At 43.1% G+C, this 1031971-nt stretch overlaps 3 protein-coding genes, 1 non-coding gene and 2 pseudogenes across 7 annotated transcripts in view; 2 read left to right on the plus strand and 4 right to left on the minus strand.

Annotated features, from left to right (window-relative positions):
* Positions 1-100544: 100544 nt before the first annotated feature.
* Positions 100545-244710, minus strand: LOC124783917 (heat shock protein 70 B2-like). Its single transcript, XM_047254059.1, has 7 exons — positions 244534-244710; positions 178329-178622; positions 151977-152360; positions 142251-142529; positions 126665-126859; positions 120432-120605; positions 100545-100922 (listed from the first exon to the last, which is right to left on the minus strand). Exons 1-7 carry the CDS (start codon positions 244708-244710, stop codon positions 100545-100547), a joined length of 1881 nt encoding a protein of 626 aa, XP_047110015.1.
* Positions 244711-269131: 24421 nt separating this feature from the next.
* On the minus strand, positions 269132-773794 carry LOC124800079 (unextended protein). Of its 2 annotated transcripts, XM_047262968.1 has the most exons (15): positions 773256-773794; positions 610935-610941; positions 403863-404217; positions 396317-396618; positions 383205-383559; positions 308137-308308; positions 307653-307844; positions 307376-307522; positions 303590-303724; positions 297721-297857; positions 294536-294674; positions 288488-288717; positions 280660-280734; positions 277515-277591; positions 271560-271689 (listed from the first exon to the last, which is right to left on the minus strand). In XM_047262968.1, exons 1-14 carry the CDS (start codon positions 773791-773793, stop codon positions 277559-277561), a joined length of 2817 nt encoding a protein of 938 aa, XP_047118924.1. In that variant the 5' UTR covers position 773794; the 3' UTR covers positions 271560-271689; positions 277515-277558. The 2 variants fall into 2 exon arrangements, with proteins under 2 accessions (XP_047118923.1, XP_047118924.1); XM_047262967.1 differs by lacking the exon at positions 277515-277591 and having other exon boundaries at positions 269132-271689.
* Positions 344825-344941, plus strand: LOC124721412 (annotated as a pseudogene).
* Positions 542305-542377, plus strand: Trnaa-agc. Its single transcript has one exon. It is a non-coding gene; the product is annotated as a tRNA-Ala (tRNA).
* A 2790-nt stretch (positions 773795-776584) lies between the features above and the next one.
* On the minus strand, positions 776585-776702 carry LOC124721872 (annotated as a pseudogene).
* A 233553-nt stretch (positions 776703-1010255) lies between these two features.
* LOC124800121 (protein pellino-like) overlaps positions 1010256-1031971 on the minus strand; it is a 165057-nt gene continuing 143341 nt past the window's right edge. For all 3 annotated transcript variants that reach the window (XM_047262973.1, XM_047262971.1, XM_047262972.1), the window contains 2 exons: positions 1028031-1028146; positions 1010256-1014125 (listed from right to left, as the gene is read on the minus strand). In XM_047262973.1, the coding sequence (XP_047118929.1) occupies positions 1014008-1014125; positions 1028031-1028146 (234 nt within the window). In that variant the 3' untranslated portion in view covers positions 1010256-1014007. The remainder of the gene's footprint in view (positions 1014126-1028030; positions 1028147-1031971) is intronic.

Genomic DNA, 1031971 nt, shown 5'->3' on the forward strand with positions numbered 1-1031971 from the left:
TTTGGTAGTACTGTCGTTTTGCATTGATCATGCATGCTTTGTTTATTTGTTGTTATATCTTTGCAATTTTCAAGCTGCTAGGTTAGTTTTGTTATCGCCGCTCCACTGTCTTGTTTCCACCAAAGAAGAGCAACATTCAGTGATACGTTTTTTTGTGGTTGGAAGGCATATTGGGCTGAAATTCATCAAAGACTTTTGGTACAGTACAGGAACAGTGTTTTGCCACAGCGGAGTGTCTACGAATGGATTGAAAAAATTCCAAAATGGTCACACAAGTGTTACGCACAATGAAGGAGTCGGAAGACCGTTTACCGCCACAAATGAAGAAACCATTGAGCATTCATGTGAAATGATTCTCTTAGAAAGACAATTAACTATTGACGAAGTGGCACATCATCTGCAAATTAGTCACGGTTCTGCCTACAAAATCATCCACAACAGACTTTGGTTTCATAAAGTTTGTGCAATATGGGTCACAGAACAACTCACACAGTTGCATAAACAAACGTGCTTGGACATCTGCAAAAAACATATGGATCACTATGGTAATGAACGGGATAACTTCTTAGACAGGATCATTACTGTTGATGAAACATGGATCCAACATTATGAGCCAGCGTGTAAATGGTAGAGTATGGAATGGAAACATCCAAATTTGCCATGCAAGAAAAAGTTAAAGACCCTACTATCCGCAGGAAAACTGATGCTTACGGTTTCTTGGGACGCACAAGGTCCAGTACTGGAACATTATGGGGAAAGGGGCACAACAATAAACAGTGTATGTTGCGGTGAGTTGCTTACTGCCAGGCTAAAGCCTGCAATTCGAAGCAAACGCTGAAGATTGCCGTCAAAAGGTGTTGTGTTGTAGCACAACAATGCCCATCCTCATACTGCTGCCCACACTGCTGAAACACTCCAGAAACTCAAATTTGAAGTACTGGATCATCCTCCATATAGTCCCGATCTTGCCCCTTGTGACATCACTTGTTTGGTCCACTCAAACAGGCATTAAGGGGCTGTCAATTTGCCTTGGATGAAGCAGTGAAAGAAGCGGTGCATTCCTGGCTTGCAGCTCAACTGAGAACCTTCTTTTATGAGGGCGTTAGGAAGCTTGTACAACAATGGACCAAGTGCGTTGAAACGCAAGGAGACTATGTCGAAAAATGATGTTCTTGTAAGTCTCCTATTTGATTACAATAAAATTTTATAACTACTTTGCAGATAATAATTGACTTACCCTTGTATATGATGAAATGACAATGGAGACAGTCTGCCCTGAAGAGTTTCAAAAAACACAATGAAAAGTTTTTTATTATTGCTAATGTAAATATGTGTGAATGAAAGCACTCTTTTTGTTTTAATTTATACCCTAATTGTTAGTCAGTGGGCTCATTATTTCTGCAGACTCATGCAATTCTCTGTGACGCTAACCACCTGGATGACTAAGATTTAAATAAGTGTGCAGGGAGACACCATGTGTTTATATTGCAGAGTGCAATGGGTTAAGACTGTTGTAAGCTACAAAGAAATTTTCATTGTGGGCTGAAAGTGCAAACTTCACAATGAAAATTTATTTATTCTGTAGCTGAGCTGATGATGGTGTAAGGTCAGCTTATGAATTTGTCCTTTAAGTCTCAAACAGCACATTGTCTTTTTATTTTAAATAGTCTCAATTGTTCCAGTTTCTGATACACTTGATGTTGCATGCCATTGTATCTTTGCATCGTATTTTACAATGTAATATACCAAGTGCACATGTTCGTAGTTAAGTATCCACGCCTCGGCAGTTGACAATTCCACCTCCTCTGCCAGAAGTGCTTAGACCCCCCCCGCTCCGCAGTTTCCACCATTAGGGGTACTTTTGCCCTCCACTTACTGCCGTACTGTATGTCAGTTGTCAGTGCTGATTGTATTTGCAAACTGGACACATCTGACAAAAACACCTACTTGAAGCATTAACTTACATATATTTTCCAACTGCCTGCAATTCCTACAGATATTTTTATCAAAATTTAAGAATTACAATTATTTTGTGTGGGAGTCTTTGTTATAAAATGGAACATTTTATGAGGTGCCTCAGTGACATGGGTCCAAAAAAGCAGCAGAGAAAAATAGAAGATGAAAACCGTGAATTTAAAGTAAAATTAGACCGAGACTATTGCCTTTATTCAGAATTTAGATGGCCCTCTAACCTGTCTTATTTGTCATGAAAAATTGGGTCATAACAAGACATCAGATGTGGAGAGGAAGTTGACAATTAAACACATTGTTTAGTACTCCATATCCCGTCACAGTGTTGTGAAAAGGGAAGTTTCTACTCACCATATAGCAGAGATGCTGCCTCGAAGATAGGCACAGCAAAAAGACTCGCAAATAAAGCTTTCAGCCTGTAAGGCCTTCTTAAAAAATAGATCACACACACACACACACACACACACACAACTGCAGTCTCAGGCAACTGTAGCCACACTGCGAGCAGCAGCAGCAGTGCATGATGGGAGTGGTGACTGGGTGGGGGGTAAGGAGGAGGCTGGGGCAGGGAGGAGGCTGGTGCAGGGAGGAGGAGGGTTAGTAGGGTAGGAATGCAGACAGTGCAGTGCTGCTGGGGTGTGCACAAGGACGAGGTGGAGAGAGTAGGGCAGCTATGTGCAGTCAGGAGGTTAGACAGAGGGCAGGGGAGAGGTGGGGGAGGGGGTGGCAGGAAAGGAGAGAAGTAAAACGACTGGGTGTGATTGCGGAATGAGGAATGTATGGTGGTGGAATGGGAACAGAGAGGCTGGAAGGGTGAGGATGATGACTAACGGAGGTTGAGAACAGGAGGGTTATGAGAACTTTGGATATATTGAAGGGAAAGTTCCCATCTGTGCATTTCAAAAAAGCTAATGTAGGTGGGGAGAATCCATTTAGCACAGGCTGTGAAGCAGTCATTAAAATGAAGGATGTCGTGTTTGGCAGTGTGCTTAGCAGCTGGGGGTTTCACTTGTTTCTTGGCCACAGTTTGTCAGCGGGCATTCATGCAGATGGGCTTGTTGGTTATCGTGCCCACATAGATTGCAGCACAGTAGTTGCAGCTTAGGTTGTAGATCACATGACTGGTTTCACGAGTAGCCCTGCCTTTGGTGAGATAGGTGATCTTTGTGACGGGACTGAAGTAGGTAGTGGTGGGAGGATGTGTGGGACAGGTCTTGCATCTAGGTCTATTACAGGGATATGAGCCATGAGGTAAGGGGTTTGGAGCAGGTGTTGTGTACGGCTGGACAAATATATTGTATAGGTTTGGTGGACAACAGAATGCCCCTGTGGGAGGGGTGGGAAGGATAATGGGCTGGACATTTCTCATTTCAGGCCACAATGAGAGGTAGCCGAAACCCTGGCGGAGAATGTAATTCAGTTGCTCCAGTCCTGGATGGTAGTGAGTTAAGAGGGGACTGCTCCTCTGTGGCTGGATGGTGGGAATTTGGTAGGCGGTGGGAGACTGGAAAGATAAGGCATGGGATATTTGTTTTTGTACAAGGTTGGGAGGATAATTAGGGTCTGTGTTGGCGTCAGTGAGACCCTCGGTATATTTCGAGAGGGACCGCTCGTCACTGCAGATACAACCACCATGTGTGGCTATGCTGTATGGAAGGGACTTCTTGGTATGGAAGGGATGGCAGCTGTCGAAGTGGAGGTATTGTAGATGGTTAGTAGGCTTGATATGGACGGAGGTACTGATTGTGCCATCTTTGAGATGATGGTCAACATCTAGGAAGGTGGCTTGTTGGATTGAGTAGGACCTGGGGGAGAAGCTGTTGAGGTTCTGGAGGAATGTGGATAGGGTGTCCTCACCCTCCATCCAGATCCCAAAGATGTCATAAATGTATCTGAAGTGTGTGAAGGGTTTAGGATTCTGTGTGTTTAGGAAGGATTCCTGTAGATGGCCCATGAATAGGCCGGCATAGTCTGACATCGCAAGTTACGTGATAACATTCATTGCAGTAAGCTACATTGCAGTACAGCCTGGAGGCTGTGAAGGAGACAGCAAACAGTGTCTTAGTGATGAGTCATTTGGCTACTGCTAGCCGTGAGAAGTGGTATCTTTGTCACTTAGTAGAGGCCGTATATTCAAACCCCCTATGAACCTTAATAAACTATATTAAATATTATTCAATCATTTTCAAAATCGGTACACTAGTTTTTTTTTTTTTTTATTCAGGAGAAGATTGTATAAAAATTTCAATGTTGTAACTATCGTGGTTTCGGAGATAGAGAAAATTACTTAAAAAGAAAAAAACCAGCACTTAGGGAATTAAATTCAGTTAGGAACTATAACAGTTTATCTTTTAGTATCATTTGAAAACATAACCAGAACTCTCAATGGGGAGAATTATTTAATTGAGATTTTAATTTGAAAACTTTAACTACTTTTCAATTTTGTAATATGAAAATCAGATAAAATTATTATTTGTGTCTTATGTTGTTGTGGGAATAAATGAGAGTAAATGTGAGAGTGTATGAGAAGCATACGTTAAATTCCAAGATTAATTTTATGTAATGAATTATGCAATCATAGTGTGAGAAAGATGTTTGTACCCATGTTGCTGATGATGTATGTCTTAAGTGTACTTGCTTTTGTAAGGAAGCAGCCAGAATATCGGTAGAAAGTAAAATCGATTTCTAAATTTATTTCAAGATTAATTTTCTTTTCATTTGGTTTTAGTAAATCGTATATTAGTATTTGCATGTTGGAATGATGTAAATGCATCTGAGAATAATGATTGGCGCAGGCCAGATTTGGTGCGAGAATGATCTCGAACAATTCTTCTGATTGGCCAGCCAAAGTGATCGGCCAGTCAGAATTAAGCAGTTCCTGCGAACTGCTAGATAGATATGCTGTGGTAGAAGCAGTATCCAGGGAGTCGCTAATCAGGTGTTGGATGTACAGGTCATTCTGAACGTTTCAATCTTCATTATTTGTAAAATGAAGAAGTAACTGGTTTCTCCCGTCCGTATTGTGTTGTCGTGAAAGCAGGTGCATTTACAGACAGATTAGTGAAAGTTGGAAGTTTTGAAATTGTTTTGTTGGAAAAATGACCACGTGTGAACTTTCTCCCTTTTGTGTAAATTCCGCGTGGAATGTTTCGTGTTCATATATGGAATATTTGGTGAGCAGTTTCTGTTAAAGAAATCCACTGAAAATGATCGAGAGTGAAACTCACTATTAGTAGCGAAACTGTAACTGTGAAATTGCATAATTATTCGGGTTGGACTTATGTATATTTCTGGCTGCTTTGCGTGTGATCTGGATTGCATGAACTGTTAATTGAGAACAGTGGTCTTGTTAGTTAAGTACATTTGGACTTCATTGCAGGTTTTTCTCATTTGAGCTAAAGGAAATAAAAAGACTTGTATTAGAATTTTGACATTTTGCTAAAGGAATGAAGCAACCACCTTCAGCCCAAAAATTATTACAAGATATTTACAGGATAGCTGGTACTAATAGTACCTACGTTTGCATAGAAATGGGATGGTGAACTGATGCCTTACTGAGGTAGGTGGAACAGTATGACAAATGAGCAAGCAACATTTTATAATCCGCCCAACCGCAATAGGATAGTGCTATACGTGAGCCCATAGCCATACCTCGGATCTGTTTATATGTAATGCCTTCAAAGGAGAAGTAATTATGGTTGATGATATAGTTGGTCATGGTGACTAGGAAGGAAGTTGTTGGTTTGGAATCCGTCAGATGTTGGGAAAGGTAGTGTTCAATAGCGGTAAGGCTATGGACATGAAGGAGTTTAGTGTAAAGGGAGGTAGCATCAATAGTGACGAGCAGAGCACTGTGTGGTAAAGGGATAGGAACTGTGGCGAGTTGGTGGAGGAATGGTTGGTATCTTTTTTATAGGAGGGTAGGTTTCGGGTAATAGGTTCAAGGTGTTGGTCTACAAGAGCAGAGATTCTCTCACTGGAGGCAGAGTAAGTGGCCATAATGGGGCATCCTAAGTGGTTTGGATGTATGGACTTTGGGAAGCATCTAGAAGGTGGGCATACAGGAAGATGGACTCCAGGGAGGGGTTCTGGGATGGGTCTTTTAGATTTGAGGAGCAACTGGAGATCCTGCTGGATTTCTGGAGTAAGGTCACTGTGGCAAGGTTTGTAGGTGGTTGTATCTGACAGCTGGCAGAGTCCTCCTAAGGGGTAATCCATGCAGTTCAAAACAACAGTGGTGGAGCCTTTGTCTGCAGGTAGAATTAGAAGGCCGGGATCAGGTTATAGATGGTGGACTGTGGTTCTTTCTGTGGATGTACGGTTAATTTGCATGTTGAGGGATTTGGTTAAGAAATTCTGGAAAGTTACGAGGGAGTGATTCAGGGGCAGTGGAGGTGGATCACGGTTGGATGGCAGAGTGAATTGAGATAGCAGAGTTCAACATTGCTTTTTGGTTGAGTCTGATCAGTAGGCTTGGTGGCGAAAAAGTGTTTCCTCTGTAGGGACCAGGAGAAGGAGAGAAGGCCTTTAGAAGTCCAGCATGATTGAATTTGGAAGTGGGATAAAAGGTGAGGTCGTTTGGAAAGGACTGATACTTCTGTGGGGTTAAGGCTTCTGGAGGAAGGGTTCATGAAAGTGTTTAGAGTGTGTTTAGCTTCTGGATTTTGTGTGGTGGTGGGAGGAAGTTTGGAGGGTGGGGTAAACGTAGTAGGTCTGTGAAACAGGGTTTGTCAGCTATGATGGAACATGGAGCAGGTTGTTGCTGAGGTGATGGACAGTGGTATTCCAAGGCGGGAGTAGGAAGTGAGCAGGGTGGGGAACTTCTTGAGGTCTGTCCACCGTGCTCACATCCTACATCCACCTATGAACCTTGCCACAGTGACTCTATTCCAGAAATCCAGCAGGATCTCCAGTCACTCCTCAAATCCTTAGGCCCATCCCAGAACCTCTCCCTGGAGTCCATATCTCTGCTCACCACAACTACTTCCTGCACTCCTACCTTCTAGATGCATTTTAAAGTTCATAAGCCCAAGCACCCAGGACGCTTATTGTGGCCACTTACTGTGCCCCCATTGAGAGAATCTCTGCTCTCTTAGATAAACACCTTAAACCTATTACTCGGAACCTACCCTCCTATATAAAAGATACCAACCATTTCCTCCACTAACTCTCCACAATTTCTGTCCCTTTACTACACAGTGCCCTACTCATCACTGTTGATGTCACCTCCCTTTACACTAACATCCCTAATGCCCATGGCCTTACCACTATTGAACACTGCCTTTCCCAAAGCCAGACTGATTCCAAACCAACGACTTCCTTCCTAGTCGCCATGACCAGCTATACCCTCACCCACAATCACTTCTCCTTTAAAGGCATTACATGTGAACAACTCCAAGGTATGGCTAGGAACACCTGCATGGCACCATCCTGTGCCAACCTGATCATGGGCCGTCTAGAGGAATCCTTCCTAAACACCCAGATTCCTAAACCCCTCGCATGGTTCAGAGTCATTGATGACATCTTTGCGACCTGAATCAAGGGTGAAGACATCCTATCCACATTCCTCCAGAACCTCAACAACTTCTCCCCCATTTGCTTCACCTGGTCCTACTCAATCCAACAAGCCACCCTCCTAGATGTTGACCATCATCACAAAGATGGCACAATCAGTAGCTCTGTCCGTATCAAACCTACTAACCATCAGCAATACCTCCACTTCGACAGCTGCCATTCCTTCCATACCAAGAAGTCCCTTCCATACAGCCTAGCCATGCATGGTGGTTGTATCTGCAGTGACGAGCGGTACCTCTCGAAATATAGTGAGGGTCTCTCTGAAGCCTTCACAGACCGTTATTATCTTTCCAACCTCATACAAAAACAAATCTCCCATGCCTTATCTTTCCAGTCTCCCACAACCTCCCAAAGTCCCACTGCTCGGCCACAGAGGAGCTGTCCCCTTGTAACTCAGTACCATCCAGGCCTGGAGCCCCTGAATTACATTCTCTGCCAGGGTTTTGACTACCTCTTGTCATGCCCTGAAATGAGAAATGTCCTGCTCACTATCCTTCCCACCCCTCTCACTGTAGCATTCCGCCATCCACTGAACCTATACAACCCCCCACCCCCCCAGGGAGCTCGCCACTCTTTGGCGGGTTCGTGCTTGGTTACTACGGGGGCCCAGCCTTTGCAACATTTGTCCCTTCCGTGCTGCATGTCTATCCTCTTGCTATTCTTTTTCCCCTCCCTTGGGGAACATGTCTGTGGTATTATTGGGAATGTTCTGCATTCTGTCACTGACGTGCAAAGTCTCACCTTTGTTTTTTGCTCTCTTTTCCTTTCTTTGTTTCCCTTCTCCTCTCGTTCCTCCACCTTGGCATTTGAGGATCCTCATTTTTCTTCTTCCTCCCTGTGCACTCCTGAAGGCTGTCTGACACACAACAAGTGACTGGGTAACGCGTAATTCCCAGCCCTGGGTCGACAGGTAGGGTTCGCATGTGCCTGCTGGTACAGGCCAGTCCCAGGGAGGGGCGATTGCCTGAGCTGTAACCTTCCCAAATACCTGATTGGTCCCTCTGTCAGGTGTTCGGGAGGTGTGACCTTAGGTGTGAACAATCACCTAAGGCGGGTGCGCCCCTTGTGAAGGTGGCCTCCAGTTGGAAGGAGCGCACCATCAGAGATGCTGGCAGTCATGGGGATTTCCCTCATGATGAGTCAATCATCTTCCCACTCAGCGCCTACAAAACGTAAACGTAATGAGGCTAATGATTCAGAGACCCTCCCCACTGCACTGTGGTTCCTCGTGGTCTCATGTACTGAAGATGGTCAGCCTTTCGCCACTGTAAATCCGTTTATTTTTCAGAAAGGTGTAGATGCAATTGCTGGCCCTGTGAAATCCTGCTCTTCATTTATGGAATGGCACTTTGCTTTTGGGGACCACTTTTGATTCTCAAGCACAACTACTGCTTGGTGCCTTGCTTCTCCGCTGTTACTCTGTTCGTGTTGAGGCCCATAGAACTTTGAATTCTTCCTGTGCTGTAATAATTAACACCAGGTTGCTCGACGGTCTAACTGAGGCTAAAATCCAATCTTACCTCTCTGATCAGGGTGTCATTGCCATCCATCATGTAATGAAAAAGGAAGATTTCTCCTTAGTCCCCACCCACACTCTCTTTCTCACCTTTGATAGAGTGGTACTTCCCTCCAAGCTCAAAGCAGGCTATGAAATTATTACCATCTGGCCATTCTTTCCAAACCCAATGCGCTGCTACCAGTGTCATCGTTTCAACCACAGTAGCACCTCTTGCCGACACCCAGCCAAATGTCACCTGTGGTAGGGATTCTCTTGAGGCCGATTGTCCACCACCTCCTCCACGCTGTATCAACTGTAATGGTGGCCATGCCACCTCCTGTCGGGATTGTCCAGAGTATCTTGATGAGTGGTGTGTTCAAGGGATCCGAGTAAAGGAAAAGCTGCCTTATCCAGTTGCTCACAGTTACTGGCTTGCCGCAAACCCTGTGTTCTCCTGTCTGGTACCTATGGTTCTGTTATTGTTACCCCTCACTCCATGAAGGACATGGCAACGCAGACATGCGACCTGCAATTCAGCTCTGAGGTTGTGAACTCGCCCAGTGTCCACGTAGCATCGCCATTGCCCCACCCAGCTTGCAACAAGCCGTCAAACTCTTGCATCAAGGGGTGAAGCTACCAGCTACACAACTGGTAGGCCGGAAAGGACAGGAGCCAAATACCCGAGTCTTCATCTAACCAGAAAGGCTTGCAGAGGTCCATCAAAGGCAAATGGTCGTCTCCTTTGCCACTTTGAAGGTTCTCTTCAAAGGTGTCACCATGTGATACCTTAGCCCAGCCAGCCTCCATGTCGCTGTTGTGCACCAACAACCATTTTTCTGTGTTAGACTCCACAGACTGACTGCACAAGCAAGCTGATGCGTCTGTGGATGCCATGGAGCAGGATCCTCCTGCTTCTGTGCTCCTCTTCCCCAGCTGTCACTCGGCAGCTGCCGAGGTGACACCCCTACAACTCTTCCTCATCATGACTCTCCTCCAGTGGAATGTTTGCAGCCTTCGGTCCCACAAAGAGGATTTACAACTGCTTTTAGCATTACAGGATCCCCTTGTACTCTGCCTTCAGGAAACGAAATTGCACCCTCACGACTGCTTTGAGCTTTCACATTTCTTACTGATACTTTTTTACCTTCCCACTAAGGTCGGCATACCATCTCACAGGGGCGTCATGCTGCTCATACAGGATGACATTCATAGTTTCCAAAAGCATTAGGTGGAACAGCTTTTTTTTTTATTAGGTTGTATACATTCTTTTTTTATCCAATAGACCAGCTGTCTCCTTCCAATAGATTCATATGTAGGAATCGATGTAAATGGTACTGCTGATCTATCGACCAAAAAAAGGAACACGTACAAAAGCTAATGAGAAAACTATTCCACCTTACTCACTTACAAAAACTTACCTACAAGACAATTACTTCAGACATCATAGGTAAATCAAAAGGGAAAATTTGGGAAATATACAAGGTAAATATGACAATGCAAAAGCATTTACTTGAATATTAGTACACTTCAGACTGACTACTAATCTTCAAGCTGTTGCATTTCGCCTTTTTCTTCCCTACCTGACTTTCTCCCCTTGTACCATTTATGTACCTCCATCATTCGGTGTTACCAGGGCAGACTTCCTTCAACTTATTGGGCAGTTATCTCCCCCATTTTTTGCTACTCGGTGACTTTAATGCACATCATCCCCTTTGGGATTCTCTCAGGACCTGTCAGAAAGGTGCCCTCTTGGCTGACCTTCTTAACCAACTTAATCTCTTCTGCCTTAACACTGGAGCAGCCACTTTCATTTCTGACTCCTCATATTCCCATTTGGACCTCTCCTTGTGCACTGCCCAGCTTACCCCTCCTCGTGAGTGGTCCGTTCTTTCTGACACCTACTCGAGCGACCATTTCCTGTGTGCTATACGTTTGCTGACTCCTACCCCATCTGCAGGCCACCTAAATGGCAGCTTCCTAAGGCTGATTGACAGCTTTACTCCTCCCTGGCGACCTTCGAAGAACAAGATTTCCCCAGTTGTGATGACCAGGTAGAATATTTCACAAACATTATCCTTACTACTGCAGAACATTCTGTCCTCCGCACTTCCTCTTTACAATGTCGTGTCAAAGTCCCTTGGTGGACTGAGGCATGCCACGATGCAATTCGCACACTGAGATGTGCTCTCCGCATTTTTAACCACCACCCTACGCTGGCAAACTGCATTCATTATAAACAGATGCACGCAAAGTGTCGTCGCATTCTTTGGGATACCAAGAGAGCTAGCTGGATATCAGTCACTAGTTCTTTTAAGAGTTCCACACCTTCCTCTGTCGTGTGGGCCAACCTCCAACGGCTCTCTGGAACCAAGATCTATTCCCCAATTTCTGGCCTGACAGCTGCTGACGATGTCATCGTCGATGCTATTGCTATCTCCAACGCCTTGGGCCGCTATTTTGCGGAAGTTGAGAGCTATTCCCACTATCACCCTGCCTTCCTCCATCGGAAATGAGCGGAGGCGGCTTGGGCGATACACTTCTCTTCTCCGAATCGTGAGTGCTACAATGCTGTCTTAACTACAAGGGAGCTAGATCATGCTCTCAGTTCATCCTGATTCTCGCCCCCAGGGCCAGATGCCATCCACATTCAGATATTGCAGCACCTTTCTCTTGCGGGCAAGCACTTTCTGCTTAAGACATATAACCACAACTGGGCAGAGGGCACAGTTTCTGGATGCTGGCTGAAGCCACTGTCGTACTCATACCTAAGCCCGGTACGGACAAAAAACTTCCTTCTAGCTACTGCCCCTTCTCTCTTACCAGCTGCGTTTGCAAGGTGCTGGAACGTACTCGTATGATTCATGCCGGGCTGGTATGACAACTCAAGTCTCACAATTTACTGATGAATGCACAGTGTGGATTTAGAGCGTGGTGTTCTGCAGTTGACCATGTCGTTACTTTGTCCACCCTTGTCATGAATGGTTTTCTGTGGAGATACCAGACTGTGGCTGTGTTTTCGATTTGAAGAACTAGTATCCTCTTTACTCTTTACAAGTGGGACTTCCGTGGCCGTCTGCCCTGTTTCCTTCAGGAATTTTTAAAAGACCGAATTTTCAAGGTGGGTGTGGGTTCTGCCTTGTCTGACACCTTTATCCGGGAAAACGGTGTGCCTCAGGCTTCCGTCCTGAGTGTCGTCCTCTTTGCTATTGCCATTAACCCTATCATGGCCTGTCTCCCACAGGGCATCTCTGGCTCCCTTTTTGTTGACTATTTTGCCATCTAATGCAGTTCTCCACGGACCTATCTCACTGAGTGGCATCTTCAGCGGTGTCTTGATCGTCGTTACTCCTGGATCATCGACAATGGCTTTAGCTTTTCCACTGACAAAACCATCTGTATGAATTTCTAGCGGTGCAAATGGTTTCTCCCAACATCTCTGTTGCCCTTCCGTCCATTGAAACTATGAAATTGCTGGGGCTCAGGCTTGATAGGAAACTCTGTTGGTCCTCCCATGTATCTTACCTGGCAGCCCGCTGTTACGTGTCCTCAATGGCACTTCCTGGGGTGCCAATTGAACACCCTCCTCCATTTGTACTGGACCCTTGTTCATTCGAAAATTGACTGAGTGCTTTGTTTATGCATCTGCATGTCCATCCTTCTTACACCGTCTCAACACTGTCCACCATCATGGCATCCGTTCGGCCACAGCCACCTTCTACACTAGTGCGGTTGAGAGTCTGTATGCTGAAGCTGTTGAACTACCACTGTCCTACTGCCGTGACTTTCTCCTCAGCAGGTATGCATGCTGTTTGTCTGCCATGTGTGGCCACCCCGCCTATGCCTCCTCTTATGATGATTCCTTTGATCGTTAGTATGGGGCTTGTCCTCCCTTCACTGGAATAAGCTCCGGCTTATTAAGCCTCTCATAGTGGCTTGGATGACCCCTTCTCTTGGCCCTCCCGCCGGGAGGAGATTATTTTAACTTGGCTGCATATCGGGCACTGCCTTTTTAGCCATTGTCATTTGCTAAGTGGCGCTACCCCACCACTTTGTACACATTGTGCCCAAATTTTAACTGTCCGCCACTTCCTGATGGAATGCCCTTTTTTTAACCATTTACGTTCCAGCTTGGGTTTGCCATCTGATTTATCAGCCATTTTAGCGAATGATGCGCGGGCTGTCGACCACGTTTTAATTTTTATCCGTTGAAGCAATATGGCGAAGGCATTTAATTTTTAGTTTTGGACCTCCATTTCTGTGTGGTGTCTTTTTTAGCTCTTTTTCTACATGCCTGTTTTTAGCTGTCTTCTATTCTGTGAATTGGGACTGGTGTATAGTCGTTTAACTCTTCTCTGTGTTCGTGTTCTATCGTTTTGACTTGGGCACGTATGACCCCAGTTGGTTTTTGCGCCCTAAAGCAAAACAAAAACAAAACAAAACCTATACAATGTACTTGTCCATTCCTACACAACCCCTGCTTCCAAGCTAAGCTGCAACCACTGTGTTGCATTCTATGTAGGCATGACAACCAACAAGCGGTCTGTCCGCATGAATGTCCACCGACAAACTGTGGCCAAGAAACAAGTGGACACCCCGGTTGCTGAGCACACTGCCAAACATGACTTACTTCATTTCAGTGACTGCTTGTCAGCCTGTGCTGCATGGATTCTCTCCACCAACATGAGCTTTTTTGAATTGCACAGGTGGGAACTTTCCCTGCAATATATCCTACTTTCCTATAACCTTCCTGGCCTCAACCTTTGCTTAGTCATTGTCCTCACCCTTCCATTCTCCCTGTTCCCATTCCAGTGCTATACAGTCCTCATTGCGCCATCTCACCCAGTCTTTTTACTTCTCTCTCTTTTTCCACTACCCCCTCTCTCCACCTCTCCCCTGCCTCCTGTCTAACCCCCCAACTGCACATAGCTGCCCTACTCTCTCCACCTCGTCCCTGTACGCTCCCCAGTAGCACTGCACTGTCTGCATTCCTACCCTACTATCCCTTCTCCTCCCTGCCCCAGCCTCATACTTACCCCCACCCAGGTGCCACTGCCATCATGCACAGTTGCTGCTGCTCACAGTGTGGCTACAGTTGCCTGAGACTGTAGTCGTGTGTGTGAGTTGCATTTGCGTGTGTGTGTGTGTGTGTGTGTGTGTGTGGGGGGGGGGGGGGGGGGTCTATTTTTGGAAAAGGCCTTACAGGCCAAAGGCTTTATTTGTCACAGTCTTTTTGTTGTGGCTATCTTTGAGGCAGCATCTCTGCTATACGGTGAGTAGCAACTTTCCTTCTCATAATATTGTTACATTCCAACTTGAATTTTCCATTCAATATCCTGTCAGTGATGCAAGGAAGGACATAGTTAGGAACTTCAGAAGAGTCAACAAAAACCAGATTCTGTGTTTAATTACTGCATGCTATCTTACAACAATATTAATATTGCAGGCTTCGTGGTTAGTTAAAAGATTGTTGAGAGAAGGAAATCGTATACAGATGGTGAATATATATACAAGGGGTCTTCAAAAAATGTGGTACTAAATGTAATATCATGTCCATCCAAAGTGAAATGGTGTCAACAATTTTATCAAGGCTGCACAGATGTTAGTGATGCTGATCTGGAAGGAATGTCATCAACATTGAGCTAAGACGACAGTGTCCAGGCTTGATGGCAATGTTGAGAGGGTGATTCTTGAGGCTCTGTGACCAAGGAGCAATTTCTATCATTGAGGAATTGTATGCTTGCTACAACGCCTTGATAGTTATTTACTTATACTTGGTGACTGTGTTGGAGAAATAATGCCCTTATCTGTGTCACTTTGAAGTGTAGTTTAGCACAAACTTTCGGAAGTCCTCTCATAAACATTTTTTTTTTTTATATAAATGCATCTGAAAAGCTGTTTTGGGATTTTAAGAACAAAGCTGATATTATTAAAAATTATCTTCGAATATAGCCAACAGGCAGGTTGAAGATCTTAAATTATTTTCAGCTTTAAAGATAGCAGTTGACAAGTCTTGTGACATAAATGATGCAGTGCAAGTTTCACTTCTTGTATGATTTATTTCATCTACATGTCCCAAACAAGACTTTTACATTTGTTGCCACTCAAAGGTCAAATGTGTGGAGAGGATACAGTAGTGGAAATCAGCATAATGGCATGGAGATTTGCAGGTAAATTATAGTCCAATCCACGAACGATGGTGGATTGCACATGTCGAGGCATGGATGGGGATTGCATTGTTGGTGATTCCAACCAACAGTTGCAGTACATGCATGCGCGTATTTATCACTGACCACCACAATCAGCAATGACAGCTCACAACAAATGGAATTGAAATTCACTAAGCAACTCACTACAATCATGTTTAATGCTGGCGTTAGCTACAGGATTCACAGCAGAGTGCTCAGAACACTACTGAGCACTCATTGACTGTTAGAGAATACGTCATGTAGGTGCACATAACAAGTCTAAACTTGACCACCATCTTTCATGACTCCAATTATAACATTGTCAGTTGGAATAATTTTGTACAATGTATAAGCAATAATGTGAAATCTAATAGACTGACTGACAAATGCAGTCAAATAGTATTGTATTTGATGACTGTAGTACAGGCTATAACAAGACATTAATGATTCAGGTGATAGAGGATGAAATCCTGTATAAAGGCAGTCAGCTCTGTCAGCAGAGTGTGTGTATCCCTCGTGCAGATAGGGAACAGACACCATTAGTAACAGTGCATGTAGGGTACATAAACCACGACTGCCACAAGTTCCACACGGAAAATCGTTATTATGTGATGAAAAAGGAAAAATTGGTACGAATAAGGAAATGGGACACTAATCATTAGATCGCCAAGAGGATGAACTGTTCAAGTACAGTGCCTGGTAATTCCATTAGATTGGGCACACAATATGGACAGATTGGAAAATATGAACAAAGTAGAAAATTATGTGAGGCATAGAAAGGGTTACTTTTGCACAAAGGAAGATCTAAAACCGTCATTCGTCTCAACTTGTTGCTGATTTACAGTTGCCATTAACTATCAGACATGTATGACAAATTTTGTCACATAACAAACATCTAGCATTCAAGAAACAACTGGAGAAATCCTCTCTAACACCCAAACTCTGGCTGCTTTGGAGTTTGCTGAAAACTGTATGTCATGGCCTTCAGAATGGGATTAAGTGATCTTCAGTGATGAGAAGTAGTTTATTTGAGATGGGCAGGATGGATTTCAGTGATATTGGCATGATCTGAGAACAGGGCAGTAGGTAAGAATGAGCAGAAACTTTATCAGTGAAAGTGTTCTGATGTGCACAGCTTCCTGCACTAAAGGTAAGTCATACATTGCTTGGCTGAACACTAGACTGAACTTTAACATGAATCCTAAGATGCTAGAGACAGAACTGATTAGAATGTACAAAGGTCGTTCAAAAAGTTTTGCATAGTCTCTATTTTTTTTATTTTTTGTAGGAGGAGAATGCACTTGAAATCGTTAGATATGCATTGAGCCTACTTAATGTAGCCTCCATCATCTGTGACATACCTGGCCCAACATTCTTTCCATGATGTAAATGCACTTTGGTAAAATTCTCGTGATTGACTTTTACACCATTGCTCGACACAGGTCTTTCTCACTGTCAAATGTTTTGCCATGCAGATAAAAATCAGACGGAGCCAAGTCCGGACTGCAGGGAGGATGAAGAACAGTTTTCCTACCCATTTTCCTGATTTTCTTCTTTGTCATAAGTGCTGTATGTGGTTTGGAATTGTCGTGAGGTAGTCTGATGAGCTGACCCTGAAGCTGTGGTTTGTGGGTCTTGATGGCATGTCACAGCTTGTCCAGTGACATTTAAGAAAGCTGTCGTGTCATCAAACATCTGTCATTTTGGATGATTTGATCAATGGTCTCCTTATTCACATCACTCACTGCCGTCGATGGTCTACCTCATCACGGATTGTCCAGTAGAGAGAAATCACCTTTAAACCTCTGCAACTTCCTGTGAATCAATGTGGCAGATTCATTGCCGGTCTTGAAGAGGAAACCCATCACCGACCGTTGTCACAACCTGACATCTACTTCACGGTCCATTACGGCTCACCATAAATAAAAGAAAATACTTTTATACACCAGCTTATAGATAAATGTTCCAAGTACTTTCACAAAAAATTTCATTCTCCTCGTGCAAAAAATGAAAAAATTAGAGACGACTGTGAAAAATTTGAACACCCTAGGGGATGAAAGTTCAATGTTTCAGCAAGAAATGCATCTGTGTAATTTTTTGCTGTAACCAAAACTGGTATTAAGATGAAGATGTCAGTGTCTTGTCCTGACCTAGATGTAGCCTGAATTTGAACCCCCATGGAAAACCAGGGAGTGCCTTTATGCCAATTTGCATCGAGGAAATTCAGATGCCTTATTTCGTTACTCATTTTATTAAATAAACTATTTAATTTTGTCATGATTGTTTGTCTTATAGGTATCTCTTATTTTCATGTTGTTGTTGTTGTTGTTGTTGTTGTTGTTGTCTTCAGTCCTGAGACTGGTTTGATGCAGCTCTCCATGCTACTCTATCCTGTGCAAGCTTCTTCATCTCCCAGTACTTACTGCAACCTACATCCTTCTGAATCTGCTTCTCTTGGTCTCTCTCTACAATTTTTACCCTCCACGCTGCCATCCATGTCAAGTTGTGCCACAAACTCTTCTCCCCAATTTTATTCAATACCTCCTCATTAGTTATGTGATCTACCCATCTAATCTTCAGCATTCTTCTGTAGCACCACATTTCGAAAGCTTCTATTCTCTTCTTGTCCAAACCATTTATCGTCCATGTTTCATTTCCATACATGGCTACACTCCATACAAATACTTTCAGAAATGACTTACTTACACTTAAATCTATACTCGATGTTAACAAATTTCTCTTCTTCAGAAACGCTTTCCTTGCCATTGCCAGTCTACATTTTATATCCTCTCTACTTCGACCATCATCAGTTATTTTGCTCCCCAAATAGCAAAACTCCTTTACTACTTTAAGTGTCTCATTTTCTAATCTAATTCCCCAGCATCACCCGACTTAATTCGACTACATTCCATTATCCTCATTTTGCTTTTGTTGATGTTCATCTAATATCCTCCTTTCAAGACACTGTCCATTCCGTTCAACTGCTCTTCCAAGTCCTTTGCTGTCCCTGACAGAATTACAATGTCATCGGCGTACCTCAACATTTTTATTTCTTCTCGATGGATTTTAATACCTACTTCAAATTTTTCTTTTGTGTCCTTTACTGCTTGCTCAATATACAGATTGAATAACATCGGGGAGAGGCTTCAACCCTGTCTCACTCCCTTCCCAACCGCTACTTCCCTTTCATGCCCCTCGACTCTTATAACTGCCATCTGGTTTCTGTACAAATTGTAAATAGCCTTTCGCTCCCTGTATTTTACCTCTGCCACCTTCAGACTTTGAAAGAGAGTATTCCAGTCAACATTGTCAAAAGCTTTCTCTAAGTCTACAAATGCTAGAAACGTAGGTTTGCCTTTCTTTAATCTAGCTTCTAAGATAAGTCGTAAGGTCAGTAATGCCTCATGTGTTCCAACATTTCTACGCAATCCAAACTGATCTTCCCCAAGGTCAGCTTCTACCAGTTTTTCCATTCGTCTGTAAAGAATTCGCGTTAGTATTTTGCAGCTGTGACTTATTAAACTGATAGTTCGGTAATTTTCACATCTGTCAACACCTGCTTTCTTTGGGATTGGAATTATTATATTCTTCATGAAGTCTGAGGGTATTTCGCCTGTCTCATACATCTTGCTCACCAGATGGTAGAGCTTTGTCAGGACTGGCTCTCCCAAGGCCGTCAGTAGTTCCAATGGAATGTTGTCTACTCCTGGGGCCTTGTTTCGACTCAGGTCTTTCTGTGCTCTGTCAAACTCTTCATGCAGTATCGTATCTCCCATTTCATCTTCATCTACATCCTCTTCAAATTCCAAAATATTGTCCTCAAGTACATCGTCCTTCTATAGACCCTCTATATACTCCATCCACCTTTCTGCTTTCCCTTCTTTGCTTAGAACTGGGTTTCCATCTGAGCTCTTGATATTCATACAAGTGGCTCTCTTTTCTCCAAAGGTCTCTTTAATTTTCCTGTATGCAGTATCTATCTTACCCCTAGTGAGATAAGCCTCTACATCCTTACATTTGTCCTCTAGCCATCCTGCTTAGCCATTTTGCACTTCCTGTCAATCTCATTTTTGAGACATTTGTATTCCTTTTTGCCTGGTTCATTTACTGCATTTTTATTCTTTCTCCTTTCATCAATTAAATTCAATATTTCTTCTGTTACCCAAGGATTTCTACTAGCCCTTGTCTTTTTACTTACTTGATCCCCTGCCGCCTTCACTATTTCATCCCTCAGAGCTACCATTCTTCTTCTACTGTATTTCTTTCCTCCATTCCTGTCAATTGTTCCCTTATGCTCTCCCTGAAACTCTGTACACCCTCTGGTTTAGTCAGTTTATCCAGGTCCCATCTCCTTAAATTCCCACCTTTTTGCAGTTTCTTCAGTTTTAATCTACAGTTCATAACCAATAGATTGTGGTCAGAGTCCACATCTGCCCCTGGAAATGTCTTACAATTTAAAACCTGGTTCCTAAATCTCTGTCTTACCATTATATAATCTATCTGATACCTTCTAGTATCTCCAGGATTCTTCCATGTATACAACCTTCTTTTATGATTCTTGAACCAAGTGTTAGCTATGATTAAGTTATGCTCTGTGCAAAATTCTACCGGACGGCTTCCCCTTTCATTTCTCTCCCCCAATCCACATTCACCCAATATGTTTCCTTCTCTCCCTTTTCCTACTCTTGAATTCCAATCACCCATGACTATTAAATTTTCGTCTCCCTTCACTACCTGAATAATTTCTTTTATCTCATCATACATTTCATCAATTTCTTCATCATCTGCAGAGCCAGTTGCCATATAAACTTGTACTACTGTAGTAGGCATGGGCTTCATGTCTATCTTGGCCACAATAATGCGTTCACTATGCCGTTTGTAGTAGCTTACCCGCACTCCTATTTTTTAATTCATTATTAAACCTACTCCTGCATTACCCCTATTTGATTTTGTACTAATAACCCTGTATTCACCTGACCAAAAGTCTTGTTCCTCCTGCCACCGAACTTCACTAATTCCCACTATATCTAACTTTAACCTATCCATTTCCCTTCTTAAATTTTCTAACCTACCTGCCCGATTAAGGGATCTATCATTCCACGCTCCGATCCGTAGAACGCCACTTTTCTTTCTCCTGATAACGATGTCCTCCTGACAAGGGAACCTCCCCATCGCACCCCCCTCAGATTTAGTTATAAGTTGGCACAGTGGATAGGCCTTGAAAAACTGAACACAGCTCAATTGAGAAAACAGGAAGAAGTTGTGTGGAACTGTGAAAAAATAAGCAAAATATACAAACTGAGTAGTTCATGGGAAGATAGGCAACATTAAGGGCACTGGGACCGCAGCAGCGCCGTGGTCTCGTGGTAACGTGAGCAGCTGCGGAACGAAAGGTCCTTATGACAAACTCTTTTTTTATATGACAAACTTTTTTTTCATCACTTTTTTGGGAGTGATTATCACATCCACAAGAAAACCTAAATCGGGCAAGGTAGAAGAATCTTTTTACCCATTCGCCAAGTGTACAAGTTAGGTGGGTTGACAACATATTCCTGTCATATGACGCACATGCCGTCACCAGTGTCTTATAGAATATATCAGATGTGTTTTCCTGTGGAGGAATCGGTTAACCTATGACCTTGTGATCAAATGTTTTCGGTTCCGATTGGAGAGACATGTCCTTTCGTCTACTAATCGCACGGTTTTACGATGCGGTCGCAAAACACAGACAGTAAACGTATTACAGTGAACAGAGACGTCAATGAACGAACGGACAGATAATAACTATGCAAAAATAAAGAAAGTAAAATTTTCGCTCGTGGGAAGACTTGAACCAAGGACCTCTCCTTCTGCAGCTGCTCACTCTACCACGGGACCACGGCGCTCGTGAGCTCACATTCTCCTTTATGTTGCCTATGTGGCCAAGACTGATGACCAGTTTATATATTTTGCTTATTTTTTCACAGTTCCACACAACTTCTTCCTGTTTTCTCAATTGATCTGTGTTCAGTTTATCAAGGCCTATCCACTGTGCCAAGTTATAACTAAATCTGAGGGGGGTGCGATGGGGAGGTTCCCTTGTGAGTAGTCCCCGCCCGATGATCTGAATGGGGGACTATTTTACCTCCGGAATATTTTACCCAAGAGGACGCCATCATCATTTAACCATACAGTAAAGCTGCATGCCCTCGGGAAAAATTACGGCTGTAGTTTCCCCTTGCTTTCAGCCGTTCGCAGTACCAGCACAGCAAGGCTGTTTTGGTTAGTGTTACAAGACCAGATCAGTCAATCATCCAGACTGTTTCCCCTGCAACTACTGAAAAGGCTGGTGCCCCTCTTCAGGAACCACACATTTGTCTGGCCTCTCAACAGATACCCCTCTGTTGTGGTTGCACCTATGGTACGGCCATCTGTATCGCTGAGGCACGCAAGCCTCCCCACCAACGGCAAGGTCCATGGTTCATGGGGGTAGGCTTATTTTCATAGTAAAACCACATAGTAATAGCACATTGTCTGAAACATCTCGGTATTGAACTTATTTTCATAGTAAATTCAATACCTGGATGTTTCAGACAATGTGCTATTACTTTCGTGAAACCCTGTCTGTACTGATTTCCACTACTGTACAACAAATGCTATAATTGACTGCATTGAAAACATCATGTGCCACTTGATAAATGTTCTCAATTTCAACAGTTGGACTGAAAAATGTGACCAACGTAAGAAACAGGTTTGTTGATATTTTGAAAGAAATCAAGAGATACTTACCAGGTAACTATTGCCCCATTCATCAAGAAGCACTTTGTGGACATACATTTCCAGAAGAAATTTACAGAGTTATGGAATTCATTATAGCTACAGCATTAATCATAACCAATTTAAAGAAGTTTCGGTTGAAATGGAGAGTGAGTACCCAGATATTCTGTTGCATAAGAAGGTACACTGGTTAAAAAAAAAAAGAAAACATTTTGGAATGTTTCTCTTAGTTATGAACAGAAATTAAAGCATTTATCCTTGAGGATGGTGTTCACTATCTAGTACTAACAAATGATAGTGGATCCAAAAATTTTATTTCATGGTAGACTTTTATATCATCTAAATCATCTTAATGGTAAAGAGAAAGGGAAAGTTTTTTTGGTGATAGAAGATGTTCTTTCATTTGAAACTAATTATCTTGTTCTGCTCAAGATTTTGAAAGAGAAACTTTGATTCACTTTTCAAATCTGTTGATACATCACCAAGAAAATAATTCTGATACGGTTTGCTATTTTAAAATAACACATTTAAATATGAGTGAGTGTTCTCTTACCAGGTTTCAGGAATTCAGAAATAGCAAAGAAGTGTTAGCCTTTGAATATTTTTTTAAAATAACTTTTGAAAGGTACCATAACTAAATTAAATTTTTCTCCCCGTAATATTGATATTGGCAAGTTTGAAATGTAGTTGCTGGAGATAATCAAATGCGAACTTTTTTCACAGAACAAGTGGTTTGCTTTGAAAGTCATGGAAAACGAAGATATGTGGATTTTTAACACCTGGAGTAGTATTCCTTACTCATATAATAAGTTTAAAAAACTAGCATTCACTGTTCTTCCATTCACAGTGGTGGAATGGTGTGCCACAGGGAATGGGGATCTTGGTGTCACCCATATTACCTTTATGAAAAACACGACAGTCTCAATTTTTGGCATGTGCCGATGACAACCATGGCTGTTGACATGGAACAGTCACTAACAGGCAACCTCTGGGGAAACTGCTACACTTTAGTTGCTTAGTGGCATATTCGGGCAAGTGAGGCTCTGTGTGGACCCTTATTTTTTTATCGTTTTTGCGGGACTGAGGTGGATCCATCAAAATTTTCTCTTCCACCTCCCAGCAGAATGGGTGGGGCACTGATACATGTCAACAACCAATCTCTCAAGAGGCCTCGCATGACGAGTCCTCCAGATTCTGGATTAATTTGAGGTAGTTCAACTTTTAGTAACAGAATGCATGCTGCGGGTTAGAATTGGGTGTATGCCCCATGAACACAATGCATGATCTATTAAATATATGAGTTGTGAAGTCATAATATAATACAGTACCTATTTCACAGTCAGTTTTTTCTTTCCTTTGAACCAACAGCAAGTTCCTGTGCTGCACCAGTGGTGGTGCACCTGCATGGGTGCTTCCTTGTAATTGTTCTGGAAACACATAAGCAAGGTGCTGTGGTAATATCAACTCCCATTTGTGACATTTCACCAAGCTTGTGTGAAACATGGGTAGATGCATGCAATAGGAAAGTTGCGTTCAGCATGTTTTCTCCTCTGATACCCAGAGTTCAGCATGCATTGAGTAAGTTCAGTGATAGATGAATGCATTGTGTCTAATATGATTTAATGATATTTTAGCCAGCAGTTTCACAAAATGAGTGTTTTTAATTGCACTTTCTAATCATTTCCATTCAGTGAAAAAGTGAAAAATTAGAGCTTAATAAGGTTTTTCGATCAACTGCAGGTCTTGGCAGTTTAAAGGGAGGACGAATCCAGCAATTTCATACAAACATTGAATCCAGATAATTAGAACAAAGTGGTTTGGTAATGTGGCAGTGAAACATTGTGTAAACTCTTCTGTTGGCCATGTTTGTTTCTCGGAAAGGGCAACTCTCCTTGGGACAGCAAATATAGTGCTTATTTGGACCTTGACAGTCTGCACATTGCAATTTCACTGTATGAAAAATCAGGATCTCGTATCCATGCATGAATAGCATGGGCACATTTGCTGAAATTTTGATTGATGTGCAGTTAGTTGAATAGAAATGTGCAAGGATTTTAAAAGTGCAATGAACCAGTGAAGTAAAACTTGGGAACACTTTGAGAGATAGAAAGCAGCCACCTGCTTTTTAGGACAACTAGAAATATCATTTCAGGGATACTGGGAAAGCTGCGACACTAAGCATCAAGGCAATTTCTGTGGAAAATCCATAAAACTGAGACATAATTGCTACCAATTAAGTACATTGATTTCTCATTGTTATGAGATTTTCAATTTAACTTCCTTTACTGTCTGTCTGAAGAACTGACTTCGCTAACAGATGTTACATTAACATAGTGCAGTCAAAATCCTTAGAATTACTTTGCAGCAAGGGAGTGGACAACTTGAAGGCTGTGCTTGTTACTATCATGCAGGGACGCCGACTTATAAAATAAATTGGGCTCCCCATACCGTAGGTCTTGCCCCAGGAAAATTTTCTAAATTTTAGATGAAAAATAGTGAGTTTTAAAGTTTTTTAAGCATTGTGGTGTCATAAGATCAACGTTAGAACCCCGAAAACTGAACTCTCGATAACTCAACACTCCGGGAAACTCGACAAGCCTGACACTTTTTTTTTTGCTTTGAAAAAAGAAACAAAACATAAACACACATGGTATTTTCATAAAAAGCTAATTTAATTTACAGTAATAATCATGCTTATAGACTATTACAGAGCAGTGAATATATAGCTCTGAAAAGATTGAAATTATATTTAAATAAATCCTAAACTATCATTAAAAGAATAAAACATAAAATACTGCTGTCGCACAGTAATAGCACTTTGATTAATAAAGAAGTACTAATTTAAGCTTACTTTGAATAAGGCTCGTGGTTCATTAAATAAAAACAATATATCAAAGTTAATGCTTTAATGCAGTAAATAAAGTTAATACAATATGCCTAATACTGTCAGTCAAAAAGTAAACAGTGGGCTTTAATTGGTCTTACACCCTAAAAATATTTAAGTATTTGAAAATAACTAATACAGTATTATAGTAATATAGTACTAAACTAGTACTAATATTTTGAAGCTGAAAATTTAACATTATGTATGTATTTAATTTCTCTATTTTATAAAGATTTTTTAATTCCTCTTAATACCATTATTATGGCTAGAGTGTCTTTACAAAGGTGCAAATGTCGACTGTCAGACTGGATTACTGAACATGAAGTTGTTCAATTCATCAAAAACATCAGCCAAGTTGTTCAATCGCTTCTGTCCCATTGCTGACTGGAGATATGACTTCTGAAGTCGAAGGGTGCTAAATGACCATTAAGCTGTTACTGTTGTGATTGGAACTACCTGGAGAAGCTTCACTACTTCACATAACATTTCTACAACTGCAGGCTCTTGTGTAATGTACTTTCTTACATCACGCTTGTTTTTTTAAGACCAGTTGGTTTTTATTAGCAATATCAGCTAATATATTAAAGTGTAAGTGCAGTCTCTCAATGTCTAGGTCATTTTTGAAAAACTCAGTTGATTTTTCCAAATTTGTTACACCTTTGTTTACTAAAAGCAAGCACTCTTGTTCAACTGCAATGACCTGTGCGAGTCCAGTTGAAGCAAACCGCTCAGTAATGCAAGATTGTACTGTTTCACAAACTTCAATGTAAATAGCTTTGTAGTATACCTTTGGGGTTTTGAAAGTGTGTGGTGAACTGGCTTCATTGTTTTCATTCTTCTTTGATTTACTTCGATTCCAGGGAAGTGAAGGATCATCAACTTGTGAAGGTTTTTCTTTTAAACACAATTTCTGAAAGTGTTCAAATCTATCATGCCTTCCATTCAATATACAAATCAAGTCCTCATATATTTTTACCAAATCGGCAACACTTAGATGAGGGCATTGAATTTTTTCATTGACATCCTCTACTGGGTTCATTGCATGGCAATAAAGACGTAAAAAGAAATGAGTCTTGAATAGTAACATTGACTCAAGGTAGCCTGCACATTTGTAACCTGCCTCTGTTTTGTCCCCTGCAGAAAATGTTGCAAAAAAACTCTAGTTTCTCAATATTCTCAAGATTGTAGAATCTTCCATAGTCCATCAAGTCGGACAAAGGGGTCGTAGACCAGCTTGGTCGTTGGCGCTTTCACAGCATATGCTTCTGAACAGTCCCATCCTTTTGTTGGATTCCCTTATGGTGTTTATTAAGTTCTTGGCTAAAGCCATAATATCCCTCATAGACGTAAGATGGCAGAGACTGTTTACAACTGCCAAGTTTAAACTTCTGAAATGAGCTTCCCTTACTGGATTGCCCAGGTTTCGGCCGTGAATAGTTCTCACCTGAAGACAATGAGGCAATTGACACAATAATTGCTGGAGGTTGACTTGCAGTATCAACAACTTCCAAGCACACCTTTTTTGTAACAAATTTATCCATTGCAAACTTAATTCACAATACACTAAGAGACTGAAGCAAATGAATAAAATGTAGTCATATAAAATAGTCCACTAGACACTAAAGATGAAACACGTCTGCAGCATGTACCGAATGAAACTATCCACACTGAATGACTGTGACAGCAGAGTGGGCTTCATTAGCCACAGCATCATAATGTCTCAAAGCATCAAGGTGATGCAAGGTGGAGGGTTCTAGGCGCTTCTGCTCCAGTCCTTTTGATGTCACCACGGCTGCAGCACTGGTCTGCTGGCACCAGACTTTACCTGAAGGTTCGCGCACCGGGACAAATTCTAAGTGTGCCCGCAGCACCTGCTTACAACATAATAATTATTTGTTTTAACTCATGACTTAATGTATTTTAAAAGGTAACTATCGTCAAACAAGGAAAATAAAAAATTCCAACATAATTTTGTGATTTTACAAAGCATAATATAACTAATAATTTTCTTAAATTACTGGGGGATCTCTGTCCCCCAAACGAATTTTTGAGGGGGCTCAGGCCCCATGGAGTCAGCGCCTGTGCTCTCACGTGTAAGTTATATCTGCTGATCGGTAGGAGACACACATCTGCTGGTATTGTCAGCACTGAAACACAAGTGAGGAAACATTCCCCCTCTCACGGCCCCGCGGAACATCGTGCAGCTTATTGTCTACAGACTATTTGTGTCCTGGAAAATAATCTGATCTGACACAGATGTCCGGGTTTTCGAAGTTTTTGTCTGGGATCGGCAAGTTAAGTGATGGAAGGACAACCACAGCGACACCTCAGCTTAATTAGTTACATGTTACTGGCAGCTGGAAAAGTTTAATCCCCAACACTATGTGAATCAGTTTTAAATGATGGAAAGGAAAATTACTCCATTCAGTACATAATTAAATGAACATGTTCACTGCTTATGTTAACTTTGGCATACCCCTGAGATGTGTCTTCTCTTATGACCACCCTCTGTCAGTATAATGCAACACTGCTTTAGTTCAGTTAATTGAAGTATGGCAGGCTGGATTCACTTAGAAGAATGACTGGATAGCTGTGTCAGTGAAAACACTAAAGAGCGGTTTCAGTTAAAAGAATGAGTACACGGTTCAACTGACAGAAAAACTACTGATCGTTTTCACTTGGAAAGAAAGAAAGAATAATTCAGTCAATATGCAAATCTTTTCAGTTGATTACTTCCACTGACTGCTTTCACCAAAATAAATAAATAATAATCCAACCACCAGGTAAAACTGCTACTGTCTGACATGATTGTTTTCATTCGGCTGCCCCCACAGACTGGTTTCATTTAAATGAACGAATCAGTAGCGTGACCAACTGAATGATTGTTTTCATTCGGTAGATCCTACAGTCTTGATTTCACTCAAAAGTATGAACGAATAATTCAACTGAATGAGTCTATTGTTTTCCAGCGACGTAGGCACAGCTCTATGATGAGTGGCTTCTTTCTCTGGCAAGAGGACCCTTTCATGTGTGGTGCTTGTGGCATACAGTGATACAGATTTTTACTAGACTGCATTTTATTTTCAGACCAGAGGGAAAAGGCAGGTTTGCCCTCAATTTTAAGTGACATTCAAATGAATGTAGTTAAGGTTTACATGATTTGTGATATGTCCTGTTTGTTTGCTAAAATTTTAGGGGGCATTCTTAATGTGTTCACATGGTGATTTGCCAACTCAGGGTGTTCCCCCCCCCTCCCCAAGCCAGTCATATTTCCCTATGCTGCTATTTTAGCTTTCCTCTCACATTTCGTGTTTTACTTTCATTTTAGGACCTAAGGTCACTTCTCTGTCGTTTTACTTGTTTGTTACTCTCAAGTATAGCACCTTTCACCCTTTCCCTGTTGTCTTATGGAGCGTGAGATTGAGCGATTGTGTGCGTCAATGTGAATGAGTATAATTTTGTAGGCTTACTGTCATCATGTGACAATGTTTTTATATACATCATGTGACAATGTTTTTAGAAAACACACACACACACACACATTTATACAACCTCTTGGCGCTTGAGCATCCCATTTTTCTGTTAAAGGTCCGTTCATGTATTTTTAACCATGTTTCTTCTTCCTGTGTTTTCACAAAAATCGGACTTCGTAATATGACAGCATCCGAAGGTGACGATGGATCAAGCTGGATGACCTTAAAAGTACGGAACCTTTTGCCATGCAAGTCACCCAACAATCTTACAATGACTAAAAACGCAACATAAAACATACATAGTGTTATTAATAACAGTGTATTCTGAAATAAAACCACAATTTAAAAGTCCACTTACATTATGTGATTATGAGAGCCATTTGGTTGCGACTCGTGAATAAAACAATGAAATCATTGTAGTATTAAGGGGAGCCAGAATGATTCATCTCTAATTTTAGCAAAGAGAGGGAACATTTTTTTCTAAAACCATTAAACATATTGCTCTGAAATTTGGAGTACACGTCCAGTGAATATTTCTCTACAAAGTTATAATACCATGTTAAGAAATATTTATTAGTTTTTGTTTTACAATTTTTTAAACAGATGCTTATTTTTTTCTTTAAAATTTTGCACTTTTTCTTCTATAACTCTTGAATTATACAATATTTTTACAATATGTTATAAAAATGAGCCGGCCGGAGTGGCTGTGCGGTTCTAGGCACTACAGTCTGGAACCGCGAGACCACTACGGTCGCAGGTTCGAATCCTGCCTCGGGCATGGATGTGTGTAATGTCCTTAGGTTAGTTAGGTTTAAGTAGTTCTAAGTTCTAGGGGACTGATGACCTCAGTAGTTAAGTCCCATAGTGCTCAGAGCCATATAAAAATGAAGAAAAAGAAGTAAACAATATTGTGTATAAATTTCATTGATATACTGTTAGCAGTTTTTGAGAAAATGTTCCTCAAAGACGAAAATTTTAAAGTTACGGGAAATGGCTTCCAAAGTTTTTTAATACATTCCTGCCCCATATGGTGGATTATCAGCATCCTCTTCTGTTTCCAGTGTTAGTTTCCTTTTCACTGTCTTTTCTTCCTGTTTGCTGCACGTTATAGACTTTTGTCTCTTCTTCTTGCACCTCTTAGTCTTTCTTAATCAATTAGGCACATTGTGGAAATGGTGTTGTCCTGGTTGGAAACCTAAACGTTTCAGCACATCTCATTTGATATGTTTCCCTCATTGTATGTTCCCACTGCATCATATACTCCAAAATGCAATGTTTTTATCTGTACAAACACTCTTTTGGGAATCCTAATCCAAATTAAATCATTTACACGTTCATTTGGATTTTGTGTTTTCCCATGTAAACACTTTCCCAATAAACTTGGCAGTGATAAATCTCTGAATATGGGCGTAAGTACATCAATTACAGCATTTGGCAAACTGTTTTTATGGGCATATTCCTTTCCTGATTGGTACTTAACACCATGAGACATCACTTGTGGGGCACAGTGCATGTTGTGGGTGCTCATTTGTTGATGCATTATCAAAAATAATGCCCATACTGCTCTCCTCATATGCTCAATGTGTCTTGTATTTTGCCTAAGTGCACACCCATAATACCTCTGCAATCTATCAATTGCTTCATCTGTCAATCTTCCTCTTCCTCCAAGGGTCTTACCCTCACTAAGCTTCTGGGATCCTAATGTCTGCTTTAGTTTGCACAAGCGAGCCTCATGCGCTTCTGCACATGTCCAATGCAATGCTGTTTTTTAATGTGAATTTCACTGTCATAAGGTTTGAGTTCCTCTGCAGCTTTAAATCCCGTAGAATCACAATCTCCTAAATAGTTAGTGTATCATACATTACACCACTCCTGTGATCTGGAAAAAAGTGCTTTCACTCCCTCTACTTCCATCTCTCCACTCATGCCATGAAAATTTGCTTCACAGCTTTCACTATGTTCGTCCTTGGTATTGCCCTAACATCTACAATGTTTTGAGAGAATGGCAACATCAATTACTTTGCAACTGTCTCCACTGGTAGCTGTCACATCTCCATTTAGAGATTTTGACCCCTATGTTGCCATGATCCATCTAAAGCAACAGTTAAATCTCTACAATTATCCTTATCTGTCACAGCTTCTTCAACTGCTTTTTTCATTGTTGTTTGAGCAATATCTTCAGCAGAAGGTCCCACCAATTCATTATAAAATCCAAACTTGGTTGGTGGTTTTGGCAAGTTCATAATTCCACATAACATTTTCCCTGCAGCACTGCCCTTGCCAATGCAACGCAAGCCATACACTAGCCTAATATTTATATCATACACCTCTTTCCATTATTACCACTATGAGGAATACTGTTAGAATTAGAAAACGAAACTTCTGAAGCACATTTGTTACACTTCAATAACATTTTACATGCCAAACCATGAGTGAAGTTATTTTCAATTCCAGTCCTCTTAATTTGCAAACTTGGCATAATACATTATATTTCAAAATATTAAAGTGCAAGGAAATGTTAATTATTTCATTCACATCATTACTGTCACTTTCATAGTTTTCAAATTTTTCTTTGCTGCCACAAAGTTTCTTTCTGGAAGAAGTTCTGTCACATTCATTTGGAGTAGTTGGTGAAGCAGTCTGAGCAGCATCTCCCTTCGAAACAACAAAAGATTTCTTCTTTCACTCATTGTGCCTTTTCTTAAGCCCGCGATTGCTGAAACGGGGCATATCGATATCCACAAACCAAACACAAAAACAGGTATGAGCCAAGTTTGCGAAGCCGTCCGGAGTGGCCGAGCGGTTCTAGGCACTACAGTCTGGAACCGAGCGACCGCTACGGTCACAGGTTCGAATCCTGCCTCGGGCATGGATGTGTGTGATGATGTCCTTAGGTTAGTTCTAAGTTCTAGGGGACTGATGACCTCAGGAGTTAAGTCCCATTGTGCTCAGAGCCATTTGAACCAAAGTTCGCCAAATACACAAAATTGAACAGCTAAACAATACAAAATGAACTCCACAAGTCGACACACACATTATAGCGTTTATGTTTACTGATATGAACAGTTGCTTGTGACAGAGATGAAGCAATACAACACTGGAAAACAAAACACTGTCTAATTCCACAAAGATACCCTGCTTGCAGCCAGCAAGCGGCGCCGTCAGAGGTGACGCACCAGGTCGCTACAACCGTTTACGCGATGAGTCAACTTTGCAGTGATAAAAAACAAACTTAGAATTCACTTAGAAGGATGAAACTTGATTTGTTTTATTCAGAAAACTCCAAATAATTTTACAATGAAAAAACCAAATAATGCTAATCTAGTCAGTTTCATCGTACCGGCTCCCCTTAATGGCAGTCCACCTAAATACGTCCGATCTGGACAAGATCTAGAAAACAAATTCTTCCTCTTTCACCAATAATATAATGATCGAGAATCTTCAAATGTTTCCAGCAGCTGCATAGAATATTTATACAGCTGTGGCCTATATCAATGGGTCAAATTATTTATTTCATTACTTATAAATACGTTTTCTGCTAAGAAATGCTCAGCATGCAAATGTGCCTTTCAACTGCCCCCATGAGTTGCGAGGCGAAAGGACACACCTGCAGGTGAGCAACTCACTTTAAAGCACATTGCATATGTAGGTCTACAAATATACATGTTATGTTAACCGGGGACCTAGAAACAACGGAGAGGCTCCATCGCCGCCGCCATGGTTCACAACCCAACGGCGACTACCGCAGTCCTCCACCTCCTCAAACCTAACCCAGGGTTATTGTGTGGTTCAGCCCCCGGTGGACCCCCCCTCCAAGGAACGTCTCATACCAGACGAGAGTAACTCCTATGTTTGCGTGGTAGAGTAATGGTGGTGTACGCATACGTGGAGAACTTGCTTGCACAGCAATCGCCGACATAGTGTAGCTGAGGTGGAATACAGGGAGAACCAGCCCGCATTTGCTGAGGCAGATGGAAATCCGCCTAAAAAAAATCCACAGACTGGCTGGCTCACCGGACCTCGACACAAATCCGCGGGGCGGTTCCATGCTGGGGACTGACGCTCCTTCCCGCCCGGGAAGCTGTGCATTAAACCACACAGCCAACTGGGCGGGCCACAAATATACATACATATCATAAACAACATACAATTCATAACATAATATTTACACAAAACAGATTTTCAATGTTTGAATGTGGCACATGCACCTGTAACAGTTTATGTTGGCATTGCGCCTACTGCGCATGTGCAGTCGCGTAAAGTTCAGTACTAGCACGCCCATTGCGAAACGAGTTCATCACACGACACACAGTTTACACTCAGTCTGTATGTTCATGTGCACAAGACATCACAGAGACAACATTTATCATCATGGATTTCACAAATATAGATTAACATTTAAAACAGGTACAAAATCCTTTAGCTACAACATTCGTTAAATATGAAATTACAAATTGTTATTGCTGATAGTCTCTTTCTCACAGTATTGCGCTTGAAATGTCTTTTTGTTTCAGATATAACATGTTTTCATGACATGTCGTTGTTCACTGTTCCATGAACTGAAAACATACAATAACATGATAAAGGTGAGCATTGCTTATGGCCGTTAAATGTCACAGTTCACAATTTGATACAGATGCGTGTGTGCGATCACTCGTAGCACAGTTTATATTTTTTCACTGGTTACACTGTTTATTTTGACTGATGTCACTGTTGTTTGTCCAAGGTCGTACATCGCCTGATAAAAGACTGGTGGATTCCCATTCCACAGCATAAGTTCGTGAAGGCATGGAAGCAGGACCTAAAGCATGATGTGGTGTTGATCATAGTTTAGACCAAGTAAGAGTGTCTGTCATTGAGAGAACATATTGCTCACTGAGGACCCGTCCAGAATTCCTCCACCTGTCGAGTGGTCTTCCTCGTTTTGGAACAAAGCGACTGTAGGTGCGATAGGGAACCAGTACTTGCTGTACAGACTTGCAGAGATACAGATGTACAGAGATGCAGCACAGTAAATGTCAGTTTGCTATGCACTCAAAAGTGTCGGTGCACTTCACTATGACATTTTTTCACATGCCCAGTGAGTCAAGCGATATACAAACATTCGTACACAAGTAGTTGTGACGCAAAACAAATGTCCGCTAACAGGTCTTTTATGGAAACAATTCGTAACATGATATCTTGGGTTGTCGGGTGTTCTGCCGGATATCAGCGTCGTACTTGCATGATATTTAGGTCACGTAGCTCGTAACCTTCATCAGGTGTGACCTGAGACTGCTCCTCGAGTGGACCTGGTACAGTATTTATGCCTATGGCCTTCCCCCTCCACCAACGGCTGCAGGTGCTTCCTCTGTGGTCCGCGCCCATTCCCTGCGACCTGCTGGAGCGTTGCTGCTCCGTTTTCCGTCTGCTGCGGTTCTAAGTGTTCCCTCTGCGGTCCGCGCCCACCAAACCCGCTCCTGGGGGTTTCATCTACGGTCTGGGTTACCAAGCGTTCCTCCTGCGGTCCGTGCCCGCTCACCACGACCTGTTGGAGCGTTGCCGCTCCGTTTTTCGTCCGCTGCGGCTCTGGATGTCCCCTCTGCGGTCCGCACCCACCAGTCCCACTTCTGGGTGTTCCTACTTCGGTCTGGTGCACCTGGCAGTCCGTCTGGGGCTCGTTTTCCATCTCCATGTCTCTGGTTCTTCTGTTTGTGTAGTGTTGCAGCTGGCCCCATTGCTCCTTTAACAATTCCAGAGCCGGATCCCAGGCTCTGCTTAGCTGGTACCCTGTGTCACGGTTCATAAGATCGTCAGCCATTTTAATTTCTATCGAGTCTCTTATAACACTGTCCCAAAATCTGGGTGTTTGTGCTAGAATCTTGGTATCCTCATACTTCATGCATGATCTAGTTCTAGACAGTGTTCAGCAGTGGCTGACTTAGTCACCTGTCTTAATCTAGTGTGCCTCCGATGTTCTTTGCACCTGATCTCCACAGTTCTTGTCGTCTGGCCAATGTAGGACATGCCACATTGACAAGGTATATTGTAAATCGCTGGTTTTCGTAACCCCAGGTCATCTTTGACACTCCCCAACAGTTCCCCGATCTTGTTGGATGGACAGAAAACACACTTGATATTGTGTTTACGGAGGATCCTACTGATTCTGGCAGAAATAGAGCCAGCATAGGGCAGATATGCCACCTTCTTGGCTTCATCTTGGTCTTCTTCAGGAACCTGTGGTATAGTGGCTGGTTGGAGTGCCCTCTCAATTTGTCGGTCCGTGTATCCATTCTTGGAGAAAACTGTTTTGAGACGTTCTATCTCTATAGGTAGATTCTCTTGGTCTGACAGGGTACGTGCTCTGTGGACCAAAGTCTTCAGAACCCCATTCTTCTGTGGTGCAGGGTGGTGACAGCTGCTGGCCTGCAGATATAGATCAGTGTGTATTGGTTTTCGGTACACACTGTGGCCAAGTGATCCATCTGCTCTCCTCTGGACTAGTACATCCAGAAATGACAGCTGGTCATTCTTCTCCAGTTCCATGGTGAACTTGATATTAGGGTGGCATGAGTTAAGATGTCCAAGAAACTCATTGAGCCTGTCCATCCCATGTGGCCAGATCACGAAGGTGTCATCCACATACCTAAAGAAGCATGTGGATTTAAATGTGGCTGTCTCCAATGCCCTCTCCTCAAAACTCTCCATAAACATGTTGGCAACCACAGGGGACAGTGGGCTGCCCATAGCTACACCTTCAGTTTGCTCGTAATATTGGTTTCTGTACAGGAAATACGTGGATGTCAGTGTATGACTGAACAGGTCCAACAGAGCACTGTCAAATTTCTCTGCAATCAGATCTAGTGAGTCCTTCAATGGGACCCTGGTGAACAGCGATACCACATCAAAACTAACCATGATGTCCGAATCTGTGATGTGCAGTTGCTTGAGGCGTTGCAGGAAATCTTCTGAGTTGCGGATGTGGCGAATACATTTCCCCACATATGGAGACAGGAGACCTTTCAAGTACTTGGCTGTTGTGTACGTAGGTGCCCCAATATTACTGACAATTGGACATACGGGTACGCCCTCCTTATGTATTTTAGGCAGACCATACAGTCTAGGTGGGACCGGCGCTTTTTCCCGTAGTTGTCTGATGATCTTATCAAGCATCCCTGTTTCCTTGAAGAGAGCACTAGTCTTCTTGGCCACCTTGTCCGTGGGGTCGCACTCCAGAATTCTGTATGCAGGGTCCTCCAGAAGTTGGCGTGCTTTCTCATCATAATCCAACCGCTGCAAGATGACATTGGAGTTCCCTTTGTCTGCTGGCAGTACCACAATGGGAATGGGCGCGGACCACAGAGGAAGCGCCTGCAGCCGTTGGTGGACTGGGAAGGCCATAGGCATAAATACTGGACCAGGTCCACTCGAGGAGCAGTCTCAGGTCGCACCTGACGAAGGTTACGAGCTACGTGACCAAAATATCGTGCAAGTACGACGCTGATATCTGGCAGAACACCCGACAACCCAAGATGTCATTAGATCGCCGGGAAAGCCTGAAGAGTTACATCAAAAGTCTCTACGGGGAGGAGATGTATCAGAATATCATGATGCTGGACAAACTTCGGCAGAAGAAAGGGAAGATGCTAAGTTCTCTCAGTTTTTTGTTGAGGTGTCGAGATGGAGAAATGGTACCAGTATTTGCCAGAATTAAACATAACATCAACTCCAGAGCGGCGAACAAGATAAAACGCAGAGCCAGCATGGCACTGGTGAGAGAGAGGATTCGAGATATGTGCCACAAGTTAGATGATGTGGCCAGGGAGCTGTTACACATTCATCTGTACATGGCAGCCTCCTGAACAAGAGAAGATTAGGATTGGGTAGGCCGTGCCTCCTGGTCTTTAGCTGAGTGTGCTAGAAGGAATGCCTCATCTTGCCAATCTGCAAAGTTTAACCACATGGGTAAGAAAGCACAACAGATGGAAGAGACACGCACTGTGACGAATCTGAGGTGCCGGCCGGTGTGGCCGTGCGGTTAAAGGCGCTTCAGTCTGGAACTGCGTGACCGCTACGGTTGGAGGTTCGAATCCTGCCTCGGGCATGGATGTGTGTGATGTCCTTATGTTAGTTAGGTTTAATTAGTTCTAAGTTCGAGGCGACTGACGACCACAGAAGTTAAGTCACATAGTGCTCAGAGCCATTTGAACCATTTTTCTTTTAATCTGAGTGGCATACAGTTTGATGATACAACCATAAAGGTACTCACCAAGGGTCTCAACTTTGCTATGACCCCTAGAAACGTACCCATTTCAGGTTTCGTCAGTGCAGTAGAGCAAGTTGCAGCCACACTTCCACCTAATGTGGCAGAGGAAGTCCGCCGAGAGACCAGCGTGGCCCTCACCAACGCCAGGCCGCCAAAATCGAACCTCACAACCTAGGAGAGGCTTGCACTCAAGAAACTCCGGGAAGACAACAGCATTGTGGTACTGCCAGCAGACAAAGGGAACTCCACTGTCATCTTGCAGCGTGTGGATTATGATGAGAAAGTACGCCAACTTCTGGAGGACCCTGCATACAGAATTCTGGAGTGTGACCCCACGGACAAGGTGGCCAAGAAGACTAGTGCTCTCTTCAAGGAAACAGGGATGCCCGATAAGATAATCAGACAACTACGTGAAAAAGCGCCAGTGCCACCTAGACTGTATGGTCTGCCTAAAATACACAAGGAGGGCGTACCCGTACGTCCAATTGTCAGTAATATTGGGGCACCTACGTACACAACAGCCAAGTACTTGAAAGGTCTCCTGTCTCCATATGTGGGGAAATGTATTCACCACATCCGCAACTCAGAAGATTTCCTGGAACGCCTCAAGCAACTGCACATCACAGATTTGGACATCATGGTTAGTTTTGATGTAATATCGCTGTTCACCAGGGTCCCACTGAAGGACTCATTAGAACTGATTGCAGTGAAATTTCACGGTGCTCTGTTGGACCTGTTCAGTCATACACTGACATCCACATATTTCCTGTACAGAAACCAATATTACGGGCAAACTGAAGGTGTAGCTATGGGCAGCCCACTGTCCCCTGTGGTTGCCAACATGTTTATAGAGAGTTTTGAGGAGAGGGCATTGGAGACAGCCACATTTAAATCCACATGCTTCTTTAGGTATGTGGATGACACCTTCGTGATCTGGCCACATGGGATGGACAGGCTCAATGAGTTTCTTGAACATCTTAACTCATGCCACCCTAATATCAAGTTCACCATGGAACTGGAGAAGAATGACCAGCTGTCATTTCTGGATGTACTAGTCCAGAGGAGAGCAGATGGATCACTTGGCCACAGTGCCCCCGGCGAAAGTCAGTGCCTTGGTGGTCTCCAGAGGTCGCTGCAGCCATTAAAGAACGTCGACGGTCTCTTCAGGGACATAAGCAGCACCCGTCTCTTTAGAACCTCATTTTATTCAAATGTCTCCGTGCTCAGGTCCAGAGGCTTATCAAACGGTGGAAACAGGAGTGCTGGGAGAGGTACGTTTCCAACATTGGTTCCCGTACTTCACCCTCCCAGGTGTGGATGAAGATTCGGCGCATCTTTGGATTGCAGTCTACAGGTGTCCCAGGGCTTACCATCAACGGGGCGGTATCCACCGATGCCGATGCAATCGCCGAGCATTTCACACAGCACTATGATTGGGCCTCTGCGTTGGGGAATTACCCGCCTGCGTTTCGCACGCTCAAACGCCATGAGGAAGGCAAACGGCTTTCTTTTGCTTCTCGCCGCCCTGAGGCATATAACGCCCCATTTAGTTTGTGGGAACTCCAAAGCGCCCTGGCACAGTGCCCCGATACAGCCTCTGGGCCAGATGGCGTCCACAATCAGATGCTCAAACACCTGTCCCCAGACTGTCAGCGATGTGTTCTTGCCATCTTCAACCGCATATGGGGCGATAGTGTCTTTCCGTCGCAGTGGCGAGAAAGTACCACCATTCCGGTGCTGAAGCCTGGTAAGTACCCGTTTAATGTGGATAGCTATCGGCCCATCAGCTTGACAAATACTCTGTGCAAGCTACTGGAACATATGGTGAGTCGACGGCTGTGTTGGCTGCTCGAGTTTTGGGATCTTCTGGCTCCATACCAGAGCGCCTTCCGTCAGGGCCGTTCCACCGCCGATACTTTGGTCTTCCTTGAGTCTGCAATCTGCACTGATTTTTCCAGGCGCCAACACCTCGTCTCTGTCTTTTTCGACCTCTCCAGAGCATATGACACGACGTGGCGGCACCATATTCTCGCTACGTTGCACGGGTGGGGTCTCCGGGGCTCTCTCCCCATTTTTATTCAGAATTTTTTATCTATTCGGACATTCCGCGTTTTAATTGGCACATCCCATAGTTCACTTCATATCCAGGAGAACGGCATTCCACAGGGCTCTGTATTGAGCGTGCCCCTTTTCCTTGTGGCCATTAATGGCCACGCAGCAGCAGTAGGGTCGTCTGTCTCACCCACGTTATATGCGGACGATTTCTGCATCTTTTTCAGCTCCTCCACCATTAGTGTTGCAGAACGTAGGTTGCAGGGAGCCATACGCAAGGTGCAGGCGTGGGCCCTAGCCCATGGGTTTCAATTTTCTCCTGCGAAGACTTGTGTTATGCATTTTTGTCGACGTCGAACTGTCCATCCCCACCCTGAGCTTTATCTTCAGGATGCCATGCTCAGGGTTGTTGACACTTACCGTTTTCTGGGATTGCTGTTCGATGCCCGGCTTACTTGGCTTCCACGTATTCATCAGCTCAAGCGTCAGTGCTGGCAGCATCTGAATGCCCTCCGCTGCCTCAGCAACACAACGTGGGGTGCAGATCGTAATACGCTGCTGCAGCTCTACAAAGCCCTCGTGCTGTCCTGACTGGATTATGGGAGTGTGGGGTATGGCTCAGCGTCGCCCTCAGCGTTGCAACTGCTGGACCCCGTTAATCACTGTGGGGTTCGACAGGCGACAGGAGGATTCCGCACCAGTCCTGTTAATAGCCTACTTGCTGAGGCTGGGGTTCCTCCGCTCCACATTCGGCGTCTACAACTCTTAGCCAACTATGCTGCCCACATTCGTTGTTCGCCCCGTCATCCTAACTACCATCTCCTTTTCGCTAATGCGGCAGTCCATAACTCACAACGGCGGCCTCGATCAGGCCATACCATTGGGATCCGTGTTTGGTCACTCCTTAGTAACCTCGAGTCTTTGCCTCTTCCATTTGCTTTTCAGGTCCACCCTCACACACCACCTTGGTGTATTCGTCGGCCGCAGCTTCGGCTGGACCTCTCACAATGGCAAAAGGTTTCAGTTCCTCCTGCAGTCTTGCGCCGCCAATTTCTTGCTCTCCTCAACGCATCCCGCGACTTGGAGGCTATCTATACAGATGGTTCGATGGTTGATGGCCGTGTGGGGTACGCTCATGCTCATGCAGACTATGTAGACCAGCGCTCCTTGCCGGACGGCTGCAGTGTTTACACCGCAGCGCTAACAGCCATTTTTCGTGCCCTTGAGCGTATTCGTACCAGCACTGGAGAGTCTTTTGTCATTTGCAGTGACTCTCTCAGTAGTCTACAGGCTCTTGACCAATGCTACCCACGCCATCCCATTGTTGTTGCCATTCAGGAGTCCGTTCATGCTCTTGAACAGCGTGGACGTTCAGTGGTGTTCATATGGACCCCGGGACACGTTGGGATAGCGGGAAACGAACACGCCAACAAGTTAGCTAAAGGAGCCACCCGCAAACTGCCGTTGGAGATAGGCCTCCCGGCAACTGATCTCCGGTCGGTGTTACGCCGTCGGGTCTTTGGGATGTGGGCAGACGAATGGCGCACTCTGTCTGTACCCAACAAGCTGCGGTGTGTAAAGGAGACCACGACCATGTGGGGTTCCTCCATGCCAGCCTCTCGCAGGGATTCTGTTATTCTCTGTAGGCTCCGCATTGGTCACTCTTGGCTGACGCATGGTAATCTGCTGCATCAAGAGGACCCCCCTCACTGTCGCTGTGGTGAAACCATGACGGTGGCCCATATATTGTTGGAATGTCCTCTTTTAACCACCCTCAGGCGAACTTTTAATCTCTTGGGTGATTTATCATCTCTTTTAGGTGACGATGTCTCTATGGCAGATCGTGTTTTAAGTTTTATTCGAGCAAGTGGCTTTTATAGGTCCCTCTAATTTTATTGTGTCACCCTCTTTTGTGCTGTATCTTTTACTTAGTTTTGTGTTGTAATTCGACTCCACCCTAAGCTTTTAGGCTGGAGGTTTTAACGTGTTGCAGAGTGGCTGGCTCATCCTATTATTTTCGTGATCAGCCAGCCACAGTCTTCTGCTGTGCAGTTTTAATCCCTTCTGCCTTTGTTCTCTATGTTGTTTTTGTTGCTGTGCTCCGTTTTCCGTGTTGTCTTACAATGGACCATGGGGCATTTCTTCCCCTGGAAATTTTATTTTAGTACTTCGCCTGACTGGTGGATAGTTTCACTGTGCTCTGTGTTTTTATGAAACAAGGGACGGATGACCTTTGCAGTTTGGTCCCTTTAATCTTTAAACCAACCAACCAACCAACCAACCACCTAGACTGTATGGTCTGCCTAAAACACACAAGGAGGGCGTGCCTGTACGTCCAATTGTCAGTAATATTGGGGCACCTACGTACACAACAGCCAAGTACTTGAAAGGTCTCCTGTCTCCGTATGTGGGGAAATGTATTCACCACATCCGCAACTCAGAAGATTTCCTGCAACGCCTCAAGCAACTGCATATCACAGATTCGGACATCATGGTTAGTTTTGATGTGGTATCGCTGTTCACCAGGATCCCACTGAAGGACTCACTAGAATTGATTGCAGAGAAATTTGACGGTGCTCTGTTGGACCTGTTCAGTCATACACTGACATCCACATATTTCCTGTACAGAAACCAATATTACGAGCAAACTGAAGGTGTAGCTATGGGCAGCCCACTGTCCCCTGTGGTTGCCAACATGTTTATGGAGAGTTTTGAGGAGAGGGTATTGGAGACAGCCACATTTAAACCCACATGCTTCTATCGGTATGTGGATGACACCTTCGTGATCTGGCCACATGGGATGGACAGGTTCCATGAGTTTCTTGAACATCTTAACTCATGCCACCCTAATATCAAGTTCACCATGGAGCTGGAGATGAATGACCAGCTGCCACTTCTGGATGTACTAGTCCAGAGGAAAACAGATGGATCAATTGGCCACAGTGTGTACCGAAAACCAACACACACTGATTTATATCTGCAGACCAGCAGCTGTCACCACCCTGCACCACAGAAGAATGGGGTTCTGAAGACTTTGGTCCACAGAGCACGTGCCCTGTCAGACCAAGAGAATCTACCTATAGAGATAGAACGTCTCAAAACAGTTTTCTCCAAGAATGGATACACGGACCGACAAATTGAGAGGGCACTCCAACCAGCCACTATACCACAGGTTCCTGAAGAAGACCAAGATGAAGCCAAGAAGGTGGCATATCTGCCCTATGCTGGCTCTATTTCTGCCAGAATCAGTAGGATCCTCCGTAAACACAATATCAAGTGTGTTTTCTGTCCATCCAACAAGATTGAGGGACTGCTGGGGAGCGTCAAAGACGACCTGGGGTTACGAAAACCAGCGATTTACAATATACCTTGTCAATGTGGCATGTCCTACATTGGCCAGACGACAAGAACTGTGGAGATCAGGTGCAAAGAACATCGGAGGCACACTAGATTAAGACAGGTGACTAAGTCAGCCATTGCTGAACACTGTCTAGAACTGGATCATGCAAGAAGTATGAGGATACCAAGATTCTAGCACAAACACCCAGATTTTTGGACAGTGTTATAAGAGACTCGATAGAAATTAAAATGGCTGACGATCTTATGAACCGTGACACAGGGTACCAGCTAAGCAGAGCCTGGGATCCGGCTCTGGAATTGTTAAAGGAGCAACGGGGCCAGCTGCAACACTACACAAACAGAAGAACCAGAGACATGGAGATGGAAAACGAGCCCCAGACGGACTACCAGGCGCACCAGACCAAAGTAGGAACACCCAGAAGTGGGACTGGTGGGTGCGGACTGCAGAGGGGACATCCAGAGCCACAGCGGACGAAAAACGGAGTGGCAACGCTCCAACAGGTCGTAGTGAGCGGGCACGGACCGCAGGAGGAACGCTTGGTAACCCAGACCGTAGATGAAACCCCCAGGAGCGGGTTTGGTGGGCGCGGACCGCAGAGGGAACACCTAGAACCGCAGCAGACGGAAAACGGAGCAGCAACGCTCCAGCAGGTCGCAGGGAATGGGCGCGGACCACAGAGGAAGCACCTGCAGCCGTTGGTGGAGGGGGAAGGCCATAGGAATAAATACTGGACCAGGTCCACTCAAGGAGCAGTCTCAGGTCACACCTGATGAAGGTTACGAGCTACGTGACCTAAATATCGTGCAAGTACGACACTGATATCCGGCAGAACACCCAACAACCCAAGATGTCATTAGATCGCCGGGAAAGCCTGAAGAGTTACATCAAAAGTCTCTACAGGGAGGAAATGTATCAGAATATCAAGAAGCTGGACAAGCTTCGGCAGAAGAAAGGGAAGATGCTGAGTTCTCTCAGTTTTTTGCTGAGGTGTCGAGATGGAGAAGTGGTACCAGCGTTTGCCAGAATTAAACATCACATCAGCTCCAGAGCGGCGAACAAGATAAAACGCAGAGCCAGCATGGCACTGGTGAGAGAGAGAATTCGAGATATGTGCCACAGGTTAGATGTTGTGGCCAGGGAGCTGTTACACATTCATCTGTACATGGCAGCCTCCTGAACAAGAGAAGATTAGGATTGGGTAGGCCGTGCCTCCTGGTCTTTAGCTGAGTGTGCTGGAAGGAATGCCTCATCTTGCCAATCTGCAAAGTTTGACCATATGAGTAAGAAAGCACAGCAGATGGAAGAGACACGCACTGCGACGAATCTGAGTGGCATACAGTTTGTTTGATGATACAACCTTAAAGGTACTCAGCAAGGGTCTCAACATTGCTACGACCCCTAGAAACGTACCCATTTCAGGTTTCGTCAGTGCAATAGAGCAAGTTGCAGCCACACTTTCACGTAATGTGGCAAAGGACGTCCACCGAGGGACCTGCAGGGCCCTCACCAAGGCCAGGCCGCCGAAATCGAACATCACAACTGAGGAGAGGCTTGCACTCAAGAAACTCCGGGAAGACAACAGCATTGTGGTATTGCCAGCAGACAAAGGGAACTCCACTGTCATCTTGCAGCAGGTGGATTATGATGAGAAAGTACGCGAACTTCTGGAGGATCGCCCCCCTGCGGGTTTGGGGGTAAGAATAGGCCCGCGGTATTCCTGCCTGTTGTAAGAGGCGACTAAAAGGAGTCTCAATTGTTTCGGCCTATAATGTGATGGTCCTCATTGGGGTTTGACCTCCATTTTTCCCAAATTCAACAGAAGTACGAGCCTTTTGGGGAAGGACACCTTACGTAAGCCAAGGAGTCGATGCTCGTCTCTCTGGGGCATCAGGATTCCCGGCAACGGCCATCCTGCCAGGTGCCCTTTGCTGTGGCTGGGTGGCGCCCGTGGGGAGAGCCCCTGGTCGGAGTGAGTGGCATCGGGGCGGATACCCCGCAATGAAGTGGATAAAGTCTCAATCCGGTGGTCGCACGACCACCAACTTCTCGAAGTGCGGTTAAGTCGACTTTAACGCTGTGGCATATGACCCCAAATCGTTCCCTTCCCTAGCCACGCGCTGGGAGGGACGCAGGGCTGCGGACAGACAGGAGCCATATTCACCGTGATACCTTTTGTGCAGCAGAACTGATGGGGATTCATTTTTGGGGACGAAGCCTCTGTTCTTTGTGACCCATCTTGAAGATAAGTTCGGGGAAGTGTCATCTCTTTCCAAAATGCGGAGCGGGGCCATTTTGATACAGCAGATTCCTCTGCACAGTCAAGGGCGTTACTCGCCTGTGAGAAGCTTGGTGACATACCCGTCACTGTCACTCCCCATAAGTCATTAAATTTGGTCCAGGGGATTATCTTTCATAAAGATCTTCTGCTACAGTCTGATGACGAGCTACGGGAGAACTTGGCACGACAAGGTGTACACTTCATTTGTCGTGTCTTTAGGGGACCCAAGGATAATAGGATCGCTACCGGTGTTTTCATCCTGGCCTTTGAGGGCGACTGCTTGCCTGAGAAGGTCAAGGTCATGATCTACTGGTGCGATGTCAAGCCCTATGTCCCGCCCCTATGCGATGCTTCCGGTGCTGGAAATTCGGACATATGTCCTCCAGATGCACTGCCAGCCCCACATGTAGAGATTGTGGACGACCTTCTCATCCCAATGCTCCATGTGCTCCGCCTCCCACCTGCGTTAACTGTGGGGAGCATCATTTTCTCTGCTCGCCAGACTGTGCAGTCTACCAACAAGAGCGGAAGATACAAGAAATTAAGACCCTGAACCGCTTAACTTACCAAGAAACGAGGAAGAAATTAGAACAGCTCAACCCCACACCTATGTTGAGGAGTTATGCTGCTGTAACACTGCCGCCACCAATTCCTGCAAAGGTTCCTCTCACAGTTGGCCCATCGAACAGTCACGTTACGCCTGCCCCACCACAGGTGGGGGCCACTCTCTCTTCCTCTGCTCCCAAAACACCCAGTTTGGGAGCAGTGCGCCCCGAACAACCGGGGACGTCAGTCCCCACCTCTCAGCCAGAGAGGCGACAGCCCTCTCCGGCTGCTCAGCCGGGGAGGCGACTGCCCTCTCCGGCTTCTCAGCCGGAGGGGCGACGGCCCCCTCCGGCTTCTCAGCCGGAGGGGCGACGGCCCCCTCCGGCTTCTCAGCCGGAGGGGCGACGGCCCCCTCCGGCTTCTCAGCCGGAGGGGCGACGGCCCCCTCCGGCTTCTCAGCCGGGGATGCACGGGCCTCCTCTGGCCTCACTTGTTCGGAAAGGATTCCTTGGGGGAGTCCCTTCCAAGGACTTCCCCATTGTCTCACAAGACACTAGCCAGTGGCTGAAGAGGCCACCAGCTGCTGGTCGAAGGGCTTCACGCTCTTCCTCTGTTCCTGATAATGCGTCAGGAAAGCCCTCCCAGCATGTAAACCCTCCTCCAAAAGACAAGAGAGAGAAGAGGAAGCTCTCTAAGAAGCCTAAGGACCCAGAGTTTCCCGCGTCACCGCTTCCTGTCAGCTCAGCCTCTGAGGATGAGGTCGAGCTCTTTGCGTCCCCTGATGACCTAGATCTCGCCGTCTCCTCAGAAATAATGGACGTAGCAATGTCCGTCTCTCAGTCGATGGCAGCATGTGACCCTGTGAAGTAATTTGATTTTTCAGTGTTTGCATGCCCCTACAGGACACGCTTTGTACAATCCTCCAGTGGAATTGTGGCGGTTATTTTAGCCATCTACCTGAGTTACGTCAGCTTCTAAGCATGACACCTGCTTTCTGCATTGCCCTCCAGGAAACCTGGTTCCCGGCAATGCGGACCCCTGTCCTTTGTGGATACAGGGGTTATTACTGCAACCGTAGCACTTACAATTGTGTGTCAGGTGGAGCCTGCGTGTATGTCCTTACCTCTGTATATAGTGCTCCTCTGCTCCTTCAAACATCATTGGAAGCTGTGGCTGTCCGCGTAAGGACTACCCAGGACATAACCGTCTGAAGTGTCTATCTCCCTCCAGGTGGTACAGTCTCCCTGACCGAATTGGCTGCACTTGTCACCCAACTTCCCACGCCTTTTCTTCTCCTGGGGGATTTTAACGCCCACAATCCCCTGTGGGGTGGAACGAAGATTACTGGCCGAGGCAGAGATGTCGAGAATCTCATCTCCCAACCCGACCTCTGCCTCTTAAACACTGGCGCCACCACACATTTCAGTGTGGCAAATGGCACGTTCTCGGCCATAGATCTGCCGTTTTGCAGCCCAGGGCTTGTACCATCGGTCCACTGGAGAGTCCATGGCGACTTGTGTGGTAGTGACCATTTTCCAATCTTCCTTTCACTACCCCAGCGTCGCTCCCATGAACGCTTGCCTAGATGAGCATTTAGCAAGGCAAACTGGGAAACGTTCTCCTCCACTGCCACTGTTGACTCTCTCCCCCACAGTACCATCAATGTGTCGGTTGAGACACTGACTGCAGCGATTGCTTTCGCTGCAGAACGTACCATTCCTCGTTCGTTAGGATGCCCCCGGTGAAAGTCAGTGCCTTGGTGGTCTCCAGAGGTCGCTGAAGCCATTAAAGAACGTCGGCGGGCTCTTCAGCGTCATAAGCGGCACCCGTCTTTGGAGAACCTCATTTTATTCAAACGTCTCCGTGCTCAGGCACGACGGCTCATCAAAAGGCGGAAACAGGAATGCTGGGAGAGGTATGTTTCCACTATTGGCTCCCGTACTTCACCCTCCCAGGTGTGGACGAAGATTCCGCGCATCTTTGGATTGCAGTCTACAGGTGTCCCAGGGCTTACCATCAACGGGGCGGTATCCACCGATGCCGATGCAATCGCCGAGCATTTCACACAGCACTATGTTCGGGCCTCTGCGTCGGGGAATTACCCACCTGCGTTTCGCAGGCTCAAACGCCGGGAGGAAGGCAAACGGCTTTCTTTTGCTTCTCGCCACCCTGAGGCGTATAATGCCCCATATAGTTTGTGGGAACTCCAGAGCGCCCCGGCACATGCCCCGATACAGCCTCTGGGCCAGATGGCGTCCACAATCAGATGCTCAAACATCTGTCCCCGGACTGTCAGCAGTATGTTCTTGCCATCTTCAACCGCATGTGGGGCGATGGTGTCTTCCCGTCGCGTTGGCTGGAGAGTACTGTCATTCCGGTGCTGAAGCCTGGTAAGGATCTGCTTAATGTGGATAGCTATCAGCCCATCAGCTTGACTAATACTCTGTGCAAGTTATTGGAACGCATGGTGAGTCGACGGCCATGTTGGCTGCTCGAGTCTTGGGGTCTTCTGGCTCCATACCAGAGCGCCTTCCGTCAGGGCCGTTCCACCGCCGATACTTTGGTCTTCCTTGAGTCTGCAATCTGCACTGATTTTTCCAGGCGCCAACACCTCGTCTCTGTCTTTTTCGACCTCTCCAGAGCATATGACACGACGTGGCGGCACCATATTCTCGCCACGTTGCACGGGTGGGGTCTCTGGGGCTCTCTCTCCATTTTTATTCAGAGTTTTTTTATCTATTCGGACATTCCGCGTTTTAATTGGCACATCCCATAGTTCACTTCATATCCAGGAGAACGGCGTTCCACAGGGCTCTGTATTGAGCGTGCCCCTTTTCCTCGTGGCCATTAATGGCCATGCAGCAGCAGTAGGGTCGTCTGTCTCACCCACGTTATATGCTGACGATTTCTGCATCTTTTTCAGCTCCTCCACCATTAGTGTTGCAGAACGTAGGTTGCAAGGAGCCATACGCAAGGCGCAGGCGTGGGCCCTAGCCCATGGGTTTCAATTTTCTCCTGCGAAGACTTGTGTTATGCACTTTTGTTAGCGTCGAACTGTCCATCCCCACCCTGAGCTCTATCTTCAGGACGCCTTGCTCAGGGTTGTTGATACTTACCGTTTTCTGGGATTGCTGTTCGATGCCCGGCTTACTTGGCTTCCACATATTCATCAGCTCAAGCGTCAGTGCTGACAGCATCTGAATGCCCTCCGCTGCCTCAGCAACACAACGTGGGTGCAGATCGTAATACGCTGCTGCAGCTCTGCAGTGCCCTCGTGCTGTCCCGACTGGATTATGGGAGTGGGGCATATAGCTCACCATCGCCCTCAGCGTTGCACCTGCTGGACCCCGTTCGCCACTGTGGGATTTGACAGGCGACAGGAGGATTCCGCACCAGCCCTGTTAATAGCCTCCTTGCTGAGGCTGGGGTTTTTCCACTTCGTATTCGACGTCAACAGCTGTTAGCCAACTATGCTGCCCACGACCGTTGTTCACCTCATCACCCTAACTATCGTCTCCTTTTCGCTAATGCGGCAGTCCATCTCCCACACCGGCGGCCGCGATCAGGCCATACCATTGGGATCCGTGTTTGGTCGCTCCTTAATGAACTCGAGTGTTTGCCTCTTCCATCTGCTTTCCAGGTCTGCCCACATACACCATCTTGGTGTATTCGTCGGCCGCAGCTTCGGCTGGAACTTTCCCGATGGCCAAAAGATTCAGTTCCTCCTGCAGTCTTGCGCCGCCAATTCCTTGCTCTCCTAGGCGCATACCATGCCTCAGAGGTTCTCTATACCGATGGCTCGATGGTTGATGGCCGTGTGGGCTACGCTTACGCTCATGCGGACTATGTCGACCCGCGCGACTGCTACGGTCGCAGGTTCGAATCCTGCCTCAGGCATGGATGTGTGTGATGTCCTTAGGTTAGTTAGGTTTAAGTAGTTCTAAGTTCTAGGGGACTGATGACCGCAGAAGTTAAGTCCCATTTGAACCATTTGAACTATGTCGACCAGTGCTCCTTGCCAGAAGGCCGCAGTGTTTACACGGCAGAACTGACAGCCATTTTTCGTGCCCTTGAGCATATTTGTACCAGCACTGGAGAGTCCTTTGTCATTTGCAGTGACTCGCTCAGTATTCTGCAGGCTCTTGACCAGTGCTACCCACGCCATCCCATTGTTGGTGCCATCCAGGGTCCATTCACGCTCTTGAACAGTGTGGTCGTTCGGTGGTGTTCATATGGACCCCGGGACACGTTGGGATCGCGGGAAACGAACTTGCCGACAAGTTAGCCAAAGAGGCTACCCGCAAACCGCCGTTGGAAATCGTCCTCCTGGCAACTGATCTCCGAACTGTTTTGCACCGTCGGGTCTTTGGGTTGTGGGGAGACGAATGGCACACTCTGTCTGTACCCAACAAGCTGCGGCAGGTAAAGGAGACCACGACTGTGTGGGGTTCCTCCATGCGGGCCTCTCGCAGGCATTCTGTTGTTTTGTGTAGGCTCCACATTGGCCACTCTTGGCTGACGCATGGTCATCTGCTGCGTTGAGAGGACCCCCCTCATTGTCGCTGTGGTGCGAATATGACGGTGGCCCATATATTGTTGGACTGTCCTCTTTTAACCGCCCTCAGGCGAACTTTTAATCTCCATGGTGATTTATCATGTTTTTTAGGTGACAATGTCTCCATGGCAGATCGTGTTTTAAGTTATATTCAAGCAAGTGGGTTTTATAGGTCCCTCTAATTTTATTGTGTCACCCTCTTTTGTGCTGTATATTTTACTTAGTTTTGTGTTGTCATCCGACTCCACCCTAAACTTCCAGGCTGGAGGTTTTAACGTGTTGCAGGGTGGCTGGCTCATCCTATTATTTTCGTGATCAGCCAGCCTCTGTCCTCTGCTGTACAGTTTTACTTCCTTCTGCCTTTTTTCTCTGTGTCGTTTTTGTTGCTGTGCTCCGTTTTTCATGTTTCTTTATTCTTGACCTTGGGGATTTTCATCCCCTGGAATTTTTATCTTGTGCTTCGAATGACTAGTGGATGGTTTCCCTGTGATCTGTGTGTTTATGAAACAAGGGACCGATGACCTCTGCAGTTTGGTCACTTTAAGCCTCAAACCAACCAACCAATCTGGAGGACCCTGCATACAGAATTCTGGAGTGTGACCCCACGGACAAGGTGGCCAAGAAGACTAGTGCTCTCTTCAAGGAAACAGGGATGCCCGATAAGATCATCAGACAACTACGGGAAAAAGCGCCAGTGCCACCTAGACTGTATGGTCTGCCTAAAACACACAAGGAGGGCGTACCCGTACGTCCAATTGTCAGTAATATTGGGGCACCTACGTACACAACAGCCAAGTACTTGAAAGGTCTCCTGTCTCCATATGTGGGGAAATGTATTCACCACATCCGCAACTCAGAAGATTTCCTGCAACGCCTCAAGCAACTGCACATCACAGATTCGGACATCATGGTTAGTTTTGATGTGGTATCGCTGTTCATCAGGGTCCCACTGAAGGACTCACTAGAACTGATTGCAGAGAAATTTGACGGTGCTCTGTTGGACTTGTTCAGTCATACACTGACATCCACGTATTTCCTGTACAGAAACCAATATTACAAGCAAACTGAAGGTGTAATTGTGGGCAGCCCACTGTCCCCTGTGGTTGCCAACATGTTTATAGAGAGTTTTGAAGAGAGGGAATTGGAGACAGCCACTTTTAAACCCACATGCTTCTTTAGGTATGTGGATGACACCTTCGTGATCTGGCCAAATGGGATGGACAGGCTCATGAGTTTCTTGAACATCTTAACTCATGCCACCCTAATATCAAGTTCACCATGGAGCTGGAGATGAATGACCAGCTGCCACTTCTGGATGTACTAGTCCAGAGGAAAACAGATGGATCAATTGGCCACAGTGTGTACCGAAAACCAACACACACTGATTTATATCTGCAGACCAGCAGCTGTCACCACCCTGCACCACAGAAGAATGGGGTTCTGAAGACTTTGGTCCACAGAGCACGTGCCCTGTCAGACCAAGAGAATCTACCTATAGAGATAGAACGTCTCAAAACAGTTTTCTCCAAGAATGGATACACGGACCAACAAATTGAGAGGGCACTCCAACCAGCCACTATACCACAGGTTCCTGAAGAAGACCAAGATGAAGCCAAGAAGGTGGCATATCTGCCCTATGCTGGCTCTATTTCTGCCAGAATCAGTAGGATCCTCCGTAAACACAATATTAAGTGTGTTTTCTGTCCATCCAACAAGATCGGGGGACTGTTGGGGAGTGTCAAAGATGACCTGGGGTTACGAAAACCAGCGATTTACAATATACCTTGTCAATGTGGCATGTCCTACATTGGCCAGACGACAAGAACTGTGGAGATCAGGTGCAAAGAACATCGGAGGCACACTAGATTAAGACAGGTGACTAAGTCAGCCATTGCTGAACACTATCTAGAACTAGGTCATGCCATGAAGTATGAGGATACCAAGATTCTAGCACAAAAGCCCAGATTTTGGGACAGTGTTATAAGAGACTCGATAGAAATTAAAATGGCTGACGATCTTATGAACCGTGACACAGGGTACCAGCTAAGCAGAGCCTGGGATCCGGCTCTGGAATTGTTAAAGGAGCAACGGGGCCAGCTGCAACACTACACAAACAGAAGAACCAGAGACATGGAGATGGAAAACGAGCCCCAGACGGATTGCCAGGCGCACCAGACCGAAGATGGAACACCCAGAAGTGGGACTGGTGGACGCGGACCGCAGAGGGAACATCCAGAGCCGCAGCGGATGAAAAATGGAGCGGTAACGCTCCAACAGGTCGTGGTGAGCGGGCGCGGACCGCAGGGGGAACGCTTGGTCCCCCAGACCGTAGATGAAACCCCCAGGAGCGGGTTTGGTGGGCGCGGACCGCAGAGGGAACACCTAGAACCGCAGCAGACGGAAAACGGAGCAGCAACGCTCCAGCAGGTCGCAGGGAATGGGCGCGGACCACAGAGGAAGCGCCTGCAGCCGTTGGTGGAGGGGGAAGGCAATCGGCATAAATACTGGACCAGGTCCACTCGAGGAGCAGTGTCAGGTCGCACCTGATGAAGGTTACGGGCTACGTGACAGAAATATCGTGCAAGTACGACACTGATATCCGGCAGAACACCCGACAACCCAAGATGTCATTAGATCGCCGGGAAAGCGTGGGGAGTTACAATTCGTAACATGATTCTACATTAACAGTTTGTAAGCAAATTTCAAACATAAATAGTTATCATGTCTATATAGCCTAGATAGTATTATATCATGAATAGTCTTTTTCAATTATCCTGTTTTGCACACGGATTTCCTCGTAGTCACAAGTTCAGCGACTTATAGTAAACATCCACAAATAGTTTCAGGTTATGCAAGTCTCATAACATTTCCCATATAGTCACATTAAGAAGTACATTTTACATATACAAGTGAGCATATATCATTTAGCTTTACCTAAATGCAGATAAATACAAACATGTTACATATAGTTTTTTTTACATAGGTACAAATACATACAAACATATTACATATTGGCTTTACATAAAAAATAGCTTTACATACGTTTACAATATTTACAGTGTTTACAGTTATTACAAGTTTAGATCTATGTTTTGCTTTTGCAAATGGTATCACCTGAAATAGAGGATTACACATGATATCCCACACTAGCAATAAGACCAAGCGTACAACTACAAATAAGCAAATAACAAAAGCAATGAACAAACATCAAATACAAAAAATACTCGAGACACGAGTATCAGTGTGCAGTGTAAGCATGACCTTAGCTACTCGTAATTGTGTGTCCAATGGTGAGATGCGTATCCAATCAGTTTCAAGGTGAAAGCGTAAGGGTGTAGAACGATTAAGTATTCGCGTCAATCAGTCGTTAGTAGTCGAAGACTGACGGTGCAGATAGTCAATATTGCAAGCTGAAAATATATGTTCTTCACTCCTGTATAAAAGTTAATATAAAATTTTCTTTGAACTTTGAAGTGGCTGCTGTAAGTATCCAGCAAAGAGGAATCTCTTCTTTCGCCTTCTGCTGCTGACAAGAACAGCTGAAATGAAACTCTTATACTGTGTAGCTCCTCTGTAGAAGTACTGTGAGGTCCGTGTATTTGATAGTTGTGTATAACTTAAGCATGCTCCATAGATGTGTTTACTGTTGAGCATGGTATACCCTAAGATCAAAGTGAGCATATTGTCCGGACAATAATTCTGTTTGTTTTCGGATGCTGCAGCAAATAAGCACCAGGATGCGGAATGCTGACAGTGATATAAGGACCGTCGTACAGCAGACGTCACTCTGTGTTGCGCCGCTGAAGAGCAGACGACTTATGGTGAGTATGCAAAAGCACTAACATACCAGCTTTAAATTACTGCTTCCTTTTGACAGTGCCGCATAAGTTTTTTTCCTAATTTTGGCTTCCACAGTCAGCATCACACAGACTTCCCTTACCTTTTCGTCGTGTGTTGTTTGCTGAAAAGAAAGCTTTGGTAACGGCGTTGTCCAATCGTTGTCTTCTTTGCGATCAAACATGAGCTCATTAGGAGTGTACGGAGTTTCATAAACATTGAGGTTGTTATGTAGGTACCTCTAAAATAAAGACAGATATGTTACCCATAAATCTGTTAATCTCACGGAGCACGCGGTCAGTAGGACTACACTGGGGACTATACCTTGAGATAAAAATAATCTTAATACTATTGTCTTTGAGAAATTTATGCCAGTATACTGCACAGCATTGTCGGATAAAATAGCTTTTGGTTTTCTCACATGAGGAATGTAGTCACATGAGAAACGACGAATGATGACAGTGGCAGATCTTGTAGCATACAGTTTAACATGGTTGAGAATAAATCGTAAAATGCAAGAACATATTTCACACCACCACTGCTTGTGGGATGTGGACCACTTATGTCAGAACATGATTTCTACAGGTTTACTTGGTAGAATAGAATGGAAATCAGTCTTCGTAGACAAGTTCAGCAGTTTAGATTTTTGACAGGACGCACATGTTTTCAGCATACTGTGGATCTTACGTCTCATATTAATAACGTAACAGAATCCTTATGAATAGAAACACACGAAGCAGTGGCTTCAGGATGACGGCGTTAAAATAACACATCATTATTTATTAAATATCGGTTGGCCAGAGGATGGTCAGGTTGATTTGTGAGTAAAACTCTTACATTCTTCCAGTGAGGATCAGATTTCTGTAACATTGATATATTTCTACAGAAGTCGATATAATACTGGCGATATAGCTTATCCTGCATAAGAAGTATTCAGTAATTATTCACATTCTTCAAGTCTTGAGGGAGACAAGACACAGTGTCGGCAATGATGTTGTCTTTACCCTTAATATGTACAATTTTAAAGGAATAGTTTTGCGAAAATAAATCTCAACGTGATAATCTGGCATGTACAAACTTACAAGTTAACAGAAATTTGAGAGCTTGGTGGTCAGTATAAATTTTGGTGTGCTTACCATATAAATAATAACTAAATTTCTTAAAGGCCCACACTATAGAGAGTGTTTCAAGTTACGTGGTAGAGTATGTGCGTTCACATTCACTAAGTGTGCGGCTCGCAAAACTAATGATTTTCACATGATCTTGTTCTCCATTCTTTAGAACTTGAAACAAACAGCAGCCTATACCATAGGATGAGGCGTCACATGTCATACAAAAATCTGAATTAAAATCAGGGTGATGCAAAATGTTTGCGTTAACCAAAGCATGCTTAATACTATCAAAGCCTTTTTGACACTGGTCAGACCATATCCATATCTGATTCTTTATGGTAGGTTCCAAAGATGTTTGCTGTTTAATAGTAGGTGTGGTAAAAATCGTCGAAAGAAAGAACAAAGTCCCAGGAATGAATTCAATTGCTTTCTAGTTCATGGACTAGGAAAATTCCTGATTACGTCTAACTTTCCTGGGTCAGGTCGTATACTTTGAGCATTAATAATATGTCCAAGATACTTAATTTCACAGCAAGCAAATTTCGACTTTTTCAGATTAACTATCACTCCAGCTTTTGCGAATTTAGGTAGAATCTTTTGCAAAGTATAAATGTGTTCAGACCAGGTCGTACTAGCTATGAGCAGGTCATCAATGTAGTGAGTAACTGATTCAACCAATTCATCACCAACAACAGTATCCAGTGTGGTGATAAACACGCCTGAACTAACGTTCAGACCGAAGGGAAGGACACAAAATTGATAGGTTCCCCCCCCCCCCCCTCGAATGTAAATGCGCAGTATACTTGCTACTTGCTAGAATGTGGCGTTATTGGGACTTGCTAGAACGAATTGGTCATATCTATCGAAGAAAAATACTTAGAATCTAAAAATTTCTGAAGTTGCTATTAATTGCATGAGCATCCAAAACAACTCTGATATTCCGGTTGGGTTTCTTTAGAACAAGTAAAGGGCTGCAGTAAGGTGACGTGGAAGGTTCGATAATTTTCCACTCTAACATTTGTTTCAACCTGTGCCGCACAGCAGGTCGTTGGGATAGTGGCATATTGTAGGTTTTGTGGAAGAAAATCTGGTGAGGCTTAACTTCTATTAGGTACACATGTGTTGACCACACCTTGTCGTTTGCTAAATACTTGTGTATACTTGGACAAAACATCATAAAGTTCATTACGTTCATCATGTGTGGCAGCTGTTGTTCCTGATAGCTTATTACTAATTAAAGTTTTCAAGTCCTCAAACTCGGCATCAGGTGCGTGTGTCTCTGTGTCAACATCATCAGTATCCTGTATTAACTGAATCTTGTACCCTGTACAATGTTTGCCGCCCGGAGTGGCCAAGCAGTTCTAGGTGCTACAGTCCGGAATCGCGCGACCGCTACGGTCGCAGGTTCGAATCCTGCCTCGGGCATGGATGTGTGCGATGTCCTTAGGTTAGTTAGGTTTAAGTAGTTCTAAGTTCTAGGGGACTGATGACCTCAGAAGTTAAATTCCCATAGTGCTCAGAGCCATTTTGTACAATGTTTATCGTGCTTGAGAGTCCTGGTATCCAGGTCAATTTAAATTTCACTGCCGTTATCACTAAGTATACATTTACACTGGGAGAAGTCAATAGTGCTTCCCGTCTCGTACAATATATCTAAACCGAAAATGAAATTAGTTACCAGGTTTGGACGACGAGGAATGGCCATTGTACGATTCCATTACCTACCCCGATTATCACAAATAACACATTTCTTAACCCTAGAAGACTTATTGCCTACAGCAGTTAAAATTTTACAGTTCTGGATAGGATACTCTGGTACGGGTTCAACCTCACATATTTTCTTGTAAATATCATAGGACAAGACACTAACAGCTGCATAGGACAAGACACTAACAGCTGCTCCTGTGTCCTGAATAATAGTAGTGGGAATACCACCCACAACACCAGTAGTTGAAGCCAAAACAATTTCATTGGATGATGAACGACATTGTGTGTTCTCTTGAACAGTTCATCAGACAAAATTTTTGTCATGATTATATCCTATGAGTAATAATGGTTGCTGTATACAAGTGTCGGGTTCATGATCATTGTGCCGTTGTAAAGTGGATGTGTCAAATAAGTTCCCCCCACCCCCCCATTCTTCCACAGCCAAGACCTGTGGCACAGTAGAGACTGTTTTTAGTTTGACGTCGTCACATTTGTAGTGGGTGCAGCTACAGATGGAGGTGGAATATCACTAGTTACTTCGATAATATTTACATTTGGGTATTGTTTATTCCAGACTCCTAACTGTGGCGGTCGTTGCGTTTTCGTGTTTTGACTCACCTACAGATTCGTAGATGCATTCCAGTTCTGAGTTTACATTTGCGGCGGCGGCAGTTGCCACTGGCCTGTATTATTGTTTTGCTGTTGTGGTGTCGCAGTGTTTTGACACAGGGCGGCGTAGTTGTTGTTACTCCAGCTCTGTTGCTGGTTTGGTAGGGATTGATGGTTATTTTTGTTTATCTTAGAATTTTTGTTACCATTCTGATAATTGTTATTACCGTTGCATTAGTAGTTGTTGCACTGCCTCTTATTTGGACTGCCGCCAGTAGAATAAGAAGTGTTATTATTGTTGTTTGTGCTGTGTTGAGAATGTAGGTTCTGTTGTGTATATACATTTCCCATGTGAAGCGTTTGATTCTGCTGACGTGCGTATCCGACGGCACCAGGCGCCCCGGAATTGGGTTAGCTACCCCGAGTATTTTGGGTGGCAGTGGTGTAAACATTGTAGCAATTGTTTTGCCGTACGGAACGCTGGTCTTCGTAAAGCATGTCAACAGAATCGAGCACTGTGAGAAAATACTCTGCGTCGTTGTCTGGGACGAGCAGAAGTTTTTCTTTGATATTAAACGGCAGTCTTGTCTTCAGTGCGCGGAGGATGTCCGCGTTGCAACCAGCTCATCAAGGAAATGTCCCACATTTAGATATTTCTCAAAATACCGGCGCAAATTTCTGTGCTTAGGATTGAATGGTTCAAGATACACAATCTGCCTACGAAGTCGTTCCTGAACATATTATGACCAAAATTTAGATAAGAAGGCTCTCTCAAATTGTTCGTACGTGACGCATCTATCTGCTTCATTTTACGCTTATACAGCTGCGTCGCCTCGGGTATAACCGACAACATAAGATATCCTCTTACGGTCACTCCACGTACGAGGAAATGTATTTCTGAAGGCCTTAAGGAAGATGACAGGATGTACGGTTCTTTTTCCGGGTATAAATGGCTGAAATTGTCTATGTTTTATTAGGCTCTCCTCTTCCTTGGCATTATAGTAATGTTTAGTTTCAGAATGATCACCGTATGGTTCGTGGCCGTGCGGTTAAAGGCGCTGCAGTCTGGAACCGCAAGACCGCTACGGACGCAGGTTCGAATCCTGCCTCGGGCATGGATGTTTGTGATGTTCTTAGGTTGGTTAGGTTTAACTAGTTCTAAGTTCTAGGGGACTAATGACCTCAGCAGTTGAGTCCCATAGTGCTCAGAGCCATTTGAACCATATGGTTCAACTGGCGAATGGCAAGGTAAATGTTGTTGATACTTATCACGACTGCAATGCAGTGTGTCATGTCGAGGTGCGTACTGTTGTTGTGGGTACATATTGTGCGGTATGTATGCGTCTTGAATGTACTTGTGTTCATTGTCAAACTGTGTTCTTTGGTTGCTATTACAGTCATTGCACACTGGTTGTACGTAATGGTCAAACTGTTTCGATTGCACAGCGGCAGATTGTGCTGCTTGACTGATTACGTGTTTGTTGTTATTTATAAATTCCGCGACAGCGTCCTGGACAACAGCAGGCAATTTTTCTTGTAAGCACTCGTCAAAATATTTGTCGTTTTGCTCTATCCAACTGTGAAATTCTCTATTGATACATGAGAAATGGTTGTCAGTGCGTAGTCTTACTTTATCAGAAAGCTGTCAATTATATCAACCTTGTTTTCGACATCGGCAATACGCGTTTTTAAATCATCATGCACTGCCACATAAGATTTAATCACTGCCACATAAGATTTGATCTGAGTAACTACAGACTCGCATGTTTTACTGATATGGGAACGGGAAACGATTATCGGTCGAATGCAATAACTATACCCATTAAATTCCGCATATAGATATATTTCGTAGTTAATCATAAACGTGTACACAGCGCGAGATACAGAACAGAACTAACAACTAACAGGGAGGCTCGGCAGAGCAATAAGAGTCCAAAGCTGGTGTTAATCGTGGTCGATACGACCTATCGACGCCACACTGACATTGTTCACTTGTGCTTGCATATCCGTCACATCTTTATTTGTGTTTTCTTGTTGTAATGAAAGCTCTGAAAATTTCGCGTTGAGGTCGGACACTTGTCCAGTCAGTCTGTTATTTATCTCCTCAACACGGCTACACAAAATGTCTTTTGACGTTTTAAGTGCAGCTACATCTGATCTAATTTCATTATGTCATGTTTTCATCTTGTCATGAGCTATTTCTAAAGTGGCGCGTATAGGCGTCATTTGTTGGTCATTTGTTTCATAATAGCATCGAACATTCTGGCAATACTAGTGATGTGCAACTGTTCCACTCCGCCACGTCGTTAGACATAACGTCAGACACCGAAATGCCGGCCGAAGTGGCCGTGCGGTTAAAGGCGCTGCAGTCTGGAACCGCAAGACCGCTACGGTCGCAGGTTCGAATCCTGCCTCGGGCATGGATGTTTGTGATGTCCTTAGGTTAGTTAGGTTTAACTAGTTCTAAGTTCTAGGGGACTAATGACCTCAGCAGTTGAGTCCCATAGTGCTCAGAGCCATTTAGACACCGAAATGGAGGCCCACGAGAAAGACAGGCCGCGGCGCGTACGTCATAGAGGTAGTCCTGAACTTGCTCTCTCAGCTGAGCAGACCAAATGCGTTTCTAAGCATGTTAACTCGTGTAATTACTAACGAGAATTGCATGTTCCACTGGAATCTGCTATTATGAAGTCTTAGTGATGAACAGTACTACAGCAAAATTTAATTCACGATCCGTACTCGATGTAAATGGTATAACGGCTTGTTTATAGCATTTAGTCTCTTCTGCTTAATAGTACTCATTACATGCTGGAAGTGGTGCCTTGTGCAACTGGTAATCATTTTAGCATGATTTTATTTTCGTGTACGCCAGTACAGCTGTAACAAATTATAGTAGGCCCATGGACTTCCCATCATTGTAGGACTAATAACAGTAAGAGTCTATAATAGCGGATTCCAGTAGAAGATTCAGTTTTTGTTTGTACGGACACGCCAAGTTACGAGTTAACAGGTATATGCCTGCTGATTTGAGCGAGCGAGCGCAGGACTATCTTCGTGCGGCCTGTCTTTCTCGTAGGCCTCGCCAAAATGGGTTCGGAACTAGATTAAGGCATATTACTGGTAGACGGTCTATTTTTTAAATTCGTGTCACCAGAATAGTCAATAATATGTCGCTCGTTAGTATTCGAGTCAACCGTAACGTTACTTTCATTATTTAATGGTTTGCGTCTGTGATTGCAGTCTCTGGTTCTCCATCTTTGCTAATTGTTTTCCTGTAAGTACGATGCCGCAAGTAATGTATGACAGAATAGAAATTTAAAGTCGTGTGTGCAATCAGAATAAATGTAAAAATTAATCTCGCTGTACAGCAATGTCTGAACAAGAAAATTAATTGTCGAAAGTAATGGTGGAATTTTGAATACTAATGGCTGCACTCCATAATTATTACGTTGCACAGAACTAAAGTCGATCATATTGTGAACTGATAAAACTCAATTGTTGCACCGTATGAATAATGAAAATAATTTTGGAAACCGCTTTGGAGCTTGAAATCACTGCTACGGAAACTGTAAATTGTGGCAGATCTACGATAGTATAAAGCGCTTGGGCAAGACTGCTGATGTAAAGATGCTCCGCGATTACAGCGTAATTTCAGTAATTCGTCTTACTTCAGTGCATTCCGTTTCGTATCCCGTATGTCGTTTGCAATAAATATGTAACAAAAGGAAGACAGCACAGTACTTAAAACAGTGCGTCCAGACACCAAGTCGCCAGTATTAATTAATTTTTTTTAGGTTAGTGATTACAATATATTCTGAAATAAAACACAGTTTAAAAGTTCACTTACATTATGTGATTACGACTGCCGTTTGGTTGCGACTCGTGAATAAGATAATGAAACAATTGTAGTATTAATGGTGGCCTACCTAAATACGTCCGATCTGGTCAAGACCTAGAAAACAAAAGGTGACTCTTCCTCTTTTGCCAGTAATATGACGATCAATAGTTTCCAGCGGCTGCATACAATATTTATACAACCGTGGACCATATCTATGGCACAAATTATTTATGTCATTACTTATAATTACGTTTTCTGCTAAGAAAAGCTCAGCATGTAAATGTGCCTTTAAATTCCTCAGTAAGATCGAGAATATTTTTAGTAATGGCCAGCTCAAGAGTACCATTAAGTTAGTAATCAGGTAGGTACCTATATAGTTTAACTTTTAAAAAGTTGTCTCGCACAAGAAATTTCAGTGGGTGTACTGTTGATACTTGGCTCTTTTAACTAACGATTAAACCTATGAATGAAAACAGGTAAGCTACCATGTGGCCTGAGTTGCCAATGGGACAGACATACAAGAAATACTCTTGCCTCTGATGTATCATGTAAACACCCTCCATCTAGAATGAGATTTTCACTCTGCAGCTGAATGCGCACACACTCTGCTGCAGAGTGAAAATTTCATTCTGGAAACATCCCCCCAGGCTGTGGCTAAGCCATATCTCTGCAATATCCTTTCTTCCAGGAGTGCTAGTTCTGCAAGGTCTGCAGTAGAGCTTCTGTGAAGTTTTGAAGGTAGGAGATGAGGTACTGGAGGTATTAAAGGCTGTGAGGAAGGGTTGTGAGTCATGCTTGGGTAGCTTGGATGCTAGAGCATTTGCCCGCGAAAGGCAAAGGTCCCGAGTTCGTGTCTCAGTACGGCACACAGTTTTAACTGTCCATCCATTTCTTTATTAAAGCATTCATTCAGGTTTGCAGCAATAACATGAGTGAAAGGAGTTCTTGACATTAGATATGCAAGCAGCTATTAATGTGAACCATGTGCCTAAACCAACCTGCACACTGTATTCTATATGTTCAGAAATGGCTCTGAGCACTATGGGACTTAACATCTGAGGTCATCAGTCCCCTAGAACTTAGAACTACTTAAACCTAACTAACCTAAGGACATCACACACATCCATGCCCAAGGCAGAACCCTAACCTGCAACTGTAGTGGTCACGCGGTTCCAGACTAAAGCACCTAGAACCGCTCGGCCATGTTCTATATGTGTAGGGAACTATTTTCTAATGGTCACTAAAATACTTCTAGATGTGTGACCACACTATCAATGTGTAAAACTTCTCATGTTTCAGACACTATTGCAGATGGCCTTCCACAGGATGTTTTTCCTAATATGACTGTATTGTCAATGTACACAACTTCTGATGCTTCTGTAGTTAGGAAAAACATCCAGACAAAGGCCATTTGTAACAGTGGCCAAAATGTTGGACGTTTTACACATTTACAATGCTGTCACAAACCCAAAAGAATTTTATTGACGGTTACAATGGCCACAGGAACCTGTGTTTACATATTTTGTAATGGTTGCTCTGGTACGATAAAAAGTTCCTTAATTTAGCCACAGTTCATTTGTTCACTTGCAGTTTAATGCTCCTTCATAGGTCTCTCCAAACAAACATCACTCATCCTGTTTAGTCACAAAAATCATTTTGTTTCAACACTTTCCTGGTATGAATAATCTAGTTACTTCACTCAGATTTGTTCAAGACTACGTCTAGTGTTCAACTTTTATACACGGTCACCCAAGAAATTAATTTGTCATGTGCTGCCATTTGCTTAACACTCTGCTATCTTCAGTCTGTTCAAGCACAATTTTGCACACATTTACTTCACAAAATTACTATCCATCAATTTTCAATCACAGAAGTGACTAAAATATGAGGTGCCACCCAAAAGAGAGACACCAATAAATAAAATTACATTTTTCATGGATCATATTTATCACCATCACTTTCGAAGAAGTCCACTTGGGATGTGTACACATTGCTCCTAACGGTTTTTCCAGGAACTGAAAGCTCCTTGGAATGAATTTTTCATGAGCCTGTTTAATACTGAAACTTCCTGGGAGATTAAAACTGTGTGCTGGACCAAGACTCGAACTTGGGAACTTTGCCTTTCGCAGGCAAGTGCTCTATCGTCTGAGCTACCTAAGCACGACTTGTGCCCCGTCCTCATAGCTTTACTTCTGCCAGTACCCCATCTCCTACCTTCCAAAGTTCACAGAAGCTCCAAGTCTCAGTCTGGCACACAGTTTTAATCTGCCATGAACTGTCATATCAGTGCACACTCTGCTGCAGAGTGCAGATCTCATTCTGGAAATATCCAGCAGGCTATGGCTAAGCCATGTCTCTGCAAAATCCTTTCTTCCAGGAATGCTAGTTCTGCAAGGTTCACAGGAGAGCTACTGTGAAGTTTGGGAGGTAGGAGACAAGGTACTGGCAGAAGTAAAGCTGTCAGGATGGGGCGTGAGTCATGTTTGGGTAGCTCAGATGGTAGAGCCTTGCCTGCGAAAGGCAAAGGTCCCAAGTTCAAGTCTCGGTCCAGCACACAGTTTTAATCTGCCAGGAAGTTTTGTATCAGCGCACACTCCGCTGCAGAGTGAAAATCTCGTTCTGTTTAATTCTACTTGTTCTGCTTGAATCTCTTCAGCTGTGTGAAATCTTTGGCTTTTTAATTTTAGTTACAATCTGGGGAATAAAAAGATCACTCACTGCCAGATTGGGTGAATATCATAGGTAAGGAACAATTGCAATTTTTTTCCCCAATGAAGTCCTGGGTGATAAACAGAGTGTGTAAACTCACATTGTTGTGATGGGAGAACCAACTGCCCGTGAGCCACTTTCATCAGACAAAATCCTCTGACATATTCTGTAAGACAGCCCATGACGTTGCATACATCCTGAATGGTCTGCCTAAGATGTTCCAGCACCATATTCCAAACAGCAGCAACATTTTCAGGAGTAATGCTGTTTCACGGCTGTCCTCAAAGGGGATCATCATCAAAAGACCTTGTGCCATCTTGAAAAATGTTTAAAACCGTCATAAATTTAAGTGTGACCTAAGATGTCTTCCCCCACATGCTGCTTCAACATTTCATTTGCTTATGTAGCGGTTTTTCTGAGTTGGAAACAAAAGTTTATGTATACATTTTGTTCCCAGACACCCACCATTATCAATTTTGTGTGACATGCAAAACACGAGAATGGGGCAATGTACATAAAAACTAAACAATACCACCTACCACAAAACTTGTTGAGCCACTAAATCTCAAAGTGTATATGAGGTACCACCTGGCTAGACTTAACCAACTACACATTCATTCCGGAAACTTTTGGGTAGCACCACGTATATACACCTTATGACCACCAGAATCAATATACTTCAATATTAAACTGTTGCATGAGCTTCTGGGCCACAGCAGAACCATCACTCTTGGCCACTAGCCAAAATTCACTCCAATGTCTTGAAAGCATGCGCAGTCCACCTGGAGTTCCCCAACTGCTAGCACATAACTGTAACTTCCAGAACCTGGAATATCAATGACATCACAGCCACAGGAAATGAGATGCTACTGTTAATGTTTATTCAGAGCGTCAGTAATTATAACCTTTCAAAATACATACAATATCATTCTTTGCCACAATTCAATGATGCTTTAATACTTGCCAACAAAGCAGTGAGGCATTTTGGAACCCATATTAGCAACAACGTGTAGAGTGTGTATAACAAATATTAACAAGTTGGAATAAAAATAAGGGCTGGGGAGGTTTGGAGGGAGGGGGAGGGGTTGTGTTCACTGCATACTGGACGATTTTTCGCTAAGTATCAACTCTTAATTTACATTGAAGAAGAGTAGGTATGCTTCTTTCCATTAAGAGTTACAGTATGCATTGCCTAGAGCCCCAGAAATATATGTTAAAAAAACTACATATTGGTCTACAGTATTATAGGAGTGAAGGAAAGGCTACTTTGTCTGCTCCATGGTTTTTACTGAATGTGTTTTCAGAACTGCTTACCATGTAAATTCAATGCATATGATCCAGAGTTACAACCTCAAGGGCATGAAAATAGATTAGATGAATGTGAGCCATGAAAATTCTCCGTTGACTTGCACATCTCAAATTTATACAGTACATGCTCCCTAGAGAGAAACAAATCAATAACTGACAATTACCTTCTCTTCTTGCAAAACCTGAAGAATGAGATATTTCAGTGCACATGAATTCAAGGAAATGAATTAGCAGTTGTACTACCCAAAGCCTGTTTGGTTGATACTGTGATACAGTGCACTACTCTGCAGCGTGCAATGACATTGCTGCTAAGGTATAGGATCACTGCATTAGCAGGGGGATAAGTCATTGCAGAAAATTGTATGGGAGGGAGGGGGCAGAGTTACCAATGAAGTCAACAACCAGGTTAAGGTGGAACTGCTTTTGTTTGCACTGGTAAGATTAACTAAGTTCTAAAACCGTGCGGTCTAACACACTGCTTTCTGGGTGGGAAGGCGTGCCGGTTCCCGGCACGAAAATGTCCCTCGCCGGTTCCCGGCACGAAAATGTCCAGCTGATTAGTGTCAAGGTCTGGTGTGTCAGCCAGTCTGTGGATGGCTTTTAAGGCGGTTTTCCATCTGCCCCGGCAAATGCAGGCTGGTTCCCCTTATTCTGCCTCAGTTACACTATGTCGGCAATTGCTGCACAAACATATCCACGTATGCGTATGCCATAATTACTGTACCACGCAAATGCTGGGGTTACACCACTCATCTGGTGTGAGATGTTCCCCGGGGGGGGGGGGGTCCACTGGTGGCCGAAACGCACAGTAACACTGGGTTCGGTGTGGGGCGGCGGAGGGGTGAGTGGACTGCTGTAGCCTGCTGTTATGGGGTTTTGTACCACTGCAGGCTACGGCAGGGATGAAGCCTCTCCCTCGTTTCGAGGTCCCCAGTTCAATACAACACAATACAGTACAAGTTCTAAAATCCCTCCAAATTGGTTATTGCTCTTTGATGCGTTTATTCTTGCTGTTGTGAGTATACTCACCAAGGAGTAGTGCTTGTCACATACAGATTTCAGTGTGCTAAATTCGAATTAACTGCATTTTATATTATGTAGTAGGCAGTGATCAGCTTACTGGTGAATCACCTATTGTGTGTTATGAATTATATATATCCATATTTTTGTAGACGATTACCTAGCCATTTTTTCAGAATCCTTATTTTAGTGTATATTCTGTTACCGTGTGTATTATTAACAACTTACACTGAAGAGCCAAAGAAACTGGTACACCTGCCTAATATCGTGTAAGGCCCTGTGAGTACATAGAAGTGCCACAACATGACATGGCATGGACTCAATTAATGGTTGAAGTAGTGCTGGAGCGAACTGACACCATGAAACCTACAGACCTGTCCATAAATCCGTTAGAGCATGAGAGGGTGGAGACCTCTTTTGAACAGCATGTTGCTAGGCATCCCAGATATGCCCAATAATCTTCATGCCGGGGGAGTTTGGTTACCTGCAGAAGTTTTTAAACTCAGAAGAATGTTCCTGGAGCCCTTCTGTGGCAATTCTGGACATGTGGGGTGTCGCATTTTCCTGTTGGAATTGCCCATGTCTGTGAGAATGCACAATGGACATGAATGGATGCAGGTGATCAGACACGATGCTTAGGTACTTGTCACCTGTCAGAGTCATATCTAGATCAGCTTGAACAGTCCCCTGCTGACATGCAGGGTTCATGGATTCATGGGGTAGTCTCCATACCCATACTCATCCATCCACTCAATACAATTTGAAACGATACTCATCCGACCAGGCAAATTGTTTCCAGTCATCAACAGTCCAATATCAGTGTTGACAGGCCCAGGAAAGGCGTAAAGCTTTGCGTCGTGCAGTCATCTAAGGTACACGAGTGGGCCTTTGGCTCTGAAAGCCCATATCGATGATGTTTCATTGAATGGTTCATATGCTGACACTTGATGGCCCAACACTGAAATCTGCAGCAATTTGCGGAAGGATTGCACTTCTGTTACGTTGAGTGATTCTCTTCAGTCTTCATTGGTCCTATTCTTGCAGGATCTATTTCCGATGGCAGCGATGTTGGAGATTTGATGTTTTACCAGATTGTTTATCTTCAGGATACATTTATGAAATGGTTGTATGGGGAAAACCCCGCTTTTTCTCTACCTTGGAGATGCTGTGCCCCATTGCACATGCACCTACTATAACACGATGTTCAAACTCACTTAAATGTTGATAACCTGCCATTGTAGCACGTGACACTGATCCGCACGGCGCTTGTGCAAGAGATATGCGAGAAACTATGAACCAGCCATTACAGCAGTCTACTGCTCTTGTTAACATTTGATAGTTTTGTGAAACCCAGAAGAAAATAGCATTAAATTCTATCTTCTTGGAAACTTCTGTTGTATTTGAGAGGGTTTGTGTTACACTTTCTCAGATCTAACAACTGTGCCAGACTCTTGTTGTCTTATATAGGTGTTGCCGACCGCAGAACCGTATTCTGCATATCTCTGTATTTGAATATGCATGCCTATACCAGTTTATATGGCGCTGCAGTGTATTTGGCAGCAAGTATTTTTATGTTGGAGTCTGAATATGACAGTAAGATGAATATGTGTGATGTTGAGAAAAAGATTAATTACCATATTTACCTGATTATAAGACGAGGTTTTTTTCCCAGATTTGTCATTCGAAAAATACAGGGTGGTCTTATATTCACAGATTATACTATTGCTGCTGAGGTTAACATTTTTACATAGTTGAGTAGACCATATAAGACTACTGCTACATTTATAGATGTCGTCTTTACATTTAGAGATGAAACTTTGGCTATTGAGGTCACATTTATATCTGGTTTTAAGAATTCCAATGGTCACGGCTCGGTATATGTTATTTGCATTCTAGCAGGTTCGAGATTTCCCAATACGCCGAAGTGTCCGATACAGTATCAGCGTTGCTTAAACAACCACATGACACTGATCCGCACGGCGCTTGTGCAAGAGATATGCGAGAAACTATGAACCAGCCATTACAGCAGTCTACTGCTCTTGTTAACATTTGATAATTTTGTGAAACCCAGAAGAAAATAGCATTAAATTCTATCTTCTTGGAAACTTCTGTTGTATTTGAGAGGGTTTGTGTTACACTTTCTCAAACATGTATAGACACCGTGTACAAACATTAGCGCCACTTTTTAAGTAATGTAAAATTCAAAAACGGAAATTATGTCTTCAAAAAAACATTAGCTGATCCAGAACCCATACCAATATTTTCATTGGGTATGAGAAACGGTAATGATTTACTAAGTGGATTGGAAATGAGAAATTCGGTCCGCACATTAGAATACCGGGTAAGAACGTTACCAGCCTTAGAACATGGTGACGTTCTGTTGAAACAAGAAGGAAAATTAATCCAGAATGTAATGTTAACAAAGGAAATAAATCATATTAAACTGACTGAATTTGTTATTGCGTGAATAAATTATAGTGGCAAGACTGTCTTGGAGATGGTACCAACAGACATCACTAGATCGCGGGACGAGCAAAAGGTCGAGAATGGGACTGAATTGTAATTGCGAGCTTTTATTTACGTATTAGTTGGTGTTGTTGCATATGACCTGCACACTAGAAGGTATTGCAGTTTGTTTTCCACAGATGTTCAAGGTCACCACTACAAAAGGATTGGAAGAGGTACAGTGACACCATCTTGGCTGAGAGCTAAGATTTCTGGGAGGATAGTGGAGAGCGTGCAGCACATTTTGTCGTGTTGCCAACCATGGGAATCTGTACCATGCAATTTGTCTTTTTATGAACATCTGCTTCAATTAACCTGTGGTTTGCATTAATCCATTTGCAGTCGGAATCGGGCTGACTTTAAAACTGGTCAAATACTCAAAAAGAGTACTCATTTCTGCAAAATCAAGATGGGGGCAAGTGACGTACTTACACGTTTCTTATTGCAATGTTGTTGACGCTCGCCGTAACATATGACAGGAATTACAGAAGGTGGTCAGCTTTTTCTACACAGCCAGTGAGAGAGTGGCAGATGAGCGATAAGTCTGGAAGTGAGAGACTGTGTAAATTCCCACGTCCGTATAGAAACGAAATCTGGAAACAGCTGTGTTCTCAGGTCCCACAGTTACAACAATCTCGTAAATAGCAACATATTCAGAAGAAACTGACAAATATTTATGACAATGAAGATACAAATTTCACAGTTGTGCTACTAGCCTGATGTTGGTTAAAAATGTGATAACACAGACTAAAGGGTTAGTAAACAAAAAAGGTAGAAAACAGTCTGAAAAATAATATAACCATTTCTTTTTATTTATTTTATTTCTCATAGCATTATCAAAATGCTGACAATCAATAAATGGCATGAGTTTAGAATAAAAATAATGTTAACTTTTTGGCAGATACTTTGTCAGTAAAGCAGTTTGTTACTTTGATTAGTCAGAATGTGTGGAAAATAAATTTTTCTCAAGGAGCCTATAAAGAAAGGGATATTCTGGGTCATCGTATGCTTGGGTAAATAGGGTATGTGATTTTGTGATTAACAGTTCATCTCCCTCAATTTTTGTGTTTCAGATATTATAATGACATTTGTTCTGAATATTTTTGTAAGGATGATAATGTGCACAGTGTTTTATGTTTTTAAACAGAGACGTGGACAGTTCTCATTTACTCATTGATGGGAGTAAAGCTCACCTTTAGAACGTAGAACGTCCAGAGTCATTTCATTTGGCGTGGTTCAAAGTGGACGACAGTGCTCCAAAGATTTTATAAAATGCTATAGAAGCATAACTATTTTACCCTGCTCTCTCTCTCTCTCTCTCTCTCTCTCTCTCTCTCTCTCTCTCTCTCTCTCTCTCTCTTTTTCTTTCCCCATGATTGGCTTCATGATTTATCTTCTCAATAGATTTACTGAAGTGAGTACTGTGTGCTTTTCAGGAGCCTGTGCAGAAGATGATACATGATTATGGAAAGGTATTTCTCACTTGCTTCAATTCCCAAGTTAAAGAAAAAAATGCATTAGTACCTAGCAGTGACGATGCTCTAAAATATCCAGAATTCATTTCTGGTACAAAATCAGTGTGTCTGAAGTACAATAAGCTGTGACCAGTGAAATAAAGTGCCTGAGCATGGAATATCTACATTCAGCCATTAAACTGGGCTGAAGTATACCTGCAGTTCAGTACAGTCATGACCTTAGGTATTTTCCCTCCTGTGCTGTGCCATTGATTGAAAACAAAACCAAATAACTTGCAGACACTTACTCCCCTCAGTTCTTGGTTTATACCTGAACAGATGAAGAATCTCCTGATGATGCAGGGTTCTGAACTAATGTTTGTTGATGTTCGATGTTCACTGATGACGGACAGTGATCCCAGGGTGTGAATAGTTCTCCTGTACGCATCTAACCAGGACACGTCCAACACGGTAATCCAATGGAACTGCAATGAATATTACTGTTGCCTGTGGTAACTACAACTAATTTCCAGCTCTTTGAGGAACTGTACTGGCACCAAGAGAGCATCTGGAAGGGTCTGTACTTCGGCTCACACAGGCATCATCAGTGAGTGGATTTCATCCCGTACTGGATTGTGAGCAGTAGCAGTGTGGGTACAAACATCCCCAGTGATCACATTGTTGACATTTATTGACCTCCAGGCAGGACACATATTTACCTTGAGATGGCTGCCTTAATCAACCAATAGCACTACATCTACATTTACATAGATAGTCCGCAAGCCCCCGTAGGTGCATGGCGGAGGGTACCCTGTACCACTACTTGTCATTTCCTTTCCTATTTCACTCGCAAATAGAGCGAGGGCAAAACGACTGTCCATATATCCCAGTATGAGCTGTAATTTCTCATATCTTATCATCATTGTCCTTACACACAATGTATATTGGCGGCAGCATATTCGTTTGGCAGTTTGTGACAAAGAAAGTTGGGATATTTTTACTTCCACTCTTTTTTTGCCATCTGCCACCTTAAAATTCATTTTTTCAATTTTGACTAATTGCTGTTAACATATGTGAGTATAATCTAAACTTCTATAGAAGAGAAAGGTTGGCCCTGAGTCTTAAACAATATAACACCTGACCTAATTTTTTGCTTAGTTTTTGTATGTAATTGATTTTCTAATTTATTTTGACTATTCATAATTAATTCTTTTGTTATAAGATGAAATCAGTAATTGTTCCATGACTTAGATTCTATTGTTGACTTATAAACAAATAAAAATTCTGTAATAATTATGAACTTCTGGAAGAACCTCCAATAGCAGTCTTTAAGTATCCATTTGGCTCTATTCGAAAACATGTTACCATAGCCAGGCCTTAATTAATTCTAAAGTAATTACCAGTTTTGTCAAAAGTATTATTTGCATAACTGTATCTGTTAATTCCATCATTTAAACAAATAATTTGACATAGCTCTTTTAGTAGAAAAGACTGTTAAAAAGACGGAATTTTTCAATGTATTCAGTTAACTTACTGAGTTAAGTTTTAATTGTAATTTCTGCAAATAAACATCGAACAATGTATAGTTTCAATGCCTATTATTGTGATGATATATATATAGGTCCAATTTTTGGTCCCGAGACAGTCAGTCCATGGCGTAGTTTCAGACGAGGAACCTGTACCGGTTAGATCAACAACAGTGCATCCACATAACTGTGAAATAAGTGTAATAGGCTGTGTGCTAAAGCAATGACAGTGTCTGTCCATTACGTACTGTATTATTTGGCAAGAACTGTGTGGTTAGGTTTTTACTGCTTGTGGATGTTCATCGGTAAATTATTGTAGCAGTATGTTGATGTTTGCTGGCAACCTATTCGTGAGACTTATCGAAAGTTAATCAGTAGTGCACTGGTCATGTAACTGTGTATTATTGGGGAGTTGTGAACAGTGAAAGTAAAGAACTGTGTTGAAATCCCCCCCTCCCTCCCCCATTTTTCAGCCAGTATCACAACACAGTACGTCGACACTGAGGACAATCAACGAGGAAATAAAGCAGACGGACATCACATATGGTGCCCTGGATGAGGATTATTGTAGTTGGGCACAATAAACTAGGACTCACAAACTTTGAGCACTGAACCCCAGAACGGGTTACAGTGCAGTGATATTATTGAAGAAGGTGCAACAGCCAATCAGCGCATGGGTTTCGTGGCCACAGTAGGACAGCAGCCAATCAGTGAGCGGGTTCTATGGAAGCAGCCATTGAGGACAGAAGCAGCTAATCAGCACAGACGACTGGGATAAACAAGAAACCTTGTTGAGAGACTTAAAACTTGCGGCAGGCATGCTGGGGACGAATCGAGATGACAATTGCAGCAGCAGCAGCGTGAATGAACTAATTTCATAGCAAAAACTATTTTATATTAAGTGATACATAATGAGTGGCCTTAATGAAGAGGGAAGTGATGTGAAAATTGATAACAAAGCTGTGGATGTTAAGTTTTTAAATAACAGAAAGACTTAATGGGGACTGGTTCTGTAGATGATAGTGGCTATAAATCAGACATGAATGTAATATAATAGAAGGAAACATTCCACGTGGGAAAAATTATGTATAAAAACAAAGATGAGGTGACTAACCGAACGAAAGCGCTGGCAGGTCGATAGACACACAAACATACACACAAAATTCAAGCTTTCGCAACAAACTGTTGCCTCATCAGGACAGAGGGAAGGAGAGGGGAAGACGAAAGGAAGTGGGTTTTAAGGGAGAGGGTAAGGAGTCATTCCAATCCCGGGAGCGGAAAGACTTACCTTAGGGGGAAAAAAGGACAGGTATACACTCGCACACACGCACATATCCATCCACACATACAGACACAAGCAGACATATTCTGCTTGTGTCTGTATGTGTGGATGGATATGTGCGTGTGTGCGAGTGTATACCTGTCCTTTTTTCCCCCTAAGGTAAGTCTTTCCGCTCCCGGGATTGGAATGACTCCTTACCCTCTCCCTTAAAACCCACTTCCTTTCGTCTTCCCCTCTCCTTCCCTCTTTCCTGATGAGGCAACAGTTTGTTGCGAAAGCTTGAATTTTGTGTGTATGTTTGTGTTTGTTTGTGTGTCTATCGACCTGCCAGCGCTTTCGTTCGGTAAGACATGAATGTAACTTTGAATGATGGGAATGGAAGTCCTATTGTAGATGAAGTGATAAAAGCATCATCTACATTGTATTGTGATGTGACCGAAATGGACGAAAACAGTACTGAAGCGGATGAAATCATTAAGGTTAAGGAGGAGGAATGTAGTAGCAAAAGTCAGCAAGGCAACAGTTTATGGCAGACAGAAAAGTGGAAGTCATGTTAAGGCAAATTATGAGTAGCATGTGTATGAAAGGAGACAGTAGTATGAAAGTAGACTTTAGTAATATTAAAACTGACATGACTAGCTTATAAGACGAACTGGAGAAATAAATTAAAAAGGAAATTAGCTCTTGTGTTTCTAGCCTTTCAAAATTAAATAAAAAGGTTGAGGCAGTAGGGAAAGATTGTGATGAAAAGATAAAGAAAGTAGCACAGAATAATAATGAGAAATTAGCATTAGTGAGTAGTAAATGTGTAGAAGAGAGAAAGAAGCTTTGTGATGACTATAGTAGGAAGGTGGATGCTTCTGAAAAACAGTGTAAAGATGAAGTCAGAGCAGCCAGGAAATGTTGTGCTGAAAAGAGGGTTAAACATGAGAACCAAATTGATCAGATTAAAAATGATTTAGAAATGGAGGTAGAAACCAAGTGTGCAGTAGTGGTAGAGGAAAAACTGGTAATAGTAAATAAAAATGTAGATTCAAAATTGGCTGAAGTAGAGAAAAAGATGGAAGAGGTACAAAATCTAAAGCATAGAGTATGTAGTGTTCCAAACACTCCTTCATTTGCTGTACGAAATTTAATAATTGTGAACAACATGGGAAAGTGCATCCAGTGGATTTCATTAGGGAATTTAATGATTTGCCTGAAACATTGGATGACAAAGAGAGAATGTCATTTGTGAGAGGTTTTTTGAAAGGGTATGCTTATGGATGGCCAGCTCAGGTAGCTGATAGCTGTACTTCATGCAAAGCTTTGAGAAAGCATTTTTAGATGAATATTGGTAAAAAGAGAACCAGCAGAGAATTTTGAGTAAATTTTGGGGAGGAGAGAGATTTGACTCTAGGAAGTGTACTGTGAAAGGTTTCTGTCAGCTTTGGGTAAACAAACTCAAATACTTGGAGAAAGAGCTAGGTATTCAATCCATAATTATGGTTTTAGAAACAAAGTTGCCTCTGAAAGGTAGAGAATTGCTTGTACCTGACCGTAGGGATAACATTAGTGATTTCTTGATTTATGTTAATAAAGTGGAGAGGGCGAAACCCTCAGTGGAAGATCATAGAAGGAATTTTGATGAAAATAATCAAATCAGGCAGTGAATTTCAGGTAAACAGGATGAACATTACTAATTATGGGTGGAGGATAGCCAGAATGGGCATGGAAATGGTTGGAGAAATTCAAGTAACAGAAATGGAGGAGATGATTTTAATTCTGTGTCAAAGCTTTTAAACTAGATAATGCTCCAGTTTTGGCTCGCACTGGAGCAGATAGTGATGAAGAGCCCCTTGTATATAAATGTACTGTAATCGTAGGTAATGGTAATGTAAGTGACAGTAATAAGATGAGTGTATTTACTAATTTTAGTAAGGTGTTGAATGATGTTGTGGGTAGCAATGTTTATCCCATAAAAGAAGAGGAGGAACTTACTATAATGTGCACTGAACCAGAAGTACGACCCACAATCAAGTAGGGGCTTCAACATTCTGTGTTGGATTCATTATATGGCGATAATGCTTACCCCAGCTGTCTGCCTCATTTTTAGTGTTTCCTGAGATGGGCACTCTTCTCCTATCCTATCTGTAGTTTATAAGTGAATCAGAAACATCCCATCTTTGACTTCATTTTGTACAGCAGGATACTTAAGTATAGAAATATTTTAGAAAAGGTTTCTCTAATTGTCATTTACAAGTAATGGAATCATAAGAGGATGGAAGAAAGTAAATTGGTACCTTGGTGAAAGAATTTCTGTCAAAGGGGTAAGGTAAACTAAAAATGAAATGTGTCAGCATATGTGAAGGAAAAGGTGTAGATATCTAAAAACTATAATTAATGTCTGAAGTAATGAGCTCATTGGTGCAGAAGCAGAGGCAATGTGCAGTAAAAAAAACCATCTTGGATGCTAAGTTAGTGATATTATTTGTGGTATAATAGATGTGTTTGTGTTCAGTGCAATCAGTATCTGGAGATAACTATCTACCTACAGAAGTGTGTGCCTTGTTTAACATTAAGAAATTAGAACTTTATACATAGCTGCCTGGAGTAATGTATGTGGAAAGAATAAGCAAGATTCGTATGTATATCACCCTTCAGGATAGAATCTCAAGCAATTTAATGAAATATAGTGAAATAATAGTTTTTCTGTGTTATAATTTTGTCTGATCAATAATGAGAGTTAATTTTGCCTTAGCATAAGGATGTGTTACTGTGGAGTGTTTTTCAGTAGAATCAATTTTGCACTGGATAAGCAGAGCAGGTGTTTATTTATTACTTAATGAAGTAATAATGAAATAATAAAATAATGTATAATGTTAGGGTCTTAATGGTTAGGGAACGTGTCTCTGCAGTAGGGATTTATTTATTTATTTATTTATTTATCTTATTGAGAATGCACTCCAGACTAGTTAACAAGGTGAGAAAGGTAAGTAAAATAGTGGAGCTGACAGACACGATTAATGAAATATATGTGATATAATGGTATAGATGATCTAAATTTTGAATTAGGCAACATTGGGTACTGTTTATGTTGTACAATTCATGACACTGCAGCTGGGAAGGAGAGCTTAACAGAAAGAGCAATATTTTAGTGAGGTACAAGTCATATAATACTGCATTATCATATCTATAAGTAATCTGAAAACTTCTGTTTGTGTTTGGAGGAATTTTGAGCTTAAAGTGGTAATACTGGAATGAAGAAAAGTAATTTTGCTGATTAACTGATAACTGTGGTGCTGGACTGATGTGAATATTCTGGTAGGTCTACTATTTGGTAATGTTTTGTGATTGTGTGAGAATTTAACTTTCTGGTTGTATGAGAGTAGTGCTGAGAGTTGAGTGGAGAAGTAGGGCAATGATTTTGTAAAACTCTCATCCCCTTAATTTTGCTTTGTGTAGGTATTAAGGTATGTGATGGTGACTCTATTCTTTTTTCATAATGTAATGATTAGTAAATCTATGCTGCTGCACATCTTGATTTTTTGCTTGCTATTTTGCAAATGGAAAAGAAACCCAAATCTTTCAAGTTTAACCAGTTTCAGACAGTTATGACTTGGAGTAATATTTTTTAGTGTAATGTGCACTTGATTTTAAATTTTTACTTGTCCGCACCTTTCATACTACAGTCAATTTTAGTGCTAATTATTGTGATGTTATGGGAACTATGTAATGTTTCTATTTATGAAGTAATGACTGTCAGTTTTAGCATGAAACATTTTTTCTTAATACTTAGATGTAAAAGAGAGTATACTAAAGTAGGGTATTTTGTCTACTTTTTTTAATTTGCTGTGGCAGAGGGGAACCACCTCCAAGTGAACTGATAGCAGTGCATTTCCTTAATAACTGCTACACGGACCTGCTGAAGGCATGGACAACTTGGTGAGAAAATGTGTTAAAACTCATTGAAAAAGTGAACGTGCTTGTGTGAAATACTAAACATTGAACAAGTGAAAATTTCTGTCTAAAAAGTGAACTGCAATGCACAATGTAATTTAACTTTTTGCAACCCTTGAGGATTTATTTTTTTGGCAAGACAGGACTTGTACAAAGTGATACGTATCTTAAAATGTAATCCTTGTTTACCAAAATAGTACATCACTTATGGTGAAGATACCTAATTTTTTTAAAGTATAAATTGTGGATATTTTGTGCCATTGTACAATAGACTGTGTGTAAATATTTTGCATGGGGGCTTTCGTATGGCCAGTTTGCATAAGTAGGAATTTGAAAAAACTTTTATTGTAGTTTTGATAAGATTTTGTATGTAATATTTTTTTGTGCAGATAGTTAAACCAACTGTCTGGGGTCACTTGTAGTGATTGAACTACCCAGTTATTTGCAATATCTATCTGGTCAATCCAGTGAGGGGATGATGTGATGAAGCAAGCTGGGATACTTTTACTTACACTCTTTTTTTGCCATCTGCCGCTTTAAAATTCATTTTTTCAATTTTGACTAATTATTATTAACATATGTGAGTATAATCTGCATTTCAATAGAAGAGAAAAGTTGGCCCTCAGTCTTAAAGAATATAACACCAGATCTAATTTTGTGCTTAGTTGTATATATATAATTGATTTTCTAATTTATTTTGACTATTCATAATCAATTCTTTTGTTATAAGGTGAAATCAGTAATTGTTCCATGACTTAGATTCTATTGTTGACTTATAAACAAATAAAAATTATGTAATAATTATGGACTTCTGGAAGAACCACCAATAGCAGTCTTTAGGTATCTATTTGGCTCTACTCGAAAACATGTTAGCAAAGCCAGCCCTTAATTATTTCCAAAGTAATTACCAGTATCTGTTAATTCCATCATTTAAACAAATAATTTGACATAGCTCTTTTAGTAGAAAAGACTGTTAAAAAGACGGAATTTTTCAATGTATTCAGTTAACTTACTGAGTTAAGTTTTAATTGTAATTTCTGCAAATAAACATCGAACAATGTATAGTTTCAATGCCTATTATTGTGATGATATATATATATATATATATATATATATATATATATATATATATATATATATATGTCCAATTTTTGGTCCCGAGACAGTCAGTCCATGGCCTAGTTTCAGACGAGGAATCTGTACCGGTTAGATCAACAACAGTGCATCCACATAACTGTGAAATAAGTGTAATAGGCTGTGTGCTAAAGCAATGACAGTGTCTGTCCAATACGTTCAGTATTATTTGGCAAGAACTGTGTGGTTAGGTTTTTACTGCTTATAGATCTTCAACAGTAAACTATTGTAGCAGTATGTTGATGTTTGCTGGCAACCGATTCGTGAGATGTATCGAAAGTTAATCAATAGTGCACTGGTCATATAAATGTGTATTATTGGGGGGTTCTGTACAATGAAAGAAAAGAACTGTGAAACACAACTGAGCACCTCTCGGCTACATTATTTGCAGTAGTCAGTGTTTAAATTCCCCCCCTCCTCCATTTTTCAGCCAGTATCACAACCCAGTACATCAACACCGAGGACATTCAACTTGGGAATAAAGCAGGCAAACAACACAAGTCAGCTTCAATTGCGGGTTCTCTAAATTTTCTCAGTAGTGTTTCCTGAAAAGAACATCATATTCCATCCAGGAATTCCCATTTGAGTTCCTGAAGCATCTCCATAACACTTGTGTGTTGTTCGAACCTACTGGTAACAAATCTAGCATACTGCGTCTGAATTGCTTTGATGTCTTCATTCAATCTGACTTGGTGCGGATCCCAAACACTTGAGCAGTACTCGAGATAGGTCACACCAGTATCCTACATGTGATCTCCTTTACAGGTGAACCACTCTTTCCTAAAATTCTCTGAATAAACAGAAGTCGACCATTTGCGTTCCCTACCACAGTTTTCACAAGCTCGTTCCACCTCATATCACTTTGCAGTTTTATGCTCAGATATTGTAATGTCATGAATGTGTCAAGCAGGACACCAGTAATACTGTATCTGAACATTAAAGGTTTGTCATCCACATTAACTTCAATTTTTCCACATTTAGGGCTAGCTGCCATTCATCACACGAACTGGAAATTTTGTGTAAGTCATCTTGTATTTTCTTACAGTAACTCAACTTTGACACCTTACCATACACCATGGCATCATCAGCAAACAAACACAGATTGCTGCTCACCCTGTCTGTCAAATCATTTATGTATATGTAGAACAACAGTGGTCCTGTCACACTTCCCTGGGGCACTCCTGATGATACCCTTGTCTCTGAAGAACATTCGCTGTTGAAGACAACAGAGTTATAATATTCAAGAAGTCTTTGGGCCACTCACATACCTGTGAACTTATTCCATATGCTCGTACCTTAGTTAACAGCCTGCCCAACCCCCCTCCCACCTTATTAACATATTTGAGGCTTCCAATGCACTCCATCAGAGGAAGTACCACTTTGGCTGATCAGAGCCTTCTGAATTACCAGCTTATTTCCGATTTTGATCTCAATCTCCTCACAACAGTACACTTATCCATTTTAGAGCCACTCATGGCACATTTTTGGCTATCAATCTTACTATATCTCCTCTCCTCTCATCGCTTAACTACAATGGTCGCTGCACTATAATCTTTGGGACAGTGAACACTTTCTGTTGATGCTGTCACTTCATTGTTACTGCATGACTGTGAGGTAACAGGCGATTTGCGACACCCTGGAAATATTATATGTTTGGAGTTGGGGCGGCCACACGGGCTGCTTGGCCAGCCGGGGCCTGGCAGCAAACACATGGTGCCGAACGTTAGCCGGACGAGAGGGGTAGCCCCAGCGCATGGTCCAGCCGTGTGGCTGGGAATTCTGCTGCGATGAGGACAGTGCTTTGTGTCGACAAAGGAGATGTCCATGCCGGGAGTGCCAAAGATGGCGGACTTTGTGAAACCTTAATGGCAGACATTTCACAGTTTGTATAGAAATTAATAGTAGGCAGATGAATCATGATACCTCAAAAAAAAAACATATACATTACTATTATTTGCACGAAAATTCTGTTAGTGTTATCAGATTTTCAATATCTTTATTAGTTTAAAGTTTAGTATCTGACCGTAAATTATACAAATAACACCCAGCAACGAATTTCCAAAATTTAAACGCTTCATCCGATTTTGTCGATCGCCGTGTCTTTAGAAAGCTATTAGAGTAGACCTACATTGGTATGAATTATATGCATGTAACTTGAATAATACATGAGTTATTGGAGGTCAAAAGTGACTGATTACTATCGATCGCGTCAGGCAATAAGTACTCCACAGTGACATTAAAAAACGGTAGCAGCATGCTTATGAATATATTTATTCGTCTGTGTCTTTGTTTATATCAGAGATACAATATTAATGAAGAAATTGGTTAAATATTTACCATGTTTTCGAAAGAACACAGACATTAGGCTACTGGCCTACTTTGTGTTTCTATTCCTTTGATATATTTTTGTTTGATTTGTTTATGTATTTAATGATGTGTGTTAGAGCGTGTTTATGGTCCAGCCGTAGGAAAATTTATTTAATTTCAAGTCATTTAAACGCAAATCTGGTATTTCAAATGTGTTTCAATACGTTTGTGAGTGTACATTTGCTTGGAGACATGGAGGGAGCGCTCTAGCCAACCACAGTGCTCGTTACTAAGGGAGGCGACTACCAGAGTGAATGGAGGGAATTATGGACAGTACGGCCACACAACATGGGAAATGCTGGACGCGACGGACACGGAGTTGGCGGAAGGACTTAGGGTGTGGAGCAGTTTGTGTGTGGTTGCGGCAGATAGAAATACTTTGGAGTGCCGACTTAGCCACTTGTGAGATTTCCGTGGCTTCTACAGTGAAGACATAGTGTGTGTTTAGAAGTGAATATCTCGCAAGCTGTGTTGTTGTTCATAACTAATTATGTGCTGTAGGAATCTATTGTTTACTTGTTATTCAACTTACATTTTATTTAATTGCTGGACCATCGACACCAATAAGTGTTTTGCAGAAATATACCGCATTCTCAAAAATACTTCTACTATCGTACTCATCATTTAAAGTCATTAAGGTAGTACCAGCAGATTTTATTTGCAATCTTTCATTTATAAATTTATGTGCTACATTCATAATTCGGAATTGCTGAGTGATAGAAACCTTCGACCATTCGATTCCTTCGCATACTGTAGACTCAGCAGTACTTAGCCTGTAACGTGGCATCTACGTATCCCAGCCCCTAGACAGCGAAACCAGCCAAAACTTTTAATATTTCATCTCTGAGTCGGAGGGTGCGTAGTTATTTGAAAGCCCGCAATGACAGACCACTTAACATGATGGGTTATTCAAAGAGCTGACTGGCAGTTTTATACCTCTGCTGTCACCTTTGTCCTCCTGTCAGAGTGCATCAATGAGGTTGTGCGAAGCATTTCCAGTTATGTCACCTGCATTGTAAATGCAAGCAAATCCCCTCCCCCCCTTTCTGTACAAGCCCTCTCCAGTGTCGGGCTTGACTATTCTAACTTCTTGGCAATCTGAATCTTGTAGAAACCCACCTCATTGTTAGTCTCATGAGTTGTTTTTTTGTCACCAGACACAGACATTCCATAGAAAATTGTAGCAATTACTAATGCAACTGCAGGAAATGGTTTACTTTTTACAATTTTAATGGCGGTTTGTGACATCAGCAGTTTGATCACAAATGTATTACTTCCTCAGAACTGCATGTAATACATAACAGTATAGAAGCAAATATACCTGATGTAAAGGCATTTAAATTTCACAGCCAACAACTATATCTTCCACTGCTATGATCAGTTACAATTTTTGTCTTTTATCCTGTATTTCAGATATCAGGTTGTGATTTTAGTGTATAGGATATAAAGAATGCACTGTTACATTCAAAAGACTTATCATTAGCAGTAGCATCTTGTTGACTATCATCAGCAGTGTCAGTTTTTTTTCAGTTATTGCATGACTGTCAAAGATGAAATTGTGTCGGAGAAATCTGGACAATATAGCAATCAAATGATCTGCTCATGTCATAGCAATAATAGATAACGTGTAACTTCTGATAGTTAATTGGGGGAATTCTGTTTAATAAGATTGTAATAGATAAAAGAACTTGTAAAATGTATGTAAAAATTATCTGAAACATACGCTTTTGTATTTAATACATTAGTGAAGGAGTGAGTAATCATTATAGCTTGGGGGCCACTTTATGGAAGTGGAAGTTAGCAGAAGGCCGCACCTTTTAAAATGACTGCATTCCTTAGTTAACTTTGCATTTCTGAAAAGGTATAAAAATCTATAAATATAAATTAAATAAAATTGTGGCACCTTTATTCAATTTATTTGTGTGGTAATTTCATATCATTATATCTGCAAGCACATTTAATTTTAGAGTCTATTCAATGAGACAAGTGTATTCTATCCTCCAGCTTTTTTTAATTTTTATTTTAAAGTTAGGAGTGAAGACTGCGGGTTGAGATCATCATTGATAGCAAGCTCATGTCTGTTGAAGAGCATCAATATTTGCATCTATTGATCTTCAAACAAGAAATACTTTTCTAACAGGTATATGTAAGCCCAAATGCAGAGAAAATTTTCCCAGCAAATTTTTTAATACATGGAAATTTTTCAGCAGGCAAAAGGTTTGTAAAAGCCAACTAATGTCACAGCATTAAACATTTTTTTCATGGTGTAATCTGATTAAAAATGTGTCAATAAGTTCAAGCTGCAGGGCCTCAGGTGCTATGTCAATAGCAGGGTGCTATGTCAGTAGCAGGGACGGTGGGATGAGAGAGCAAATTTAACTGAGCTCAGTTTTCTTAAACTCCTGAATTCTTCTTGTGACATCATTCTCCAAAAAATGCAGATGCTCCATAATCTTAACACAAACACTTCCAGCCACATTCTGTTTTCCTAACAAAGATAAATCACAAAAACTGCCTTTCTTTGATTGCTTTGCAAACAGACGTAGTATTGATTTTAATAATTTCACATGATTCTTTTACCTGCAATGTTCCATTCAGTTCATCCGATTTCTCAAATATATGAGGGGGAACCCAAAAGTAACTGGAATGCTGCACATCGTGTACTTGTAGCAGCAGGTTGCGCCACCAGATGGTTGTAGTAGGAGCTCTGCTGAGTCATTCTGCCATGCGGCGTCACCCAACAGTGAGAAGTGTGGTTTCTTTGGCAGTTCTTTGAGTGTGCGTACAGTACAGACGTGACACGAGGAAATGGCTAGTTCTTACAAACAATGTGTGGCAGTGAAGTTTTGTTTCTAGCTCGGCAAGAACGCAGCAGAAACTTGCGATGATTCAGACAGCCTACAAAGACCATGCTCTTAGTCAAACGCAAGTGTATGACTGGTTTTCTCGGTTTAAAAAGGGAGAAATGGTGGTTGAAGATCAGCCCCGTTCCTGTCGACCGTCACCTGCTCGAAGCGAAGACAACATCGACAAAATACCATGATCTCGTCAGTGAAAATCGATGCAGGACAATCAACCAACTCAAGAACTTGTCCGGGTTGTCCTGGAGCTCAATTCAGTGCATCTTGACCATTTATTGGGGGATGCGAAGAGTGGTAGCAAAATTCGTGCCGAAGCTTCTTACTGGAGATCAAAGGGATTGCATTCAAGCCTGTCTCGAAATTGAGGACTTGTTCAAAAGATGATCCACGTTTTTTCAACAAAATCATTACAGGTGATGAGTCACGGTGCTATGGGTATGATGCAGAAAGTAAACAACAGTTATCACAATGGAAGTCACCTGGCTCACCTTGACCAAACAAAGCTCGACAAGTGAAATCGAATGTGAAAACAATGTTGATCTGTTTTTTTGACATCAAAGGGATCGTACACTCTGAATTTGTCCCTGAAAACCAGATAGTAAACCAACAATTCTATTTGGAGGTTATGAAACGGCTTCGCAAAAGTTTGTCGCGAAAACATCCGACTTTGTTGGATTCTGGCTTGTGGTTCCTGCATCACGACAACACCCCCGCGCACATGGCTCTCAGCGTTCACCAGTTTTTCGCCTCAACGAAGACGACTACGTTGACCCACGCGCCGTATTCGCCGGATTTAGCACCCTCGGACTTCTTCCTATTCCCGAGGATGAAGAGACTTGAGAGGGAAGTGTTTTACGAATGTGGAAGACATAAAACACAATGTAATGAAAGTTCTAGCAGGTATCAAAGAGGACAAATTTTAAAAGGTGCTTCGAACAATGGAATGAATGTTTGGGCAAGTGTGTTAATGCTAATGGAGAGTACTTCAAAGGAGATTAAGGTTGTATTTGAAAACAATAAAGTATATGCTTTCTAGAAAGAAATTCCGGTTATTTTTGAGTCCCCCCTCATATTAGCTACAAACATCATAGCAAGTTTTGTTTCATAATTGTACTTCTTAAACGCATTTCATGACACAATATGCTAATTGCTTTATTTTCTCTATTAATAAAGAAATAAGTGTTTCTGCACTGTACATTAAACACAGAACATTCATCACTTATTTTGTAGATTTACTGTCACATAGACAAAATGGAAGCAGACCAGATCAACCAGAAAAGCACTGTGCGTTATACTGTTCATGCAAACTAAATTACTAATCGGAACACCTGTAACTGGAAAAGGCCTTTAAGGTTGCTCTCATAAGCACTATACATGTATATTGAACTGTTCATCCTAGTGGAAATCTTCAGTTGTGCACAGGGAGGAAATCTAGGTTCAAGGTGAATTTTTCTGATTGCATTGGCGGGCTGCAAAAAAATCCTTATTGGGCAACATGTGGCCTGCAGGTTCCTGTTTGGACACCACTGATTTAGGGTAAAATCTGTGATCTTTTGGTAAGAAATAGGCCCAAAATGTCAGCAGATTCACTGAAAACATCAGGTGTTACTGGAGCTGTAAATTAAGTAAGGTATATGGTTTTTTTTTTTTTTTAATATATGAAAGAGAAGAACTGTTCTAAACACATATGTGCCCTAAAACAGCACACAAATGGCCATTCCTGGTGGATATCAGTTTGCTGAACACAGAGTTCCTGAAATTAAGGTAGTTCTGTGACAGCTATCCTCTATCAATGTAAAGTTTAGGCATACTGCAGCAGCCACCATTATATTGGAACTTCATGTGTCAAAGTGATGGAGGATCCTGGTTTGACTGCTGGATTGTAGAAAGTTATTATGTTTATAAAAATCTCAAGGTGAACTACGTGTTGATGAAATGGGTAGCTGCTGATGCAAAACAGACAATGCTGGACAATCTCCAGGGTCACCTGTCACATACTAGTTTTATTAAGCTTGCTAGTTGCTCAGGGTAGTTCTAATATAGTCTGCTTATGTAGCCAGTTTTAATGTGTTACAACACTCAATGGAGCACGTTATCATGATTTCATACGGGATACTCTATCTGTGCTGCTAGAACATGTGCCTTTACAAGTATGACACAACATGTGGTTCATGCGCGAGGGAGCTCCTGCACATTTCAGTCGAAGTATTCGTACGCTTCTCAACAACAGATTCGGTGACCGATGGATTAGTAGAGGCGGACCAGTTCAAAAAAAAATGGCTCAGAGCACTATGGGACTTAACATCTATGGTCATCAGTCCCCTAGAACTTAGAACTGCTTAAACCTAACTAACCTAAGGACATCACACAACACCCAGTCATCACGAGGCAGAGAAAATCCCTGACCCTGCCGGGAATCGAACCCGGGAACCCGGGCGTGGGAAGCGGACCAATTCTATGGCCTCCACCCTCTCCTGACCTCAACCCTCTTGACTTTCATTTATGGGGGCATTTGAAAGTTCTTGTCTACGCAACCCAGGTACCAAATGTAGAGACTCTTCGTGCTCGTATTGTGGACGGCTGTGATACAATACGCCATTCTCCAGGGCTGCATCAGCACATCAGGGATTCCATGCGACGGAGGGTGGATGCCTGTGTCCTCGATTACGGAGGACATTTTGAACATTTCCTGTAACAAAGTGTTTGAAGTCACGCTGGTACATTCTGTTGCTGTGTGTTTCCATTCCATGATTAATGTGATTTGAAGAGAAGTAATAAAATGAGCTCTAACATGGAAAGTAAGCATTTCTGGACACATGTCCACATAACATATTTTCTTTCTTTGTGTGTGAGGAATGTTTCCTGAACGTTTGGCAGTACCTTTTTGTAACACCCTGTATAAAGACCATCCACATCTATAATTATTTACAAACGTAGTCACAAATGAAGGGCATCTCGCGGAATTGAGTACGCAAAGTGCTAAGCGTCTCAAAACCTAACAACATTCTGTTCGAATAGGCAGATTTATATTGCTTTTCGCATTAGTTAATGTGAAAAGAAATATAAATCTGCAGCAATATAAATTTGCAGCATCAGATTTAGTGAGCACAAGGTAAAACTTACTTGGAATGGGAAAGGATGTGGAAGGATATCAGCTGTGTCTTTTTCGAAAGAACCATCCCAGGTTCTCCCTTAGCAATGTGAATCTGACTCACCGAACACAGCTTTAATCCCTTGTCCTACTAAATGAGAATCAAATATCTTAACTATGCGCGATCTTACTCGTTTGTAGGGGGGTGATAGAGCAACACAGCATATCTTCTATGAAAGCAATATTTCAATAAAAATTACAAGATTCCTTAGAATGTGCAAAGAGAGATACATGTTTAACGGTTTAAAAACGGGGCGTTACACGGTCGTTAATGTATGTCAAAAGTACGAGAGGCGTTAATAAGTAATACAGTCGGTTTTACTCCACCAGTTTCTGTTGAAAACATGTGAAATTAGTTGTAGGGCATCGTCGTATATTCCCGGTTCAGCCTCTACAGTTTCATGAAGTTCCGATAGGTGACGCCACTATACGTAGCCTTCAGAACAACGTCTGTAACAGAGGTGCGTTCCAAGCAGGGAGCTGTCATTGAGTTTCTTTTGGCAGAAAACAGAGCATCGCAAATATTCATAGACTTGCAGGATGTCTACGGAGACCTGGCAGTGAACAAAAGCACGGTGAGCCGTTGGTCGAGGCGTCTGTCATTAACGTAACAAGGTCGCCTGAATCTGTCCGACCTCTCGCGTTCCAGCCGGACGCTTACAGCTATGACTATTGGAATGTTGGCACACGCAGACGTCTCATTCGAAGTGATCGACGAATCACACTAAGTGCTTCGCTGCACAACTGGATGTCTCTATCAGCTCGTCCACCAGTTGGGTGCTATGAAACGAAATGGCAAATACAATGCAGTGTGATGAATACGTGATTAAATTTACAAGTGATTTTGGGGTATGCAGAGTGTGAAATGTAGTACACTTTGCTGCCACATCTGGCAGCAGCAATGACCAACCTGACTGGGCATGGAGACAAACGCAACTTACGGGAGGATACGCGAACGTCATTCAGTTCTGTACTAGAGTGATGGCATGCCAGTCTCTCGACAACCCATGATTAAATGATTTTAGTGGGCATAGGCATTCACAGAAATTTTATCGAGAGGTGCCAAGTTATTAAAACTGCCACTTTTAATATAAGTAATTCAGTAAGGTTGCAAACTTCTCGTGACTTGAGAAATAAATTTGATGAGAAGTGTGCAAAACTTATTGTACCTCCAACGATTCATTTCCGCTTAATATTTTTAAGTTGAATTACTTTGACACCTAAACAATAACCTTGTCTCATCAGCTCATCAGTATATACACTTTAATACGCTCCACGAAGGAATTATCGAAATGGGACGCAAATCGGTAGATGTGATGTACATGTAAACAAAAAAGATTACAATTTAACAGAAACTGGATGATTTATTCAGGAGAAAGAGCTTCGAAAATTGAACAAGTCAGTAAGGCATGAGTCCACCTCTGGCCCTTAGCAGGCAGTTATTCGTGTTGACACTGGTTGAAACAGTTGTTAGATGTCCTCCTCAGGGACATCGTCTCAAATTCTTTCCAATTGGCGCGTCAGAACGTAAAATTCCGAGATCGTTGGAGGGCCCTGCCCATAATTCTCCAAGCGTTCTCAATTGGGGAGAGATCCAGTGACCTTGCTAGCCAACATAGGGTTTGACAAGCTCGAAGACAAGCAGCAGAAACTTTCGCTTTATGCGGGCGTGCATTTAGTTGCTGAAATGTAAGCCTGTAAGCCCAGGATAGCTTTCCATGACGAAAAAAAAAACGGGGCATAGAATATCGTCGACGTACCGATGTGCTGTATGAGTGACGCCGATTACAAGCAAAGGGGTGCTGCTATGAAACGAAATGGCTCACCAGACCATCGATCTTGGTTGTCGGTCCGTATAGCAGGCACAGGGAGGCTGGTATCCCTTCGCTGTGCAGGGCGTCTCCAGACGTATCTTCACTGGTCATCGGGGCTCAGTTTGAAGTGGGACTCATCACTGAAGACAATTTTAATCCAGTCAATGAGATTCCACACCGAAGATGTGCCTGGAGACGCCCCAGACAGCAGCAGAATAACAGCCAGACTGTCGCGCGCCATACAGCCCGACAACCAGAAGTAATGGTCTGGGGTGCAATTTCTTTCCACAGCAGGATCCCTCAGGTTGTCATCCACAGTACCCTTACAGCACATCAGTATGTTGACGATATTCTGTGCCCCACTTTTTTGCCCTTCATGGCAAGCCATTCTGGGCTTATGTTTCAGCAAGATAATGCCTGCCCAACACGGTGACGGTTTCTACTGCTTGTCTTCGTGTTTTCCAAACCCTACATTGGCCAACAATCTTGCCAGATCTCTCCCCAACTGAGAACATTTGGAGCATTGTGGGTAGGACCTTCAAACCACCATGAAATTTTGACAGCCTAAAGCGCCAACTGGACGGAATTTGGCACGATATTGCTCAGGAGGACATCCAACAACTTTACAGTCAATGCCAAGCCCAATACCTACTTGCATAAGGGCCAAAGGTGGACCAACACATATTGATTTACTCAATTTTCAAAGCCCTTTCCCTTGCATAAATCATTCAATCTTCCTGAAATTGTAATCATATATTTGTACATGTACATCACATCTAGCGATTTTCATGCCATTCGGACAATTCCTTCGTGGTACGTCGTTTGTTTTTCTTTTAGAGTGTACAAAGAACATCTTTGAATGCTATACTAGCCAACAATGAAAATTTAACTGGTATAAAAAAAATGTTCCGTTAATTATATCGCCGGCTGGAGTGGCCGAGCGGTTCTAGGCGCTTCAGTCCAGAACCTCGCGACTGCTACGGTCGCAGGTTCGAATCCTGCCTCGGGCATGGATGTGTGTGATGTCCTTAGGTTAGTTAGGTTTAAGTAGTTCTAAGTTCTAGGGGACTGATGACCTCAGAATTTAAGTCCCACAGTGCTCAGAGCCATTTGAATTTTTTTAATTATGTAGAACACGCTGGTAACGAAAACGACAAAAACACTCGAATTAGCTCTCGTTTCCAAGTTAAAGTGGGGGGGGGGGGGTTGCATATCATATTTTATTAGCATTCATTGACAATCCCGGCTTTGAAATCACTCTGCTGACAGTGAGATGAAGTTTCAGGCAACAATAGCTGTTTGTATTTCGTCCCCATTTTTAGGCCAGGCTCATAGCAATAGGGGGAAGGGGAAGAGGAAAGCAGGAGCGGAGAATGTTCCATTTAATCTGTTACAAGTTGGGTTTTGTTTTTGCGCCGGGAGAACGTGTTACCGAAGTGCAGTTAGTTCTTCTATCAATTCCGATTAGGTACGCACCTTAATCAAAGAAATGTATGATAACATGAAACAATTGTATTTGCGATTGAACTATGTCAAGTTTAAATGCACATTTCTGGGGTCTGAAAGTCATAGAGATATTACTTGGGCAACAACACGATTACTCTAAATTCTGTTGCTTCCTGTGCCTCTGGTATACCGTGCCAGAACACCTCATTATACAAAGAAAGATTGGCCAAAGCGTCGGTCACTTTAACCAGGATCTCACAGTGTCAGGCACGAAGCACTTGTCGAATGTAAAAACATAATTCTCCCTACTCTCCTTGTAGAAAATTGGGCCTAATGAAAAACTTCGTTCAGGCCAGAGACAAAACTGGGTAAGCATTTCTGTATTTGCTCGAGAAATTTCCACATCTTAGTCAGGCGAAAATAAAAAAGGAGATTTTCATGGGTCCCCAGATATACAAACTGTACAAAGATGAGCATTTGAACACCACCCTGACAGGCAAGACAAAGTTAGCTTGGGATGCCTCTGTTCAAGTTCAACAAACTTTCTAGGAAATAAGAGGGCAATCACCGGCAGAAAACTACAAATGCCAGGCAAAGCCGTTGCGCTTTCAGTGACCTTTCTCCGACGGATAACACCAAGGTAACTAAATGCTTAAGCATACAGGGTGTTGCAAAAAGGTACGGCCAAACTTTCAGGAAACATTCCTCACACACAAAGAAAGAAAATATGTTATATGGACATGTGTCCAGAAATGCTTACTTTCCATGTTAGAGCTCATTTTATTACTTCTCTTCAAATCACATTAATCATGGAATGGAAACACACAGCAACAGAATGTACCAGCGTGACTTCAAACACTTTGTTACAGGAAATGTTCAAAATGTCCTCCGTAATCGAGGACACAGGCATCCACCCTCCATCGCATGGAATCCCTGATGTGCTGATGCAGCCCTGGAGAATGGCATATTGTATCACAGCCGTCCACAATACGAGCATGAAGAGTCTCTACATTTGGTACCTGGGTTGCGTACACAAGAACTTTCAAATGCCCCCATAAATGAAAGTCAAGAGGGTTGAGGTCAGGAGAGCGTGGAGGTCATGGAATTGGTCCGCCTCTACCAATCCATCGGTCACCGAATCTGTTGTTGAGAAGCGTACGAACACTTCAACTGAAATGTGCAGGAGCTCCATCGTGCATGAACCACATGTTGTGTCGTACTTGTAAAGGCACGTGTTCTAGCAGCACAGGTAGAGTATCCCGTATGAAATCATGATAACGTGCTCCATTGAGCGTAGGTGGAAGAACATGGGGCCTGTTGATGCTATGTACTGATGTGCTTGATGCTAGTACTGTAGAGCAATGAGTCGCATGTCAACACAAGCACCGAAGTCAACATTACCTTCCTTCAATTGGGCCAACTGGCGGTGAATTGAGGAAGTACAGTACATACTGACGAAACTAAAATGAGCTCTAACATGGAAATTAAGCGTTTCCCGAAACATGTCCACATAAAATCTTTTCTTTATTTGTGTGTGCGGAATGTTTCCTGAAAGTTTGGCCGTACCTTTTGTAACACCCTGTATAGGCATTAACGAAAAGTTATCATAACTTCAAAACGAGAGCTAATCTTGGATTTTCATTAACATTTTAGTTATCAGTACACATGAAAACATGAAGATTAGCTGTTTTTGTGCCATTTACAGAAAAAAGTAACATTTTGTTGGCTGCTTTGGCTAGTGTTATTAAAGTGTGTATATGGACGTTACTAATTTGATCCAACGATCACCGGCTGGTGTGGCCGAGCGGTTCTAGGCACTTCAGTCTGGACCTGCGTGACCGCTACGGTCACAGGTTCGAATCCTGCTTCGGGCATGGATGTCTGTGATGCCCTTAGGTTAGTTAGGTTTAAGTAGTTCTAAGTTCTAGGGTACTGATGACCTCAGATGTTAAGTCCCATAGTGCTCAGAGCCATTTGAACCATTTGATCCAACAATCTGAAATTACATCCTTGAGGTAACTGAACCCGCTGTATCCAACCAGTTACGAGATAAAGCAAGAAAATAATATTAAAAAAATATTTTCATATACCCATAACGTTAGGTTGAAACAGAACATTTGAAACATGATGCAGGAAACCAACTTGGAACTTCCGAGAAAACCTGTTGGATATCAACAAAAACAGCCAAAAGTAGATACACCTCGAAGTGGAGAAACAGAGAATAAACAAAAAAGAGGCCTATCCAAATTGTATTCAATCTTCAACCCTTTGATAATAGTACCCGACATATGATCACGTTACTGGATTTACGACAATATTTTCATACCCTCTATATTTTTTTCGTATGAATATTGGAGATGGGCGACTAGCACAAATACTGCTGCCTTGTTTAAATAGTGCTGAACATCCGTGCGTGAGAGCATTAGAATGGTCCCTTTTTGCAGCTCGATAATGGCATTATGACGAAGTGCCAGAGACAAGACTGAAGACGGTATTTCGGCACTGTTCTGTAAAGGCTTGCTTCCATCTTAATTGCAAGACAGTGCCAAAACCGCCGCCTTTCCGAGGAGTCGGTATAATTTACCGCGAACAGCTTCACAACTAAAAAAAAATCCAAGATATATAGTGACTGCTAGAGCACAGTATTTCATGTCGTGCTCGGTATGTTCAAAACACAGTTCAACAGAGTCGCAGTGAAGTGTTGCTAGTCACTGGTGAGAAATCTGTAATGAATAAAATTCCTGTGCACAGGTTATAGGAAGAAGCAGGTGCCCCTCTAGCCCCTCCCCCCTCCCCTCCAAGGTTCTTGTCGATGCCTACGACAACGGGAGAGAGGTCTGGAGAATGTGCTGGCCAAGGCAACAGTCAAATGCTATCTATATGAAGGTAGACCAGAACAGCTAGGGCAACATCTGTTCTTGCGTTATCTTGTTGATAGTTAACGTCTCGGATACCCCAAAGATAGGGCACAGTCAGTGACCACAGCACATCACCATGGATACGTCCACTGTGATGCTATACTAAGCAACAGCACTCGTCCAAAAAGACGGCGTGGTGCACCTCCTAAATCCAGCATTGACGCTGGGCGCATTGCAGTATGCACATTTCTCTCTCTGCTATGTCAAGGAACGCTGGAACAACTGTCCCATTGCTGACGTTTTCTGACTTAACGTGCATGACGTGGCTGGGCGATTCTGTATGGCTGAGGGACTAATGTGTCTGTCCCCTCTCGGGCTCTGACAGCGAGGAACCGATGGGATCCTGCATAGCCTTGAGTATGCCCACCTTTACGTAACATTCGTGGGATCCCGATGAACCCCTGCAGCTAAACTGAAGTAATAAAAGTTATGGACAACGATATACACAAATACAAATGGCTGTGTTATCACGTACACAAAGGGCAGTGCATTGATGGAGTTGTCATTTGTACTCAGGTGACTCATCCAAAAAGGTTTCCGGCGTGATTATGGCCGCACTATGAGAATTAACGGACGTTGAACGAGAAATGGTAGTTGCAGCTAGATGTATGGGACGTTCCATCTCGGAAATCGTTAGGGAATTCAATATTCCAGGATCCACAACATCAAGAGTGTGCTGAGAATACCAAATTTCAGGCATTACCTCCCACCATGGGAACGCAGTGGCTGACGGCCTTCACTTAATGACCGAGAGCAGCGGCCTGTGCGTACAGTTTTCAGTGTTAACAGACAAGCAACACCATGTGAAATAACAGCAGAAATCAATGTGGGACGTACATCTTCATTAGGACAGTACGGCGAAATTTGAGTTATGGGCTATGACAACAGACGACCGCCGAGTGCCTTTACTAACAGCACTATATCACATGCAGCACCCCTCCTGGTCTCGTGACCATATCGGTTGGAGCCTAGACGACCAGAAAGCCGTGACCTGATCGGATCAGTACCGATTTCACTTTGTAAGGGCTCATGGCAGAGTTGTGTGGGGCAAACCATACGAAGCCATGGATCCAAGTTGTCAACAAGGCACTCTGAAAGTTAGTGGTGGCTCCATAATGGTATGCGGTCCTCCAAAACAAATGAGCTGATCATTGGCTGGGAACGGTTATGTTACACTACTTGGAGACCATTTGCAGCCATTCATGGACTTCATGTTCCCAAAAAACGATGGCATTTTTACAGTTGACAATGCAGCATGTCACTGATCCAAAAATGTTCACGATTGGTTTGAAGAACAATTCAAGCAAATGATTTGGCCACCCATATAATATTTATGGTACATAATCGAGCACCAGCAACACTTTCACAATTGTGGTCGACTACAGAGGCAGCATGGTTCAATATTTTTGCAGGGGACTTTCAACGACTTGCTGAGTCCATGCCACATCGAGCTGCTTCAATACACTGGGCAAAGGAGGTCCAACACAATGTTAAGAGGTTTCCCATGACTTTCGTCTCCTCAGTGTATATCACAGAACAATGAACCACAACCTGCCACTGACAAATTTTAATAAGTGCTGGTATGTGCTAGACGCTTCTCCTTTTTAAATCCATCACTTCACAAAGCAACAACATTCAAATGCAGTTTCTGAATAACAACCGGCCACATAATCTTTCCTCATATATAGAATGTAGATGATGTTACTTCTACCTACTTTGTGTAGTTGCACTGAAATATTAATCATCTGCATACCCAAGTGTGTAGTACACTTCATACCAACTTGACATTTGTTACACGCAGCCTTCTTCATATAGCAGTTTAAATGGCCAACAGTATACACTGACAAGCCAAAACTTTATGACCACTGCCCACCATGACGTTGGATGCCACCTGGTGGCGTTACGGGCACATGTTGCAGTAAACAAAGTATGTAAGCAGAGCAGGCACTCGACTTTGACAAAGTGCATATTATTATTTCGCAGAGGCTGTGAATGAGTATCTCAAAAACGGCGAAGCTGGTCAAATGTTCATGTGCTGCTGTCATGAGCGTCTAGAAAAAGAGGTAGGACAGTGAAACTACCACTAGGCACTAAATGGATGGACGTCCATGAGAACGTGGGTTTTGGAGGCTTGTCTGCTCTGTAAAGTAGGACAGATGATGACCTGTGGCATGTCTGCCAAAAGAGCATAAAGCTAGTGCACACACAAATGTTGTGAAGTGCACCACTTATCATACATTGTTGAAAATGGAGCTCCGCAGCAGACCATCACTACGTATTCATATGTCGACCCAACGACATCATCAATTACGACTGCAGTGGGCTCGGTACCATCCGGGTTCGACCCTTGATTCATATAAACTTCTCAGCTCTTCGAGTGAAACACTTATTTGCTACATTAGCTCGATGGTAATAGTGGGACAACAGCGGCGTCATCCCACTCTGCATTGTTGCCAAATTTATTCAATATGGCCGATCCAAGAGGGCAGCCATAGATGTGGAAACACTGCAGCAACATCATGATGGGAAGTTCAAATTTAGACAGGAAAATAGGTTAATTGGGCTACCTCCTCTAACCTAACTGCAGCGCCCCCTCCCACCCCCTCCTCCTCCATCTGGATATTGGTGGGACAAAGACTCAGCCTGTGCTGGGCTGCTGGATAGGATGGAAGTAAGTCTTTATTTTGTATGCATGCAGCATATTGTTTATTTAAACAATTTGAGTTATCATAGACAATAGCTGCACCCAGTGTGTTCACCTTGAGTTCCGGAGTGCAACTGACCTAGTTCACAACACCAGCACCAGAGGGCACTGTTGACCCTCACCCTCTCCCTCCCCTCTCATGATGATACCCAAGTTGGTGATCAAAGGAAAAATTGGCAAGAAATTTGCTCACTCTTGTCTCTAGCTGCTGGACTGGGAGACTGGATGTAATTGTTCATTCTGTACTAGATTTCAATAGATGAGATGCATGGGTATATTAGCTATAATCATGCAGATGAAAACTGCATTGGTAGCCATTTGTATGATGCTTGGAAAGAAATGATATTTGGTGAATGTATGAAGAAGGCAAATACACTTCATCAAATAATGAAGATCCAGCAGGATGGGACTAAGTTACACTTCACAACTCATACTGATAAATTCATGTGCTGTAACTGTAGATCACTTGATAAAAATCCCATCAGTCTTCCGAAGCGCAAGAGGCAACATGTTCACCCACTCCGGCGGATGCACTTCCTGCCCCAGAGTCTCTGCACCCTGCTGAAAGAGGCCACGTACCAGGCCCGCAGTGCCAGGAAGTGATAGCCACAGGGTAGCCACGAGGTAAGCAGGAAATACGTCAGCCTTCTCTGTGGCGGTAGATGACCCTTGTCATTGAACAAAAACTGCTGCGGAAGTTACTATATCTTACGTTAAGCAATGTGTGGTATATTGTCACATACATATCTTGAAAATGTCGGAGGAACTAAATGCACCATTGCAAAAAGAGTGAGAGCTTTGCAGATGATGCAAGGCTATCTAAACAATTTGTGATACAAACACACGTTATATTCCGAGGTATACCACCACCACCACCACCACACTTCACTTGAGCACGGGCTCTGAAAGATCACAGCACACTTGTGAGGGTGAGACACTTTGTGGCTTTTGTGGGAAATACCACATCATTTCCTTATCTTTGAGCACAAGCTGCTTCAGGAGTTACTAAACCCAGCTGAATATTATTAGAGAGATACACCAAATAGCTGCTTATAATAAGTAATCTTTATTTATGACTGTTTGTTTTCATTTAATCGCCATTTTCAAGTACCTGCAATTACAATTTTGGTGAGAACAGGTATGGATGCCAATGTCATTCATATTAAAGTAGCTGTCTTGTACTCAAGTCTGGACTGCTGTGATGTCCATATTGCGTCATCAGTAGACTGTTTTATAACTGTCACTGCTTTAATAAGACTGTAAATGACATCAAGATGTTTGTACCATCCTACAGAGATAAACTATGAACCATAAAATATCTGGTAATGCCACCGATAGAGAACACAATAAGATTTTACTGCATCTCTCTCGTCCACTACCGTCTATGGGCTGGCATCATTTTAAATATATGGGTATTGATCCAAAGGAGCAGGTGGCCAGTGATCAAAGTCACCTGCACAAAACAGTGTAACGTTTCATCATCTTTACTGTTGGAGGACCGTATTCCACAGACTACCAGTCACAAGAGAGGATCCTTGTTTTGTTGTTTAATACATTGTTGTTTAATACATTGTTTTTTTTCTACCGTAACACGTCCAAGCAGTGTATGACTACAGCTTTTTACACTGCCGTACATTTTGTTCTTTCCACCACAACTTCAAGGTCTGTGTCAGGTTTTAAACCTGAGATTCAGTCCATTGGCTCGGACAGAAAACTGGACATCGCACAATGTAAATTATACTGATGCTCCCAGAACAAACACAGGATGATTGAAATAAAAGATGGTCACAACATATGGAAACTGGTAGAGTTTTGTGGCACTACGGATCATTTCCAAACAGCTATCAAAAGGTAATGATGACCTCTACACTTACCTCATATTTCACAGTGATAAGGTAGCAGACAGCTCAGTGTTCCATTTTGATTGATTCCACAAATTACAGTCATGTACATGATCACTGTTTCAGTGCTGGTCATCCCTGGAAAGTGTTGCCCCTCCACCAGCACTCTCCATCTCAAACTAGTGATGTCAGTCAATCATCATTTGGTAATCAACAGCATACCATTGGATCGATGGTATGGAAAAGACATCATCAATTTACATGTAATAAGCATCACAGTTGATAGTGAGATCAATTTTAGCAATTTTACCAGCTTTTTCCATAATTTCAATGTCAACCAATGACACAACAGCATGCTTGACAATTTCTGTATCATAGCTAAACCACCCCTTCACTACTTTGTGAGTACCATATACCAGGGCTTCCCAACTTTTTCAGCTGGTGGACCCCTTCTTCAGTCAAAAATCCATGGCGGACCCATAGTCTGTTCCCAATGACCCTCCCTCCATATGAATTTCATATCTTTTATGATTACTTTCAATGCTTTCTGACTGTAAAATGACAGATTCACAAATATTCCCTGCTTGCTTTTCATTACTAAGAACATAGTTTTAAAAAATCTGAACTGTTACTCTTTACATTTGCAACTTTTTCTTCAGCTTGCTCTGGAGGGTCCTCAATCAGAGCATGCAGTGTTGACTGTGTGTTATTGTTTCCAGAATTTACGCCCAATAAGCGGAAGTGGACGAAACTAAAATGAGCTCTAACATGGAAATTAAGCATTTCCGGACACATGTCCACATAACATCTTTTCTTTATTTGTGTGTGAGGAATGTTTCCTGAAAGTTTGGCCGTACCTTTTTGTAACACCCTGTATATGTGAACTGCCCTAAGAAACCACATGCTTTCCACTACATTTGTACGACCAACAAGGAAGACCGGTCGTCCTACCCGTACTGTAAATTCAGCGTGAAGGAAATTGTGTGTGTGTGTGTGTGTGTGTGTGTGTTTGTGTGTGTGAGCAGGAATAGAAAGAGAGACCGATAACACTAATAAAACCTGATAGGCCGCGTTCTATCATCCAGCTTGACTAGGAAGGAGTAATGTATCACATGTTATTAAAACATCAGTATACGAGGAAGAATGAAACTTGAATTTCGTTACAGCCCCTGAAGGTTAAGGAAACCTACGTTGCCTTCACAGGTATTGACGTTGCTTTAGAAATTAAACACTGGTTCATAGTCGTAGTCATTATTTTCGCCCCATACTAGCGGCTTTAGACTCCAATGGTTAGCTTCTTAATTGTAGTCTTAGTGTTTAGATTACCTGCACAGACTTCAGTTGAGAAGTTCTAAAAGAGCCTTCCATGAGCTCGAAATTCAACCCGAGCACGACGCAGACCGCACCTGGCAATTAATGCTAAAACCTATAAGAAATAATGGGAAGATAAGATTGTAATAGAGCTGAGGCGAAACGTCCTCCAACAGTTTATTTCATAGATAGGAAAGTCTGTAACAGCGTGCATTAGATAAATGAATCTCTGGAAGTATGAGATTTAATTGAAAATGTGAAGGCCTCTTTTAGTTAACTGTAAAATATATTCTCAATCTGACAAAATGCCTTCGATAAATTTTATCTACAGCAGAACAAGCCAGTTTCTTCCACATAAGAGCGCCACTCTGGCGAACATTGCTGTCTATTTCCTCTGTTCTGTCGGCAAGTTGTGCTCGCGAGGCTAGTCACAAACAATGCAACTTCCTTCGTAGCATGGTTGTGATACAATTATGCAAGACTGTAGGAGCTTTAAGAAAAGGTTGCTTGGGTATGATGAGCCTTTCGCAAAAACGCAAAGAACAACTCGTTTACTGAAGACATTTGTATCAACTGCAATTTGCAATTCCTTCTTGAGTACCATGACACAAAGCAGCACATACTCAATTCATCATCAGTCAATTCCTTGTACATCGGGTTTCAAATCTTTGCAGGGATCAGTATGCTGCATGCAAGTAATACTGTGTGTGTAATGGCAAAGTCTTCAGTCAGTACAGGTAACAATGTGACAGTAGTGAATCCCAACTCATGGCTAGGATCAGTATACTGCAAGCACATCAAGATACATATAAGGAGGTCTTACAGTTTGGTAAATGTTGCCTGACATCTCATTGCTAGTGTGGATCGCATTCTTCAACCAGCGCAGATGACTCTTACACAACTCCAATGTTTCCCTTGTTTTGACCTAAGTCGATATGTGTAGACATCCGAGAAAGATACATAGATACACTGCAGTACAGTGAAACAGAAGTAGGCAGTTTCATTAGTCGTTTTGAGCACCAACTCTGGTTGAAGTCCTATAATGTGTTCCTGTCTTGCTGAAGATTGGCATACTGGGAACACATCATGATGTAGCTCATAGGAGAAATACACGATGTCAGCAGTTGTCACTTAAAACACAGGCAGTTGTTATTGCAGAACACATTATATATCACCCATGGCTAAAGTTGCTATAGTGTGTATACGTGAAGAGAGCGTCATTTTGCTTGCAGCAGTACTTGATATCATCTTTGACAGTTTACAGCATGTCTCCAATCAGGACAGCTGGTAATACAACACCACTAACTGTCCACTATATAGTATTTCCCGAATCTCGATATAGCGTATATGCAGAGGCTCTCCAGCTCGATGGAGCTTCAGTATACAATTATGCATGCTCCACGCAAAGTAGCTGGTACTGAAGGCGCCATCATCAGTCTCCCACATGGTTGATGTAGAATCTCAGATTAGGCGAGCATGCTGCAATGAAACGAAATATGTTTGAATCAGTCTTGCAGTGCAATATTTTTAACACCATTATAGAGATTGGTTAGCTGGTAGTCCAGGCACTTAAGTGGATATCTTCTAATATGTACTTCAGGTCTTTTCCAGGGATGGGGTACTACAGGTAAATCACAACATTAATAAAGAGCTCACACGCTTCTTTTATCGACCATTTGAAAACACTAGTGATGGCACCATGTCTGTCCTGCTAAAGTTTGGCATACGGAGCTGCACATGAAGAACTTTTAACACTTACTAAGCGGCACTTGACTTTGTCACTGTTGGAGTGGCTCATTTTCTTCAACCAGAGCAGGTAATACTACAGACACCTAAAATGACATATCCTGTAGCTTGTCATCATGATGCAGCTCACGGTGGCAACACTCAACATTAGCAGTTTTCATGTAAAGCACAGGCGGACGACACTATATATCATTAATGCCTAAAGTTGATATGGTGTGTGCCCTAATTCTGTGCTTTTCACTGCAGCAGAAGTTAACACCATTTTCGCCAGTGTTGAGCATATCCCCAACTATAGCATTTGGTAATTCGTAAACCACTTTCAATCCCTTTTGTAGAGTTCCCCCAAGTCTTGATATGGTGTATGTGAAGAACTCCTACAGCTCACTGAAGCTCTGCTTGACACATATTTTCCACTCAAAACATGGGTCTGCAGGCATAAACTTAATTTCCCATATGGTAAATACAAACCTCGGATTGTGCTGATATGCTGCAGGGATACTGAAATATGTTTAAAGAGCTCCTAAAGTTCAGTGTTTTGAAGCTGTCATTTAGCCTGGATAGCTGGTAGCTCAGACACCAATGTGGATCTCTTTCAATGCTACACCAATCCTTTACCAGGGATGGCATACTGCAGGCACACCACAGGGCACATACAGAGCTCCCACTGTCTGGTGTAGTGTAAGTTGACTGCAGTACAGTTAGCGTTATGTACATCATCCAACCAGAGCAGTGGGTACTCCAGTCAACACCATCGATCCCCAATATGTTACACTCCAAATTTTGGTCTCCTCCAATGTGAGGCAAGCAGAGAGCTTCAGCAATTTGTGGAAAATCGATGACGTTCACACGTTCTCCGCACGACGCACCTAGTTCGTCAGCACCAGTATCGACCTCCTGTCGTATGGCAAGTACGGGCCTCAAACTGGGCCAGCGAAATTCGGGCAGAGTGCTACGTGCATAGGGATCTCCAGCAGCTCGTCAGAGCGGTTGCTTATCTCCGGGCTAGGCGGTTGGCAGCCCTGACACCCTATTCGACCTCCTCGATGGTGGGCCCCGTATTGCGGCCAGTCTGGTGCAGGCGCGTCATGACGGGCATGCAGACAGCCTGCAGCTCCCTGAAGCGGCGCTGGACGTCGTCCTTGCTGGCGTCGGGCACTGCGTCCAGCCACATGAGAGCCTCGTCGCAGGCGGCCGTAGCGCGCTGCCGCGCCCCCTCGTCGCCCAGCCGGCTGCCCACCTCGTCGAGTGCGCGCTTCACTGCCAGCGCGTAGTCCTCCAGCCGGTGGCGCTCGTTCACGCGCTCGCGCGCCACCGCGTCCTGCGCGCGGAATCGCTCCGCGTCCGCCACCATGCGCTCGATCTGGTCGCGCGTCAGCCGGCCGCTGTCGTTCCGGATCGTGATCGCCTGCAGGCAATACATTTACCTGTAGGGACGGGTAATACTGAGCATGTTTCAACAATATTCACTTCCAGAAAAAAAAGTGAAGCACGCGGAAGATATGGTTGGATATCAATGTAACTCTGTATATGCACACATCATTGACGGATGTGTCTGTAACACGTAGAACGGTGGGTAATACCTTTTAATTTTTTTCTCAGAATATCATACCTTTTTATTTTTTCCTCGTTATTAATTTCTATGAATGTTTTCTTTTCTCCTTAGTAATAAGACATTTGTACATTGCCGCAGAAGACGGCAAAGATAGGCTTTTAAAATTATCATCGTAACAAAGGAGCAATGTCCGGGGAATATCCAAATTTTTTTATCAACTTTTATTTCAGTCTCGCTTGAGAATACTCATGTCTTAGATCTCACACAAAAAGACGTGCAGTTTTTACTCATGCATCAACAATGTAGAAGTAAGTGATACGTGTCACAAAAAATGCAAGAAAATACGTATACTAAGAGCTATCATAGATTCAAGAATATTTTTATTTATTACGCCAATATTATTTCACAAGCATGATTTTTGCCTGCAATCATAAGAAGTAGTAATTTCTTCCACCCTGCAAGACATCTTATATATGCTAATCATCAAGATTTAGTGGATGAACTGTATGATCGGGAAGCACAGAAAATTAGAGGTAAATTAATGTTGTCAGCGTAACCTATTTTTTACACACACACACACACACACACACACACACACACAATTGGTCAGATACTAGCAGTAGCCAAAGTAGGGAATTACTATTCCACGCACAGGCTGCTGTTAACACCTCAACACCCAAGGCTGTCTTTGGAGTGCAGTAGTCAGTGGGAAGCACGGAGTTGTGTGTGTGTGTGTGTGTGTGTGTGTGTGTGTGTGTGTGTGTGTGTGTGTGTGTAATAATCGAGCAACTGACTTTTTGGTAAGCACCAAGTTTGCTGCAAAATACGATTTGTGTGACTTCAGTATTGGTACGTTTCCTTGTATTTTTCTTACGCTATAAGGAAGACTGTTCATGGCACCAGTTTAGTTACAACAAGAATTCAGGCTTTAATTCCAGTATGGCAATCTCTCATTACGTAAATTTCATGCTGATTCATACTCTTTGTGTTAGCTGTTGCGCTGCCTCCCAGCACGGTTATTCCAAAATCGACCTACAGGCCTAACACAACGGCCTCTAGATTGCATTAGTATTATTAGGGTTCAGTGTCATTACCAGTCCTGGCGGAACACACGCAAGGCGTGAAAAGCATCATATATCGAATGATAATTGTGAAGGACACAGAGATTTGGCATATTTAAGTGAAAAGTGCAATCAGCATCTAACAGAGTTTGAAAGGGCCTCACTGTGGGTCTCCATTTAGCCAGGTGTAGAGTCGTACAACATGCAGAGTTGTGACAGAGGCCCAGTCTCCGACTGGACGGCAACACGAGGGCAGGCGGACTCGTCATCAAGGTTTCCGTCGGCCACAGCTCGCCACCACAAGGGAGGATCACTGTATTGTGCTTCGTGCACACCGTGACCCCTTCCCATCTGTTCCTGTTATCCAATTCCCTGAATCATTTTGTGTCATCCCACACAATTGGTCAGATACTAGCAGTAGCCAAAGTAGGGAATTACTATTCCACGCACAGGCTGCTGTTAACACCTCAACACCCAAGGCTGTCTTTGGAGTGCAGTAGTCAGTGGGAAGCACGGAGTTGTGATGAATGGCATCAAATTATGTTCAGAATTGAATCATGTTCTGCATTACCCTGAATGTCCATTGCCTGCGAATATGGCCGCAACCTAGGAAGAAGTCTCATTCTTCCATTTTTGTGGTGGGAGACAACGGCGTTACTCCCGGCATCATGATCTGGGGTGCCGTGGGATTTGACATCAGGTCACAGCTGGTAATGGCTGACGCTCATGGGGCAACAGTATGTCACGGAGATCTTATGTCCTCATGTGCTACCTCCCATGTGACAGTATCGCGATGCCATGTTTCGCCAGAAAAATAATCATCCACACATGTGCTCTCTGCATGGCGTTGAGATACTCCCATGGCCTGCAAGATTCCCAGACCTGTCCCCAGCAGGGGACCAGCTCTCACATCAATCCCATCCCAGTCCCAGTATCCAGGATGTCAAGTGTCAAGCAGTAGTTAGAACAGTTGTGGGGAAACTTCGCGTAAGGAATGATACAACAGCCTTATGTCCCAACTGAGTTAGTGCATACATCCAAGCCAGATGGGGTACAACGTCATAATAATAAGTAGTTTCATACTGCACAGTGCTTTGTACATTTGACTCGATTTTGTAATCACTGAAATAACATCACATACCCTCTCAACCTGTGAAGTTACATTTCGTTACCTCCTCTACTTTTGGGCGCTTCATCGATAGCTGTACCGCAGCTTCAGCCAAAATGGAGGGGTCTATCTGGACAGGCCATTCTACTCTGTGGTTTCAGTGCCGCATTATATGTGCAGATATTAACACAGAACGAACCAGCTGTGTCAGTGCACAGCAGCTCCTTATTACATATTCAGTGGCGCAGTAATCTCTAGAGTATTTTAAGAAACTGTGAGTAATCTCCTTACAATGAGTGGAGCAAATTCTCTGACGACATGGACAGTGCCATGTATGCAGAAGGAAGGGAGCCTCACCTACATAGGTCAGCAGAACAACGACCAAGACAGGAGACTGCGGTTACGCAGTGCAGTAAAGGAAGTAATGGATGTTCTGAACGACACAGCATACGATACGGATATCGATATGGAAACCATGGTCATTATTTCAATGCAGATTGGAACGTGAGAGAAAAAGAGCGGCAAACGTGCAGAAACTATTGGGACAAGCTTCACGAGACAAACAGGCGAGGTCGCAGGCACTGGCCGCAACGTGCCACAGAGCAGATGTCGCAGGTAGAACCTTCAGTAACTATTGATGCAGTCAAGAAAGTGAGCATTGCTGTGGTATGGAATACGGACACAAATCACTCTTTTTTTTTTTTTACTGGTGGACAGACATGGATAATGCCTTGTTAAGCAAACAAAAGTAAACGTCACAGAGATATCGGTGTCGGCCCCTCTGTCATGTATGCAGAGTGTCGCGTTGGAAATACGTGACAGCTTCACCTCGTGGCATTAAGGAAACTCGTGTTGTCAGCAAATCCACAGTGGAGAAAGGATGTCAAAACATAATCTTACTGGGAAGAAACAAGATTAAAATCGAACTAGCTGCGCCAAAGACAGCCAACTTATTTGTGCAGTCCCCACTGCTTCTGGCACGAAATCTTGAAACATGCATACCTGATCACATAATTCAGCGTCAGAGCGTAATAAGGAATGTGATCAGTCATCTTAGTGAAGAATAATTTTAAATGCTACCGCGTCTTTTATTACATTATTTAACATGATACGATGAAAAAGAAAAATGAGAAGAGCTCAGTTACGGCGTATAAAACATTCGTAGTGACTTTTGACTGACAAAGGCTGCCTGAGTACATCATGGTGTATTGGAGGCGTAGTTCTGTACAGAAGGACACATCGGCGGTGTCTCAGTGTTTTATCTCCGATTCGATCAGATTAGAAGCCAGTTCTAACCTGCCCAAAACTGTGTTAATTGTAAGAGAGCATTTTCGCACTGAATACCAATCTATACAAAACCGGTCCAATCATTCCCGCGATATGCATGCTGCATTGAGCAGGATCTTCCCTGAATACGCTCGTTAACGTCAGACCAAGGTAATTGCAACGAAGCAGCAGACAATATTCAAGGAAGCTGAAAGCTTAACAAGTGGCCTTCCCTATGCAGCAACAACACGAAGAGCACCATCACCTGACGACCAATGTGCTTTCCAAATCTTTTATAAAATGCACCACAGGATTCCGACTCACTAACAACGCCGACCCACTGCCAGCCCACTATTTGTCTCACAGTGTAAGACTCCTCCACTTCTTCACTCCAGTATGCTCCCTTTGTGTCCTGTTCTCAGTTTTCTGTATCCCCTCTTAACTTCATATACTGAACATGATAAAGATCGTCGCAGTGAACTTAGAATGAAACCGTAAAATTCCGCAAACTAGTAAAGTTTGGTAGAAAAACGCATTACACAAGAAACTTTTTCAGTTCATTTATGGAATTTATAACTAAAATTCAGTCTGTTCTATCAGGAAAGTTTTACAACACCTCGACACACCAAATGATAACAACGGTTGTATCTCAGTGAAATGCTAGATCAGCCATGGCACACAGAGAGCTTATACAAAGAGAGTTGGTTTCCAAAGACATTATCATACCTGCGTTCTCTGAGACATGATTTAAGCCCCATTCTAATTTTTTAGTAGGTGCCTCATACATTGTTCAACAGGATAGTAAAGAGGGAACAACACTGTTAATTGATTCGTGGGTGTAATTGTCCCACACCTCCATAAGAACCTTTCAAGTGATAGCAGCTGGAATTCATCTTCTAAGACTGTTATAACTACTGTGCTAATATACTGTAAACCAAAAGCGACTGAAGTGGAGGAATGCTATTCTCTAATCAACTGTCTAGACTCGCCATACGTGGTTTGCGAAGATTTCAGCATGGTTCATGTGACAGTTAACACGTTCAGAGAAGGATGTACTGAACATCGTCAGTCAGGTTAGTTTAATCGTTCACAATGACGGATCGCCAATATTCATATTACTTCCGGGCCACTGATCATGGACGACATTCCTCACAATTTACCCTTCAAACATCGCGCAACGAAGTAAGTGGGAAGTATGCCCTACGCCCGTATCCCATACTTACAGACCACTTCTCTATCGCATTAACTTTAAAGATTTATCTCAAGAAAGACACACATTCCGACGTCAAAGAGAACATGAGAAGGACGGATTGGAAAATACATAAAATTTACATCCATCAGTGCATTCAAAGAGGACTGATGCAAGGTTCAGGTAAGGAGACCCATTGCTAATTGTACTAATCCGTGATGCTACAACCATTGCAAATCTTTAATCTGCCGACTGTGGAACCAAGTGGAATGGCAGTACCATGGCGAATCCAAGAATTCTCACGCATGATCACATAACGAGGTCGTGCATATAAAATATGCAACAAACAGCATATTTAGGAAAATAATACAAAGAAAAGTGACAAGTAAAAGTGAAGCACCTAGAAATGAAGGAGGAAACGAAACTTCATGAGCTGAGAACGTATGTAATGCTATTTCAGCGATTGATTCAGATCTACAAAGAACTCGGCAGTATGACTACAATTATCAGGATCATGTTTCACTCCCTTTGGCCTTGATGCACTTACTGATTAGGTTGGTAAGGGTATCATCAGATCGTTTTGTTCTCTCCTGAGGCAAGGTGGTCCTAAACTGTTCTAGAAGGTTCTTCATATCCTCGATACTGGGAATGGGACAGATTTGACGTCCGAGTTGGTACCACACGTTTTTCCAATGACTGCTCTCTGGACATTGCTGACCATGGAGCTACCTCAACACCACACAGTTGGTAAGGGTATCATCAGGTCGTTTTGTTCTCTCCTGAGTCAAGGTGGTCCTAAACTGTCCTAGGAGGTTCTTCATATCCTCGATACTGTGACTGGAACAGGTTTGACGTCCGAGTTGGTACCACACATGTTCCTTCAATGACTGCTCTCTGGACCTTGCTGACCATGGAGCTACCTCAACACCACACAGTCGGTAAGGGTATCATCAGGTCGTTTTGTTCTCTCCTGAGGCAAGGTGGTCCTTAACTGTCCTAGGAGGTTCTTCATATCCTCGATACTGTGACGAACAGATTTGATGTCCGAGTTGGTACCACACGTTCCTTCAATGACCGCTCTCTGGACGTTGCTGACCTTGGAGCTACCTCAACACCACACAGTTGGTAAGGGTATCATCAGGTCGTTTTGTTCTCTCCTGAGTCAAGGTGGTCCTAAACTGTCCTAGGAGGTTCTTCATATCCTCGGTACTGTGACTGGAACAGATTTGACGTCCGAGTTGGTACCACACATGTTCCTTCAATGACTGCTCTCTGGACCTTGCTGACCATGGAGCTACCTCAACACCACACAGTTGGTAAGGGTATCATCAGGTCGTTTTGTTCTCTTCTGAGTCAAGGTGGTCCTAAACTGTCCTAGGAGGTTCTTCATATCCTCGGTACTGTGACTGGAACAGATTTGACGTCCGAGTTGGTACCACACATGTTCCTTCAATGACCGCTCTCTGGACCTTGCTGACCATGGAGCTACCTCAACACCACACAGTTGGTAAGGGTATCATCAGGTCGTTTTGTTCTCTCCTGAGGCAAGGTGGTCCTAAAATGTTCTAGGAGGTTCTTCATATCTTCGATACTGTGAATGGGGCAGATTTGATGTCCGAGTGGGTACCACACATGTTCCTTCAATGACTGCTCTCTGGACCTTGCTGACCATGGGGCTACCTCAACACCACGCAGACAGTTCATAGAGACACATGTCATGTGTCGACGAGCATTATCCTGTTGAAAAATGGTATCACAATAAGGTCGCAAAAATGGATGCAGAGTGTCCATGACGTACCAGTATGCCACAAGATTCGCCTGTCACTTCCAGCTGTGATCTAAAGTCATATCCGAAGGCTCCCCACAATATGGCTCCAAGTACAAAGCGGTTATAATTAAAATTTCGCTACTTGTGCCAGTATAGACGTTTAACCATATGGATACCCAAATTTATAGGAGTCATGTTCAGACTGTGCGCTGAAGGATTTGTGTTTTTAGTAGAGTTAGTGTCAAGACTTTTCTTTAGGTGTCGATACTGGTACGACGACGCAGGGTTGAAACACAAGCATCAGAGTGAATTATAGTAGCAAACAGTCAACGTGGGTTTGGGCAAAGTGAGCAGTGCTTTATTCGTAAAGTTGTTCATCAAAACATTAGCAGTAGAGCTGCTGTTCTTCACGAGTGTCCTTGCATTGAAGGAATACAGAGGCATCTTCTTTCTGCGCTGGGGTTGAAGAACATGGTTCGGAAGTTCGAATTAATTGGCGATTCGTAAATTCCTTCTGGGAGAGGCTGATAGTCAGTTGTGCCACAAACTGTTGAAGAAGTCACTGTTGCCATGGCTGAGAATGCTGGATGCAATGTGAAGTCTTCAAGCAGTGTATGAGCTGTGTCACGACAGCTGAACATTCAATGATCCATCATTCGAAAAGTGCTGCGAACAATTAAGAAATGGTATCCGTACAAACTACACACTATGCACCAACTTTGGCACGTGAAGAGGAGGTTCGAGCAGACTTGCTATTACGTTTCTTGCTAGGGTTGAAGCTGACGACCTGTGGCCTTGGGACATTTTGTGGAGTGATGAGGCATACTTCACGCTCACTGGGGCGATGAACGCTGACAATTTTCGCATTTTGGGAACGTTGTTGCCAACGAATGTTCATGATGTTGCTCCGCATAGTGAACGCATCAATGCGTGGTGTGGCTTCATGGCGAAATTCATGACTGGTCCATTTTCCTTTGAGAAACTCTGGCTTCAAGGACCAAGGATGCCCAGCGCGAATGGCACATGATACTGTGGTCTGCTTCACCACATGTGTTCCCTGCTCTATGGGAGAGAGGTGCTTTGGACTCGACTGTTTTGAAGCGCGATAGAGCTCCGCCACCTCACACTGTCCTCGAGGTAACACGGTTACTCCGTACACGCTTGAAGAAAACCGAATCACTGGTCAATCGATCCAAACTGTGTGCCACCAAGATCGCTACCCATGTGATCTCTGGCACTGGGATTAACCGAAGGACAGGATTTATCAACGGTAGACTAACACAAGTTGGAGGTCGAAGATGAATGTAGAGATGTAAGGAAGCAGTCTCTAGTGTGGTTCCAGGCTGTCGTGGATTCAATGGTCGTCACATTTAGCAAACTCTGTAACCTGAATGTAAACGTGGTATGCAGTTAACATACGTTGCCCTCTCATGTGGAAATTAAAATATGTTTCTTTAAATGGTTTATTCGTTATTTCTCATGCGCACTTCCTTACAAATGTTTCCACAAAGTTTCACTCATTTTTCATTGGAGCTGTCTCGAGTAGCGAAAGTTTAGTTATAACCACCATGTATATCTATTTCCAACAAATTTCTGTCGGAAGGGGCAAATGAGAAAGCAAAACTCTCATTACATATTGCACTTGAAAGAGCTGCAGAAACGATTGGCCTTTCTAGTCGCTCAAAAAGGACAAAAAGGCATAGCTACAAGCCCTGTCAAAACTTCACTACTTCGGAAAGATGTGGAGGAAGGAAAAGTAAATGTTATTTTTAGATAATATTGCGAGATAGGTGGTCAGTGGATTTCTTATTACACATGTTCTTTCTTTTATATCGACAGTATCGTAGTATGTGACATTGTCTACTACACAACACTTTTACCTCTTTTTTTATTTCATGAGTTCTTGTTGTGATAATGAGTGGTCAATCTTGTTTAGTTTTGGTTGATCCTTTGAATGACTATTCCTTTTACGGTACTTTAGTGGGGAACTATTGGCTTTGAACTTTTGTCGAATTATTGGCTGTACTGACATGCCTAATAATGAGGCCTAGTCTTTCAAATCCCAGTGCGGGACGTTTCGAGGATGTAGATACGGACTATGAACACGTGACTCAGTTTGTCGGTTATTCTGAAAGTAGGAAAGAAACGTAGGTGACAAAAGAACTCATTTAATTTTAAAGTAATATATCTAATATAAGTGACGTTCTATTTCTTAAATTCTAGATCTTTACGAGGTGCATTCAAGTTCTAAGGCCTCCGATTTTTTTTCTAATTAACTGCTCACCCGAAATCGATGAAACTGGCGTTACTTCTCGACGTAATCTCCCTGCAGACGTACACATTTTTCACAACGCTGACGCCATGATTCCATGGCAGCGGCGAAGGCTTCTTTAGGAGTCTGTTTTGACCACTGGAAAATCGCTGAGGCAATAGCAGCACGGCTGGTGAATGTGCGGGCACGGAGAGTGTCTTTCATTGTTGGAAAAAGCCAAAAGTCACTAGGAGCCAGGTCAGGTGAGTAGGGAGCATGAGGAATCACTTCAAAGTTGTTATCACGAAGAAATTGTTGCGTAACGTTAGCTCGATGTGCGGGTGCGTTGTCTTGGTGAAACAGCACACGCGCAGCCCTTCCCGGACGTTTTTGTTGCAGTGCAGGAAGGAATTTGTTCTTAAAAACATTTTCGTAGGATGCACCTGTTACCGTAGTGCCCTTTGGAACGCAATGGGTAAGGATTACGCCCTCGCTGTCCCATAGCATGGACACCATCATTTTTTCAGCACTGGCGGTTACCCGAAATTTTTTTGGTGGCGGTGAATCTGTGTGCTTCCATTGAGCTGACTGGCGCTTTGTTTCTGGATTGAAAAATGGCATCCACGTCTCATCCATTGTCACAACCGACGAAAAGAAAGTCCAATTCATGCTGTCGTTGCGCGTCAACATTGCTTGGCAACATGCCACACGGGCAGCCATGTGGTCGTCCGTCAGCATTCGTGGCACCCACCTGGATGACACTTTTCGCATTTTCAGGTCGTCATGCAGGATTGTGTGCACAGAACCCACAGAAATGCCAACTCTGGAAGCGATCTGTTCAACAGTCATTCGGCGATCCCCTAAAACAATTCTCTCCACTCTCTCGATCATGTCGTCAGACCGGCTTGTGCGAGCCCGAGGTTGTTTCGGTTTGTTGCCACATGATGTTCTGCCTTCATTAAACTGTCGCACCCACGAATGCACTTTCGACACATCCATAACTCCATCACCACATGTCTCCTTCAACTGTTGATGAATTTCAATTGGTTTCACACCACGCAAATTCAGAAAACGAATGATTGCATGCTGTTCAAGTAAGGAAAACGTCGCCATTTTAAGTATTTAAAACAGTTCTCATTCTCGCCACTGACGGTAAAATTCCATCTGCCATACGGTGCTGCCGTCTCTGGGACGTATTGACAATGAACACGGCCTGATTTTAAAACAATGCGCATGTTTCTATCTCTTTCCAGTCCGGAGAAAAAAAAACGGAGGCCTTCGAACTTGAATGCACCTCGTATTACAGTTTCATAAATATTTTCGCAAGTGCGTATATTAAATTTTGGAGTCTGGCAAATTTTGAATGGTTTTTACTTAAGACGGCTCAGGTCAATGAAGGACATTTTGTGCATATGGATGGGAATTGAGGATAAGTCACCATGTATCCTAACTGTGCTAAAATTACAAATAAAATATAATTTATTAAGTTTTCATTTATTTTTAAAATCATATTTCTGTCATGAGTGACAATTTTTTTACTAAATCTCGGTTTTGATTTAGGATTTCATAAAATTTTTTACAAATTCCCATATAGAATTTTACAATCAGAATTGCATGTAGTGTCTCAACTTTAAGTGAAGATTTCCAATTCCACATAGTATTCATCAACGAAAATACTCGTTCTGAAGGTGTCTTCGTCCCTGGTAAGCCGACTACATATTGGACGATGGCCAGGCAGTTTGTATGTGGTATGTGCAGTTCATTAAGTTTCTGAACAGCTCTAACCACCATTCCTCCGTGTTGCTCTTCATATCTTCGCATCTCTTCAGAACATCGTGACTGATGTAATCTGCAATGCAGTTTACCTCGTCAAACAATCTATATTCAGCTACTGTTAGTTGTCGTCGTTGGCATCTGCAGAATTAATTATTGGTACGGCTGTTCCACATCAGCCCATTTCAGACTACTTTTTAACTCAATCCAGTCATACGCTTTGAAATCATTGTACTGATGCACATACTTCTGTAGGTACTAAATGCAGCTATCATCGAAGTTACGTATATGTCCCATAAAATAATTTTTGTCGATTTGCCTATTCTCCACAAGACTTCTTAATTTATTTCGTATGCTCAGAGGAATATAATCTTATTCTAAGCGCTTTGTGCACTTGTATTTGAGATCCATAAACAAGTGTAAACTTTCCGTAAAGGAAATTCTAACTCCTTCCATCATCTTCACAGAGTCATTAAATAAAGCGGCTTGTTCATGTACAAAGCTCTGAACATTCATTGGAAAAGAATGCATGTAGCACAGCTGGCATTTTTCTTGTGATAGAAAGTAAGATTTCGATGGTACATACATTTGCAGGGCTCTCTCTACTGCAGGCAAAAATGCAAGCCATCGTGTTTTACTATATATCAGTACTCTTTTGTATTGCATTTCTGCTTCTTCGCAAAAATGTTTGAGAGCTTCTACATGGACTGTGTATATATAAAAGTACAAATAAATATTCGTAACAATACATTTGACGTTCACGGTAACAAATATGCTGATGTTTGCATAGCGTTGTGTGCAATATGCGCTGTGCACTCCACACCAACTATTTTTCTCCCTGAGCCCTCTCGAAGTTTCCGGCAAACATTACATTGTTCTTCACGTTGAACTCCGCCAAAATTTGTATTGGCATTATCTGCACAAATTCCCATGACTTTTCCTTAAGCTGATGTTTTTCCAGAATAACCATTAAAGAATCCTATATAATAACTGCAGTTTCACCAGGTAAATTCAGGATATCTAATATTTTTACATAATTCCAGTGTTTGGATGGAAGTATCGCACGAGTATTGGAAATATTTTGAGGTCTCTGTGGTTTGAAACGCCTGTACAGATAAAGATAATGGAACGTCTTTAAGTTCTGTCCGTAGTTTATCTAAAGAAAAAGCCGTAATCACATTCTTTATTATTGCTTCGCACTTGGTTTTCCCGCAGTGAAACTTCTTTTGAAACACTTTTTGAATCAATTTACAAGTACATTCCACCGATCTAAAACTCTGTGACTTACCACGTGGAAAGCCAATAAACCTATGGCTCTTGCAAGTTCTTCGTAGTCAGCGAAGTTTTCCTGACAGAAATAAGTTGAGAGTAATGATGTACCTGCAGCAGTCTGTGCCCTTTTACGTTTGTCAGATGTTAAATGAATTTGTATATCGTGTTTACCGCCGTGAGCAACAGAGAACACCCCATTACACTTTGTGCGCCGCACTTCTGAAGGTGTTGCGCACTTCTGTAAAAAAAGGGAAATTCCTTTTGCAGGTCTTTCGTGAATTGAAAACTTAAGTTTTCTAACAGTCGGCGGCATTGCTAAGTAAAACAAGCAAATTAGTTCATGGACCCCGACGAAGCACGCAAACACAAATCAACAATGTGAGTCTCCGCTTGGACTAATTTACAACATAAACAGTCCACCGTTCAACTTCGGATCACCCGGAGTGCTTCGTCTGGAATCTATTGTGTTTCAGATCGCTGCCAACCTCAGAGAACTAAAGAGTGGTCACCCCGGGCTAACAGCAAGTGGTGTTTCACCCAGTCGTACTATATATTTATTTCTTTTTATGTACACGAGACAACGCAAGGAACTGCACATAATCACACTCATAAATCGTAAGTTCATACCTTGATTCGTAGTGTTTACTATACGTGGCAATAATCTGCAGGGGTGAAAATATTACCGGAACGTGGGACATGCGGGTCAAATTAGGCATTTTGCGGGACGGTGCGGCAAAATCCGGGACGGCCCCGCAGAATTCAGGACGGCTGGCCCCCTTAACTAATAACACCAAATGAAGACTCGCTAACTGTAGCTTGCAGGGCATGCAAGAAATACGTTTGTGCGTAGGCTTCAGGTACCGAAACGCACCTCCCCTACCGCATGGTGGTCGTGAACAACGGAGCCCTCACCATTGCAGTTGTCCACTCCCTTAGTGTGGCCATCGTACAGGCTAAGTTATTTTTTGCGCTCTCTAAGAAACAGCCCGTGTGGTGGTATTGACGAGTAACGGCTGCAGTGTAACAGGAAATACTTCTGAATGAACGAAGACTACAGTGACGAGGCTCGAACGTTATTGATTCGTTTGAAACTGTTCACAGCTCACAGTCTAGTGGATAGCCTTGCCGCCTCTACAAAGTAGGGTCCCAGGTTCGATTCCCGGCTGAGTCAGAGTGAGTCAGAGATTTTCGTCGCTCGGGGACTGGATATTTGTGTTGTCCTAATTGTTCCATCTCTTCCTCCTCACAAAGACAAGCAAGTCGCCGAAGAGCCGTCAAATGCAAAGACTTGCACCAGATAGCTGAAAACCCCAGCTGGTGTCTCCAGGCCATATGACCATATCACTTCTTTAAAATTAGTGACTTTTTAAAGGCAATAAGAACAGCATTAGGATACAAACTGAGGTGATCAAAGTCATAGGCTGCTTTGGCAAAGAGTAGTACAGCAGCTTGATGTGACATGGATTCAAGAAGTCATCGGAAGTCCCCTTAAGAAATATTGAGCCATGTTGCCTCTTTAGCCATCCATAATTACGAAGATGTCGGCGCAGGATTTTGTGCACGAACTGATCTCTCGATCCTGTCTCTTAAATATTCGATGGAATTTATGACGGGGGATCTGGACGGCCAAATCATTCGCTCCAATTGTCCTGGATGTTCTTCAAACCAATCGATAACAATTTTTGCATGATGTCATGGCGCATTGTTATTCATAAACATTCAGTCGTTGTTTGGGAACATGAGTCCACGAATGGTTGCAAATGGTCTCCAGGTAGTTGAACCATAAGCGTTTACCAACTGAAATCGGGACTCGTCTGACCAGGCCATGGTTTTTCCCGTCGTCTAGGGTCTAACCGATATTGTCAAGTGCCCAGGAGAGGTGCTGCAGGTGATGTGCTATTATCAAAGGCACTCGCGTCGGTCGTCTGCTGCCATAAGCCATAACACCAAATTTCGCCGGACTGTCCTAACGGTTCTGTTCGTTTCACGTCTCACATTGACTTTAGCGGTTATTTCACGCAGTGTTGCTTGACTGTTAACACAGCTGCTGCTCTCGGTTATTAAGCGAAGGCCGTTGGCCACTGTGTTGGCCATGGTGAGAGGTAATGCGTGAAATGTGTTATTCTCGGGACACACATGAGGCAGTGGATCTCGGATTATTGATTCCTAACAATTTCCGTAAAGGAATGTCTAGCTGCAACTGCCATTCTGCGTTCAGTCTCTTAATTCCCGTCGTCCGGTCATGATCACAACGGAAACCCTTCACACAAATCACGTGAGTAAAAAAGGAAGCTGCCGGCCCCTGTGGCCGAGCGGTTCTAGGCGCTTCAGTCCGCAACCGCGCTGCTGCTACGGTCGCAGGTTCGAATCCTGCCTCGGGCATGGATGTGTGTGATGTCCTAAGGTTAGTTAGGTTTAAGTAGTTCTACGTCTAGGGGACTGATGACCTCAGATGTTAAGTCCCATAGTGCTTAGAGCCATTTGAACCATTTTGAACAAACGACAGCTCCACCAATGCATTGCCCTTTATATCTTGTTTACGTGATTGGCAACCGGAATAAAATAATAATTGGATCCTTTTATCGACCTCCTAATTCAGATGATACAGTTGTTGAAAGGTTCAAAGAAAACTTAAGTTTGATTTCAAACAAGTATCTCACCCATACGATTATAATTGGCGGTGACTTTAATTTACCCTCGATATGTTGACGAAAATACATGTTTAATTCCGGAGGTATGCATAAAACATCATCCGAAATTGTGCTAAACGCATTCTCTGAAAATTATTTCGAGAAGTTAGTTCATGTGCCCACGCAAATAGTACACGGTTGTGAAAACACACTTGACCTCTTAGTAACAAATAATCCTGAGTCAATAACGAGTATCACAACGGATACAGGCATTAGTGAACACAAAGTTGTCGCAGCGAGACTGAATATTGTAACCCACAAATCCTCCGGAAATAAACGAAAAATATACCTATTCAAAAAAGCAGATAAAAATTCACTTGACGCCTTCCTGAGAGACCACCTCCACTCCTTCCAAATTAATAATATAAATGTAGACCAGATGTGGCTTGAATTCAAAGAAATAGTATCGGCAGCAATTGAGAGATTTATACCAAATAAACTGAACAACAGAGCTGATCCTCCTTGGTACACAAAACGGGTCAGAACACTGATTCAGAGACAACGAAACAAACATGCCTAATTTAAACAGACGCAAAATCCCCGAGACTGGCTATCTTTTACAGAAGCTCAAAATTTAGCGCTGACTTCAGTGCGAGATGCTTATAACTGTTTCCACCAACGAAACAGTTTCGAAACCTGTCAGAAAATCCTAAGAGATTCTGGTCGTATGTGAACTATGTTAGCGGCAAGAAACAATTAATGCTTTCTCAACATTCTGCAATGGAGATACTATCGAAGCCAGTGCAGCCAAAGCAGAGTTACTAAACACAGCCTTCCGAAATGCCTTCACAAAAGAAGACAAAGTAAATATTCCAGAATTCGAATCAAGAACAGCTGCCTACATGAGTAACGTAGAAGTAAATATACTCGGAGTAGTGAAGCAACTTAAATCACTTAATAAAAGCAAGTCTTCTGGCCCAGACTGTATACCAATTAGGTTCCTTTCAGAGTATGCTGGTTCCAGAGTACGCTGATGCATTAGCTCCGTACTTAACAATCATATACAACCGTTCGCTCAACGAAAGATCAGTACCCAAAGTCTAGAAAGCTGCACAGGTCACACCAGCATTCAAGAAAGGAAGTATCAGCAATCCACTAAATTACAGGCCCATATCATTAACGTCGATGTGCAGCAGGAGTCTGGAACATATATTGTGTTCAAACAGTATGAAATACCTCGAAGGAAACGGTCTATTGACACACAGTCAACATGGGTTTAGGAAACATCGTTCTTGTGAAACACAACTAGCTTTTTATTCGCATGAAGTGTTGAGTGCTGTTGACAAGGGATTTCAGATCGACACCGTATTTCTGGATTTCTGGAAGGCTTTTGACACTGTACCACACAAGCGGCTTGTAGTGAAATTGCGTGCTTATGGAATATCGTCTCAGTTATGTGACTGCAGTTGTGATTTCTTGTGAAAGAGGTCACAGTTCATAGTAATTGACGGAGTAAAACAGAAGTGATTTCTGGCGTTCCCCAAGGTAGTGTTAAAGGCCCTTTGCTGTTCCTTATCTATATAAACGATTAGGGAGACAATTTGAGCAGCCGTCTTAGGTTGTTTGCAGATGACGCTGTCGTTTATCGACTAATAAAGTCATCAGGAGATCAAAACAAACTGCAAAGCGATTTAGAAAAGATATCTGAATGGTGTGAAAATTGGCAGTTGACCCCAAATAACGAAAAGTGTGAGGTCATCCACATGAGTGCTAAAAGGGATTCGTTAAACTTCGGTTACACGATAAATCAATCAAATCTAAAGGCCGTAAATTCAACTAAATACCTAGGAATTGCAATTACGAACAACTTAAATTGGAAGGAACACATAGAAAATGTTGTGGGGAAGCCTAACCAAAGACGGGACACTTAGAAAATATAACAGACCTACTAAGGAGACTGCTTACACTACGCTTGTCCGTCCTATTTTAGAATACTGCTGCGCGATGTGGCATCCTTACCAGATAGGACTGACGGAGTACATCGAAAAAGTTCAAAGACGATCAGCACGTTTTGTATTTTCGCGAAATATGGGAGAGAGTGTCACTGAAATGATACAGGATTTGGGCTGGACGTCATTAAAAGAAAGGCGTCTTTCGTTGCTATGGAATATTCTCACGGAATTCCAATCACCATCTCTCTCCTCCGAATGCGAAAATATTTTGTTGACACCGACCTACAAAGGGAGAAACGACCACCACCATAAAGTAGCGGAAATCAGAGCTCTTACGGAAAGATCCAGGTGTTCGTTCTTTCCACGCACTATGCGAGATTGAAATAATAGAGAATTGTGAAGATGGTTCGATGAACCCTCTGCCAGGCATTTAAATGTGATTTGCTGAGTATCCATGTCGATGTAGATGTACCACTATCTGTATATGTGCATATTACCGTCTCACGACTTTTGTCAGCTCAGTGAACACGTCCACATCTGTAGGTGAATGGTCAGCATATATGTGCCGTGCAGTGGACCCAGGTTTAATTTCAGGTTCTACCAGAGATTTTCCCTTGGTGAGAGGTTTATAATGTGATCCACTGAGCCTCTAGATGCAACATTTCAACATTCGAAAACCGACAACGGCTGGGAGTCTGATGTGCTAACCACATGTCTTCCATACTGCATCAGAATGAAGCCTTATGGCACATTATGACGCAGTGATGGGTGATCACTGCGTAGACCTCTGGGCCTAACAGCTACGCTAGGTTTCTTGATTGCAATAAAAAGTGAATAGTTTTGGCCAATTACCAGAAAATGTCATGAATGGCAGAAACTCGCTTTTATTTTGGTGAATCCTAGGGTATTAAAAATTTAGTAGGGTCTATAATGGAAAGAATTGTTATTTAAATAGCACCATTAAATATCGCTGTTAGGAAGCTTCGTTGGCAAGTCAAGTTACACTGATCAGACAGAACATTATGATCCCCTTCCAAATAGCTGGTATGTCCACCTTTGGCAAGAATAACGGCAGCGACGCATCATTTCATGGAAGCAATGAGGCCTTGGTAGTTCACTGGAGGGAGTTGGCACCACATGTACACACTAAAGTCACCTAATTCCCGTAAATTCCGGGGAGGCGGCGATAAGCTCTGGCACCACGTTCAATCACATCCCAGATGTGTTCGATTGGGTTCAGGGGGGCCAACACATCAATTGGAACTCACCACTGTGGTCCTCCAACCACTCCATCACACACCTGGCCTTGTGACATGGCGCATTGTCTTGTTGAAAATGTCACTGCTGTCGGGAAACACGATCGTCATAAGGGGGTGTACGTCGTCTGCAATCAGTGTACGATACTCCACGGCCGTCATGGTGCCTTGCCCAAGCTCCACTAGCCCCACGGATGTTCACGTGAATTTCCCCAGAGCATAATGGAGCCGCCAGCAGCTTGTCTCTGTCCCGCAGTATACGTGTCAAGAAGCTGTTCTGCTGGAAGACTATAGATCCGCGTTCTTCCACTGGCGTGGTGAAGGAGGTGTCGGGATTCATCAGACCATGCAACGCTCTGCCACTGGGTCAACGTGACGATTTCAGTCATAGTTGCCGATGTCGTGGTGTTAACGTCGGCACATGCATGGGTCGCCGGCTGCGGAGGCCCATAGTCAGGAGTGTTCAGTGCTCTGTGTGCTCAGTACTCTGTCCAGTGTTAATGACTGATGTTAGTCCAGCCACAGTTCACTGCCTGTCCTGTTTTACCAGTTCAGCCAGCCTACGATGCCTGACATCTGTAATGAGGGGTGGCCAGCCAAGTCCACGACGTCTGCACACGCTTTCACCTTGGTTTCGCCTCGCGTTGAAGACACTCGCCACAGCACTCCTCGAACACCTGATAAGTGCCGGCTGGGGTGGCCAAGCGGTTCTAGGGGCTACAGTCTGGAACCGCGCGACCACTACGGTAGTTCTAAGTTCTAGGGGACTGATGACCTCAGAAGTTAAGTCCCATAGTGGTCAGAGCCAGGAAGATCTGCAGCGGATAGGCACTTGGTGCAGGGAGTGGCAACTGACCCTTAACATAGACAAATGTAATGTATTGCGAATACATAGAAAGAAGGATCCTTTATTGTATGATTATATGATAGCGGAACAAACACTGGTAGCAGTTACTTCTGTAAAATATCTGGGAGTATGCGTACGGAACGATTTGAAGTGGAATGATCATATAAAACTAATTGTTGGTAAGGCGGGTACCAGGTTGAGATTCATTGGGAGAGTGCTTAGAAAATGTAGTCCATCAACAAAGGAGGTGGCTTACAAAACACTCGTTCGACCTATACTTGAGTATTGCTCATCAGTGTGGGATCCGTACCAGGTCGGGTTGACGGAGGAGATAGAGAAGATCCAAAGAAGAGCGGTGCGTTTCGTCACTGGGTTATTTGGTAACCGTGATAGCGTTACGGAGATGTTTAATAAACTCAAGTGGCAGACTCTGCAAGAGAGGCGCTCTGCATCGCGGTGTAGCTTGCTCGCCAGGTTTCGAGAGGGTGCGTTTCTGGATGAGGTATCGAATATATTGCTTCCCCCTACTTATACTTCCCGAGGAGATCACGAATGTAAAATTAGAGAGATTAGAGCGCGCACGGAGGCTTTCAGACAGTCGTTCTTCCCGCGAACCATACGCGACTGGAACAGGAAAGGGAGGTCATGACAGTGGCACGTAAAGTGCCCTCCGCCACACACCGTTGGGTGGCTTGCGGAGTATCAGTGTAGATGTAGAACCATTTTGAACCTGACAAGTCGTGCAGTTTCCGAAATGCTCGGTCCGAGCCTCCACGCCGTGACAATCTGCCCTCGGTCAAACTCAGGTCGCGCGCCTTCCCCATTCTATACATGGACAGCTCGCTCCCTAATACTGCAAGCACCATGCGTAGCAGTCATTCCTCGCCTGGACGGGTTTATATCGGTGGTCACAATGTTCTGGCTGATCAGTGTATTCTACGAAGAGATTTCATACTGTGAGTGGTGTTGGACAGGCAACGAGGAGGTACCTGCGAGCGTCCAGTGCTAGCGTCTCGGGCCGACACATTGAGGATGCCATTGGCGTCGATGTCGAAGTTGACGTCGATGCGCGGCACACCGCGGGGCGCGGGCGGGATGCCCACTAGGTCGAAAGTGCCCAGCAGGTTGTTGTCCTTGGTGAGCGCGCGCTCGCCTTCGAATATCTGCCGAACGAAAAACATCATCCAAACAATCGTTCTGATCGATACTAAACGGGACACAACGATCAAGGCCAAAAGGGGCGAGATCCGTATGCCTTACGGCCATCGTCTATACAGGGTGTTACAAAAAGGTACGGGCAAACTTTCAGGAAACACTCCTCACACACAAATAAAGAAAAGATGTCATGTGGACATGTGTCCGGAAATGCTTAATTTCCATGTTAGAGCTCAATTTAGTTTCGTCCACCTACGCTCAATGGAGCACGTTATCATAATTTCATACGGGATACTCTACCTGTGCTACTAGAACATGTGCTTTTACAAGTACGACACAACATGTGGTTCATGCACGATGGAGCTCCTGCACATTTCAGTCGAGGTGTTCGTACGCCTCTCAACAACAGATTCGGTGACCAATGGATTGGTAGAGGCGGACCAATTCCATGGCCTCCACGCTCTCCTAACCTCAAACCTCTTGACTTTCGTTTATGGGGGCATTTGAAAGCTCTTGTCTGCGCAACCCCGGTACCAAATGTAGAGACTCTTCGTGCTCGTATTGTGGACGGCTGTGATACAATACGCCATTCTCCAGGGCTGCATCAGCGCATCAGGGATTCCATGCGACGGAGGGTGGATGCATGTTTCCTGTAACAAAGTGTTTGAAGTCACGCTGGTACGTTCTGTTGCTGTGTGTTTCCATTCCATGATTAATGTGATTTGAAGAGAAGAAATAAAATGAGCTCTAACATGGAAAGTAAGCGTTTCCGGACACATGTCCACATAACATATTTTATTTCTTTGTCTGTGAGGAATGTTTCGTGAAAGTTTGGCCGTACCTTTTTGTAACACCCTGTACGTCGTGGTTTGCCTGCGGAGAAACAGAAGCATAAGCCATTAGAGATATCATTTACTACTTTTGATGGTCCGTTTCCAGCACAAAAAACGTGAATATTGACTCACGCTGTTAGTCAGAAATGAAGAGTGTCAGTAATGATTTACGTTTTTTTTTTAATGTTAGCAACAGACCAGCAAACGGAGTAAATGTTGATAGAACGAAAGCTTTCACGATCGGATGACATTGCTGCTGGTAAATCTTTCGGTGTATAAGGTCGTTGTCCTCGAAACTGTTCCGTTCAGAATGTTCCGTCCAGAGCTGCGCTGCACATCGTCAGAGGCGTTGCTCCTCTGTTGGGTCTTGCCGACCGACGCTCGGAAGTCTGAGTGTTTCTCTCCTTTGTATTAAAAAAGTAACGGATCGGATCGGAAAGATTTCACAGAAATATGACATTAGACCGGTTTTTAGACCAACAAAAAAAATTGGTCAAGCACTCCGATCTGTAAAGGTTAAACGCCATCCTCTGTCAGCATGTGGCATATATAGAATTCGCTAAAGGAACACAAAGTCTTTGCCGACTAGCATAGGCAAAGTACACAAATCGGCTGTAGCAGAATATGCTCTTCAGTCAGGAAGTCACGAAGTGAGGTTTTCTGAAACAAAAGTTTTATGTCTAACGACGAAAATTTTAATAAGAAAGGAGAGACTTTGAAATTAGCGACAAATGGGCAATAGCTCTGCAGAATCGATAGTGAAGTTTTATCTTTGATAATGATAATTTCTGTTTATCACGTGTGACTCCGATCACGTTTCCTTTTTCTACAGTATAAATGTCGTTCTCAGACGTCAGATGCGTCAGTCGGCAAGAGTAAATGGAGGAGCAATACCTCTGAAGACGTCCAGCACAGTTCTGGACAAAACGTTAGGAACAGAAGAGTTTCGTGGGCTACCACTTTATACCCCTAAATGTTTACGAGCAGCAAAGTAAATGCTTCTCTTGCTCCATAGGCAGACCAAAACACGTACCCAATACAGAAAACTATTACATTACTACCCTGGTGTATTCATGTTGAATGTTTTTGTATTGTCATTTTTTACCGAACCGCGAGATCATATCTCAAAACGTGTTGCAGTATTAAATAATTTTAAAAAGGTATCAAAGAACTCGGGCTGGGGGCAGTCTCTACAAAAAATTATTTTAAATTGTAAGAAACAATAGCACTCGAATTCCAACCATTGTTGCTTTAAATGGTGTGAATGTAGACTCGCCTGGAGTATACTATTGATGAACAACCCTCGGGCTTCGAGTGCTCGGACACTGCGAGGCTTGGACGTTGTCATCAGCCATCTTCTGGAATATGTAGGCAGATCACTTGAGGATAACGAGTACGGCATTCGTCCAAACGTCGCTGTGTCCCTATAATGCCATCTTGCAGACCAACAGCTTTTTATCGTGGCTTTCAGTTTTTCAGGTCGATCATGTCAGTGCATTTGCCTGGTTCAAATGAGAGTGATTGTTCACTCATGCGAAAGTGACAGAATTGTTTCAAGTGTTTAATCGGAAGTAAGTAGTATTTAAGAGTGAAATAAATGTATTTTTAGGATTTTGTTGTGAAATTTGTGGAAGACATCACTTGAAAAACCATGCACAGTTGTTTATTCAACGCAGGCATAAAAACACCGAAGCACTGTCCGCTGCTGAGAAAGATGGGGATGACTGAAATGTGGCAGAGTCGGGTCTGCATTGTGACATGTACTAGCCGGAATAGTATGCACCGTTCTAAAAACATTTCTGTCAACATTGTAAGAACGACTGACTTGATGAGGTTCGAACTATTCATCTCTTGGTCGATTGGTTGGTTTGGGGTGTAAAGGGACCAAACCACAGGGCCATGAGCCCCATTATCCTCATGCAAACAAGGCTCAAGTTAAAACAATTCCCAAAAGAAGTCGCGGAAAGGAATAGGGCAGAAAACTAACGGGAAACCACACGAAAAGAAAAACGAAAGAAGCCAACCAAAAGTGGAAAACGTACACTAAAGGAAAAGTCGTGGAAGAGATTAAAATAATATAGCAGATGGCTGAGGCTGGCTGGTCACAAGAATAAAAAAAGGATGAACCAGTCACTCTGCAACATACTAAAATATCCAGCCTAAAAGAGAAGGCGAGATGAATACACATAGGGACAAGAAGAATGCCAAGGCAAACAAACAGCATAGAAAGTGTGAGAAAGAGTTAAAATGGAGGGAGGCTGGATGCTTGGGAGAGAAAGCCAGACACCCACCCTTAGATTGTACTATAAAAACCCGCCACACGAATAAAACGTAAAACAACATCTGCCATCGATGCATTGTCTCCCAACACCGTTGGCAGTGTGGCGGGAAGGTTAAAAGTCCGCCGCAGAGCGGTTAAAATTGGGCAGTCCAACAAAATTTGGACGACTGTCATGTGGGAGTCACAGCGACACCGAGGTGGGTCCTTGCGACGGAGGGGGTGATGTGTTCGCCAAGTATGGCCGATGCGGAACTGGCAAAAGACAAGCGAGTTCCTGCGAGTGGCATACATGGGTGACTGCCACATATTCGTTGTCTCCTTGATAACACGTAGTTTATTTGGTGCGCCATGCCCAGATCACAAAAACTTTAGGGTGGAAGACCGATCAGAGATCAGTTTCCGGCGTGCCCATTTCCAGAGTTGGTTCACCGGCACGCTGTTTGGCTAGGTGGTCTGCAAGTTCATTGCCTGGGATCCCGACATGTTCTGAGTTCCAAATGAAGGTCACTGAACGTCCACTGTTACCAAGGGCATAAAGAGACTCCTGGACAATTATTACCAATTGATTGCGTGGGAAGCACTGGTCGAGATGTTGTAAGCGTCTTAAGTAGTCACTAATGCACTGATATTCGTCAAATTATCCATTTTTGTTTACGGTTTCAGCATCTACTGTGGAAACAGTTTAATAATACTTTTAAGTTACCGCGCATGCCGCCAAGCTGTCATCTGGAACAGAATTGTTGATGTCATAAGGATCGACACGAGTGAGGGAGTTTAGTCGAAATGGTCCAGCACCGAGCGAGGTGGCGCAGTGGTTAATGCACTGGACTCGCATTTGGGAGGACGACCATTCCAACCCGCGTCTGGCCCTCCAGATTTAGGTTTTCCATGATTTAATTAAATCCCTCCAGGCAAATGCTGGGATGGTTTCTGTCAAGGGGCACGGCCGATTTCCTTCCCCACCCTTTTCACAATCCGAGCTTGTACTCCATCTCTAATGACATCGATGTCGGCGGGACGTTAAACCTTGGGTTTCTTTCCTTCTTCCAAAATGGGCTGGCTGCAGTGGCGGGCAAGCGTTCGCCTGAGGGCGAGCTCGAGGATCCTAGATTGGATGTCCCAGGGCCCAAGTAGCTGGGAGGGGGTCCGGTCTGTTGGATTTGGCAACAAATCTTGGACTTTATCGGTTGAGATGATGATCCCAAACATGGCAGCTTCTGGGAGAGTGGCAAACAATGGGTACTAAGAAATATTTCAAATCACAGATTTTTACGGAGATTCATTGCAGATTCACTGCAGTGCAGATTTAAGCATACCAGCGTAATCGCGACACTGGTGTGCTTGTACTGACACTTTAATATCAGTAACATTATTAAAACTGCAGAAGTTAGACGACAGAGTAATTTTTTAATGTTACGCAACCTTTAATAAACTCTTGAACGCTTCATGCAGTCTTTACGATCAAGGTGTAGAATTGATATGCAGAAAGTGTACACAGTCTCGGCAACATGTGGGTGGGCCCACATTTTCCCAGTGCACTGCAGGAGTTTCGCTGGGAAGCCCTTGCACATTTTCCGTACAGTCCAGATCTCTACCTATGTGATTTCCATATTTTTGGTGCCCAGAGGAAAGACATTAATGGCTGTTGATTTGCTTCGGACGAAGATGTGCACGCGTGGGCACAATCATGGTTCCGTAAGCAATCGCAAAACACTTTTCCATGAAGGCATTGACCGTGTTTGTCTCACAGTGGGATAGATGTCTTAACAGTTATGGTGATTACTTTTGAAATAATAAATAGTTTACTTACTTTTTTCCAATGTATCTCGTTTTCATTTGACTGCTCCTTATATTGCAAAATAACGCCCAGTTACTGTGGAATAAATGCTGCGATAGGTCGTTCGATTTATGAATGTTTTAGTTTCCTTATTGAGAAAAAGGCCAAAAAATTGGTCAGCAGGTACAGTTTTGCAGTTTCTGGAAGTATATGAAGAGCGACTTGATGTTACTGATAAATTGTGCGTAGGAGGAAGCGCTTGTGTGCGACCACATTCACACAAAATAGTTATAAATGAGTCTGGAAAGATTTTTGGGTGAATGAATAAATCTAAATATGAAACCAAAAATGGGAGTCGCATAAAGATTATGGTCTGAAACACCAAGAACTGTACAAACCGTGTATTGCAGGGGTTCCCAAACTTTTCCTCTGCCAGAATACTTTAATTCTTGTACCTCCATGGAGATCCTTATTTATTTGTAAGGCTAACAAAATATGAAATTTTAAGAAATAAGAAAAACTTGTTTTATTCAGTGATAACTTCAATTTTAAATCATAAGCAATAACACAGAAACCAAAATAAAAAATAAGAAAAAATGTCGAGAAAGAAACGCTACGTTGTTAATAATTTTTCGTGGAATACTTATTCATTTCCCACGGAACACCAGTGTTCCACGGAACACCCTGTTGTACTGTATGTGAGATATAATAGCTGCGCAAGTAAAAAATTATAAGTATTAGAAATGGCTACATTAACGAATAAATAAAGTTCTATAATCCCAAAATAGTGGTGCGTCCGCAGATGATGTTTACAAGCCAGTTTTTGGTTGGTTTTTCATGGTAGGCTATATTTTCATCTACGAATGCGATTTTTTTCTGTAAGTATGTTGGTTGCAAACATTTCATTCCTGCACGAAATGCATTTCGATCGATCATTTGTGTTACTTTGCCTAGTATTTAACTCACATCTTAGCTCTAATGCAGTATAACATTGATACCCCCAGTACGATTTGAGCTGACAGGACAGTTAAAAACCTCGTCACTGCGTAAAATTTGTGGCGTCCTGAGAGACCTGAAGCTCACCGTGCCACAAGCTGTGACGACGCTTTAGCTGCGTGCGTTCGCGGCTTCGCAGCGCCTCTAGCTGAGTCCATAGTGTGAACGGTTTGCGCTCACCTGCACGGTGACGGCGGGCTGGTTGTCGGCGTAGGTGGAGAAGGTTTTGGTGAGCGAGCAGGGGATGCGCGTGTTGCGCTCGACGACGGCCGTCATGATGCCGCCGGCCGTCTCGATGCCCAGGGACAGCGGCGTTACGTCCACCAGCAGCACCTCCTGCAGGTTGGCGCTCTTGTCCCCGCTGATGATGGCCGCCTGCGCACCCCACATGCAGCCTCTCTTTCGTACACCTCCGCATTACCTTCTACGTCTACATCGACACTGCTGGCCATCAAATTTACAACACAGTAAATAAAGGTAGAACGCAAAAAACCAACATTAAAATAGCATCAAGTGTACTACTAGCGGCGTTCAATAAGTTATGCAATACTTTTCTCCTTGGTCAATTTAAGAAATTTTTCCCTCTTTAGTCTGTATAGCTTCATGAAGTTGCGGTAGGTGGCGGCGCTATACGTAGACTTCAAAATGGCGTCTGTAGAGGAGGTGCGTTTCAAGCAGAGACCCGTCAGTGAGTTCTTTTTGCGGCAGACCAGAGCATCGCAGATATTCATAGGCGTTTGCTTAATGTCTACGGATACCTAGCAATTAACAAAAGCACGGTGAGTCGTTGTGCGAATCGTCTGTCATCATCGCAACAGGTCGCACAATCCCGTTCGATGTCCCTCGTGCCCGCCAGCCGCACGCAGTTCACAGTTGTCACTCATGCAGTGTGGTAAGGTGCGCAAATTCTCATTCGAGGCGATCAACGGATCACAATCGAACTCCTCACTGCTCAACTGGACGTCCCTGTTGGTAGTGCCGACACACTCATCCACCAGTTGGGGCACTCAGAGGTGTTTGTCCACTGGATTCCTCGTCGCCTAACAGAACACCATAAACACCAACGAAGGACCGTCTCTGCCGAATTGCTTGTGAGTTACGGGGCTGATCGTGACAATTTTTTATCGAACATCGTCACAAGCGATGAACCGTAAGTCTACCACTTCGAATCGGAAACAAAACAGCAATCCATGGGGTGGCGCTAATCCGTCTCTCCACCCAAGAAAAAGTTCAAAATCGTACCCTCGGCCGGTAAAGTGAAGGTGAAGGCCTTCTGGGACTCTGAATGGGTTACTCTGTTTGATTTCCTCTCTCATGGCGCAACGATCAACGCAGAAGTGTATTGTGCTACCCTCAGGAAACTGAAGAAACTACTTCAGAGTGTTTGTCGCCACAAAAATTCAAACGAAGTCCTCCTTCTCCATTACAACACAAGGCCTAACACAACTCTTCGCACCCGAGAGGCCTGTTCTTCCTCTTATACCCCACAACCCGGATCTGCTTGGTCCAATGAAAGATGCACTCCACGGACAACAGTACGTGGATGGTGGGGTGGTTATTGATGTAGCAAGACCTTGACCCCGACATCGACCAGTAGAGTGGTACTATACGGGCACACAGACCCTCGCAGTACGGCAGCGTAACGCCTCGCACTGATCGGAGATTATGTTGAAAAATAGTGTTTAGCAGTCAAAAGAGTGGGGAATAATATGGTGCACTGGAATCCTGAATAAAAGCAACCTGCTTTCAGAAAAAAATGTGCTCCATTATTTACTGAACACCCCTCATACAGATTGGAATCAAATGATTATCATTATAGCGGGAACTGTACAAAATATGTAGCAATAACATCATCCGTATTCTGTATATAAGGAAAGATTACACAGTAGAAATTTCATTCGGAAATGACATTTGAATATCACGTTGACAATTATTACTTTGTATCCGTCTAATTACAATTCAATTAAAGAAATCTCTTGTGCCACATGTGTTTCATCTTTTTTAATGAAAGGGATCTTCAGTGGCCTGAGATATAGACACATTTGTGTTAATGCGTACTATTTCCTTTCACATATTCGACATTACACACTGAAATTATAAACTGTTCTGGGATTTTCTGCTTTTCTGATATGTAATAGTAGTTTACGTTTCTACTGCAATGAACTAACAGACCCTGTAGCCAGAACGCCCAGTTTCAGGCACTGATCACTGCAGCCAATGACTTATGCCTGATACAGCGCCCTTCAGCGTGGGCAGCTTCCGTGCTTCAGTCTACTTCCGCGAGGCAATGACTGGGGCCACGGAGAACCTTCTGCGAGATGTAGGAATGCGACAGAACTTCTTCCTCCTCATGATCAGCTCCAGATAGCAGTATTTATATCCACACAGCCAGCCAGTCATCTTTGGACAACTGGACTATGTTATGATGTCTCGCCTGTGTGGAATGCTACCGTCAAGACGACGATGTGTGAGGAGCGTTCAGTAAGTAATGTAGCAATTTTTTTTTTCCTGAAAGCAGGTTCGTTTTATTCAGGATGCCAACACATCATATTATTCCCCACTCTGTTGGCTACAAAACCCTAATTTTTAACGTAATCTGTGTTCAATGTGACGGCATTATGCTACCGTATTGGGACGGCCTAAATACCCGCATGGTACCACTCTACTGATCGACGCCGAAGCCAATGACTGAGGCCATGGATTCTGACACTATCCAAGAACTTTCTGCGAGATGGAGGAATGCGACAGAACTTCTTCCTCCTCATGATCAGCATCGATATCCTCCCAGTCACCCACGTACTGCTACGAGCGCAAACCTTCATTGGGCCAGACAGGTGGAACTCGGAAAGTGCGAGATCTGGGTCTAGGGTGGATGAGAAAAATCAGCCCAATGAAGTTTCGTAAGCTCCTCTCGGGTGCGCAGAATTTTTGGAGGCGTTGCATTGTCATGGAGAACGAGAAGTTCGTTTGCGTTTTTGTGACGACAAACACGCTGGAGTCGTTTCTTCAATTTCCTGAGGGTAATGTATCAGGGACACTTTCCGAGTTGATCGTCACATCATGAGGGAGGACATCAAACAGAGTAACTCTCTCAGAGTCCCAGAAGACCGTCGCCATGACTATACTGGCTTTGAATTTTTTCTTCGGAGCAGAGATAGTGGGGTACCACTCCACGAGTTGCCGTTTTGTTACCGGTTCTAAGTGATGAACCCATGTTTCGTCACCTGTAACGATGTTCGAAAAAAATTGTCACATACAGCCTCATAACGCACAAGCAATTCCGCACAAAAAGTTCTTCATTGCACCATTGCTCTTTATGGTCTACTGTTAGACGGTGAGGAATCAAGCGGGCACTCACCTGTGAGTACCCCAATTGGTGGACAATTGTGTCAGAACTACCATCAGAGACGCGCAGTTGTGCAGGGAGGTGTTTGATTGTGATCCGCTGATCACCTCGAATGAGAGTGTCCGCCTGTTCCAACACTGCAGCAGTGACAACCACCTGCGGCCGTCCGTCTGGACATCAGACAGGTTTCCTCGACCTCGTTGCGAAGATGACAGACGACTCACCCTGCTTTTTTTCACTCCCACGTCTCCGTAGACATTCTACAAGCGCCTGTGTATATCTGCGATGCTCTGGTTTTCCGCCTAAAGAAACTCAGCTCTGGTTGGAACACACCTCCGTTACGGACGCCATTTTGAAGGCTATGTATAGCACCGCCATCTGTCGAAACTTCATAAAACTATAGGGACTGAAGTGGGAATATTCCAAGGTGTCCCACAACAAATTCGACATTTTCTTCAACTGAAATTGGACGAGAAAAAAAGGGTTGCATAACTTATTGACCGCTCCTCGTGCCTTTGATGCAGCAGCCCACACCATCATCGAGCTTTGAATGCCCTAGTGCTGCCTGAGTGCGTTGGCAGCCTTACACTGTGCTGCCTACTTGTCGAAGTCGAGCCACCTTCGCAAGTTCAGAGACTTGAACTGAGATCCTCAGCCATGTGGCGCTGGGCCTCACGCGGCCAGCCACAGCCATCCGTGAGGGAGGGCGTCAAACAGAATACCTCCTTCAGGACCGTCACCATGACTTTACCGGCTGAGAGTTCGGCTTTGAATCTTTTGTGCACATGGGCCCAGACACTTGAGATGGCGCCAGGTCTCTTGAATCAGTGTCACAGGACATGCGCTGTCGCTGACGGGAACGGTGCTAGGAGATCAACTTGCAGGGAGACTCTGTGAGGGAATGTGTGTCACACTCACCAGTGTTCAAGTGAACAACAGCTGTGACAAGAAGATTGAATGTTTACAAATAATAAACATAAAGGACATTTGTATCCATGGACTGCTTTCTCCTCCTGCACTAGAGTAGAGAATTACTCGTCTATACAAGGCCACATTCCGTCTGTGTCACGTTACCTACAGATTTCGGAGATGCTGCTCTACATGCGTTCTTTTTCCCGTTTTACAGCTGTTCTTCTTCTGCTTACTGCCATACGAAATTTAATTTGCCCTGCCCTAGGAAATGAACACTTAATTGCTTGTTGTTATTCCTGCATTTGTTCAAATGGTTCAAATGGCTCTGAGCACTATGGGACTTAACTTCTTTGGTCATCAGTCCCCTAGAACTTAGAACTACTTAAACCTAACTAACCTACGACATCACACACATCCATGCCGAGGCAGGATTCGAACCTGCGACCGTAGCGGTCGCGCGGTTCCAGACTGTAGCGCCTAGAACCGCTCGGCCACTTCGGCCGGCCTGCATTTGTTACCAGCCATTGAATGTTATAGCCAACTATCGAAAGTCTGTTTGTGACGTCAGTGATATAGTAATATATGGACACACAGCCGCTTAGCTGCAGATTACTTCTCCCCTCCCCCCCCCCTTCTCTCTCTCTCTCTCTCTCTCTCTCTCTCTCTCTCTCTCTCTCTCTCTCTCTCTCTCTCCCCATCTGTGTGTGTGTGTGTGTGTGTGTGTGTGTGTGTGTGTGTGTGTGTGTGTGTGTGTGTGTGTGTGCGTGTGTGTGTGTGTGTGTGTGTGTGTGTGTGTCTGGGAGGGTGGGTGGGTGGAGTGAGTGTTTGGGTGGGTAAGTGTGTGGGCTTGTATTAACATGGTTAGGTATACAAACGGATACTGTTTTATGCTATCATTTCTTGTATTAAGTTTAGTAAAGCATTTGTTGATATGTGTCTTGTCATTTATCATGTGTTCGTTCTCTGCGAAGAGATTCTGAATGTGGTAGTTGTCCTGCATTGCTATAATGCATTTGTTGTGGTTAGCTATCTCGATGATTTTCATATCTTGTTGCAAGATGCTAAGATGATGTTTTAAGTGCTCTACAAATCTGAAATGGTTTGTTTCATACATCCAATACCTGATATGTTCCTTGTACTGTTCTAAAATTTCTGCATGTCACGCCTATGTATACTGCATTACAACTTTGACATTAAAGTCAGTATTTTTTTTATCCCTAGAATTTCCACCTTTGATTGTTGGTTGGCGTAAGTTTGTTTGGTGAGTTTGCACAGTTTTATATGCTGAATGGAGACCCTGTTTCTTTAGTGAGTTTGCCACTCCGTGTGTTCAATTAAGTATATAAGTCATAGTATAACATGTACTTTGTTTCTGTGTGCTGTTGTCGTTGTGTATGTGTGTTGTGTGCATTTTATGTTTCGCATAGTATCATGTTCTGGTACTGCCTTTGCGAATATAGTCTCTTAACCTCATTCAGTAACCAACACTTTTCTGCATATAATTTCAACGTTTCTGTGGCTGGTTTCGATTTAAGTTGTTCCTCTTGCAAGTCTGGTTGAACGTTATGTGCTGCATCGTTTTCTGGAGCCTCAGATCTATTTTCTTGTATTTTTTCTACTTGTTGACAGGAAATGCTTGACAAAGCTGTAATAACGTCTCTAACTTTTGTTTTCCTCTTGTGTGTAGTGTTATGTTGTTATTAATCAACATAATATTACATTGAGGTGACAGAAGTCATGAGATACCTCATAATTTCATGTCGGAATCCTTTTGCCAAGCTTAGTGCAGCTACTCGGCGTGCCATGGACTCAACAAGTCATTGGAAGTCGCCAGCAGAAATATTGAGTCATGCTGCCCTTATAGCCGGCCATAATTGCGGAACTGTTACCGGTGCAGGATTTTGTACATGTATTGACCTGACCTCTTAGTTATGTCCCATAAATGTTCGATAGAACTCATGTCGGGCGATCCGAGTAGCTAAATCATTCGCTTAAATTATGCAGAATGTCCTTCAAATCAATCACGAATAATTGTGGCCTGGTGAAATGGCGCATTGTCATCTACACAAATTTCATTGTTTTTTGGGAACATGAAGTCAATACATGGTTGCAAATGATCTCCAAGTAGCCTAATATAACCATTTTCAGTCAATGATCGGTTCAGTTGAGCCAGAGGTCGCAGTCCGCTCCATGTAAACACAGGCCACACCATTGTGGAGCCAGGACCAGCTTGCACAGTTGCCCTGTTGACAACCTAGGTCCATGGCTTCGTGGGATCTACGCCACAACCGAACCATACCATCAACTTTTACCAGCTGAAATCGGGACTCATCTGACCAGGCCACTGTTTTCCAGTCATCTAGGGTCCAATCGATATGGTCACGAGGCCAGGAGAGGTGCTTACACGTGATGCCGTGCTGTTAGCAATGGCACTCGTGTATGTTGTCTGGTGCCATAGCCCACTGACGCCAGATTCCACCTCACTGTCCTAATGAGTAAGTTCGTCGTACGTCTCACGTTGATTTCTGCTGTTATTTCACGTAGTGATGCTTGTCTGTTATCACTGACAATGTATTCAAATGCCTGCTCTTGGTCGTTAAGTGAAGGCTGTCGGCCGCTGCGTTGACTGTGGTAAGAGATAATGCCTGAAATTTATTATTCTTGGCGCACTCTTGACACTATGGATCTTGGAGTATTGAATTCGTTAACGATTTCCGAAATGCAATGTCCCATGCATCTAGCTCTAGCTACCAGTCTGCGTTCAAAGTCTGTTAAGTGCTGTCATGTAGCCATAATCAAGTTAAAAACCTTTTCACGTGAATCACTTGAGTACAAATGACAGCTCTGCCAATGCACAGCTCTTTTATACCTTATGCGTGAAATACTACTGCCATCTGTGTTTATGAATATCGCTATCCCATGACAAAAGTTAAAGATGTTACTATGCACTCAAATGTTGTTTATTTGTTCAAAGATCATGTTATGTTTTTGTGGGATGGAATGACAGGATCATGGCCTGTAAAGATTGTGGTTTATCACTCCATAATATTACTGCTCACATCTGAATCTCGCAACTGTTATACGAATGTCGAATTCATAGAAGGACAATGCTCAACACCCTGGCTAAAAGCATCCTACAAGACAGTTACATTGTTTGCTTGGCTTTGCAGCCATCAGTAGGTATGTAGTGCCGGATCAAGCACAGAGCATGCCATTGATGAGGTCATCGATGATGTAATCAGTGACACACACTGTGCTTGAACCAGCATTACCTACCTACTGCCACCTCTTGTACATCGAGTCAGGAAATAGGAAGACAAGAATTCATATGGACAATGCAACAATGTGTGGAGCACGTTGGACTGTTAGGACAGCAACTATTATTGCAGCTTCCCTTGACACTGCAGCACAGAAAGGCAGGCCAGTGGTTGTTCGCCTAACAACAACAGCGGATACAGGAGTGCCACCACGTCCACTTTTCAGACAAGTCCTGGTCCCACCACAGCATATGATGGACATGTCTGAAGGCTCCCAGCAGAACGAACATAGTTATATGGTATTGTACAGGATTTGCCGATAATGGCGTGAGGGAGGAAGAATGTGGACATCTGGGTGAGTAAAAGAACACAGAAATGGAAAACACTGGCTGCAGGTTTATTCCACTAAATCTAGCCCGAATCTATACAGCTGTAAGATGCAGATAGTGGCAGATTACCGAGAGCCAGACTAAAGGCTTATAGCACCCGATTAAGGAGAAGCAGGAAGGTACTTGCAGTTGGCTCAAGGCCTGGTTAGCAAGAGAGCGTCTTGGCGCTGACAGTGTACTTTCACAAGTCGGTTCTGGGCTCCTCACGTGACCGTTCACAACCATCTGATTGGCTGTTAGAAGAGACTTTGCAAGTATGGCCTAGTCATCAGTACTCACTATGAGAAAGCTATCCACGTTAACTGAATGTGAGTAATAGGCCATATCCAGCAGGCTCCAGTATGAAACCAGCCCAGACCCAGGAACATCTCTCAGCAGTGAAACACAGCATCACTGCCTTAGAATGAAAAATTGAAAAGAAAAAAAAATTAGTTGACAATAACGTTTTCAGCTTGGCATGGGTGTCCACCACGTACAGCATTCATCACAGTCACATGGGAACAGCACCCTGGAGTGATAGTATGGATGCTACTGAGTACTCGACAAGATCACCTACGGTTCACATAGCGGTAATTTGGACTGATACATTTCTGATGTATTAAGACTGATGACAGTGCCATATCTTCGAGGTTTCCATGACACTATCGCCAAACAAGATAACGCAAGACCACATCTTGCCCATGCTGTGTTCACTCACCTTAATGCAGAGGCTGTTCGACTTTTATCATGGGCAGCAGATCTCTCTCTGGGTTTACGAGAGGCTGTCACACCACAACTCGCTAGTCACTATCGTCGATGAACTGTGGCATAGAATCAAAGCCGTGTGGAACGACGTACCAGTATCTGCCAGCCAACGTCAGTTTAATTCTACACTCAGAAGTATTAGAGCCACTGCTGCTGCAAGAGGTGGCAGCTTTGTGTAATAAATTTCACATCCTGCACACCCGAAAATTTAATCGTGTATTCTCCCTAATGTAGTAGAGAGGGAGTCTCAAAGTTTTTGGCTCAAACTGAAACGGGTGGTAGTGGGTCCACAACCGATTATAGTGAGATAGAGAACCAGTGGTTGGAAATGCATATTTATCGTGTTGTGAACATACACAGCATAACTGCGTAACAACAACGTAGCTCATAGTAACTGTTCAAATGGGCGACCGTCAATCTCAGTGAATGCACAGCAACAGTCCATGACGTTTTGCCACCTTCTTTCAAAGATCCCCAGTGCCTGATGTACCAGCGGACAGTCAGCTTGGGCCCTAGCAATCAAGTCTTCATCCATTTCAACGGGCGTTTCATACACCAAAGTCTTGAAAAAGTCCAGAGCCGTGAGATCCGGCGATCGTGCTGATCATGGGACAGGACCTTCCCTTCCCGCCGCGCGGGGTAGCCGCACGGTCTAGAGGCGCCTTGTCACGGTCCGTGCGGCTCTCCCGGTCGGAGGTTCGAGTACTCCCTCGAGTAAGGGTGTGTGTGTTGTCCATAGCGTAAGTTAGTTTAATTTAGATTAAGTAGTGTGTAGGCTTAGGAATCGATGACCTCAGCAGTTTGGTCCCATAAGACCTTACCATAAATTTCCAAAAATTTCCCTTCCAATCCGACAGTGAGCGTACGTGTTTTTCTGGTGCTCGAGAGCACTGGCATCGAAGTGGGCTGGTGCACAGTCGTGCTGAAACCACATCCCTCTGTGGACAACAACGGGCACAGCCTCCAAGAACTGCATGCGCCTTTGCAATACATGTATTGGGAAGGGCGGTCGTCGCTTTCAACACTTACTATGAGCTACGCTGTTGATATGCGATGTATAGTGTGTATGTCCACAACACAATAACTATGCATTTCCGACCACTGGTTCCCCATCTCAATATAATCGGTTGTGGTCCCACTATCACCTTTTTTAATTCGACAAACGGTTTGAGACACACTGTATTTGCACAATAAGTAAAATTTGGTGTTGCGGCATTAATGGTCATCAGTGTATAATCCTCAAGCCGCATTACAGTGTGTGTCCATGGATACTTCTGGTATCAGTATAATTTCTCTCTTTCCTGTTACATTCTCGAATGGTGCAGGAGATTAGTGACTGTTTATAATTCTCAGTATGAGGTTTAACTCTGAAATATCCTGTCGATTTCGTCCTTGTCGTTTCCATGATGTCACACTCGTGGACTCGGCCAGAATGCACTCATAGTTTCTGATGTGCAGCACGTGAGACAAACTACACATGTACTGCTCGTAACATTTACTCGGAAATACTTATTGACGGATATGGATTAAATCTCACCACTGTTGAGTACTCAAGTAAGAAATAAGGGTCGCCAGTCTCTGTTTGGCCCGCGAGGCAGGATTATAATTATCACTTTTTCTATGTTACCAATAAATGCTCTGTACCATCTAACTACTTTCAGAAACATTCCGCAATACGATCTCTGGATGGAAGATGTACACCGCTAACAGTTCACTCATGCCTCTAGTTGGCTGCTGGCAACTACGGCCTGTAATCTCCACCACAAACAAAACAAGATAACAGCTCAAAGGCAATGCCGGTACGTAAAAAGATGACACCATAACATCACACCTTCAGTTTACACGAAACCAAATTTAACTTACTGGCTTCAGTTAAAATTCGTCAATCCCACCGCTTTTATCCAATACCACCTTCAATAGACTACTGGATCTGCGATCTGATATAAGAGCTCTGCTTACCAAGCACCAAGAGTAATTAATCAGAATTTTGTACTCACACACGGGAACTCTGATATTTCGGGAAACATAGACCATCAACATGACAGGACAGCGCCGTGGATAGATGAAAAGCGGGCTCGTAGGGGCCACAGCAGTGAGAACTAAAGCGCCAAAGAAACTGGTATAGGCATGCGTATTCAAATACAGAGATATGTAAACAGTCAGAACACGGCGCTGCGGTCGGCAACGTCTAAATAAGACAACAAGAGTCTGGCGCAGTTGTTAGATCGGTACTGCTGCTACAATGGCAGGTTATCAACATTTAAGTGAGTTTGAACGTGGTGTTATAATCGGCGCACCAGCGATGGGACACGGCATCTCTGAGGTAGCGATGAAGTTGGTATTTTCCCGTACAATCATTTCATGAGTGTACCCTGAATATCAGGAATCGGCCGGAAAAAGATCCTGCAAGAACGGGCTCAGCGACGACTGAAGAGAATCGTTCAGCGTGACAGAAGCGCAACCCTTCCGCAAATTGCTGCAAATTTCAATGCTGGACGATCAACAAGTGTGAGCGTGCGAACCATTCAACGAAACATCACCGATATGGGCTTTCAGAGCCGAAAACCCATTCTTGTACATGACTGCACGACACAAGGTTCTACGCCTCGCCTGGCCCGTCAACACCGAAATTGTACTGTTGACGACTGGAAACATGGTGCTTGGTCGGACGACTCTCGTTTCAAATTGTATCGAGCGGATGGACGTGTTTGAGTATGGAGACTACCTCATGACTCTACAGAGCCTGCATGTCAGCAGGAGACTGTTCGAGCTGGTGGAGACTCTGTAATGATGTGGGACGTGTGCAGTTGGAGTGATATGGGACCTCTGATACGTCTATATACGACTTTGACAGGTGATACGTATGTAAGCATTCTGTCAAATTACCTGCATCCATTCATGTCTATTGCGCATTCCGAGGGACTTGGGCAATTCTAACACGACAATGCGACGCCCCACACGTCCAAAATTGCTACAGAGTGGCTTCAGGAAGACTCTTCCGAAATTAAACATCTCCGCTGGCCACCAAACTCCCCAGGCATGAATATTAATGAGCATATCTGGAGGGGTGTTCAGAAGAGATCTCTATTCCTCGCACTCTTACGGATTCATGGACAGTGCTGCACGATTCATGGTGTCGGTTCCCTCCAGCACTATTTCAAACATTAGTCGAGTCCATGCCACGTCGCATTGCGGCACTTCTGCGTGCTCGCGGGAGCCCTACACGATACCAGGCAGGCGTACCAGTTTCTTTGGCTCTTCGGTGTAGTTCCGGACGACAACGACAACAAAAGCGTGTTGTCAGGGGTACCTATGGATGCCGCTGCTGCGAGCAGAGGCGCTCATGTCACTGACCGGCGGCAGCCACATCGCTCCTAGGAGCCGCTCCTAGCGCCGATCTACAGGGAGTCTATAATTGAAGTCCCAGTTTCAAAACGCTGCCGAAAGAGAAGCTGTGCCCAGAATGACGTCAAATTTGATCAGCGTCAGCGTATTATTGACGCCGGGCGAAACGCCATGGAACAAAAAAATTAACGAAAATTTTACCAGTAGATGGAGCTGTAAGCGTCCGAATATACACACCTACAGACGCTCGGCCCGCGGTTGATGCTCAGATTTGGTGCGAGATGCCCATTGTGACTTGTCTCCCTGAAGGATCGCGCGCTACTGGTAAACCTCTTTTACGATAACGATGACTGTGCGCCGGTAGCCTTGCAGAAGTTCCGGAGAGTCAAGTGTGTGAGAAAGGTATTGGTCCGATATCTGCTAAGGATCTGGAGAAAATGATTAAAAAGTTCTAAAAGACAGGTTCTTTCGCAGTGCACTGTGGCAAAGGGAGGAAAACACTTAATACGAAATGTGTCGAAGATGTGGTCACAGCACTGCAGAAGGGGTAAGCGGTGATTTGCAAACATGCAGTGCACGGGGAATTGCCCGAACGTTGGACATGCCCGCAAGCACACTGCATAAAATCCTGTCTAATATTGGCAGGGGCAAAATACAGGGAGCGAAATGCTATTTACAATTTGTACAGAAACCAGATGACAGTTATAAGAGTCGAGGGGCATGAAAGGGAAGCAGTGGTTGGGAAGGGAGTGAGACAGGGTTGTAGCCTATCGCCGATGTTATTCAATCTGCATATTGAGCAAGCAGTAAAGGAAACAAAAGAAAAATTCGGAGTAGGTATTAAAATTCACGGAGAAGAAATAAACACTTTGAGGTTCGCCGATGACATTGTAATTCTGTCAGAGACAGCAAAGGGCCTGGAAGAGCAAAATGGTTCAAATGGCTCTGAGCACTATGGGACTTAACTTCTGTGGTCATCAGTCCCCTAGAACTTAGAACTACTTAAACCTAACTAACCTAAGGACATCACACACATCCATGCCCGAGGCAGGATTCGAACCTGCGACTGTAGCCCTGGAAGAGCAGCTGAACGGAATGGACAGTGTCTTGAAAGGAGGATATGAGATGAACATCAACAAAAGCAAAACGAGCGTAATGGAATGTAGTCGAATTAAATCGGGTGATGCTGAGGGAATTAGATTAGGAAATGAGACGCTTAAAGTAGTAAAGGAGTTTTGCTATTTGGGGAGCAAAATAACTGATGATGGTCGAAGTAGAGAGGATATAAAATGTAGACTGGCAATGGCAAGGAAAGCGTTTCTGAAGAAGAGAAATTTGTTAACATCGAGTATAGATTTAAGTGTCAGGAAGTCGTTTCTGAAAGTATTTGTATGAAGTGTAGCCACGTATGGAAGTGAAACGTGGACGATAAATAGTTTAGACAAGAAGAGAATAGAAGCTTTCGAAATGTGGTGCTACAGAAGAATGCTGAAGATTGGATGGGTAGATTACATAACCAATGGGGAGGTACTGAATAGAACTGGGGAGAAGAGAAATTTGTGGCACAACTTGACTAGAAGAAGGGATCGGTTGGTAGGACATATTGTGAGGCATCAAGGGATCACCAATTTAGTATTGGTGGGCAGCACAGAGGGTAAAAATCGTAGAGGGAGATCAAGAGATGAATACACTAAACAGATTCAGAAGGATGTAGGTTGCAGTAGGTACTGGGAGATGAAGAAGCTTACGCAGGACAGAGTAGCATGGAGAGCTGCATCAAACCAGTCTCAGGACTGAAGACCACAACAACAACAGTATTCTTCATTGCTGCTATTACAAAATTATTCATGTTCAGGAGTTGTTTCCTACTGACCTGCCAGCAAAACAAACATTCCCACTGGATTTTCTTGCTCGCACGGAAGTGGACAATGAATAGCCATGGAACATTCTGTGGACAGATGTCAATACGCACAATTGCAGAATATTGGCAACGGAAAATCCGCATGTGCATCAAGTAGTGCTACTTCATTCTGTAGGCATCGTTTATCGCAGGCCCATATTTTTTCGAGCATATGAGACCCGCGTGTCTTGTTGCTTGTACCATCACTGGTAACTGTATAAGAGTATTTTGCGCACCAACGTCATTCCAACGTTTCAACAGCACGAAAGGCGCTCCTCCGCACACTGCGCAACCAGTGAGACGGCTGCTGCAGAGGCATTTCGGGAATACTAGAATTATCAGCCGTCATTTTCCTAGCCTTCCAGATTCCCTGGCCGTCTAGATCACCTGATCTTAATCCGTATGACTTCTGTCTGTGCGGTTATCTGAAAAATGTCGTGTTCGGTGTTCCAGTTGCGAACATAGCTGAACTGAAGGCACGCTCTGTGCAATGCATTCTTAACGTGACCCCCTAGACACACAGATCTGTCGTGGAACATGCTGTTTCTCGATTTCAGCTTGTGGCAGGTAACGGTGGACAGCATGTTGAATATGTATTGCATCTGTCTTATGACAATTATAAACCAGTCATTCTGGTTTTTATGCGTGTTTTGGCCGCAGGACGATTAAAAACTGACGTCATTTTGCTTTTTATGCGGTTTTTGTCTCAGAACAATTAAAAACCGATTTTTCCCATCCGATGTGGTACGACCTTGCCGTGATGGATAGCTTTACTTAACTAACTGTGCCACAACTGTTGACTGCTGAACTCGTGCAGTCATGAAAATTCAACAGTGCGGATGATGTAATGTGCAACTCAAATCAGAGCAGTCGTATTGCGATTCATGCGCCAATTGTAGCCGACCTCATTTACGTTAAGACGCCTACAGCGCCATCTATTGGTAAAATTTTCGTTAATTTTTTTTTATTTCAACACGTTCCCCATGCGTCAATAATATGCCGTTCAAATCTGACGCCGACCACTGTGGCCGAGCGGTTCTAGGCGTTTCAGTTCGGAAACGCGCTGCTGCTACGGTAGCAGGTTCGAATCCTGCCTCGGGCATGGATGTATGTGATGTCCTTAGGTTGGTTAGGTTTAAGTAGTTCTAAGTTCTAGGGGACTCATGACCTCAGATGTTAAGTCCCATAGTGCTCAGAGCCATTTGAGCCATTTTTGAAAAGGATCACTATTTTGGGCGGCTGTGCAATAGCACTAACACAGTAGCAGTCCGGTGAATACCTAAGTCCTGGCACCAGAGACCAGTGAGGCTAATGTCGGAGGTCTGCTTCTCTGTGGATGGCTGGCAGTGCAAGGTCGGCTTCGTAGGGAGGCAGCGGTGGCTTGTGGGCAGCAGGCAGTTGGTAACTTCACGACGATAATGCACCCGCTCATTATTCTGAATTAATTCAGAGTTTTTTTGCCAAACACAACACGGCTGTGGTTTGTCAGCCTCCCTGTTCCTGTGACGTAGCTTCAAGTGACTTCCGGCTTTTCCGTAAACTGTAAAATACTCTGAAAGGGACCAGATTACGGAACAGGGAAGGCACTATGCAGAATTCGTTGAAGCAGCTACGCACCATACCAACAGGGACTTTCCAGCATACTTCCATCAGTGGCGTTGGGAGAGTTGTGTATAAGCTCAAGGGGACTACCTCGAATGTGGCTAGTGTCCAACAATTGTACCTGAATAAAGACTGATTTCATAAATAAAAGTCGGATACTTTCTGAACAGCCCTCGTGTATCCATTCCGCTACTCCCATCAACCACCGCCCAGAGATGATAGCGTACGCCTACAGAGCAAGTTCGTAGTGAGAAGAAGCGGCTGAGAGGACCTGGACGGCCGCGCCGTAGGCGACGGCCTCGTCCGGGTTGATGGAGGCATAGAGCTGCTTGCCGTTGAACATGTCGCGCAGCATGGACTGCACGCGCGGGATGCGCGTCGACCCGCCGACCAGCACGACGTCGTGCACCGCTGCCTTGCTGAGGTGCGCGTCCGCCAGCGCCTTCTCGACCAGTGGCAGCGTCGACCGGAACAGGTCCATACACAGCTCCTCGAAGCGAGCGCGCGAGATCTTCGTGTAGAAATCGATGCCGTCCATCAGCGCGTCCACCTGTCGGCAGATGTATCTATACTGCCTATGACCCAGTGACAAAGATTTCAACGGCTTGTGCAGTGCTCGTCGTGTATGAGATCCCAGGATGAACTGCGAGGGTCACTCCAAAAGAAATGCGCATCTTTGCCATTCACAGAGATTAGAAAAACATTATTCCCACTTGTATTCAAATTTTCGAGGGGCGTTCAATAAATTACCCAACATTTTTTCTGAAAGCCGGTTTCTTTTATTCAGTATTCCAATACACCATATTGTTCCTCACTCTATTTTGCTACAAAACCCTATTTTTAACATAATCTCCATTCTATGCGACTGCCTTACCCCACATTATTAGGAGGGCCTGTATTCCCTCATGGTCGACGTCAGGGCCAACGCCTTCCAGTATCAATAAGCTTCACATCGGTTGCATATTGCTCCCCGTGAATTACACAAACAATTCTTCACAGATGGTCCTTCATTGCTCTTTATGGCCAGCCGCTAGGTGGCAAGGAACACAATGGGCATACTCCTTTGCGTACCCCAACTGGTGGATGAGAGTGTCAAAACTATCAACAGAGACATCCGGTTGAGCAGAGAGGAGTTTGAGTGTGATCCGTCGACCACCCAGAATGAGAGTGTCCGCACGTTCCAACATTGCAGAAGTCACAACGGAGTGTGGCAGACTGACACGTGGGAGATCAGGCAGGTTTGCTCGACCTTGTTTCGATGTTGACAGACGCTTTGCCCAACGGCTCACCGTGCTTTTGTTCACTGCTAAGTCTCCATAGCCTATTAATATCTGTGATGCTCTGGTTTTCCGCCAAAGAAACTCAATGACAGCTCTCTGCTTTGTAACACCCAAATTACAGAAACCCTAATAAACAACCCCTTGTGGTAAAAGAAGTAGGAAAATTAGTCATCCTGATAGTGACGGCAGCTACAATGACAAATTTTACACTTGTGATAATTTGATTAACAGGAATGTCAGATGAATAATAATATTTATCATGAAATAGAGACTGTATGAAAGAATTTGATAAGATACGCAACAAAGACATCAAAGAAAGAATTGCAAAATAACTAATAACGAAGGTTAAAGCCCAGATGGTAAATTGCTCAAAGATAACATTTACCATAGAAGAGAGTCGTAGCCGCATCCAAAAGGAAATTCGATGTGACTACAGTGTAACTCGGAAATGGAAATGTTAGCTTTAGTAGCTATCTAGTCGCGCTCTAGTACTATTGCGATAGTAGCATGCATGTAAGCGCAACTAGATTGTTTTAAGCTAATCGGAAATTTGAAAGTTTTGCGATATAGATTGAATTATTATTCAGAAAAACAAAGTCATCTTTACCGTTAGCAAGATAATGAGATAGGGAGATTCGCAACAAAATTAAATCATGTCAGATTTGTGACGGGACTTAGCCTTCACGATGCTGAATCAGCACAAACATTCAAGGACATTGAAAAAGAAAGATCGCCAACAGAAAAACAATTATTAGTCTCGAGTAGATAATAGACAAACGCAAACACGAAGAATGTACAACTGCGCCGAGTTGTCAGAAGTTGTCGTCAACAACAGGATTACTGATGCAAACGGAAGCAATTCCCTGAGTGAGAAATCGGTGTGCGTGCTCAGCATAGGGACAATTAATTAAAAGGAACAATAAAATTGGATTCAAACTTTAATTCTTCGTGTCGGCTACATAATTGAATAGACATGATCATGGGTATTAGTGAAAATTGACTATTACAATATTATGAACTGAATGAATTCATGATGATTTAACAGTGAACAGTCATCGATTTGTCCCAAGATTACGACGCATTCTGAACTGTGCTTAAGTACAGGGCTATTACAAATGATTGAAGCGATTTCATAAATTCACTGTAGCTCCATTCATTGACATATGGTCACGACACACTACAGATACGTAGAAAAACTCATAAAGTTTTGTTCGGCTGAAGCCGCACTTCAGGTTTCTGCCGCCAGAGCGCTCGAGAGCGCAGTGAGACAAAATGGCGACAGGAGCCGAGAAAGCGTATGTCGTGCTTGAAATGCACTCACATCAGTCAGTCATAACAGTGCAACGACACTTCAGGACGAAGTTCAACAAAGATCCACCAACTGCTAACTCCATTCGGTGATGGTATGCGCAGTTTAAAGCTTCTGGATGCCTCTGTAAGGGGATATCAACGGGTCGGCCTGCAGTGAGCGAAGAAACGGTTGAACGCGTGCGGGCAAGTTTCACGCGTAGCCCGCGGAAGTCGACGAATAAAGCAAGCAGGGAGCTAAACGTACCACAGCCGACGGTTTGGAAAATCTTACGGAAAAGGCTACAGCAGAAGCCTTACCATTTACAATTGCTACAAGCCCTGACACCCGATGACAAAGTCAAACGCTTTGAATTTTTCGGCGCGGTTGCAACAGCTCATGGAAGAGGATGCGTTCAGTGCGAAACTTGTTTTCAGTGATGAAGCAACATTTTTTCTTAATGGTGAAGTGAACAGACACAATGTGCGAATCTGAGCGGTAGAGAATCCTCACGCATTTGTGCAGCAAATTCGCAATTCACCGAAAGTTAACGTGTTTTGTGCAATCTCACGGTTTAAAGTTTACGGCCCCTTTTTCTTCTGTGAAAAAAACGTTACAGGACACGTGTATCTGGACATGCTGGAAAATTGGCTCATGCCACAACTGGAGACCGACAGCGCCGACTTCATCTTTCAACAGGATAGTGCTCCACCGCACTTCCATCATGATGTTCGGCATTTCTTAAACAGGAGATTGGAAAACCGATGGATCGGTCGTGGTGGAGGTCATGATCAGCAATTCATGTCATGGCCTCCACGCTCTCCCGACTTAACCCCATGCGATTTCTTTCTGTGGGGTTATGTGAAAGATTCAGTGTTTAAACCTCCTCTACCAAGAAACGTGCCAGAACTGCGAGCTCGCATCAACGATGCTTTCGAACTCATTGATGGGGACATGCTGCGCCGAGTGTGGGAGGAACTTGATTATCGACTTGATGTCTGACGAATCACTAAAGGGGCACATATCGAACATTTTTGAATGCCTAAAAAAACTTTTTGAGTTTTTGTATGTGTGTGCAAAGCATTGTGAAATTATCTCAAATAATAAAGTTATTGTAGGGCTGTGAAATCGCTTCAATCATTTGTAATAACCCTGTAAATGTAATCTCTGGAACTGCATCGTGAAGTTATTGAACACGCGACGTAGCGACGTCTTGACGACAGAATAACAATTTATCAGCTTAACATCCTCGCAATTCCATAATGTGGCCACGACCTGGTCGATGCATTGAAGATTCAAGACTTTATATTATTAATATTCAACATCCAGTATCTAAACGGGCGTAATAAAAAGAAGAACTAAAGCTAGCCAGTTCGAGCAAGCTGAAAAGTCCGTCGCGGACTCACAACAAAAGAAAACCACGCAAGGAGTTTGTGTTTTTCTACTAGTTACAGGGTGGCGTTGTCGTGACCGACGGACGCCGTTCCACGTCGTACCGGCTGGGACAACTATCACTACCGAGTCGTGTGAACTCCAAGGAGACGCAGACGCCACAGCTTGGAACATACCTCTGTTAAAGACGCCATTTTGAAGTCTATGTATACCGCCGCCACCATCAGAGCTTCATTAAACTGTAGGGGCAAAAGCAGGAATATTTCACGATATCTCACAAACAATTCCGTATTCTTTAACCGAAATTGGTGAAGAAAAAAAGTGTCCCATTACTCACTGAACACCTCTCATAAATCAATTTGTTTCTGCAAGGCGCACTGTCGTAGAACTCCGTCAAGATGACTGCTGTACTTAATGTTTGTCTGAGGCATCATGCTGTTATAGAGTTCCTGTGTTCTGAGGACGAGACTGTGAGAAACATTCACAAGAGCAAACGCTGTTGATCGCACTACAGTTAACTGTTGGACAAGCGGATTATCTGGTGAAAGTGGATGCGCCAATACTCGCGCCCACATGTGCAGTGCCTGACGAAGCACTACACAGATTTCTGAAAACGTTCACTGTATTCTAAATCTGATTCTGATGACGAACAAAAAGCAGTGAGCGAACAATCAACACGAATGACCGTAGGAGAAGGGAGTGTGTGCAGAATACTGAAGCAGTTGAGGTTGAATAGGTCTGCACCAGGTGGGTTCCGAGGAAGTTGATGGATCTCGCAAAGAAACACGCAAACACTGTTCAGTGATATTCTGTGACGTTACGAGACTTCTGGAGATGCGTTCTGTGCAAGAATGTGGTGAGAGGTCAGCTAATGCGCGGTACTTAGCAAATGCTAAGAACGGCACTTAGCAAATGCTAAGAAAAGGCCATTGATTTGCTTTGGACCTTAAAGTATAGGATATAAAATAAAACAGCACTTTACTTTTGTCTCAAAACGATATGTACAATTTCTTGGATGGCTATCGTCATAAAAACATTTAAAACATTGAGTCTTTATGAACACTACCTTACTGCAATCAAATTTTTAATTACAAATTCACTTCATTAAATTTGTGCAAAGTAAAAAAGTTAATGCAGTAATTGAAATGAAATATTCGTGGATCAGATATTAAATTTAAGAATCGAATTTTATTTAAAATCAGGTTAAAAGAATAAAAAAGACCACAATCATTTTGATAGCCATTTAAAAGAAATTAACGTGCTATAAGGATTGAAATCGCGCCTCTGGTTTACATAGCTAGAACCTTAGCCATTATCTACGAAGATACTGAGTCAATTCATGTTATTTTTAAAGGTTTAGTGCCACCGAAGAATTTTTTTTCTTCGTATTTTCACAAACAAGGATCCACCAGCGTGGATGGATGCTCTGTTTGAAACTCGGCACCGAATCCTATGCTATTTTATGGGTGGTCTCAAAAAATCAATGCCACGCCTAGTGTCTCAATGGCAAATAACTCTTTATTGTATTCGGAAGTAAATTAATTGTAACGATAACATTTTATTATCAGATGAAATACCGACAATTTATACCAACATAGTTATATGCGTTGTACATAGACCCTTGGTGGCACACATAAACAAAATAAGTTTACCTTATTCCTCAGCGCTTTTCATTTCCCTGTGGAAAATTTAACAATCACTAGATGAAATTATATATGACTCTCTTAATACGTTCTTATCTTGTTGAACAGTAATATTGTAACCTGTCAGTCCACAGCGACTGACAAAAAACATGAATCAAGAAACTACAACATACTGTACAACAATTGTCCACCAACAAGGAAGCAACCTTTACTCTAGGTGATTCTTAGCAAAAGTACTGTAAGAAAAGTAAATACATTGCAGAAGAAATGAATGAGCCTAATAGTAAACTTAGAACAATAAATACGTAATACTTGAATTACTTTCTTATTGGTAATCAATGGACCCCTACTGTAATTGATCGGGTTATTGCGACTACCTCGGACAACACTAGGGGATTCCTCCGTAGGTGTTGCGGTGTTGTCAGCTTACGACGCATAATGTGTGTGTGCCCAGCGCTCACTTTTATAAATGAGCTAAAATTGTTACTACACGCTGCAGATTTAGACTTCACCATCTTTCTGTTGGTCGGTAGGTAGAATACCAATCATACATAACTTTATATTTTTACACACTGGCGCGGTGCCCCCTAAGACATTTGCTGACTTTTGCCTTCGTAGCGAATCTGGCACTGCGGGAGTTTTGAAGGGGGAACGAAAAGCCAGTGGTGGAATGCTATCATGGAAACTCGCTGAAGAAGAAGTTCAACATTGCGCCTTCAGTAGGAAAAGTCATAGAGAAGGACTGTTGCTTGTGGAGTTTGTGGCACACGGAACCATTATCAGTTATGACGCGTATGTGCAACCCTTTAAAACCTTAATGCTTCAACATGTCGCGTTCGACAAAATCGACAAAACCACGACGTTGTGCTGTTGCATGATAACGCCCGGCCGCATGGCAGTGAGAAAACCACTAGGGAGGTCATGAAGCTTGGGTGTACAGAATTGAAACACCCACCGCTCAGCCAGGATCTGGCACCGTGTAATTACCTCCTCGTTTGTAAACTGATGGAATATCTACGCAGAATGATATTTGAAGACGATAACTCCTTTGTGAAGGATGCTAGACAGTGGCTCAGACGTGCTGGTCCTGACTCCTACCACGCAGACACAGGCCTTAGTACTTTAGCGTCGCAAGGCGTTTCAAAGGGACGCATATTACGTGGAAAAATGACCTTTTCTCTCTCAGGTTATATCAACATACTGCAAAAATATCAGAGGTATGGAGAATAAATTGGATGTTTAACAAACCGTTGTGCATTTATTTTGGAGTGACCGTCGCAATTTAAGGAAACCATGGAAAACGTAAATCTCGATGACTGTATATAAATTAGTCTCCAGTCTCCCAAACTCCAGTGTTGGACATCGTCCAATATACTGATTTTTCGCTTTGGGTTCAGTGCCGCATAACATCCGGCAAATCGCATTTGGTTACTTTTTTATCGCCCGCCCTGTTGCCACAGGAAGTCCAACACGTTTCCTCGTGTACCGTCATCTGGGACCTACTCGCCACGTCAGACAACTCTGCAGTTGTTTGAAAAGCATTGTATTTGGCAGTTCCTGAACTAATCAACAGAGGCACCGTTGCTTACATCACAGGCAGAAGACAATTTTTAAATTAATCTTATTTGCTTTCGGTGGCAAACTGTGAAGCCATTATAATTGCTTCAGTTAGTGAGTGCAACTACATTTTTAGTACACGTCTATTTTATGGATATACAAAATACAAATTCAGTATTTTCTGTGTCAGAGTTTTGTCTCCGTGTCTTGTAGTTGATGTACTATCAAACCATTGATTTTGCGGTTGTTATCACTCGTGAATGTTTTAATATTTGTTGACAAAGGATTCTTCATTTCTGCGAGTTTTTTCCGCAGTTTATTTTGATGTGGAGCGTATTTGAAATGTCTCAAAATGATACGATCAGGATCTGCGTCGTCTCCTGGATATTCACTACATGTGGGAGAGTCTACCACTCAAATCCTGTAGAGGTGTGGAGGGAAACATGCATGTCTCAACTTTATTCTAATGATTAATAACACACATATCCTTGGGAGATTTTTCTGACCGTATCACGGATTTGTTGGTATACTGCACTGACTGCACTGAAGCGAACGAAAAGCCATTTTTCTGCCGAGATACTTCTCACTCCTGTTTCCATTGATCGTACGCCTGTTTTTTTTTTTTTTTTTTTTTTTTTTGAAACATGATGAAAGTGTTAAAGTGGAAGCTCCTTCTTTGCTACTTCGTTATGCCGAATACCCGAGTGCCCCTTTACCCGTTTACTAATATGCGGATTTATTTTTATTGTTGGCTTTCATTACTAAATCCATCACATCGTAGAAACAACTTTCCACTTTCGATGTTCTAATTGCTCCAAAGCACTTCTAGAGTCAGTCAGAATTATTGTTTTGTTTCGGTTTTCAGTTCCAAAGTTAACTGCTTCTTTAATAGCTGTTACTTCTGCAATGTAAATGCTGCTTAATGGAGATAATAAAAAAAATGTTTAGCTGTCTGCAGCCTAGGGCAATAATATTCGCAACCAAGTCCCAATGAGTTTGGGAATCTTCAGTACACATATGTAAAAAATCTGACCATTTGCTTTCCACGTAATTTATTACTTCCTTATTAGTTTTGACCTCTTGACCGATTCTGCCTGGTAGATGAAAAGCATCAGGTTGGCAGACAGTTGTTTCATATTCTTTACTGAACACTGGTGACGTTCCGTCTGTCCGTGTCAAATGCAACGTGAATCTGAGGCACTGAAAGTGGTATTCGTTCAGAAGATATTTAACGGCGGCTATTTTAGCATCCTCAGCATTGTCGCGTGTTTACTGGGTTTCATCTGTGTTTTTAGCTTCGTTTTGATTAGATGGCTGTTTGGTAGCTTCAGGCACGCATCCAGGGTTGAAAGCTCGAGGGTGAGGGAGTTAGTTACAGTTTCTTTTTCTCTTTTCCAGGAAGTATTTAATAATAATTATGACAAAATTTGTAAAATGCTTTAATATAATAATGATAATAATTAGTTTACATTAATATTTAGTGTATCGCTTTAGCTTAACGAGAATAATAATTTATACTGTAAAAAGTCGAAGAATGCACTCACCATTATAGTCAATCGTCAAGGGCAATTTTTTCGAGTCTTTTTTCGGAGAATTGCGTCGTACTGAAACTGTCCGCAGGTCGTGGTCTAGTGGCTAGCGTTGCTGCCTCTGGCTCACGGGGTCCCGAGTTCGATTCCCGGCCGGGTAGAGGATTTTCTCTGCCAGGGGACTGGGTGTTTGTGTTGTCCTCATCATTTCATCATCATCATCATTTGTGACAGTGGCTAGACTGGACCATGTAAAAATTGGGACTTTATACGGGCGCTAATGACCGCGCAGTTGAGTGCCCCACAAACCAGACATCATCATCATCATCATCTTTAGGAAACTGAACTCCGAGCAGTGACTTTCAGATCGTATAAGAATGAGAAAAATTAAAAAGGGTCAGTCTATAAGACCCGCTTGTTACAAGTATAGAGCATGATTCCGAGATGATACATACAACTTTTAGGGATGACAGACAAGAGAATGTCTCAATTTGAGGGACGGGATCCTAGTTCGGAAACGACCGGGTCGAAAGTTGTAGGCGAAAATGGTTTTGATAACTCTGACAGTGAAGTACTTGTTCCAGTTATGTTATTAGTAAGATGGTAGATTGAACAACTTCCTGAGGTTGTAGTACGGACCAAAACAAAAACAGGTCTAGTAAACCTGGGACCTAAAATGCATACCTTAAGGGGTTTGACTACTTGTTGATCTTCGATATTACGAAACAAATCTCTTCTACAGCAGGCTCTTTGACTTCCATATTTTTGGAGGTGGTAGTATGGACCAAAACAAGAAATTACTGTCCAATAAACATGGGTTCTAAAATGCATACGTTAGGAGCTATGGGCATTTGTTTAGTAGAAGAGACGCGTTTCACTGTAGAGAAGAGGAACAAGTGCCCACAGCTTTTAAGATGTACATTTTAGTGCCAATGTCTAACAGACAGCTTTTTCTTGTTTTCGTCCATACTGTCACCTCCGAAAGTTGCCTAACCTACAGTCTTAGAAACTGCAGTACCGGAACACGTATTCTAGTGTCTGAAGCAGCAGAACGATTTTCGCTTATAACTTTCGACTCATCCATTTCCAGACCAGGGTCCCTTGCCTCAAATTGATTTATTTACCCTCCTCCATCACCACTCAAAGTTTGTAGCATCAGCACGGCACCATCCTGCGTGAGGAAGGAAAGAGGAGGCGGTGGAGAAAGTGGCTTCACATTCTGGCCGATGTACCTGACGGCAAAACATGTAGCGTCATTAGGAAGGATGGCCACAAACGGAGACGCAGGCACGTGGCACTGTGGCAGACCTGTATGGTGGACTCGGTGGTGGCGGACAGCTCGCGCTTGGCGCGCTCGGCGGCGGTGCGCAGGCGGCGCAGCGCGCGCGGGTTCTCGTTCACGTCGCGCTTGAACTTGCGGCGGAACTCCTCGGCCAGGTACCCCACCAGCCGGTTGTCGAAGTCCTCGCCGCCGAGGTGCGTGTCGCCCGCCGTCGAGCGCACCTCGAACAGCGAGCCCTCGTCGATCGTCAGCACCGAAACGTCGAACGTGCCGCCACCCAGGTCGAAGATGAGCACGTTGCGCTCGCCCCTCAGCCCCTTGTCCAGGCCGTACGCCAGCGCTGCCGCCGTCGGCTCGTTGATGATGCGCAGCACGTTCAGCCCCGCGATCGCACCCGCGTCCTTCGTCGCCTACGGACCGGTGCATTATCCTGTTACAATTTACACTAAAAACCTCGATTTTTTCCCCTTTATTGTGATTTCATTCCTCCGCTCCATAAGGGCAGGGGCGGGCCGCTCTTCAGCCGAATGATACAGTTAGTAAAAAGATGAAAACGATACATATAAAACACGATAAAAAGGTGGACATAAAAACACAATAAGGGGGACAGTGAGGGTTAAAAAATACACTTACACAGAGACGTTCATTGTGGGACTTTAAAATCCACATAAAGATAAAAAACACATTTGGCGATTTGCAGAGCACGTAAAATACACTGAAGTCACGCGCACAAATTAAAAGGTGGCCAGTGTTAGAAAACACCAGAACTACAACACTTTAAAAGCACTGCACGAGACTGAGCACACACGACAAAGAATAAAAAGCTGCTAGGAGGGACCTGCCGAGGGAGGGGAGGACTGAGAGGAGGAAAAAGAGGGGAGAGGAAGGAGCAGAGGCTGAGGGGGGGGGGGTTGGAGGGGGAGGGATGAAAAGAAAGGGGATTGGGGAGCGCACAGAGGAGCAGGAGACGGGCGGGGTGGGAGAGGGAAGGCAAGTTCGGGAGAGAGCGCAGAGATGTGGAGGGGGTGCAGGGGCAAGGGAGGGGCATAGGAGAGAGGGAAAACCGCTCAGGGGAAGGGAAAAAGCCACGAGAGGGAGCCCTGAGGAGGGGAAGGGGGAAAGTGAGGTTAGACTTGGTAGGAGGGATAGATCTCAGCGCAAAGCTCAACATCTGGGAGGGGTAGGCGCTGGAAGGTACATTGTTAAAAGAGGTGGAGGGCGTCGAGATGAAAACTGGGTGGAACACAATGGTAAAGGCGCAGCAGTGGGCTGGGGCTAGAGGGGAGAGGTGACGCCAGGGGGTGGGGAGATCGAGTCTGCAGACAATGTACAGGGTACGGATGTGTTCAAGGAAAAGGAGAAAATGTGAGAAGGGGCTGAGGTCACAGAGGATCCAAGTGCGGATGGGAGGCAGATACGGAAAGTGAGGCAGAGTGCATGGCGTTCGATGGTGAGACAGAAATCCAGGCGATGCTGGCATCACCAATTCAGCTGTGTGGCCTTTACGGGTGTCTGGTTATTGGGGCAACAAATGGTCGCGTTTTCTACACGTGCCACCACATGTTACTGCCCAGAGACCTTTCTTTACACAGTGATGGACTATTTCTGTGCCACAAAGTCTCGGGCATTTCTCTAGATGAAGCGCTGGACCTTAGCATATCTATATGGAGATTCTCATCACTCGTGTCTTGATATTTGGTAGTACTTGCAGACTTCACATGCGGCGGTTGGGCGCTGTTCCCGCTATCGCGCGTGTCTTGCTAATGTTCTTAACAGCGTTTTTCCACACCAATAAAAGCTGCTGTGTTCCCCACGTGGCAGGCGCCCGCTCGATTGGGAACGAAATATGACGCGCCGACACCTTGGACTCAGGCCACCTGCCATCCTTTATCACTTGTGGGGTTTCCAGGGTTGCGGATGGATGAACTGGTTTTAATTTGTTTTCCCACACAGAGTGTTCCACGTAAACTTTTCATCGCTAATATCTCTGGAACCATAACAGTTATTGACAAACGGCTTTCACGGTGAATGTACGGCAGAGGCTCGCGAAAGTAAATACTATGAGACAGTCTAAGCCATGTGTGAATATTGGTTTCAACACAAACTTATGTGTTTTTATTTAAATGGTCAGCCCATATTATTCCATACGCAGTCAATAAAATAGAAATCGCTGTAATAATGGTATTGGCTGTATTGCAATACGTCATTTACACCCCGAGACATTGAAACGCGAAGTTGGGGCATTAAATGAACGAAACGCGCCGCTATTGCACTTCCCGCGATGAAAGTGTGGCCCACACGTTGCTCGTAATCGCGATGTAATTGACGTGCATATTCTTACTTTCATTGCTATCTCAAGGGCCGAAAGTAATAACAGGGATTCCTACTGCAACCATCGATATGTACTTAACGGAGTCCTTTGTGTGTATTGTATTTGTCTACTTACAGACTGAAGAACAATACCGGCCGGTGTACACCACCCTGTTACACCGCCCAGGTCAACTGTTCGACCTCTGCAGTTGTGCACAGGAACGGGCCGCAATCGGAGCTCTGTGTGGGAGTGGCTCACTACGAAGCAAGTTGTTTTGTGTGGAAGTACATACAGCTTCATGGCACCAGTGTACTGTACACAGTAATTGATGTCAGTGTTATAATCTTGATATTAATTTACCTGTCCATCCGTTTTAGGCATTTGACATGGTATTCACAAACAAGGAAATGGTTGACATGAGACTTCTGTACGGAGAATGGTACCAAAATGGCACACGTGCGGCATTGGTGTATGCCTAGCGGTACCATAATAGACGTCGTCCGACCCGCCCTACCTTCGTGAACATTGTTAGAGCGCGTCTCACAACGCGGTTGTCTCCACAAACGCAGATACAGAGCTGAGGCGTAACATATGAAGCAGCAGAGGTAGGTGTCCTGGCGGCCTCTGCAATAAACCCTCATGCAAGTATTCGTGAAATGGAGAGGCGGATGGGAATCCCTCGAACAAGAAAGATGCATATTCTGTACAGGCAGGCCCATATCACGTGGCGCTACTTCAAGGCCTCCGTGGCAACTACATTCACAATCGCCTGGAATACTGTCGGTGGCTTCTGCAGCAAGGCCATGACTTCATATGTGTGGTACCGTTTACTGATGAGGCCACGTTAACAAACTATGGGAACATCAACTTACACAGTATGCTCTACTGGTCAGCAGAAAGCCCACCCTGCATCCGCCAGGTTGAACAACAGCGGCAGTGGAGAGTCAATGTTATGGTGCAGTATTGAAGGACACCACTATTGACCCATATTTCACTGATGACACTCTTTACAGGCGATAGTATGGGCAGTTCCTGTGATGTACCTTACCTGGACTGATGGGAGACCTACCCCTTCATTTGCGTCAAATTATGTGATATCAACATGATGGATGCCCTATGCGTGACGCCAAGGTGGCATGATAGGCCCTAAACCAATAATTTCCACATCAGTGGATTGGATGGGGTAGTGCCATTCTGGGATTTCTAGCATAGTCGCCAGACCTTACCCCCATGGACTTCTTTCTCTAGGGATATGTGAAAGATGTGGTTATCAGCAGGTCCAAACAACAATGGCCTGCACGAAAGCCCGTATCACCGCTGCACGTGCTACAAAAACACCACAAACACTAACTGCCGTGAGTGGGTCGGTGATGAAGCGTGCACAGTGGTGTTGCCAAGCAAATGGCGCTCTCTTCGAACATGCTGTGAGACATGTGATTGCCCACAGGCATACCCTTTGTGTACCGGGTGATCAAAAAGTCAGTATAAATTAGAAAACTGAATTAATCACGGAGTAATGTAGAGAGAGAAGTACAAAGTGACACACATGCTTGGAATTATATGGGGTTTTATTAGAACCAAAAAAATACAAAAGTTCAAAAAATGTCCGACAGATAGCGCTTCATCTGATCAGAATAGCAATAATTAGTATAACAAAGTAAGACAAAGCAAAGATGATGTTCTTTACAGGAAATGCTCAATATGTCCACCATCATTCCTCAACAATAGCTGTAGTCGAGGAATAAAGCTGAGAACAACACTGTAAAGCATGTCCGGAGTTATGGTGAGGCATTAGGGTCGGATGTTGTCTTTCAGCATCCCTAGAGATGTCGGTCGATCACGATACACTTGCGACTTCAGGTAACTCCAAAGCCAATAATCGCACAGACTGAGGTCCGGGGACCTGGGAGGCCAAGCATGAGGAAAGTGGCAACCGAGCACACGATCATCACCAAACGACGCGCGCAAGAGATCTTTCACGCGTCTAGCAATATGGGGTGGTTCTAATAAAACCCCATGTCATTCCAAGCAAGTGTGTCAATTTTTACCTCTCAATCTACTTTATTCCGTGGTTTATTACGTTTTCAAATTTATACTGACTTTTTGATCACCCGGCATTACGGAGAAGACGTATGCTTGTTTCGTTTCTACTATCACACGTTAATGTATTCGTTGCACCATCTGCAAAGGTTCAATTGTGTCTCAGTCATTAAAGATGTTCAGTGACATCTCCTGCACATGGCATGTTCCACTGTGTAATTGATGTACAACTACGTACAAATAGCATATATCCCTCTGTGCAGCCCTTAGACAGCCATTAATTTGGTTTATTCTGGCCGGTTGTTATCTGCATTTCGTTACCATTATGTCCATTGCAGTACTGTCGAAAACTTCAATAAAGCACGTGCAAGTAAACCGCGTCCTTATTTTCATTGTGGTGGCTGCACATCCTATGTTTCCTACACGCACTAAGAGTATACGTAGCAATACGTGAGTACAGCATTTTTCGCATCGTAGAACGTCAATCACATTGCAATTACGAGCAGCGCGAGGGTCACGCTTGCATCGCAGGAAGTACAACAGCGGCGCTGTTCGTTCATTTCACACGTCAACTTCACCATCCAATTCCTCGGGATGCAACAATCCCATTACTATTTTCATTTCTCATGTTACTGATTGTGTGTGGAATAATTTGGGGTGTCCATTTAAAAAAAAAACATATGTTTTTGTTGAAACCAGTATTTGCACACGGTTTAGAATGTCTCATAGTATTTATTTGCGTGAGCCCCTGCCGTACATTCATACCCGTGAAAGCCATTGTCAATATCTATTGTGGTTCCAGAGATATTGGCGGTGAAAAGTTTAAGTGGGACACCATGTATGTGCAAAAAAAAAAAAAAAAAAAAAAAAGAAAAAGAAAAATTAATGTAAAAATGAGCGTGTCAGGGTGTAGCACAGCAATGAGAATGGGGGAGCACCGGGTCCAGGCCTCGAGATTCGATCCCCGACCGCCTTGTTGTCCTCCAGCCTGTAGGTGACCGTGAGCCTAATAAAATAAATAAATAAAAAAAACTTTAAAAAAGTAATTGCTAATGGTCGCTGCTTGTGGTTTTTGTGTCCCGTGTTTGAAACCTAATTATTGCTTTCAGTTCCTTTAAGTTTTTTTCATTTATCTACCCATGTCCGTGAAAGGTTATTAGATAAATGTTTCTTATCAAATTAGGGGATACAAGGGCGTTATATTAACTGTAAAATCACAACTGGGTTTCACAATAAGTGGCATACGTTTATTATGTAGGTAATATACAGCGTGTCTCACCTTAGAGGCGTCAGGTGCAGTTTCTCTGATGTTTTAGCAGATATTTGTAATTACGTTTTTGCATCTGTAGCTGGAGTCAGCCCAAACAAATAACGCTTGCCAGCTTTTTCACAAGACACCCAGTGTCGACAGACATTATAAACAAAATGATTTATAAAGTGGAATTTTATGTGCCCATTCCGTAGAGCGGTCGAAGATTAGTCTAGTGAGATTTTTGTTTTATCCATTAGTATTAACAGCGACAGTAAAACACGGAGAACAACCAGTTCTCCAGTGACGACAGCGCCGCCTGGACCACGCTGACTACTACCATCGTGAAGAGCCGGCCGTTGTGGCCGAGCAGTTCTAGGCGCTTCAGTCCGGAACCGCGCTGCTGCTGCTGCGGTCACAGGTTCGAATCTTGCCTCGGGCACGGATGTGTGTGATGTCCTTAGGTTAGTTAGGTTTAAGTAGTTGTAAGTCTATGGGACTGATGACCTCAGATGTTAAGTCCCATGGTGCTTAGAGCCATTTTGCACCATCGTGCAGACATGCACTGCTAAGTCGCTGCTGGGATACTGATTGTTCGTGTTTTACCGTTCCTGTTAATACTAATCGATAAAGCCGCGCGGGGTAGCCGCGCGGTCTTGGGGGCGCCTTGTCACGGTTCGCGCGGCTACCCCCGTCTGAGGTTCGGGCACTCCCTCGAGCTTGGGTGTATGTGTTGTCCTTACTGTAAGTTAGTTTCAGTTAGATTAAGTAGCGTGTAAGCTTAGGGACCGACGCTCTCAGTAGTTTGGTCCAATAGGATATTACCAAAAATTTCCAAATAATCGATAAAACAAATATCGCACTAGACTAATCTGCGACTGCTCTACCCTCTACAGGTCCCTGTAGTACCATGGAAGTTATTCCCTGATGTCTTGACAAATGTCCTGTCATCCTGACCCTTCTCCTTGTCTGGGGTTACAATCTTTTTAAATTCTCATATTCTTATATTTCATTCTTTTATCAATTCAATTAATATTTTATTCTTGTGGCTATTGCTCAGAAAGTTTTCGTACATTCCATTGGATGATAACAATTATACATCATTCGAAACACAGGTATTCTGGACAGCACGAACATCACGCGGAGGCAGGTTTGCCATACTGACATTTCGTCATAAGAATCTTACTCGGGAGAGAAACATCGTCAACACTGCTGGCGACTTCACGCGTTGGTAAGCCATGCATAATGGATCACTTTTTCGAAAGCTGGCGCTCGCAGTTGATTATGAACAAAGATAGACACAGGAATTCCACGGAAAACAATTTGAAATAATTTTTTCATTTATTTGTTTTTTAATTCATTCACCATACGTACAGTTAGTAGGCCGAATAAGGATAACGTTATTTCAGTATTCATTGGAAGATGTTGTTGTTGTTGTGGTTTTCAGTCCTGAGACTGGTTTGAAGCAGCTCTCCATGCTACTCTATCCTGTGCAAGCTTCTTCATCTCCCATTACCTACTGCAGCCTAAATCCTTCTGAACCTGCTTAGTGTATAAATCTCTTGGTCTCCCTCTGCGATTTTTACCCTCCACGCTGCCCTCCAATGCTGAATTTGTGATCCCTTGATGCCTCAGAAGATGTCCTACCAACCAGTCCCTCCTTCTTGTCAAGTTGTGCCACAAACTCCTCCCCAATTCTATTCAATACCTCCTCATTAGTTATGTGTTCTACCCATCTAATCTTCAGCATTCTTCTGTAGCACCACATTTCGAAAGCTTCTATTCTTTCTTGTTCAAACTATTTATCGTCCATGTTTCACTTTCATACATGGCTACACTCCATACAAACACTTTCAGAAACGACTTCCTGACACTTAAATCTATACTCGATGTTAACAAATTTCTCTTCTTCAGAAACGCTTTCCTTGCCATTTTATATCCTCTCTACTTCGATCATCATCAGTTATTTTGCTCCCCAAATAGCAAAACTCCTTTACTACTTTAAGTGTCTCATTTCCTAATCTAAGTCCCTCAGCATCACCCGACTTAATTCGACTACATTCCGTTATCCTCGTTTTGCTTTTGTTGGAAGATAGTCGTGTAGTAATCTTCTACGAACATGGGTATGTAATGAGAAACAAAAGTAAAAACAATAATCGGGTTTCGAACAAAAGTTTGAAGCCGCGATTATTCGCTAAAAGACAAATAAAGCACCTCGACACCTTTGATCACCGTTTTCTCAGAAACGGTCCGAATATCTACGAATAGGCCGAGACACGTGTTTGGTCATTTTGACCCATGTTACAATGAACCAAGTTTCTGGGACGTCGGGTTATGGCACTTGCTGTGTTTTCCTCGCTAGTAAGTGTATACAATATAGCAGAAAGAATATGTCATCAAATTTGTACGTGATCCGGGAATATATAGGCTACGAAATTTAGTATAATTTACCAGCCATCTCTGGCAGCGACATTTTATTGCTCTAATATGACTGGCCATCGAATCGAACTAAACTGTGATGACAGATGCGGTTAAGTCACTTCATGTTGCTTCAGCTCTGTGCCAGAGATCATCAACTATAGTGATTGATTGCACTGTTTAGTCACTTACGAAATATTTAGGTATAATTTCATAACACTAAAAACTGTGTCACATTACTAATCAGTAATCAGATAAAAATTATACGTTCTATATTAAAATTTAGGATTTCGTTTGACTTCAGACTGTTAGGGCAAGCTTGCTTAAATGCGAATTAGAATTCAGTAATCATTGCTAACTCACTCCGCAAAACTCATATTCTTCTTAGCTGTGGTTTTACTTTTCTCGAGAGCCGTAAAGTGGAAGGTTGGCTAGTTGGGGGTGAGGATAGGTAACACCTGTTTTTCTTTCCAAAGTATCTCTTACTCCTTCTTTATGCTTAAGAGGAGTTAAACCAAATGCGGTAGGCCTATAGCGAGTAATGTTAAAATAGACATTTCTATGCCTTTCTACTTCTAGGAAACTTGTTTCTCAAAAAAAAAAAAAAAAAAAAAGTTCAAATGTGTGGGAAATCTTATGGGACTTAACTGCTAAGGTCATCAGTCCCTAAGCTTACACACTACTTAACCTAAATTATCCTAAGGACAAACACACACACCCATGCCCGAGGGAGGATTCGAACCTCCGCCAGGACCAGCCGCACAGTCCAACCTGTCTCTCACATATGTTTAAACACCATCACATATATGTGGAAACCGGGACTGTCCCTGAAAAACCGGGACGTCTGGTCTTCCTACCATTTCCTGACTCCAGGCGCCTTACGTGGCTCCACGATTCCCCACGGTCAGGCGAGAAATAAGTCCTATCAGGCGGTGTCGCTCGGGGCCGATGAGAGCCTGGCTGGTGTCCTGAACATATGGATTCCATTACTTCCATAGCAGTCGTATGTTCTCCGATCAACACGAGCAGCACGGTGGCGGAATAATACACTGCAGCCTCGACACGTCACGATCCTCCCGCTGTCGAATTGCAACAAGTGCTGACAGACTTTTCTCATTGTTTTCTGAGGTATAACACGATCTTCACATGCCATTTCTGAATGAGAAAACGCTGTCGATAATCGTCCTATAATACACAACGCACATGTCGTTACTCCTACTTTCTGCGGTTGCACTGGTATTCTACAGTATAGTACAGAAGGTAACTGAAAGAAATACGCAATGGTACTAACAGAAATGACGCTTTTAATCACTAACTTTGTGTTCTGCCTTACGGCAGGTCTTGGCATGAGGAAGCCTCGTCAGAGAGGTCCATCGCATGAGCGTCTAGGGAAGTGATAACAGAGGTGGTTTCCGTTGCCTTCCACCGATGATGATGAAATGATAATGAGGACAAAACAACACCCAGTCCCTGAGCAGAGAAAATCTCCGACCCAGCCTTGAATCGAACCCGGGCCCATTGGCATGACAGATCGCCGCGCTGACCACTATTTTTTTAAATCTCGTTTTGTTGTATATTGTTCGTCCGATGGCACCCATTTAGGTTCTCCGTTGATCTGTTCACTCAGTTTTTTGTTACAGAGAGTAGTTGACCCTCTAACCGAACACGCTGAGCTACCGTGCCGGTATAAAATTTCGATTTTTCCACCATTTATAAGTACCCTTTATCCTTGAAAACCATCCACAGGCTGGCCGGCACACCGGACCTCGACCTTCCCGCTCGGAACCACTCAGCTATCGGGGCAGACGCTTTTAATCAAAGGCAACGATTACACTGAAGTTACCCAGATTTATGATGGTTCCCTGGACATCGGAAAAAGCGGGACATGGTTCGTAATGGGATGCGTGATCACCACAGACGGCAGTGCACACTCTACAACGTGCTCTCCTGCTGACCACAAGATTGGTAAGAAGCTCTTGAGGTAGTGTTTTCCATTCCTCCACAAGCGCAATTAATAGCTCGGACACTACTGGCCATTAAAATTGCTACACCAAGAAGAAATGCATATGATAAACGGGTATTCATTGGACAAATATATTATACTAGAACTGACATGTGATTACATTTTCACGCAATTCGGGTGCATAGAGCCTGAGAAATCAGTACCCAGAACGACCACCTCTGGCCGTAATAACTGCCTTGATACGCCTGGGCATTGAGTTATACAGAGCTTGGATTGCGTGTACAGGTACAGCCGCCCATGCAGCTTCAACCCAATACCACAGTTCATCAAGAGTAGTGACTGGCGTATTGTGACGAGCCAGTTGCTCGGCCACCATTGACCAGACGTTTTCAATTGGTGAGAGATCTGGAGAATGTGCTGGCCAGGGCAGCAGTCGAACATTTTCTGTATCCAGAAAGGCACGTAAAGGACCTGCAACATGCGGTCGTACGTTATCCTGCTGAAATGTAGGGTTTCGCAGGGATCGAATGAAGGGTAGAGCCACGGGTCGTAACTCATCTGAAATGTAACGTCCACTGTTCAAAGTGACGACAATGCGAACAAGAGGTGACCGAGACGTGTAACCAATGGCACCCCATACCATCACGCCGGGTGATACGCCAGTATGGCGATGACGAATACACGCTTCCAATGTTCGTTCATCGCGATGTCGCCAAACACGGATGCGACCATCATGATGCTGTAAACAGAACCTAGATTCATCCGAAAAAATGACGTTTTGCCATTCGTGCACCCAGGTTCGTTGCTGAGTACACGATCGCAGGCGATGCTGTCTCTGATGCAGCGTCAAGGGTAACCGCAGCCACGGCCTCCGAGCTGATAGTCCACGCTGCTGCAAACGTCGTCGAACTGTTCGTGCAGGTGGTTGTTGTCCTGTAAACGTCCCCATTTGTTCACTCAGGGATCGAGACGTGGCTGCACGATCCGTTACAGCCATGCGGATAAGGTGCCTGTCATCTCGACTGCTAGTGATACGAGGCCGTTGGGATCCAGCACAGCTTTCCGTATTACCCTCCTGAACCCACCGATTCCATATTGTGCTAACAGTCATTGGATCTCGACCAACGCGAGTGGCAATGTCGCGATACGATAAATCGCAATCGCGATAGGCTACAACCCGACCTTTATCAAAGTCGGAAACGTGATGGTACGCATTTCTCCTCCTTTCACGAGGCACCACAACAACGTTTCACCAGGCAACGCTGGTCAACTGCTGTTTGTGTATGAGGAATCGGTTGGAAACTTTCCTCATGTCAGCACGTTGTAGGTGTCGCCACGGGCGCCAACCTTATGTGAATAAGTTAATCATTTGCATAGCACAGCATCTTCTTCCTGTCGGTTAAATTTCGCGTCTGCAGCACTTCATCTTCGTGGTGTAGCAACTTTAATGGCCAGTAGTGTAGATGGTCGTTGGCGTATGTGGGCGTACTGCAATACGACTCCCCAACGCGTCCCACATGTTCCAGATGGAATTTAAGTCGGGGAAACGGGCATGCCAGTTCATTCGCCGAATATCCGCTCGCTCCAAGAGCTTCTCCAACTGCGTCGAACGATGCAGTCGCACATTGTCATCCATAAAATTGAAGTGAGGGCAAAATCGCACTCCTGAAGAGATTCATATGGGGAAGGAGTACAGTGGCACAATAATGCTGGCCAGTGAGTGAAATATTTGAGGATGTATCTTCAACGCCACATTATGGCTCTACACACAGTAACACATGGACCACAAAAACGATCATGTTCGACAGTCTTAGACGTACCCTCATGTGGCGTGAAGTGAGAACACATACTGCACCCAGGAACATTGTCGAACGTGATAGTTTTGCTGGTTCAGGTGTTATGCTGTGGAGAGCTATAATGTTATTTTGTACATGTACATGCTACTGATACATGGTACACTCACTGTTGAACTTCATTGTGACACTGTGCTCCTTCCCCATAGGCGTCATTTGAGGAGGGCATTCGGCCCTGACTTTACTTTTAAGGATGACAATGCGCGATCGTAACGAATGGCACAGGTAAAGAAGCTCTTGGAACGAGAAGACATCCGGCAAATGAAGTGACCTGCCGGTCCCCCCCCCCCCCCAACTAAATCCCGTGGGGCACGTGTGCGGCTCGTTGGGGAGGCATATCGCAGCGTGTCCACATGCACCAGCGACACTCCAGCAGTTGTCAGCTGCGCTGGTGGACGAATGGAACCTACCTCAGGAGCTCCTTACCAACCTCGTGTCCAGTATGGGAGCTTACTGCGGAGTATACATTGCCGTTCGTGTAATTACACACCCTATTAAGAACCATTTCTCGACTTTTGTAATGTCCAAGAGTCCAGTGTAATTGATTTTAAATAAAAGTGTAATTTCTTGTGTCGTCCCATTGCTTATTTCTTCTGACTACCCTTTGTAGCAGTTCTTTCTACATATGGTCCAAGTTTTATCGAGCTATGTTAATTGGCAGTGAGACATCGTGCGAAAGCCACTTTCGACCTTAAGTTTTGTGCACCCGTGTAGTTTGCATATCCAGGCATGTAGTACTCTTCATGTTAATTTGACTTTTTTTCATATCGCCTTAGGGCGTTGCAATTTTAATGGCCATAATCCAAGATGCTACTCCAGGCGAGTGTAAAAAATGAACGTGTGCAACGGAAAATAATATGCTAAAATGATAATTTGGCCCTGTCTGACTACCCCGTGACGCAGATCTTAGGATCTCTTAATCCTCTTTTTTACATATAAATTACAATCCAAACATAAATGAATGATGAAGGCAACTAATACTACTAAATGATAAACGTTGTTGTTCAATATACATTTAGTATAGATTAAAATCAATCCTTTAAATACAGTTGTCTGTATTTCCTAACTAAAATTATTAATCAATTGCCGAATTCTGCCCCTTATTATGACTGTGCGGTCTAATATCACTAACACGATATGACTGACATCATCTACGTACCAAACACTAGAAGACATTACTTTCAAAGATGATCTACGGTGGTGTGGAACCTCAGTGGAAATAAACTAATGTGACCACAGCTGTTTAGCTTTATAGCTGTTTATAGTAAGACGAAGCAATTTGCGATATCACCGTATGTACTGCGTCCAGTGCGTCGAAGTGATGGTTTTCGTACTCGTCTGTGACAATGGAAGAACTCCAGCCATAAATAAACTCTTTCAAACACTTGGACGGCAGATGGCGGTCCTCCGACTAATATACTCTACTACTGTCTTCTCCTCTCTGTGTTCTACAGACGAGAAACTCGAACTCCGAGCCACAAGGACGAAATTCAGATAACGTCTCAACGTAAGTATACGCAGAAGTGCTCTCAATTACTGAACGCTGAGTACTCAACAATGACTTCCAACCCGGACGTGAAGTCCAGAATCGTATAGGTTCGCAACACTACAGTGCCTAATTGTTCTAACTATAAACTCTCCTGAGAGCAAAGTCAGCAAGTCCGTCTATACCAACAAAGCTGATACCGAGCGACCCCCACACACGGGCGCTTACAACGGAAGGCTCGGATCCCCACCCTCGTAATTCTGAAAACGAATCGTATTCCCAAAACCACGGAATATTCTCCCTGTCTACAGATTCTTCCGAACGCCGACCAACCGTCGTAAGGACTTTGTAATCCAGCGCGGAAAGTTTGCGAGGAAAAACCTATACTCGTACAATGGTACGCTTTTGTGTAAAAATCCTTGGAAATAACCCGGCCTGCGTGGTTTCCGAGGTGCCGCTTCTTCGTTCCTCTCACCTGCATCCAAGATTTACAGAGTTCGGAAGTATTATCTGGTTATCCTTCCGGCCCCTACTACAATAACGGCTGGCCATCACCCTAATGTGCTCCAGAGCTCAGGTGCCACAACGTCCGTCTAGCTACCTCCTGTTTTTAAGCAGGACCAACACACCTGTGCAGGCCTTCCACCCAGAGCTTGAGTTCTGCCTGCCGTTTCATCTCCACTGGCGTTCCATCCTCTACTAATATAGGTAATCATTCATTACACCGTTCTGTTAATGAAGACACTCCGTCACCTTTCATGCAATAAGCGTTAACAAGGCATCCGTGACATTGTCAGTCTCCTTTAAATATTCATATATACGATGTACAACCTATCAAATGATACCTAATTGTGGTAGTTCACAGCAAAGTACGTAGATGAGTGCTTGTAAGGTGCGAAATTATAGCCACCTTACAATAAGTGTATATTATGTGTTCATGAAAGCTTGTTTATGTGGTGATAGCCTCTTACCGATAGAATTGGGTTGTCAAAAAAAAAAAAAAAATTCCTTCTAACGAATACTGAAAAGAAGAAATTAAGAAGGTGCTGGGGGCACACAGACGCAACGACAAGATCGGTGAAGGGAAAAATATGAATGAGAACCGAAGATTACTTCGCTGACATACGCTGTTGCAGCTTCCACAACAATCGGCCGAGCTCTATCCAAGGAAAGTATGATGCCAATATTTCGACCACCTATAATTAAAGTCTTTTGGGCAGCGTGAAAGATAACGTCGTTTTTTTCAACCCTGGATCGTGCAACAGGTTACTCCAAAGTCGCATCATAGCACACGCGTGCCATATTAATCCACATAAATCCGTCTGAAGATGGAGATTTAAACCTCCGAAACGCCTAGTGGGCATAAACAAATAGTGGCACGTAACGGTAAACCCGTTGTTCGATAACAGTAACAGTCTTGGTAACGCCTAACCAAAAATGTTAGTATTTAACCCTAGATTACAAAAGACTCGAAAAATTTACGATTGTATTTGATACTAATTCGCGGTTCCCATCAACGTAGAATTGTCAGTATAGGGTGTACAACAGCGCAACTTTTACTTATTTTGTATGTGACATCGACTGGAGACCTTATAATTGTAGGTAACCAGTGCATAAACTATAAATTATAACTTCCTTTGAATAAAATATGGAACAGTAAAGCTACGTTGGCTTAATAAAAGTGTAACGTTCTGCCCCCTTCAGTGTTCTAAGGTCAATGACTACGTATCTAAATTAACAATAGAATGTTCTTTTGTATGTCTAGTAACAATTCTTTCAAAAGCACCGGACAGAGAATTGTACATTTATACAGGTCTATAAGTACCATCTAGACACCACATGACAGTAGTATACAAAAACCATATTTCTGTATTACAGTCATACGCGTAGGTACACCAGTATTGAGCCACATACATATAAGAGGTATATAGTGACATACATTCAGAGCCTGAGCTTTCCGTATCCTGCTGAGTGGCCTGTGGGACTAGGGTCAGTTATTTAAGCGTTGGTCGTCCCCAGGCATTCTAATTACCAGGAGCATTAGAAAAGCAGCGCAGGGAACTATATCGGGACGTTGTCACTATTGACGAACTCGTACATTATCTTACGATTTGCTACATCACTGGATGCCAACAAGGTTTGGAGGCTGCCTGGAAACTGATGACCTAAAGGCCGAATATTACTTGCAAGGGCGTTTATGAGGTACTTTTTCCGAGAAACAGGTAGGAATATATGGCTTGGATCTTCTTCCTCTCCGCAAACATATAGAGGGGCAGCGCTTAGGTTGAGCCGATAGAGGTGTTTGTTGAAGTTGTAATCGTGGGATGAATTAGTGCCTAGTGTCTGTCTGTGTTTTAGATATCCGCGACCATTCCTCTCGCCAGTCAGAGGACAATCGCTTTCTGAGCATGAGTATCATGTCTTTGAACTGGAGTTTATCATATTTAATTAGCCCATGCCTGTTTTGGTAGGGCATCTACTTGTTCATTTCCAGGTATCCCAGAGTGCCCTTTCATGCATACCATCACGATGTTACGACTGCTCCTATGCGCCCGAAACAAAACGTCGACAATTGCTGCAACTATGGGGTTGGGACAACTATTATGACAACTCGGCTGTCACAATAATGCAATGTGGATTCAGCTTGTACAGGCCTTGTCGTTAAACTGATGCCGGGCGGCCGTTGCGAGATATAAATGCCCGCCGCTGATATCTACAGGGTGTTTCAGCACAGTGGTTGCAAACTTCCAGGAGAGACAGAGTGCACCTAGATGCTGGAAAATCACGTAGCATGCGCTGGAGACGTGAGACCTGCATCACGGTCCGGAGTCTTAATTGCGAAGACCTTCTCTGATGACGATCGTTGACTGTTTTTGTTCTTTTATCTTGGTTTCTGCTCTACTAAGTGTAATAAACATTTTTTTCGCCCTATCCGTGTTATTCTTTTCTTCTATTTTGTGTCGTTACTACCATGCCAAGGCAACGTTTCCGTCCATGCATTACTATGTGATTTTCCATCGTCTAGGTGTAATCTGTCTCTCCTGAAAGCTTGTAACCACTGTGCTGGAACACCCTGCATGTCAGGAAAAAAATGAAGACTAGGATAGAGGAGATTAGTGTTTTAAGTCCCGTCGACAGCGAGATCATTAGAGACGGAGCACAAGCTCGGATTAGGGAAGGGTGGAGAAGGAAAGCGACCGTGCCCATTCGAAGGAACCATCCCGGCATTTTCCTTTAGTGATTTGGGAAAATCACGTAAAATCTAAATCAGGATGGCCGGACGTGAGTTTGAACCGCCGTCCTCACTAACACGAGTCCAGTATGCTAACCTCTGCGCTGTCCTGCTCGGTAAGCAAGACTGCAAGACTGCTGTTTAACCATAGTCCACGATAATGAATCGCGAAACTCCTACAGTCCCCCCCCCTCCCCTCCCCCCCCCCCTTACCCTGCTGCAGCGTCGGTGAGTGGCGATTGGCACGGATAAGTACACTGCGAAGTGATTGTGTGTTTTGTATTTGGGAGTGGAGAAGTACATTTGAAGTGCAAACGAGGTCTATTTCAGGGTTCATTGTCGCGCTATAAATTGTAGCACCTTCGATTTTCCGTATACGAGAGGCTGTTAATGTTTGTCAGGGACAGAAAATTAGCACACTGCGATTAACTGATGATACAGCACTGGTAGACGAAAGTGAACATGCTAACTGTAACGGAACATGTGCTAGCTGTAGTTTAAGATGTGCACAAAATAAGGAGAATGTGTCACCTGTAGACATGCTGGAGGACTAAATGTTACAGCCGGGAAAGAGAATCTTGTAGATACATACACATTTTGATACCTGGGAAGCAGAATAGATAAAAATAGTTAATACACGCAAGGCATACAAGCAAGGACAAGGCGGAAAGAGCGTTTATAAGGAGAAGCAGCTGCTATTCTCCAAGAATATATAAAAATCGTGCCTAGTTTTGAATTGTTAACATCGCTAAGAAATTCGTGAAGGAACTCGAGAAATGAACTACAATCGCCGCAAAGATCAGAAAGTATGTGGAAAACACGCAAATATACTCTTATTCAGTTGCTTTTGTTGAAATTAAAACACCACTTCAAATACATTTGTCATTTGAAAGGATTTTCAGTGATTCGATTAAGAGTCTGCTGCTCTGAACTACGTATATTACAGTGCGGTGGGAGCTCATTATTACATGCTGACATTACAGAAGATTGGATATTATTTTGATTACGGTTTCCTGTTCGTTGGAAAAATCACCGTCACATTCAGTGACTGTCAAATTTGTAAGTAGGAGTATTAACCCATTCGCATTCAGTGATGGGTGCAGCCGCTATAGCAGTTCCGTGTTGTACAGTACAAAGACAGTTTCACCTGTTATAGATTGTAGACCTAACATCCGACTTTCCTGTAGCTCCCTACTTTCTGCAGTACCTCTACAAATGGTTCAAATGGCTCTGAGCACTATGGGACTTCTAAGGTCATCAGTCCCCTAGAGTAGTTCTACATCCATACCCTTAGTTCTACGTTAGCGAAACTCAGGCATTAATTCTAGATTACACGCATTTAGTCTGTGTTTCGTGAGCTTAGTGAGTCATCATGGGTCATCCCTATGAAATAGAAGCCACCAGAATTCGGCGTTTTTTGGAAGTAAGCGATTTTATTAGTTTGAGTGATGGTGAAGATTATGACAGTGCAAGCGGTACATCATCAACTAATGAAAACAGTAGCATTTTGGACAACAGAGAAACTGGAAATAGACAACAAAGCGTGGTGGCGCAAGAAACGAGTGCCGATGCGACAACAGAGCGCGCTGCAGACTTAAGAGAAGATACTTCAAGGAATGTAAGAAGATACGTGTATATCTCCTGGACATAGCAATGTTCGATGAAGCATAATTTACCACATAGTGAACCTAGAACCGAATGTTCCGGCTCAATGTGGCAGTGCAACTTTTGAATAATGGAACTCCCCCAGTCTACACTTTTAAGGGACCACCAAGCAAGACATAAAATTCGCTAAGGCTTCAAGCCAAAAGTTAGCGATAGTTTCCAACAAAAATAACGCTCCTATGTGGGTATATTTACGGAAAATGAAACACGATTCACGGTGTACCATAAACAATAGAAGTATGAGTGAATTATTATAGTGTTATAAGTGCATAGCAGTAGTATATCTTTCCATGTTTCATAAATATGCCAAAAACAAAATGTATGGTAAAAAACAATCATATTTCAATGACAAATCAGTTCTCAAAAATACTAGACGACTGGGTTAAAAATAGAAAGTTTTTAGTTTATTACATGCCATTCTTCTGCTACGACTTGTTGGTTATAATTAAAGTGCAGCTACTCACAGTGTATGGCAGCGAAACTTAGTAGATATTCTAATCCGTTAATACGGAATCGATTTACGGTGGAAAACAAATTAGTTCCGATTTTGGCTACGAGAAGCAAATCTGGCACTGTGAATTCAAGAAAATCATATAGCAGTGTTTCCATATGTAATGGGTTGGGAACGGGACATGGGCAGAATACGTCAAACAAGTGAGAAAGATATAATGTTGACTTTATTACTGACCACCGCTTGCACAACTTGTTCAATAGGAGCAACGGAGACGTCGACGAGATGCTGTATGCGTAAAACGACGTGATCGTTGTTTGCAGCACTTCCGGTAGAATCTGAGCAACTTCTTGTTGTATACTAGCGTTCAGATGAGGTGGAGACCAAACGTGTAATTGGTAAATGCGTTCTTTTAGATATCCCCAGAGACAGAAGTCAAATGGTTTGAATGAAATCAATGGTTCCCAGCCGCGAGGAGTGGCCGCACGGATTGTGCGGCCTCTCCCGCTGGAGGTTCGATTCCTCCCTCGGGCATGTATGTGTGTGTTGTTCTTAGCATAAGTTAGTTTAAGTGGTGTGTAAGTCTAGGGACCGATGACCTCAGCAGTTTGGTCCCTTAGGAATTCACACACATTTCAATGGTTCCAACACGTTTGCGTTCTTCCAACACAGTAATCACTTGCTCTGCAAGAGGGTCTTGATAACGTGCAGACGTCACAGTACACTTGACAGGCCTTCTAGGTGTGTTCTCTTCAAAGAAGAACGGACCGAGAATAATGTGCTTGTGAATCCACACTGCTTAGTCACATACGGCGAGGGCAATGGTTCTTCGTATACAACACGCTATTTATACTACACTATGTGTTCTGCCTTACGGCAGATCTTCTCATGGAGGAAGCCTCGTCAGAGAGGTCCACCACATGAGCGTCTAGGGAAGTGATTCCAGTGCTGGTTTCCCGTTGCCTTCCACTGATGACGATGAAATGATAATGAGGACAACACAACACCCAGCCCCTGAGCAGAGAAAATCTCCGACCCAGCCAGGAATCGAACCCGGGCCCCTTGGCGTGACAGACCGACGCGCTGACCAGTCAGCTGTCGGGGCGGACACACGCTGTTTAACAGTACGCCAAATTTGGCATTTCTGTATATCCAGTGCACCCTTTAGTGTAAAATGTGGCTCGTCACTCAGAGGAATATTATCCGTGCACATGCCATCAATTTTGATGCATGCCAGAAACCGAAGAGCATACAGGGTGTTACAAAAAGGTACGGCCAAACTTTCAGGAAACATTCCTCACACACAAATAAAGAAAAGATGTTATGTGGACATGTGTCCGGAAACGCTTAATTTCCACGTTAGAGCTCATTTTAGTTTCGTCAGTATGTAATGTACTTCCTCGATTCACCGCCAGTTGGCCCAATTGAAGGAAGGTAATGCTGACTTCGGTGCATGTATTGACATGCGACTCATTGCTCTACAGTACTAGCATCAAGCACATCAGTAAGTAGCATCGACAGGTGAGTGTTCATCAAGAACGTGGTTTTGCAGTCAGTGCAATGTTTACAAATGCGGAGTTGGCAGATGCCCATTTGATGTATGGATTAGCACGGGGCAATAGCCGTGGCGCGGTACGTTTGTATCGAGACAGATTTCCAGAACGAAGGTGTCCCGACAGGAAGACGTCCGAAGCAATTGATCGGCGTCTTAGGGAGCACGGAACATTCCACCCTATGACTCGCGACTGGGAAAGACCTAGAACGACGAGGACACCTGCAATGGATGAGGCAATTCTTCGTGCAGTTGACGATAATCCTAATGTCAGCGTCAGAGAAGTTGCTGCTGTACAAGGTAACGTTGACCACGTCACTGTATGGAGTGTGCTACGGGTGAACCAGTTGTTTCCGTACCATGTACAGCGTGTGCAGGCACTATCAGCAGCTGATTGGCTTCCACGGGTACACTTCTGCGAATGGTTCATCCAACAATGTGTCAATCCGCATTTCAGTGCAAATATTCTCTTTACGGATGAGGCTTCATTCCAACGTGATCAAATTGTAAATGTTCACAGTCAACATGTGTGGGCTGACGAGAATCCGCACGCAATTGTGCAATCACGTCATCAACACAGATTTTCTGTGAACGTTTGGGCAGGCATTGTTGGTGATGACTTGATTCAGCCCCATGTTCTTCCACCTACGCTCAATGGAGCACGTTATCATGATTTCAAAAAAATGGTTCAAATGGCTCTGAGCACTATGGGACTCAACTGCTGAGGTCATTAGTCCCCTAGAAGTTAGAACTAGTTAAACCTAACTAACCTAAGGACATCACAAACATCCATGCCCGAGGCAGGATTCGAACCTGCGACCGTAGCGGTCTTGCGGTTCCAGACTGCAGCGCCTTTAACCGCACGGCCACTTCGGCCGGCCTATCATGATTTCATACGGGCTGCTAGAACATGCGCCTTTACAAGTACGACACAACATGTGGTTCATGCACGATGGAGCTCCTGCACATTTCAGTCGAAGTGTTCGTACGCTTCTCAACAACAGATTCGGTGACCGATGGATTGGTAGAGGCGGACCAATTCAATGGCCTCCACGCTCTCCTAACCTCAACCCTCTTGACTTTCGTTTATGGGGGCATTTGAAAGCTCTTGTCTACGCAACCCCGGTACCAAATGTAGAGACTCTTCGCGCTCGTATTGTGGACGGCTGTGATACAATACGCCATTCTTCAGGGCTGCATCAGCGCATCAGGGATTCCATGCGACGGAGGGTGGATGCATGTATCCTCACTAACGGAGGGCATTTTGAACATTTCCTGTAACAAAGTGTTTGAAGTCACGCTGGTACGTTCTGTTGCTGTGTGTTTCCATTCCATGATTAATGTGATTTGAAGAGAAGTAATAAAATGAGCTCTAACATGGAAAGTAAGCGTTTCCGGACACATGTCCACATAACATATTTTCTTTCTTTGTGTGTGAGGAATGTTTCCTGAAAGTTTGGCCGTACCTTTTTGTAACACTCTGTATACAGAACGCTGCTACGTATCATAAGGTTACTGTTGCTGCACAGTCTCGATCTTGTACAGGTACGATTGCAAAACAGACGGCGAAACTTCGCGTACTGTTGACCGTAGGGTGGACAATTCTCGTGACACTGCAGGAGCGCTAGCACTATCCGGGGCACGTCCTGCACGTTCGGTTACAGCATCAGCAGCCTCGTCATTAACTTCCACCGGGATACGATGCCTTCCTCTTCCAGGTGCCACACCAAGCTCACCCGTGTTTTCGAATTTCATTATCATATTCTTTAAGTCATTTAATGACATCGGGCCCCTCCTCGCACCTTTCTGTCGACAATACTCTCGCCAAGCAGCACTGTAAGAGCCGCAGTTCATAGAGAGCCTGTATACAGAGAGAGTGGCCATAGGTGAAGTTTCCCGTGATTGGTTGATTAGCTTTGGCACCATTTTTCTGCCAAACGTCTCTCGCGCTTCCTATGTTCGCCGTGCTTTTGAGTTGAATTGAAGTTCAAAGGGCTTTTGAAAAGATTAAAAGGTATTTGAATTATTGAGAGACTTGATATGCGTTGTGCATGCATGTTCGATTTAGTTGTATATCGTTTTTAGTACGTAATTAGCGTTTGCTGTCTTAAATACGAGTTGAAATAATGAAGCGTTTTGTGATGAAGTCGGTAGGCCTACAGGTTTGCTGGAAACGGAAAGTTCCTGTAATTGTTGTGTCATGATCATTCGACTTTATGAGGTGCATTCAAGTTCTAAGGCCTCCGTTTTTTTTCTAATTAACTACTCACCCGAAATCGATGAAACCGGCGTTACTTCTCGACGTAATCGCCCTGCAGACGTACACATTTTTCACAATGCTGACGCCATGGTTTCACGGCAGCGGCGAAGGCTTCTTTAGGAGTCTGTTTTGACCACTGGAAAATCGCTGAGGCAATAGCAGCACGGCTGGTGAATGTGCGGCCACGGAGAGTGTCTTTCATTGTTGGAAAAAGCCAAAAGTCACTAGGAGCCAGGTCAGGTGAGTAGGGAGCATGAGGAATCACTTCAAAGTTGTTATCACGAAGAAATTGTTGCGTAACGTTAGCTCGATGTGCGGGTGCGTTGTCTTGGTGAAACAGCACATGCGCAGCCCTTCCCGGACGTTTTTGTTGCAGTGCAGGAAGGAATTTGTTCTTCAAAACATTTTCGTAGGATGCACCTGTTACCGTAGTGCCCTTTGGAACGCAATGGGTAAGGATTACGCCCTCGCTGTCCCATAGCATGGACACCATCATTTTTTCAGCACTGGCGGTTACCCGAAATTTTTTTGGTGGCGGTGAATCTGTGTGCTTCCATTGAGCTGACTGGCGCTTTGTTTCTGGATTGAAAAATGGCATCCACGTCTCATCCATTGTCACAACCGACGAAAAGAAAGTCCCATTCATGCTGTCGTTGCGCGTCAACATTGCTTGGCAACATGCCACATGGGCAGCCATGTGGTCGTCTGTCAGCATTCGTGGCACCTACCTGGATGACACTTTTCGCATTTTCAGGTCGTCATGCAGGATTGTGTGCACAGAACCCACAGAAATGCCATCTCTGGAGGCGATCTGTTCAACAGTCATTCGGCGATCCTCCAAAACAATTCTCTCCACTTTCTCGATCATGTCGTCAGACCGGCTTGTGCGAGCCCGAGGTTGTTTCGGTTTGTTGTCACACGATGTTCCGCCTTCATTAAACTGTCGCACCCACGAACGCACTTTCGACACATCCATAACTCCATCACCACATGTCTCCTTTAACTGTCGATGAATTTCAATTGGTTTCACACCACGCAAATTCAGAAAACAAATGATTGCACGCTGTTCAAGTAAGGAAAACGTTGCCATTTTAAGTATTTAAAACAATTCTCATTCTCGCCACTGGCGGTAAAATTCCATCGCCGTACGGTGCTGCCATCTCTGGGACGTATTGACAATGAACGGAGCCTCATTTTAAAACAATGCGCATGTTTCTATCTCTTTCCAGTCCGGAGAAAAAAAATCGGAGGCCTTAGAACTTGAATGCACCTCGTATACCGTCAAACTTTATTTCGTCCCGAATCAGAACACTAGGCATTATTTTGGTTTCAGTATTATTGCCTGACTGTTGACGCAGGCAAGTTGTAAGCACGTTTTCCACAGTTGTCGTGGTTGCTGAAACATTTTTCGTAGTAAATAATTGTAGGTCCTCTTCAAGACAGTTTTTAATATGCCTACTTACTGTGGGGTAGAAGGAATACAGCAGTTTTCTTGTTACATTTGGTCGTTATTACAGTAGCCTACATTTAACATTGCCTGATTATATATATATACACTCCTGGAAATTGAAATAAGAACACCGTGAATTCATTGTCCCAGGAAGGGGAAACTTTATTGACACATTCCTGGGGTCAGATACATCACATGATCACACTGACAGAACCACAGGCACATAGACACAGGCAACAGAGCATGCACAATGTCGGCACTAGTACAGTGTATATCCACCTTTCGCAGCAATGCAGGCTGCTATTCTCCCATGGAGACGATCGTAGAGATGCTGGATGTAGTCCTGTGGAACGGCTTGCCATGCCATTTCCACCTGGCGCCTCAGTTCGACCAGCGTTCGTGCTGGACGTGCAGACCGCGTGAGACGACGCTTCATCCAGTCCCAAACATGCTCAATGGGGGACAGATCCGGAGATCTTGCTGGCCAGGGTAGTTGATTTACACCTTCTAGAGCACGTTGGGTGGCACGGGATACATGCGGACGTGCATTGTCCTGTTGGAACAGCAAGTTCCCTTGCCGGTCTAGGAATGGTAGAACGATGGGTTCGATGACGGTTTGGATGTACCGTGCACTATTCAGTGTCCCCTCGACGATCACCAGTGGTGTACGGCCAGTGTAGGAGATCGCTCCCCACACCATGATGCCGGGTGTTGGCCCTGTGTGCCTCGGTCGTATGCAGTCCTGATTGTGGCGCTCACCTGCACGGCGCCAAACACGCATACGACCATCATTGGCACCAAGGCAGAAGCGACTCTCATCGCTGAAGACGACACGTCTCCATTCGTCCCTCCATTCACGCCTGTCGCGACACCACTGGAGGCGGGCTGCACGATGTTGGGGCGTGAGCGGAAGACGGCCTAACGGTGTGCGGGACCGTAGCCCAGCTTCATGGAGACGGTTGCGAATGGTCCTCGCCGATACCCCAGGAGCAACAGTGTCCCTAATTTGCTGGGAAGTGGCGGTGCGGTCCCCTACGGCACTGCGTAGGATCCTACGGTCTTGGCGTGCATCCGTGCGTCGCTGCGGTCCGGACCCAGGTCGACGGGCACGTGCACCTTCCGCCGACCACTGGCGACAACATCGATGTACTGTGGAGACCTCACGCTCCACGTGTTGAGCAATTCGGCGGTACGTCCACCCGGCCTCCCGCATGCCCACTATACGCCCTCGCTCAAAGTCCGTCAACTGCACATACGGTTCACGTCCACGCTGTCGCGGCATGCTACCAGTGTTAAAGACTGCGATGGAGCTCCGTATGCCACGGCAAACTGGCTGACACTGACGGCGGCGGTGCACAAATGCTGCGCAGCTAGCGCCATTCGACGGCCAACACCGCGGTTCCTGGTGTGTCCGCTGTGCCGTGCGTGTGATCATTGCTTGTACAGCCCTCTCGCAGTGTCCGGAGCAAGTATGGTGGGTCTGACACACCGGTGTCAATGTGTTCTTTTTTCCATTTCCAGGAGTGTATATGATTGAATACCTCTCGTAGATAACAAACGAAAAAGATTACAAAAATCAGGTAATGTTAAATGTAGGCTACTGTAATAACGACCAAATATATATACACATATATATGAAAGAAAGTCGTAAGCAGATGTTTACTTGTGACATGCAAAAAGTTTGAAGACGTGAGAAGAACTACTAATACGTCTCACACTTTTTGCATGTCACAAGTAAACAACTGCTTACGACTTTCATTTATCTGACGTAATCTAGGTACGTTAAATCTTTGGCGTTATGCACTTCCGATACAAAACAAATGCTATACACTATTTTCTTTATTTACGTTACTTTCATTGCAATATGTCTAGCAAACGAACTTTAAAGGAGATAAATGCATGTAACGAATAATTTTTACAGCCACTGTATAAAATTTTCCTGTGCTGTACGTTATAGGCTACTGTGAGAATATTATAGCTGTAAAGAAAGGCATTTAACGAATGATTTCGCCATATTGTCTTGTGCTTTTGATTCGGTGAGTGTGTACTCCACTATTCCACTACTGGCCACTCAAAAGTCCTGCCTGCAGTTTGGCAGAAAAATGGCCGCCGTATCGTCCGGTTGGCCACTCTCTCTCTATACAGGCTCTCTAGCAGTTCACAGCGCGCAGCGATAGATTTGCACCCGGTGGCTAACACGGAAACTAATTTTAGCGATAGATTTGCACCTAGTGGCTAAAATTGAAACTAATTTTCTTTCCAGCATATATCACTCCATATTAAAGCATAAGCATATCTACCAAGTTTCGCGATACACCGTACTTCGCCAGATGGCCTTTTCGAAACGTCACGCCGACACTGCGACCTACGGCAGCAAGATTCTGTCGAGGCGTGTGTTAAGTCTGTAAGCTGTTAGAAGGCTGTTAGCAGGCTGAGAGAGCTGAGTACCTGTCGCTGCGAGTCGTTGAAGTAGGCGGGCACGGTGACGACGGCGTCGCGCACCGGGGCGCCCAGGTAGCTCTCGGCCGTGTCGCGCATCTTGCCCAGCAGCATGCCGCTCAGCTCCTCGGGCGAGAAGCGCTTCGTCTCGCCGCGGTACATCACCTGCACCAACGGCCGGCCGCCCTCGTCCACCACGGCGAACGGCCACAACTTGCGGTCCGCCTGCAGCACCGCGTCGTCGAAGCGCCGACCCACCATGCGCTTCGTGTCGAAAATCGTGTTCGTAGGGTTCATCGCGGCCTGAAAGGCCCACCACGTCCTGCTTAAGTGCTTCCGCATGAGCTGATACTCGTCTGTGCCTTAAATCCAGGGAATACAACATGCTACAGACTTAAAATATACACTACTGGCCATTAAAGTTGCTACACCACGAAGATGACATGCTACAGACGCGAAATTTAACCGACAGGAAGAAGATGCTGTGATATGCAAATGATTAGCTTATCAGACCATTCACACATGGTTGGCGCCGGTGGTGACACCTATTAATGTCCTGACATGAGGAAAGTTTCCAACCGATTCCTCATACACAAACAGCAGTTGACCGCCGTTGCCTGGTGAAACGTTGTTGTGATGCCTCGTGTAAGGAGGAGAAATGCGTACCATCACGTTCCCGACTTTGTTAAAGGTCGGATTGTAGCCTATCGCGATTGCACTTTATGGTATCGCGACATTGCTGCTCATGTTGGTCGAGATCCAATGACTGTTAGCAGAATATGGAATCGGTGGGTTCAGGAGGGTAATACGGAACGCCGTGCTGGATCCCAACGGCCTCGTATCACTAGCAGTCGAGATGACATGCATCTTGTCCGCACGGCTGTAACGGATCGTGGAGCCACGTCTCGATCCCTGAGTCAACAGATGGGGACCTATGCAAGACAACAACCGTCTGCACGAACAGTTCGATGACGTTTGCAGCAGCGTGGACTATCAGCTCGGAGACCGTGGCTGCGGTTACCCTTGACGCTGCATCAGAGACAGCAGCGCCTGCGATCGTGTACTCAGCGACGAACCTGGGTGCACGAATGGCAAAACGTCATTTTTTCGGATGAATCTAGGTTCTGTTTAGAGCGTCATTATTGTCGCATCCGTGTTTGGTGACATAGCGGTGAACGCACATTGGAAGCGTGTATTCGTCATCGTCATACTGGTGTATCACCTGGCGTGATGGTATGTGGTGCCATTGGTTACACGTCTCGGTCACCTCTTGTTCGCACTGACGGCATTTTGAACAGTGGACGTTACATTTCAGATGTATTACGACCCGTGGCTCTACCCTTCATTCGATCCCTGCGAAACCCTACATTTCAGCAGGATAATGCACGACCGCCTGTTGCAGGTCTGGATACAGAAAATGTTCGACTGATGCCCTGGCCAGCACATTCTCCAGATCTCTCACCAATTGAAAACGTCTGGTCAATGGTGGCCGAGCAACTGGCTCGTCACAATACGCCAGTCACTACTCTTGGTGAACTGTGCTATCGTGTTGAAGCTGCATGGGCAGGTGTACCTGTACAAGCCATCCAAGCTCTGTTTGACTCAATGCCCAGGCGTATCAAGGACGTTATTACGGCCAGAGGTGGTTATTCTGGGTACTGATTTCTCAGGATCTATGCACCCAAATTGCGTGAAAATGTAATCACATGTCAGTTCTAGTATAATATATTTGTCCAATGAATACTGGTTTATCATCTGCATTTCTTCTTGGTGTAGCAATTTTAATGGCCAGTAGTGTAGTTATTTTAATGTAACACTGCCTTTCTGCTCGTAGCTTTGCCTGAGCCTACATATCTACATTTACATCTACTTCGATACCGCGCAATCCACCTTGTGGCACCTGGCGGAGGCTATCCCGTACCGCTACTAGTCTATTCCCTTCCTGGTCCACTCGCCAACAGAGCGAGATGAGGCCTAATCCCTCTAATCTTATCTTCATGATCCTTACGCGCAATGTATGTGTGGGCAGTAGAATCGTTCTGCAGTCAGCCTCAAATTCTGGCGCTCTAAATTTTCTCAGTAGTGCTGCTCGAAAAGAACGTCGCCTTTCCTTCAGTCATTATCATTTGAGTTCCTGAAGCAGCCTGTTTTGTTCGAATCTACTGGTAACAAATCTAGCAGCCAGCCTCTGAATTGCTTCGATGCCTCCCATTAATCCGAACTAGTGTGGATACCAAACACGAGGACAGTACTCAAGAATGGGTCATACTAGTGTCCTAAACGCCGTCTTCATTACAGATGAATCAGGCTATCCTAATATCCTTCCATTAAACCGAAGTCGACCACCTGCCTCCCGTACTGCAAACCTAACGTTTTCATTCCATTTTATATCGTTTTGCAGCGTTACACCTCGACACTTAACTGACGTAACTGTGTCAAGCAGCACACTACTAATTCTGTATCTTCATATTTATGGTTTGTTTTTCCTACTTATCCGCATTAGCTTACATTCTTTTCCGCCAAGACTTCGAGGTCTGTATCAGGTTCTAAACTGAGATTAAGACGTTCTGCCGTGCACTATACATCCAAACCAATGTTCAGAGACAGATCCACCACACGTCGCATCTGGGATAAGGCTCACAGTTGGACCAACCACGTGTTACGTCTAAATATGTGTTCTGTGACATAGCCTGCATTTGACTCATATACAACCATGTGTTCTGTATTTGACTTGGAGCACTGTCTACTTGCGATCGTTAACAGTAAACCTCTCTGTCTTCAGAAGATTTCCATCTCATGTGTGATGAAACGTGACACATTCCGCTAAACAAACGAAGATTTATACAATGTACTCCACCCCCTTGTCGCATCTTGGGTATAAAATCGAGACTTCAGTTTCATAACTAAGTTAGCGATAGGTGTTTGCGAGTCACTGCAACCCCCATGTATACATCTGCTTGACAGATGTACTGTTTACACAATTAGTGGCGGCATGACTTGTAATTTCACATGTCGGACGCCGCTGCTATGCGTTTATCTGTTTCCTTGTAAGTGATATTCTCCGTTACTAACGATTTATATAGGACTGATGTGGGCATAGTATAATTTCTGATCTGTAATCGGATGTGAACAGTGGAAGCTATACATCTCAGGAAAGCTATACTGTGCATGTATCACACAGACCCACTGTTTTAAGGAAGTAGTTTTCTCGTTTTACAGTTTGTTACCATAGTTTATCGTAGAGAAACCTGCAATAAGGATGTATGTCATGCACTGGAAATATATTTCTTATATTAGAATATTAACAACGCTGCATTCCACACGACTGATAGGTCGGAAACTGAAGCTATCTAACATTGTATCCTGTTTTTAGTACCTTAGGAGTGCATGTGTTTATGTTCTCTCTAGCCAATATCCTCCTAGGACTGATCCCAGACACTAGAAAAACACTTTAGAACTGATAGCATAGTTGAGTTACATAAAATGCTTCGAACTCCATCCATCTGGAGCTCCATCATGCATAAAAATCATCATCAATTTCTTGTTCTTCTTAAACGTCTGCTATTACATCACAACACTTTCAAATCTGTTACTATACAACGATAAGGAGTGCTAACCTCCTCGACATGGGCAAATCTTGTGCACTTGGATGGGCGAGGACTCGGCAAGCTCCATTCATTCATTAGACGTGGAATGTAACAGTGTGCTTCTAGTCGGCTGCAGATTAAATCGATAACGGTGCTGCAGGGCAGGCTGGTCAAAGACAGTGCGATGGGGTCTTTCAGTCTCTAATTTTATCCTAAGACTGCGAGAATGCTCTCTGACTCCCATCTGCATAGACATAGATCGTAAATTATGCACCATGCTCGAGGTGTTAAATATATATAGAGTGCTGTCTGGTATACTCTGATGATATATGTGTTCGACAATTAACAACGAATGGACGTACTGCACAGTCATCTATCTACATTCTCGATGATACTCGCAAAATAGAGAAGGGGAGATTTAGCTATGATACTGAAATTGAGGAAACGTGCTGTCACATCATTGGCCGGCGTTGAAATTACTGTAGGATTGCTAAAATTGTTCGCGCTACCAACTGTGATGCTTAATATTGTGGTACATCGATGGTGTCTTTTCCATCCCGTCCGTCCACTGGTACACTGTTGGTTACCACATAATGAATCATTGACATCGCTTGTTTGGATTGGAAAAAGAGTTTTGGTGGAGGGGCAATACTTTCTGGGAGTGGCTAGCACTGAAACAGTGATCGCGTACACGACTGCAATACAAGGAATCAGTCGAAATGGAATGCAACCCCGTCAGCTATTCCGTCCTTGTAACAGATGAGTTTAAATGTAGAGGTCGTCAATCACCTTCGGACTGCAGTTTGGAAACTCTCCACAATGCCATCAAACTCTTCCCATTTCCTTAAGTTGTAACTGTTTTTTATTTAAAATCATCCAGTGTGTGTGGTGTGCTATGGCAGCAGCAGTAACAACAGAACTTATACCGTGAGACGTCTAGTTTTCTGTGAGAAACAATGGATTAGAACATCTTAACCTCAGTTTAGCGCTTGACACAGACCTCGAAGTCGTGGCGGAAAAAACAAAATGTATGGCAGTGTACAAGGCGTGTTACAGCAGAAAAAAAACAATGTTTCAAACAACAATGCAAAGTCACAGGGAGGGTCTCTTTGACTTATAGTATAGTTTGTGGGCTATGGTCATCCTCCTACAGTACAAGTGATGAAACTTTAAACTGGTCTGTGCAGTGGATCAATACCTGTATATTTAATAGGATCATCACATATGCTCAATGTATGGGTATTTGTTTTGATATATGGTAGGAGACAGATGTGGAAAAATCTTATCGAGTTCTATATTGAATGAAGTTAGTGGAGCTTTTATAGTTCGTAATTTTTCTCTGTTGGGTGGTGCAGAATAACGAAGATAGCATTTTGGACTGATAGACGTGAATGGATCCTGAGAGATGCGGATCAACTTGGGACTGTAGTATCTGTACATAGTTTGGGGACACACCACAATGCAGTAGCAAAATCCTTGTCCTCCTTCCAGTTCCCATACAGTCTTTTATATTATCTAGTGCTGCAGCAGTAGGCTTCGTTTGGTGCTGACTTTACACTTCGTACACTTTTGGCAGAGCTATGACAACTTGTTCCCATTTCCACTGAATGGTCAAAACACGGTCGTGTCGCACTAACTCAGGTCACTCTGTTTCTACACGAGTTGCAGGAGGTGTGGATATGGCTCTCTCTGACATCTGCTCAGTTCCGAATTAAATTGGAACGATCACATGCGCAAAGCTGCAGAAATGGTAGCTGTTGCAACATGCGTAGGGACTACCTAAAACCATGTTGGAAATATACTGTAGCAGATAGGTTCGAGAAAGGTAACTCGGTTCAAGATATGAGAGGCTAGAAGTATGATTCACTTGTGGCTGTAATCATTAAAGGACTTCACGATCGGATACAATGCAGGTATGTGGTTGAATGGAAAGACTTTATTCCAAATCACAGACATCATTTTTACTGAAAGCGTAGCACTAGAGATCTGAAAAGCTAGTGTACATTTCTTACTACCTCAATCAACATCTACTGCTGTTTTGTGATCATTTTCAATCAACCATCGCCTATAACTCTGTGGATATATCACAGAACCTCTGACATGGCATTGAAACAGAATGCATTACAAATACTGAAGGAATATCTAGCACTGGCATGAGAGAGTTGCAAATACCATTTTCATACCACGCTCCTTAGCCAAATCACTTTCAAAATTCGGTAATTTTATTTCGAGGGTGCACCGTTGGAGACCTGTAACCACACTGCTGGTCTGATAATATACACTCCTACGATCACCGTCCACATTCAGTGTCACGGTATTTGTCTGGAAAAAAATTTCATTCGGAGGTAATGCCATACCTCGATTTGTAAAGCCAGTATAGCTTGTAACATGGGTACTTTGATGCACCTGTAGAACCAAGGTCGCTTGAAACATTAACATACAGTAGTTGTTGCGATCGGGTTTTTTAACATCTGGTGGTTGGTAAGACGATTACACATCTCTTTCTAAGACATAGTGGTAGCATTCACAAGAAAATCTTATGAGACACGTCCACCTATCGCTGATTTTCTCTCAGTATTATTCACGAGGTATTATACTTAGTAGTAGGGGATGCTTGATAGGTTCACAATGAGCATCAGGCTTATAAAGTATGTGTTTGTGTTCTGACATGTGCAAAGGAAATGACTATTTCCAGTCGTAAGGAAGGTATGGATTTGATGTGGAATACTGTGATAGAAAGGGAAGAGTATGTCAGGTCATAAGAATGGTACAGATATTTCTATTTCCAGAGCCACAGCCGTCAGCAGGGTGTATTTATGATACTTCTCTCACTGTCGAATCTCATTCAACTGAGACTGCGATCATAGCATTTAATTATAAGTATAGTGATCAAATATGTTTGTGACCAGTTTTCCTAGGACGATTCTATGTGTGCCTGGCGTGCATCACCGGTGACCTGTGACCGGAAGGATTCACGTCTCCCATTAACGCCAGGATCTGTCCGAATGGAGAGGGCTGTTGGGGGTGTAGCAATGTAGCCGACTTAACCGTGTAGTCCTCTAGATGGCCGAATAGCGAAATAATACTCAGTATGTGTTGGAGAGCTTTCGTGATCGCGTGGATATTTGAGAAGATTCAATATGGATGTGTGTTTGCACTGGACCATTATTCTCTCCCATGTAAATTGTCTGGTTGACTGCTTCTGCACATTTCGCACCTTTATTTACTTGAAGGAATATCGATTGTGGTGTGTGAATATAGCAGGTGAAAGCCACGTTTTCTAGACACGAGAAACATCTTAGTTGACTTCGTAAATTCTATGGATGATTTGGAATCTGTTATATCACCAACATCGGTGTTCACAAGTGGAAATATCAGTTTCCTCTATTTGTTTCGAATTTTCATGTAAAGGTCTTTGCAGATGGGATAAGTTTCTAGTTACTCAATGGTTTACATCACACTCCTCCTTGCTAAAGTCTTGGGTTTGTAGAGAAAAAATTTCCAGTCTATATCTTCAGTATTACATTGTGCGAGTGGTACTGCTACACAAGCAATATTGGTATCGAGAAGTATCGCGAAAATAGTGTGATATTCTCACAAACCATGCAAATACTGTGGAATACTGTTCTTGTAATCCCAGAGTCTGGAGATGAGTGTAGAAAAGCAAGCAAGCAAGTGGGTCGGGACCAGAAACAGTTACGTCTTTGTACTGAGGGAAACCCACCCAGCCTTTGCACAACAGTTCTGAGTATGACTTCAGTCCACTTAGGGCGCTCTGGTCATGCATCAGAAGTGGATGACCACCCGACCTCGTGGGACATATCTAGTGCAGCGAGGAGTGTACTTACGGTGCATATTCTTATGCTGTCTGTCTTCGCAGTATATATACAAATGATGTAAAAGTGGCGATTTTTTATCATGCAGGATACAAACTGTATCTTTACTACATTGAAACAGTACACGGTGATATATTGCTGAGTTGGAGATTGGGTTCACGCTCTAATATTCAAGCTCCCATTCTCAGTGGCAGAGCAGTGTAATTGAATAAGAGTCTTTCTGTATTTGACGATCTGTAGGTCACTTTGCAGGGTTTAATTGCCAGTGCAGTATGGTGATCTGTAAAAAATACAATCATAATACTCCATTCATTCACAAGACATCCTTTATGCCAGGACATAGGAGCATCTACAAAATGATTTGAACAAGATGGAGGCAAGGTATGCATGGAAAGTTCTGAGAAAGCAAGTGATCAAAGACAAGCTGAAGCAGACCATCTATCTCTGGTGGGGATGCCGTCACTCATCCACCACTGTGGCATTATGACATCTCCAGACCTGTAGCTGTAGGATACCGAAAATTTTCGCCATTTTTCTCTTCTGTAAGACAGTACTTCGAATTCTGTTTATGTAATTGTTCTGATTTCCGTGCGTAGATGGTGCTCTCTTTCCAAACAACAAGAATGCTTTTACGATTAACAGTATTTCTGCGAGCGTGCACAGACATGATGAAGGCTCTTAGCAGTGAGAACGTTTAACATTTCTGAGATGTATGTTGACAGTAGGATGTCACGATTTCCAGGAAGGGAACACATGATGTCTCGTTAGGACCATCAGGAAGAATGCAATCGGTACTATTCTGGGCTATTTTCGTAAACAGGACCTGGTCACTGCGCGAACATTTTGTGGTGATGCATCAGGCACGCTGAGCAGTTAAGTACGGCTAGACGCAGCTCGCATGTCCCGTTAGGATCGCTAGGAACAGTGCACCCTGTGCTATTCTGGAACAGATTTCTATAGTGTGACCTGCGACGTCAGAGTCCACAGGTATAGCATCAGCAATCATGAAGACACATACTGCCCAGAGGTGTCTTGCAAATGGGACCAGCGTGAGCTCACCTTGGAGTTCTGTGACGTCAGTATAACACTCGAAGAACTCTAGCTGTATACCCGAAAATAGACGCAACTTTCATCTGCTTGCTGTGGGCAGCAGTGGCGTGAGTGCGATGGCCCATGCTGGTTTGTGTCCGGAGGTGGCTCGTGGCGGCATCGACGCACGTGCACCCTTGGAGCCTCTGATAAATTGACGATAGTTCGAAAGCGTTTTTATGTGCAATGAGTGTTCGTGCACTGCATTATTTCTGGCTGTTTAAGCGCTTTGAGTGTGTTGGCAGAGCGTTATATATGCATTTTTCAGTGATTTACGAGTAGTTTGCAGGTCTGTATGCTGTGTACAGCATTATTTTGACACTTTTGAGTTGATTTTCATGTCTGCACATGAGTGTACTGCATTATTTATGAGTTTTTTGCAGGTCTGTAGGCTGTGTATTGGAACCCCAAGCATCTCAGGGCGAGTGTTTTGTATCAGTGTAATAAATATACTATGTCAAATCCATCCCTAAATAAATTATTCCAAAGTGAATAAAGTACAGTCCTTCCTCTCTCCAGCAGCTCAGCACAGGCTGAGTCTTTTCCCGCCATTTTCTCCTCCAGACCGCCATCTTGGATCACATCATGGAAGGGACAACAGCGCCCTCTGGTGGCAGTACTGTATACTATGTCAGTTGGACTCTGGACCTCGTGGTGAACACACTGGATGGAGGTATTGCCTCAAATTGTTTAAATACAGACTGCCTGCAAGATAAAGACTTACATGCATCCTATCCAGCACAGGCTGAGTCCTTTCCCCACAATATTCCCCCACCCCAGACCGCCATCTTGGATTATGTTATGGGAGGGATGACAGTGCCCTCTGGTGGCGGTGCTGTGTACTAGGTCAGTTGGACTCCAGACTCCATGGCGAACACACTGGATGACAGTACTGCCTCCAATTATTTAAATAAAGACATACACCCAGCATAGGCTGAGTCCTTTTCCCGCCATTTTCTCCACCCCAGACCGCCATGTTGGATTATGTCACAGAAGGGATGACAGAGCCATCTGATGGCAGTACTGTGTACTGGGTCAGGTTGGACTCCAGACCCCATGATGAACACAGTTGATGGTGGTACTGCCTCTAATTGTTTAAGTAAAGACTGAAAATGAAGACTTATATTCAGCACAGGCCGAGTCCTTTTCCCACCAATTCCTAGGAAGAGGTGGCGGTCGGTTGACTTTGGTTAGTGGAGGTAGCCCAAGTGACCTATTTTGCCGCCATTTTCTTCGGTTAGTGGAAGTAGTCTTGGTGTGTTGGATTGTCCAGATGTAATTTGAACTTCCCACCAGGGGGGCATGCCAGGGGGCATGGCACTTTCCCACTGAAAGCCACCATTTTGGATAGCAGTACTTGCATCATCAGCTGACGTCATGGCCGCCATCTTGGATGACGTCATCGCCGCCATCTTGGCTACATCTAGCAGCAATGAAGAGTGGTGTGACATCTGCTTTGTCCCACTACTCATGCCTGAATGGGCACTGGGGGACGCCGGTTTGAACAGCAGCTTGTGAAATTTGTGCAAGTAAATGCAATTCATTATTTATGTACAGGTGACAGGATTTTCGGTCTCCCTGGCATCAAGTTACTGTCGTGCATCGTTAGGAGCCCATCAACAACGGTAATTATCAAAGAGTGTTAGGGAGTATTCAGAAGGAATTTTGTATCTCAGACGAGGGTTCGAAAGATGGGGCACTTAGTTTGTGTGCTTCCTGAGGCAAAGGCTGAACTGGTGTAGATTTTCACTTACACTTTTTTAGCGTGCCCTGCCTCAGACTGGTACACTTACCCTCCTCCGACATCCCTGAAAGTCTACATTTACTGGGCTATTTACGCCACCTGCTTATCCGTGCACTTACAAATTGTAAAACTGACATTTGTGTAAATTTTACCTAACAATTTTGTGAACTTAAGTAGCATAAAATTGACAAATCGTTTAGTTTGTCTGGTGTTCTTACTACGAAACTTCTGTTCTTGTAAGGGTCAAATTTAGATCGAACTGTAGTTGTAATTAGTTTCTACACAATGTTAACATAAGTTTTTTCTTTCACTGACCTCACGGAAAGTTTAGTTCTTAACGAAATAGCCGACCCCAAAAAATGTCGAATATGGGAAACAATTCGTGTAGTCCCAAATTTTCGTGTAGTGGTAGGAGGGAGGCCATGGACCACCGATGGGGGATGAGTGTGTGGCCGGGAATGCCTTTGAAGGTCACTTTTGTACGATTCCCAGCAAAAACGTATCCCAGTACAAATTTAAACTACATTAAGTTTCCTACAAAAAAGGCCCTATTAAATATTTCGTTAATTTTTTAGTTCGCAAGAAGAGAGCGAGAGAATATTCAAAACGTAGCGCTACGCGTATGTGCTGTAGCCTAGGTGTTTATTGTAGGCCAATTTGAGAAAGTCTTCCGATGTCATAGACTACAAGTGTCCTGTATCAAACTGTTCGTATCGATTTACTCTACACTACTGTGATACAACAACATCCTGTATATTTCACGTGCATTTAACATATTTCACACATATTTGTTCACGTTCTGTATCGTTAGCAAATTTTGCCCTGCAACTTCATCTGAATTTTGAGGTAACCTGTATTTCTGCCAGTAACTGACGGTTGCTTCGAGGAAAAGAACTGTCGCTGGCAACTGTGTGATTCTCCGCCGTTTTAAACTATACGGCTCTAACAAGACTTTAATTATATCTGCGGTATTGAGCCGTGTGGCATGATCTTTGGTCCTGAAACACGCTGGCACAATTATTAGCTGAGAGTATTGCTCACTCTCATGATACAGCTGATGCACTGAACAACGCAAATAGGAGACAGGTTGCGGTTCATACTTTTAGAACGTCCTAAAACAACTACTTACATGAAAGAAGTACCAAAGGTCGTTTTCGGGCTTTTCCACGTGTCACTCCTTCTCATCGTCACCCCGCACGCCAAGCAATAGTACGAGTACCTTACTTCCACCGCATTTTTATACAAATAGTGAGCTACGAATATACAAAATTTGTTGAAATTGCGCCAGGCCCTCCTGAATTATGCTTTTATGTCATCCCTTATCATCCCAGACCCTCAGCTACAGGGATGCAGAGGGTATTTTATTGTTACAGTAAATTTTTACAGATATTAAGTGATACGTGTGCCAAATTTGGTAGAAATTCCCTTCAGCGTTGTGGAGAGATGCTGATACGTAACTCTCTTTGCGTCTCTTCCACTCTTGACCACAACTCTTGGGGTAAAACGTCATTCTGAGTGTCGCCAAGATATCTGGCGACCACAAAAACGATGAATTTGTTGCAAATTTAGGACGTTATCGAAAACTTGTCCGTGGCACGTATTGTTACCCTCACTCCCACCCCTATTGGTGATTAGGGTATATTACCCCACATTCTTACAGAAACAATGCGTTATGTATACACAAAATTTGATTGATATAGCTCGAGACATTCCTGAATAAAGCCTCTGAGCCACTCCCCTTTTCACACCCACCTTTATTGGTGGTAGGTGGTTCTTCGCGGGCGTGCGCACAACTCACCAAAGTTTCATATTAATCGTACAAGTGGTATAGGAACGTATAGAAGATGTACAAGCAAACAAATATTCACGTTTAGGGTTCCGTGCAGCTCGTGGTCTTGTGGTAGCGTTCTCGCTTCCCGCCCACGGGGTCCCAGGTTTGATTCCCGGCGGGGTCAAGGATTTTTCGTTCCTCGAGATGACTAGGTGTTGCTGTGTCGTCTTCATCACCATCATTCATCCCCATAACGGTCGGAGGAAGGCAATGGCAAATCACCTCAGCTAGGACCTTGCCTAGTACGGCGGTGCGGATCTCCCGCATCGTCCCTACGCTCCTCGGAGTATGGGACCTCATCATCATCATCATCTCAATCGGTAATAATCGAATCCGTTAAATGGTGGGTTCAGCTATATCAAATTCCCTGAGGATATTAAGAAGAAGCAGACTTGCATTAACGTTCAAAATGAAAATGATAGCGCTTGTTTTGCATGGTCAATCCTGGCTTGTTAATGAAAAATTAAACAAAATCCAGAGCGCACATCTCGATATGGAATAAGTCTTAACATTTGTGGATGTCCTAACTTCGACGGTATCGAGTTCCCCGTAAAGATTCAGGACATCCCAAAATTTGAGGCACAAAATCCCAGAATATCGGTTCTCGTTTAAGGCCTGAAGAAGAAGCAGAAAAGCAAGCCAGATGAGCACAACAAGCATGCTATAGTGGGACCACTCCATTTTTATAAATATGCAGGTGAGCGTGATCTTCATGTAAATATGCTGCTCTTCTCTGAAGCTGATAATCAGCATTATGTATGGATCATAGACATGTCCCACCTCCTTTGCAGCCAGTTGTTGAAACATAAAGAAACACATTTGCTTCAGGTATCTAAATAACTTCTCAGAAGAAATGTATTTAAAAAGGCATCTGACAGGCTGTGAATCCAAGGAATCAGTACATGTTGTAATATCTGCACAAGAAAACAAGTTCATTAAATTCAAGAATGGTCACCACCAGGGACGACGTCTGTTTGTTGTATACGCCGACTTTGAATGTCTCCTTGCACCTAGCACCTGCTGTGAAGGGAACCCCTTGCCTCACATATCGCCTTCAAGCAAAAACACGTACCATACGTGGCGATGTACCAAACTGCATGTTCATATGGTTCAAGTCTTAACCACTATGAATCATAAGTCGGGGATAATCCTGCAGTTTTGTTGCTCACTGAGCTTGAAAAACTCTAATGGGATGGAAATGGATATGCCGTGTGGCTAGGGCCTCCTGCCGGGTAGACCGTTCGCCTGGTGCAAGTCTTCCGAGTTGACGCCACTTCGGCGACTTGTGTGTCGATGGGGATGAAATGATGATGATAAGGACAACACAACACCCAGTCCCTGAGCGGAGAAAATCTCCGACCCAGCTGGGAATCGAACCTTGGCCGTTAGGCATGACATTCAGTCGCGCTAACCACTCAGCTACCATAGGCGGACTCTCATGGGATGTTGATAGGCTTTATAGCACCAATATCCCCAGACCGAATCGGAGGAGGATAAGAAATTATACAGTGATGCGGTTAACTGTCATATTTGTGGACTGCCATTAGACAGAAAAGCTGAAACTCCCCCTGGAGGTCATTGTCATCTTATGGGGAAGTTCTGTGGTGTAGCTCACAACACATGCAATTTGAAGTATCAGTTACCACGACACATACTCGTTTTTTCCATAATTTAAGTGGGTATGATGCTCGCTTTCTAGTTGAGCAATTGGTTAATTTCGGGTAGGAGAATAATCAGGTCAATGTCCTGCCTGAGATTGTTGAGAAGTATATTTCATTCTCCAAACAAATGACGCCAAAAATTATGCTCCGCTTCCTTGACACGCTACGTTTTATGCAGGCACCACTCCAGAAACTCGTTGAAACTCTACCTCTGGAGGATATGCAAATCACCTTATCTGCTTACCCCGCCAAAGAAAAGTTTCAGCTTGTGACTAAGAAAGGAGTTTCCCCTTATGAGTATCTGAACAGTATGGCGAAACTCGACAAAACCAGGCTACCCGACATATCTGCATTTACCAGAACTCTCACAGGCGATATTATAACTAGTGCAGGTTATGAGCATGCCGTGAATGTCTGACGGGCATTCAACATTCCAAATTTGGGTGAATACGCAAGACTATACATGGACAGCGATGAGCGCTTGCTTGTGGATGTTTTTGAGAAGTTCTAGAGTGTATGTATGGCCATGTACTCTCTGTACCCGGCCTTCTATTACATGGGACCTGGGTTGTCCTTGGACGGAATGCTCAAGAAACTGAGGCACAGCATCAAACTTTTGACTGATGCCGATATGCTTCTTTTCTTTGAGCGCATGATCAGTGGAGGACTTTGCCAGGCAAATAATTCACGTGTGAGTGTGGGGCTTAGCGCCTCTCTTGATTCAAATTATATTCTGTATTTGGATGTGAGTAACTTATACGGGCCTACCATGATGTAGCCACTGCTGGTTGGTGGGTTTCAATGGGTGCCCGAAAACGAATTAGAGGGATTAGGTGGAAAAATATTGGGACTGGCAGCTGATTCTGATGTAGGGTATGTTGTGGAGGCAGACCTCATATACCCTGTTAGTTTGCATGAAGTGACAAGCGACCTGCCATTATATCCAGAGCAACAAGCTCCACAAGAAAGCACTATACCTAAACTGATGACCACTGTTGGACACAAGCAGAGGTATGTAATTCATTATTGTAACCTCCAGCAGTGTCTCAGCTTAATGATGAAGCTGGGTAGAATCATCCAGGCTATCTCCTTCAGTCACTCCCCCTGGTTGAAGAAGTATATTGAATCAAATACCGAAAAGAGGGAGGGAACGACTAGTGATTTCGAAAAATATTTTTACAAATTGATGAATAATTGCGTTTTCGGTAAAATAATGCAGAATGTATGAAATGAACGCGATATTTTGATTAGGACCAATTGGGATGGGCCATGGGGCGTAAGAAAATGCAATGCCAGACCAAACTTTAAGCAGGTCACAATTTTCAGTGAGAACTTTGTTTCTGTAAAAATGTCGAAGGATCCAGTAGAGTTTACGAAACCAATCTATTTGGGTATGTGTATACTGGACATCTCCAAACTCCACATGTACTGCTTTCATTATGAGTTGCTAAAACTCATTTCGTGGAACCAAAGTTACTTTATATGGATACAGGTAGCTTCATCTACTGAGTGAAGAACTGCAATCCATATGAAGTAATTAGGTGTCACGGTAATTAATTCGACACATCGTGATAAGCAGCCAATAATCCTTACGGTATTGTACCTCAGAATAAGAAGGTTATCGGCTTTACAAAAGATGAGGCGGATGGATTGCCGATTGTGGAGTTTGTGGGTCTAAGATCCAAAATGTATGCATATCGTACAATAGACGGAACCACCCAGAGGCAGGGTAAGGGTGTGCGACGTATGGCATCATGTGTCCTCACGGTTGAAGACTACTTCCAGGGCCTGTATGGTGGAGTTCGCGGTGCTCCGCCACAACCACCGCATTTGGCACAGCAAACCAGTATTCGATCGCCAGGTCATGAGGTGTACACTGTGTTGCAATCTAAAGTCAGATTGTCACTTCATGACGATAAAAGAGCCATTTGTTATGATAAGATCGAAACCCTACCTTACTCACACAATTTACTTGAAGCGCGAGAGGGAATGGGGGACTCCGACGGTGTGAAGGAGAGTGAGTGAGTGACTGGCTGAGTGAGAGCTTGTACCTAATAGTATGGCTCTTTTATCATAGTTGAAATATTGTATGTGTAATGTATGGCACACCTGCATGTGTGAGTGCTTATGTGTGCCCGTGTGTACACTTGTGAGTGCATTTGAGTGTGGATGTCTGTGTAAATATGTAAGCCTGTGCGTAAATATATTCTTTTTTTTATAAATAAGTACCATAACGTCTAGGCATGACTACATAAGCAGTATGTGCTGGGAAAAAATTATAAAAAAATATTTAAAAAATTAAAAATTATCAATATATTTATGAAAAAGATTTAAGAAATTGAACCAAAATCATCAAACAAGTTAAAAAATGTAAATGAAGGAAAAAATAGTTTGCTGTATTTCTCTCTTTTGCACTTCATGCGCGTGTGTGATTGTATGAGCGCATGTGCAAATAGATTAATTTTTAAATTTCGCCTACCAATAGCTATCCAAGTCATACTAGTCTTAAGTGTGAGTTCCACCCAGTTCATTTTAGTGCAGCTGTTTGGGATGAACATTTTACGGATATGGGGATTGTATTATTAAATTATTTCAGTTGCTTGAGGTGGAAAATTTTAGAGCTATCCAGTTCAAAGTATAAATTAAGTCTTCTGTTTGGGTAGAATTTCACTAGTAATAGTATTAGTGTAAGAGAAACTATACCTCTTCCACAGCTATAAACAGTAATGCAAAATAAAGTACAAAAAGTTTTTTTTCAATCAGTACTATCATTTTTAAAACACAAGAACTGTAAATAAAAAAATTTCAAACAGTAAGAAGAACTGTGAATTTAAAAGCATCATTACTTCGAGTACTGTGAAAACAACAAGATTTGTGGATGTAAAGCTGTATTACTATTGTGAGTATTTATGTCTGAATGAAAAATCGTTATTCTTTACCATACGTCTTTGTTGTTATTTCAAAAATCTCTACCCTTAGAAATGGATATAAAGGCTGTGCAAGATGTACAAGATATTAGTTTAAAGCATGAGGGAGGTGACGTTTAAGATGGAGGAAAACAAAATATTGCGTGGGATTTCGCCTATTGTGTTGCACGTATAGGTTTTTGGGACCAGGCGGTGCTTGATCATGTCCGCTTCCAAAGGCATATAGGAAACATGGCTGAAATTATGTCTTCTATGTTTCAAAAAGCCACAGACATAGTATCTGGGCAAAGCTACGTGGTATCTAAGTAGGAACTATGTAGAAAGAAAGAAAAACATACAATGTGAGGTAAAAAATTCATTTATTTTCATTAATCCAACTTAAAAGTTATTTTACATTTCCATACGCAGACACAACACCATTTTCAAATTTCTTCTTCTCCTTTAGCTTATGGATAGCAGGACACCCATAGAATTCCACGTCTTGAATAGATGCAAACTTGAAGATTCACTGCATCCATGTGATCTTCTCCTCGCCTTTGGCATAGATGATGGTCTCAGGATGATCGAATATTCGAAGTGACGTCATCTTTTCTTTATGAGGTATACCAAGATCGTCCCAGTGGAGTCCATGAAAGAAACGTGTTAGTCACTTCGCACTCCTCGGTGTTTTAGCGCAGTTCACATCCTTGAAAGGCCTCGGTAATGCAATTCTTGCTGAGGATGTCTCTATTATACCAGTACCTTCTGTATATGCTATGAGTCTACACTCATCATCATAGAAACCTTGAATGTTGGCATTTCACACTGCAAGTTGTCATTGTGAAATGCTCTGGGCACACCACAGCACTTGGTCACTTATACAGCAGGCTGCACAACATCAGTAAGTGGGCAACAGTTAATCACACGGTCGTGTAGAACTCGAGCATACACTACCGTGTGTTCTGGGAAATTTGATGGAGATTCAAATTTGATTCATACATCTATTCGTCCTGATTTAATTATCTCATTCTGCTTAGAACAGTCTATCACGATGATTGGTGCCAGCTCCTTGAATTTCTGTGGACTGAGTAGGCATCCCTCCTCTTCAACACCTTTATAGTAAGAAGCAGGGAACCTTGCATAAATGTCAAATGCTAGACTGCATACATTCTGATCTCACTGTAGCAGTAAACTGTCATACAGACAGAATTCGGAATTCAAGTTGACTCTGGCATTAGTTAAATTACAGTTGTCAAATAGGGTGGAATCATTTGCTAAATTCCCCTTCTACAGGTCTGGAATGCAAGTATGGTGAATCTTGGTGTTTTCAGCTGCACTGAGGTTTTAATAGCCCATATTTGTCTGCTCAATGTTACTAGCACTGGGAACTCAGAAACCTCCCACGAGTGGAAAGTTAATGGTAGATATGAGTAGGGGGCCAACAAGGAAGTCAGTCCATTTTGTTAGTGTGGGTTGCCTAGATCAGGGGCATGTATGCACTCAGGGGCAAACCTATTGTTCTGTTAAGTGCCATTCCATGTCAACCTATTGTTCTGTTAAGCACTTTTCCATGTCACCTCCATTTCATTTTTGATTGACAGGCACTTAACCTATAGTCCCCCTACACAGCCCCATCCCCTTCCCCCAACCTGCTCCCCCCTTGCTGCTACAGCTACACTTTCAGGTCTGAGTTATTGGAATAGGCTCCTCTCACTCTTAGCAATTTGATTGACTACTTAATTAAATTGATCAATTAGTTAATCTCTCTGGTGGTAAAGTGCCACGGCCCCCTGCCATGCCCCTCCCCCTCCCTGGCGGTAAGTTCAAATCCCATCAGGACAATGCTACCTCTACTAACCTAAGAAAATAGTGGGAAGATAATTTAAGTCACATTGACTACTTAATTAAATTGATCAACTAATTAACCTCTCTGGTGGGAAAGTGCCATGCCCCCCTGGTAATAAGTTCAAATTTCATCAGGACAATGCAACCTCTACTAACCTCAGAAAATGGTGGGAAAAAGGGCACATCCACTTAGCTAAGTCGTCTCATCCTAGGAATTAGCGGGAAAAAAGACTCAGTTGATCAATCATTTGGAGGGTATTCGATTGTAGTGTATGGAATATTGTTTAAACAATTTAGACATTGTGTGGGATATTGTTTATTTAAACAATTTAGGGGATTCAAGGCAGTGGATAGAAATATGGAAATTCATGGATAGGAAGGATCTCATAACAGGAAATTCAAGGGTATATTATTTATTTATTAAAAAAAACAGTTTGCGGGCTTGGACTTGCTCATCTTTCCCTGCTGTCTGGAAACACATAGGTCTTGTAAGAAGTTATTACATGGTGCAAACATGAGGCACAACCTGATGTTCAGCACTGTGTGTCTTATCCTAATGTTTCGGTCTCTGTTGGCACTTTGTTCTGTTAAGAGGTTTTCCATGTCACCCCCATTTCCTTTAAATATTCTACCGCCACTGATAGCTGGCCATGGTGGCCGAGTGGTTCTAGGTGCTTCAGTCCAGAACCGCGCAACTGCTATGGTCGCAGGTTCGAATCCTGCCTCAAGCATGGTTGTGTGTGATATCCTTAGGTTACTTAGGTTTAAATAGTTCTAAGTTCTAGGGGACTGATGACCTCTGGTGTTAAGTCCCATACTGCTCAGAGCCATCTGATACCAAATTAAGTATTTAGTTATGTCCTCCCACCATTTTCTGGTACACTTTTCGAATTTCACATGATTTTGAACGCCATTTCTGGCACATTCTTCTTTGCCACACACCTCCTTAACGTCTTGTACTGCATTTTACATAAAAATTATGCAAATTAACCTAGTGTTCTGCACTTAACCTGCTGTTCTGGTCCATGTCACCCACTCATGCATCGCCTTCCCGTTAACTACTGTACCGCTAACACCAAATTAATTAAATCGGTATTCTTCACTTGTATGGGGTAGTTTCCCTTAATTCGCAGCATCCTATTGATTGGTGAAATCGATGGAATATAGCCGCCGCCGCGAGCAACCGCTGGACGCAAGCCAGTGTGAGCCATCACTCTCACGCTGCTGCAGCTGAGAGTTGAGTCTATTTTCGTGTATACAGTTAGAATTCTTCAAGTGTTATACGGACATCATAGAAGCCGAAGGCATGCTCACGCTGGTCCCATACGTGATGACGAGTAGCTGTGGTATGGTCGAGCACTGAGATAATCCAATGCTTCCTAGAAAAGCACGGGGTGCATTGCTCATCAAGGAACACGAGAGATGCATCTAACAGTGCTTAACTGCCCAGCATGACTGATACAATGCCACAAAGTGCGCGCGCATAGCTACAAACCCTCGCAAGCGCATCTAACAGGGTTCTGAATCTTATACTGATGTCACATGACTATGTAAGAAATAAGATCCGAGTCGACCTTGCGGAAATTGTATAGTGTCCCAGAAATAGTTAACGATCGCTTTCTTGATGTCTTAGCTTGTATGAACGGAAATTCTTGTCCTAACAGAACCTGTTTACGAAAATAACGCAGAATAACGTCGAATGCAGTCTTCCTTGTGGACCTAACGTGGTATCCAGTCCATCACGTGTTATCCTGCCTGCTTTCAACACACACAAACGTTCCCTCCGCTATGTAGAGGCTCCTATATCCCCGCACAAAGGATGTGAATGGATCGAACATTATGATTGGCTCTTAGCGAATTTACCTGCCGAATTACTGATGCTGCCAGTATTAAAGCACCATCCGCCTTTTCTTTCTTTCTGCAGAGGAGACTTTCAGCAGTTATTTTACACAGATCGCCATAGTGCACTGGCAATTAAGTCTTACAAACTACCATACATATCACCAAATATGGGAAGACTCTTACTCATTTACACTGCTCTCCCACCGAGGACAGGAGCTTAAATATTAGAAAGTGAAACCGACCTGTGACCCATCAATATATCACCTTGTGCCCTACACAACGTCAAATATGGAAAGACTCTTAGTCAATTACACTGCTCTCCCACCAAGGACAGGAACTTGAATATTAGTGCGCGAAACCGATCTCCAACCCAGCAATATATCACCGGGTGCTGTGTCGATGTAGTAAACATACAATTTGTATTCTGTGGCAAACAAAATCATCACTTTTACATCATTCGTACATATACCACAAAGACGGGCTGTACCATATATATATACTCATCTCAGCACTAGATATTTTCCCACAGCCAATGATCACAAGTCATCCACCCCCAACGCACGACCAGAGCACCCACAAGATCAAACAAGGTGTTTCTCAAGTCTATATAACTGGCAAACTGTTCTTCCACATACTAAATGCACACCCCACAATCGATTTCTCTCAACTAAATAAAGGTGTGAAATGTGCAGAAGCAGTCAACCAAACAATTTACATGGGAGGGAATAATGGACCAGCACAAATGCACCTCCATACACAATCCTCTCAAACTTCCACTTGATCACGAAAGTCGCCCAACACATACTAAGTATTAGTTCACTACTCGGTCGTCTAGAGGACAGCAAAGTTAATTCAGATACATTCCTACATACCAACAGGCCTCTACATTTGGAGAGCTGCTGCCGTTACCTGGAAACGTGAATCATTCCCGCACAGGTCACCGGCGCTGCAAGCCGAGCACGCATAGGTGGAATCAATCATCCTAAGAAAGCGGTCACATGTATATTTTATCCCTGCACTTACAACTATATGTTACGATCGGGGTCTCAATTGAACCTCATTCCACAATGAAGTATCGGAAATACACAATGCTGAAGGGTGGAAATGGAAATATCTGTACCTTCCTTACAACTGGACATAGTCATTTCCTTTACACATGTCGGAACACAAATGTATACATTATAAGACTGATGCTCAAATGCAAACATATCACACACCACCCATTACTACTAAGTATAATACTTGACCAATAAATGATCCCACAGGACGCAAAATAATACTGACTGAAAATCAACAATGGGTGGGAATATCTCTTAGGTTTTTCTTGCGGGTGCTACCACTATGTCTTAGAAAGAGAAATGTAATCGGCCAGATGTTAAAAAAACCAGATCGCAACTACTACTGTATGTTACTGTCACAAGCGGCCTTGGTTCTACAGATGCACACAAATATTCACGCTAAAATCTATACCCACTTTACAAATTGAGGTACGACATTATCTCTGAATGAGGTGGTTTTTTCCGGACAAATACCATGTGTATTATCAGAACCCATGATGCAACATCATGATAAAATTACCGCATTTTGAAAGTGATTCGGCTAAGGAACATGGTATGTAAGGGGTATTTGCAACTCCCTCACACTGCCTGAGCTAGATTGTTCTATAGCATTTGTAGCGCATTCTGTCTTGATACCATATCAGAGGTTCTGCGATATATGCACTGAGCTATAAGTGATGAATAATTGAGATGGTACACAAACAGTAGTAGTAGATGATGTGCTGATTGAGGTCATAAGAAAATGTGCACTAGCTTCTAGTGTTACACTATCTGCTAGAAATGATATCTGGGATCTGGAAACAGGTCTTTCCATTCAATCACATACCTGCATTGGATCCTATTGACAATTCCTTTAATGATTACAACCACTACTCAGTCATATTTTTGGCACTCCCATATCTCGAAACGAGTCACCTTTCCCGAGCTTAACCGCTACAGTAAAATTCCAACGTGGTTTTAGTCAACCCCTACGAATCTTGCAACTGATCCCATTTCTACAGCTTTCCTCATGTGATCGTCACAATTTAAGTCGGAAGTGAGCAGAAGTTGGAGAAAGACCACCTTCTGCAACCTGTGTACAAACAGAACGACCTGAGTTAGTGCAACAGAACCATGTGTGACCATTTGGAGGCAATGCACACAATATGGTATGTATCCAAACTAGATACAGATACTACAGTCTGTAGCAGATCCACATCCATTTAAATCAATCAGCCCAACTTGCTATCACCGTTATTCTCTACCCCCAACAGAAATATAAAAAATTCACAATTGAAAGAGAGCAGAACAACCAAATTAACTTTCTGGATATAACAATCGAAAAACAAAACAATAAGCATATGTTTGAAATTTACTGTAAACCCACAGCAACAGACATATCATTCCCCAATACTTGAACCACACACACACACAAAAGCAAGCAGCACTTCGACACATGCTCCATAGACTCAACACAGTAGCACTCGCCAAAGAAAGCTACCAAAAAGAACTGGACGTAATAATGCAGATAGCACAAAATAATGGTTACAATAATAACACAGTCATAAAGCTAAACAACAAAATTAAAAGTAAAATAAAAGCAGAAAGCTCCTAACCACATACAACAACACAACACAACCAAACACAAACATACAGCCCCATAACAAACATGCAGGATAATCAGAAAAAGATGAAAGAAAACACAAGATGGTACACAATAACATACAAACACAAACTCACACATAAAATCACCAGCATTTTCAAAAGACAGGGAATAAACATAGCATACACAACAGATAAATCTATACAATAATACACCCCAAAACTGACAAAAAAACAGAGACATATACCAGAAAGCAGGTATATATCAGCTACAGTGTAACACTTGTGAACGCACATACATAGGGCAAACAGGGAGAACATTTGATATCAGATACAAGGAACACAGGAAAGCCTGGAAATGTGGGACAAACCACTCCACATCTGCAGAACACCTAAGAGAAAATGACCACAAACCAACCACTAGAGAAGATGACATGAAAATAATTACAATCAACAAAAAAACACCTCCTGACCATGCAAGGAAATTACCACATACATAAAATCAAAGCAGAGGGGAAAATTCTGTTGAATGACCAAGTACACATGCCAAGCAATTCATTATTTACACTAACAGATAAAATAATAAAATAACATTCGAAAAAGTAATAATATAATAATACTGTCCAATGTAATAATAATAGAACCCAACATCTTTACACTCACTTATCCATGAACCCTTCCACAGAATATTGAAACGGAAAAAGAAAACAGCTGTTACCAATGTTTTCAGCCACTTGCTAACAGCTAGTACATCCGCCACCCCCCCCCCCCCCAAAAAAGTCCTCTCTATCCCCCCCTCTCTCTCACTCCTACACACACACACGGTATAAACATCATAAATAGAAGCTAGTATCGAACATAAACTTCGTTAGGTTGGCAACAAGTAGGTAAACATACCAAAGAAGATGAAACACGTGATGGAGTCGCAATATTTATGCTGTCAAAAGCAGTGTACGATGAAATAGTTCTATTGAGTGACAAAAGAACAATAGTTCACCACAAGTAAGAGTGAGAAACATGGTGAATAGTATGTGGAAGGCGATAACACAAAGATGTGATTATATTGCAGTGGTAAAAGTGGTAGTGCAACCTCCAGACTGATGTGAGGAAACGCAGATCAGAAAATCATAAGTAATTACTTTTTTTACAAAAAATCGCGAAGTGAACTGTTTGATAATCTATGATTAACAAAACTGTATCGTTATAGATCCCACTGATGATGCCTTAGAACAACAGAAGGCGAAACGCGTACAGGATAAATAAACTAACTAGCAGCAGGAAAAGGCAGTTTTGTTTACAAAACAAGTATTTATATGCTTGCTGCGAAGGATGGCCACACAAGAAACTTGTTATGTGTGACCGATTTCTTAGGATGATAGAGTCTACCTGTGCGTGTTCAGCTTGCAGCGCCGGTGACCTGTGCGGGAGTGATTCATGTTTCCCGTTAACAGCAGCAGCTGTCCGACTGTAGAGGCCTGTTGGTGTGTAGGAATGTATCCGAGTTAACTTTGCCGTACTCTAGATGGCGAATAGTGAACTAATACTTAGTATGTGTTGGGCGGCTTTCGTGATCAAGTGGAAATTTGAGAACATTGTGTATGGAGACTGGCTGGGATGGCTGAGCGGTTCTAGGCGCTACAGTCTGGAACCACGCGACCGCTACGGTCGCAGGTTCGAATCCTGCCTCGGGCATGAATGTGTGTGATGTCCTTAGGTTAGTTAGGTTTAAGTAGTTCTAAATTTTAGGGGACTGATGACCTCAGAGGTTAAGTCCCATAGTGCTCAGAGCCATTTGAACCACTTTTTTTGTGTATGGAGGTGCGTTTGCGCTGGACTGTTATTCCCTCCCATGTAAATAGTTCGGTTGACTGCTTCTGTACATTTCGCGCCTTTATTTAGTTGTGAGAAGATCAATTGTGTGGTGTGCATTTAGTATGTGGAAGACACATTTGCCGGTTCACTGGACATGAGAAACACCTTAGTTGACCTTGTAAATTATAGGGATGATTTCGAATCTGTCACATCAGCAAGATCGGCATTCGCGAGTGGAAATATCATTTGTCGTTTGATTCTAGTTACTCAGCGGTCTAGAGTACGCTCCACCTAGCTAAAGTTTCAGGTTTGTATAGAAATAATTTCCAGTCTATATCTTGGGAATTATGTTGCGCTAGCGATCGGTAGGATGCTGCCTAGTGCTTGATATTGAGAAGTACTTCGAAAATAGTATAAAATTATGGCGAACCATGCGAAAATACGTGTGTTCTTGTAATCCTCGAGTCTGTAGGTGTGTGTAGAAAAGGCAGTGAGCGAGGAAGCAGGTTTGGAATGGAAACGCTAACGTGTTTGTGCCAAGGGAAACGATCCCGAATTCGTAGAACAGTTCTGAGAGCTACTTCGGTCTGCTGTGGGCGCTCTGGTCGCGCGTTGCGGGTGGATGACTTGTGATCGTTGGCTGTGGGAAAATACACTCCTGGAAATGGAAAAAAGAACACATTGACACCGATGTGTCAGACCCACCATACTTGCTCCGGACACTGCGAGAGGGCTGTACAAGCAATGATCACACGCACGGCACAGCGGACACACCAGGAACCGCGGTGTTGGCCGTCGAATGGCGCTAGCTGCGCAGCATTTGTGCACCGCCGCCGTCAGTGTCAGCCAGTTTGCCGTGGCATACGGCGCTCCATCGCAGTCTTTAACACTGGTAGCATGCCGCGACAGCGTGGACGTGAACCGTATGTGCAGTTGACGGACTTTGAGCGAGGGCGTATAGTGGGCATCCGGGAGGCCGGGTGGACGTACCGCCGAATTGCTCAACACGTGGGGCGTGAGGTCTCCACAGTACATCGATGTTGTCGCCAGTGGTCGGCGGAAGGTGCACATGCCCGTCGACCTGGGACCGGACCGCAGCGACGCACGGATGCACGCCAAGACCGTAGGATCCTACGCAGTGCCGTAGGGGACCGCACCACCACTTCCCAGCAAATTAGGGACACTGTTGCTCCTGGGTTATCGGCGAGGACCATTCGCAACCGTCTCCATGAAGCTGGGCTACAGTCCCGCACACCGTTAGGCCGTCTTCCGCTCACGCCCCAACATTGTGCAGCCCGCCTCCAGTGGTGTCGCGAAAGGCGTGAATGGAGGGACGAATGGAGACATGTCATCTTCAGCGATGAGAGTCGCTTCTGCCTTGGTGCCAATGATGGTCGTATGCGTGTTTGGCGCCGTGCAGGTGAGCGCCACAATCAGGACTGCATACGACCGAGGCACACAGGGCCAACACCCGGCATCATGGTGTGTGGAGCGATCTCCTACACTGGCCGTACACCACTGGTGATCGTCGAGGGGACACTGAATAGTGCACGGTACATCCAAACCGTCATCGAACCCATCGTTCTACCATTCCTAGACCGGCAAGGGAACTTGCTGTTCCAACAGGACAATGCACGTCCGCATGTATCCCGTGCCACCCAACGTGCTCTAGAAGGTGTAAGTCAACTACCCTGGCCAGCAAGATCTCCGGATCTGTCCCCCATTGAGCATGTTTGGGACTGGATGAAGCGTCGTCTCACACGGTCTGCACGTCCAGCATGAACGCTGGTCCAACTGAGGCGCCAGGTGGAAATGGCATGGCAAGCCGTTCCACAGGACTACATCCAGCATCTCTATGATCGTCTCCATGGGAGAATAGCAGCCTGCATTGCTGCGAAAGGTGGATATACACTGTACTAGTGCCGACATTGTGCATGCTCTGTTGCATGTGTCTATGTGCCTGTGGTTCTGTCAGTGTGATCATGTGATGTATCTGACCCCAGGAATGTGTCAATAAAGTTTCCCCTTCCTGGGACAATGAATTCATGGTGTTCTTATTTCAATTTCCAGAAGTGTATCTTGTGCTGAGACGAGTATATATATGGTACAGCCCGTCTTTGTGGTACATGTACGAATGATGTAAAAGCGATGATTTTGTTTGCCACAGAATACAAATTGTATGTTTACTACATCGACACAGTACGCAGTGATATATTGCTGGGTTGGAGATCGGTTTCGCGCACTAATATTCAAGCTCCTGTCCTTGGTGGGAGAGCAGTGTAATTGACTAAGAGTCTTTCCATATTTGACGTTGTGTAGGGCACAAGGTGATATATTGATGGGTCACAGGTCAGTTTCGCTTTCTAATATTTAAGCTCCTGTCCTCGGTGGGAGAGCAGTGTAAATGAGTAAGAGTCTTTCCGTATTTGATGATATGTATGGTAGTTTAAAGATTTAATTGCCAGTGCACTATGGCGATCTGTGTAAAATAACTGCTGAAAGTCTCCTCTGCAGAAAGAAAGAAAAGGCGGATGGTGCTTTAATACTGGCAGCATCAGTAATTCGGCAGGTAAATTTGCTAAGAGCCAATCATAATGCTCGATTCATTCACATCCTTTGTGCTGGGATATAGGAACCTCTACATAGCGGAGGGAACGTTTGTGTGTGTTGAAAGCAGGAAGAATAACACGTGATGGACTGGATACCACGTTAGGTCCACAAGGAAGACTGCATTCGACGTCATTCTGCGTTATTTTCGTAAACAGGTTCTGTTAGGACAAGAATTTCCGTTCATACAAGCTAAGACATCAAGAAAGCGATCGTTAACTATTTCTGGGACGCTATACAATTTCCGCAAGGTCGACTCGGTTCTTATTTCTTACATAGTCATGTGACATCAGTATAAGATTCAGAACCCTGTTAGATGCGCTTGCGAGGGTTTGTAGCTATGCGCGCGCACTTTGTGGCGTTGTATCAGTCATGCTGGGCAGTTAAGCACTGTTAGACGCATCTCTCGTGTTCCTTGATGAGCAATGCACCCCGTGCTTTTCTAGGAAGCATTGGATTATCTCAGTGCTCGACCATACCACAGCTACTCGTCATCACGTATGGGACCAGCGTGAGCATGCCTTCGGCTTCTGTGATGTCCGTATAACACTTGAAGAATTCTAACTGTATACACGAAAATAGACTCAACTCTCAGCTGCAGCAGTGTGAGAGTGATGGCTCACACTGGCTTGCGTCCAGCGGTTGCTCGCGGCGGCGGCTATATTCCATCGATTTCACCAATCAATAGGATGCTGCGAATTAAGGGAAACTACCCCATACAAGTGAAGAATACCGATTTAATTAATTTGGTGTTAGCGGTACAGTAGTTAACGGGAAGGCGATGCATGAGTGGGTGACATGGACCAGAACAGCAGGTTAAGTGCAGAACACTAGGTTAATTTGCATAATTTTTATGTAAAATGCAGTACAAGACGTTAAGGAGGTGTGTGGCAAAGAAGAATGTGCCAGAAATGGCGTTCAAAATCATGTAAAATTCGAAAAGTGTACCAGAAAATGGTGCGAGGACATAACTAATTACTTATTTGGTATCAATGGCGGTAGAATATTTTAAGGAAATGGGGGTGACATGGAAAACCTGTTAACAGAACAAAGTGCCAACAAAGGCTCAAACATTAGGTTAATACACACAGAGTACAGAGCCAAACATTAGGTTATGCATCATGTTTGCTCCATTTAATTACTTCTTACAAGACCAATGTGTTTCCGGAGAGCAAGGAATGATTAGCAAGACAAATCCAACGGCACAAACCGAAATTTTATATAAATAAATAATATACCCTTGAATTTAATGTTACGAGATCCTTCCTATCCATCAATTTCCATATATTCCATACAATGCCAGGAATACCCTAAATTGTTTAACTAAAAAATATCCCACACACTGTCTAAATTGTTTAAACAGTATTCCATACACTACAATCGAATACCCTCCAAGTGATCGATCAGCTGAGTCTTTTTTCCCGCCAATTCCTAGGAAGAGGTGGCGGTCAGATGACAGGTTAGTGGATGTGTCCTTTTTTCCCACCATTTTCTAAGGTTAGGAGAGGTTGCATTGGCCTGATGGAATTTGAACCTCTTACCAGGGGGCATGGACCTTCCCACCAGAGAGGTTAATTAATTGATCGATTTAATTAAGTAGTCAGTGAGACCTAAATTATCTTCCCACCATTTTCTTAGGTTAGTAGAGCTTGCATTGTCCTGATGGGATTTGAACTTACCACCAGGGGAGGCATGGCAGGGGGCTGTGGCACTTTCCCACCAGAGAGGTTAACTAATTGATCAATTTAATTAAGTAGTTAATCAAATTGATAAGAGTGAGAGGGGCCTATTCCAATAACTCAGACCTGAAAGTGTAGCTGTATCACAAGCGGGGATCGGGTTGGGGTGGGGGAAGGGGCTGGGGGGGGGGAGGGACAAAAAGTTAAGTGCCTGTTAATCAAAAAGGAAATGGGGGTGACATGGAAAAGCTCTTAAAAGAGCAATATGTTAACTCAGACCTGAAAGTGTACCTGTAGCAGTGAGGGGTGGTGAGTTTCCTGAGGATGAAAGGGGGTGGGAGGGGGTGGGTGGGGGGGACAATAGGTTAATTGCAGCGACATGGAAAACAACTTACCAGAAAAATAGGCTAAGGACCTTTCAATTAGGCTAAGGACCTTTCAATCAAAGGAGAACAAGACGTTGAGTACCTGCCAGTGAAAGGAGAACGATAGATTTGCTCCTGAGTGCATACCTGCTCCTGATGTAGGCAACCTGCACAAACAAAATGAACTAACGTCCTTTTTGCCCCCCTACTGATATGTACCGGTATTCGGAACTTTTAGAAGCTTCAAATGCTCCTTATCTGCCACAGTGATGTGCGGCCTTTTGTGTATAATTTTATTGATGATGATCTTATTCTCCCATTAAGGATCCATCCAAAAATATGAAACTCCTGCATTTAAGAGTTAAAGCGTTTTGATGCTGGATGACAATCCTAATTTCATCGTACATGTTAAATGTCGTTGAAGCACAAGCTTTATGTGAGCAGTATTCCTGGCGCATGATTCGCTCATCATATTCCACTGGGTGAGATGTATTGAGCGACGACTCTATTCCTGGCGCATGATTCGCTCATCATATTCCACTGGGTGAGATATATTGAGCGACGACTCCATTGCGTGATTTCAAGCCTACTGATTTAAGAAATTTGTAGTTCGCACTTGTTATGACCTTGCTGTTCTGCTGCGAAGTGCTATGCTGTGCGACCGTCTTGTTGTAGACGTAGTCGTACAATGATTTCATCACCACGAAAATCAACAAGTTGGTTATTCTGATCAAAAATACGTAACTCCAGTTAGTACAATATCTGAACTGGCACTGGAAGGTATATAGTGGTGGTAGGAGTCCCAACAATCTTATACCCTGTTCCAACTGATGGGAAGAATCCATAAATTGAATGAACCTATCTATCGTTGAGATACGAGTTCGTTGCAATTTTCACTCAACACGGATGATACTGACAGGGAGAATATACACTGTCTGATCAGATTTGTAAAATTTAACGGGATCTGTCATCAAAACCTGTCCCTTTGTGTAACCCAGCAGTGGGTCTATTGAACCTTCCTGCTTGAAGTCAATCGAAGCATTCATCTTCCTTATTTCAGATTTAAGTCTACTGATGTTTGCATGGAGCTCAATCCATTTTCCATACTATTTTAAAACTTCGTTTAAATCGTCAATCTCGTATGCACCAGGTTCAGTTTCTACAATTTCTTCTTTGCCATTAATTTCCAGATGCAGTTTATTGTTACCCTCTGTGATATTTGAGATGGTGTTGTATGTCTCCAGTCCAATCAGCGTGATGCTCCAATCTCCAGCGCTTAAATCAATTGATGGGAAGTAATTAGCACATGGTACAGACGATCGTTCTTTTAATGTCAGAGTGTACGGCACTGCATCTAAACATCGACTGGTCAAAGGGTGCTTAATACCCGCCCGCACATGTCATTCGTAAACATCAGAAGGAACATGATGCATAGATGACCCCACAGGAATGTATTAAAGTCTTGGTAGCGTCGAAAGAAATACAAATAGTAGTCGTTATTTGTATTTCTTTTTTTAACATATGCTACCTAGTGAATTCCAGATCCCCCTCCTACATCCAGATTCACAATTCCGCATTTTCCCGATTTCCACATAGTCTTCAGTAATGTATTCCGCATAAACACACCTCAGAATCTCGGAATGTTACATTTCTTCGTAACAGACTGAAGCAGATCTATATTTGTAAGCGCCCTGTCTGGTAGGCCTGCTAGGGGATTTTTTTGTGTATGAAGAGACCTAGTCCTACCTTCTATGGTTTGAAGTGTAGCCCTTTTCCGATGACTGCTGCCTCCATCATGCGATTATATCTTCGTAACTCCTGCAGTTGCTCCTGCGAGCTTTGTGCATTCTTGACAGTCCTCGCAATAGCCGCAGCACTCCCAGCCAGTGAACCCACCGCTGAGATACCGGCTGAGGCAGGAATGAGGAAGGGAATAATTCCACCCGACGTTTTGGGTATTGGTAGAACCCTAAGTGGTTTAATCAATCCTTTTTTTTCTCCCTCATTTCTGCTTCAGGGTGCTTTTAGCTGCATACAACGCTGTCAGGATACAGTTTTTCACGCACCCTTTGGTTTTCATCTTCTTCCTTAGCGCCATACGTGCAGCGCTCATAACTTGACTGAATTTCCTCACACCCATGCCCAACTTAACTTTACCATGCATAGTTTCTTCAACTACAAATGCTGCAGTTTCATATACGCTTCCTCGAGTAGATTTATTCCCTTATCACCGCGTGCCAATCGTCTTCGAACTTTTGTTCCAGGTCCACAGTAATTATATCCAGGAATGTGTAATTCGGCTGGTAGTTTGTCGAGAATACCGCCTCCTCCTCTAATGCGTCTCCTGTCAAGCATGTTATGCTACTGAGGTGTTTGTGGTCTGCGTTCCCTATTGTATAACAAATCGTCAGCGCCAATTCAGTTGTTTCGTGATGCGGGAAAACCAAGCCATTTAACCAACGCTCTATTCCCTCGACGCCGTATGACCCTCTCTACGAGATAAACATCTGGTTCCGAGCTCTTCTGTAACTCTTGTGTGTAAGAGCATCCTGCAGTTTCAGTACCACTGTTGTCCTCTTAAGATGTAGGTTCTAGGATTCGTTCTCTGCACTTTGAAAACTGTGAATATCTCGATTGACCAGTTTAGCATGTATGATTTCTCAAACGTTGTCTCGTGTTTTGAAACACGTACTAAATCACCTACATTAAACTGCTGTTTGCTCGGATCTACCATTTTAATACGATTGTATACTGTATCTAGAAGTCTATTATCGCGAACATCGATTGGTCTCATTTTTATTGTGCGATGTTTGCTTCGATTGTACTGTGCAATTATTTGCGGGATATCGATCCATCTGTGTGAGCCACGAAGATTGAACTGCATCCACATCTAGGTTTTCACTGCTCTGTTCAGACGCTCCACGATACTCGCTCTCGGGTGTGTGAACGTCGAATAGTGATGTATTCCATACCATTCCATCACGGCCTTGAAATATTTACTGTAAAACTCACCGCCGTGATCTGTTTGAAGGTTGTCTGGGCTTCGATTCGTCCCCGTCTGCAGCAGTCCATCAAACACATGCGGGAATTCCATCCCTGTTTTCGTTTTCACGGGTAATGCCCAGGCATACTTAGAGTGAGTATCAATAACCATTAAAATATATTCGAATCCGTTATTCACACGTGAATATTCCCTCATGTCGACGAGATCCGCCTGACACAAGTCGTCCAAACCTTTATCATAACGTATCTTCGGGGGTATTTTGTTCGTGCTGGTTTGTGCATTTCTCAAACTAGTCTACTTACTTACTCGATGATGCCTCTCTCTCTCTAAGCTCATAAATTATTGAAACAACTTCATTCGAATGAGCTGTATTACCAGTGGCAACTGATGCCATTAGCAGTCGTAGCCTGTCTACTAGCTCATTGGGGTCGTCGTAATACATACACTGCTGGAGTCGATTGCTCGCTCTTTTATGCTGAATGTCAATACCATCACCACTGCTATTTTTTTCACCATCCAAAATAGATCTTATAATGGATTTGTATTTCACATTGCTTCGACTTTTTGCATTCTTATGCAGATCAGTTCAAAGCAATACTTCACGATACGTTTCCTGATCTTTACGCGAATAATTTACAGATTTTGTGGGTTTTAGGAAAATAAGGTTCAGTAGACCGGGTGTTCTTTGAAATTTTTTATCGTCGACCTCTATTGTTTTTTCATTTAAAGTTATAGGCTGTGTGCCCAACATGTATGGTTTCTCACCACTAACATCGAATGTTTTGTCTATCCTAGCGTCGCTGTCACGGTTAATGAAATCGGCAGTAGCGTCATCGTCGTCATTACGGAATTTCGCTGAGAGTTCATCGAGAGATTCAGTAATGGTTTAAAGGTTTCTCGCAGTGTCTGCTCCGACTTCAAATGCCCTAACCTCAGCAAGCGCAACTTCTCGCGAACGGCCTTCCGCACCTCTGTGACTTTATGCTTAGTCGACATCTTGCTGTATTCTAATCGGACTTCTGTGCAGCATGAGGTTTTATATATCCGCTCTTCTTCTTCTTATGCTACTCCTCCTTCTCAGTAACAGCTATTTTCCCTTCAGTTAAGCTGCTTATTTTCAATTGCGTTAACTCGTTCGTACAATGTCCCGTTCTCAATGACAGCAATCCCCCCTTCGATTTAACCGTTTACTTTTTTCTCGATTGCATTAACCTTATCATTCAGTGTATTGTTCAATCTCAGAAGGGTTTGACAATACGTCTCTAGTTCCTTGCGTACACCTCCAACTTCATGTTCGAGAGTTTGAATTTTCGCGGCCACGTACAAGCAAATGTTTTGTCTCTGTACACCCATCTTATCAAACTGAGCTCCCCGACATGCGTGCGAATTTATCCATATATATATATATATATATATATATATATATATATATATATATATATATATAGGGTGAGTCACCTAACATTACCGCTGGATATATTTCGTAAACGACATCAAATACTGACGAATCGACTCCACAAACCGAACGTGAGGAGAGGGGCTAGTGTAATTGGTTAATATAAACCATAAAAAAATGCACGGAAGTATGCTTTTTAACACAAACCTACGTTTTTTTAAAATGGAATCCCGTTAGTTTTGTTAGCACATCTGAACATATAAACAAATACGTAATCAGTGCCGTTTTTTGCATTGTAAAATGTTAATTACATCCGGAGATATTGTAACCTAAAGTTGACGCTTGAAACCTCCGACGTTCAGTTGCGTGTTGTAACAAAAACGGGCCACGGTCGGCGAGTAGCATCTGCTGGGACATGTTTACGATGACGACCGTGTTTACGAGTGTGGCTGTAGTGCACTGTTGTGGTTTGGTCTAGCTGTCGCAGTGTCCGCATGTAGCGCTTGCTGCTATTGTTATTCTGCATTCGTCTCCGCACACAGACCAACTGTAGTACACCGTGTTACCAGACGTCTGTGATAGTGTAGTGTTGTAGGAACTGTGACCATGGCGTATTCGAACTCTGAAAAGGCGGAAATGATACTCATCTATGGCGAGTGTCGACGAAATGCAGCTGAAGCCTGCAGTGTGTATGCAGAACGGTATCCGGACAGAGCATCCAACGTGCCGCACATTGCATAACATCTACCGCCAACTGTATGCAACAGGTATGGTCGTAGCACGCAAACGGGTCCGTAACAGGCCCGTCACAGGAGAAGCGGGTGCAGTTGGTGTGTTAGCTGCTGTTGCCATGAACCCACACATGAGTACACGGGACATTGCGAGAGCCGGTGGATTGAGTCAAAGTAGTGTCATGCGCATACTGCATCGTCACCGCTTTCACCCGTTTCATGTGTCGCTACATCAGCAATTACATGGTGATGACTTTAATCATCGAGTGCAATTCTGTCAATGGGCATTAACAGAGAATGCGTCGCAGTTCTACCTGTTTACCGATGAAGCGGGTTTCACAAACCACGGGGCAGTGAATCTACGGAACATACATTACTGGTCCGTGGACAATCCTCGCGGGCTCAGACAGGTAGAGCGACAGCGACCGTGGACTGTGAATGTATGGTGCGGAATCATTGGCGACCACCTCATTGGTCCTCACTTCATTGCAGGGCCCCAAACAGCTGCAACATACATCGCGTTTCTACAGAATGATCTGCCAACGTTGCTCGAAAATGTCCCACTGGAAACGCGTCGACGTATGTGGTATCAGCATGATGGTGCACCTGCACATTCCGCAATTAACACTAGGCTGACCCTTGACAGGATGTTCGACGGGCGTTTCATAGGACGTGGAGGACGCATAAATTGGCCAACCCGTTCTCCTGATCTTACACCTCTGAACTTCTTTCTGTGGGGTACGTTAAAGGAGAATGTGTACCGTGATGTGCCTACTACCCCAGAGGATATGAAACAACGTATTGTGGCAGCCTGCGGCGACATTACACCAGATGTACTGCGGCGTGTACGACATTCATTACGCCAGAGATTGCAATTGTGTGCAGCAAATGATGGCCACCACATTGAACATCTGTTGGCCTGACATTTCGGGACACACTCTATTCCACTCCGTAATTGAAAACGGAAACCACGTGTGTACGTGTACCTCACCCCTCATGGTAATGTACATGTGCGTCAGTGAAAAAGACCAATAAAAAGGTGTTAGCATGTGGACGTAATGTGCTGTTCCAGTCTCTTCTGTACCTAAGGTCCATCACCGTTCCCTTTGGATCCCTACGTAATTCGATCCTGTCCGATACACACGATCGAACAGCGGAGGAGTGGTACTCAAGCGTCAACTTTAGGTTACAATATCTCCGGATGTAATTAACATTTTACAATGCAACAAACGGAATTGATTACGTATTTGTTTATATGTTCAGATGTGCTAACAAAACTAACGGGGTTCCATTTAAAAAACGTAGGTTTGTGTTAAAAAAACATACTTCCGTGCATTTTTTTATGGTTTGTATTAACCAATTTCACTAGCCCCTCTCCTCACGTTCGGTCTGTGGAATCGATTCGTCAGTATTTGATGTGGTTTACGAAATATATCCAGCGGTAATGTTAGGTGACTCACCCTATATATACACTCCTGGAAATTGAAATAAGAACACCGTGAATTCATTGTCCCAGGAAGGGGAAACTTTATTGACACATTCCTGGGGTCAGATGCATCACATGATCACACTGACAGAACCACAGGCACATAGACACAGGCAACAGAGCATGCACAATGTTGGCACTAGTACAGTGTATATCCACCTTTCGCAGCAATGCAGGCTGCTATTCTCCCATGGAGACGATCGTAGAGATGCTGGATGTAGTCCTGTGGAACGGCTTGCCATGCCATTTCCACCTGGCGCCTCAGTTGGACCAGCGTTCGTGCTGGACGTGCAGACCGCGTGAGACGACGCTTCATCCAGTCCCAAACATGCTCAATGGGGGACAGATCCGGAGTTCTTGCTGGCCAGGGTAGTTGACTTACACCTTCTAGAGCACGTTGGGTGGCACGGGATACATGCGGACGTGCATTGTCCTGTTGGAACAGCAAGTTCCCTTGCCGGTCTAGGAATGGTAGAACGATGGGTTCGATGACGGTTTGGATGTACCGTGCACTATTCAGTGTCCCCTCGACGATCACCAGTGGTGTACGGCCAGTGTAGGAGATCGCTCCCCACACCATGATGCCGGGTGTTGGCCCTGTGTGCCTCGGTCGTATGCAGTCCTGATTGTGGCGCTCACCTGCACGGCGCCAAACACGCATACGACCATCATTGGCACCAAGGCAGAAGCGACTCTCATCGCTGAAGACGACACGTCTCCATTCGTCCCTCCATTCACGCCTGTCGCGACACCACTGGAGGCGGGCTGCACGATGTTGGGGCGCGAGCGGAAGACGGCCTAACGGTGTGCGGGACCGTAGCCTAGCTTCATGGAGACGGTTGCGAATGGTCCTCGCCGATACCCCAGGAGCAACAGTGTCCCTAATTTGCTGGGAAGTGGCGGTGCGGTCCCCTACGGCACTGTGTAGGATCCTACGGTCTTGGCGTGCATCCGTGCGTCGCTGCGGTCCGGTCCCAGGTCGACGGGCACGTGCACCTTCCGCCGACCACTGGCGACAACATCGATGTACTGTGGAGACCTCACGCCCCACGTGTTGAGCAATTCGGCGGTACGTCCACCCGGCCTCCCGCATGCTCACTATACGCCCTCGCTCAAAGTCCGTCAACTGCACATACGGTTCACGTCCACGCTGTCGCGGCATGCTACCAGTGTTAAAGACTGCGATGGAGCTCCGTATGCCACGGCAAACTGGCTGACACTTGACGGCGGCGGTGCACAAATGCTGCGCAGCTAGCGCCATTCGACGGCCAACACCGCGGTTCCTGGTGTGTCCGCTGTGCCGTGCGTGTGATCATTGCTTGTACAGCCCTCTCGCAGTGTCCGGAGCAAGTATGGTGGGTCTGACACACCGGTGTCAATGTGTTCTTTTTTCCATTTCCAGGAGTGTATAAACTCATGGAAGTTCCGTCTGTACCTGCCATCATTCAGTTTTCTTGTTTTATCAAGAACGAGAAACCTGTACTGTGAGTGATTCCATCAGTCTGCACATATCCCTACAAAATCATTGAACGACATGTCGGTTCCTACATGAGTCTGTTAAAGGTGTTTTAAATTCAGATTGTCCTGTTTGAATGCTGTAATTAGATTTTCATTATCCCTCACCAGCTGTTTTGAGATTCTGGAATATGTCTCACTCAGATAAAATACATCAACAGCCATACGGCGACCGAAACAGAAATATCGTCAAATTCCACCTTGGTTTTCCACAGCAACATCGTGAAATATGAACAATGTGTTTGGATTTACTCTTTCCGGTGGAGGGATATCGCTGCTCTCTCTGAATGTCGTGTATGCCATAGAATTTGCACCCTGTAATATCTACTTTAATAGTTGGTATTTGGGCTGAAACAGTGTTTTTGAAAATACACGTACATGCTGAAAGCAGAATCCATCCGGATGTGTTAGCAGCGACATTTAAACATTTGTCTTGCCGCAGTTGGATGAACCTACAATTATTGCACTATGTTGTCGGGAAGGAGTGCGCCATTCTTCTTCTTCCGGTTTTCTTGCCACCGTCACATTTCGAGTCACTTACAACAACAAAGTCTTGATGCTTCACCCACCCTGCCATGATACCTACTACGTCAGGCACTGGCATGCAATGGGTTTTTTGAAGAAATAATTAACACTATGCGCTTTCCATGATACCGACCACTTCAGGTACTGGCGTGCAATGGGCTTTTACCGATAATTTAGTTAAATGACATAATTTTCTGCTGTTGCATGTTTCCAGTGAAAATACTGGTGGCAATAGCTTTAGTACTTGCAATATAATAAGAGGTGAGAAATAAAAAACACATACATGGTTACAAACTTTTTTATTCAGTAATCATACACAGGATGCATAACATCGACTGTTTTTTTATTTATCTTAACGCCAGTGCAGAATATAGAAAAATAAAACCTTCTTGTAAGCACAGAATTCAGCATGTATTTCTCTCAAAAATAATGGCAGTACATTAGTTTTCGCCGGCACCATACTGACCCACTGTTCGAAGTCGTCTACATGCACATTGTTCATACTTAGATACTCTGCAATGTCTCTATACACAGCTTTAACACAAGGCAGCCATCTGTTCTGTCTTTCCAACACAACGGATAGCATCATCTTGAGATCGAAAAAATTTTGAACTGTGGAATGATGTAGATAAATGGATGTGTTACCTGATTTCACACAGAGTGCGGAGACATTGTACACTGTTGTAATGGAGAGAGTTACAGCAGCACAGTAAATGTCCGGAGGAGGACAGCTCGGATCATAATCGGCGGTCAACTGCTGCTTGACGTACGCTTTTGCACGACAGAGTTCATGCCATTCACCTCCGTAAACCACACTTTAATACTTAATGCTGCATTCTCGACCTCTATCACAATATGCCGTTCTCTGTCTGTGGTTGCTTCTACACCAATATGTTAACATTTCGAACCACTAATGGTTAAATTATACACTGAAGAGAAGAGTAGTGGTGCACAGGGCTTAGTTGGTATCTTCTCATCCCTACATCCTCACTCTGTCCATGCAGTATCACTGGAATCTTCTGCGATGGCGCATATGATGGAGGTCAGTACCGACCTGCGTCATGCTGATTAGGACCTCCGGTGCACTTCGGGGAGTCAGGGACTGGCTGGTTGTCTTCAACCGACAATAACAGCTCATTGTCCTGCTCTATCGAGCTGACCAGGAACGCGAGAGGATCCCAGGATGCTGCCCCTGCTGCAGATCCCGACTGGCTGGGACACGTCGCTGTTGCAGACCCTGACAGACTGGAGGATGTCGCATCCGCTGATGAGCAAAGAAAAAAAACCGTTACAAGCGATGATAGAAGCACAAAGACCCTAGCACGGCAGTAACACAGACAGTAAGCAGGGGGTACTTACTGTTCCGCGGCTTCTTCGTATTCTGTTGCTGTTGTGGCTGGACAGCGCTGGGCGATCTCGACTGGCGCTTCATTCTGGGTGACTGACTGCGACTGAGGCTGCAGAGCTGCTGGGCCTACCTTATATACCCGTTGTGATTTGATGCTGCGTTCCTATTGGCTACTGTCAATTTCAGGCGCCTCTGGTGGCATAACTGTGTTATGGGGGGCGCATTTGGGCTTTCCATCCAGTAGAATCAGGGTTCGAGTCCCGGAAATAGCACCGACATTTTTAATTTCCCGTCGATTCCAAACGCCTCTGGTGGAATAATTGTGTTAGGGGGGTGCACTTGGGCTTTCCGCCCAGGAGCACCAGGGTTCGAGCTCCAAAAAGGGAACTGCCAATTTTAATTTCCTACCAATTCCCGGGTGGGGGTGGGGTGGGACGTCAGCACAGCCCTGGGACAAAGAAATTCAAGCCAAAATTCGAAATTCCCGCCAATAGGGTGGGTTGGGGGATGGAGGGGGTGGAGAGGGGGGAGGGGGCTGGAGCACACGTACAGGCTGAGAAAAACACGTGACGTCATCAGGGGGTGGGGGTTGGCGTGATCGGGGGCGGTGGTGGGCGGCGCCGGGGGTGCTTGATCGATCAATTTAATTAATTTGCATATCAATTTGATATCAAAATTGCACCCATTGTTATATCCTAGCCAGTAATGCCACCCGAGCCCGCTGCCAAAAGGTTGGCAGCATCAAAGTCCGGACGCCGTCCGCATAAGCAGCGCCAGCGAGACAGGAAATCGCCGTAAGTCTGCGCGCGCCACCGCTGGCTTCTGGTTTATTAAGCGCCGGAGTCGCGAGCGCTAGGACAGTTCTGTATTCGCCGCTCAGTTGTATACTCGCCACCGAATTGTGTACTTGCTAGTCAGTTGTGTGTTCATCGCAGCAGAGTTGTTGTTTGTCGTCAGCCGACGCTGACCTAGCCGCTCCGACTCGAACTAGACAGATCTCTGTAGACACGGAGTTCACTACTGTTTCTGTATCTTCGTTAATAAAGATAAGTACCGACTTTTATTTAATCAGAGTGTTTGGGTTTTCATCTTTCTGTTCACTGTTCCAGCGGACCGGTCGGCCCGCTATTAAAAGTGTGGCGGTGACTTCGTAAGCCGTTTCTACAGCGAATTGTTTGTCGCTACGAACACCGCCACAAAACTGGCGACGAGGACTTCCGAACTCGTGTGCAGGGCTGGTTCAACTTGTTCTTGTTATACTAATTATAGAGATAAAATTTTGGGGGCTGGTTTAATTTGTGTTCACTATGTCTGCCGAATTACAACAGTTGATCTTGTTACAGAGTCAGCAAATACAAAGTCTGGTGGAAGCAATCGCCAAACAAGCGGCTAATCCACCAACACAAAAGGAACAAGCACAGGCAGCACCACCTTTCCGAGCTTTTGATGCATCAAGAGAAGACTGGCGAGAATATTTCGCGCAGTTGCAGGCGCACATGACAGTCTACAAAATCACAGGTACTGAGCGGCAGCTTTATTTAATTTCCACTGCAGGCGTGGAAATCTATCGACTACTTTGTAAGTTGTTCCCGGAATCCCAGCCAGAAGCTTTAGACCATGACGTTGTTGTTAACAAGCTTGCTGAGTATTTCGAGTCGCGAGTTCATGTGGCAGCAGCCAGATTCAAGTTCTTCAGATTAAAGAAAATGCCACATCAATCTAATAAACAGTGGTTAACAGATTTACGGGGCCTCACCCGTCAGTGCCGATTTAATTGTGTGTGTGGAGCTTCCTACAGTGATGTCATGTTACGAGACGCTATTACTCAAAACATTGCAGATTCTCGTATTCGTGCTGCTATCTTAAAGTTGCCTGACCCGTCATTAGAGACTGTGATGAACATCATTGAAGCCCAAGATACTTTTGACTATACTGAGTGTGAGTTAGATCAGCCATGTATTTCTCAAATTGCCTGTGCTAAGCAAGTTATGTCACGCCAGCGGCCCCACCGGCAGAGTCAGACTGTAAACACTAGCCGGCCGCGTCATGTTAAACACATTCGTCAGCCGCGTGTGCAGAATGATAGAGTTAAGTCTTGCCCTAAGTGTGTTCTTGCTCATCCTCGTGAACGTTGCCCGTTAAGAAACGCGGTTTGTCACTTTTGTCAAAGGAAAGGACACATCCAGACTGTTTGTTTGCGTAAACGCAAGAACAATTCTAGTGCTGCCCAGCCCATGGATATTCATGTTCTTCAAAGCCAGCCCGCCCAGAAGATCGCGTTTAAAGACTCTTCCACGGTTCGTGTGGGTAATAAACTTGTTCGCAATAAGCCACCCACCCAGCCCTCTGCTATGCGACCCAAGCGTAATTCAAACGCTGTAAAAAGTAATGTACAGACTGCAAGTGAAGCGGGAGTTGTTGTTCAACCCGCCCAACCCACGAGTTGTAAGCAGCGAACACGCGCTAAACGCGCTGATTTTGTGTCTTCCGCCTCCACTGCACCGATCCAGAGACAGTGTAATAAACTATTTGTGAAGCTACGCATACAGGATAAGACCTTCAATTTTCAATTAGACACTGGTGCGTCTGTGACTCTCATAAATAGTGCTACGTATGCGGCTATCGGCCGCCCTAAACTTTCAGCGGCAAAACATTCTTTGGCTACTTATAGTGGAGAACAAATTCCTGTGTTAGGTGTATGTAGCGTGCCAGCCACATTCCGTGGCAATACAAAAACAGTTTCCTTCACAGTGCTCCGCGCTACAGACAGTGTAAACATTTTCGGATTAGACTGTTTTGACTTGTTTGGCCTGTCTATCCAAGACAATGTGTTGCAAATTAATTCTGTTGTTGTTCCTCAAGACAGCATAACCGATTTGTGTAAACAATACAGTGACATATTTAAAGACGAACTAGGTTGTGCTGCGAACTTTGCCGCTCATATTACGTTAAAAGATAATGCTCAGCCTCGATTTTGTCGTGCTCGTCCAGTGCCTCACGCCCTCCGGGCGCCTGTAGAAGATGAACTTCGTCGTTGGCAAAACAATGGTGTTATTCAACCCGTTTCAGCGAGCCAGTGGGCTTCTCCCTTAGTTATTATAAAGAAACCGTCTGGCAAGTTACGTTTGTGTGCTGATTTTAAGTCGACAGTGAATCCTCAGACTGTCATTGATTCTTTTCCTTTGCCTAGACCGGACGAGCTGATGGATAAGTTAGGGGAAGCTCGTTTCTTTTCCAAAATTGATCTCCGTGAAGCATATTTGCAATTGCCCCTCGACGAGCAATCACAACAGTATTTTGTCATAAACACGTCGTTGGGGTTGTTCCGTTTTCTGCGTTTGCCTTTTGGTTGTGCGTCAGCTCCAGCTGTTTTTCAGCGTTTTTTGTCACAACTTCTGGCTAATGTGCCATCGTGTTGCAACTATTTAGACGATATTGTTGTGTCCGGTCGGACGCCTGCTGAACATTTCCGTAATTTGGAGTGTTTGTTTAAAGTGTTGTCTCAGGCAGGCCTACGTTGCAACATCGATAAATGTTCATTTTTCCTTACGGAGATGGAGTATCTGGGACATGTTATTAATGCTCAAGGCATTCATCCCTCCCAGTCACATTTAGCAGCTATTCGTGATTTGCCCGCCCCTCGCAATCTGCATGAATTGCAAGCAGTTCTTGGCAAATTGACATATTATATTAGGTTTATACCTAATGCATCACAGATTGCTGCACCGTTGCATCGTCTCCGCCGTAAGAATGTTCCGTTTGTGTGGTCAGCTGATTGCCAATCAGCCTTTCAGCAGCTTAAAGAGGCTTTATTGAATGATCGTTGTCTGGTCCATTACGACCCTAACAAGCCTCTGGTGTTAGCTTGTGATGCCTCTTCTTTCGGCCTCGATGCTGTGTTGTCTCACCGAGTCGGTAACACCGAACGTCCTATTGCGTTCGCATCTAAATTGCTAACCAAAGCTCAGTGTAATTATAGCCAATTGGACAAGGAAGCGTTGGCTATTGTGTTCGGTGTCACAAAATTCCATCACTACCTCTATGGTAGACCATTCTATTTAGTAACAGATCACAAGCCCTTGACGTCACTGTTTCATCCGTCTAAACCAGTTCCTCAGCGGACAGCTCAGAGACTACAACGTTGGGCTCTTTTGTTATCACAATACCAGTATGAGATACTGTATCGCCCTACAGCTCAGCATGCAAACGCTGACGCGCTTTCTAGATTGCCGATTGCTGCGGATGATGTCTTCGATTCCTCTGAAGACTCTTGCCATCAGATTGACGCCGATGAGCATCAATCCCTCCGGGATTTTCCGATTGATTATCGTCAGGTGGCACGTGAGACAGCTACGGATCCTCATCTGAGTTTACTATTACGTTTTGTTCAACGTGGTTGGCCGTCCAAGGCAAAGGACATATCGGATCCTGTAGTTCGTCGCTATTATCCGCAACGTCATCTGTTGTCTGTTTCGCACGGAGTTTTGCTGTTACGCACCGAGAATGACCAGCTTCGTGTAGTGGTTCCCCAAGTGCTCCAATCCAAGGTCCTCGCCTTGTTGCATCAAGGTCATTGGGGAGTGGTCCGCACCAAGCAGCTTGCCCGCCGCCATTGTACATGGATCGGCATTGATAAGCAGATTACGCAGATGTCTACAGATTGTTCGACGTGTGCCGAACACCAAGCTGCTCCGCCTCAACGCTATTTTGAGTGGGCACGCCCTGCCGGTCCCTGGCAGCGAGTACATATTGATTTCGCTGGTCCATATTGGAATTCTCGTTGGCTCATCGTGATAGATGCATTTAGTAATTTTCCGTTTGTTGTGCCCATGCAGTCTACAACGTCTGCACAAACTATACAGGCGTTGACTTCAATTTTTTGTATTGAGGGTCTTCCAGAAGTTTTAGTGTCTGACAATGGTCCACAATTTACCTCTGCTGAATTTGAAAGTTTTTGTTCTGCCAATGGCATTCGCCATGTTCTTACTCCGCCGTTCCACCCTCAATCGAATGGTGCAGCGGAACGTTTTGTACGCACATTCAAGGATCATATGGACCGCCTTCGTGCTACGCACTCTCGTCAGCAGGCCCTCATCACGTTCCTGTCGTCGTACCGGACCACGCCACGCGACGGCCCTTCGCCTGCCGAGCTTCTCCACGGCCGTCGTCATCGCACCCTACTACGGTTGTTGCACCCCCCGGATCGACCCGCCGCTTCTGAGCATCGCACGCGTTTTCAGCGCAACGACGCCGTTTTTTTCAGAGTTTATCACGGTCGCCGTCGTTGGGAACGTGGTACCGTGATAAGTGTCCAGGGTCGCGGTTTTTATACTGTTCAGGGTGCTACTGGGGTGCACAGGAGGCATCAGAACCAGTTGCGCCGCGCTGGCCGCCCGGATTCTGCCGCTCGTTCTTTGTCTTCAGATTTGGTCCGCGGCGGGTTCCAGCCGCGCCTTCCGACTTCGCTGCCGCCCCCAGGGCAGCAGCAGCAGCCGTCGCCGCTACCACGCCGACAGCCCGTCCCGTTGATGCCTCCCGCGCAGCTTCATCCGGGAGCGCCCCAGGTGGTCGCTCCGGCGCCTGCGGTCCCTCTTCAGTCGCCACCGCCTTCGGAGCTGATGGACGTCGACCCCTCAGCCGGGCCGCCTTCCCAAGCGGTGGCTGTGCTTTCCTTGGGCACCCCCAAGGAGTCTGACACCGCAGCGCCTTGTCCGGCGCCCACTCAGCAGCCGTCGACGCAGCGTCAGGAGACGCTGCCTCTCTTCGTGGGTCCCGACGCCCCGTCGCGTCCAGTACCAGAAGCTGCGCCCGTGGTCACAAGCGTGCACCCTGACCTCGGTTTTCAGTCGGTGTTTCCCGAGGCCCCGCGCAGCCAATGCTGGGGTGCGGACCGGGGACTGCCACCGACAACAGTCTCCGCCCCGGTCTGTTCTGCTACGCCTGCGGCCAGACCCCTCCCCCGCCGTCGACGCTCGCCACGTCATTATTCAACGACGGTGCGGCGATTTGGGGGGGGGGGGAGGAGTGTTATAGTGTTATATCCTAGCCAGTAATGCCACCCGAGCCCGCTGCCAAAAGGTTGGCAGCATCAAAGTCCGGACGCCGTCCGCATAAGCAGCGCCAGCGAGACAGGAAATCGCCGCAAGTCTGCGCGCGCCACCGCTGGCTTCTGGTTTATTAAGCGCCGGAGTCGCGAGCGCTAGGACAGTTCTGTATTCGACGCTCAGTTGTATATTCGCCACTGAATTGTGTACTTGCTAGTCAGTTGTGTGTTCATCGCAGCAGAGTTGTTGTTTGTCGTCAGCCGACGCTGACCTAGCCGCTCCGACTCGAACTAGACAGATCTCTGTAGACACGGAGTTCACTACTGTTTCTGTATCTTCGTTAATAAAGATAAGTACCGACTTTTATTTAATCAGAGTGTTTGGGTTTTCATCTTTCTGTTCACTGTTCCAGCGGACCGGTCGGCCCGTTATTAAAAGTGTGGCGGTGACTTCGTAAGCCGTTTCTACAGCGAATTGTTTGTCGCTACGAACACCGCCGCAAAACCCATAACCCCAACTCCCTGCTACTAACAGGTACTACAAACATTACATTTTAGTATACATCAGTGAACAACAATCTTTCTCAAACGCCAATATGAAAATCAAATAGCACACTCTCTCACATTTCCAACACTGGATCTACTAGGAATACTGTCTAACTAGAGTTTACTAAATGCAGTAGTATTCAATACAGTTAAAGTACGGTGACACTGTACCACTCATTCTCGTGCACAAATAAGAGTTTCGATGTAATATATTTTTGTGCGTGATAGTACTGGCACAATAACATGTACCGATACTGCAAAATGTATTCAGTGGCAAGTAGCAACACTGTTCAAAGCAGAAATACATACTCTTTCTGTGACAGGATGCAATAGAACTGAATACCAATTCTGTCAGTGACTGCTAACGTGGGAGTTCTCCATTAAATGCGAGAAGGTACAAAAACAGATGTGAACAAAAATAAGGTAGGAAACAACAAATACCCCTACCACGCATTTAAATCAAGCAGTTCACACATGGATTCGTGGGCAGGAACAAATGAACGCAGAACAGGGTGCAACAAAATCAGTTTCTGTTCTGCATGAAACAAAAACAATTATGGAATCATATACTCTACCTATTATTACAGGTGCGAGAAAAATATCATACAGAATATGACAACAAATTCATAATGCAAATCAAAGAGTGCAATCCACGCAAGAAGTCGTAATCAGGAACACAGTGTTATGAAACCAGGCTCCTTTTATTACGATATCAAAGCAAATATGAAAGACATTGAATCACCCAGTGAGAAACGGAGATGAAGGATTGATTAAAGCTTTGCACAACACAGGGTTGAGGCATTATTCTACTCAAAACTTCGAAGGTACACACTTCCTATGCTTCACATACAACTCTTGGGCCTACAATGGCTTCTAATGTCACGTGACGCGGTTTCAGCCAGTCCTGAACTGCAGACGGTGGTAAACGCAGTGGAAAAGGAAGGCCATACTTTTCTTTAATACAGAGCTTTGGGACTGATAAACTTGCAACGCTCCAAGTGCCATAGCAGTAAACAAACGTGTTATCGAAGTCCCTACATGAGTTTCAACCCTCTCGTGATGGCAGCAGTGATCTCTATACTTTAACAGAAATGTTTCTTACGTAGAAATCGCTATACTCACAGTGAGAATCACTTAAAACTTGCACCGCAAATATTGCGCAAATGGAAGGTGCTACATATATGCGGTTTTCACAAAATAGATTGATAGTAAGTGACTTATATTGTTGCAGTAATACTGAGAAAGCGGTTTTTTTTTTTTGCAAACATATACCTTTTTAAATGGCACAATGCCTATTGACATCAAGAAATTAAAAGCGGTGTAAATAAGAATGCAGTGGTGTCTGTTGCAGATTCTAGTGCGAGTCCTTTGCGAGTATTTTGAAATATTTCCACACCGACACTTGTTCGTGTCATTCAATGTGCAATGTTTTTGTTTATAGTGTGCTTGTGTATTGGTTCAAATGGCTCTGAGCACTATGGGACTTAACATCTGTGGTCATCGGTCCCCTAGAACTTAGAACTACTTAAACCTAACTAACCTAAGGACATCACACACATCCATGCCTGAGGCAGGATTCGAACCTGCGACCGTAGCAGACGCGCGGTTCCGGACTGAGCGCCTAGTGCTTGAGTATTCCTTGGGTTCACTGCCACTTGCTAGTCAGTTAGTAGGCGACAGTCCTAGCAATAGGTCGTTAGTGGACTGTGGAATTTACCACTGGAGAAAAAGCCGACATGCTCTTGTTGTATGGAGACTGTAGGAAAAATGCAGTTCTTTCTTGTACGGTGTATGCAGCAAGATATCACAATAAACGTCTACCATCTCGGCAATTATTTATCAACCTCTTCAAACAGTTACATGAAAGTGGTAGTATAAGATCTAGGCAACGTAACAGAAGGAAGCAAGAGACGACAGAATAGTGGGCAATTAATGTTCTTCCTGCTGTTGCAGTTGATGTGCACGTTAGCTCCCGCGCGATCGCACTAGGAAGTGTCACGAGTCAGGCAAGTGTCCTACGCATTCTCCATCGGCATGGTTCCACACACACACACACACACACACACACACACACATATATATATATATATATATATATATATATATATATCCTTTATTGAGTTTCGATTCCTCCCGAAGGGAGCGGGCTGGCAGCAGCTTAGTATGTCGCTCTTGAGCCTACAGAATTTGTTTTAAAAAGATGAAGATAATAAACAATAAAAACAGGCGATAAAATCGGAGACTTAAATGGTAACATGGCGGAAAAAATCGTGGAACTTAAAACATATAAACAAAGGGATGATGATGCTAATAAAACACTTATGAAACACACAGGTAAAATAATAGACAGACAATTAGAAAACATGGCGACAGTCTGGTTTCTGTTCGCAAGAGACATAAAATTCTCACCCAGCGACAGCATGAGTTCTGTTCGCAACACTTTGGAAAGACGAAAAACACTGAACATTCACTTGAACACTGCCCTAAAAAGTTGGCAAATATGACATACCACAGCCGAGAGCAGGTGGGGGGAACCTGGACAGATGATGGGAAAATAAAAAAGGGGGAAGGAGAGGCAGAAAGGGGTATACAAAAGGACTCGGTAGGGGGTGGGAGGAAGGGGAGAAGGGAGGTATGGAGAGGGTAGGCAGGGAGAAAACAGGATGGAAAGGGGGGGGGGAAGAGGGAGCCCAGGGAAAGGACAGAGGAAAAGAGGGGAGTAGGCTCCATCTCTATCAAATCTCTCTCTATCAAGAGCTGCAAAGATACGTGAGAACCGTGTTAACTTCTCTGTTCACGGGCATCAAGACAGGGTACTCCAATGCAGGGGCGGCTTCTGAGGTAGTGCCGCTGTGCCGTGGCATCACTTGCAGAAAAAAGAAAGAAAGTCTATTTTTCTTGTAAAAACATTGTTTTGGAGTATGTATTTTCTGATTTGAAGAGGCGTGTTTCGCCACGCGCGCTCTCACGGTAGTTTTCTGAAGCTTGGAGCCAACTGCAGATTGGCACTGTGTGTCCTCATAAGTGGTGTGTGAAAGGCTCGGCCGTTGGTTTCTGTACGCTTTTTTCCTTCGTCCAGAGAGCAGTAAAGTGCAGGACCTATAGAAGCACGCTCTGCCATCTAGCGATCATATTAGAACATACCGGGGTGCAGATTTCTTGTAATCCAGTTTTACAATCTTTCGGCAAGTTAATGCTAATGCATCCCTAAACGCTAATTAATGCTTAATTAAATCGAATGCAGAAATAATACACTTAAATATCGTTATAAATAGCTATATGTAATTTGAATGTAATTATGCCCTTATATTTTGCAACTAACAGGGGAACCTCCCCATCGCACCCCCCTCAGATTTAGTTATAAGTTGGCACAGTGGATAAGCCTTGAAAAACTGAAAACAGATCAATCAAGAAAACAGGAAGAAGTTGTGTGGAACTATGAAAAAAACAAGCAAAATATAAAAACTGAGTAGTCCATGGCCAAGATAGGCAACATCAAGGACAATGTGAACTCAGGAGGGCCGTGGTTAGCATGAGCAGCTGCGGAACGAGAAGTCCTTGGTTCAAGTCATCCCTCGAGTGAAAGTTTAATTTTTTATTTTCAGACAATTATTATCTGTCCGTCCGTCCGTCCGATGCGAGGTAACTGCGCCGTAGTATGATGACGCTACACCTAAACAAACATCGAAACACACGACGTCAGTCGACTACAGCGCACGGAAGGAGAGGAATCGGTAGACCTATGACCTTGCGATAAAATGTTTTCGGTTCCCATTGGAGAGGCACGTCCTTTCGTCTACTAATCGCACGGTTTTGCGGAGCGGTCGCAAAACACTAAACTTATTACGGTGAACAGACACGTCAATGAACGAACGGACAGATCATAACTTTGCGACAATAAAGAAAGTATACTTTTAACTAGAGGGAAGACTTGAAACAAGGACTTCTCGTTCCACAGCTGCTTACGCTAACCACGGGACCACGGCGCTCTTGAGCTCATTTTGTCCTTGATGTTGCCTATCTTGCTCATGGACTACTCAGTTTGTATATTTTGAATATTTTTTTCATAGTTCCACACAACTTCTTCCTGTTTTCTCGATTGATCTGTGTTCAGTTTTTCAAGGCCTATCCACTGTGCCAACTTATAACTAAATCTGAGGGGGGTGCGATGGGGAGGTTCCCTTATAAGAGGCATTATTTCAATATTGGTATATTTCACAACAGCACGACTATTGCTGCAGAACAAAGACACTAACGTATTCACCACCTGTTGAGTATTTGTTTTCCAACAAAGGTGTAGTATTTCTGTTTATATTCACTACGTTCGTGTAATGCACTTCTATACAAACACGTTGTAGTTATTGCGAGGTCAGGTAGTTAACCATATGTAGCTGTCTGCACAGTGCTATCTGCAAGGAAAAATTTAGTTGACTGTGAAAATAGCAAACATGAAAAAAGTAAATGAGTTATTAAAAACGCCATTTAGCGACAGGACCCTCAGATAGAAAACACCAGGTACGCCAATCCCGAATCTGAATCTGTAGCAGCAAACAAAAAAATGATGCCGTAAGTTCAATCCAGAAATTTACCAAAAGATGAAATGGATTTGTGGTTGTGAATAAAGCAACGCTGTTTTTTGTTGTCCTTGTGTGTTATTTGGGGGAGATGTTCATTGGCGTTAAGACCGGAATAACTGATACTGGGCATATATGGTCTAAAATGAAAGTACATGAAATGTCAAAGTGACACATGAATAATGTGCTTAGTCTTTCATTTCTAGGCAAAACCAACATTCAGCAGAAATTAGATCCGCAATATAGACAAAAAATATACAGCCACAACAATGGTGTAGAAAAGAATAATGTATATTGAATTTAATTGTAAACTGTATTCGGTTCTGTGGTGCTTTGGAACTGCCTCTCAGGGGCCACGATGAATCTGATGCCTCCCAAAATAAGGGGTTTTTCGCAAGCTAATTCAGTTTGGCGCGGAACTGGATAAATATCTTCAAGTTCATCTCATTCAAGCATCAGTATTCAAAGGCATTTCTAAGACTTCAGAACAAATTACTGCAATGCACGTTGGAAGTGTACTATGATGAAGTTGGTAAAGAAATACAACGTGCCGATTATGTTGCAATAATCGCGGATGAAAGCACATATGTGTCTTGCGAATTTCAATTGGTTATTGTTTTGTGTTATGTTGTTGAGGGAAAACCTGTTGAAAGATTTTGGAACATTGCTAATCCAGTAAGTCAGAATGCCCATACTGTAGCTGAGAATATTCTGAAAGAAACTGAACCATTAATTGGCGATGATCGAGCAACACTAATACCTGAGAATTACGATGGTGCCAACGGCATGAGTGGCAAGTCGAACGGGGTTCAGAAATTAATTAAAGACAAATACCCAAATGCAAACTACATCCATTGTTATACGCTTCAGTTCAGCCTTACGGATACGACAGCCTCTGTTAATCGCAAGGCCCGCATCTTTTTTGCAGACTTCAGGTAAGTGTTGCATAGCATTGTGTATGTGGCGAGATGGAATTACTATTCGCGAGTAGTAAAAAATGTTTTTAAAAACAGGGAAAAATCTTATTACTGTTATGGAATTCACTGAAATAAGTGAGAGCATAAAACTATCTTCTACTATTGAAAAAGCTGGTTCATACAAACAAAGACAGCAAGATAACGAATTCATTTTTTGGCTATCATTTTTGTATAAGATAATGCCTCATGCAGGCGTATTTTTTAATCAGCTTTAGAAGAAGATAACCGAACCGACCACAGCAACGCAAGACAACCAGAACTTTGAAGCGGTAATGCAAAACATCAGAGATGACATTGACTCCATCCTTAAAGAGATTAGTTTCGAAAATGACGAAACGACGCCTGCCAAGAAGCCACGAATTCTTGATGGGCATAGAAAAAGAGATGATTTGGGAGTGTGCGATGCCGTCCTATCTGAAATAAAATTGCGTTTTCAGTTCACTGGACACCTCATTGCAGCCAACGTATTTGATGTAAATCAGTTTGACAAATACATCACAGATTTTCTAGACAAATACCTTGAAATTAAAGACACATACATATATTTCTGGCAAAAAGGAAGCCGAAGGGTGAGCTTCAAGTCTTCTATGCTGGGCCTGAGTTATGAGCAATTGCTGAGGCAGTTCCATTTCCTTCTTTGATTCTAGAGGATGAACTTCGTGGCACATTCGACGAGACTGTTACAAAGTTTTGAAACTGCTAATCACGACACCTATCTTGACATCAGAAGCTGAGCAATGCTTTTCAATGCTCAAGAGAATTACAACGTTCCTATGAAACACCATGAAAGAAGAATGACTGAGTGCGTTAGGGATACCATCCTGTGAAAGGTCATTCGTGTGTAAAATTGAACATTTCAATCTGAGATGACAGATTTACTTGCAATAAGAAGGAGCGACGAATCGATTTTTTCTGTATCGTTCCTACTAATTATTTTGTAGCTGTCTTTTCCAAGTCATGGACTTGCTGCTTTTGGTGAGTACAATGCTTTTAGTTTTATATGTTAGTAATTTGATTAAATTTGCTTCGCAAAATCCAGATTACAAGTTCGAATAATTTATACATGCTCTGTTATTTCTCATACTGGCACTCATGTTGTAGCGGACACTTATCTGGCAGTCGGCCGCGAATGTAAAACAAACGGAGAGTTCTGGCTGTCGAGAGGGAGAAGTGCGGAGTGGGGGTACAAGCCACGCCTCCCTCTCACGGGGCTGGCAGCCTACGTCAGTGTTTTGTGCTCCTGGGAAGGCAGAACCGATGTAATAATGGACATAGGGATCGCTCATTCCATCTGGTGTGAGAGTCATATTCTAACCCTGTGACAGAGTAAGACTGCTCTCTGTACTCATTTCAAAATAAGAAAAGGAAGCAACCAGCAAGCGCAACTCAAACAACTTAAAGCGGAGCACATAAATCATTTGGTAACGGCTAGAGAGCAGTTGTTAGCTGACGTTGGTGGTGTCGTTGTTACGTGGTAGTTCAGGTCCGATTTCCACCGGTATCTTAAGCAAAACACCCCCTGCTTACGACTGCCACGTAAAAGTGACCGAACATTCCCCGTGAGGAGTCAATAATTGTGCTGTTGGTATGTGTGCGCGCGTGTGCATTTGTGTGTGAGACGGAGATTTTCGGAGTTAGTGTTACGTTTTATATCGCATGCAGACATGCGAAAACATAGCTAAAGCAACCCCCCCCCCCCTCTCTCTCTCTCACACACTCTTTCTCTCTAACGAACACTTGCTATCATGTTCTCCAGGAATATATCAATCTCTTACTGTGAATAAGAAGGGTGCTGTTGCAATAAGTGTTTATTTCTGTTTCTCTATACGTTTTGTTTGATGTAATATCTTATGAAATACATGGATTACCAACAAAATTCCGTATATGTTCGATGCTACGAAACTAAGTTTTTTTTTTTTTTTGTTTTTTTTTGCAACACCAGTAGAATGCTTGAGCGGCCGCCACTGCTCCAATGTATCATGTATCTTGTTTAGACACGAAGTCACGTTTACCAGTCATGGCCAGGGAGCCGGAACATGTCTGTCTCTTGACAGTCCCCGTTGGCTTCGTCAAGTGGAACTTCTGCGTCCATCGAGTGTAAAGGCGTGGTGTGAGATAGTAAACCTCAACTCATAGGCCTGTTTTTCATAGACAGAACAGTGAACATGCAGAAGTATCGCAGACGCCTAACAGACCACCTGACATGGATGCTAGGAGACATTGCTCTGAAGACTAGGAGGAACCAGTGGTACCAGCAAGATAGCTGTCCAGCCCATAGCGCCCTAAGCATTACATCATGTCTTCACGAATTATTTTCAAATCGTTGGACTGGACGCAGAGGACCCGTACTTTGGCCAGTCCGTTACCCAGATTTTCAGTTGGAAAAACTGAAAGACGCTATCTAAAAGGACATACCAACTACTCCCAGTGGTATGCAGCGACGTATTACTGCAGCCTTCTCGGACACCGTGACAGAATAGCAGAAAGGAGATATTGTATTTGGACATAACCAAACAACGCCGCCGGCCGTTGTGGCCGAGCGCTTCTAGGCGCTTCAGTCTGGAACCGCGCGACCGCTACGGTCGCAGGTTCGAATCCTGCTTCGGGCATGGATGTGTGTGATGTCCTTAGGTTAGTTAGGTTTAAGTAGTTCTAAGTTCTAGGGGACTCATGACCTCAAATGTTAAGTCCCATAGTGCTCAGAGCCATTTTGAGCCAAACAACGCCACGAGTGATGTTTTTCGATTTGTTGGTTATTAGCGTGGACTTTCCAATGTGTCTACAAGAAAAGGTGTACCACACACAACCATGTAACTTGGCACGCAACAGTGCTCGTACAAAGACCCTAGGTGCCAGGAATCAGAAACGAGTGTGTCGCCTTGACAATGACAAGAGGTTTCAAACCTGCAGGAATTGCTGCTGTCAGTGAATGTACATCTACATCTACATCTACATTTATACTCCGCAAGCCACCCAACGGTGTGTGGCGGAGGGCACTTTACGTGCCACTGTCATTACCTCCCTTTCCTGTTGCAGTCGCGTATGGTTCGCGGGAAGAACGACTGTCTGAAAGCCTCCGTGCGCGCTCTAATCTCTCTAATTTTACATTCGTGATCTCCTCGGGAGGTATAAGTAGGGGGAAGCAATATATTCGATACCTCATCCAGAAACGCACCCTCTCGAAACCTGGCGAGCAAGTTACACCGCGATGCAGAGCGCCTCTCTTGCAGAGTCTGCCACTTGAGTTTATTAAACATCTCCGTAACGCTATCACGCTTACCAAATAACCCTGTGACGAAACACGCCGCTCTTCTTTGGATCTTCTCTATCTCAACCGTCAGACCGATCTGGTACGGATCCCACACTGATGAGCAATACTCAAGTATAGGTCGAACGAGTGTTTTGTAAGCCACCTCCTTTGTTGATGGACTACATTTTCTAAGCACTCTCCCAATGAATCTCAACCTGGTACCCGCCTTACCAACAATTAATTTTATATGATCATTCCACTTCAAATCGTTCCGCACGCATACTCCCAGATATTTTACAGAAGTAACTGCTACCAGTGTTTGTTCCGCTATCATATAATCATACAATAAAGGATCCTTCTTTCTATGTATTCGCAATACATTACATTTGTCTATGTTAAGGGTCAGTTGCCACTCCCTGCACCAAGTGCCTATCCGCTGTAGATCTTCCTGCATTTCGCTACAATTTTCTAATGCTGCAACTTCTCTGTATACTACAGCATCATCTGCGAAAAGCCGCATGGAACTTCCGACACTATCTACTAGGTCATTTATATATATTGTGAAAAGCAATGGTCCCATAACACTCCCCTGTGGCATGCCAGAAGTTACTTTAACGTCTGTAGACGTCTCTCCATTGATAACAACATGCTGTGTTCTGTTTGCTAAAAACTCTTCAATCCAGCCACACAGCTGGTCTGATATTCCGTAGGCTCTTACTTTGTTTATCAGGCGACACTGCGGAACTGTATCGAACGCCTTCCGGAAGTCAAGAAAAATAGCATCTACCTGGGAGCCTGTATCTAATATTTTCTGGGTCTCATGAACAAATAAAGCGAGTTGGGTCTCACACGATCGCTGTTTCCGGAATCCATATTGATTCCTACATGGTAGATTCTGGGTTTCCAAAAACGACATGATACTCGAGCAAAAAACATGTTCTAAGATTCTACAACAGATCGACGTCAGAGACATAGGTCTATAGTTTTGCGCATCTGCTCGACGACCCTTCTTGAAGACTGGGACTATCTGTGCTCTTTTCCAATCATTTGGAACCCTCCGTTCCTCTAGAGACTTGCGGTACACGGCTGTTAGAAGGGGGGCAAGTTCTTTCGCGTTCCAGTTTCCAGGCGAAAAATGCAAAGGGAAATGCGTCCAATAAACATTATGGGTCAGATACATCATAAAAGGCCATTGGCCACAGCAGCACATAAAACTGAATGTTTTCAGTGGACCAAACGACTCAGAAACTGGGTAATAGCTTATTGGAGGCGTGTTGTGTGGTCCAATGATTCGTGATTTCTCTCTCTTTTGAAATGATACGAAGCACAGGGAACTCACGCGGCCCAAGAAGGCGTTTAACCTGCAGATTGTGAGGGTGTGGTTCAGGTTGTAAGTGGTTTCTTGTTATTTTGGTGCTGTTCCTTGTGCCAGGACTTGGGCCCTCTCATTTAGGTCACAGTAAATGTGAACCAGGATGTTTATTTCTATCTTATCTGTGATCAAGTACTGCCACTTGTTCTACACATTCATGATGAGTATGCTGTGGCTACCCCATCTTTCAAGATGACAACAGCTATGTTCAACGGTCTTCATGCCTACTTTCCTCTGACGAACACTGTGGCATACTATTGCACGTCGAATGGCTCTTTAAATCAGCCAATGTTAACCCTACAGTAAACGCCTGGGACTGTTTGGTACAGTGGGTGAAACTTGGCAGTAAACATGTCCACAGTTTCGTAGCTTTGCGAGATCTGATCGTCAATGAGTGGCTTCAGCTCAGTACTATATACTGGAAGAAACTAGTGGACACACTTCCTCTCCGAACTGAGCCCGTTGTCTAGGTTAGAGGTGGTTTCAGCTTAATGTAACCTGAGGATGACTAATGTTTTGTCTGGCATGCTTACATGAGCTATATTGAGTAAGTTGTGGGGGAGAGCCTGTTCAAGCTCACTATGCATTGCTGCCAGATTCCCCCATCACTTCCCACCTTTCCAGAGGTAAAATAGTCCCCCATTCGGATCTCCGGGCGGGGACTACTCAAGAGGATGTCGTTATCAGGAGAAAGAAAACTGGCGTTCTACGGATCGGAGCGTGGAATGTCAGATCCCTTAATCGGGCAGGTAGGTTAGAAAATTTAAAAAGGGAAATGGATAGGTTAAAGTTAGATATAGTGGGAATTAGTTCGGTGGCAGGAGGAACAAGACTTCTGGTCAGGTGAATACAGGGTTATAAACACAAAATCAAATAGGGGTAATGCAGGAGTAGGTTTAATAATGAATAGGAAAATAGGAATGCGGGTAAGCTACTACAAACAGCATAGTGAACGCATTATTGTGGCCAAGATAAATACGAAGCCCACACTTACTACAGTAGTGCAAGTTTATCTGCCAACTAGCTCTGCAGATGACGAAGAAATTGAAGAAATGTATGATGAAATAAAAGAAATTATTCAGATTGTGAAGGGTGACGATAATTTAATAGTCATGGGTGACTGGAATTCGGTAGTAGGAAGAGTGAGAGAAGGAAACGTAGTAGGTGAATATGGATTGGGGCTAAGAAATGAAAGAGGTAGCCGCCTGGTGGAATTTTGCACAGAGCACAACTTAATCATAGCTAACACTAGGTTCAAGAATCATAAAAGAAGGCTGTATACATGGAAGAAGCCTGGAGATACTGACAGGTTTCTGATAGATTATATAATGGTAAGACAGAGATTTAGGAACCATGTTTTAAATTGTAAGACATTTCCAGGGGCAGATGTCGACTCTGACCACAATCTATTGGTTATGACTTGCACATTAAAACTGAAGAAACTGCAAAAAGGTGGGAATTTAAGGAGATGGGACCTGGATAAACTGAAAGAACGAGAGGTTGTACAAAGTTTCAGGGAGAGCATAAGGGAACAATTGACAGGAATGGGGGAAAGAAATACAGTAGACGAAGAATGGATAGCTCTGAGGGATGAAGTAGTGAAGGCAGCAGGGGATCAAGCAGGTAAAAAGACGGGGGCTAGTAGAAATCCTTGGGTAACAGAAGAAATATTGAATTTAATTGATGAAAGGAGAAAATATAAAAATGCAGTAAATGAAGCAGGCAAAAAGGAATACAAACGTCTCAAAAATGAGATCGACAGGAAGTGCAAAATGGCTAAGCAGGGATGGCTAGAGGACAAATGTAAGGATTTAGAGGCTTATCTCACTAGGGGTAAGATAGATACTGCCTATAGGAAAATTAAAGAGACCTTTGGAGATAAGAGAACCACTTGTATGAACATCAAGAACTCAGATGGAAACCCAGTTCTAAACAAAGAAGGGAAAGCAGAAAGGTGGAAGGAGTATATAGAGGGTCTATACAAGGGCGATGTACTTGAGGACAATATTATGGAAATGGAAGAGGATGTAGATGAAGATGAAATGGGAGATATAATACTGCGTGAAGAGTTTGATAGAGCACTGAAAGACCTGAGTCGAAACAAGGCCCCAGGAGTAGACAACATTCCATTTGAACTACTGACAGCCTTGGGAGAGCCAGTCCTGACGGAACTCTACCATCTGGTGAGCAACATGTATGCGACAGGGGAAATACCCTCAGACTTTAAGAAGAATATAATAATTCCAATCCCAAAGAAAGCAGGCGTTGAAAGATGTGAAAATTACCGAACTATCAGTTCAATAAGTCACAGTTGCAAAATACTAACGCGAATTCTTTACAGACGAATGGAAAAACTAGTAGAAACCGACCTTGGGGATGATCAGTTTGGATTCCGTAGAAATATGGGAACACGTGAGGCTATACTGACCCTACGACTTATCTTAGAAGCTAGATTAAGAAAAGGCAAACCTACGTTTCTAGCATTTGTAGACTTAGAGAAAGCTTTTGGCAATGTTGACTGGAATACTCTCTTTCAATGTCTGAAGGTGGCAGGGGTAAAATGCAAGGAGCGAAAGGCTATTTACAATTTGTACAGAAAGCAGATGGCAGTTATAAGAGTCGATGGGCATGAAAGGGAAGCAGTGGTTGGGAAGAGCGTGAGACAGGGTTGTAGCCTCTCCCCGATGTTATTCAATCTGTTTATTGAGCAAGCAGTGAAGGAAACAAAAGAAAAATTCGGAGTAGGTATTAAAATCCATGGAGAAGAAATAAAGACTTTGAGGTTCGCCGATGACATTGTAATTCTGTCAGGGACAGCAAAGGACTTGGAAGAGCAGTTGAACGGAATGAATAGTGTCTTGAAAGGAGGATATAAGATGAACATCAACAAAAGCAAAACGAGGATAATGGAATGTAGTCGAATTAAGTCGAGTGATGCTGAGGGAATTACGAGGGCAGTTCAATAAGTAATGCAACACATTTTTTTCTCGGCCAATTTTGGTTGAAAAAACCGGAAATTTCTTGTGGAATATTTTCAAACATTCCCGCTTCGTCTCGTATAGTTTCATTGACTTCCGACAGGTGGCATCGCTGTACGGAGCTGTTAAAATGGCGTCTGTAACGGATGTGCGTTGCAAACAACGGGCAGTGATCGAGTTTCTTTTGGCGGAAAACCAGGGCATCTCAGATATTCATAGGCGCTTGCAGAATATCTACGGTGATCTGGCAGTGGACAAAAGTACGGTGAGTTGTTGGGCAAACCGTGTGTCATCATCGCCGCAAGGTCAAGCAAGACTGTCTGATCTCCCGCGTGCAGGCCGGCCGTGCACAGCTGTGACTCCTGCAATGGCGGAGCGTGCGAACACACTTGTTTGAGATGATCGACGAATTACCATCAAACAACTCAGTGCTCAACTTGACATCTCTGTTGGTAGTGCTGTCACAATTGTTCACCAGTTGGGATATTCAAAGGTTTGTTCCCGCTGGGTCCCTCGTTGTCTAGCCGAACACCATAAAGAGCAAAGGAGAACCATCTGTGCGGAATTGCTTGCTCGTCATGTGGCTGAGGGTGACAATTTCGTGTCAAAGATTGTTACAGGCGATGAAACATGGGTTCATCACTTAGAACCTGAAACAAAACGGCAATCAATGGAGTGGCGCCACACCCACTCCCCTACCAAGAAAAATTTAAAGCCATACCCTCAGCCGGTAAAGTCATGGTTACAGTCTTCTGGGATGGTGAAGGGGTTATTCTGTTCGATGTCCTTCCCCATGGTCAAATGATCAACTCTGAAGTGTATTGTGCTACTCTTCAGAAATTGAAGAAACGACTTCAGCGTGTTCGTAGGCACAAAAACCTGAACAAACTTCTCCTTCTTCATGACAACGCAAGACCTCACACAAGTCTTTGCACCCGAGAGAGAGGTGCTTACAAAACTTCAGTGGACTATTCTTCCTCATGCACCCTACAGCCCCGATCTCGCACCGTCGGATTTCCATATGTTGGCCCAATGAAGGACGCAATCCGTGGGAGGCACTACGTGGATGATGAAGAAGTTATTGATGCAGTACGACGTTGGCTCCGACATCGACCAGTAGAATGGTCCCGTGCAGGCATACAGGCCCTCATTTCAAGGTGGCGTAAGGCCGTACCATTGAATGGAGATTACGTTGAAAAATAGTGTTGTGTAGCTAAAAGATTGGGGAATAACCTGGTGTATTTCAATGCTGAATAAAACAACCCCTGTTTCAGAAAAAAAATGTGTTGCATTACTTATTGAACTGCCCTCGTAGATTAGGAAATGAGACACTTAAAGTAGTAAAGGAGTTTAGCTATTTGGGGAGCAAAATAACTGATGATGGTCGAAGTAGAGAGGATATAAAATGTAGACTGGCAATGGCAAGGAAAGCGTTTCTGAAGAAGAGAAATTTGTTAACATCGAGAATAGATTTAAGTGTCAGGAAGTCATTTCTGAAAGTATTTGTATGGAGTGTAGCCATGTATGGAAGTGAAGCATGGATGATAAATAGTTTGGACAAGAAGAGAATAGAAGCTTTCGAAATGTGGTGCTACAGAAGAATGCTGAAGATTAGATGAGTAGATCACATAACTAATGAGGAAGTATTGAATAGGATTGGGGAGAAGAGAAGTTTGTGGCACAAACTGACCAGAAGAAGGGATCGGTTGGCAGGATATGTTCTGAGGCATCAAGGGATCTCCAGTTTAGTATTGGAAAGCAGCATGGAGGGTAAAAATCGTAGAGGGAGACCAAGAGATGAATACCCTAAGCAGATTCAGAAGGATGTAGGCTGCAGTAGGTACTGGGAGATGAAGAAGCTTGCACAGGATAGAGTAGCATGGAGAGCTGCATCAAACCAGTATCAGGACTGAAGACTACAACAACAACAACCCCTCCAACGTATATATAATTTCTTTCTTTGGTGACAGTTTTTTGTACAGTACATACATAGATCTAATTTTGGCAGAAACATTTTACAGAAAATGTCCAGAGATACATATTTCTTTTGTGGCATAATAGTAAAGACTAGTAGCATTCAAACAAAACTAAAATATACACTTAAGAATAATCTATGTACAGTACATTTCCCATGGTGGTGTGTTACACTTCTCAGTCAAAACAATATTAGAGAGAGATAGACTTGTTTACTACAGTTATCGTCTGTTGAAATGAAACCCTCTGATGAAAAGTCTATTCAATGTCGAAATCGTTTATTGTGTAAATTCAAAGATGTGGTTACGGATTCTGGTGTAGGATGTGCTGTGTTAGTAAAACTGGCATATCGTAATAGTCTCCATAATGCGTACAGTCATTTCCAACATATCTGGAGCGCCTAGTTCCATGCAATGGTTCCCTCTCCAGGCTGATGACGATGCTGGAGGATAAACAGAGATATGTAATACACAACAAAAACCTCCAGTAGTGCATTAAATTATGGATGAGCTAATTAGAAGTCACTTACGCTATCACCTTCAATTAGTCACGCTGGCTGAAGAAGTATTTTGATATTAAGCGAGCATGAGGGATTCTACAATGAATGACCTTGAAAAAGATTTTTGTAAACTCATAAACAACGCAATATCCAGCAAGACAATGGAGAATTTGAGAAATCATCATGAAATTTGGTTTGATTCTTAGTGTATATATTAGTTTTATTTCAGTGCTGCTAGTCTTTCTTATTAAAGTAAAAAAGAAAAATACATCTCTGGACATTTCCTATAAAACTATTGCTTCCAACTTGATCTTTTTTATCAGTTTCATATGCATTTACGGTCACCATTTTCTTAGCATTTCCCAATGTTTACCTTCATATAGTATGAAATTTAGAAGTTTCATTTAATCTTTTTCATTTCCATAGTATAATTTTTAAGGCTTCCTGCAGATTATCCCCTCAGGATGAGTGTATGACATGCATATGAACTTACCCATAGTAGACAATGTACTGACGTAGTTACAGGTTGGTACACAATCTTTTAAACAGAAATTCCTATAAGGTTTGTCTGTATTGCCCCTCACTCCATTTTCTTGTTTTATCAATAACCAGAAATCTATGCTGTTCGTGATTGCAGCAATCCCCACATATGGTTATAAATTCATTTAATGTCATGCTTCTTTTTCCAAAAAACGTCAGAGTCTATTAAGACCATCTCACTAACATTCTAACGTAGTTGAAACTGGGACAGGATCCTGAAACAGTGTAGTACTAAACGAGCAACTGCGGACAAGATAGGTCAGTAGTATGAAAATAAACATGTAATTTCTTCATTTATGCCGTTGCAAAACCCGCAGCAATTCTCATTTCACCAGCTTTCAGTGGCCTTGAAAAATTAAACGTATGGCAGTTATAAGAGTCGAAACGTCATTTTTTCGGATGAAACAAGGTTCTGTTTACAGCATCATGATGGGCGCATCCGTGGTTGGCGACATCGCGGTGAACGCACATTGGAAGCGTGTATTCGTCATCGCCATACTGGCGTATCCCCGGCGTGATGGTATGGGGTGCCATTGGTTACACGTCTCGGTCACCTCTTGTTCGCACTGACGGCACTTTGAACAGTGGACGTTACATTTCAGATGTGTTACGACCCGAGGCTCTACCCTTCATTCGCTCCCTGCGAAACCCTACATTTCAGCAGGATAATGCACGACCGCATGTTGCAGGTCCTGTACGGGCCTTTATGGAAACAGAAAATGTTCGACTGCTGTCCTGGCCAGCACATTCTCCAGATCTCTCACCAATTGAAAACGTCTGGTCAATGGTGGCCGAGCAACTGGCTCGTCACAATACGCCAGTCACTACTCCTGATGAACTGTGGCATCGTGTTGAAGCTGCATGGGCAGCTGTACCTGTACACGCCATCCAAGCTCTGTTTGACTCAGTTCCCAGGCGTATCAAGGCCGTTATTACGGCCAGAGGTGGTTGTATTGGGTACTGATTTCTCAGGCTCTATGCACCCAAATTTCGTGAAAATGTTATCACATGTCAGTTCTAGTATAATATATTTGTCCAATGAATACCCGTTTATCATCTGCATTTCTTCTTGGTGTAGCAATTTTAATGGCCAGTAGTGTATATTACGAGTTTTGACTGAACGGCAGTCAGCAATAGGCTTTTCATGCGAAAGCCTCTGAAAATCTGACGGCTGTTGAGTGAACAATTGAGACAGGAAAACAAAAAAGTAGATGAGGGAACATATCAGAATGGAAGACGCAGTTATAAGTCCACTTTATACTGTACGTCCCCTATAGCTGACCGGTTAAATCAGTTCAAAGGTCACAGGAAGGCCAGTACATACTACCTCCAGTACCACCATACTTCGTAAAGCACTGTGCTACTCAAACAAACCTTGGAGTTGACGACAAGTTTACCTTCCTAGCTCTGCTACAGACCTCAACAGGGACAATCACCAATGGATTCTACACAATACGGGATGCAACGCTACAAAGAAGTGATTTAATTTCTGTAAGAGCCTGAATGTGCTGGGTGTGACAGAGGAAACAACTAATTAAATGATGACGCTAGGAATCTACTACAACCCCTTACATATTGTTCCCATAGGGGTCATGAGGATAACATTAGATTAATCACAGCACTCAGAAAGGCATTTTAAAATCATTTTCTCCGCATTCCATTCATGATTGGAACGGGGAAAAGCGCTAATAATGGTACAGTGGGACGTAACTTCTGCCATGAGCTTCACGATGGTTCGCAGAATATGAATGTAGATGTAGAAAATCAACTTGTATCGCGTTTCATCTCCATACCATCTATTAGTTAGGCCAATCGTCTGTAGATGTTCTGGAAGCCTCAGACTGTAGGGAACAACATGCAGCACAAAATTCTGTTTCAAAAGAACTGTCTCTGAAGCTTCAGCATCTGCACAAAAGTAGTCATTTAAATGGTTCGGCTTTATATGTGTGTCAAAATCCTGGAAGACTCAGGACAATAACTTGAAACAATGTCGATTTCCCCCAGTGGCTTGTAGTAGGCAACTGTCCAGAACTGCGTGAGAACAATCTCAAACGATTCAAACGGATTAATACAAATGAAATCACCTACAGTTAGTAAGAACCATAATCACGACAGTTTATTTTCCTCAGCCATGCCTAAGCACAGAAGCACAATCTAATAATAAATCTGAAGGAAGAGCCGCAATGCAGTACCAGTATCAATGTAGACCTAAGAACTGCCATTATTTGCATATCTTCGAATAATAAAGTCTATTTATAACTCGACCTGAATGCCGTTTTATCTGCATTCAGCCTGAAGCGCTGTAATCGAAAATGCACGTGATTGTTCCTGAGATGTTATAATGAGAGGGATAAAATATTTCCCGTATAAAGCAATGCAACCACACGGACTAAAAGCTCACTTGTTCGATATTGTAGCTCATTTACAATTAATTTCCATGATATCCATTTAATATTTGAATCGAGTTGGAAATCTTGCCTGTCTATGCTGATTGATACCTACATCTACATACGTACGTACTATGCATGGCAGAGGATACGTAGCAGATTTGGGCTTCTTCATGCTATAGTCATGAGCATGGGAAGAATGACTGTTTAAATGCCTCTGTGCATGCTGTAATTAGTCTAATTTTGTCTTCATGGACGCTAAGGGAGCTTTACGTAAGGGCCTGAAGAATATCTCTGGATCCTTCAAAAAATACTGGTTCTTGAAATTTTGTAAGTAGGCTTTTGCGGGATAACTGACGCCTATTTTCAAGAGTCTCTCATTTCAAGTTTTTCAATATTTTCCTCATACTCTCCCGTGGAAAAAAACTGCGTTCTTTTGCGCCACACTTCTTTTGTATGTTCAGTATCCCCTGTAAATGCTATTTGGTACGCTTCCCACACATATGTTCACTATTCCAAAATGGGATGCACAAGTGGTTTGTTATCAATCTCTTCTCTAGACTGTATTTTCCCAGTACTTTGCTAACGAGCTGAAGTCTGCCACTTGCTATCCCTACAATTCGTTAAATGAAAGTATTTTTAAGATGGGACTGATTGTAATTGTGAGTTGTTGATACTGAAGTCATACAATACTACGGTTTTTCGTTTTGTGACTTACAGAATTTTACATTTCCGTGCATTTAAATACAGCTGCCAATATTTGCATTACTTTGAAATCTTATCAAGATCTGATTGCATATTTCTGCAACAATTTTCGGACAGTACTTTGTTGTTGATAACTGTATCACATGCGAAAACTCCGAGGTTGCTGTTAACATTGGTTGTCAGGATGTTAATATACAACATGAACAGCTAGAGTTCAAACACTTCCCTGCGGCATACCTGAAGTTGCTTTTGCTTGTGTCCATGACCTTCATCTAAAATAATATATTGTGTCTTCCTTACCAATCCGAGAGTTGTATAATGTTCTATGGTTAAAATGGGAGCTGAAACAGTTGCAAATTCTATGTGGAATCTGATAGGAATCACATCCGTGAAATTTTACGTACGCCAGCGGCGGCATAGTGTGCTGACGTTGGCAACGACCGCCCATGAAGTAAGTAATTAATGCTCTTCGTGCACTATTGTTGAAAGGTTCTTGTTTGTAACCTTGTCCGCTCAGTAAATTAGTTATCGTCGTAAAGCGAACTTTTCGTAATAAAACTTTTGCGTTGGTATGAATGTCACATAATGCCCAGCATTCAACGGTCCTTTTCAACATTAGCACACTACGTCGTCGGTGACGTAAGTAAATTTTAGCCGTAACACCCGTCTTCGCAGTGGCGTGGGAGGTAAATCTGGACAGTAAAGGAACATTTATAAAACGACGCACGTTTTTGTCTATGGCCGTTGTTCAAGTCATATTAGACAGAAAATCTCAGAGCTGCAGACAGCATCAATACCGTTGAAATGAAAATGTAATACGTAATAATTCGGTCTATACTTGAGTTCGAACTTGAAGGAAAGCACACAGAAATTGTCTCAAAATATTCAAAGGACTGAACACATAACATAAACACACGTTACCTGATTCTTGGCTGCCTCTCCTAAGAGTCTCTCGGTTTCCGTAAACGCAATATAACTCGGTGTTGTGCGGCTGCCTTGTTCATTCGCGATGATTTCCACTTTCCCAGCTTGGAAGACGCCAACGCACGAGAACGTTGTCCCCAAGTCGATTCCTACGGGAGGCGCTCTGCTTGACATGATTGCCAGATGGTTGGTCTATCTCACAAACAATTTTATACTCCCGGTCAGGTATGCTGCTTTTGGTTTTTGAGTGTGTCTTCGTAACAGAGACATGAATACTTGTAAATTTGATTGGCCTAATTTGTTTATTTCAGTGTCATCATCACACAATCTATGGAAGTTTTTATAATCCGCAGATGTTACAGATGTTTAAACACTGCGATAAACAGTTGAATGGCACAAAAAATTCTAAACTGCTGAGAAAATTACAGGTACAGATTTGCTCTGCATAAATTTGTATGGAAATCTTATATTACGATATCGAAAGTAATTACATCGTGATTATGGTACAACACTAGTTTTCGGTAGTTACTGAAGGATCTGTGCGGGTGAATTCAAAGGCTGGAGCATACAGAAAAGTTGTTAGTCCCACATCTTAAAAATATGAGACACTTACTTTCATTGCGTGTGTTCACCAACCAGTAAAGAATATAAAAATAGATCTAAGCTTATAACTGTTAGACAAATAACAATGTATTATGTACAGGATTAGAACAAGAAACAGGCAGGATTTACATGTGCGAAGGAAAAATAGTTATCTCCAAAAACAATTTTCTAACTGGGAATAAAGTTATGTAATATGGTTGTCCAAATGTTTAAAGAGAGAAATCAAACAAATTTATTCTAAGAAGTCTTTGTAATGTACCGGTACCACTTAAGTTACAGTTAGCCCTACTGCCGAAGATATAATACAGGGTAAAGGTCGGCAAAAATTTTGAAATAAATCTTTTATGTCTAACATTATTCCCTTCCAGTTTTCTGAGCTTAAGTTCACATTCTTTATGAAAGAATATTGACTATTTCATTTGATAGCAAATGAGGAGGAGCAGAGGATTTGAGTGACTTTATGCCAGTACCACTGGGGTCCAAACATAAAACTGCACTGTTGTGTCTGTAATGCAGACTAATGTGTCTTGAGATGATGTTTAGAATTATGTGCTTATCTTCAAAATGATTGCACTTATATTTGTATCTGTGACATTCACGTCACTGCTACACACTGATAATTTATTAACTACTGGCTAGTATAAATATAAATAAACACCTGAAAATGAGTAATTACTATCCCCTAAAATTGTTGTGCTTTCATTCTATGACAAGAATTATGTAATGCCTCCCCATCCCCTATCTTTACATATTTCATAGTTTACTTACAATATATGCACCAAAATACTCATCTAAGATTTATCTACCATCTGACACATATTTCGCGGATTTACCTTGCAGTTCTACCTTTTATAATGACAAATGCGATACATATGGCGGAAATGGAGATATCAGGATCACCTACCACAAGTTGTTACCACAACTTTTATTTCATTTTCACATTTGTTGGCTCTGCCAACTCTAAACCAAATTATCACATTCCAACTTTAAGCACCAACAGCTTATTCATTCACAATGTTTGGTAGGAACCATTACGAAGGAGGACCCTCTGGAATACGTAAAGAGTGCAGGTCTTTGGAAAGTTTCAAACAGAGTCAACTACTGTAGACTGAACTGACAATTTTAATTAATCAAATACAGTCAGTTTGTGCTTAAATACACTACAAATGGCATAAGAGAATTACCAGGAAAGTTGCTAATGGTTCTAATGGCTCTGAGCACTATGGGACTTAACATCTGTGGTCATCAGCCCCTAGAACTTAGAACTACTTAAACCTAACTAACCTAAGGACATCACACACATCCATGCCCGAGGCAGGATTCGAACCTGCGACCGTAGCAGTCACGCGGTTCCAGACTGAGCGCCTAGAACCGCGAGACCAACGGCCGGCGAAAGTTGCTGATTTCTAGGTTATACTAAGTAATTGTTTGAAGGAACATGTGTTGATGAATGAACCAGTAACATGACGAAGGGGTTAATGGTTGGTTGGTGTAAAAGATGGGGGACGGGACCAAACTGCTAGGTCATTGGTCCCTTGTTTCGAATAAAACAGTGCCACAAGAGTGAGAATAAAACAAGCGCGACTGACAAAACAAAACGGAGGAGGAGGAGATTAGTGTTTAACGTCCCGTCGACAACGAGGTCATTAGAGACGGAGCGCAAGCTCGGGTTAGGGAAGGACGGGGAAGGAAATCGGCCGTGCCCTTTCAAAGGAACCATCCCGGCATTTGCCTGAAAGAATTCAGGGAAATCACGGAAAACCTAAATCAGGATGGCCGGAGACGGGATTGAACCGTCGTCCTCCCGAATGCAAGTCCAGTGTGCTAACCACTGCGCCACCTCGCTCGGTAAAACAAAACGGAGAGAAAGGAAAAACCACAAGAACGACGGAAGGTCAAAAACACTTAAATGGACAAAGGGGGACAAGAAAACCACAGAAACGCAAGACACAGTTAGAAGAGATTAATACGACAAAACAGATTACCATGGCTGGCTGACCATGAGAATAAAAAGGAGAAGCCAGCCACTGCAACACATTAAAACCTCCACCCTAAAAGCATTAAGGTGGAGGACACAGAGGGACAAAGGACATGCGCTAAAACTTAGATCAGATGATAAAACCCACTCTCACGAATAAACCGTAAAACTGAATTAGAGGTGTTGTCAGATAAAAGCGGCAACGAGTCCGGTAACCGAAGATTTCGGCGCAGGGCAGTCAAAGTGGGGCAGTGCACCAGAATATGGGCCGCTGTCGACCGGGCGCCGCACCGACACTGAGGCAGGTTATCACCATGCAGGAGGTAGCTGTGGGTCCCCCTGACGTAGCCTATGCGGAGCCGGCAGATAACCACAGAGTCCCTGCGAGAGGTTCGCATGGAGAACTGCCACACGTTCGTAGTCTCCTTAATGGCAATCAGTTTGTTGTGCATACTGAAACTGTGCCATTCCGTCTCCCAAAGCCGAAAAGCCTGGTGGCGCAAAAACGAATGCAGGTCAGTTATTGGAATGCCGATCTCCATAAGTGGTTTCCGTGTAGCCTATTTGGCCAGCCTGTCAGCAAGTTCATTGCCTGGGATTCTGATGTGTCCTGGGGTCCACACAAATACCACTGAACGACTGGACCGTTCTAGGGCATAGATGGACTTCTGGATGGTCGCCACCAAAGGATGACGTGGGAAGCACTGGTCGATAAGTTGTAGGCTGCTCAAGGAGTCAGTACACAGAAGAAACGACTCCCCAGGGCATGAACAGATGTGCTCAAGAGCACAAGATGTAGCCACCAGCTCTGCAGTGAATACAATGCAGCCATCAGACAAGGAATGCTGTTCAATATGTCCCCCACGGACATAAGCGAAGCTGATGTAACCATCAGCCATCGAGCCATCAGTGTAAACCACTTCATGTCCTTGGTACATATCAAGAATCGAGGGGAAGTGACAGTGGAGAGCCGCGGGGTGAACTGAATCCTTTGGGCCATGTGGAAGGTCCAGGTGAAGTCGCGGCCTAGGTGTACATCATGGAGGTGTACACGGATGGACCTCGAGTGTAGGTGGTAAAGGCAAGGACTCCACTTCGGATAGAAGGGATTGGACATGAACTGCAATTGTAAGCCCTGACCTGGGCCACCGATGTGGGGGGGGGGGGGGGGGGGGGGGTTGGATGAACTACCGTGGGTGGAAAAAGGAGACACTAATTCAGATGCCAGGAGAACTACGAATGTGTGCAACATAACTCGCGAGCAGTTGCGCCTGCCTGACCTGCAATGGAGGGACTCCAGACTTCACCAGGACGTTGGTCACCGGCGGACTCGTCCTAAAAGCTCCCGTCGCTAGTCGAACGCCAAAGTGGTGCACTGGGTCGAGTAAACGCAAAGCTGAGGGCGACGCCGAACCATAAACTAGACTTCCATAGTTAAGGCAGGATTGAAAAAGGGCTCTGTAGAGACGCAGCAGTGTAAAGCGATCTGCATCCCAGGCAATGGAGGGCATTGAGGTGCTGCCAGCACTTCTGCTTTAAGCTGACGAAGGTGAGGAAACCAAGTCAATCGGGTGTCGAAAACCAGTCCTAAAAATCGATGTCTCCACTACAGTGAGGGGATCATCAGTAAGGTAAAGTTCTCGTTCCGGATGAACGGTACGACGTCGACAGGAATGCATAACACACGACGTTGCGGCCGAAAACTGGAAGCGTGGACTAGAGCCCATAATTGCGCCTTGTAGATGGCTCCCTCTAGGCGCCGCTCAGCAACACAAGTACTGGTGGTGCAGTACAAAATGCAGAAATCGTCTGCATACAGAGAGGGTGGGGCAGACGGCTCTACAGCTGCTTCTAGACCGTTAATATCCACTAAAAATAGAGATACACTCAATACAGAGCCCTGCGGGACCCCATTCTCCTGGATATGGGGTGAACTATGGGAGGCACTAATTTGGACATGGAATGTACGAAGTGACACGAAATTCTGGATAAAAATCAGGAGCGGGCCTAGGAGACCCCACTCGTATATTGTGGCAAGGATATGATATCGCCAGGTCGTGTCAGGCTTTTCGTAAACCAAAAAGGTGGCAACTATGTGTCGGCGTCCAGAAAACTGTTGTTCAGATGGCATACTCGAGGGACACAAGATTATCAGTGGTATAGCGACCCAGGCGGAAACCGCCGTGGCATAGAGCCAGTAGACCACGTGACTCCAGGACCCAACCCATTCGCCGACACACCATACGTTCCAGCAGTTTACAAAGAATGTTGGTGAGGTTGATGGGCCGATAGCTATCCACATCAAGCGGGTTTTTACCAGGTTTGAGCTCTGGTACGATGGTGCTCTCCCGCTAGTGCGATGGAAAGATGCCATTGCACCAGATCTGGTTGAAGATCACGACGAAATGTCGCTTGTAGTCAGACAAGAGATGTTGGATTGTCTGACTGTGGATCCAGTCTGGCCCAGGAGCTATGTCGGGGCAATGTGCAAGGCTACTAAGGAGCTCCCACTCTGTAAAGTGGGCATTATAGGATTCACTGTGGCGTGGCGAGAGGACTTTCCCTTCAATCCGCGGTTTGAGAGTCTGAAAGGCTAGGGGGTAATTCTCCAATCCAGAGGCACAAGCATAGTGCTCAGCAAACTGCTCGGCAATCGTGTTTGCATTGGTAGATAAAACACCATTTATGTTGACACTGGGAACACCTATTGGGTCTGGTACCCAAAAACTCGTTTGATCTTTACCCAGACGTGGGAAGGTGACGTATGGCACCCAATAGTCGAGATGTATCTCTCCCAACACTCCTGTTTCCGAATTTCGATAAGCTGGCGAATGCGGGCACGGAGCCGTTTGAAGGCTATGAGGTGTTCCAGTGAAGGGTGCCGCTTATGCCGCTGTAGAGCTCGCCGACGCTCCTTAATTGCCTCAGTGACTTCCGACGACCACCAAGGGTCGTTTGCCGACACACCATACGTTCCAGCAGTTTACAAAGAATGTTGGTGAGGTTGATGGGCCGATAGCTATCCACATCAAGCGGGTTTTTACCAGGGGCATGAAGGAAGACTGTGAAGCTCTTCGTCCAGCAGCTACAGTTACTGTAGCTCAGCCAGCCGCAATTCCACTGGAGGATGACATTATAATGAGGCTGGGAAGGCCTGAAGCGCGCAAGAAGGCACGTTATGCCTCAGGGTCACCTGCTGCCACTGATCGAGTATTTGTAGCCATTTCTATGGTGCATTTCGCGGGGGGCACCCTAAAGAAAGAGGGATCGCGTTTTCCGCCGCAGAAACGATCGTTGTAGTTACCTGCTCAACCAACACATTGATGTTGCCATGTGTGGGAGATTCAATGGTGACAGCAGAGGTGAAAGCGTCCCAGTCTGCCTTGTTTGAAGACTGTCTGAGCAGGCGTCCGTGGGCCTGACGCCAGGGCAGTGATAGGAAGATGGGGGAAGTGGCCACTACCACACAGGTCATCATGTGATCTTCAGTGGATTGATGAGAGAAGGCCAGGACTGCAAACCAAGAGGTCAATGGCTGAATATATGCCATGTGCCACACTGAAATTCGTGGGGGCACTTGTATTTAAGAGGCAGAGGTCGAGTTGTGACAGTAAATTTTCGACATCTCTGACTTGACCAGTAAGCACAGTGCCACCCCACAAGAGGTTATGAACGTTAAAATCTCCCAAAAGTAGGAAAGGTTTAGGGAGTTCATCAACCAGCCCAGCCAATGCATTCAGGGGTACTGCACCATCTAGAGGAAGATATACTTTGCAGATAGTTATTTCCTGGGTTGTCCTTGTCCTGACAGCCACAGCTTCAAGATGGGTTTGAAGAGGCACTGGTTCACTGCATACTGAATTCAGGACATAGACACAAACTCCAATAGTCACTACGGCTCTTGTAATATCCCCTATAGCCGTGGAGGGCAGGGGTCCACTTTGTTGAGAACCAGGATTCCTGGAGGGCAATGCAGAATGCAGGTGTAAAGCTTAACAGTTACTGTAGCTCAGCCAGCCGCAATTCCACTGGAGGATGACATTATAATGAGGCTGGGAAGGCCTGAAGCGCGCAAGGAGGCACGTTATGCCTCAGGGTCACCTGCTGCCACTGATCGAGTTTTTGTAGCCATTTCTATGGTGGATGGGGCGTCAGTGAGATCCTGGTCCGCAGGGGACGCTAAAATCTCCATCGCATCATCAGATGCAGAATTGGTAGACTGGTAGGGAGGGAGTAGTGGTGTAGGGGCCACCAGACGGTCCTGTTTCTTAGCAGACTTCTTCTTAGTTTGCTTGCTCTCTCGATTCTCTTTAGGAGCTTGCTGGGAAGCTTCATCTGAAGCAGCTTCAGGCATGAAGGAAGACTGTGAAGCTCTTCGTCCAGCAGCTTTTGGCTCCTTGAGCCACTGGCATGTGTCTGCCATGGCATTAGTGGAGACCTTGTGAGAGAGAGCCCCAGGGGGCCTCTTCCTCATGAGAGGAGCTGGAGGAGGCTGTTGCTTCTGCGACAGGGGGTAGGGGACCGATGTCCCCTGTGATTGGACGAAGGTTTGCCCCCTACCACCAAGTGGCAGGTGTATTCTGGTGGCCCGGAGGGCCCACAGTTTATGGCACAGAATGAGGAACCACTGGCACTTGGGACGGCGATGGTGACATAGCTGCAGCTTAGGTCGATGTCAACCGAATGGGATGTAATCTTTCAAATCTGCATTTAGCCTCTGTGTAGGTCAACTGGTCCATAGTCTTTTACTCCATGATTTTCCACTCCTTTTGTAGTACTGGGCAGTTTGGCGAGCAGGGGGAGTGGTGCTCTCCACAGTTGATGCAAGTGGGAGGAGGCGCACATAGAGTATCTGGGTGCAGTGGACGTCCGCAGTCTCAACATGTGGCACTGGAAGTGCAGCAGGAAGACATGTGCCAGAACTTCCAGCACATAAAGTACCACATAGTGGGAGGGACATCACAGCTTTAAAACATCACCTTGACCTTTTCAGGCAGTGAATCACCCTCAAGATGAAAGCACTGGTAGCAACCCTGTTGTCTTTCGGTCTCCTGTAAACACACTGGATGAAATGAACACCCCACCGTTCTAAATTGGCAAGGAGCTTGTCGTCAGACTGCAAAAGGAGATCACGATGGAAAATGATCCCCTGGACCATGTCGAGGCTTTTATGGGGAGTGACAGAAACAGGAATATCACCCAACTTGTCACAGGCTGGGGATGCTGTCTGAATCAAGACTGCACCATTTCGCACCTTGGACAGTGCTGTCACTCCTCCAAACTTATCCTCAAGGTGTTCAATGAAAAATTGAGGCTTCGTAGGTAGAAAGGAGTCCCCATCAGTTCTGCTACAGACTAAAAACTGAGGCGAATATGGCTCTCTCTGTTCTGTAGCCCTACATTCCTCCCATGGCATAGCAAGGGAGGGAAAAAAATTTAGTGTCATACCTGTCGGCATTGTATTTGATCTTGCCCTTCTTAGAGACTGCTGGTGCCATACGGTCACCAGCAAGAGATGACTTAGTCCACTTCATTGCGTGTCATTCGCCCTGATGCCACCCACTCTGATCAGGGGCTCTCCCCATGGATGCCACCCAACCACAGCAAAGCCAACTGGCATGATGGCCATTGACAGGAGTCCTGATGCCCCAGGAAGACAGGCATCTACTCCTTGGCATACATGGGGAGTTTACAGCTCAGGCATCAGCAGTGTGATCCCTGTGTTGTCAGGGGGGTTCCACCAAATGGGTACATGACGGCCCCACCACAACAGACTGGCTACTGTGCTGGATATTGTGTGCAGAGAAATCCAATTTTGTCATTGGGGGTGAAAGAGGACAGGAGACAATGGAAGAAGATGACATACCCCGAAAAGTGTCCTCGCCCAAATAGTTGAAACACAGGTGGTGATGCAAAGCCATGACAAGAGATTCAGGAGATTGAATCTAAGAGCACTATAGATAACTCGTGCATCAGGTAAGGCATCCTGCCCCACATGGCCCGCACTTCTATAGATTTTTGAAAGTGGCAGGTCAAACAATAGAATGGGACCCCTTTTAGTTGCCTCTTACGACAGACAGGAATACCTCTGGCCTATTTTAACCCCCGAGCCCACAGGGGGGAAGGGGTTAATGCTTGCCATTGATGAATGAACCCATAACATGGCAAAGGAGTTAATGCTTGCCATACCTGTATCATTTAAATCAAACTATGTGTGTCCCTTAGGTCATTTTAAATCACAAACACTCTGCGAGCTACAATTGAATTTTTTTTTTAATATAATAGGACTCCCAACCTAGAGTCTTGTTGCACTACCAGTCGTTTAGTATGATAATTTAAACACTGAGCATAGTTCAGCAAGCATCTTTGGCAGCATAAAAGTGAAGTTCAGTATGCCTCAGAGAGCTGAATATGTTGCCTTTAACTCAGCAGATAATGAGGATGGTTTGACTCTTATAAGGAAAAAATCCTTCTAGAGCTAAGTTTTAAGCCAATGGAGTGGGTGACTATTAAAGTGAATTGTCATTAGTGGGAACAACTGGGGCATCTGACACTTCCTACTTGAATTAGGCACATGAACAATGATTTAGAAATTTTTAGTATTACCAAGAAAGGAAACTCTAATACTTGGGAAGAAAAAGAAGATTATGATGATGATGATGGTGATGGTGATAAGTGGAGCTCTGTCTAGGTCATCCGCCCTTTCCCTAGCTACTCCTGGAGCATCTATGGAGCCTTATAATTCTCTCAATAATTGGGTAAACCATTAAGCCATCGGCACACAGACCATGCATCCGAACGTTGAGAGTTGAGCGTGCCGAGTTTCTGACGTCATAGCGTGGAATAGCACGTTTGGGAGTCTTTCCGAACATGCAGAGCAATATCTAGCATGTCAAATATCCTGAGCGTGCATCTGAATGTTGACCAACCAGATGGCACAACACCACCTACATCATGTGCACACCATCTCCCTTCAGCATTGAGCTGTGAGGAGCCATATTGGCATTCAGTTCAAGCCTACATGTATATATGTCATTTCTGAGTACCAGCAAATTGAAAATCATTCGAAAACCTGTTGTTAACTGTGTGATTTGTTGCAATAAAATAATGAGAGACGACATATTCGTGGCAAAAGAATTATTGTAACTTGTGTATTATGAGAGTATATCATTTGAAGTTAGCAACACACTGAGGATCCTCGAAAAACACATTGTTCTTGGTACAATTTGTTGTAATTAAATTTCAGTCAGTAACATATCTATGATTAAAGCTTTAAGCAAGTGGCAAGATCTCATAAGTAGACCCTCATTGAATAATAGTATTCTGCCGTCCGATGTGTGTGCATTGTGGTATAAGCTTGTCAACAATGCACTGCCCACCAATCAGTGTTTAGCCGATATTCAGCTTCTCGCCTCCCCCAACTGTGGCAGGTGTGGTGTGCCTGACACCAGAGAAGACCGCCTGCAATGTCAAGCTGTTTCTGATGTGTGGAGGACTTGCCAGTTAATGGTGGCTCTCATCATGCGAACTACGCCGACCCTCGTCTCTGTTGATAGTGTCATTGTACTTGATTTTAAATATTTCCCATGTGCAAAACACAATACCGCTGTGTGGTTGTTGGGCCATACTGTCTACGCCCTCATAGACCGGCAAATTCATGATGGACTCACCTTTTTGACTTACATTTGGGAACCATATGCTAAGATCAAAAACAGTGAAAAACACCATGAATATTTTGCCAATTTCTCATCAGCTGCATTGCATCATGCATATGTGAAACAACTCTAAGATGTGTATGAGCTCCTCTCAACTTCCCTCAATTGTCCATTTAGTATCGCAATTGAGTTTTGATGATTCGTACATTGATCACATTCTTGTGTCTTACATGTTGTTCTAGGAAAAATAAGTCTAGATATATAGTTAGCATCAGGTGGTGAAATATAACCAGTCTCCATGTATCTGTCTACCTTTGTTATATGTCTACGTATAAATTAATATATATATATCTAAAAACAAAGATGATGAGACTTACCAAACAAAAGCGCTGGCAGGTCGATAGAAACACAAACAAACACAAACACACACACAAAATTCTAGCTTTCGCAACCAACGGTTGCTTCATCAGGAAAGAGGGAAGGAGAGGGAGAGACGAAAGGATGTGGGTTTTAAGGGAGAGGGTAAGGAGTCATCCAAATCCCGGGAGCAGAAAGACTTACCTTAGGGGGAAAAAAGGACAGGTATACACTCGCACACACGCACATATCCATCCGCATGTACACAGACACAAGCAGACATTTCGCAACCAACGGTTGCTTCATCAGGAAAGAGGGAAAATGTCTGCTTGTGTCTGTGTATGTGCGGATGGATATGTGCGTGTGTGCAAGTGTATACCTGTCCTTTTTTCCCCCTAAGGTAAGTCTTTCCGCTCCCGGGATTGGGATGACTCCTTACCCTCTCCCTTAAAACCCACATCCTTTCGTCTTTCCCTCTCCTTCCCTCTTTCCTGATGAAGCAACCGTTGGTTGTGAAAGCTAGAGTTTTGTGTGTGTGTTTGTGTGTCTATCGACCTGCCAGTGCTTTTGTTTGGTAAGTCTCATCATCTTTGTTTTTAGATATATTTTTCCCACGTGGAATGTTTCCCTCTATTATAAACTAATATATATATATATATATGTTCATATTAGGAAAAGAAAAGGGGGAGAGAGAGAGAGAGAGAGAGAGAGAGAGAGAGAGAGAGAGAGAGAGAGGAACTGAGTAATAGAATGTGGTTCCACTTGAAGAGTATGCTAAAAAAAAAGAAAATGTACAAAAAATTAAAAAAGATAAAAATTTAAAAAAACAAAAAAATAAAGAAAACAAGAAAGAAAAAAAAAACAAAAAATTGTTGTCACTTTAGCGTAGTCAGTGGCGTTGACGATTCAAGGCCAGATATGCGAACTGATGACAGTTCGCATCTCGCTAAATCTAAATATTTTTTTCATAATATTCACGTATATAATAGGTTATGATGCTTTATTATTAGTTTAATGTAAGTATATACTACATATTTGATGTTATGTAAATATAAGTTCACCTTTTTTGAGGAGTGAGTTTGTTCGATTGGCTTAATCTACAGGACAGCTTGCGCTACTTGTATAAAGATATGTTGTTCCTTTTTCTTTTGAGTTTCGTGATTTACAAGTTGTAAAGTTTCTGCTACTGGGTAGGAACAGTGATCAAGTAAGAATGACTTTAGGGTTTTACTAAAATGTGGGGAAGATAAAATAGTGTTTATCTTATGTGGAGAACTAATGCAAATTTGTGTCCCACTGTTTGTAATGGAACTTTTATAAACCTGTGTCCTTATTGATTGGACATGGTACTTTCCTTTTTGTCTTAAAACATGTACATCAAGACTGAAGTTTTTATTTGTGTATATTACATAAAGAACAACATGACTAGGATATGAACAATGGAGGAAATGTGCGTTTTAACACAACTAACGTGGGAATTTTACACAGCCTGTTGAGTAAACAGTGTGATTTATGAACTAGAAACATCCCACAACTGCTGCGGAGAGTGTTGCGATTGCATATACCATGTTGGGGCCCACGTACCTTATGCACAAGTTGCATCATTCCTGAGTGTTCAGCAGCACATTGAACTTGGCACGCTCAACATTAATGTTCGACAGCATGGTCCGTGTGCTGATGGCTTTAACATTTGACCGCACGGTCCGTGGTCGACGGCTTTAGGTGATATTCACATCAAAGCCAACAAGAGCCATACTGATCACACAAATCAAAATGATAATGGAAACAAATAGAGAACACAATTCAGTTCCCGGAAAGCATTTTTAATTTTGAAGAGGGAAGAAGGAAGCGGTGATATGCTTTCATCTTTTAGCATACAAAATGCCTTATGCGAAAATGCAGGGATACTTTGGTTCTCAAAAATGAGTTGAAAGATTAAAATGCATTTAGGCCAAGACAAATCAATCATGGAACCAATAACCAGTTGTGGCAGGGAGTGTTGGGGAACTCATATAAATACACTTAGAGTTCTAGAACTGGACCACTTGAGAAGAGCATGTAGAATTTTCCGATTTGACCATATAAGACATGGGGAAATAAGAAAAAGAACATAAAACCAACATAGGATTATGGACGGAATGGAAGAACGACAGGTAGACTTACAAATCCAAAGTTAGTGGGACAATTGTGTCCCAAAAACCAGGAAAGGTTTAAACACACTGTCCATCTTCCCCCATTGTATTACATGACTATGTTACCTGTCAGTTTCCATGTGTCTTCATCACTCAGTGGTAAGTATCACTCTACTCATTCTTTTATTACAGTCTGTAAATCCTGTTTTGAGAAATGTATTTCAGAAAAGTAGAATGAGCCAATATAACCATTAACAAATGATGCATTTTTAGCAACTGTGTTAATAATTTACTATCTTTTAATTGTTAGAAAATATTTGTGCTTACTCAAGCTAAATTTATCACAGTATAGTTATTAGGAAAGCCATATCTTTGAAAAAACCTGCTGCTCCTTCCTCATTTATCTATACTACAATATAAAGCCAAGTCATTGTTTAAGGTTTTTAGCAAAAATCTCAAAAAGTTCTTGACCGATTTACTTCATATTTTTGCACGATTTAATCTTTGGACAGATACAGGATTTAAAAAAGGGGAAATGTTGTTAGCAAAAATCACAAAGAATTCCTAACCAGTTTACTTCAAAAATTTTAAACTATGTTCTACTAAGCATTTGGAATTTTCGCACAATACTCTAATAAATATTCAGATGAATGTAAGCTATACATTTTCTTAAACAACAATGTTCACATCTTGTATTAAAACCAACTACGAGAAAGAAAATGCTGTGCTGTGAAAATTGTGGGTTTCTTTCTCGCAGTCAGTTTTAACTACAATAGCATAGCATTTTAACTATCACAAAAAATTGTTTCTCCCATAGGTATTCTTTGTCCTTATACCTAATTTTATACAAAAATTGTGTACACAACTATGTACTGTTTTGTTTTCTTCTTCACAATTGTTTTACAATAAAACTGGGAATGAACTAAAACTTTGTAGTCCTGCCCATTTGCAAATTGAAACTATGCAAAATACTGTCATTGAAGCTACTATCCTCACAGATTGAAGTACGCAATATTAGTTATTTTATATAAAAACAAAGATGAGGTGACTTGCCGAACAAAACTGCTGGCAGGTCGATAGACACACAAACAAACACAAACACACACACAAAATTCAAGCTTTCGCAACAAACTGTTGCCTCATCAGGAAAGAGGGAAGGAGAGGGGAAGACGAAAGGAAGTGGGTTTTAAGGGAGAGGGTAAGGAGTCATTCCAATCCCGGGAGCGGAAAGACTTACCTTAGGGGGAAAAAAGGACAGGTATACACTCGCACACACGCACATATCCATCCACACATACAGACACAAGCTTTAAATATGTCTGCTTGTGTCTGTATGTGTGGATGGATATGTGCGTGTGTGCGAGTGTATACCTGTCCTTTTTTCCCCCTAAGGTAAGTCTTTCCGCTCCCGGGATTGGAATGACTCCTTACCCTCTCCCTTAAAACCCACTTCCTTTCGTCTTCCCCTCTCCTTCCCTCTTTCCTGATGAGGCAACAGTTTGTTGCGAAAGCTTGAATTTTGTGTGTGTGTGTGTGTGTTTGTTTGTGTGTCTATCGACCTGCCAGCACTTTTGTTCGGTAAGTCACCTCATCTTTGTTTTTATATATAATTTTTCCCACGTGGAATGTTTCCTTCCATTATATTAGTTATTTTTGTTCATTACATTGAGTGTTTTAGGACATCTTGCCAGCTGTGTCATTCATGATTTAAATAATGAAAAACTGCATCTGTTACTTATTTTTTCATGCTTAGCACAATGCATTTTGAGAATTTATTCTCATTTTCAAATGCATTTGTTTACTTGAATATTTTTGGTGATGTTTGTGTGTGTGATTTCCTGTCTCTTTTTCATTGAAGATGCCTTTTTGAGGTTACAAGGTACTGTACTTCCTCCCTTGGATAGAGTGTCACACATGCAAATCATCACTTACGCTGTTTGATTATGTAATCAAAACCTGCTAAAACATTATTTGCAGTTATGGAAAACAAGCTCGAGACTTTTCATATCGCTTCACAGCCGATTCATTTTTGTCGTCCCCCCTCCTGCTTTTTCTGCTTACTCTGCTTTCTTGTCTTTACAAGGGCCTCCATCACATAATTCACAACTATTTACTCACATAACACCAAAGTTTTGTAGCACTGCAATGTGCCAAAACCATGCTTCCATGTTGATTCTTTAGAACAGATTTTTATTTTAGGGTACTTTTCCATGTAAATGTATTGAGTGTTCATTTGTGTTCTAAAATAATTCACACACAGATTCCACAGAAGGATGTAGAGAATCACGTTGAGTCACACCTACCACAACCAGTGACACCATTGGCAGAGGATGACACAGTGGTCGGATGGTTCCAACTGGGCCATCACAGCCAGAATGCAGAGCCTTGCTTGCTTGCTGTACTTGAACATCGAAATTAAACACAACTCAGAACTATAAAAAATATTTGCATGAAACAAATTTTCCTGACATTTGTAATTTCTACTTTGTGAAAAAAAGCTAAAAATGAAATTAGATTTTTGACCGCATCTGATCAATTTGTTTGTTTGTTCATTCACTCATCATGTTTTGTAAGTCCTGTGATAAAGGAGAGCTTTCTTGTTTAGTTGTGCTAGAATTGAGTTCACATGACCATATGTATACTGCACTCTCAATAAGGAATCCTCCATGGAAGGCAAACTGAGCTACTGTTTATGCATTATTCTCAAAAAGATGGTATTCCATTGTAAGCTACCTTCTTAAAAAATTTGATAACAAGGGAAGAAAGGTAGTGGATCTGTAATCAAACATCACTTGCTTAAATCCACATTTATGAATAGGCATTATTACAGCACACTTTAGTCTTTCAGGAAATATCCTTTGACTCATCAACTGGTTACAAAGGCAACTCAAGGGTGGCACAACCAAATAAAATGAGATTTTAGTACTGTAGTTGAGGTCCTATCATAGCCAGAAGAGCTGCTGTTTTTCAATGACCTGTTTTTTTTCTTACCACTTTAAAGCTGATGTTTGCTAGTGGAGAATGTATTGCCTGTCTAATAAAGAATAACAGATGCACTTTTAACAGACCATTTTTCAGTCTCTCAGGCACGATTGATTAATGTGCTTCCAGGTGTGTTGTCAAGTCCTTGTTTCCATTTTATGCACAATATCCTGATGACCAACCAGCCATCTTCTTCAGGTGCTGCAAGTTTTGCTGTTATGTCTACATGGCGTCCAGGCAGTAAATACACATAACAGAAAAATTCGCAGATGGATGGGACAGTCATTGAAATATTGTGCCCAAAATGGAAACAGCAACTCAGCAGAACACCCAGAAGCAGACTGTTATTTCTTCCCATGTTTTGACCTAGTGTTGGTCACTGAATTTAGTAGCCATTGATCTGAATTTCATATGACTGTCCCAGTGCTAATGCCATCTTAGAGTTGGGTACCATTTGTCTTACTGTGTTTATTTCTTTCATGCTTGATAGGTAATATTGCTCCAAATTGTCCTTGCCTTGTTCTTAGAATTTTGAATTTTTCTTTGTAGTTCCATGGTTTTCTCCCTTTTGGTGAAACACTGGAGGCTTTTGCAATACTGCTTGTGGGCCATTCTAAGCCTTGATTAGAGCTAGTCCTCTGTGTTAAATAAAGATCTCTTCCTGGCACAAGATATTTGGATCTCAGATGTTAGCCACCCTTTCCCAAAGCTTTCATTGTAATTGTCACTGACTACAGTAAAGGACAACTGTATACATTGTACAAATATTTTTAGAAAAAAAATTCTCATCTACTGCAGCCTTGGTAAACTTATCCACATTTTTCATCTTGTAAATTCTAGCTGAAATATTGTAACTGAGTCAGTATTTTTGATTCTGTGAAATTTTCCTTTTCCTTTCTTAGTTAAGCCTGACTTATGAGAATGCTTTGGTGTTGCCATTTGGCCATCATGATCAAATAAACCATTTGTTAAGGGACTCTCATCTATTTCAGTAACGAAATTGAAATTAAGAAATAAATTATCAGTTGCTGTTACATGATGACCTCCTGTTCTTTTTGGGAATGTTATTGTGGGGGTAAACTGAAACTGGACATCAGTAACTTGAGGTGTTCTCAATCAGAAGTGTTTCAGGTGAGATCTATCTTGAGAAACTCCACGTCCAGTTATTTCTACTATGTATTATTAGTGGCCCCCACTAATTGCTTAATGAAGTCTAAAACAATTCCTGTTGGGGCCTCAAAGACCATCAGGGCTATCTTTTATTTATTCCAAGACTGTTATTGAGGAACAGAACTTAAACAGCTTGCAAATTTCAGCAGGCACTGAGGTCTGTGGCACAGAACTTAACCCACTTTTTGGTGTATGTAGTCACTCCCCTTTCCGCATATTACATCTGCAGTAACACTAGATAGAAACCCGTTAATATCTGCATGACAACGTTGAGATTTATTTTTCGACATGTGCATTCTATGGGAGGTAAGAATAGAAGCATATTTAAAATTAATATTGCTACCAACCATGCAGTTAACATGAAATTTATTCCCTAGAATGTAGATACATAAATAATTTACAGACGTGTTTCTAATTTGTAAGGTTCCCCAATTTCTTGGTTTGTATGTGTTGAGAGAGTGTTAAAATGTTTGTCAGAATAAAGAATCCCACTCAGAATCTTAAGCTAGGATGCAAAGTCCACAAACGTATCTTATATTGTGATTGTGGCAATCACCGATAATCTGTTACCCATGTTTGTTGAAGCATTATATACCACTAAGGAGTCAGTTTACTGGGCAAAAAACAATATTCCAAGATTTATGTGAATATTTGAAGCAGTTCAATGTTTTAGGTGAAGAGCAACTGTGGTCATTACAACAACCAAGAGTATGAAGTATACTGCTTTTCTTGTACAACATATGAGGAAGCTATGTTTGGCTATATAACAATCACTTGCATTCTAAGAACATTTTAGGGTATAAATGTAATAAATACAGCATGATGTTTAATAATTTTGTATGTCTTATTAATCCCAGCAAATGACAGTGTTCTCATGAATCTGATGATAATTACAGACAATTACCATCAAAGAACGAAGCATATACAAAACTCTGTTTCACAATTTATTCTTGCTCTGTGAAATTGTAAGGTAGACATAATGCCAACTATGGAAAATAATTATATAAAACTGAAAACTGCTTGTAAATAACACAAAATAGAGAAATAGCTGGGCATATTTGTGATTAGTTTTAACCTTAGACTTATTTAAGGTTACAGAATACTGTGATGTTCATATAGTAACTCACTGCCCTGATTCTAATAGGGAAGATATGATTTTATACCGAGCTTCATTTCTTTAAGTACTGCCAAACTCTGTCTTTTAGTGAGACATTCATAAAACAATGAACAAAACAAAATTCAGCTCTTTTGTTTCTCTGCATGCATAGCTGTTAGTAACAGAATTAAAATCCAGCTGAAAAAGTAATGAAATAATCCATAATATTATGGAATGAACTGTGATGTGTAAAAACAAGTACTGTCTAATGGCAAAGAAAAGGCTGGAATTATTACTAGCACATGACATCCTGTTACTACTGTTGTGGCCTGACAGTGTATTTGCCTTCAGTGTCAGTCAACAAGTTTATAAACTCCAGAGTATTCAGTAACTTCATTTACACAAGGAAGCATCATAAATGTATTATCAAACATGTCAGAATAATAAGCAGACAAAGACATTCTTTAAACAGCTCCTATTTGTATTAGCAATCCAGAAGTACTAAAATGAATGAAAAGCAAAATGCTATATGCTTTGGGCACAATACAGCTTAGAAAATTTTTTCTTTGTACTGAGAGATTTGCAGAATCAATATGTACGTATATGTTAGGCAATGTATGGAAATGATAAACACCATCATAATGTCTATACTGGACAAATAAATGTAAAAAATTTAAATATGAAGAGCTAAGGAAACTAAAATATTATTTACAATAATGGAAGAATTATGAAACTAGGTCACTTATGTACAAATGTGTGCTTAATAATAGGCCTCAACAACAAATTATTTCATGCATCATTTTACAAAGATATCAAACAACTGACAATTGACACACGACTTATTCTCACTGCCTACAGAACATCAATGACGTTCGCTCATTGTTGAACTGAGTATCTGACTAAATAAATTTTAAAACGTAATATATTTAATTCATTTAATTATATGTTACTTCTCTTACAGAGAGATGCCGGAAGACAAATTACTTACAAAATTTATGTATTTTACAAGATGAAAAATTGTGTAACATGAATATATCACTACATAGCTTTTCCTTCCTCAGGAAATTAGTACATATTTCTTACACGCACTAGTATTTTCTAGCAAAATAACCTCTGTTGTATACAATTATCATTAGTATGTTTCGTTGTCATTGTCTCAGATAGCTTCAAAACTTCTGTCATATGAAGGTATAAATCAATCAACTCTCACAAATTTATGGACATGTATTAACTCTTCTCCTCTCATGAATAACAACAACATTCACTATGAATTAAATCTCTTCATATTAATAAGCAATCTACAAACATTTTGAGCTACAATGACAAAGACTTATTTTTTATCTTGAACTTCTGAATCCATTGCAAAATGACGAAACTAGACAGAACATGCACAGTTTCATTTGAAATAAAATATCAGAAATTTGAAAGTATTATTTACTTTCATTTGTACAAACTCCTGAAAGCAGTGCAAACTCCTGAAAGCAGTGCAAAAGTTATGAATTGTACGAGTGGTCTTGATAATCCTGCCACATTATCGTACTTAAAGGGACCACATTATCATCAATTGAAATATTTTTATATAACTCAATACATGAAGGTATGCACTCTAATGTCAAGTTTCCTCACTCCATATAAGTACAAATACAAAGAAGAAATAGGAAGATATAAATTAATGGTAATGTACAGAACTGATGAATAATGATGATAAATAAATAACATAGATAGTTTTCTGCAAAGTCCCGGACTTCTGCAGTAAGAACACTGCATTAGAAAGGTCCAGTACAACTTCCAAATCTCATGAAACAAGTTGTCACTGAGCAATTATTTAATAGCTTTGTCCGACAGTACTTAATCACATAGGATTCTGTGGGGACAGAAGGTTACTATTACGGATTCAAAGATGGGTGAAGAATTTAAATCCAAACCTGCAGTGGAGATTGTAAAACCAATAGAGGTATTTGAACAAAAGCAATTGGTTTCTTCTCCTCCCAAACGTACTTCATTACACATTCTTGTTTTGCCTACCACTCCCAGGGACAGGAACCAGATTGTTAGTAATCAAAAGGTCAATGGTGAATTAAAGTAGTTTCCTGCTGCTTGCTTTGAAGATGCCTGACTGAACTGGTTGGATTGATTAAAGCCAGGCTGCTTGATTCACCTGGCACTGTTTCCTCATTTAAAACTAAAAAGGCTTAAAAAAATCATCAGCAAGAATTAGTCTGTTAATGACAGTGAACCTGTTTCAGTTAATTACAGACTGATTCAATAAAAATATTTTATGGTAACACAGTAAATGTTGCCAAACAGCCGACGAGCAAAGGTATCACTTTACTCTCTAGTAAGAATACCTCAGAATTGTAGGAGAGTGACATTTTGCTGCTGAAGCCTCAACAAAAATGAGAATTTTTGCAGATGTAATCCGTGCATCTTCGTGTAATAACAGTTCCTCAACAAGGACACAACACACAGGTATTTTCTGAGGAGGAAATGGGTGATGAAAATGACTTAACATGTTGACCACCACAAGGCCACTGGCAACCACAACAGAGCGTTATGCCTGAGACTTTATGCCCATTGGCAGCTATAGCAAAACCTCATGCATGATGGCCTCATGGTGAAATATCCATCAATATGTGTGTGGCAGCCAATGTGGTAAAAGATAAGAACCAGATATTGTGAGAGGAACATGACAAACCATTTGGCAACGGTAGTCAGAGAAAAGTAATGAATATAGGTAGTAGCAATACAGCCCCTGAAGATTTAATAGCTAAAGCAGAACTCTAAGGAGAAGAAGAAATTCATACTACTGGTGTCAGTGAGGAGTTGATAAAAGAACAGAAATTTGTCAGAATCTGGAGAACAATATTGCAACAGCTGTGCTCACACCTTCAACACAGGTCTTGTAAAAAGCAACATCCATGATGTATCTGACTTGATTTTCTTGAATTCTAATTAGGTTACTGTAAGTACTGAAGTTTTATCAGACACCTGTGGAATTTGAGTGAGAAAAGTGCAAAAGTGTAAGCACAGGTATAAAACTTGCAGTTAATCTAGAGCTGCAAGTACAGATGTAAGTTCTAGCTGTTACTGATAGCTCTCCACCTAAGTGATATAATAGAGGATAAGAACTGTTGCTGTCATTACAGAAGAAGAAAAGCAATGTCTTCTTTCATAAGTGATTGAACCAGCTCGTACACAGACAGAGACAGTGTTTATAAGTGACAACCTTCAAAATTGATTAGATGGCTAAAGAACAAGACAGATAATCAGTCTGCTGCATCTGAAATCAATGTTCCATCAAATGAAACTAGTGAAGAGGAAATGTGGAGTGAGACAACATAAAAATGAGAGAAATAAAAATGAAGAACCTAAACATGAGCAAAATAAAGATGAAATGAAGCAGAGTGTTCACTAAGTAAAAGAAAGATGTTCACGAGAATAGTCTCCAAAAAAGAATGAGAAAGACATACAATCTGTTGGACGTCTGACCAGAATCCAAAGTTCTCTCGTTTAGAACAACGAAACAACATAGAAACAGCTGCACCTGGCCTTCTGTTCCAGTGAAAATACACATGTGGTTTAGCCATGTGTGTTTTTTTGTTTTTAGTTACTGTAAATTCAATTATATTTTAAATACGCCAGTTGCATAGGTGGCCAAAGAAAATTTTTGACTGGAAACCAACTTACAGACATGAATGCAGCACACCATAGCATTCTTGGAAAGATCACACAGCAAAATAATGGAGCATCAGGGAGTATGCAAGGAGGATGCCCTGAATAGAAAGGTTTGGCAGAAGATAACAGGAGTACAACAAATTTTATTAATTTATATTAGTATTAATTAATCCTATAATAACATATTAGCAGTGGTTCTGTAGCTAGTATTGCTGTGGGAGTCTTTTAAATAAGAAGACCTATATCATTTGATATTAATTTCACTTTCCATGGAATGTTCTACCCTGATAATGACTGTTACATGTAATTAACCATAATATATACCCAAGTATTTGTCAATGTTAAATGTCTTGAACTTATTCCAACCAACTCTTAATTTTATTTGAACAACTGTTGGATTTTAATATTCCAAATGTTAGAAAGCTCCCTGAAACAGGACAAAATATAATAATACATTCTGTAAAATCAGTAGAGGGTCCAGGAAAGCTGAAGAAGCTCTTTACTTGTTTTAGTCTCCAGTTGATAGTTAAATTTCTTTAGCTGGTTGAAGTTGTGAACTGAACTGAGTGGAAGCCCACCAATACATTTAATATTTTATCACGGAATTTTGCATTTTTTAAAATAGAATACTGTTTTTCAATGTAATACTGTTGATTAAATGTAATACTGTTTCCCAAATGTAATATTGTATGCTAGTTTTCCCACAATAATAACAAAGCTTTTTATATTAATTTCACATGTAGGAAATAATGTTTACCAATATTTTAGAGTCAAATAAGAACATTTGTCGTATCCTTGTGATTTTATAAGCACTGTAGTTATTTCCTCTGTGTAATGGTTTTCTGCGAGTGGTAACTGCTACTATCTTAGAGTTCTGATGAGTGGCTCACTTGTCATTCTCATCTGTTCTATAAGCTTAACACTGTAGAACTTTAAATTAGTAGTTTAATTTTATTCAGAATATGTTCTGCAATATTCATAAAGCTCTACCAATATGAACATAATGTATCACGATTTTGTTGGTGTGAAACCTTTATTTAACAGTATATGTCTAAGTGTTAACACTAAATATTATTCTACAGCAATCTCTGAAAAATACTGTCTTCTATAGACAGACTCCATCAGAATGCTGGTTTCTCTGTTTGAAATTTATTTTGTTGATGTTAAGCGAAACCCCAGTAGTATAAATCACTATTGTAACTATCCCTGAGATGGCATGACAGGAATTTGATGCCAAACATTGGAGATGTAAAAATGGTTCCAATAATTGGTTTTTGTCAGGGTTCATTGTATTTTCCTTTTTGATGTGTTTTCAATCACATTAGGCAATTCACCATTATCAGTGTGACAGAAAGCATAACTCTCTTGATGGCAGTATGCTGTTCAGCTGTTTAAAATTGACATTTATCCAGTTTTACCCACAGATTCAGTTGTGTACACATCTCTCTCTCTACTCATGCTATCTCTGCTGTCCGTGTAAAATGATCCTTCATTTATAGAAAGCTATAATCCACTATTCAGCTCCGCAATTCATGAAGAATTTTTTGCTGATGATATGTCCAACAATGGAAAATCCAGGATGGAATGTAATAATTGTATGAAAAGGATAGTTGTTACTCACCATATAGCGGAGATGCTGAGTCGTAGATAGGCACAACAAAAGGACTGTCAGAAAATGAGCTTTCAGAGAGAGAGAGAGAGAGAGAGAGAGAGAGAGAGAGAGAGAGAGGCACGTGTGTGTGTGTGTGTGTGTGTGTGTGTGTGTGTGTGTGTGTGTGTGTGTGTGTGTGTCTCCAACAAAGGCCATGTTGGTCGAAAGCTCATTTCCTGACAGTCTTTTGTCGTGCCTATCTGTGACTCAACATCTCCACTATGTGGTGAGTAGCAACTATCCTTTTCATTATATTGGTAATATGTGCAAGTTCTTTATTTTGTAATGGGCCCATGTCAATATTTACATACACATACACATGTCCCGCCTTGTATATGCCCAAATACATATGTTTCTCCATTATTATTTCGCCCACTGTATGTTTCTGACTAATGTATTTTTGTAAGCCCACACAATGTGTCTTTCACTTGGCTTCTGATAAACAAGAAATTTGACTACTTTAATTACTGACTTCATTGTGTATTTTCTCTATGGCTCACAAAACTAGATAAACAACTGAATCCTTCTTGCTACAGTTGCAATCTGTTCCTAAGAGGTTTTCTGCATACTCCCACAACTGCGAATTACGTTAATTGTGTGTTGTATTTTCACTGTTTTTCTAATAAAGTTAACACAAAACAACCATTTTAACTGATGACATAAGGTTCCAAATGTAACTGCAATTACCCTATACCATCATGTTCACTTTTCTTGTATAATGCAGTGAGCATTCTGCTTCTTATAGTGGGATGATTGTATTACGACACAAGAAAAACTACAAAATTACTATGATGTTTATAGCTCAACTATTTTATCGATCCTTTACGTCAGTGTGTTATTTTTAGAACCGGAAAAATATATGTAAACTACAATATAATGTGTGCCATCAATTTTTATGAAGAAATACAAAACAGGAACAGATTATATTGTTTCATACCTAGGTAAGACAAGGTAGTAATTGTAACATGTTGTTGGTTGCTGTTACAACCCTTTGTAATAAACTGTGACACCATACAAACTTGACATTTTGCATTATGGATGTATTATTCATTTTCCTGAGAAGTAAGTTTCATTCATATCAATTGCTTTTCGTTTTGGAGCCTAAAATATGACACATTATATTATAACCGGTCACAAATTATAAAGTTGCATTTAGTGAGGCACACTGATCTATTGAGGTCTATAAAGCATTAATCTCAAAGAAATATTAACCCCACTTACTCTGTGATCTTGCCTTATTGCACGTACTAACTGATTGTGATGTACACTGAGGTTAAAACCACAAAAAAATTAAAATTAATGATCTCTGGCAAGTTTTATTTTGCAAAAAAATATTAGAAATATAATCAAACAGCAACATATTTAAGTACACCAGTAATAAATAAAAATTAAAGCTACAATACATACACATATTTCTATTTAAGTACACCTATAAGAATATATTCAAACCCCAGGTTATGCCACTAAGTCAGGTAATAACATATTTCTTCTGGAACTTTGGTCCTTTAAATATGTCCCTTCTTTTTAATATAAAGTGCTAAATGTTGACAATATCACAGTACTGACATCTATGGAAAACATTCTAGTACATTACTTAAAAATATCTGCCATTTGTCTGAATACTAAAATACACACCAACTGTACACACAATAGTATACAGTAAACAAGAACAATGACATATAATCTCTTCCTAAAATCTATACACATTTTCAAAAGCTTTTCTGCGCCTGAATCACAAGGCAGAAACTAAAAATATCTTCAGAATGTAAAAGAAACTTACTGCTTCAGTTAGTCCCATAAAGTTTTTTTATCAAGTAGTGTGCTGCTTCAGCACAGGCAATATGAGCACTCACACAGAATGCACTGCATATTCAATTGCTTCAGTGTGAAGCCTGCGTACACCATTATTAGTTTATTCAACACAACCAAAGCAGTAGCGACACACAAATAATGTCTAAGGTAAGTGAAAATCAACAGCATATGCAACGTGACAAAATGTTATGAAAATAATAACTTAGCTACTATACAAATACATCTGCAGCAGCTACAAAAACTGTCTTACCATAGGCTTTCACTTTTGTACCTTTTTAAACCTCTCAAACATTTATTATTCTTATATAATTAATACAAAAATAACATCACACTGCTTGTTTCTTTTCCGTTATTACAAGTTGTTTTAACTACTGAATTAGTTTATTAGATTATGAAGACTCGGATGATTTATGGGAAGGACTCTTGTTGTGCTAGATAATTTATGTCAGTCTATATTTTAAAATTCCTAACACTTTCTGTAACACATGCACCAGTAAATTATTTTTGGACATCAAAGAAATATGAAACAGAAATATGCTGGTGACAGCTCTCAACATGGAACTTGATTTTTCACATTTTAGAGTCCAGATTTTTATATGGCATGTCCATAATTTGTTATTATCTTTCAAGTTATTTAGGCACTGTTCACTACTTACATCACCAAGTTACACGGCACCAAAAAATATTTCAACATTCTATGAAAAATGTTCCAAATCTCCCATTGCACCACAACAAATAACTGGACAAGATGTTAACATAGCAAATCTTAAAAATTTATACATTTCAGTTGTGTTAATTCCACAAACAGGAACAATCTACAGATAACCACACTGATAAACATCTCACCATTTTAAAACAGTTACATGAAATATTTTACATTAATCAAAACTGCTGCATTAGTTACCCCCATTTTCATTCGAGCAACAAGAAAATACTACAAAAAACAATGAAACACAATAATGAACAACTGTAAAATAGTAACTTTCTTAAAACACACATGTGAATTACAACAAGTTATTAAAATGCTATGATGAAGGCAAACAGTCTACAAAATGCCATTAACACAGATATAGTAGCATACTTTCTCAATTATTTACTTGATTCATATGAGGTGATACAATTACAGTATTACCATAATAAAAGGGTGTATAAAAGGGCCAGGTTCTACTAAACAGCACAGCATTAAAAAATACTCTTAAGTTTTCTTCTTCCTTGTCTCCACTTAAAAAACTATTTTTCATCCCAACACTCATTATGTACACAGAATTAAAGTTACTAATGCACATTTATCATAACTTACATGAAATTTGAGGCAGTTCTTATGGAGGCAATAGATGTGGGAAGAGTTACTGAATTTCTTACCAACATACAGAGTGTACACTTTCCTTCATTTTCTTTGTTTTTACCATCCATTTGGCAACTAATAAAAACAAATGAGCCTTAACTAAATGTAAATGAATTAAATAATTTAATGACCAAAAGATTATAAAGTGTCACACATGGCAATGTTCTGATTAGTTTCATACACTGCATCAGGACCGCTGAAGTAGGACAATTGGAGGACAAACAAGCTGAAATGCCACAAATACACATTAAATGAAATGACACAAATCATCCACACTTACCCCACTATAATAGCAAATCAAATTACTGAACTATCAGATGCAATATTAATGCAATGGACTGATAGAATATCATAATTTGTGCCGGAAATATGAACTTGCATGATGAGGACTCTCGATAGTTTACGACAATACTCTTTACTGGATTCACAAGCCCCCCTCATACTCGTGCACCTTAGTTTGAGTGGCAGCCTCTTCTTGTGGGCTGCCTTTGGGCAAGTGCTAGCACTCTGGGCAGTTAGGTTTAGAAGAAGAGTCTGGCAGCAGCACAGCATGTTCCTCTCCTTCTACTGCTACTTCACCTTCCACTTCTTCCACAGGCTTTGCACTACCATTTGGAGGACTGCGGGCAGGTGTGTTGCCTGTTGACCTGCGACGTTCTGCTTCTGCTATGTATTGCTGCAGCAGGCTTTTATCGGTCTGTCAGATGAAAAATTTAAATCTTCATTAAAAACTGATAAATCATGAGAATTATATTAAGTAATGGGAGAAAAAAAACAGCTGTATGAAATGTAGATTTGTTGAGTATTATATCAAACATTACAGCTAATAGCAAATATACACGAATTTTTCTCCGTGATATTTCACATAATTTCAACCTAAAATTTCCTCATTGTTACAGACAGTAAATAGTAACAATGAAACTCCAGAATATCATCCATTCCTACATCACTGCAGTTTAAACAAAGTGCAGCAACCAGAAAAGAAATATTTATTTCTGACCAGGAAAAATGGCACAGTGATGAGCAAAATGGACTTTCATTTGGGAAGAGCAATGTTTAATTCATATCCAACCATTCAAGTTTCTGTTTCCCAGTTTCTGAAAACATTTCATTTGTAGACCCTTCAATAAATCTGTGGCCATATTTTCTCTCAGCTTATCCCAGTCTGAGAATGGGCTATAACTCAATGTATAGTTGACAACAAGGTCAAACAATGGAAAATCCAGGATAGAATATAGCAATATTATGAGAAAGAAAGTTGCTACTCACCATATAGCGGAGATGCTGAGTTGCACTCACACTACATCCCCCTACCCCCATCTTTCAGCCATTCCAGTATGGAGCAATTACTGTTTAGTGTCATAGGAGACATTGCACTACAGCTAGTAAATAATGAAAAATTATTCTGGATTAAGGAAAAATAATACAATTAAGGTGATAGAGAGAAGACGGAAAGGTAAGTTTAAAGTCTTTCAAGATAATTAGAGAAATTACTCAAGTGAAGAAGGCTGAGTTATACTATCTGCTTTGCCCTACCATAGGGGTGATTGTGCATTTCACCTGCTGTGATTCAGGAAAATCAAGAGAAATTTAAATAAAAATTATGGAACCGAGTCTCAAATCTGAGGTCAATATCCTGATCACTGTGCCCTACTCCTTGGTAATTCATAGTGATACTTTTGCTAAATTAAGTAAGTAAATCAAACATTATGCCAGACATACAAAGAAGCTGGAAATTGCATGCATAAATTTTCTGACCTTCGTGGATCATTTCAAAAGGTTAAAGGTCATACATAAAATACTTAAATGAAGACAAAGAGACTTTCACAAGTTAAGTATATGCAAGCACCATTAATCGGCAACATGTACCATTCACCTCATGCATGAAAGTTTGTTACAATGAGAACATGCAAGTCGATTCGTTAAGCTTACACGTTTCAATCGCTCTTCTAGAAAATACTAGTTTTTTTCCACAAATATTTTTTTTCACATTTAGATTAAATTTAGGTCTAAATTCAAATTTTACTAATCGTCCCCCCATGCACGATAATATGCTGAAAGACGGTGCAGTAATTAATGTACTGACTTTGCACTCATGAGGACTGCAATTCAAATCTCTGTCCAACCATCCATATTTAGTTTCTTTCACAATTTTCTCCTCAATCACTCAAGGTAAATTATGGAGTGGATCCTTTCAAATCGATGCTTCCATTTACCTTTTTTTATTTTTGTTGACGTTCATATTATTAGTATATCTGTTCCATTAATGAAATTTGCGACCACATTATAATTCTGTCAAAGTTTTTAGTTCTTTTCCCACAACTTTAATTCCTCTTCCAAATTTCTCCTTGCTTTCATTTGTTGCTTGCTCAGTATACAGACTGAGTAACATCAAGGATTGTCTATAACACTATCTTTCCTCTTCTTAACTACTGCTTCCCTCCGATGTCCTTCACCTGTTACAGCTGCAATGTGTTTTCTGTACAAGTTGTATGTAATTTTTTGCACTCTGTATTTTATCTCTGCTATCTTGAAAATTTATCAAAAGTTTGCTCTAAATTTAGAAGTGCTATAAATGAAGGTTTGCCTTTCTTCAATATAGGTGTCAGTACTGCCTCATGTGTTCTCTCATTTATCTGGAGCCAGACTCATCTTCCCTGAGGGTTGGCTTTTACCATTTTTTCCATTCTTTTGCAAATAATGTGTGTCAGTATTTTGCAACTACGATTTACTAAACTGATGGTCTGTAAGAGTGATACCTGTCAGCACCTGTCTTCCTTGGATTTGGGATCATTATACTCAGAGTATTTTGCCTGTCTCACATCTGGCACACCATTTTTGTTGTGCTTGCCTTTCATACACAGAATTCATCAGATCATGAAAATGCAGTCAGTGCAGCATATAATGACACTGCAGTTATGTTTATGAGAGGAGGATGTGAGGTACAAAACAACTGAAAGGGCTGAAAGCAAAGCTTTAAATTAAAAAATGTAATTTCAGTTACAGATGATGAATCTTGTTACTGCTGCTTGAGCTTGAGCATTACTACAGAGTGTCGCTGCCTGGCCCACATTTTTTGCCATCTGCTATAATGTGACAAGCTTGCACAAGTTTCTTTGCACCTGATACTCCTGGAACCAAGCCATATATCACTGCCATGATGGGTGGGAGATCCTAACTACATCACATTGTTGATTGCACGTATTTTAAGCAGCATAAATAAAATACAGATCGTGCAAACTGTCTACGGAATACAGACTTAACTAACCAGTATCAATTATCTTCCAACCTACATACATTTCATCCTGCTTATTGTATTTATGCCTTGATCATTCTCTTATAATTTGACTGCCCCCCCCCCCCCTTCTCTCTCTCTCTCTCTCTCTCTCTCTCTCTCTCTCTCAGCATTAATTATTCTTTGGCATTTCAAGATTTCAAGGTGTGTCCTATCAACCTACCCTTTCTTTTAGTGAGATTGTGCCACAAGTTCTTTTTTCCAGATTTGACTTTGTACCTTTTCATTAGTTATCCAGTACATGTATCTCGCATTCAGCATTCTTAGAAGTAGAATGACTTGTCCCTACTTCATTCCACCTGCTGGCAATTTCTAACCATTCTTTTAATAATGTCTCATTTTATGTGAGTCCATTCCTACTAGAGGGTAATCATACGGCTACATTCCTGGAAAATATATGTATGAAATAACTGGAGTATATGTATTACTAAGTGTGTACCACCAACTGCTTAGTGCAACTTCCACTGGCAACTCCAACCAAAATATGACTGTCACATGACTAGCAATCTGGAGTGGGGCAGGAGAGGGGGAGGAATAGCAGGATACTGGTGGGGGGAGAGAAGAGGACTGTCTGGCAGGGTGTGCAGGGACTCAAGATTGCAAGGTGCAGTGTCGGGAAGTGGGGTGTGAGGAGAAAAGATAGGGACCAGAAAACGAGAGGAGCAAGAACACGAAAGAAATGCCCAGTACATTGCAGAGGGTAGCATACAAAGAGGGTTAGGAAGTGTGAAAATGGAGGAGGTGATAGGATGAGGGGTGGAAACTGTTGGTTAGAGGGTGTGGGGATAGTAGGTTACCATAACCTGAGGCCAAAATAATTTCGGGTGTGGAAAATATGTTGTAAGGATAACCCCCATATGGACAGTTCAGAAAAGCTGGTGGCTGAGGGGAGGATCCAGATGGCCCGGGTTGTGAAGCAGCCATTGAAATCAAGCATTTATGTTCAGCTGCATGTTGTGCCACATGGTAGTCCACTTTGCTCTTGGCAACAGTTTGGTGGTGGCCTTTTATCCCAGTGGACCGCTGGTTGGTACTCATACCAACACAAAATGCCATTTAACGATTGCTGCAGACCTGATATACCACATGGCTGCTTTCACAGGTGGCCTGGACTTCGGTGGAGTAAGCTAAGTGTAAGACAAGACTAGAGGAGGAAGTGCTGGGTGGGTGGTTTTGGCAAGAGCAAAGTAGATCATCCTGTGGAACACCATGCAGCTGGAGGGTAACATTCTGAATTTCAATGGCTGCTTCACAGCCCAGGCCATCTGGACCACTCCCAAAATTATCCTGGCCTCAACATACGTTAACCTAATGTCCCCACACCCTTCACCCAAGAGTTTCGGCCCCCTCACCTTATCACCACCTTCCTTTTCACATTTGCCTCACTCTTTTTGTGTGCCTCCTTCTGCCTATGTATCTGCTCATCCTTTTCCCTTTCCCTGCTTCACTCCTTTTCCACTCCCTGTCTACCCCCACACCGCCTACCTCCTGTCACTAGGCCTGGCAGACTCTACTCCTGCAAGCCCTGCCAGACAGCTTGACTGAAAGCTATAATGTGTAACAGTCTTTTCATTGTGCCTGCCTGCAACTCAGTGTGTCATCTTTACAGTGAATAGTGATCTATAGTTTTCCTAGTTGCTTTTGTTAGTAAAGTTTCTCATTTGCCAAAAAATAACATGTTGTAATTTCTCTGTCTGGTAGTAAAAGTTGTGTTTTCTTCATTAAAGTTGCAATTATTTGTGACACACTATGCTTAAAGGCCTGCATTTCATCCAACTTCTTCCAGTGAATAGATTCTGCCATGAAATTCCATTCTGGAAGGACTGCACAATATCAATATGTGGCAGATTATGGAACCATAACATTTGCCAATTAAGAATCTGCTTACATTTGAGAACAAGTGGCATTCAGAGGTGGCAAAATACACTGCATATGGTGGAGACTTCAACAATTGCTACTGCAAATCCTACTGTGTTCTCATTGTGAATACACATTTATGAGCAGGTGCAGTGTCATGAGGAAAGACTTTTTCCCTACTGATCTACATTTTCACCTAAATGTACTTACATACTCTGCAAGCCGCTGTAGAAAGCATCATGGGGGTACTTTGTACCATTGTTACTCATTGTCTTTCTTGTTCCACATTCAAATAGTGAGATGGGAAAATGATCGTATGTGTCTGTACAGGCTATAATCGTTCTGGTCTGTCCGCAAGATGTACATTGTGGTCAGTATAACTGTTTCGCAGTCTTTCACAAATCGGGTTCTCTCATTGTCTGCAGCACCATTTGATGGAAAGATCATTGTCTTCTCTCTAAAGATTAATATTTACATTCATGGAGCATTTTTGTGGCATTCTAGTACTGAATGAACTGACTGGTAACAAATCAAACAGTAGGTCACTAAAATTGCTTTGAGGTCTTCCTTTACAAGCTGCTTCTCATTTCTTCATCCATACTTTCACTGTTAGGTAACAAATAAGATGAGTGCCTCATAAGATGCAGGGAACAATGATCTTAACCTTTTCAGTAGATGAAACTGACTTCTTTGCATTTGTAAGGTATGCAGCCATCCAGACTTGGCATGTAGTAAGACCTCAGAAACATCTTTATCACTCAATACTTTATTTATGATGCATTTCGAGTAATCATCATCAGATAACTGCAACCAAATTTACACAAAAGACGAATCAGAAAAGCCCAATATTAAAAGACCAATGGGCCATCAGGAACAAAGTACACATTGAGCACAAGTACTTACAATATGCTTAGGAAGTGAAGTCAAATGGATTTATAATCATTATGACTGATGACTCATATGTGGATTTCATATTCTTAATTGACAAAAATATCAAACTGTCACACAAAAGACGTCATTGTCCTCTCCCATGCAGAGAGGCTTTAACAAACAACAGATAATTCATTATGCTGAAGCTATCGACACATTTTACATGCTTTGATTGCAAAGAAAATTCTCTAATAAATTATATGACACTCAATGGAATGTTGTCATTGAGCTTCATTGCAAAATGTGTCACAGAACCAGTCACCAATTAAGGTCTCTTTAAGCTCATATAACCTTGTGGCTTTCACGACAGTCAGGATTCGAAGCAGCCATTGTCCGATCAGCAGTTCTCACACAAGGGTAAATTCTTAACAGCACATCCATGATAACAGGCAAACATTAATGAATCACATGCAGGTTATAGCATTCAACACCTTTCTCACCATTGGCAATGATGTGTAGAAGATCTGTTGAATCATCCTGATGCCTACTGACGGTTCGTAATGTACTTGAATCCAGTCTGCACATGATAAAATTCCTCTTAGTAATTGCAACTGATAAGTAATAAATATCAGATTTATTCACAAAATATTCATCCTTTATTTGCTGTAAGTACATTTATTCATTTTGAGCAGTGTCACTGATAATGCAAAAACTTGGTCCCATTGGTCCAAACACTGCTGGAAACACTTTTGCATCACAATATTTTGGAACAGTGTAATTTAACGTTGCTTTACAGATACTGTTTTATCTTGACTCAACACAAATCTGTTTTAATACTTTTTCAGTTAATGTAATTGCCAAAATATTTATATCATGTCAAATTGGAGAGTGGGGACATCACAGTAAAGCTGTATGCAATTGCAAAATCCTGCATCAGAGGCAGATAATGATTACTAATGGAGCTGCCAAGTTGACTGCTGCCCATTGGTCAGATCATTTGCACTGTTAAAGATGACTAAGATAATGATAAAACTTATGGTAGAACTTCTTTGTAATGATTTTGTCTTGGAAGGTATGCACTCACGAGAGCAAAAGAAAGTGATCTTCATCATCTGTAATTTGTAATTCGATAGCTAAAAAATCTAATCACCATGTGGCAGCAGGAAAAACACACATATAAAGGTACTGAAATCTGCAAGAGCCAGTGGCTCCTCCTCCCGGCACAAAAGTTGAAGAAGAAGGAAGAGGGTTAATGGAAGAGGTCTGGTGAGATGTAGGTAATGGGGAGAATTCAATGAAGTCTCCCAGAACCCCAGGTCAGTGGAGATTTACTGCATTGGATGAGAAGGAAAGACTGATCATTGGAGACTGCACTGGATGAGATTTGTGTTGTCATTTTTGTTGATATATTGAACCGTGCGACTACTGTTCTTTCTGATATATTAGCTCATTGATAAATCAGCCATGTGGCCATCAATCATTGATTATTTTTGTTGATGTATGGTCTACAATTTACTGAAGACTAATTGTCATTTTGCTAAGGTGTGTCAAACCCACAGTTAATCACCAGTGATTATAGTGTTCAGCAAGTTGTGGTCACTATTTAAATTGTTCTTCATTTCTTAGTGTTTTCTAGGTGGTGTTTCTTCTGTTCCATCTTTTGCAGCTTCAGCATAAATTTCATGTTTTCTCCTCTCAATCACAAATCCTCACTCAAAACTGGTTGTATAAATCAGTGCTAATAACCGTTTGGTTTTTGATCTTTCTAAACTGTTGCTTCAATTGTCCTACATAGCCACAATGTATAATCAGCGACAGTCATCATCTTTGGATGACCTACTGGATGTAATTTGCTGTCCACTATCGCAAAATCATTTTTTAAGTGATCAAAATATCCACGGGTGTGCTGGCGGTCTACAGTGTCCAACGGGCACAATATTTTGGCGATCATACATGTCGCCATCATCAGGTGAACTGACGGACTGAGCTCCTGTGAACGTGCTGACACGGAGATCCGTACGCTAAGGCTGCTCAGAGGGAACTGGGTTCAGTCGCGGCGGCCGATTTAAATACCCTCCGCCCACGGCGCGCTCCTTCCGCCATCCGTGCCCCGTGTCATGGTCGCGCGGTGGAACAGATTGCGACGGTGTCTGAGATGACGTCGGTGTGATGGCTCTGTCCACCGTGGTCGTCACAACTATACATCACACTGACATCATCTCAGACGCTATCGCAATCTGTTCCAACGTGCGACCGTGGCGCGGGGCGTGGACGGCGGAGGGAGTGCGCCGCGAGCGGAGGGTATTTAAATCGGCCGCCGCCACGACCGAATCCAGTTCCCTCTGAGCAGCCTTAGCGTATGGATCTCCATGCCGGCACGTTTACAGGAGCTCAGTCCGTCAGTTCACCTGATGATGGCGACATGTATGATCGCCGAAATATTGTGCCCGTTGGACACTGTGGACCAGCAGTACACCCGTGGATATTTTTACTGTCAAATACACCGGGAGAAACTCAAGAATCACATTTTTTAAGTGGTTACCACTCCTTCATGCCCATTATTTAATTTCCAAGACTCAAAAACTATCAAGTATAATTTACACTTTGATATTTCCAAGCGTCTGTTATTTCACGGTAGTTAAAATTAATTATTATTATTATATAAAATTATTATTATATATAAAAATCATTACATTCCATCAATCATTAACCAAATTTTAATGTCTTTAACACTGAAAATAATCAATTTTTGGCAATATAATTTAATGGATAGACCAAAGAATTTACTCACCAAGTGGCAGGAGGACAAAACACATGAAAGAAGGTTAAAGGTTTGCAAGCTATCAGAGGCAGAAGGGTTGAAGGGGAAGGAAGAGTGGTGAAGGAAAAGGACTGGTGAAGTTTAGAAAAAGGAGTAGAGTTCAAGAAAGTCACCCAGGACTCTTGGGTCACGGGAGACTTGCTGGACAGGATGAGAAGGGAAGACTCTTTCCCTCTCATCCTGTCAGGTTAAGTTTTCCCTGACCTGGGGCCCAGAGTGACTTTTCTGAACTCTACAGTTTTTTCTAAACTTCTCCAGTCCTTTTCCTTCGCCCCTCTTCCTTCCCCTTCAACTCTTCTGCCAAAAGCTTGCATACCAATAACCTTTTTTCATGAGCGTTTTCTCCTGCTGCTGCTTGGCAAGTAGATTTTATCGATCCATATGTTATTGTCTGGTATTTTTATGTGTGGGAAAAAATTTAAGCCTCCTGTGAATGTGCCCCCCCCCCCCCCCCCCCCCGCACCTCTCAGCTGATGGACAACTGCTATGTTCCTTTGTTGAGATGGTAAAAATTAAGCTTCAAAATTTCTAGTACATTTCTTTTGGACAGTAGTGACCAGTACTCTGTGTCTAATGACCTGGGTTTCAGATCCACAAGAAGAAAATTAAAAATGGAAGAAGTATTTTTGATATGAAAATCAGATATGAACTAATGACAATAACTTGTTTTTACAATGAAAAATAATATTAGGAATTGAAGTAGAACATACTTCGACAAAGAACTGTCTGGGCAGATTAAAATAAGAATCACTGCCTTTCATATACAATAGTCTACTACCAGTACAGGACCCAAGATTTTAGTACCTCCTTTAGTACAAGCTTACCTGTGAGTAATAGTTGGATACAGGAGAGTCCATTGGTCCCTGGCTTTTGTCATCTTCATCCAGAGAGTGAAGCAGCTTTGAACAGAAAATATGTCACTAATTATAGCATCACAAGACTTCACTGAAACAAAACATCTTTTAGAGATCAAAATTGAAATAAAATATGCCATATATAAAAATATTTTATTATTTGAAGTATGATACCTCAAACAAATCAAGAAACTACTTGCATTTCTAAGGAAGTAGCCATTGTAGTGACTGCTTTTTTAACTTTAACAAGATAATTACGCTCTGATACTGTTAATCAAGAACACCAAAGGGCAAAAATGGTGGAGCTCCTGTGGAATCTCATGCTAGATAATATGAAGAAATATTTTGTACATGTGGTGTCTGTTCTTTCAGAGATGTCCAACAGAACAAACACCACATGGATAATTAAAGGTGAGGATGACCAGTTGATAACTTCAGTACAGATGCACACCAAGCTCAAACTATTACAGGAATCTGCAAAATGCTGTGAGTAATGAGGGTAATGGACAAGGGGCACTACATTAATAGTGTGGATAAGTTGAGAATCTGGGTCTGATGAGAGGCATGCTACGGTAGTCCATGCAGTTGTGATGACCACTGTGTCTGGATGGCACAGTGATCTGCACATCTGCCTAATAAGCAGAATTGCTAGGTTTGAATTCTGATCTGGAGAGAAATTTTCAACTTTCCCTTTTCATTTAAATCAATGGCCACTAGGGGCTAATGCCATTATTCCTTTGTATTTTGAGAACTATTTTTAGTCAAATAAGTGTGGGCTCTTAAATGGGATGTAAAGGTGACCATTAATTGAATGTATTGTGCACATAAACAAATTTCCAGCATTAGTCTCTTTTCTTTTGTGCCAGGCCTTTTGAAATGCAAAAACACATTTGTGTTAAGAAATGACAACATGCACCCCATGGACTGCTATTGACTGATACCTGGACCTTTTTAGGATTGCTAAAAAATCAATTAAATTATAGACACACCGTCACAAATTACATTAAATTTTTTTAGCACTTTCAGCCTCAACAAGAACTGTGTCAATATGTTAACTTCATTATTAAGATGTCCAACCATACACTCTTATTGAACTACTTTATCTCAATTTAACAACCCATAAATTTCATAACAATTTTTATTCTCTTGCTAAAGAGCAAAAAACATTCCAAAACATGATATGAACTCACATGCATGGATCTGATCTGAAATACAGGTCTTATGCCATTTGGCTATAGTTCCAGTAAACAAGGGCATTTCTGCTCAAGTACATCTCCAATGGCTCAAACTCACTAGTTATTCCATTTCTCAGAAACTACTATGCTGCATTCCTGATAAATGGCTATAACATATCCACAATTTTAAGGTTTCTAATTACTCTACTTGGATTGAAATCAATTCTCCATTATGAACTTTCACCTTGATTTTGCAGAAACGCAGGCATAGTGACTTTCAGAGCAGTTTTTTCAACTGGCCTCAGGCAGTACTTCGATGTTCATCGAAATCAGAGGAGCAAAGGGCTGACAAGATGGTGATGCGTGTAGATGTAATAGTAAGTTGCTCCATAAATCATGAGTATTTAGCTTCTATAAAGTGTATATTATGTGACAAAGTCATATCAGGTGGTGTTAGAGTATGTTCAGTGGTGCATAGGTGATATCATTCACTCTGCTTTGCGAAAGTGGACCATGAAAACATACCGTGTGCTTCTGGAACAAAGTGTAACAGTTGTTTAGCTGCAACTGAAATGTGTCATGCAAATTGTGAACTTAAAGTATTAGAAACATTGCAGAAAGAACTGAAAGACACTTGAGAACATTTTCTGCTGCTGGAAAGCATGGTTAAAAGCCCATCTGAACCACCACATGAAGAACTCTGACAGTTTCAGACATACAGTGAACCAAATACGTGTGCAAAATCTATACATATTTCAAAGGCATTTAAGGTTCCCTTAAGAAATTTATTTCAACATCTTATTATGGGTTCAGAACAAACTCATGAGTTTATCACCACAGACGAAGTGCATTGATCTGAATCTCTAGGAATGGAAAATAAAATGAGCAATATGTCAGTAAAATCTGGCTGTCGCGAGAATGTAAACAAAGTGACACAAAAAATACCAGTATTAGTGCAGTTTTGCTTGCTGACAGCCATGGAAGAGGACTTGTGCACATTCTTCATTACCAGCAAGATTTAAATGTTACAAGCACTGTGAAACCTGGAGCAGGTTTGCAAGAAGTTCTAAAAGACTATAAAATCAGTACATGTGTGTGCCACAGAATCAGTGTATTGTCATTTTAGGTGGCTCAAACGACATGTATAAAAATGCAGCAAACAGAATCTTAAGAGATGCACTTTTAGGTGATCAAAAAGCGATTGTGATTGGTATACCTCACAGAATCTGCTTGTGTAAATAAAGAGATTCAAAAAGTAAACAGCAGTTACTGAAAGATCCGCAAGCCCACTTCAAATGCTTTTTTCCTCCCTGTTGATGATTTAGAAAGAAAGCATTTCACAACACACAGAATGCATCTAAATAAATGGGGCAAATCACAACTCGGCCAGAAAATCAGTGGAAAGTGTTTTTTTATGACAGTCAGAAATGTGACAAAATTTTACTGCAGCTGTAAAGGAGATGTGCAAAATATCTTCCCTACAAATAAATCCTGCTACAGCAGTACTAAAACAAAAAGAATTGGTTACAGTTCAAAGTGTTGAGAAAGAAGTTATAAGAACAGTAGTAGCAGGTAAAACAACACATTTTGGACCAGAGAACAAGAAAACAGCAAGAGTGACAACATATTCAGCTGCAGAAATAATTACATCATCAGATATAACAATAAAAATATCCACAAGGACACAACCTGCTAGAGCAAGACAACCACCATCAAGAAGTGTGGATTTTTACTGGCCACAGATGAAGACAGCACCTCCATAATTCATCCCGGAAGTGTTCTTCAGATTAAAGTGAAAGGAAGGCAAAGACAAATAAAGGTAAGTGATGATTCAGAAATGCCAAGCAGAAACCCCAAGTTTATAACTGTCCATTAGAATGTGCAGTCATTGTGACACAAAATTAATGATCTAGAAGTATTACTGCCACATCAATTAAAAGAAGTATCTGTAATGTGTTTTAGTGAACATTGGCTAACTGATGAGATGTCAGCAATCACAAGTATACAGGGTTATGTTATGACATCTTGTTTCTGTACAAAAATATCTACGCATGGAGGAACATGTACATTTGTGAAAGACAGTATTAGCTATTGCTGCCTAAAATCTCTCAAAAAGTTGGGAAAAGAAGGTGATTTTGAAATTTCTGTTGTAGAACTAATCTCAATAAAAACAAACTCAAACATAAAGATATTCTTTAACCAACTTGACAGTAGTGTTGACAGTATCAGGGACCTAAACAAAACAGTTATAATATGTGGAGACTTTAACAATGACTTTAACAAAGTTTAAAAGGTAGAGATGATCTTATGGCTATTTGTGCAACATACAATCTGCCCCCAATTATAAATTAAAGTGTATCCAGCACCACTATTTATATGATACTGAAACAAGGAAAGCCATGAATATGCACCTAGATACTTCAACACAAGTTCAAGCAACCACTATGCACAGCTTCTTGAAATATTTTCATTGCTGAACTTAATTAAACAAACAGAAACAATAAACAGAAACAATAAAAATAGGGAGAACCTTCAGCCATCAATACATTGAATACTTTAGGAATTTACTTAAGAAGGAAACATGGACTGAAATGTACAGATACGAAAACGCAGATGAGAAGTTCATCATATTTATGGATATATTTACGCATTATTTTAATATGTCATTTCCAGTTAAAAATCAGAAAATCAAGTGTAGTAGGCTGGTTGGCAACTGGCATAAGAAAGTCATGTGCTGAAAAATGAAGTTTATATTAGATCTCCTAGTCTTCCATAGTACCCAATGAATTCCTTCGATATTTCAAGAATTATGAAATTATTCTTAAAAAAGTGATCAAAGAAGCTAAAGTAATGGCAAATGACTGTTACGTAAATAACTCCCATAACAAAATGAAAGCTGTATGGAGTATAGTGAATCATCAAACATACAATGTTTCTCCTCAAAATTCCAAAATTAAATTGAATTGTAACTGCAAAGAAATTAATGATCCTAAAGAAATAGCAAATGTGTTCAATTTTAGCAATATAAGTGAGCATTTAATTGTTGAAATCAAACAAAGTGCCCAGTATCATCTGTAAATACCAACATAAATCCTACTTCACTGTTTCTCTTGCCAACAACCCAGAAAGAAGGCATGTCAGTTGGGATAGGCTACAACCCTGCCTCACTCCCTTTTCAACTACTGCTTCTCTTTTACGCCACTCTACCCTTGTAACTGCCACCTGGTTTCTGTACAAATTGTAAATAGCCATTCACATCCTGTATCTTACCCCCACCACCCTCAGAATTCCAAAGAGAGTATTCCACTCAACAGTGTCAAAAGCTTTCTCTAAGTCTACAAATGCTATAAATGTACATTTGCCTTTCCTTAACATATCTTCTAAGAGAAGTCATAGGATCAATATTGCCTCACATATTCCTACATACCTCATGAATCCAAACTGATCTTCCCTGAGGTCAGATTCTACCAGTTTTTCATTCTGCTGTAAAGAATACATGTTAGTATTTTGCAACCACGACTCATTAAACTTGCAATTTGGCGATATTCACACCTGCCAGCACCTGCTTTCTTTGGAATTTGAACTGTTATATTCTTCTTGAAATCTGAGAGTATTTCCCCTGTCTCATACATCTTGCTCCGCAGATGGACACATTTTGTCATGGTTGGCTCTCCCAAGGCTATCTGTAGTTCTAACAGAATATCATATACCGCCAGCACCTTGTTTCAACTTAGACCGTTCAGCACTCTCTCAAATTCTTCATGCAGTATCATATCTCCCATCTGATTTTTGTCTACATTCTCTTCCATTTCTATAGTGTTTCCCTGAAGTACAATGCCCTTGGATAGACCCTCTATATACTCCTCCAACCTCACAACTTTCCCTTCTTTGCTTGGGACTGGTTTTCCATCCGAGCTCTTGATATTCATACAGAGGGTTCTCTTTTCTCCAGAATATCTCTTTAATTTCCCCTTGTGGTGTATGCTTCTAAATTATTACATTTGTCCTCTAGCCACCCTCACTTAGTTATTTTGCACTTTCTATCAATCTCATTTTTTAAATGTTCGTATTCCCTTTCATCTGCTTCATTTACTACATTTTTGTATTTTCTCTTTTCATCAGTAAAATTCAATATCTCTTGTGTTGTCCAAGGATTTCTACTAAGCTTTGTCTTTCTACCTACTTGATACTCTGCTGCCTTCACTTCATCTCCCAAAGCTACCCATTGTCCTCCTTCTACATTCCTTTATCCTGTTCTTGTCAATCATTCCCTAATGCTCCCTCTGAAACTCTCAACAACCTCTGGTTCTTTCAGTTTATCCAGGTCCCATCTTCTTAATTTCCTACCTTTTTGCATTCACTTCTGTTTTAATCTACAGTTCATTACCAATAAATTGTGGTCAGAGACCACATTTGGCCCTGGAAATGTTTTACAATTTAAAATCTGGTTTCAAAATCAATCTGAAACCTGTCGGTGTCTCCAAGTCTCTTCCCACATATACAACCTTCTTACATGATTATTAAACCAAATGTTAGTAATGATTAAATTATGCTCTGTGCAAAATTCTATCAAGGGGCTTCCTCTTTTGTTTCTTTCCCCCATTCCATATTTACCTACCATTTTTCCTTCTCTTCTTTTTCCGACCATCAAATTCCAGTCCCCTAACACTATTAAATTTTTGTCTCCCTTACCTATCTGAATAATTTACTTTATCTGATCATATATTTCTTCAATCTCTTCTTCAGCTGCGGAGCTAGTTGGCACATAGACTTTTACTACTTTGATGGGTGTGGGCTTTGTTTCTGTTTCGGCTACAATAAAGTGTTCACTATGCTATTTGTTGTAGCTTATCTGCATTCTTATTCATTATTAAACCTACTTCCGCAGTACCCCTATTTGATTTGATTTTATAACCCTGTATTCACCTGACCAGAAATCCTGTTCCTCCTGCCACCAAACTTAGCTAATTACCTCTACAACCATTTCCCTTTTTAAATTTTCTAACCTGCCTGCAAGATTAAGGGATTTGACATTCCACGCTCCGATCTGTAGAACACCACTTTTCTTTCTCCCAATAATGACATCGTCCTGAGTAGTCCCCATGTGGAGATCAGAATGGGGGACTATTTTACATATGGAATATTTTACTCAAGATGATGCCATTATGATCATTTAACCATACAGTAGAGCTGCATGCCCTCGTGAAAAATTATGCCTGCAGTTTATATAAAATTAAGAACTTTTACTGCCAGAGTGAAAGTTATTAACTTCATTTAATAAAGGCCAACAAAAGTTCCATGCTATTATACTAGAGTTAAGTTATTTCAACCTCACAGTTTATAGATGTCTCATGTCAATAAAATAAAATAAATAACTCATTTCAGCTAAATAATAGGATGTAGAAGTGGGCAAGTTGAAGTGAACCTGCTGTTTACTTACACACTATCACTTTCCTGATGAAGTAAAATGCACATTTCAAGAAACCTATTTCATATTAGATCACTGTTGCTACCACTTTTTCCATCATTACATAGGAAAAACAAAGTCACATCCCTCCCCCTTGAGTGAGCAGCCTGTGTTGTGAGCTCATCACCCAAAGTGGTGCCACCTAAGAATGTTTTTCACTTTTTAAAATTATTTTTCAGTTTTTCTGTTGCTTCTGCTATGAAAGACAAGGTTGGCACCTTACCAACAGTTTTTACCCCAGTTGTTCCTCTGTTGCTCACCACTTTACACTGAAGGTGAGTGATACTCCGTTCTTGTACCTTACTTCATTAAAACTTCCTGACAAATGTGTGTACTAGACTGGGACTCTAACCCTGAGCTTGATCTTTCAGTGGCAGCACTCCAGATGACTGAACTATTCAGCCACAATCACAACCCCACCAATATAGCCAAGGCTGTGGCTAAGTCAGTGCACATATCCTTTCTTCCAGGAGTCTTAGCCCAGCAAGGAATGAGCGAGAATGACTGAAGTTTGGAAAGCACGAGGGGGATACTTGAAGAATTAACGTTGTGAGAGCACGTCATGAGCCTTGCATGGAGGTCTGCATCAGGCACAGCACTGCTTGCAGAAGGCTTCAAGTTTGAGTCCAGTAACGTGCACCTGTGCACGCACACACAAAATTTCTTGTAATCAAATATTCCACCACCGAGTGAAAAATTAATCTGCATCCTTTGTGAAATTCTCAGACATATTTTCATTGATGAAATTTAGTGCATTTTTGTTTAACCAAATATTTGCTACTGAAATGTGTACCTGGAAAATGGCCCAGGCTACGAATGTCTAGGTGCAGTTCAATCCACTAAAACCTCTACATGTAACTGGTATCAATAACAGAAACAAAATTAATGCCCTTTATTTCTAACTGAGCAACACTGGAATGATCAGTGATATTAGCAATGATGTTTTAAAATGAAACAGTGTATCATAAACATTACCCCTTTATTTTCAAAATATGAGGATGAAATTGCTATGAATAGCTTGTTACCTAAACAGCAGAAGTGTTAGACATGGGTACCATTAAATGCAATTACAGAACATGTAATAAGTTGAGTGATCTGAAACAGAAAAATAAAATGCAACAAAATGATTACAGATTTTAATAGCAGTGATACATACCTTCTCCACTTCATCATCAAAATGATCTTCAGACTGCCTCTCAGTCTTATCACGCTCCATTAGTGTGGCACGCTTAGCAGCCAAATAAAGTGAGCGCTTCAGCCGCATGTAGAAAACATCTGTAATTGCTCTAACTGTGTAATCTGGTATAAATGAATGGCGCAACATGCTGTCCAGATTCACTGACTGAATAGAACCAATATTCTGTGGATTTTGAGTTGTTGGAGAGTCTGAAACATAATCAGAAAGTATGCAAAAATATAAGAACCAATGCTCTAACATCTGCTTCTTTACTTTGCCTCTACTGTCACTGATGCAATGAGAATGTGTGAATGCAGTTCCATCAAAGCTATTAAATTTAAATATTTACATAAAGTTGGTCAACTTTATTGCAAAAAAGGATGGCAGTTACAGTACTAACAATAAGATGATGTGTCACAAATCTAAAATGAGCTAGCAAAATCAAATAAACTTCTGTCACAGAAAGTAATAAACATATTTTATACTAGTACAATAAATGCTACTCATGCAGGTTATGACATTTCATTATTGCTACTTTTTCAGTTCTCTTTTCTCTTCTAAATTTAGTCCCTTTTACCTTATCTGATTTTGCTACATTTTTACTCATTTTGCTTAGTGAATAGTGGTTATAGTGCAAACATAATACTTAAATAGTAGCTCGGTGAAACAACAACAGGACTTTAATAATACACACTTTTTTGTTGTTGTTGTTGTTGTTGTCTTTAATCTGAAAAGAATCTTTTATTTTACTTGTCTCCTGGACTCCCTATGCACTTTTTACCCCTCTATATTTCCCTCCAGTACTGAACTGACAATTCTTTGGTGTCTCAGAATGTGCCCTAATAACTAATCCCTCCTTTTACTCAAGTTGTACCACAAATTTCCTCTCTCTCCCTCTCTCTCTCTCTCTCTCTCTCTCTCCCCCCCCCCCCCCCCCCCTCCCTCTCCAATTCTATCCAGTACAACATCATCAGTCAAATGATCTAGTCATCTCAGCATTCTTCTGTATCACCATATTTCAAAGGCTTCTGTTCTCTTCTTATGGGAATTTTTTATCATCCAAATTTCACTTCCATGCAAGGCTACACTCCATACAAATATTTTTGGAAAAGACATCTGAATGATTATATTCAGTGTTAACAAATTTCTCTTCTTGAGAAATGCTTTTCTTCCCACTGCCAATCTACATTTTATATCCTCTCTACTTCAGCCATCATCAGTTATTTTACTGCCCACACACCAAATTTCATCTACTACTTTTACTGTCTCATTTCCTAATCTAAATCCCCCAGTATCATCTGATTTAATTTGGTTATATGCTACTATCCTGGTTTTACTTCTGTTAATGTTCATCTTATATCCTCATTTCAAGATACTATTCATGCCATTCAACTGATCTTCCAATTCCTTTGCTTGCTCTGACAGAATTCCAATACCATCAAGAAACATCAAATTTATGAGGGTGGTTTGGAAAGTTCTTGGAATTACCACGAGAGGTCAGTGCTATACAACAAGTTGTTCACATGATATTCATTGGACTGTGCACATGTGCCACGTCAGTGCTCTTGGAAGAGAGCTGTGGTGGTGACATGACTCTGTTGTTGTTCCCATGTAGTTATTAAGTACTTTGTAAAGAAAGGTATGAAAGTAAAGCACATTCACGCTGATTTCCAGAATACACTGGGGCACTCCGCTCCTTCATATTCAACTGTTGCCAAGTGGACAAATGAATTTAAATTTGGTCGGGAGACCTTAGATGATGATCCACACAGTGGTTGGCCAAGATGTGTCACTACTCCAGAAATCATTGCACAAGTGCACAAAATGGCCATGGAGGATCGTCAATTGAAAGTGAGTGAAACTGCTCACACTTGCCAGATGTCATCTGAAAGGCTATATCTCATTTTAACCAAAGAATTAGCAATGAAAAAAATATCTGCAAGATGAGCATCCCGACTCACAGAGCTGGATCAAAAATGCATTAGAATGGACATATCACAACAATGTTTGGCCCATTTTAGGAGAAACACACAAGATTTTTTGTGACAATTCGTGACCACGGGTGAAACTTGGGTGCACTACTATACCCAAAGAGACAAAACAACAATCAAAGCATTGTAAACATGCTGATTCTCCGACAACAATCAAAGCATTGTAAACATGCTGATTCTCCGACAACAATCAAAGCATTGTAAACATGCTGATTCTCCGCCACCAAAGAAAGCAAAGACAATTCCTCTGGCAGGAAAGGTCACGGCATCAGTATTCTGGGATGCAAAGGGCAATCTGTTTGCTGGGCAAACAATTACTGGAGAATACTATGGTAATCTCCTGGACAAATTGCAACAAAAGATACGTGAAAAAAGGCCAGGCTTAGCAAGAAAGAAAGTCATCTTCCATCAAGACAAGGCACATCCACACACAAGTGCCATCGCCATGGCAAAATTACACGAACTACGGTAATTGTTGCCACACCCACACCTGATATGGCTTTGTCAGACTTCCATCTCTTCCCAAAACTGATAATTTTTCTTGGTGGATGAAGATTCACTTCAAACAAAGAATTGATAGCCGGAGTTGACAACTATTTTGCAAGCCTGGAGGAAACTCATTTTCAAGGTGGGATCAAGGCACTGAAACATTGTTGGACCAAGTGCATTAATCTACAAGGAGACTACATTGAAAAATAAAAAAAGGTTTAGTGATGTAGGTACTTTTTCTCTGTTCCATCCTCAAAACTTTTCAAACCACCCTTGTATTTCTTCTCTCTGAACTTCAGTTCTCTCTCCTATTTTTTGTCTCCTTTTCTGTTGCTCAATGTACAAATTGAACATCAGGATTGGCTACAGTTATGTCTCACCCCCTTTTCAGCCCCTGCTTCCCTTTCATGCCCTTTGAATCCTAATTCCTGTCCAATTTCTGTGCAATTTGAATATAACTTTTTGCTTCCTGTATTTTATCCCAGTTACCTTCAGAATTTCAAAGAGTGTATTCCAGTCAACATTGTCAAAAGCTTTCTCTAAGGCTACAATTCTATCATGTAGGTCTGTCTCCCTTTATCCTATATTCTGGGGCAAGTAGTAGCATCAACACTGCCTCGTGTGTTCCAGCATTTCACTGTAACCAAAACTGCTGTTCTCCGAGGTCAGCTTCTGCTAGTTTTTACATTCTTCTGTATATAATGGATGTCAGTATTTTGCAATCATTAATAATTAAACTGATAGGTCAGTAATATTCACACCTGTCAGCACCTGCATTCTTCATAACTGGAATTATTACAGTCTTTTTTAAGTTTGAGGGTAGTTCACCTGCGTCATCCATCTTTTACACCAGGTGAAACAGTTTTGTTATGGCTGTCTCTCCATAAGATACCAGCAGTTCTGAGTGAATGTCTTCTACTCTAGGAGCTTTGTTTCAGCTTAGATCTTTCAGCATTCTGTCAAATTCTTCTTGCAGTATCACATCACCAATCTTATCTTCATCCGTTTCCTCTTCTCTTTGCCTTCAAGTTCATTTCCCTTGTATGATCCCTCTATACATGCCTTCCACCTTTCAACTTTTTCTACTTTGCTTAGCACTGGTTTTCCATCTGAGTTCTGACATTCATAGACCTGCTTCTCTTTTCTTCAAAGGCCACATCAGTTTTCCTGTAGGTGACATGTATCTTTCCCACAGCAATAAATGCTACCTCACATTTGTCCTCTAGCAACCCCTACTTAGCAATTTTTGCACTTTCTGTCAGTCTCATTTTTCAGGCATTTATACTCACTTTTGCCTGTTGCATTAGCTGTATTTTTACATTTTCTCCTTTGATCAGTTATGTCCTCTATCTCCTGTGATACCCAAGGATTTCTACTAGGCCTCGTCATTTCATCCATTTGATCCTCTTGCTGTCTTTACTAATTCATCTCTCAAAGTTAACCATCTGTTGTCTATTGTATTCCTTTCCCCTATTTCACTCAGTTGTTGTTTAATTCTTCTTTTGAAACTCTCAACAACCTCTGTTTCTTTCAACTTATCCAGATGCTATGGCCTTAATTTCCTACTTTTTGCAAATTCATCAATTTTAATCTACAGTTTGTAAGTAATAAATTATGGTCAGAGCCCACATCTGCTCCCTGGAAATGGCTTACAATTTAAAATCTGGTTCCAAAATCTCTGTCTTACTGTTATATAATCAATCTGAAACCTTCCAGTGTCTCCAGGTCTCTTCCCCATACACACCCCCCTTCTCTCAAGATTCTTAAACCCAGTGTTAGTGATGATTAAATTATGCTTTGTGCAAAATTCTACCAGGCAACTTCCTGTTTCATCCTCCCCCCTCCCCCCCAATCCATATTCTCCTACAACTGTTCCTTCCATTCAATTTTATAGTATCCAACTCCACTCCCCCATCACTATTAAATTGTGGCTCCCTTAACTACCTGAATAACTTATTTTATTTGATCATATGTTTCTTCAATATCTTCATCATCTGCTGAGCTAGTTGGCATATAAACCTGTACTGCTGTGGTGGGTGTAGGTTTTGTGTGTATCTTGGCTGTGATAATGCTTTCACGTGCTATTTGTAGTAGCTTACCTGCATTCCTCTTTTCTTACTCTTTGTTAAACCTACTCCTGCATTACCCCTAACTGATTTTGTATTTAAAAACCTGTACTCACCTGCCCAGAAGTCCTGTTCCTCCTGTTAGCAAATATCGCTAATCCACACTATATCTGACTTCACTCTATCCACTTCTCATTTTATATTTTCAAACCCACCCACCTACCTACCTACCTACCTGATTAAGGGAGGTAACATTCTATACTTTGATCTGTAGAATGCCTGTTTTGTTTTCACAGTGTTCTAAGCTAATACAATACTTTGCAACACATGAGATATCTGCCTTATGGATTTCCTCTGTTGAAAAGGTGAATTGTTTATATTATATGCAGGAGTAAATTTTCTTACAAGTATACAAAATGTATGGTCAGTACATACTTCCACCAGATGAGTTCCAAGATCTGCCAGCACACAATTAAAAGTAGAACAAAAGCACTACCCAGATTTTGGAAACATCACGAGCAAGGGCAGAAAGAGGGATAGGTTATGGAAGACTCGAAAGAAGGATGTGGGTTTTAAGGGAGAGGGTAAGGAGTCATTCCAATCCCGGGAGTGGAAAGACTTACCTTAGGGGGAAAAAAGGACAGGTATACACTCACACTCACACACACACACATATCCATCCACACATATACAGACACAAGCAAACATATTTAAAGACACAGTTTAAATATGTCTGCTTGTGTCTGTATATGTGTGGATGGATATGTGTGTGTGTGCGCGAGTGTATACCCGTCATTTTTTCCCCCTAAGGTAAGTCTTTCCGCTCCCAGGATTGGAATGACTCCTCACCCTCTCCCTTAAAACCCACATCCTTTCGTCTTTCCCTCTCCTTCCCTCTTTCCTGATGAGGCAACAGTTTGTTGCGAAAGCTTGAATTTTGTGTGTATGTTTGTGTTTGTTTGTGTGTCTATCGACCTGCCAGCGCTTTCGTTTGGTAAGTCACATCATCTTTGTTTTTAGATATATTTTTCCCACGTGGAATGTTTCCCTCTATTATATTAATAAATTTCCATGTATACATGTCTGCACCATTCCCCATTAGCTCTGCCAGAATCTGTGCAACTCTCTCAGTCCATATAGTCTTTCCTGATACACTGTTGTAAATTCCTCTTCCAACCTATCACCTGTTCTGCATTAACACTATCCATCTCACCTGATACAACTATTCATCCATGTTGAGCTGCTTAATTTTTTTTTCAGAATCACAAGGTTTTTGTTTGTACAGATGAATTGATTTTCTATTAAATAAGGCACAAATAAGGGAAGCAATACATCTGACTATTGTGGTGTTAGTTAAACTGGCATGCTGGCCAACAATGAATATAAAATGTGCAGGTAGTATATACAACTGCTTCATTGTAGTATTGTATATGATGAAGTGTTTATCACTATGCTTAAATATGTTTACATGAATGGCTTACCTACAACTCCAACATTTTGTGCCAGAGCTTGAGTGCCGAAATACGTAAATGGTCCACTTTCAAATACCATGCTTTCCTGCCCAACTGTCACTTCAACACGGCCTTCTAATATTAGAACAAAATAGTCCACTGGTTTACCCTACAAATAAAGCAAACATTTTATGAAATATTATAATATTCAGTTGGTGCATAAGTTTATAGTGTTTTTACATAAGTTTAATAAACATAGCAGAGACATCAGTCACCAATAATACATTTCTTTCACTGCTTACAACAGTCTGCCAATGTTGGTATAATTTTTCTAGTCCGCCACTGTGGAAACCATGTTGTTTTGAGGTAAATAACACATCAAGCAATGTTCGGACTGCGTTTCATCAGGAAAGGAAGTTCCCTGAAGATTATTTGACGAAGAGTGAAAAAAATGAAAACCTGAGGGCACAAGATCAAATGAATAATGTGGGTGCAGAATGACATCTCAGCCCAACTTTTGTGTAGTGTATTTTGTCAGTCTAGCAGAATGTGGGCAGGTGTTATTGTGGAGTAGCACGAGTTCATTGTTTTTGGACTGCACCAGGGAGACATATTTGTTGCAGTAAATGTCAGCAGTGATGGTTACACCTTGGGGAAGCAATTCATAGTACACCACACTGTTACTGCTCCACCACATGCATAACGTTGTGGGGAGTTGCTGCTTTGGGCTCAACTGTTGCTTTCTTTTCTTCTTGTTAGCGTAAAGACACTATTTCTTGTCATCAGTAATGATACAGGATGGGAATGGTCAGTATTGTTCACAAGGCAATTGATGATGTGCAAGCAGAGATGCGTGCATGGCCACTCACTGATTTTTGTGATTCTGGCTTAGGGCATGCTGTACCCATACACCCGATTTTTGGACCTTCCCCATTGCATGCAAATGTTGCTCAATGGTTGACTGATCACAGCTGATCATATTTCCCAGTTTTTGAGTACACTGATGTGAATCACTGTAAATTAATGTGTTTAAGTGATCATCACCAAACCCCGAAAGTCTTTCTGAACGTGGAAAGTCACTAATGTCAAAATAATCCTCCTTAAATTGAGAAAACCATTTTCTTCCCATGCTCTGTCCAGTGGGATTACCCTTATAAATGGCGCAAATGTTTCAACTGCCTGCACTTCTGTCATCCCTCTATTGAACTCAAACATAAGAATACAAAAACATTTCAGAAATATCCTGATTTCTCCACTTAGCACTCCATTTTCTAGCATCTGGAGCTCCACTCACTATCTCCAATGACAAAATGACAATATTTAAACTCAAATAGGAAGAGTGAATTACAGAAAATTTGCTATTGATAAATAATCCAACAGCAATCAGAATACCAACATCCAAAACAGAAACAGTACTTAGTAAAAGAATAATTATGATTTAGAAAGTGGGGGGAAAAGTGTGATAAGGGCATATTTACATTCCCATTCACACCCTGAGATCATTATTCAAGATGGATAAAATACAATAACAAAAATACTAACGGAGAAAAGTATATGCAAAGGGTAAAGGAAAGGAAATGATATAGAAAGGAAATGAAACAGAAAGGAAGTTGAAAAGAAAGTAAGAAAAAAATAATGAAATAAAAAGAGAAAGAAAGACGAAGAAACAATAGCACATCAAAGATATGATGAGAATAAACACAAAAATTTTAAAAATACAGGAGAAAAATACTGACAATGAAATGTTTGCAATGCAACTAAGAAGGGGACCAGCACGGATGTAAACTTGAGTATTGAGGAAGTGCAGTAACTGATAAAAGAAAACAGTGCTATTTGAAGCACCAAAATGAATACATTACTTAATTGTGATCTGCTCAGTACATCGTGAAGGAATGTTTCAAGCATATCGGACAAGTAAAATCAATGTATAGGTCTACCCTATTGAAGAGAATTAACTCTTAGGAACTACTTCTATAGGCTATGTAAACAGTTAACTATCAGTCAATTGCTAAATTCTATGGTGCTTACCACATGGTACAAATGAATGCAAAAAAAGTAAGAAAGCTGTAACTTTTAGACAATTAGCAATGCCCCAGATATAGTAAGCAACAGATGCTTATCTGTTACTGCTCTTTTAATATTTACTGCAAATCATTCTGCAATACTGAAACTGTATGGTTCTAGTAAAATTTCTAGTAATGTAATATAGCACTCAGTGACAGGTAACATAAGAAACTGTGTAGGATTGAGTGTGTTAGCATTACATGAAAATAAAATCAAACAGCATTTTATGAAGGGCAACTGCTGGGAAAGAAGATTCATTGATTGTTTCTCTAATGAATGTACTCTATTGATGTTCAAGTGCTGACAGTTTTAGTGGATGATATGGTGTCTGGTTTCAAGGGGTGAATGCTAAATGCAGGTTTCATTGCCAGTGATGTTTAGCTTAGGGTGTTTCAATAGAATTTATAGAGTTCCTTGCCTGATTTGTTTCACAGCTTCACATCACCATAATCAGCACTTACTAGACACTCAGTTTCAAATACCTCAGCCAACTATACATAATTATGGAATTTCTTGTAAAATTTCTGGAAATCAGATACAATTGTCTCCATAAAATGTCTGCTCCTTCCAGTGACTCCATCAGTCAGTTTCATCAGTTTATAGCAGTGCTAATGATTAAAGCTTCATTCCTCATTTGAACTTTATCTAGTATTGAACTGATCAATTACACCCACTCTTAGCACTGGTATTTTCCCTGCTTCACCTTCAGAAACCAAACTGATTTGATAGTGAATGTACACTTGCCTCATGGAGTCCACATTCTAAAAATGCTTCTCTGTATTAATCTAAGAAGTGATGGCTGTTAGAATTCTGTTTCTCATTGTTAGACACCACACTCTTTTACTCAGTGCATAAATGAAGGCATGTGATCCATACCCTTAACCAAAAACAACATTTTTTCTGCACCACATTATTCCTTAGTTACTTCAATGGAATTTCTTTTTCAGATTCAGCAATTACACAGAGAAGCTAAGAAGAATAAAACAAACTAAAAGAAAGTGAAACTGATAATCGAGACTGTAATAAGTGGCAGATCCAATTCATTTAGCATATTTTGGCTCATTCCAATGAATGTCTGTAAAATAAAGAATTACACTATATCAACACCTTTCCCAAAGGTGAACACAAAATATTTTCAAAATCATTCTTACCTGAGAGTATATTATTGTCTGAGGATCATTGCGTGCTTTTTCTTTATTTTTAACTTTGACATGATAAATAATATCCTGTTTGAGCAGTCTTCTTAAAATTGTTTCAGATATTGTTTCTGGTTTGAAGGCATCAACAGCTGGAAGAAAATACACAGTTATTATTGGATTAATGAACAAGAAATTTGTTGGAGATGTCATTGCAGTTTAAGAACCTAAGCTATTACTCAACATTTCAATATTTACAATATACCTCTTAGTACATAACTGTCACAAGTGCACTAAATATGGGTAGATTTGAGCTTACTTTTCACTGTAACTTCCTTTCTCTGTTAGACTAATGATTAATCGCCCAGAGAAATAAATTCATACTTTACTACCCTACTCTTCGAATGAAATTTTTGTTGCAGTCAATATAACAACACACATTTTTCATAAAAGTTAAATGTACACAATTTTTAAAGATTGTGAGCACTGAACTTTTAATTTCCTCTCAGTTCTTAGACATAAGATTTGGCAAATGGTAAACGTAAGAATAAATACACTATATGGCCAGAAGCTCTGAACACACAATTGGGTGATATCCTCCATGTGACAGCAGGTTATGCATACACTATATGCAAGTGTAAGTACAATACATCAACACCACAAATATATTTCTGTCAGACCGATGCAATTGGGATAGCTAAGAATAAACACATTACAACTGTGTGGGTCTACCATTTTGGGCACATTCAATTTGAGATTTTGCACGAGTTACATATTCCTGTTCTACTTTCAGTTATTTCAGTTATGTGAAAGCATCATTATATAACCATAAGAAGTCCACTAATTGGAAAAACTGACTGACTTGCTAGATAGCTGGATTCACTGACCACTCCTAGTAAATACCCATGTGTGTAGCGTCATTGCAAAGGTCATGGCAACTAGAATGAGATTTTTCACTCTGCAGCGGAGTGTGCGCTGATATGAAACTTCCTGGCAGATTAAAACTGTGTGCCCGACCGAGACTCGAACTCGGGACCTAGTTCTGCAAGGTTCGCTGGAGAGCTTCTGTAAAGTTTGGAAGGTAGGAGATGCGATACTGGCAGAAGTAAAGCTGTGAGTACCGGGTGTGAGTCATGCTTCGGTAGCTCAGTTGGTAGAGCACTTGCCCGCGAAAGGCAAAGGTCCCGAGTTCGAGTCTCGGTCGGGCACACAGTTTTAATCTGCCAGGAAGTGTCATGGCAACTATTTTTTTGCCTCAAAAATGATAACGAATTTAAAAAATTCTGAAATGTATGAATGGAAGGTTAGTTCATACGCAAACATTAGAGGTAGGGAGATGAATGAACACACACACCACCATAAAATTCAGCATTAGAAAAAAACATGAAAAAAGTTTATCATTGCAAAAGTGTTTTACTGTTACTTGCAACAGTACACAATAGTACATTATGAACTATGCACATTCCCCAGCATCAGGAGTCTCCCAAAGAATCCACGGTAATGTGATGTGATGTGATGCTAGATGGCAGTCCTTTCTAGGAGAATGCAGCATGAAGAGTGACCACAGTATGAACTGAGCAACCATTCTAGCTGATTCTTACATGCCTTTAACAGTGTTCTTACTTAAAGAATACAGATCACTGCATAAGGAATGTGCAACAATGTCATGAGGAGCTTGTGGAAGTGGTAGGAACTGCTGCTCTACCATACCAAAGGGTTGCTCAGTGGGTAGATGCTTTCAGGCACAGCAGAACTGCAATGGTCAAAATGCACCGATACAGGTGGCGTGTCAGTGTGTGTACAGGCTGTGTTCATACCCAGATTTCCCAATGCTTGGAGTGCAACAGACTGTGAATGCTGCAGGAATTACAGTGCCATGCCTGTATTGAGAAGACAACAATCTACAGGATTTTATACGATGAGCTACATGTGCGTAAAGTTGCTACAAGCAAAGTGGGTGCCTCGTGCACAAATTGAAGTGGAAAATTGGATATATTATGAAACTTGTCATGTGCATGTAGCACATTATGAGGAGGAAGGAGACAATATGCTTGCTAGAATTATTGCTATAGATGAATTTTGGGCCAGGGCCTAAGAGCCAGAACTGAAATGCCAGGCAGCGAAATGGTATCATCCAGGTTCACCAAGCTGGCAGAAATTTTGTCGCAATCCCTTTCCTGTTAAGTTACTGGTCATAATAGCCTATGGCATTAGAAGAGTGATTTTATGCCATTTCATCCCACATGGACAAACTGGTAATGCACTGTACTGTTGTACTTTACTGCAACAACAGCTATTACGGAAAAAGAGAGAGAGAGAGAGAGAGAGAGAGAGAGAGAGAGAGAGAGAGAGAGAGAAAAATTTGGTCACGTGATGGAGATGAAAGTGCTTGAGTATCCACCATATTTGTCAGGATGTGAAACATGGCAATTAGGGTGATGTTCCAACAATTTTCACTTCAAGTCTACCACATTTCCCCCTCACTGCTAAGCACCTGTGTAGATCCCACTGAAAAAGCTCCTTTGTAGACAGGTGCATTTCTTGGATGAAAGATTTTTTTTACCCCTATTTGGAATGCAGACTCTTTACTCATATTTTTCCAGTCATTTGGGTCAGAAGCCCTGCAAAATACTTGTCAGTTATTGTTTCACCCTTCAAATGTTTGTTAGTAAGATCTGTATGAATCAAATTGCCTGTGTGTGTGGAAGCCCTGTCCACAGAGAATCAACTGAATTTCCACTGAGCCACATTTTATGGAAAGTGTTTTTTTTTTTTTTTTTTTTTTTTTTTTTGAAAGGGTGGGCCCCTTGGCATAATGAATCGGCTGCCATGGGTGTCCATTTTTGTTTAAACATTGACACCAAAACCCCATGTGTTGTGAGTGTTGTTTGGCACCTGAACAGTGAATGTGAGGCTATGAGAGATTGTCTCAACAGAAAGTTGAAATATTATAGCAGAATTAAGAAACCAGCAATGATGACAGAGTTTATTAATGACCAAAGCAAAATTCCTAGTATATGTTTTTGACAAAGGCCCTAAGGAAAATCTTCCACTCTGCTAAGAATTGAGAGAATGGAAATTATTAAAAAGGTAATTAGTATTTATTTGACTGAGAAAACATCTGCATGCGCACAGGCCAAACAATATTTAGAAGGCAACAAATAGTTTTATTTCTTTCAACTTCACCCTTTGCGTCATATTTTCTTCTCAACTGTCGATTAATGTACTAAACTATTTTTATGCTGTGTTAATGCTACTTTTTCACTGGTGAAGTAATTTTCGTTGCAAAACACATTTTTATGTTCTTATTTATGTATGTATGTATGTTTTTCTTTGTCTTGGTATTGGAAAAACTAAGTAACATTTTGTCTCCACTCTTAAGTCACTATCATGGGGGAAAATATAACGTCCTCATGCTGGATTTGCAGTGTGTAGCAAAAACAAAGCAAACAAACTAAAGATCAAGTACATACAAAAAAAAAAAAAAAAAGTCTTCACAATTGTGTGATTAATCACAGTGAGAATCAGTTAACTTCCAATGCTAACAGAGGACTTTACATTGTTTCTGAGCATGCACAGTGTTCACCACACTCAGTATTTTAGAACTGTACACTGGCTCACTCAGCTGATCATTGCAATCACCAACCCAATTATAGTGTAGTTGGCAACAGATTTACACACTGTCATGTAGCACACACCTACCACAAGTGGATGATTTAAAACTTGCATGTATAAAGCAGTATATAAAATGCATTTATTCAGCTGTGCATAGACACAACATAAAATCATTAATACAGGGTGTAACAAAAAGTATCATCCAATTTGGCACATCTATATTTCTGAAACTAGAAACATATACAATGAAATTTTTTTTATTATTATTATAAAAGGGAAACTCAAAAAGCTTTTTTTCATACCTTTTCATAGGTGTTCAATATGCCCCCCACCCTCTCCCTTGAAATTCAAATTGTTCCCAAACTGCAGCGAGTAAGTCTTGAGTCACAGCTTACACAGCTGCTGTTATGCAGTGTCTCAGTTCATTCATTGTTGTTGGTAAGGGAGCCACATAAACAGAGTCTTTTATAAACCCCCACAAGAAATAATCACATACAGTCAGGTCTGGTGATCTTGGAGGCCAGTAATGTAAGGCTGAATCATTTGGTCCGGTGTGACTGATCCATCATTCACTAATCCTATGCACACCGAGATACGTGCTTCCTGTAACAATGTTCCAAGTAAAGAAAAGTGGACCATACTCCTTTTCCTGTGAAACTGCACTAAACACATCAAATTTTGGCAAGCCCTCTCATGTTGTACAACTTCATATGGTTGTTCCATATCCCATATTCTTGTATTACAACAGTTAACCTTTCCATTCAAGTGGAATGTTGCCTCATCAATAAACACTAAGCATGGAAGAAAACTGTCATCCTCCATCTTGCCAAGAACGAAATTACAAACCTTCACATGTTGTTGTTTGTGACCCTCAGGAAGAGCTTGTAGTAGCTGAATTTTGTATGGTTTTATATGTAAACATTAATGCAACACATGCCACACAGACATCGGGTGCATGTTTAGCTGTAAAGCTGCATGGCAAATGGATTTCTATAGACTCCTTCTGAAACTATGGTGGATGTGTTCAATGTCTGTGTCAGACACTCGGGGACAGCCCAGCAATTTGCCTTTACACAAACAATCTGTTTCTCAGAATTGTTCATGCCATCATCTAATGCTCTGTAGTGTTGGAGGATCTACACCATACCTAGTACGAAAGTCATTCTAAACAGTTATTACTGCCCTGCACTGCGCAAAACTTAGAACCCAAAACACTTTCTGCTGTCCCGACACCAATTTTACTAGAAATGAAGTGGGTGCACACTGCTGCTACCTAGTAGGAACCATGTAAAACCACATAGTTTGTTCTTTCCAACAGTACATTGTTTGCACACATATCTCAGATAACATAATAGTTATGAAATTTTTAAATTAGTTGATTCTTTTTGATACACCCTGTATATTGGTCCACATCTTGTTGAGACTCATTTTTCATATTTGCTTCTGGCCAGCATTAAATTAATATCACATCCATCTTGTATGAAAGTATCTCACAGTAGAACAAAATTTTCACTCTGGAGCAGTGTGTGGCAGATCAAAACTGTGTGCCGGACTGAGACTAGAACTCAGGACCTTTGCCTTTCACGGACAACTGTTCGACTGACTAAGCTATCCAAGCACAATTCACAACTAATCCTCACAGCTTTCCTTACACCAGTACCTTGTCTGCTACCTGCCGAACTTCACAGAAGTTGTTCTGCGAAACTTGCAAGCAGCTATTTCGTGTATCTTTTGCTCACTGATTATCCAATACCCTATTACTGTTGAATAGTGTACTGTGCACTTTCTCATTTTTTTTCAAATGTAGTTGATGTTTTATTAAGTACTTCACATAATTTTGCCACATTTCAATCGAACCTCAAATTTTAGGACTGTAGAAACGTTCAGAGACTTTAAATGAGTTTTCTTTGGCCATAAAATGTTAAAACTGGAGAATTTTTGCAGAAATAAATGGTACTTCAGTTTGTCTGTTTGGACAAAACGCTCACAGTAGGACTGATTTATAAATTTTTTTACAACAAACTAATTCTGAAAATCAATTTGATACTTGATTCACACTTCTGCATGAAATTTCATTGATATCAGTGTCACCTCTGTGTTAGGAACAGATATTTCCACCATGCTTTCACATTCAAAAATTGAATTTGCCATAACAAAAAATGTAATCACTGTGAATACCAATATTTGTTTCCGTAACCCACTTTTTTTTGTTAACAGCTGCAATTAATATATTCTAAACATCCCTGTATTTCCCCATTAAATTACTTACTTGTGCTCAGGTACTGGAAGGTTGCTAATGTTAGTTGTGGCGAGATGTGAATCTTTTGTGCCTCTCGACGCTCGGCGAAGATAGTGAAGTCTTGTTTTGTTGACTTAATCCTGCGGCGTTTTGATCTGTTGTCCACTTTGGGAGAAACAAAGTTTGTCATTAGTTTATAAGTTGATCATGACACAAGCTACACTCACACCATGACATTTCATGTATTATGTAAATATAGCAAATTGAAAGTTTTTGTACAGTAGGTAATCACTCTTAGACATTTGCTAAGCTCTTCAATTATTAATTGCTTTGTTATTGCAATATATTTTTATTACTGATTTTGAAGTCATTAGGAATATGGAATAAGACTTGTGTAACTCCATGAGAAATATTGTATAGAGATGGAGCAATGAGAGAATTTCAGATGATACCTTTGTTTTTAGCAAACTACTAATCAATTCAGCATCTAAACTGAATGTACTACAGAAAAAAAACTTTTCACCATTATTTTTACTACTGTTGAGTGCAGCAGAGGATTTATCACAACAACATTCAAAACTCACACAAGTCAGATTAAATTATAGAATGAACACAAGACAGAAGTCCATGATCACAAAATTTTATTCAAAAACTTCTTACAAGACCTAATAAAATTAATTTCATTAACATAACATGGACAAAATTCTTAAATGCTTGTTAAGCACTAAATGTAACTTTTGATATCCAGTTATTTTGACTACATTTTTCCAGTATCAAAAAGGAAATTGTATTGCTGATATGATATACTTGAGTGTGTGACATTCAGCAACTACTTACGCTACACAGACAAAAAGCAATGGCATCATTGGTGTGTAGGTGAAACAACAATACCCTATATTGTCTTGCATTACATTTTTTATTAACACTGTGGCAATGATCCTTCTATGGCAATTTTAGTGAGTAACACACTACCAATATCCAACAGTGGACAATGTACTATGAGGCTGGAATAAAACAACCAGTCTACGCATAGGGCTACGATTCTTCACATACTTTGACCACACTTGCAATAAAACTTCTTGTACATAAACTACTCCTGATAAGACTGACAATGTGAGACAGCCACCTGTGAAATTATCTATTTCAGACATCAGCCAACATGCAAACTGATTTGATGTTAATTGAATGACTGTTAAGATAAGCTCAGTGGACAAAAAGTTTGTAACCCCTAGAAAAATCATTAAAGGCATCGTTTAATACCATATAATTCTACACCTGGACTTTATAACTGCCTCGATTCAGTTAGGAAATTATTCCATGAAACTGCACATGTACATCATATTCACATTAAGCAACTTGCTGAGGATTTGATTGCACAGTTCCACTAAATTGCAGAGATGGTAGTGTCAGCATTTTACCTGCTGTTCCAACATGTTCCACAGATTTTCTATGGGCTTCAAGTCAGGTGATTTTGCAGGTCACTCAAGATGTAATACGATGGGAAAGTGTTCAGAAACTTCAATGAACTATGTTGTTGTCATCATCTTTAAGTGTCTGAGTGAGTACTGGCCTCTTGCGAGGTGACCGACTCCAAATGTTCATTGCATGCAGTTCCCATCACAATGTTCCCTTGCTAACAGGTTGGGATGGATCTTTGTTCACTGCCTGCATCAATTCGTATTAGTTTTAGAAATGATTTTGATACACAAGGCATGAAACACACATCCGGTCCCTCTCAATCAGGATTTTTTTCTAACCATGTTGAACAGTCCACGCACCAACAAATCCAGCAACTTCACACACCGTATGGCCATGGACATGATCAAACACAATTGCCCCTTTTTGTCTCTATCACATCCTTACATTTACCAATGTTTGTATACAATGTCTACTTTAAAAACTGATTACTACTGCCTAATGCTCATGTAAAGGCAGAGCGTGCACAGTTAAGCACATAACTCTGTCACTGCATCATCTATAAAGCCTTAACAATTCATCTGTGCGTGTGCACTGGGATGACTAAGTTTTTGTCCGGTGAGCTTGTTAATGAGGATAAATGGTACATTTGTTGTTGCAAAATCGAATACTCTGACCTGAAGAATACTCATATGCAACAGGTGTTAACTTCTTATTTGCATCATCAATTGTATAATTTTTCGTGTCACTGGAGTACAGGGTGACACATGGGAGAGGGACGGTTTTGAACTGTGTAGTACTGAGGGCGCGATGGTGGGAGGTGGTTGTGGCGAGGATAGTTCCGATCCACAGAAGATGCCATTTCATTTACTCAGTCACTATGGAGTAGTGGGACTTGCAACGTCAAGTGTTTGTCTACGACAGTTTCGTGAAAAGTGGCGAGTCTATTATTGCTACGCAGTGATTGTTTCATGTGTGGTTTAATGTCGGTCGACATGGAGCTGTTCCGAGCTGTAACACAATCCTCGGATGGGTGGAAAACTTCAGATCAACTGGAAACATACTGGATAAGAAGCATCCTGGCCTGAGATGCAGAGTAACGACACCAGAAAATGTTGAAAGGGTAAGGTAAGCGGCAGTCAGAAGCACAGGACGGTCAGCTAGACGTCATGCTAGTGAGTTACAAATCAATCGTGAATCAGTTAGATGAATTTTGCATAAAGAATTAAAATTCCATCCCTACAAAATGCTTATTGTCCAACAACTTAAGGAAACTGATTTTGCTGTACGAGAAGACTTCGCTTACAGAATGCAAGTGATTTTTTTGATAGAATGAAAATGAAATTTTATTGATAAGCGATGAAGTTCATTTTCATTTAAATGGGACCGTGCACACCTTATCCATCAGCGTCCTCTACACTCAGAAAAAGTAACAGTCTGGTGTGCTCTTGGGTCTGTTGGCATTCTTGTACCTTTTTTTGGAGAGAATGGGGCCACAGTTACTGTTAATTTGGTTCGTTACATTCGTATGCTTGAAACATTCTTGAAACCAGGATGGGGCAACATCGCACACCGCAAACACTTCAATGATAGCTCTTAGACGCATGTTTCCTGGCCAGATTATCTCATGTTTTGGCAATGTTCCTTGGCCTCCCAGTCTCCAGACTTGTCAGTATGTGACTTTTTTCTGTGGGGGTACCTTAAGAACTGTGTCTATAACCACAAACAATGAAATTTGGACAAGTTGAAGTATGCAATCATTCAAGAAATTGCTGCCATCCCTGCAGAGATTTTAGTCCATGTGATGGAGGATTTTGAGAAGAGACTTGAGTCCTGCGTTCGAAATGATGGACATCACCTTGACGACATTATTTTTCACAAATAACTTTGTTAACTAAAATGGCAAATAATGAGCTTTGATTTTGTGTAAATAAACATGCATTAATTTTACAGTTGGCTGAGTACTATTTCATTAAAAACTGTCCGTCTCCCATGTGTCACCCTGTACTAACTCATATCTTCACAGGAAAAACTATATTTACAATTTGTGCTTTGTTTATGACATCCATCTGACCTCAGTTTGTACCAGAGTCTCCATATGATGATGACTTCATTTTTGCAGTCCATATTCTGTGTTTGTTTATACATCTGAGACTGACTTGCAACTATGACCATGTAAGAACAAATTAAGAAAGACCAACTCTGTTGGCACGTCATGAGAACTTCTAAACAAAAATGCTCCTAATAGGCAATAGAAATTCACACATTTTGCTGGTAAATTAGATGAGATGAGACAGAATTTTTATGCTGTATGCTGCATAGGATTATAATAAAGAATTTGTTTCAGGTATAATTTCTCATTCACCCAAATGTTGGGAAGAACAGGGTAAAAATACTTACTCCAAACATCTGTTTCATCAACAATTTCTGACTGGATAAGTTCCTCAATGACATCCTCCAATGTCACAAGCCCAATCGTTTCATAAAATGGATCTCCTTCACCTTCTGAATTGACTCTATGAACAAATGCCATGTGTCCTTTTATTCCTGTTAAGACAAAAACACACACAATATTATTCTCAAATTTCACTCCAGCATATACATTATGTCACTGACTGTTAACATCATTGTGACAGAGTGCATTCATTTGTAGGAAAAAGTAATTATTTACGATTACCTTCTTTGAACTGCTTGAACATGACATCGAGGGTAGTATCTTCAAATACAAAATTACATGGATTCTGATAGAATTTGCAGAGTGTCTTTAATGGAGTGTTATCATCAGGATCAACAAATGCTAGATCTTTAATGTATAAGACAGTCACAATGTTGCTACGACTTCCTTGATAAACTGGTATCCTGGAGTATCCTGCAGAAAAGAACAACTTTTAATGTGTTGACAAGTGACAGTAATGTGAGCAGCCAGAAATTACTTTTTTTCTAATTTCAAGTGAGCTGCTTATGCTACAAATCATTGATATAAAGAAATGTTGACACATTTCTACACCATTCCTTGCCAAAACGGAATCACTATTAACCAACAACTCAAATTCAACAAAATAACCATTAACATATACAGGCAGAAACAGTTTTCAACTGGTTTGGAATAAAGACCATTTTCTTATGTGAGAAAAGCAGCTACTGAAACTGCCAATACTTACCTTGTTTCATTATCTCAGAGACTGTCTCAAAGTCCAATATGGCTTCATAATCCAGCATAAAGACATCTTCAAGCTTTGTCATTACATCAAAAACAGTTTTTTTCCGTAGTTCCAGGGCACCAGAAATGATGTTAACTTCATCTTTCTCCAGATCATTGTATTCTGTGGTAAGCTGTAGAGGTAAACGACAAGTGAATGATGAATTTGGATGTGATATAACAAATGGAAGATAGTGATTTACTTATAAACCAAATTATCCAACATTCAGATTGGAAGAAATATTTAAAATTTGTATATGACCATTATATTTAAATTCACTTGTTGCAATGTAACATTGGTTTTGAACAAAGTCTTTGATGATCCAATATAGCAAAAGTTTTACTTAATAAAACTGTTATGAAATGAAGATCAGATTAGAAAGTGGTGTTCCTCAGATCAAAATGGACACGGAAAATGTCACAGTATACATTTTATGCAAGAACTGATACTCTTAGATTTGATTATCCCACAGAAATTGAGTGAAGTGGTTACCAGGTATGCATAACAACCAACCAATTTACAAATTAATAGAATAATTTTCATACACATATAAATGATTACATGCCGGAGTGTGTAAAATAATTCAAGTATCAAGAAAATAAAATACTTTGAATATTTTCTTATACTCATCACAGTTGTGCTAAATGTAGAGAAGACAAACATTCCATTATATCCTTTAAAATTATTTAATTGGATAGGTAAAAAACCTACTCCCCAAATGGTAGCAGAACACACATATAAAAGACAGTTGTGATTGGCAAGCTTTCGGAGCTAGTGGCTCCTTCTTCAGGCAGAAGGGTTGAAGGAGAAGGAAGACTGGTAAAGGAATAGGACTGGAGAGGTCTAGAAAAAGGGGTAGATTTTAGGAATGTCACCCAGAACCACGGGTCAGGGGTGACATTCCCAAATCTACCCCTTTTCCTAGACATCTCCAACACTTTTCCTTCACCATTCTTCCTTCCACTTCAACACTTCTGCCTGAAGGAGCCACTGGCTCCAAAAGCTTGCCAGTCACAACAGTCTTATGTTGTGCTCTGCCACCACTTAGTTAGTAGATTTTTTATCTATCCAATTAAGTAATTTGATCAATAACTGATTGTTTCCATTATTATATTCTTTAAGATGTACCGTATAAGAGTCAGATCTATCAATAAATTTGCCATCATGAAGGAGTAATTTGTCAGCAATAAATCCTTCAGGTTCCTCTTCAATTTTACTTCATTACTAACTAAACTGTTTAATGTTGGAGCAAATTATTAAGAAGTTTTTTTCTGAATAACAGTTTTCTTTTCTTGAACCAAAATAATTTCTTATGTAGACTGCTCTTATTGCTTACACTGAATCTGTATTCTGGGCTGTCAGGTGGAAGAAATGTATTTCTTGTTTACAGCAAATCCCCTTAAGGGAGCTAGTCCTCTTTGAAGGTTACAATAAATCTATTTTAATTTTTCAGGTTTAAAATTTGCTGTGTGGTGTAGTGTTCATCCCAAGTTCATAAGAAACTACATTATCAAGCACAAGGCGATTTGTGAAAAAGAGGCTCTGAAAACCTTTCACAGCAGTAACAAAATAGTTGACACATAATTTTAACACAAAATAATTAACAGGCATTATGGAAATTATTAACATGCCCCAACTTGAGATTGGACCAACCCATTACATCTTCAGCACAGAAGCAGAGGTAAAGGGTATTGAGCAAACAGTGCAGCAGGTGACAGGAGCTGGCAAAGAGGCCCACAGGACCACCACGGCCATGAAGAAAAGGCAGGAGGAGCCCCTTTTGGATCTGGAAGAATTGCTGTAGGCCTATACACCAGGGTTAGCTGATTAGAGGTATGTTTAATTATACTACAGAAAATATAGCCCGAGACTTTAAAACACCTTTTTCCCAAAACCACATTTTTCAGATTGGCAGGAAATGCAGCTTGTGAATGGTACATAAGATTTTGATTGGAATTTGATGCCAACAATTTAAAATCAGTCGGCCAGTCAGTTCGAAACCAGTCAGTTCGAAACCAGTCAGTTCGAAACCAGTCAGTTCGAAACCAGTCAGTTCGAAACCAGTCAGTTCGAAACCAGTCAGTTCGAAACCAGTCAGTTCGAAACCAGTCAGTTCGAAACCAGTCAGTTCGAAACCAGTCAGTTCGAAACCAGTCAGTTCGAAACCAGTCAGTTCGAAACCAGTCAGTTCGAAACCAGTCAGTTCGAAACCAGTCAGTTCGAAACCAGTCAGTTCGAAACCAGTCAGTTCGAAACCAGTCAGTTCGAAACCAGTCAGTTCGAAACCAGTCAGTTCGAAACCAGTCAGTTCGAAACCAGTCAGTTCGAAACCAGTCAGTTCGAAACCAGTCAGTTCGAAACCAGTCAGTTCGAAACCAGTCAGTTCGAAACCAGTCAGTTCGAAACCAGTCAGTTCGAAACCAGTCAGTTCGAAACCAGTCAGTTCGAAACCAGTCAGTTCGAAACCAGTCAGTTCGAAACCAGTCAGTTCGAAACCAGTCAGTTCGAAACCAGTCAGTTCGAAACCAGTCAGTTCGAAACCAGTCAGTTCGAAACCAGTCAGTTCGAAACCAGTCAGTTCGAAACCAGTCAGTTCGAAACCAGTCAGTTCGAAACCAGTCAGTTCGAAACCAGTCAGTTCGAAACCAGTCAGTTCGAAACCAGTCAGTTCGAAACCAGTCAGTTCGAAACCAGTCAGTTCGAAACCAGTCAGTTCGAAACCAGTCAGTTCGAAACCAGTCAGTTCGAAACCAGTCAGTTCGAAACCAATCAGTATACATAGCTGTTTTGTGGCACTTAAAAGCCCATTTTCAGTGCACGTGAAGAAAATGATATTTGTGTCACCATATCATAATTTTGTTAGAACTTCATAATATTCAATTATCCTAGCTCTTCTGACAAAAAATTGTTAAAATTACTTTCAAAAAATCGTTGTGTTACAAGTCCCATAAAAGGGCTTCAGGAATTCTCACCGATGACCAATGTTCCGGCTACAAGGGATCTTACTACATGGTGCAGCTATTACAGGGAGCACCTGAAGTGGACACAAAAATGATGTGTAAGAGACAAAAGTGTAAGGAAGAAAACTAAATTATTAGCTTTAGTGTTACTTTTTATTTCACTTGAAAAGAGTAGTGAAAATGTACCATTTTCAAGTGTTCAAAATGAAGTTCCCTCCAAATGTGTTAATATAGTGATGGGCGATAGTGCACCAAATCTTTTGAACAGGGTTCTGTAGAGTTGTCCTCAACTCACGCTGCAGATATAGCATATTCAACTAGCCCACTGTTAAGGCATCTGCCAGCACTAAGGAGGCTATCTGGGTTCAAGTTCCTATCTGACACAAATTGTCTTTACTACCTTCCTTTTTTTGTCTTCCAAAAGGTTTGATGTGACCCACCATGAATTCCTCTACTGTGCCAACCTATTCTTCTCAGACTAGCATTTATAAAATATAATATTTATATTCGATGTCTTTGGAACAATGCTGAAATTTGTAAGATAATTTTTTTTTTAAATTATATTCTAGTAAGTTTTGCTTAATTTGTACCAGTGATTGTACCTGACAAGACAAACTCTTTGCTTTCTATTGCCTCTTTGCACATCTTCATTATGTGAAGACTAGACGGGAAGTTGTGAATGGTGGTGAAGTAATTTTGTGAGGGTGCAGAAATCAGACACTGTCCTAGATATTTGTTAAAACTCTGTCGTTATAATATCTGAAAAGTTTTAGAATACAAATGTTTAAAGATTAAGATAATATCGTAACCTGAGATTTACCAGATATTCGCAGTCCTCCTGTCAATTTTCTAAGTATTAACCCAGCCTGTGGAGATTATCACGTCTCTAAAGACGACGACGAAATCATCAACACTATCTTCCACGTAAGAACTTTGTGTCTTAGTATGTAGGTACGCCCTTCAATGCAGCATTGAAAAGGTATATTATAGCGTGCACGTGTATCACAGTTATTCAGATAATGAAGTACTGCACTAGTTAGGATTTTCATGCGAGAGAGATGCGTTTTAGGTATTTATCTCCATTTTCAAGTACCCAAGGAAGTTTACATTGGTACTGTAAATCATGTCCACACGTGTGCTGCTGCTGCTGCTGCCGCCGCTGATTTCTTTCCCAGCACTCGTCTTCTTATACTCTTACTGCAATCGGAAATCCAAGATACACATGGTGAATCACCTAGTATTAGCACCGTAAATGTTGCGGAAATATGAAGTGCTATTGATGTGCGATTTTCACATACTGGATTGGTGGTGGGGGCCTCGTATTGTTATATACTCCAGATATGTTTTGTATCTTGTTTAGTGAAAAAGCCATGTTTACCAATCATGGCCAGGTAAACCACCGAACCGTGCACTATTGATCTGCTGACAATCCCCTTTGGCGTTGTCTGGTGGAACGTTTGCGTCCATGGAGTGTCAACGTGTGGTGTGGGATAGTGAAACATAAGCTCATAGGCCTGTTTTTTCATAGACGGAACACTGATCGCGCGCAAATATACCAGCGTCCTAACAGACTATCTTTCACAGATGCCGAAGACGTTCCTCAGCTGACTAGGAGGAACCTGTGGTACCTGCACGATGGCTACCCAGCCTATGGTACACGAAGTACTACATCATGTCTTCAACTGTTTCCGAATCGTTGGGTTGGGCCCAAGGATCTGTCGCTTGGCCAGCTTGTTCCCCGGACTTGCCTGTAGACCTTTTTCAGTGGGGAAAGCTGACAGACGCTGTCTAAAAGGACATAACTACTGGACCCGATTATATGCAACGACGAGTTATTACAGGCTACTCGGACATCTCCTGAAATGCTAGCAAGTGTAGAGCATTCGTTCCATAACAGACTGTAAGCGTGTATTGTCGCTACCGGTGATCATTTTGAACATTACCTGTGATGGTCAATTGTATCGTTACTGATCGGAATCCACATAACAAGTGTAAGTACTTTTGTTGATCTTTGTGCAAGTGTTGGTGCGGAAACGTTTCAGAACACGGTATTTCGTAAGCGACTCGCGCTAGAATCCTACAGTAAACACCATGACATTCTAATTTATCCTGCCTTTAGTTTGTTAATGTCAATAGGTATTGTTCCATTTTAGAAAAGTGTATGTTTGCACAAAAATACACTTTCTAAGTATTATGACAGTCTGCTGATAACAATGTAAAATGGTGCAAGATGTTCGAAATTCCGAGAAAAGTAGGGGTAGGCTATAGGGAGAGACGGGTCATACACAATACGTACAATAGCCAAGAGGGAATAATAAGAGTGGACGACCAAGAAAGAAGTGCTCGTATTAAGAAGGGTGTAAGACAATGATGTAGCCTTTCGCCCCTACTTTTCAAACTGTACACCGAGGAAGCAGTGATGGAAATAAAGGTTCAGGAGTGCAATTAAAATTCAAGGTGAAAGGATATCAATGATACGATTCGCTGATGACATTGCTATCCTGAGTGAAAGTGAAAACGAATTACATGATCTGCTGAACGGAATGAACAGTCTAATGAGTACGGAGTATGGACAGAGTAAAACGAAGAAAGACGAAGGTAATGAGAAGTAGCAGAAATGAGAACAGCGAGAAACTTAATATCATGATTGATGGTCACGAAGTAGATGAAGTTAAGGAATTCTGCTACCTAGGCACAAAATAACGAATGATGGACGGAGTGAGGAGGACATCAAAAGCAGACTAGCAGTGGAAAAAAGGGCATTCCTGGCCAAGAGAAGTCTACTAATATCAAATATCGGCCTTAATTTGAGGAATAAATTTCTGAGAATGTACGTCTGTAGTACAGCATTGCATGGTAGTGAACTATGGACTGTGGGAAAACCGGAACAGAAGAGAATCGAAGCATTTGAGATGTGGTGCTACAGACGAATGTTGAAAATTAGGTGGACTGACAAGGTAAGGAATGAGGAGGTTCTGTGCGGAATCGGAGAGGAAAGGAATATGTGGAAAACACTGACAAGGAGAAGGGACAGGATGATATGACATCTGTTAAGACATGAAGGAATGACTTCCATGGTAGTAGATGGAGTTGTAGAGGAAGACAGAGATTGGAAGACATGCAACAAATAATTGAGGACGTAGGCTGCAAGTGCTACTCTGAGATGGAGAGACAATGATGTAGCCTTTCGCCCCTACTTTTCAAACTGTACACCGAGGAAGCAGTGATGGAAATAAAGGTTCAGGAGTGCAATTAAAATTCAAGGTGAAAGGATATCAATGATACGATTCGCTGATGACACTGCTATCCTGAGTGAAAGTGAAAAAGAATTACATGATCTGCTGAACGGAATGAACAGTCTAATGAGTACGGAGTATGGACAGAGTAAAACGAAGAAAGACGAAGGTAATGAGAAGTAGCAGAAATGAGACAGGAATTCGTGGCGGGCCGCATCAAACCAGTCAGAAGACTGAATGGGGGACGAAAAAAAAAAAAAAAAAAAAAAAGAAACCTACAGTAAGACCGCTATAATCCGGCACTCGATAATCTGGAAGACCCAAGAGTACGACATGCATCAGAAAGTATCCAGTATTTTTATCCAAGAAGAGATTACTGAGTGTCTTCAATGCACAGGAGGTACCAGAATCTGAGAGAGACTAAGAAGAAACAATGACAACTCTCATCCCTTGCGCTGGCGCTTCAGAAGCCTTAAACACTTGTCAAATTCGTTGAGAGCAGCCAACAATACAATGCTTCTGAAATTATAAATCTGCACATCAGTTGCAACAAAGTCTTGGTAACATTTCTTACTAATTTACTTGCTGTTGATCTCTTCTAATCAGCGGTGGTTATTTTATTTCGTAACTGGTGTACACAATATATTTATGTATACTGAACTGTTCTAGAACTTTGAGCCTTAAACTGAATTAATAAAGCAGTACAGTAATCGGTTTTTCATTCAATTTTGTTTTTAAGAAAAGTAACACATATCGGATTAGCTTGTATCGTTTTTTAAATGAGTTTTTGAAAAAGATCTTGATAACCTGGCATATTTGATATCTCGGCATCGACATATCACCGAGCATCAAGGTCCTACTGTATTAATTTTAAAATTTTCAGCTAATTTACGGAGGAGGATCTAGTATCATGAAAACTAGAGTCCACAAAACGGTGTGAAATTCTAAAAAAATTACTACCTTTTTTTAGTAGAAGGTACTTTTTAGCTGCATTGCTGAGGGTTAGCTCACGTGGACTGGTCTGCATCCTGACTTCCCGGACAGTAAAACGCACCCTTACACAGGTTCCACCCATTGCTAACAACAAACCTGACTCCTCGTAGTTTACACAACAGAAAATGTGCTAAGTTCCTTCCAAGAAATTGCATTTAGAGCATACAACACTTGAAAAGTGCATTTCAGCTGACTTCTGAAGAAGACCTAGTCTTTTCTTGGCATTATGATCCATCTGTTATTAAAAATTTAAGAAATATAGTTGCAACAAACTCTCACAACTTTAACCACTGTTCGTGAGTCCGCAGATGGATCCGGAAAAGCACAGGAAGTTTAGGGAAGACAAGGTAGAAAGGAGGAAGAACGCCCAGTAAGAGAAACTTCTCCAACGTAGGCAGAAACGACGAAAGAAACAGTATTGCCCTCACCTGCACACTTGAGCTCACAATCGTAGCGTAAGTGAAACACAAAGGTGAGTGCACACTTCGATTTTATATTGTATAAATTACAACGAAGTCAAACTTACGAGTCTGTACAACTACACTTATTCAGTTTTTGGAAGAACACTTTTTATTAATAGACGGAACCTTAGATAATGCAAAGAAAATAGTAGATCTTCTGAAGGAGGTCAACAAACATCGTCTGAAAGGACAGAATACATCACCAGTTAAACTAACTCACTAAGAATTCCGAAAAGCAAGTATAACAACAGCAAGAAAAGAGACAACTTTAAATATTGGGGTGAAAAATAAAGATCAAAAGCAAAAAAACAGCAGTTGAACTATGAAAAAAAAAAAGACATACATGAACGTGAGATGTATGTACAAGAAAAAAGTTTTTACTAAAGACATTAAATTAAGGCATTGTAATACAGCTCTAAAAGGAAAAGCTCTCGAGGGGTCGGAAATACTACTTATACGTGGATGCAAAATGACATTATAAGATGCGGAAAAGTGTCTTGTTAAAAATATTAGGTTCAGTCGAGAACAAAGACAAAAATTTGGTTCTGAGACAAAATAAAGAAATACATTCACTCTGTCCTAAATAACAAATGAGATTAGACATGTTTCACTCTATGGACCTCTAGAGAGAATGAGGAAACATGGATTAACAAAGAAATTCTATCTATCGCCTGCGGCTTTGTCCCGCATTTTGCACGGGGTTGGCGTGGTTAAACCAGATTTGGCATGTTAATGTGAAGGGGTGGCCGGATGCCCTTCCTGCCGCCACCCCGTACCCCCCGGGACGGAATCAGAGTACCCCATCTCTCTGCATCCTGTGTAAATCATGGAAAGGTGCGGATGTGTTTCAAATGTCTGTGAGTCGTGTAATTGAGGCGGGACATGGGGACCAGCCCGGTATTCACTTAGAGGGATGTGGAAAACCGCCTAAAAACCACATCCAGGCTGGCCGGTACACCGCCCCTCGTCGTATATCCGGCGGGCGGATTCGATCCGGGGCCAGCGCGCCAACCCGAGTCCAGGAAGCAGCGCATTAACGCTCTCGGCTAACCTGGCGGGCCATGGATTAACAAAGAAAATCCCCCTCAAATTCTAACAAAACAGGAAATGAAGGGGAGACGAGACGGAACAGGACTTAGAAGAAATCCATATTGATCAGGAGTCCTTACTCAACAGAGACAAACAGATTAGAAGGCAATATATTCTAAGGTTTTAAAGCAGATGAAAAACAGAAATACAGCTCTTGTGAAACAATCATTTAAGAAGAAATGAGCTCATTCTGAGAAAATAAAGTTTAGGAGAAGGATGAAGAAAGAAACAGTTATCTTTGTGTGGTCCCTAGCTGACATGAAACGAAATAAAAAATAAAAATGAAAAAAAAAAACATTTATATATATTATTTTTATTACAATTATTGCAATCTTTAAGTATACGTGGAACATTAAAGGCGACGGACCGCAAGTTATATTTTGAGGCAGGGAAGAGACAGTAACAAACTGCGACCCCGTCCGCCAGAACGGAACCCTGGATCGGTGCCTGCGCCGCACGCTCCGCCGGCCGGCTGGGGCCGCAATGCACCGCCCTGCAGCCGCCAGCGCAGCGCCCCGCAGCGGTCGCGGGCAGAACCGGTCACGCAGCCGCTTGCTGCCCCGACTTCTCACTCGGTCAAGGGCAGTGGAGGTGCGGAGTGCAAGGCACACCCCTGCTATATAACACGTTCCGCACCGACGCCCGTGTAAACTGTCAAGTGCGCCAGATCGAACCGGCAGCGTTACGACTTGCTCGACCTGATCCTGCCCCTGTAAGTATGTGTGTGAAGTGTTGGTCAGCCACTGCAACACATCTGAGTACCACATTCGGAAAAAAAAGTCCTCCCTTTTCACTTTGCGGATCGGCTCGAGTCGGAAGCACTCTTGGACCAGGATGAGAACGGTTGTTAGTTGTTCTCGTAGAAGTTCTCTGTTCTCGGATCTGTATCAAGAACGTGTTTTGTTTATTCCCAGCTGCCCCTCGTTACTAGAATTCGGCCAACGGCATTAACCTGTTACGGAAATTTTGTCCGATCTTTAACAGTTTCACGTGGCACACACAGGTGGCGAAAGATACCTATAATATAAGTACGTCGACTGTCTGTATTTAGGTTTCTTACGTTTCTATTTCCGATACATATTTCGGAGCGAAAGTTCCATCGTCAGAATTTCCAAGATTCGCATGGAGGTTTTCCTCATGACCTAGAGAAGCAGTCGCGTCTGAATATTGCGATTGCATGGTTCAAATGGCTCTGAGCACTATGCAACTTAACTTCTGAGGTCATCAGTCGCCTAGAACCTAGAACTAATGAAACCTAACTAACCTAAGGACATCACACACATCCATGCCCGACGCAGGATTCGATCCTGCGACCGTAGCGGGCGATTGCATGCTTCGCCATAGATCCTTGGCGAAATTCATGAAAGTCGTTTCGTTTTCATTGCACATGTATCGTCAACAAATTTAAGTATTAACATCTTGAAAAACAGTACTGATTATATCTAGTGGAAGGCACTGCATTAGTGGTCGAAACGTCTGTTTTGTTCAGTGACAGTTAATTAACAACATGGCACAGCACCATATGCAGAAAACTTTTCTGTTAACTCTCGCCCAGGGAGCTCCCTAAGGACGAATTTCGGTGTGTTAGCTATCTTTCCAAGCAATATATGACCTAATACGAACAAAACGAAGCCGGCCGAAGTGGTCGTGCGGTTCTAGGCGCTGCAGTCTGGAACCGCGAGACCGCTACGGTCGCAGGTTCGAATCCTGCCTCGGGCATGGTTGTAAGTGATGTCCTTAGGTTAGTTGGGTTTAACTAGTTCTCAGTTCTAGGGGACTAATGACCTCAGAAGTTGAGTCCCTTAGTGCTCAGAGCCATTTGAACCATTTGAACAAAACGAAAGTATTTAGTGACTATATATTTCACTGCAAATTCTTTAAATTACGCCGGTGAGTTTATTTTGGATTATCATAATTACTATTTTAGCAATAAAGAAATGAGGGACCTACGATTAACAAGCCTCTGTGGCCGAGCGGTTCTAGGCGCTTCAGTCGGGAATCGCGCTGCTGCTGCTGCTACTGTCGCAGGTTCGAATCCTGCCTCGGGCACGGATGTGTGTGTGTTGCCCTTAGGTTAGTTACATTTAAGTAGTACTAAGTTTAGGGGACTGACGACCTCAGATGTTAAGTCCCATAGTGCGTAGAGCCCCTTTTTTTATGAACAAGCGCCAACGTGCGACAATATAAACAAAATAATTTTTTACGAAATAGTTTCCCTGAAATGAAAATGGAAGCATAGGATAGGCAACAAATTTATGAAACAATTTTTTTCCTTTTTTAACAAGAAATAAGGTGTTACTCGAAAAATCATTGTCGGAAACAGGTATAGCGTAATTTTATTTTACATAAGGCTGTATCCTTAGAGACAGCAGATGGCATGAAGCCCCACACTACCGACGCAGGCACGCTAGGCACACATCGGAGATTCGAGAGCTTCAAGAGTCTAAAGGGCTAAAGCTGTGCTCGTAAAAGGTGTCGACTCCTTGAAAGAAGGAAAGAAAGAAGAGTTCAACTTCCCATTAACGACGTGGTCATTAGTGACTGAGCACAAGCTCAAATTGTGAAAGATGAGGGGGGCAATCCACCGTAGGCTTTCAAGGGAACCGTCCAGGTATTTGCATAAGCGATTCAGTGAAAACCTAAATCTTGATGGCCGGACAGAGGTTTGAACCGCCGTCCTCCCGAATACAAGGACAATATCTTACAACGGCACCACCTCATTAGGTCGACTACTTGCAGTTCTCGGTTTCACCTGCCACTACTTAAAATGCCACACTCATGCATCATAAAATAAACATTTTGCTTGCGTTTTCTGCTAACGTTTGTGAACATTTCACCACCCAGAAACAAGAGACCTACTATAAACCTAACTGAGAGAATGTGTAGAACATTCTTCCAGCATTAAGAGCTTAAATACTGCAGTAAGAGGGCCAAGCACAACCATGGCTGGACAGCTCAAAATTAAGCCAAAATCAGTCACTGAGGAGCTATCAAACAAAACAAAACAAACGTTAACGGAAGTACCGAGATGACTCTTAGACATCGAAGGCCACAGTATCGCGTAGGTTTGGAGCTTGTGGGCGCTCAACGGAGAGGTTTTCAGCGGTCCTGCTAAAGTACACTTCGGACAGGGCAGAATGACCTGTCTGCGAAAAATGGGTTTATCTTACCGTGGCAAGTGGGCTTGTAAATGTGTGACATATCGTTCCTGGCTGCGCCTGTGCATTATTGTGGACGCTAGGGACGATTCCTGATATCCTGCGGAAGAGGGTCTGGCACAGGTTGCAGACGATGGGTCCTTAGGAGTGAGTTGTTATCAGGGTCTGCTGTGCTGCTGTAAGGTAACCACAACTAATACGGTGTGGGAATACCGGTTGTAAGAGGTCCGAGCAGATGTAATTTTGATGTATCGCTCATGCGCTGCCTGCGATATGCAAGGTCTGTGACTAGAGAGCAGTGTTGACTGCAGTAGGAACTGTGTAGCTGTAGCAGTAAGTTGTTGCTAGTCTAGTGTGGAGTCTGCTCTGCTCTGTTCTGCTCTGCTCTGCTCTGCTCTGCTCTGGTGTATCGTGTTGGCTGGCCCGGACGCGGTGCAGCGATGCCGGAGCCTGAGTATTATTGTATAAGGTAAAAAGCAGCCTCGCGCATATGTAGTAATGTTATCTCAAGTCGCATGTAAATGTTTTAAAACTGTCGTAATAATAATCTTCCTCATAAAAAGTAACTTAACAACCATTCATTTCAATTTAAAGAATTTACTAATTTCTCCCATCCATGATCATCCCGATTATTGCATTAGAAAAATCAGTTGCTTCCTTTCATAAATGACAGGTAGGTCGGCCAGCATTGCACAGAGCTGTGCCGGAAAAATTTATTGTAAGAGCAGATATATCCGGCGACGTTATTGAGGTAAGAATTTTTCCTTTTTTATTCAGAATGATCTTTCAGGGCCATGACGCAGCACTGCTGTCGTCCAAAATTTACCAGGTTAAATTCACAGTGAATTATTGAAAAGTCATAAGTGAGCGACAATTTAATTGAGAGGTTACTTACATTGTTTTATTACCAGGTTACTGAATTTACTTTTTTATTGGGACGTTACACTGAATGTGAACGACATAATTATAATTTTTACTGTTGAGAGGTTTAGGAATTTCTGTTATGAGGTCACGCTAAATGTAAATGAATTTTGTGGGGAGGTTACACTGCGAAAGAATTTTGTTTTGAGGTTACACTAAAATCAGAATCATTATTCATAATATTTATTCTATTTTGTGGGGAGGTTACACGGTGGCATTCAAAACAGCTTCCAGTCGTCTCGGGATGGATAAATAAAGATCCTCGGTGGTTTTCAAGGAAACTTATGCCACTATTTCTGCAAAATAGCGGCAAGTTCAGACAACAATAACGGAGGTGGACAGTGATCAAGCACCCATCTCTCCAAAGCAGACCACGAAAGCTCAATAGTATTGAGATCTGGCGACTGTAGTGCCAAGGGGGGACGCGACAATTCATCCTCGTGCTCTCAAAACCAGTCCCAGACGATTCGAGCTGTTTGAGCAGGGCCCTGTCGTCTTGCAACACAGCATCACCGATGGCGAACGGACGCCGTACCTTGGGACGGACCTGGTCGACCAAAGTGGTCACATAGTCCGTGGCAATAATGCGACCTTGTACAGTAAATATGAAGTACCGCTCAAATCATCACCGGACCCTGTGGTGTTTCACTCTTGAGGCGTAAGCTCGGATAGAAGTAGGAAACAGTGTGAAACGGTACTCATCGGACCGTACGACTTTCTTCCATTGCTCCACATTCCAGGTTTTTACGGCTGTGGCACCATATATTCCTGTTGCGGGCATTTGCATCACTGACAGATGGCTTTGCAAATCCAGCTCGCCTTGCAATCCCTGCTTATGAAACTCCCTCGAGTTGTTTTGACGCTGACAGGATTCGCAAGTGGACCATTCAGTTCTGCACTGAATTTTGCTACTGTCATCGTCTTTCTTTTCTCCCCAATCCTCTTCAACGCCCGTCTGTCACCATAAGTCAACAGACTTTCGTCCATGTTGTAAATTAGCGGATGTTTTCCGCTTTCCCTGTGTGCGGTATAAACATCAAACGTTTAAGTTACCTTGGTTACAGAAGAATCCGCTATACACGCACCAACAATTTGCCCACGTTGGAATTCACTTGGCTCCTTCATACTGCACTGACAACTGCACACAATACGGTTCCGACCACGCGTGACACTCGCAACGCCTTGAGTACGTAGCACGGGTACCGTTCGTGGTCAAATACGACATTAAGCGCGAACTGCAAGCTTTGTTAGCACTTTCATTTATGTTCAAGAAACATACCTAGCGGTGTTTTTCATACTTTTGTCGTTCCCCTGTGGATGTTCAGCATCTGTTGAAAATGGAAATCAGAGTAGAGCAGAGCTCTGGAGAGTCGTGCTATTAGTGGTTGCAGGAGCTGGCCTATTGAAACGCCTGCATTCGTCTCAAACTGACTGCCAGAAAGGCCTAAATGTTGAAATAATAGTGTGGAGCTGCTCGGAGCACGCGAAATCGAGGAATCGACCAACAGCCCCTGCCGGTATAGTGGGCAAGTAGTGGACCCTGTGGGGAGCCAGTGGTGATGTAAGAATGCTGCACGTGTGTTATCGGGAGTGGTGGATCATCAGTGACGAATCAAGTTTTTATGCCAGTAAGTGAAAGAAGTAGATTCTCGCAGTGTGCAGGAGTGGGATTTGGATTAGTGATTTCATGGTTTTCTACTCGTGTTGTGATTCCGCGAGTGGTCAATATGCAGAGCCTGCTATCAGACCGCGGAGCTAGTAGTGAACTGAATGCAGTGGTTGGTAAAGTGACAACGAATTTTGTGAGGTTTACTTAATGCTAATATATTAAATTAAATTACATTTGTTCTGGTGTGTGTGTGTGTGTGTGTGTGTGTGTGTGTGTGTGTGTGTGTGTGTGTGTGTGTGAGTGAGTGAGTGAGAGAGAGAGAGAGAGAGAGAGAGAGAGTTGTTTCCCTACTCACTTTGAATTGTTGTTTCGTTTTTATGGAGATTGGCGGCGGAATGGAGCCACGTTAATGCGGTGTATGAATTGTTGGTGGTGTAGATGTTCCACACCAGTGTTCGGTTTTCGGGATCTTGTTGAAAATAGTCGGATGCTATGGGCATCTATTAGTTCGTAGGAGTAGTGAGACGTTAACTCACTCTCATGGGTCAAAGCGAGGCTGGCGAACATTGTTCAACAACGGATCAGTGCAGGAAATAGTACGCGTCCGCCAGCATATGTTTACGATTAAATCTGTGGAGCAATGCAAGAGTTGGACACAAATAAGGAAACACGACGAGAAACACGTGCCTGAACGTAAATGCAGAGGTTAGTCAAGCCTGCAGGTTGCGCTGTTGTATTCGACCGAGAACGGCACCTGTGCTACGTTCTCAATATATTTCACGCGTTAGTCATGGTCAGAAAATTGTTCTGTGTAGTTCTGAGTGCATTATGTTGGAGCTAAGTGACTTCGAATGTGGGCAAATTGTTGGTGCTGTATGGCGGGTGCTTTCGTAACAAAGATAGCCAAAGTCTTCCGTGTGCCAAGAGGTACCGCATGCAGGAAAATCTGACGAAAATATCAATTGCAAAGTTGCAACGCGGATGGAAGCGCGTGTTGAGTAATCATGGCAGACGTTCATTGAAGAGGATTTTAGCGAAAAATAAGAGGATGATAGCTGCAAAAGTCATTACAGAACTGAATATCTTACTCGCGAACCTGTGAGTACCAAAACAACACGAAGGTATTTCCTAAAGCTGGGAATTGTAGGACGAACTGGAGTTCCAAAACAAGACGTGACTTATGAAAATGCCTACAACGCGAAAACTTGGTGCCGAAGCCGTAACCTGGAATATGGAGCAATAGAAGAAAGTCATTCAGCAGACTGAGTCCTACTCCACAATGTGAGAATTCACACGACGCCACGGAAGTCTCGAAGGACGAGATGAATGAAACGTTCCACAGTAACACACTACTAAAATGTGTAACTTTTGTACACAAATGGCTCATGATTTCAGCACGTCAGTAACGCCATCTTGTGCTCATGGTGTAAGCAGGCTGTTTAGGTTTTTATATTGGTAACGTCACGTAGCGCTCTGTATGAAAATCACTGGCTGTGCTGTGTGCAGTCTGTGGCTGGTTGGCATTGTTGTTGGCCACTGTAGTGTTGGGCAGCTGGATGTTAACAGCGCGTAGCGTTGCGCAGTTGGAGGTGAAGCGCCAGCAGTGGTGGATGTGTCCATCAGAGACAGTACATTTGTAAGACTGGATGTCATGAACTGCTATATATATTATGACTTTCTAACACTATTAAGGTAAGTACATTGTTTGTTCTCTATCAAAATCTTTCATTTGCTAACTATGCCTATCAGTAGGTAATGACTTCAGTAGTTTGAATCTTTTATTTAGCTGGCAGTAGTGGCGCACGCTGTATTGCAGTAGTTCGAGTAACGAAGATTTTTGTGAGGTAAGTGATTTGTGAAAGGTATAGGTTAATGTTAGTCAGGGCCACTCTTTTGTAGGGATTATTGAAACAAATGTTACACTGAAAACAAACCCTGTCCTTTCCTCCTGTGTTATTCTGCTATGTGTTTGTGTACTCTTGTGTATTTGTGTTTTTCCTGTCTTTATGTGTTTAGCTAATAAGATTTATGTTTTAGAATTTTTCTAGTACTAAGCTACATTCACTATGATGAGGAATACTGTTATCCTAAAATATAATTTGCATTAATAATATGTTATTTACTTTGTAAAGATGTTTAGACATGATTAATTCTGTTGTGTTTCAGTTCTCATGTGTGAAATTAATGTTTCAAAAACTATTCTCATTATTTTATTTATTTACTTATGTCATAACTCCTGTAATAGTGATGTATATGTCTATTACTGTTCTTTTGTAAAGCCTGTATTACTACAAATGTTCTCTGTGCTGTTATGTGCTTTAATGATGTATTTTGTACCTTTGTAATTGTATTCTTATGTTGTAAATTTATAAATTAAGTATCATTTCACTGCACACGTTTCTGTTGGTCATAATATATGCACAGTATGTGAGCAGTTGGGACTGTCTTTATGGACTGTGAGAAAATTTTAGCTTTTGACCAACATTGTATCGATAAGTGTGTGCATTTGATTTCTTTGTTATTGTAATTATGAAATTTTTTTTCAAATCTGTATTGGCCACTGCCCAAAACAATTTGTAAAATTTTTTGTGGGGAGCATGGGGGCTATGTAAGTAGGCTGTTTAGGTTTTTATATTGGTAACGCCACGTAGCGCTCTGTATGAAAATCACTGGCTGTACTGTGTGCAGTCTGTGGCTGGTTTGCATTGTTGTTGGCCACTGTAGTGTTGGGCAGCTGGATGTTAACAGCGCGTAGCGTTGTGCAGTTGGAGGTGAGCCGCCAGCAGTGGTGGATGTGGAGAAGTGAGATGGCGGATTTTTAAGAGTGGATGATCTGGACATGTGTCCATCAGAGACAGTACATTTGTAAGTCTGGATGTCATGAACTGCTACATATATTTTGACTTTCTAACACTATTAAGGTAAGTACATTGTTTGTTCTCTATCAAAATCTTTCATTTGCTAACTATGCCTATCAGTAGGTAATGACTTCAGTAGTTTGAATCTTTTATTTAGCTGGCAGTAGTGGCGCACGCTCTATTGCAGTAGTTCGAGTAACGAAGATTTTTGTGAGGTAAGTGATTTGTGAAAGGTATAGGTTAATGTTAGTCAGGGCCATTCTTTTGTAGGGATTATTGAAAGTCAGATTGCGTTGAGCTAAAAATATTGTGTGTCAGTTTAGTGTTGATCAGAATAGGTAAAGAGCGAAATGTCCGAGTACGATCAGTTCTGCTCAGCTGTTTGAAAATCAAGTGATGTAAGTGGTTTATAAGCACGGTAATTCATTAATTTTTCTAAGGGGACGTTTCAATGGCTATTCCGGACCGTGCAGTTTCATATGTAGCGTTGGCTCGACGCTCTGGTGTTACAATAAGGTTCCGAAACCAAAAACACATCCTTGCAACGGTCCGTGTACGCCATCGCTCGCTTGATCAGCGTTAAAATTTAGAGTTTTGGTCGAGCTTTGCTCCAACCGGTTCGAAAGCTATTAGCCCATTCATGTTTGATATTACTGTGGCGACTAATCTGGCAACTTGCATTATGGAATGGCAGATAGGACAAACGCCAAAGGGGATTGTGCCCTTTGGTTGCAAAATGCGTTCTCTATTGTTACATATTGGGAGCAATTTGATCAGCAAGTGCTGCATCAGGAAAGTTTTAAGGCAGGAGGAAGAGTCCTTGTGACAGACAACTCCGCAGTTCAGTAAGCAGAGAATGTGATCGATGAATGATTTCCTATCCAGTGCTCGCGTTCAAATCAATTGTGTATCAATTGCGATTAACATTCCCCGGTACGTAAAGGCGGGGCTATCTTCCAATGTCGAATCATTTTCACACTTGTGGTCCACAAGATTTATAATAGGCCATTCATGTATGAATTATGCAGCTAGCACCACATTACGTAACAGGAACATGTGATGACTAAAATTTGTATCTGTATATACAGACCACATAGTAGATGATTGTATTGTGTGTTAACTGGGGGCCTAGAAACGACGGAGAGAGGCTCTGTCCCTGCCGCAGCCGTTCACAGCAGCCCCACGACGACTACCGCAGTCCACGACACCCCCCCCCCCCCCCGCCGCCCTACACCGAACCACACTTTCAGGGTTATTGTGCGGTTCGGCCCCCGGTGGACCCCCCGACGGAACGTCTCACACCAGACGAGTGTAACCCCTATGTTTGTGTGGTATTGTGTGGTAGAGTAATGGTGGTGTACGCGTACGTGGAGAACTTTGTTTGTGCAGCAATCGCCGACATAGTGTGGCTGAGGCGGAATAAGGGGAACCAGCCTGCATTCGCCGAGGCAGATGGAAAACCACCTAAAAACCATTCACAGACTGCCCAGCTCACCGGACCTCGGCACAAGTCCGCCGGGCAGATTCGTGCCGGGAACCAGGCGCTCCTTCCCAATACGGAAAGCCGTGCGTTAGACCGAACGGCTAACCGGGTGGGCTTGGTAGATGATAATACAGTGTGTTTCAAAAGAGTCATTCGATTTCACTTGACTACATCTTCTACACGAATGAAGACAGGGACTTGGGCTGTATTGTAACTTACGCGTCGAAGCTATAGGCTTACCTCAGCGCCAGTCTTAAGTGGCCGGTTCATGTGGTTGCCGGTTCGGTATTCCCATTGCAGTTCATTGCCCGAGGTACGTGGCGTGGAGGTCTCAATAACACAGCTACATATGGAGTTTTGCATATTCCATGTCAAGAGATACAATTGAGTTACAACTGTGAGGCGTGACTTTGGTCAAGAGTACGGCACTGCATCTCCCACGATCTACAGCATAAGGGGCGTACTGGTCTCGCATTGCGCCACTATCTCCGAGATCGCTCCTTCGAGATGTGTGACCATTTACACCGACAACACAACACCAAATAAATAAATGAATAAATAAATAAGAGTTGCGCGAGAAAAACGAAAGTTACTAAGCGAGTTTCTACTTCTGAAAGATGACGTCTATTCAAATTTCGCGCCAGTCGCGTAAGAGCGGCGCTAGTAGCGTAACTATGAGGACGCGAATCAGGTTTCCTTCAAATACGTCGTGAGCGTTAGTTACCTTTGAGACTGGGCGTATTGAGTTGATGTCAGTCAAGGATGCCTTTAAGAAGACGAAGACGCCATTGCCTACAGCTCCATGATTTTGAAAGAAATCGTGTCATGGGGCTACAAGAAGCTACTAGATGTTCCTTCCGCGATGCTGCAGAAAGACTTGACAGAGATGTAGCCACCGTACATGATGCTGGCAGCGGTGGTCCCTTGTACTAACCGACCCAGTGCAAACGACATGGAACTGCGTCCCACAAAATGACATTCAGCAACTGTACGACACAATGCATGCACGTTTGCATGCTTTCATTTAGCTTTCTGGCGGTTGCACCGGTTATTGACGTACCGGCATTTCACATGTGCAATGGATCTTTTCGCGCTTATTTTAACCTGTGATTTTGCAATGTTAATCAAATGTGTTACCTAGACAAATGTATTCCAGAAATTTCATTACTCTACATGAATTAATTCTTGCTGCTGGGATCTTTTTCCATCAGTGTATTACGAATATTGATGAAATATTATGAGAAACATCTTTGGTACACTGTGACTCCACACAGCAAAGACACTGGGCGAGTTTGACTATTGCCTTGATGTTTGCCGTGCGTCCGGAGGAGAGCACACCGAACATTTGTGGAAGACAAATGAAAACTTTGATCCTAAACGCTCCTGTAGAAACCACAGTAAGATTGTGTTTGTAATAAAGTTCATTACGCGTAATAAATTATCTCCTATTCTCTTCTTCCTTTCCTGATATGAAGTGAACAACAGTTTCGATGAAAATGGGAAAGTAATCTGTCATAACTAATTGCAGGGACTTCCAATGCGCTAATGACAAGAGGCGCAGATTTCAATAGGATATCAATATGAACACTTCCATTTCTGTTTTCACGCTGTGGAAATTTGATGAGTATTTTCAGCCTCACCAGGAGTAAATAGTCCACAAGCATGGCCTAGTATTTAAGTTTGTATTCTTGACAAATAGACCAGAACAAAGCCACAGACAAGAATAAGCTGTTGGCAACCAATGCAGGATTTTTATAGAAACGCGTCACATTTGATTCACCATTTCTGCCTCAAACACAGGTTCGAGTTAAGAATTTCGTTTTCCTTAATTTTTCAAGACTAAATTTATACAGCAAAAAGCACTATCTCATACATGTATACTATCAATTACTGTGACAATGTACCTGCAGTAAATCACACGTATATGCCTTTTTGCTTGAAGTACCGTGTTTCCCACACTGTCTTCAACATTTAGCTTGAACCCGTTATCCACACTGAGGCGACAAATGTCATGAGATACCTCCGAATACCGCGTCGGACCTGCTTTTGCCGGCCGCGGTGGTCTTGCGGTTAAGGCGCTCAGTCCGGAACCGCGCGACTGCTACGGTCGCAGGTTCGAATCCTGCCTCGGGCATGGATGTGTGTGATGTCCTTAGGTTAGTTAGGTTTAAGTAGTTCTAAGTTCTAGGGGACTGATGACCACAGATGTTAAGTCCCATAGTGCTCAGAGCCATTTGAACCATTTTTGAACCTGCTTTTGCCCGCAGTAGTGCAACAACTCGACGTACCAGGGACTCAAACACTCGTTGAAAGTCCGCTGCTGCCTCTATAGCCGCCCATAATTGCGAAAGTGTTGCCGGTGCAGGATCTTGTCACGAACTGATCTCTGGCTTATGTCCCGTATATGTTCGATGGGATTCATGTCGGGCGATCTAAGTGGGCAAATCATTCGCTCGAACTGTCCAAAATCTTTCTCAAACCAATCGCGAACAACTGTGACCTGGTTACATAGCGCAGTGTCGTCCATAAAATTCCTCTGCTGTTTGGGAACATCGCGTCCATGAATAGCTGCAAATAGTCTGCAAGTAGCCGAACATAACCTTCTCCAGTCAATGATCGTTCAGTTGGACCAGAGGATACAGTCCATTTCATGTAAACACAGACCACGCTATTATGGAGCCACCACCAGCTTGCACAGTGCCTTGTTGACAACTTGGGTCCATGGTTTCGTGGGGTTTGCGCCACACTCTAATCCTATCATCAGCTCTTACCACCTGAAATCGGGATTCATCTGACCAGGCATGGTCTTCCAGTCGTCTATGGTCCAACCGATATGGTCACCAGTCCAGGAGAGGCGCTGCAGGCGATATCCTGTTGTTAGCAGGCACTCGCGTCGAGCCCATTAACGCCAAATTTCGCTGCACTCTCCTAACTGACACGGTCGTTGTACGTTCCACATAGATTTCTGCCGCCATTTCTCGCAGTGTCGCTTGTCTTTTAGTACTGAGAACTCTACGAAACGCCGCTGCTATCGGTCTTGAAGTGGAGGCCGTCGGCCACTGCGTTATCCGTGGTGAGAGGTAATGCCTGAAATGTTGTATTCTCGGCACTCTCTTGACACTGTGGATCTCGGAATATTGAATGCCCTAACCATTTCCGAAATTGAATGTTCCTTGCGTCGAGCTCCAACTACCATTCCGCGTTCAAATTCTGTTAGTTCCCGTCGTGCGGCCATGATGTCGGAAACCTTTTCAAATGAATCACCTGAGTACAAATGACAGCTCCGCCAATGCACTCCGCTTTTATACGTTGTATGCGCGAGACCACCACCGTCTGTATAATGTGTGTATAGCGCTATCCCACATCATTTGTCACCTCAGCGTAATTATTCCATTCATTGAATTTACGTGTAACTTGCAATAGTGATATAACGTATTTTCTGGATTTTCATTCATGACTATCACTAACTCTGACACCCCAAATAAAAAAGCATGCAGGCTCGTTGCTTGAAGCGTAAACTTACAGATCTGTTTAAAAATCTATCTATTACGCTCGCTGCGCAAATTCGTCAGAATGTTGTCCCGTTGCCTTAAATTTTTAGAACGCACTTCTCCACCAAGTAAGACGGCTGTGATGTGGGGTCTGAGTGGGGTACTGTCAAGTGGGGGGTGCCCGAGTGATCAGTGTTGGGGCCACTCCTGTCCCTTATTTATATAAATGATACGCCCTCTAAGTATTACGGGTAACTCTAACTCTGATTTGCTGATGACACTAGCTTGGTAGTAAAGGATGTTTTGTGCAACATTGTCTAGGCTTCAAAAAGTGCAGTACATGACCTAAGTTAATGGCTTGTAGAAAAAAAAAACTAACGCTAAATCACAGTAAGACTCAGTTTTTACAGTTTCTAACACACAATTCAACAAAACCTGGCGTTTTAATTTCACAAATCCGGCATATGATTAGTGAAACTGAACAGTTCAAATTTCTAGGTGTTCAGATAGATAGTAAGCTGTCGTGGAAAGCCCACGTTCAGGATCTTGTTCGAAGACTTAATACTGTCATTTTTACCATTTAAACGGTATCTGAAGTGAGTGATTGTTCGATACGAAAATTAATCTACTTTGCTTATTTTCATTCGCTTATGTCGTATGGTATTGTACTTTGGGGTAACTCTTCCATTCTAAAAGGATATTTTTGGGTCAGAAACGGGCGGTTCGTGCAATAAGTAGTGCAAAGTTCACGAACCTCTTGTCGACCCCTGTTCACGAGTCTGGGTATTTTAAAAGGATGTGCAGTATACTGCTGCATCCATTTTCAATAATCTACCACTCGAATTCAAAAATCTTAGCAGTAATCCACGCGCTTTCAAATCGAAACTGAAGAGTTTCCTCACGGGTCACTCCTCCTATTCTGCCGAGGAGTTCCTTGAAAAATTAAGCTGATTCTTGTTGTGTTGTTGTTTGTATTTACTTAAAAATATGGACTGACTTTTTTCGGGTTCATAAACATTTATTTTTATCTGTTATTACTTTTATGTTGTAATTTCATGTACTGACACGTTCCATGACCTTAGAGATTTGCAGTTCAATTTGGTCCTATGGAACTTGTGTAAATAAATAAAAAAATAAATAATAAACTTCTGTCTTGTAAACTGTCTCCTCTGGAGTGTACGACCACATATATCTAGCTATGGGAAGGGTGATGCCAGACTCAGCTCTGCTTTAAGATTGCAGAGGCAGGGTAACTCGCGCACAAAAAATGTCACCAGCAAAAATGTCGTTCGACGTATTCTTGATTATTGTTCGTTTCTCGGGGCCTGTTACCTAGTTACTTTCTTGTTCTATAAATTTTTTAAATGATATCTTGCTTTCAGCCGTCGGCATTAAGTCATTTTCTATCACAAGATTTTGTCATACAGGTCTACGTTAAGCAGAGACAACAACGTAAAATAAAATTATAACAGCTGGAAGCAAGACGACATCATTTTTAAGGAAGTTATGAAGTTGCATTAATGGAAAAGATAGAGAAGACTCAAAGAACGGCGAGTTTCGGCTTAGGTTTGTTTAGTTATCGTGTAAATCACTGATATGCTCAACAGTCTGCAGAGTTATAGGTAACAAGAAAGTTCTATCGGCCACGTTTCAATGAGTCACGAAAATACAGCTGGTGTAAATACCACGAAGATATGATCAGAGCCATGCCGAAAGGGTGGCGAGATAGATTCGAATATCTGTGTTCCGTCTGGAATATGTGAATGATGAGTTGTATAAATACGGGGTGATTCAAAAAGAATACCACAACTTTAGGAATTTAAAACTCTGCAACGACAAAAGGCAGAGCTAAGCACTATCTGTCGGCGAATTAAGAGAGCTATAAAGTTTCATTTAGTTGTACATTTGTTCGCTTGAGGCGCTGTTGACTAGGCGTCAGCGTCAGTTGATGCTAAGATGGCGACCGCTCAACAGAAAGCTTTTTGTGTTATTGAGTACGGCAGAAGTGAATCGACGACAGTTGTTCAGCGTGCATTTCGAACGAAGTATGGTGTTTAACCTCCTGATAGGTGGTGTATTAAACGTTGGTATAAACAGTTTACAGAGAATGGGTGTTTGTGCAAAGGGAAAAGTTCTGTACGGCCGAGAACGATTGATGAAAATGTAGCACGCATCCAGCAAGCATTTCTTCGCAGCCCAGGAAAATCGACTCGCAGAGAGCTGCAAATTCCACAATCAACTGTATGGAGAGTCCACATTGGCACTTATCTGTCCGTAACTACCTGAACGTCAACTACCCGAGGCGATGGATCGGCCGCCAGGCAGCCGGTGACAGAGCACTTCATCACAGGCCTCCAAGAAGCCCTGATCTTACCCCCTGCGATTTTTTCTTATGGGGGTATGTTAAGGATATGGTGTTTCGGCCACCTCTCCCAGCCACCATTGATGATTTGAAACGAGAAATAACAGCAGCTATCCAAACTGTTACGCCTGATATGCTACAGAGAGTGTGGAACGAGTTGGAGTATCGGGTTGATATTGCTCGTGTGTCTGGAGGGGGCCGTATTGAACATCTCTGAACTTGTTTTTGAGTGAAAAAAAACCTTTTTAAATACTCTTTGTAATGATGTATAACAGAAGGTTATATTATGTTTCTTTCATTATATACACATTTTTAAAGTTGTGGTATTCTTTTTGAATCACCCTGTATTATTGACTTTCAAGTAAGTGTGTTGTGTCGTGGGGATTTATCGATCTCCGTCGTCGGAGGGGCATTCAGGAGACGTGAGCACGGGCGGACTTGCTTTGGTGTGAAGTATCAGCCCAAGAGGAAGTGTACCCTACATGACAATATATCACCCGTTGCTGACATTCGCTTTATTACCGTGCCGTGGACACTACATTCATCCGCGTCGCGGCGGTATCGCGGGCGTTCGTGAACATCGATTTTGTCAACGCCACTCCGTTACTGTTAACTGTGAATTCCAGGGAGAAATGTAGTTATTTATTGCACAGCTATATCTGACAAAGGCGACAGTAGATACAAATTGTCATTAGAATACGGTTACAATTAAAACCGAAGTACGAACAACAGTAGGTTTGAGCAGAGCAGCCCACATGTACTCTGGTCTCAATAGACGAACAACTTTGCCAAAACTTTGAGTGAGTAATTCAAATTTGTGTAGTTTGCCCAAACCTGTTGACATTCTACATCTGCACGACTATTTCTGCAAATCACACGTAAATATTTGCAGAGGGTTCATAGAATCACTTTCCGACTATTCTCGAATAGCAAGTGGATAAAAAGGAACACCTAAATGCTTCCGTGCGATCCCTGATTTCTCTTATTTTACTGTGTTGGTGGGAGCCACCATACTACTTTCGCATTCAGAGGAGAAAATTGCTGCGTGAAGAATCTTGAAACAAAATTTCGCCGCAACCAAAAATACCTTTGTTTTAAGGATTGACTTTTAATTCTCGTATCATGTTGGAGAGACACTCTCCTCTCTTTCGCGGTAACACAAAACAAGCTGCCCCCCTTTCAGCTTTTTCGATACCCTCTGGTAAAAATTCCGTACCTCGGAGCAATAATCCGCAATAGGACGGGCAAGTTTAGTGCAGGCAGCCTCTCTAGGTGGTTTCTTGTGTCTTCTATGTGCCCTACCAACAAATCTCAGTCCTTGGTTCGCCTTCCCACGACATTATCTACATGATCGTTCCAATTAAAGTTGTTTGTAATTGTTATTCCTACTTATTTAGTTCGATCGACAAGTTTTCAATTTTTGTGATTTACAGTGAAACCAAAATTTACCAGATTTTTTTAAAAGTATCGTTTGGAGGACCGATGTGGACGAGCGGTTCTAGGCGCTTCAGTCTGGAACCGCACGACCACTACGGTCGCAGGTTCGAATCCTACCTCGGGCATGGATGTGTGTGATGTCCTTAGGTTAGTTAGATTTAAGTGGTTCTAAGTTCTAGGAGACTGATGACCTCAGATGTTAAGTCCTTAGAGCTCAGAGCCACTTGAACCATTTGATGATTTCTTGGGTTTGCCGAGCGGTCTTGTTTCTTCGGATTTCCCCAAGCACTGCTTTGACTGCACTGTAATCGGGCATGCGAAGCAATTTCCATGCTCACTGAAGTCGCCTTGCCTTTTTTTTCTGGATAATTTTAGGATGATACATAAATCCGTATAGTTTACAGTTCTTGCCGTTGTTCAGCCATCCGCTTCTCATAACTGGGCAAAGATTTCAAGATTTTTATCTTCAAATACTAACAGTTTCATATCGTCCTCCTTTGTAATCCGCAATGTATGTGTTCGATGTAGCGCTACTGGAGGTATTATTCCATTACACGACTCGAGTCTCATTTTGTGGGAGGGTGCACGTTTGACATCTTATTGCCGGCCGCGGTGGCCGTGCGGTTCTGGCACTGCAGTCCGGAGCCGCGAGGCTGCTACGGTCGCAGGTTCGAATCCTGCCTCGGGCATGGGTGTGTGTGATGTCCTTAGGTTAGTTAGGTTTAAGTAGTTCTAAGTTCTAGGGGACTTATGACCTAAGATGTTGAGTCCCATAGTGCTCAGAGCCATTTTAATTGACATCTTATTTTTCATGTTGAAGTACGTTCTAGAGTAACAATCGGCTGTTTTATCTCCGACTTTGATTTACTGTTGTTGAACCAGACACGCGAGTTGTTCACGTTTTCTACGTTAGCCACACTTAGATGACCAGCTTGCAGTGGAGCCTCTCTGCACTGCGCCGTCTAAGCTTCCGACTATGTCAATACTGCAATGTCATCAGTATGTGCAAAAAAAGTTTTGTTCATGTGGGCACTATATCATTGCGCTGTATAGCGCATAGTGTTACTGTCTCAGTGTTTTCATGCTCGGTTCCAAGTTCCCTACACTTTGTCCCATTTCTCTTATCGGAGGGGCGACACAGTGGGAAAAAGAAACTACGTCATCAGCTTCGTGCCGATCACCGGCATTTGCGTCGTATATGACCGGGTTACGCCAGATCATCCGTGACGAGCGTGGCAGCTGGTTGGCTGGCGTCCAGCGCACGGTGCCAGGAATAGAGGGAAGATGGTAACGCCGGATACAGCCTACCACGCGGCAAGACTTCCCACCGTGCGCAGACCCTGGGCCATATAATCATAAAACGCGCAACGAGTCTGCCGAAACTGTGGCACTCAAGGAACAGTACAAACTTAATTTCTTTCGTTTTTGCACTTACACATCTTCATTTCGGTCAGTGTGTGAGATCGTGACTCGAAACTGCCTCTGTCCGAGAAGTCCCCCGTACACCTAGGTCAAAATAGTATATTCTATACTGTATGAGGGACATTCAGTAACTAGAGAGATAAACTGATGTAGAAAACATTGCATTTTTACAATATGAGGCTTTTACTACTTCTCAACAGAACCCCCACCAGTACAAATACACTTGCCCCAACGACGAACTTGAAGCAAAGAAGTCTTTGCCTTGTTGTTTGAGTCACTTTCCCAAAATTCTTTGACACCGTTATAACGGAACTTTTTTCTAAATAATGCCTCTGAGTGAGCCAAATAAATTAAAATCCAAGGGAGCCAAATCTACACTGTAGGGAAGATGAGGTTGTACCTCCTATCCCATTTTTTCGGTGGTTTCTTGACTCAGCGGTGGGGTATAAGCTTCGCCATGCACCAATATCGCGCCTTTCTTTGATTCTCGACCTTTATCTATCATTGCTGACTTTATTTTGTTCATCAGCATGTTTGTGTAGTAAGCACTGTTTACTGTACACTGATCTTCCAAATAATCACAACAGATAACGCCGTGGGTATCCCAAAAGACGATCAACATGGCTTCCCGCTGATACCATCTGAATTTCTTTCGGACAGGTGAGCTGGCGTGCTTCCATTTCATGCTTTGTCTTCTGGACTCGGGTTCAAAATGGTGAATTCAAGCCTCATTACGCATAACTTACTCTTTCTTTTCTGTACTTGATCTTGTAACTGATAATAAAAAAGAAGAAAAAGGATCACTGAATGTCCTATGGTATAGTTTGACACAAGGAAACGTCGGTTTGGTAATGGAGAGAAGTGTGAGAGGGCAAAAACTGTCGAGTGCAACCAAGGGATGAATACGGTGAGCAAGTTCAGTGGATATAGGCTGCATCAGTTATTCGGAGTTTGAGAAACTTGGAAAGGATAGAATAGTGTGGAGAGCTGCATTAGATCAGTTTTCCAATTTAAGACCGCATCAACAACACTTTTGTTTAGCAGCTTCGCATTTATACACAAGGCAAGTCCATTTTTTTCTGTGTAGGCGTACATTCTAAAATACTGTCATATTACTGCAAGACAAAGAGCATCTTGGAAATGAGCGACGTAAGATCAGAGCTGAGATCTGCTTCCCGCACTATGCACCTTGATCTGGATAACACGGCTATTAAATCTAAAGAGCTCGTAGTTAGCATAAAATACGACAGTTTCAGCGTTCACCACAGCACTCTTACGCTGAACAACAAGCAGTAAAGGGGTTCGATCACCACCGGCGGTGATGTGCTGGTTCTCCATGTCTTGCCGAAAGTTCTTTACATCCCACATCGACCTGCTGTGTTCAACTGGGAGATGCAGTATGACACACACTGGAGAGGGCTTTAGTCAGCTATCGTCGAGGAGGCGGATGGTCTGGTTGGTTACCGGAAGCACCATAGCTAGATTTTTGGGCACATGCAGATATTCGTGGATATCAGCCGTAATGCAGCAATAGTTACTTTGCCAATAGAAGACTGCACTGGCGTATCTGCAGACACCCGGAAAGATAATTACTTAGGGTTGCCGAAGAGCGGTGTCAGTATTGAGTTCCGTCCGCATCTCTCTATAAATAATGTTTCGTATAAAATTATTGGAATTATCAACGTTTTTCTTAAGTATATTTACATGTACAGTAGGCATCGCTCCTTGCGCTGAGAAACAAGCAAGTTCAAATGATTTAATAGTGTGATGAAATTAACGTAAACTATGAAAGATAGATTTTCTGAGGCAATAAAGGATGGAGACGAGTTAAGATAAAGGAAAAAAAGCGAACTGCACGAGTTGTGCAAATCGCTAGTCGCTGTGGTGGTGATTAGAGAGTAGTATGGGCACATAATGCATCGAGAAGGCCAGATCCCCAGGCAGATGTTGCAAGAAGACATCAAGAGGCTATAGGCCGAGCGGAAGGCCACGGCTGAGATGGATTCTCAGGGACTGAGAGGATATGTGTATGATGGTACTAGCCGGTGAATACTACATGGACTGAGGAAGATGGAGGAGGCTGATTGACGAGACCAAAAACCGGCTGTGGCTTGTGTGGCAAACATAGTAAGTTCAGCTGTGGATTTTTCTTAAGTTTAAAGAAACTTGCTGACATTTTAAATCCTGATATACATAAGGAATAGGGATTGTGAAAATGTCTCTGTGTATTAGCAGTTGCGACGAGTAACTTTGAAAACGAAACGATAGTTCGGCACCACTGGCCAACAGGCCCCACCTGCGGTTGTTTGGCTGCCTAGTGCTAGTCTTTATTTGATGCCACTTCGGCAACTAATACGTCTCAACAGTATGTACGACTTGTTTGCAACTTTTAAGACGACTTTACTGACTCCGAAGTGTTGCGGATATGTTCCAGGGAATTTAACGAAATTGTTTAAATGGCTCTGACCACTATGGGACTTAACACCTGAGGTCATCAGTCCCATAGAACTTAGAACTACTTAAACCAAACTAACCTAAGGATATCACACACATCCATGCCCGAGGCAGGATTCGAACCTGCGACGTAGCGGTCGCGCGGTTACAGACTCAAGCGCCTAGAACCGCTCGGCCACAGCGGCCGGCTTAACGAAATGCATTTCAGTGATTGCAACAGAAACTTTTTAAGTAGAGGGACCTATCAAAAGTATGAGAAGATAAACTTTATATGATTGTGATCATGATCACTACTTTCTCAGTCAATGGAATGCGAATTACGGGGACCGACTATCAGATGAAGATTCAGACCAGCGCAGTCCTAGCGTCAGGGATCTTGATTGTTGAATGGATTTAAGAGGTTCGCATATATTTAATATCCGTGATAGCATTTCTCTTATTCATGGGCCCCTCTAACTATAGGGTCAACACTCAGGAGCGCGAAGCTCACAGCAAGAAACTGGGAAGTATTTATTTATGGAGGTTCAATAAACTTTTTACTCGCAAATGCTGATATACGGAGACATTTTCACAATCCTTATTCCTTATGTATATCAAGATGTAAAATGTCAGCAAGTTTCTTCAAATTTAATAAAAATCCACAGCTTTACTTACAATGTTTGCCATACAAACCACAGCCGGTTTTTGGCCTCGTCAGTCAGCCTCCTCCATCTTCCTCGGTTCATGTAGTCTTCCCCGGCTAGTACCACTGTATTGTATTGCATTGAACTGGGCACCTAGAAACGACGGAGAGGCTTCATCCCGCCCTAACCCTCGCTGTTTCACAACCCCACAACAGGCTACAGCAGTCCATTCACCCCACCGCCGCCCCACACCGAACCCAGGGTTACTGTGCGGTTCGGCCCCCAGTGGACCCCTCGGAAACGTCTCAGACCAGACGAGTGTAGCCCCGATGTTTCCGTGGTAGAGTAATTATGGCGTACGCGTACGTGGAGACAGTGTTTGCGCAGTAATCGCCGACATAGTGTATCAGAGGCGGAAATAGGGGGAACCAGCCCACATTCGTCGAGGCAGATGGAAAACCGCCTTAAAAACCATCCACAGGCTGGCCGGCACACTGGACCTCGACATTAATCCGCCGAAAAGTAGGGTGTTAGACCGTGCGGCTAACGGGGCGGGCGGGTAGTACCATCATACACATATCCTCTCTGGCCCCGGCAATCCATCTCAGCCGTGGTCTTTTCCTCGACCTATTGCCTCTGATCTCTCCTTGCGTATATGGTTTTCTCACATATGTGAGAATGTCTGAGGTGAAGGGTTTTGCCGTCTGACATTTCCTTCTAATTGACTGTGGGATTATGTGGCATGAGGGGCATGCCCCTGACTTTTTGTTGTGGCCTAACTTTTTATGCAATGGTGTTTTGATATCGTGTTTTGTTTAGTCCAGGACTGCTTTGGGTCTGCTGAATTTTGTTGGGTTGTTAGGGTAGTTCCCTAGTGTGTTTATGAGTGGGTTTTCGGAGTTGCTCGCGGTTCGGTAAAATGCGGCGGCGAGTTCTCGAAATCTTTGTGTTAGCAGTTTCATTCCCGCCGCTTCGTGTGTGTCTGCCGTGGGGAATCGAGAGGGGACGTGTAATGCCCGTCGCAGTGCCCTATTTTGTGTTCTCTGCACCCGCGCTATGTGCGACTTAGCTGCATATCCCCACACAGGACAGGCATACTCGAATATCGGTCTTACTAAACTGCAGTAGAGCCTGACTCTAGTTGTTGCTGCGAGGCTGCTGCTGCTGCTGCTGTTTACCAATGGATATAGCTCATTCAACCTTGCTTTATTGCAGAGATCGTTTATATGCGTTCTCCAGGTAAGTAGTTGGTCTAAAGTGACCCCAGGTATTTCGCGGGTTTTTTCCAGGGGATTTCACGCCTGTGGAACCTGAGTGTTGTGTTCTCTCGTCGACGGTGTGCAATGGATCGTTTGCCTTTTCTTTGTGTAATCATGATCGCTTGTGTTTTATCACTGTTTACTGTTATCCTCCATTTCTTGGCCCATGTTTCAGTGTTGTTGAGGGGGTTTTGTAGTCTTCGTGTTACATGTGTCCTGTTGGTGCTGGTGGCAAAAAAGGCCGTATCATCAGCATACTGGGCTGTGCGGGTCTGTGGGGCGGTCGGCGTGTCGGCTGTGTACAAATTGTACAACACAGCCAAGGGTATCTGGCCTTCTCGATGCATTATGTACCCACACTACCTAAGTCGTCTCTCTCTAATCAGCGCCAGAACGACCAGCTATTTGTACAACTGCTGCAGGTCGCAATTTTTCCTTTATCTCCACTCGTCACCATCCTTCATTCCTTAAAAATCTGTCTTAGAACACCATTCTCAAATGTCAGGAGTTTTATTTTTATCTTTTGTGTTACAGCCAATGATCTTTATTCCGCATAGGAGGACAGGATGTATTACTGTTGTCCAGGTCCCAATCTTTGTGGATCTGTATAGAAGCCGGGACTAGCAGCTTTCAGAGTCCAAGCCATGATTTCTTTCCTGTCTGGGTTCTTGCCATTATTTCCTGGCCCATCTCATTCCTTTCACTGAGTTGTGCCGCAAGATATTCGAACTCTTTTACACTTTTCAAAGACCTTATCACGCGCATCTGGAGGTCTGTCATCGTTCTCTCTGTTCATGACGAGGTATTTAGTTTTACCCGTACTCATCTGCAGGTCTGCTCTCATTGTCTCTTCCATTAACATTCTTGCCAACTGAATCGGACGTTGCTCATTCTGTGCTATTAGAGCTACGTCGTCCGCATAGGCCAAGGTTTTGATCCTGCCACCCAGCTTGTTAACTTTCTCAGCACTCTTTGACGAACTAGATTAAACAGAAGGCGGGAGAAGCAGACTCCTTGCCGCACTCCAGTCTTTACGTCGAATTTCTCTGACATCTTTCCATTTTCTTCCACCATGCACGTTCTCTCTTGTATAAATGCTTCTGTTTTATTAGTTTACTAGGAGCCTCCCTCTCCGTCTGTGTGTGTGTGTGTGTGTGTGTGTGTGTGTGTGTGTGTGTGTGTGTGTAGAGGGAGGGAGAGAGAGAGAGAGAGAGAGAGAGAGAGAGAGAGAGAGAGAGAGAGAGAGAGCTCCATTGAGTAGTCGACACCTGCAGTTCTGCCGGACGACATTTAAGTGAGAACGCAGTGTCTCCTATATCTCTATGAAGTCACACCAAATCTTACTATGCTACTGTCTAATTCTGTTACATTTGCTACTCTTAATGGCTTCTGCTGCTGCATTTTGCAACTGGGCAGGTCAACCTGTCCAGTAAAATCTAGTCCTTGCCAGAAATTCTTGAACCTACATTCAGTGTACCTACCTGGGCCATCCGACTCGTAGGGTCAAAAAATGTTGGAAACTATTCCACTGCTGGCCTCTGGTTCCTGTGTTTGTACATTCAAGTTATGAACGTATAGTGCGAGAGAACTCACTGCCCGCCCCTTATTTCCACTGAAATGATACACAAGAACACAATAACACAAGGTACTTGAATCAACACACCTCTGTTATAGCAAATACCAAGACGCAGTGCGTTATGCTCATTGCGGAGCTTGCCAGCCTATTACATACAGTACGTCCACTTGACGTGGAGTCTCCGACCTACCTCGTCGCCCTTAAAGTTATCACCACCATTAGATTCTCAATAGCAAATGAGAAGTCGTATCGTCTCAGTTATGTCACTGAATTCGTGATTTCCTGTCAGAGAGGTCACAGTTCGTAGTAAGTGACGGAAAGTCATCGAATGAAACAGAAGTGATTTCTGGCGTTCTCCAAGGTAGTGTTATAGGCTCTTTGCTGTTCCTCATCCATATAAACGGTTTGGGAGTCTACCTGAGCAATCGGCTTAAGCTGTTTGCAGATGACGCTATCGTTTGTCGACTACTAAAGTCATCAGAAGATCAAAACAAATTGCAAAACGATTTAGAAAAGTTTTTGAATTGTGCAAAAATTGGCAGTTGACCCTAAATAACGAAAAGGGTGAGGCCATCCACATGAGTGCTAAAAGGAATCCGTTAAACTTCAGTTACACGATAAATCAGTCAAATCTAAAGGCCGTAAATTCAAGTAAATACTTAGGAATTACAATTACGAACAACTGAAATTGGAAGGAACACGTAGAAAACGTTGTGGGGAAGGCTAACCAAAGACTGCGTTTCATTGGCAGGACCCTTAGAATACGTAACAGATCTATTACGGAGACTGCCTACACTACGCTTGTCCGTCCTCTTTTAGAATACTGCTGCGCGGTGTGGGATCCTTGCCAGATAGGACTGACGGAGTACATCGAAAAAGTTCAAATAAGGGCAGCACGTTTTGTATTATTGCGAAATAGGGGAGAGTGTGTCACAGAAGTGATACAGGATTTGGGCTGGAAATCATTAAAAGAAAGGCGTTTTTCGTTGGTACGGAATCTTCTCACAAAATTCCAATCACCAACTTTCTCCTCCGAATGCGAAAATATTTTGTTGACACCGACCTACATAGGGAGGAACGATCACCACCATAAAATAAGGGAAATCAGAGCTCGTAGGGAAAGATATAGGTGTTCGTTCTTTCCGCGCGCTTTACGAGATTGGAATAGTAGAGAATTGTGAAGGTGGTTCGATGAACCCTCTGCGAGGCACTTAAATGTGATATGGAGAGTATCCATGTAGATGTAGATGAAACCAATGAACTTGACAATAAAATTAATCTGGGTGGATTTTATTAATAATAATAATAATAATAATAATAATAATAATAATAATAATGGTCCATGGTCAATCGCAGGATTTTTATTCATCATCATTCTTCATTTATTTCACGGGCGGCGATGTCTGTTAATGCGAAACATTGCAACATGCACCGTGGTTCGGATCCATGTTGGACTATAGGTCTCGCTGTAACTCATTCAGTAAATCAGTTCGATTCTCAGAGAAAATCACGAGCGTAACATCTCCAATAGAACTATGTCTGTTAAGGCACTGCGGTATTCAAACCAAACTTTGGATTCGTTACAGCTCTGTTTTAATTGCAATAATAACAACAATAAAACAATCATCCACGCAATACTACGATGATATATAATCTAATCAAGCATGCAGATCTGCTTTTTTTTACTTTAAGTATATTTTTTATTCAAAAGTGGATGAAATATTTTAATTTTCGTGATTTAAAATAAAATATTGTTCATATATATATTTTTTTATATGCAGCTACCTGACGATCTGCATGATCAGAACCAGTTTTCATAGTTTAAGGAGCAGCTGATCATGGTGATCAAGACACACTTTGTATTTCAAGAAACTCTTCACGTTCCCATCAAAAGATGGAAAACAAACCCTGAGCTCCGGCTAATTTTAATCTCGCTAATGGAAGCCGGCTGGTGACAGACGCTAACCCGCCTGAAGCGGCGCTCCAAGGGCGAAGTCGAAGCGGGCGCATCAGACGGGCAGAAATCTCTGGAACTCGGCAGAGACTCTACTGAGGCCGCGGCGGCGTAAGCAGCAGTGGGTGACCCGGTTAGGCACGGGCTGACGCTGGTTCTGACGACAGGCGTCTTCCGGCCGCGGCACCGCAGAAAAACAAACAGCGCCAAGTGATTTGCGACGCTGACGGGTCGATCACGGCTGCAACCGGAGTGTGTGGTGGGGGGATGGGAGGAGCTGGGGAAGGGTGCAGCCTTGGCGCGGGACGGATATACGGCGGGTCAGGCGAACAAGCGCGCGAAATACGGCGCCCATAACTCACGTGCACGTGCCAAAACTGTGCCACCACCTGGCACTGGTCTCCACTCTCGCGCGTTGCTTAAGGCGAGAGATAATACGCGCACTTACGAAACTGTAAACGCTGTCGTCCGGCTAAATTCAAGTTTAGTCCAGGCGTGAAACAAGTCAGCAGCTACGTCTCGCGCCAACTGCAGCGTCTTTCGAAAACAATAGGAATTACTGTAGCACAGCTACACATTTGCGATATGCATTTGGCTCGCTACGGGCGTATGTTAACGAATCTAACAGCGGCAGAACACAAAACTAACAATGTTTAAAGAATGAATTTTCCACTCTGCAGCGGAGTGTGCGCTGATATGAAACTTCCTAGCAGATTAAAACTGTTTGGCAGAACGAGACTCGCCCGCGAAAGGCAAAGGTTCCCGAGTTAGAGTATCTTTCCGGCACATAGAAACCACCTAGCAGATAAAAACTAACTGTTTATTTTGCTTCGATATTATTTTTTCAGGTTTATGGAATTAAGTTTGTGGTGAAACGCCAGACCATAGCATAACCCAAGGTCGAGGTGCAAAGCCGTCGAATGTGATGCCAGGAGAAGATTGTCGGCTTCACTTACTCAAAAACTTCAGTAGTTAATCAGAAGACAGAGTTCTGATGTTGACGCCTCACATTACTCCGAAGTGAAAGTTCGGCACTATATCACGTGCGACAGAGTTATATTTACTGGTACGCTCTTTGATATCTTATTATTAAGCTGGTAACGTCACGATGAAATAAATATATGACGTGCAATTCTGCCACTGTTTCCAGCATTTTAAGTACTCAGACATCTTAGACTGCTATCCTGTATTTTGTATTTTTCCCTAGATTTTCTTAGAGAATTCTACAGCAAATAATATAATTTCAATTAACCCATTCAGTTCTTACATATCAGCACATTGGAACACACTATATATAACAGATGCCAACGGCCTGCCGCAGTGGTAACACCGGTTCCCGTCGGATCACCGAAGTTAAGCGCTGTCGGGCTGGGCTGGCACTTGGATGGGTGACCATCCGGTCTGCCGAGCGCTGTTGGCAAGTGGGGTGCACTCAGCCCTAGTGAGGCAAACTGAGGAGCTGCTTGATTGAGAAGTAGCGGCTCCGGTCTCGGAAACTGACCTACGACCGGGAGAGCGGTGTGCTGACCACATGCCCCTCCATATGCGCATCCAGTGACGCATGTGGGCTCAGGATGACACGGCGGCCAGTCGGTACCTTTGGGCCTTCGTGGCCTGTGCGGGAAGAGTTTAGTTTAGTATACACTCCTGGAAATTGAAATAAGAACACCGTGAATTCATTGTCCCAGGAAGGGGAAACTTTATTGACACATTCCTGGGGTCAGATACATCACATGATCACACTGACAGAACCACAGGCACATAGACACAGGCAACAGAGCATGCACAATGTCGGCACTAGTACAGTGTATATCCACCTTTCGCAGCAATGCAGGCTGCTATTCTCCCATGGAGACGATCGTAGAGATGCTGGATGTAGTCCTGTGGAACGGCTTGCCATGCCATTTCCACCTGGCGCCTCAGTTGGACCAGCGTTCGTGCTGGACGTGCAGACCGCGTGAGACGACGCTTCATCCAGTCCCAAACATGCTCAATGGGGGACAGATCCGGAGATCTTGCTGGCCAGGGTAGTTGACTTACACCTTCTAGAGCACGTTGGGTGGCACGGGATACATGCGGACGTGCATTGTCCTGTTGGAACAGCAAGTTCCCTTGCCGGTCTAAGAATGGTAGAACGATGGGTTCGATGACGGTTTGGATGTACCGTGCACTATTCAGTGTCCCCTCGACGATCACCAGTGGTGTACGGCCAGTGTAGGAGATTGCTCCCCACACCATGATGCCGGGTGTTGGCCCTGTGTGCCTCGGTCGTATGCAGTCCTGATTGTGGCGCTCACCTGCACGGCGCCAAACACGCATACGACCATCATTGGCACCAAGGCAGAAGCGACTCTCATCGCTGAAGACGACACGTCTCCATTCGTCCCTCCATTCACGCCTGTCGCGACACCACTGGAGGCGGGCTGCACGATGTTGGGGCGTGAGCGGAAGACGGCCTAACGGTGTGCGGGACCGTAGCCCAGCTTCATGGAGACGGTTGCGAATGATCCTCGCCGATACCCCAGGAGCAACAGTGTCCCTAATTTGCTGGGAAGTGGCGGTGCGGTCCCCTACGGCACTGCGTAGGATCCTACGGTCTTGGCGTGCATCCGTGCGTCGCTGCGGTCCGGTCCCAGGTCGACGGGCACGTGCACCTTCCGCCGACCACTGGCGACAACATCGATGTACTGTGGAGACCTCACGCCCCACGTGTTGAGCAATTCGGCGGTACGTCCACCCGGCCTCCCGCATGCCCACTATACGCCCTCGCTCAAAGTCCGTCAACTGCACATACGGTTCACGTCCACGCTGTCGCGGCATGCTACCAGTGTTAAAGACTGCGATGGAGCTCCGTATGCCACGGCAAACTGGCTGACACTGACGGCGGCGGTGCACAAATGCTGCGCAGCTAGCGCCATTCGACGGCCAACACCGCGGTTCCTGGTGTGTCCGCTGTGCCGTGCGTGTGATCATTGCTTGTACAGCCCTCTCGCAGTGTCCGGAGCAAGTATGGTGGGTCTGACACACCGGTGTCAATGTGTTCTTTTTTCCATTTCCAGGAGTGTATAATAGATACATTATATACTCCTCTTTGAAATTCTGAAGGCAGCAGGGGTAAAACACAGGGAGCGGAAGGCTATTTACAATTTGTACGGAAATCAGATGGTGGTTATAAGAGTCGATGGCCATGAAAGGGAAGCAGTGGCTTAGAAGGGAGTGAGACAAGGTTATAGCCTATACCCGATGTTGTTCAATCTGTAAATTGAGCAACCAGGAAAGAAAAAAAAAAGAAAAAGAAAAATCTCGAGTATGAATTGAAGATCACAGAGAAGAAATAAAAACCTTGCGGTTTTCCGATGACATTGCAGTTCTGTCGGAGACAGCAAAGGACTTAGAAGAGCAGTTGAACGGAACGGACAGAGTATTGAAACGAGGATGTAAGATGAACATCAACAAAAATGAAACAAGGATAATGGAATGTAGTGGAATTGAATCAGGTGATGCCGAGGGAATTAGATCAGGAAACGAGACACTTACAGCAGCAGATGAGTCTCGCTATTTGGGTAGCAAACTAAATGATGATGGCTGCAGTATAGAGATATAAAGTGTAGATTGGCAACAGCAAGAAAAGCATTTATGAAAAAGAGAACTTTATTACCACTGAATATAGACTTGTTCGGATGTCTTCTCTGAAGGTATTTATTCGGGGTGTAGGCATGTATGGAAGTGAAACATAGACGATGATCAGTTCAGACAAGAAGAGAATAGAAGCTTTCGAATTGTGATGCTACGGAAGAATGCTGAAGATTAGATGGGTAGATCACGTAACTAATGAGGAGGTACTGAATAGAATTGGGGAGACAAGAAATCTGTGGCACAAGTTAAGTAAAAGAAGGGATCGGCTTATAGGATACAGTCTGAGACTCAAGGTATCACCAGTGTAGAGTTACAGGGAAGTGTGGGGGGTAAATAAGAGTAGAGTCAGTCCAAGAGTTGAAAGTAACCAATTCAGAAGGATGTAGGTTGTTGTAGTTACTCGAAGGTGAAGAGGCTTGCACAGGGTAGAGTACTGTGGAGAGGTGCATCAAACGAGTCTTCGGACTGAAGACGACGATGACATTTTTCAATGGTTGATTTCGCTTTTGGATTTATTCTCAAGTTTTTCCCAGTCGTCCATAAGGTTAAATGGCGAATTTCTGTCATTTCTGTCCTTTCTGAGCCACTCGTTATACACTTGTGTTACTGTCAAGTGCAGCATCATCAAAGAACAATAAAATACTTTTCACAATATACAATTTATAATGGTAAAGAAAATAAGTGCTAGTCATATTATGAACACTTGCTGCATTAGCTCATAATGTGTCACTCGTTGCTCACATCGAAGTACTGCCCTGTAGAGCGAAATAAAGGCCTCGTGTTTTTACGCCCTAGAAACAGGGAGAGGAGGTTGTAACAGTGTGTGCTTCAGTATTCTCACAGCAGGATCGCTTCCAAAGACTCCAATGCCCGGCGCACTGCAACAATTGAACAGTGACCAGCACTTTTGAATGCTAACAGTGCGTCAACATACTCTCTCAGTGTAGTGTGTATAAATCTACGTTTGTTCTCACTAAAACACGGATTACTTTAGAGAATGAGATTTTCACTCTGCAGCGGAGTGTGCGCTGATATGAAACATCCTGACAGATTAAAACTGTGTGCCGGACCGAGACTCTAGCTCGGGACCTTTGCCTTTCGCGGGCAAGTGCTCTGTCAGGAAGTTTCATATCAGAGCACACTTCGCTGCAGAGTGAAAATCTCATTCTGGAAACATCCCCTAGGCTGTGGCTAAGCCATGTCTCCGCAATATCCTTTCTTCCAGGAGTGCTAGTTCTGCAAGGTTCGCAGAAGAGCTTCTGTAAAGTTAGGAAGGTAGGAGACAAGGTACTGGCAGAACTGAAGCTGTGAGGACGGGTCGTGAGTCGTGCTTGGGTAGCTCAGTTGGTAGAGCACTCGCCCGCGATAGGCAAAGGTCCCGAGTTCGAGTCTCGGTCCGGCACATAGTTTTAATGTCAGGAACTTTCACGGATTACTCTAGTTCTAATGCTTCATTTTTCCTTAAAAATCTAACGTACTCATAACACGTCTTTTTTGACCATGTAGTTTCATTCCCACATGATGTCTTTGAACAATAAAATCTATGAATTTCTGGAAAACCATGGTTTGCACACAGCTATATCATAACTTTATTAAACAAACCGTTTCAGTCAGAAGCGGACCATACTCTGGTATAATGTGACATTATTTAATCAGATACGTGACAAATCTTAAGTATTAACAAGTATCATGCTATAAACCAACATTTTAAATTCAACTGCAATACTGGGGTACATACAATACACAGTAAGTAATGTGGTGAAGCACATCGCAAGACTGAAGTGCATGTCTCCCTAGTACAGAGATGCATTTTGTTTCCGACAACTAGGAGGCACAGCCACGGTACCAAGCGAGCCAGCGCAACGAAACTGTAAAGAGTACTTTTTTGCGACTGTTGTTTCGTTTGTCTGCGGCATTGGATTGATCGGCAATGAAGCAATTTAAAGAGCAACGCTTAAGCGATGCGGGTTACGACTGTGTGTTCTCCTACGTTTTGAACTGTATTACACAAGAAAGTATTATTAAAATGTTTAAGTCACAACGATTTCAATAAACGAATAAACAAGTTAATGGGCGACGAGGATTAAACAAAAAATTGGGGGATATCAGCGAGAGGGAAAAGGAGGGGGGGGGGGAGGGGTAGAGAGAGGAGATGTGAAAAGTAAAGTTTGCCTAGGATGCCAGTTATCCTACTTATTCCACTGGGGAGTCAAATTTTGGCGTACATATCCAGGCCGATGAGGAGGGAGACAAGGATCTACCAGGGGCAAAATCCATTCCCTCGTTTGTCCCGTAAAGCGACTACCAAAATAACTGGTTTCAAATGAAGTGGTAATATCTATTCTCCCACAGAAAAGTTAGAACACGGGTTGCTTTCGTTACATCGCCATCGAGGCTCTGGGACAAGCACCGGCCGAGATGTAAGAGGCGTGTTTTTTAAGTAAGTACCGTTTTGAAGTTAAAGAAGACCTGCTTATATATCTCAATAATTTTATTTTTACATGAAAGCCTGTACCTTAACCTACACACTGACGCCATTACAGTCTGATTCTTCCTTGTTTACGTTGTGTACTGAGTGTTTAAGATGCCTCCGATAATCATGAGTCCCGCCGACTGTGAAGTACGGGATATTATAAGATTTCTTAGTGCTAAGGCCTAAAAGCGTTCGATGTTCATCGTGAGATCTGTGCAGTTTACGGAGAAAACATTATGAGTGATGGAATGGTAAGAAAGTGGGTGAGAGCATTTAAAGATGGCCGCACAAACGTGCATGATGAACAACGGAGTGGGCGTCCTTCACTCGTTAGTGAAAGTTTGGTGCAGGAAGTGGACAATAAGGTGAGAGAAAACAGACGCTTTACGATTTCCTCCTTGTGGGATGACTTTCCTAATGTTTCTCGCAGTGTTTTGTATGGTCTTGTGACCGAGCACTTGAATTACCGAAAATTGAGAGCACGTTGGACACCGAAAATGTTGACGGGTGTGCACAAAACCAAACGTTTAGACAGTGCATTGACTTTCCTTGAGCGGTACCACAATGACGGTGATGATTTCTTAAGGCAAATTGCTACGGGCGATGTAACATGGGTGGCCTACGTCACACCAGAATCAAGGCAACAGTCCACGGAAGTTGAGCGACCAAAGATCTCATCACATCTTTTCGATGGGAAACTCGAAATCATCCTCCGTACAGCCTCGATCTTGCGCCCAGTGTCTACCATCTGTTCCTACACTGAATAAACACCTGGGCGGTCAGCGTATTCAAGACGCTGACGAAGTCAAAACAGTGGTGATGGCGTGGTTAACAAGTCAGGCGGCAGACTTCTATGAGGAGGGTATTCAAAAACTGGTACAACGTTATGACAAGTGCCTCAATATTGACGGAAATTACGTAGAAAAGTAGAGTAAGGTACAGGCTTTCATGTAAAAATAAAATTGAGTTATCTTAGCACGTCTGTTTTTAATTTCAAAACGGTACTTACTTAAAAAACACGCCTCGTAATTAACGTACGCCGTAGGTCGAGGATGTCTGCACGTCAGTGGGAGGTGTGGCGCACGGTCAGGGTCACTGTAGAGATGCAGTGCTGCCCTCTCCCTCTGCAAACCCCTCACCCCCAGACACTCTCCCTGTTCCACGGAATATCGCTGAGGTTATACCCCTCGAGAATTATCACTGAGTCACTAGTAAGGCTGGAGGATACTTTACGATAGTAACATAGTGATGATTTTATCTCTTCCTTTTGCAATTCACAGCTTTTCCTCAATAAATGCAAGTAAACCCCTACCCCGTTCACAGCTGTCACACCCTCCTAATCGCCTGCCGCTTGCACAGTACTACATGCACGCGGCAGCGACGTGTTGAGTGCCTTATCGCATTAGCGAAGTATTTATGGCGCCTAACTGGCAGAATCACATTGGCTCAATTGCAGGGGCAAGTGTTGGCGCGCGACCGACTCCCGCCGCTGCTCGAATCAGGTTCAAACCGGTACCCACGGCGTGCAGGTCACATCCACAGCCGACGCGCCGCCCGTGTTTACTGACTGGCGCTCGCCGCGGCTGCTCTCTCCGCTCACAGCACACAGCCGGGGACGTCACCAGGTACCGTACGATATTGAGTATAGATATCATTGAACCACAAACTGTACTGATACCTCGATGATACCGAAACAAATTAGAATTACATTAATACCGTCAGGTGCACACGGGCGTTGATATATATCAACGGGGACAGGTGAAAATGTGTGCCCCGACCAGGACTCGAACCCGGGATCTCCCACTTACATGGCAGATGCTCTATCCATCTAAGTCACCGAGGGCACAGAGGACATGTCCGATAGAACAGACACCATATCCATGTAAGTATATAGTTCTGGCAATACCGCCCATGACCTCCTTCTTCTGTGCGGATGCACACATATTCCCCGAACTCTTACGGGACTTGGTAAGAATGTCTTCCACGAGTAATGAGTGTGTTGGGGTGGGACACTACGAATGTAGTGTGTGGACATACAAGGTGAGAATGTGAGTCTCGCGGGAGGAGTGCGCGAGATAGTCCCTGCAGTCGCACTATCCTCTGTGCCCTCGGTGGCTCAGATGGATAGAGCGTTTTCATCTGTCCCCGTTGATATATATCAACACCCGTGAGCAGCTGACGGTAGTAATATAATTCTAATTTCGTTCTAGACGGCTGCAGGTTATCAATGGTGTGTGTTCTTTCCGACATGTCCGAAAAAACAGACACCATATCCATATAAGCATAATACCGAAACCGGTTACAGGCAATGTCCCAACATACTGAGTTCTTATCTATCTTTAAGCTTTTCTAGAACACTAAACGACGTATTTCTAGTTCAAGACGAAATGCAGAACGTATGTTTTTAGAGACGAAATTCAATCTATACATGTAAAAATGTTAAAGTTCGTTGGTTCAAAACTTTCAATCTATGAAAGTGTAGTATTTTATCTGTTCTCAGCAACTTTAGCTGTATATATTGAAATAATCAGCATCCAGTTACATAAAAGAAATTTAATTTTTTACCCGATTTCGGGCCTTACTACCCCTCTTCAGAAGATTATACGTATCGCATTATTTACGAATGTCGACAATAAAATGCCGTGGTCACGTGATTCACAGTGCATGTATACACATTTTTGTAGGTGCACTATGACCCACATGACCACGGTATTCCACTGTATGCATCTTACTGTCGACAGTCGCAGATAATGCAACTGGTTGCTGATTATTTCAATATTTGAAAGTTCTCCACCTATTCCTTTGAAATTTTTGCTCGACGCTGCATTCAAATACCAGCGTGTTATATATATATATATGTTAGATATAGAGAGCAAAATTGTTACCAAAAATGACAAAAGTACTCGACCGATTTAATTTTCACGCGTTACTGTACCAAACATATGGACACATGTAGGCTATATTTTTTTATATTTAATAGCAAAAGTCGATAGCAAATGGCAAAGTTGTTTTTATGGCTCGTAGGCTTATGATTAGCAGATTGCTACAGAACTGAATTTACAAGAACAATGAACTAGGCTGAAGGTCAGAGAGATGGGGGGAAAACGAGGTGGACAAAGAGGTGGGATGAAAGCGGAAAGGGAGAGATGGACAGCCGGTCGCGGTGGTCTAGCGGTTCAGGCGCTCAGTCCGGAACCGCGCGACTGCTACGGTCGCAGGTTCGAATCCTGCCTCGAGCATGGATGTGTGTGATGTCTTTAGGTTAGTTATGTTTAAGTAGTTCTAAGTTCTAGGGGACTGATGACCAGAGATGTTAAGTCCCATAGTGCTCAGAGCCATTTGAACCATTTTTTGGAGAGATGGACAGAGAGATTGGGCAGGAAGAGATGGACAGAGGTGGGGGAGGGGGGTGGGCAGATTAGAAAGTCCATTCAATTCCCATACATATTAGAAACGTGTGCTTCCTCATTATTTTTTTCCTTCATTTAACCAGACTGAGCCACAGAAATTCATGGCCGGGAACAGCTAGTATAAAATAAAATGCAAACGCGAGAAGTAAGGGACAATTATTCGAACAACAAACTAAATATCGGTCTTTCCATAAGTTTTATGCTACCCTTATGTCCCAGTATTAGCGTGCGAGGTAAAATTGGAATTCGTGGTATGTTTGCATTAACCATGCCGGGTATAAAATCAATATTCGACCTACTTAACCGAAGTAGTGGGCACATAATATTTCTGGTATAGATAACTGATATCCGGTATATGTAGCTGACATCTTATTATGGAATAAGCATCTTATCTAGTTTTTCTACTGTACTTGTGTTTCCCGTATAATAAATGGATGTAACAGATGTCCATCATTTTGATTCCAACCAAACTAGTAATGGAAGGTTATTACTTTCCCGTCGCAGCTTTCGATAGTTGAACATGTTTTAACGTATTGTAAACTTGCTGCATATTTGGTGTTGCTATTACTGATATTAAAGGAATCGATAGTTAGTCATTTCAGTGATACCGCAACGTCTCTACCCGCAGCTGTGAAGCGCCCTCTTAGTCGTCGATCCTACAACTACTTTGCCTGTCTACTGCTAAACCCTTCATATCCGCATACCGTCTCCTTATTTTTAGTCATCAGTCTTCTGACTGGTTTGACGCGGTCCACAACGACTTCCAACCCTGTGCCAAGATATTAATCTCAAGACACCCAACCCTTATTTGTCCCTTACATTCCAGTCTCTGACTTTCTGTACAGTTTTTATCAACTAATATCATCAACTAATATAGAAGTTATTGCGTGACACCTTAACATGAACTATCATCCTGTTCTTTCCAGTCACAATGTTCTAGCAGGAAATAAAACTATGCAGTACTCTTTGCCTAAGCAGGTTAACGTGATAACTACAAGGATCTGCTAAGCAATACGTTATATACGGTGAAGGGTTGCTTTTGAAGCACAGAGTAGGAATCTGGTAAAATACATAACCCCAGTGAAGTGGAACAAAAGCACCACTGTCATTTCGTAACGCACGTTCACATTTTACCTTTTCTTTTCGGGAAATCTTACACCCGAGCTCTGCAACTGATTATACCACCAACTTTTGTCCTCTTTCTAGGCTCCTACAACTCACTCATTACGGAGGGATGCTCACTGTTTTTCAGGCAGCGGCAAATAGAAACCAAACAGCATCGTAAATATTTTTATTCAAATAGTCTTGAACGTAAAACGTTAGTAACTATGTTGACCAATTCCACCTGCTACGCCGTCATCAGAACTATTTGGCTTGTACCAAGCAAAACAGTTCTGATGACGGCTTAGCAGCTGGAACTGGTCAACATCTTTACTAAAAATGGTTCAAATGGCTCTGAGCACTATGGGACTTAACATCTATGGTTATCAGTCCCCTAGAACTTACAAGGGAACCTCCCCATCCCACCCCCCTCAGTTTTAGTTATAAGTTGGCACAGTGGACAGGCCTTGAAAAACTGAACACAGATCAATCGAGAAAACAGGAAGAAGTTGTATGGAACTACAGAAAAAATAAGTAAAATATACAAACTGAGTAGTCCATGTGCAAGATAAGCAACATCGAGCATAGTGTCAGCTCAGGAGCGCCGTGGTCCCGTGGTTAGCGTGAACAACTGCGAAACGAGAGGTCCTTGGTTCTAGTCTTCCCTCGGGTAAAAATTTTACTTTATTTATTTTCGCAAAGTTATGACCTGTCAGTTCGTTTATTGACGTCTCTGTACACTAATAAGTTTAGTGTTTGTGTTTTGCGACCGCACCGCAAAACCGTGCGATTAGTAGACGAAAGTACGTTCCTCTCCAATGGGAACCGAAAACATTTGATCGCAAGGTCATAGGTCAACCGATTCCTCCACAGGAAAACACGTCTGATATATTCTATACGACACTGGTGACGGCATGTGCGTCACATGACAGGAATATGTTGTCGACCCACCTAACTTGTACACTTGGCGAATGGGTAAAAAGATTCTTCTACCTTGCCCGATTTAGGTTTTCTTGTGGATGTGATAATAACTCCCAAAAAAGTGATGAAAACATAAGAGTTTGTCACATAAACTGCAACAAATGAATCCAACAGTTTCACAGTCACACAGTTTTCCCTGTGCTCTATCAAAGCATATGTTTTTAACGTTTTCCAATTTTTTCCGTGTGTAGACCGTCAAATCCTGCATATGTCCAAGCAAATCTGAACTGGAATTCTCGAGAGCGAAGTTGATTGTGTGAGTTCCTGAACTTTGATAATTGACACACGTCAACTGCTAGAAAATAAAAAAGTTGAAACATTTACTCGAGGGAAGACTTGAACCGAGGTCCTCTAGTTCACCAGTTGCTTATGCTAACCACGAGACTACGGCGCTCCTGACATTACCTTGTCCTTGATGTGGCTTATGTTACACATCGACTACTCAATTTGTATATTTTGCTTATTTTTTTCATAGTTCGACAAAACTTCTTCCTGTTTTCTCGATTGATCTGTGTTCAGTTTTTCAAGGCCTATCCACTGTGCCAACTTATAACTAAATCTGAGGGGGGTGCGATGGGGAGGTTCCCTTGTTAGAACTACTTAAACCTAACTAACCTAAGGACATCAAACAACACCCAGTCATCACGAGGCAGAGAAACAACATCTTTACTAATTTTTTGCGATGAAGACTATTTCAGAGATGTGCAGAACTACACGAACAGTTATGAAATAAAACTTGCTGGCAGATTAAAACTGTGTGCCGGACCGAGACTCGAACTCTGGACTTTTGCCTTTCGCGGGCAAGTGCTCTACCAACTGAGCTACCCAAGCACGACTCAGGACCCGCTCTCGCAGGGCAAAGGTTCCGAGTTCGAGTCTCGTCACACAGTTTTAATCTGCCAGGAATTTTCATAACAGCGCACACTCCGCTGTGGAGGGAAAATCTCATTCTGGAGTTATGAAATAATTTATCTGCAGGGAGGTAGGTAGAAGAACAGTATTTTTACACTGTGGATAAACGGAATGAGGTTGCGCTACTGTTAAGGCACTAGTCTTGTATTTGGGAGGATGGTGACTAATACTCATCTGGTATCCTGATTTAGCGCCTTCAGCCATATGCCCTGTTGGTTCGGTTATTAAGCCACGGCCGACTACATGTCCCATCCTTCTCAAACACGACCTATAAGTACATAAATGCCTGTATTTGCAAGCTCTGTCTTTTCTTCTTAATTTATAATATACACAGCAAAAAAAGTTTAGCATCACTCCGGTCCCCAGAACTCCTGAAAATAGACGTTGACTGTGGATATTGTATCACAGACACAGTCCCTTTCACTGCTCAGAGATGTCACTAAACCCACCCAAAGATGTAAACAACCATGCATGACCAGCGCCTACTAGATGGAGGGGGTCAGACAGCCAATAAGTTCCAGTCACTCCACCAGGAAGGAGGTACACGGTTCGTGTTGTATGTAGTTCAACCATGCCTAGACGGTCAATATCGCGGTTCTATCGCGTCCGCATAGTTACTTTGTGCCAGGAAGGGCTCTCAACAAGGGAAGTGTCCAGGCGTCTCGGAGTGAACCAAAGCGATGTTGTTCGGACGTGGAGGAGATACAGAAAGACAAGAACTGTCGATGACATGCCTCGCACAGGCCGCCCATGGGCCACTACGGATTATGGCTCGGAGAAACCCTGACAGCAACGCCACCATGTTTAATAATGCTTTTCGTGCAACGAACAGGACGTCGTGTTACGACTCAAACTGTGCGCAATAAGCTGCATGATGCGCAACTTCACTCCCGACGTCCATGGCGAGGCCCATCTTTGAAACCACGACACCATGCAGCGCGGTACAGATGGGCGCAACAACAAGCCGAATGGACCGCTCAGGATTGGCATCACGTTGACTTCACCGATGCGTGTCGCATATGCCTTCAACCAGACAATCGTCGGAGACGTGTTTTGATGTAACTCGGTAAGGCTGAACGCCTTAGACACACTGTCCAGCGAGTGAATCAAGGTGGAGGTTCCCTGCTGTTTTGGGGTGGCATTATGTGGAATCGACGTACGCCACTGGTGTTCATGGAAGGCGCCGTAACGACTGTACGATACGTGAATGCCATCCTCCGACCGATACTGCAACCATGTCGGCAGCATATGGGCGAGGCATTCGTCTTCATGGACGACAATTCGTGCCCCCATCGTGCACATCTTGTGAATGACTTCCTTCAGGATAATGACATCGCTCGACTAGAGTGGCCAGCGTGTTCTCCAGACACAAACCTTATCGAACATGCCTGGGATAGATTGAAAAGGGCTGTTTATGGACGACGTGACCTACCAACCGCTCTGAGGGATTTACGCCGAATCGCCGTTGAGGCGTGGGACAATCTGGACCAACAGTGCCTTAGTAAACTTGTGGATAGTATGCCATGACGAATACAGGCTTGCATCAATGCAACAGGACGTACAGTGTACAGGAATCTGGACCACCATCTGTGAAGGTCTCGCTGAATGGTGGTGCAACATGCAATGTGTGGTTTTCCTGAGCTATAAAAAGGGCGGAAATGGTGTTTATGTTTATCTCTACTCCAATTTTCTGTACACGTTCCGGAAATTTCGGAACCGAGGTGTTGGAAAGCTTTTTTTGATGTGTGTATTACGAAAGCCGCACATCGTTATAGAAGTCATCATAATTACTACTAAACAGGGAATTTGCAGTTTTTCAGAATGTGCGTCTGAAACACGAGTCTTAAACGAGGCATATTTTTGATACTAGTAGACTATTTTGTCCAAGAATACACTGTCTGCTGTGCTTGTCAGTTTCTTATGTCCGTCTTTGCTTCATCCATCAAACGTCAAATGCGTGTGAATTCCTAAGGAGCCAAACTGCTGAGGTCATCGGTTCCTAGAATTATACACTACTTAAACTAACTTCCGCTAAGATTAAAACACACACACACACACACACACACACACACACACACGCCCGAGGGGCGGGATTAAACCTAACCAACCTAAGGACATCACACACATTCATGCCTGAGGCAGGATTCGAACCTGCGACCGTAGCAGTCGCGCGGTTCCAGACTGAAGCGCCTAGAACCGCTCGGCCACCCTGGCCGGCCATCAAACGTCATTTTGCTCCGAAGCTATCAGAACTACTTCACTTGATCTAACACGTGGTCTCCATTTTTCTTGTTATGTTTTCCCCTAATTTACATATGCGTCGCACAGCTTGGTTACTATTATTAATTTTGACTTATGGCAGTGGCAAGTCGACTTATAATGGGAGAAATATCCAGTAATTACGGCAATTCATCGAAGAATGAAAGATGCTTGGCGAGTGTTACTACGCACGATAGCAAAACAATCAGATGGATCAGGAAACAGATTGAAGAAGAAGACAAAATTAAGACTGTAATGAAAATGAAATGGAGGAGGACGAAAAATTTATTCATATGACTGGATAAAGAGAGGACAAGGAAGTTCTTTTTGAGTACAAGATGTAATAAAAGAGGGAGACTGCGACTTGTAATGGTCGTGATGGAGAAGCACAGCGTGCCCGAGTCACACCGGCGTACCAGCTATTTCCACACGACAATGTTGGGTAAAATACTACCGACATTTTTTTAAACTATTACTGGACTGATGCTAATAATTGCGTGTAATTTCTATTCGCCGTACATGCGTTTCCAACATGGAATATTACCAGTTCGTATACTTTATTGAACGTTTTACGGAAAGTGAGATCATACGACATCGACAGAGTTAAGTCTGCTTCAAAAAGTTTCTTCTGATTTCATAAGCTTATATCGTTTACAGAAGTTAATATAGAACTCTGGACTGTATTGTAACTCACACACCAATACTAAAAGTTCACCTTGATACCAGTTGTAAGTTGCCAGTTCATGATGTTGAGGGGGGACGGGGACGGGGGACGGGGGGGGGGGGGGGGGGGGAGGTACAGAATATCCCCTGGCAATAGCTTCCTTGCTAGTTTATTACACGATTGCGAGAAAACGCCGAAAAAGCCATTTTGCAACAGGACGGAACACCACCTTACTGGCACGTGCTTGAATGAGCGTTTCATCACATTGAGGTACCGTCAGCAGTGAATCTGCCTTGAAGCGTAAGTATCTCGCATCATTGCGCCATTAGCCTGCGACGTCACCTGATCCCAAGGTATGTGACTGTTTTTGTGAGGATCTGTGGAAGACCCCGTTTGTGCACCTCCCATTCCAACACTTTTGGGGGAAACTGCTTCGCTGCATGGCAACGGCAATGACTGCTTTAGCTCCAACAAATACTCGCAAAATTATGGGACGTGTTTGACTATCGACTGGAAGTCTGTCGTGCCTCTGGTGGAGGGCACTCTGAACATTTGTGAGAGATGAATGAAAACTTTGATCAGAAACGTAGCTGAAGAAAATATCAACCTTGTATTTCAAATGGCTCTACGCACTATGGGACTTAACATCTGAGGTCATCAGTCCCCTAGACTTAGAACTACTTAATCTAAGGACATCACATATATCCATGCCCTACGCAGGATTCGAACCTGCGACCGTAGCAGCAGCGTGGTTCCAGACTGCAGCGCCTAGAACCGGTCGGCCACAGAGGCCGTCCAGCATGCAGCTGAAAGCTATACCCTTGTAAATTACGATGGTTCTTTTGAAAATAACATTTTAGTTCTATGCGCCAAGTTGAAATTTACACTAGTTTCTATTTTTATTCATGTACAAGATACACAGTGTAAAAAAAAGTATTCCGTGTTTTGATGGGTGGTAGTATGGACCAAAACAAGAAAAAAAGTCTAGTAAACATGGGCTCTAAAACGCGTTCCTTAAGAGCTGTGACCACTTGTAAAGTAAAGAAGTCTGTTCCACAGATGCGAAGATGAACCAATGCTCCTAGTTCTTACGATATGCATTTTAACACCGTGTTTACTAGACAGTTTTGTCTTGTTTTGGTCCATACTACCACCTACCAAAAGACGGAATACTTTTTTTTAACACTGTATTCGTGCGAAATCTGACACGTATTTTTGAAGCACCCTATATTTTTCTTTTAAACTTCATCATATCACATCGCGATACAGTGCTGAGTTTCGGAGACATTTAGTTTCAGTCTTATTCCGTAGTAACTACGAATAAACGATTATGAATTACGCAGCCGCTGGATTCCTGATTTCCTGAATTGCGTTAATTTACTTCAGTTATTTTGAAAAATGGATAAACCGCAAGACAGTTGCTTAAACCGTATTTTTTTTCTGTGTACACGACCGGTTTCGGAACTCTAAGTTTCGTCATCTGGTGTAAACTGTAATAATACAAATATTCTATTACGCACGGATGGGAGGAGATCCTCAAGTCTGAAATATCAGGTAAGGAAGTATGCGGCTTAAATTTCTAAATTAAAACACATTGAAAGAGAGAACTGGACGTTACTTAGAAAGACAATCACTTAATCTCTGAAGTCATTCTCACACCAAGGTTGTCATCGAGCAAAAGGTTTCGTATCAAAAGAGTGAAAGGACCTGAAAAATCCGCGAATAAATGGATATCACGACCGGACACCAAAAGTTACCAAAATAATGAAACATGTAAAATGCCATTAAATGGGGTGGGGGTGATTGAATCACATATTGCGTGGAATTATTTACAAAAAATTCCATAACAACCGCTCCTCCGTGCTGCGCAACTGGAAACACAAATTGTCTTATACACTAAGAGAAAGGTCGGATACTCACTGTTCTAGAGGAACTTGAAATCGTAAGAAATCTTCATTCCCACCCACCCAATACAATTAATCAACCAACAGAACCATCACAAAAATATTGTAGTTAGTTATGAAATTATCCAGGAAGATTAGGGTGTCCACATAACGTAATTTTTTTTTTTTTTTAAATGTAGGGGTCCTCTTCCCTCCAATCACAATTTACACTAGATGATGGAACTTTTAGGTGTTTCGAAACCCGCCGGCTACTATGGTCGAGCGGTTCTAGGTGCTTCAGTCCGGAACCGCGCTGCTGCTACGGTCGCAGGTTCGAATCCTGCCTCGGGCATGAATGTGTGTGATGTCCTTAGGTTAGTTAGGTTTAAGTGGTTCTAAGTCTAGAGGACAGATGACCTCAGATGTTGAGTCCCATAGTGCTTAGAGCCATTTGAACCATTTTTTGTCCCGAAACCGGTCGTGTACACCAGAAAAAACCGTGGATTAAGCAACTGTCCTGTGGTTTCTTCATTCTTCAAAGTGACTTGTAAAGTTGCGGATGCCCCGTAAGAAGAAAAAAAAAAAAAAATACTTTGTTACTGCAATTAAGATACCCTTGTAATTGACATTTCTGTGGATCGAGCGGCACCCTACTAATTTTCTTTCCTTCTCTAGCGCCACGTGCTCCCTTCGTTGCTTGCCTTTTCTTTTTCAGGTAGCTTATATGCAGCCCAGAGCACTGAAGCATTGGTGACTGCACTACGGTAACAACTGCTCATCAATGCCATCTGCTGATCACAAAGTTATTTTATTCAATCTATACTGTGCAATTGTCGATTGAACGGCTTTGGGTCCGCCTGTTCAAATTATTTTCGTTTTCCTTGTCCATCGACGTTTACATCGGTAAGGAGAACTAACGTATGTGTTGCATAGCAAACTACAATCACTGGTGAGTACAGTCTCCCACTGGCTATATGGAAGTGTGATTGAAGTTCACTGTGTGGACTTGAGTCTAAGCAGTTGTGTTGTGAAACACGGGAGAGTAAGACAACGGAAACGTTGTGGTCTCCAGCCACATTGCGCAACCATGTGAGGAGCCAAGTGGCCACGTTTAAAAGGCCACAAAACAGCGCCCTGCTAACAGCTGTGGCAGCTCGCAGCATTGCGTGGCCCGTGTGTGCTCGCTATGACTGCACAGGACGGCGGCAAAGCCGCTCTGAACTGCAGATGCCCGATTTTATTGTGCAGTCAAAATCTATTTTCAAATTGTGATTGCATGGCTGCAGCGCTCGCATTTATTTCACTATTTATTCCAACAAATCTTTTGGAGGATACAGTAAATTAACATTGACTATGCTTCTTCCTGTGTGATTTTCTTCGCTCCCAGAACTAACTTCGTTATTTCATCCTTCGAAGGTGACCTTACCTTTCTCCTGGGGGCACTATTTTTCATTTTCTGACCTCTTGCTTTCCTTAAATCCTAATTTTTGTGTCGCTTCTCTAAAAAGTGTTCCGGTATCTATTGTATCCATTTTAATTGCAGTGTTTTTCAAATCCTTGTCAGTTTCAGTGAACCATGTGTGTTTGGACCTGTCGCTTTTTAATAGATTGAAGGTGTGCTTGGTTAGTCTTACCTATTCGGTATGTTTGTCCATAAAACTGTAATCTTCTTTTCTTCATTATATCAGTTAATTTTTCCGTTTTCAAATAGAGCTGTCAGTCCTTGATTTGTATTTAGTATTACTGTTGCTTTTAAGTTCCAATCTTGTCCGTAGAATTCTTCCTTCTTTCTAAGTCTTCCAGTTTTTCAATATCCTCAGATCTTGTTAGTGTAATTGTTTCTGCTGTATTCAGTGCCTCACGCCTTACCTATGTCTGATAATATCTTAGTTTTGTGTTCCAGGACAAAGGCTTTTTGTTTCCTACAATTGTCAGTCATGTGGAATTCTCTTTTAATTTTGTTTTTCTTTTCCCATTATTATACAAACTGCGTATACCGTATTTTGTTTCCAAGCTTTACTTAGCGTGTCTCTTTGCTCGTGCCAGAAAGAGCTAACTATTACACGACAGTATTAAGGTGTTTTTGATGATAGAAACCATGTCTTCACATGAAATGCATCTCTTAATCGTCATACTGCCGAGGCATTTCCGCTGTGTGCTCTTGTGTGAGATAAACGTAGGACTTTCTTTTAGTTGTTGAAAATGGCTGCAGTATATTGTCAACACAAAAATCGGAAGTTAGGCGATCTCTCTGCTTTTTCGGCACAATTGATTAATAGTGTTCTTCCGCGCAATTTCATAGGTTATTTGGCTATTTATTGTTTGTAATTAAAATCGTGAGATGCTCGCCAGGTTAGCCGAGGACGCTACGGAGCTGCTTCCTAGACTCGGGTAGCCGCGCCGGCCCCGGATCGAATCCGCCCAGCAGATTAACGATAAGGGCTGGTGTGCTGGCCAGCCCGGCTGTGGTTTTTAGGCGGTTTTCCACATCCCACAAGGTGAATACCGGGATGGTCCCCATGTCCCGCCTCAGTTACATGACTCGCAGACATTTGAAAACGTTCGCACCATTCCATGACTTACGCTAGATGCAGACAGCTGGGGTACACTCATTCCGTCCCAGGGGGTTCAGGGTGGCGACAGGAAGGGCATCCGCCACCCTCCGACACTAAAATCGTGACATCTATAGTAACGAGTCCGACCCCGCAGTGAAGTGGGGCAAAGGCCCAAGAATATGATGCTGACTATTTGTAATTAAATTTTCAAGGGCGAAGGTCAGGCTTGGAAAACCCAAGTCAAATCTCGATATATAATAATGCGAATGACGTTATTCGTAATCAGTAACATAGTAAGTCACACTGTGCCAGACGACAAGAGTAAAGCACAATTAGTCATTGCATGTGCTCTTGACATCAAACGCTGCAGGATGGTATTTGTCAGACTTGGAAAACATGAATTGAAACTTCATGCAAATGAATGTGGCTTTTTTCATTATATTACCTCTCAAATGTCACATAAAATATGACCAGTGATGAAAAAAATATAAATTAAAAGTGTTGAGGGAGCTGACCCGTCGCCTCATGAACGTTCGTTTTACGACACCCATAAACACATACATTAGTTATATAATAGATGCGTAAAACTTCTCTTTCAGTTTTCTCGAAATTGCCAGATTAGTGCACCTTACTACTTGCACATTATTTTGTTTTAATGGCCTACTAAAGATTTACAAAGTTTGAACTAAAGCTGTGACCGCAACATCGTGGCCTCCCCTTGTAAGGTAAAGAGTGTTCTTTGTAAGGTTAAAGACGTTCTACGTCTCCGATAGTCGGGTGTGTATCGTGTTCCATGCGAGTGTGGCATGTCTTGTGTGGGGGCAGACTATCAGAACAGTCGATGAGAAATGTAACAAATATCAGCGACGTATTTGACTGAAACAACTGAGCAGATAAGCTGTCGTCCAGCACTGTCTTTAACACAATCAAGAAATGAAATACGGCGAGACCAGTATCGTGGTGCAAATCGGAAGTTCCGGAAACAGCACAATTATGGACTTTATCAGAATTAAGAGGCCAGAAAATCTAATGAACAGGGTCGCCAGTTTCAGTTTAAATAACGCTAGGATCCGGCATTCAGTTTATGACAACCACATCCACCAGAGTTGGAAAACGCAAAGAGAATTCGCTTTTCACGGGATATTAGCGCTAGCTACATCGAAAGATGTATTAGGCGTCGGGAATCGAACCTGGCTATAAGTAGCGGCGTGAGACAAATAATAATTCACAGTCTGGCTGGAATCCAGACATTGAGTACACACAACAGGAAGACTCGCAGCACCTGAAGAAGGCGGCAGTGCAGAAAATGGGAACAACTGCTGGGCAGAACACCCGGAAGCTCACTGTTAATCAGAAGTTAGGGTACAGTGAAAAAGCATCGGCCCAGGAAATCGTAATGTACTTATTCCATACCACAAACCTAATTCACGTCATGCAGATGGTCTTGATGTAACTGATCAGGATTTTCGGAAATCCAACGTCAGTTTTTCTGCGGGTTCACGGAACTCTGTGAATGCAGCAGTGATTCAGAAGATAAAGAGCCCAGCGATCTACCTCTCCGTGGATCACAGACTGCAAAGCCTGGACGTAGTACTGAGTTTGTGCAACAATATCTGGACTGGTCGGGTAGTGCACTGTAGTTTACTTTCTAATATTTTAGTTTGAGTTTCCACATAGCTCTTCGAACAGACACTGCTGATGCACCAATCTGAAGTGATAAACGGCGCAACGACTGTCCCTGACTTCTTTCCAAGGTCGCTCGTGACTCGTCTGGTCTGTATCTGATCAAATTTGCCACCTGTCACAAAGTCCATGTTACGGACTAGAGCATCATGCAGTGGCCACAGCCTGCCTACAAGGATACTGTTTCCCGTTCATCACTGGAGTAAACACTTGCATCATACTTGAAACATACCGTACTTCCTTCATAAAAAGAATTATTTCTGGGTTTGTGCAAGCTGGCTTTACGATTTTCTTCTTCTTCTTCTTCTTCTTCTACTACTACAACTACTGCTGCTGAAACAGTGAAAGAACCTGCCGAGGCTCTAGACTGTCATTCATAATTACGTGAACTAAACTAGCACAGTATAATCAGTAAACTACCTGTGGTCAGAATGTTACCTACAAAAACTGCTGCGACAAACTGATTTGGAACCATTGCGATACGTCTTTTAAAGCATGGGTGTTAGTCGATGTTAAATTACATAAAATTAAATGGCAAAAATGATGCAATAAAGTTCGAGGCGTAACATAATTTCGTATACAAATAACATACCACAAAATACATATTCAGAGAGTTATCACGATCTACAAAAGTATCGCAACACCTTACACTACCGGATCAAACAAAATACTGACAACAACATGCCGTCTTCAGCTTTCAGCCAGTCAGTCAGTCAGTGATGATATATCATTGGCTACTCTCTGTTTATATAGTCGTTCTAGTCTTACAATACACGATACGTGGATGCTAGCTTCAGTGCACGTATATGCAGTCTACGTTACTATTCCTTTCCTGCTAGCATTCCTTCTGTGGCTGCTGGGTGGCTGCATCTCAGCCAATAGTGACAGGGCCCTTCTAACTATTTTCGCATTGTCTCACTGGTATGGATGCCATGCCTAGATGCGTATTTTAACAAAAAAAAGAGGAAATAAGGAGTTCTTCCACATGCATAGATTAATTTTTCTGTAAAAAAAAACATTGAACTGATTTTAATGGAGGATTTGAAGCTCAAAGTCTGCGATATAGATCAACAGCCTATTAAGTTTCATTCTGATGATGAGTGTCTTGTGCAGTTATCTTTCACTCATTTCCGGTAAAACTTATCATGCACCACTATCACTGTCACCTCCTGCTGTTGCCAGAACACACGATTATCACTGACCGCAGATCATGATACACCCATGGCTTGTGCACCTGGCAGGATGCATAGGTGTTACCCAACAAGGAGGCACTGATGAAAGGTGCATCTAGAAGTTTTAGTTTTTTTATATTTTGCTACCAATTTGTAATACAATGGTTGCAACCAACTTTATTTTCTTAAAATACAACCTGTTTCCTGTTTTAGGTTTGATGCTCCATTCAAAAACAAAATACTAGCACATTGTAGAGTGGCAGGCTGAATGAATGTTAATTCCGCGCCTTGTGTAAGATTTTATACATGATAAAAAGGAGAGGAATATGTCATCTGACATACTTCGGTGATCGTGAGCAAATTTGCCTATCAAAATGTACAGTATGTAATGCCAAAGGGACGACACTTGATTCGACGGTGTTAACACACCTGACCCAAATCCTGCATGTCAATGAGCAAAAGATGAAAAAAGCTCCTGGAAAAAGTGTTTTGGTTTGGAGACAGACGCGAGTTGTGCAGTCATGACCTGCATACAACAAATGGCTTCTAACAAGGGTCAGTCACCCACGGCGAGAGAGACAACGAATGTGCCGGGCGTTACATCGAGGGGAGCAGGTAGGGGCTCAGCGCTGCTTGCGACGGAGGAATTCTTTAGAAAACTGTGTTGGGCAATTTCCAGATGGATACAAACAGACCAGAGATGCAGTTGATCACGTGAAAGGCCCGTGGTGCTCTCATGATGTATGCGTGTAACTTTTAGGCCTCAGGAGCGGAAACAAAATGTCCGATTGGCTGAAATAAACTTGGAAGGAGTAGAAGTGGCCATATGTCGACACAGTTTAGAAATAGGCCCTTTGCGATTGGCGGGGTAGTTTCCACAAGAGGAAAGGAATGCTCCCATTGGTCTGAAAAAGCTGTGACATGAAGCACGAAAGGACGCAGGTGGGGGAGAGGTTTCCTATGAAAGACAGAATACTGAAAACTTTGGGGTCTCTCCTCTGAACTAGCATCAAGTGTACAACAGGGAGCATCACGCTCTGCATGACTCAAAAAACGGAATTTTGTGTGAACACTGCGTTCACTTTGGTTGCAATTCAACTAGTAATTATCTGAAGAGTCGTTGAGCTCCGATAATGGAGAAACGAAACAGCCACATAGTTAGTTGTTCTTGCGGGAACTGAGAGGGTGTTGAAGTATGCACGCTGCTCCATCCATGCGCGTGCTTACCACGTCTTAACTGCCGTCTGCATCACGTCTGCTGTGCAGCGAGCTACGTTAATTTTAAGTATTAACTGTGTTTTTCTTACTTGTCACTTCTTCTTCTGTGTGTTTTTGCTTTTAGGAAACTTAAATTGTCGAGTGCTAGTAACAGTGTTTTGAATACAGTCAGAGAGAGTCCCTTTAGTCAGCCACAGTGCCAGTAGTGCTAGTGTTTGTTTTGAATACAGTCCAGAGACAGGTAGTGCTATTTTCATTGTTTTCTACAAGAAGTGTCTAGCAACCACAGTTTAGTCAACTATCAGCCGCCTTTAGTGAATCAGCAGTCTAGTTAAAAGTTGATTTCTTAGGATGGATAGGATGTGTGACTGCTGTGTACGGACGCAGGAGGAGCTGGCCACTGTTCGCGAACAGCTGAACGTGTTCATGGCTGCGGTCAGCCATCTTCAGGCTGCTGCCTCGGAGTGTAGCGGCAGTGGGGAGTCTGGTGCGTCGCATGGTACACCCCAGGTGTTACATGCTTCACCAACTGTCCCTGCTGTCGAGACATCTTCGCGGGTACCGGGCGCGGTTGGGCCACCCTCTCCCCAAGGGGAGTGGCGGGTTCAGCGGCGTTCGCGGCGCATGAGGCGGAGGGTCAATGTGGAGGCTGGCCGTGTGGCATCGCCCGCTCTGCCTGTGAGAGGACATGTGGCCGCTCCTTCAGCAAGGTCCGAGCAGGCACACGGGGTTGGTTGGTTTTTTGGGCGAGGAGACCAGACAGTGAGGTCATCGGTCTCATCGGATTAAGGGCGGATGGGGAAGGAAGTCGGCCGTGCCCTTTGAAAGGAACCATCCCGCCATTTGCCTGGATCGATTTAGGGAAATCACGGAAAACCTAAATCAGGATGGCCGGACGCGGGATTGAACCGTCGTCCTCCGGAATGAGAGTCCAGTGTGCTAACCACTGCGCCACCTCGCTCGGTAGGCACACGGGGGAGAGGGGTTTATTAGTTATTGGGAGCTCCAACGTTAGGCGGGTGATGGAGCCCCTTAGGGAAATAGCGGAAAGGTCGGGGAAGAAGGCCAGTGTTCACTCTGTCTGCTTGCCGGGGGGTCTCATCCGAGATGTGGAGGAGGCCCTGCCGGCGGCGATAGAGAGCACTGGGTGCACCCGACTGCAAATTGTTGCTCATGTCGGCACCAATGACTCCTGCCGTCTGGGTTCAGAGGACATCCTCAGTTCATACAGGCGGTTGGTGGAGTTGGTGAAGGCGGAAAGTCTCGCTCGCGGGGTGGAATCGCAGTCCTCTGGTTTGGAGCCGAGTGGAAGACTTAAACCAGAGGCTCAGACGATTCTGCGGAGATCTGAGGTCCAAATTTTTCGACCTCCGCTATCGGGTGGAGAAATGTAGGGTTCCCCTGAATAGGTCAGGCGTGCACTACACGCAGGAAGCGGCTACAAGGGTAGCGGAGTACGTGTGGAGTGCACATGTGGGTTTTTTAGGTTAGAGAATTCCTTCCCTAGGCCCGACAAGACACCTCCTGAGACGCGGCAAGGTAGGAGTAGGCAAAATGCAACAAGGAATAACAATATTAATCTGCTAATAGTAAACTGCAGGAGCGTCTATAGAAAGGTCCCAGAACTGCTCTCATTAATAAATGGTCACAATGCCCACATAGTAGTAGGGACAGAAAGTTGGCTGAAACCAGATGTAAACAGTAACGAAATCCTAAACTCAGATTGGAATGTATACCGCAGAGACAGGCTGGACAGTGAAGGGGGAGGCGTGTTTATATCGATAAGAAGTGCAATAGTATCGAAGGAAATTGACGGAGATCCGAAATGTGAGATAATTTGGGTGAAGGTCATGGTTAAAGCAGGCTCAGACATGGTAATTGGATGTCTCTATAGGCCCCCTGGCTCAGCAACGGTTGTGGCTGAGCACCTGAAGGATAATATGGAAACTATTTCGAGTAGATTTCCCCACCATGTTATAGTTCTGGGTGAAGATTTTAATTTGCCGGATATAGACTGGGAGACTCAAACGTTCATAACGGATGGCAGGGACAAAGAACCCAGTGAAATTTTTTTAAGTGCTTTATCTGAAAACTACCTTGAGCAGTTAAACAGAGAACCGACTCGTGACGATAGCATATAGACCTTCTGGTGACAAACAGACCCGAACTATTTGAAACAGTTAACGCAGAACAGGGAATCAGCGATCATAAAGCGGTTACTGCACCGATGATTTCAGCCGTAAATGGAAATATTAAAAAAAGGTACGAAGATTTTTCTGTTTAGCAAAAGTGACAAAAAGCAGATTTCAGAGTACCTGATGGCTCAACACAAAAGTTTTGTCTCAAGTACAGATAGTGTTGAGGATCAGTGGACAAAGTTCAAAACCATAGTACAATACGTGTTAGATGAGTATGTGCCAAGCAAGATCGTAAGAGATTGAAAAGAGCCACCGTGGTACAACAACCGAGTTAGAAAACTGCTGCGGAAGCAAAGGGAACTTCACAGCAAACAAACATAGCCAAAGCCTCGCAGACAAACAAAAATTACGCGAAGCGAACTGTAGTGTGAGGAGGGCTATGCGAGAGGCGTTCAATGAATTCGAAAGTAAAGTTCTATGTACTGACTTGGCAGAAAATCCTAAGAAATTTTGGTCTTATGTCAATGCGGTAGGTGGATCAAAACAAAATGTCCAGACACTCTGTGACCAAAATGGTACTGAAACAGAGGATGACAGACTAAAGGCCGAAATACTAAATGTAGATATCGAAATAGACGACAGAGGGATAGAGAAACAATTAAAATGGCTCAAAAGAGGAAAGGCCGCTGCACCTGATGGGATACCAGTTCGATTTTACACTGAGTACGCGAAGGAACTTGCCCCCCTTCTTGCAGTGGTGTACCGTAGGTCTCTAGAAGAGCGTAGCGTTCCGAAGGATTGGAAAAGGGCACAGGTCACCCCCGTTTTCAAGAAGGGACGTCGAACAGATGTGCAGAACTATAGACCTATATCTCCAACGTCGATCAGTTGTAGAATTTTGGAACACGTATTACGTTCGAGTATAATGACTTTTCTGGAGACTAGAAATCTACTCTGTAGGAATCAGCATGGGTTTCGAAAAAGACGATCGTGTGAAACCCAGCTCGCGCTATTCGTCCACGAGACTCAGAGGGCCATAGACACGGGTTCCCAGGTAGATGCCCTGATTCCTGAATTCCGCAAGGCGTTGGATACAGTTCCCCACAGTCGTTTAAATGAACAAAGTGAAAGCATATGGACTATCAGACCAAATGTGTGACGGGATTGAAGAGTTCCTAGATAACAGAACACAGCATGTCATTCTCAATGGAGAGAAGTCTTCCGAAGTAAGAGTGATTTCAGGTGATCGGCAGGGGAGTGTCGTAGGACCACTACTCACAATATATATAAATGACCTTGTGGGTAACATCGGAAGTTCACTGAGGCTTTTTGCGGGTGATTCTGTGGTATATCGAATGGTTGTAACAATGGAAAATTGTACTGAAATGAAAGAGGATCTGCAACGAATTGACGCATGGTGCAGGGAATGGCAATTGAATCTCAATGTAGACAAGTGTAATGTGCTGCGAATACATACAAAGAAAGATCCCTCATTATTTAGCTACAATACAGCAGGGCAGCAACTGGAAGCAGTTGATTCCATAAATTATCTGGGAGCAGGCATTAGGAGTGATTTAAAATGGAATGAGCATATAAAATTAATAGTCGGTAAAGCAGATGCCAGACTCAGATTCATTGGAAGAATCCTAAGGAAATGCAATCCGAAAACAAAGGAAGTAGGTTACAGTCCGCTTGTTCGCCCACTGCTTGAATACTGCTCAGCAGTGTGGGATCCGTACCAGATAGGGTTGATAGAAGAGATAGAGAAGATCCAATGGAGATCAGCGCGCTTCGTTACAGGATCATTTAGTAATCGAGAAAGCGTTACGGAGATGATAGATAAACTACGGTGGAAGACTCTGCAGGAGATACGCTCGGTACGGGCTTTTGTTGAAGTTTCGAGAACATACCTTCACCGAGGAGTCCAGCAGTATATTGCTCCCTCCTACGTATATCTCGCGAAGAGACCATGATGGTAAAATCAGAGAGATTAGAGCCCACACAGAGGCATACCAACAATCTTTCTTTCCACGAACAATACGAGCCTGGAATAGAAGGGAGAACCGATAGACGTACTCAAGGTACCCTCCGCCATACACCGTCAGGTGGCTTGCGGAGTATGGATGTACGAGGGTTGTTTTTTAAGTAAGGGCCGTTCGCGTGTATAGTCCCGTAGTTCGCGCGGACGCCGCAACAAGCCACCGCGCCACTTGCCGGCATCCTTCCCTTTCACACCGACGCACGTTGCAGCTCTGTAGCTGACGTGTACGCATCGCTGTGCTACTTTATAATGTTTACGATTATTGAATCGCCCGCCGCGTGTGAGATATGGTCAGTGATACTTTTTTGACCGCGAGAAGCCTATCAGCTGCAGAAATTCATCGTCAGTTAACAGAAGTTTATGGTTTGAATGCAATGAGTGAAGGTAAAGTGCGTCAGTGGGTTAGAGAGTTTAGAAATGGCCGCCAAAACGTCCATGACGAAGAACGCTCAGGCCGGCCCTCTGTGATCACTGATGATTTGGTGGCTGCAGTCGAAACAAAGATTCGTGAGGACAGAAGATTCACAATTTCCACTCTTTCTTTGGAATTTCCACAAGTTTCAAGATCGGTTTTGTACAAAATTGTGTCTGAAAACCTAAACTTTAAGAAACTGTGTTCTCGGTGGGTACCCAGACTCCTCACAGAGGACCACAAAGGGAAGAGATTTGCCACTTCATTGGACTTTTTGATTCGTTACGAGGAAGAAGGGGATGACATGTTGAGTCAAATTGTCACTGGAGATGAAACATGGGTATCCCATATCACTCCCGAAAGCAAGCGGCAATCGATGGAATGGCGACACACAACCTCACCCGTCAAGGTCAAAGCCAAACAGACGCTGTCAAAGCGCAAGATTATGGCAACTGTGTTCTGGGACCGGCGTGGTGTTTCGCTAGTGGACTTTATGCCACGAGGAACGACAATCAACTCAGATGCCTACTGTGCAACTCTAAAGAAGCTCCGCAGAGCAATTCAAAACAAAGGCGCGGCATGCTGACAAAAGGAGTTTTGCTTCTACACGATAACGCTAGGCCTCACACCTCTCAAAAAACTCGGGATTTGATTGATTCGTTTGGCTGGGAAGTTTTGGACCATGCACCATACAGCCCCGACCTTGCTCCTAGCGATTTTCACCTTTTCCGGTACCTGAAAAACCATCTTGGCGGGCAGCGCTTCAATGACGACGATGAAGTGAAAGCGGCCGTGAACTCTTGGCTGTCTGAGCAGGCGGCCGAATTCTTTGAAGAGAGAATTAAAAACTTAGTTGTACGGTATTACAAGTGCTTAAATAAACAAGGCAACTACGTAGAAAAATAGGTAACAGTGTGTAGAATCAGAAAATAAAAGTTTTTTACAAAAGTATTTGTATGTTTTTTTTAAATAAAAACGGCCCTTACTTAAAAAACAACCCTCGTAGATGTAGATTTTCCAGACTAGGGATGAGTGCATGTTTTCTCGCCTAACGAGGAACATAGGGCAGTTTCAGCCCATAAAATCAGTAAAGATTTTGATTAGCTTTTCATAGGATTTTCAGAGTGCGAGAGCAGCCATGTAGCTGACAGCACGTCGCAGCTAAAGGTAAATGCCGCTGGCAGAGGCGTAAAATGATCAGATCACCAGCTTGCGTCCATTGTGAACATGAGCAACCTTGAGTAATCTTTTGCTCATCTAGTCACAAAAACTAACCATCATCCATAGACTTGATTGTCATCCTAAATAGTACCGAACTTAGAACCGGAATGGGATGATTTGTCGTAATATTAACGAACTCTGACAGTGCTTCACTGTCTAGAAGAAATAAAGATCTTGTAGAGAACCTTCTATTTAAATTTGATATTGTTGTGTTCAGTGTTATTTCTGCTAATCAGGGCGTAGTACGTTATCTTGACAACTGTCCTGAAATTGTCATGTCACCCATGTGATTCTTTGACAACAACACAGAAATTAAACAAATTTTGTACAGTTAAACACCGATGTGCTCTGTCATAGAATAAGGGTCCACTGTTAATCCCAGTAATTTATTCTAGTGGCGCTAACGCACTCACAGGGTGTTTTTGCTGATGTCTGACGAATGTGAAAAGTAGTGGAGTGTCAGAACACCTGTGATGGAAAAACTTGATAGCTGCTCGTTCGTAGTACAGTCACCATATTTCAGCACTATCTGCATCAAACTGGCCCTAGTTATTGAGAAACAAAGTGCAATTCGTAGAAACTATCAAAAAATTATCGCGTGCGCTCGCATTTTCAAGTGCAACACATTGGGTTTGTTGTGAGCTCGTGGATTGTGTCTCTATTTGCATCACTTGAAGGATTCAGAGAGCGATACAAGATCTCACGAATGAAGCTCTGGTAGTCATCAATAAATTATCTTTACACAGACTGAATCTGCTGCTTGCCAGGCTGGCAAACAAAATTCTGTAACAATGTTTCAGTCTCAGATCACACAAATGGTATCGTAACGTCATGATCAGATAATCTATTTCACAGAAAGAATAAAAACTTGAATGATAACACATTAAGGAACTAAATTACATGGGAAAGAAACATAGACGATAAATAGTGCAGATAAGAAAGGCATAGAGGGTTTCTAAATTTAGCAGTACAGAAGATTAAATGGGTAGACAGGATAGCTAAGGAAGAAGTGCTGAACCGAATTGGAGAGAAAAGAAATTCATAGCACAGTTTGGCTAAAAAAGGGATGAATTCGAAGAACACATCCTGAGGCATCAAGGAACAGTCAATTTAGTGATGCAGAAATTGTAGGTGGAGACCAAGGCTTGACTAAGCAGGCTCAAATGGATGTAGTCTAGGCTGCTGTAACTTTGCAGATATGAAAAGACTCTGACAAGTTGGAATACCATGTAGAACTGCAACCACGTAATCTTCAGATAAACAACAACAACAACAACACGAACAAGATAAATGAAGATCTGGGCCAGATACGAATTGACATAGCATGCTTAGAGTGAAGAGAAACCTTTGAAGGTAGTGGAAAGGGAAGCGGTGGATTACCATCGTTGTACTTAACCAAACAATCGATGGAATCCAACTACCTAAGACCCGTGATATCGTAGATCGATGCCATTCTCGCCAGTGTCTCACAGTTGCCAATGGAAACGTAGGTTCCCGACAGATGCCGATAGCGGTCGCTCGGGGACCTGGCGGATGCAATGATGCGCACCTGCTGAGCCATGCCTTCAGTGGCTCCTCCACCCCAGCGATATAGGATGGCCAGCGGCAACTACAACGCCCAGTCTCAGTCGCAGGCTTCGGCAGTCTTCAGTTTTAGACAGCCTTCGAAATTTCGCTCGTGCATTAGTACGAAGGGCGTTCAAAAAGTTTTGCACAGTCGTTTCTATTTTATTTTTGTAGAAGGATGAAATTTTTTTATGAACATACTTAGAATATTTAGCTATAAGTTGGTATATTAAAGTATTTTCTTTTATTTACAGGTGAACCATAATGGACCGAGAAGTAGATGTCAGGTTGCGACAACGGTCGGTGATGGAGTTCCTCTTCAAGACCGGCGATAACTCTGCCACATCGATTCACAGGAAGTTTCTCCCTGTTTATGGATCGCAGCAGCATCCAGCGGAGGTTGCCGAGGTTTAAAGAAGGTGATTTCTCTCTACTGGACAATCCACGACGCGGTAGATCATCGACGGCAGTGAGTGACGTGAATAAGGAGACTATTGATCAAATCATCCAAAATGACAGATGTGTGACGACACGACAGCTCGCTGAAATGACTAGTTTGTCATTGGGTAGTGTGGCATCATTGGTACAGTCACCAGGGTACAGAAAAATCTGTGCACGTTGGGTGCCTAGACTACTGAGAAGATAAATGAAAACGATGAGGAAGAATGTGTGCGAGGGTCCCATGAAGACCTTTACAGAAGAGTGGAAACAGTGTTTTGACGGCGTGATTACCCAGGATGAAACATGGTTGTATTTGTCCGAACCTGACAGCAAAACCCAATCCATGGAGTGGCGTCATCTGGGTTCCCCTCGGAAGAAGAAACCAAGACAGCAGGCCGAAAGGTGATGGTCTCTTTCTTCTGGGATCAGTGTTGTGTCATTTTCATTGACTTCTTGGAACCTGGTTCCACAATTAACTGAGACCGTTACGGTTTGTCACTGGACAAGCTGCGACCTGCCATCAAGACCCACAGACCACAGTTTCAGGGTCAGCTTATCAGACTACACCATGAAAATGCCAAACCTCATACAGCCCTTATGACGCAGGAGAAAATCACGAGAATGGGTTGGAAAATTGTTCCTCATCTTTCCTACAGTCCGGATTGGCTCTGTCTGATTTTTACCTCTTTGGTCGTCTGAAAGCCCACCTGCGCGATAACACATTTAATAGTGAGAAAGACCTTATTTCCTGCGTCAAGTGATGGTGTAAAACTCAATCCCCAGAATTTTACCAAAGTGCATTTACACCATGGAAAGAACGTTGGGCCAGACGATGGAGGCTACATTGAGTAGGCCCAATGTATAGCTAAATGTTCCAATTATGTTCACAAAAAATTTGATTCTCCTCCTGCAAAAAATTAAAATTAGAGACGACTGTGCAAAACTTTTCTAACGCCCTTTGTAGTAGAATCCTCACACTGCACGATACTTCAGTTTGCTTCTTGCATTAGCTGGACTTTATTGCTGTTTGTTGTTGTGTCAAGTGTCTTCACAGCGCTTGGAGAAAGCTGTAATTGGAGTAAAACTTCTGTCTACTATATTTGAGTGTGCGCTGATCATTTCTGCTACTGTCCAGCTTCCCTACGACGTCAGCTGCTGAACCATTCTGTAGCCTACCCCTCTTTGCTTTTGTGTGTGAAGTAGTACACAACAAATCCTATTCAATCGCAAAAGTATTTCAACAGCAATAAAAAATAAGGAGAAGTCAGACGACAAGTCGTGAAAGCTGAACTACCAGCTTGGTACAAGAAGACGGCAGCACTGCATTTGAGAATCTGCGCAGCCGCTGCCGAGGCAGTGAAGAGGCTGTGATGACGTTCGGTGCGACGAATCAGCGAATGACGTCACGTCACTGAATCACAAAACTGCGCGGATGTCGCTCATTAGTGCCAAGTCACTACCACCTACTCCAACTGCAGTAGCGGGAACCCCGGAAAAAAGTTTCTCGAGATCAAACATTCGCAAGAGACTACATGATATCATAGCGTAGCACTTATCTGTCACGACCAAAATAGATCTAAACAGCGAAAATGCTTAAATCTTCCTCAAAAGGGCTTCTATTTCATCGTACACTAACAGACTACTGGAACTAATCTCCACGTCCTGGTGCAACTTACTTCGGTTATAGAAAATGCTTTCATCAATACCATAACGTGCTCCTGAAGTTCAACTTCACAAACGTATCATAACCACTTTAATTTTCTTCTGGGTGGGCCCCACAGCCTCAGATCTGAAGGAAGACATTACTCTACCAGGCTGTGTTTAAAGTATTTTATTTGCACCACTAGTTCCAGGCACTGCCAGTTCTCAAGTGCATCTAAAAAACATAACACTCCATAAACAGAGCAAGAATCTGAACGTCACACAACTACATTGGATGTAGCATTGAACGAAGATAGTAGGCACCTATAATAACTTACGTAAATAGAGCGTTGTCATATCAACGGCACGTGTTTTTTAACGAAATAACGATGTAACCACGTATGTTGCAACTGGAACTACTATGTTAATTTAACGCTGTATCAAATGTAGTTTTACGACTTTCATGTTCCAACACTCTTTATTTAGGCTACTTTATGTTTTTCGAAGCGCTTGAGAATGTGCAGCACCTGAAACTGGTAGTCCAAATAAAATATTTTAAACATAGCCTGGTGGAATTATGTCCTCTTTCAAACATAATCACTTTCTTCGCAAATTTATTTAAACAACCTAAGGGAAGTTTGAGAAGTTTAATAGTTACAAAATTCTCCAGCGGTAAGGAAAATTAACGACAGAATTGTCGCTTTATAGAGCCCTTCAACCTACAAAAGCTGCTACAGAAACCGCCTGGTTGCGGCGATGTGTATACGAAACGTACAATATTAGAACAAATCAGTCATAAAACTAGGGTGTTAAGCGAACTTTACGAGCCAAAAGAATCTGTCTGTTTACGTTGGACAATGTTTAACGGCAATCGTTAAATACACGAGACTAAATTTCATTAAGAAATGCCTTACGACTCATAACGTCCAATGTTCCCAATGTAACGACTGTAAAATTCGAATAAGAAAGATTGCTAGCCGGAAACCTGTTGTACAAATTCCGTTGCGTCCACAAAATTATAAATTAAGGTACAGCACAACACAATAGTGAAGCTACAGTTTCTAATTGTACGTATTATTGCGTGAAAAATGAGGCTCTAAGCAAAATCCCGATAGTGCCAGTTTATTGTTTGTATCAAATCAAGCTTGTTGGCGGAGTGGCACACGTTATTATCCTACAACAAGGAATAATTGGATGAATGTAGTAGTTTTCAATAATTCTGAAAATAAATGAAATAAAAAGGCGTCTTTCGAAACGGGTTCGATTATTAAATGATAATGCTTCGCAGAGATGACAAGCAACTGCAGTACTGGGCATTACATGAGAGGCCTTCTGCATTACGCAGAGGTTTACAGGCAGTATTCCGAGAGCGTACATTCCAACAAGAATCAGCTGACAAATTACTTCCGCCCACATATTCTCTCGCGAAGTGATTGATGGTAAACATAGTGTTTCGGCTTCTTGTAGTGGCTTACCTAAGTCGTAATTTCTGTGCACAATTCACGAACCGAATAGGGAGGAGGAAGGAGCTGGAAGAGGATGAGGGGGAGTCGTTAACGGTACTACATGAAGGTACCCTCGGCCACACTAGTGTGTTCAAGAAGTACAGACAGGCGAAGAGCAGATTTTATAGGAAATGGCCCGAATATAACGAAACAGGCGCTCACATTGGCATACCAATAGTCATGTACACTAGTGTTTCTGGATATTGCGGCAATATGCCAGTAAAATGCAAAAGCTATGAAAGCTGCACGATATTCAAAGCCGTTGAAAACATTTTCTGACGGATAACGCACCCGTGGCCCGAGGGGACCTATTGAACGATAATAATAAAACAAATAGGCATAGGAATGAAGCAGAACTCTAACATTGCGTGTTGTAAACGCTGCATGCCAAACCTGCACATGACTCCACGGATTGAGAATCGGGAACCGTTCCGTGAATCTGGTATTCGTGCACAGTACCGTGAAACAGAAGTTTGCAGGCGAATAAGGGTGTTTCACTAATACGACTGAGGAAGAGGAGCGACCGAATCTTTGATCTTGTGGCGAGCCAAGAAATTTCGACATCAATACGGGACGGCACATTTCGTCAACAATGAGAGGTACGACGCGTGGAGTTCCATCATTGTTACAACCTCCCCACAGCAGTTTGGCATCTCTTACGACGTAGACACAATGATTTTATTTATGTCCATAAGTTTAATCTGACGCAAACATACCAACCATTACAATGGGTTGGTCGGTGCCTCCGACGGCATACACATATTCTCTGAAAGTTTTCATTCGTGTGGCTACTGTGATCGTAGTTGCTGTACGATTACTCAGGATGTTTCAAATCAGAATATGTAACTACTGAAAATGCATATTTATTTTACCATAGTCGTTTCCTTTTGTTGACTTTAAACATAGTCTCTAGTCTAGATGCAGAGATATTTACGAGTTTGGTTTACTACTAAATCTGAAAGCAGTTCGTTCCAAAATATAACTGAAGGGTAATTTATGACTCATTGCATTTTCGTCTGTTTTCTGCACACATACGTACTGTCTACACAATCGGCAGTTATGTCTATCCCTGGCACTCGTTTATTTAGTCTTTTTTAACTCTTACTTGAAGCCTTTCACACTCCCTGGCGCAAAATACGACTGAATATTGCACCACTATTGTACACAAAGGCTTATTTACAATATCATATTAATCGTGCAGATTGTGTGTGCAGTGTTGTAAATTCCTCTGCTAAATTCATTACCCAACTTACCTAAATCGTTAGCCACATATGTACTACAACGTCAACATTTATACTAATATTTATTTATATATTTATGTGAGCGAGATAGAGAAATATTTTGAAAGCTAGTTAAATAAATACATATCAACGTAAATTTAACAACACAGAACACACATGACAGAGCATAAATCAAACGAATGTTTTTTTTACATGAAATGAATAACGAAATTAAGAATATAAGTTGGCCACACCTCCCACAAAGTACAGAAACGTACGTTTACAAGGAACTTAGCTCCAGTTTGGACTACTGTGGCAGATAAGAAGTGTGACGTCACAGAAACAAAGATCCTTACATAAAGAGCATTATACAACGTTAACAATAAACTCACACCCAACATGTCGATATGGGTTACCCTTGAGCACCATAGGAGATCAATGGTGCTCCACCCTGTGGACACGCAACACCAATGAAGTGTTAGCACGCTCACAGGTGCCATCCAGCACATTCGTAGAGCGGTACTCCAGCACGAAAAACTGTTCTCCAGTTTGCGAGATGAATACTGTTCCCAAAATTACGTTTTCTCCTTGACTTGCCAGTTTAACTGGCACGTAGCCTATTGAACATATCGAGGATTTAGTCACGGTAGTCGTCGAGAAAACTTTTGCTATTGTTCAGAAGCCAACCCAAATTCTCAGAAACATTACGAGTGCTGCACGGAACTCCTGGTTGGATACTGAACTGAAAATTCTACCGCGTCGTAATTGGCAGGATCGAAGACGATATCCGTCGCAATATCTAATAATAGAAGCACACACCCAGAGGGTCACCGATTTTGCTCTTCTTTTCCGTGATTGTGGTAATACACAGATGCACCAAAAGGTTGCTTTAACATTATGCACTTCCGAGGTGCTTTTGAGTGAGCTCGGTCCAAAGCTTTCCGGTCCTCCTGAATACCAAACGACAGCGTCAGTCGCCGAGCTGCAGCGTTAGCACAGAAGACAAAAGCTACATACAAAATCTGCCTGTGCTCCATTCAAGTCTCGTCATAATGTTTTTATAGTCTTTCGTTAAACAGTTGTATCACAACAACATGTTTCTTCAAAGTTAAAAATGATAATAATAATGATGGTAGTCATAATCGTACATTCTACCCGATATATTATCGAGGTATATTAAGGAATAGTGATTTAATTATTTATTTATCGGCACATTGATGCGCGGATCACAGTGAAGTCATACCGGACTTTATCTGTTTCGAACAATGTACAATGTTTCTTTGATTTTGGAGCAACATAAGAAATCAGCTCTGTCTCTTATTCGTGGCATGGGCCAGGAGTTGCCTGCTTTCCTACCTGCTGTGCGCCCGAAGTGACAAAAGTTGTCAGTGCACTGTTTGCAACAGTAGCGATCCAAGTTTCTGGCGGAAAATTTGGGACAGAAAAGATGAGATTCAATCAGAGACTCATGGCCTGACGCCTTAGAGGATTGTAATAATGCCACTGCTCGACAGCCTGCGGTTTCTTACGGTATTCAACAGGTACGAAAAAGTTTCAATCTCGATGTCTCGAAAATGCTTTAAAAGCACAGCGTTCTTAACCATCATTCCTTTCATCTGAGTATGTACTACGAAAGTGGAAAAAGTAAGCGGGATCGGTAACCTTTTGGTTGTATGCTTCCCTTGTATGTATCACAAACTTCGTCGTAACGATTTGTCTTCAGGTTGAGATTTACCCAAGTACATTATTTTGGCACAAGAGGCGAGACACTGTCAGTAGGTTCTGGAATCCACAACGCCGTGTAGGATCAAGTTAGCTTGTGGTCGCTGATTTGTCCAAGGTTGCAGATCCGCGGCTTCATACAATGTTTGAGGAGATTTTAATGATAAACAGACAGTTTGCGTATTTTTCACTTATTATTATTATTATTATTGAGCTCAAAGTAGCAACATGTTCCTCCACTTCAATATGGCGTCGTCTGTGTTGCGGCCCGCATCTCGTGGTCGTGCGGTAGCGTTCTCGCTTCCCACGCCCGGGTTCGATTCCCGGCGGGGTCAGGGATTTTCTCTGCCTCGTGATGGCTGGGTGTTGTGTGATGTCCTTAGGTTAGTTAGGTTTAAGTAGTTCTAAGTTCTAGGGGACTGATGACCATAGATGTTAAGTCCCATAGTGCTCAGAGCCATTTTGAACCATTCTGTGCTGCGACCGCACTATTTAGCAGAATATAATCATCTGAAACAGAGGCTCATGTCGTTCTACTAGGAACTGGCCCAACTCACTGAAAGCTCTCCAGAGCTGTCGACAAATGATCGATCACCTCCTGCTGAGATGGCTCTTTTCTTACTATGGTAGAATGTGATTCTTACGTTGTCAACGAGACCCCTACACCACAATTACGGTTTCTTATGAATAAATGATCATTTGTAGCCAGCCGGAGTGGTCAAGCGGTTCTAGGCGCTTCAGTCTGATACCGCGCGACCGCTACGGTCACAGGTTCGAATCCTGCTTCGGGCATTGACGTGTTATATGTCCTTAGGTTAGTTAGGTTTAAGTAGTTCTAAGTTCTAGGGGACTGATGACCTCAGATTTTAAGTCCCATAGTGCTCAGAGCCATTTGATCATTTTTACAATTTCCGATGACACTGAAGGCCAATTTCCAGTATGATTCAGTTCCGCAAAGGTGAATTCAGGAACTAGCAGATTGAAGCTTCTGCTCGCAGTAAGTTTATGCTTATAATATATTGATTGAACCGCGATGACATGGCGATTGAAGAACTGAGTGGACAAAAAACTAAAATCGCTACAAAAATATTAAAATAAAAATGAAACAGAATATGGTTACCATAACTATATAACAAAAGATTGGTTTTGGTTGTATATTATTAATCTGAACTCGAATTTTCCCAAGACTAGGTTTTTTTGTATGTAATCGATACTCTTGTATCTTTTTTGGTTACAATTAATTAAATGGTCTTTTGGCTGAAACACCTTACCTATTTCAAGGTTTTTTTGACCTTTTACATCGATACTTCAGTTGCTTCAGAATGCTTTTTCAAACAAGGTGCTCCCAAAACGGCCTTTGTGGGATTTTTTAGTAGAAGCTGCCCCCGCAAAACGTATTAAGTCATTGTGAATTAGAGATGGTCCAGAGATGCAATAGATATTAGTATTGCTGGGGATAATGTTTAGAAGATAAACCCGATATAGAAAATTTAACCACACGAAAACAACTGAAATTTCAGGGAGCAGCAGAAAATGTATGTTATGTTACATCAGAACGAACTTTTATTAAGCGAAGATTAGGTTATGACAGACACAGGGCCTTCCTTCTGACGCAATAGGTCTTTGATTTACAAAAATAACGGTCAGTTCAATAGAATCGTAAAATAGCTGAGTTGCGTTCTGTGGGTATAACACTACTGCGGGAAAGTACCATACCGGCGGACGACCATCGCTTGTAATAAAAACGTGTCCAGGTAATATACAGAACCAACAGCAATAGCAGAAGGTGACACGTTCGTAACAACGATTTGCTGAAACGTGGCACTTACCCTCACCAATTCCTTGAGCCTCTCACGGTTGTAGACGTTCCCGATCTCGACGCCGAGCAAGAAGTCGAGCACACGGCTGATGGGATAGGAGAGCGGGAAGGTGAGGCCCATGATGAGCTTGGTGACGTAGATGGTCTTGGCGCCGACGGCCAGCCCGTGCCTGGAGCAGATTGCCTGGGGCGTTATCTCGCCGAAGATGACGATGGCCATCGTGGAGCCGATCACGGCCACGAGGCCCGACGTCAGCTCGTCCATCACGATCGTCAGCGTCGAGTTCACGAGCACGTTCCCCAGCAGGATCGAGCACAGCAGGTAGTTGCCCATCTTGCGCACGGGCATGATGGCGCGCGCATACCTGTCGCAGAAATGGTCCAACGTCAGCCAGAACCATAGTCCAATACAAGTTAGCTGGCAACTGACAGCGAGGCAGATTGCTACCGCCTCCAACACAACAATAAGAGATGGCACTGTGGGCTCCACGGACACGAAAAAAGTAGCCATACTTCTTGGTATCGAGTACTTTCATTTCGATACCGACACTTTTTACTCGATACTTTCCAACTGATACTTATATCAGTACTGTACAGCAGATATCGTATCGAATGATCCTACTATTGATTTATTACATTTCTATTATTTAGCCAAAATTATAGCCGCATGATTCAGTCCTAACACTTTCAACAACTGAACGTGCAAGCACCAACCGGCAGGGACGTACTGAGGTGATCCTGCGCCACTGGCGAACTGCCAAAGTTGCACCCCTTCCCCCAAAAACTGCATTTCTGCAATTTTATGTGTAAATTTAGTACATTTTATAATTTTTAATTAGCTTTAATAAATTGAGTATGACTACCAGATACAACGAAATAAGTGTCCAAGGAATAGAAAAGGAACTGGAATCACTCAACAGAGGAAAGTCTACTGGACCTGACGGGATACCAATGCGATTGTACACAGAGTACGTGAAAGAACTTGCCCCCCTTCTAACAGCCGTGTACCGTAAGTGTCTAGAGGAACGGAAGATTCCAAATGATTGGAGAAGAGCACAGGTAGTCCCAGTCTTCAAGAAGGGTCGTCGAGCAGAGGCGCAAAACTATAGACCTATATCTCTGACGTCGATCTGTTGTAGAATTTTAGAACATGTTTTTTTGCTTGCGTATCATGTCGTTTCTGGAAACCCAGAATCTACTCTGTAGGAATCACAAGGATTCCGGAAACAGCGATCGTGTGGGACCGAACTCGCTTTATTTGTTCATGAGACCCAGAAAATATTAGATACAGGCTCCCAGGTAGATGCCATTTTCCTTGACTTCCGGAAGGCGTTCGAACCAGTTCCGCACTGTCGCCTGATAAACAAAGTAAGAGCCTACGGAATATCAAACCAGTTGTGTGGCTGGATTGAAGAGTTTTTAGAAAAGAGAACACAGTATGTTGTTCTCAATGGAGAGACGTCTACAGACAAAGTAACCTCTGGCGCGCCACAGGGGAGTCTTATGGGACCATTGCTTTTCACAATACATATAAATGACCTAGTAGATAGTGTTGGAAGTTCCATGTGGCTTTTCGCGATGATGCTGTAGTATACAGAGAAGTTGCAGCATTAGAAAATTGCAGCGAAATGCAGGAAGATCTGCAGCGGATAGGCACTTGGTGCAGGGAGTGGCAACTGACCCGTAACATAGACAAATGTAATGTACTGCGAATACATAGAAAGAAGGATCCTTTATTCTATGATTATATGATAGCGGAACAAACACTGGTAGCAGTTACTTCTGTAAAATATCTGGGATATGCGTGCGGAACGATTTGAAGTGGAATGATCATATAAAATTAATTGTTGGTAAGGCGGGTACCAGGTTGACATTCATTGGGAGAGTCCTTAGAAAATGTAGTCCATCAACAAAGGAGGTGGCTTACAAAACACTCGTTCGACCTATACTTGAGTATTGCTCATCAGTGTGGGATCCGTACCAGATCGGTCTGACGGAGGAGATAGAGAAGATCCAAAGAAGAGCGGCGCGTTTCGTCACAGGGTTATTTGGTAAGCGTGATAGCGTTACGGAGATGTTTAGCAAACTCAAGTGGCAAGAGAGACGCTCTGCGTCGCGGTGTAGCTTGCTGTCCAGGTTTCGAGAGGGTGTGTTTCTGGATGAGGTATCGAATATATTGCTTCCCCCTACTTATACTTCCCGAGGAGATCACGAATGTAAAATTAGAGAGATTCGAGCGCGCACGGAGGCTTTCCGGCAGTCGTTCTTCCCGCGAACCATACGCGACTGGAACAGGAAAGGGAGGTAATGACAATGGCACGTAAAGTGCCCTCCGCCACACACCGTTGGGTGGCTAGCGGAGTATAAACGTAGACGTAAACGTAGAATCCGATGACGCTGGTTTATTCAGAAGAGGGTTCCGTTTCGATGAAGAGAGTATAGGTGTCTATAGGCCTAATGACCAAATGCTCTCGTAATATTATTCATCAGCTACAGAAGGCTTATAATTGAATTCTTTTTCATTTACACATAGCGGCGAGAATACTGCCTGGAAGACATTCTGAATCACGTACCTCTTCCACCTTTTTTGTTACTTCCTTCTCCGCCGCGTCTCGTTCCAGTTCTTTACTTGCAAAAACCGGCAATGCGTTCTGTCTAATGGCATATTTTCTCCGACACCCGTTCGCCAGCTTTGCGATCCTACGATACCGCAGCAAAGTAGCAGCAGTAACTGCACTGTTCAACATAAGCGACCTATATAGGCAGTAGTTGTATGGACAAAGCGCACTGTTTCCACGTAAACCATGTCAGCGGTAGACGTCTGTTCGGTTGCAGTAATTTCCTTATGATGCTGCTTTGACGAAACGACACAGTGTTTACAGTCGCGGGCCGACAGAAACTACTCTTGTCGTGGGCAGAAGATAGAAACACTCGCGGTTATTTGTTAAACCGTCTTTCCTATCTTTTTTTCGGTCAGTTTTCCGCCCCACTTTTCCTGCGCCCTTGCCGGTGTGTATTCGCCGTCCTCACGATGCGGTCCTCCATGCAGGGCAACAGTTTATCGCTCCGTGTACGCGTGAGCGACAGAGCGAGTGTACGAAATCATTTGTCACACTTTGCCGATCTTTGGAATGATTTGTTCGAAGTGACTTGGCTTGGAATCTCTCTGTTTGAAAACAGAGATGGTGAGATTGGAGCCAACAGTTTGTACATACTCTAATCTTTTTATCAAAGATAAGTAATATCGATAGCTCAAGGTATCAATCTTCTTATGAGAACGATACCTTTTTTACAATACTACTACTACTGAGTAACGTACCGGACGTTTTTCATTCGGTACTGTATCCTTAGACAGCTCCAACTATATTGCCGCTTCCGCTGCGTGAAGCACCATATCCTTTAGTTCACAAATAGGAAACTTTCGGAACGTAAAAATTTCACGTTCTTTCAGAATACCGGAGTAACAGATTTTTGACAAACTTAGACACTGCATACGAATCTACGCTATACCTGTATTTCAGAATTCGTAAATGGTGTTTGTAGAAAGACTTTAAACTTTCGACAGCTTATACATACCAAACGCAATGTAATACCAAACTTTGAAAAGATTTATTGGCCAGCGATTCTGGAAATCACCGAAAAAAATATTTCACTAACATACAAAGTTTTCAAGATAAAAACAAATAAGTGTAAAGCTGTTTCCAAGATGTGAAAGTATCACCGTACGGAACTATGATCATGCTACTGTCCCTAACTAAAATGAAGAACACAATTTTGACATGCTATAGAGATACTATAGAGATCTATAACATATTTGAATTTCAGATTTTCCTTTTTACGTAATTTTGTAAGATATAAGGCTTTAGAGCGATTTTCTATTGGTATGGAGATTGGAGCCCTGTGGCTGCCTGAAGACGGTGTTGTCGCTACAGCACCGCAGATGTGGGCTTTCAACATCAGACGAACTAATTTCAATCAGGCTGCTGTGTTCGGTTATCGGAGAGCTGAAAAGCTTTCGATTCCAACGCGTTCTCGAAAACTCAAGCCCAGAGTTTCAGCACCATATCCGACAACAACGCAGCATTCGAGGCCAGAACGAAAATAGCTATCAGTTGTTCTCGTAAAATTTCTTTGTTCTCGGACGCGTATTTGTTTCTGTTTGCTTCCATCTCTGTCTTACTGTAGCGACTCACCCTTAATGAAAAGTGGCAGATAGTCCACATGAGTACTAAACGGAACCCGTTAAATTTCAGTTGAACAATAAACTGCAGAATTCTAAAAGCTGTCAATTCGAGCAAATACCTGTGAATAACGGTAACGAATACTTTAAATTGGAACGATCACTTAGATAACGTTGTGGGGAAGGCGAAACAAATACTGCATCTCTTGGTATAAAACCAAGAAGATTCAACAAATCCACTAAAAAGACTGCCTACACTGCGCTTGCCCTTCCTCAGATTACTGCTGTGCGGTGTGGGATCTTTAACTGATAATATTGGCGGAGTACATAGAAAAAGTTCAAAGAAGGGCAGTTCGTTTTGTATTGTCGAGAAACAGAGGGTAAAGAGCCGCGGATATGGTACGGGACTTGGGGTGGCAATCATTAAATCAAAAGCGTTTTTCCTCACGGCGAGATATTTTCACAGAATTTCAGTTTCTAAATTTCTCCTCGCTACTCGGAAATACACTACTGGCCATTAAAATTGCTACACCACGAAGATGACGTGCTACAGACGCGAAATTTAACCAACAGGAAGAAGATGCTGTGTTATGCAAATGATTAGCGTTTCAGAGCATTCACACAAGATTGGCACAGGATGACCAGCTTAGGTTTCCAATACCTGAACAGAGAGGTTTACCCATCTTAGTTCAAATGGCTCTGAGCACTATGGGACTTAACATCTGTGGTCATCAGTCCCCTAGAACTTAGAACTACTTAAACCTAACTAACCTAAGGACATCACACACATCCATGCCCGAGGCAGGATTCGAACCTGCGACCGTAGCAGTCGCGCGGTTCCGGACTGAGCGCCTAGAACCGCTAGACCACCGCGGCCGGCTTACCCATCTTAGTCGAAGGCTTTTTTTGTGTGAGGTTGGTGACGGAGGGCTACACGGCGAGCTAGGTAATATCGAGAGAGACAGCGGCACTCTTCGGTGAACGCTTGGTGAGTACGGATCGTAGCTTTTAACCGGGGTTTCAGGTGATAGGAAGCAGGTTGAGTTAGGACTTCGTAATGTGTAACTGTTGAAATACTTAAGAACTTCAGCTTAACTGAATTATATTGCTTTAAATAGGCGATTGTTGGGTGTTTAAGTTTAAAGTGTGGAAGTTACTTTGTTGATTTTGAACAACGATGAAGTGGAATTTCAAACGGTAAATCAGATTAGGAAAAGCTGGTTAGGATCACTTCAACCGTACGAGTGTGTAATACTGTGTCGAAGTGAGTATGATTTTTAATGATTTTTAATCTTATATTTTGTGGAAGTTGCTTTTATCTTTGTGTGTCGATTTTGTGCCACGTGTTTGGTAATCAGTGACTCTTCTGGTCCACCACGGCACCGCAGTAGACTTTATTCTAACAGTTTGCTTGTTTAAAGAGCTATAATTTCCACATGAATATCTGTTCTTTCGCGCTCTTTCTACAAAGCAGCACAACAGTTTGATTCGGAATGCACCACGTGCTCTGGTTCGGCCGTTTGCAAGCAACAGACGCAGTTAGTATGTTGAATAATTATCACACAACCTCATGCTTGGGTTAAACCTCTGTCCAGAATAGTGCATGCGTATAATCGTAATTCGAATCTCATTGAGATATTTTTATGGTATGAATGCAAAGAAGATGATAGTATCATTGTCTCCCACCCCCGTTTTCTGTGTTTCTTCTTGCTGTAGTTAAATTGTGCTCTGTTACATTCTCATGTAATTCTTACTTAAATATTTCTAGTCAGGCACCAGTTATGTGTAGTTAGGATGTGCAACCGAATACTTAGATACAATAAATAATCTACTCGAAAGATAAAGTCTGTGGTGTTGACCTTACCCACTTACTCCGATTTCCAATCCTTAATCAAGTTGCTTCATGCACGGCATGAAGTGCTATTTATCTGGCTACTGAAAGAAATTTGCATACTTTAATTACTTTAATAAATTAATTAGAACTAATAATTTTCCAGCTCCGTTTTTTTCTAAATAGTTAGGAAGGGCTTGGGCTGGTGGCGACCCCGAATTTCTGAATTTTTATCATTATTTGTGAGAGAGAAGCACCTAGAAATGCGAGATAACATATACGGCTCGATGAGAAACGTCGTAAAGATAGTAATACGTTGTACGTTTCTTTGACGTTATATCATGAGCAGCTATACCGGACACACCACTTATGCTAATTTCGTAGTTAACTGACTATATTCTCGAGAAGAAGACTCAGTTGTAAGGAGCTAGCAAAAAGTTCCCCGACAGGTGATTAAGAACAACAGGTGTCGATCAGTATAACACAGGTGGAATAGCGGTGTGACAAGTGTAAAAGCGCCACAAAACGCGCGATGTATGCTGTGACATCAAGAGATACAAAAATAGCGCTGCACGGCTCGCTGGGTGGAATGTTGGGGCTCTTAACTGGGTAGATGGCTTACAGATTTTAAAAAGGGAAATACATAGGCTGAAGTTAGATATGGTGGGAATCAGTGAAGTGGTGTGATAGGCGGAGTAAGAGTTCTGGTCAGATGAGTACAGCGTTCTAAATAGGAAATCAAATAGGGTTAAGTCTAACGACGATGAATAAATAGAAGAAGAAGTGAAAAACAACATTCAGTCTCTGAAGAATAACAAAGCACCAGGAGAAGACGTTATAGTCGCAGAGCTGTGGAAGCATGGTGGAGACAAAGCAATCAACAAGTTGACCGGGATTATAAATGTTCTTGGTTAATCGATATGCTAATTGTAACTTATTAACCCGAGTTGTTAGTGGTGTTCCTTCTGGTAGATTATGTTCCAACCATTCTCCTAGATACCAAAATCTGTCAACTTTCTCAATTTGTCCTTATTCCAGCTGTAGTTCACTGGGAGTATCACTGATGCTGGTGAGGTATTTTGTCTTTTCTAGTGGCAATTGAAGTCCTATCTTGGGAGCCTGGAGTTTGAGCATATTGAGCTGCTTTATTGCTCCTTCCACTGAGCTGGCTATAAGTGCCAGATCATCTGCGATAGCTAAGCAGCGTACTACTAGTCCCATTTGTGTCCCAGGTAAATACCGCTCGGTATATTTTGTACTTCCATTTCTTCTCGCCACTCTCTGATCACCTTGCCGGGTGCACAGTTGAAGAGAAGAGGTGAAAGTCCGTCTCCATGTCTAACTCATATCTTTATCTCGAAGCTTTCTGAAAGTGTTCCCCTGAACTTTACTCGTGATCTCGTGTTATTCAGGGTCTTTTGGATTAGGCTGTGGCTTTTCTGGTCCAGGCCCATTTGCTGCAAAATTCTCGTAAGAGTATGTCTGTCGATGGAATCGTATGTTTTCTTGAAGTCAACGTAAGTAACTACGTACTGTTTATTCGCTAGTTTAATTTGACTTAATGCTGACTTCAAATTAAGGATCTGTTCAGCACAAGAACGTCCTTTTCTAAAACGACCCTGATAATCTCCAAGTTTTCGGTCCAATTGGGGTTCGGCTCTGTTATATAATTCCTTAGATAATATCTTATAGGTGACTGGTATCAATGAGATCCCTCTATAATTGTTGATGTCAGTCAAATCACCCTTCTTGTGTAAGGCGTGGATCAGAGCAGATGTCCAGTCATCTGGTAACTTGTCAGTGTCCCAAATGCCTCTTTAAGGTTTGTATGGTTGACAAGTCATTAACTGAAATTTAATTATAAGAGACATGTCTGTGATAAATCCTCAATGTGTTATTGCCTTGAAACGGCATATTGCAACATGTAATACAAAGCATATAAATATTCCAAAATCAATGTGGCGTCTGCTCCATCGAGTGACATGTCATTACATCACTTCCATTGGTGTAATTCTGACATTGACGTATAATGTGTAATGTGTACGAATCGACAGTTCAACTAAATAAATCCAGATTATTATTTTTTTCAGAAAAAAGTCTAATGTAGTATGCCCTTTTTGGAAGTATGTTCTCTCATCCGCACATGACGTGACATTTATTGTGGCTTTTTCTAAAATCAAATCCCAAATGGGATTAGTTTTTCCCAGTTTCTTTGCCAATCTGGGAACCGGTTTTACGTGACAACAGATGTGAAGTTTTTACAAGGGTAGTGCTCTCTTTTATTGTTCGTAATATCGAAAATATCTGTGAAATAACAAATTTATCCATACCATCAATTTATTAATATTTGCTATCAGTCTTTCATTTGCCTTCTTGGGGATGGGTATCATAACATCTTTCACATAATCCGTGGGCGGCTTTCCCCGCTCACATATAGCACGACACTCTTAAATGGGGACAAACTGCAGAAAACGATGCCTGGCAGCAGAGACCGTCATATGGACATATTGCTGGACCTACGATCCAAAGGCGATAAACCCACTTGAAGGTGGAGATAAAAGATATTTGACAGTGTAGGATCCATTGGCAGAAACCACATAGGAACACACCAGACAAGTGGGAACGTTGTGCCTTTACTAGTGTTTTAGCTCCACACAAAAGGGAGCAGTGAGCTACAGCACCATCATGTAGTAGCCACAATGACCTCCCTAGCACTAAAAGCACGTGTCCCAGCAAGGGATTCAGGGTCACCGTAGCAACAGCAGGTAAGCCTCACCTGTGAGGCGTTGTGGAAGGATGACTGGTCCCACGAGGCGGTCGCCAATAATCCCCGCTCACACGCTGAAGTCGAATTAGTGTCGATCGCTCACTTCTACCATACCGTCAGGATTCTCCGCAACCCACGGGTGAATGTTGTGACGGTTGACGATACCGCCCCTGGTAAAGCTAGCATCGTCTGTGAATAGAATGGATGAAACAGATCCCAGCACCATGACAGCCTGTGTGATGAACCACCGACAAAATCGTCGCCACAGAGGCAAGCTCGTGCGTAATAAGCCCTGTACGCGTTGTAAGCGATATGGATACACACAACTGTCTTGGAAAACGTTCCACACGGTCGTCTGGATTATCCTATGCTGGCTGTGCCATCTGCCTGGTGCTAATTCCGGGGTCACTTAGATCCCACCTCCGTGTGGGGCGTACCGTTCTTGAAATGAGTTTCCGGCCATACGTCCATATGACCTTGCTCCTAACCCTTTCAACTTTCGTTTCCTGCAGTTTGTCCCCTTCAGCAAAATCACCGTGTATATTGTATCACAAAAGATTAAACACATCATTTTTCAGTTTAGTTCCTCCTGATTCAAACAGATCAGCTGGACTGTCGTCTATACCAGGAGCACTGCTGTTATTCGGGTTCTTCAGAGACAAATTCAAACTCATCTTACAAAACATGTTGACTCAGGTTAGTTGCGTCTACTACTCTTTTTCCTCAATGATATTTTGAGGCATTTTTCCGCTGTACTGTTAACAGAATAACGGAATAAACATGTGTGTACAGTTTTTCGCGCGATCACGCTGTCTCCCCTCCGACAAACTACGTGGCAGTTTCTATCACATAGCTTATATCTCACTTTTATTAATCACACTTCATTGACATCTTTCTTATATGCACTATAATAGAATTCTTGAGTGCTTCTCATTTGACACTGCAGACGACAGGAACCCTCTCAGACACACGTGGTGTCCATAATTGAAATTCCAGTTTCAAAGCGCTGTAGGAAGAGAACCACTGCTCAGAATGGCGTCACATTTGAACAGCATCTTATAAAAAAAGAGGGAAACGTCATGGGGGAAGAAAACGATACTTTTACCAGTAGATGGCGCTGTAAACGTCAGAATATGCACACCAACACACGCGTGGCACACAGCTGTCCGAGACATCTAACGTAAACTGTCTCCACGAAGGATGGCGCGCTGCTGGTAAAGCAGTTTTACAAGAACGGTGACTGTGCGCCGGTAGCCTACGGAAGTGCCGAACACTCAAGTGCAAAAAGATATTGGTCCGATGTCTGGCTCTGAGCACTATGGGACTTAACATCTGTGGTCATCAGTCCCCTAGAACTTAGAACTACTTAAACCTAACTAACCTAAGGACATCACACACATCCATGCCCGAGGCAGGATTCGAACCTGCGACCGTAGCAGTTGCGCGGCTCCGGACTGAGCGCCTAGAACCGCTAGACCACCGCGGCCGGCAGGTCCGATGTCTGGTTAGGGGTCTGAAGAAAAGCTAACAAAATTCGAAAAGACATTGCGGGACTGATCGAGCGATGATGCTCAAATATGCGGTACACGTGAAATTGCCCGAGAGCTGGACTTGCGTGCGAGCACGGTGCATAAAATCCTATGAAACATTCTGCATTTCTATCCATACAAAATCAATCTTATTCGGGAGCTACTTCCTGCTGACCTGCCAGCAAGATAAACATTTGCTCTGGAAGTTCTTGCTTGTATGGACGTGGACAATGAATGGCCTTGCAACATTCTGTGGACAGACGAAGCCCACTTCCATATACAAGGACATGTCAATATGCAGAATTTTAGAATATGGGCAACGGTAAATCCACTCGCACGTCAGCCTGTAACACTTCATTGTACCGAGGTAACTTTGGGATGCGGGTTGACGGCATCATTTATCGTAGAGCCGCATTTTTTTCGAGGAGATGATTCCTGGGTGCCCTGTTATCTGTGCCGCCACTGGTAAACGCTGTGAGAGTCTTTCGCACACCAACGTCGTACTAACTCTTCAGCCGCGTGGATGTGTGTGTGTAGGATCACTTTTTATGCAAGATGGCGCTCCTCCGAACATTGTACAGCCAGTGAGCTGCTATCTTTGAGACGATTGCAGGGAACGGTAGTGTTTACCCGAGGGCATGGATTACTACTCTGTTAATTTGTGAGATACCAGGTACTTCATTTTATTGGGGTGTCATAAGCGTGCGCAGGCAAAGCCAGTGAAACGACTCCTACAGAAGCGTTTCGGGAATGCTAGAATTATCAGCCGTCGTTTCCCTGCAGCCCGGCCGGGCAGATCACCTGACCTTAACCTGTGTGACGTCTGGCTGTGGAGTTACCTTAAAGATGTGTTCAGTGCTCCAGGTTCGAACGTAGCTGTACTGGAGGCACACATTGCACAGCGCATTTTGAACGTTACCTCCCCAGACACTCCGACCTGTTGTGAAAAATGCTGTTTCCCTGTTTCAGCTTGTGGCAGAAAACGGTGGACAGCGTATTGGGCGTATCTTGCGGCAGTCTCACGACAATTAGAAACCGAGGTAATTTTGCTTTTAATGCGATTTTTGGCGTCAAGACAATTAAAAACCGATTTTTCCCATAGCGTGTGGTAAGACCTTGCACTGGTAGATGGGCTTACATAACTAACCGTGCCACAACTGTTGACTGCCCAAGTTGTGCACTCATGCACATTGAACAGTAGGGATGGTGCAATGCGCAGCTCGAGGTATAGCCGTCGTATTGCTATTAATGTCATTTGTAGCCGACGTCATCCATGTTGCGACTCCTACAGCGCAAGCCAGCTTTGGTCAAATTTTCGTTAAATTTTTTTGTTCCAAGACACTTCCCCTTGCGTCAGTAACATGTTATTCTAGTTTGACATCATTCAGAGAGGTGGTTCTCTTTCTACAGCGTCTCGAAACTGGAACTTTAATTATGGACACCCTGTATTAGCTAATAACATGCGATACAATCACTGCCTTAACTGTCTGAAACCGAGCGAGGTGGTGCAGTGGTTAGACACTGGACTCGCATTCGGGAGGACGACGGTTCAATCCCGCGTCCGGCCATCCTAAATTTAGGTTTTGCGTGATTTTCCTAAATCACTCCAGGCAAATGCCGGGATGGTTCCTCTGAAAGGGCACGGCCGACTTCCTTCCCCATCCTTCCCTAATCCGATGAGACCAATGACCTCGCTGTCTGGTCTCCTTCCCCAAAAACAACCCAACAACAACAACGCAACTGTCTGAAATTGATAAAAACCACAGTGTAAATGTTAGCAGTTTTTCGGATTTTGTTCCCATCATTAATTAGTGTCCTGCTTTTAAATTTCCCCCTCAACTGTAATGAGAAGCCAGACAAAAGTGTCAACCAACTCACGTACAAGATTTTAGAATAATACTAATGAAAGTTGGCGATACATTTAGGTGATATGTGCACTATCCCCACGCGTTTCACGGTTGCGTTAATATCCACAAACGTACTGTTTTTCCTTTACCTACGCCATTTTCTTGTTTCGTTAAAAACAGACGACACGTGAGGAAAAAATGTGTATCAAAATATGAAATTTTTGCCCTGCGGCTGTAAGAAACGTTGTATCGAGTAAAACCCGTGCAGGCGAGTATTATTATTACTAGAAGAAAAAAAGAAGAAAAAAAGGAGGGCAAAAAAGAAAAATAAGGAAAAAAAGAAGGAAAAAGGGAAAAAAAGAAGGAAAAAGGGAAAAAAAGAAGCAAAAAGAAGGAAAAAGAAAAAAAGAAGGAAAAGGAAAAAAGAAGGAAAAAGAAAAAAAGAAGGAAAAGGAAAAAAAGAAGGAAAAGGAAAAAAAGAAGAAAAAGGAAAAAAAGAAGAAAAAGGAAAAAAGAAGAAAAAGGAAAAAAAGAAGAAAAAGGAAAAAAAGAAGAAAAAGGAAAAAAAGAAGAAAAAGGAAAAAAAGAAGAAAAAGGAAAAAAGAGAAAAACAAGGAAAAAAGAGAAAAACAAGGAAAAAAGAGAAAAACAAGGAAAAAAGAGAAAAACAAGGAAAAAAGAGAAAAACAAGGAAAAAAGAGAAAAACAAGGAAAAAAGAGAAAAACAAGGAAAAAAGAGAAAAACAAGGAAAAAAGAGAAAAACAAGGAAAAAAGAGAAAAACAAGGAAAAAAGAAAAAGATAAGAAGAAAAAAGAAGGAAAAGAAGAAAAAAAGAAAAAATGAGGAAAGGCCTTCTCTTCTTTCAGTCCAGTGTAAACGCTTATTCACAGTTACAAGGGAACTTCACTGGCGAATCGTGTGCAAATGCACGCAGTGTAAGCGAGACTTTACGGAGTGGGGTACCCGCCTCTTCTCAGTGGGCGTGCCCGTGTTGCAGATGATCTTGAGGTCGGTCTGGTCCATAGACATGAGGCCGAGGTTGAGGCCGGAGAAGAGCGCCGAGAAGACGAGGCAGACGCAGATGACGATGATGGACAGCCAGACGGGCAGCAGCGGAGTGTGCACGCTGAGCGACACCCACGGCTCCTCGCCCTGGTGCACGAACGCGGGGCCCTCGCCGATCTCCATGCACAGGTAGTACGTGCCCACCACGGACGGCACCGTCACCACCGCCTCAGCCGACGTGCCGGCCTCCGACACCTGGTTAATCTGCACACACACCGCACAGCGCCGCATTACAGCCCTCTCCTACACTCCAGCGAGCAAGTACGATAAATTATTACTATCTAATTAGTATAATCATACGCTACTATCTCGTTTCACTGCCATTCGCGTTTCCCTTTTTCCTAAAGTAACCCCAGTTGCGATTTTGTATAATTCTTTCTTCACAAAAAAAGTCGCGAAAGTACTATAATTGCACTGCTTGATAATTGCTAAGGAAGAGACACATCACCGGACAGCAATAATCACAGGCAATGGTGGACAACATTAAACATACTACATAAATATAGAGGTAGAGTGAAATATTTGTAACGAAAAATGGTATAGATTTCACGACATGGGAAAGCAGCATAACCAGACACGAATAACGTTCATGTTATAGACTCCCAACATAAATGAAATTACAATGAAATCCACACCATTGGCTACTTACAGGCGTTGATAAATATCAACGGGGACAGTTGAAAATGTGCGCCCCGACGGGGACTCGAACCCGGGATCTTCTGCTTACATAACAGACGCTCTAACTTTTTTTTTGACCTCATTTTGCTCGTTATAGTTTGTTCCATTTGTTCGGGGCGGACGTCCTATGACGTTCGTTTAAGTTCTTCGTTGATCCATTCACTCAGTTTTTTTTATTGCACAGGGCACCTAACCCTCTAACCGAGCACACTGAGCTACCGTGCCGGCTGTATCCGACACAGCTATAGAAGATACAGAGGATAGTGCGACTGCAGGGACTTACCTCTTGGCACGCTCCCCGCGAGACCCACATTTCCAACTTACTGTCCACACAATACATTTGTGGTGCCCCTGCATCCTATACTCATTTCTCGCGGCAGCCAATCTAGCGATTCCCGTTAGAGTTTGAGAAATGTGAGTGCAAGTCCGAAAGAACAGATACCATCTTCACATATTCATTTCCCAACATAACGGTCGATAACGGACTCTCAGTAAAGAATATGCCTTCCTCAGGTAATAAAGCACATTTTCAACCATTCATGCTGGCTACCAAACTGTTGTGGAGTCCTGGTGGGGTATTCTCCCACTGCTCCCCCAAGGTGGGTTTGAGTTCAAGCACGGTTCTGGGAGATGGGGGGGGGGGGGGGGTCTACTTCTCGTCAGCTGCATATTAAATCAGTAACAGTGCTGCAGGGAGGGTTGGTCAAAGACAGTGCGAGGGGGACTTTCAGTCCCTGACCTTATCCTAAGGATGCAAGAATGCCCTGTGACTCCCACCTGCACAGAGAGAGAGATCGTAAATTACGCACTATGCTCGAGATGCTAGAAATATGTAGATCGCTGTCTGGTATACTTTGATGATGTATATGCTCGAGAATTAAAAATGAATGGACATATTGCACAGTGATCTATCTATATTCGCAATGGTACTAGCGAAGTAGAGGAGGGGATGGTTTAGCGATGATACTGAAACTGGGAAGCATGCTGTGACATCATTGCTCAGTGTTGAAATGACTGTAAAATTGCTAACATTTTTCGCACTGTTGGTCTGATAATATACACTCGAGCGATCACTATGCCATACGTCGATTTATAAAGCTTGTATAGTTTTCAACACATACGTTAGCGGTACTTGTGAGAACCTGTAGAACCAAGACCGATTGTGATAGTAACATGGTCATTGCGATCGTGTTTTTAACATCTGGCGGTTTGTAAGACGATTACGCCTCTCTTTCCAAGACACAGTGGTACTACTCTCAGGAAAAACTTAGGAGACACGTCCACCCACCACTGATTTTCGCTCAGTATTGTTTCGTATCACCAGTAACCAGTTATTGGTGAAGTATGATACTTACAAGGGAACCTCCCCATCGCACCCTCCTCAGATTTAGTTATAAGTTGGCACAGTGGATAAGCCTTGAAAAACTGAACACAGATCAATCGAGAAAACAGGAAGAAGTTGTGTGGAACTATGAAAAAAATAAGCAAAATATACAAACTGAGTAGTCCATGCGCAAGATAGGAAACATTAAGGATAATGGGAGCTCAGGAGCGCCGTGGTCCCGTGGTTAGCGTGAGCAACTGCGGAACGAGAGGTCCTTGGTTCAAGTCTTCCCTCGAGTGAAAAGTTCACGTCCTTTATTTTCGCAAAGTTATGATCTGTCCGTTCGTTCATCGACGTCTCTGTTCACTGTAATAAGTTTAGTGTCTGTGTTTTGCGACCGCACCGCAAAACCGTGCGATTAGTAGACGAAAGGACGTGCCTCTCCAATGCGAACCGAAAAAATTTGATCGCAAGGTCATAGGTCAACCGATTCCTCCACAGGAAAACACGTCTGATATATTCTATACGACACTGGTGACGGCATCTTCGTCACATGACAGGAATATGTTGTGGACCCACCTAACTTGTACACTTGGCGAATGGGTAAAAAGATTCTTCTACCTTGCCCGATTTAGGATTTTTGTGGATGTGATAATCACTCCCAAAAAAGTGATGAAAACATACGAGTTTGTCACATAAACTGCAACAAATGAATGCAACAGTTTCACAGTCGCACAGTTTTCCCTGTGCTCTGTCAAAACATTTGTTTTTAGCGTTTTCAAATTTTTCCGTGTGTAGACCGTCAAATCCTGCATATGTCCAAGCAAATCTGAACATGTCGTCGAATTTTGGAGAGCGAAGTTGATTATGTGTGAGTACCTGAACTTTCATAATTGACACGCGATCACGTGAACAATACTGCTCTGTGTACCTGTGCAGCTTCGCAAAATAATTGTCTGAAAATAAAAAATTAAACTTTTCACTCGACGGAAGACGTGAACCACAGACCTCTCGTTCCGCAGCTGCTCATGCTAACCACGGGACCACGGCGCTCCTGAGCTCTCATTATCCTTGATGTTGTCTATCTTGCGCATGGACTACTCAGTTTGCATATTTTGCTTATTTTTTTCATAGTTCCACACAACTTCTTCCTGTTTTCTCGAGTGATCTGTGTTCAGTTTTTCTAGGTCTATCGACTGTGCCAACTTATAACTCAATTGACGGGGGGTACGATGGGGAGGTTTCCATGTTAGTAGTAGGGGATGAGTAATAGTTTCGCCTTGACCATCAGGCTTATAAAGCATGTGTGTGTGTGTGTGTGTTCCGACATGTGCAAATAAAATGGCGTTGTCCTGTCATAAGGAAGCTATGCGATTTAACATGGAATACCACGAAGAAAGGGAATGGAAGATTCTTTTTTTAGTTGGAAAAGTGTGTCAAGTCATAAGAATGGTAGAGATATTTCTGTTTCCAGAGCCACAGCCATGAGCAGAGGGTATTTCTGATACTTCACTCATTGTTGAATGTGGTCCAAATGAGACCGCAACCTTAACATTTACTTGTAAGTGTAGCGATCAAATAATGTAGCCGGTTTCCTAAGACGATTCTGTCTGATGTGCAAGGAGTACGTGGCGGCGGTGGCCTGTGGTGGGAATGATTCACATTTCCAGCTAACGGCAGGAACCGTCCAAATGCAATGACCAGTTGGGGTACAGAAATGTAGCTGATTTAACCGTGTCGTCCTCTAGACAGCTGAATAGTGAACCAATACTCAGTATGTGTCGTACAGCTTTCGTGATCGTGTGTGTTCCCCATGGAAATTTGTGATTCAATATGGACCTGTGTTTGCGCTGGTTCATTATTCCCTGGTGTAAATTGTCGACTGACTGCTTCTGCAAATTTTCTGCCTTTATTTGGTTGAGAGAACCTCAATTGTGGTGTGCGCATCTAGTAGGTGAAAGATGGGTGGAATACATGTATGCACTTTCTCTAGATGTGAGAAACACCTTAGTTGACTCTAAATTATAGGGATGATATGGAATTTGTTATATCACCGACATCGGTAATCGCGAGTGAAAATACCAGTTTCCGGTATTTTTTTCGAGTTTTCAGACAAAGATCTTCGCAGATGGGATAAGTTTCTAATTACTCAGTGGTTTACAGCACACTGCACCTTGCTAAAGTTTCAGGTTTCTAGAGAAATAATTTCCAGTCTATCTTCTGAATTATACTGTGCAAGCGATATTGCTATGTGCTTGATATCGAGAAGTATCGCATAAATGGTACAGTATTCTGGCAAATCATGTGAAAATACCGGTTTTCTTGTAATCCCAGAAGAGGGAGATGGGTGTAGAAAGCAAGCAAGCAGGTCGGAGCCAGAAACAGTGACGCCTTTGTGCCGAGGGGAACTGACCCAGTCTTTGTAGAACAGTCTTCGCAATATATGTATGAGAATCTGGTGGTCGCTAGCTATATGCAGGATGCGCAAGCGAAGGTTTTGTATGGCGCAGGATACGAACTGCATGTTTACTACATCGATACGATATGTGATGATATATAGCCTGGTTGGAGATCTGTTTCACTTTGAAATATTCAAGCTAGTGTCATCAGTGGCAGAGCAGTGTAATCGAGTAAGTGTCTTTCCATATTTGACGATCTGTAGACCACTTTTTCAAGGTTTAACTGTCAGTGCAATATGGCGATCTGTACAAAATAGTTTTGAGGCATTGCAACAGTTTCTATATCGCGTCGAGAGGGAGACTTATTTCTTGTTTACATAGACCTGTGACGTCAGTATAACTCTGACAACCTTTTAGCTGCACTTGCGATGGTGAGTCGCTTGGCAATTAGGTTTTCACTGGACCGCAGGTACGAAGGCTGTGCATCTTCGCACCTGCAACGGCAGTTAGGGAAACACATGCGTGGCTGGAAGCATCTCGCAGGCTGGTGTGACGTTCTCACGCCACGCCAGAGTGCGCGCCTTGGGGTGATGTGACCCCAGGCACATCAGCGTAAAAAACAAACTACGTGAAATCCATCCTTAAATAAATTTTTCCAGCGTAAATAAAGTACTCTCCTTCCTCTCTCCGGCAGCTGGACACAGACTAAGTCCTTTTTCCGCCATTTTTTCCGAGACCGCCATGGGACGACAATGCCCTCTGGTGGCAGTACTGTGTACTAGGTCAGTAGGACTCTGGACCTCATGGTGAACACACTGGATGGAGCTACTGCCTATGATAACTGAAATTGTTTAAATAAACACTGTATGCAAAATATAGACTTACGTCCAACTTATCCAGCAGCCCAGCACAGGCTAAGTCGTTTTCCTGGCAGTTACAAGGTAGAGATGGTGGCTGGATGATTTAGGTTAGCTGAGGTAGCCCAAGTGACCTATTTTCCTGCACTTTCTCGGGTTAGTGGAGGTAGCACAAGTGATCCTTTTTCCTGTCAAAATTTGAACTTCCCACCATTTTCTTGGGAGAGGGGGGGGGGGGGGGTTAGGTTGCGGGGAGGGGAGTGGGTTTGGTCAGTGGAAGTAGCCCAACTGACCTATTTTCCGTCAAAATCTGAACTTCCAGACATGACGTCATTGCGACATTGCCACATATATCGGCGCCTCCTTGGATCGGTCATCTTGAATAAATTTGGCAACAATGCAGAGCGGGGCCGCAGCGCCTTTGTCGTCCTGCTAACGATTATCTCAAAACTGCTTGGACCAATTTAAAAGGAATACGACTAGAAAGAAAGTACCAACCAAGGAAGTGTGTAGAAACCGGTGAGCCATACCAATTCGAACGTAAACGAGTTCACTGTATTATACTGACACTATCGTGGCAGTTTTAGGCGGGGAGCGTTTTGAACTGTGTTTAAGATACAGCCGGAAGACAAGCCTGAACTACCACCCCAGCACACAATTCCGCTGTAGCCTCTCCCAAATGCTTTGTTACTCCAGCTTGCCATGGGTTGCAGACTGATTTTTTCTTATTTGAAATGCGCGAAGAGACTAATCCCAGTGCATAAAGGGATTCGAATGTGACCCTCACAACTACAAAACATACCAGCGATCTTTATGACCGTTATGTCAGTTCTGCTCTCGTGGAAGCACAGAACACGGATGTAGGATGGCAGCCCTTCGAGAAGGAGGTGGGGCTTGTTTTCCCGGACCGCTCCTCTGCCCTCGGGCAGTACAAGTTCTCGTTTGTTTACGTTCGCGGCCGACTGCCACGATATACTGTCCGCATAATATGCCGCAACTGCTGTGTCTGGGATAGCACAGGAACCAGTAACACATAGGCGGCGTCCTATCACCGCCTGACACTCTGGCTCGTCCAGTGGGCTGTGTGGCAGGATCCATATAGGTTTTAGCTCAGAGTCAACTGGAAAAAAAAAGTCTGAGAAGATGGTTGCCTCACTTAATGGGGGTAGGATGTCAAACGGGCCGACTTGGAGCAGGAGAGGCACCACAGGACATTTTAATTTCCACTGTCTATACTTTTACAAGTAAATTCATAAAACTTTGTCGGCATGACCAGGAAGGATTCAGGGTTCACACTCGTAGCAGCGGCACTTCAAAAACGAACAAAATAATTTTTTTACATGTGAAATTTCATGATTTTTTCACATACTATTGGCTGCATTTGTTGCTATAAGTACACTTTTCCTCATAAGTATGAGAGACTGTTCGATGAATTTTGCATAGGACACGAACCATACTTACAGGTGTTTGAAACTCTAGAATCTATTTAAGTTATGAAAAAATGAATGAGCTGTTGCGTTTTAAACTTATGTTTAGAAAAAAAATCAAATTTTGTAGTTAATTATCTCAATTTTTACCACAGTTTTTAATAGATTTGGTAAATTCTAGAGTTTCATACACCTGTAAGTATGGTTTGTATGCTGTGGAAAATTCATCAAAGAATCTCTCCTACTTGTGAAGAAAAATGTACCTATAGCAACAAATGTAGCCAACAGTAAGTGAAAAAATGATGAAATTTCATATCTAAAAAAAATTTATTTTGTTATGGTTTTGCACTTCCACTGGCTATGAGTGTGAATCCTGAATCCTTCCTGGTCATGCTGACAAAGTTTTATGAATTTATTTGTAAAATTACGGTATATTGATAATTTTTACTTATTTGTAAAATTTTTACTTATTTGTAAAAGTATAGACAGTAGAAAATAAAATGTCCTGTGGTGGCTCTCCTGCTCCAAGTCGGTCCGTTTGACGTCCTACCCCCCTTAGCACTTTGGACTGGTGTGTCAGGAACGTCTCCTCACAGAAACGGTCAGACTCAAACTGACACTTTAGAAAGGAACTGAAGGAGGAAGGAGGGAAGAAAGGTAGGCAGGGATGAAAGAAAGAAGACTGGAGTTTGTCTCGTGAACAACGAGCTCATCTGAACGTCGAGTTTGCCGGTGTCTGGGCGAAAGAGGGGGGCGGACTGACCGTGAAGACCTCCGGCTGCGGGAAGCTGCAGGGCGCGCCGCGCGCGGCGGCCACGCGCGTGAACGTCATGTTGGTGCCGGGGCGCAGCGCGACGCCGAACAGGCGCAGCCGCACCTCGGAGTCGGCCAGCACCTGCATGCGGCCGTCCTCCACCTCCACCTTCTCCGCCTCGATGCGCAGCGACACCACCGACGCCACGACGTCGCCCTCGGCGGAGCCGGCCGTCTGCAGCCGCACCTCCTGCGGCCGCGACAGTCCCGGGGCGGAGGCGTCCTCCGCCAGGGGCGACACCGTCGCCGGCTGCAGCCGGGACTCCGGCAGGCTGACGTTGCGCCGCTGCCGCCGCACCACCCACCTGTAACACCGCGCCACAAGCGCCGCTCAGAACACAACCCTGACCGTATTCGCCAATGCTATTATACACTAGTAATGTGCGCGATAGCCTTGACGTTGCTCTACTAAGACCTAGATGCGGTGTGGTACATCGTAGAGGGGTATAATGCCCCTTCCTCGGACGAGAAACGAAAATCAAAAATTAGCTCCAAATTCCCAAAGATTTCCCCAAAAAAAGTTCCAAATTCCACGAAAAATGAACGAGCAAACAAATTTCCAGTTAACACCATTATTTGGATATTAACCAGTAATTGAATCAGGAATCTAATACTTACAAGGGAACCTCCCCACCGCACCCCCCCTCAGATTTAGTTATAAGTTGGCACAGTGGATAGGTCTTGAAAAACTGAACGCAGATCAATCGAGAAAACAGGAAGAAGTTGTGTAGAACTATGAAAAAAAAGCAAAATATACAAACTGAGTAGTCCATGCGCAAGATAGGCAACATCAAGGAGAAGACGAGCTCAGCAGCGTCGTGGTCCCGTGGTTAGCGTGAGCAGCTGCGGAACGAGAGGTCCTTGGTTCAAGTCTTCCCTCGAGTGAAAAGTTTACTTTCTTTATTTTAGCAAAGTTATGATCTGTCCGTTCGTTCATTGACGTCTCTGTTCACTGTAATAAGTTTAGTGTCTGTGTTTTGCGACCGCACCGCAAAACCGTGCGATTAGTAGACGAAAGAACGTGCCTCTGCAATGGGAACCGAAAACATTTGATCGCAAGGTCATAGGTCAACCGATTCCTCCACAGGAAAATACGTCTGATATATTCTATACGACACTGGTGACGGCATGTGTGTCACATGACAGGAATATGTTGTCGACCCACCTAACTTGTACACTTGGCGAATGGGTAAAAAGATTCTTCTACCTTGCCCGATTTAAGTTTTCTTGTGGATGTGATAATCACTCCCAAAAAAGTGATGAAAACATACGAGTTTGTCACATAAACTGCAACAAATGAATGCAACAGTTTCACAGTCGCACAGTTTTCCCTGTGCTCTGTCAAAACATTTGTTTTTAGCGTTTTCAAATTTTTCCGTGTGTAGACCGTCAAATCCTGCATATGTCCAAGCAAATCTGAACATGTCCTGGAATTTTGGAGAGCGAAGATGATTATGTAAAAAATTAAACTTTTCACTCGAGGGAAGGCTTGAACGGAGAACGTCTCGTTCCACAGTTGCTCACGCTAACCACGGGACCACGGCGCTCCTGAGCTCACACACTCCTTTATGTTGCCTATCTTGCGCATGGACTACTCAGTCTGTATATTTTGCTTATTTTTTTCATAGTTCCACACAACTTCTTCCTGTTTTCTCGAATGATCTGTGTTCAGTTTTTCAAGGCTTATCCACTGTGCCAACTTATAACTAAATCTAAGGAGGGTGCGATGGGGAGGTTCCCTTGTTAGTAATTTATTAACATACGAAATAAAGATAGGATTCCAGTAAAATCAAACTCAAAATTCAAAATCATAGTAAATCGCAAAATGATTACAATTAAAATTCGCAAAGTAGAACCAACGTTCCCAAAGAATACTCTGTGTGAGTACTCTTTGAGATTCGTGAGTAATGGCTAAGGATAATTCAAGCCATTGTCACTACGTTACGAGAGTTAACCGAAGCAGGTCATACTTTTGAATGCTCGTATATGTAGGCGAAATTAGATTGTTTTTTCAGAATTGATTATTGCGATCTACTATGACGCAGTGAAACGATACTTTGACGTCAAATATTACGTTATTTAGAATTCAGATAGAGGACTTGCATATGTTAGATAGAAGTGACTTTTAATTGGATAACTTGAAGTTAACACTATTTAGGAAGTGAACACAGATAGACAATTTCATTCGTAATAACTAATGGACTATGGAACTTGGCGATAGTTACGAAGCTTATAATTTATAATTCCCCAACACCTGGGAATGCTTCTTCCTCACGGCTCTGTTAGGAAGTGACTAATATTGTGTAATAAACCAGCATATCGTGTCAATTCACGCATTTATAATTCAAGTTTTGCAATATTATTTATAGAGACAGCGTGCTGCGATATTATTTGACTGAAGCGCTCGGCGCTTATATAGAAACTCCTTGACGTTAGGAATTAATAACACTGTTACGACTGATTATAGATTTGAGATTACAACCAGTCTATAGGGAATTTGGTGTTCAAATGGCTCTGAGCACTATGGGACTCAACTGCTGTGGTCATAAGTCCCCTAGAACGTAGAACTACTTAAACCTAACTAACCTAAGGACATCACACACATCCATGCCCGAGGCAGGATTCGAACCTGTGACCGTAGCGGTCGTGCGGTTCCAGACTGTAGGAATTTGGTGTCGTTGGAACTAATCTGAACTTATCATTAATATTTAAATAGCAACTGATAAAACATGGATTATAAAAGATTTAATTACGACATTTGGTGAGGTAAATATCTCGCACAAGTCGCGAGTTCAGTTCATGAACGTTCTGTTTGTAACGTCGATACCGATACATACGAAATAATCTCGTGGCTCTATGACTGAGTGTTAGCCAAGACCGAAGATCCGAGTCGACGTTACAGGGGGTATCCAAAGAAACAACGGATTTTTTTAAAAAGCTACATATTTTCAAATTGTTTACGAAACAACCTAATCCCTTTCAAAATACTCTTCATTGCAAGTGATACATTTATCCCATCGGTGCTTCCACTGTTCGAAACATTTTTGTAGTCATCTTTAGAAATGGCTGGCAGTTCCTCCCTCGTTTTTTTTTCTTGATTTCTTCAGTGTTATCAAATCTTTGTCCTTTCCTGCCCCTTTTCATACGTGGAACTAAGAAGAAGTCGTACGTAGACAGGTCAGGCTTGTAAGGTGCGTGGGCTGTGTCTGCAAGTGCGTTGTCTTGATGGAAGACTCAGCCTCCTGTCTGCTACAAATAGGGTCTTTGTTTATGAACAGTCTTGGGCAATCTTCTTAAAACTTCCAAATAAAAGTTGAGGACAAGCTCTCGAATTGCTTCAATATTTTCGTCGAATCGGGCAGTTGATGGACGTTCAGAACGAGGTCTGCCATCAATCGACACATTACCATTTTCAACTGGAGCAAACCACTCGTACACTTGAATTTTCCCCATATCATGTTGGTAAGCTCTACTCAATATTAAAATACTTTCAGCAGCATTTCTACTAAGTAAAAACAAAATCTCACAGCTGCAAGTTGTTCACTTGAACTTGCCATCATAAAAACAGAAAGAAGAACAAAAGAGCGCTAGCAAAAGCAATCACCGCAGATCAACACGACAAACCAGGTCGACGACACAGGCGGCAATGAACTGACAATAAGCCTACCGGCGGAAATGCGTACCACACAAGCTCTGCCCACGGCAGTGTTATCCCTTTTTTTCTTCTTTTTCTTTTTGTTGGGGTACCCTCTCGTAATACGCATGATACTGGGCTACGACAGCAGAACGTCGCTAATCCGACCTCGGATGGTCGGACACCCGCCATCCCAATTCTGGTGTTTGTTTACCTAAACGGGTCACTGCTACGGTCTGGACTGGACTTTATGACTCATCGTCTGCGGCATGAATCAGTAGGCAGTAGACCGTTGCTAGTTGAGATAGTTCGATCACTTTTAGTATGAAATAACTTGTTTCCAACTCCATCAATAAGTGCCATTGTGCACGCATTTGCTTTACAAATCAGTGATAGTGTTCTTGTTACACGCTGAAGTGTGCAATACTGAATTACGGCACCAACTAAACGTAAAAAGTGACGGTGACTATAACCAGCCCAGTGACGTAAGTTGATCAGTATAGCTGATGCTGAATTTCGTTCACCGTATCAGACGTTTTGTGAAATTCTCCAGCTGTGTCATGTTCTGCACGTTTTGTAAACAAAACAGTGGAAATGAAATTTGCATGTGTGTGATATTTTTATTATGGAGGTGGCACAATACCGTCTGACTTCGAAAAGATGGAAGAGAGCCAGAAAATCACACATGCAAACATCACCAAACATATTCATGTAAACAAATGCACAAATGCACCTGAAAATGGGAATAAATCCTCGAAACGCGTAGTGTTACGCAACAAAAAATAAGTAACTGATGCAGTTTTCATTATTTAAATCATAGCTGACGCTGACTGCACAACGGAAGCAGATTTAATTGACGCTCAGCTTATTAACACTGGAACTCAAACAATCGATGACAGAGAGAAAGATAATGACAACGTAGACACTGAACCCACGGCTCGAGTATCACGTACACATGCTAAAGAAGCATTTGACATTTACGTTCAGTACATCGAATGAAGCTCTACGTCTACCCCAATAGACATTTTCTTCATTGGGAAATGGTGGAACATCGCGTCAGTATCTAAACTGTCGTCTGCTAAGCAAAAGAACATTACAGACATTTTTTCGTCATGCTTAAGACCATAACACTGTTTTCCATTTGATTTCTCATGTTTTAAACAGTTAAGTACGAATCAGTTGAGTGTCAATGGACCACTGTAATACGGTATGTACAGATGTTAAACTTCCACTCACAGTAACAATATATTACCAGACGATAAGTGATTTTACAATACATGCGCTAGTGTATATTAAGCTTTCGTGTAAGATATTCTAGTGTTTGAATATTTTCGTTTCGTTTCTGTTTTAACACCGAACAATATATCTGGGTTACCAGGCGAAATATCGTGGCACGTAGTCTACGTAATCTAACTGCAATCCCGAAACTTCACAGCGTACTCTTTACGCCGGTAAAATTTCAAGTATCATATCAGAAAAGTACCTGTCGACCAAGTATGTCATATGCAACCGAGGAGTGGGGAGGGGAGGGAGTATTATACGCAGTTCAAAAAAAAATCAACGGTCAAGCCTCAAACGTGGAACGCTGCAAAAAACCGTGCGGAACACTTTGGGAAGGCCGTTACACTTCACACCCTACCGTCTGCAGCTCTTGTAACAATTAAGAGCCGAAGATTACGGCCGACGCCTTCAATTTTGCATCACAGCGCAGGAAGCACTTGGGGATCAACATTCCGAGTACAAGCTGATATTCAGCGACGAACCAGCCTGCTAGTTACGTGGAAAGGTTACTCGCCAGAACGCGAGAGTGTGCGTCACTCATCCAATTGTGGCGCATGAACAGGATTTTCCGAGGGTTAACGTTTTCCGCGCAGTGTCACAGAGGCAGCCCTATTGGCGGTTTTTCTCCCATGACAAGACTATGAAGGGTACCGCGAATCTTGGTGTGTTGCACTTGTGGTTGTTTCCGCAAGTGAATCGGAGAACTTTATCTCCCAATAAGACAGACTCTCAATGGAGCATGAATGTTCGCCACTGCCTAAACGACGCTGGATTGTGCGTAGTGAAAATGAAGTGCCTCTTCCCCCCCCCCCCCCCCCCCCCGCCACTCTCACCAGGTCGCCTGACCTATCGTCTAGCGACTTTTTCCTTTTGGAGGGGAGAGGGAGGGACTGTACTTTAAGAACAGTCTTTACATACGTCCACTGCCAAGATCACTGGAACAAGATGTCACACAAGGTATGGAACGAACTAGATTACCGCTTCCACGTATGTCATAGAACATATAAAGAGTGCAAAACGCAAACTTGGCGAGTTTATGGTCCTACTCATGTATAAACCATATTTGTACACATAGTACTTTACAAAATATAGAGGTTTGAAAACGAGTGAAAATAGCCCCGTATTGCTTGGCACTTTTCGTGACGGACTTTGGAAGCTCGAGGCTGTGGTCACGCTGATACAGACTTCGGACGACGCCAGCAGTCGGTCAAAGCTGGCCAATCCTTTCGACCATGTTCGTAGCAAGTATGTCGTCTGAAAAAAAAAAAAAACTGGCTCTAACCACTATGGGACTTAACATCTGAGGTCACCAGTCCCCTAGACTTAGAACTACTTAAACCTGAAAACCCTAAGGACAACACACACATCCATTCCCGAGGCAGGATTCGAACCTGCGACCGTGGCAGCAGCGCGGTTCCAGACTGAAGCGCCTAGAACCTCTCGGCCACAGCGGCCAGCTACGTGGTCTGAGACAGACTTCATCGGCTGCCATAGGATAGTGGTCAGAAGAATGCAAATACGTTTGTTTTCTTCAGCAGATACGAGTGACAATACATTGCAACAGCTGATGAACCGCCAAACCCAGCTTGCTGTACAAAACATTTTGTAACAACTGGCAGTACATCACTTCATTTCCACTGTTTTGTTTACAAAACATGCAGAACACGACACAGCTGGAGAATTTCACAAAACGTCTGATACGGTGAACGAAATTCAGCATCAGCTATACTGATCAACTTACGTCACTGGGCTGGTTGTAGTCACCGTCACTTTTTACGTTTAGTTGGTGCCGTAATTCAGTATTGCACACTTCAGCGTGTAACACGAACACTATCACTGATTTATAGTCTTTTTAAGAAATAAATATTTCAGTTTTCAAATAAAACAATGGATGATTCTTTTATAGTGTGCGCAAAATACCTCGGCCGCTAGTTGCGCAGTCGGCTGGGGATGTGTGCGGAGAGTGGCAGTGTTGGGGGGGTCGTACAGAACGTCCTAAAGTGAAGCCTACGTTCATATAATTTGTAAATAGTAAGTGGGGCCACTCCACGCCCACACTTGCATGGTGACCATTCAAAAAGATCTACTGTCACCTCTGCTTTCGTTACTATCTAAAAAGAATTCCGCCGAAAATGCAGCGGGTCATTTTCCCCTGGCTTGTTAACCATTTGTAACATTCACAGAAGCACCATAAGTGGCGAATTTTGAGAAAAACCTATAGATTTCTTTGGTTGCAATGCCAAAATTCGCATCTTTTCCCAAAACACAGAGCAGCTTACACTGTCTCACCTTACTAACACGTTGTGCGGGCACAATTGCGAGACGATTGTGAAACTGTGGTTTGTTAAGCTTATTAAATGAGGAACTGAGGAAGAATAAAGTCAGTAGCTTACGAAAAAGCGTATCTTTGGTACAATAAAAGTGTGATGTCTTATACGTTGTTCAAAAACCCATAGCTTTTCTTGTTTCAGCAGCTACCGATGGGCCTTGAAAATTACATCTTTTACCAAAAAAGCCTGTTGTTACTGAAATAACACGGTAGATAATGAAGTTTTACATAATAACGATACGGTGAAATAGTGTCCAATTTGCATGCTATGATTTGCCAAAATCTCATTTCGATAACTGAAACCGTTAATGAAATATATGGAGTCTTGTGGATATTTCACTCTAGCTGTATCAATGGCGCGGCGCGATGGCAAATGAGTGCGCTACTCAGATCAATTTTCTCAAGATTGGTGACAGATAGATGCCTCTTACCAAATCTAGAGAAAAATTCGATATGTTAGCTAAATTTCACGCAACAACACTTTATGTAATATGCCCCAAACGCAAAATCATAGCGACCTCTATTTTTCATTGCACACCTTCCCGAATTTCGCTCTGTGTGTTACTTTCAGGTAAATATCACAATAACTATGACCATTAACGAAAAGACGGGCACATCATCACGTACCTGACATTTAAAGCTATAAGAAAACCAAAAATGATTTTTTTACCTAATATTTTCTGTAAAATTGTCTGAGAAAGGTGACCGACCGAAAGGTGGAAAACACTTATCGATCTCCGCTCCCAAACAAACGAATAACTACCCCAGCGCTTTGGACGAAAACTGGTCACTGTGCATCGCCCATGGGATCCTGTGCGAGCTATACTTCCTGGAATGTCGCCTATACAAAATTTTAAAAAATCTTTCATTTATCGTAACAGTTCATTTTACACGTGAGAGGGTGACATTTTACCTTCGTAGGTAAATATTTTCAGTTTGGAATCTCGCCATTAGTCAAGCATTGAGATGAAAAATAACACTTCCTAGAAATTTACGTACATTAAGATTTATACCAAATTTTCTTCCCTACGTAATTCCGCTGAGAGTAAGTACAGATTTTGAAAGTCAAATTATAATGCTATTTGTCTGCATTCACCAATGACAGCGAGTGATGTAAAGGCGAATATACTGTACACCTCAAGTATGTGGAGAACATTCTCTTCTTTATTATCACGTGTTCGTAAAATCAGTCCTGTAGTTCGAATAGCTCAGCAAGAGCACATTACTCTGTTTAGAAAAGTTTGTATTCATCACCTCTTTAGTAAAAAAGGCTATCCTGCAAAGTCTCCAGCTGTAGAAATGTTAAGGGATTCATTTCGCCGAGTAGTCGGATGTATCACGACCAAGCTGTCGGTCGTGTCTTACCAGACGTCAGGCAATGAAGTCTTGCAAACGAAGTTGGTGTCACTTTGACCACAGCTTAAGGGCGCGGTCTATGCCTTGCAAATTGCCAGTACGCTGTAATCAACACTGCATTCACAGTGCCTACCACAACGCTGTCAATGCTACAGCGCACTGCTTTGTGTCCTGTTAAAGTTGTCAGCAGGTAGAAGCAATAAGCACCGACCCAAAGTCATCAGACTTCCATCGATTTCCCCATTTTCAGGTTAGTGACCACCTATCATATGTGCGTGTAGTACATATTGTGTTTGTATACTACTTACTGACACAAAAAAATGGTTCAAATGGCTCTGAGCACTATGGGACTCAACTGCTGAGGTCATTAGTCCCCTGGAACTTAGAACTAGTTAAACCTAACTAACCTAAGGACATCACAAACATTCATGCCCGAGGCAGGATTCGAACCTACGACCGTAGCGGTCTTGCGGTTCCAGACTGCAGCGCCTTTAACCGCACGGCCACTTCGGCCGGCCTTACTGACACAGCGCATATCAATTTCACATGTACAGATTCAACAGAAAATTATAACTGATATCACCTGATGTCATTTTTCGCTGCGACATCTATAATGAAATATCGAGACAAACGTCTAGGTAATCTAACATTATCTAATAATGTCGCTGAAGCCATTTCCAAAGATGAAAGTGTCAAACATATTCCAGGATAAGACACGAAATCATCATCCCCTCGATCCAGCAACGTTAATTCGAACGAAAACATGGTAGCGCAGATGAAACTGCTGCAGTGGACAATGTAGAGAGCGATTACGTATACCGGAGTTTGTGTTAGAGAATGTGCGTGTGCAACCAAACGCCTCACCAAGCAGAACCGGGAGTGCCTAAACCGGCGAAACATCAATTTCCACCTAAGTGACATTGAGTAATGGAGACGAGTCGGAGAGATGTGAATTATAGATCGAGTGTAATACAGTCCCTTTCCCCCTTTAATCATTCAACCAACCAACTGACCGCAGTCGCTTTCGGAGGCTGTTTCCAAGCACCCAGTATTGAGAGGGCCATTGCAAAGATGCAAGTGTCATGTGCACCGACGCAATTGTATCTACACACATGTATAACTTTATAATGCGACTGTATTTACTCTGTTTTACTTACTGTTCATTTTTAGCCAATACAAATTGATCTGTTTCTCTAATTCATATTACTCCTAGTACACTACTTACACATCTTCGATATAACAGCATGTAACAGGTTCCAAAAATCTGTTATATAGTACAGGGTGTTTCAAAAAGAATGTTGTTGTTGTTGTTGTTGTTGTTGTTGTTGTTGTCGTCAGTCCTGAGACTGGTTTGATGCAGCTCTCCACGCTACTCTATCCTGTGCAAGCTGCTGCTTCTCCCAGTACGTACTGCAGCCTACATCCCTCTGAATCTGACTAGTTTATTCATCTCTTGGTCTCCCTCTACGATTTTTACCCTCCACGCTGCCCTCCAATACTAAATTGGTGATCCCTTGATGCCTCTGAACATGTCCTACCAACCGATCCCTTCTTCTAGTCAAGTCGTGTCACAAACTCCTCTTCTCCCCAATCCTATTCAGTACCTCCCCATTAGTTATGTGATCTACCCATCTAATCTTCAGCATTCTTCTGTAGCACCACATTTCGAAAGCTTCTATTCTCTTCTTGTCTAAACTATTTATCGTCCATGTTTCACTTCCATACATGGCTGCACTCCATACAAATACTTTCAGAAACGACTTCCTGACACTTAAATCTATAGTCGATGTTAACAAATTTCTCTTCTTCAGAAATGCTTTCCTTACCATTGCCAGTCTACATTTTATATCCTCTCTACTTCGACCATCATCAGTTATTTTGCTCCCCAAATAGCAGAACTCTTTTACTACTTTGAGTGTCTCATTTTCTAACCTAATTCCCTCAGCATCGCCCGACTTAATTCGACTACATTCCATTATCCTCATTTTGCTTTTGTTGATGTTCATCTTATATCCTCTTTTCAAGACACTGTCCATTCCGTTCAACTGCTCTTCCAAGTCCTTTGCTGTTTCTGACAGAATTACAATGTCATCGGCGAACATCAAAGTTTTTATTTCTTCTCCATGGATTTTAATATATACTACGAATTTTTCTTTTTGTTTCCTTTACTGCTTGCTCAACATACAGATTGAACAACATCGGGGATAGGCTACAACCCTGTCTCACTCCCTTCCCAACCACTGCTTCCCTTTCATGCCCCTCAACTCTCTTAACTGCCATCTGGTTTCTGTACAAATTGCAAATAGCCTTTCGCTGCTTGTATTTTACCCCCGCCACCTTCAGAATTTTGAAGAGAGTATTCCAGTCAACATTGTCAAAAGCTTTCTCTAAGTCTACAAATGCTAGAAACGTAGGTTTGCCTTTTCTTAATCTAGCTTCTAAGATAAGGCGTAGGGTCAGTATTGCCTCACGTGTTCCCATATTTCTACGGAATCCAAACTGATCTTCCCCAAGGTCCGTTTCTACCACTTTTTCCATTCGTCTGTAAAGAATTCGCGTTAGTATTTTGCAGCTGTGACTTATTAAACTGATAGTTCGGTAATTTTCACATCTGTCAACGCCTGCTTTCTTTGGTATTGGAATTATTATATTCTTCTTGAAGTCTGAGGGCATTTCGCCTGTCTCATACATTTTGCTCACCAGGTGGTAGTGTTATGTCAGGACTGGCTCCCCCGAGGCTGTCAGTAGTTCTGACGGTATGTTGTCTACTCCCGGGGCCTTGTTTCGACTCAGGTCTTTCAGTGCTCTATCAAACTCTTCACGCAGTATCATATCTCCCATTTCATCTTCATCTACATCCTCTTCCATTTCTATAACATTGCCCTCAAGTACATCGCCCTTGTATAGACCCTCTATATACTCCTTCCACCTTTCTGCTTTCCCTTCTTTGCTTAGAACTGGGTTCCCATCTGAGCTCTTGATATTCATACAAGTGGTTCTCTTTTCTCTAAAGGTCTCTTTAATTCTCCTGTAGGCAGTATCTATCTTACCCCTAGTGAGATAAGCCTCTACATCCTTATATTTGTCCTCTAGCCATGCCTGCTTAGCCATTTTGCACTTCCTGTCGATCTCATTTTTGAGACGTTTGTATTCCTTTTTGTCTGCTTCATTTACTGCATATTTACATTTTCTCCTTTCGTCAATTAAATTCAATATTTCTTCTGTCACCCAAGGATTTCTACTAGCCCTCGTCTTTTTACCTATTTGATCCTCTGCTGCCTTTACTACTTCATCCCTCAAAGCTACCCATTCTTCTTCTACTGTATTTCTTTCCCCCATTCCTGTCAATTGTTCCCTTATGCTCTCCCTGAAACTCTCTACAACCTCTGGTCCTTTCAGTTTATCCAGGTCCCATCTCCTTAGATTCCCACCTTTCTGCAGTTTCTTCAGTTTGAATCTGCAGTTCGTAACCAATGGATTGTGGTCAGAATCCACATCTGCCCCTGGAAATGTGTTACAGTTTAAAACCTGGTTCCTAAATCTCTGTCTTACCATTATATAATCTATCTGATACCTTTTAGTATCGCCAGGATTCTTTCAGGTATACAACCTTCTTTTATGATTCTTGAACCAAGTGTTAGCTATGATTAAGTAATGCTCTGTGCAAAATTCTACAAGGCGGCTTCCTCTTTCATTTCTTCCTCCCAATCCATATTCACCTGCTATGTTTCCTTCTCTCCCTTTTCCTACTGACGAATTCCAGTCACCCATGACTATTAAATTTTCGTCTCCCTTCACTACCTGAATAATTTCTTTTATCTCGTCATACATTTCATCTACTTCTTCATCATCTGTAGAGCTAGTTGGCATATAAACTTGTACTACTGTAGTAGGCATGGGCTTCGTGTCTATCTTGGCCACAATAATGCGTTCACTATGCTGTTTGTAGTAGCTAACCCGCACTCCTATTTTTTTATTCATTATTAAACCTACTCCTGCGTTACCCCTATTTGATTTTGTATTTATAACCCTGTATTTACCTGACCAAAAGTCTTGTTCCTCCTGCCACCGAACTTCACTAATTCCTACTACATCCAAGTTTAACCTATCCATTTCCCTTTTTAAATTTTCTAACCTACCTGCCCGATTAAGGGATCTGACATTCCAAGCTCCGATCCGTAGAACGCCAGATTTCTTTCTCCTTATAACGACCTCCTCCTGAGTAGTCCCCGCCCGAAGATACGAATGAGGAACTATTTTATCTCCGGAATATTTTACCCGAGAGGACGCCATCATCATTTAATCATACAGTAAAGCTGCATGTCCTCGGGAAAAATTACGGCCGTAGTTTCCCCTTGCTTTCAGCCGTTCGCAGTACCAGCACAGCAAGGCCGTTTTGGTTAGTGTTACAAGGCCAGATCAGTCAATCATCCAGACTGTTGCCCCTGCAACTACTGAAAAGGCTGCTGCCCCTCTTCAGGAACCGTACGTTTGTCTGGCCTCTCAACAGATACCCCTCCGTTGTGGTTGCAGCTACGGTACGGCTATCTGTATCGCTGAGGCACGCAAGCCTCCCCACCAACGGTAAGGTCTATGGTTCATGTGGGGAAAAAGAATGTACGTATTACAAAATATTATTTTGTCCAAACTATCGATCGCTGGGCCCTGGCTCAGCTATTGGAGAAACGAATACCTAGTCTAGTTTATATTAATAGCCGCTAGGAGCCAGTTGTCTTCTGTTTTGCTTGGTAACCATCATATGTTTAAAATGGCTACTCCGCAGCAGAAATTCTGTGTTCTCGAGTTTGCGAAGTGCAATTCCGTGATTACAGTGCAAAGACGTTTCAGGTTGGGGTACCAAATTGTTCCTCCGAATGGGTGGAACATTCGCAGATGGTATCGACAGTTTCTAGGAGTGTATGTAAAGGAAAGAGTCCTGGCCGCCCCCGTGTTCCTGAAGAAAATGGTGCACGAATTCAAACTGCTTTCCAACGTAGTCCTTCAAATTCAATTCGTCGTGCCAGTCGGGAGTTACAACTGCCTACAACAACAATGTGGCGTGTTTTGAGACGTCGGTTAATTATAAAGCAGTACAAGCTACAGCTGTTACAACGTCTGCATCCTGATGACAAACGCAAACGTATGGCATTTTGTACAGATATTCTTGGAGCTATTGACAATGATAACACTTTCGCACTACGCATCGTGTTCAGTGATGAAGCGATTTTCCATGTTAGTTGTCAGGTAAACAAACACAATGTTCGAATTTGGGGGAGCCATTGAACATGTACAAGATTCGCCCAAAGGCAATGTGTTTTGTGCGGTATCCCGATCATCTGTTTACGGCCCATTCTTCTTTGATGAAAATACGGTTAACGGTCAGCACTACCTCGCTATGTTAGAGAACTGGCGGTTTCAGAGGATGCACGAAGATAACTTCATTTTTCAACAAGACGGGGCAGCTAAAGGTGACGCATTACCAAAGAATTCGCACTACAATCCACCTGCGAATCAATTTTTTTGGAAACTTATCCAATCAGCCGTACGGGATGAAGAGGCGACGAGGGGTAAAGGGGGTAGGAGGGGGGAGAGTGGTGATATCTTGCAGACGTCGTTGTTGCACACGAAGTCGACATTTTCGTACTTTCTCTCAAATGAATCGAGGGCAGAACCGGAAGCAAAATCATCACATGTTTTATCAATGATGCAGCAATGGTGAGTACACAGCAAAATCAACAAAGATGCCCATACGACAAACTTCTTTTCTGCTGAAAGTAGGTGGCAGTCTGACTAGAAATCTTATCCTCAAACTAGCAGAAACTTCAATTCGCAGGTGACGTGTCTTGCATATTTAGCAGTGCACTTAACCAAAGAAAGATCTTTTTTTCGGCTCACTTCAGTAAAAACAATAAGACCATTTACAAATCATCCACAAGCGAATTAGAGTTGGAGCTATTACTCAAAGCTATCATTATCAGTAGTAAGACAATACCACAATGCCATCTTTATTGCCACTGTTAGATTCGCAGCATGTGTGTGAGCCCAGCGGTTGCATTACCACCGTGCGGAAGAACACCTATCAGGTATGCATCGGGGTACACGACGCAGAGTAGGACACATACAACAAAACATCACTACAAGTATTGCCAGTAATTTTGGGAATGTGTACAGCAGATGCAATGTAATAGCGAGTCATAGAGTTGCATGCTATTGGTTGCAATCAGTGTACACTGAGATTGTGAGGCAGATTACTGGGGAGCAAATCACAAATGACGTCATTCGAAGTTCTACAAACAGAAAGAAAGGAAAGGATTTATTAAATTATACTCGTTGCAAAAGGCAACAGCTAAAGTTGTGTAGAATAAATTGTCAAACGATTATTTTGTAATCGTGGGAAAACCAGAACCTATTTCGTCAGAGAGTGGTTCACGGTTTCGTTCGCAAAAAAAAGGAAGGGAGGGAGGGAGGGAAGGAGGGAGGGAGGGAAGATTCCAGCATAACGTCCCGTCGACAGCGCGGTCATTAGGGACGGAACGCTACCACAGATTACGAAAGGACGGGAAAGGAAATCGGACGTGCCCTTTTAAAAGGAGCAAAAAATAAAAAAAAGTTCAAATGTGTGTGAAATCTTATGGGACTTAACTGCTAATGTCATCAGTCCCTAAGCTTACATACTACTTAACCTACAGTATCCTAAGGACAAACACACACACCCATGCCCGAGGGAGGACTCGAACCTCCGCCGGGATCAGCCGCACAGTCCGTGACTGCAGCGCCTACGACCGCTCGGCTAATCCCGCGCGGCTTTTAAAAGGAACCATCCCGGCGATTGCCTTGAGCGATTTGGAAAAATCGCGGAAAACAAATCAGGATCGCAGGACGCAGATTTGAACTATCGTCCCCCACGAATCCGAGTCCAGTGTAATCATCACTAGGCCACATCGGTCAGTGTAAAACAGAAAGGTGGCAACGGAAAGGAAGCAATAAGGACACCTATAGAAGTGTGATCCATTACATGTTGTGTTGCAGTGTCATCTGAACGTTGATATTAGAGGAAACAACATTGTAGGTAGATGTGGACTGTATTTTGTATTAGAATCTAAAAATCCTTATTGCTGGGCAATATTAATTAATGTTGCCAGATAAATATAACATAAGGGACTGCTCAGGTTCAGAGCACGATGAGTGCAAATAGCTGAGGTAGCATCACTGGTAACTAATGCATTTAACTCAAGTTTAACAGTAGTAAAAGCACACTGGACTGGCATTCGGACGGACGGTGGTTCAAACCGGCGTCCGGTCATCCTGATCTAGGTTTCCCGTGGTTTCCGTAAATCGCTTCAGGCAAATGCCGAGATGGTTCCTTTGAAAGGACATGGCTGATTTCCTTCCCCATTCCTCCCTAAACCGACGGGACCGATGAGCTCGCTGTTTGGACCCCTGCTCCAAATCAACCAACCAACATACTTAACAGTCGTTTCTATTCTCCTTTTATATAACGAACTACTGCTTGTACTTTGAACAGATATGCTGTTCACTTGTGATGTAGGCAGAGTCGGTTTGCATATAATAAGCTTTATTTGACAATTTTCGTTTATACGGTGTATCCTAAAACCTGTCAACCGGCAGCCCATAACGGATATGCGGATTCCAGTTTCACCTAGTCCCGCCAAATTATTGGCGACGTTTAAACAAGAGGCAGTATAGAAGGCATTGTGACTCTAGATTTACCAAGTGTGATACAGAACCTTATTAGAATTCGTTTGAGAACTGGCGCGCGCGCGCGTGTGTGTGTAAGGTGGATAATTATTGGATTTCATGTATTTCATTTTTATTTTGCATTGTATTATTATTACTTCAATTTTATTTTGCACTGTATTATTACTATTACTGCTTCAAGTTGAAAAATAGTACGACTGCCATGTTGCATAGGATGTCTGTATGTGACCTCATATATCCAAAAAAGGAACAGTCACATATTGATACCTTCAAACGTTGAAAACCTAATATCGGTAGATTATTTATTTTCCCTTTTATCTTGTTTATGGTTCAACACCTTCGTCCAGTACACATTCAACTGCTATTTTGTTGGAGAGTCTATTTTTCGCGCTGTCGGTTCTGGGCGCTTCAATCCAGAACCGTGCTGCTGCTACGGTCGCAGGTTCGAATCCTGCCTCGGGCATGGATGTGTGTGATGTCCTTAGGTTGGTTAGATTTAAGTAGTTCTAAGTCTAGGGGACTGATGACCTCAGATGTTAAGTCCCTTTGGAACCATTTTTTGAGATATTTTACGTCGCAGCTATATAAATATCAATTTAGAGAAAACTCCTTTTCGGTGCTGCATTGTTTATATTTGTTATCAACAGAACGACATGTAAAAGGTTTTGTTTGTAGTTATATATAAAATAATATTTGAAGAACAGCAAAAAAGATGCGCATCTGGACAGAAAACCTTAACAGTGTGCGGAAAGTTCGTTCTAAACGGGGAGAGACCGTCAAAAACCTCGCTTAGCTGTCTTTAACAGTTGACAAAGCAGATGGGATGCAATGTATTACGTGACTCACTTTAGACGGCTAACATATACAGTGGTTTGGTCAAAAATATGAACACACAGCCAGAAGTGCGTGCTTCAACATACTAAGCAAGCGTGCAGTGCCGTTGTTATATTTGAGGGTTGACGGCACCATTGCGGCGCCGGCAATTCGTTGCAAGTGTCGGTCACGGTCACAACTGTTTCCTGTGTAGTTGTCGAAGCGGAACGAAATAGAACGATGAGACGCTTCCGGGATGAAATGTATTACTGCCTAGACACCTGCCACATTCCCTGTCTTCCCGAACTATCCGTACAGCTGCTTGAAGCTTGACTTTGTTTTGTTCATCCTTACCTCATCTGAAATTCACGATAATACAGGGTGCACACGAAGTCCGGGAACACTTTCTATTATAAAACATTTGATATGCGAACCATGAGTTACCCGGCAGACATCAATAAGTGAAATCGAATACCCGACCCATCATGGCATCGTCGACTGTGGCAGTCTCTTCCCGCATTCCCTCCTGCAGGTCTGCTACATCACGTGGTAGAGATGGTACATACACCAGATCTTTAATGTATCCCTACAGAAAAAAAGTCACACGGAGTGAGGTCTGGTGATCGGGGAGGCCATTTCATGAAACATCTGTCCCCTTCTGTAGCACGGCCGATCCATCGATGCGGCAGCTCCGTGTTCAGGTACCCACCAACTTCAAGATGAAAATGGGGTGGAGCCCCATCCTGCCGAAAGATTAACGGAGAGTCCGATTGCATTTGAGGCATCAGCCATTGCTGCAAAATGTCCAAGTAGGAAAATCCAGTGACAGTGCCCTCGGCGAAGAAGAATGGCCCGTACAGTTTTCGAGGTGACATGGCACAAATAATATTTACCTTTCGGGAATCACACTCAAATTCAGTGCATTCGTGTGGATGCTTTGTACCCCAGATTCGACAATTATGCCTGTTCACTTTTCCATTAGTGTGAAAGGTGGCCTCGTCGCTAAAAATTAAGCGATCAACAACGGCATCCCCACCCAATTATTGGAACTCCGAACAAAACTCACAATGCTTGTCTTTGTCGTCGTCATTGAGCTTCTGCACTAGCTCCAATTTGAATGGTCTCGTAGACAGCTTTTGTCGCAGGACTTCCCGCACTCTCATCGGAGCCATTTCGAGTTCAAGAAATGCACGACGCGCCGATTTCTTTGGACTCCTTATGAATGTGTCTCGTGAGCACTCCACATTCACTTCACTCACACTGGACGTCCGCTTCTCTTCGCCGGGCACAAGTTACCCGCTGTAACGAATTTGTTGTGCCAGTGGTAAATGGCCTTTCTTGTTGGTGGCTTCTTACCGTACTTGGTTCTAAACATCCGTTGAACAGCTGTAGCACACTTGTTTTTGTCGGACTTAAACACACAGAAAGCTCGCTGCGCACCTGAACTCCCCATGTTTGGGACTAGCGCTATCGGCAAATTACCAAACTACGCTGTTGGGGGTACACACGAAAGAAAAAACTTTCAGGGTTTCCTCTTCAAAATGAGGTATTTATGATATCTGTACGATGTTTTGTTCTTGTGCAATAAATAATTGAAAGTGTTCCGGGACTTCATGTACATCCTGTATTATAAATGTGAAAGCAACTGCCTGATACCCTTTCACAACTATACCGCCGAGCCTATTTTGATAAAATTTGCTTTGGACTTAGTTTGAACGCTGAGGAAGAACATAGACTACTTTAGAAAGTGAAGTTTGTAATACAAACTTATTGATTTGAAGAATATTTAGCGAACTAGGGGAAATATTGTTCTTTGAAAAAGCTATTTACTCTTTGAGTTTTGACCATCACATTTGCGAATGTTCGTTTATTGTCTGACATTTCTACATAATACGATTCGACGTAATGAATACAATACTTATACAATCCTCAACGGCGGCCGCTGTGGCTGAGCGGTTATAGGCGCTTCAGTCCGGAACCACGCGGCTGCTACGGTCGCAGGTTCGAAACCTGCCTCTGCCATGGATGTTTGTGATGTCCTTAGGTTTAATTAGTACTAAGTCTAGGGGACTAATGACCTGAGATGTTAAGTCGCATAGTACTTAGCGCCATTTGAACCAATCCTCAACATGTTTAATCCATGCTTGCATACTAATAATAGTCAGAAGTTCGACACATTTTAGCCGTTGATTGTCACGCGTCTGTTACCGCTGAGACACTTTAAGACACTCAACGACGGCGTCATTTAAGTGCTGTACAACGGACAGACACGTCGTGCCTTTACATGTTGAACATGGAAGGCTTTTAGTGAGGCTGTATCCGATGACGAGACGCGAGCTCAACTGCAGGTAACAGGCAGACGACTGAAGGCATATGCCGTTACTGCAGGTACAGTAGCTTACTGGCCATCACTCATTGTAACAAAACCGGCGGGTTACAGCTTGTATATGGATAAACGCACAGTGCATGAATTGCATAGACTCGTAGGAAACTTGTTGACTTGAAACTTGTAAGAATCAAAACGGTTCAAATGGCTCTGAGCACTATGGGACTTAACATCTGTGGTCATCAGTCCCCTAGAACTTAGAACTACTTGAACCTAATTAACCTAAGGACATCACACACATCCATGCCCGAGGCAGGATTCGAACCTGCGACCGTAGCGGTCACGCGGTTCCAGACTGAAGCGCCTAGAACTGCACGGCCACACCGGCCGGCGTGTAAGGATCGTAAATTACTTGTGCCGCAGTAGGCAGTGTGCGAGACTTCGGTCCATTCTACTTTTGCATCACCCTTTTTGAAAAACTTCGTACTGCGCACAACCCGGAAGTTCTTTCTCGCGCCCTGCCCATGGCGGCGGCGTGTAGAGAAAGCAAGTGCGTTTTAGCGACGAAGGTCACGGTCACCACACACTAGTACTTCCCCTGTGCTTGCGCAGTTGGCCACGCAGCCGCACTTGGTTCGCAGCGTCCGACTGGCGCCTTCCGCATTCCTACCCTTCCGTCAGCCCTGTGGGCGGGGCGCCGTGGCTCGGCTCTCCCTGCGCAAAACGCGTCGCGTGGTTGGAAGAACGGTGAGAACAGTCAGTTTAAGGCGCCGCCTGTTTGAGACGGTTTTACCGACAGAGCTCCCGCACCGCTGGGGGACTATCGGAACGAAAATGTCAGCCGACACCATATAAATGTAATCGTCCCAGCATTCACTTTTAAGTTACACTACTGGCCATTAAAATTGCTACACCACGAAGATGACGAGCTACAACGCGAAATTTAACCGACAGGAAGAAGATGCTGTGTAATATTGAAACATTATCAAATAATGTAGTTTATGATATAAGTTCGTGGCTTGTGGAAAATAATTTGATGCTAAATCACAGTAAGACTCAGTTTTTACAGTTTCTAACTCACAATTCAACAAGAACTGACATTTTAATCAGACAGAATGGGCATGTTATAAGCGAGACGGAACAGTTCAAGTTCCTAGGCGTACGGATAGATAGTAAGCTGTTGTGGAAAGCCCATGTTCAGAAACTAAATGCCGCTTTATTTACCATTAGAACAGTATCCGAAATAAGTGACATTTCAACACGAAAAGTAGTATACTTCGCATATTTTAATACGCTTATGTCATATGGTATTATTTTTTGGGGTAATTCTTCTGATTCAAAAAGGGTATTTTTGGCTCCAAAAACGGGCTGTTCCAGCTATGTATCGTGTAAGTTCGAAAACCTCTTGTCGACCCCTATTCAATAGTTTGGGAATTTTGACATTGCCCTCACAGTATGTATTTTCTTTAATGTCGTTTGTTGTTAGCAATATTAGCTTATTCCCAAGAGTTAGCAGCTTTCACTCAGTTAATACTAGGCAGAAATCAAATCTGCATGTGGAATGCACTTCCTTGACTCTTGTGCAGAAAGGAGTGCAGTATTCTGCTGCATCCATTTTCAATAAGCTACCACAAGAACTCAAAAATCTTAGCAGTAGCCCAAACACCTATAAGTCTAAACTGAAGAGTTTCCTCATGGCTCACTCCTTCTATTCTGTCGAGGAGCTCCTCGAAGAGCTAAAAAATTAGGCAAATTCCAGTGTTACATTCTTGATTTTCTTTATTTAAACTAACGACTTGTCGCCTGAATATGTTTCTTATATTTCATTTTATCTGTTTCTACAATCGTGTTATAAATTCATGTATTGACTCGTTCCATGACCATGGAGACTTCTCCTAAATGTGGTCCCACGGAACAATAAATAAATAAATATGCAAATGATTAGCTTTTCAGAGCATTCACACAAGGTTGGCGCCGGTGGCGACACCTACAACGGGCTGACATGAGGAAAGTTTCCAACCGATCTCTCATACACAAAATGCAGTTGACCGGCGTTGCCTGGTGAAACGTTGTTGTGATGCCTCGTGTAAGGAGGAGAAATGCGTACCGTTACGTTTCCAACTTTGATAAAGGTCGGATTGTAGCCTATCGCGATTGTGGTTTCTCGTATCGCGGCAATGCTGCTCGCGTTGGTCGAGATCCAATGACTGTTAGCAGAATATGGAATCGGTGGGTTCAGGAGGGTAATACGGAAAGCTGTGCTGGATCCCAACGGCCTCGTATCACTAACAGTCGAGATGACAGGCATCTTATCCGCATGGCTGTAACGCATCGTGCAGCCACGTCTCGATCCGTGAGTCAACAGAAGGGGACGTTTGCAGGACAACAACCATCTGCACGAGCAGTTCGACGACGTTTGCAGTAGCATGGACTATCAGCTCGGAGACCATGGCTGCGGTTACCCTTGACGCTGCATCACAGACAGGAGCGCCTGTGTACTCAATGACGAACCTGGGTGCACTAATGGCGAAACGTCATTTTTGCGGATGAATCCAGGTTCTGTTTACAGCATCATGATGGTCGCATCCATGTTTGGCGACATCGCGATGGACGCACCTTGGAAGCGTGTATTCGTCAACGCCATACTGGCGTATCACCTGGAGTGAGGGTATGGGATGCCATTGGTTACACGTATCGGTCACCTCTTGTTCGCATTGACGGCAGTTTGAACAGTGGACGTTACATTTCAGATGTGTTACGACCCGTGGCTCTACCCTCCATTCGATCCCTGCGAAACCCTACATTTCAGCAGGATAATGGACGACCCCATGTTGCAGGTCCTGTACGGGCCTTTCTGGATACAGAAAATGAAAGGATACAGAAAATGTTCGACTGCTGCCCTGGCCAGCATATTCTCCAGATTTCTCACCAATTGAAAACGTCTGTTCAATGATGGCCGAGCAACTGGCTGGTCACAATACGCCAGTCACTACTCTTGATGAACTGTGGTATCGTGTTGAAGCTGCATGGGCAACTGTACCTGTACACGCCATCCAAGCTCTGTTTGACTCAATTCCCAGGCGTATCAAGGCCGTTACTACGGCCAGAGGTGGTTGTTCTGGGTACTGATTTCTCAGGATCTATGCACCCAAATTGCGTGAAAATGTAATCACATTTCAGTTCTAGTATAATATATTTGTGCTATGAATACCCGTTTATCATCTGCATTTCTTCTTCGTGTAGCAATTTTAATGGCCAGTAGTGTACCTAGGGCACCCTAGGCTGCTATTGCGTAATGTGGGTCCAGTCCTTAACCACTGCAACAGTCTTGTCACACGGTTACGGCGACAGCAGGGAGAATCCATTATATTAGACTTGCCAGTTGCGTCGAGAGTTAGAATCCCTTCACAGAGAATGATGGTAACGATGAACCAAGACAAATCCAGCTTCAAGCAGCTATACGGACAGTTTTAGAAGACAGAGAATGTGGCAGATGCGGCCAAAAGTGGTAACACTGGGTAACGTGATAGACGTTGGAAATGCACATCCTTTCAATACCACGAATTCTTTGCGGGACCCATGTAGCTAGACTGTTCGCTCTTCGTAGTGACCACACGACACTGCGCAAGTGTGTAAAGATGCATCGGTGCAGAATTTGTTGTGTCGATTCATCGGCAGCTGAAGACAACAGAAAGCATGTAGTTCTCTGTCAGTGCTTCATGCCATATGGAACACAGTAACATCCGATGGAGTAGATCTCTTATGACAGTTTTTGACCTGAGACGTACTCCACCTTCAGAATTTCACCCATTGGGACTACTGAAAACCCACTCAGCTGCAGAAGTCCTTCTGAACGCACATGTAGAGGGTGTTTGGTGTGCAGTATCGTTTAGGCGCATCTTCAACACACAAACTTCATAGAGGATTGAAACTGTGGGCAGGGCCAGAACTCGAACCTGGGACCTTTGTCTTTCTTGAGCATCACATACATGGAACAGTGAACTGAGCGCTACCTACAGATGGTGCAATAATTTGTAAACACTAGACATGAAGACCACCTATGGTTTTGGCTGTATAATGCTACGGCTCATGCAGTCAACAATGACTTCCCTCGTTCAGCTTCCTCCTAGACAATGTATTTCGAAGAGGTTTTGCCCCCTCGGTCTCGAGATTTACACCCACCTGACCCTCACACTATTAAGCAATTTTAGAAAACTATTCACCTGTATGATACTACAAATTCCCGACAAACACTATAACCTGCGTTTAAGAACATGCAGCGTGGTACTCAACTACGTGACTTGCATGATGGGTGGCAATTTCAGCAACTTTTGTAACTTTGCCATTCTCTTGTAACGTTGCCTTACTCTTAACACTATTTTTCTGACTTGGTGTTTGTGTCTGACGCCTTGGCAACCATCATTTAGCAAAGGTGTTTCGTCCGGTCACCTCTCCGCTCGAGAGCTGCCGACTGATTTTCAACACGACTTTGATCTCACACAATGGATTCCATCCTGAAGTAAATGCGTCTTCGTATCTGACTGGATAAGTCTATTCTGTTATGATTCTCGTAACTGTCGACTACGAATCTAAGTAGAAGTGCGAAAGTAAACTGCAAACTGTTCTCTCACTTAGTTGCTGGGAAGAGGTGGAGACTTCGTTTTGCATACGTCTTCCTGCAGCTCGGAAACACTATCACTTCAGATATGATTGCCGACTCAGACCCGCGTCTTCCCAGTGCTCTCCACACTTTCTAGTAGTTTGCAAGAGAAATTTAGGCATTCAAATTTACTGTATTCAACTTATACGGCTAAGACCGTAAATGTCTACTGCTGGAAAAATACTTTCCTGTCCGCGCTGTGGCAACAAGTTAGAACTGTGAAACTGAAGACTTCTATATACACCTGAAAATCGGCGGATGACTGAGCTGTCATATCGTCGCAGCAAGTTACTGGTACCCAGCAATTCGCTCGACGTGATGTGGTACAAATTAGAACTATTCGTTTTTACATGGACATGTTCTCATGCAGAGGAATCCATAAACTAGGTTTTTTTTTATTTTGGTGGTTTTTTCTGGAAACCATAAGCCGTTTCGAAAAGTTTATAAAGTGCGTTAAGACAACTGAATCTAAAATATAGTTATTTCCTACATCTACATTTATACTCCGCAAGCCAGCCAACGGTGTGTGGCGGAGGGGACTTTACGTGCCACTGTCATTACCTCCCTTTCCTGTTCCAGTCGCGTATGGTTCGCGGAAAGAACGACTGCCGGAAAGCCTCCGTGCGCGCTCGAATCTTCCTAATTTTACATTCGTGATCTCCTCGGGAGGTATAAGTATGGGAAGCAATATATTCGATATCTCATTCAGAAACGCACCCTCTCGAAACCTGAGCAAGCTACACCGCGATGCAGAGCGCCTGTCTTGCATAGTCTGCCACTTGAGTTTGCTAAACATCTCCGTAACGCTATCACGCTTCCAAATAACCCTGTGACGAAACGCGCCGCTCTTCTTTGGATCTTCTCTATCTCCTCTGTCAACCCGACCTGGTACGAATCCCATACTGATGAGCAATACTCAAGTATAGGTCGAACGAGTGTTTTGTAAACCACCTCCTTTGTTGATGGACTACATTTTCTAAGGAATCTCCCAATGAATCTCAACCTGCCACCCGCCTTACCAACAATTAATTTTATATGGTCATTCCACTTCAAATCGTTCCGCACGCATACTCCCAGATATTTTACAGAAGTAACTGCTACCAGTGTTTGTTCCGCTATCATATAATCATAGAATAAAGGATCCTTCTTTCTTTGTATTCGCAATACATTACATTTGTCTATGTTATGGGTCAGTTGCCACTCCCTGCACCAAGTGCCTATCCGCTGCAGATCTTCCTGCATTTCGCTGCAATTTTCTAATGCTGCAGCTTCTCTGTATACTACAGCATCATCCGCGAAAAGCCGCATGGAACTTCCGACATTATCTACTAGGTCATTTACATACTTTGTGAAAAGAAATGGTCTCATAACACTCCTCTGTGGCACGCCAGAGGTTACTTTAACGTCTGTAGACATCTCTCCATTGAGAACAACATGCTGTGTTCTGTTTGCTAAAAATTCTTCAATCCAGCCACACAGCTGGTCTGATATTCCGTAGGCTCTTACTTTCTTTATCACGCGACAGTGCGGAACCGTATCGAACGCCTTCCGGAAGTCAAAGAAAATGGCATCTACCTTGGAGCCTGTATCTAATATTTTCTGGGTCTCATGAACAAATAAAGCGAGTTGGGTCTCACACGATCGCTGTTTCCGGAATCCATGTTGATTCCTACAGAGTAGATTCTGGGTTTCCAGAAATGACATGATACGCGATTAAAAAACATGTTCTAAAATTCTAAAACAGATCGATGACAGAGATACAGGCCTATAGTTTTGCGCATCTTCTCGACGACCCTTCTTGAAAACTGGAACTACCTGTGCCCTTTTCCAATCATTTGGAACCTTCCGTTACTCTAGAGACTTGCGGTACACGGCTGTTTGAAGAGGGGCAAGTTCTTTCGCGTACTCTGTGTAGAATCGAACTGGTATCCCGTCAGGTCCAGTGGAGTTTCCTCTGTTGAGTGATTTCAGTTGCTTTTCTATTCCTTGGACACTTATTTCGATGTCAGCCATTTTTTCGTCCGTGCGAGGATTTAGAGAAGGAGCTGCAGTGCGGTCTTCCTCTGTGAAACATGTACTAATTAACAAACATTAATATTTTATTGCCATGCCCTCTCCTTACAGACAATGTGCTATGACAACGTTCATTTCAATACTGTTCTGTCACATAAGATTTTGTTGCTCGTATGTTGGCAGTGGGAGTCGCATTTTCGCGAGCTTCGCCCCAGTTATATTCCGTGTGGAGCACATGTAGTACATCTCAATATGATGTGGTTCAGCTCTCCGTCGTCTTTTATATATTTACTTCAAATGGGAGAATCTATCACTCCGACTTGTAGAGGAGCGCAGATAAACGTGCTACCTCAACGTTGTTTGACTACTTTATACCATACGTCTCCTTGGAAGACTCTTCCAAAAAAATTGGCTCTGAGCATTATGGGACTTAACATCTGAGGTGATCAGTCACCTAGACCTTAGAACTACTTAAACCTAACTGACCTAAGGACATCACACACATCCATTCCCGAGGCAGGATTCGAACCTGCGACCGTAGTGGTCCCACGATTCCGGACTGAAGCGACTAGAACCGCTCGGTCACAGCGGTCGGCTGAAGACTCTTCCAGTTGCACAGTTGCACCGCTATTTTGTTGGTATGGTGCACTGGTGTGGAGCATACTTAAACCAAATTTTCCTGCTACGATGTTTTCCGTAGCTTGTTCCCATTGCTGGTATATATATATATATGTATATATATATATATATATATATATATATATATAGAGAGAGAGAGAGAGAGAGAGAGAGAGAGAGAAAGAGAGAGAGATAGAGAGATTTCGAGTACGCAAACTGCGTAAGAAGCATGTTTCCTGCTTTGACACTAACTTTTGCAAAGTCATTAAATATATCGTTGTGTCGTATATGAGTCCCTTTAACCATATTAAATATTTTCCTTGTCTTTTATCATCAATTCCAACATGTCAGACTGATGCACGTTTTTCACTTCTATGCTGTAATTGTTCAAACGCACTTTTAGGATCTGTAAGAGTCAGTGTTTTATTAACGAAGAGGCACTCCAGTTCCTGTTTGTACTTTTTCGATGTCCAAGACCGGTTTCGGCATTCACATCCAGATTCAAGTGGATCTGAAAAGCTGTTCTGTTGTAAAGCGCCGTAAAATTATAATTTGGTCATTTTATGTTGCTTAACAGCACAGATCTCCAAATCTACTTGAAAATTATCTGGATGTGGAGGAGGAAACTGGTCTTGAACTTGGAAGAAGTACATGTCACAATTAGTGTTTTGCTCCGTTTCTTCCATACTAAACGTAATAGTACTGCAAAAGTAACAGCAGTAAAACAGAAGACTACTTACTTGGGGTAGTGAAAATTTTCTCGCTGTTGTAAGACTGGGCAATAATACAGGAGTTTGAAAAAAAGTATGGAAACACTATAAATACAATACTTTACCATACCTAAAACGGCGTAGGAAAGCCGTTGCAATTCAAAACAGATTCCAGTCGTCTCAGAGTGGTTGACTAAAGGTCTTGTATGGTTTGGAAAGAAATCTTATACCATTCTTCCTGCAAAATAGTGGCAGGTTCCGGCAACGATGATGAAGTTGGACAGCGATCACACACCCTTCTCTCCAAAGGAGACCACGAAGACTCCATATTATTGAGATCTGGTGACTGTGGTGGCCAGTGAAAATGCAAGGACTCATCCTCGGATTCACCAAACCAGTTCCGGACGATGCGAGTTGAGTGAAGATAGGACCATAGCATCACCATTTGGGAACAAGCATTGTACCGTGGGATGGACCTGATCAGCCAAAATGATCACATATTCCTTGGCAGTAATGCGACTTCCAGAGAAACTATGGGGCGTATGGAATACCAGAACTTAGCTGCCCAAATCATCACCCAACCTCCGCCATGTTTCACTCTTGGGACGTAAACTCTGTTAGAAGCTGGAAGTAGCGTACTGCAACGCTAACCCGATCAAATGACTTCCTTCTATTGCTCCATACTCCAGGTTTACGGGCATTTGCATCATAGGTGAGTAATTTCGGAATTCAAGCTCACACTGAAATTCCTTGCTTATCGAGCTCACTTCGGAGTGTTTTCGTGCTGACAGGGTTCTCGAGGGCGATCCTCAGTTTTACACTGACATTTGCAGCTTTTTTTTCTTATTTTTCGTCACAATCCTCATTGAGCGGCCATCACGATCAATAAACAACACTTCCGTCCGCGTTGTGACTTACCGGATGAATTTTTTCCGCTTTCCCTGTATACGGCGTCAATCTTCGATGCGGTGCCTCTTGAAACACCATACACTTCGTCTTTCTTGGTTATGGAAGTACCCACCATACGAGGACCAACAATTTGCCGTCATTAAATTTGACGTAGGTCCGACATAATGCACACTCACAACGACTACCACCTGCAGCGTACTGAGGACATTGAACGGGCGCTGTTCACGCTCAGATACCACAATGCAACCTGCCAGCTGGGCTACCATCTGCATTTATCTTCAAACATGCATTTCTCGCTGTATGTCCTTCTTTTATCCATCCTCTGCATATGCAACCATCTTTCACGTATGTTTTGGATCCGTCAGTGTGTATTCAAATGCAGGATATCTGCGTAACCATATTCCAGGTAAGTCGTTACACCAATGTCAACGGTTATTCGTTGACTCCTACTGACTCCTACATAATCAGTCGTGGAGGTATGTACCGTCTATGCAACTAAATGAAGGCAGTTTGTTTATTGCCATACGCGTTTCGATTCTTCTATTTGGGAAGCATCATTAGTGGCCTAAAATACAAGTTTCCTTTTATATATACAATTAACAACCCTGCGTAACCGCGGGACAAGGCGCAAACGATAGAATAGATATAGTAGTAGATATAATATCCCGCTGTATTACATTTTGTCGTGTTTTTCTCTTGTTTTTTAGGTTAGAAGAAAATTTTGTAGTACAAGTTCCATGCTGTGAATGTATCGTTGGGTGTTACTTAAGACTTCCAGCGTTGTTAACTCATTTGTGTGGTCCTGGAGATGTATTTATTAGTTTTCATACTCCAGCTGACCGATTTCTGGCGTTCTTTCATATACATTTGTCAAATCGCATGTATCAATGGTAATCCCTGTTTCTTTAGTATATTTGCTATCTTGTAAACTGCTTTGTGTCTGTATGTAAGAGTGTCCCATTTTTTCTATTATTCATGTCACGAGTGTTATCCTTTTCTGTTTCCGTGTTTGCTGTAGTTTCTGTGGGGTTCTTTGTGTTTGTGGTTTTGCAGGTGGCTGGATGAAGCATGTATAATTATGTCTGTGGCTGTTGGCTTTCTGAAGATGTCAAATGTGTGTTTATTGTTGTCTCTCTTTATTGTTACATCCAAGAAATGTACCGTATTTGCTTTTGTGTTTCTTTTTCCATGGTGAATTGAATATTTTTATGTATGTTGTTTATATCTGCATGAAGGTTATCAATTTTCTCTGTTGGTTCATCAACCATACAGATCATGTCGCCTACATACAGTGACTGTACCAGTAAAGAACTTTGTATCCCTTCTTTGAGATGACTGTCTCTCAAAGATTGTGTTTTCTGTGTGGTTGATGAATATGTTTACCAGTGTTCCTGAAATTGGGGATCCCATTGGAAGCCCGTCTTCTTGTAAGTAAAATTCTCTTTCAAATTGGAAGCAATTTTGGGACGTTATTGTTTTGAGGGTTTTAGTTATTTCATTAATATTGTCTGCACGTAATTTGTTTTATGTCAGTAAGTTTTCTTCAATTAGTTTTATTGTGTCTGGAGTGGGTATTGAGGTGTACGTGTTCTCTGTGTCAAAAGAGATGAATGTTGCTGTTTGTGGGATGTGTAAGACTTATTTGTTTTATGAGTTCATTTGTGTTTTTCACTGCTCTGCTGTTTTCAAATTCATAATGCTGCATTATGACTTTGTTCATGTGTGTTGCCACATGTTATGATTGTGCATTCATGAAATTAATAACAGGCCTCAATGGAATAAGGGGTTTGTGGACCTTGGGTGGTCTTCTGAGTGTTTGTGCTTTAGGGTTGTGTGTGATGTGTTGTTTTTGTTTATCTGTATGTTCCTGATGTCTTTGAGGTTGTTTTTTATGTATGTCTGGAAGTGTACTGTTTATCGGATTTTAGTTTTGTGGTAATGTTAGAAGATATGAAATCTTTAGTTTTTTCTATACATTGTTCTTTATTGATCAGTACTGTGCTGTTCCCTTTATCAGCTCTAGTGACTATGATGTTAGCTTGTAGTTTTTCTTTTACTTTCTTAGTGGTGTTTTTTCTGTTTGAAGTTAGCTGTTTTGCTCTTTCTTTGACATGGTGATTATGTTATTTATTTATTTCTTTAATAGTTCTCATGTTGGCCCAATATTTATAGTGCTATTTTCTTTTTTCTCTTCCTCTGTCAGGATGTTTTTTTGTTTTTACCTTCGCTGAACACACGATGAAACATGGACATGAACCATCCAACATGGAATGTGACATGACAGTTATCAGAGTGAACAACCGCCACAAAAAGCTCCTGGCATTACAAGAAAACTTTCACATACAAAGAGCCACTGCAATAGAAAACAAGGAACCCAACGACCTAATCCATATAAACAATAACACTCTGATCATGCTAGCCACCAAAACAAAAAAAAAGAGGGAAAGGAGATTCATTAAATATTTACCCTGGTTACATTTCGGTTTATTATTGTTTTGGTGGCTAGTATGATCAGATAGTTGTTGTTTATATGGATTTGGTCGTTGGGTTCCTTCTTCTCTATTGGAGTGGCTCGTTGTATGTGAAAGTTTTCTTGTAATGCCAAGAGTTTTTGTGGTGGTTATTCACTCTGATAACTGTCATGTCATATTCCATGACGGATGGTTCATGTCCATGTTTTATCAGGTGTTCAGGGAAGGTAAAAACAAAAAACATCCTAACACAGGAAGAGATTGAGGAAGATGTAAAGCAAACTAGGGGGTCACGAGATGGGCCCCGGAGTCGCTGTCTTGACAGTATCTGCAGAGGAAACGGCTAGGCCGCTGGCCACAAATAGGCCGTGACGTAGACTGTGGGATGGCTGGTCGCACCCAAGCAGCGGCCGCGACGCAAAGTAACACAACGACTCGCCTCAGCGCCTGTTCAGATCCAGGGCAACAGAAGCTGCACTGACATTTTGTCGCTCTCACTTTTGACATTGCTGTACCCACTGTGGAAACGGAACAGTTTATACCAAAGGATAGCGATATGCGCGTGTATATATATGGCGGCAGTATCGCACACACAAGACATAAAAGGGCAGTGAGTAGGCGGAGCTGTCATTTGTACCCTGGTGACTCACGTGAAAAGTTTTCTGTCGTGGTTATGGCCGCACGACGGGAGCCTTTGAAGACGGAATGGAAGATAGAGCTCGACGCATTGGACATTCTATTTTGGAAATCGTTATGGAAATCAATATTCCGAGATCCACAGTGTCAAGAACCACCGTGAATACCAAATTTCAGGCATTACCTGTCACCGCAGACAACGCAGTGGCAGATGACAATCACTTAATGGCCGAGAGCAGCGGCGTTTGTGTGGAATCGTCAGTGCTAACACACAAGCAACAGTGCGTCAAATTACCGCAGAAATCAATGTTGGACGTGCGACGAACGTATTCCTTAGGACAGTGCGGCGAAATTTGGCGCTAATGGGGTACGCAGCAGACGATCGATGTGAGTGCCTTTGCTAACAACACGATATCGCCTGCACCTCCTTCCTGAGCACGTGACCGTGCATATTGGACCCCAGACGACTGGAGAACCCCGGCTTTGTCAGGTGAGTCACGATTTCAGTTGGTAATAGCCGACAGTAGGGTTAGGGTGTGGCGCAAAGACCACGAAGCCATGGACCCAAGTCCTCACCAAGGCACTGTGCAAACTGGCTGTGGCTCCATAATGGTGTGAGCTGTGTCCACATGGAATGGACTGGAACCTCTGGTCCAACTGAATCGATCATTCCGTGGAAACGATTATCTTCGGATACTTGGAGACCATTTGCTGCCCTGCGTGGACTTCATATTCCCAAATAACGATGTCATGTCATCGGGCCACAATATTACGCAATTGGTTTGAAGAACATTCTGAACAATTTGAACGACTGATTCGGCCACCTACATCGCCCAACATGAACCCCATCAAACATCTACAGGACGTAATCGAGATGTCAGGTCGTGCACAAAATCCGGCACTGACCACATTTTACCAACTATGGAGGACTATGGGGGCAAAATGACTCACTATTTCTGCAGGGAACTTCCAACGACTTGGGGAGTCCATACCAGGTCGAGTAGCTGTACTGCGCTGGGCAAAAGTAGGGCCGACACGATATTAACAGCTATCCCATGACTTTTGCACGTGTGCAGCGAGTTATGTGTATGTGTGTATCCACATTTATCCTACTAAGCCACTATGTATTTTGGGTGGCGGAGGTTTCTTCGTAGCCATCTTAGCGATTTTCTGTCCAGCTCCATTCGCGTACATAGCGAGGGAAAAATTACTTCCTTTATGCCTCTACGTGCAGTGATCTCCCATTTTTTCCTTATGATCCTTACGCGAGATATACTACAGTAGCAGCAAATACGAAGGGGTCGGTGGAATGAAGCGCTACCGTCAATTTACCTAGGGTTAGTCTTGTATTATCTATTGTGTTTTCGATGCACTTCATGATGGTAAAATGTACTGCAGTTATCTTTGTACGAGTATTAAGAACTGATTGCTAGACAGGGTGTCCCAGGAGGAATGGTCAATATTCAGGGTTGTCCTATGGACACGTGTATGGAGAACATTACACGCAGAAAATTTCTACCTATTTCACATACAGCGTGTCCACGATCTTCACATTGGCGACACTGCCAGGAGACTTGAATTTTGTCATCGGTTAAACAAAAATCGTCATTTGCTTCTATTAGTAGTATACACTGATTTCAGTTTTTTTTCTTTTTTTTTCGGTGAATGTTTGGTGCGGCATAGTCGCTAATATGTTGACAGGTCTATTTCATTTTATAAGAACCAATGACGTGACAGAATTACTTAATTTTTTTTGAAGAATTCGTTTGTTGAACCCCATGAGGACGTGTCTGTGGGCGCACGGACTACCACGTACTTTCAGAATGACGGACCCCTTCACATTTTACCAGACGTGTGAGAGAACATCTCAACCGCACTTACCCTACTCGCACGAGTGGTGGTGGTGGTATTTCAATTAAATGGCCACCAAGATCGCCAGACTTTGCGTAATTAGAGTTTTGTTTATCAGGTTGGATGAAGTCTGAGATGTGCAAACGGAAGGTGAATCTGTTTAGCAAGAGTAATAGAAGGCAGACTTCAGACTACCTAAGAGATCAAAACGAAAATTTCTGTTCCGACACTGACAATGTTGAGTGTTTACGGAAAAAGTTCAAGGCAATCGTAAAATGCGTTTTAGACAGGTACGTGCCGAGTAAAACTGTGAGGGACGGGAAAAACCCACCGTGGTTCAACAACAAAGTTAGGAAACTACTACGAAAGCAAAGAGAGCTTCACTGCAGGTTTAAACGCAGCCAAAACCTCTCAGACAAACAGAAGCTAAACGATGTCAAAGTTAGCGTAAGGAGGGCTATGCGTGAAGCGTTCAGTGAATTCGAAAGTAAAATTCTATGTACCGACTTGACAGAAAATCCTAGGAAGCTCTCGTCTTACGTTAAATCAGTAAGTAGCTCGAAACAGCATATCCAGACACTCCTGTGTGATGATGGCATTGAAACAGAGGATGACACGCGTAAAGCTGAAATACTAAACACCTTTTTCCAAAGCTGTTTCACAGAGGAAGACCGCGCTGCAGTTTCTTCTCTAAATCCTCGCACAAACGAAAAAATGGCTGACATCGAAATAAGTGTCCAAGGAATAGAAAAGCAACTGAAATCACTCAACAGAGGAAAGTCCACAGGACCTCACGGGATACCAATTCGATTCTACACAGAGTACGCGAAAGGACTTGCCCCCCTTCTAACAGCCGTGTACCGCAAGTATCTAGAGGAACGGAAGGTTCCAAATGATTGGAAAAGAGCACAGGTAGTTCCAGTTTTCAAGAAGGGTCGTAGAGCAGATGCGCAAAACTATAGACCTATATCTCTGACGTCGATCTGTTGTAGAATTTTAGAACATGTTTTTTGCTCGCGTATCATGTCGTTTCTGGAAACCCAGAATCTACTATGTAGGAATCAACATGGATTCCGGAAACAGCGATCGTGTGAGACCCAACTCGCTTTATTTGTTCATGAGACCCAGAAAATATTAGATACAGGCTCCCAGATAGATGCTATTTTCCTTGACTTCCGGAAGGCGTTCGATACAGTTCCGCACTGTCGCCTGATAAACAAAGTAAGAGCCTACGGAATATCAGACCAGCTGTGTGGCTGGATTGAAGAATTTTTAGCAAACAGAACACAGCATGTTGTTCTCAATGGAGAGACGTCTACAGACGTTAAAGTAACCTCTGGCGTGCCACAGAGGAGTGTTATGAGACCATTGCTTTTCACAATATATATAAATGACCTAGTAGATGGTGTCGGAAGTTCCATGCGGATTTCGCAAATGATGCTGTAGTACACAGAGAAGTTGCAGCATTAGAAAATTGTAGCGAAATGCAGGAAGTTCTGCAACGGATAGGCACTTGGTGCAGGCAGTTACTTCTGTAAAATATCGGAGTATGCGTGCGGAACGATTTGAAGTGGAATGATCATATAAAATTGTTGGTAAGGCGGGTGCCAGGTTGAGATTCATTGGGAGAGTCCTTAGAAAATGTAGTCCATCAACAAAGCAGGTGGCTTACAAAACACTCGTTCGACCTATACTTGAGTATTGCTCCATCAGTGTGGGATCTGTACCAGATCGGGTTGACAGAGAAGATAGAGAAGATCCAAAGAAGAGCGGCGCGTTTCGTCACAGGGTTATATGGTAAGCGTTATAGCGTTACAGAGATGTTTAGCTAACTCAAGTGGCACTCTGCAAGAGAGGCGCTCTGCATCGCGATGTAGCTTGCTGTCCAGGTTTCGAGAGGGTGTGTTTCTGGATGAAGTATCGAATATATTGCTTCCCCCTACTTATACCTCCCGAGGAGATCACGAATGTAAAATTAGAGAGATTCGAGCGCGCACGGAGGATTTCCGGCAGTCGTTCTTCCCGCGAACCATACGCGACTGGAACGGGAAAGGGAGGTAATGACAGCGGCACGTAAAGTGCCCTCCGCCACACACCGCTGGCTGGCTTGCGGAGTATAGATGTAGATGTAGAAGTAGAATACACGAGACTAACTGCTTGGTCACATCATGGACGCTGGCTCCCCCGTTAGTGAGCGTGCAGAGGCAGTCAGATAAGCAGCCCGACATGTTCTCTCGAGAGTGCACAGATACAGTGAAGCTGACAATGGGATATTCAAACGGCACCGTGTACTGCGCAAGAGCTGTAATGTTACGTGTACGATAATGCTTAGATGTGAACGTGCTAAAAATACGTAATTTTCAATTGGTACTTTGTAAAACGCACTGTTACACATGCCTGTATGTGTAAATCTGACAATGTATTGAATAACAGAGAAAATACCAATGTACATTTAACGTGTTCTGTCTCGAAAACCATTCGGAACACGTCCGATGTCCATATGGAGTTTTTTTACTTCAAATGATCGTTCCTGTCGTATCCTTGAATAGTGACCATTCCTCCTGGTACATCCTGTATACCATCTTCTGTCTTACTGCTTTTATGTTCTTGTCTTTAAATTTAAGCAACATATAACGTACAATAACATATAACGACGTTCTCGTGGTTTAGCACTCTTACGCAGACCCTCCAGCTGTCGTGCAGAAGTACGTCTCGTACACGACTACGTCGTCTTTCCTCCAAAGGTTTTCATTCAAAGTCCCCGAGGATCTGTGGTCTACTCCCGTGTAGACAATTCCCAACTGTTACGACCCCGGCAGCACTTCTCTGAAAGTGTTCCATATCTTCCGTCAAGCATACTTGATAATGATCCCAAACGCTGGAGCATTACCCTAAAATTAGTGCCACCAGCGTATCGTATGCAAATTATTGTAGAGACGCACTGCATTCTGTTAGTTATTTCCAACAAATTTGCCTTTAATGCTACTGATTTTACACACTCCTCCCATTTGAAATCTCTTTTTAGTATTATCTTCAAATATTGAAAAGATGCTACATGAACCAAATATTCCCACCAACTTTGTAATCCGATACTATTGGGTTCTTTCTCTTATTTATAGGCATTATCTTTCATGTATCACACACTTTAAGAAAGCTGCCATTCATTGCACCAAGCGGAAATTTTGTCCAAGGTTTTCTGCGTTTCTTTACGATCTTCCAGCGATGATACATTCCCGAAGACAACTTCGTCGCTGGCGAATACTCCACAGAGCTGCTGATCCTATCCGATAAATTGTTTCTGTGTACTGAAAACATTGCAGGTCCTATTAAATTTCTTATCGATTGCGTACGTAATAGCCCCCTAACGTAATGTGTGAGGGTCATATTGAGTCTATTAAAATTCGGTGATCTTTGCCTACTGTATTTATGAGATCACAGGAGTGAACAAATTGTTTTAGCATACAACTTATGGATTTCTGCTGGATTACATAGGGAACTGATTGTTGCCGAAAATGTTGCCTAATTTCAGTGTTGAGAGTATATCGGTCAGTGTTGACCGCAACTGAAAGTTTTGTTCTGGAGACCCTGAAGATGCTGGAGGTAACTGTCAAATTCCATTGACGATATCTCACAGACATGCACCGCCAAACGGTCCGCCACTTTTAAAGAGTGAGTGCAATTGGTAGCATAAGTCGCAATCTTCGTGACGACAGCATATAACCAGTCCGGTCGCAAAGCCAATCTCTTGTCTCATGTGAGACGAAGGAATTTGACTGAGTTTTGTTGCAAGTTGGCGTTTTAGGTGCGTGAGATTCGTAATGAACAGGATTCCTTGTCCCTTTGTTGGGAGTTCTTTAGTCCTGACATAATTGAAGTTATGGCAGCGCTTGGAGAGTGCAGTGACATCGTTGTAGAGCAGTGGTCATCAAACTGCGGCCCGCGGTTCTCAGCCGTATTTTATCATAATATGATTCTAGCAATCACGCAACAGCAGAATCCATAAACATTAACTAACGTTAAGGCTTCTTAGAAATTATTTTTCTTGCTCAGTAATAAACAAAAATAGTTACAGACACAGTAATATTTTAAGAAGCGCTTAATTGTAATCGGTGGTGAGCTAAGTCAAGTTTGACGCTTGCGTCAGGGGCAGTGTGTTACGAAGCGCGGCCAATGCGGGGTTAATAAAAGTGAGAAGGCGAATATCCTATTGTTTATCTTTCACTGCTGACAACTCACCAGCGAGCTCAGCTAGCACCGATCAACTACTATGATATATACAGGGTGTTACAAAAAGGTACGGCCAAACTTTCAGGAAACATTCCTCACACACAAAGAAAGAAAATATGTTATGTGGACATGTGTCCGGAAACGCTTACTTTCCATGTTAGAGCTCATTTTATTACTTCTCTTTAAATCACATTAATCATGGAATGGAAACACACAGCAACAGAACATTTGCAATGAAATGAGGACTGACACATCGTTGGATGAACCATTCGCAGAAGTGTACCCGTGGAGGCCAACCAGCTGCTGATAGTGCCTGCACACGCTGTACATGGTACGGAAACAACTGGTTCTCCCGTAGCACTCTCCATACAGTGACGTAGTCAACGTTACCTTGTACAGCAGCAACTTCTGTGACGCTGACATTATGGTTATCGTCAACTGCACAAAGAATTGCCTCGTCCACTGCAGGTGTCCTCGTCGTTCTAGGTCTTCCCCAGTCGCGAGTCATAGGCTGGAATGTTCCGTGGTCCCTAAGACGCCGATCAATTGCTTCGAACGTCTTCCTGTCGGGACACCTTCGTTCTGGAAATCTGTCTCGATACAAACGTACCGCGCCATGGCTATTGCCCCGTGCTAATCCATACATCAAATGGGCATCTGCCAACTCCGCATTTGTAAACATTGCACTGACTGCAAAACCACGTTCGTGATGAACACTAACCTGTTGATGCTACGTACTGATGTGCTTGATGCTAGTACTGTAGAGCAATGAGTCGCATATCAACACAAGCACCGAAGTCAACATTACCTTCCTTCAATTGGGCCAACTGGCGGTGAATCGAGGAAGTACAGTACATACTGACGAAACTAAAATGAGCTCTAACATGGAAGTTAAGCGTTTCCTGACACATGTCCACATAACATCTTTTCTTTATTTGTGTATAAGGAATGTTTCCTGAAAGTTTGGCCTTACCTTTTTGTAACACCCTATATGTCAAATGGAAGTAACATGGATTATAAAGATGGTCATCTTCAAATGCTTGTTGTAGCAATAATGAGAAATCAAATTAAGGCTGTTGTAATACAATGCAATAAGTAAAAGAAAAACGACATTCAAAACATTTAGTAAACATCTGTGATGGTATTTAAATTTGCAGTTACCGTTATTAGTAAATATACTTATTTTTGTTCATTACCAACTAATAACAAGATCGGTAGGGACAGGTGCGGTAGAACGGTCAGGACAGGAAAAGTGGTCACTGCATAGTTTTTGCACTGAACAGAGCTGCTATCTGCCGAGAAGTGGTCACACTAGTTGTAATATACTTACATCGCCATTGTCATTAATGAGATTGGCAGAGGAAGCTTGTTCGGTCATTTTTGAGTAAACTTTTTTCTGCTTTTTGATTTATCTGATGTAAGGTAAGTCATTTATATTGTTCTTCTTACCTTACTTGTATCGAGAATAGTAATTTTTTACACTATCAATGTTTAAACAACGTCTGTGTTGGTGTACAAACGTAGTTCTTTGTTATTTCCTTTCCGCCTGGTAGTTTCTTCTGTGGATAGCTAATTCCGACATGGCGACCGGTCGGGAAAAATGGCCACACTACTCGTCGCGAACAGTCGCCAAGGTGTTCGCCTCAATGACAGTTTCTGCCAGCATAAGACAACAGATAAAACTGACTTCTAAACCCTTTTATGTATGAAACTATCATCCGCCGTTCTATCCCCTTGCGACAATTTTGAAGTTACAAAGTTATATTATTTAACGCGATCTCTCTCCTGTTAAATTTAACTAAATACGAAAGTCCGATTGAAAACGGTCTGCTTGGTATTCAGATAGTAGGGAGTCAAGAGAGCTAGAAAATGTGGTTGGAAATCTGAAAGAACAAACCTGAAACCAGTTGCGATAGCACTGGCCACAGTACCCGCTTAGGTACGGAAAACTGGTCACTATGTAAGCCTTCAGAAGCATCCATATAGTTTCTACATTGTATTTTATTTTCCACTAATATATACTTGGTGTGATCCAAATTGTGTAAATGTTACGTTTCTATCAGTAACCTTTGTTTGGTGAAAATTCAATTTCCCTCTGAGTGGCTCCTTTACCACCCCTCCCCAAACCCTCTATCTTAGAGGGCCGAGGTATCGCCCTACAGTGTCAAAATGGGTTCTTGACCAAGGAAGTTTGAACACCACTGTTGTAAAGAGTAATTTCCTCATACTACACACTCGGGAACGCAGTTTTCGTACTACACACTCGGGAACGCAGTTTTCGCGAATAGAGTACAGTACAGGTCAAAGAACGGAATCTTGTGGCACTGCAACCATAATCGCTTCTAAACTGTCGCAGTGGTTGCCATTGCTGAGGAACATCCGCCTCTCCCTTGCGAAGGTATCGCTCAGATTGAGCGTGAGTCCTGGACATGCTATTTTATCCGGTTTAGATATTCAGCCAACACTGCAGATGCTGCCAAACGTCTCGACTATGCAGACAAAGACAATACCGCCCCCTTTCTCCTTTATTCTATCCTGCGGAGAAATACTGCCTGGAATGCTTTCTGATACTACCCACATAACATTCTGGTTCAATAGGTCGGCCGAAATGTTGGCGCACCGAGCATATTCACAACAGCTCCCACTCCCATACCTATGGAAGCTAGGTGGTTCTCACCCCCATAGTTCTTTCCATAAAGTAACTAGTATGTGGACCAAGTTTGGCTGAAATTAGTCAAGTGGTTAAGGAGGAAATGTGGAGCAAGTGAATGTATGTATATACATTAATTTTTATGCAAGTAATACGTGTGGCTATATATTATCAAGTCTGAGCATTATGACCATCAATTATATGCATGTCTGCTCTAACAGAGTTCATGATGAATGTCACCGGACGTGACATGGCAATTAAGTATACAGGGTATTTCCACCATGATTATGGTATAAACTTTGAAGCATGATGGAGAAGAACAAATGTATCACTTTGAGGTAAGCTTGGTTTGCAAATGGTGGGGTCTGAAGTTACGAACCCAAACAGGTTGGGGTTTAACCCAGAACCATACCGAAGGAGTAGCGAGGTCGACCCCAAAGTCACAGGCACAGACGGGGGCGCGAAAACTAAACACAACGGAAAGAAAAAAGGAAATACAGTCATAGAATTAAGCGGCATTGGTACGTAGTCTCTCGTACCCCTTGTGTTCCCATCTTTTGCCTTTCCCTCGGCCCACAGCTCCAAACCCACGTCGTTGCTGCTGTTCCACTTCTACAGTGCCACTTCGATTAAGTAGCATAGCAAAGGAACAACCACTATTGTACAGACGTCGCCAAAATGGTTTATGTGGCATCAATGCTCTCCTCGGTTCTCACACATGATGCCTGCACAATCCGTTCCCGTCAAACAATGAAGTTCTTACTGTTATTTCGCTAACGTAAAGTAGATTCTCGAAATATCATAAGCAGGTGCATAAGCAAAGGCTTCCGATTTTTGCCAATTGCTGTCATTGGGAAACTGAGAGAGAAGCAGTGTGGGAGAAAGTTAATAATTTTTTAAAAAAATGAGGAAACCTTGTTTTACTCAGTTATCACTCCAATTTTAAATGAGAATTAGTAACAGGAAATCACAATGAAATCTTAGTTCAGGAAACCCTGACCTAAGCTCGAGTTAAGAAACGTATGCTCTACCATTGGTTATCGACTGCCCAAATATCTTGTGTCATAAGACAACTGGAAGTGGATGTCACTTACCTATTAGCTATTTTGTTGTAGTTCTATTGCAAATGGAAGCATCTAAAGTCCAAACTACAGTAGCTGCCATAAAATAAAGCTTAAACAATTTGTAATTTACTTGGTACGACAAAATGTTTAATTTTTTGCACGCAATGTTTTTTTTATGAAAACACACACATCAAAAAAGTTTTCGTCACCCTGGTTCCCAGAACTCCTGAAGATAGACATTGACTGTGGATACTGCATCACAGACACAGTCCCTTTCATTGTTCAGAGATGTCACTAAACCCGCCCAAAGATGTAAACAACCATGCATGAGCAGCGCCTATTGACGGAGGGGGTCCGACAGCGGATCAGTTCCAGTGATTCCACCAGGAAGGAGGTACACGGCTCGTGTTGTCTGTAGTTTAACCATGCCTAGACGGTCAATATCGCGGTTTGATCGCATCCGCATTGTTACTCTGTGCCAAGAAGGGCTCTCAACAAGGGGAGTGTTCAGGCGTCTCGGAGTGAACCAAAGCGATGTTGTTCGGACGTGGAGGAGATACAGAGAGACAGGAACTGTCGATGACATGCCTCGCTCAGGCCGCCCAAGGGCTACTACTGCTGTGGATGACCGCTACCTACAGATTATGGCTCGGAGGAACCCTGACAGCAACACCACCATGTTGAATAATGCTTTTCGTGCAGCCATAAGACGTCGTGTTAACAATCAAACTGTGGGGAGTAGGCTGCATGATGCGCAAATTCACTCCCGACGTCCATGGCGAGGTCCACCTTTGCAACCACGACACCATGCAGCGCAGTACAGATGGGCCCAACAACATGCCAAATGGACCGCTCATGACTGGCATCACGCTCTCTTCACCGATGAGCGTCGCATATGCCTTCAATCAGACAGTCGCCGGAGACGTGTTTGGAGGCAGCCTGGTCGGGTTGAATGCCTTAGGCACACTGTCCAGCGAGTGCAACAAGGTGGAGGTTCCATGCTCTTTTAGGTTGGCATTATGTGGGGCCGACGTATGCCGTTGGTGGTCATGGAAGGCGCCGTTATGGCTGTGCGATACGTGAATGCCATCCTCCGACCGATAATGCAACCATACCGGCAGCATATTGGCAAGACATTCGTCTTCATGGACGACAATTCGCGCCCCTATCATGCACAACTTGTGAATGACTTCCTTCATAACAGCGACATCGCTCGACTAGAACGCCCAGCATGTTCTCCCGACACGAATCCTATCGAACATGCCTGGAACAGATTGAAAAGAGCTGTTTATGGACGACGTGATCCTCCAACGACTCTGAGGGATCTACGCCGAATCGCCTTTGAGGAGGGAGATAATCTGGACCACCAGTGCCTTCATGAACTTGTGGATAGTATGCCACGAGGAATACAGGCATGCATCACTGCAAGAGGACGTGCTACTGGTATTAGAGGTACCGCTGTGTACAGCAGTCTGGACCACACCTCTGAAGGTCGCGCTGTATGGTGGTACAATAATCAGTGTATGGTTTTAATGATCAATAAAAAGGGCGGAAATGATGTTTATGTTGATCTCTATTCCAATTTTCTGTACAGGTTCCAGAACTCTCTGAACCGAGGTGAAGCAAAACTTTTTTTGATGTGTGTAGTTGTCTTAAGTCATACTTTTCAATAATGTTTATTTTTATTAAACCTAGTTACAAAATCATAAAATTTTGTAAGTCTGTGTAGAAGAAAACTACAGACTGGTAGCTTTACAGCAGGGAGAGAGAGAGGGGGAGGGGGAGGGGGTCGCAGGTTACACAATTCAGCCAGTGGTCTTAGATCACTTCGCTATGGCTGTAGTCTGACATGTCTGTGGTATACAATAATCTATGAATCTTTGAACAATGTACTAAATTGATTTGTTGTGTACATAGTTCGAAAGACAAAGCTGACTAGCGTATTTGTCGGGGGTTAACTCCACTACTGCATATTGCGTGGTCCAAGCTACTCCGACTAAACATCGTTTGTGGTTTTCCGTCAAGATCACAACATCTCATATCGTTCACAATGTTACCATTTCAGCCAGAAGACAACGGAGATGTTATTTAAATAGCAACCATTCTAAACGTGTCTCTCAGAAGCGTTCGTCGTCAGTTCCTGCCAGTGGTGAGCTCTCGTACGAAAGTGCTTGAAGAACGAGATCGCCGTAATCAAATATGGTGATTTGTCAGTGATTCTACAAGTTTCTTTTTTAGCTCGGGAGGAAATACTCTCTCATATTTCTGTAGTGAATGAAGTAGTTAGAGTGGTATCGTCCAAAGATCGAGGAGCCACACCGAAGCTGGCAACGCACATTCATAACATAGGCATTAACGAGGGCTTGCTACAATCCGCAACAACCAATGGGAGACACAGGAGAAGACCACGCCTCCCTGGCAGCGCCCTCGTGCTGGGGTCAGTACAGTACCGAGCTTGCAAGAGCTCGTGGCCTCCTCTGAAGGAGCCAGCGTCATAATATAGGACTAACGAGTTGTTAAAATTTCCGATGGACTTTTACTTTAGTAAATGTTTAGCATCGTATCTCGTTTGTTAGTGAATGAAATGATGTTTAGCTAGTCCATGGTAGCTGTAAATTATCCAGTACTCCTACGGCAAAGAAGTGTCAAAATTAAGAAAATGTTTTATTCATTAATGTAATAAAGTGAACCAATATTTCATGTGTTCTAGTTTGATGAGCCTTCTCCCACAGAACTCACAGGTGTAGCGGAACCAAAGTAGTTTGGTTGGTCACAACCGCTAGTACGACATTACCCTGCATGAGACGTCGCACCGCTACTGTCATTCAGGTATGTTCGCACAGCACCCGCAATGTAACTCGAACGGGAAGAAAGAAGGCACCTGTTAATAGCACGACGCGGCGGAAACCGCAGCGATGAAGCTTTACGACTGACCAAAGGGGAGGGGGGAGGGGGAGGGGAGGGGAGACGCAGTAAGGCACCATAAACGCCTCTCCCACGCAGGCACTACTCGCAGTTCTCTGAGCATCTACGACGTAGCAATGCTCCGCCACGAGCTACGAGCACTACTGTGCGGAAGCTTAGAAAAGCGGGCGCATATCCACGATTCGGTTCTAGAGTGGGTTCATAGTTTGGTACTGTCTCTCCCCTAGTTCCCCTCTCCTTATTCTTAGTAGCGTGTTTTCCATTTCTGTCTCGTCCTTAACTTCCTGTAGTTTACCGCTTCTACTTGTAGACTCACTAGCCGCTTCTGATTTGTCGCTGACAGCAGGTACAATCAACTTTTAGATGTGCCCCTTGACGAGGCTAGACTGTTACTAGTCAGGCTGCTAACACATCCACATGAGCAGGCCCACAGGCAAGCTACTGAAAACTACCATATGTGAAACGTAACCTGTAGTTTCTATAATTCAGAATGAATTGTTTGAATAACAAAGAGATCATTCCACGGAGAAGACTCTCAAAGCAAAAGACCATTCTGTGAGGGAGTTCTCAATTTCATACGAATAAAACATTTGAAGCATATTCTCTGATGAGTTTCTTCTTGAGACGATTCTCGGTGCGTGTGGAGCACAGAAAACACGGTTAACCTTACACTTCATTCACCTCGCTCAAACATGCAAACTGTTCAGTTTACAGATATTGAACTGGCATCTGTCTTCTGGAAGAGTTGCACTACGTTTCAATTTCACTTTTATGCGCGGTAATAAATTATTAAGACGATTACGGACAGTTTACGAAAATACAATCTCTTGTGATGTTACCGCATTTTCGACATATGGGAAACTTTTTGGTTAAAGTGGCTCTAAATCTGAAAACTGTCAGAGTTTTCCAGTAAGAGAAAATTTTGGTTAAATAGACGCATGATGGTCCTCTCGGGTGTCAGTACGTAAGCCGTCGTCCACGCCATTCGTTACGAGAAACAGATCTGTAGATTTGTAATAAACCAGTTATTTTTTCTGATCCGCCTGATTATTTTTAAGATAACAAAATATACGATTTATGCCGTGGGAAAACATAGTGACGAACATCTGAAAATACCATTGACACAGTAGTCTGGTCTACACATAAGTCTTCTCGCAGACAAGTTTGAAGATTTAGGTCGGCAAAATAGCATTAAAAATGCTTTAGTTTTCACTTCGTTTGAAAAATAACCCCCTCTTGTTTCACGATTTTCAGGAAGGAACGTCGCCAGGAAAATAATATTATTGTTAAACTGGTATAAACTACAGATTAACTATTCAGCATTTCTTCGTGCTAGGTTTTTTTTGCCTTCCAAGCAACATAAATTCTGGCTTTTTAGTAAAAGAGCTCAGTAAGGCTTAACCTCAACAGAGCTCACTTCAAAGAAAGGAGAATATTCTCCGTTTATGAGAAGCTCTCTTGTTTCATTCATACTAAATAGGAGAATGTTCTTTGTTTTGAGCAACTTATTCTTTTACTCGCGCTGAGAACATTCTCGGGTAAAGTATATTCTCCAACTCGCTTAATTCCCCTGAGAATTTTCTATGAAATTTGGAGTGTAAAGAGTTTTCTCAGTTTTATTCATGCGAATAGGTCGAGTGCTCGCAGTCAATCCCAGATTTATGAAAAGGGCGGCAAGTTCAGAAAAATTACAGCACGTTGACAATAAATGAGCAGCTTACAGAAAATTTATTTTTGTGCTCCGCCAGAAAATGTCAATTGCGGGGGCTGACCCAAAGGAAACAAGACTGGTGTTGTAAACCAGTGTGCTTACTTAACTGGTTCGATTTAGTTAGGGTCACACGTCTGCATTCGTTCCCTCCACTTCCGTAAACGTTTCCGCTCGTCGTTACCATAACGCAGCGGAACAGCTCTGCCATTATCTTTCGTCGGATCGTTTCGACACTTCTGCAGTAAACCGTTGCTAAGTTGACCTGTTCTGACGAAAGGTGCAAAATCTGTTTTTTTTTTGGGGGGGGGGGGGGATTGAGGGGGGGGGGGGGGGAGGGGTGCGGAGGTATCAATCTTCTGACAGTTCTGATACGGCTCGCCACGCTTATATCTCCAATGGCTGTCTCTTCGCCTCCGAGTGGCCATTACTTTCAACGTCGTCAATTATTTGTTCTGTACATTCCATCTCTGCCTTCTACTGAGTTTTGCATTTTGTAGCAACCTGCAATTCTGTAGAAGTGGCGCACCGATGTCTCAATATCTCTCTTATCGTCAGATCCCTCGTTCTAGTTAGTGTTTCGACATACTCCTTCACTCGTCTATTTTGCGCAGAAATTCCCAATTTCTTGTTCGTCCATTTTATTTTCAGCTTTCTTGTGTAACACCTACCATACAGTGTTGTGCTCCAAACGAACCACCTCAGAAATTTCAGCCTAAAATTAAGACCGACATTTGACACTAACAGGCTTCTTTTCGCCAGTAACGCCTTCGTCTTTCATATGTAATTTTGCTTCCTTCACTTTCCGTATTTACATTTTTCACTAGTGTCATTTCTGCCACTTGTCAGTACTTTCGCCTTCGATACTTCAGTGCTTGCGGTGTTAAGACGTACGACGCGACGTTCCTTCGAACATGCATGAATGGACGGATAGCCAAAGGGGATAAGGTGACCGCTCGTGTAAAACAGGAAATCCGGGTTCGAGTCCTGGCCCGGTAAAAAGTTTTCACTGTCGTCATTCCATGACACAGCTGATGGTTGTCCGTATTCTCAACTGCGAATAGATGTCATGACTTTCGCCTTCATTTCGTTCACTTTCAATCGAAACTATGCTCATTACTCTGTTCATTAGATTCGACGAATCCTGCAATAGTTCATTTTGTTAATCATTTAAAATGTCACAGACGCAGGCTCAATCTAAAATTGGACATGCGTGTTCTCGGTAGTATAGCCCGTCCCACGTTGGGACTCCGAATCACCATCAGTTTGTTTTCCTGTTGGTGGGCGCGACGCCGCATTAAGGAAACAAAGTGTGTATATATATATATATATATATATATATATATATATATATATATATATATATATAGAGAGAGAGAGAGAGAGAGAGAGAGAGAGAGAGAGAGAGAGAGAGAGGTGTGCCAATTTCCAGCAGGGGCCTGGTCGCCGCCCACGACGTTCGCGAGTGACCTTTGAAGGGCCGCTCAAAGGGCGCCATTCAGTCAGCCCTATGCGAGGGCAAAACCGGCAAAGGCCGGTGGCATGTCGTGCGCGTTGCTAAGCTGGCAGAGTTCACCACTGACGGTTTACACACGGCTGCTGGTTATTTCATTTAATAACTCACCGATATACTGTTACCAGACAATGGCGGTTATAGTTGACTGACGTATGCATTACAATAGAGGAACAAACATCAAAGCCTTCATTGTTAATTGCCTTACTGCTACAACAAGGCTCACCAGTGACGGACTCCGGACAATGGTGACTATCAGGACAAATTTAAAAAGCATTATACAGTGTAGACACCAAGAGTCTACTGAAACCAGTTGTCATTCTGACGACAAATATGTGAGAACTGTGACCACCACCACCACCACCACCACCACAGATCATAGTCCGAGTAGGACTGTTATAGTTCAACTTAAAAGTTATCCTTCCACTTCTTAGTGGGATACTGTTGTTGAGGACTGCCTATGCATCCAGTTGACATAAGCAGAAGTTTTTCTAGGTAGTGATGTATGTACTACAACAATGACTGCAGTCCAAGTCGAAGTACAATCTCTTCTGTTGCTGTCCCGTCTTTTCTAACCTGCTCTTCGGCATATGACCAGTTCACTAGCTCTCGTTCTCCTCTTCTCTTCAATCTAATGTCAACGCTTCGCTGTCGTAACAAAGGATACGTATTACTACGGTCTCACAGAGAAACTCATCCACATCCGCGTATACAACATTGGATTCCGTAGCCCTATTTCACTGTTCCTGTATATTTATTGATCTCGACAAACTGTGGATACCTACGTCCGACCCATAAACCATGGACCTTACAGAGATGGAGTGTCTTTCGTGCATCAGCGATGCTGGTAGCCGTACCGTACGAATAACCACAACGGGGGGAGATCTGTGAAGAGGGCCGACAAAGATACGCTTTCTGGAAAGGGGCAGCAGCCTTTTGAGTAGTTGCATGGCCAATAGTCTAGATGATTGACTCGTCTAGCCTCGTAACATTGATCAATATTGCCTTGCTATGCTGGTAGTATGAACGACTTAAAAGTAAGACGAAACTGCTCTGGCTCTAGTTTCTACACACACTGAGAAAGAAAAAGAAAACTGACGAACCACGAAATAATTATCCGAAAGGGGCGAAAATCGATTGATGAGATGAACATGTATGGACAAACAGATGATTACAATTCCATAAAAATTGGAAGTATTATTCAAGAGAAAGAGCTTCACAAACTGAGCAAGTCAGTAATGTGTTGGTCCACTTCTTGCCCTTAGGAAAGCACTTATTCGGCTTGGCATTGACTGATGTAGTTGATGGATGTCCTTCTGAGGGGCATAGTGCCACATTCTGTCCAATTAGTGCGTTAGATCGTAAAAACCCAAGTTGGTCCGAGGGCCCTGCCATAATGCTCCAAACTTTCTCCATTGGGGAGAGATCCGATGACCTCGCTGGCTAAGAGTTTGGCAGGCACGAAGACAAGCAGTAGAAACTCTCGCCGTGTACGAGATGGCATTATTTTGCTGAAATACAAGCTCAGGATAGCTTCGCACAAGCGGCAACAAAACGGAGCGTACTGTATCGTCGATGTACCGCTGTGCTGTAAGGATGCAGCAGATGACAACCAAACACATCCTGCTATGAAAAGAAATGGGGCTGCAGGCCATCAGTGCTGGCTGTCGAGCCGTTTGGTGGGCGACAGTCAGGATGGTATCCCACCGCTGTCTGGTGCTTCTACAGACACGTTATCGCTGGTCATCGTAGATCAATTCGAAGCGGGTCTCATCACTGAAGGCAGTTCTACACCGGTCCAGGCCGAACACGTGTCTGGAGACGCCCCAGACAGCGATGGGATAGCAACCTGTCACCCGTCATACGGTCCAACATCCAGGAGTGACGGTATGGGGTGCTATTTTATTTTATAGCAGGACCCCTTAGGTTGCCATCCGCAGCACGATTAAGGCACAGTGTTACGCCGACGATATCCTACTCCGTTTTGTTGCTCCTCATGGCAAGCAATCGTTACATTTCACCAAGGTAATGCCCGCCTGTGCATAGCGTAAGTCTCTACCGCTTGTTTTCGTGCCTTCCAAACCCTACCTTGGCCAACAAGGTCGCCGAATCTTTGCCCAACTGAGAACGTTTGGAGCATTAAGGGCAGGGCCCCCCACCAACGGGGGTTTTGACGATTTAACGCGTCAGTTGGACAGAATTTGGCTTGATATCCGTCAGGAGGACATTAAACATCTCTTATCAATGCCAAGCCAAAGAACTGTTTGCATAAAAGCCAGAGGTGAACCAACACGTTACTGACCTGCTCAACTTGTGAAGCTGTTTCTCTTGAAAAAATTCGAATTTTTCTGAAGTTGTGATCAGTTGCTTGTCTGCATATGTATATCACATCTATCGATTTCGGTCCCATTCGGATAATTCCCTCGTGGTGCTTCGTTTGTCTAGTCAGAGTGCCTAAAAAGAACCGGTTTTGGACGCATACAGCGCCATGTCCGAGTCCCATGAACAAATGACGTGAGATTATGAAATATTACAGGAGACAAGAGTAAAGACCCTCTGAGAAATCTGCTTTCTTAAGTTCATTGTTGTCAGAATATACACTGCCAGAAGAAAATTAGTATACCATTTTACAGGTTTCCAATTCACTCAAGATTTGTTGTTCCAACAATGCATGTGAACTACATGAAATGATTACATTTACAGACAAATATCACAAGCGATTATGAGGTAGCAGGTATCGACCCATGCTGAAGCATCTACAAGCGTCACTCCAAAAGAAATGCACACTATTTTTTTTTTAAATCCATCTTTTATTCTACATGTTTGAAAGTTTTACAGTGTGTAGATACATCCTTTAGGAACAATATTTTCATTTCTCCACATAATTTCCATCCCTCTCAACTGCCTTACGCCATCTTGGAACCAACGCCTGTATACCCGAACGGTAAAATTCTGGACCAACCCGTTGGAGCCACTGTTTGGCAGCGTGCACAAAGGAGTCATCATCTTCAAAAATGGTTCAAATGGCTCTGAGCACTATGGGGCTTAACATCTGAGGTCATCAGTCCCCTAGACTTAGAACTACGTAAACCTAACTAACAGAAGGACATCACATACATCCATGCCCGAGGCAGGATTCGAACCTGCGACTGTAGCAGCAGCGTGCTTCCGGACTGAAGCGCCTAGAACCGCACGGCCACAACGGCCGGCAGTCATCATCTTCAAACCTTGTTCCACAAAGAGTGTCTTTCAGTTTCCCAAAGAGATGATAGTCACATGGAGCCAGGTCAGGACTAAGGCGCGTGTTTCAGTGTTGTCCATCCGAGCTTTGTAATCGCTTCCATGGTTTTTTGACTGACATGTGGCCGTGCATTGTGGTGCAACAGAAAAACATTCTGCTTTTGCCGATGTGATCGAACACGACTCAGTCGAGCTTGAAGTTTCTTCAGTGTCGTCACATATGCATCAAAATTTATGGCGGTTCCATTTGGCATGATTTCCACAAGCAAGAGTCCTTCGGAATCGAAAAACACCGTAGCCATAACTTTTCCAGCAGAAGGTGTGGTTTTGGATTTTTTTTTTCTTGGGTGAGTTTGCATGATGCCACTCCATTGATTGCCTCTTCGTCTCTGGTGAAAATGATGGAACCATGTTTCATCACCTGTCGCAATTATTCCAAGAAATCCATCTCCACCATTCTCGAACTGTTCCAAAAATTCGCTGCATAACGTTTTTCTTGTTTCTTTGTGAGCCACTGTCAACATCCTGGGAACCCACCTGGCACAAACCTTTTTTTAACGCCAACGCTTTCAGTATTCTGCAAACACTTCCTTCCCCTATCCCAACGTAGCGTGACAATTCGTTCACTGTGATGCGTCTGTCAGCAGTCACCAATTCGTGAACTCTCTGCACATTGTCTGGAGTGTGTGCAGTACGAGACTTGCCGCTGCGAGGACAATTCTCAATATTGCCGTGCCCGCTTTCATCACGTAACCTGCTTGCCCACCGGCTAACTGTACTGCGATCGACAGTAGCACTTCCATACACCTTTTTCAACCTCTTGTGGATGTTTCCCACTGTCTCGTTTTCACAGCACAGGAGTTCTATGACAGTACATTGCTTCTGACGAACGTCAAGTGTAGCAGCCAATCTTGAAGACATGGTGTGACCGCGCCACTCACGGGAACAGGTTGAACTAAGTTTGAAAACAAGCGGGAAGGATGTATCTACACACTGTAAAACTTTCACACATGCACAATGAAACTGTATTTTTACAAAAATAGTGTGCATTTCTTTTGGAGTGACCCTCGTATATTAGAACGTAGTGTAGCCTCCATGGGCGGTAATGCAGGCGCTGACTCTGGCATCGAGTCAATCATGCAGACCGCGAATACTTCCTGGGATAGGTTATGCCACGCCTGCTCCACCTGTTCACGTTATTTTGTAAGAGTTGTTAGTCGCACGGGTCACTTCTCGTCCCGTCATATCCCACACGTGCTCGACTGGAGACAAGTCCGGAGATCGTGCTGGCCAGGAAAGTTGCTGCTCGTCTTGCGGAGCACGTTGAGTTTCAAGGGCGGCGAGTGGAAAGCATTACCCTGCTGAAACAGAACATCACCTTCCTGTTGCAAGAACGGCAAAAGAATGGGTCAAACAACATTCCACTCGCACCGAGCGCTGGTTAGCATTCCCTCCAGAAACGCCACAGGTGAACGAGAGCTGTAACTTATCGCACCTCAGACCATAAGGTCTGGGAGGGACGAACGTACTCTACGAGACAGCGCTCCTGGTCTACGTCGTACGCGCAAATGACCATCCCTTGCGTTAAGACAAAATTCGCTTTCATCGCTGAAGACCACGGCGCGCCATTCCATCTTCCAAGTGGTCCTGTGACGTTACCAGTCGAGCTGTGCACGTCGATGATGAGGCGTGAATAAAGACGGCCTAGAGATGTGCGTGCCCATAGCCCCGCTGCTAATAACAGCTTCGCAACAGTCCGCGTTGACACGTCTGGGCTCACAAGCCATCTTATCCGCGCTGTTATAGCTGTACAATCTGCCGCTGCTGCCCTTACAGTACGAAGATCACGGTGGGCGTCTGTGCTGCGTGGGCTTCCAGATCATCATCTATGGGTGTGAGACTGTTCACGTGACCACTGACATCATAGTGGCACAACTGACGCAGCACGTCCATCATTTGTGGCAATCCTCTTGAAAGCACCATCCCGTCACTCGGAAGGCTACAATTTGAGCCCTGTCCAACTAACTCTGTTGTCTGTAGGGAGCGCAAGTGCGCCTCCGTGACTTAGCTGCCTGCTTGCTTCACACGTGTGCACCAGACAGCCTCCTGGCTGTGAGCATTCCCCGTCAAAAGATAGGCGCCAATGGCGCTCTGGTGGCGACACCACTATGCTCTCTGTTGGCGGACGACGTAGACGTGCATTATCAGGACATCTAGTACCCCAGGTGGCACATGCCGTCATCGCATCAAAATTGACGCCTTTTCAGCTGAACTAATTTTTCCTCGGTAATGTAAAATCCACTGTATTAAAATTTGGTGTATGTTCATTTGTATACCAACGAAATGACCTTTTTTTCTTTAAGCCATGGATTAATGTACAGTGTAGCTAGCAGTGAGCAGTATGAGATACGCGTGCCTCTAACAAAATCCCACGGTAGCAAACCTAAGTTTCTACGATGACGGAACTGCGCATGGCTGTCTCTGCAGCGTTGAGAAAGTCGTGAACGCGTTCGACAATATGAGTGTCCAAGTATCAGCCTTCAAAAAAATTATTCTCGGATTTTTATGACATATTATCGCCTGAGAGAGCTGCAAACGGAAAACTATGCATTGGATGTGTTTTAAGGCTTAATAACATAGTTACATGGATCACGGATAGCAACTCTGACAGTGTACAAGACGTTTTGCGCTGCTTTGTAGAAATATGTCAAACTTCTCAATTCACACTCTAATAATCAGGACAGCAATCGAGAGAGCAAGAAGAACTATGGTGAAGCGTAACTCTGTGTGTAGCTGTATTTCCGCCTCGGTATCCCTGGTTTGGGTACTGTGCACGGCACACCCTCGCTTCCGCCGGACGCTAAGCAGCCCCGGCGCGGCCTAACTAGCGAGTTAGCGGCGACACGCGTCCGCCATTACCGGTGGCCACACCACGGAATTAGTCACGCCGCGACCACTCAGCCAGGCAAAGCAGCGGCGCCTGCAAGTTAACGCACTTGTCTATTATTCAGCAGCCTGAGCTCTCCGCTACAGCGTCACACTGCGCCAGCAACGTTTCGTCCTCTAGTTTACGACTCGTCTGTGCGAACATTCCAAAAACCATTACGGCGATTCTAGGATTAATTACTCCCTCTAAAACTCCAACGGCAAACCCAGAACTTCAGTACAAATTATTATCTGTTAAGATGTAGCTGCGCGGGGTAGCCGCACGGGCTGACGCGCCTTGCCACGGTTCGCCCGGCTCCCCCTGCCGGAGGTTCGAGTCCTCCCTCGGGCACGGGTGTGTGTGTGTGTGTGTGTGTGTGTGTGTGTTGTCGTTAGCTTAAGTAGTGTGTAAGCCTAGGGACCGATGACCTTAGCAGTTTGGTCTCATAGGAACTTACCGTAAAATTTAAAAGTAATAATACTGTACCAGAAGCCTTTATTTCTATATTGTTGTATTAGGCAATCAGTTCCTAAGTTCCAGTCAGGCCGTCTTCAGGGCTGTCGCACAAGTAAGACCAAGTACCACTCGTGAACGTATAACATAAGGCACCAGTATTCGTATCTGGTACCATAGATATCCAGACTTGATGATGATTTGTGCTCCTGACACCTGTAGCAACAACTGTTGGACAGTTGTGGTGTTGATAGCAAACAGCTGCAGACTGCTGCGTACCCTGACCGCCAGATCATTTCTGTGTACAGAAAATAACTGCGGTCTCATCACACTTCTCTGGGGCACTCCTGACGATATCCTTGTCTCTGGTGAATTCTTGCTGTCGAGGCCAACATACTGGGTGCCATTACTTAAGAAATTTCGCTAGTATTCTACGAATGAAGCGAAGTCTGCCATCTCGTTACCTACGACTAAACTTATGTCCATTGCATTTCGTATAGCCACATGCTGTTGCACGCACGGATTTGTACGATTTGTCCAACTTCAGGCATTGATCATAAGATACTAGGTTTTTTCGTTTTCAAAGCGCACAGTTTTACATCTCTGAACATTTAAAACAAGTAGCCAATCTGTGGACACCTCGAAATCTTAACAAAATCTAAATATTTGTACAGCTTTATTTATATTGTACTTCATTATAGGTAACTGCGTCACCTGTGGTACTACTAGTCCACTTAATATTTACAAAAAATGTGAACGTAGGGTTTAGTTCAGTTCAGAATGGTACTTCCCCTCCAGCTCTCAGCATTTCCCCTACAGCGCCTGCTCGCAACCCCCTCTACCGCTCCCCACACGTGCCCTGCCGATCGTGCGTCTAGCGACCGCGTTACTGTGCGCACTCGCCATGTGAGAGGGGCAGCCAGATGTGTGGCACGCGCCGCCTGGGCCAGCGTTCCGTTTGAGAGCAATTGGGCGCTGCGAGACTGCGGCGCTGCTTTAACGAGAGAGCGTAAACAACACGACTGCTGGGGAGCAGGCGGGGCTGTCGTGTGGGTAGCGCGCTTGCACGCGCCACACTGTTAACCTTTCCTCGCGGTCTCGGCTCTGTAGTTCCGATTCGTCGCCTATGTTTTGTCCCGGGCAACTGGGAACATTTGCAAATGAACGAAACTGTGTGCAGCAGCACTACTTCACCAATCTTGCAGGCTGTCTTTCATTCAACTGTGCTATGTTCGGGCTACTTGTTGCGAAGGAAGTGATGAGGTTGTTTGTCATCAGGCCACCTACGATGACTTCTACGGAAAAATGTTCAAATGGCTCTGAGCACTATGGGACTTAACAGCTATGGTCATCAGTCCCCTAGAACTTAGAACTACTTAAATCTAACTAACCTAATGACATCACACACATCCATGCCCGAGGCAGGATTCGAACCTGCGACCGTAGCAGTCGCGCGGTTCCGGACTGAGCGCCTAGAACCGCGAGACCACCGCGGCCGGCACTTCTACGGAAAGGAAACTCCTGTGTACAGTAATATTTCCGTAGCCGAGGCCGCTAATGGACGCCTGTGCAGAGGTGCTCGATCCCCAGGGAGTAGCCGGTTGTATTGGCGGTGGATTGCCGGCGAGGTTCACGACCACCAGACTTCCCTGGGTTACATTCCTCTCCGCAGGTGTTTGGAGTGAGCGCATCTGCCACTATTAATAGTGATCAGTTTTTAGTTAAGGTCGGCAGTCCCCTGGTGCTATTCGAGAGGAGTGGGCTGTATGCCGGTAGCTAATTCCTCGCACTCCTTTATGTCTCATCGCCATTCAGAATAGTAACGTGACACGTTCAATCGACACCATCTACAAGTAAATTTAGGACAAGGTCTAGTGTACACTAAGGAAGAAAATATTTCCAATTGCGCAACTGAATCTATTGTTTTGGGTCTCCCACCCAACGACGTTGTACATAATTTTTGATGTTGCTGAGCAACAGTCAGACAATTTTTAAATGAACACACCGCCATTTGACTGTATTTGAGCTCCATGTTACGCAATATGTGTTAATGACAATAAACTCAACCGCCTGAAAATGGCATGAAAGGCCAAAACTTGGGTCATACATAAATAACAACAATACAGTCAACTGGCGGTGTGTTCATTAAAAAAGATATTTTACACCTTTCCTTTACTTGGGGTACAAAAAATTAAAAAAAATAAAATTACAAACTGCAAACAAAGTTTGGGTTGACACCGCGCAAATGTCACAGTAATCCTCCTGTGATGCTTTTCTCACACTCCTGACGAGAGAAGCTGCGTTAGTGCTGTTCGGAATTTGTAGATGGAAACATCAGGTATAAAGTTTGAAGGCTGGTTTAAACACCAGGGTGCAGTACTAGACAAGCTCTTATTGGTGGTGGTGGTATTACGCCCTCCTCCGACGTCTTGACTGGCAAACCGAGCCATTTAATAGGAACACCTACCGATTAACGTGCACTCCGAATCACGCTATAACTTTGCCTTTTTCACATTAACAAGCACTGTCATAGGTGAACGAGGCAATCGCTCGAACCCCGCAGCTTTGCATTTATAGTCTAGCCCTTTTCCGTAAACCGTACGGAGATCACACTGTCGTTCTTGCACAGTGGTAATGTTACCTGTCGCTATCAGTTTCGTTGTCACGCGAAAACTGGCAGCGCTGTGAGGCGGAGCAACGACAACAAACAATAGAATGACTAAGCAGCAAATACAGCAGGTAAATCTCTGGGTCTCGGGGGAGGGAGAAAGATGACGACATTGCTCTTTCTCGAAATGCTTCACCGCTTCTCCTCTGAAATAGCCTAACCTTTTACGTTCAGATTCAGTTATATGAGGATATTAGTGGAAACTACACGCGAAAAATTAATGTCACAAAATGTCGTTGACAGTTCAAATGTTATGTAGTTAAACAAGCGTCTTGCAGAGTAAAGAAAGTAAGTCCCTTTGAAGGAAAAACTTTTTGAAGTTAGAGGGTAAAACATTGTCTTCAGTACAATGGTGGACTGAAAGTAAAGCGAGCAACAAATTGGTTACTTGTGACTGCTCTCGTGTATCAGCAGTTTTGCTACGATGAGTGATGGTGAATAAGCAAGCTATTGTATGAGCGGTAACGTCAGCTGCCTTCATGTGTCTGCTGGTCGGGTAAGTATAGCTGTGTAGCTTCTGTTGTCTCCCCCCATCTCGACTGCTCCAGGCCACGATGCAGCGGCTTGCGCTGCCTCACTGCCGAACGGTGGACGAGGAGGAGCGTGGCCAGGAGCGCGCGTCTACGAATCGTGCTATTGAAGTAGCTACACATTATACAGTGTATACTTACTGTATGCAATAAATTTAACCGTCTCCTAACGTGGTTTGCGTCAATGATTTTTGGAAAAATTTGGAAATTTGTGGTAAAGGACCAAACTGCTAAGGTCATCGGTCCCTAGGCTTACACACTAATTAAACTAACTTATGCTAAGGACAACACACACACCGATGCCCAAGGGAGGACTCGAACCACAGACGGAGGGGGGGGGGGGGGGGAAGAGAGCCGCACGAACCATGACAAGGCGCCTGAGACCGCACGGCTACCCCACGCGGCACTGATTTTTAGAAAATGATGTTCTATTCCCTACACACCCTCTTTTAGAGGTAGATTTTTTTTCTTTCTAAAGTAGTCTATGGTCTCATGAGGATTCAGTTTCACCTAAACCGGTTCAAGCGGTTTAGCCGTAGAAACCTAATAGAAAAAAAACTGCTTCAGTTGCCAGTATTTTTTTTTTATTGAACGACCTGCTACGAAGCCTAAAGCTTCATCTCAGGTATCACCATATAATTATGAAAACATAAATGGGTGGCAGTCGGGCCAGTCAGTCATGAGTGGTCACTCCCACACCAAGCAAACGCATGGGAGCGTAGCATCAGCAGCCAAGTGAATGTCCCGACTGCAAAACATTTATGTTTCCGTAACTATTTGGTTGTGCAACGAACAACAAATTACTGACAAGTGAAGCTGTTTTTTACTCTCTCAAATGTTCCTCAGTTGTGGATGTTCGCCTGATCAAATATTTAACAGATTTACTGTCACATTTAATAATATGAGGGCGGATGTAGTCCTACGCATTAAACGATGTTGAGGAGTGCATTCATTACGTTGAACCATATTACGTAGAACATGACAACCAATAAAAGCATTTTCACTGTTATGATGAAGTCCGAAAGTCGAGAGTAAATAGTGTCTTCAAAGAGTAGATAAATAGTTTCCCTAATTCACGTAATACACATCAAATCAATAAATATCTTGTATTAGCAACTTTACGTAGTAGCCTATTTTCTTCCTCAGGGTTCAAGATATCTCCATACGAGATTTCATCGGAATCGGTTGAGCGGTTCAGTCTTCAAAACTAAGAGACGAAGTTAGTTTCGCGTTTATAATATTAATATGGACTATGGTGTCACTGGATATACAGGCTTATTGAAGCCATGACGTTTCAAATTACTTACCTACACGCTTTTGTTGGTCTCCATAAAATACGTTTTTAGGATTTGGTATTCATGTTGAGTATTATCTGTGGAGGACGGCAGAGCGTCTTCGAGAACATCGGAAGCAAGGACATCGACAGCCGTATCGATTACGTCATGTGGCACGAGCGCCGCCACACCACATCGCCTTGTACGTCCGCCCACGCTATGAATATAAATGAAGACGAGCCGATTCTTGTGAGTTCGCATATTATGCACGACTCTGATGATGCAATCAAAGGCAATGTATGCGCCCTCAGTAGAAAAGACAAACTTGGGACGTACTGGTTCTTGGCGATTAATCTTCCGTTAGGCGCGTGCACCTCACAGGTGCAGCTCTAAAAACTCTTTTTGGTTGTTTTTGTTCCATTACGTCATAACTCAATCCCAGGCATTTGCTAATGGGTTTACGAGGCGCCCAGACGCTTTGAGAATTTTTTTTATTTACTAGTGAAAACTGATAAAGCAACTCATAGATGTAGTCCGGTTGTGGATGGGAGAAAAAGGGGCGCAACCAGGGACGGTCGCACACGGAGCTACACCAAAGGAACGCAACTGGTAGGCGATGTAAATCGGCAACCAGCTGCCCACTGGCTGGCAGCGCAGCTCCGGACACGGCGCAACTGTGATGCGAGAAACTGCAGTTCCCGTTTGCGAACGTGCAGAAGAGGAAGCATTGTTTCGCAGCTGAGCGGCTTCTGGTTAGTATATGAGGTCCCGCGCGTCAAGTATTATCTAGGAAGTCTCCGGTTATATTACTGTAAGGAATAAGGTAAGTCTCAAAGTAGGAAAACAGACCAAGAAGAAGCCTACAAATACACGAAAAGTGCGTATGAAAATTGAGGACGAATAATCGTACCACGGCAACTTAACAGCAGAACAACTGAGGAAACTGGCAGTGAACAGAAGAATTGATGGGATTGAAGCACCTCAACGAACTACTAGAAATTCAAATTAACGACATTGATGATACAAAATATACAAAACTGGAAAAAACAACCTTCTTTCTAGTGGGTTCTGGGGTGTATGACATTCTCGAATTTGTCGAGTCCGAGGATGTTAATATACGTACCAGTGTCATTTACAAAGTTCTCTTTCAATATACTCTCCATTCTTGCTTATGACGGCCTCCCAGCGTTTTGGCAACTTCTGTATTTCGGATAGGGCACCTTCATTGTTGAGCCGTCTGATTACTCGGGTCAGCTCACGGGAAGCTTCATCAAAATTTTTTCGACGGAGTTGTTCCTTCAGTTTCGGGAACAAATCCAAGTCCACTGGGCTCATACTACGATTGTATTGTGAGTGGGAAAGTAATTCCCAGCCATGCTCGTCGAGCGTTCCTCTCACTGGTAGGGTAGTATGCAGTCTTGCATTGTCATGCAAAATGAGGAGAGCGGGTGCAAAAATGTCAGACACTCTTCGTCGAATTTTCGGGCGCACATCATTTTGCAGAAACGTCTTTTAGTACGCGCCTGTTACCGAAGCCCTCTGGTGCATTATTTGTAACTGTGACTCCGTTCATGTCATACGCAAAGACCACCATCAGCTTCATTTTTTATTTTTAGCGGCGGAATTTTTCCGTGTGTGGAGAGTCGGAACTTTTCCGTCGTGACGATCGAGACTTCAGTTCTAGCTCAAACCAGAACCATCCTTACGTATTTCTCAGTTTCAGGAATAATCACTAATATGCTTTGTTTTGAAATGCGAAATAAATTATTCAAACTGGCATAGAAGACGCCAGATACGCAAGGATTGTAAGAAATATAGCGTATTCGTTGATCGTTGTTCTTTTCAACATCTAGACACTAGCAATATTAAATTACCTATAAGCAGTTATAGAGAAACGGTATTTGTATCTGCACTACTACCCATTAGCTTCATAACTAACGTAGAGAGCAGAGTATCAAGCGCTTAGTGTCGCGAAATAGTTTCTCAGATGACTTAAGAGAATGAGAAGCGAATCATAACGATTGTCGGTACAATTCATAGCTATTACGGGACATGTCAAGTGTAATAGTTGCTTAAGCTTGCGTTTCAAGTTACAATGTCTTAATGAAAGCACAACCATTTTTATTTCAAATGAAGATCAAAGTTTAACGTCCCGTCCACGATGAGGTCATTATAGTTGGAGGAGAAGCTCCGATCGGTACAAGCTATGGAAAGAAATCTGAGATGTCCTCTCCAACGAATCATACCGCCATTTGGATTAAGCTACTTAGGGCAACCACAGAAAAAAGACCTAGACCTGATTGGCTGGGCGGTGATATGAACACAGATATCTATAACACAAAGGTCAGTAAATTTTATGCAGGCAGTGCCTTACACCTTGTGTCTAAAGAACATCAAATTCTCCAAGAAAAGATGCTGGTGAACTAAAAATAATTACCACCACTTTCAATCGCAGAGATGCTCATCAGGTATCAAATTGTCAACTCGGAATACCAGACAAATGCTATCAGTCTACAAAGGATACTGCTTACAGATAATTCGTGAGACCCATCGTAGAGTACTGCTTAAGTGTGTGGGACCCATGTCAAATAGGACTACGAAGACATGTTGAACGGATACAGATGAGGACACCACGAATTGTCATAGGCTTGTTCGACCAGTGGGAGAGTGACAGAGATGCTGGAGAAACAAATGGCAGACACACGATGACTGACGCAAATTATCACAAGAAAGTCTACTTACAAAGATTCAAGAATCGGCTTGAAATGATGAATCTAGGAATATCCTACAACCCCCAAAATATCGCAGGGATCTTAAGGAGAAGATTAGATTAATTACAGTACGCACGGTAGCATTTAAATAATGTTTCTTCCCGCGTTCCATACGTAAATGGAACGGTAGAAAAGTTAATAACTGGTACAATGGAACGTACCCCTCTGCCGTGTACTTCACAGTGGTTTGCAGAGTGTAGATGCCCGTAATTTTCAGTCCTACTCGTGCAACTACACTTAAAAACTATAATTTTTACAGGGTATAAGTTTTTAAATAAAAATTTGTCTATGAAATAGGAGGAGATATTGAGAAAAAACGATTTTAGATTACACTTAAAATTTGCGTAGTACCTCACAGCCACTGTGTTACTCGCGGAAGAGTCGAAATTTTTCGTGATACATATAAACACGTTTCTGAGCCAATGACAGCTTCAGTAATGGATAACAAAGGTCTTTTTTTCCGTCTTGTAGTGATGTACGTATGGACTTCACTATTCTTTTCAAATTGTAATTCATGATTTATGACAAATGTAACTACCGAAAATGTATAGGGTGGGGCAAATGAAAGTGAACCGGAGAACAGGGCACAAAGAGACACAGCAGAGGAAAGGAAATGCAGTACTAACCAGACTGTAACAGATGTTGAAAGTGACCACCGTTCATCTGGTGGCACTTTTGGGTCCTGGTCAGCAAGCTGCTGAAATTGCTGCAGTCTCATCGGTAATGTTCTGCTGCAGTTCTTTAAGTCTATGAGGGTTGTTACGATATGCCTGAGACTAGAGGGTTCCCCACACAAAGTAATCGCACACTGACAGATCAGGTGACCTGGTTGGTCAGCTAGGGCCGCCATCAGACTGACCTCTGCTAACAACTGTCAAGCGTGAACATTGTGAGATTGTGTCAATGTGTTCCAAGGTTCGGCCGGTTGTATGGGCAGTTGCTCCATACTCTTGAAAATAATGGTAGGTTTTTTCCTCCTCGTTTAATGCTACCACAAATGGTATTAAAACCGAACGCCGAAGTCCGGTCGATTTTTATTTGTCGCATACTGTATGTATTGTGAACCTTGAAAGTGCTAACTCTGTGAAGAGGTACTCGTAACTACAAGATGACAGCAAGTTACCGCACATTATTCTATTATGCACTTTTGTTCAATCAATTTTTCCTTTGTAAGTTATGCGTAACGAAGAAAATTTTTTCCATAAGACATTATCGAGGGTAAATATGCAAAATATGTCAGGAGACTGATTCGTTAGTTTTGAAGATACCAGTTTCTACGAAGCTAGAAGCCGGCCGGAGTGGCCGGGCGGTTCTAGGCGCACAATCTAGAACCGCGCGACCGCTACTGTCGCAGGTTCGAATCCTGCCTCGGGCATGGATGTGTGTGATGTCCTTAGGTTAGTTCTAAGTTCTAGGGGACTGATGACCACAGCAGTTAAGTCCCATAGTGCACCGAGCCATTTGAACGAAGCTAAAAATAGGTAGACTTATTGTCTGAGCAGCTAATATGCTTCTCCTGTTTCAAGTTATCAATATGTACTTCCAACAATGTGGAGCATTCTACTCTATTTACTGGCTGCTGTCCAACTGCTACATCAGTTGTTGGTATGACTAAATTTGTTGTATAGAACTAAATATGTTTTTTTCTCAAAATTTAGGTAGAGTACATTTGCGGAGAACCACCCAATAATTATCTGGAAAATATCATTAACAATTGCTTTATCTCTAGATGGAATCATTATAACACTACAGAATGTATGAATTGTTCTTGTTGACCGTTAACTGGATAGTCATTCATATAATTATGTAAGGAACAGAAGTGGATCCAAAACTTAACCTTTGGGATTCCATAATATCTACCGAGACACTAAATTTTTTTTTCTTCCAACGTTATTTGAATTATTCAGCCCAACTTCTTGCATTCTGTTTGCTAAGTATGCATCAAACCGGTGGTGAGCAAAGCCTTCAATTCCATAAAACGTAAGTTTTTCTGCACGATCAAATTCCTTGTAAAGATAAAAAAAGCATACCAGTTGGCGATATTTTATTATTTAATGCTTGTTATGTTTGGCGAGAGACTGTAGCTATAGTATTCTCTGTCGAGCAACCCTTCTTGAATCCAAATTATGATGTACTATGTAAATTTTATCTGTTTAAACGTGAAAGTACTCCTGAGTACATTACTTTTTCGAATATTTTGGATAAAATATGTAAGTAAGGAAACTGAGCAATAATTATTTTAAACTTTCTTGGGACGGCTCTTGTGAAGACGTTTAACAATAGCATATCTTAATTACTGTGTCAGTGATGCTGCACATATATAACTGTACGACATTACTTATGTTAGAACAATTCCGAAATTCCAACAAGATACCAGCTTTTGTTTTTGAGAATTTTTGAAAGTACATTCATTTCAATGAAAGATTTTGGTGCTGTTTCTAGTTACTTTAATTTTTGTGGACTAACATTTTAAATATATTCTCTTGCTTCTTTAGCTGAACCATCTCATATTTCTTGCCACACTTGGAAAATATAAGTTGTGAATTATGTCATAACGTACCTATTTAGCGTAATTGTGACAGTATCTTGTGAGCTGTCTGGTTGTCCTGTCTTCCGTTTCTCAGTATCACAGTTTTAATCTTATCATCAAATGGCTCTGAGCACTATGGGACTTAACTTCTGAGGTCATCAGTCCCCTAGAACTTAGAACTACTTAAACCTAACTAACCTAAGGACATCACAAACACCCATGCCCGAGGCAGGATTCGAACCTACGACCGTAGCGGTCGCGCGGTTCCAGACTCAAGCGCGTAGAACCGCTCGGTCACTCCGGCCGGCAATCTTATCTGCGTGATCAGTTTCTGCCAGTATGTGCATATGACAGTTTTTACAGAATGTTATTAACGTCGGATCTTGGCTTTTTCCGACCTTTATATAAAATCTCTGTTTCCTGTTACACGATACTTTAATCCTTTCAGTTATCCATCGCTTACTGTTGTTTAATGGACTTATCGGATAGCTTTTGAGGAAAGCTGCTATCAAATACTGACATAAGTTTTTATGAAATATAATGAATTTTCCATTAGCATTTCGTTCCTTATGTGCCATATTACATACCGCCTTTCAACTTATTCTTAAAACACTGTATGCTGGTGTCATTAGCAAAGCTCACTACTGTGTGTGATTATGCTTCAAAGCTGTAAGATGTTATTTTTTTATAATTTCTATTAATTGTACAGATACATCGTTATCAGCTAGCCGACTAACAACTGGATATAAATTAATGGTTTCAGCATTATCACCGTCCACAAAAATGTTGTCAAGCCTATGGCGTTCTATTACACAATTTATAGCCATAACCAGCGACACTGATGCTAATGTAGAGCGTGGCATCGAGAACTATGTTCATGAACTATTCACACTATGAAAGTCATGAACATGAAATTTTGCCCTTGATGAAATCGGTGGGTACGCTTTTCACTGAATGTCTTTGTTCACAATTTGTAACTGACGATACATGTCTCATCTTACATGTGTTACATGATTTTTTTTATCAGTGGTATTGACTATAATAGCATCCCACGGATCATATTTTGTTGGTAAGAACGTTGTGTTGTGTGTTAAGTATGTCGGCCTGACATTTGATGGTACCTTATGAGGATCTATGCGCCCAAAACTTTTAGTGTGTGGATTTTTTTTCATCAGCAACCTATCTGTGTGTGTATGAGGTTCTTTAAAGTAGGGCCAAAGCCATTCGGTCGCACCACTAGAGTTCGACAAAATAGGTCACATAAACAAACGTTTAACACACAGTCGTTCCGTAACGAAGACGACCGCTCTGCTTTAGCCTGGTCTCTCTCGGTCCGCTTTTAAGTCTGCGGTCCATCGTACTGGCCTCAATCCCTATAAATATCGCAGGTTGAGATGCGACAGGAAACGTGAGTGCTTGTAACTGCTTCTAACAGGCTTTTGCCGGTCGTGGAGCGTTATTTCCGGAGGCACAGATTTCTGTTCCACTGTGTGCCTCTCACTCACTCCTATACAAAAAAAAGCTCAAAGAGACCTTTAGGTATGTGAAGAGGCTGATTACATTTCCTCCTTTTCTCATCAGAACAGGAGATGAGCGTAATATGTGTTAGTCCGCCTCGATAGCTCCGCAGTAGGCGCAGCGGATGGTATGGACAGGTTCATTACCTTTAATCGCCACTCTGTCCAAACCAAAAGAAAGTTGATTTCTTCATATGCAGAGCCTAGAAAGACTGGTGGAATAACGAACAGGAAAATAAATTAATCTTTTTCATACTGGCATGTAGTCTTCGCTTCGTTGAACATATGCGTTTCAGTTTGTCTTTTAAACAATGAAACTCTAGTTAGAAATATCAACAATGTAGGAGAAGATGAATTGTTACTTAACCGTAAAGAAGACACGTAAAGTTGCAGACAGGCACGATTGAAAAACACTCACATATAGCTTTCGGCCACAACCTTCGTCAGTGCGCACACACACACACACACACACACACACACACACACACACACACACACACAAACCTCACGCGGTGCTGTGCGAGTCAGATGTGTGTGTGTGTGTGTGTGTGTGTGTGTGTGTGTGTGTGTGTGTGTGTGTGTGTGTGTTCTTTACGGTAAGTAGCAATCTATCCTCCTCCTCCTCCTCCTCTTCCTCTTCTTCTTTGTTGCTCGTACAACTGCGATCAATTTATATGATGAGCGAGTTTTTTTTTAACCCGCGCCAATGTTGATAAGTATGGTTCTTTTTAGACTTTAGTTGAAAATATCCAGTAGGTACTGTGTGCCGTAATCAGTAGGCGCCCGCATGAAGGGGTCAGCTTGTCGTGTTGCGTAGGAAATAGAGGTAAACAAGTTTCAAGCTTTTTAAACACTCTAATTCAAGAATTCCAGAACGGCACAAATCAAAACTGATTTGAACGATGTCCTAGCGGAGTCTTTACTGTTATCCATGTCTCTTTAACACGATTCCTGTAAGTTGCACAAGTAAATATATTTAAGCGTGTCCACGTCGGATTGTGCACAGCATCACACAGGAAACGATTGAGAAAATTCATGGCAGGAAAAATGAACGACTATTTAATTGTTATGCAAGATAAGCAAGATTTTTGTACTTTGTTTTGCACGTGTTTTGGTTCGTTTTCACATTCATCAACAAACTTTCAACTAAAGCTTTTTTTACAGGCAGAAGTAAAGCTCCGAGGACCGGGCGTGAGTCGTGCTTCGGTAGCTCAGATGGTAGAGCACTTGCCCGCGAAAGGCAAAGGTCCCGAGTTCGAGTCTCGGTCGGGCACACAGTTTTAATCTGCCAGGAAGTTTCATATCAGCGCACACTCCGCTGCAGAGTGAAAATCTCATTCTAAAGCTTTTTTTGTTCTCAGCCAGCGAAAATCATCTTGTCTACTGGAAATGTGATGATCACTACGTTTTGAGACACTTAACAGTGTAATTCTGTGGCATTTCTCGAGCCCAAGCAGAACGGTAAATGGTCCGACAGTGCTTCATTTACTAGAGTGTATCTACCAGGTTATTACTGTTAAAAAATTTCTCGTTCCTAGGATAATGCTGCAACATAGCACCAGTATTGATTTTTAAAATACATCAACTGGGATTTGGAAAGGTTCCCCTTTAGACGAGGAAGTGTTCAGCTAGTTTATCAAGTTTAAAAAAAAAACTACTACACCAATGACTAACTTGCCATTATAAGGTGTAAGTCTGGGAAACGTATTATTACTAGTATCAGTCAGTGCTTGTATGAAAAACACTTCATATGACATCAGAGAAAGCAGAAGACATTTTAAAAGACAGAACAGACACGTTTAGATTCGCACTCGCCAGGCCAATATTGGCAGCGTTAAGGACGAGCTGAAAATCATGATAGTTGATAGAGACAATGCTGGAATCAAATTATGACCCGAAATTAAATAAAAGCGAAGGGAAAAATTCAGCCTTCAGTAAAACTGGTATAGAGTCAACAATTATCCGAAATAGGAGGCAACGGAGAATGTACAGGAATTTATTTACATACGATGCGATATAAAATGTGATGGTAGGAGTACAATTTGTAAATAGGGTGATGTAAGCAAAACGACTTTTCAACAAGATGAGGAAACTAAACTTGCAGACTGCAAAACTCTGCTGGGTACACTCCTGGAAATTGAAATAAGAACACCGTGAATTCATTGTCCCAGGAAGGGGAAACTTTACTGACACATTCCTGGGGTCAGATACATCACATGATCACACTGACAGAACCACAGGCATATAGACACAGGCAACAGAGCATGCGCAATGTCGGCACTAGTACAGTGTATATCCACCTTTCGCAGCAATGCAGGCAGCTATTCTCCCATGGAGACGATCGTAGAGATGCTGGATGTAGTCCTGTGGAACGGCTTACCATGCCATTTCCACCTGGCGCCTCAGTTGGACCAGCGTTCGTGCTGGACGTGCAGACCGCGTGAGACGACGCTTCATCCAGTCCCAAACATGCTCAATGGGGGACAGATCCGGAGATCTTGCTGGCCAGGGTAGTTGACTTACACCTTCTAGAGCACGTTGGGTGGCACGGGATACATGCGGACGTGCATTGTCCTGTTGGAACAGCAAGTTCCCTTGCCGGTCTAGGAATGGTAGAACGATGGGTTCGATGACGGTTTGGATGTACCGTGCACTATTCAGTGTCCCCTCGACGATCACCAGTGGTGTACGGCCAGTGTAGGAGATCGCTCCCCACACCATGATGCCGGGTGTTGGCCCTGTGTGCCTCGGTCGTATGCAGTCCTGATTGTGGCGCTCACCTGCACGGCGCCAAACACGCATACGACCATCATTGGCACCAAGGCAGAAGCGACTCTCATCGCTGAAGACGACACGTCTCCATTCGTCCCTCCATTCACGCCTGTCGCGACACCACTGGAGGCGGGCTGCACGATGTTGGGGCGTGAGCGGAAGACGGCCTAACGGTGTGCGGGACCGTAGCCCAGCTTCATGGAGACGGTTGCGAATGGTCCTCGCCGATACCCCAGGAGCAACAGTGTCCCTAATTTGCTGGGAAGTGGCGGTGCGGTCCCCTACGGCACTGCGTAGGATCCTACGGTCTTGGCGTGCATCCGTGCGTCGCTGCGGTCCGGTCCCAGGTCGACGGGCACGTGCACCTTCCGCCGACCACTGGCGACAACATCGATGTACTGTGGAGACCTCACGCCCCACGTGTTGAGCAATTCGGCGGTACGTCCACCCGGCCTCCCGCATGCCCACTATACGCCCTCGCTCAAAGTCCGTCAACTGCACATACGGTTCACGTCCACGCTGTCGCGGCATGCTACCAGTGTTAAAGACTGCGATGGAGCTCCGTATGCCACGGCAAACTGGCTGACACTGACGGCGGCGGTGCACAAATGCTGCGCAGCTAGCGCCATTCGACGGCCAACACCGCGGTTCCTGGTGTGTCCGCTGTGCCGTGCGTGTGATCATTGCTTGTACAGCCCTCTCGCAGTGTCCGGAGCAAGTATGGTGGGTCTGACACACCGGTGTCAATGTGTTCTTTTTTCCATTTCCAGGAGTGTATTTTGAGAGGAGCGTATTATTGTTTGGGAATGCGATGAAGACAATGAGAACGTCTAACAGAAGAAATTAGACTTCGAAATGCGATGTGTAGTATTAAGACGAATGGTACTGAAAATATTACGTTGGTGCATAAGCTGGTAGCGTTTTTCCGTAAGTTTAATAAACGCAACAGATAGACATAACAGAGACTTTCGCAATCGATAATATATTCTCCTTCATTATTGACAAGTCTGCCAACTCGGGGTAACTCTCCGAATCCGCGGCTGAAGAAACCACGTGGTTTTGGGGCGAACAACTCGTCGAGCCACACTCGCAGCGCGTTTTCATCAGGAAAGGAAGTTTTTTTTTTTTAGGAATGTTCGATAGAGGGCGGGAAGGGTGAAAATCTGGATATGGTGGGCGCCGAATGACTTCCAAACCCATATCCTGTACAGCGTACTTTGTCAGTCTAGCACGCGATCACTCGCGTTGTTAGAAAAAAATCTAACATTTATGATTTTAGTTAAATATTCCAGCACATTTCAAAGCTAATGAACTGACGATGTAGAAATGCTTCCTTTCATATCTTGTGCTTCAATTAATCTTTTACACGACAGTCAAATCTCAACAACAGCCTGCTAGTTGTTCCATTATTTGAAGTGGTGCGCAGTGTTAGATTTTTCTAACACGGGAGTCTTTACGTAACAGTTACTACTCCTTTGGTGGAATACCGCCTTGCTTCACTTTTTGTCTGTTTTTTGTATTTGTAACATGAGACTGTGTTCGTTTGTTTTCTTCTGAAAGTGTTCAGCGTATGTCTTTTATAAATGGCTCTGAGCGCTATGGGACTTAACATCTGAGGTCAGCAGCCCCTTGAACTTAGAACTACTTAAACCTAACTAACCTAAGGACATCGCACACATCCATACCCGAGGCAGGATTCGAACCTGCGACCGTAGCGGTCGCGCGGTTCCAGACTGCAGCGCCTAGAACCGCTCGGTCACAACGGCCGGCACGTCTTTTATAAGAAAAGTAAGTATTCTTATTGGGTTTTACGAATTGAATGAAGCAGTTGTTTGTACAGAGTACATGACATTCTCTGTCGGATATGAAAATATATATAACTTTTCAGAGGAGAAGTCGTGTCGGAGGAACAGATGAACCACTAGACGAGGGTATTTACATAGAGGGTCTGTCATCGGATACTGACGCACCCTCTGAGCATGAAGAGATCAATACCGCAATAGATCGTTCAGACAGCTAATCTGATACTTCTGCTACAGCTGTTTCTCAATATAGAGATCGAGAACCTTTCTTGGTAAGGATGGAATAACAGAGTGGTTTAAGCAACACGCTCCCACAGCAAAAACTGTCCGTCAAAATACTGTAACACAGCTTCCAGGTGTGAAGCGGGTTGTAAAAAATTCGAAAACAGTTTTGGAATGCTGGAAATTATTTTCTCAAGATAGTGTAATTGGTCGCATTGTGGAATACACAAACCAAGAGCTTGACAGAATGGCCGCATCTTATTCACGGAGTGCTCGAGACTGCCCACGGACAGATTTTGAAGGGTTATCTGCTTTCTTTGGTGTATTATATCTCGCAGTAGTGAAAAAGGCACAGCATCTCAAAACTTATGAGCTATGGGCCACTGAGGGGACTGCACCGGATTTCTTTATTGCATCGATGAGCAAACGAAGGTTCCACACACTTCTCCAAGCTATACATTTTGACGACAAATTTACGAGAGCTCGGAGAAAGGAAACAGATAATCTGGCACCTATTAGAGAAGTATTTGACGAATCTGTTGATGTTTGCAAGAAGAGTGAAAGGTGGCTACACTGAGTCACAGCGCCAGAGATTGCGCCAAAGAGTATTATTCAGCCGCCTCCACTGGCAGTGCTTGTTGAGATGTGGTAGTGGAGAGTGCTTGCTGAGAAGTCGTAGTGGAGAGTGCATATTGAGAAGTTCCGATGTAGCCGTGGCTAGTTGTGAGCATGTTGTATGCAGTTGTTCTGATGGGCTAGACAGCCGATGCTGTTCGATTGCGGATGTTGTAATGATCAGAGTGTATGTTTCGTCAATACATATGAAGGTAAAGAAATTTTTTATTTTTTCATTTCAAATGTCCTAACTAACAATGTCTCTTGGTCACAGGTTCAGTCAACAAAGCATCTGGCTTGTGTTCATGTATTACAGTGTAATTCTGGATTCTATGTGCAATTATAGTATTTCTGTTTTTTTAATTACTTCAGTGTAAATGGTGCTTAAATTACCTTGTCTTATTGAGGAAGAACCGTGCCAGATGTGTACGTTGAATCACACTTCCACACACAGAACAGTTACATTTGTGCTTTGTTGTTTCGTAGCTTTTATAGTTGCTGGGGACTTAATTAATTAATTGTGTTAACGGAAGTTTTGTTTCATTCTTTGTTGTTATTCTATGCAGTCAGATTGCGTACTAATACTAGTCAGGGCCAACCGGTTACGAGACTGCGTAACCGGACAGTCAGCTACAAAACATGAAAATATTTGCATGATATTTAGTTAAACCCCCATGCAAGAGCTATAGTGGCCGTACATTGACAACGATAGACGAGATGTTAGAACCATTCCGTGGACGTTGCAAATCCAGGCAGTACATAACAAACAAGCCTGCAAAATATGGCATCACGGTATATGCGCTCTGTGATGCCAGAACGTTTTATACGTTAAATATGGAAGTATATGCAGACAAACAGCCTACTGGGCCGTATCAAGTACCCAATGATGCAGAGAATGTGGTGTTAGAACTGATTCGACCGACTGACGAAATTGGCAGAAACGTGACGATGGACAATTATTTTACAGCTATACCATTGGTTAACAAAATGTACGCCAATCATCGACTCACAGTAGTAGGTACTCTACGGAAGAATAAAAGAGAAATTCCATCGGAACTTCTGGACGTAAGCTGTAGGCAACTAAACAGCAGCATATTCGCATTTGGAGAAAAACCAAGCAACAACTGCTTGATTTGCTCATACGTCCCAAAAAAGAAACTGAAAAAGAATGTTCTTATGTTATCCACCATGCACAGCGACAATGCTATAGACGCTGACAGCGGTGAAGCGAACGAACCTGAAGTCATTACATTTTACAATCTTGCAAAAGGAGGTGTAGATGTTGTCCACCGTTTGAAATCGGAATATTCTGTTTCAAGAATAAGCAACCGTTGGCCTCTTACGCTGTTTTTCAGCTTGTTGAACATCGGAGCAATAAATGCTCAAATAATATATAAGGTAAACACAAATGACTTAATTCCACGGAGAAGATTCATCACAGAATTGAGTATGATGCTTACAAAAGCCCACATGGTCAAACGCATGTCGATTCCGACGATATCACTGCGCTTGAAAGAGAAAATAAAAGGTGTTGTACACATTTGCAAACTACCAACAGCTAAAGAAGAAAATGAATGAAGAGAAAAACAAGATCCACTACTGCCCAAAAAGGAAAAACAGATTCACACGGCATCGCTGCCATCATTGTTCCAGCCATATTTGTAAAGAACATAGCATCGAGTGTTCTTATTTGCGAGGAGTGCATGTCACAAGAAGCCATATCTGAATCTGACGAGTAAAAAGAGTGTGGTTAACATTAAATCATCACTTGCTGTAAATATTACGAACGGCTGTTCACACAGGTGCTGTAATTGTAATCAAAAAAGTTTGTGAAATCTTTGCGTTTCGAAATGTTTTTAAATTTAGCAAATTACATGTTCCATGCCATGTTTATACTAATTTATAATTCTTTGGTACTAATAAAGAAATGATTTTTTGTATAAACGTGACTGTCTCGCATAAAGAGATAAAAAAGGTGCAAGATCTCATTGTTAGAAAAAAATCTAATACGGGAATTATGGCGTGACAACAATATACGCGAGCGACCACGGACTAGGAGAATGCGTGCTGGCTTATCGTGGAGTTGACATCATTTCACACAGTCTACCTGATCGTTGTTCTTGCGTCTGCAAGACGTATCAGTTGTTGACAATACATGTAGCAGTGATGGTTATACCTCGGGGAAGCTATACGTAGTACACCACACCGTCGCTGTTGCATCAGATGCGTAACACTATCTGTCGTGGATGTGCGCAGGTCTACATAAGGAGAGATGCTGCTTTCTTTGGGCTCAACTATTCCTTTCTTTTCCTTGTGTCAGCAAAAAGTCACCATTTCTCGTTACTAGTAACGACAGAGGATTCGACTAGTCGGTGTTATTCACGAGCTAATTGATGGTGAGGTAGCAGAGGTGCACATATGGTCACCCGCTGGTTTTTGTGATTTTGGCTGAGAGCATGCGACACCCACTCTCTCAATTTTTGAACCTTCCCCATTGGGTGCAAATGTTGCACGATGATGAAATGATCGCAGTTCACCACATTTATGAAGTTTCGAGAAGACAGACGTGGATCAATGTGAATTAATGCTTTTAAACTATCTTCATCAAACCTCGAAGGTCTTCCTGAACGTGGAGAGTCACTAATGTCACAACGATCCTCCTCAAAACGAGAAAACGATTTTGTTGTTGTGCTCTGTCCATTGGCATTATTCCCATACATAGCGCAAATATTTCTGGCTGCCTCCGCTGCTGCCGCCCCTCTACTAAACTCATACAGAAGAATATATGGGAAATGTTCCGATTTCTCCACTTGGAACTTCATTTTCTCGCATCCACAGCTCCACTCACTATCTCCAAATGACACAATGACAATATATAACTTCAAAGAGCAACAGTGAACTATAAATAAAAAATGACAATCGGTAAATAAAGAAACAGCAAGCGGAATACCAACATGCAAAACAAGAATTCTACGAACTTATGCTCCAGCCTAACAGATACAATTAGAAGGCGTTGAGAAATTGAGGGGGCCATACTTTTAAGTACGATAAGAGTATTAGAAGGTACAGCGGAGTTCATGATCAACAGAGGAAGACGCATGTAGAAAACATGGTGAACAACTGATGAACAGATGGAGTGACATAGTATCTCAAGAATCGGCTGCCAGTGTAGTTGGTTTGGTTTGGTTTTGTTTTGTTTTTCTTTGCTTTAAGACGCAAAAAACAACTGGGGTTATACGCGCCCAAGTCGGAACTAGAGAACACGAACACAGTGAGGAGTTAAACGACTACACATCAGTCCCAACTGACAGAATAGAAGACAGCTAAAAACAAGCATGTGGAAAAAGGGCTAAAAACACCATACAGAAACGGAGGTCCAAAACTAAAAATTAAATAGCCTTCGCCATATTGCTTCAGAGGATAAAAATTAAAACGCGGTAGACAGATCGCGCGTCATTCGCTAAAACGCTGATAAATCAGACGGCAAACCCAAGCAGGAACGTAAATGGTTTAAAAAAGGCATTCTATCAGGAAGTGGCGGACAGTTAAAATTTGGGCGCAATATGTAAAGAGTGGTGGGGTAGCGGCACTTAGCAAATGACAATGGCCAAAAAGGCAGTGCCCAATACGCAGCCGAGTTTAAAAAATCTCCTCCCGGCGGGAGAACCGAGAGGAGGTCGTCCAAGGAGCTGGAAGAGGATTAATAAGCCGAAGCTTATTCCCTTGTAGGGAGGACCATTGGTGATGCCAAAGGGACACCACCTTCTGACACTGAGATCATCGGAGGGAACATGGGTACTCGTGGGATGAGGTACAAGGACAGCAGCCTTGGCAGCAGCGTCAGCAGTCTCGTTTCCTGGCATACCGACATGACCAGGAACCCACAGAAACATCACACTGGCTCCACCAAGAGTGAGCAGTTGACAGTTTTCCTGGACCGGCTGCACTAAGGGATGGGCGGTGTACAGCGCACATAGACTTTGAAGGGCATCGAGTGAGTCTGGGCATAGGACACAATTGAAAAGCTGTGTCGCCGGATGTACTCCGTGGCCTGATACAGGGCGAAGAGCTCAGCTGTAAATGCTGAGGAATGTGCCGGAAGCTGAAATCTAATGACACAGGTGCCAATGACGAAGGCACACCCGACCCCACGGTCAGTCCGAGAGCCATCAGTGTATACAAAGGTACTATCGCGAAGTTCCATGTGAAGGTCGTGAAACTGAAGGCGATAGACCAAGGCTGAAGTAGTGTCCTTAGCAAGCGAATGGAGGCCAAGGTTAACATGGGCTGCTTCACAAAGCTAAGGTCGTGAAGCGTTCGCACCCACCGGGAAAGTTGCAGGTAGTGTGAAGTTAAGTCAACGTAGCAAGAGCCGAAAGCGGACTCCAGGAGGTAGCAGAGAAGAGGGACGCGCCCCATACTGACGATCAAAGGAACATTAGAGGAGGCATAGGATGGGTGGCCACGCATGGCAGACATACGGCATGCATTTTTTTTATTTTTTATTTTTTTTATTTATTTCCAAGGGACAAGGGACCGGCACAAACAGAGGAGGGTGGTTCGATCGGCACCCCAAGAAGTACCATTGAGGGCACATAAGACATTGAGGGACCTACACATAGTATCTTCATTCCTCTGCAGTCGAATAGTTATATTTGTTAATGAAATCTGAATAGCTCGCGTTTTCAAACAGCCTATTACAATAGGAGGCCTGTAGGAAATTTTATTTGGCATTACCTTGTAGACAACAATTTTAGTGACCCAAGTGGAAACTGTTCACACATGTATTCGTTGACCAACTTTCACTGTCCTATGTGGTAGGACAATCCAAGTGAACAAAGGAATAGCACAGCAGTTTTTAGTGTAACACCGTGGAACATTTCTGTAGCCACAGGCGGAGACAGACAAGCTGGAGAGTGTGCTACTCCGGAGCTTCTCTGCCAGGACAGACCCAGGAGAAAATGGAGGTCATTCTGTGTCCAGAAGTAAGGCTCCGTGTCTCCTTTTATTACGGTCGTGCAGGGAAATTAAGTGTTGCTGTAAAAGATTATCTCCACTTGTTCCAAATTTTGGCCACGTTACGAAATATAAGGAAATATGGTGCAGAAGAGAATGTAAACGCTGTAAAAAGCCAAGCAGGGCCGATCGGAGAAGACTTTTTTCCACAAAAGTGAGGCATCACTTTTTTGAGGTAGAAGTTTGCTCCCGGCACGCATTGAAATTTCCGCACCACAGTACGTTAGCATGCCACTGGCGGAGCCGAAACTAAATGAACCAAATGTAGGATGAAGTGGAGATGTGGTTATCAGCTTCCTTTTGACTCCTGGTAAGGCGTGCTACAATACCACGTCCTGTGGTTGTGTGTTAATTACAATAGAACTCCACCTATCCGGGTAACTCGGAACCGGATCCGATCCGGGTAATCAAATATCCAGATAACTGGATAAAAACAGGTCATTTCTTTAAAAAAGAAAGGAGGCTAAATTTGTGTGTACATATTATTGTAATATTAATTTAATGACTAGAAAACAATTGTGTTTAGCTTTTTTATGTACAGTGTCACGTCTTAAACATATCGGTCGGAGTCACTTGTTTTGCTGTCTTAAATCTTTATCGTGCAGCCAAGTCTCGCATTCCTTGAGGATGAAGGCTGTATACGGTCACACTCACGCTGTCGCTCCATCCATATTAGGGCAGTGTTAAGACAGGCAAACATCAGTTCACGGTCCCACACCTGGTTCACTGATAATATCAACCTCCTGGCCATCAGTTTCTTCTCGCACAATTTGAATGATTTCATCGACAGAGAGAATCTGGAATGCAGGGAAATCACCACGAGGCCTCTCGCCTACAATCTCTGCATTGCCGTCGGAACGTCCACGAATTTTCGAAAGGATCGTCGTTATGTCTTGAAATGATATTTCGCACTCTTGCGCTTTTCTCTCTTCCTCTTCCTTTTCACGTTTCTTTCGATCATCTTTCTGTACCTCGTCTTTAGTTGAAATGCCTTTCAGTTTATTCCAAGCTCTTTTTAATGTGGCCGTCTCCTCCAAAATGCTTCCGACATCATGTAAGAGCAATCTTTTAAATTAACTTTTTGGTGATGAGCCACACTGCCTTCTTCATTTCATCTTCTATCGAAAGCTTCATCAACAGTTGTGTTCTGTGATGTTGCTTCTTAGTTTCGATAACTGATTTGTCCATTGGCTGTAGCAAACTCGTTACGTTTGGCAGCAGGAAGCGTATTTTGAAACGTCCATCTTCTCTAACAAGAAGGCTTTCTGTGGCTCGGTGCACTGTCCAGAGTTAAGATCACCTTACTATCTTTTTTCCCCAATAGCCTTTTCATATTTTCTTATTTCATGTATGAAAATTCAGTCGTACACTTCGCAAAACAATGTAAAAGTCATCAAAGCCTTTGGTGGATTCCTGTGAAAAATTTTAATTTTAACATTTTCGAAAAAACAGCGTTTTTCGATTTCACCACGGTAACACGTTCTTTAGTAACTTTATAGCCAGGAGCACTAGGTTCCCTTTCAGAAGTTAAAGTTGTTTCAGCCAAAGCCTTCCAAATAAGGCCTGTCCCAAATCAGCGTTGTATTCAGTGCCATAAGGTTCTGCTTCAATTTTGAATTTTTGAATAAAATTTTCTGCTGCTTTCCGGTCTGCTGATGTTCTTTCCATCACTTAAACCTAACTCACGAATACCGTGCATTGCCTGAAAATTCCGTAGTCGCACACTGCTCGCTTTAAAAGAAGACAGACTATCGATTTTCTTGGCTAAATGTTCAGCTTTTTTGCAAACAGTCGGCTCTGAAAGAGGGTTTCCATTTGCTCGCTGCTGCAAAAACCGCTTGACTATGGCCTCTTCAATCTCTATGTTTTCTGCTGTTTTCGTCGCTTTTCTCGACGAATTCTCATCTTCAGTCTCAAGGAAAAACACAACGGTTAAAACTGAGGAGTTGTTAGGGTTCCGTCCCTCAATCTGTAAAAACGGAACCCTTAGAGGATCGTTCTGTTGTCCGTCTTGTGTCAAGATCCCTAATCCTCAGAAACGAACAGACTTATCAAGTTAAAATTTATACCACATATTAAGATCCATGCTCCCTTGGCGGTGTAAAAACTTTAAGCTTCTAAATCAATGTACTCAACACATCGGTCCTTTAGGTCACATATTTTGATACTCGCAAACTCCCTCATTAAAACCTATAGGGTCCTTCCCGTTGACCTAGGATGATGAAATTCGTCAAGAAGAAAGGTTTCACAGTACAAGTAAAGCAAAAAATCTGAAACTTCTTAAATAGTAATTATATCACACACACATATATATATATATATATATGCCATCAGAACGTATATTGCAATCTCCACCCTTTGAAAGCGTAATAGACGAATATCACTGCGTGCAAACAGAAAATGCATGTTGTAGTCATATTTTAATGAGGAAATAAGTAATGTTTAGTAAATATTTTCTCTCTATGTATATAAACTGAAGTCCCCGGCTGTCTTCTTTTTGTCCATCCGGGCTAGTCTGAGGAATTGATGAAATTTTGATACCGTCTTTGAATTCCGGGGCCAAAATCTTTCTATTACCGATATCGGTAACAGGTGAAACTCTTTGAGATTCTCGACTCCCTGGATGGATGAACTGTCTATACACATAATTAAGTTTGTACGGAACCCTCAATGCGCGAGTCATCCTCTCACTTCACCATTTTCTTTTTCTTAAAAAAAAAAACTGTTAATGTTCCCACGCTAAAAATATCACTTAACTGCTCGCCATTCACGGTTTAGTCTAATCGTTCAAGGCCTTTTGTTTTGTTTGGCAAGAACGCAACGAGTTTCGTTTTGGAAGACATATGCCGCCCAGCAAATTAAAGCACACGCACATAACAGAACATTAGACAAGGACGACGGAACGGATAGTGACATAGCAGCGCGCACGTTAAGCCACCGGTTCCAGTCACATCACAGCAGGTGAAGCACTGTCCGGCTGAGCTAGCTCTCGGATAGGTGACCTTCCTGTCTCCCGAGCGCTGTTGGCAAGTGGGATGCACTCAGCCCTTGTGGGGCAAACTGAGGAGCTACTTGATTGAGAAGTAGAGGCTCCGGTCTCATAAACTGACATACGGCCCGGAGAGTGGTGTGCTGACCACATGGCCCTCGATATCCGCATCCAATGACGCCCGTGGGCAGAGAATGACACGGCAGCCGGTCAGTACCCTTGGGCCCTCATGGCCTGTTCGGGCGGTGTTTAGTTTTAGTGTGTGCCTTAAGGTCACGGTATGGACTGACGTAGGCCGCACTGAATGACGGACGTCACAAACAACAATGCGCGTAGTACGCGTACTATATTCATTGTTCACTAGAAGATCTACAGCTTGATTTTAGAAGGATAAAGAAGCGTACAGTGTGCAGTAGAGTTGGGCAGCACGATTCCTACGGTTCAATCTCACATTGCGAATCGATTTCTACGATTCGTTCACGATTCATTCTAGTCTGCGATGGCACGATTCTTACGGAATGCAAAAAGTTCTACATCTTACTCACAGATGGCAGGACATGTCTGAAACTGTCAATGGGGTTAGAATCGAACTGTGTCATGATAAGATATGCCAAAAATGGTTTATTTATGAGTAAACAAGCATATGACGTTACAAGTGTGATCTTCGATTTATACGTGTAATGCCTTAATTGATGAAAGCTGACGGCGCGGTGGCTGATGGTAGCGATAGTAAATTGGAAATGCCTTTAGCTCGTTCCCGTCAGCCACCGCCAAGTGTCAGCTTGGTTTTCACGAGTAATATTACGGCCCACGAACTTCGTTTGTTCGTTCCGAGCTTCCTTTGTTCACACGCATCCTCCACTTGACTGCCATCTGGCGGTCGTAATCATTCGGCACGACTCGGAAATTGCCTTCGAAACATAGCGTACTAAGAATCGATGAATCGTTGGAACTTTGAATCGTCACGACTCGGAAACACGCAATCGTTCTTGCGATTCTTTTGAACGACGATTCGTCCGTATCACAATTCGATTCTTACGATTCTTTATTCAGAGTCGTTCAAATGAACGACTCATTCACGAATCGCCACAACTCTAGTGTACAGTATACTGTAATAACCATCGAACAGAACAATTTTAGTCATACAGTACAAATTTCTTTTTCTTCAAAGTGATGCGGATAGTAAATGATGATCCGGATAGCTGGAATTACACTGTACGTAACTTATTCTTTCGAGATGTTAATTAAAATGTAGAGTACCACTCATAAACCTATATACTGTGAGAACGTAACAGTGCTGCCTTTCGTCAAACAACGAAATGTATCTATCACTTCATTCGTCTGAACTTACTCCAGCCGAGAGCACAATCGTCGCTAAACCCAGCTCCATCTGGCTGTTAACTGCCAACGCTGGCCGGCGTCGCTGCAGGCCGTTGGTGGAAATGAAACAGCGACGAGTTGGGGCCCGCTTCGGCTGTGTTGCGGACGCTTTTACATATAGCGCGCTGTTTGATTACAGTCGTCGGGCGTGCGTGGGCGAGCGGCTGGCGAACCGCAATTACTGCGTACCGCGTCCCGGCTGTACGCGTCGCCTCTACACACACACACACACACACACCGCAGCTGCTTGGGACGTCTGAGCAGATACTTCTGCTGTAATATCGCGTAGCTTCTACAAGCACTTCGAATGCCAGCGCGCGCACGCCCAGTGAGGTCACTTTACAGCCCATGGCGCCACGCAGTAGACTCTCCTGCTTCGTATGCTAACCGATCACCGATGTGTCCATGACAAAGTACTTGCATAAAACATCGTGACTTCAATACTGTCACACAGTTTGGCAGCATCTCTCATACCTACATTGGTTCCCTTTTACTACAACGTTTTTGCGTTAAAGAGGTTGTTGGCTACAAAGCGTGGACGAGGATCGGATGACGTCACAGCGTGAAATTCCACTTTCCACTACATTGCGGAACGTGAAATACAGAATCTGGCATGTCTGATTTTCGTTCAAATGGTTCAAATGGCTCTAAGCACTATGGGACTTAACATCTGATGTCATCAGTCCCCTAGACTTAGAACCACATAAACCTAACTAACCTAAGGACATCACACACATCCATGTCCGAGGCAGCATTCGAACCTGCGACCGTAGCATTGATTATTTCCTCATGGAGAGGCAACTAGCCAGTGAGACGCAACATCATCATACGTTGCAAGCAGATAATAGCAGCTGTCATATTGTATGGTCTTAAACAACATATTTGGTGGGTTTTCTTTCGCGTAGAGTGCATGGTAAGGATATAAGCTGTTTCAAAGCATCAGCTAATTGGTTTTAACTACGATTACATAATGGTAAGTAAAGGCTTCGTGTAGGTTGTGTTGTTAGTCTTGTAACTTGGGTGCTACGAAAGTATACCGATTCAATGCTACTGCACAATCATGGTCTATCAAAAGCGCGTCTTTTCGATACAATTCGCATATTAAATATCAGATAATGACATTTGTAAATATTCTCTAGACGAGTGGTTCCCAACTGGGGATAATTATCCTCTTAGGAGTAAAATGAAATTTTCGAAGAGGTAAAAAATAAACGATTTTATTATGTTTCAATTATTTTCAAAAGATCATTACTATTATCACAATTTTTAAGACTAATACTGATTATGTAAGTTATCAGTAATTACTTTTTCTCAGTTAGTAGCATTAATGCAGTGTCCAACCACTACACTTCTGCTTTGACCTGTACATCGCTGATGATAAAAGTGAGACATATACGTAATAAATGCGAAATATCTCAAGAAAACGTCTCTTCCAAGTTGCAGCAGATAGTACCTACAATAGTCCAGATATTGCTTCGAAACAGGTAATTTATTTTGACAGCACAACACAGCATTAACTACATAAGGGCCACTATAGTGCTGCACACATTATTATTATTATTATTATTATTATTATTATTATTATTAACGGTGGTTACACACAAAACATTAACAGCCTTCAGTCGTCCAATTTCTGCCAGTTGAGAAATAAGGAGCGCAGCAATCAAGAGATTTACGAACTGTCAGTATAGTGCACACCGCTGAACTTGTTTGATTTTAAAAGGGGTTGCAGGTCAAGCAAGTGCCGCAATGGACAGGAGTAATAAAGAGTAAGCCTGTTGTTTGTGGATAGTTGCCTTTCGTATCAGAGGAGGTGCGATGCGATGAACCACAAATCCCTTCGTCATTCATTCTAAACCACACACACACACACACACACACACACCACACACACACACACACACACACACACACACACACACACACACAGAGAGAGAGAGAGAGAGAGAGAGAGAGAGAGAGAGAGAGAGAGAGGGTGGGGAGGGGGGAGGACAGAAAGAGAGGTCTAAGCAGACTCGTCGCCTACCTTCTGCAGAATCGCAGGTTCTTCATTGACTTTCAAGGACAGTGTAGTCGATTGAGACTTCAGAAGAATGGCCTCCCGCAAGGAAGTGTTTTGGCACCAATTCTGTTTAATACGACCAACTTATAGCCCCAGACACCATGAGCTTCTTATATGCTGACGACCTCGCTCCAGCCACCCAGAGCACAGATTTTTAATCAGTGGAGAAAACCTCACGAATGCCCTTGAAGATCTATCCAGATACTACAAAACAAACCAGCTTAACCCAAACACTTCAAAGACCCAAGTGTGTGCTTCTCATTTGAGAAACAAGGAAGCCACTCGCAAGTTGAAAATAGTAAGGTCGGGGGTCGAACTGAATCACTACGAGACTCCAAAATACCTAGAAGTGACACTTGACAGATCTCTCACTTTCAAAAAGCACCGCATGAAATGCAAGTCGAAAGTTTCCACCAGGAACAACCTCCTACGGAAACTGGCCGGATCACAGTGGGGTAGTCAACCTGAAACAATCCGAACATCTGCAATGGCACTATGCTATTCTGTGGCAGAGTATGCCTGTCCTGTTTGGTATAATTCAGCTCATGCCAAACACATGGATGCAGCTCTCAACGAAAGCTTCAGAATTATAACAGGTTGCTTGAAATCCACTCCAGTCGAACGGCTTTACCACCTCGCAGGAATAGCATCACCACATGTTCGAAGAGAGAGAGCTGCGAACAAGGAAGGAAAGGCAGTGGAACAGGAAATTACCCAGCGTCTGTATGGCCATGAACCGCATCCGCAACGACTGAAGGCAAGGAAGAGTTTCCTTAGGACATGAAAGGAACTTAGAACCACTGCTGAAGAAACTAGTTTACAACTACGACCTACCTTCCCCCTGGTTGGAAAAGAACTGTTGAAGGCCTCTAGGCCATGATGGGGAATGGAGAACTTGGAAGTTCCTGAATAGATTGAGATCCGGAGTTGGAGGATCAAAAGTTAACTTTGCAAGATGGGGATACACTGATCCAAATGATATTCGGTGTGACTATGGAGAAGAACAGACAGTTCTGCACATACTTTGGTATCGATTGTGCCCAGTCTCCTGTATGGAAGATGATGATCAACCAGCACCTGAAAATGCACTGGAAGTTGCCAAGTTTTGGTCAGAAGTAATTTAGTAATAACTGTGTAAAATGTATGCACATGTACCTGTATGTTTCTAACATGAAGAGAATAATAATAAATAATAATAATAATAATAATAATAATAATAATAATAATAATTCTACAGTTTAGTTAGGTGCTAAAATTGGTAATAATGTAGGGGAGGGAGTGCAACAGACAACAGAGGGAGGGGGGTGGGCGGGTGTAACAGCCAATGTCTGATTATCCTAAGAGGTAATGGTCTAAGAAAGGTTGGGAAGCACTGCTCGAGACAATGTATTTCATATACAAAAGCAAGATTGCTGTGTCGACATTACAGATAGCGTTGAGGGCCCGTGAGTTGTAACAACTGAGGTAACAGGTTCGCGTCCACCTCCTCCCAGTTTTTTAACACTTCATTTTCTACAATATTCTGGGTCTTTCTTATTCGTTTAATGCAAGTATTACCTCAGAAGCCGGTTTTATTATGAATAATGAACTTGCTGTAGTTCTTGTTACAAGGGCCAACGACTGGAATGTTTCCCCAGTGCTCAGAAATCTCAACATGACTGCCAGGCTGTGTGTGAAAGTAAGCACGAGTTACACAGTGGAAGTTTTTGATGTTACGAAACTCTATGTAAAATATATGTACCGATCTCTGGGTTTATGAACTGGCACATGTTCATAGCTTGCTGGTAAATATCTTTTTCCAAAGCAACAGCGAAGCCAATGGAAGACGTTACCGTCATCCCGTCCAAAAAATGTCAAGTCAAATCAAATATCAAAACAATGGGGATTTGCTTTCTTGATGTCAAGAACGAAGTTCATTCAGAGTTTGTTCTGCCACGTTAGACCGTCAATGAAACATTTTATTTGGAAGCTGTATAAGAAGATTGCGCAACAGTGTTCGTTAGCAAAGACCCGATTTGTGGCAGACAGGAGACTGGTTCTTCCACCACGACACAGCCATCTCTGTTACACGTTTTTTGGCTAAAATGGCATAGTCTCGCTACCCCACGCACCTTACTCGCCTGACCTGACTCCGTGCGACTTTTTCTTATTTCCACGCATGAGGTCATGAAATGACACCGATCTGACGACACTGAAAAAGTCAAGGAAAAACGAGGGAGTGATTTTCTGAAGATGACTACAAAAATGTTTCGAAGAGCGGAAGCACCGGTGGGACAAATGTATTAGCTGTAATGGGGAGTATTCTGAAGGGGATAAAGTTGTTTTGTATGCAATTTGACAACATATAACTGTTAAAAAATAATTCCTGTTTTTTTGGTACCCCTCGTAGAAAGAACCTTGTAGAAATATTTTACACGAGTAATCCATTTTGTGGGCGGACACTGACACACTTTGCTAGTGTCCTTTAACGCACTGGTATGGCTGTGATAACGCCCTTCGTTGGTAGATAACGTAGCCGCTCCAATCCAGTCTGCGGCAAACCGATACGGCCTTTTCCTGTAACTCCACAACTTACAGAACATGGCCCCGAACATTTCTCGTAATCCATTACTGCAATGCTATTTCATTACAATAATCGGAACTTAAATGGGATCAATGTTAACCAGTGTTGAGATCCAGTCTGTGTGACATCACAAGAAACATTTATGATACTATGATTACAAGAAGTTAACTAGAAATTTCGCTTTCCTTCTATGAGTCGTCTCCGGCCACGTGACTATAACTGCCGATCATATTGCCAAAGTTTTGATTATCTACTCTTCCGAACAAGAATGCTACATATTTTAACACATATTACCTGTAAATCTAACAGTTCGACGCATTTATTTAGATACAGTGAATAGCAATATAACATATTTCGCTGAGAGTGCTGTTGTCTAGAGGAAAACATCGCCGTTGGGCAACCGAAAGATATGCAGAAAGATTTGGATAAAATTTCCTTTTGTTGTCATGAATGGCAGCCTCTGTGAATATGAGTAAATGATATGTAACATCCATAACAGAGAGAAGAAACCCAGTAGCTTGTTAGTGAAGATCTGGAGAACGTTACATCGTTTACATATTTAGAGGGTGTGTGACATGGGACGAACATTTTAAACCAGTATTATGTAGGACAAATGCAAATCTTCGATTTGTTGGAAAATTTTTTAGAAAGTGCAGAGCATCTGTAAAGAATCGTGCCTAAGAGAATTGTTGCGGAATGTAGCAGGTCGTTGTAGCACGTGCGTAAGTTTAACGGATACGCTCACGGAATTTCTGTGGACTCTTTGGAAGAAACGCGACATTCTCGCGAAACACTGTAGGCTAACTTTAGATAAACAGCATTTGAAGAAGACTGTGCAACCATTCTGCTTCCACCATCGGAAAACTCGGGTAGGAATGACGAGAACAAGATGAGATATTAGTGCGCATTCACAACCCTACAGTCATTCTCTCATTCTGCACGCGAACGGTTTAGGGCAGAAAATCACTAACGTCAGTATGAAGTACCCACCACCGCTCATCATGCAGCAGCTAGCTGAGTGTTTTGCAGATGTAGAATGAATAGATTGTCTACGAGTGTATAGTGCGTATTAAAAGCGATAGTCAAGAAACAATTTTTCGGGACGAGTGTAACTTTAAAACAGCCGTTTCGTTGTACATTATTTATGAAAGTGAAAGGCATAATATAAGTTCTTTAAAAAATTTTCAGAATTGGACAGAAGATAGAGGGACGCTATCTTCATGTGACAAAATTTTATCAGAATTCCAATTGGGAAGTTACGGACTGGTTAATAAAGCTATGAGATTGCGGTGCTGTTTTAGAACTCAATTTTTACACACAAACACAGATTACATCTGCGTATTACAGACTCTCAGACGCTCAAGGCAGCCAGGAATTTAGCGCATAATCGCTGGTTACCACAGTCTGAGTTGTATATCGGTGATCTCACACGTGGAACTTCGTATCACCCGACAAACATGAATGCTCAGTCATTATGCAAAAGGACATGGTAGCCAATGGAATATTGGAGCTCTGTAACTTCGAGTGTGACAATTTGCCTTAGTTGACCAGTAATGCAAATGCCGAATGTAGAAATGTGAAGTGTTCTTTAAGTGCCCAGCAACTATCCCAGTACTTTATTTAGAAATAAAACAATTTTTCTGCACGAATCCTGTTCAAAGAAAATAAGGCACAAGTACAGTTCTATTACTTGGACCCTTAGCGAAAAAATTCTTAAGAAGTTTTCGTCAAATTTTACATTATTTTTGCCCTCGCCACTCTAACGTAACCAAATTATTGCGAACTTGCTATTCGACAAATACTTAATTCAGGGAAATACGAACACTGCAGTTTCTTTTGGGAGATTTCTCTATTGTGAGCTCCAGAGGTCACCCATTTATGTCGGTCCATTGTATCAAAAGGTATAGGACAACCTTTGCGGAAAGTTATGTCATTCCACCTGTGAAAAGCACATTCCAGGGATTACGACTATGCTTCAAGGAGTTCTCTGACAAGTCTCACGAAAGTACTGTTCTGAATTCGACAGAAAACTGATAAACAAAGGTTAGTGAAGAAAGGTTTACGTGCTTAATTCATTAACGCCAGAAAAAAGAAACAACCCTATCAATTTATGTCCCTCCTCTGCCATAGCCCCGTGATGTAACTTTTTCTGTTAGACTTAAAACCTGTAATTAAAAATCTAGCGGACTGAAACAGCCTGTCTTTTATTGAACTGAATACAAAAACATTTTTGTGCATTCGAAAATCAGTCAATTTTGGAACTGCTTGTTAAGCTGCGAGATTAACGGGGTGAGAAGGGCAATTCGGAGAAGTTAGTTGGGGAAAAAGATTCGCGCATCAATTACAGTCTTAAAATAATCCTGAAACAATTAAGACCAACGACTAGCCAAATGCATTTATTGAGGTGTATATTTCCTATGTTTCTTCGAAGATTCCAACAACATTGACTGCAGTAAACTGTGATCAAATGTATCACACTGTTCGTGCCGCTTGAACTCTTTCCTCGAGTTCTAACACTGATGACATACTTGTCCCCTTTAACTAACAATTCCTATAGTAATTTATTTTCAGTGATTTATAATTTCAGCTATCCATCTTTTGTATCTACTGTCGAAAGCGTTATTAATTTTTTTTAAATATTTTACTCTACAAGCTCTGGGAATATCACTATGAGTGGACGAGTACGTAACGGAAGACAATCCTAATGGACTTCACTATCACACTACGCAGATTGTATTCGTGTAGTTCAAGACATATACAGAATAAAAGGCAACAGCCTAAACTACTACCAAACAAGTCTTTAATTTTAAACTGTCAACAACCACATTTACGACGAAAACACTGACGAAACGAGAAAGATAATCATTAAGTAAACGCTTGAAAGCAATTGTCGTACGTACCTACTGATGAAGATCACTCCCACTACTATAAAGATGCACACAGGACCATAATTTCTCAAACCCATACAATTTTTGAATTGGAAAAATGTTAATCCGCGACTGACCATAATGCGCAGACGTCAACACTCCGTACACAGACGAGGACATGGGCTAATATCTTTGAATTAACCAGAGAGTAAACGCGAAGATATATCGTGTGAATCTTGAGACTTCGCGCAATCCATAACAGTAGTATTTAGTTTGAGATGAAAACATTAAGGACAGCCGAACTGACAGCTGTCTTTCGCTGAACCGTATCAGGAACAGATCAGAACAGCGAATCACACATACTTATTGGTTCTTGAGATCATAGAGCATCATCATCACCATCTTATCAGGTGTCAGAAGAACGACCTGCTATGCAAGCCAATGCAGTGCGGTGCTGTTACAACACAAAAATTGACAAGAATCAGTGGCTTGTGGTAATAGGAAGAAGGACGAAAAAACCTTGATGTCCCATTGACGATAATGCTATTAGGAACGGAACACAAGTACAGTTTGCGGAAAATAGGCTGACATTCGCTTTAAATGATTTCTGGAAAGTCCGGAAATTCTAAATCTGGATATCAGGGGCGGGATTTGAACTGTCGGCTTCCCGAAATCAAGTCTTGAGTATTCGCACAGCCCCATGCGCTTCGTGGGATTGCGGTAGTCGCTGTGACGTTGGATAGGCTAGTCGTTCGTTGCGACAGTACCGAAAAAATAAGACCAGTGTATTTACATCTGTAGCTTGTAAAATTTAGAACAAAATTACATTAGCACACTTACTTGCTGCATGTTGTTGTTGTTGTTGTTGTGGTCTTCAGTCCTGAGACTGGTTTGATGCAGCTCTCCATGCTACTCTATCCTGTGCAAGCTTTTTCATCTCCCAGTACCTACTGCAACCTACATCCTTCTGAATCTGCTTAGTGTATTCATCTCTTGGTCTCCCCCTATGATTTTTACCCTCCACACTGCCCTCCAATACTAAATTCGTGATCCCTTGATGCCTCAGAACATGTCCTACCAACCGATCCCTTCTTCTGGTCAAGTTGTGCCACAAACTTCTCTTCTCCCCAATCCTATTCAGTACTTCCTCATTAGTTATGTGATCTACCCATCTAATCTTCAGCATTCTTCTGTAGCACCACATTTCAAAAGCTTCTATTCTCTTCTTGTCCAAACTATTTACCGTCCATGTTTCACTTCCATACATGGCTACACTCCACACAAATACTTTCAGAAATAACTTCCTGACACTTAAATCTATACTCAATGTTAACAAATTTCTCTTCTTCAGAAACGCTTTCCTTGCCATTGCCAGTCTACATTTTATATCCTCTCTACTGCGTCCATCATCAGTTATTTTGCTCCCCAAATAGCAAAACTCCTTTATTACTTTAAGTGTCTCATTTCCTAATCTAATGCCCTCAGCATCACCCGACTTAACTCGACTACATTCCATTATCCTCGTTTTGCTTTTGTTGATGTTCATCTTATATCCTCCCTTCAAGACACCATCCATTCCGTTCAACTGCTCTTGCAAGTCCTTTGCTGTCTCTGACAGAATTACAATGTCGTCGGCGAACCTCAAAGTTTTTATTTCTTCTCCATGAATTTTAATACCTACTCCGAATTTTTCTTTTGTTTCCTTTATTGCTTGCTCAATATACAGATTGAATAACATCGGGGATAGGCTACAACCCTGTCTCACTCCCTTCCCAACCACTGTTTCCCTTTCACGCCCCTCGACTCTTGTAACTGCCATCTGGTTTCTGTACAAATTGTAAATAGCCTTTCGCTCCCTGTATTTTCCCCTGCCACTTTCAGAATTTGAAAGAGGGTATTCCAGTCAACATTGTCAAAAGCTTTCTCTAAGTCTACAAATGCTAGAAACGTAGGTTTGCCTTTCCTTAATCTTTCTTCTAAGATAAGTCGTAAGGTCAGTATTGCCCCACGTGTTCCAGTGTTTCTACGGAATCCAAACTGATCTTCCCCGAGGTTGGCTTCTACTAGTTTTTCCATTCGTCTGTAAAGAATTCGTGTTAGTATTTTGCAGCTGTGACTTATTAAGCTGATAGTTCGGTAATTTTCACATCTGTCAACACCTGCTTTCTTTGGGATTGGAATTATTATATTCTTCTTGAAGTCTGAGGGTATTTCGCCTGTTTCATACATCTTGCTCACCAGATGGTAGAGTTTTGTCAGGACTGGCTCTCCCACGGCCGTCAGTAGTTCCAATGGAATATTGTCTACTCCGGGGGCCTTGTTTCGACTCAGGTCTTTCAGTGCTCTGTCAAACTCTTCACGCAGTATCATATCTCCCATTTCATCTTCATCTACATCCTCTTCCATTTCCATAATATTGTCCTCAAGTACATCGCCCTTGTATAGACCCTCTATATACTCCTTCCACCTTTCTGCTTTCCCTTCTTTGCTTAGAACTGGGTTTCCATCTGAGCTCTTGATATTCATACAAGTCGTTCTCTTATCTCCAAAGGTCTCTTTAATTTTCCTGTAGGCGGTATCTATCTTACCCCTAGTGAGATAGGCCTCTACATCCTTACATTTGTCCTCTAGCCATCCCTGCTTAGCCATTTTGTACTTCCTGTCGATCTCATTTTTGAGACGTTTGTATTCCTTTTTGCCTGTTTCACTTACTGCATTTTTATATTTTCTCCTTTCATCAATTAAATTCAATATTTCTTCTGTTACCCAAGGATTTCTACTAGCCCTCGTCTTTTTACCTACTTGATCCTCTGCTGCCTTCACTACTTCATCCCTCAAAGCTACCCATTCTTCTTCTACTGTATTTATTTCCCCCATTCCTGTCAATTGCTCCCTTATGCTCTCCCTGAATCTCTGTACAACCTCTGGTTCTTTTAGTTTATCCAGGTCCCATCTCCTTAAATTCCCACCTTTTTGCAGTTTCTTCAGTTTTAATCTACAGGTCATAACCAATAGATTGTGGTCAGAGTCCACATCTGCCCCTGGAAATGTCTTACAATTTAAAACCTGGTTCCTAAATCTCTGTCTTACCATTATATAATCTATCTGATACCTTTTAGTATCTCCAGGGTTCTTCCATGTATACAACCTTCTTTCATGATTCTTAAACCAAGTGTTAGTTATGATTATGTTGTGCTCTGTGCAAAATTCGACCAGGCGGCTTCCTCTTTCATTTCTGTCCCCCAATCCATATTCACCTACTATGTTTCCTTCTCTCCCTTTTCCTACATTCGAATTCCAGTCACCCATGACTATTAAATTTTCGTCTCCCTTCACAATCTGAATAATTTCTTTTATTTCATCATACATTTCTTCAATTTCTTCGTCATCTGCAGAGCTAGTTGGCATATAAACTTGTACTACTGTAGTAGGCGTGGGCTTCGTATCTATCTTGGCGACAATAATGCGTTCACTATGCTGTTTGTAGTAGCTTACCCGCATTCCTATTTTCCTATTCATTACTAAACCTACTCCTGCATTACCCCTATTTGATTTTGTGTTTATAACCCTGTAGTCGCCTGACCAGAAGTCTTGTTCCTCCTGCCACCGAACTTCACTAATTCCCACTATATCTAACTTCAACCTATCCATTTCCCTTTTTAAATTTTCTAACCTACCTGCCCGATTAAGGGATCTGACATTCCACGCTCCGATCCGTAGAACGCCAGTTTTCTTTCTCCTGATAACGACATCCTCTTGAGTAGTCCCCGCCCGGAGATCCGAATGGGGGACTATTTTACCTCCGGAATATTTTACCCAAGAGGACGCCATCATCATGTAATCATACAGTAAAGCTGCATGCCCTCGGGAAAAATTACGGCTGTAGTTTCCCCTTGCTTTCAGCCGTTCGCAGTACCAGCACAGCACAGCAAGGCCGTTTTGGTTATTGTTACAAGGCCAGATCAGTCAATCATCCAGACTGTTGCCCTTGCAACTACTGAAAAGGCTGCTGGCCCTCTTCAGGAACCACACGTTTGTCTGGCCTCTCAACAGATACTCCTCCGTTGTGGTTGCACCTACGGTACGGCTATCTGTATCGCTGAGGCACGCAAGCCTCCCCACCAACGGCAAGGTCCATGGTTCATGGGGGGGACTTGCTGCATATGAAGCTGAAAAAAAAAAGTGACGTAGGAGAAATGCGCTGGTACGAAGAAATTTTCTGTCTTATATCACTGTTAAATTCTTTGAGATTCTCGCTTTAATGCTGTTTAACAAAGGTCTTCAACGATAGCTTACTTGTGTCTAAAATCCATCGGCCTTTCTTGCAGATGAATTTGGCGATGACTTCTTCAGTCTACTCAGACTTTCGAAATCCCTTTCAGCGTGGACATGACGTTAGTACAGTAGCTGCAGCTCCGGGTAAGGTCACAGTTTGCAACGTGAAGTTACAAACTTTAAGGGTGATCTGTATCAAGATATCTGCTCCCTAATGAGCGCACTAACTTACAGTGGAACCCAGAAATGACCTCTTCAACTGAATTAAGTAGAACTAATAATTAAGTTGAATAAAAATTAAAAGTGAGTTTTTGCGAGATTTTCAAACCCGGAACCAGGAATTGACACTTCACACTTTGTATCTGAAGATATCTGCGACAGACGTGACCACAAATGGTTCGAGGAGGGAAATTTTGTTTCAGTTGTACAAGTGTTTTGTAAAAAGTATCTTATTAAAGAGATCTCGTTAGAACACACGTTCTTCGTTTAGCAGAAGGGTTGCAGTGGAAATCGTGAAATGCTCGACTCTGCGTCAAAGTTGACGGTTAAACCACATACTGAGTATTACTATCTTTGTTTATAAAAATGGCTCTGAGCACTATGGGACTTCTGAGGTCATCAGTCCCTTATAACTTAGAACTAATCAAACCTAACTAAACTCAGGACATCACACACATCCATGCCCGAGGCAGGATTCGAACCTGCGTCCGTAGCGGTCGCGCAGTTCCAGACTGTAGCGCCTAGAACCGCTCGGCCACTCTGGCCGGCCCTTTGTTTATACTGCATACAGATATTTAAAGGGAGTATATAACATTCCTGGTCTGAAGGGTAGTAAATAGTAAATTCCATTTTTGTTTAATTGGAACATTTGAAAAATGTCAAAAACAAGAATGAAAAACCGATTAGTAATGTAAAAACTAACGGTCACGGGGGAAAATTTTCATACGAAACGTTTTAATACAATCATCCGACAGAAGGATAATTTTGTTCGAACTTTACCCACACAGTGACTGCTTCTACAGCTACCTCTACATACACACACTGCATGCCACTGTACGGTGCGTAGCGGAGGGTACCTTGTACCACTACTAGTCATTTCCATTCCTGTTCCAGTCGCCAACAGAGGGTAGAAAGAACTACTGTCTACATGCCCCCGTACGAGCCCTATTTTCCTGTATCTTACCTTGGTGCTCTTTATGCGAAATGTATGTTGGCGGCAGTAGATTCGTTCTGCAATCAGTTTCAAATGCCGGTTCTCTAAATTTTCTCGATACCGTTGCTTTGAAAATAACATCGCTTTCCCTCCTGGGATTCCCTTTCGAGTTCCGGGAGCATCTTCGTAATACTTGCGTGTCGTTCGTACCTACCGTAACAAAACTAGTAGCCCGCCTATGAACTGCTTCGATGTCTTCCTTTAATCCGACCAGGCACTGATCCCAAACAATCGAGCAGTGTTCGAGAATAGGACGCACTAGTGCCCTAATTGTGGTCTCCTTTTCAAATGAACCACACTTTCCCAAAATTCTCCGAATAAACCGAAGTCGATCTTTCGGCTTCCCTAATACAGTCCTCGCATACTCGTTCCATTACATACCGCTTTGCAACATTACGCCCAGACATTAAAACGACGTGACTGTTTAGAACAGGATATTACCAATACTACATCCTAGTCGAAACAAGGACCCAGGAGTAGACAACATTCCATTAGAACTACTGACAGCCCTGGGAGAGCCAGGCCTAACGAAACTCTACCATCTGGTGAGCAAGATGTATGGGACTGGCGAAATACCCCCAGACTTCAAGAAGAATATAATAATTTCAATCCCAAACAAAGCAGGCGTTGAGAGATGTGAAAATTACCGAACTATCAGTTTAATAAGTCACAGCTGCAAAATACTAACGCGAATTCTTTACAGACGAATGGAAAAACTAGTAGAAGCCGACCTCGGGGAAGATCAGTTTGGATTCCGTAGAAATATGGGAACACATGAGGCAATACTGACCCTACGACTTATCTTACAAGCTCGGTTAAGGAAAGGCCAACCTACGTTTCTAGCATTTGTAGGCTTAGAGAAAGCTTTTGACAATGTTGACTGGAATACCCTCTTTCAAATTCTGAAAGTGGCAGGGGAAAATACAGGGAGCGAAAGGCTATTTACAATTTGTACAGAAACCAGGTGGCAGTTATAAGAGTCGAGGGGCATGAAAGGGAAGCAGTGGTTGGGAAGGGAGTGAGACAGGGTTGTAGCCTATCCCCGATGTTATTCAATCTGTATATTGAGCAAGCAATAAAGGAAACAAAAGAAAAATTCGGAGTAGGAATTAAAATACATGGAGAAGAAATAAAAACTTTGAGGTTCGCCGATGACACTGTAATTCTGTCAGAGACAGTGAAGGACCTGGAAGAGCAGTTGAACGGAATGGACAGTGTCTTGAAAGGAGGATATAAGATGAACATCAACAAAAGCAAAACTAGGAATGTAGTCGAATTAAATCGGGTGATGTTGCAGGAATTAGATTAGGAAATGAGACACTTAAAGTAGTAAAGGAGTTTTGCTATTTGGGGAGCAAAATAACTGATGATGGTCGAAGTAGAGAGGATATCAAATGTAGACTGGCAATGGCAAGGAAAGCGTTTCTGAAGAAGAGAAATTTGTTAACATCGAGTATAGATTTGAGTGTCAGGAAGTTGATTCTGAAAGTATTTGTATGGAGTGTAGCCATCTATGGAAGTGAAACATGGACGATAAATAGCTTAGACATGAAGAGAATAGAAGCTTTCGAAATGTGGTGCTAGAGGAGAATGCTGAAGATCAGATGGGTAGGTCACGTAACTAATGAGGAAGTAGTGAATAGGATTGGGTTCAAAATGGTTCAAATGGCTCTGAGCACTATGGGACTTAACATCGATGGTCATCAGTCCCCTAGAACTTAGAACTACTTAAACCTAACTAACCTAAGGACATCACCCAACACCCAGTCATCACGAGGCAGAGAATATCCCTGACCCCGCCGGGAATCGAACCCGGGCGCGGGAAGCGAGAACGCTACCGCACGACCACGAGCTGCGGACAATAGGATTGGGGAGAAGAGAAGTTTGTGGTACAACTTGACTAGAAGAAGGGATCGGTTGGTAGGACATGTTCGAGGCATCAAGGGATCACCAATTTAGTATTGGAGGGCAGCGTGGAGGGTAAAAATCGTAGAGGGAGACCAAGAGATGAATACACTAAGCAGATTTAGAAGGATGTAGGTTGCAGTAGGTACTGGGAGATGAAGCTTGCACAGGATAGAATAGCATGGAGATCTGCATCAAACCAGTCTCAGGACTGAAAACCACAACAACCACAACAACAACAACAACAAATCCTAACATTTTGGGTTTGTTTTTATTATTCATTCGATTTACTTACATTTTCTCATGTCTGTTTACACTGCTGAACGCCTAAATTTTAATGAATTAAGAGAAACTACATTCATTGTTGAGTTTAAATAATGTGAGGAGCGGGGGAGCTTACAGCGGAAAGTTATCTACACAGTTTCTCCACTCGCTCGGCTTGCAGGCTGTGATCCCGCTATTTAGTCACGGATCCGTGTAATTATGGAACGATCTGTAGCCGGCAGTGAGCGAAAGTGAACTGTGATCGGTGCAGACAGCTGTCCGACGGTAGCTTTCAGTCGACGAGATGACCGTGACAAAAATTTTTAAAATTTGATATGCTCTGGCTGATTCGTCCTCCTTTAGACTGTATTGTATTGTATTGTATTCTATTAGCGTCTGCATTGTTTCAAACATGCGATAGCCGCGCGGGATTAGCCGAGCGGTCTAGGGCGCTGCAGTCATGGACTGTGCGGCTGATCCCAGCGGAGGTTCGAGTCCTCCCTCGGGTGTGTGTGTGTGTGTGTGTGTGTGTGTGTGTGTGTGTGTGTGTGTCCTTAGGATAATTTAGGTTAAGTAGTGCGTAAGCTTAGGGACTGATGACCTTAGCAGTTAAGTCCCATAAGATGTCACACACATTTTAACATTTTTTGAGACATGCGATAAAACAGATTGTTACAGTTGTCGATTCATTTCTTTCATAAAAACACGTTTTACGGGTGTCTGATTTGTATTTAAAACGTAATATGAATGCCGCACGTGTAATTTCTAAGGTTGTTCTTAAACAAGCTTTGACCGTATCACGGCATGCAGAGTTTCATAACTGTACCTGGACGCCTGCACGAGTTTCGAGATAGTTTAACGTATCGGACGAGTTTCCGCTGGTCATGCTTCACCGTCCCATCAAGAGGAGGGGAAAAAACTTCGTTTGCACCCTCGCAAAGGACCGATACAGAGCCTATCTGTGGTGCCTGTACCTCGCTGCAAACACCTCTGAAATACGGCGATACCAACAGAAGCGAACCATCTGCACCTCACACACTAGTGACCTACAGGATGTATAAAAAGTTCTCTGCTTACTTGCCGCGTCAAATTCCGATAAAATCCGACGCTTTCGATAATTGTTTGCATCATCGTCGTCAGTTAGTCTTAGCCCATGACGACGGTGATGGAGGCAATCATCAAAAGCTTCGAATTTTATCCGAAACTGACGCGAGAAGTAAACCGAGAGCTCTTTACGAAAGAACTCCGTCGCGAAAAAACTTCGTAGCAAAACCTACAGGTTTACGGTAATCTATTCCCCGTAGATTTCTCGCGTCTCTCGGAACCTAGGCCTCTGTACCTTCCTTAGCGCATATCTAAAAAGAAACGTGTGCAACAGAACGACGACAGAAACATGAAATGAACATAGTCGAAATACTAATTTAGCAAAGAAAGCAAGAAAGCGGATGCTGAGGACGTCTCGTTGGAGAACTTTGCAAGACAAACCCTTCGCAAAAATGTGCCACACATACTAATGGCTCAATTTTACTACATAATGGCAAGATCGGAACTAATTGCTTCCAGTATGACCATCTGCTTAATGTCTAACCTTGTTAATCAACCCTGGCCTTTGACCACTGCCAGTACTGGTCGAAACTTTAAATGTCCGCTATGCTGCTGGGATGCTAGTACAATTCTTTACAAAGCATCTGCATGAAAATTCTTCGGTTCACGTGTAAGTACTTGGCAGACGGATCACAGAACACTTTCGGAAAAGTTCTTCACTGCTGCACTCTCGAGTCGAGTTGTGGCGATTCGTGAATGAGTCGTTCATTTGAACGACTCTAAATAAAGAATCGTAAGAATCGAATAGTGATACGGACGAATCGTCGTTCAAAAGAATCGTAAGAACGATTGCGTGTTTCCGAGTCGTGACGATTCCAAGTTCCAACGATTCATCGATTCTTACAGTTAGTACGCTATGCTTCGAAGGCAACTTCCGAATGATGCCGAGCCGTGCCGAATGATTACGACCGCCAGATGACAGTGAAGTGGAGGATGCGTGTGAACAAAGGAAGCTCGTAACGAACAAACGAAGTTCGCGTGGGCCATAATATTACTCGTGAAAACTGAGCTGACACTTGGCGGTGTCGTCTTCTCACGTAAATAGTAGTGACAGCGGCAAGTTCTCAGACAAATTAAAAGCAAAATACCTATGCTTTGTATTTAGAAGAAATGAAAGTTACGCTAAATTTGTTGTGTGGGAGGGCTGTCAGCTGCATTATGAATTACAAGGGTGGACTTAGAAAGACATCTTAGCACAAAAAAAACATAGGATGAGATGAGCCAAACCACGTCTGCCTCACTGCTAGATTTTGTTGCTATAAAACAGACGTTTGTAGTTAGATACGTTCAAGCCACACAACCAAACTGGCATACCACGAAATTTTGCACCACCTTTCGCACAAATCGACTCCTCTTTCCTGGCATACTGAAATAAAACAATAAATGCAATCAAATCAGACTTGACCTTTCATGAATTAAGGAATTACACGTATAAATCGAGAATCACACTTGTAACGTCATATGCATGTCATAAATAAACTATTTCTGGCATATCATATCATGACACAGCTCGATTCTAATCCCATTGACAATTTCAGACAGGTCCTGCCATCTGTGAGTAAGATGTAGAACTTTTTGCATTCCGCACGAATCGTGCCATCGCAGACTAGAATGAATCGTGAACGAATTGTAGGAATCGATTCGCAATGTGAGATTGAATCGTAGGAATCGAATCGGGAAAAAGAATCGTGTTGCCCAACTCTAGTCTCGAGTACCAAATAGGAAAAACGAACACCTAAGTCTTCGCGCAAGCTTTGATTTCTCTTATTTTATTACGCTGGTCATTTCTCCTTATGTAGGTAGGAATCAACAGAATATTTTGAGATTCGAAGTAGAAAGTTTATGAGAGAAATTTTGTGAAAAGATCTCACCGCAACGAAAAACTCCTTTGATTTATTTTAATGATTACCACACCAACTCGCGTATCATGTACACTGTAAGTAGCCTGTTTATATGTTTGTTGGCAGCGCTATAGACTGCAGTAAGATCACTGACAGCGCTCTGCGCCCTCGATAAGACACACTGTGGCTGGACGAACTTGCAGTTGAGAGTTAATCGTTCGCGGTGTTGCAGGTCAGCAGTTTTAGCGGTTTGGATGTGTGTCCGTTATGGAGATTTAGTATTGGTTGGACATGGATTGTAAAATGAGGATTGATGTATGTGCTAACGTCTGGGACGTGGAATTATTGACGATTATATAATTTTTGGAACTGGATGCCACATGATTAAGGTAAAATCTGCTAAATACATTGTTTGCGCTGCACCAAAATATTTCCTTTGCTAACCACATGTCTATTAATAATTAGAGCCTATAGTAGTTCGAATATTTTTATTTTGCTGGCTGTAGTTGCTGCTTGCAGTATTTACTGTAGTTCGTGTGATGAAGATTTTTCTGTGAGGTAAGTGACTTATAGAGTGTATGGGTTATTGTTAGGATTTCTTTTAATTCAGGGCCGTCTTTTTGTGTTAATTATTTGCAGTCAGATTGTATAAGTCTGAGTTGTATTTGTCAGGGAAAATTCTGTAGGCAAGTGTTGAAATAACAAAAACAAGTCACGAGACAGTATGTTAAGTTTCACTCAGCAGCTTTCAGTCCGTTCAGTTTCATTCACCAGTTTAAGTAAAAACGTAGAATTTTCACCTGTCGACCCTTAGTTGAGGATACTTCACTGGAATCTTCTGATTTTCTTGTAGTTTGAATAATTAGTGCATGATTAGCAATTCGTTGTTGTTTACTGCTAGCGCGTAATTGTATACATGGAATTTCCTTAGTAGTTTTAGTTTATTATTGTTGTACTGTATTGTAGTGAGCAAAACAGTTGTGGCAGGCATGTGAATTTGCACTAAGTATCTCGCAGTCGCTTTTGCAACTAATTAGATATTGATTATTTTCAGTGCTATTTTAGTGTGTCTTCTTATTTTTGCTATTCAAATTGTTTTTTGTGTGTCATCGAGTGAAACAGTGTGACAATCATGGAATGTGAAAAGAGTAATACTAGGCTGCGTAGTAAATTGAGAAATGACAGTGAAAACGAGCGTAGCGTGTTAGCTCCACCTTGTAATGAAGTGGCAAATGTTCGAGACAATAATTTGGAAATAGTGCATAGGGACATGGACCAGACAGTAAATATCGGGGTAAACATTGAAGCAATTAGTGAACAGGGTAGTATTGTCGATCGTTCGGTTGGTCACAGTTCGCCTCAGGAATGCGAAACATCAGAACAAAATCTTGCAAATACCATAGTTCAGGTTTTGCGTCATTACCCTTTTCTCAGTTAAGTCAAGATTCATTCTTTGCTCTTCAAAATCCGTATACTGCGGGTGCCACTGCACTGCCGAAAAGCACAAAGCGACACGTTTCATTCACTAATACATTGTTATTGCAGTTATGCGACAAATGGAACAAAATCAGAAACTAATTAAAGAAACGCTTGAACAAGCACGTGAAGGTTTAACCGCTGAGTTACTCAAAACTGAATCGAAATATCAAAAAATTTTTGAAGAAGTAAAAAACACACATTTGTGAGCATTTTCAGCCTATGTTTTCGCGACATGAAAACGCATTACAGAATCATGTAGCAGCCATAAAAAACTGAAGATCATTGTTCACGAAAATCACGATACCTTGCAGGCTAAAATTGACACCGTTGCATCTACCGATACTGTCACGCAACTTGTAAAAAAAATCAGGAAAACTTAAAGGACACAGTAGATACTCAAATTTGGCTCAGAAAAACACACGGAGGAAATCAGCAAATTATCGGAAAAACAAGCCGAACTTCCGGATCAGTTAACAACTTTATCTACGAAGTTGGAGGATGATTTGAATGATACAAGACCGGTAGCCGTAAGTGACAAATAGGAGTACAAGGAAATTAGGAAATTAAAACAAAATCAGACAGAAATTAATACGCAACATAAATTAAAGAGAAATGCGGGAAGTACAAGATGAGTTGGCTCATGTGATACGAGAATCACATATTGTAGAAAATACTCGCGCTCCGACACGGGAAGAGAGATTTAGAAATACAGAAAAGTCACAAAGTAATAACTCAGGGTATTTCGGAGATTTTGAAAGGAGTTGGCAAGGTGCCGTGAGCCTTGAGCTGGAACCGCCGACACAACGTAAGAATGACCGATTTGCGACTCGCCGAGATGATGACTGACTACAAGCTCTTCATCACAACGCGTAAATTTAAAACATTCAAAAATTCCAGTAATGACATTCATCCACAAGCTTGGCTTCATCAATTTTCTCGTTGTTTTTCTCCTAACTGGTCATCAGAGCATAGATTAGAATTCATGTGTGGTTATTTAGAGAATGAACCAGCTGTAAGAATTCGATCGGTTATTCGCGACTGTCACAATGAAGGAGATTTTTATCATGCCTCCCTTTCTGCATTTTAGTCTAAGGCTACTGAAGATCTAGTAAAACACAGTATTATAGTGATGAAGCATTTCGAACAGTCTGAATTTTCCAGCCCTGTAAAATATTTTGAAGTTATGTTGCACAAAAATCAGTATTCGTCAAACCCGTACAGGCCCTCGGAACTTATTAGCATTTGCATAATTAAGTTGCCTGAACGCTTAAGACATATTATTTTGGCTGGACGTTGCGAAGATGATATCGAAGCTTTTCAGGGGCTGTTGCAAGAATTGGAAATCTACACAGACAATCGCATGATGCGAAAACAGGAAAATGACAATAATTACAGGTCACATCCATCACAATTCCGGGAGGACAAGGCTACTCTTATAACGCAGATCGTGATCAAAACATATCACCCGTATGACAACCATTGGCAGAATAACAATAGTTACAGAGAAAGATCGCATTTTCATAGTAATGAATTGTGATAGAGACAATCGTAGAAACAGACAATATGAGAACCAGAACAGCTATTATCAAGGGAGACAAAATGACTTCAGACGCAACGGTCCACCTCATAATTGCGATTCTGGGAGAAATTCTCCACCACGTGATCGACTAGAAAGAAATTACAGAGATTACCGACATGACGACAGACGCTATAGCTATGACAACAGACCAGAATCTAATCAGTCTTATGAGCAGCCGCTCTACCAAGAAATCCAAGTTTTCTCACCTCCCGCCTAACTGTCATAGTACTTTTAGTATATCCTGATGCAGTTTGGAATTCCTGTGTGATGGTCTGGATAGATGCCTGCCTATTACACATGGCAACCCTCTTCAACTGTCGTCGGTCTCCGTCAGTCAACAGACGAGGTCAGCCTGTACGTTTTTGTGCGGTACGTGTCCCTTCACGTTTCTACTTCACTATCACATCGGAAACAGTGGACCTAGGGATGTTCAGGAGTGTGGAAATCTCGCGTACAGACATATGTATGATAAGTGACACCCAATCACCTGACCACGTTCAAAATCCGTGAGTTCCGAAATTTTTCGATATCCTTCGTCAATTTTATCTGGTAAGGATGCCACACCGCGGAGCAATATTCTAGGTAAGAACGGACAAGCATAGTGTAGGCAATCTCTGATATATCTGTTGCATCCCGATGCGCCCAAGTAGCGGCACTGAGGGCACTCGTCGCTGTCGCTGTCGCCGCCGCAAGCCATCATACGGAGGGTACCCCGTACCACTATAGTCATTTCCCTTCCTGTTCTACTCGGAAACAGATCGAGGAAAAATACCTATAGGCAGCCTCAGTACGAACCGTAATGTGTCGCGTCTTACCTCAGAGATCGTTAAGCGAAATATCGTTGGCGGCAGGAGAATCATTCTGCATTCGGCCTCAAATGCCGGTTCTCTGAATTTCCTCGACAGAGCCTTGCGAAAAGAGCGTTGTCTTTCCTCTAGTGCTTCCCATTTGAGTTCTCGAAGCGTCTCTGTAATACTTCCCTGTTGACCAAACCTACCGATAACAAATCTAACATGTCTCTGAGTGGCTTCGATGTATTCCTTTAATCCGACCCGTTGCGAATCCCAAATACTCTAACAGTACTCAAAAATGGGTCGCACTGTCATTCTATATGACGTCTCCTTTACGGATGAGCTGCACTTTCCCAATATTCTCCCAATAAAACGAAGTCGAACATTCGTCTTTCCTACTGTCAATCCGAAGAGCCCATTCCATTTTATATCGCTTTGCAACATTACCCTTAGAAATTTAATCTATGTAAGCAGCACACTACTAGTGCTGAATTCGAACTTTACAGGACTGCTTTTCCTATACATCCACGTTCATTTACATTTTATGCATTTAGATCAAGCTGCCATTCATAATACGAACTAGAAATTCTGACTAAGTCATCTTGTATCATCCTACTGTCATTCGACGCCGACGCCGCCTTCCCATACACCACAACGACATCAGCAAAAAGTCGTTAAGTTGCTGCACAGCCTCTACGTCATGTCATTCATGTATAGAGGCATTAAGAGCGGTTCTGTCACATTTGCCTAGGGCACTCCTGACGACAACCTTGTCTCTGATGAATACCCGCCCGCGAAGACAGCGTACTGCTTTCTATTACTTAATCTTCGAGCCGCTCACATATCTGCGAACCCAAACTGTATATGCTCGGACCTTCGTCAACAGCCAGCAGTGGGACATCGTGTTATACTTTTTCAGGAAATATACGAATATGGAATCTGTTAGTTGCTCTCCATACATGGTTTGTACAATATCCTTGCGAGAAAAGGGTACGCTGTGTTTCGTACGAGCGATACTTTGCTTTCTAAAAGCGTGCTGATTTAGGGACACAAGCTTTCCTGTCTCAAGGAAATTTATTATATTCGAACTGAGAATATGTTCAAGAATTGTACAGCAAACCGATGTTCAGGATATTGGTCTGTAGTTTCGCGGGTCAGTTCTTTAAACTTTCTTATATACAGGAGTCACCCGCGCTTTTTTCCAGTCGCTTGAGACTTTTCGTTGAGCGAGAGATTCGCGATAAATGCAAGCTAAGTAAGAGGCAATGTCGCAGACGACTTATTTGTTTCTAACTCTTTCAGCTGCTTCTCTAAGCCTCGGATGCCTACTTCTATTTATTCGATGGGAGTGTCTGTATCACACTTAAAGGACTGTGTGTGTGTGTGTGTGTGTGTGTGTGTGTGTGTGTGTGTGTGTGTGTGTGTGTGTGTGTACGATCCTCCTGCGAGAATGATTTCTGTGAAATTTAAAACTTCAGTTTTCCTTTTGCTGTCATCCATCACCACCGTAAGATGTTTCGCTATGCGGAAGTATTTGTATGCTTCGCTGATTGATCTCATTGCGGACGCATGAATTTGAACTAACTTTTCCCTGTCAACATTTGCTCGTTCCCATTTGAACCGAGAGTACAACAATCCGTTTCCACAGCAGTTTCCCCAATTTGATTGTTAAACCACTGAGGTGAATCCAGGAACGTCCCAGTCTATACTCGGTAGACTGAAGTCTCCACCAATTATAGCGCTGTATGATGTGGTTTTTCCGCGCTACTGAGCGTTGACTTTTCTCGAATGGTTCTACAACATTTACGGCAGAATCAGGTGACCGGTAAAAAATATCCGGTAACGAACTTTAGTTGCTCTGAGCCTGCGCTACTAGTGTCCAGTTAACAGACTCAATTTTTGCACCTAGATTGACAATATTTTTTTCTAGACGGCAATGAACACTCTACCTCTTAGTGCATCTAATCTGCCTTTTCCATATACGTTCCATTTCTCGCTTAATATTTCGGAGTTTTTTACTTCGGCTTTCAGCCAGTTCTTGGTTCCGAGGATACTTCGAGCGCGGTAACTTTTCTGGACCACTACCCATTTAGCAGCATTACGGAAAGACCTATCCATCATCTGCAATCCGGAAAAAAGAAATTGCCCCTGCAGCCGGAAACTGGTCGAGAAGACTAAATAGCGAACACGTGGGTTGCCAGGAAATTATATGTTACACGGTTTCGACAACTGAATTCCTCCTCCGCTCCCTTCTGAGTCCTCGTCCTCTGTCACTGATAGCCATTTATCGGGGAACATAAATCTTGAATTCATCTTAGTTATATCTAACAGGGGGTTTCGTTTTGGTGCGCGCTGTATCAGGCAACAGAAGCATTGTTGCCAGTGATGTTTTCGCATCTGTCCGAGTTATTTCTGGAAATCGCGATAATATTGCAAGGAGTTCAGTAACATTCGCAGGATATGAACCTTGGGTAAATGCAGGATTTCCGAGACAATAGCATGCTGTGCAGAATCGACGGTGACTCAATAGCTATAAACAGTCAGCTGTCTCTACGGAACTGGATGGGCGAGTCAGAGCAGGGAGTGCCGTCACGGCCATCATAAGCGCAGGGAGCGCTTTCAGCGCTGGCTCGCAGAATGCCGAGCTGCTGGAAACCTTCCGATCAATAATCAAGATTCCAGCTCTTTATCTGACAAGTCAAGGGTACAGTCTCTTCTTCAACGACAGGAAATCATAGATCTTTAGCCGATTCTATCTGTAATAAACACAACGAGCTTCTGTGAATGTTGCAGGCATCATTTCAAGTGCTGTACTGAATAGCAATACGTTTATGGATATGGCGGCTGTATGTGCTCACTGGCTCTTGTGTTTTGGCGGTGGTGGTGGTGGTGGTGGTGGTGGTGGTGGTGGTGGTGTCTGCTAGCTTCAGGTGTCAATCTACACTCTTAAGAAAAAGAGGAAAAGAAAACGCACCACGAAGGAATTATCCGAACAGGACGGATTTACATGTAAAGACAATAAATGATTACAATTTCACAAAAAAATCGATTATTATTTCAAGAGAAAGACCTTCACGAAGCGAGATGTCAGTAACGCTTTAGTCGACCTCTGGCCCTGATTCAAGCAGTTATTCGGCTTGGCGTTGATTGACAGAGTTAATCGATGTCCTCCTATGGATACTGTGCCAAAATCTGTCCAACTGGCGAGTTAGATCGTCAAATTCCCGAGCTGGTTGGATGGCCCTACTCATAATATTCCAAACGTTCTACATCTACATCCATACTCCGCAAGCCACCTGGCGGTGTATGGCGGAGGGTACTTTGAGTACCTCTATCAGTTCTCCCTTCTATTCCAGTCTCGTATCGTTCGTGGAAAGAAAGATTGTCGTCATGCCTCTGTGTGGGCTCTAATCTCTCTGATTTTATCCTCATGGTCTCTTCGCGAGATATACGTAGGAGGGCGCAATGTACTGCTTGACTCCTCGGTGAACGTATGTTCTCGAAACTTCAACAAAAGCTACTGAGCGTCTCTCCTGCAGAGTCTTCCACTGGAGTTTATCAATCATCTCCGTAACGCTTTCGCGATTACTAAATGATCCTGTAACGAAGCGCGCTGCTCTCCGTCGGATCTTCTCTATCTCTTCTACCAACCGTATCTGGTACCGATCCCACACCGGTGAGCAGTATTCAAGCAGTGGGCGAACAAGTGTACTGTAACCTACTTCCTTTGTTTTCGGATTGCATTTCCTTTGGATTCTTCCAATGAATCTGTCTGGCATCTGCTTTACCGACAATCAATTTTATATGATCATTCCATTTTAAATCATTCCTAATGCCTACTCCCTGATAATTTATGGAATTAACTGCTTCCAGTTTCTGACCTGCTATATTGTATCTAAATGATAAAGGATCTTTCTCTCTATGTATTCGCAGCACATTACACTTGTCTACATTGAGATTCAATTGCCATTCCCTGCACCGTGCGTCAACTCGTTGCAGATCCTCCTGCATTTCAGTACAATTTTCCATTGTTACAACCTCTCGATATACTACATCACCCGCAAAAAGCCTCAGTGAACTTCCGATGTTATCCACAAGGTCATTTATGCATATTTTGAATAGCAACGATCCTACGACGCTCCCCTGCGGCACACCTGAAATCACTCTTACTTCGGAAGACTTCTCTCCATTGAGAATGACATGTTGCGTTCTGTTATCTAGGAACTCTCAATTGGGGAGAGATACGGGGACCTCGCTAGCCAAGGCACTGCCTGGCAAGCACGGAGAGAAAGTGGAAACTGTCGCATTATGGCGGCTAGTATTTTCTTGCTGAAATTTAGGCCCAGGACGGCTTCCTATGAAGGGTGAGAAAATGGGGCGTAGAACATCGTCGACGTACCGCTACACTGTTAGTCTACCGCAGATAGCAACCCAAGGCGTCCTGTTATGAAGAGAGATGGCACCCCCGACCATCACTCCTGGTTGTTCCGTCTTATGGAGGGAAATTATGAGACTGGTATCCCATCACTGTCTGCGGCGACTCCAGATACGTCTTCGCTGGTCATCGGGGCTCATTTCGAAGCAGGACTCACCACTGAAGACAGTTCGACCGCAGTCAACGAGATTCGAGGTCGATGACTTGTTTGGAGACGACCCCGACAGTGGTGGAATACCAACCTGACCGTCGTACAACCAGGACCCCTTTGGTTGCCACCCGCGCCACCATTACAGCTCAGTGGTACGTCGGCGATATTCTACGCCCCGTTTTGTTGCTCTTCGTGCCAAGCCAGCTTAAGCTTAAATTTCAGTAAGATAACGCCCGCGCGCACACGGCATGTATTTCTACAGCTTGTGTTCGTGCTTGCTAAATCCTACCTTGGCCAGCCAGGTCGCAGGATCTCTTCCCAACTGAGAACGTTTGGCGCTTTATATGTAGTTAGTTTTAATTGTGTCACGTTCCGTAGATCATTTTCCTGATACGATGTAGAACAGGTCAGATTACAAGATATATATATACACACACACACACACACACACACACACACACGTGAATAGCGCTAACATTAATATTACTTAAATTTTTAGTTTTACACATGCAACTACATTTAGATCTACAATGTATGGACAATCTACGGACAATCTATTGACAAAGCCCTTTAACGAACTATAGATTTTGACGACCTAACGTGCCAACTGGACAGAATTTGGTATCCCTCAGGAGCACATCCAACAACTCCGTCAAACAGTGCCAAGCCGAGTAACAGCTTGCGTAAGGGCCAGGGGCGGATCAACGCATTATTGACTTTCTGAATTTATAAAGCTCTTTCTCTTGAATAGAACATTTTACTTTTTTTAAATTTGTTTTTAAGATTGTATTTCTGCCCCGTTCAACGGTAGTAAAGTACTGAGTTATGTGCTCTTGTGACTCATCTTTATTTTATAGCTTGCTTTGTCTCTATGAGATACTGCGAAGAATGCAGGACGACCTGTTCACTTTCCCCAAAGTGTTCTTCCACAGAGAAAAAAAAGAGACCCAATATCAGAAAACAAAATGTACTTAGCTTTCAAAAATCTGATACAATTTACTCCTACAATGTTCATGATGCAGGCAGGCGCTCAAGTAATTTAACTGCGAATCCCTAGAAGAAGAGAGATGTTCTCGCTTAAATGTTTTCCGTAAATTTAGATTCGTTGAGGAAAACAGTGTAGCCTTTGCTCTACCTTATAACTAGTGTACGGACCATCAGGACAAGAGAAATTAAGAGAAGGGAGAGGAGGGACAAAGTGGTGACAAGTGAGCAAACATGGTATTTCTATGACTTACTAAACACGAGAAAAAATTACAACGGCGGGAAAAATGGGCGGGGAGTGGCGAGCAATGTATCAGATACCACAGACTGACCCGTCGGCGTAACGGAGGTCGCTAAGGCATGTCTGTGCCGTTGCCCTATGTGCTGCTGCCCTGCACTCGACAGCAGCGGATTCGAATGAAGTAATGGGGAAAAAAAAATTTTCAAGCGAAGCAGAGGTGGCGGCGTGAAGTTCTTTATTAGCAAAATGGTTCAAATGGCTCTGAGCACTATGGGACTTAACGTCTGAGGTCATCAGTCCCCTAGGACTTAGAACGACTTAAACCTAACTGACCTAAGGACATCACACACATCCATGCCCAAGGCAGGATTCGAGCCTGTGACCGTAGCGGTGGCGCGGTTCCAGACTGTAGCGCCTAGAACCGCTCGGCCACTCCGGCCGGCCCATATCAGCAGACATGCCTCCAATCGCTTTCATTAAATTCGGTACCTTCCCCCGAAGTGTGTCATGGAATGAGGATTTTTAACACTTTTTATGGTGATCCATCCGTCAGATGGGAAAGTTTGCACGGTGACACACACACACACACACACACACACACACACACACACACACACACACACACACACAAAGCGGCCACTGAGGGCAGACTGAGAAATCCTTCCTGACTAGGCGACTGAACCTACCCCCTCAGGGTCTGCAAACGAATGATACCTTAAGACTTTTCTTTTTGCGTGTATTTGTGATCACCATATTTCTCCTACGGGCCACTTTCTGTTTCTTTTTCAGGAGTGAATTACCCAGGTTGTTACGCTCATTTATTCTTTCACCTGGAGAGAAATCTTTGTTTTACATTGTTTTAGGGGCTAAGTGGACATATTTCTATTGATAACTCAAGAGACTTACTGAACAACATTTTATTAACATTTCCTTCATTTGTAGGCTAATAATTATGGCTATTACGAGTAGTGTAGCATGAGGGGCTTTAACGTTTATTTTTTCCTGGGCAGCAGGTCAGGTGCCGAAGTATGGATGCGTGGACACAAAACTGATGTCTATACTGTTCCGGCGTAAAGTCAAGCGCCGGCAACCAGGCCACGAACGTTAGAGCGGGAGGGGTGTGCAGAAGGCGCCAGTCAAAATACACTCCTGGAAATGGAAAAAAGAACACATTGACACCGGTGTGTCAGACTCCCCATACTTGCTCCGGACACTGCGAGAGGGCTGTACAAGCAATGATCACACGCACGGCACAGCGGACACACCAGGAACCGCGGTGTTGGCCGTCGAATGGCGCTAGCTGCGCAGCATTTGTGCACCGCCGCCGTCAGTGTCAGCCAGTTTGCCGTGGCATACGGAGCTCCATCGCAGTCTTTAACACTGGTAGCATGCCGCGACAGCATGGACGTGAACCGTATGTGCAGTTGACGGACTTTGAGCGAGGGCGTATAGTGGGCATGCGGGAGGCCGGGTGGACGTACCGCCGAATTGCTCAACACGTGGGGCGTGAGGTCTCCACAGTACATCGATGTATGTTGTCGCCAGTGGTCGGCGGAAGGTGCACGTGCCCGTCGACCTGGGACCGGACCGCAGCGACGCACGGGTGCACGCCAAGACCGTAGGATCCTACGCAGTGCCGTAGGGGACCGCACCGCCACTTCCCAGCAAATTAGGGACACTGTTGCTCCTCGGGTATCGGCGAGGACCATTCGCAACCGTCTCCATGAAGCTGGGCTACGGTCCCGCACACCGTTAGGCCGCCTTCCGCTCACGCCCCAACATCGTGCAGCCCGCCTCCAGTGGTGTCGCGACAGGCGTGAATGGAGGGACGAATGGAGACGTGTCGTCTTCAGCGATGAGAGCGCTTCTGCCTTGGTGCCAATGACGGTCGTGTGCGTGTTTGGCGCCGTGCAGGTGAGCGCCACAATCAGGACTGCATACGACCGAGGCACACAGGGCCAACACCCGGCATCATGGTGTGGGGAGCGATCTCCTACACTGGCCGTACACCACTGGTGATCGTCGAGGGGACACTGAATAGTGCACGGTACATCCAAACCGTCATCGAACCCATCGTTCTACCATTCCTAGACCGGCAAGGGAACTTGCTGTTCCAACAGGACAATGCACGTCCGCATGTATCCCGTGCCACCCAACGTGCTCTAGAAGGTGTAAGCCAACTACCCTGGCCAGCAAGATCTCCGGATCTGTCCCCCATTGAGCATGTTTGGGACTGGATGAAGCGTCGTCTCACGCGGTCTGCACGTCCAGCACGAACGCTGGTCCAACTGAGGCGCCAGGTGGAAATGGCATGGCAAGCCGTTCCACAGGACTGCATCCAGCATCTCTACGATCGTCTCCATGGGAGAATAGCAGCCTGCATTGCTGCGAAAGGTGGATATACACTGTACTAGTGCCGACATTGTGCATGCTCTGTTGCCTGTGTCTATGTGCCTGTGGTTCTGTCAGTGTGATCATGTAATGTATCTGACCCCAGGAATGTGTCAATAAAGTTTCCCCTTCCTGGGACAATGAATTCACGGTGTTCTTATTTCAATTTCCAGGAGTGTAGTACGCTGACCGACTCCCTTACAACCCGACGGCAGCGCCCTCGACAAGGTGGCGGCCATAAGCGCCAATTGAAGACCAGCCGTTCTATGAGCTCTACAGCAGCGACTTAGAAACCGTATTGTTTCACTTGTATTAGGAGTTTTGTATTCAGACGAGATTTTCTTATTTTGTCCGTCGCCCACTGCTTCCGACACATCATTGTAAATTCTCAAAGATAAGTATTTCATTCATCTTACTGTAATAAAAATTCATTAATACGATTTGCCTGAATTGTTGCCTAGCGATCCGAGAAAGCAGGTTTCCTAGGCACCCCGTACTCGACGACGCTTATACAGGACACAACATATACTGACAGGCGTAGTCCTCTCAGCAACATACAGTCGTACACAAAACATCAGGTAGTAATTTAAGTGATGTCTGTGCAGGAAGGCTGTCAGACGCAGATAAAAAACACTGAAGTGGACACAGATTAAGGTACCGATGATCACAATATCTGTATTTATACACCTATATCCCGAACACACTATATATATATATATATATATATATATATATATATATATAGTTTGATGTTAATTAATGTTACAATGAATTTGCAAATATTTCTATTTTATCATTTGTATACTGTATTTATATAAGCAGTAATATGTAAGTAAACTGTGTGTGTTTGTCTTTGCACCGCACACAGGTTTATTTCCTTTCCCTGCCTAACGCGAGATTGCGGTAAATAGGTCTCTGGCTGCCGTTGGTTAGTCGGCTGGTGGAGAATAAGTGGTACAGCTAAGAGTGGAAACTCACGTTCGGGATTTATTTCCTTGACTGACAATGAATGACGCGTAATGTCGCGTGTTGCTGTGAGGTAGCAAGGCAGAATGCTGACTTCCCTTGTCCGCAGACGACCACACCGTCACGACTTGGCAAGGGAACAAGAGCATGCAGATGAATGCAACGAAACGCTATGACGTGTGAATGGTTTAATGGTAGCACAAAAGAGGCGGCCCAGTTCGCTAGCAGCCTCGGTGACAATCGCGTCAGAGCCGATATTGGCTCGGGCATTGCTGGCGCCTGCAGTTGTCGACCTTATCGACTTCACTGCGCCCAACAGCGATGGCTCTGGTGCGAAGATAGGCCCCACACTGGCGAAGCGAGAGACCGAAAACAGTAGCTGCCTCACGGACTGCGAACGAAGCTCTGGATATGCCGCGAACGAAAGGGTTTTATTACGAAAGCGTATCATTCCGTGCAGTTACTTGCATCATAATTAAAGATCATTAATTATGACTACAAGACGTTTCTACAGTATGACGCAGCTCAGTCTGCTGCGTTGTGCGGGAACCAGTAACCCGCAGGCACGCTGCAAGCACTGCACGATGCTCCGGTCTGTTGCTGGGACTGTATGACAGGTCGCGTCTCCATTTCTACCGAGAATAAACTGGACGAGTCAGTAGCGGCCTTGGAAAGAAGTTTGAGGACATTGCTGCACATTTAGCACTTCAGACTGGTGTATCAGGAGTGTCTGATCACACGACTGCACAGAAACTCAAACTGAAAGTTCGAAGTGACGGCAGCACATCGCTTGGTGCATTTAGATGGCGTTGCTCGACGTCAGTATTGAAACAAGCTGTTGCAATTCGTGCATTATGAAGAAGCGGATCTTTAATTTTTTCTATGAAGTGTGGCTGGGTTTATCGAGGGTTGGACGTGAAATGTCAAAACGTTCGACATTTTTGTTCTGAAAATGCTGATCAGTTACAGTGAAACCCTCAGCATGGCGTGGAGAAAGGAGTGTGTTGCGCGATTAGTGCAACATGAAATGAAACTACATGGTTCCAGAAACATTTTCAAGTCTCAGACATCCATGATGTATCCATATGCAGACTGAAGTGACAAATGAAAATTTACACGAAGTCCATAAATCGAACCCAAGTCTACTGCTCACTAGGCAGATGTTCTAACTACTACGCCACCATGGCACAGTGACTTCGCACGGACCACCCCAGCACACCGCTCTCCTCAATCCAAATTCCCATTCACGCCTCATCTCACTTGGTATCGGAGTGGTGGTGTTGTGAACACCTCTGCCTAGTGAGCAGGAGACGACCCGGGTTCGATTTCTGGCCTTGGTACAAATTTTCATTCACTTCAGTCTGCGCATGCATATATAATCATACTGCAACATGAATACTGCAACATGAATTATTGCATCGACCTTTTTCACCAATTGGGCAATATACTGTACCCTTTTTTTGTTTTCTTCAAATAGCGAACAACTAAGGAAAGCATCTACGGTTATTTCCTGCAGGAAACGCAGGAGAACACACATTATGATACTGTCACAGATACATTGGCGGTGTATACTCTTGCGTTGTCCTGAACAACATTCTGTCTTTTCGTTTGCTGTTAACTGTCCGAAAACAGCTTGCACGGAGGAGACATCAGGATTTTGGAAGTGCTCTCGTTGTACGTTGCTCTATACATAAAACAAGTTATGGTGTTGGTGAAGAAACACCAGTCCAATAACTGACGTTAACTGCACACCGAGCTCCTGCACATCATGCAGAAACTATTGCCGTAAATGATAATGATTTCGAGAACTCCAACGTCGATCGTTCCTCAGATTCACTTACCCCAATAAATGTAGCCGTTCTTCGCCTGAAAAGAGTATTCCAGGTTCAACGTCTTCATAATACGCAGACTGCATACCCAGTTGCAGTACTGATGCCAAGCAAAGGGGTCAGGAGATGCACTACCGTTACTTTGTTAAGGTTTCAGTTTGAGAACACCTCTGAACGGACAGTGCTAAATGGCGCAAAGATTCTCCGGGACATGGTTCCAAAGTCACTCTCGGTCTCGGTTAGAAGTGATACGCTTTCTACCTCATACCGCTTGCGTTGTATGTGAAACACCCTGTAGAGGGCGCTATAGTTGATGTCCTGTTCCTTGCCTTTCAGAAGGCCTTCGACATAGTTCACGCGTAAAAAACAACGTAACACTGAAGACTCTCTAGCAAACGAAACTCAATGAGTTTCGTAAATGTGAAGCATCGTTTTAACCAAAGGTTAAGTCGGGCGTAGCTATGAGTTGTGTGACGTCTCTTCTGCTAATTATTATATGAATAACTGGACGAGGAATTTCTGTAGTATTAGGATGGTGTTCGAAGAAGACGCAGTGTCCACTTCAGAAACTTGTCACAAATTGTAAAGCTGTGCATTATCAGTGCCAGGTGACGGACAGCTCACTCTGGATATAAATAAACGTAACGTAATGCGTTAAATCGACGGAAAGAGCCGATACTGCTTGACTACAAACTTGGAGCTCAGTCATTGGAACTCGTCACAATCATAAAACATCAAGGAGTACACAGTGCGAAAGATTTAAAGTGGAACGATCAGATAAATCTGACGTCGGGAAGGCGTATGCCAGACTCAGACTTACTGCAGTTACCATATGGAAGCAATTCACGCACGCAAGCCGTAACTTACTAGGGTGAGTCAAAAAGTAAAGCCTCTCATTTTTCTTATCACAAAATAAAGTTCGTTAACTGAAAAATCCCCCCTCCCCATAAACCATGGACCTTACCGTTGGTGGGAAGGCTTGCGTACCTCAGCGATACAGATAAACTTACCGTAGGTGCAACCGCAACGGAGGGTTATCTGTTGAGAGGCGGTTCCTAAAGAGGGACAGCAGCGTTTTCAGTAGTTGCAGGGGCAACAGCCTGGATGATTGACTGATCAGGCCTTGTAACATTAACCAAAACGGCCTTGCTCTTCTGGTACTGCGAACGGCTGAAAGCAAGAGGAAACTACAGCGTAATTTTTCCCGAGGGAATGTAGCTTTACTGTATGTTTAAATGATGATCACGTCCTCTTGGATAAAATATTCCGGAGGTAAAATAGTCCCCCACTCGGATCTCTGGGCGGGGACTACTAAGGAGGGCGTCGTCATCAGGAGAAAGAAAACTGACATTCTACGTATCTGAGCGTGGAATGTCAGATCCCATAATCGGGAAGGTAGGTTAGAAAATTTACAAAGGGAAATGGCTAGGTTAAAGTTAAATATAGTGGGAGGAAGTTCAAATGGCTGTAAGCACTACGGGACGTAACATCTGAGGTCATCAGTCCCATAGACATAACTACTTAAACCTAATTAACCTAAGGACATCACATACAGCCATGCCCGAGGCAGGATTCGAACCTGCGACCGCAGCAGTAGCGCGGATCCGGACTAAAGCGCCTAGAACCGCTCAGCCACAGCGGCCGGCTCGATGGCAGGAGGAACAAGACTTCTGGTCAAGTCAGTACAAGGTTATAAATACAAAATCAAATAGGGGTAATGCAGGAGTAGGTTTAATAATGAATAAAAAATAGGAGTGCGGGTAAGCTACTACGAACACCATAGTGAACGCATTATTGTAGCCAAGATAGACATGAAGCCCACGCCTACCACAGTATTACAAGTTTATATGCCAACTATCTCCGTAGACGACGAAGAAATTGATGAAATGTATGCTGAGATAAAAGAAATTATTCAGACAGTGAAAGGAGACGAAAATCTGATAGTCATGGGGAACTGGAATTCGATAGTAGGAAAAAGAAGAGAAGGAAAAGTAGTAGGTGAATATGTAATGGGGGTAAAGACCGAAAGAGGAAGCCGCCTGGTAGAATTTTGCACAGAGCATAACTTAATCATAGCTAACACTTGGTTCAAGAGAAATTTGTTAACATCGAGTATAGATTTAAGTGTCAGGAAGTTGTTTCTGAAAGTATTTGTATGGAGTGTAGTCATATATTGAAGCGAAAAATTGACGATAAATAGTTTAGATAAGAAGAGATTATAAACTTTCGAAATGTGGTGCTGCAGAATAATGCTGAACATTAGATGGGTAGATCACATACCAAATGAGAACGTGCTGAATAGAACTGGGGAGATGGGAAATTTGTGGCACAACTTGACTAGAAGAAGGGATCGGTTGGTAGGACATGTTCTGAGGCATCGATGGATCGCCAATGTAGTATCGGAGGACAGCGTGGAGGGTAAGAATCAGAGGGAGACCAGGAGATGAATACACTAAGCACATTCAGAAGGACGTAGGTTGCGGTAGGTACTGGGAGATGAAGCAGCTTACACAGGATAGAGTAGCATGGAGAGCTGCATCAAACCAATCTCTGGACTGAAGACAACAACAACTGAAACATTTGAATTTGGCGCTACTCCGAAATGCTGCTTCTCCAGTCCACTGCAGTTGTAGATTTCAGCGTCGACAGATGCCAGTACTGCACTCGCTTGCAAAATGGCCGACACCGATGTTTGTATTGGCGTCAACGAGTTAAAATTTCATAGAGTGGCTGAGATACTAGTTACAGCGCTCCTAGCGGCAACCAACGCTACCTCGGCCGCCATGTTCTCCTTAGTCAAAACATTAGGAAAGCGTTACTGTTGTTTGTGTTGGAAGTGTGTCAGCTGTTGTGATATTACTGCAATATTTAACTTTTCTAGTTGACTTTTTTGTTACAAAATATAAAGTCAACATGCCTGCAGTGTGTTCAGCGTTCAACTGCACAAATCGCAGCGATAAGACAACAAATATTTCATATTATAAGTAAGTATATTAGTACCGAAATACGACACACGTTTTTTAATGTTTATTAAAGAGTCATTTGCATTGGAACTGTAATTATGCTTAAGACAAATGCAGGAAGTAATTTATTTATCGTTGATTACAGATTTCCTTTAAAAGATAAGGAAATTACAAAAAGATGGGTTATAAATATGAAGCGAGAAAACTGGTTTCCTACTACAGCCAGTTACCCCTGTTCAGCTCATTTTGAAGAGAAATATATGTACCACACAAATGTCCAGAGGCGCCTTTTGTCAAAACCAGTACCTGCTATCTTTACTATCTTTAACTTTCCACCACATTTACAAAAGCAAGATAAAGTATTACGACCACAACCCAGAAAGCGATCTTTCGACAATTTGCAAGATAGTGCTATTACAGTGACATCATTAGCACAAAGTAAGTCAATAATTTAATTTTACTCCGTGTTCTTATTACTTTGAATTACATACTTTCTGTTATAATCTTATGGTGTAGCTCAGTTATAAACTTGTGATGTAACTACATTCTTTCAGTGCCTGTCGGACCCACATCTGTTGCTGCTGACCACAATTACTGTCTACCAAGCCCTAAGAAGTTGAAAACACAATATAACAGAGTACAAGCAGAGAATGTACGACTAAAGAAGCGGATAAAGCAAATGAAGCAACTTAGTGTACGACACAAAAGAAGAATAGTGCAGTTACAGACTTTAGTTGCTGGTTTGAGAAGAAGGCTATGTAGTTCAGTTTCTGATATGTTAAACAGTGAACATGTAGTTGGTTTGTTGTAGGAGCTATTGGAACTTCAGTGCAGTGCTAAAGTATGCCATTATTCTCAGCAAATAAGGAAATTTGCCCTGACCCTACACTTTTATTCTGCCAAGGCATACAGCTACTTACGAAAATTTGTGAAATTACCCCACCCAAGAACGCTTCGACTTTGTTATTGAATTACTATGCTTGTGTTAACTACTTGTAACACATATTTCAAATAAATTCTCGTTCACAGTGTACTGGTTTTTGAGGCTTTGACTGTTTACTTTGAAATAGCGACAAAAATATCGCATTTCTGGCCCGTTACTGTTTCTAATAGTTAACCACAGCATGTTTAGAAGTTTCACCGTAATATTCTGGTGGTACCCGCTCTAATTGCATTAATTTATGGGCAACAAGTAACGTTATAGTGGATGGACAGATTTATTTGAGTTGTCTTGTAGTGTTATCTACATCGAAAAGTTTAGCCATATTTCGACAAAAACATCCCTTTTTGCTGTCAGTGTACACTGAAATCACTGCTGTCTATTGCTTGTTTTAGAAAAAATAAAGCTAGTATTGGCTATTTCAAGTAAGTCAAACGCAGTTACAAGAGGGCGGGACACAGCAGACGAATGCCTTGACTAAAGAAAACATGGCGGCCAGAACTTCAATTTGCTTCAAACATGGCGGACCTATAGCCACTCTATGAAATTTTAACTCGTTGATTGGCGTTCTGCGCTAGAATTCTTGAATACAGAAGGTGAAACGTCCATTCGTATTCATGAAAGAATGAAAAATATATGTGATGATGCAACAATGGAAAACAGCACTGTTAGAGAAAGGGTTCGTCCTGGTAACGGAACTTAAGTGTAAACTCCATTCGCGGACTCCACATTACCTTCAGTGAGTTCATGACGTCATTCGTGTTGACGGCCGGACGACTGTAGATAATTTGTGTCTTATTGCCTCTTTCAGAGAAGGCAGTGTGATGATTGCTGAAGAACTGGGATACTTAAAGGTTTGTGCAACTTGGGTACCAAGAATTTAACCGGCTAGAATGGAGAGAGAAGAAAAAACAAGTGCCTACCAACTCTTGCAGCGCATCCGTTTGGAGGGTGAGCAGTTTCTAGAAAAAACTGATCGGAAACGAAATATACGTTCATTTCTTTTGTATGACAGTCAATGGAATGGAATCACAGAGACTAGCCTAAAAAGAAAAAATTCAAAAATGCGATCGGCAGCGAAAGTTACGGCTACATTATTCCGGGATGCAGATGGTGTGGTTACGGTTGATTTTCTGGAGCAGTGATGCACAATAAATTCTGTCCAATACGTTAGAACCCTCAAACAGCTTAGAACACATCTTCAGCGAGTTCGCTCAACAAATCCTACGCCGTATGTTGTTCTTATAAATGACAATGAACGACCACACACCACTCGTCACACCAGTGAGGATGAAGTGGAAACTGGGTGGGAAGTCTTGCCTCATCACCCATGCAGTCCTGACCTGTCACCATCAGACTTCCATCTGTTCGGGCCGCTAAAAGTAGCTCATTCCGGGTTCATTTTGAAGCTGAGGAGGCCATGAAAACTTCCGTGCGTCAGTTGATCCGGGAGCAGGACTGTGCCTTTTAGCACACTGGAATATATGGCCTTGTTAAAACATGGACCAAAACCATTAAAATGGACGAAGATTATATTGAAAAGTCATAAATTAGCCATCAATGTTGTTTTTTCATTCCATGTAGTTGCATTTAAAAAAACGGCGACGTTACTTTTTGACAGACCCTACTACAAGACACTCATGCGACCAAAACAATGTTCTTCGGTCTAGCATCCTTTAGGATTAACGTTAGAGATACCAGATTAAAAGAAGGGCTGCATCACTCATCACGGGATTGGACAGCGTGGTTGCGCCACAGAGTGTGCTCGAGAACCTGGACTGCAAAGCTCTTTGCCATTAATTTGACGTGTTCAAGGCTCGTTAACAAGGACATTGACTGTGCATTTTCCAGTGAGCACGAAACGCTCCTAATTTCCACTCGTGCGCCTGATCGTTCACTTCATTTGCTAATACGTATAGCAATAGCAACGTACCAGTCGCCTTCTACAGGTACACACAAGGCTCGCGGTGGCTGCCACAGAAGGAAACTGCCACGGGAGTTCACTCGCTACATCGTGGCGACAAGACGCTTCTCTCGACATCATGTTTACACGTAACGGAAACTATTACCGCAGAGGCCCAGATGGAACAACAAAAGACGGTGTCTACTACGCACCCTGTCCTTTACATCTATGTTGATGTTCCTATTAGTCCAACACTGCAGCAAAACCTCGTCTCACCAGTCTGCAGTCATTGTGAAGTAGACAGCCCCGCTACACCTTAGGCGGCCTTTAGATAACGGGGAAATCGCTGCATGCGTTTGGTAACACCTACTTACCACTGGCGCGCCGCTATCGCTTACGTTGTCTTCCAGCAACTTACCTGTAACAGAAAAACAGAAAATGGTCAGATTCCCGTATCTTAATTTGAGTATTAAATACTGTGAGTTTAGTAGGAGGTCATTCGTCATTCTGACGTGTAATTTAACTCCACAAAAAAATAAATGAGCGTTACGAAGTAGGTTCTAATATGTGCTCTGTTTTATATGGGCATGAATTTTCACTTTGCAGGGGAGTGAGCACTAATTCTTAACTTCCGAGGAGATTAGAAATGTCTGCTAGAGAGGGACTCGAATCAACGACCTTTACTTTTCGTAGCAAGTGCTCTACCTACTGAGCTATCCAAGATCGAGAGTGGACTTTTCTTTAGAGTCAACTGTAGCGATCCCCATGACCACACTGACACTCTGTTGAAAATAGCTGTGATGGCAGATGCGACTTCCGAAGATGTCTCTTTCTCACCACTGCAACTCTTCTCTGTAAGAAGACACGAGGTAACGAGAGCTCTCTTCCAAGAATCGGCGAACCAGCCGAGTTTAGACTGAAAGGATTTACTCTCGAGTTTAACCCAAGTAGCCCTTCAAGTGCAACTTCACGTGGATAACAACTTTAGCATTTACAGACACAGTAACGTGCCGCGGCAGGATGATTCCGCCTTCGTTCGTCTCCGTAACTGGAGGTCAGCGTGGCTCAATGCCAACCAAAGGGTCCCGGATTCGATTCCCGGCTGGTTCAGAGATTTTCTCCCCGCGAGGACTGGGTGTTATGCTGTCCCCATAATCGTTTCATCACCACCGACATGCAAGTCACCTAAATGGCGTCACATAAAAAGAGTTGCACCCCGTGGCAACGCCGTCGCACAACAGTTTTCTTTCTCCTTTTTACAAAGCAGGATTTGCAACAGCGTCTGTTCACAAGTGTGTCGTCTGTGAACACCATTGTGGGGCTTTATCCGCCAGATCACTTATATGCTCATACTAATATTACGACGACTAAATCGCTGAACCGATTTTGGTAAAATTTGGCTTGAAGATAGCTTGAACCCTGATGAGGAACACAGGTTAAAGAAAGATTCAAAAAATCGATCCCTAAGAGGGTGATGTAGGGAATCAAACACTTTTTGCATCAGTGAACATAAACCATATCAGAAAGTATTAAATATGTTGTATAATGTACAGCCACTTTCCTGGTATTTTACACCAAAGTTGGCAACGTGAATCGATATCACAGACTTGGCAAGGACCCGCTGCAATCCACAAAGACAGGACCAACGTGACAGTTCAAGTTTCTGATGGACTTGGCCATTTAAATGTGGAACATTGTACCTCAAGAGAACGCTTTGTCAATTGGTGCATCAAGAGATGGTTTGTCAGTCCATAATAGTTGTAAATTGTCCAGTACTTCTGCGGCAAAGAAGTGTGTCAGTGCTAAGTGAATATTTCAGTGATTTACGAGTGCGTAATAAAGTGAACTAATATTTCATGTGTGCCAGTTTCATGAGCCTTCTTCCAAGGCAATCAACGAACACATAGTTGTGGCCGGACGAAAGTAGTTTTGCCTGGTCACAACAATTTCGATAGCACTATGCATAGATGCGCGCTCCTACACGGCCCTTCGTATCCACCGGTCGGCGCAACAACGCAGCGAGTCACGCCGCGTCCTGCATTTGTGTTTCGAGTGGGTGGTGGGGGGGCATAGGAACGTTGAAAGTCACGGGGGTGGGGGGGGGGGGGGCGAAAGGGACCTTGGAGGACTGACGTAGTGGGTAACTTCTGAATCACCACGAGACTGTTCGCAGATGATACTGTCACAGACAGTAAATTTACAACACTAGGAAACTGTAGCGAAACGCAGGAAAACCTGCAAATAATCGAGGTTTGATGCCACTCAGCGAAAATTATTTATTGCGCATAAATAGCTGTAAAAGCTAGTAATGTTCGACTACACTACATCCTTAAAATAGTAAAAAATGTTAAATGTTTTAATGCATTTTATTGGTGCACACTGAAGTAGAACAGAAAGGTCCCGCGCCCTGGTTCCCGGGTTCGATTCCAGGCGGGGTCAGGGATTTTATCTGCCTCGTGATGACTGGGTGTTGTGTGATGTCCTTAGGTTAGTTAGGTTTAAGTAGTTCTAAGTTCTAGGCGACTGATGACCATAGATGTTAAGTCCCATAGTGCTCAGAGCCATTAGAACAGAAACGTCTCATGAAGCTAACTGTGGGGAAAAGCAGATGTCAGAACATAAAAACAGTTTCATATTTAAAAAAGATGACAGCAAATTTTAACCTGTCCACTGAACTGACAAGTGTTCTGCTATCTTCTCCATAAAACAAAAACACTGCCGTAAAGCAGAATGTGTTATTGCGCCAATGGCTCTAGTTTCGTCTAGTACGTGGTGACGTAACATGTTTGGCTGACACGGCACGTGGTGGGGGTTCCCCTCTCAGTTCGCTCACACCTTCCGCCTCAGTCTTTGCATACAACAGAACTCGGGGCACGGTAGGTGTGAAGCGAACGACGTCGCTCCTGACATCTGCCCCCTACCTCTCTCTCTCTCTCTCTCTCTCTCTCTCTCTCTCTCTCTCTCTCTCACCTCGACCTCGCGCTCACAGCTGTACTCGCTCTCTGCCCTATCGATTCCACGGTTCGCCAGCGAGTGGGCGGGCAGGCGATGGGTCCATGTTTGACGAGGCGCTTTGCTTCGTCGAAAGGCGACGACCCTAGGATGCTCCGTAGTGAAACCTGCGTCTGAGATCTCAGGACTGAAATGTTGTACGAAAAGTAACGCGGTCCAAGAACACCCTCTGTCCACAACAGACTTCGTGAGAATTCTTTGATATTGACACGTCTATTCGGAGCGACTAGAGTCCGACAAAGATACTTTTTTTTAGTATTTACGGGAAATTCTAATTCCAACCACGACAAACTCCGTGAAAGAGAAATTTGTGGGGACCAAACTACTGAGGTCATCGCTCCCTAAGCTTACACACTACTTAATCTAACTTTAAGTTACGCTAAGGACAACACAAACACCCATGCCCGAGGGAGGACTCAAATCTCAGACGGGTGGAGCTGCGAGAATCGTGACATGGCGCCCAAGACCGCGCGGCTACCCCTCGCAGCGACAAACGTCGTGAGAATTCGTCGATAGTGACATAACTATTCAAAGCAGTCTACAGTCTGCCAGTGATATTCTAATGTTTGCACTCAATTTTAATTCAAAAGCTCTGATTTAAAATGTTCTACATGCAGACTGTGAGAATATGCAAAAATACTGAATATTTTCCAAAAGTCTGGAAAAATTTTTCACCGAAACTAGAAGGTACAATTGCAGTTTTGTTTCGGATGTAAGTAGGCTTTTATGTTTTCTTATTGGCAACGTTACGTAGCGCTCTGTATGAAAATCACTGGCTGTGCTGTGTGCAGTCTGTGGCTAGTTTGCATTGTTGTCTGCCAATGTAGTGTTGGGCAGCTGGATGTGAACAGCGCATAGCGTTGCGTAGTTGGAGGTGAGCCGCCAGCAGTGGTGGATGTGGGGAGAGAAATGGCGTAGTTTTGAAATTTGTAAGACTGGATGTCATGAACTGCTATATATTTATGACTTTTGAACACTATTAAGGTAAATACATTGTTTGTTCTCTATCAAAATCTTTCATTTGCTAACTATGCCTATCAGTAGTTAGTGCCTTCAGTAGTTTGAATCTTTTATTTAGCTGGCTGTAGTGGCGCTCGCTGTATTGCAGTAGCTTGAGTAACGAAGATTTTTGTGAGGTAAGTGATTTGTGAAAGGTATAGGTTAATGTTAGGGCCATTCTTTTGTAGAGATTATTGAAAGTCAGATTGCGTTGCGCTAAAAAATATTGTGTGTTAGGATAAGCACAGTCTTGTATAATTGTTCAAAGGGGACGTTTCACGGAATGAAATGAGGTATTTCAACGTCTAAACGATAGCTTCATCATTAAAAGAAGAAAACATCACACTTAAACCCTCGTCGATGAGGAGATATCGTTGGAAGCAGAAACTCTTCACAGGCGTATCGAGCGAAGTGACGCCTGTGTTAGCACACTGGGGTCACATCTGGGACGTACGGGGTTCAAGATCCAGCCCGGCTGCCATTATGGATTTTCCATGCTTTTCCGAAATCGATGAAGTCGAATGTCGGAATGGTTTCTCTGAACAAAACTCGACAGTCTTTCCGTAACACTGTCGAACCTGGGCATGTGTTCTGTGACTGATGATACCTGTCAATAGGACTTTTTACACGACCTAGTCGAAAGGGTGTAATGCGGAATCGACCACTGGATGTTACGAGCAGCAGACCTGCCAATATTTGTGTTACCAGTAGGGAAACAGGAAAAAAATGGATTTTTCACGAGAGCTCCGTGACTTAGAACATGGACTAGTTATTGGATGTCAGCTGAGTAACAAATTCATCGGAGGCATTTCAGCCCTTCTAAATCTGCCCAAGTCGATTTTTGGTGACGTGGTTGTGAAATGGGAAGGCGAAGGTGCAGCCATAACTCAACCCGAAGATGAGACCTCGTTTACTGATGGGCAGGGACCGTCGAGGATTGTGGAGGTTATTTCTAAGAAAAGAAAAAAAAGAAAAAACCGACTGGAGTCGGAGCATAGAGTCCTGACTGCGCGTAGGGAGTTAATGCTAGAGCACCTCCTCATAAGCTACACATTTCCGTTATGAGGGCTAAGTGACGCTCGAGGTGGTGTGAAGAACGTCGGCACTGCATAGTGGATGAAATGACTGGAAACAAGTGATGTGGAGTGGTTAACAACGCTGTACCCTATGGCAGTCCGACAGAAAGCTGTGGCTTTAATGTATCCCTGGAGAACTTTACCTGACCTTATGTGTAGTGCCAACAGTGAAGTTCGGAGTATAGGTAGTGTTGTGGTATGGGGAGTGCTTCGGTGGTTAGGATCTGGTCTCCCCATTGCCCTTAAGAAAATGCTAAATGCTGATCTTTATGAAAATATTTTAACTGGTTGAAGTCTTTAAAAGCACTAAACAGCTAAGATGATTAGTCTCCTGTCATTCTAAATGGATGGCTCTGAGCACTATGGGACTTAACATCTGAGGTCATCAGTCGCCTAGAACTTAGAACTACTCAAACCTAACTAACCTAAGGACATCACACACATCCAAGCCCGAGGCAGGATTCGAACCTGCGACCGTAGCGGTCGCGCGATTCCAGACTGAAGCGCCTAGAACCGCTCGGCCACACCGGCTGGCCCTGTCAGTTTACCCAATCTGTCTACGCATATAGGAAATTCTCAGCGCAAGTGTGAAATGTGTTCTAATTGTTTGCGTAGCGTGTATCTGAGGCAGACATGGGAACCAGTCTGGTATTCACCTAACTGGATGAGGAAAACCGCCTATAAAGCTCATCCAAGGTAGCCAGCACAGTGACTCCTCGTCGTTAATCAGCCAGGCGGATTTGGTCCGAGGCCGACGTACCTCCCCGTTGCGGAAGCGATCGCATTAGCACGCGCTGCGAGACAGGCGAGTCCTTCCACAACATTGTGTACTGTGTACAGTAGAGGAACAATTGGAGACGATTGTTTGTATAAGAATAACAATGCGCCCTGTCATAAAGCAGCATCTCTGAGGCAATAGTTTGTGGTCAATAACATTACTGAAATGGACTGCTTAGAGTGCCGACCTGTGCCCAATGGAACACCTTTAGAACGAGTAAGAACGTCAGTTTCGCTCCAGACTCCAGGGTTAAAAATCTCTATCTTCTCTGGTTTCGGCTCTTGAGGAGGAATGTGCTACCATTCATAGACAGACATTCAGACACCTCACTGAAAGTGACTCTAGCGAACCTCAAGCGCTCTTATTAATGTATACTAATAGGTCTTCGGATCCTTTTCATCGGACACTGTATAAAGCCTAGTTTTTTTTCGTTTCAGAACTGGAAAGCATTTAGAAGGAAATGAGTCGCGGACCCTTTAAAAGAACCAACCAAGTATTCTTCTTCACGGATGCACAAAAAAGATACAAAGAAAACTAGTGATGGCCGGTCGGCCATATGAAGCCTGCTTCTTGCGAATTAAGTCCATGGGCACTGTATGCGGATCATCATCTTGGCTTTAAGAGGAATAAAAACGGCAACTGCCTCGGTGACAAAACCCAACTCATTTGGAGATCTAAGCAAAGTACTAAAAAGGCAGCTGCTGTTTTGTTGTTGATAGTAGTCAGAAGACGGGTCCGATCCAAATGTCCATGTCGGTCTATCCTCTTCAAAAGTTTTCACATCTGCGTCATTACCGCACCGTATGAACTTGGCTATGGTAGTTAAGGCATGCTCTCTCTCCGTAATGTTTACTCTTGCACACACTTCCACCCACTAGCAAATTAACTATTTATTAATATATGCCGGCCGGTGTGGCCGAACGGTTCCAGGCGCTTCAGTCTGGAACCGCGCTACCGTGACGGTCGCAGGTTCTAATACTGCCTCGGGCATGGATGTGTGTGATGTCCTTAGGTTTTAGTAGTTCTAAGTCTAAGGGACTGATGACCTCAGATATTAAGTCACATAGTGCTCAGAGCCATTTGAACCATATTAATGTATAAAACTGTTGAGATTTTATTGGAAATTTCCTGACATGTTTCCCGTTTGCCTACGTCTCGGTACCTTCCCCATTTTGTGCTTACTCGGGTTTCGACAACACCAATGTCTAGCGCTGTCAAAGATTCAACCCCAATTGCTGATGACAGACTTGATACCTCCAGTTGTGTCCTGTCTACATCTACTGTTGATTTTCAACTGTATCTACACCCCGCAATCCACCTTACATTGTGCGACGGAGGGTGCTCTGTGTGCTCCTCTCACTTTACCTCTTTCTTGTTCCAGTCACAGAACCATCCGCGGAAGAACAGCTGCTGGTAGGTCTCTGTGTGAACTCTGATATCTCTAATTTCACTTTCATGTTGTTCTCGCTAAATACACATAGGCGAAGGCAATACATCTAATGACTCTCGTTGGAACGTATGCATTCGGATTTTGACAGCGAACAACACTGTGATGCAGGACGCCTCTCTTGTAACGTCTGCCGCCGGAGTTGGCTGACCATCTCTGTGGCGCTTTCGTGCTTACTAAATAAACACGTAACGAAACGCGCTGCCCTTCTTTTGTATGTTCCCACCCCCTCTGTCAACTCTACCTGCTAGAACTGCAGAGCAATACTGAATTGATGGTTAAACGAGGGTTTTGTAACATTTCCTTCGTGGGTAACATACACTTCCTGAGGATTCTTCCAAGGATTTCCGGTCTGGCATCTGCCTTGCCTGCGTTGGCGTTATGTGGCCGTTTCACTTTAAATCGCTCCGTACACAAACTGTCAGATATTTCATGGATGCGACTGATTCCAGTGATAACAGGTGATCCGTCTGTACATGTGCAATACGTTCCATTTGTTTATTCTGAAGGTCAATCCCTGCCGCTGCGGTGCTGCAAGCTTCGTTTCACTGCAGGTTTTGCTACGTTTCGCTACAATTTTCTAGCTTCGCCACTTCTCTCTGAACAACAGGATCATCTAAATCTACATCCATGCTCCGCAAGCCACCTGACGGTGTGTGGCGGAGGGTACCTCGAGTACCTCTATCGGTTCTCATTTCTATTCCAGTCTCGTGTTATTCGTGGAAAGAAAGATTGTCGGTATGCCTCTGTGTGGGCTCTAATCTCTCTGATTTTATCCTCATGGTCTCTTCGCGAGATATACGTAGGAGGGCGCAATGTACTGCTCGACTCCTCGGTGAAGGTTTGTTCTCGAAACTTCAACAAAAGCCCCTAGCGAGCTACTGAGAGTCTCTCCTGCAGAGTCTTCCACTGGAGTTTATCTATAGTCTCCGTAACGCTTTCGCTATTACTAAATGATCCTGTAACGAAGCGCGCTGCTCTCCGTTGGATCTTCTCTATCTCTTCTATCAACCCAATCTGGTACGGATCCCACACTGCTGAGCAGTATTCAAGCAGTGGGCGAACAAGTGTACTGTAACCTACTTCCTTTGTTTTCGGATTGCATTTCCTTAGGATTCTTCCAATGAATCTCAGTCTGGCATCTGCTTTACCGACGATCAACTTTATATGATCATTCCATTTTAAATCATTCCTAATGCCTACTCCCAGATAATTTATGAAATTAACTGCTTCCAGTTGCTGACCTGCTATATTGTAGCTAAATGATAAGGGATCTTTCTTTCTATGTATACGCAGACCACCTGTCAAAAGCCTGAATAATCACGTTTTGCAGCGCAGCCCGCTGCGAGCCGTGCTGGGGGAGAGTCTATGAGGTTCTGGAAGGTACCGTGCCGGCCGAAGTGGCCGAGCGGTTCTAGGCGCTACAATCTGGAACCGCGCGACCGCTACGGTCGCAGGTTCGAATCCTGCCTCGGGCATGGATGTGTGTGATGTCCTTAGGTTAGTTAGGTTTTAGTAGTTCTAAGTTCTAGGGGACTGATGACCACAGCAGTTAAGTTCCATAGTGCTCAGAGCCATTTTTTTTTGGAAGGTACCGACGTGGACCCATGTGGACTACAGTGGCGTGGCCAGCTGCGCTAGGTTTCTCGACTGACCATCATCCACGGCACGAATAGCCTAACTGAAATGGTCCCACAGATCCTCGACTTGGTTTTAATCCAGGGAGCTTGGTGGTCACAGAAGTGAGGTAAAGTCGTCCTGGTGCACTTCGAACCACGCACGTACACTGCGAGCTGTATGCCATGTTGCATTGTCATGCTCGTAGATGCCGTCGCGCCGATGAAAACACGAACAGCATGTAGCGGTGGACATGGTCCTGAAGGACAGATGCATATCTGTGTTGATCCACTGCGCCTACCAGAATGACGAAATCACCCAAAGAATGGCACGGAAACATTCCCCAGACCATGACGCTCCCTACTCCGGCCTGGATCCTTCGGACAATTGTTGCAGTGTCTTACACGCCAACGGCCATCTGTCCGATGGTGCATAAAACGTGGTTCACCTAAAAAGGCCGGATGTCGCCACTAACTGGACATTCAATGGCGGTACCAGTGTGCAAATTCCAACTTTCTTCGCCGCTGAACACCAGTCAGCATGGGTGCACGAACAGGATGCTCGCTGCAGAATCCCATAAGCAGCAATGTTCGCTGAACTGTCGTAGGGGAAACACTACTGGTAGCCCCCTTTTTCCTGTGGGCGGTCAGTTGCTCAACAGTTGCACGTCTATTCGGCGCGGCGGTGCCGTCGTTCACTCCCTGTCTTCTATGGCCCGTGATGCACAACAGTTACCTCGGCACTGGTTTTGGGTAGCGTCTTTTCGCCATGCCCGGTAAGCCTATGTTCAACCGCAGTGGCACGCGGACAATTAACAAACTTAGTTATTTCGGAAATGCTTCCACTCTTGGCCCCAAAGCTCATCTGGACGTCAGGCAAATCGCCCTGCTTCTGCATTACGACGACGACTACACTATCTTCCGCGTCGCACCCGCTCCACACACGCTATGTACACCCTTTACTGCCAGTGCTGCTGCCTGCTGTTTTCCAGTGGTTATTGTACGCTGACGTCCAACATAGGCGGGAAGACACATTAATATGACTGGACTGTGAATATATTGGGAACAATAACGGTCTTTTAACACTTCCTTGGGGAACGTACTTAGTTTTACTTCCGTAGATTTGCCTCCATTAATAACGACACGCTGTGTTCTATTTGCTAGTCGACAAACCGTTGGCCCTCGAAAGGCTTCTGTAAGTCAAGGACCACGGAGTCAACTTGGACGCCAGTACCCACCGCCTTCATGCCCTCATCGACGAACAGGGTGACCGAGATTTCACACTTGATGCCTCAAAATGTGCCAACCCTTCCCTTATTTTAGTCAAGGAAGAAAACGATCTGTTCAGTAAAAATAGCAACCTCTGGACTGCGCTCGTGATAATTATGTGGAACAGCTGAGTGATTATCATCTTCGTAGATGTCATAGAATGTGAAAGGTGGCTACACTGAGTCACAGCGCCAGAGATTGCGCCAAAGAGTATTATTCAGCCGCCTCCACTGGCAGTGTTTGTTGAGAAGTGGTAGTGGAGAGTTCTTGTCGAGAAGTCGTCGTGGAGAGTGCATATTGAGAAGTAGCAGTACGCAGTGCTTGTTGAGATGTAGCAGTGGTGAGTCGTTGTTGAGAAGTTCCCATGGAGAGTGCTTGTTCAGATGTTGTCATATTGTTTTGGTGGGCTAGACACCAGATATTGTTGGATTGGGGATGCTGTAATGATCAGAGTGTGCTTTTCGTCAATATATATGAAGGTAAAAAAATTCCTTTTTTTAATTATTTCAATGTCTTAAACAATAATGCCTCTTGGTCACAGGTTCAGTCAACAAAGCATCTGGCTCGTGTTCTTGTATTAGACTGTATTTCTGGTTTCTATGTGCAATTATAGTATTTCTGGTTTTTTTAATTACTTCAGTATAAATGGTGTTTAAAATATCTGGTCTTATTGAGGAAGAACCGTGCCAGATGTGTACGTTGAATCACACTTCCACACACAGAACAGCTACACTTGTGTTTTGCTGTTTCCTAGGTTTTATAGTTGCTGGGGACTTAATTAATTAATTGTGTTAACGGAAATTTTCTTTCATTCTTTGTTGTTATTCTATGCAGTCAGATTGCGGAGTAATACTAGTCAGGGCCAACCGTTTACGAGACTTCGTAATCGGACAAACATCGACCAAAATTAAAATTATTTGCAGTCTAAATAATTAAGCGTTCAGGGTGTAACGTCATTGGTTGACTAAGGCTGTCACAGTCCACCACAGAACCGGCTACCGGCCTCCAGCCTCCCTCGATGACCCTAACGGGCGACATCTTGGCCGGATAGCCAATAGTGACACGACGGCAACTGTGTAACAAATCACGGCTGAATTCAACACTGGACGTGCTAGTCACGGCTTTCAGTGGACAGTCCGTAGGGAAATGGGCTGCGTGGGGTGTGGGAGCTGGCGCCGCACTCTAGTGTCACTCACAACTCAACGTCATCGGGCACAACGTCTTGCATTTGTCGCCAAACACCAGGGATATACAGTGGCGTAACGTGGTATGGCCGGACGAATCAAGATTTCAACTGCACCATGCCGAAAGGAGGCACCTTGTGTGGCACAAACCACATTAATAGGTGGATCCCGCATGCCAAGAAGGCGTGGTCCAAGGCGGTGGTGTGTGTCATGCTCTGGGGAGCATTTTCCTGATATATAATGGGCCCGCTAGTTGTTGTTATTGTTATTGTTGTTGTTGTTCTGGAAGGGACTTCGAATGGTCCGCGTTATGCTGAGCTGCTCGGAGACCTTTTGCATCAATTTTTGGCCTTTCAAAACCCTGGCGGTTCTTCGGCGTTTCAAGATGAAAACGCGCCGCCACATAATTACCATGTCGCCTGGAAATTGTTCCAGGGGAGATCCAAAGACTGAGATGGCTACCCCGGAGCCAGATTTTGAACACCATCGAGCAAATCTGGGATGTCATCGAACGCAGGCTCCGTGCGATGGATCCTGCACCCACGAACAGACCAGAACTGGCTACCGCTCTGCAAACGATTTGGTGTCAGCTGTTACCAGAGGAGTACCAGGGACTTGTAGATTCACTTCCACGGCGTCTCACTGCAGTCCTGCCTGTGTGCCTATCCCATGATATCTCTGTGTACACTTAGAAACATCAGACAATGTTTATTAGGCAGAAAACAGTGACTTTTTACTTTACCCTTTGTACCTTGTTTTCTCTCTAACTGTCGACTACCATCGAAAATTATTCTCGTTAAATAGCTCTTACTTGTTCACTGTTGAAAACAATTTTCATTAAAATGTTTATCCACTTACGTTCTTAGGAGTATTTATGCAAAGTTTAAACTTTTTCTTTGTCCAAATATCATAAAACGTAAATATCTCGCTTTCATATATTCCTTCTTTCCTGCGGACGAGTATTCGTAGAAACAATACCAAGCCTAGGACCGAACTTCCCAATAAATCGCAAAAACAAAGCAAAGAACAGGAAGATTAAGGAGATACGAAATCCATAACTACGACAGGAGTGAGAGTTCGGCGGGAATACACTCCTGGAAATTGAAATAAGAACACCGTGAATTCATTGTCCCAGGAAGGGGAAACTTTATTGACACATTCCTGGGGTCAGATACATCACATGATCACACTGACAGAACCACAGGCACATAGACACAGGCAACAGAGCATGCACAATGTCAGCACTAGTACAGTGTGTATCCACCTTTCGCAGCAATGCAGGCTGCTTTTCTCCCATGGAGACGATCGTAGAGATGCTGGATGTAGTCCTGTGGAACGGCTTGCCATGCCATTTCCTCCTGGCGCCTCAGTTGGACCAGCGTTAATGCTGGACGTGCAGACCGCGTGAGACGACGCTTCATCCAGTCCCAAACATGCTCAATGGGGGACAGATCCGGAGATCTTGCTGGGCAGGGTAGTTGACTTACACCTTCTAGAGCACGTTGGGTGGCACGGGATACATGCGGACGTGCATTGTCCTGTTGGAACAGCAAGTTCCCTTGCCGGTCTAGGAATGGTAGAACGATGGGTTCGATGACGGTTTGGGTGTACCGTGCACTATTCAGTGTCCCCTCGACGATCACCAGTGGTGTACGGCCAGTGTAGGAGATCGCTCCCCACACCATGATGCCGGGTGTTGGCCCTGTGTGCCTCGGTCGTATGCAGTCCTGATTGTGGCGCTCACCTGCACGGCGCCAAACACGCATACGACCATCATTGGCACCAAGGCAGAAGCGACTCTCATCGCTGAAGACGACACGTCTCCATTCGTCCCTCCATTCACGCCTGTCACGACACCACTGGAGGCGGGCTGCACGATGTTGGGGCGTGAGCGGAAGACGGCCTAACGGTGTGCGGGACCGTAGCCCAGCTTCATGGAGACGGTTGCGAATGGTCCTCCCCGATACCCCAGGAGCAACAGTGTCCCTAATTTGCTGGGAAGTGGCGGTGCGGTCCCCTACGGCACTGCGTAGGATCCTACGGTCTTGGCGTGCATCCGTGCGTCGCTGCGGTCCGGTCCCAGGTCGACGGGCACGTGCACCTTCCGCCGACCACTGGCGACAACATCGATGTACTGTGGAGACCTCACGCCCCACGTGTTGAGCAATTCGGCAGTACGTCCACCCGGCCTCCCGCATGCCCACTATACGCCCTCGCTCAAAGTCCGTCAACTGCACATACGGTTCACGTCCACGCTGTCGCGGCATGCTACCAGTGTTAAAGACTGCGATGGAGCTCCGTATGCCACGGCAAACTGGCTAACGCTGACGGCGGCGGTGCACAAATGCTGCGCAGCTAGCGCCATTCGACGGCCAACACCGCGGTTCCTGGTGTGTCCGCTGTGCCGTGCGTGTGATCATTGCTTGTACAGCCCTCTCGCAGTGTCCGGAGCAAGTATGGTGGGTCTGACACACCAGTGTCAATGTGTTCTTTTTTCCATTTCCAGGAGTGTAGGTTAGATTCCTATGTTCGCAGACGAAACCACTGCCCCTGCGCAGTATGCAGCGTAATCAACATTCTAGAACTCTACGCTCGGTACAGTCAACCTATCACTGACGTCACTGATTCACTCACGACGTGGCTCTTTACACGCGCACCCACAAAGAGTAGCAAGTCGCTCGTGTAAAACGGCCTTAGATAGGTAGTGACCGCGGCAGCTCCGTGGAGACTGGCCACTGGCTCAAGGCCAGCAGGTGCAGAGTGCGGATCAGTCCGCCTGCAACCAGCGGGAACCGGGAATCTGGCGAGAACCGACCTCGACATATTGTCTCGGGACAAAAAATACCTCAGATTCGCTAGGGCGCAATTTAGGTCGCGTGGGCACGACCAACTGGCAGACGGTACCGCTACAAAATACTTAGTCACTAAGTTAGAACCTGTGGTTAGCTCAACATGATTCAGGTCCGCATCCGTACTCCTAATGGTGTGTCGTGGAGGTTGTTTCTGATACCACGTACGCTTCTCCCCTTTCGTTTGCCATTCGCGAACGGAGCGTGGTAGGTCGACAGTCGATAAACCTCTGGGAGGTCGACAGTCGATAAACATCCGTATACGCTCTCATACCACTGATTTTGCCGTCGTCTTAATTAAATGATCGACGGCATTACTGGCCGGGAGACTCCGTCTGAGGGCAGTGATTTCTCGAGAGTTGTCGGGAGAAGCAACACGTTGCCGTATTCTTCCCGGAACGTACACTCTCGGAATTCCAAGTCTAAACCTCTAAGTGAGACACAACCCACTGTTCGCGACTGACAGTGCAATTTGTCGAGCTCCCGTGAACAGCCCGCTCTACCCCTGCGGATAGTAAACGGAATACACAAGACGTAACGGGTACAAGTGCAGATATTTTTATACGTGGTACCTTAATATCTACACGCGTCAGTGAGTTGGTTGCACTTCCTCTGCGTTTATGTCTTCTCGCAAACGCGTCACATTATTTACTGTCTGATGTTTTGGTTCAAATGGCTCTGAGCACTATGGGACTTAACATCTGAGGTCATCAGTCGCCTAGAACTTAGAACTACTTAAACCTAACTAACCTAAGGACATCACACAGCCGGCCGGTGTGGCCGTGCGGTTCTAGGCGCTTCAGTCTGGAAACGCGTTACCGCCACGGTCGCAGGCTCGTATCCTGCCTCGGGCATGGATGTGTGTGATGTCCTTAGGTTAGTTAGGTTTAATTAGTTCTAAGTTCTAGGCGACTGATGACCTCAGAAGTCGCATAGTGCTCAGAGCCATTTTTGACATCACACACATCCATTCCCGAGGGAGGGTTCGAAACTGCGACCGTAGCGGTCGCGTGGTTCCAGACTGAAGCGTCTAGAACCGCTCGGCCACAGCGACCGGCCTGATGTTTTCCCGACGGTCGTGGGTGGGATGTGCCTGTCACTATAGACTAACCGTTTTGCGTTCACAGGTCCACACTGCACAACCTGATCTGCTGCCCAGGGGAAAATGAGCATTGTGGCTTGCTCTTGATGAAGGTACTTAGAGGTACTCACTAACATAAATACATACTACTTCTAATGCCCATAATTATTAGCCTGCAAACGACGTCCTCAGTCACCAACAGAAATATCTACATTTATATCCGTTACGCCCTGTATACAGAGTTTCTCACGTAAGAGTCGTCAGGCGCATTTTCTCTGGTATTCCATCCCACAGGAATAGTGCTCATCACGTGTTTCATGGGATGTCCAGTGTAGACGGGAAGCGTTGTTTTTTTTCGGTTACAAACAAAACGGTTTTTAAAGCCGAAATTTACGTACGCACTCGATAGAGAGGTCCTAGTTAGTCTAGTGCGATATTCGTTTTATCGATATGTGTGAATAAGGACTGTAAAAAACAAAGAACAAACAGCAATCCAGTAGCGGCTCACTAGCGCGCTGCATGCTTGGCGGTATCAGTCAGCGAGGGTTAAGGCTGTGCTGTCGCTACTGGTTATACATAGAGTATTACTGCCCCTGTCAATACAAACCGATGAAACTAACATCGCACTACACTAATCTGGAATCGCTCTATCGAATGGGCACGTAATATTCGGATTTAAAATAATTTTATTTCTGACGGGAAACAAACCGACGCTTTCCGTCCTCGTCACCTTAAAGATACGTGGATCAGTAACTGTTTGGCCCGAGTCCAGATACATACTGCAGAAACGAAATTTAAAATATCTGCTGAAACGCCAGAAAAAATGCGCCCGACTGCTATTAGGAGAGACACCTTGTATGTACACACATCAAAAAAAGTTCTGTATCACCTGAGTTCGGAGAGTTCCGGAACCTGTACAGAAAATTGCAAGAGAGATCAACATAAACATCATTTCCGCCCTTTTTATTGCTCATGAAAACCACACATTGCATGTTGTACCACCATACAACGAGACCTTCAGAGATGGTGGTCCAGCCTGCTGTACACACCGGTACCTCTAACACCCAGTAGCACGTCCTCTTGCATTGATGCATACCTGCATTCGTCGTGGCATACTATCCACAAGTTCATCAAGGCACTGTTGGTCCCGATTGTCCCACTCCTCAACGGCGATTCGGCGTAGAGTCTTCAGAGTGGTTGGTGGGTCATGTCGTCCACAAACAGCCCTTTTCATTCTGTCCCAGGCATGATCGATAAGGCTCATGTCAGGAGAACATGCTGGCCAATCTAATGGAGTGATGTCGTTATCCTGAAGCAAGTCATTCACAAGATGTGCACTATGGGGACACGAATTGTCGCCCATGAAGACGAATGACTCGCGAATATGCTGCCGATATGGTTGCATTATCGGTCGGAGGATGGCATTCACGTATCGTACAGCCGTTACGGAGCCTTCCATGACCACCAGCGGCGTACGTCGGCCCCACATAATGCAACCCCAAAACAGCAGGGAACCTCCACCTTGCTGCACTCGCTGGACAGTGTGTCCAAGGCTTTCTGAGCCTGACCGTGTTGCCTCAAAACACGTCTCCGACGTAGGGAGTGAAGTTGTGTATCATACAGCCTGTTGCGCACAGTTTCAGTCGTACAACGACGGCGTGTGGCTGCACGAAAAGCATTATTCAACATGGTGGCGTTGCTGTCAGGGCTCCTCCGGGCGTAAGCCGTAGGTAGCGGTCATCCACTGCAGTAGTAGTCCTTGGGCGGCCTGAACGAGGCATGTCATGGACAGTTCCTGTCTCTCTCTATCTCCTTCATGTCCGAACAACATCGCTTTGGTTCACTCCGAGACGCCTGGACACTTCCCTTGTTGAGAGCGCTTCTTGGCACAAAGTAACAATGCGGATGCCACCGAACCGCGGTATTGACCATCTAGGCATGGTTGAACTACAGACAACACGAGCCGTGTACGTCCTTCCTGGTGGAATGACTGGAACTGATCGGCTGTCGCGCCCTCTCCGTCTAATAAGCGCTGCTCATGCATGGTTGTTTACTTCTTTCGGCTGGCATCTCTGAACAGTCAAACGGACTGTCTCTGTGATACAATATTCACATTCAATGTCTATCTTCTGGAGTTCTCGGAACTTGGGTGGTCCAATTTCTTTTTGCGTGTGTGTGTGTGTGTGTGTGTGTGTGTGTGTATTACATAAAAATCCAACGACGAGAATCTGTCTTGGAGTTGATGCAGCTTAATAACCAAAACTATCTTATCCACAGACACAAATTTACATACCTGAGAGTATGTAAACAAAGAACCGCTTCAGAACGAAGACCTGCTGTAACGAAACCTAAATATGAGAGGTTACAAAACGACAAAGCAATTTGCATACAGAAATGTGTTTTGATATTTACCAATTCTCGTTTGTGTCATCCAACACTGCCGACTCGTACAATGGTAATTTATAGAAAATGAAAAAAAAGTAGCTAATACAAGGAGTGGAAATGAGTAAGTATTGTTAAGAACAGAAGTTAACAGGGTAGAGGGGAAACTAATAGAAAGGCGAGGGTCGGAACGTCGTCACGCGCTGAGAGTCGAACGAGAATGGAAATGAATTCTAAATTCTTAGTGAGTGTAACGATAAACCAAGTACACGCAAGATTACCGCAACATGTGAGAGAATGACAGTGAACGCGAGGGAAAAGGTCATTTCCTGTGCTCCGAAGCATTAGACTCACTCTGAGGCAGAAGTGGTAGAGTGACACGTGCCGTCTCCATGTAGCAGCAGTGACTGTGGTATTCGTACCAAGCGGTTTGCGGACGCTACGCAAAACCGAAATCACAATATTTCGAATGAGAATCCGTCACCTGATTCCATCGAATAGGAGTGCACTGTCCTTAGCATGCGCTACCTCACGGTGTCAACAGTTTACATGCTGGCCCTTCACTCACGGGACAGTCATATTATAACGATGGCGGAAGACTGCATTGTGAGCACATGTTTCGAAGACCGGAGTAAGTTTCTAACTTAAATTCTCCTATTCGACTGGAGTCATTACGATGTCAAAATACTCCCACGTATTGGCCACCATTACGGCTGTCAGTGTCAAATTATTTACGTAGTCAGTCCAGGGAATAAAATTTAACGGCGGCCGAAACGTATCAGTTAACAGAGCGACACAATGAAGTTGCGTTTACACCTGTGCTCATGGCGGCTAATCGCCGTGCGGTTGTAGCTTACCCCACGCGGAATCTGAGGCGCCCAGCGTGAACTCAGGAGTGAATGGAATGCACTCACTCGCGAGTACATGTTGAAGAATAGACTTCCAACTACACGCGTGCCTCTTCTTGCGTGTGTGTGGTGGTGGTGGTGGTGGTGATGGTGGGGGGGGGGGGGGGGGACGGAGCAAAGAACAGAGAACAGTCGCACGCCGGCTGGGCGCGAAGTGCATTCGTGTAAACGTATCTTTACTCACCCAGTAGTTGTTTTATTGTGTACTACAATGACAAAACGGTTCTCTTGCTTGCACAGGCTGTTCGCCTAATATCTACGTCTACATATACATGGATCTCTGCAAATCACGTTTAAGCGTAATTCTCTACTATTCCTATCTCGTTCAGCGCACGGATAAAACGAACACCTATATCTCTCCCTGCGGGCTCTGATTTCCCTTATTTTATTATAATGATCGTTTCTCCCTATGAAGGTCGGCGACAACAAAATATTTTCGCATTCGGAGGAGAAAACTGGTGAATGAAATTTCGTGAGAAGATTCTGTAACAACAAAAAACGCCTTTGCTCTAATGATGTCCACCCGAAATCCTGTATCATTCAGTGACACTCTGTCCCCTGTTTCGCGCTAATACAAAACGTGCTGTCGTCCTTTGAACTTCCTCGATGTAATGATCGAAGCAGAAGAAATGAATTAAAATTTGTGCTGCAGCGAGGACTCGAACTCGGGTCTTCTTGCTTGCTAGGCAGAAATGCTCACCATTACACTACCACAGCACAATGGTTAACATTGCTGCACGAACTGCCTATGCTGAGTGCCCTTCCCCAACACAAACTTCATTCTCCCTTACATATTGTCACTACTGGGGTGCTTGCCAATATCGGAGAGCCCTGGCAGTAGCGACAATATATAAGGAATATGAAATGAAGTTTATGTTGGGGAGGGCACTCAGCTTAGGTACTTCGTGCAGCAATGTTGACAATTGTGCTGTGATGGTGTAATGGTTAGCATTTCTGCCTAGCAAGCAAGAAGACCCGGGTTAGAGTCCCGATTGCAGCACAAATTTTAATTCATTTCCTCTGCTTCGATCATTATCATAGATAATAAAGAGACTTACATGTCACAGGGAAACATTTAATCATAAGATTTCTCTATGTACTTTGTCAATCCTACCTGGTAAGGAATTCTTAACACGAGAGCTATCCTGGGTTTGTGGGTGAGACAGATCATCGAACGTAAACAAAAAACAGAACACCGTCCGAACAGGCCTTGGAGGCTCAAAGGCGCCGACCGGCCGCCGTCTCATCCTCAGACGTTAGGCGTCACTTGGATGCGGATAAGTTTGGGCACGTGTTCTGCACACCGCTCTCCCGGCCGTTACCAGTTTTCGTGACCGGTGTCGCTGTTCCTCGATCCGGTAACTCTTCAATTGGCTTCACAAGGGCTGAGTACACCCCGCTTGCCAACAGCACTCGACAGACCCGGGCGGTGACTCATCATAGTGCTAGCCAAGCCCGACAACGCTTAACTTCGGTGATATGACGGCAAGTGGTGTTGCCACTGCGGCAAGGCCGTTGTCTTCGAAGTTAAACGTCGCAAGTTAATCTGTAAACCTCCACGATAGCATGACAGATTTTCGTTGTAAACATGTGCGGTGAGTGCTGATCAGATGCAGAATAGAAGTTTGTCTTAACCAAAGCTTAGGGAAGAAAGTGGGCAGCAGAAAGCACACACTTTGCGATCTCTGCAGCAGTACATGAACTCAGGTGCTGTTGTGGGTGAAGAAGAAATGAGGAGTTTCAATTACACAGGTGAAAACTGGAACTAGTGCCATACTGTTTGATGATACAATGTTTTTATAAGTGAATGGTGTTATTTTAAAAATTAATAATAAATCGATTTATTAGTTTATATGGGCAAACCTTACAGCAGAAGCAGCGGCAACTATCCAAGTTTTTGATGCATTAATTACAATCCTTCAATATGTACGCCCTTGGTCACACAACACACATCTACACGGTAATCAAATTATTCCCATACTCGGTGCAGCAGATCCTCCGATATGGTCTGCAGTGCATGTTTTGGCTTATCACATACTTCCTCCTCAAGGGACGCGGCTATTGACGGTACATAAATTCGGTCTTTCACAAACCCCCACATGAATTGTTCATAGGGTGTTAAATCCAGCGAACAGGGTGATGAAGGGACAAGGCTGTTGTCTGCCGTTGCAGCACGTCCCATGCAGCGCTGGAGTAGAACACAATTAAGACGTTCTCGTATATTCCTGAGAAAATGGGGCGTAGCACCATCCAGTTGCACAACGTTACCATCATAACTGGTGTTCAGCTGGTGTAAAAACCGGTTTCCAACATGTCTCTTAATGAGTTACGCGACAGCGTTTGTTGTTCGAATAAAAATACGTTGTGTGCTCTCTCGTGCGACACCACACATAAAACGTTCACTTTTGCAGGGTCTCATTGATAATCAGCGTGTGTGGTTTCTCGCTTGTCCAGATATGAACGCTGTGTGTTCACCTTGCCACATACGAAAACACCTTGCCAGTTACGAGAACATGGGAAGCGGCTTCATCGCAGAATACAAGGCTTTCTACAACACCAGCGTCTTCAATTTTTAACTGCAGTTCTTCACGAAAAATATGACTTTTTCCAATTTCTCTGTTGGTAAAAAGGCCTGCACTTACTCCACTTTGTACGGTTTAAAACGTAGCCGCTTACGCAACATCTTACACACTGTTATCTTCGGCATGAACAATTCCCTGCTTGCTTTACTAAAGTGATGTGCGAGGACTTCGGAGAAACGGCTCGCGCGCTCTTTCGACGTCGGCATCAGCCACAGGAGGTCTACCGTGACTCTCCCCCTTGTGTAGGCTTCCGGTTTCCACGAACTGTCAGTACCACCGCCCTGTGTTCCTCTTGCGTGGTGGATCTTTCCTGAACAGTACGCGAACCTCACGCTGCACTTCAACCACACGTCTCGATACCTCAAAACGGAGCACACGGAAAACCTTTTCCTGTTGCGACGCCGCCTCGGAAACAGACGCAACGCCTGTGCAGTAAGCATGAACAGCAGACAGCGGGTAGCACATTAAAAAAACCTTGGACGGTGGCCGCTGCTTATGCTGTAAGATTTGCCCATATAAAGTAGTAAATCCATTTATAATGAATATTTAAAACCGCGGGATTCATTTATAAACATCGTCTACTTAGGAGGTTCCGCGGTAAACTCGTTGCGTGATGCAATGTTGCTGTGAGGTGTGCAATTACACGAATTGAGTTGCACGAAGGTGGGGGAAAAAAAGGAAAAAGATAAATCACCACCTCTCAATATAATTCGTCTGCTAACTGAATAACTTCGCTTAATATCTAAGCGCGCACAGAATTTTCAGTCTGTTGCCGTGTCATAGCGAGTTTACAGTTTGTTACACAGCTGTAACATGTCTGCTAATTTTCATTCTACGTTGCTGAAGACATTCTGTGGCTGTTACCGAGAAGGTGCTAATAAGTTGCGGCTTCCGAGACAATTGCTGCCCCACTGACGAGTGACGGGGCATGCTTTCGTCACGTCTATCACGTGTACGTATACACACACACACACACACACACACACACACACACACACACACACACACACACACACACACACACACATCAGGCCGCGCCGGCGAGGTCGGTGAGGCCTTGACTACTGCATTGTTGGCCAATTCGAGGACGAAGTATCTCTAGATTCGAAATTGTTCTTTGTATACTCGAGAACCGACACAGCCGACAACAAGGCCTCGCTTTGCACGTAACCGTCTTCCCGCGTGTCGACATCTTTGCTCCACATACATAAAACGAGTTTCTTTAGCGGAGCACCGTGATGGACAAAGAAACGCTAGATACTCATCCGAGAACTTAACGGGCGCAGCGGGTTGCGTAGCTGAAATCTGTGATGACCGTCGCAGGTTGGCTGTACTCCGATGTGTACTAGATTCCTTTTCGTTGCAGATGCCTTTAAATTCTCGACAACGACCATCAATAGACTGCAACACTACACTGGGCTGCCACAACTGGAATCAAAAAATTTGTCGATAACTGAGAAGAAAAGTTGGGTTTAAATGTCACTGTTATTAACTACTCAAACGCGACATTGTAATGTGTAATCATTCCAATGTCATTTCTGAATATGCGAGTTTAGTGCCGGATTTGAGACCAAACCGCTTCTGGGACCCCATTGCTTTGTCAGACTGCTCCTTGCATTTAAAATGGCACGTGGACGAAGCGTTTGTGTGTGTAGTGAAAGAAAAGCCCGAGTAGTAGGCTTAACACACAGTTATTTATTCTTTTTATAACGGAATAGAAACATAGCTTACCTTTATTAAATGAAAACAGAGACAAATGCTGATATATTTCCTGGATTACCAAAATCAAACAAACTGGGAACAGACCTATAACTACAGATCTGACTAATTTGAGAACTTTTACACAGATTCACCTTTAGTCGCGCTCACATACAAAGCAACTGGTGACGAAATAGTCGCTGATTACGCACTCGGGTATAGGGAGGTGTCTGTACTCTTCTGTGAGTCTTATAGCAATTATTAATCTACAAATTTTTAGAACACAATGATTTTTTAATACTGATAACCTTGCTCATTTTTTCATAGATGGCACTATCCCGATGGGTGTCATAAAACATAGGCGCACCCAACGATTTGACGATAACAAGCTTTTTATGCATTTCTTCTCGAACATTTTCTCGTCCTTTATCTTTTCTTCCTTCTTAACGTTTCACAATTAGCCCTAAGGAGATGTTACACTTTTTATTACAAATCTTACGAAGTGCTGAATACCTCATTTCACTTGTTGAAGGAACAGCAACAGCTGATTGGCGACATCACTCGCGTTAAACAACTGACGCTCGGAAAAACTGGTATTTTATCGGCCTACAAAAAACGAATCGGGCTAATACACACATAAACGCGACAGCGAAATTTAGTGTGACACATTCGATTTTAGTCTTTCCGGACGATGCGTCATATGCAGACGTGATATTACTCGCGGTTGCTTTCGTGAAGTTACTTCGGTGTTCTCGCTAGAAACGTTTCCCCGTTGCCACCACGTCACGCACGTAATCTGTCTGCCGATGTAACAATAGTACACATTAGGATGAAGTGTTAATACTTTAAATCCATCACTCTACATCAATAGTAGCTTTTAATCAAATCACATTATATAGTATTGAGTACCCAGCTATAACGTTATTTTAGTCATTTGCGCTATTCCTTAGCTGAAATATTATATTCTGAAATTTTAGTATTAAATAACCTCTATTAAGCAAACCTATCAGCGTGCGTTTTGTTCAGGAATCTTCAGTACACTGTTTTATGAAGAACATGTGTGAGGCATTTACTGGCGATTCTGCGTATTTTCCTGCAGAGCTTCTATTAAAGGCTTGGTAGTACACCTCTGCTGGTCTCCATGTGACGTCAATTAGTTACTGATGGCACAGACTGCACCCGAATGGGTTGTTTAAATACTTCCACAAAACACGGTCGACATTTTACTCGTAATGTTACTCTACGAATTTTTTGAAAGAGTAACAGCATACATTAATCGAAACAACATCAGTAGTACACGTTACTCGAAACAGAATTGCTCAAAGGGCATCAGTTCCACCATATGTGCACAGTTCTACGGCAATACTGAAAACGTGCATCGATTCCAGAGCTGAATTGGGGTAATAACACAGTACGAAACTTTCTGGCAGATTAAAACTGTGTGGCAGACTGAGACTCGAACTCCGGACCTTTGTCTTTCGCCGGCAAGTGCTATACCGACTGTGCTGCCCAAGCTCGACTTACGACCCCTCCAGGCAGCTTTACTTCCGCCAGCACCTCATCTCCTACCTTGTCTTCGCAATATTCTGCTTCCAGAAGGTCTTACAAGTTTCACAGCCGAGCTTCTGTGACGTTTGGTACATAGGGGAGTTACTGGCGGAAGTAAAGCTATGATGACGGGTCGTGAGTCGTGCTTGGGTAGCCCATTCGGTAGAGCACTTGCTAGCGAAAGGCAAAGGTCCCGAGCTCGAGTCTCAGTCTGGCAGACAATTTTAATCCGCCAGGAAGTTTCATGTCAACGCACACTCCGTTCCAGAATGAAAGTTTCATTATGAACACAAAAATACATTATTTGGGCTGCTGATGGGAAAGAATTTATAATCACAGGAATCCTGGTAAAAATTGTATTTATTCTTAACATATTTTACGGCACGAGTTACGATGACAAAAACCACATAAACCGAGCGAGCATGGGAGAAAACTGTATAACAATTGTGCCACGATTTTGCTACGCACTTCGTTTCCTCCAGCCAGTCACCACCACGGCGCACGGACTAGTGCGCCTCGCAAACAGACGCCCATCTTAAGGGAGACAGCTGCGCGGCATGTCTTGCCTCGTCTAGGAGTGAGCTCGTGTTCCACCCCAACAACCGCTGGCCTTTCTTGTTAGTTTCGTAGAATCTGCTGCAGTGGTTCCCCCACAGGAACTACAGAAGAATTTGTCCCTGTTAAGTTCCGTGGTACAGGCGATTTTGTGCAAGACTTGAGACCCAAAACATCTCTGTCTTCTTTGTCGAACTGTCCCCAGAAGCGGCCATCGTACAAAATTCCTTTCAATACGCGACCAAGAGCCAAACATGTGCCGTGTCGTTTCGTTGCCCTCTTCGTTGTTCACGTCTCTGACATTTATTAAAAAAATTGTAAAACTCCTGCAAAACGGAAATTAAATCGTGACTTTAATCTCAAGCATAATCTCTAGCATGTTATTAGTATGTAGACACAGGGTGGCTTTAATTAAACTTCCGCTGCTTGAGAGGACCTCCAGGAAAAAACGTGTGATCATAGGACAATGAAGCTTCGGGAAACATTTATAAGGACATGCGGAAGAGAAGTAACGAATAAACCACTGACACAAACACAGTTTACTTTCCACATGAGATGGTAACCATTTTTAATTGCGTACGATGTTTACGTTCCAAGTTACAAACGTTGCCCAATGTGACGACCGTCTGCATCCGCGACAGGCTGGAACCGCACAAGAAATACCACTTCACGAACGGTGGACCATGGAATGATCAGCTGTCGTGAGAGGGCTCGTGCACTGCTTGAAGATCGCACGCTGCGTCCAGCATTCTCAGCCATGTCATCACTAAACTACTTTAACAATCTGTAGCGCAACTCGCCATTGGCATTGCCCAGTTGCAATTCATAAACGGCCATTTAATTCGAACTTCTGAAACAAGTTCTTCAACCCCGTTTGCGTAAAGACGATCTCTCCGTATTCCTTTACTGCGTCGACACTCGCGAAGAGCAGCAACACTATTGCTGTTGTTTCGGTACCGTAATTTTAGGAGTAAGTCCTGCTCACTTTATCCAAGCCCATGTAGAATATTCACAACTATAATGCATACTTCACGTCCTCCACCTTCCATCAGCTGTAATGTCTGTGGCCGCCTGTTCCACGCTAGGATTGGATTGCTAAGCCATCAACGACACTTCCACGCCTGAACCGTGACAAAGGAAATCTCAGGAGAGAAATGAAATCTCTGATACGAGTATCAGCCGACGACGACGAATGCATACTGACTACTTCGCCGAACCAGTACTGCTGTCTAGCGACAAGACGTGACACTAACACTACTACGCAAACCTTGCAGCGCAGTCTGAACACCATTCCTGTAACTCAGGGTACCCACACAGTAGAAAGTTTAACTGTAACCACCCTATGTATTACAAGTCGGCACGTCGCGACGACAGTTTTTACAAAACTACGCCAAAAACGAAAAATTATTTACTGCTTCCACCAGTGGTTGTATAGTTTTACAAAGCACAGTATCAATAAACTTATTTACTAACATATACACGCTTTTCATCTCGCAGCACATTTGCACATGAAACTCAAACAAAAATTTTGTAAACATACTGTAGTCAAGATGCGCCATCGTTCAGTATGTGTTATGTACTCTTAGCATTACCAGCAGTATCCTAAATTCAGAACAATGATTTAGACTATACAACACCTGAAGGTAATCCCCAGGACTCGAAATGCATCATGTATTGAAATAAAAATCATGATTTGTGACAAAAACGGGTTTCTTTTCTTTCTCAGGAATGGCCGAAATTACGATAGCTCTAAATATCTAGCACTGCGTCAAACGTCCAGCTTTGTGCTGCCGAACCCAAATATTCGTATTGCTAAGACACACACACACACACACACACACACACACACACACGTATATATATATATATATATATATATATATATATATATAGAGAGAGAGAGAGAGAGAGAGAGAGAGAGAGCAAAGTGTTCCACAAATAATCATCTAACAGCCAGATGTCCTACTTGGTTTGGAACTATGCATAGAATGTCCCTTTACGCCACGTGTAAAACGTTTATGCCCTTGTTGCCATACTGAAGAAGGGAACGACACCGCGCCTTTGTGACATTTTTGAGCGCGCAACAATGGCGTCCATCTGACGCACCTAGGACTGCTTTTCGCTTTTTCTCCCGTTTCTGGCATGAAAAGCTCGCTGAAAGATAACAGCAACAGAACAAGAAGGAAGCATTTTTGCTGTGGCTGCGACGAGAGGATATGAGCGAAAGAACTAGGGTGTGCGACGCGGACGCTCAGCGGCTTCAAAGACGTAGTGGTTAAAAAAAAAAAAAAAAAAAAAATTGAAAACGCAGATAGCAAGTGCCTTGTTATTTTATTTGCTCAAGACGGGCTGAACAAGTAAATTATGGCATACCACAATTTTAGGACAATGGTACTAGCCCCCTCAAGATAAATCGACAATTATATATCATTCGCCTCTAAGTTTTCGTCTCTTCTCCGCCGAAATGAATCTATGACATGATAAACAATAACACTAATTACGTCGTACAAGATTTAAATCTGCCAACGAATAAAATGTAGATGGTAAATGAAACCGGTCTCTGGGCTGGTCATTTTCGTTACACCTAAGTGTATAATCTCCAAAGCACCTCACGTTGTGTGAGGCGAAGAGTTCTTCTGGTAACACTACGATTTTCCTCCTCCTCCCTCCTCCACCTCGCCCCTCCCCATTTCCCTGTTCCATTCACGAATCGTGCATGGGAAGAATGACTGTCGATAGAACTCCGTATGAACTCCGATTTTTCTCGTCGTTGCCACTTGGCGAAACATACGTGACAGGAAATAATATACCGCCCGATTTTTCCTGGAACGTACGTTCTTCCAGTACCAGCAGCAAATCCCTCCGTGATACACATGGCCTATCTGGTAACATATGCCACTGAAATTTGTTTTTCGTATCAGTCATGATCTTGAACCGACTAAACTATCCCGATATGAAACACGCCCCTCTTCGTTGTAACTCTTGTATCCACCCCTTCTATTAACGCTACTTGTTAAGGGTCTCAGACTCATGACAATACCCAAGAATCCGTCGAACGAAATTTTCGTAAGCTCCTCCTTTCACGAATGAATTACATTATTTGGAGTTTTCAGTGAACGTCAGCCTGGCATCTGCTTTTCCTACAGGTAGCTCTGGACTGTACTTTGGGGATGGGAACCGATACCGGCATGTTAGTTCTGAGAAACCGATATTTTTCGGTATCTATTTTATCTCCGTTACAACTTTTTTATTTTTTACTAATAACAAAATAAAAAACGTAATATCAGTTAATCACGGCAGCAGTGGAAAAATTTTTCGTTTTTGAAAAGGAGCAATTTTTACTCGTAAAATTTGCGTTGATAGGAAGTGCCGACAGAAACGACCAACAAGCAAATGACGTAAGAATTTGTACATCATTGCTAAGACAATAATGTCCCTGCTGTCGTGTGTCGTAGCTTAAGGTAGGCGTGTACGTGCAGTGTGCAAGACTTGGCCACAACTCATCTACACGGTAGTTTTCCGTTGTAGTCGCCGAACATCCTTTGTATTACAGAATGGCACCAACCCTAGACTGAAAATATTTTTAGGAAGTGACGTAGCAATGAAGTACAATGCTTCATTTACCTTTAAAAAGATTAAAGATTCCCCTACCATTTTTGTAAAGTAATAAAAGAAGAACGAAATTATCGTAACACTAATAAATTAAAAAGCTGACAACTGTTGATTCATCGCACACAATAAAAACAGAAAGTAGTTGATCTGTTGCCTGTGTCCACACAATATGCCTTTATCCGCGTGCAGCCCCTGAAAACGGACAAATTAACACAAAACAGTTTTTCAACCAAGAAAATAAGTTTTGCAATAATTTAATAGAAAATAGGATGAGGCAACAACGAATTTTGCTGTCAGGTCCTATAGATCACGCGGTGTCGACCGACCGCCGTGTCAACCTCTACCAAGGGGCGTCATGTGGACGCGGTATTGAGGAGCACGAGATCAGCACACCGCTCTCCCGGGCGTTGTCGACTTTCAGACCTTGGAGCCACTGCTTCTCATTCAAGTAACTCCAACTGGCAGCGCGAGGCTGACCGCACCCCGTTCCTAGCAATGCTGAATGACGCCATGAGCGAAAACACGACAGCAAACATGATAACACGTGCAGAAGCGTTTCTCATTAGCTGCAAGTAACATTAAAATGCAGTTAAGTAATACATTCCCACTTGTGACTTACTGAGCCAACAAAAAGCTGAACCTTCCCTCAAATGTGTCACTTGTAACCTCGCTGTCTTATCTTACCTACAATGCAGACGGGGGAGGGGGGCCAGAGATATTTCTTACATATTTCTTACTGAAAATAAGAACAGCAGATACAATTAACTATTCTGGAAGTTTGACATAGCGTTTAGTAGAGAAAAATGAGAGAATTATATCTTTTATTGTAGTTTACTCATTGCCACTCTTTTTCCCCTTTCAATTACAGAACGGATTCGGATACATTGAAAATAAATAAGAGCCATGCTGTCTGATCCTACATACGTAACATAATACATTTTTGGTAAATACAACATTGCACATGATACCGAAGTAATTCCAGAGAAACCAGTCACTTTTCAGCTACTTTACAGAACGCCCGGAAGTTAGTAACGTACACTAGATGAAATGGCAATATTTATACAGGAAAGCCTGCTTCCAAAATTTCAGGAACCAGCTTCAAGTGAAGAATGCAGGACTACATCACAGTCTCTTCAGTCGCCGCCGCAAAGGACGAGAAAGCGTTCGTGGACGAGGAGTTGGTCGAGTTCTGTGACGTCACAGCGTGGAAGTCGAGGTCTTTCTCGTCGGCCTCGGTGGAAGTTCACACGTTCCACAGCATTCCGTCGCGCGAGCGACTCAATAGGACAAGTCCGATTTTTGTTTCGTGGAGAGGAACGCGGGCAATGAGCCGCAAGATGCCTCTGTCAGAACCAGACGTTGGTAGACGCTATATTCGATTTCGTCGTATTCAGTTGAATCCCATATTTGATGAGTTTTATATTATACCTTATGTTCTATGAATGCCCGTCCTTTCAAATAAGCAGCACGTTTAGCATCTATGGAAAATGTGTTGTTTCAGGTACTAGTTTTTTGACGGAGAACGATATACCGGTGCTCAACGAATTTTCATATTCCCTTAGATTTGTATTATAATTACAGTTTCAAAACAATGGCGTATCTAAGATTTATGAGAAAGATACATTTATAAAGCTTCGACACATGAAAGGACAAATTGTCTTAATACTAAGAAAAGCACTGTCGAGTAAAAACAGGGCGCGGTAGGCAGACTAGCAACAGCTGGAGAGCGAATTTTAGTCGAGTTTTGGGCGACGTATGACGATGGACGGTTGGCTCAGCTGAGGAGCTCTGGGTCATGGCAAGTGGTTCCCTTTTAAAGACGAGAAGTGGAGAACAGCTAAGAATTGTATATTATTGGAAGAAAGATTTTTCTGAATTTGATTTTGACACTGTAACGACTCAGCAACGAAATGGCATTCTTACATTGCTTCACGCGCATTTATCGATTATTGTAGTGTAAGGTGGCAGAATAAATGAAGGTCAGATTCGCACCTTACATAAGGGCTTTATACATCGCAATGGGAAGGTGAAGCCGGCCGGAGTGGCCGAGCGGTTAAAGGCGCTACAGTCTGGAACCGCACGACCGCTACGGTCGCAGGTTCGAATCCTGCCTCGGGCATGGATGTGTGTGATGTCCTTAGGTTAGTTAGGTTTAAGTAGTTCTAAGTTCTAGGGGACTTATGACCACAGCAGTTGAGTGCCATAGTGCTCAGAGCCATTTGAACCATTTGGGAAGGTGAATTTGACTGACACCTAACTTAATTCAGCAGTAATGCGCAAATTTGCCTAGCAGTATGTAATGCAAAAAGGGATGACAATCGACAGTAATTAACACACCATTTCTGTAATGCATGTTTGAGTGGAAGGTGAAACAAGCAGCGAGAAGCGTTTTAGTTTGGAATTCAGAGGGACGAGGGCAGAGGCAAGGCTGCACTGCAGGAGACACCACGGAAACCGCTAAAAGGGGTGTCCCAGGCGGAAAGTCAGCGACTGACCTGGTGACTCAGATGGCGAGAGCGACTACAACGGCCCATCTGAGGGAGCACAGGAAAGAAAGTTTTAGAAAACTGCATTTCGGAATTCCACATGGATACGAAACAAGACCAGTGACACATTTTCGATCACATGTATTGCGAGTGGTACACACGTGAGAGAGCCAATGCGTGCATTTAAGGCGTCTGGAACAGGTACAAAACGTCCGATTGGCGGAAACGCGCTAGGAAGGAGAAAAGAGCCAAGGTTTCGAAGCAATTTAATGGTAGGGGTCATGCGACTGGTAGAGAGAGTTACCACAAAATAAGAGGAACGCTCCTATTGGTCGAAAAAAGCAGTGACATGAAAACGAAAGAACCCAGGTGGGGAGACAGTTTGGCTATGAGTAAGACAAGACGGAAATTTTTGGGGACTCTTCTCTGAACTGTCATCAAGTGCAGAATGGAGCGCCAATGCTCTGTATGACACAGAGGAGAAGTTTGTGTGAACACTGCATTCACAGCGGCTAATATCCAGCTAGAAGTTAGCTGTAGCATCATTTAGCTCCAACTGTGGAGGAACAAACCAGCCAATCAGTTAATTGTTCTTGTGAGAACTGAGAGGGCATTATGATATGCACACTGCTCCAACCATGTGTGTGTATATAGCCACATTCTAACACTAGGGACGACTACATGTTCTCTCGCATAACAAGAAACATAGGGAAAGTTTCTCCTGGAAAATTCAGCAAAGGTGTAATTAGTTTTGTAGGAATTTCAGCAGAAGAGAGCGGCCTAGCAGACAACAGCTCATTGCAGCTTAAGGTAAATACTGCGTGCAGAGGGGTAAACTTGTTGGTTCATCAGCTTGTGTCCACTGTAAACTCTACTTTGGGTAATCTTTTGCTCAATTTGTCACATAACTAACCATTGATTGAAGACTTCATTGTCATCCTAAAAAGAGTACCGAACTTTGAAATGGAATCGGACGATTTTCGTAGTACTGGCCATCATAATAACATAAGTGTAGGAACAATTTTGTAAAGCAACTTCTAGTTAAACTTTAATATTGTCGTGTTTAGGATAATTTAATATTCTGGGAGTTAATATTTAATATTATTGTGTTTAGGATTATTTCACTTTTTGATGTTGACGAGATGAGTTATCCCGACAACTGTTTTTTGTCGTCACATTGAAAACTGTGTAAAAGTGTGCATTTTTGTGCTAATATTGCGCCATCAAACACATCATTTCAACTGACACAGTTGTCTTCAATCCTAGAATAAGCAAACAACAAATACTGCAAATGGTTCAAATGGCTCTGAGCACTATGGGACTTAACATCGGTGGTCATCAGTCCCCTAGAACTTAGAACTACTTAAACCTAACCAACCTAAGGACATCACACACATCCATGCCCGAGGCAGGATTCGAACCTGCGACCGTAGCGGTCATGTGGTTCCAGACTGAAGCGCCTAGAACCAAATATTGCACCTTACAGTAGTTTGTTATATTCATTGTAAGGTGACTACGAGTGTTAGTTAAACGAGACGATTTATCAATGATATGTCCAAGGTTTTAGCTAGTTCCATCCACTACTGTAGATTAGTTTCATTTAATACTGCCAATTAGCAATGCAACACTTTTTCCTGAGAGAAGATCGGTTTTATACCGGATTCCAATACACCATATTATTCCCCACTCTCTTGGTTACAAACCCTATTTTTCAACATAATCTCTGTTCAACGCGACAGGCTTACGCCACCTTACTGTGAGGGCCTGTATGACAGCATGGTATAACTCTACTGGTCGACGTCTGCAGCTCATGGTCTAGTGACTAGGGTTGCCACCTCTGTATCACGGGCTCCCGGGTTTGATCCCCGGCCGGGTTGGGGATTTTCTCTGCCTGGGGACTGGGTGTTTGTGTTGTCATCGTTTCATCATCATGTTGAAACGTTCAAATGTGTGTGAAATCTTATGGGACTTAACTGCGAAGGTCATCAGTCCCTAAGCTTACATACTACTTAACCTGAAGTATCCTAAGGACAAACACAAAAACACACACACACACACACACACACACACACACACACACACACACACACGCCCACACACACACACACCCGAGGGAGGACTCGAACCTCCGCCGGGATCAGCCGCACAGTCCGTGACTGTAGCGCCTTAGACCGCTCGACTAATCCCGCGCGGCTTCATCATCATCCTGATCATTCGTGACAGTGACTAGATTGTACTGTGAAAAAAAAATGGACTGTGATAAAATTGGGACTTTGTAAGGGCGCTGATGACTGCGCAGTTGAGCGCTCCACAAACATCATCATCATCATCATCATCATCATCATCATCATCATCATCATCATCATCATCATCATCATCATCTACCAGTCGACGTCGAAGCCAATGTCTTGCTGCATGAATGACGTCACGTGCTGCTTCCCGCGGAGAGTATCCTTCACTGGGCCAAACAGATGAAAGTCCGAAGGTGTGAGGTCTGTAGTGTGGATGAGGAAGAACAGTCCCATGAAATTTTGTGAGCTCCTTTCTGTACACGCAGATTTTTGTGAGGCTTTGCGTTGTCACAGAGAAGGAGAAGTTCGCTTGCATTTTTGTGGCGACGAAAACACTTAAGTTGTTCCTTCAGTTTCTTGAGACTAGCACAAGACCCTTCAGAGTCCCAGAAGACCGTCGATATGACTTTATTGGCTGAGAATGGGGCTTTGAACATTTTATTTAAAGGAGACGTGGTGTGGCGCCATTCCATGGATGGCAGTGTTGTTTCTGGTTCGAAATGAAGCAGCCATGTCTCGTTCCTGTGATGATGATCGACAAAAAATTGGCATGATTATCCTCGTAACGAACAAGAAATTCCGCGTATGATAGCCCTTTATTTCTCTGTTAGGCGGCGAGGATCCCAGCGGACATTCACCTTTGAGTACTCCAACTGATGCACGAGTGTGTCAGCACTACCAACTGAAACGTCTAGTTGAGCAGCGAGGTCTCTGTGTTCCTTCGGTCACCTCGAATGAGAGTGTCCACACGTTCAAACATTGCAAGCGTTACAGCTGTATGTGGCCGACAGGCACGCGGGAGATCGGACAAGGTTGCGCGCCCTGGTTACGATGACAGACGCCCCGCCCGACGATTCACCGTGCTTTTGTTTACCACCAGGTCTCCGTAGACTTTTCGCCAAAAGAAACTCAGTGACAGCTCTCTGCTTGGAACGCACTTCCGTTAAAGACGCCATTTTCAAGGCTACGTGTGGCGCCGCCATATTTCGGAGTTTCATGAAACTATAGGTGATGAAGCGGCAATATTGCGCGATATCGCACAACAATTTCAAATGTTCAACCGAAATTGGCTGAGAAAAAAAAAGTGTTGCATTATACTTTGAACGACCCTCCTAAATCTGTATCGCACTATTTGTAATGCAACAGTTACAAGCTGACGCCCGTACTGACTAGACACGGAACTTTCCTTTTTACCTTACGTCATGCTCTTGGATAAGGAAATTGTGATTTATGTATGCTACAGACAGGACAAATACGATTAGCATACAGGCAAGTGGAGTAAATGTTGTTTTTAATAGAGGCAACGTAGGGATTTTACACCCGTTTCGTAAACAAACTGCGCGATCTGCGAGCAAGAAGCAGCTGGCAACTGGCGCTGGAGAGTGCTGCAGAGAGTTAATGACCACGAGGGGCAAGTTCAGTGTGACGCAGCAGCCTGTTTTTAAGCGTACACCAACCACGTCCCGTGTGAGGACAGCTTTACGTTTCGTTCCCGCAGAGATCGCGAACAACAAGATTAATGCACATAGACGTTTTTAAACACTCATACTTCTCGCGCTCCTACGTGAATGACCCTAAAAGATGCTACAATGCGAAGTACCCTCTGCCATGCATGAAAATGAGCATTAATATGTATTCATGTGTTTTACCGCATGAAATAAAAAATATGTAGCCATAGCCATATCTATTTATTACTGGGAGAGCTTATTGTTCGTCATCATAACACTTCAGCCGCACGGAGTGGCTGAGCGGTTCTAGGCGCTACAGTCTGGAACCGCGCGACCGCTACGGTCGCAGGTTCGAATCCTGCCTCGGGCATGGGGATGTGTGTGTGTGTGTGTGTGTGTGTCCTTAGGTTAGTTTGGTTTAAGTAGTTCTAAGTTCTAGGGGACTGATGACCTCAGATGTTAAGTCCCATAGTGCTCAGAGCCATTTGAACCGTTTTGAACCATAACACTTCATAAATAACGAGTATGAAGATGGCAGTTTCTCCCTTTCAAAGTAAGAAAAGTCAAGCAATAGCTAATACTACAATAAGGCAACTTAACCCATTAGCGCCGGAAATAATATTTTCGTGATTTTTAAAAAAAATTGCGTTATTACATGTGCAAAAGGCATAAATTACACAACACAGTTGTTTCGACAAAAGTCATCACCCCCATTAGCGAGATATTTGACGTTGCCATATGGCAACGCTAGGCGCTTTCACTACCTAAATTTATATGGATTACAAATCCAACTAAAATAAGTAGGTTATTGAAATTTCTTATTACATATACAAGTTTTGTGCAAATTTATTATTCAGTCTTCATCATACAATTGATACTTTATAACACAGTCCAATTAATAATCAAAAATCCAATCTTGAACTCAGCATTATTCTACATGAAATGGAATAAAACAGTCAGTACACAATCCCACATTACACTTTGAACACGTTGTTCTCACAATAGATTTACAGTCCTTGTGTGCACACCTTTTCTTCTTCTTTCCATCTGTGTGCCGTACGAGGTGGTCAGTCTTACCAAACCGAATTGAATCTGATATGCGGCTGTCGGAACATGCCCTTGATGCAGATGGTCTCCCGGCTCCTTTTGGTAAAGCTTCATGTCTTTGCAAGTACACTGTTGCTACTTCTGTCTTGAAATCAAGCTGAGAAATAGTTTGGTTTCTTGCTTTATTATACAAAATCCAACTGTTTTGTATGGCGACATCTAACATCCATGTAAAGAGACACCAGTACCATTTCTTGCTTCTTATTGCAATGCGATAGGATGCTAGATTCTGATCCATCTGATCAGTACCTCCCGTATATATGTTATATTTGGCTACCAGTTTTGGTCTGGAAATCATTATATTTCGCTTTTTTAGTTGCGAGAATCTCTTGACTTGGCCAACTTCTTGTGCAACTGAGTTGTCCAGCCACCGCACATACAATAATCCATCATTCTTCTCTATTGATGTCTCAAAATATCCCCGATCTTTCTTGGAAAACAATTTTGGGGCTCAACAAATACATCACCTTTAATACCGTCATTATAAAGAATCTCCAGCGCCTCAGCAAGCGAGAAACCTCTTCTAAAACAAAAAAGAGAAAATTCGACCTTTTACTGAGTACAAGCGCCTAGCGTTGCCATATGGCAACGCCGACGTTCAAACGGCCTAAATGAACGTAATTTATTTCACATCAAGCAGTAAGCTCCATAGAATGTATATGTATTTAAAGTACAACCACACTAAAAAACCAAATTGTATATTTTAAGTTACTGTGTAAAACATGCTTACTCGAACTTATACTCCATTTTTCTTCATCATTCAGCAAACAAAGACTTCCAACACTGCTTACGCCGCAGAATTTAAATGTATTGTTAAAACTGTTGCATTGTAGTGATCTTGACAGTCTTGCGGTACGGAATCCAGTGCTGCAAACACTCTCGCTTCGTTGATGTCGTGGAATTAACGATTTTAAAAAAGTGTTACAAACGTTGCCGTATGGCAACGCACGGCGCCAATGGGTTAAGATGTAATGGGCTTTGTTTATAATTCATCTGCTGCGAATACTTCCGCAGTTTACGATCACGAGACCGTGCGTGATAACAGAGGCATCCGTTGGTGGCTTCAGTAACCGAGTGTCCCCATTTCTGCTGTGGGTAGAGGCCCGGGCTAGACGCCTGCTGCGTATTGCGTCATCTAGCGCCATGCCGAGACAGCGTGACACCTCGCGTAACGTGCCCGCGGCGCCACCTGCACAATCTCCGCTACGTCACTTCCGGCCAGCGCCGCCCGCGCCTTCACGTAGCGGTACGTAACTGCGCCGCTGCAACAGGAGCCGGGGGCGGCGGTTCACCGGGTCCAGCGCAGCCTGTTAGCGTGTTTACCAGGCGGCAGTCACCCGGCTCCGGTTTCGTCCGCTCGGCTGCCGCGCGATGAATGGTACTCCCGACGGCATGGCCTCTCAGTCTGCTAAAGCGTGCCGCCACTGTCAGGCATTTAGGCTAACCGGTCTTGTGGCAAAGTAAGAGGTCTTCACACTAGCGAAGTGGCGCACTGCAAACTAACCAAATAAGCAATCATGTGTGCGTTCCGTCATTGAAACCTGCACTGTCAAAGATCTTTTACCTCCACAACCAATGTCGCCTGATAAAGTAAGAGCCTACGGAATATTAGACCAGCTGTGTGGCTGGATTGAAGAGATTTTAGCAAACAGAACACAGCATGTTGTTCTCAATGGAGAGACGTCTACAGACGTTAAAGTAACCTCTGGCGTGCTACAGGGGAATGTTATGGGACCATTGCTTTTCACAATATATATAAATGACCTAGTAGACAGTGTCGGAAGTTTCATGCGGCTTTTCGCGGATGATGCAGTAGTATACAGAGAAGTTGCAGCATTAGAAAATTGTAAGATGATCTGCAGCGGATAGGCACTTGGTGCAAGGAGTGGCAACTGACCCTTAACATAGACAAATGTAATGTATTGCGAATACATAGAAAGAAGGATCCTTTATTGTATGATTATATGATAGCGGATCAAACACTGATAGCAGTTACTTCTGTAAAATACCTGGGAGTATGCGTGCGGAACGATTGAAAGTGGAATGATCATATAAAATTAATTGTTGGTAAGGCGGGTACCAGGTTCAGATTCATTGGGAGAGTCATTAGAAAATGTAGTCCATCAACAAAGGAAGTGGCTTACGAAACACCCGTTCGACCTATACTTGAGCTTTGCTCATCAGTGTGGGATCCGTACCAGATCGGGTTGACGGAGGAGATAGGGAAGATCCAAAGAAGAGCGGCGCGTTTCGTCACAGGGTTATTTGGTAAGCGTGATAGCGTTACGGAGATGTTCAGCAAACTCAAGTGGCAGACTCTGCAAGAGAGGCGCTCTGCATCGAGGTGTAGCTTGCTGTCCAGGTTTAGAGAGGGTGCGTTTCTGGATGAGGTATCGAATATGTTGCTTCCCCCACTTATGCCTCCCTAGGAGATCACGAATGTAAAATTAGAGAGATTCGAGCGCACACAGAGGCTTTTCCGCAGTTGTTCTTCCCGCGAACCATACGCGACTGGAACAGGAAAGAGAGGTAATGACAGTGGCACGTAAAGTGCCCTCCGCCACACACCGTTGCGTGGCTTGCCGAGTATAAATGTAGATGTAGATGTCCATATGATACTTTTCCCTTCCTTATCCTCTCAAGAATCCGTTCGTGCAATTTGTCGGTGGCAGAACCACAACGTATACATCCATCTCCATAACCCAAAGTAACTACGTGTACGAAAATGCGCACTTTTACTCAATGGCTACAGTAGACTTCGATAATTTAAATCTCTCCATAATCCATATATTTTTTGCCTGACTGGCTACTGTCGACTTTGGATAATTTGAAACTCTCAACCTGAAAATTTTTCACTGTCCCTTGAAAAACATTCGATAACCGGAAAAAAAATCTGCGTGTTTTGGTTCTCTAGGTAACTTGAAGTTGTAGTAGTGATGGCATCTTTTAATATTTGAAATCGCAGCTTCCTCACTCACTATAACTTACTTCTGTGATTTCGATTAAAATCCCTCTACTTCTGTGATTCACACTAAGGGCTCACAAACACATATCGCTTGCTTCTCCGACATGTATCCCATTCTGTTTACTGTCTGCTTTCGTATTGTGTTATTTGTGGACTACGATTATTCTCACTAGTATCTCCAGCTATAAATCCCTCAAAATACACTCATGCTCATAAATTAATGATAATGCTGGTGAAACAACGCTCTGGCGGGCGGTTTGCGTGTTAAATCACCTCGGGGTATGACCATGCGGTGCATTTGACCTGCGGTCGTCGCACGGTGGCGCTGGCAGCAGTCCACATACTCAGAGGTGTGTTGGTGCATGTCAGAGTATGGTGCAGCGAGTAAGTGTGCAGACGTTTTCAGACGCGCTAATGGTGACTGTGTGTTAAGAATGGCTCAAAGAACACATATCGATGACATTATGAGGGATAGAATACTGGGGCGATTAGGATCTGGTCAAACACAGCAGGTCGTATCACGGGCCCTCCGTGTGCCACAAAGTGTGATCTCAAGATTATGGCAACGATTCCAGAAGACAAAAAACGTGTCCAGGCGCTACAGTAGGGGACGTCCACAGTGTACAACACCACAAGAAGACCAATATCTCACCATCAGTGCCCGCAGACGGCTACGGAGTACTGCAGGTAGCCTTGCTCGGGACCTTACCACAGCCACTGGAACAGTTGTCTCCAGACACATAGTGTACAGACGACTGAACAGACATGGTTTATTATCCGCCCAGAGACCTGCAAGGCGCATTCCACTGACCCCTGGTCACAGATGAGCCCGTAAAGCCTAGTGTCAAGAACACAGTACATGGTCATTGGAACAGTGGTCCCAGGTTATGTTCACAGACGAGTCCAGGTATAGTCTGAACAGTGATTCTCGCCGGGTTTTCATCTGGTGTGAACCAGGAACCAGATACCAATCCCTTAACGTCCTTGAGAGGGACCTGTATGGAGGTCGTGGTTTGATGGTGTGGGGTGGGATTATGATTGGTGCACGTACACCCCTGCATATCTTTGACAGAGGAACTGTAACAGTCCAGGTGTACCGGGACGTCATTTTGCACCAGTATGTCCGCCTTTTCAGGGGTGCAGAGGGTCCCACCTTCCTCCTGATGGATGATAACGCACGGCCCCACCGAGCTGCCATCGTGGAGGAGCACCTTGAGACAGAAGATATCAGGCGAATGGAGTGGCCTGTCTGTTCTCCAGACCTAAACCCCATCGAGCACGTCTGGGATGCTCTCGGTCGACGTATCGCTGCACGTCTTCAAACCCCTACGACACTTCAGGAGTTCCGACAGGCACTGGTGCAAGAATGGGAGGCTATACTCCAGCAGCTGCTCGACCACCTGATCCAGAGTATGCCAATCCGTTGTGCTGCCTTTTTGTACGTGTGCATGGTGAGCATATCCCATATTGAAGTCTGAGTACATGCGCAGGAAACAGTGGCGCTTTGTAGCACGCGTGTTTCGGGACGGTTTTCTCAACTTATCACCAGTAACGTGGACTTACAGATCTGTGTCGTGTGTGTTCCCTATGTGCCTATGCTATTAGCGCCAGTTTTGTGTAGTGACACGTTGCGTGGCACCACATTCTGCAATTATCCTTAATTTATGAGCATGAGCGTATATCAGAATTATTCTACCCCAGTGCTATGAAGTTATACGAAATTGAGAAGAATGATATGCATTCTCCTTGATAGGAAGTCAGAGCTACAGTACAGAGTATTACGATTCTTTTATTTTATTTGATCTTCAACTTACAAATAGCCTGCGAACTCCCATCGGAAAACCAAGCTTAGCTGTGCGTCCGTGTGGACGCTTACACTCCCCGAGGTACACGGAAGCGCGAGGCGGCCGGGCCATGCCAGCACCCCGAGAGATTAGTGGACCCACTCTGGCCCGAAGTAAAGCTCGCTTCCCCAGTTTACTGTAAGGAAATGCCCAAGCCGGAAGACTGTCAGGCGTATACACCTGCCGCCTCTTGAGACAGCAAGTTGTCCCCAAAACATAGGACTTTCCCACTTTTAGCCATCTGAAAAGGAGACAAGATACAGGGATTTTTCCACTTTAAATGCAAGCCTCCCATTCGTTAACAGCAACAAACCGTCGACTGGAGAGCGGACATATGTAGGGGGAGACGGAAAATCGTTGTAACCCAGACGACTGCTAATAGAGAGGGAAGTAAATTTCAGAAAGTGAAACGAACCAACCACAGGCCGGAGACAGCGAAGAGGGAGTCGAGAGGGCATTTCCGCCCCCTAAAAAACTAAGGGGTATCACAATAAACTGAAGTATAGAGAGCAGAAGTTTTCAAAAATAACAACAATTCTGATTCGCTGAAGTTCACCACACTTTACTTGGGAGGCAGCTCGCCCGATAAACCAAACCGGAAGGTAAATCTCGTAACTTCAGAAATGACTATTGGTGCCGCCGTGTAGTAAGACCTGTTGTTGCTGACCTCTTCCGAGAAGCGCCGCTCCTCGTCACCTGCCGTAGCTGTCAACCGCCGTGATCCAGTGCAGCCCTCGCGAGATGGCTGTTCACACCAGGTGGCGTAATACTTCACAATTTGCAGCCATCTCAAGCATCGGCGTCTCGACCCGTAATACGAGTATAAAGAGAGACAAACAGCAACCATTAGGGCGTAGGGAGTTACTGAACGATGCAACTCGGGCTTGCATTATCTGATGATGTATTTTGATCAGATTCGTCTCAGGAGTTACGCGTTAGATTCAATTAATTCGCTCCCATTGTTTTCGCAGTCAATCACAGGTGCCCATTTAACTTTGTAGCCAGATACATTGCGGATCAGGAGCGATTACTTCTGATTTAAGGTTAGATTGCCTATTGGGTGCCCCGAACCTTATTCCAAGCACCTTTGAGCTCTTGGATAGAAAGGTATTATGCAATTATTTTCTTGAGTGCAACTAATTAATAAATTGTATTACATATCAATTTAAAACCATTCCCCCCATTCATTCATGTTAAAACTATGAACCGTCGGACTTGCTAAAGGGAACAAATGCATTTCAATTAATGAAGAAAAAGCTTGTTATTGCAGCTGTGGAAAGTGGAATTTCGTAAAGAGATGTTACAAAACAGCTGACTATTTTACAGTCTGCATTGTCGATGATTTTAAAAAATTAGGATTGTCCCACAAGAAGTCTCTCACGCAGTTACAAAAGATGTCAAGTCCTGACGTCCTGGCGAGTTTTCCCATCTTCAGGAGTGATTGCTCAGGTGAATAAATCAGTGTGGAGGATGCAACGTTCCTTTGGGTCGTTTCATGTTGAAAGAAAAAGCTTGTGGCAAGTGAGGGAAGGTTGGCTTTCAAAAATTAAAAAAAAAAGTCAAGCGATCACGTTAAAAATTGTCTGCGGCTACAGTGCCAGCGTGGACAATTCTTTTGTACTGAATGGCGTGATGAACAAAAACAGCTTCTAAATTGTTACGACCCACGCCGCGTATTCCACACTGACGAAACAGGACTTATTTTATTAATGACCTCTTGATCGCACTCTGCCATAAAATAACGGAAATTGTCACGGATAGAAACTGAGCAAGGTCAGAATATCTATCCTCTTAGATCTAGACTGTAATGTGAACTGTTATCAGAAGTTGAAGACACTCATACTAGGGAACACAGCGAAACCACGTTGTTTCAAGGAAATAAAATCGGTTTCCACAACCATGGATGACAAGAGAATTGTTTAATGAATGGCTGACCTCGGTTAATAGTGATATGAAAATGGAGAAATGCAAAATTTGCATTATCTGATGATGTATTTTGATCAGATTCGTCTCAGGAGTTACGCGTTAGATTCAATTAATTCGCTCCCATTGTTTTCGCAGTCAATCACAGGTGCCCATTTAACTTTGTAGCCAGATACATTGCGGATCAGGAGCGATTACTTCTGATTTAAGGTTAGATTGCCTATTGGGTGCCCCGAACCTTATTCCAAGCACCTTTGAGCTCTTGGATAGAAAGGTATTATGCAATTATTTTCTTGAGTGCAACTAATTAATAAATTGTATTACATATCAATTTAAAACCATTCCCCCCATTCATTTATGTTAAAACTATGAATCGTCGGACTTGCTAAAGGGAACAAATGCATTTCAATTAATGAAGAAAAAGCTTGTTATTGCAGCTGTGGAAAGTGGAATTTCGTAAAGAGATGTTACAAAACAGCTGACTATTTTACAATCTGCATTGTCGATGATTTTAAAAAATTAGGATTGTCCCACAAGAAGTCTCTCACGCAGTTACAAAAGAGGTCAAGTCCTGACGTCCTGGCGAGTTTTCCCATCTTCAGGAGTGATTGCTCAGGTGAATAAATCAGTGTGGAGGATGCAACGTTCCTTTGGGTCGTTTCATGTTGAAAGAAAAAGCTTGTGGCAAGTGAGGGAAGGTTAGCTTTCAAAAATTAAAAAAAAAAAGTCAAGCGATCACGTTAAAAATTGTCTGCGGCTACAGTGCCAGCGTGGACAATTCTTTTGTACTGAATGGCGTGATGAACAAAAACAGCTTCTAAATTGTTACGACCCACGCCGCGTATTCCACACTGACGAAACAGGACTTATTTTATTAATGACCTCTTGATCGCACTCTGCCATAAAATAACGGAAATTGTCACGGATAGAAACTGAGCAAGGTCAGAATATCTATCCTCTTAGATCTAGACTGTAATGTGAACTGTTATCAGAAGTTGAAGACACTCATACTAGGGAACACAGCGAAACCACGTTGTTTCAAGGAAATAAAATCGGTTTCCACAACCATGGATGACAAGAGAATTGTTTAATGAATGGCTGACCTCGGTTAATAGTGATATGAAAATGGAGAAATGCAAAATTTTGTTGTTTCTGTACAACTACACCGTGCGTAACAACCCACCACTGGTAGATGACGTAAAATTGACTTTTTCCCCCCACCCAACGAACCATCAAGACCATTGGAACAGGGGACAAAACAAAAGTTTTAAACTGTCTATCGCAGAGAATTGGTTTCACATGTGCTGGATAGCAGTGAAAAACGTAAGAAGGCGAACATAACAGTTTTGACCGTTATAACCGTGGCTGATAAGGACTGGAAAAATGTCAACTCTACCACTCCTTACAACTGCTGCAGAAAATGCGGTTTTGTAACGCAAAGAAGAAACTCGGAATAACAACCAGAGTCGAGAGAATGGTTCCGCCAGATTCGGGGTGGGAACGTCTACCGAGCGGCGGTGAGTTGATCTGGGATGTTGACTATGGTGCCTGTGCCCACTGTCTTCTGACCGACGCTGAATCGTTGGCCTGTCAGGATGGGGACGAGAAAAATACCGAAGAACAACCAGCAACTGCGGTCACATTGAACGAGGGAAGGTCATCTGTCCATGCCCCTCGCTCGTACGTCCTCAGTAGGGAAACAAGTGAAGATTTCTTCTCAGCTCTAATCATAATAGAAAATTCGCTAGACAGTGTTACATGGAAATTGATCTCAAAAGAAAATTACCGACTTATTTTTCAGAATGACGCGTCACATTTTCATTGGTAAGTTTTCGCACACTGTTTTTACTACTTGTGTCTATATTTTACGCGCATTATTTTGCACGTTTTTAAAACAAGGATGAACGTACATACATATGTACTACAATTATTTGCAGGGAGGCAATATTTGTTCTCAGCTGAACATGTCTCGCTGCAGTTGGAGAATTGTTAAAGGAGTTTTATTTTCTTCTTAGGAAATAATATACAGCCCATTCTCAAATACATGAAGCTTAAAGTGTTCAAATAGTTCAAATGGCTCTAGGCACTATGGGACTTAACATCTGAGGTCATCAGTCCCCTAGACTTAGGTTAGTTAGGTTTAAGTAGTTCTAAGGACATGACATACATCGGTGCCCGAGACAGAATTCGAACCTGCGACCGTAGCAGCAGCGCGGCTCCGGACTGAAGCGCCTAGAACCGCTCGGTCACAACGGCCGGCTAAGCTAAAGGGATCTTCGAAAATTCAAATTACCGAGAGAGTTCAATCAAACTTTCGGTAGTTTGATTTTTCCCTGATCCCCTAATTACTTAGGAGTCGACTGTGTATGTTTTCTTTAGAAGAAAAGAAAACCCCTCCGACGGTTCCCTGACTGCAGCGAAACATGCTCGGCTAAACCAACGAATACCTTCTTATACTGAGGCGAACATTTTCAATAATTACCTAGTCACCAATTCCGACGTCTTGCGTTCCCTGCGACGTCAGTCTAAAGTTGGGCTTACAATTTTGCTAATGCGCGTATTTTTCAAATCCAGGAAAATTGCGCATTCGAAGGCCAAGTCCAGCGCAAATACTGTCGATAGCATGCACAGAAGTTTCATATGGAGCTCTCATTGTCAATCAACAGTTCTGTTCGACGACATCAGATTTGAGGAAGCGAGTAAAGAAAAATTACAGTGCATCCCTACAACCTATTATTCCATAAAATTAAAAAAAAATGAAAATGGGATGAAACAACGTTTACGAGTACATACAAGATAGCCAAGTCATCAAAACTGACGTCACTACAGTATGACATTTAATCTATTTACAGTGTACCCATGGGTTGTTTCAGGATGAAAGAAAAAGCTGTTTTTTGCACAGCCTCTCCGGATTGACGGATTTGCGGCTAGTGAGGCACAGGCGGGTTTCAAATTTTACTTCTGTGATAGTGTATGAAACTTTTTACGGCCGTAGACCCTCTCCTGACTTTTCTTCACTTCTGAAACGCATGTGTAATGATTCATGTTTTACTTCGTGAAACTGAGGAAGTCGTTCTAACAGCACTACATCAAGGACTGGAATTTGTGCCACGAGCTAAAACAAGCTAGGAGGGGTGGAGGAGCAGGCGGCACTCCTAACTGTTATTTCCGTCGAGGCGACAACATGAGACACTGAGACCTCAGAACGTCTAATGGTTACACTAACCAGCTGACTCCGCCCACTGGTGCCCTCTGTCGTAATCTGACACCCCCACTACACGTCACGTCAGTGTGGGCAGCTGTGTGACTTCTTACCTTGCCGCCCCCCCCCCCCCCCCCCCCCCCGCAAGGCCGCACACGCGGGCTGAGACGACGCAACAAGCCCAACAGAGGGACAATCACAGACCGGCACTGTCACGCACGTGTTACCATTATAAATACAGTCTGTTTCAAGATATGGTTTTTAAGGCTTGTGGTATATATTACATTCAACTTACAATTATAAAAAATACATCAAATGAAAGAGCAACTTAAGCAATGTTGTTTGTAGGCCTATACCCGTGCGCAAAGCGTAAAGTATGGAACCACCAAGAGTTACTGATGAACGGGGTGAAAGAGTGAGTCTTTCACGCGCAGCCCCGAGAAATCAGTTCAGGAAGGCTAGTAGTGAATTAGCAGTTTCAGTAACGTATGTGTGAAGACTTAAGGGGACCCTTACAACTACGTCCTTATCGTTTGCAGTTGTTACAAGCTCTAAAGCCTAAAGACTGCGGTTTACAGGCCAACTTTCCGAACGACATGATGATGCTGCATGATGATTTCCTGGATCGTGTCGTCTTCAGTGATGAATCGACATTTTACCTAAGTGGAAATATGAACACACACATACACAGTATGTGAATCTGGAGTTCAGCGAATTCCCACGAAATGGTACAGTTGCAACAAGACTCTCCTTTATTGATTGTTTTTAGCCATATCCCGGTGGAAAGTCTATCAGGCTTTCTTTTTGCTGAAGCAATTGTCAGTGGAGTCTTACCTTGATGTGTTAGAAATTGTTATTTCTTCAATTGGAAGAAACTGATTCAAAGAACTTTATTAGGCAGTAAGATGGTGCGCCGCCTCACTGGCTTACACGACTGGTTATCGATGTTTTACCCGACCGCTGGATTGTCCGCGAGATGACAGAGTTTGTTTTGCATGACTACGTTCACACACAATTCCACGCCATGCAATTTTTACCTTTGGGGGTCCATAAAGGATCAGGTGTATGTGCCTCGGCTATCAGCGCATCTACCCGACTTTAGAAACAGCACTGTTACAACAATTACTCCAGAGATACTGAACTCGCTTATTGATTCTACGTGTGATGAATGGTGTTCAATGTATGCTGTAAGGAAAACTGAGTTGCTGTTTCATTTCACGTGTTGATTATAGCTAACTTTAATGTAATAAATGCTAGAGAGCCTTAAAACCCGTATATTCATTTTGAAAACTTGGTATTTTATTGTGCTTAACATCTTAGACATTTGCAGTGTGTTTCTCTTCCTCGATTTCGAGGTAACTTAAAAAAAAAAAACGAAGTTTTACACACACACACACACACACACACACACACACACACACACACAGAGAGAGAGAGAGAGAGAGAGAGAGAGAGAGTCTTGCCCGATTTTTGATATAATCTGCTGTCCTCGCCTGTGTGTTGGTCCTGTGGCTATTGTGGGCACCACAACTGACCCCAGTGCCCGGGGCAAAATGTCTTTTTCCACCCTGAAGTTAACAATTGGGTGTTCCCCTAATCCTCTTACGTAGGTTGCGGTGGATACCTACAGAGACAGCTGAAGTGCGAAACGACTTCCCAAGATGCCATGCGTTTCCGAGCACCTGCTGGGAAACAAACTTCTGAAAACCATGGCTGGAAAAACCACCTTACAGCAAGTGCAATTAGCAGTTAGCAAAGAATGGCCAATGGAAATGCCTGAATTCTGTTGCTGAATCTGTTTGACTGAAAGAATTAAATGATATAGCTTTGTTATTGAGAGGTTCTTGACGCTCACGAAATGGGGAAATCAGTCGGGAGCCCTCTTGGCGCGTAGGACTTAAGTTCTGTCGCCTTTGGATTCTGTGGTGGAGACACCATTAAGGAGTGCATTTCGAAAGTCGGTAATCAGCGATTCTCCGTGACCAATAAGCGCGTGAATGCACGAAAGGAAAAAGCTTATTGGTTGCAACAAGATGCCCGTTAATTGTTTTTAATAGCTTGCTTGTCCGTCTTTGGACAGAAATACATTACTGATTCTGCGTATCAGGAATCATACAGGTTGTTGGTAGGTTTGTGGAGGTATGTGAATTACGAGGGCAGTTCAATAAGTAATGCAACACATTTGTTTTCTCGGCCAATTTTGGTTGAAAAAACCGGAAATTTCGTGTGGAATATTTTCAAACATTCCCACTTCGTCTCGTATAGTTTCATTGACTTCCGACAGGTGGCAGCACTGTACGGAGCTGTTAAAATGGCGTCTGTAACGGATGTGTGTTGCAAACAACGGGCAGTGATCGAGTTTCTTTTGGCGGAAAACCAGGGCATCTCAGATATTCATAGGCGCTTGCAGAATGTCTACGGTGATCTGGCAGTGGACAAAAGCACGGTGAGTCGTTGGGCAAAGTGTGTGTCATCATCGCCGCAAGGTCAAGCAAGACTGTCCGATCTCCGGCGTGCGGGCCGGCCGTGCACAGCTGTGACTCCTGCAATGGCGGAGCGTGCGAACACACTCGTTCGAGATGATCGACGGATCACCATCAAACAACTCAGTGCTCAACTTGACATCTCTGTTGGTAGTGCTGTCACAATTGTTCACCAGTTGGGATATTCAAAGGTTTGTTCCCGCTGGGTCCCTCGTTGTCTAACCGAACACCGTAAAGAGCAAAGGAGAACCATCTGTGCGGAATTGCTTGCTCGTCACGTGGCTGAGGGTGACAATTTCTTGTCAAAGATTGTTACAGGCGATGAAACATGGGTTCATCACTTCGAACCTGAAACAAAACGGCAATCAATGGAGTGGCGCCACACCCACTCCCCTACCAAGAAAAAGTTTAAAGCCATACCCTCAGCCGGTAAAGTCATGGTTACAGTCTTCTGGGACGCTGAAGGGGTTATTCTGTTCGATGTCCTTCCCCATGGTCAAACGATCAACTCTGAAGTGTATTGTGCTACTCTTCAGAAATTGAAGAAACGACTTCAGCGTGTTCGTAGGCACAAAAATCTGAACGAACTTCTCCTTCTTCATGACAACGCAAGACCTCACACAAGTCTTCGCACCCGAGAGGAGCTCACAAAACTTCAGTGGACTGTTCTTCCTCATCCACCCTACAGCCCCGATCTCGCACCGTCGGATTTCCACATGTTTGGCCCAATGAAGGACGCAATCCGTGGGAGGCACTACGCGGATGATGAAGTAGTTATTGATGCAGTACGACGTTGGCTCCGACATTGACCAGTGGAATGGTACCGTGCAGGCATACAGGCCCTCATTTCAAGGTGGCGTAAGGCCGTAGCATTGAATGGAGATTACGTTGAAAAAGTGTTGTGTAGGTAAAAGATTGGGGAATAACCTGGTGTATTTCAATGCTGAATAAAACAACCCCTGTTTCAGAAAAAAAATGTGTTGCATTACTTATTGAACTGCCCTCGCAGATGTCTACGCACAGGTCATGAATGACGGCACCCGATAGTGACCCAGATGGGCTCACTAGGATTTACATCAGGCGAATTTAGTCACTGAGACAGTAACTTGTGTCAGTGTAACGCTTCTCCAACCACTGTAGCACGGTTCTGGTTCCGAGACACGGACAATATACTGCTGAAAGATGACATCGACATCGGGAGGTCATCAGGCACGATGGAATGCAGGTGGCTTGCAGTTGTCAGCGTGTCTACGATTACTACCACAGGTCCCACGCAAGCGCAGTAGAATGTCTCCCATAGCATAATACTGCTCTCACCAGCCTGCTTCCGTGTCGCGGTGCACATTGCGAGCCTCCGTTCACCTCGATGACGGCATTTATGGAGAAGACCACTGCCATAGTGTAGTAAAAATGTGATTCACCCGAAGAACCGATACGTTTACATTTATCGACGGTCGAATTCCGATGGTCCAGTCCCCACTGCTACCGTAACTGACGATGTCGTTGGGTCAGCATGTGAATACGTAGGAGTGGTCTGCTGCGGAGCTCCATTTTCAACAACGTACGATGAACGGTGAGATCCAAGACATTTGTGCGTTCACCAGCATTGTACTCTTTTGGCAGAGATACCACAGGTCACCCATCTGTCTTGTTTTGCAGAGTAGAAAAGCCTCCGAACCCCACTTTCTGTGAAGTGTCGTGGATGTCCAGACATTTAGCGCCGAGTGGTAGTTTCACTGTCCTACCTCTTTCTGTAGATACTTTAACATTCGACCAGCTTCGCCGTTTTCGAGATACTCGTTCACAGACTCTGTTAAATAAAGATGTGCACTTTGTAAAAGTCGCTTATCTCAATGGATTTCCCTATTTGCAGCCATATCTTCGCTATGGTGATCCCTCGTCCGTGTCTGCTCCTCGCACATACTCCTACTTTTGCTGCCGCGTCACGTGTCCGCCCCGCAAAACAGCCAGACGGCATCCAACGTCTAGGTGGTCTGTGGTCATAATGTTCTGGCTGATAAGTGTATCATTATAGGAACTTTTCTTCTAGTTTTGGCCAACATTAACTTCTGGCGGAATATGTGACACTCTTTTTAAACATGGGGGTGACATTCTAGATGCTTATGTGATTCCTTAGAACGGTGTAGGGTGTAATGATTTCATTCTACGTTAAATTAAAACGTAACATATGTGGTTCAGATTGTGGAAGGATATATTCATTAGTAGACGATTCAGTACACTGCATGTCAGTAATGCTGATCCCGGATTTCAGAATCTGTACAAACATTACTTTCGTATTGTACAGGCCATCATTCGTTCTTAGTTTGAATCTTACTACTTTTCTGTTACCTTTCTTTCTCTCGGTTTGTGGAATCACCGCAGTTACGCATTGGGAAGTGTTCTGTAGCTACGTGCTCCTGAAAGGATTGAAGCTGAGCAACACTTGTCGTCTGAAAATGTGTAGAATTACCACCTAGATAGCTGGCGGGCCATTTAGTTCCACGCCTTTGGCGAGTCCCTTCTTGACGAGTCCACTGAAAATGTTATCTACAGGATGTTTCACAATTTATGTTACAGACTTCTAGTTTTTGTAGAGGGACTTAGTAGATAAGGGATTTGATACGGGACCCATGTCCGGAAATGTACGATTCGGATGTAAAATAAGCCTGAAGATCGGATCACTCCGAAATCTGTCGCTTCAGACTAAGCGAACAGCGGAGACAATGAGGTCTCACCCGGGTGGTCTACAGCAGCACTTGGAATAGGCTGTATTTCGAGCACTCGTCGTCGGGTGCTCTTCTACGAGACGAAGGCAGTCAGTCCTCTTCAAAGTCGACAGCGCAGCGTGACCGTGGAGCACCGCAGCCAGCTCTCCTAGATGCGGACGTACCAGTTTCTCGTCTGGCATTGTTGTAGCCCGACGAAAACTATATGTGACGTCATAATTACAACAGCGACTGACGACGGCGCCCTTTTCTCAGTTTGCGTAACTACCGTGAAGCGGGCAGACTTTCAAGTGATCCGATCTTCGGACTTCTTTTGTATCCAAACTGTACACACCCGGACATGGGTTCCTTATAAAAACTTTGGCTACTGTCAAGTTTTTTTGCGTGGCCATCCTTCGCAGCAAACATACAAATACTTTTTTTGTAAATAAAACCGCCTTTTCTTGTTGCAATTTAATTTATTTTTCCCAGACGCGTTTCGCCTTTTTCTTGCTCTAAGACATCGTTAGTGGGATGTATAATGATACAGTTTGTAATTTTTACATTATCAAACAGTTCACGTCGCGATTTCCTATGTAAATAAGTAATTACTTACTGTTTGCTGTTATCTGCGTTTCCCCTTATCTGGTCCGGAGGTCGCACTACCACTTTATTACCGACACATAAGCACCATTTCGTATTTGAAAAACAAGAAAAACTTGGTGCACAGTGCGAAAAAGTTCGGAATACAAAATGTTGCTTATGTGTCGGTAATAAAGTGGTAATGCGACCATGAGACCACGTGAGAGTAAACGCAGAACACAGCAAACAAAAAGTAATTACTTATTTACATAAAAAAATCGCGACGTGAAATGTTTGCTAATCTAAAAATAATAAAAATGTATCGTTACAGATCCCACTGATGATGCCTTAGAGGAAGAGAAAGGAAAAAAGCGTCTGGGAAAAACAAATTAAGTTGTAGCCAGAAACGGCGGTTTTATTTATAAAACAAGTATTTCTCTACTATCTCTATGTCCTCTCTACAAGCTCTAGAAGCCTGAATTAAGAATTTTGAAATACCCTGTGTACAATGAATTTATTGTAAACATAAGCAGGACAATTATTTAAAGAAAGCAAATAATGATAAAACATTATTTGAAGTAATTACAAGTCTACGCACTTACTGTACTTTCCGTTAAACTCATAAGTTTGGTTTACTAAATAAAGATCATTATTTGTTCTTCATCTGCAGTACTTTGGAGGACAATATCGTAGCAGACTATTAAGCAATGTTTTCACCTCCAGTAACGGCTAAGTGACTCATTTCTTCGGGGGAATTTAGAAAAGGGGCAGCAACGCGTAACTTTTTCGTATAGAGCATGAAGTTCACCTGTCCCGTGAGGGATAAAATATCATCGTTATTCCATCTTGAATAAAGCGTAAGCAACCGCGGCTCTTTAAAAATTCCTCCGAGTAAGGTGGGGTACTATGACGCAGTTATATTCCCCTTTCAGAACTGCGCAAAGGTAACTCTCCGAACTCAATTGCTAAAGCCGTTTTCAGAGCTATGCGCACTCCATTAATGTATTTAATCCGTGAGGTGCTTTCAATTAAAACTTGCTCCGCAAGATCTTCCTAAAGACGTTCTGCCGGCAGTTCTTAATGGCTGCTAACTACTTCTGTAGCAGACTCTGCAGAGAAGTTGTACGAATACAGCCGCTACATCTCGGCTGGCTATTATAGAAAACCTTCCCCTTTCTGCTGTAGACGCTATTTACTCCCGTCTTTCGCTACACTCTACATTTTCGCTATATTCAATATCCCAAACGATATTTCTTACAAGGTAAAATACCCATCAATCCCCTCAAGTTTAGTTGTAAGATGGCCCAATGGATAGCCAATCAGAAACTGAACATACACGAAGCATGAAAACAGGAAGAAGATGTATTTCACTGTAAAAACAAAAAGAAGCAATATAGAAACAGTGAACGCTCCCAGCTCAATAAGTGCAATATCAAGTGTCTTGGAACACCCGTAGCGTCGTGGTTGAGCGGTCACGGCGTTGGCCTACAAAACAGGAGCGCCGGGTTCAAATCTCCCTCGTGCCTCCTATGTCTTTTTCCACAAAATTATGAACTGTCCGTCACGTCACTGACGTGTTTTCCTTCTGTAGTCTTGCCGATTATCGTACTACACATTGTTTACAGAATATATGATAAGAATATATTACACTCCCAAGTAAATGTGATGATGAGAGAGATAAAGCAGGAGAGGAGCAGCAAAGACCGCTCACAGAAATGAAAGAACAACAAATAAACGGGTGTGAACCATGTTACAACAAAGGAATTCCAGAGCCAAAACTTCCAAAACGGAACGCAAGAGTGGTAACATGTTGTACTTGTGTAAAACGAATAGGAAGTACGCACGTATGGAGGTCCCTTTCTTACACCTTGCTGTTGCAAACGGACGGTACAACACGACACAGACACAAATGTCAATACAGCAAACAAACAAGTCAATGACCGGACGGACAGTTCCTAATTTAATGAGAAAGAAATGGGGCTCGAGGGAGATTCGAAACAAACCTCCGCCGCGCGGGATTAGCCGAGCGGTCTCAGGCGCTGCAGTCATGGACTGTGTGGCTGATGCCGGCGGAGGTTCGAGTCCTCCCCGGGCATGGATGCGTGTGTTTGCCCTTGATAATTTAGGGACTGATGACCTTAGCAGTTAAGGCCCATAGTATTTCACACACATTTGAACAAACCTCCCCTTTCGCAGTCCAAGACTGACCACTCACCAGCGACGCCAAGGCTCTTCAAACTCGCTCGTTGCTGCCCATGTTGAGCTCGGACCGTTCACTGTTTCTATTTTGCTTCTTTTTCAACATTTCGGTACATCTTCTTCCAGTTTTCATGCTTGATCTGTGTACAGTTTTTGACGGGCTATCCAATGTACCATCTAACCAGAAAATCTTCCTTCCATTTCACTTCACCGACACCCCTACCCCACCCCCCTGTGTACATGTGGTCTCTCCTAGGAGCCGTCAAGAGCATTTTCTCTCGTCTTTCGGCAGTATTTCTGATTTCATTGTTGCAATGTGTAGATGGAGTTTGCCCAAAGAAATACTGGCCATCACATGTTTCACGCAAGGCCCAGTACTTAACAGAAAGCGTCAGCTGGATTCCAATTTCAGTCAAAATTATTTTTAAAGCAGAATTCTGCACGCCAGTTAGATTGAGTCGTTCTATATTAGTCTAGTGCGATATTCGGTTTAGCGATATGTATTAACAAGGACAGTAAGACACTAAGAATAACCAGTACCCCAGCAGCGGCTGCGTAGCGCTGCTGCGTGGCGGTACCAATCAACGTGGACCAGGGCGCCACACGAGACGGGATTGAGTCGGACAATGAAGAAGTGCGAAACAAAGGTTTTACTGTATTTTGTTGTTCCTTTTAGCTCTTATCTCTGAACCGAATAACGCACTAGACACAATATGGGATCACACTGTCGAACTTGTTCGCAAAATTTAGTTTTAAAAGTAATTTTGTTTTGAACAGGAAACAGACAGACGCTTACCGTTGAGACTGGACGTCGGATGAAGCATATGGTGAGCAGTATTTCTTTGGATCGACTCCTCCTACATACTGCAAAAACGAAATTGAAAATATCTACCAATATACCTGAGAATCTGTAACTGGTGTGCCTTTGGAGAGACACCCGATATATAGATTGAGCCGTTCCATCTGCCTTCTCCGACTTTCTAGCTTCCCTGTCACGTTCAAGCTTCTGTCATCCCACGCTCCGACTTTTAGTGTTACCCCTTCATTGGTTGTTCCATCTTTTCACTCGTGTTGCTTGTAACGGCCTATCAATGTATGCGAAACAGTAGAGCTATGAACGCATCTCTGTGTCTTACCAAACCAAAGATTTTGTTTTCCGAACTCTGTAAAGAAAATGGAGAGATCGGGCGTGTGAGAAGAGGAGACAGACTGTATTGTTGAGAGACACCATTACGGTATACAGTTTCTGCACAAAATAAAATCCAGTAACTAGCATCAAGCACTGAAGGTGGTATATCTGCATGCGGAAATTAGTTAATTATCACGGTACAGATATTACGAGAAGTAGACCGCTCGGAGGTGAAATTTGGAACGATAGTGCCAACCCGCATTTTCCAGGGTCACAATTCGTCGAGAAATTATCTCCGAATTAATAAACTTTAACTTGTTGGATCTATCATCCAGGCTCATCAAACAACAAAGCACACAGTTGTGCCGAACGATCTGCGTAACGAGTAAAGGCTTTTGAGATTTAAAGAGGATCAGATAACGGCGAGGAATTTCCGCGAGATCGCCTCTGCGGAGTACATCTCTGGTTCTCCTGTGGTATTTAAAACGAATTGTTCATATTTTCCAAGTTTTCAGGAGAGTAAAGATATAAGACAAATGGAAATATGGAGCTAAGCTAAACGAACTACAATCAATAACTAAATCAAAAATTAAAATAAAAGCACACATAATGCACATTTATTATTAATAATAAATAAAGAATATTTATAATTAATAAAAATAATATATTAAATTGTGCCTTGGCAGGACTCTCCCAGAGACCCGAATGGCATCTGGAATCTTCCGCCGATGGGGAGATCATAATCGTTTCCGTATTCACATGACGGTAGTGCCATCAGAATGGTTCAAATGGCTCTAAGGACTATGGGACTTAACAGCTGAGATCATCAGTCCCCTAGACTTAGAATTACTTAAACCTAACTAACCTACGGACATCACACACATCCATGTCCGAGGCAGAATTCGAACCTGCAACTGTAGCAGCAGCGCGGGTCCGGACTGAAGCGCCTAGAACCGCTCGGCCACAGCGGCCGGCATAGTGGCATCCAGACGAACGCGAGCAGCAATATCGCTGAACGATAAAAGGCCAGGATCCTGCCGCATTCTAATTGCGATACGTGTTGGAAGACGTTTATCCTCCTCGCACGATCTTCTCACAAACTACCAACATTCAAATGCCAGATCTAAATTAGAAACCAGTTACGCTTTATACAAAATGTTGATGTAGTTATCCCTGCCTGCTTTGTGTGGTGGCACTGGAATTCTGAATATCTCCAAAACCACGCCATCGAATTTGGCTTTTGTGCCACGCCCCGTGAGCATGGTGTTGCAGTTTTAATGGTCAGTGTGTACGTCGCGAAGATAAATCGTGTGGCTCGCACATCGATTTCACCGCGCGAATGATAGCGGCCGAAGTTTCTTTCGATCTCTCGATAGAAGAAAGCACATCGTGAAGGTGAGCATCGGCTATAGGAGCGGTTCGTGTTCGACGAGAGGAACCTCGCAGCCACGGGTTGAGCAAGGCTCGAGGAGCGACGGTCTATTTCGGCGGTTCCCGGCTCCAGCCAGTTTGCGCCGCAATTCGCAGAGCAGTCCCGTGACCCGGACCTGCCCACCTACAGACAAAGGGGAACCGTTACGCAGGTGACACCATTGTCTGTGCCTGGACCACGGCAACAAAGCGACTTGTTGACAGGATTGCTAAGATAGCAATAACCAATCTGACATTAACTATGCTTTCTCCATCGTTGTCGCATCGCTCTGCTGACACATTTATCAGTTACTGTGTCAGTTGAAGACGACGCCTACGATACATTTTAGTCGTTTCACTTGTTTGTATGACTGACGTGTTCCCCTACGCAACGGAATGTGCCAATTAAGTAAAAAGAGGGTGTGCAGAAAAGTGGCAAGGTTATTAGCACCTCCAAAGAGAGGTGAGTATTGTATGTTAACAGGGAGCGTGTGAATGTATCAAAAACAGCAACACAGTCGCAGCCGCGCTGTACGTGGAGGCCATACGAACGGGACACCATAGTTTCGTTCTATGCTCGACTCTCAGAACTCTTTGTCGTTTTAATCGAGGCGCATATTTGAATACATAATCCGCGAGCCACCTTACGCTGTATGGCTGAAAGTACTTTTGGTACCACTAGCATGTAATTTCACGATCCGTATGCGGAATGGAACACAGCCTAGACAGTAATTGCGTAAAAAAATTAAAAAAGGCCCGAAAAGACGTATAATAAAACATGGGAACATTCAGTAGTGGGGGTCAGAAAAGGAGCGAATATAAGTCTAATACTGAAGATTGCATACATACGTTAGAAATCAAGGCGCCACTGTTAACTCAGCGCTACGTTGGTTTCTTTCCTTCCCATTCTAGTTCCTCTTCAATTGATACATACCTCCAAAAAGCGAAGAAATGAGAAGAGAAATCCTATCCTCTCTAACCCAACAGGATGAAACGGAGGTCAGGAGAGGTGATGGGGAAGAAAAAGAAAACACACACACACACACACACACACACACACACACACACACACACACAAAGAAAGAAAACAGACTTTAGTTCCGCTGGTACGACGAGTCTGAGAACGGTCGACTCCTCTCTTAACTGAAGCGTGTAGCGGTATAAGCCAAGTTGCGACTTAGTACTGGAAGTGGGGTGCACGATCTTGCTGTTGTAATGAAGCAATGTCAGGGTGAAATAACCGACTGAAATGACCAGATGGCCTCTAACCGAGCTGTGTTCCCAGACTGTTGGAGGGGCGGGGGGTGCAAGAAGTGATGCAGCGTACACAATTCCAAGTGCGCTCATTTACCGGAAAGTCATGACTGGAAGAAAGTTCGACACTGCAGTTGACCCTTCAGACGGAAAAATACGAAGTTTGTCCAATGCAAACAAAATGGTCGTATTCTTGTTTATTCCACCTCCAACATGAGAGAGCACCTTGAAAAGAAAATGTTGGCACGGTACAGAGCAACGTCAATCTTATGACCCTGCGACTAAAAAGCATGCTATTTGTGGATTTTCTTTGTCATGGCAGCTTCCGTTTATGTGCTAATGGCAAATGTTGCAGGCTATCAGTCGTTTATGTAACTTCTTCGAAGACTGCTGTAAATTTGTTATAATAATTAATCGGCATTTAGGGAGTACACTTCATTCTCAAGTCCCGTTTTCTTGTACTGTCGACACACACACACACACACACACACACACACACACACACACACAGAGAGAGAGAGAGAGAGAGAGAGAGAGAGAGAGAGAGAGAGAGAGAGACTCATTAACGTTTGAAAAACCCCAAAGGTACGTAGATGACGCTAAGACAAGAAATTTAATATGAGACACGTGGGGCCGCAAATGTCGGGAAATACCCCGAAGTGGATGCCAAATATTGAAAACGTGACGTCACCAAATGACTTACAGCACAGCACGTGCAGCGGTGGAACCTGTGGGTCTGTCGCACCTGGTCGTCCCAGCCACGTCAACTGTTCACGTCGGTGTGGCTCCGGGCCTACGTGGGCGAATTTAGCTCATGGGGCTCAGGGTTCGAGTCTTGTGTCTGGCCGGCAAAGTTTACATTGACGTAAGATTTATTATTTTACGCTGAAGCGCCAAAAGAAACTGGTATAGGCATGCATATTCAAATACAGAGATATGTAAACAGGCAGAATACGGCGCTGCGGTCGGCAACGCCTATGTAATACTTTCTGGAGCAGTTGTTAATCGGTTACTGCTGCTATAACGACAATTTTCGATGGGATTCATACCGGGCGATCTGGGTGGGCAAATCATTCGGTCGAATTGTCTAAGATTTTCTTCAAATCGATCGCGAACTATTGTAGCCCGATCACATGGCGCATTGTAATCCATAAAAATTCCATTGATGTTTGGGAACATGAACTACTACTTCAAGTAGCCAAACGTAATCATTTCCAGTCAGTGATCGGTTCAGTAGGACCAGAAACCCAACCCATTACATATAAACACAACCCACACCATTATGGTGCTGTCACCAGCTAGCACACTGTCTTGTTGAGAACTGGGACCACGACTTCGTGGGGCCTGCGCTCACTCGAACCCTACCATCAACTATTCCAAACTCAAATCGGGACTCATCTGACCAGGCCACTGTTTTCAAAAAATGGCTCTGAGCACTATGGGACTTAACATCGGAAGTCATCAGTCCGCTAGAACTTAGAACTACTTAAACCAAACTAACCTAAGGACATCACACACATCCATGCCCGAGGCAGGATTCGAAACTGCGACCGTAGCGGTCGCGCGGTTCCAGACTGTAGCGTCTAGAACCGCTCGGCCACACGTGCCGGCGCCAGAGGAGATTTCGCCGCACTGTCCTAACGGATACGTTATCAACGCGCCATACTGATTTCTGCGGTTACTTCACTCTTGTCTGTTAGCACTGACAACTCTACGCAAACTCCGCTGCTCGCGACCTGTAAGTGAAAGCCGTCGGTCACTGTGTTGTCCGTGGTGAGAGGTAACCCTTGAAATTCGTCACTCTGAATTCTCTAACGATTTTCAAAGTGGAGTGCCCCGTGCGTCGAACTCGAATTACTGTTCTGCGTTCAAAGTCTGTTCGTTCCCGTAGTGTCGCTATCGCCACATCGGACATTTTCTCACATGAATCACGTGAGTACAAATGCCAACTCGGAATATGCATTGCCCTTTTATACCTTGCTTAAACGATATTACCGCCATCTGGATCAGTGCATATCTGTGTCCCACGAGTTACGTCACCTCCGTGTGTATTAGACAGCGCTACTACGGAGACCAATTGGCGTGCTGGTAGCAGAGCGCGGCCCACTTAGGCGCTACCGGCTCCAGGCAGCCGGCCTCAGAACAAACACGTGGCGCTGCGGTAGTCGGCGGGCGCCGGTGTTTACTGGCCACGCCGTGCTGCTGTGTGGGGAGTGGCGAGTGCGCCGGCCCAGAATAACCACGGACAGCCGAGCCGAGTCTCGTCCATCAGCTGAGGCGCCGCTGGAGGGCACGGGAGGGGTGGTGAAGGGATGGAAAGAGGGAAGGGGGGGGGGGGGGGGATCGATGCAGCACTAGCGCCAGCGGTGCTTATTGTTTCCGCGAGCGCTACAGCGCCTGGGGCGGCCAGCTGACACCTGGAGAACGACTAGTGGCGGAGGGCGAGGGCGTTCCTACGCAGTCGAGCGACTCGACGGCTGTTCTCGCTAATGACTCATTTGTTCGGCTGCGCCCTTCTACGTCACACACGCCCTTAGCTTCTCCAGTACTTTTGAAACATTCCTTCTCGACAGTCGTCTCAGAGCGTCTCTAGCGTTTGATGAATGAAGTCCCACTACCGGCCGTTGCCAGAATCGATGAAGCCTTGGCGCCGTGCTGTGAGCGGGACAAATTACGTGACTTACTGTTTCGTAGACTTCCTCCGAAAAGGATGCTGGGGTTACGTGGATAACACGTATGATCTGCGTGATGTTCAGGCCTAGTCATTGAGAGATTGGAGAAATCCATGCACTTTCACATCTTTCTTTGATAATGGAATTACTGTTGGCTGGAACTGCAAGGTTCTGACAGACAGATGGCGTTACGAGGTTTTCGTTGCCTACCATCGATATCTTGACTGCATGATCCTCTTATAGTTATTGAAATGTCGGTCTTGCTATTAGAGGGTATATAGCTTTTGTGTAAAGGCGTTAATGATGGCAAAATGGCAACGTCGGCGGTGCCTTCTGGCCACTTTGAATATGGGGGAAAACGTAAACGCAGCGGCCGAAAGAAGCGCTTCGCGGCGATACAGCAAGTCCTAAGAGTTAACTGCTAGCGGCACAGAAAGAAGGAGAAGTAGATAGTAAAAAGCAGAAAAAACGAAAAAGCCGGAGAGAAGAAAATCGATAAAAAGAAGAGTCCGAAGAGCAGGAAACCCAGCCTAGAGAAGCTGTTTTTGACGATAGCGATGAAGACAGAATATGCCTGTATTGCTAAGAAAAATTTTCAAATTCGAGGCCAGAAGAGCAGTGGATATAGTGCCAATTGCGTTCCCTCCGGCCCCATGAATTCTGTACAGGACTTGAACGCAGTTTGACTTTCATTTATGAAAAGAACAAATTAATTCGAATTATGTTTTACAATAATATACATTTTGTTCTTTGATGCAACAGTTTTTATATCCCTTATTTTTGAGTTTAAAACTAAGCCTGCTCGTGTCGGGCAAAGTAGACATTATGCCACTTTGTGAGAATTGAATTGCTTAAAATACCTAATTTGATGTTGAGGTAATCACACAATTCGATACTATATTTCAGTAGCAGGATATTGCTATCACTCATTTCTATGCATTTCCGTCTATTGATATTCAGCTTTAAAAAATGTAATAACCCTAACCTGGCTATTTTTCCCGGCTCTCCCCTCCCCTACACGAGAGCTCCGTACTTCAAACTCCCACTGCAGCAAAACCCAATTTAGTATCTTTTAGTAACTCTCACTAAGTCCGCTTCTTTCGTCAGACAACACCTCCACCTAACTAGCCGCTCAGCGATTTTTTAGTTGGCCACTTCTTGCAAGCTCGCTGAACAGCAACCGAAATCTTCAAAATTTGCAACTGACCAAGACGTTCCCACGCCCGCGGACGGGAACGCGCTTCCGATCACTGGTTGAACTTGCACACAGACAGAACTACTTTACTAACCCCTGACCAGAGGCTTCTGAAGTACAGGTGCATACCACCTCCGCTACATAGGGATCCGAACCCGACTCCTGCTCCCCACAACATCTCCCACCCGATTGCTTGACTTCGTCCGATCCCTATCTCTCGGCCAAATTATTTTACCACGTAGGCATTTGGGCCAATCAGCCTCCAGAGCAGCAAGTACACGCTGCGATTGGCAATTTCCTGAAAACACTTTGACGAACGCAAGTCGCCGACGTGGCGTCAACTAAAGAGGACCTGCAATACGGCGGCCGAACTTCCCCGCATGGGGCCTCCCGGCCAACAATGCCATACGATCATTTCATTTCACTAGAAGTAATACTGTGACGCGCTGCTGCCTGCCTACACTTTAAGGAGATTGTTTCGCAAAGGGTGTGAGCGTACGCCAGCCATCCCGTAGGAAACAATCGGCTTTGAGAACCGTCAGGTCGGACCAGGCCGTCCATCACCCTTTAGTCGGATTAAGGAAACACCAGACTTTTATCTCTCATTTATACCTACAAACATACTCCGCAAGCCACTGTACGGTACGTGGCGGAGGGCACCATGTACCACAACGCCATTTAGTTTCCTGTTCCACTAGCAAACAGAGCGACGAAAAAGACTGCCTAAATTTCTCCGTACGATCCCTAATTTCTCTTATCTTCGTACTCCTTAAGCGAAATGTATGTTGGCGGCAGTAGAGGCGTTCTGCAGTCAGCTTCATATGCCGTTTCTCTAAATTTTCTCAATAGTGTTCCTTGAAAAGAACTTCTACCCTCCAGTGATCTCCATTTAAGTTCCCGAAGAATGTCTGTAATACCCGTGCGTTGTCCGAACCCGCTGGTAACAAATCTAGCACCCTGCCTCTGAATTGTTTTGATGTCTTCCTTTACTCCGACCTGTTAAAGATCCCGAACATTCTAGCTGTACTCAAGAACTGGTGTCCTGTATGCAGTCTTCTTTACAGACGAACCACACTTTCCAAAAGCCAGCGGCCTTGTCGCACTGGTAACACCGGTTCCCGTTAGATCACGAAAGTTAAGCGCCGTCGGGCTGGGCTAGCACTTGGATGGGTGACCGTCCGGTTTGCCGAGCGCTGTTGGCAAGCGGGGTGCACTCAGCCCTTGTGAGGCAAACTGAGGAGTTACTTGATTGAGAAGTAGCGGCTCCGGTCTCGGAAACTGACATACGGCCGGGAGAGCGGTGTGCTGACCACATCGGCATCCGGTGACGCCTCTGGTTGAGGATGACACGGCGGCCGGTCGGTTCAGCTGGGCCCGCCAGAGCCTGTGGACGGAATTTACGTTTTACGTGTACACTTTCCCCAAAATTCTCCCAATAAACCGAAGTCGACTAGTCGCCTTCCCTACTGCAATTCCTACGTGCTCGCTCCATTTCATACGGCCAGATATTTCAACGACGTGCCTGTGCCAGGAAGCACACTACTAATAGTGCATTCGAACATTACAAGTTTTTTTTTTCTGTTCCTCTGCATTAGCTTACATTTTCTACATTCAGAGCTAGCTCCCACTCATCACACCAACTAGAAATTTTGTCCAAGCCATCTTATATGCTCCCCTATAGTCATTCAACGACTACACCTTCCCGAACACCACAGCATGATCAGCAAATAGTCGCGGATTGCTGCTGAAACCTGTCCGCCGCGTCATTTATGCATACAAAATATAATAGCGGTCCTCTCACATTTCCCTGGGGCACTCCTGATGGTACCCCTGACTGAAGGACACCCACGGGCGAGAACAACGTACAAGATCCTGTTATTTTGCACGTCTTCGAGCCACTCACATATCTGGAAACATATTACGGATGCTCAGACACTCGTTAACAGTTTCTGTCCTCCTGAAGCGGAGAAACCGACGCTTTCGCTCACAATAGCTATCAGCAATCCAGGACTCGCCGTCGGTCGTGAGCCCGTAAGTGATACGTTACACTTTGTGTACAGGAATGAGCGGAAGTTTTGATCGTCATTCGCTGACCACGAAACATTTTGAATCACATTCTCTCGTTCTGTGCGGCGAAACTCCAGTGGCGCACCACGCTGCACTGCTTTTGCTGTGTGTGTCAGTTACACTTCTATGACAGATGAATGAGACACTTTGATCCACAGGGTGGCAGTGTTTCAGACGGTAAGAAAATTCGTTGTCGAGCTACGGCAGACCGAAAAACTCCAAGACTGGCAGCAGTATCGTGAGGTGGCTAGTTTATATTTGGTATTCAACGGAAGTGATATGAGCATTATATTTTCATTGGATGTGATATACTTCATATTTGTACGCCAAACATTTTTCAAGCAGTAGTTTTCGATAGTCAATATGTTACGCCACAGATGTTCTGTGTACAAGCAGGGTGAGCTTTGGTTGTCAGCAGCATTGTCGTCGCAGTAAGCACTGTGAGCTAAGCTAATGGGTCAGAAGGGCGTAGCTATGCTACTGAGCGGATGGAAATCGGTTGCTGAGCAAGTGATAAAGATACAGGGAAGCATCAACTGTGAAGTACGATTTCGTAATGATAAATTGGACATGTCTAGATTCTGAGTAGTGATGTTGCTACACTACTTGCTTACGCGTAGTTACGCGTTTGAATAACAGAACGTTTTAATGGAATTTTTCTCTACAGGTTTGCGTTAAATAGTTCATTGTTCAGACGAGAATACGTGAAGTTAACAGTTCATATTGCTTGCTTGCACGCAGCAGTTAGTTTTACCATCCCGTTACCAGTTTCAGTAAATTTCATGGCAGAGCAATTTGTTATAAAAATAAATTTCATAAAAATCTGTATAATTGTCGATGAATGATTACTGGTTTTTGAAATACGGTTTTCTTAAATATTATATTACTTTCAATCATTCAGCAAGTTAAATTTCCACCACAGTCTCTTTTTTTATTACTTTTGCCGCTACACCGCACTTTGCAGAACACAGATTAAAGCACGAGGTGCTTAGAATAGTTGCATATCTTCGCACTACTGTGTGCAAGGCTTTTCTTTCCTTTAACTTGCTTGCAGCTGCGCTGCATATTTTATGTTCATCACTTCGAGCAGTGCCCAGTTTCCATTGCCACTGATAAGCCATAAAACTTTTTAAGGCCAGTTACATTACAGTCAGGATACAGTGAGATCGTTCAGCATTAAGCATTGCTTTTAGAAATTGTCACGTTTGGCATAGTTAAAGTTCAGATATGATTACATTTCTTGTCAGACAATTGTTCTGTGTCCCATGTTACAATCGCGTGTGAATTATTCAGTGTTCAGAAATTTAATTTACAGTGCATTTTATAGAAGCATTTTGGTGATCTTTTCTTTCAGAAATTTGAGTGGTGATTTATGTAGCATCTGCATTCTGTTAACTTGGGTGTTGGAAATTGCAAGTCGCACTTTGTGACGTCACGCATTGTAGCACTGTTCACTACACTGCAAAATACAGAATTTTTCATAACAGCTGATTTAGTTCACAGTTCAGGCTTTCTCATTAATTAGGTTGAAATTAATTAAAATGTAGTAACACAATTTCACTTTGGCGACTTATTTATCAGACAGAATTTTCCTAACTACACAACTTTCGTTGTTCAGCAGCTCAACACAGATACACGAGTTACGAAGAAAAGCAGATCAGACCACTCCAGCTTTAGTTTACAAGATTAAACAAAGTTACACTTTGATGCGATACCTACTGGCTTACCAAGAGAGGACAAATGATTCAAATGGCTCTAAGCACTATGGGATTTAACATCTGAGATCATCAGTCCCCTAGACTTAGAACTACTTAAACCTAACTAACCTAAGGACGTCACACACATCCATGCCCGACGCAGGATTCGAACCTGCTACCGTAGCAGCCGCGTGGTTCCGGACTGAAGCGCCTAGAACCGCTCGACAAGAGAGGACACTGACCACGGGTTTCAGCAATGCGGTGCTCCATATTCTGTTACACATTCCGATCATAAGTCACTAGAGGACATTTACTGGCTGTTACGCGGCAGTGATTTTACCACGTCCTTATTCAACACAAATGTACAAATAAATTCGGTGACATCCTTTTCCTTACACCAAGAAACTGAACAGTCTTGCAGTGACAGCAGAAACCATTCTCACGAGCACGCTTCCTTTCAAAGTTGAAAATGGCTATGTTATAAGCCGCGACCTACGGAGAGGATTTCTGTTGGGGGCAACGAGCTGTTTTTAGGAGACATGAGATAAGGAGGCCCCTCTTCCACAATCAGCGAAGCATCGAAAACAGAGTGTTAGGATTTACTGTCGCAAGAACAGCCTTCAAGTGAATTTGTGGCAGCTTTGGGTAATTACGTAAGTGACCTTTGTGACTGATAGCGAAACAGGAATGACTCAGACGCATGGTAGTTGCTCGTACGACGGAAGCATGACGGATGTATATTTGTGCAGAAAATCAAGAAATTGCCACATCGCCATCTTTAACCCTTGCATGTGTCAACAACGTACAGTATCCAGTAATATCATGACATAGCGCATTCAAGCTGACATATTGGCCTCCAATCTCAAATGCGAAGTGAAATAATTTGTAAATTGCAGAATTAAATTTTTTTTATTAAACTAAAGTACCCGAAATTTCTTCTTTATCAATGCTAAAACTACAAAAGCCGGCTTGTCCCAGTTTTTAACAGTAGCTTATATGAGGTCAGAAATTACCTTAAATATTTAACGCTAGAATAAGATCCAGAACTTTGTTCATGCTACAGAGTAATCTAGGATTTGTACTTATTTTAAAATAAAAACAGTCAAGATCACGACATTTCATTTACTTATTTTAAGGTCGTACCCAAGCACGCAAGGAAAAGCAAGTAATATCCTGGCGGTGGTAGGCGAAATGGGAGGCGAAAATAATCTTCAACCGATCCTGACTGGTTTGGGCCACTGAAAGCGTTAGATGATTCACGGATCCAACAGCTGTGGGCAGACATTGTTATTGCTAATGGATGTACTTTCGTAGAACAATATTAGTGGTCTTGTATTCTTCAAAGATCTTTGATTTCGTTCCCCTCTTGCATACTGCACCTTGGCAGAGAGGGAACTTCGTAGCATCGCTGCTGGATATGGAAAGTCTCCAGCGGTCGAAACAGGGAGGATGGCTGCTCCCTGCGGACAGAGTCGCAAGAGGAACCTTGACCAGCCAGAATCAATACGGACAACACGTGGCGTCGCCAGGATGTCTTTCCAGTACACCAGCTTTCGCAACCGAAAACTGGGACGGCTCCCGGCTTGCGATCGGAGAGTGGAACAACCCTCACCTCCCTACTGTCTTTAAGGTTCACGGTACAGCCTAAGAAAGCGCTTGCAGATCTCCATCCATGCAGATCCCGTTTTTCCCCACAGGGAACACAGTGATACCAGTGGGGAAGTAACCTCTTTGATTGTCGTTCTGCCAACATGGAGATCGTTGTAAACTGAACACTCTCCCAATTGCCGAAGAACTGGACAGGGGTTCGTCTTGGAGGCATATTGGAATCACTATCTCAGACATTACGTAATAAACGTTATCATTTGTACTTTTTTCTAATCCGGTTCCAATTCAAACTATTACCATTCTCTGACATCAGTCTCCTAAGCCAACGTCAATAAAACAATTTATTTTCAAATAAATGATTAGGCCCTATTACAATATACGTATATCAATATGAAGCCTTTACTACACAGAATTTTTCCCAAATTATTTGCATAAAATATTACCTCTATCTTTCGAATCAACATATCGAAACATATTTATGTTCAAATTCCTTCTAGCAGTTAAGAACAGTCTCACTGTAACGCATGCAGTAACGCCTTACATGTACATTAGAAAATTTAAAAAAAATCCTCCCTTGAGACTGAAGTTGTGAAAACAAGAAAGTTACGCTAGTCAAGATCGTCAATATTATTAAATGCAGTCAAATAGCTCAAATATTTGTGCAGTCATGAGTTGATGGCAGAGGACATAATACTATAAGATAAGCGAAATACAGGGCCTTCCCATTTAAGTATCTGTCACTGGAGTTTATTCTCATACTGAAGCCAACAGCATTATTTTTCTACAGAATATTTTGAATGTCATGCTTCTAACAAAGCTTTCCATCTACCTCCAGTCCGAGATTTTTGAAGTGTGACTTACCGGATCATCCTATGAAGATAAACTGCTTCTTTGAGTGAGTTCCGTGTTAGACCTCATATTCGGATCTGATGCAGTTATCGGTAGGCTGCGGGGTGATGTTACCCGCTAGTATATTACCATATAATTTTAAATAAATCCGTGTTCAGTTACAAATAACACACTATACAGGGCGAACCCTTATTCAACCGACAAAATTTCTGAGATTTTTATGGATATGTTCTGAGTATTTTGATACCAGCGGAAAAACGCTTCTTTCGGAGCATAACAAATACGAATATGCTCCTCTTTAAAGACTGACAGCAAAATGTGGAACCAGCTGCCTCAACCCATCTTCCGCCTTTCTCGCCAAAAATTTTGGGATGCGAACATGTAATCGCGCTTTTTTAACACAGACCAGTCTACACCCTTCTAGCCAGTCTGTCTCCGAAGTTATGCATACTCAGCATCTCGCTCTCACTGCCACTGTCTATATGCGTCTCTCCCCCACTGTCTCCTTTTTCTCACTGATTTACAGCGTATCACACTGCCACTGTCTTCTCTGTCACTTCTCTGTCTCCTTTTGTCCTTCTTTCCCACTGTCACAGTCTCCACCATACACTGGCAGCTCAAAAATTCTGGTGATGTTCAACATATTTTTTCTACTTGTACCCAAGTGTTTAAAACCTAGGTCCAATATGCGCCCTCACCGATTTCTACTTGTTAAAGTTTGCCATTCTGGGAGACTCCAGACTTCCCCAGGCCTGTGTATGGTCTCCACTCACCTGTACTTTCCATTTCCACTGCCTCTTCTATCTCTGTCCATCTCTCTATTTCACTGCCACTTTCTCTCTCCCACCAGCACTGTCTCCTCTCCCACTGACACTCTCCCCTCTTTCTTCCACCGTAACTGCTCCTCCGTTACTCTCTTTCAGCACAAAAAATAGCGAATATGTTCGCATGCCACAATTTTTGGTGAGGAAGGCGGAAGCAGCTGGTTCCCCATTTTCTATGAATCTTTTAAAGAGGAACGTTTTCTCCTTTCTTGTGCTCTGACAGGATCATTTTTCCGCTCGTTCCGTTCTTCGCCCTGCTACAGAAGGATACGCTGATTATATAAAACGAAGTCCATGGGTCAGTAAAGTGTTGACAGATTTATAAACTGACATATGTAAACAACAAATAAGTACGCATAATACACGGTTACGACAAAATCGTTATTTTACATTTCTTCTAGATACTTCGCTCGTCGATTGTAATTCACTGAAAATGCCTCGCTTATGATTTTTACCATAAAATAGTAAAAATATCAGAAATATTTACTAAATTCGCAGTATTGTCAGTTTTACATAATTTGTGGCACTCAATTCATTTTCAGTTATGTTAAGACCCTTTTTAGCCCATTTTATGTCACGACAGTAACACTGTGGGCATTTTTGCGAGGACTTTAAATGCCAATTATACAGAGAGAGTGCGACAAAGATCTATGAGTGAAAAAAATGCTGATTAAGAACAAAGTTTGGTGACCTCACAACCCTTGCTATGACCCTATAACCCCATGTGTTTACTACGCGAATTAAAACTACATTTAACACTCAGATTCGATATTACATGCATAATAAATGCGGTAACTGACCTCTGAATCTCGGTAACGATTGATGTTATCGAAAAAGAGTTTCAAGGTCCCTCAAGAACATCAGCTTAAGATCATACGGTAGAAATTATAGAAGTGGCCACTCACAGTTGGTACTTTGGTACCCAAAATCATGGTTTCTCAGTGTTTTCTGAGGAACCACCCAAGAACAAATGGTGCTTTTATAAGCCTTCTAAGGTTCACCCTGGACCATACCTAATGCAGAACAACCAACCGATTTGCTCAGTTTGCCTCGGCTGGAGAAAGAGAGTAATATTTAAATTTTGGCCCTGTACTGTGTGATAGCCATAGTACGCCCGTTCTTCCGGTATGTACGCAAATGGTCACTAGGCCAAGGGCTATCCAAGACACTTGACTCTTGGTCTCCGTGTTAAATAGAATTCGAGATATGAACGGCTGAAAAATGGAAATATATTGGTATCGTGCATTGTCGTATACACACCGATAAGCGACTACTGGCTCGTTACAAAGTAACTGCATTTGGTTTGATTTTCTACGCCACTTACCTGCGTATCTGCATTCTACTGAAAATATCTGCTTGTCGACGGCATACAGTGTGTGTTCTTTGGAAACAACTCGTTCCATTCACTAACGGTGCTTCGCGTTAACAACATTAATTCTCACTTTACTCTTCACCCTCAACATTACATTCAATACTGCTCTGTTCTGCCTCGGGGTTGTTTTTCCGGCAGTGTTAGTTATACGTGAACACTGATACACAGTTGTGTGGATAAATTTGCTGATTAAGAGTTGGCCTATATGCCCTTTGTCTATCGGTTCACTGAATGCGATGAATGTGCGTACTAACGACGCCATGCTAAACTTTTCCCGCAGAGACGGCAACCGCATCACAGTACTGGTGCATCTCAGTTGTTACTGCTGTCTTTTGTTGCACGTTTTGGTGACTGCATGTTACAGGAACTAAGGTAACTGGTGTAACAAGCCGAATAAATCATAGTTCTATTATTAATCCGTGACGAGCTGTCGGAGACCAGAGGTTCGTCGTACCAAAAATAGTCAGAAAATATCCATGAATAACCTCCGACGTTTTGTCGATAGAGTTTGTTGACCGTGAAGGACAACTTTCTCGATCCTGTTTGCTAGATACCAAAGGAATCTTTGGCGAGTGTCTCTTATTTTTAGACACGAATCCAGTGATCTACATCTGCATCTGCACACTTGGCCCGCAACCATCATACGGTGCATGGCAGAGGGTACCTTACACCACCGCTACTCTTCTTCCACTCGCAACAGGAAGGTGGGAAAAATAAATCTATAATGTATACAGTATATGCAACGTGAAGCGACGAATGAAAATTTTTGCTAAGGCCGGGATTCGAACCAAGATTTCCTGATTACGTGGCAGATGCGCTAACCACTACCCAACCCTGGCGCAGTGGCTTTGCACAACTGTACGGACTATCCTAACTCATCTTCCCCTCAATCCAGCCCACCTGGTATTCCCCCTAAACTCTAACTTCATTACAGAGGCCCTCTAACTATATTAGATGGCGTAGTGGTTAGCGCACATGACTTGTCAGCATCAGACCCGGGATCGAATAGCTGCCATCAAGCCCTAATTTCCTCTTACCTTGTCTTTGTGGTCGTTACGCGAAATATACATTGGCGAAAGTAGAATCGTTCAGCAGTCAGCCGCAAATGCCTGTTCTCTGATTTTTCTAACAGCGTTTCGAGAAAAGAACGTCTGCTCTCCAGGGATTCACATTTGAGTTCACGAAGCATCTTCGAAGTACTCGCACGATCATCGAACGTAGCTGTAACAAATCCAACAGCACGCTTCTGAATATTGCTTCGATGCCTTCCTTAAATCCGACCTGATGGGGATCCTGAATGCTCGCGCAGCATGTAAGAATGAGTCGCACACGCCATCTCCTCTACAGACGAGCTGCACTTTCCTAAAAATTCTCCAATAGACGGAAGTCGACTATTTGCCTTCCCTATTACCGATCTTACATGCTCGATCAAACTCCTATGGCTTTGCAACCTAGATATCTAAACGACTTGGCTGTGTCAAGGAGCTCACCACTAACGCTGTATTTTAACTTTCCAGATTTATTTTCCTACTCATCTGCCGCTGACTTACATTTTTCTGTTCATACCAAGACCGACGTTTTGTGGAAGCCTATCCACGTTGTTGTGTGATACCTTAGGCACAAAGCAGTTCTTCAGTTCTTCAGTTGATAGTGACTTACGACTGTGCGTCAGAGAGAACCCAAGTGCCAGAGAGGATGTGATATGGTTGTTTCTTGTCTGACGGCCATTCGTGTAGATTCACGGCTCTAAGCGTAGCTCCTAGTCCCGCTCGTGTGAGACCTTTAGCCAAGCTGTGACAACGCACTTCTCATGCATGCCGACACGAACGCATTACAAGAGAGAGGCCTATTCCGTGAACCTCTGCCCACTTTGTGTGTCGCTAGCAAGCGCACCACAACTTCCGGCGTCGCAGCACAACGGACGTTTATCAACGTGGGTGCCGTATAATACGCGCTCACGGGGGATTTGGAAACTGGTACGTTCAGAGTCAGTAACGTATAGAATGAGTCAACAAAATGCCCATAGCTGTTTAATAAATCACATGTATGAAGCGGTGTTAAATGTTCCCTTCCTAAAACCGAGAAAGAAAAGACGATTTAATTTTCATATAACGTAACAACTTGTAATTCAGTTTTTTCTTTTGTTTTAATAGTAAGCGTACTGTGTAGCCCTCGCGGAAGTTGTGCGTGCTAAGCCGCCGATTCCGGGACGGGGAGGTGCGCCGGCCCCGGATTGAATCCACCCGGCGAATTAAACGATGAGGACCAGTGTGCCGTCCAGCCTGGATGTGGTTTTCAGGCGGTTTCCCACATCCCACTGGGTGAATTCCGGGATTGTACCAAAGTCCCGACTTAGTTACAATATTCGCTTCCAACCACGCGAATGACAGGATATGCAGAGAAGTGGGCTATACATATTCCGAGCGTGGGGTTATTGGGATGGCGGCAGTGAAGGCCATCAGGCCACCCCTTTGAATTAACCATGCCGAATCAGTTCATAGCCATGCCGACCGTGCGCCGGTTCGGGACTAAGGACAAGAAAAAAAGTAGTATCTACTGTGCAGAACAAGTTTGAGTTTCACCTTCATTATATTGTTTGACTCATCGTGGACTTATCACTTTCTTTGAGGTTTGAACAGAAAATCACTGTGCAGCCAAATTCGGCGAACTGGAGAGCACTTAGAAGCTACGGTGATGATGATTTGCACCAACGATTCGAAACCTCCGTGAACGTGCGTTACTGTGAAAGGACACAACCTTCTTCTTTGCAAGACGAGGATATTTGAAAGGTGGAAATGCCAAATATTATAAACACCAAATTTCACATTTGTGAAGAGATTCAAAACACAATGTGTCTTTTTGTACGTAACTTATTTATATCCAAAATATTGAGACGGTATTTTGATGTCATAGGAATATGCTACTCATGACTGCAAAAAAGAATGAGACAAATCAGAAAATAAGCATTTACTAAGACGTTCTGAGCCGTGCGGAGTGGTCGCGCGGTTTGAGGCGCAATGTCAGGGATTGCGCGGCCCCTCCCGCCGGAGGTTCGAGCCCTCCCTCGGGCGTGTGTGTGTGTGTGTGTGTGTGTGTGTGTGTGTGTGTGTGTGTGTGTGTGTGTGTGTGCGCGCGCACGCGCCCGCCCCTTAGGGATTCACACACATTTGAGCGTTTCTTAAGAACGTTCTGAGTGTTATACTGGGGAATCAGAGGTTCCAAGTGCCAATAAGAAAGACTTTGCTTAAAGTTGAATTAATACTAAGACAGTACCTTTGATTTGTGATAATACAAGTACAGAAATACAGCAGTAACATTTCAGCCAATAGAATTAGTCACTGAATGACTATATCTTCAAGTTATGCTTTTGAACACTAGCCCGTAAAAGGTGCAGATCCCGAGTTCGAGTCTCGGTCCGGCAAACAGTTTTAATCTGCCAGGAAGCTCCACTTTCAGTTACTTTTATGTAATTCCTAGTCTTGAAAAACAAACGAATCAACTTCCTAACATATTATCCGTATTTTCACTCAATAACGTGTTACGGAATTATTTTCTGGTGTAACTCGCCACTCAGGAAGACCGCATCGATTCCACGAAAGCGAGCAGCAAGAAATATGCATTGTTTACCCGGCATCATCTTGTTACCTCTTGACGTGCTAATGTAATCTGCAATAAATAACCAGTCACACTTGGAAACGAATATTGATGTTCATACCTACAACACTGGAGGGGGGGGGGGGGGGGAAATGACATTTATTATCAACTGCTAAAGCTGGCTACGGCTCAGAAAGGAATTCAATATGCATCGACAAAAATTGTTGATCATTTGCACAATAAGATGAAATTGAACGTCAGATAGCAACGCAGATTTTAAATTTAATCTAAAATCATGTATTTTGATCTATTTCTATTCCACAGAGAATTTTAATTTAATAACTGTAGCCTGATTTTAAGTGTGGTTGCATGAAGAGGTCTGAAAAACATAAAACTTATTCATTGTGGATGAGAAATTGACTAAAAATATGTTTACTAATGTTAGAACTAATCATGTATATATATGCTGTAGATGGATTAGTTCCACATCGTTTCGATACAAAACTTTTGTGAGATACATGGATCATCTAACTAAGCAGATAACTAACTGGATATTCATTCAAAGGAGCGCGGTTCAAATCTCTGTCCGGCAATCCAGATACTAGTTTTTGATTGTTATTTTAAAACGATCAGCACGACTGCCATGATGGAGCACGACTGCCATGATGGCTTTTTTAAAAAAGGACACGACTAATTACCTTTTGTATATTTATTGCGTCACAACTCGTGCTCCTTTTATAATGAAATAGTCGAAGAGCCTTGTCATTCTACTAACCTTCCTTCCCTTTAGCCACACTCTTTATTCGCCAAGCCTCAGCAGAGAAATATTCTGCAAGTTAGAGTGTTCGACACTACAATGATGTTCTCATCTCTCCGCCCGCTTCTCTGTCCAGTTGCATACACATACATGCTAACGAGCATTGCTGTTTAGTTACCGGAGCGTTGCTCGAACATCTTAGCTGCCTCTGTTGTGTGAACACGTACTGAAGGACTTTTTTTTATGGTTTACTCCTTTTGAGCACCCAGCAATAAAAGCCAACTGATGAGGCAACATTTTACGCAAAGCTCTGCCTAGTAACTAGGTCGCAGCTGATCTAACAAGAGCTGGCAAGCGCTCAGACACACAAGATTGGCGAACCTCCAGTCACCGTCCTTCGTCGTCTACGGAATTTATAGGCAACGCAGAGTCTAAGGACATGCGGTAAGATACCACAGAGCCGTGGCGACGACGGAGCAGCTGCAACAATCTTCTGGACCGTGCTATAAAACACCACGCCAGCTGTGTAACATTGACGTATGGTGGACTGGTTAAAGCCTTAATCTCCGGATCACGGTGACCAGAATAGAAGGAAAAGCGAACCTAAGAGACCGTGTGCCAAGTGCGGTTCAGACTGCATATAAAAAGCTTTTCGCGAATGCGTAATACAGTTAACAATGTAACCTGCCGGAGTATCGTTTGTTCAGAGAAAACTGTCTTCACAAGACAGTATTAAAACGAGAGCGGCAGCAGCAAAGCTCGCCGTATGGGAAATACGTTCAGTGATTAGATTTTTAAATGGAAGGAAGTAATGCTGCTGAAATTGGCAGTCAAATGTTTTATGCCAACGGTCTTGGAAATCAGTTACAATAAGAATGGAATGAAGGATGAGCAACATTTTGAAAATAGAACAGCACAAATGTCACAGAACTTGTTAATTTTTTTGTACTTTGGGCAGTCTGAGATGACGGGATGAAGAAGAAAATGAAGTACAAGAGTAGGTTGCAGCGCATTAGGGAAGCTAAGTCAAGTACTCAAAAATAAAAGAATTCATTTCTGGTGGTGCAATGAGAAGACTTCAAAAATAAGTTACACACTATTACGGCAGGGCAGGAAACTTTTTACTGACTACTGCACTAGACTTCAAAGTGACACAGATACATGACACTATTTCTCAACATAGTCATTAAGCCTCTGGAAGCTATGTTTGGAAAGTTCTGGCACTTATTAAATTCCTGGAAGACAGAAATCCATTCCTTATTCAATGAGCCATTCGAAAAGGGCCGTGTGATCATCATCCTACTCAGAAAATCGGAGAATGCTGCGAATCAATTCTTCGATAGCCTGGATGTTGTCTGCTGTGGATGGCCTTCTTTCCCGATCAGCATCACCCAAATTTGTGGGGCCTGGGTCAAATTGTTGGCTCCTCCCCCCTCTCTGGAATACGTTTCCAGTTGCTCCGGCCTTCCACTCGCACACTGTGATGTATGTTTTATCCACTCCGCAACAGAAGTGTGTCTGAAAGAAACCCAGAACATGACTTCTTTTGACAATGCGCCATTCTTGTTACGCTATCGTCCTCGCGTAGAACGAGATGTGTAACCTACTTTTTGAAGCCCCATCGCCCCTCCTCTGTATATTTGGTCGTGTTTCACGCCAACAAATGTATAGCGTTGCAAGCCATCGTGGAATTAAGCCAAAGACATCAGCGCCACAAGCAGTAATACCTGGCAAATGTGCAAGCAGCTGTCACTTGCAGATGTAAGCGGAAATCAGACAAAAATGCCGTGAATAGAAATCACACTTCAAGGTCTTTTGTAACTAACTGTTCTTAGATCTAGAAAACAAATCAGAATTGTAAATACGTATAATTATAGACCAACGACGATGTTTCAAATCGATAAAATAAGACGCGTATGCTTAAATACACATTTTAGTAGCTGCTGATACGAATTTTAAATCCCTTCAGGTCATTGAAGAATCAGCCTCCATTGCGTCTGAAACAAAGTTCCCAGTGTGTATTACGACTTTTAGGTTTTGACAGTGTCGCTCAGGATTTTTACGGGTGAACTGTTCAACACAAAGGATTCTGCAGTGGTAATGGTCAGACGCACGGTGAGATATAGTGGGAATTGCTAGCACTGACTGTAAGACATTTACATCGATCATGTAACGGCTGTAATGATAACGAAATTGATATAGGTGGAATATGTAGCGAAGTGAATGAATGGTTAATGGACGAAAGAAGTTATACAAGGGGCAGTTCAATAAATAATGCAACACTTCTTTTAAATTTAAGCAAATTGGTTCAATCCGGGATTCCTATACACTATATTATTACACACTTTTGGCCAGAAAATCCTATTTTTTGAACACAATCTCCGTTCAATGAGACAGCCTTACGCCTTCCTTCTGGCAGGGCCTGTATACCCGCACGGTACCACTCCACTGGTCGACGTCGCCTTGGTGCTTCACGCGGAGTGCATCCTTCATTGGTCCAACCAGATAGAAGTCAGGAGGTGCGGAGTCCGGCCTGTAGGGTGGAAGGGCAAGAACAGTCCAGTTAAGTTTAGTGAGCCCCTCTAGGGCGCGCAGGCCTGTGCAAGGTTGGTTCAAATGCCTCTGAGCACTACGCGACTTAACGTCTGAGGTCATCAGTCGGCTAGAACTTAGAACTAATTAAACCTAACTAACCTAAGGACATCACACACAGCCATTCCCGAGGCAGGATTCGAACCTGCGACCGTAGCGGTCGCTCGGCTCCAGACTGCAGCGCCTAGAACCGCACGGCCACTCCGGCCGGCCCTGTGCAAGGGCTTGTCTTTTCATGGAGAAGGAGAAGTTCCTGAGGGTAGCACGATACACTTCAATAGTGATCGATTCATCATTAGGGAGTTCATCAAATACAACAACCCGTCCACAGTTTCAGAAGACCGTCGCAAAGGCCTTATCGGCTGAGCGTGCGGCTTTCAACTTTTTCTTCGGGAGAGAGATGGTTGCCGCTACTCCACGGATTGCATATGATGATGATCGACAGTAAGTTGTCACGATCAGCCTCGTAATGCGCTAACAGATCCGCGCAGATGGTCTTTCGTTGTTCTTTACCGTGATCTGTTAGGCGGCAAGGAAACTGGCAAGTCCACACTTTTGGGTACCCCACTGGTGGACGAGTGTGTCAACGCTGCCAACAGATACGTCTAGTTGGGCAGCGAGGTGTTTCAGTGTGATTCGTCGATCACATCAAATGAGAGTGTCCGCACGTTCCAATATTGCATGAGCCATAGTTGCGTGCAGGTGGCCGGTACGCGGTATATCGGACAGGTTTGCGCGACTATGTTGCGATGATAGCAGACACCACTCCCAACAACTCACCGTGCTTTTGTTCACCGCCATGTCTCCACAGACGTTCAGCAAGCGCCTATGAACATCTGCGATGCTCTGGTTTTCCGCCGAAAGGTGCTCGAAACACACTCCCGTTAAAGACGTCATTCTGAAGGCTATGTATAGCCTATAGGAATTCCATGAAACTATGCGTGCTGAAGTGGTGGTGGTGGTGTGAAAAACACGGACACTCCGCACTAACAAGGGAAATTTCCCATCGCATCCCCCTCTGATTTATTGGTAAAATGGCCCATGGATAGCCCGTCAAAAACTGAATACAGATCCATCATGAAACAGGAAGACGCTGTACTGAACTGTAAAATAAAGCAAAATATAAGCAATGAACGGTCCAACCCTAAAAAGTTGAACATCCAGTGAAGCGAAAGAGCAATGGCGTCAGGATTAAGTGGTCATGGTGTTTGACTGCACAGCGAACGAGCCTTGTTCAAAACTCCATCGTGCCATTTATTTTAATTTTTTTTTTCACAACATTATCCGGTCATTGAAACGTTTGTAATCTTTCTGTAGTCTTGACAGTTGTCATACTATACATCGGTTATAGAATGAGTCATGTAGTAAGAATATATTACCGCAACAATTAAATGTGATGACTAGTGTGAGCAAGGCGAGATACCACAGACGGCTCACAGAAATGAAAAACGACAAATAAATGGGTGTGAACTACGTTAAAAGGAAATAATTCAAGAGTCAAAACTTCCAAAACGGAGCGCAACTTTAAAAACGTTAAAAAATGTTATGACAGAGCACAGAGAAACTATGTGATTGCGAAACCGTTGCGTTCATTTGTTGCAGCTTACGTGTCAAACTATTATGTTTTCATCATTTCCTTGTGAGTGATCACATTCACATTCATACGAACCCCTATATCCCGTACAAATTAGGTGCTTCGATAATAGATTCCCATCAGATGACACACGTATTGCCTCTAATGCGTTGTATGACACACCAGACAACTTGTTATACTGCTAGCGAAGGCCGAAGTGTGACAATTTAGTAAAGAGCCTAAGGAAGGCCGTCGAAATATGATTATCAGAAGTGTCTGGGTTAGTGTCCCTACTGACGATGTCGTGGAGTATTTCAATGCAAAAGTGAGGCAGAATAATTAATAAATTTACGGTAAACAATCTTTCTGAAAAATCTTCGAATGTTTCTAGCACAGCGTTGAAAGAATTAATTCCGAGGTTGTTTTCATTACACTTCCTCAGAGCTCCAATCAGTCCTACGACCAGTGAAAATTATCTTTTTTTTGTGTGTCCATCCTTTTGACAGGTCTTTGAGAGGGCGGCCGTTTACTATTGTGAGAAAATGTAACGCCTACAGCCGTCCTTATCATTTTAATTATTTTATTGCAACAAGTTTCAGCGCTTCAATGCGCCGTCTTCAGGCTGTAGCTGACGCGGAAGGGCATGTGTCAACCCCTTCCTCATCAACTACAGCCTGAAGATGGCGCACGGAAGCGCTGAAACTGGTTGCAACAAAGTAATTAAAATGGTAAGGACGGCTGTAGGCGTTTCATTTTTTCACAATTATCATTGTTTCGCGTGGCTTCGTTCACGGTATCAGATGGTGATTATATAGGGTGGACCAAAATTCACACACTCTCTGACACCACAATGCGATTGCTTGCTTACAAACACTACAAAAATGTGTAACAAAATTTTATCCCATGCGGATCTTCGGTATAAAATAGACGTGAAAGAAAGGAAATTTGACAACCCTTCTGTGGCGTGTACGACGAGTATATTCGTTCAATACTGTGTAGCTGTGCTGCGCAATTGGTGCAGTGAGTAATGTTTTGCATTAGAATACTCGGGGGATCGAGACTTCGGCTCCGTTTTTTTCTAATTTTGCTCTATCCAAAAATGGTGTAATATAGATTGTCTCTAAAGCACTACGTATCCTTCATTTTGTTAAATGTTGACTACAACAGTTATTGACCAGAAGTTCCAGAAATATTCAAGAAGAGTAGCAATTAGTTAAAAGTAAATTACCTGTCACAGGACAGAAAATGGCTCCGAGCACTATGGGACTTAACATCTATGGTCATCAGTCCCCTAGAACTTACAACTATTTAAACCTAACTAACCTAATGACAACACACAACACCTAGTCATCACGAGGCAGAGAAAATCCCTGACCCCGCCGGGAATCGAACCCGGGAACCCGGGCGTGGGAAGTGAGAACGCTACCGCACGACCACGAGCTGCGGACAGGACAGAAATAATTAGAAAACTTATCAAGTTAGTGATTTGAAACACACATACTAAATTCAACAACATGGGTCAGTTTCAATGTCAATGGACTAGAAAGCATATAGATGGGCAGTGTATGGAAGAACAGAGTATACGTTTAAAAGCAGGAAAGTGTTTTGTAAGTGGAACGACAGATACGATTGAAGCCTAATTTCTGTGTCAGTAGCGAGTAATTGCACGTGTTTTGTATAGGAACCGCTGTAATTGCTGTGTAACGATTAAGAAGCCTAATAGCATATCGCCTAATCTAAAATCAGAAAATAACAAAAACTGCATCTAGTCGTAGACAAACTCTCCAACTCGGGTATTCCAACGCAAAAGTCTAACACTGCTCTAACTGTGCGGCCTAGCTACACAATGTTGAGTGAAGAAACGTCTTATCCTCATTATGGTCGTGTTGCTAAATAGCCTTTTGTGGCAACCATTTCCTACCGAAAATATGCACGGGACGACGTAGTGGTAGAAACGTGTTTGTCCTGTTAGCATGCAAAGAATCGCATTGTGGTGTGATTTTTGGTTCAAGCTGTATACATAAAAATGAGGCAAATATATTCAATGTTAAAAGCATTATAGACTATTTCAACTATTTCCCTTTTTTTCTGATCGCAGCTTTATTTGATACCGGGCAGCGATCGACACGATCGCACCGCAGTGTGAGGGAAGGAGCTTGATCCTTTAGATGTACCAGCCTTTGGAGTCGTGTAAATGGAACACACACACACACACACACACACACACACACACACACACACACACACCAACCAACCAACCGCCGGAAATCCGCGCAACAACTGCGGTCGCCCGTTTTCATCCGCCTAGAAGCTGCTCTCGGCCTCATGAAGGAGGCCCAATTATGTTTGTCAATTCACACACCAACCAACCGCCGGAAATCCGCGCAACAACTGCGGTCGGCCGTTTTCATCCGCCTAGAAGCTGCTCTCGGCCTCATGAAGGAGGCCCAATTATGTCTGTCAATTCTAATGTGGCTTATCATTGGAAATTTTTTCTTGGACATGTCTACGAGTTCGTGTCCCCGACGCCCAGCTGATCACTGTGCTGTCACCTGAATCATTTGGAGAGAGAGAAAAAGCCACGTCTCCCCAGACCACATTACACGCATTCAGTCAACTAGTCTGTAGTTCCCGTGTTGTATGGCCCATTTAAGAGCCGCTACGAGCAATGGCCTTTTCCGAGGTACTAGACTCCAATTGTGTCCTGAATTCAGTTCCCTTCGCAGTGTGTCTCAGAAACTGGTTGAGAGCGGCCTGCGTTCACTGACGGCAGCAATTTGTCTCAATTTTGAAACCGATTTACAGGTCTTCACTCGCTTCTCGTTCCTGTCAGTTTGTTTATTTTTGCAGTTACTGTTACGCCGTGTTCCATGGGCATGAATGGCAGAGTCCGCGCGGAATAGCTTACTTAGCCGGTAGATGCATAATCGGCAGGGCACTCGTAGGGAGAGGGGTAGTGGTGGATATTGTAGGCAGGCACTACAGAGAAAATACACAGCGTCAGAGGGGAAGTGCTGTTTTAAACTGAAGCCTACGCTTACATTTTCTGTGAACTCCACAGATCATGAATACGAAATTTTATTATGATGTGGAACGCGTCGCATTAACGTAAGTTTTCTTTACATGAGATATTTTTCTGTTTTTTTTCCAGTTATTACCTCATATTTAAAAATTCATCTACTGAGCAGAAAGAGTTGTCATTCATAAATTCTTTTAATTTGTTTTTAAATGTTGCTAGGCTATCTGTCAGACTTTTAATGCTATTTGGCAAATGGCGAAAGAGTTTTGTGGCAGCATAGTTAACCCTTTTCTGGTGAAAAAGATATAACCCAGAATAGTGGAGATCATCCTTCCTTCTTGTAGTGTTGTAGCTACGCACTTCGGTGTTATTTTTGAATTGGGATGGGTTTTATTAACAACAAATTTAATAACTGAATAAATGAATTGCGAAGGTACTGCGAATATCCCGAGTTGCTTAAATAAACGTCTGCAAGGTGATCTTTGGTGGGCTCCAGCTATTATCCTGATTACACGCTTTTGGCAATGAATACTTTCGTCTTAATGATAAGAGACCCCAAAATATGATGCCACATGAAAGCAGTGAATGAAAGTAGGCATAGTAGGCTAATTTACTGATATGTTTATCAGCAAAATTTGCAATAATCCTAATATCGTAAGTAGCTGAACCTAACCGTTTCAGCAGATCATCGACGTGTTTGTTCCAATTCAGTTTCTCATCAATGCACACATCCAGAAATTTTGAATATTTTGCCTTAGCAACGGACTTCTGTTCAAAGTATTTAACGTACAGCATTTTCTCGAAATTTAGTGAGAGTCCATTTGCAGAAAACCACTTAATTTTCAGAAAGACATTATTTAAAGTTTCCTCAGCTGATTCTTGTTTGTTTGGTGTAATTACTATAAATTAATAAAAAGAACTAGCTTTGCATCTTCATGAATATAGAGTGGCAAGTCATTAATATATATTAAGAACAATAAGGGACCCAAGACTGAAACCTGTGGGACGCCGTTGTTGATACCTCCCTAGTTTAAGGACACTCTTGATTTTTGGAGAGTATCTGCTTTGGTTAGTTTCTATAAAGAATTCCACCGAATATGCAACAAAAGCAGCGATTTATTTTCGCTTGGTTTGTTAACGATTTGTAACTTTCAGAGAAGCGTCAGGGATGGCGAATTTTGACTGAAACGTACATTTCTCTTGTTGCTACGTTAAAATCTGCTTTTTTTCCCCCTAAAAGACAACACAGTTTACACAATGTCACCTCACCACACTAACATCTTACGGAGATGCAATTGCGAGCGAATTCTGAAACAGTGGTTTATTATGTTGTTTCAAAACGCACAGCATTCCCCGTTTCACCTGCTGTAGGTGACCCTTGAAAATTAACATTATTTCATCGATAAAGACTGTAGCTATCGGAATTACACGGTAGGAAATTAAGTTGCGTAATGACCACATGGCAAAATACTCTCCTATTTTATGCCATCATTTGCTAAAATCTCATTTCGATATCTCAAATCGTTTATGAAGTATTAGGAACGTTATGGATATTTGATTCTGATTTTATCACTGGCGCGGGGGATCGCAAATGTGTGTGCTACATCACACCAGTTTTCTCGAGGAGGAGGAGTTAGAGGAGGGAGAGGAGATTAGTGTTTAACGTCCCGTCGACGCCGAGGTCATTAGAGGCGGAGCACAAGCTCGGACTAGGGAAAGATGGGGAAAGAAATCGGCCGTGACCTTTCGAAGGAACCATCCCGGCATTTGCGTCACTCGATTTAGGGAAATCACGGGAAACCTAAATCTGTAGGCCGGACGTGGGTTTCAACCGTCATCCTCTCGAATGCGAGTCTAGTGTGCTAACCACTGCGCTACTTCGCGTGCTAATTTTCTCGAGATTGGTGACAAGAGACATCAACCCAGGTCTGAAGAAAACTTCAGTATGTTAACTGAATTCTATTTGCAGCAACGCATTTTGTAATATGCACCAAATAAAAATCATAGCGACCCCTATTTTTCATCGCAAACTTTTTCGAATTACGCGAAGTGTGTTACTTAAATGGAAATTTCATAATAACTACGGCTGTTAATAGAATGACGGGCACGTCATAATGAAGCTGCAATACAAAACCATATGCAACGCAAAAACTTATTTTTTTCCCCGAATAGTTTCTATAAAATCGTTTGGGAAAGATTGCAAGGCGTGCGACTCTATTTTGTCATTGTTGATCATAGTCGACTGGCCGAAAGTATTAAGACACGTTGGGCGGTGAGCGACGATCTACCAACAAGCCTAACAACTTAATTCGCGGTGTCTTTATGAGCACGTGCGAACGCGCTAGCTTATTTCTGCAATTCTGTGACTTCTCCGCGCTGACTCATCTTACTGCGCTGATTCCATACAGCTGACGCACATATGCACTACTTCACTGCCGCCTCTTACATCATCAGCAATGTTAAACGCAATCGCTTATTACAGTTTCTACATTATGTATAGCGCTGCAAAGCGACGAGTGTGGCCCTTTATAGGGGGGTAACTTTTTTCTTTTTTTCTTTTTTTGAGAGTTCATTTCCATAACAGCAAGTTGTGTCAGCTTAAATATTTGTGTCTTTCTGGCTCTAGAATAATCATATAACCTTATTCCACAAATGAAGATGGCAAGAACTAAGGGAAAAAAAATTAGACGTAATCGCAGTACCAAATATTATCGAAGAAACATAATCCTGAACACTAATTACTTTGCAAATTGAAAATCGTTTATTTTGAAACAGTGAATATGTGTTACTTTTGTAATAAAGAATGTAATTTACATCGCTATACATGCAGGATGGACCAAAATTCACGAAGAGATTTTTTACGAGCAGGTATAACTGTGAATACCATCTTATATTTATTCATTTCTCCTTTCTTGTTTCAGATCGTGACGGAGGAAGGGTGGGAGACTGGCCATCCTTGGTCTTTTAAGTCTGTGCCAATATCAATGGAAACTGGAAACTAATCAAAAAAAGTTGTTAACAGTTGAAACTTCTGAGAGACCTTTGGTCGACCCTGTATTTACTGACATCAGTGTGCAGCTTTCGAAAAAGCTAGTGTTGTCCACAGAAAATCTCCGCTCCAATGCAAATTCTTTGGACATCAGTTTTAGTAACGCTCTTTTCTCTCATTCCACACTGTATTGTACGTGGCAAATTTTGTTTGTGGCAAAGTTTGTGTAGTGCTGTGACATAACTGGAGAATACAAACTAGGTTTCCAGAGTAATATGTGCACAAGTATTAAACGTATGGGTGCTAATAATTATAAGTAACGCTTCAAGTCACTCTTATGATATAAATAACTCCTGATACCTAGCCACATTCAGTGCTTGCTTTCGTCTTTTCTGTTTTGGTGGAGCTACACGACCCCACAGTGCTACAAACAATCAATAAAAGGTATGTACCACTTGGAGATTAAGTTTACGCGATTCGAAACCGGTCATGGAATAATAAAAATTTAACGGTCACTAAAGGCGAACAATTATAGTTATTTTTCAACTAAGATTTTCTATGTATATTGAATTCCTGCAGCCGCAAGAGAATGAATGTGCCCAGTTGCTTAGCTAGAAATAACTCCGAGGCAAATACCGTAATCTAGCATTCTCAATATATATGTCGTATCCAGTGGAATGTGAGTACCTAGTAGATCTGTGCATGTCGCATACACAGCATCATTTTCCAATGAAACACATGCAAACTAAATGGAGAGGTCCAGCGTTAAAACGTTAACTGAAGATGTTATACTAAGTATCTGATGATAATGTTACGGAAGTGACAGGAAGTGAGGCATAAGCTAAGGAACATTTGATTGAATAATTCTGCGCTAAAGGTGGGGGTGGTGCGGGTGGTTCTCACATGACACAGACTGCACATACAGCTCCGAAACCACGGCACAGTGCTTTGTGGATGAAACTGTTGCAAATTTTCACTCACACATGTACCAAGAGAAAAGATTTTATGCCAACCTTCCGCTGTTTCAAGTTTCCTGAATATTTGTGTGTTCTGTACCGACCTATTACCTTCCTAGCAGCGGTTTCCTGAAGTCCTTCCTCCTATTACGTCACAGCCACTTGACAAGAACCACAGGATAGAGCGAGATTCTAGAATAGTACGCGGTGAAGCCAACTACCGAATTGCTCTGCAGAGCGAAAGACTCATTACAGAAGGAGTTCTCCAGGCTGTGGTTAACACATTCTTCCGCAGTATTTTTTCTTCCAAGAGTGCTAGTCCTGCGAGGTATCCAGGAGAACTGCGAAATTTGGAAGATAAGAGATGAGGTACTGACGGATGGAGGCTGTGAGGGCGAGTCCCGAGTCATACTAGGGTAGCTCAGACAGCATGATTATCGCCTCAAAAAGGCAAGGTTCCGGGTTCGATTCCCGATCTGACACTGCGCATACTCCACTGCATTTTCTTTTGAGTCATCAGTATTCCGAGTGGTTTGATGCGGCCCGCCAGTAATTTCTCTTCTGTGCCGACCTCTTTGTCTCAGAGCAGCACTTGCAATCTACGTCTTCAACTATTTGCTGCATGTATCCCAGTATGTCTTCCTCTACAGTTTTTACCCACTACAGCTCCCTCTAATACCATGAAAGTTATTCCCTGATGTCTTAACACATGTCCTATTGTCCAAGTCCTTCTTCTTGTCACTATTTTCCATATATTCCTTTCCTCGCCGATTCTGCGGAGGAACTCATTTTCTTGCCTTACCCCTGCTGCATAGATGAATTTATTTTGTATGTGTTTTATTTAAAATATGCGTCATACTGCCCCAGAATCACCCAAACAAATTTATCTTTTCCATTATCCTTCACTAAAACTACCTTGAAGCGCTGATCACTTTTCATGCTGCTTCGTATTATTACGCTAAGGTTTTGAAATGCTACAGGTCGACCAGGAATGATGCCATTTCGTCCTGTCGGATCCTTTCCCTGATGGGTAGTATCTTGCATTTGTCCACATTTACAAACAGTTGCCATTCACTACACCATTTTCAAATGCAGTTAAACTTATTTTTGATTCGTTACTATAAATAAGATACTTACCCGTACACGACGACATCTAACAACCACAGCGTGCAATCTCCCTGATAAATCCACGATTTATATTGACAAGACCTATCCTTGGTGGAATTGGAAAATACAGTAGATGAGAAACAACACATAAAAAGCGGTAATACAATGAAAAATTCTTGAACTAATACACACAGTACTACGCAAACATACACTGTTTGAAATGCTTAAGGACTTAGACAGAAGACACTCCCTGAAAGAAATCATGATATATCAAAAATCTTCGATTAAGTAACAGCTGCTATCCCGCCCAGTCCCCTGTCCCCTTCTCACACCAAGTAAGTTCTCCAGCAGCAAACGTGCCATAAAAACTCACACCATAGTTCAAAGTGTAGGACATACACCGCTAATACTGCTGGTAAAATTATTTCAGAATTATTAGCTCTTCAGGTGCTTTCGAGTATTTCGCACGTAACATGCTATCGAACCATGAAAAAACACTTTCACAATTAATGCAACTTCAGGTGATTAGTCGAAACAAAAAGAAGCAGATGTTATAGTTTTTAGATCTAAGATAGTAAAACCACAATGAACTTTGTAAAACATTTATACAGGAAACAATCAAGACCCACCGAAGATGACACACCGGTGTGAATGGAAAACGGACACACACTATGTTTTGCGGAAGGCGGAGTTTAAAAACGCAAATGACAAAGGGGAGGGACAAAAATATGGAAGCACCTTGAGAAAGGCAAGCTTGAAAATAAATGCAGATGCTAGCCAATCCTGCAGATTGCGCCTCTTGTGTTTGACCACTAACAGCACCTGTGCAGTGTACTCAATACCTTGCAAATGTCAGCCGTGGTCAGGACAATGTTCTGTACAGTTGTGAGCGCATTACGTAGGAGTTGCGTGCCTTCGGACGCGGACAAATCGTTCGTGCTCTTATGGTGGACAGTTCCATAACCAAGTTAGCCGAAGTGCTTGCTATTTCAAGAGGCGCGGTATGGAAGAGTTACACCGCATACAGGAAAAGCGGAAAAACAGTATCCAACAACTCACAGCGCGAACGAAAGTGTGTGTTGAATCATCGGGCCGGTCATTGGAGACGATTGTGACGAAAATAAAGACAACGAAAGCTGCGAAAGACACTGTAGAACTGAATGTCGCACTCGTCAACCATGTCAGCACCAAAATAACACGAAGGGAGCTCCATACACTGTGAATCGCAGGGTGAGCTAGAATTCCAAAATCATTCATGAGTGATGGAAATGCATGAAACAGGAAAACGTGGTGGCGAAGCCATCAAACCTGGACTATGGAGCAATAGAAGAGAGTCATTTGGTCGGATGAGTCTTGCTGCACACTGTTTCCAACTTCTGGCCGCGTTTATGACCCAAGAGTGAAACATGGCGGATGTTTGATGATGATTTGACAGCCATATCGTGATATTCCATGAGCCCTATATGGTTACTCTGCGAGGTCGAATTACTGCCAATGATTGTGTGACCATTTTGGCTGATCAGACCCATCTCAAGGTACAAGTTTTATCACTAGTAGTGATGTGTTCCAAGATGGCAGAGCCACTGTGTACACAGCTCGTATCGTCCGAGAGTGGTTTTGTGGGCTCGAGAATGTCTTGGCGTATCTCCCCTGGCCACCATACCCATCAGTTCTGAATATTATAGAGCTTCTGTGGTTTACTTTGGACAGAAGGCCGCGTGATTGCTCTCAACCCCCTTCATCGCTACCTGAATCTGCGAATGTTTTGCAGACTGAATATTACAAGATTGCCTTAAAAGCCATAGAGGGCCCGTATTTTTCCATTGAAGCTGTACTGCCGGCCGGGGTGGCCGAGCGGTTCTAGGTGCTACAGTCCGGAACCGCGCGACGCTACGGTCGCAGGTTCGAATCCTTCCTCGGGCATGGATGTGTGTGACGTCCTTAGGTTAGTTAGGTTTAAGTAATTCTACGTCTAGGGGACTGATGACCTCAGAAGTTAAGTCCCATAGTGCTCAGAGCCATTTGAACCATTTGAAGATGTACTAACCGCCAACGGTTTTCCTGAACTTAGGCATAGTAGTGTGTCGTGTTTGTGGTGTTCGCAAATTTTTGTCCACCCCTTTTTTGCCCCTTGTTGGGGGCACAATGCGTGATACTCTACACGAAACGAAATGCATGATACTCTACATCAGGGGTTCCCAAAAAAAATTTCTCGAGGACCCCCCCCCCTTCATCGAGCATGATTGGTACGTTGACATATCACAGTACCAAGTACCTAGAAAAGGCAAATTAAGAGTCTTTTTATACGTTTTCTATTTTTGGTACTTAGAAAAAACATTGACATATTCATTATTGAAAAATATTGAGCTTAAAACTTTTTCAATTTAGCCATCATTGTTATTGTTAAATTTTTGATTATTGCTCAAAATCTTTGTCTTCAAATATGGGTGTTTAGTATAACAAACTCCTTAAAATATTAAAATTGAGTATGAACTGAAAATGACAGGAAAAAATTTAAACTGGGGGTATTGGTCTTTCAAGTGTACTACACTTGAGATTGCATTGAGTAGACATGTGTGAAAAATAAGAAAACACTAATTTCATAAAAGGTATTATTTATTTGAAAAAATACAGTTACAACATAGTACTCCATCAGTATACAGTCAGTTATAATTTTCAGTTCTTAATGAGATGAGTTCAATCTGACCTTTGAGTCCATTATTTCTGAAATATTAGGTGCCAAACTTGAAACTTGCAGGAAGCGGCCAAAATTAAAAATCTGTTATCATATGAAATATATTTTATATATTTTTTATTCTCATAGCATCTTGGGGACCCCTCTGGCATAGCTCGCACCAGTCATCAACCGATGTTGTTTATTTTGCCGAATACTTTGTTTGATACAATAAAAGAACAGATAGTTCTACGATTCTCTGTTCACAGCGCCTCCATCATAGCATTAGGTCGCCTTCGGAGGGATTGTAAGAGAGTCGGCTGAGCTTTCGCGACTGCGGCCGAGTAGCCAGTGACGCCAGAGGTGGTTTTCAGCACAGGCGCAGAGAACACAAGCAAGCTAGCGAACCCCACCTTCACGCCCGCCCGCCTGCTTCGTGCCTTTCCGCGCTCCTAGACTCCAGCCAAATACAGTGTGCCAAGCAATGCAGGCAGCTCCGTTTGCTTGTGTAGGATGTTATCCTAATACCTCCCAACATTCCCGGTGTATACTGGAGTCCAGGATGTATGGGCGGCTGAAATGGCTTCAGACTTCAAGAAGAATGTAATAATCCAAATTACAAAGAAAGCACTTATTGATAGCTGTGAATACTACAGAGACATCCGTTTCGGAAGTCATGGTTGCAAAATACTGACACGAATTGGTACACAGGAATCAGTCCTAAGAGTCCAACGACGCGCAAGGGAAGCACTGGCGAATCTGTACATAGAGCAAGCAGTAAAGAAAACCAAAGAGAAATTTATAGACAGGATTTGTGTTCAGAGAACAATAATAAAAATTTCTAAGTTTCCCAATCATCTGTCACATGGAAAAGGCCTTGGCAGAACAGTGGAACGTAATGTATAGTCTCTTCAAAAAAGAAGTTATAAAAGGAACGTCAACGAAATAAAAACATGGCAACGTAAGGTACTCGAATTAAATAAGGCGATGCTGAGGGAATTACATTCGGAAATGAAACACTAAAAACAATAGATGAATTTTGTTATTTGGGCGCACTTGGTGAGGGCCAAAGGACAGAGGTTATTTAAAATACAGACTGACTATAAAAAGAGCAGCTTTCCTGAAAAGAGCAATTTGTTAACATGTAATATAAATGTAAGTGTAAGGGTTAGGAAGTCTTTTCTGAAGGTATTTGTCTGCAGCGTTGCCTTGTTTGGAAGTGAAACATGTATGATGATAAATTCAGAGAAGCAGAGAATAGAAGCTTTTGAAATGTAGTGCTAGAGAAGAATGCTGATGATAACGTGAGGAGGTATTGCAACTAATGGGAAAATGAAGTTTACAGGGCAGTAATACTAAGGTTGGTAATGGAGCGAAGTGGGGAAGGGGCGCAGTGTGGAAACTGAACAGGAATACCTAGGCATGAGCACAGTAAGCAGGTTGAAATGTATGTAAATTGGAAACTTTTGAGGTTCACCTTTAGATGGACGAGGCAAAAGTTACACATTTATGCTAGCAGCATGACGCTGGGTACCCTCTTTGTGACATGAAGATCTCAACACTTTGCTGTGTCGCCTTGAGTGTTAGTCATATGCCAGTTCCTATGGCCGATAGGCAACGCAAGTCAAAGTTGCCAGATAGATATTAAAACCAGTAATCGCCCATACTGTCAAAGTAACAGAAATTCGTTTGTCGACGCCACACAGCAAACACACTACATCTACATCTACATTTATACTCCGCAAGCCACCCAACGGTGTGTGGCGGAGGGCACTTTACGTGCCACTGTCATTACCTCCCTTTCCTGTTCCAGTCGCGTATGGTTCGCGGGAAGAACGACTGTCTGAAAGCCTCCGTGCGCGCTCTAATCTCTCTAATTTTACATTCGTGATCTCCTCGGGAGGTATAAGTAGGGGGAAGCAATATATTCGATACCTCATCCAGAAACGCACCCTCTCGAAACCTGGCGAGCAAGCTACACCGCGATGCAGAGCGCCTCTCTTGCAGAGTCTGCCACTTGAGTTTATTAAACATCTCCGTAACACTATCACGGTTACCAAATAACCCTGTGACGAAACGCGGCGCTCTTCTTTGGATCTTCTCTATCTCCTCCGTCAGACCGATCTGGTACGGATCCCACACTGATGAGCAATACTCAAGTATAGGTCGAACGAGTGTTTTGTAAGCCACCTCCTTTGTTGATGGGCTACATTTTCTAAGCACTCTCCCAATGAATCTCAACCTGGTACCCGCCTTACCAACAATTAATTTTATATGATCATTCCACTTCAAATCGTTCCGCACGCATACTCCCAGATATTTTACAGAAGTAACTGCTACCAGTGTTTGTTCCGCTATCATATAATCATACAATAAAGGATCCTTCTTTCTATGTATTCGCAATACATTACATTTGTCTATGTTAAGGGTCAGTTGCCACTCCCTGCACCAAGTGCCTATCCGCTGCAGATCTTCCTGCATTTCGCTACAATTTTCTAATGCTGCAACTTCTCTGTATACTACAGCATCATCCGCGAAAAGCCGCATGGAACTTCCGACACTATCTACTAGGTTATTTATATATATTGTGAAAAGCAATGGTCCCATAACGCTCCCCTGTGGCACGCCAGAGGTTACTTTAACGTCTGTAGACGTCTCTCCATTGATAACAACGTGCTGTGTTCTGTTTGCTAAAAACTCTTCAATCCAGCCACACAGCTGGTCTGATATTCCGTAGGCTCTTACTTTGTTTATCAGGCGACAGTGCGGAACTGTATCGAACGCCTTCCGGAAGTCAAGAAAAATAGCATCTTCCTGGGAGCCTGTATCTAATATTTTCTGGGTCTCATGAACAAATAAAGCGAGTTGGGTCTCACACGATCGCTGTTTCCGGAATCCATGTTGATTCCTACATAGTAGATTCTGAGTTTCCAAAAACGACATGATACTCGAGCAAAAAACATGTTCTAAAATTCTACAACAGATCGACGTCAGAGATATAGGTCTATAGTTTTGCGCATCTGCTCGACGACCCTTCTTGAAGACTGGGACTGTCTGTGCTCTTTTCCAATCATTTGGAACCCTCCGTTCCTCTAGAGACTTGCGGTACACGGCTGTTAGAAGGCGGGCAAGTTCTTTCGCGTACTCTGTGTAGAATCGAATTGGTATCCCGTCACGTCCAGTGGACTTTCCTCTATTGAGTGATTCCAGTTGCTTTTCTATTCCTTGGACACTTATTTCGATGTCAGCCATTTTTTCGTTTGTGCGAGGATTTAGAGAAGGAACTGCAGTGCGGTCTTCCTCTGTGAAACAGCTTTGGAAAAAGGTGTTTAGTATTTCAGCTTTACGCGTGTCATCCTCTATTTCAATGCCATCATCATCCCGTAGTGTCTGGATATGCTGTTTCGAGCCACTTACTGATTTAACGTAAGACCAGAACTTCCTAGGATTTTCTGTCAAGTCGGTACATAGAATTTTACTTTCGAATTCACTGAACGCTTCACGCATAGCCCTCCTTACGCTAACTTTGACATCGTTTAGCTTCTGTTTGTCTGAGAGGTTTTGGCTGCGTTTAAACTTGCAGTGAAGCTCTCTTTGCTTTCGCAGTAGTTTCCTAACTTTGTTGTTGTACCACGGTGGGTTTTTCCCGTCCCTCACAGTTTTACTCGGCACGTACCTGTCTAAAACGCATTTTACGATTGCCTTGAACTTTTTCCATAAACACTCAACATTGTCAGTGTCGGAACAGAAATTTTCGTTCTGATCTGTTAGGTAGTCTGAAATCTGCCTTCTATTACTCTTGCTAAACAGATAAACCTTCCTCCCTTTTTTTATATTCCTATTAACTTCCATATTCAGGGATGCTGCAACGGCCTTATGATCACTGATTCCCTGTTCTGTACATACAGAGTCGAAAAGTTCGGGTCTGTTTGTTATCAGTAGGTCCAAGATGTTATCTCCACGAGTCGGTTCTCTGTTTAATTGCTCGAGGTAATTTTCGGATAGTGCACTCAGTATAATGTCACTCGATGCTCTGTCCCTACCACCCGTCCTAAACATCTGAGTGTCCCAGTCTATATCTGGTGAATTGAAATCTTCACCTAAGACTACAACATGCTGAGAAAATTTATGTGAAATGTATTCCAAATTTTCTCTCAGTTGTTCTGCCACTAATGTTGCTGAGTCGGGAGGTCGGTAAAAGGAACCAATTATTAACCTAGTTCGGTTGTTGAGTGTAACCTCCACCCATATAAATTCACAGGAACTATCCACTTCTACTTCACTACAGGATAAACTACTACTAACAGCGACGAACACTCCACCACCGGTTGCATGCAATCTATCCTTTCTAAACACCGTCTGTACCTTTGTAAAAATTTCGGTAGAATTCATCTCTGGCTTAAGCCAGCTTTCCGTACCTATAACGATTTCAGCTTCGGTGCTTTCTATCAGCGCTTGAAGTTCTGGTACTTTACCAACGCAGCTTCGACAGTTGACAATTACAATACCGATTGCTGCTTGGTCCCCGCATGTCCTGACTTTGCCCCGCACCCGTTGAGGCTGTTGCCCTTTCTGTACTTGCCCAAGGCCATCTAACCTAAAAAACCTGGCCAGCCCACGCCACACAACCCCTGCTACCCGTGTAGCCGCTTGTTGCGTGTAGTGGACTCCTGACCTATCCAGCGGAACCCGAAACCCCACCACCCTATGGCGCAAGTAGAGGAATCTGCAGCCCACACGGTCGCAGAACCGTCTCAGCCTCTGATTCAGACCCTCCACTCGGCTCTGTACCAAAGGTCCGCAGTCAGTCCTGTCGACGATGCTGCAGATGGTGAGCTCTGCTTTCATCCCGCTAGCGAGACTGGCAGTCTTCACCAAATCAGATAGCCGCCGGAAGCCAGAGAGGATTTCCTCGGATCCATAGCGACACACATCATTGGTGCCGACATGAGCGACCACCTGCAGATGGGTGCACCCTGTACCCTTCATGGCATCCGGAAGGACCCTTTCCACATCTGGAATGACTCCCCCCGGTATGCACACGGAGTGCACATTGGTTTTCTTCCCCTCTCTTGCTGCCATTAAAATGTTACCCGTCTTCATGTCACAGAGCCAATATCCGGCATCACGCTACAAACTCTAATATCTAACTTGTGCATGCTCCATCTGAAGATTAAGGCAGTAATCCCCTTAAGCTACTTTATGGATAAAACAAATCTTTGTTAAGCGACTGGTCGCGTTGCCGCTAACGGAACGCAAATATCATTCCTCTTGTTGCATGTGGGCGAGTTAAATAGATTTTTTTATTTGGGAAAGACGGAAGTGTTAATACTTCACGTATCACTCGGCAAAGAAAGTAGTTAGTATTGTTGGAACAGTGAAGAAAGGCATGGTCTCTTGGAAATCAAATATTTGCTCCGAGAAAATTCAAGTTTTCGAGAAAGTAAACAGCTCCGAAATTGGAAAGAAAGCCCTCTGGCTCGGAATTCGATCGGGCCCTCCAGATAAGCAGTATAAACACTATCTGGACAAAGAAAAACCCTACACTCTGCATAAACACGAATATAATGGATGAAAATGTTCATTAAAAAAGTTTTAACGGCGGTAAAGAAAGCTATACCATACGAGAAAACGTTGTTTCCGATGTTATTTTGTACTTATAGAGAAAACATAACTTAATTGAGTACCTTCCAAATACTGTTTGCTGTTTTTGTATGTATAAACTTCGTGATGTAAATCAATGTTGATGTTTTGAAATGTTCGACTATACTTCGGCAGTTCTATAATTTCCATCAGTGTGAAAAATTTACCAGACAAACTTTGGTAGTAGCATCCGTTACGACTTTTGCTTTGGCAGTTCATCAATGCTAGTTCCTTAATTCTGATAATACATTCCGATTTTTTCTATTACGGATGGCATACCGTAAGGTTCGTCGCCCGATGCTGGGCTGTGAGAGGTAGTGTGTTTACGTTTAGTGAACACACTTCGTTTGCCAGTCCCCTTCCTATCCGTTCAGTTAGCGTCTAGTAATTTATGTAGAAGGCTTCTGTGAAGTTCGCAAAGTTACTGGCGCAAGTACAGTTGCGAGAGCGGATCGTGCATCTAGAGTGGACAGCTCAATTGTCCTTTACTCGGCACAATAAATATATATATTGCTCGCTGTAAAAGAATTATAACAGCGACACAAGAAAACGTATTCACTAAAGCTGTTACTTTCGGAACATTACCTCTTTCCAAAACTGAAAATGCGCCTGAAATATGCGAGACTCGACTCAACTTAGGAGATCTAAAGAAGTCCCACAAAGAATGCAACTTTCGAAATACCCGCATACTTATTCTAAGAAGTCAACAGCACTTCACGCTCCGGCGTAACGGCATGTTGTCATACTGAAAACTTGTTGCGAATGTTGTGCAGAGATTGGAGAGTTCGGCCAGCGCTGAATATGTCGACTGTGCTGAGACTGACAGCTAAATTTCAGAAAACCGGTTCGGTTGTGGACATTAAACCCTTGAGGCGTCCTCGTGTTAGTCGTTCTCGGAAAACATCCATCGTGGGTGGTAACACTGTTGCAAGTCCGGTGAAATCTATTCACAGACGTTCACCACAATTTGATATTTCCAGAACTAGCATGCAACCAATTCTGTACGATCTGTATTTTGGGCCTATAAAATCCAACTGATACAAGAACTGAAGCCAAACGATCACGAAACGAGCAGAGCATTTACCCACACGATGTTTGCGAAACAAAGAGCGGGCAACAAGTTCATCAGCAAAATAATATTTCTAAAGATTCTTTTCAGGTGGGCCCGCAGCATACCTTAGGTCAGTGAATGACGGTACGTATTTTTCAGTTTTCACCGATTTTATTCGCTCATTATTTACATACGAAGAGTCTCGTTTCGACAATTCGCCATTTTTTCAAGTAGTCATGCAATATAAAATATATAGTTTTTTGTATAAAATTATAGAAATTTAAGTTTGACGGCTTACGTCTAGTTTGGGAGATACTTTACGTTTTGTGTGTCACAATATAGTGCCTTGTGTGTCACAATATAGTGCCTTGTGTGTCACAATATAGTGCCTTGTGTGTCACAATATAGTGCCTTGTGTGTCACAATATAGTGCCTTGTGTGTCACAATATAGTGCCTTGTGTGTCACAATATAGTGCCTTGTGTGTCACAATATAGTGCCTTGTGTGTCACAATACAGTGCCTTGTGTGTCACAATACAGTGCCTTGTGTGTCACAATACAGTGCCTTGTGTGTCACAATACAGTGCCTTGTGTGTCACAATACAGTGCCTTGTGTGTCACAATACAGTGCCTTGTGTGTCGGTTGAGAACGTTTCTCGTTTTCCGTGCTATTAAAATTTGTCAGAACTCTATGCGCGGTGTGCACCTTTTTATTTCCGCTTACGTTAATTTGACACCACAATCCACTACAGCGTCAACTATATGTCTACAATGAATTTACATTTCATATTCGGGGAATTTCAGTAATGATCACTGATGACACGAACTTTCTACAGAATGGCTTCGTAAACACGCAAGACTGCAGGATTTGGGACAGCAAAAACCCTCGTGTAATTATGGAGAAGCCATTACATCCACAGTGACTGACTGTGTAGTGTGGTACTTAGGCTGAGGTCGTGGTCGTAATTTGCCCGCTGCTACGACGATGAGAGCTGGAAACGTATTAACAGCGGACGGCGAATGCTGCCGCAATATGACAATAGTGTTTTGTGGTGTGAACTGGCTGTGTGAATGCTGAAGAGGTTAGGTTTCAACAAGATGGCGCAACTTCTCACGCATGTATTGCAACAACGGATTTGTTACTACAGAGGTTCTTTGGTCAGAGTTATCTCTCCAACGGTGAAGTGAGTTGCCTACCAGGTGACGTGATTTGACATAATGTGATTTCCTCCTATGGGGATATTTAGACTCTCCTCTGTACGCCCACAAACCACGACCGCTCGGTTCAAAGCAGAGATTCAGCGAGTAATTTCATAACTCGTGGCTGCCTGCAGAGTCGTGGAGGGGCATTTGAGTAACACATTTCATACATAATCACAGCCAGCATACACTTCAGTGATATGTAAATTACTTAATTTCACCAATAAATTTGCATGTTATTATACACTCAAAGGTTGCGTTCTTTGTGGGAGACCCTTTAGAAACTGCGATAGTGAAACCTGAGGTAACTCTGAAAGAAGGCTCCCCAGAGGCTGTGAAGAGATTGGGAACTCTTATTGCGCGGTGCATCACCACATGTACATCTACATAGATACTCTGCAAATCACACTTAAGTGCCTGGCAGAGGGTTCATCGAATCACACCCATGTTGGCAGTTGTTCTTGGTTCAGATTCTGGAATATATATCTCGTCTTCTTTCGTGAAGAAATTTCGAAAGGCTGTTTTTAGTAACTCTGCTTTCGCAGCCCTGTCGTCGATAGTATTTCCCTTGCTATTGCGCAGAGAAGGCATTGACTGTGTCTTGCCACATAACGATCCAGTCTACACAACTCCAATTTATAATTCGTTAATGGGTTTACCACAGTGTACCGAATCGAGACTCGGCCCCCAATACACTGTTTCACAGGCAACGTTCTTACAGACTGAGCTTTCCGGGCACGACTCACGAACCTCCCGCCGCCCCCCCCCCCCCCCCCCCCCCACTCACAGCTTTAATTCCGCCAGTACCTCTCTTCTAGTTTCCGAATTTCACACAAGTTCTCCTGCTTACGAAGCGTGGCTATAAAATAATGTGACTGATGCTATCATAGAGTAAATATCTATGGAGTGAGCATTGCGTTCTGTGCATGTTAACATTAAACCAGGATTGTCACGTGTTTTGGGGACTTCGCTGTGCGTGTGTGCATTCCGCAGCGTTTGAAGTTCACAATATCAGGAGTTTTTGTTGTGTTTCAGCGTTTGTTGATAGTGTAATAGCGATGGTGAATTACTGTTGTTGCTACGGATGCAAAGAAAAATATGTGAAAGGAAGGATAGTAACTTTTCATGGATACATACCATGTAGCGCTAATTATAGTTATCATATTAGTAAGAGACACTGTATATGTTTAAAAATTTTGAGACGCATTATAATTAAGGCTTGATTCTGTAGACCTATTTTTCTACGATTTTATGACTATATAATAGATATACGGGTCGTACAAAAGCTTACAAACAATCGCTTCCTTTCGTAAATTTGCTTGTGGAACAGGAAAGGGAATGGTTAGTTGTTTCAGCAATTACTATCCTCCATGCATTTATCAGCGACTTGTCGATTATGGATATAGATCACTCAGTCTACTATTTATTTAATAAACTGGGAGCAAGTACGTAAAATGCGTTAAATAAATACTTCAAAGTGTCATCAGTAAGAAAAATTGTGCTTTAGGTCGCAAAAATGAGAAAATAGCAGAAAAAAGGACGAATTAGCAGGGATATAATCGCTAATGTGTGGCAAATTCGGTGTTTTTCCGACACTTGCAAAACGACTTGACAGTACGCTAGTACTTTTGCAAGACTCTCACTGCAAAAATGTACGTCAGGCTCTGTAATACTATAAAGTGCCCTATCATACCGAAAACTACCAAAAATCGAGTGTCTCTGAACTGTGACACCTATCGCAAAGAAGCAGAATGCAATATCACTTGCCCTTAAAAGTTACGTAGCTGGTTTATTCCCGGTATCAAATGGATACTGTTAAAATGTCAGAGCAACATACATAGATAATCCACGACACGTACGAAAATAATCCGTCTGTACTAGGGATGTAGTGACATTCCAAATATACAGGGCGCAATACGGACAAAAACACGACGTCCCGAGAACACGTGACTAGGCCGGCAATGTATGTTGACAACACAAAATCTGTTCTGCGCATGTGAATGCTCACTTCGGAGATATTTACTCTACGGATGCTATCACAGACTAGCTATGCATGCGCCAAAGATAACTACTAATATCTGCGAAGTGTGAAGCGTTCTCAGTCAATGCGACATCTCTGGTGCCTGTAGACAGGTCCGTGTAGCCGTGACCTTCATTTGTGTAAGACCTGTTATTTTGTTTTGCCTGAAAAGTGGTAATTGTAATAAGAGAGCAACGAATTGTCGTGAAGTTTCACCTGAAATTTGGAAAAATCTGTACCGAAATCTATATTTCAGTAAAAGGTGTGTGTGGCGAAGAAGACTGTATCACGTAAACGAGAGTTTGAGAAGTTCACGCGTTTTCAGGACGACCGGGAAGATGTTGAAGGTAACTTACTCCCATGACGCACTCCAGCATCAAAAACGGATGAAAATCTCTAAGAAGTAGTTAATCTGATTCGATCTGACCCTCGGGTTGAGTGTTCGAGCGATTGCTGTGACTGTCAGAATTGACAAACAACGCAGAAGGCAAATTCTGCATAACAAATTTAACTTGATGAAAGTGTATGCGAAACTTTTGTCGAAAATTCTCGATACCTTGAATGCCACTGAAAATAATCCCGATTTCCTGGAAAGAGTGATGATTTGTGATGAACCTTTGTTTTTTCACTTTCGATCCAGAAACAGAGCACCAGTCTAAGCATTTGAAGAGCCCAACTTCACAGAGAGTGAAAAATTCTAGAGTGAACAATTCAAGATTCAAAGCGATTATGATCTATTTTTTCGATTTTAGGAACTGTGTATCTTCACTGGGTTCTTCAAAGTGGAACTATTGATCAACATTACTATCTTGAAGTTAAAGCTCAATTCCGTGACAAAACAAGAAAAAAAAGCACCGAATTGTTGAAGAATAAGTCATGGGTTCTGACTGAAGACAATGCGCCAGCTCATACCTCATTGTCTGTTAGGAGGTTTCTAGTGAAGAGCAATATCTCATTGTTAGATCACCCACCTTATTTGTCTGACCTAACACAATACGACTTTTCTGTACTCACCAAGACCAATTCTGAATTATTTGTTGTTGTTGTTGTTGTTGTTGTTGTCTTCAATCCTGAAACCGGTTTGATGCAGCTCTCCATGCTATTCTATCCTGTGCAAGCTGCTTCATCTCCCAGTAGGTACTGCAGCCTACATCCTTCTGAATCTGCTTAGTGTATTCATCTCTTGGTCTCCCTCTACGATTTTTACCCTCCACGCTGCCCTCCAGTACTAAATTGGTGATCTCTTGATGCCTCAGAACATGTCCTGCCGACCGGTCTCTTCTTCCTGTCAAAATGTGCCACAAACTCCTCTTCGCCCCAATTCTATTCAATACCTCCTCATTAATTACGTGATCTACCCATCTAATCTTCAGCATTCTTCTGTAGCACCACATTTCGAAAGCTTCTATTCTTTCCTTGCCATTGCCAGTCTACATTTTATATCATCTCTACTTCGACCATCAGTTATTTTGCTCCCCAAATAGCAAAACTCCTTTACTACTTTATGTGTTTCATTTCCTAATCTAATTCCCGCAGCATCACCCGACTTAATTCGCCTACATTCCATTATCCTCGTTTTGCTTTTGTTGATGTTCATCTTATATCCTCCTTTGAAGACACTGTCCATTCCGTTCAATTAAACTGAATTAAATTGAATTAGAAGGAACAATATTTCACTTCATTTAAGCAGTGGAGAAAAAGTGGCACGCGTCCACTCGCATGGAGTGTTGCAGGGGTTGCAGGGGTTCAGGAGGGGAGTATATTCATGGTGACAATAACTAAATATGTATCTTTTGAAATAAAATGTTTTATGCAATAGACGCGTCATTTTATAGCCACACCTCGCATACTGCTTAGACTGGCATTCATGGAAGAAAGGATATTGCGGAGAAACGGCTTAGTATGAGAAGTTCTGTGGTTAAACAGGTATCCGCTCTGAATCTCAATATTTGTCGTTGAGTCCTCACTCTGTACTACGATTCGTTCTGCCACTTAACGCGTCTTTCAGCTTTGTTGGTGATTGGTTACCGTGAAAAACACCAAATTGTATGATGCTTCCGTGTCCGCGATAAACTATAGGCATCTGTTTAAGTAAAAGTCAGTTCGAAGGTTGGAGGAAGTTTAAACTTTGCCCATAATTCCTCCATGTCCATCGTACAAGGTAAAGTCTGTGGCGCGCAGCCTTTAACCGATGGAGTACCCCCTTGTTTCGCCGCGACACTAACAAGGGGAGGCCATGACGTTTGGAACGCGGATTTACTGGAAACTTCGTACACTCGTAGTACTCCATGAGGACAACAAAATGTGTAAGCAGTAGTCCGTACTTCTCAAGCGTTACTTAGAAAATCGCAAGATAATTTCGGTCATCAAATACAGGGTGTTACAAGAAGGTACGGCCAAATTTTCAGGAAACATTCCTCACAGACAAATAAAGAAAATATGTTATGTGGACATGTGTCCGGAAACGCTTAATTTCCATGTTAGAGCTCATTTTAGTTTCGTCAGTATGTACTGTACTTCCTCGATTCACCGCCATGATTTCATACGGTATACTCTACCTGTGCTGCCAGAACATGTGCCTTTACAAGTACGACACAACATGTGGTTTATGCACGATAGAGCTCCTGCACATTTCAGTCGAAGTGTTCGTACAGATTCGGTGACCGATGGATTGGTAAAGGCTGAACAATTCCATGGCCTCCACGCTCTCCTGACCTCAACCCTCTTGACTTTCATTTATGGGTGCATTTGAAAGCTCTTGTCTACGCAACCCCGGTACCAACTGTAGAGACTCTCCGTGCTCGTATTGTGGACGGCTGTGATACAATACGCCATTCTCCAGGGCTGCATAGGGATTCCATGCGACGGAGGGTGGATGCACGTATCCTCGCTAACGGAGGACATTTTGAACATTTCCTGTAACAAAGTGTTTGAAGTCACGCTGGTACGTTCTGTTGCTGTGTGTTTCCATTCCATGATTAATGTGATTTGAAGAGAAGTAATAAAATGAGCTCTAACATGGAAAGTAAGCGTTTCCGGACACATGTCCACATAACATATTTTCTTTCTTTGTGTGTGAGGAATGTTTCCTGAAAGTTTGGCCGTACCGTTTTGTAACACCCTGTATATATCTGTGCGTGGCCATTTTAACCATGAAGCGGCTGCAGCCGAGTGGTGGCGGCACAGTAGCTCAGCGTGTTCGGTCAGAGCGTAAGCTTTCCTTTCTAATAAAAGAATTGAACGAACGGACCATCGAACAATCTGAATGAGTATTATCGGACGTCCGCCCTGAACAACTGCAACGAATAATATAGAACATTAAAAAAAAAAAAAAAGTGGTTCGCGTTTAAGTCGCTGGATCGAGTTCCGTCCCGTCATTTTTTTTTTTTTTTTTATTTTCAACACAGTCATTTTGTTTACTATTTATATTACAGTTGATATAATGGGGAAAATACGTGTAATCGGATGAACTTTTACTAAATTTACAATGTTATTTGGCAGTCTACTAATTTTTATTATCACAGATAATGTAATATTCAGAACTATCGACTAGTCAACGGCCAAACGCATAACGTGATATTGAAAATGTATGCTTGTCCGTGATTTGAGAAATCCCTTATAGCTGGAAGGAGCCCGAAACGACTTGTTACCTCCAAGTTTTGACCGGCACAGACGGCTTTCGAAAGATGTACAATTAATCGTCGCTTTCGACTTTATGAGTACAAGTTGCAAAATGGTATTTTTCGTAAAAACATGGAAAACAAAGTTAAACGCCACCAGCTGCATTGAATAAATGCTATGTTTCCGCATACGCAAGATCTTTTGACGGTTTCCGTGGAAAAACAAACCTCGTTAACATTTTCAAAAACCTCTCTTTCAGACGATAGTTTGGAAGCAAACCATGCATAACGCAGTATTTCCTTAAAAATCGGCGCTGATAATTGGTTATGCAGTATCGAGTGTATTTTAATAGCGTCTTCCAAGAAGCAATTTCTCGTTCTCTTTGGTTTAAATACAAACAGTTTTGAAGACACGGACAAGCATACATTTTCAGTATCACTTATGCGTTTGGTCGTTTACTAGTCGATAATTATGAATATTATATTATTTGTGATAATAAAAATTAGTACACTGCCAAATAACATTGTAAATTTAATAAAAGTCCATCCGATTACACGTATTTTTCCCATTATATCAATTGTAATACAAATAGTAAAGAAAATGACTGTGTTGAAAATAAAAAAAAAAACTGACGAACGGAACTCGATCCAGCGATCTAGCGGCTTGAACGCCAACCACTTAAAAAAACACAAAAAACATTTTATTTTATATTGTTCGCTGGTTTTTGTTCAGGGCGGACGTCCGATGATACCCGTTCAGTTTCTTCGTTCATCCGTTCGCTCAGTTCTTTTATTAGAAGAGGAAGCTAAGGCTCTGACCGAACACGCTGAGCTACAGTACCAGCACCACTCGGCCGCAGCCGCTTTATGAATAAAATAGCCACGCACAGATATACACTCCTGGAAATGGAAAAAAGAACACATTGACACCGGTGTGTCAGACCCACCATACTTGCTCCGGACACTGCGAGAGGGCTGTACAAGCAATGATCACACGCACGGCACAGCGGACACACCAGGAACCGCGGTGTTGGCCGTCGAATGGCGCTAGCTGCGCAGCATTTGTGCACCGCCGCCGTCAGTGTCAGCCAGCCAATTTGCCGTGGCATACGGAGCTCCATCGCAGTCTTTAACACTGGTAGCATGCCGCGACAGCGTGGACGTGAACCGTATGTGCAGCTGACGGACTTTGAGCGAGGGCGTATAGTGGGCATGCGGGAGGCCGGGTGGACGTACCGCCGAATTGCTCAACACGTGGGGCGTGAGGTCTCCACAGTACATCGATGTTGTCGCCAGTGGTCGGCGGAAGGTGCACGTGCCCGTCGACCTGGGACCGGACCGCAGCGACGCACGGATGCACGCCAAGACCGTAGGATCCTACGCAGTGCCGTAGGGGACTGCACCGCCACTTCCCAGCAAATTAGGGACACTGTTGCTCCTGGGGTATCGGCGAGGACCATTCGCAACCGTCTCCATGAAGCTGGGCTACGGTCCCGCACACCGTTAGGCCGTCTTCCGCTCACGCCCCAACATCGTGGAGCCCGCCTCCAGTGGTGTCGCGACCGGCGTGAATGGAGGGGCGAATGGAGACGTGTCGTCTTCAGCGATGAGAGTCGCTTCTGCCTTGGTGCCAATGATGGTCGTATGCGTGTTTGGCGCCGTGCAGGTGAGCGCCACAATCAGGACTGCGTACGACCGAGGCACACAGGGCCAACACACGGCATCATGGTGTGGGGAGCGATCTCCTACACTGGCCGTACACCACTGGTGATCGTCGAGAGGACACTGAATAGTGCACGGTACATCCAAACCGTCATCGAACCAATCGTTCTACCATTCCTAGACCGGCAAGGGAACTTGCTGTTCCGACAGGACAATGCACGTCCGCATGTATCCCGTGCCACCCAACGTGCTCTAGAAGGTGTAAGTCAACTACCCTGGCCAGCAAGATCTCCGGATCTGTCCCCCATTGAGCATGTTTGGGACTGGATGAAGCGTTGTCTCACGCGGTCTGCACGTCCTGCACGAACGCTGGTCCAACTGAGGCGCCAGGTGGAAATGGCATGGCAAGCCGTTCCACAGGACTACATCCAGCATCTCTACGATCGTCTCCATGGGAGAATAGCAGCCTGCATTGCTGCGAAAGGTGGATATACACTGTACTAGTGCCGACATTGTGCATGCTCTGTTGCCTGTGTCTATGTGCCTGTGGTTCTGTCAGTGTGATCATGTGATGTATCTGACCTCAGGAATGTGTCAATAAAGTTTCCCCTTCCTGGGACAATGAATTCACGGTGTTCTTATTTCAGTTTCGAGGAGTGTATATTTGAGGACCGAAATTATCTTGCGATTTTCTCAGTAACGCTTGAGAAGTACGGGCTACTGTTTACACATTTTGTTGTCCTCGTGGATTACTACGAGTGTACGAAGTTTACAGTAAATCCGCGTTCCAAACGTCGTGGCCTCCCCTTGTAAGAGGGGAAGGGTGTCGGGACTGCCGCCCTGCCCACCCCAGAAAGATGTCCGGTCATCATTCGATGGCAGGCTGAGTGGACCGGATATATGAAAACTACGCCCCCGCGAAAATAGTGCCCAACCAGAATACTGTGAAATATGTTCGCAGTATTGGTAGGAGGTACCTACTCACCAACTGTGGGCCTATCTGCATACGAAGACGGTAGCTGTTCTGTTGTGCTGTGAATTCAAGAAAATAGGAATGTTCCCATACGTAAGGGGTTAGAAATGGGACTTGGGCAGAAAGATTAAAAACATGAGACATGCATAATGCTGGTTTTATTACTAACCGTAGCTTACGTAACTTGTTTCATACGAGCTCCACTGACGTCGACGAGATATAATGCCGTAACTCATTAGCATATCTACCCAGTTTCGTTACCAAAAGGTAATTTCAGCCCACACTGGACCTCCACGAGTAGCTGTATTTTAATCATAACCACCTGGTACATCCATTACCGTATCAAATGACTCTGAGCACTATGAGACTTAACATTTAAGGTCATCAGTCGCCTAGACTTAGAACTACTTAAACCTAAGTAACCTAAGGACATCACACACATCCATGCCCGAGGCAGGATTCGAACCTGCGACCGCAGATGTCGCGCGGTCCCAGACTGAAGCGCGTAGAACCGCTCGGCCACTCCGGCCGACCATTACCGTATTATTTTAGTTAATATAACAATGCGTCTTATATGAACTGCATGTACCTTATGTTGATGCACGTATGTTTAACGTATTTTGTATTTCACAGTTAATTTAAAGTATGCTTTATCAAGTAGAAGAGATACGATTCTGAGTTTATAATTTGGTTTTTCGTTTTTAGCTTCTGGAGGTCCGGTCGAAAGTGAATTTTCTTTTTGATTGTTCAGACAGAAAAGAAATCCCCGAAAGGAAGTAGTCATTCTTTTCGCCAAACACTGTTGAGAATGTTTGCGAGGCCGGAATCTGCAACAGGCTGCGGAACAGTCCCACTGCCACGACGCACGTCTCCGATTAAGGACCGCGATGATAAGGTAAGAAGAATCATGGCTCGTACGGAAGCAGTAGTTGTTTTTCCCTCGCCCAATTTGCGAGTGGAAAAGGTAAGGGAATAACTAGTAGCGATACAAGTTACCCTCCGCCACGCACCGTATAATGGTTTTGCAGTATGGATGTAGATGCTGAAGACAAGGGCATTCCACTTACAGTAGGGCCACGCCTAGTGAAGCATTGCTGTGTTCAAACTAACCGTCGGCTCGAGAAAAGTTTTGATTTTTTCGCATGCTTTATACGGTAGTTACACGTTTATACAAGTAATTCGTCACTATATTTCCATTATGTTTTGAGGTACATATAAAATTTGACTGCTGTATGGGAAATGCTCTAGGAGTACGACTATCAAACAACACACTGTTCCGCTCGATGCTTGTGCAGTGGAGCAGCTACTTGCCCATAACGACTTCACTGCTGCTCGCTTGCCGGCAAAAACAAGTGTAAAGTCCAGGTGCAGGGTGCCTCTAGCGTTCCAAGTGATACCATTACGCAACTAGTCCCTCTTATTAGCTACGTTCTCCTCGCTTTTATAACTGTCTCAGTGTGCCAATTTTGTACGAAGTTAACCTCATGGGGAAAAGTTATTTTTATAGAACTGGCAAAGAAGTGATGCTATCCCGCTTCCTTGTACTGTAAAGTGTCTATTACAGGTTTACGTAAGCTCTTTTCACATAGACTCAATGCGTGTGATTATCAAAATGCTGCGACAGCAGCACTATTTGAGATAAAGAGTTGCAGTGCAAGCACAAGCAAGACTTTGAAATTCAACTTAACCTAATGGTTTTGGCCCTTGTAGAAGAAAGACACTATGAATATGAATCTTCATTCATTTCTTGAATCTGCGATACCTGCGCTGAAAATGGGGTTAATACTTTATGAACGCAGTAACGATATTGCTGACGTGGAAATATGAGAACAAGCCCGGTTAGATAATACGCACTGTCACATGCGGGCAGGAAGGGAGGAGGAAAGAAGGATTTAAAAATCCCGTCGACGACGATATCATGAGAAACAGAACACAAGGTCGAATGGACAAAGGTAGAGCAGGAAATCGTTTGAAAGGAACCATGACGGCGTCTGTCGGGAGTGATTTAGGTAGATGAACATAGAAAACTTAAATCTAAATGACCGAACGTGAGTCCAGCACTGCACCTACTTGCTCTGTGTGGTCCTCAGCTCGTGGTCTAGTGGCTAGCGTTGCTGCCTCTGGATCACGGGTTCCAGGTTCGATTCCCGGACAAATTGGGGGTTTCTCTGCCCGGGGACTGGATGTTTGTGTTGTCCTTATTACATCATCATCATCATCATCGATCTATGTGACAGTAGTAAGACTCGTAACAACTCCCTGCAGAGTTCCATCCAGCTTTCTTTTCTGTGTTGAGAAGCAAGTGTTGGAATAGCTATCACATTTATCCTTTTCTTCCTTGTTCCATTTTTGTTAAGTACGACAATTGACTACTGCACTGTGGTCACAGAGTAGGTCTGCATCATTTTCGAGGCTCAAGTAGTACCGTAATGTATGTCAAATTAACCATTATAGTGGTGGGTGGTCCTGGATTTGTTTACCAGTAGTGGCGAAAACTGGCGAAGATTATTGAGAATGCTAAGAGGAAGATGGAGTACACTATGAGGAAGACAATGGAGAACACTAAGAAGGTGATGAACTTACTGGAAGAGAAGGAAACTGTATTACTTTTGACGGGAGCAACAGCGGCGGCGAACTACACGGGTGCTGTTTGATTAGATGACTGGGCACCACAGCACGTTGCCCGCCTTTCGCGCCATAAATTGCAGGCAGCACGAGAGCCACGCCCTGCGTTTCACGTGGGCGGAGTCGACCCACCCCTGACATCTCGCGCCTTTTGCAGCAGTGATGAATTATTGCGAGACCAGCTTAGTACCAGCCATACGACTTCACTCATGGACGTCTCCTATATGCGAGGGAGGATTTGTTGGCATATATCGTCTGTCAGATGTAATGTACCTGTTTGCTCCATAGAGTGACGGAGCTGGTCCATTCTCTTACAAGCAGTTACCTTCATATAGAGGTTCGTGGTCATTTGTCAGCAGGAGGGCAGGTGATTGAAAGATATGAATAACAAACTGGACTACACAGAAACATTTGCTCACCCACATCGTAGCACCTTCCACCCACGGGTAGGGCACTGCCCTATGATGGACGGATCCCCTCTCTGGCGAGAGAGCTCAACAGCGTGAGCTTCGTATGGAATCAAAACATCAGTGAGTCATACGTCATTGCAATGCACATCACGTACTAATGAGAGGGCAACAATAATCTCATTGGGGACTTGTTTATTTTGTACGGAGACGCGCAATGTGTCAAACGAGTGGTAATTTAGTGCGTGACATCTCTCACGCCCACAGTTTTAGGGACTGTAACGTCGCTTTTCCGGATGGCTGGACGGTAACCAGGCGAAAATATGTTTCACTCTTTGGAAGTTTTTTGTACGTCTCATTGTGCAGAGTGTTACTGTTTGCGTTGTTGTGGTCTTCAGTCCGAAAACTGGTTTGATGCAGCTTTCCAGGCTAGTCCATCCTGTCCAAGTCTCTTCATTGCTACTTTAACTGACATCTATTTGAACTTGCGTGGTGTATTCGAGCCTTGGTCCCCTTCGACAGTTTTTTGCCCCCATACTTCCCTCCATTACTAAACTGATGATTCCTTGATGCCTCAGAGTAAGTCTTATCAGCTGATCTCTTCTTTCAGTAAAGTCGTTTCATAAACTTATTTATTTCCTCCAATTCCATTCACTAACTCCTCATTAGTTATCCGTTCAACCTACCTAATTTTCAGTATTCTTCTGTAGCATCACATTTCAAAAGCTTCAATTCTCTTGTTGTCAGAACCACTTGTCTTCGTTCCACATTTGTACAAGGCCACACTGTAGGTAGGTAAATACCTTCAGAACAAACTTGATAATATTTAACTTTATATTGGTCTAGTTGAATATTCTACCTTGCCCCCCCACTCTCTCTCTCTCTCTCTCTCTCTCTCTCTCTCTCTCTCTCTCTCTCTGTGAGTGTGTGCGCGCGCGTGTGTGTGTGTGTGTGTGTGTGTGTGTGTGTGTGTGTGTGTGTGTGTGTGTGTGTGTGTGTGTGTCGATCTCCTACTCCGCCCCCCTATCTCTTTGTCCATCCCTTCTCGGTCCTCTCCTTACCACCTCCTATGTCGCCCCAACTCCACTAGGGGTGTTTCTTTCCAGGCAGTGAGTCTTATGCATACAAAGTTTGGTTGAAATCAAGCCAGTGGTTTAGGAGGAGATATGGAACACGCTAGTGAAGTGAAAACGAGACAGATCGAAAGAAAAGAAGTAAACTGTTTATTATGTCAAAATCAATCGCCTTAACTCTTAATACATTTATCCCACTGTGAAACAAGGCAGTCATTGCCTACATGATAAAATGTTTGCGGTTGGCCACACGGAACCACGATTGTATCCAGGCGTGCACCTTTTTGTTCGAAGCAAATCGACAGTCACGAATGTCTTTCTTCAGGGCCACCAAAGTATGGAAATCACATGGGGACTATATGGACGCTGTGTAAGGGCTTCCCAGCGAAACTATTGAAGCGTACTGGAAACAACCATGGGAACAAGTGGGCGGGCAGTTTGTTGACAGATTGTTTCGACTATCGACTACATTGCAAAAATTTTGGAGAGAAGCCTTTACAGATTGTCAATATAATCGCGATCCCTCCTCATGCGATTTCCATGTTTTTGGAGCCCTTAAGAAAGACACACTTAAGTTCAAAAGTGCTACCAGCAGTGTAGCTAGCTGTGCGTTGGAAGTGCCGGCCGCAGTGGCCGTGCGGTTCTAGGCGCTACATTCTGTAACCGAACGACCGCTACGGTCGCAGGTTCGAATACTGCTTCGGGCAGGGATGTGTCTGATGTCCTTAGGTTAGTTAGATTTAATTAGTTCTAAGTTCTAGGCAACTGATGACCTCAGAAGTTAAGCCGCATAGTGCTCAGAGCCATTTGAACCACTTGTGCGTTGGAAGTTAAAAATAATAAGGTACAATGGCCGAGCATTTCCACGTAAGCTACACATTTTTGTAGGCGATGCTTGAGGTAGTGCAGAGATCGGCGCCACTGCACTGTGGATGACTAAACTAGTGAATTGGAGTGGTGAATCACAGTGTAGCCTGTGGTAATCCGACAGGATGGCTCGGGTTTGGCGAATGCCTGGAGGACGTTACCTGAATCATGTATAAAGCCAGCAGCGAAGTACCGGAGAGCTGGTATTGCGATATTGGGGTAGTTTCGTGGTTAAACGTTTAAGAAAACGCTAAACTCAGAACGACATGACCGCATTTTACAGCAGTGTGTACTGCATGCAGCAGAGGAAGAGTTGTATGAGCATGGCAATGCATCTGCGAGGCAATTGTATGTTGACACATTCCTGCATCGGGCTGCCCTGCCCAGAATCCCGACCTGAATCTGGAATGTTGAAAGGTCACGACCTTCTCTGGTTTTGGTTCTTTAAGAGGAATGGCCCCCCCCCATGAACCATGGACCTTGCCGTTGGTGGGGAGGCTTGCGTGCCTCAGCGATACAGATAGCCGTACCGTAGGTGCAACCACAACGGAGGGGTATCTGTTGAGAGGCCAGACAAACGTGTGGTTCCTGAAGAGGGGCAGCAGCCTTTTCAGTAGTTGCAAGGGCAACAGTCTGGATGATTGACTGATCTGGCCTTGTAACAATAACCAAAACGGCCTTGCTGTGCTGGTACTGCGAACGGCTGAAAGCAAGGGGAAACTACAGCCGTAATTCTTCCCGAGGGCATGCAGCTTTACTGTATGATTACATGATGATGGCGTCCTCTTGGGTAAAATATTCCGGAGGTAAAATAGTCCCCCATTCGGATCTCCGGGCGGGGACTACTCAAGAGGATGTCGTTATCAGGAGAAAGAAAACTGGCGTTCAACGGATCGGAGCGTGGAATGTCAGATCCCTTAATCGGGCAGGTAGGTTAGAAAATTTAAAAAGGGAAATGGATAGGTTGAAGTTAGATATAGTGGGAATTAGTGAAGTTCGGTGGCAGGAGGGACAAGACTTCTGGTCAGGTGACTACAGGGTTATAAACACAAAATCAAATAGGGGTAATGCAGGAGTAGGTTTAATAATGAATAGGAAAATAGGAATGCGGGTAAGCTACTACAAACAGCATAGTGAACGCATTATTATGGCCAAGATAGATACGAAGCCCACACCTACTACAGTAGTACAAGTTTATATGCCAACTAGCTCTGCAGATGACGAAGAAATTGAAGAAATGTATGATGAAATAAAAGAAATTATTCAGATTGTGAAGGGAGACGAAAATTTAATAGTCATGGGTGATTGGAATTCGAGTGTAGGAAAAGGGAGAGAAGGAAACATAGTAGGTGAATATGGATTGGGGGACAGAAATGAAAGAGGAAGCCGCCTGGTAGAATTTTGCACAGAGCACAACATAATCATAACTAACACTTGGTTTAAGAATCATGAAAGAAGGTTGTGTACATGGAAGAACCCTGGAGATACTAGAAGGTATCAGATAGATTATATAATGGTAAGACAGAGATTTAGGAACCAGGTTTTAAATTGTAAGACATTTCCAGGGGCAGATGTGGACTCTGACCACAATCTATTGGTTATGACCTGTAGATTAAAACTGAAGAAACTGCAAAAAGGTGGGAATTTAAGGAGATGGGACCTGGATAAACTAAAAGAACCAGAGGTTGTACAGAGATTCAGGGAGAGCATAAGGGAGCAATTGACAGGAATGGGGGAAATAAATACAGTAGAAGAAGAATGGGTAGCTTTGAGGGATGAAGTAGTGAAGGCAGCAGAGGATCAAGTAGGTAAAAAGACGAGGGCTAGTAGAAATCCTTGGGTAACAGAAGAAATATTGAATTTAATTGATGAAAGGAGAAAATATAAAAATGCAGTAAGTGAAACAGGCAAAAAGGAATACAAACGTCTCAAAAATGAGATCGACAGGAAGTGCAAAATGGCTAAACAGGGATGGCTAGAGGACAAATGTAAGGATGTAGAGGCCTATCTCACTAGGGGTAAGATAGATACCGCCTACAGGAAAATTAAAGAGACCTTCGAAGATAACAGAATGACTTGTATGAATATCAAGAGATCAGATCGAAACCCAGTGCTAAGCAAAGAAGGGAAAGCAGAAAGGTGGAAGGAGTATATAGAGGGTCTATACAAGGGCGATCTACTTGAGGACAATATTATGGAAATGGAAGAGGATGTAGATGAAGATGAAATGGGAGATACGATACTGCGTGAAGAGTTTGACAGAGCACTGAAAGACCTGAGTCGAAACAAGGCCCCCGGAGTAGACAATATTCCATTGGAACTACTGACGGCCGTGGGAGAGCCAGTCCTGACAAAACTCTACCATCTGGTGAGCAAGATGTATGAAACAGGCGAAATACCCTCAGACTTCAAGAAGAATATAATAATTCCAATCCCAAAGAAAGCAGGTGTTGACAGATGTGAAAATTACCGAACTATCAGCTTAATAAGTCACAGCTGCAAAATACTAACACGAATTCTTTACAGACGAATGGAAAAACCAGTAGAAGCCAACCTCGGGGAAGATCAGTTTGGATTCCGTAGAAACACTGGAACACGTGAGGCAATACTGACCTTACGACTTATCTTAGAAGAAAGATTAAGGAAAGGCAAACCTACGTTTCTAGCATTTGTAGACTTAGAGAAAGCTTTTGACAATGTTGACTGGAATACTCTCTTTAAAATTCTAAAGGTGGCAGGGGTAAAATACAGGGAGCGAAAGGCTATTTACAATTTGTACAGAAACCAGATGGCAGTTATAAGAGTCGAGGGACATGAAAGGGAAGCAGTGGTTGGGAAGGGAGTAAGACAGGGTTGTAGCCTCTCCCCGATGTTGTTCAATCTGTATATTGAGCAAGCAGTAAAGGAAACAAAAGAAAAATTCGGAGTGGGTATTAAAATTCATGGAGAAGAAATAAAAATGTTGAGGTTCGCCGATGACATTGTAATTCTGTCAGAGACAGCAAAGGAGTTGGAAGAGCAGTTGAATGGAATGGATAGTGTCTTGAAAGGAGGATATAAGATGAACATCAATAAAAGCAAAACAAGGATAGTGGAATGTAGTCGAATTAAGTCGGGTGATGCTGAGGGAATTAGATTAGGAAATGAGACACTTAAAGTAGTAAAGGAGTTTTGCTATTTGGGGAGCAAAATAACTGATGATGGTCGAAGTAGAGAGGACATAAAATGTAGGCTGGCAATGGCAAAGAAAGCGTTTCTGAAGAAGAGAAATTTGTTAACATCCAGTATTGATTTAAGTGTCAGGAAGTCATTTCTGAAAGTATTCGTATGGAGTGTAGCCATGTATGGAAGTGAAGCATGGAAGATAAATAGTTTGGACAAGAAGAGAATAGAAGCTTTCGAAATGTGGTGCTACAGAAGAATGCTGAAGATTAGATGGGTAGATCACATAACTAATGAGGAAGTATTGAATAGGATTGGGGAAAAGAGAAGTTTGTGGCACAACTTGACCAGAAGAAGGGATCGGTTGGTAGGACATGTTCTGAGGCATCAAGGGATCACCAATTTAGTATTGGAGGGCAGCGTGGAGGGTAAAAATCGTAGGGGGAGACCAAGAGATGAATACACTAAGCAGATTCAGAAGGATGTAGGTTGCAGTAGGTACTGGGAGATGAAAAAGCTTGCACAGGATAGAGTAGCATGGAGAGCTGCATCAAACCAGTCTCAGGACTGAAGACCACAACAACAACAAGAGGAATGGGCTTCCAGTCCTCCACAGGCATCCACACACCTCGCTGTAAAGGTCCCCTGCAGAGTTCAAGCCATCATAAAGGCGAAGGTTGCAAGTACCTAAACAAACAAGTTTTTCGATACTTCGATCAGATGGTGTGTGTATGAAACAACCAACAAAAAACCGGAAAGTGTGTTGGGAAACAGGAGCATTTGTGTTTGGCTGGTGGGGACATCCAGAGTGTGGATGGCAGTAGTTGATTTGGAAGTAGGAGGTAGAGGCAGTACGTACAGCAGAGAGAAGGAAGAGATTGGCAGTTCTATAAGGTGCGATGGAAAAGCTGTAGCTTTTTTTTTTGTGGTTTTAGGGCGCAAAACTTCTATGGTCATTAGCGCCCAGCCCGTGACGTAGAAAACAGGAAAAAAACGAAATTTAAAATCAGCAGCAATGGGAACAAAGTCATAAAATTTGAGAAACTAAAGGCAGAAGGAATGCTTAAAAATCCACTATAGAAAGGGGTTGGTTGTCCCCCCCAAAAAAAGGCTTCAAATGACTGACGTCATTTCACTGTCACTAATAAACTGTAGAACGCGGTCAGCTGAGCGCTTGTCATCTGCTAAAATCGACGATAGATCAGGCGATAGCTGTAGACGGGAGCGTAACGGATTAAAATAGGGGCATTCAATTAAAAGGTGTCTGACCGTCCACGGCTGAGAGCAGTGGGGACAGAGTGGGGGAGGATCACCGCTTAAAAGATGTCGATGACTAAAAAGACAGTGCCCTATCCGGAGTCTAGCTAAAATTACCTCCTCCCGACGACGCGATCTGGAGGAAGAGGTCCAGGCGCAAGGAAGGGCTTTCACTTCCCGCAATTTATTATGGGGAAGTGTTGACCAATGCGCATGCCATAAATGAGCAACTTGGCGACATAAACCGCTCCGTAGATCGGTAAACGGAAGAGACTGAATAGCTGGCCGAGGAAGAGAGACTGCAGCCTTGGCCGCTATATCGGCCGCCTCATTTCCACAGATACCAGCGTGTCCTGGGAGCCAGAGGAACGCCACTGAGACGCCCCCCAGGTGGAGCAAGCGCAGACAGTCCTGAATCCGGTGGACCAGAGGGTGCACAGGGTAAAGAGCTTGGAGACTTAGGAGAGAGCTGAGAGAATCTGAGCAGATTACGTACTGTATCCGCTGATGGCGGCGGATGTAGTGGACAGCCTGGAGAATAGCGTAAAGCTCCGCAGTATAAACCGAACACTGGTCGGGAAGCCGAAAGTGATTTGGGGTGTCGCCAACAATATAGGCACTCCCTACACCTAACGATGTTTTCGAGCCATCGGTGTAAATAAATGTGGCTTCCGTCATTTGTGCACATAGAGCAGCAAATGCCCGACGGTAAACAAGTGTAGGGGTACCATCCTTGGGAAATTGACATAGGTCTCTGAGCAAGTCGATCCGGGGACGGAGCCAAGGCGGTGCTGTACCCCAAGTTGTCAAGAAGGTTTTAGGAAAGCGGAAGGAAAGAGAATGGAGCAGTTGACGGAAGCGGACTCCCGGGGGTAGTAGGGAGGAGGAGCGGCCTGCATACCCGACATCAAGGGAGGCGTCGAAAAAAAGGTCATGGGCTGGATTAGCAGGCATGGAAGACAAATGGCTAGCATAACGACTCAGAAGGACTGCCCGCCGATTGGATAGCGGAGGTTCAGCAGTCTCAGCATAAAGGCTTTCCACAGGGCTGGTGTAAAAAGCTCCAGACACTAAACGTAATCCACGGTGGTGGATAGAGTCGAGACGCCGAAGAATAGACGGCCGAGCAGAGGAGTAGACTATGCTTCCATAATCCAATTTCGAGCGCACTAAGGCGCGATAGAGGCGGAGAAGGACCACTCGGTCCGCTCCCCAAGAGGTGCCATTCAGGACACGGAGGGTGTTAAGGGAACGCAGACAGCGAGCCGAAAGATAGGAAACGTGGGAGGACCAGCACAGTTTTCTGTCAAACATAAGACCCAAGAATTTAGCGACGTCGGAAAACGGAAGGTTGACAGGACCTAGATGTAAGGAGGGTGGAAGAAACTCCTTAACACAAACGGTCTTACTGGGTGAGAAACGGAAGCCGGTTTCGATGCTCCACGAGTGGAGGCGATCGAGACATCCTTGAAGACGTCTTTCAAGAAGGCTGGTCCGTTGAGAGCTGTAGTAGATCGCAAAATCGTCCACAAAGAGGGAGCCCGAGACATCAGGAAGGAGACAATCCATAATTGGATTAATGGCAATGGCAAACAGTACAACACTCAGCACGGAGCCCTGGGGTACCCCGTTTTCTTGGGAGAAAGTACGGGATAGAGTAGTGTTCACCCGCACCCTAAATGTGCGCTCTGCCATGAATTCGCGAAGAAAAAGGGGCAGCCGGCCTCGAAAGCCCCAAGAGAACAGTGTGCGGAGGATGCCTGTCCTCCAACAGGTATCGTATGCTCTCTCCAGATCAAAAAATATTGCTACCGTTTGGCGTTTCCGGAGGAAATTGTTCATGATATAAGTGGAGAGAGCAACAAGATGGTCAACGACAGAACGATGTTGTCGGAATCCGCATTGGGCTGGTGTTAAAAGACTGCGGGATTCCAGCCACCAAGCTAAACGGTAATTCACCATACGCTCCAAAACCTTACAGACACTACTCGTGAGAGAAATGGGGCGATAGCTAGAGGGGAGATGTTTGTCCTTTCCAGGTTTCGGAACGGGAACGACAATAGCTTCCCGCCATCGCCTGGGAAAGGTACTGTCGGTCCAAATTCGATTATAAAGGCGAAGGAGGTAGCGCAGGCTATGGGTTGATAAATGCAGCAACATTTGGACATGGATACCATCCGGTCCTGGGGCGGAGGAGCGAGAAGAAGAGAGTGCATGTTGGAGTTCGCGCATGGAGAAAACAGTATTGTAGCTTTCGCGATTTTGAGAGGAGAAAGCAAGATGTCGCACTTCCGCTGCACGTTTCTTCGGGAGAAACGCTGGCGGGTAATTTGAAGAGCTCGAAATCTCAGCAAAGTGCTGACCCAATGAGTTAGAAATTGCGACGGGGTCCACTAAGGTATCATGCGCGACAGTGAGCCCAGAGACCGGGGAGAAACTAGGCGCGCCTGAGAACCGTCGAAGCCGACTCCAAACTTCCGAGGAGGGAGTGAAGGTGTTAAATGGGCTAATAAAGAATTGCCAGCTTGCCTTCTTGCTATCGCGGATGACGCGACGGCATCGCGCACGGAGCTGCTTATATCGGATACAGTTGGCCAAAGTTGGATGGTGACGGAAAATGCGAAGAGCACGTCGCCGCTCACGTATTGCGTCACGGCATGCCTCGTTCCACCAAGGAACTGGGGGGCGCCGGGGCAATTCGGAGGTGCGTGGTATTGAACGTTCCGCAGCTGTGAGAATAACGTCGGTAAAATGTGTGACCTCATCGTCGACGCTGGGAAAGCGACGGTCATCGAATGTCGCTAGAGACGAAAAAAGTGTCCAATCGGCTTGGGCAAACTTCCAGCGTCGCGGGCGCATATATGGCAGTTGAGGCTGCAGTCGAAGGACAGATGGAAAGTGGTCACTCGAGTGTGTATCATCAAGGGCGAACCATTCGAAGCGCCGGGCTAGCGGAACAGTACCGACCGCAAGGTCCAAATGAGATAAATTTGCCGTGGAGGCAGACAAAAATGTGGGGACCCCAGTGTTGAGGCAGACTAGATCCGCTTGGTGGAAGACGTCTAGCAATAGTGAGCCACGTGGACAAGGATGTGGAGATCCCCAAAGCGGGTGGTGGGCATTAAAGTCCCCAAGCAGCAAATACGGGGGTGGAAGCTGATCAAGAAGATGAAGGAGATCAGCTCGTGCCAGTGGTGTAGACGATGGAATGTATACCGTACATAGAGAGAACGTGTATCCAGAAAGGGAAAGACGGACGGCGACAGCTTGGAAGGAACTGTTTAAGGGGATTGAGTGATAATGGAGAGTATCATGGAGCAGAATCATGAGTCCTCCATGGGCTGGAGTGCCTTCAACAGAGGGGAGGTCACATTGGACGGACTGAAAATGAGGGAGAACAAAGCGGTCATGGGGAAGCAGCTTTGTTTCCTGAAGACAGAAGATGACCGGCGAGTAGGATCGTAAGAGGATCGACAATTCATCCCGATTGGCGCGAATGCCGCGGATATTCCAGTGGATAATGGACATAGGGTGAACAGAAAATGGAGAAACGTGACCAAGGGTGCTGTCAACTCAACGACTGCTCAGAGCTTGCGACCGACAGCATGGAATGGCATTCAGTCGAAGGCAGAAGATCCTGATCCATAGGTTGGTCAGGAGCAGCTCCTGCCACCAACGATCGGCCAGTTGACCGGCCACCAGCAGTGCGCCTCGGCGACACGGAAGATGGCCGAGGGCGATTTCCGCCAGGTGGTGCTGTAGTTGGGACACGCCTTGGCGGAGAAGGAGAGGAACTGTGTTTCTTCGTAGCCTTCTTGGAGGTATGATGTTTAGATGAAGGAGGAACCGATGGTTGTGAAGTTGCAGTACGTAAAAACTCTTCACGAGAATGCTCTTTTTTCGAAGACTTGGCGTCTGACTTTTGGGCTCGAGATTTAGCAGAACCCGACGAAGGGTGAGCCATAGAGTGGGCAGGCGAAAGTGGTGAGGTTGAACGGGCGATCTTTGCGCTGGCCGATCTGACGACCGTGGTACGAAATGTGAGGTCGCAAGTCTGCGTGGCCGCCTCCTTTGTTGGCCGAGGAGAAGCAAGGACAGTGCTGTATTTTCCTTTCTGAGGCACGGTGGGCTGTCGACTGGCGAGTAACTTTCGAGCAGCAAAGGTCGACACCTTTTCCTTCACTCTTGTTTCCTGGATGAGCTTTTCATCCTTAAAAACGGGGCAATCTCGAGAGGAAGCAGCGTGGTCACCCATACAGTTGATGCAGTGAGGGGATGGAGGTGGACAAGCACCCTCATGGGCATCCTTGCCACACGTAATACATTTGGCCGGATTGGAACAGGACTGGCTGATGTGATTGAACCGCTGACATCGATAGCAACGCGTAGGGTTTGGGACATAAGGGCGAACGGAAATTATCTCATAGCCTGCTTTGATTTTTGATGGGAGTTGAACTTTGTCAAATGTCAAGAAGACAGTGCGGGTTGGAATGATGTTCGAGTCAACCCTTTTCATAACCCGATGAACAGCGGTGACGCCCTGGTCAGACAGGTAGTGCTGAATTTCTTCGTCAGACAATCCATCGAGGGAGCGTGTATAAACGACTCCACGCGAGGAATTTAAGGTACGGTGCGGTTCCACCCGGACAGGGAAGGTGTGGAGCAGAGAAGTACGCAGCAATTTTTGAGCCTGGAGGGCACTGTGTGTTTCTAACAACAGGGTACCATTCCGTAATCTGGAATAAGACTTTACAGGACCCGCAATTGCGTCGACACCTTTCTGAATAATGAAAGGGTTGACCGTGGAAAAGTCGTGACCTTCGTCAGACCGAGAAACAACAAGGAACTGTGGCAACGATGGAAGAACCGTCTGTGGCTGAGACTCAGTGAACTTACGTTTGTGAGCAGACATAGTGGAAGGTGAGGAAACCATTGCGGAAGAATCCCCCATGATTACCGGCGTCTCCGATGGCGCGCTCCTCTCTTGTGGGGGCCCTCACCGAGGGCACTCCTGCCTTAGGTGATTGTTCACACCTCAGGTCACACCTCCCGACAAACGGACGGAGGGACCAATCGGCACTTTCGGAAGGTATCAGCTCGGGTAATCACCCCTCCCTGGGCCTGGCCTTTACCAGGGGGTACGTACGTGTCCTACCTGTCTACCCGGGGCGGGGAATTACGCGTTACCCCGTCACCGGCTACGCATGGAAGTGCGTGGGTCGGCCTTCAGACACGCACAGGGAGGAAGAAAGAGAAAGGGAAAGGAAAGAAGAGGGGGTCTCAAACGCCGCAGCGGAGAAAAGGGTAAAGAGAAGAGGTAAGGAAAAGAGAAGGACAAGGAAAGAAGAAGACATACAAGCAAGGAAGAAGAAGAATGCGGTACATTTACAAGCGTCCGTCTCCGGACGTAGGCGCAAACCATACTCCCAGAGGGGGAGAAAGTGAAGGAAAGAGCCAGAGGTGAGGGGGGGGGGGTGAAGACAGGGGATGGGGAAGGATGCGGAAAGGGAAGGTATGCAGCCCGGAAAGGAAGGAAGGCCACATTAGCTCGGGGCCCCGTGCTCGCTACGCACGTATCCACAAAAGAGTTGTGGATCCCCTGGGGGGGAAAAGCTGTAGTGTCTTCGCAGCGTACGTTGAAGTGCTAGAGCGTAGTAGTTGTAATTACTTTATAGGTGAGAAGAAGGAATTCTACCCTTAGAAAAATGGAGGACTCTTAGTTTTCCTTTGCTGTAACCAAATGCAAGTAGGGGCTCAGTTTCTAAGTGTGTCTTTAGTAAGTGTGTCTCTCAGACAAACAAACCTTAGGCATCAATCTGAGCAAACACAGTGAACCATTAAGTGATGGAAGGGCTTCTCATTACATTTATATTGGTGTATGCTCCCGTTATGTGGGTTTTCGATGCATTTTTTGCTGTCGCTTAGCTCCAGTGTGGACTGGAGTCTTTAAATCTGCCGTAGATACACGTGGACTGAGGAGCTCAGGCTTGAATCATTAGCTGTTTTGGTTGAACTGTATTTGATGTCAATCTTCTGTCGTTTGCCGATCCTTTGAAAAGATGCTGGTTGGTCCAGAAGTGTACAGCAGGAGCGATGTGGTGACTTGCTCTTAGGAAGTTACTCGCTCTCGTTCTGACCATTATTACCACTGAGCCTAATCAGATATTAGCTAGTATCCTCCCTATCTAACCCCACCCTCTCTATCAACAAAATTAGCAATTAACTGAAGTTTAGAACGAAAAAAATTCACTGAACACTTGTTTTTACACTGGCGAATGGTAAATGATAATTATTAAAGTAGGAACTAATCAGTCAATGAGACAAAGCATTCCTGATGTGTAACAATCTTTTTTAGTGCTTGGCGATTCCATAGAGTGCTGTGTGCACAACGACCATATGATGAATAAAATTAGAAGGAAGGTCGGCATTGGCCATAATTTTGCTGATTTATTAACAGCAAAATCGATTTTCGATCACACAATGAACATCTTCAGTGCCTTAGCGTACAAATTAAAACTCGTTATTGGACACCAGTGCCTACGACCTTTAATTTGTACGCTAAAGCATTGAAGATGATCATTATGTGATCGAAAATCGATTTTGCTGTTAATAAATCATCAAAATTACGGCAAATGCTGACGTTCCTTCTAATTTTAATCTTTTTTAGGGTTCCGCAACGAAATCGGTGGAAACGGAACCCTTGTACGATCACTTTGTTGTCCGTCCATCCGACTTTTCAAAACCCTTTTTCTCAGGTACAGGTAGATGTATCTAGCTGAAATATTTGTCAAATGGTAGCGTCTATAGTCCTTTGGCAATGTAAAAGACACAAGCTAAGTCAATGCAAGAAAAAGATACGGCCATTTATGTCACATATTTGGATATTCGTGAACTCACTCGTCAAAACCTATACGGTACTCCCTGTTGGTCTAGAATCATGAAATTTGGTAAGAGAAAAGATTTCATAGTACAAGTAAAGGAAAAGAAGCAGAAAATTGTTAATCTATAATTACGTCAGATTAAAAAATATTTACTTTGTCATTTGCTACCAGGCTTCAAACTTTTAATTTAAACATTCTAGAGTGTCTTGGAACCCCTGGGACCGATATCTTCCGAGTATCAATGTCAACAACAGGCAAAACTCGTCGATATCCTCGATTATCTGAATGGATTAACTGTCTGTATACGTAATGAAGTTTCTACGGAGCCCTCACTGCCTGAGTTCTACTCGCACCTGGACAAGTTGAGTGACGGAACAAGCCTCAGCGTATCGCGAGCGCTATCTGCAAAGCCTTCTCAGGCAAAAAGCTCACTATTCACACACTGCAGGTATACACTTGTTTCAAAACATTCTTCCCCTGCACCAGTCCTCTCCCTAGCGACACTTGCTTCACCCATACCTCAGTTTAAAAGCAACCCCATCTTCGGGACCACCGCTATACTTGTTTCCTTAATATTTTTTAAACAATTTTTAACTGATGCTTGATCACATGTGAAATCTGATAGTGAACACTAGTGCACCCTTTCGTCAGCGGCTTCAGCGCTTAATATCAGTGCTTCTGTTTCCAGAATGAAATTTCCCCACCGCAGCGGAATGTGCACTGATATGAAACTTCCTGGCGGATGCCGGGTCGAGACTCGAACTCTGACCCTTTGCCTTTTGCGGGCAACTGCTGTACCGACTGACCTACCCAAGCATGACTCACAACCCGCCGTCACAACTGAGATACTGGTGGAAGTAAGCTGTGAGGACGGGTTCTGATTGGTGCTTGGGTACCTGATTCGCTAAAGCGCTTGCCTGCAAAGGCAAAGGTCCACAGTTCGAGTCTGGTTCCGACGCACACTTTTAATCTGCTAGCATGTTCTGTACTTATGTTGGTTGGCAGATCTTAAGCGCAGAATACATTTCCATTAATGATTCAAACTGTTACGTCTGTGGTACGGCCCTCACTAAACGCACATGATAAACTTTAATTAATCGACGTTCTAGTTGACTGCTTGATTCACGCCTATAAGTTGGATCCAGACAGTACGGTATCACCATCTCCGGCTTCCACTTGTTACAGGTAGTGGCAGGCAGGTGAGATTTTATTTACTCGTGTCCAGAACATAACATACATATACAGCCGATAGACAGCAATTTACAAATAATGTAAGTACATGTTTAAATTCATATGATGATTAAATTCCGCGTGGCATCCAAAATTCCGCCGTTTGAACTGCTGTATCACTGGCGATAACCAGATCGTCCATGGGGCTAGGAGGTTTCTACAGTTGAGCAGGTGTTGATCTTGCTGTTCGCCACAATCGCATAATTCATCTACTGGAGAGAAACCCCATTCCTTCAAATTGACCTTGCATCGGGATACGCCCGTTCTCAGCCTGTTGAGGACCTTCCATGTTTTGTATGGGAGGTGACGTCCTTTAGCAAGCTCCTCTTTAGCGTTGTTCCAGTACCTCTCTGATGGTGAGATACGCCAAAGCTGTATTCGACGATTTGCAGGTGACGTTAAAAGTGGTTCTGCTGAACGGAGGAAACTCTTCCTTGATCTTAATCTTGAATGTTGTTATTCACATCTTGGATCTGTCTCCTGTTTCCGCTTATCCTTTTCTGCTGCTGTTCTTCTAATATGTGGAGGTGCCATGCCCATGAGATGATATATTTTATTAATAGGAGTTGCCTGCAAGCAGCCAATGATAATGCGTCCTGTTTCACTAAGGGCAATGTCCACTGGTTTGGCATGGTTGGAGTTCTGCCACACGGGTGCTGCATATTGAGCAGCGGAGAAGCATAAGGACAATGCAGATGTGCGAAGAACATCTGGTTGTGCGTCCCAATTGTTACCCGTCAGTTTCCGAATGATGATGTTCCTAGCAGATACTTTCATTTTTGCGTCCTTGCAATGGACTTTGAAGGTGAGGGATCGGTCTACCTTTACTCCCAGGTATTTTGGGGTATCGCAGTTGGTCAGTTGTTGTCCTCTCCAGGTGACATGTATCACAACATCATGTTGGAGGCAGCTGAATGTAAAGAAATTTATTCACGTGGTCAAAACAGGGATGGTATGTCACAAACTTATCCGTCCGAAGATCCAGAGTTGATAACGTTAGAGGTATGGAAGTCTACAAGCAACAGACAGGAGGAGTGCTATGAACTGAGAGTACCCCTGGTGTTGGGTTTAAGGTCGCTTTGTAACGACGGGCAGTAGTTAGCGACCTCTGGTTGTCATTAGCACACGCCGAGTAATCGACGCCAAGAGGCACCTGTGCCCTGCGCCGTAGCTACATATCAGCAGGGCTGCCAGACACGGGGCTACCCTAAGGGCCGCTTGGGTAACATTTTCCACGCAAGTGACATTTGGTGCCGGCCTCTTCCCTCATACACTTTTACGGGTGTCAGTACTAAACATGATACGTGCTGTACAAAAATCTCGTCTCCGCTAATTGTGATACGTCCAGTATAAGAATATTATAGTTTAGGCGGCTCTGGTGCCCTCTTTCAGCTTTACATACCAAGCCACTACCACAAAAAGCGATTACAGACCGCGCCGCCGTACAGAAACTCCACAGAATCCAACTAGTCATCTGGCTCGAACGTCTACAGGGCGAACCCTAAAATCGTCCTCTCACGCGACGTGAAAACGTAGGTGGACGAGGAGGTGATGACATCACACCGTCGAATTCCACGTTCCACCAAACTGGAAAGAGCAAAAGCAAGAATCTGGCATGTCAGATTTTTGCATCGTGGAAAGGAACGTGGCCAATGAGGTGCGGCATCGATTTGACGTCAAAAGCAGAACTTAGGAGACGCCATATTGTATATAGTTAAACTCCGTATTTGGTTTATTACACTACTGGCCATTAAAATTGCTACACCAAGAAGAAATGCAGATGATAAACGAGCATTCATTGGACAAATGTATTACAGTAGAACTGACATGTGATTACATTTTCACGCAATCTCGGTGCATAGATCCTGAGAAATCAGTACCCAGAACAACCACCTCTGGCCGTAGTAACGGCCTTGATACGCCTCGGCATTGAGTCAAATGGTTCAAATGGCTCTCAGCACAATGGGACTTAACTGCTGTGGTCATCAGTCGCCTAGAACTTAGAACTACTTAAACCTAACTAACCTAAGGACATCACACACATCCATGCCCGAAGCAGGATTCGAACCTGCGACTGTAGCGGTCGCGCGGTTCGGCATTGAGTCAAACAGAGCTTGGATGGTGTGTACAGGTACAGCTGCCCATGCAGCTTCAACACGATACCACAGTTCATCAAGAGCAGTGACTGGCGTATTGTGATCAGCCAGTTGCTCGGTCCACATTGACCAGACGTTTTCAATTGGTGAGAGATCTGGAGAATGTGCTGGCCCAGGGCAGCAGTCTAACATTTTCTGTATCCAGAAAGGCCCGTACAGGATCTGCAACTGCGGGCGTGCATTATCCTGCTGAAATGTAGGGTTTCGCAGGGATCGAATGAAGGGTAGAGCCACGGGTCGCAACACTTCTGAAACGTAACGTCCACTGTTCAAAGTGCCGTCAATGCGAACAAGAGGTGACAGACGTATAACCAATGCCACCCCATACCATCACGCCGGGTGATACGCCAGTATGGCGATGAGGAATACACGCTTCCGATGTGCGTTCACCGCGATGTCGCCAAACACGGATGCGGCCATCATGATGCTGTAAACAGATACTGGATTCATCCGAAAAAATGACGTTTTGCCATTCGTGCACCCAGGAAGGCGCTCCTGTCTGTGATGCAGCGTCAAGGGTAACGCAGCCATGGTCTCCGAGCTGATAGTCCATGCTGCTGCAAACGACGTCGATGGTTGTCCTGCAAACGTCCCCGTCTGTTGACTCGGGGATCGAGACGTGGCTGCACTATCCGTTACAGCCATGCGGAGAAGATGCCTGTCATCTCGAGTGCTAGTGATACGAGGCCGTTGGGATCCAGCACGGCGTTCCGTATTACGCTCCTGAACCCACCTATTCCATATTCTGCTAACAGTCATTGAATCTCGACCAATGCGAGCAGCAATGTCGCGATACGATAAACCGCAATCGCGATAGGCTACAAACTGACCTTTATCAAAGTCGGAAACGTGATGGTACGCATTTCTCCTCCTTACACGAGGCATCACAACAACGTTTCACCAGGCAACGCCGGTCAACTGCTGTTTGTTTATGAGAAATCGGTTGGAAACTATCCTCATGTCAGCACGTTGTAGGTGTCGCCACCGGCGCCAGCCTTGTGTGAGTGCTCTGAAAAGCTAATCATTTGCATATCACAGCATCTTCTTCCTGTCGGTTAAATTTCGCGTCTGTAGCACGTCATCTTCGTTGTGTAGCAATTTTAATGGCCAGTAGTGTATTATAGAGTATTGGGTACGAAAACAAGCTGTTTCAAAGCATCAGTACATCGATGATATAGCGAAAAGCGTAGTTTTATGAACGATTTCTTGTAATAAAATGAAAGGAAAGCACATATCGGTAGTTAAAGGCTTTCCGCAATTCTCGAAAACATCGAGAATATGGTTATTGTGAATGCGCGAACTGATGTTAGACACTATACATTAACTCTATGCATTTTAAAACCGAAAATGGGATGGAGACGACGAAAACTTCTACCAGCAATTCCATGTTTCAGCCAGTGCCAAGTCCATAAACCTTCCCGCAATCTTCTCCGCTCCTCTTCGACGCTCGCTAACAGAGTTAACGCAGCTGCTATACCCATGTCCATCTGCGTAAGGAAACGCTGTGGTTTTGCGCCAAATGCAGCCGAGGAGGGCTGCGATCGCAAATGATGATGAGGAAAACGTTCCGTCTGGTGTAGGGAGGTCGTTTCAGCGTGTGCAGACATCCTAACGGACACCATGTCTGGCCTGCTTCACGATGAGAAACACATCCCATATGAGGACGGAAGGGTACGCCTGAAGGTGCACGCTTCTTTCTCGACATACGCCTGAAGGTGCAGGCGTCTTTCTCGACAGGCGCGCATGCGCGATCCCATTCACACCTTGACACAACAACGCACGTTGTTACAGTGATCAATATGTCCGCTTTGCTAGCGACTTTAGCGAAGCGACAGAAGGCGTATTTTGAGAAACACCCTAAATCGTAGAAACAAGCCCAAGTACCGAGATAAGGTATTAAGTATGCGTAAAACGTGTGTGAACGTGGTAGAAGAGAGAAGAATGGCGAAGAGTATTTTGTTTCATTTTTGTACTTGTGATTTCAAAGCAAAACTTCGTCCTGTTGGGTTACTGATTGGCGAAGGACTATACACAATATAGAGGCTATATCAGCGGAAAACTGACACTTCGATTTCTTTTTCGAGTGGTCAAGTACCCCATTTTGGAGTTCCTGAGCAAGGTGTCTACCACATAAAAAGCTATCGCCAACCCCGAAGTCTTCCAAACACCGGTAGAAGCCCAGGAAAAGTTCATTATACTAAATTGATGACGGCTTACATTTCTACCTACAGAAATCTAAATGCGTATTCCATTCTTGACGTTTATAGTCAATGGTCCAAGAGCACGCAAATGTGTGTTCATTGCTGAAGATGCAACTTTGTAGAGGTACGTGGAGACGAAGTGCTCGAAGGATAACACACTTTCAATTATTCGAACGTCAGTCAAATCCCATCAGTGCGCCTGAATGTTGAGCAAGGTTTTGAAGTAATTGAGTTCGAATTTCTCGTTCTGTCTGGGGGGGGGGGGGAGGGGGGGGGGGTTCGTAGGCAAACATAGTGTTCTGCAGAACTCATACAACAGTGGAAGCACCGATTTCAATTATAACTACGGATACCAGTATCCTTTTATATGCTGCCGTCGACGCACACTAATTATGAATCACAGAGATTGTAAAGGAACAAGGACGACTTCGGCAGGCCGCGAGCCCCATAATCACGGTTTCTCCCAAACGAATTCGTAGAAAGTACGGTGGCTTCTTATTTTTTTCACCTTCGAGTCGTTGCTTCCCGGTTGTTCTTGTTTTTTAGGATCTAGAAAGACATTTCATTTCACTGTACAATCCGTGGAATCAACCAGCCACAAAAAAGGAAATCATATTTACTACTTCTCAAATCAACACCCCTTTTTCCAAACACAAACCAATCGTGCAGGGATGAATGAGGTATCGTTTTTTAACCGGCTTCTGGCACTACATATCGATTTTGCGCAAAAATCATTTGCGGAAAATTTTAACATAAAACAGACTCAGCTGTTATAGGCGAAAATGTATCTTGGATGCCCAGCTTTATATCTATATTTTACGAATTACTTTATTATCCCTGAATAAGGGGCTCCCTTATTACAAATACCATTATTTGTTTTGAAGTACAAACAATCCTGTTGGACGAACATCCGCAATTGAGCATATACGAGAGGTTGAAAATACCGCTTCAGTTGTAAATTTCTTTTATTATCACGACCGGTTTCGGGCTCTCATAAGCCCATCCTCAGCTGTCGCAGCTGTGCTGTGGCCCGCGGTGGCGAAGCGGTACAGCCTCTAGTGTTTTAAAGTACTTATTAACTGGATAATTGGTATACAGCGTTGTCGCAGATAATAACCCTGACCGCCGCGGTATTCCATTATCTCTGCACATCTTACAAGTTGATTTTTCTAAACGAATATACTCTCCGAAACGACAAACATATTTGTCATTGTCGTCTTGTATCGTGATTTCCCTATTGCTACTTCGGCATAACGTACCTACAATAATTGAAAAATGTTCGCTAGTTAAAGATATAAATTATTTGGTACTACTGACAGTCCCTGATCACTGCCACAAAGTTTCACACAGGTCTTTGGGCTCAAAATAACGCTCTTCAAATTCCGTGTGTTTTTCATTACACCACTCTGTCAAAATGGTAACTCAATTGGAAATTTGAATGCGTGCGAAAAACTGATTTTCTTAACGGTGAGGTGTAGTAGAAACACCAAACCAGTAGAACCGTGGAACAGCACGCGTATTTCTGCGACTGCCCCGTCTGGGATGGGGAGACTCATGTGACACATGACTGAACACTGTGCACATATCAGAGGCATGCGTGATCCTGCACCGTTGCATGCACCCCCTTGCCTCTCCTCGCAGTCTTAACTCCACATAATAACAGTAGTAGTAGTAGTAGTAATAATAGTAATAATAAAACCCTACTGGGCTTTCCCAAAAACAACAGTACACAACATACCTCTCTTAAAAAGAGACTGCCATTCGAGAAAACTGAATTATGTTCAACAACAGAAATTTGAAGCCTGAAAACGAAGTACGGTAAAATCAACAGGGTCCCTTACTTTGAATATTTCTGAGAATTCATACAACCGACAAGCCTTGAAAAAAAAAAATCTCACAGCAAAATAGCCTCCAAAAATTCAAAAAGCGTCAGGATTAGTCCAAAACCTCTAGAATAAAAATTCCGTGTCAAGACAGTTCACCACTACGACAAAGTTGCAAAAACAATGTCCTACGCAAGCGAAACACTGACACTTAACAGAAAACAAGAACTCCAAGAAATCAGAAACGAGAGAGATATATCATTAGGAAAATCTTAGGAGCAAGACATATTCTAGACGGTTACTGGTTGGAAGCAAGCGCAGAAAAGTTTTCAATCAAAATTTACATAAAAAAGGCGAATGAAATTCTTTGGTCGTCTCAACAGATTACCAGAAAATCGATTGACAAAGAGGAAGACAGACAATGTAACATCACTTGAGATATCAACACCTTGGCTGAACGAAATTCGAAAGAACTTCAAAAACCAACATTTTAGAACGAGAGACCTTCAGACAAAATAAAGAGATAGGCTTTTATATTAGAGCAACCGAAACGAAAGCAGTACAGACCAAAGTTGTCGGAAGAAAGTAAACAAGCCTTCTCGGAAAGAATGAAGCCCAACAAGGAGAACCTAAAGAAAAGATGGTTATTTGTTTAACGTCTTCCATTTATTGGAAGAAGAAGAAGAAGGACATAAAAAAGACTCAAACAAAAACACGCGAGAAAGAGAACCGAAAATAAACGGCCAGAAGAACGCAGCGTAGAACACAGCGAGCGTAAGAAGAGAACTTGGAGATAACGAAGGAACAATAAAAAATTATGAAAGCTTAACTTCAAACGCTCTGTTAAAATGGAATATTCACGATGATGATGCTGAGTAAGACGAAAAATTCCGATTGTATTCGCACTGTGTATGAGTTACATATGTGTGCCCATCGTACGCCTATACCCTTCCATATAGTGCGGTGAGGCGACAGCGTTCAGAGATAACGCCACCCACCACTCACTGCACGGCTGCATGTGATACCTGCTGTGTATTCTGATATCCCACAGGACATAACAGCTCGCGCTGCCTACTTGGGTAGAAAAATTGATTTTTTTTTTTACAGTTATAAGCCCGCGCTTCATGTTAACGCATTAACTTATTGCAAGTATGCGAGCATATACGTTCTCTTACGTCAAGCCATTCAGCCTTATCTCCTCAACAAACAGCAGTATCTGCTACTTTTCTTCAGTAATAATAATACGTCTTGTTCCTGAGCAGGCTCTAAGAACAGCTCCAGTCAAGTCATGTTCGCTCTTAGAGTTCCCAAAACGCGATGAACTGTACAGAACTTTTTTTTTTAACTTAGTCGGTATTACAACTCCGTCAGAGGGCACGTTAAAGCACAATAGTGACCTCATTGCTCTTAACCAAAGCTTACGAAAGTGTTGACTAGAATATGTTACTGAATGTTCTTCCCGCGAAAGGACTGGACACTGTAATACATACATAAATTAGCTGAGCATCACTGCTACGATAACTTTGTGTCTGAAAACTCAAATTAGAACAAGAATTGGCCAAGGTGATGAGCTGTCATCGATTGTGCTGACTCGTATGAACTGCTCTAACTGTGGAAGAAATGAAGGGTCACTGCTATTGATAGCGTAAAAATCGAATAAAAGTAAGGCACGCCACCATGACAGACTTTTATCACTAGAAGATACTTTCGGACTAAATTGACCATTGTTTACATGTCACAGAGTGAGGGGGGGAAAAAAGTCACGAACCACGTGCGATTTTCTTTATTCACGCCTATGTTTGCAACTTGCAAGGGCATCACCACTATCGAGGTTACGGACGTGTAATAGAAAAGTTTTTAGCCATCTCCAGATGAGCAAGAAACTCTAAATGTTGTCTATACGGGGAGTAAGCGATAACTGTTTCCATCCAACCAAATAGCTGTTGCTAAAGTGGAGACGAACAAATTGATTCAGGACACTGGTTGTCTATGAGCCGGGAAACACCCTCAAATAGACCTAGGAACCCACCCTAAGTATAACGCATTCGTGTAGCACAAGATTTTGGCTAAAATAGTCTTTGAATATTTAAAAAAACACATTCGTAAGATATGTCGCATCCTAAACGTTTTACGTGCTCCAAGATTTTATCATACAATACTATTTTAAATCATACAGGTTGTCTGCCTATCAAAGCCATTAATTTAGTTTTACCTACAGACAATGTTAGGTTGTAATCAGAGGCTGTCTGCTACAACTTCTAGACTCTCCTCTGAAGGTCATCTTCGTTCTCTGTAGTCAAATTACGTCCTCTACGCATAAAATTAAATTTGGTCTAGTGTCGTTATCTAAAATATCCCCTTTTATTTTCCATTTGCTGATAACTTCGTCTATAATTAAATTTACTTCCGTAAGCGGAACCGTCGTAAAAAGTAAAGCCATTAAAGAAACCCAGGTGAAGTTTTATATAAAAAAACCAACAGCAGTACCAATACTTGCTTATGGGAATGAAGCATGGGCAACATAAATATACATATTCTGAACGTGCGTTTACACGTGGACCAAGGACATGGTAGAGCGCCACCTACGTCACACGCATGCCGTCTCTCTATTCACGAGACACCTTGTTGCCTTTCAGTTCAAATCCATATGTATATATTTACTTTCTAGGATACAGCAAACAGAGGATCTCTCGAAAACCCGTCTTTAGTCGCATGATTTGTTGTAATAAAATGACGAGAAACGTTACTTTGGTGGTTAAAGAATTGTTTCGACCTTTTTCTTTTACCAACATTCACATTTTCTAATATCTTTGATTCTTTCTAATTACTTTTATTAAAGTATATTCGATGTTACGTAAATATAATTGCGCTCTTTCTGAGGATTGGATTTGTTCGATTGGTTCAATCTACAACACAACTTGCACTACTTACAGTAGGTATTTTGCACTTTCTTGTTTTGAGTTTTGTATTTCACACGTTATAAAGATTCCGCTATTGAACAGGAACCTTAATCAAGTAGAAATGACCTTAAGGTTTTGCTAAAAAGAGAGAATGACGAAATAATTATCTTATGTGGTGAATTATTGTAAATTTGTGTGGCACTGTTTGCAATGGAACTTTTATAAGCCGAGGTCCTTATAAAGTGAACATGATACTTCCCTTTTTTCTTTATAATATGTGCATGGAGATTAACATTTTTATTTATGTATACTACAGACAGAACAACATGACTAGCATATGGTGAAGGGAGGGAATTTGAATAGAGCTAACGTGGGAATTCTATGGCCGTGCATTTTGAAAAAGGAGGCCGACCGTGGTGGCCGTGCGGTTCGAGGCGCTGCAGTCTGGAACCGCGGGGCTGGTACGGTCGCAGGTTCGAATCCTGCCTCGGGCATGGATGTGTGTGATGTCCTTAGGTTAGTTAGGTTTAAGTAGTTCTAAGTTCTAGGGGACTGATGACCTAAGATGTTAAGTCCCATAGTGCTCAGGGCCATTTGAACCATTTTGAAAAAACAGTTCGATTTGCGAGCCGGAAAAGCCGACAACTGCTGCTGGAGCGCGCTGCGATCGCGTATACGACGCTGAGACACACGTACCGTATGCTAAGTCGCATCGTTTCTGAGCGTTCAGCAGCACGTTGAACTCGGCACGCTGAAAGTTGACATCCGAAAGCACGGTGCGTGTGCCGAAGGCTTAAGCATAAGCGTGGCATACCACGTCTGCTATGGCCACAGCTGGTAAAGTATTTTCATGTTCAAACCAAATTAAGATTGGACGATTAATTTTTACACCGACTGTAGCGCAAGCTGTTCCACTTTAACTGCTAGAACGAAAGAAATGATAATTACTGTTTTTTTCCGATCCCTGATAGTGATTTGCTGCCCTCAGTCCACTGGAGTCGGTACTGGCCTCTCGTACTGGGACGGGGTCGTCTGTCTAGCTGCACCCCTAATCTCGCTGGATGGCGTCCAATTAAAGAGAGTGGTCCTGGAAGAGTCGCCAGCTGTCCTCTCCAGCAACGTCTTGGCTCGGGCTGACCTCACTCGACCTGACGTCACACCGTAACCCACTGCCGTCGTCTTTTCAATGGGCTTAGTGTCGCGTCAACGCGACATCATTAGGGTCGCGATGCCGGGCTCCAAGGTGGACAATGAGGAGGGAACTAATTGTCCATTACTTTCTTGCACGAAATATCTCGGCATTCACTTAAAGTCTGAGCGATATGTTAACTGCACTATTCCCGACTTGCGGCTGGTCCCGGCGGAGGTTCGAGTCCTCCCTCGGGCATGGGTGTGTGTGTGTGTTTGTCCTTAGGATAGTTTAGGTTAAGTAGTGCGTAGGCTCAGGGACTCATGACCTTAGCAGTTAAGGCCCATAAGATTTCACACACAATAAAATTCCCGACAGTTTAATGAGCTATCGTGTAACGATTAACGAGAAAGAATAATGTTCTCATTTGCTTTATGATTTACTGCACTCATCGCACGATATCATATGTAATCCACCTCGTGAAGACAGCTGTAGTTTTTCAGTTATTCATTTGTAGAGAGAATGGAAAAGTTTCGCAAAAGAGAGTTAAAAATTCCTCTTTCATACATTCCCACTTTTTTTCACGCGTAGCTGATACTGAAGAAGCAAGTCCTAGGGTCGTTTTCTCAGTTACAGTCCACTTACTAGTTTCAACGAAGTACGTAGTTTTGGAAGCAGAATTCTCAAGAATCTTCCGTTCGTTTCGTGGATCATATTTATGTTCAATCCCCATGCTTCATGCAAGGTCAATTTGAAGAAATGGGGTTTCTCTCCAGGAGATGAACTATGCGAATGTGGCGAACAGCAAGATCATCAACACCTGCTCAACTGTAGAAACCTCCCATCCCCATGGACGGTCTGGTTATCGCCAGTGATACAGCAGTTCAAACGGCGGAATTTTGGATGCCACATGGAAATTAATCATGTACTTATACTGTTTGCAAATTGTTGTCATATGAATTTAAACATGTACTTATATTGTTTGTCAATTGCTGTCTATCGGCTATATATGTATGTTATGTTCTGGACACGAGTAAATAAATAAAATACATTAAGACGGGAATTTCCACAGCATAGTCATCATGAACACACAAAAGAAAGTCCAACAGTGAGCCACTGAGAATTGTGAAAAAAGCATACTGGCTCATCCTCAAGGTAATCTGAATGGTATGGTCCAAGTTACGGCACGAAAAACACCCACGAAACGGCACAGAATAACGGAAGGCCTGAACGACCCCATCCAAATAACGCAAGCTGAAACGCCCCACTGAACTGTTGGTGTACACTACGCTTTGAATCATTCGGTGGCAGGAAACCAGTGGCATTACATGCCCCAGTCAGCCACTGTCCAGTTTGTGTTGTTCGGGCCATTGACAAAGTACACGATCCAGTCATATTAATGTGGCCACCTGCCAAAAGCCTGAAACCACCTTTCACTGTGTGGACGAGCAGGACGGGAGTCAGCGAGGCTCTGGAAGGTTCCGACATGGATGTGGATCATTACAGACTCCAGTACCGCGGCCGACCGGGCTATATTTGTCGGCTGAGGATCCGTGGCAAAACAGCCCTATCGAGATCTTCCCACAGTCTCAATTGGGTTTAAATCCAGAAAGTTTGGTGGCCTGGGGAGTACGGTAAACACATCCTGGTGTTCTTCAAACCACGCCCGTACACTGCGAGGTGCGTGTCACGTTGCATCGTCCTGCTGGTAGATGCCATCGTCTAGTGACTGCCACAAATACATTCTCTCCGCACCATACCGCTCCCTTACGACGTTTGTTGTAAGGCCATATACGCCAAAAGACATGTGTCCGATGGAGCATAAAATACAATTCATCCGGAAAGGCCACATGTCGGCACTCGATGGACTTCCGGTTGCGATATTGGCGTGCATCAGCACGGGGACATTAACCAGGCACCTGCTGCAGAGGCTCATACGCAGCAATGTTCGCTGAACGGCCGTTGAGGATACATTGTTGGTAGCCCCTGGTTCATCTGCACTGTTGCTCAACAGTTGCACGGATATTCGCCCATCTCCGCAGTCGTCCTTCAACGTTGTCACCTACGGCCTGTGGTGCGCCACAGTTGCTTTGGCGCAAGTTTTGGGTGGTACCATTTTGCCAGGCATGTTATACATTAACCACGGCGCCACGGGAACAATTTAAAAATTTAGCCGTTTCCGAAGTGCTTCCACTCTTCGCTCTCATGGACATTAGATAAATCACTCCGTTTCCACATTACGATAACGACTGCACTGTTTTCAGCGAAGCCCGACACACTTTATACACAGTGGTCGGAAATTTCCGTTACAAACTTCTAGGACTTGTAGAGGGGAGTGATCCGTCGTATTTTTAATAGAAACCCGTGTCCGGAGACGTCACCCAACAAGACCACAGAGCGTCAAAATTATAGGCGCGGGCGTCTGTAAATGTACGTATACACGGGGTGAGTCCGTGATGATGTTACAGACTGTCTAGGATGATGGAGAACGATAAATGTATTAATTTGAAGTAAGGATCTCTAAACCGGAAACGAACGAGTAGAAAGTTACAAATGAAAACCGTTCTGATACCTCTGACAGTTGAATACATGTACCGGTTCTTGTGTTGCGAAGAGTGTAGGGCCGGTAACTTTCAGTGGTGGTAGTGTGGGCAAAAACGAGAAAAAAATGTCCAATAAACGTAGGCTCTAAATTGCATATCTGAGGAGCTATGACCATTTGTTCATCTTCGATAATGTGAAACGTCTCCTCCACTGAGCAAGTGTTCATAGCTGTTAAGGTACGCACTTTAGAGCCCACGTTTATTGGACTTTTCTTCTCGTTTTTGTCCACACTACCACCACTGAAACTTACCAATCCCACACTCTTCGCAACAGAAGAACCGGTACATGTATTCAGCTGTGAGAGGTATCAGAACGGTTTTCGTTTATAAATTTCGACTCGTTCGTTTCCGGTACAGGGAACCTTACTTCAAATTAATACATTTATCGTTCTCCATCACCCTAGACAGTATGTGACATCATCACGAAATCACCCCGTCTATACGTACATTTACAGACACCCGCGCCTGTAACTTCGACACTCGGTAGTCTCGTTGGATACGTTTCCGGACATGGGTTCCTATTCAAAATACGATGTACTCACTCCCCTCTACAAGTCCTAGAAGTCTGTAACGGGAGTTTCCGACCACCCTGTATACCGTCCACTGCTAGTGCAGTCCCCTGCCACCATTGAGTGGTTATTGCACTTGGACGTCGGACATTGACCGTGCTGACTAACATTATTGAGCTGTGTATGTGCCACTATAAGTAAAGAGCTCTTGAATTGTGCACAACTCTAAATGTCCATTACATGCAGTTTGTGATGTTGGTTTTGAAAGTGGCTAACATCGACCGGCATCCACTGGAAGTCTCACTTGCTGTTGGGTTTGAAATCTGTTGTCACTGACAGTGTGTGACACCTGCCACTGGTTCCTCTCCATTAGGAACTTTTTAGAACCACTGCTCTCACGCAGTGTTACGTGACTACGAGTGGTAGACCATTCCCTGTACACACGTGGAACAATTCGCGTCGATATACGAACAAGTCAGGCAACTTGTTCCACTGTGTGGTCATGGGCTTGTCCCAACATGAAAGCTCCTTTTTGCAATTCTGTCACATCCAAGTCGATCCATGTTACTGGGCTGGTTCTGTACAACTGATTGGGACAGGGACCCCACTCCACAATTTCGTCATCCGTGGAGAGTCACACGATAGTGGAATATCAGATCTGCGCCATCCGCAGCGCTTCGAAGTAAGAAGGCTGTTCTTTTAAGGGGGGTAGGACGTCAAACGGGCCTACTTGGAGCAGGAGAGGCACCACAGGACATTTTAATTTCCACTGTCTATACTTTTACAAGTAAATTCATAAAACTTTGTCAGCATGACAGGAAGGATTCAGGACTCACACTCGTAGCAACGGAAGTTCAAAAACATAACAAAATAATTTTTTTTTTTACATGTGAAATTTCATCCTTTTTCACTTACTATTGGCTGCATTTGTTGCTGTAGGTACACTTTTCTTGATAAGTAAGAGACGGTTCGATGAATTTTGCACAGCATACGAACCATACTTACAGGTAACTGAAACTCTAGTATCTATTTAATTTATGAAAAAATGAATGAGCTGTTACGTTTTAAACTTTATGTTTAGAGAAAATCAAATTTTGTAGTTAATTATCTCAATTTTTACCACAGTTTTTAATACGAAATTTCTAGAGTTTCATACACCTGTAAGTATGGTTTGTATGTTGTGCAAAATTCATCAAAGAATCTCTCTTACTTGTGAAGAAAAATGTACCTACAGCAACAAATGCAGCCAACAGTAAGTGAAAAAAATGATGAAATTTCACATCTAAAAAATTTTTATTTTGTTATGTTTTTGCACTTCCACTGCTATGAGTGTGAATCCTGAATCCTTCCTGGTCATGCTGACGAAGTTTTATGAATTTACTTGTAAAAGTATAGACAGTGGAAATTAAAATGTCCTGTGGTGCCTCTCCTGCTCCAAGTCGGCCCGTTTCACGTCCTACTCCCCTTAAGGGGAGTGAGAATGATAGTCCAGTGAGCCTATTCATCGTCAGAGTTAAGAGATTTGCAAAGCACTCTGAAGAAAGCACAATCCTTTAAAAAGAGAAACGCTGCCAAATGTGTTCTCGAGAACTAGACGCAGTGGTTATTTGCACTGAGCTTTAACCAGCCTCGTCTACAACCTAAAAGCTGTAGATTGGGGTATAACCTTCACTTCCTTAACTTCTGTTTACCGATCTACACGAATTGTTACAGATACATTACAACAATTATGAGTGTGTTTCTCGCCGAGTCTCCAGCTGTTTGTACGGTCTCTGAAGTTACATTGCGATTCCCTTGTTTTACGCGACTTTTTCTGCTTACTCTGCGAATATGTTCCATAGTGAGAACTGCATCAAATATCGAAGAACTACACTGAGGTCACAAAAGTCAATGGATACCGCCTAAAATTGTGTCGGACCTCCTTTTGCCCGGCGCAGTGCAGCAATTCTACGTGGCATGGACTCAACAAGTCGCTGGAAGTCCCTTACAGGAATGTTGAGCCCTGCTGCCTCTATAGCCGTCCGTAATTGCGAAAGTGTTGCAGTGCAGGATTTTGTGCACGAACTGTTCAAAAAATTTTCAAATGTGTGTGAAATCTTATGGGACTTAACTGCTAAGGTCACCAGTCTGTAAGCTTACACACTACTTAACCTAAATTATCCTAAGGATAAACACACACACACACCCATCCCCGAGGGAGGACTCGAACCTCCGCCGTGATCAGCCGCACAGTCCATGACTGCAGCGCCCGAGACCGCTCGGCTAATCCCGCGCGGCGTGCATGAACTGACCTCTGTGTCCCATAACTGTTCGATGGGATTCATGCCGGGCTTTCTGAGTGGCCAAACCATTCGCTCGAATTGTACATAATGCTCTTCAAATCAATCGCCAACAATCGTGGCCAGGTGATATGGCGCATTGCCATCCACAAAAATTCCAACGTTGTTTAGGGACATGGAGACCATTTGCAGTCATTCATTAACTTCAATTAGTCGAACGTGACCATTTCCTGTCAATGATCGGTTCAGGTGAATCAGAGAACCCAGTCCTTTTCTCCATGTAAACCCAGCCCGCGCCATTATAGAGCTACCGCGAATTTGCCCAGTGCCTTGGTGGTAACTTCGGTCTTTGGCTTCGTGGTATCTGCGCCACACACGAATCCTACCAACAGCTCTTACCATCTGAAATCGGGACCCAGCTGACGAGGCCACGGTTTTCCAGTGGTCTAGGGTCAAACCACTATGGTCATGAGCACATGAGAGGCGCTGCATGCGCTGTAGTGCTGCTAGCGAAGGCACTCGCGTAGGTCACCTGCTGCCGTAGCGCATCAACGCCACATTTCGCCGCACTGTCCTAACGGATCCGTCCGTCGGATGTCTCACATTGATTTCTGCGTTTATATCACGGAGTGTTGCTTGTCTGTTAGCACTGACAACTGTACGCAAACGCCTCTGCTCTCGGTCGTTAGTGATGGACGTCGGCCACTGCGCTGTCCGTAATGAGAGATAATGTCTGAAATTTAATATTCTCAGCACACTATTTACACTGTCGGTCTCAGAATATTGAATTCCCTACCGACTTCCGAAATAGGATGTCTGATGCGTCTAGCCTCAACTACCATTCCGCCTTCAAAGTGTGGTAATTCCCGTCGTGTAGCCATAGCCACGTCGAAGTACGAATGAAAGCTCCGACAATGCAATGCCCTTTTATACCTTGGGTATGCAATACTTTCGCCATATGTGTATATGCATATCACTGTCCCGTGACTTGTCACCGCAGACATTCCTGTGGTCTTTGGCAGCTGGAACCCTGTCATCCGATTTCCTGACCGATAGAAAGGGACGCGCATCCACTTTCTCAGTATGTCGTTTGGTTTTTATTTTCCCTTACGATAATCCTTATATGATTTCTGACATCATCTTGCAAACGAACTCCGAATGGTTTTAGAAAGACCTAAATTATATGAGATTGCACAGTCAGACAGCTCCTAGATTTTTTTCTGATGACCTCTTTCGAGCAAATTATGTGCTCTTCAGATCGTGATTATATTTTAGTGCTAGAAACGCGTACGAGCTGACACCTGTTATAGCTGCCATATTTCGTATTTAACAACTAAAGATCGTGTAATAAGCCGACAGAGGCCGTAATGAAAAAGTGATCCAGGGTGTGTATTTTTCACAAAGTTATAAAACAAAGTCACTTTTATCTCCTAGCTACACAATGCGGACTTTCAACATTCGTAGTTTTCTGTTCCAGTTTGCAAGTATGACTGGGTGTAGTTCACGGAGCTGTGGGCTATAAAACATGTGAAAGTGGAGCACTCGGACGGGAATTAGGAAAGCTACGAGTGGCTAGGCTACGAAATAAATTTTACGCTCGCAATAAAATGCGCTACGGCCCATCACAGAGATGGTAGCTAGCCCGTTTTTCCGGCTATTACGACAGTAAATTATAATAATTAGAAACTATGATTCTGGCATTATCAAATACATTAAAATAAACAATAAATAGTTAAGTAAGTAAATGTTCAGAGATCACCTGAACGATTTCTTTGTTATGGAAATGATAGACGAGTGACCTAACTGGCTACTAGTTTCAGTGGATGGGTACATGCAGATCATTTACAAACTCCTAAAAGGCACACATTCTCAAAATTTAGTATCAATGAATATATATTCAGTTCTACTTATGCAGCTACACTTGAAACTGGATTGTTTTTCACTTTTTTTGCAGGTTACCAGTTTGTCAAGATGATAACCTTGAGTGAAGATGGCTACATAATAGGGAACATTCTGGTGGAAGATGGATGGGGATGGATAAGAATGAACAACACGGAAGACGCTCTTCCAGCAGTGGAAGTCAAATGGCTGATATATTTGCGCAATAGCTAAGTAATCGGTATAAGAAGCTACCTGTAAGTTCAAAGACGCGTTTGTAAGCTGTGCTGAGAAGACTTGTGGCAGAGTGTCCGGAAGGGTAAAGGAAAAGGAGACACCAGGGTGGAATTAGAGGTGAAAGGAGGCAGTAAAAGAAAAGAAGAAAGCCTGGCATGAATGGAACAGAGAACGAAAGGCTGAAAGTAAAAGCAAATACCAGGATAGTACAAATAAGTGTAAGAAAATGGTAGCAGAAGAGGAAAAGCTGGGAGAAATTCACCCGAGAGTTGGAAAAAGATGTTACTAGTGGTAAGAGGATGATATATGAAATTGCAAAAAGTATGAGGAAGGAAAAAACATACACAAAGATAGTGAAAGGGGAAAGCGGAGAGCTATTAATGCAACCAGAGGAGATAAGGAAAAGATGGGAAGAGTTCTTTGATAAATTACTAAATGTGAAGAGCGGCAATGGAAAGGGAATGGAAGTACGGCAGGAAGATATAACGATGTTAGAAGTGGAACTAGTTCTGAGAAAAATGAAAACAGGAAACGCACCTGGGATAGATGAAATTACTGTGAAGATGATAAAGGCAGCTGGACCAGTTGGATTACAGTGGCTACATAGACTAATAAGATGCATTTTGACCCAAAAATGTGTACCTGAAGAATGGGGAAAGGAAATAATACCAGTTTTCAAGAAGGGTGACAGGAAAGTATGTGACAACTATAAGGGATCACACTCATACCCAAAGTAACAAAAATAATGGAGAGAATACTGGAAAGAAGAGTGAGAGAAAAAGTGGAAGGGCAGTTAGAAGAGGAGCAGTGTGGTTTTCGTCATGGTGGATCAACAATGGACCCAATACTTAGTACGATACAGCTGATGGAAAGACATTGGGAGAATGGGAAAGATCTGGTGATGACGTATCTCGACCTAGTGAAAGCATATGGCAGTGTTTACAGAGAAAAGGTATGGGCAACCTTGAAGAGAAAGGGAGTTGGAAAGCAAATACTTAAAGTCATCCAGGCAATTTATGAAAAAAGCTCTAGTTCTGTGCAGACATCAGTTGGAAGAACTGGATGGGACTAAGACAAGGGAGTGTGATATCACCACTACTATTCATAATGGTGATGGATGAAATAGTTAAAGGGACGAAAGAAGCCCATAGAGGAATGGGGATGAAGCTGCTACTATTTGCTGATGATATTGTGGTGTGGGGAACAAGCACTTAGGAGGTAAAAAAACAAATAAACATCCTAAACGATAAGGTCGAGGAATATGGAATGAAATTTAGTGTGGAGAAAAGCGAGACCATGGTGGTAACCAGAGGGGATAGACAGGGCAAGGGACAAATTCATATTAAGGGACGGGATATTGAAAGAGTGGGCAACTTTAAATATTTGGGAAGTGTATTAATGGGGAATACTCGTCTGGAGACAGAAATTAGCAAAAGAATACAACAGAGTAGTACATTTTACCAGTGTGTGAGGGGCTTGGTGTGGGGTAAGGAAGTGCCAATGAGGTGCAAGCTGGTGCTATACAAGACTTGCTTCACACTCATACTAAGTTACGGTTCAGGGACTTTGACTATGAATGGAAGAGAGGAGAGTAGGATACAATCCAGAGAAATGAAGTTTCTGAGAAGTATGCTAGAGAAGACGAGGAGAGAGAGAGTGAAAAATGAAGATGTTAGGAAGGAAATTGGAGTGGAGAAGTTGACTGAGAAAATTGAAAAGAATATATTAAAATGGTTTGGGCATTTGAAGAGGATGGGAGAGGGAAGAATACCAAGAAGAATGATGGAGTTCAAGATTGAGGATAAGAGGCCAAGAGGAAGACCGAGGACAAGATGGAGTGATACATTAAAGATGAGTTTAAGGAGGAGAAACCTGCTAAGGAACCATATTGTGGAAGAAGAATGGTGGAAAGACAGAGAAAAGTGGCGAAGTACCATTGATACCTCAACCCGACCATAAGTTGGATAGAGGGGAAACGAAGATGATGCTGTTTTCCTCTTCAAGAAGTTAGGCATTTTAACTGCAGCTAATGAAATCCGTCGTAAATAATTCATCACAATTTGAGAGAAAAACGTGAAGTCTGTACGTACCACAGTAGAAGAAAAACACGTTTATTACTCATTAGAAAAGCTGTCAGTGGCTCAGAATGTAGCTCAACGTTCAGAAGCTCATCATTTGCGAAGTTACAAGTATCTGCAAAGAGGTCAAGGTCTAAATGTAACCAAAATTCATTTATTTTAGACAATTCCTATTCTGTAGGCCAATTTTCATTTAACGACTGGTTGTTGTTACTGCTGTTGTTTTTAGTTCAAATACTGGTTTGAGGCGGCTCACCGGTCTACCCATTCGATTGCAACCTACATTCGTTTGAACTTACAGTACTCATTCCTTGCCCTCCCTGTAAAATCCCCCTCCTCTCCCTCCCCCCCCCCCCCCACCTCCCGTCCAAATTTCCCACCAATACCAAACAATAGTTCTCTACTGTCTATAAGGTTGTGCCACAGATGTCTTGTCTCTCTAGTTCTGCTCAGTATCTCCTCGTTAGTTACGCTGACTACCCACATAATTTTCAACAGTCTTCTGCACAGCCACGTATCAAAAGATTTGTTCTTGTCTGAGCAGGTCTCATGGAAGACCAGGTGAATATCCCCCATCGCACTATACTATCTCCCCTTCTCTCTCCCCCCCCCCCCCCCCGCCCCCCCCAGTAACATTCTAATTTATCCTGATTTAATTTTTTAATGTAAATAGGCATTGTTCCATTTAACTAAGTGTATGTTTACACAAAACATGCGTTTTCTAAGTACTATTATAATATGTTCATTGGCCAACAAAAAAATGTGTGTGAATTCCTAAGACACCAAACTGCTGAGGTCATCGGTCCCTAGACTTACACACTACTTTAACAGCACACACACCCATGCCCGAGAGAGGAGTCGAACCTACGGCGGGAGGGACGACGCAGTCCGTGACATAGCGCCTCTAACAGCGCAGGCACTCCGCGCGGCGTTCATTGGCTAACAATACGAGCCCTTGTCTACCAAGCCATTCTGTCAAAACCGCAGATCAATAGCACTTTCCATTTCTGCAACATTTACGTTGCAGGTTTTAGGTGATTTATCCCGTATACAGTGTGAGCCGGGAGGAAAGGCATAAACTTTGAGGGATTATAGTATTAGCGATTCTGAACAGAAAACGCCATATGAACATAAGTCCTGTTCTTCACAGTTTCCGAGGGAAGTACTGGAAACAAAGGGGAACAGGACAAATACATGTGATAGTAACTGAAACGTTGTGATCTAATGTTTTGTTTAACTGTGTCCATTTCCTCACAAAGAAAGTGCATCGTCAACTGCTATGTAGTTTGCAGTTATCACAGACAGCGGCTGTGTTGCTGATCAGAGCTCATTCGTACGGTCGTTTACTGGAGCACACGCATATAAAATACGAGCGAGAAGTTACTCCTTTGTGTCCAATCTGTGCTTGTAGACTTGATTCTTGAGAGCCGTTCCCATAAACAGTAATCTAATGGAATAAGATCAGGTGACCACAGCGGCCAAGAAAGAACTCTTAGGTGACCCATTCAACATCCAGGATAAGTTTCAGTGAGGTACGTATTTCGTCAGTGGCCATACGGGATGTGCAGGAGCTCCGAGTGCTGAAAGTACACACATGAACTGATGAGTTGGTCATCAATAATATCGCACCACACGTTCACTGAGAAACGTCGTTGAAAATGTCCTTCCACAGTAGCGCGCAGATTCCCATGTACCCACTGGTAAGAGTTGGGCGTGTTATTGGTACCGTTGCGGGTAAATATTGACTTACCAGTCATCAGAACACGTTGAATACAGAGTTCATTGGCAGTGATCCATTGACAGGATTCCTTTCATTTGGCAGATGTTACACACACACACACACACACACACACACACACACACACACACACACTGCCGATGATACGAATGCAGAGTCTGCTCATGTACTGTGCGCATCACTCGTGTTTGTTGAATACCAAACTGTACAGTAATTCCTCTAGAGCTCATAGTTGGGCAGCGTTCTGGCATTTCAAGAATGTACTCAAATTCATTACGGGACGTTCAGATACGAGTATAACATGTATGCTGGGAAGCGTATCATGCTCACGCTCTCTCTCGACACCCGACTAAATACCCTGCGATCCGGAGTTCTACGATTAGGAAATCTTCGTTCGTATTCGCGAAAAGCAGTTGTGGAATTCCCATTGCAAAACCGGCAGACAAGGATCGTGTTACCACACTCCGCTTGTGTGAAGATCAGCGATATTTTCGCTTTACGAAACTGCAGTGCTTGTCTTTCGGACATCGATCCATGTTCGATTGAACAGGCGCTGCGCCGACTACAGATGCTGTGAAAGACATATCATGTATTCGCAGTAGCGAATGTGAACCACCTCCAGCTGTATAATGGAATGACAATGAAGATCTGTGTCGGACCTAAAAAAGAACGCGAAGTTTCCACTTTACGCGAGAGGTTACCTCAACCGCTTCAGCAATCCACGCACGACTCACGGCCAAACCGTAACTTCCCTACATAGCAGTCCATGTGTCTAACTTTTACTTCCTAGTAATGGTATTCTCGTACAGGGGAGACATTTTATTTGTAAGTTGCAAGCCCGGTAAATATAAAATTGCCGTGCCTGCGTTACGAAGTACGATGCAGAGTTCACTCGGTCATGCATGCATGCTAGTTTCATGTATAATGTTTATTTTAACTTTAGCCTACTCCCTGAGGCATCTTCACATACCCTCGGGAGCATAGGTACACACTAGCGGTAAGAGTGCCCTGTTTGTATACTGGCGCTTTAGTTCAACCAATGGAAGTACTAGAGACTGGTTGCACTCCGAAAAAATCGACAGTTCTATCAAGCAAAACATGAAAGAGTAACAGTGATTTTGGGTTCAGTGTGGGCGGCGGCGGGGTGGGTGGACTGCTGTGGCCTGTTGTGGGGCTGTGAACCACTGAGGACTACGGTGGGACGAAGCCTCTCCGTCGTTTCTACGTCCCCGGTTCAATACACAATACACAACAGTGATTTTAGTTGAAAGTACGATTACACGATCCAACCGACAGAAAGATTGGTTTCAGTTGAAAAGAAACAAATTTTTCAGTCAATATGCAAAACTACAATACTCCCACAGACTGGTTGCACTCTAAAGAAATTAGCGTATAATAATCCAACCAATACGTAAGACTGCGTCCGACTGAATTGTTTTGATTCGGTTATTCCCATCACTACAAACGAGCCCGTTTTCCTACTCAAGGTACTATCCGACCAGAATATTATGAGTTTGTGACACTTGCATGGAATGACACTTGTCTGGATAGGGAATGTGTTGACATTTGTACAGAGCCAAGGATACTGTAGATAGTGGACAGGGCGTTCCAGAAGTAGCACCAACCGCTCTGTTCGCAGCTACCTGCGAAGTAACCTGGGGAAGGCGAAAGCCCACTTCATCATGCACAGCTTTACTGATTTTCGGATTACGTTGACAGTGTGGAAACTCTGCTATGGCTAGGACGTATACACCTACGTGTCAGCTTTGCATGAAGTAGTCTCGTTGACTTCTGCTTTCTCAATGTAAATTTTCACGACTTTACAAACCTGCAGCTATGATTATGTCCGTGTTTAGACTTACATGTACATGCTGTTTTTTTACGCAAGGAAGAGGACCAAATCCAGCCACAGAAGTTCACCGGCAGTCTTCAACTTAAGAAGTTGTCTTTGAATTAACATTACTCGGAAAGTGGTACCAGACATTGATCCTTTATTGAAGATCAAAGTAAGTAATATTGATGAACATTCTGCGTTTTCATGTTTCACAGTTAAATTAATAACGAAATATAAATTTGTCAGTTTAAATTGCGTCCTAAAACGACAGTCAAGGCTGCAACAGTCTTAACAAATACCATGTTTCTTACTTAGCTCCCCCCCCCCCCCCGCCCCCCCGCCCCCCCCCCCACATTCTTTGCTTCATCAGAATATTAAAACAGATGTTGAATTTCATTGTCAGTTTTCCTTAATGCAACAGTCTTAAATCTGCCACGAAACGCGTTAATGAGCCGAGCCACCCTGTTGCTCACTGCATTCGTGCGAGCGCGAGTCAGTTGGCACGAGCTGTGTGCTGAAATGGTAGACTTCTTAGAGTGTCTGTACCTGTGAAAAGTCATTGAGCCCGGCAAAAGCCCCAGGCAAATGTTCAAACCCCGATATTATTGCACATGGCCTCCCGTGGCCGTTATCGGTAATGCAGTGACGTTACAGTAAATAAGTCAGTGGTGACTCAGGTAAACGCATCGCATTGTGAATGGTTTCAAGGCATGGAATCATATTTTCCTGGAGACATATGAGTCTCAACCTTGCCTTTGTTAAGTATAGAAGCTGAAGCAATGAATTTGTGCTACAGCCGGGACTTTGACTGAATTCTGTGTTAAAGTGGGCAGTGGACTAGGGCAGTCCGTGCATCTGTCGCAGCCGTGCAAAATATTGCGGTCGACTGAACGGGGGAGATTGCTGTACGATCCTTCATGGCTCACTATGCGCATGGGGCCCCTGAGTATCTGCAGGATGTTGAGTGTAGCATTCCCTAGCACATAGACCCGATACTGGTACGGCGGTCGTGGGCTGCGAACAGCACGATTGTGGAGCGAGAAACTGCAGTGTCAATTGGCCGCTGTCCAATTCCAACTCTTACTGGTAGACATTTCTCATTCTTACAGGAGGCACAATAAAATCATCTCCAGAACTCTATGCAACTGCGGATTTCTGAATGCGAAAACTGTGGGGCAATCTCTTGCCACATTTTCTGAGTCGTCAGTCTTATGACTGGTTTGATGCACCCCGCCACGAATTCCTGTCCTCTGCCAACTTCTTCACTCATCGTAGCACTTCAACCTACGTCCTCAATTATTTGCTGGACATATTACAATCTGTTTTCATCTACAGTTTTTTTCCCTCTAAGCACCCTCTGGTACCGTGATGCCTTAACAGATGTCCTACCATCCTATCACTGCCGACTCTGCGGGGAACCTCCTCATTCCTTACCTGATCAGTCCACCTAATTTTCAACATTCGTCTGCAGCACCACATCTCAAACGCTTCGATTCTCTCCTGTTCCGGTTTCCCGACAGTCCGTGTTTCGCTACCATACAATGCTGTGCCCCAAACGTATATTCTCAGAAATTTCTTCGTCAAACTGAGGCCTGTGTTTGATACTAGTTTAATTCTCTTGGCCAGGAATTCCCTTTTTTGCCAGTGCTTGTCTGCTTTTTACGTTCTCGTTGCTCCGTCCGTTCATGGGTCTTTTGCTGTATAGGTAGCAAAATTTCTCAACGTCTACTTCGTGTTCACCATCCCTGTTATGTTTCTCGCTGTTCTCATTACTTTCGTCTTTTTTCGATTTATCCTCAGTCCATATCCTGTACTCATTAGACTGTTCATTCCATTCAGCAGATCCTGTAATTCTTCTTCTCTTCCACTGAGGCTGACAATGTCACCAGTGAATCTTGTCAATGACATCCTTTCACCTTGCTTTTTAATTCCGCTCTTGGACCTTTCCTTTATTTCCGTCATTGTTTCTTCGATATATCGAGTAAACAGTAGGTTCGGAAGACTACACCCCTCTCTTACACCCTTTATAATCCGAACATGACGTCCTTGTCTTCCATTTTTGAAGTTTCTACTTAGCTCGTCTACATATTGTATATTACTCACCTTTCTCAACACTTTACATCTCTCTTTCTCAATTATACATGTGAACGTGTCTAGATTTCTCCTTAGTCTTGATTCCATTATCAACCGCAACTTCAGAATTGTCTTTCTGGTGCCTTTATCTTTCGTGAAGCAAACTGAGCGACATCTTATATAGGGTCCTGAAATACTGTATACCTTATTTTGAGAGGTGATTGTATGGACCAAATCATACATTTTCGCTACTGCGGAACATCTCTTCTACTCATTAAGTGCTCATAGCTTTTAAGGTATTGATGTAAGAGTCCATGTTGCTTAGACAGTTTTTTCTTATTTTGGTCCACAATACCATCTCTCAAAAGACGTAATACTTATTTTCAATAACTTGTATACAGGCTGAAAATGGCGTATTACTTGGTGCTGCTGCGCTTCATAGGACTTTGATGTATGTTGCGTTCCGCCTTCTGCTCGAAGGCTGACAAGTCGTAGGCCTTCTGCTAGGAAGCTGGTGGATGGCTGCTGGTCGCCGTGGACTAGGAGCGGCCTCTCCGCAGCCTAGCTAGCGGTCGCGAAGCCGGCCAACGCGGGCCGTTGACCTCGCGACTGCGCCTCTGACGCCGCCAGCGCCTGCCAGGGCTTCCTCACCAGAGGAACCGACTCCCTCCGCTCTCTGCTGCTGCGAGCGCTACAGCGCAGAACACTGCTGCACTAATACAATGAGGTCACAGAAGTCATGGGATGACGATATGCATACACAGCGTGTCCCATTTGTCTTGACCACCCTAAATAACTGTTTATCCAGATGCAAGTTACAAAATGTTTCAAGCAAATGATGTTTAGCCATCTGGGGGGCATCAATCAGAATGACTGCCTTCGTTGTAGCTTTGTTTTTTACAAAGATACGAACATCGGTATGACTTCTTTAAATGGCACCTGCATTTTTTATTCGGTAATTCATTTCCGCTCCTAAAGACCTATTAAAAAAGTATCACAGTGTACCATTCACTGAAACACACAGTTATTAATTACATAAAACATTGACTGAGCCCGGGATCACAAACTCGTCCACTTGCCGGAGTTGTCAGAAAACAAATGAATATCAAGTAAAAACTTAACACAAAATTGACTTTGACTCTCCTGCACCATTGCCCAGGGGAAGAACATTCACAGGTGCTCAAAGTGGTGACCCTGGACACCGATACCACTCGTTGAATGAAAGAATTATTTACTGCTTACAGTGCTGCCTGCTGAAGAGAATTACAAACAAGCACGATACGTTCCTGCATGTCCTCTGGAGTTGTTGGAATATCGCGTCAGACGGCGTCTTTAATGCATCCCCAAAGAAAAAACTCCAGAGGATTTAAATCAGGAGCCCTAGCAGGCCAAGTAACTGTTCCTCCTCGACCAATCCATCTGGCAGGATTCCTTCGGTTCAGAACACGATGTGCTGGACACCCACCGTGTTGATACCACATAAGCATTCTGGTTCTTAGCGGCACTGCATCCAGAAGAGGAGGAAGAATTCGTCTGAGGAAGTTGGCATATGCTGTGCCGTTTAGACTACCATCTATGAAGTAAGGGCTAATAACTGTAGTACCAAACATCCCACACCACACGTTAACTCTCCACTGACGCTGATGTTCCACCTGTCTAAGCCATCGTGGGTTATCGCTGGACCAATAATGCATGTTCCTTGTACTTACCTGTCCTTTGTTTGAGAAGGAACATTCATCGGCAAATAGAACATTGGAGTAGTAGTTCGGGTTGGCGAGGATTTGGTGCTGTGCCCACTGACAGAACTTCACAATTCTGGAAATCATTCCAATGCAATTCTTGATGTAGGTGTACATGGTGAGAATGGAACCGGTGACGTGTAAGAATACGATGTACACTGGATTTAGGAATGTCAATGTCGTGTTCAAGCTGTCGTGTGCCCACATGTTGATTCATAGCAACGGAAGCGAAACAGTAACTTCGGCAGCTTCGTCTCTGCGCGTGCTATGGCGATTGCGTTGTCGTGGGTTGAAACTTCCCGTTTGCTGAAGCGTCGCAACAATACGAGAAATCCGTGGGGAAGGTGAGTTCTTGTCATGATACCGCTCTCTGTACAGTTCCGCTGCTTGTGTAGCAGCATTTCGCCTACCTTCTATAACAACAACAACAATAATAATAATAATAATAATAATAAAAGAAACGTTATATTGATGCAGTTTGAAGACAGGACAGCCTTTACTATATGCCTTCTCTACACAACATTATTTGAAAGGACTAAACTACTGTACTAAATGTAACCGTACATACAGTAAGTAAACAGTATTGCAATTACTGTCCTGCTAACTTACATTCCCCCACAGATGAGTAGCATTTCTACCTTCTCTTCGTTGGTGTGCATTCTACTCACACAACACTTCAACTGACGATGGTTGACGGGATGACGGGGGTGCATTCTACTTATGTTTACATTTGTCCTCTGTCCACGTGAGCACGTGGATGTGTTCCATTACCTAGAGTCCCTGCACTAAGCACTGGGAGCGTCAACGTCAGTGTTCTGTAATGTAATTAATAACGTTGTGTTTCAGTGAATGGTACACTGTGATATATTTTTGAATAGGTCTTTAGGAGAGGAAAAGAATTACCGAATAAAAAATACAGGTGCCATTTAAAAAAGTCTATCCGCTGTTCATATCTCTGTAAAAAACAAAGCTACAACGAAGGGAATCATGTCGATTGACGTCCCCCTGACGGCTAAAGAACATTTGCTTGAAACATTTTGTAATTGCATCTGGACAAATAGTTATTTAGGGTGGTCAAGATAAATGGGACACCCTGTATATGTACGTGGCAGTAGCATCGCGTATACAAGGTATAAAAAGGCAGTACATCGGCGGAACTCTCATTTGTATTCACGTGACTCACGTGGAAAGCTTTCCGACGTGATAATGGCCGCGCGACGGGCGTTAACAGACTCTGAACGCGGAGCTAGACTCATGGGACATTCCATTTCGAAAATTCTTAGGAAATTCAATATTCCGATAGACACAGAGTCAAGAGTGTGCCGACAGTACCAAATTCCAGGCATTACCTCTCACCACGGACAATACAGTGGCCTTCACTTAATGACCGACAGCAGCGGCGTTTAAGTAGAGTTGTCAGTGTTAACAGACAAGCAACACTGCATGGAATAACAGCAGAAATCAATGTGACAAGTTTGACGAACGTATCCGTTAGGGCAGTCCGGCGAAATTTGGAGTTACTGGCCTGTGGCAGCAGGCGACCGATGCAACTGCCTTTGGTAACAGCGCGACATCGCCTGCAGCGCCTGTCCTGTATTCGAGACCATATCGATTGGACCCTAGGCGACTCGAAAACCCTGGCATGGTTAGATGAGTCCCAATTTCAGCTGGTAAAAGGTGTTGGTAGGATTTCGAGTGTGGCGCAGACGCCACGGAAACATGGATCTACGTCAACAAGGCACTTTGCAAACTGTCGGTGGCTCCGTAATTGTTTAGGTTGTGTTCGCATGGAAGAACTGAGTCTTCTGGTCCAATTGAACCGATCGCTGACCGGGAATGGTTATCTGTCGGTCCATTATGGCCAGGGGACATTGGCTGGTACGTACTTCTCAATTCAATAAACTTTACCAACAGCCGTATACTTTAGGTTATTTTATTTTATTTCGAACGCAAGAAGTTTCGGCCATTTATTTTGCCCTTTCGTATGAATCAGTTGCACAACGATTGGGATTCACGGTATTCAGTTTTATGGCGCTATACGGTAAGCTCATTGATTCGAAAAAAGCGTATTGGGCCTGAAGATGGCAAAATGAATGGCCGAAACTGGTTGCGTTAGAACTAAAATAAAATAACATAAAGTGTATGGCGGTTGGTGAAGTTTATTGAATTGAGAAGGCAATGGTTATGTTCGGCTACCTACAAACCATTTGCAACCATTTGTTGACTATGTCGTATGATAGCAAAGGCACTTGCATTCGACGTCTGGCTGCCACAGCCCATTAACAGCAAACTTGGCCGCACTGTCCTAACTGATACGTTCGTCGTACGTCCCACGCTAATTTCTGCGGTTATTTCACGCAGTACTGCTTGTCTGTTAGCGCTTCCAACTGACGCCGCAGCTCTCGGTCGTTAAGTGGGGGCCGTCGCTACTGCGTTGTCGGTTGTGAGAGGTAACGCCTGTAATTTGGTACTCTCGGCACACTCTTGACACTGTCGATCTCTGACTATGAAATTCTCTCACGATTTACGAAATGGAATGTCCCACGTGTCTAGGCACAACTACCATTCCGTGTTCAAACTATTAATTCCCTTCGTGAGGCGGTGATCACATCTGACACCTGACACGAATCACCCGAGTGGAAATGGCAGCTCCGCCAATGCGCTGCCCTTTTACATCTTGTGTTTGGGATACTGCCGCCAACTGTGTATGTGCAAATCGCTATCCCACGACTTCTCACCTCAATGTGCTTTGAAGGTGACAGTGTGTAAGAGTAGGTACGTCAAGCACTTTCTTGTAAAGCGAGCTAGTTCAAAATGGCTCTGAGCACTATGGGACTTCTGAGGTCATCAGTCCCCCTAGAACTTAGAACTACTTAAACCTAACTAACCTAAGGACATCACACACAACCATGCTCGAGGCAGGATTCGAACCTGCGACCGTAGCAGTCGCGCGGTTCCAGACTGTAGCGCCTAGAACCGCTCGGCCACTACGGCCGGCTCAGAGAGATAGTCTCAAGACTTTTTGATACCCCCTCCTAAAATGATTGTCTTTTGAACGTACGCCCTCTGAATTTTGACACAAACACTCAGCCATGCACAACGCGTCTGCCACCATACGCTTATGACCACATCTAGGCTTTCGCACTTAATAAATGGAGCGGTAACGAAATGTGCTTCTCTTCTTTGGATCGTCTCTATTTCGTCGGTCAGTCTTGTCTTGTACAGATCCCAGACTGACAAGCAATATTCTTTGCTCAAAAGGGAGTTTTGTAATCCTTCGAGGTTTTATTACACTTCCTGATCATTCTTCCAAACAATCTCAGTCGGGCATCTGACTTAACAGCAGTTAGCTTTACGTGGTCGTTCCATTTTGAATCGCCCCTCACACATACTCCCAAGTATTTAACGGATGTGACTGCTTCCAGTACTTGGTCGTCAATAGTGCATTCATACAATAACGGATGTTTCCGTCTATTTATGTGAAATGCGTTACTTTTTTTATATAGAATATCACTGTTAATACCTGAACCAAGGGTCAGTCCTCTGCAAATCATCCTGCATTTCCCGCGTTACGATTTGTCTGTGTACATTATGATCATATGGAAAAGACTAAGGTAGTTTTAATCCTCAGTCCGGAGGTAGGTTTGCACGCTCGTGTATCCTATGCAAGCCTTTTCATCTGCGAATAACTACTCCACCCAACATCCTGAATGTGTTTACTGTATTCACGCCTCCATCTGCTCTACAATATTTTGCCCCTAAAATTCCCTCCGTAACCAAATTGACGACTTCTTGATGTCTCAGGATGTCTATTAAAACGATACCAACTTTTAGTGGAGCTAAGCAATGATATTATTTTTACCCCGGTTAGACTCAGTACTTCCCCCTTAGTTTTCCTATCTAATCTTCAGCGCTGTTCTGTAGCACTGTATTTCAAAAGCTTCTACACTCGTCTGAACTGCTTATCGTCCACGACTCCCTAACATTTATATTACTGTTAGTGTACGCAAATTTCATTTTTTAGGAATGCTTTCTTTTCTATTGTCATTCCGCATTTTATCTTCTCTCTACTTTCGTCATCATCAGTTATTTTGCTTCCCAAATACCGAAGTTCATCTACTACTTTTAGTCTTATTATCTAGTCTTATTTCCTCCCCATCGCCTCTTAATTCCACGACATTCCATTACTCTTGTTTTACTTTTGTTAATGTTCATCTTAGTTTTTCAATACACCATCCATCGCATTCAACTGCTCTTTAAGTCCTTTGTCATCCGTGACAAAATTACAGTATCATCGGCATCTTTTCCACGAACTTTACTTTCCCTCCGTTTGCAAATTTCTTCTTGATTTGCTTCACTACTTGCTCTTGTACAGACTGAACAACACTGGGTATATGCTACAGCCTCATCTCACTCCGTTCTCAACCACTGCTTCCTTTCATGCCCCTCTACTCTTTATAACTGCCGTCTGGTTTCTGTACAAGTAGTAAATAGCCTTTCGCTCCCTGTATTTTACTCCTGCTACCTTCCCAGTTACGAAGAGACTTTTCCAGTCAACAATGTTGGAAACTTTCTCTGAATTTGCAAATGTTATAAATGTACGTTTCTCTCTCTTTAAACTCATTTCTAAGATAAACCTCAGGATCAGTATTGCCTCGCGTGTTCATACATTTCTTCAGTATCCAATCTGGTCCTCCCAGTGGACACTATAATCTTATGAAGTACACTTTCCTGCCATGAAATATTGACACAGAATTGAAGAAAACATTCTGGAAACTCGACTTGCGAATCTCACCTTCGTATGGAAGTGAATCAGAGGCCGTGAGAAAGGCGGTGGTGCCTCTCACAGGTACGTGCCAGAGAGAAAACGCGCCAACTGCTGCCGAGCGGTCTTAATTAGCTCAGCTACGTCCTCCGGTACGTCACGGCGCTAACAGCTGACGTCATACTTGTATCTAGTCTCGCGTGGCACTTCCTGCTGGTCAGAGCTGCTTAGTCAAGTTTCCTGGGCTGCCACCGCCCCCGCCCGTGAGGTGCGTAACTGACAACAAGACGCTGCTGCTACGGAGTTACTAGGCTTATCTTAAAGACAGCTATTTTCACAGATCTTGGGTACATTTCTGGAAAAACGTTGGTCCCATTTTTGCTGTGTTACCTGAAGTCCATTGTACAGCATTGCTGCAACACTTCCGTAACAATATATTCGTCATTACTGTAAATTCTGCGTGTTGTTATACTGGAAGACCTTTTCACTTTGTTGGAATGTTTTCTTGTATGCTTTCAATGTTTAAACTTACACGAATTGAGGTGGTAGACTTCGGGTAGTAAAACTATAAAGAAGATTAATCACAGAAGTGCGACCCATCCCAGAATTGCTAAAGTGAGTGAGTCCCTTATCAAATAGGACCAACATGAGTTATCCAACCTTTAAGATGGCGGCCAACACGAATGGTTCAATTCAAATGGCGCCAAGCACTATGGTTCTTAATATCTGTGGTCATCAGTCCCCTAGACTTAGAACTACTTAACCCTAATTAACCTAAGGACGTCACACACATCCATGCCCGAGGCAGGATTCGAACCTGCGACCGAAGCAGTAGCGCGGTTCCGGACTGAAGCGCCAAGAACCGCTCTGTCACAGCGGCCGGCCACCCTCTGCCAGGATCATGTGAAAAACTGAGGAGTAACATAACGAGGCCTAACAGCTCATAAGACTTTAATTTTTTTGGTGTTTGCAGCGACGTATCAGCAGTTCCTGTATGCCTGCAACACTGAACCGTCCGCGCACAAAACAAAATGGCGGAACAAGCTGATAAATACAGCATCATGTGGTAGTTCGTTTTCCATTAGGTCGGTAGATAAATCCATAGAGTTTTTGTTTTGCATGCTGGTATATCGATTGCTGTAGCTTTACTTAACGATTGCCTTTTTTGTGATTCAGTGTTGTATTTGAGTTAACATTTTGCCGTTTCGTCATTTCCAGTAGTAAGCGGAGATGTAGACGCTAGACAATGAAGTGTCAAGTGGAGAAATCGGAACATTGCTGATATATTATGCTTTTTTAATTCAGTGTGGATAATGCTATTGGATAGAACCGAGCAAGAAAATGGTTTTCTCGTTTTGAGGAGGATCGTTTTGAATTTAGTGACTCTCCATGTCCAGGAAGACATTCGGGATGTGATGAAGACCGTTTAAACGCATTAACCCACACCGATCCTCTTCAGTGTACCCGAGAACTGGCAAATTTGATAAAGTGCGATCTTTCCACCATCGTGCAACAACTGCATGCAAAGGGGAAGGTTCAAAATTCGGCTGTAAGCATACAGCATGCCCTAACCAAAGATAACAAAAATCAGCGGGTGGCCATATGTGCATCTCAGCTTGCTCGTTATTTGGCTCGTGAACACCACCGACCGTTCCTATCCTGCATCGTTACTGATGCCGAGAAATGGTGTCTTTATGCTAACACGAGAAAAAGAAAGGAATGGTTGAGCCCAAACAAGGCAAGAACTTCCCATACAACTCCCTGTGCGCCCCCTTCAAACAATGTTACGCATTTGGAACGCCGATCGTGTGGTGTACTACGAATTGCTTCCCCGAGGTGTCATCACTGCTGACATTTATTGTCAACAACTCAGACTCGAGCGGACGCAGTCCGAGAACAATGACCGGGAAGACTGCGCACAGTGATGCCACTCCACGATAACGCCAGCCCGCATTCTGCTAGACTGACAAACATTATACAGGAATTGGGTTAGGAAGTCACTCCGCACCCACCTTGTTCACCTGATTTTGCGCCCTCAGATTTTCACATTTTCCGACTTCTACCTAACAACCTTCAAGGAACTTTCTTTCCGGATGAAAACGCTCTCCAAACACAACTCGACAAGTTCTTCCCCTTGAAACTACGTTATTCTTACAGTCGCGGAATCTGAAAGTTACCCTAGCGTTGTAAATATTGAAAGAAAATAGGAGGGTTGGAACTTAAATAGTGGCAACTATTTATTAACAACCGATGCAAAAGAGTTACATGTTTTCACCTGTTACTGTCCTTCAAAGCATTCGCCAGCGTTGTGTAGAACCCGTTGCCAGCGATGTGGAACGCGTAGTATACCGTTAGCAGAGCCTGCTCTGTTGATTGGTGCGGTCTACTACCTGTCGAATCTCTGAAACAGTTCTGAAGCGAATGCCCAGAAGTGGTTCCTTCATCTTTGGAATCAAATCAAAGTCACAAGGACTTAAGTCCGGGGAGTATGGTGGATGTTACAGTACTTCCCAGTCCCATTGACCGAACAGAGCAGCCACAGCTTGTGCTGTATGCGCCCGCGCATTGTCGTGCAAAATGATGGCAGGGTCGCGCAGAAAGTGTCGCCGCTTCTTTCGCAAAGCTGATCGCAGGTGATGCTCCAAAACGGAACAGTAATACCGTGCATTGTCGGTCTGCTGTGGAGGAACCTAATGCGTTAGGATAACAACACAGTCGTACAGGAGAATCACCGTAACTTTAGAACGCTCCATTCACACCATCAACAGAACAGGCTCTGCTAACGGTATACTACGCCTTCCATATCGCTGGCAACGGGTTCTACACAACACTGGTAACTACTATCAAGGACAGTAACAGGCGCAAACATTTAACTCTTTTGTATCGGTTGTGAATAAATAGTTGCCACTATTTAAGTTCCAACCCTTGTATATTATTTACGACTGAAGTCTCTAATGTGTATCTGTTGCACTTATTAAACTTGTAGATAAACGCGACGAACTTGTGCATCGACCTACTACATTTCAAATGACGAAGAATGAAAGAACAGTCTCAGTGAAGACCCGCGAACACCAAGAGAAATGGAGACCCTGCAGCTCGAAAACCGACTCGTCACAATCTAAGCGTTAGTGGAAGAAGTAAAAATCGGTTATGCATCAATTTCCAATATCTCTCATGTGTGAGTACACTTGCCAATGACTGATGGTTACAATGATTGCATCTTTATATTGCAACGTCCTTGAAACACGCCTGTCTGAAGGAACAGACATTATCACAACTACGGGTGTGGTAAATATTAAGAAACGGATTCACATTTTGTGAATCTGAATCAACGTCAACTGTTTGCGTCACCTGAAAATTAGTGCCAAACAGAGAGTCTAACCGGATTTCCCGCTCATCGTGAATAGTCGCCATAACTTCGGCTAACCGAACAGGCCTCCAGTACCGATTCAAATTTCCACGTGTCACGGAGTCGACAAACCTTACGTTCGCACATTTAATGATTTCTGCACAGGGGTAGACACACATTTATCGTCATTTTAGCTTGTTGAGGCATGAATGATGGTTACAATGTATGTTTATATAATGTCGGTGCTTTCACATCAGAAAGTCCGGCAGGCAGGCATACATACATACATACATACATACATACATACATACATACGTAAACATAGACATTGATGTATCCATGCCTCGACGGATTAAAATGACGATAAAATATGTGCGAGCGTAAGGGTAGAGGCCTGTGCGGAGAGCAGAAGTGGTTAAGGCAACCACCTGCCATAAGCAAGCAATTCCGTTTCGAGTCCCGGTCCGGTACAAATTTTCTTGTATCGGACACACCTTACATCAATCCAGATTCGAAAAATGCGAATCCATTTCGTAATATTTACTTATCAGTTGCACACATCAAAAGTAACCGTGACCATTACTGGACGAACAGCTCGGTTGATCTCCATGGAACATCTACACTCAGCTTACATTTAGCACGAAGAACAACATAAAACTCAAAACACCGTTTTGTACCAAGGAACAGAACTGTACAATATATTGCCAAAGGAGATTAAAACCATTACCAAAACAAATATATTACAAAAGACAGTTAAAAATAACTGTTAAGGAACACATTCTATACAGTGAAGGATAACATGGATAACACAGAGAAGGGGCTTGGAAAATATGAAAGAAATAATAATAAAGATAATAAAATGGCTGTCGTTTTACGTGACACCTTAACACTATAATTTTCCTTTTCCAGAAAAAGTTACTCCCAAGCTATAAAATGTGTAATGCTAACATCTTATCCTCTTTCTGAGCTCAACACCTCACTCTTTATAGAGGGATGCTGACTCAGTTTTCAAGCTACCAAATGGGAAGGTGAAGTACAAAAATGGTCCTGGCGTCACCAGATAGTGAGCACAGTTTCTGTAGTGTTATGGCACAACAGGTATGGAATGTACGTATTGTGTGTAGCCACAGGGAGTGAGAAATGGGTGAACAGTGTGGCATTAGCCCTTTATATCATTAAATAACTTATTTGTCAAACAGCATTGTACACTAGGGGTGAACCGAGTTAGCACAGTTTTAAACTGAGTGGCCTATTTGGTAAGGTGAAGGTTCCAACGTTGATCTGACCATCCCGGTTTAGGTTTTCGTAAATTACTTAAGGCAAATGCTGGGATAGTTCCTACGGAAAGGCCAAGGCCGGCTATGGTGTCCCATACTTGTCAAATTAGACCTGCAGGTATATAAATGCCTGCACAAGTGAATTACTTTATTTTTGTTCTTAAATTGTAATACCAAAACGTGTCCAATATACTTGTAAAACTGATCTATGGGTGAAACGCAAGAACAGGGCACGTTGCGCGACTATGGCAAGGCAAGTGGCACTGGTGGATATTACCCATCCAGGCAGAGAGACAAGCACGAAAAATACCCTCCTATAGTGAGTTTAAAATAAAATTAAAACAGTGCAGCCCTGGGTGGCGAAAATGAAGTCTTTTTGACCTAGGTTTCGGCAACTTCTAAGAGTGCCTTCGTCAGAAATAAAACTTTTAAAACTGACATGTCACGTACAAAATCAATGTGAAACGGTAACGCTTTAGTCACAAAATATTAAGATAGAAAACACAGAGGCAGGCCACTAAGGGCCTAAGTGGCAACAGAATCATGTCTGCCTCCTGCAGGGAAAGGTCGGTGCCATATTTGTGTAAGAAAAGCTAAAACAAAGAAGCAGAAGTACAACAATCTAAGTAAACCAAAACAGTATTGTGGAGAGTGTCATAAACGTGTGTAACACACAGTCAGAAAAAATTGTGAAGTGTGACTCTTGGCTTGAAGTTGAGGACTCAGAGTAGTCTATTGTATATGAACACATCTGTATTTTGTATTGTAATATGTCAATATTTTATTCACTCAATCTAATATTTATAACAATTAACAACATTATTAAACCGATGCCTTAGTTATAATACATAAACCATTTTGGAAGTTGTAAATTTTCGTCAGTAAACTTATTTAATATCTGAACTCGCCGAACCCCCCCCCCCCCCCCCCAGAAAAAATGGCTTGGGCGTCCTAGGGTTAAGAATTTATTTCTGCCGTTCGTATAGGGCAAACTCATGTAGCAGTGGCTCGCGGCGCCATCCTGGGCGTTTTCCGGCCGGCTGCTATCAGCGCCTAGGTCAGCTGTCCGCTATCGCTTCCGCCGGGCGTGGCGGTGAGCCCGCTGACGGAGCGCTGCCATTGGCTGCTCTGGTGGGCGTCTCCAGGGCGCCGCCGCCGCTGCTGCGCAGCGAAAGCTGGAAGGAGACGGCGCTCTGGCGCTCTGCAACTCAGCACCGGCCCCCGCACTTCCTGCTGAGCGCCCTATTCTCGGCCTCGTCTTCCCGTCCCCTTCCCCGGAACGCCGTGTGCTGCGCACCTCGGCCACTTCCAGGTAGACCCGGCCTGCCCCGATTCCCGAGAACTCCCGCTGGGGAATTTTTCCCACAGGAAGGCCTCCTCTAGGTCGGCTACAAATATACCAACCCGAAGGGCGGCTCACACTGGACGTCAGCGAAACAAAGGAAGGCGTATCTCACAGGCCAGTGGTGGTGGCATCTCGCTTGACTCAACACCCACTCTACATCGCGTAACCCAGTACAGAAAGGCGGAAGTGGAGTTACGAGATACCAACCGTGGCGCGGAAGTCGGAATGTAGTAGCAGGATCAAGACTGCTAGCAATGAGGTTTACTAATGGACAAGGCAAAATTCGTGATGCATTTTCATCAAGTTTGTGTGGTTAACTGCCGAGAAGAGACAACAGAAACAGTGTTGTCCAAACATTTGAAAACATCCATATTTCTTTGCAAGAGATTCGATGCATACAGGTACATCGTACAGTATTTAGAAGATTCATAGTGCCTTTTTGCCTTATCGGTTGCATTTTCATTTCTTTCTAAATAACAAATAACGCCAAATCAACAGCATTATCCCCTCCATACAATAGCCTTCGTTCTACTTTTGTTGTTGTTCTTCACTTGCAGACTGTTCCGTCTTCACTGAAGCCGTCCGAACCCCCCCCCCCCCCCCTCTCTCTCTCTCTCTCTCTCTCTCTCTCTCTCTCTCTCTCTCTCTCCCTGTCTGTCTCTCTCCCCCCTACACACACACACACACACACACACACACACACACACACACACACACACACACAACCTTTTGTTTTGGTGTATAATTGACAAGCTTAGCACCTGCTGCTTCGCTCGCTTAGACTGTATGGTATGCACACCTATTTGGTTTCCTTTAATCGAATTTTTATGTTGTTGACAAACTGCAGCGCCTTCTAAAATTATCACGCTAATTAAGACATAGACGCATCGTCTTTTGTGACCAAAAAGTGGTTCTGGCAACTGGAGTCTAAGGTTTTTGTTAATCACGCCTATGCGGTCTTCTGGTGAAACTGCCATAGAAAGTCATCCCGTAACACACATTTCTTTTTACCAGTTTTCATGTATGCAGGCTTAACAATTTTTTTTAATATAACGAAATATTATCTTAAAAATTTCATCCCCTATTTCACCCCCCTTAGGGGTGGTATTTCGAAAAATCCCTTCTTAAACAACGTTAACAGTATATGAACGCCCTCTCCAAATTTCAAGTTTCTATTCTTAGCTGTTTGGGATCGGCAGTCATTATATAAGAGACGTTCAAAAAGAAAAGAGCCGGAGGCATAATTACAGAAACCAGTACTTGTATGTTAGAAGTATTGACCCTAGCTGTTGAGACACTTGTTCCACTGTGACAAGGCGCTGAATGGCTGTCTCATAAAATTTCCGGGGCTGCGATGTGAACCAGTTCCGCACGTACAGCTGAACGTCGCCGTCCACACTAGTGCACGAAAGGTTATGCTGACGTTCTTCTCTGACCAAGAAGGCCCCCTTCTGATTCACTTCCTGCAGCACGGGACAACAGGAATGCCCAGCGTTACTCGCAGACTTTGAGCACCCTTCGCCAAGCGATCAAATCAAAACGACCAGGCAATCTCACCCGTGGGGTCATTCTACTCTACGACAATGCAAAGCCTCATACTGCCAACACAGTCGCGGCACTCCTGCAGAAATTCAAATGGGAGGTTCCCGGCCACCCTCCATACATTCCGGACCTCTCTCCATGTGATTACGCCGTTTCTAGTCCCCTTAAAAAAGCTCTGAAGGGCTAACGATTCACGTCGGACGACGACGTCCAGCTGTACGTGCCTAAGTGGTTCACATCGCTGTCTCATTAAATTTACGACAGCCATTCACCGCCTTGTGTCACAGTGGGACAAGTGTATCAACAGCCAGGGTCAATACTTCTAACATACAGGTACTGGTTTCTGTAATTATGCCTCCGGCTCCTTTCTTTTTGAACGTCCCATATATACTACCTGTGTAACTAACCTATCTTTCCCCAATATGTTGACATGCTGTTTCTATGTAGGGATGATTGCTCTTTTTCATTTATACAGTGTACATTAAATTATGTCATTTCAGTGGAGTTTTTTATTATTATTATTCCTAATACTGTCTATCTTAAGGACCGTAGGTAGAGGCTGTTAAGCTAATCATAACTGTTTTAGCACACAAGCACTATTAGGAACGTAACTCGCAGTAATGCGTTTCAGGACTCAAGCTCCCATCATATACCTATGTTAACGCTACATAAAATGTGCTTTATAAAAGAGCAGTTGCTAGGTTTCAGTACGTTAGACAACAATGTGAAATATGAGCAAAATCCGATGGCCCGTTTGCTCCATGCTGCCCTCGGTAGCTACACAACGGAACTGTTCAAACCGCTGTATTGTGTTACTTCGTTTTCTAAACTGTTTTTCTTTGGGGAGACGGTGGAAATTTCTCAACAGGCTCAGTTGGAGGGCGAGAGGGCAAAGCTGAGTTACACAGCACAGCATGCCGCGCCACGCAGTGAGAGCAGCTGTGGTGGTGCTGCGAGCACTCTGTTGTGTAACTTTCTGAGAGCAGGTGTGTGTGTGTGTGTGTGTGTGTGTGTGTGTGTGTGTGTGTGTACTCGCTCGTCATGGCGCGGTTAGTCATCCTGGCACGAGCCAGCCTCACCGGTACACACCACGCAACCCGCCGCCAGAGCTCTTCGGGAAAGCCCCGTCTTCTTCACTGTGCGGTGTAGGCTTCTCGAAGCAACGCCGCACTTCGTCTACTGCACTGTCCAGCTTCATCAATGCGACCACCTGTTAAAGGCCCGAATAACCACCTTTTGCAGCACGGACTGCTAAGAGACGTAAAACTTCCTGGCAGATTAAAACTGTGTGCCGGACCTTTGCCTTAGAGCACTTGCCCGCGAAAGGCAACGGTCCCGAGTTCGGGTCTCGGTCCGGCACACAATTTTAATCTGCCAGGTAGTTTCATATCAGCGCACACTCCGCTGCAGAGTGAAAATTTCATTCTGCTAAGAGACATACTGGAAAGGTTCTGGAAGGTACCGATAGGGATGCCAACTCCAGTGGCGCGGCCAGCTGCTCTAGGTTTCTCTGTTGACGATCCATGGCACGGACAGCCCAATCGATATGGGTCCACAGTTCTCGACCGAGTTTAAATCCAGGGAGCTTAGTGGGCACTGGAGTACGGTAACCTCATCCTGGTGCTCTTCGAACCGTGCACGTACTCTGTGTGACACGTCGCGCTGTCCTGCTGGAAGAAAACCGTCGTGCTGAGGATAGTCAAACTGCATGTAGTGGTGGATGTGGTCCCCAAGAAGATGCACACTTGATGATCCATTGGGCTATTCATAATCTGAAATCACCCAAGGAATGGCACGGAAACATCCCTTAGACCATAAAGCGCCCTCCTCCTGCTTAGATCCTTTCGAAGACTGTTGCAGGATGTTTGCTTCCAGATGGTTCACGTCGCACACGCCGAAGGCCATTAGCCAGATGGAGCATAAAATGAGATTCATCTGGAAAGGCTACCTGCCTCCACTCCATGGACGTCCATCTGGGGTACTGGCGTGCGAATTTCAGCCTTCGTCGGCGATGAACTGCAGTCACTATGAGTACGAGAACCATGAGTCTGCGGAGGCCCATACGCAGCAACGTTCGCTGAACGGTCGTTGAGGACACACTGTTGGTAGCCCCCTTGGCTCATTTGTGCAGTCGGTTGCTCAACAGTTGCACGCTCCCACCTCCGGCGAGGACCCTTACGACGGTGTTTTACGGCCATACATGCCAAAAGCCATCTCTCCAATGGAGCATAAAACACAATTCACCTGAAAAGACCACTTGTCGCTGCTCAGTCGACATCCAGTTGCGGCAGTCGACATCCAGTAGCGGTACTGGCGTCCAAATTCCAGCGTTTTTCACCAATGAACTGCAGTCAGCATGGGTGCATGAACATGGCGCCTGCTGCAGGGGCCCATACAACCACTGAAAGGTCGTTGAGGAGACACACCTCATGGTTCCTCCGGGCGATCAGTTGCTCAACAGTTGCGCTTCTATTCGCCCGTGCGTATCTCCGCAGCCGCCGTTCAGCCCGTTGCCATGCCCAGTATGCTTTAACCACGGCGGCCGCGCACTGTTTACGAACTCAGTCGTTTCGGAATGCTTTCACCCTCAGCGCGAAAGCCAATAATCATGCCCTTTCTGACGCCCGATAAATCGCTCAGTTTCCGTATTACAATGACTGCAATGCATTCCGCATCCTCCTGACACGCTTTATAAACCACTGCTAGTGCTGCTACTTGCCGCTTGGGAGTAGTTACTGCGTGTTGACGTCGAATATAGGCGGTGGGCACAGTGATATGACTATACCGCGGAGTACAGAGGTTAGTCAATATATGCACGCACAAATGACCACAACTTCCACGCAGCCCGTCACGAGGAGGAAGACTGTGCAATTGTTTATCCCTCAGGATTCGCCAGTTTATTCATCCACCCACCGTGTTCCGTGGATTCCATAAGGAAAAAATCCCTCTGGTATGTGGAACGAGTCACTGAATATATTAACAAAAGACATACGAACCACAAACCCTAATCTGTACCCCGCATTAACAATAACTTGTTACCCTCTACATCTACGTGACCACTTCGTAATTCGTAAGTTTTGGCAGAGGGTTCATGGCACCATTTTCAGACAATTTCTCCACCGTTCCAATCTGGAACGGGACGTGGGAAAAATGTGCATCTAAACTACTCCGTGCGAAATCTGATTTCCCTTATTTTGTTTCGGTAGTCTTTCCTCCCTTTGAGGGCAGTATTCGGAAGAGAAAGTTGGTGATTGAAATATCGTGAAAAAGATCCACAACAAAAAGCGCTCTTATTTTAGCAACTGTCATCTCCTCACGTGATGGTCCCGGACACTATCTCCCTAATTTCATAACAAGAGAAAACGAGCTGCACTTGCCTGAACTTTTTGAACGTATTCTGTCAATGCTATCTTGTTAAGAAACTATAACGCGCAGCAATATTCCAGAAGAGCACATCTATGTAGGTGATCTGTTGTATGTATTTGCTATTCTGCCAGCAGCATCTGGTCTTTTGTTCGCCTCCTCGACAACATTTTCTATGTGATCGTTCTACTGTGAATTGATCGTAAGTATAACCCCTATTTTATAGTTGAATCGACAGCCTGTAAACTTCTGTGATTTATCGTGCAACAGAAATATAACATAACATTTTTTATAGTACACATGTAGAGGACAGCGCACATTTTATTGTTCAACATCAACGGCCACTTTTTGCACTGTAGAGAGTATCCAAATCGTTTTGCAATTCGTTTTTATCTTCTGTATCTTTCCTCGGCGGTAAACGACATCATCTGCAAACAAAGTCGGCTGGTCAGATTGTCTCCTAAATCATGTAGATAGATTGAAAAACAGAGGGCGTACAAAAACTGCCGTGGGGAACCCCAGTTATCACTTTATTTCGCTCAGTCACTTCCCGGCAATTACTACAAATTGTGATCTTCACGAATCCATACACACAGCTGAGACGGTATTACACAGGCACGCAATTCGGTTGGAAGCCACTTGTTTCCGAAGCTTTCTGGAAACCTAGAAATAAGGAATCAACTTGAGATCCCGGGTCGATAGCACTGATTACTTCGAGTGAATAAATGGCCAGTTATATTTCACAAAAACTATATTTTCCCGAATCCTTACTGTCGTTAAGTCAGTCAGTGTACAATGGAAGCAAGACTAACCTCTCGTCGACGACGCTGTCATTAGAGACCGACCACAGGCTCTGAATCGAGAAGGACATCGGTCGCGTTCTTTCAAAGGAACCTGCGAACTTTCTGTTTTCACACAAAGTAACCTATTTTTTCAAAGGTATATCTTTACCTGCATACACGTAAAACGTTGGGGTACAAATTTCCAACGCACCGTCCACCGGACGCAGGCAAACATCCAGATAATAGTCCCAGCCCATAGTTTTGCGAGCTTGTCTGGAGTTAGCGCATTCACTGCGTCGCTGTTCAGTCCAAATTGTTGGTACACACGAAGTCTTTCACTCCCCCCCCCCCCCCTCTCCGCCCCTCGACAAAGAGTCATAGCTACCACGAGATAAGGCGCCCTTTGAGGCCAATGGAGCGTACGAGATAAGAACCCCCCTTACACTGGGGAAGCTCTAGTGCCGTAGGATTCGGGATTCGTTACGAATAGGAAGGTAGGGCAAAGAGTGTGTTACTCTGTTAACAGTTCAGTGATAGGGTTGTCCTTACCAGAATCGACAGCAAACCAACACGGACAACGATACTTCAGTTATGCATACCGAAGTTGAAAGCTAAAGATGGAGAGAGGAGAGAGAGAGAGAGAGAGAGAGAGAGAGAGAGAGAGAGAGAGAGAGAGAATGTATATGAGGATATTGAAAGGGTAATACACTACGTAGAGGGAGATGAAAATCTAATAGTCATGGGGGACTGGAATGCAGTTGTAGGGGAAGGAGTAGAAGAAAGGGTTACAGGAGAATATGGGCTTGGGACAAGACATGAGAGAGGAGAAACAGTAATTGAGTTCTGTCATAAATTTCAGCTAGCAATACTCTGTTCAACAATCACAAGAGGAGGTATAGTTGGAAAAGGCCGGGTAATACAGAAAGATTTCAGTTACATTACATCATGGTCAGACAGAGATTCCGAAATTGGATACTGGATTTATGGCGTACCCAGGAACAGATATAGACTCAGATCACAATTTAATAGTGATGACGAGTGGGCCAAAGTTTAAGAGACTAGTCAAGAAGTGGGAGTGTGGGGGGGAAGGGGAAGGAGGGGGGGGGGGGGGGAAGACGAGATACGCTTCATGTTCTCTAAGGCTATAGCTACAGCAATAAGGAATAGCTCAGTAGGCAGTACAGCTGAAGAGGATTGGAAATCTCTAAAAAGGGTCATCACAGGAGCTGGAAAGAAAATCACAGGTGCAAAGAATGTAACTGCGAAGAAACCATGGATGACAGAATAAATACTTCAGTTGATCGATGAAACAAGGAAGTACAAAAATATTCAGTCAAATTCAGTAACACAGAAATACAAGGCGTTGAGGAATGAAATACATAGGAAGCGCAGGGAAGCTAAGAGAAAATGGGTGCAGGAAACGTGAAGAAATCGAGAAAGAAATGATTGAAGTACTCAATCAGCACATAGGAAAAGTCAAAACAACATTCGGTGAAATTAAAAGCAAGGATGGTAACATTAAGACGAGAGAGCGGATAGGTGGAATGAGTACATTGAAGGTCTCTATGAGGGGGAAGATTTGTCTGATCTGATACAAGAAGAAACAGGATCGATTTAGAAGAGACAGGGGATCCTGTATTAAAATCAGAATTTAAGAGAGCTTTGGAGGACTTAAGATCAAATAAGGCAGATGGGATGGATAACATTCCACTAGAATTTCTAAGGTTATTGGGGGAAATGGCAACAAAATTATTATTACGTTGGTGCGTAGAATGTGTGAGTCTGGCGATATACTATCTGACTTTCGGAAAAAGTGTCAGCCACGCAATTCCGAAACTGCAATAACTGACAGGTGCGAGAATTATCGCACAGTCAGCTTAACAGCTCATGGATCCATGTCGATGACAAAAATAATATACAGAAGAATGGAAAAGAAAATTCAGGATGTGCTAGATGACTATCTGTTTGGCTTTAGGAAAGGTAAAGGCACCAGAGAGGCAATTCCGACGTTGGGGTTGATAATGGGAGGAAGACTAAAGAAAAATCAAGACACTATTGGATTTGTCGACCTGGAAAAAGCATTCCACAATGTAAAATGGTGCAAGATGTTCGAAATTCTGAGAAAATAGGGGCAAGCCATAGGGAGAGACTGGTAATATACATATTGTGTACAATATGTACAAGAGCCAAGAGGGAATAATAAGAGTGAACTACCAGGAACGAAGTGCTCTGATTAAAAAGGGTGTAAGACAAGGATGTAGTCTCTCGGCCATACTGTTCGATCTGTACATCCAAGAACCGACGGGGAAAAAAAATAATAATAATAATCAGGAGTAGAATTAAAATTCAAGGTGAAAAGATATCATGACATGATTCACTGGTGACATCTATTCTGAGTGAAAGAGAAGAAGAATTACATGATGTGCTGAAGGGAATGAACAGTCTAATGAGTGCAGAATATGGATTGAGAATAAATAAAAGAATGAAAAAAGTAATGAGAGTACAGAAATGAGAACAGCGAGAAAGTTAAGATTAGGATTGATTGACATGCTGCCAAGGCAGCAGAATAACCAATGACGGAAGGAGAAAGGAGGACATCAAAAGACGACTAGCACTGGCAAAAAGGGCATTCCTGGCCAAGTCTACTACTGTCAAACATTGGCCTTACTTAGAGGAAGAAATTTCTGAGAATGCACGATTGGAGCACAGCATTGTAGGGTAGTGAAACATGGACTGTGGGAAAACCGGAACAAAAGATAATCGAGGCATTTGATACGTGGTGCTACAGACGAATGTTGAAAACTATGTGGAATGATAAGGTGAGGAATGAAGTGGTTCTCCGCAGAATCGGAGAGGAAAGGAACATGTGGAAAACAATGATAAGGAGAAGAGACAGGTTGATAGGACATCTGTTAAGACATGAAAGAATGACTTCCATGGTACTAGTGGGAGCTGTAGAGGGCAAAAACTGTACAGGAAAACAGAGATTAGAAGACATCCAACAAATAATTGAGGACGTAGGTTACAAGCGCTACTCTGAGATTATGAGATGAAGACGTTGGCACAGGAGAGGAATCCGTAGCGGGCCGCATGAAACCAGTCAGAAGACTGATGGCTAAAAAAAAAATGCCGTACTCTCGATGAAAATCGCGGCCGCTCAGTTGTAACAGTACTGCACTTGCGCGCGGACACGGAGAACGAAAAACGCCTTTTTTAGCTGTATTATCGCCATTGCTACAGGGGACCTCTGCCGACAGCTACGTGGACCACCAAGGTGAACTTTTAGTTTCAGTGTGCAAGTTAAGATTTACCGCAAGTTTCCATCTTCGTACACGTCGTAAGAGATGATTTTGTGAAACTGGATGAATCTTTTTGCAAGAAGAGATATTACACTTTTCTTCAAAGACAATAATTACACTGAAATCACCACGATTTATGATGGTCCCCTGGATATTACAAAGGGTGGCGCATGGTTCTTAGTAGGGTGTGGTGAGTGATACTACGGGCGGCAATGAATGCTCTACAACTTGCTTCCATGCAAGCCACTAGTTTCGTAAGACCTTCTTGTGGTACACAAGCTATTAAGAACCATGTCCCAACTTTCGTAATATCCAGAGAAACATCACAAATCGTGCAATTATTGTCTTTGAATGAAACTGTCATCCCTGTTCGTCTCATTGTGTATTTGCTGCCTTGCCTTATGTACTACACTGTAGCGTTTCCTTCAACTTATGTTCCGATTTTCATCGAACTAAGTTAGTCGGCAGTGATACATCATACGAAGGTTACTTTCGTCTTTAAGTTTTGCATACAAGTGCAGTTCTACAATCCAACCACTGCTGATAACCAAATGTATACATAACGCAGTGTCACAGAATAGCAGCCTTTGTATTTTTAGATAAAATACAACCCCAATAATGATCCTAAGGCAATGATGTGTCGTGTTTGTGCAAAGAAGGCGAACTCTGTTAATTACATGTTCTGCAAGTGCGGAAACTGAGCTTACAATCCAGCATATTGTGTAGCATCAGGCCTTGCTTTAAACTGCTACTATTTTTTTAAGCTTCAATGAAGGTTGGGAAGACCACAGACAACCATCAAACATGCTACTGTTCTCACGCGATTTTTCCGTTTTGGGAGCGATCGTCCAATGTTGCTACACCGCTAAAACAAATAGAAACCACCTAGCTTTTAGTGCAGGCTGTTGATCGGTGATAAACCACGTGCAACACCTCTAAACTGCTGCACGTATTCATGTGGCGTATTGTTTACTTCGCCTGACGTTCTTCTAGGTTTTTGTTTGTCCATCCTTTTAGCAGGACGTCTCTGGGACGATGGCCGTTTACTATCGTGACAAAAAATAAGAACACCTACAGCCGTCCTTATGATATTTTATTTCATTTTGTCGCTACCAGTTTCGACGCTTCTTCAGTCTGTTTTGATACGGTACAGGTGTATACAATCCCCCATGCATAACCCATCAGTTGCCAGCGTTACTGGATTCGCAGATAATGCGTCATCACTCCAATCATCAACTGTCAACATGGTTGGAGTGGCCGCGTGTTTTGAGGCGCCATGTCACGGACTGCGCGGGCCCTCCCGTCGGAGGGGGGGGGGGGGGGGGGGCGCACATGTATGCGTGTGCGTGTGTTCGTGTTTGTTCTTAGCATACGTTGGTTTAAGAGTAGTGTGTAGAGTGTAAGTCTAGAGCGCACCTCGCGAGTACCAGTGCAGCCTATTAAACGGTGCAACATTTCGTTTTGATTTTTTCAACGCTCATTTCCTTTCCGTCACAGTTAAGTCTCTTACATTCATGAAATAAAGTTGATTTGCACTACCTTGGTAAGACAACACTTATCTGTCGGATCCTCTTTATGCTTCAGATTTCCACATAAACTGTCACCTTAAACTGCGCTTTACTGTTGTTCATACACTTTTTTTAAATTATATACTTGGATGTTTTAACGGTTCAGCTGTCGCTTGTGGAAGAGGGCAGCAAAGGCTGTTGTACGATAATAGACGCTGTTTACGTAGAGGAGGACGCACAGTCGCTTTTTCGGAGCTCGCCGCCAGTTCGCCGCTGGCGATTTGCAATTCTGAACAAGTTTGGTGTATAAACACCGGGGCTACCAGTGCCGCACAAATGGGACCGCGTGAAAGGAAACGATAAACGCAGCACCGGCAGTGGTAGAAAGGTATGCCGACTATCGCTGAAGAAAAATATCTTCATCAAAAAACATTACGCGAGTAGTGGCGCGACTGCCTTTGCACTCCCGGATCTTCATCCCTTAGGGGTTTTCTCATAAAAGCTCTATTGCCACGTTTTGTTACTTTCCGCCGCCATCACAACCGAGCAAGTGATTCAACAAGTACGTACCTCTGCAAGGCCGTGTTCCGCAGCAACTGGTATATATAATTTGTTTCCCGTCGTACGTTTACTGCAATTTAAGGATTTTTCACCAGACGCGTTTCGCTTATCTTCACAAAGCATTTTCTGTGGTCATTTCTGTTTTTCCCTTTTGTTTATGTCCTCTGAAGTCCACTGCTTTTTCACTGGTAATTAGCGGAGGTTAACGTCGAAAAAACCTGGTTGCACATTAACTTTTAGCGATTTTTCGGCTTTTATCAACCTGATTATTCTGCGTCTGTTGAAAGAGAAAACACGCATTTTCTTGCAGCTACAACGATAGAACGAGAATAGACCCAGGAATTGTAAAGCAGCTGTGAACAATATGGCCACACAAATGAAGAAATTAAACTGCAACGTCTTCGTTAAACAACGTTTACCTATAGTTCTGGGACGGAAAACGAGATGATGATCAATAACTTCGCTCATTTCAATTAAACTTACAAAAAAAAGTATATGTAGTTAACTATTAATGCCAATGGCCTTGTCGCAGTGGTAACACCGGTTTCTATCAGTTCACCGAAGGTAAGCGCTGTCGGGTTTGGCTGGCACTCGGATAGGTGACCGCCCAGTCTGCCGAGCGCTGTTGGCACGCGGGGTGCACTCGGCCCTTGTGAGGCAAACTGAGGAGCCACTGGTCTGAGAAGCAGCGGCTCTGGCCACAAAATCTGACAACGGCCGCGAGAGCGGTGTGCTGACCTCACGCCCCTCCATATTCGGAACCAGCGACGCATATAAGCTGAGGAAGACACGGCGGTTGGTCAGTAACGTTGGGTTTTCAGAGACCTGCTCAGACGGAGATTTAACCATTAATATTTCTCATTTGAGTCCACCTGATCAACCAAGCTGTTTTTCTTGGAAATCATTTCGTGGACGTTGCCATTATGGCATGTAATTGAGAAGTAATATTCTGTTCAATAATTCGAAATAAAATTCTTCGTTGTGCACTTGCGTGTTTCAAAACGGGTAGAAGGGAGGCGCAAGGGCGGCGAGGCGAGGTGGTCTGGTATCGGCTCATTCTCCTTTGTGTATCTCTGTTTGCGCGCAGCATGGCTGTGTCATTGTGTGTAGGTCGCTGGGCGTAATACTCTTATTCTTCCTCATACTTAATTAGCGTGCTTACGTCATTAGATTGGGATAGGCCTTTGTTGTGCGTTCTCTACTTCATCGCTAAATAGCCTAACAAAAGCCTGGCTGGCAGGTCTTACGAACGTCAAGTGCCCGACATGTGCAGATAAAGTCGACACTTGTCTACTCTTTTCGTAGCACCTATGGCAACTACGGTTGGTTGATTCGGGAGGGGGGGAGGGGGTGAGAGGGGAGATAAGAGAGAGGGAGGAGGAGGAGGAGGAGGAGGAGGAGGAGGAGGAGGAGGAGACCAAACAGCGAGGTCATCGGCCAATTCAATTAGGGATGGATGGGGAAGTGAGTCGGCTGCGACCTTTCAAAGCAAAGCAACCGTCGCGACATTTGCCTGAAGCGATTTACAGAAATCACGGAAAACATATCAGGACGGCCGGTAGCAGGTCTGAACCAAGGTCCTCCCGAATGCGAGTGCAGTGTGCTGACCACTGCCCCACCTCGCTCGGTACGGCAGCTAAACAGAGGGGACTGTAGTATATTCCTAAGATTCCTCACTGAGTACTTTCTGTCGAAACATTGAAAGTAGGCGCTCCCGGAATTGTTGGAATCTACCTTCCGCCACGTGAGGTGTTTCATCATAAACCACTGACACAATGAAAAACATTATTCCATTAATGGCATGTCTACAAGTTGGTTACTTCGCCGCATACAGAATCTGTTTAGGTCACGTCGCTACCCGGGCAGCTCCACAGTAGGGCGCGTGGCGTCTGCGAATGCTGCCAACAGCGTGATGCGCCAAGGTGCTTGTAACCATTGCGTAATCGGCGTCTGCCGTCTCGGCGACGCGACTGCAGCGCTCCTCTGACTCACCGCAATAAATAGGCAGGCGGCTGTGACGTCGAGTAGGCTCACACCTGCCGGATTCCACAGTAACGCCAGGCCACCACTAGCGCGGCCGCGGCTGTTTAGCTCGTCGGTGGCCTAACGGCATAACTGATGGCTCCCTCACACGGAGATAAATCGCTGGCGATATTTCTCCGCGCCACATACGAGCGATTTACCAAGCAATTTCGACCAGTACGTGCAAAGCCACTGTATCGTCAAGTTCTGTTACGGAATTATTTCAGTGCGAACTGTTACAAGTAAGACAGGAACGCCTACCGTCGACGTATTTTAAGTGCACTACAGATACAAAATACACTGTCCAGTCAAATGTGACCACCTATCAAAAGCCTGAAGAACTACCTTTTGCAGCGCGAACGTTCAGGAAGAGGGCTAATGAGGTTCTTGAAGGTGCCGACAGTGTTGTGGAGGTATGCCGACTTTGGGTGCCGTGGCCAGTTGCGCTAGGTTTCTGGGTTGGGAGTCCCTCGGGTTCTCGACTGGGTTTCAATCCGGGCAGTGTGATGGCCAGGCAACTACGGTCAACTTCTCTCTTCGCTCTTCGAACCGCATACGTACACTGCCGTGCGAGCTGTGTGACGTGTTGCATTGTCCTGCTTGTAGATGCCATCGTGCCGAGGAAAAAAAACTGCTTCTAGGAGGTGGGCATAGTCTCCATGCCTAGATGCATACTTCTGTTCATCAGTTGTTCCTTCCAGTGTGACGAGATCACCCAAGGAATGCCAAGAATAGCCAGCTGTTGCCACTCAGTGGACGTTCAGTTGCGCTATTGGCGTGCGAACTCCAGCCTTCATCGCCGTTGATCAGCAGTCAGCATGGTTGCATAAACTAGGCGCCTGCTGCGGGGGTCCATACACAGCAACGTTCGCTGAACGGTCGTTGAGGAATCCGGCAACGCCTTGTTTCATCTGCGCGGTCAGTTGCTCAAAGTTGCACGTCCATTCGCCCGTACACATCTCCGTTGTTCGCCCCTGTAATCTACAGCCCGTGGTGCGCCACGCCTACTACGGCGCCGGTTCTAGGTACCGCAATGTTGCCACGCACGGTATAGTTTAATCACGGCGGCACGTGATCAGTTTTAAAATTAGTCGTTTCGGAAATACTTTCACCCTTGGCCCTAAAGCCAATGATCACGCCGTGTTGGACGTCAGATAAATAGCTCCGTTTCCACATTACAACTGCACTGTTTTCCACTGGTAGTGCTACCAACTGCCGTCTCCGAGTGGTTATTGCACGTTCACGCCGAAAATAAGCGGTGGTCAAGTTACTGTGACTTGACCGCTGGTAAATGAGGGTTAAAAATGAAACGAAATGCTATTACTCTGTATCGAGGCACAAGAGAACAGGTTCTCATATACCAAAATACTCGGAAAAACTCAACATCATCTAAAAATTTTTAGTGGCGTTCAGTTTTACCTTGCATAAACATAATTTTCCTATAAGCTATAATGCCTGCTTCACTGCACTAAAAGGATGCATTTTCAAGCACTTCGTAGCGATCTGCTGAGTACTGATTCACAATTAGGTTGCCACACTGTTATATTATGTCCTAGAGTGCACCGGATTCCGATTTTTGGTTCTGGGGATGATTATATTTATTGTTTTTCCCATCCCCCTCGCATCTTCTATTAGAGCTTCTCATCACCACTTTTAGTGTACTTACTATTTTAATAATAATAATAGTAAAGCGTTGTCAAACGCACTCCACTACTGGGGATGGTCTTCATGGTTCACAAGAACCTTAGTAGAATCCATAAAAGAAGTTACACCAGTAACTGATGACTACGCGGGTTCGCTGGCCGCTGTGGCGGAGCGGTTCTAGACGCTTCAGTCAGGAACCGCGCTGCAGCTACGGCCGCAGGTTCGAATCCTGCCTCGGGCATGGATGCGTGTGATGTCCTTAGTTTAGTTAGGTTTAAGTAGTTCTAAGTTCTAGGGGACTGATGACCTCAGATGTTAAGTCCCATACTGCTCAGAGCCATTTGAACCATTTTTGAACTATGCGGGTTCAGTGCGCCAACAAAAAGTACACACTAATCAACGTAAACGTCCCCGCTGACCAGAGAAACAAGGAAGACCCACAGGCTGCAGAAAAATTGTGGTCGACCCTGGAGAAAGTGATGTCCAAAGTCCACAGATGTGACGTCAAACTCCTCCTGGGTGACTGCAATTCACAGATCGGCAGAGAAAACCGACACAGGAAGACAGTTGGAAATTATCCAGCGCGTAAATTTACCAAAACAAATGGCACACGCCTCAGAACAACCTCAAGCTCATGTCGACATCCCTCAGAAAAGACCCCAGAAAACAGAAAACCTGGCGCTCACCAGTCCAGCAGTTAGGTGAGTTCTAAATCGACAATGTGGCTATCTCTTACCCAGTACAGACAGAGATCCATAATGTGCAAGTATGTAATGGAGCCAACATCGACTCTGATCATTACCCCACACGTGTCAAAGCCAAATTGACCCCAAGCAGAACTTTCAGTAAGAAAACCTCCTTGCCAAAATTTGACACAAAGGAGATCGCAGAATCTGGAGTGAAAGAAGCCTGGGAAGAAGAGCATGCAAATGACTGGCAAAATTTCCACCGAAAAATCGCAGAAAAAGCACAAGCCCTCAGTCCTCTGAGGAAGAACTCCGAACACCCTTGAGACACCGACTGCGACAATGCACTCTTCACTAGCGAAGTTGCGTGCCAGAAATACTATAGCAAAATGTCCCCAGAAAATTTACAGGCTTTCAACGAAACACGAGAAACAACGGCAAAAATTATCAGACACGCTCAGAGAAAATTCATGAAAGAACACTGACTCCATAGAGGACAACTTTCGTAACTACAAGACAAGACATTTCTACAGGACGTTTGCAGGGCAAATCCGAGGGTACACACCACCGAACCTCTGATTCAGGAAAAGTGATGGAAAAGTGATGGAAAATTGGCACTGACAAATAAGGCTAACTGTAAGGTACTGGCACAGCATTTCTCAGAACTTCTGAACTGCCCAGGGCCCACAGAGATATTCCTAGAGGAAGAACTGACAGAAGCACACAGACTCACCACCCCCCGACACAAGAGGAGGTCCACAGACACGTCGTCAAACTAAAAAACAACAGAATATCTGGTGAAGATGGTATAGTGGCCGAACTACTGAAAAACCTCGGACCAAACTCACTTAGAGAACTCGCACAGATTATCACATCTGGACATCAGAAAAGCTGCCAGATGACTGGAAATGCGCACTGATTCATCCATTACATAAAACGGGCAACTGCACAGATGTAAACAATTACAGGAGCATTTCCCTACTACAAGTCACATACAAGATCCTTCCAGCATGCCTACTCAAAAGGACAGAAGACCAGCTGGAACACAAGATCGGCGAGCACCAGGCGGGCTTCCGACCTGGTCGCTCCTTCACAGAACAAATCTTCAATTTGAAGACTACCCTAAAAATCAGAGCCCTCAGAAATACGGCAGTCATATGCACTTTCGTTGACTTTAAGAAACTGTATGTCTCCGTTGACCGCCAGTCATTGTTCAACATCCTATACGAACAAGGTTTGGACAAGACACTGCTACTGACTAGACAGACACTGACAAACACGCCATCAAAAGTGAAATTTAGGGGTGAAAACCTCCGAACCCTTTGAGATCAGGACAGGCGTGGTCATAGTCTCTCATCACTCCTCTTCAACCTAGTGTTGGACGAAGTCATTAAGCAATGGGAGAAAGAGCTGAAATTACAAGAGGATACTGGAAGCCGATGCGACTAGGACGACCCAAGGATAAACTGGAAGTTGGCTGTTTAGCCTTCGCGGACGACCTGGCACTTCTTGCTGACAACGAAACCACACCAATCAGGCAGGTAGAAGTGCTCAAAGAGTTCCTCCGCACGAAATTCAACATACTGAATTTAAACAAAATATGGCAAGATCAACAAAGTAACATTTCTAGGGGAAGTGCTCGAACCGAAAAGAAAGGAGAAAATGACGCGGAACACAAGGTTACTGAAGATGAAGAGAGCCTTATACAGAACACTGACGCCACACACCAAGGGCGATCTAGAGAAGATCCTCACAGAGGAAAGAAAAATTATCTGGAAAATTACTGAACCGAAATTCACAGACGAAGGATACAGGGTTCACTCCAGAGAAGTTGTCCAAACTAGCAGCGGACATCAGAAAAAGGCGACTGAAATTTTATGGCCACATCAGCAGACTCCCACAGATCAGTCTCACCAACAGAATACACACACACACACACACACACACACACACACACACACACACACACACACACACTATACCTTGGATGGTACAAGTCAGAATTGATCTGGAAAAAGCACAGATAGATTCAGCGGACATCACAGACAAAAGTGTCTATAGACACAAAATACACAAGTAATGTCAAAAAAGATAGCGCCCAAAGTGGACCGAAGAAAGGAAGAGGGCCTTTAGTGAACGAATGAAAGAGTGCTGGAAGAACAGGAAGAACAAGTAGTCATAAACGCTTCGCGTGGTCTAATAAAAGCCTGTAACATGGGTAATATAATAATAATAATAATAACAACAACAACTTGATATTCTTTCTGAAAACCGAACGAATACAGAAATATAAATCAATCTCTTAGAAGAAAACAAAATCAACAGAGCAGGTTTAAGAATTTCTATAGGAAAAAATTAATAAAAAACATAAAAAATTCTCCAGATATCCTAGTACCAGATATTGGACAGATAAAGAGAGTTAATAAATTTTAATATTTGGGAGAAATGATTCAAGAAAATGGCTTAGAAAAATTCTCTGTAGAACAGAGTACATAGAATGGAGAGAGCATAAGGTATAACCAGGAACATTTGCAACAAAACGATTCTCTCTAAAAATTTCAAAGTACAGCACTACAATACAGTAGTAAAACCAGAATGTCTTTATGCAACTGAATGTTCAGTATCGAATTACAAATAAAACCAAGTCTTAGAAAGAAGAATCATTCTAAAACTACTCGGTCCACTAAAAAATTCAGTGGCATGGAAATTAAGAAGTACTGAAGAAATATATCGCAACATAGAAAACATAACTGAAGCGTTACGTCAGTGGCAACTGCTATTTTTTGCACATTTACACTGAATAGCATTGTGAGAGCACACTGCGCTTACGGCGTACGAGCCCTCTTCAGAGGTTGTGTATGCAGAGTTGGTGCAGCAGGTTTGTGGAACTGCGGCAGTGCCGTAGCCGGCAGAAATGGCCCATATCCCCTTCCGGACAGGCAGCCTGCGCCCTGGCACTTTGCCACGACGTCTGTGACGTTGCAGTGGAGCCGCGTCTTCTCCGAACGCTGCGCTATTCCAAGAAATTCCAACCCTTCGCTACAGGCAACGGTTGCGAGCGAAGCCTCAAAGCTACGCCCGTAGCATGAAATTTTCCGCTGTTCCATCTCGCCATCGCACGGCCGTGTGGGTTGTTCCAGCAGCAGCGAGGAGAGGAGTTAGTAATGTTGCTGTCGTTGTTGCTGTTGCTGTTCCTGCTGCTGAGGTGGGCTTCAGCTTTAAGCCTGGTTTGCGGCAGCTCTCCATGCTAATTGTTCTGTGCAACTTCTTTAGCTCTGCCTCGATTTCATCCTCCTCCTCATAGTTAACCCTTTGTCTTTCTGCAACTTTGACACCTCCCCCCCCCCCCCCCCCCCACTTCATTCCATACCAAGATGACTATTCCTTGAGGCCTGAGAATGTGTCCTGTCAACCAGTCCCTTCTTGAGCTTAAGTCGTGCCATAAATTTATTTTCCCCCAACTCGACTGTATATGTTCTCTTCTCATTAGTAATCGGAACTACCCATCTAATCATTAGTATTCTTCTGTAATACTAAATTTCGAAGGACACTAGTCTCTCTTAGTCTAAAACGTTTATCGTCCATGCTTCCCTTACAAGGCTACACTCCATGCAAATATCTTCAGAAAAAGACTTCCATAGAGTAAAATTTATATTCTATGCTCTCATTTCAAAAAAGCCTTTCTTGCTATGGTCACTCTGTATTTTGTATCTTCTCCACTTCAGCAATCGTCAGTTTTTCTCTTTCCCAAATAACAAAACTTGGGTACTGATTTTACTGTCCTTTCCAAATCTAGTTCCCCCGGCATCGAATGATTTAATTAGGTTAGATCACCCTTGTTTCACATTTTTGCTGTTGACTTTATAACCTCTTTTGAAGACACTATCAATACCGTTCAACTGTTCTTGAAAGTCTTTTGTTGTCCCTGACAGAATTACAGTTTCTTTGGAAATGTTTTGATATTGTCTTTCTTTCCCAATTTCTCCTTTGTTTTCTTCATATCTTGTTCAATGTACAGGCTGAATGTCATCGGAGATCAGCGAGTATCACTACCTTCGCAATTACTGCCTTCTTTCTCAAGTTCTTCCTGTCACAGAACTGTAATCTGGCTTCTGGTTCAAATGGCTCTGAGCACTACGGGACTTAACGTCTGAGGTCATCAGTCGCCTAGAACTCAGAACTAATTAAACCTAACTAACCTAAGGACATCACACACATCCACGCCCGAGGCAGAATTCGAACCTCCGACCGTAGCGGTCGCTCGGTTCCAGACTGTAGCGCCTAGAACCGCATGGCCACTCCGGCCGGCAATCTGGCTTCTGTACAAATTGTGAATAACCTTACACACCCTGCAGCTTCAGATTTTCAACGAATGTATTCCATTCAACAATGTCAAAAGCTTTCCCCACATCCATAAATGCTATAAATAGTTTACACACACACACACACACACACACGCACACACACACACACACACACACACACACACACACACACACACACACACACAGAGAGAGAGAGAGAGAGAGAGAGAGAGAGAGAGAGAGTAGGGTTTTTGTTTCTCGTGTTGCTGTTCCCGTTGATGTGTGTTTAATTATCGACTGACATTTTTATTTGTAGTTTTGTTGCTGTTTAAGTCTACATAATGTTATTTTCTCATCTGGAAAGAGTGAGTGCAGCATGGGCGCTAGAAAATGGAGTGCGAAGTGGAGAAATCTGAACATATTCTGCTGTTTGAGTTCAACAGATGGGTGACAGCAGCGGAGGCAGCCAGAAACGTTTGCGCCGTTTATAGGGATGCCACTGGCCACAGGACGGCAGGAAAATGGTTTTTTCGTATTAAGAAGGTTGGTTGGTTGCTTGGTTGGTTGGCGGGGGTTGAAGGGACTAGACTTCTAAGAAGGATCGTTTTGACATTAGTGACTCCTCGTTCAGGAAGACTTTCGGCGTTTGATGAAAATCAGTTAAATGCATTAATCCACAATGATACATGTCAGTGTACTCCAGAATTGACATTTGACATCGTCATCAATTGACTCATGAACAACACCGACCGTGTCTATCCTGTAACGTTACTGATGACGAGAAATGGCGTCTTTGTGCTAATTTAAGGAAAAGAAGGGAATGGTTGAGCCCAAACAAAGCATCATCTCCCCGTGCAAAGACCTGTGCGCGTCCACAGAAGATATCGTTATGCATCGGATGTAAAAGAGATGCTGTGGCGTACTACAAATTGCTTCCGCGAGGTGTAACCCTCACTGCTAACATTTATTGTCAACAGGTGAGAGGTCTTGCAGACACAATCCAAGAACAACGACCAGGAAGACTGCGTTAAGTTATGGTACTCCACGATAACACCTCCCCGCATTCTGCTACACTGACAAATACTATACAGGAGTTGGGTTAGGAAGTCACTCCGCACCCACTTTATTCACCTGATTTTGCGCCCTCAGCGCAACCTTCACGGAACTCTATGAAATTGCGCTCCGAACATGGCTCGACGAGTTCTTTGCCTAAAACCCACGTGATTTCTACAGCCGCAGAATCGAAAACCTAGCGTAGGTAGACTTTTAAATAGCGAAGGAGGCTATATTATTGATGACTAAAGTCTCTTATGTGTATCTGTTGTATTTATTAAACTAATAGAAAAAACGCTACGAGCTTATGCACAAACCAATGTTTTCAAAGTGTGGCCTTTCCCTACTAAATTTCTGAAGATACTTTCGTTTGACTAGCAAAGCACATAGTAAAGAAAAGGTTGTATTCCGCTTGCGGCTGCTCCACAATTTTATGCCATCTTTGTCTTCTTAAATTTCCGTCTTCTGCGGCTCCCTCTACTGGAATCGATGTCATTCCCTGGAAACCTAACAAATGTTGCGTCATCATCTTTTCCTCCTCGATGCTGCGGAGAACGACCTAGTTTCTCGCCAGTCATCTTAATTTTCAGTGTTTTTCCGTAACAACCTCACTAACACTTCCATGATCATCATCTTTCCCGACTTTCCCAGATGATTCACTTCTATACGATTCTGTACTCCAGACCTACATTCCCAGAAATTTCTAGCGCAGGTTGCGGCCAACAGCAACAAGAAAAATGTTAAACCTATAAGACAACTTCCAAATTAAAAAAGCAATAGTACAGAAAAAACACCTAATAAATGACGAACATCAGCAACCAGACGTTATTCAAACTAATAAAACATACTGGAGAGAAAGAACAATCCCCCCTGGACATGACAAAATAATATTACAAACTATGCAATACCTGGTCCACCACTGTACCACAACAAAGCACAAAACCCATGTTCGCTCCAGAGAGAGAGAGAGAGAGAGAGAGAGAGAGAGAGAGAGACGCTCCCATCATTACCAAACAATCAAGAGATGAACGCATACCGTAATAGCAAAATAAACCGAACGAAACTGCGAATTGACAGTGCTTATTCACAACAGAGGAACGTGAATATATTTAGTGCTGTGAAAGTACTGTGTATCAAACACACACATATGGAAGAACAGAAAGAATGATGTAAACAACGGAACAACAAAAAGTGACTAACAATAAAAATTAACGCTCTTTATTGTAGTAAGTAAAGTGTGCGAACTGTTTGTGATTCCAGCAAACAAAATTTTAAGAGGAAAAAAACATTGTTACAGTGACCACTGAAGACGTCTTAGAATAAAGCGAAACGCTTTTGGTCTTACAAGATTCACTATAGTTTCAGAAAATGTAGTTAACCTATACAAGTCATTTATACACTGATGAACCAAAACATTATGAAGACATGCTTAACAGAGTTTTAGTCCGTCTTTGGAACGAAATACATCACTGATTCTGCGTATCAGGGATCATACAGTTCGTTGGTAGGTTTGTGGAGGCATGTGGAATTAGATGTCTACGCACAGGTCATGTAATTCACGTAAATAACGGGCCGCCGATTTGCGCACGCGGTTATGGGGACCGATAGCGACCCAGGTGGTTTCCATAGGATTTACATCAGCGAATTTGGTCGCCGAGACATCAACGTAAGTTCACTATAATGCTCCTCAAACCACTGTAGCACGGTTCTGGCTCAGAGACACGGAGAAATGACACTGCTGAAAGATGACATCGCCGCCGGGAAGACATCACGCATGAAGGGATGTAGGTGGTTTGCATCTGTCAACATATCTACGGTTACTACCACATGTCCCATGCAAGAGCAGGAGAATGTCTCCCACAGCATAATACTGCTCCCATCAGCCTGCGTCCGTGGCGCGCTGCACGTTTCGAGCCGCCGTTCACCTCGATGATGGCGTTTGTGGAGACGACCGTCGACTTATTGCAGCAAAAATGTGATTCACGCGAAGAGCCGACAAGTTTTCATTGATCGACGGTCGAATCCCGATTTCCCCCTTGCCCACAGCAATCTTAACTGATGATGTCGTTGGGTCAACGTGTAAACACGTAGGTGTGGTCTGCCGCGGGGCTCCTGTTCAACAACGTACGATGAACGGTGTGCTCTTGGCAGAGATGCCACAGGTTATCGTCTATCCTGATTTACAGAGCAGACAAGCCTCCGAACCCCACGGTCTGTGAAGAGTCGTGGACATCCAACCATTTAGCGCCTAGTGGTAGTTTCACTGTGCTACCTCTTTACGTATATGCTTACGACAGTAGCACGTGAACAATCAGCTTCGCTGTTTTCGAGATACTCTCTCACAGGCTCTCCGTAATAATAGCCAGCCGTTGTCAAAGTCGCTTATCTCAATGGATTTCTCCATTTGCAGTCCATATCTTTGCTAGGGTGAGCCCCCGTCGTGTCTGCTTCTGTTACGTTTTTTACTTCTGTTACCGCGTCACGTGACCGCAATGCCACCAGGCAACATCCAATGTCGCGGTGGGCAGTGCTGATAATGTTTTGGCTCATCAGAGTACGACTAGACGTGTTTCAGCGGTGAATCGTCTCTGTCCTGTGCTAGCCTACTTCCTATGTCCTCCTTCCTTCTACTTTCATGCGTTATTTTGATGCCAAGATTACCACTAATAAGTCAAAGCTTCACACACGCTTCAACTGTATATTACACCGTATCTTATGTTACTTTTGTGTACATTACAGTCAGATTATTTACATTCACTACTTTATAATTCAAACAATAAAGGACAAAAGGGTTCAAATGGCTCTGAGCACTATGGGACTTAACTGCTGAGGTCATCAGTCCCCTACAACTTAAAACTACTTAAACCTAACTAACCTAAGGACATTACACACATCCATGTCCGAGGCAGGATTCGAACTTGCGGCCGTAGCGGTCGCGCGGTACCAGACTGTAGCGGCTAGAGCCGCTCGGCTACCCCGGCCTGCAATAAAGGACAATCTCCAAAATAAATTCAGTTATTACTTAAATGAAGATATATGGCTCTGTAAACTGCTGCATCTTTAAAAACCAACGTCGTCTTTTTACATGGCACTAGTTCACAACAAGTAAATAATTTTCGTGACAGTTTGAAGGCTGGTGCGAACCTTTTTGACTTGGCTGAGAGCATCCCGTTTCTGATCTTTGAACCACAGATAAATCTGAGATGGGAATCGAACACGGGATTCCCGCGTCAATGGCCAGAAACACCAACCATTGGGCTATGGACGTGCTCACAGCTGAACGTTCCAAGCGTTTTTTAAATGAATTTTAAGATGCGTTGCAAATCCTGAGTGGGGACAAATTCGTCGGAAAAAATAAAAAAATATGCATAAAAATATTGGACGAAAACAGCCTTTGCCATGTGGTACGTAATAGCGTAACAATAGCTGTTCTCACCGAATATAGGCTTGAAAGGGTGCGTGGATTGCAGCTGGATGGATTTAGCGTTCTACAACGACAGGAGAGTAGCATACAGTAACCTGTAGAATTTGTTTCACCGATACTTTTTTTTTTAGCTTTGCCTTTTCTAAACGAGAAACACACTGTTTCAAGGAATAAGATTTTTTTTTTCCACAGCAGCCAGTAGTACCCGGGCGGAGAGTAATCGTTGGATATACAACATGGAAGTGAGTCCGCCTACCGAAGCAGAGATGTAGCAACTTCCACTGTGCATTCAGCGTTCAGCGACAGCTCATGTTATCTGTACTAGAAATGCTTCCACCGCTCTTTATCAGCAGCCTGAAAGAGTTTGCACAGTACGTGCGTCACCAGGGGACCTGATAAGAAATTATACTTTCAATGTAGTATCTTTGCCACAGTCCGAAATTGTGTTCAGCTAGGCTGAAGATTCGCCAGTCCCTTGTTTCCTCTGACAGTGAGCATTTTCATGAAGTTAAGACGCAAAATATTTAATATTTCAGAAATAGTTTTCATACAGTAAGTGGATGTGAATGCTTCGTAGTTAACAAGTATTTAAGTTCCCCAGTCGTTACGATATTTTTCTCAGTTGTATCTTAAGCAAAAGTAGGTAAATAAGAATGTCAAGCTTTATTGTACAGGTGACAATTACTGAACTATATAAAATGAAATAGTCATAACTTCTGCAAGGCTGGACGCGGGGCACGATGGGAATCAGCATGCTCATGCGTGATTTGGTTTTGCAACGAAGCCCACTTTCATTTGAATGTGTTCGTCAATAGGCAAAACTGGCGCATTTGCGGGGGACTGAGAATCCGCATTTCGCGATCGAAAAATCTCTTCATCCTCAACGGATGTGTGGTGTGCAACGTCCAGTCACAGAATAATTGGTGCGATATTTCTTGATGGCACAGTGACTAGCGAACGGTACGTAAAGGTTCTGGAAGGTAATTTCCTCGCCATTATCCGAAGTGACACTGACTTCGACAAGATGTGGTTCATGCTAGACGAAGCCCGACCCCATAGAAGCAGGAGTGTGTTTGATGTACTAAAGGAGCACTTTGAGGACCCCATTCTGGCTCTGGAGTAACCAGAGGCCACTGGCATGGGCCTCGATTGGCCGCCATATTCTTCGGATCTGAACACATGCTACTTCTTTTTATGGGGTTATATTGAAGATAAGGTGTACAGCAATAACACCAAAACCATTACTGAGCTGAAAACAGCCGTTCAAGAGGTCATCGACAGCATCGATGTTTCGACACTTCAGCGGGTCATGCAGAATTTCGCTATTCGTCTGCGTGACATCATCGCCAATGATGGCAGGCATATCGAACATGTCATAACATAAATCCCAATATCTGCAGTGACGTTTACATGTTGAATAAAGTGTGTGCAAGCGGTAGTTTGTAACTAATTTACGTTTTTTTCCATATAGTTCAATAATTATCACCGTGTATGTGTTTAATACACCTTCGGCAATGAGTTAATAATGAGGCACAACTGAAGACGGCAGGCCACCTTACGGTGTGTAGCGGCGGGTACTTCTGCTAAGACCGACATTGTATTGTATTGTATGGTATGGTATGGTATGTTAACCGGGGGCCTAGAAACGACGGAGAGGCTCCGTCCCGCCGCAGTCGCAGTGGTCCACAACCCCACGACGACCACTGCAGTAGATTTCACCCCTCCGCCGCCCCACACCGAACCACTCTTTCAGGGTTATTGTGGAGTGTAACCCCTATGTTTGCGTGGTAGACTAATGGTGGTGTACGCGTAAATGGAGAACTTGTTTGCGCAGCAATCGAAGACATAGTGTAGCTGAGGCGGAATAACGCCGCTTTCACACTATACGGTTTTGACCGTACGGCAAAAAGCCGTACGGCTGTAGGTGTGAAGAAATGTATGGCGCCTTTCACATTATACGGCGACGGCAAAATGCCGCTGCCGTGCCGTGCTGCAGCCGTGTCTTGCCACTACAACAGACGGTCGCCGTACGGCAAGTTCGACAACAGTGGCCTACGTGACTAAGTGCATGCTTTCACACTGGACGGTTTTGAGCCGTACGGCGTCGACTAGTTCGTTGTAGTGTCGTTTTATTCATTTGTGTTTATTCTTGTTTACTGAAAAGTGTAGAAGAATGGATGAAATTGATACTGAACTTTTGATAACCTTGGTGGAAGTAAGACCTGTTCTGTGGGACAAAACTCTAGATGCGTATAGAGATCGTATTGCTACAAAGAATGCTTGGCGGGAAGTTTGCGTAGCACTGAAGCAAGATTTTGATGAGATGGAAGACAAAGATAAAAATGCGTTTGGTAAGTATTTATTTAATATATTAATATTACATTTAATACGTTTTAAACAGTTTTTATTTAACGTTATAAATTTTATTCTAAAAGTAAATCGTTTGTTTATAAGTAAATTACTGCTACCAGTCACGTTTTTTTTGTTTTGTTTATATTTTGCACGACGCGTTTCGGGAAATAATTCCCATCCTTAAGTGCGTTTTTCTCTAAGTTTTCATCATGTGTGGTGTCTTTTTATGTGTCAGGTCTTGCATTCTGTTTTCTTTACTGTAATTTATAAGAGAAACACGCACAAGACCTCACAAATAAAAAAACACTACACATAATGAAAACTTAGAGAAAAAAACGCACTTGAAGATCGGAATTATTTCCCGAAACGCGTCGTACAAAATATAAACAAAACGATTAAAAACGTGAGTGGTAGCAGTAATTTATTTATAAAGAAAACTATTTACTATACAGTCGCAGGCTTTCACAAACAATCTACAAAAAGGAAAAGGCTTGTTAATTTATATCTTTGACATCTGCCATGACACGCTTCCAGCATTTGTCATAAAATATTTACAAAGAGTGTTCCTTATGGCGTTGGCTGTCAGTCCTCCTCTTATGTTGGCATCTTGGGCTAAGTCTTCCAAACCAGTGAAGGATGTGGTGTCTTCAATTATAAATCCATCTCTCTGACGTACAAAATTGTGTAAAACAATGCAAGCTTTAACCATTTTTACTGCAAAATCTGGATGAACATTTAAAGGTCGGTGAAACAACCGCCACTTATTGGTGAGGATGCCAAAAGCACATTCCACATACCTCCTTGCTCTGCACAAACGGTAATTAAATACACGTTTCTCAACTGTCAAGTTTGTTCCCCCAAAAGGCCGGAGCAAATGCGTGTGTAGGCCAAATGCTGCGTCTCCCACGAAGAAGTAGGGTACTTTTGGACCTTCCGTACCAGGCAGACATTGGACGTCTGGAAATTCCAGGGAATTACTTTCTATTGACTTCCATAAACTGGACCGTCTGAACACTGAAGAGTCACAGTCTTTGCCATAACTTCCTACGTCGACATAAATGAACCTGTAGTTGGAATCCGCTACAGCCATCAGAACCACAGAAAAGTATTCTTTGTAATTGAAGTACATTGATCCGCTATTAAATGGGGCAGTAAGACGGATATGTTTTCCATCCACCGCTCCTAAGCAGTGGGGGAAATTAGCAGTACGTTCAAATCCAGCCGCTATTGATTCCCATACCTCTTTGGTCGGTCTTTGTATACATTCTTCCCGCAGTGATGACCAAATTGCTGTGCATACATCATTAACCACTTTACTTGCTGTAGAAATCCCAATTCTGTACTGGAAATGTAAGTCAGTGAAGGAACAACCGCTTGCCAGATACCTGAACAAAACGAAAAAAAATCAGTGACATTTAGTTTGCAGTGGACATTTTTTGTTACAGTTTTGCTTTTTTCTATACAAAATTAAAATGTTTTCATACAGTTTTGTTTTCTTTTGATGTAGGTATAGAAGTAATACGGAGGTGGACCAATCTACGAGACTCCTTTGTGAAGTCAAACATAAAAATTCAAGCTGCGAAAAAAAGTGGCTCAGCAGCAAAGAAAATGAAAAAGTATGTATATTCTGATCAGCTGCAGTTTCTAAAAAAGCTGTATGATGCTCGAGAGACGGAGGACAGTTTTCAATCGGAACGCACCGCCAGACTGGAAGAAGATATAGAAACGCAGGGCTCCGTCGAAAATACTGAGAATGTTTCTGGGCCATTTGATACAGCACCCACACAACAAACATCCAAAAGCGAGTGCCATACAAACAGAAAACATAGAAAACCTGATGCAATCGAAATGAAAATATTACGAGCTCTGGAAGAAGACAAACCTTGCAGCAAAATGTCATTTTTACTTAGTCTGAAGCCTCATCTGGAAAAATTTGATGAACAGGATTATCTTCAGTTTCAGATGGGAGTCCTCAAAGTTATAGAAAATATATATGAAAGGAGAAATATATTGACAGCTCAACCTCCTCCATTTACCCATTACACACCTCCCATGCCCTATAATAATAGATTTCAAGCTTATTCTTATTCACCTATGGAAAATGCTGCTCCAATATCCTCTTACCATACGCATCAGATTCGTCCTCCTCCAGCTGCACCAAACCCAACTACTTTTCTCGAACAACCATTACAGACTTCTCAAGGTCGCAGTTCTTATCAACGAATTAATAAAGTGCCACCACCATACCCTTCGCCTTCCACAAGTAGCCATGAAGGCCCACCATCAACAACGCAGTTCTACAACGTTTTTGCAGAGAGCCTGTCGCCACAAAGTGACAGTACAGTCAGTCCTGCTACAAACTCTTTGGTTTCAACTGCTGATATTGATATTGACTTTTCTACTTCATAATCTGAGCGTAATAAAAATGTAAAACACAAATAAATAAGTAAATAAACAGAACTAGTTTTTATGTATTAAATTACCTTAACGTGATAGCCAGCATTTGAACAGGTTGGATGCAATTGCGGAATTGTGTGTTTTGTCGTTGTAACACATCCTTTAGTTTTCTATGTAATTCGTCAAACGAGGTAATAGACATTCGGAAATAGTTAAAGAATTTATTTCCGTCGTTCCTCAAATCTTCAAAGAGTGTATAAAATAAACCCACTTCGTCTCTTCTCTGGTTAATGGGGTGTACCCACAAAAGACGACCTTTTCTTTTGCGGCGACGATGAAGCAACCACAAAGCAACAACTCGTTTACGGTTCATCTTGATACACACATTAAGCAAACTGAATAGACACCAACAACTGGTCACGTCAAAAAGCCGTGTAATGTGAAAGCAACACAGGCACGGCTAAAACTCGTACGGCTTTTTGCCGTACGGTCAAAACCGTATAGTGTGAAAGCGGCGTAAGGGGAAAGAGCCCGCATCCTCCGAGGCAGATGGAAAACCGCATAAAAACCATCCACAGACTGGCCGGCTCACCGGACCTCGACCCAAGTCCGCCGGGCGGATTCGTGCCGGGGACCAAGCGCTCCTTCACACTCCAGAAAGCCATGCGTTAGACCGCACGGCTAACCGGGCGGGCAAGACCGACATTTCCTGATCCACTCGTGCGGACTGAAGGACATTCGATAACACTGCTTATGAGCTCTGATCGTCGTTTCTCTAGATTTATGTTGGACGAAGTCGTCTTGCAATGCACCCTCTCTTAATTTTGAGGGTGAACCTCTTCATGATGCAAAGCTCCTCTTGTAGTATCTTCCATTCGAGTTTGATCATCATCTCCACAACATTCTCGCGCTTTCTTAACGAACCCGTGACGAAACGCGCAGCTCTTCTATGACTCTTCTGTATCTCCTCTATTAATTCAAGCTGGTTGGTTTGGGTTAAGGGACTAAACATGCGAAGTCATCAATCCCTCGGTCAAGAAGTTGCTCATCTGGAGTTAGTGACGCCCGCTAGGAATCTGACCGGATTACGAAAGTATGCACGAGCGTTAAAATAGAGCCGTTGAAAGCGAAATTTATGCCAAAGCCTGACGAACGTGGTAAGAGTCCCTGACTATTGAACAGTAGTCGAGTATCAGTTGGACTAAGGTTTTTGTGAGCTCCTGTTTGTGATTGAATTACATTTACTTACGATTCTTCCGAAGATTCTTAGTCCGGCATCCATTTTTCCGGTAAATATTTTTATATGGTCGTTTTACTTCTGGTTTCTCGGGGTGCACACTCCCATATATTTTATGGTTGCAAGTGGTCCCAGTGATTTAACGCCAATAGCGTAATCGAACAGAAGTGCGTCTCCTGGCCTATTCAGGAGCAATAGGTTACATTTATTTACGTTGAGTGTTTCTTGACAGGCCCTGCAGCCAAGCATCGATCCCCTGCAGCAGGTCTTCCTGCAGTTCGGCACAATTATCTGGCATTTGCCACTTCCCCGCACTGAACAGCAGCATCCGCTAATAGTCTTTTGGAGATATTTGCATTATCCACCGGATATTTTGTCCTGTCATGTGGCATTAGTAACGAGCTAATAATAATATTTCTCATTCGAGAACTACTCAGACTTGCACTCTACAAATGCTATGTTTTGAACGGAAAACTTATATATTTTCACTGCCAAACATTCGTCATGCTGTAGCTTAGCGGTACCCATACCGTTAAAATATTCAGCCGGAAAAAAAATTGTGCACCCTTTTAGAGGTTTCCAGTACACTCAAGAGTTATTGCTGCAACAGTGCATGTGGTTTAAACTGAAATGATTACATTTATAGATCGACAGCACAAGCGGTTCCGAGGTACCAAGTATCGACCCATGCTCGAAAACACGTGGTAGTATCCACGGCTGGGAATGCATGTGCTGACTCTGGCATCGAGTCGATCGTACAGATGGTGAATACTTCCTGGGACACGTTATTCCACGCCCGTTGGACCTGTCCACGTACTTCTGTAAGAGTTATTGGTTGATTAGTCGCACGAGTCACTTATCGTCCCATCATATTCTACAAGTTCTCGATTGGAGACAAGTACGTAGATGGTGCTCGCTAGGGATATTGCCGCACTTCTTGCACAGCACATTGAGTTTAGGGGCACTGTGTGGGCGAGCATTATCCTGTTGGACTACACGTCAACTTCCTATTGCAGGAACGGCAAAAGAACGGGTGTAAAAACATTTTGCACGTACCGGGCAGTAGTTAGTGTCCCCTCCTGAAACACCATAGGTGAACGAGAGTTGTAGATTATCGCAACCCCAGTCCATGAGACCAGGGGTGGGCCAGACTGTCTTGGACGACTGCACCCTACGAGACGGCGCTCACCACTCTACACGCGATCAACCATCACTTGCGTCCAGGCAGAATCTGCTTTCAACACTGAAGACCATGGCGCGCCATTCCTTCTTCCAAGTGCTTCTCTGACGGCACCAGTCGAGCCGTGCACGTCAGTGTTGTGGCTTGAATGGAAGACAGGCTAGAGGTGTGTGCGCCTGTACTCACATCCCACTGCTAATAACCGGTTCGCAACAGTTCGTGTTGACACGTCTGGGCTCGCAGGCCCTCGTAGCTGTACTGTGGTTGCTGTACGATCTGCCAATGCTGTCCTTACAATATGACGAACCGGTGGGCGTCTATGCTGCGTGGGCGTCCAGTTCATCGTCTACTGGTCTCACAATGTTCACGTGACCACTGACACCAGCATCTTTGCACAACTGACGCAGCACGTCCAACTTGGGTGCCAGTTCTCGGAAAGGATCGTCCCGCCACTCGGAAGACTACAATTTGACCCCTTTCCAACTCTCTCAGTTGGCTGTAGGAAGCAGAAGTGCACTTTCGTGACGAGGTTGCCTCCTTGCTTCACACGTTTTCATCACACTGAGTCTTCTGGATGTGAACATTTTCTATTAAAGGGTGGACACAATGGCACCATTGTAGCTGTGTCACTACGCTATCTGTTGGTGGACAACGCTGAAACCATCATCAGTGTACATACAATCCCCGAATCAAAATCGACGTCGTGTTTCCAGGTTTACTGATTTTTTCTGGCAGTGTATGTTTCTCATTTACTACATAAACACTGCAGTTCATAAGCAACTAATCTTATGTTACATAATCACACACACACACACAGGCGCGCGCGTTCATGCACGCACGCTACATATAATTTCTGTTACGTACTTTTTGATGCCTTCGGCGATGGATGCCTTTAGAATAGAAGTGAATCAAGGTATTTACGATTTAGTGATTCGAAATACAACCCTACAGGTATTTAGGGGACCGGAAAATAGTGTCGTTTCTGCGATATTCGTTAGTCATCAGTTCACTATGTACTTCAAAGATGTGCCAAAGACATTTTGAAGTTAGATTTGTTAGATTGACGTGTTTCTTCGTAAATAATTAAATCTTGATTTTTTTTTCAATTTATGGTGAAATGGCTAGCCAAGTACCACAAGAGATACGTATCTGGCATCGTACGCTTCTTGTGTTTCAGAAGTCTAGTAACGCAGTAGTTATTACCAAAAGCATTTGTGATGTTTATCCAAGTGCATTAGATGTTCGTAAATGTCACAGGTGGTTTTCTACAAATGCGATAATTCTGACCCTTCTGTATCCATGAAGAAGATCAACAATTTTAGACAATGAAATATTAAGGGCGGAAGTTGAAGCTGACCCGAGGAACTGTAACACTTTTAACCAACCTTCGTCGACCATCCAAGAACATTTTCAGCAGAGTCTTAAAGACAAACAATGGTTACCGATCCACCACACGCAACTTGTAGCTTCATCGGCACAATACACAAGCGTTTGCTATCGCTTGATCACTGGAGATGAAGAGTGAGTCCTCTATGATAATCCAAAACGCAAAAGTCAGTGCTCTCTCCGAACGAATCGCCACGAAGCACAGCTAAACCAGATTTTCACTCCGGAAAGGCGCTATTGTGTGCTTGGTAGAGTATTCGATGGCTCGTTCATTTTGAAATGCTGAAAGCTAGACCAACTTTGGATGCAGATCTGTGCTGTGAACGGTTGGATCGATTAAATCAAACTATTGAATTAAAGTGTCCAGAGAATGTCGACAGCAAAGGCGTTATTCTACAACACGATAATGCAAATCGTAATGCAATACGAGCCCTAGAAAAAAATTAATGGACGGGGTGGGAGGTATTGCCTCACTCACCATATTCGCCCCATAATTCGCCAACGGTTTTCCATTTTTCCGGTCCATAAAACACTTTCGAAGTGGCAAAAAATTTGAATGTTTCGGGGATTTCGAAAATGCCATCTGCACCTATTTTGCGGCAAAAACTAATTGATTTTTATCGATCCGGCACTCAAAATTAGCACACTAGATGGCAAAGGGTGTTGATAACGAGGGTGATTATATTACTGATTAAAAATATCAACTCGTTAACAATTTATCCTGTTGAATTTAATATAAAAAAACATTATTTCCGCTCCCCCTGAGGTTAGAGCCACAATAATACCAGACAAATACAAATTGCAGAGACAATATGACTGTCAAAGCTTAACGGCTTTTAAGGTAAAGGATTCATATGTAAGTAGGAAAAAATGAAGTCGCTTCAGCCTCTATCGAAAGAAACTTATTTTTTCCAGAACACGGAATTCAATGAGTTATCTTTCAGTAATTCTACAATTCGTTAGACATGTACTCTGCTTTGCGATAAACTTCTCTTAGGGAGTTCCCTTACTCAATAAAAACCTTTGTGTCCTTATATGGGCATAGCTCTCTTTATGTTCGACTTGTGACTGATGTTCCTTCATTACAAGTGGCGTGAAATCTGATGGCGTTAACACAACCCGAAGACACTGAGATCGTGCTGCCGTCACGAGGGGGGAGCACGCGTGTTACCACAGAGGATCTCCAACAACGTCACCCAGACACACCATCCATTAGCAGAGAAACTTTTCGTGAAACCTGCTCTGTCTCAAGAAAACCGAAAGCCGGACGATCTAAAACGCCTACGGATGATACAACTTCGGTCGCTCTTCTGGCATCGTTCAGTACGAATCCAGTGCGCCCTATTGGACCCAGCTCACGGCAGACTGAGATCAGCCGTTCATAAACACCGCAAGGAGCAAACTGCTGATCATTGTGCTCACATTCCAATACGTGTGGTGGTTGTAGTCCAGGAGGAATGGAGTGAAGCTAAACAATACGTCGAGCACATACTATATAAGCCTTCATATGTTACCACCACCGGCTGCCTAGTTCTGTACAAAGTTCAACGTAATTAGAGAATGAATAAAACAATGGTCAAATGAAAGAAATCATTATTTTTCACGTGTAATTCTCCGTTTAACACCTTACGAGACTTCATTTTCATTTGAAAATTACGAGTTGCATGGCGGCTTACAGAATGGTCGTCGCGTTAGTGGTATAGCCCCACAAGCTCTTCCAGTTTCCCACCTCACACTACTTGACCTTAAATGCCTGTTTATCCAACTGGTGCTTGTCTTTTTTGTTACAGAAAGGTGGCGTAACACCTACGGACAACAATGTAGATACGGCTGCTGTTTTAACCTGTTATAAAGCAACAAATTAGACCAAATTAAACGCACTGATTTCGTATCAGTTACCACGTGGCTGTCCGCAGCTCGTGGTCTTGCGGTAGCGTTCTCGCTTCTCGCGCACGGGGTCCCGGGTTCGATTCTCGGCGGGTAAGGGATTTACCCTGCCTCGAGAGGACTGGGTGTTGTTGTGTCGTCTTCATCATCACCATTCATCACCATTACGGTCGGAGGAAGACAATGGCAAACCACCTCCGCTAGGACCTTGCCTAGTACAGCGGTGCGGGTCTCCCGCATCGTTCCCTACGCTCCTCGGAGTATGAGAAATCACCACCACCACCACCACCACCACCACATGCCTATCTTGACACTGCCAGCATATGGTTGAGTTTCACCTTGGGAAGCAACGTAACCGTACTTCACGCGCAGAAATTTCGGTCTGGCAAAAACATGGCGCTCGCCAGACGATTGGCCACGGCTCCCTGTAGTGCCTGTCAGGCTAAAACCGGTTTCACCGAGCCTTCTGCGGACGGCGGACCTCTGGCCCCTGCTTCTGGCACTCTGGAGTGGCGCTGACCTTCTCCTGCCATCGAGCAATCTCTGTTTGCCCTCATCCGCCGAGCCACGTGAAAAACACAGCCAGCAAGAAGCCGCAGGTGCCAACTTCTAAATTCTATGGCAAGACTCTTATTAATCTATACTACTATACGAACACAAGTCGTAGTCTAACATTGTTACCAAAAATCTCTGAAACTTCTTGGCCGATTATGTTTAGATTTCTACACGAAACTAACAAACGATCGGACGGACATGTGTTACACATTTTTAATATATATTGTAAGTATGTGTACTACATAAATAGGACTCCAGATATAATTCGAAAAGACTGAGATAACAGTAACAGATCCACTAGTAGTCAACCGCATAACAGTAAACAACAGAGAAGTAAAAGTAATGAAACAATTTAAATACCTAGGAGAAATTTTAACGTAAAACTTGGCGAGAAACCTGCAGGACTAGTGAAGACTAACAAAACAACAAAAGGTAAAAAGATTAATGTAGTCTACATACAATACAAATGTCTGTCAACTAAAACTAAATTAAAACATTACAAGACGATGGTTCAACTAGAGGTGACGTCCGGATGTAAAAATCGTTTCGAAGTGACCCAAAAAAACAGAATCGACAAAATCCTGAAAGTAGAGTGAAGAATAGTTAAAACATGCGTAAATAATAAGCGTCAGAAAGATTGACAGTGGCGGCTATTGTCAGATGAAGTGGTATACAGCGAAGTGGAGCCAGTTACAGGTACCATTCGGAAAGAAACGATCTCTTTTTTGGTCACATTATCAGGACACCAGAAACCAGATTATCAAGAAAATTACAGAGAAACTTTGGAACATGAAGCGACAAGTACGATGGGTAAAGTAAATCACAGAAGATATGAAAGAGCTACAAATAACTCTGTGCGTTTTGAAAAACAAAACAGAAAATTTAAAGAACTTAAGAATAAACATAGGATTTAAACAATGGCAAACGACAAACAGTAAGGAGGGCATTTACAGATGAGGGACGACAAAAATATCAGAACAAGTGAAAAGATACTGGACAATTTGGAAATAAAACCAATTTAAGAAGATGAGCAGAAAATGATTGTAGTGGTCCAATGGGGCCGTAAAAACAGAAGAAGAATATAAATGGGTATGGTTGTTAGCCAAAACCTCGAAAGTTCTTGATCGATTTACTTCAAATTTTTGCACAATATTCTAATAAACTTATATATATAACAATGCACAGGTTTTCTCCCTGACAGCGACAAAAAATTACGGTTGCTGAGAAAATACGAGTATGTGGTTTAGTCTTCATTCGCGCAGACAATTTTAACTACGCTATCAAGGCATTTGAACCAATAGACGAATTGTTTCTTCTGTATATATTTTTTACTCATGTGTAATTTCAAACAAAATTTGTGTAAACAATAATGTTCTGTTTCCTTTTATTCCTCGCAGTCAGTTTTAACAGGCAACAGTAAAGTTGTATTTATGGCTTATCGGCTTATGATTAGAATACTTCTACGAAATCCGTGTCATTTGAAAATCTGTAATCATACCCGTTCACAGAATAAAACCATGCAAAAGACTGTCACTGAAGTTCACAGATTCATCCAGCAACTGGAAAAGTCTCTCTAATATTCTGTACACTAACGGTCACAACTAGCCATTCATTTTAAGCGACTTCAGTGCGTAATCAAGATTTCCTTTGCAACACCAATAAACAAAGCTCAGTGTCACAGATGGGGAGTGGGAAGGAAATTAACAGAGAGGAGGGGGGAGGAGGACCATGACAGAGAGAGGGGGGGTAGATGTGATGAATAGGGAAAACGGAGGTGGGGGAGGGAGAGGACAGAGAGACGGAGATTACCACATACATCCAATTAACAACATATTTATCACGTGTAAAGCGTTGTCGAGATAGCTAGTAATAACCAGTTTTCTATGGTCTGGTTTCCGAGTTAATATACCGAATGAACTACCACTTTGTGGTACAATACAAAAAAACCATTTAACAATGTGATGATGGGTCGTACAAATTCCTCTGCTCGATGCTGTCGGTAGGCGAAGGTTCACCCACTGATCGAGGTGTACAGTGGTTAAAACAAGGTCTTTCATTCTGAACGACCGTAATTCAAATACCGGTTTGGTATCTAGATTCATGAAATGAATTTTATTCACTGCAAATAAGTGATGGACCCAGGGGAATAAAATCTATGAAGATGCAGCGACACGAAATGAAGATGCAGCTTTCCACTCCAGTCTATCCTGTACAAGACTCTTCGCCTTCGAATAACTATTGCAGCCCGCATCCATTTCTATTTGCTTATAGTATTCATGCCTTGGTCTCCCTCTAGAACTTTTATCCTCCACACTTCCATCAATTACAAAATCCCTTGATGCGTCTCGTTGTGTCCTACAACCTAAACACTTCTTTTAGTCAAGCTGTGCCACACATTTATTTTTCCTCTAAATTTGATTCAGTATTAGATTCCATCCACCCATTTAATCTTCAGCATTCTTCTATAGCACCACGTTTCAAAAGCTATCTTCTTGCCAGCATCGCCTATCGTCAACGTTTCACTTCAATACAAGGCTACACTCCACCGAACAAAAATCTTCAAAGCAGTCTTCCTGACACTAAATTTTTTGTTAGATGTTAGTATCAGTTAACCTGCTGTTAAAATAACAAAACTCGTCTACTTTTAGTGTTTCACTTCGTAATCTAATTCCACAGCATCGTCTGATATACTTAGACAGCATTCCATTCCCTTTGTTTTGATTTTAGCGATGGTTGTTCCATAATCTCTTTTGAAGATACTGCCTATTCCGTTCAACTGCTCTTCCAAGTCCTTTGCCATATCTGACAGTATTACAATAGCTATGGCAAACCTCGATGTTTTCAATTTTTTCTCCCTGAATCTTAAAGCCTTTTCCAAATTACTCTTAGCTTTCCTTTACAGCTTGCTCCACGTATATCATAAATAACATCGAGGATATATCTTCAACTTTTGTAGTCATGTCTTACTCAGTTGCGTGTAATATTAGGTACATTGATAATTTTTACTTTATGGACCGTCTGACTACAACTGAATGAAACAGAATCAGATGTAGTCAGACGGTCCATAAAGAAAAAATTATCAATGTACCGTAAAAATCGAGGATAGGCTACAACCCAGTGTCACACCCGCCTGAACTACTACTTCCCTTTCGTGCCCTTAGATACTTGTAATTGCAGTCTGATTTCTGCACAAGTCGTAGAAAACCTTTCGCTCGTTGCATGTTATACCGCTAACTTCAAAATTTCCAGAAGCGTGGTCCAGCCACATCACCAAATCCTTTCACTATGTCTACAATTGCTAAAAACGTATGTTTACCTTTTTTCGCAACTTACATGTAGTAACAATTTTCTTCCTCAACCCCCTCTAACTTCCGCTTAAATTTTAGTGAACTCGTTCTCGACGGGCGTAAAACCCTAATCTTCCTTTTTTCGAAACACGGCCCTGAAACTTGCTGTAGGTGTGATTGTGGCATGTATAACACGTTCTGTATACTACATTGAAGGAAGAAAATCGCGACACCAAAAAATAATTAATGTAGAGTAAGGAAATTTCGGGAAGACATTTGTCTAAGCAATATATTTAAGTGATTAACAATGCAAAATCACAGGTTAACATTAGCGCGAGCTAAGCCATTGCGAATGTGAAATACTGGTATATTAATTACTGGTGTAATCACAAGAATGTTAAATGCAAGCACGCAAAGTGCTTGCATCGTGTTCTCCTTGGCGCTCGATGTCAGTTTGCGGGATGGAGTTCCATGTCTGTTGTACTTGATCGGTCGATATAGGTACGGTCAACGCCGGGTGTGAATCACGATTGAGCTGTCGTCCGGTAATGTCCCACATGTGCTCGACTGGAGACAGATCTGATGATCGAGAAGGCCAAGGCAATATTTCGACACTCTGAAGAGCCTGTTGGGTTACAACAGCAGTATGTGGGCGAGCGTAATCCCTGTTAGAAAACACCTACTGGAAAGCTGTCCACGAATGGCAGCGCAGCAGGTCGGCTCATCAGGGTGACGCATAAATTTGCAGTGAGGGTGCGTGGGATAAGCTGCTGTCATACGAAATCGCACCTCAGACCATAACTCAATGTGTAGGCCCAGTGTGACTAGCACGCAGACAGGTTGGTTCCAGGCCCTCAACTAGGTCGTCCTAACCAACACACGGCCCTCACTCGCAGCAAGATCTCCACCCTGCTCTCCTATCAGCTCTCGCTTGACACCACTGAAGTAGCAAATGGCAGTGGATTGGCGTCAGAGGAATGCACGCTATAGGGCGTTTTGTTCGGATCTGTCCTCGAAGTAACAGATTTGTAACAGTTCTTTGCATTACTGTGGTGCCAACTGCTGGTCATTGCATTGGCTCCTTACTTAGCTTGCATTTATCGCGAATGTCTCGCCCAACGTAAAGTCCCGAGCGACTGGAAAAAAGCGCAGGTGACACCTGTATATAAGAAGGGTAGCAGGACGGATCCTAAAAATTACAGACCAATATCCTTAACATCGGTTTGTTGCAGGCTTCTCGAACATATTCTCAGTTCGAGTATAATGAATTTCCTTGAGACAGAGAAGTTGCTGTTCATGCATCAGCACGGCTTTAGAAAGCATCGCTCCTGCGAAACGCAACTCGCCCTTTTCTCACATGATATCTTGCGAACCATGGATGAAGGGTATCAGACGGATGCCATATTCCTTTGACTTCCGGAAAGCGTTTGACTCGGTGCCCCACTGCAGACTCCTGACTAAGGTACGAGCATATGGGATTGATCCCCAAATATGTGAGTGGCTCGAAGACTTCTTAAGTAATAGAACCCAGTACGTTGTCCTCGATGGTGAGTGTTCATCGGAGGTGAGGGTATCATCTGGAGTGCCCCAGGGAAGTGTGGTAGGTCCGCTGTTGTTTTCTATCTACATAAATGATCTTTTGGATAGGGTGGATAGCAATGTGCGGCTGTTTGCTGATGATGCTGTGGTATACGGGAAGGTGTCGTCGTTGAGTGACTGTAGGAGGATACAAGGTGACTTGGACAGGATTTGTGATTGGTGTAAAGAATGGCAGCTAACTCTAAATATAGATAAATGTAAATTAATGCAGATGAATAGGAAAAATAATCCTGTAATGTCTGAATACTCCATTAGTAATGTAGCGCTTAACACGGTGTCACATCGATTAAATATTTGGGCGTAACATTGCAGAGCGATACGAAGTGGGACAAGCATGTAATGGCAGTTGTGGGGAATGCGGATAGTCGTCTTCGGTTCATTGGTAGAATTTTGGGAAGATGTGGTTCATCTGTAAAGGAGACCGCTTATAAAACACTAATACGACCTATTCTTGAGTACTGCCCGAGCGTTTGGGATCCCCATCAGGTCGGATTGAGGGAGGACATAGAAGCAATTCAGAGGCGGGCTGGTAGATTTGTTATTGGTAGGTTTGATCGTCACGCGAGTGTTACGGAAATGCTTCAGGAACTCGGGTGGGAATCTCTGGAGGAAAGGAGGCGTTCTTTTCGTGAATCGCTACTGAGGAAATTTAGAGAACCAGCATTTGAGGCTGACTGCAGTACAATTTTACTGCCGCGAACTTATATTTCGCGGAAAGACCACAAAGATAAGAGAGATTAGGGATCGTACAGAGGCATATAGGCAGTCATTTTTCCCTCGTTCTGTTTGGGAGTGGAACAGGGAGAGAAGATGCTAGTTGTGGTACAAGGTACCCTCCGCCACGCACCGTATGGTGGATTGCGGAGTATGTATGTAGATGTAGATATTGCTGCTGCAGATGGAGTGCGATGTGCCAGAGCCATATGCCGAACACAGTGGTCTTCCCTCTCGGTGGTGCGACGTGGCCTTCGGATGCCCAGTCTTCTTACGACTGTACATTCTCGTGACCACTAGTGCCAGCAATCATGTACAATGGCTGCATTCCTGCCGAATCTTCTGCAACATCGCAGAAGGAACATCCAGCTTGTCGTAGCAATATTAAACGACCTTGTTCAAACTCAGTGACGTGTTGATGATGGCGTCTTTTTCGCCTTCAAGGCATTCTTGAGTAGCATCAACATAAGTTCAATCTGTAAGGTAATTAACTTTCACGGCAGTAACAGCGTGAATTTAAAGCAAACCTGATTTGTATCCTCATACCGGCGCTCCTAGCGACCGGCGGGAAGTTGGAATACACATCGTCTTTCAGGTGTAGAAACACACCTACCAACTGTCGTTTGCGTCGCATGCCCCTTTCACAGAAAATATTCACCGTTAGTTTGAATCACGAATGACAGCAGCTTTCACTCTATACAGCAGCGCGATCCAACAAAAAAGAATACATTTTATTCCTGTAATCTGTATATTGAGCAAGCAGTAAAGGAAACAAAAGAAAAATTCGGAGTAGGAATTAAAATCCATGGAGAAGAATTAAAAACTTTGAAGATCTCCGATAACATAGTAATTCTGTCAGAGACAGCGAAGGACCTGGAAGAGCAGCTGAACGCAATGAACAGTGTCTTCAAAGGAGGACATAAGATGAACACCAACAAGAGAAAAACGTGGATAATGGAATGTAGTCGAATTAAATCGGATGATGCTGAGGGAATTAGATTAGGAAAAGAGACGCTTAAAGTAGTAAATGAGTTTTGCTATCTGGGGAGCAAAATAACTGATGATGGTCGAAGTAGAGAGGATATAAAATGTAGAGTGGCAATGGCGAGGAAAGCGTTTCTGAAGAAGAAAGATTTGTTAACATCGAGTATAGATTTAAGTGTCAGGAAGTCGTTTCTGAAAGTATTTGTATGGAGTGTAGCCATATATGGAAGTGAAATGTGGACGATAAATAGTTTAGACAAAAAGAGAACAGAAGCTTTCGAAATGTGGTGCTACAGAAGACTACTGAAGATTAGATGGGTTTATCACATAACTAATGATGAGGTATTGAATAGAATTGGGGAGAAGAGGAGCTTGTGGCACAACTTGACTAAAAGAAGGGATCGGTTGGTAGGACATGTTCTGAGGCATCCAGGGACCACCAATTTAGTATTGGAGGGCAGTGTGGAGGGTAAAAATCGTAGAGGGAGATCAAGAGATGAATACACTAAGCAGATTCAGAAGCATGTAGGTTGCAGTAGGTACTGGGAGATGGAGAGGCTTGCACAGGATAGAGTAGCATGGAGAGCTGCATCAAACCAGTCACTGGACTGAAGACCACAACAACAACAACAAACAAGAAATTGAAGACACTGGTGAAATCTACATCTACATCATACTCCGCAAGCCACCTAATGGTGTGTGGCAGAGGGTACTTTCGGTACCAATAACTGATCCCTCCAACCCTGTTCCACTCGTGAATAGTGTGTGGGAAGAATGAGTATCGGTAAGCCTCTGTATTGGTTCTAATTTCTCGAATTTTCCCCTCGTGGTCAATACGTGAGATGTATGTGGGAGGGGAAGTAATATATTATCTGACTCCTCCTGAAGAGTGCTGTCCAGAAATTTCAATAGTAAATCTCTCTGTGATGTACAACGTCTCTCTTTTAACGCCTGCCAGTGGGTTTGTTTAGCATCTCCGTAACGCTCTCTCGCCAGCTAAACTATCCCGTAACGAAACACGCCGCTCTTCGTTGGAACTTTTCTATCTCATCTACCAGTCCTACCTGATACGGATCCCAGATAGATGAACAATACTCAAGAATCGGGCGAACAAGCGCCTTATAAGCCACTTCTTTCGTGGACGAGTTACATTTCCTAAAGATTCTTCCGATTAATCTGAGTCTTGTGCCTGCTTTTCCCACTATCTGTTTTATATGGTCATTCCACTTAAGGTCGAGCTGGATAGTTACGCCTGGATATTTTACGGCAGACGCTGTCTCCAGCTGATTGTCATCAATAGTGTAGCTGTACAGTAGTGGATTTCTTTTGCTATGAAATAATCTTGTAGCTTCTATAGTGCTAAGACATTGGGATTTCTCGGCGAAATGATTATTCCATGAAGTTCTGGAGTTGCAGCCGGATGACGTTGACTAAAGGCTGACAACCAGGTAGCCATCTTCAGATGACATACCACACCCGAAGACTACCTGGTAGCGAGCTGAAATATCGTGACAAGGTGTCAACGTCATTCGGCTGCAAGCACGAAATCTCAAGTAATGCTAAGACGTTCACAGAGGAAAATAAACATTGTTTACTACCTTTCCATTTACACAGGCAAATAGTTATTTTTATGGCTTTGCAGTTTGATTTATGTCGATTTCAAAGCCACAAAACTCCGTCTTAATGAACAAAATACGGAAATCTAGACACATTTCATCCTCAAGTGTTTCACCTAACACTGACGAAAATGCTCGTCGATCCACCATCAAGTACGAAATCCATCAACCGAGTGGACCTTTCAACAGAGTTCGAGTGTGTCTGTTTAGGTGATTTCGTCCCAGTGGATACGTGGACGGAGAAGCTATTCGCTCACGTGCAGATGACGTATTTGTGGATATACGTCGATTTCCGCATTTTGTATCTGATAATGGGGCCTTGTGGCTTAGAAATCGGCAGCAATTGCGAAAAAAATTGCAGCTGAATGTATACAGAAATTAAAAGAAGGAGGTAAATAGTTTTTATTTTCTTTCATTATGGCTTTAGCATTAGCAGCTGATATCCTCACCATCTTCCTTCACGACGGAAGGTAAAAGAACAAAAATGTGTTCGTAAATTATGCGTGACATGGGTATAACGGTTTCGCCAAATTCAGTCTGGAGCGAAATGCGCGACGAAATTATTAATGCTCCGAGTGCTAAAACAGACAGAAATCGACAGTAGCAGCTATGTTCATTCGCACGTGACTACCACATGATTTTCTACGCCGTTTAGAAGATGCTGTTCTAAAAAGCCATCAGGTTACACGCTAACTAGTGCGATCCGGACTTGTTTACAGCACTGTGAAGAGGTAAGTAAGGCTTCCTCCCACTTCCCCAGCTGCCAGCACCCTCAAACAGATAAGACGGTTTCATTGGGAGCAACTGTCAGAGGCGTGTCTCCGCCTACGCGCACAAACTCCGGATCCAGTAGGTCTTCATCGAAGTTCTCAAAAAATTAGTATTAAACTGCATCTGAGCTGAAACTCTTATACACAGCTACATTTTCATTGAATGCTTACGTTTAATAGTGTTAAATTACACATTGTTAACTTTTATTCACAGACTCGCACGTTGTGAGGGGTGTTTGTACAGCCAGGTGATGCACGGGCTTTCTGTATTCCGACTACTTTGGTTGTGGTCGCGGCCTACCAGGCTGGCGATGAGACATTCCCGCACAGAGGGATGCCTGTCCAGCACCTGTTGGAAATAAAATCATCTTTCGGAATGTACTAGCAGGGAGGAGCACTTGATAAGATTGATAAACTTCGTTAAAACTTAGTTATCCAATACAGACAAACAAACGGATTGATGTCACATGTATCAGTGGACATAGTGATATACCTGAGCTAGCCGCCATATATTGTCATAATCAGGGAACAATAGCGACGTTAGGGACTTATTTAAGGAGAAAAGTGTATATGAAATTTTACAAGAGCCAGAATTATGCTTGTTGGTCAGTGACATGCCAAAGAAGTTTTCAAATAGGGAGTTGCAAATGTTTTCCTAAATATGCAGACGTTCAAGAGAAAAACACATGCCATACTTAGCCTTGTTGTCTCCGACGAATCATCTGTAAAAATCAACGAAGTATACAGAAAGCATCTCGCTTGATACAGACAGTTCATTTTTCAAGTACATACAATTTTTCATTGTTAATTGAACATTTACTTGTATGTTTTACAATCTCACTGTTTTATAAATGCATGAATATCCTTACGATCCATGAGGAGGTGACGGATTTTCCATTTTCCGTGCTAACCGGTGTACCTGAACATCTCAGGAACATTATTAGTATTGTTAATACCAATATTTAAATGTAAATTACGTAAATAAGTTTCTTTTGTATGGGTGAGGGCGAGAGCAGGTCTTTAACAATGCCAGCGGCTGACACAGACCTCAGAGGCCTAAATTGCAATCTGCCACTCCCCAGCGTCGTTCAGTTCCCGACTACCTCATGCCAAGTACAACGTTTCGAATAAGATTTCTTTTTTTCTGTTTCTTCTCAAGCCTTCCATTGCTTTTACTGCCTTTTAGTGGCAGGGGCCTTAAGGGGCAATTAAAATTCAATTTTTCCGCTTATATACTTAGAAGTGGCTATATTTTGATGGTAAACCATCGTAACAGCACACAGAACCATCCAGCCTTCAGGTGGCTACAGACGGGCAACACTCCGGTGGCCAATAGGGTTGCGTGTCAGACACCTGTAGCGGCTAAAGGGCTGGAAATGAGAAAAAAAAGTAATCGAAAACTGAAGATGTGCTCTGAAAAAACAATTGTGCTCCTGTGTCATCTTAGGCTTCCCCGGCGAATTAACTGTTTGTACTGCTCTCGGGTCTCCAGCCGGGTGCAGTCGTTTTCAAACCACGATATTTCGATAGCGTTCCTTGTCATGTTCAGGTAATACCTGCAGGTATCACATGAAGATGACGGCAAGGAACGCTGTCTAAATATCGTGGTTTGAAAACGACTGCACCAGGCTGGACACCCGAGAACAGTACAAACAATTGTGCTCCTCACCAAACATATGCGATTGTCACTGGCTGCTCTTATGAACAAGATGAGTCCTATTTACTAGCAACATCAATGAAAACGAAACAGTACTTTCTAGAGTAGAGCTATTACCAGGAGCAATCAATGACCAATTTATTCTGTCTCTGGGACTGATTGGCTGAAGGGCGTGAACGTAAAAAACAATTGCGTGGGGCTTGTGGGTATAGGAGCCAAGTCGCGTGCCCATTGGAATGTAAGTGATTTTCTATGTGTATCATTCATACTGCTAAAAAAAAAAATCAAGTACATCTTTTTCCGACACGAAAAGCCTCAAAGACAGGAAAAGAGCGTTCCTGTGTGTGGACGGTGGAATTCATACTAAATATTTACCGTTTTCTAGACAAGTGTTGCTGTTCAATGAGTGTGCAGATGCCCAGCAGACATGCAGAGGACTTATAGCAGATCGCGGAGACATCAGCTAGCTGGACTTTGCATTTGATGAGACACACTTAGCGATGGTCTAGAGTAAACCAAAAATTTGTATTTTTTTCGGATAAACTTTAAATGTACGAGGGCGTGCTGAAAAGTAATGTCTACGAATTTTTTATTCCAGTCTCAATATTGATTCAGATACACTAAAAAAAGACGCACCACGAAAGAATTATTCGAATGGGCCAGAAATCGGCATATGTGATGTATATGTAGAAACAAATTATTACAATTACAAAAAACTGGATGATTTATTCAACAAAAAGAGCTTCACATGTTAAGGATGTCAACAACGCGTTGGTTCACCTCTGACCCTCATGCAAGCAGTTATTCGGATTGGCGTCGGTTGACGGTTATTGGGTGTCCTCCTGAGGGATAAGCTGTCAAACACTGTCCAATTGGCGTGTTAGATCGTCAACCTCTCAATCTGATTGGAGAGCCTTTCCCATTAACCGAAAAATGTTCTCAATTTGGGAGAGATCTGGCGACCTCGCTGGCCACTGAAGGGTTTGGCAAACACGAAGACAAGTAGTAGAAACTCTCGCCGTTGTATGGGCCCAGAACGTCTTGCCATTAAGAGCAAAACAAAACGAGTCGTAGAATGTCGCTGACGTAACGCTGTACTATAAGCGTACAGAGGATGGCAAAGTGGTCCTGTTATGAAATGAAATGGCGCCCCAGACCATCACAATTGATTGTCGGGCCGTATGGCGGGCGACAGTCGGGTTTGTATCCAACCACTGTCTGGAACGTCTCCATACACGTCTTCGGTCTGGAATCTCATTGCCTGGAGTAAAATTGTCTTCAGTCATAAGTCCCGCCTCGAACTGAGCCCCGATGATAAGTGAAGATGGGTCTGGAGACCCCCCACACAGTGGTGGGATGCCAACTTGTCTGTCGCCTGCCATATGGCCCGACAAGCAGCAGTGATGGTCTCGTGTATCATTTCTTTTCGTAGCAGCGCCACTTTGGTTGGCATTCGCGGCATCCTCACAGCACTGCGGTACGTCGACGATGTTCTACGCTCAGTTTTGTTGCTCTTCATGTCAAGCCAACCTGAGCTAACATTTCAGCAAGATATTGCCCTCCAGCGCAAAGGCAGTAGTTTCTGCTGTTTGTCCTCGTGCTTGCCAAACCCTACACTGGTCAGCAAGATCGTTGGATCTCTTCCCAATTGAGAACGGTTGTAACACTATTTGCAGGGGTCCTGCAACCAGCTAGGGATTTTGATGATCTAACGGTCAATTGAACAGAATTTGGCACGATAACCCTCAAAAGGTCATCAGTAAGTCTATCAATCAATGTGAAGCTGAGTAACTGCTTGCATAAGGGCCAGAGGCGGACCAACGCGTTACTGATTTGCTCAATTGGCGAAGCTCTATCTTACAAATAAATCATCCACCTTTTCTGAAACCATTTGTTTGTCGCATCTACCGATTTCCGTCCCATTTGGATAATTCCTTCGTGGTACATGTTTTTCTTCTGTCTTAGCATATATTGCATGTCCTGCATATTACCCGGCCGACTTTCACGCTTCGCTGACAGAATCCGCAATCCGTTGCCGGAGAGGGATCGGAATTGTTGCATGTCACATGGTGACGTCCAACGTAACTCTGGTGGAGCTTGGGAAACAGCGTGCTGTGACAGAGTTTCTAGCTGCAGAAAATTGCCAATCCTGAGCCCACATCCAACATGAAATTTACAGAAGAATGAAAGCTGTGTACGATGAAGACTGTATGGGCATCAGTAATGTGCGATGTTTGGTTGTTCGTGCTCGTAATGAACGAAACGGTAATGTTAACCTCAACGTGTGTGAGAGCTCTGAGTGGACGACTGCGTTGCATTATGCAACCGAAGAGACTCATCGGAATCGGTTTGATGATTTCATCAGAGAAAATCACCAGATTAAAGAGACACAGCTCCCAGGCAACTGTGACATCTCGTGGGAGGGTGTATAGGTTATTATTGCGGAACTGTGGTACAGAAATCTGTGTGCACGGTGGGTACCTCGAATGCTCTCTCCTGTCATGAAATAGAGGAGACTGGAGACATCTGCCAACAGTTCTGCGTGAGGATGATGGGTTCCTTAACTTCACTGTGGCAGATGGTGAAAGTTGGATTCACCATTCTGACCCCGAAAAGATGAGAGCATCAATGGACATTGGCCACAGAGGATCACCGACGCCAAAAAGTTGAAGATCGTGCTGTAAGCAGGCGAAATCATGTTCACGATGTTCTGGGACGTTCAAGCTGTGGTGCATTTGGAATTCGTGCCTAAAGGCTTGCGACATTTGCAGCAATTTGCCTTGGGCCCACTGTCACTGATCATCTTCCATAGAGTCCGGACTTGGGCCCCATCTGATTTTCACCTGTTTGCAGAACTTAAAGGAAGCACACCTTCGAGGACTTCACTTTTATAGCGTCAAAATTGTGCAAGCAGAGGTGAGTTGCGGCTCCGTCAACAACATCAAACACTCTGCACTGACGATGTCAACAAAACGGTATGCCGTTGACAGAAATGTGATCGTTGCTAGGATGATTACTTTGAGAAATTTGTAGACATGAAGAATAAAGCTGTAGAAAATTAATGAACTTGGTTTCATTTTAAAATCTTTAAGAATTTCCACATAAATTTGGTGCTTTACTGTTCACCACGCCCTCGTATTTTTGACTGCTGCTGGGAGGAAACTGTGAGCGATGGATCCGCTGCTGCAATATACCTTTTCTAGTCCAGCAATCGGATAATGTTGTTTGTCTCCATGCAGTTACACAGCTATCGGGCATTAATAATTGATTTTGGCACACTGGTAAGTCCAACTATGTTCCACTGGTCGAAGCGAGAAATGTGACAGTTGTTAATACTGTTTTGTGTGTGTAATAGTGCAGCACACAGGTTCCAGTGCGCCAAAAATATTCCCGAGTTAATCTCCGGAGCGTAGCATCGCTAATAGTACGTAGCGCGCCGGAAGAGCATGGAACCGGCAGCGCCCGAGAATTAGATTTCGCGAGACTACGCGAAGCAGCGAGTACGATACGAGGGATCGTTTCACAGTGTTGTACATGTTTAGACATGTTTCTTCTCGAATTGTGCTGTATTATTTATGAGAATGTCATTAATGAATATACATACTGTGGCGGAGAGGTTAGAACGCCATGTTCCTCGATTCCCGGAGGGCATTCGATAAAAGTTTCGCATTGTGGTTTAGCGAACAAAACGCGATCATACAGGGTATCGGGGCAGATTTGAGAGTGGACACAGGACGTTCTTGCAGATAGAATTCAACACGTTCTTCAAGGAACAAAACCGGCGAATATAAACGTCATTGCAGGAGTATCCCAAAGGAATGTTATGAAGCCGATATTATTTACTGTTTATATAATTTATCTGTTGGGCAGCGTTGGCAGCTTCGTCGGGGTGTTGGCGGATGCCGATGGTGTGTCTACGAGAAGACTGCAACGCCAGAAAGACCTGCAGAGCGTCGAAAATTGCTGCGGAGACTGGCAGTTTATCCTGAACGGTAATGTAACGTACTGCTTCTAAATAGGCGAAAAGATCCCCTGTTGTTCGAGCACAACGACTAAAACTACAAGAAGCACATTAAACAAATAGGAGAAACAGACGCAACATTGAGAATGACCGTGAGAGTTTCAAGAAAATGTAGCTCATGCACGAAAGAAATAATTTACAAAACACTCGTCCAACCGATTCCTGAGTACTGTTCACCAGTCTAGCCCCCTTACCAATTCCGCTTAACAGAGAAGTCAGAAGATCCAACGAAGAGCGGCGTGTTTCGTTGTAGGTTAGTTTAGTGCGCGAAAGTGTCACAGACGCTCAGGCAACTACAGTGGCAGACGGTACAAAAGAGGCGTCGTGCTTCACGGAGAGGTTCACCGTTGATATTTCTAGGGCTTACGTTCTACGAAGAGGCAGGTAACATATTACTTTTCCCCAATACGCGTCACGCGAAATGATCACGAAAATGAGAAAAATAAGATGTCTTACAGAAGCTTTACCGACAATCACTTTCTCCACGTGCCGCTCATTAAAGAAACAGGAAGGTAGGGATGGGGGGGGGGGAGAGGGGTGAACCAAAATGGTGCTAGAAGTACCCTCCATCACATACCGAGAGGTGGCTTTCGGAGTATATGTGCAGAGGTAGAATGCCTAACTCCTTGAGGGGGTGCCAACATGATGAGAGTTGGTGAACATGGCATAATATTCTCACCGTGCTTTGTATATGACGAGTTATCCCAGAAAATTATGGAACAATGTGTAGAAACATGCAAAACCTACTGATTTGTTTGTTTCCAAAAATATTAAACGTGGAATAAAACTAACTGAACTGATTGGGTCTACAACTTTGCTTCCGCCATTTTCCAACAGATAGCAGTAGCGGTAAGTGTTGATGTAGATGGTGGTTCGTAAGTGCCATCGAGAAGCTGAGGCGTTTGTAAACGTAACGCCATCAGAATATTAATCAATTTGTGAGTGCATCATGAAGTTATTCTCGATTAAATATGTCAACTTACGCGCCCAGTTATAATTTGCGGGAAGTTTTTATTTCCTGCTTTTACATAAAGAGATCCGCGACTGAGACTCATACGACCTATGGTGAGGCACCTATTAGTGAATAAACGTCCATAGAATGGTTTCAACGCATCAGGAAAGGTGATTTTGACGTCGAAGGTCGGTGTGGCGGTAGAAGAGAGGTTTTCGAAACTACTGAAACCGATGGATACAATTACCGGAGATGGTCATCGAAAGCAGTTGATGCGTTTGAGCCGAGCACTGAAAGAGGAACGACCACAACACAGCGATAGGAGTGAAAAGGTGATTCTTCAGCATGACAATACTCGGCCTCATGTTGCAAAACCCGTCAAAACATACTTGGATACTTTGAAGTGGTAAGTCCTACTCCACCTGCCGAAGTCTCCAGACTTTCCTTCCTCTGACTACCATCTTTTCGATCCGCGGCCTGGTTGAGCAGCACTTCCAGTCACACGAACATGGGCAAAATTAAATGGATTCAATGGATCTCGTCAAAAGACAGTCAGTTCTTCCGCTATGGGGGTCATACGTTGCACGAAAAGTGGGAAAATTTAATGTCCAGCGACGGCCAGTACTTTCAATCGCAATTTTTTTTAAGCTTTTCGCAATAATGCCTTGAACTTCGAGGAAAAATGTCGGAAGCAGAGCTGTAGGCCTAATAATTGTTTGAGCAGCTCCATATTGTGTTTCTTCCAGTTTGTTTACACAAATATGATCAACAAAGGGAGAAACAGTCTTCAGAAAATCATTTAATAATTCAATGTTCAAATGTGTGTGAAATCTTATGGGACTTAACTGCTAAGGTCATCAGTCCCTAAGCTTACACACTACTTAATCTAAATTATCCAAAGGACAAACACACACACCCATGCCCGAGGGAGGACTCGAACCTCCGCCAGGACCAGCCGCACAATCTATGACTGCAGCGCCCTAGACCGCTCGGCTAATCCTGCGCGGCATTTAATAATTGAAGAAAATATTCGTCACACTTTTATTAATTCTGCCTTTACCTATAGCTATTGCACCACATTGTGTTCTCTTCAGTGTATCTTTCTTTTTACAAGGACGGTTATAAATAAGACAAATTAACCAAAACTGATCACAAAACAACTTCGAGTCTCGGTCCGGCACACAATTTTAATCAGCCAGGAAGTTTCACATAACAATTTAAAAATTAGTTTCCTCTCTCTCTGAGCGAGGTGGCGCAGTGGTTAGCACAGCACACTGGACTCGCATTCGGCCATCCTGATTTAGGTTTTCCTTGATTTCCCTAAGTCGCTCCAGGCAAATGCCGGGATGGTTCCTTTGAAAGGGCACGGCCGACTTCCCCCTTCATCAAACATGATCTCTACACTTTTTTGTAGAACATGAATTCCATGAAACATAAAACCAAACGCGTGCCGTGAGATACATAATTACGCACTTTTGAAAGATCACAGTGGATATCCGCCTTAAAAATGCTGTGGCGACACGTGCTGCCCACGCCCGAGATGCACGGTGACTGAACTGTGTGTAAAGGTCCAACGAGCTTTCGAATGCACTGCGGACAAGCTGTGTCCTGTCTACCGCAATATTTCAGCGACGCCTGTCATATAAGATAGTACGGAGATGATCGACAATATCCAATCGTGCTAGCGACACAGCGTGGATGGAAAAACACTCATTTTACGCGTAGTAACTGAACTTTACTCCAGTTTACTGTCAGCGTGCAGGCTTCTCTCACACAGGGGGCGGATACGGGTTGGCGTGGCGCCGAAAAATGTCGTAAAGTAACAGGGTTCAATCATTTCTAGTCAAACAAAGCACTGGACCAGTTTCAGTGGCATTTCCTAGGATAACACTTCGTAGTAAAGGACACAGTCAATGTAATGCACCACGAGGCCGAAACTGGTTGCGAATTTGACAATAAGTTAGTGGAAGGTGAAAATGTCTTCCTCATTATATTGAGGTTGCGAATCAACTCGCAATTTCCTACAACGGATAAAACGAATAACAAAGCAAGATCAAGGGGCGGTTGTATTTTACTTTACGAATGTAATACAGTCTCGCAAGACTGACAGCAATGGATAAAAGTAAAAGGCAAAAATTGTGTTTGACGTCGAAATCTTTATAGACGAGGCAGAAGCCCGGATTGATCAAGAACGGTTCTCTGTTTTTTTCCCAATAATAATAATAATATAATAATATGGTCACTACTAATCGGACGACACATGCTCTATACCAGAGAAAGGGCACCTCAAAGTGAACCAGAGTAAAACGCTGCAGGGTTGTACGCTAGTGAATACCTCCGAATGACAAAAAGTCGCGCATAACACAAGACAAGAAATTAGAGTGAAAGATCCTACGCTAGATAATGGGTCCAAAGACCATGGACGGCACTAAAGATTACGAGAAAGGGAACCCTTCCACCACTGTAGTGAAATATTAGTCTACTCATTTCGGGAAAAAAAAACATTTTTTATGTAAATCTGCTCAGAATATAATAAAAGAGATTGACAAATGGTTCAGGGGCGTGAGAAAGGATTAAACTGGTTGGATTGTATCGAGGAAACATCTCAAACCAGACTAAGTACAGATCAATAATCTGTCAACGTTAAGGCTTTTGCAATAAACACGAACTCAACATGACGCAGACAGAGGAAAGAAGGCACACTGTCAAAGAAAGGATGCAAAAATCTTGATTGCAAAGAAGGCTTCCAGTACTGTTACTTAGTTACATGTTCCATAAACCAATTGAATGATTTTTTTTTAATTGAAATGAGGTGGAACGAGTCACTGTATAAGGTAAGTATACACGATAAGTTTTGACATAAATTATCATTTTTCAATACTACTGCTGCAACTACACTTAAAAATAGTTTTTGCAAGCTACCAGTCTTTAAACACTGAACCATCTACAGAATACAAGAAGTTGTCCAAAATAAAGGATTTTAGGATATATTTAAAATCTGCTTTGCTACCTGTCAGACATTGTATGTTAGTGGGCAAATGATCAATAATTTTTGTCGTTGCATATGAAATCCTTTCTGATCCGCTAACAACTATAATATAGGGTAATAAAGGTCTTTTTCTCTGGTGTTTTAGATGTTGACATCAATGTTCTTCTAGAATTGTACTTTATTATTTATGACGAGTTTCATCAGCGAATACGTATTTTGTGGTGCTGCATTTAAAACGCCTAACGCTTTGAAGAGGTTACTACAAGCTGACTGCCGGTATTCTTACTGCTCTCTTCTGTACAATCAGAACTTCCTTTATAAGTGATGAATTAACCCGCACATTACCGAATGGAAATTTGAGAAATAAGTAAGGATGTTGATTCCAAGCGTAGCACTTTTACGAAGAGACAAAGTAACTGAACTGAACTGTTCGACCAGCTCAGTGATATGCTTCTTCCAGTTGAAGTACTGTCAACATGTACACCCAAAAATTTGGAGGATTCTACTCGATACATTAGCTGCTTTCGTTGTTTGTATAACTATTTGTTGTATAGAACTCAATATAGCTTGTTTTCTCACAGTTTAGGAGAGTCCGTTTTAAGGCAGTCACTCAAAAATTCTTTGAAAATCTTTAAGAATTTCTGTTGTTTCTTTCTCTCTATGGGACTTTATTATAAGATTAGTATCGTCTGCAAAAAGTACCAATTCTTCTTGATGAACATGAAATGGAGTGTCATTTACATATGTATACGGAAAACGAGTTAAATTTTTAGTCCGTTATCGAATAAACAGTGTGATTTAGCTGCCCCTACCGCTGTCGTTTTATGCAACCCGCAATGTTATGCTGGCGTTCGTAAATCACGCACGAGGTTTTTATAGTCTTTCGCTCGCTAAGCCCAAACTATTGGTCCTACAGAAAAAATGAGCGGGACCTTTTTGCAGAAAATTTAATATAGTTAAATTTTGTATTGAGATACGTTTCCGATAGATGCCACGGTTTTCGAGTTACTCAGGAAAAACTTACCAAAGTGACCTTCGAATGCACCTCCACTCCCAGATTCATTCCTCAACAGGATTTCTGGTATGTTGTTCGTGGCACTTCCTCCTACCACTGTACAAAAATTTCCGGTTACACGAACTATTGTCGATATTACACCCTTTCTGGTCTCTGTTGATGGGGCTATTACGCCACTATCATAGTCGCTATCGGCTACTTCATCAACATTATTAAAGGGTAATGAAGGAAGAATGGCTTTTGTAAACATTACACTAAAAGTAATTTCGTTGATAATTCGGTCCAAACTTAACCCTTACAAGCACAGTATTTTCATAGGCAGAAGACTTGACAAATACAACGGTAATTTTTTTATTTTATGCTGTATCATAAAATCGTTAGACAAAATAATAAAATTTACACAAACGTCAACTGTGCAATTTGTGGATGCTCGACTACGCCGGTGGCCTAATAAGGCTACTCAGTGAAGAACAAAAAAGGCCCAAGGTGGAAAATAATTTGTGAAAACGAAAACATTTGTACGTTGATAGCAGGGAGTGCCATGAACAACATACTAGAAATCCTGACCGATGGGGGCCGAATATGGGCGTGGGGGTGCGTTTGAAGGTAACTTCTGTAATTTTTTTGTTTTCTTTTTTTTAATAACTCCAAATCTACGGTCTCTAACGAAAACTCATCCCAGTGCAAAATTTAACTACATTAAATTACCTACAAAAAGGTCTTGTTCATTTTGACTAACAGTTTGCGCGTAGCGAGCGAGAGAATTTGAAGATATTCGCCCGTGGGGTTGATGAAGGCCAGCTATAACATTGGTTGGCTGCGGTAGCTGAATCACTGTATACGAGGTATCCCATGACGAATGGTCAATGTTTGGGATATGACAGGAACGATCATTCCAAGTAAAAAATCTAGTAAACATGGGCTGTAAAACACTTGTTCCGTATTTGAGATGCTTCACGGTACCTAATATGAACAAGAACTCAAAGCTCTTATGCAATGTATTTCAGAGAGCATGCTCACTAGACTTCTGTGCTTCGAATGATCGTTCCCGTCATATCCCCGAATACTGACCATTCGTCCTGGGACACCCAGAAGATTTCCTTCATTTGAGCCATTACTAGTTACAGTGTATGTAACCCACTGTGCGACATCTCTAAGAGCTGTGCTGTGTTTTACTTGCTTTCACGGTTTCCGTAACAGAAAAGCACGGACTGCAGTTATAGCCTTGGTAGTAGCGAGCCGTTCTTTGAGGGGCCCCCCAGCGTTTTCGGACATTGAGGTTACCAGGCCACGGAAGCCCTGTATGTTCTCACGTGGCGACGCAGTAGTAAGCTTTTTACTAGAAAACTGCTACCGCCCCTACCTAAGGCGATTCACAGCAACATCCGGGACTGAAACATTTACGTGGAACACCAAGGAGTCTTCTTCCAACTTACTGCACTGCCGGTACAACAAAGTACTAAAGATCCAGACGAATCGCCAGCTTTCGTTACGAAATCTAACTGCCTAAGGGACCTTTTTTATGAAGTGAAGGACAATAAATTCTAGGCATTTTGAACTCCTGTATACCTCTCAACAAAATTTACTAGCGCATACAGTAATTCCAGCTGTAAGTAAGAACTAGAGGAAGATGTGTCATCTGAATCTGTAGCTCGTTAGGCAAATCTGCATGTAGAACGTATGCAAGGACCAGTAATTGCCAGCATTTCAGAACAGCTCCATTCACGCTAGAATAAAAATCTGCATATTCCAGGTTAAAATGAAATACGTGAAATTTTCCATTTAATATTGTCACAATAAGATAGATGAAGTATCTCTGGCACATGTTCTTTATTTTGTATATGAATGAAAAATTAATGAAGTACAAGAAGAAATAGAAATCATATATAAGGGGCAGTCAAATGAATACGAGACGGATTGAAAAAAGTAAGTAAATTATTTACCATTTCAAAAGTGATAACCATAATTGTTAATACATTTCTCACACTGTGACACAAAACGGTCAATGTCTTTATGGAAAAATGTTTGCGGTTGCCTACGGAACCAAAATTGTACCCAGACGTCGTCCGAAGCAAATCGACGGCAACGAATACCTTTCTTCAGCACTCCAAAAATATGAAAAGGGAGAGATGAGGACTGTATGGTGTGTTTTGCTGGTAATCTCTTAAACATCCTCCACATAGTGCCGATGCGGTTTCCATTTTTTGGAGCTCTGAAGAAAGACGTTCGTGGCCGTCTATTTACTTCAGACGAAGAGGTGAACGCCTGGGTGCAATCTTTGTTTAGTAGGCAACTGCATTTTTTTTCTTTTTTTCTTTTTTTTTTACATGAAGGCATAGTCCATCTTGTCTCATAGTGAGGTGTGTCAACAGTTACGACAATTACTTTGGAAATAATAAAGTTTACTTTTTTCCATCTGCGTCGTTTTCATTTGACAATCCCATTAGTGCAATAAAGCAGATCACCGAGTCACTGCAGAATTTCGAGGTGGCCAAGACAGAAGAGGCCTCGGTGTTATACTGAACGGGATATCTGAAGCTATCTGAGTTATTTTTCAACGCTAAGGCTGAGCTCACGCGAGGTCACGTGATGTCGAGCGGCAAATGCGTTGTCGGTAGTCAGTTTGAAGCTGCTTGTGAATCCAGTTCTGCAGAGCGGGTTTGTCAATCGAACAAAGAGTTTTTAATGGTGAAACATTTTTTGACGCAAATCGTTTAAAACGTTACATGAATGGTTCACGATAAAATATCCAGAGATACCTGCTCCTGCAAAAAGTGTTGTGCAGAATTTGATCACTAAATTTAGATGAACAGTTTCAGTCGCTAACACCAAATGTAATTGTTTAAAGAGCCGGCCGGAGTGGCCGAGCGGTTCTAGGCGCTACAATCTGGAACCGCGCGACCGCTACGGTCGCTGGTTCGAATCCTGCCTCGGGCATGGATGTGTGTGATGTCCTTAGGTTACTTAGGTTTAAGTAGTTCTAAGTTCTCGGGGACTGATGACCTCAGCTGTTAAGTCCCATAGTGCTCAGAGCCAACCGTTTAAAGAAAGTTTAGGGTGTAGAAAAACTCCTGCTACCAGTCACAATAAAGATTATTTATTCGTCACACAACCGGTTTCGGGCTTGTGTTCATCCTCACGTGTATGTACATTCACGTACATGTTTTTATTGATGGTTATTACAGTATAAATACATTTTGGTGACAGTTTTCCACTTAGTTGCACAGTCACCATAGCGTAATTATAATAATGCTTCACCTTTGTGCAAGTAGGGATATATTTTCGACAAATGCTGCCTTGGCACTTACAATTGTTCCACTTGTATCTGTTTAGTCACCAGCAAATAATCTTTTTTGTGCTTATACAGTGATCTCCATCATTATAAACATGTACATGAATGTATAAACACCTGAGGATGGGCACAACCCCGAAACTGGTCGAGTAACGAATAAATAATCTTTTATTGTGACAAGTAGCATAGATTTTTCTACGCCCTACAAAGGAATAGTCACAGAGTTTAACACATCCACTATGGATTAAATTCACTTAAAGAAAGTTTGTTCGCCAGAGATCATGTTCACGAGTCTATGGAAATCAACTAGACATCTACACTCCCAACTAAACATCAAACTAACGTCAGACTAGAACATCCTGAAGCCGTAACGCATGCGACCATACAAAGAAGAGTGATGCAAGCATTAAAGCCTAAGAATTACAGACAATGACAACATTATTGCTAATTTTTAGTCGAGCATGTCGCTGATGGTTATCTGAATCCATATCTTTACTTCAACTAAAACGAAGCATGGTTTCACCCTAGCGGGTACGTGAACTCTGGAAGGACAAGATATTGGTCAACAGATAATCCTAGGGAACGCTTGGATGTGCCCCTGCATTATTTGAACGTAGGCGTTTCTCTGGTGTGCAGTTTCAGTTCATTTTCTTTACCAACACCGCGAGCTCTTAAATGTATATAACGGAACTGTTGCAACCATTCATAGAGCAGCTAACGGAGGAAGAACCAGGCTATGCGTTTCTCCAGCAAGATGGCGCTACGGCGCTTACTTCACGGTTTTCAGTAACAAACGCCGATGAATCTTTCGGAGAAGGAAGTAGTTTCCCCAGATTTATAGCCTCCCAGATGGCTTGATCTGTCTGTGACTTTTGTCTGTGGGGTAATCTAAAAAAGTACGGTCTACAATAACGACGCGCATACAATCGAGGAGTTAAAAACAAACATTCGCAATGCGATTGCGGAAATCATACCAAATGAATTGGCAAAAGGTTCCAGAAACGTGTTGAGACATGTTTAGCTGTCTATTGAAGATTATGGTGAACAATTGCAGCACTTTCTGTGCACTATTCACCTACTGAAAGTTCAGTATGTTGTTTTTCATAATAATATATATTACTATTATTACTAGCGAATGTCCTCATTGGAGAACGATGAGCAGATGATTTTCGGTCTTTCTTAGGGTATTCTTATTTTCCCAATATTTCTTCATTTTCACCGGAAGGCCATTTTTTCTTCAGTCCGCTTTGGCCGGTATGGTTTTTGTTCCGTCTCTGGAATAAATTTCCACTTATCAATTTTGCTTCTGAATGTATCCCTGTCTAATGTGTTTTTGTTACGTCAATTTTTGCCTTTGTCAAATCCTTAACTTCAGTTAACCAAGGTATTGATGCTTTAAGAGAGGTCACATAGTCCAATAGACATTTAGTTAATCTGTTTCCAGGTAATCTGTCTAGGTGTCCACAGAACTTCTACTCTGTATTCTGCTTTTACGATGAACCTATCTGTTTGTAAGACATGGAGCCTCTTACTTTTGCAGCCTTTTATATCCCAAAACGGTTTATTCCTTGCTGCTGTTCAATATCGAAATAATAACAGTGGTGATTACAATGCAAACCATAATGGCGGTGATCCTTCTGACGATTATTATGATGTTGGTGGTGGTTATAAACTAACATCACTTGTGAGAGCTTTTCTGCAGTAATTTGGCGGATATACTTTCATCGCTTCATGAGGTAAGACCACACAAATGCCTGTTAGGAAATCTCTGTGGCAACTGACTCCCCACACACTTCCAACTATAAGCTTATCTGTGGAGTAGTTGCGACGCTCGTCTATTTAGAGTCGACAGTTTTGTTGATTAAGCAATCTTTAAAATATGCACCCTTTCTAAGTAGCATATACAGCGACGAATCACCATGTATGCCGTGCACTGTGCTGCACCGCAGGCGACCACGTGCGCTTGCCACGTGGAAAGCGCTGCGCGGCGCGGCCTGACCTGGGCTATTGAGCTAAGCCGTGGCCAGTCCATTACTCGCCTGGGACGTATTCGCTTCACGTCCCCCGGCTCAAGCCAATACAGCGCGCTCAGTTCTCCGGCAAAAGTGGACAAAGGGGTCGCGTATTTACAGAAGGCGCGTTGACGGAGGCACAACGGGCTGCATTTTTCATTGCTGAGGACGGGAAACGGGCCACGTGCTCCACGTCGCGGATAGAGTCTTCAAGCCAGAAAGGTCCATTCATAGTTGAATGACTGCTCAGTACATTAACAACGAACATCACAAAACGAGGTTTAATTAATTTCTTAAACAAGACTATTTATTTTGCAATCACAATACATTATTTTTCAACAGATGTAAAAACTAAAACAAAGAAATTTATTTAATACATTTCAACAGACGACGAACACCTTGGGGAGGCCGAGGGGGGAGGGCGGGAGGGGAAACGAGAGAGAGAGATATCTGGAGACGTCGGGGGCATGTAAAAACGAGGTAAAACCTGGATACACAGACCAAGGCATGAAGTTTATGATAGGGACGAAGAAAATCTAACCAGGTCTGTAGGGGAAGACAGATTTTCTTGGTCGATCGTGAGGACAGCCGACAGTTTGTCGACTAACTGCTATGGAACGCAACCCACTTAACATGTTACAAATGAACGGAAGAAACCCTCTCTTCAACCGAAGACGCGTTCAGCACTTTGACGGCTAGCTGAATGGTTTCTGCTATTTACGATAGTGTAAACACTTATTCTAATTTATGTCTCAAATGCCTTTTAAGGGTTGGAAGAAAGCCCAAAGAAAAAAAATTGCTGATGAACAGAAACAACTCAAGGAAGGCATTATGACAGGAAAATGATGAAGTGGTCTGAACGACATGTGTTTAGAGAAATCCATAATTTATAATTCTACCGAAACATCGGTTATCCTTACACTCAGAGAGGTTCAGTTCTGTGATAATGGTATCGTAAGTAGGAGAATATAGTGCTAACAAAATGCAAGGATAACTTTGTGTTATTATTATCCTTGTGTAAATAGCTTCTTTACATGATAGAAGGATGAAAAGGGGGGGCCTCACTTTACTGCAAAAATGGTTCAAATGGCTCTGAGCACTATGGGACTTAACATCTGTGGTCATCAGTCCCCTAGAAGTTAGAACTACTTAAACCTATCTAACCTAAGGACATCACACACATCCATGCCCGAGGCAGGATTCGAACCTGCGACCGTAGCGGTCGCGCGGTTCCAGACTGAAGAACCTAGAACCGCTCGGCCACCAGCGACCGGCTCACTTTATTGCACTCTGTGGTGTCGATGGCGGTATCTGGAAAATGGAAAGAAATTATCTTCAATCTCCATTGGGAGGCCTTAGTGTCAGTCAGCTGAAACAGTCTAGATAAACCGAGATTAATCTAAATCTCACTGCCCGAAACGAGAATCCCGCCGGTATATTGTGATTACGTCCGTTATGTAAAAGCCCCTCCACTGTTTCACAAGTAGGACCCATGAACAGTTCTTGAGCTATCTTATCTTTCGAGAAAACGCCGTATCTTTTGATTAACGTAATTGGCTCATTATGCACTTCAGATTGCTTCATAACGAATGACTCATGTTTACAACCAACAGAGCAATGCATAACCGGAGTCACATGAGAGGTAGGTCACTGTCTGTAGAAGAGACAGAAGACAATAGAAGAAAAGCTTTTGCTGCATTGAATGGTTCTGAGGAATGTGTTTTTGCGGGAAATTTTCAGGAACTGCAGCGCAAGGGCACTTTGATTTTTCCCTTCTTTGGATTTTGTTTAGTCACTGGACAAACAGCGGTAATTGTACATCGGTCGGTCCAAGGACTATGAAATCAGTGTTTTTTACTCTGTGTGCTTCTGACCATAATAATATTAGACCCACTTTAATTCTGTTTTTGACCTACCAGTCACCCTCCATTATACCGAAGACGTTGGTTGAGGACTGCCCAGGTAACTCGGTGAAGCGACGTGGCCCCACACACGCAAAATATCAGGTTGTTAAACCGTGGGCAGTGGCGCATGGGATTGCCTCTTTGCCTCAGCAATAAAGACAGCCATCTGGTGGGAGTATCGACATCGGAGGGGTACCTGTGGGGACGCCGGACTAATCTATGTCTTCCGAAGAGGGACAGTAGTGTCTTCGGTAGTTACAGGGGCAAAAGTCTATATGGCTAATCTGGCTTTGTCATATTAGCCAACATGGCCTTGCTATGTTGGGAGTGCGGCAATCGCCCCACATGGACACCATCCTTGTGATGGCAGGGCTCAGCACCTCTCCTAATCGATGTCCGAAATCTTTCCGAAATCCCTGACGTATTCCTAATGTACTGACAACCATCCACAATGCCTTCGCGGGGTTCAGCGGCATTATCAACAGCGCTGAAATGCACCAGCTGGAGATTATATATATCCAACGGGTTCAAGTCGGAGAAGCTGGGAGGCCATGGTATTGGGTAACCAAGATCGATGTTTACCAGTTGTTAAGTATCACGAATGATAATAACATCAAGAGCAGGCAGTTTATCATTTTGTAATTTGCGTCTCGCTTGCAGTGTTTCGAAATAAACAGAGACATTAATAGTGGCCGGCCGTTGCGGCCGAGCGGTTCTAGGCGCTTCAGTCCGGAACCGCGCTGCTACTACGGTCGCGGCCGGCCGGAGTGGCCGTGCGGTTCTAGGCGCTGCAGTCTGGAACCGAGCGACCGCTACGATCGCAGGTTCGAATCCTGCCTCGGGCATGGATGTGTGTGCTGTCCTTAGGTTAGTTAGGTTTAGGTAGTTCCAAGTCTAGGGGACTGATGACCTCAGATGTTGAGTCCCATAGCGCTCAGAGCCATTTGAACCACTGACAGTGTTGTAGCGTTGGCATCACTACATTTGAGCACACGTCTGTCGCGGAAACAATTCGTTTCCGGGCTTATGGTTTATTTGCGTGTTTCATTATCATCTACTCGCCCCTTTCGTTTATTCCTACAACAGTCATCAGCGCTTATACACGGTGTTGAAAAAGTAATATTTTTTGAGGTTTGAGTTCACACCGAAACAAGGAAAAAAGTTGAATAAACATGGGCTCTAAATGCATACCTTAGAAGCTATAAGCACTTGTTCAATAAAACATGTTTTTCACAGTAGCGAAGATGAAAAAGCCCTCATCGCTCGAAAGGTATGCATTTTTAAAGCCAATATTGGACTTTTTTGTTTTGGCGGGCACTACCACGTCCAAAATACGCGGGGGCGCTCAATAAGTTCAAATTGTTCAACTGGCTCTAAGCACTACGGGACTTAACATCTGAGGTCATCAGTCCACTAGACTTAACTAACCTAAGGACATCGCATACATCCACGCCCGAGGCAGGATTCGAACTTGCGACCGCAGTAGCAGCGCGGTTCCGGACTGAAACGCCTAGAACCGCTCGACCAGATCGGCCGGCGCCGAAACTGGTCGTGTAAATACAATAAATTCCGAAAATATATGGCTGTTTGGTAATTTTCTTTGATAAGTATCCGACCGGTCGCTGTCCCGCATCCGCGACGGATCAGCGATATTGGCCAGTTTGTTATCTTAAACGTTGTCAAGCCTTGTGCACTCAGTCACGTTTTGGAATGTTTCATACTCACATGACCCCATACTATCTGTGTGAAGCTTTTCTCCCTGACAAGGTGAGTACTTTTCATACGCCCTTCATTGTATTATCCTAGTTTGTCTTTTAGCTATCGTCACTGTCTTTCTCTTTATTTTTGTCGCTTTTTCCAAATTTTCTGACGATGAGTGTATTCGAAACGCGTCAAAGTAGATGCGCCTTACATCTAGTGACTACCAAATATTTATACAGCTTCCATATCAGCACTGTTGAATATTTTAAAGATCCATTACCTTTCGACGACGCCATTGGTGAAAACTCACTGGAAACATTAACGACCGTAAAATACATAGGAGTTACCGTCCGGAGCGAGCGCACGTGCAATGACCATGTAAAGCAAAATGTAGAGAAAGTAGATGCTAGACTGAGATTCACTGAAAGAATTTTAGGGAAATGCCAAGTAAGAAGTGGCTTAAAAGCACTTGTTCGACCGATTCCTAAGTACTGTTGATCAGCTTGGGACCCTTACCGTGCAGGATTACTTCCTGCCCTATTTGTCTCCCGAAATGATCATGACAACAAAAAATCAGAGAAATTGGAGCTCATACGGAGGTTTATTGTAAGTCTGTTCTCATGCACCATTTGCAAATGGGACAGGTGAAGGGAGGGGGGGGGGGGGGGGAATGATAGAGGTACCTTTGGTATGCATGTAGTTTTGGACAGTAAATAATGAGGCACTAGACCGAATTCGGGGATAAACAGGTTTATGGCACAAATTTACTAAAAGAAGGGATTAGTTGATAGGGCACATCCTGATTCGTCAAGAAATAGTAGGTTTGGTAGTAGGGATAAGCGTGGGCGGGGGTGGGGTGGGGGGTGAGGGAAGGAGTAAAAAATGTAGAAGCGTAGGCGCGGGGAGGGACGAGGCGAGGGGAGGGGAGTAAAAATTGTAGATGGTTGACCAAGGCTCTACTATAGTAAAAACAGTGACGAAGAAGAAATTGTACACCAAGAAGGATTTGTGCGACACAAACGAAACACTGTAGTCATGTTTCTACATCTGAAGGGTGATGTCTGTTTAAATTTAGTTTCAGTCGCTTAAGTGTGGCGCTAGAAACGCCACTCTGAGGATGTGAATCAGATTTGCTTTCAATACACGCTGTAAGGGTCGCGATCGATAGTTGCCTTTCGCATTGGACGTGATGAGTCGATGTCAGCCAAGAACGCCTTTATGACGACAAAGATGCCATGATAAATAACTCACTGAGCTTGAACGAGGTCGTGTAATAGGGCTACGTGAAGCTGGATGTTTCTTCTGCGCCATTGCAGAAGGACTTGGCAGGAATGTTGCCACTGTACGTGTTTGCTGGGAGCGGTGGTCACGAGGACCGGACTGCATCTGCAGCAGCAATTTGAGCAGCAGTTGGCACCACAGCGATACAACGAGGGGACAGAAGTACTGTAGCGTGTATTCCACTGACCCAAAACCACTGCCATTTGCAAATTCAGTGGGGTCAAGCGAGAGATCATTCCAGGGCAGAGTGGAGGTCTGTTGTGTTTTCTGATGAAAGCTGGTTCTGTCTCGGTGGTCAAGTGTTTATTAGGAAGAGAACAGTTGATGGCTGCAACCAACCTGCCAGCGTGCTAGATCCATGGACCTACATCTGGAGTCATGGTCTGCGATGCAATTTCGTGTGACAGCAGGAGCACTTTCAATTTATGCCATGCGCTCTCACTGCAAAATTGTACATCAGCCTGGTGATCTGACTTGTGCTGCCGTTCATAAACAGCATTCCAGAAGGTATTTTCCAACAGGATAACGCTCGTCTGCAACGCTGTTCTAACCCAACATACTCTACAGAATGTCGACATGTTGCCTTGGAATTCTCTATCACCAGATCTGTCCAATCTAGCACATGCGGAACATCAGCGGACGACAAGCCGAGCGTCATCGGCAACCACCTGTATCGACCGACCAAGTACAACAGGCATGGAACTCTATCATACAAACTGACGTCGAGCACTAGTAGAAGAACATGCATGTACGTTCGCATGCTTGCATTCGACATACTGGCGGTTACACCGGTTATTAATGAATTTGTAATGACTTATCTTGCGATTATGTTAACTTGTGATCTTGCAGTGTCGATGACATGACTTTGTTATGTAGTGAAAAGTATTCCCGAAATTTCATAGGTCTATTTCTTTTTTGCTGCGATTTTTTCTGTCAGTGTAGCTTCAAAGGTGCAACAAAAGCTGCACCAATCTAGACATGGGACATAATCGCCACTTCATCGGCGTATCTGTCTTGTACTCCCCTACAAACAGCCAGACGGCCCACAGACCGGGCACCGCTAAACACAGACAACACATCAGCCCTCAACGTGACTTCGGTGGCTCCTGCCAGTCGTGAGCCCGCAATAAACAGTAATGAGGCGAGTCCAGCCAATAGCTGTCTTCATTATCCGCCGGCTTAATTACGGGCAGCCGTGCTGTGCTAAGTCCAACCTACCGGTCAGGGAGGCAGAGTCTCCAGCGACGCGAATCCACAGCGGTCAGCACGCCACGCCGACGCGAATCCACAGCGGTCAGCACGCCACGCCTCCCGTGCATCACATTTACTTCCACCTCCATAAGCCGGAGGTATCTTACGCTGTGTGGCGGAAGCTTTTTACACTGAAGCGTCAAAGAAATTGGTGTTGGCGTGCGTATTCAAACAGAGATATATACAAACAAGCAGACGGTCGGCAACGACTATATAAGAAAATAAGTGTCTGACGCAGTTGTTAAACCAGGTACTGCTGCTACAATGGCAGGTTATCAAGATTTAAGTGAGCTTGAACGTGCTGTTATAGTCGTTGCACAAGCGATGGGACATCTCCGAGGCAGCGATGAAGTGGATATTTGCCCGTACGAGCATTTCATGAGTGTACCGTAAGTATCAGGATTTCTGTAAAACATCAAATCTCCGACATCGCTACGGGCGGAAAAAGATTCTGCAAGAACGAGACCAACGACGACTGAAGAGAATCGTTCAAAGTGACGGAAGTGCATCCCTTCCGCAAATTGCTCCAGATTTCAACCATTGAACGAAACATCATCCATACGGGCTTTCGGAGCCGAAGGCGTCATCGTGTACCCTTGAACGACACAAAGCTTTACGCCTCGCCTGGGCCGGCCAACACAGTCACTGGATGTTTATGACTAGAAATCTCTTGCCTGGCAGACGAGTCTAGTTTCAGATAATATCGAGAGGATGGACGTGTACGGGTGTGGAGATCAGCTCGTGAATCCATGGACCCTCGATGTCAGCTGGTGGCTGTTCAAGCCGATGGAGGCTCTGTAAAGGTGTGCGGCGTGTGCAGCTGGAGTGGTCTGGGACCTCTGATACGTGACAGGTGACAAGCACGTAAGCATCCTGTCCGGTCACCTGCATCCATTCATGTCCATTGTGCATTCCGACGGACATGGGCAATTCCAGCAGGACAATGCGACATCCCGCACGTCCAGAATTGCTACAGAGTGGCTACAGGAACACACTTCTGAGTGTCAACAGCTCCGTTGGCTACCAACTCCCCAGACATGAACATTATTGGCCGTATCTGACATGCATCGCAACGTGCTGTTCAGAAGAGATGTCCACACCCTCGTACCCTTATGGATTTATGGACGGCCCTGCAGCATTCATGGTGTCAGTTCCCTCCAGCACAACTTCAGACGTTAGTCGAGTCCACGCCACGTCGTGTTGCGGAACTTCTGCGTGCTCGCGGGGGCCCCTACACGATATTAGGCAGGTGTACCAGTTTCCTCGTCTCTTCAGTGTGTGTGTGTGTGTGTGTGTGTGTGTGTGTGTGTGTGTGTGTCTCACGTCCCGCAGAACAAACTGAGAAGCAAGTCTCCATGATCAAGGAACGTGTGAGTTCATGAAATGATAACAGAAGAGTAATAATAGATAAAATGAAACGCATATGAATACTATGCAGACGACAAGCCGTATGTTTAAATGAATATAATCAACAACGTAACACTATTTTTGAATTTCTCCAGGTGTTCCTCAGAAAAGGAGTGAGCCATGAGGAAACTCTTCAGTTTAGACTTGAATGGATTTCTGGCAAGATTTTAGTATTCTTGTGGCAGCTTACTGAAAATGAACACAACTGAATACTGCACGCCTTTCTGCACAAGAGTGCACAAGAGTCAAGGAGGTGAATTCCAAATGCAAACTGGATATGTGCCTAGTATTAACTGAGTGAAAGCTGCTAACTCTCGCGAATAAGCAGATACTGTTAACAACAAAAGAAATTAAAGAAAATAGGTATTAAAAGGCCAATGTTGGGATTCCCAGACTACTGAATAGGGTCGACAAGATGTTCGTAAACTTACACCACATATTGCTCGAACCGACCGTTTCTGAACCATAAACAACCTTTTTGAATGAGAAGAGTTAAAAAAAGAAAAAATAATTCCATATGTCATAAATGAATGAAAATAAGCAAAGCAGACTACTTGTTGTGCTGAACTGTCCCTTATTTCAGACATTGTGTAACGGTAAATACAGCAGCATTTAGTTTTTGAACGAGATCCTGAACGGGGACTTTCTACGACACCTTATTATGAATCTCAGCGCTTTTTGTATTCTGCAAGCCAGGACATTATGTATTGAACTGCATTATTTGATACTGTGTCAGTTTTGCTTACAACATCCTTCACTACCAAGCTGGTGTCATCAGCAAACACAAACATTTTAGAATCACCTGTAATACTAGAAGGCGTATCATTTATATAAATAAGAAACAGAAAGCTTTTTTTAACACTAATTCCCCCTCCCTGCCACTTTTCTTGTTTCATTTGCGAATGGTTCGCAGGAAGAATGATAGTTGGTAGGCCTCAGCGTGATCTCGAATATCTCTAATTTTACCTTCATGGTCTTTTGGCGAGGTATGTATAGGAAGAAACTGTACATTGGTTAATTCTTCTAGGAACGTACGCTCTCGAAACCTTAATAGTAAAATACCACGCCATGGTTCAGAACGCCTGTCTTGTAGCGTCTGCCACTGGGGATGGCATCTCCGTGAGTTTTTCACGCTTACTAATTGAATCCGTGACGAAACGAGCTGCTTCTCTTTGCATCGTCTGTTTCCTGTATCTATCCGATCTGGTACGAAACCCGCAAGGAAACCCTGGAGAGCAAGTTCACTCTTTAGTAAGGCTCATTTGAAAGTATTGTATTAACAGTTGCGGCCAGAAAATTATTAGCTGCTAATGACTCACCACGTGCGTCAGGAGGGCGACAGAAAATTAGTGTCCGAGTGCTGTAGCGATAAACCTTCTATGGGATTGTACGTATTAACTTCACCAAATAGACATCGACATTTAAGAAATGTTCAAAACCAACCATTAGCTTGCACCATGAACACCGAATGAAAAATGGCGCGTCACAATGATCACAAGGTTCGCACCATGAAGATCCAAGGCGAGCTCTTTGGATGTCACAAACCGTGCAGTCGTTCTACTATGTACCCGCTCTTAAAGAATGCGTGTAGAATCGTACTGGTGTAACGGGCCGGTGAGAACTGATGGAATGTGATGGCATGCAAGCGAGTGCGGAACAGTGTCTTGTAGCTTATCGTGAACCGAGCGAGGTGGCGCAGTGGTTAGTACACTGGACTAGCATTCGGGAGGACGACGGTTCAATCCCGGGTCCGGCCATCCTGATTTAGGTTTTCCGTGATTTCCCTAAATCACTTCAGGCAAATGCCGGGATGGTTCCTTAGAAAGGGCACGGCCGATTTCCTTCCCCATCCTTCCCTAATCCGAGCTTGTGCTCCGTCTCTAATGACCTCGTTGTCGACGGGACGTTAAACAGTAATCTCCTCCTCCTCCTTATCGTGAAACTGGCTATCCTTTAAGGCGTAACAGCAGATTGTACGATGTTTTATAGGCACGGAGAAAACGACCATCCAGAGGCCGAATTTTTCCGGTGCTTCCAGGCGGTATGAACTGCAATGCCACACACTTTTTAGGAGGGTCACTTTAAAGGGTGTAGGATTTTTATTGTAGTTCTCTTGCTTGCTGTGACGTAAATATTCCCAACTGCCCTTGCAAGGTCACGCACACGAGACAGAAGCATAGGGGCAGAGCACCTCCAATTTCTCACAGCACAAATAACTTTCCAGCCAATTTGCCATCCAGATTAAGTCGGCATAATTGTATACGATGCATTAAGGCATTGATGTTAGTTCATTTTGATACAACTCTGTTGGTATCTCTAATTTCCAGGGTTCCTTTCATACGCGTTTCCTCTTTAGATCCAGATTGGTCGGAGTTGAATACAAGTTCCTTACTGAAAGATGGGATAAGTTTGTTAACCTCATCTACAAATTTTCGGGCCAATTCCGCTGTTTTCTGTGCAACGTCAAGTTGATGCTTTGTTTGAAATTTCGTTATCTTACTTCTTTCAATTCTGTAGCAATATTTGAAGTTATGCAACCATCCACTGCTTCCCGTGAAATCCCTGTAATCTACACCGTACGCAATCTGACGTGCAAGCGTAATAGGTCACTATCATGCACAGTCTGCAAAACGTATCGAGTATCCTTCAAACACGCAAACATCACTTTCAGGTAACAAGTGCGCCTTGTCCTCCCTTAAAGATCCGCAGTTTTTCTTATGCGCTACACGGTCATATTGCTGCGGACTTATTCGAAACCTGTTCATAATTGTTTTTTACTAGGCTAAGGACGATCATCAATGAACGTAATTAAGTTTAGTACCCGTCCCTTGGACAACGATTGTCTCTTACTACGTTTCATTGCAGACGGGATTTACGGCTCCGTGGCTGACAAGGGCGATCACCTACACGGGTAGACACCTTTCTCAATATTATATTCCCTTGTTAAGCACGTATCATCGTCACTGTACTCCTCAGGTACATTCTCAGCTCAGTCGAGCGCGTATGACACCACACATTCCGGTGCCTCATCTTGCAGAAACGCTAATATTTCATATGGCACTTCTTTCTCGCTCTGCGAAATTCCTTGGGTTCCTTTCTGAAGAAATGTCGAATTTGGCAACTGTTGCAGATAGAATGCAATGTTTGCTTGGTCTGTCGTTGCCATTGCTCTGTTTTGTATCAATACCACTAGCACTGTAACACTTGAGTTACTCGTCGACTAAGCGGTTCAACTACGCTCCGTAACCTCACACTGTGCCCACCGTTGGATACTTCGAGTCCCGCTGCCCATTGTTGTTAGCAGCCAAAATTGTGGTGGCATGGTGGACAAAATGTGGGGCGCCGAATGCCGTAACTATGATTGGCCTTTTGCTATCTTGCACTCAAGGGGTTCCTTACCCGACTGACAGGTGATTTTCAAGTATTGGTCAAACAAGGGTTTTCTAAGCTACCTCCCTTGTGGATGGCCTACATTTCCAGTTTTAAGTGGTTGTTCCAATTTAATCCGCTCCACTCTTAGATAGTTTATCGATGTAACTGCTTTCGGTGATTGTTCTGCAATCGTGTTATCATACAAAAATGTGACGTTCTTTGTATTTACGTCCATTACATTACATTTCTTTACGTTGAGGTTCAATTGCAATTTCCTGCACCAAGCGTCAGTTCTCTGCAGGTCTTGCTGCACTTCGCTACAATTTTGCAGCGTTGCGTCTTCTCTGTATACAACAACATCCGTGAACAGCCTCCTGGAAGTTCTTATGTTACCTACTACGTCATTTATATACGTATATTGTGAAAAGTAATGATGTTACAACACTCCCTTGGGGCAGTCCGTAATTTACTTTTACGTCTTAAGATTTCTCTGAGAAAGGCATATTGTGTTCAGTTAGCTAGAAATCCTTCGGCCCAGTCACACAGCTGGTACGATATTCCGTATTCTCGTAATTTGTCCATTAGGCGGCCAGGCGTACTGTGTCGAACGCCATCCGGAAGTAACCAACACAACATTTACCTCCAGAGCCGGTATCTACTGGTTTCTGGGTATCGTGGACGAACAGTGCGAGCTGGTTCACATGATCGTTGTTTCCAGAAACCAATGTCATTCCTATAGACGAGATTTTTGGTCTCCATAACTGACATATGCCCAGTTTCGTGCGTCTGTTTACCGACCTCTCTGAACAATCGGGGCGACCTGTGCTTTTTTTTCCATTTATTACGAACGCCTTGCTCCTCCACCGACCTACGGCACACTGCTGTTACAAGAGGACAGATCCTGAATGCCACCCAGATATCTACCAGTATCCCTGTAAGAAATTTTTTACTTCAGTTTCTTTCTTTCCCCAGAAGGGGGTGGACCACCTGCAACCTTTTTGATACCAGAGTCTCGTTCAACGGCATCCGGTTGCATGGCTGTGGGATATTTATGTGTAAAATAATTCCTGGTATTTTTCGTTTGCTTGTCTTTTTTTAAAACTTTGAGATCCGTTTCGCTAGACACGTACTACAGCTTTCCGTAACATTCCGGGCCAGTGGTTCCCAACACGGAGGTAATTATCGCCTGGTGAATAAAATGAAATTTTGTGAGGGGTAAAAACAAAGAGTTCGATTATGATCTGACCAGAGTAGCATATTTAGACTATTCATCTCACAAGCTACAGCCACCCCATATTATCTCGTTATTCCAACTATTGAATGGTGATTGCACCGTAAGTGTACAAGCATTTATCCTCCAACACTGAACACTGTGGGGCAATGGTTTTCAGTTAAAGGTAATTAGTGCAGGAGATATGGCTCGAAAATGCCGCAAATTCATTACTAGGAAAAATACATTTGTCAAAATTCAAGCTAAACAACCTAGGCAGTTTTGTAGATCGATTGTTCCTGATTTAGGGAAACAAACTAACATTAAATTCCCGTGGTTCAAAAGTTATTGAATAAACTGGGATTGAAAGACAAACCGTATTTTATAACCTCTCATGTTTCTACTATCTGTTTTCAGAATACTGAAGCCCAAAAATTTCTGAACACTGATGATGGATTTCTCATTTTTTTATGTTAAGGGAAATTTTCAAAATTTACACTTTTGCTAAAGGAACTGTAAATGGCCACTTTACTGGAAGCCGGGGAACATTTTGTCAGCATGAAACTACGATATGAATAAAGTACTGCTCTGTGTTTTTCTGAAACAAGGAATCATTTGGAACATGAAATAATTAGTGCTAAAGATAAGATGTGGTTATCCATGTAATATTCTCTTTTGTACTCTAACTACTGTATCATTTTCTTATAAAGGACAAAGAAACATGAAATTACGAGTTGCTGCCAAAGGGTGATACTTTAAAGAGTCGGGGGTCGAAAACGGATGAGACAGTCTAGAAGTGTATTCACGGGAGTACGGACGATATCAGTCAATGATATCTGTGATGTCAGACTCTTCTACCACTTTTATCCGTCATGTTCACAACTATCCTGGCTGCGTGCAGACAAGCTCAAGGATTTCCATACCCTCTGTCTTCTCGACTGTCTTATCAATGAACACTATCCTCCATCTCTCTCCTCGATCTTGACGCTCTTATCTGAACAACATGGCGGGAACACCCGCTTCCGTCAGAGCAAATCCTGTCTGTCGCACTCCATCGTTTAGCTGCTTTCTCTAAGTCTTTCTCAGTAGCAGAAACCCGACTGTCGTACAGCCTCCCGCATTGTATTAGAGAAACACACAACATTTCCGGATTCAGAAGATAGTTGACGAATTGCCTACTATAGCAACAACAATGACTATACTAGTCTACATCTACAAAGATGCTCCGCAAGGGTGTTGGATGGTACCATGTACCACTGCTAGTCATTTCCTTTGCTGTTCCACTCGCAAATAGAGCGAGGGAAAAACGACTGTCTACATGCCTCCATATGAGCCCTAACTTCTCGTCTCTTATCTTCGTGGTCCTTAAGCGCAATGTATGTTGGCGGCAGTAGAATCGTTCGGCAGTCAGCTTCAGATGCCGGCCATTTAAATTTTCTCAATAGAGTTTCTCGAAAAGAACATCTCCTCCCCTGCAGACATTCCCATATAAGTTCCCGTAGCATCTCTGTAATACTTAGGAGCTGTTCAAACCTACCGATAAACAAATCTAGCAGCCCGCCTATGAATTGCTTCGATGTCCTCCTCCAATCCGACCTTGTATGGGTCCCTAACACTCGAGCAGTACTCAAGAATAGGTCGCTCCAGCGTCCTATATGCTGTCTCCTTTACAGGTGAATCCCTTTCCTAAAATTCTCCCAATAAGCCGAAGTTGACCATTCGCCTTCCCTACCACAGTTCTCTCATGCTTATTCCATCTCATATCTCTTTGCAGCGTTACGCCCAGATATTTGACTGTGTCAAGCAGGACACTACTAATACTGTATTCTAACATTACAGGTTTGATCTTCCCATTCATCCGCATCAACTTACATTTTTCCACATTTAGGGCTAGCTGCAATTCATCACACCAACTGGAAATTTTGTCTAAGGCGTCTTATATCTTCCTGCAGTGACTCAACTTCGACACCTTGCCGTACAATACGGCATCATCAGCAAACAACCGCAGATTGCTGCCCACCCTGTCCAGCAAGTCATGTATGTATACAGAGAATAACAGCAGTCCTATCACTTCCCTGGGTCACTCCTGACGATACTCTTGTCTCTGGTACAGAAATCGCTATCGTCCTGATAAGTCAGGTATTAGCACACTGGACTCGCATTCGGGAGGACGACGGTTCAACCCCGTGTCCGGCCATCCTGATTTATGTTTTCCGTGATTTCCCTAAATCGCTCCAGGCAAATGCCGGGATAGTTCCTTTGAAAGGGCACGGCCGACTTCCTTCCCCATCCTTCCATAATCCGATGAGACCGATGACCTCGCTGTTTGGTCTCTTCCGCCAAAACAAACCAAAACAAGTCAGGTAATTACAATAACAATTACCATTTTCCCCGTATGCACTCGTTACTCTTGTACATCCCTCTTTCCAACGTGATCATTTCCCCAATATTCTTGGTCGATGCAGTCTCTTTAAATTTACTTTCGCCAGAACTCACTATATCAGGAAACTATTTTTTTACACCTTTAAATTTTTTCTTATATTTGCCACTAACATCATTGTTGTTCCCAGAATGAGATTTTCACTCTGCAGCGGAGTGTGCGCTGATATGAAACTTCCTGGCAGATTAAAACTGTGTGCCCGACCGAGACTCGAACTCGGGACCTTTGCCTTTCGCGGGCAAGTGCTCTACCAACTGAGCTACCGAAGCACGACTCACGCCCGGTACTCACAGCTTTACTTCTGCCAGTACCTCGTCTCCTACCTTCCAAACTTTACAGAAGCTCTCCTGCGAATCTTGCAGAACTAGCACTCCTGAAAGAAAGGATATTGCGGAGACATGGCTTAGCCACAGCCTGGGGGATGTTTCCAGAATGAGATTTTCACTCTGCAGCGGAGTGTGCGCTGATATGAAACTTCCTGGCAGATTAAAACTGTGTCCCGAGTTCGAGTCTCGGTCGGGCACACAGTTTTAATCTGCCAGGAAGTTTCATATCAGCGCACACTCCGCTGCAGAGTGAAAATCTCATTCTGGAAACATCCCCCAGGCTGTGGCTAAGCCATGTCTCCGCAATATCCTTTCTTTCAGGAGTGCTAGTTCTGCAAGATTCGCAGGAGAGCTTCTGTAAAGTTTGGAAGGTAGGAGACGAGGTACTGGCAGAAGTAAAGCTGTGAGTACCGGGCGTGAGTCGTGCTTCGGTAGCTCAGTTGGTAGAGCACTTGCCCGCGAAAGGCAAAGGTCCCGAGTTCGAGTCTCGGTCGGGCACACAGTTTTAATCTGCCAGGAAGTTTCATCATTGTTGTTAATACTACTATCACTATTAGTACTGCAGCTGCAATAGTACAAATACTGCCAATATTAACATTACTAGTTGACAGTATAATTTACTCACACTTACACTTCAGATACCGAAATCATTTGAATACTAGTTGCATTAAAACTTATTTCTTATGTAACTATGATGTAAAATAGGTACTGTATGTGTGAAATCCCAGTCCGATGTAAGTGAGGGTCTGATGGTCCTAAGAAAGATTAGGCTAAATAAATAGAATCCTACGAGAAGATTGTAAAGTGCACCGCTCAGTGGTACTATGGGAGTTATCGTGGACTGTGTTAACTTAAGGACAAAGGCCAGTGAGCAGCTGAGCAGTGAACAATCAGTGTTTATGTGCTCAGAGACGATTTCCGAATCTTACTTAGCACGATCAATGTTATATACTTTGCAGGAATAAGCAGTCCACTAATAGCAATCCGAGACAATATTTTCAGTTAACAGGCACACAACTTTATATTCTGAGGTATCAACACGGTCGAGATTTTAGATTTTTAGTTCGCAGTGAGAAACGGGCGGAGAAGTCCGACACTTCAGGGATCGAAACGCTTCAAGGACTAATTTATTGCGTATAGATAATATCTACTGCCGCTATTCCGACGGACTAATATTTACTAAATCATCTGTCATATAGGAATCATCAGTCATCCGTTCGACATCCACTGTTGGATAAAAGCCGCTGTCAGAGTTATGTATGCACTGCGCCCAAACGCTTCCCCCGCACGTCTTAATGGCGTCCGTCCACCATCCATTCGGTCGTCGTTTGAACATTGTTTTTTGTCTTGCACTTTACAGTTACGTATTCCACTCCAGTCTGTCCCCAGATACGTATGTCATTTCGTATCTCCACTAGTAATTAACACTGTGTAATCGCAAGACGGCACTTCGAATCCACGTCGGGCCATCCAGATTTCGCTATTCGTCAATTCCCTGCATCGCTTAAGGCGAATCTCGGCGTAGTTCATTTGATGGGCCACGGCCTTTTCCCTTCCTCAATACAAGCTTTCATTCCGTCTCTTGTAACTGCCCGACTACATTCGCCGTACATTAGCTTTTTTTTATTCCCTGGTAAAGTGTTAGCTCAAAGCGTGGTGACGAGATGCAGTAAAAATGTTTCCTGAGTGATACAATATGGGCTGAAAGTGGGGGATAATTCATCTATTAATCGAAAATCAGTTATATGTTCAGATTTCGAAGCGCTACGCACTACAACCCAACAGAAGTCTGGTTTCCTGGACTGAGGGTGCGTGAGGGGTGGAGGGGAGAAAACAATGAATCTGATAGCACGAAGTCAACAAATGCTGTTGCTGGACCAGAAGAAGACTTCATTAAACTTAATAAAGGCCAGTCATTGTTCTGCATTCGTTTCTGACTTGCGTAAATCTTTTATCGCGCAAGACCAGATTAACTCAACTTTGAACTGTTTGATTGTCATTAAAAGATAATTAGATATTGTCATAAGGCGCAGTGAGTGTATTACTACTGGAAAAATATAATGGTACATTAGTGTTCAGCAACTCTGTTTTCCTTTTACATGATCGGTTTGGTTGGTTAACTGATTTGGGGTATCGGACCCAAACAGTGAGGTCATCGGTCCCAGCGGATTGGGGGAGGATGGGGAAGCAAGTCGGTCGTGCCCTTTCAAAGGAACCATTCCGGCATTTGCCTGAAGCGATTTAGGAAAATCACGGAAAGCCTAAATCAAGAGGGCTGGACGTGGGTTTGAACCGTCGTCCTCCCGAATGCGAGTCCAGTGTTCTAACCACTGCGCAATCTCGCTCTGTGCATGATCAGAATATATTTGTGACGATGTGATAGTCATCACATTTAATTTCAATAAACAGCTGTGCAGCTTTCTCTGTATTTGTTGAATGTTACGAGAAGTACGGAGAGTTATTTATTCCTTGATTGTGACGGACCACTCTTCGGAAATGTTTCACGTCCGAAGTGACGTAACTTAATTTTGCTGTAGGAAAATGGTTCAAATGGGTCCAAGCACTATGGGACTTAACATCTGAGGTCATCAGTCCCCTAGAACTTAGAATTACTTAAACCTAACTAACCTAAGGACATCACACACACCCATGCCCGACGCAGGATTCGAACCTGCGACCGTAGCGGTCGCACGGTTCCAGACTGTAGCGCCTAGAACCGCTCGGCCACCCCGGCCGGCTGCTGTAGGAAGTTTGACCAAAAACATAGTCATGGAGCAAATTTTAGGGGCCCAGTAGGATAAGTTTCGAAAATAGTGGATTTTTAAGTTAGATCCTTTCATGGTCGGTTCACCCGAGCCAAATTAGCAGAACTGATATTATTACGGCACTTGCTTAGTCTATAAAAAGCACCGCGCTCCATATTTACTCTCCCGCTCATTGCACTTCAATTCCTCTGCATCTAGCTGTAATTGTTCGCAACATAATCAGTATTTAATTATACAAGCATCTATTTTCCAAATTCGGGAAACGAACAAATGACCTGCTAGATTCTAAGACTAATTTCACTGAGTGAAGAAATATTTTTAGATTGCGGAATTCGAGCAAAAGTAGAATTTCTTAGTCTGCACGAAGACGACACACTGAAAACGACTTTGATAAATCGGAAATGGCAAAATTTTTGGTACAACGTCGATGGCGAATATCCGTTATTATCGGAAAAAAGGCAACATGAATACTGATTCAATTCGCTACGACGTATAGCTGGTAGAAGTAGATTATGGAATAAGGCAGCAGTGAAAATGCAAGTTACGATCCGAATAAACATGGAGTTTTACTTAAGATATTCAACTGAATGTAACAAAAAAAGCTGTTAGAAATAATCAATACTATCTGTCACAGTAAAGATGTCTTGGATTAATAATCACTACCTGCAAACACGCATTGGTTCTAACTTTAGCCAAGCGTTTTTCGCCTTTCCTCACTTTACAAACGAAGGCTGATTATTTGTTCTTAAATCTAAATTCCAGTTAGCTGACGAATTCTGTTGTTGGTGTTGGCTTTATGTTTCATCTCCTTCACGAACAATTTCTCACGAAGACTAAGAACCGTTGCACTAGACGATCTGAACGAGGAACATGCATTGCTAAAGACATCTTTATCGCCTTCAACCTTTAAAATAATGTAAAAATTAATACCTGCTGTTTCGGCATTTAGCTCTTTTCAAGCGCAACACAACGAAAATTACGTGCTCTAGCACACGTCGAAACGTAATAATTTTGAACACATTTATGGTGCCTTAGAGAACGTTAATTCCGTTGTGTTCCACTTGATAATAACCAAAGGCAGAGAGTAGGTTTTTAAAATATATAATTCTAACGGTCGAAGGCGAACATGATGTCTCACAAAAAGTTTTGCTGGGCAGTGAACCCAATCCAAGAAAATTAGTAATATACGCGCAGTCACATTATCTCCGTTCGTCAAGTATCGGCGTTGGCGATCTCAATATGGAGTGAACGCTGTGCGCCGTGAAGTACGAGATTAATCGATTCGTAACTGATAACGATTTGTCGATAACGTACTTTTAGCGCCGCCTACGGACGGCCGGCCTATTCAGGCACTTAATAGCGGACGAAGCTGTCGATAGGTTGGCATTTGTCAAGTCGTCCAACAGCAATCGTCTAAAACCGAATGTCGTGCCACAACTTTTTAGCAGACAGTATCGATCTTTGCAGTAAGCCATATCGTTCCTCATCTTGGGGTTGAAGTTCCTTTTGTCCGTGTTTGCTTTAACAATACATATGTTTCTAGATAGAGTTCGCCTTTAGCAAAACAATTTTGTTTTTTAACCCAAACGTGTTTCACTGCAGTTGCAGCATCTTCAGTGGGCTTTTATTTTTCACCTGTTAAAGAGTTTTCTTTGCTGTTTATATACATGCCGCTATTAGTTTTTAAATCGTAATTACAGATATTTGAAAACATCTGCAATTACGATTTAAAAACTAATAGCTACGGTATACAAACAGCAAAGAACACTCTTTAACAGATGAAAAATAAATGCCCACTGAAAATGCAGCAACTGCTGTGAAACATATTTGGGTTAAAAAACAAAATTGTGTTTTGCTAAAGGCGGACCCTATCCAAAAACATACATATCGTTCCTTTCTTTAGGTCCCAGTGTCTTTGTGTCTTGCCAACACAGAGCTGAAAATAGACAACTGAGGTTTATTAATGTTAAGTTCGTAAGCAGACAGTGATATTATACTATTCCGAGGCGCTAGCGTAGCTTTGTTAATTTTTTTTCCAGTCTTCTTACTAGTTCGACGCGGCCCGTCACGAATTCCTCTCCTGTTCCAATCTCTGTCTCAGAGTCGCAACTGAACCGAATGGCTTCAATTATTTGTTGGATATATTCCGGTCTGTGTCTTTCACTACAACTTCTAACCTGTACAGCTCACTCCAGCACGATGGTAGTTATTCCCTGATGTCTTGACCGGGGTCTTGTTATCCTGTCCCATCTTCTTGTCAATGTTTTCCACGTGGTCCTTTCCTCGTCGATTCTGCGGAGAAACTCATTATCAGTTCACCTAATTTTCAAAATCCTTCTATATTACCGTTTGTCAAACTCTCCTCGTCTTCTCTTAACCGGTCTTTCAACATTCCATGATTACCTTACGTACAAAGCTATCCTCCAAACGTATATTCTCAGAAACTTCTTCCTCACATAAATGTCGATGTTTGGTATTTGTACAATTATTCTTGGCCAGGGATTCCCTCTTTACCTGTGCTAGCCTGCTAGTTGTGTCCTCTTTGCTTCATCCATCATACGTTATTTTCCGTCTAAACTAAGAGAATTTCTTCACTTTGTTTATGTTGTGCTTTCTATCTTCTCGCTTCATCCATCACATGTCATTTGGCTTCTAAGCTAACAGAATTTATTCATTTCGCCTATTTCGTTGTTCCCAAGTTTGATCTTAAGTTTACCGTTAGCCTCATTTCAGCCTGTGCGAACTGCTTGTATCAGTTCCCTCTCTTTCCTGATCGCCCTACATTTCTTCTTTCTTCTCGATGGTATTGCACGGTCATATTTGGCAACCAAGTAGGCTGACAGCATTGTTGTACAAATATTTAGCTGTATCATTCACGGCAAATATGTACAACTGCATGAAAGAGTATGGAGTTCGTTATGCCCGTCTATTCTATGCCGAACTGCAGTGTCTTAAAGTCTAGGGTGCAGAAGACCATTGGTCGACATGAACACGACATTACATTTCCACCGGATCCCAGATCTAAGAAAACAATACTTAGGCCGATGTACTCATATTTTGGACATGACGTTGGCACCTCCTCCTCCGAATAACATTTTCTACAAACTTACGTTTATACAAATACCTAAATTTTTCGGCTAACATTCTGAAAATATAGCATCGGGACATTATACGCTACACAATCTCAGAGCGAACTGTAAAACTGAAAACTAGTTTAAGTGCCCACTGCTTCGCTCGTGTAGACTATGTGGCCTGTATAGCTTTTTTTTTTTTTTTACTCTCATCAAATTTTTAAGTTCTTCACAAATTGCAACTTCTAAATTTTTCATGCTAATTAATCATGGTATTTTCCGAATGAGCTTCTGACCAAAAAATGATTCTGTTAGCCGGAGTTCAAGGTTTTTGTTAATCATACCTTTTGCATCCTTGTGATATTTCCATACAAACTTTCATACCCCAATAGATATCTTTACGTATAAACAAGAAGTGGTATATCAATTTCCATAGATTTAGCTTTAATTTTTTTAATACAAGGAAATATTTTCTTAAAAATTTTCATCATCTATTTCACTCCCTTAGGGGCAGAATTTCCAGAAACAGTAAAACACGATTTTTTTTATTTCTAACCGAGAAGCCAAATATCAATTTTCCAAGACAGCTTTAAAAAACGCTTTCAAAGTGAAATGTTTTCATAAAACGTTTCAGTCCCCATTTCACCACCTTAGAGGTTGAATTCCCAAAGGAACTGTGACAGATATTTTTTTTTATTTGTAACTGAGTGTTGAAATACCAATTTTCATATATGTAGTTTTAAAAATATTGCAGTACTTCTTTAATAAAGGCTCATTTTCAAAAAACTTACGGCCAACGTCTTCTCCAAATTTCAAGTCCCTGTCCCTAGCGGTTTCGGCTGGGCGATGATGCGTCAGCCAGGACACTGTCTCTTTTATATAACAGTTAGTGCATACAAAAAAAATTATGAAGCTTCCAAAGTTGTGAAAGTGTGTTGCTATTGTAGTTCCTACAACAACTCTAAGACGCAGTTATTTCTCAAAGTTTTGTACAAATAGTTTTAAGATGATGTATTCATATCATCTGGAATTTCTTGGAACTTGTACTGAAGCGATGTACAGTATTAAGTACTGCTGTGAACAAATTGTGTGTTTTAATACAATAATAATTTGTCCGCTTCCATAGCCCAGGTCGCTAACGCATGCCTATGTGATGATGTTCGGTTCTAAGGCAAGCCAGTTCGTCCCTGCTAATGCAAAGTTTTCGGTACCAGTATCTGGCCGGCTAGTGAGGGGAGGTGGTGGCGTCAAGTTCCTGGTCACCAGTCTTTGCGCCGGTGTCCTGCATTGAACTCCATAGTGTCTTGTGAAGAGAGGGCATGTGATACGGTTGGTGGTGAACCGTCCGTCAAACGCTCTTGGTGCTTTCAAGGGGAGTGGGTTGTGTACCGCACGAAGTTCAGCCCTTTCCCTTCCCTTCATTCATAACAATACAAATCTAACACTGCTGTACACGCACTCAACACAGTAACGCACATGAGACAGACGCTTGACCTTTCATGACTGGTCGGAGTAAGATAATGGCAAACCACCTTCACTAGTAACTTGCCAAGAACGGCTATGCAGGACTCCGGAATGTTTCCCTAATTCCTTTACTTGAGTATGGGACTACCTTGACATTATTATTATTATTATTATTATTATTATTATTATTATTAGTAGTAGTAGTAGTAGTAGTAGTAGTAGTAGTAGAAGTAGTAATAGTAAAATCTTAGATATCTGAGGTTCGTTAAGTAAGGGAGACGGCAAAAAAAACTGGTACACTACTTCATTTCGTGTAGGCCATCGGAGCACGCTGAAGTGCCGCAACACGACGTGGCATGGATCCAACTAATGTCTGAAGTAGTGCTGGAGGGAATAGACACCATGAATCCTGCAGGGCTGTCCATAAATCCGTAAGAGTACGAGGGGGTGGAGATCTCTTCTGAACAGCACGTTGCAAGACATCCCAGAAATGCTCAATAATATTCATATCTGGGAGTTTGGTTGCTAGTGGAAGTGTTTAAACTCAGAAGTGTGTTCCCGTAGCCCCACTGAAGCAATTCTGGACGTGTGGGGTGTCTCATTGTGCTCCTGAAATTTCCCAAGTCCGCCGCAATGCACACTGGACATGTATGGATGCAGCTGATCAGACAGGATGCTTACGTGCGTGTCACTTGTCAAGAGTCGTATCTAGACGTATCAGGCGTCCCATGTCACTCCAACTGCACACGCCCCACACCATTACAGAGCCTCCACCAGCTTCAACAGTCAGCTGCTGACATGCACAGGGTCCATGGATTCATGAGATTTGCTGATGGTACAGCACTGAAATCTGCAGAAATTTGCGGAAGGGTTGCACTTCTGTCACACTGAACGATTCTCTTCAGTCGTCGTTGGTCCCGTTCTTGCAGGGTCTTTTTCCGGCCGCAGCGATGTCGGAGATTTGATGTTTTATTGGATTCCTGATATTTACAGTACACTTGTAAAATGGTCGTTCGGGAAAATCCGCACTTCATCGCTACCTCGGAGACGCTGTGTCCCATCGCTCCTGAGCCGACTATAATACCACTTTCGAATTCACTCAAATCTTGGTAACCTGCCGTTGTAGCAGTAGTAACCGATCTAACAACTGCACCAGACACTTGTTATCTTATAAAGGTGTTGCCGACCGCAGCGTCGTATTCTGCTTGTTTACGTATCTCTGTATGTCAATATTGTTTCTTTTTTTCACTGCAACCCAACATTGCACCTGTCTTTAATTTCGATACAAAGCTTGCTACCGTCGGTGGTACAAGAGCGTAGAGCCGCTTTATCGCCTTGAGATACTGAACGAAGGTTGTTTACATTCCCTATCTCGAAAGCACTCCCATTGACTGAATTATGCTTGTAGTTTCACTAGGACGAAAAACATCGCAGCCTTGAACCGTGGCACCATCTTTGCGAACTGTAAGAGTTGCATGTGCTTTTAGGTGAGGTGTCATACTTTTCATCAACGTCTGTATTGTGATAGCAAGAAATCAGGTTTAACGAACCTACGTCCTAGTTCAGGTAAGCGACAAAAACAACACGAAGAAAGATCGAGCCTAGTAGTAATCCACGTTTCTATGTCATTTAAACACATCCCTGGAAAACACGCCTCGGTGACGTGTTACACAACACACGCGTTGCTCAGTGGCTGTGGCTGGGCGTTATCTCTTGCCTCTTTCCGGCGTCTCTAGCACGCACCAAGTACAGAAACAGAACTGTCACAGCTTTGTCTCCTTATCACAGTAGATATACCAACAGTGTATAAGATCATTTATAAAAGGACACAACAATGACAATCGTATCAATTGAAATATTCAAAAATCTGCAAGCAGTCACTTTATTAAAGCTTACATCACACCTTCCGGGAAATTTCACCATCATATGGATTCAGTCATAGTTAATGCAACAACTGCTCCATTTTTTGTGCACGATTTTGTGTGCAACCTGTGACTTTTCTTTATTGATCACTGAGAGCTTTTAAGAATCTTATGACACATTTACTTTGTACGTACGTACGTACGTACGTACGCGTGCGTGTACACACACACACACACACACACACACACACACACACACACACACGTCAACTTCTTTGTTACCGCATCCCAAGTTTAACTGATTCCACCTTACGTTACTGTTAAGAATTCTACGAAACACTTCATGCAAAAGCAAATAAAGCGGATGATTGCAGATTCCTGACAATTTTCAGCATAAGAAATACTATACGTAGACAATCGCTAACTTCGTCCGTGCCGTTCGGCAAGTGTTAGTAAGCCAGAGGAGCTATTGTTTATATGATTAATACTCTCTACTTACCGAGATACTGAAGTTAATAATAGCACTTTTCGTAAATTTTAGATACTGTCTATAGGAGTACAGCCACTTGTTATCGTAACCTTATAAACAGTCTATGTCGCATTTTATGTAAACAGTACTTTGTGGCCGGCTTCTGTGTATCATCTTCATACCAAAATGTCCTTGCTGAGACGTCAGCGTTGACACAATTTATGAAATAACACTTGGTACTAGATGTTAGACAGCTGTGCCAAAGTACATAAAACTTTTAATTTACTTTTGCACAGCTGACTAATGGCTAGTGCGTTACTTTATCAATTTTGCCAACATTGCCACCTCACCATCGACATTTTGGTGTGAAAATTGTTTGGCGCATAGTGGATGCCAAATCTAAATAAAAAGTGGCTGTTCCAGTGTTAATTTTTTTGTAAGATCTGCGACACACATTAACAACATTCGAGAGCTCTTGCCGTGGTCTGAAAAAAACTTTCCCGACAGATTAAAAACTTGGCGAGTATTTCTGGTGTAGAAAAGTAGTCGCTGCCTTGCATGCTATCAAATTAAAAAAAAAATATCTTGTTTGAATATTGTGACAAGTTATGAAATCAGAAGAGCGATTCACGTGTGTGAGGGGGGGGGGGGGGAGGGTCGTGGGGGGTGAAAGTAATTAGAAGTACTTCAACACAATTATATCTCAATTTAATTTGATGTTCAATTAATGCACAATTGATTTCCAGAGAACACAGGCTAATTACCAAGTACCATCGTGCCTAAAAGAGCGCCCTAAGTACAGCGAACATTTGTCTAGAAAGTGACGATACCATACGCCAAACAGTCAAAGTGCCACACATTCCACGCGACACCTATCCATAGCAGCTAGAAATAAATGATTCAGTTAATAGAACAATTCAGAATCGCCTATATCTATGATATACTGATAAGACTCCGATGGGAACGAAATACAAGAGTTATGTAATCCCCCCCCCCCATCTCTCTCTTCCCCTCCTCCCTTAGTTTTTTCACAGTTTACTTACCACATATGTACATAATCCGAACCAAAATATTATGTAATATAATGGAAAGTGGGTAAAATATAGAACGAACGTAGACCTAGGGCTACGCTACAAATCAATTACCACAACGTTTATTTAGCACTCACATTTGAAAAATACAGCATCTCATGTCATGTCAAAATTGTCGCCTTCAAAATTAAGCTAGGACGCGAACTCTGCTACACAGTCTGCCACTGCAACCAAGATTTTGGAAGTGGGGGGTGGCAACCATTACACCAGATGTCATTATCTGGACAGATTAAAACTTACATGCATCGGCAGTGCAGCGAAGTGTTTGGTGCTGTGGGTTATTACTAACTATCAGAAACACTAATTGTTATCGTGAGACTGAAATCTGAAGACTGCCCCATTTGTGGAATCCACTGTAATTAGAAAATACAAAAATCGTCGATTTATGGTTTCATCACTTTTATTTTAAAGTCTGGTACACATCATACTGCTAGGGTTGTCAGCTCCTGTTGACATTTTTCCCCTTTTCGCGAAATAATATTTTTTAAATCTGCCTTCTGTAAAACAATGCGTGTCTTGCTCGTCACGTGAGTGTGAAGTGAAGTGAAAAAAAATGTGAAAAACAATGTATATAATCACCAACAATAAGCAAACACGCCAAGGATGTACAACGCGATAGAATACATGGCAAGCTGTCAAATCACAAAACTCATGAAAGCTGGTCATCTTGTATAATTAACATAGCTTAAGGAATAAAATAAATTCCAGTGAAGATGACACACAGGTCTGTAAGCAGTTTTGGATAAAGAGCGAAAAAAGAAATACACGGAGTTCTGCTGAAGCCGGTGTTTAAAAACAAAAATAAGCAAATCTACCAATGGTCTTGTCATGGCTATTAGCTGTCTTTCGATGTTTTGTACATCACTGGTGCTCCACGTGGCATGTCACATCATAATCTGATATAATTACCACTGAAACGGCTGGTGGAATTTCAAATAAAAGTAACGGAGGCGTAAATCAACCATTTTTTGTTTACTTTACAATAGGTCGCAGCCATTTTCAGTCACTCGCAGTCTGACAAAGTATTTACAACAATTAGCGAGTAGGGTAAAAGCTACGTAGCGTGCCCCCTTTTCGTAGTTTGTGTGCAACAGTATGCACCAGAATAGAAGTCTGCGACTAGTCCGTTATCCAATACAGATTTTCTGCATTTACCGTACAGTTCTCGTTTTCATGATGAAATGTGCGGCAAACATGCCAAAGTGCTTTAAATATGGCGTAAACATTAGGCTACACAGTCTGTTGCCACAACCTTTCAATTTAGCATTCGCATGTGTTGGCTTCGGCAACTTTCAACCAAATTATTGCCCTACAAACTAACCAAGACCTCGGGCTACGCCACAGACTAGTCAGTCACGACACAAAACTTTCGAGAGGGAGGGGTGGGGAAGGGTTCAATATAGCAGTGTAACCAGAAAGTAGATTAAGACAACCATCATCAGGGATTTTTTTTATAAGAAATCAAAGAACACTGCTCTGGCCGTAGAAAGTTTCTTAAAACCGCAACCAGTTTAACGCCAATTTAGGTGATTCCTCAGGTGGATGTAAGTCTTGTCTACAACATTTTTTTACGCTGTTCTGAAACCTCTCCCCGTCCTTCACGTCAATGATAAATTAAAATCCGCTAGAAGCGTTTGTCAATAGCGAATTTTAATTTATCATTGACGTGAAGGACGGGGAGAGGTTTCGGGACAGCGTAAAACAATGTTGTAGAGGCGCCTAAATTGGCGTTAAACCGGTCGCGGTTTTAATAAAAAGAACATTATAGCCTGAGAAGTGTTTTTTGCCTTCTTATACAAACGTAGACATTTGGCTGCGGTTGCTTGCAATTCGAAGTAATATTACGGATATAGCAGAACGCCGTATCTGAAACTGAATACAAACACGGTAAAAATGGACTTAATGCCAATAAACACACGGAACTGCGGCCAATCAAGTGTGAAATAATTGCTTTTTCCATTACATAAGCTAGTTTTCGAAACTTTGGAGACTGATTTTCAGATAAAGCATGCAGAAGTTACACATTTATGTTTGTAGCAGGATACTGGGTATTGGCTAGAGGTAGTATTGGTGTTAAGTCACTTTGGAGCTCCCATCTTCACTGACTATTGCAGCATTTAGAACAGTGGTCGTCAAACATTTTTGCTCAAGAGCCAATATCGACATTCTACGCTGGATTTTCGGGTCGCCTGTGTATAGACTCGTTATTAGTTGGCAACCTATATAAGCTGCCATGTTAGGAGCTCCCAATACATTACAGACAAGAGGCGTGCGATGAGCTAGCCACTGGCCCACAAATAGCGATCATAAAAAGTTGGCACACTTCATGTCGACTGTTCACTATGTTAGATCGCTGCCACCCTCCGTGGGCCCAAAGTCCTGACACAAATTGGCTAATGCTGTGTAGTCTGTGTGAGCGAATGACACCTAGCTTAATTTCACATTGCTTGCTGCAAATGTGTATCGGATTTGAAGATAAACGTCTCTGTAATGCGCATTTAGGAATCCATGTTACTTCCGTGGCAAAGTCTACACCACAACAGCTGATCGGCAGAGTACTGCAAGACAAACAATAGATTACCTCTCTCACATCTTCTAACCCTGCAGTGACCGCGCCACTTAGCCCTCTGTCCGTGAGGTAAGCGGCAGACTTAACTTCGGTCGCGCCCGAATTCACACACATCAGTTAAAATAAAGAAAGCTTTAAAATGCTGTCTTCGTCAATATTTTTTTTCTGTTGTTGAGCAGAAAAAGTACACAGTGAGCTGTTAACGTCAAAGAACGTTTCTGAATTCGACTTATTTGCTACGTGTATATTTTTTATGACACGTTTGATGATCTCACGCCGCACGAATACTGATTCGGGCCGCATTTTGAAGAGCCCGTACTTAGAACTGTCCACTGTCTACAGTCACATCTACATCGCTACTCTGTAAATCAGACTAAAGTGCCTGGCAGAAGGTCCATAGAACCACCTTTACAATCATTTTCTATTATTCCAATCTCGAACAGCGTGCGGAAAAATGATCATCTATATCTTTCCGTTCAAGCTCTGATTTCCCTTACTTCATTATGACTCATTTCTCCCTATCTAGGTCGGCGTCAACAAAATATTTTCGCATTCGGAGGAGAAAGCTGGTGATTGAAATTTCGCGATAAGATCCCGCCTTAACGAAAAACGCCTTTGTTTCAATGATTTCAGCTCTAAATCATCTATCATGTGCGTGATATTCTCTACCGTATTTCTCGGATAACAGAAATCGTGCAGCCCTTCTTTGAACTTTGTCGATGTACTCCGTTAATCCCACACCGCGCAGCAGTACTCAAAAAGAGGACGGACGAGTGTAGTGCAGGCAATCTCTTTAGTAGATCTGTTGCATCTTCTAAGTGTTCAGTCAACAAGAAAGTTTATTTCGCCTTCTGGCCAACATTCTTTCCAATTTAAGCTGGTCGTAATTGTAATTCCCAGATATTTAGTGGAATTTACGGGCTATAGATTTGACTGATTTATCGCTTAACGGATTTCTTTTAGTAGTCACTTGTATGACTTCACACTTTTGACTATTTAGGGTCAATTGCCGGGTTTTTCGCACAACGCAGTTATCTTATCTGAATCGTTTTGCAATTGGTTTCCATCTTCTGATGACATTACTAGACGATAAACGACACCATCATCCCCAAACAATTTAAGAAGGCTGCTCAGATCGTCTCCTAAATCGTTTATATGGATAAAGAACAGCAGAGAGCCTATAGCACTACCTTGGGGAACGCCAGAAATCACTTCTGTTTAACTCGATGACTGTCCATCAGTTACTACGAACTGTAATCTTTGACAGAAAATTACGAATCCATTCGCATAACTGAGGCGATATTCCGTGAGCACGGAAATCCTTTATCATTTTCGTGACACTCTATCCCCTGTTTTTCGGTAATAAAAAACCACCTCCAGAAATCTGCCAGCATCCAAGCAAGCGCCGAACAACGGCTAAAGTAAAAAAGTAAGTGAATGGTAACTTGCCCATCAGCAGCAGCAGTTTCCGCGCGCCGCAAGGCGTCCTTCGGCAGATCGACGAAAACGCCGTCCGGCTGGTGCACCCACTGCGCATCACCCTGCTGCTCCGCACAGCTGTTGTCGGACTCGTCGGCCCCGCAGGGCCGCCGCCTGCTCGTCTTCAGACAGAGGAATATCCTAGCGTAGGCCGGCGCCGCCGACGCCGGCACGACGACGGTCAGACCGGTAACCGTGGCGTTGCCCCCGCGATCGCGAAACACCGAAGCTGCGGCCCGGTCCGCCTGCAGGCACTCGTCGGCTTCGCCGCTGCGGCGCGGGGTTGCCCTGAACTCCGAGTCGCCGTGCTCGTCCAGGTGGGTGCCTCGCACCAGCAGCCGCAGCTGCAGCGAGATCTCGCCGGCGTCCCCCGCCGGGACGAGCGCGACATTTTGCAGGTGGACGCGTTCGAGGGCGGGTTCGTGTCGCGCGCACACGCTCACTCGGCCCAGGCACAGAAACGCTAAAATACACAACACACGCGCTGCCGTGCGACAGCTCCGCGGCGCCATACTGCGGCCGACTGCAGGCGAGACCCCTGGCGGCGGCAGCCTTATATGCCAGCTGACGGCCCGGCCGGCGCCATGGCTGCCTCGCCAGCGCGCCAACTACAAACAGCTGTCTGCAGCCCGCCGCGTCGCGCCGCACGCCGCGGCCTCGCGCGCTTATCGCGCCGCCCGCTCTCCACTCGTCTCGTGACGTCACACTGTCAACACGACCGCCACAACAACGCTTCTAACATCACACTCCTTGCCTCTGACTTACCGGGCTTCCATTTCCCACCTTGGCCGTCCGCCGGTGTACCGCAAAGGTCAAACACTGACATAAAAAAAAAAGACTCGCAACATCTAAAAATAATTAATGTAGAGAAATGAATTCGTCTAAATTCTGATTAAAACTATAGGGTAAATAAAGTAAATAAAAATTACATTCATTAAAAAATTACGTAAGGTAGAATTAAACCATCTACCTTCGTATCAAAAACTAATGTGCATCATACACGTTAATGTAATATAAAAAGGTAAGCTAATTAAGCTTGATAGTTGACATTTCACACGTTCCAGCTGGTTTCCTCCAATAAGAGCGCTCAGCGTCACGCACCAACGGTTCACCGTTGACAAATTGCCATAAAAAAATTGGTCAGTTCACTTCCAATTTCTTGTGTGGCATTCTTTCTTGGTGTGTGTGTGTGTGTGTAGCACTTCGTATGTCGACACACATGATATGTTGTTGTTATGGTCTTCAGTCCTGAGACTGGTTTGATGCAGCTCTCCATGCTACACTATCCTGTGCAAGTTTCTTCATCTCCCAGTCCCTACTGCAACCTACATCCTTCTGAATCTGTTTAGTGTATTCATCTCTTGGTCTCCCTCTACGATTTTTACCCTCCACGCTGCCCTCCAATACTAAATTCGTGATCCCTCGATGCCTCAGAACATGTCCTACCAATCGATCCCTTCTTCTAGTCAAGTTGTGCCACAAACTTCTCTTCTCCCCAATCCTATTCAATACCTCCTCATTAGTTATGTGATCAACCCATCTAATCTTCAGCATTCTTCTGTAGCATCACATTTCGAAAGCTTCTATTCTCTTCTTGTACAAACTATTTATCGTCCATGTTTCACATCCATTCATGGCTACACTCCATACAAATACTTTCAGTAACGACTTCCTGACACTTAAATCTATACTCGATGTTAACAAATTTCTCTTCTTCAGAAACGCTTTCCTTGCCATTGCCAGTCTACCATCATCAGTTATTTTGCTCCCCAAATAGCAAAACTCCTTTACTACTTTAAGTGTCTCATTTTCTAATCTAATCCCCTGAGCATCACCTGACTTAATACGACTACATTCCATTAGACTCGCTTTGCTTTTGTTGATGTTCATCTTATATCCTCCTTTCAAGACACTGTCCATTCCGTTCAACTGCTCTTCCAAGTCCTTTGCTGTCTCTGACAGAATTACAATGTCATCGGCGAACCTCAAAGCTTTTGTTTCTTCTCCATGGATTTTAAGTCCTACTCCGAACTTTTCTTTTGTTTCATTTACTGCTTGCTCAATATACAGATTGAACAACATCGGGGAGAGGCTACAACCCTGTCTCACTCCCTTCCCAACCACTGCTTCCCTTTCATGTCCATCGACTCTTATAACTGCCATCTGGTTTCTGTACAAATTGTAAATAGCCTTTCGCTCCCTGTATTTTACCCCTGCCACCTTCAGAGTATTCCAGTCAAGATTAAAATTATTTACTTTATTCACCCTATAACCCTATGATTAAAATTATAGGGTGAATAAAATAAATGAAAATTACCTTCATTAAAAATTACGCAAGGTAGAATTAAACCACCTGTCTTGCTATCAAAAACTAATGTGCATCATACACGTCAATGTAATATAAAAAGGTAAGCTAATTAAGCTTGATAGTTGACATTTCACACGTTCCAGCTGGTGTCCTCCAATCAGAGCGCTCAGCGTCACGCACCAACCGTTGACCGTTGACAAATTGCCATAAAAAAATGGTCAGTTTACTTCCAGTTTCTTGTCTGGCATTCTTTCTTGGTGTGTTTGGCACTTTTATTTCGTATGTCATTACACACGATAACCACACCAAAAACAACACGCACACAACGATGCCAGTGCAATACACACGTTTCATACACAGCACTAACTAAACACTACTCGATACTTCTGCACAAGCCGCGATTCAGCGTCACATCTTAAGTTAGAACCATTACCGAGATCGGCTTTACCGAGCGAGGTGGCGCAGTGGTTAGCACACTGGACTCGCTTTCGGGAGGACGACGGTTCAATCCCGCGTCCGGCCATCCTGATTTAGGTTTTCCGTGATTTCACTAAATCGCTCCAGGCTCCTCTGAAAGGGCTCGGCCGACTTCCTTCCCCGTCCTTTCCTGATCCGACGAGACCGATGACCTCACTGTCTGGTCTCTTCCCACAAACAACCCAACCTAACCCGAGATCGGCTTACATTAGATAATCTTCGCACGAAATTGCTTGAAGCCGAATTTTTAAAGGCTACAGTTCATCGTTGCGACTGTTTGACCACTTTAATAACTACACTAAAACTAAACTCCGTCCAAACAGGCCTTGGAAGGCCCAACGATACCGACCGGCCGCCGTGTCATCCTCAGCCCACAGGCGTCACTGGATGCGGAGAAGGGAAGGGCATGTGGTCAGACACCGCTCTCCCAGCCGTATGTCAGTTTACGAGACCGGAGCCGCTACTTATCAGTCAAGTAGCTCCTCAGTTTGCCTCACAAGGGCTGAGTGCACCCCGCTTGCCAACAGCGCTCGGCAGACCGGATGGTCACCCATCCAAGTGCTAGCCCAGCCCGACAGCGCTTATCTTCGGTAATCTGACGGGAACTGGTGTTACCACAGCGGCAAGGCCGTTGGCTTAATAACTACACTGGTGTCCAACATGAAAGCAACAAACCGCTGTTTCCCCGTCCATAGTCTAATTCACGATATACTCATACAAACTGTCAACAGATGTCTGTGTTCTGCATAACCAACATGGATTCAGAAAATATCGTTCGTGTGCAACACAGCTAGCTCTTTATTCCCATGAAGTAATAAGTGCTGTCGACAAGTGATCTCAAATCGATTCCATATTCCTATATTTCCAGAAGGCTTTTGATACCGTTCCTCACAAGCGACTATTAATCAAATTGCGTGCACATGGAGTATCGTCTCAGTTGTGTGACTGGATTCGTGACTTCCTCTCAGAGAAGTCACAGTTCGTAGTGATGGACGATAATCATCGAGTAGAACAGTAGTGATATCTGGCGTTCTGCAAGGTGATGTCATGGGCCCTCTGTTGTTCCTGATTTACATAAATGATCTAGGTGATAATCTGAACAGCTCCCTTAGATTGTTCGCAGATGACGCTGTAATTTACCGTCTACTAAAATCATCAGACAATCAATTCCAATTACAAAATGATCTAGAGAGAATTTCTGTATGGTGCGAAAAGTGACAATTGGCACTAAACGAAGAAAAGTGCGAGGTCATCGACATGGGTACTAAAAGAAATCCGATAAATTTTGGGTATACGATAAATCGCACAAATCTAAGGGCTGTCAGTTCGACGAAATACCTAGGAATTACAATTACGAGCAGCTTAAATTGGAAAGACCACATAGACAATATTGTGGGGAAGGCGAAACAAAGACTGTGCTTTGTTGGCAGAGCACTTAGAAGATGCGACAAACCCACTAAAGAGACAGCCTACACTACACTTGTCCGTCCTCTGCAGGAATATTGCTGCGTGGGTGTGGGATCCTTACTAGGTACGATTGACGGAGGACATGTAAAAAGTGCAAAGAAGGGCAGCTCGTTTCGCGTTATCGCGCAATAGGGGGTGAGAGGTCACTGATATGATACGTGAGTTGGGGTAGCAGTCACTGAAACAAAGGCGGTTTTCTTTGCGGCGAGATCTATTTACGAAATTTCAATCACCAACTCTCTCTTCCGAATGCGAAAATATTTTGTTGACACCCACCCACGTAGGGAGAAATGATCATCATAATAAAATAAGAGAAATCAGAGCTCGAACGGGAAGATTTAGGTGTTCCTTTTCCCATGCACCATTCAAGAGTGGAATGGTAGAGAAGTAGTATGAAAATGGTTCGATGAACCCTCTGCCAGGCACTTAAGTGTGAATTGCAGAGTGACCATGTAGATGTAGATGCAGATGACATTTCAGTCAATGGATAACGACACCAAAAATGGCGTCAAGGCACCTATGAAACGGAGTAGTGTTAGCTGCGTAGTCCCACATCCGCAATTGCTGTCTACACAGTCACAGACAGTGCACTATGGCACAGAGAAGAGAGGGCCATAGGAATAATGGAAGTAGGACAGTCGCAAACTCATGTGGTCCGATGGCGAAACATGAATCATTCTGTTGTTTCTTGGATGTGGTGACAGTTTATAGAGACCGAAACTGTATCACGAAGACCAGGACAGGGCCGACCACATATGACATCAGAAAGAGAGGACCGTTATGTGGCTGTAAGGGCACGACGGTACCGGCTTAGTACTGCGCAGCAACTGGCATCTGTCCTCGCAGCATCCACTGGTCGTGTTACATCGAGGCAAATGGTGTAGATACGGATTCGCATATGAAGGGAATGTGGAAAGAGATCGAAATCGTGGAGGATCGCGAATGGTGTGGGCAGGGACTTTTGTTGACCACTTGGACATCTCTTCATGAAATTGTACGGGTGAATCGGAAACGTTTAAGTGCTGACGGGTGTCATGACGAGGCCTTGGGGTCTCATGTACGGTTGTTGCGATGTGCTGTGCGCCCAGACTTCGTACTGATGGACGATAATGCTCGACCTCATAGAGCACGAGTGGTTGATATTTTCTTGGAAAAGGAAGATACTGCACGCATGGCATGGCCTGCTCGCTCTACCGATTTGAATCCCATAGAGCATGTCTGGGATGCACTAGGGAGACGGGTTGCATCACGTCAGCATCCACCAACCACTCTACAAGACTTACGAGCAGCTCCGCAGGAAGAATAGGCATTGTTGCCTCAACATGACATTGATGACGTTATTCACAGCATGCTCCGTCGTTGTCGGGCCTGTATTGCTGCCAGAGGTGGCCACACCCCATACTGAGCACCGCGCGGGGTAGCCGCGTGGTCTCGGGCGCCTTGTCACAGTCCGTGCGGCTCCCCTCGTCAGAGGTCCGAATCCTCCTTCGGGCATGTGTGTGTGTGTGTGTGTGTGTGTTGTCCACAGCGTAAGATAGATTACGTAGTGTGTAGGCTTAGGGACCGATGACCTCAGCAGTTTGGTCTCATAAGATCTTACCACAAATTTCCAATTTCCATAGAGAGCACATTAACCAGTTGACGGAAAGTGTGTGTAAATCTGTTAAGTCGGAAAACACAAAGAACATTTTCGTCTACTATTATGCAAGCTGCTGCTGTTTAGGTTCTCTATTCTTTACATTGTTTCTATTTTTCTATCAACTGCTTATACTGTTTTGTGGCAAAATAATCGCAACCTTGTAAAATTTCTGTTTGTTGCTTTAGTTTTCGAGACCAGTGTATAACGCCTTAATTCACTTTTTTTTTCTTTTTTTCTTTTTTTTCTTTTTTTTTCTTTAAGCGCAGCGCAATGGATAGAGTATTCACCTGCTGTGTTGAAAGTCGTAGTTTGGAATCTCGCTAATTGCATAGAAGTTTTTTTTTCTAAATCTGATCAAAGACTTTGATTATTATTTTTATTCAGTTAATTCGTTTACAATTATTTTTTTTATTTCTGATTCCTTGCCGCGTCATTTTCATCAGTATACTATTTTATTTGCTCTAATTTTGTCTCCCTGTTATTCTTTTTTCGTCTGGAATCTGCCTGTGTAGCTTATAATCTGTAACCAAGTGCGAACGATGACTGGTCATCCGTTGGTAAAGCGGCAGGTCGTGTAGCCAGTGTGAGCATAGTTTAAGGTAACTAATTATAGCGAGAAATTACAGTCTGCTTTTGGCGTTGAAACTGATTTATTTGTGTTTTTTAATTTTTCTCGTAGATGTTAATCTTTTTCATCGCTGTGAATAAAGCGATCGTGACTTTAATTCCGCTTCAGATTGTTGACCGTCATTTTCTCGGGTACATAGCATATCACGAGGCTGTGGTTAGCTTAGGACGTGACTTTAAATTCATGCTAAAAAACGCGTCGTCCGCCGCAGTTAAGTCACTGATCACTTAAAATCAGCTGTCAACATAGCATCTCGCATTTCCGCCATACTTCGCGGCGGCCACTTCGAACATTCAAAAATGGTTCAAGTAGCTCCGGGCACTATGGGACTTAACTGCTGAGGTCATCAGTCCCCTAGAACGTAGAACTACTTAAACCTAACACACATCCATGCCCGAGGCAGGATTCGAACCTGCGACCGTAGCGGTCTCGCGGTTCGAGACTGTAGCGCCTAGAACCGCTCACTGCCAACATTGCTTCGCGTTACATGTTAACAGTATTTGTGAAGTAATCCGTCGTGTTGTGAGTCATCTATAATCGAGCGGTAGCCGGCAGCCGGTGTGGCAACACTGTAGCGGTAAGTGACAGACGTCAAGTACCAAGAATGTAAATTAAAGGGGATCACTGCTGTCAGCTGCAGCGGGACATTACGCGGAATTAGCGGCGGTGCGTGAAAATGTGTACCGGACCGGGATTCGAGCCCGGGATATCCTGCTTATAGGCAGGTGCGTTAAACACTACGCCATGCGGGACACGGCGTTGTCGCAACTGCGCGCACTATCTCGGCTCACCTCATGGTCGATCCACACTCCCATCGAGCGCCACCTATCCGTAGTCTCTCCTCCGAGGTCGGACGTATTTGTGCATCCGCACTAAAGATGCTGGAAACATTTCCCAGCTAGGCGTATCAGTTATATGAATGTGTGGTGTTGTAATTTTGATGCATTAAGCTGTTCTGAAAGCGGTGCTGATATTCAAGACAATAAAAGCGGGTTACAAGCTGTGAGCTATTTTAACATTGATCTTTGTTCCGTTAAAATTTCAGCATATTAAGCTTGATTCATAACTAAACTGGTGCCTTATTTAGGCTTGTGAAAATGTGAGTTTGTAATCTTACGGAACACATCAAATATGGAGCCAAGATTGGGAGACTGCATACAACACTGCATTCATAAAATAACATACGAAGAACGTTGAAACATGTGCAAGAGGAAATTAACCACAACCAACCGATTCAATTTTCACCCAAAGAAGTTACGTTCGTAGCGCAATCCTGTCCGTCATGAAATTACCACACACTGGTATACTAAATTCATACTAACTCTCTGTGAAATCTTCCCGAAAACAATAGCTAAGGGCTTCTTTGATGATTACACCACATGCTACACGTGGTCAACTTGGTTTACACAAAGAGCGTAACTCCACAATAATTTTGATAATTAAAATAAATTACATCGAAACGCAATTTACAAAAGAAAAACCTCGAACTGGTTACTATCGTCTCACTATTAACCTGATGGGTCAAACAATTGTATAAGCACATGGTGCTGGCCTCACAAAGTACACCCCATGTGGGTTGAACATAAAGAAAAGTTGCTATATTGGAAAATATTGTCAAGACGAGATGTTATAATCTCACACACATTTACATTTAAGATTGATGATCTTAATTAGAGTTACGGATCTTCAACACGTGGTTCCACTTTACTCACAAAGTAGTGACAAAGCAACTACTGGAACATATTCTGAACTTCACACTCGAATTACACTGCGTTGCAATTTGAGATAACATATTTTAGATCTAAACCTGAAATAAAGGTGATTCAATTTTCAGTTAGGCTGAACTTAAGAAATCCATTGTCCTACGGACTTAGCACAGAGGCACTTAGCCGGAGATCTTACCACTTCAGACACTCGCCACGGACAGACTGGCGTGGGCCCCTACTGAGGGTGCTTAACAGATACAAACGGAAGTGACCAGAGAGGCAGCTTTCTATAGCAACATGACAAGGGACGGACGGGACCATACTAAGAATAGAAACCTCTTTGCTTTTAGAAAGCGTAGCTACCTGTTCCGACGTTGGTCCTACTGTTCTCTAGCAGACAGGCTTGTCTGCTACCATCAAGCATGCAACTAGAAATACATTTTCTCATTCATCCTTTCACACAGAAGGGAAGGGGGATGTCAGTATCTTATCATATACAGTATATAAAAGAAAGCAGATGTAGGCTCCGTATGAGACTGTGTGACATGAATTACATATAAACTGTGTTTTAAAGTGTAGTAGTCTGACAGATCGTTCTTGATTATGTGTGAAAGTAACACGTTCCACTGCTCAGTCTCCTCCCAGATAGCCAGAAACACCACAGTGCATTTAGAAGTGGAATGTATGCCGTAAATGGCAACAGATTTAAGAAATTAACATGAAAGGAATCCAACAGTTATTTTGTCAGTTATTTTGGACATTTCCGAAAGAACAGACACCACGTATTCATATAAATACTGTATCAAGTAATTTTAATCGGACTATACGTCACATAATAAAATGATTAACGCTGCAAGGTCATTGTAAATGTAAATGTCGTGTGGCTCGGGCCTCCCGTCGGGTAGACCGTTCGTCGGATGCAAGTCTTTCGATTTGACGCCACTTCGGCGACCTGCGCGTTGAAGGGGATGAAATGATGATGATTAGGACAACATAACACCCAGTCCATGAGCGGAAAAAATCTCCGATCCAGCCGGGAATCGTACCCGGGCCTTTAGGATTGACATTCTGTCGCGCTGACCACTCAGCTACCAAGGGCGGACAAGGTCAATCTAGGCGCGAGATAAGAAACTGCGAATGGGAAATGGTGGTACATTAATAACCGGTGCAACAGCAAGAATGTTGATTGCAACCATGCAAATGTGCATGTCAGAAGTGAGACTGTGGGGTGGAGTTTCAAGCCTGCTGCACTTGGTCGATCAATACAGGGACGGTTAATGGTGGCCATGGATGACGCTGGAGTTGTCGTCCGATGGTGTCCCACATGTGCTCGACTGGAGACAGGTCTGCTGATCGAGCAGGCCAAGATGACATGTCGACAATCTGGGCAGCTTTTTGGGTTACATAAGCATGTTGTGGACAAGCGTTATTCTGTTGGAAATCACCCCCTGGAATGCTGTTCATGAATGGCAACACAAAAGATCGAATTACCAGATTGACGTACAATGTTCCATTCAGCGAGCGTGGGAAAACCGCGAAAGCGCTAATGCTGTCGTATGAAATCGCACCCCAGACCATAACTCCATGAGTACGTCCAGTGTGTCTAGCACGCAGACAGGTTGGTTGAAGGCGATCAACTGGCCTCCTCCTGCCCAACACATGGCCATCACTGGCGCTGAGGTAGTACTGGTTTTCATAGAAACCACAACAGACCTACACTCTGCCCTCTCACCAACTCTCGCGCTTGACGCCACTGAAGTTGGAATTGGCGGTGGTTTGGGGTCAGTGAAATGCACGCTACCGGGCGCCTGGCTCGGAACTGTTCTTGAAGTAACCGATTTATAGCATTTACAGTACTGGCCATTAAAATTGCTACACCAAGAAGAAATGCAGATGATAAACGGGTATTCATTTGACAAATATATTATACTAGAACTGATTACATTTTCACGCAACTTGGGTGCATGGATCCTGAGAAATCAGTACCCTGAACAACCATCCCTGGCCGTAATAACGGCCTTTATACGCCTGGGCATTGAGTCAAACAGAACTTGGATGGCGTGTACAGGTACAGTTGCCCATGCCCCTTCAATACCATACCACAGTTCATCAAGAGTAGTGACTGGCGTATTGTGACGAGCCAGTTGCTCGGTCACCATTGACCAGACATTTTCAGTTGGTGAGAGATCTGGAGAATGTGTTGTCCAGGGCAGCAGTCGAACATTTTCTGTATCCAGAAAGGCCCGTACAGGACCTGCAACATGCGGTCGTGCATTATCCTGCTGAAATGTAGGATTTCGCAGGGATCGAATGAAGGGTAGAGCCAAGGGTAGCAACACATCTGAAATGTAACGTCCTCTGTTGAAAGTGCCGTCAATGCGAACAAGAGCTGACCAAGACGTGTAACCAATGGCACCCCATACCAGCAAGCCGGGTGATACGCCAGTATGGCGATGACGAATACACACTTCCAATGTGCGTTCACCACGATGTCGCCAAACACGGATGCGACCATCATGATGCTGTAAACAGAACCTGGACTCATCCGAAAAAATGACGTTGTGCCATTCGTGCATCCAGGTTCGTCGTTGAGTACACCATCGCAGGCGCTCCTGTCTGCGATGAAGCGTCAAGGGTAACCGCAGCCACGGCCTCCGAGCTGATAGTCCATGCTGCTGCAAACGTCGTCGAACTGTTCGTGCAGATGGTTGTTGTCTTGCAAACGTCCCCATCTGTTAACTCAGGAATCGAGACGTAGCCGCATGATCTGTTACAGCCATGCTGATAAGATGCCTGTCATCTCGACTGCTAATGATACGAGGCCGTTGGGATCCAGCACGGCGTTCCGTATTACCCTCCCAAACCCACCGACTTCATATTCTGCTAACAGTCTTTGGAGCTTGACCAACACTAGCAGCAATGTCGCGATACGAGAAAACGCAATCGCGATAGGCTACAATCCGACCTTTATCAAAGTCGGAAACGTGATGGGTCGCATTTCTCCTCCTAACACGAGGCATCACAACAAAGTTTCACCAGGTAACGCCGGTCAACTGCTGTTTGTGTATGAGAAATCGGTTGGAAACTTTCCTCATGTCAGCACGTTGTAGGTGTCGCCACCGGCGCCAACCTTGTGTGAACGTTCTGAAAAGCTAATCATCTGCATATCAAAGCATCTTCTTCCCGTCGATTAAATTTCGCGCCTGTAGCACGCCATCTTCGTGGTGTAGCAATTTTTGTGGCCAGTAGTGTAATTCTGTCACTGTGGTGCCAACTGCTACTCAGATTGCTGCTACAGATGCAGTACGATGCGCCAGAGACATACGCTGAACTCGATGGTCTTTCTCCTCGATAGTAACTCGTCGCCGTCCGAAGCCCGTTCTTCTTTCGACTGTACATTCTTATGAGCAGCGTTGCTACTAATCGTGTACATTGGCTACATTCCTGCCTGGTCTTTATGCAGTATCACAGAAGGAACATCTGGCTTCTCGTAGCCCTATTACACGACCTCGTTCAAACTCAGGTAACGGTGTCTTTGTCGCCAGGGGAGACATGCACGAAATCGGCTCAAAAAATCGAAATTTTTTTATGGTCATTTCAACTGCTTTGTAGTTTTCTTTGTAAAATGAGCTATGTTTCATGCAAATCTGACGATAATTTTCCGAGATATTGTCAATTTCACAATACGTTGTCCGTCAAATGCCACACCCATTTTCGTGTTATTGTAATATTTCGCGCAAATTGCCTCGTGGTATATCCTTGTGATGTTAGTATCTTTGATTTACATTTCAATGGTTTTCCAGACTGCAATCAGGGTGACAACTGAACGTCATTTGACAACAGACGGTGATCACTTTGTTTTGTTTATTTACACACGTGAATTGCTGTTGCGATTCATTTCTGCAAAGGAAATGCCGAGAATAAAGAAGTTTTCACCAAAGACAAGATTCAGAGGAAATAAATACACAGGTAATAAAAGCAGCAAACAAGAGGAATGTCTGGCTTCACGTACTTCACACAGGCAACCCGTAAGTGCATCAAGAATGAAGTTGAAGTAAAACTAGATTCTGTGTTTGAGTGTCACATAAACCTTCAAAACAGAGAAAACTATGGAAATATTATAGTTGACTTGAAGATACTGAGTGAATTTTTTCAGTTCACATACACGGTGTAAGGAGTGTGGTGGTATTATATCTTTGGGAGCGAACAGAAATATTTTCAAGGGTATTGTGAGTCAGCTAGTTTTAGAATGCGCTAAGTGCAAATATACTGCGGCAACAATGACGTCTAGCTTAGGTCCAACGAAGTTATATGACAATAATATACGCCTTGTATATGCCCTCAGATCAGTAGGTAAAGGTATGCATGCTGGAAAGATTTTCTGCGCACTTTTAGATGTTCCTCAGCCTCCCACGCGATTTTCAGTTTATAAAAAAGTCATTGGTTCATCTGTCAGTGAGGTGTGTAACTTGTCAATGAAAGAAGCAGCTCAGCAAGCGATAAATGAAAACACCGAGGATATTTCCACACACATAACAGCATGTTTTGATGGTTCATGGCAGAAACGAGGGCACAAGTTTCTCAATGGCATCGTTTCTGTCACATTTTTTGACGCTGGAAAAGTTTTAGATATAGAAGTGATCAGTAAATTTTGCTTTGTTTGTCAAAATGACCCAGGAGCAAAACATATCTGTGAAAAAAATTATAGTGGACCAAGTGGGGATATGGAGGTGGCTGGAGTACGTAAAATATTCCAGCGCTCTGTCAGTGCAAGAGGTGTCACGTACACGAAATATCTCGGTGATGGCGACAGTAAAGCCTTCGAAAAAATCTGTGAAGAAAAGCCGTATGACCCTGACATTCAGATTACAAACCTAGAAAGACTTGGCTCAAGGCTGAGAAAGCTTCTAAAGGAAAAGGCAGGAAATAAATTAGAAGATGGAAAAAAAAACTTGGAGGAAAAGGACGTCTTACAAACAGTGAAACTGACAAGCTGCAAGTTTACTGTGGGTTAGCCATAAGAAGGAACTGTAATGAATTGGAAAATATGAGAAGAGCTGTATGGGCAATATTTTTACATAAAGTAGCAAGTGTTGCAGACCCACAACACAGCCGGTCCTGAAACTTGGTGCAAATATAATCGGGCATTATGTTTTGGTGAAAATTATAAACACGAACACTCTTTACCTCTAGCAGTTATGAGTGCAAGAAAACCTATATTTAGGGACTTGGCTAGTACTGATCTACTCAAGGAGTGCTTACATGGAAAAACTCAAAATTTGAATGAAAGTTTGAATTCAGTAATTTGGAATAGCCTACCGAAAACAGTCTTTGTACACTATGAAACTTTAAAAGTTGAGGCATTAGACGCTGTTTTGTGTTTTAATGATGGAACATCAAGAAACATTGAGGTACTGGAGAGACTTGGAGCAAATGCAGGTGCAAACACTAGACTAGCGTTGCGTAATATCGATTTTTCAAGAATTCGTAAAGTGGACATAGCTGCTGTCAATTGCACAAAAGAAGAGAGAAATAGAAGAAGAGCAAATAATAAAAGAAGGGAGGATGCCTACAATTCAGGTGATGCTGAATATGGTGCAGGAAAATATTAATTGTATGTGCTGTAACAAAAATTTGTAAATAATACACAAATAAATATTTAAACCAAGTTTGCTCAAAACTACATTTTTTATCCTGTAGATTCCATTATTTCCTGAATGGTTTGTGACAGAACGTTGAAATTTTGTGCAGTTGTTCCAAGACAACAAATGAGCAAACACATGCACATTTGGTATTGTGGGTGTATTTCTTTGGAGGTAGGCCAAAAACAATTAGAAATTTAAAAAAAACGAAACCAAATGTTTGAAAAAGTCAAACGGTCTCTACAAATTCGATGTGCCCGAATATGCATTAGATTAAAGCAATCATTACTGAAAACATGAATACCAGGTTTCAAGGTTCTACATTTAATAGCTTTGCCGGCATAGGGGAGATGGCTCGCGCCTGTTTCCCCTTGAAAAAATTGTTGACTATGACTGTATTTATCCAGTTCAACGCGACTGGAAACTGTATTGAATGTCAAGAGGTTTTTTCTACACTGTATTAAGCATGGCAATGTGTTGTCTTTTTTGTTTCAATCCAAACAAGACACATACCATCTTCATTACGAAGAGTGTGGTTTCAGCAGACCTGCCACCAGTCACCGTCAGAGGAAAAGCCGGAAACTGCTCATTGTCTATCCGGTACCTCGCCGTCACACTGGATAGACGTCTAACGTGCTACCAACTCATAGAAGGAGTACGTGGCATGGCCCTTGGACTACTCAGGCACCTATATCTAGTTCTCAACCAGCACTCAGTTCCAGCTTGCTATCTATAAGTGCCTCATAAGACCTCTCCTCGAGTATGCAGCAGTTATCTCGGCCAATGCTGACGACATCCACGTCCGACCGTTGCAACGAATTCAGAGCAGGGGTTTGCGACCGGCTCTCCGCCTTCCTCGGGGCTACCCATCCCGAGAACTGCACCTATTGGCTCATGTATCGCAACTGGAAGGACAACATCAATAAACTGCAAGGAAATTCTACGAAGAGACTGCTAGTTCCACAAACATATACATCAGAAACCTGGGCAACAAAGGGAGCACCGGTTCACTCTACGATGGACATACAACCTTCGGCACAAATATGCAGTGGCAATTAAAAAATACCAAAAAAATCAATAAATAAGATAAAATGTAACAAAACCGCTACCTAGATAGCAGCAATAGGTTCCACTAAATTTGTTATAAGTAAGGACTAGGTATTTATTATTAATTTTGTGTGCGGCTTTCAGAATTATAGTTCGCAAGTAATAGACATGACATCGATACAAGATACTACAAAACGGTAAAAGCAGATACACAGTGTGTCACAGGAGGAATGGTCAATATTCAGGGAAATGACAGGGATGTTCATTGAATCAAAAATGTCAAGTAAACATGGGCTCCAAGATGAATATCTTAAAGAGTTGTATACACTTCGTCGTCTTCTATAGAACGAATCAAATCTCTTCTATTGCAAGCTCTTTGCTTTCCATATTTTGAGAGGTGGTAGAATGGTCAAAATCAAGAAAAACTGTCCAGCAAACATGGGCTCTAAAGTGCATACCTTAAGAGCTATGAGTACCAGGTGATCAAAAAGTCAGTATAAATTTGAAAACTGAATAAATCACGGAATAATGTAGATAGAGAGGTACAAATTTACACACATGTGGTTTTATTAGAACCAAAAAAATACAAACGTTCAAAAAATGTCCGACAGATGGCGCTTCATCTGATCAGAATGGCAATAATTAGCATAACAAAGTAAGACAAAACAAAGATGATGTTCTTTACAGGAAATGCTCAATACGTCCACCATCATTCGTCAACAATAGCTTTAGTCGAGGACTAATGTTGTGAACAGCACTGTAAAGCATGTCCGGAGTTATGGTGAGGCATTGTCGTCGAATGTTGTCTTTCAGCATCCCTAAAGATGTCGGTCGATCACGATACACTTGCGACTTCAGGTACCCCAAAGCCAATAATCGCACGGACTGAGGTCTGGGAACCTGGGAGGCCAAGCACGACGAAAGTGGCGGCTGAGCATACGATCATCACCAAACGACGCGCGCAAAAGATCTTTCACGCGTCTGGCAATATGGGGCGTTTTTTTTCTTCTCTTGGTTCTAATAAAACCCCATGTCATTCCAAGCATGTGTATCAATTTTTACCTCTCTATCTACATTATTCCGTGGTTTATTAAGTTTTCAAATTTATACTGACTTTTTGATCACCCAGTACATGTTCATCTTCGGCATTGTGAAATCATCTCTTCTACTGAACATGAGCTCATAGCCCTCAAGATATGCATTTTAGAGACCACGTTTACCAGAGAATTTTTTCTTATTTTGGTGTATACTAATTCCTCCCAAAAAATGGAAAGCAAAAAGCGTCCAATAGAAGAGACCTGTTTTACAGTATCAAAGATGAAGAAGAGCTCGTAGCTCTTAAGATGGGCATTTTAGAGCCCATGTTTACTGGACATTTTTGCTTGTATATCGTTCCTGTCACATCCCCCAATATTGACCATTCCTCCTGGGACACTACACGTACATACGGGGTGACCACAAACAGCCTGAAAAGTTTGTCAGACGCTGCAAGGTGGGTTATGCTGAGAAATAATTCTTAAGTAAAAAATTCAATACGCTCTGCCGTTTCCGATTTAGTTAGCATTGAAGTTAGCTAATCCGGGGCCCGCCCGGTTGGCCGTGCGGTCTAACGCACGGCTTTCCGGGTGGGCAGGAGTGCCGGTCCCCGGCACGAATCCGCCCGCCGGATTTGTGTCGAGTTCCGGTGAGCCGGCCAGTCTTTGGATGGTTTTTTGGCGGTTTTCCATCTGCCTCGGCAAATGCGGGCTGGCTCCCTTTTTCCGCCTCAGCTACACTATGTCGGCGATTACTGCGCAAACAAATTCACCACGTACGCGTGCACCACCATTACTCTACCACGCAAACATCGGAGTTACACTCGTCTGGTGGGAGACATTCCCTGGGGGGTCCACCGGGGGCCGAACCGCACAATAACCCTGGATTCGGGGGGGGGGGGGGGGACAGAAATGGACCGCTGTAGTCGTCGTGGGGTTGTGGACCACTGCGGCTGTGGCGGGGACGGATCCTCTCCATCGTTTCTAGGTCCCCGGTTAACATAACATAGCTAATCCGGCCGTTGTGCGCGCAAATTCAAGCCACCCATCAGATAAACTAGACATCACCATTCAAATGTAGAAACATGCCTATTAACTTTCGTTTATTTTGCACACCTCGTTCTTGTCGTTGTGAATTTATTTCCGTCTGTGTATAATGCCGTTATGTGAAATGCACGTTGGTGAGAGTAGATCCTTTTGTTGCCATGGATTCCCACCTGAGTCATGAAGCTTCCCCCTAATACTCGCAAATTGATCGAACCTACCGATAATAAATCTAGCATCCTGTCTGTGAGGTACTTCGATGTCTACCATTAACACACCCGGATGAGGCTCCCAAACACTCGAGCAGTACTCAAGAAAGGGTCATACTAGCGTCCTCTCAAATAGTCGTGCAGTACTCAAGAATGAGCTGCACTTGTGTCCTACATGCGGTCTCCTTTACAGATGACACTTTCCTAAAAATTCTCCCAATAAACCGAAGTTGATCATTCACCTTTCCTACTACCGTCCTTACGTACTAGTTTTCATTTAATATCGCTCTGCTACGTTAAGCAAAGATATGTAATCGACTTGAGTATGTGAAGCAGCACACCACTAACATTGTATTCGAACATTACATCATTGATTTACCTATTCGTCTGCATTAACTTCCAGTTTTCTGTATTTAGAGCCAGCTGCCATTCATCACACCAAACAGAAATTAGAAGTGGGCTTAACCGTAATATTTACATTTAAAAAACATTTGTATTGTGACAGCACTGACTACTTAAATTAGTGGCGGACCGTTACCACACAGCCGGCCGGGGTGGCCGTCTTGAAGAAGTAATGTTGTCCTTCCAACGGAAAGACAGTGCTGACTCTTGATATGCAGACAGGTAATGGGCCACAACAGAGCAAACCCACCGCAGAGTCAGTCGAAGTTGAAGAATATTGGTAGGTAGGTCATCACAGAGCAGACCACTGTAGTCCTGTTAGAGATTACAGTATTGGTGGGCCTCCAGAGGTGCAGACCCACTGCAGTCCTTGTAGAAATAACGGTATTGGTGGGCCATCAAAGATGGAGACCCACTGTAGTCCTTGTAGAGACGGCCAGCAGCCATCTGTTGCGACTGTGCAGGTGCACAATCACCATCGAAGAGTCTTGTGGACAATATAGCAAGTCCATAAACCACCACTTGTGCACTCACAAACTTTTTGGCATGTCCTTAGAACCAGCAATGCTGTTAACCAGTCCCTTGCTGAATTATCAACACACGTGCAGACACTAACAGTTCTTTTTTTTCACATATTGTGCGTATACTATGACCAACAGAAATGTGTGCAGTGAAATGAAACTTAATTTGAAGAACTGGTGTCTATTACAATTTTATAACGTGAGAATACAATTACAAAGGTACAAAATACATCATTAAAGAACACAACAGTACAGATAACATTTGTAGTAACACAGGCTTTACAAAAGAATAGAAATAAACATATACATCAGTGTTACAGGAATTATGACATAAGTAAATATATAGAAGGTCAGAATAACTTTTGAAACATCAACTTCACATGTGAGCATTAAAACAAAATAGAATAAATAATGTTTAAACATCTTTACAAAGTAAATAACATATTATTAGAAAAATTCTACAACATAACTCTTATCAGCTAAACACATAAAGACAGAAGAACACATATACACAAGGTACACAGACACATAGTGGAATAACACAAAAGGACAGGACAGGGTTTGTTTTCAGTGTGACATTTGGTACTGCAGTCCAACCCAAAACTTCATTTCATAGATGTTTCCTCTTATTTCAACATTTGTTTCCACCAAAAAAATCCTATCCAAGCATGCTTTCTGTATTCTGTTCATATCCTCTTTCAAAAATAGTTTTTCTCCACCGTACACTATTTTTTTGGCCTAACCATTTTCTTATAGCTTCTCAATGCATTTCTTCCAATTCATCACAACTCCTTCTCTTATATAGCCTACCCCCTTTTAAGCTAACTTAAATCGACTGAGCTCAGATGCTAAATGAAGGGATGATGCAATGCAGCAGTACAAAACAATTAACACAAACAGCAATGACAAAAATGCAAATTGGCAAACCAAACAGCAATAAATATAAATTAGCAAAGCAAATGCAAGATTATCACTAATATGAGCCAATGTTCAGCAAAAAGAAAAATAAATCAGTAGCAGAACTGGCTTAATACAATGTGAAATTCAGTAGAACTATGCCTGGCAAACAACAGCAGCAAATGCTACAACTTATACCTAAACATGACAGAGCTCAAGCAGAAAAAATTTTACAGTAAATATTATATATGCAATTCCTATGAAGGGAAATGTCTTTTTGTGCTCCCTCGTTTTCTTTTTCTTTTTTTTTTTTTTTTTGAAGTAGATCATAAAATTATTATTTACTGGATCTGTAGGCATAAAATATCTATATTAGTACATCTATTAAATTTTATTTTAACCAATGCTGCAGTGCAGCTATAAACTAGATACTAAACAAAACGAGCAATCTCTCAACTAGAAAGTCAATAGATGCAAAATGTTTCTCATCATTTCATTAGGCATTTTAGTAAATATCATAAATTAAGAGCTTCACAGTGTAATCATATGTTTTAAGTTTGAGTGTGTCGTATTTGCGATGCTTTCTACAAAGGAATATCAATAGTGAGGTTTATGGCCTCTTTTTTCTCCACCTAATGGCTTTTTCTCGAGGCAGGTGGCACAGCTGGGTGACCACAATGCATTGCGTCAAGGTCACCTAGCTTTCTTACCGAAATATTTACGACAGCAGTTTGTGCTTCAGTGACAGTCTCATACAAAAAAATTTCACTGGTCGAGAATTTGCGTTACAAATGTGTAGAAACAAAATCCTATAAATATAAGTGTTCAAAAATTTTTGCCGGCATTGTGATACATTCACGCATTTACACACATTTCATAACTCTTAAAGTACGATTCTTGGTTTCCAACATCCTTTTTCACAAATCAGAGTCCCTAACCACTACTCATTATTCCTTACCTTATTACACATATATATATTCATCAACACGTCTTCAATATTTCATCATAATAAATACATAGCATAATCAGATTCCTCATATAGCATCATCTCATTGATCATAAACGTACCTCAACAGCATAATACACATCGTCATCATAATAATATCATAACAGATCAATGAAATCTCAAAAACGTCATAGCTTTCTGCAATAATTTCAAAACCTTCAATAAAATCATCTACCTCAAACGTACTTCAAAAATCATGATCCCATACCAAACACATCATTCAAAGCTCTCATAGTATCACAATGGTTCTGAAAAAATATGAATAGTTCACAAAGTACAGAGAAAATACAATTTAATAAGTGTGAAGTTATCCAACTGTGTAATTACGTAAACATCTGTCACTGATGTAGTAAAAAAAATGTTTGTCTCTCTCAGTTAAATGATCAGATAGCTATGTAATTCTGTGTTAGAGAAATATGGTGCCGATGAGTAAAGTTGTATAAGCAAATACCATATTAGCTAGAGCTCCTTATGCTTGCCAAACACATGGTACACAAAGTAAGTGTGTACCCCCCTGAGGATTAATGTAATTATACACTCAGGTGTTACCGATTACAGCAATCGAATGAAATGTATCACCGAAAACTTTCTTTGTATCTTTGTGATTCAAAAATCTTTAAAAATAAATGTTTTAAGTGCAAAATTAATCACTCGAATACGTGTACTGCAGCGCTAAACTGTGCGTCTTGTTGTAAGATAATCTCTGCCATTACTTAACGGTAAAAATGTGCCAAGTGTCGTAATTATCGTCGTCCATAAGCGAAGTTCTGTAGAAGTCAATGTACTTACCTCGTAATAAACAAAAGTGAAATGCTACGAGTATAGATATTGTGGTTATTACGTATAGTACCGTGATCAAGAAAGTACTATACTGTAATGTATTTTTGTGCTACGAAAAAGGCTGTCTCATTGTAGCTATATGACAAAAGTTACTAGTAAAACATATTTTCCTTTCCAGAAGAATTCAGAAAAACTGTGCAGAGATAAAACAGATACACCGCAAAAGCAACAGCGTAAATTGTGTCAAACATTAGTAGTGTCGTGATATAATCGTGTAGCTGTCAAAGAAACCAAGTGCTAAGTCATCTTTAATCCCACAGAAAGTGTATGTAAGTAGGCTGTTTCACTAATTACTGAAATGGGACTGCCAGAGTCAAGTACTGCCGTAAATTTTACGTCATTTACTGTAATGTGAATTACAGGATATGCAATGTTGTTATGTTTTACGTCGTGTTCCTGGAGTAAGATGTCCCTAATGTCTTCCATTTTTACGTAATTACTAGCCACGGCAGCTACGTCGTCAGCTTCATAAGTACGTTTTGTGGCTGCCAGCGGTGTGAGTCATTGCCTATTGTCTCTTTGTTAGCGCGCGTCGTTATTGGGATATGGAGATATAACTTCTACAAATTCACCTTGTTGAGAGGGCCCTGCCCTGTTTGAATCCCGCCAGTTCTGATGAAATTCAGGTCTGTCGTTTTGTCGGTAGTTTACATAGTTTCTTTTTTGTCGGTCATGTGGTGGAGAATTTCTCCTGGAATCGTAACTGCGCGGTGGACTGTTGCGTCTGAAGTTATTTTGTCTCCCTTGATAATAATTATTTTGGTTCCCATATTGTATGTTTCTCTGATTGTCTCTGTGAGTCATTACCGTGGAGAGGTGATCTTTCCCTGTAATTATTACTAGTCTGCCAACGGTTGTCATATGGGTGGTGTCTGTTTTGGTCACGATTTACGTTGTAAGAATAGCGTTGTCGTGTCCAGTTATTATTTCTGTCAGCGCGGAATTGTGACGGATGTGGCCTATAATTGTTGTGTTCTTGTTTTCGCGTTCCGCGATTGTCAGTGTCAATGTCCAACTCTTGTAAGAGTCCCTAAAAAGCTTCAATGTCGTCTTTGCAACGTCCTGTCAAAATAATATGTCGTAAATGTTCAGGCAATTTGATTAAGCAAATGCGGATGATTTCTGAGGGGCTGTATGGGTTTGACAGGTACTGATTCTTGTGCAACATGTCTTCAAATATTTCACAAGACGGGAAAATCAGATTGTTCGAAATGTTTCATCATTATGATGCTATGTTTTACTCGGTCTTGTGTAGCTTGAGACCAATATGCTGAGAGGAAGGCATGATAAAATTCTCCTTCACTGTGGCAATCGTGAATGACCGATCGCTTTCTTACAGCTGGTTCATTCTCTAAGTAGCCACACATAAATTCTAATCTGTGCTCTAATAACCAGTTGGGAGGAAAACAATGAGAGAATTGATGAAGCCACGCTTGTGGATGAATGTCGTTGCCAGAATTCTTAAATGTTTTGAATTTACGTGTAATAATGAACAGCTTATAGTCAAAATCATTGTGTCGGCGAGTCGCATGTCGGTCATTGTTATGTCGTGTCGGTGGTTCCATCTCAAAATTCGGTGCACCTTGCCAATTTCTTTCACAATTTCCGAAGTGCCCTGTGTTATTATTTTGTAGCTTTTCCGTATTTCTAAGTCCCTCTTCCCGTGTTGGAGCGCGAGTGTCCTCTGAAATATGTAATTCTTGTATTACTTGCGCTAACTGATCTTGTACTTCCCGGATTTCTCTTTTGTACTGTGTATTGATTTGATTCTGATTTTGTTTGAATTTTCTAATTTGTTCATACTCTTCTGTGTCATTAAAGACTACCGGTCTTGCGTCGTTCAGAGTATCATCTACCTTCGTAGATAAATGATTTAGCTGATCCGAAAGTTCGACTACTTTCTCTGATAATGAACTAATTTCCTCCATGTGTCTTTCTGAAGCAATTTTCAGAGCATCTACTGTGTCCTTTAAGTTTTCCTGAGTTTTTGCAAGTTGCGTAACCGAATCGATAGATGCAACTGAGTCAATTTTAGCCTACAAAGTCTCGTGATTTTCATGAACAATAGTTTGCAGTTCTTTTATGGCTGCTTCGTGATTCTGTAATGCATTTTCATGCCGCGAAAAAATAGGTTGAAAATGCTCACAAATTTGTGTTTTTACGTCATTACAGACTTTTTGACATTTCGATTTGATGTTACGTAACTCAGTAGTTAAATCTTCACGTGTTTGTTGAAGTGTTTCTTTAATTTGTTTCTGATTTTGTTCCATTTGTTGCTGTGACTGTTTTTGATTTGTTCAAGCGTTGTGTCTAACTTTTGTAGCCTTTGTCCCAATTGTTGCACTAACTGTAATAAAAATGCACTGGTGTCTGAAACATGTTCCTCAGTGCTATTCAGCAGAGCATTTAAACCGGCAATATTCGCATTTTGAAAAGCAGAAAATGTGTCTTGACTTATTTGAGAAAACGTCGAGGGCGCAAAACCGGAATCTACAGTATCTGCAAGGTCATTTCGGATTCCTGAGGCGAGCTGTTGCCGATCGATCGATAATGCTTCCCTGTTCAATAATTGTTTCACTGTCTACACCATTATTTGCAGCCCGCTCCATTTCCCTATGCACAATTACCAAATTACTCCTTTGAACATTAGTTAATTCTTACGCGGTGGCGCTAACACACTGCTTTCGTCTTCACTGTCATTTCTCAGTTTACCTTGGAGCCTAGTATTACGTTTTTCACACACCATTATTGTCGCAATATTTCACACGATAACACAGAAAAGCACAATTTGAAGAGCAAAATAAAGAAAACACATTAACATAGCACTGAAAATAATATCACGTTAATTCATAGTGCAGCTGCGAAATACTTGGTGCAAATCTATGTGGATGCCACAACTGTTTTACTGTACAACAATGAAAAACAAAACTACAAAGAAAATTCTCTCTATAATTACGCGCTAGCAATAAACAATAGCTACACTAATTACACAAACTACACGAAAAAAACAGAAAATTCCAGTGAGGTATCCTCGGCTAAGGGTCGACATATGAAACGACCCCTTAGAAAAATTTATGAATGATTGTGCTGGTAAATTCCTTACGTTATTTGATTTTCGAACAGCTCAGCAGAACTGAACGTACTCAGACATTTCTCTCTTTACTTGTTCTGATCATCACTAAACTGACACACAATATTTTTAGCGCAACGCAGTCTGACTTTTAATAATCCCTACACAAGAATGGCCCTGACTAACAACAACCTATACCTTCCATGAATCACTTATCTCACAAAAATCTTCATTACTCCAACTACTGCAATACAGCGAGCGCCAATACTGCCAGCTAAATAAAAGATTCTAACTACTGAAGTCACTAACTACTATAGGCATAGTTAGGAAATGAGAGAATTTGACAGAGAACAAACAATGTATTTACCTCAATAGTGTTCAAAAGTCATATTATATATATATATATATATATATATATATATATATATATATATATATATATATATATATATATCAGTTCATGTCATCCAGTCTTACAAGTTTACTGTCTCTGTCCAAAACTCCGCCATCTCACTCCCCACATCCACCACTGCTGGTGGCTCACCTCCAACTGCGCAACGCTACGCGCTGTTAACAGCCAACTGCCCAACATTATTAAAGCGACTATTGCAACAATGCCACCCAGTCACAGACTGCACACAGCACAGCCAGTGATTTTCATACAGAGCGCTACGTGCCGGTGGCGTTACCAATATAAGAACCTAAACAGCCTACTTACAGTGTGTGATGTCCTTAGGTTAGTTAGGTTTAAATAGTTCTAAGTTCTAGGGGACTGATGACCACAGCACTTAAGTCCCATAGTGCTCAGAGCTATTTTGAACCGTTACCACACATACGTTATCTTCTTGCTAACGTCTTGTTTGCTGTCCCATGTGTACTGAAACGTACTTTCATCAGTGTCTGTATTTGCTACCAACTGTGTAACACCCTCTACATGTTATTGCTTTTTATACGCTGTTCTATGTACATGATGTGGTATAAAGACAAGGTGTGAATCTATAAAGTTGTAGCGAAATGCAGGAAGATCTATAGTGAATCGGCGATTGGTACATGGATGGCAGCTGATCCTCAGAAAAAATAAGTGCTGCGTACTGCCCATAAATAGGCGGCAATACACTTTATTGTATCGCTGCACGACTGCCGAGTAAGCACTCGAAGCAGTCACACCTGCTATCCGTACAAAGAGACTTCATACAGAATAACTACACAAAATTAATACTAAGAAAGGTAGATGTTCGCCCGACACTTGACTCTTGCTCGTCAATCTAGAAACTTCATCAGACACGAGTGACAGATGAGACAGGGAAGGACAGTACGTTTCGTCAAAGGTTCGTCTGGCAAGTGACAAAGCGTAAAAAAAAAAAGCTCATCCAAATCCAGTGGCAGAAGCTAGAAGAAAGGCATTCAATATCATGGTGTGTCACCTAGAGTGAGAGGTCGCAAAAGCCAATAATGGTTACGGCATTCGACGCCCCACATATTGTCTATCACGTAACCACAACACTGGCTGCTAGTAGAAACATGGGGCGGGACAGAAAGCATCCAGTGGTGAGCACCACGTGAGGTTACGGAGAGCAGTTTAACTGCATTGACGACCAGTGACTCACAAAAGTGCTACAGTGCTACTGGTGTTGACACAAAGCAGAGCAATGGCGGCGGTATACAAATCAAATACTGCATTACAACAACAGTTGCCGAAGTTGACACATCCTCAGAAAGAAACTCAAGAATTTCGCAGACTGAAAAAGAAGTGGCAGATGAAATACACACATCGAAAAAAGTTTTGCATCATCTCGGTTCCGAGAGTCCCGGAACCTGTACAGAAGACTGGAATAGAGACCAACATAAACATCGTTTTAGCCCTTTTTACTGCTCGTGAAAACCACACATTGCATGTTGTACCACCATACAGAGAGACCTTAAGAGGTGGTGGTCCAGATTGCTGTACACACCGGTACCTCTAATACCCCGTAGCATGTCCTCTTGCATTGATGCATGCCTGTATCCGTCGTGGCATACTATCCACAAATTCATCAAGGCACTGTTAGTCCAGATTGCCCCAGTCCTCAACGGCGATTAGGGGTAGATCCCTCAGAGTGATTGGTGGGTCACGTCGTCCACAAACAGTCCTTGTCAATCTATCCCAGGCATTTTCGATAGGGTTCACGTCTGGAGAACATGCTGGCCACTCCAGTCGAGCGATGTCGTTATTATGAAGGACGTCATCCTCAAGACGTGCACGATGGGGGGGCGCGAATTGTCGCCCATGAAGACGAAACCTCACCAATATGCTGCTGATATGGTTGCACTACCGGTCGGAGGATGGCATTCACGTATCGGACAGCCGTTACAGCGCCTTCCCTGACCACCACCAACGTACGTTGGCCCCACATAATGCCACCTCACAACAGCAGGGAACATCCACCTTCCTGCACTCGCTGGACAGTGTGCCTAAGGCGTTCAGCGTGACCGGGCTACCACCAACACGTCTCCGACGACTGTCTGGTTGAAGGCATATGCGACACTCGTCGGTGAAGAGAACGTGATGTCATTCCTGAGCGGTCCATTCGGCATGTTGTTGGGCCCATCTGTACAGTGCTGCATGATGTCGTGGTTGCGAAGATGTACCTTGCCATGGACGTCGGGGGTGAAGTTGCGCATCATGTAACCTATTGCGCACAGTTTGAGTCGTAACACGACGTTCTGTGGCTACACGAAAAGCATTATTCAACATGGTGGCGTTGCTGCCAGTGTTCCTCCGAGTCATAATCCATAGGTAAGGGTCATCCACTGCAGCAGTAGCCCTTGGTCGGCCTGAGCGAGGCATTTCATCGGCAGTTACTGTATCTCCTCCATGTCCGAACAACATCGCTTTGGTTCATTCCGAGGCGCCTGGACACTTCTCTTGTTGAGAGCACTTCAAATGTCCGCGACAAAGATTGCGATAATTTCAAGGGAAGCAGTGGATGGTTAAATAACTTCAAACAGTGATACAGAATTGGAATACGTAAGATAATAAAATTTCAAACAAAGTGTCAACTTGACGATGCAGTGGAAATTGCGGAATCGGCCCAAAAATTTCAGTTGAGGTAAACAAACTTACCGCATTGTTCAGTAAGGAAATTGTTTTCAACTCCGACCCACTGCGACTGGAAGAGGAAATGCATGTTGAAGAAACCCTGGAAATTAGAGGTACGAAGAGAGTTGTATCAAGATGAACTAACATCAATGCTTTAACGTATTCATATACAATTATACCGACTGTTAAGCTGGATGTTGATTTGACTTATTTACTGCGTTGTGAGAAGTTGGAGATGCTCAGCCCCTTAGGATTCTTTGTCGTGTACGCGATGTTGCTAGAGTAGCAGAGAATATTTACGTCACAGCAAGCAAGAGTGGGAAAATGGGCGAAAGATAACTACAACTATGATATGGGCACTGCTTTAGGCCAATAACTGCTCAAAATAACTTACTTTTGCTTGATTCCTGGTCTGTATATTAAAACCATAATCCTTTAGAGCAAAATATCCGTCCCGAACAGTGTGTGGCATTGCAGTTCATAGCATCGGGAACCACTGGACAAATTCAGACTCTGGATGTTTGCTTTTTCCATGTCTATAATACATATTGCCGCACTATCTGCAGCTACGTCTTAAAGGATAGCCAGTTTCATGACAAGCTCCAAGACAGGCTGTTTCGCATTTTGTTGCATGCCATCACGTTCCATCAGTTCTCGTCACTCCATTACACCAGTTTGATTCTATATTTATTCCTTAAAAATGGATGCCGATCAGAACACAGTTTGTAACTCCCAAGCAATTCGCCTTCGATCTTGATGGTGTGAATTTTTGTGGTAACTGTGACGCACCATTTTTCATTCGATGTTCACAGTGTAAGTTAATGATTTGTTTTGAACATTTCTTGAATGTCGACGATGTTCATTTTGTAAAGAATAATACATATATATCATAGAAGGGTGATGTATGCGCCTTTCCGACACTCATTTTCTGATGCGCTCCAGATGCGCATGGTGAGTCATTAGCAGCTAATATTCTTCCTGCCAGAACTGTTAACACTTTCAAATGAGCCTTACTAAAGACTAAATTTGCGACCACGCACTCAAGGTGTCCACCAATATATTGCTCCTACAATGCTTATCTCGCGGAAAGCCCATGGAAGTGAAATTAGAGAGATCTGAGCCTTAACAACAATCCTTCATCCCACGCGCCATTCGCGATATTAGCAGGAGAGAGAGTGGAACACAAAGCATCAGTAGCAAAGCAAAGTCCGTCAGGTTCCACTCTGCATTGTTGGCAAATTTATTCAAGATGGTGGCAATAGATGTGGCCATGTGGCAGTGACGTCATGGCGGGAAGCTCAAATTTTGGCGGGAAAATAGGTCAGTTGTGCTACCTCCACTAACCTAATCATCCTTCCCTCCTCTCCAGTCTCTCCTCCATCTGGAAATTGGCGGGAAAAGGACTCAGTATGTGCTGGGCTGCCAGATAAGACAGACGTAAGAATGTACTGCTTATTTAAACTATTTGAGTAGTCATAGACAGTAGCTCCATCCAGTGTATTCATCATGAGGTCCGGAATTCAGCTGACTTGGTTTACAATACCGCCACCAGAGTGGGCTGTCTCCTCTCCCCCTCTCCCCTCCCATGACATAATTCAAAATGGCGGTCTGGGAAAAAAATGGAAGGAAAAGGACAGTCTGTGTCTAGCTATTTGACTGGGAGGATGTACATAATTGTGTACCGTGTTCAACGAGCGAGATGTCTGTGCTGGAGAAGGAGGAGCGTATTAACATCTGAGGACTGTGTCGATAGTATTGATATTTGGTGAAGAAGAATATGCTTCATGAAATAATGGTTCAAATGACTCTGAGCACTATGGGACTTAATATCTGAGGTCATCAGTCCCCTAGAACTTAGAACTACTTAAACGTAACTAACCTAAGGACATCACCCACATCCATGCCCGACGCAGGATTCGAACCTGCGACCGTAGCGGTCGCGCGCTTCCAGACTGAAGCGCCTAGAACCGCTCGGCCACAACGACCGGCATGAAATAATGAAGATGGGGCTAAGTTACGCTTCGCAACTCATGCTGTATATGTAGATCATTCAATAACAATCCAGTCAGTCAGTTTTCTGAAGCGGAAGAGGCCAGTCGTTCACCCCAGACTTCCCGCGTCCCCGCTGGACGGGAGGCAACGCGCTTAGCGGTAGCCGCGTTGGAAATACTCGCGGCCTGCCTCCTTCCCTTCCCTAGCGCATGGATATCCTTTGTTGTTGAACACGGACTGCTTCAGGAGTTATTTCATCGGGTGTGGCAGAATACTGTCACGTAGTACTAGCAGAGTACTACGTTTTTTGCTGTTCTCATTTCTGCTACTTCTCATTACTTTCGTCTCTCTTCGATTTTTTCTCAGTTCATTTCTGTACTCATTAGGCTGTTCACTCCATTCAACAGATCCTGTAATCCTTCTTCACTTTCTCCGAGGACAGCAACGTCATCGACGAATCTTATCATTGCTATCCCTTCACCTTGAATTTTAATCCCACTCTTGAACCTTCCTTTTATTTGCGTCACTGCTTCTTCGAGACACAGGCTGAACAATAGGGCGAAAGACTACATCGTTGTTTTACACCATTTTTAATCTGAGCGCCTCGTTCTTGGTCTTCCACTCTCATTGTTCCCTCTCGATTCTTGTACATATTATATATTACCTGTCTGTTCCTAAAGCTTACCTCTATTTTTATCATAATTTCGAACATCTGCACGATTTTATATGGTCGAACGTTTTTTTCAGGTCGACAGATCCTACGAAGATGTCTTGATTTTTCTTCAGACTTGCTTGCATAATCAACCGTTGAGTCAGAACTACCTCTCTGGTGCCTTTAAACGTCGATTAACCAGTACTCAAAGCATGGCAGAGATATACAGTGGCAGGGATATACAGTGGCAGGGATTGGAGAGTGAAGATTCAGCCACTCTGTCGATTTTCCTTCATTGTGAGCAGTGCAAGCAGTAACGAATCCCATAGGCTTAGCTACCTCACGCTTCAGAGGTCAAATTATCTGCGTCCAAATCATTAAATACCAGGGAGATTTTTAGTCGACCTGAGACGCCAGCGAGTCTGTGTGGGGTCTGCACTAAAAGTGCTGTTGAACTTATTATTGTGTCGCCCACGAAAGTACACGATACATCAATGAACAATATTTGTCATGTGTTACTCTTACCCTGAAATTTTACACAAATGTAATTACACTGATTTAGCAATTAACATAGAATTATTTCCTGTTACTTGTGTATGATGACGAGCATTCCCTTACCTCTAACCTCAGTATCGATTTTTAGAGTTAACCGTATAGACTGCTCTTGTTACTCACTGACACAATTAGGGCTCTGGTCATACGTTAGTGCAGAAAGTGTGTATTTTATGATGAGAGACACTGAGTGAGTGTAATAGAGATGAGAGTGATCCAGTTGTTGACTGCGAGCGGGCTGTAGACATGAACATTTATGCTAACCAGCCTGTTGATTATAACCGAGGTGTGCCTCAAGTTAGTTGATGGAATTCTTAATTGGAGCTTGTAAATCGTGCTGCGCTTTCTCGAGAAGAACTGTAAAAACTGTCTAAACATTAACCCTTCTGCAAACATGTAACTTCATGTGTTGAACTATTGGTCGAAACAGTTCGTGTGATGAACGGTGTGTTTGCCCGAGAACAGTGAAGTGCATTCATTTTCCTTTTGTGTTTTTATTTGTGCTTTTACAGGGACATTCTTATTGCTTCTGTATTATGTTATATGTATTTCGGAATAAATATGATTTCAGAATTTTTAATTAGTAAAATTATATTTACGCACAACACCAACGCGGTTGGAGCTTATGTATGTTTGTAACGTTATGATATTTTGTTGTGAGTGATCTAATACAATAGTAATCTCGTTTTATGTTGAGCATGTCGTTGTCATGTCTTGTTCAGTTTAATGTCACAGCGAAAACACTACTTTAAATATCTGTACTTCAGCCTTTTCACACGGAGACACAAGCGTCGTTATATGAGTATTTTTCTAATGTTTTCAGTGTCAACAGTGTTGTCTATGTACACACATATTTAACTGAAGCAAGAACTATATGTTTAAACGTGTTTGACAATCCACACGTTTGTACTTGCCTCTGGTCACACAATGACACAAATTTTGTACGGACTTACTTTCTAATATTTTGAATGTCAATTCGATGTGCTCTTATACGTCAGCGTATTTATATGGGTCTATATGTACAGTGTATTTGTCATGAGATACGTTGATAGGATATTTTCTGAAAGGATGAGTGATTTGCAATTGTAATACACTAAGTATGAATGTGTAATAAATAACATTCCAAATGACTTTAAGTATGAGTGTATTTGAACACAAGTCATTCATGTGTGTGTGTGTAACGGTATCCACGCAGTGACTTCTCTTATAAAATTCTAAAAACGATTAGCCAGAGTCTGTGGAATTTTCTCGTTTGGTGTTCCCCTTACTTACATGTAATCCAAATAATCTTACCGTCACCCCAGCGTACATGAATGACTCTGATGAATCTTGTGTATGTGAATGCCAATCGTTGTCATCTTGGCACCAGATAAACCATTTCCACCCGTAACGAAGCGCATCAGACAATGACAAAACAAAATAAAAATCAAATATAATACCCGTAGCCCAACAAAAAAGGTTTTGATGTACTTGTGCTACATTTGTCTCAGTAGAACTTCATCAGCATCCACTTTGAAGTTGGGGAAGGGGTGATTTTACGTCGCAGCTTTTACCAAAAACTGTCACATAACCTGCTCAATAATCCATTAAGCAACTCTATCAGATCAAACCAAATCACTAATGCTGCATGAACACTGCAAGCAATAATGGCACCTGCCATTGACTGCAATTCTAATTAAGTCTCCCAATCCATACGTGACATACAGCAAACCAGTGCTTAACAGTACTGGTTAAAAACAGTCTTGGTTGCAATTTTAGTTTTTTATTTTTCAACGACGCGTTTCGCCTTATTTAGGCATCTTCAGATTATCTTTTCTAGATGGACGCGAGAGGCACCAAGATCTGCATCACGCGTTCCCGTTCACAGGAGCGAGTAACAGAATAAGATGGGGCTCAGGTAGTAAGCGTAATATGGCTACTAGCTGATGTTTCTGCTGAAAACCGAAGTCTCATGTAGGTAAACGCAGGGAAGAACGTGTCTGCCGACTAAGTGCAGCAGGAGTGACTAGCGAGGGCGGCCAGCCTCTCATAAAGACTCATTGTACCCGAAGCGAGAACTCCCTTTAGCAAAGATAAATATCCTCAGGTCAGGGGAAGACACGACGCTACAAATATAGGAGAAACTGACAAGCCCAGAGGAGGACAGCTGGAATGTTTGTTCAAAATTCAGTAAGGCGATCTGTGATTGGCTCTTAGTAATTAGTTTGTTAGTGGGGGGAGAGTTCCCGCATATGTCTATGTCGACACTTTCTCATAGGCTGTATTAGAAATCTGTTACATAGTGGCGGAGATTTACTGTTTTCTTCCCCACACCAAGGGAGAAATACACTGATGAGCCAAAACATTATGACCAACGGCTTAATAGCTTGTTTGTCCGTCTTTGAAACCAAATAAGGTACTGATTCTGTATATCAGGGATCCGACAGTTTGTTGGTAGATTTGTGGAGGTATGAGGCACTAGATGCCTATGCACAGGTCATGTAATTCGCTTAAATAACGGGCCGCTGATCTGCGTGCGCGGTGATGGCGCCTGATAGCGACTCAGATGGGTTCCACAGGATTTACATCGGGCGAATTAGGTCGCTGAGACATCAACGTGAATCCACTATAATGCTCCTCAAAACACAGCAGTACAGTTCTGGCTCCGAGACACGGACAGTTATACTGCTGAAAATGTCATCGCCGTCAGAGAAGACATCAAGTATGAAGGGATGCAGGTAGTTCGCATCTGTCAGCGTGTCTTCGATTACGTAGGAGAATGTCTCCCATAGCATAATACTATGTGATTCACCCGAAGAGCCGACACGTTTGCATTCATCGACGATCGAATCCCGTGCCCACTGCACTCGTAATTGACGCTGTCGTTGAGTCAGCATGTGAATAAGTAGTGGCATCTACTGCGGATCTCCACGTTGAATAAAGTACAGGGTTATTACAAATGATTGAAGCGATTTCACAGCTCTACAATAACTTTATTTTTATTTGAGATATTTTCACAATGCTTTGCACACACATACAAAAACTCAAAAAGTTTTTTTAGGCATTCACAAATGTTCGATATGTGCCCCTTTAGTGATTCGGCAGACATCAAGCCGATAATCAAGTTCCTCCCACACTCGGCGCAGCATGTCCCCATCAATGAGTTCGAAAGCATCGTTGATTCGAGCTCGCAGTTCTGGCACGTTTCTTGGTAGAGGAGGTTTAAACACTGAATCTTTCACATAACCCCACAGAAAGAAATCGCATGGGGTTAAGTCGGGAGAGCGTGGAGGCCATGACATGAATTGCTGATCATGATCTCCACCACGACCGATCCATCGGTTTTCCAATCTCCTGTTTAAGAAATGCTTCTGCTCTAGCCTTTTCCGTAAGATTTTCCAAACCGTCGGCTGTGGTACGTTTAGCTCCCTGCTTGCTTTATTCGTCGACTTCCGCGGGCTACGCATGAAACTTGCCCGCACGCGTTCAACCGTTTCTTCGCTCACTGCAGGCCGACCCGTTGATTTCCCCTTACAGAAGCATCCAGAAGCTTTAAACTGCGCATATCATCGCCGAATGGAGTTAGCAGTTGGTGGATCTTTGTTGAACTTCGTCCTGAAGTGTCGTTGTACTGTTATGATTGACTGATGTGAGTGCAATTCAAGCACGACATACGCTTTCTCGGCTCCTGTCGCCATTTTGTCTCACTGCGCTCTCGAGCGCTCTGGCGGCAGAAACCTGAAGTGCGGCTTCAGCCGAATAAAACTTTATGAGTTTTTCTACGTATCTGTAGTGTGTCGTGACCATATGTCAATGAATGGAGCTACAGTGAATTTATGAAATCGCTTGAATCATTTGTAATAGCCCTGTACTGTGAAGAGTGTGCTCCGAAACACTTGTGCGTTCACCAGTGTTGTGCTCATTTGGTGGAGATGCCAAAGATCACCATCCCTCTTATTTTAAAGAGTAAAATAGCCTCCGAGCCCCACATTCAGTGAAGAGACGTGGACGTCCAACCATTTAGCACACAGAGGTAGTTTCATTGTTCTGCCTCTTTCCGTAGATGCTCACGACAGTAGCACGTGAATATTCGACCAGCTTCGCCGTTTTCGAGATACTCGTTCACAATCTCTAATTAATAATAATATGCGCTTTGTCAAAGTCGCTTATCTCAAAGTATTTCCCCATTTGCAGCCCATATGTTCGCTAGGATTTAGCTACAATATAGCAGGTCAGCAACTGGAAGCAATTAATTCCATAAATGGTCTGGGAGTAGGCATTAGGAGTGATTTAAAATGCAATGACCATATACAATTAATCGTCGGTAAAGCAGATGCCAGACTGAGATTCATTGGAAGAATCCTAAGGAAATCCAGTCCGAAAACAAAGGAAGTAGGTTACAGTACACTTGTTCGCCCACTGCTTGAATACTGCTCACCGGTGTGGGATCCATACCAGATAGGGGTGATATAAGAGATAGAGAAGATCCAACGGAGAGCAGCGTGCTTCGTTACAGGATCATTTAGTAATCGCGAAAGCGTTACGGAGATGATAGATAAACTCCAGTGGAAGACACCGCAAAAAAGAGAGAGGCTCAGTAGCTCGGTACGGGCTTTTGTTGAAGTTTCGAGAACGTACTGTCACCGAGGAGTCAAGCAGTATATTGCTCCCTCCTACGTATATCTCGCGAAGAGACCATGAGGATAAAATGAGAGAGATTAGAGCCCACGCGGAGGCATACCGACAATCTTTCTTTCCACGAACAATACGAGACTGGAATAGAAGGGAGAACCGATAGAGGTACTCAAGGTACCCTCCACCACACACCGTCAGCTGGTTTACGGAGTATGGATGTAGATGTAGGATGATCCTCCGTCTGTGTCTGCTCCGCTTACATACAGGGTGATCAAAAAGTCAGTATAAATTTGAAAACTTAGTAAACCACGGAATAATGTAGATAGAGAGGTGAAAATTGACCCACATGCTTGAAATGACATGGGGTTTTATTAGAACAAAAAAAAACAAAGTACACAAAATGTCCGACAGATGGCGCTGGACAGCAAAACTGCTACCGTGACGGTTGAGAGGTACGCCGATATGTTACAGAATCGCATCATCCCCAGCCTGGCTGATAAACACCTGCTGGAACGTACGATGTTTATGCAGGATAGCGTTCCACCCCAGATTGCTAGACGTGTGAAAGATCTCTTGCACACGTCGCTTGATGATGATCGTGTGCTCATGATTGGCCTCCCAGGTTCCCAGACCTCAGTCCGTGCGATTATTGGCTTTGGGGTTACCTGAAGTCGCAAGTGTATCGTGATCGACCGACATCTTTAGGGATGCTGAAAGACAACATTCGACGACAATGCCTCACCATAACTCCGGACATGCTTTACAGTGCTGTTCACAACATTAGTCCTCGACTAAAGCTATTGTTGACGAATGATGGTGGACGTATTGAGCATTTCCTGTAAAGAACATCATCTTTGCTTTGTCTTACTTTGTTATGCTAATTATTGCCATTCTGATCAGATGAAGCGCCATCTGTCGGACATTTTTTGAACGTTTGTATTTCTTTGGTTCTAATAAAACCCCATGTCATTCCAAGCATGTGTGTAAATTTGTACCTCTCTATCTACATTATTCCGTGATTTATTCAGTTTTCAAATTTATACTGACTTTTTCATCACCCAGTACTTTTGTACCGTGTCAAGTGCCCGCAACGCCACCAGTCGGCATCCAACGCCGCGGTGGGCAGTAGCCATAATGTTTTGGCTCATGAGTGTATACTTCAGCGGTTAACCACGGCCAAACCCTTAAGAGTAGAAAGTTGTTAGCATGTTTATTAAAATATCGTTGGCCGGTATTTGAAAGGTCTGCTACAACTGGCCTGCGAGATTCTGGCGCAGGTAAAACCAGCTGAGTTTTGTAGCGAAGAGTAAGAACACACTTCTCCTCAGGGTGTCACAAAGGGCACTTGCTGCGAACGCACCTGAGAGAAAACTTTTCCTTGAGACACCATAGAGTTGCAGGGCGAGATGTCTTCAACTTGGAACAGAAATGAGACGCCACAGCTAACTTAGAATCCTCAGCCGTTACCGCAGCCATCTTCTGCCCTCGTACACCATCAGAGGACTAGGCATGGGCTCTATCTGCATTCACAGAGACGAGGCAAGTACGAAGTCCTTTATCTTGCGTCAGGGTTTTCAGCGTCAGCAAGCTGCACCCACTATATGCTTAGGCGCGAGTACTGGTGTTTGTTCATGCTTATCCGGGTCATTTCTTTAATCCATTAACTTTTTCTGCAATCACTGCTCATATGAATGACACAGTTTTATATTGTTTCTGTACCTGTATCAAGGCTGTCATACTATTTTCATTCCCTTGTTCGCCTAATAAGTGTCTGTGATATTGAATCACTGGATGTATTTTAGAAATATATCAGATTGTTATAATGACCCTTACTTTCCTTTCATAGTTCGATGGATCTCGCTGTCAAATACACTCCTGGAAATGGAAAAAAGAACACATTGACACCGGTGTGTCAGACCCACCATACTTGCTCCGGACACTGCGAGAGGGCTGTACAAGCAATGATCACACGCACGGCACAGGAACCGCGGTGTTGGCCGTCGAATGGCGCTAGCTGCGCAGCATTTGTGCACCGCCGCCGTCAGTGTCAGCCAGTTTGCTGTGGCATACGGAGCTCCATCGCAGTCTTTAACACTGGTAGCATGCCGCGACAGAGTGGACGTGAACCGTATGTGCAGTTGACGGACTTTGAGCGAGGGCGTATAGTGGGCATGCGGGAGGCCGGGTGGACGTACCGCCGAACTGCTCAACACGTGGGGCGTGAGGTCTCCACAGTACATCGATGTTGTCGCCAGTGGTCGGCGGAAGGTGCACGTGCCCGTCGACCTGGGACCGGACCGCAGCGACGCACAGATGCACGCCAAGACCGTAGGATCCTACGCAGTGCCGTAGGGGACCGCACCGCCACGTCCCAGCAAATTAGGGACACTGTTGCTCCTGGGGTATTGGCGAGGACCATTCGCAACCGTCTCCATGAAGCTGGGCTACGGTCCCGCACACCGTTAGGCCGTCTTCCGCTCACGCCCCAACATCGTTCAGCCCGCCTCCAGTGGTGTCGCGACAGGCGTGAATGGAGGGACGAATGGAGACGTGTCGTCTTCAGCGATGAGAGTCGCTTCTGCCTTGGTGCCAATGATGGTCGTATGCGTGTTTGGCGCCGTGCAGGTGAGCGCCACAATCAGGACTGCATACTACCGAGGCACACAGGGCCAACACCCGGCATCATGGTGTGGGGAGCGATCTCCTACACTGGCCGTACACCACTGGTGATCGTCGAGGGGACACTGAATAGTGCACGGTACATCCAAACCATCATCGAACCCATCGTTCTACCATTCCTAGACCGGCAAGGGAACTTGCTGTTCCAACAGGACAATGCACGTCCGCATGTATCCCGTGCCACCCAACGTGCTCTAGAAGGTGTAAGTCAACTACCCTGGCCAGCAAGATCTCCGGATCTGTCCCCCATTGAGCATGTTTGGGACTGGATGAAGCGTCGTCTCACGCGGTCTGCACGTCCAGCACGAACGCTGGTCCAACTGAGGCGCCAGGTGGAAATGGCATGACAAGCCGTTCCACAGGACTACATCCAGCATCTCTACGATCGTCTCCATGGGAGAATAGCAGCCTGCATTGCTGCGAAAGGTGGATATACACTGTACTAGTGCCGACATTGTGCATGCTCTGTTGCCTGTGTCTATGTGCCTGTGGTTCTGTCAGTGTGATCATGTAATGTATCTCACCCCAGGAATGTGTCAATAAAGTTTCCCCTTCGTGGGACAATGAATTCACGGTGTTCTTATTTCAATTTCCAGGAGTGTATGTTCGTGTGAGGTGCGGTACCCACACGTTCATGCTTAACTGAGCACCCCTGGTAATTTCAGTAGATACGAGGGGTGTTTGAAAAGTCTGTGCAAAAATAAAAACTACTTACGTGTTTGGGGTGAACCTTTTTCATTTTTCGACATAGTCTCTTTTTAAACTTATACACTTCGTCCAACGCTGTGCTAGTTTGTTGATCCCTTCCGAATAATAGGAATTATCCAAGTCTGCAAAATAGCTATTAGTTGCTGCAATCACCTCCTCGTTTGAATAAAGTCTTTGTCCTGTCAGCCATTTCTTCAAATTTGGGAACAAATAGTAGTTCCAGGGAGCCAAGTCTGGAGAATAGGGGAGAATGTGAAACGAGTTGGAATCCTATTTCCATTAATTTTGTGACCTCAACTGCTGACGTGTGTGCTGGTGGATTGTCGTGATGGAAAAGAACTTTTTGCTGTCCAATCGCAGGCGTTTTTCTTGCAGCTTGATTTCCAAGCGGTCCAATAACGACGAATAATATGCACTTGTAATACACTCCTGGAAATGGAAAAAAGAACACATTGACACTGGTGTGTCAGACCCACCATACTTGCTCCGGACACTGCGAGAGGGCTGTACAAGCAATGATCACACGCACGGCACAGCGGACACACCAGGAACCGCGGTGTTGGCCGTCGAATGGCGCTAGCTGCGCAACATTTGTGCACCGCCGCCGTCAGTGTCAGCCAGTTTGCCGTGGCATACGGAGCTCCATCGCAGTCTTTAACACTGGTAGCATGCCGCGACAGCGTGGACGTGAACCGTATGTGCAGTTGACGGACTTTGAGCGAGGGCGTATAGTGGGCATGCGGGAGGCCGGGTGGACGTACCGCCGAATTGCTCAACACGTGGGGCGTGAGGTCTCCACAGTACATCGATGTTGTCGCCAGTGGTCGGCGGAAGGTGCACGTGCCCGTCGACCTGGGACCGGACCGCAGCGACGACGGATGCACGCCAAGACCGTAGGATCCTACGCAGTGCCGTAGGGGACCGCACCGCCACTTCCCAACAAATTGGGGACACTGTTGCTCCTGGGGTATTGGCGAGGACCATTCGCAACCGTCTCCATGAAGCTGGGCTACGGTCCCGCACACCGTTAGGCCGTCTTCCGCTCACGCCCCAACATCGTGCAGCCCACCTCCAGTGGTGTCGCGACAGGCGTGAATGGAGGGACGAATGGAGACGTGTCGTCTTCAGCGATGAGAGTCGCTTCTGCCTTGGTGCCAATGATGGTCGTATGCGTGTTTGGCGCCGTGCAGGTGAGCGCCACAATCAGGACTGCATACGACCGAGGCACACAGGGCCAACACCCGGGATCATGGTGTGGGGAGCGGTCTACTACACTGGCCATAGACCACTGGTGATCGTCGAGGGGACACTGAATAGTGCACGGTACATCCAAACCGTCATCGAACCCATCGTTCTACCATTCCTAGACCGGCAAGGGAACTTGCTGTTCCAACAGGACAATGCACGTCCGCATGTATCCCGTGCCACCCAACGTGCTCTAGAAGGTGTACGTCAACTACCCTGGCCAGCAAGATCTCCGGATCTGTCCCCCATTGAGCATGTTTGGGACTGGATGAAGCGTCGTCTCACGCGGTCTGCACGTCCAGCACGCACGCTGGTCCAACTGAGGCGCCAGGTGGAAATGGCATGGCAAGCCGTTCCACAGGACTACATCCAGCATCTCTACGATCGTCTCCATGGGAGAATAGCAGCCTGCATTGCTGGGAAAGGTGGATATACACTGTACTAGTGCCGACATTGTGCATGCTCTGTTGCCTGTGTCTATGTGCCTGTGGTTCTGTCAGTGTGGTCATGTGATGTATCTGACCCAGGAATGTGTCAATAAAGTTTCCCCTTCCTGGGACAATGAATTCACGGTGTTCTTATTTCAATTTCCAGGAGTGTAGTTTTACCCTTTTCCAGATAGTCGATGAGGATTGTCCCTTGCGAATCCCAAAAGACAGTCGCCACAACCCTTCCGGCCGAAGGAATGGTCTTCGCGTTTTTTGGTGCAGGTTCTCCCTTGGTAACCCATTGTTTAGATTGTTCTTTGGTCTCAGGAGTATAGCAATGTATCCATGTTCCATCCTAAAGTCCTGCGGATTCTTCCTGAACAGCTACAAACCATCCTTGCAACACTTCACACGATTCCGTTTTTCGTCAAGGGTGAGCAATCGCAGAACCCATCTTGCGGATAGCTTTCTCATGTCCAAATGTTTATGCAAAATAATATGTGCCTGTTCATTCGAGATGAGGAATTAGCCACTTCTGCGGTTACTCTCCTAATACTGACTCATTCCAACGTCGACGTTGAGAGACTATTTAGCAGTATGTATGTAATAAAAAACAAGCAGAGGAATAGAATAGAGCTAAATCTTTTAACTGCTATATTACGAATACGCTGTTGTTTGAGGTTGGAAGGAAAATGCTGCAACGAATATGAATTTCCAATATACCTTGTAAAACAAATCAGTACCGAAGAATCATATCAGTCTGAAACCGACGATGATGATGATGATGCAGACAAAAAGACTTATCTGAAGAAGACTAATTCATTTAAATAATTAGCTATTGTTATATAATTTTCTGAATGTTCCTGACCTTGACTTGTTGATTTTCTTATCGTATGTTCATTTAAAGATTGCGAATATTTTATTACTTAATAATCAAGGAAACTAATTAGTAATATACTTATTGTATTCTTTCATAATAATTAAAAAATATTTTTAAGTGGGAAAATTTAACGATTGTGAGAGTAGGGGCACTTTTGTTAGTGGTTTGCTGGTGGCTTTTGCACTTGAAACTGGTAGAGAGCTCACATTAACAGTTGGCAACACTGCTTGTGCGCTATGCGTGTGCTCACAACTTGTCCACAGAATTCGGAAGGTTTCGTGTCGTTTCCAATGATTGCGAACCTATTCCACCTATCTCCGAGTGGCGCTGAAACAGCACCTAGGAAGTGAATTGCGTATTATTATCATTGGCCGTTAGGACCTATTTAGGTACCGCGACAGTGTATCAAAAAATTAAAAATAACATCAGCAACCAGTCTCTTTTTCCACTAATATTTTATTGAAAATACATACCTTTCTGTTGTCTATAAAATATTATTGGAAAGAGAAACTGGGAGAGGAAATTATCTATGAGAGCTGCTTATTATTTGACCTCGAGCTGACCGTGACTGAAAGAACTTCATTTCATGTTCTTTGCTACAGTTGACTAGCACATGTGATCATGATCGTCATTGTTCATTAAGCCTTGCTACTTCTGAGCGTCATTTCCACTGCAGTTTAGCGATCCAGCGGATTCCTGACAGAAGCTCCCAGTAAATATAACGGACCTTGAAAATTATCGTTGGCAGCACTGTTAACCCATAGAGGCACAAGAATCCAGTGAAACGTCCCCTTTCAACAATTAATTAGGACTGTGCTTAACCTGACACACAATATTTTTATCGCAACGCAATCTGACTTTCAAAAATCCCTACAAAAGAATGGCCCTAACATTAACCTATGCATTTCACAAATCGCTTACCTCACAAAAATCTTGGTTACTCGAACTACTGCAATACAGCGAGCGCCACTATTGCCAGCTAAATAAAAGATTCAAACTACGGAGGGCACTGACTACTGATAGGCATAGTTAGCAAATGAAAGATTTTGATAGAGAACAAACAATGTATTTACCTTAATAGTCATAATATATATAGCAGTTCATGAAAAATTTCAAAACTCCGCCATCTCTCTCCCCACATCCACCACTGCTGGCGGCTCACCTCCAACTGCGCAACGCTACGCGCTGTTCACAGCCATCTGCCTAACACTACAATGGCGAGTATTAGAACAATGCAAAGCAGCCACAGACTGCACACAGCACAGCCAGTGTTTTTCATACAGAGGTGGCGTTACCAATAAAAAAACCTAAACAGCCTACTTACATAGCCCCCCATGCTCCCCATAAAAAATTTTACAAATTGTTTTGGGCAGTGGCCAATAATGATTTGATAAAATTTTTCATAAATACAATAACAAAGATATCAAATGCACACACTTATTGATACAATGTTGGTCAAAAGCTAAACTTTCTCACAGTCCATAGAGACAGTCCTGATTGTTTATCACAGTAAAATAGCAGTGTTTTTCTCAAAGTCTGAGCAGTAAAAGAAAATGCACACGGAAGTAGTGGATTTCCATGCAGTCTTGAAGAAGTAGTGTTGTCCTTCCAACGGAAAGACAGTGCTGACTCTTGACATGCAGACAGGTAATGGGCCACAACAGTGCAAACCCACAGCAAAGTCAGTCGAAATTTTGAAGAGTATTGGTAGGTAGGTCATCACAGAGCAGACCCACTGTAGTCCTGGTAGAGATTACAGTATTGGTGGGCCACCAGAGGTGCAGACCCACTGCAGTCCTTGTAGACATAATGGTACTGGTGAGTCAGCAAAGGTGTAGACCCACTGTAGTCCTTGTAGAAATGGCCAGCAGCCATTTGTTGTGACTGTGCAGGTGCACAATGACCATTGAAGAGTCTTGCGGATAATATAGCAAGTCCATAACCACCACTTGTGCACTCACAAAGTTTTTGGAATTGTCCTTAGAACCAGCAATGCTGTTATCCAGTCCCTTGCTGAATTATCAACACACGTGCAAACACTAACAGTCTCTACTTCTCACATATTGTAAATATACTATGACCAACAGAAACGTGTGCAGTGAAATGTAACTTAATTTGAAGAACTGGTGTCTATAAAATTATAAATTTACAACATAAGAATACAATTACAAAGGTACAAAATACATCATTAAAGAACATAACAATACAGATAACATTTGTAGTACAGGCTTTACAACAGAATAGAAATAAACATATACATCAGTGTTACAGGAATTATGAGATAAGTAGATACATAAAAGATCAGAATAACTTTTGAAACATCAACTTCACACATGAGCAACAAAACAGATAAATAATGTCTAAACATCTTTACAAAGTAAATAACATATTATTAATGCAAATTATATTTGAGGATAACAGTATTCCTCATCATAGTGAATGTAGCTTAGTATTAGAAGAAGAACAAATTCTATGAAACTACACAGAGACAGGAAGAAAACAAATACACAAGGGTACACAAAAACATAGCGAAATAATACAACAGGAAAGACAGGGTTCGTTTTCAGTGTGACATTTGGTACTGCAGTCCAACCCAAAACTTCATTCCATAGATCTTTCGTCTTATTTCAACCTTTGCTTCCACCAAAAAAAATCCTATCCAAGCATGCTTTCTGTATTTTTCTCGTATAACCTCTCAGTGCATTTCTTCAAATTCATCGCAACTCATTCTCTTATAGGCTACCCCCTCTTAAGCTAACTTAAATCTACTGAGCTCAGATGCTAAACTAAGGGACGAGGCAATGCAGCAGCACAAAACAAGTAACACAAACAGCAAGGACAAAAAAATTCAAATTTGCAACGCAAGCTACAGTAAATCTAAATTACCAAGCAATTCAACATTACAACTAATATGAGTCAATGCGCAGCAAACAAGAAAAATAAATCAGTAGTAAACTGGCTTAGCAGAGTAACACAAATTCAAATTCAGTAACACTATGCCTGGCAAACAGCAGCAGAAAATGAAATACCTAAACATGACATAGCTCAAGCAGAAAAAATAGTACACTAAAGACAACAATGCAGATAAAGGAAATGTATAATCGCATCTTAATGTCTATGTAATTAAAGTGGTGCACCACAACAACTTATTGTCAAAAAATATTACCATGTACTTGAAAAGAAAATTATGTGCGCAGTTACTGTTACTAGTCCATTCTTATTGTTCTTTCCTTTCCAAGTGCTCCTTTTTTTAAGAATGTGGATTACAAAATTATTATTTAATAGATCTGTTGACAGAAAGTGTTCACATTAGCAAATGCATTTTATTTTATAAAAGCAATGCTGCAACACAGCTGGAAACTAGATATCAAATGAAATAAGCAATTATGAAAAACAAAGCATAAAAATATCATTCAAGAGTCATGTGACATTTCATAAGTTAGTAGAAATTCTCTCAACTCTCGTAGAAAGACGCTTGTCATAATCAGGTGTGCAGATGTATCTTTCCAAGTAATGAGCGTGTCGTATTTGCGATGCTTTCTCTAAAGGAATGTCAATGGCGAGGATAATGGCCTCTTTTTTTCTCCACCTAATGGCTTTCTTTTGTCAGACGACTACCTCTCAGCTGGGCGCCAAAAACGCATTACGTCAAGGTCACTTACCTTTCTTAACGAAATATTTACGACAGCAGTTTCCACTACAGTGGCAGTCTCATATAAAAAAATCACAGGTTGAGAAATTGCGTTACAAATGTGTAGAAACAAAATCCTATTGATATAACAGTGTCCAAGAAATTTTCGTCAGCATTGTAATACACTCACGCATTTACACACATTTCATAACTCTTAAAGTACGATTCTTGGTTTCCAACATCCTTTTCCACAAACCAGAGTCCCTAACCACTACTCATTATTCCTTACCTTATTACACATATACATATTCGTCGACACTTCTTCAATATTTCGTCATAATAAATACGTAGCATAATCAAATTCCTCATATAGCATCAGCTTATTGATCATAAACAAACCGCAACAGCGTAATACACATCGTCATCATAACATCATGAAACCTCAGCCAAATCTCTAAATCGTCGTAGCTTCCTTCAGTAATTTCAAAACCTAAAAAAAATTCTCTGCTCACGTCAAAAGTGTCATCTACTTCAAACGTAATTTAAAAATCATTATCCCATACCAAATATATCATTCAAAGCTCTCATAATATTACAATGAGTCCGAAAAAATATGAACAGTTCACAAAGTACAGACAAAATACAATTTCATAAGTGTGAAGTTATCCAACTGTGTACTTACGTAAACATCTGTCACTGATGTAGTAAAAAGAATGTTTGTTTCTCTGTCAAATAATCAGATAGCTGTGTAATTCTGTGTTAGAGAAATATGGTACCGATGTGTAAAGTTGTATAAGCAAATACCATATTAGCTAGGGCTCCTTGTGCTTGCCAAACACATGGTACACAAAGTAGGCGTGTACCCCCCTGAGGATTAATGTAATTATACCCTCAGGTGTTACAGATTACAGCAGTGGAATGGAAATGGAAATGTCGTGTGGCTAGGGCCTCCCGTCGGGTAGACCGTTCGCCTGGTGCAGCAGTGGAATGAAATGTATCACGGAAAACCTTTGTATCATCGTATTTGAAATATCTTTAAAAATAAATGATTTAAGTACAAAATTAATCACTCAAATACGTGTCCTGTAGCGCTAAATGTGCGTCTTGCTGTAAGATAATCTCTGTGGAAGTGTCGTAGTTATCGTCCTCCGAAAGCTAAGTTCTGCAGAAGCCAATGTACTTACCTCTTGATACTCCAAATTTCAAGTAAACCAAAATGTTGCATTAAAATCTCATTAGCAGTACTGGTAAATGTTCTAAGTATGTGAGCCTTATAGTCGTTACGTATTCGTGCAACTAACAAGCAAGAATGCACACACACAATAACACTGGGTCGTCTCTTCACAATAACAATGCATTCGTAATTTCTGTTTAAAAATGTTCCCTAGGTTCTTGATTGGATATTTAACTTCAAACATTGTTGCATGGTAACAGTTTCTAAGTCTGACAATGCATACTAGAAATGTGAAGTTAAGAGTTTTATCGCAAAGACAAAGTTAAAAAGCAGATTATCTTTCAATAAACGGTTTTACGTGAGAAATGTGGTGCAGTCCTTTACCCTTCCTAGTACTCAGAGTTTCAACTTGAACGGAATTATCATGCGGTATATGTCGGTGAGGAGTGCTAAAATTTTTCTCAAGGTTAGCATCTATGTTATTTTTCTCTGAGCCAGCCGGCGCAGGTGCCTGCCTGCGGTGCGAGTTATTGTCCGCCTCTTTGTTGGCGCGCGTCGTTATTGGGATTTGGAGACCTAACTTCTACAAATTCATGTTGTCGAAAGTGCCCTGCTCTGTTTGAATCCCGCCAGTTCTGATAAAATTCAGGTCTGTCGTTATGGCGGTAGGTTACATAGTTTCTTTCTTGTCGGTCATGTGGTGGAGAATTTCTTCCTGAATCGTAACTGCGCGATGAACTGTTGCGTCTCAAGTTATTCTGTCTCCCTTGATAATAATTGTTTTGGTTCCCATATTGTCTGTTTCTCTGATTGTCTCTGTGATAGTCACTACCGCGGAGAGGCGATATTTCCCTGTAATTATTACTACTCTGCCAACGGTTGTCATACGGGTGGTGTCTGTTTTGGTCACGATATGTGTTGTGGAATAGCCTTGTCGTGTCCAGTTATTATTTCTTTCATCGCGGAATTGTGACAGATGTGACCTGTAATTGTTGTGCTCCTGTTTCCGCGTTCCCCGATTGTCAGTGTCAATTTCCAGTTCTTGTAACAGTCCCTGAAAAGCCACAATGTCTTCTTTGCAACGTCCTGCTAAAATAATATGCCGTAAATGTTCAGGTAATTTGATTAAGCAAATGCGGATGAGTTCTGAGGGGCTGTATGGGTTTGACAGGTACTGATTCTTGTGCAACATGTCTTCAAAATATTTCACAAGACTGGAAAATTCAGATTGTTCGAAACGTTTCATCATTATGATGCTATGTTTTACTCGGTCTTGTGTAGCTTGAGACCAATATGCTGAGAGGAAGGCATGGTAAAATTGTCCTTCACTGTGGCAATCGTGAATGACCGATCGCATTCTTACAGCTGGTTCATTCTCTAAGTAGCCACACATAAATTCTAATCTGTGTTCTAACGACCAGTTGGGAGGAAAACAATGAGAGAATTGATGGAGCCATGCTTGTGGATGAATGTCGTTGCCAGAATTCTTAAATGTTTTGAATTTACGTGTAGCAATGAACAGCTTATAGTCAAAATCATCGTGTCGGCGAGTCGCATATCGGTCATTGTTACGTCGTTTCTTTGGTTCCATTTCAAAATTCGGTGCACCTTGCCAATTTCTTTCATAATTTCCGAAATGCGCTGTGTTATTATTTTGTGGCTGTTCCGCATTTCTATGTCCCTCTTCCCGTATTGGGGCGCGAGTGTCCTCTGAAATACGTAATTCTTGTATTACCTGTGTCAGCTGATCTTGTACTTCCCGGGTTTCTCTTTGGTGTTGCGTATTAATTTGATTCTGATTTTGTTTGAATTTCCTAATTTGTTCATACTCTTCTGTATCAGTGAAGGCTACAGGTCTTGTGTCATTCAGATCATCATCTACCTTTGTAGATAAGTTATTTAGCTGATCTGAAAGTTCAACTACTTTCTCTGATAATGAACTAATTTCCTCCATGTGTCTTTCTGAACCAATTTTCAGAGTATCTACTGTGTCCTTTAAGTTTTCTTGAGTTTTTGCAAGTTGCGTAACCGAATCGGTAGATGCAACTGAGTCAATTTTAGCTTGCAGGGTCTCATGATTTTGATGAACAATGGTTTGCAGTTCTTTTATGGCTGCTTCGTGATTCTGTAATGCATTTTCATGCCGCGAAAAAATAGGTTGAAAATGCTCACAAATTTGTGTTTTTACGTCATTACAGACTTTTTGACATTTCGATTCAATGTTATGTAACTCAGTAGTTAAATCTTCACGTGTTTGTTCAAGTGTGGTGTCTAACTTTTGAAGATTTTGTTCCATTGTGTCTAACTTTTTAAGATTTTGTTCCACTGTGTCTAACTTTTTGAGATTTTGTTCCACTGTGTCTAACTTTTTGAGATTTTGCTCCACTGTGTCTAATTGTTGCTGTGTTTGTCTCTGGTGTTGTTCCATTGTGTCTAACTTTTCAAGCTTTTGTCCCATTTGTTGCATTAATTGTAATGACAATGCACTGGTGTCTGAAACATGTTCCTCAGTGCTTTTCGGCAGTGAAGTTGCACCGGCAACATTCACATTTTGACAAGCGGAAAATGTGTCTTGACTCATTTGAGAAAACGGTGAGAACCAAAACCTGAGTCTGCAGTATTTGCAATATTGTGTTCTGTCATTCCCGATTCCTGAGGCGAGCTGTTGCCGACCAATCGATCGATAACGCTTCCCTGTTCACTACCTGTTTCACTGTCTACACCATTGTTTGCCGCCCGCTCCATTTCCCTATGCGCAATTACCAAATTACTACTTTGAACATTAGTTAATTCATTACTCTGCGGCGCTGACACACTGCCTTCGTCTTCACTGTCATTTCTCAGTTTACTTTGGAGCCTAGTATTACGTTTTTCACACGCCATAATTGTCACAATATTTCACACGATAACACAGAAAAGCACAATTTGAAGAGCAAAATAAAATAACATAGCACTGAAAATAATATCTCGTTAATTGCAAGCGCAGCAGCGAAATACTTGGTGCTAATCTACATGCATGCCACAACTGTTTTACTGTACAACAATGAAAAACTACAACTACAAAGGAAATTCTCTCTATGATTACGTGCTATCAATAAACAATAGCTACACTAATTACACAAACTACAAGAAAAAAATCAGAAGATTCCAGTGAGGTATCCTCGGCTAAGTGTCGCCATATGAAACGTCCCCTTTCAACAATTAATTAGGACTGTGCTTAACCTGACACACAATATTTTTAGCGCAACGCAATCTGACTTTCAAAAATCCCTACAAAAGAATGGCCCTAACATTAACCTATGCATTTCACAAATCGCTTACCTCACAAAAATCTTGGTTACTCGAACTACTGCAATACAGCGAGCGCCACTACTGCCAGCTAAATAAAATATTCAAATTACGGAAGGCACTAACTACTGATAGGCATAGTTAGCAAATGAAAGATTTTGATAGAGAACAAACAATGTATTTACCTTAATAGTCATAATATATATAGCAGTTCATGAAAAATTTCAAAACTCCGCCATCTCTCTCCCCACATCCACCACTGCTGGCGGCTCACCTCCAACTGCGCAACGCTACGCGCTGTTCACAGCCAGCTGCCTAACACTACAATGGCGAGTATTAGAACAATGCAAAGCAGCCACAGACTGCACACAGCACAGCCAGTGTTTTTCATACAGAGGTGGCGTTACCAATAAAAAAACCTAAACAGCCTACTTACACCAGGCCCAGAAGGAAAACACGTTTCCATTGTCGTGCGCTTGACGTTATCGCAGAGCTTTCAAGTGATATGTCAGTGAGGTGTTTTGTGTGCAGCGTACTAATTATTTTCAAAACGCTGGAAGTGAATGTTATATGCAAAATAAAATGCAATAAAATGGACAGATTTCTGAAAAAGAAGCATGCCGTCGAAGAATCCGATTCTGAAAATGAACAAACGCTAAGTATAAGTAAAAGAATAAAACAGCGGCCTACTCGTAAGTACAATGAAAACTACTTAAGTTATAGATTCATTTGGACTGGGAGTGAAGATTTTGCTTTCCCTCTATGTTTAGTATGTGGGTATAAAATGGCAAATGAATCAATGCTTCTTAGTAAACTGAGACAACATTTTAAAACAATGCATTCACATTTGCAAGATAAACCTGTAAACTATTTAGAGAGATTGTCTGAAAAGCAAACAAGGGCAGCAAATTCTTTTGAAAGTGTAATTTCTGTTTATGATAAAGCTCTGATCGCTTCCTACCAGGTCTCTGAACTAATAGCAAAGAGTATGAAAGCTCATACTATAGATGAGTCTCTTATTTTGCCTGCTTGCAAAAAAAAATGGTCATGACGATGCTAGCAAATGAAGCAGCTATGAAAATAAGCAAGATTCCTTTGTTAAATGATACAGTTCACACGCATATTATAGAAATGTCTACAGATACTGAGAAAAAATTATGCAGTAATAAACTCAAGCACTCAAACTTTGCATTGCAAGTTGATAAATCAACAGACATTACCAACTAATCGCAACTTGTAGCATTTGCCTGTTTCACTAATCAAGAACATATACTAAATCAGTTTCTTTTTTGCAAAGAATTAAGTGTGTCAACTAAACGTGAGGACGTTTATACCATTTTAAATTATTATCTTAATAAGTGGTAGTTAGCATAGGAGTCATGTGTAGGCATTTGTACAGATGGCGCCCCTTCAATGGTTGGCTGTGTTAAGGACCTTATTTCTTTTGTATAAAAACAAAATGATAATGTTATCTTAACTTACTGCTTTCTTCAAAATGAGTCCGCAATAGCAAAAACATTGCGAGAAAAATTGAGAGAAGTCTTAGAGCAAATTGATCAGATGGTAAATTTTGTTAAAACAAGTCCTGTCACAACCCGTTTACTCGAAAAACTTTGTATCGATATGGAGTCAGAACACAAACGGCTGATTTTACATACAGAAGTCAGGTGGTGGTCGAGGGGAAAAGTGCTTACCCGTGAGCACGAGCTACAAGAACTTCTCGTATTTTTCGAAGAAATGAAACATTTACATTTTTAAAACCTTCTTCGAAGTGAGTTTTGGATTGCCTGATTGCAGTATTTGGCCGATATATTTCAGCAGTAGAATATTTTGAACCCTAGCATGTAAAGGAAAGAAGGAAATATTCTCACATTCACCGACAAAATTGAAGGGTTTCACAGAAAAATGCAAATATTGAAAAGAAAAGCTGTTCAAGGTAACTCGGAAATGTTCCCTTTGGTAGGGAGCACGTGCGTAAATGAAATACTTCCAATAGTAGTAGATCATTTAATAAGTTTAGAAGAAAAACTGAGTTCGTATTTTCCATACCTCAACACTGAACAGTATGACTGGATTCGAAACCCATTCATGGAAACTTCAGGTGATTTCGGTTTAACATTAACAGAAGAAAAAGAACTGGGAGCTATATCTACTGATTATGGACTAAACATTAAGCATAAGGAACTGTCTCTTGAAGCCTTTTGGATTTCAATAAAAGACGTCATACTTATGTGAATTAGGATTTTTTGCTCTCACCACAATTAAATGTAAAAAGAGATTAGCTCTTCAATGTATTGACGAGGAAATGATACTTTGTCTTTCAACTATATCTCCAAATATTAAAGAAATCGCGAGGACACTTCAGGCTCATGTTTGTCATCAACACTAAAAAAGAAGACGTAAAGTACGTTTCATTTGTATTACATTATTACTTCTCTCTACAATCTGAATTAATCGTTAGTTTTATTGCATTATTTCAGTTCAATACGTTTCACTTAATAGTTTCTCTTGCCTTTCACCTTGGCAGGGTAGGAGGCAACATGGCGCTCGGCCCTCGCATTTGGGCGACAATCGTGCTTCAAAAATTCTCACATTTTTATACAAAAATTTTTGTTCATATTGTGATAATGTATGTTTTTTATAAATATAAGTTGTATTTTCTGTAGTCTGGACGCGAAATTCAAAATAAAATGACTAAATTGTTATTTTATCATAGTATTTATTTCCTGTATTGACTGTCGTAAAATATTCCTGAAAAATGTGTTTATAGTGCGCCCACAATTAATTGTGGTCTTTTAAATGCAACCGAAGCTCCAAACGCTTGAGAGCCACCATACTAGACAGATACATTATTACAGCATTTGAAGTCACAACATTAGAAAATTCGGTTTACAATGGAACTGGGAGGCTCTTTTATAAATTTCTTGGAGCTTAATATAGAGGTTAGTGCAAGTAAACATGTATGTAGCATTTATAGAAAACATGTAGCTACTGATACAAGCTCACATAAGCTCCCAGCATCCACACAGCCACAGACGTGCAGCTTTCCATTCAATGGTGCATCGTATCATATCTGTTCCATTATCCAAATCAGCCTTTCAAACATAACTACAAACTGTCAAACAAATTGTATGAATGCAGAGTCTCGCGGCGATAACATTGAATAAAATGTTCTCGGGTTTCCAACCATGTCAATTGCTTAAAACTACACGAGCTTTCGGCCAAGCACCCCTTGGCTATTGTCAAGTTGTATGACTACCAGTGGGCTGCTGGTGCTCCCTTATATACGCTAGCTGCCGGCTGTGTCCGCCACTGGTGCCCGTGACATTGCCATATATGGGCATGTTTTGAGTCGGCGTTCCATGTGCGCTCTTCAACCGCACGATCGTTGGATCCCACACAGTGCTGAGCTGCAAGCCACCGTCTCTATTCAGGGTGTTTGCGGTAATTTTTATTTCAATAGCTTCCTTTATTAAACTGTCCCAGAAGCTGTTAATGCGAGCCACGACAGAGGTATCGTCAAATTTTATGTGGTGACCGTTTTCTAACGCATGCTCAGCTAACGCAGATTTCTCTGTATAGCGTAGGCGATAATACCTCTGTTCTTTCCTGCGTTGTTCCACAGTGAGCACCGTTTGTCCGATGTACTTCTGACCACACTCACAAGGTATTTCGTAGACTCCAGGTGTTCTGAGACATACTGCGTCTTTTACTGGTCTCAGTAATCGACGGGTTTTCGTTGGAGGTCTGAAGATTGATTTGATCTTGTGTCTTTTCAACAGGCGGCTTATCTTGCCCGACACAGAGCCACAGAATGGCAGCAAAGCAAGTTTCTTTTCCTGCTCTTCGTCGGTGGTCTTATTCTGATATTTCCCAGAAATCACTTCTTTCACTTGATGGGCGCTGTAGCCATTATTCCTGAAAACCTTGCGTAGGTGGCTCAGTTCATGGGGAAGGTATAGTTTTAAGTAACTGACGCGATTGGAAACCCAAGAACATTTTATTTAATGTCAAACAAATTGTTTCCAGCAATGGCTGTAGCTCTGCCATGATTGATAATATTCTATGCAAAAAGAAAATGGATAAAATTAGACCACTTCTACACACTGGCCAACAACAATCACTCGTTACTTTCAGCAACTGATGCAAAATTTCATATCTTGGCAACATTTCACATAATCTTGCAAAAAATTAAAGTCTCGCAGCTGCAGAGCTACATTTTATAACACCAATAACATTTCAAAATTTTTATTCAATAGTAAAGACAAAATGCAACCCTTGTCATTTGCAACCATTGTAGAAAAGTTTATATTGATCAGCCAGGTAGAGCTGTGGCAGTTAGGTTACGAGAACACGAGAGAAGCTGGCGATTAAAGAAGAAAGATTCGGCCTTTGCTGATCGTCTTCCAACAGAGAACTATCCACATGATATAGAACATGAAATTTTACATTCTGTCAAAGAAAACATAAATGTGATCTTATAAAAAAAATTAGAATGATGACATTACTAGAAATAATGGAAGTAAACAAACACATGACACAGAATTCCAGTGTAGTACTAAACAATCAGACTCAGCTTCCATTTTCTCCATTGTTAAGTTGCGTTTTCGTCCCAAATACTAGTTTCAGATCGTAAATTCATTTTATTTCTCATCGTTTGTTATATATATCTCTATAGAAAAGCTTTCCTTGTTTATCTGCCCCCCCCTTACTTACTTAATGTTATTACTGTAATATTTTTCTTGTGCATCCTAAGTAAACACATTGTCACTTTTGTATTTTCTGTACAAATAATATCTGTGTAAGTCGCCCATCATGTTTATTTGTGTTCGCCACTTTCAGTTGTCACCTGAAGATGGCCTGAGAAGCCAAAAGCTGGTTTGTGAGAAAATCAGTACAATTTTGCAGAACATTAGCAAGTGTTTTCCTCTTTAATATTATATAAATTTAATAATTGGGAAACATTGTTAAAAAATTCTCAAAAAGTTGCCTATACATATATTATATGTACGAAAGTACGGGGCACTACCTACTGTAGTTGAATGGTTTCACTCGAGCCCTCACGTGCTATGGCACGACAATATATATATTTGTTACACTCAGCTTAATTGAGCGGCCCAGAGATGTGGCTGGTCTCGGTGTTTGGCTACGTTTTCGACGTAGGGTGCCAGCTCACACCTATCGTTAACTCACTTTTTAAGCTGAAATAAAATATAAAAAGAAAATGAAGGCAGGTATTGCGGTGAAATTTAAAATATTGAGTCACTCACGTTGATTTATAATTTGAACAACTAGTTTATTCTAACATTTGGTTTAAGAATCATGAAAGAAGGTTGTATACGTGGAATAGGCTTGGAGATACTGGAAGGTTTCAGATAGATTACATAATGGTAAGACAGAGATTTAGGAAATAGGTTTTAAATTGTAAGACTTTCTAAGGACAGATGTAGACAATGACCACAATTTATTCTTCATGAACTGTAGATTAAAACTGAAGAATCTGCAAAAAGGTAGGAATTTAAGGAGATGGGACCTGGATAAACTGAAAGAACCAGGGGATGTAGAGAGTTTCAGTGAGAGCATTAGGGAACGATTGACAAGAACAGGAGAAAGGAATATAAAAGAAGAAGAATGGGTAGCTTTGGGAGATGAAGTAGTGACGGCAGCAGAGGATCAAGTAGGTAAAAAGATGAAGGCTAGTAGAAATCCGTGGTTAACACAAGATATATTGAATTTAATTGATGAAATGAGAAAATATAAAAATAAAGTATATGAAGCAGGCGAAAAGGACTACAAAGTCTCAAAAATGAGATCGACTTGAAATACAAAATGGCTAAGCAGGTATGGCTAAAAGACAAATGTAAGGATGTAGAGGCATATATCACAATGGGTAAGATAGACACTGCCTACAGGAAAATTAAATAGGCCTTTGGAGAAAAGAGAATCACTCTTATGAATATTGAGAGATGAGATAGAAAACCAGTCCTAAGCAAAGAAGAGAAAGCAGAAAGGTGGAAGGAGTATGTAGAGGGTCTATAGAAGGGTAATGCACCTGAGGGCAATATTATGGAAATGGAAGAGGGCATAGATGAAGATGAAATGGGCGATATAATCTAAATTGAAACAGGGCCCGTGAGTAGACAAAATTCCGGTAGAGCTACTGATAACCTTGGGAGAGCCAGCCATGACAAAACCCTTCTGTCTGGTAAGCAAGGTGTATGAGGCAGATGAAATACCCTTACATTTCAAGAAGAATATAATAATTCCAATCCCATAGAAAACAGGTGTTGACAGCTGTGAAAATTACCGAATTATCAGTTTAATAAGTCACGGCTGCAAAATATTAACACAAATGGAAAAACTGGTAGAAGCCAATCTCGAGGAAGATCAGTTTGGATTCCATAGAAATGTTAGAAGACACGAGGCAATACTGACCCTACGACTTATCTTAGAAGATGGATTAAGGGAAGGTAAACCCACATTTCTAGCATTTGAAGACCTAGAGGAAGCTTTTGACAATGTTGACTGGAATACTCTCTTTCAAATTCTGGAGGTAGCAGGGTACCAGATAGCAGTTATAAGAGTTGGGGGGCTTGAAAGGGGAGCAGTGGTTGAGAAGGGAGTGAGACAGTGTTGTAGCCTATCCCCAATGTTATTGAATCTGTATATTGAGGAAGCAACAAAGGAAACAAAAGAAAATTCAGAGTAGGAATTGTAACCCATGGAGAAGAAATAAAAACTTGCATAGTTCCATGTGTTCGCTCACTGTCATCCGTGAAAATAAAGTCAGGATAGAATGCACCTCTGAAAAGATGCACATCCGGAAGGAGTAAAGTGTCACAATAACTTTAACCTTTTGGTGCACTGCGTTCAGAGATTACGAGGTCAGCACACCCATCCAGCATTATGCCTTCCAACACCGTAACACCTGGACGACCAGAATGATCATCTTCCACAATGCTGGACGTTCTCTCATACGGTGAAAGACAGGAACATGTAACGCACCCAGGAACGTTGTCAAACAGGGTGAGGCAAAATGTTGCATGGGTGTACTGAGCACCAAATCTTTGAACACGATACATTCACCAGTCGAAATTGTTGTGACACTGTACTTCTTCCCTAAGTGATTCGTTTCGGGGATGTATTCAACCCTGATAATGAGAGTATCGCCGGCCGTTGTGGCTGTGCGGTTCTAGGCGCTTCAGTCCGGAACCGAGCTGCTGCTACGGGCGCAGGTTCGAATCCTGCTTCGAGCATGGATGTGTGTGATGTCCTTAGGTTAGTTAGATTTAAGTAGTTCTAAGTCTAGGGGAGTGATGACCTCAGATGTTAAGTCCCATAGTGCTCAGAGCCATTTGAACCATTTGATGAGAGCATCGAATTGCGCAATTCGACGTGCTCGTGAAATGAGAGGATATTGGGTGAATGGGCTGCCCTGCCCACTCCCCCAACTTAAATCGCACCGATCACATGAGGGACATATTGGGGAGATGTACTGTAGAATATCAACATGCACCAGCTGCTACCTTGCAGCTGTCAACTACGCCGGTAGAGGAATGGAACGCCCTTGCACCAAAACTCCTTATTAACGTAGTGGCCAGCATGAGAGCACGTTGCAGAGCGTGCATTGCCTTCTGAGGTGATCACACAAATTACTAAGAAATACGTCCCAACTCCTCCAACATCCTGGGGACCACCAAAAAGCGGGGTGACTTCAGTGCAATTACTGTCTTCGAATAACAGCGTTATTTCTGTTCGTTTCACTGCGTATTTCTTTCAGTTACCTTCTATACTACACTGTAGCACTTCTTTCTATGTATGGTCGAAGTTTCTTAGAGCTGTCATATGTCAGTAACCTACCATGTGGAAGTTACTTAAATCGTCCTTAAGTGTTGGGCGCAAATACAGGAGTAACGCTATCTACATTCTGCATATAAGGGTAGATAATGCAGCGGATTTCTCATTCAGAAACCGCATTTGAGGGTTAGTTGTTTGTCAGCAGGTCGTGTTATCGTCGTGTAACAGTGAGAAATGTCTAGCAGCAAGTGCCGGAATTCAAAAGTGTCAGATTCGTTACCTATCGAGACTGTAGTCTATCGTCCAGTGATATTACTGTTGGAGTTGGCTGGGAATCTTCGATTTCCATTAGGATACAGAACCGATGGGTTCAACAGGAAACCTATACTCAGTGATGTGCGGAATCTGTACGGCCCTGCTCGACTAGCTCCTGAGAGGATAGACATATTGTTGGATTCGCCCTGTGTCAGTAACATAAGTCAGGAAACAAGCCTGATTGCAAGAAAACAAGTATCCACAAGTTCAATGCCACAACATCTAGGGGAACACGGACTGTCAGCACAGTGACCAATGTTGCGGCGCCCTGCGACGTTGCAGCAAAGACAGGTATGTTCATCGACAACATTGGACACTGCAGTGGTGCCGCATCGTGCTTTCAGGCGACCCCCATTCTGTGCTCAACATGATGAAGGATATTACCCTGAGTGGGGGCTTCGAGGAGAATGAATGTTGCCAGATTGCATTTGTCATCGTTGTAGTGGCAGAGGAGCTGGAGTGACGGTATTGGGTGGGACTGTATAAGCAACACGATCACCTCTGGTTGACATAGCCAGTAATGTGGACAGCAGGTGTTGCATTTCTGGCGTGCTGACGCTGGTTCATACGCACTGTCTTTCATCGAGACAACCCATGCTGCCCTGGTCAACCTTAGTACAGAGTGTGGCTGACTGTTGGCCCAGCCAGATCATTCTCCGGATATTTCACCCAACGAAAACATCTGGTCATGGGTTGCTGGGAGAGCAGAATGCCACCACTGACCAGCCAATACGACTGATGAACTCTGCCACAAAGCTGAAGCACCTGACTTCGTCTCGATGCCTAGCTGAGTTAGAATTGTAGTAGCTGGCTGGAGTCGCTGGTCAGTGTACCAAATTTCACGACTTGAAAAATCACAAATCATCCGCAAATCAAATCATGTATTCTCCTCACTGCACAGTACACGCATCATAAGTAATATCTCGTTACCTGGTGTTGCAGTTTTGATTTCTAGGAGTGTCCTTAACGAAACATACAAAACAAGATTATCTTCAAAAATAATTGGCTAGGTGAGAGTAGTACTCATCCGCTGACGGTCCCGTACAATCTTGATTAGATGTATAGACAGTTCAGATATCCCAGGAATAGAGAATCTCGACGATTTTTGCCTGTTATCGATATTGATACTGGCAAGATATCGGTCCTGGGAATTCTAAGACTTTCAAGAACGTTTCAATTTTAAGTTTGAAGTTGGATAACAGACGATAAAAAAATAATATTTTTTTCGCGTGATACATCAAAACAAGTTTTACGTCACCTCGTTCCCAGACTCCTGAAGACAGACGTTGACTGTGGATATTGTTTCACAGACACAGTCCCATTCACTGTTCATAGATGTCAATAAACCTGCCCAAAGATGTAAACTACCATGCATGAGTAGCGCCTACTTGACAGAGAGGGTCCGACAGCGATCAGTTCCAGTCATTCCACCTTGAAGGAGGTAACTGCTCGTGTTGTCTGTAGATCAACCATGCATAGACGGTCAATACCGCGGTTCGATCGCGTCCGCATTTTTACATTGTCCCAGGAGGGGCTCTCAACAAGGGAATCGTCCAGGCGTCTCGGAGTGAACCAAAGCGATGTTGTTCGGACATGGAGGAGATACAAGGGGACAGGAAATGTCGATGAAATCCCTCGCTCAATCCCTCAAGGGCTATTACTGCAGTGGATGTCCGCTACCTATGGATTATGGCTAGGAGGAACCTTAACAGCAACACCGCCATGTTGAATAATGCTTTTTGTGTAGCTACAGGACGTCGTGTTACGACTCAAACTGTACGCAATAGGCTACATGATGCGTAACTTCACTCCCGACATCCATGGTAAGGTACATCTTTGCAACCACGACACCATTCAGCGCGATACAGATGGGCCCTTCAACAAGCAGAATGCACCGTTCAGGATTGGCATCACGCTCTCTTCACCGATGAGTGTCGCATATACCTACAACCAGACAATCGTCGAAGACTGCAGCAAGGTGGAGGTTCCCTGCTGTTTTGGGGTGGCATTATGCAGGGCCGACGTACGCCGCTGGTGGTCATGGAAGGCGCCGAAACGGCTGAACGATACGTGAACGCCGTCCTCCGACTGATAGTGCAACCATATCGGCAGCATATTGGCGAGGCATTCGTCTTCATGGACGACAATTCGTGCCCAGATCGTGCACATTTTGTGAATGACTTCCTTCAGGATAATGACATCGTTCGACTAGAGTGGCCAGCATGTTCTCTAGACATGAACCCTATGGAACATGCCTCGGATATATTGAAATGGGCTCCTTATGGACGACGTGACCCACCAACCAATCTGAGGGATCTACCCCGAATCGCGTTTGAGGAGTGGGACAATCTTCTAAGGGATCTACCCCGAATGGCTTTTGGGGAGTGGGACAATCTGGATCAACAATGCCTTGTTGAACTTGTGGATAGTATGCCACGACGAATACAGGCATGCATCAATGCAAGAGGGCGTGTTACTGGGTATTAGAGGTACCGGTGTGTACAGCAATCTGGACCACCACGTCTGAAGGCCTCGCTATATGCTGGTATAACATGTATTGTGTGGTTTTCATGAGCAATAAAAAGGGCGGAAATGATGATTATGTTGATCTGTATTCCAATATTCTGTACAGGTTCCGAAACTCTTGGAACCGAGATGATGCAGAATCTTTTTTGATGTGTATATAATAACAAATTAATAGTTATCGGATGTTTTCCGCTTTACTTGTACTGTGAAACCTTGCTGCTTGCCAAATTTCGTGATTTTAGGTCAGTGGGAAGTACCTTATAGGTTTCGAGGGGTGAGTTTCTGTTAATCCTAATATGTGATAAAAATGGCCTTATATTTTTGTGTTGTTCGCTTAGAAGCTTAACTTTTTTACATCGTCAAGCGACCAGAGACCTTAGTACGTGACATAATTTAAAGCTGACACGTCTACGCGTTCTTGAGAAAAAGGGCTCTTAACAAACAGAGGGGCAGATAGATAGTTGGTTAACAAACAACAAAATTTTTTGTGTGATATAATAACAAATTAATAATTTTTGAATTTTTCCTTTAGTTGTACTGTGAAACTTGGTGTCTCGCCAAATTTCGTGACTCTATATCAACAGGAAGTACCCTATGGATTTCAATGAGTGAGTTTGCGAGTGACAAAGTGTGACATAAACAGCCGTATCTTTTGATTGGCTTAGAAGCAATCATTACACCACCAAGGAATCATAGACCTCAGTATGTGACATAAATTTCAACTTGATGCGTCTACCTGATCCTGTAAAAAAGAGCTCTTAACAGACAGGGACAGACGACAGTCGGATACATCTACATCTACATCTGCATTTATACTCCGCAAGCCACCCATCTGTGTGTGACGGAGGGCACTTTACGTGCCACTGCATTACCTCCCTTTCCTGTTCCAGTCGCGTGTGGTTCACGGGGAGAACGACTGCCGGAAAGGCTCCGTGCGCGCTCGAATCTCTCTAATTTTTCATTCGTGATCTCCTCGGGAGATATAAGTAGGGGGAAGCAATATATTCGATACCTCATCCAGAAACGCACCCTCTCGAAACCTGGACAGCAAGCTACATCGCGATGCAGAGCGCCTCTCTTGCAGAGTCTGCCACTTGAGTTTGCTAAACATCTCCGTAACGCTATCACGCTTACTAAATAACCCTGTGACGAAACGCGCCGCTCTTCTTTGGATCTTCTCTGTCAACCCGACATGGTACGGATCCCACATTGATGAGCAATACTCAAGAATAGGTCGAATGAGTGTTGTGTAAGCCATCTCCTTTGTTGATGGACTCTCCCAATGAATCTCAACCTGGCACCCGCCTTACCAACAATTAATTTTATATGATCATTCCACTTCAAATCGTTCCATATGCCTACTCCTAGATATTTTACAGAAGTAACTTCTACCAGTGTTTGTTCCGCTATCATATAATCATACTATAAAGGATCCTTCTTGTTATGTATTCGCAATACATTACATTTGTCTAAAAAGATAAAAAAATTCGTGCGATATAATTGCAAATTAACAATCTTCGGATTTTTTTCATTTATTTGTACTGTGAGACCTTCTTTCTTGCCAAATTTCATGATTCCAGATCAACGGGAGGTACCCTACAGGTTTTGATGAGTGTGTTTTCCAGTATCAAAATACGAGTATGTGACATAAATGGCCGTATATTTTGATTGCATTGATTTAGATGCTTCAATTTCTTACAGCACCAAGGAACAGTAGACTTCAGTATGTGACATAAATTTCAACTTGATACATTTACCCACTCCAGAGGAAAGGAGTTTTTAACAGTCGGACAGACAGAGAAATAGATAAGACAAATGGATAACAAAGTGAGCCTATAAGGGGTCCGTTTTTACTGACTGAGATGTGGAACCCTAAAAAGACGTATAAACTTGAGAAACAGACTAAACCATTTCTTTGCACGTACCAATTCACGAAAAAGGAAATCAAGGAAAATATCGTTTTTATCACTCCATCTCAGTGCCAGGTTGTGAGCTCTCCTCCTTCCCTTGGTATACCTTAATACGCCCGCATTACGCTTTGGGATATAACAGTGCATTCATGTTTCAGCACTCTGTAACTTAAGATTTAAAGCAACTTTGTGACTTGCTCAGTTATCACTTACCAATGTGGCCCTTTGCACAGAATCTGCAGGACATGAGCTTCCGTTATTGCGTGTTCAACTATATCCAGTGTCTTACACTCTGGCGTTCACCGGTTTTCAGGGATGAATCGTTTATGTCAAATCGGCATTAAGCGGTATCACCGCAGCACGAAGAACATATCTCCGTGATACATCAGTTCTCGTCCTTCGTCGAAGAGCTGACACCGTTGATACACACTTACCCTTGAGTTGTTGTTCTCGATAATGCGCTTGCAATCTGGTTGAAATCTTAATTAGTTTGGAGTACATTTCCTGACGACTTGATTACAAAAGGTTCTCATTGATTTGCTACAAAATGGCACTTTATGCTGACGAAAGATGCTTCATTTGTATTTTATTGATAGGAACATTTTACTACAGAATGCATGACTGTGCAATTGCTCATGACATTTTTATAAAATTCTCATTGGCGTATATATAGTATCCGCATTTCCTTTACAATTATTAAAGACATTTAAAATCCGTCTTTCTAGCTACCAAAAATGTCTGCTTATTTCACCGTACGTGTTTTGTTTTATGCATTTAAGACATCATCAGTTGTTTTATTTGCATCTGATTTCCGTTTACTTCTAAAAATATTGTCTGCAAGCATATTTCTCAAATACTTCTGCGTTTGATATTGATGATTTGGCCTAATTTCACTCTGGCTCGAGCACTACACATTTTTCGGCGTAAAATACTGCAAAATTTTGCACCACTAATGTTTACGCGATTTACGTGATCCCGACCAAACGCACGTATTTCGTGTATACATTGTTTCTAACTCATGAGACCAAAATAAAACCAGTGACGAGCTTTGAAATGAATAAAACAAAACGCACATTGTATTATAAATTCCTGTTTATTACAAGTCGCTAATATGGGTTCCAAATACCATTAATGATATTTCCAAGAGTTAACGAGCAATTATAATGCATTTAAGCGTCAGTAAGACTGAAAAGATCAGCTGACTGGGCGTTCCCAAAGACATTTTTATTCCAGAGCTGTTTCGAATGCGTTGCAGCCAGAGGACACGCTTGAAACAATGTCGTAAATCGCTCTTCAGTACCTCAGTCGAAAGGCCTAAGTCTCAGACTCTAGTCACGCATTTTTAATATGTTAGGAAGTTTCAAAAACTGTGTATGGTTTCTGTTATCATCATTGTTATTAAGGTAATTCGTATCGTTGGAAATATCGAAAGAATGATAGCAAACACCTTGTAGCTCCACTACATAAAAAAATGTTTAAATGTGTGTGAAAGCTTATGGGACTTAACTGCTAAGGTTATCAGTTCCTAAGCTTACACACTACTTAACCTAAATTATCCTAAGGACAAACAAACACACCGATGCCCGAGGGAGGACTCGAATCTCCGCCGGGACCAGCCTCCACTACATAAAAAATAATGTTAGCATGCTACAATTTCTAGGGCAAAGAAACTATAACAGAATTTTTTAAAATTCTGTAATCTATAGTAACTTTAACAAATGACGACAAAGAAATAGCAACTACTAAAAAATTAGTACCTAGTGTGATGAAACTTAACTAGTGTGTTAATTATATGACTTGGCATAAACACATCATGGACATACCGTAGCAGACAAGTTATATACGTTCTAACTAAAAACACCTTTCATTTTTTTTGCAGAATCAACCACGACAAAACTGTTCCACTTTGCTTAGAGTACATATTAGGGCCGCGAAATACCCTTAGACTTCAAGGAGGACATAATATCTCTTCAAGAAAGGTGGTAGGTGCTGACAGGTTCAAATATTACGGGACCAACAGTTTAATGTGCCACAGCTGCTAAGTACTAACACGAATTATCAACAGATGGATGGAAAAATTGGTAGAAGCCGACTTCAGGGAAGGAAACCCCGTGTTCTAGTAGAAATGTAGCATTCCCACGAAGCAATACTGACCCCAGGAAATACACTGAAGAAAAACAAATATACATTTATATGATTTGTAGATTTAGACATGTTTTGATAATACTGATTGCAAGAAATTCTTTGAAATTCTGAAGTTATGATGGAGCGATAGGTTATCTACAACTCGTAAGGATAACAGACTGCAGTTGAGATGAGATTTTCTAAAAAAATTCTTGCAGTAAGAATTTATTACAGTCAGTCACATTATCACTCAATTCCTTCTGTAAATTTCCCAGCCAGATTAGGTTGTTGGTATACAAACGCCATTGATTATAGTTTCATATTAAGATCTAATGATCAAAATCATATCAGAAAACTAATACCCAATGGCCTCGTTGACGTTGATATCCAGTTCCTTCTGATGAATGTTATAACGATCGGAATAGAAAATTCAACTATGAGTTCAAGAGGGTGGTCGGCAAGCCAAAAATTGATTATCTTAGGAAAGTTCAAAACATATGAACTGGCGTGACCTGTACCGTGCCCATAGTATGAATGTAAAATACAACATTTTTATTAGTAAAGTCTTTATATTAGTTGAAAGCTGTTATTCTCCTAAAGTAACCCAGATTAGATAAAAGGCTACAAAGAACCCATGGATTACACGAGGAATAAAGGTATCTTCTAAGAAAAAAATGAAATTGTATCTATAAGTCAGAAACAGCTCCAATGTTAATGCTAAAGCTCACTGCAAGACATACTGAAGAATTTTTTTCAAAATAAAAATGAGGTGTAGTGAAAAAGGAGACTGGTAGTAGCAGAGATGAAGAAGAAAGGGTAGCATAATAGTAAATGAGACGTTGTTAACAGATGTGTGTAGTGTTGCAAAACTTTTTAACGAGCATTTTATAACTGTTACTGAAAAGAGGGGACTGTCATGTTCGATAGACACTGCCACGAAGTATCTGAGACCAGTAATTGAAAATAACTTCAGCGATATGACAATGATCCTCACTGTACCAGTAAAGTAAAGTCTACTAGAAAAATCGTTAAACTGAAAATTATTCAGTGGTAGTCATGAAATACAAACGAAGTTAATTAAACAGTGTTCTTGTAAGTTCAGTAACGTATTAAGTTATTTCTGTAACATTACCCAAATGTATGAAACATGCTGTAGTTTTTTTAAGGAAGGAGATAAAGAAATATCGTCAAATTTCCGCCCATTTTAATTTTTGCCGCCATTATAAAGAGTTTTAGAAAAGATAATACTCTATCGGCTTCTTAACCCTTTGATTACGAATTTTATATTATGAAAGTCACAGTTCGGGCTTCTGAAGGTTTCTAATATTTGGAAGGCTACTTACACATGCAGCAGGGATATACTTAATTCAATGCACAATAAAGTACAAGTTTCTGGTATATTATGCTATCTATCAAAGTCATTTGGTGTGTAAATCACAATATCCTTTGAGCTTGAATATTTCAGAGTAACAGGAAGTGTTACAGAATAGTTCAAATCGTAGCTCTCTGCCAGGGAACAAAGCTTGTATACGGGAAACAGACCTGTATTAAGCTGTCAGGCATCATCCAACTAACCCTTTGATTACAAATTTTATATTATGAAAGTCACAGTTCGGGCTTCTGAAGGTTTCTGATATTTGGAAGGCTACTTACACATGCAGCAGGGATATACTTAATTCAATGCACAATAAAGTACAAGTTTCTGGTATATTATGCTATCTATCAAAGTCATTTGGTGTGTAAATCACAATATCCTTTTGAGCTTGAATATTTCAGAGTAACAGGAAGCGTTACAGAATAGTTCAAATCGTTGCTCTCTGCCAGGGAACAAAGCTTGTATACAGGAAACAGACCTGTATTAAGCTGTTAGGCATCATCTAACTAATTACATGTACTGTCCCACAAGGGTCCATTTTAAGAACCTTACTTTTTCTTGCGTATATCAATAAGGTGTCATCAGTAACATAATCAGATGTCAAGCCTGTTTTTTTTTTTTTCAGACGACAGAAAGATTGCAGTCAATAGCAAACCAAATACAGTTTTGGAAAGACCGTTAATAAAATATTCATGGGCATTAGTAAATGATTCCTAGCTAACTAAAATTTTAATTGTTGGTCTTGGAATGAATTCAAAACTGTTTTTTAATACTGAGAGGTTAATGTCCTCCTGCGCTCAAGGTTACAGGCTGCGACCAGTGTGAATGCAAAGTAAGTGATCAGGCATCTGCTCTCAAATCACAACAGTTTATAAGTTCCTCAATGTGGCATCACGTACCCGTATTGTTCCTTCAGCATGAAATACACAGTCATAGGGTCTGGGTAGCATTCACCAGTTAGTCGACAGGCCACTTGAAGTTTCCCATGGCGTCGAAAACAGTGTGTATGCAAATGGCGCTGCTGTTGCTCGATTGTATGGCCAGTGGCGAGGCGGCAGGCGGCAAGGCCCGCTGTAGGGAGGGCAGCAAACCGTTGCTGTACAGGGGCTCGTGCGGGGCAGGCAGCTGGTGTCCCGTGCCTCCCCTACCCCTGTTGACACCTGAAACCCCCCAGTAAGTGAGTAGCGCCACCGACTGTCAAGCCATGACTCTGCCAAGCGCCACATTTGTACTGCCTGCTGACTCATTTCTGGTGAGCTACTTACCGGCAACTGGCATCTGCCCACGGCTCAGTGGCCATCCATTAATTTGTGCCATCACTCATCCGCATTTCTCTCATACCTCTGGCTCCTGTATGATTTGTTCGCCATCCAAGCAAGTTTACAAAACATTCATTAGTAATACCGTTTGTATATACTGATTAGCCAGAACATTATGACCACCTACCTAATAGCTGGCATGTCGGCCATTGGCACGGATAACAGCGGCAATGCGTCGTGGCATGGAAGCAACGAGACCTTAGTGGGTCGCCGGAGGGAGTTGCCACGACATCAGCACACACATCACCTAATTCCTGTAAACTCATGGGAGGGGCGATGAGCTCCGACGCCACATTCATTCACGTCCCGAATGTGTGCTATCGGGTTCACATCTAGCGAGTTGGAGGGCCAGTACATCAATTGGAACTCGCCACTGTGCTCCTCGAACGATTCCATCACACTCCTGGTCTTGTGATAGGGCGCATTACCTTGCTGAAAACTGCAAACATGGTTATTATGAAGTGGTGTATGTGGTTTGCAGCCAGTGTACGATACTTCCTGGCCGTCATGGTGCCTTGCACGCGCTCCACTGGACCCATGGATGTCCACGTGAATGTTCGCCAGAGCGTAATGAAGCCACCGTCAGATCGTCTCCGTCTGCAGTACAGATGTCAAGGAGCTGTTTACACTGAAAGAAGGCAGATTCGCCCCCTCCCATCGACATGGTGAAGATGGTATTTGGATTCATCAGACTATGAACACGGTACCACTGCGCCAACGTGCAGCGCCGATGTTCACGTGTCCTTCTTAGTCCATGCCGATGTCGTGGTGTTAACATTGGCACATGCATTGGCCGTCCGCTGCAGTGGCCCATCTTTAGGAGTGCTCGGTGCACTGTGTGTTCGGACACACTTCCACTCTGCCCACCATGAAAGTCAGATGATAGTTCCGCCACAGTTCGCCGCCTGTCCTGTTTCACTAGTCAGATCAGCCCACGACGTCCATCTGTAACGAGGGGTGGCCGCCCAACCCCACGACGTCTGGACGTGGCTTCACCTTGGTTTCGCCACATGCGGGAGGCACTCACCACAGCACCCCTCGTTCATCCGACAAGTCCCGCAGTTTCCGAAATGCCCGTGCCGAGCCTCCGGGCCATCACAATCTGCCCTCGGTCAAGCTCAGACAGATCGCGCACTTTCCCCATTCTACACATGGACAGCAAGTTCACTAATACTAAGTGACTAGCATCCATTCCTCGTCAGATGATGCTGCTATCGCCTGAATGGGTTTATATCGGTAGTAGATCGGTGATCATAATGTTCTGGATTAAAAGTGTAAATACAAATACTATACAACTTGACCTTAGAATGATTTCTCACAGACATTTACCATTAACATTAACATTGTTCTCAATCAGTATTTTTAAATCATTACTATAATTTTTCTTTATGTGAAGATTCAATCACGTTTGTTCAAACTACTATTCCAATTTTACTTCAAATTGAGTCAAGGTAATTTTTAATGAAATTGACTGACCATTCAATTACAGTTTAGTTATATATCACATACTAGTTAACTCTTGTCCTTTTACCAGTTAACTTTTTCACCTAATAAAATTATATTCTTCTCAATCTCTAATTACTGGCAGTTTCTATCCTGACAAATTTTTATGCGAACTATTTCTCTCTACAGAAATATTTAAAAGATTGTATAATATCACTTTCGTTGCGGAAGCTCAGGGGTGGGTGTGTTAGTGACTGGTGGTTCACGCAGTTGTCTTTCGCCTTCATGTGCTACAATTTATGCCAGGAAGGTCCATTGATACTTAGCAGTCCTCTATCAATTATCCGCACATTGCCATATAATATCCTTCACTTCAGAACTACTGTGGCCACACTGTAGTTTACTCCAAACTTTGCTCGTTCCAGTTGTCTCAGTCCATCCATTTATTATGTGACGTCTGTCCATCATCTCACTTCCTCCTGTACTCATTGTGGATTTTTTCAAACTGGAAAATTGCCAATCTGTAACATAAGATCACACCCATAATTTGACTATCAACATATACGAAATTTACTTTACGTTACTTCATTTTATTATATACACCCTTACATTACGGTGTTCCCTTTCCTCACCTCTCTTCATTTTTACATTTTGTCTTGAACCACATTTTGGTATTATTCTGTGTCTGTCTCCATGTTTAGCAGTAGATCCAAAATTTATAAACACTCCATCCTTGAATATGAGTCGTGAACTCTTTCATCTCTTCTTTTCAAATTTTTACGTGGTTGTCGTTGATCATTCAGCTGTATGTCATATCATTAGTTCCTGGAGATGCATAAAATCAGTACATCATCCTCTCAATAACTTACACTATGTCTCTCAATCCCTTCGGCATTACCGAAAGTATGAGGGACTGATGTGTAACGGTAGCTGGTTTAGCTTTCTGACAGGGTGTGTATTTGCTCAGTACCTTCCTTATTCGTCTTCCCAGGTTCTTGAAGTGTACCGACTTAGCATAAATTTGCAGGGTACAAAGTGTGCGCATCTCAAGAGTACATAACAAACAATTTGTGTATGGGCTCTTCCGGGATGCATACTAGCTAGTTATATAGTGTTTGGCTTCTGCACTTGTACAAAACGCCAATCCTTATGAAATAAAACTATCTGATACTTACGGAAGATCAATCTCGGCACTTCTGTTCTGGTGCTCTTAAGACCGGGTCTTTATCCTATTCGTTTTCAGTGTTGATAAGGATGGTTTCCATAAAACGTAATATTCTTCAGGTAAACTGCATTAAAATTTGCATCTTTAACCTCGTTATTGTCCCCCACTCTCGGTCCCATGCGTTCTAATGACTGCGGGTCTGCCACAACCTTTTCCTTCCTGGGAAAGTATACCACATAAAAACGAAACCCTTGCAAATAACATAAACTTTTATTTGTGGTACAGCCACAACTGCTATGTAACGTGTTCATGGCAAACAAAACCGTCACAGTTGTAAAATATTTTATTGACCAAACTCTTGCACAACAAAAGTGGCTATACACTAGCACAGTTTCGTTGTCTTAGCCCCATCATCGGGTTTATCTGAAATCTGAAATAAAATGACAGTTGTAACTTACTGCATTAAGCAATTAAGAAATCTTTAAACAATTAAAGATTGATATTTAGAAACTGAAAAGCAGATAAAAGATTGAACAATAGCCCCCCTAGCAGTAGTAGGACTGATAGGCAAACCTCTACCGTAGGTGAACCGTCAAATAACATCCCAAACTGTGGCTACGAAGAACTCCAACTTTCAATCGCCTTCCATGCCATGTGTATGTTGCTTTGTTGCACTTATTCTGCTGGTAGTCATGCTACTTTTTCATATTTGGTTGTTAAGGCGAACATTTCTCGTAATGGACCGCCATTACTTTCGGTTATTACCTAAATTGCTTCTGCATTTTCTCGGCATTTGTACGTGCTTGTACCTTAGTTCTTCTCCGTGCCGTGTTATGCGCCTCTTCGTGGTGTTTGCCATGAGTACTGCTCCCAATGTTACTTCTGCAACACAGTATCGTTATTTAGTTTAGCATTGGTTTAGCGCATGACTTCCACCTACTGTCCTATGGTGGCTTTATTGTTATAGACTGCATGCATTTCCGGTGGCAATTGTGGGACAAAAAAAATTTTCCCAGGCCGCGACTGAAAGTTGAAGTTATTTAACGGTCCAACTTCGGTAGATGTTTGCCTATCAGTTGTTTGGGCATGGACATGACGTCCTACTACTGCTAGGTAGGCTATTGTTCAATCATTTTATCTGCTTTTCAGTTTCTAAACATCAATCTGTAATTGTTTAAAAATTACTTAATTGCTTCATAGAATAGGTTGAAATTATTGTTTTACTTCAGATTTCAGATACACCTGCTGATGGGGCTAAGACCTCGAAACTGCAGTAGTGTACAGCGACTTCTCTTGTGCAAGACTTCGGTCAATAAAACATTTTACAACTCTGGCAGATTTGTTTACTATGAACAACTTTCAAACAAGTTGCCCAGAGCGAGGGTCGTCCATGGGTCAGTTTGTCTGGCATTAAGAATTCCCTGTCAGGGAGGACATGTTGTTGTTGTTGTGGTCTTCAGTCCTGAGACTGGTTTGATGCAGCTCTCCATGCTACTCTATCCTGTGCAAGCTTTTTCATCTCCCAGTACCTACTGCAACCTACATCCTTCTGAATCTGCTTAGTGTATTCATCTCTTGGTCTCCCTCTACGATTTTTGCCCTCCACGGTGCCCTCCAATGCTAAATTTGTGATCCCTCGATGCCTCAAAACATGTCCTACCAACTGATCCCTTCTTCTAGTCAAATTGTGCCATAAACTTCTCTTCTCCCCAATCCTATTCAATACCTCCTCATTAGTTACGTGATCTACCCACCTTATCTTCAGCATTCTTCTGTAGCACCACATTTCGAAAGCTTCTATTCTCTTCTTGTCCAAACTAGTTATCGTCCATGTTTCACTTCCATACATGGCTACACTCCATACAAATACTTTCAGAAACGACTTCCTGACACTTAAATCTATACTCGATGTTAACAAATTTCTCTTCTTGAGAAACGCTTTCCTTGCCATTGCCAGTCTACATTTTATATCCTCTCTACTTCGACCATCATCAGTTATTTTACTCCCTAAATAGCAAAACTCCTTTACTACTGTAAGTGTCTCATTTCCTAATCTAATTCCCTCAGCATCATCCGACTTAATTTGACTACATTCCATTATCCTCGTTTTGCTTTTGTTGATGTTCATCTTATATCCTCCTTTCAAGACACTGTCCATTCCGTTCAACTGCTCTTCCAAGTCCTTTGCTGTCTCTGACAGAATTACAATGTCATCGGCGAACATCAAAGTTTTTACTTCTTCTCCATGAATTTTAATACCTACTCCGAATTTTTCTTTTGTTTCCTTTACTGCTTGCTCAATATACAGATTGAATAACATCGGGGAAAGGCTACAAACCTGTCTCACTCCTTTCCCAACCACTGCTTCCCTTTCATGCCCCTCGACTCTTATAACTGCCATCTGGTTTCTGTACAAATTGTAAATAGCCTTTCGCTCCCTGTATTTTACCCCTGCCACCTTCAGAATTTGAAAGAGAGTATTCCAGTTAACATTGTCAAAAGCTTTCTCTAAGTCTACAAATGCTAGAAACGTAGGTTTGCCTTTTCTTAATCTTTCTTCTAAGATAAATCGTAAGGTCAGTATTGCCTCCCGCGTTCCAACATTTCTACGGAATCCAAACTGATCTTCCCCGAGGTCGGCTTCTACCAGTTTTTCCATTCGTCTGTAAAGAATTCGCGTTAGTATTTTGCAGCTGTGACTTATTAAACTGATAGTTCGGTAATTTTCACATCTGTCAACACCTGCTTTCTTAGGGATTGGAATTATTATATTCTTCTTAAAGTCTGAGGGTATTTCGCCTGTCTCATACATCGTGCTCACCAGATGGTAGAGTTTTGTCATGACTGGCTCTCCCGAGGCCATCAGTAGTTCTAATGGAATGTTGTCTACTCCCGGGGCCTTGTTTCGGCTCAGGCCTTTCAGTGCTCTGTCAAACTCTTCACGCAGTATCTTATCTCCCATTTCGTCTTCATCTACATCCTCTTCCATTTCCATAATATTGTCCTCAAGAACATCGCCCTTGTATAAACCCTCTATATACTCCTTCCACCTTTCTGCCTTCCCTTCTGTGCTTAGAAGTGGGTTTGCCATCTGAGCTCTTGATATTCATACAAGTGGTTCTCTTCTCTCCAAAGGTCTCTTTAATTTTCCTGTAGGCAGTATCTATCTTACCCCTAGTGAGACAAGCCTCTACATCCTTACATTTGTCCTCTAGCCATCCCTGCTTAGCCATTTTGCACTTCCTGTCGATCTCATTTTTGAGACGTTTGTATTCCTTTTTGCCTGCTTCATTTACTACATTTTTATATTTTCTCCATTCATCAATTAAATTCAATATTTCTTCTGTTACCCAAGGATTTCTATTAGCCCTCGTCTTTTTACCTACTTGATCGTCTGCTGCCTTCACTACTTCATCCCTCAGAGCTACCCATTCTTCTTCTACTGTATTTCTTTCCCCCATTCCTCTCAATTGTTCCCTTATGCTCTCCCTGAAACTCTCTACAACCTCTGGTTCTTTCAGTTTATCCAAGTCCCATCTCATTAAATTCCTACCTTTTTGCAGTTTCTTCAGTTTCAATCTGCAGTTCATAACCAATAGATTGTGGTCAGAATCCACATCTGCCCCAGGAAATGTCTTACAATTTAAAACCTGGTTCCTAAATCTCTGTCTTACCATTATATAATCTATCTGATACCTTTTAGTATCTCCAGGATTCTTCCAGGTATACAACCTTCTTTTATGATTCTTGAACCAAGTGTTAGCTATGATTAAGTTATGCTCTGTGCAAAATTCTACAAGGCGGCTTCCTCTCTCATTCCTCTCCCCCAATCCATATTCACCTACTATGTTTCCTTCTCTCCCTTTTCCTACTGACGAATTCCAGTCACCCATGACTATCAAATTTTCGTCTCCCTTCACTACTTGAATAATTTCTTTTATCTCGTCATACATTTCATCTATTTCTTCATCATCTGCAGAGCTAGTTGGCATATAAACTTGTACTACTGTAGTAGGCATGGGCTTTGTGTCTATCTTGGCCACAATAATGCGTTCACTGTGCTGTTTGTAGTAGCTAACCCGCACTCCTATTTTTTTATTCATTATTAAACCTACTCCTCCATTACCCCTATTTGATTTTGTATTTATAACCCTGTAATCACCTGACCAAAAGTCTTGTTCCTCCTGCCACCGAACTTCACTAATTCCCACTATATCTAACTTTAACCTATCCATTTCCCTTTTTAAATTTTCTAACCTACCTGCCCGATTAAGGGATCTGACATTCCACGCTCCGATCCGTAGAATGCCAGTTTTCTTTCTCCTGATAATGACGTTCTCTTGAGTAGTCCCCGCCCGGAGATCCGAATGGGGGACTGTTTTACCTCCGGAATATTTTACCCAAGAGGACGCCATCATCATTTAATCATACAGTAAAGCTGCATGTCCTCGGGAAAAATTACGGCTGTAGTTTCCCCTTGCTTTCAGCCGTTCGCAGTACCAGCACAGCAAGGCCGTTTTGGTTAATGTTACAAGGCCAGATCAGTCAATCATCCAGGCTGTTGCCCCTGCAACTACTGAAAAGGCTGCTGCCCCTCTTCAGGAACCACATGTTTGTCTGGCCTCTCAACAGATACCCCTCCGTTGTGGTTGCACCTACGGTACGGCCATCTGTATCGTTGAGGCACGCAAGCCTCCCCACCAACGGCAAGGTCCATGGTTCATGGGGGGAGGGAGGACATAAATTTGCTTGGTCCCCAAACAGCAGTTAGTGGTTCCAGCTCTGTCATGGTGTAGCTCTTCTCTGCTTTTCGCAGGACTTGGCTTCCAAATGCGATAGTTCTCTTTGCTATCTCTCTCTCTTGTTCTATTCCCTGAAATACATTCACCATGAGGCTTGATCTTGACACATCAGTGCACACACAAAAGACTTTGCTCAGATGGGAAGGAACAATACTGCGATCTCATTAATGCTCCCTTCAAACTTTCAAACACATATTGCTCTATTTCAGTCCACTTTCAGGTGACGTTCTTTCCTGATAAACAGCAAAGACTAGGTGTGGTTACAGTGTCCTTCACGAATTGCTTGAGAAATTTATGAGTCATTAAAATGCACATACTTTTAGCTTTTTCCTGAGTGAGGACATTTTTCAATGGCCTCTGATTTCTGTGGATGTTGCCGGATTCTGTCTGCAGATATTACAAGTCCTAAAGGTCTACTTCCTTGCATCCAAATTCTGACTTCTCCGAATTGATGGTAACTCCATGTTTATCGACAGCTTCATGTAGCTGACAATATTTTGTCGTGTTCTTCCCACGTTTTCCCTGCAATCATTATGTTGTCACCATACGGCGCACCCTTATCCTTTAGTAACTCTGGGATTATGGATCCAAGTCCTCTAATAAATGCTGATGGTGAAAAGTACAACTCAAACGGTAATTTCTTAAACTGGAAGCAATGTCCGTAGCACAAGAATGCTGTGTACATATGACAATATGATTGTAGTTCTATTTACCAGTGCCAGTCCACAAATCAACTGATGTCAAGACATGCACTTTGTGGAAACACTAAAGTAGCTCTTCTAACGCCTCTGGTCTATCTGCCTCTGGTTCCATTTGGTATTTGTCTGCAGGAATCGAAGTACAAGCCTCATGGTTTCATCCTTCTTCTTGACACACCACATCAGGTTGTTATAAGAGCTGATGGCCTCTTCTATGGTCTCTTACTTCAACACCTTCGACTAGTTCTGTATCTTTTCTTTATTAATGTGTGGCAGTTGTTGGGGCTTAACAAAAAATTTGCTATGTTCCTTAACCTCAGATTTATACAATATGGTCTGGATGGTACCTGGCACGTGTGAAAACACTCTTACATACGACTTCAAACCATGCTCCAGTTCTGTTTCTTGCATATTTGGATTTGATCTGTTGAAGTTTCGCGTCTATCTCCCCAAAAATTGCCTCAATTTCTTCTTACTGGGTTTCTAATAATCTCAATGCCATGACTACTTCTCTTCTGTCGTTCTCCACATAATTATTGAAATGCAAAATGGCATTTTTATCTGCTACTTTTCCCGTGACGAAATTTTGTCTGAAGTGCAGAACCATCTCGTACCTTCTTAAGAAATCAAGCCCTATTATCGCCGCTATTGTCAATCCCTGAATCACCATAAGATTACCGTAACACGATTCTGGCACTTGAAACCAACTCGCACCTGCTCTTTTATCTTGACACTCTTGCTACTCACCGCTCCTCTAAACCAGTAATGAGGACGCTGAATTTTATTTGTAGTATTTTAACTGGTATTGGGAGAGTACTTGCTCTTCTGTCCTTGTGTGGGTGAGCTGGGGATGGACGAGCACCAACTGTGTTGAGTGTGACAGAAAAATGTGAGGCTGAGCCAGGTCGGCTTTTCTATGAATATAACGAGGAGTGAGCAATAGCGTGTGGCGGCTCTTCAGAGCGGCCGACCTGCTACAGCTCCGAGCCAATGTACCAGGCACGAAGTGACGGCGAGCGTGACTTTCTGGAGCCAGCGGTAAACGTTTTATTGCTGTTTGCCATCTTGGCCGACGCCCGGTGTTAGTATTGTTTTCAGTGGTTCTCAGAATCTGAGGACTGCGGCCAGGGGACACCTGACGCACCAGCGCCTAGCGTCCAGGCGGTATTTCGGTCGTTTTTGGCGGCGATTTCACGGCTGCTTTCACGCATCCACCAAAATGCGAGAAGTTGATTGGGCAATTCAAGAAGACATGACGTGACATCAGAGTGTCCTACTGTAAACTGACGTCAATGACCACGAAGGGTACAAGAAATGTTGCTATCCAGCTGGGATTTTGCAGAGCGCACTGAACACAGATGACAGGCGCTTTCTTCCACCGCCTCCTGCGATTGGAAACGTTCGAGAGCGGTGGGGTCGCAGAGCACTAGTTTTCGGTGTCGTTGCTCTGAACACGAGATAGGGAGCCTCCTCTGGACTTCTTGGGAGAGTAGGTGTACTGATACTGTCTCCTCCTGGAGATACTCCTGTGCAGACCTAGGAGTAAGAATGTCTCGGTTATCTGGGCCGAAATGTAAATTCTTTCCGGAATTTATCTCATCGGGTTTGTATCTGCAGGTAGCGATCATCAGCCCGAGCCCAGCAGCACAGAGGTCAGCGGCTGCACCATCCGACTGCTGTTTGGCTCTCTACATACTGCCTGAGATCCTGGTGATAAAGTAATTGCAGCACAGGCCTAATGCGGACCTGTAATTCTTCTCTGACACTCTCGGCAGCGTCTGCTCTCGTTTTCGCGCTACGGTAACTACGATTTTGTTCTGAATTTTTCGCAACGTTCTCATTTCCGATCGGCATTCCGTCGCATAGTTGGAGTTTATCACTGTTGATTGACTCACTAGTAATAAGTTACAGTATTCAGTATTTCAGAATAGGTGCCCCTTTAAAAGAAGTGCCGACTACTTATTCTCAACACCTTTATTTTGTGCCCTTGTTCTATTAAAGCATTGTTCGGTGAATCGCATATTTACATGTTTATTAGGCAAAATGAATCCCTTTGTGATAATTTGTTTATCATATTTTGTAGTCAGATGATAAATTTCATTTCCTGTTCATTCTTTTAACTATTGAGACTAGAGATTAATGAGTAACTTTATTAATTTATAGTTTGTGTGGAGCCCTTTTACTAATCATCTACAGGGTCATTTTATTAATTGTTTTAACGTTCATTTCTCCATTGTGCACAAATTAAGGTGGTAGTTAACGGGGGGGAGGGGGGGGGAGAATTGAGTGTATGAGCAGCTATCATGGAAATCCAGTTGAATCCAGGTATTATACACACTTCTCCAGCCCGGCACCTCGTGCAGTGAATTTTCTTCTAAAAAGGCATGCATAACTTCGTGGAAGTCTTGCATTGGTCTCAGTTTCTCGAATTTCTGTCGCTGCCTTCTCTCTGAAGTGAGGACATACGAATCTGATTTTCAAAACATTAGCCTACATTTGAATAACGTCTCACGGAATTCTTCGGCGCTTAACTTCGGGTGTAGGTGGTACGCAGCGTCTGGGCCCAGTGGAAACTGCTTCCTAAGCTCCTCCTCGGCCATGTCACGTGGCATTGTGGCGGCAGTCACGCTGGTAAGTACTGGCGGATCAGAATGTGACGCCTCCCCTAGTGCGACATAGTCTTTTGGTCAGATCGTGAGTCTCTTGTTCTTCTCTGTTGCGATCTTCTTCGCTCTGAATCGTCATGTTCTCCATCCCGATACTGCTTGTCGAAAATCTGCTACCCTTCTTCTCTTTCGTGAGCCCGTCTAACGTTTCTCTGTGCCTGTGGATTATGGTTTCCTGCACACTCTTAAATTGCTCTGACTCTCTTATTTCGGCATGTTCACTGAGATTTGTTGGTACGCTGTACATTAAGATTCGATAACTACTCCACAGTGGTGGTTAGTACTTCACTTTCTCTACCACCTCCTCTATCGTGTCTTTTTGTGAGTTTGTGTACTCTTACCTCCCTGATTTAACTTCTTCAATATGTTTAGCATTGGAGTTGACGTCTTTCCTCAATTTTCGTATTGTTCCTTTAGTGTCCTGCACTAACGTATTTACTTCTGAATTTACTTCTGGCATCTTGTTATCTAGCTTCTTGTTTAAAATTTTTCCCTGCTCTTCGCATTTCTTTATGTGATCTTCTTCTTCCTGGTTTAGGGCTTCTATCTGTTCATCTACTTTTCCAGTTAAGTTTTTGAATTGTTGCTGATTTCCCAGATTGTGTATCCCATATTTGGTCACTTTTCTTAAAAGTGTCCTCACAGTACTTTAGAAAATTCTCGCTCTTTTCAAGTCGTTCCTCTAGTTTCTTGAATTGTGCCTCATTTTTCTTGAAAAATTGACCATTCTTTCCTTTGCTCTTCTTGAAGAGTTCTGCGTTATTCTTAAAGTGTTCGTCATTCTTGTCTTGACTTTGCTTAAGCAAATTTTCGATTTTCTTAAGCTGTTAATCATTCTTCTCAAATTTTTAAATCAGGAAGCTCTGCAGGTCGAATGCTCCAAGTGGTGGCGGTGAGTGCTCTCGATGGGCATCGCTCTGCGCTACACTTTCACATCCTGTAATCTCTGAATTTTCCCCCGCACGTGTAGTTTTACGCTCCTCTACTCCACTAATTTCTGTCTCCTGTATTTCGTCACTACTTTGTTCCTCGTATTGCTCGTTAATCATGTCGATTTTGTCCTGAGATGCTCCTTCACACTGCTCGCTATTATCTATCTCCTGAATCTTATCTTGCGGTACTTCCGTATCTGAACCTCTGTTTAGTGTTTCTGAGTTATTTGTAATTTCCGTCTCTACCGCGCTCATTCGTTCTAAACTACGAGCCTTTGCTCTAGTAATCCTTCGCATTCCCTAACAGCCGGCCGGAGTGGCCGAGCGGTTCTAGGCGCTTCAGTCTGGAACCGCGCGACCGCTACGGTCGCGGGTTCGAATCCTGCCTCGGGCATGAATGTGTGTGATGTCCTTAGGTTAGTTAGGTTTAAGTAGTTCTAAGTTCTAGGGTACTGATGACCTCAGATGTTAAGTCCATAGTGCTCAGAGCCATTTGAACCATTTTTTGCACTGTGTTTGTCCACGACACTCCGAGTACCCCAGTGCGACATAACAAAAGGCTGTCCAGTGGCCTGCAGGCCAACGCGTCTCCCAGCACGTCTTTCTGCTAAACGACTCCACGTGTAGCGCCCTACTTTACTCCCCTGGCAGCCCTGCTACTTCTGCACTGTCCCAAATGTAGTACTGTTATGTATCACATTCGTTTAAATATCTGATCTAATGTGTCTTTCGTTAGGATTTTGCATACGAGAATGTTATGGGACTGATTCCAAAGAAACGTTCGCTTAACAAAGCAGATACGAGTACAAGTTACTGCTTCCCAATATTGATTCTTTAATGAAATTTTTTGTACATAATAAATCCCTTTTTCAAACCAGCAGCTGAGTTCATAGAATCAAAACTAGCAGTAAGAATAAGCTACATAAAGATTTAAATCCACTTCCGTGGTCCAGAAAGGTTTCTGTTTTGCAGCATTACAAATTTTAAATGACTTTCCAGCAGACATAAAAGGTTTAACAACTAATACCGTTCACTTTAAGTCGAACCTATGGAATTTTTAGAGGCCTACTCCTTCTAATTGATCAACGAATTTCGTAGTAGAACCGACTGATGTGTATAGATATTATTCATAATATCAGATAAAGTATAATGTAAAATCTGACTTTCATACACCATGTGATCAAAAGTATTCGGACACCTGGCTGAAAATTACTCACAAGTTCGTGGCGTCCTCCATCGGTAATGCTGGAATTCAATATGGTGTTGGCCCACCCTTAGCCTTGATGACAGCTTCCACTCTCGCAGGCACCGTTTAGTAAGGTGCTGGAATGTTTCTTGGGGAATGGCAGCGCATTTTTCACCGAGTGCTGCACTGAGGAGAGGTATCGATGTTGGTAGGTAAGGCCTGGCAGGACGTCGACGTCGCAAAACATCCCAAACGTGTTCTATAGGATTCAGGTCACGACTCTGTGCAGGCCAGTCCATTACAGTGATGGTATTGTCGTGTAGCCACTCTGCCACAGATAGTGCATTATGAATAGGTGCTCCATCGTATTGAAAGATGCAATCGCCATCCCCGAATTGCTCTTCAACAGTGGGAAGCAAGAAGGTGCTTAAAACATCAATGTAGACCTGTGCTGTGATTGTGGCACGCAAAACAACAAGGGTGCAAGCCCCCTCCATGAAAAACACGACCACACCATAACACCACCGCCTCCAAATTTCACTGTTGGCACTACACACACTGGCAGATGACGTTCACTGGGAATTCGCCATACTCATACCCTGCCATCGGATCGCCACATACTGTGATTCGTCACTCCACACAACGTTTTTCCCTGTTCAGTCGTCCAATATTTATGCTCCTTACACCAAGCGAGGCGTCGTTTGGCATTTACCTGCGTGATGTGTGGCTTATGAGCAGCCACTCGACAATGAAATCCAAGTTTTCTCACCTCCCGCCTGTAATAGTACTTGCAGTGGATCCTGATGCAGCTTGGAAATCCTGTGTGATGGTCTGGATAGATGTCTACCTATTACACATTACGACCCTCTTCAACTGTCGGCGGTCTGTGTCAGTCAACAGATGAGGTCGGCCTGTACGCTTTTGTGCTGTACGTGTCCCTTCACGTTTCCACTGCACTAACACATCGGAGTGGATCTAGGCATGTTTAGCAGAGTGGAAATCTCGCGTACAGACGTATGACACAGGTGACACCCAATCGCCTGACCACGTTCGAAGACCGTGAGTTCCGGGGAGCGCCCCATTCTGCTCTCTCGCGATGTCTGATGATGACTACTGAGGTGGTTGATATGGAGTAGCTGGCATAGGTGGCAGCACACTGCACGTAATATGAAAAACATATGTGTTTGGGGGTGTCCGGATACTTTTGATCACACAGTGAATATACTTAGCGCAGTAATGTGATTGGTGTTTGTAAGTGTTGTAAACTTATTTTCCCTTTGATGATGCGTATTGCAATACGCTAAGTATTACCATTTCCATTTCAGAGTATTGTACATATACATGTTTTGTGACAAGTTTGTTCTAACCTTTTCAGTAAAATATGTGTAATATTTTTTGACTTATTCATACGCAAGACATATCCTGTATTGTAAGACGTTGTCCTCCTGTTAGAGGCAGTTAACCTGTTGGCTTATACAGCCGGCTGACAGCCAGTCTTAGGTTTCAAGCTCGTTATTACAATGCCGGTTGTGACACGAGCCGAGCTGCTCTATTCATCCCAGTATTCTTCTTCTCTGGTAACAGATGGCATCACATGTTATATACCATTGGAAAGCTGAGAAATCGATCTATTTAGTGATTATAACACACTCTATTTCTTTCGATATTTTGCGACTTATAAGCGATCGTTTCCAGGTTTTGATAGATTTATCCCCTTAAATTTTGTAGTGTGCAAAGCAAGGAAGAAGAAAAGTGATACACGGTATGAGTGTGAGAAATTTCTGGTGGCGTTGCACATGCCTGTATTTTTTCGGGTATATCACTCTAACAAAATGTTCTAAAATAGTATTATTTTCACACCTCATCACTTAAATAAATAGTAAGGACAGATTTATCAAGAATTCCTACCAAAAAATTATTTAATACTCAGAAAAGTATCTATGACAAATTATGTTGATTTTTGTAAATTTGAGTAGTAAATCAGACTCTCCCTCTCTTCCCTTGTGCCTGTGTCCCGCATTACGCAGGGTCGGCACTGTTATCGTCTGATTTAGCAAGGTTAATTGAATGGGTGGCCGGATACTCTTCCGGTCGCCACCCCGGTGGATGAGATGATGATGAAAACAGCAGAACACCCAGTCCCTGAGCGGAGAAAAATCCTCGATCCAGCTGGGACCCGAACCCGGGCCCCTTGGCGCAGCATTCCGTCGCGCTGACCACTCAGCCTATGGAGCGGACAATGCAGAGTCGACTACGGGGAAAAATATTGTAAGTCAATGGGTTAAGGTCTGCTGCACCAGCGTAAGATATAGGAAAGCATTCTAAAAGTTAATAAAGTTTTCTTCCAGAAACTTTTATTCTTGGTTACAGAAGAATTATTTTACAACATATTTTGATATCTTAGTTATTTTTCTACATACACGTCATTCAGATTTAACCTTTTGTCGTAGCATTCCATAAGCTTTCCTATGCCTTCCACACACTCAGCTGCCGCCAAGTTGTTGAATCAGTCGTCACTAACGTCCTCTTTCAATTAGCTGTCACTTCCATGGTGCTTTGCGCCTTAAAGAAGTCCATCAGTTTTCGAAAAAAGCTGGTAATCACTCGGGACCAAGTCGGGGCTATAAGGCGGATGTTCGAAAAATTCCCATTCAAACTGCAGGCCGGCTGGTGTGGCCGAGCGGTTCTAGGAGCTTCAGTCTGGAACCGAGCGACCGCTACGGTCGCAGGTACGAATCCTGCCTCGGGCATGGATGTGTGTGATGTCCTTCGGTTAGTTAGATTTAAGTAGTTCTAAGTTCTGTGGGACGATGAGCTCAGATGTTAAGTCCCATAGTGCTCAGAGCCACTTGAAACGTTTGCAAACTGCAGATGCAAATCCCTCGTTAACGCAAAGAATGCGAGTGAGCATTATACTGCAGAAACGCAACGCCGCTGGACAGCTGTTTGTTTTGAACAGTGCAGTGAGGTTCTGACAGTAGGCTGCTGCATTTATGGTCTCTTCCCTTGTTGTAGTGTCGAAGAATAGGACGCCTTTTCGACCCTAGACCACTATAGCCATAACGGTGTTGGTTCTCAGAATTTGTTTGGCTTTTTTGTTGAGGATTGTGAATAATGCCATTCCAGTGTCTGGCGCTTTGCTCCTGAATTTTAATGCTAATCCCAGGTCTCGTCACCAGTAACAATAAGGTTTAAGAACTCCTCACCACCCTTGTCACGCCGGTCTATTTGTCAAAAGTCGAGGAACCCACTTGGGACACATTTTTCTGTAGCCCAAATTGCCACTAACAGTTTGATAAAGAAGCGATCGTGAAAGTTCAGGAAAGCACAACGTGAAAACGTGAGGAGTGAAATGTCTATTGCGTTTAAAGTTTTCGTCAGTCCTTGATTTGAGTTCGTCAGTCACAACTTAAGCATGACGTGATTGTTCCTCATCATGAACACTCGTTCGTTCACAATTAAACATGATCCACTTGTTGTGCACAGTACAAGTTCATATACAGTGGTAGGGAGAGGTGGGCTTCAGATTGTTGCTGCAACTGGTGCCGTAGGGAAGCTGAAAGCTTGACAGGAGCAGAAATGATTATCGAATAAGTAACACAGCAAACAGAAGAATTACTTAACTTGTATTTCTCCAGGCGCATGAAGACTCATTACAAATAATAAGGACGACGGTTCAATCCCGTCTCCGGCCATCCTGATTTAGGTTTTCCGTGATTTCCCTAAATCGTTTCAGGCGAATGCCGAGATGGTTCCTTTGAAAGGGCACGGCCAATTTCCTTCCCAATCCTTCCCTAACCCGAGCTTGCGCTCCGTCTCTAATGACCTCGTTGTCGACGGGACGTTAAACACTAACCAACCACCACCACAAATAATACAGCAATAGATAAAGCCCAGCTCATACAATAGCAACTGGAATAAGGCTCGCTGTGCTGAGCACGAGTGATGGTGACGTCGAATTGAGGTACCAAATGCAAGCGGGCTGAGTGGCTGCCTCCGCCCATCCTACATCGCGGAGGCAGGGAGCACTCGTTGTACGGAGCCGCTGCAGCCATGGCTCAGTGGGTGCGCACCATTGGGTCCACCAGGTCCCAGGCAACCACTGTCTGCATCAGACAGAAGCCTGCAATTCCATTACCAACCCCGTGATTCCAAGAGGGTGGTATCGATACGTGACACCACAGTACTACTTTCGAACTGAAGCTTCATTCATCACATTTCGCTAAACTTCTGTTCTCTGTCTGTAAGGTTAGATGGGTTTTTCTGCATTCAAAAGCCGAATTACAGTACGAATCTAACACTTGGCCAGCTCGTTAATTTTGTCACACATTATTAAGACAGAATAAATGATCAGTAAACGACCGTTCCTACTCGCTGTGTCATACTGGCCGCAAGGGTCAGGAAATTCTATGACAGGGTGGTGGAGGTGGGGAGAGAAGTGTGTGACTCCGCAGAGCAAGAAGTTATTTACCTTTAGAATGTTCCTCTGTAGTGTCAGAAAGTAATTTGTAACACTTTTCTTCCGCAGCAACCGAAAAAATGTATGTACTATGCATTTGAACAATATTGTCTCGAAACCTGGCAGAAAATCCAAAGGGATTCTAGTCGTATGTAAAGTATGCCTGCGGCAAGACACAATCAGTGCCTTCTCTGCGAGATAACAATGGAAATACTGTCGATGATAGTGCTGCTAAGGCAGAGTTACTAAACAAAGCCTTCAGAAATTCCTTACCAGAGAAGACGAAGCAAATATTCCATAATTAGAATCAAGAACAGCTGCCGACGTGAGTATCTTAGAAGTGGATGTCTACGGAGTAGTGAAGCAACTTAAATCACTTAATAGAAGCAAGCCTTCCGGTCCAGATTGTGTACCAGTTAAGTTCCTCTCAGAGTACACTGATGCAAACAGTCATATACAACCACTCTCTCGACGAAAGATCCGAACCCAAAGACTGGACTGTTGCACAGGTGACACCAATATTCAAGATAGGCAGTAAGAGTAATCCACTAAATTACAGGCCCATATCATCAACGTTGATATGCAGCACGATTTTGGAACATATATTGTGTTCGAACATTGTGAATTACCTCGAAGAGTACAGTCTGTTGACATATAATCAACACTGATTTAGAAAACATTGTTCTTGTGAAACACAACTATCTCTTTACTCAAACGAAGTGTTGAGTGCTTTCCACAAGGAATTTCAAATCGATTTCATATTTCTATATTTACAGAAAGCTTTTGACGCCTTACCTCACAAGCGGCTTGTAACCAAATTGCGTGCTTGTGTAATATCGTCTCAGTTATGCTACTGGATTCGTGATTTGCTCTTTGAGAGGGCACAGTTCGTAGTAGCTAACGGAACGTCATCGAGTAAAACAGAAGTGATTTCTGGCGTTCCCCAAGGTAGTGCCATAGGCCCTCTGCTGTTCCTTATCTTTATAAACGATTAAGGAGACAATCTCAGTAGCCATCTTAGGTTGTTTGCAGTTGATGCTGTCGTTTATCGTCTAGTAAAGTCATCAGAAGATAAAAAACAATTGCAAAACTATTTGGATATCTGTATGGTGCGAACGTTGTGAATTGACCCTAAATAATGAAAAGTTTGAGGTCATCCACATGAGTGCTAAAAGGAATCCCTTACACTTTCATCACACACTAAATCAATCAAGGCCGTAAATTCCTCTAAATACTTAGAAATTACAATTACGAACAACTTTATTTGGAAAGAACACACAGCAAATGTTGTGGGGAAGGCGAATCAAAGACTGCGTTTTATTGCAGAACACTTAGAAGATGCAACAGGTCTACTAAAGAGCCTGCCTACACTACGCTTAACCGTCGGCTTATGGAGTGCTGCTGCGTGGTGTCAGATCCTTACGAAATACGATTAACGGTGTACACCGAGAGAGTTCAAAGAAGGGCAGAATGTTTTCTATTATTGAGGAACAGGGGAGAGAATGTCATGGACATGATACAGGATTTGGGACGGAACTCATTAAAACCAAGACTTTTTCGTTGCGGTTGGATTTTCTCACGAAATTTCAGTTACCAACGTTCTCCTCCGAATGCGTAAATATTTTCTTCACGCCGACCTACACAGGCAGAAATGGTCATCATCAAAAAATAAGGGAAATCAAAACTCGCACGGAAAGGTGTAGGAGTTCCTTTTTCCATAGAGATTTAGTGTGAAGGAGGTTCGATGGAATCTCATCCAGACACTTGAGAGTGATTTGCAGAGTATCCATGTAGATGTAGATTTATTATGTTTTAAAGTAGACGTATAGTTCTCTTCTAACTACAAAAAATTGTGTGCTTTTTTTCATGTATTTGGTGATCGCCAGGGGAACACGTGACGTCTTCAAAGACCGAGCTGTGCCGAGTGGCTGGTCACCAGCTGCAAATGCGCCGAAGGACATCGGTCCTTAGAGAAGCGCGCGTATTGGCCTAGGTCGTCCCGTTCGTTGTTAAGATCCTTTATCGTATGATTATATTATAGCGGAACAAACACTGCTAGCAGTTACTTCTGTAAAATATCTGGGAGTATGCGTACGGAACGATTTGAAGTGGAATGATCATATAAAATTAATTGTTGGTAAGGTGGGTGCCAGGTTGAGATTCATTGGGAGAGTCCTTAGAAAACGTAGTCCATCAACAAAGGAGGTAGCTTACAAAACACTCGTTCGACCTATATTTGAGTATTGCTCATCAGTGTGGGATCCGTACCAGGTCGGGTTGACAGAGGAGATAGAGAAGATCCAAAGAAGAGCGGCGCGTTTCGTCACAGGGTTATTTGGCAAGCGTGATAGCGTTACAGAGATGTTTAGCAAACTCAAGTGGCAGACTCTGCATGAGAGGCGCTCTGCATCGCGATGTAGCTTGCTGTCCAGGTTTCGAGAGGGTGCGTTTCTGGATGAGATATCGAATATATTGCTTCCCCTACTTACATCTCCCGAGGAGATCACGAATGTAAAATTAGAAAGATTCGAGCGCGCACGGAGACTTTCCGGCAGTCGTTCTTCCCGCGAACCATATGCGACTGGAACAGGAAAGTGAGGTAATGTCAGTGGCACGTAAAGTGCCCTCAGCCACACACCGTTGGGTAGCTTGCGGAGTATAAATGTAGATGTAGACGTAGAAGATTTGAACTACACTGAAGCACCAAACAAATTGGTATAGCATGCGTATTCAAACACAGAGACATGTAAGCAGCCACAATACGGCGCTGCGGTCGGCAACGCCTATATAAGACAAGTGTCTGGTGCAGTTATTAGATCGGTTACTGCTACTACGGTGACAAGTTATTAAGATTTAAGTGAGTTTGAATGTGGTGTTATAGTCGGCGCACTCGAGCGATGGGACACAGCATCTCCAAGGTAGCGATGAAGTAGGGATTTTCCCGTACGACGATTTCACGAGTGTACCATGAATATCAGGAATCCGGTAAAACATCAAATCTCCGACATCGCTGCGGCCGGAAAATGATCCTACAAGAACGGGACCAACGACGACTGAAGAGAATCGTTGAACATGACAGAAGTGCAATCTTTCCCAAAAATTGCTGCAGACTTCAATGCTGGGCCATCAACAAGTGTCAGCGTGCGAACCATTCAACGGAACATCATCGATATGGGCTTTCCGAACGGAAGACCCATTCGTGTACCCCTGATGACTGCACGATACAAAGCTTTACGCCTTGCCTGGGCCCGTCAATACCGACATTGGACTGTCGGTGACTGGAAACATGTAGCCTGGTCGGATTAGTCCTCGTTCAGATTGTATCGAGCGGATGGACGTTTACGAGTATGGAGACAACCTCATGAATCCATGGGCTCTGCATGTCAGCATGGGGCTGTTCAGAATGGTGGAGGCTCTGTAATGGTGTGGGTATGTGCAGTGGGAGTGATATGGGACCCCTGAAACGTCTAGATACGACTCTGACAGGTGACACGTATGTAAACATCCTGTCTGATCAACTGCATCCATTCTTGTCCATTGTGCATTCCGAAGGACTTGGGCAATTCCAACAGGACAATGCGACACCCCACACATTCAGTATTGCTACAGAGTGGCTCCAGAAACACTCTTCTGAGCTTAAACATTTCCGCTGGCCACCAGACTCCCCTGACGTAAACCTTATTGAGCATATCTGAGATACCTTGCAACGTGCTGTTCAGAAGAGATCTCCACTCTCTCGTACTCTTTACGGATTTATGTGTAGGATTCATGGTGTCAGTTCCCTCCAGCACTATTCAGACATTTGTCGAGTCCATGCCACGTCGCGTTGTGGCACTTCTGCGTGCTCGAGGGGGTGCTAGGCCTACACGACATTAGGCAGGTGTACCAGTTTATTTGGCTCTTGAGTGATTCATCTCACTGTTCTGTGACGGAGAAAGGTTATTTTTGTCATTAGTAATTTGAGAATAATATGTAAGTATATTCTTGGGTCGCTGGACAATCTTACTCTGCCTGTATCGCTACTTCCCTAAAAAACTTCATTTCACAAACTTATCCTCGCATTCTCCGTCAGAGCACTGGTCTCCGATGAGTAGATCAGAATGGGAAAACAGTAGCTACTGAAGACTGTTAGTTCTGCCATACATGGTATCTAGTTGTCCCAAAGCAGATGTCTTACTTGATTACAAGACTGCAGAGCTTTATGTGTGGGGTTTATAACTTCACTTCGAACTAGGTTTTTATAATCTATCCCACGACCCAAATACGGAAAATGTTGCACACTCTCAATAACTCTTCCATTCAGTTATAAACGGGGCTTTTTCGTTGTCTGCTTCCTTTCATGGCTGTTGTTGTGATCTTCAGTCCAGAGACTGGTTGGATGCAGCTCTCCGTGCTACTCTATCCTGTGCAAGCTTATTCATCGCCGAGTAACTACTGCAGCCTACATCCTTCTGAATCTGCTTAGTGTATTCATCTCTTTGTATCCCTCTACGATTTTTACCCTCCACGCTTCCCTCCAGTACTAAATTGGTGATCCCTTGATGCCTCCAAACGTGTCCTACCAACCGACCCCTTCTTCTGCACAAGTTGTACCACGAATTCCTCTTCTCCACAATTCTATTCAGTACCTCCTCATTAGTCACGTGATCTATCCATCGAATCTTCAGCATTCTTCTGTAGCACCAGATTTCAAAAGCTTCTGTTCTCTTCTTGTCTAAACTATTTATCGTCCATGTTTCACTTCCATACATGGCTACACTCCATACAGATACTTTCAGAAACGACTTCCTTATACTGAAATCTACACTCGATCTAACCAAATTTCTCTTTTTCAGAAACGCTTTCCTTGTCATAGCCAGTCTATATTTTATATCCTCTCTACTTCGACCATCACCAGTTATTTTGCTTCCCTAGATAGCAAAACTCCTTTACTACTTTAAGTGTCTCATTTCCTAATCTAATTCACTCAGTATCATCTGATTTAATTCGACTACATTCCATTATCCTAGTTTTACTCTTGTTGATGTTCATCTTATATCCTCCTTCAAGACACTGTCCATTCCGTTCAACTGCTCTTCCAAGTCCTTTGCTGCCTCTAATAGTAGTACAGTATCATTAGGAAACAAAGATTTTATTTATTCTCTCTGAACTTTAATTCCTACTCCAAATTTTTCTTTTGTGTCCTTTACCTACTGCTCAATATACAGATTGAATAACATCGGGGATAGGCTACAGCCCTGTCTCACTCCCTTCCCAACCACTGTTTCCCTTTGATGTCCCTCGACTCTTATAACTGCCATCTGGTTTCTGTACAAATTGTAAATAGCCTTTCGCTCCCTGTATTTTAACCCTGCCACCTTCAGAATTTGAAAGAAAGTATTCCAGTCAACATTGCCAAAAGATTTCTCTAAGTCTACAATTGCTAGAAACGTAGGTTTGCCTTTCCTTAATCTATCTTCTAAGATAAGTCGTAGGGCGAGTATTGCCTCACGTGTTCCAACATAATTGCAGAATCCAAACTGATCTTCTCCGAGGTCGGCTTCTATCTTTTTTCTATTCGTCTGTAAAGAATTCGTGTTAGTATTTTGCAGCTGTGACTTATTAAACTGATAGTTCGGTAATTTTCACATCTGTCAACACCTGCTTTCTTTGTGATTTGGAATTATTTTGTTCTTCTTGAAGTCTCAGTATTTCGCCTGTCTCATACATCTTGCTCACCAGATGGTAGAGTTTTGTCAGGGCTGGCTCTCCCAAGGCTGTGAGTAGTTCTAATGGAATGTTTCTACTCCCAGGGCCTTGTTTCGACTTAGGTCTTTCAGTGCTCTGTCAAACTCTTCACGCAGTATCATATCTCCTATTTCATCTTCATCTACATCCATTTGTATAATATTGTCCTCAAGTAATTCGCACTTGTATAGACACTCTATATGCTCCTTCCACCTTTCTGCTTTCCCTTCTTTGCTTAGAACTGGGTTTCCATCTGAGCTCTTGATATTCATGCAAGTGGTTCTCTTTTCTCCAAATGTCTCTTTAATTTTCCTGTAGGCAGTATCTATCTTACCCCTAGTGATATGCGACTCTACATCCTTACATTTGCCTCGAGCCATCCCTGCTTAGCCATTTTGCAGTTCCTGTCGACCTCAATTTTGAGACGTGTGTATTCCTCTTTGCCTGCTTCATTTACTGCATTTTTGTATTTTCTCCTTTCATCAAGTAAATTCAATAACTCTTCTGTTACCCAAGGATTTCTACTAGCCCTCTTCTTTTTACCTACTTGATCCTCTGCTGCCTTCATTACTTCATGCCTAAAAGCTACCCATTCTTTTTCTACAAGCTTGAGGCCAATGACGGAGTGCGCTGTCCATACGCCCCTTCCGAACTCACACTCGAAAACTACGCCCCCCAGAGGTAACTGAATAGGATGTAAGAAGGCAAAACGCCTTTTGTTGCTCCATTAAGGACGTCTAGACTCAACGTAGAAGCATGCTAGTTACATCAACTAGCGCCAAAATAAACTATTAATTTCTATGCGTTAGTTACAATTTACTCCAAGTTCCTAAATTCATTACTGCTGAAGATACACAGAGGGTAGACTACAATACTGAAACACTAAGAACACAACTTATTACTATGCGTAAATCGACGCAGGAAAACTGTTGGTATTCAAAACAGCTTTCAGTCGTCTCGGAACGGATAAATACAGATCCTGTACGATTTTCAAGGCGATCTTACACCATCCGTCCAGCAAAAGTGTATGATGTGGGTGGATAGCGATCACGCACCGTTCTCTCCAAAGGAGACCACAAAGGCTGAGAAACATTGAGATCTCGTGACTGTGCTGGCCAGCCAAGATGAGATAATTCATCCTGGTGTGCACAAAAACAGCCGTGGATGATGGGAGCTGTGTGAGCAGGGACCTTGTCATCTTAGAATGCAGCATTACCAGCGCAGAACAAACATTCTACCATGGGATGGCCCAGATCAGCCAAAATGGTCACGTAATCCTTGGCAGTAATGCGACCTTGCAGAATGGGACACATGAAATACCACGATACGTGTGCCCAAATCACCACCGAAGCTCCGAAATGTGTCACTCTTGGGATGTAAACTCGACCAGTTGGGTGATGTGTGTGCTGATGTGGTGCAAACTCCCTCCAGCGACCTACAAAGGTCTCGCTGCTTCCATGCCACGAGGCCGGCCGCTATGGCCGAGCGGTTCTAGGCACTTAAGTCCGGAACCGCAATGCTGCTATGGTCCCAGGTTCGAATCCTGCCTCGGGCATGGATGTGTGTGATGTCTTTAGGTTAGTTAGGTTTAAGTAGTTCTAAGTTCTAGGGGACTGATGACCACAGCAGATACGTCCCATAGTGCTCAGAGCCAATTTAACCAAATGACATCCTCCCATTGCTGCGAGGTCTAGGTGTCATGACTTCGTCACCACGTCTTCCTGTGACGTGCGTTTGCATCCCTGACCATTGGTTTCGGAATGCCACCTCGCCCTGCAATTCCTTGCTTCTGGATCGCTCTTCGTGTTGATCCGGTGCTGACAGGGTTCGCAACGGCGACATCGACTTCTGAAGTGGCTTTTTCAACTTTTGTCGTCGTATTTTTCGTCAAAATCCTCTTCAACAATCGTCTCACGATCACTCAACACACACTTTCGTCCGCGTTGTAACTTAGCGAATAATTTTTCCGCTTGCCTTGTATGCTGTATAAAATTTCGAAACGGTTGATCTTGATATTCCAAACACACCGGCTCCCCTGGTAATGGAGTAACACACCATACGAGCACCAGAAATTTACCCATGGTCGAATTCACTTAGTTCCTACATAACGCATTCGCAACGACACAGAATTCTGCTCTGACCACGACTGACACGTGCAACGTATTGACGAGATTGTTCAGGTTTCGTTCGCGATCAATTACACTACTGGCCATTAAAACTGCTACACCAAGAAGAAATGCAGATGATAAACAGGTATTTATTGGACAAATATATTGTACTAGAACTGACATGTGATTGCATTTTCACGCGATTTGGATGCATAGATCCGGAGAAATCAGTACCCAGAACAACCACTTCTGGCCGTAATAACGGCCATGATACGCCTGGGCATTGAGTCAATCAGAGGTCGGATGGCGTGTACAGGTACAGCTGCCCAGGCAGCTTCAACACCATACCACAGTTCATCAAGAGTAGTGACTGGCGTATTGTGACGAGCCAGTTGCTCGGTCACCATTGACCAGACGTTTTCAGTTGGTGAAAGATCTGGAGAATGTGCTGGCCAGGACAGCAGTCGAACATTTTCTGTATCCAGAAAGGCCCGTACAGGACCTGCAACATGCGGTCGTGCATTATCCTGCTGAAATGTAGGGTTTCGCAGGGATCGAATGAAGGCTAGGGCCACGGGTCGTAACACATCTGAAATGTAACGTTCACTGTTCAAAGTGCCGTCAATGCGAACAAGAGGTGACCGAGACGTGTAACCAATGGTACCCCATACCATCACGCCGGGTGATACGCCAGTATGGCGATGACGAATACACGTTTCCAATGTGCGTTCACCGCGATGTCGCCAAACACGGATGCGACCATCACGATTCTGTAAAGAGAACCTAGATTCATCCGAAAAAATGACGTTTTGCCATTCGTGCACCCAGGTTCGTCGTTGAGTACACCGTCGCAGGTGCTCCTGACTGTGATGCAGCGTCAAGGGTAACCGCAGCCACGGTCTCCGAGCTGATAGTCCATGCTGCTGCAAACGTCGTCGAACTGTTCTTGCAGATGGTTGTTGTCTTGCAAACGTTCCCATCTGTTGACTCAGGGATCGAGACGTGGCTGCAAGATCCGTTACAGCCATACGGATAAGATGCCTGTCATCTCGACTGCTAGTGATACGAGGCCGTTGGGATCCAGCACGGCGTTCCGTATTACCCTCCTGAACCCACCGATTCCATATTCTGCTAACAGTCATTGGATCTCGACCAACATGAGCAGCAATGTCGCGATACCATAAAGCGCAATCGCGATAGGCTGCAGTCCGACCTTTATCAAAGTCGGAAACGTGGTGGTACGCATTTCTCCTCCTTACACGAGACATGACAACAACGTTTCACCAGGCAACCCCGATCAACTGCTGTTTGTGTATGAGAAATCGATTGGAAACTTTCCTCATGTCAGCACGTTGTAGGTGTCTTCACCGGCGCCAACCTTGTGTGAATGCTCTGAAAAGCTAATCATTTGCGTATCACAGCATCTTCTTCCTGTCGATTAATTTTCGCGTCTGTAGCACGTCATCTTCGTGGTGTAGCAATTTTAATGGCCAGTAGACAGCGCAACCTGCAGGCTTGGCTGGAATCCGCAGTTATCTTCAAGTATGCATCCCTCGCGGTGTGTCCCAACGTGTGCCAAACCTCTACAGTCATATGCAATCGGATGAATCTTTTTGAAACACATTGTAGTTTAAATACGAGGGGGATTCGAACAGTGGGTTGCACATTATAATGGCAAGTCAAGTAAGACTCCTGGTCCCAAGCAAATTATCAGTCACTGCTTTCACACACGATTCACTATGCGGAAGACAAATCTCTAATATCAGAAACCGATTTTAGTGTAGTTTGCATGTTAAGAGAAAATACGAGCGGACTTCAAAGAAACAAATTACACATTTTCATTTAAGGCTGCACTACACATAAAAGTGACTCAGATACATGATACTGTTTTGTAACATACTCCCGAAGTCTTTGTCAGCAACGCTCGAAACGTTCTAACAATCGTTCAGTTCCTCGCCGATAGAAATCCGCTCCTTAGTTTCAGAACAATCTGAGAGCCGCTTTGTGAACATTCTTACCGTTGACAAACCCGTAGCTGATGTGGATCAATTCGTCGATTGCTTGGACATCGTCGCCTGTGGTCGATGTCGATGCCCTTGTCAGTGAATTTGTGTGCAATTTAGCCGTTTTGCCAGCAAGGATCGTACTGTCCACCGTGCTTCGGTTTTGGACGAAATTACCAGCTGCCGCGTCACTGCACTCTCATCCGTTGATGCCGCCGTTCGAAAACTTGCCGACGCTATAGTTCAGCGAGATCGGTTAGGGTGCTGACTAAACTCTGCGAGGGGGCGATAAAAAAGGTAACAGTAGAGTGTTCATCACAAGAGTTTGAATAGACGATGCTTGACATCCGCACAGAACCGATCTTATCACAGAAGAAATACGACGAAGCAACAGATAGGAAAAAAGAGGCCGCGCACCTTAGCACGCCGCTTTCGGGATTTGTGTAGGCAGCACCGACCACTGTATCGGTTCGACTACCGACGAGGGCCGTTATACCGGACATCTTGAGTATGGGGTTCAGGAAGTTTCCCACAAACGACTAGGTGAATAGCGGGCTAGTACCCATATCCTGATTCAGTTACACTATTCTCAAACATTTAGCAAGAATATATGTAGCTATGAAACATTGTACAGCTGCTGGATCTGCGTGTTCTTTCGCAGGAGCAGACACTGTGCGTTCAAATAATTGATAAGCCTGGCTGGGCAATGGATCCACTTCGTTCAGTGCGAATGTACAATTACGTCCGACCTCCTGTGGGAATCTGTAAATAGCGAATTGGAGTATAATGGACAGACTGCGGGTAGATGGCGCTCGATGGAAGTGTGGATCGCCCGTGTGGCGTACCGAGATAGTGTACACAGTAGCGATAACACTGTGTTCCCGATGGGGCAGTGGTTACCGCACCTGCCTAGTAACTAGGAGATCCCGGGTTCGAATCCCGGTCCCGGTCGTTAGTCGCCGCTGACACAGTCGAAAGTTCCGCTGAAGCTGATAGCGGTGATCCCCCTTCAATTTACATATAGTATTTCACAGCTTTTGGATCTGGGTGGTGTTTGATCTGTCGTAGGAACAGACACGGTGCGCCAAAAAAAAAAAAAAAAAAAAAAAAAAAAGTTTGCAAGGAATTCTCAAACTTCCACGCGAATAACAATAACACGAGACACAAACAGGTGGCGCGCGCAAATTAAGTCCGGTGGGAGGAGGGTGGCGGTGACAAGAAGAGCATCTGGCTACCCTTTTCCACTCACGATGCCAGATCCAGATTCAGCAAGTCGACCCCGCGACGATACCGGATAAGGCAAAAGAAAAGGGAAAAGAAGTGCACCTATTACGCGTACAATGAAAGAACTGCGTCTGCAGGTATCACGGACACGTACTCACTTTTTACAATGTGCTATAGCGCAAGTTCTTAGTATAGGACGACTTTTGTAACTTATTTTTGAAGTTCCGACATATTTTCGCAACCTCCTTCTCCCCCATTCCCCTTTCGTCTTATCCCATGTGAGTGGTGCTGATCTGACGGGCGGAGGCCACGACGATCCAAACACGGGTTTACTTCAGACTTCGTACGTATTTAGTAGTCCATTAGGACAACATAATGTGCAAGCTAACGTAATGAGAGAATGTTGTTGTTGTTGCGGTCTTCAGTCCTGAGACTGGTTTGATGCAGCTCTCCATGCTACTCTATCCTGTACAAGCTGCTTCATCTCCCAGTACCTACTGCAACCTACATCCTTCTGAATCTGCTTAGTGTATTCATCTCTTGGTCTCCCTCTACGATTTTTACCCTCCAAGCTGCCCTCCAATACTAAATTGGTGATCCCTTGATGCCTCAGAACATGTCCTACCAACCGATCCCTTCTTCTGGTCAAGTTGTGCCACAAACTTCTCTTCTCCCCAATCCTATTCAATACTTCCTCATCAGTTATGTGATCTACCCATCTAATCTTCAGCATTCTTCTGTAGCACCACATTTCGAAAGCTTCTATTCTCTTCCTGTCCAAACTATTTATCGTCCATGTTTCACTTCCATACATGGCTACACTCCATACAAATACTTTCAGAAATGACTTCCTGACACTTAAATCTATACTCGATGTTAACAAATTTCTCTTCTTCAGAAACACTTTCCTCGCCATTGCCAGTCTACATTTTATATCCTCTCTACTTCGACCATCATCAGTTATTTTGCTCCCCAAATAGCAAAACTCCCTTACTACTTTAAGTGTCTCATTTCCTAATCTAATTCCCTCAGCATCACCAGACTTAATTCGACTACATTCCATTATCCTCGTTTTGCTTTTGTTGATGTTCATCTTATATCCTCCTTTCAAGACACTGTCCATTCCATTCAACTGCTCTTCCAAGTCCTTTGCTGTCTCTGACAGAATTACAATGTCATCGGCGAACGTTTTTATTTCTTCTCCACGAATTTTAATACCTACTCCGAATTTTTCTTTTGTTTCCTTTACTGCTTGCTCAATATACGGATTGAACAACATCGGGGAGAGGCTACAACCCTGTCTTACTCCCTTCCCAACCACTGCTTCCCTTTCATGTCCCTCGACTCTTATAACTGCCATCTGGTTTCTGTACAAATTGTAAATAGCCTTTCGCTCCCTGTATTTTACCCCTGCCACCTTTAGAATTTGAATGAGAGTATTCCAGTCAACATTGTCAAAAGCTTTCTCTAAGTCTACAAATGCTAGAAACGTAGGTTTGTCTTTCCTTAACCTTTCTTCTAAGATAAGTCGTAAGGTCAGTATTGCCTCACGTGTTCCAACATTTCTACGGAATCCAAACTGATCTTCCCCGAGGTTGGCTTCTACTAGTTTTTCCATTCGTTTGTAAAGAATTCGTGTTAGTATTTTGCAGCTGTGACTTATTAAACTGATAGTTCGGTAATTTTCACATCTGTCAACACCTGCTTTCTTTGTGATTTGGAATTATTTTGTTCTTCTTGAAGTCTGAATATTTCGCCTGTCTCATACATGTTGCTCACCAGATGGTAGAGTTTTGTCAGGGCTGGCTCTCCCAAGGCTGTGAGTAGTTCTAATGGAATGTTTCTACTCCGGGGGCCTTGTTTCGACTTAGATCTTTCAGTGCTCTGTCAAACTCTTCACGCAGTATCATATCTCCTATTTCATCTTCATCTACATCCATTTGTATAATATTGTCCTCAAGTCATTCGCCCTTGTATAGACACTCTATATGCTCCTTCCACCTTTCTGCTTTCCCTTCTTTGCTTAGAACTGGGTTTCCATCTGAGCTCTTGATATTCATACAGGTCGTTCTCTTATCTCCAAAGGTGTCTTTAATTTTCCTGTAGGCAGTATCTATCTTACCTCTAGTGAGATAGGCCTCTACATTCTTACATTTGTCCTCTAGCCATCCCTGCTTAGCCGTTTTGCACTTCCTGTCGACCTCATTTTTGAGACGTTTGTATTCCTTTTTGCCTGCTTCATTTACTGCATGAGAGAATAGCAGTGATTAACCTTCCTGTATAAAATAATAAAAATGATAATTTGTTTTTGTTAATACCTTAACTCATGAAAACTGATAAATTTTGAAGTAAGCAGCGCTACGCCGTGGCCCTGTGAAATCAATCTGAATAAACTGAAAAATTCTTACCTCGTGGTGGTGTCGCCGGATAACGCCGTCTATATATCTGCTCGTGAATGGCACAGCTTAGTGCAATGCTGGCCTATCTACTAATACTGGATAACATTTGTCTGAGATCTGAATCATTAGAAAAACTGACTTTGCTTATTGACACAGCTGCACAGTTGGTCGTCTGATTACTAAAGAACACATGAGTACGATCTGAGAATATTTCTGAAATATTTAAATTTAAATAAATGACTGGATCGGGACTGGTAATGACTTAGAGCAAAATTATTCCTTCCTTTTTTTGTTGACTGGTAAAAATTATATTCTGAAAATCTTTTACATCATTATTAAAGATCTACAATCCATTATATGAAAAACTGAATATTACAAATCTGGGTCAACTGGTGCTGACGAATCACAAAAAAGATTGAAACAAATTCATATTAACATCTCAGACAAGTGACTTAACTAAGCGCATGCCAATAAAAGTAATAAAATTTACCTTACAGTACACGGCTATGAACTGTGCTATACCAGCGACACACTACAACTGCCCTGTAGCACTGATCGACTGCTACTGCTGTCGAGACTGCTCTGACCTGCTACTCTATTGCAGCAAAGATATTTTCTGTCACAGGCAGCACGTGAGCAACACATCGAAATTACATTTGCTCTAGCAGGGTGGTGAAGCCCTTACAAGTGTTTGCAGTGTTATTTGGCTGTTTACTAACTGTAATTATTAGAACAACTATCATATTTATAACTATCGACAAGTAAATGACAAAACGCACAAAGTACTCCTGAAAATGTACGTCCGTCGTGATTTGTGAATAAGGTCGCCTTCTTGAAGAAGACTACGATGGTACACAGATGCATCTTTTAACCGACTTTTTGAAAGCGCATTACGCTTTGAATCTTCATGACATTCATCATCCGCAGTAGTCGAAGAATCGCAAGTAACCTTCATTTTTGCAGTAAAAATGTAAATTTTGTGAGTTTCAAAAAAATCGCACGTACACTACTTATTCTTGAAAGGACATCCGACGATTATTTGTACATTACCCTTATATTTTGGCGTATTGTAACTCATCGTGTTATTCAATAAAGTTATTTACAGCTTTATTTATGGATGTCTGACTTCGGCTTTCCAAGCCTGTTCCTCGTCCTTGAAACCTGTGACTGCGTGTCGAAGCCTCCAGGTGCAGACCAGTTCTGGGTACCTCAACCGATTGCAGGAATAAGGGATTTTGTAAATCGCGGCCGACATACATTTTCACGAAAACTTTATGCGTTTGGTCGTTTACATGTCGTAATTATAAATATAAAATCGGTTGTAATAACAGAAATTAGTAAGCAGCGGAATACCATTGAAAATTCAATAAGAGTTCATGTAAATACGTATGTTTTTCGTTACATTTCGTTTCAAATGTCGTATGTGTGAAATAATATGACCAGTGTTAAAAAATACACCTTTAAAAATTGCGGGATTCCACGCAGCGATATAGTGATTACGAAACTTCAACGCTCACCATGTGACCACCTTTTACAGTTGGTGACGCACAGGTACATATTCGAAGCGTGAAAGTTCTCTTGAGACTTTCTCCAAACTGCCTAACCAGAACGCCTTACTTCTTGTACATCGTCTTGTCCTAATGGACTACTAAAACAATAGGGAGTCTGACGTAAATCCGTAATCCGAATGCCGTGGCCTCCCGTTGTGAGATGAGATGAAGTCAGACCACAGCAGAAACAACAGGATAATCCTGTGATGTGCGGACCACACTTTTGGTAGATGGTTGTTGTACATTCTTTAAAAGTCCACACTGCCCTGCCTACCAAATGACATCGTTTGAGAAGCGGGTTGGGCAAAAATTGGCGACTCGGCGGTCGATGCACCAGTTGGCACTGGACAGGTGCGCTCCGCCGATTACACGTCACCCTCAAAAACTGGTTTGAGGCGCGATTCCCCAGTCCGAACGAGCTACGGCCTTATCGCTGAAGTGTGCCAGGTGACATAAGTACACAAATTAGTCAGTTTCAGGCTCCTGGGAGCAGGAAAGAACGAATATACGAGTCAAAATTTAATTGATTCTGCGGAAAAATCACGGTAGTTCATGACGACTGCACGTATGTGCCAAAAAGAGAATTATAAAGAAACTGTTATACGGTATATTAGGTTGGTGCACAAGTTCGTAGCTTGTTTTGTTTTGCATGGAGTTATTTATTTTGTCACGCTTTATTTTGCTATTTGAGTTAACTCATTGTCACATGGAGATGGCGAGAGGAGATGTGCACGGTTGAAAATGGAGTGCCAAGTGCAAAAATCGGAACATTTCCGACATATTCTTCTGATTAAGTCCAGTAGAGGGCCGAGAGCAGTGCAGGCAGCCAGCAGCATTTGCGCCGTGGAGGTAGATAATGCCGTTGGATAGGGCAAGGCAAGAAAATGGGTTTCTCGTCTTAAGCAGGATCCTTTTGACATCAGTGACTCTCCACCTTCAGGAAGAGCTTCGGGGTCTGATGAAGATCGTTTGTCATTTGTCCTTTTGTCCTTCGTCATTTCCAACATGTCTCTTTTCACGCAAAATAGTGCAAAACATGATTATAATATCAGAACCAAAAACAATCTGTATAAGGACTATAAAAGCTTAACATTAGTACAGAAAGGAGTCAAACATACGGGTGCTCATATATTCAATAACTTACCAAATCATATCAAAGGTCTCGTAAGTGATAAAGATCACTTTCAGAGTGAATTAAAGAACTTCAGGTTGGCCAACTCCTACTCCATCGATGAATATCTTCACAAGGATTATAGTTCATAACTCTGTCTGCATTAGAATAGTGCAATATCCATGTTGTAAGTAGGCTGTTTATGTTTTCTTATTGGCAACGTTACGTAGCGCTCTGTATGAAAATCACTGGCTGTGCTGTGTGCAGTCTGTGGCTAGTTTGCATTGTTGTCTGCCATTGTAGTGTTGGGCAGCGGCAGCTGGATGTGAACAGCGCGTACCGTTGCGCAGTTGGAGGTGAGCCGCCACCAGTGGTGGATGTGGGGAGAGAAATGGCGGAGTTTTGAAATTTTTAAGACTGGATGTCATGAACTGCTATGTATATTATGATTTTTCAACACTATTAAGGTAAATACATTGTTTGTTCTCTATTAAAATCTTTCATTTGCTAACTATGCCTATCAGTAGTTAGTGCCTTCCGTAGTTTGAATCTTTTATTTAGCTGGCAGTAGTGGCGCTCGCTGTATTGCAGTAGTTCGAGTAACGAAGATTTTTGTGAGGTAAGTGATTTGTGAAAGGTATAGGTTATTGTTAGTCAGGGCCATTATTTTGTAGGGATTTTTGAAAGTCAGATTGCGTTGCGCTAAAAAAAATATTGTGTGTCAGTTTAAGGACAGTCATGTACAATTGTTCTAAGGAGACGTTTCAGTGTATCTGAGTAAAAAAAAAAAAAAAAAAAAAAAAGTATTAACTTTGACTCTTTCCACATCCCAGAGACTCCTCTCCAAGGGATCCATGGAAAACGATAAATGTAATGTAATGAACTCATTAATCCACAATAATCCTCGTCAGAGTAATCTAGAAGTGCTAAATATGATGAACTGTGATCATTCCACCAACACGCGGCATTTTCATGCAGTGCGGAAGGTTCAAAAATCGAATGTACGGGTACTTTTTCTAAATCGTACCCATACACAGATTTAGAAAAGGACGTGATACTGTTCCGAGAAAACTACGTTGGGGAGCATTACATGTGGCAAACATAAAAGGTCCTTTAATTAAAATAGCCCGGCCGATGTGGCCGAGCGGTTCTAGGCGCTTCAGTCTGGAACCACGAGACCGCTACGGTCGCAGGTTCGAATCCTGCCTCGGACATGGATGTGTGTGATGTCCTTAGGTTAGTTAGGTTTAAGTAGTTCTAAGTTCTAGGGGACTGATGACCTCAGAGGTTAAGTCCCATAGTGCTCAGAGCCATCTGAACCATTTTTAATTAAAATAATAGAAGAAGTGTACAAAGATAACAAACGTCAAGTGAAAATTGGTAGTACACTTTCACAGAAATTAAGAACTAGCAAGGGCTTGTTATAAGGCAGCCCTACGTCATCAAAATTATTTAAAATATATGTAGACATCAATCTTAAGACATAGTCTCGTAAATACAATGGGATGGGTCTAGAAATTAAAGATGGAGTTTATTTACATCACCTACTATTTGGTGATGATAAAGTAGTTATAGCACAAGACAGGGAGGATGCAAATTCTATATGTAACCAATTAGCGATGGAATACAGAAACTGGGGATTGAAGATTAATTACCAGAAAATAGAATATCTCACTAAAGATCCAGATGACTTACACATCGAAGGAAAGAAGATTAGGAAGGTCAATACTTTCTGTTGTTTGGGATCCATTATAGCGATGGAGGGAAAATTAGAGGCAGAAATTAATAAAACAATTAGCAGTGGAAGGAAGGTCATTGGGATGCTCAACTCATTCTTTGGAGCAGAAATACAATAAACCGAACTAAAAGTATTATGCATACTTAAATAGATACTAGAGAGCATAATTACGTTTGGAGTGGAGACTTGGACTACGGATCTGAAACACATAAAATACTGCAAGCAGTAGAAATGGACGTCTGGAGAAGATCAACAAGAATTTCCTGAACAGAGAACGTAAGAAACGACGAAATAATAAAGATAATCGAAGTAAGAGAAAGAATACATGACGTGATGGATAAAAGGAAGCTACAATGGTACGGGCATGTAAGAAGAATGGAGGAAGCCAGATTTCGTAAAATGATCCTGGAATGGGATCCGGAGGGAAAGAAGAGAAGAGAACGCCCTATGACCACCTGGCTCCAAAATGTACGATTACCAATCATAAGACTTGGAGCAAAGAAAGAAGATATGCAAGATGAGAACATCTGTAGGGACATGCTGAGGGGATAAATTAAGATCTAATGTAACAGATGTAATAATTTTCGGATATTTGTTGTGTTGGAGAAAAACCTTTCTGTAGACGAATATCTCAATAAATAAATAAAAAATATGTATGGTTACTGCATGCTCGAAGTCAAAATCACAAAAATCAGCGGTTGGCCGTATGTGCATCTCTGCTTGCTCGTCATCAATTGGCTCGTGAACAACAACGACGATTATTATCCCGTATCGTTACTGGTGACGAGAAATGGTGTCTTTGTGCTGACATAGGAAAAAGAAAGGAATGGCTGAGCACAAACAAAGCAGCAACTCCCCATAAAAAGACCTGCGCGTATCTACAAAAATAACGTTATGCATCCGGTGCAACAACGATGGTGTGGTATACTACGAATTGGTTCCCCGGGGTGTAAGCATTATTACTGATATTTATTGTCAACAACTGAAACGTCATGCAGACGCATTCCAAGAACCACGACCAGGAAGACTGCGCAAAGTGACGTTACTCCACAACAGCGACCACCCGCATTCTGCTGGACTGACAAGAAACACTATACAGGAGATGGGTTGGGAAATCATTCCGCATCCACCTTCTTCACCCAACCTTGCGGCCTCAGATTTTCACCTTTTCCGCACTCTATCGAACAGCCCTCAAGGAACTTCCGTTCCTGTTGAAAATGCGCTCCAAACATGGCTCGATGAGTGCCTAGTCTCACGACCATGTGATTTCTACAGTTGGCGGAACCTAAAAGTTAGCCCAGTATTGACAGTCTGTTGTAAATAGTAAAGGAGAATATATTATTGATGAATTAAGTCTCTGTTATGTGTGTCTGTTGTGTTTATTAAATTTATGGAAAAACGCTACGAACTTATGCACCAATCCAATACATTCCTCCAGAAGCGAGGGCTGGTTGGCAGCGACCATGTTTACGCTCATCAGACATTGATTAAAATGATGATGATGATGGCGTGTGACGAGGGCCTCCCGTCGGGTAGACCGCTCGCCTGGTGCAAGTCTTTCGATTTGACGCCACTTCGGCGACCTGCGCGTCGATGGGGATGAAATGATAATGATCAGGACAACACACCACCCAGTCCCTGGGCGGAGAAAATCTCCGACCCAGCCGGGAATCGAACCCGGGCCCTTAGGATTGACAGTCTGTCACGCTGATCACTTTTTTTTTAATTTTTTTTCTTTTTTTCTCTTTTTTTATGTTGTAAGAAAAAAACGCGGTTCCTCCGCTTTATGGTCCAACAACGCGACCACTTCTTTTTTTTGGGAACAGGAAGGCAGGGTAAACAAACAATCTTTATTCGTACAATTGTGCTGTCCTAGGGATAAGAAAAGTATCGAGACAGCAAAAACAATTTGGAGCCCATAAAATCAACGCAAAGGCCGCCCTCTTTTTTTTCTTTTTTTTGTAACAGGAATAAAGTAAATGACAATCCTAGTCACGGGCGGGAGTGAAAATGAAGTTATCGTCTGCATCACAATCCCTGCAGCACGCGGTGTCGCATCATAAACCTGGCAGAAAGCCAAATAATCTTGACCATTTGCGCCAGTGTGGGCGGTATGTATTTCTCCTGCTCGACCATTCGAATGACCATTATCTGAGGCGGTTTCGGTGTTTACCATCGTTGTGTGTGTGTGTGTTTTTTTCACGTTAACATAATCCAGTCATAACTGGCGCCAACAGTTAGGGGCCAGTTTTCTTCTCAGTGTGCTATATGCCAATGTAATTGAACCGCGCAGTACTGTCTCTAGTCGTTCCGCTGCAGGAGTCTTCTCAGTTCTGGGACACCCCAGCTGTCGGGCGGATTGTGAAAAACACTTCTAAAAAATTGGAAAAGTAAGTCCTGTATTTCGTATGATTCCGTATGAGCTCGTGTTGTTCTTGTAAATACATCCAATAATCCATCACGGACTTAATATCGTACGAATACAAATATTTCGTCGCATGTCCAGCGATCCAATTGACCGCATACGTCCTTTGTTTGGGAAAAAATGTCTTGTCCGGTAGAAAAAGTACATCCGATGTGATCTCTGTGTAGTTAGTGCGCCGAAGGAAGGCCAATATTCGACGCGTCAGCACCAGACGTCCCTCGCTGCACCACACACTAAACTATGTTCTTCCGTTGCTAACAGTCCACAGTTTGTGCAAAGAGGAGAATCGACCATATGAATTGTATATAATCGACTCCTGGTCACAAGTTTACGGTTTATAAGAATATACCACGTCGATCTCGCTGCTGTTGACAGTAATGGAGTATGCACTGCACACCAAATGTAGTTCCACGTTCTCGACGGGTATTTGAATTCCATTATGTTGCGGCCATGGTGATCCATCAAGCATCTATAGATCTCCCGAGTCTTGGGTATTCTCGTCGAAGGTACTTTCAGATGAACATAACTGTAATCAATGTGTGCAAGAGAAGGAGAAATATTGCCCACCGCAATAGGGGGTTCGTACGAAGGCGGAACAAGTACTTCTATCAGAGCTGACGTTATGGTATGCTTTCTTTGTTGCCAATTTCGTATCATCGCTCGCATGTAAAGCGGCAGAGCTTTGTTTCGCACATTTGTGAGGTTGAGGCCACCGTTCCGGAACTGTAGCGTTAGCGTATCATATTTGATCTTAAATAACATCCCAGTACTAACATAGTAACCAAAGACAGCCATGAGGCGGTCTGCAAAACCCTTCGGTATTGGTGTGATCTGTGCTAAATGGGGCAGTCGTGACGCTATGTGAACGTTGGTGTATGCCACACGTTGGATCATGTCAAAGGCTCTCAGTAAGTTGTTGCGTATCGTCAGACGAACATTCTGCAGAAGCCGCCGAGAACTCGCCTCCGCTGACCGCCGTAGTGAACGGGTAAATGTAATCTCCAGACATCTCAGCGATTCCTCCGTCTGAAACGGTCCCGGTACGTCTTCCAGACCCCGTCCAATGTGCATAATTTTGGATTTCGTCATGTTAACGACACTGCCTGCCGCCGTCCCGCAAGAGTCTAGGTGTTCAACAGCCTGACGCACTTCATGTCCTGATCTGACAAGAAGGATCATGTCGTCCGCATATGTGCGACAAACGAAAGAATTCTCATTAAGCGCTATCCCAGTAAGTGAGCGCCTCATAACACACATCAGCGGCTCAAGCGCTAAAGCAAACAGCATCATGGAGAGTGGGCACCCTTGTCGGACTGAGCTGTTAATAGGAATCGAGCCCGCTTCCCGGCCGTTTACAATCACCTTCGATGTAGCCCCTTGTATTAGCCACATAACGATGGAGATGAAAACAGGTGGAATCGCCATTCTGCTCATGACTGACGCCAAGAAGTCATGGTTTATCCTGTCGAACGCACTATCGAAGTCCACAGATATCATCGCTGCTCGCATTTTACACGTTTCCGCAAGGGCGATAACGTCACGGTATTCACTTAACGCCGAGGAGATGTTGCTTCGCACCCCTAGGCAAGCCTGATCAGGGGATATTGTCCTGGATATCGCCAGCTTGAGACGAGACGCTAGTAGTCGTGCAAAGATTTTATAGTCGGTGTTTAGCACAGTGAGAGGCCGATATTGATTAACACTGCGACTCCCCGCCATCTTCGGGATGGGAAGAAGAAAGCCCGTCACAAAATCCGACGGTAGGCGCATGTGCGGAGGCATCGCCTCATTGTACATCGACACCAACTGTGGCATCATCATGTCCACGAATTCGCGATAAAACTATAGCGTAATCCTATCTGGCCCCGGTGATTTATGGGCCGCTCCTTTTGTGTCACCTTTATATCGCCTTCTGTGAGTGGCTCCATAAGCGCTGCCTTATCCGTTTCTGTCAGTGTCGTTTGCAGATGTTGCAGTATCTCTTCCCCCACCAGACGGTCCGTCGGTGTACCGGCATAGAGGTGGCGGAAATGCTCTAAAAATTCATTTGCAATGTCCTGTTGTGTTGTCAGTTGACGGCCATCCAAACCGTGGAGCACTGTTACCAATGCCCGGCGGTAACGTTTATGTTCCCGCGACACATGGTGCATCGAGGTACGTTCCCCAGTGCTGGTGTCGAGACAGCATGCCTGTATTGGGATGCCGCCCAGTCGTCGTTGCGTGATCGATAGGATTTGTGCCTTGACACGATGAACTTCCGCATGATGTTCTGCAGACGGCACCTGGAAGGACAGCTCACGAAGCATGGTGTAATAATAATCAAAAGTGTCTCTTTGCCATCTCGTCTTATCCCGACCATACTGTATGAGAGCTCTTCTTATTGCCGGCTTAGTACACTCGAGCCACCATTGAAGCACGGTGGTATATGTTGGCAGACGGCGTTGACATGTGGCCCATACCTCCTCGACTCTCTGACGACATTCGGGGTCCGCCAAAAGTGACGAATTGAGCTTCCATGTCCCGCGGCTTCTCCACACACTTTGCCTAGGGAGTGATATGGTACAAATGTAAGCCAGATGATCAGTAAATGCCGCAGGCCATAGTTCCGCGTCGACCACCTTCTCCTGTAGGCCAACCGAAACATATATGCGATCGAGTCTGCTCGCCGAGTGACTGGTATAAAAAGTATATCCCTCACGGTTCCTATGAATCATGTCTCAGGTGTCGCTTAACTCCAGATCCCGGCATAGCACATGCAATTCACGACAGGTATTGTAATGTGGAGTCTGGTCTTTTTGGGCTAAAACACAATTGAAGTCACCACCTATAATGAAATGATCGAATCTGCCGGTAAATAAGGGCACAATCTCTTCCGAATAATATCTCACACGCGCCCGTCTGTTGTCTGTGCCGGAAGGGGCATAAACATTGGGAATGCGAATTCCATTAACAGTTATCGCCAGTCCTCGTGCCGAAGGTAGATAAGCCAGATCGCGAACCGGAATCTCGTCCCGGACCAATATCGCCGTTCCACTGTCGTTGTTCGAGTGCGGCGAGGTGTAGGAGATGTATCCATGGACTTCCTGGAACTCAGGAATGTAAATTTCCTGCACCATCAGTATATCCACATCCGATGCGTATATCATGTCCCTAAACAACTGCTGTTTCACGGGCGATGTAATGGTATTTACATTCACTGTCCCTATTCTGTATGCCTGGGGTCGAGTAGCTGTCATCTCCACATGATGTTAAAATGACAAAGTTTCGCCGTATCGATAGTCCCTTTGCACATCCGCAAAGGGTCGCCCGACGGACGTGTCCCTGCGGCATTAGGTTCCTTGAGATGCGGACGGATGCGAGTCCCCACCAGTAGAATGGTCCGCATCGGTGATTTCGTCGTCCTGCTCATACCAGCTGATATTATTGGCGTGCTCCAAAATTTCCTGTGCGGCATTGATGTGTGACATCTGTTGTTCTTTCGCAGCTTTAGACTCCACCGCAGAAGGGGTAGCAGGTCCCTGAGCGGATGCGTCGTCTGAACGACATGACATCTTTTCACTGTCCGAATTCATATGGTCTGCGACATCCGAAGCTTGTGGTTCCAAGTCAGACAGGTCCATAGTGTTAGACTCATCTGGGCTCCCAAGAAGAGAAGGGAGCGTCTCCGCAGACTTTAGTCGGCGCTTCTTGCGGCGCTTTGGCGGGCGTTGTTTGCGGGCCCTAACCTCGGCCTTTGGTGTTGGCGAATCTTGCATCACCTGCGTTCTCGCCGCCGCCACAACGCCCTGGGGCCGTTCCACTTCAGCTTCCATGCCTATTGTGATGCTATCATCCTCTTTCTGCACCACCTTAATGTCTGGGATTGGAGGTTGGTCGGAGCCATTCCTTCTTCAGTGGGGTCCGAAGGCGCCTCAATCAACTGCGGCGTCGGTTCGATAGTGCGCTCCGACCCCGGCGTCACCTCCACGCGAAGCGCCGCCACGTAAATCATCGGCAGTGACGTTGGTGTAGTCGGATTCTGGAGGTCTCCGCTGGGGAGTTGTACGAGTCTCCTCTGCATACACACAGATCGAAGATGTCCTTCACCACCACACCCGGAGCGTGTCCGGGGCTGTCCATCATAGATGACAATAGCTCGACAGCCGCCGATGTTGATGTACGATGGCACAAGTTTCGTAAGGGCAATTCGCACCTGTCGGACACCATTGAGCACTGGATACGTGCTAAAACTTGCCCAACGTTCGGCCGTATGACAAATAACTCTGCCATATGGGTGGAGTGATTCAGTGACCAATGATTCTGGTACCTCGAAAGGCTGCTCGAAGACTCGAATCGTACGCACGTCCAAGCCCGAATGAGCGACTAAAACTTCGCCAATATGACCATCGGAGTGTCGGAACTGGAATCCTCGTTTGGCGGCTTCAATGATCCTATCGCATGCTGCGTCGTCAATCATCTTTACGTAAAGAGTGCTGCTCACGATCGATAAATGAATTCCAATAATCTCCGTGTAGTTAAGTTGCACTTCGTCTCTCAACAAACGTTCGATTTCGAAAGCCTTCGGTCGTGCATACTCGTTACAGAACGTGAACTGTATCGTGGTTTTTCGGAAATTGTGTGCCATTGCGTTCGATTCAAACAGTAACACACACGAGTGACGACGGTGTAAACACCGCTTCTTCCGCGAACGTTCGCAGCCGGGACGTAAACAAGTCCGAGCTGCTCCGCGGCTAAAGGCGGACTGTGATTTTTTCCACAACGAAATTCTGTCTCTAAATCTGGCAGGAAACCCAAAGAGATACTGGTCATATATGAAGCACACCAGTGGCAAGACGCAATCAATACCTTCACTGTGCGATAGCAATGGTGAAGTCACTGATGACAGTGCCACCAAAGCAGAGTTATAAAACACGGTTTTCCGAAACTCCTTCACCAAAGAAGACGAAGTAAATATTCCTGAATTCCAATCAAGAACAACTGCCAAGGTGAGAAACATAGAAGTAAATATCGTCGCAGTAACGAAGCAGCTTAAATCACTTAATAAGGGCAAGGCCTCCGGTCCACATTGTATAGTAGTTATGTTCCTCTCAGAGTATGCTGATAAAATAGCTCCATATTTATATACAGGGTGATTCAAAAAGAATACCACAACTTTAGGAATTTAACACTCTGCAACGACAAAAGGCAGAGCTAAGCACTATCTGTCGGCGAATTAAGGGAGCTATAAAGTTTCATTTAGTTGTACATTTGTTCGCTTGAGGCGCTGTTGACTAGGCTCAGCGTCAGTTGATGCTAAGATGGCGACCGCTCAACAGAAAGCTTTTTGTGTTATTGAGTACGGCAGAAGTGAATCGACGACAGTTGTTCAGCGTGCATTTCGAACGAAGTATGGTGTTAAACCTCCAGATAGGTGGTGTATTAAACGTTGGTATAAACAGTTTACAGAGTATGGGTGTTTGTGCAAAGGCAAAAGTTCTGGACGGCCGAGAACGAGTGATGAAAATGTAGCACGCATCCAGGAAGCATTTGTTCGCAGCCCAGGAAAATCGACTCGCAGAGCTAGCAGAGAGCTGCAAATTCCACAATCAACTTTATGGAGAGTCCTACGAAAAAGGTTAGTTATGAAACCTGAACGTCAACTACCCGAGGCGATGGATCGGCCGCCAGGCAGCCCGTGACAGAGCACTTCATCACTGGCCTCCAAGAAGCCCTGATCTTACCCCCTGCGATTTTTTCTTATGGGGGTATGTTAAGGATATGGTGTTTTGGCCACCTCTCCCAGCCACCATTGATGATTTGAAACGAGAAATAACAGCAGCTATCCAAACTCTTACGCCTGATATGCTACAGAGAGTGTGGAACGAGTTGGAGTATCGGGTTGATATTGCTCGTGTGTCTGGAGGGGGCCATATTGAACATCTCTGAACTTGTTTTTGAGTGAAAAAAAACCTTTTTCAATACTCTTTGTAATGATGTATAACAGAAGGTTATATTATGTTTCTTTCATTAAATACACATTTTTAAAGTTGTGGTATTCTTTTTGAATCACCCTGTATTATATACAACCACTCGCTCACAGAAAGATCCGTTCCTAAAGACTGGAAAATTGCTCAAGTCACACCAATACCCAAAAAGGGAAGTAGGAGTAATCCGCTGAATTACAGGCCTATATCACTAACGTCGATTTGCAGTAGGGTTTTGGAACATATACTGTATTCGAAAATTATGAAGTACCTCGAAGAAAACGATTTATTGACATATAGTCAGCACGGATTCAGAAAATATCGTTCTTGTGAAACACAGCCAGCTCTCCAGTTCTTTATACTCATGAAGTAATAAGTGCTATCGACAGGGAATGTCAAATTCATTCCATATTTTTAGATTTTCAGAAGGCTTTCTACACCGTTCCTCACAAGCGTCTTCTAATCGAACTGCGTGCCTACGGAGTATCGCCTCAGTTGTGTGACTGGATTCGTGATTTCCTGTCAGAAAGGTCACAGTTCGTAGTAATAGACGGAAAGTCATTGAGTAAAACAGAAGCAATATCTGGCGTCCCCCAAGGAAGTGTTATAGGCCCTCTGTTGTTCCTAATCTATATTAACGACATAGGAAACAATCAGAGTAGCCGTCTTAGATTGGTTGCAGATTATACTGTCATTTACCGTCTTGTAAAGTCATCAGATGATCAAAACGACTTGCAAAATGATTTAGATAAGATATCTGTATGGTGCGAAAAGTGGCAATTGACCCTGAATAAGGAAAAGTGCGAAGTTTTTCACATGAGTACTAAAAGAAATCAGCTAAATTTCGATTACGCGATAAGTCACACAAATCTGAAGGCTGTAAATTCAACCAAAGACTTTGGGACTACAACTACAAATAACGTAAATTGGAACGATCACATAGATAATATTGTGGGTAGAGCAAACCAAAGACTGAAATTCATTGGCAGAATGTGCAACAGGTCTACTAAAGAGACTGCTTACATCACTCTTGTCCACCCTATTCTGGAGTGGTGCTGTGTGGTGTGGGATCCGCATCAGGTGGTACTGACGGATGACATCGGAAAAGTACAAAGAAGGGCAGCTCGTTTTCTATTATCGCGAAATAGGGGAGATAGTTTCACAGACATGATACGTGAACTGGAGTGGCAATCATTAAAATAAATGCGTTTTTCGTGGCGACGGGATCTTCTGATGAAATTTCAATCACCAGTTTTCTCCTCCGATTGCGAAAACATTCTGTTGGCACCCACCTACGTAGGGAGAAATGATCATCACGATAAAATAAGAGAAATCAGGGCCCGCACAGAAAAATTTAAGTGCTCGTATTTCCCGCGTGCCTTTCGAGAGTGGAACGGTAGAGAGACAGCTTGAAGGTGGTTCATTGAACCCTCTGCCAGACACTTTACTGTGAATAGCAGAGTAACCACGCAGATGTAGATGTAGATGCAGAAATAAAATGAACGAAACCTAGACCCGCCTCAGTTATATGATTCTCAGGCATTTAGAAAACGTTCGTGCATTTTCATGTGGGATAACACTAGACGCAGATACATGTGATACACAAACTCCGTCAGGAGGGGGGGAACCTGACCACCCTCTACCACTGTCAATACCAAATCCAATAATTAACATGACGATGCCGTGAAGACACGGGAAAAAGAAGATGAAGAATCCGAATGGAAACTAATTTGCTGACATTAGCCTGTTATAGAGTTTTAAAACTCGTTTTATGATCGAGTACTGTGTGTGACATTTCTGGAGACTAAAAATCACCTCCCTAGGAATCTACATGGATTCCACAAAAAATGGTTGTCTGAAAACCGACTAGATCCGTTCGTCCACGAGACCCATGGGGCGGTAGATACCGATGCCCAAAATGATGCCGTGTTCCTTGACTTCGAAAGTGCTTCTATACTTTTCTGCACTGTCACCTAATTTAAATACGAGCGTGGAGAATATCAGACCAGCTTCGTCACTGGACTGAAGGATCGAAATGTTCAGACGTAAAGCTAATTTCAGGTGTATGTTACGTTGTAATTGTTGTCTTCAGTTCGAATTTGGTTTGATGCAGCTTTCCACACTAGACTGTCCAGTTCAAGCCGCTTAATCTCTGTGAAGCTATTGTAACGAGTATCCAGTTTAACCTGCTCCGGGTAATGCCACTCTAGGCGATTTTCTTCCCTCGATAGTAATCGAGGCTGAGCTAGTCACCTAGGGTGCCACACTTCTAACGAATACAGTCGCGGCGGATGAAGTCGCGCCAAGAGAAGTGCCGCATCAGCGACAAAAACCGGTGGGTACTGCAGCTGTTTTTCAACCAACCACGAGAGACACCATGCACGATGAGCTGTCACTCAAAACATAAATATTTAGCTGCAGTAGCATTACACGTAGTTCGTCGTCGCAGAAGGCGTAACCGCCAACGAAAATGGTGGATTCATCCAATTATTATGAATTGTGCAAGTAAAGGATATTCGTGTTGTTACACAAGAAACTTACGAGCTATCCGGAGAAATTCTCTGACTATTACCGCATATTTGTAGCATATTTCGGGCTAACGCTGTCGAAAATTGAAACTAACTTACAAAAGAAGGATACTAAGTTACGTGAGAGTGTTGGTGCCGAAGAAAAACTTGCAGTAACATTGAGGAATGTTTCTTTAATTAAAGTACGTAATTTATTAACGTGAACATATATTTAACATAACACTAATATAAACTAGGTTGCATTAAAGGAGTTTATGTAACAACTTCACGTAAACTGCCTAATCACTTGTAATATTCTTCAAATGATGATATCGAGTCTTCACCCGCCACTCCAGTAATTGCTGAAAAACAAGTGACTGGATTCACAGGTGTAAGGCTCTGTGTGCTTGTCGATGTCGAAGTACAGTACCTGACAGCGCAGTAATTATGAAGGAGTCAGTAGTAGTGCTGCTGTCTACAGTCTTTCGGCTGCAATATTTTATTCATTTTAACGTTTTTATTTGGAAGTCTAGTTTATCGTGGATAGTCGTTTGTTTTAAGTAAAGCAAACGAGATGTCAAAAAGCTCCTCACGTTTCTCTTGTGGAACAGCACAAGTTCAACTGGGTGTCAGAACTCTTATCAAGTCTCTTTCAGTTGGGTCCTGAAGCTTCCTTTTTTTCTCTGTTTGCTTTAGGAGCGGAAGGCTTAATGGCAGTGTTAGGTGGCGGTGCAATGTCTTCATTATGCTTTTCCGCTTCATCATCCTCAAAGTTAAAGGCATCATTCATATTTCCTGAGGTCCTGAAGTTAAAAGAAACATTTTTGGAAAAACCTATGTACCACTTCATAATGTGCAAATGTGTGTAATGTGATACACACACATCAAAAAGAGTTTTGCTTCACCTCGGTTCCGAGAGTTCCGGAACCTGTACAGAGAATTGGAATAAACATCTAGCAAAAGACTGCATCAAGTGTTTATCAAGAGCAAAACCTTCGTCACCTATGAATACGGAAGGTACATTATCAAACAATAGAAAATCCAGGATGGCATGTAACAGTACCAGAGAAGGAAAGTTGCTACTCACCATATAGCGGAGATGCAGAGTCGCGATAGGCACAACAAAAAGATTCACCCAATTATAGCTTTCGGCCATAAAGGCCTTTGTCAGCAGTAGACACACATACACACACGCACCCACACACACTCACGCAAACACAACGTGCACACACGTTTGCAGTCTCAGTGAACAGTGCGTCGTTCTTAAGCTCTACAGACATGATTTGACTCAACATGACCATTTCCCGGACTAAACTAATATATTACAACAATATTTAAATAAAGAAATGTTATTAACATTCATCCACACTCAAACGACTCAAGTAAATACAACTTAAGGTTTGCCCATAACTGAATAAGCCAATATTCTTGCACAAATGTGCTCACTATAAATGATAACAGATTGTCATTAGTATTGTCTAAACAGTTATTTAGGTCTGCTTGTAAGAAGCGTCTTTTGGCACTCCTTCAGGAAGATGGCGTCAACTAACACACGTGATTGACCACTTCTTAAATTATCACGATTTTTTAATTGTCAATTGTAGTTAATATTGAAACAAAGTTACTGGAAAAATAATACACTGTTCATTGAATAAATACACAAGTACGACAAAATATGAAGTATTAATGCTGTACTAATTTTCTGTGTAATAGTGAAGGGCACGATGTTCTGACAAAGATTTGCATAATGAAAAGATACAAAAAACCTAATAAATCAAGAAATAAAATTGATACAGGTACATAGTTTTCAGAGATGATACCTATAGTGCAATGCTAACTTCTGAGGTATCGTACACTGAAATCGCATGAAGTATTTAATAGCTGTTAATTGACATGTTCATAGTGAAAATGCTTATTCACTGTGAAATATTAACGTCTGCAGTTTCAAAGACATTGAAATATTGCCATGCCTCACTTTTCCGGGATTGCAAATGTGTGCAGATTTGCTTTAATGCTTGACTATAAAATTTTGCAGATCCTTGAAGAGCTGGAAAAAGTCATCTTTCAGTTAGTCTGCCTCCCCACCATTTCTTGGAGCTTTGTCTGTCCTCTTAAGCATCAAAGTTCGCTGTACAGGAATTTACAGATTTCCGGCCACACGGTCCCCGTCTCCTCTTCAGCTGACCTCAACTGGGGCGGCCGCGTGACGTCCTCACCCCACCGACTCGCACGCAGCCATGCAAGCGAACTCAGTTCTCCTCAGTACCAGCCCTAGGTGGACGAATAACTCACCCACATACTCTTAACGTTACACTCTGAATTACTTTGATATCGTACTTTAATCCAACCTAATGGGGATCCCAAACGCTCATGCAGTACCCAAAAACGGGTTGCACTAATGTTCTACACGCTATCTCCTTGAGAGATGAGATACACTTTCTTAAAATTCTTCCAATAAATCGAAGTCGACAACTCACCTTTCCTACCACCGACCTTACGTGCTCATTCCATCCCATATCACTCTGCAACTTTACGTCTAGGTATTTAATTGACATGACTCTGTCAAGCAGCACACCTCTTACACTGTATTGGAAAATTAAAGGACCCTTCTCCTACTCATCTGCGTTACCTTACTTTTTTTCTACATTTAACGTAAGCTACCGTCAATCACACCAAATAGAAAATCTGTCGAAGCTATTCTAAATATTCCTTCAGTCTCTCACCAACGACACTTTCCCATACACTACAGCGTCGTCAGCAAACACAGTCACAGACTGCTGTCAACCCTATCTGCTCCACTGCACGCTGTGTCCAATGGTTTTCAGAAACCTAGGAACATGGACTCTGCCTGTTGCGCTTCATTCACAGTTCACAAGACATCATGCTAGAAAAGAGCAACCTGAGTTCTCCACAAGCTTCTTCAAAAAATATTATCAGTGATTAATCAGCTTTTATTCTCATCTGTCACAAACCTGCTGTAGTAAAAAGCGATTATAGAAATGAGGTGTAGGGTAAAACTCGGTAATTTCGTGAGGATTTCTGTATTAAGTTAAAGTACATAAAAATATTTTGAAAGCCTGCTGAATTACACATGTAAGCCTGTCCTTAAACGCATTACTCAATATGCACAATGTTACGATTAGTTGATTCTACATTCTCTCCCTTATGATTTCATCAACTAAGAATCTTGTAGGTTATTTCGTGATACCCCTTGATAAGTTTGTGACATTACTTGGGTAATTTCGTGATAATGCATTAATTAAATAATGAAAGCATTGTATTTCTATAAAAGATTTTATTTTGACATTTTATGACATTGAGGCTTATTTATGATAATAATGATAAAGTACTGACGAAGTAATGAGTAAAAACACTGAATTGACTTTACTGATTAAATGAAAGCCTCATTTTAGCCTTCACCGAAAGGTTTTGACACTTGTTGCACATAAAAACGTACTCACTCTCTTCAAAAGTATGTTGACACTTCGAATAGTACCACATTAAACAAAAAGTGCACTGAATCCATAATGCCCCTGATCTTTTCTTCACGTCCTCTAAATAACCATGGCCACAGGATCCACATTTATTGTCATCCTTCGTCCTCTTCTTTGTAACTCCAGAGGTGCTGGGTTGTGGATTTAATGTATCTTCCTTTCGTGGCCTACCTATAAATCAATAAATTTCATTAAAATAAATAAACATCTTCTCAAAGGAACAACTGTCGACTCTCTCAATGAAGCACGTGAGATAATATTTTAGAAAATGCATAGGCCTACTTCTGGTTCTTTTGGGAGTTGCTTCTTAAATTGAAGTCAAACATTTTGGCTTGCTATCTGTCTTTCTCCTCCACTTGCATTTGTTCCCATCACCTGTTAAGACAGGCAGAGCAAGAAGTTCATTCACCTCTGAATGACTTTCTGAATCATCTAATGCTGGTTCCAGATTACCTTCTGCGGGTTTTTCTGTCAGCTTCTATGTTGCTATTGCCTCATCAGTCACAGCGGCAGGATTAAATGGACATATCCCAGTCTTCCTAAAAGCTGCTATGATGGTCTCAGGACTGAAAGCACTGTAGTAAGCAGGTTTCAACAATTTGTGGAAATCAGATCTGTTGGGGCTGAGACCTGGATTCTTGATCACGTAGCTATTTAACGATTTGCCCCATGATCTTTTAAGTTTCCTATATACCCCTACATCCAATGGTTGCAGAATGTGAGTAGTGAGAGAAGGAAATGTCAGAAGAAAGATATGGTTCTTCTTGGATAGATCAATGACCTCCTCTATAATATGAGGTCCATGGGAATCCATTAGTAAAATTATAGGTCTTGCAGGAGGTATACATTGTATGAAATGATTGATCCATTCCAGCAAAAGTTCTCCATTTATCCACCCTTTTGGTGATATTTTCACAATGGTGCCAGGAATTACGTCTTTCAGAAGATCTTCTGACATTTGAACACCCTTAAATATCACCATAGGTGGTATCCAGTGACCAATAGCATTGACACAGGCAAGCAATGTGTGATTTTCACCTCGATCAGCAAACGTTCTGCTATATACGTACTTTTTGCCAATTGCTGTAACGATCTTGGATGCTTTCACCACATATGAAAGCCTGTCCCATCGCAATCCCATACTAGATCTGGACGGTCTTGAACTCTTAGATCTGTGATAAATGCTTCTAATTTTTGATAAAAGTCAGTAAATATTGACCTATTTCCCATTGAAGACTTATAAGCAGCTATATTTTCAGGCACTCTTAAGGTAAGCCCATAACATGTTTTAAAATCATTCCACCACCAGTCCCCAGCAGCTTATACTTCTTCATTGAAGGCATGTTTCCTACCAGCTGCTGTAGCTAGCTTATATGCCAGTTTTCGAATCTGAATTACAGTCAATCCGAATCCTAGTTCCTGATGGAAAGTATGTAATTGCATATTCTTTGTTCCATTTGTACAGATAAAACAAACGGTTTCCCTAATTTAGGTAGGCCTACATATTCACCTTCAGTCCTACTAAGAAAGTCTTTCAGGGTAGAACATGGCACTTCACATTGCTTTGATGCCTTATAAATGGAGTACTCCTCGTTTACCAACCTTGCTGCTGTAATAATATTTTGGTGGGTATATTTGCGATAGTTTGGAGGCATCTAACATGCAGAAGAACAAAAACTGGTTAAGTTCCTGATAGCTTGGTTAATTCGTGATATGTAAATTTAATATATTATCTGGTTTAAAATGAAGTGCTCTATCTATACCATGGGCATGCTACTACAAATAGTTAAATACCCGCTTTTAAATACGTTTATTAACCAGTATTTGTGAAGACTGTCTAGGGTGGCGCAAGATGCCAGTTAAAATGCTAAGATTTTTACTAGTGCAGCTATGGCTATTACGTGTAAACTAACGAACGCAAAAACACAAACCTTAATCAGGAAAAATTATTTATATCATATAAACAACTGTGCAAAATCTAAAAATGTTACCTTGTTAAGATGAGGTGTAATCAGCACTTTGAAAACACGTGGGATTCTGCAGCGCGAAAGAGAAAGACAACCACCCCCAACGGAAGAAAACAACTCACTGTGTTGCCAAGGCCGCTGGTAGCGTGGCGTGAAATGCCGCTGCAGGGAGGGAACATGTGCTGCTATCTGTGGGTCAGCGACTGCACTTCTAGCGTGGTTGACAAATCCTTGAAGAGGGATCAACAAAGTATCACGAAATAAGCAGTGCCACGAACTTACCAAGGTTTACCCTATTTGTAATCTATTTAAATCCATCGAGGTAGTTGTCATGGTGTTCGGGGTCCCACCGCTCGATTTGGAAGAGAGTCTGAGCCCTCCAAGGCCTGTGGTACTGTCAACAGCCTGGTGATCAGAAATTGTCGCCGCCCTATCTTTCCTTCTTGCCGCTCAAAACTTAAGGTGAGAATTTCTTTTACAGTCAGATCTAGAACTAGTAGTTTCATGGTGAATCTCCTCCACACTAGCTGGTAGAGATCAAAAGTGGAGCGAATACGAATCTAATGTTGCGGGTTGCGTACTTCACAGACTAAGGCGCCGCTGTGAAATCAGTGCTAACAGCCTTCCTTCGTTCCCAATATATACACATCAAAAAAAGTTTTACATCACCTCGTTTCTGAGAGCTCCGGAACCAGTACAGAAAATTGGAATAGAGATCAACATAAACATCATTTCCACCATTTTTATTGCTCATGAAAACCACACATTGCATGTTGTATCACCATACAGCGAGACCTTCAGAGGTGGTGGTACAGATTGCTGCATACACCAGTACCTCTAATACTCGGTAGCACGTCCTCTTGCATTGATGCATGCCTGTATTCGTCGTGGCATACTATCCACAAGTACAGCAAGGCACTGTTGGTCCAGATTGTCCCACTCCTCAATGGCGATTCGGTGTAGATCCCTCAGAGTGGTTGGTGGGTCATGTCGTACATAAACAGCCCTTTTCAATCTATCCCAGGCATGTTCAATATGGTTCATGTCTGGAGAACCTGCTGGCCACTCTAGTCGAGCTATGTCGTTTTTGTGAAGGAAGTCATTCACAAGATGTGCACGATGGGGACTGGAATTGTCATCCATGAAGACGAATGCCTCGCCAACATGCTGCCGATGTAGTTGCACTATCCGTGGGAGGATGGCATTCAAGCATCGTACAGCCATTACGGTGCTTTCCATGACCATTGACGTACGTCAGCCCCACATAATACCACCCCAAAACAGCAGGGAACCTCCACCTTGCTGCACTCGCTGGACAGTGTATCTAAGGCGTTCAGCCTGGCCGGGTTGCCTCTAAGCACGTCTTCAACGATTGTTTGGTTGAAGGCATATGAGACACTCATCGGTGAAGAGAACGTGATGCCAATCCTGAGCGGTCCATTTGGTATGATGTTGGGCCCATCTGTATCGCGCTGCATGGTATCGTGGTTGCAAAGATGGACCTCGCTATGGACGTCGGGAGTGAAGTTGCGCATCATGCAGCCTATTGCTCACAGTTTGAGTGACACGACGTCCTGTGGTTGCACGAAAAGCATTATTCAACATGGTGGCGATGCTGTCAGGGTTCCTCCGAGCCATAATCCGTAGTTACTGGCATCCACTGAGTAGTAGCCCTTGGGCGACCTGAGCGAGGCATGTCATCGACAGTTCCTGTCTCTGTCTCTCCTCCATGTCCGAACAACATCGCTTTGGTTCACTTCGAGATGCTGGACACTTGCCTTGTTTAGAGCCCTTCCTGGCTTAAAGTAACAATGCGGACGCGATCGAATCGGGATATTGACTGTCTAGGCATGGTTGAACTACAGACAACACGAGCCGTGTACCTCCTTCTTCGTGGAATGACTCGAACTGATCGGCTGTCGGACTCCCTCCATTTAACAGGCGCTTCTCATGCATGGTTGTTTACATCTTTGGGCATGTTTAGTGACATCTCTGAACAGTCAATGGGACTGTGTCTGTGATACAATATCCACAGACAACGTCTGTCTTAAGGAATTCGGGTAATTGGGGTGATGCAAAACTTTTTTTGATGTGTGTAGTTCATCGAGTATGATGGGTCTGAGAACTGCGTCGCTGCGGTCACTTCCCACTCGTCAACATGCAGGAGTGTAAGGGTATGCAGAACTTATTGTTAGTATGGAGGATAAGTACATGATAACGCTGCTGCGGAATAGCACTGAAGATAGCTTTTAACAAAGCTGATTTTGTGAGACTGTGGAGAGTTTAAGACAAAAATTAACTGATGCAGTGCACACAATTACAAATGTGTTCCATTAGAGGAGGAGAAATGTTTGGAATAAGTATCATGTTATAATCCGCTCTTCAGATGAGAAACATAAAAATTTTGTTTATTGCAAACAGAGACTTGCATTCTGTATATGAATGCATAGCATCTGTTCTTTTGGAGGTACTCGTTCATGTCACTAGTCATTATTAGTTTTCATGAGCAATATAAATCATCTCAAATATTTCCACATTTTTTTAAGAATTCTCAAGAACATATTGGACAAAGAATTGTTACCAAAGAAAGTATTACATAATATGCACAAAACAAAAATAATTCTCTATCATACATCACTGTCGTCCTTATTGCAAAAAGACCATACTTTGATTCCCAAGCCCAATCACACATACATATGTAAGCTCTGAGTGGTAACCGCTCTGTAGGAAAGGAGCAACTGATGTATAATGATTTGAAACCACTCGGTAAAAAGAAAAGTGTTTGTCATGAGTGCAAAGAAAGTGCAGTTTGCAGATAAGAAGTATAACTCAGTTCACAACATAACAAAATGGGAATTTGCCTACAGTGCAGGACATACTGTTCCATGGGAGCAGGCAGCTGTTCAAGTGGTTGATGACTGTGAATGGAGAAAGTTACAACCAAAACAGATTTTAAAAAAGTTATTTATTTGTCACCCAGATTCGAAGTAATTTTACATTATCTGCAGTACACATAACATTACTTTCTTCTTCTCGATACTTTTGCTTGAGCCTCTGGAGACATGGAAACTGTATGATTCCAGATTCCAAATTGAAAAATGCTTGCAAATACGTATTATATGTCCATGAATCCTTGTCAGTGCCTTTAAAATACACGATCATATCTGTGTGGCCAAAAATTTGAAGCAATGTCAGCATATCTTCCTCAGCTATCCCAGGATCATAGTTTTGGTAATGTTACATTTTAGGAGAATGTGGTGAAAACACATCGAACATTTTGAATGCAAAGAAAGCGATATCCTTAAGTACAAATTGTCCATATTCATTGTAAATGCCTTGAGTATCTATAATGATGTTTGCACTTTGAGATGTCATCATTAAATTTTTAGATGTGAAGCACCTCCTTTTCATTTATACATCTCATTGCACAACTTCCATGAGCAGTGAAATTTTCTAATTGTGCAAATTCTATATGAATATTTACTGTCCTCGATTTCACAGTTTCGTTTTTGTTTTGAGCATCTTATCATGACAAACGGTGTTAATTGCTTAAATTTTTGTGGAATGAGTACACATACAACTTCATCTTCTTTAACTACTTCAAAGTAAGAAGGAGAAACATTGCATAAATATCAACCAACAGGCTATAACGTTGTCACCTAACTCCAACTATAAATCGTCATATTGGCAGAATTCTGAATTACAGTCGGCTTAAGCAGTGGATAGGTTACCATTCACTGCAGTCACATTTCAGGCTCTCATTCCCTTTATTTACAGCACCAGTATAATGAACTGTCCTTTTTCTAACTGAACAGCTATTTTAATAGCCCATGTCTGCCTGCAAACAGTCGATAGTATGGTACATTCAAACAGTTTCTATGAAAAGAAAGTTAATGACAGTTGAATACCAGTATACCACCTACGCCTTTAAATATTTCAAACACTTCCCACTGGTTAAAAAATATTTGGAAATGTCCTAACTAATTTCTCAAGCATAGTTTTATTTTCTTTGGGCTCACACTGCCGTCCCTGAATGTATCTGTTGCACTCTCTACTGGGATTAGTTCCTGGATTGCATTCTTGATAATGCATTTCAAGTCCTCATTGTATCAAACCACCATCTTGAGTGGTATACATGTGCTGAGGCATCTATACTCGTTTACTGATTCATCTATGGTCCGTGTCGATTTTGTAAACCATTCACATCAGAAATTTATGTGGAAATGTATGATAAAGGTTGATATGATTCCAATTTTCTTGCATGGTCAGTTTTACTAACATTCACTTTGTATTTTATTTCTTGAAACAGGAATGTGAAAGCATTACACTTAAGGTGTGATATCACTCAATCTGACGATATTCGACAATGAGCGAAGTGTCGGAAATACCCCTCCTGACGACTTCGGCCCTGGAGATATCAAACTCTGCAGCAGTATTATGACTGGACATAATATTCCACACACAAAAAAATATTTCATTCCCCTTACAGCTATCGCAGTTTTCCACGTCAAATCCATACCTTCCCTTACGACCGACCAAAACCATTTTCTTTGCACATGTCGGAACATACACATTCTTTACAAACCCGCTGATCACAGCGAATCTATCACGAATTCCCTACGACTAAGTATAATACTTCGCCAATAACCGAATGCTGGCGATACCAAACAATACTGAGGGAGAATCAGCGATGGGTGGATATGTCTCATAAGTTTTTCTTGCGAGTGGTACCACTGTGTCTTAGAAAGAAAGACGTAATTGTCTCACAAGCCACCAGATGTTAAAAACACGATGGCACACAAGTATCGCTAACGATATCCATGTTAAAAATTATACAAGCCTTGAAACTTCCTGGCACATTATAACTGTGTGCCGGACCGAGACTCGAACTCGGGACCTTTGCCTTTCGTGGGCAAGTGCTCTACCAACTGAGCTACCCAAGCACGACTCACGCCCCGTCCTCACAGCTTTACTTCTGCCAGTACCTCGTCTCCTACCTTCCAAACTTTACAGAGGCTCTCCTGCGAGTTCGAGTCTCGGTCCGACACAGTTTTAATCTGCCAGGAAGTTTCCTATCAGCGCACACTCCGCTGCAGAGTGAAAATCTCATTCTGGAAACATCCCCAAGGCTGTGGCTAAGCCATGTCTCCGCAATATCCTTTCTTTCAGGAGTGCTAGTTCTGCAATGTCGAGAAGGCATACTGTGGGCTGGGAGTGAGTGTCAGTGTTCAGTTACTGTGCTCATGCTATGGCTTAATCTAACAATACTCAGTATCCGGTGGGTTGCAGCTGTCGCTGGGTGTCTGTAACAGTTATAGAAAAAAGCTAATTGAAATTAAGCACAAACACTTAATAATAATAATTAGAGATGATTTACTTAATACCTACTGATATTATTCTTCTTCATCCCAACTGTATGCTGTTGCTGGTAGAATTCCATTCTGAGGAGAAAATAATGATGTGCAAGCTGTCAAATTATCATAAAAAACTGTTCAAGGGATAGGAAGCTGAGCTTACACACCACTGGCTGCAGAGCTAACGAGTGGGACATGGGGTTGAGTGTGCTTAATGCAAAATTTGCAGGAGTGTAGTGGGGTGGAGAGGTGTTCCCTCCCCGACCTTGGCATGTATCAGGCTGTCATGATTCCTGGAATGACTTTAGGGGTAAGGAAATGCTTATGCAGACTTCATTTAAATATGACTCGTACAATGACTTGTGCAGTTGTCTCAGCTGTAACATGACACAGGGATAAGAAATTGCTGATGCTGATGTCAGAATTTTTATACCCGGATCTAGCAGTGCCACACTTCTACCACTGCTAATATGTTTGTGCATATGGCTCACAAAATCACTGAATAATTCTTAATATACAGTACTTTTTAATTTATTGGCTTCTGGCACAGGCCCATACAACCATCACAATAGTGTAATGTCCAGTATTATTATACGAACATAAGGATAACATCAGAGCCACTCCCCCAGCGTAGAAAATTTCTGACCTGTCCAGGAATCGAAGCCAACCCTTTTGGTTAACAATCCACTGTGTAACATATAATTGCCACCAACTCAGCCTGTATGTAACAATCCACAATGTACAGTACCGGCCCATTAAATTTGCAACACTTGGGTCATGTAAATAAATGAACTGTGAAGTGTCTTCAGATATTAACTTCAGTGTCGTAGCTTCATTCATGTTGATGATGACTCCCCTTCCTGGTAACGATGTTGTTTTCAGGAGGATGACGAGATGGGTCATACTTGGTGCAGACCCACTGCAGTCCTTGTAGAAATAATGGTATTGGTGGGCCATCAAAGATGCAGACCCACTGTAGTCCTTGTAGAGACGGCCAGCAGCCATCTGTTGCGACTGTTCAGGTGCACAATCACCATCGAAGAGTCTTGCGGACAATATAGCAAGTCCATAAACCACCACTTGTGCACTCACAAAGTTTTTGGAATTGTCCTTAGAACCAGCAATGCTATTAACAAGTCCCTTGCTGAATTATCAACACACATGCAAACACTAATGGTCCCAACTTCTCACATATTGTGCATATACTATGACCAACAGAAATGTGTGAAGCGGTAACGGCCGCTATGTCCCAGCGAGACAATTCTTGCAAATCCGTAAAATCCGAATTAAAACAAGTAAAAGTTACTTTAAATAAAGCATATGACATAATGGCGTGAATAAGTAACTGCCCAAATTACGGCCTTTAAACAGGAATTGTCTGCAGTTAGGGGCATAGTTCAAAGGCACCCCACTGACAGTCAATAAAATATGTGATTATTACGTCAGTCCTACTGCAGCAAATCAGACAGCAAACGATAACGACATAAATTCTAACAACCTATCGCCAGCTAGTATACCATATGAAATAGCAACTGCATCATAACTCTCTTCTGTTTTGCTTGAAGAAAGTTGGCTGAAGCACATACAATTCCAATTTTCATATCAGAGAAAAATACTTCGCATCCAGTTGTGTTTATACGAGCATTCAAAGGTGTATTCAATGTATGTGAATTAGTAAGGGACCAAACTGCTAGAGTTACACACTTCTTAATCTATCTTACGCTAAGAACAACACACAGACCCATGCCCGAGGGGCAGCGCAGTCTCTTATATGGCGCCTCAAACCGTGCGGACACTCCACGCGGTCATAGGTGTGTTACCACAGTCTTAGACTTAGCAGCAAAAGACCCGTCTCATTGCAGGGTACATACAAGGTGATGAAGCCCCGTGGGCCGCAAAGACATAAGCAGTTTCAAAGATCATTTCTATCTAAGTATCGTTCAAGAGGCTATCAAGAGAGATTGCAGAAACATGTTTTCGACAGAGCTTTTCCATACTAAGCGGGGTAGTCTCCCTGCTTCTTTGAGAAATATTTAAACAAAACTCGTTATTGGGACGAGCCCATTTCTCACAAAGACGTATTAAGAATTCTGAAGGCGAAGTTGCCCTTCGATATTCGCGAGAAACTTGTACACGTACCAGAAGAAGATCTAGAACATTTTATGTCTGCTATACAGTCTGATGACCTTATTCTCGAGGACGTGAAGGTCAATAACCCTAACACTACTGACCACAATAACGCCCTGCATTCAAGTCAGCCGCGCAGCAAGGATCGTAACACGGCCGTTCTAACTAGTACTGTGCCGCTCCTGTGACGTCACCTTCTGCGTCATCCTGCTATGTTGTGCGTTGCACAGATGCACGTGCACGGAAATCGGGTAATAGTAACAGAAGAACGTTTAATAATAACCGGTATCGCCCCGTGTAGCAGGGAGATGGACGAAACGGGCGGCTGTTGATAGAGAAATAAGACGAATGCTTCAGTGGAAAGTAGCTGAACTGTCACATTCATCATTATTAGCAGTAAATGAACCTAATGGCCAAGTATACTTTGTTCTGGATGCGCATGTTATTAATAAAATAATAATTCCAGACCGCACGCAACCAGAAAATCTAGAAAAGCAAATACAAAAGTTTCATGCAGTATGCTATTTGACTAGCCTGGATCTCTGGTGTCCCTATTGGCAGGTCTTATTGCAAATGAGTTTAGGAAATACACAGCTTTTGCTCATGCTGGTGGAAGTTATCAGGTACGTGTTTTACCTTTTCGACTTAATGTTGTAACCTCCCCACAAAAAATTTTATTAAATAAATAATAATGAATATGATTCTAATTTTAGTATAACCTCAGAACAAAATTCTTTTCTCATTTAATGTAAGCACGAAGAAGAAAAATTCCTAAACCTCGTAATAAAAAATAAATTCAGAACCTGGTAAATTTTGAACGACAGCAGTGCTGCGTCATGGCCCTGTAAGATCATTCTGAATAAAAAGCAAAAATTCTTACCTCAATAAAGCCACCAACTATCTGCTCTTACAATAATTTTTTCCGGCACAGCTCTGTGCAATGCTGGCTGATAGATTTGTCATTTATGAAAGGAAGCAACTGATTTCTTTTGCAACAATCGGAATGATCTTGGATTGGAGAAATTAGTAAATTCTTTAAACTGAAATGAATGCTTGTTGGAAATTACTTTATATGACAAAGATTATTACTAGGACATTTTTAAAGGATTTACATGGGAGTTCACATAACATTACTAGATATGCGCGAGGCTGCTTTTTACCTTATACAATAATACTCAGGTTCCAGCATCGCTGCACCGCGACCGACCAGCCAACACGATACACAATACCAGACCCGAGATGACTCCAGACCAGACTAGCGCAGACTAGCAACAACTTACTGCTACAGCTACACAGTTAGTACTGAGTCAACACTGCTCTCTGGTCAGCGATTCTCTTATACCTTGCATATCGCAGGCAGCGCGTGAGCAATACATCGAAATTACATCTGCTCGGACCTCTTACATAAAATTACATCTGTATTACACCTGCTCGGACCTCTTGCATAAAATTACATCTGCTCGGACCTCTTACATAACCCTCCACTGGTGGGGGGGGGGGGGGGCAAAAATTTGGCAGCGATGGGAAGTCAATTGGACTTGCCATGAGCAACAAATTTTTCTTAATTAACTAAGTTTACAGTCACAGAGTATATACATATATATATAAGTGCAGAACATGAAATGAAATAGAGTGCACATGCACTGAGTACAGAACATATCAAGAAATTACAAAATGTATACCCAATGAGTACAAAACATATTAACAAATGACAAAGTGCATACGCACTGTAGTACAGAACATATCTAGCAATGACAAAATGTATACGCAATGAGTACAAAACATATCAACAAATGACATAAAGTGCATACCCACTGTAGTATTTTTTTACCATTTTACAAGAACTAGGATAGGAAAGGGAAGGATTGCATCATGGTTGTAGCACAGTAGGTTGCACGTAGCTGCACTGAAAGTCCATATCTTTCTACAGAAGCACAACACCAAGTGAGACAATCTGAAGTTCTCTTCCCTGATGTATTAATCAGTGTAGCCAAGACACTGAAATGTCGTATTAATATTCAATGTTATCATTTTGGTAGTACATTAGGTACACCAAACAGTGGGACCATAATAACATCTCCATTGTTCAAGGTGGTGGACAGCATGATGTGTCAACACCACACTCTTTCACCAATGTAGAATTAGTGCAAAAACCAAATATGGTGCTCCATGATCATAAGGATGGACAGGACAAACGGATATTGCAGTAATTTCTGGTAATTAGGTCAGAAGGTGAAGGACATTAAGTCTTATGCTAGTCATCATTGAGAATTACACTAGTCATCAACCAATTTGAGTAATTGGTGGCACTCATTGCCTAGTTACTAAACATTTCTGTACTATGTATGAAGTATTACAGAATAATATTCGTAAGTCATCTGATTACAGTGAACATTGGCACTCATTGGTCAGTTACAAACCATTTTTATGCATTATTCAAAAGTGATCATTCAAAACAAGAGTTAATTATAGGCATACCAGTTACATAATTCATCTAGTTATACTAATCATTGGTATTCATTGGCCAGTTACTAAACATGTATCAAGTATTGAATATTACAAAACACTATTCGTAACTCATCTGACTGTGGTAATTATTGGCACTCATTGGCCAGTTACAAACCATCAGAAGTCATCATTCAAAACAGGAGTTAATTAATGGCATAACATTAACATAATTCATCTAGTTATAGTAATCATTGGCACTCATTGGCCAGTTACAAACCATCAGAACTCATCATTCAAAACAGGAGCTAATGAGTGTAGCATCAAGCTACTGGTATTCATATATAATAGCATGTAAGTGACATAAGACAAATTTAAAATATAAGAAACAGTGGCATCCATTGGACAGTTACTAAACATGTAGCAAGTATTGAATGTTACAAAACATGTCTCATCTTTCAAGTGACATACGACATATTTAAAATAATTATTGGCACTCATTGGCCAGTTATAAAGTATTCATATACTTTTATAAAACATTATTCAGTATGATTCAGAAGTCATCATTCAAAATGAGAGTTAATTATTGGCATAGCATTTATAGAGTATAACAAAAATATTATTTATAGAAATTATTGGCATAGCATTTATACATTGTTACAAAACATCATTCAGTATTACTCAGAACTCATCATTCAAGTGACATAGGACATATTTAAAAATGTAACACACTGTAACTATTACTCAAGGTCTGTGATTAGAAAACATCATTCAGTATAACTCAGAACTCTCTTAAACTGGTAGCATTATTTGGGACTGGTAATACATTTTTTTGTGCTAGCAATGCATTGCGTTAGGATTGATAATTAATTGCTGGGGCATGAAAATATTTGCTTTTGACTTATTGCTGCAAATAAGGATTAGTAACGTCATTCGTCATGAGTCAGCTGTAGCAAGGTTATGAAACAAGTAGAGTATATGTCATCACATTCATGAATGACACACACAAATGGGTAAAAAAATGCAAGTACTAGAACAGGTTTAATGACTAACTGCTTATAGCACATTAATTTCATGAATAGCTTCTCCTGGAAATATACAAAATGGATTATTAAGCTGAAAGAAGAAACGCATATTATGCTGAAAAGTAGTGAACTTCGAATTAACAGGTAATGGAACATGTACTCAATATGTATGTACTCTAGCTGTCCTTTCCAAAACATTCAGTCATTATACCATGCAACATAAGACATACTGTCAAAACGAACTGCAACAAATACTTAAATAACTACATAGCATCTCTTAACTAATAGTAAATATATAAACTTCATCATTATTCTCATCTGCAAGGAAAAACTTCATTATTCATATTAGCATATTCTTCATATAACTATTCATCACCATTCATTATCATCTGCAAAAAGGACACTTCATTATTCATATCACCATTTACTTCATACAACTATTCATAGTATAGAGTTTCTTATTTCTAGCATATTTCATCACTAAAACTAAGATGTGTAGTTCTGTCTGACAGCCTGCATCAAACGCCTCTTATTCTGAAAGAAAAATAATTAGTTAAGACTGCTATCATACGATGTGTATAGTATATTCTTGTTAATGCTTGTTAATTCTGATCCATTTACTCTTCACGACATGGTATTGCATCTTCTTTCGTTCATTCCGAAGGTGAAATTCCCATTTCATAGTAATCCATTGTGGTTTGTTTAATTTATTTCTTTTACACGTTATTGCTTTCTGAAAATGATGAATAAGGATTAATATCTTGCATTTAAATCATATACCCATTAAATAAAAACTGGTTTCTAGTGATATAATTAAGCATACAGCATAGCAATGCAGAAAATGTATTATGTCAAAAACATAGAGAGAGTTCAGGTGCAAAAAGAAAAAAAATGTACACAGAGTGTCATAATGTAGTAGCAAAAAAAATGTAAAATAGTCACGATGTTGAGATATCATAAGGCAAAATGTCAAAGTCAATTGGTGTTTGTTACATCTTAAAGATTTCGTAGTGCATACAAACAAAACAGAAAAACAATCATACATACACGAAAAATGGAAAATGTGCACGGTCTGATATATAACGACAAGAAAAGCGACCTGCTAACCTTACCTTGCCGGGCACTTGCCAAGAAAAAATATGATAATCATCAGTAAGTAGTCACATAAATATAATTGCTTAAGTGGTCATAAAATATGTAAGTTTATCTGCAAAAATGTGCACAGTCTGATGTGTAACGACAAGAAAAGCGACCTGCTAACCTTACCTTGCCGGGCACTTGCCAAGAAAAAATACGATAATCATCAGTAAGTGTTCATATAAATATAATTGCATAAGTGGTCATATAAAAATCAGGAAATGGCATTACAGTGTGATAAATCATAAAGTATGTTCATTCAATAAAGGGTTTAATATTGGGGACATGGTGATTGCCTTTGCTTTTTCTGGTTCTCGAAGTTTCGACGTGTTCTACATTGGGGTGAGGAATGCTGCGGATTCGATATGGACCTAAGTATAGAAGCTCAAATTTACTGCATCTATTCTTTCCTCTGTTGGATAAATAGTGTGTACGTACTAATATCTTCTGCCCAATGTGAAAGTCACGGCTGTTTTTGCTGTCTTCTCCGGCGCTCTGCGGCACGTTTGATGTTGTTCAGCGCAATGTCAATTATTTCATGGTGTCGAAGTCGACGAGATGTAGGAAAGGATACTAATTCTTTAATTTTGTTAGGTGGTTCAACATTTTTCAGTATAACAGTCGAAGATAGCATGGTAGATTCATTTGGTACGGAATTAATTACATCCTGGAATGAGAGTATGTGTGTGTCCCAATCAATATGTTTTTTATGGCAGTATATTCTACACAGTTTACCAATTTCTTTAATTAGTCGTTCACAAGGGTTCGAAGAAGCGTGATACTTGGATATATAAATCGGAGAAATGTTTCTTGTTCGTAACATACGTGTCCATATAGCAGATCGAAACTGTGATCCATTGTCGGAAATTACTTTCAATACATGTCCTACATGAAATAGAAAATGTTTTATAAATGCTTTCGAAACAGATTTAGCAGTAGCTTTGCGTAACGGAGTGAAGGTAACAAATTTCGAAGTGAGTTCAACTGCGACAAAGATGTAGCAAAAACCTCTATTAGTTCTGGGAATCGGACCAAAAATGTCTACAGCGGCCATGTGTCTCAATTTAACAGGTACAATGGGATGTAATGGAGGAATATGTGAAGTCGTGTCTGACTTAGCTTTCTGGCAGATTTTACATGACGCCAAAACTCGTCGAATACGTTTCTCCATGTTGACAAAATAAGAGTTCTGTTTCAGTATAAGAAAACATTTTCTGGCTCCGTAATGTGCGTAACTTAAATGAGTATACCAAATTAATTTGTTAACAAGCTCGTCAGGAAGCATAGTAACCAGTTGTTGCTGTCAGGGTGAGAGCGGCGAAACAGAATGTTATTGCGTACAGTGTAATGGTTTCTGATGGTAACATTATTCCTATCTTGCCAAAGGTGTTTAATTTCTTTCCATACGTTGTCTTTACTCTTCTCTTGTGCTATGTCTCGTAATGACGACGAAATGAAATTTTCAAATGCAACTTGTTGAATATACATGACGCTGAAATTTGCTTTGCAGAAGTTGGTTGCGATGTCTTGCTGATTGTTGCTGACAGAACGGGATAGTGCGTCTGCTACAATATTTTGTGTACCGGGAATGTGAACAATTGTAAAATCAAATTTCTGTAAATAAATTTTCCATCTGCTTAACCTGTCGTGTGTAAATGTTGCGGAAAGTAAAAACTGTATAGCTCTATGATCTGTGTAAACGGTAGTGAGTCTTCCATAAAGAAAATGCCTAAATCTCATAAATGCCCATACAACACATAATGTTTCAAGTTCTGTAACAGAATAATTGCGTTCAGCGGGTGACAGAATGCGACTCGCAAAGGCGATGTTTTCAATTACTGTACAACCATCTTCTTCAATTTCCTGAAAAATGTGTACGCCTAAAGCGGTGTTAGAACTGTCGGTGACAATGGAAAAGTTTCTAGTAAGATCTGGATGTGATAAAAGTGGTGCATTCAACAAAGCTTGTTTTAGATTGACAAATTCAGAATGTGCTTGGCTATCCCAGGACCAAATAGTGTTTTTTCCCGTCAATTGACATAATCTAGGGGTATCTAAAGCAGAGTAATGAATAAATTTACGAAAAAGTTAATTAAACCCAAAAGGCTGTGTAGTTGTTTCTTCGTCGTAGGTACAGTAATGTCACGTAAGGCTCGAAGTCTTTCCGGGTCAGGCGCAATGCCTTCTGCTGAAATTCCATGTCCAAGAAATTTTATGGAAGTTTTGCCAAAGTGCGATTTACTAACAAGGGAACCTCCCCATCGCACCCCCCTCAGATTTAATTACAAGTTGGCACAGTGGATAGGCCTTGAAAAACTGAACACAAATCAATCGAGAAAACAGGGAGAAGTTGTGTGGAACTATGAAAAAATAAGCAAAATATACAAACTGAGTAGTCCATGCGCAAGATAGGCAGCATCAAGGGCACTGTAAGCTCCGAAGCGCCGTGGTCCCGTGGTCCCGTGGTTAGCGTGAGCAGCTGCGTAACGAAAGGTCTTTGGTTCAAGCCTCCCTCGTGTGAAAATTTTTTTTATTTTCAGACTATTATCAAAGTTAAGGCACTCAAACATAATCAACTTCACTCTCCAAAATTCCAGGACATGTTCAGATTTGCTTGGACACCTGCAGGATTTGACGGTCTACACACGGAAAAATTTGAAAACGTTAGAAACATGTTTTGACAGAGCACAGGGAAAATTGTGCGACTGTGAAACTGTTGCAGTCATTTGTTGCAGTTCATGTGACAAACTCTTATGTTTTCATCACTTTTTTGGGAGTGATTATCACATCCACAAGAAAACCTAAATCGGCAAGGTAGAAGAATCGTTTTACCCATTCGCCAAGTGCACAAGTTAGATGGGTCGACAACATATTCCTGTCAGGTGACGCACGTGCCGTCACCAGTGTCGTATAGAATATATCAGACGTGTTGTCCTGTGGAGGAATCAGTTGGCGTATGACCTTGCGAGCAAATGTTTTCGGTGCCCACTGGAGCGGCACGTCATTTCGTCTACTAATCGCACGGTTTTGCGGTGCGGTGGCAAAACACAGACACTAAACTTATTACAGTGAACAGAGACGTCAATGAACGAACGGACGGATCATAACTTTGCGAGAATAAAGCTGCTCACGCTAACCACGGGACCACCGCGCTCCTGAGCTCCCACGCTCCTTTATGTTACCTATGTTGCACATTGGACGACTCAGTTTGTGTATTTTGCTTATTTTTTTCGTAGTTCCACACAACTTCTTCCTGTTTTTTCGATTGATCTGTGTCCAGTTTTTCAAGGCCTATCCACTGTGCCAACTTATAACTAAATCTGACGGGGGTGCGATGGGGAGGTTCCCTTGTTAGAACTATTTAAACCTAACTAACCTAAGCACATCACAGACATCCATGTACCGAGGCAGGATTTGAGCCTGCGACCGTAGCAGCCGTGTAGTTCCGGACTGAAGCGCCTAGAACCGCTCGGCCACAGCTGCCGGCGAGGTTAAGCCGATTTTGCTTTAAAGTTTTCTACTAAGCGGGTTCGTCACTGTTAACGGTTTGGGCAGCAGGCACTCCCTATACTACGAAGTAGAAAATATGCACACAGCAGAACAAGACACATACGTGCGAAAATATAGGTAAAGTAAACCGTAAATAGAGAACAGTTCAAACTAACGAGCATTGCGCCTCAGCATATGTAAGGTTTCAAAGTGAAATTTCCATCCATTCCTCATCATTAGCTTCAATGAATCAGTGCCTAATCTCAGCTCAAGGATTTCATTTTTTGAAAGCAGTTGGTAGAATATACTTCATCTACTTTTTAAGATACATATTCCATCAGAAATATTTACATTTAACTGTTGGTGCTCTTCTCGGTTCATATTAGTTTCAATCAGTACAAGATCGTGCTTAAGGGACCATTCTTCTGTATAACAGAACTTAAAGCCTTATACAGTATATACACCTACTTGTACTAACTGTCGACTAATGGATCAGTAGTAACTAAGTAAAAAAAATTAGGATTTCTTATTACAGTTTGCCTACAGAGAACGTTGGTCCTTTCATAAATACACATTCTAGCTTGAGACTCCAATGCTTTTTCTCTCTATTCTTTAAGCACACTGTACCTACAATAAGAAGAATGGTAAATAATTTCTTTACAAATATAGCGTTTCATGTAATGATTCATAGGACCTCTGGACCCATAGTAATTTGTTCAGTAAGTAAAAGCAGTATTTGTGCATTCAACAGTACTTATTACAGCAGTATTACTTTAAGTAGTGATCTATTCCTTTGTACTTTACATACACGTATTTGATTAATCTAAAATTCATAGCATAAAAGCATAGGTTTCGTTCTTTGTTTACTTCAGTTTTCACACATGACATTTGTAAAAGATGTTAGTGCACCTAATGCTTTCTCAAATCAGAGAACAAAATCACTACTGTTACACATGCAGATATCTTTTCAGATCCTGGTGACGATAATGTTCTTTAATTTTAGTAGGTTTAGGAAAGGCCAGAAGATAATTACTTGGATGTGGCATGTTGACTATTCGATAGGGTCCTGAATAGAGTAATTGCCTTTGATATCTCCTTTATGTAAAACAGACGATTTCAGATGAGATTTAAGTAGCTCTGTTTCTCCAGTTAAATATTTCTGAACATTTTTTGATTCCTGCATCATCAGTGGGTGCAACAGATGGGTTCCTTACCTTTTCTTCTAGAGCGGTTTCTTCTTTAGGCAGGCGTGGCAATTGGTTTTATCCATTAGTTGGTCTCCTTACGAATATAAAGTAACCCTGCAGGTGTGCATAGCGTTGTGTAAATGGGTAAATTATTTACAACATTTCCAGCGGGTCAATAAATGCTATTCATCGTGTATGTTGTGTACTAGCATAAGTTCTTATGAATCGATCGAATTTTCTGAAAATGCGTTTAACCGTGTTGCTTTGAGAATGTTACCGGGATTTCAAAATGTACTTAACACTACTGTCTTGTAGAAAATCTTTCGATTTCTTGCACGTAAAATTCGAAGCATTGTCCGTGAGGAATGTGACAGGCTTGCCAACTGTTGGTGTGTAATGTTTGTGAATCGTCCTAACAATAGCAGATGCTGATGTCGATCCTGAAGCGTACAACTTGACATATTTCGAAAAATGGTTAAACAAAACTACTAAATACTTAACGTCACCTCGTCCGGAGGGTACTGGTCCGCTGACATCAAGAGACACAGTTTGTAGTGGCTTTGTTAAGATATAGTGCTATTCCGTGTAGCGGCGCTTTTTAGTAGCCTTTGCTTCTTGACACAGTACATCTACATCTACATCTAATTTGATACTCCGCAAGCCGCCCAACGGTGTGTGGCGGAGGGCACTTTACGTGCCACTGTCATTACCTCCCTTTCCTGTTCCAGTCGCGTATGGTTCGCGGGAAGAACGACTGTCTGAAAGCCTCCGTGCGCGCTCTAATCTCACTAATTTTACATTCGTGATCTCCTCGGGAGGTATAAGTAGGGGGAAGCAATATATTCGATACCTCATCCAGAAACGCACCCTCTCGAAACCTGGCGAGCAAGTTACACCGCGATGCAGAGCGCCTCTCTTGCAGAGTCTGCCACTTGAGTTTATTAAACATCTCCGTAACGCTATCACGGTTACCAAATAACCCGGTAACGAAACGCGCCGCTCTTCTTTGGATCTTCTCTATCTCTTCCGTCAACCCGACCTGGTACGGATCCCACACTGATGAGCAATACTCAAGTATAGGTCGAACGAGTGTTTTGTAAGCCACCTCCTTTGTTGATGGACTACATTTTCTAAGCACTCTCCCAATGAATCTCAACCTGGTACCCGCCTTACCAACAATTAATTTTATATGATCATTCCACTTCAAATCGTTCCGCACGCATACTCCCAGATATTTTACAGACGTAACTGCTACCAGTGTTTGTTCCGCTATCATATAATCATACAATAAAGGATCCTCCTTTCTATGTATTCGCAATACATTACATTTGTCTATGTTAAGGGTCAGTTGCCACTCCCTGCACCAAGTGCCTATCCGCTGCAGATCTTCCTGCATTTCGCTACAATTTTCTAATGCTGCAACTTCTCTGTATACTACAGCATCATCCGCGAAAAGCCGCATGGAACTTCCGACACTATCTACTAAGTCATTTATATATATTGTGAAAAGCAATGGTCCCATAACACTCCCCTGTGGCACGCCAGAGGTTACTTTAACGTCTGTAGACGTCTCTCCATTGATAACAACATGCTGTGTTCTGTTTGCTAAAAACTCTTCAATCCAGCCACACAGCTGGTCTGATATTCCGTAGGCTCTTACTTTGTTTATCAGGCGACAGTGCGGAACTGTATCGAACGCCTTCCGGAAGTCAAGAAAAATAGCATCTACCTGGGAGCCTGTATCTAATATTTTCTGGGTCTCATGAACAAATAAGGCGAGTTGGGTCTCACACGATCGCTGTTTCCGGAATCCATGTTGATTCCTACATAGTAGATTCTGGGTTTCCAGAAATGACATGATACGCGAGCAAAAAACATGTTCTAAAATTCTACAAGAGATCGACGTAAGAGATATAGGTCTATAGTTTTGCGCATCTGCTCGACGACCCTTCTTGAAGACTGGGACTATCTGTGCTCTTTTCCAATCATTTGGAACCCTCCGTTCCTCTAGAGACTTGCGGTACACGGCTGTTAGAAGGGGGGCAAGTTCTTTCGCGTACTCTGTGTAGAATCGAATTGGTATCCCGTCAGGTCCAGTGGACTTTCCTCTATTGAGTGATTCCAGTTGCTTTTCTATTCCTTGGACACTTATTTCGATGTCAGCCATTTTTTCGTTTGTGCGAGGATTTAGAGAAGGAACTGCAGTGCGGTCTTCCTCTGTGAAACAGCTTTGGAAAAAGATGTTTAGTATTTCAGCTTTACGCGTGTCATCCTCTGTTTCAATGCCATCATCATCCCGTAGTGTCTGCATATGCTGTTTCGAGCCACTTACTGATTTAACGTAAGACCAGAACTTCCTAGGATTTTCTGTCAAGTCGGTACATAGAATTTTACTTTCGAATTCAATGAACGCTTCACGCATAGCCCTCCTTACGCTAACTTTGACATCGTTTAGCTTCTGTTTGTCTGAAAGGTTTTGGCTGCGTTTAAACTTGGAGTGGAGCTCTCTTTGCTTTCGCAGTAGTTTCCTAACTTTGTTGTTGTACCACGGTGGGTTTTTCCCGTCCCTCACATTTTTACTCGGCACGTACCTGTCTAAAACGCATTTTACGATTGCCTTGAACTTTTTCCATAAACACTCAACATTGTCAGTGTCGGAACAGAAATTTTCGTTTTGATCTGTTAGGTAGTCTGAAATCTGCCTTCTATTACTCTTGCTAAACAGATAAACCTTCCTCCCTTTTTTTATATTCCTATTAACTTCCATATCCAGGGATGCTGCAACGGCCTTATGATCACTGATTCCCTGTTCTGTACATACAGAGTCGAAAAGTTCGGGTCTGTTTGTTATCAGTAGGTCCAAGATGTTATCTCCACGAGTCGGTTCTCTGTTTAATTGCTCGAGGTAATTTTCGGATAGTGCACTCAGTATAATGTCACTCGATGCTCTGTCCCTACCACCCGTCCTAAACATCTGAGTGTCCCAGTCTATATCTGGTAAATTGAAATCTCCACCTAAGACTATAACATGCTGAGAAAATTTATGTGAAATGTATTCCAAATTTTCTCTCAGTTGTTCTGCCACTAATGCTGCTGAGTCGGGAGGTCGGTAAAAGAAGCCAATTATTAACCTAGTTCGGTTGTTTAGTGTAACCTCCACCCATAATAATTCACAGAAGCCAGCTTTCTGTACCTATAACGATTTCAGCTTCGGTGCTTTCTATCAGCGCTTGAAGTTCCGGTATTTTACCAACGCAGCTTCGACAGTTGACAATTACAATACCGATTGCTGCTTGGTCCCCGCATGTCCTGACTTTGCCCGGCACCCGTTGAGGCTGCTGCCCTTTCTGTACTTGCCCAAGGCCATCTAACCTAAAAAACCGCCCACCCCACGCCACACAACCCCTGCTACCCGTGTAGCCGCTTGTTGCGTGTAGTGGACTCCTGACCTATCCAGCGGAACCCGAAACCCCACCACCCTATGGCGCAAGTCGAGGAATCTGCAGCCCACATGGTCGCAGAACCGTCTCAGCCTCTGATTCAGACCCTCCACTCGGCTCTGTACCAAAGGTCCGCAGTCAGTCCTGTCGACGATGCTGCAGATGGTGAGCTCTGCTTTCATCCCGCTAGCGAGACTGGCAGTCTTCACCAAATCAGATAGCCGCCGGAAGCCAGAGAGGATTTCCTCCGATCCATAGCGACACACATCATTGGTGCCGACATGAGCGACCACCTGCAGATGGGTGCACCCTGTACCCTTCATGGCATCCGGAAGGACCCTTTCCACATCTGGAATGACTCCCCCCGGTATGCACACGGAGTGCACATTGGTTTTCTTCCCCTCTCTTGCTGCCATTTCCCTAAGGGGCCCCATTACGCGCCTGACGTTGGAGCTCCCAACTACCAGTAAGCCCACCCTCTGCAACTGCCCGGATCTTGCAGACTGAGGGGCAACCTCTGGAACAGGACAAGCAGCCATGTCAGGCCGAAAATCAGTATCAGCCTGAGACAGAGCCTGAAACCGGTTCGTCAGACAAACTGGAGAGGCTTTCCGTTCAGCCCTCCGGAATGTCTTTCGCCCCCTGCCACACCTTGAAACGACCTCCCACTCTACCACAGGTGAGGGATCAGCCTCAATGCGGGCAGTATCCCGGGCAACCACAGTCGTAGTCCGATCAGGGGATGCGTGGGACGAGCTGGCCGTCCCCGACAAACCCCCATCCGGACCCCCACAGTGATGCCCATTGGCAACAGCCTCAAGCTGTGTGACCGAAGCCAACACTGCCTGAAGCTGGGAGCGAAGGGATGCCAACTCAGCCTGCATCCGAACACAGCAGTTGCAGTCCCTATCCATGCTAAAAACTGTTTTACAAAGAACGTCTGAACTAATCTACAGAGAGCGCAAACAAATCGACAAAATTTAAACGGTTATTAAAATACAAGATTGCCTAGTAAATGCAGTAATGCTGCTACTTGCGCACTGCTGACACTGCTCGGCGGCGGAAGGAGACTAAGCGAAATTACACTATTCAGGTACTAAAACGCGATGCTACACTCTCAAATACTATAATACGCCCGAAATTTATGAATTAAACAATGCAAGTACCAAAAACACGCAAAGAAATTAAAAATTAAACTATGTAACAAACGAGTGAGCTAGGAGTTACGACTTGCTGCTCAGCTGCTTATCCAACGGCGGCAGGGAGCACACTGACTGTGACCAACCGACACTGGCCGTTCAAAACAAAAACAGTAGACAAACGACTACGCGAATTTACACTATTCAGGTTCTAAAACGCGATGCTACAACTCTCAAATACTATAATACGCCCGAAATTTATGAATTAAACAATGCAAGTACCAAAAACACGCAAAGAAATTAAGAATTAAACTATGTAACAAACGAGTGAGCTAGGAGTATACGACTTGCTGCTCAGCTGCTTATCCAACGGCGGCAGGGAGCACACTGACTGTGACCAACCGACACTGGCCGTTCAAAACAAAAACAGTAGACAAACGACTACGCGAATTTACACTATTCAGGTACTAAAACGCGATGCTACAACTCTCAAATACTATAATACGCCCGAAATTTATGAATTAAACAATGCAAGTACCAAAAACACGCAAAGAAATTAAGAATTAAACTATGTAACAAACGAGTGAGCTAGGAGTATACGACTTGCTGCTCAGCTGCTTATCCAACGGCGGCAGGGAGTAGGCAAGACAGCTGTTCAATATTCACATATTCAGAAGGTAGCAATATAAATTCAGTTTCCTTAAATATTTTGTGGCACTATAATGACCAAAAACATAATGGGTATACCATACTAAGTTTTCTCCACAAGTATCTGGAATGAAATTACGTCAGTTGTCACCATAAACATTGTGTCTATAGAATAAAACGTTGTTTTGAGATTTGTAATGCTGTAAAATTGTCTCAGGTGGGTTTTTGTGTAAGAAGAGTCTTTATTTATGCCACTTAGGATCTGCATCTTGCAATGTAGCTATGTTGTTACACATACCGAAATGGTATTGTTTGTAATGGGTGTCTTTCATTCACAAAATTCAGTAATCAGGTATTTGTCCAGTTAAATTCGAAAGATCAGTCTGTCGTTGCGGTAGACGAGGCAAAACGTCAGATACATTGTTCTTACTTTTTACATGCATTATCTCGAATCTGTATTCCTACAGAAAAGCTGTCCACCTCGCGATCCTAGGATGTAGTAGCTTACAGGTTAATAAAAAGCACCGAGCATGGTGCTCACAAAACACATTAACGTTCTTTCCGTTAACGTAATAACTGAACTTCTTAAACGCACATATTACGGCCAGAGGTCTAACTCAGAAGCCGAATATCTACATTCGCTTCTGAAATGTTTCTACCAGCAAAATTAATCACGTTAACTTCAATCTTTCCATCCTTTTTAGGCATTTGAGATAGACATGCACGGATTACCGAAAAGGATGCGTCTATGGCAACGCAAAAATCTAAGTTCATGACAAGATGACATTAGATTACAGAATCTACTAAAGTAAATGCCAAACCATGGTCTTGCTTAATAGACTCAGCAGTGCAGGACTTTTAAGTCAATTGTCCAGAAAGAAAACGATGGAAAAACGAACAAAGACCATGAAAAGATTTGAAATGCCATTTTTTGCTCTGAGCTGGAAAATTTTTCACTGCACTTATCTTATCAGGATCAGATGTTATTCCTGTAGGAGGTATAATATGACCAAAAAATTGTATTTCCTCTCGACCAAATTTTGATTTCTGCAAGTTAACTGTGACACCAGCCTGTGAAATTTACATAATGTTTGGTCCAATAATTCAAGGTGTTCTTCCCATGTATCAGTTGCAATCAAGACATAATCAACATACAGTGTTACTTTGTTAAGAAGATATTGTCTGAGAACTGTATCTAGTGCCATAATGAATACACTAGAACTTACATTGTAAGAGGTCCGAGCAGATGTAATTTTATGCAAGAGGTCCGAGCAGATGTAATACAGATGTAATTTTAAGTAAGAGGTCCGAGCAGATGTAATTTCGATGTATTGCTCTTGCGCTGCCTGCGATATGCAGGGTATAAGAGAATCGCTGACCAGAGAGCAGTGTTGACTCAGTACTAACTGTGTAGCTGTAGCAGTAAGTTGTTGCTAGTCTGCGCTAGTCTGGTCTGGAGTCTGCTCTGGTCTGGTATTGTGTATCGTGTTGGCTGGTCGGTCGCGGTGCAGCGATGCCGGAGCCTGAGTATTATTGTAAAAGGTAAAAAGCAGCCTCGCGCATATCTAGTAATGTTATGTGAACTCCCATGTAAATCCTTTAAAAATGTCCTAATAATAATCTTTGTCATATAAAGTAATTTCCAACAAGCATTCATTTCAATTTAAAGAATTTACTAATTTCTCCAGTCCATGATCATTCCGATTGTTGCAAAAGAAAAATCAGTTGCTTTCTTTCATAAATGACAAATCTATCGGCCAGCATTGCACAGAGCTGTGCCGGAAAAAGTTATTGTAAGAGCAGATAGTTGGTGACTTTATTGAGGTAAGAATTTTTGCTTTTATTCAGAATGATCTTACAGGGCCATGACGCAGCACTGCTGTCGTCCAAAATTTACCAGGTTACTGAATTTATCTTTTATTACGAGGTTTACGAATTTTTCTGTTTCGTGCTTACATTAAATGAGAAAAGAATTTTGTTCTGAGGTTATACTAAAATTAGAATCATATTCATTATTATTATTTAATAAAATTTTTTGTGGGGAGGTTACACTTGGCGACAACCGGCCAGGATCGTATTTCTTTGTGAATCTCTGAGAAGTAGTCATATATCTGCTCTTATTTACTTAAATGTAGTTTGCATCTGGCGCAACGCATTTACTAATTTGTCACTCTTTCTTTCACAGATCATCGGCAATTTATTGCTCTTTGTTGTAATTGTGTTTGTTCCATTTCTTGCTTTGTCTTTGTTTCATTTTGTGCTTAATTTTGATTTGTGAAAAATGCCGCGAAAAACTCTTATCAGTACATCGCGATGTGCAATGAGTGAAATAGCCGACTCGAATAATTTGACCGATAATACTTGCGACACTCAGTGTCTTAATGATAGTCCTCCATTTACAGACAATCAGTGCGTACCGATCACTAGTAATGATTTTAATTCTAATGATGAGCAAACAAATTCAACTATGTCCACAGTAAATGTAACAATTGATGACGCGGCACTTTCCGATACAATGAACGCTGCTCAGTTTGACACACCCGGTTTGCAAAATTTGAATTGTGAACAAATAATTGTTTCTAACGAAGGTGAACAATGTACTCAAAGTACGTCAGATTTATTTGATTCCGATTTAGCGACCAACAGTGCTCATCTGATGGGCAAACCTTTTTGTGAATCACAGAATGACCAAATGGTTATACAAAACGTGGACACATACAGATACATCATTACACAGCACAGAGAATACAGTAGCTAATTTTGGCATGGATCGAGTTATAGCATTAATGCTACAACTTAATGAAAATCTCAAACAGTCGAATGAAAAACAAGACAGGTCGGTCGAACAAATTAATGAGAACTTTAAACAGATTAATGAACAGATTGCAGCCGTTGCCGTGCATTTTCATGATACTAAAGAACAATTACGTGAGGAAATTAAGGCTTGTGCTAGGAATAATAGTGAAGAAATTAGATCTGTGGGTCAAGAATTAAATAATACACATGCAGCCACAACTAAATTACTTAGAGATGAAATTAGTGCAGTCGCTAAACAATGTTCTGAAAACGCAACACAGTTACGCGACGAGTTTAAATTAATGCCAGCAGAACTTTCACGCACACTGGATGCAAGAGTAGACGCGAAATTTGACCAACAGAACAGCAAATTGACGAACGTTTTCATCACCACCTACAAAACAGTGAAACGCGTTACCGTAAATTTATAAAGGAACAGAATAAAGTAAAGCAACAAGTGATGGAAACAATTACTGCACAGAGACAGGAAGATAAGCGTAAATTGTTTACGAAAGCAAAAACATCCGTAGACAACAATATTGCTACAGTATCGGACGAAATTAATACTATCAAGCAGTTAAACACCGAATTACATGATGAAATCTCTGATCTTAAAACAAAAACAGACACACACACAGTAGACTTTCAGACAGTGACCGACAGACTTGAACAATTAGAACTAATACAGGATCCCGATGCCATCAAAGCAGACGTTAAGAAATTGAACAAAACCACACGTAAAATACAAGAACAAATTAATGCTTGCGATACTAAAAACGATGATCAGGTAAAAGTACTGATTGAAAAATATGATGAATTGGCCAGTCGTATTGACGTTATCGAAAGTAATAATGACACCAAATCAGACGATACTTCACCAATTTCATTTAATCAAACACCTGAAATCCAAAATTTACAGCAGACGATCAGTGAGATAGGTTCGTCCAATAATACATTACGTAGAAAATTGTCAACTTTACAGCAAGAAGTGACAGAGATGAAAAATGTTTCAGCCTTTAACACATCACAGCATACGCCACTTTGCCAACATTTGTCAGACTCACACAGCCAGTATAATTTAGGCAATTTACAGAGAATATGTGAGTTAGATTCAGAACAGTCACAGACAAATAGATTCTCATACAATCAGGCATACAGAGACGATAATTTTGATTACAAGCACTTTCTATCCATGAGAAAATTTAAGGTATTTAAAAATGACAGAGCACAGGCACACACTTTGGACTGGATACGACAATTTGTTTTTGAATTTTCACCGGCATTGCCTGTAATGCAGAAACTAAAATTTATTTGCAGTGCGTAAGTGACCTCAGGGGATTCATTACACTTCGATGAATACAGTATGTGCCGTAGCGTGCACAGGGCCCCGAGCCGTAGTAGTGCTATTTCCTCTTTAGTTTTCTGCACTGCTGTCTTCTCTTCTACTATCCTTTATATCTATCAAAACAACTCTTCAATTATCGATCTATCTAGAATTAAGAATGAGTAAAGAAAACCTGATACGACAAGTTTTACCCGAAAGTGACAGTTTTCATTAGACGGTCCAGGAATGACAATCACCAGCATTTCAATAACAGACAAAATTTTAATCAGCAGTTCCCTCATAATTATCAGCAACAGCAAACACATTTGGCAACAATAGAGGCTTTTCCCCACAACATCAACAAAACCAGCCGGTTAGCATACCTAACCAACAATGTAGTCTGCAAGGTCAACCAAGCTTTAATGTTTCGCCGCCCACACGTATAGCGTCGGCTCCACCAAATAGTAACGCACGGCAGCAAGGAAATCACTACGTACAGAAGACACATCATTTCAACTAGTATCGCAATGCGCCGTATAGCAATGATTATTATGACAGACGTAAAAGTAATGAGCACAGTTTTCAGCGTAACAGTCGGTCTTACCAACAGCAGAATCATCCGCAACAACAGTTTATCATGAATGAACCAGACAGTAGGTATCATCCCGAACCTAATACGTCAGGAAGAAATAACAGAACAGTACAAATAGTTGAAATGTCACAGCATCCTCCCGCAAATAATAGCACATCGGACAGAATTTGACTAGATACAGTACAGGTTGCATCTTCCAGCAACGCAAGCAATACTTTTGACACAGAGAATTTTGTTCACGAAAATGTTATTGCTTTGGACGACATCTGAGACACTCTTTTGCAGGAAAAACCAGTTATTCAAAAAACCATTTCACACCCCGTCATTGAAGTAAAGACTGGATCATCCACATTTTCAGCAGTAATCGATTCTGGATCACCTATGTCAGTTATAAATGAGGAAACTTTCAACGAATGTAATAAAGAGAGTACCTATCCTACATTACCATTAGGCAAAACTAAAGTAAAAGGTGCAGTATCTGGTAAAGGAGTAGATGTAAAATTACAGACACACTTATCATTTTGTATTGCAGGTCATACTTTTCACTCAAATTTTTGGATTGTTCCCATATTGACAACAGACGTTATTTTAGGTACGAATTTTCTGGTACAACACGACGCAATTATTGACTTTCAAAATTCCTATTTAATGTTAAAGGATGAAAATGTACAACTGGCTTTAGAATTTCAGCACTCTTTATCTGCAGAAGAACAAACAATTCATCGTACAGAGGTCATTTCCGCATCACGTAACATAGATTGTCATTCCACATTGTTCACAGATACGTACGTACACAACTATAATACTCCAGACGAAACCGACTATGACGTTGTGCAAATGATTTCTGATAAAGTTAAACAGAGCAGTGCAAATACAGACGACGAACGCACGCAACTACGCAAAATTCTTTCACAGCAAGCTCCAGTTTTTGACAACGTCCCTGGTACTATGTCCGGTTTTATGTATGAATTTCAAGTTAAACAGCACGACACGTTTAAAGCCAAACATTATCCCATTCTGCATATTCACAGAGAACAAGTTAAGAAAGAATTGCAAGCTATGCTTGACCAAGGAATTATTGAACCGGCAGTTAGTCCGTACATAAACCCACTCCATATTGTTAAGAAAAAGGATGGTTCACTTCGTCTCGTACTTGATTCGCGTCACATCAACGACATTATTATTAATGAAACAGATCGCCCACAGACACTAGAAGAACTTCTACAGAAATTTCATGGCACTGCTATTTATTCCACATTAGATTTGAAATCGGGATTTTGGCAAATTCAGCTCCATCCAGACTGCAGAAAGTACACGGCTTTTCTCTGTTTTGGTGACTGTTGTCAATTTTGTAAATTACCGTTCGGTTTAACTATTTCTTCAGCAGCATTTATTCGCGGTTTGAATACTATACTTCCGACAGAATTAAAAGACAGAATCGCAACGTATGTAGACGACATTCTTATTGCAGAAGCTAACTGGTGTGAACACAATCTGATTCTTGAACAACTGTTACGAACTTTTCGTGCACAAGGACTCACAGTTAAACCTACAAGGGAACCTCCCCATCGCACCTCCCTCAGATTTAGTTATAAGTTGGCACAGTGGATAGCCCTTGAAAAACTGAACTCAGATCAATCGAGAAAACAGGAAGAAGTTGTGTGGAACTATGAAAAATATAAGCAAAATATACAAACTAAGTAGTCCATGTGAAAGATAAGCAACATTGGGGAGCGTGTCAGCTCAGGAGCGCCGTGGTCGCGTGGTTAGAGTGAGCAGCTGTGGAACGAGGGGTCGTTGGTTCAAATCTTCCCTCGAGTGAAAATTTTAATTTTTTTTCGCGAAGTTATGATCTGTCCGTTCGTTCGTTGACGTGTCTGTTCACTGTAATAAGTTTAGTGTTTGTGTTTTGCGACCGCACCGCAAAACCGTGCGATTAGTAGACGAAAGGACGTGCCTCTCCAATGGGAACCGAAAACATTTCATCGCAAGGTCATAGGTCAACCGATTCCTCCACAGGAAAACACGTCTGATATATTCTATACGACACTGGTGACGGCATGTGCATCAGATGACAGGAATATGTTGTCGACCCACCTAGCTTGCACACTTGGTGAATGGGTAAAAAGATTATTCTACCTTGCCTGATTTAGGTTTTCTTGTGTATGTGGTAATCACTCCCAAAAAGTGATGAAAACATTAGAGTTTGTCAGATAATAATTGTCTGAAAATAAAAAATTAAACTTTTCACTTGAGGGAAGACTTGAACCAAGAACCTCTCGCTCCGCAGCTGCTCACGCTAACCACGAGACCACGGCGCTACTGAGCTCATACTGTGGTTGAAGTTGCCTATCTTGCCATGGACTACTCAGTATGCATATTTTGCTTATTTTTTTCGTAGTTCCACACAACTTCTTCCTGTTTTCTCGATTGATCTGTGTTCAGTTTTTCAAGGCCTATCCACTGTGCCAACTTATAACCAAATCTGAGGGGGGTGCGGTGGGGAGGTTCCCTTGTAAGTGGAACAGCTCGCCAACCTTTGTTGGCTCCTGTCACCAGACATCCCCGAGCATGTGGCCTACATTTTCATCGATCAGTGATAAAATTATGCAAAATAAAGAAAACATTTTCCCATCTATGCGAACAATTCCTACCTATGTACATGAAATCCGTATATCTGTTGGTTTGTGTATTGATAAAATATACTGAGTGTTCAGTGGAAAGGAGGAGTGAATAGACGTTACGTAGTGATTTGCTTAATGGCCTTGTCAGTTTCATTGTCGAGAATTGTGCCAACACCATTCAAGCGGGCTGTGTAATCCCACAGTTGGTAACACAGCATCCCGATCTCAGAGATGTTCTGTGAGTTATTTACGAAGTGTTTTGTTTTGTGAAAAGTGCTAGTGTCTCATTACTATCTTCTACTCTCTCTCTTCTGTCGTAGCCGTTCCAGTGAGAAGATGTAATAAAAGGCTGTGTCTTACGATGTTAATTTAGATAAGCTGAATTGGAATAAAATGATTATTTACTTTATTCAGTTGTATTATTTAATTTACTCCTTGTCTTCCTTCTTCTTCTTCTTCTTCTTGCGTTACGGCCTCTGTAGGACCACGGGTAGCCCCTTGGTGGACTGCATTTTCCTCTTCTTCTGCCAGAACCTCTTCATTCTTTCTCTTCTTCTCTCTCGCTCCTCTTCCGAGATATTCAGTTTCCGTTTCTCCTGGCGGCTCCACTGGTGACATTCTAATCTTTTGCTGTATTCTTTTCTGTCATTGATCTCCGGCACATTTGTCAGTGTATATTTGTTCCTCCAATTTTCCTTTCCTTCGACCTTGATCCCCAATTCTTACCAGCCCTTCCGAAGTTCAAGAACCCACTTGGTTCCTGTCTTTCCCCTTGTCCTCCCTGTTGTTTCCCACACTCTCTTCGTCATTCTGTCTATACTCATCTTAACTACATGCCCAGCAAACCATGCCCTTTTGAGTCTGATTTCCCCGGATATTGCTCTTATGTTCCGGTACAATTCTTCCCTAGGTCTTCACATCCACCTCTGTCCACCTCTTTTGGGACCTAGTATTTTTCTCAGTATTCTCTCTCTTCTTTCTCTAATTGTTCTGCCCCATTTCTTCCTAGTGTCATCGTCTCAGCAGCATATAATACTGCATTCCTCACTGTTGCCTTGTAGTGGCTTATCTTTGCCTCTGTGGATATATTCTTTTTATTGTATATCTCTCTCGTCATGCAGAAGGCTGACCTCATCTTCTTTATCCTCTCTGTTATTCCCTCCTTGCTCCTGTTCCTTCCTGTTATAAATTCTCCCGGGTATTTAAATTTGTCCACCATTTGCACAGTGCCTTCCTATGTTTCCCAGTCTGCAGTGGTGTTTAATGTCTTTGTCTTGTTATAAGCGCTCCTCAGTCCCACCTTTCTGGCTACCTTACTTAAGTTGTCGAGTTGTGTCTTTACGTCTTCTTCCGTCTCACTTACTATTGCTATGTCATCTTGTTTCCCTCTAATAATTTTTCATGTTTTTCGGCAAATATTCGTTGGTGGTCGTTTTAATACGACGATTCAATGGATCGGCCGCCATTGTAATAGTATTAATTGCTCACAGCATGTTCCAGAAAACATAACGAAAACTCAACTCCGTCCGAACAAGCCTCGAAGGCCCAACGGTATCGACCGACCGCAGCGTCATCCCAAGCCCACAGGCGTCTCTTGATACTGATATGGAGGGGCATGTGGTCGGCACACCGCTCTCCCGGCCGTTGTCAGTTTTTGTGACCAGAGCCGCTGCTTCTCAATCAAGTAGCTCCTCAACTGGCCCCACAAGGGCTGAGTGCACCCCGCTTGCCAACAGCGCTTGGCAGACTGGACGGTCACCCACCCAAGTATTAGCCAAGCCCGACAACGCTTAAATTCGGTGATCTGATGGGAATTGGTGGTACCACTGCGGCAAGGCCGTTGGCCAGAAAACGAAACTATCGCCATTTTATTACTTGAGAACGAATCCCGCTGCCGATTTATAAGCGTCATTTTGTTGCAAATTTGGTTCTGACGCACAAAACTGATTAATCATCTTTCCACGGTCATGTATCGTCATATTAAAGATAGGCCTACAACACAGGCTTCACCGATTTACGTCATTCATTTCTCGTCCTTATAATCTGACTGTTAGATTACATCACTACAATTACTAACTGCTTGCTAAACGGTAAGTGCGATTATACTGTTACCGGTTGTACAGAAAAATAGAGTTCCTCTCGGGTCGGAACTCATGAAACCAGCGGAAAACTGTTGTTTTGGAAGGAGTAGAAAGGCGAAAATCCTGCTGCAAATGCTTGAAACACTAATTTACATTCAGACCCGCTCAAAAATAATAAAAATTCATTGCGCGGAAAGGCTCTCCTTTCATCTTCATTGCTGCGAGGCGCTTACCGAAACAAATGAAGAGCTGAGCCAGAAGGCCGAGAAAGTTTAAACTGAAGCGGGTTAATACAATGTGTAGCCCTGTCACCCGCCTGTCATGGAAATAAAACAATCGGTAATAATTCAGGAAGTCTCAAAACTTCTAGAGTGATCTTTGTACTCGTATTATCGGTCTCACAGTCATAAAATACGAAATCAGGCATTTAGTTGAAGTGGGGAAGTAGCGTTAATCTAAGGCGTCGATAAAGTGTGACGACCACTACGAGGCGTTCAAACGTGCGCAGCTGTGGGCTTGATAACGTGAGTGCTCAGAAATGGAACTGAAGCACACTCCAAACAGACAACATTCCTTGTTATTCCCTTCGTTTCCTCTGTTTTAGTAAACTCCTGTGTAACCTATACTCTGCTCATAATGTTGCTACGGCTAGCATCAGTTCCATCTCGTCAAAAATGTACAAAGCGCCTTCTCCAGCGGTGTATGGATACACAGAATGTCCAAGCAAGTGTCCAGAAAGTGAAATAGCTACTGGCGGGCCGAAGTAAAGGTACTGTACACTGTACTTACACACACTGAACTTACAGAAATTGGTTTACTAATGCAAATATTATTCATCTAACGTGACAATTTAAAAATTGCTACACGCCAGAATTTCTCTGATTTAATGTTTGCAACACAGAAACGGAACAGCTTAGTACAAGTTGCTCAGATTATAACTAACGACTGAGAAATACAATTACAATCAAAGAATTGAACCGGTTAACAACTATATCTAAGCACAAGGTTCCTCTTTTGTTTAGTGGCAACCTGTGCCTTAGTACAATTGTTCTGGCTGTATTTACGACCAAGAGCTGATTAATTACAACATTAATGATCGGGTACAAACCAGAAAGGAAAGGCAATATAATAGCGGGACAAATTTTCAAACGCCGGCCGAAGTCGCCGTGTGGTTAAAGGCGCTGCAGTCTGGAACCGCAAGACCGCTACGGTCGCAGGTTCGAATCCTGCCTCGGGCATGGATGTTTGTGATGTCCTTAGGTTAGTTAGGTTTAACTAGTTCTAAGTTCTAGGGGACTAATGACCTCAGAAGTTGAGTCCCATAGTGCTCAGAGCCATTTGAAGCCCAAATTTTCAAACGACTAGTGTCTTAGTACTACTACTGCCTATATTTACGAGCGAAGAGCCGACCGAGTAAAACTCTGAGGGTCCGGTACAAACCAGAGAATAATAAGGAGGGCAGGTAGACAATGAAACAAATCACCACGAGGATTACAGAATGTTACTCCTCTTTATCAGCAAGCAGTTCCATGGATCCACGGTGCGTCGCAGCGGCTACTGAGTGGAGCCGATGAAACCCAGGTAGAAGAGGGCAGCCAGGCCACGAGCGGTCGTGCGACACGAATGTTGGCAACCAACCGGAGGGATGTCGGCCTCCTGCTTGTAGTCAACACTGATCCCGGCGAAGTACTCGGGTATCTTCGCTCTGCGCAGGCCCTCCTTGCGCAGCTCGTGAGTTCGGCCGCTCGGACCTCATGGTCACCCCTTGTCGCGAAGTTACCACCAATCCCCAAACTTCTTGCCTCGCTCTCGTACCAGTGAACCCCATATATATATTGGCAACCAAAGGCCTTCTAAGGACACAACCCACAGAGACCAACTCTTCCTCATAGATATCGGCAATGGAGCCGCTAGAGATATAGTCGATACTACACTTGAGCCAGTGGCCCCAGACAGAACAGACTTCTAACTCAATTTCGCCACAGCTCAGACTCGACTGTAGCAGTGTCTTATTAGTACAGAATAAAAAATGCATTGAAACCTCATGCATGATGCGGAATTTTTCACATGTCTCAGTGTTTATGACGTCATATCTCTTGAACTACGTGTCGTATAATGATGTATTTGTGTAGATAAATTCAGCGACATATGTGGATACTGCCAGCGAAATATGCTGCGAATAGAGTTAGTAGCCAAGGAAAAATAAATCGAAACTTTATGCTCAATGCTGCAGTTTTTTACTCATCTTAGTGTTTATGACGTCAGATCTCCTGAAATCGGAAATTGGTGGTAAGATCCCATGGGACCAAACCGCTGAGGTCACACTGCTTAATCTAACTAACTTACGCTGAGGACAACACACACACCCTCCCAGGGAGGAGTCGAACCTCCGACGGGGGGGAGCCTTGCGGACCGTGACAATGCGCCTCAGATCACGAGGCTACGCCGCGCGCCATCTCTGCTGAACTATGTATGCTACCATGATATAATTTGGTAGGTGCATTTAGCCGAATGTGTGGATACTGTCTGAAAAATTTATTGCGAAGAGAGTTAGTAAGACGGAAGTAATAAATTTAAATGTCATCCATGACGCAGCATCTCATTGCGTGTGACGTGATATGGCCTGAACTGAACTGTGATAGGTAGGTGGTTCTTACCCCTACAGTGATGTTTACTTGACAGTAAGGGATAGGTGCATCGAGTCTGGCTGACAACCGTCCGCCGGTTTAGGATAACATGAGGAACATACATACACTATGTGATCAAATGTATCCGGACACCCCCTAAAAACATACATTTTTCGTATAATGTGCCTTGTGCTTCCACCTACTGCCAGGTACTCCTTATCAGCGTCCTCAGTAGTCATTATCATTAGACATCGAGAGAAAGCAGAATGAGGCGCTCTGCAGAACTCACAGACTTCGAAAGTGGTCAGGTGATTGGATGCCACTTGTATCATACGTCTGTACGCGAGATCTCCACACTCCTGAACATCCATAGGGTGTTATAATGAAGTGGAAACGTGACGGGACACGTACAGCACAAAAGCGTACAGGCCGACCTCGTCTGTTGACTGACAGAGACCGTCAACATTTGAAGAGGGTCGTAATGTGTAATAGGCAGACATCTATCCAGACCACCACACATGAATTCCAAACTGCATCAGTCCCCACCGCAAGTACTATGACAGTTAGGCGAGAGGTGAGAAAATTTGGATTTCATGGTCGAGCGGCTGCTCATGAGTCACACATCACACCAGTAAATGCCAAACGATGCCTCGCTCGGTGTATGTAGCGTAAACATTGGACGATTGAACGGTGGAAAAATGTTGTATGGTGTGACAAATCGCGGTACACAATGTGGCAATTCGATGGCAGTGTATGGGTATGGCGAATGCCCGGTGAACGTCATCTGCCAGCGTGTGTAGCGCCAACAGTAAAATTGGGAGGCGGTGGTGTTATGGTGTGGTCGTTGTTTTTATGGAGGGGCTTGCACCCCTTGTTGTTTTGCGTGGCACTATCACAGCACAGGCCTATATTGATGTTTCAAGCACCTTCTTGCTTCCCACTGTTGAAGAGCAGCAATTCGGGGATGGCGATTGCATCTTTCAACACTATCGAGCATCTGTTCATAATGCACGGCCTGTGGCGGAGTGTTTACTCGACAATAACATCCCTGTAACTGACTGGCCTGCACAGAGTCCTAACCTGAATCCTACATTACACCTTTGGGATGTTTTTGAACGCCGACTTCGTGCCAGGCCCCACCGACCGACATCGATATCTCTCCTCAGTGCAGCATTCCGTGAAGAATGGCCTGCCATTCCCCAAGAAACTTTTCAATACCTGATTGAACGTATGCCTGCGAGAGTGGAAGCGAAGGGCGCCACGAACTTGCAAGTTATTTCCAGTCAGGTGTTCGGATACCTTTGAGGACACAGCGTACATACGTACGCTTACATTCATACATGAATACACACATTATTATAATATGTATGGATTCCACAGCTGCTAGTATCTCCTCACTATCTGGTTGTGTTAAACGAGCAATGTATCTAATCTAATCTTACCAAGTACAACGGGAGCCGGTACATTATTTTATGAGTGGAGTAGTCGATCCTACGAAGTGAGTTTCGTGTGGCAAGCGTAAACGGTGAGAAATGGAGAGATTATTACCAATACTGTCGGGATTCATTTGAATTTGTTGCCAAAACTCCTGTGATCCAATTGTTATCGGCTGCGTCTTTAATATCTTATTTTGTATTACGTATCGTATACAAAGGGAAAGAGAAAATAAACAGGGTATCCTGCTGGCTAAGCGTCAACTTTTAACTGAAGCACTAAGTGTACCAAAGACTTCGCTTTACACGAATGATCACAACGTTAAGACGACCACACTAACACGAGAGTGAGTACTCTTAGACCGCTCAAAGGACAGACCTAAACTACATACTAGTGGAAAATAAAAAGTGAACGATCTGCAGCAAAGTTTCGACGTGACTGAAGTATTCGTCAAATATTACATAGGTTGTACATTGCATGCGGCCATAAGTGGTAAACTAATGCGGGCGCGTAGGAGGAGCAGTCCTGCAACGTTCGAATACGGTATTACTGATATGCTGCTTGACACAATCGCATTCATTATATCTGTAGGAGTAAATATGTGAAGCGACACGAAATGAAACAATCAAATAAATTCAGTTTTGTAGGCAAGTCGAATGTCCGACTACTGTTTATTGGGAGCGTTCTGGGAAAGTGTAGCGCACTTATAAAGAAGACAGCGTACAGAACACTGGTGCGGCCCATTGTCGATTACTGGTGGAGCGTTTGGGATGCTCACCGGGTCCGTTTGAAGGAGGACTTCGAAGCAATTCGGAAGCGAGTTACTAGATTTGTTACTGGCGGATTCGATCAGTATGCGAGTGTTGTACAATGCACACAAACACACACACACACACACACACACACACACACAATTCTGACTCTTGGTATAGTTTTACCATTGTTTATCATCTAAATTGCTAATTATGTTGCTCGTTAGAAAAACTAAAGTCGTATGTCAAGGTTGTCTGGGAGACTTTAGTAGGTAGGTTCAGGTTTTATCTTCCTTTGCGTCCCTCACGCCTACCTTTGGAATGTAAGTGACTTTAATGGATGTATATATGAGCCTCTACTTTAAAGTAAGTGACTATTCCTTTCTACATAAATGTATTTATGTATCTAGAAGTCAAAAATGATTCAAATGGCTCTCAGCACTATGGGACTTAACATCTGAGGACGTCAGTCCCCTAGAACTTAGAACTACTTAAACCTAACTAACCTAAGGACATCACACACATCCATGCCCGAGGCAGGATTCGAACCTGCGACCGTAGCGGTCGCGCGGTTCCGGACTGAAGCGCCTAGAATCGCTCGCCACTGCGGCCGGCTATCTAGAAGTCTCCCAGCTTAATGATTATTCCAAGAGGTTTCGGGATTACGGTCGGGTGAAGTCGACGCCAGCCGGTTGCAATCCCCAAACCTCGAGGTAAACTGTAATTATTTTCCTGCCTCCATTAATTCATTGTCCGCCCCAAGCACTAAGTGGTCAGCGTGACAGATTGCCGTCCTACGGGCCGGGTTCGATTCTCGGCTGGGTCGGGGATTTTCTCCGCTCAGGGACTGGGTGTTGTGTTGTCTTCATCATCATTTCATCCCCATCCGGTGCTCAGGTCGCCCAATGTGGCGTCGAATGTAATAAGACCTGCACCAAGGCGGCCGGACCTGCCCCGTAAGGGGCCTCCCGGCCAATGACGCCAAACGTTCATTTCATTTCCATTAATCCATTGGTAACTGCTCACTGATCCGCTGGGGCTGATTGACGCTCAGACTCGGTGTCACACTCTATCCGTTAATCATTGTGCAACTTCCCCTGCTTTTGCGCGCACCCATCTCACCAGCTGTGGTGCTTTCTCGCACTGTTGCCAGACCTCCATGCAAGCGTTTCGCCCGCCCTCTATATTCAAGCATCTGCCGGCTTAAATTTTACAGAATTTCTATGACATCTCCCACAGTTCAGACATACCTGTAACCTTTCAAACTGCTCTTCTCTGTTATGTTCAGGTCCTCACTTATTCCTATTTGGTATGGGACCCACAAATTTGAGCAATATTCTGGGGGTCGGTCACACAAATGTTTTGTAAGTAATCTCCTTCGTAGAAACATTGCATTCTCCCTACTTAGAAGAAATTCATATTGAAAATGGCTCAGAGAAGTTGAAGATAAACATGGGATGTCTCCTTAGCCATAATTGCAGCCTATGATACTGTCTGGCATGACAGACTCCTCTTCAGATTCATCATTATTATCCTGTATTGGAAACTGAACATTCTGAACAACAAACACATCCAGGTGTTCACAAAGAACCCTAAAAGTGGAGTTTACAAAATGAATTACAGTATCACACAAGATTTTGTTTTGGCCCCACTCTTTCTTAGTGTGTGTACATGCGACCTTCCAGAAACAAAGTCATGAAAATGTATATATGTTAATCGTATAGCTTTGATCACTCAGCTTAGCTTTCGGGAAGATGATGTAACACTAACATCAGACCTGAATATGTTGGATAAATACTTCGGACACAATATTCTCCGACTGAATTCTCAAAATATCATTGTATCAGCTTCCCGCCTACCGAATGAAAAAGCAAACTACAAACTAAACATCACATTTACAGATCAGACTCTAAAATATTGCAACACCCTAAAATACTAGGTGTGACCTAAGTCAGGTTACTGACTTACAAAAGCCATCTCCAGAATGTGGCAGCTAAAATCAAAACTCAGAACCATGTAGTCCAGAAGTTGACAGGTACCGCCTGGAGTGCCATTGTAACAGTCAGATCATCAGCATTTGCCCTTTCATGCTCAGTCGCAGAATACTACTGTTCCATCGGGCTACACAGTGTTCATACTAAAATAATTGTCACACAGCTCAGTCGAACAATGAGCCTCATCACAGGGTGTATCTGTCCCACAAACACGCACTGGTTACTGGTTCTTAACAATATTCCACCACCATCTAAGAGATTACAATCGTTGCTGAACGTGTGGAAAGGAATCAAAAACAACCCAGAGGTATCAGTTCATTCAGAGTTTTCATTATCAGAAGCAGTGACTGAGGCCTAGAAAGCCACTGTGGCGCTTAACAATCAATCTGCAGAACCATAATTTCAACATTCAAGATGCCTGAAACAATGGACAGCATGCATAAACCTTCTTGACACATCACCAACTAACTGGAACTCCCTGAGAGTGAGCAGTAGGTTTTCACCTGTCCCATCGACACTGGTGCCTACTGAATCGGATCATAACTGACTGGGACAGATGCGGTGTACTGCTGCAGCAATGGGGATGGAAGCACTTCTCTCAGTATAACTGGAACGAAGAGTAGCAAACTGTACATCATATAACATTTGACAGTTGCCTCATAGCTTTCAAAGGGGCAATGAAAGGCCACAGTTTGTTTGCAGAAACTTCTGAGTGGATTTCACACCTGGACTTACAGCTTTGAAGTCATTATGAACTTGAGAGTGTGTCTACCTGTGTAGAAATACGTAAGTTTTTTATACATAGTTATCCAGTAATTTCTCCTGTCATCAACGACATATAAGTAATTCTACCAATATACTACCAATGCCGAAGGGACTGTCACATAGATCTGAGCGTATGTAAATACACTCCTGGAAATGGAAAAAAGAACACATTGACACCGGTGTGTCAGACCCACCATACTTGCTCCGGACACTGCGAGAGGGCTGTACAAGCAATGATCACACGCACGGCACAGCGGACACACCAGGAACCGCGGTGTTGGCCGTCGAATGGCGCTAGCTGCGCAGCATTTGTGCACCGCCGCCGTCAGTGTCAGCCAGTTTGCCGTGGCATACGGAGCTCCATCGCAGTCTTTAACACTGGTAGCATGCCGCGACAGCGTGGACGTGAACCGTATGTGCAGTTGACGGACTTTGAGCGAGGGCGTATAGTGGGCATGCGGGAGGCCGGGTGGACGTACCGCCGAATTGCTCAACACGTGGGGCGTGAGGTCTCCACAGTACATCGATGTTGTCGCCAGTGGTCGGCGGAAGGTGCACGTGCCCGTCGACCTGGGACCGGACCGCAGCGACGCACGGATGCACGCCAAGACCGTGGGATCCTACGCAGTGCCGTAGGGGACCGCACCGCCACTTCCCAGCAAATTAGGGACACGATTGCTCCTGGGGTATCGGCGAGGACCATTCGCAACCGTCTCCATGAAGCTGGGCTACGGTCCCGCACACCGTTAGGCCGTCTTCCGCTCACGCCCCAACATCGTGCAGCCCGCCTCCAGTGGTGTCGCGACAGGCGTGAATGAAGGGACGAATGGAGACGTGTCGTCTTCAGCGATGAGAGTCGCTTCTGCCTTGGTGCCAATGATGGTCGTATGCGTGTTTGGCGCCGTGCAGGTGAGCGCCACAATCAGGACTGCATACGACCGAGGCACACAGGGCCAACACCCGGCATCATGGTGTGGGGAGCGATCTCCTACACTGGCCGTACACCACTGGTGATCGTCGAGGGGACACTGAATAGTGCACGGTACATCCAAACCGTCATCGAACCCATCGTTCTACCATTCCTAGACCGGCAAGGGAACTTGCCGTTCCAACAGGACAATGCACGTCCGCATGTATCCCGTGCCACCCAACGTGCTCTAGAAGGTGTAAGTCAACTACCCTGGCCAGCAAGATCTCCGGGTCTGTCCCCCATTGAGCATGTTTGGGACTGGATGAAGCGTCGTCTCACGCGGTCTGCACGTCCAGCACGAACGCTGGTCCAACTGAGGCGTCAGGTGGAAATGGCATGGCAAGCCGTTCCACAGGACTACATCCAGCATCTCTACGATCGTCTCCATGGGAGAATAGCAGCCTGCATTGCTGCGAAAGGTGTATATGCACTGTACTAGTGCCGACATTGTGCATGCTCTGTTGCCTGTGTCTATGTGCCTGTGGTTCTGTCAGTGTGATCATGTGATGTATCTGACCCCAGGAATGTGTCAATAAAGTTTCCCCTTCCTGGGGCAATGAATTCACGGTGTTCTTATTTCAATTTCCAGGAGTGTATTCCGTTTTCCGTTTCATATCCCGGTGAATTGTTCCACTCTGGTTGAATGGTTCTGGTTGTGACACACTGATATTGTAGTGATAGGGTACTACGGCTTTACGTTTTGCAAAGTGTAGAGCTTCACATTTCTGAATATTTGAAACACATTGCCAGTTTTATACCGCTCTGAATATTCTGCAACATTTTTTATAACTGCTTCATACGCAAAAATTTATCAGATTAGTAATAATGTTGTCTGCCAGCTCACTGATGCACAAGATGAACAGCGACGTTCCCAACACACATTCCTGGGACACACCTGAAGCTACTTCTACACCTGTCCATGACTCTCCATTCAAATTAACGTGAAGCATCCTTCTCATAAGTAAATGCTCAAGCCAGTCAGAAATTTCGTTTGGTGCTCCACATCTTCATATTTTCATTAGCAAACATTAGTCTTGGTTCTCCATCAAATGTTTTTCGGATGTCAAGAAATATTGCATCCACCTGACTGCGTATATCCAAGGATTTATGCAAGCCTCTGGTAGCCCACGGGAATCAGATCCTTTTGAATATTAAAGTATCTATTCCCACGAAGACATGGGAGGCTTGGACTGTTCCACAGATGTAGCTAGATGTGCATGTATGGAACCGGTCCAGCAGGAAGGCACGTCCCCCTGACGTTGCTACCACAAACGGGGATCTAAAACTCAGCTCGTTCTGTTTGTCGACATGTTATTTCACAGTTCACACACGACTGTGTCTGGGATGATATCATGGTCCTTGACTTCCGGAACGCTTTCGATACAAGTCCACTGGGCGCTTGGTGAATAAAATACGATACCGAGTACTCCATCTGAATTGTGACTGATTCAGGAAGAAACAAGATTGGGTTTAAGGTCCCATCGACATCGAGTTTATTAGAGACGGAGCACAAGCTGAAATTGTGTGAATCATGTGGAAGGAAATTGGCCGTGCCAGGAAACAATCCCGCTATTTGCCTGGAGCGATTTAGGGAAATCACGGAAAACCTAAATTTGGATGGCCAGACACGGGTTTGCACCGTCGTCTTCCCGAATGTGAGTCCAGTGTGCTAACCACTGCACCACCTCGCTCGGTTTGTGAGTGATTCAGAGCTTTCTAGTAGATAGAACTCCATACGTCGATTTTAACGGGAGAAAATCGATAGATGTACGAGGACTGTTCGGAAAATAAGGTCCGATCGGTCGCGAAATGGAAACCAAAGTGAAAATCAAAAATGTTTCGTTTGCTGCAGTTTGCTTCAGTTTCCAGCCAGTTCTCTATAAAATCGCCGCTCCAGACATTTATCGTAGCGTTGTACCAACTTTCCAATAGCCTCGTTAGTTATCTGTACCAAAATGTTGTCTGCATAGCCAGCGATTCATACGAGCAGAAATGAAAATCAGGAGGAACCAAGTCCGCGCTGTGTGGTGGGTGATCAAACATTCCCACGGAAAATGCTGCAGGAGAGTCGTCACTGGCCCTGCAGTGTGTGGCCGAGAACTGTCATAAAAAAGGAAATGTATGACAGTTACGTTATGTGGGGTTGCATGAAATCGCAGTGGGCACCCATGCTTGGCGGGAGACACAATTGTTCTAGACACTATGTGCTCATTGTTTGCTCAGAACTGAAAAGAGCGACGAACATGAACAGGCATACTAGAGACACTGACCAGTACATCTGTGCAAAGCTTAATCGGATTTTCACTGTCGTTTCCATTTCGAAGCCCATCGGACCTTAGTTTCTGAATAACTCTCGTAAAAGTCAAATTTCTGTGAGATTGTTCGCAAAGAATGCTGTTGTAGAAAGAAAGCGTGCAGCGCCAAATGACACTAGCGAAAGGAACACCTGCAAAGGATCAACAATCTGTGAAGGGACTGGTGGGTGATTCTGACCATACATAAATGTAACGTTTCACATGTACGTAAGTGGACAGACCCATTACTGTTAGATTGAAGCAGTGATGATAAATCACTGCTAATAAAAAAACTGAAAAATACTAGAGTGATGAGAAGTGGAATGGATGAATAAAATTAGTTGCAGTAAAGGCAGGTGCCAGGCTGAGAACCTTTGGAAAAATTCTAAAACAATGCAACTCGTCCACAAAGACAGTGACTTACGAGGTAGGATAAATAGAGGAGGTAGAGAACTGTTCGTTTAGAAAGCACGAGAGAATTACAGAAAAGCTCATCATGCTATAGTGGCAGACAATAAAGAGAGGTACTGTACATTAAGGAGAAGTTTACACTTGAAATTACGAGAATGCACGAGGACTATTCAGAAAGTAGGGAAGCGACTGACATTCTACTTTTCCACATAGCCACCAAACACATTGAGGCACTTGCCATACCTTTGAAAGGCCTTCGTCGTAAAATTCTGCCGCCTGAGGCTTCAGCCAGTGAGTCATGCCCGCCTGGAGTTCCGCGACGTCATCAAAGCGCTGTGTTGTAGGCCAGTTCTTCATCTTGGGAAACAAGTGGAAGTCGCTTGGTGCAAGACTGGGGTTGTAGGGCGAATGAGGGAAATTTTCCCATTTGAATGAATTAAGGCGTTCTTTAGTGCAGTTTGTCGTGTGAGGTCGGACACTGTCGTGCAAAACAAAATTTTGGACGTCAGCTTTCTTCGGGGTTTGTTTTGAACTGCTCTTCTAAGGCTGAACAAAGTTTGACGGGGCAGAATTTATGGTTGCTCTACGTTCGAGAAAATCAATAAGAAGCACACCTTGCCTATCCCAAAACACTGTCACCATCAACTTCCTTGCTTATAAGATTTGAAAACATTTTCTTGGGTTTTGGGGGTACCTCGTGCGCCCCCACTCCATGGACTGTAATTTTGTCTCGCAATTGACGTGTTTCACCCAAGTCTCGTCACCAGTTACGACTGGATCCAGTAATGAATCACCATGTTTGTGGTAGGCTTCCAGAAATGTCAACATTGCCCCCATCCACTTTCCTTTCTGGTGCTCTGTAAGCATTTTGGGTACCCATTGTGCACAAAATTTGTGGTAGCCTACCTTTTGAGTGACAATTTCAAACAACAAAGTCCGTGAAACTTGTGGAAAAGAAAGCGAAAGCTCCGTTATTGTGAAGCGACGGTTTTCACGAAACGTTTCATCAACTTTAGCGACAAAATCGTCCACTCTTCCCTTCATCATGAATGTTGGTTCGGCCATTTTTTAACCGAATGCACCATTTTCGGAAAGAACATTCACTCATTACGTTGTTTCTATACACTTCGACAGTTCACGATAAATTTCTGTAGGTTTTAGGTTTTTTGCCAACAAAACCGTATTATAGACCGTACGTCACAACTGGCGGGATTTTCGAATGCAGCACACATTTCAAATTCGAATATCGAGAAAACCAGACGCTCAGAGACGTTCCCGCTGTCACCGATGGATGCCAACTGAGCTGCCGAGCACGCACATACCGAAATATACGCGATTGGCGCGCGCCTAGCGGCGTCAGACGGAAACGTCCCCTACTTTCTGAATAGCCCTCGTACGTTCCAAGAAGAGTCACGCACATATATCTCGCGAAACAATTACGGCAAGAAAATGAGAGAAATTACGGATTACCACAGGGGCATACTGACAGTTGCTCTCCCCATACACCGTTAGCGAAAGGAACTGGAGAGGGGAGAGACGGTAGTCGTCTCAGAAGTACCCTCCCACACGACACACAGTTGTGACTTGCAGAGTACAGGTACAGATGTGTCCGAGACAGTGCATGTTGCCAGCTTTGACTTACAGCAGTGAGACACGAACTATTAAAGTGAAAACTGAGGGTTGCTAAGTGAGAAACGTCGGGAATGACGAGGCGAGAGAAGAAAAAAGACTAATGGAACAGGAAGCAAAGTGGAATAAAAGGCCTGATTATGGTAGCTGACATTGTCAGACGGGAAATGAGCCTGCATGGGCTAGCACATAGTCGGGTAAAGAGGGAGCCGCGCTCACAGTGCCGCCTACATGAGCTCGGGCAGAGCCTTGGAGTCGAGAGCAGCTGACGTCTGTCTAATGATTTGTGCTGTAAAGACTAGATGGCAATATGCGCAGTCAAGGCCCAAGCATAGCCACAGCAATGTGTCTGGCTGAGTATATTATGTTATGGTACAGTGTGTTGTGTAGCTGAAATCGCTGGTCAAAGCAATGCGGTAAAGTGGCGTTCTATTTTGCAGTTGAACTATAGTTGGGAGTTGGATTACTTGTACACTGAAAGCGAAGGGGGAGCACAATGTTTGGTATGTGGTAAAATATAGGCATAAAAAAGTACAATTTAGAATGTCACTAGAGAATACGTCACTTCAACCAGTATGGATGTGTAGAGGATTAAAAACAATTTAATCTTCTTAATAATCTACACGATGAAGAAACTAAAGTAGATGTAAGTAGTAGGGTAAGGGCAGTGCGAGTCCACATTGAATTAATTAAATTAAACAATTGATTATCCCCTCAGCCCCCAACCCCCATCCCCAGATGACGTCATGAGTTTTCACAGACTGCACGTGGGTCCCAGTCCCCTGCCCCTCCTTCCCCCTCCTCCTCTCCTGGCTACCCTGTTACGAGTGTTGGAATGAATTTTGAGTTTTGGCGGGAATTTATTTGCCTCAGTCTTGTGCTGACATCCCGCACCTACCCCTCCAACAGTAAATTTAAAATGGTGGTGTTCTTTCTGGGACTCAAACCCTGGTCCTTCTGGATGGAAAGCCTAAGCGCAACCTCCGCCCATTCTCAACACAATTACACCACCAGAGGCGCTTGAAATTGCCAGCCGCCAATATGAGCATAGCATCCAATCACACTGCAGATATAAGACGGGCTCAAAAGCTCTGGAGCCACAGTTGCAGTCAGTCAGTCAACATGAAGTGCCAACAGAGATCGTCTTGCACTGACCAGCTGCAGCAGCAGCAGAATAGCAAGAAGCCATGGAAAAGTAAGTACCCCTTGCTCAATGTCTGTGTTTACTGCTGTGGAGGAAGATGAGTCAAGTGCTGCTATTATCACATGTAACGGTTTTTCTTCTTTGCTCATCAGTGTATGCGACGTCCTCCAGCCTGTTGGGGTCTGCAGCAGCGACGTGTCCCAGCCAGTCGGGACCCGCACCAGCGGCAGCATCCTGGGATCCTGTCGTGCACCTGGTCAGCTTGATGGAGCACGACAATCAGCTGTTCTTATCGGTTCAAGACACCCAGCCAGCCCCTGACTCGCTGAAGTGTACCAGGGGTCCTAATCAGCATGACACAGGTCTTACTGGACCCCATATTCCAGTGATACTGCATGGACAAAGTGAGGATGCAGTGGATGGGAAGATATCAATTAAGGTCTGAACACTGCTACTGTTCACTTCAGTGTATAATTTAGCCACTACAGGTTTGAAGCGTTTACAAATTGGTATAGAAGCAACTGCAGACAGAGACAGGCGTGTTGTGATAGAGATCGAGAATGCAGTTAAAAGTGTTAAAGGGCGATTTATAGAGGTGGAATGGGGTGAACCATGTCCTGCAAAAGCGGCTGACCACCGAGTATCATTCGAGCCGTCCTCCTCTGGACGTTTACTGTGCTGCTCTAATTCTATCTATTACAACAGTATACGATGACTCTGCACTTTGTGTGAAATCGGCTGACACATCCATTTATATGCAGCACTCCACCATTACAACCTTGTCCATTCTACAGACGATGCTCTCTGTTGTGTTGGGAAGACTGGACAGATGGCTGCCTAGTGTTAAAGCTGTGTATAGAGACATTGCAGAGTATCTAAGTATGAACAGTGTACATGTAGACGGTTTCGAACAGTGGGTCAGTATGGTGCCGGCGAAAACTGATGTACTGCCAATAAGTCTGAGAGAAATACATGCTGACTTCTGTGCTTACAAGAAGGCCGTATTTTCTGTATTCTCTACTGGCGTTAAGATAAAGAAAAACCTGGTTGACGTAGTGCATCCTGTGTGAGATTACTGAATTAAAAAATGCATATAACCATGTATGTGTTTTTTATTTCTTACCTCTTATTATATTGCAAGTACTAAAGCTATTACCCCAGAATTTTCACTGAAAACATGCAACAGCAAAAAATTATGGCATAGTATTCATTAATGTCTATAAAAACCCATTGCACGCGAGTACCTGACATAGTAGGTATCAAGGCAAGGTGGGTGAAGCATCTCGACTTTTTTGTAACCGACTGGAGATGTGACAGTGCGCAAGAAGAGCTGAAGAAGAAGAATGGCGCACTCCTTCCCGACATCATACATGCGATAACTGTAGGTCCATCCAACTATGGCAAGACAAATGTTCTCATGTCGCTGCTGACACATCCGGATGGAGTCCGCTTTCAGCATGTATGTGTATTTTCAGAAACACTGTTTCAGCCGGAATACCAACTATTAAAAGAGATATTGCAGGGTGTAAATGGTATGGCATACACGACATATTGTGAGAACAGTGATGTCCCTCCACCGGAAAAAGTTGAGTCAAACACAGTGTTCATATTTCACGACGTTGCTGTGGAAAACTAAGGTGAAACTCGACGACATTTCTATTTCGGTCGCCATACGGCTGTTGATGTATTTTATCTGAGTGAGACTTATTCCAGAATCCCAAAACAGCTGCTGAGGGATAAAGCAAATCTAATTATAGCACTTAAACAGGTCAATCTGAAATTAAAACACCTTTAACAGGCTCATGTACGAACAGATATGTCGTTCAATGATCCCAGCAAAATTTCACAGCGACAACGATGACGCTATTTCTGATTTCATTAAGCGTCACAGCGACATTAGGACAGACAAAATATTCGATGTCAGTGGTGGAAAACCATACAAGTTGGGGGCGCAGCCTATAACTTTAAATTTAAAAAAATGCAGATCGGTGATAGACAGTTTCAAAGAACACCCGGTCTACTGAAATTTATTTTCCTTAAGACCCACAAAAACTGTAAATTATTCGCCTAAAGATCTGGGAATGTATCATGAAATATTGTTTTTAAATGATCTCCATAATAATGCAAAAAGCCGAAGCAATGTGAAATACAAATCGGATATAAGACCTCTATTGGATGGTGCAAGAAATAGCAATGGTGATGGTACTGACATTCAGCACAAAAGAGTGAGCAATCGACTCCCATGGTCCATTGATAGTGACCGGGCCAAATATCTCACGAAATAAGCATCAAACGAAAAAACTACAACGAACGAAACTCGTCTAGCTTGAAGGCTGAAATCAGATGGCGCTATGATTGGCCTGCTAGATGGCGCTGCCATAGGTCAAACTGATATCGACTGCGTTTTTTTTTTAAAATAGGAACCCCCATTTTTATTACATATTCGTGTAGTACGTAAAGAAACAGGAATGTTTTAATTGGACCACTTTTTTCGCTTTGTGATAGATGGCGCTGTAATAATCACAAACGTATAAGTACGTCGTATCACGTAACATTCCGCCAGTGCGGACGGTATTTGCTTCGTGATACATTACCCGTGTTAAAATGGACAGTTTACCAATTGCAGAAAAGGTCGATATCGTGTTCATGTATGGCTATTGTGATCAAAATGCCCAACGGGCATGTACTATGTATGCTGCTCGGTGTCCTGCACGACATCATCCAAGTGTCCGAACCGTTCGCTGGATAGTTACGTTATTTAAGGAAACAGCCACATTTGACGTCAACCACGACGATGATGATGCCCAAGTAGTAGCACACAAATTGCGCGAGAAACGGGAATCTCAAAAACGTCGGTGTTGAGAACGCTACATCAACATCGATTGCACCCGTACCATATTTCTATGGACCAGGAATTGCGGCCTTGCCGCAGTGGATACACCGGTTCCCGCGAGATCACCAAGGTTAAGCGCTGTTGGGCGTGGCCGGCACTTGGAAGGGTGACCATCCAGCTGCCATGCGCTGTTGCCATTTTTCGGGGTGCACTCAGCCTCGTGATGCCAATTTAGGAGCTACTCGACGAAAAGTAGCGGCTTCGGTCAAGAATACCATCATAACGACCGGGAGAACGGTGTGCTGACCTCACACCCCTCCTATCTGCATCTCTTTGGAGGATGACACGGCGGTCGGATGTTCACGGTAGGCCTGAAGACGGAGTGCTTTTTTTTTTTTTTTTTTTTTTTTTTTTTTTTTTTTTTTTTTACCAGGAATAGCATGCAGACGAATTTGAATGTCATGTACAATTCTGCCACTGGGCACAAGAGAAATTATGGGACGATGACAGATTTTTTGCACCCATTCTATTTAGCGACGAAGCGTCATTCACCAACAGCAGTAACGCAAACCGGCATAATATGAACTATTGGGCAACGGAAAATACATGATGGCTGCGACAAGTGGAACATCAGTGACCTTGGCAGGTTAATGTATGGTGCGGCATTATGGAAGAAGGATAATTGGCCCCCATTTTATCGATGGCAATCTAAGTGGTGCAATGTATGCTGATTTCCTACGTAATGTTGTACCGATGTTACTACAAGATGTTTCACTGCATGACAGAATGGCGATGTACTTCCAACATGATGGATGTCCGGCAAATAGCTCGCGTGCGTTTGAAGTGGTATTGAATAGCATATTTCATGACAGGTAGATTGGCTGTCGAAGATACATACCATGGCCCGCACGTTCACCGGATCCGACGTCCCCGGATTTCCTTCTGTGGGAAAAGTTGAAGGATATTTACTATCCACGGGCAACGCCTGACAACATGCGTCAGTGCATTGTCAATACATGTGCGAACATTACGGAAGGCGAACTACTCGCTGTTGAGAGGAATGTCGTTACACGTATTGCCAAACGCATTGTTGACGGACATCATTTTGAGCATTTATTGCATTAATGTAGTATTTGCAGGTAATCACGCTGTAACAGCATGCGTTTTCAGAAATGATAAGTTCACAAACGTACATGTATCACATTGGAACAACTGAAATAAAATGTTCAAACGAACCTACGTTCTGTATTTTAATTTAAAAAACCTACCCGTTACCAACTGTTCGTCTAAAATTGTGAGCCATATGTTTGTGACTATTACAGCGCCATCAATCACAAAGCGAAAAAAGTGGTCCAACTAAAACATTCATATTTCTTTACATACTACACGAATATGTAATAAAAAATGGGGGTTCCTATTTTTAAAAAAATGCAGTTGATATCCGTTTGATCTATGGCAGCGCCATCTAGCGGGCCAACCATAGCGCCATCTGGTTCCCCCCTTCAAGCTAGACAAGTTTCGTTCTTTGTAGTTTTTTAGTTTGACGCTTATTTCGTGAGATATTTGGCCCGGTCACAATCAATGGACCACCCTGTATGTATATTTGGATGGATCATTTAAGAAAAAGGATGGTAGTCATACAGCGGGATCAAAGCCTACACACAATGCTTTGGCATTTCTGTTCCAGGAAATACGATATGAACTTAATGGGGTAGTGGTTGATTGTACACGTAATGTTGGCATAGCATCAACCCTTAAAACATCTGTCTAATCATCATCCTCGGACCTGAATTGCCTGTAGGCAGAACAGCAGAAGAGTACCGCCGATTTACTGCATGCGCACCTCTAAAAATGTTTATGGGGTACTTTGAGGACGTACAGCGAATTACTATGAATGCTAAACAGGAACTTATTCCGGTACGGAGTGCAGCAGTTAGCAACTCATACATTCAAGGAGCTAAAGAGGAGATCAGATTATCATCAGTAAAGTTATATGGAAAATTACAATCAAATGAACACCCTTAGCTGCTTACAGGCGTTGACGTACGTCAACGGTGACAGATGAAAACGTGTGCCCCGACCGGGATTCGAACCTGTGATCTCCTGCTTACATGGCAGACGCTCTATCCATCTGAGCCACCGAGGACACAGAGGATAGCGCGACTGCAGGGATTTATCTCTGGCACGCCTCCCACGAAACCCAAACCCACATTCTCAATGTATTGTCCCGCACTACATTCGTAGTGCCCCCGCCCATTATACTCATTACTCGCGGCGCGTTGCCGATTCTCGTGTGAGTTCGGGCACTGTTTGTGCATTCGCACAGAAGAAGAAGATGGTCAAGTGGCCGGTGAGCCTTAACTATATATTTTACTAAGATGGTATTTGTTCTTTCGAACATGTCCGAAAGAACAGATACCATCTTAGTAAAATATATACGGGAAATGCCGCACATCACTGTGGTAGACGAGGAGCGTTTGAAGCTTTTAAAAGTTCTGAATACCGGTTCATATCTGCCACAAACTTTCCGCTCATGGAGATTTTTGAGTATCCGGTGCAGCTGGAAACACCGAGATTCATCATACTTCTATTTCAGATCAATAGAAGAGTGAATTTAGTAAATGGTTCCACCGTATCTGTCAACCGTAAGTCCAGTATCTACCTGAATTCAGAATTCTATCCGTATGACAATTTACTGCTACAGTGGGACCAGAAAGTATACAATTCAGCATTTGATATGTATGCAAGTTTCCGTGCTTCTTACTCTGAAGGTGTTGAAGAGGAAAAAGGATGCCTACTCAGTCCACGAAAATTCGAGTGGCTGGCATCAATCATCGTAGTAGACTGTTCTAAGCAGAATGAGACAATTAAATCAGGACCATTAGGTATACGAATCGAATTTGAATCCTCATCAAATTTCCCAGGATATACTGCAGCATATGGTCTAGTTCTACATGACTGTGTGATCAACTATTGCACACTTCCTGGTATTGTGCAGCGTGCTGTATAAATGATCAACTGCGGTGGCGTACCCAGAGAATTTCACAATGACAACTTGCAGTGTGAACGTCTTGGCCGACATTCAAGGTTTCTATGATGACGGGTGTAGAAAATTCATATTTAAAGATGTTGCATTCATAGAATACACAGGAGATGCTGGTATAATAGAGACATTCTCAGCAAGAATTGCATCACCGAGGCCTTTCAGGGATGGTGGTTCACACATTACTTCCATGCACTCCACTGGGACGATTCTGGTATACCTTTTAAAGTCATTATGACGTAACTTCGAATATTCGATCATCCTGAGACCATCAGCTACGTCAAAGGCGAGGGGAATATCATAAGAATGCAGCGAATCTTCAAGTTTGCTTCTATTCAAGACCTGAAACTCTACGGGCGTCCTGCTATCCATCAGTTCAACAAGAAGAAGATGTGTGAAAATACTGTTGCGTCTTCTTATAAAAATGTATTATTACTTTTAAATCAGATTAATGGAAATAAATGAATTTTCTACCTCACATTCTGTAGTTTTCTTTCTTTCTACCTAGCTTCTAGTCACATAGTACGTCGCTTTGCCCAGAGACTACGTCTGAGGCTGTGTTCAAGAAATTTCAGCCATGTTTCCTATATGCCTTTGGAAGCGGACACGATCACGTGCTGCCTGTTCCCAAAAACCTATATGTGTAGCACGATAGGCGAAATCCCATGCTCTCATTACATATATTTTGTTTTCCTCTATCTTAAACGTCACCTCCCTCATGATTCGAACTAATACCTTGTGCATCTTGCACAGCCTTTGTATACATTTGTAATGGTAGGGATTAGTGAAATAAGAACAAAGAATAACAATTTTTTATTCAGACATAAATATTCACAGTAACAATACAGCTTTACATCCACAAATCTTGTTGTTTTTACAATACACTAAGTAACATTACTTTTAAATTCACAGTTCTTGTTACTGCTTGAATTTTTTTTTCTTCACAGTTCTTGGTTTTACGAATAATTCTAGTGGTTGAACAAGTTTTTTACTTTACATTGCAGTACTGATTACAGCTGTTGCAGATGCACACTTCCTCTTACACTAATACAATTACTGTTACTAGTGAAATTCCACCCAAATAGAAGACTTATTTGTACGTTCAGCTGGGTGGCCCGAAACATTTTCCACTTCAAGCAGCTGAAATAATTTAATAATACAATGAAGCGGAGGGCCCTAAAATGTTCGACCCAAAGAGCTGCTCTAAAATGAAGTGGGTGGAACTGAAATTCAAAACTAATATGAATTGGACAGCTAGAGGGAAGTGATATTTAAAAACTAATCTGTTTACACAGGCACTCACTCAAGCACTCACCCACATGAAGTACAAAAGAGAGAAATACAGTTAATTATTTTTTTCCCCTTCAGTTACAATTTTTTAACTTTTTTGATGATTTTGGTCCAATTTTTAATTTTATCATTTTTTATAATTTTTTCTCAGCACATGCTGCTAACATGTTCTTGCATATATTCAGAAAAAATAAACGCAATATATTAACACACAGGCATACATATTTAATCAGACATCCACACTCAAACATACTCACAAGCATACAGACACTTACACACACACATAGGAACCCACACATGCTGGCACACCATACATCACACACGTACAATATTTATGCTATGATAACACAGCCATACTATTCGGCACAAGCTCTCCCTCAGTCAGTCACTTACTTTCTCTCCCATTCACGCCATCAGAGTCCTCCACCCCCTTTGGCGCTTCAAGTACACAGTGTAAGTACGGGAGGATTCCGATCCTGTGATCAAAATGGCTCTTTCATCGTCATGAGGTGACAATCCGACTTTGGATTGCAGTGTAGGGCACATCATCTGTCCTCGGGATCGAATACTACTTTGCTGTACCAAACGCGGAGGTTGTGGCGATGTGATAGTGAATTGAAGAATAATATGAATCACGATCAAGCCTATCACATTTTTAGGAACACTTTTCGCAAAAATATTTCCCAGTATGTCCAAAATGGCTGCCAAACTGCTATGAGTGTTCGGCTCAACACGTCTATGTGAAAAACTGCTCTCTCTAACGAATATAAATAGACCTCCACGAACAGCCACTCTGACTGACGCACATCTCTCTCCAGTTCTGCGAATTGCGAGATCGATCGCAACAAATACAACTCGCACTCTTCAGTGAAAAAGAGAGACGCACACCTCCACATCATCTGCTGAATGACGTTTCAGATATATAAGAACACACAAGCCTGTGTTTTTTATGATGACTTATATTTATTCATTTAATTATTTTTGTGAGTAACCTACAGTTATTTTGTCGTTCATTGGTTATGTTGTGTTCTAGATAAACTTTTAGGATGACCTACTGAATTTAATGGCTACAGGTAATAGTCAAAGGAATATTTGGTTATCAGATGTCAAAGTAATTACTTCTGTTTCCTATGCATAATCTAATGTAAGGAATATAATTAAACATATTTAACACCATAATCTAATACACTGAATGGAACGAGACATTAGACATTACAACAATGTCACAAGTTTACATCTGCTCCGATACGCATCCGTTCTCCGATTGTTACGGCAACTTGTGCAAACAGCTACAAGGTTAACTACCGCCAGACCGTAAACACTGCTTTGTCTCCTGAATGAGCTGGAGCGTTGCTCATTGAGCCGATTTGTGTCCGCTTCTCGACAAGCGCGTTAGCCGCTGCTTCCGGGATTTGGAGAGACGCACCAGTCCCGGATTGAACTCCAGGGTCATCGGGTTAACTACAGGGGCTGGTGTGCCGGCTAAATAGGCTTTCTGACCTTGGTGTTTGCCACGCTTTTAGGGTTGTCGCAGATACTGGGGGCTTCTGACCAAGCAGATTTTCGCCATGGTTTTCTGATCAAGTCTACTGCTGCTTTACGCCAGTGTTGTTGAAACATGGATGGTACTAATGGAGGAAATGACTGATACGTCTCAGGAACGTCAAAGGTAAATGTTTAATATATCAGCTACGACTGAGGTACAGGCAAGATTAACCCAATTTCGTTCATCGCTAAGGTTCTATTCCGATGCTGGAGAACCTCTGCTCTACTGACGCGAGTTTAGAAGGGGAATAGCAATGGGTTAGGCGTACATTAGAATTTGTATCGACGAGGGAGACGTACTAGAGTATTGTGTGTAGTTCTGATAGCCATCATGTCAATGTGGCGCAGAGAATAACGCATCTCCCTAAGAAGCAAGCCACCAAGGTTCGAAACCCAATGCTGGAATAAATTTTAACTCATTGCTTCGATCTGCACCATTACTGTAGCAACGGATGTGTTGTTATCGTTAGTCAGGCAGTACCCTTGCCGACAGCGTTCGTTAACACATAGTTTTGTAGTCCTATGCTACTTCATTTCTTCACGCTGTGATTCATGGAAATAATTACACGGGAAGGGAATCGATGTCTTTTCAAGGATGGTCATTGGTACCAGGTACACAGAAAATGTGATGAATGTACGAACTAGTTGTACATGAATTCCGAATGGAGTGAGTCTATTTAAAAATTGCAAATGTCGGCAACGTTCTTGCCCACCTGACGAAGCAGATGAACAAGTTAAGAAACGAATGCAGAACTGCACGGAAAGAGTCCACGAAGGTAATGCCTGTTTTCCAAATATTTAAGATAAATTTCAGGATTTGAAAGATAAAGCTTTAGATTTCATCGCAGATGTGCCAAATTATGAGATCTCCAAGACTGCATTGTGTGAAATAAGAAGAGAAGCTACCGGGACGGCCCAGAACTGTGGCACTATATCGGAGATTCTGCTGAGAGAAGACGTCTTGAGAGCAATTGAAGGTAGCAGATGTTTGAAAACTGAATTTGGGTCTGTTCCTGACAAAAGAATCCTGGTATTTGGATGTGAAGAAGCAGAGAAAAGCCGTGTGAAAATGGAACTGTGCTTACGGACGATACATTTCACAGATATCTGAAACATTGGAAGCACAGCAGAGATGAAGGTGTTTCCTGGTTTCTTTGTTTTGCTTCCAGAGAAAAGTCAAAATACATGTGGAAGACTTTTCTTTGGACAGGAAAACAAGATGCAAGGTTGGTCACCGAAAACTGCAGCACTGGACTTCGAAATGACTGCAATTAAAGTTATGAAAACAGTGTTCTCAGAAACATTCCTTTCTCGTTGCACTTTTCACTTCAACCAATGTCTCTGGAAGAAAATACGAAAACTGGGATCAACAGAGGAATACCGGGATAAGGAAGAAGTTAGATTGTTTTGTCACGTGTGTGCTGCAAAAACACATCTACTAAACTCTGCTGATGAAGCGTAGATCATAATATCAGAGAAAATGCCCGGTGGATAAACGCTTGCAGAGGCTGTCAGCGCTTTCAGGGCTGTTTGGCTGTCTGAATAAATGAAAATTCTACAACCTTTGTAGCACCTCCGCAAATTCTCCTCCTCGCACGCCCTCATAGCAGATATTTCTGCTTGAAGCACAGTGGCCATCTTCCATAGAGAGATTGCACTTTGCAGCCTTGGTTGCACCCTGTATACCCTGGCCCCAACACCTTGGTCTGTTTTCCAACTGTCACTGAACCAAGCTATGTCCTCAGTACTATGTCGACATTTGTTCTCGCAGCGCTCTCTACTTCCAGTTACTACGTTGAAAGACTTGTTGAAGCAGCCGGGAGTTATTATACAGTCGGCCGGCATTTCTCCAACCATACGTATTTTATTTTAGTGTGAGATCCTGGATACCCCAGTGAGTTCCAGACTTTGCCAGTCTTTAACTTGTGTGGTCCAGCTGCTGCCTCCATCTTTAACCACAGGTGTAATGGGGGCATGTCTAGCATGGTTTCCATCCCAGCAGTGGGTGTGCTGCTAATTCCGCCTGTAATGGCTAAGCAGGCCAATCTCTGCACCTTAGCAAGCTCCTTAGCAGCTACCTGCTGTTCCACTTTTTCCACCATACTGTAACCCCATAAGTGATCATAGGTCTTACTACCATGGTGTATATCCAGTACATACTCTTGGGGCTTAAGCCTCAATCTTTACCACAATCTGTCCTGGTACGCATTAGAGTACCTTTCGCCTTGGAACAGTTGCTCATTACGTGAGGGGTCCATGATAGTGTCTCATCCAGGGTTACCCCTAGATATTGCGCTATCCCCTTCACTGATAAAGTTTCATCGAGAAGCTTGAGATTCCAATATGTGTGTTTGATCTGCTTCCTCGTAAGTGGTACTACAACAGTCTTCTTACGACTGACCGTTAGATCCTGTTTCCTGCACAAATTTTGCACAATGTCCAATGCTCCTTGTGCCATGGCTCTGACTGTACTTGAAAATTTGCCAAGTATTACTGTGACAAGATCGTCTGCGTATCCCTGGCAAAAGTACTCTCTAGAGTTTAATTCTACAATGAGCTCATTCCCACAAGGTTCCACAGTAGAGGGGACAGGACCCCTCCTTGTGAACAGCTTCTGGTGGTGTTGATTACCATTTTTCATTGCATCATGGTGGCCTCTACCTTTCTACCACTTTGCATGGCTCTAATCCATCTCTTAATGGTGGTCTCCAAGCCATGCATCTCTGCTGCCTTAACCATTGATTCGAAGGTCGTGTTGCTAAAAGCCCTTTCCATGTCCAAGAAGATGCAGAGGGCTATTTCCTGAAAGTGTAGTGCTTTCTGCACCTTCCCAACAAGTTGGTGGAGTGCAGTTTCACACGATTTTCCTGGTTGGTATGCATGTTGGTTTGTGTGTAGAGGGACACTAGTTAACCTCCTTTCCCCAAAATGCACGTTGGTCAGTTTATCTAATGTTTTTGTGCAATGCGCCCGCGTTTAATTTCGCGTAATTCCCGAGGATCTGAAATCCCTCTGGCTGCAAGAGCGAGTGGAGTGAGATTACCGCCGGTAGAGGGCAGGTCGGAGGAGAAGGTAGTTAAGGGCTACGACGACCTAGAGAAAAGGAGTGTGTGACACAGGCGACGAAGAGCGCAAGGGAGGCGGCGTGTTGGTGAGGCCAAGCGTCTGCCATGGTCCGTTAGCAAGAGTGGTGCCTTTGCTGACTGCACGTTTGGCGGAGGCGAGTGTTGGTCGCAGCCAAGAACATGGCTCGTTGAAAGCTACTTCGGCAGGACACACAGTATTCGGCGTGTACTCTGCTATTGAATTTGCAAGCTGTGTGTCCATTGTGGTGCTGGGTTGGAGTCCGGTGTGACCTTTGCAAGTACTGTACGCGGTGGCGTCTGCTGGATGATAGCCGTGGGTTTCCGACTCCGAGTAATCTTCGTTACATCCTTCTCTCCGCGCTCTCTAAGCAAGCGTTTGGCAATGGGCGCTGGATTTTACGAGAAATCACGGTGAGCATCCGATTAGTGTGCACGTCACTTGGTGTCTTCAGGTGGCTATTTTGACTCCGGATCCTGGTTGCTCGTTGTTATGTAGATCAATGTGTTATTTATGAAGGTTTTGCCTGGTACTACGTGAGTCCAGTTCTGTCAATGTGTATGGGCTTGTGGCTGTCACTACCTCAAAATGATTTTAGAATCTAAGGATGTAGAATGCAGCCGGCTGGTGTGGCCGAGCGGTTCTAGGCGCTTCAGTCTGGAACCGCGCGAACGCTACGGTCGCAGGTTCGAATCCTGCCTCGGGCATGGATGTGTGTGATGTCCTTAGGTTAGTTAGGTTTAAGTAGTTCTAAGTTCTAGGGGACTGATGATCTCAGATGTTAAGTCCCATAGTGCTCAGAGCCATTTGAATCATTTTTTATAGAATGCAGATGTAATTCTTCTGGTTTAGGAACTGTACTTTATAGCCAGTGAAAATGGTTGAATCTAGCTACCTTATTTCTGAGGCATGTCTATAGTTACCTGTTGGCTAGTATCAGAGCTCGAACTGTTTACTAAATTGTGTGCATCTGCAAAAAAAAAAAAAAATCTATATTTGTAGTATGTAAATTTTTACTAAATAATCAACGAGCAAAAAAAAAAAAAAAAAAATTGTGGTAAGATCTTATGGGACCAAACTGCTTAGGTCATCGGTCCCTAAGCCTACACACTACCTAATCTAACTTCAGCTAACTTACGCTTTGCACAACACACACACCCATGCCCGAGGGAGGACTCGAACCTCCGGCGGAGGTAGCCGCGCAGACTGTGAAAAGACCCCTCGCGGCAATTAACGAGTTGTCTCTGTGTTACAAGATAGTTGACTGTATCTCTCGTTAACTGTGATCTTGTTAAAGATGCCTGGGTACCATGACTGAAATTTTTAATGAAGCTTTTTAGTACTGTGGTAGTGGCAATCGCCGGCCTATGTTAGTAGAGGAGGAGGAATTATTGCTACTAGCGTCGCCTCTGCCACCACTTCTATCGTCATATTTGTCACACAATCGTTTGATCATATGTTTTGCTGTTTGTAATGTAAATGTATTTCTTTTTACTTCATTTAATATTCTTTACGAAAAAGAAGTGATTCTATACTGTTGCCCTTTTGAGGTGTTTTTCATCAGTTGGTTATTGAAATTAGTCTGTTCAATTAATGTTATTCTTGGATGTTTGCTTTTAAAAATAAATTCATTAGTGTTTTTAGAAACTTTAATAAATTCGTTAAGGCTCAGTACCCTTCCACTCAACATCAGCTCCCTAATGCATTTCAGCTTTAAGAGGAAAGAAGAACAGACTGATTGGTCTCATATCTTTGGCCTTGGTACGATCAATTCTCCTTGGCTTTGGAATGAAGACAACCTTCACTGCCCTCCAGACGTTAAGAATGATTCCTACTGCTGGGCTAACCCTAAACAACCTGCATAGGAATCTGATTAAGTTCACTCCTGCTTGTTGCGGGAGTTCTGGAAAAATTCCATCGAGGCCAGATGACCTGAATGGTTGGAATTTTCCCACCGCCAATTGGATTTTACTATGGTCAACACATTCTCTGGCATATTCCCAGTTCTTCCTTCGAATACCTGAAAACCGATATCTCACAGGGATCTCGTCCTGGTCTATGTTGTCTGTCAGAGTACATTGAGGAAAATGAGTCTTGAGGAGTAGTCCCAGCCGGCTGCTGGTGGCCGAGCGGTTCTGGCGCTACAGTCTGGAACCGCGCGACCGCTACGGTCGCAGGTTCGAATCCTGCCTCGGGCATGGATGTGTGTGTTGTCCTTAGGTTAATTAGGTTTAAGTAGTTCTAAGTTCTAGGGGACTTATGACCTCAGCAGTTGGGTCCCATAGTGCTCAGAGCCATTTGAACCATTTGAAGGAGTAGTTCCAGCATTTCATGTGCTGTTCTTATATACACCCCACTCTTTTTCCTTAAAGTTCCGCCTGTAATAGTTGATATCCTAGTGAGGGTTTTGTGAAGTCTGGCCTGAACAGCCGTACTCTCTACCTTCTCACAGAATACCATCTAGGAGGCCAGCTTTGCTTGCTTAGTTGCAAGATTGTATTTGACAAGGGCCTTCCGATATTCTGCCCAGTGTCCTTTCATTCTCTCAAGGTTGGACAGTCTTCGTACCTGTTCCTTCTGTGATTCCAGGTTATTCTTCCATACGTGCACTTCTTGGTGATTGAGCAGTTGTCATGGTATGACATGATGGCATAGGTCACTCACTGCCTCTGCTACCTCCTCAAACTCTACTGTATTCCTTATCGAAGTACTGACTTCTGGTAGGCTTCAGTTGAAGTTCCTCCTATACGCTTACCAGTCTGTTTTCCTGGGATTCCTATAGGACATGGTCTGTCTAATGCCCATTTCAACCTCAAACTAATTATACATGTGGTCTGATAAGGATGGCTCTAAAGCCACAGGCCATTGTTTGACATAACTACCCTTTAAAGTGGCAGTAAAGGTTATGTCAATTATCTGTTCCCTTCTTATATTCCTAAATGTAGGTTCCTTGCCCCTATTGAGGATCTCTAAGTTATTAGCTAGAAGAAATTCTAGAAAGTACTCACCTCTACTGTTGGTGTCGGTGCTGCCCCTCACTAAGTTCTGGGCATTAGAAATGCATCCAACCAAGTAGTTGGTCACCCTGTTGTGCACAGGCTTCCATCAGTCTCCGCACCTCCTGAGAAGGAGGGGCACTGTCCTTGTAAGGAAGGAATGCCAAGGCCATTACATATCCCTCGTGATACCTTCCTCACATTGCTGCATCCTGGTGGTCACTAAGTCCCTAGAACAAATATTCGTCATCGGCATGAAGGGGATTCCATTTTTTAACATAAATGCGCGTTCTGGAGTTTCATATATTTGTAGCATAATCCAGCTTACCTCCAGTGCCGCCGAGGCCCGATGCACCCACTTCATACAAATAGGGTTCTTGAATCAGGGCCACATCCACTTCTTGTCTTCACAGAAGACGACTTAGGGCAGCAGTGGCCCCTTTATTGTGTTGCAGATTTATCAGCAGCACATTCAGTCTCCATCATGCCGCCATTGTCGCTTCTCACGTCTTTGAATACACTGACAGCAACCTGCAAGAACCTCAAGAATAGTCTGAGGTCCTGTTCCTGCATTGCCTTCAGGGACTTCTCTCCAACTTCCACCACAAGGGTTTGGCCATTTGGTGCAACCTTCCAGTTGATTAGCTTCCAATCCTCTGTCGAGACTCTCAGATTTTGAGACCCTATTTTCTCAGTCAGAGTCTCTGGAGAGGTATCCTTAAGGACCTTTGGTACCCAGATTAATATCTTTGCGGTCTTGAAGAGCTCAGCTGCTGTCTTTACCAGCAGCTTCAAATCCTCCCACAGTGATATTAGTGGCACCTTTTCCTTCAGACAGTCCACTGTACCAAAGCCTTCACAGACAAAGATAAGAGCACTGTGATCTAGATAGACTCTCCTGAATTTCGGTCCTAGACCAGCGTCTCCCCCCCTTCCCCCAAATCTTCTCAAAGAGAGCCATCTGCATGAGCTCCTCCTGCTGCGAGGTGATCTTGACCAGTGGATAGACTTGCTGGATAACCGCCATCCTAAAAACCGAGACTGCAGTACTATAGGTCTGTTTCCCTATTTCTTGCCTCGGCTTTTTCTGGATACACTTGTCCTGAGAAATGGGAGTCTTAGATTCCTCCCTTGTTTTCTTACTGCTTGCCCTCAATGTAGGAGGGGCTTGTACACCCCCTTCACCCTGAGACAGTCTTTTCTTGGAGGTCCTTTCAGTTCGCTCCACTTTTGTTTAGGAAGCTACTATTTTCTTCCTTTAGCTTTTGTTCTCTAAGAAGTTTCCTCCTCTGAACCCCACACAAGTCTTTGATCTTAATCTGGTCCAACTTTTTAGTAACCAATCCCATCGGAAAGTTTTTTATTTGTAGATGCGATGGGAATTCCCTGGCAGAGACATTACGTACACTATGCACGCATTCAAAAATCAGTTAATGATCCGTTGAGAAATCAACTTGGAATGTATTCAAAAATGTTCAAAAACCAACAGAGATGCGTTTCAAAATCATATCCATAATCGTGAGACAAACGTGCGCTGAATACTGGGCTCTTTGTGGAAAAAGGTCTTTTTCTTCAAGAAAAGTGAAGGCCGTCGGCCACTGCGTTGTCTATGGTGAGAGGTAATGTCTGGTTTGCCTCCCCCTCCCCCCCCCCCCCCCCCCACCGCCAAGACCCAGATCTGGCTGCAAATGATCTTCAAGTTGCTGAACATAAACATTGTCAATCAATGATAGGTTCAGCCGGGCCAGAGGACCCAGTCCATTCCAAGTAAACGCTGCTGACACTATTATGGAGACACCACCAGCTTCCACAGTGCCTTGTCGTCAACCTGGGCCCCTTACTTCGAGGGATCTGTGCCTCACTCAGACGCCACCATCAATTCTTACCAACTTAAATCTGGACTCATCCGACCAGGTCAAGGTTTTCCAGTAGTCTAGGGTCCAAACGATATGGTCGTGAGCCCACGAAAGGTGAAGTGGGTGAGGTCGTGCTGTTAGCAAACGCACTCGTGTCGGTCGTCTACTGCCATAGCCCATTGACGCCACATTTCGCAGCATTGTCCTAACAGATGTGTTTGCCGTACGTCCGACATTGATTTCTGCGGTTGTTTCAGGCACTGTTGCTTGTCTTTTAGTACTGACAACTCTACATACACTCGTCTGCTCTCGTTCGTTAAGTGAAGGCCGTCGGCCACTGCCTTGTCTATGGTGAGAGGCAATGTCTGAAATTTATTATTTTCGGCACACTCTTGATACTGTGGATGTCGGAATATTGAATACCATAACGATTTGCGAAATGGAATGTCCTGTGCGTCCAGTTCCAACTATAACTTTGTCTTCAAAGTTTGTTAATTCCTATCGTGCGGCGATAATCACATTGGAAACCTTTCCATATGAATCACCTGAGTAGAAATGACAGCTCCAGTAATGCACTGTCCTTTTATACCTTGTGTACGTGATACTCCCGCCATCTGTGTACATATCGCTAACGCATGTTTTTGTCACCTCCTTGTGTAGCTGACGAACTTAATTATAAATAAAAAGTGCAATATTGTCTATGTTCTACAGTATTAGTATATTTTTTCGACAGATTTCCCCTTACAAGGGCATCAATAGAGTTTAACCGGTTATCGTCGTCAAAGAAGATACAATATTCGTCAAAAACAATTAAATAGACGTTACTCATCAAAAGAGAAGCAGGAACTCAGAGTAAATGTCATCTTTAGCAGTGCAGTTGCAATGTAATTAAAAAGTAATAAGTTAAGCAGTAAATAAATGTACAGGCACCAAACCAGATAAAAACATTAACATTAAACTTGAAAGAACAGCGCCTATATAGCAATTTCATTTGAATTAACAACCCCAATAAAACAAAATTTGTACCTGACAGGAATACTGAAAAAAAAAGGTTCAAATGGCTCTGAGCGCTATGGGACTTAATATCTGAGGTCATCAGTCCCCTAGAACTTAGAACTACTTAAACCTAACCAACCTAAGAACATCACACACATCCATGCCCGAGGCAAGATTCGAACCTGCGACCGTAGCGGTCGCGGGGTTCCAGATTGAAGTGCCTAGAACCGCTCGGTCACACCGGCCGGCGGAGTATTGAAGCTTGATATGTAGGCTATTAAATATGGAAAGTGGTACAGCAACAGAGTAAAAGGTAGAATTGACAATTGTAACATTAGAACATATGGGTATAGTCAGTTGTTACAATTATTAATTCTATCTTTTACTCTTTTTCTGTATCACTTTTCATACGTAATACCTCTTCAAGCTATTCTTATTCATATTATTGCGACTATTAATTTAACTGAAATTGTTATATAGGCGCTGTTCTTCTTTCGACCTCAGTGTTAATTTTTTTGTGCTTTGGCCCCTTTATGCTTTTTACTGCGTAATTTCCAGCCTCGCGGAGTGGTCGCGTGGTTTGAGGCGCCATGTCACGGATTGCGCGGCCCCTCCCCCAGGAGGTTCGAGTCCTCCTTCGGGCATGTGTGTGTGTGTGTGTGTGTGTGTGTGTGTGTGTGTGTGTGTGTTTGTCCTTAGCGTAAGTTAGTTTAAGATAGGTTAAGTAGTGTGTAAGTCTAGGGATCGGTGACCTCAGCAGTTTGGTCCCTTGGGAACTCACACACATTTGAACATATTTCGTAACTTTCAACTTTTTACTCGCATTCCAACTGCACTGGCAATGATGAGAAAGATGACATTTATTCTGAGTTGCCACCTTATTCTTGATCAGTAACATCTTTTTCAATGTTGTTCATGACCGAGCGAGGTGGCGCAGTGGTTAGACACTGGACTCGCATTCGGGAGGACGACGGTTCAATCCCGCGTCCGGCCATCCTGATTTAGGTTTTCCGTGATTTCCCTAAATCACTCCAGGCAAATGCCGGGATGGTTCCTCTGAAAGGGCACGGCCGACTTCCTTCCCAATCCTTCCCTAATCCGATGACCATACTGTCTGGTCTCCTTCCCCAAAACCACCACCACCAATGTTGTTCATGAATATTATACCTTTCTTGATGACGATAGTTAGTTAAACTGTGATGATTGCCTTGTAAGCCCAATAATAATTTGACCAAATAAATTAATTCTGTAGAACATGCACAATATTGTGCTTCTCATTTGCAATGATGAAGTTTCCTACCAAGAAACGACGGAAGAATCAGTCAACATGATGACCTTAATTCATGGATAAATCTAGAGAAAATCACAATCCAGCAGTGGATGTCAAATATCTGATTGTCATGAGTTGCGTAATGCAACGTAATCCCCCGTCTGGGGAAGGATTGCTTATCATCATTTTTGCCACGGTATATTACGCCCGTAACTCAGTCGTGCAGTCGAGTTGTTATCTAGAGGAGCATACGAGCAAATATTTAACTTCGAATATTACGTCATTACAGAAGACAGCTTACGCGGAATATTACAGACATGGTTGCTGCACGCTTTCTGAAGAGCAAGGTCCTAGGTTTTTGCTTCGGCGAATGTTGGGGGGAAATACAGGAAGGGCCACGCATCATAAATCCTTCTGAGTTACGTAAGGCTGCAACATTTTACTTCCCAGTGTAGTTTAAGAGCCTTATGCAAGAGCAAAAATAATATACTGGGTAGTTTTGATAACAGCTTTCGTTCCTAAAGGTTGACGAACCACATGCTTAGACTGGGAAGGACGAGGATGGAAATCAGTCGATTTCTCTTCAATGGAAATTCTCCAGCATTTGCTTTAACCTATTTAGGATACCTAAGGAAAAACTAAATATGAATATTCGTACAGGGAATTGAAGCATGTCGAGAAATGCTTTCCTTTTCAGTTATTGTGCAATTGAAAGAATATTGTATCTTGTGTAAGATCACCAGACAGAGGAAGCAGTTTAGTTTCTACATTTATAGTCTACTCTGAAAACCACTGTGAAGTGCATGGTACAGGGTACTTCCCACTGTAGCAGTTATTAGGGCCTCTTCTCGATGCGTTCACGTATGGAGCGCAGGGAGAATGGCTGTCGAAACGCCTCATTGCGCGCTGTAATTAACCTTACCTGGTCCTCGCCATCTCTACAGGAATCACACGTGGGTTGGTTTTAATATATTCCTAGATTCAAGCTGGTCCTTAAAACTTGGTAGGTAGGCTTGTAAGTGGGCTTTTTCGGGATAGTATGCAATAATATTGAGGTGTTAGCCACTTCACTTTCTTCGGCGCCTCTGTGACATTCTCCCACGCGTCAAACAAACATGTGACCATTCGTACAGCCCTTCTCTGTATACGTTCCTTATCCTCTGCTACTTCTATTTGGGCGAGTCCCACATACATGAGCAATATTCTTCCATACGCCCAAGACTGTTCTGTGAGCAATCTCCTTTGTAGACTTATTGCATTTCCCTAGTATTCTACCAATGAACCGAAGCCTATCACAAGTACGACTGAACCTATGTCATCCGACCATTTCATGTCTTTACAAACTGCTATATTAAGGTATTTGTATGAGATCATCGATTCCAATAACGTCTCGTTGAATCTGTGGTCATAAGATATCACCTTTTTTTTCATTTTATGAAGCGTATCATCAGCGAAAAGTCTGGAGTTACTCTTAATATTTTCTGCAAAGTCATTAATAAATATGACCAGCAAGGGTCGCAGCACGCTTTCCTTGGGCACGCCTGAAGTTACTTCCACACTAGAGATGGGTCGTTCGCGAACAAACGGGTCCAAAGGAACGGTTCGTCAAGATGAACGAAACGAGCGATGAACGAATCCTGAGGAACGATCTTTCATAGTTCACCTCGGTCTCGGCATTCTAATTATCGTTCCCGGGAACGGGAGACGGTCGGTCTCGTTCCCGCAACGACACGTCGGCGGGTCTCGTTCCAGCCTCGGTCCCGTTCCCGTCTGTCGGGTTCTTTACGTATTCTATTCAGCGTCCCCAACCGGTAATTGAAATGTATTTTATAATTACGTAAATTACATAAAATTACGTGGTATGTAATACATACATCTTTTCAAGTAATAAAACGGCATATCAGCTTACTTCACTATTTCGATAAACAGCAGAAGAAACACCCGTAAAATGGCAAGATTTTTTTGTTATTACACAAGGAAATCGGCATGGCACACACGAGTGACCATTTTCCGTCTGTTTTTGATCCAAGATGAAAGAGCATGTTCATTGTTATGGAAGGCTTACAACCGAATAAGCCCGCGTTCCATAATCGAGTGTCTGGAGTCACATTTTGTAAAGAGAATATGATAACTCCTATAATATTATTTCAGTGGTACAGGGTGGCGCACGAAAAATCGGCCCCGAGTACTAGACTGCTCATCATAGCCAACCAATCGTCATCTATTGTTTCGAAGTTGTTTGCATTAGCTTATTTGTTATTTATTGACTGCCTAATTATTACATGTTTATCTGTTCTGCTCATGGCGGTCAACAAATCGTGGCCGGCCGCGGTGGTCTAGCGGTTCTGGCGCTGCAGTCCGGAACCGCGGGACTGCTACGGTCGCAGGTTCGAATCCTGCCTCGGGCATGGGTGTGTGTGATGTCCTTAGGTTAGTTAGGTTTAAGTAGTTCTAAGTTATAGGGGACTTATGACCTAAGATGTTGAGTCCCATAGTGCTCAGAGCCATTTGAACCATTTGAACAAATCGTGCGTAATTGGCGAGCAGTCTGTACTCGAGGCCGGTTTCTCGTGTGCCACCTCGTATTATTTCACTGCGATCAGCCACAAAATTCTACAGTTGGCTAAATGAGATGTTTTCAGAATCACGAAAATTGCAAGTGTGTGAGAATTCTGTTACGAATTAAAACTCTGAACTCTGTACTCCAGGGGGAGGTAAGTGCCCCCTCTTGGCACCTTCCATCTTCAGTCACCTATGCTACTAATTTTAATTTTTCATAAGAACCGTATACCAAGCACAAATGAATGGTGAACGAGTAAAAACGAACGGTTCCCAAAACTGAGCGATCACCAGTGAACTAGTTCCCAAGAATGAACGAGTTTGCCCATCTCTATTCCACACATCTCGATGACTCTCCATATAAGATAACACGCTGAGACCTTCCTAACAAGAAATGTTCATTCCAGTCGTAAAGTTTGATATCTTATAGGATCATACTTTTCTTTATAAGTGTAGGTGTAGTACTGAGTGAAATGCTTTTCCGAAAACGAGAAATACTGCATCTCCCCGACTGCCTTGATCAATACCATTCGGAGTTTCATGTGAAGGAAAATGCGATTTTAAGTTTCACGGGATCAAACCAGAGGTTTCGCGGTTCATGTCACTACTATACTTTTTTTGGATTACGCTACAATTTTGCTATCGATTAGAGAAGCATAGTTTTGCCTGTACCTTTGCCGCAAAGTTCACAGTGCTGCAGGAGTAAGATGACAGATGCACGCAGAGTGGTACTTTTGCTCGAGCTGAGTATGTGGTTAGGCATACACATTGGTTTGTCTGGTTCATACGTGTACGCCATTTACGACCAGAAGACGCCGGCTGTACGGCAAACTTGGGGGAGTTACGTTCGCCGCCGATATGAATGGATGGCAGGAGGATTTCATTGCCTGCTTGTGTCTTATCAACTGTGTGGATTTTATCAACTGGGTTTTATCAAGATATGTATACGTGTGGCGGGGCTTTTTATGCTTTGGCTTAATGTAACGTAACATGGCAATTTTATAATAAGTTCCATAAGATCAGATGTTCAAACTGGTGATCTTGGAACAATGAAATTGCCTACACTGCGATCGCCGCATACAACTGTGTTCTTCATTTCCAACCACACAGATCGCCCAACAGCACAACATGTGTGCCTTACAAACTTTATCAACAGTTTACATCTTTATTCTTCATGTGTAAATATTTGTTTCACAACTTAATCATCCTGGTGACGAATACATTTCTCTCAATTAGAGACGACCTCATCTCTGCTTGCACCACTTCCTCACTATAAAAATGGCATCATTGAAGGTGTACGATAAGTTTTGGAGACAGATGAAAATAGGATGGGGCTACGTCGAGACTGTATGGAGGACGGTCGATGACAGTGAACACCAGGCGTTGGATTCCTGTAGCGCTCGTGTGTGGTCTGGCATCGCCGTATTGAAGGAAAGGGTGCCCCATGTGCGTGACGTTAGAAACTCAGTTATAGCATGCTTTTTCTCACGCACCGACACAGCTACCCCATATTCCATACATGCTACAGAAGGAGCCCTCTAGCGCCAGAGGATTGCCACTCACGTCAGCGAGGTGGGAAAGTCGACCGAGTAATATGCATGACACGTAATACCTTAACTGATATTGAGAACACAATAAAAAATTCGGAGGCATTACTTTCCTGCAGGCCTTGGTAGATGGCATTGCTATCACTCACTTTTTGCAGTTACACTGAAATGGTGTCTCAGTTTTTGTGGCCAGCAGAGCATTTTTTCTCAGATCTTCGTTGATCCATTATGGACCATGGGACAACGGCTGGCATGTATTCTTGATGCAATAATTTACCAACAGCCGTATGGATTGCAGAAATTTATTTTATGAACTTTTTATGTGCTACCAGTTTCGGCATTACATTGATGCCATCTTCAGGCCCCACACTTCATAGTCGTAAAATCGCTATACACGGAAGGAGCCATATAACTGGATCCGTGAATCAAATCGTTATGCAACAGTTCTTGGTGGCCAGGCGACAAAGACACATCATCAAACTTCTGTGTCGCCTGGTCACCAAGAGCTGTTGCACAACGATTTGATTCACGGATCCAGTTCTATGGCTCCTTCCGTGTATAGCGATTTTACGACTATGAAGTGTGGGGTCTGAAGATGGCATCAATGTAATGCCAAACTGGTAGCACATAAGAAGTTTATAAAATAAATTTCTACAATACATACGGCTGTTGGTAAATTATTGCATCAAGAATTTTTCCTCAGATGTTATAAGGTTCTTACGTCAGGACTAACCGATGAAATTAATGTCAGTCACTTCGCGAAAGAATCCAGTCATGTTAGAAAAATGATGTACGTATACACTGATAAACCAAAACGTTATGACCACTGCCCTCTGTAAGGTTAGATGCCTTCTGGTGGCGTTGTGAGCACGTGACCCAGTAAGAAAAGTATGTAAGCTGAGCAAAGAGAACGGGGAATTAGCTTTGCGAAGACATGGGCTGCAAATGGAGAAATCACTGAGATAAGCGACTTTCTCAAACGGCAGACTATTATTACGCAGAGCCTGTGAACGAGTATCTCGAAAACGGCGAAGCTGTTCGCAGGTTCACACGCTACTGTCGTGAGCATCTACAGAAATTGGTAGACGGGCCGTGAAACTACCACTAGGTGCTAAGTGATTGGGCGTCCACGACTCTTCACACAGCCTGGGGTTTGGAGGCTTGTCTGCTCTCTAAAGTAGGATAGATGGCGATCTGTAGCACCTCCGGAGAAAGACAACAATGCCGGCGCACGCACATGTGTTTTGGAGCACACCATTCAGCGCACGTTGTTGAACAACGGGCTCCACAGCAGACGACTCTTCGTGTTCACATGTTGGCCCAGTGATATCGTCAGTAACGACTGTGGTGGACTCGGGATCGTCTAGACTGGACCATGTATCAGTGAAACCGTGTCGGTTCGTCGAGTGAATCACGTTTTTGCTACAGTAGGTCGATGGTCGTCTCCATAAACCCAGTCGCCCATGCGAACGGCTGCTCGAAATGTGCACCGCACCACGGACTCAGCCTGGTGGGAACAGTATTATGTTATGGTAGATATTCTCTTGCACTTGCATGAGACCTGTGGTAGTAATCAAAGACACCAGGTCAGCTGCGAACATTAGCCGAGCGGTCAAAGGCGCTGCAGTCATGGACTGTGCGGCTGATGCCGGCGGAGGTTCGAGCCCTCCCTCGGGCATGGGTGTGTGTGTTTGTCCTTAGGACAATTTAGGTTAAGTAGTGTGTAAGTTTAGGGACTGATGACCTTGGCAGTTAAGTCCCATAAGATTTCACACACAATTTTTTTTTCAGCTGCGAACCAACTGCTTCCCGTCACACTTGATGTCTTCCCTGACGACGATTTCATGTTTCAGCAGTATAACTGCCCATGTCTCGCAGCCAGAATCGTGCGACAGTGGTTCGAGGTTCATGGTAGTAAAATCACGTTAATGTCTTGGCCACCAAATTCACCTGATGTGAATCCGACGCTTCCCATCTGGGTCGTTATCGAGCGCCATCACCGCGACACAAACCAGCAACCAGTTATTTACGCGAATTGTGTGACCTTTGCGTACAGGTCCAATGCTTCATACCTCCATACCTCCACAAACCTACCAACAAACTATCGGATCCCTGACACGCAGAATCAGTGATGTATTTCGTTACAAAGACGGGCAAACAAGCTATTGAGCAGGTGGCCATAATGTTTTGGATGGTCGGTGTATTTTCTTACGTTGTAGGCTTAACAAAATAAAACAAGTTTTAAAGTTGGAAGCCGCATGCATGTCTTGAAGAAGCGTAACTCACTGCTCACTAATACCCAGACTATATTCACTTTGCGAGGTGCCGGGGCTAGCAGTGTATTTAACACTAAATTCTTCTAGAATCTTCAAATGGGAATGATGCTTTAAGCCCCTCGTTTTCTACCTCCGACTTTTGTTGTTGCACATGGACTAAGAAGAAACGCGAACTGACTGTAATCGACCCTGAAAGTGGAGTAGAAAAGAGTTTGGCACCTGCAATAATTTAATTTGATAGAAATTAATTTGTTAAAGGAAAGTTTCATTAACGTAGTGAGAAATGAAAGGATTGCTCTACCGATCAACAGAATGAAAGTTCTGTCCAAAATAACAATTTGATTTATTATGACTAAACTCCAAAAACACATGAAACATTTACAATACGTCAAATTGGATACTCAAATAAATGCTGTGAAGGTGAAGTTGTCCATAAACTAGATTGTGACATTTATGACCAAGTGGTATGTGGAGCCAATTCCTTTCAACTCAAATCTTAAGAGAAATACCCAGCCAACCCAACATTAATTGCTGCTACTGTAGTGAGAACTCAGACAATGAACACCCAAGACAGAACCACGTTAGAAAAGACGGGAATAGGCGCGCTCTGCTGAGCTCTGATTGTCACATAGCTAAATTCCCTAATCTGCCGGTGCTGCAGACATACATTACCAAGCTGTCTTCTTAACTGCAAGGACACGATCTGGCGTACCGGAAGCGATGGCTGGTTGCTTCTACGTCCAGTCGTGGTGATGATAATGTCGCGAGTATAGCCCGAAACAAATTATCCTGGTGTGGTTGTTCCAGACTAAAGACTTCCTAGCAACACAAATGCACCTCTGAGGGAGACGAAGAAGGCTCACCACACAATCACTGACGGTACAGTGATTGATATTAACAAGCGAAGTCACACAGTAACTCCGATACAGTCAACTTTAGCCAAAACTGTTCAAGACGGACAACATAGGCCGCTTGTACACAGAACGCACAATTGCCAACTGTACTCGGAAAGTTATGTTGAAGTCGAAACTTCAGCAACTTCGTCAAACAGTTACAATTAAATGAAAGTATATTAGACAGCCAACGAAAGGTAGGTTGTCCAGAGCAGCGAGAGCCCAGTCTTGTAACCTACTCTGACCGAAAGGCGAGAGCTGACTCTCTCAAGAGCACATGTACAGGCCGAACACAGAACATTCCCGCCCCCATGACAGTGGCCGTGGTTAAACGTTCCAATCAGCAACTCGAAAACCGGCGGAAAATTCCACTCTATTGCCGAAGCACTACTATTCCACCAATGGAGATACTCAGCACCAATTTCTGCGCCGATTTTGCTACGTCACGGAACTGTCCCCTGAGCGAGCCAATCACAGTTATGATTTTGCAGAAAACGCGGGAATTTGCCCACGAAGACTGCCTGGGAACACAAGTCATTCCCACACCTCGCTGGTAGCCCGTCAGAAAGTGTTTTCGCTAAGTTTCTGCGAAGTAACGGAATCTCTAGCCCCAGCCGCTCCTTCAGGCCTCTGTGGGCGTGTCGCCCCCACACTTTTGACAATGTTTACGTCTGCAAAGCATCCACTCGACTCCCTCATACCCGTTGGCATAACCTATTCAAGATCAGCTGAACCCGCCTGTCACCGGACCATCCGAGTGACGAGAGATGCTGCGTGGGAAGTCCGCATGTGAAGCAATAGCAACTTTTCACCACATGCAATTAGAGAGGAAAAAATTCATATCTTCTGAGTTCTCAGTACTAGCCTTGTAATGGCAATACTCGGCCATACTTCCCCAAATCGAATTACTCAGAGTAAGATATAAATATGAGAGGGGGCAAGTCACTCTGTGCATCTAAAGGCATGCCACCTCTCATAGCCCCTACGCCATTTTAGATTGTAATTGGTACGTGGTTGGCTCACTTAGGTGCAAGGTAGTGAGTCAATCGTCCAAGAACAATCTTGCTGACTGACTCCACATGCCGCACTCTATAAAAAAAATCACTGCAACAGAAGATGCAGCTCATAGAGGGAGGATTGATTATGACGTAGCCAACTTCACCTTCTTAATATGGAAATCTAACACTCACATCACACATCCTTCCAAACACCGATTCACACAGACATTCACACTCTAAATAGGGCCCGGGCATGCGAGCCAAATCTGGAGCAGTTTATTCTTTACAATCAGAGTTGGAGTGCTCCGCAATTAAATGCCCAAGATGTTGCAACAATTTCAATCATTAAACTAACCTGAACTCAATCACACATGATACTATTTAACAATCTCTTTGTGAGCTTTCAGAATCTAATTACAACCCCCAATTCGCCCTGTCTCCCTGCAGCAAGAATAACCTTTACAAAATGTTCCCTGAACTGATGGTCCATTCACAATTGCAGTGGTGGTATCTGCTTCAGTTTACGGGGACTTCAGGCACACTGCTTGCATACATACAACAATAAATACAGAATACAAAAAAAAACATGGTGTAGAGAACAATACAGTAATTTGTGCGCCCTACTCTATCACTTACATAAGAATTACAATGAAAAACACAAACACATACAAGGTATAACATACATTACAAAAACAACACTAGAGAAAGAAATTTAAGAAAAACCAAGGTTCATGGGGTGTCAAGTTGTGCTTGCACATTGAACAATGTTCACGACTGTGCTGATAATGAGGCACTAAATCACATTGTTAGAAATATTCGAAGCATTTCACAATTTCGTTGGTTTCTCTGAGGGGGTTGGTCTATTGAGTCATATGCATTGATGCACGTGGTTCCATGTCTTGAGCATTGGAGGGGACTTTTGGAGTGGGACCACTGTACTGACATCACATAGTGCTAAATGTCGGGTGTTGTTGCTACGTTGTTGCCACAGCAAGACTGTTGAGATTGCAGCAAGACCCACGCATATGATCATGGCAGTACGGTAGGAAGACACAGTGATAGGCCTCCTCACGTTGATTAATTGTCTCTGAGGTCTACTAGTTGGAATGCATCACTAGTCCAGATCTCTTCTCTCCCTGGACAGTACTTTACGTTTTCCAATATTGCAGTTAGACGAGGGATGATGGCACGTGGAGTGACTCCACAAGTGTGTGAGGTCATCCATACAGGATCGAACTAGGAGCGACGATTGCTACAACTGCTCTCTAAGTGAGAGGAGAAGTTAGAAATGAGACAATTCATTTTTTAGAGTTGAAAGGGTCCTGCAGCCACCTTTCATTAGTCCGGTAGCCCATTTTCATTACCATTTCTCTTTCTTTTCCTTGTTTCTCTTTTCTCTTTACTCTCATAGTGGCGTGATTGAATGAATGTGGTTGTGTGTCACGTTGCTAGACGGTGGCGTAGTCTGCTGCAGAAAGTCTGCGATAGTCGTACAGATTCAGCAGCAGTTGTACAGAATAGCCAACTCGTGTAGTGGTCAAGTAGGCAAAGAGGTTTTTGCTACTTGTGAGAAATCCACCTGCGTTAGGTTGGTGGCGGAAATGGCATCTTTGGGTTTTCTGGGCCACGCGGAGCGTGGAAGAGGCTGGAGAAGAAGCGGGAGGGCAGTCTGCCGCCGGTACGGGAAGCGTCCACAGCTGTGCTCCAGTCGAAGAAGGGTGAGCTAGACTGACCGCGTGGCGCGTTGTTACTTGGCGAGGGGAGAGCTGTTAGCTTTTGGTCTCGCTTTTCAACTCTGAAAGATTGCTTTGCCTTGTCGCAGCAAGGAATGCAAAACTTTTGCAGATGTTTCACTTAGTAAATTTCTATAGCAGACTTGGATCCACCGGAAGAGCGCCACACAAAGGTGTCGATAAGAAGTGAGCACTCGCTTCTGTATGAATGTCTGTTTGCCTTCAGCTGTGACTGTATAAGCTTTCATTTTTCTAAATATTAATAGCTTTGCCTTTTCGTAAATTTTCCTTGCTTTATGTGTCTTTCGTCCGTGTGGAGCTGACCACGTGGTTGAACATTAAAGTTTTGTTGGGCTACCGTCATTACTAACTGTCCTGTCTCATGTTTGTTTTAAAGAACGTTAACTGCTCATGATTGTGTGATGTGATATTGTTGCAACTTGGGCACGATACCTACGAAGTGCGTCTCCACAAACCACGTGGGCACGCGTGTGTACTGCAAAACGTGTACCGCTATACGAGTTATTGCGATCAGACAACAGCAGTGGTATGAATGATTCACACCAACGATTTTAGGAGTAGATTATAATGGCGAATGTATCGATGCTTTTCCTTAATGTCTTAGGAATAAATGATTTTATCCACAATTTTCTCTTGTGTTCCGAGGTTACGTTTTTGCACCTAAGCCACTCACCTCATAGCTTTCCCATTAGCACATCCAACGCGTTTCCTTACGCACAGGTCCAGTGATTAGTTTCCTTTTTTTATTTTAAAACAAGTGCTTTAGATTAAGTCTTATTTTCAGGTGTGTTCTGGGAGCTGATCTTATGCAGTGTTCATGCATTTTCTATTTTATTTTAAACGTTTGATTGTCGTGAACAGTGCGCGGGCTATGAGCGACATCACAACGTATGCATTTTTGTGAGTTTTGGTCTGTGATCAAATTAATTTATTTTCCGAGTCGACCAAACCTTCGATTAGTTGTATGGTTAGAGTCAGTGGCGACCCTAATCTTCTCAAGTTAACTTCACAAGCAATAAGTATTTACATTCCCAATAATAACGTAATAACCCGTAGTAACAGGTTAGTTACAGAGTTTGTGGCACGATACTGCTTTGTGTATGCAGATCAGCCAATGCTAGTGAATTGTAAAAACTCAAACAGGTGAGTATATAGCGTTCCTTTCTGTCCTGAGGCACATGAGCCGCAGGTTCTGACACCTTATGTGATCTTCGTGTACTCACGATAACGTGGTCTGCCGCAGGAAATTCCTCCAAACAGCTGCCGCATCCGGAGAGCTAGCTGGCTGTTGCATGCTGGTCGCGTGTCAGTGTCAACAGCCAGCCTCACTTTCGCTTGTGGCCTGGCGGGAGTTGTCCCCCGCCTAATCCCTCAGGTATATGGCCCGGTGACTTGTCAGCTTGTAGGACCGGACGCTCCCACACCCTTCCCATCAGGTGGCACGCTGACGCTCCCCTTCTTGAGGGTAGCCGATGACCTCTTGTTTTTGCTCCGGCTGACCTCTGCATTGCCACGATACCCGTCATCTGCACAATTCTGACAAAAATCTTATGCCTAACTTTTTCCCATGACCTTCTATGTTATAATAAATTTACGTAACGATACATTGATGGTCTGTCATTTCAGACACTCTTATTTTAATTTTATAGTTATCAATCAATGGCTATCATTATAACAAAATCTTGGTGTATCTAATCTACACATGGAAATAATTTATCTTGACATTTATGTAGAGACCGATCTCTACCGATCACTGTACATGGTGTGTGACGCTATGTTTTGGATGAATAACTAAATGCGCGGGTCCACACTAATATCACTATTTCTTATATAGATCGACAGTAGACATGCTCAAGAATTAACTACCATTTGCCAACGATCTACATTCTATGTCTTTTGAATAAATTATGTTATTATGCAGGTTGAAGTTTTACTGAGCTATAAAGAACATGCAACTATTCTACGTTCGCTCGCCCGTCGTCCCTCCATCTCGGGTCTGTGGTTTGGTGACCTGAAAAATAGCATTCCAACAGGCGCGCGCCAAACATTCCTACTTGTGGTAGAAAACCCCCACAATAGTAAGGATCTAGTTACTGCTTAATCCTAAAGTTTAACTTATCCTAGTATATGTTACTTTTTTTTAACCTTATACAATACTCATACATAATTCCTGTTACGCTGAGACGTCTCGTTGCTCGCCTCTATTGACGACGATAGTGATGTGCGCGCCGTACGACACGGCCTCCGAGTTCTCACTACGCCTCACTGAAACTCCAGAGACTGGGTTAGCCATGGCTATACAAGACAATAAATTTATAGTTGCAGCTTCCTTTTCTACGTGATGCAGTTTTAGCGATCAAAGCGCACCTTTCCAGAGGAAATGTAATGTGACCAAGTCAGAACTGGTTCCTGTTGAGGATTCAGTCGCCCACCACACGCCAGCTACACAGTGTCACGAATCTCCTAATATAATTCCTTGGTTATTCATCTGTGACAGTCACGAGCAGCACGCTATATCCCCAACCAGCACATTGACACAGTAGGCTTTATGCCCGCATTTCTACCGTCTAGGGCACCATTGGAGTCAAATGCTCACAGGTTCACCCCGACTTGCAAGACAACGATGCTGGCGCATCACTGTCAAAACAATACTGCACATATTCATCCTCGAAATCACGCAATATACCACAATCTTGCAGTGCACTGACGCGTGCCTGCAAGCATTGGTATGAACGTCTCGCGAACTGGTTGTGGCCGCTATGAAGCGTATCACGACTTCCCAGAAGGCTTCTAGGAGCACGTTCTTGTATGCGCCCGTTTGTGCGACATCTCGTCGCTCATCATTATCCCTCAACATGGACCCCAGAAAGGAAAGGACAAAAACATTGCTCATGGAATGTTAGTGCCTCCTACTCCATCGACATTGGAAGTCGCGAACAAAAAAAAAAAAAAAAAAAAAAAAAAAAAAAAAAAAAAAAAAGCTAGCAACAGTAAATTCTCTTACAAGACAACACAGTGTGTTAATACTTTTTTAACAATCTTAATCTATTAACGCAAGTATCATTGTTACCTGTAGCAAGGTTCATGTATTTGTCCATTCTGCTATGTTCACCACTTACACTACTACTATAGCAAGGTTCATGTATTTGGCCATTCTACTGTGTACACCACTTACACCACTACTATTCCACGAACTCCTTTATGTGAGGGATGTGGTGGAGTCCTACGGACTTATTTCCTTTCAGCGTCCCCAATTCATAAGCATTGTGGTGAGCTGCTCTCCTTGTATGGTACGACCCGTTGTAAACAGAATAGAATTTTTGGCATTTCATTTTTTGTTTGTTCGAGAGTCGGAAAGACTTCACGAGCACCCTTTGTCCAGTTTGGAAGTGTCGTACACGAGCTCCCCTGTCGGCACGTCTCTACCTGATCTCTGCTGCAGCACGTATCCTCTTGGAAGCTAAATCCACTACAGCTCGGTGCTGCGTCGGCGCCCTTGGTGGGAAGTTTACGATCTCGGTTATCAAGTCCTTAGGAATCCGGTTTTTCAGTACTGTAATGAGTGCCAATTTTGTTATCCCATGGGGTGGCTCATTGATCACCTCCTGGAAGTCTTTAAGGAAAACGTCCCATGTCGTGTGCTGTTTTTTACAGTACAACCGGCACAAGTTTCCGAGTTCCTTAATAACCCGTTCTGCAGCATTCGAGCTCGGATGGTGTGATGATATAAAAATTGGATCAATTTTACATCGACGCAACGTCTCCTTTCATGTTTTTGACTTAAACTGTGGCCCGTTATCAGAAATAATTCTACTTACATGACAAACCTGTGGTAGGAAATCCCGGATTAGGGCTCGTGATACAGTTCGTCCTGTCGCCTTCTTCAGTGCCGTAATGGTAACGTATTTGGACGTTAGTTCAACAAAGACTAATACGTAAGTATATCCTCTTCTTGTTCTTGTCAAAGGCCCCATCAAATCTGTTGCCGCTAACTGTCTTAATTTGGTCGGTACGATTGGGTATAATGGTGCCTGCATACTCACAGTGGTGTGCTTAGCCTTTTGGCAGTCTTTACACACCGATAGTACCCTCCGAATTCGACGCTCCATGTTTCGAAAGTAACACATGGTCCTTAGCTTGAGACTGCACTTGCGTGGTCCAAAGTGTCCATAGCTGAGGTGAGCATGCCATATAACCTTGTTTATTAGGTGTTCAGGGATGCATACCCCCCATTCAGTGTCATTGGCATAATTTCGGTGGAAGATTATGCCTTTCTGCAAGAGGTAGAACTGCCCGACGGTGGCGTATCTTCTGTCTATCCATTTCTGTCTCAATAACACTAGGCCAGGGTCCTTGTCTTGCTCCTTCTTGATGTCCTGCATACTTCAGGTAATAAAATTTTCAAAGGCTACTTTTTGCATACAGAAAAGGTAGTAGTGGTTTTCCTCCAGATCTTCTTCCATGTTGTGGTCAAATCCGATCGGTGACCGTGATAGGGCGTCTGCAGTAATGTTCTGACTGCCGGGGATATATTCTATCGAAAAATTGTACTGCTGCAGATATGATGCCCACAGTATGATGCCCACAGAAGGTCCGCGGCTGTCCTGGTTTATTCAGTACGAAAACGTTACATTCGTTTATTGTACATCCTGCCCCTGGGGCCCTATTCTGTATCGTTCATACCGATCGGTGTAGTTGGTTAGTCTCGGTAGTGACGTCATTTTTGGTTATTTATCGAAATATCCTGTTCAGTAAGCTTCTGAGACCTGTGACCGCTGGTCCTCCGACCGATTTTACGACAATTGTACCGAGATGTTCTAGATTTCGGTCTGGCCCTGTCGATCGGTAAGCTGCGGTTTATGTACACCTATAATTTGTTATTTTAAACATATTTAGCGGTTTTAACTTTGGATTTAGTGATTGTGTTACTAAAGAATCACCAGAGAACGTATCCAGTTAGAAAGTGAGTTCGTAATAGACTATTTTCCTTTGTTAGAAAAAATGTTTTTGGTCAATATTCTCCCAAAATACGTGTTATTTTTATGAAAATAAGAGTTTAAAGATCATTAAATATCAAGGCATCAGCTCTGCTTACGTATATTACATGAGTGTGAACTGACGTTACTAGTGTCTCTATGTACTTTTTCCCACAAATAGGTTGGTTAGTAACTATCGAAACGTGTTTACAGCTTTCAAGTAACAATGGAAAGCAATTATGTGAAGCCTGATATTGGAAACCTTCCAAACTATCACGCATTTATTACTTACGGAGCACCATTTGGCAATGAAGTCAGCCTATGTTCCTCTACACAATACTACAACAAATGAGGAGTGCGTGTCTGTTGTTTGGCGTGGCCATTATGTCATTTCATTGTAGCCATTTTTGTTACTGTTTTTGTGGAATAAAAAAAAGTGCTTAGCGCGCGGGAATGCGTTACTAAAGGTCATGGGTTCGCACATGGGTGGATGCGAATTTTTTTTTTTTTTCCTCTTCATATATGCAACACGTTCTGAGAAATTGTTGTTCGTGTAAGTTAAGATTTTTCTACAATGTTCGTTATTACTTACATGCAAGAGTGCACTTCCTCAATAATGATTTCGTGATATCTGTGTATTTAAAATACGAAATATGGAATTGTTGGAGATGAAATTCCTGTTAGTGAAACAACTGACAGTGACCTTTATATTTTTTCTTGTCAGAAATAATTCACCATTTTTTCCGAATATGTAGCGATTTCCGAGTATGTGGTTAGACAGGAATCTAAGAGCACAACTTAAATTGCTGGGAATGTAACTAGCAGCAGTCATCTTCATAATCTTGCTTGTCGCAAGTATTTATCTGCGGTCGAATCCACAACCACAGAAAGATGAAAGATTTCCGCCGTAATATTTTTAGACTGTAGCACCATATATGAAACATTTTCATTCATGAGATGCATGATATAAACATCGACGAACTGCACGAGCTCTCGAAAATGCGTTTTTTTTTTTTCAATTTTGTTTTTAACAGCCAAATCGTTGACGCATCATATAGGGAAGTGGGCTACTTAATCATTTGGATCTCTAGGAGCGTGTTACAACACTTTCTGTTTATCTTCTTATTCTTTGAAACTCTTAGAATCAATTTTTTCGGGTGCTTTTATAGATGTATTAGTACAATGTGGTACTACACACTATTCCTAACTCACTTTCCGAAAGGTAAAATCCAAAACGCGATGTCAGTGTGAATGAGAATAAGATGACATAACGCGGCATTTACGACAATCTGCAGAATACAGTCAAATACGCTATCGTTATTATGCATCCATGGAAACATGTGGTCAGAGAAACTAAAACTTTTTATGTATTTCAGCTGAGAATCATGGAAATGGATGTACTGCGCCTGATATTGTTAAGGAGGAGGCAAGGGCGATGAAGGCGGGCACGTCAGCTCGATGGAATGCGGCGTCATGCGTTATGGCAACGTAAACGCAATTTTCGGTACTTGGAGGAATAGCGCGCCTGTGTCGTCTGTTAGCCGCTTTGTGTTCGTGGCGCTGTGCGCTCTACAGTGCGCATGCAGGGATCTGGAGCCGCTTGCTTTTGCTTGGCTTGCGCGACATGAACCGAGCCCTCTGGTTCTCTAGACCCGAAAGGTATCGCTACCGAAATGCATACTGAATAACGCAGAGACTCTGATTCGAGTACTAGACCGTTCGGTGCTATTGAGTATCGAAACGATCGTCACAATGGCGGAAAGATACAGAATAGGCACCCTGGCGCCCGTTCTGTCAGCACGCCAGAGGGGCGAGCGTGCATGGATGTTGATGTGTATTAGGAAGCGTCTGCCTCTGGCGAGCTGTGTTACCTTTCTTAATTTATTTGTGAATGCTTCTATTTCGAGTGAGTATTGACCATATATGGAGGAGATTTTCCTGTGTCATTTTTTGTTACCATATGTTCCATCTTCAGCTGTGTAATTTGTGACATTATCTGTGGTTTTGCCACCACGATTGCCGCCTGTGCATGTTTGAAACCTGTTATTACTGTGTTATTAGTTTAATTAGCTCTGTTCCCACTACATCACTTCCCATACAGTTTAGTTGGTAAAGTTTCATTTTTTTGGTGGATATTTTTACAGATGTAGCTTCTCTGACCTAACTCTGTAGGGTCACAGGAGACAAGTTTATGCGCACATAAGAAATCGTTGTACATTCGTGTACAGTCTGTTCCTCCACCCCTTCTTGAGCATGCCTGTCCAATGAGTTTGATTAAGATGGGGTGGTCTGTTGGTAGAGTATCATTCTATCTGATTGTGCAGTGGTTGGAGAACATTTTATCCCCTTCTGGATATTTGAAATGTATTAAAATTTAGAGCTGTCTGGAAAATGTCTATTTTCTCGTCTACTGAGAGACAGGTTACTTTCAAATTCTTCGTATATTAGCTCGCTGTTGTCTGTTGTACTTTGTTTGTCATGTTTATTACTTGATGCTTCGTTGCTTGTTGCGTTGCTATTTGTTTTGTGTGTGTGTGTGTGTGTGTGTGTGTGTGTGTGTGTGTGTGTGTGTGCGCGCCTGTAAACACGTGCCACGTCAGTGCTCTGAAAGAGAGCTGTGGCGGTGATATGGCTCTGTTGTTGTTCCTGCGTAGTGATTTGCGAAGATGGAGAAAAATCGAGATTCGAGCAGTGATTAAGTACTTTGTAAGGAAAGGTATGAAATCAAAGGACATTCATGACGATTTCCAGAATACACTGGGGGCTCTGCTCCTTCATATCAACTGTTGCCAAGTGGACAAATGAATTTAAATTTGTTCAGGAGAGTTGATAACAAGCAGACCCGAACTTTTCGATTCTGTAAGCGCAGAACAGGGAATCAGTGGTCACAAGGCCGTTGAAACATCTCTGAATATGGAAGTAAAGAGGAATATAAAAAAAGGGAGGAAGGTTTATCTGTTTAACAAGAGTAATAGGAGGCATATTTCAGACTACCTAACAGGTCAATACGAAAATTTCTGTTCTGACACTCACAATGTTGAGTGCTTATGGAAAAAGTTCAAGGCAATCGTAAAATGCGTTTTAGACATGTACGTGCCGAATAAAACTGTGAGGGACGGGAAAAACCCACCGCGGTTCAACAACAAAGTTAGGAAATTACTGCGAAAGCAAAGAGACCTTCACTGCAAGTTCAAACGCAGCCAAAACCTCTCAGACAAACAGAAGCTAAACGATGTCAAAGTTAGCGTAAGGAGGGCTATGCGTGAAGCGTTCAGTGAATTCGAAAGTAAAATTCTATGTACCGACTTGATACAAAATCCTAGGAAGTTCTGGTCTTACGTTAAATCAGTAAGTGGCTCGAAACAGCATATCTAGACACTGCAGGATGATGGTGGCACTGAAACAGAGGATGACACGCGTAAAGCTGAAATACTAAACACCTTTTTCGAAAGCTGTTTCACAGAGGAAGACCGCACTGCAGTTCCTTCTCTAAATCCTCGCACAAACGAAAAAATGGATGACACCGAAATAAGTGTCCAAGGAATAGAAAAGCAACTGAAATCACTCAACAGAGGAAAGTCCATTGGACCTGAAGGGATACCAATTCGATTCTACACAGAGTACGCGAAAGAACTTGCCCCCCTTCTAACAGCCGTGTACCGCAAGTCTCTAGAGGAACGGAAGGTTCCAAATGATTGGAAAAGAGCACACGTAGTCCCAGTCTTCAAGAAGGGTCGTCGAGCAGATGCGCAAAATTATAGGCCTACATCTCTAACATCGATCTGTTGTAGAATTTTAGAATATGTTTTTTAGTCGCATATCATGTCATTTCTGGAAACACATAATCTACTCTGTAGGAGTCAACATGGATTCCGGAAACAGCGATCGTCTGACCCCCCACTCGCTTTATTTGTTCATGAGACCCAGAAAATATTAGATACAGGTTCCAAAGTAGATGCCATTTTCCTTGACTTCCGGAAAGCGTTCGATACAGTTCCGCACTGTCGCCTGATAAACAAAGTAAGAGCCTACGGAATATCAGACCAGCTGTGTGGCTGGATTGAAGAGTTTTTAGCAAACAGAACACAGCATGTTGTTCTCAATGGAGAGGCGTCTACATACGTTAAAGTAACCTCTGGCGTGCCACAGGGGAGTGTTATGGGACCATTGCTTTTCACAATATATATAAGTGACCTAGTAGATGTGTCGGAAGTTCCATGCGGCTTTTCGCGGATGATGCTGCAGTATACAGAGAAGTTGCAGCATTAGAAAATTGTAGCGAAATGCAGGAAGATCTGCAGCGGATAGGCACTTGGTACAGGGAGTGGCAACTGACCCTTAACATAGACAAATGTAATGTAATGCGAATACATAGAAAGAAGGATCCTTTATTGTATGATTATATGATAGCAGAACAAACACTGATAGCAGTTACTTCTGTAAAATATCTGGGAGTATGCGTGCGGAACGATTAGAAGTGGAACGATCATATAAAACTAATTGTTGGTAAGGCGGGTACCAGGCTGAGATTCATTGGGAGATCCTTAGAAAATGTAGTCCATCAACAAAGGAGGTGGCTTACAAAACACTCGTTCGACCTATACTTGAGTATTGCTCATCAGTATGGTATCCGTGGCAGGTCGGGTTGACGGAGGAGATAGAGAAGACCCAAAGAAGAGCGGCGCGTTTCGTCACAGGGTTATTTGGTAAGCGTGATAGCGTTACGGAGATGTTAGCAAACTCAAGTGGCAGTCTCTGCAAGAGAGGCGCTCTGCATCGCGGTGTAGCTTGCTGTCCAGGTTTCGAGAGGGTGCGTTTCTGGATGAAGTATCGAATATATTGCCTCCCCCTACTTATACCTCCCGAGGATATCACGAATGTAAAATTAGAGAGATTCGAGCGCGCACGGAGGCTTTCCGGCAGTTGTTCTTCCCGCGAACCATACGCGACTGGAACAGGAAATGGAATTAATAACAGTGGCATGTAAAGTGCCCTCCGCTACACACCGTTGGGTGGCTTGCGGAGTATAAATGTAGATGTAGATATGATTATCCGTGCAGTGGTGGACCAATATGGTTCAAATGGCTCTGAGCACTATGGGACTCAACTGCTGAGGTCATTAGTCCCCTAGAACTTAGAACTAGTTAAACCTAACTAACCTAAGGACATCACAAACATCCATGCCCGAGGCAGGATTCGAACCTGCGACCGTAGCGGCGACCAAGATGTATCACTACTCCAGAAATCATTGCAAAAGTGCACAAAATCGTCACGGTGGGTCTGTATATCACATTTTAACTGAAGAACTAGATCTGGAAGATGGGTCAAAAACATGTGCCGTCGCCATGGCAAAATTATACGAACCAAGGTATGAATTGTTGCCACACCCGCCTTATTCACCTGATATGCCTCCGTCAGACTTCCATATCTTCCCAAAACTGAAATTTTTTTCTTGGTGGACGAAGATTCAGTTCAAATGAAGAATTAATAGCCGGAGTTGACAACTATTTTGCAGGCCTGGAGGAAACTCATTTTCGAGAGGGAATCAAGGCACTGGAACATCGTTGGACCAAGTGCATTAATCTACAAGGAGACTACATCGAAAAATAAAAAAAGTTTCAGTGATGTAAGTACTTTTCTTCCATTCCATTCCGAGAACTTTCCAAACCACCCTCGTATCTGCTTGTATTCCTATAGTGGCTGTGTTACCTTTTCGTTCTTGTGCCAGGTTTGTTTTACTGTTAGCTGTTTTAGAGGTATTGTCTTCATTGACAGCATTTGTGTTTAATCTGAGTGTTGGAGTATCTCGTGTGTTGTGTTGGTCGTCTTTGCTTTCTGTCTTTAGCGTGTCTGGGCTGTGTATGCTGTCTCAGTATATAAACCGTATTGGTTTTATTCTGTTTTTACATTTTGTTGTGTCATATTCTATTTTATTTTCTACATTTTCGTATTGCGTGTTTGTAGCCCGTGTGTTCCTCATTTGAGCTTTCCTGTTGTTACACAGATGGGTGGCATGTGTGCCACTGTGGCGCCGTATGTCATTCTCTGCATGACTCGGATGTATATTACTTTCATTTTATCTATAGTGTGTGTATTTCTACATGTTACTTCATTTACACTCATATCATCCACTTCTAGTTCCTCAGTTCGTAACAGCGTTACATATTGGAATATTGCCCACTGAAAGAGTTCACGTTTGATTTGCCAAGCTACGTAATAGTCCATGGCTCCTTGTGTGCATGCATCGTCAATGTAATCTGTGATGCGAAAATATTCATCTTCTACCATGGCACTCATGAGGAAAGTGGATCTACGTTCCACTCAGACAACTGCTTGTGATAACCCTAAGTATTATCTCCAGGCTACTGCGCCCCTCCATGCTTGTCTTCCTGTATTTGAAATTTCCTGTATTGTATTTCCTGTTACAGCTGTGCTGGACTGTCTGTGTAATGGCAGGGTGGAATGTTGTTCCATCTGTTTCGTATTTGTTATATTGTGAAACATTTTATAGGAAGCCATAGTCAGTTCTAACTATCTGTGTCTCGTAGATTTGCCTGTATGTAGGACTATCTCGTCCCCAGCTTTATTGCGTGTTCTGTTGCGCTGTTTGCATGGTATACAGTCAACAGTGATACCTTCTGTGCAGTCAGCCATTTTGTAATCAGGCTTTTCACATTTACCACACACTTGCTCTTTGTAACACCATTTCGTTGGGTGACCATATCCAAACAGTTAAAGCATTTCTGAACCGCCACAAACTCTTTAACACTAAGTTATTCAGATTGGATGTAGGTTCTGTCCCTTTGTAATAACTGCTGGTGACTCTTGGGGTGACCTCAGTTACGTCATTTACCGCTCGTTTTACCCTTGAACCCGTTTTGAATTTGATTGTTACCTCTTCTGCGACTTTTCCCTTGGATGTGTGGTTGCTAAGATTAATTTAGTTCAGTTCCTCCAAGAAGTCATCATCTGTTAAGGTTGTTGGAACGTTATACATTGATGTCCCAGGGGTTTCCCGTTTCTTCCATAACTTTTCTTTTGTCTTCCTGAGTTTCAGTTTCCAAAATCACAGTACTAGTTGTCTTTCTGATTGCTTTGACCTTAATTTTGTTGTGTCTTCCATTTAAGATCTTAGTAATTATGTCTCTCATTATTTATGGATTTTTGGGTACTTTCTGATTTTAAGAACTGTACAATGGTTTGTTTTGCTCTACTTTGTAGAATGCATTGCTCTACCTTGCTTTTTGGTTTTCCTGCATTGGCTGTTGCAGCGACTGCTGCAGACGATGTAGTAGTATGTTTGGTCTCTGTATGCAATTTTTTTACTTTTAGCTTGGCCTCCAGACGCTGTATGCGATCTAGCACAGGGTCTTTTGTGGTGGCTGTTTCTCTCCATAACCTGTCATTTTCTGCTCACAGTTCTTCATTCTGTCCATAAAACTTCGCATGTCCTAGAGCCAATACCCATAATTTGTCCTTAATTGGTGCAGGCATAATCAATGACACTCTCTTGTCTTTAAGTGTTTTCCTCAACTGTGCCAATATCTCACCTACAGCCTTTGTCATTTGCATCTCCATGATTCTTCATTTAAGTTCAAATGGTTCAAATGGCTCTGAGCACTATGCGACCTAACTTCTGAGGTCATCAGTCGCCTAGAACTTAGAACTAATTAAAGCTAACTAACCTAAGGACATCACACACATCCATGCCCGAGGCAGGATTCGAACCTGCAACCATAGCGGTCGCTCAGTACCAGACTGTAGCGCCTAGAACTGCACGGCCACTCCGGCCGGCTCTTCGTTTAAGTATTAGATCCCCCACAAGAATGTCTATGTGGTGTCCCTTGTGTTAATCTGCCCGATGGGGTATTATCTAGACTGTTCCTGCGGCCCCCAGTGGGGGTATTATTCACATTTACAAAGCTCATGGCTGCAAAAGCCAGCTTTTGCGGTTTTTTTCGCTCTTAGTGTTCGCATTGTTTATGCAAACAAGAAGATGTTGACCATTTGAGAACCTACTGCACACTTCCTAAGTATTACAAAATGTGAGATTTTATGAGTTTGCTCCAGGTCTCTGTTACGACAGCTCTATTACTTAAAACAGTGCCCATACAGTTATAAACTGCCACATCTTTTCTAGTTTCTTTGTAAGATGGCAAGAACTATGCCCCTTACATGAAGTCAATTTTTTATGTAAGATGGCAAGAATTACGCCCCTTACATAAAGTCATTAAAGGTCACCGAACTCACATTGAGCAAACAGTAGGGCTGAACAAAAATGACTGACAAGGTACAATGCATCTTGTAGAGGGTACAGTATGGACGTATTGGAATAATTAATGTTGGGTGATGGTTTTAAAGTAATTCACACGGCATGAAAACTTTGCGGAAATGCGTCGGTTTACTGGAGGCTAGTTTATCGCAGGGAAGTATTCAGAGTTGACCGCGGCATGGTGGTGGCGCGTGGCTGGGGAGTGGCGAAGGGAAGCGACAATAGGCAGCTTAGGGTGGTTCAAACTCTGAGAAATCGGTAACGGGGTGCAGCCTCCAGCTGCCTTAAGATAAGTGACAGTGAGGGGGAAGGGTTGACCCCATGCTGATGTACTGGGAAGCAGATGAAGAACTTGTACACCTATTGATAAACGTCTGTTGTCCCATTTTCAGTGAAACATGCGAGAAAGCCGCGGAAAGCTATGGTGGAGCGGTCAACAGAGGCTGAAATATGCGTGTTCATCACTATAGAAACTTCACGCTGAATTTACGGTCCACAGAGTCTGAAGTAAATCAGGTTAAGAGCGACAGAATGAAATATGCCAGCCTTCGATGGGAATGTAGGACCGAGGAATTTGAAGTACTCTCCTGGGAGTCAGAATTTCGGAAAAATTTGTGTTTTATGCAGATGCTAACCCTGATGGGTGGCCTGAGAGGAGCTAAATAGCAGAAGTTGATAGGAAGGGAAATTTTGTGGGAATTTGTTCACTTCCCAGAGCAGACATTGGTCAGTGCTGGGAAGCAACGCATAATTAATGTGACTTGCACTGCAATTGGCGTAAGTGATTTTGCTGGAGGGGAAAATGAGGCGAAGAGCAGACTGGCAAAAGTCTCCGTAGAGTTTTTTTTTCCATTACCAGCTTGCCTAGAGTGTGGACGTGGCGCTTTTACTCAGCTTGCCTGAAAGAGAGAGAGCATCTCTGCGGTTTAGGACTAGGCAAACGGAACGATTGAGCTTGGAGATAGAAAGTTTTCGTTCAGGTATGTACTAAGCAAAATAGCTAGGAGTGAATAGACAAGCACAGCCTTGCAGCACCGCGAGGCCAGCCAACGTCCACACAACGACGACGCCCCGCCACACTGAATTCGGTGATATTCCACCCACTCCAGCTTGAGTTAGGCCACTGATTAATTTGTTGGATCACTTCGGCAAAGTTTGCATGAGGGTTTCATGGGCCATGTATTGTAGAATTCTTCTCGCACTTTGCATTATGCCTGGGTCAGTCGCTAGGAATCAATTTTGATTTATCGCGCTTTACTCCACGTAAACGCAATTTATTCCCACTGTCTGTTAGGAGAGTCATGTAATGTGATGATTGAAGGTCGTGAGTTAAAATAAATTTGTGCTAATCGACTGCATCTGTTTTCAATCAAGTAGTTGAATTCCCAAGTCACTTTCTTAATTAATTTTATGTTCAACATTTGCATCTGGTGTTCAATAGCTGAATATAACATCAATGTGCACCCCTGTTTAATTAAAAGGGATCAATTCTGAATCAATTAATGTCAACACTGCCACCATAGTTCAATCAGGAGTCACAGGGCCTTATTACTTTCTTTGCATTATCCAATATTGCGGCAGTTTTGCACTCTCTGTTGATGTGTTAGTCAATTAGCTGGGATGAACACACGCCAAAACCAGATAAGTGACAAGTGGGGTGTTACATCTTTGGCTGTAGTGTGAAAGAATCGCACAGGTCAAAAATAAGTCCCACGCTGGTTGGCGTTTGATGGTTTGCTTTTCTTGCAGCCACTCACTTGCATGTCCTGAAGCACCCGTTGCTGACGTGTCTGCTGTTTCCACAGTCGCTGACGTCGCAAACAGTCAGTCGCCAAAAGGGGATGAGATGTCCCCAGTGGCTGACGGCGTGTCAGCTGGTACGCCGGCGCTGTTGCTGATTTACGCTTTGCTGACATTTAACAGTCTGTAGCGACATGCCACCCCTCGACCCGGGCCACAGAGAATGATTGTTACATGCAGGCGAAATTCATTAACAGTCTTTACACGTCTTTTGTGACTAGAGTTTTATCTCCATGGATTGTACTCACTCACAGTGGAACTGATGGCACTACCTGTACTCGCTAACCGACTGCGAACTTTATCGGCTCCCGCTTTCCACCATAAACACTTCGTGTAACCGGAGTGGACGTTAACCCACTTCCAACACAGTTTCCATCTTGGTTATTGATCAAAAGATTAATAAGCTTTACAACTCCAATGAAAAATGTCTTGTCACTTAACATGGAGAAAATGAACTTTCACCCAGGGTGTTGGGTATTTTCTTCTGGGAGAAAGTATATTTTTAACTGGGAAATCCAGAATGTTTGTTTCTTGCCCATGTATACATCCGGTCTTTGTAGTGAAACGATTTTACTTTCCAGGTACTTAAATTCGTTCACTTGCTCAGTTGTTTTTTTTTTTTTTTTTTTTTTCAACTTTACCACTGTCTCGTTTTCTTTGTTTCTACTGCGGACTAGAGCTTCTGTTTTATGTGTGTTTACTGCCGTATGGAGTTCGTCCACCATTATTCTACCTATTGTGTTCAGGATTTTTTGTAGAGCTCCTCCACTTTCTGCAACTAGTGTTATATCATCGACATCTCAGCATATCTACTCGTACATTATCTCCATTAATTATTACACATATGTTTACTGGTTCTCTCATTGCCTTCTGTATGTAGAGATTGAATAAGTATGGGGATAGGGAGCAACCTTGCTATACCGCCTTTTGAATGGTAGCTGATTCTTCATTATTACTGTAGTCAACTGCTCCAATTTAATGTTTGTAAGTATTATATAACTGTCTTCTCTCTAAAGCTGATTCCTGATTCACAAGGAATACTGAATAATACATTTCAGTTGACATCATCAAATGCTTTCTCAAGGTCTATAAGTGCTATGAATGTACCCTTACGCTTCTTCAGCTGTTTCGCTATCACTTACCTCAGTGCCAATGTTGCTTCTCTTGTTACCACATATTTTGTAAAAACATGCTGGTCTTCAGATAACTGACCTATTTCTTTTTCCATTCTTCTGGGAACAATTTTGGAGATTACTGTCGGTGCATGGCACACCAGGCTAAATATTTGATGTTGCCCACACGTCCTTGCATATGGTTTTTTAGGTAATGGTGCTATTACGCATTTAACAAAGTTTTCTAATAACTCTCCAGACCTGTAAATATCACCTACCAGGTCCTAAAGTGCCATCTCCGATTTATTACCCAACCTTTTAAATACACACATCAAAAAAAGCTTTGCGTCACCTTGGTTCCGAGAGTTCTGGAACCTGTACAGTAAACTGGAATAGACATCAACATGCACTTTTTATTGCTCATGGAAACCACACATTGCATGTTGTACCACCATACAGTGAGACCTTCAGAAGTGGTGGTCCAGATTGCTGTACACACCGGTACCTCTAATAACCAGTAGCACATCCTCTTGCATTGATGCAAGCCTCTATTCATCCTGGCATACTATCCACAAGTTCATCAAGGCACTGTTGGTCTGGATTGTCCCACTCCTCAACGGCGATTCAGAGTAGATCCCTCAGAGTGGTTGGTGGGTCACATTGTCCATAAACAGCCCTTCTCAATCCATCCCAGGCATGTCTGGAGAACATGTTGGCCACTCTAGTCGCGCGATGTCATTATCCTGAAGGAAGTCATTCACAAGATGTGCACGATGGGGAGCGTGAAAGGTGGTCCATGAAGGCGAATGGCTCGCCAATATGTTGCCGATATGGTTGCACTATCGGTCTGAGGATGGCATTCACGTATCGTACAGCCGTTATGGCGCCTTCCATGACCACCAGCAGTGTGTGTCGGCCCCACATAATGCCACCCCAAAACATCCAGGAACCTCCACCTTGTAACCTTCCCGTACAAAATTATAACTTTTTTAATGTCTTAACTCATGAAAACTGATAAATTCTGACGAAGGAGCGCTACGCCAGGGCCCTGTGAAATCAATCTGTATAAACTGAAAAATTCTTACCTCGTGGTGGTGTCGCCGGATAACGACGTCTATATATCTGCTCTTGAATGGCACAGCTTAGTGAAATGCTGGCCTATCTACTAATACTGGATAACATTTGTCTGAGATCTGAATTATTAGAAAAACTGACTTTGCTTATTGACACAGCTGCACAGCTGGTCGTGTGATTACTAAAGAACACATGACTATGATCTGAGAATATTTCTGAAATATTTAAATTTAAATAAATGACTGGATCGGAACTGGCAATGACTTAAGGCAAAATTATTCCTTCTTTTCTTGCTGACTGGTAAAAATTATATTCTGAAAACCTTTTACATTGTTGATAAAGATGTGCAATCCATTGTATGAAAAATTGAATATTACAAATCTGGGTCAACTGGTGCTGACGAATCACAAAAAAAGATTGAAACAAATTCATATTAACAATGCAGACAAATGACTTAACTACGCGCATGCCAATATAAATGATAAAATTTACCTTACAGTACATGCCTATGAACTGTGCTGTACCAGCGACAGGCTACAACTGCCCTGTAGCACTGATCGACTACAACTACTGCCGAGACTGCTCTGACCTGCGAGTCTATGGCAGCAAAGATATTTTCTGTCACAGGCAGCGCGTGAGCAATATATCGAGCCGGCCGGAGTGGCCGAGCGGTTCTAGGAGCTACAGTCTGGAACCGTGCGACCGCTACGGTCGCAGGTTCGAATCCTGCCTCGGGCATGGATGTGTGTGATGTCCTTAGGTTAGTTGGGTTTAAGTAGTTCTAAGTTCTAGGGGACTGATAACCTCAGCAGTTAAGTCCCATAGTGCTCAGAGCCATTTGAACCAATATATCGAAATTACATTTGTTACGGCAGGGTGGTGAACCCCTTACATAACCCTCCAGTGGGGGTACAAATTTGGCAGAGATGGTGAGTCAATTGGACTTGCCATGAGCAACAAATTTTTCTATTGCAAATGGATATGAAATATTTAGTTTACTAAGGCTACAAAATGAGTTTTGGTAATTAATATACATATGTTTTACATAATTACAGAGTATATATGAAATCGTTGACAAATTAAGTAAGTGCTGAACATACAAAAGTAGTTGTGAATATTAAGAATCAGATAAAGTGCACAAGCACTGTGTAAGTCTTTAGTATCTTTTATAAGAAGGAGGTGAGGAATGGAAAGGATAGCATCATGGTTGTAGCACAGTGGGGTGCACATAGATGCATTGAAAAGTCCATACCTTTTCACAGAAGACAACACCAAGTGTGATAATCTGAAGGTCTCTTTTCCGAAGCATTTATCAGTGTAGCCAAGACACTGAAGTGTAGTACTAATATTGTATGTTGCCCTTTTGGTAGTACATTAGGTACACCAAGGAGTAGGCCCATAATAGCATCTCTGTTGGACAGTGTGGTGGACAGGTTGATATGACAACACCACATTCTTGTAGAATCCATAATCTGTACATCAACGTAGAATTAGTGCAAAAAGTGCAAATAGAGTGCTCCATGACCATGAGGATGGGCAAGATATAGGAAAGTCTCATTAATTAGTGATAAGTGGGTCAGAGGTTGAAGGATACATTTGGTCTTATAACATTTCGTGAAAATTACGTTATTGACATCAATCTAAAGTTACAAAGTATAAGCCGAGTTTCTGTCCCATAACATATGTAAGGTAAGCTCACACGAGCGTTCCATTGCTGGTGTTACATATGTATATACTTGATTTCACATAATAAGTAGAACAAGAAAAAAAATTTTATGTTACTCATTTATGTGGCTTTTAAGAAGCTTTACATGGCTATTTTACAAAATGTTGTATCATTCAAAAGCCGAACAATAAAATTAAAACTAAATAAGTGTAACATAGAAATCATCAGTAGTAATCTTGTATATTCTTAGTTGGAGAAATGTTGGCACTCAGTGGCCTGTCAAAATGTCATTAACTGATATAGATGCTATACAAATCATTATCCAGAAATAGCTGTTATTACATGTAGCATTGAGCTGCTAGTAAGAACATATAATATTGTACAAGTAACATAAGAGATACCTAAAATGTATGACATTTAACCTAGTGATCAAGGTGCCTAGCCTAATGATACAATCAGGTAATGGAATCTATACATAAGACAAGAACGGAATTTTGCTTATATTTTGGACTAGCAATGCATTGCTTTAGGATTAATGGTTAATTGCATGTTGATTTACTGCTGGAAATAAAATGATTAACATCATTTATCATTCGTCATGAGTCAGCTGCAGCAAGGTTATCAAATAAGGAAAGTATATGTGATCACATTCATGAAGGATAGAAAAAAATTGATATTAACACCTCAGCCAAGTGACTTAACTACGAGCATGCCAATAACAAAAATAAAATTTACCTTACAATATATGACTATGAACTCCGCTGTACCAGCAACAGACTACAACTGCACAGTAGCAGCGAGAGACTGCAACAACTGCCGAGACTGCTCTGACCGGCGACTCTATTGCAGCAAAGATATTTTCTGTCGCAGGCAGCGCGTGAGCAATACATTGAAATTACATTCGCTCCAGCAGGGTGGTGAACCCCGTACAACCTTGCTGCACTCTCTGGACAGTGTGTTTAAGGCGTTCAACCTGACCGGGTTGCCTCCAAACACGTCTCCGACGATTGTCTGGTTGAAGGCACACACAACACTCATCAGTGAAGAGAATGTGATGCCAGTCCTGAGCAGTCCATTCGGCATGTTGTTGGGCCCATCTGTGCCGCGCTGCATGATGTCGTGGTTGCAAAGATGGTCCTCGCCATGGACGTCGGGAGTGAAGTTGCGCATCATGCAGCCTATTGCACACAGTTTGAGTTGTAACACGACGTCCTGTGGCTGCACGAAAAGCGTTATTTAAGATGGTGGCGTTTCTCTCAGGGTTTCTCCGAGCCAGGTGGGGGTCATCCACTACAGCAGTAGCACCTGGGCAGCCTGAGCGATGCATGTCATCGTCAGTTCCTGTCTCTGCGTCTCTCCTCCATCTCCGAACAACATAGCTTTGGTTCATTCCGAGACACCTGGACACTTCCATTGCTGAGAGCCCTTCCTGGCACAAAGTAACAATGTAGACGCGATCTAACCGCGCTATTGATCGTCTAGGCATGGTTGACCTACAGCCAACACGAGCAGTGTACCTGCTTCCTGGTGGAATGACTGGAACTGATCGCTGTTGGACCCCCTCCGTCTAATAGGCGCTGCTCATGCATGGTTGTTTACATCTTTGGGCGGGTTTAGTGACATCTCTGAACAGTCAAAGGGTCTGTGTCTGTGAGACAATATCCACACTCAACGTCTGTCTTCAGGAGTTCTGGGAACTGGGGTGATGCAAAACGTATTTTGATGTGTGTAGTTCTCCTTGTATGCCATCTGCTCCTGGAACCTTCCTCTCTCTAAGGTCCTTTAGTACTTTCTCATATTCTTCTTTCATGGTAGGAGCCTCTATATCAGTCAGCTCCACTTCTTTATATTCATGCTGGGCGTCCACCTGCAACATACTTAATCTTGACATGCTATTGCGGTGATACACCTGGCCGCCGTTTTCAGGTGAGCAAGTTGTCCACTAACTCACCGTAACTGAAATCAAACCAAAGCGGCGGCTTCTTCATAAACCACCTGTAGGTCCACCACATGTGAGGTAACATTGCTGTCCTCTAGCGCAAAGCACAATGGCGCACCTGTTGTGAAAACTCGCGGAAATGATAAATCGATATCAAACACTGTTGACATCTTTTGAAGACCGAAACAAATACCATCGTTTTTTAATGTCTAACAAAAGAGGGTTCGAAATCTTACTTAAAGGATACCCTGTATCTCTGTTTATAATATTGTCAGATAGCCAGATTTCAATAGTTTCTTTCAATACAAAGTCACAATAATGCGACACAGAGGCAATCACCAGTGTTTCATCGTACAACATTTTATGTCCTTCAGTAAGACAATGTTCCGCAGCTGCACATTTTTCTGGCTGCAATAAATGCCTGTAGCGATGGTGCTCCATACATTGACCCTGGACTGCACGAGTCGTTTTACCAATATAGGTTTCCCCTCAATGGTAGAGAATTTTGTCGATACAGGGCTTCCTCAAACCGAAGTCATCCTATACGGAGCACAGCTGCATTCTAGTTTCAGCTGGCGGACAGAATACATTTTTAATGTCAAATCTCTTCAAAATTCTTCTGTTGGTTCCCATGAAAGTCAAATCTATAGAGAATGACGGATCTGATTGTCTGTATAAACATTCTGCTTGAACACTGCTTTTAAATGATCCAGTTCTCGTGTCAAACTATCTGCATCCAACATGGCATAACCTCTTTTGACCTGTGTATGTAGGACCCCTCTGTGTGGGCACGATGGATGACAACTTGATGCGTGAAGACGTCGGTCTGTAGGCGTGAGTTTACCGTAAACTCTGTGTCCTAACGTCGCATCATCCCTCCTGTAGAACATGACATATAAAAAAAAGAAGTTTTCCATCCATTTCAACGTCCATCGTGAACTCAATATTGGGATGCAGACAATTAAAATGATCTAGGAAATGATCCAGAGCATCCCTCCCACGTGGCCATACCATTTATGCATCGTCGACATATCTCCAAAAACAAGTTGGTTTTAAGAACGCTGTATTCAGTACCTTGTCCAAAACGTCATCCATTAACAAACTGTCGACTATGGGGGATAATGGAGTCCCCATAGCAACCCCCATCAGTTTGTTCAAAGTATTTTTCATTAAATAAAAAATACATCAACACATGGGGACAAAGCTTAGGTGTTTCTTCGTCCAATTTTTCTCCAGTTAACTGCAAAGAATCTTTGAGAGGAATCTGGTAAAAAGTGACATCATCAAAACCAAGGCTCATGTCAGGGATTCTGAGACACTAAGACTTCAAATGCTAACTAAAAATTAGAGAATTGGAAATATGATGTTCTCATTTTCCTACATGGGGACTGAGAATGGATGCTGGAGATGTGGCCAAGCTGTAAGTAGGAGTACCCAAATTGCTAACAATAGGCTGCTTTTGTACCTTAGGCAAACCGTTTAATCTCATCAGGGCTGCAGCACCAGGTCGAGGTTTTTTAAGAACATTGTCAGACAATGAACTCTTCTTCAAAAGTGAAAGCGACTTGTGTTTTATACGTTCAGCTGGATCGTTCTGTAATCTTCAGTATGCCTAGTCGGCAAGTAAAAGACCAATTTTACCAAAATAATCGTCCTGCAAAAGAAGAACTGTTGCATTGCCCTTGTCTGCTGGTAGAGTTATTATATCCTAGTCTTCTCTGGTGGACCAGATCATGGGCCTTTCAATCTGAGATGTTACTTCACGGGGATGGCACCCAAAGCAGTGTATGCAAAACCTCTTGCCTAACTCCGTCAGCTAGATCCTCGGGAAACCTTGACACCGCTTGTTCAACTGGAGAAATGAATTTAGTAATGACAACATTGCTAGCAAACTTTAAAGCCTTTTCCAATACCACCAGCAAAGCATCGTCCAGTTGTTTTGTTGTGAGCTTATTCACAATGTGTTGACAGGCGTCATCATCCATTACTGTAGACTAAGAAGAAAGCTATTGAAATTTCGAAATTTGCCTACTAGTGGGTTTTGCATGGATACAGTCTGATGTAACCAGGACAAACTGTCAACCGATTCCCAGGATGCAGAGACATCAACGTCGATATTTCCAAATGCAAATAAAATAAATCCTTGGATATGAAGTCCAGTTGCTTGCATGTAAAACGAATGCCCTGCCTTTCTAAGGCAAAACTAGCACGCTTGTTAATGTTGTTGGGCATTTTGGTCCCAATTTAATGAACAATTGTGGCAAATATATGTATTACACCTTCATTCTGGCACCTCAGCACAAAAGCAAAGGCACTCAGCAACATTCCCTTCTTATTATGAAGTTTATCAAACTTCCTTACAAGTTCAAACATCTTCTCCCTGTAGAGGCTCTTGATGTCTCTCCTTAAACTTTCCCGGCATAGTGATTGATGATAATTCGCATCAGGTCTCTAGCCGGAATATAGTGTCATCTTGACACTGTAATTTTATGGGACACATAAATAGCCTCTAGGGGGAGGATATGTTTGAAACTGTAAGGAAGTTTGATAAACTTCTTAAGAAGAAGGGGAAGTTGCTGAGACCCTCACTTTTCTGCTGAGGTGTCAGAATGAAGGTATTATACACAAATTTGCAAGAACTATTACACTGGGACAAAAAGACATTAAGAAGCGTGCTAGTTTTGCCTTAGAAAGGAAGCACATTCGTTTTACATGCACACAACTGGAATTTATATCCAAGAATTTATTTTATTTGGATTTGGAAGTATCAGTGTTGCTGTCTGCTGCATCCTGGGAATGGTTGACAGTTCATCCTGGGCAGTATCAGACAGGGCCCATGCAAACGTCGTCAGTAGGCAATCTTCGAAATTTCAGCAGCTTTCTTCTCAGTCTACAATAATGGATGATGACATCCATCGACATGTTGCGATTAATCTCACAGCAAGACAACTGGACGATACTATGTAAGGTGTGTCTAATTTCGCACCTTACAAGTACTCATCCACATACTTTGCCGTGATCTACAACCACATTAGGTGTTATTTGATAGGTAGTACTTCGTATATATGAATATTTAAAGGAGACTGACATTGTCACGTACGCCATGTAAATAATTGTTAACGCTTATGCATGAAAGGTGATGGAGTGTCTTTATTATCATACTAGTAGAGGCTGGAATGACAGTGGAAATGAAAGGGCAGACGGAACTCAATTACTGGACGGAAGGCCCACACAGGTGTGTTGGTCCTGCTTAAACACAGGAAATAGCAAGACGGACGTCGTAGCACCTAAGCGCTGGAGCGCAATAGAGTCGCGACCAGCCTGTGGGGTAGCCGAACCGGAACGATTATACTTCGGAAACTACGGAAATCTTGGACGCAGGTGAGAGGAACGAAGAAGCGGCACCTCGGAAACCACGCAGGCTGGGTTATTTCCAAGGATTTTTATTCAGAAGCGTACCATTGTACGAGTATAGGTTTTCCCTCGCAAACTTTCCGCGCTGGACGACAAAAGACTAAAATATGGTTGGTCGGCGTTCGGAAGAATATTCCGTGGTTTCGGGAATACGATTCGTTTTTGGAATTACGATGGTGGGGAGCCGAGCCTTGCTGGGAGACCAGCGGTGGAGAGAAGAGGGTCTTCCGGTGTGAGCGCCCGTGTGTGACGGTCACTCGATATCAGCTTTTGGTGGTACAGACAGACTTCCTGTCTTTCCTCTCCGGAGAGTTTGTAGTTAGAACAGTTAGGCACTGTACTGTTGCGAACCTATACGATTCTGGACTTCACGTCCGGGTTGGAAGTCGTCGTTGAGTATGCAGCGTTCAGTAATTGAGAGCTCTTCCTCTGCCTATACTTACGTTGAGACGTTATCTGAATTCCGTCCTTGTGGCTGGGAGTTCGCGTTTCTGTCTGTAGAACACAGAGAGGAGAAGACAGTATTAGAGTATATCAATCAGAGGACCACTTTCTGCCGTCCTAGTGTTTGAAAGAGTTTTGTTTTGTGGCTGCCGTTCTTCCATTGACGCAGATGTGTATGAGAACCAGCACGCCGACGCACCAGACGCAGTACCTACGGTGATATTGCAAATTGCTTCGTCTTATTAGGGCTATAAAGCTAAACAGCCGTGATCACGTTAGTGTATTTTCACTGAGTTTCCACACCACCGTAGATCATCTTTGAAAGTAGTGTCTTCTAGTGTTTGGTACGTAGACGATGTCAGTCATTTCGCGTTATTGATATTAGATCGCGCAGTTGGGCAACTGATTAGTAATTTTACTTAGGAAATGTAAACTTTGTAATATAAAGGCTTTTTTTTAATCTACAATAAAAATATAAGCAGGGACAAAGTTGCCTTCATCATTCATTTATGTTTAGATTGTGGTTTATAGAATTAAGAGATCCTAAGATCTGTTTCAGGGGGTAGTCAGACGGGCCAAATCTACATTTTTGAGTTTATTATTTTCCGTTGCGCACATTCAGTTTACATCCGCCTGGAGTAGCATCATGGAACTATGCTGGCGGGATTGGAAAATGGATTAAAGTTTTTCCCTAGACCCAGGAATGTCCCCCATACGTAAGTCATTTCCGCGGTTGAACAAGTGTGTCAAGGTTTACCAAGGATCTAGCTGATTAAGTTAGGCAATAGGTCTTGCATACATTGCTCCGGGTGTCACCCCTGTGAAGAAATACCTCCTCACTTGAAAGATCTGTGATCTGGTCGAATAGAGAAGACCAGGATTTAGTAATTCTACAAACAGTCAAGGGAAATGCAACAGTTCTTGTTTTGCGGGACTATTATTTGGGTAAAACTGATCTTTTAATTGCAGACTAGGTATACGGAAGATTACAGAATGATCCAGCTGAATGTATAAAACGAAAGACGCTTTCACTTTTGAAGAAGAGTTTATTATCTGATGACATTCTTAAAAAACTTCGATCTGGTGCTGCGGTCCTGACGACATTACATGGTTTGCCTAAGGTACACACGTAAGGGGTTCTTCTATGGCCTATTGTTAGCAATTTGGGTGCTCTTACTTACAACTTGGATGAGTATTTAGCACCAATTCTTAGTCAACATGTCGGAAAATGTGATCATCATATTTCCAATTCACTTGTTTTTATTCAGCGTTTTAAGTCTTTGTGTCTGTCCCATGGATTTGCCCATTAGTTTGTTATGTCACTGTTTACAAAAGGTCCTCTTGAAGATTCTTTGCAGTTAATTGGTGAAAACATGGACGAAGAAGCAAGTAAGCTTTGCTCCCGTGTATTGATGTCGCCATATATTTTATTTAATGGCAAATACTTTGAACAAATTGTCTGAGTTGTTATTAGGAGTCTATTATCCCCCATAGTTACCAATTTGTTTATGGGTGATTTTGAGGGCACTGCATTGAAGATGGCGTTCTTAAAACCAACTTGTTTATGGAGATACGCCACGTGGGAGGGATGCTCTGCATCGTTTTCTAGATCATTTTAATAGTCTGTAATTCCGATGATGGGGCATTAGGACACAGTGTTTATCGTAAGGAAAGCAGTGTTCAAGTAGAACGTTTATAAAGACAATCAGATCCGTTGTACTTTACAGATTGGACCTTTGTGGGAACCAACGGAAGGTACAAGGGAATCAGTGTTGTTCCTATCGTTCACAGGAAACATATCTTCAAAAATAGTAAGAATTTTAAAGAAATTTGATGTTAAAAGTATATTCCGTCGGTCAGCTAAGACTAGGATGCAGCTGGGCTCAGTGAAAGATGATTCCAGTTTGAAGCAGCCCGGTGTCGACAAAATTCCCTGCCACTGCAGGACAGCCTATATTGGACAAACGATTCGTACAGGTACGGTCCAGGATCAATGATTGGAGCACCATCGCAATGTGCATCTATTTCAGCCAGAAAAATCTGCAGTTTTGCAACATTGTCTTACTGAAGGACATGCAATGTTGTATGATGAAACACAGGTGGTTGCCCCTGAGTCACATTATTGGGACGGAGTGGTGAAAGAAGTTATTGAAATCTGGCTATCTGAGAATATTATAAACAGAGATAAGGTGTATCCTTTAAGTAAGATTTTGAACCCTCTTTTGTTAGACCTTAAAAAACAATGGTCTTTATTTCGGTCTTCAAATGGTGTCAACATTGTTTGATATCGATTTATCATTTCCGCGAGTTTTCACCATAGTTGCGATGTCGTGCTTTGCATTAGAGGGCGGTTATGTTCGCGCACGCACAGTGGACCTGCAGCCAGTTATAAAGGAGCCGCCGCTACGGTTTGATTTCAGTTCTGGCGAGTTTTTGCAACAACTTACTTACCTGAAAATGGCGGCCAGGTATACCGCCTAAATATTGAGTCAAGATGTAGTTATAGCCTAGCTGGAGACCCGATGTGAATATCATCAATCACTGCGCTGGAAAATTTGTAGATATACTTCTTCCTCCTTGATAGGTTGCTGTTGTCTCTTCTGTATGACTGTTATTCCTTCCATCGGTTCACTGTAATTCCATCATCATATATTAACAACCAGTCTTTGCCCTTCATATTCATTGTTTCTGCCTTTCTTGTTTCGAGTAACTCCTTTACATCTCTGTACGCCATATTAGTTTGTTCCACCTTTGTGCTATTCCCATGTGTTCACAAATTTGTTTTGCCCTCTTATTAATCTTGTTCCTTAAGCTCTTGTGTTTCTGCATTCCTTCTTCATCCTTCAAGTTTTTGTACTCTCGTCTTTCCTTTATCATATACACAACTACCTCACTTATCCGTTCTTCCCTGTTCTGATATGACAAGGAAATTTGAAGAAACAGGTGAAGAAGGTGGTGCAGCAGGGAGAGGGAAGGCGGCACACTTCCATAGCAGTTGCTGTTGCTACAGCTATAGCCGACCGTGCAACATATGCCTCAAATTCTCCAGCCAGTTTTCGAGCTTTGTCACGGAAATTGCCTCTCCCATGGGCAAAGGTTCAACAGATTTTGCTGTGAATTTTATATAGGTATCCCTACAACATTCAGAATATTTATCAAATGAAACCCCAAGATAGGCTACAACGTCGTGACTTTACGCTTTATTTTCTGACATGCAAAGAAATGGATGAAATGTGGCTGGGAAATATTCTTCGGATGGACAAAGCACATTCTGCTTTGCAGGGTGACATGACTGCAGTCGCAGATGGGGCTCTACTCCGGCACATGTTGTGCAGGAACATCCTCTACACTCACTCAGCTTACTGATTTTTGGTAAACTTACTTTTAAGCTTAGATACCTCCCACTGTTTACTTTATTTCACCTTTAATCTTTTGAATTATAGGTCACAGCGCATCATAACTAGAGTGTGGTCGCTGTTGACATCAGCTCCCCAGTGGCTTCCGCTATCGTTCACCAGATTCTTGAATCCTCCTCTTACCAGTGTGTCCATCACTGCTGCTTTAATTACACTCTTGATGTTATTAAGACTTGAGCACTATATTGATTCATTGGTCACCACTGATTAAAATGCCAGTGGCCTTGACGCAGTGGTACTACCAGCTCCCGGCACTTCACTTTAGTTAATCGTTGTTTGATTTGTCTAGCAACTGGATACGTGACCGACCGTCTGGGTCTGCCAACTGCTGTTGACAAGAGGGGTGACTTTCAGCCCTTGTGAGGCCAACTGACGAGCTACTTTACTGACAAGCAGCGGCTCTGGTCACGAAAACTGACAACAGCCGGGAGAGCAGTGCGCTGACCACTTACCCTTCCGTATGACTATCGCCTGAGAATGACATAGCTGTCGATCGGTATCGTTGGGCCTTCAGAGGCCTGTTAGGAGTAACTGTTTAAAATGACGATAAACACAAATAAGCTATAGATGGCAGAACAACATTCATTGCTAAACACCATGCCAAAATTGAAATTTTAATTCCTATTTCAGACTGAGCGAGGTAGTGCAGCGGTTAGCACACTGGACTCGCATTCACGAGCACGACTGTTCCAACCTTCATCCAGCCACCCTGATATAGGTTTTCTGTGATTTCCCTAAATCGCTTCAGGCAAATGCCGGCATGGTTCATCTGAAATGGCACAGCCGGTTTCCTTTCCTAATCCGAGCTTGTATTCCATCTCTAGTTATCTAGTTGTCAACAGGTCGTTAAACATTGATCTCCTTCTCTTCAGATTTCAAGTTTGTGATTTGAGTCACACAACAGAACTTCTTTCTGAGATTTCAGCAAGAAATGTTTCACATGTTTCATTCCTATAGAAAAGTGATTCTGAGTCCAGTCTATCTGATTATTTAGTTCGGGTTGTACATACATATGGAAATTGTTTTCCAGATATACAAAATAATTAGTTTCGATCTGCTTATCTAAATCCAAATTGAACTTACTATCCAAAAAAGTTGTCAGTACTTGAAATGGTTTAAGAAGAGTTATTTTCCACTTCATTCTTACCAAAGTTTAAGTCCTTCCTAAACGCCTGAATGTTATGTTTCCATGTAAATACATTTGTGTTTTCTCCTTGGAGAGATATACTAAACTTGTTTTCCTAAAATACAACTGCTTGATATCATAACTCGAATAATCAGTTTACACTACAAAAGAAATTCACATTTAGATACAATAATAACATTCTATTTTTTTAATCTCTGAAAGCTATTACAGAGCACATCCCCTTGACAGCCACTGGATGCCCTTAAGCAGTAAAAATGCACTCAAATTCGATGCTCTTTTATCAGAGATGACTGACGATTGGATTGATGACTCTAATTACATTCTGATACAGCATTCAGATCAGCAAAATTGTTGTGTCACTAGAGCCTCTAGATGAATCCTAAAAAGGGAAAGTGAGGACGATAGTTCACAAATTTACCTCTATGATGAAATCCGGCCATTCTTCCTTTCGTTGCTACTACAATATAGCCACATATATCAACACATTTATTCCATTCTGAGGCCATTTATTCAAAACATTCGCTCAGTTTTGACAAGTATCCCCACAAACAGCCGAATACATAGTAAATCTTGGTGCACCCACTCAGCATAAGCGTACTAGTTATTCCAACAGTTGGGTGAAACTTCAAGCATCATTTCGATCTTCCTTTAGTTCTTGTAGTAAGTTGCGCACACTAGTTGTAGGTGATTTCCAAATTACATCTATCTACTATATCATTTGACAATGGAAATTTTTTAATTTGTCGGGCGAGTTTTTGATTCGCAATGATTTTATTCATGCTTGAAAGTCTTTTGGGGATGCAGCCGGATGGATCATTCATGTGCCAACATTGTCACTTTATTCCTGCAGACTTTGGTCGAATGGGTTAGACACACATAGTCTGATGAAAAGTATGCAGACCCCCCACTCCATCTAGTAACGCGAATTGACCACTGGATGTGATGAAAGGTGGACCCGCCACAATAAAAGGAGTTGGGGAGTGTAACGTTGTTAGTATAGAGGCAGCAACAGCAGAATGGATCGGTCAGTAGAGTTCAGAGACTTCGAAAGCGAGCTACTTATTGGATGTCACCTGAGTGCAAATCCATCAGTGAATTTTAACCTTTCTAAAACTTCCGAAGTCAACTGTTGGTCATGTGACCGTGAAGGGTAAATGCAAAGGAACTACCACAGATAAACCAAGACCAGGCAGACCTCATGTACAGACTAACAGCGACTGTGAAGCATTGCGAAGGATGAGTGTAAAAAAAATCACATGAAATCATCGGAAGGAATCACTTGTGTTCCTAAGAGTTACCAGAAGTCCAGCTAGTGCAATATTGTGCATAGGGAGTTAAAAGGAAGGGGGCACAATGGCCAAGCAACTCCACGTATGCCACACATTTCTGTACTCAGTGCCAGGGACATCTAAGGAGGTGTAACAAGTGATGCCACTGGACAGCGGGCAACTGTAATTGAATGATATAGAGTGACCAATAACACTATACGCTGTGGCAATTTGATGGAGGGTTTTGGGAATGCCTGAAGACTTTTACCTGCTATCACGCATACACTCGACATTGTACGAGTAGAACAGAAGAGTTGGTGGTACGATATGGCACTGTATTCCTTTGTTAAGGAGTGGTCCTTTTACTGCATTTGAGACAATGCTTAATGTGTAAAGATACAAACACATTTTACAGCATTGTGTACTGCTTATATTAGGGGAAGTTCAGAGATGATGATTATTTATATCAGCAGGACAATGCACCCTGTCTTACCTGCGAGCCAGTAGTTTGTGGACAATAATATCCTTGAAATGGACTTGCCTGTTTAGAGTCCCGATCTGAACCCAATGGAACATTGATTTCGCTCCAGACTCCAGCATCCAACACCAGTACTTTCTCTGGTTTCGTCTTCAGAGGAAGAATGGGCTGCCCCTTCTCCACAGACTTGCAGATACCACATTGAAAGTGTCCTCAGCAGGGTTCAGGCTGTCATAAAGCTGAAGGATGAGGAAAAATGGAAATGAGTATTTGGCGTCATTGTCCGGGAGGCCCCTTGCGGGGCAGGTCTGGCCGCCTTGGTGCACGTCATATTACATTCGACGCCACATTGGCCGACCTGCGCGCTGGATGGGGATGAAATGATGATGAAGACAGCACAACACCCAGTCCCAGAGCGGAGAAAACCCTCGACCCAGCCAGGAATCGAACCCAGGCCCGTAGGACGGCAACCCGTCATGCTGATCACTCAACTATCAAAAATGGTTCAAATGGCTCTGAGCACTATGGGACTTAACTTCTGAGGTCATCAGTCCCCTAGAACTTAGAATAAAATCAGGCACAAATTAGTTTTAAAAAAAAGGCAGTGATGATCGCATAGCATTACAAATGGCAGTCTTACTGGGACACTAGGAGCAGTACAACGCATGGTTACAGCATATTCCTGAGCATCAAATGGTTCAAATGGCTCTGAGCACTATGGGACTTAACATCTATGGTCATCAGTCCCCTAGAACTTAGAACTGCTTAAACCTAACTAACCTAAAGACATCACACACATCCATGCCCGAGGCAGGATTCGAACCTGCGACCGTAGCAGTCGCGCGGCTCCGGACTGAGCGCCTAGAACCGCTAGACCACCGCGGCCGGCCCTGAGCATCAAGAACGGGCTCAAACTGTGCAACATTATCCCTATTCCAGGTACGGTGCACCTATTAAAAGGTCAAGGTCTATATCCCAAACATCTGCATCGAGTGTGTGGTATGCAGTAACACACCAATCTGTGAATGTGGAGAGGAAGGTCCCACTGATCATGTCGTTCTCAGATACCCCCTTTTTCAGGTAGACAGAGACTGCAGAAAATTAGACTGCGATCTGCAAACAATCGTTAAGTTTGCAAAATTTGTGGACTAAAGTCAATATGATAGCACATCAGATATCTAATAGGCAATTACTTAACTTTCAGTATATAAGATCAGTGGACACACTGAATATCAAAATAATACCAACAGGTCATAAGAAGTGTTTCCTAAATTATAGATAATGATATGTACATATAAATTTTATTAACAGAAACTTGTATATATAGGGAAAAAAAGAATGCTATGGCCACCCACAAGGATATGCCATTCAGTGCACATTGTTTAACAACGGACCCCGCAGTAGACGACAACTGTGTGTTCACATGTTGGCCCAATGACATTGTCAATAATGATTGTAGTGGACTCGGTATCATCTAGATTGGACCTACTATCAAAAATGGTTGAAATGGCTCTGTGCACTATGGGACTTAACATCTGAGGTCATCAGTTCCCTAGAACTTAGAACTACTTAAACCTAACTAACCTAAGGACATCACACACATCCATGCCCGAGACAGGATTCGAACCTGCGACCGTAGCAGTCGCGCGGTTCCGGACTGAAGCGCCTAGAACCGCTCGGCCACCGCGGCCGGCGGACCTAGTATCACTGGAAACTTGTCAGCTCCTCGAGTGGATCATATTTTTGCTAAATGTGGTCGATATCTTTCCTGACGATGATGTCATCTTTCAGGAGTATAATTGTCCGTGTCTTCAAGCCAGAATTATGCTACGGTGGTTTGAGGAGCATGATGGTTAATTCATGTTAATGTCTTGGCCACCAAATTCAGCTGATAGGAATCCGATGGTTCCCATCTGGGTCGTTATCGAGCGCCATCAGCGCGTACACGACCGCACTGCGTACACAAAACAGCGGCCAATTATTTACGGGAATTATCTGACGTGTGTAGATACTTGGTCCCACATAGCTCCATTAATCTATCGAGAAACTGTACAATTGATTTGTACAGTGTTATACAGATGGCCCAACAAGCTATTAAGCAGGTAGTCATGTTTTTGCACTTCATTGTATATAGTAGAGATGAGCCAACTCGTTCACATCCTTGGGAACTAGTTCACTGGTGAACGCTCTTTTTTGGGAACCGTTCATTTTACTTGTTCACAGTTCATTTGTGCATAGTATATGGTTCTTATGAAAAACTGAAAATTAGTAGCATAGGTGGCTGAAGATGGAAGGCGCCAATAGGGGGCGCTTGCCTCCCCCCTGGAGTACAGCGTTTTTATTCATTACAGAATTCCCACACACTTGTAGAAGTAATTTTCGTGATTCTGCAAAATCTCTCGTTTAGCCAACCGCAGCGTAATGTGGCTCATCGCAGTGAAATAATATAAGGTGGCGCACCAGAAACTGGTCCCGTGTACAGAGTGCTCGCCAATTACGCACGATTTGATGAGCGCTACTACGAGCAGAATATATAAACATGTAATACTCAGGCAGTAAAGAAATAACAAACAAGGTAATACAAACAACAACTTCGGAACAATAGATGACGATTGGTGGACGACAATGAGCAGTCTAGGGCTCAGGATGATTTTTCGTACGTCACCCTGTACCACTGAGACAGTATTGTAGAATTTATCATGTTCTCTTTACAAAATGTGACAGAAGACACTCGATTGTGGAACATGGGCTTCATTCAGTTGTAAGTCGGTCTGCCTTCCATAAAAATTAACGTGCTGTTTCACCTTGGATCAAAAAAAGTCGGAAAATGGAAACTCGTCTGTGCCGTGTCGATTTCCTGTGCATGTGTAATAACAAAAGAAACTTGTCTTTTTATAAGTGTGTCTTCTGCTGTTTATCGAAATAGTGAAGTAAGCTGATATGCACTTGTGTTACCTGAAAAGCTGCCTGCATTACATAAAACGTAATTTTTATATAATTTTCGTAATTACAAAATATATTCTAATTACTGGTCGTGGACACTGAATAGAATACGAAAAGCACCAGAAGTCCAGAGTTCTAAATAGGTCTGAAACAGATCTATAATGGGCCTGCGCAGCAAATGAAATGAACAACAACTCGATACTGAATTAACTAGAGTAAGTCGGCAGTGGAACTGCGACGAGTGGCCATGCAAAGGAGGACGAGTTTGGCCGAGGGAGACCGAGGCAGAGACGGGAACGGGACCAAGGCTGGGGCGCTATTCAGTATAGCTCATACCGATCGGTGTAGTAGGTTTTTCTCGGTAGTGACGTCATTTTCGGTTCTTTATCCATATATCCTATTCAGTAAGCTTCTGAGACCTGTTACCGAACGGTCCTCCCACCGATTTTACGACAATTGTACCGAGAGGTTTTGGATTTCGGTGTGGCCCTGTCGGTCGGTGAGCTGTGGTTTATGTACACCTATAATTTGTTATTTTAAACATATTTAGCAGTTTTAGCTTTGGATTTAGTGATTGTGTTACTAAAGAATCACCAAAGGACGCATCTATAGTTCATAATAGACTATTTTCCTTTGTTAGAAATATGGTTAAGTTAGGTTGTTACTGTGAATGATGACATAAAAAATAAACGTTTTCGGTCAATATTCTCTCAAAATACGTGTTATTTTTATGCAAATAAGAGTTTAAAGATCATTAAATATCAAGACATCGGCTTTGCTTACATGTGTTACCCGAGTGTGAACTGACGTTACTAGTGACTTTGTGTACTTTTCCCACAAATGGTTTCGTTAGTAATTATCGAAACGTGTTTACAACTTTCAAGTAACAATGGAAAGCAATTATGTGAAGCCTGATATTGGAAACATTCCAAACTATCACGCATTTATGACTTATACAGCACCGTTTGTTAATGAAGTCAGCCTACGTTCCTCTACGCAATAGTACAAGAACTGAGCACTGCTTTTGTGTTGTTTGGCGTGGCCAAGTGGTTAGCGCGCGCGACGATACGAAAGGACACGGGTTGGCGCACGAGGCACATCCCCTTCAGAATGCGACACGTCACGCTGCACTACATCAACTAAAGTTACGCTCTGGACACCGTGGCAGACACCAGTCACAGAATAGCCAAGAGAATATACTGGACCCTCAGGGGGAAGCCGCCAAAAAACAAAATTGAAAACATACTCCCGCAATACAATTGGAAACAAATATGAGGAAATGTCTCAGAAAACGTGAAAAGGAGACATGGTACAAAATAGTTAACAGAACGGTACCAACCAACCAAAGACTGGCTGAGATAAAACTCGTCGCAAGTGACAAGTGCGACTTACCTGCCATGGCCGACATCCTCGAGCACCGTTTCACCTGCGGGAATGCCACGAACATATGGGACGCGGGCCAGCAGATGGTGGCCCACATCAACAGAACGGCGCCGGGAAACATCGCAGTGGAAGCAATCACCGATCCAGACTGCAACCCACTTCCACGACCCATGCGACTGGCGACTCTCTGGATCTTCGCCATGACGGCACACGCCATCGTAGCGAGGAGGCAGACCGACCAACTGGCATTCGTCATGGACCTCTGGGAGGAGAACAAGAAGGCCCAGCAGCACATGCGCTACCGCGAGGACTTAAAAAACTACCTGCAGATTCCACTGCAGACAGCGATCGCCAGAGTCCTCCCCAGCCTGTGACCCTCAGCACAGCCACCAGCCACCTCACCACACGAAGAAAGTGTGCAGTGGTAGTGAATAAGCGCAACAAACAAAAAAAAAAAGGAGATAGTGTTTTCTCCTATCGCCTCAAATAGTGAAGTATAGTACTCTAAAGTGTTTCTTCATAGTGAAATCAGTAATACAAAGTGCTTCCCACTAAACCTCTATCATGCTCACAGCCAAATCAGAGTCAAAAGTATGCCCAATAAAACTAAGTGTTTTTTGTTCCATTATTTGTAATATATTGTCTAAGATACAAGCATTATTTAGTGAAAAGTGCGATCTACTCATAATTTTTTAAAATGATTTTCTTACTACGTGCCCTACAAAATTATACTATTTACTCACATTTTCCTCTCTGCTTCTCTTATATAATATGACAATTTTTTCTTTCTTCGTCAATTTATGTACAATCTGTAGCATATGTAAAGAAGTTATCTTACACTTCTGCTCCATCTGTCACGCTGATGTTTTCCCTCATACTGTCCCACCAGTGCTAACTAGAGGAAGAGCTCAAACCAACATGCACAATGTGCCTGTGGCATCACAAGTGCATGACATACACAAATTTGAACTCAAAATCAGTGTGTCGATGCTACTTATAAATTATTATGCCTCTCCTGCAATGTTTTACCCCCTCCCCCAAAAAAGACGACAAATCGCTATGTAAAAGGGTCCAAGTAACAACAACAGAAAAACGAAAAAGAAAAGAATATACAAACGAAAACCTTTAAAACGACAGTGATGTTAACCAACTCTAGGAATATAATAGGTTAATACAAAGAAATATTTTTTAAAAATGTATCGTTGTTAAATAATTTAAATAAATATATATGGTTACAAAAAAAAGATGGGTGCAAAAAAATTTTTTTCCTCTCCATATATGCAACACGTTCTGAGACATGGTTATTCGTGTAAGTTAAGATTTTTCTGCAACATTCGTTATTACTTACATGTAAGAGCGCACTTCCTCAATAATGTGTGTTTAAATAATGAAATCTGAAAATACAGTAGATGAATTGCTGTGAGTGAAACAACCTACAGTGACATTTATATATTTTCTTGTCAGAAATAATTCACCATTTTTTCCGAATATGTAGCGATTTCCGAGTATGCTGTTAGACAGGAATCTAACAGCATAACGTAAATTACTGGGAATGTAACTAGCAGCAGTCATCTTCATAATGTTGCTTGTCACAAGTATTTATCTGCGATCGAATTCTCAACCACAGTAGACAGAGATGGAAGATCTCCGACGTAATATTTTCATTCATGAGATGCATGTTATAAACTTCGACGAACTGCACGAGCTCTCGAAAATGCGTTTTTTCAATTTTGTTTTTAAGACCCAAATCGTTGACGTATCGTATAGGGAAGTGGGCTACTTAATCATTTGGATATCTAGGAGGGAGTTATAACCACATTCTGTTTATCTTCTTATTCTTTGAAATTCTCAGAATCAATTTTTTTGGGTGTTTTTATAGATGTATTAGTACAATTCGGTACTACACACTATTCCTAACTCATTTTCCGAAACGTAAAATGCAAAACACGATGTCAGTGTGAATGAGAATAAGATGACATAACGCGGCATTTACGACAATCAGCAGAATGCAGTCAAATACGCTATCGTTATTATGCATGCATGGAAACATGTAGTCAGGGAAACTAAAAATTTCTATGCATTTCAGCCGAGAATCATGGAAATGGAAATACTGCGCCTTGCACTGTTAAGGAGGAGGCAAGAGCGATGATGGAAGCACGTAGGCTCGATGGAATGCGGCGTCATGCGTTGTGGCAACGTAAACGCAGTTTTCCGTACTTGGAAGAATAGCGCGCCTGTGTCGTCTGCTAGCCGCTTTGTGTTCGTGGCGCTGTGCGCGCTGTAGTGCGCATGCGCGGATATTCGGCCGCTTGCTTTTGATTGGCTTGCGCGACGCGAATCGACAACAGCGCTTCGGTTCCCTAGACCCGAACGGTATCGCTTCCGAAATGCATACTGAGTAACGCAGGGCGTCTAATTCGAGTACTGGACCGTTCGGTGCTCTTGAATACCGAAACGCGGAAAGATACAGAATAGGCACCCTGGAATGAGGCCAGCCGACTTGCCGTTGCAGGAACGAGACCAACTGTTTCCCGTTCTCAGGAACTAGAAGTAGGAAGCAGCGACCGAAGTGTACTATGAAAGGCCATTCCTTAGAATTCGTTCTTCGCTCCTTCCGTTCATCCTGGTGAACTGTTCCTTTGGAACTGTTAATTCGTGATCGACCTATGTAGTAACATAAGATGGAAGTTGGAGCTTGAATTAATTCCCTTCTTTTTATTTTTTTAGTTGATTCTTATTTTTCAGAGGTTCTGTTTTATTTCTACATTAATATTACCGCTTGTCGCTGTTAACATGATTTACTACTACACACACACCGTGAAACACTGTATGTTACCATGAGTAACGAATACCTGTTTGGAGTTTCCATATAACAGTTCAAAAATTCGTAGCAATACATTGAACTGAAATGAGTCAAAAAACTCATTCTGGTTGGAGGCTTTACTACATAAGAAACTTCTCTCATATTGCTTGGAATTTCATTTCTGAAACACTGAGTTAATCATCTTTGCATTGTTGTACATCGTTTTCCAGTAGGTATATTTAAGAAACGTTTTCTCGTTTTCATTAACACAGAAAATTTAGTTCTTATTTATAACATTAAAAATATGTAGGACGATTATAAAACACTTTCAGATTAATTATTACGAGCATTCAAAAACATGAAAAAGTTCAAGTGTTCTAAAAGCCCTATAAGAGTGCTGTGGTCCTAAACTTGCTACTAAACACACAGAGCTACACAAGCTACATGCGTACACATCGACCATCGACTACACTCGGTCGTGTTGAGAACTGTGGAGTTGAGGCTTCAAAAGAAATGCAAGGGGGTGTAATGCATTTCCTGTCAGCTGATGAATTGCAGGAAAAAAATTCCTCAACGAATGGCACACATGGACAGAAAGCACACACAGGTCAATACACGACTCCCCCATCTATGGCTGATGCAGTAGTATTAGAGCCATGGCTATTTGCAGCGATTAGCATAGATATAAACACTGTAACAATCCTGGCAGCATGAGCCCAGCATGCTTCTTTCCTCATCATGACTGAAGACTGCCTCCTTGCCTCTATTGTTGATTGAGGAGTTTTATTTGCAGAGCATGAACCAAACAATGAATTTTTCATATGTGTGCTCTGTAGCTCACCAAAATTATGGATCCTCAGTCCAGCGGGGGTTGAACGTACATTTTCAGTTTGTTCCAGTTAGCCGTGAGTTACCATATGCATAAGACAGGATTGTGCCTAAACAATATAGTGAGATGAGATCAAATCAAAAGTTTACAAAGACGGAGTGCCACTAAAAATTCTCATGACCTGTACTTCTTTCTTTCTTTCCTTCCTTCCGTCTTCTGAGCAACTTCTGTCCCACCCTCTCACCTACATTTCTGCTTGACTGGATCCACAAAGGAAGACAATAAAATCTTCCTTGCTTGCATGTAACTGAATTAGTATATGTTGACTAAGACGCACAGCAGCATCTGAAGTGTTAGCCACCGATGACAGAAATGACATAATAAAGTAGCCCCCCCCCCCCCCCCCCCCCCGCGTGTGTTCCACCCACCTACTCTAATGGTACCCATTCAACCACTCAACCTCTGGCCACCCGGACTGCACTGTTCCCATTGCAGGCTTTAGCTCAATGTTAATTAAATCAACAACTGCATGCCAAAAGCCCAATGACTGCTTGTCAGTATTCTAATTAGACTTTTAAGCCTACCGCTACAGATTTACAATCAATCTTATTTGTATCCTAGGTTCTAAACAAATAGGTTTGAATAGGATACAAACTCCCATAAAAGTGTGTCTTTGTGATCAAATGGTGTTAACAAACAATGCAATATTTACGAATAAATCTGAATGATGTAAATGCAAACAACACCAAATATTTTTCACAGATCCTTGCTAGTTACATCGAATCACAAACACACAAAACCAAGGCACAGCAACAAACCAGGTTAGCACAGCAATGTTGCAGTGACAGGCGTGTGACTGTTCCATAACAACAACAAATCGCCACACAGCTTACCTGGGCTTGACTGGTGGGCTGCTGGCTGACTGAGGGGAGGGACTGGGGGAGGCCAAAGCACCAGTGGAGGGTGGTTGCACAGCACCAAGCTGACGACGAATGCATCAAGCCAAGCAAACGCCTCTGCCAAAAGTCAAATCACTTTACCATGCCTCTCCCTGGATTTTTAGGCAAAATCAAAAAATTCTACGAGTTTTCCACAACAAAATAATTCTCTGACTTAGCACTGTTTTCCAGGAATCTGGACACCACAACATTGTTTTTTGTCTGTCCGATATTTGAATGTTAGCAACTGAGCTGATTAATTTTTTAGTGTATATTTGGGATAAGATTTGAGTAGGCACATCGCACCAGAAGTGCAAGAGTAAAATTTCGTTTGGTAGAGAAATGTGACACCTTCAATTTGTGATAATTTTTGTTAGCCTATATTATTTTGTAGGGCAGCTGTGAGGCACAGGCCATAGGTAGTAGTGAGAACAGAATTATTTTATCACTCAGAGTGCTACACAGTAGCTTCAGGTGAAAGCACTAATAAATGCAGTATTTAAAGTAGCAAAACTGAATCTTCTATTCCTACATATATAAATTAAAGTTCCCACTGCGGGCTCTATCTGTATGTTCGGCTTATCTCAGGTGCTACAGTAGGCATTTGATACGGATTTTACTAACAGACAGATCATTCACAAGGAATGTTTGTGTATATAATTTATCAATATCTTGTGCAAATTGGCTGAACTATGATAAACTACAGTCCCTCACCACTGAGAAACGATGCCATTGCCATCTAGTGGTGCACAAAATAGGCTTACAACCACCAGACTGTAGTGCCAGGCCGGTGTGAGCTACTGCCAACTTCTTAAGTGACCTGCGATGTTCATCAGATTTTCAGCTGATAAGAACAGATTTTTCAGTATGTAGCTTATGGTGAAGGGAAATGTGGGAAAAGGTCAGGCAAACATCTGTTGCTTGCAGTGGACTGGCATTGCAGGCAGGCAGCCAGGAAGTGGCTGTAGCTCACGCTCAACTGGTTCTGTAGTTAGAGTGACCAGGAAGCACTGTTGTTTGCAGCTGCCATCATTGTCATCATGTGGGAACATGTTGTTTTATAAGTTTATGTTGTATGGCAAGTTGTAGATGTATTATTCTTGCTACATTGTCATGTCTTCTGGGGTATTCTGTATTTGCTAGTATTGTACATCCGCTTGTGATGTGATCCACTGTTTCTATTTGTTGTTTGCAAAGTCTGTATTTATCTGTTGTAGTATTGGGATCTTTAATAATATGCTTGCTGTAATATCTGGTGTTTATTGTTTGATCCTGTATTGCAATCATGAATCCTTCCGTCTCACATGGATACATGAGTTATGAAAAATCATTTCAGAACAACATATCCATACAAATTCTGAGCAATTATTAAAGGTAGAGCCACTGCCGTGCCCACATCTTTAGTAATCTCTGCTATCAATGCCTACTAACAGAAGTACAGGAGACAATACTCAATCAACTGTGACTCATGAAACTCACTACACTTTTAGGGATTGCTTTAATGAAGTGTCAAATGAAAATAACAATACTCAGTGCGGTGATCAAACAAACAGACAAACACGACTGCAAGAAGGACCGACTATTATTTGAAGATATTGTGGCTTTATGTGCGTTTAAGAATATCTCACTCAAAACAGGCATTATGCCTACACCCCTAAGCACACAAGAGTATATCTTACAAGTGAATTTGTCAATTTTATGAAATGTTCATTTTTTAATGAAAATTCAGTATTCACCAGACATTGACATATTACCCAATATCTTGCTAGACAGCAAAATTAGGTTGGATACCTGATACCAGTACGCAGACAAGTCACCCAGCTGTATATACTTAGTGCTCAACATGCAAAGTGCAGGCAGGTTGCTAGTTTCTAATAAATAGTTAGCAACCATTATCAATTTTAACCATGATTCCTTAAGCAATGTGACCTGGTAGTAACCTTTAAGTCTCAATCTGATATTAAATAACAAGAGAATTTAAAGTTATTTTCATTATTAAGACTATTTAAGATTAAATATTAAAGAAAATGAAGTTAGTTAATTTATTGCAAGATTGTAGTTCATAAAAAAATGAATCTTTTCTATCAGAAGAATCACTCCATTTAGACATCAGTAATAATCTCTACTTTAGAAAAGGGAGGTGCATTTGTGCAGGCTAAGTGGGTTTACTTTATAAAATATTGTTATGTACAGAAGCAATCATGTGAGGGTCTTGGTAAAAAGAGCACAGCAATTTTAATGCTCGACACAATAATACCGGTGGCATTACACGATACATCTACTTCAACCAGTGAAAACTAGCCAGCACTCTTTATTAAGAACCAGCATTTAGTTCCCCTGCCTTATTTCTTTTAAAAAAATGGAATGGTAGTGATGTGTGACTTTTGACTAACATTCACCTACCGAGCAAATCCACAGCACTTCACACTCGTGGTGTGTTCGGTTAAATATGTGGATCAAAAAGTAAAATTGTGAAGACAGAACCCAACAGCAAGCCGCACTGTTCCAGTCACGAATGTAAACACAAACTAAGCAAGTCATGTGGGTGGTGGAAAACTTATTCTGAGCAGGCTACTAGGAGTCCTAGCATATTCCACATTAATTTCCTCTTTGTTTGACTAGCCCTTGCCATAGAATATATTATGCAACATACATATTTTGCATTGTGGAAAAAAGCTGCCAGCTCTTCAACATCAATTTCTTCTCAAGCATTTATGATCTGGAAGATTCACATATTCACTTCTATGTCCATGTGAATTACAAGGCTTTTGTTACTGATGGAAACAGGAGGAGTGGGGACGCTCTCATTAGGAGCTAGGGTGCAACAACTTAAGATCAACACCATAAGCTCTTTCTGCTTTTCTTTTTTTAAGAACTACCCATTTAGTTTTCTATACAAGGGCATTATATGTTTTTCAATTTTTATTGCGACAATTTGCATTTATTATGAGATTAGTGCCAATGACAAAACATATTGAACTTTAAGAATAAAGGCTGGTCAGGAAAATATACAATGTGTATCAAAAAGAATCACTATCTGGCATGTCTATGTTTCTGAAACCAATAAACATATATAATGAATTTTTTTTTTTTGATGAACAGGAAGCTCAAAAAGCTTTTTTGTATACCTCTTCATAGGTGTTCAATCGGCTCCCTTGAGATGCACAGCATATGTCAATGCATTATTCAAACTGTTCACACACTGCAGTGAGCACAGTACACTGCACCTTCCACAGTCTCAGTTCATTCATTGTTGCTGGTAACAGAGGCGCACGAACAGTGTCTTTTATAAATCCCCCACAAGGAATAATCATATACAGTCAAGTCCAGTGGTCTTGGACTCCAGTAATGTAAAGCCGGATCATTCGGTCCAGTGTGACCGATCCATTGCTCAGCAATCCTTTGATTTAAAAACTCCCACACTTCCAGATGCCAGTGCCCAGCCAAGCATATCAAGATATGTGCTTCAGGAAAAAGAGAAAGAAAGAGCGAGAGAGAGAGAGAGAGAGAGAGAGAGAGATCATACACCTTTTCCAGTGAAACCGCACAAAACACATTAAATTTTTTGAGAGTCCCTCTCATGTTGTACAACTTCATGAAGTTGTTCTGTACCCCATATTCTCATATTTTGTATGGTTTCATGTGTAAACCTCGACGGAACACATCTCAGATGGACATTGGGGGCACGTTGAGCTGTATAGTGAACAGATTTCTGTGGACTCTGTGTGAAACAATGGCTTATGCATTAGACCTCTGTGTCAGACATTTGCCTTTACACAAACAACCTGTTTCTCGGAACTGTTCATCCCATCATCTAATGCTCTGTGCTGTAGGAGGATCCACACGATACCTAGTACAAAAGTCACGCTGGACAGTTATTACTAACCCGCATTGCGCAAAACGCACAACACGAAATGGTTTCTGTTGTTCCGAAACAATTTTTACTAGAACTGAAGGGGGTGCGCACTGCTCCTACCTAGTGGGAATGTTGTAGAATTCTTAGAGGCTGCCCTTTCTAACAATAAATTATTCACACAAATATCTCCAAGAACACAACAATTATGATTTTTTTGAATCAGATGATTGTTTTTGATACACCCTGCGCTTCTCTGCAGGGTAAAAAGATAAAAAAGCCTTCAGTTGAAACCTTCCGAGGTATATACAGTCCATAACGGTGAACTTAGTTATATTATAATTGGTTTCTGTTAAACAAATTATATTCAGGTTTTCATTTTAACTGAAAGCATTGAAATACCTTAAAACTTACACGTCGGATTGAAAAGTTATATTTCCAACTTGTTTGTGTCAGTGGGGGACATCCAACAATACTGCACTCAACCCATCACCCCACCCTGTGCTTGGCTGGCAATTTTGAAATCTTCAATGGGAGCCCCATTTTTTATTGCAGATTTTGATTCTATGGCAAAATCTACATATGTTTTGTCTGAAGCATTTCCTTCATTTCGCCACAGATGGCGCTGTAATCTGAGGAATAGAAATAAGAACACAATCTTAATTTACTTAATTATAAATTTCTGCAAATGTGATACACAACTACTGTGTAAGAACAAGATATAAATGAAGATAATTGAATGTGAATGTATGTTTTCCCGGCTATACAGCTTGTGAAGAGTTCTTGGGCTTCCAGCCAAGTGGCGGTGTCTTCAAACTGCGACGTTTCGACGAGAGACACACTCATCATCTATGCCAGAAGATGATGAGTATGTCACTTGCCGAAACGTCGCAGTCTGAAGAAATTGCCACCCAGCTGGAAGCCCGAGAACTCTTCACCATAAGATAATTGACGTACTGATAACCTTGAAACTCATCTTGTAAAAGCTAATTAACATTATAATGAAGACTAGGTCATTTTTGTGTTGGGTACAGTGAGAACAAAAAATTAACACACAAATTCCTATAAAAATGAAAAATTTATTGACTCTTTGAAGACAGGGTAAATTAACAAATATAGATTACAAACATAAATCACAGTATTAGCCTCCCAGCAATATAGTTCGTCTGGAAGATGCTGAAAGAATATTTTATGCTACACATTATCTTTGCACTTGATGAGAGGAACTTTTGAAGCTGCAGTGCTCACACCTTCAACAAATAATAAGCCAGAAACTGAAACTTTGATAACTATTATTCCTATATGATTACTGCGTAATTTTTCTCTCAAATGGCATTCCAGTCTCCTTTAACATTTGCATGCTCTGATTTTCAAGACAACACAGAATAATATTTAAATAGTAATTCTAGAAATAACTTGCTACATGAGTGAAGTTACTTCCTAGACCAAAGTAAGCTGCTTACTAATGATATTCACTGGATGTAAACAATGGGGCCCCTCCAGCAGACCTCTTTCACAAACATTTTTATTCCTGTTGGTTTAGAACAGCAACAGGATTTGTTAGGATGGGTGAGATTGTTTAGTTAAATTTTTTTATAGTTTTATAAGCTATTCTCCACCATTCTGAACCCATAGTTACTGTTTTCCTGCAGGGTAAAATTGAAGCCTTATCAAAGATCACTTCTAGATGTCCTTTCTGGTGGTTCCCCATCTCGTGCTTTTCTCTAATGGGAGCATATGCTAATAACACAAAATCCACACACACACACACACACACACACACACACACACACACACACACACACAGAGAGAGAGAGAGAGAGAGAGAGAGAGAGAGAGAGAGAGAGAGAGAGAGATTAGTATATTATTGGTTAACATATTGTACTTTCATAATACTTTTAAAAAATATTCAATTCTGGTCACATAACCCATATTTAGGGACAGGAAAAATTCGAAATTAACAACCAACAAAAATTATTTTATTTCATAGTGACTGGACTGTGCAGACATCGCCATCAAAAGCAGTTTGAAGAATTTCTTTGTTGGTCAAAATTCATCTTGCTGCAAGATCTTTGGCTTCTCAGGATAGCTGTTATGTTTCACATGTTTGTCCAACAGTACAGTAGTGTCCAAATATTCTTGGGCTTTCTCACTGCTTATTTTGATCTACTTCAAAGAAATAGTTTTCGAGGTTGTAAAAAATGCCAAAGCATGCAGTTACTCCCAACGTATGAGCACGGAAGTTCGAAGCCGATGGTCTATATGCTCCTGATAAATCTACGTATTCTTTAAATATTTCAATAGCAGAATATCATGGGACAGAAAAGATACTGTATTAAAATACATGCAAAGTGAGAAGCACAAAGGGAATAGACTCAACAATTCCAGTGTGTATGTAAGCAGCCAGCTTCAATAGCAGCAGCTTTGAAGTCATCAATAAAAAGAAAAACCACTGAAAATATCTGGTTCAAAGGACAAACTGGAAAATGTAGATTTTCGGCAGAAAATTAACGAATTCATCATCGAAGATAAGCTATGGTTACTGTTAGTTCACAGCAAAATAATCAAATTGTATTTTTCAGCTTGCCATTGTACATTTCAAGAAGTACAAATTTTGTTAGCACAGATTCAATTGAGATATTTTTAAATTGAATGCTAACAGTGGGGTTTGTTTGAATATGGTGCTAATGACTTTCCTCATATCAAGAGAACGAGGCAAACTGTGGTACCTTCAATACAAAAACAACCAAAAAATGGGATAATGCAAGAACTAGCTGATGAGGATGTTTTAGTTTTAGCAGAAAAGACCACTGAAAAAAGCGGTTATCATTTTTTGCTGTGACAGTGAAGACTGTTGATACAGGGAATGAACAAAACCTTTTATGGCAAGTGAGTAAGTTCTTGAACATCGAACTTTTACACTGTGTGCTCATGCAATAGTGGATGTTTTGCAAGACTATAATATTCAATATGATGATGATAAACCTATCGTAAGTGACAATGCTATGTATAAAAAACAAAAAAAAAAAAAAAAAACGTCAATTCATTGAAAAACAATTATAGGAGACCATTTGCATAATTTTCAGTTTTGGGCACACAAGTTGAATCTGTTGGCAGATGGTTTTCCAAGGAACTTTTGAAACTGAACTTAGTTATATTTAACTTAAAGAGCACATTCTCAAATACCAGGAAGAGAAAACATTTACATCTACAGTTTTTAAGGGAGGAGAAGAGGTATCCAAAGGCATTTCCTCTTCCAGTGTTTACAAGCTGAAACTCTTTGCTTCCCATAGCCACTTGTGTGGCAGTATATTTTGAAGACATGGTGGAATTCTTCCGCAGTGATGATATGCTGGAATTATCCAATGCTGTGCTGACCACATGCCCCTCCTATCCGCATCCTCCACTGAGGATGACACGGCAGACGGATGGTCCCGGTAGGCCACTCGTGGCCTGAAGATGGAGTGCTTTTAGGAACTGATTAGGGTAATTAACTTTCTAGTGAGGATTTAAGTTCAATTGGAGGCCATGTTCATTAAGGTACATGCAAAGGATATGATGAATAAAGTCTTCAAATTATCCTGCCTCAAATGAATTACACTCATGTTAACACAGCTGTAAAATAGCTTTGCTATTGTGCACGCGAAATTTTTTGTCAGTACACCAGCAAACTTGTGTAAAAGGTGAAGAGGTATATTCTTCAGGCAGAAATGAGAGAAACATTTAAATGCACCAGATTGTATCTACAAAGCTGATGATGCTTGCAGTTACAGATCCATGAATGTGGTGTCTGTTTTCGGTCCTAGGATTGTGTTTCAATCTTAGGACAGTAATCATGAACTATACTAATGCTGACATGCAAACAGTCTCTCATGCACACCTGGCATAGCAGCTCTTAGCAATATAGAAATTCTAAAAGGGTGCAAATCTCTTCAGGATCAAGCTGAACAGCAGCTTTCAGCAGGAGCTGTGAACATTGTCAAATGTCTGCAGGGAACTACTCTTAAAACCCACAATTTGCTGCAGTTGCACTGAAGGCAATTGGGATTCCATGATTAAACAGAGATTTGGAGCAGTTATTTCCACAAGATAATGAAGTACAAACAGACTGGTAGCACAATATCTCAGAAGAGAACTTGGAACTAATGGCAATGATTTCATATGAAAAACCATCCTTGGTGTACAGTTAATGTTAACTTTTCTTTGCAGATATCAATTGGTGTAATATAAATGTTTACCTTTCTGTACAATGATGTAATAAATTTGATCTTTAAATGTAATAAATACAATGTAGTCGAAATGTACACTTTCAATCTCAACTCTAATATTTGTTGGGAAAATTTCTTTTTCTGTCCAAAAACTGAAAAAATTTGATGTTCAATATCTAACAAATATAATGTAACTGAGAGGTGTATTTTGATTTTAAACGCAGTACTGGAAACAATTAAATAAGACAAAAATCAAGATGAACTATGAAAAATACGTATTGAGGAAATAACATTGAAAATGGCAAAAAGTAGAACCGAAATTGTCCGTAAAATAAATCGAATTTTTCCAGTCCCCACCCATACGTACATCCAAGTCTCTTAAAGTAACGTGTATCAGTTTTCGCTTGTCACAGACAAGAACCAATATTAGCTTGAATATATTAACTGGTTGGTATTGAACTTCTCAGAAGCTGATTCTCCAAACATAGCATGGAAACACTGTCACTTGCCAGAGGCAAGTACCACCATTAGCTTACATCATACTTATGGGACATTACAAAACTTAGAAGCAAGCTGCATATGCTCCAGCCTTTAGTCATATGCTCAGGTCATCTGCTTCAACTGCACATAACCCACAGGCTTTGCTAACGTAGCCTCACAGAAAGGGCACTTTGCCTCAAAACTACTTTTCCTATTTGGTAATTTTATGCTGGACCAGTACCTAAAACATAGCAAAAAGCAAAACAAATGAGTTGTCAAATTATAAATTGCTTAGCAGTAGAAATTCCACTTTGAGTCAAATATTTTATTACAGCCTCAGTCAATGTTCTACAATCAACACATTCTCACGTGCACATCAATCATACTGCCACTTAGACATACTACAGCCATAACATGCACACATCACTATTAGTGAAATGTACACTTCAGTTTACGACACATTCAATTAGCAAAATGAATAGCAATCTGTAACGACCAAACCATGGTTGACCTCTAACCACGAAGAAAGTACTCTAAGCATGAAAGAACATTTTAGAGCAACGAATTAAAAATTTTCACTTGTCTATATATAGCTTTTGCCTGCCCATTTCTCTTTTAGTATACATGTGTACAGTGCTGCAATTGTACAATTGTGTGTGTCTGGCTACAGCAGACCGAGCACAAATTCAATCACCACAAAACAATATATAACACCAACTACAAAGCATTGCCTCATGCTATTTGTACACTGGACTTTTTCAAAACTTTTCTACACTTGTGCTTGTCACATTAGGCTACAAAGTATACAAGCTAATCTACTGTGCTATCTATGAAGAGCACCTTGACATAGATGACACAGCACTGATTACACACAAAGGATATATATTTCAAAACAAGTCATCAGCTTGTACCTCAGAACTAGTTAGAGGACTTTTCTCTTTAGCCTCAAGGGTCTAACCACAACTAAACCAAAGCATTACAGAGCTGTAGTACCTGTGATCTATTTGCTACAGAGATCTTTCACTTTTGAAAGTTGAGAGTCTTAAAAGTACATTTTTCATAAGAGCATGATAATTTTGTAACTGAATATGAGACACATGAACCTCACTAAATTTACTGTGCTACACCACTGTTTTAGGTCAAGCCAATTACAAAAGTAACAATCACGATTAAAAACAACACAGAAGCAGTTATCTCACAAGGTATGTTCAAACCTTATTTTCCACTCCATTTTTCTAGTCTCTGATCAGTCAGCTGTAGCTAATGTGATAATGTTTTGATACTGAGAACAGAACCAGGTAACTTAACCACAAATACTGACCACTGTACTGTGGATGGTAACAGTACAGGAATGGTAACAGAAGGTTCCTGCAAACTAAGGTACGTTCACAGGCTGCAGCAGCCCATTCACCGATCTGCTCCTATGAGCTGGCATGTGCTTGTAGCAATACAAGGGGTACCAAATTTGTCATAAAAGTCCGTAAATTACTCAACTGATAGTTTTTTCAATACAGGTATTTCGTCGATTCCAAGCAAGTATCAATTCGTGATGTCATCGTCCAGACATGAGTTGACAGTAATCTGAATCCGTTTTAGCAGACTAACAGTTTCTTTCATGGGATAAAATTTTATTGATTATGAAACACAAGTTCTTGAAGTTTATTTAGAATAGGAAATGTTTAGTTAGTAATTGCATGCCATAATTTATCTGTTTAATATAAAATATAAAGGTTTTTTGATTTTTGTATGCAGGTAAAAAGTGTGAATTTATGTGTGACTTTTACTCTTAGACACGTTACCACTTAAGAGTACTAAAAGCATGCGTGTACAGTTCGCTGACCTGTGTGGTGAATTTCATTTAATGGTTTTGAGCCAAATAGAGAGAAATCCATTTTCATTTAGACTTAACGTGTGATAGACACATCAACTTATTACAAAAAGTCGTTTAGCCCATCAGGGAAAACTGAAACCTGCGCGCTCGATGTGAAACACGTTACACGCTAGCGAATGATGGAGCTTCCATTAAATCGCATATTGCAAACATGCTTGGACTTGTTGCACAAAGTTTGAAATCACTTTTTGAGACAAATACTGATTTTTGACAAAAACGAACAAAAAATTTATTCAAAATATTGAGGTTAAGTTTTAATTAGGACACATATCACCTTGTTGATCATGTTGCTTAGCAACACTGTAACGCAAATCAATTAATTCATAGAACAATTTATGGCGTAATAAGTCCCATTACACATACAAACTGTTACACGGAATATGCTGTTTGAATGGGAGTATAAAAGTGTTCTTTTCCAGAAATGCCAATAAACCAGCAGTTTCAAAAGTTAAATTACCAATTTGTAAGCGTAGGCTTCCGCGGCCGTTGTCTTCTTCAATAAAATTCTTCAGGGTATCAGACCGCATCGTCATAATTTTAAAATGCGCCAACGTTTCGGCCAGCGTTGCAGCTAGCCTTCATCAGGGCCTTACGTTAACTGCTAAATGAACACACCTGGATTCCTTAAATAGCTGCACGAGAAAACCGTGTCGTTACTTGATTGGCTGTACTAGGAGGAGGAGGAGGGGTGAAAGGTATGCTTTATTGGTGTTTCCTTTATTATCTGTTATTGGCTGAAATAGCTGTTTTCTATTGGTCTTTATATTAATCCACCCCATTGGAGGAGACGGACGAATAGCGAACAGGTGATGGCTGTGACGTCACACTGTTTCCATGCTGTCCAGAAGCCGGCTGCGGCGTGCCATTGCTTTGTGTGCTCGCGACCACTACTGTGGCTCTCCGCGTGTCCGCATGGGCCGCCTCGGCTCTGCCGCCGCTCCGTAGCCCTGCTATTGCAGGCAGCCAAGACCTCGGAAGCTTGTACCCGTCCTCTCTATTCATGTTGGCGGGTCTTTTGGCTATTTCTATCGCCTCTCTAATCTTTCTTTTGAAAGTGAGAGGCTGTTTCGCCAGAACGCGGGCTTCTTGAAAAAATATTGGTTTCCCGCACTCGTCTCGGTGTTCCGCCACTGCTGACTTAGTGTGTTGTTTCAGGCGGATATATCTTTCATGTTCCGAGAGCCTAGTGCTGATCGGACGTCCCGTCTCACCTATGTAAACTAATCCACACGCACAACCAATTTCATACACGCCAGCTGTGTGTAGTTTGTCAACTGCATCCTTGGTAGAACCGAGCATGTCTGATATTTTGTTTCTGCTTCGGAAAATTGGTCTGATGTCGGCTTTTCGTAGTATTTTGCCAATACGTTCGGTGACCCCTTGTACGTATGGTAACACAGCAATGGTCTGTGCCTCCTTCTCCTCTTCCCTATTAGTCTTCTCCCTTGTCGACATGGTGCTGTCTATCATCTGCTTCCCATAGCCATTAGTTCCGAAGATGGACCTGAGGTGTTCAAGTTCTGTCTTCAGATGTTCTTCGTCGCTTATCCTGTACGCTCTCTTCGTTAGCGTGTGCAGGGCGGACTTCTTCTGCGTGGGGTGATGGTGGGAGGAGGCGTGAAGGTACCTGTCCGTATTGGTTGGTTTCCTGTACACTTTGTGGCCAAGTTTACCATTAGGCTTTCGATAAACTTCCACGTCGAGAAAAGGCAGCACCCCATTCTTCTCTGTTTCCATTGTAAACTGGATTTTTCTATGCTGTTGGTTAAGGTGCTTGTGGAAGTTCTGTAACTCCTCTTCTCCGTGGGGCCAGATGACGAAAGTATCATCGACATAGCGAAGCCAACAATTTGGACGTAATGGTGCGGACTGGAGGGCTGTTTCCTCAAATGCCTCCATGAAAATTTCTGCTGCGATAGGCGATAGGGGTGAGCCCATAGCTACACCGTCAGTTTGTTCATAAAATTGACCTCTCCACCTGAAATAGGTGGTAGTCAGACAGTGGCGCACAAGCTCACATACATCAGGTGCCACGCGTTCTTCTAGGATGTTCACAGTATCTGACACTGGGACATTCGTGAATAGGGATTTGACGTCGAAGCTAACCATCAGATCGTGGTCCGTAACACGCATTTCCTTTAGGAGAGACACGAAGTGAGTGGAATCCTTAACGTAGGACTCGGTTTGATGCACTAGGTGTCGGAGCCTAGGTGCCAGTTCTTTCGCTAGGTAGTAGGTCGGCGAATCAAGTAACGACACGGTTTTCTCGTGCAGCTATTTAAGGAATCCAGGTGTGTTCATTTAGCAGTTAACGTAAGGCCCTGATGAAGGCTAGCTGCAACGCTGGCCGAAACGTTGGCGCATTTTAAAATTATGACGATGCGGTCTGATACCCTGAAGAATTTTATTAAATTACCAATTGTTGTGTAACTTAATTGGTATCGCATTTCACTGACGAACACTATTCTTAGTGATAAACATTAATTGCAAGTAGATTTTTAAATACTCACCAACACTGCCAAGCAGCACTTCACATCACAACCAGTAATAAATGCCAATATAACTGAACGGGTATTACTTCATTAAAACAGAGCGATCAGCTTATAATCCTAGGATAAACTGTACCAGGTGAAATTATTTCACATTAACTGTACAGATTATTAGTCGGAAATGAATTCACCCACACCACTACTAAACTTTTATCATGACTCTTCAAAACATATCTCACGAAGCCGGGATCAAGAAGCTAGGAAAAAGAAGAGACATCAGTATACGCTCACGCCATCGCCATGAGCAACTGGCCGCCTCTCAGCGACTAATGAAGGGGTAAGGGGACGGGAGGGAGGAATCTGAACAAGTTAGCTCTGCAATGAGAAACTGCTTTCACCAAGTCTATTGTATGGCCACAAATGTTAATGCTCCAGAGATTTCAAATTAAGAATGTGGGGCTGCTAGGTACAAAACATGATTTTTCTCACAACTGATGCTGCCTTATGACAAACAATGTTTTTGGGTGAAGTTTAAATTGACACCAACTCTTATTTTGTGACTGTTTTATTCACATGTTAAACATAAAAACAATGTATGCCAATGATAACAACTTACTTTGCTTTTCATTAAAGGTTCAATGTTGGTACCACTTTCTGAGCACAGCTAATATGAAGACAACCTTATAAGTTGAAGGCAGTCAGCCAGCTTATGTGTGCAGATTTTATTCTCTTAATGGTGGAAAAAAGTTTCTTGTACTAGTATGTAGGTCCAAATATCAACATAACTGTAGCTACAAATTTGCCACATCCAGGAAATTTATGAAGGGGAAAGCTTTTACACAAGTCTATGAGATTTATTTTATTATGAAACTTATCATACAGCTGCATGTCACAATGCAGGTCTAGAACGAACTATTCTTCACTTTAAGCACTGCGTCTTAAGTGTATATGCTTGCATCTAAGGCTTTGGTGAACCTGGTACATGGTCATTCCTCTGAAGACAGCGAACTATTTGCATTGGCCACTTGCATTCTCCTAGGCACCTCATGGACAGGCCTGGCCTATAGGAAGGTAAGATCATTAGGGATTGAGCATGAGTAATTTTAAACAGGATATCCAGATATGGATTTGAGCCACATCATCTCTGAATCCAAGATCAGCCGTAGATTAACCAGAGTAGGTTTACCTGACACACACTGGAAGAGACTCCATACAGTAATGAGTGGCATTGCAACACACTATTCCACTTTCTGGACTATATCTTTGGTAGTTATGGTGATTCCAGAACAGCAGTTATTGTGCATTTGTGTGTCTGAAGTATCCTCGGTTAATCAAACTTTTACAGTTATGGTGGAACAGTTTGCAAAATTCAAGAATTAACTTCATGACTCCTCTTCACTCTCACTAATTATGCAACAGGCTTCAGCTCTCACTGCTTGAACTGCAGCTCCTGAAAGTTCACATCAGGATCGAGCCTTTAGTTATTACAGAGTGACACAGTTCAGTTCACTCAGTTGCACACTGTCATACTGGTCTTAAAAATGATGTGGAATGGTGATAATGCTTCCTCTCTTCTCCTCCCTTCAGATCAGCAACCAACAGAAATGTAGTATCCTTTACTTCCAGGATCTTTTGCTTCTAAATGAAGAGCAGACAGTCTCTGCCTCAAATAAGATCAATACTCAAGAGACTAACACACACGTGACTGACTCATGTAGCATGTCTATCTCAAATGGCAACTCTTTTGTAACGGATTAATGAATTGTCAACATTTTGACATTTGAAACTGTGCAGGGAGTAAGCAGTGGGTTCCTTAGTGCTTTTAGTGGTGTTTTAAGTTTCTCAGTAAATTACACAATTCCTGTTAATTTTATAGCTCAAGCATCAACCTTATCTTTGAGCAATTTCACAACTCAACCTGACAGTGGAATATAGCTCAGCCTCAGGGACATTTCTAAGGTGCCTTCTATTGGAGAAATTATGACAACAGTCTCCACATACATTAAAGTTCTTTTAGCTGTGTTACAATGAAACGTGCATTTTCAAAATTTCAGACAAGAATTCAAAGCACTTCCAATTCCCTCCTGATCCTTCAGACGTAAAATGGCGACAATTTGTTGAAGTATCACTGCTGGCTTTAAAAAACAGTGTTTCTCAAAGAAGTGGCCTTAGTAAACACGTGAATACAAAACTAACTTCCTGCTGGTTTAAGTATTTAAGGCCAATCATTACCATTGGTATGTCCACCCCCCTAGTAGCACAAAAATTGAGATCGTAAGTTCCATTTTGATCATACGATGAAAAAATCTACAGAGAGTGTTGTGCATGACCATTACACATACAATAGGATATAGAATGTGTCAGAAAGATTGTTCTAGACTGACTATTTAGCCTTAACTGTCAGCATTTGTATCATTTAGGGATTCAGACGGTTAAATGAAGATCCTTTATCTTGTTGTAACTCTTCAGGCTTTCCCGGCGAGATCTAGACATGTGGAAAAATTGGGTCTACTGCCGGATGTTTGTGTCGCTCTGGCACAAAACCTCAGGAGCAGCAACTGGCGGGCGCGGACCGCGAACGGAACGCCCGACACAGGACAGGCCTCAGAGAGCTGCGACAGATGGCGCCCAAGTCGGGTGCGGACGTCCGAGAAAACACCGGGGAAGAGACAACACATTACAAGCAGCGCCAGGTGGGCACGGACGGCAAAGAGAGCACCCAGTGCCCTCTGGGCATAAATACTGGACAAGATCCTCCAACACGGCAGTCTCAGGCAGCACCTGAAGAAGGCAACGAGTTACGTGGCCGAAATATTGTGCCAGAGCGACACAAACATCCGGCAGTAGACCCGATTTTTCCACATATCCTTTACCTTAATATACTAATACACGCTACCATGCGCTCCAATGGTGGTCAAGTATGCCCAAAGCTTGTGACTGTATAGTTCTGACATGCTGACGAGCCACACGTTGAGAATCTTGATTCACCAATCCATAATGCAATCACTGTTAGTCTAAATACAACAAGGTACTCAAAAGTTAAAATCAAGGGTGACACTTTGGGCACATATTACTATGAATGTTGGAAGTATTAGCAGCTTGGAACCATCTACATCAGTGATGAAATCTTACAAGTCTTAAAAGAATTTAAATCAACTTCACAATTCATGCTTAAAAGCAAGGGAAAGAAATAGATATTTTACACAAAATACCAGACTTTTAGCAAAGTATTATACCACTGTAGTTTGCTATGCGCGCACACACACACACACACACACACACACACACACACACACACACACACACACACACACACACAAAAAGACTATTTTCAAAACTAATAACATTCCACATATTTCACAATTGTAGCTTAATATGCATTACATTCAATAATTGGTTAAGATATCCTTATTACTGGGTACAGGTCCATGAATTGTGAATATGATGTTCTGTGTTGATGTGAAATATCCTTGCTTCTTTACAGTTCTTATTCACCCGAATGTGTGTGAAGCCGCAAGCTGACTGTTCACAAACAACTTAAACTTAACAATTGATTAATGTTTTAATGAATTATTTAAGATGCATATACTATCTGCAAACTTTTTAATACGCTCTCTCACTCCTTCACTTGGATTGTCAAATGCAAAAACTCGCACCAGGTTTCGAAGGAGGAGTCAATGTACAATTTAAATGCTTTATTGGTTTGTTGGTTAAAAAATATCTTGATATTCATGCAAGTGGTTCTCTTTTCTCCAAAGGTCTCTCTAATTTTCCTGTAGGCAGTATCTATCTTACCCCTAGTGATATGCACCTCTACATCCTTACATTTGTCCTCTAGCCAATCCTGCTTAGCCATTTTGCACTTCTACATCTACGTACATACTCCGCAATCCACCCTACGGTGCGTGGCGGAGGGTACCTTGTACCACAACTAGCATCTTCTCTCCCTGTTCCACTCCCAAACAGAATGAGGGAAAAATGGTTGCCTATATGCCTCTGTATGAGCCTTAATCTCTCTTATCTTTGTGGTCTTTCCGCGAAATATAAGTTGGCGGCAGTAAAATTGTACTGCAGTCAGCCTCAAGTGCTGGTTCTCTAAATTTCCTCAGTAGCGATTCACGAACAGAATGCCTCCTTTCCTCCAGAGACTCCCACCCGAGTTCCTGAAGCATTTCCGTAACACTCACGTGATGATCAAACCTACCAGTAACAAATCTACCAGCCTGCCTCTGAATTGCATCTATGTCCTCCCTCAATCCGACCTGATAGGGATCCCAAACGCTCGGGCAGTACTCAAGAATAGGTCATATTAGTGTTTTATAAGCGGTCCCCTTTACAGATGAACCACATCTTCCCAAAATTCTACCAATGAACCGAAGACGACTATCCGCCTTCCCCACAACTGTCATTACATGCTTATCCCACTTCGTATCGCTCTGCAATGTTACGCCGAAATATTTAATCGACGTGACTGTGTCAAGCGCTACACTACTAATGGAGTATTCCAACATACGGGATTCTTTTTCCTATTCATCTGCATTAATTTACATTTATCTATATTAGCTGCCATTCTTTACACCAATCACAAATCCTGTCCAAGTCATCTTGTATCATCCTACGTCACTCAACGATGACACCTTCCCGTACACCACAGCATCATCAGCAAACAGCCACACATTGTTATCCACCCTATCCAAAAGATCATTTATGTAGATAGCAAACAACAGCGGACGTACCACACTTCCCTGGGGCACTTCAGATGATACCCTCACCTCCGATAAACACTCACCATTGGGGACAACATACTGGGTTCTATTACTTAAGAAGTCTTTGAGCCACTAACATATTTGGGAACCAATTCCATACGCTCGTACCTTAGTTAGGAGTCTGCAGTGGGGCACCAAGTCAAACGCTTTCCAGAAGTCAAGGAATATGGCATCCGTCTGATACCCTTCATCCATGGTTCGCAAGATATCATGTGAAAAATGGGCGAGTTGCGTTTCGCAGGAGCGATGCTTTATAAAGTCGCGCTGATGCATAGACAGCAACTTCTCTGTCTCAAGGAAATTCATTATATTCTAACTGAGAATATGTTCGAAAATCCTGCAACAAACTGATGTTAAGGATATTGGTCTGTAATTTTGAGGATCCGTCCTTCTACCCCTCCTATATACAGGTGTCACCTGCACTGTTTTCCAGTCACTCGGGACTTTATGTTGGGCAAGAGATTCGCGATAAATGCAAGCTAACTAAGGAGCCAGTGCAGTAGAGTACTCTCTGTTAAACCAAATTGGAATCCCATCAGGAACTTGTCATTTATTTATTTTCAACCCATTCAGCTGCTTCACAACCCCAGGGATGTCTATTACTATGTCCTCCATACGGGAATCTGTACTAGACTTGAACGGCGGTATGTTTGTACAATCCTCCTGCGTGAAAGATTTCTCAAATGCCAAATTTAAAATTTCAGCTTTCGTTTTGCTGTCTTCTGTTGCCAGGCCAGAATGATCAGCGAGTGACTGGACGGAAGCCTTCCACCCGCTTACAGATTTTACATAAGACCAGAATTTCCTTGGGTTTTCAGCAAGATCTTTTGCTAAGGTATGACGGTGGTAGTGGTTGTATACTTTGTGCATCGCTCTTTTTACAGCAGCACGAATCTCTACTAACTTTCGCCTGTCCTCATTCTCCCAATCTTTTTTGTACCGCGAGTGCAACTGTCTTGGCTTCCTGCGCATTCTCCAAATTGCGCTGTTAAACCACGGCGGGTCTTTTCCGTCCGTAACCCACTTTTTCAGCACATACTTGTCCAATGCGTAATTTACAATGTGTTTAAAATTTGCCCATAATTCTTCCACGTCCATCGTACCGGAAGTAAATGAAGTCGATTCATTTACTAAGTGGGATGCTAACAACTGCTTATCTGCTCTTTCTAGTAAGAATACTCTCCTAGCCTTCTTGACAGACTTTTTAACTTTCGTAACCATAGTCGTAATGACAACATCATGATTACTAATCCCTGTCTCAACACTGACACCGTCGATGAGGTCTGGTCTGTTCGTGGCTACTGCCTCCAACTAATATAGCATGATCCGGGTACTTCTGCGATACAGAGTGTAGACTCCCTTTGAATGATTCTAGAACTGTCACTGTGGAACATGGTGGCTGGTAATAACACCCAACAATTAACTTTATTTCACCTAGCCCTGTTAAACGTGTCCATATAACTTCACAATCACACTCTACTTTGACCTCAGTAGACAATATTTTTGTCAACTGCAATGAAGACGCGACCTCCTACGGTGTCTAATCTGTCTTTCCGATACACGTTCCAACCCTCACTAAATATTTCAGAACTTCCTATCTCGGGGTTCAGCCAGGTCTCTGTCCCGAGAATAATTTGTGCGCCACACGCTTCCTGGAGGGCAGTAAATTCAGGAACTTTATTCCGAACACACTGAAAATTTACTGCTAATATATTGATAGCTGAAGTGTCTTTACACTGAGCGTGTCCTGATTTCCCTGCCTACACGTCGACTGGTGAGTGTTCATCAGGACACCTCGCACTACTGCCTAGCCTAAAAAACCCTCATGTGCACGCCACAAGTACTCTGCTGCCCGAGTAGCCCCTTCCTTTGTGTAGTGCACCCCTGACCTATCTAGGGGCGTCCTACAATTCCCCACCCAATAGCGCAAGTGTAGAAATCTGCAGCCAAGACCCTCACAGAGTCGACGAAGCCTCTGGTTGAGACCCTCCACTCTGCTCCAAACCAAAGGACCCCGATCCACTCTGGGAACGATGCTGCAAATACAGAGCTCTGCTTGCACCCCACGTGCGAGGCCAGCGGTCTTCACCAAATCCGCCAGCTGCCTGAACGAACTGAGGATTGCCTCAGAACCCAAGCGACAGGCATCATTGGTGCCGACGTGAGCAACTACTTGCAGACGCCTGCACCCCGTATGCTCGATAGCCGCAGGCAAAGCCGCCTCCACATCTTGGATGAGGCCCTCCCGGCAGACAAACCGAGTGCACGGTGGCATTCTTTCCAGCCCTGTACACTATTTCCCTAAGGGGCTCCATCACCCGCCTACCGTTGGAGCTCCCAATAACCAGCAAGCCTTTGCCCCCGTGTGCCTGCTCGAGCCCTGCTGAAGGAGCAGCCACCTGCCCACTGACAGGATGAACGGGCGAGGCCAGCCAGCCAGCCTCCACATTGACCCTCCGCCTCGAGCAACGCGAATGCGTTGCAGTCCGCCACTCACCCTTAGGTGAGGGCGGCCCCAACGTGACGGATACACTAGAAGCTGCCTCGGCGGCTGAGTCAGTGGACGCAGCAAAGCGACACCTGGGGTGCCTCAAGCGACGCGCCAGACCCTCCGCCATCGCTGCACCTCGAGGCATCAGCCTGAAGGCGGCTGACCGTGGCCAACAGCATGCTCAGCTGCTCGCGAATCGCAGCCAGTTCCTCCTGCACCCGCACACAGCACGCACACACCCTATCCACCCTACTACTAATATCTGGACGTATTCAGTTGCAACAAATAAAACAGCAATATGCGACTGCACAGTTGCGTCACCAGCACCAGATTGAGCTGAGATATATGAACAATTACTTACGAACCAAGCAATCAAATGACCATGACTACGCCACTATACTATACACTGCGATCCTACCCCTGTCTTAGTACAAATGACAACCGCCCACGTGATGTTACACTCTACCGTTATTAAAATTTGATACTACCTCTTTCTAATTCGAAAATACGCAAAGATCCGAAAAACTTCGCCACGCAAGCACACAAAGTAATTTGAATTAAACCTGTCACTCTGCAAGCACAGATGAAACTGCACTGGCCTCTATCTGCTGCTGACTGACTCTACGAAATAAACAGAAAGCACTGGCTGTCCAAAACAAACAACTAACAACTACGCGAATTTATACTTTACAGCTATCAATAAGCAATATAACTCCTCTCAAATACGAGAATAGGCAAGGATTTTATCTAATTAAATATGCAAGCGCACAAACACCCGGAAAGAAATTAAGAATCAAACTACAAAACAAATATGAAAGCTAAATATGTGACTCCCTACTGCACTGCTGCTGCATTGATACTTCACCAGCGGCTGCTCAAGGCTCACTTCCTGTCGATCTCATTTTTGAGACATTTGTATTCCTTTTTGCCTGCTTCATTTACTGCATTTTTATATTTTCTCCTTTCATCAATTAAATTCAATATATCTTCTGTTACCCATGGATTTCTATTAGCCCTCGTCTTTTTACCTACTTCATCCTCTGCTACCTTCACCATTTCATCTCTCAAAGCTACCCATTCTTCTTTTACTGTATTTCTTTCAATTGTTCCCTAATGCTCTCCCTGAAGCGCTCTACAACTTCTGGTTCTTTCAGTTTATCCAGGTCCCATCTCCTCAAATTCCCACCTTTTTAAAGTTTCTTTAGTTTTAATATACAGTTCATAACCAATAGATTGTGGCCAGAGTCCGCATCTGCCCCTGGAAAAGTCTTACAATTTAAAACCTGGTTCTCGAATCTCTGTCTTACCACTATGTAATCTATCTGAAACCTGTCAGTATCTCCAGGCTACTTCCATGTATACAACCTCCTTTTGTAATTCTTGAACCAAGTGTTAGCTAAAGTTAAGTTATGCTCGGTGCAAAATTCTACCAGGCAGCTTCCTCTCTCATTCCTTAGCCCCATTCCATATTCACCTACTACGTTTCCTTCTCTTCCTTTTCCTACTATCGAGTTCCAGTCACCCATGGCTATTAACTTTTCATCTCCCTTCACTATCTGAATACTTTCTTTTATCTCATCATACATTTCTTCAATTTCTTCATCATCTGCAGAGCTAGTTGGCATATAAACTTGTACTACTGTAGTAGGTGTGGGCTTCGTTTCTATCTTGGCCACAATAACGCGTTCACTATGCTGTTTGTAGTAGATTACTCGCACTCCTATTTTTTTATTCATTATTAAACCTACTCCTGCTTTACCCCTATTTGATTTTGTATTTATAACCCTGTATTCACCTGACCAAAAGTCTTGTTCCTCCTGCCACCCAACTTCACTAATTCCCACTATATCTAACTTTAACCTATCCATTTCCCTTTTTAAATTTTCGAACTTACCTGCCCGATTAAGGGATCCGACATTCCACGCTCCGATCCGTAGAACACCAGTTTTCTTTCTCCTGATATCGACGTCCTCTCGAGTAGCCCTGCCCGGAGATCCGAATGAGGGACTATTTTACCTCCAGAATATTTTACCCAAGAGGACGCCGTCATCATTTAACCATACAGTAAAGCTGCATTCCCTCGGGAAAAATTATGGCTGTAGTTTCCCATAGCTTTCAGCTATTCGCAGTACCAGCACAGCAAGGCCGTTTTTGTTAGTGTTACAAGGCCAGATCAGTCAATCATCCAAACTGTTGCCCCTGCAACTACTGAAAAGGCTGCTGCCCCTCTTCAGGAACCACACATTTGTCTGGCCTCTCAACAGATACCCCTCCGTTGTGGTTGCACCTACGGTACGGCTATCTGTACCGCTGAGGCACGCAAACCTCCCCACCAACGGCAAGGTCCATGGTTCATGGGGACCATTAGGTTATACAGTTTTAAATAGCTACTGCAACATGCGAGCATTCTTATCGGACCGTTTTAAAAAAAAACCTTATTTGTGATATAACTTGCTTTACAGTAACTGCAGAAGTTAGTAATAGAGGTTGACTACATGTAAGAACTTACTCAACAGTTTTCTTGTTTGCTATGTGCCCACAAGGATTGAAGGCGTACTGCAAAGGTCCTCTGTCTACATAAAAGGCTGCTTCAATGCCTAGGGACAGTCTTGCTGTTGGCCCATACTGCAAAGAAAGTGCAATAGCATTTCTAAATTTTAACACACATAACATCCACAAAATTGTCGTCATAATTAACACTGTAACTGAAAACATAAAACCAAAATTAAGACTATCTTCCTGTCTTGTCTTTTCCTCTATAGTTACATTATTTATACTGCTCCAAAGTATGGTGTTTATAATAGCCGCTCACTACTGCTGCTGCTGCTGCTGCTGCTACTAACACTTTCACTCTGCCAGCCATTTTTTTCTGAGTAATGTGCAGCATTTCTTCTGGTTACCCAACTGATAAAAAGGGCTTGTCTGCAAAAGAAGCCTTTCTACTGTGAAACTCACAAAGTTTTGTAAAATGTGCACAGATTACCTCCCCACAAAATGTTTTCCCCATTGGTTACAGCAATCTGTTCTTTGAAGGAAACTATAAATGCTATCAGCTGATAAAGCACAGTCTCTTAACTTCTAGTTATCAAAATGTTTGTCCACTATCAGTAAAGTTAAACTTGCAGTTATACAAGATTACATCACGAGCTATACTTAACTTATGGATATTCAGGCTGCTCCAAAGACAGACTTCCCAAGGGGCTAGCACCTTGCAGAAACACATTTCACTAACCTATCGTACTATAGTCAAGGTTTAATGCAGTTACCAAAAATCTTGAAAAGTTCTTGACCAATTTACTGCAGATTTTTGCACAATACTCAAACGTCCTGGTGGACACAGGCCACAAACTTTCTCAATATATGCGACATTCGGAAATATAGTCCAACAATGCTACAGAGGATCAAAGTTATAGGCACCAGCACCTGTAAGTTTACGTACACAAAGTGTGATTCTGTGATGTTACAAACTTTCTAGGATGCATCAATTTCAGGAAGAGTCCCCATACTGTTGGCGAACAGAAGTTATAAGCGAAAACTGTTCTGATACATCTGACAGAGGAATACATGTACTAGTACTGTTGTTGCTAAGATTGATGGATAGGCAACTTTTATTGGTGCTAGTACAGGTGAATACAAGAAAAGGGGCAAAGTAGTTGTTTCATTTACTTCAAATTTTTACACAATATTCTAATAAACATTTGGACAGACATAGGCTACAACTGCAGATTTTTCAGATTTCATACAACAGAAGTTGTGCTGCATTTGAAGTGACGTAAAACTATGCCTACTAGGTACGAGACTAGACTGTACTTTATCTAGATGCTTGCACTGGCAGGAAGTGGGAGATGGCTGTGGCTAGCTGACTCCTCCTCCTCCTCCTCCTCCTCCTCCCCGTCTGGTCCCCTACTCTGTACCAGCTCCACTATAATGCCTTCACTCAAAGTTTATTCAATTCAGCTGTTTGGTGTGTCAAATGACTTCTCTGCCTGCCGCAGTTCTGTTGTTCTTGCTCACTTCTCTCAAGTAACATTCCAAAATCAAAGTTTTCGTTTGTCGATTACAATGAATAAAATAGTTATTTCAGTAAGAGACCTAAAAAACAGAATCTAGATGAAGAAACTGAAAAATACCCGCTGGTTCAAATGGAGTCACCATTGCCTGCTTCATCCAGCAGCACTTCATCTTCATGTATTGAGGATGTCAAGAAACCTTTAAACAGTGTCAATACTATTGCACTTTTGAATAGAAGAGCAAGTTTTGTCAAAAATACAGTTGGCTCATTGCACACTACAAAAAATTGAGTTACAGGGTTTACCAAAAATTTTATCTCTGGACACTGAAAAAGAAGCTGGTATGAAAATATCTAAGCAATGGACTGGATGTGGTATCACTAGTTCTGTGGAAACTCAAACCCAGCAACAAACAGCACTGAGAAAAATATTTTTGATCACAAAGACAGTGCTGCACATGAAGCAGATGTAAATTTTAGCCGAGTTCCAACAAAAAAACAGTGGAAAATGAATGTTTGAAAACCATATCAGAAAAGAAAGAACTTACAGTGAGAACCTTTCGCGCAGCCTTATAAGGTTGCAAAAGGGGAGCAATCTTTCAACAACCTTTTATCAGAAATCGATGTTAAAGAGCTCACTGGATTAAATACGGGCTGAATTCTACATTCAAATAAGGCGAGTAAGAATATAAATAATCTTTTCAGTTCAGAAATAAGGAAACATATTCTACTGGCAATAGTAAAAGTGGACAATAGGTTTGTGATAACCATTGACGAATAAACTCAAATTTTACACATTAGAGTCTGCCTTGTATATTTGGAGTATGCCTCAAATTTAATTATGGACCTATCTGAACTCTCAAGTGTGAAGTCTCTTGGTCTTTTTTATGCTGTGGCTCAATGTTTTGAAAGCTACAAATTAGATTGAAGATTTTTAAACAGTAGACTGATTTCTGTGGCATATGATACAGCTGCACTGATGACTGGCCTTAAACCTGGAGTGGGGCTCTTTATAAAGACAAATTTCTGCCTGTCACTGTTTGCCATTGGCCACGGGCCATAGGCTTGAACTTTGCTTAAGTGATGTAGTAAAGAAAACAAAAACTACCGATCAGTTTAAAGCATTCATTGAAAAAAATTTATGTTCACCACACCTCCCCAAAGGCATATGGAGAACTGCACTACTTTGCAGATGATCTTGGTGTTCAACTATTGAAAATTGGAAGTGTGTTAGACAAGAAGGGTGTTGTACAGTATCAGCAGTTTGTGAGAGCTACTAGGTCATTGCAGACCATCTTGTGGGAGCTAAAGAAGACCGAATAGATCATGCTTCGGACAGATCCAAGTATGAAGGCATACTCAGGAAACTAACACCAACATGCTTAGGTTTAAATTTTTAGACAACATAGCTGTATGGAGACAAAAAGTGATTAATTTAGTTATAACCAATTATTCAAAATGACGGTCACAATCGCATCATCACCCTGCCTGTGCATGGATGGTCACTATGCCTAACTAGTTACCAACTGCGCACATGCAGGGTGAAGATTCCAGCGAGCGACCAAATGGTGTAAATTGCCCTGAAGATGACACCATCGTGGATTGAAACCGGTTGGGGGTAAAATAAATAATGCGATTGTGACTGTCATTTTCAATAACTGATGCTTAGTTTTAGATTTGGCATTGCTGCATAACGCACTTCAAGAACTTTCAAAAATTTGTGGGTAACTACAACACCATGCAGACGTATTTCAGGCTAATAAAAGATTCAAATGTTGTTTAACACATTTACTGCTCAGAATGATATTCTGGGAAATTTCTATGAGCGGGTTGTGACATCTGTAAACAACAAATGATTGTTCTGACAACCTTTCACGAAATGATTGAACGAGAATGCTAAGCAGGGAAGATGCATATTTGGCCATTTCAGCTCATGTAGTCACACAAACACTTGGCCCGCCGATGACAATACTTTTGGGGTGAAAAGGACATTGAGTCACTTGCAGGTCGCTTTCAGTACACACACACACACACACACACACACACACACACACACACACAGTGGTCCACTGACAGTGACTGATCAAATATCTCTCAAAATATGCATCAAAAGAAAAACTACAAAGAACGAAACTCGTCTAGCTTGAACGGGGAAACGAGATGGCACTATGGTTGGCCCGCTACATGGCGCTGCCATAGGTCAAATGGATATCAACTACGATTTATTAAATAGGAACCTCCATTTTTTATTAAATATTCGTGTAGTACATAAAGAAATATGAATGTTTTAGTTGGACCACTTTTTTCGCTTTGTGATAGATGGTACTGTAATAGTCACAAACGTGTAAGTACGTCGTGTCACGTAACATTCTGCCAGTGTGGACAGTATTTGCGTCGTGGTACATTACCCATGTTAAAATGGATCGTTTGCCAATTGCGGA

Source organism: Schistocerca piceifrons, chromosome 1 (assembly GCF_021461385.2).
Source record: "Schistocerca piceifrons isolate TAMUIC-IGC-003096 chromosome 1, iqSchPice1.1, whole genome shotgun sequence".
Classification (NCBI taxonomy): Eukaryota; Metazoa; Arthropoda; class Insecta; order Orthoptera; family Acrididae; genus Schistocerca; species Schistocerca piceifrons.

Coding starts and splice junctions, on each gene's coding strand:
- LOC124783917 (XM_047254059.1), bottom strand. CDS start 244,710: ATGTCAAGCAGAGCGCCTCCCGTAGGAATCGACTTGGGGACAACGTTC. Junction 126,860..142,250: donor CCTACGGCGCGGCCGTCCAG/GTCCTCTCAGCC, acceptor TGGGGTGCGCAG/GCGGCCATCATCAGCGGGGA. Junction 120,606..126,664: donor AGCCCGCCGTCACCGTGCAG/GTGAGCGCAAAC, acceptor TTCGTTCGGCAG/ATATTCGAAGGCGAGCGCGC.
- LOC124800079 (XM_047262967.1), bottom strand. CDS start 773,793: ATGGCGCCGCGGAGCTGTCGCACGGCAGCGCGTGTGTTGTGTATTTTA. Junction 383,560..396,316: donor GGCACGCCCACTGAGAAGAG/GCGGGTACCCCA, acceptor TTTCTGCGACAG/GTATGCGCGCGCCATCATGC. Junction 297,858..303,589: donor CTTCCAGTACCTGAGCACAA/GTAAGTAATTTA, acceptor ATTTTCTTCCAG/CTGTTGATGCCTTCAAACCA.